General features: G+C 40.5%; 4 protein-coding genes and 2 non-coding genes across 8 annotated transcripts; 4 read left to right on the top strand and 2 right to left on the bottom strand.

Annotated features, from left to right (window-relative positions):
* Positions 1-55780: 55780 nt before the first annotated feature.
* Positions 55781-102225, bottom strand: ACP3 (acid phosphatase 3). Of its 3 annotated transcripts, none has more exons than XM_030329945.2 (11): positions 101992-102224; positions 94525-94620; positions 89924-90010; positions 89329-89481; positions 84560-84658; positions 80321-80413; positions 78575-78707; positions 74173-74255; positions 72231-72334; positions 67588-67757; positions 55781-57493 (listed from the first exon to the last, which is right to left on the bottom strand). In XM_030329945.2, the coding sequence occupies exons 1-11, from the start codon at positions 102109-102111 to the stop codon at positions 57375-57377; spliced, it is 1257 nt and encodes a 418-aa protein (XP_030185805.1). In that variant the 5' UTR covers positions 102112-102224; the 3' UTR covers positions 55781-57374. The 3 variants fall into 3 exon arrangements, with proteins under 3 accessions (XP_030185805.1, XP_030185808.1, XP_030185806.1); XM_030329948.1 differs by lacking the exon at positions 101992-102224 and adding an exon at positions 98525-98561 and having other exon boundaries at positions 56560-57493; XM_030329946.2 differs by lacking the exon at positions 55781-57493 and adding an exon at positions 66067-66922 and having other exon boundaries at positions 101992-102225.
* Positions 102226-178759: 76534 nt separating this feature from the next.
* Positions 178760-178831, top strand: TRNAC-GCA. Its single transcript has one exon. It is a non-coding gene; the product is annotated as a tRNA-Cys (tRNA).
* Positions 178832-181603: 2772 nt separating this feature from the next.
* Positions 181604-181675, top strand: TRNAC-GCA. Its single transcript has one exon. It is a non-coding gene; the product is annotated as a tRNA-Cys (tRNA).
* Positions 181676-354107: 172432 nt separating this feature from the next.
* Positions 354108-849459, top strand: CPNE4 (copine 4). The gene is given in 18 exon segments (XM_032594671.1): positions 354108-354541; positions 493306-493486; positions 684849-685028; positions 716473-716544; positions 721207-721281; positions 730760-730843; positions 733901-733990; positions 802115-802213; positions 808613-808699; positions 811966-812025; positions 822594-822654; positions 822657-822726; positions 831029-831083; positions 833998-834050; positions 835624-835691; positions 835694-835755; positions 842011-842247; positions 848051-849459. Coding segments are annotated over 17 exon segments (1668 nt in total). The 5' UTR covers positions 354108-354541; position 493306; the 3' UTR covers positions 848186-849459.
* A 20337-nt stretch (positions 849460-869796) lies between these two features.
* MRPL3 (mitochondrial ribosomal protein L3) lies at positions 869797-921839 on the top strand. The gene is made up of 10 exons (XM_030329696.1): positions 869797-870050; positions 871295-871479; positions 872506-872597; positions 880872-880970; positions 887907-888006; positions 890328-890388; positions 903770-903878; positions 906647-906724; positions 911121-911198; positions 921387-921839. Exons 1-10 carry the CDS (start codon positions 869959-869961, stop codon positions 921537-921539), a joined length of 1047 nt encoding a protein of 348 aa, XP_030185556.1. The 5' UTR covers positions 869797-869958; the 3' UTR covers positions 921540-921839.
* Positions 921840-1003717: 81878 nt separating this feature from the next.
* Positions 1003718-1006560, bottom strand: NUDT16 (nudix hydrolase 16). The gene is made up of 3 exons (XM_030330163.1): positions 1006422-1006560; positions 1006054-1006323; positions 1003718-1005077 (listed from the first exon to the last, which is right to left on the bottom strand). Exons 1-3 carry the CDS (start codon positions 1006557-1006559, stop codon positions 1004898-1004900), a joined length of 588 nt encoding a protein of 195 aa, XP_030186023.1. The 5' UTR covers position 1006560; the 3' UTR covers positions 1003718-1004897.
* Between the last annotated feature and the right edge of the window lie 14380 nt (positions 1006561-1020940).

Genomic DNA, 1020940 nt, shown 5'->3' with positions numbered 1-1020940 from the left:
TGGTATTTGAGCCCTAGCAGTCTGACTCCATGGTCAGTGCCCTCAATAGCCTCTCCCCTGAGCATACAAGGGAGCTGGAGGCGGGGCGTCAAGTTAGAGGAAAGAAGGGATATTATGTGTTCACCTGTGAGCAAAAGTTAAAGGAACTTCAGTCTCCCCTCCCAGACCTGAACCCTAAAGACCGCAGTTCAAAAACAAACTATGCTGCTGCAAACTTCAAAAGATGAATGGGGGTGACTTGCATGGATACATTATTTCATGTGGGTTAAAGGTGTGTGATGAAGGGTTTAATATTCTGCAGAGCAATGCTGAAATTGATTTATCAGAGTCTTTTTCAGCGGTTGACTTGTTTTTAGAGATGGTGATTGCAGGATGAAAAATGTAGACAGTGACTTTTACAGGTTTTGCTTCTTGACTCTGTTGACCCTTTGCCCTACCTTGGGGCAGAAAAGACTGCATTTAAGCTCAGAGTAGTCTTTCCTGTACTGCAGCAGTAAGATAAGGTGCATCTAAGGGGTGGGGTCAGGAATAGCTGGGTGTGGACAGCACCCTAAACAGAGTAGAAGGGTAGAAGAAAAAAGAAACTTGAGGGCTTAGTTAAGGAGCCTTCTTGTCTTATCCCATGGAAACAGAAACGGGTTTATGTGGCATTTTATAGGTTGCAAGACCTGCCAATAATTACAGAAGTCAGTATGGAGTGTATTATTTTCATTTTTTAGAGGAAGCAAAGAGAGTCCAAGTGACTTGCCCAAGGTGACCTAACTCCTAAAGGTTAAGCAGAGATATAGTCACAGAACTTGTAACATCAAAGCCAGTGACGTAGTAAACCTCCACACAGACTCTCTGTTCAATATTTGGGACAAATATCGGTTCTCAGAGTTGGGAGAAGACAGGCATACTGCAATGCCCCCATCCCCAATAGTGGAAAATCTCCTGCCTTCCAAGATATTTTTCTTAATGTTTAGAAACTATCTTATTTGTATTCAGCCAACTTGACCTCTCTTTCATGAGCATTTTGGTTTTTTGTTTTGCCTGTGTGTGGCATTCCTTTAAGTATTTGCCTATACAGCTAATCACCTATGTCACTCTCTCTCTTCTGTTTATCACTGACTACCCCAGCCACAGCTTCCCATCTTCAGAAACCGTATTCCTCATGGTTTCCGCTACTGCTTACAGGATGTGGTTTCAAGCCTTTTCACAATCGCCTTGGTTGCTCTTAATTTGATTTGTACAAGTTTGTCAGTGTCCTTCTTAAAACACTAGAGCTAAACACAAGAGTCAGGAAGGACAGGAGGACTTGTCCCTTATTTCCCTTTTCTTCTGTTAAATCCGTACCCCCCCCCCACACACACACACTCTTTTTAAAAAGGGCAACAAATACAAGTCAGGCCTCTCAGACTTCTCTTTCTGGATTTGTCTTTTTACTCAAAATTTAAATTTGCATTAGCTTTCCTAACACGTTCATAGTGTACACAAATCAGATTTAGTTAGGAAAGGGGAACACAGAAGATGCCATTCTAAACTGTGTGGTATATATACTGACAATATTTCACAGCTGTTTACTTTCATCAGTGGTGTATGTTAGTTTACAAAGCAGGAGAGGTTTTAGATTTTATGGAACCCACAAGATGGTCAAACACCTGATTAAACTCCCTGTTGCAGCTAAATTGTCCTTCCTGGGGCGCCTGGGTGGCTCATTGAACTCACAGTTTGTGAGTTCAAGCCCCAGGTCAGGCTCTGCCCTATCAGTGTAGAGACTGCCTGGGACTCTCTCTTTCTCTCTCTCTCTCTCTTAAAATAATAAACTTTAAAAAATTTTTAAAAATAAATAAATTGTCCTTCCTAGTTGTATCAATGTCCAGATCCAAAATAAATCCCTAGGAACTCTGTGTAATTCAGCAAGGTTTGACCTGTTTTCTGTACAGTAGCCACTAACCCCATGTACCTCCTGAATACTTGAAATAAAGCTAAAATACCAGATTTAATAGTAAAATATTGCATTAATAATTTTTATGTTGATTACATGTTGAAAGAATATTTTGGATCTATATTTGGTTAAATAAAATACATTATTTAATTTTACTTGTTTTCTTTTTTTTCAAATGTAGCTACTAGAAAATGTAAAATTTTATAGGTGGCTCCTATTATCTTTTCCTCTGACACTGCTGGCTTAGAAAGTCTTGTACAGACATACAGTCAGAAAATACTTTCCAGTTAACAAGCTTGAAGCTCCCACAGAATCACCTTCCACTGGACTTCATTTTAATTTTCTATGTGGTTGTTTTTTGTTTGTTTTTCTTAAGGTTTATCTTGCCACATATAGCTTGTTATGTTCCTCTATGATACTCAAATAATTGTATAGACTTGAAAATATTACCAACATGTGACAAATGGTGATAGCACATGGATTCCTTGATGTATGTGCATATGCATGTACACATAAATAGTATTCACAATTAAAAAATAAATAAATAAATCATAGGGGTGCCTGAATGGCTCAGTTGGTTAATCATTTGACTCTTGATTTCCGCTTAGAGGTCTTGACCTCAGGCATGAATTCTAGCCCCGAGTTGGGCTCTGAGCTGGGCATGGAGCATACTTGAAACCAGCCAACCAATCAATCAATCAATTCAACCAATCAATCATAGCCTGGCTTCACCTGTTCAATTAATCCTATCCCAGGAACTCTTATTCATATGAATGAAAATGTATTTTTAAAAAGTATAATTATGTTCACATAGGAAGGATTTTGAACTTCTATTACCCAAAACATGCTTTCATTTAATTACAGAAAATTATTGAGTTCTGACCTTATTTTCAGGGTTGGATCAAGAGGGAAAATGAAATACCTGGTGTGTGGTTTAACAATTTGAAACCATTATTGAAATACTATTTTATTAAGGAAAAGGCCTTCTGTGTTCTTTTATTAAACTTAACCCCAACTGCTTGTTTTTTTCCTTTTCTTTTTCTTTTTTTTGCAGTCTATGCATTGCTGAGGATTTTCCAGTTCAAACGTTCCTACTAGTTAATGCAAACACTTTCAGTATTACCAGCTTTGAGGAAAAATCAAGAGGCTTATGTATGCTTTTCCATAAAGGATTTTGCAGTAAAGATTTCCAATCTGCTATGAAATTATTACAGACATTTTTACTCATCAGCCCTTCAAGGAAATATAAGGTGGTAAAACATCACAAGCAAGTCTCTGATCCTCTTTGAGCTTCAGTTCCCTCATCTGTAAACTAGGGATATTGATAACTTGAGAGACAGTAGTGAGAATTAAAATAACTTATGTGGATGGAGCACCTGCCTACTAAGCACTCGATACCTGCTAATTTCCTCACTATAGTTAATCTCAGGGTCTCCAACTGGTTTATATATAATCCTTGTGCTTGAGTTCCCTCTGTCTGGCCAAGACAAGATAAACAGACATTTAAACTATTAATTCACAAAACAGGGAAGTTCAAGTGTTCATTCTTGACAACTGTAACTGAGTACTCTTATCATGAAAAATCATAAAATAGTTCATGCCAAAAAGGTGTCATTATTTTTTTATTTCTTGCAAGAGAACACAGTCGACTTGCTAAAGTCATACATGAATGTTAACGATGTGTAAAGACCTAGATGCGTGCGGTGTTCATCTGTACAATATTTGAGTAATGAGCCAAAATTTGATCATGAAGTTATTAGAATGCCAATGGCCCATTCACTAGGAATCAAGGTGAGAAAACATCCTCTAAAATTAGGTGCACAGAAGCTTCTACTTCCCATTGATTTCATCAAAATTCACCACAACTATGAGGAAAAGATGTCGATTTGTTGATATTGGATAATGACTTGTTCATATTATGTTCATCTAAGAACATAACATTTAATTACACAATTAAATTCTTGCTGACTTTGTACGTATAAAGATATGACTGCCATTTCTGTATAAAACTTAATTTTGCCAAAAAAAAACCATGACTATCTTTTTTTTTTCCTTCTGAGCAACAGTAATCAGGTGGCAGCCACTTAGCATAAAGCAAAATAAAACTAATATATAGGAAGTAGTATTTCAAGCTCAGCTACTGGTTCTCAAATCTATACTGTGGATATTTTGCAAAAAATAAATAGTAAATGAATGTAAAGCAAAATAAAAGGTACCTATTAATCAATGCAATTTCAAAAAAATCTTACTAATATGAAAGTCACACAGTCATTGCAGCCACGCAATTTCAAAAACTGGTACAGTTACAGTGGGTCTATTACACTTCTGCCTATCAAACAAACCTTTGACAGTGGAAAGCAGTGTACTCTACTCAAAAGAAACAATGGTTTAATTACAGCAAGTAGGGTCCCCTTTTTTTCCCATTTGTGATTATCTTCTGACAAATGTATTCACTTACTTGGGGAGATATGTATGTACGTATGTTTTTCTTACCTTTCCTTTATCTTGTAAATGTTCAAATCCCAGTTCTACCAGTTATTAGCTACTTAACCTTTGGACCTCAATTTCCTTATCAAAGAAAGGAAGGTAATATACATATCAACTACAGTTGTTTTGAGGATTAAGAGTCAAGACACACTATCTGATAATGATGGACCAATATTATTTAATATTATAAATGTACATAATAGAAGAATAAAAATCATAAACTTAAAAATGGGATAAGGGAGAGGGAGATAGTCTAAATGTGCCAAGTCCTTATCTTTCATAATAGGGAATAAATTAATACTGTCTAAATGTTAAAAACCAAGAAGGAAGGGCAAAAGAAGACTTTTATGGAGCATTTAGTAAGCACCACTCATGTTTCCTAAGTGTTAACTTCCTCTTTTCCTTATATACCTTTTGTTCTCTTTCTCTGTAATTCTAGAAGAAAATAATGCAATATTTGGGGCAGTGCTGGATTACACAGTAGGCAGTTTAAGCAAGTGCTTAGGGTACCAGCAAAGCAAAGACCCCAAAGATGAAAGAAACCTAAAAAGGATTTGCTATTTAATGTTTTATTAAAAGCATCAAAATAATAATCATGAGAAAAATCAGAATTTTGTTGAGTTCCCTTCACTTATTTCATGGGTGTAGAATTGAGGACCTCTAATGACCTAAATCCCGTTCTGAGTTGGGGAGATTTGTTTTTTAATCTGTGAATACATATTCATGGAATAGGAGACTTTATATTACTATGTTGAAAATGGAAGTTGAAAAAAAGAGGTTAAAGTGGGAGAGAGCCAAAGCATAAGAGACTCTTAAAAACTGAGAACTGAGGGTTGATGGGGGGTGGGAGGGAGGGGAGGGTGGGTGATGGGTATTGAGGAGGGCACCTTTTGGGATGAGCACTGGGTGTTGTATGGAAACCAATTTGACAATAAATTTCATATATTGAAAAAAAAAATGGAAGTTGAAGACAGGCATGACAGAGCAAAGAAGAGTTGTAAGGGAGGGGTATTACTGTGCACTAAAAGTTTACCCTACACCCTAACATGTTGTTACCTGTTTTGTATAGATGAGAAAGTCTCCAAGGTTCAGAGGGCTTATGGGACCTGCCCAAAGTCCCCCAGTTAAGTAAGTGCCAGAGTTAGAATTTAAATCCACATCCACCAAGGGTACCTGGGTGGCTCAGTCAGTTAAGCATCAGACTTCCAGCTCAGGTCTTGATCTCACAGCTGGTGAGTTCAAGGCCCATATCCAGCTGTGAACTGACAGTTTGGGGCCTGCTTTAGATTCTGTGTCTCCTCTTTCTGCCCCTCCCCTGCTTTCTCTCTCTCTCTCTCTCTGTCTCTCTCTCTCAAAAATAAACATTAATTTTTTTTTTTTAAATATCCACATCCACCTGGTTCCAAAGCCTAGGATTTTCCAAGAGTAATTTGATGACTGTTTTTAATTACAGGCGAAATGATACAGTTTGAACAGTTAGAATAGACAACTTAGATCTTCTTCTAGTCCTTCCTCTGTACTCTCTAGAAACTTAAAGATTTTCTGCTATGACCAGAACACAAATTCTGTGGTGATTATTATTACCATCAGTAGGTAGAGGAAAAGATGCCTAAGGGAGTCCCAGATGGTTTTAGGAGAATTACCAAATAATAAACACTGAGAATTTCCACCAGAGAGAAAATGTATGCAGTAATAGCTAGTTAGAAGTTCAGGGGTTAAATTTTTCATGAGGGTCATTAATATTCTAAACTAAGGAATTTCCAACATATAGTCTTATATATAGGCTGAGTTTATCATTTATGGTCTGATAACAGAATCTTTCGAAAATCATATGGATAGCTTAGACTAAGGAACACTTTAAAAGTTCACCAAATCGGGATGCCTGGGTGGCGCAGTTGGTTGAGTGGCTCAGGTCATGATCTCAGTTTGTGAGTTTGAGCCCCATGTCAGGCTCTGTGCTGACAGCTAAATAATGTCAGCATTATTTATGTCGGGGAGGTGCTAAATAATGATTTACCACATTTTGCTTGTTTCAGACCTAAAGCACCATGGGGCCACCATCTATTTAAATATCTCACTGTATTATTCATTGGGGACATTTTTGCAAAACTCGGACTTATTCATGTTTTAGAACTAATTTGGTTGTTGACAGAAATTTAAATTGAGAAATAAAAACTATTTTGTTTTAATATTTGCAAACAATCTTAAATTATTTAACATATATAGAGACATCTTATGGCAAACATAGTTTTCTAATAGTTACATAGTTTTTCAAGTAATCCATATTTACACACAGACACATAGGTTAATGAAATCCACATTAGAGAAAATATGTCTTCTAACATTATATAGAAAAACAGAATAATTAAACTTGGTGATCTGGTGAACTTATAAAAAATTTTTTTTAATGTTTATAATTTTTGAGAGAGAGAGCAAGCAGGGGAGGGGCAGAGTGAGAGAGGGAGACACAGAATCCAAAGCAGGCTCCAGGCTCTGAGCTGTCAGTACAGAGCCTGACACAGGGCTTGAACCCACAGACCGTGAGATCATGACCTGAGCTGCAGTTGGCCCCTTAACCGACTGAGCCACCCAGGTGCCCCAGTGATTTGGTGAGCTTTTTTTTTTTTAATTTTTTTATTTTTTCAATGTTTATTTTTGAGAGAGATTGAGACAGAGTGTGAGCAGGGGAGGGGCAGAGAGAGAGGGAGACACAGAATCTGAAGCAGGCTCCAGGCTCCCAGCTGTCAGGACAGAGCCTGATGTGGGGCTCCAATCCATGGGCCATGAGATCATGACCTGAGCTGAAGTTGGATGCTTAACTAACTGAGCCACCCGGGTGCCTCTATGCTATGAGCTTTAATACATCATCTGATTTAATTTTCATTGCAATCCTGCAATGAAAGGAAAATGCTATTATTATCCCCGTTTACTAGGTGAGGAACCCAAGACTTTAGAGAAGGTATTTAGCATTCCCAATGTCTTATCACTAAAAGTTACAGAGCCTTTCCAACCAGGTCCCTTGTATTTCAAAATCCATGCTCTAAACCGATTACTTTCATTTAAGACATTAGCTCTAATAGCCATGATTTCCTCTTTCCTTGATCATTACCAAGTCACTTCTTTTTGTAATTCCACTAAAAATTTATGTTGGAGGTTTGTAAATAAAGGAAAACTCTTCCACACTTTTTTTATGGTGTGTTTTCTCAAAATAACATGGCAGAACTACATTTGTACCTTATTCTTATCAACATCATTCATAATACTGTGTTATCTTGTATTAAAATTTGACCTATGGGTAAATGAACTCCCCAAAAATATTGTCTGTAATTTTAAATAACAGAAAATAGAACTTACTCTCATCTGCAGTCTTCCTCATTTCCAACCCATTGATAGCCTAAATTAGGAGTAACAAATAGAAAGTAAATAGTCCGTTTCTAGTGAAATCAAATAAATGACAAGGGGGAAGTGAAACTGAAAAATAATCAAAAACCAACTGAAATTAAACTGCATAGGATCAAAGCTGGTGGATTAAAGGGGATATTTTCATACTTTTTTAAAAAAAAGTAAAATGACTGTACATTAGCATTTTAGTTGTTTTATTACATTATCTGTTGCCTTGCACCCAAAGTCCACATCTATGTGGCATCAGGTGTATTAAGAAATTAGGTCCTGGGGGCGCCTGGGTGGCGCAGTCGGTTAAGCGTCCGACTTCAGCCAGGTCACGATCTCGCGGTCCGTGAGTTCGAGCCCCGCGTCGGGCTCTGGGCTGATGATGGCTCAGAGCCTGGAGCCTGTTTCTGATTCTGTGTCTCCCTCTCTCTCTGCCCCTCCCCCGTTCATGCTCTGTCTCTCTCTGTCCCAAAAATAAATAAACGTTGAAAAAAAAAAAAAAAAAAGAAATTAGGTCCTGGAAGCTGTTGGTTATTTTCTTTGTTTCCCTTAGTGGTACTCCTTAACTCATTCACCTGTTCTTCCATTTGGCAAAAGGTGTCTTGGGAAAAGGAGGACTATTTCAACACTGGGAACACTCTCCCAATATTTTAAGAAGTGAGCAGATGAATATATTACCACAGCCCTTAATGGTGGTAACAACCCACAAAGGATGAGCAAGGAAACCTGGTTTTATCTTCAAACATACATAGTTGACCTTTCTATTTTTCTCTCTCCACCTGCATTTTTTTTGTCTTCACTTTTTTTTTTTTTTTTTGAGGTAAAGAGTTGGCGGGGGGCACAGAGGGAGCCTGAGAGAGAGAATCTTAAGCAGGCTCCATGCCCCACTCAGAGCCTGACTGGCGGGGGGGGGGGGGGGGGGGGGGTGGGGGGCTTGATTCCACAACCCTGAGACCATGACCTGAGCTGAAATCAAGAGTTGGATGCTTAAGTGACTGAACCACCCGGGAACTCCTTTACTTCACTTTTTAATCACTCCCCCCAACTTCACTCAAGGGGACTTTTACATAAAAAATGACCAAAAGGTCTTCAACCATCAACAGAGTTGAAGAGTCCTCCTACATCGTCCATTTACTCAGGCAACAATTGATTACAAAAACACCCTGATTAACATTGTAAGAATCTGCTCTGACTTAGGTGGCATTTGATTACACAGTTGCAGATTATTAAGAGTGTTTTCAGTTGAAAAAGGCAACTAATCATTCCTTGCTGCTGCTGTCCCTTTGTGACTGTGGTATTGAATCTCTCTTCCACTGCAGGAGTCCTGGGTGATGGCAAATCCAGTGCCACAAACTGGACAGTAGGGAGTGGTGGCTCGAGTGTCTGAAAAGAAAGCCTGACTTCCTCTGGCTCAGAATGCCATAAACATTACTACATGTCACCACTGTGAACTCATAGCCCTGGGGGCTCACTCAAGCCTCTAACAATTTGGACTGTGAGAGATGATCTCCCGTTCTGCCAGGGGTAGGGCCGGAGTGAACCGTGTAGCACCCCCAGACCCTAACAAGCCTCTGGATTGGAGGTTGCTTATCTCGTTTTGCATTAACCTTTGATTCTGTCTGTCAGATAGTGTTAACACAGTTTTAGCAACGGATAATAAAAAAAAATCAATATATGAAAATTCTCAGAGAAGTCATGAAGATCACAACAGGATTTGTTGAAAATAGTTAAATGTGCTCAGTTGAATGAGGATAGAGATTTTATAAAACATTAATTTTTACCATGGCACACAAAATAACTACAAAACATATGTAGTAGGAAGCTAATAAATAATTCCAGTTCTGCCTCTCTGAGGAACTGTTTTGAGATCAGTCTAAATAGCCTTCAAAGCATGAATTTGGTCTCTGTCCCATTCTGCTTTCTGTTATCCCTCTTTCCTCTTTGTGACCCAGTACATGACAAGAACAGAAACCGTCTAGGATCATTAAAGCAAGCTGTTGCAGAAGCAGGGATGTTGATTCAGCATTTGGCTAAAGAATAGAAGGGCTGTTCAGTGAAAGCCTTGATTTCATTTTTGTTAGGCCAGCAAACAATAGCAGCACACTGGCTTTGCTGATAAAAAGAACAAAGAAAACAAACCAATACCTTTTGCTGACATTTCTCTTTCTAATGCAAAGAAGGGAGGTGTTTTCTCCCTTTTCCACCCTTTTCTGGCATCCAGAAGTCTACAGGAGCCAGACCGAGACTATGGTCCATTCTCTGATATTAAAGGCTCAAAAACAAAATCCATAAATATAAATAAATAAAATCAATGGTTGTTTTTCTCCCAGCTCTTCACTTCTGACCCTGTTCTGCTCTACTCTCTTCTCTTCCCACGGTGTTCCACGTTGTTATCTGCTGAACACAATTCTTTTTATAAGTGAGACTAGTTAGAGAGGAAAGATGTTTACTGCTTTGTAAACTTCCTGCTGCCACAAGCAGCATCCTGGCTTATAGTTCTGAGCTGGCGTTGCTGAGAAAAGGCCTTCCACGATCGAGTCAGGATGCCCTGTCAATATGTTTGGCTAAAGTGTTAATGCTGTGTATTTCACAAGCACAGGTTTCTATAGGGGAAGGAGTTTAAATCCAATGACAAAGGACAGAAGTCTCCGTCTGCTTTTGTATTAACTCGAATAAAACCTCCGATACCCGGGGCAAGGGGTTTGTTCTAGAGAATAAAGAGGTTGTCAAATTGCTGTCTTTGGGTAAAATGTTTTGATACTCTCTCATAAGATGCACAGTGTCAGCACTAGCATATATTATAATTTTCAGAATTATGCCAGTTCTGAGCCAGCTCTGTCCTTACTAGAAGTAGAAGGCTACGAAACAATTTGGCTTGAATAGGTTTTTTTTTCTTACTGCTTGCCGTTAGGAGCTATCATGGTTTTCCTTCGCCATCTCCTGTTTCTTCAGTTGCTCCGTATTGTCTGTTGTCCCCAGTGCCCTCGCCTGGGGATTTTTGCTGCAATTTCCCCTCACTAGGAAGTTTTCTTAGACTTGTTTAAAAGGAGCACTAGCTTTCCTAAAATACATTAGATACAAAGAAGAAAGGGGCTTTTCTGGTAGAAATTACTAGCTAGGTAAATGGTGATATTACCTGTATTGAGATTATAAAAACCTTGTCTACCTTAAGTATTTTAGAATTAATAGAATGTTTGTCATTTTTCTTCAACTTTTTTTTTTTTTAATTTATTTTTGGGACAGAGAGAGACAGAGCATGAACGGGGGAGGGGCAGAGAGAGAGGGAGACACAGAATCGGAAACAGGCTCCAGGCTCTGAGCCATCAGCCCAGAGCCCGACGCGGGGCTCGAACTCACGGAGCGCGAGATCGTGACCTGGCTGAAGTCGGACGCTTAACCGACTGCGCCACCCAGGCGCCCCTTTGTCATTTTTCTTACGCATGTTAAGACATTTCACATATGTTCATCTCTCAGTATTCACTAAAGTTGTCTGAGGTAGGGTGGGGCAGGCATTTCAAGTACTGTGTTCAGAGTGACCCAGGAATTCATTCTGGCAGCGGTCTGCTGAAATCAGAGATCTTTGATGATAAAAATGTTACTGGAAGGGCACCTGGGTGGCTCAGTCAGTTAAGTGTCCGACTTTGGCTCAGGTCATGATCTCATGGTTCGTGAGTTCAAGTCCTGTGTCGGGCTCTGTGCTGACAGCTCAGAGCCTGGAGCCTGCTTCAGATTCTGTGTCTCCCTCTCTCTGCCCCTCCCCTGCTCATGCTCTTTCTGTGTCTCTCAAAAATAAACGTTAAAAAAAATTTTTTTTTAATGTTACTGGCTGTCCCTCCTCTTTGATCAATGAAGAACACGGTCACAGTCCACACTTCACTTTTGAGAGGGAGTTAGACAAGTTACCTAGTCTCTCTGCCTCGGTTTCCTCATTTAAAAAAAAATTTTTTTTTAATGTTTATTCATTTTTGAGAGACAGAGCTCAAGCAGGGGTGGGGCAGAGAGAGAGGCAGACACAGAATCCAAAGTAGGCTCCAGGCTCTGAGCTGTGAGCACGGAGCCCGATGTGGGGCTTGAACTGAAGAGCCATGAGATCATTAACTGAGCCTAAGACAGAAACCTAACCGACTGAGCCACCCAGGTGCCTCTCCTTATCTTAAAATGAATAAAAAGAACACATATTTCACAGAGTTATAGTGAAGGTCCGTACATATGTGCACTATGTATAGTGCGCAAAAAGTGCCTGGAAAGTGCCGGGAACAGAGCAAGAGCACAGTAAATACTGCTCTACTACCTAGTACTACAATTGGAATTATAATTTGTTTCATTGAAGCACCAGAAAGGCTAAACTCAGCTCCCTAAAAAGATGACACTTAAAAAGCTGATAGCATTTCAATTTTTCAGGATGTCTTTTTAAAATCCAAGCTATTCCAGGATGTTACAAGAATGAGAACTAGAAAGCATCAGGACCATTCCATGATTCTGAGTATCTTACATGCATACATCGATGTATATATGTATAATGGATACATATGTGTGTATATGTATATATACATGTTATATAACACATATATAACAAATATAACTATATTACATGTATACAGTTAATTTTTACAAAAATGGTAGCAAACCACACCCAGTTCAGTAGCTTACATTTTTGATTAATAATATATCCCCAGAATTGGTTTCATTGTCTCATTCTTTGTGAAGGCTGAAAATTATTCCAATGGACAGATGAACCATAATTCAATTTTTCTCCTATTGATGGACTTTTAAGTTGTTTCCAGTCTTTTGCTTTTATAAACAAGGCTGGAATGAACATTATTGGACATAGGTCATTTCAAAAGATGTGGAAGAATATCTCTTGACTTTTTTATTATTAAGTTTAGTACAATTCTTCCTCACTCTGCAATAAATTGTAGCCTTCCTGTAGCTTAGAAGATTCCTATCTAGTTATTTTATTTTTGTAAGATGTACACACAATATTTTTAACACATGTAATATGTTATATATTACATATGCCAAGCTTGTAGCAAAAATAAAGTACATGAACACATGGGTAATGTCTGCAAAGATTTCCTGTAAACAACCACTCTCAGTTCTGGTATTGATTCTCTTTAGTTTCAATCCTGTGATCTAAGTGTCCTATCCCTTTAATGACTTCAGCCTCCAGTCATGTTTTGTCCTAGATCTTCTTTGAGTCAGACTCACTTGCTAGATCCCTTGATCATCTTTCATACCCTATATTTTATTGCTTTTATTTCCAGAAATGAAGATGGTGAAATGTGTTTTTTTTTTCTTTTAGCTATCTCCAAAGGCAAGGAAGTTCTTCTAAACATACCGAAGACCAAGGAATTTCCAATGGCAGTAAAGCAATTCTGAGGAATTCAATATGAATAATCAGGGTTGAAAACACAAATATGAAGTCCCATTTCAAAAAGGGTTATATTCAACTGCATTAAAAAAGAGTATGATATAGGTTGAGAACTACCAGTAAGTTCAGCCATGAGCATTAAGTTCATGATGGGCATAGCTGAGACTCAGTTTTATACCTAACCATTGAATAGTCCCAAATAATAATAACAGTAGCTGATGTTTATTGAGTACTTAATGTTTTCAGGCACTGTCCTAATAATACTATACATGCATTATGTTATTTAATCCTTCAGAAACTTATAAGAGAAATGGAATTATTAGTTCTTATTTGGTAGCTAAGAAAGTGTGTCCCAAATCATATATATAGGTAGAGTTAGTATTCAGTCCTAATACTTTGAACCATTTCACTTTATAAAGAAAATATATATTTTTTGAAGTTTCAATTTTTAACTCTAAATGACTACTGGCTTTTTACTTCCTCGTTTCTTTCCTTTTGAATGCAGCTATTTCTGAATTCAACAAACAGATAAAGAATAATAAGAAGTTGAAACACATGTGGTTTAAACTGATTTCTAATTACTGAGTTTCTACTGCGATTGTGGAAACTGTATATTCCTGAATAAAATTAGATTGCCATACTTCCATTTTGCTTAGTTTTGAAGTATTACCTATCAATTTCTTCCATTATAGGTTTATATGCTTAATTGGTTTACCAAAAACAATTTATCTGAACAAAATAGAATGTAGCAACAGGAAAAATCAACAACTGACATTGAAATTTGGCAGTAAAGCCATCTATAAACGCCAGCTGATCTATACACAGCAATAGCCAAGTTCATTGAAGAGATCAGGTGTGATTATTATGATTATTATCTGCTTCCACATTTAGGAAAGAAATCAGCTCTGTGGTTTTATTTCATACCAAGTCTATTATATCAACATGAAGAATTTGGCTGAGTATGAGGACAGGAAGAGGGACTAAACCAAGAGTTTCAGTTTGAAAGTGCAAATTAATTTTTGTTCATTGTAACTAGTCTAGTGATACAGAGATATATCAAAACAAAACCAATAGAGATATATCAAAATAAAATCAATACAGATATATCACCCACATTTCTCCAAATCCAGCAACTTGAGGTTATAAACATTCTGTTTATCCTTCCAAACTTTCCCATACTTTTACAAACACCTACATACATCTAGACATATATAGTTTTATTTTTTACAAAAGTTGGATGATACTATATGCATTCCTCTAAATCTTGCTTTTCCCCCAACACAGACATTCCTCCAGCTCAATGCATATAAATCTAACTCGGGAATTTTGAGAGTTCCACATTATTCTCAATAAGTTGTACCATAATTCTATTCCCTTATTGATGGATATTCAGGTCATTTCCAGGTTCTTGCCATTGCAAACAGTGCTGTCAGATACTTTCTTATTTCCAATATTTGAAGAAATATATATACACACATAAATTTTTGAAGAACTTGGTCTAAAGTTTGTGTACTCAAAATTGGTCCTAAATAGTGTACTAAAATAGTGTACTAAAAATTGGTCCTCTTGCTAGCTATGAACATAGTTCAGACACATGGTCAGGTGATGGGCAAATGCAGTTCTCCCACTGTTTATAGCACCATACGAGATATGCTTTTAGTAAGCTTACATTTTGCATTGTCCTGTTTGATTGAATTTTTCCAATCCATTCAGGTGTAGTAAGTGCTTTTACTTTGTTATAAGAAAATTCATTTCTGTTTAAGCATTTTTTAATTATCGGCTACTTTTCAGGATTCTTACCATTGTTTACAGGTATAAGCTGAAACAAAAGGTAACTTTGATTTGATATTATCACAATTTCTTGTATATGGGATTTATTTTCTCCTGCATCTAAATTTGTCATTGGAGTAAATTGGGTACTTTGTACTTTGGGGACCAGTAATGGACAGGAATTTGTTGAGTCTCAGCCTTCCCTGATCCAATTTAAACACTCCCAGCATTGTCAGTCTTTATTACAGTTTTTATTTTCCAGCCCACAAAGTGTCCCCTGCCCCCCCATTAACTTTTTAACAGCTTTATTAATGTACAATTTACATATAAAAAAATTCACCCATCTTAAGTGCACAGTTCAATGTATTTTAGTAAACTCATACGGTTGTGCAACCATCACCACAATCTGGTTTGGGAACCTTTCAATCCCTCCAAAAAGTTTTTTTATTTCCATTTACGGTAATTCCCTGCTCCCACTTTGAGCCTCAAGCTAACTCTGATTTGCTCTCTGTCTCTGTGGATTTTCGTTTTCTAGAATTTCATATAAATGGAATCATACAACATGCAATCTTCTGTGTCTGGCTTCTTTAACATGTCTTAAAAGTTTACCCACACTGTTGCATATGTCAGCAATTAATTCCTTTCTCTTTCCTGGAAGTATTTCATCATATAGATGTACCACAACTTATTGGTTCTTTTACTAGCTCATGGACACTTGTATTGTTTCCTGTTTTTGGTGACTACGAATAAAGCTACAGTGAACATTATTGTACAAATCTTTAGTTGGGCATGTTTTAATTTTTCTTGGGTAGATACCTAGGTGTGGAATTGCTCCATTGTATGGTAAAGTGACAAAAATTATGTCTTAAGTCAATGTTATTGTTTGCATATAATTTTTACATATTATCCACCTATAATAGATATACTTTATTTACACCACCCATAAATCATTATATATTATCTCCTTTTTCCTTCTTTGTTGTTCTGGGCCTTTTTAAGCTTTAAAGGTAATACTTCCAGGCTTAGAGATAATATTCTAAAAAGGAAGGGATCTATGACTGTGCTTGCCCTCATGTCCTTAACAAAGCATTTATTTCCTCATGTGCATTTAATTCACTTCTCAAAACAGCACTTTCATTTAATATCCTATTACATTTCTCCACTGAAGTAGCTATTGTATCCGTTTTCACACATTACTGAACTCATCACAAGACTACAAACTGTAACATTGCTTCTCAGAAATTGTCTGAAAACAGGACAGGAATTACATTATGCAGTCCTTGTTAATAATAGATATTAGTTGCTATTTATTGTGTTTTCCATGTGCCAGGTACTTTGCTAGTTGCCTTGCAGACATCGACTCATTTAATCTTCAACAAATTCTATGAAATAGATAATGTTATCATTCACATTTTACAGATAAAGAGACTGAGATTAGAGAGCTTATTCAGAAGTTGAGACAGCTAGAAAGTAATTTTTGTAGCTTCACTAAGAACAGTAAAAAAGTTTTGAAGAACATGGCTTTTAACTAGCTGGTCAGAAGAATTCCTGCTTTTTACTTGTTGCTATAGAAAGCAACAAGATTGCTACATGATTAAAGTAACAAAGTAACCCAAGTACTAGACATGCCTTAATAGGAACCTGCATGTCTCTGTTAAATATTCCTTGCTTCACTCTTTGATCAGAGTTTAGTGGCTTATAATATGAGCACTGAGAATGGGAGAAATTCTTTGTGGCTGAAAGCATAACTAGATAAAATGAACATAATTCTTGCCTTCGTAACAAGGAGCCAATTCATAAAGTCTTATTACGGCAACTTGGGCTTTTGTTGGTGGGAATTAGATCAATGTCTTCTAGGAACATGCCTCTTTGCTCAGATGTATCCTAAAGGATGCAATTTGTAAAGAGATCTTAGGCCAGCCTGGAGCAGCTCTTGGTCAGCTCACCCTGACTTCCAGTGAGTCTTTTCAAACACTATTTGCCAAGATCCTTTAATAAGAGTATATCAATTTTTTATTTTAAAAATAGATACGAATGGAAGAATGACAAGAAGCAAATACATTAAACTCGGTTAACATTCGGTAGTGGTACTATAAGAAATGTTTCTCAACTTCATTGTGCTTTTCTACATTTTCCAAATTTTTGATCCTGAGCAAAATGAAACAGCAAGAAATATATTTTTCAGAATATTATCCTTTCCTAGGTACTGCATAGCGCAGGTACAATTGGAAGGACCACAAGGGAGAAAATCAACAAAGTCCCAAAGGTCATCAACCAATGTCATCATTTCATTTGGGGCTAAGTGCTAGGATTAGGACTGACTTTGCTGTCACCACAAAGAAGACAATACTTTATAGGATCAACTAGTAGGGAGGGGAAATACTACATTATACTTTAGTGTACCCAAATTCACTAGGTTCTCACAATTTGCATCAGAAATTGGAGTAATGTCTGGTCAGGATCAGGAACCTCTTCAGTCAGAGTGGAAATGTCCACAAGTGCAATTTGTTTCCTTCTTAAATGAACTTAGCAAAATGTGCCTCCCCAGACCAAATGAATCAGCATCACCTGGGAACTAAACAAGAGGCAAATTCTAGGATCTTACCCTGTACCTACTGAATTAGAGTCTCTGGGTGGGGCCCAACAATCTGGTGTAACAAGCTTTCTAGGTGGTTCTGATTTTTACTCAACTTTGAGAATTCCTGGCCCACAACATGGTTGTAGTTTAAATCATGAAATTTGGAATCAGACTACACAGATGAGAATCCCGTATCTATCATTAAATAGTTCTTTAAGAAAGGTGAATTTAGGCAAGTTATTAAACCTCTGTATCTCAGGCTCCTCAACTGAAAAATGAGGCTAGTTATTTTTTCATGTTTGTTGAAACTATAAACCAGTTAATTTTTGTGATAAACTTAGAGAAGTATTTGGCACATGATAACTACAGTAAAACCTTGGTTTCCAAGCATAATTCATTCCAGAAACATGCTTGTAATCCAAACCAATTTTGTATCAAAGTGAATTTCCCCATAAGAAATAATGGAAACTCAGGGGCGCCTGGGTGGCGCAGTCGGTTAAGCGTCCGACTTCAGCCAGGTCACGATCTCGCGGTCCGTGAGTTCGAGCCCCGCGTCAGGCTCTGGGCTGATGGCTCAGAGCCTGGAGCCTGTTTCCGATTCTGTGTCTCCCTCTCTCTCTGCCCCTCCCCCGTTCATGCTCTGTCTCTCTGTGTCCCAAAAATAAATAAACGTTGAAAAAAAAATTAAAAAAAAAAAAAAAGAAATAATGGAAACTCAGATGATTCATTCCACAACACAAAAATATTCATATAAAAATGATTACAATACTGTAATATAATACAAAATAATAAAGAAATACAAAATATAAAGAAAAATGAACAATTAACCTGCACTTGCCTTTGAAAACCTTTGTGGCTGGTGTGAGGGAGACAAGAGAGGAGGGTTACTGTGTAGGACGACTTTCACTATCATTAACGGAATCACTGCTATCCATTGGCTCAATGGAATCTTTTTCTTTTCCTACAACTTTGACAAGGAACCTATTCAATGACTTAGAATGAAGCAAAGCATTCCTAAACTTGCTCCTGGAAAAGGAAAAGCAAAGGACTGTCCATAGGTGCTTTGAAATGATAAAAAAAATACACTAGTGCCAGTCGTGGGCACCTTCCAACATTCTGAAAAACCACTAATTTCTGCCAAACACCGCAGCCTGAGACCAAGCATCTGAGCATGGGAGACGATCACCCATAAGCGTGCGTGCGCACACACACACACACACACACACACATATACAGAGAGAGAGAGAGAGAGAAAGAGAGAGAGAGCGCCACTGACTCAGTTGTAATCATGTGACATTCAGTGTCATGTACTACTCGTATGGCAAGACATCGCTTGTTTATCAAGTTAAAATATTAGAAATATTAGAAATGTTTGCTTGTCTTGCGGAACACTCGCAGAACAAGTTACTCACAATCCAAGGTTTTACTGTACTTGGAAAGTGTTTCCTACTATTATTTTTCTGGAATTGTAGCAATATCCCATTTAATGTTGTTGGAATCAACAAACTCCAATAGAGGAGCAAAGAAATATCTCACATCGAACAAATATCATATTCATTTATGCATTCATTCATCAAATACTGAAAATTAATTATTAAGCTTAAGGCATGATTTTATGTTCTGCACACTTTCAAGTACTAACTCATAATCTTAGAAGACACATTTAAGGGGTGCCTGGGGGGCTCAGTCGCTTAAACATCTGACTTCGGCCTAGGTCATGATCTCGCCGTTCCCGAGTTCAAGCCCTGCGTCGGGTCAGCTCAGAGCCTGGAGCCTGTTTCAGATTCTGTGTCTCCCCCTCTCTTTCTGCCCCTCCCCACTCACGCTCTGTCTTTCTCTCTCAAAAATAAATAAACATTAAAAAAAAAGACACATTTAAGAGTGCAGTATTGGTTAGCAGACCACATGATGGTACCTGGAAAAGGATGGAATGCTAAAAATGATACCACTAAGCAAAAAAATCCCCAACAGCCCTACATTAAAGAAAAGAGTATCTGTTTAACAAAAAGCTGAATGGAAAATATACATACCATCCCTCATCAGTGAGGATTCCTAACTTTGTTCTGACTTTATTCCTAACTGTAATATTTTGTAGCTGACAATTGTGGACTCATTAGCGTATATTCTAATTTAATTTTGATGAAAAACAATTTTATTTTATTTATTTATTTAAAATTTTTTAATGTTTATTTATTTTTGAGAGAGAGAGAGAGAGAGAGAGAGGGAGTGTGTGTGTGAGTGGGGGAGGGACAAAGAGAGAGGGAGACCCAGAATCCAAAGCAGGCTCCAGGCTCTGAGTTGTCAGCACAGGGCCCAACACAGGGTTGGAACTCATGAACCGTGAGATCATGACCTGAGCCAAAGTTGGACACTTAACCGACTGAGCCACCCAGGTGCCCCTAAAAACACTTTTATTTTAAAGGATATAATTCTACCAACTGATCTTGCTGTCTCCATTTTATTTCTACTTAACCACTTGCCTAGAAATCTCCATGAAACTTTGCCTCTGTGGATCAAAAGCTATCTCAAGTATTGAGTTGTAGGTTTCTCTTTTGTTTGTTTGCCATTTTTACCTGTCCTGCACAGACCCAGTTACCATCATCTGGTCTCCTAACTAATGTAATTCACTCTAAACTATGGCTCTTACATGAAAAGATGCTCAACGTCGCTCCTCATCAGGGAAATACAAATCAAAACCACACTCAGATATCACCTCACGCCAGTCAGAGTGGCCAAAATGAACAAATCAGGAGACTATAGATGCTGGAGAGGATATAGAGAAATGGGAACCCTCTTGCACTGTTGGTGGGAATGCAAATTGGTGCAGCCGCTCTGGAAAGCAGTGTGGAGGTTCCTCAGAAAATTAAAAATAGACCTACCCTATGACCCAGCAATAGCACTGCTGGGAATTTACCCAAGGGATACAGGAGTACTGATGCATAGGGGCACTTGTACCCCAATGTTTATAGCAGCACTCTCAACAATAGCCAAATGATGGAAAGAGCCTAAATGTCCATCAACGGATGAATGGATAAAGAAATTGTGGTCTATATACACAATGGAGTACTACGTGGCAATGAGAAAGAATGACATATGGCCCTTTGTAGCAACATGGATGGAACTGGAGAGTGTGATGCTAAGTGAAATAAGCCATACAGAGAAAGACAGATACCATATGTTTTCATTCTTATGTGGATCCTGAGAAACTTAACCGAAACCCATGGGGGAGAGGAAGGAAAAAAAAAAGAGGTTAGAGTGGGAGAGAGCCAAAGCATAAGAGACTGTTAAAAACTGAGAACAAACTGAGGGTTGATGGGGGGTGGGAGGGAGGGGAGGGTGGGTGATGGGTATTGAGGAGGGCACCTTTTGGGATGAGCACTGGGTGTTGTATGGAAACCAATTTGACAATAAATTTCATATATTGAAAAAAAAATAAACTATGGCTCTTAAGATTATTCTGTAATACCTGTAACTATGCTGCATAATGTCTTAAGCCTAGGATATTTTCAATAAATATTTGCTGAATGAATGCACAAAAGAATGATGTGATACTTGCTTGAAATGGGATATGTATTTGCTCCCCTATTCGGATTATGTATATCTTTTCCATCATTTTACTTTTGATCCACGTGTATCATATTTAAATTGAGTTTCTTACAGATGGCAGAGTTGGGTCACATTGTTTAATCCATCTCCACATTTCCTGTTTTTAAATTAGTATGTTTAGATAATTTACATTTATGTTATTATTGATATCATTAACAGATACACTGAAACATATTAAAAATTTTAAGAGTTTATTTGAGCAAAAATGGATTCAAATCAGGGCATTGTCCAATCTAGCCAAAAGAAAGAAGCTCTAAAGAACTGTATAAAATTAAAGACTACTCAGGGCGCCTGGGTGGCTCAGTTGGTTGAGCGTCTGACTTCAGTTCAGGTCATGATCTCACGGTTTGTGAGTTTGAGCCCCATGTCAGGCTCTGTGCTGACAGCTTGGAGCCTGGAGCCTGCTTCAGATTCTGTGTCTCCCTCTGTCTCTGCTCCCCCCCCCACCCAGCTCATGCTCGCACTCTGTCTCTGTGAAAAATAAATGAACTTAAAAAAAATTTTTTTTGGTTAAAAATTAAAGACTACTATAGCCAGAAGAGAGTAGGAACAAGAAGGTTATAGTAGGCAACAAAGCAAGTTGATTATTACAAAGTTACTTTTCCTTATGGGATGGGTCTATCAGGCAGATTGCCTAACTAGTACCATCCAGGGAACTGCTGATTGACTGGTTTAAGATTCCACTTCTGGGAGAGCTGAAACTGTGATTAAGTCTAAGTTTAGTGATGGGGGCTTAGTGTAAGTGATGCCATTTGGGGCCTGTCATCTTGTTTTTGACAGTCTGGATTTAGATTGATAGTACTCCAAATTCTGGTGTTTCCCACTCCCCTCCCCCAACCTGCCTGTTGCTACTTACTTTCCAGAGTCTTCACAAAGGTGTTCTGTGCATTCTCCCCAGGCTCTCTGGCTATATTCAGTGGGAGGCAATAAATGAAGCATGCTGACTCCATCTACTTACAATCAGAACTTTGGGGATAATTATTTTCAGAGTTCCCGTTAAGTCTGAGGGTCAGATTTCAAGTTTCTGATGGTTACATTAATGTTCCTGTCAAGTCACAGAATCTCAAATTTGCCACAATCCAACCAACTTACAGAAATATCTTCCTTCAGCGATTAAAACAAACAAAAACAACTCTTCAGGACTTTCAGGATGAGCTGCTTATAAAACTTTCCCAGCTCTGCCTCAGACTCAAGTTTTCCAGAGTTAGGACATGCTTCAGGCGAGTATGCATAATAGACTTATCCAAGACCAAATCAGACAGAATCTCTAAGCTAGCAGATGGATAATGTCACAAAATGTTTGTTCCTGTTTTTTTTTTTCCAACAAATATTGTGGGTCAGATCCTGTTCTGAGTATTTGGGATATAGCAGTCAATAAGAAAATGGCCCTTACCTCTAGTGGGTGTTGGGGTAGGGAAGGAAGAAAGACAAGAGACACACTGACAAATAAATGAATCAAATAATTTCAGTTAGTGAAAGTGTTGAGAAGAAATAAAAACAGGGTAATGGGCTACAGAGTGAAGGGGGTGGAGGGTATAGTGGCTACTTTACCCAGGAAGTTGGGAAAAGCTCTCCAAGAAGCATTTGAATTGCCATCTGAATGTTGGCAAGGAGGAAAACAGGAAGATGTGGGAGAAGAAGTATTCAGGAAAAGAGAAATGAAATGGTCAAAGTGCAGTCTACTCTTTTTCTATCTCCTTTCTACATTCCTGACCACAGAGTTTAAATCTAGATGAAGAACAGTTGTTGTTATTGTTGTTGTTTTTCTCAAGCAGCTGGAGACCTTCATCGAACCTTAAACTATGCACAGGCAATAAACCACCCCAGAATGTGACTGATAGAACCCACTCCCTTAATAATGTTTTTTCTGCACATTAATGAAAGCCCAAGTTCTGGCCCAATATTAAGGGAAGAAGGATGGTGAATTTTAGCTGGATATGGTATTTAGAATGAAGGAGGCAGATCATTAGATTCTGGATAAAAAGAATCCAGATTGTCTCATTCATTCATTCATTCATTCATAAGAAATAGTGAAACATTTAATTTGCATTTTGAATCCTATTTTTTAAACTATGAAAGCAAGCATACAAATACCATTTTTGGGCAGTAGGTGGCTGACTACACCTACAAACTAATGGTTAAGTCCTCTGCAACCTTACAAATATTTGGGAAAGGAGCTGGCCCCAGCTTCTTGAATCACAAAGATTAGGCCATTCAAAGGGTATATATCAAGGATACATACAAATGTTGGAATAATAGGAAGTTTCTGTATTCTGATACCACTGAAAGTGCCCCCTCACGTAAATACACATTCAAGAGGTGCTGGGCCCTGGGAAAGAATGTTTCAGTGACTGAAACATCCTAGCCTCAGTCCTGTAGGATCTAAGTTACCATATGTAGAGCTTACAGACATGGACACTTGTCTTAAATTAGGAATTTTGAAAGAAGGTAGGTGGAGTGGGGGTGTCTTTGAAGCCCTTAACACACTCTAGATTTAAAGGCAATAGGTAGTGTACTTAAGCAGTATGGTAGGAAAAGGCAATAAAGCCTTCAAAAATGGCACTTTTATACATGGCATGATTTTGTGACATCAGCCATCTGCCAGCCTAGAGATTCTGTTTGGTTTGTTCTTAAAAAAGGCTACAACATCATGGATGCTCATCCCAAGCATCTCTGAGCTAAGGGGAACTTCTGAGTCCGGAGGGATTCATTTCTAGCAGCCCTTCTAGGAGTCCTGAGAATTTTGTTCTGTTTTTTAACTGCTGAAGGAAAATAATTATATAAGTATGTTGGATTAATGGCAAATTTGAGATTCTGTGATCTGACAGGAACTTCAACATGACAGCAGAAACTTGGAACCTAATCCCCAGATTAAGGCAACCTCTAAAAACAATTATTCCCAGAGTTGCAGTTACAAATAAGATGGAGTAATCACACTTCATAGCTTCTCTCTCACTGAGCGTAACTACAAAACCCAGACAGACTGCATGGCACAAGTACCTTAAGACCCTGGAAAGTAAATAGCAATACACAGATTGGGGAAGAACACCAGAATTTGGAACACCATGAGTCAAAATCCAAACATATCAACAATAACATTAATAAAAATGATTTGAACATTCCAATTTAAAAACAAAAATTCTCAGGCTGGATAAAGAAACATTGTCCAACTCTATGCCATCTACAAGAAACCTAGTTCGAACGTAATGATATAGATAGGTTAAAGTAGGGGCGCCTGGGTGGCGCAGTCGGTTAAGCGTCCGACTTCAGCCAGGTCACGATCTCGCGGTCTGGGAGTTCGAGCCCCGCGTCAGGCTCTGGGCTGACGGCTCGGAGCCTGGAGCCTGTTTCCGATTCTGTGTCTCCCTCTCTCTCTGCCCCTCCCCCGTTCATGCTCTGTCTCTCTCTGTCCCAAAAATAAATAAAAACGTTGAAAAAAAAAAAAATTAAAAAAAAAAAGATAGGTTAAAGTAAAAGAACAGAAGAAAATATACCATGCACACAGTAGTCAAGAGAGCTGTATTGATGTCAGACCTACCTGACTTCAGAGAAAAGAAAACTACTAGTGATAAAAGGGTTAGCTCACCAACAAGCCATAACAACCCTAAAGTGTATGCAACAACAGAGTGTCAAAATTAGTGAAGGAAAAACTGACAGAATTGGAAGGAAAAGGACAAATCTATAATTAGAGTTGGAGACATCAACACTCCTTTCTCAGTAATAGAGCTAATAGAATATCAAGGATATAGAGTAACTGAACGATACCATCAACCAACTGATATTTGAAAATAGTCCACCTAAAAACAGAAGAAAATACATTCTTTTCAGTGCACATGGAACATTTATAAAGAAAGACCATACTCCAAATCATAAAACAAACTTTAACAAATTTTTAAAAATTCAAAATATACAAAGTATACCCTCAAACCATAAATGAAATTAAACTATAAATCAATAAAAGAAATATAACAGAACAATCGCTAAGCACTTGAGTTAATCAACACACTTCCAAATAATCCATGGCTGAAAAAAGGAAGTTTCAGGATAAATTATAAAATATTTTGAATGAAATGAAAATGAGGGGTGCTGGGTGGCTCAGTTGATTAAGCATCTGATTTAAGCTCAGGTCATGTTGTCACAGTTCATGAGTTTGAGCCCCACATCAGGCTCTGTGCTGACAGCTCAGAGCCTGGAACCTGCTTTGGATTCTATGTCTCCCTTGCTCTCTGCCCCTTCCCCACTCACATGCTGTCTCTCTCTCAAAAATAAATAAACATTAAAAAAAGAAATGAAAATGAATATAACATCAAAATTTGTGAGATGCAGCTAAAGGAGTGCTTAGAGGAAAACTTATAGCATCAAAATGCTTATGTTAGAAAAGAAGAAAGTAATCAAATCAGTTACTTGCTTTACCTTAAGAGACCAGAAAAAACAAAACCAAACTAAACTGAAAACAAGGATGACAAAGGAGAATGAAATCAGACCACAAATTAATAAAATTTAAAACAGAAAATAGAGAAAATGAATTAAAGTAAAGGCTGGTTTTTGAGGGCAATAAGCTTGAGTAACTTCTTTATTTTTATTTTTATTTTTTTTTATTTTAGAGACAGAGAGAGCATGTGTGATCAGGGGAGAGGGGCAGAGGGAGAAACAGACAGAATCTTAAGCAGGGTCTGCACTCAGCATGGAGCCCAATGTGGGGCTTGATCCTAGGACACTGGGATCATGACCTGGAGACAAAATCAAAAGTCAGATGCTCAACTGACTGAGCTACCCAGGTGCCCCAAACCTGAGTAACTTCTAGTAAGACTGACAAAGAAAAACAGAAGGTACAAGTTACCAATATCAGACTCTGTAGATATTAAAATGCTAATAAGAGGATATTATGAATAACTCTATGCATGTAAATCCAATGCTTTAGATGAAATGGACCAATTTCAGCTCAACCAAGATAAAATATATAACTTGAGTTGTCCTATAACTATTATAGACATTAAATTTGTAGTTAAAAACCTTCCAAAAATGAATTGCCTAACCCTGAAGTTTCCACAGATGAATTCTAGGAACACTTAAAGGAGAAATGGCACCAATTCTATCCAATAACCTCCATGAAATAGAAAAAGGGGGAATATGTCCCAAGTTATTTTATGAGGCTAGTATTACTCTGATACCAAAAGTAGACAAAGAAAAGTAAGAAAAGAAAAATAACTATGGACCTATATTTCTCATGAGCATGGATGTAAAAATGTTTAACAAAATATTATCAAATTGAATTGAGGGATATATAAAAAGAATAATACATCATAGTAAGTAGAGTTTATCCCAGGACCTAAGGGTCAACATTCAGATATCAATCAATGTATCCACCATTTCAACAATATAAAGAAGAAAATCTTTATGAGCATTATCAGTTGATGCAGAAAAGCATTAGATAAAATTTAAAGATCATTCTGAACAAAAACTTGCAGCAAACTAGGATTAGAGGGGGAATTTCTTCAACCTGCTAAAGAGTATCTACAAAAAAAAAAAAAAACTATAGCAAATATCATGCTTAGTAATGGTGAAATGCTTTCCCCTAAACTCAGGAATAAGTTAAGGATGTTCACTCTCAACATTCTTATTCCCCATTGTACTGAAAATTTTAACCAGAGCAATAAGGCAAGAAAAAAAACCCCACACAGATTGAAAGGAAAAAAACAAAACTGTTCCTATTCTCAGATCTCAGATAACATGATTCTGTAAGTAGAAAATCTCAAGCAATCTATAAAAGAACTCCTGAAACTAATAAGTGTTTAGCAGAGTTGCAACATATAGTCAATACTCAAAAACCAATTATGCACTAGCAATGTACAACCAGAAAGCAAAATATTTAAAAATACAATTTACAATAGCTCAAAAATTAAATACTTTGGTTTAGGTCTAACAAAACATGCTGATAAAAGAAATCAAATGACACATATTTATGAAAAAAAAATACCACATTCTTGGATTGGAAGACTCAACAAAGCAAAGATATTTTCTCCCCAAATTGAACTATAGACTTAATACAATACCAAACCCAAGAGAAGCAGGACTTTTGGTTGATATAGACACACTGATTCTAACATTTATATGAAAAAGTAAAGAAACTAGGAGAGGTAAAACAATTTTTTTAAAGGAAGAATAAATTTGGAGCAGTCTGTAGAAAGAACATTTTGTACTTCAACAAAAAACTATGAATTGTCTAGAATATACTTCTCTACTTTATCAGATTCTGATTCTAAGGGAGCTATTTTATAATTCTATAAGACAGATGGGCATTCTGTTTCATTTGGTAGAGGTTCAAATGTAGTCCCTCACACTCTGGAAAGACCAATTTCTTCTCCATATGTAATTCATTTCAATATTCCTTTACTCCATGTAAATATGTACTCTTTTGACCTTTCCTTTGAATGATTTATAACATCTGCTTGGTTCACTTATTAGCAAGTAAAATAAAACTTAACCTGTGTTCGATTTTGGATCTGTATGAGCTTTTACCTTTTTCTGAAAAATTGTTTTTTAACAAATCACACTACCTCATTTCAAAACTCACTAGAAAGCTACAGTAATCAAGACAGTGTGGTATTGAAAGGATAGACACAGATCGGTGAAACAGAATGGAAAGTCCAGAAATAGACTCACATATATAATTTATAACTTTGACAAAGATGCAAAAGCCACTTAAAGTATTAAAAATAGTCTTGGGGGGTGCCTGGCTGGCTCAGTCAGTAGAGCATGTGACTCTTGATCTCAGAGTCATGAATTTGAGCCCCACTTTAGGCATAGAGAGTACTTTAAATCAATCAATCAATCAATCAACCAACCAATCAATCAAATAGTGTTTTCAACAAATGCTGTTGGAACAAGTGAACATCCATGGGTTAAAAAAAAGAGAGAGAAGGGGCACCTGAGTGGCTCAGTTGGTTGAACATTAGACTTCAGCTCAGGTCATCATCTTGCGGTTGGTGAGTTTGAGCTCTGCATCAGGCTCTGTGCTGACAGCTCGGAGCCTGGAGCCAGCTTCGAATTCTGTTTGTCTCTCTCTCTGCCTCTCACCTGTTCACTCTCTCTCTCTCTCTCTCTCTCTCAAAAATAAATATTTTTTTAAAAAAAGAGACAGAAGCACTTCAACCATAACCTTATACAATACACAGAAATTAATTGAAAGTAGACCGGAAACCCAAATATAAAATATCAAACTGTACAGTTTCTAGAAAAAAACATAGAAGACTTTGGATTTAGTGATGACTTCTTACTTATGGCACCAAAAGTATAATCTTTAAAAATATGTAAAGTTGATAAATTGATATTTGTCATAATAAAAAATCTTTTGCTCCGCTAAAGACCCAGGGCACCTGGGTGGCTTAGTCAGTTAAACATCTGACTCTTAATCTTGGCCTAGGTCATGATCTCATGAGTTGGAGCCCACACTGGGGTCTGTGCTGACAGCACGGAGCCTGCTTGGGATTCTCTCTTTCTCCCTTTCTCCCATTCTCTCTCTCTCTCTCTCTCTCTCTCTCTCTCTTTCTCTCTCTCTCTCTCGGCCCTTCCACCACTACACACTCTCTCTCTCTGTTCCTCTCTCTCAAAATAAATAAACTTAAAAAAAGACTCTGAAGACCCAACAATAAGTAAACAAACTCTCCATTAAAAATCTGCCAAAGACATGAGTGGACACTTCACCAAAGAGATAAAATGGATAGCAAATAGACACATGAAAAAAATGTTCAACATCATAAGCTATTAGGGAAACTCCAGTAATCAATGAGTTACCATTACATTTTGGAGTGGTGAAAATAAGAATTACTGACAACATCAGGTGCTACTGAAGTTGTGGAGCAACCAGAACTCTTATACACTGCTGCTGGTGGGAATGCAAAATGGTACAGCCACTCTGAAAAATGGATAGCTTCTTAGAAACTTATAAACATAAACTTACTGCATGACCCCCAAATTCCACTCCTGGTACCTGCTTTGAGAAATGAAAGCGTATCCACAAAAAAACCTGTACACAAATATTTATCATAGTTCTGTTTGTAATTGCCTGCATTTGGAAACAACACAAATTCCCTTCAACGGCTAAATAGAAACCAAGTGTGGTAAATCTGTACTAAGGAATACTACCCAGCAGTAAAAAGTAACAAATTCTTGATACACACAACATCTTGGATGAATGTTAAAAGCATGCTGAGTGCAAGAAGTCAGTCTCTAATGTCCCTTTCTTTTATCTTATTTTTTTTTTAAGTTTATTTATTTTGAAAGAGAGAGAGCACACATGCACGCAATGGGGAGGGGCAAAGAGAGAGGGAGCACAGGGATGGATATGGGGCTCAAACCCATGAATGGTGAGCTCATGACCTGAGCTGAGATCAAGAGTTGGACACTTAACCGACTGAGCCACCTGGGCACTCCTGTCCCTTTCTTTTAAAAGCCCTTAAAGAGAAGGAGGGTGTTGGATCTAAATTCCATACTCCTCAATCAGAATTATCAAGTTTTGCTCAGTTCTCTATCTTGTTCCACCAAAAAGACAGATATTGAGTGAGCCTAAGACAAAAGTCTTTTGTGGATACATAGTTGAATACTATAGTCTTATGCTTTTAAAAAAAGGATTATTGTTGAGCTGTGAAGTGGTATTTATCTGTATCATATACAATTGAGACCATGAACTAGGTCTATCACACAAAAATATAACTGCAATTTATCAAAAACTTAACTGATTAATTTAATAACAATTTCATTAATGATTTATATGAGTATATAGACCTCTATTCCACTAATCTATTTATCTATATAACTTTAAATTGTAACTACATTTCACTGAAAGACATGCTCTTTTTAAGTTTCCATTAGTGCATTTTATATCAAGTTGGTGAAGTGACCAATAAAACAATTTTGAGCTGTATTTTCCTGTCTGATATTAATAAACCATATTTCCCTAAAATTATTCAATATTCAATGACTCATTTCATTTTACTCATTGGATTTGTTATCTATCTGTGTGTGTGTGTGTGTGTGTGTGTGTGTGTGTGTGTTTACAGAATGAACTAATTCAGTGTTGGGGATAAGGAACCAGTTCCAGAATCTAGAATTTCTAGAACAGAATGGTGGCATGACCTAACAGGTCTCTTAGTCTTCCTTCCAGTATTCCACCTCCCAAATGAAAATGAAAATGTGAGATGTGATTAATTTCATGTATTTCTTCTCTGCTCCTAGGAGTCCGTAATAAGGCTGATTATGCTTATTATAATGTTGGCTACCACTGAACTAGGCTATTTACATATGTCATCTCATTGGATTGTCACAACAGCTTTATGAAACAGATATTGTATGTAGATCTGTTAATTATTAGAAAACTTGAGATTCTTCAATGCATTTCCAGCTCTGGCATCCTAGACACCATGACCTTGCAACCCCCAGGGTCCTCACTCCTGCTGGGCTCCCAGCAAGTATGCCTTCAGGTGTGCATGCTAATAGTTGCCTTCTCTATGTCTCCTGCTGGCCATTCTGACAATGTGAGCTGTTGGGTCTCAGTCTCATGCTTCTCAGTTCCTTCTATCATCCTATAGCCTTCCGGTAGTGTTGTAGATGGTCCATCTGAAACTATTTTTAATTTTTAAAAAATGTTTTCTTTATTCTTGAGAGAGAAAGCATGAGTGAGGGAAGGGCAGAGCAAGAGAGAGACACAGAATCCGAAGCAGGCTCCAGGCTCTGAGCTGTCAGCACAGAGCTTGACACGAGGCTCAAACTCACAAGCCATGAGATCATGACCTGAGCCGAAGTCGGACGCTCAACCGACTAAGCCACCCAGGCGCCCCCTCCGTCTGAAATATTAATCTTGCTCAAATTCAATTCCAATGACTACTTTCTCTCCAGTTCAGTTACCCACTGAATGGGTCACATTTTCTTTGTGGGAATTTGAGCCATCCTAGAAATCAAAGTCTGAAGTCCTTCTATACTTCTAGGTCTTTCCTGCCCGCATCATTCAGCCTCATAAAAACCTCAGATCCCCGCCATCTCTCATATTCCTTTTGGCACAGACTCCACATTCTTCCCTCTTCCCTTTGCCCAGCTTGAAATTCACAGTTCACCACTTGACTTTCTTAACACTAGCCCCTCTTTTTTATAGCTTGAAATGTTTCTTGGGCTGATTCCTTCTTCCCTTGATGTAGTGACCTCCAGTCTTGTTCTGTTCCCTCCCATTTTTTCTCTTTACATTCTTTACTTTTTCTTCCTTACACCCCATGAGTTCATCATCCCACTGATTGTTCTTTATCCTGCCAAGTCATTACAAGTGCTTTCAGGAGGGTTGTTAATGTTGGTTCAATAGCCAAATCTAACGTAAACAAAATTGCTTAACTCCCTAGACAGTTTGCTGCATTTCAAACTGCATATCATTCAGTAAGGTTTCCCTTTGAAAATGATTTGCATTTTCTTTTTTGGTGTATTGTCCTTTGTCAGTTTTTCAATTGGATTGTTGGCCTTCCGCTTATTAATTTCTAAGAGCTCCTTCCCTGCAAAGGAAAGGAAAAAAGCCCACTATCATTTATATTTCCCCTTTCTATCCAGGTTTGTCATTTGTCGTTTGTTAACTTGGTTTATGCTATTTTGTTCCATGCTCTAATTTTTAATATGTATGTAGTTTTATTTATTAAGCTCATAGATTATCACTTCTAAGTTTTAAAAAGTTTTTGAAAAGCTTTTCCTATTCCCAGATTTTATATATATATATATATATATATGTATATATATATATATATATAATCTGTATAATCTTACGTGCTTTCTTGGTATACTATATCTGATTTCCTTAAAAAATATAAATGTATAATTTGTCTGAAAATTATTTTTCATATGCTTTCTAAATAGCTAGCCAGTTTCTCAGCCCTGTCTTTTCACTGAAATACCACCTGTTTCATATATTGATTTATATCATTTGTGCATACTTCTGGAATTTATACTTTCCCCCTCATTGGGCTGTCTATTCACAAACCTGTACAAACTGATTTAATTCCTCTAGAGTTATAAAAATCACCATTGTCATATACATACCCACTTTTATGCCATTATCTGGTAGATATATTATGGTTTCTAGAAATTATATATATAAATCTCCTATTCTCTAGATCCATCACAAAGTATCTCTTGTACCTTTTTGACTTTCCATGAAGTAAGAAGCAACAGATGATAACAAGTTAGGTACTCCTTTGTGCTTCAGTTTCCTCATTGTGGAAAATTAGATGAATTAATTCATGTTTATCTCTTGGAATGAGCTCACAGTAAGTACTCAGTGTTTTAGCTATTGTTAATAACATGAGTAACTTAGGACTCCTATTCTTCCTTTTGCCTCTTTTCCACTTTTCTATCTGTAACCTGCTCCAAACTTGGGAACATTCATCATCTCATCTGTAATCATAATTCATCCTTGTATGCTTTGTTTGTTGGTCGGATCTAAAATTGGTAATATTGGGCGCCTGGGTGGTTCAGTCAGTTAAGCATCTGTTAATTTCAGCTCAGGTCATGGTCTGTTTGTGAGTTTGAGCCTCAAGTCAGTCTCTCTGCGCTGACAGTGCAAAGCCTGCTTGGGATTCTCTGTCTCCTGTTTCTCTGCCCCTCCTCCGCATGCGTGCTCTCTCTCTCTCTCTCTCTCTCAAAAACAAATCAGTAAACGTTTAAAAAATAAAAAATAATCAAATTGGTAATATCAATATACAGTATTTCCATTATTGTGATTAGTTAATATTGCTCATTATTCAATGATTTCAGTACCCTTATTTTTACATTTTTTTGGTCGTATGTCTTCATCAAGTCAGTCAGATCCTCTGTCTTCTTAAAACATATCCATGGTAAAAGATACAATGTAATTATTGAAGATATATTTTGCAGCACCTTCTGCCTTCTTTTTTCAATCTGGACCAGCTACTCTCTAGGCTGGATGCCAGCCTCATCCTGATTTCCTTTTACCCTGATCTTGGGTTGAAGCCAGTGTTCTTGGATCTCAAATCTTTACCTTTCTTGGATTTTATTCTTGTTTTAGCTGAGAATATCTTCCAGTAATTTTCTTGAAAGCGTGCATCAGAAATAAACCTTTCGAAATTTTACATGTCTGAAGTGATTTATTTTGCCTCTCGATTGACATGTTTACTAGGTATAGAATGTAAAGTTTCATAATTATTTTTCTCAGAGAGTTGAAGCTACTGCATGCAGGGATTCTAAGATGAAATCACATTCTTGTTCCCTTGTAGGACATATTTTTCCCTCTCTGGAAACTTAGGATATTCTCTATACACTAGGAGTTAAGAAATTTCTTGAAGATCTGCTGCTGTTTGGGTTGTTTTTTAATGTTTATTTATTTTTTTTTGGAGACAGAGACAGAGCATGGGTGGGGGAGGAGCACAGAGAGAGAGGGAGACACAGAATCCAAAGCAGGCTCCAGGCTCTGAGCTCTCAGCACAGAGCCCTGACAGCTCAATGTGGGGCTCGAATGCATGAACCATGAGATCATGACCTGAGTTGAAGCTGAATGCTGACAGCTCAATGTGGGGCTCGAATGCATGAACCTGAATCATGACCTGATTCAACTGACTGAGTCACTCAGGTGTCCCATGTTTTGTTTGAATTCCTCTTGTATCATGATTATATGGGTATATACAACTGTCAAAAATCATCAAAAAACATGGTGTCTTGAATCAGATTGAAGCATCAGGAGGAAGAAATCCTGTAATACTTAAAGCCTGTGCTACAACATTCAACATTAGATGATACCATTATGTAGGGTTTCTCTAATTAGTTTGCATTTATATATTTAATGTTTTGATCTTCATCTAAGGTAGGAAATCTTGAACTTTCTTTTGGGTCATGAAACTTCTGGCTTTCTGGTACAGTCTAGACTGCTTTCCAGAATAATGTTTTTAAATGTTTAAAATAAAATGTGTAAGATTATAAAAGAGACTTTTAAAATTGAACTGTAGTTACCAAAATGCTAAAAAACACAATTGTAATAGAGTAATATACTGCTTCTTTATGAACACCTTAAGTAAGATTTAGTGGAGGATTTTATATCTACTATAATTTCAAAACAGTGATGTGTATAAATGATATTTTGAGATATCTGTAACAACTGAATGTGCTATAAAAACATATATGATTTATTTTGATAACAAAATCGCATGTGTTTCTATAAACACTTGAGTTTGTGCTTATATTCAAAATGGAGAAAAAATGCTAAAGTTTAGTTAGAGACTAGGGAGAATAAAAATATAATTTTTCCTTCTAAGTTCAAAGACCTCCTGAGTTTTATGCAGGGACTCCTATTTATGAATCCCTGACTTAGAGTAAAAGCTCTTTCAGATGTGGTGGACTGTGTGTTCCCAAGATGGTGGCAGCAGTATTTCCCACCCCCACACGCTCTTCCAGTCTATGACCTTGACATTCCCTCTTCAAGAGGGAGATATTTCTGCACTCCCTTGAATCTGCCTGTGACAGTGTTGACCAACAGACTATGTTAGAAGTGGTGCTATACCAGTCTGAGCATGGGCCTTAACTGCTCCGTCAGCTTCTGCTTTGCTCCTCATAGAGGTAAGACACCATGTAAGACGTGCGATTAACCTAAACCACCATGCTATGAAAAACCTAAGCCCTATGAAGAGGCCCTGGAGGATGAAACACCAGGTGGAGAGAAAAAGTGACCAAGGAACACTGAAGCACCAGACACTTGAGTGAAGAAGCCATGTTGGAAGGGGATCCTTTACTCTAAGCCACCCTACTTGATGCCATGTGGATCAAAGGTGAATTGATCCTCTGAGCTATTCCAGAATTCCTGACCTATAAAATTGTGAGCAAAATAAAATGCCTGTTTCAAGCCACTAAAATCTGGGGTCGTTTGTTAGGGAGTAACAGATGGAATAGAGGACCATGACCATGTTCCATGTGTCCTTTGTATCCTTCACGTTCATTAGCAAATTGACAGGCATAAAAAGGGGACTCAGGAACTGTTGACATATTGAGGCTTGCATAGCATTTTGCTGTTGTTAAAGAACCACAGCAAGTAACATCATGGGATCAAAGTATATTGTCCAATAAATGACCTCAGGTTCTAAGGTACCCAACCTGCTTTCTGAGATCTCAGATTAGCCCCAGGATCCTCCCCAAATGCTGACTCCTGGCTTGGTTTCCAAAGATTCTCAGAGGTTACACTCGCTCCAGGGAGGAGTATAAGAGGATTAGAGAGAGGATAATGGAAATGACAATTCAAATGGTGTAGTTGTGCTGGAAGCAATCTCTGGTGCATACAAACACTTGGACTGGGCCCGGTGACAGGCTCAGAGGGGCGATATTGCATCATGGTTGTGAGCACTGACTCTGAAGTCAACATGTCATAAGTGAGATCTGGCTCCACCACAGGGCTTGCTATGTGACGAAGACATGTGACTTAATCTCTCTGTGCCTCAGTTTACACATCTGTGAACTAGGAATAAAATAGCATTCCCCTGCCTGCCTCATAGGAGTATAATGAGATTTTGATGAATTAATACATTTGAAACATTGTTTGGCACACAGATGTCCTACTGAGGACCAAATGGATCTCTCTTGAATTACTTTCAGTGACTCTTGAATTATTTAAGTGGTTCCTAAAATACCTATGTGCCACATGTGATTTCAGATAGTGCATACATCAACTTCTTATGACTATGGTAGTTTATATTTGGCTTAATGTATATTAGAATATTGATAGCCAGCATTTCTGGGCTCACACATAGGATAGTATGATATTTTACAAGGGGTTAGTTGAAAGATACATGAAGCCATAAATGGGAATAGCAATGGCCCAAATGGTGAGGATGGAACTAAAAGGCCTGAAATGGACATGCAAGCATTGCAAATCCAGCAGTGTACAAAGGAGACAGGAATACAGATATGGGGTCATTTATTCATATTCACTCAATCAGCATCCAATACCAGCAATTCTTTGAGTTAATTTATTTTATTTTGTGTTTGACCACTCTAAAATAGGCAACACCATTTAGAATCTACATGTGCCTTCCAAAAGGGCAATGCGTCTTCAATGGGGCAAGCAGTAAGATTTTTATTTCAGCATGTTTCCCTGAAAAGGATCATTAATTATGGTCTACAAAACACTGGTCTACAAAATTAATGTGTTACTTTGGTAAAAGTAAATTCTCATTAGATTGACTAACTTTATTGTCACGTGCTCTGGTTTCTGGAAACTTGTCCTTATTGGTTTTGTGTGTGTGTGTGTGTGGGGGGGTGTTGATGCCAAGGTTGATCACTTTTTGAGGAGCTTACAATGGACTTTCAATACTACGCAGCTATTCAGTTGTGATGACATGATTTGGCAGTGACTTTGCAGCATGGAAACTAGGGGGAGATCTGACAACTCGGAGTTTTCAGCACTAAGTTTTTGTTAGGTGGGGCTAAGGGAGATCTGAGTCATTAATAAACACCTGATTATTTTTATCAACATATTAAATTGTTGACGTGAATATCTGAGCCCCAATATGTCATTCATAAAATCGTGAGAGTATCAAATCTTACCTTCATATCTGACTGCACCTACGTGTCTATGTAATTGTGGCAGGTCAAATTTGGTCAAGAGAATTACATGTTTTGTGAGTATAGAGTTACTTCCCAAATCTTTCAGGGATTTTGAAATGGCCAGATAGGAACATTATTTTCCTATAAAAGTGTAAAAACAAAAACAAAAACAAAACAACCCCAAGTTAATTTATTCAAGAGATATCAAGTTTGAAATTATCAAAATAAAATGATATTCTACTAAAGTAGGACTCACATATCATCTTAGCAGTTATTTTCCTTTAGGCATTGATACCACACAAGTGAGATATCTTGGATAGAAGTAAAACAATAAAATAAGAATGAGATGTGATTTTCTGAGAATCTTACCTGAGTGCTTTTCCTCAAAGGAAGGCAAGTGTAGTGTAGCAGTTTATTTTTTATTTTTTTTTTTTTATGAAATTTATTGACAAATTGGTTTCCATACAACACCCAGTGCTCATCCCAAAAGGTGCCCTCCTCAATACCCATCACCCACCCTCCCCTCCCTCCCACCCCCCATCAACCCTCAGTTTGTTCTCAGTTTTTAACAGTCTCTTATGCTTTGGCTCTCTCCCACTCTAACCTCTTTTTTTTTTTTTCCTTCCCCTCCCCCATGGGTTCCTGTTAAGTTTCTCAGGATCCACATAAGAGTGAAACCATATGGTATCTGTCTTTCTCTGTATGGCTTATTTCACTTAGCATTACACTCTCCAGTTCCATCCACGTTGCTACAAAGGGCCATATTTCATTTTTTCTCATTGCCACATAGTACTCCATTGTGTATATATACCACAATTTCTTTATCCATTCATCAGTTGATGGACATTTAGGCTCTTTCCATAATTTGGCTATTGTTGAGAGTGCTGCTATGAACATTGGGGTACAAGTGCCCCTATGCATCAGTACTCCTGTATCCCTTGGATAAATTCCTAGCAGTGCTATTGCTGGGTCATAGGGTAGGTCTATTTTTAATTTTCTGAGGAACCTCCACACTGCTTTCCAGAGCGGCTGCACCAATTTGCATTCCCACCAACAGTGCAAGAGGGTTCCCGTTTCTCCACATCCTCTCCAGCATCTATAGTCTCCTGATTTGTTCATTTTGGCCACTCTGACTGGCGTGAGGTGATACCTGAGTGTGGTTTTGATTTGTATTTCCCTGATAAGGAGCGACGCTGAACATCTTTTCATGTGCCTGTTGGCCATCTGGATGTCTTCTTTAGAGAAGTGTCTATTCATGTTTTCTGCCCATTTCTTCACTGGGTTATTTGTTTTTCAGGTGTGGAGTTTGGTGAGCTCTTTATAGATTTTAGATACTAGCCCTTTGTCCGATATGTCATTTGCAAATATCTTTTCCCATTCCGTTGGTTGCCTTTTAGTTTTGTTGGTTGTTTCCTTTGCTGTGCAGAAGCTTTTTATCTTCATAAGGTCCCAGTAATTCACTTTTGCTTTTAATTCCCTTGCCTTTGGGGATGTGTCAAGTAAGAGATTGCTACGGCTGAGGTCAGAGAGGTCTTTTCCTGCTTTCTCCTCTAAGGTTTTGATGGTTTCCTGTCTCACATTTAGGTCCTTTATCCATTTTGAGTTTATTTTTGTAAATGGTGTGAGAAAGTGGTCTAGTTTCAACCTTCTGCATGTTGCTGTCCAGTTCTCCCAGCACCATTTGTTAAAGAGGCTGTCTTTTTTCCATTGGATGTTCTTTCCTGCTTTGTCAAAGATGAGTTGGCCATACGTTTGTGGGTCTAGTTCTGGGGTTTCTATTCTATTCCATTGGTCTGTGTGTCTGTTTTTGTGCCAATACCATGCTGTCTTGATGATGACAGCTTTGTAGTAGAGGCTAAAGTCTGGGATTGTGATGCCTCCTGCTTTGGTCTTCTTCTTCAAAATTCCTTTGGCTATTCGGGGCCTTTTGTGGTTCCATATGAATTTTAGGATTGCTTGTTCTAATTTCGAGAAGAATGCTGGTGCAATTTTGATTGGGATTGCATTGAATGTGTAGATAGCTTTGGGTAGTATTGACATTTTGACAATATTTATTTTTCCAATCCATGAGCAGGGAATGTCTTTCCATTTCTTTAAGTCTTCTTCAATTACCTTCATAAGCTTTCTATAGTTTTCAGCATACAGATCCTTTACATCTTTGGTTAGATTTATTCCTAGGTATTTTATGCTTCTTGGTGCAATTGTGAATGGGATCATTTTCTTTATTTGTCTTTCTGTTGCTTCATTGTTAGTGTATAAGAATGCAACTGATTTCTGGACATTGATTTTGTATCCTGCAACTTTGCTGAATTCATGTATCAGTTCTAGCAGACTTTTGGTGGAGTCTATCGGATTTTCCATGTATAATATCATGTCATCTGCAAAAAGCGAAAGCTTGACTTCATCTTTGCCAATTTTGATGCCTTTGATTTCCTTTTGTTGTCTGATTGCTGATGCTAGAACTTCCAGCACTATGTTAAACAACAGCGGTGAGAGTGGGCATCCCTGTCGTGTTCCTGATCTCAGGGAAAAAGCTCTCAGTTTTTCCCCGTTGAGGATGATGTTAGCTGTGGGGTTTTCATAAATGGCTTTTATGATCTTTAAGTATGTTCCTTCTATCCCGACTTTCTCAAGGGTTTTTATTAAGAAAGGGTGCTGGATTTTGTCAAAGGCCTTTTCTGCATCGATTGACAGGATCATATGGTTCTTCTCTTTTTTTTTGTTAATGTGATGTATCACGTTGATTGATTTGCGAATGTTGAACCAGCCCTGCATCCCAGGAATGAATCCCACTTGATCATGGTGAATAATTCTTTTTATATGCTGTTGAATTCGATTTGCTAGTATCTTATTGAGAATTTTTGCATCCATATTCATCAGGGATATTGGCCTGTAGTTCTCTTTTTTTACTGGGTCTCTGTCTGGTTTAGGAATCAAAGTAATACTGGCTTCATAGAATGAGTCTGGAAGTTTTCCTTCCCTTTCTATTTCTTGGAATAGCTTGAGAAGGATAGGTATTATCTCTGCTTTAAATGTCTGGTAGAACTCCCCTGGGAAGCCATCTGGTCCTGGACTCTTATTTGTTGGGAGATTTTTGATAACCGATTCAATTTCTTCGCTGGTTATGGGTCTGTTCAAGCTTTCTATTTCCTCCTGATTGAGTTTTGGAAGAGTGTGGGTGTTCAGGAATGTGTCCATTTCTTCCAGGTTGTCCAATTTGTTGGCATATAATTTTTCATAGTATTCCCTGATAATTGTTTGTATCTCTAAGGGATTGGTTGTAATAATTCCATTTTCATTCATGATTTTATCTATTTGGGTCATCTCCCTTTTCTTTTTGAGAAGCCTGGCTAGAGGTTTGTCAATTTTGTTTATTTTTTCAAAAAACCAACTCTTGGTTTCGTTGATCTGCTCTACAGTTTTTTTAGATTCTATATTGTTTATTTCTGCTCTGATCTTTATTATTTCTCTTCTTCTGCTGGGTTTAGGCTGCCTTTGCTGTTCTGCTTCTATTTCCTTTAGGTGTGCTGTTAGATTTTGTATTTGGGATTTTTCTTGTTTCTTGAGATAGGCCTGGATTGCAATGTATTTTCCTCTCAGGACTGCCTTCGCTGCGTCCCAAAGCGTTTGGATTGTTGTATTTTCATTTTCGTTTGTTTCCATATATTTTTTTATTTCTTCTCTAATTGCCTGGTTGACCCACTCATTTGTTAGTAGGGTGTTCTTTAACCTCCACGCTTTTGGAGGTTTTCCAGACTTTTTCCTGTGGTTGATTTCAAGCTTCATAGCATTGTGGTCTGAAAGTATGCATGGTATAATTTCAATTCTTGTAAACTTATGAAGGGCTGTTTTGTGACCCAGTATATGATCTATCTTGGAGAATGTTCCATGTGCACTCGAGAAGAAAGTATATTCTGTTGCTTTGGGATGCAGAGTTCTAAATATATCTGTCAAGTCCATCTGATCCAATGTCTCATTCAGGGCCCTTGTTTCTTTATTGACCGTGTGTCTAGATGATCTATCCATTTCTGTAAGTGGGGTGTTAAAGTCCCCTGCAATTACCACATTCTTATCAATAAGGTTGCTTCTGTTTATGAGTAATTGTTTTATATACTTGGGGGCTCCGGTATTCGGCGCATAGACATTTATAATTGTTAGCTCTTCCTGATGGATAGACCCTGTAACTATTATATAATGTCCTTCTTCATCTCTTGTTACAGCCTTTAATTTAAAGTCTAGTTTGTCTGATATAAGTATGGCTACTCCAGCTTTCTTTTGGCTTCCAGTAGCATGATAAATAGTTCTCCATCCCCTCACTCTGAATCTAAAGGTGTCCTCAGGTCTAAAATGAGTCTCTTGTAGACAGCAAATAGATGGGTCTTGTTTTTTTATCCATTCTGATACCCTATGTCTTTTGGTTGGCGCATTTAATCCGTTTACATTCAGTGTTATTATAGAAAGATACGGGTTTAGAGTCATTGTGATGTCTGTATGTTTTATGCTTGTAGTGATGTCTCTGGTACTTTGTCTCACAGGGTCCCCCTTAGGATCTCTTGTAGGGCTGGTTTAGTGGTGACAAATTCCTTCAGTTTTTGTTTGTTTGGGAAGACCTTTATCTCTCCTTCTATTCTAAATGACAGACTTGCTGGATAAAGGATTCTCGGCTGCATATTTTTGCTGTCTAGCACCCTGAAAATCTCGTGCCAATTCTTTCTGGCCTGCCAAGTTTCAAAAGAGAGATCAGTCACGAGTCTTATAGGTCTCCCTTTATATGTGAGGGCACGTTTACCCCTTGCTGCTTTCAGAATTTTCTCTTTATCCTTGTATTTTGCCAGTTTCACTATGATATGTCGTGCAGAAGATCGATTCAAGTTACGTCTGAAGGGAGTTCTCTGTGCCTCTTGGATTTCAATGCCTTTTTCCTTCCCCAGTTCAGGGAAGTTCTCAGCTATTATTTCTTCAAGTACCCCTTCAGCACCTTTCCCTCTCTCTTCCTCCTCTGGAATACCAATTATGCGTATATTATTTCTTTTTAGTGTATCACTTAGTTCTCTAATTTTCCCCTCATACTCCTGGATTTTTTTATCTCTCTTTTTCTCAGCTTCCTCTTTTTCCATAACTTTATCTTCTAGTTCACCTATTCTCTCCTCTGCCTCTTCCATCCGAGCTGTGGTGGTTTGCATTTTGTTTTGCATTTCCTTTAAAGCGTTTTTCAGCTCCTCGTGACTGTTCCTTAGTCCCTTGATCTCTGTAGCAAGAGATTCTCTGCTGTCCTGTATACTGTTTTCCAGCCCAGCGATTAATTTTATGACTATTATTCTAAATTCACTTTCTGTTATATTATTTAAGTCCTTTTTGATCAGCTCATTAGCTGTTGTTATTTCCTGGAGATTCTTCTGAGGGGAATTCTTCCGCTTGGTCATTTTGGATAGTCCCTGGTGTGGTGAAGACGTGCAGGGCACTTCCCCTGTGCTGTGGTGTATAACTGGAGTTGGTGGGCGGGGCCGCAGTCAGTCCTGATGTCTGCCCCCAGCCCACCGCTGGGGCCACAGTCAGACTGGTGTGTGCCTTCTCTTCCCCTCTCCTAGGGGCGGGATTCACTGTGGGGTGGCGTGGCCCGTCTGGGCTACTTGCACACTGCCAGGCTTGTGATGCTGGGGATCTGGCGTATTAGCTGGGGTGGGAAGGCAAGGTGCACGGCGGGAGGGGGGGCAGGCTTAGCTCGCTTCTCCTTAGGTGATCCACTTCAGGAGGGGCCCTGTGGCAGCCGGAGGGAGTCAGATCCGCTGCCGGGGGTTTGGCTCCGCAGAAGCACAGAGTTGGGTGTTTGCGCGGAGCGAGCAATTTCCCTGGCCGGAACCGGTTCCCTTTGGGATTTTGGCTGGGGGATGGGCGGGGGAGATGGCGCTGGCGAGCGCCTTTGTTCCCCGCCAAACTGAGCTCTGTCGTCCTGGGGCTCCGCAGCTCACCCTCCCTTTGTCCTCCAGCCTTCCCGCTTTCCGAGCAGAGCTGTTAACTTATGACCTCCCAGACGCTAAGTCGCGCTTGCTGTCGGAACACAGTCCGTCAGACCCCTCCGCTTTTGCAAGCCGGACTCGGGGGCTCTGCTTGGCTGGCGAGCCGCCCCTCCGCCCCGGCTCCCTCCCGCCAGTCCGTGGAGCGCGCACCGCCTCGCCGCCCTTCCTACCCTCTTCCGTGGGCCTCTCGTCTGCACTTGGGTCCGGTGACTCCGTTCTGCTAATCCTCTGGCGGTTTTCTGGGTTATTTAGGCAGGTGTAGGTGGAATCTAAGTGATCAGCAGGACGCGCGGTGAGCCCAGCGTCCTCCTACGCCGCCATCTTCCTGCGCCTCTAGTGTAGCAGTTTAAATGTGCAGTGTCTAGAATAAGACACTGTGGGCTCAGATCCCATCCTTGCCACGTTCCAGTTCTGTGACTGTAGGCCGATTACTTAGCCTCAGTCTCCCCATCTGTAAAATGGGCATGGTGTTATTATTAGTACCTACCTCACAGGACTAGCACATAGTAAGTGGTGCCATATAAGTGTTTGTTAAATGAATGTAAAAAATTTATTTGTTGACCACAGGGATGTTTCATCCATTGCTTTAATGAAACTAAGGTATTCTAAGGTCTCATATTACCATCCATATGGGTACTTTTCCACCTTTTAACAAAGAGTAACTTCTTTGGAATTATATATATAACTCATATATATGAAATTCATATATATATAATTCATACATATAATTCATATATATACATATATATATGAAATGTTTAAATTATGAAAATAACAGCTTCTTAATGTCTTATGTTTGGAAACGTCATTGCATTAAAAGCATTATAAATGCTTTTCTCATCTCCATTTGTTCCTGTCAGTCTTTCAGAAAACCAAGGGAGGTAATTTTGCACATGAATGTCACCCTCAAGAGGCCAGGAAGATGATCTGGGTAGAAAGGAAAAGAAGATGAACAAAGTGGCTGTTTTAGTAACTTGGATAATTTCCTAGTCCACTGTACCCAGGATTCACATGCTGTGGGAAAGGGCCATTCATGGTTTTCCATTCATGCCACCTGGAAAAGCTGGTTCATAGTCTGATCATGGGGATGACTGGACCCCGCTTGAAATCATCCTGTTACTGAAGGACCCCCATTCACCAGCAGCCTGCTCAGTGTTGGAGCAATGGTCATGTCTGCTCCATTGAGGTCAATAAAGCCCAGGCACAGAGGAGATAACTGACTTCTATAATTATAAGAAAGAACTTAAGTCATAGCCAGAGATTAAAGAAAGACATCTACCACCTACACTCAATATTAGTCTACTTGAAATTGTTCTATTTTATCATTAACAAGATAACACATTTTTAGGAAACCATTTGCTTGTGTTCTGTTTGTTTACAATGCTTATCTTCACAATGAATTGGTAATAACTTAAGCCGGCTTCCCTGTGGAATCTTTCTTCATGCTTTAATGGCTTTTCTTTTCTTGGCATTCTATTACAATTGACCTTGCGCTAATGTCTAGTTGCTTTGATTTTTCCGGAGAATATTAAGAGTATTACGTTCTCTCAGAAATAAATCCTCAACCAAAGTAACATTTTTAATAAGATCTCAAGTTTTCTTAGTTCTCCACCAGATGAAACTTCCATCATTCTAATAATAGCTGTCACTTCAAGATGTGGTATAATAAGACTGAAAAAAAAAACCATGCTTCTGAGAATATACAGAGAGCTAATGAAAAACGACATCTCATGGTTATTTCTTTTTACTTTATAAAATTCAAAATGATAATGTTTTTAGATGGAAATGATAAATTCCTGTCTTTTCATTCCATATTTTATTTAACAAACCCTCTTTATGTTGTTTACTATGTGCCAGGCACTGTTCCTGGCACTTTACAAATATTAACCTGTTTATTCCTATAACAATCCTCTGAGGTGGGTACTATAATTATTGCCATTTTACAGATGAGGCATCTGAGGCACAGGAACGTTAAATAACTTGCCCAGGGTCATATGGCTAGTAAGTAGCAGAGCATGGATATGAAACCCATGAAATCTGGCTCCACTATTTTATTCTTTTTGTCTCCCATGTTTGATAATGGTATTGAATAAAATTCCTCTTGAGTTACTCCACTAAGAATGGTAACTTCTAACAATAAGCACTTGGCAAAAATTTGGCTTAAAAGACTCGGCTCCCCTTCTATAAAAACTTAAAATAATTTATACGTAGATCAGACATAGATGTGAGAAGACAGGGACAGAAAAGGGGAAGAAAGGAAAAAAAATAAAAACACACTTCTAAAGATTGAAGGAGAGACATAGATGTTTTATTTTCCTCCATCCATCTTATTTATTTCAAGTATGATTTGCTTTGTACAACATATGTATGGGGGTGGAAGATAAACAGGAAGTAGTTCTAGAAGATGTAACAACAATGAGTTACATATTAAAGTTTGACTTTAAATTTTCTTTGGTATGTTACTTACCTTGGCAAGATTACGACTTGTCCCAGGCTTTTCAGGGAAGTTATTGTTTCAAATATTTTATTGCATTGTAAATTTATTTTTCCTGTTTGGGCCTGGAAAATATGATCACTGTAAGCATATTTCTATTTGTTTAGTAATAAAATGAGTTAATTTGTAAACCACAGATTGAGAATGGCTGACTTTTTTTTTGAGAGCATGAACAGGGAAGGGGCAAAGAGAAGGAGACAGAGGCTTGAGAATCAGAAGGGGGCTCTGTGCTGACAGCAGCAAGACTGAACTCAGGAACCCTGTGAGATCATGACCCGAAGACCTGAGCTGATCAGATGCTTAACCGACTGAGCCACCCAGGTGCCCTGAGAATGGCTGACCTTTTTGAGGAGGCATCGTTCTTTGTTCTCAAGACCACAATTTTAATTGTAAATTAATAGGCCTTAATTCTTTAATTTCTTCTATTCTTCAGGCAAGACTTATTAAAACTATGTTTCAGAATGTGAGCTTGTGTCCAATTTCTTCTTTGATTCTTATTTTGAAAGTACTACTTAATTTCAATAGTCTATTTTCAATGTCTATTTAATGAAGGCACTGTTTTAGACCTCTGAGTTACTTCACAGATGAAGTAGATAAACCTGAAGTAACAGGTGAGTATCCTGCTCACCCTGAGGGGGTCTTGCATAGTTTAGAGCAGGGTTTCTCCAAAGAAGGTCAGGAACTGCCTACAGCACAATCAGGTGTGATAACCTGCTAAAAAGGCAGATTTCTAGATTTACTAAATCAGCATTTCTAGGAGTGAGGACTGGGAATCTGAATCCTTGTAGATTCTTCAGCACACTGAAGTTTAAGAACTGCTAGTTTAGTTACACTTCGGGAATGTCCCTATAATCAATGAATTTGAGGCGGGGCTTCATGAAACCCCTCCGGCTTGAAATTGATCAAACGTGATACAGTCAGTACCAACAGTAATATTGGTTGGGTCAATCAACAAGTATTTATAGAGAACCTAGTTTGAATCAAACCAATGTATATTCTTGAATAAGGGGCAGAAAAGAATCTTAAGAATACAGGCATTCCTCATTTTATTGTGCTTTGTAGATACTGTTTTTTAACAGTATCAATTTTTTTTAAAAAATGGAAAGTTTGTGGCAACCCTGCATTGAACAAATCGCCGGTGCTGTCTTTCCAACATCATTTGCTTACTCCATGTCTCTGTGTCACATTTTGGTAATTCTCACAATATTTCAAACCTTTTCAGTATTATTATATTTGTTACGGTGATCTGTGAACAGTGGTTATGACTCACTGACATCTCAGATGATGGTTAGCATTTTTCAACAATCAAGTATTCCAACCAAGTACGTTGGTTTTTCTTTTTTTTAGACATAATGCTATTGCACACTTAATAGACAGCGGTATAGTGTAAATATAACTTTTATATGCCTTGGGAAACCAAAAAATTAAATCGACTCACTTTAATACCATATTTGCTTTGTTACAGGTACTGGAACGGAACCTCAATATCTCTGAGGTATGCCTGTATATGCATTTGTGTTGGTTAGGACTTGGAATCAGGCACATACCTTGTACTCCCAACAGCACACTCCCGTGAGACCTGGCCTCTCCAGACACTTGCCCTCTTCCAGGTCTGGCCCTGGCTACACTGACCTGGGGGGCACAGTACGCAGCTCATCAGCCTGCTTTGGGAATACTGAGCCCTCTGGGCCTGTGGATTCCAGCCAATCCAGAATCATCCACCTAGCTTCCAGGGCAGAGGGAGCACACCACCCCAAATTCTTTCTGAAGAGGCAGTTTAGATTGCCCACAGGCAGTCCCCATTTGGGCGCTGCCTGATAGGGTCCAGGGCATACCAATAATCAAGGCTCTCAGGTGTCTCTCACTAAAGGCTAGCTCCAGGCCTCATATTGGCAAGGCAGTCCAGATTCTTCCAGCTTTACCTTCAGGGAGAATATGTGCATTTGTGTGGGTTAAGACTGGAATTAGGATGATACCAGATACCCTAAACAGCCCTCTCTTTTGAGCCAGCCTACTGCTACACCTGCCCTGTTCCAGGTCCCTGGCTACCTTGACCTGCATGGTGTGTGCATGTGTAAACACACCTTGTCATTTGGCTTTAGACTGCAGGGGGCACTCCAGGCCTGGTGAGCCCTGGAATGAGCCCCACCACCTGCCTGGCCTACGGGGAGGAGGAAGGCCAACTCCCCCAAATCTTTCTGAGTCTACAACTTTAAGTTGGCAATAGCCCCAATTTGGACTAGCTGCTTGGTGGAGTATCAACGTCCCCAGCCATCAAGTGTCTCTTTTTAGAGGGTGCTCTGACCACCCTGCACACCCCCACTCTGGCTAGCCAGTCCAGATTTCTCCAGCTCTGCTTTCAGGGGGAATACGTGCATTTGTGGAGGTGATGGCTTGGGCAAGGCAGATGCATGTACTCCCAATTACCCCCTCCTGTGACCCTACCTTTCCCTATAGATGTCCTGTTCCAGGTCCCTGGCTACACTGACATGTGCAGCTCATACATGAGGAACAGCTCCCCAGGGGGAGCCAGGGCACTCCAGGCCTGTGGGGCTTGAGTCAGTCCTGAACCATCTGCATAACCTCTGGGGTGGAGGGAACCCACCTCCCAAAACGCTTTCTGAGGCAGCAGCTTTAAGCTGGAGACACCCATCAGTCCCTATTGGGTGTGGTTGCCTATGGAGTCCTTCATTTACCAGTTATCAAGTCTCCCAGGTTTCTCCTACTGATGATACCCTGGAAGCCTACCAGGCCCCTTCTTGGCAAGGCAGTCCAGATTCCTTAAGGGGGAATATGTATGTTTTATGCAAAATTAACTGGAAGGAGGAGGAGACCGTGTGGTTTAAAACCAGACATATGCTCGAGGGCAAAATTTGGTGACGGCACTATATAGGAAAGGCCAAGTCCTTGAGGCACTCTAAAGGAAAAACGATATAAGCTAGTAAAAACAGAAAAGCCCAGTTAGAGAAATTATTTAGCTGTGAGCTTTATAAAGGCAGGGTCTATAAATAATTCAGTACTGTATTCCCTATGTCAAATCATGGCACAATGGTACTTAACCTTTCCTTGAGTTAAGATTCCCTTTGAAAAATATGAGAGCGACTAGGGACCCTACTTCATTCTAAGAGCAGGCACTTAGCAAATGTCGGTGAGATTAAATTGTGTACATAGTGTTAAGTCTTTTTTTTTTTTCCTTCACTGAATGGCTTGGCTCACTTCCTTAACTTTGACAGACACAATTATAGACTCCTTTGCTAAAAAAACAAACTTAGAGTTTCCTGTTTAGGGAAAAAAAATCCATTGCATCTGACTTCCCTTCCTCCCAAAGTTGTACTGAAGTCATATAAAAGATGTTAAAAATAAGAATGAAATCATAACAGTGCTATAGAGAGTGCCAGTGGCAGGTCAGATATTTTAAGAAATTCTTCAAAGATAGGCAGATATGATTGAACTGATGAAGAAGTCACAACAGGGAAATTATAGTCAGACCCACAAGAGATGAACATGGTTCTTTCTGAGGGAGCCACAGAGAAGGTGGGAGCTTGGCTCATCTCAAAGATCACTAGGGAACTGTGAAGTACTTGTCCAAGTAGCTAAGGAACACATTCTCTATCAGCTGCACATCCCACTCCTTTCTCATATATAGGGTGACTGCCCCCCCACCCCAGATAAAATCTTGGAGGAGTGCTGTCTTTGGAAAGAGGGTGCTCATTTGGGAGGACACCTTGTGTGGCTGCTGTGCCCAGAAAGAGAAACAGAGTAGATGTTGAGATAACTCAGGACTTACATCACAGACGTGGAGTGAAATTTTAATTTATTTTCTTTTATTATTTTCTTTTATTTATTTTTAATTTATTATTATGTTTTAAATAGAATTTATTGTCAAATTGGCTTCCAAACAACACCCAGTGCTCATCCCAACAAGTGCCCTCCTCAATGCCATCACCCACTTTCCCCTCTCCCCGAACCCCTCATCAACCCTCAGTTTGTTCTCTGTATTTAAGAGTCTCTTATGGTTTGCCTCCCTCCCTCTCTGTTTATAACTTTTTTCCTCCCTTCACTTCCCCCACGGTTTTCTGTTAAGTTTTTCAAGATCCACATATGAGTGAAAACACATGGTATCTGCCTTTCTCTGACTTATTTCACTTAGCATACTACCCTCCAGTTCCATCCACATTGCTGCAAAGATTTCATTCTTTCTCATTGTCAAGTAGTATTCCATTGTATATATAAACCACATCTTCTTTCTCCATTCATCAGTTGATGGACATTTAGGCTCTTTCCATAATTTGGCTATTTGCTATAAACATTGGGGTACATGTGCCCCTATGTATCAGTACTCCTGTATCCCTTGGGTAAATTCCTAGCAGTGCGATTGCTGGGTCATAGGGTAGTTCTATTTTTAACTTTTGGAGGAACCTTCACACTGTGTTCTAGAGTGGCTGCGCCAGTTTGCATTCCTACCAACAGTGCAAGAGGGTTCCCGTTTCTCTACATCCTCGCCAGCATATATAGTCTCCTGATTTGTTCATTTTAGCCACTCTGACCAGTGTGAGGTGGTTATCTAACTGTGGCTTTGATTTGTATTTCCCTGATGATAACTGACATTGAGCATTGTTTCATGTGTCTGTTGGCCATCTGTATGTCTTCTTTGGAAAAACGTCTTCAGTCTTCATGTCTTCATGTCTTCTGCCCATTTCTTCACTGGATTATTTGTTTTTCAGGTGTGGAGTTTGGTGAGTTCTTTATAGATTTTGGATACTAGCCCTTTAAATGATATGTCATTTGCAAATATCTTTTCCCATTCCGTCAGTTGTCTTTTAGTTTTGTTGATTGTTTCCTTTGCAGTGCAGCTTTTTATCTTGATGAGGTCCCAATAGTTCATTTTTGCTTTTGATTCCCTGGCCTATGGAGATCTGTCGAGTAAGAATTTGCTGCGGCTGAGGTCAAAGAGGTTGTTGCCTGCTTTTTCCTCTAGGGTTTTGATGGTTTCCTGTCTCACATTCAGGTCTTTCATCCATTTTGAGTTTATTTTGGTGTATGGTATAAGAAAGTGGTCTAGTTTCATTCTTCTGCATGTTGCTGTCCAGTTCTCCCAGCACCATTTGTTAAAGAGACTGTCTTTTTTTCCATTGGATACTCTTTCCTGCTTTTGTTTTATTTTATTTTATTTTATTTTATTTTATTTTATTTTATTTTATTTTATTTTATTTTATTTTAGAGAGTTAAAGAGTGCAAGCATGCATGCACAAGCAGAGGAACGGCAAAGGGAGAGAGAATCCCAAGCAGGCTTCATGCTGAGTGTGGAGTCGGACACAGGGCTTGATCTCACAACTTTGGGACCATGACCTGAGCCAAAATCCAGAGTTGGCCACTTAACCAACTGAGGCACCCAGGTCCCCTTTATAAAATATTATTTTATTTTATGGGGCACCTGTGTGGCTCAGACAGTTAAGCATCCGACTTCGGCTCAGGTCATGATCTCACAGCTCTTGAGTTTGAGCCCCATGTCGGGCTCTGTGCTAACAGCTCAGAGCCTGGAGCCTGCTTCTGATTGTGTCTCCTTCTCTCTCTGCCCCTAACCCACTCACATTCTATCTCTGTCTCTCTGGAAAATAAATAAACATTTAAAACAAATTTAAAAAAAATTTATTTTATTTTTTAAAGAGAGAGTGGAGGGAAAATTTTTTAAAGTTAAGGCCATTCCACCCAGGAGATACATACACAGAAACAGTCACCCCAGCAAAGAGTAAAGTCTTAATTTTTTGATATGTCATTAGCTGACACGCCACTTTCCTGCCCACAGACACTACTGGGCACCTATGCTATAGCTCTTGACCTCCCACAGAAATTCAGATCAGGCCTTCCCATTCAAATGAGAGCATTCACTTCCATCTGTGGTTATGTACCTCTTATCAAGGTAATTTCCACAGATAACAACTATAAACTCTTAGGGAAAAATATAAAATACAACTAACTAAATGTACTTGGGAGCAATCAAAACCAGGCAGATTCTGGAGGGGAATCAGCATTTGGAAAAAGGGAATAGCTGCTAGGCTAGTTTTATTTTGTTATGGCCTTTAGTCCAAGTGCAGCCTCAAGTTCATGCCATGCAGGGGCAGAGTGTGGGGATGGAATGGTTAAAATACAAGGAAAACAAAACAAAACAAAACATAATCTTACCCACTTGAACCACCAGAGGACAGAGTTGGGGGGGTGGGCACCCATAGTCTCTTAAAAGTGAGAAGGAAATTCCCCCCAATTGAAAGCCAGAGAGGAGAAGCCCCAAGTTCTGTGTATAAACTCTGCCCCAACTCTATGGCTGACCCCATAGCTTAACTATCTATAGACAGGGAAGACTCCAAGCAGCCTTATTTAGGCTAAAAGAACTGAGCTGAGATTTGAGTTGCTGTCCATTGTAGGGGAGACTGTAGTTTGATTTTAGTCAATTTAACTGACAGCTCGAGGAACACGATGAAATCCAGAGTCTGTATAATATATCATTCACAATGTCTAAGACACTATCCAAAATTATATTCAAAGCAACAGGAAAACATAACCCATACATGGGAGAAAAGACAATCAATTAAGACGGGTCCAGAGATGACAAGGATGTTGCAACTAGCAAATGAAAATTTTAAAGCAGTTATTTAAGTAGACATTTGTTGGGGAAAGAGATATTCATGACTAAAAGGGAAACCAAGACCAGCCATCCCTATTAATCCACAGAGTTCTTTATTTGTGGATTGTGATTCATGAGTATGTGAGAAAACCCCAGAGCCTAAAAGAAGGTCCAGAATCAATACGTTTAAACAACAGAGCCCAGAGAAACAGAGATAATATAGGGAGCAGAGGAGAATTTGAAAAAAATTCCAAGTAGGATTCTTAAAGATATTCAAGAATAGATTGCATTCATAAAATAAGTGGCCATTATGAAAAAGGAACAACCAATGAATAGGAAAGTATTCTTAAAATAATAATTAAAAAAAGAAGAAGAACAGATTTCCTGAAGACTGAGTGTTCTGGAAATAAAATTTCCTAGAAATAAAAGAAAAATCTGGAAAATATGTGAGAAAAGTTGAAGCATGGAGGATAGATCCAGAAAATTCAAATTCCAGATACTTTTTTTTTTAAGTCAAAGACCTGTATAAGCCAGATAGAATTAGATAGAAAAACAAATACCCATGCCTAAATACATCCTAGTGAAATTTCAGAACTCCTTGGATAAAACAAATATCTTTAAAAATTTCAGAAAAAAATGGAAGAAAAGGAAAAAAGAAAGGAAAGGAAAGGAAATAATATCAGATTACTTACATTGGGTGAGAATGATACCAATCAGACTTCTCATCAGCAGGCCTGTGTGTTAAGAAGACAACAGAATACTACATTCACATTCTGGGGGAAAATGATTTTCAACCTGAAAATGTATACCTTGCTGACTGATAGGTAAGTGGGAGGGTAAAATACACACGTACTTGGACATATCAGAATCAGAAAGCTTAGTGCTCAAGTGCCCTTTAAAAAATTACTTAAAGAAAATGAAAAAAAATAATACAAGAAAGAAGACACCATGGGTTATAAAAGCAGGGAAAGATGTGAAAATTTAGAAAATCTAGGTATAAGTTCATAAAATTCATGCTAGTCACCAGAAGAACTAAAACCAGATATCGTTGACAGGATTGTCTCTGATGATTAGAAATGGGTAGAAAGACATTTTTTATTGTATTTTATACTCTTCTATATCATCTGAATTTATTTTTGTTTTAAAAACAATTACTTATGATAAAAAATTTAATAAAAATTTAAAAAGGTACCCTTTCCCCAATCTTGCAGTAGTTTTAAAGGGTGTTGTCAGATTCCTTCTTCAGACATTTTATAAGAAGAAATAGTTCATTTAGTATAGGATAGTGTTGGAAAATTTTGGGGTGTTGCTGTGAAGACAGGTCTACAAATAAAATATTTCAGAGAAAACCTTGATCAATTCAGCAAACACACACACATAGTAAGATGTAGGCACATAAAAAAGATGACTTTCATTTCTTCACCATAACCTGAAAGTGAATCTTGCAAATTAAAACACACACACACACACACACACACACACACACACACACACACACACAAAACATTCTTTCTGCTTCAAAAAGTTTGTCATTGGTAGAAAGTATAACTGTCCCATATGGTAGCCACCAGCCACATATAGCTTCTGAAACTTGACATGTACCTAGTCCAGATGGAGATGTGCTAGAAGGGTAAAATACACGTCAGATTTCAAATACTTACTATTAAAAAAACCTGAAAAATATCTCGATAAAAATTAATAATGTGTTGAAATGATTTTTTCAGTGCACTGGGTGACATAAATTTTATTAGAATTAATTTTGTGTCTATTTTTACCTTTTTATAAAGTGGCTCTTAGAAAATTTTAAATCCCATGTGTGGGACTTATTCATGGCTTGCATTATGTTTCTATTGGAGAGCCCTGGTCCAAAGCACCAAAACGTAGCACACATTCATTGCTGCTCCAGTGGGGTTTCTATAAAGAGAGTTTTCAACGTTTATTTATTTTTGGGACAGAGAGAGACAGAGCATGAACGGGGGAGGGGCAGAGAGAGAGGGAGACACAGAATCAGAAACAGGCTCCAGGCTCTGAGCCATCAGCCCAGAGCCTGACGCGGGGCTCGAACTCACGGACCGCGAGATCGTGACCTGGCTGAAGTCGGACGCTTAACCGACTGCGCCACCCAGGCGCCCCTATAAAGAGAGTTTTGAAGGAGAAAACTAACATTTTGGCTTTCACTTACCAAGAAACTCCTCTGGCTATGAAGACACAATCAATGCTAGCGATATTAGAAGACAGAAAGAAAGAGACAGAAAGAGAATAGGAAGTTGGGAAAATAGAGACCATGACTGAATTCAGGGAGAAGAAATGCCAGTTTTCATATAAAAAGATTTCTTGGTTGAATGACGTCCAGTAAAATGTTTGCCTCTGTCTTATACTCTTCTAATATCATAAATTCTTCTTTTTATAATCATATTTTCTTAATACTTTCCTTACACAATGCCATTCTAGCTAGGAATACTAGCTAGACTAGTCAAGGGAATACTCTACCTTGACTTTTATAGAACTTTTCTACATGTATATTGATCATATTTTTTATGGTAGGCTATTTCCCTACATCCATGTGGTAATTACTACTTTATTCTAATCCTGTTCGAAGGTGTCTATAGCAGCTCAGATGTGGGGAATACACTGCAGAGCAGAAGTTATCTCAATCCTAGCAATTATCTTGCAAGCAATGTTTCTCCTCATGTCAGCTGAGCTTCTCTGACTCATCTGAAAAAGTCACTTTTATCAGTAGAGAGAATTTGTATTTTTCTGTTGAAGTTGGATGATTAGCTTTTTTCCTGGGGAATGTGAGAGCGCATCTGTGCTCTCTGCTTTATCGCCATAGATCATTTGTCACTTGTGATTTTTCACTCTGCCTTGAACTATGAAAAGCAATTACAGTGTTTGTCAACAGAGTAGCTCCGTGGAAGGGAAAAGAAACAACTCAGTTGGGAATGACAGCTTTCTTTGCAATAATCAAGAGATAGGAGAAGGAAGAGAAATGAGAGAAATTAACCTCCCCCTGCTGAAACAATAGAAAGTATTAAACATTGACACTGTTAGAAGATGATATTAGGGAAAGCTTGTGAAGGTTTTTACTTTCACATTCTACCAGCCCTGTATAAGGCTGTTGTTGGGGTCAAACACCTTACTAATCACATTAGGGATGGACAATTTAGCATGTAGGCCAGCGATTAGCTAACAGTAGGTCCTCTAACAATGTTAAATACGTGAGAAGATCCTTGGCTTGTGGTTCTGTTTTCTACTTCTATTTTAAAGTCTCATAACTTATTAGCATAAGATATTATGTCCCATTACTAATATGACTGGCTACTTTATAGAGACAGTAATTTGTCATTTGTTTTTCCTGCTATAGATGTTTTACCTCTTCCCAAGTTGAGGATGAAGCCAGATCTTTCATTTATTTTCCTACATGCCTTTTTTGTTACTGGAGAAAGCAGCACTTGCCAGGCAAGAGAACACAACTCCTTCTCAAGATTTTTTTTTTTTTTGCATAGCCTTAGCTCAGTGAAAATTACATAGAAAGTGAGGGTGATAGAGGTAAGTGCTTGAAGTTTAACAGGAGAAAGCCATGGAATCCAAGGGGCGAAGAAGATTCCTGAGACTCAGAGATGGGGTGGGGTTCTAGGAGGGTTTCTGGTTCATAGGTGTCACCCCAGGTAGGGGACCGGATATGCCAGGATGGTGAAGTCCAAGTGTGTGGTCTTGGGAGCCATGCATAGATGTCCTCTGCCTACCTTCAGGAGACCATGTGGGAATAGACAGTGTGTTTATTGGAGACCAGTGTAGATAGCAGTCTAAAGGACCCTCATCCAACTCTTCCCACAACATTCCAGGACCTTTAGTAATACCTGAGAAGGTGAAGAACTCTACCAATGAATGAGATTGAATTTCCCACCAATTGGATGGTTAAAAGCTCAGGATGGGTTAAGACTGTTTAGAATACATATCAGGCTTACTGTAATGGTACCATTTATGAACATGCTTTCTTGGACAATGACCAATCCATGAATGAAATGAAAAGAAAAATAAATTGTTCACAGAATATGAGAACTAGATGTGACTTCCATGTTTATCTAGTCCACTCTTCTTTTTTAGATAATTAAACCAAGGTTTAAAAGACTTAAAAGAACTTGTTCCAAGTTGTTGGCCTAAAGCCAGTGCAGAGCTGTGGCATAGGGTCATCAACCTTCATCCCATTTTTCTTTCTACTTCACCACTTGGGAAATGTAGATCTATTTGTGGTAATTAAATATATTATTATCTCATAGTGGCCATGAAAAGTTCTCATGAAAGTAAGTCTCTTACTTTTAAAATGAAATGAAGAAATTGGAACTATAAAAATATAGTCTCAAATTGTGGTTTATATACACAATGGAGTACTACGTGACAATGAGAAAGAATGAAATATGGCCCTTTGTAGCAACATGGATGGAACTGGAGAGTGTGATGCTAAGTGAAATAAGCCATACAGAGAAAGACAGACACCATATGGTTTCACTCTTATGTGGATCCTGAGAAACTTAACATAAACCCATGGGGAGGGGAAGGAAAAAAAAAAGAGGTTAGAGTGGAAGAGAGCCAAAGCATAAGAGACTCTTAAAAACTGAGAACAAACTGAGGGTTGATGGGGGGGGGGAGGGAGGGGAGGGTGGGTGATGGGTATTGAGGAGGGCACCTTTTGGGATGAGCACTGGGTGTTGTATGGAAACCAATTTGACAATAAACTTCATATATTGAAAAAAAAATAAAATAAAAATATAGTCTCATGGTAGAGGTAGAAAAAAGAAACGACTGCATGGACTTCCTGGTTATTCCCCATTATAGAAATTGTGGGGAAAATGACCTGAGCAACAATTACAATAGTCGATATTACAGTTTCTGAGAATTAAATACCTCTCTCTAAGGCAGTTTCAATACAGCTATGTGTTTGTATGTGTTAGTATATATACACATACAGAAATCTGTTAGCTATCAAACACTGGGTAGGAGTTTCTTTTCAGGAGTGTATACATGTTTGTATTTAACCTACTTAACAGCTAAAAAAAAAGATTTATTTACACCTTCTGGTTGGGTCTTATTTCTTAAGAATCATCCTACATGATACTATTTCTAGTGTAGTTATTGTCATTATCCAGTCTTCTTTAATCTATGTTGTCACACGTTGTAACCATTTGCTCTTTGAAGGCAAAAGGCTGGTTGGAGTTTAACTTCTTTCTTTCTTTCTGGACATCCATGCCAGAGAATACAACTATCCTTTGCAGAAGAACTTCCTTCTAGCTGCATGAGAAGCTTGCACTATGATGAGGAGACCTAACCATCAGGAGACCTAACCAAGTAACTTGGGGTTCATTCATCAGTCCCTGGGTGAGTTCAGACCCTGCTCTAGCCAGGCTCAAAGGGAAGGGTGTGGGCAGGGTGATGTCCACATGGTGAAAGCCAGTCCTTTCCATGAGGCATCACTGAGAGGTGCTGCATCCCAGGAGGTTGGTGGTTGGTGTGGTGTGTCCGCCCTTATTCAGCCATCTGTTCAGATATTCCGATAGGGGTCTCTGTGCCAGCAGGGCCCATGGCGGATGAGGGTAAGCAGCAACACCACGAGGACACCAGACACCAGGCAAAAGGCAACAGCAAGGACGACCCTTAGAACTGTGGAAAAATTGGAAGACCCATAATGTAAAATTAATGGATTAGGAAAATATGAAGATTATAAAATGAGGAAAATAGGAAGATCACACATCAGTGTTGATTTCTGCCTTAATTGTAAAAATTCAGTGGTGTTTCTGAAGCAACCTTGAAACCAGTAGCGTGTGCTGAAAAGACACTAGACTAGGAGTCAGGAAATGACCTAGGTTAGTTCTGGCATGACCTTTGACCTCTGAGTCTCGGCTCCTCCACCATAAAGGGAGGGTGATTGACTTAAGTATTTCTTTTTCCTTTCCTTTTCTTTTCTTTTCTCCTCTTCTTCTTCTTCTTCTTCTTCTTCTTCTTCTTCTTCTTTTTTTTTTTGACTGAAGTATTTCTAAGGTCCTTTCCAGCATTAACTTCATGCATTTTTATACAGTTAAAATGATCAATTGTTCATGGTCTCAGTGTCAACAGAAATACTATCATTAATTGGGTCTAAAAGAAATGGAATATCATCTTTTAGTTTCTGAATTTGTTTTTCAGTAAATACATTTTAGAGAAGAAACCTTGAGCACATGTTAACAATCACAAGCATTTTTAAGATAACTGTGTACTATTGCTAATCTGCACCTTTATTTACACATAGCCCTTTGATAGCTGACCAGTCATGGGGAGATATACGGGGTCATTTTTTATGAGATGCTATTCATTATTGCATATAGGAAGTTACCCTCCACACACACACACACACACACACACGCACACATACACACACACGCACGCACACCCTGGTACACTGTAGTATATCCATCATAAATATCAATTTGTACCATTTCTAAATGGATGTCTGATCTTCATTGTAAAACTAAAGGATTGGTGGTTGGTTTAGGCAGTGGGAGAGCGAACATCTCTCTGACCTGGCAGCTCTGTCTACAGAAGCCCTCATGCTCCATGGAACACAGTTGAAAATCACTTATTTAACCTAACCTTATCATTGTAGACATGAAAAAAAAAAAAAAAAGAAGTAGAGAGATTAGATAATTTGGCTAAGGATAAGCAGATAATTGTATTTGGGTTGGAATATATAGGTTTATCAGTTTCATGATTCACTAATGACTCAGTTCACTAATGACTTCCAAATTTAAATCTTCTGCAAACTCAAGACTCATATATCCAACTGTGTACTTGACATATTCCCTTGGACATTGAATAGTCATTTCAATCTCAGCAAGTCCAAAACTGAATTCCCAATCCTTTCATGCCTTCCTCTGCCCCGAACTCTGTTCTTCCTGCAGTCTTCCTCATATCAGTTGATGGAAAATTCCTTCTTCTGTCTCAGCCCCATACTCTTGAAATCTCCTCTGATTTCCTCTATTTCTCTCACATCCTATAATCAATCTGTCAGTAAGTCCTGTTGTTCTTCCAAAAACTATATCTAGAAACCAATGATTTCTCTCCTTCTCTCCACTACCCAGGATTATTACAACATCCTCCTGACTTGTTCCCTAGCTTCTATACTATGATCTATTTTCAACACAGCAGCCAAATGACTTCAATTCAAATCATGACACTCTTCTACCTAAAACAAAGTCTGCAATGAATGCTTATCTCACTCAGAATGAAAACCAAAGTCTTAACGATAACAGTTTATAAGGCTCTATATCATCAGGCCTGATTAACATAGATTTTGTCTCCTACCACCTTCCCTTCGCTTACTCTCTTTTGGCCACACAGGCCTTGTTGTTCCTCAGACATGCCAGGCACACACCCATTTACAACTTTTGCTATAGTTACTACTATTGCCTAGATGCTCTTCTCATGAATCTCTGCGTCAGGTAACTCTATTGCTTTCTTTGCTCAAATCTCATCTTCTCAATGAGGACTTTCTACTTAAAGGTGCAACCAATATGCCCTTTCCCCATTCCCACCCCCAGCTTGGCACTTGGGATCCTCACCTTCCAAAGTACTTATTTATTATATTTGTTACTCATTATCCAACCCTCTCTCCCTCTAATAGAATGTAAGCTTCATGAAGGCAGAAAACTTTGTCTTTTTGTTCATGAATGTATCCCTGGCAGTTAGAACAATACCTGGCACATAGGAGATGTTCAATAAATATTTGTGGAAAGAATGAATGATTTAGAACTCACAGGTTCTCAATTCTTAGTTCAGTGCTTTTCTCACAATGTCAGGATGCCTCTTAGCGTCACGAGAATATTAATATTAATAAAGTTAGGTAGTGGTGGATGGGTGCCATTACCCCTGTGAATGGAATTTATATAAAGGTGGAGGAAACTGAAGAGAATTGAGGAAGGAAGGAAGGAAAGAGCTAAATAAAATGGGGGAAGAAGGCAGAGACTAATGATTCTTCAAAGTTAATGTTCATGGATGACTATCTGTATTTGGAAATGTATTTTCAATTATTTTTATTGGCTACATTGTCATAATAGTCCCATGGAACATACGTCCCCAATATTTTCCCTTCCTTCAGTCTTTCCTAGACATGCAGTGGGCACACACCATACGCTAGGTCAGCGGTGTGTTGGGTTCTGGGGTTCCATGATCCCTGATTTTGAGATTACCAATATCTAGTGGGAGAACCAGAAAGACAATTATGAGATCATGTGATAAATAGTAAAATAGAAGTATAAAAGACATGCCATTGGAGTAGAGAAAAAGTTGCAATTAATACAAAGCTTTCTATCTAGAAGAGAACGAGGTTGGAAAGTCTTCTGAGAAAATGATAAGATTTGAGCAGAACTTTGAGGTAAATAAGACTTTTCCATGAGACAGAATGAGCTGCACAAGAGTGTGTTTGGGAAATAATGAGCAGTTGCACGTGGCTGGAGTATAGCTTCTGGTGAGTTAAGACTAGATAGGTAGGTTGAGGCCTAGGTTTTAGGTCTGGTTTGTCGTGGGTACATGGAAATCATCAGCAATTATGACACATGGAAGTGACATGGCCCAATTTGTATTTAAAAAAAGAAGACAACTACAGAGAAAGATAGGGTGGTGGAGACACTCTAGGCCTGATGGCTATTAAAATGCCTTTGACAAGATACTTAGGGTTCAGCACTGGAAGTGTGGTCGACATTGCAGATGAAGGAATTCTAGGATACTCTTGCAGTAGAATTGACAGGTTCTGTGATGGATTACAATGTACTGGTAAAGGAGAAGTGGAGTCATGGCCACCCATGAAGATGATTAGGCTATGAACGGAGATTGGAAGTCCATTAAAAAGGATCAGTTTGGAGTGGAGGAGATAATACATTTTATTTCAAATGTAGGATTGAGATGGGTTAATATCCTCATAGAAATGATCAGTAGGCAGCTGAAAAAAACAGATCTAGAATTCTATATGCAGATGTGGAAATAAGAATTGTAGACGTAAGAAGATGGAGGCCTGGGTAATGCTGGCTCATGGCGAGGGTACAATGACGGAAACAAGGACAAGCCAGTAGGATGTTATCATTTAGGGGGTTGGAGGAAGATATGAGTCTAAGAACGTAGAAAAGACTCAGGAGAGACTCTTTCTCCCTCTCCTAAATTAAAAAAAAATTTTTTTTAATGTTTTTAGTTATTTTTGAGACAGAGAGAAAGCACAAGCTGGGGAGGGGCAGAGAGAGAGGGAGACAGGAACCCAAGACGGCTCCATGCCGACAGCACAGAGCCTGATGTGGGGCTCAAACTCATGAGCTGTGAGATCATGACCTGAGCCGAATTTGGATGCTTAGCGGACTGAGCCACCCAGGTGCCCCATATCTCGTCAATTTTTAAAAATTTATGCTCCCTTGTATTGAGAAGCATTTTGTGAGTTTGATGGAGTAATGTTCTAGGGTCTGAGAAAGAAAGCGATCAGTTGCATCTTACTGCGAAGAGGTAGGACCGGTAACGACGGACAAGCTCTCCTACCGCACAGGAACACATGAAAGCCACTGAAGGCAGTGTGAATCAGCACTGCTCTTCTGAGATCTATTTTGGCAACGTGTATCAAAAAGCCTCTTCCTCTCGCCATTACTCCTGAAGTCCTGTATACTCTTCCTCTTTCCTGTTTGAATAAGTCTGTCCGCATCCTCGTCCTTGGATTACTGCAACAGTCTCCCAGCTGTGCTCCCTGCTCTCAGTCCCACTGCTCTCCGATCCTCTCTCCCCACTGAGGACAGAGGTCTTTCTAAAACAAGAAGCCCATCCCATCATCTGTCCTCTGCCGAAAACCTCTTAATGACTAGAGCTATTCAACTTGACCTGAGACACTTAATGTCTGCCTTCCCAGTGTTTGCACTATGACCGGACATACTCCTTCCTGTTTCTAAAATGCCCCATGTTGTCTTTAGCCTCTGGGCTTCTACACATTTTCTTTTGTCTGTAATACTCTCCTCTCTCCTCACCTCCACTCACCCTGTTAATTCCTTCTTTCCTTCAGGCTTTGGTTTATTTTTTTTAATTTAAAAAAATGTTTATTTATTTTGAGAGAGAGAGAGAGAAAGAGTGAGTAGGGGAGGGACAGACAGAGAGGGAGAGAGAGAATCTCTAGCAGGCTCCGCACTGACAGTGCAGAGCCTGATGCAGGGCTCAAACCCCCAAACCGTAAAATCATGACCTGAGCCAAAATCAAGTGTTGGACGCTCAACTAAGCCACCCAGGTGCTCCCAGACTTTGGTTTAAACAGCACCCCCTTTGAGAAGCCTTCTCTGACCCCTTAGACTTAAGCTAGTTTCATTTCCCCTATATCCTTTATTATAGTATTACCATACTTAACTATTAGGGCTTATTTAATTTTTTATCCTCCTGTCCTCCCTGCCAAGGGGTCCAGGTCACATGGGGACAATTTTCTTGTATTGCTGCTACTTTCTCAACAAACTTAACACCTGCTACATAGACACATATTGGGTACATGAGAGGTACTCAAAAAATACCTGTTATTAAATATTCATTAAAAAGTTTTTTTAATGTTTTTACTTATTTTTGAGACAGAGAGAGACAGAGGTTGAGCAGGGGAGGGGCAGAGAGAGGGGGAGACACAGAATCCGAAGCAGGCTCCAGGCTCTGAGCTGTCAGCACAGAGCCCGACGCAGGGCTCGAACTCATGGAGTGTGAGATCATGACCTGAGCTGAAGTCGGATGCTTAACCAACTGAGCCACCCAGGCACTCCATTAAATATTCATATACTTTGACCCACTAATTCAAGTTTTGGGCATTTGTCCCAAGGGAATAGTCAACAAGACAGTGTGGGATGGAAAGGGAAGATGATATAGTAGAAACATGGTGTTAGAGACTGTGAGGCTTGAACCCTGACCCTAACACTTGTGGCATGTTGTTTTCTGAGGCTATTTTCTTCTCTGTAAAGTGGGGATATGTCCTATTGACAGGAAAACAAAAACAGGTCACTGAGCTAGGTGCTGTGACTTTCAAAAGGGAAGTTTCCAAAAAGAGATGGAAGGAAGAACATCATTTTACGGAATAGTTCAGGAGTGAGCGAGGAGGAAATACAGAATACAAACGATTAGTTCAAGAAAATTGGGATTGAAGAGAGTGAGATGGAGCAGGCACTTGAGATGTCCTTTGATGAGAGATGTAGGCATTTCCTAGAAGGAAGCCAACGCCGAGGAAGAAAAAGAAGCTAAGCTTCACTGAGGTCCCAGGAAATGAGGGGTGGGATCATACACATGAGGAATGGATACTCAGGGAGTAACATGTTTTCTTGAGGAGTAGCAGTAGAGTCAAGTTAAGGCTACTAAGATATTTGGCGGTAGTGACAGGAAAATCTAAAAGACTTGCTCTTCTAAGGACATCTCACTAGAATTAAACAAGCCAAGATGAACTTGAAAGTTTGGGGGAAAATAACAAGGCCTTCCTGTAGAACTCAGGAAAAGGGTCCAGGAAGGGTGAATACTTTGGCCAAACAACATTGAAAGAACCAGCTGGGGTTGAAGTAGAAATTTCAATATTCATAATTTGAAATGGTAACAATAGGCTTCTGTTCCAACTTAGCAGATCAGAATGCCGACACTGTGTGGTTGGTTTAACCAAGGGTTGGATATTATTGTGGTGGGCAGGGTATAGGATGGGCCACTATTATGTCAGAATTGCCGAGGCTGAGGACAGGAGGGGGAGTGAGGAGTGAGCTGGCATATATACCAGAGCAAGTTCCCAATGCCATTAATGAATGATGACACATGTCCTGGGAAACTGATGATAGTAGCAACAAGAATGAGAAACAGGTGCCATAACTGGCTTCATCTCTGAGGGAGGAGGGGTGCTGGAAGGGGTATCAATGAACAGTGGCTCCAAAAAGCAATAGGAGAACAAAAGCATGCCAAGCTGACAATGCTGAAAACAGGCCAAATAATACAGTCATATTGGTATATACATATATGTTATGTAGTTGGTGACTAGGTCTTTATAGTACACTCCCATTTGAGGCTCATTCATAGCTTCTCTCCCCTATTTATTGAACAAGTGAGTTCTAAGCTCCTGATACCTGGGTCCAGCCATGAAGAAGCCAGGCTAAGTGTGAAGGGCTGAACATTTATTCAATTAGCAAATGCTGACTGAAGGTACCAGGTTCTAGGCATTGTCTGAAGATTTAAGGAGGGAAAGGGTAATGATCTTGCCTTTAGGAAGCTCATGGTTGAATCTTGGGCATGTGTATATTTGCTGAAGATTTACAAAGCTTTTTATAAGGAGAAACTTGAACTTCCCACCATTAATTCTCCTTCCCACTAAGTATGTGGTGCTGGAGATTGAGGGAGAGGGGTGGGAGAGTGCTAGCAATGAAAGTCTGACTGTGTTAGTAAAATTTTGGAATTAAGAAAGCATTTTCTAAAAAGGGATTTTATTTTCAAGTAACATAGTATGGAACTGAGACTTATCATGAATTCCCCAGCAAAGAGTCTGCTTACTTTAATTGATATGACAGTGATATTAATTGGGTCTACTAACGCTAGTGAATAACACTGCTTACAGGTATGGGTAGGATTTCATGGGTGGCAGAGTAGCCAGGCATTCTGCACATACACGATGTGTCCTGTATTTAATGGTTTGTCCTGCTTCCTGTATTGGCTTTCTCAGGACACCCTAAATGTTCTGTAGCCATTTTTTTCTGAGTAAATTATAAAAATGCAGCAGTGAAAGCTATTATTCAAATTGATTTGGGCACCCTATTTGCTAAATTTTGTGCCCTACTAAGGAATCATTCAATGCCTATACGCTTCCATGCTCTGGCGTGCTTCATGGTGTCTCTGGCAAGGCAAATAGGATTTCCTGTCCCAGGAATTGCCCAACACTGAAAACAGTCTGTCTTCCTGAAATTTTTACCTGATACCCCAAGCAGCACTCTTTGAGACCATATAGAACAAATCAAATCCCTTTTCCTTAAAGAACTTCAGATATTGAATTTGCTTTGTTGGAGACCACCTCATGTTATAAATTCTTAAGTTTTCTATGAGCTCAATCCACTGGTGTGCTAGTAAACTGGATCAAAACCACAAAAGACAAAACCCTGGTTTGTGGCATATACTGATTTCTGTGATGAAGACGCTCCAGCCATGACACCACGACCAATTTCATGCTGCCAAAGTCAAGTGATTGAACTCAGAGTTGGGAAGGGCTGTGCACATTCCACTCTCGAGGTTGGTATGTGTTGGCTCCAGCACACCGATGCTTCAGTTTTTGTTTTATTAACATATTTTGCTAATTGGTTTCACTCCATTTGAATACCCAATTGATGCTGGTGTCTTGAGGAAAAGAATTTTATAAATACTCTACAGGAAGATTTGTGAAGAGGAGGTGACATATTGGCTATGGAGGATAAAGGAAAGGATGGGCTCAAAAATACCCCCCAGGTTAGCAGGTATCACTGCTGATCAAGATAGAGACGGTATGTTCAAGGAGGAAAGGTAAGTGATCTATACATCCATTGGGCAAATATTTAGTGAGCACTAATTCATGTCAGGCACAGGTATTTCTGAGACAGATATAAGAGAGAACACAGCAGATAAAAACCCTTGCTCTTGTGTCGTTGATATTTGATCTTATTAGAATTGGACCCTTGAAGGAAACCTGTGGGAATCTCATTGGACCCAGAACCTTCTGCTGAGTAAGTCCTCTACCCTTTCCAGCTTCAAGCCACTAAGAGATTTGATAAATGGCTTTCTAGTACCTTGTGCTGTACCATTAGAAACTTCCATCCAAACTGACTTCACATGGTGCAATTGTTACCTCTTACAGGTAGCCCTTCCTGACATTCCTTACTGCCTCCCTCCCTCTGAATCCAGTTAACTCTTGTTCCATAGCAACCCTTGTGGTGGTAAGATATAACCCTTGTTATTCTGTGTAATATGTATCTTTTTGCTTTCCCACTGGGTTGTAAATTTCCCAAGGGTGTTTTCTTGCAAGTTCCATCTTAATAGATAAAGCAGAGCCATCCATCAGCTTAACCTTTTTCTGAAGTAGTAAAGACCGAACTAAACTCATTTTCAATGTAAAATATTCACCTAAGCCAGTCAAGATCATTTTTACTTTACATTAATATTTTCCCTCCTGTTACATTAAAAATAAAATCCCCAAACAAAAATGTAGCCCCTAAAATCTGCCCTTCACGTATTTTATTCTAATTAAACACACACACACTTTTCAAAAATCATTTTAAAAGTAATGTTTTTGAACTCCCTACTAATGACTTTATTCACTAGTTTACATTTGTCTTATTGTGGAGGAAAGTTACATGCATGGGGGAGGAAGAGTAATCAGAGAGCAGCCCTGAGGACAAATATTGCCTTGGGAAAAAATAATGCAAATAAATATATGAATCAGTGTCTCAAGTCAGTCGTTCAATGAATCACTGGGAGAGGGAATGGTTTTTCCTCTGGACTCTGGCACCCAGCGGAAACCATCTCTAGAAAACATTTCATCTTTTTCTACAATGGTAACGTAGCACAGTGTTCTCTAGGCGTGTTACATCTGCCACATGGCAAATCTACAAGACTCTAAAGAGTGCCATTTGAATATGATTTCTTCTTGCATAGGGAGTAGTTTCAGCAGGGCCAGGAGTTTGCTTAGGTTTTCTGAAGATAATCAGGATCAAAACCTTACACGTTCCTTTCGTCCTCAGAACAGCTATCACAGCCATACTTTTCAACATTCCGGTAAGTTTTGATCTTGAAGGCATTCAGGAACGCTCTTACATTTCTAATTTTGTCCAGTTTGATATGTATCATACTTCCTCTCCCAAATCAACTCCACATTCAACATGTCTTACCATCTTCCAAGAGAAACCACTCATGCAGGGTACTCATCTCTGATGGTTGTGCCTAAATATTGTGCTCTCACCAAATTACTTATTTGCCAGGATGTCTGCTCTCCAAGAGCTGCCATATATATTATATACAGCAAAGTTTTCTGGCAAATTTGCTTTTGGTTTCTTCAAAAGTAACATGGATTTTCCAGGGCTAAAGGATACAAAGAGGTGTTTATTTTTCAGCTTTTCTACCCAATTATTTTTAACACAAATATATAAAGATAGTACCAGTGTCCCGGTGGAGGTGATTTCTCCGGATTGTTCCACTGTATCCATTTATCTGCCTCTCCTTGTGAGAAGGCTGGAACTAACAGTTCCAAAGCTGGTCCTCTGCCCATTTGCCTAGGATGAACTTCTTCCCTTCCTTGCTCTCACCCTAGATTGTGGATTTTGTTTGAAATCTGTTCCACTTCAGACACTTCAAGAGCAACCTCATTAATCCTGCTCAAATGAAATCTGGAAGTCCTTAAAAAAAACCAAAAGGCTCTATGTGGCCAGTTCATGGCAACCCCAAGAACTTTGATTTAAGTTTTGCCTCTGATTATATTTTGACATGATGCTTTTTTTCCGTAAACACTGAAAAAACCAAGTCAAGGTTTAGGCAAGTAGGGGCAGGGCCTCATGGAGAGGTTGGAGTTGCCTGAAGTTGGGGGGGGTCCCCGGAACACACAATTATCACCTCAAACCTATTTCCCTCAAAGCTGGGAGTGATGGCTGAGTGATATTCTCAAAGCACCACCTGTCTGGAGAAAGGGTATTCTGCCTTCTCTACAGAGCTCTGCATGTACACTAACCCATAACATCCTCAGTAAGTACCTTGGTTGTTGCTTGTGGTCATACACTCCGTGGACCAGTCTTGGGGGATCACAGGGGCAACCAGCTCAGCAAACTTGGTCAGAGGACAGCTGGGAGTGCAGCCTGGCAGTGTGAGGGGATATGGTTCGTGCTGCGTCTCATTCCGATAGTACATCTCTATGAAATACTCCCTGGTGGAAGAAGGTAGAAGAGAGAGCTGTTAGTTCTGTGTTGTTGAACTGCCATTGAATATTTTCCCATCTGGCCTGTAACATGTCAGCTGTAGGACTAGGGGAAGAATATACAGGAATGAGTAGATATGAGCTAACTTAGGTGTGGGAATAGGGAGATTGGGGCCAGTGGGTCAGATCCAGAGGGTAGAAATGGGAGGACTGGTTTGTTAGATAACCAGGGGCAAAGGAGGTAGGGACCAGGAAGCTTAATCAGAGAGGGAGCTACCAGGTGGTGGTTGGGGGAGTTGGGGATGATTTGATGAGCCTTTGAGTAAGAAGTGGGGATCAGGTAAGGTGTTGGGTTTTCTTTCTCCTATTCTCTCCCCTTTATGATCCCCATTTGCTTCATTTTCTTTTCCTCTCTCAGTATTTCTTGTAGCCTTTCCCCTGAATGAAGTTGTCTCTCTTCTCCTTAGCCAGGCAATAACTTGGAAACATATGCGCTTAAATATACATCAAGATTTTATCAAAATTACATCTCAGAAAGAGGGTGTGGGTGTATACCTAGGTAATTTATACTCCCTCATCCTCAATACTTTACTTGAAAAAACAAGGTGTTGTTTCAGGAAAAACCACTGGCCTTTGCCAACCTTGTAAAACTAGTACGAGGGGGCTTATGGAAGTCTTTTGCCAAACATGCAGGAGAGAAATTCAAGTAGGATTTAGTGATCATTCTTGCCGTAGTAACCTCACAACTGCCACTGTTGGTTGTTGTTATAAACAAGCCTTTAAAACATCACTTTGAAAGCCACATAAACAGTATTAACCGCAAATATTCACTTAGAGAAATGTTTTTAAAAACTTCCCAATATTATGTGAATGAGTGCTTATACCCCGGGATAATTTTCCAGTGACAGCATCTTTTATCTCAAGATGATATGGCAAACATAACTAACAGTCAATCAAAATTCGTGATTCTTTTTCTACTGAATAGAGTTATGGCTGAAAATGGACTACATTTCCCAGACTCCCTTGTACCTAGGTGGGACCAAGTGACTACAGATATTCCTTGGAGATGTTGTGGGTTTAGTTTCAGACTACTGCAAGAAAGCAAATATCACAATAAAGTGATTGAAAGGAATTATTTGATTTCCTAGTGCATGTAAAAGTCATGTATATTCTTTATAGTAGTCTACTAACTGTATAACAGCATATGTCTAAAAAATGTGTATAACCTAATGAAAAATACTTTATTGCTAAAAAATGCTAACCATCATCAGAGTTTTCAGTCAATTGTAATCTTTTTGCTGGTGGAGGGTCATGCCTCTGTATTGGTGACTGCTGACTCCAGGGTGGTGGTTGCTGAAGGTGAGGGTGACTGTGGCAATTTCTTAAAATAAGACGACAGTGAAATTTGCCACATCAGTTAGTTGACTCTTCCTTTCCTGAACAATTTCTCTGCAGCATGTGATGCTGTTTGACAGTATTTTACCCACAGAAGAACTTCCTTCAAAAGTGGAGTCAATCCTCTCTAACCCTGCCACTGCTTTATTAACTAAGTTCATGTGATATTCTAAATCCTTTGTTGTCACCTCAACAGTCTTCTCAGCATCTGCAGCAGAAGTAGGTTCATCTCAAGAAACCACTTTCTTTGCTCATCCATTCAAATTTTGTCATGAGATTGCAGCAATTCAGTCCCGTCTTCAGGCTCCACTTCTAATTCTAGTTCTCTTGCTGTTTCTACCATATCTGCACTGAAGTCTTAAACCCCAATCATCCATGAGGGTTTTGGAATCAACTTCTTCCAAACTTCTGTTAATGTTGATATTTTGACTTCTTCCCGTGAATCATGAATGTTCTTAATGGCATCTAGAACAGTGAATCCTTTCAATTTGCTTGGCCCCAGTCCATCAGAGAGAATCACTAGTGTATCTATGGCAGCTACAGCCTTCCAAAAGGTGTTTGTCAAATCATAAGATTTGAAAATCAAAACTGCTCCTTGATCCATGGGCTGCAGAATGAATGTTGTGTTCTCAGGCATGAAAACATTAATCTCATTGTACATCTCCATTAGAGCTCTTGGGTGACCAGGTGCATTGTCAATAAACAGTAATATTTTAAAAGGATATTTTTCTGAGCAGGTCTCAAAAGTAGGCTTTTGTAAAATACTATTTCAGTAAACCATGTTATAAACAGATGTGCAGTCATCCAGTTTTGTTGTTCCATTTACAGAGCGCAGGTACATTAGATTTAGCATACTTCTTAAGGGTCTTAGGATTTCCCAAGTGGTAAATGAGCACTGGCTTCAACTTAAAGTCACCAGCTGCATTAGACCCTAACGAGGGAGGCAGCCTGTACTTTGAAGCTTTGAAGTCAGGCATTGACTTCTCTCTAGCTGTGAAAGTCCTAGATGGCCTCTTCTTCCAGTAGAAGGTTGGTTCATCTACATTGAAAATGTGTTGTTTACTGCAGCCACCTTCATTAATGATCTCAGCTAGATCTTCTTCTGGGTCACTTGCTGCAGCCTCTCCATTGGCATTTGCTGCTTCATCTTGCACTTTTATGTTATGGAGACGGCTTCTTTTCCCAGACCTCATGAACCAATCAATCTCTGCTGGCTTCCAGCTTTTCCTCTGCAGCTTCCTCCCTCTCTCAGCCCTCACAGAATTGAAGAGAGTCTGGGCTTGCTCTGGATTCGACTTTGGCTTAAAGGAATGTTGTGGCTGGTTTGATCTTTTATGGAGACCATTAAGACTTTCTCCATATAAGCAATAGACTGTTTTGTTTCCTTATCATTTATGTACTCCCTGGAGCAGCACTTTTAATTTCCTTCAAGAATTTTTCCTTTGCATTCACAACTTGGCTACCTGTGTGGCACTAAAGGTCTAGCTTTCGGCCTATCTCAGCTTTCAACATTCCTCCCTCACTAAGCTTAATCATTTCTAGTTTTTGATTTGAAGTTTGACACATGCAACTCTTCTCTTTACTTGAACACTTAGAGGCTGTTGTAGGGTTATTAACTGGCCTGATTTCAATATTGTTGTGTCTCAGGGAGTAGAGAAGCCCGAGGAGAGGGAAAGACAGAGAGAGTGAGAGTAAGATTGAGAGAAAGAGAGAGAGAGAGCGAGAGAGAGCAAGAGAGAGAGAAAATGGCCGGTTGGTGGAACAGTCAGAACACACACATTTATCTACTAAGTTCACGGTCTTATATTAATGTGGCTCACGGTGCCCCAATACAATTACAATAGTATCACCAAAGATCACTGATCACAGATCACCAAACAAATATAATAATAGTGAAAACTTCAAAATATGGTGAGAATTACCAAAATGTGATACAGAGACACAAAATGAGCAATTGCTGCCAAAAAAAATAGCAGCTGTCAAAAAAATTGCTTGACACAAGTTTGCCACAAACGTTCCATTTGCAAACAATGCAATAACTATGAAGTGCAATAAAGTGAAGTACAATAAAATGAGGTATGCCTATCATTTTAGCCAGTAGAATGCAAGCAGAAGTGATATGTGCCCCTTCTGGGTTAACGTGGTTGATAAACAGGTTGTCTTCTCTACCCTCTCATTTCTTTCTATAAGTTGCCTGCAGGTGAGCACAGCACTCTTGAAAACTATTGGTCCAGAAGATGGAAGCCTGGGGGTGCCTGGGTGGCTCAGTCGGTTAAGCATCTGACTTCGGCTCAGGTCATGATTCGGTTCGTGAGTTCAAGCCCTGTGCCGAACTCTGTGCTGACAGCTCAGAGCCTGGAGCCTGCTTCGGATTCTGTGTCTCCCTCTCTCTCTCTGCCCCTCTCCCACTTGCGCTCTGTCTCTCAAAAATAAATAAACATTAAAAAAATTAAAAAATAAAAGATGGAAGCCTGGGTCCCCAAATCACACCATGGGTGAATCAACTCCTGTTAGCCAGGGACATCTCTACTAGAGTATTAGATATGTGAGAAAGAAAGTCCATTGGGGTAAACCTCTGAAAATCTGAGGTTCATTTGTACAGCAGCTAAAATTACCCTTATTTGTTAATATATCTGGAAAACAGTTTTTAGGGGACTCAAAATTGACTCTAGTGGTGAAGACACAAGTTAAGATGCATACAAAGAGTCTGGATAAAATTGTTTCATGAAATCTGAAAGTGGAATAAAGCAATATTTTTAACTTAGTGAATTATTTTACATTTTACTTTACTTTAATTTTATGAGAGAGAGTCCATGAGGAGGGGAGGGATAGAGGGAGAGGGAGAATCTTATGCAGGCTCTACGCCGATGCAGGGCTTGATCTCATGACCATGAATGAGGTCATGATCTGAGCCAAAATCAAGATTCGGATGCTCAGCCAACCGAGCCACCCAGGTGCTCCTTTAGTATTTGATTTTAAATTTATGTACCTAACTGAAAATTAAATATTAAAAAATATTTAATCTAATAATAATAAAACCTGAGATCAAGTGGTATTGATTGTGAAAAGCACCTTTTAGATACCTACCCATTCTCAAGGTACAATTCCATTATGTGGCAGGAAGCATAGGGAGGAAGGATTCCATTGTAAACATCTAGTGCCATCTGCAAGCCAGCCACGGTAGTATCATGCTGTGGGGATTTGAAACAAATCATTTTTGATCTTTACCTCTGGTTCAGATGTACGTTCCATAGGTAGTTTTAAGCACTTGTAGAAAACCATGATGGTTTCCGATCCAATTAAATTTGCCATAACCCCAATGACTCAAGGGGTAGAGAGGGGGAGAACTAATTTTGGTTGAGCATCTGTTTTGTGCTAGGCAGTGAGACTTAAATACATATTATTTCCATTACAAAGATGAGCAAACAGACCCAGAGATATTAAGTAACTTGCTTAATGTCATATAACCCTGAAATGGAGGAAAATAAATTTGAGTCAAGTTTTCTGCTTTTGTCCCTTGCCTTTTCTAGCAGAACATCTCTGTTTTAGCTGGTTTCACTGATTTGCATTACATTTTAAAATATGTTGGAACACATTAGTGCTAGATTGTATTTCTTCTACAGATTAGAATAATCTGTGATTTTAAAGTTGGGGAAGAATATGTAAGGTTATAAATATCAGGGAAGACAAAAATGTAAGGAAATGGAGAGCACAGCTTAAAAGTAATAGTTAAAGGTTTATCCCAGTGTGGCTGGAAGGCATAGGGGACTGGTTTTTCAGTCTTAGTTTTGCCACTAATTAACTACACAATCTTTGAAAGTCCTCAGCTTCTCTATCGACAAACGGGCATAACATTTGGTTGCCTAAATTATATGGCAGTGTACATATATTAAAAAGGGGTTAGAACTAATTTACTAGAGAAAGAAATAGAATTACAGAATTATGACTTGCCAGAAATCACACAAGTTAGAACTGGAAAGCAGATGGGAAGCTAAAAAAATTGGCAGAATGGACTGGTTTCAGGAAGCCCTTCTCCAGGAAGCACTACACTGTTTCATCCATAAGCTCTTTGTCTTACCCCATTTAGAACCCCTGATCATAAACAAACTTCCTTGTATCTCTAGTCACCTCATCCATCTTCCTGCAGAATGGAAACATGGCTTTCTTCAGCCAAACCGCATCTGAGAAATCCTCTATCACGGAGAAGTGGGTGGGAAGCCGAGTCACCATGTTGCGTGTCCTGGTTCACTGATCTTTGCAGACTCAGTCCATGGACGGCCATTTCAGTGCTCAATGCACCCCTCAAATCCCACTCTCCACCCTGCCAACAGTGCCCATTTGCCTGACTCCTGCTCCAAGATGGAGGTCTTCTCTGAGACCTCTCTTTTTCTTCCTGCACCCAGTGTAGCTCTAACTTCAGGCTGCGGTCATTTGCCCCCTTCTCTCCCCTATTCCCCTTGCCACCTGGAGATTTTTATTTGGATGCTCCCTGGTGCTTCAGACCCAATTGTCTAATCATTCCCCTGCCCCAGGAGCACCTCCGTTAATGGCTCCACCCTCCTTTTGGTCTTGGAGGCTTGAAACATGGCCTTCACCTGTGGGTTTACCTCCACGTCATTACTCTCTGCCTACATCTAATTCATGCTCTGCTTTTGGTTTGGAACAGAAATGATGCTTCCCCTCTCCGAGGCAAAGCTTTTACCTGTACTGCATTTCCATACTGCTTTGTATGGTATTTATGTCTTCCTGTCAGTTTTAGACTGTAAACTCAAGGGCCAGAATTAGGTGTTTAATTTTAAAATTAAAAATTTTAAATATAAAAGCAAAATAAAATTAAAAAATGCCAACCACATAGGTGGTCACATATACACATATTCAGGAGACCTGACAAATCAATATTGAAAAGCTTTGAAGAGCTGTCTACTATCTGCTGGGCATTAGGGAAATGATGATGAAGAAAGTGAGGCTCCCTCCTTAAAGAGGTCACTTACTGGACAAATGGATATTGATTGGAGATGAAAATACTTACTGCAGAATACATGACAAGTTTTCTGTGGTTTGATGGCCGAGTTGCACTCTTCAGGTGATTGAGGATTTCACCGACCAGGACACCTTAAAGATAGATCAACAAAGGAGCTGAACCAAACGTGGGCTTATGTTTTAGTTCCTAAACTTTGTGTTTACTCTTACTTAGTGATTCTCTCTGCCATGATTCTCAAGACTTGAGAGGAAAAGAACTAACTTTGGTTGAGCATCTATTGTGCTTTATACACATTAGTTTACTGAACCTGACTTCTATCCCCCGTTTACACCAAGGAAGCTGAGGCCTGGCGACATACAGCGAGTCATATACAGGCTGTGCAAAGAGAGCTGGATTGGCACACTGGGACCCTACCACCCCCAGGTTTTGTTAAAGCTCAAGACAGGAGGTTGAGGAACTTGAAAGGAATTGCAAATGGCATTTTCAGACAGTTGTTAGCGAGTGCTCTTCTCCAGGGCAGCCGTGATGCGATAGCCTGGCACGTATTCTGTCTCCCCCTCTTGCTTCTGTTCTCTTGGTCAAACCTGTGGGAGGCCGTGGGAGAAAGCAGCTCTCTGAATGTCTGTACAAGTCATGGGCTGTTTTCTGTGGCCCATTACTCCAGGTTACCCTGGGTATCACTATTAGGGGGCAGTCCGCATCTTTCATCTAAGGAATCTGTCTGTCTTCAGTAGAGGAGAGCTCTTGCCCTTCATGTTTGTTGCTCCTGAGGTGATGAAGGCGGGTACACAACTCACAGTCTCCATGTCCTTGAAGGCTGAGGGGTACCTTGGAGTGCCAGGCATGGTCTTGAGGGCATCCTGCCCCAGGAACTTCCACAACCATCACCTGAAGACTCCTTATATCTCTGGTGGTTTTTTTACTACACGTGTACTCTCCTGGCATCCCAGTGATCAGTTCGTTTTTGTCAAGAGCAGGGCATTGAGGTTAACAGATGGAAGGTCATTCTGGACTCTGTGGTCCACTCAGCAAACACACACTGAGCAGCTACCATGGGCCAGATACTATGCTAGGTGAATCAGACTCCTGCCTTCGAAAATCTCTTAAAATAGTACACAGAGACTGTTTATTCATCTATATACCAAGAGGCACAATAAAAGGCTAATTACAAAGGGAGGTGGTCTGTTCTTTCTGTAGATGCTGTGACTCCCTTGACTGGGAACGGAAGAAGCTAGATGCTGCTTCTCCAACGGGTCTACATCACTCTGCTTCAGAGAAGGTTGCTTTCTCAGAGTCCTTTAGGGATAACACCATCACCTACCAGCAACTTGCTCTGCAACAGGTACTTTGAAGCTGCCTTCAGCATTGATAATGGGAGACGATATCAGCTTTTGGTTCTGAGGTGATTGTCCACCTTGCCCCTAGAAGAAACTAGGGGTAACTACCATAGTTATCCCTGGGCTCTGACATGCCTATTATTTTGCTTTATAGGAGGGGAAACTAGGTTCAGAGACTCTCAGCAACTTGTCCAAGATTCCACAACTTGTGCACAGGGGGGCTGAACTTCTCTGAACCCAGCATGTCTTAATCACTAGACTCCACTGTAGTGTGCACTACCTTCTCCGTTCCCTGTTACATCATTTATTAACTGCATAAACCAGACAAAATATCACTGACTGGAAGACATAAACTTCCCTTCCCACACTCTTGAGCTACAGCAGGGGCTGGCAAACTTTCTGCAAAGGACCAGACAGTGGACCATATGGTCTGCCATAACTGTTCACTCTTGGGTGGAAGCCCAAAACAGCCATAGTCCTACCTAAATGAATGAGTGTAGCTGAGTGTCAATAACATTTTATTTATAAAAAATAGGCAGCGGGCTGGATTTGGCTTGCAGGCTATAGTTTACTAACCTGTGGTCTATAGCAAGAAGAGGTTTATATTAATACAGATGTGACCAGCCATATATTCCTAAATGAACCTTAGGGATTTTCTTGGTGTGTGTGTGTGTGTGTGTGTGTGTGGCAAAATGTGGGTGGAGTGTGCATATTACCAAATTGTATCATCCCTAACACCAGCTGGTAGAACAAAAGTTTTGGCAAAGATCAGAAGATACCAGTCAAAGTCCTGATGTTCCTGTGTGACTCTGTCACCTAGACAATATGTTTTTTTTTCTGTAGGATTGTGTTCAGCCGCTTCATCATTCAACAAGCACGTAGTTGACAAATCTCTCTTGCCTAGCCAGATCCAAACAATAGGCTGAACTTGGGTTTTGGTAGGAATCATTCAGGAAACTATTCCCTGGTTTATCAATACACTGGACTTCTCCAGAAAACAGGGCAGGTGCGTTCACAGAGAAACCAGTCTTCAAAGTCCAAGACGGAAAGAACCCCTGAGGGAAAGACTCTCACAGACAGAATCTAGATGGGGAAACTGACTAAGCGGGGAAGTTATTTCCCTGAAATGCAATCTCTAGTAGTCAAAGGAAAAAAAGAAGAGGAACAAGCTGTGAGGAAAACCCCCATTTTTTATTCCTGTACAGAGTTCTACATCTATTATTAAACTATTCTCAACTTCTGCCTGGCTTTCTCTGCCCATTTCTTCACTGTTTCTTGCATCTAGAGAAGTGCTTCTGAACTTTCATGTTTTATGAGGTACCTCAGGATTTCATTATAATGCAGATTCTGATTCATCTGGTCTGGGGTGGGGCCTGAAATTTCTGCATTTCTAACCAGAGGCTTGGTGAGGCTGAGATTACTGCCTCATGGACTGCATTTTGAGTAGTGAGAGGCTGAATTCCTCAGCCCATCATGACTAGGTTGAGGGACCTCAATCAAGAACCCTGTCTCTACCATCTGATGTGGCTTGGGATGGAGTCACACTTCTAAGGCCTGGTGGTTCAGGAATAAGACCCGGTGTATGTATAGTCAACAAGGCCCAACTTCCACCCTCTGCCTCCTTTCCTGTTTAGCACATCAGATTGGGCTGCTTCCTGGTCTCTGTCCCTACACCCAGCCCTGAATGAACATCTGCCCAGTCTGGTCCAACAACCAGGATGCTTTGCCTCTGTGTATTCTCCTGGGGCTCTGCTGAACTTGTCCTGACCCCGCCAGTGAATAGGGTCTGGCAATGGTTGGAGTCTTGATGTGATTGCCCTTTTTTTCTCAAACTGTCTAGAGTATATGACTTGGAAATTCTAATCCTGTGGCTTAGAATTTCTTCACTGTTATGTCAACCTGCCATAATGGACTATCTTACTCTCCATCCTTACTTTTATTTATTTTGAGAGAGAGAGAGAGAGAGAGAGAGAGAGAGAGAGAGAACAAGCAGGGGAGGGGCAGACAGAAGGAGATAGAATCCCAAGCAGACTATACAATCATTGCAAAGCCCGACATGGGGCTCGAACTCACAAACTGTGAGATCGTGACCTTAGCCAAGATCAAGAGTCAGATGCTTAACTGACTGCGCCACCCAGGCGCCCCTCTCCATCCTTACTTTTAATGCCTATATTAACAACACCTGAATCTGACGCTTCCTTTGGTATCTTGGCTTGGCCACCCAACTGCCCTCAGAAGCATCACATGTATCTCTATCCTGCCTGGTCCTAGCTTCTTTCGTCCACCCACCTATCCTGATTATAAGGATTTGGCATCCTCTTGCCTGGTCTAGCTTTGTTATGATAGGATGTCCTACACAATGAAGGGCCAAATCCAGCTGAAAGGAGGCATCACTGAGAAATAAACACCTTCCACCCCCAATGGGAACATTTAAGCTGGGTCATAAACTTGTCAGTTGCAGTATATGTTAATCTACAGGACACAATTAGCCTGAAAAATATGTTTTATTAACTTAAACAGTGGATACCACCAAGAATTTTGGGAAAATGGGCCCCTTTTGTCATACTTCCCCCTTGAAAAATTCATACTATAGGCCACCAGACACAATTGCTTTTCATGGAGCTCTGATACAAAATCATTGAGGCACCTGGGTAGCTCATTTGGTTAAGCCCTTACTTCAGCTCAGGTCATGATCTTATGGTTCGTGAGTTCGAGCCCTGTGTCAGGCTCCGTGCTGACAGCTGGAGCCTGGAGCTTGCTTTGGATTCTGTGTCTCCCTCTCTCTCTCTGCCCCTCCCCTGCTCATGCTCTTTCTTTCTCAAAAATAAACATTTAAAAAGTTAAAACAACAACAATAAAAGCCTTAATTGTTTGAAAGGATGAAAAGTATCATTTACCTTTATCCCAAAGCTTCCATTTTCCAGATAGGAAAACTAAGGCCCAGAGTGGGCAATGTTAATGAGTATAAAAACACATAATGTTTATTGACAGTGTATTATGTACCAGGTACTATTTGTCCTAAGCTTTTTGAATACATACGTTTATCGAATACATATGTATATATCACTCATCCACAAATCCAATACGCTCCTTTCACTTTCTTATATACTTACCCCCCTGCAGTCTAGATTTCTCTTTCTGCTTGTGAATTCCATAGACAGACAGGATGGACAATTCTGATAATTCTTTCAACTTAGTCATGGTGTCCTCTGTGGCCCAGGAGGGTAAAGTGAAATTGTGAATACTCTGTAGCAGAGAAAAAGGGAAGAAAATGTGTATTTTTATTTGTTAACTTTTTTGTCCTCTTTCCACCACAAGAACTCCTGGGTCTAGGCTTTCTTGTCCTGACATTTGTCTCTAGGAAACCTTTCCTTTGTGATAAGTAGTGGTATTAATTTTCAGAAGAAAAATTCACAGGGACTAATTTGCCCCTTCCTACCAAGCCCATAGCTTTTGGCTTAACTGAGGGTCCAAAGGATGATTCCTATTTTGCAAAGTAAGGGTGAGATAGGGTAAAAATGTACCTCATTCCTTTATGAAAGGTTTAGAAATCTATTAACCTGTGGGGAAGGTGACACTGACAGGGTTTGATGATGTTTTCCTCAAAGCTGAATGAACGTCCTGAGAGGATAGCTGGGAGAGGCAATATATTTCTGGAACCTTCAGTACCAGACCCCCACTCCCATTAGCTCCAGTTCACTGACTCCCGAGAAAGTGCACTGCATATACAGTAGACTCTTTGTGAAACTTTTTAAATGGATGAACAAGCTGTATAGCATGGTGGGTAAAGGCTTTGTGCCAATATTTATTACTTGCTATGAAAAATTGATTAAGACTCCCCCAGATTCGAAACAGGAGAGACAGAGAGACAGAGAATTCTTGAAAGAGGAGATCAAAGTGGAGTGGCCCAGAGAGGAAATAAGTGGGAGGGAGGAGAAAAGGAAACCACGCACCACACCCACATTATGGAACAGCTCAAATCAACCCAGGGTAAGGAAGAAAGAAAAGAAATCAAGACTTGAACCAAAATGTGGGCTCTTGTCCCCACTAAGGAGTCTTTTGTAAAGCTAACAAATCTTCCTTGAAACAGGGGCTAATGATAAAGTGAAAATATTGGGAGAGTCGTGTGTACTTTTAGGCAATGAACTCGATCATGAAAGGGGGCAAACTGTGTCATTTGTTACTAAGATGAACTATGAAAGTAATTGCTGTCTCCAGACATTCATGATGGCCTCAAGATCAGAGGTGGCTGTAAATCGTGTGGGTGGTCAGAATTTTGCCCCAGGATTCAGGGAGCCTGGTAGGGAAAACAGGAATATAGAGTACCCCTTTGGGCCAGTAGGTGGTGCATAGTGAATGAAAAATACCATGTAGGCTTGAAAACCTCAAAGGTCATTGATCCAGCTACAGAGTTTATTTCGTATGCATTGTACCGCAAGGAAGAGATTCCCGATAAACCAATTTCAATAACCTGGTTTCAAGTTAGCTTGCTTATTTCTATATCCAGAAATGAGGTGCCTTTTTTCCCCTGTCTATTGAATAACATTGCTGCTTTCATTAAAATCCATGACAGGAGCCCAGCATTCCTGAGTGACTGAAAAATAAGTACACGGCAAGGCACAGAAGAAAAGCAATTTTGCGTGCAATTTTCTAAAGGGTGAAAACATAAATAATGGAGAGAAAAAGTCAGAATTTTTAAGTTCATATAAAGAAGTCTTGAATTATGTTTCAATGTCAAAGGAAGCATAAGTAACATACATATCTGCCAAAAAGTGAAAGAAAATGTATTCATCTGTCTCAAAATAGGCAGGGGTCATAAAATCAGATTGCAGGTTAATCTTTGATAATTTTTCTTTTACCTCACAAAATAAAGGGTCATAGACTTTAGTCCACATTCCAAAAAGGTCCCGGGTATGGTATCCTGTAAATGTTGACAAGGTTTCTATAAAATCCTGAAACACACACAGAGGGAGAAAACATTTCTACATTAGAGACTCTTAATTTCAGCATTATGAATATTTGGGGCTAATTTTGTTGTGGGGAGTGCCCTATGTTTTGTAGGACATCTGGCTGTCTCCCTGACCTGTATCTACCAGATGAACAGCATGGCATCATCCCTCATCCCTCAGCTGTGACAACCCAAAGTGTCTCCAAACATTCCCAATGCTCCCTGTGGGGCAAATTTGCCCCCATTGAGAGCTGTGCCGTTCTTCACATGAAAGTGAACCTGGAATATTGGCTGTGGTAATACAAACCTGAAGAATTTTACGAACACTAATTGATTACTTAAAAAAATTTTTTTTTAACATTTATTTATTATTGAGAGACAGAAAGACACAGAGGGTGAGCAGGGGAGGGGCAGAGAGAGGGGGAGACACAGAATCCGAAGCAGCTCCAGGCTCTGAGCTGTCAGCACACAGCCCGACGCGGGGCTTGAACTCACTAACTGCGAGATCATGACCTGAGCTGAACTCGGCCGCCCAACCAACTGAGCCACCCAGGCACCCCACTAATTGATTAGTTTTAATGATTACATTCAAATGTGGGCACATGCTGGCTTACTGCCACGTGCTCCTGGTTTGTCTTGGAACCAGGCCAAGTGTACTACCTCAAATGTTTTTTTGGAAATAGGTGAAGTATAACTCACATATACAAATGACTGGTCAAGGTGGGAAGGGGAAGCAGGTCTTAGGCCAACACACCTCAGGAATGTACAGCAGAAACTGGACCTGATATCTGGCGATCAATCAAATTTGGGAGGGATGCACACATTTCTCTAGATTCTGGATTATTCTTGTATTGTCATGATAATGACACCTACTGTTCAGCTACCTGCCTGATGGATTTGGCAGCAATTTCTGGGAATCCTTTTGAAAGATATTATATGGTGGATAAATTTTCTAGGAAAATATAATTTGCCAATATTAACCTAAACAAATCTTCTTAAAATAAATTAATTATTAAAGATCCCCCCTCTAAATGAAACAAAACCAAACCAAGTAACAGCTCTGGGGCCAGATAACTTTACAGAGGAATTCTACCAAGATTTTCAAGAGTAAGTTATTCTAATGCTGTTTTAACTGTTATAGAGTGTAGAAAAAGAAAAAAAGAACAAACTTCCAAAACATTTTTCTGAGTAAGTGCAACACTGACACTGACAAAAGACTGGCCAGAAAACTATAGTCCAATGGTGCTTTGAATATGAATACAAAAGGTCTAAGTAACATATTAACAAATAATTCAATATCCAAAGAAAGGGCTTGATTCTAGACATGTAAAGATGACTCAATAGTAGCAAATCTATGAAAATAATTAATCTTAGTAATTGATCCAAGGAGTAAAATAACTTAATTATATTTAAATAATGTTAAAAAGACTTTTCAAAAAATTAAACACCACTATTGATTAAAAACAATCAACAAAATAGGAAAGATAGCTAGTTCCTTAACTTGATACAAATATCTTTATTTGGTCCTAAAGCCAACATGCTTAATAGATAAAAAATAAGACAAAGATGTCCTCTGCCAATACTATTATGTCATACCGTACTTTAAGTATTGGCCAGTGCAAATATGCACAAGAAATCAGAGGCATAAATATTGGAAAAATAGAGATAAGCCATATTTGTTTGCAGATGTTATAAGCCTGGAGCAAACTTAACAATAAATGTAAAGACTTAAATGAAGAAAACCTTAAAAAAATTCCTAAAGATAAGGGGCGCCTGGGTGACTCAGTTGGCTAAGCATCCAACTCTTGATTTTGGCTCACAGGTTCATGAGTTCGATCCCTGTATCAGGCTCCTGATGCTGATAGTGCAGAGACTGTTTGGGATTCTTTCTCTCTCTCATCTCTGCCCCTCCCACGCATGCTCTCTCTCTCAAAATAAATAAATAGACTTGAAAAAAAAAATCTTGAAGATGAGAACAAATAGGAACATGTACCATGTTCTTAGAAAGGAAGACTCAATATCATAGAATTGCAAATTCTCCGAGTTAATATATAAATTTAATCTGACTCCAATAAAAATACTAAAAAGTGAAAAAAAAGTGGTTTTGGAACTCAAACAAGTGGACTCTAAAGTTCACAAAGAAAATAAAAACATAGTCATGAAAAACCAGAAAAGTAGAGAGTGAAGGGTGACAAGTCTTTTGAATATTAAAGCCTGTGTAAATGTTACTAAGTGTAACAGCGTAGTTTTGACTAATGAAACGTAAAAATAACTGAATAAAAATTCCAGCTACAGACCACATACACTGGGGAATTTTAATATATATAATAAGAAAAAGGTGGGAAAAAGAGGAACTGTTCAATAAATAGTGACAGGGTGATTAGGGAAATATGGAAAAACTTAAGCAGGTTACAAATTTCGCAGCTCACACCAGCATAAACTATAAATGGGTCCACTATGTAAATGTATGATAGAGTGGAATTAGAAGAAAACATTGAAGACTTCCTTTATTACCTAGGAGTGGGAAAAACTTTTCTAAATATGACTACAGTATACAAACCATTTATGAACGCATCAGCACACTTAAGACTATGCCCTAGCAAAAACACTGTAAACAACGTCAATGGGCAAACAATAGAAATAATGCCCTTTATGGAACAGGAAAAAAATGTCAAAATACAGGGAGAAAGCTCCTAAAATTTATAGAAAAGAGAAAAGCAATAACTCAAAGGATAAATGGTAAAGGGATATGAAGACAACAAGAAATACAAAAGACATTTAACTAGATAAAGATATCCAAAGTTCACTCATCATAAGAGAAAAGTACTATAGCACAATGCTCTATAATGATGATGGTACTGGGCTTCCTTGTCTTGTTCCTGACTTTAGAGGGGATGCTTCTAATGATAACATTTTTTAAAATACAGATTGGCAAATCTCCTCAAAGTTGTCTACACATTGTTGGCAAGGCTATAGAGAAACAGGCAGTCTTGTGCATTGTTGATAGGGGTAGCCATTAGTATAATCACTTTGGAGGATATTTTGATAATATTTCCAATTGCTCCAGATTTTCTACTTCTGGGATACTATTCCACAGATATTCTTGCGAAATGATTTAGATGCACAAGATACTCATACAGACTGTAAATGACTGGAAATGACTCACTTGTCTATCAATATGAACTGGTTAGAGAAAGTATGGGAGGTCCATGAATTCAAATGCAGTTATAAAAAAATGAGGAAACTCTTTATGTACACGTATAGAAATATTTCTAAGATCTATTGTTAATTGAAAAAAACCCAAAGTGTCCAACCTTGTGAATATAGTATACCACTTTTGTGTAGCAAAGAGGAAACCACCAAAATATATTCATATTTATTTGCATATGCATAAAGAAACTGCAAGACTTTATAAGAAAATACTGCCAGCAATTACCTTTCGGGTCTTTAAGAGACTTTCCACTGTAGTTAATGTATTAGAGATTCAAAATATTATTTTTTCTTAAAAAATACTTTTTAACATATATTTAGTTTTGAGAGACAAAGAGAGACAGCGCACAAGTGGGGAAGGGGCAAGGAGAGAGTGAGACATGGAATGCAAAGCTCTGAGCTGTCAGAACAGAGAGACTGATGCGGGGCTTGAACCCACAAACCATGAGATCATGACCTGAACTGAAGTCGGATGTTTAACCAACTAAACCACCCTGGTGCCCCCAAAATATTTTTAAAAGTATGAAGCATTATATCTATCTTTTGCATAGTATTAAAAAGGGGTATTTCGCAAAGTGGAAACATAAAATAAAAAAGATTATCCTTTATGTATGAAGATAAATGGTCCCAACCCCTCAACGTCAATAAGGCAGATCATTTTAGACTTGCATTTATTCTGACCTAGCTATGCACTTTTATCTGGCTCCTTCAGACACATGGGTATAGGATTAGAAAGGGACTGGCTTTGTTATTAGCTTGTGGTCTCACACAGGGAAGGGGACTGGGTAGAGATGACTGACCCTCACTAAACATTTTAACCCATTGCTATAACCAGCCACTGGCAGACATATTCCTCCCACATGTTTAAGAAGCTGGAGTTTCATCCTTTGTCTTTGGCCCTTTCACTCCTGCACACCACTAAGTGACACAATTTTTTAACCTTATAAGGATGCAGCCTCTTCTGGAATTCCTCCGATTTGAGAGTCTCATCCTTAAGTTCTTTAAACCGAGGGCAGTCCCCGAAAGGCAGGTACAGCAACTGAGGACAAAAGAAAAATCATAAATTCTTTGTTGGAAGAACTTTTCACTAAAGAAGCAGTAGACATATTTTAAGCCTCATTAGGTACAAAGCGACCTGAATAAAAGATTAAAATGTGTTTTCAGCTAAAAGGAAATTCTAAAATTGAGGAAAAGGAGATAAATGGTCTGTAGGTCTTAAAGAGTAGGATATGTACCCAGAACTGAAAAGCTTTTTTTTTTCTTCTTTCATGAATTTGCCTAAGTAGGACTATATCATTGGTAAAAGAGTCACACTTCCTGGTTTTCCATGTTGATATGATTATCTTGCTTCCTACTGGACCTCTTTCATTTCTAGCACAAATTGCACATGTATGTGCACATGCACCCCCTCCCCCCCACCCCACATAAGTATGGAGAAATGAATAAGAGGTTCTGGAAAGAATCTTAAGAGATTGATTAACCATTCATTGACTTGGATTCTTGCAAGTTTGCAGGCTGTTAAAATAAGGGCATATACTAAATATGTAGAAAAATACATTAAAAAACCCATTATGAGGACAAAGGGATGAGTTTAAATTCAACAATCTTTTGTAGTCTTAATATAACCTACAGGTTGGTGACTCTTCAGCTTATTTTGCTGCTCTGACTTTTCATTTGTGGCTGGTCTCGTATTTCCAGCCTTTGGTGGACATCACTACTTGGATGTTTCTTTCTCCTCAAGTTTAACATGTACAAAACTGAACTCAACTTCATTTTTAACCATTTTACTTCTGTAATCTCCTTACTTTTGCAATGGTAACATTTATCATCCTATTTCATAGACTACTCAGTTGTTTACTTTCAAAATATATCCAAAATAGACCCCTCTTCAGTTTATTCATTGTTCCCTCCCAGTCCAAACCACCGTAACCTGTTTCAACTAATGCAAGGGCCTGCTATTTGGTCAGTAGGCATCCACTCTTCTACCTTCACAATTCATTCTCCACACTGCAGTTACCCTAATCCTTTTCACATCATCTATCTATCTATCTATCTATCTATCTCTGAGAGAGACAGAGACAGCATGGGCGGAGGAGGGGTAGAAAGCGAGCGAGAGAGAACCGCAAGCAGGATCTGCACTGACAGCACAGAGCCCGATGTAGGGCTCGAACTCATGAAACCATGATTTTACAACCTGAGCCGAAACCAAGAGTTAGACATTTAACTGACTGAGCCACCCCAGGTGTCCCTCGTGTTTCATTTTTATAAACACAAATCTTTCCAAAACATCAATCAGACCACACCATTCTGCAGTTTATAACCTTCACTGGCTTTCATCTTACTTGCTAGAATCCAAACTCAGCTAACTCTAGAGATCTCGTTGCCCTGCTTTCCTGCTACTGCCCCTTCACCCACTCCTCTCCAGCAACACTGTCGGCCTCCTTACTATCCCCTGAGCTCACAGGTTTGGGGGCGCTGCAGACAGTCCCCTGCCTGAGACTGTGCCCCCAGTGACTCTCACCAGCCTCTTCTAGCCATTCTTTCTTGCTTTATCTCCTTCAAAGACCTCATCGCCATTTGAAGTCGTTACTATTTTTTACTTCTTTATCATCTGTTTCCTATAAAATACAAACTTGAGGACAGTAGGATCTTGTCTCTCTTGTTCACTGCTGTGTTGACAATGCCTCGAACAGAGCCTGGCATATGAGTAGCTACTCAGGAAACTTGTTTTCTTAATAACTTGCTTCCTGACTTTGTCTCATTTGTCTTACTTTGCTTTCTTTCCTCTAATGTCTTTAGCATCTAATTTCAGACCTTCATCTCCTCATTGCTGAATTGCTTCCCCAGATATTCTCAGATGCTCCAGTATCCTTTGCTTCCCAACCACTGTCAGACAGGTGCCTCAGACCACCACTTATCATGTGTGCACGGTACTGAAGAATGAACGTGCACAGGTTTCTTTTATGTCTGCTGCTTTACATCTTCATTTCCCTGCATGACTTTCTAATTTTTCCACAGAACGAATGACACTGTGAAGGGAAAAGGGACAGGGCTGTTCATTTAAAGGCCTAGGTTTCAATGAATTACTCAACCTTCCTAGTCTTCAGTTTTCTCATCCCACACATTGAAATGAGAGAGGCTGAAAATAAGTGGGATAATCACCTAAACATCTGACCAGCATTTTGTAATTAACAAAATTTTTCATTTCTTAACCAACTGGGTTTTCATGAATTGTCATGAAATAGGTGGGTGCTGTTGTTCCCACGTTACAGAAAAGGACACTGATGCGCGGGGGGGGGGGGTGACTTGAGGTCAAGTGTCTGAAATGGTAGTTGGCTCTCAGACCTAGGTTTCTCCAGCTTTAAATGCAGCCTCCCTTCTTTTTTTCAGTTTATTTATTTGGGAGGAGGGGGCAGTGGGGAGGGGCAGAGAGAGAGGATCCCAAACAGGCTCCATGCTGTCAGCGCAGAGCCCGACATGGGGCTTGATCTCATGAACCATGAGATGATGACCTGAGCTGAAATCAAGAGTCAGACGCTTAACTGATGGAGCCACCCAGGCGCCCCTAATGCAGCCCTCCTATATCACACTGCCACTTAGTCCCAAGATTCCCCCTGGCTATTCAATTTAGATTCTTTAATCTGTGTCCAATATAGTTATTCAGCCATTTTCATTCTTTCTAAATACGAACTCTGGACACAGAAGGGCAAGCCCTCTGTATATTCACCCACTGCCATGTTTTGGGGCTGCTTTCTTCTCCTTTCCTTCCTTCCTCCAAGGTCTGGTGCGAGCTCTCACTCCCTCCACGAAGACTCTGTCATTACAGGCTGCCCTGTGGCAGCTCCATGTGTGTGTTTCTCTGGGCTCCTCCAGCATGGGCAGCTTATACTTGGATCATCAACCCACCACTTGTATTGTGGTCTGCACGTGTCACACATGCGAGTCTTTTGTAAGACTTTTGTAAGACTATCAAGTGGATGATAAATTAGGGAAGGAACCTGGCCTTATATTTCTCTTTGGCACTTAGCACAGCTCCGGGAATAACTGTGTGTTGATTGATTTTGTCAGATTTCTTAGCTGATGTTAGAACTGTTTTCATCTTAGCACGTAGCTGGAAGCCATGATAATCTTGCTTGTTTCTCTCTCCCTCGCTCTCCTTGTTTCTCTTTTCCTCTTCTAATAGCTCCTATATTCTCTTTACTACATAATTTAATTACCAGCTTTCAGGATTAAGGGTTAAACAACTACCTTGGTCTGCACCGGCTAAATTTGGTTCTGCTGTCCAGTGTCTATCTTTGCAGAAAAGGCTGTGGCAAATGTGATTTTTTTTTTCTTTTTGGAAGACAATATTCACCAACTCCTAAGAATTCTGATCATCATAATATTTTACTCCTAATTCTGTTGAAGAAAAAGAGGTACAAATAAATCATCCTATCTTTTCAGGAAACATCAGAACGACTGGTTAAAGTAGAGTTACCTGGAGTGATGTTGACAGGCTCAGGCTGTTTCTACAAAGTATTTGGGAAATATTCTTACGTCATTAGATGCAACAGTTTAGTCAAATGTCTAGGAGTACTGGCAGGGCAAAGAGGACAGTGGCCTGCCCCAGGGGGTCTCTGGGCAACAATCCAGGTGTAGAAGTTGTGCTAAGCCCCAGCTACAGAGAAATGACATGGTCATGCTTACAATGTGACTGCAGGGGAATCATGATGGATTCCTTGTCCCAAACTATTTCCTTCATCTAGTCTTAAATCACGCATCTGGGAGATTAGTTAGATGTATTTAATACTATTAAAATAAAGCAACTCCTCTGAAAATGTTAAAGAGTTCTTGGTCCCTCCTATGCAGTGCAAATAATTTTGAGAGCTTCTCTTATATAGCCTCATTCAGGCAGCTTGGTTTATGGTACTGGTTCTCACACTCAGTTGTCCACTGGAAACATCTAGGGAGATTATTTTAAAAGTACTCATATCTGCGTCCCAACCTCAGATATTCTGATTTGTTGGGGAGAGTGCCCTAGGTGCCAGGATTTAAAACATTCTCAGGTAATTCTAATATAATAACTTTGAGAACCACTATTTTACAGGGAAAGAAATTGCTCTGGAATGACCCAGGCCTGTTTCTAGTCCCAGTTGTGATGCTTACCAGCTTTGTGGCATTGAGCCCATTTTATTTATTTTTCTGAGTACTTATATCCCTGGATATAAAAGGAGAACACTAATGTTGTCCATTCAAGATTGTTACAAAAGGTAATATGATGACACGTATAAAGTGCTAGTCACTAACTATGTACTCAAATCTTTCTTTTTTCCCCTACCTTGGAATGAGAGTTTCATGTGGGGATGGGTGTTTTGTAGGGAGAGAGGTCTTAGAGTGTTCTGGAACACTATGTGGGGCGCCAAAAGCCTGGGAATTGAAGGTAGAACAAGGGGAACCCCGTGTGTGTGCATGTGTGTGTGTGTGAAGATGGAAAGGGATGAACTGCCATTCGGTGAAAGAGTAGCACAACAAAGTAGATGATAAAGATCCAAGCTGAGATTCTGTTCCTAGTCTCTATTGCCTGGGGCTTTCTGTGCCCTACTTTGTCCCTTGCACCTTTATTAGAAAAGGATTGAGATCGCACAGACCAAGCAGTGTCCAGACCTCCAACCCCACAAGTTTCCTCCTCCTCAGCCCCAGGGGATGTCCTGGTTATCCCAGAATACTGACCCGATCTTCAGAAAGAGAGATTGTGTGCACCGGGATGGGCTGCCATGGTAGGCTGGGATTCCAGATGCTGATACCCTCTGGGGGAAATAGGCCTGCAAGGTTTGTCATAGCACTCATCAAAGTCCGGTCAACGTCCGTGCTTTGAATGTAAACCTAGAGTGGGGAAAAATCAAAGGAGAATCCAACCAGTTGGAACTGTGGGTTTTCCACTGTGGAGTGAAGAGTATTTTTGAGAAAGGCCAGGACCCTCACACCAAAACATTAGCATCATGATCGTAGTATCTATGGAGATAGAGACAGTATGATGAGAATGCCAGATGGTATGTCAATAGCTGAATTGACAAAAGAGATCAATTAAGTGGTGGCTACTTGCCAAGCCAAAGTATTTGCCAATAGTTATCCATAAATATTTGAACTTATTCATATTCATAAATTTTTTAGGAATAAAATGTTTGTATAAAGAGGAGTATATTTGTAAATGAGATCTCTGACTTGTATAAGTTCCTTGGAAAACAGGTAAAACACTTTCACAAATGCACCGTTATGTTACATCCTATCAAGGAAAAACGTTTCCACTCTTGGATCCCCAACTTACCTGTTCACGTTTGTAGGACTCATTCAAAAATTTTCTATATCTTTGCCTTATATACCGTCCAAGTTCATAATGCTGTTCCATGCCCAGCTATGAGAATAAAAGCAAAAATCAGTGAAAGTAAATTCTGGAATCTTATGTCATGTCTCCTCACTGAATGAGCGGAGTAAATAACGGTGCACTTCAATAGTTCAACAACAACAACAACAACATATTTTTAAATGAAAACAAGAAAATCTTTAGCCATGACTTCTGGAGAAAACTCATTCACCTTTATTAGCACTTAACATAGAGCCTTGCACACTTAATAGCTGGTGATTGATCTGATTTAAATAAATGGTTCGTCTCTGGTGCGGTAGAACATCACTGGCTCATCTTTGTTGTAGAACATTCAAGAGAGCTGGTTGACCACTTGGTGGAGGTTTTGTGGAAGAAATTCAACCATCTGGTAAGAAGTTGGACTTGATGAATCTGAAGATCACTTTTTTCTCATTATTGCATTTATTTTTTGAGACAGTTCAAGTGGGGGACATGCAGAGAGAGAGACGGAGGGGTATGGGGTGGGAACAGAGGATCTGAAGTGGGCTCTGAGCTGACAGCAGTGAGCCTGATGTGGGGCTTTGAACTCGGGAACTGCGAGATCATGACCTGAGCCAAAGTCGGATGCTCAACCAACTGAGCCACCCAGGGGCCCCTGAAGATCACTTTTAACTTCTAGGTGTAATGATTTATTATCTGCACAGTTTATTTATGCCTGGTTCATGAAAAACTAGAGCCTCCTACCCAAAATGTGGTCTGGGGATCAGCAGTATTAGCATCACTTGGGAGTATGTTAGAAACCCAATTCTTAGGACTCACCTTGATCTACTGAGCCAGAATCTTCGGGGGGCGGGGCATGGAGCTCAGGAACCTGTTTTTAACAAGCTGACTAAGATTCTGATGGCCAATAACCATTGAGGAGTGTTGCTTTAGTTCAGTGATCCTCAAGCATTACTGTGCATCAGAAGCAAAATTATCTAGGGGTTCTTGTTGAAATGCAGATGACTCAGCACTTCCCCCAGAGATTCCTGCTCATTAGATCCTGGGGTGGCCCTGGAATCTGCATTTCAACAAGTGCCCTGAGTGATTCAGATCCATGTAGTAGAGTGCCATGCTTTGAGAAACACTGCATTCGAGTCCATCTTTAATCCCAAGTTTTACCAGAGCCTCAGGAGTCAGAGAGGATATGGTCACTATAGCTCGGCTTGGTCCCACTTGTTCATTTGCTTCTACTTCTAGATACCATGATCATTACCACCTCCCCAGGATGAGGAAGCAGGTGTGAAAAGAGTCAGGTGTGCTTTAATTTTTGCTAGTTTCCTGGGTGATGCGAGTAGCTAAAGAAGCAGGTACTTTGGACTTAATTTGTTGCATTAACTTACAGCTGAATTTTGAAGAAACAGTCATCTTCTACAGAGCAGGGGATTTCAAACTCAGCATTCCCAGAATCACCTGGAGGATTCATTAAGACAAAAGCTCCCAGAATTGAACCCCATAGTTTCTGGCTCAGTCGGGGAGGGCCAGAGAACTAACATTTATGACAAGTTTTAAGTGATGGTGATGTTGCTCATCCAGAGACCACACTTTGAGAGCCAGTGACCTAGACAGCCATCACTCGGTCATTGTGTAGATTGGAAGTGCCTGGCCAAGGGAGGAATTTGAGCTCTAGAACCTTGCTACTTCATGTACCAGCACCATTGGTATCACCTTGGAGTATGTTAGAAATGAAGACTCTTAAGGGCCCATGTCAGACTGGCTGAATTAGAATCTGCATTTTTTCCCCAAGTGTCATTGAGATACAACTGACACATATCACTGTATAAGCTTAAGGTATGCAGCATAATGGTTTGGTTTACATACAATGTGAAATGATCACTGGTATAAATTTAGTTAGCATTTCATACAGATACAATAAAAAGAGAAAGCAAAAAGAAAAAAAAAATTGTTTTCCCTTGTAATGGGAACTTTCGGGATCTCCTCTCTTAACAACTTTCCTATATATCATAGAATATCATAGAGCAGTTTTACCCATAGTCATTGTGCTGTAAATTATATCCCTAGTACTTATTTACCTTGTAACTAGAAGTTTGTACCTTTTGATCCCCCTTTTCCCAACCTCCCTCCCCCTACTTCCTGCCTCTGGTAACACAAATCTGATCCCTTTTTCTAGGAGTTTGGTTTTTTAAATTTTTTTTTAAATTCCACATATAAATAAGATCATACAGTATTTGTCTTCCTCTGTCTGGCTTATATCACTTTACACAATGCCCTCAGGGTTCATCCATGTTGTCCCAAACACCAGGATCTAATAATTTTAAGGCTAAAAAATATTCCATATATATAATATATACCATCATATATACATATGTGTATGTGTGTGTATATAGATATATATGTCTCTATATATATTTCTTTATCCATTCATTTGTTGAGGGACACTTAGGTTGTTTCCATGTCTTGGCTCTTGTAAATAATGCTGCAAAAGGGGCGCCTGGGTGGCGCAGTCGGTTAAGCGTCCGACTTCAGCCAGGTCACGATCTCGCGGTCCGGGAGTTTGAGCCCCGCGTCAGGCTCTGGGCTGATGGCTCGGAGCCTGGAGCCTGTTTCCAATTCTGTGTCTCCCTCTCTCTCTGCCCCTCCCCCGTTCATGCTCTGTCTCTCTCTGTCCCAAAAATAAATAAACGTTGAAAAAAAAATTTAAAAATAATGCTGCAATGAACATGGGGGTGCAGGTATCTTTGTGAATTAGTGTTTTCATTTCTTTTGAATATTAGAACCTGCATTTTAACAAGATGATACATTTACACTTGGCACTTGAGAAACACTGCTCTAGGAAAGTCTGATGGCTAGTCAAGAGACACCCAGAGGAGAATCCAGACCCCACAGTCTAAAAGTATTTTATCGTCTTACTGGAAAAGCAAGCAAGGGAACAGGACTCTTCACACCGCCACAGGTATTAAGGACTAGTGCTGGGTTTTTGCTACCGTTCTCTCTTTTAAGGAGCCGCAAGCTGGGTAGGCTATGGTGGGAGGAGCTCAGACCTGGGAGCCAAAAGATACTGACCTCAAATAGCCTCAGTGGGATTTCTCCTCTATGAAGCAACATGGTTGAGTTAGGGAAGTGATTCTCAGCCTTGGCTACACATTAGAGTCAAATGCTCAACTGAGGAGCTTCTCAAAATCCCAACGTCCAGGCCACATCTTAGATGAATCAAATAAGAACCACCCAGACAGACATCAATATATATTTTTTTTTTAATTTTTTTTTTCAACGTTTATTTATTTTTGGGACAGAGAGAGACAGAGCATGAACGGGGGAGGGGCAGAGAGAGAGGGAGACACAGAATCGGAAACAGGCTCCAGGCTCTGAGCCATCAGCCCAGAGCCTGACGCGGGGCTCGAACTCCTGGACCGCGAGATCGTGACCTGGCTGAAGTCAGACGCTTAACCGACTGCGCCACCCAGGCGCCCCAGAGACATCAATATTTTTTAAAGCTCTCCAAATAATCTCAATTTTTAGCCACGATTGAGGTACACTGGTTTAAAAAAATTTTTTTTTAACATTTATTTTTGAGAGACAGAGAGAGAGCACAAGCAGGAGAGGGGCAGAGAGAGAGGGAGACACAGAATCTGAAGCAGGCTCCAGGCTCTGAGCTGTCAGCACAGAGCCTGACATGGGGCTCGAATTCACGAACCATGAGATCATGACCTGAGCTGAAGTCAGACGCCTAACCAACTGAGCCACCCAGGCACCCTGAGATCCACTGGTTTAAATGTTCAGTTAAATGTTTAGAGATTTTTGACTCTAAACATTCTATGAGATTTTCTTAATGTATTTAAACTGCTTTGGTCGGGACAGAAGCAACACCTGTGGCCTCATGGCCCCAAACAGGCACCATCCACTCTTGCAAGGGAAGGGGGTGGGGCACTGGAGTGGTGACTACAGACGCCTTTGCCCTCCTCCCCTTCACCTTCTCCTTTGGTGCTCTTAGCAGGGCTCCCTATGTTTAACCGACCACTTATCAGGAAGGCTCAATCCCAGTGTACATAGCTGATAAAAAAAATCAAATTTGGTATGGGCATTTGCAGAGGAATTCTGTTTTCCTAACCCTGCTGATTCAGTTTATCGACTACAAGATTATTTTCTACTTTCTCAGGTGGAGGCTCAGAAACTCAGGGGGCTGGCCTCCAAGCATTTGTTGGCTCTCTTCAGCACCTTTAAGTTCATGTATTCATCTGTGGCCATGCACAGCTCTCATGCTTCAATAAAGCCAAACAGGGTAAAAAAAAAAAAATCAAAACTGGCTATTTTATACAATTTTCCCACAGTTACTAGTCACTAGGGTGATCTGGTCATAATGAGAAATTACTGAAATTAAACATTATTGCCTCTCCTTCCACAATCAAAACACATTTTAGACTTTTTAGATCCTAAGCAACTGTGCAAAATACTCCTCCAGATCTGAGTAACTAAAGTAGTTGTATGGCTTCAATATATTACAGACCCCACACAGTTTAATTTCCCTTAAGACTTATCGGCAATCTTTAGCTAAAAATTCAACCAACCTGAGTGAGTTGGCCAAATCCTTGTGGCCATGAGGATTCTTTGATGGGGTCATTAGGAAAGGTTTCGATGGGACTTCGGTCTCCATGCCTAAATACCTGAAAAGAGGTCAAGACAATAATGTTAAAAATTTCACTTCGGTGTTTTGCCTCTGCTCATCCTAATAGATTTTCTTTTAAACCACTGGTTCTCAACCTAGGCTGCTCATTGCAATCACCTGGGGCAATTAAAAAAATTCTGAGGACTGGATCCCCCTCCTAGTGATTTTGGTTTAATTAGTTTGGGATGTGGTCAGGACATCAGGATTTTAAAGATCTCCCCAGGTAAATCTCAGGTTATGAACCACTGTTTTTGTTTTTTCTTTCTTTCTTTTTTTTGGTGTTTATTTATTTTTGAGAGGGAAAGAGTGTGAGCAGGGGAGGGGCAGAGGGGGGGGGGCGGGACACAGAATCCAAAGCAGGATCCAGGCTCTGAGCTGTCAGCACAGAGCCCGATGTGGGGCTTGAACCCACAACCGTGAGATCATGCCCTGAGCTGAAGTCGGACACTTAACAGAATGAACCACCCAGGTGCCTCAAGGACCACTGTTTTAAGCTCACTAACACTCTTCTGTGTTTCAGGTAATGTAGGTAACAAGACGATCACTCATTAGAAAGTAGGCAAGCCACGTGTGGAGATTGGTTTGTATATCAGGGCAAGAAGGAACACAAAGCTTAGAAAAATCACTTTACCGCAGACAAACTCTGATAAGAATTATTCTTCCTTAATTATGGTTACAGTAAAAATGGTGTTAAAAATTTTACATAACATAAAAATAGTGGCTTTTAAATGCCACATACCATTTGTGACTGTCTTGAGCCAATGATTTATTAGTTTTTAGGAGATTAGGAATAAAGGACTTGTGGATAGGAAGATGAGAAAAGCTAAGCATCAATCCTTTAAGAACATACTTCTGGATTCATATGCATGCCATGCTATTTTGATTGCACATTTTATTCTTGGGGGAGAGTAGTCCGGACTTTCAAGACCCTGGTATTTTATGATTCCAATACGCTTCCTGAATAGAATACCAAACCAAACACAAAGCTATTTTATGATCAAAAGATAAGACAAGTAAAACACTCAAGAAACTCAAGATGAAGTCTACACTGAGGCCACCAAACATTTTTAATACAGAGGAGGGCTGCATAATGCCTTGTGGTGTCTGAGATTTCCTGTACTTATCATTTACACTGCCTGGCTAAGATGCTCCAGTAGACGTAGAATAAGGAACAGTCTTAAATTTTGGTCATCTTTCAGATGGGATTCTAAGAAAGTGAGGGAGGCCTCTAGGACCTGGGTTGTGTCTCTGGTGTCTAAAGAAAACTGATCTTTTGGTCCCCTAAACTGCTAAGAAATTAAAGTCTCAGTAGAACAGTTTGCAACAAACAGACAAGGGTATAGTGGGTCTTAAGCAATCATTTTGGTCAGGTAAGAAACTGCGGTCATGAATCGTCCCCTCATGGAAAGAAGAAAGGCTGCACATTCTCAGAAATTATCGAGGCTAATCATTGGTGCTCTATCTTCGAAACACATTTTAGACTTTTTTAGATCCCAGGTAATTGTGCAAAATACTTTCTTACATCAGAGTAACTAAAGTTGTTATATAGTTTCAATAGATTATAAAAGCTACACTGTTTAGTTTCCAGGGTTTCTCAACTTCAGCACTGTTAACATTTGGGGCTGGATGATTCCTTTTGAGGGACTGTCCTGTTCATTGTGGGATGTTTATCAGCATGCTTGGCCTTTGCACACTAGACATCGGTAGCAATCCCTAGTTGTGGCAACCCAAAAGTTCTCCAGACACTGCCAAATGTGCCCTAGGGGGGTACCTGTAGCTGAGAGGCCCTGAGTTAGCCAAAGAGAAGTCAGATGAGAGACACTGTAGTGAAATAAAATTTACAATGCTTCCTACCGTACTATAACCACAAGAATTCCTCAAGGTTTTTTTGAATGCTTGTTGTGTCCTAGAAAATGTGGCAAGTGCTTCTCATAATTTAATCCATTCATCAGTTCTACAAAGCATTTACTATTATTATCTTCATTGCACAAACAAGGAAATCGGCCCTATAGTTAAGTGACCTCACAAGGTCACACAGAGTGTAAGTGATATGATAAGGCAGAGATCCAAACACAGACTGTGGGTCTCCAATGCCTGCATTCTCAACCTGTGTAAGAGGCTCATTTCTCTGTGCTAAAACATAGTCCTTAACATCCCACCAGTGGGTGGTCTGGAATCTGGGGTTTCCTCTAAGATTGGAAGCTGTGTGTGTTGGGGGGGAGGCAGTGTTGCACTAGAGGAAAATAAAACCTTGATATAAGAAACAACCCTGAATACCATTTAAAAAACAAAACTGAGGGGCACCTCGGTGGCTCAGTCAGTTAAGTGGCCGACTTTGGCTCAGGTCATGATCTCATGGTCCATGAGTTTGAGCCCTGCCTGCATCAGACTCACTGCTGTCAGTGCAGAGCCTGCTTCCGATCCTCTGTTCCCCTCTCTCTGCCTGCTCCCCTCCCCACTCTTGCATGCTCTCCCTATTGCTCTCTCTCTCTCTCTCTCTCTCTCAAAAATAAATAAACATTAAAAAATTTTTTAAAATAAAAAAATAAAACTGAGATTATGCATCTAAATGACAGTATAGCCTGGGGAGAAAATAAGTGTGGTCCCCTTGGAGGAGGGATTGTTAAACAGCAGAGCCATGGAACATAATCATAAGGCTTAAACAAGCTTTCTCACTCTGTCCTTACAGGTCAGGAATAACTCCTCTATATTTCAATAGGTTTTAGGGCTCAAATATGCCATGAGCTCTTCAGAAGGGGTGTCCCGCAGAGACACTTGATAAGCCATCCCCCCGCTACCCAGCACTGGAAATCAATATGTGTGTGTGCGTGTGCACACGTGCATATCAGGGAGTGCCCTCAAGTGCACAGGTGGGATTCTTGAGCAACTGGAGTTTCAGCTGGAGCCTTTGGAAGTGTCTAGGTCCTCTTTTAAGTCTGTGGAAAGGCAATCTTCTTAACTACTGCTCTGCCAAATTTGTAACCTATGTTCTCAGTCCAGCAGTCATACTCTACGAAATCCTTTAGAAACCTAAAAATAGAGGGTCAGCAGTAGGACTGTTTGCAGTAGTGGTAATTGCAATAGAAGACATCCAGGATAACAACCTCTTGTGTTTGTGCAACCTCCATGGTTTTGTACAGTTCTTTCCCTGCTCTCTCTTTCAATTCTCACAACTCCTGTGAGGCCAGGCTGGCACTGTTACTGTCCTGAACAAAGAAGGAAACCGAGGCTCAAAGAGATTGAATGAGTCGTGTAGATCTCCTTCTTTTCATGATGGCTACCCACTGTTTTCCCCACCACGTCACATTCACTTCATCCTTTTAGATCACAGGTAACTTTTTTTTTTAATGTTTGTTTATCTTTGAGAGAGAGAGGGAGCAGAGTGGGAGAGGTACACAGGGAGAGAGAGGGACAGAGGATCCTAAGTGGGCTCCACGCTGACAACAGAGAGCCGGATGCAGGGCTTGAACCCACGAACCGTGAGATCATGACCTGAGGCAAGGTTGGACACTCACTGGCTGAGCCACCTGGGTGCCCACAGGTTACTTAAAACAAAAACAAACAAACAAAGAAAAAAAACCCATGGTTTGGACCCCCATGAATGATCTTTCTCCACTGAGTCTGCTAAGCAGATTTGGCATGTTACATGGGTCCCACAGCACCCTACCTGATCTGGCCTTGCCCACCTGGATGTTATAACTTTATATTCTTACTAAACATGCTTTGCCTCAGAGCCCCTGTGGCACATACACCTAATACATTGTTTATCCTAGCCTCATGGCAGTGATGTTCTGTCGGGCTGGAATGTCCTACTTCGGCTTCTAATCCTGGCAGTCACTAATTTCAGGTCCCACCTGAAAAAAGGCAATCGAGAGAGATCTTCCTTGACCTCCCATACTCACCATGCTTATTATTCTGTCTCTAAAAAGTTAAGAATAATGATTCTCTAAGGGTTTTCTATGGGACACTCTGGAAAAGAAGGAGGTAGATTCTATGGTCAAAGTTTAGGAAATGCAGTTTTATTAAATCCTTTCCTTTAAAGCCACAGCACATATCAGAAAAAGACTGAGGAGTCCTGCCCTTAAAACACCTGAAATGCAGTTTACCCCTTGTTCTGTTCCCAGTGCAGATTTAACTACTGAAACCCATTTTGTTTTTACCAAGCAACTCCTGTTAACAAGTCATCAAACTAGCATTCCATGAGACGAACTTTGATAAACCTGTTTTAAAAGATCATGTGATGACTCTCTTCATGACAGGGAACAAGAACCCGGGACAGTTTCCTGCTCTTTCTGCCAAGAACAGCTTTTTAGAATTGGGGAAGATTTATTTTTCTTGGATCAGAGAGAAACAGCGAGGAAGCCACCTGCTGATTTTGAGTAGGAGTTAAATCTGTACACCTAACCTCCGTGGAAAGATCTCAGCTCCATGTGCTGGCTTAAACACATACAGCAGGAATGGAATATGTTTAGTGATTAAGGGCATGGCCTCTTTGATCATACAGCCTGGATTCAAATCCTGACTGCACCGTGTAACCATGGGCAAACTGCTTAACCTCTTTGTGTCTCAATTTCTTTATCTATAAAATAGAGTTAGTAAGGTTTTTACAAAAACTTTGGGGAACAATTGCCAGATATAGCAAACAAAACTACAGGAGGCCCAGATATTGCATGAAACACCCTTTATACTAAAAATTTATTTGATGTTAATCTGAAATTCAAATTTAACTTGGTATCCTGTGTTTTCCTAGAAACCCTACTTTACAGCGTTTTTGGGAGGATAATGTGACATATTCCATATTGAACTCTCACAGCAGTGTCTGGCATGTAAAAAAAACATTTGAGTCACGATTGGTTATTGTCACTAATGTTACCACTTTAATCAGAGGCAGCTTTCCTTTATTCTGGTTCTAACAATTTTCTCTCTTTTTTTTTTGTAGGCTTCACTGAAATACGTCAGTTAGAGAAAGACAAAAGAAACAAGACAGATGAACACAGGGGAAGGGAGGGAAAAATAAGATAAAAACAGAGAGGGAGGCAAACCATAAGAGACTCTTAAATACAGAGAACAAACTGAGGGTTGCTGGAGGGGTGGTGGGTGGGTGATGGGCATTAAGGGCACTTGTTGGGATGAGCACTGGGTGTTACATGTAAGTGACGAATCACTAAATTTTACTCTTGAAACCATTATTACACTACATGTTAACTAACTTGGATTTAAATAAAATTTTGAACAATAAAAAAAGAAAGCTAAAAAAATAAAATAATGAACACTTATATAGTTTATGATACTAAGCAAGCAATCTAACTTTCTTTGTCTTAGTTTGCACATTTATAACATTGAGACTATATGCCTAGGGAAAAGGCTTTTTAGAACAATTAAATTATGTTGTTTATGTTAAAAAATAATAATAAAGTAGGCTTCAGGCCCAGCACGGAGCACAATGCTGGGCTTAAACTCACAATCCTGAGATCAAGACCTCAGCTGAGATCAAGAGTTGAATGCTTAACTGACTGAGCCACCCAGGTGCTCCTGGTTCTAATAATTTTGTAAGGATTTGCCTGGGTATATAATTTAACCATGTATAGTCAAATATTGTCTCTAATCAATAAAAACAAGAAAATAGTATCTTCTTGCTGAAGCCCTTAGATAGATAGAATTAACTTGTGGTCCTTGAATACATGTTAACTGAGAGTGATGGGGGGAAAGGAAAGCCACAACAGTTTGGTACCAATGGAAGTTAGCCTGGACTCTGGTAAAATAGGCAGAGAATTGGCCAAGTGAAGTTAACTGAAACTTCACTGTAATATCTCAGAGAAGATTCCACTCAACCAGCTTGCAACAGGTTTACAGTGTTGACAGTGTAATTTCTGCAGAGTCCCAACACTCACTTAACGAATGTGTTGGCAAGGAATACAAGTAAAAGTCTAACTACGGTGCCTGGGTGGCTCAGGCAGTTAAGCGTCCGACTTCTGCTTAGGTCAGGATTTTGTGGTAGGTGGGTTCCAGCCCTGAGGTCAGGCTCTGTGCTGACAGCTCAGAGCCTGGAGCCTGCTTTGGATTCTGTGTCTCCCTCCCTCTCTGCCCCTCCCCCATCCATGCTCTGTCTCTCTGGCTCTCAAAAATAAATAAACGTTAAAAAAACAAACAAAAAAGTCTAACTTGCATGGATGTCTCTACAGAAGGTACACAATATTACACACTTTTTTTTTAGCACAGAAGTCTGGCAGCTGGTAAATCATTTGTAAATAAATTGATGATATGTTTCTGATTCTCTGTCTCTCATTTGTTGACTCATGACCTAGTAATGATTTACTGTACTAATAATCATATGGTATGAAATTTTTATTTTCTGTAGGGAAAGAAAGGAGTGCTGAATACTCTGCGCTGAGAAAACAGGAACTTCATGTTTAATTTTTAAGTAAAAGATGACTTCCCTGCAAATTATAGAAATAAATTTTGAGTACTCTTACAGTATGAAAATTTAATTATTTACTAGCATATTTTCACTCTATCAAATAAAAAAAAGTGAGGAAGAGAAAGAGATTGAGAGAGCGGCTGTGAAAGACAAAGAGAGGGTCAGAGGCAGAGGGAGACTGAGTGAAGCAGAACAAGAGAAACAGACATACAAAGAAAATCAAACACAAAGAGAAACCAGGAGACACAGAGGGATTGATTCCAGGACACCCAGGTAAAATGATAAATCCCCTTTACTTTGCAAAGCCCCTTTCTATCTATTTTTAAAATAACACCAACAGTATATTTTCTTTCCTTAACTTCATGCCACCCCTTTTCCCCATAATTTGTCGCATGTTACATTGCGTGGAGAAAAACATTATTTTAATGGTCAACCAAATCTATGCATCAGGAAGTCCTCCTCGAAGTCTCGAGTTTAGTTTCATTTTTATGCTTCAAAGACCGTTTACAAATATATTTTCCAATTTCCTGATAAATAAAAGGGAAGGGGCTACTTAATTCAAAAAAGGACAGTTTTTTGGTTTGCAAACTAATCATCATTAAACTGAATGAAGCCCGATTAAGTTCCTAGTGCGAACCGTGGCCAGCTGAGGCCTCCCCCAACTTTGAGGAAGCTCCCCCTTCCTTTGAGGCTGTCAAAAGGAACATGCATTTAGGGCAGTTGTGAAGTAAGTGAATAAAGAACATCGACAAAGGCACATACAACCAAACCAAACACTTTTTGTCAGGACACGTTAAGTATTCGTTAGGAGGAACTTGCGAAACTTGATTATTCACTTTCTGAGTTTGGTCTCTGGGAGACCACAGGAGGCTAATATGAAACCTGACACTTGGTTATCAGCCGCTGCTGGTAACAGTTTTAAGGGAAAAGCAATGAGAAAAGTCTACTCACCAATGTCACAAACTTCAGCTCCTTAGCTACCACACCTCGGTCTACCCAGAAGGAAAGCAGAAACAAGAAGCTAAGAGGAAGACCTGCTGTCCTGGCCGAGGGGAGCGGGACAGCGCTCATGCTGGGGAGAACTGTCTCTGGCAGGAGTTAGGAGGTGCAGTTTCCAGAGCAAAAGCCATTAGAGGGGAAGCTATTTATCAAAGGAATTGAAAGGGAAGGAGTCGCTGGGAGGAGTCAGACTCAGAAATAGTAAGGTCGCCAGGTAGCTTGGGGCGGGGCTTGGCAAGTGACTGGTGAAATAATTTTGGGGCTGGGTGTGAGCGATCACAGTCTTCTGAATTTAAGGTAGAACTGAGGCCCAACGAGGGGAAAGCTGTTGCTTAAGGTCACAAAGAGCATGTTGAGAGACTTTTTTGTAGTTGACAATTCTCTTTTCTTGAAGTGGGGTGTGATACAGTGTTTGCTTTGTGACTGTCACTTGGGAAAGGGATCAATCTTGACTTTGGAAACCTTAGGCCAGGGATTCCTCATCTTTTGGGAATCCAGAGTTATAGGCAGAGATATATGGAAGGAACTGTGGGTTCTGGCATATTTGGGGGTCTATTCCCCATGCCAAATATGGCTCCCTTTGTAAAACTCTCATGTAGCCTAGAGGGGTGTTTTCAAATTGAAGGCAAGTAAGAGAAATATTATTTTCAAAATTTTTAGTGACACCTTAAGATATTTGGGGTTCATCTGTGGCATCTCAACACTAGGATTGGAAGGACCTTTCCAAACCTGACACAATTTAAAAAACAATGACAAGGACAAACTTACCTATAGCTCTCTACTGTCAGTCACCAGCTTTGGCCACTAGCCCTACATTCTTCATTCTGGGAGTCACACCCCTGCCTCTCCAGCTATGATCTCATCAGGGACGCTATAAAAGAGGATAATCCGGACTAAGGGAACTTAGCTGTCCATTTCCCCCAACCTGTCAGTTCCATCATAGTCTACAACAGGATTTGGGTGCAAAACTCCCTGTCACGATGCTTCTACTCCATCAGCAGAGGGAGAACAGTGGTTTTCCCCACAACCTATTCTCTGGTATATTGCACTTCCCTGTGACAATAAGGTTCTGTTGTAATGTGATCACAGGATGCCCTAGAATGTGGTGTGTGGGAGAGAGGTTGCTTCTTTTGGTATGGGAAGATGTGTGTGAGGAACAAATGAATGTGTGGTTAGGGTTACACATTTAAGGGGACTTGTGACCTTCTCTTTGCTGCCACATTCTTCACCTGCCACTCCCCACACTCCTCTTCAGTGGGTGGCATTTTGAGGAGATGGGTTCAGGGAAAGGGGGATGGAGATTGGGAGGTTGTCCAGGGCAGACTTGAAATTGCCACTCGGATCCCTGCTGTATGCACCAGGCCACCTGACAAAGAAGCTCCAGGACCTGTTTACCTTCCACAGACTTGGTTCTGACCCACACGCTTTAAATCATGCCAGATCCGTGATTCTGTTGAATGTCTTGTTTTTTTCAAGGATCAGCCTGGCCCCTTGTTCTCCTGTCTTCTTCTTTGTCTACCTTTGGATTGATGCCTGGCACTATATTGGCTATACCAGTGCTTCCTGATAATGACTCGTTCTCTAACCTACCTATGCCATGTCCTATTAGCTGGGATAAATCCCTTTTCTGGTCCAGACCCAACTTTCTCTGTGTCACCTCTTTTGGGCTCCTTTTAGCCCTCCAAGTAGGAACAATAGTAGCAATAGCAGCAACAACTTCTTCTAGAGAGAACCAGAAAAAGGCTGATTAGAGTGAATACGTCTCAAACTGATTCAAGTTGGAATAAGTGGATGGTTTATACTTCTATTCTCCACCCTAACTTCTACTTTGATCATCCAATTATAAGGAGAGGAGATCATAAATATAGATCTGAACACCATGAAGTTGAGTTTGAAAGCATCTCAACTCAAATAAAATTCATTTAAAAACCTTCTTTGGTCTCTGGAACCTTAAACTCATAAGGCTTTTGTAAAGACTTCAAAGAGTCATCTAAATAAACACACAGATATGGTAGCATTTAAGGTGAGACTTGAAAAAAATATTGGGATGTCATAATTGATATCCCAATGAAGCGTGCCAATAATCTTAGTGTCAGTGATTAGCAGAACTTACTGACTGAATCACTTTTGTTTCTTCATATGGCAAGTGTTCAGCCTCCAATTAACACGATGTTAGGAAGTCCCATAAATGGAGCAGGTTGGGTTCATCGGAAAGCAAACTTCCAGATGGAGATTTGCATGCAGGAAATTTTATTTAGGAATGCTCTCAGGATCAACAACAGACGGGGGAAGAGAAATAAGCAGGGTTGGGCAGAGGGAGAAGGCCTCAGCTGACCCTGCTAGGCATGCTGAAACTGGAAAAGACTTTGGGAGTGGTGCTGAACTGGGGTGAGGGACCCAGGCCTTTTTACCCCTGTGTCAGCCACTCACTGGAGGTAGGCTGCTCCCAGCAGAGTGTGACCGCAGGGAAGGTGGCTCTCTTCTGCCATGGCAATTCTGAAAGGAACTGACTGCTGAGTGATGTCAGACAACAAAGTCCCAAGAGCTGGGGGGAATTAATCCTTCAGCTCATGAAGGCACATGTGGGTGGTATAACACAGAACCCATGACAATGAACACATATTCATTGGAAAAGAATTCACGATCCTCAGTGGATCAAGGGTTATGAAAGTACTAAGTGTACTTCTGATAGCAAGAGTCTGGGTTGGAGTTAAGATCCACTAATAGCTATACTGGTTGTTCACCAAGTAGGCAGGCTGTGTTTAAACTCCAGGACTTGCTATACCTTTACAACTGTATTGTTTGACTCTCAGTGACCTATGGACTATTGGGTACTGAATAGTATCGATTGATCAATAGTCATTGTAAAGGCAAATTGTTGCATCATAACTTGTTTACAATGTTAGCTGTTTTGAGGTAAAATTGAATATAAGATGGGTTTATATAAAAGTTTTCTGGGGTGTCTGGGTGGGTCAGTCAGTTAAGCATCTGACTCTTGATTTTGGCTCAGGTCATGATCTCAAGTTTTTTGGGATTGAGCCCTGGGTTGGGCTCTAAGCTGACTGCGGTGGCTGTTTAGGATTCTCTCTCTTTTCTCTCTACACCCTCTCACTCTCTCAAAATTAATAAACATTAAAAAAAAAAAAAGAATAGAAAATTTCCTCCCCTCACCTCTACGGATCATTTTGTGTGTTTTCTGTCTGTCTGTAGATCTATTTGCCCTTGGTATGTCTAGTTTATTTTTAATATTTAGGCAAACACCCAATATCCATGTCATTGGTGGAATGGGGGACAGATGGAAGATAAGCAACAATGCCCTGCCAAACCTTATAGGAGCCTGAGGCAAAAGGAAGTAATATAGATCCTGCCTTTATTCTAAACTTTGACATCTTTTTATTTATTTTTTAAAGGTTATTTATTTATTTTAAGAGAGAGCACGTTGAAGAGTATGAGTGGGGGAGGGGCAGAGACAGAGGTGAGAGAGAATCCAAAGCAGGCTCCATGCTGCCAGCGCAGAGCCTGATGCGGGGCTCGAACTCATGAACCATGAGATCATGACCTGAGCCAAAACCAAGAGTTGGACACTTAACCGGCTGAACCACCCAGGTGCCCCAATTTGACATCTTTTTAAATGACAGATTGTTTTACATTAATTTTTGTTTTTAAAAATACTGTGTTAAAATATTATTGATCATCTTTAGGAAGTTTTTGGCACCCCTTTACATCATGAGTGCAAGGTGAGTGCCTTGCTCTCCTCACCTAGTTCCCAGATGTGACTCTGAGAGTTGGAACCTGGGAGAGAACAATTTCTCCGAGCTCCGAGCTCTCAGCACAGAGCCCGATGCAGGGCTCGAACTCAGACTGCGAGATCATGACCTGAGCTGAAGTTGGACATTCAACCAACTGAGCCACCCAGGTGCCCCTTCTTTTGATATTAAATGATCTGACTTCCTCTGGTTCTGTCTCTGAGGAAATGGAGGCTTCGGTAGGAGAAGGCTCGGTTTGGATGGCTCTACTGAGGCATCAAGAACTAGGGGTGCCTGGATAGTTCAGTCGGTTAAGCGTCCAACTTCGGCTCAGGTCATGATCTCATGGTTCATGGGTTCGAGCCCCGCATTGGGCTCTGTGCTCTCAGCTTGGCCTGCTTTGGATACTGTGATTCTGTCTCTCTCTTCCCCTCACCGTTCATGCTCTGTCTCTCTCTCTCAAAAATGAATAAAAACAAAAAAGACCTGAAAAGAACAGAGAATTTATCTGTTAGGCTGAACAAAGGTGACCTTCAGCTACCCCTTGGACTGTGATTACCTGCCTAGGGCTGGCCTCCCTCACACCCTTTTGCCCTTGTGATAACGCTGCTTTCCTCACATTCAGAACTAACCACCTGAGAGAAGAGAGGTGACAGTGACTCATAAATGAGTAGAAGCTCTGAAGAACAGAGATGTAGTCTGAAATTGTCACCCAGGAGCGAGTCTCAATTGCTCAGGCACTGGCAGGAGAGACAGGGCAGCTAGGTTTTGTCACGGTCTGTCTACTTTGCGTGTCATTCCAAGGTTCCAGTCACTGGGATAACCAGGCAAATACTGCCCTAGCACTGTTCCACCTCTAACACAGCTGTCCAGATTGAACATTGCATTGGTTCTACTGTATTTAACATGTAAAGGAAAGAACTGACCACTTACAAAAATATTATCTTATCTCATTTTGTGTAATGTGTATTGAAATATGTACATTTTGATGGTGCTTTATTCTGGGTGATGTGATTGTAAAGTGGTTTTACTTTCTTCTTTCTACTTTTCTCTACTTTCTAAATTTCTCACAATGAACAGATATTTTTATTAAAATCAGAAAAGAAATTTTTAAATGTCTAATATGAATTGTATGCTATTTCTTACTTCATTACTGGGTGCCCTCTGAGTTATAGAAAGTGGGTCTTAAAGGTCATTGACTTTATTTTTTTAATTAAAAACATTTTTTAATGTTTATTTATATTTGAGAGAGAGAGAGAATGTGAGCAGGGGAGGGGCAGAGAGAGGAAGACAGAATCTGAAGCCGGCTCCAGGCTCCAAGCTGTCAGCACAGAGCCAGACGCGGGGCTTGAATTCATGACCATGAGACCATGACCTGAGCCAAAGTTGGACGTTTAACCAATTGAGCCCCCAAGGTGCCCTGTGTTACATATTTATTTATTTGTTCGTTTATTGTCTGTCTCCTCCATTAGAATGTAAACTTCATGAGAGTAGAGGACTTTACTGCTGGATCCTCATTGGCTAGAACAATACTTGGCACATAGTAGGGGTCTACTGAATATTGGTTGAATGAATGAATGAATTCTTACTAATCAATTCCTTTATCTAAAAAAACCTCCCAACATGTTTCAAAGCTTTCTTATAATATCTCTAAACTGGTTCTGTTTATTCCATTACCAGAAGGACTTTCCTTTGAATAAATAAAGTCATGTCAATCTTTATCTCTTGATTCTGAGACTTTCAAAGCTTTGTGGTTTTCTAAGTCCTCTTCTCCAGTATTTGACTGCTGATTTTAGGCTATCTGCTAATTTCTGTCAATTGGGACGTATTTTGGGGTAAACAGATGAAGGAGACATATTTTTGAATTCCATATTTGATGTGAAAAATTAATATAACTTCTTCATTTTATGTGATAATGTCTGCGTTTTTATTTTAATAAAAATATTTTAAATTACTTATCACCTCAAGAAGTTAAAAGTAGAACTACCCTATTATCCAGTAATTGCACTACTGGGTATTTACTCCCAAAATACAAAAACACTAACTCAAAGGGATATATACACCCCTATGTTTATTGCATCATTATATACAATAACCAAACTATGGAGGCAACCCAAGTGTCCATCAATAGATGAATGGCTAAAGAAGATGTGGCATGTATATACAATGGAATATTATTCATCCAAAAAAAATAATGAAATATTGGGGCACCTGGGTAGCTATTGGTTAAGTGTCTGACTTCAGCTCAGGTCATGATCTCATGGTTCACAAGTTTGAACCCCACGTCAGGCTCTGTGCTGGAGACTTGGAGCCTGGAGACCACTTTGGATTCTGCGTCTCCCTGTCTCTGCCCCTCCCCAACTTGCACTCTGTCTCTTTCTCTCAAAAATAAATAAACATTACAAAAATTTAAAAAAAAAGAATGAAATCTTGCATTTTCAGTGACATGGATGGAGTTAGGGAGTATAATGCTAAGTGAAATAAATCAGTGAGAGAAAGACAAATACCATGTGATCTCACTCATATCTTGAATTTAAGAAACAAAACAAATGAGCAAAGGGGAAAAAGAGAGAGAAACAAACCAAGAAATAGACTCTTACCTATACAGAACAAACTGATGGTTACCAGAGGTGATGTGGGTGAAAGGATGGATTAAAAAAAAAGAAAGAATAAATACCTTATCAGGGTACACACATCCCATGATGATTTTACCCTTTCCAGTCCTGTCACTGTCTCACATACACACACACACACACACACACACACACACACACACACATCCAGGGGCAGTAAGATGGCCCCTGTTATATCATAGTGAGGTTAAGAGTAGGATTCCTAAAACTCTCTAAATATATCCACTTAACCCTATTTCATTCTTCTTCACTTCTCAATAAATTTATTACACTACATTTGTTCAAATAAAATTGAGTCACCTGGAGTTCATACTCTTTGCCTGACACTGGGCATTAGAAATAATGTTGAATACAGAAATATTATCCACAGCATGAGAAAAATTCAAGCTCTTTGGTAACATGATACAATTTTGGATGTCATACAGATATAAGAAACAAAAATATTTTTATAGTTCTAATTTTGGACAAGACAGTATATTCTTACAGGAAATTACTGCACTGATGTGTAGATATTAGTGGATTGGACCAGATTATAAGGCTACATGGCTATTGCATTCAGAAGAGTCTTAAAATTCAAAGGAAACCCACTGAGTCTCCATTGATGTCCCCCCCCCCCCCCCTGCCTTTTTGTTGTCAAAAAGCCTAACTGAACACTAGGGTCCTTGTTAGCTGAAGGATTTTAAAGTTAAGTGCTGCTACTGGTATTATGGAAAGGTAGTGCAAAAGTCATAAAACATATTCCCAAAGTATCAGTTGCTCAAAAATACAAATTGTCTATATGAAAAAAAAAATACCATAGAAACTTCAGAGACGTTCTATCAAAAAATATATTTTGTTGATGTCTTTAGTACCAATGTTATGGCTTTACAAAAATCCCATCTTTTAATTTACAAAACAGTGATTCACATGAAATGGCTGCCAGTTCCACCTCTTCTCAAAGATCCCACTGGGACATAGTTGCTATGCTCAATCCTAAATCATCATCCTTTCTTTCAAATCCATAGTACCTAACCCAGGACAGAGTATTTATTTTTTTCTGAATCAATTTGTTCTGGTGAAGATTTACTCTAAGGCAGTGGTTCTCAAAGTGTGGGTTGGAGACTCTGAGACCCTTCAGGGAGTCCCTGAGATCTTTTCAGAAGATTCCTGAGATCTTTTCTGAGGGCCCATGGAGTCAAAACTACTTTTATAACAATGTTAAGATATTGTTTTCTTTTTCACTCCCTGTCTTTCATGGGTATTCATTGGAGTTTTCCAAAGTCTACAGGACGTGTAATGACATCACTGCTCCAATGGCAAGTTGAATGTGTGCTTGTGTATTCTTGTGTTTTACAATGTCCTCAGTTTTAGGGGTGCCTGGATGACTCAGTCAGTTAAGCATCCGACTTCAGCTCGGGGCATGATCTCATGATTCGTGGGTTCAAGCCCCGGGTCAGGCTTTGTGCTGACAGCTCAGAGCCTGGAGCCTGCTTCAGATTCTGGGTCTCTCTCTCTCTCTCTCTGACACTCCCTCACTCACTGTCCTCTGTTTTGATTTTTTTTTTAATGTTTATTTTTGAGAGAGAGACAGAGTGTGAGCAGGGGGAGGGGCAGAAAGAGAGGGAGACACAGAATTTGAAGCAGGCTCCAAGCTCTTGAGCTGTCAGCACAGAGCCTGATGGGGGGCTTGAACTCACGGATGAAATCATGACCTGAGCCAAAGTCAGAGGCTTAACCTACTGATCCACCCAGGTGCCCCTGGTCCTCAGTTTTAATTCTGAACACAGTAAATATCAACAGATGGAAACCACATAAACAAAAGTTGTTAAGCAACCTCAATTATTTTTAAGAGTATAAAGGGGTCCTGAGACCAAATATTTGAGAATTGTTGCTACTGGCAAGCTAATGATTCAAAAAATTTGTTGAGTGTCTGTTATGATCAGGCCCTGGGAACACCAGGTTTGAGCAGACACAACCCCTTCCTCAAGGAGCATACTATCAATTAGATTGTGATGAAGCTGGTGAACCATGCAGAGAATATTATGGTTACTAAGAAGAGGAACATTGACTTAAGCAAATATTAACCTAGTATTTAGGTCACTAGAAAAGACCTGGAGGCATGAGAGAACGTAATGCATTCTGGGAAACTGAAAGTAGTTGGATTGGTATATCATGAGGGTAAAAAAAGTCTTTTTAAAACTTACCAATGTCTTTAGCTACTTCAGTATACTTGGTGATTATTGCTGGACTGTATACAAAACGATCCATTGACTAGCGTGTTGCAAATGTTTAACAATTGGATCTGAAAAAAAATTCTCATTTGTAGCATTTGCCAATTTCCATGGTGCAAATAGTCTCACCACAGCTGATTTCAAGCTACCAACATGATGTCACTGAGCATGCAACTGGGAAGAGATAAACATGCCATTATATAGTATCTCCATCGTACTTATTACACTTACCATGAGTATAAATCACCTCAAGAGAATGGATAATAATACTATGCAGTAAAATAATTTGGAAGTGATGAATTTTGAGTATTTATTATGCTTTTAATATAACCTATTTGATTTTAAGTTTACGTAGTTTAATTTTTAGTAATGGCTGTGTTTAGCAACGAGCTTGCAAAATTCCTGAAAATTTAACAGTTGGTTCTCACAAGCCAGTGTAAACTGGCTCCAGCCCACCACTGGATCCACCATCGCATTAATACTACATTGTTAAGGATGGCGTCACTACAATTTCCTCATCTTGGAGGGGGAGGAATATGGGCCTTCCTGACTGAGAGACAGGTGGGAGATTGTAAAACTCCAGTTATGGGTGTAGTTACGTGAAGGCGTGGGTGGCAGACAGGGTGGGCCAGGGAAGTTGTGCAAGAGCTCAAACATAAGGGTAAAGAATAATAATTATAAAGTCAAGGTCAGAGAGTGAACACTAGACGTTGGAAACAGAAGGGCCCCTGAGAGGGCAAAGAGAGGAAGAGAGGGCATTAACATTTACGGAGTGCCTACTGTATGCTGTGAACTCTGCTAGTCACATGGCTCATCTTATCTCATGTAATCCCCGCAACAGACTTGAAAGGCAGCTAGCTAAAGAGTCCAGTGTAAGAATGCCAACGTAGGTCTATCGAACTTCAAAATCCCTACTCTTTTCATTTCATCAAGCAAGGACAGAAAAGTTACAGGGTAGTGGACTAGGAATAACTTGAAGCTGAAAGCAAGCAGACAGATGCTGAGGCCAAGGAGGCATCAGTGTGAAAGCAAGACCACAAGGTGCTAGACATGGAAAGGTTAGGGCCACACTGGCGGTCTTCTGGCATTCTGGGGCAGCTTCCTAAGGGGAATGTCTGTGGTCTCCGAAAGACAGAACATACTCTTGTGACGAAAGAAAATTCTTCTCTCCATTTCCAGGAAATGCTGAGAGCTCTGTGCACATATAGCCAGCAACAGAGAGTCAGTGAGGCAGTTAAAGGAATTTGTTATAGGCAGAAGGCAGGAACCCACAGTTAAAAACGTCTGACTCATGGCCATCCATACAAAGCCCCTACAACAGAAGAGCAGGAAAAGATCCCAGGGAGATGGTGCTGAGCTCTGCTTTATTCCCACCACTGCTGCTGTTGCTGGTCGTCTATACCTTCTCTCTCTGTCCTTCCTTCAGCGGAGGATCTGGGCTGCCTACCAAATGCAAGCAGACTGTTGCCCTGAAACTATAAAGTGTGAACGCTCCAGGAGCCTCCCCTCCTCATCCTGCCTGTGTCTCATGCGTTCTTCTGTATATTGGTCTTCAGAGAGCATGAGGGCTGTTGGCCTTGCCCTGCACTTGGTTAATGTGTTGGTTAGGCCCTCTGGGAGGCACATGCCAAGACAGATTAGAAGCACAAGCTCTTTATTGACGATAATGTCTAGTAGAGGGGAAAGGGTAGGCAAGGAGAGCTTCAGACTGTGATTCAGGTCCAATACTTGGGAAAAGGAGCGATGGATGGGACGATTAGCTAGAAAGAGCCTCAAACTGTGGTGCAACCCTGTGAAAATATCAGGCTGCAACATGGGGACTCCAGTGCAACAGAAGAATCTTGAATTAGGCCAAAATTCAGTATCCCACTATGCTCAGTTGTTGCCTGGGAGCTGCCTGAGAAGAATCTGGCCTCAGCTCAAATGCTACAGTGGATCCCAAAGGTGGTGCAACTGGAGGCTGCTAGCTAATGGCGCTCCTTGGAATTTCTGACAAGTTTGTTCTTGAAGGCAGATCTGAGCCACTGCTACTTTTCCAGCTAGTGAAGGGCGGTTCTCATTGGCTTGGTGCTGAGGGAGAGTGGGGCCTCAGTCAAGGTGCCTGGCTTCTTACCGGGGTTCCCTCCACCCTTGAACATCTGATGTTGGAGCTTCCTTTGGGAGGGCACTGGGAGCTTCTCTGAAGCCTGCAACCCACCTTAGTACTCAAGATTCTTTTGGTGGCAGGTGACAGATTTGTTCATCTCAGGCAAGGAAGAGAATTTTTTGCCTCATGTAACTGAACAAAGGGAAGGGTAAAGATCAGTGGAACTTGGAACAAAAATGCAACTGGGGTTCATCTAATGCATTCTTCTTTTCTCCTCTCTTCATGCGGCTTCCATTTCTCAAACCACACATCCTCCCAACTGAAACTAGAACCAAGGCTGCTCATAGCTTCACCCAAGAAGAAAGGACTCTTCCCCAATTCCAGTGCGAAACTCCCAGGGAAAACTCTAGTTGGCCTGTTTTGGTTACATGCCCGTCATTACAAATTCAAACCAACAAATGTTTATTGGTCATCTGTCTGTGTCAGGCACTGTTCTAGGTCCTTAGAATGCTGGCGTGAACAACACAGGTGAGTTCCCTCTTTAATGAAACTTCTATTTTAGCAGGGGAGGCAGATAAGCAAATAAAGGAATGAACAGGATGATTTCATATAGTGATAATTACTGTTAAGTCCAGTAAAATGACAGTGAGCACATCTGTGGGCGGGGGTGACTTAAGATGAGTGGCCAGGGAGGGTTTCCCTGAGGTGATATTTAAGGTAAGACCTGAATGAAGTGAAGGTGAGCTACAAGGGTCTCTGGAGCAGAGCGGACTGGGCAAAGTGAGGGGCAGGTAAAGACAGAGACAGGAATGAGGTGGTTGTATCAGGTGGGAAGACAGGAAGGCCAATGTGGTGGGAGATTAGTGAACATGGGGAAGAGGCAGAGAGGACAAAGTCAGAGAGGTGAGGAGGTGCTAAATCACACAGGGTCTTGTTTGCTGTGGTGAGGAGTTTGGACTCATTCTCAATGCAATGGGAAGACAAATGAAGAATTGGATCAAGGGAGTGATACATGTTCAAAATCACTGTGGCTGGGGTGCCCGAGTGGCTCAGTCAGTTAAGTGTCTGACTCTTGATCTCAGGGTCGTGGGTTCAAGCTCTGTGTTGGGTTTGTGCTGGGCATGAAGCCTACTTAAAAAAAAAATCACCGTGGCCGATTGTCAAGAATGGATTATTGAGGAGCAAAATGGGAAGCAAAGAGAACAGCCTGGTGGCTATGACACTAGCCCAGGAGACAGGTGGGTTGGATCAGGGCAGACATAAGGGAGGTAGAAAGAAGTGGATGGATAGAAAAATACATATTTGGAAGGAAGGGATGACCAGCCTTGGATATGAGATGTGAGGGGTGGGAGTATCAAGAAGCACTCCTAGGTCTTGGGTTTGAGAAATTGGATGAATAGGTATGTTGTTATTGAGGTCACACATCAGGATGCTTTGGGTTACGAGGGGCTGAAGACCATCTCAATTTTCTTTCTTTTCCTTCCTTTCTTTCTTAATGTTTATTTATTTTTGAGAGAGAGAGAGAGAGAACTCAAGCTGGGTATGGGCAGAGAGAGAGGGGACAGAAGATCCGAAGCAGGCTCTCTGCACTGACAGCAGACAGCCCGATGTGAGGCTTGAACTCACAAACCGGGAGATCATGACCTGAGCCAAAGTCGGATGCTCAACCGACTGAGCCACCCAGGTGCCCCAAGATTTGCATTCTTTTAGCATGAAAGAAATGTGGGTGGATGTTGTGAGTAAGCAACAAAGGTGTCAGATACAGATTTATGAACATGGGGGAGAGCAGGAAGTTAAGCTTGAGAGAGAAACAGTTTCACTTATTTAATACAAACTTATCTAACTCTTAGACCCTGGTCCTCAACCTTAGCCTCACATGGAAATTACTTGGGAATTAAAAAAATACCTGTCTGGGTATCACCTCCAGAAATTCTAACTTAATTGATATGGGGTGTAGGCTGGGCATCCAGAACTTTAAAAGCTGTCCTCAGAGATTCTAATATGCTGGAAAATTTGAGAACCACTGATTTACTATACCGAGGATCCTGTTTAAAATGCTTTGTGGATGTAAATTTGTCTAATTCTCTTAACAGTCCTAGGAGATAGGTACTATTCTCAAACTCCATTTTATAGAGTTGGAAATTAAGGCACAGAAAGGTTAAGTTACTTGCCTAAGGTCACATGACTAATAAATGACAAGTCAAGAAGAGTCAAATCCTGGATTCTGGCTACAGACACACTCTTAGCCACTATATCATGTGGAATAAACAAGCAACAATCCTGCTTAGAAGTGTTTGAAATGTCTGTTAAAAATCCAAGTAGGGGGGCTCCTGGGTGGCTCAGTCAGTTGAACGTCTGACTCTTGATTTCGGCTCAAGTCATGATCCCAGGCTTGTGGGATTGAGCCCTGCATGAGGCTTTGTGCTGAGCATGGAGGCTGCTTAACACACACACACTCTCTGTCTCTGTCTCTGTCTCTGTCTCTGTCTCTGTCTCTCCCTCTGGCCCTGTCCCCCACTCATGCTTTCTCTTGCTCTAAAATTAAAAAAAAAAAGGTAAATAAACAAAAGTAAAAATCCAAGTAGAGATGTTGAATGTCTATTGAAAATGTGAGTCTGTGTTTGGCAGAGAAGGGACTGTTGACATAAATCTGGTTATCCTGGACATAGAGACAGCATATAATGCCACAGGCATATATGAAATCACCTACAGAAAATGTGTCAAAAGAGAAAAGGAAAAGTGAATCTATATATAGAGCAAGTTGATTTGTAGCCTCCTAGGCTGGGTGTGGGAACCAGAATTAGCTCTAAATGAGCAAGAGAGATCTTACTGGGGCCAGAGAAATGTTCTAAAACTGAATTGTGGTGATGGTTGCAAAACTCTGTAAATTTACTAGAAATCGTTGAATGGCACACTTAAAATGGATGAATTTTATGGTATGTAATTATACCTCCATAATGTTAAGAAGAGCAGAGCCCTACGGCACAGCAACATTTAGAGTACAAACAGAAGAGGGCCCTGGAAAGGTGTTTTGAAGACTTGGAAGGGAACAAGGAGTGTAGTCACAGTTGATGGGCAGAGAGAGAGAAATTCACAGAGGTAGTGGCTGACCGTTTCGAAAGCCCCGAGGGTTTGCAGAAGAGAAATTGGGACAGAAGCAGTGACCGCTGGATTTGGCAAGAAGAGGTCATCTTGATTTTGATAAGGAGCAGTGCCAGTGGAGTCGGGGGAGATGGATGTACAATCAGAACCCACCGAGAAGGGAACAAGAGGCTAGGATGTAGAAGCAGCAACCACCACCAACTCTTTGGAAAAATTTAGCTATGCAAACGAGGGGAAAATGGGAGATAGATGGAAAATCTGAGGAAGAAGAGGGGGGCTTTCCCCACTCTGTGTTTGTGAGTGTGTAAGTATTGAGTTTGTATGATGATGCCATCAGGAGTACAGAGGAAAGAGGGACTGGGATCCACAGCACAGCGGAAAGGGTGCACAGGAAGTGGACAATTCACGCATTTTAATAGGAGGAGAATTGGTTGTATTCTGAGGACTATTCTCCACAAAAAAGTAAGAAACATCACCTGGCGAAAAGGAAGCAAGGAGAGTGGAATGTGTCTCAGAGGTTTCAGGAGCAAGGAGTTGGGAACTACATGTCCTGGATAGTAGGGAAATGAACAAGCAATGGAAGGCAGGACAATTACCAGGCAGTGCCAGGGGCCCACGTGAAATCATGGCTATAGTATTTCAACATTCCTTTACTCCCATTGTTTTATCTGTTTATCTTTTATCCAGCACAACATCGTTAAGAATACCTTTCCGGGGTTTTTTTTTTTTTTTTTTACCCCCTATTTCTCTTTTCTAATTGTAATAGTACTTAAAATGTAATTTTAAATCATACTTGTGCTATGGGGGCATTTTTAGCCCATTTCTAACTTTAAAGAGATTACTAATGTTTCACCATTAGGTAGGAAGCTGGAGTTTTTATTTTATACACACACACACACAAACACATAAATATGAGCATACGTTCCCCAACTCCACCCCAAGTTTGTAGAATTAAAAATATTCCTCTATTCCATTCTTAAATGCAGAGAACAAACTGGGGGTTGCTGGAGGGGGGTGTGTGGGGTGGGTTAAATGGGTGACAGGTATTGTTGGAGAAGTGGATAAAGTACACCAAAGATGGCTGATTGGACTGAAACAAACTCTGGTCTCCAGCTTAGAGACCCCTCCTCCGGTTTCTTCTTCCTTTGTTTGCAGCCCATTTCTCCTCCCCTTCCAGGCCAGAAAACCCTCCCAACAAGTCCTGGTGGCCAGATTGTACCCTCAGCCAGGGGCAGGCACTCTCCAGATGCCAGTCCACATCCGCTGATATCAAGAGGCCCTCAGGGGGATCAGAGCAGGGGGCTGAGAAGGCCATAAATATGCCCAGCTGCAAGGGGAAAGGACATTAAAAAGAATAAATGTCCCAACCAGGGAGAGTCCCAAAAACCCAGCAGAGATCAGGAGGAAACTTGAGAAGGGGACCGTACTGTTCTAGCCGAGATAGAACCAGACTAAAAGGGGACCCTGACTCTCTCTCCCTGTTTCTCTGCTTAATAGATGTGAGGGATTCTCCCTCATTTCCCAGGTTAACAGCTATAGTTGGAGCCAACTGTGGTTAGTCTACCTTGGGCCCGGGACTTTAAGGAATATTCCCAAGCAGTTGCTGCTTCTGCCTTCCCCTCCCCCTCATGTTTCTGCAACAACTTGGGTGTGGTCCTATACCATCCTCAGTGTCTCAGGCAACATTGGTTCCTCCTCCCACCCTCCAAGTCAAGGAGCAAAATGCACCCCCCCCCCCTTGGACCACCCATTTCAGATATCTCCACTGGTGCCCCAAATGAAAATTGACAATGGGGAAAAATTAATTTACTTTTGGGTGGATGCAGGTGAAACATATTCAATGTTTAAACTAATTTAAGTTTATTGGATCTGTCTTTAAAGTTATCAACAAAGGTCAAATAAGCTCATGTTATCTCTGTTGCAATTTGTTAATGATAATTAATTTTGTCTGTCTCAAAGATTTCATGGGTAATTGTTGAGATAACTTTCAAGGTCCTTGGTAACCTGAAACTTTCCAAATAGGATGGAATGCTAAAGCTTTGATTATTGAACATAGGTTTGTGTTTTTATCTTCTTATTGCTGAGAAATTAAGGCTATTCGGACTTATTGGAAAACATGCTTTGTACTTAATTGGTTCATGAATTTACCATCTAAAAAAATTCTAATGTAAATCCCTCTCAATTGGTTACTAAGCCCTCAAATGGAGACTAAGGTTTCCTAAGAGTTAAAATTCTGCTAAATGTACTTAAGACTGGTGAAAATAAAGAAAGCAACTCTGTATGTAGGAAAATAGGAGGTATATAAGAAAGATATAAGGAATGGAAATACAGTTTCGTTGAGGTAAGGAGAAAGTAATTTTGTCCTAAATGAGACTGGTTATTTGGAAAGAAATGGCTTTGGGACAAAATTTAGAAGCAAAAGAAAGTTATAGAAGGTTGAGATGAATGGAATTTTAAAAGTACACTAGTATAAGGTTGAAATCCTGCTCTTCTCTCTGCTCAAATGACACAGTTTTCTTGAACTGTTGATCTGCTCTTGATAAGACAATGCAAACAAAGGTTTATCCTCCGGGAGAATCAAAGTTTTAGGTCTCATCTCTATCAGGTCTTTGATTATACTTAGTTAAAACTTCTGCATGTTAAAGGAGCTAGGTTTTGATAACAACTGTATAATGCGACACATTCACCTTTGGGATCTTTTATTGCCACTTTGGTTGAATATATAAAATTGTAAAATTTGTAATGATCTGTAATTCTATTTAGGATGCACTTATGACTTCTGAGGTTTTAACAAACTTCTCAGGATTTAAATGGTAAATGAAGTCTTCTTGACGAATTAGGTCCTTTTATTTGGGATGTTAAGTTATTTGGAAAAGCTCTGTCATACAATGGTAAACCTTAGATTGTATTGCACAGGTAAATGCTATAACTGCCCGAATATATGCAATTCCTAAAATTTTAATGTTTTGATATAAGGTCATCACTTAATATTCTGATTACTTGAGATGTTATGTGTCACAGAAATAACCGAATTTATTTGTCAATTGCATCATAATAAACTCTCATCAGATCTTTAATGATGTCTATTTCTGAGATTTTGCCATTTATAATTGTTCTTATTCTCTCACAAAACTTGTTTCTTCTTCAAGGAGATTTATTAAAAGGACTTTGGGGATAAACATAGGTATTCGACATCTTTAAGATTAATACTAAAATGGGTAAAAAAATTCCAGAACAAAGCTGCATTCCAATTGAACAAGAATTAAGAACATGGGATTAAATGAACTGAGGAAGATTATAGTTTTGTGATTCTTGTTGAAAATATTGCAGGTTTCTTAATGTTCCCTCTTCCAGATTAAGGAAACTTTCTCTTAAGATATCTATGATATACAAAAATGTCATAAAGTATGCATTTGTAAACTGAAGCATTTGTCTTTTCTGTCTACATAATTCCCCTGAAATTCAAAACTCTCAATGAGTATTCTTTCTTTCATAGCAATTACAATTGTTTGCATAAGTTCAATAAGAATCTGTTCATCTTATAACAGGTCACCATTTGCAAATACTGGTTATTTTACCAAGGCTTTGGCCGGAATGTCATATTTGAGAATGACATTCATAGACTCAGATATGACCAGACAACTTTAAGGAATTAGGGTTGGCTTTATAAAACATGGAGCCATAAAGCCCCTTGGAAATGTTGGCCTGGTGCCTTACTTACAGAGTTCCCAGCAGCCTCACCAGATAAGTAAAGAAGGTCACTTCCTGGCAGGTGCAGGAACCTCAGGATATCTCAGGGATCTCATGAAGAAGAATTCACCCAATTCTACAGGTATTGCAGGCCTGTCTGATGGCAAGTATTTGGCTTGGCTTCTGGCCTGGAGTTCAGAAAGTTCAACCCAGAGATTCCTTATAAAAGGTTCCAACAAAGCAAACTTTAAAAGATCCTCATGATCAATCGCTATTCTTGCTGAGCTTATGTAAATAATTAGGCCAGATTTGTTAAGACTGGATTTGTTCTACAAATGTATTTCTCTCAATTTGGCTATCTCTGGAAAGGGGGGGGGGTGTGGTTTAGAGAGAACAACTATGTTTCAACAATGCACCATTATGGATGTTAAATTCTAGTTATGATTGCCTTTAAATGTTTGTTGTTTTCCTAAACTAGACAACTTGAGATAAACTTTAGAAAATTGTCACAGTATTTCATATATAGGCAAAATTCTGTGCTGGTTATACTATGGGGATAATAATAAGACCCCATGGGCATATGATTATTTAAACAACTGGAAAACAGGATGGATCTCTAAATATGCAAACCATATGTTCCCTAAACCTGATCTGACAGTTACCAGAAACCCGCCCCTTTCGAAGACTTGGAGGTGGACTTACAGACATACAACCAAATAGAGGATTCAGTTTCAGGTATCACCCCATGGGTCCATCACTCCAGAGCTAAGAGGGCCAACTCAGAGGAACCCTCAACCTGGTGAAGTGATCCAGATCCAGTCAACCCGCTTAAACTGACCCTCAAAAAGACACTTGAGATCTCCAGCCCTGCTCCAGCCACACCCTGGAAGCTGGCTGGCCTGCGCATGGCAGAAGCTTGAGAAATCAACACGTGGACCGAGCCCAGGGGTTTGGATGCAACTCTGCCAGCCCTTGCCCCTCACTGGTGTCATAGCCCTGATCTTACTGTTGGGCTGATAGAGACTGCACCAACAAGCTGGACATGGGAAAAAAGATGCATGCTGGGTCTCACATACCTCCTCTGGATGGGAGGATTATTAAGTATTGCCTGCATATTATGATAACCTCTCTCACCCTCACAACTGCTGCTTACCCACTTCACCCTCAGGATTGTTATATGATAATAAGGGAGTCAAGGGCATTCAGTGCCTTCACCTCCCTCCACAAAGATTGCTACAAGGGAAAAACACGCACTCTCTGTCAGTCACCAGGTGCCCCAAGGACTAAGTATTGGACTGTAGAGATAACCCAAAATGTCAGGAACCCATGTCACAACAAGGGCCTCCAGAGAGGGAAGCGAGGTTGCTACACTTACCTTCCTCAATAGGGGAATCTTGAGCGGGGAAGGGATGCAGGACAGGACCCTTCAAAAAGTTATAAAGGATACCCAGGACAGGGTAATATAAGCCATAAAGGTGACCACTCCCCTGGCAGCCTACCAGGGTTTGAGCCTTTTAGCCCTCAATCAGATGCTTACCAATTCCCCACTCCAACGTTGGACTAACACTACTCTACCATAAAATAGTCCTCCATAAAATAGATAATCACACCCAAACCTGCTGGATGTGCTTCCCCTCAGCCGGAGGGCTTACTTAGCCATTCCTATCCCTTTGACCTGGGAAGCTCCTGAAAATCTCAAAACCAACACTTCTGTCTTAATTGGACCCCTGGCCACTGGGATCCATCTCACAAATGCCAACAATCTAATCTGTACAGTCCCTGAAGATATGAATGGTACCTCTCTATACGGAAGAAATATAACCTTAAAGAGGAATACAACCCTATGTTCAACCCGTGGGGCGTTCTGTCTATATTCTAATTCGGCCTACCGATGTTTAGAGGCCAACTGGACTCAGATATGTTATTCCATCTTCCTAACCCCAGAGATATCCATATACACTGAAGATCAGCCCCTAACAATCTTTAGCCCCACCTCCTGGGCTAAATGGGCAATCCTGCTACTCCTCTGATAGAAGCAGGAATTGTGACAGGAAGAGGAACTGGAATAGGGGGCATAGGTTCATCCGTCAGACTATACCATAGACTATCTCAAGAGATAAATGAAAACATGGAATAGGTGGCAGATTGTCCGGTAACCTCACAAAGCCAAATAAACTCTCTGGCGGCAGTGACCCTCAAAATAGGTGAGGCCTCGACCTCCTCGTTTCAGAAAAAGGAGGGACTGTCATCTTTCTAGGGGAGGAATGTTGCTATTTCGTAAACCAGTCAGGAATAGTTACAACTAAGGTTAAGCAACTCAAGGAAAGAATTCAATGTAGAAAACAGGAAAACATCAATCAATGGAAAGGATGGGATCTCACAGATTGGGCATCCTGGCTTCCTGCCTGGTGGGGCCCCTCTTCTCCATAATTTTACTTGTATCCATCAGCCCCTGTATACTGAATGCCATGGTACGTTTTATTGAAAACACTGTTGTTTGCCAAACTACTGCATATATCTTAGCCTTCTGAGAGTACCAACCTGTAAAACTGAAAGGTGATGCCTACTAAAAATTTTTTTTTAAAGTCATCAAAGGGGAGAATGTTGGAGAAGTGGATAAAGTACACCAAAGACGGCTGATCGGACTAAAACAAACTCTGGTCTCTAGCTTAGAGATCCCTCCTCTGGTTTCTTCTTCCTTTGCTGTGCGTGCGAAAATCCCTACAGATATGGAGGCTGTCGGCTATAAATTACCCTCCCCACTTGCATTCTGGGCTCAGACCTTTGGAGAAACAGTCTCGTCTGAGCCCGCCGGTATAAAATAAATCTCCAATCCACCAAGATCTCCCAGTGCCGCTTGGTTCTTCCGTCAGTGTTCCAGCCTGGTTCTGTAACAGTATTGGGGAGGGCACTTTTAGGGATGAACACCGGGTGTCATATGTAAGAGATGAATCACTTGAAACAAAGACTACACTGCATGTTAACAAACCTGAAGATAAATTAATAAAAAAAAATCCCTCTATTCCTGCTTTATTAAAAGTCTCCAAAAATTGAGACAAGTATATTGACTAGGTAGGGGATATTTTACAAGTTCCATTTTAACATCCATGGAAAGAATGATCTATTTTTGCTCCTTTGATCTTTAAATACGTTGAATTTTAATATTAAATTTCTGCAGTCAATCCCTTTTGATCATGTTGCATTTTTCTTTTAGTGCACAACTAAATTCCATTTCTATGATTTTATTTTGGGCTTTTAAGCATTATTCTTAAAATATTGGCCTGTAGCTGTCTGTGTTAGTGTTTTCAGGTTTTGGTGTCAAAGTTATACTGGCTTTGTAAACACTGCTTGGATGCCCTTCTTTTCTCTTATGCTTTGGAACTATCTTAATAGCATTGAAAACTTTGCTCCTTGTAAGTTTGAAAGAAAGTGAACGAAATTCCCTGTGAAATTGCCTGGATTTAGTGGTTTTTAAAGGGTAGTTATTTGATAATTTTCTGTTTGTGGTATGTGGTCTCCTTTTTCCCCCATCTCTTTTGATGTCTGTGTTAATCATTTATATTAATATACAATTGGTATCTATATAAATTTGATAATTTATATTAAAAGAACCCATTTCATCTGGTTTTCTCACCATATTTTAAAATTCCCTTTATATGTGTGTGTACGGGCACATTTTTTCTCACTTCTTAATTTGTACACTTCCTATTTAAAAATTGTTTTAGCCAGTGAGCTATGTCATTGTTATTGTTTCAAGATTTGATTTTTGGGTTATTTATTAGCTCTATGTCTCTGTTTTTTTTCTTTTCTGTTCTTTTAATTTCTTGCTTTCTGCTTTTGTCTTCTTTCATGTTGTTTCACTTGACCAAATTAAGAGTTTCAAAATTTTTTGATGACCAGAGTATTAGTTTTTTTATTTTTCTTAATTTTCAAAGGTAAGCTAAAGTCTCCTACTGTAATTGTATTTCTGCTCAGTTCTCATTGCATTTTTTGAAAGTGCTGCCTTATGGATTTACATGCTATGATATCTGCTGTATAACAACTTAGGATAATTAGATCTCTGTTGTGGAGTGTATCATTATTTTGATATAGTGCCATCTTTATGCATTTTTTTTTCTATGCCCAAGTGGCAACCTTTCCCCAATTATTACATGGCTGGGCCTTTTCTTCATCTTACAATGTATATTCTAAACTTCCTCCCATTTTGAGCCAGTCCATTATCAAAACAACCCACATGCCATAATAAATAGCCACATGAATTCATAATTTCTATACCCTGATTCATAGCTTCAATTATACTGTTAAGATTCCAGATATCTCTAGATCCTTTCTTAGCATAAAGAAAAACGTAGAATGTGGTGAATGTATTCCCTATAAAACTAACCAACCAATCAAACATATAGACCTTGTTACTTGGGCAACCCAAGGATCTAGGGTCCAGAAGGCTGCTAGGCCCTAGAACTGTTCTGACAGAATCCACCAGGGATGCTGGTAAAAAATGCAGAATCCTGGATTCTACTCCCAGAGATCTTGAATCTCCAGATTTGGAGGGTTGCATGGGGACAGAAATTGGGGTTTCAAATAAGAATTGCAAGCGACGTTGCAGAGCATGGTATTTCAATCTCCCTTTAAAAAACACTGACTTCGGGAAGGACTTGTGCCAAAAAATAAACACAGAAATACTGGAGAAGAATAAAAATCATTTGCTCTAGGCTGTTTGCCCACTTGGAACAGTAGGCCTCCCAAAGGAGCATGAGCTAGACTCTGGGATCCTTTTTCCTTTAGTTCCACAACCTCACAGGACATCATGGCCTAGAGCTGGGAAGGGAACAATGCTGTTGCTACTCAGGTTTGATCCCAGATCTCTTGCCCTCTGCAAATGCTAAGCATTCTTTTTCTTTTCTCAATTCATCTCTGAGATAACATTTATCTGTCCCTGAATCTTGCCATTGAAGTCTATTTGTAATGCAGAGGAAGGAAACACAATGTCTTCCCGACAGTCTGCACTGATCCATTATCTTCTCAGGAATGAAACACGTAGGTGACTGTATGAACTATTTTTAGGAAACTTGTGGTTATATTGACTATTTTAACATAACAAATTAGCTTTTTGTGGACATTTTCCTTTTTTCTCCCCAGAGACTCAGTTTACCAGGCTGACAAGAGCTGCTGTCTTTTCTTCTTTCCCTCTTCCCTTTCTTGCACCGTGACTAGGTTTTAGGGCTGCTATGACAAAGCACCACAGACTGTGTGGCTTAAACAACAGAAATTATTGTCTTCACTGTTCTGGAGGCTGGAGATCCAAGATTAATGCTATTTAATTAAGGTTGGTTCCTTCTGGGGCTGTAAGGGAGAATCTCTTCCATGCCTGTCCTCTAGCTTCTAGTGGTTTCCTGGTAATATTTGGTGTCTCTCAGCTTGCTTATGCACCACCCCACTCTCTGCATTCATCTTCCCATGGCATTTTCCCTGTGTCTATCTGTATGTCCAAATTTCCCCTTTTTAAAAAGTCATATTCATTAGAGGCACCCTAATGACTTCATTTTAACTTGATCATCTACAAAGATCCTATTTACAAATAAGGTCACATTCACAGGTACTGGGGGTTAGGACTCCAACATGTTTTGGGGAGATACAATGCAACCCATAATCCCCCTCCTCCTTCTCTTCCTGGCGGCACAACTATTGCTTATAACTGCTGTTACGACTAGCACTGCTTTCTACGTCTTTCCTCTTCCCTTCACTATTTGATTTTGGTTTTTCACTTATGTGTTAGCATTTCTTTCCCAGTGTGGTTGATCAGGCAGTCAATTATTTACTATTATTGACTTGCTAAATATTAGAGCAGTAAAATCTATTCATAATGGATTTATGAAAATAATAAACGATAAAGAAGAAAATAAAAGTAACCCATAGTATCATCAACAAGTGAATAAGAGAAAATAGTATCATAAATCCACAGCATTTTATAGAATCTAAAACAGTTGGTTTGAGGGGTGCCTGGGTAGCTTAGTCGGTTAAGCGTCCGACTTCAGCTCAGGTCTGATCTCATGGTTTATGTGTTCAAGCACTGCGTTAGGCTCTGAGCTAACAGCTCAGAGCCTGGAGCCCCCTTCCAATTCTGTGTCTCCCTCTCTCTCTGACCCTCCCCCACTTACACTGTGTGTGTGTCTCTCTCTCTCTCAAAAATAAATAAACGTTAAAAAAAAATTAAAACAGTTGGTTTGAAGTTGATTCTAATTTCAAAATGTGAGAATATACATCTTGTAATCATTAAAATATAGTATATATATGCACATACATATGTATATAACTGGAATCACAAAATTCTATGAAAATCTCTCAAATTCCAAAAACATAATGTTTTGTATTCCCACTATATTTTTCTTAGCATTGGCTTAAGTATTTTCCTAAGATACATATTTTAAAATTATGTTAATGACTGCATTTCTTAATAGTGTAATGGTTTAACAATTGTATTATTTTCATTTTTTTCCTATTTTGAATTATACGAAATGAACATTATTATACATAAATCTTATGGAATTTTTATTATTTCCTCAGGATAGATTCTAAAACTGTAACTACTGAATCAAATGGTGTGAATTTTTATTATTTTTTTAATTTTTAAAAATTTATTTATTTTGAGAGAAAGGGAGAGAGAGAGAGAGAGACTGAAAGAGAGAGAGAGTGCAAGCAGGTGTGGGGCAGAGAGAGAGAGAGAGAGAGAGAGAGAGAGAATCTCAAGCAGGCTCCATGCTGCCAGCACAGAGCCCGATTCGGGGCTTGAACTCATGAACCGTGAGATCATGACCTGAGCTGAAACCAAGAGTCTGATGCCACTCAGGCGCCCCTCAAAGGGTGTGAATTTTTAAAATGCTGTTCGTAACATTGCCAAATTGTTTTTAGGAAACTTCTTTCAATTTTTATCACCACCAGCCATATATAAAACTCCAGTCGAAAGCATAATATTAATATTTTCTTCCTTCCTTCTCTCCTTCTCTCTCCCTTTCTCTCTCAGTTATTTGATAAGCCACAAATAGCATTTCAATGTTTTGTTAGGTAGCCCTTCAAGTATTGGCCAGCATAAAAGCTTTATTTTAAATTTGTTTGTTTAGACATTTAAATTTCTTTTTGGTGAATGTTTTGTTAAAATTGTTTACCTTTATAGTGTTTAAACATTTTTTTGTATTGATCTGTTTAACTACTGAATCTGTATTTTATTTATTGCAAATACTTTTCCTAGTTTTTGCTATTTGTTTAAATTTTGTTGACGATATCTCGACATGCCAAAGTATTAAATTCTTACACAGTCTTTTTATCTATTTTTTTCTTTCAACTTTTTATTTATTTATTTTTATTTCTTTTTCTTTTTCTTTTTTCTTTTTTTTTTTTTTCTTTCACCTTTTTAAACCTTGGAGAATGATTAGCCAATTATCTACAAGAGCTCCAACAAGGCTCCTTGTAAGGAGGCTAAGCTCAGACAATTAAATGAAAGCACTTTCTAAGGGCCATGCATAGCATTTTCTGAAAGCTTTCTATGGTAGCCCATCCTCTCAACACCCCTGAAAGTGTTGGTTCACAACCTGGGGAACTTCCCGAGTGAAACCCGAAACTGGTTCCCACACACAGAGGTCAAGGAGAGACTAAAGAAAGAGGCAGGCCACTCCAGATCGGTAGGTGGCTGGTTTAATAAGCGAAGGAACTTACCCGTGAGGTTTGTCTCCGGCGCTCCAAAATTCAAGTTTCCACACCTGCGGCCAGAATCTTCAAAGTTTATATGGAGGCCTTAATGGATACCTCTAGATGGTGACAACAGCACATTGCTCTCTCAAGGCTTCGTCCTTGAACAAGGCCCCCACTGGGGGAAGGGTGGGCAGAAGTGTGTTTGTTCCAAGGACAAGGGGGGAGGGTGAGGAGCCTCCATGCCCCCGCCCCAGGGCCAGCTTACAGGTCAGCTGGGGGTCATGTCCCCTCCATGACCTCCTCCGACAGAAAGGTAGCTGTTATTGTCAATGTACAGATGAAGAGTTTGGAGTTAACAGATTTCTCAGGACGCAGAACGTTAAGGGCCGGAGTGAAATCCAGGATTTCCTGAATATAAAGCTGGTATTTTTCTTTAATTTTTTTAAATGTTTATTTAATTTTGAGAGAGAGAGAGAGAGAGAGAGAGAGAGAGACAGCAGGAGTGGGGGAGGGGCAGAGAGAGAGGGAGATACAGAATCCAAAGCAGGCTCCAGGCTCCTAGCTGTCAGCACAGAGACGGATGTGGGGCTGGAACCCACGAACTGCGACATCGTGACCTGAGCCGAAGTCACCGCTTAACCAACTGAGCCCCCCAGGCGCCTCTAAAGCTGGTATTTTTAACCCTTCTGCTGTATCTCTGCTAAAAGGTATGTATGAGCCAGAGGTTTAAAGTTTAAATGACAAAATTTGAAATTATTATCTTGGTATTTAAATTAGCACAAACCAATTTTGCTTTCTATCCTGCATTTATTTAACAAATATTTACTGGAATCTGAATTTTGAGCACTGTGGTCAGTAGATGCTGGTATTGCAGAGATAAACGAAGCATGTTTACTTTTGGGAAGTATTTGAGAGTGAGGCAAGTGGAATCAGATAAACTAATAATTGCCTAACGTGGTGGGCTCAGAGTGCTCAAAAAAGAGGAATTGGCTGTGTATGTGTGCGACATTCTTCCTTTTATTCTCTGAAAACCCAGGTGACGCTTAAGCAAACCTACCCCAGAACTTGGGGTTACCTTCTTCTTTGCATGGTCCCAGCCACCTGTTTCCTATCTTCACATTAACTATTGTTTGCCTCTCCACACCCTCTGGTCTCAATTCAAACTCACGTTTTTGAACAATAAATCTGCTGTGTGTCTTTCAGACAGAACAGAACAGGTTTGGAGTAGAGGATGTTTCTCGGGTTTCCAAATGGATCTTTGTAAGGTCAATCTATGTAGGCCTCAGTGGTGGGGTTGAAACAGTGCTGCCTCTTTTAGACATGTTTCCTCCTTTCCCTCTTGAGTTTCATAGCGATCTCCTGCTCGGGGAGGAGCTGGCAAACTTAACTTCCTAAGAGTTATAATGTTTTACTTTTTTGCAACATCGTACAGCCTTCTGAGTGTCCTCTTCTTATCACAGACTTGGCAGTAGTCTCACACGCCCATTAATCGAATCACTTGTCTAGTGCAACTCCACAGGCTGGGATGTGGTGGAGGGATTAAGGGCTCTGGTGGAGACTTGACTCCGGATCCCACTACATACAATCTGTGTGTCTCTGCTCAAGCTCCTTGAGTTTATGAAATCTTAGTTTCCTCACCTATAAAATGGGGATGATAATAATAGTGCTTAACTCATAGAATTCTATGGGGCCTGACTCAAATAATATAAATAATATGTATTATTATCCTAGACAACTTTTACAGAGATCTTTTTCAGTTAATAAAAATTTATTGAGCACCTGCTATGTACCCAGACCTGTTTTAAGTGCTAGTGACATAGCAGTGAATGATGGTAATAAAAACATAACAAAACAAAGACCCTGTCTTCCTTGAGATTACATGGGAGTAGAAGAACAGACTATACTCCAATGAACATAAATTTATGGTATTATTTCAGATAGTATTAAATTCTGTGAAAAAAAATGAAGCAGGATGAGGGAAAGAAATAGGGGATGGTATTAGATAAAGATGTTAGTGAGGTGTCTTTGAACAGGTGACACTCAAACAGAGTGCTGAATAAAGAGAATGAAACATGGTTTTCTGAGAAAGAGCATGGGTCATGAGCAGTTGTGGAGGGGAGATGATCCAGAGAAGAGAAGAAAATACCTGATTTTTCCATTTTGTGTTTCCTGTTGAACTTCATTTCTTTGAGTACAACCATAAATTTAGACTGGACCCCATGGGAGCTTGTTTTGCATGGGTTATTTCATGGGTGAGCTGACTGCGTCGAGTGACTCTAGAAGAAGAGAGGAAATTTGTTCTCTGCCCTCCTTTTTTAAAAAAAATTTAAACTATTTATTTATTTTGAGAGAGAGAAAGAGAAAGAGAGAGAGAGAGAGAGAGAGAGAGAGAGAGAGAGAGAGAGTACAAGTGAGCAGGGGAGGGGCAAAGGGAAAGAGAGACAGAATCCCAGGCAGGCTCTGTGCTGTCAGCACAGAGGCCAACGCAGGGCTCGAAACCCCAAATCGTGGGATCATGTCTGAGCCGAGATCAAGAGTTGGGTGCTTAACAGACTGAGCCACCCAGGCGCCCCTGATCTCTGCTCTCCTTGTATAAGGGAAGCCTACTGTCACTCACTCCAGCAGGCTCTGCAGAGGTTGGGAGCCCAGAATCAGAGTGTGAGTAAGTAATCAGCTGAGCTATGTGGTAATGACAAAGATCTCCAACTACTTGCCAAGATCGAGCCACAAGTTAGAGGCGATAAAAATGCACTGTGTAAAAGTGACCTCCCACAATAGGTAATGACATATTTCCGGCAGAAATTTTTCCTTTCTTTTTTACCATAGGTCTTTCTGATTTTAAAAGTTAAAGGAAATGTTGAGTAAGTGCCTTTTATGTTCAAGGCACTTTATATATGTGTCTCATTTAATCCTCCTAATAATATCAAGAGGTAGGATTTATATCCTCATTTTTCAAATTAAGAAGGCTCAGGGAGGTCAAGTAATTTGTCCAAGATCACACAGAGAGTAAGCAGCAGAACCAGCTTTCGAAACCCAGGTCATTGTGATTCCAAAGCCTATGGGTTTCCACTTACACAATATTGCTAACCTCAGGCAGGGAATTTCCATCATGTTAACCAGTGGGACGTTTTCCTCTGCACATTAAATAACTGCTCGCAAAGGAGTTTCCTCAGATCTTCATGTTGTATTGCGAATTGAAGAATGGATTGTGAGTTAGGAATGGTTGATAGGCAACTGGTTTATAAATTGATTTAGAGGGAAGTTCATGACAATGAAGAGAAGTGCCAGTCCAATAATAATTCTCACATGACAGAGAAGTCCTCTTCTGAAAGATAGAGACTTACCCTGTTTGACGAAATCTGTCATGCGCTGTTTTCCCATGAGGAACCACAGAGAAGGTCCTATTGAGAAGCTTATTCCTTAGGAGGAACTACCACAGTTTAGTTTCACTATTGGCAGAGTCTGGATTTGAGTAAGCTGATTAAATACAAATATGATTTCGTCCTTTCCCATAATTGCTCTTTCGATTCTTGAAATACCATCAATGAGTGGTGTCACTTCCTCAGTAGTGGCTTCAACAAGAAACCTTGTTGCTACCCTGGATTTCTTCATCTCCTGAATCCTTCCATATTAAATAGTCAACAAATTCTGCCAAGTATTATGTCTTAGATCCAGAATCTCACTCGAATGTAGTTAATGTGTATCTGGGGTTCGGACCCCAGCTAGTACCTTAGTGAACTTCTCTGTGCTTCCCTTTTGTCTTTAAAGGATGCTGTATTAGTTTCCCATGGCTTCTGTGGCAAATTACAGAAGTTTTCGTTTTGGTAACTGAAAACAACACAAATTTATTAACAGTTTGTTACAGTTCTAGAGGTCAGAGGTCAGAAATAGGTCTCACTGGGCTAAAATCAAGGTGCCGGTAGGGTTGTGTTCCTTCTGGAGGTTCCACGGGGAAACTGCACTTTTCTTGCTTTTCCATTCCTAGAGGCTACGTTTCGTGGTTCATGGCCCTTTCTCCAAAGAGAGAAGCCATTTATGGACCAATAACTCATATAGTAATCAGGACAGTTCCTCATGGCAGAGCTATGGCCAAATCTCTGTTATAATAATGCACCTTGGATCTGTGCTGAGGCAGGGACTGAAAGTGCAAGTTCCAATCCAGGACAACAGTGTTGGTTGTGCCGGGATGAATGGCATGAGACTCCGAAAAGTAGGTCAGCAGATTTCAAGCAATGAGAGAAGAAAAGAAATCTGGAGTAACAGAGTCCCAGTGGTTAAGGACTTTTACCATTTACTTTGTGATGAGAAGTTTGATGTCCATATCAAACCTTTCTCAGTAGATACATTGCTTTTGCTATTAGAGCCGTGTAGTAATCTTTATGTGCTTCTCATTCCATAGTTTGGGTTCGGTCATTCTTTTTTTTTTTTTTTTTTTTTTAATTTTTTTTTTTCAACGTTTATTTATTTTTGGGACAGAGAGAGACAGAGCATGAATGGGCGAGGGGCAGAGAGAGAGGGAGACACAGAACTGGAAACAGGCTCCAGGCTCCGAGCCATCAGCCCAGAGCCTGACGCGGGGCTCGAACTCACGGACCGCGAGATCGTGACCTGGCTGAAGTCGGACGCTTAACCGACTGCGCCACCCAGGCGCCCCTGGGTTCGGTCATTCTTAATAAATTGTTTGCTGTTATCATTAAGCCCTGAATTAAACAATACTACAAGTGTTATCAATAGCTATTTAGTTGGCTTGGGTGGACCCGGGTGGCAGGTGCTCAAAGCTGGGAGACCATATCAACACTCCCCCACCCCCTACTGGTTTAACGATGCTTGTTTTTCTCTCAGGGTGCACTTCCGGATACATCTGCACATCCTGTTTTCCACCTAGAATGCACTGTGTCCTGCCTTCAGCCCTATGTCCACTTTCTCACATCCTTTAAGAACTTGTGTAAACGACACTTTCTTAGTCTTTTCTGATTCCCCCAAGGAGTTATGTTGCCACTACCTCCTGTGTCCCATGGCCTTTGTACACATCTCTATTCCAGTATAGTCACTTAGTTACCTCCCCTCCCCCCCAGACCAACTGGGACCTACTTTAGGTACAGACTGCACCTGATCGATTCTCCTTTAATCTCCTCCAGACTCTCAAGAGTCGCCACCACGTGGCAAATGTCTGCAAACATTGATCTCATCTCTAGGGAGGCAGACGGGCCTGACAAGTTCTTGGAACACCTCAGTGAAGGGACAGTTGACTTGTTGTGGACAAACAACTGTTTAGCTGTATAAACAGACTGTGATTTTCTCTGGTTGGTGGCCTCTATCTTTGTCCAGAACAGAACACTCTGCTGATCAATCAGCTTGGTTAGAAGAAAGATAATGCTCTTATTTTTTAAGTCTATTTTTACTTATTTTGAGAAAGAGAGAGCAAGCAGCAGAGGGGCAGAAAGAGAGAGAGAGAGAGAGAGAGAGACAGAATCCCAAGCGGGGCTCGAACTCACAAACCATGAGATCATGACCTGGGCCAAAAGCAAGAGTTGGATGCTTAATCGACTGAACCACCCAGCAGCCCATAATGTACTTATTTCATTAATAGGTCATAGTTAATGCCCTCCCAGTAACCTAGCTGCCAACTGCTTTGTATAAACTAATGGTGCTGTAACACAGTGGGTCTTAAAATTTATTGCCATTATTATTAAGAAATCTTTTGAATTTTTATTGCCAGAAGGACTTCATCTGCAATAAAGACTCAACTAAAAGTAAATATAAAATTCTGCCTTAAGAAAGGGTTTCAGTTGAAGTGCCTGGGTGTCTCAGTCGGTTAAGCATCTGACTTGGGCTCAGGTCATGCTCTCACAGTTTGTGAGTTCGAGTCCCACATTGAGCTGTGTGCTGACAGCTCAGAGCCTGGAGTCTGCTTCAGATTCTGTGTCTCCCTCTCTCTCTACCCCTTGCCCACTCATACACACACACTCTCTCTCAAAAATAAATAAACATTACAAAAGTTTTTAAAAAAAGGATAGGGTTTCAGTTTGGTTATTCTATAAACACGCTATTTGCAAAGTATACATTGAACGAAGGGTATACATTTCCTCCCTCCCTCCCTTTCTCTTCCTCAAATATTTACTGAACACTTACATTTTGACAGGTCCTGTTTTAGGCATAAGAGATACAAAGTGAAGGAGTCATACTCCCTGCTCCTCAGTTGCTTTCTTTCTAGGGATTTTCATTTGCAAAAAGAGAAGAAATTTGTAAAACTTGGAATTTGTAAAAATGAATTGAGAGTAAGAGTTGGCAGCCGATGATTAGCTTTGTGCCAGTTGAAATAGAAAGCACTCAGAAGGGCAAAAGTTCTCATCAGACAGTAAAATTCAGTATTTCATTGTCACAAATTCAGATTGTATTAATTTGTCCTTAGTGCACTGATATTGTATGAAATGAATAGAGGATGTGGCCCCTGACCTCAGGAACTTCATCATTAGAGTGATATAGCTTTTATGAGAACTTCAAGTTCTTTGCCAGTATGGTGAAAAGCTAGCATTATTATGTGTATAAATAAGCTGGAGGAAACAAGGTTCTAAGAAGTTTGACTAGCTTAGACTAGACCAGTAATTCTCAAAGTGTGATCCCCAGACTAGCTGCATTATTGTCACTTGGGAGCTCGCTAAAAAGGCAAATTCTTAGGCCCTAACCGAGAGCTACTGAGTCTGAAACTCTGGGGGTGGTGTAGGACACAATCTATGATTTTGCAGACTCTCTGTGATTTTGATACATGCTCAGGTGTGACTGAGGGCCACCGCTCCAGTCCAGATCCTTAATATTCACAGTGTGGGCCATGGACCTGTAGCATCAGCATCCCCTGAGAGCTTGTTAGAAATGTACAGTGTTGGGTCCCACTTCAGATCTTCTGGGTCAGAATCTGGCCTTTCACAAGATTCTCGGGTGATTTGTATGCACATCACGTTTGTGAAGCACTGCTCTACACCAGGTTGGACATTGAAGGGCATTGAGCCAGGCCCAGACTGGGTCTCCTCCCATCTCAGTCCTCGTACTCGTGATGCACACCCACGGGCTGCTCCGCTCCACTTCCCTCTGCACTGGGATGGTGTTATTATGAACTGGCGTTATGCAAGCTCGGACAGCACCAAGGTTTCTTGCAGAGCAGGCTTAGCTCCTGTCCACAAAGACGGAGGACAGTGTGGCTTGAAGCATAATAAGTTTGCCAGTAGCCAATAGGTCACTATGAAAGTTGTTTGTCAGATTTCCTCTTTCTTAAGATACAATTAAGTTTTTTTGTCTGAGGCAAGGGTAATGCAATTTCCAATATAAGTGAGTCAAGCAGACTGACAAAATGATGAGTAATGAGAAAAATCTGGGACTTCCTGGCCTGTTATTACATTGGCATTAGGAAGGGCCGATAGAGCCAATCAGATTGATAATTCCATAATAGACTGGTAATTAGCTGTTGTCTCCATGCTGCTCCTGGTAACACAGCTCTTCCTTTGGGCTATCACTAGAGCTCCTCATGACCCAGCACCCAACAATACTCGAAATATCCTTTCCTGGCACATCATGGGCCCCCAGGGCCTTAAATAATGTGGTTTGCATCTTTTCTGATCTGCTGGTGCTCCTGCCCTACCAGTTGTTAGATATGGCTGATCCTTACTGTTTGCAGATTCCACAGTTGTGAATATGCTTCTTCGCTGAAATCTGCTTGTAATCCCAAATCAATACTCACAGTGCTTCTGCGGTCATTTGTGGACAAATGCAAAGTGGTGAAATAGTTGACATGCTCTACGGGCATGGTCCCGGCTGAATGAAGTCCAACAAAGAGATGTTCTGCCTTCTTGTTTCAGTTCTCCTATTGCAAACAACTGTCCTTTTCGAGGTCTATTTGGTGGCATGTTTTTTGTATTTTTGTGCTTTTCGTTGGTGACTCCACTGCTTAAAATGCCCCCCCCCCCACAAGTGTTGTGTGCAAGTGCTGTTTGGCGTAAGCACAGAAGTCCCTGAGGGGCGTTTCAGACAAAGTATATATTAGATAAGCTTCGTGTGGGCATGAGTTCTAGTGCTGTTGGCCATGGATTTAATGTCACTGAATCAACAATACGTATCAGCTAAGGTGTCTTTATTTTTATTTATTTTATTTTATTTTTTTTTCAACATTTATTTATTTTTTGGGACAGAGAGAGACAGAGCATGAACGGGGGAGGGGCAGAGAGAGAGGGAGACACAGAATCGGAAACAGGCTCCAGGCTCTGAGCCATCAGCCCAGAGCCTGACGCGGGGCTCGAACTCACGGACCGCGAGATCGTGACCTGGCTGAAGTCGGAGGCTTAACCGACTGCGCCACCCAGGCGCCCCAGCTAAGGTGTCTTTAAACACAGGCACGCATAAAAAACAAGGTTACATATCCACCCAGTGATGAAGCTCTTGTGATCAGAGGCTTTCAGGAACCTAACCCTGTATTCTCCCTAGAAGCAATGGCTAGGTTTATTTGCTAACTCAGTGTTTGTGGCGGGTGTATACAACATACCCACCATATGTGAAATATCACCCCAGGGGTATGGCTTATTAATGTTTTAATCTAATATTTTTACTCTCAATAGTCTAGCTGAAAATATAAAGAGTGCCATCACCCTACCTCCCACTGGGACTGCCAGTTTCAACATACTTGCTAGGTGGTCATGGAGGATGGAGTAGTTACATGTTGCAAAGATATGTTTTCTGAAAAGAAAGTGCATGAAGGAGTTCAGAAGAAGCCTCCTCAAAATGTGCCAGTTTGGCATGTAGACTATTTTGAGGTGAATGCAATGGAAATGTTTTGGGTTCAGGAGAAAAATTTGCCTCTCCTTTAACTACCTAGAAGAATCTAAATTGGTTGCCTTTCCCAGAATAAGAGTTAATACCAGAGATAGATTTTAACTGAGTGACCCATCTTTGTGGCAGGGCAAACATTTAATTGCCAAACATATGTTCTTTCTACTGTCCTATGAGTCACCCTCCTTGCCTTCAAAGCCACAGCCCCCATCCCATTCCTTAGCTCAGGATGGCATGAAAACCTCATTTTACCTTTCTGCCTTTGAATTGCTCGTGCATGTGCAGTTCCCAAGTGTACATTTGATTTTCTCCTGCTAATCTGTCTCATGTCAATTTTATTCTTGGACCAGCCAGAAGAGCCTTTGAAAGGTAGAGGAACATTTGTCCCCACACCCAACATGTGTATGTCTTCATTGTATTCCCAAGGTGGCATTTACTAAATGTTTCCTATATGTGGTTAGTTGAATGTGAGCGTTGAAGGGGAAATCCTGTGAGCTGGTGATGGAACTATGAGGAGGAATAGGGGGTCTAGTTAGACGCCTGGCTAATGGTCCTTGCAAAATGCATGATGCCTTTAGCTAGACAGTGGATGTGAGAGGTCAGCGGCAGACAATGAGCAAGAAAGCGCCGTCCTTGCCTTTAAGAGCACAAAGCCATGAGCAAGACAGACTTGAAAAACAAACAATTCCCACGTGGTAATCACAGCCATATTCAAACTGTTGTAGGAGAAGCTGTGGGAAATTGAAGGAGGAAATGCCTAATTTTTCCAGGTTCCCAGAGAAGGAGACCTTTGAGCAGAGTTTGAAGCAGGGAGAAGAGTTCTTTAGGCAAGCAAGGGGGTGAGACTAACTGGGTTGGGACTGGGGAGAATTCTAGCAAAAGGAGCAGAATTAGCAGAGGCACGAGTGTGTCAGGAATGTGTGTATGTATGTGTGTGTGTGTGTGCAGGGGGTGTGAGTGGAGGGGGTTAGTAGGTAAGGAGGAGACCGAATGTTGGGGATGGGAGAGAGGAGTGGTGAGTGGGCCCCAAGATCAGGGAGTTGGACTTTACAGTGCAGGCCATAGGACAGCAGTGCAGGATTTGAGTTTAGGAAAAGATCGCTTTGGCAGCAGTGGACAAGATGGACAGGAACAGGGTGATCAATACCCAGCTCAACCTACTTCTGCAGAAAAATCTCTGTACCCTGGCAGCCTCCACAGGTCTATTTCCCTAAATTTAACACTTTCAGACGTGGATGGGCACACAAATCAGTAGGTCTGAGTGCAGTCCAAGTTTCTGCCGTCTGAAGAGCTCCCCAGTAGTGCTGTCAACTTTAAAAATAGCCAGTTCTTTTACTCAGCAAAGGGAGTTTTCAGGAATAGCAGAGGAATTGCAACTTGTGATGAGCAAATTGTGGCAAACAATAGGCAAGGCCTAAGAGACAAAGGGAAGGTCAGCTTTTACCAGGTTATAAGAAGAAATTGGGGAGGATGGTTTCGAACAAGTTTGTTGAAGAATAAGAGTTTGAGGTTGTGGAAGTTGGCTGCAAGCAGTGTTTAGTGCGTTGTGGCTGGGCAGGGAGAGATCTTTCTCCCTCCCACCCTCCCTCTGTTCCTTCCTTTCTTCCTTCCAGAATGATCTTCCTTCTTCCTGCTGCTTATGCAGGCTGCAATGAGTGGTACTTGCACGAGAGCTCCCTCTTCAGGGCTTCCTGATTCCAATGAATTTTTTTTTTTTTTAATTTTGAGTATAGATGACACACAATGTTACATTATTTCAGGTGTATAGCATTCAACTTCTCTATACCCTAAGCTCACCACAAATGTGGCCTCCATCTGTCACCATACAACACTGTTACAATATCACTGACCATATTCCCTATACTGTGCCTTTTATTCCTGTGACTTATTCACCCCGTAACCGGAAGCCTGGATCTCCCACTCCCTTTCACCCATTTTGCCCATCCCTCTGCTCCTCTTGCCTCTGGCAACTCTCAATTTGTTCTCTGTATTAATAGCTAACTCCATTTTAAATGAGATTTCCTTACTCATTTCACAATGCCAAAGCTATTGGTCCATAGACATACTTGGAGGAGAAAGGCTTCAACTTGCTTGCACACTGGAATAGCCTAGGTTTTTTGTTTTGTTTTGTTTTGCTTTGTTTTAAAACTGGCTTCTAGTGGCATTCCCGAAACTCATTTAATAGGTATAGGGTGTGGTCTGGACAATGAGAACGTAAAAAGTGCCCCAGGTGAAAGACCAGGTTTTTCTGCTTGTTTTGTTTTAAAATTTTCACTAGAGGATGCTGGAATCTGGAACCACCAGCCATGCAGCTATGCAGGGTGGGAAGTGAGTGGGGATTCAGTGTCCTGGGAGGGAAGGAGTGATTGCTTCACCCTGGGCTAGTGTTGGATGGAGACTAGAGTGGGCTGAGATGGAATGGGACTCCCCTGCTCATTGTGCTTCAGAGCGTGTGGTCCCTGGAAGGGTGGGGACATCCTAGGGAATCTCTAATAATTGCCTGGTAGGGGTGGCTTCGCCCCTATCATGATTCAACCAAATCATTATGGAAGAGCAAGGAGGGAAACTGTTTTCCTATCTTCTTGGGTCTTCCCCTTAACTCTTCTCTCCTTGGCTTTGTAGGGAAGGAAAAATTCTTCCTCCCCTTCCAGGTCTTCCAGCTGGACTAAGAATTAGATTTATATGAGACAGGTTAACAGGCGGAAAACTCCAAAGCTTGACTATGTGCACACGGAGGCCCCAAAATGAAATTGGGACCTAAGGAAATGGCCGAGGCAAGTAGTTTTTATACTTTTTAGACAAAGGGACGATGAATTTGTGAGGAATTGACAGGATAAAGAAAACAGATGTTTGGGACCTTTAATTAGTAAGGAATTTGGGCTGAGGTGTAGTAGATTAGGAAAAAAGGAACAAGGTTTGTTTCTACGGCTTTCTCAGCATTGTAGTTCCTCTCCGGTGCTAAAGATGTCTTCTTAGTGCAGGGAGAGTACCTTTCATATGGGAGATGTAGTTCCTGCTTCCAGGGGTACAGAGGAGGGTCTGAGTGCCCTTGCACCAGCTGATTCTTGTGTAACTTTTATTTAAAATAAACAAGATGCAAACGTGGCACATTTTGGGGCACCCTGCCCTTGGCCCCTACACCTTCAAGGCTTGTGTTATGATACTGGCTTTAAATTTCCTCCATGAGAGCAGCACCAGCTACCTTCTCCCACACTCTATATTGTAACAAGGCTTGTTATTTCCTACATGCTGTTTCTTTCCCATGCCTTCAAATGCTAGCTAGAACCCACAGCACAATGTTGCATAGGAAGTGGTAAAAGAGTTTGACTGTCCTTGAGTTGTTTCTGATTTTGTAAAAAATGATCTTAACGTATTACCATGGTTGCTTTTATTTCTGGAGGGGAAGGGGCTGTTCTTTATTAGGTTAAAGAAATTTATTCTTGATGTTAGGAATTTTTTTTTCTTTTTAAAAATCGTGAATATTACCGATGTTCATCAAAGGTTCTTTTTTATCTATTGAGATGATGACACTTTTCTCATAAAGTTTCTTAAGGTGGGGAATCACATTAAAGGATTTTCTTAATTTCTGCTTTTCTGGGTAAAATCCATTTTCTTTATGTTATCTTTTTTTAATTGAAGTAGAGTTGACATACAATGTTTGTGTTAGTTTCAGGTGATTGGACAACTGTTTGGACAGTGTTTGGATAGAGCACAGTGATTGGACAAATCTATACGTTACTCAATGCTTACCATGGTAAGGGTGGTCATTTATATTTACACATTGTTGGATTGGCTTTGCTAGCAGTTTATCATTTTTGCTCATGTATTAATGAGTGAGATGGTTCTCCTATTTTTCTTATTCATACTTTATCAGTTGGGACATCAAGGTTATGCTAAACTCATTCAATGCTTCCCTGTTTACCTAGTCCCTGAAAGAGTTTGTACAAGACTGGAATTATTTGTTTCATAAATGTCTGACAGAGCTTGATGCTTAAATTTTTGGAGACTGAGGTTTTTAATTTTGGTAGATTTTTAACTAACAACTTAATTCTATACTGGTTGTAGTGTTCACTGGTTTCTATAAACTCCCATCATGGCTAATATCAAGGTGTCATTAACAGTTGGCTCACAAATTTCCTTAATACTTGATAAATGGCTCTAGAATTCCAGTGTTAGATGGCTCCAGGACACTATTTTATAGGGCTATTTATCTTTGGGGACTTTTATTGGAATTGCATTATATTTTTTCTAGAAATTTATCCTTTTCATCCATTTTCAAATTAATTATCATAAAATTATTCCTAATACTGCCCCCGCCCCTGCTCCATGAGACAAATGGTGTGGCAGAGGAGCTGCCCAAAAGAGCTATGACCTTGAGCAGAGCAACATAGACTCTGCCATCTCCATGGCTCAGTAAGGAGGGAGTAGAGAATAAATAATCCCATTTCTCTTCCTACCCTCTGTTGTTGGCCAGTATCACCCATTGAGTAAACCAAAGTAGAAGTGGGGCACCTGGGTGGCTCGGTCGGTTAAGCATTGGACTTCGGCTTAGGTCATGATCTCACGGTCTGTGAGTTGGAGCCCCGCGTCTGGCTCTGTGCTGACCGCTCAGAGCCTGGAGCCTGCTTCAGATTCTGTGTTTCCCTCTCTCTCTGCCCCTCCCCTGTTCATGCTCTGTCTCTCTCTGTCTCAAAAAAAAAATAAACGTTAAAAAAAAAAACAAAAAAAAAAGTAGAAGTCAGCTGAAAGGTAGCTGTAGTGATATGTGGTCCTTGGAGGTGGGACTTTTAGGGACACAAAATAAGGGCAACTGATAGGGGGGTGTCAGAAAGTAATCAGCAGAGAGACTTAGCTCATTTATTTAGTCCCTCTCTGCCCTTGCCAGATCTGTGTATTTAAGGCTATATATTTCCCTCTAAGTACTATTTTAGCTGCATCTCATAAATTGCAAAGTGAGGTATATTCATTATTATTCATTTCTAAATATTTTGTAGATTCTGTTAAGATTTTTTCTTTAATCTTTGAATTATTTAGGTGTATATTTATTTCCAAAAGCAGGGTTATTGTGGTTTTCATTTTTTATTGAATTTTAATGTAATCACATTGATCTGAGACTGTAGTCCTTTTGACACCAATTCTTGGAAATCTCCCGAGACTTGTTTTCTGGCCTAGTACACGATGTTCTCTGTGTGCTTGAAAAGCTTGTATATTTTGAAGCACTTGGTAGTAGTAGTAAGTAAGTAAGTACTTGGTAGTAGTAGTCTATTTATGTCTATTTGTCCCCATTAGATCAAGTGTCTTTATTCAGATCTTTTATGACCTGACGTTTGTCTTCTTGATCTATCAAGGACTGAGTGAAGTATAGTAAAATCTGTCATTATGATGGGGGATTTTTTTCATTTCTCTTTTGCTTTCAATTTCATAAATACAATTGAAAAATATCTTGTTAGAAAGACAGACTTGGGAGTCATTTCTTCCTGGAGAATTCAACTCTTTATAACATGTCCTGAACTTTTTCATGTGTTACTATTTTTTTATCTAAAAATCAATCTTGCACATGTTGCTCCCTCCCATGGGCACACTATTCTCACTTCTTCCTTCTACGTATGGATTCTGGCTAATCCTTTAAGTCACAGCTCGTCCTAAGGAAGCTTTCTGGGACTTTCTGGGACACCTCAGACTAGGTCAGGCTCCTGTCTCTGTGGGCGTCTCTGTAGCATCTTCATTGTCTCTTCTTAGTGATTTCCATAGTTTTTACTTTCACATTTTGAAATTATTATTTGATTTTGTATCTACGTCCCTCAATAGGCCGTCAGATTTATAATGGCAGGGAAAATATTTTTGGTTGTTCACCCTTGTGTCTCTAGAACAGTGTTGGAAATCAATAAGTTCTCAACAAGTATCTGATGAGGGAATAAATCAACAAAATGAAAGCTGATGGTAAAAGCAGTGTATTTGTTAGAGCCACCATAACAAAGTACCACAGGGGCGCCTGGGTGGCGCAGTCAGTTAAGCGTCCGACTTCAGCCAGGTCACGATCTCGCGGTCCGTGAGTTCGAGCCCCGCGTCAGGCTCTGGGCTGATGGCTCAGAACCTGGAGCCTGTTTCCGATTCTGTGTCTCCCTCTCTCTCTGCCCCTCCCCTGTTCATGCTCTGTCTCTCTCTGTCCCAAAAATAAATAAACGTTGAAGTACCACAAACTGGGTGCTAAACAACAGAATTCTATTGTCTGACATTTCTGGAGGTTAGAAGTCCAAAATCAAGGTATTGGCAATGTGGGTTCTTTCTGAGGACTGTGAGGGAGGGAGGGATCTGTTCCAGGCATCTTTTCTTGGCTCCTGGATGGTCCTCTCCTCCTTATTGTCTTTTCCCATTACTTTTCTATGCAGATCTCCATGTCCCAGTTTCCTCTTTTTATAAGGACACCAGTCATATTGGGTTAGGTCCACCCTAATAATCTCATTTTAACCTGAGTACCTCTAAAAGAGAAGCTAGAGGCTGTTTCTAAATAAGGTCACATTCTGAGGTACATGGGATTAGGATTTCAGCACATGAATTTGGGAAGGACAGAATTCAACCCATAACACATGCTTATAGGCTATTTCCTTTACTGGTCAGTGGAGTTTGAGGCTGAGAGGGATCGCAAATTCCTGATGATGTGTCTATATATGGGGGGGTATGTTTTAAGGGAACAGAAGCAGAGGAGGCCCCCAGCCAGCAAGTGGTGGATCCAGGACATAAACTCTTTAACTTAGAAGACGTTTGCTTCTTTTCTATATTTGGATGTGTACTTTTGCTTTTGTGCAATAATGTAATACTTTGAACACATGGGGTCTAAAAAATGATATATTACTCTAGGGAAGTTTCCCCCAGTTTCTTAATCTGTGAATAAGAGACATTATGGCAAAACATGTTTAGGAAATATCTCGGACACCCATCCCCCTCTTGGAGTATTATAAGGCACAGTGACATATTAAAGCCTCTGAGAACTCTTGCGGTAATGTGACCTGATTAATTTTATTGAATGCAATATTTCTTGAACTTATTTTTACCAAGAAAAACCCTCCTTTTTATATTATAATTTACCAATGTACCGTATCATTTGATTAGGTAGGTTTGGGAAATGCTGGCTTCGGTGGATGGGAGAGAGATGCCATCGGTGGTGACTTCCTTTTTGTCTTTCTTCTAATAACAGAGAAATTATCTCTCTCTCTCTCTCTTCCAGTTTATAGTTCATTAGTGCTTAGGTCTGTTACATTTAGGTTTTTTATAAATGGCAAAGGCTCTGGCTGAGGTTAGTAGTTCAGGTTCCTGTTACAAAAGGGAGCAGACAGTTGTATTTACTGGTTACATTTGTCTACAAGGAGCTTTACAGGAAATTTGTAAAGAAAACTTCCTTCATTCCACTGCTCTTAGAAACTCTACGAGCCAAACATAAGATCTCTAAGTGCCTTAGTGATGATGTAAGCGGTAGTCATGCATCTGTGGCAAGCTCTTCTTTGTGAAGATCCAATTTTAAGAGCATCTACAGTGTAAGTATCACTCCTTAGTGGGAGGTTGATTAAACGCCCAATGAGAGAATGAGATCAAGTTGATGTTCATTCCTTTAGAGCTTATTGCACAGGTTTATATGAGAACTGAGAGCAGGCTCATTCTAAAGCATCTGCTCCTTCCCACATCCCTCCCACTTAAGAGTGGCGAGGAAAACTGCTGAGGAAAACCCCCAGTCAGGCAGCTCCAGCCTTCCTGGAAATGGATAGGTCAAACATTTAGGTGAGTGTGGTTATGGAGCAAGTGAATCACTGCATTTTTGCATCCTCGCTCATCACCATTTGTGACAGATCAACAGTTGTCATTTTCTTTAAGCAGAACCTGGACATGACTGCCTGAGATTATGTGTGGGATAACAAGAAGGTTGAGGGAGGAACTTGAATTCCCCGACCTTCAGCCTGGGGGCTCAGTTTCCCTTTGTTTTAGGTCCAGAAGTACAATTCTGGCTAGAACATCCCTCCAAGGAAATGAGCCTGGTCTAAAGGATGCTGGGAAGGCCAGCATCCAAGGAGACAGCTGAGGATTAGGGAGGCTCTGGGGTGAATTTGATCCAGGAACCAGAGCTGTGAATTTGAGTGAGCAGCCCTAAAGTGTTCTCTTAGGAAATATTCTTTATAGTCGTTTTGGCTTCTGTGTAATTCTACCGTCCTTCAGCTTAGAAATGAAGTCATAAGTAGTAACAACTGCTATAGATTGATTGTTCACTGTGGGTCAAGCACTCTGCTAAGTGCTTTGCATGCATGCTTTAAAAAATTTTTTTTGATGTTTATTTATATTTGAGAGAGAGAGAAAGAGAGAGAGAGAGAGAGAGAGAGAGAGAGAGAGAGAGAGAGAGAGAGAGAGTATGAGCAGGGGAGGGGCAGAGAGAGAGAGGGAGACACAGAATCTGAAGCAGACTCCAGGCTCTGAGCTGTTAGCACAGAGCCCGACAGGAGGCTTGAACTCACAGACTGTGAGATCATGACCTTAGCCAAAGTCAGACGCTCAACCGACTGAACCACCCAGGTGCCCCACATGCATGCTTTTTAATGTGTAAAATCACCCTACGATGTGAGTTCTGTAATTATTTTGTAGATGTTGAAACAGAGGATTGGGAAGGTAAAGCCACCTGCCCAAGGTCAAACATACCACCTGGATTTGACACCTGAGCTCCTGCTCTGAACCACCTAACTTCATGTGGTTTAGGTGGCACTTTGTGAATGGAGATGCAATTTTCCCATGCATCTCCCTCCATTCCTGCTATGATTATGTTAGGGCGAGCAGGTGGGAGTATTCCCCTCTTGCAGAAGAGGAAACTGAGGCACAGAGAAGCTGACAGAAGACAAGTTCCATAGTAATAAGTGATGGGATCTACATAGTCTCCAAGTTTGGTTTCTTCCCACTGCCATGCTGTTTTCTGGCCCCCCTTCTTCTCTAAGCCTGAAGGCATAGTCAGGGCTTGAGTCAGAACCCATTTCATTACAGAATGAACACCATAACACCCTTAGGATGGAAAGTTATTGCTATTATTTGTTGTTTTTAAACAACGTAAATAAAATTTGTAGATTTAGTTTGAAATACAACTGTTCCACTGACTTGCTTCCTAATGCTTCTCATTAAATAACAAACCTGATGTAATAAGACTAACAAAAGTCTAATTGCCTAAGCAAAATCCATCCTTTTTTTATTAAAGGTTTTTTTAATGTTTTATTTATTTTTGAGAGACAGAGAGAGAGAAAACGAGAATGAGCAGGGGAGGGGCAGAGAGAGAGAGGGAGACACAGAATCTCAAGGAGGCTCCAGGCTCTGAACTGTCAGCACAGAGCCTGACGTGGGGCTTGAACTCACGAGCCATGAGATCATGACCTGAGCCGAAGTTGGACACTTAACCAACTGAGCCACCAAGGTGCCCCGAAATCCATCCTATTTTGCTTTATAGTCACTTGAGGGGACAGAGAGCAAATGTATGTGCAGAGGTGAGAGAAGCAAGCAGGGAGGGCAGCATGCAGGGAGGTAGTGAAAGTAAAGAGCTAAGACCCTGTGAAATGGAGCAGTAGTCTGAATTACTTTATTTGAAAATTTTTTTTGTGGATTCAACCTTAGAGGCTTAAAAGACAAAAACAAAAATCAAAATCCAGACAGATTGCAAACTGATGAAGCTGCTCATAGTACCTTTACCTTTTATTTATACATATGAAAATATTTACAGATGAAATGATATGATATCCGAGATTTCATTCAAAATAATCTACTGGATAGGGAAGTGGATGGCGTAAGTAAATAAGGCTGGCCACTTGTTCATAATTGTTGACATTGGGGGACAGGTACATGGGGGGTTTGTTATAATATTGTCTTTACTTTGTATATGTTTGAAAATTTTCATAGTAAAAAGTTTTTTATTTTTTAAAAGAAACAATTTCATTATAGCCAACTAGTGCCATCTATGGGTCATTCATGGAAACTGTCCTTTAGGGGAGGAAAACCTGGCGGGCAGAGAGCAAGCTGCAGAATCGCTTAGAAACATGTTCGATTCCCTGGACAACAAAACAATGTTGGCAGAAATGGAATGGGTCATATTGCAAAATTCATGGGGTCTGGGTTCCAAGGTGTTGATGATAACAGCCATTCAGGTAGCATAGTTCAAAAGTTATGATTTTTTCATTTGTAGCATCAAATAACATACATGTCCTTTTTCTTCTCCTTTTTTTTTTTTTTTCTGGAGAGACCTTAGCAAATCAACGAATCGTTTCGAGGAGCATGTAAATTCTAGTGTAAGTGACTTTTGAAACTGGAAATTATTTTTCTGAAATTGTCTCTATACTAATGTTTCTTAATATTTTTTAGGTTATTTGGAATCTATAACAACAGATTTCTGGGTTCGAGTGGCTTAGGGGTTGGACTTTTGTTGTATCCTGATTTGACACTTTTCTACCCAAATATAGCCAGTTTGCAGGTTAAGAACCATTTTAATCAGGAAAGGGATGGGAACACAACCATTAGGTGTCTGCTTCCCCCTGCCTCTCTACCTTTTCTTGTTGAATCATCACAAACACCCTTTCATATATATTGTTGTATTTATACTAGTTGCTAGGAGTGCCAGACTGCCAACAAATATCACAGACTGCGTGGCTTAAGCAAAAGAAATTGATTTCCTTAGAGCCCTGGAAGCTAGAAGTCCAAGATCAAGGTGTCTTTGGGGTTCATTTCTACAGAGGCCTCTCTCCTGGGCTTGCAGATGGCTGTCTTCTCACTGTGGCCTCACAGGGCGATTTTCTCTGTGCCTCCATATCTTCCTCTGCTTATAAGGACAACAGTTCTATTGCATTAGGGCCCATTCCAGTGATCTCATTTAACCTAAATTATCTCTTTAAAGACTGTATGTCTGGGGTGCCTGGGTGGCTCAGATAGCTAAGCATCTGACTCTTGGTTTCAGGTCAGTCATGGTCTTGCCTTTTGTGGGTTCGAGCCCACGTCAGACAGTGTGGAACCTGCTTGGGATTCTCTGTCTCTCCCTCTATCTCTGCCCCTCCCCCACTCACTCTCTCTGTCTCTCTCGAAATGAATAAACTTAATGAATAAACAATGTACACCTAAAACTAATATAACACTGTGTGTTAATTATACTTCAATTAAAAAAAAGAAAAAGAAAGAAAAAAACCTTGTCTCCAACAGTTACATTCTGAGGAACTGGAGTTAGGATTTTAACACATGAATGGGGTGTGGGAGCACAATTAAGCCCCATTTCAGTGTTCTCATTATTCTGTTTATTGCTAGTGTTGAGCTGAGACTTAGAGAATTTCAGTATCCACTCCCCCCCCCTCAAGATCTCATAACTTGGAAGTAGCACAGTCTGTATCTGAATCTGGATTATTTGCACACTCTCCTCTCTCCTACACTGCATGCTAGTGTCCTGTTTACTCCTCTTTTTGTGCTAACAAACACTTTTCCTGTCTCTGACCTCCTCTGGATGAACTGGACCACATCCTCTCAACTCACCTGGTCTTCGTTGTCTCTGAGAATGAAGATTTTGTTGTTGTTTCATTTTTGTATTAAATGAAGGTTTTTTGGTTTATAGTTTTTAAATTCAGTTGTGTTTATTTCAGCAATTGAAGGTTTTCACTGCTCATTTCCCCAGGTAGTTCAACATGGGATAACCCAAATAGTAAAGTTGGGGGAACAACAAGTTCTTGTCCTAATTTCTCTAGTCTGTTTTCCAATTGCCTTTCTTAGCTGGCTCTTGAGGAACTTTGAACCTCCTTATTTTCTCTTTTACCCTGAACATAAGCTGTTAGATAATCTTCCTCTCCCTTCATTTGCTTCCCCTATCACTCCATCTTCCTCTGATCTATTTCGTCAGGAAGATGTCTGGAGTCAGTCCCTTATTAAAGTTTGAAGGCTCACTTTGAGCAGACCAGTAGTGGTGAATCAGCAGATGATTCAAAAGTCTGCTGACTTCCAAGTGGTGATGTACATCTTAGGGGAGCCCAAAAAATGGGTAGTTTTTATCCATTTGCTGTCTTCTTTGTATAGGAGTTTTTCTCATACCTGTCAATAATACTATCAATAATGAAACTTTATGTTCAAGATGGCTGACTGAGAATGCCTGTTTACCTGTCCTCCCTTTCCAAATCTCATTAGAATGAACAGAGAAATATAAAAATTGAACATAAAAATATGTTTCTACTTACGTTTCTTATGTTTCTACTTTCACACATATTCATTTAATCTTTACAACAAATGTGGGAGGTAGGTAGCAGTACCAGCATTTTCCATAAGGAAGCTAAGTCTCAGAGAAGTCAACTAATTTGCCCAAGGCAAAACAACACAACATATCAGTCGGCAAAGCAACGTGGCGCCTCAAGTGGAGTCCAGAATTACCTCATTCAGAGCTCTGGTCTGCCCAGGTTATTTGGTTTAGCAAGTCTAACCATCCGATCAGGCAGGATTGACTTCTAATTGCATAAGAATTGCTAATATGGAGAAACCACTTTACATGCAATTTAAAATCCAAAGGTCTGTTTTTATTTGTATTAAGTCTCAGTTTACAATGTAGACTGCATCTGACTTCACCATCCATCCCTCTAGATCATGAGCATTTTTTGTGGTGCTTGGATGAAGCCTGAGGCTCATTAAGTTGGCTATTTTAGGCAGTTCTGTATTTCATTTAGTTTTACAATAGTATCTATATTTTCACTTGGGTCCTGAAATAATAATCCAACTTGATATGTAATTAAAAAAAAACCTTTTCATCTTATTGAAAACAATTTCAACTAGGGTTTAGTTGAAAGCAATGCCAACTGTCCAGTTTCCAAAAGCGATAAGCAGAAACAGGTGAAGCAGGTGTCTATAAGGACTCTGCCTTTGTCCCTGAATCCAAAAAGTTTTGAAGATCATGGTTTCAGATCATTCTAAATAAAAATGAAAGATTCAAGAGCAGTTGTATAAAGAAGAAATGCATCCAGTCATGGCCTTACTGATGTCATTAAACAAGTGTTTAATGACCAAAAGCTATTCAGGAGAAAAATCCCTAAACTGGCCCTGAAAACCACTTATTTTTTTTAAATTATTTTTTAACATTTATTTATTTTTGAGACAGAGAGAGACAGAGCATGAATGGGGAAAGGTCAGAGAGAGGGAGATACAGAATCCGAAACAGGCTCCAGGCTCTGAGCTGTCAGCACAGAGCCTGACGCGGGGCCCGAACCCACGGACCGTGAGATCATGACCTGAGCCGAAGTCGGCCGCTCAACTGACTGAGCCACCCAGGCACCCCAAAAACCACTTAAAACTGAACATAGCAGATATAAGAGTGGATTTTACAAATCAAACAAAACCAAGTCAAACAAACAAAAACCAGTCCCTAAATCTAAGCATTTAAGAGCTGCCAGAGAAGGTGGTAGCTAAGATGTACACAATGACTGAAGGATTTGAATATACTGACATTTAAAAATAATGATTTTTCTTATTTGCTATATGCTTTTTTTTAAAATATGAAATTTATTGTCAAATTGGTTTCCACACAACACCCAGGGCTCATCGCAGCAGGTGTCTCCCTCAATACCCATCACCCACCCTCCCCGCCCTCCCACCCCCCATCAATCCTCAGTTTGTTCTCAGTTTTTAAGAGTCTCTTATGTTTTGGCTCCCTCCCTCTCTAACCTTTCTTTCTTTTTTTTTTTTTTCCTTCCCCTCCCCCATGGTCTTCTGTTAAGTTTCTCAGGATCCACGTAAGAGTGAAAACATATGGTATCTGTCTTTCTCTGTATGACTTATTTCACTTAGCATAACACTCTCCAGTTCCATCCACATTGCTACAAAAGACCATATTTCATTCTTTCTCATTGCCACGTAGTACTCCATTGTGTATATAAACCACAATTTCTTTATCCATTCATCAGTTGATGGACATTTAGGCTCTTTCCATAATTTGGCTATTGTTAAAAGTGCACCTCACGCCAGTCAGAGTGGCCAAAATGAACAAATCAGGAGACTATAGATGCTGGTGAGGATGTGGAGAAACAGGAACCCTCTTGCACTGTTGGTGGGAATGCAAACTGGTGCAGCCACTCTGGAAAACAGTGTGGAGGTTCCTCAAAAAATTAAAAATAGACCTACCCTATGACCCAGCAATAGCACTGCCAGGAATTTACCCAAGGGATACAGGAGTGCTGATGCATAGGGGCACTTGTACCCCAATGCTATATGCTTTTTGTGGAAAGTTTCTTAATTGCTTAAATTCATTGTGTAATTGGAGACATAAAACTGTGATTTCACTGTATGAACATAATAACTGCCATTTAAAAATTTTTTTTAATATTTATTCTTTGAGAGAGAGAGAAAGAGAGAGAGAATGGGTAGGGGAGGGGCAGAGACAGAGGGAGACATAGAATCTGAAGGAGGCTCCAGGCTCTGAGCTGTCAGCACAGAGCCCAATGTGGGGCTCGAACTCATGAACTCCGAGATCATGACCCGAGCCGAAGTTGGATGCTTAACCGACTGAGCCACCCAGGTACCCAGTCACTGCTATTTTTTTAATTGCATTCTCTACTGCTCTGTTTATTTCCTGTTCTCTGAATGTGTATAGATGTACACACATTTACACACATGTACCATGTATACCACATGTATACATATACCCACATACACAATGCAGCTAGTGGCTCTATACACATACAGACACATACATACCTGTGTATATCAGGATTATATTACACATGTTGTTTTATAAGCTTCCCCCCGCCCTTAACATATAATGAGTTTATTTCTATGGCAATTAATGGAAATATACATAAAAAAGTGCTTTATTCCCAAGGCCAATTCATAAGTACCCTGGTCCTCAAGGTTTATCCATGTTGGCAGGACCTCCTTCTTTCTCATGGATGAATAATAATCCATTGTGTATGTATACCACATCTTTTCCCACTCATTTTGGCTACTGCGAATAATGCTGCAGTGAACACAGGAGTGCACATATCTCTACAAGATAGTGATTTCGTTGCCTTACGATAAATAACCAAAAGAGGGATTGCTGGATCGTAAGGTAGCTCTATTCTTAATTTTTTGAGCATTCTCCGTATGGCTTTACCAATGTACACCGACAGCATACAATGGTTTCATTTTCTCCACATCGATGCCAATGCTTGTTATTGCTTGCCTTTTTGATGATTGCTTTTCTAACCGGCATGAGGTGATACTTCATTGTGGTTTTGATTTGCATTTCCCTGATGGTAAGTGATGTTGAGCATCTCTTCATGTACTTATTGTCCATTTGCATACTTCTCTGGGAAAATGTCTATTCAGTGCCTCTGTTCATTTTTAAATCAGATTATTTTCTTATTATTGAGTTGTATGAGTTTTTAAAATACATTTTGGATATTAACCGCTTGTGTGATGCATAGTTTGCAGATATTTTCTCCCACTCCATAGGTTGACTTTTCATTTTGTTGAGGGTTTCTTTTGCTGTGCAGAAGCTTTGTAGTTTTTTTTTTTTAAGTTTTTATTTATTTATTTTGAGAGAGATAAAGAGAGTGAGTGGGGGAGGAGAAGAGAGAGAGAGGGAGAGAAAGAATCCCAAGCTGATAGCACAGAACCCAACACGGGGCTCGAGCTCACATACCATGAGATCATGACCTGATCCAAAGTCAGACACTTAACGGACTGAGCCACTGAGGCGCCCAGAAGCTTTTTAGTTTGATGTAGTCCTGCTTGTTGATTTTTGCATTTATTTCTTGTGCTTTCAATGTCATACCCAAAGAATCATTGCCAAGACCCAACGTGAAGGAGCTTTTTCCCTATGTACAGCTTGTATTTTAATACTCTATGCGATACCTTCCTTGCCACTTCTGACTCATTTTCAGCGCAGTCACTTGCAAACCTTTTGTTATCCATCATGTATCAAAATTTTCACTGGCGTGTGATGTGAGGGCAAGACGAAATGCAGTGACTGAAGATAGTACTGTAACAGGGGCAGGGGTGGGAGCAGTTGCCACCCCTGGGTGCTGCCAGGAAGTGGGGGCACTGTCTACAGGGGTTTAAAAATAGCAACGCAACTAAAAGTTGGCTTTCTATTATCGCCATGAACCAGTGAGTCCAAACAGTGGCAGTGATAAAATACTTCTCTGTGCTTCAGCTGACTACTCTTACCACCTCCCTGCCGCTCCTCCACTTGGAACACCACTACTCAGCAAACACCGATTGCCAGGCTTTTTCTACAGGGAAGGAAGTGGGTTGATGCATTTGTGCCTTCTGGATGAGAGCATTAAAATAGCATATAGCAGGGGCTTCCGTATGGCTCAGTTAACCAACTTTGGCTCAGGTCATGGTCTCATGGTTTGTGGGTTGAAGCCCCGTGTCTCCCCTTGTGCTCTGTCTCTGTCTCTCAAAAATAAATAAATGGACATTGAAAAAAAGTAGCATATAGCAGACCTGCACTGTCTGATAAGGTAGCCATGGCCACATGTGACTATTACATTTAAGTCAATGAAAAATAATATTAAAAGTATTTACTTCCTCAGTCTCACTAGCCGCATTTCAAGAGTTCATCAGCAGCCCTATGTACCTAGTGGCTACTATATTGAATGGCATAAACAGAATATTTCCATCATTAGACAGCATTGTTCTAGACTCTACCAACTAACCATATGAAAAATATCTATTAACTGTGTACTACTTATAAATATTATATATATAATACTATTTATTATATTTAATACTACTTGTTATATGTGTTACACATTATTTATGTATTATGCTACTATTAAATTAAATATATTATTAATAGATAGTACTACATGTATTATATATATCAATATTTCAGAAATGAACAGTGACATAGCAGCTCACCATTTTATGGAACAGCATTAAATAAGATATGTCTCTACCCATAAAAGTTTGAGAATAGTTCAGTTCAATATAAATATTACTGAATGCCTAGTGAGTGCTAGAACTGTGTTAAGTACTGGAGATAACAAAGTAATTAATCAGATTCCTGCCCAGGAGATCATTGTCTAGTACAGGAAACATACAGTAAATAGATATATTGCAGCATGATACGTATAGTAATTGAAGTGTGCTTAAAGTAGAGAGTCAGCACAAAGGAAGGTTTAATAACTATCTCAACCTTGAAGGTGGGAGGAAGCTGGTATTTGAAGTATGTGAAGGAAAAGGCAATGTATTAATTAAATTGGAGAAATGAAGATCTAGGATGATTTATTCACAAGGATCAGTTCAGCCCATGCCATTGTAAAAATGAATAAACAAAATGGTTTCTGGTCTTAAGGAAAAATGGTGAGCTGTTTGCCTATGTACTTCAAACATTGCTATTGCTAAATTGGAAGATGAGTTTGGTTGGTGGGATTAGGAATGTCAACTGAGTTAATGTGACAGAATCTGTGTATTTTGGAGGAAACCATTGTTTAGAGAAGATGTTAAGTTTGCTAAGAAGAAAAGGGTAATGTGTTCATTGAATCAGGACATGAAAGAGTGAAGATGTGTTGAATAAGTTGGGGATAATGGCATGCTAAGCTAGGGAAGTGGGGAAGAAGCATATTATAAAGGGCAAAGCATATTAGGAAAAACCAGAGGGACTTTCTTCAATGTAGTGTCGAATTCTATCTAGAATAAAGGTAGAGCTTTTGCCATAATAATGGCAGCATAATTACACAGCAGAGGAACTGGAGTCTCAGAGGGCATGTAGTTTTGTCAACCCCTAACTGCTTTCTAAGTACATTGGTGCCTATTAAACACTTGTGGGATAAATATAAACTACTTATTGTGGTGGATCTCAAAATTTAGTGAGCATAAAGCTCACTAAATGAGTATAAAGTGAGCATAAAGCTCATTTAGTCTTCTAAATGAGCTTGTTAGAAATAAAGACCCCCTGGGAAAGTCCCCACTTCACCCCAGTGGGTTTGGGAGGAGGTCAAGAATTTTTAACAAGCCTCCCAGGTATTTCTGATGAAGGTGGTCCTATTGACCACAGTTTAAGAAGTACAGTTTATCAGAACATTCAAATGGTCAGACTACTGGAAGATTCCCTGGTCATGTGCCTTTCAAGAGAAGAAGAGTTTGCAAAGTGAATATTAGTTTTGATTTCTAATATCCAGAGAAATTTGCATCTAAAGCAAATGGAAAATGGATTCCATAAATTAGCTATTTCATGTGGAAACGGGCTGACCTCACTAAGAATATTAAAAGGGTAATAATCGCTTGCACTTTAAGATTTACTTAATTTGCAATGCACATTTATTAGCAATAAATTTGTTTAGTTCTATAATTGGGCACAAGGGCACAGCTCGGCTAGCTACAACTCTGGGCAAAACGGTAAGCAGAGACTGAGTGGGAATCAAGGTCTTTCTTGCAACCAGTATGTTGCCTGTCTGTTGGTTCTCAAAGACTCTTTCGGGGCACCTGGGTGGCTCAGTCAGTTGAGCTTCTGACTTTGGCTCAGGTCATGATCTCACAATTTGTGAGTTCAAGCCCTGCGTCAGGCTCTGTGTTGACAGGTTGGAGCCTGGAGCTGCTTCAGATTCTGTGTCTCCCTCTCTCTCTGCCCCTTCCCTGCTCAAACTCTGTCTCTCTCTCAAAAGTAAATAAACATAAAAACAAAAGACCCTTTTCAAGTTCCCCCTGAAGAATGTTTCCCACTTGAGGTAAGGAGGCAGCTCAATGTCCTCCTAGTTCGCCATTATTGATTTTGCCTAAACTTCCTTTCTGGCCAAAATGAATGGCTCACTATCAGTGGATGGTCAAGGTAGAGTGGTTTTTCTCGACAAGAGAAGGGCAAGGGTGACTAGTGTGGCTTAATGTTATGTATTCTTGGGGATAAAAGAGAGCAGAGAGGGTATCTGGGCTTCTTGGCACAGAACAGGGACAAAGGTGAGGAGAAAGTAATGAGGTGTTTTGAATCTATCTGGTTTCTTTATATTTCATCTTGTACATCCCTTATAAGTCCATTTACTTTAGTTATTAAGTCCCTACAGGAATAGTATTTATTCCTTGTTGGGTGGATGACAAGTTCAACTGGGACCTGGGTAGACAGGAAGTCTTCTAGAGGGTTCTAAGGGGACAAAATTCTAGAAGAGGAATAGAGAGCAGGTTGGCCTCCCAGCAGCCTGCTGGAAGAATGTGTTTAGGCTGAGAAAGATAAAGGTATAACCTCAGGAGAGGTTAGAAAATGGGAATGGCTTTTGTAAGTACTGAAAATCTCACTAAGTCTCATCGTTACTGCCTTTAGGTAGAGTTCCATATTCCTCATTTGCCTGGGACTGATAAGTGTGAGGCTCTCTTCTTCTGGATAGGAAGTAACTACATAACCCAAGAAACTGAAGTCCTGCTGTTAAGTGGTCTCCTCACTACCATGCTCAGGAAAAGAGTATGAAAGGTTTTCTATATCCAGAAGTGAACTTTTTGGGTGATGATAGGCTGGAAGATTTGGGTGATGATGGATTAGGGAACGCAACTCTGCTGTGACCCAGACTAGGGTTGGCTGGAGGCCGAGGACAGTCTAGGACCGACTAGCGCTCCAGTGCTGATTAGAAGGAAGTGCAGTGGGTGATGGAGGGGGTAGGGGCAGAAATGACCTGGGAGTGGGAAGAGACTGGCTTGGGATACCTGTTCTCAAAGGATCACCTTTGAGAGGCTTTCTCCTCCAAACTCCAGAGCTCCAAATAAGCTGACTGACTCATGATGTGAAAACCCACATCACACAACTGCATGAGCCACAGCAACAACAGAGGCCACCGGCCCTGCAGGACCGCTGCCGATGCAGTTTATGTTCTCGGGGTTTCCAACTTGAGGAGGCTATAACTGTAGAATAGAGCAGAAGGTCTCAATGGGTACTATTTATGCCGCCATGGAAACTCTCTCATTATCTAAGGCATTGGTTCTCAAAGTATGGGCCCTGGACCAACAGTATTAGCATCTGGGAAATGGTTAGGAATGCAGATTCTCAAGACCTCACCTCTGACCTCTGACTCAGTCTGGATCTCATCCCTGAGCCTTAAAGTACTCAACACTTAGGCAATCTGAAAAACACCTCTCCCAAGAGTTCTGTAATCCCTATGCTCCTTAGCTTTAATTGGGTACTGGTTTAGAATTTGGGGGGAATTTTAGGAGTTTGGGCGACATATTTCACCCTCTTACTTGGAGCACACAAAGGAATAGCTAACACATTGAACAAACTTGATTTTCTTTCCTCATGAATTTCCAGAACTCTTAATACATGAAATAAAAATAAAAGACAATTTCATTAGCAAAGAAAATCCATGGCAAATTGGAAAGCTGCAGATATGACATTAAGACCAAGGTCTTGCAAAATGTATATTCTTATGAGATATACAGGTAACTTTATAAGATTAATGGAAAGGGAAGAAGAAAACAGGATGGAGAGGTGTAGGCTCCAGAGAGTCAGCACCCTTTCCTGCTCAGCCTGTGCACATTTCTGGCAGGTGCCCTCATTTCTCAGCCTTAATAATAGCGGTTCTCACCCTGAACACAGTGGCTCTCCCTGCAGGTCTGACTTCCTGCTGCACCATCTGCTTTCTGCTGCCTCACTCACTTGCCATATTTTTGACCTCTCCCTCCATTTCCTACTTCTTTCTTTTGGTAGGATTGCCAGTACATTTCTGTCTGTTCTAGATCAAGGTAGAATACATTTGAGCCCTTCCTGCCTTTACTGGCTGTCTGATGACATATCTCTCCCTCATTACTGTAATTGTGGTCCTCATGGGAGAAAGCCCTGCTCGCCTACCAGATAAGTACTTTCCTTTAGCTGAAGACTCACTTCTACTAATGCCTTTCAGGTAGGGTTGCTAGATTACCAAATAAAAAATACAGGCAGTTCTCTTAAAGTTGGATTCTAGATAAACAATGAATCATTTTTTTAGTATAAGTATATTCCATGCAATACTTGCAACACACTTATACTAAAAATTTACTCATTATTTATGTGAGATTTAAATTTAACTAGATGTCTTGAGTTTTTTCTGGTAAGCTTACCTGCAGGCAATAGGGATTCCCATTTCAGTTGCCTAATCGAAGAGAGGCACTTTTTAATTTAATTTAATTTAATTTAATTTAATTTAATTTTTTTATTTTTTATTAGAAATTTTTAAGGTTTATTCATCTTTGAGAGATAGAGATAGAGACAAAGTGTGAGTAGGAGCGGGGCAGAAAGAGAGGGAGACACAGAATCTGAAGCAGGCTCCAGGCTCAGAGCTGTCAGCACAGAGCCTGATGCAGGGCTTGAACCCATGAACTGTGAAATCATGACCTGAGCCAAAGTCAGAAGCTCAACTGACTGAGCCACCCAGGCACCCTGAGACACTTTCTTTTAGAAAAGAATATATTTAGTCATAAAAATAAGGACAGGCTATCTGTACATAGCTGTGCAGTCTAATAAATCAGCCGCTAGCCACATATTGTTGTTGAAGACCTGAAATGGGGCTAGTTTGAACTGTGTAAATAGCCTGATTTAGAAGGCTAAGTATGAAAAAAGAATATAAAATATCTCAATAATTTTTTACATATTGCTTACATATTGAAATGACAATTTAACATATTAGATTAAAAACATTTTGGAAGTTAATTTCACCTGTTTATTGTCGTATTTATTTATTTATTTTTACATTTTATTTAAATCCAAGTTAGTTAACATATAGTGTAATAACGATTGCAGAAGTAGAACCCAGTGATTCATCAGTTATATGTAACACCCAGTATTCATCCCAACAAGTGCTCTCTTTAATACCCATCACCCATTTAGCCCATCCCCTCACCCAACACCCCTCCAACAACCCTCAGTTTGTTTTCTGTATTTAAGAGTCTCATGGTTTGCCTCCCTCTGTTTTTATCTTATTTTTCCTTCCCTTCCCATATGTTCATCTGTTTTGTTTCTTAAATTCCACATATGAGTGAAATCATATGATATTTGTCTTTCTCTGACTGACTTATTTCACTTAGCATAATACACTCTAGTTCCATCCATGTTGTTGCAGATGGCAAGATTTCATTCTTTTTGATTGCTGAGTAATGTGGCCTACTGGAAAATTAAAAGTTGTATATGTACCAATTTTCATTTCCAGCAATGATGCACGAGGGTTTGCTTTTCTCCACATCCTCACCAACCTTTGGAGGGAATGTAAAATGGTGAAAACACTGTAGAAAATGGTATGGAGTTTCCTAAAAAAAAAAATTAGAGGTAGAAATACCATAACATCCAGTGTTTTCACTACTGGGTATTTACCCAAAGAAAATGAAACCTCTTATTTGAAAAGATATATGCATCTCTATATTTGTTGCAGCATTATTTACAATAGCCAAGATATGGAAGCAACCTAAGTGTCCATCATTAGAGTAATGGATAAAGACGTGGTGTATATATATACAATGGAATATTACTCAGCCATAAAAAGAATGAAATCTTGCCATTTGCAACAACATGGATGGATCTAGAGGATATAACGCAGAGTGAAATCAGAGAAAGACAAATATGATTTCATTTATATGTGAAATCTAAGAAATAAAACATAGGAACAAACAAAAAAAAAGCAGAAACAGACTCATAAATACAGACAACAAACTGGTGGGTCAGAGTGGTTGAGGGGTTGGGTGAAATAGGTGAAGGGGATTAAGAGGTACAAACTTCCAGTTATAAAATAAGTAAGTCATAGATGTGAAAAGTACAGTGACAGAATGTAGTCAATAACATCATAATACTGTTGTTTGGTAATAGATGGTGACCACACTTACTGTGATGAGCACTGAGTAACGTATAGAATTGTTGGATCACTATATTGTACACCTGAAACTAACATAACACTGTATGTCAACTACACTTCAATAAAAAAAAAAAAATTATGTGTGTAGCTCACATTTGAGGTTTGCATTTAATTTCCAGTGGATGGTGCTGTCCTGGAGTGGAAGCCAAGTCAGGCAGACTTCATGGCTATCAGGCCACAAGGCAGAGGCCGGCCCACCCAGAAGGAGTTAGTTCTCATTACAAGCATGTCATGGCCGACGTGGCTGGGGGTGTACGGAATCTTTGACTGTAATATGTGTTCACAGAGTTTCGTTGTTCTTGTTTTCTTTTTTTTTTTTTTAATTTTTTTAACGTTTTATTTATTTTTGAGACAGGGAGGGACAGAGCATGAACAGGGGAGGGTCAGAGAGAGGGAGACACAGAATCTGAAACAGGCTCCAGGCTCTGAGCCGTCAGCACAGAGCCCGACGTGGGGCTCGAACTCACGGACCGCGAGATCATGACCTGAGCCGAAGTCGGCTGCTTAACTGACTGAGCCACCCAGGCGCCCCTCGTTGTTCTTGTTTTCTATTCTGATGACAACTTGGTGATTTTTGAATAATTGCAGTCAAATAGAGTCAGGGCTGATGTTTGGTATGATGTGCATTTGTCAGTTGAGTTACGACATTAGATTGAGACATGGTGGGAGACAGGAGGGGGTACTAAAGGAGGGGGTGAGCTGGGAAAGATCCTGGCTCCTGGAAGCTGTGCCAAGTTGTTCTTTTTCACTTCTTTTTCTTTCTTTGGTTTTATGATTGCAAACTGGTGGTGGCAGGACAGCTCTGACTATACTTGTTAGAAGCAGATGTCCGTGTTAATTTAGGATTTCAGAGATTGGAAACTATAGCTAGTGACACTATGAAATATGGAAGAGGCGAATGAAAATTTTGTCAGCCAAGTGAAATCACTGCAAGTCTCCTGACTTCTGAAAAGTGTTTACAGAACTGGGTTCTGAAATTGGGACATCTTTTTATAACTGAAATATTTTAGGATTTCAAAGTTTAGATCCAGGACTTAAATTCTCCTTGATCTGCCACTCCCATTCTCCCCCCACTTACCTTCTTCTGAAGTTCCTGGAAAGCAAAGAAACATTAGTGAAAGCAAAGCAAATAAAAAATTTAGACCTTATGGAAGCCAAAGGTTTGCTTGATCTGTGGTAAAATAACCTGACCTTTACAAAGTCTATTTAAAATCCGTATGCCAGCCATGTCACATTGAAGAATCAGTTCTTGGCCGCAGGATCTGCCATCTGTCAATTTCCATTTTTTGTTCCTAATCTCACCACCCACACCCGGGGTTGCTGCATTGCCCTCCACAGACGCCTTGTCACCTCATTCTGGGATACGCCATCCAAGAGGTCACACCAGTGAAAAGGGGTTGCTGCCATATTCCTTATCAGCTGGCAATCTAGTAACTCTGGTGGTTATTTCACTGAATCCTGTGGCCCTCTCCCCTGCAGTGGGTCTTCTTGTTAGCATTGCTGTCATTAGTTGGGCATGTACTGTGGGGTGGCTTTTCAGTAAGCTGATGCTGGTGGCATTGGCTGGCAGAATGAGGCAGGGAACAGAGACACAGGGGCTGTGTGCCAGATGCCATTTGGGGAGGAGAACATCTCACTTCCTTGAAGCCTTGAGATTTCAGACCCAGAAGAGACTGGGACTGAGTGTGTAGGAGGAGGGGTGGGTGCTGACCAGGAGATTTGACTGTGGGAAAGTATCGCTGCGGCCGCACTCTCTCCCTCACAGGACATCCTGGCTTGCCTAGAGAGGGGTCTGAGGATTGGTACCTGGCGTGGGGCTCTGCCAAGCGAAGCTAGAGATTTTCCAAAAGCCCGTCATCCACTGGTCACTGGTCCTTGTCGTAGACCAAAGGGAAACTTGAGATGTAAGGCAATGCTCTAGATGGAGGTGCCAGGACAGATTAAGAACAAACAAAAAAATTCAGACATGTCAGGCTTTGCTCACCAGACCAAATTCAGCCATTAGACTTTGATTTCAACCACATTGCCAAATTCAACTATTAGACTTTGATTTCATTTTCCTTATTTACTGCCTAGTCATGACCATGTTACTCACCATCATGTTTGTACTATCTTGTGTTTCATCCACAAGGCAGTGATCCTGCAAATCAGAATGGGTGAGGGAGGGACAGGGTCTGGATCTTAGCCTCATACGTTGCAATGCTGGTGGGGGATACTCAGTGAGATAGAAAAGGAATAGGATCCAGGGGCACCTGAGTGGCTCAGTTTGTTAAGCCTCTGACTCTTGTTTTTGGCTTGGGTCATCATCTCACAATTTGAGGATTCAAGCCCCAAATCAGGCTCTGTGCTGACAGCACAGAGAGATTCTCTCTCTTCCTCTCTTTCTCTCTACCCCTCCCCTACTCTCTCTCTCTCTCTCTCTCTCTCAAAATAAATAAATAAACAAAAAAAAAAAAAAAGAAAGAAAATGAGCAGGACCCAAAGGCCTTGCAGTCTCCAGTCCTGGCTGAGGCATGGAGTGATAGAATGCCCCAACAGCTACAGCAATGACAGGGAATACAGGCAGGTAGTTCCAGTTATGTATTGTTGCCTGATAAACCATCCCAAAGTTAATGGTGCAAAACAACAGCTGTTTATTATACTTAAGAATTCTGTATGTCAGGAATTTGGAAAGGGCACCATGGAGATGGGTTTGTCTCTGCTTTGCATCATCTGAGCCCCTCAGCTGGAAGACTTGAAGGCTGGGGTTGACTTGCCAGCTAGGACTGGAATGATCTAGGCTTGTTCACTCACATGTCTTGTTGTTGGACTTTAGCTGGGGCTGTTGGCCTGAATACCTACACATGTTCTTTCCATGTGGCAGCTTGGGCTTCTTCCCAGCATGGATCCGAGAGTTAGAATCCCGAGAAAAGTAGGTGGAAGCTGCATGTCCATTTCTGACTTAGCCTCAGAAGCCATACAGCATTACTTCTGCCATACTTTACGGGTTGTAGAAGTCCCAAGCGCTTGGTTAGAATCAAATGGAGGGGACTACTTTCCAATGGGAGAATGAAGCATTTTGAAGTCATGTTTCAAATATGTTTTAAAACAAAATCTATTCTCTGACCACAATTGTTTACATTCTTTCCACATGCAAAATACATTCAGTCCTCCAAAGTCCCTACAAAAGTCTCATCCCATTATGAAATCAGGCTCAGCCTCAAGGTTCAAGTTCAAATATGGGCCCTTGGGTGTTGCTCCTCAAATCTTTCTCCTTGAGTATGATCCTTCTCAATCTGGAGACCTGTGAACTGAAGAGATTATGTGTCCCACTATGGTGGTACAGGCACAGGCTAGCTGGAATAGACACTTCCATTCAAAAAGAGGGAAAACAGGAGGCAAACAGCAGCCCTTGGTCTATAGAAATTCTAGAATCAAGCAAGACACATGTGTGCCTAATTCCGTTAGGGCTCAATGCTACTATCATGATTTTCCATGCCTCTTGACTCTGCCTTCTGGGCTCTTAGTTTTGCCCTCAGAATTACCTGTCCTTGTCTAGAAAAAAATGGACTCAGAGGAAATGCTGGGAGGTTTGGGAAAGGAGGCAGCCAAGTAGTTGGGCCATCTGTCCAGAGAGGGCAGAGCTCTGGCCCCTGCGTTTGGTTCTGCAGCAGACACCTGATCATCACTGGGCAGAGACTGGTGATAAAGTGAGATATACAGCTCACTGTATATCTTCAGGACTCTTCAGAAATTAATGTCTGATGTCCCACACATAAAGTGGGGACCTGGGTCTAGGTATGCATCAGCTCAGGTAGCATGGAGGACCCAGGTTGAAGAGGCAGGTTTCCTAAAAGACAAAGACTAAGGCTCTTTTGATCCATGTGAATTTGGTCAAGTCAGAAAAACTTTATGCTTATTTTTTTTTCCCAAGCTGAACTCACTTCCCAGAAGTCAATCAAGGTCCTTTGAGAACTGTATTCTTCCCAGCAACCTTAAATAATGTATTAACTTGTTGTTCCCAGGTGACATAATCAATGAGTTTTAACCTATAGTAGTTTTCCTTTAGAGCTGCTGAAATATTTTAATATTTCCTTGTAGTTTATATTTCACATACTTTCAAATAGGATTGAGCAGTATACGTTTAAGAAACAAGATTATCAAAATAAAAAAAAAAAGGATCAAAAACCATGTAAATAAGTATGCTAAAAATTAGACTTAATTTAAATTTGGTAACAGTGAGAAAAGGGGACAAGATGATGGAATAGCATGGAAGGTTTTTTTGCTTCTCTCGTCCCTGAAATGCAGCCAGATCAACACTAAACCATCTTGCACACCTAGAAAACTGATTTGAGGATTAAAACAACAATTTGCACACCTGAACCACAGAACTTGGCAGGTACGCAGTGTGGAGAGGTGAACGGGGGGAGAGAGAAGCCACGGAGAGCAGGGAGCTGTTTTTGCTTGCGGAGAGAGGATGGAGATGGGGGACAGTATGGGAAAACACCCGGCATCCCTGCAAAAGCAGCTGGAGAGAAAGTGGAAAAGTGGAAACTGCCACAGGGACTGAACAAAAAAGGGAGAAAGGAGAAAGGAGAGGGTTTAAATTCCATTAAGACTTTATAAACAGGGGGAGCATAGAGTCTGAAACTCTGCAGTTCAATACCTGACGGTGTTCTGGTGGAAAGGATGAATCCCCAGGAGCAGAGAGCAAGGTCCGAGGGGTCCATGGGCCACGCGAGGAGTGGTGGTTCCCCTGCTGGGAGGACATTTGATAGAGGCTGTGCGGTCTCCTCACAGGCAAAGATCCCAGCAGACCATGGAGAACAACCACATTCGCTGGTGTTGGAACAAGGACGTTAAGGGTGAAGCCTGGTGCCAGATGTGTGTTGTGATTTTCCATAATCCCTGAAACGCTGCTGCCACAAGATCGCACGAACTTTTTCTGGGTTGGACTGGCACCCAGCAGATGTCTCTGGGCATCGGCAGCAGTGCTGTCTTGAGAAGGTTCCTGGGGGTGAACCCGCACCTGGCCGTTGCTCAGCGAGACCCTCCCTCCGCCAGGGGATCTGAGCCGGTCAAAGCCGCTATCCCTCAGAAGTGAGGGGTTGGGAAACACAGTTGCATTTGAGATTAAACTCAGGAGGGAGGTGCTGCCTGGCCGTCTGATGACTTGGTCACAGACAGTGTAGAAGTGGGGAGTGGATAGAAGCTTGAGACAAAGGAGGGATGCTTGATTGCTGGTCGTGGAGAGCAGAGAATTCTGATATTAGAGACTGGGTAGCTGGGTGACACCGATTTCACCCCTCTTGAGCATGCGCATGCACATACACGCCTACATGCCCCACAGCAATCCACCCCAGTAAGCTAAGCAGTGCCATCTAGTGGAAAATGGAACCATGACACTAAGCCCTGCCCAACTGGGCCAATACCACTTTTGACAAACACAAGTCTCTCTGCCTGCTTAGTTTATGGACTATAAAGTGCTTTATAGCTTAACTTCTACAGGAAACCAGATGTAATTTCAATCGTACTTCATTTTGTTCTCTGGTCCTTTTATTAAATTTTTTATTTTATTTTCTCATTCTTGAATACAGACAGAAAAAAATTATTTTTATTTTTTATTTTTATTAACAAGATTTTTCTTTAATTTTTCTATGTATTTTTTAACTTTTTTATAATTTTTTTAAATTCTGTTTTACTCTCATCATTTTATTCTATTTTATTGTATTCATTTTTTCAAATTTTCAAACATTTTCCTTTTTTCCCTTTTCTTTCCTTTTTTCTTTTCTTATAGTTCCCTTTTTTCTCTAATCTATCAAGCTTCTTTCAACAACCAGACCAAAACACACCTAGGATCTAGCATTCTTTTTTTTATTTTTCTTTTTTTTAAATGTTTATTTATTTTTGAGAGAAAGAGAGACAGAATGTGAGCTGGGGAGGGGCAGAGAGAGAGGGAGACACAGAATCTGAAGCAGGTTCCAGGCTCCAGGCTCTGAGCTGTCAGCACAGAGCCCGATGCAGGGCTCAAACTCATGAACCACAAGATAATGACCTGAGCCGAAGTCGGAGGCTTAACCGACTGAGCCACCCAGGTGCCCCTAGGATCTATCATTCTTTATTTGATTTCTTTGTGTTATTTTAAATTTTTTAATTTTCAGCTTTTTTTTTTTTTTACTTTATTAATTCCTTTTCTTCCTTCAAAATGACTAAATGAAGGAATTCATCCCAAAAGAAAGAACAGTACGAAATGACAGCCAGGAACTTAATCAACACAGATACAAGCAAGATGTCTGAATGAGAATTTAGAATCATGATAATAAGAATATTAGCTGGTGTTGAAAATAGACTAGAATCCCTTTCTGTGGAGATAAAAGAGGTAAAAGCTAGTCAGGATGAAATAAAAATTGCTAAACTGAACTGCAATCTCGAATAGATTCCATGACAGCAAGGATGGATGAGGCAGAGCAGCAAATCAGTGATATAGAGGACAAATTTATGGAGAATAATGAAGAAGAAAAAAATAGGGAGACTAAGGCAAAAACCATGAAATAAAAATTAGAGAACTCAACTCATTAAAAAGGGATAACATCAGGGCGCCTAGGTGGGTCAGTCAGTTGGGCATCTGATTTTGGCTCAGGTCATGATCTTGTGACTTGTGAGTTCAGGCCTGTGTCAGGCTCTGTGCTGACAGCTCAGAGCCTGGAGCCTGCTTCAGATTCTGTGTCCCTCTCTCGCTCTGCCCCTCTCCCTCTCATGCTCTCTTTCTTTCTCTCTCTCTCTCAAGAATAAATAAACATAAAAAAAGAAAAAAAGGAATAACATCAGAATCAGAGGGTACCCAGAAGATGAAGAGAGAGAAAAAGGAGTAGAAAATTTATGTGAGCAAATCATAGTGGAAAACTTTCCTAACCTGGGGAAAGACACAGACATCAAAATCCAGGAAGCACAGAGGACTCCCATTAGATTCAACAAAAACCGACCAGTAGCAAGGTATATCATAGTCAAATTCACAAAATACTCAGACAAGGAAAGAATCATGAAAGCAGCAAGGGGAAAAAGTCCTTAATCTATAAGGGAAGACAGATCAGGTTTACAGCAGACCTATCCACAGAAACTTGGCAGACTAGAAAGGAGTGGCAGGATATATTCAATGTACTGAACTGGAAAAATATGCAGGCAGGAATTCTTTATCCAGCAGGCTGTCATTCAAAATAGAAGGAGAGATGAAAAGTTTCCCAGACAAACAAAAATCAAAGGAATTCTTGACCACTAAACCAGCCCTGCAAGAAATTTTAAGGGGGACTCTCTAAGGGAAGAAAAGACAAAAGAAACAAACAAAAAACCAAAAACCAAAAAACAAACAACTAGAAAGGACCAGAGAACACTACCAGAAACTCCAACTCTACAGGCGACATAATGGCAATAAATTCATATCTTTCAGTCCTTACTCTAAACATCAATGGTCTAAACGCTCCAATCAAAAGATATAGGGTAACAGAATGGATAAGAAAACAAGATCCATCTGTATGCTGTTTACAAGAACCCATTTTAGACCTAAAGTCCCCTTTGGATTGAAAATAAGGGGATGGAGAACCATCTATCATGCTAATGGTCAACAAAAGAAAGCCAGAGTAGCTATACTTATATCAGACAATGTAGACTTTAAAATAAAGACTGTAACAAGAGATGAAGAAGGGCATTATATCATAATTAAGGGGACTGTCCACCAAGAAGACCTAACAGTTGTAAACATTTATGCTACAAATGTGAGAGCATCCCAATATATAAATCAATCAGAAACATAAACTTGTTGATATCATAATAGTAGGGCACTTCAGCACCCCACTAACAGCAATGGACAGGTCACCTAAACAGAAAATCAACAAGGAGACAATGGCTTTGAATGACACGCTGGACCAGATGGACTCACAAATATATTCAGAACATTTCATCGTGAAGCAACAGAATACACATTCTTCTCGAGTGCACATGGAACCTTCTCCAGAATAGATCACATGCTGGGACACAAATCATCCCTCAACAAGTACAAAAAGATTGAGATCACACTGTGCATATTTTCAGACCACAATGCTATGAAACTTGAAATCAACCGCAAGAAAAAATGTGGAAAGATAACAAATACTTGGAGACTAAAGAACATCCTACTAAAGAATGAATGGGCTAACCAAGAAATTAAAGAGAAAATTAAAAAGTACATGGAAGCCAACGAAAATGATAACACCACAACCCAAAAACCTCTGGGACACAGCAAAGGCAGTCATAAGAGGGAAGTATATAGCAGTCCAGTCCTTCCTAAAGAAGGAAGAAATCTCAGATACACAACCTAACCTTACACCTCAAGGAGCTGGAAAAAGAACAGCAAATAAAACCCGAAACCAGCAGAAGACAGGAAATAATAAAGATTAGAGCAGAAATCAATGCTATTGAAACCAAAAAACAAAACAAAACACACAAACAAAAAAACCCAGTAGAACAGATCAATGAAACCAGGAGCTGGTTCTTTGAAAGAATTAACAAAATTGATAAACCCCTAGCTGGTTTGATCAAAAAGAAAAAGGAAAAGGCTGAAATAAATAATATCAAGAATAAAAGAGGAGAGATCACAACCAGAACAGAAGAAATACAAACAATAATAAGAGAAAATTATGAGCAATTATACTTCTATAAAATGGACAATGTGGAAGAAATGGACAAATTCCTAGAAACATATAAACTACCAAAACTGAAACAGAAAGAAATAGAAATTTGGAACAGACCCATAACCAGTAAAGAAATTGAATTAGTAATCAAAGTCCCCCCCCAACCCCCCCAAAAACAAAAAAAACCACAAGAGTTCAGGGCCAGATGGCTTTACAGAGGAATTCTACCAAATATTTAAAGAAGAGTTGACACCTAATCTCTTGGAGCTGTTCCAAAAAATGGAAATGGAAGGAAAACTTCCAAACTCTTTCTATGAAGCCAGCATTACTTTGATTCCAAAAGCAGACAAAGACCTCACTAAAAAGAACTATAGACAAATTTCTCTGATGAACATGGATGCAAAAATTCTCAACAAGATACTAGCCAAGTGGATCCAACAATACATTAAAAGAATTATTCACCACAACCAAGTGGGATTTATACCTGGGATGCAGGTTCAATATCCGCAAAAACAATTAATGTGATATATCACATCAATAAAAGAAAGGACAAGAACCACATGATCCTCTCAATAGATACAGAGAAAGAATTTGACAAAATACAACATTGTTTCTTGATAAAAACCCTCAAGAAAGTGGGGATAGAGGATCATACCTCAAGATCATAAAAGCCATATATGAAAGACCCACTGCTAATATCATCCTCAGTGGGGAAAAACTGAGAGCTTTCCCTCTACGGTCAGGGATGTCCACTCTGGCCATGGTTATTCAACATAGTATTGGAAGTCTTAGCCTCACCAATCAGACAACATAAAGGAATAAAAGGCATCCAAATCAGCCAGGAGGAGGTCAAACGTTCACTCTTTGCAGATGACATGATATTTTATATGGAAAACCCAAAAGATTCCACTAAAAAACTGCTAGAACTGATCCATGAACTCCACAAAGTTGCAGGATATAAAATTAATGCACAGAAATCGGTTGCGTTCCTTATACACCAATAATAAAGTAACAGAAAGAGAAATCAAGGAATCTATCCCATTTACAATTGCACCAAACCCATAAAATACCTAGGAATAAACCTAACTAAAGAGGTGAAAAATCTATATACTGAATACTACAGAAAGCTTATGAAAGAAATTGAAGAAGACACACCCCAAAAATGGAAAAATATTCCATGCTCTTAGATTGGAAGAACAAACATGGTTAAAATGTCAATACTACCCAAAGCAATCTACATATTCAATGCAATACATATCTAAATAACACCAGCATTCTTCACAGAGTTAGAACAAACAATCCTAAAATTTGTATAGAACCAGAAAAGACCCTGAATATCCAACGCAAACTTGAAAAATAAAACTGAAGCTGGAGGCAGCACACTCCTGGACTTCAAGACATTACAAAGCTGTAATCATCAAGACAGTACTGGCACAGAAACAGACACAGATCAATGGAACAGAATAGAGAACCCAGAAATGGACCCACAGACATATGGCCAACTAATCTTTGACAAAGCAGGAAAGAACATCCAATGGAAGGAATACAGTCTCTTCTGCAAGTGGTACTGCGAAAACTGGATAACAATGTGCAGAAAAATGAACCTGGACCACTTTCTTACACCATACTGAAAAATAAACTCAACAAGGATGAAAGACCTAAGCATGAGACAGGAAGCCATCAAAATCCTAGAGGAGAAAGCAAGCAAAAGCCTCTCTGACCTTTGCCGCAGCAACTTCTTACTCAGCACATCTCCAGAGGCAAAGGAAACAAAAGCAAAAGTGGAACTATTGGGATCTCATCAAAATAAAAACTTCTGCACAGTGAAGGAAACAGTCAGCAAAACTAAAAGACAACCAATGGAATGGAAGAAGATATTTGCAAATGACATGTCAGATAAAGGGTCAGTATACAAAATCTATAAAGAACTTATCAAGCCCAACACCCAAAACACGAAGAATCCAGTGAAGAAATGGGCAAAAGACATGAATAGACACTTCTCCAAAGAAGACATCCAGATGGCCAACCGACACATGAAAAAATGCTCCACATCACTCATCATCAGGGGAATACAAATCAAAACCACAATGAGATACCACCTTACCCCTGTTAGAATGGCTAAAATGAACAACTCAGGCAGCAACAGATGTTGGTAAGGATGTGGAGAAAAAAGATCTCTTTTGCACTGCTGGTGGGAATGCAAACTGGTGCAGCCACTCTGGAAAACAGTATGGAGGTTCCTCAAAAAATTAAAAATAGAACTACCCTATAACCCAGCAATTGCACTATTAGGTATTTATCCAAGGGATACAGGTATGCTGTTTTGAGGGGGCACATGCACCCAATGTTTATAGCAGTGCTATTGACAATAGCCAAAGTATGGAAAGAGCCCAAATGTCCATTGATGGATGAATGGATAAAGAAGATGTAGTGTGTGTGTGTGTGTGTGTGTGTGTGTGTGTGTGTATGTATGTATATAATGGAGTATTACTCGGCAATCAAGAAGAATGAAATCTTGCCGTTTGCAACTACATGGATGGAACTGAAGGGTATTATGCTAAGTGAAATTAGTTAGAGAAAGACAAATATCATATGACTTCACTCATATGAGGACTTTAAGATTCAAAACAGATGAACATAAGGGAAGGGAAACAAAAGTAATATAAAAACAGGGAGGGGGACAAAACATAAAAGACTGTTAAATATGGAGAACAAACAGATGGTTGCTGGAAGGGTTGTGGGAGGCGGATGGTCTAAATGGGTAAGGGGCATTAAGGAAGCTACTCCTGAAATCATTGTTGCACTGTATGCTAACTAACTTGGATGTAAATTAAACAGCAGATAAATTAAAAAAAATAAACTTGGTAACAGTGATTGAATATTAAATTTACTGTGTTTCACTCTGAAATATGCTTCTAGATAGCTGTGTCTGTGGTTTGACATATTTTTGAAAATGTACAAAAGTCTAAATATTTGCATCTGGAAATATTTACTTCCAGCTCCTTTAAAGATGAAACTTCTCTTAGTGTATATAGAGTGTTATTTAGAAGATGTATTTTGAATGGAATGTTTGAAGATGGAGGGGTATTGAGAGATCAATTCCAGTTCTTTCTCTCTGCAGGTGAAGGTTGGAGGATCCAAAGAGATTCAGGCGCTTGCCCAAAGGTCTGATTGAACAGAGCTGGTTTTGACTTGTAGCTAGTGTTCTTCTCCATCCCATAAAGGAGAGATTCTTGGGTCTGAAGTTTTCAGAATTATTGCTAGATAAAGCTTAATGAGAAATGAAGAAACTGTATATTTGTAGCAAGCAATTATAATTTGATATACACAGGTCTGATTTCAGATATAAAGTGACTCTAAACAGACAAGAACCAACAGGTAAGGGTAAGGGTACAACTATGAAGAGAGAGCTCAAGGAAGGCTGGAAGCTGTTCTGGGTGCTGCTCACAGTGAGGTTCACAAGAAAATGGCATATTTGAATCTGAATGCCACCACCTTTCTCTTCAGCCATCCAAGAGAATGCCATTATAGAGAACAATTTCCTCCATTAATTAGTTAGGTTGAATCAGTGAAGCAGAAGCATATATGTGATATAAAGAATTTATTATAGATATAAGACCTTATGCAATTGTGGGAGCTGGTTGAGTAGTATACATAAGTCTGGTTAGTCTGGGTCTGGTGCTGGGCCTGAGGTCAGTGAGGCCAACAGTCTGCAAGGGAAGATGGACATGAAATGGGGGAGAGAAATGGCAAACTGGAACCCATAAAGATAAAGTGGAACCCACATCAGTCTCTCAATGCCTCCAAACCTCCAACTTCAATGATGTGGCACATTTCACCCCAAAGCTGCTCATGAACGTGGCCCAGGATTCAGAGAATCTAAGGAGCAGATCCAGCCAGAAATGGACAGGACTGTGAGCCTGGGTGTGTCCAAAGCCAACAAATTGGGCCTAGAAATCAGTGAGTGTTAGTGGACAACAACGGCACGTGCCCCAGCTCCCTCTGTCTATCTCAGTGTAAACACTTCCCCCACCTTCCCATCTCCTGCACACTCTCTTGTGGGTGTAACCCTAACCCAGAACCATGCAGAGAAAGGACTTCTGGGAGATGTAGTTCCAGCTTAGCTCAGTTGATGTCATACGAGCCACCACATTTATAAATGAATGAATTATTCTCCTTATCCTCCCAATAACCTTATATTTGGTGTAGTAGCCAAATGATTGGCAGGTTGGCTATTTTTATTTTATTTAATTGAAAAATTTAATGAAGTTTAGTTGATGGACAATGTCACATTAATTTTAGGTGTATAACAGAGTGATTCAACAACTCTATATGTTATGCTACGCTCACCACAAGTGTAGCTACCATCTGTCACCATACAATGCTATTACAGTATCACTGACTATATTCTCTATGCTGTGGCTTTCATCCCTGTGACTTTTCTCATTTCATAACTGGGAGCCCGTTTTTACTTTCCCCTTCACCCATTTTGCCCATCCTCTTATCCCCCTCCCTTTGGCAACCATCAGACTGTTCTCTTATTAATGAGTTTGTTCCTGCTTTTTTGTTTTGTTTTTTTTTGTTTGCTTTATTTTTTTAGATTCTACATATAAGTGAAATCATATCATATTTGTCTTTTTCGTCTGACTTAGTTCACTTAACATAATACCCTCTAGGTTCATCCATGGTGTCACAAATAGCAAGATGTTATTCTTTTTATTGCTCAGTAATATTTCATTAGGTATATATACCACATCTTTCTCCATTCATCTATCGATGGACACTTGGGATGCTTCCATATCTTGGCTATTGTAAATAATGCTGCAATAAACATAAGGGCACATATATCTTTTCAAATTAGTGGTTTCATTTTCTTTGTGTAAATACCCAGTAGTGGAATTATTGGTAGTATGGTATTTCCATTTTTAATTTTTTTGAGGAAGTTACATATTGTTTTCCACAGCGGCCGCACCAGTTTGCATTCCCACCAAAAGTGCACGAGGGTTCCTTTTTCTCCACATTCTCACCAACACTTGTTATTTCTTAATCTTTTTGATTCTAGCCATTCTGACTGGTATGAGGATATATCCTGTGGTTTTGATTTGCACTTTCACATGATGATGAGTGATGTTGAGCATCTTTTCATGTGTCTTTTGGCCATCTGTATGTCTTCTTTGGAAAGTGTTTATTCAGGCTCTCCGCCCATTTTTAAGTCGGATTATTTGGGTTTTTTTTTTTTGGTGTTGACTTGTATAAGTTCTTTATATATTTTAGATATTGACTCCATATTTGATATATAATTTGCAGCCGTGCAGCGTTGGTGGTATAGTGGTGAGCATAGCTGACTTGCATATTGGATATGTAATTTACAAATATCTTCTCTCATTCAGTAGATTGATTTTTTTTTAATTGTTTCCTTTGCTGTGCAAAAAAGCTCTTTATTTTGGTGTAGTCCCAATGATTTACTTTTGCTTTTGTTTTCCTTGCCTGAGGAGACATATCTAGAAAAATATTGCTAAGGCTGATGTCAAAGATATTCCTGCTAGGTTGGCTGTTTTTGGAAGATTTTTAGGAAAGCTTAGAGAGAGGGAATATGTGCCAGGCAAGACAATATTTCATGAAACAAATTAGCACAGGCATTCACGGAAGGACACAGGACTATGGTTATCACATAGTAACTTGTAAGGAACCAATTTTCCCACAAACGAGGCACTTCTGTACCTGAAATTTTAACTTCTGAACTGAAACAATGCAATCTGAGTAGCTTGAATGCACCTTGTAAACAGGCTGTTGTTTCATTTAGGGAATAAATTGAACCTTGGGAGAATCTAGATTGCTTTGAGAGACAGAAAGAAGAATGGAAGAGAGAAGGGGAGGAGGAGATGGTGAATTTGAGAGTGAGTTTTAAAGTAAAATACAACACTTATTGTGACCTCAGGGTTATAACCTGCAGAGCACATGACTTTTCCTTGAAGGCTCTGGAGATGTAATGTAAACTGCAAAGCAATTACTGAAAATACCATTTGGCCAATCTTCCCCATGACAATTCATTTGGATGCCCTTTGACTGGGACACCCCCTGACATACACACACAATTGTAGTAAAACTAACAGGCACCAGCCTCCAACTTTCTTTCACCTGGCTGGAAGGTTAGCACAAACTTGAATGACTTCTCTAGACTATGTATGGTCAGAGTAGAAAACCTGAGCACAGGACAGGTGGATTTGCAGGTTGGACTGTGGGTCTAAATCCAGAGGTGGCTTCTCCAAGAACAGAAAAATAGGCTATGATATTAGCTTCATTTTGCTTTTTTGTTAAGTGGGGGGGCTAAAATAAGTGATACAGCGACCATCTGGGGAATAGAGAATGCCAGGTGGTGGTATGCCCTGCTGGGAGCAGAGAGAGGCATTTGGGGTTGCCTTTGAGTTAGAGGAAGAATTTTTCTTGGTCTGTGAATCAGGCAAAATCTGTTCATGAAGCTGGAGGTTGTGAAGTAGCTTTCCATCAAGTGAGGTAAGCACTTACATATGCCTGCCATTTCTACCACGGGCATGTGTTTGGTTTTTTGAAGTAGCTTGCTTCATTACTCAAGTTCTTTTTAATATTGGGCATAGTTTTTTTTCTTCTGGTAAAAAACATATAACATTAGGGGCACCTGGGTGGCTTAGTTGGTTGAGCGTCTGACTTTGGCTCAGGTCATGATCTCATGGTTTGTGAGTTCAAGTCCTGTGTTGGGCTCTGTGCTGACAGCTCGGAGCCTGGAGGCTGCTTCACATTCTGTGTCTCCCTCTGTCTCTGCCCCTCCCCAGCTCACACTGTCTCTCTCTCAAAAATGAATAAACATTAAAAAAAACATACAGCATTAAATTTACCATTCTAATAATTTTTAAATATTTATTTATTTTTGAGAGAGAGAGAGAGAGAGAGAGAGAGAGAGAGAGAGAGAGAGCGCACAAGCAAGGGAGGGGCAGAGAGAGCAGGAGACACAGAATCTGAAACAGGGCCTCAGAGCCTGACACAGGGCTCAAACTCACAAACTGTGAGATCATGACCTGAGCCGAAGTTGGATTCCTCACCAGCTGAGCCACCAAGTCGCCCCTCATTCTAATCATTTTTAAACATACAGTTCATTAGTGTTAAGTATGTCCACACTGTTGTGCAATAGACCTCTAAAACTTTATCTTGCAAAACTGAAACTCTATACCCATTAAACAATTCCTTTCTTCCCCCAGCCCTCAATGACTACTTTTTTTTCTTAAACTACTTTATTGAGGTATGACTGATGTAAAATAAAGGTATATATGTGTAATGTATACAACAACTTGTTGAGTTTGGAAATGAGTTCACACTTAATGAAACTATCACCACATTCAAGGCTGTAAACCTTCATCACCTCACCTCTAAAAGTTCACCCTCATCCCCTTTATTTCTAAACATTTTTTTATTTACTTGTTTTTAATAGATGTTTTCTTCTGTGGTAAGAGTACTTCACATAAGATCTACCCTCTTAGCAAATTTTTACGCACACAATACAATATTGTCAACTGTTGGCCCTATATTGTACTGTAGATCTCCAGAACTCACTCATCTGGCTTCAGTGAATTGTATCCTCTGACTGGCATTTCCTCATTTCCCCCTTCACCCAGATCCTGGTAACCACTATTCTGTCTACACTGTAGTTCTATGAGAGAAATAATTTGGCTATTGGAGATTCCTCATGAAAGTGGAATCAGGCATTATTTGTCATTCTGTATCTGGCTTATTTCACCTAGCATCAAGTCCTCCAGACCTATTCATCTTGTCACAAATTGCAGGATTTCTTTCTTTTTCAAGGCAGAATAATATTCAATTGTATATTTATACCACATTTCCTTTATCCATTCATCTGTTGATGGACATTTGGGTTGCTTCCACCTCTTGGCTATTGTCAATAATACTGCAGTGAGCACAGGTGTGCATATATCTCTTTGATACCCTTCTTTGAATTTTTTCGAAACACATACCAAAAAGTGGGATTGCTGAATCACAGGGTAGTTCTTTTTTTTTTTAAGTTTTTTTTAAACGTTTATTTATTTTTGAGAGAGACAGAGAGAGGGAGAGAGAGAGAGAGAGAGAGAGCAAGGGAGGGGCAGAGAGAGAGAGAGGGAGACACAATATGAAGCAGGTTCCAGGCTCTGAGCTGTCAGCACAGAGACCAACGTGGGGCTTGAACTCACAAACCATGAGATCATGACCTGAGCCAAAGTCGGACGCTTAACCGACTGAGCCACCAAGGTGTCCCAGGGTATTTCTGTTTTTAATTTTTTGAGGAACCACCATACTGCTTTCCGTAGTTGGCTGCACCATTTTACATTACATTCCCGCTAACCGTGTATGAGGGTTCTAATTTCTCTTCCATCTCATTAACACTTGTTATTTTCTGTTCTTTTGATAGCAGACATTCTAAGGGGTGTGAGGTGAGAGCTCATTGTGGTTGATATGCATTTCTCTTTTGATTAGTGATGTTGAACATGTTTTCAGAGAGCATAGATATTTATAAGAAAACATATCTTGTGTGGAATAAAATGAGGAAGAATTAGGGTAGTAAGGCTGATGGTAAGTCTTGTGGCCACAGTAATATATTCCTTCTTTTTAATCACTTTTTGCTACCATGTTTTGGCCATGCTTGTACTTTTTATCTAGTCCCCCACTGAAGCTAAATTGGGAATTTGTGAGTCACACATTGTTGGGATTGGAAAAATTTAAGGAGATCTTCTAATCGCAATATCCCCATTTTACACCTGAGGATTAAAAAGTGAAAAAGAATTTGATTAGAAGGAAGGTAAGGGGGAAATTATTAATATAAGGGGAAAAAGGCTTCTGATTACTGAAGCTTAAATTCTAACTCATTCCCATTATGAAATAGTCCTGTGGGATCTGGAAATATTAGGAAGACTCAGTCCAAAACTCCGTGGTTGAACGTATTTTCAATAATTGCCACAGTTTTCCAAAGGTTTCTGCAGATGTTTTGTGCTGTCATCCCCTCCTCCTCTGTGGCCCTGATGTAAATCTTTGAGTGATGGGCTTTGGAGCCCAGGTTAGATTATTTGGCTTGTATACCTTACAGTTAAAACACATACTAACTTTTACTTATATTTCCACAATGAGAGCCAGTTCACGTGTATGATATCATGATGGTGAAGGGAAGAGAAGTTAGGAATACAACAGCAGGTCAGTTCAACCATCATTCCTGATCCCCAGCTTGTAGGTAGGACAAGTGGTGCTGTTTTGTGCACCTGTGACAGTTTTGTTTGATAGCACTAATGAAGTAATCAATAAGAGAGTAATCAGAAGTAGCTCAACCCATCAGCTCCAAAAGTAGTTTTTCTCTTCTCTTCTCTTCTCTTCTCTTCTCTTCTCTTCTCTTCTCTTCTCTTCTCTTCTCTTCTCTTCCCTTCCCTTCCCTTCCCTCCCCTTTCCTTCCCTTCCCTTCCCTTCCCTTCCCTCCCCTCCCCTCCCCTCCCCTCCCCTCCCCTCCCCTCCTCTCCTCTCTAAATCATATACTTACCCCATCCTTCTTTCTCACGAGAATACCTTACTTTCCCCACATGAGCAGGGCACTTTTCTAAAAATCTTTTTTTTAATGTTTTTAAAATTTTATTTTTGAGAGAGAGAGAGAGAGAGAGAGAGAGACAGAACACGAGTGGGGGAGGGGCAGAGAGAGAGGGAGACACAGAATCCAAAGCAGGCCCCAGGCTCTGAGCTGTCAGCACAGAGCCCGACACGGGGCTCTATCTCACAGACCATGAGATCATGACCTGAGTCAAAGTCGGACACTCAAATGACTGAGTCACCCAGGCACCCTAGGATGCTCTTCTGACTACTCCACTCCAAATCTGCACTCCCTGAAACAATTATGAGTCTCCAACTAAACACCTTTGTACTTTTTCAGTTTCCAGTTGACAATAAGTCTGATATTTATTCCACAAACATTGACAATAAGTCTGACATTTATTCCACAAACGTTCATTGAGCACCTATATCATTCCTGGCAGTGAGGAGTCTCCAAGGAGCTGGTAGTAGGGAGGACCCTTGGTTCTGATCCTGCTTTGGGATGTCTGTGACTTTAAACAAGGGTCTTTGGCTTCCCTCCATCTGTGTTTCTTAGTCTGCAAAAGAAGTGGTTGGAATAAATGATCTCCAAATCCCTTCCAATGCTGGTTCTTAGATATGGAGCACACACTACTTCTGTTGCCGCTAAAATCTCAACTCCCACTGATGTTCCGGATGGGGAAAGAACAATGAGCAGAGCATGCATTGTGATTCTTTTCTTAGTTCTCAATTCCAGCTTGCCACAGAGGAGAAGAAGAATGAAATGGAGTCTCTCCCTCTCCTGGGCTCCCAACCAGCCACAACCCTGACACACAATGACCAACCCACCCAAACTTAGGATCTTTTGAAAAGAACTGAAAAATGTATGTAGTCTGGGAAATCAGTGGAAGAGAGACTTCTCAATAGGTTTAAGCATTCAAGATTTTCAAAAGAAGCACCTGAACCATTTATTAGGGTGAGAGGTACCTTTATATAAAGCCATGAAATATAGGTGGCTCTAATTGTGGTTGTGTTTGCAAGTTGAAAAGGAATTTTGGTGGTAGGTAGGACCAGGATACATAATTTACTTCATTGATTAAAAGGCTCTTGCTTGGAACCTTGTTTTTCTTCATCAGATGACCTTTTGGGGTTGACAGTTTTCCAAGTTTCAGGCAAGTTATGTTACATAAGAATGTAACTCAGGGGCCATCTGTTTTTGTGGGATTAAAACCATCTTACAGTTATGGCTTGGAAAAGCTATCTCACACAAATAATTATTTACACATATTTTTCCCAGAATCAATTTAATGAAACAAATATCTATTGAGTATCAGTTCTGAGCTCAGTTCTGTGAAGTCATTAAGAGGAATGAGAATCGCAGTTGCTAGGAGCTCTGGCTATAAAGGAAGTGTGACAGGAATCCAGTCATCGACACTATACTGATGTTGCCATTTGTGGAAAACCTGATGATTTTTACCTAGAACTGAGATTCTGTTTATGTGAGTCTCATAGAGTGGACAGAGAGGCTGTGCGTATTGGGAAGCCTAAGAAGAGGCTCAGGGAGCTTAGTTCTCAGGAATCCTGTCTCTTTTCATAATAAACTTCTAAGACTTATAATGCCCAGACTGCTTCCAGGCAGCATTCTCTCTAATTATAGCTCCCCTGAGTCACTGGAGGTTTCAGAACCAGTAAGTTGAGAGAGAGATAGACTATAAAAACAAGCTCATTTCACTGGGGGTATAGCTCAGGGGTAGAGCATTTGACTGCAGATCAAGAGGTCCCTGGTTCAAATCCAGGTGCCCCCTGTACAGTCTAGTTTTTGCTTCAGAAGAATCTGGATCGACTTTAGCTTTATTATTTTCCATAGCTCATGGTTGAATAAATAACTAATGTCCTTTGTGTATAGGCCAGGCATCAGTCTAAATTATTTACATTAATTATCTCCTTCATTTCTCTCCAAAATTTTACGAGATGCATGCCATCAGTATCCTCATTTGACATGAGGAGACAGACTTGGAGAAGCTCAGTAATTGGCTAACGGTCAAAAAAGTCTACAAAGAGAAGGCCTAAGGTTTGAACTCAGAGCACACAGCCTCAATGAGTCTATCATACTACTCATACAGTTCTAGTGTTAAAAGTTGTGTGACAGAATTCCACTTAGTAATGCTCCCAAGGTGCTAGGACTGTCCATCCAGGTTTAGAACTTTTGGCTGCAGGGTCAACCCAGCAGCTTAGCGACTGTGCCCACCCTGTGCAGTGACCTGGGGAAAGTCAGGGAATAGTCTTCCCCAAACACCACTAGGGCTGAGCATGAACTGGCCTGAAGGTGAGGGAGCTGCACTCTTTTCCTGCTCTAAAGCCTGAGGAGTTTCTATTTCCTTTCTGCCCCCAATTCATTTTCTGCAGCTCAGCTCTCCCACCTTGGGTGCCTTCATTCAGGATCCAGAGTGGACCAGACCCCTGCCCACAGCCCAGGCAATGCTGTGTCTTTAGAGGAGCCTGAACAACATATAGAGTGCCTTCTGTGGGCCAGAGCCGTGCAGAGTGTGAACCCAGAGGTGACTGAGACACAGCCCCTGGCCTCAGTGTGCTCTCATCCAGGGAGCAGTCCTGCAAAGTACAAAATCGGAGCAATTTGAGCTGCATGTCATTGTGCCAGCCTCAGTGCATAGGAGACAGTGACTCCTTCTGTGTGGAGGAGGGAAGGTTAAAGGAGGCTTTTGGAGTTGCTGATGGCAAATCATAGTTTCAAAGATAAATAATATCTCAGGACAGAGGGTGGAGTGGGGGTAGGGGTGTGCGGGGTGGTGGCCGAGGTCCAGGTAGACAAGGCTGCCTGGGCAGAGACTGGGGCCAGATGGATGCAGGTAGAGGCAGCAGGAGCACAAGAGGTGACATGGGCATGTCAGAAGATGAAGTTGAAGAGGCAGTTGGGGATCCAAACTTGGAGCCTTTCAGGAAGGCATTTAAAGGGGGTGTGACCTGGATAGACTCCATTGAATTTTTAAATTTTTAATTAAAAAACTTTAGAAATGTTTATTTTTGAGAGAGCAAGCACGAGTGGGGGGAGGGGCAGAGTGAGAGAGAGGGGGGACAGAGAATGTCAAGCAGGCTCCCCCACCGTCAGCACAGAACCCGATGTGGGGCTCGAACCCATGAACCATGAGATCATGACCTGAGCCGAAGCTCAACCGATTGAGCCACCCAGGTGCCCCTAGACTCCACTGTAAAACAGGCTGCTTGGGGAGCAGCAGGGGGATGGCTGTAAGGGGTGGAGGCCGGGAGGCCATTTAGGAGGTGGTGGCACTGCTGGTGTGGGGGTTGGGATGAACCTAAGTGAAGTCAGAGCCACGATCAGCAATACCCAGCGATTACCTGGAATTGGAGAAGAGCCGGTGAGAGAAGCGCCACCGTTGTAAGCGTTTCGACGAAATGACTGAGTGCACAGTGGTGTCACCAACCAAGATGGGGGGAGACTGATCAGATGGTTCAGGAGGCAGGCCAGGCGCTGCGCCCCAAAAGTACACTGGAATCCTGGCCGCAGCACTTCCTGGCTGTGTGACTACTCTGTGCTTCAGTTTCCCTACCTGCAAAATCAATATGCTAATGATAACGTCTTTTTTATGGCGTTTTCGTAATGATTCTCTGGGAAGTTATGGGTGCAAGCTTTAGTCCCGTGTGTGGCACGTAGCAAGTGTCCAGTAATTATGCACTGTCGTTATTACAACAAAGCAGAATAGGAGGAGATGCAGGCTTGGGCAGGAAGGTGAAAGGTTTGTTTGGGGCACCCTGGGTGTGAACTCTGAGGTTCCTGGAAAGCCTCAGAGTGGAGTGACTGGGAATGGGTATCTGGGACCCGTGAGAGCCTGTGAGCGGAACCTCTGGCTGCCTTCACTCGGCAGCTTCAAGGAGGCGACAGGCCTCCTCAGGGAGGATTGGTTGCAATGACAGAGTTTTCCTTGACCTTTCTGCTCAGTCTCAGAGGTACACAAGATTAAAAATCCTCAGACTGGAACCAAAGAGAAGAGGAATCAGAGGTGCTCAAAGGTGAATTTTGGACTTTGGAATACCTAGTTGTTGTTGTTTGACTGTAAAATAAGACAGTTCATCCTGGATGAGGTCCCCTTTGAAAATTTGATGAAAACGTACACAACATACAATGCACGTACATACACAACATTTGCCTACAATATCGGAGTTACATCTGAACCTTTGAAGTTTGTGGACACCCAGTTAAGACTCCCTCCCTGTCCAATACTTGTTGGTGACCCATAAAACTTAAAATGTTCGTTGATGTGGGGGTGGGGGGAGAAACATTCACGATGTGCCCAGAGATTTTTAGGCAGTTGGTAGTGTGTTTTAAAAACTGGAGAATTATATGGAGAATTATACTCAGCTTGAGGTGCTGGGAAGAGAATGAGTATATATGCTTTGAGAAAAGCAGGTGTTGGTGTGGCTGGAAGGGAATTGAAGATGAATTTAAGTCCAGGAAGAATCTGAGCCATAAAAGGTATTTATGAAGTATGATGTAACTCATAAAAGTGAAATAAGTATTTATGTGCAGCTTGTTACCATCAGGGGGTATAGCTCAGTGGTAGAGCATTTGACTGCAGATCAAGAGGTCCCTGGTTCAAATCCAGGTGCCCCCTCTGTGTTCTTTTGCTCTTCTTGGCAGCTTCATTAAAATACTGGGTGTAGAGTGAGGAAAGCAAGGTGCCTAGGGCTCAAAATTTAAGGATGTGCTCACTCTCACATAAGTACCTTGGCTTGTTAATTCCCTCGCAGTAAAGCTGTGTGCATATAAATTCACATAAACACAGCCATACGTCCAGAGGCATATACACACACCCCACACACCAGATGTCCCCCGACCACATGCACACATCCTGACCCACACACCATCACACAGACCCACCAACAGACAAACATACATACACATATGCATACCTGCATCTTCTCACGTGGACCTTTGTTTTTTCCTTTCTGTGTATTCAATCTTATTCACCAGACCCTTTCTAACCTCCTTTCTTCAAACTTTTAACCTTTTAATAGTTAGGATTTACAGAAGAGTTGTGAAGATACTATAGAAATGTCCCATATACCCTTCACTCAGCTTCCCCTAGTGTTAACATCTTGCATAACCATGCCACATTTATCAAAACTGTGAAATAAACATTGGTGCAACACTATTAGCCAAACCATAGACATCATTCAGATGTCACCAATTTTTCTGTTACTGTCTTTTTTCCTGTGGCAGGATTCAGTCCAGGATGCCATGCTGCCTGGAGTCATAACGCCTCCTTAGTTTCCTTCTCTGACAGTTACTCAGTTTTTCCTTGAGTTGTTTGTTTGTTTTGTAATCTTAACACTTTTGAGAAGTCCCGGTCAGATATTTTGTAGAATGCCCCTCACTTTGGGTTTGTGTAATGTTTTCTCATGATTAGGCCAAAGTTGTAGATTTGGGGGAAAAAATATCACAAAGGTCATGGTCATAGGCCCTTATCCTCCTGTCTTACTAGGGGTGGAAGAAAAGCACTGCAAACATTTAGGAGTCTGCTACATTGTAAAATGTTAAGAGTACAAGGTCTGAAGCTTGTGAGGATATACCTTCTGAAGTGAGATACCACACAGAAGGAAGCATATCACATGGTGGGTCTCTTTGGATTTTGGTGTTCATGTATTTGGATGTGCTTCTCTGGTACGTTTACTAGGTTTAAACAATAACCCATAAGATTGTCTGTTGTTTTGTGGATGCCAGAACAAGAAAAAAAGTCTGCACTCAGTCCAGGCCATGGGGAAACCTATTCCTTCATGGGGGTACTGTGACTTAGTACTGGAAGTATAAATGGCAACTCTAGCTTTGTTAATTTACCTTTTTTGCTTGTTTCAATAGCACATTGAATTTACCTCTTTTTAATATTATTACATGGCATATTGTAATTGTTTATAGGTCTGTGTATTAGTCAGACTAACTTTGGCAATAGTGTGGTGTCAACCCTGAAATCTCAAGAGCGTTAATACAACAAAGATTTGTATCTTATTGATGCAAGATCTGAAGTGGGTGTGGTGGTCCTTCACCCTCTGGCAACTATGTCCATCTAGCACAATGGGGCCTCCCGAGTCATTGCTGCAGGGGTAGAGAGAGTTGGAGGAGTCACCTAAGTTCCCAGCTGCCTTAGCCCTGGAGTGACACGCCTCACTTCAGCTCACAGTTCATTGGACAGACCTAGTCTTATGTCCCCAGTGTCATTGCAGTGGAGGCTGGGAAAGAGAAGAAAGCATTTGGATAGTTAGAGAGTACTAACTTTCACTGCCATAACTGATCTTACCTACTCAATTCTTTTTGATTCTCCTTGTTATCACCAGCGACTGTAAGTACCTTGCCCATGGTAAGGGCTCACAAGGTATTTGATGAATAACAACTTTTGGCTAATTGAGTGAATGAATAAATAAATGATACAAGATAAACAAGGTATATTCTTAAGTTATTTGGAAACTGATTCTATTATAAGGCAAGAATTATGCCTCTCACATTTAAGAAAAAAACAACTTGGGGCACCTGGGTGGCTCAGTAGGTTAAGCGTCTGACTTTGGCCCAGGATATGATCTCACAGTCCATGAGTTTGAGCCCTGCATCGGACTCTCTGCTGACAGCTCAGAGCCTGGAGCCTGCTTCCGATTCTGTATCTCCCTCTCTCTCTTCCCCTCCCCTGCTCATGCTCTGTCTCTGTCTCAAAAATAAATAAAAGTATTAAAAAAAAAAACCCAACTTATTGCTGCCTTCTAAACAATCCCTTAAAAGATTCAAACTTTTGTTGAAGAAGACCACTTTGTGTATGCCCATCAAGTAAAACATAGAATACTATCTTTTTTGTTTGTTTGTTTGTTTGCTGATTTATTTTACTTTGGAAAATAAATGTCTACTACTCTACCTCCCTTTCTAAAATTGTCCACATGACCTTTACCCATTATAAAATCAAAATACATTTACTATATAAAACTTTAAACATATATCAAAGTTTATAGGAGGGAATAAAATTGGGTTGCATCTCTACCACTATCTTTTGTTAACTGTTGTCTGTTAAATGTGATGGGACATGTGTGTGTATGTTTTATGTATGTACACATAAACATAACCAAAACGTATCAGGCATGTCTTAGGCAACATTTCAGATCCTCTTGTCCTTCACTGTTCCTGAGGCCCTCGGCCAGCTTCTCTACCCTGGCTGCCATTGCAGTGGCAAGTGTGCATTGACTTTATCAATGATGGATGCCTCTGGCTTCCTACTCTCGGCTTCCCTCTTGCTTTTGAGTTATGAGAGGCCATGAGACCCCCTTGGTGCCCCCACCTACAGAACCTGGAAATGTTGAGGAGTTAATGCAGCATGAGGAAAACCTTTCACCAACAAGATACAGAAGTTGAGGGCTAAGTCTTCTTCTCCCTTCTTTGGGACAGAGTGTCCTGGGATGCTGTAGCTCATATGCCCTCTGGAAGACAGCTTTATGGGATCAAGCAATCAATGCACTTGTTAACAAATGATGACCAGCTTGGAAACGCACCTTTGCACTGACCTAACCTTTCTCTGCCTCGCTCCCCCTTTTACCTCCCTCCTCCCTGGGGGTCGCGCTTTGTGAAAAACTAATAGCAGGTAAGCTTTTGCCTCTAGCTCTAGGTTCTGGGGTGTCGAGATAATGCAGGCAGTCAGGATGGTTTGCCAGTTTTCCCTTCACCCTTTACCACAAGGCGATAGAAATGAATTGCATCCAGGCTTTCATTAAACAAGATACCATCTCTGCCTGATTCCAGCTGCCAACATCTGCATCTCTTCCCCTGAGTTCCTTCGTTCTTTCTTTCTTTCTTGGCAGCCAGACCCCATTCTACATCTGTTTGAGGCAAGCTGGAAGTGCCAGAGAATTAATGGCCCCTGGGAGCACCTTCAAATAACAGCTGGCAGAGGTTGCTGTTTAAATAACCCAGATTCCTTACCCCTTCCGTGGGATAGCTCAGCCATGATGCCATCCACCTCGGCTCCAGAGTTCTCGATGGCACTAAGCTGGGCTGCCCACAGCGTTAACTTGTATGACAAAGCAACCTTTATTGGCTGCTTCCCTTTTCCTGTCTCACTTCCCCTCTCCTCTACCAGTGTATCCTGTAGTCACCTCCCAAATATGCTATTTGAATTAGAATTCCTGAATTTTGCTGCCATGAGAGCCCAAATCAGGACATCAGCCTAAGACATAATTAAAAAAAAACTCTTATAAACTGATCTTTTTCATTTAATAATATATCCTGTATGTGATGTTCAATATTCCAAAACTTATCTAAAATATAAGAGTGTAAATGCTGCTTGGTATTTATTGTATGGATTATATAAATGATATGTTGGGCATTTCAGTTTCCAACTTTCCTATCCAACTGTAATTAACCCAGTGCAAACAGAGTTGGACAGGCTTTGTCTCCTGGGGTGAGAGTCGTAAATAAATGAGCTACAGATCAGTCATTTGTGCACATGATAAGAAGGAAATAGTCAACACAGAGATTTCCCCTGACTTCTATTTGGTGGTTTTTGAAGGTTGCCCTATAGCAGGAGTTCTTAGGAAAATATCAAAAACATCTCGATTATGTTCTACTTTGAAAGGAAATGAATTGCATCCAAGCTTTCATTAAGCAAGGTACCATCTCTGTCTCATTTCTCTTTGAAAAATAATGACAGCAAAAGCTCATTCCGTGGTACTTTGCTGCCTGATGGGTTTTGTTTCACTTTGTGGAAATTTGGGCTTCCTGCTTCCAAAGGGGTATACCTCTCTCACTGTTAGACAGTTAGGATGACTTCTAAAGTTTTATTCCAGTCCTTTGAATGATTTGGGGCCAGTTAACCAACCTCTGTAAGTTCTGGGTTCTTTTCATTTTGTACATTGGAGTTAATAATAGTATTCCTCTCGCTAAGTTTGATGTCAGAGTGGTATAATGTTAATGAATCCATAGTGACTGCTCAATAAATGATAGCAATTACTTCACAGTGGGTTCATTTTCAGTGGTGAAAGGAGCAGCACAGAGCAGAGGGTGGGACTTAAGAAATATCAAGGAGGGGCACCTGGGTGGCTTGGTCTGTTGAACGTCAGACTTCACCTCCGGTTATGGTCTCCCGGTTCGTGGGTTCAAGCCCTGCATCAGGCTCTGTGCTGACAGCTTGGAGCTTAGAGTCTGCTTCAGATTCTGTGTCTCCCTGTCTCTCTACCCCTCCCCTGCTCACATCCTGTCTCTTTCTCTCAAAAATAAAATAAACATTAAAAAAAAAAAAAAGGAATATCAAGGGGACATAGGGTTGGGACATACAGATACCTAATTAGATTCAGGGAACATGAATGTCTCTCTGCTCGAAGATATCTCCTCCCCACATTCTTCCTGCTGCAGCTCAGACTTGGACCCGAAGCTGTGCATAATTCCAGCCCTTCTGCCTAGTGTAGCCATTCTCCAAGGAGAGCAGCAGCACCTTGGGAACTAGTTAGAAATGCGGATTATCAGGTTCCTCCTTTGACATTAGAATCAGAATCTCTGGGAGTGGGGCCTGGTAATTTATGTTTTAGAAAGCTACTCTTGCACATTAAGGTTTAAAACCACTAGTCTCATTTAAGGCTTTAACCTGGCTTGCCCAGCACCTCCTCCCATGGCCAGCTCAGGGGGTTCTGCTTGATCCAGCTTCCTCCTCTTCCAGCTTTCACCCTGAGATGTTACTGTGTGTGCTGTCTCAATTATACACTCCTTTTCAGCTCTGAGTTTAATCTCTCATCTTTTGCATTATACTAGGACCTTAGATCTGCCATTGGGTGTGATTTCTACCCCTCCCTTCATCCCTGTGTCTGGCAGCTCCAGACAACTTATCCTGGTGCAGTTTAGCCCCTGGGACCTCATTCTGCCTGGAGCTTGATCAGGAAGCTGATATTTCCACCAGGTTTTGCCCCTGCAGGAGGATCAGCCCTTACTAGCCCAATGTTCAGTTTCAGTGCTGCCCCAGGCTCCAAGAGAGAGTAAGGCATGCTTTTTAAGATCTAGTCCCTGAAATCATAAACCATCATTTCTGTCACATTTTATTTGTTAGAAACAAATCACTATGAGTAGTTCACATTCAAGGGGAGGGGAACCGGCTTTACTTTCTGATGGGAGGAGTCTCAAAAATTTGGGGGCATATTTTATAACCACAGAGTCCATCTTTGGGGAAAGCTCCCTTCCACATACCACTCAATTCTTTTTTTTTTTTTTTTAAATTTTTTTTTAACGTTTATTTATTTTTGAGAGAGAGAGAGAGAGTGCGAGCGGGAGAGGAACAGAGAGAGAGAGAGGGAGACACAGAAACTGAAGCAGGCTCCAGGCTCTGAGCTGTCAGCACAGAGCCCAAGGTGGGGCTCGAACTCACAAGCTGTGAGATCATGAGCTGAGCAGATGTTGGTTGCTTAACCAACTGAGCCACCCAGGCGCCTCTTCACATACCACTCAATTCTTAAGATGATCTGCTCTGTTGGCCCATTCTGGCAGAGTCTAGATACTCACCTTTGTCTTTGGCCAGGTGTCCTAACTAGCCACTAGACAGAGAGCCCTTTCTATGTATTTCTGATACTCAATCCAGGTTGATGTCACTATCCAAGGGGTCTTATCTCTTTATAATGACAAGTTTCAGTCATTTATTGAACACTTACCTTGTGATCGCTAACTGATGTATTGGATGTGCCCTAATTGCCTGTGTCTAACTTGGTGAGTTATTAACTTGAGCTAAGTTCCAACTTTTTGTATGTTAACCAGGCACAGAGCTGCCGCATAAATATATGCAGTTAGAAGAGAATGCAAAACTGCTCATCTGAGAGGGTGAGTTGCGGCTGAAATCTGGCTCACACTCCACTAGCTGAGTTAATTTGGACTCTGTGTGCCTAGAGGAAAGGGAGCTTGTTTCCAATGTGCACAGACAGACGTGCCATTGATTTGCTCAGCATGAAGCCCTCAGGGCTAATTTTCACATCCGTGCTTGTGAGCTAGCAGTGGTCCTGGTTGGATGTCTTTTTGTTGTACACAACAGAAACCAACTCAGACTGGTTTTAGCAAAACAAGAATTTAAATGGAAAATATCTAGCTTTCATATTTGGCTTCAGACATGGCTGGATCCACGTTCCTGGATCATGTTACCAGAAGTCTGTTTCTCTCTTTTTCTTGGGTCTGCCTTTTTCTGCGTTCACATTATTCTCAGAATGATTCTGCAAGTGGTGTCCAGTTGACCAGATGTACTTCCTTCTGGCTTAGCCACCCCAGGACGAAAGGAAGTTTTCTAGTGTTTCCAGTCCTGTGATTAAGTCTCATTGGCCTGTTTCTGCACCATTCATGTGGCAATGGCCACGGAGTTCTCTGATTTTGTTGCAGGATTCTTTACCTCAATACCCAGGATTTGTTGTCTCACTGCTTCAAAGAATAAAGAGGTGGACACAATAAAATGAGCAGCAGGCAAAAGTTTATTAGAGTATATAAGATCAGAAAGAAAGAACAGTATGAAAGCTCTCTTTACAGAGAGGGGGCTTTTGAAAGTGAATGCTGGGGACAATAGGTAAGGGACTTTGTTTTATAAGGTCTGGTCACGCCCCCACCCTTCCCTTCCCCCTTGATCCTTCTTAGGTCCTACCCTTATTGGCTGGACAACTCTAGGTCCTGGGTTGTTGACTTCTGATTGGCTCGATTCCCTTGTGTGAGGAGTCAGACCATGTCATACTGTCCCTCACATAGCACAAGTTTTATGGTTTACTTATTTTAGTTAGGTATTTTGATTGCCAAATTCCTGAGAGGAACCTGAGGGAGAGTAGATACTGTCTGTCACATTCTTAAGAGCAACTTTATGCTTGAGGGGGTTAGTTTCTGGTCAGATACTCCCAGCATTGTTTTAAAAATATGCGTTTTTCCCCACCCAGGGACCTCAGGTCCTCATTTTTCCCTCGCTGCCTATTTTATCTTACCTTTCCCTATCCCTTTTCCTATCATAATTTGACTGTTTCTAGAGTTGGGGAGTTGGTTCTTCCCCATCCAAACCACATGAAGGTTGAGAGTGGATGGTTATCTATTAAAAAAAAAATGGATGCTTTTACCAGAAAAAAAGGGGGAACTAGATCTTGGATGGACTAAAAACAATACATAGTTATTACATCTATTCGTTGGATTCACACTTGGGTATGGCCAGTCAGAATCAAATTATAGAAAGGGAACTGAGGAGATGATAAAGAAAGACTGTGGGTCTTACCCATAGTTCCATGGCAGCCACAGGTGACCCTCAGGTAACCTACAGGTTCTCTTCTCGGGGAATTGAAAAGCTCATCCCACAGCTCAGTTTGGCCTCTCAGTATCAGCAACATAACCAGGATCTCTTATGTAGCCTCTGGATTTTACCTCATGCCATTTTGTTTTCCATCTAGCTCTTGCTCAGAGCTCCTTGTAGTACACGGCAGCCTGGGTTTGAAGAATACGCATGGCATGCTTTGGATGTATCCATCCTTGATGTCACTGGCTTTTCCCTTCTCGTTCTCATGCTGCCTCGCTTCTGAGTCTTGTTCTGAGGGGCAGGAGCTGATATGCACGGGCACAGACTCTTCTGAAAGGATCCCTAACAGGATTCTTCTCATTCACAGGAGGTAGGTTGACCCCTGAGAAAGATCGGTTGAATCCAGGGATTTGATCACAAGGCAGGATGCAGTCACTTGAGGAATTTATCCTGTTTCTGGCTATGTGCTATTTGGTGGCCCATTCTCGGCCAGGGTCCTAAGCCAATCCTTTGGTTGCATTTCTTGCTCTACAGTGATTGGTTAGGAAATGGAGTCACAACCCAAGCACAGCGAGTGCTTCTCGAAGGGACTGTTTCTGATTCTTTTAGGAAAGGGCTCCTTTTTTTTCTCTTTACTTCTTGCAGGCCTTGAACCTGAAAGTATGCAAAAGATGGAGCTTTTTCGCCAACTAAAAACCATAAGGAGTAATAAACTCTGAGGACAGAGCTGCTAGTACAGAGGAAGTGGAAGCTGAGAAATGGAGAGAAAAAGACCAGGACCTGGTAAGGTAGTTTTAACTCCTGGAGCAAGGGATGCCTGACTTGCTAGACAACTCCTGGGGTTTTCAGTCATGAGATTCAGAAAATTCACTGCCAGTCTTGTTTTCTGTCACCTGCAAACAAAAGATTCCTCAGGAATGCATCCTGACACCAGGAGGCTCCAGTGATTGGAGGTCCAGTGAGGCCTGCGTGTTCTTCATACCCAAAGCTGGGTTTCTCACATACTTAACCTTAACTCCAGAATCCCAGTTAGTCCTCCCCACCCTGCTGAGATTGTTTCTCTCCTTGTAAATATATGGTAATAAGTCATGCCATCCACCACCTATGGGAGTTGAAGACTAATTTGAACTCTTGTGAAATCTTTTGTTTTTACAAAATGTCAGCAGAAGAGTTCTATGCATTATCTTTTACTCTTGAGTCTCCCGCCCTTTTGTGTTTTGTTCTGGTTTTTAAAACTTCTCTTCTGCAAAATAAAACTTGTCTTTTCTTTTTAAATATGACCAATTTTCTAGATTCACTTCTTAGGTGTAACAGACTAGACTAAAAATATCCCTTCTGTGGTAGAGGTGTGAGATTCAGGACCATACTGGCTCTCTCCTTTCTGTTCGCTTGCTTTTCTTCCTGGATCTTCTTAAATTCTTGAATTTTGGGTTTCCAGTACTGGAAAGAAATGCAATTAATTCAGAAAATGCCAAGACAAGGGAGCTGTTCCCTTGACTTTGTTTTGAATCTAGGTTTATCCCCAACTGGCATCATTTTGAGAAAATGTTCCATGGATTTCTGTGAGTGAAGTGGTGGTACTATGGAGGAAATTAACCATATGATAAAGACACCAGGAAGGAAAAAAGGGGGAAAAATGTATTGGAAAGGAACGGGAGAAATAGAGGATGAGCAGTAAAGAGAGGACAGTGACAGGGATTGAGATAGAAAATACACTTGGACCAACCTTTGATGGTCACATTTTGGTTAGATAATGCAGTACTGGTAGAGTTGCCAGACTTAGCAAATAAAAATCCAGGACGCTCAGTTGAATTTGAATTTTAGATAAATAATAAGTAAATTTTTAGTATGAATATGGGGATTTTTCTTTTCTTTTTTAATGTTTACTTATTTTTGGGAGACAGAGACAGCCTGAGCAGGAGAGGGCAGAGAGAGAGGGAGACCCAGAGTCTGAAGCAGGCTCCAGGCTCTGAGCTGTCAGCACAGAGCCCGACGCGGGGCTCCAACCCACAGACTATGAGATCATGACCTGAGCTGAAGTCAGACGCTCAACTGACTGAGCCACCCAGGCGCCGCTGGGGATTTTTCTTTTCTAGGGTCTATGGGTTTTCCTGCTAGCATTCTGGAACCTATGAGTGAAACTGACTCCGGCTCGTATCTTGAGATCAAAACCATGGAGTCGTTGCCTATAAGTTCCTGCAGCTTCTAGCCTCTTCCCTGTTTCAGCACATGCCTTTAGCGGGCTGAAATGTTCACATATTCTTTCTATCTGAGTCCTGGGAAATTCTCAAATACATGCAAAAGTGGAGAGAATTACAATGAACTTCCATTACTCTGAAGAGCCATTGACTTGTTGCCAGTCTTGTTTCATCTACACTGCTTCACCCCCTTTATTTTGCAGTAGTATTTAAAAAATTTTTTTAACATTTATTCATTTTTGAGAGACAGAGACAGAGCACAAGCAAGGGAGGGGCAGAGAGAGAGACACACACAGAATCTGAAGCAGGCTCCAGGCTCTGAACTGTCAGCACAGAAGCTGATGTGGAGCTTGAACCCACGAACTGTGAGATCATGCCCTGAGCCAAAGTCAGATGCTTAACCAACTGAGCCGCCCAGGTGCCCCTTATTTTGCAGTAGTATTTTAAAGAAAATCCTAAACTTCATGTCACCCTTAGATGTGATGTTTCTTTTTAAATTTTATATTCCCTTTCCTGTCCTTAACTGTGTATCTGATCTGTTTAATATTGCCAAGATTCCATTTTTCACCTTTGTTTCCCTTCATGTAAAATAGTAAATACAAAATACTGGCTCTCTTCCTGCATGAGATAATATTGCTTCATTTTCCTCCTCAGAGCATCCCTATAGTTCAAGAATTTCCTTCACTCTGGTGGCCTATTCAGGCCTCAGGGATCTGGTCTGCTTTGTGCTGTGGGGTCCATGGACCATGATGGGTGGGAGGTAGGGTGGGGGTGAGGGTTATCATTTTTTGGCTTTCTCTCAAACTTCCTTCCTGTGACAAATACTGATCTTTTCTCTCTTTATTGCTAACTTTATGCACCATGCAAGTCTCTACTTTTTTAGGGCAAGCATTAGATCCTCTGATTTAACATTTAAATATTCCCAGGAGTAGATTTGAAGATGCTGAGAGGAGCATGGCTGAGGACTGAGGATGTCACATTTCAGTGTGCACGGGGTCCCCTGGAGGGCTTGTTAAAAACACAGACGCAGAGCCCACCCCCTGAATCTCTGGTTCTGTAGGTCTAGGGTGGGGACTGAGAATTTGCCATTTCTGTGTGTTCCAGGGGATGAGTTACTGGTAGTCCTGGGAGCATACCCTCAGAACCACTGGGTTAGTAAAAACTTTCTGGTTACTCAACCCTGAAGAAAAAACCTTGGGCAGGTTACTTAACCTCCCAGATTTAGTCTCCTCATCTGTGATCAACAAACGGTCATTCCTTCTCCCTTTCCGGTGATGACTTGGCTGCTTTTAAGAGTGTCAATGGAGAAGAGGAGACAAAACTGAAAAAGAACAAAGGCCTTTATTCGGGGTCTCAGAATTACCCTTTGGGGAGCACAGATCCCAGAGTAACCAGAAACATGTGCTACTTCCGTGGGGAATTCAAGGGTTTTTTATGAAAAGAAGGAAAGGGTAATTCCATAATTTAGATAAAGAAGAGAAGGGAAAAAACCCTGCGAATCTGGTGCTGACCAGTTGAGCTGCTTTTGATTGCTATCTTATTGATTACTGATGAGGGAGCTTGGGGCAAGCTGAGGGCAAAACACAGGCTGGCAGCCCGCCCCCCCCCCCCCCCCCCCAGCCCAGGTGGAATATGTGTGATATTCCTCGGACACTCCTGGCTACCCAAGAACAAAGGAAAAAAGGTTTAAGTGCTTGGCTATGATCATGTGGGAAACTAAGGCAAATGAAAAATTAAATTCCCTTACTGCCTACAGCCCATTGACAAGTCCTTGAGACCAGCAGAGTGACCTCCCTCTAGAAGCTCATCTGCCTCAATGATGACACTTTGCTAGGGGCAAAAGAGAACCTCAGCTTAACATTATCCCAACCTTGAGGATCTTGTAAGTCTATTTCCTTTATCTCAACTGCCCCAAGATAAATGCTTCCCATCATACTTCAAGCTTATAGCCTCCCAATATATCTCTGAAGGGTCTTATGACTAAGGTTTTATTAAACGGTAATAACGAGTGGCATTTCCCTAGCAACAGCTAGCCCCTCAAGCAACAGCTGGAAACCTTGCTTCCAAAATACCTTAGAGACTTAACTCTATCCCTGACCCCTAACTCTATCCCTGCCCTATCCTCTATCCCAACCTGAGGGTATATAATGAGTTACCCGTCACAACCCCAGTGCAGATTTTCCTGCCCACGGGTCCTGTCCCCGTGCTTTAATAACATCACCCTTTTGCACCAACGATGTCTTCAAGAATTCTTTCTTGGTCGTAGGCTCTGGACCACCCCACCATCACCCCAAAACTTCATCAATTGAAGCACCAATTATATTGGTGCTATCAAACAAAACTGTCTCTAGTATGTGCTAGTTAACTTTACTGCCCTCATAGGATCCAAACTAGCCAGTTGCTCTGTTGAAATTTTATGAGCAACCGCTTGTAAACCAATTGCCACTTCTGGCCCAGTTCAGGAGTTCATTAGTTGGGAAGGAAAACAAAGCTTCCAATGGAGACTCTTATGTCCAGAAATGTTCGACAATTTCACCAAAGCAAAAGCACACCTTTCCTCTGTGCTGTTTTGTCTGTGGCTAATTGGAAGCAGTTTTGACTGTATTCATTTCTTAGAATCCAGTTGCATCGGTAGTATGGAGTTTTGGGTCAACTAAAGCAATGTTGAACTCAAGGGGCTGTACTCCAGGTCCTGGATAGAGGGACTGGTGAGGAGACAGCTATAGGCCATTCATTCACCCACTGTGTTTTGAGTACCTACTATGTGCCAGGCACTATTGTGGCTGGTAGAGATACAGTTAGACAGGATTGTTGTCCTTGGGGAATTTGCATTCTAGTAGGATGAGAAGGAAGGGAACATTCCTGGTTGGGGCCCTGATAAAATAGGAAAACTACAGTGAAGAGCCAGTTCAATAATAATTTGTATTATTAGGAGTCCAAAGTCAGCTTCACTGGGCTCAAAGCATGTGCTGGAAGGGCCATGCTCTCTCTGAAGGTTATAGGGGAGAATCTGTCTCTTATCCTTTCTGGCTTCTAGAGCTGCATTCCTGGACTCCTGGTTCCTTCTTCCATCTTCAGATGTCTTTTCCACCCCCTCACCTCACCTCCTGTTGCATAGTGTGGGGCAGTGAAGAATGTAGAGGCAGGGGGGAAGATGATCCAGGAAGGATGGGAACAATGTCTGAGAACTGTGATGACCATGGCCGCGGGTGCTCCATGAAGCCATGTTGTCAAGCAGCAGTGAAGACGAATGTGGATTGGAAGGTCTCCATGTACCATGTACCACACGCTTTACAGGCCTTCCTCCTCTAATTCTCACACTTCACTCTTTTTAAAAATTTATTTATTTTTATTTTTTTGAGAGAGCAAGTGAGCAGAGGAGGGACAGAGAGAGAGAGAGAGAGGGAGAGAGAGAATCTCAAGCAGGCTATGCATTGTCAGTGCAGAGCCCGATGTGGGGCTTGAACTCACAAACCATGAGATCATGGCCTGAGCCGAAATTAAGAGTCAGATGCTTAAACCAGCTGAGCCACCCAGGTGCCCCTCTCACAATTACCTTTGAGGGAGGTGCTTTTGACACGTGAAAAAAAAAACTAATGCTCAAAATTGACTTGCCCAGAGTCACTCCTAAAGTGGTAACACCTGGGGCACAAGGCAGGCAGCCTTCCTCCAGAGCAGAGCCCTGAGGAAAGCCTTCCTACTCAGTCTGTAGACCAACAGCATTGGAATCCCTAGGAGCTTGGTAAAACTGCGGACTCCTGGGTTCTGGGCTCTGTGCTAGACCTGCTGAAACAGAATCTGCATTTTCACAAGAGCCCCTGAGATTCCAATGCATGTATGTGTTAGAGAATCTCTACCACCAAGCATTCCACTGGAAATGCGGGGAAACTACATTTTCAGCAGCTGTGGGAGCTGGTGGAGATACCTTTCTCTATGGTGTTTGCTTTAACAATGTTAGGGAGCCCAGTTATTCTGATATGTCTTCATTTGGGTAAGCAAATAACCACAATTAAAAAACAAAACAAAACCTCTCTGAGTTCATGTTTCCAGTCCTAAGGAAGGACACCACAGTGCCCTCTAAATAGCAGTTACTTGTCTCCTTGGCACTAAAATATTTGCTGACTCGGGTATTCATCATCTCTGTGTGCTGCAGGGTCCAGGGTGATAAATTATGGAAGAGAGTTATTAAATTACAACACTGTCTCTTACATCAGATGCTGGTGTTAGGCATATTTTGGGCCCCGCAATCATCACACAGCAAGTAGAGAATCGTGATTATGGTCCTTATAAAAGATGCCTATTCATGGAAGTTTGTTTTTACCCTAGGTCTTTGTTAGGCTGGTATTCTATTTCTACGCTTTAGAGTGTGTGGTTTTGGCTGAATCAAGGAATAGAATAAATAAAAATAGAATCAGGCTAGTAGACCAGTGTTTTTCATGGGCCATTTGCTTTAGAATTGCTTGGTGCTAGTTAAACACATAGATCTTTCGGCCCCACCTGGAAAATTAGAGTGTTTAAGGTTGAGATCTAGAAATTTTAATTTTTAACTGGCTGACCTTGCAAGTCTTACAGAAATGAATCTTTGAGAATTACCATTGTATACATCAGACCTAACTCTGTGATCATGTGGATGACAAATCAGAAAAAGAGAGCAGTATAATGACTTGCCTAAAATTTCAGTGCCTCACATATAGTAACATTTCCAATTTTCTTTTATATACATATAAAAGAAAAAAAAGTCTTGTATAGATAGTTGGTTGTTTCAGAGAGCCTTTTGGATCTGTCAGCATCTAATAAAGGTAGGGCTAGCCGATTGTGTGGCTGAACGTGAGATAGGCAAGTAACTGCAAAAGAAACAGTAACGAAATGTAAAAATTATCTCATGTGATAGATACTAAGTGACCATTTGTTACCAAGCCCGCCAAATCCATAGGGTTTTACTCGAATTTAAAGAGTTAAGGCAACTGGCGGAGTTCCTTGAACGAGCTGACATAATGCCACAAGTTGCCAGGAGAGGGCAGCAGAGAGCCGCCGAATGGCCCATAGAGGCCCCCTGAAGCAAGGTTATCAATTAGGAGGATGTTAGAACAGCAGCCCAAAGCTGGCTTTTCCCAGGAGTGTCTGCTAAGGACACATTTAACCTGGACAGGTTGAAGCTTAGCCCTAAAAGAAGAGATCTGGGTCTGAAGCAGAGACAGTTACCTCTTATGAAAAAAGGCGATGCCCAGGCTGGTGGGTAGAAGAGAAAGATGAAGTCAGAAAGGCAAGCTGAGTGAGTCAGGAGCAGGGGTAAGTGGTGGGTATGTCACAGCGGGATGGTAGACTCATCAGGACGCCAGGGAGCACCAGCTTCTTCTGAGGCAGTGACCCTGGTCTATAGCATTTTAGGGGCCACTGCCCTGGTAAGTAAGATCAGGAAACAGTGGGGCTCCTGATGAAGAACATTTCATAACCAGATGATTAAAAACCCTGGAACTTAATCCTTTATTTGACAAGTGCTTTGGTAGTGAGATCTTCAAATTCTTTCTGGAAAATGCCATAGTATTAAAAAAACACCTTAAGGAATAGAAGACAGTGCGTGATTAAATACTGCAATTATGGTACAATCAATACTCGCTCAAGAAGTTTCACTGAAGGGGGAGATCAATGAAGGTTTGAGTGGCCAAGGAAGGTTTTTTTTTTTTTTTTTTTTTTTTTTTTTAAGGAAGTGAAAAATGATCTAAGCCTTAACTGGCGAGTATGAGTTAGAAAGGCAAGGAGGACACTCAGTGAGTCAAGGGAGAAAATTTCCATCTGTTTGCTTGGTGCTAGTTAACTACATAGATCTTTGGGCGCCACCTGGAAAATTAGAGTGTTTAAGGGTGGTTTAAGGGTTAAGCCTGTGGAGAGACTGTCTGCCTGGATCAAGGGAGCCTAGAATGTACAGTGGGCTAGGACATAAAGACACTTGCTTGATGTTTGTAAAACTTTGTTTTGTTTGATGGTTTCCAATACATTTTGAAGGAGGAGCGTCCAGCTTCTTAAGCAATAGAGTGTATCATTCACTTAGAGGAAATGATACAAAGTGATCATTTCCTTTGATACATGCCTGATGCCGCGTGCCCCTGACACAGGTAGCTCACAATGAGAGAATCGCTACGGGGGCGATGCTGCCTGATTCCTCCCTGTTGCGGCACCATAATCTCGACCCTGCAAAAAGGTAGGATCTACTCGGTGCATGTCTGGATACCGAACCCAGAATTTTATGAAGATGGTACAAAGTTTTATTGAGAATTCCTGAAATCATATTCTGTTCTGAGAACCAGGTACAGTTAACTTATATGCTTACACAAAAAAGGACCCAAGAGATCCATTTTCCACCCACTAACGAGCTGGTGATTATCCCTTACAGTCATGGCCTAGAGAGTAATTATGATGTATTTGGGTATACTTTGTTAGTATATCCCATCTGTTCTGGGACGTTAGCTTCATGCTTGTTATTACTGATCATTGATGGGTCTTTTGGTCTTTGCTTACACACTAGTTAAAAACACGATCTCCTTTTCAACTAATTTTTATAGAGTGCTTCATGTCCCTCCAATATACTCTAAAGCATGAACCCTTATTTGGGTTCTCGACACAGCAGCTCTTGTTTCTCTGATGTACTGTCTCTCATCTTTCTTTCTTTCTTTCTTTCTTTCTCTCTCTTTCTCTCTCTTTCTCTCTCTCTAGAGTTTCTTTTGTGTGTGTGTGTGTGTGTGTGTGTGTATGTGTGTGTGTGTGAGAGAGAGAGAGAGAGAGAGAGAGAGTGAGAAAGAGAGAGAGAGAGACAGAGAGAGAAGAGAAAGAGAGAGGGGGAATCCCAAGCAGGCTCTGCACTGTCAGCACAGAGCCTGTCATGGGGCTCGATCTCATGAACTGAACCGTGAGATCATGACCTGAGCTGAAATCAAGAGTTGGATACCTAACTGACTGAGCCACCCCAGGTGCCCCTGTTCGTTCGTTCGTTCATTCGTTCATTCATTCATTCATTCATTCATTCATTCATTTTTGAGCCTGAGCAACTTGAAACACTTCCCATTAGTAATGGTGGCTCCCTATGGCAGGGATTCTCATGAGAATGGAAATGGGGAGGGTGAAGAGGAAAGGACATATCCCCCATCACCAAGGGAAACATCACAGAGATCCCGAGAAATCCTCCTCTCTATCCCCTGTAGTGCTTTCAGCTAAGAGGCATTGCTATCACTTCAGGATTCAGGACACTGGGTGTGTGTGTGTGTGTGTGTGTGTGTGTGTGTGTGTGTGTGTATGTGCACGTGCGAGCACATCCACGTGTGCTCGCCCATACACAGGTATCTTGCAGTAATCAGTGTTCTCTATCTGCTCTTGGTTTGGGAAGGTGGGTAAATCCTTATGGCGAGTCCCTTTGGTAGGTCCAATCACTTCCAGCTTAGGAAAGCATATTCCTCATGGGCAGTACCAAGGATCATTTCTTGGAGAACACCTCTACATTTCCTTCTGGCAGCATAGATTTAGAGGGAGCTCAGGGATGGTGTTATTTAATCAATTAATGCCCACTATTGGGATATACATTCTTTTAAGAAGGAATTTTCCTTTAGGCCATTCCTCAGAGTGTCAGGGCATCCATAAACAATTATTTGAGGAAGAGAAAAGAGCTAAAGTTGGGGTCAGTTGTTTGAAGCTCCACATAAGAAGAAGGAAAACTTAGATGAGAGGAAATTGACCATTGGAGGTATTTCATACCTCTGAATGGCTAAGAGTTGTAGGAAATGACTAACAAATCTGATGTCATAGTTGCATGCTGCATTAGTGAGCCCAGGCCATATTAAAATAGATGAGGGTTGCTTATGTCTGTAGCTGGGACTACAATTTACATACAGAGAGTAGGTAGTTTACTTCCTAATTAATTGATCTGATCCACACTGCTGGATACTAACATTTAGTCCAATGCAATAATTTTAGTCCAACTCAGTAATTTAAACAGTCTATAAGTTTATGCTTATTTTTTGGCATGAACATTCTCTTCCTGTCTCCACCCACTGTGCCTCTTTAAAGTCATGGTGGGTACATTAGGTGTTGTGTATGTGACCTTGGCTGGTCGGTGGGGGAAGGAGGATATAATTCTTGGACTTCACTGTTTTCTGGAACTGCTCTGATCTCTCTAGCAGAGGGGCTGAGCTGGGCCACTCCCTGGCTTGGAGAACTCCCAGGTCAACTAGCCCCTTCAGAGGGATGTTCAGTTGATATCTGCTGCTGAACCCTAGTGGTTTGGCTTCTCTCATTACACCGTGTTTCACTGTTAACTTAGCCCTCACCCTGGTTCTTGCTGTGCTGTCGGTACCCCTGAAGCCTGGTGGGGATCCCCTGTTGTGATAGTTTCTGTCAAATTCCCCAGGCTGACTTTCAGAGGCTTTGAGGAGTTTTGGATACCAACTATGGGACCAGAAGAAGGCAGTGGAGAGTTAACTGAGGCCTTTCCTCAGGGATGCTCACATCAGTGTATTTTCATTCCAGTGCTGGAAACCACATGCTAGACAGAAGTCTTTTCCTTTTTGGAAATTCCCTTAAACCCCTTCCTAACATACCTCTGCTCTCTGGGACTCTAGTCCAAATAGGGGATATTGAGTTTATGTCTTACCTTCCTCTGCTTCCTTTCTTCCTTCCATCATCCCTCAGGTTGGAAGGGAAAAACTTTGAGCTTCCCACTTCCTGTATACCTTATCTTTTTCCTATCCTGATGCAGCAAGCCTCATGATGAGCCGTCAGATGTGTGAGGAGTAACCTCCCTGTGGTGCATTCCCACTTCACATGTGGCTCATTGACCTGCAGCGTCTGTATCACCTGGCAGCGTATTAAAATGCAGAGTCTCAGGCCCTACTTGGACCCAATGGATCAGAAGCTGCATTAAAAAATTTTTTAAGTTGATTTGTTTATTTTGAGAGAGACAGAGAGACCGAGCAGGGGAGGGGCAGAGGCAGAGGGGGAGAGAGAATACCAATGCGCGGCTTAAGCCCACGGACTGTGAGATCATGACTTGAGTCGAAACCAACAGTCAGGCACTGAATCGACTGAACCACGCAGGCGCCCCAGAAGCTGCATTTTTAACAAGATGCCCTGGGGACTTATATGCACATTCAGGTTTGAGAAGCACAGGTGTGGAAGAAACTGTATGATCTAGCTGACTTAGGCTTAGCCCTTAGCAAGTTAATGGGAATTAAAGAGATTTAGGAAATCCTTTTTCCCTTGAAAAACCTTGCTTTTATCAACCATTAAGTTGCTGCCAGACTCCAAAGCTGAATATTAACTGTGTTTCCTTTTGCACTCTTGCTATAATAATCATTAACCTTACAAAGGGAAACAGACGTTTCTAGTAGACTATGGGATGTTTGGTACGAGGAAATACAGAAGAGAAAGATACTTAACATATTAAAATACTATCACAGGTTTTGAAAAAAAGAAGAAATAATAAGAGATGAAATGAGTAAAATAGTTAAGTTGGTGACAATATAATTTATTATGCTTAAAATTTTTTGTAACTATTCTGGTACTGTACAGTTTGTAAGTAGAAAGCAAATTTAACTGATTAATGTCACTATATCCATGCTTCCCAAAGGTAGTATGTTTTGCCAAGTGCTCTAAAAAAGTGGGTTTCATAATCAGTTCACAAAATTCTGTGAACTATATATTCCTCTTGGAGACTTAACAATAAACATGGCCATTATAAAGGTACTGCAAGGTCCTGCCAGGAAATCCCTCTAATCTCATCCGACAGGGATTTCTACAACTCACTTATCTGTGGAATCTTATTTCATGTAATATCCATTAGCATGCCATAAAACCTGTGTTCTCTAGAACATGCTTTAGAATGTTCTAATCGAAACATATTAACCATGCAATGATTGCCACGTCTAAGTAAGTTGTGGTGTTCCCAAGTGCTACCTGGTGGCTCATGACTGATCCAAACTGACCCAGATTCTTTTCACTCGCCATCAAGGTCAAGGGCCCTAGGATCCGCACGGCTCCCTCCAGGTGGTGCCTCCTCCTTCCCTGTGTCCTGAACCTTGCTGCTCTGCCCGAGGTGTCTGTTTTTGTATCTAGGCCTTGTTTTCTGCCCATATAATCAGTCAGTTCAGTTGACATCACGGATTGTCAGCTTGCCTCTCTATTCAGTTTCACCTCAGATGCCGCCTCTTAGATCTTGGAATCGAGCTCCAAGCAGATGATAAAGAAGCTGACATTTCCCTCTCCCAACCCAGATCAGCTCCTAGGCCAGGTTCCTAAGACTTCTGCTGATGAGTAGGAGAGCTGCACAGTTATTGAAGTACATCCACTCTAATGAGTCCGCACTGTCTGCCTGACAACAGCTGCAAGAGCTGAAGACATGGCTTTGCAAACCCAAAAGGAGGACATACCATCTGTAAAGCGTTTCCGTGTCACTTTCTGGCATAGTATTAGAAAATTGTTCATATGCCGTGTGAGGCTAGTCTTGCAATTTCAGATTCTTTCTGGTAACATCGCACAGATAAAGTACATGCGTGTTTAGAAAGGATGAGTCTCAGAGATGCTCTCCTCTTTTTCTCTCATGGCAGAAAGAGTCTGGTGTGCTCTGTGTTTGAAAACCAAGCCTCATTCTTTAGTTATGGATAGGTTAGCATGGAATGCATTCCATGGAACTGATTTTTCTAGATATGAGTCAGAAGAGAGTCCTGTAGTCAAAGTAGTTTTGAGAACTGCTGGGGTGAGAGTTGGAATATTGGTGGGGTCAGAGTAGGGTGGAAGGAATGCCAGAAAGCTAATGGACTGTCAGAAGGTAGTAGAATTGTACACCTATGCTCAAGACATGGCCTCATAGTAGGTGGAATATACTTCCCTGTCCCTTGACTAGGGTTTGGCTATGTGTCTTGCGTTGGTCAATGGGATATTAGCAGATCTGATGTAAGCAGAGGCTTGAAATATGCTTGTGCAAGAGATTCCCCCAGGTTGCTGCTGTTCCTTCAGTCTGGGCCTCAGAATGAATACTCAGAGGCTGATCTGAGCCCAAAAGCTAAGCTCAGCCAATCCTCAGCCTGTAGCAGAGGTTCTCAATGGAACCCAGCCTAGATCAGCCAAATTATTATCAACCGACAGACTTGTGAGTGTCAGAGTAATTGCTTGTTGTAAGCCATGGGGTTTGGGGGTTGTATGTTATGCAGCACTGTTGTGGCAATAGCTGCCTGATATACTGGGTTAAACAAAGTTAAACAGTTTCTGCATTGCAGTTTCTTAGAGACTTAATCTTGGGTGTGTATGGAAAATCTTTAAGATGGCCATAGAACTAGTGGCAGCTCTCATGAGACCTTTATTTTTCAAAACAATTTATGATATCAAGGCAGGTGGAGATATAACCAGAGTTGGCTTTTGGGGGAGGGTAATTACCCCTCCCCTTTCTCCCATTCCCTAATTCAACACACACACAGAAATTCATCTTGATAAGAAGACTGCTAATGTTATGGGTTATAGCCACATGGTTATGGGGTCATGGTATTAGGAGGAATAGTTTGGTGTGTGGAGAAGGGAAAGGTGAAATTTTTGAGATTGCTGCATTTATTATCTTTATGCACATAGTTATTAATGTGGCTATGGAAAATACTCATTCCTTGGGAAATGGATACAGAAGACAGCATAAAATGGGGGAAATACATGCTGTCTGATATAGGGAAAGATACCCAGCTGTGAGGAATGAGAACAGAACTAGGAAGTGTGACAGTAAGGTCATCCAGCTATTACCACACCCACTAGTTCACTGGGGGTGTGTTTTCCTTCCTAAGTTTTCCTAGTGCATACTTTTCTCTTAGGAGGGCTGACTGGAGCTGCACCCTCACGGAAGGAGCCTCTTGCCTTGAGAAAACCTCAGGGCCCTGGTCTGCCTGAGGTATTAAGAAGTGTTCCATTTTCCTCTTGGGTATACATGTACTTTCCTTGCCTGCTCTTGGCCATTGGAGTGATGAAACCTAAAGCTAAGGCAAGGACACCAAGAAGGCCACTTACCTCTACCCTTTGGGATAGGGGTTGGAAAAACTCTGTTTTCCCAGAGCCAGAGAGTAAATAGTTTTGAGCCTTCAGACCATGCAATCTCTATTGCAACTACTCATCTGAAGGCAGCCATAGATAATACGTTAATGAAAGAATGTGGTTGGGTTCCAATAAAGCTTACTTATAAAAATAGGTGGTGGGATGAATTTGGCCTGTGGCCATAGTTTGCTAACCTTTGCTTTGAGAAATGATTTCATACAGTGAGCATATCACTGCACTTTAAGTCAACCAAAGCCCATTGTAAAGAACATGCATTTTCCTGAGGTTTCCTCTCTGTGCATCTTGCTCATGAACCTGTGGCATAAAGTGTTAGGTTTGAGGCTCCTGGGTTTGTGTCATCTTTCTCTCCTTCTTTTTCACAGACAGGACAAAAAAAATAAATTGTGATGCTCTTGTGAGGTAAGCTGTACCCATAATAATTTTGCCCCTATTTTGCAGATGCTTGACATTTAATTTTGAATTTTCTATAAAGGACACATTGGGGAAAAAATCTAATTGCAAGATAAATTGTAGGAAATTAAATGATGCAATTTTGTGACTTGTAAAAAGGTAGGTTAAATTTGCAATAACCATCATGAGACATGAGACACTGGTATATTGCTTGTGCATTAGAAGGGTTGTCAGCATATTTAGCGTAGGTGAGTAGGGATAACTATGAAATAAAACTTCACAGTAATGAGACCCACACCATCTGCACAATAGCCTTCCTGCGTTTCTGTGCATTGGAAACTTTAATGACATTACCTCAAAATATGGCCCAGATTTCTTCCCTTTTATGAATCTCCAAAGTATTGTGCCACTGCTATTTCTCATAGGATAACTACAGGTCGTGGGTTCGGGCAAGCTGAAACAGAGTTACACAGGAAGTCATTCCTGCTGTTCAGGATCCACTTAATTGCCAGCTTTGCTAGATCACCCATCAGGTAACCCCAAAACTTTTCTAAAGAAACAGAGCCGAAATCAAGGTGGGGGAGATTTGATGGTTGCCAGCATGTGGCTGCATTTTTCTACCTTTGGATACCAGTGGATTCATTTTTCAGGCTTGCCAAGGTCTTAGGCACCTCCGTCCCTTCGTTCCACAGCGAGCAGTTTCTCTAGACACAACGGGGGTACAAAGAATGCAAGCAGAGAGTTCTGGCAGCTAATTTATAAATCTCTAGCTTGAATTCTATCCTATTGGTTCTCCTGAACTCTATGAAATCTAATTAGACAATTCTGTCTGATTTTCTCCCCAAACCTTATGTGCCTTTGTATCTTCTCATTTGATACCTAATGAGTGGGACTGGTTCATGCTTATCAGCTGGTCTTCCTGAGGTCTGTGAAACCATTTCCAGAGTGAAAAAGTCACAGGTAACAGTTCCAATTAGCAGAATGCATGTAGCTTTCTTCTAAAAGAACCCAAAGCAGAAGCCTAGGTTACATTTGGTTTGGATTAGTTCTTGATTTCAGTACCTATGACTGAGAGGCTTTCTGATAAAATAATACAGCACAAACAAACAAACCCTGAAAAATCAAGATGTAGTTTGTCCAGTATGTTTAAGGCTTTGGAACTGACCAAATACCACACAAAGTAGATTATATAATTGCTTCTTCTATTGCATTTTTAATTTTATTGCATATTTAATACGTGTGACCTAATGGGCCTATTAGAAGGGAAATTTTTTAACATAAAGTATAAGATCTTGAGGAACTTAACAGAAGACCATGGGGTAAAGGAAGGGGAAAAAAACAAACAAACAGAGAGAGAGGGAGGCAAACCATAAGAGACTCTAAAATACAGAGAACAATCTGAGGGTTCATGAGGGGTGAGGGAGAGGGGAAAATGGGTGATGGGCATTGAGGAGGGCACTTGTTGGGATCAGCACTGGGTGTTGTATGCAAGCAATGACCCACAGGAATCTACCCCAAAAACCAAGAGCACACTTTACACACTGTATGTTAGCCAATTTGACAATAAGTTGTATTAAAAAAATAATATACAGTATATGAATATCACATATTGTATCTAACGAAGTCACAAGATCAGATCTGGTTGCCTTTGTTTAGGCAACCAGTGTCTGTCCATCTCACTTTTACTACCAATTACTTGGAGAATGCACTTTCCCCTTTTTTGTTGTTAAAATTCCACTTTCCAACTCCAGACTTACCCAACTCCATGCCACTAAGGGACTCAAATCATTGCATAAGTTCTGGTCACCAACATCAGTTTTAAGTGGGTCATAGGTTCACTATTAAGCCAATGGAATATCTTTAGACTTTCCCTGAGACATATAGGATAGAAGCAAAAGTTCTTTCCACCAGATTTGAATGAAAAAACCCAATGTAGCTCTTCACGCAGTTACAGCCATGTTGTTGTCATGTGAATGTTAAGCATGGGTTGAACCTCTACAGGGCAGAGCCAAGAACTAAAGAGGAAGAAAGGTTTTGGGGACAGTCATTGGAGCCCTAATCAGTTCACATCTGATTTCCCCATGGATTTTTCAATTATATAAGTTAATAAATTTTGGGGGCACCTGTGTGGCTCAGGCAACTAAGTGTCTGACTCTTGATTTTGGCTCAGGTCATGATCTTGTGGTTCGTGAGATCAAGCCCTATGTTGGGCTTTGTGCTGACAGCATGGAGCCTGCTTGGGATTCTCTCTCTCCCTCTCTCTCTGCCCTTCCCCCACTTTGCATGCTCTCTGGCTCTCTTAAAATAAATAAACGAATACCTTTCTTGCTTAAGAACCTTTGGGTTATATTTTCTGTTACTTGTAAGCAAACAAAGTATAAATATTCAGACACAGATGAGCACTGATCATGCTGAAAGGAACCTGAGGGATTATTCTCTCCAACACCTTTAGAATTAATAAACCAGGGACAGGTGCCATTTACATAGTCTGCTGGTGGTGGAAGTATGTGTAGCCTCTGAGACTTTCTTTTCCTGCCATTAAATTAAGGACTGTATCTCTCCTTGGGAGATGAGACACATTCCAGAAAGTTACCTACTCTTTTTTATTTATTCTCATTCAAATATGCCAGTTCTGATGTCAGTTCTTACTTTTATCTTCTAAAATAAAACCACAACTGGCTTGCCTACTAAACAAAAACAAAAGCAAAAAGAGTTATTGTAACAGGCTTTTGCCTTGTCAACGAGTTGAAACTATAACATCTCCTATGGCTGTGTGATGGGCCTGTGATACCCTGGTTTCTGTTACCTCAAAAGTGGGTACATCCTACCCACTGGCATCAGATAACTTGACTTGGCTCCCATGGTGGCTTCTAACCAACCCAGCCTCCCAGAATTGAGGACTGAGTCCCCATCCTTTCTCTCCTAGAGTTAGCCTCTGCTTAGGTGCCTCCTCTACTTTGGGCAAAGCCTCTGGCCCTCCCCAGAGTTGATGCTCAAGTCTTATCTCCAGTCACACTTCCCTGTCCCCTCTCACTAAACTCTCTTTCCAGGATTCTACACATAGTTTGAATTCTGGTTCTTATAAACCTGTACTGCTGGTCCCTTTGGCCTATTAAAAGGTTATCTGTGGTGTTTTCCTGCTCAGATGGCCCTTGAGACTCCTTTGACTATGCTCCTTGGGAATGCTGGAATATTTCCTTCTTGCAAAAAGAGCAGTTACCCTATTTGCTAGTCCCAGAAGACTTTAGCTAGTGCTGATGTCCTGAGAGCTTAAATGAATTTACAGACTTAAGAAAAAGTAAAATATGAGCCAGTATTTAAAAACCTGTAGATATTATGTCACAACTATCTAGTTTTAGACTATTCTTTAAAAAATTAGATGATCTGGGGCACCTGGCTGGCTCAGTCAGGCATCCAGCTCTTGATTTTGGCTCAAGTCATGATTTCACAGTTCATGGGTTTGAACCCTGCATTGGGCTCTGAGCTGACAGTGTGGAGCCTGCCTGGAATTCTCTCTCTGCCCCTTCCCCACACCTCTTGCTCTCTCTCTCTCAGGACAAATAAACTTTAAAAAAAAATCTTTAAAAAATTAGATGATTTGACAACTCTGTTTCCCCATTTTCACATTTTACAGCTTTTTGATATGAGTGCCCTTTGGAGAGAGTATGCCGCAGTCCCCAGCATTCCCTATTGTACCTCTTCCAGCTCTACCATGGCTTTACCTTATCTGCCTGCTCAGTGTTCCCATTTGAGTGTGTAACTTCTTTCCGAGTTCAGCCATTCCAACCCTGTTCTAATCTCAATGATATATTGTGAGTATCTCTTATTCTCAAGCACGTGCAATTCAGATTGTGTATATGTTGATTTAGTTATTCTTTGTTGGTTGGATATCCTGTACATATGTAATAATATTTTTTGGAGTATAACTCCCGTAGCATAGTAGGTGCTTAGAAATGTCTCTTGAATCAATATTTGTGAAGCAGCTACTAAGTACCAGTAAAGCATAGTGCAGAGTTTCTCAGTGAATGGTTCATAAACCACTGATTTTAGAATCACCTGTGGTGTTTGGTGATGCTTAGTAAGTATATAGATTTGGAAGCCCCACTACAGGTCTACTGTAGTGCATCATCTAGGCGTGAGGCCCTGGAATCTGCATTTTACAGAAGACATAGTTTGAGACTCACTGAGTGGCAGTGATGGTAACACCCATGTTAGTGATGGTAACACCCATGTTAGTGATGGTGGCCTGGGAAAAGTGATGAAAATGTGCTCCAGAAGGAAGAGCACCTGGCAGTTCTGTTGACCAGCTGTGTGCACCATAGCCCCACAGCATGGCAGGGGCCAGCCAGGAGTTAAGTAGGCCCATCAGTGTAGGCCCGGTTTAAATTTTTTTTTTTTTTCAACGTTTATTTATTTTTGGGACAGAGAGAGACAGAGCATGAACGGGGGAGGAGCAGAGAGAGAGGGAGACACAGAATCGGAAACAGGCTCCAGGCTCCGAGCCATCAGCCCAGAGCCCGACGCGGGGCTCGAACTCAGGGACCGCGAGATCGTGACCTGGCTGAAGTCGGACGCTTAACCGACTGCGCCACCCAGGCGCCCCATTGTGTAGGCCCGGTTTAAAGGAGAGTGGGGCAGGCAGGACAGGGACAGTGCTTGTTTCCAGTTGGGTTCTCCATGAGCCCATTCTGCACTGGGGATTTGTTTTTTGTTTTTGTTTTTTTAAAATATGAAATGTATTGTCAAATTGGTTTCCATACAACACCCAGTGCTCATCCCAACAGGTGCCCTCCTCAATGCCCATCACCCACTTTCCCCTCCCTCCCACCCCTGTCAACCCTCAGTTTATTCTCAGTTTTTAAGAGTCTCTTATGGTTTTCCTTCTTCCCTCTCTGTAACTTTTTTTTCCCCCTTCCCCTCCCCCATGGTCTTCTGTTAAGTTTCTCAGGATCCACATAAGAGTGAAAACATATGGTATCTGTCTTTCTCTGTATGACTTATTTCACTTAGCATAACTCTCTCCAGTGCCATCGATGTTGCTACAAAAGGCCATTTTTCATTCTTTCTCATTGCCAGTAGTATTCCATTCCAAACCACAACTTCTTTATCCATTCATCAGTTGATGGACATTTAGGTTCTTTCCATAATTTGGCTATTGTTGAAAGTGCTTCTATAAACATTGGGGTACAAGTGCCCCTATGCATCAGCACTCCTGTATCCCTTGGGTAAATTCCTAGCAGTGCTATTGCTGGGTCATAGGGTAGATCTATTTGCACTGGGGATTTGAATGCAGCAAGTTTATTGGGCTTTGTTCTCAGGATCAACACCTGGGGTGAGAGGGAGTGAAGAAAACAAGACTGGGAAGAGAGACAAGTTGAACAATAAAAGGCCTCAGTCATTCCTACAGGGGATTCTGCAGCTGAGACGGCTTTCAGAGTTGCCGTGGGTTGGGTCAAGTAGACCGGGCCTTTATATTTTCCATCCCAGTCACTGGATGTGGGCTTCTCCGGAAAAGACAGAGTACACCTCGAGTAAAGACCTGTCTTCAGCTGAAATCAGGCCCCACAGAGGGTCTCAGCAGAGAGCTTTCAGCTTCTATATACCAGAAAATGAGAGTACTCTAGTCCTGAAGGCATAATGCAGGCAGCACTCAACAGCATCTCCTATAGCAAGGTTTGACAAACTGTGGCCCAACATACAGCCCGTTACATGTTTTAGTAGATGAGATTTTCCTGGACCACAGCTGTGGTCATTCACTTATATATTGTCTGTGGCTGCTTCCTACCACAATGGCAGAGTTGGCTCGTCGTGCTAAAATATTTACTACCTGGCCCTTGAAGAAAAAGTTTGTTGCAGACACTTGAGGAAGGAGAAGACCAGTCCACAGTGGCTTCTCCAGCAGAATGTCTTTGTGACACTTTACAAATACTAGGGTATTAGGAGGCAGGTGGAAGGAGGGAAAGGTGAGAATAAGGGAAAACACTCTGACTTAGGCAGGAGCCCTCTTTAAAAATTTTGCCTCAAGCTATTTAGGTCCAAGAAGGTAACTTCCGGCTGTCCCACTGAGCTGTCCTACAGCCTGGATCAGGGTTTTCTCTTACTTTTACATGATGGGGTCAAAGAAGGAGGCCCATGATTATTTTTACAGAGGTGATGTAATTCATAAAAAGCTTATCTTATATTTTTACATTCATTTGCTACAGGAAGAGAGGGTGACCAGCTCAATCTTATGTTTAAACAGGGTCTGGGATTAAAAGGGTTTAAGGTATTCAGGAGTTCTAAGGCTCATGTTAGAGGGAAGAGGAGAGCTCCAGAGGAGCCATGGCTTAATGTCTTCATGGTCAGAGACAAACACATGTGAATGTCAGTTCCCCAAGATGTTTGTTTGGAACAAGTAAGACTGCCCAAGCTTTAGTAAGAGCTTGTTCATTTCAACGCAGTGCTTCTTTGCCATTCACTTAAAATAGGTAGTTTCTATAACAACGGTCCTAACTTAAATAGATACGTGCTCATCTCTTTGTTATGGAGGAAGACAATGTTTCCAAGACTCTGTTCTGCTTTGCTAATCACTTTCAAGACTGAAAAAGATGTTCTGACTCATAACTTCATAGGGGATTGAGCCCGTCTCACTAAGTTGTCTCTGTGAGCTCTGAATGACTATTTCGGGGCAGAATCCAGCAACCTGTGGGGGCCAGAAACCCATTTGTTTCTGTGCAGAAGTGAGGTTAGGTCCATTTGAAGTCTCGAGTCTTGGCTGAGACAGTTAAAAATGCAAGACACTCAGTGTGGATGACACCCACGAGCCAGTCAGCAGGGCAGGTGGGAGGGGAGGTTTAGGATGAAAGAAAGCTTTTGGAGGGTGAGGGCAGTGTTTTTTAAGTCGTGACAAAAGACCATCTACATCCGGATTACTTGGAGAGCTTGATTTTTAAAAAAAGACGCCTGAGCCCCAACTTGATCTTTCCAAATCAGATTCTAGCAGAGTGGAACTCTGAATCTGGACTTTTAATTTATTTTTTATTAATTTATTTTTTATTTTAGAGAGAAAGAGTGTGTGAGCATGTGAGCAGGGGAGAGGAGCAGAAGGATAGAGAAAGAGAGAATCTCAAGCAGGCTCCATGTGTAGTGAGGAGCCCAATGTGGTGCTTGATCCCACGACCCTCGGATCATGACCTGAGCTGAAGGCAAGAGTCGAATGCTCAACTGACTGAGTTACCCAGGTGCCCCTGGGCTTTTTAAAAATTGTGTCTTCAGGTGATTCTGATACACAGCAGTTTGAGGAACATCTTAGCTCATCTTTTGCTCCCTTGCTATCAATCTACCGCATCCAGGGGAAAATGTATTTACATGACCATCAAGAACATATTTGTTGGGGGGATAAAATCCCAGTGAGGGACTTATATTCTGATAGGGTTGGAATTTAAGGATATGGTAGTGAGGCCATTAAGGTTTATGATTTCATGTGTATAACTAGATCTTTCATTCATTCTTTCTAAATTCAGTCAACAAACATGTAAATATTGATTGATCATCTGCTGTGGAGCAGGCATTGTACTAGGCATGGTGGGTACCAGGATGTATAAAAGGAATCCCTACCCTCAAGGAGTTCACAGTCTGGCAATTGCTGCCATTTCACAAATGAACCACAGGCTCAGGCAGTTTGCAGAGATGGACTGCTACTAAGTGGCAGAACTGGGACTCAGGTTTGAACTCCTGAGTCTCCTAGTCTGGTGTCTTTTGAGCCCACCTTCTACTTTTTTAAATGTAATGATGGCCTTTCTTAAAAAAAATAGGCTTGGTTTGGAACATGCTAAGAACATGAAGAATCACACTCAGCATATTTTTACCATCTTTTTTTTTTTAACCCCTCAGCCATCTCTTTGGAGTTAGGAATACTGCCATCGTTTAGAAATGATTATGACTGTGTAAGTCTCTCACTATAATCATGTTTGAGCCTTGAGACTTTCTTGAGTGAAAGGATTCCTTAAAAGAAGAGTGTTTTGAAACTTTCCTAAGTAAGCTTTCCTACATGGAGGTCATGGAGAACAAGATCAAGTACTGCAGAGGTGTTGAATAAGAGGCAAAAGGAGATGAGGTCATTGAATGTGGGACCTAGGAGGCCATTAGTGACCCCCAGGGTGAGTAGCCTGTCCAGTGGTGTGGACAGAAGCCAGAAAGCAAGAGAGTGAAGGGGAGTTGAGGGAGGAGCAGGGGAATGGAGCTGAACTCAGATGATCAAGATAATTGGGATCAGATAAATGGTGGTAACTTAGGCAGGGAGCAAAACTTGGCCAAAGAAGCAGGGAAATTGAGCACAGGAAGTGGTAGGTCAGAAGTGGAGTTGGGGTTATTTCCAGAGATGCAGAGGAACACTCAGAGGCAGGTATTTATCCTCACCTAAGTGGGTGGGCTAAATCTTATTACAGGGGGTGGGGCTACATAGCTGGCTCTGATGTGGTCATTGGCCAAAACAAGTGAGGTCATCTCAGACTCAAAGGGTTAGGAAGTAAATGTTTGAATAGTTTTCCCACTGAAAAAATCATACTGCTAACAGGGCGAATAATTGCGGCCCCTTTTGCACACAGTCTACGCAATCATCCTTCTGCTTCTGTGAGCAGGCAGAGCCCACCATATTGGAATGTGAGTCACACTTCGTTGTTTGCACAGAAAATCAACTCCCTTTCACTAGGGGTGAAGTCTGCCCAGGTACCCACCAAGTGAATCAATGGCAACACAGTTATTATATCTTCACTGCCTTGTCTTAGGCGTGGACAGTAGGCTTCTTGACCCTGATTACCTCCAACATGTTCTGTAGGCCTTTGAACTTGAAATGCTTTTCGTAATGGCTTGCCACCCAAGGGACCCAGTTCTGGGAAGAATGTATAATGCTAGCAGAAATGAACAATACAAAAGGTAATTGAGCCCCATGACTTCTGGGAACATCCAACACAAAAATATCATTTTGATACACTCCTTGGTCTTCTCAGGAGATGACCAACAGTACCATGAACTTGATATAATTAAGCAGTAAACTCCCTGGATGATAATGTTGTTGCCTAACCTTAATATGTAAAGAATCTTGTCTTCCTCCTCCACTGTTACAGTGCTGATAGGAGCTGCCTTTAGGACTTCTTTGTAGTTGAACAAAGCTAGTGACAATCCCAATGTACTCAGTGAACCCCTTCCAAGGGATGGCCCTTGAATATCAAATATGCTGCTTCCTCTCCACAGGGCATGCAACCATCATTAACATTCCTCGTGTGCCTTTTGTGAGAATTACAAACTAATTACAGAATGCATAATTAAGTGCTTCATCTTTCAAATGTGAAAAAAAAAAAAAACAACCACCAAGCATTCCTCCCTTTGAGCTTGATTTTACTATTGGTGATTAGCAACATGATTCACTCTGAAATGGGAAGGGTGTGCTTTGAAGCGTACCTCTCATTTTTTAAGCATAATAAAAGGTTGGAAGCTCAGGACAGGTTTGATGTATTTTTTTCCCCATAGAAGTAGAGTTGATTGGAAACCTCTCACCCTTTGTAAATTAATGTTTAATTCTTATTGGGCTTGTGGAGTGTATCTGCTCTTCACTGGCTGAAGTAAAGGTAGTGGGTCTGTGAGGACAACAACTACTGACGTTCACGGAGCACTTTACAGTTAGGGAAGTTGGTTTATACCCATATGTCATTTAGTACTTAGAACAAGCCTGTTTGTATCTCTATTTCACAGTTGAGGGTCCTGAAAGTCAAGGAGTTTATGTAATCCAGAGTCATATGACTAACTAAAGGATGACTGGGGTCAGTATGATTCTAAAATTCCATGTCCTTCCTCTTACAACATTATGAAAAGCGTGAGAGTTCAGCTGGATAAGTGGGTAACCCCCTTCATCTTTCTTTTGTGTTTGATACAACCCAGTCCTGCTCCTTGTGATATTTGGTAGGAGTGGATTTGTGATAGCATCAGGTACACAGGCAACCTCACCCATTAAAGAAAGTGGATGTAATACTGTCTGCATGTTGAGATTTGATTATGGGGTTGGACTTTGTTAGATGACTCCCCCTTAAAATAGCTTAAAGAGTGTGGAGGAAGCCTCCTTAGACATGAACATGCTCCAAAGTAATTAGACATATGTATAAGAAAAAATTCTTTGTTATTTCTCTATTCACTTTCCTAACATTTTTGTAAAGATTTTATTTTTAAGTAATATTTACACCCAATGTGGAACTTGAACTTACAACTCTGAGATCACGAGTCGCATGCTCCACTGACTAAGCCAGCCAGGCGCCCCTATACTCACAACACCTCTGACACAAAATGTGTGGATTCTTCCCACACCAACCAATTCTCAGACACCAGCTAGTTGTCCTACAGTTTTGATCAGTTCTGATGCTGTCTTCTTGGAGTTAGTATCAAATCCCACAAGTTAAGGGCTCAGTCCCATAAGACTGTCCCCCAGTTCAGAGGCCAATTCCAAGTCCAGGTTGCCACTTGTAGGGACACTCAGGGAAATATGTATACTGGTTTAATAAATAATAAAAGGTACAGGACAGCCAGAGGAAGAGATACATAGGGTGAGGTCGGGAAGGGTCCTGAGCATAGGAACTTCTGCCTCTGTGGAGGTGGGGTGCACCACCCACCCTCGTGATGTGTGGATATGTTCTCCAGCCCAGAAGCTCTCCAAACTCTGTACTTTAGGAATTTTTTTATGCAGACTTCATCATGTAGAAATGAATGACTATTAACTTGATTTCCAGCCCCTTTCCCCTCTCTGGAAAAATGGGGGTGGGATAAGGCTGAAAGTTCCAAGATTCTATTCATGGCTGGTCTTTCTTATGACCAACCCCCATCCAGGTGTCCACCAAGAGATGCTTCATTAGAACAAAAGATGCTTCTATCACCCAGGAGATAACAAGGGATTCAGGAGCTCAATGTCAGACACTCCTATCACTTAAGAAATTGCAAGGGTTTTAGGGGCCCTGTGTGAAAAACTAGGTTCAAAGACCAATTAGTAGCAGGAACCAAAGTAGTGGGCAGAGACATATGTGTGTGTGTGTGTGTGTGTGTGTGTGTGTGTGTGTGTGTGTAGTGTGTGTGTATCTCTTATTATTTCATAACATATTAACCCAGTGAATAGCTACCCTCTGTCCCGCCCTGCCAAGTTTTCTCATTTTATTATATTTTCTCTTTTTTTCTCCACTAGATTGTACAGCTGTCCCACATTTAAATCCCAAATTGGAAAGTGCTTAATGTATGAATCAACTGGCATTCCTCCTGTCTTGGTCTGGAAAATGAAGTCCAGAAGAGCTTTGTTGGGATTTCCAGAAACTGCCAATGATCTCTTTTGTAGTAATATTCTAGAAACCCTACTTACCATCCAAGTCGTGGCACCTGATTTCTTTGCCGGAGGCTGTTCTCTGGCTACCAGAGTCCATTTTAGAACCCACTGGGCAAGCTAGAAGTGCTAAGGGCTTAACATCCTCTGAAAACAGTCCTCAACCAATGGGTTATAGGAGCTGATGGATAAATACTCCAGTTCCCTCACTTCTCCAGCAGGATAACTTTGAAACATGTGGCCTCCAGAGTTTTTTTGGTGAGACTGGGCTCTAGGCACCTGTTGACATATCTGACTTGATATGCCTGCTTTTCCCGGTCTTGCTCCCCCTCTCCCCCTTATTGCCCATATAACTACTTGCATTTGGTTACTCACAGCAGATTTAGGGTCTGCTTCTCGAAGGAGTCCAAACTTAGACACCTTTGTACTCAAGCATTAGAAGCACTTCCTTCTGCCAAGTCAACAAGTATTTGCCAAGTGCCCATTCTTTGCCAAGCATCATGTGTGGAGAGCAGGATTTCCCAAGTGAGTTCTCCAAACTCAGTTTGGTCAAAGCAGATTGGGAAATGCAGCCTGCTACAGTCTCCCATATAGCACATAGTCATATTAAAGGTTGTGAGAAGTCCAGCAATAAGGAAATAGGTTTACCTTTGTTTATTTTAGCATTTCTTAAACTTTTTAGGCAAGGAACTCGGGTTCCCTGCCATAGCAACTATTATATTCCTGTATAATGTGATGGCAAATGCTTATCTAGAGGGACTAATACACCAGGGGAAGAGCAACTCAGGACAGCATTCTGATATCAGGAGTTTCTTTTGTGCTGTGATGACTTCTTTCAGAAAGAATGTTAATCTTTTATGGTTATTCTTCTTTCAATATGGCACTAAAATATTCTCATTCTCTCCATCTCTGTCTCTCTTTACATGTCTGTACATTTATGAATTTATTCACTTATCCATTCTCTTATTCACTCATTCAATTAATATTTGAATAATTACCATATGCAAGGCCTAATGGTGAATACTGGAAGATATAATGCATAAGTGGATGTAACATTTCCACCTTTCCAAATATTACCCAGCCATCAAAAGAATGAGATCTTGTCATTTGTGACAACGTGGTTTGACCTAGAGGGTATTATGCTAAGTAAAATAAGCCAGAGACAGACAAATGTCATATGATTTCACTCATTTGTGGAATCTAAAAAACAAAACAAGTGAACAAACAAAGCAGAAACAGAACCATAGATACAGAGAACAAACTGTTGGTTGCCAGAGGGGCTAGGGGTGGGCAAAATGGGAGAGAGGGGCAGTGTGAGATACAGGTTTCCAGTTGTGGAATGAATAAGTCATGTGGATGGAAGGTACAGCATAGGGAATATATATAGTCAACGGTATTGTAATAGTGTTGTGTGGTGACAGATGGTAGCTACACTTGGTGGCGAGTATAGCATAATGTATAGAGTTGTTGAGCCACTATGTTGTACGCCTAAAACTGATATAACACTGCATGCCAACTATACTTCACTAAAAGAAATTTCTACCTTTCCAAAGTACAGAACCATTTTGATACATTTTGGGTCTTATTTTAAAACTAAAAAATCTATTTTGTGTTCTGTCAGTTTCAGTGAAAATAGTACTTTTTTAATACTTTATTTGTTTAGAGCAGTTTTAGATTTACAACAAAATTGAGAGGGAGGTACAGAGATTTCTTAAATACCTCCCACCCCGACACATGCCTGCCTTCCCCCAGTATCAACATCAGTCACCAGAATTGTACATTTTATACCAAGGAAGAGTCTACGCTGGCGCATCATAATCACCCGAAGTCCATAGTTTACTTTAGAGTTCACTCTTGCTGGCGTAAATTGTATAGGTTTGGACAAATGTATAATGACATGCATCTCTCATTATAATATCATAGAGAGTATGTTTATTGCCCTAAAAGTCCTCTGAGGTCCACTTGTTCATCTGGATTTTGGCCATTCTAATAGTGCAGTGGTATTTCATTGTTCCTTTAATTTGAATTTGATGGGGAGCATCTTTCGTATGTTTATTTGCCATCTGTATATCTTCTTTGGTGAGGTGTCTGTTAAAGTCTTTGGCCTATTCTTAAACCGGGTTGTTTGTTTTCTTATCACTGAGTTTGAAGCGTTTTTTGTGTATTTTATATAGCAGTACTTTATCAGATATGTTTTTTGAAAATATTTCTTTGCAAACATTGGTTTGTCTTCCAGTTCTCTTGGTATTGCCTTTCACAGAGCAGAAGTTTTTAATTTTAATGAAGTCCAGCTTATCAATTACTTCTTTCATGGACTGTGTCTTTGGTGTTATGTCTAAAAAGGCATCACCATACCCAAGTTCATCTAGGTTTTGCTTATGATAGCTTCTGGGAGCTTTCTAGTTTTGTGTTTTACATTTAGGTCTGAGATCCATTTTGAGTGAATTTTTGTGGAGGATATAAGGTCTGTGCCTAGGGTTCATTTTTGTGTGTGTGTGTATGTCCAGTTATTCTAGCACCATTTGTTGAAGAGACTGCTTTTGTTCTATTGTATTGCCTTTTCTCCTTTGAGAAAGAGCAGTTGACTGTATTTATGCGGGTCTATTTCTGGGCTCTCTCTTCTGTTTCATTGATCTATTTGTTTTTTCTTTTGCCAATGCTGTACTCTCTTTTTTACTGCAGCTTGATAGGAAGTCTTGAAGTTGGGTAGTGTCAGTTCTCCAACTTTGTTCTTCAGTAGTGTTTTAGCTATTTGAGGTCTTTTGTCTCTTCATATAGACTTTAGAATCCTTTTGTCTATGTCCCTAAAATAACTCTCTGGGATTTTGATCAGGATTGCATTGAATCTATAGATCAAGGTGGAAAGAACTGACATCTTGACCATGTTGAGTCTTTCTGTCCATGAACATGAAATGTTTCCATTTATTTAGTTTTTCTTTGATTTTGTTAATCAATTTCATAGTTTTTCTCAAATAAAGCTTGCACATATTTTATTAGATTTATATCTAAGTATTTCATTTTTTAGGGTGCCAGTGTAAATGATACTGTGTTTTTAATTTCAAATTCCAATTGTTCATGTTGACTTTTATGAGATATTCGTTTTAAAAATTAATTTTGTATAAAGTATGTTTTTAATAATGGAATTAAATTAGGAAGTAATAACAGAAAGAAGTTTGGGAAGCTCACTAACTTGTGGAAATTGAGAAATACTCCTGAGTAACCAAAGGGTCAAAGAAATCACAGGGGACATTAAAATGTACTTTGAGATGAATGAAAATGAAGTTATTACATACCAAAAATTATGGGGTGCAGCTAAAGTAGTGCTTAGAGGTAAAATTATAGCTATAAAATGCCTGTAAGGAAAATACAGACCTAAAGTCAGTAACTTAACCTTTCACTTTAAGACACTAGGAAAAAAAAGAATAAACTTAGATCAAGCAGAAGAAAGGGAATAATAAGGATGAGGGCAGAAATTGATGAAGTAGAAAAATGCAAAACAATAGAGAAAACAACAAAATTAATAGTTGTGTTTTTTTAAAAAAGATCAACAAAATTGACAAACTTTTCTCTAGATTTGACCAAGAAAAAAGAGGGGGGAAGACTCAAAGTATTAGTTTTAGAAATGAAGAGGGGACATTGTTACTATCTGTCTTAGCTCAGGCTGCTATAACAAATTGGGTAGCTTATCAGCAATAGAAATTCAGAGTCTGGGAGGTCCGAAATCAGGGTGCCAGCATGGGCGGGCTCTGGTGAGTGCTCTCTTCCAAGTTACAGACAGCTGACTAATTGTAGCCTCACATGGCAGAAAGACTGCATGCTAGCTAGCTTTCCTGCCTCTTCTTAGAAGTGCACTAATCCCATTCATTCAGGCCCCAACCCCAACATCTAATTACCAAACCCCCTACCTCTAAACAGGATCACATTGGGGATTAGATTTCAATGTATGAATTTGGAGGGGACACAAACATTCAGTCTTTAATAGCAACCTTACAGAAATTAAAAAAAAAAGATGTTGAAGCAATATTATGAACAGCTGTATGCCAATAATTTAAATAACTTAGTTAAAATGGACAAATTTCTAGAAAGACACAAATTACCAAAATGAAATCGAGAATTAGAACGTCTGAATAGACCTGTAATAAGTAAAGAGATTGAATTAGTAGTTTAAAAAAATACCCACAAAGAAAATCTGAGGCCCACATGGCTTTACTGGTGACTTCTACCAAATATTTACATAGGAATTAATGCAATTTTTAAAAATAAACTCTTTCAAAAAAAAGGAGAGGAGGGAACATGATTTATACAATCTGCTTCTCCAGTTTCCAACTCCACAACTTCATTCCATGGTTTACAACTCATTCCTTGCATGCTGGCTTTCTACTCACCACATCAGTTTGGCCTTGGAATCCCCATGTGAGAACTGGCCCTTTGCAGAATCCTCATGAGATGAAACCCAAGATCCTGGATCTATTCCAGTCTCTTGGCTCGGGCCTCGGAGGACTAGACACTATGCAGCTGAGATGCTGTCTCTCTCCATTCCTTCTCTGGGCTAAGAAATGGTTTAGCCACTTAAGAGACACGGGGGTCTCCTCCATCATGCCTCTGGCTGTACTTAACCAAACAACGGCCACGTGGACTGCCTCAGAGCATATACCAACTGGTTCTGGATCAGCTTCCAGCCAGGATCTGTCTGGTAGTGCCAGGTCAAGGGATGGGGTGTGCAAGTGCATGGCTAGGTTCAGTTTTTCCACAGGAAAATGAGCCATCTTTAAGAGGCTCCAATAAGCAGGACAGCTCAATGGCTGTGTCTGGCTTTATGGTCTATATCAGAAACTGCTTGGAATAAATTGATTCATAGGAAGGGCTTATAATGCTGTCTGGGATGTAAAAAACCCTCAGCAAATGTTAACCATTTGTTGTTCATCACTTTTATGGTTTCTGACCCTTAATGGAGACTCAGTAAATGATAATTTACCACTGCTACTGACTCATGCTATCCTGTGTGCCCCAAAGAGTTTATATGAAATCAAGAGAGAAAACAATCCTGTGGGCTCTTGGTAATCTGCAAGGCACAAAACAAATGCAAAAGGAAAACTTCCTGGTGATGGCTGCATTTACAGTTTTCAAAAATATATGAGAAGAAAATAGTAGACATGTATAAAAGTTTTTGACTAATTGATTCCTACAAAAAGTTATGAAATGCTTAGCAGGGTGAAACAATACAATCCCTTTAGCCAACCTAACATTAGACCTGCTGTGGAATTAGTAATTTTTAATGACATAAAAAATGTGTTTTTCTTATGCCTAAATCTAATCCTATGACTTAAATCTAAGCATAGATTTATTGTATTTGATAGAATTTAGAATGTACATTTTGAGACAATTCACACTAATTATTCCTTACATTTCCTTTCTTATTATCTTGTTAGAATGGAGGGAGAAGACTATTTTTGAACTTGAAAGCTTCTTTGTAAAAAGATTGAGGTTCCCATTGTTTTTAATGTACCCTAATTACTCCAGAGACAGTCAGCCAGGGGCTAAGAATATTTTATAAAAATAACCCCAAATCAGTTTGTTCTCTCTTGTCTCTGCTGCCTCCTACCTGGTGGGATCTTGGTTTTCTACACAGGGTTCTGGAAGTTCCTGGAGCAGGTCTCACACATGCTCTCCCCCAGTCTGCCTTTGTCTTTTCCCCTCATGCTCTGATCTACTGCAGTGACTTCCAGCTCTGCCCTGCTACTCCCTTTCCTTTTTCTTTTTGATCAAACTGGCTAGGGCTTTATCAATTTTGTTAATTCTTTCAAACAACCAACTCCTGGTTTCATTGATCTGTTCTACTGTTTTTTTGGTTTCGATAGCATTGATTTCTGCTCTAATCTTTATTATTTCCTGTCTTCTGCTGGTTTTGGGTTTTATTTGCTGTTCTTTTTCCAGCTCTTTAAAGTGTAAGGTTAGGTTGTATATGTGAGACCTTTATTTCTTCTTTAGGAAGGCCTGGATTGCTACTTCCCCCTTATGACTGCCTTTGCTGCGGTCCCAGAGGTTTTGGGCTGTGGTGTTATCATTTTCATTGGCCTCCATGTACTTTTTAATTTCCTTTTTAACTTCTTGGTTAACCCATTCATTTTTCAGTAGGATGTTCTTTAGTCTCCAAGTATTTGTTACCTTTCCAAATTTTTTCTTGTGGTTCATTTCAAGTTTCATAGCATTGTGGTCTGAAAATATGCACGGTATGATCTCAATCTTTTTGTACTTGTTGAGGGCTGATTTGTGTCCAGTATGTGGCCTATTTTGGAGAACGTTCCATGTGCACTTGAGAAGAAAGTGTATTCTGCTGCCTGAGGATGAAATGTTCTGAATATATCTGTTAAGTCCATCTGGTCCAGTGTGTCATTCAAAGCCATTGTTTCCTTGTTGATTTTCTGTTTAGATGATCTGTCCATTGTTGTAAGTGGGGTGCTGAAGTTCCTCACTATTATATTATTATCAATGAGTTTCTTTATTTTTGTGATTAATTGATTTATATATTTGTGTGCTATCACATTTGGAGCATAAATATTTACAATTGTTAGATCTTCTTGGTGGATAGACCCCTTAATTATGATATAATGCCCTTCATCTTGTTACAGTCTTTATTTTAAAGTCTAGATTGTCTGATATAAGTATGGCTACTCTGGCTTTCTTTTGTTGACCATTAGTATGATAGATGGTTCTCCGTCTCCTTACTTTTGATCTGAAGGTGTCTTTAGGTGTGAAATGGGTCTCTTGGGGTGCCTGGGTGGCTCAGTCGGTTAAGCGTCCGACTTCGGCTCAGGTCATGATCTCATGGTCTGTGAGTTCGAGCCCTGTGTTGGGCTCTGTGCTGACAGCTCAGAGGCTGGAGCCTGTTTTGGATTCTGTGTCTCCCTCTCTCTCTGACCCTCCCCCGTTCATGCTCTGTCTCTCTCTGTCTCAAAAATAAATAAAAAAACATTAAAAAAATAAAATAAAATGGGTCTCTTGTAAACAGCATACAGATGGATCTTGTTTTCTTATCCATTCTGTTACCCTATGTCTTTTGATTAGAGCATTTAGTCTACTGACATTTTGAGTGAGTACTGAAAGATATGAATTTATTGCCATTATGTTGCCTATAGAGTTGGAGTTTCTGGTGGCATTCTCTGGTCCTTTCTATTTTTTTGTTGCTTTTGGTCTTTATGGTCTTTGTGTGTGTGTGTGTGTGTGTGTGTGTGTGTGTGTGTGTGTGTGTGTCTTTTCTCCCCTCAGAGAGTCCCCCTTAAAATTTCTTGCAGGGCTGGTTTAGTGGTCAAGAACTTTGATTTTTGTTTGTCTGGGAAACTTTTAATCTCTCCTTCTATTTTGAATGACAGCCTTGCTGGATAAAGAATTCTTGGCTGCATATTTTTCCAATTCAGCACATTGGATATATCCTGCCATTCCTTTCTGGCCTGCCAAGTTTCTGTGGATAGGTCTGCTGCAAACCTGATCTATTTTCTCTTGTAGGTTAAGGATTTTTTTTTCCTTTGCTGCTTTCATGATTGTTTCCTTGCCTGAGTATTTTGTGAATTTGACTGTGATATGCCTTGTTGATGGTCGGTTTTTGTTGAATCTAATGGGAGTTCTTTGTGCTTCCTGGATTTTGATGTCTGTGTCTTTCCCCAGGCTAAGAAAGTTTTCTGCTATGATTTGCTCACATAAATTTTCTACTCCTTTTTCTCTCTCTTCATCTTCTGGGACCCCTGTGATTCTGATGTTATTCCTTTTTAATGAGTCACTGAGTTCTCTAATTTTTTTTTTTATTTTTTTTTATTTATTTTTTTTTTTAAATTTTTTTTCAACGTTTTTATTTATTTTTGGGACAGAGAGAGACAGAGCATGAACGGGGGAGGGGCAGAGAGAGAGGGAGACACAGAATCGGAAACAGGCTCCAGGGTCCGAGCCATCAGCCCAGAGCCTGACGCGGGGCTCGAACTCACGGACCGCGAGATCGTGACCTGGCTGAAGTCGGACGCTTAACCGACTGCGCCACCCAGGCGCCCCTCTCTAATTTTTATTTCATGCTCTTTTACCTTATTCTCCCTCTTTTTTTTCTGCTTCATTATTCTCCATAAGTCTATCTTCTATATTGTTGATTTGCTGCTCTACCTCATCAATCCTTGCCACCGTGGTATCTATTCGAGATTGCAGCTCAGTTATAACATTTTTTATCTCCTCCTGACTAGCTTTAACTACTTTTATCGCCACAGAAAGGGATTCTAAACTATTTTAGTCCCCAGCTACTATTCTTATTGTCATGATTCTAAATTCTGGTTCAGACATCTTGCTTGTATCTGTGTTGATTAAGTTCCTGGCTGTCATTTCTTTCTGTTCCTTCTTTTGGGGTGAATCCCTTCATTTCATCATTTTGTCATTTTGAAGGAAGAAAAGGAATTAATAAAGTTAAAAAAATAAAAACTTAAAATTAAAAAATTAAAAATAACACAAAGAAATCAAATAAAGGATGCTAGATCCTAGGTGTGTTTTGGTCTGGTTGTTGAAAGAAGCTTGATAGATTAGAGAAAAAAGGGAAAGAGAAAAAAAGGGGAAGAAAAAGAAAAAGTGGAAAGAAAAGGGAACAAAAGGAAAAAAAGGAAAATATTTGAAAATTTGAAAACATGAATACAATAAAACAGAATGAAATGAAATGATGAAAGTAAAATAGAATTTTAAAAATTTACAAAAAAAGTAAAAGAAAAATTTAAAATCTTTTTAATTAAAATGGAAAATAAAAATAAATTTTTTCTCCTTCTGTATTCAAAAATGAGAAAAGAAAAGAAAAAGAAATAAAATTGATTAGATGGGCCAGTGAACAGAATGAAGTATGGTTGAAATTACGTCTGGTTTTCTGTAGAAGTCAAGCTATGAAACACTTTATAGTCCATAAACTAAGCTGGGAGAGACTTGTGTTTGTCAAGCATGCTGTTGGCCCAGGTGGGCGGGGTTTAGCGTAACAGCTCTGTTCTCCACTAGAGGGCGCTGCTTAGCTTACTGGGGGTGGATTGCTGTGGGGCACGTAGGCTTGTATGTGCATGTGCGGGAGGGGTGAAATGGCTCCCCAGTCTCTAGTATTGGAACTCTGTTCTCCCGGACTGGCCATCGAGCACCCCTCCTTTGTCTCAGGCTTCTGTCCACTCCCCGCTTTTACAAGCGCGACCTAGCAGTCAGGCTGCCAGGCGACACCTCCCTCCTGAGTTTTATCCCAGATGTGGCCGTGTTTCCCAACCTCTCACTTATGAGGGACTGTGGCTTTGACCTGCTCTGACCATCTGAGGGAGGGTCTCACCGAGCAATGGCCAGGTGCCCACCTGCCCCCCGGGAAAGTTCATGAGATAGCGCTGCTGCTGATACCCAGAGACTGCGGCCGGGCGCCAGCCCACCCCAGAAGAAGTTCACGTGATTATGTAGCAGCAGCGTTTCAGGGATTATGATAAATTACAACACACATCTGGCACCAGACTTCCCCCTTAACGACCTTGTTCCAGCACCAGCAAATATGGTTGTTCTCCAGGGTCTGCCGGGACCTCTGCCTGTGGAGTGGCCACACGGCCTCTACCAAATGTCCTCCCAGCAGGGGAACTGCCTCTCCACGTGTGGCTCCTGGACCCCTCAGACCTCGCTCTCTGCTCCAGGGGATTTGCCCTTCCCACCAGAGTACCGCCAGGTATGGAGCTGTGGAGTTTCAGACTCTGCACTCCCCTTCTTTATAGAGTCTTAATGGAATTTAAACCCTCTCCTTTCTCCTTTCTCCCTTTTTTGTTCAGTCCCTTGCATACTCACTCTTTCTTCTCCAACTGCTTTCTGGGGGGTGGGGGGATGCTTTCCTGTACTCTTCCCCTGCCCGCCCTCCCCCCCCATCTCTGTTCTCTCTCTGCAAGCAAAAACAGTTCCCTACCCTCCAGGGCTTCTCTCTCCCCCCCCAGTTCACCTCTCAGTGCCACGTACCTGCCAAGTTCTGTGGTTCAGGTTGTGCAGATTGTGGTGTTAATCCTCAACTCAGTGTTTTAGGTGTGCAGGATGATTTAGTGTTGATCTGGCGGCACTTCAGGGAGGAGAGAAGCAAACAAAACTTCCATGCTGTGCTAACTAATTTGGATGTAAATTAAAAAAAATAAAATTAATTAAAAACAAAGTAAAAAGAAAAAAAAAACTCCCATGCAGTTCTGCCATCTTGGCCCCACCGTCTGCCCTGCCACTCCTGATGGAGCCATTGCTGTCTCCTTGGTGCCAGTCCTTCTCCAAAAGCCACTGACATTGACCCATTGTGTCCTATCACCACAGAACCTGCTGCTACTGATGTCCCCGTAATGGCCCAAGGAAATCATAAACAAAACCAGCTATATTTACTCACTTGATTGTTGCAGCCCAGTTTCCCCATGATCCAGACTTGAGTCTACAGAGGTTAGGGAACAATCTGAGGAGAAATGAGAAATGACATGCTCTTCTCACAGGTACCTCCACCCCTCAAAACCTGGGCTCCTGCCCTTGAAACTTACTCCCCCTTATCCTGGCCTCACTTTCCTAGATCCTGGTAGCATCAGACTTGTCCCAGCAGTCCAAATCCCAAGCTGACACAACTCGGGACCATTCTTAGCCTCCTGTTACTGCTAATGTTACTGCTAATCAACTGTCAATTGATTTTTTTAAAAAAATTTTTAATGTTTATTTGTTTTTGAGAGAAAGAGACAGAGAGTGAGGGGGAGAGGGACAGAGAGAGAGGGAGACACAGAATCCGAAGCAGGCTCCAGATGAACAAATGTGGGGCCCGAACCCACGAATGGTGAGATCATGACCTGAGCTGAAGTTGGACACTCAACCGACTGAGCCACCCAGGCTCTCCAGCAATTGATTTTTAAAATCAAGCATATCTGGGGCACCTGTGTAGCTCAGTTGGTTAAGCTACCGACTTCAGCTCAGGTCATGATCTTGCAGTTTGTGAGTTCAAGCCCCGTTTCGGGCTCTGTGCTGACAGCTCAGAGCCTGGAGCCTGCTTCGGATTCTATGTCTCTCCCTCTCTCTACACCTCCCTGCTCACACTCTGTGTCTCTCTGTCTCTCAATAATAAATAAACATTAAAATAATTTAAAAAAATAAAATAAAATCAAGTATATTTGTTTTCTTTGAAAAAGCAGTACCTTACAAAGAAGGTGATACATTTCTTTTTTTAAAATTTTTTTTAAATTTATTTTTGAAGGAGAGAGAGAGACAGAGCATGAGTGGGGGAGGAGCAGAGAGAGAGGGAGACACAGAATCTGAAGCAGGCTCCAGGCTCTGAGCTGTCAGCACAGAGCCCGACGCAGGGCTCGAACTCATGAACCGCAAAATCATGACCTGAGCTGGAGTTGGACGCTCAACCAACTGAGCCACCCAGGCATCCCGGTGATACCTTTCTATTTCCAGAAAATCCTTACAATTCCCTCATCAAAAGGCTCCCAAAGTGCTCCCTGGTTGATTTTATATCAGATCTATCCCAGCATGGGTTCTGGAGTCACACCTGGGTTTGAATCCTGTCTCTGTCATTTAATTATCTGTGTGACCTGGGCAAGGTATTTGGGTTCTGTGAAATTTGATTTGTTCATCTGTAAAATAGGGATAACAGGTAGCTTTCTTATGAGTTATGAGCGCTAATTGGTATATGCCAAGTGTTTAAGAGAGAATGTGGCCCATAACGAGCATTCTAGCATGAAGACCAGTCTTCAGTGTTAATGGCCGTTGGGGTCTTCAGATAACTTGAAAGAAGGCAAAGCCCTTCTGACCTAAAGTAATAAGGGAGAGTTTTATTATTTTTGTGAAGTCAAAGGAAAGACAGAAATTGACGTCCCTCAAGCCTGCCTCAAAATGCAAAATTTTGGCCTAAAATGAATATTAATAACAAGAAATCTCTTTTTCCTAGTGTAAGGGATGGGAGGGGGCTATCACTAGTTGAGATGGGTCACATTTCTAATGTAGCACCTTTTCTCTTGGAGGCACTCTCTTAGGATTGTCTGATGTAGCAAAATAAAATACAGGACACCGAGTGAAATCTATACTTCAGATAAACAACAAACAATTAGAAAAAACAGACACACACACAAACAACAAATAATTCATTGATGTAAGTATTCCCCACAGGTTGCATGGGCATCCTATATTTTGTCTGGCAATGCTAACCCTTCTACCTCTCCTTTTGAGATCCTGGAACTGTGTGGCTTTCTTTGGACATTTCACCAGACATTTTGGTGGTTGTCTCTCTGTGTTGGTTGGTGGTTGACATATCTGTGTCAGAAAATCAGCGGCAACAATCCTGAATCACAGAGTTCATCCATCATGACAAGAAAAAGCAGAATCTTCTAAAACTGAACTCTGGAGTGTGGGTTATGATGAGGCTGCTCTGTGTAGCCAGTGAGGAGAGGCTGGCTGGAGGGCTTCTACCTGGCTCAGGTCTTAAGCATCATCATAATCCTTAGCACTTAAATAGGCAGCTCAGAATAGACCAGCCTTTGTGGCTGAAGCCAGGCCAAGGGAACACTTGATAAATGGTGCTACTTATTAATATTTGTCCCTATTTCACCTGGGTCTGCTGATCACTGGAACCATCTGTTCCAATTCTACTCTGTGAGAAGCCTTGATGGAAATGCCCATTCATCTGGGACTTCTGGGGAGTAGGACTGATGGCAATTAGTTGACAATATTTATTTGGGAAACTGCATTACTTTGTGATAAGTATAGAACAATGAGTAAATCCCCCCCCCCCCCCCGACTTCTCATTAGTAATTGCAGCCATAGAGACATGTAGAAGTTGCTCTGGCATCTTCCTGAACTCTCTATGAAGTTATTTCTCCTTGACAGCTGGAGTATGTTTTGGAGACTAGGCCACCTCGGTGGTGGCTGTTACTCTTCATCTTTCCAGTAGGAACATGACAGTCTGGATCTTCCTTAGGGAACTTAAGTGGCCACCTGCCTTCCTTTCCTTAGTAACAGTCTCTCCTGACTTAGTGGGGAAGCTAGAATTATTAATAAAAACTCATTGACTAAAGCACGCAAAAATCAGTAATAAAACTTTACATTTGTAGAGGTCCTTGCAAGACTCCTTCACACATTTTATCCTTTTGTGGATTCATAGCAATCAGTGAAATCCCCTTTTCACAAGAAACCAAAGTGTTAGGATTTTCTTAAGGTAGTTAAACTTCTGGGATTAGAATCCAGGACACCTAACCATTAGGCCACATTCTGTCTGGTAGCTCTGATCTTCTTTTGTGGCCACCTTCTAGGAGAGGAAAGTTCATTTCATCTGCACTGGAAGAACAATTGCACGGTACCAGAGAAGGTGTCATTCTTATTCGGCCCAAAATTTCAATTAAGGCATCATGGAAATTAGCAAATATTATCTACCCTTCCCCAACCAGTTATTAAATAATTACAAGCAGGCCATTGCTAACCCTTCAAGGCAGGGCTGCTTTCCTTGGTCAGTGTATATATTTTCTAAACTGCTTTCTCTACTACACCTGTGCTGTCTGATTATAGGAACACTAGGCATGTGCATCTATAGAGCACTGGGTGGCTCAGTCGGTTAAGTGGCTGACTCTTGATTTTGGCTCAGGTCATGATCTCACGGTTCGTGAGATCAAGCCCCACATGCTGATAGCTCAGAGCCTGCTTGGGATTCCTTGTCTCCCTCAAAATAAATAAATAAACTTAAAAAAAAGGTGGCTTGTCCAAACTGAGGTGTGCTACATATGTAAAATACACACCAGATTTTCAAAGACTTAATATGAAAAAAAGAATGTAAAATATCTTATTAATAACTTCTAAAATATTGATTGCATGTTGAAATGGTAATATTTTGATGTGCTTGGTTGAATAATATATGTTATTAAGATTAAATTCACCCTTTAATTTTTGCTTTTGTTGTTTTGGTTACCAGAAAATGTAAAATTATATATGTGTGTGTGTGTGTGTGTGTGTGTGTGTGTGTGTGTGTATATATATATATATATATATATATATATATCACATTATATGCCTAATGGACAGCATTGTCAGACTATAACCTCCTTGAGGACAGGAACCATGTTTCCTCAGTAACTAGCAATGTTTGCTACATAGTAAGTACTTCAATAAATATGTGTAGACTGTGTGGAAGAAGGGAGGAGAGCTATATAGAGAATAATTAAGTGGTATCTTGTAATCCATAGAGGTGTATAACCATTAGAAAGTTGGAAGGGACTGTAGAAGTCTTATGTGTAGACCAAGTGCTCTGCCAGTGATGGAACACTGTCTTTAGGTGGCCTGGTGGATAGAATCCTGCCTCTGTAGGGAAACATTTAGTGATTGGGAATACAGTGCCTCAGAAGGGCATCTGCCCCTGGCTGGCTTCATTTGCTCGAATAATCCTTAATGCATACTTGGGTGCATGTGCATGTGAGTGCCAACACACACATGCACACACACACACACACACGTGTGTCCACACACACAGACACACACATACCAGCAGCTGCCTGCTTGCTGGTGAGGAGTCACTCCAGGTTCTACCTTTCTCCCTCTCTCCTGTTGGCTCTGCTTTTAGCCTCCTTCCAGGATCCTACCTCTTTGTCCAGCTTCCATTGGTTTGGTGATGTATTTGCGTGGCCTTTTGGGATTTTGTATTCATTCTTTCCCAGAGCACTACTGTCCACTTTATGGCTTCCTCAGCTTCACATATCCCAACTTCCAAATAAAAGAAGGGCATAGCCTCACCCTCAGAGCAAGCTTTGTGGGTAAAGACCACTGGCTTGAGACACTACCCAGAGTTTATCCTGCCCCTGGCAGGGGACTTGGGATGGGGGCAGCACACCCTCTTATTGTGGGATGGCATTTATCCATGGGAAATCTTCCCTCTTATGGAACTGAATCTGTCTCTCGGAAACTTTCACCCATTAGTCTGTCTTCCTCTACCTCCTCCTCCCTCTCTTTATCATTTAATAGAAATAGCTAATATTTATAGAAAAATTCCATGAGCCATTGACATCTAAGCCTTTCATACCCCTTATCTTATTGAACTCTCACAACGACCCTGTGAGGCAGGTAATACTAAGGTTTAGAGAAGTTAAATTACCTGCCAAAGGTCATGCAGAAAGAATGGCAGAATCGGGATGTGACCCAAATTCAGTCAGTTCCAAAGCCTAAGCTACTAGCCATGTTGCTATACTGTTTTGCAATCAGTTAATTCTACATTCTGAACGTTACAGTCTCTTCCTGCTTTCACATGTCAATCTTTCAAGAGTTTGAGGACCGCACACTGCTCTTTCCTGACCCAAATACTAGTTGTAATTCTTTTTTTTTTTTCCCAGAGTGGTCACTTTTATTTTCTTCCACCTTTCCTCCTCTAGTTCTGGCTACCTGTCCTGTTCCTCACACCTAGCTTGGTATTGGTCACATAACTATTTTAGAATTAGAAGAAGTGTTGGTGTAGGAGAAAATAACAACATACAGCTCTTTTTTAAAAAAAGAATTTTTACATCTACTGTATCTTAACTTGAGTTTCACAACAACCTTGAGAGGTAGTCTTAATATTTTCGTATATACTGTGATAATAGCAGACAAGAAATTAAATGATTTATTCAAGGTTATACCTTATTCAAGGTTTTGGGATGAGCAAAAGAATTAGAAATTTAAACCTAGACCTTCCTATGCAGAGTCTATCTTTTCCCCACTTTAAGTGCACTGTTGGAGTCTTTATGCATATTGACATATTGGCCCCATAGGGCCCTGGTTTCATAGGTTCCTGCATCAGAGCTCCTTGGAAAGTCTACGAGACAACTTTGAAAGCCAGATTCATTCTTTCAGAAATATTACAAAGACATTGCCATTTATTTATAAATATGCAAGTTTTTTTTTATTGAACTAATTAATATATAATATTAGTTTCAGGTACATCATATTGATTTGGCAATTCTATACATAACTCAATCCTCACCACAATAAATGTTGCTACCAACTGTCACCATACAACATTATTACAATATTATTGACTATATTCCCAATGTTGTACTTTTCATCTCTGTGACTTATTTTATAACTGGCATTTTGTACCTCTTAATCTCCTTTATATATTTTGCTTATGCTGCTACCTGCCTCCTCTCTAGCAACCACCAGTTTGTTCTCTGTTTTTAATTAAGGGTTATTATTGGGGTGCCTGGGTGGCTCAGTCGGTTGAGTGTCCGACTTTGGCTCAGGTCATGATCTCGGAGTTCGTGAGTTTGAGCCCCGTGTTGGGCTCTGTGTTGACAGCTCAGATCCTGGAGCCTACTTCAGATTCTGTGTCTCCCTCTCTCTACCCCTTCTCCACTCATGCTCTGTCTCTCTCTGTCTCTCAAAGATGAATAAATGTTAAAAAAAATTTAAAGAAAAAAGAGTTATTATTCACTACAGCCAAGATGTAGAACCCAAGTGTTCATCAATAGATGAATGGATAAAGATGTGTATGTATACAATGGAATATTACTCAGCCATAAGAAGAATGAGATCTTGCCATTTGCAACAACACGGATGGCCCTAGAGCATATTATGCTAAATGAAATCATCAGACAGAGAAAGACAAATCCCATATGATTTCATTTGTATGTGAAATCTCAAAAAATGAAACAAATGAACAAATGAGACAAAACACTCTTAAATAAAGATGTGTTTTTGAAAGAGTATTTGCATCTTTTCAGAAAGGCTTAATTTTGGTTGAGAAAAGAGACCAGAGCCTGAAGGAAACCATTACAAACACCTTGGTGGGCCAAAATTGACAGCCATGCAGACTCCTGGTAGAGCACTTTGTCCCCAGTGTGCAGTAGGCCTTCAGTGAGTGTTCAGTAGAATGAGTATGTTTGCATGGCTGTACAAAGGTGAAATAGAGCAGACTGACCTTCTTTCTCCATGTAAGGAGCAATCAGAGTCTAGTAAGCTGAGGTCACTTTTCAATATTTAGGAATATTGAATATTTGATGGCATAGCTGAGGCTAGAGCTCAAATATAGTTATCTGAGCCAGCCCTGGCTTTGGTCACCACCTTATACCCCTGGTAGAGTGCTTTAGAAAGGTCCTTTGGAAGGGTTTGTAAATAGGTGCCCTGGTGACCAGCTTCCAAGCTGACTAGACACAACGGGGATGGTGGTAGTCTGGAGAAGGTGTAGTCAGTATACTTGACCAAGGCTTCCACTAACACCGCTGCCCTAGTTTTCCCTGGGAAAGGACTGGGGCATGTCTGGTGGCTAACAGGTTTCAGATGGAAATGAAACATTTCCATTAAAGGTTCCTATAACATCGCCACTGATTTACATTGTAGGCCCATCTACTAAGTGTTCAGATCTGTCTTTAACAGCTCTTTGTCTTTAACCCCTCTCTGCCACTAGAGTCACAGTGCAGTTAAATTAAGTAGCATCGTCTTGGCTATCACATGAGTTTTCACAACTTACCTGCCTCTTTTGCCTCCACCAATTTGCTGGGAAATAGTAGCACCGTTTTTTTTTTTTTTTTCTGAATGGCAACATAAATGCAGGTTGCTCTGCTTTTACACCCAGCTTGATAATAACACGTGCATACTAATAAAAATAATAATGCTTTGTAGCTATAATCATTATCATATTTCATCCACACACAAACCCTGGGAAGTACCTATTATTACCGTTTTACAGATGAAGATGAGAACTGAATCTCAGACAATGTAAATGTCTTATTCAAAATCACGTAGCTCGTAGTGAAGAGGCTGGGACCCAAAACTAGGTGTTTCAACCTCAAAGCTGGTTGCTAGTACAGGACAGCCCCTTGCATGGCCTCCCAGCCTTTTCTCTGGCTGCTCTTCCAGAATCATCCTAATCTGCTCCTTCGCATTCCTGTGGAACTGTTTGCTGCAAACACTGTTCTGCTTCTCAAATTGCTACTTTGTGTTTCATTCAGAAACCTCATTTAGCTCTTTGCTTCCCTGGACAGTGTCTCCTCATCTTTAGAACCCAGGTAAACTATTACCTCTGTGGTGAGATATTCCTAGAACCTCTCATCTTTATTAGAAAAGACTTGTTTGGGGCGCCTGGGTGGCTCCGTCGGTTAAGCATCCAGCTTCGGCTCGGGTCATGATCTTGCGGTTTGTGAGTTCGAGCCCTGCGTCGGGCTCTGTGCTGACAGCTCAGAGCCTGGAGCCTGCTTCGGATTCTGTGTCTCCCTCTCTCTCTGCCCCCCTCCCCCACCTGTGCCCTCCCCCACCTGTGCTCTGTCTCTGTCTATGAAAAATAAATAAAATATAAAAAAAATATTTAAAAGACTTGTTCTAATGAATGGCATTTATCTATTTTCCCATCTGACTCTCCACCAGGGTGTGAGCAGATTGAGGGCAGGGCCTGATGCTGTTTGCTTCTGTTTTGCCAGGACCTATTTCAGTGTCCAGAACCAAATAGAAATTTAATAAATGCCTTTTGAGGGGCACCTGGGTGGCTCAGTCGGTTGAGTGCCCAACTTTGGCTCAGGTCATGATCTCACAGTGTGAGTTCGAGCCCTGTGTCAGGCTCTGTGCTGACAGCTCAGAGCCTGGAGCCTGCTTCATATTCTGGTCTCCTTCTCTCTCTGCCCCTCCCCTGCTTGAGCTCTGTCTCCCCCCCCCACCCCCCAAAAAAACCATTAAAATTTTTTTGAAAAAATAAATGCCTTTTGAAATGAAAGGCCCACATGTACTTCTAATGGTTAAATGTAATTCAATTTCATTTGATTTATGAATGTGTCATTCCTTTCCTTTCTGTGGACTGACACATTCTTGCAGAGGATGAGCTGCCCATGCAGTGAGGGGTGAGGCATTCTGTGTGAGTGATTGAGCAGCATTCCAGTAGATCATGAAGGCACATTTTAATTGTCAGAATGAGATTCCTCCTCTTCAATGACTAAGATTATTGGTCTTTATTGTTACTCCCTACCCTTCAGTCTTCAGTTGATAACTCCTAAGGAGCACATTTTTCTGTAAAATTTGTCTTAACAATTACTGTGTGCAGGGTCCAATTTAAACCCCTTATTACTTAAAGAAATTTGAAAAATGACTTGTTTTTGGCTCAAGAATGCTGGACACTTTGCAGTTTTCTCATCTCTTTGGAGTAAAGCTAAAAACAATTTATTTTCTCAGGAACAACAATTTCCCTGTCATTGTGAATCCCACACTTTGTCCTTCTCATTGAAGATAATGGTCTGAGACGACACTACTTTTCCTAAATGAGGATAAGAGAATTGTAGGCAGGCTGCCATTGTGTTACTGCAGCTTTGTTTTGGCTGGAGCCTCAGCTTTGTCTTCCTTCATATGTAGTTACAAACTTTTCCCCCGTTTTCAGTTAAGGGAGTATCTTTTAGACAGCTACCTGTTAAGAATGAGACTTCAATATCATGAAGCAAGTATCAGTGTTGGTATTTGTGGTAGACATCATGAGGTATTTCTCTTAGTCCTTGCTAACAGAACCCCCAATTAATTCCCAGCAGCAATATACCCAGCCCTAACAGAACACTTGCGATTAGCTTATCATGGCTTTCTGGAGCTCCTTGACTAGATAATTCCTTTCTCTGCCTCTCTGGAAGCCAAGGGTAGAACTTTGAGTGTCAGTGAACTGAAAGGAAGGTTCTCTAACTTGGCTACTCCTATCCCCCTCGCTTCTTGCCTTAGAACATTGAAACGACAAGGCTAAGGTAAATAAGCAAATCCTTACGGTGGTAGAGGGAAGGACAGCGATCACTGGATTCCTGGGGACACATTTGAGCTGTTGCACCAGCCCTGGACCCCTACCTCTGGGTTTGTTAAGTAAATCAGAAATGTCCTTAAAGCTTAGGGCACTGTCTTCTAGACTTTATATCACGTGTAGTCTTTGGTCAGTGATGGATATACTACAGTGAGTATCGTACTTTCACATCTATAGCAGTCAGGACCCTCCCCCGATGCACAGACCTGTCTGTGAGATTCTGAGCTACTCCTTGGAAATATATTGCTTTTTCCTTCTGGTTAAGCATCAGCTACCCATTTCTTCATAAATTCAGCTTGAGTTAATTTGCATTTAACTCATGTTCTTTTCTCTGCCATCTAGGTTCTTCTCAGCATTTGTCCTAATATTTCCAGGCAACAGCAGGCAGTAGGTGAACCAACTCCTATCCTAGCAATGATAATGAATACTTTGCTTTACTCTTTTGATTGTATGACTGTCTCTTGGGTCTAGACCCGTACTCTCCAGTAGGAATAAATGAGAGGCTCATATGTAATTTCAAATCTTCTAAAAGGAAAAAGTACATGCCTATTATAAAACAATAGTATCTTATGCAATGCAGTGGTTAGAATGAAATGTAATCCTACCAAAACACTGAAGTGTGTTTGATAGAAAAATTTTTTTTTGCATTGCTTTAGTTTTAAAATTTAAATGAGTTAAAATTTATTTATTACCCAGGCCTTATGTGACTACTCTATTGGATAGTTCAGGCCTATGCTCTAAACCCCTTGAGGCCAGAAACTGTGTCCTATGCAGGTCTCCTCTTAGTTATTGCTTCTTCCTGGAACCCTTCCTGGGTCCCCAAGGCTGGATTAGTTCCCGTTTCATGTGCTCCTGCAGTCCTCTGTGCTGACTTGGCAGTGTATTGCAATTACTTATTTACTTGTCTATAGGTTCCTTATAGGCTAGGACTGTTTCTAGTTCACTCTTACATGTCCTGTGCTTAGTAAAGGGCCAGGCATATTGTAGCATTTATTAAGTATGTGTTGTTTTTCTTATGAGTTGTAAGATTCATCAAAAATGTTGTTTTTGAAGTTTTTATCAGAATAAGAGTTCTTGAGGGTAGGGATCATGACTTATTCATCTCTGTACCCTCTTCACCTAGTGTAATGCTTAGCACATAGTAGGCACTTCATAAATGTTTGTTGAATGACTACTGAACTCTGCCACAACCTTAGGCTTTGCAGCCCTTCTGTCTTTATTCCTGATGCTGGCTTTTATATGCAGCCTCAGCTTTTCCCTCAGTCTTTGATACTTAGACTCACCTTCAGAAGACCTGTGTCTGATTCTCTGAGCTCGACTCTACCCTGCTTCCTCAGCCTGGCTGGTGCTAGGCCTGCCTTGGGCTTATCAGGCTCCCTCTGCCTTCCTCTGTAACTGGCTGTATGACCAGAGGCAATGGTCCCATTGGCTTTCTGAGCCCAGCACTCCCTTTGGAGTGCTTCGTCTTGGATTATGCTTTACTTTGCTTTGCATGGTTCCGGTCACCTGGTGTAGGCCGATTTCTGGTCTATAACCATGCTTGCATAGTCTTGGGATTTCCTCTTCTGCCCAGGAGACTAGATTTCCTCCAAGTCGACCTCAAATTAGCTGTTTGGGTTTGCAGTGATAGAGAACACTTCCAAGGGGTGACATTCCCTTGCAGTAACCCTAGATATGAATAGTTATTTAGACAACATTCCAGCAGATGGCAATAAAGTGTTTTGAGCAAGGGATGCCTTTTTCTGGTTCACACAAAGCCCCCAAATAGGCTGGTATCTGAGCTGCCAGTGGAGTGTGCCTGCAAATCTAGTGGGAGAGTCTAGTTGCAGTTTCTTGCCCCTCTCCTCTTACCCTTATCCTTAGAGTCAATCTTAACCTGGCTAGGTGTAGAGAAGCCATGCTAAGTAGGAAAACCTCATGCTTGGGGAATGGGACACACTTCCTTACAACTTTGTCCTGTTGCAGGCATCACAGGGTGCAGCTACGTGGACCACCCCTGAGCCTTGCCTCAATCCTTGCACTCTGGCCTCATTCCCTTGTTTTTTGTAATTGATCTGTAGATAAGATCTGTACTGTATTATGAGTCTGCTTAAGGATCCTTGGATGGCACTCCAGTTTCTTTTTGGGCACCAATGGAACATGGCCCTGGGGATTGGAGCCGTGGCCTTGGAACCTTGGAGGAATATTTTATGCAGGATTTTTGTTTTTAATTTAAAGAGAAAGCCATTTAAGACCATTAAAGGAAAAGACAAAGAAACACAAGGGAACTATTTAGTGGTTCTAAGAGAAGTAAAGTGCTAAAATGCTTATGATGTTAATTTTCCTTTTAGTCCCAGTTTTCTGGATTGGTGGAATCATATCTAACCATATCTAAGAGGTTTTTCTTTTCAATGTTTATTTATTTTTGAGAGAGAATGAGTGAGAGAGAGAGAGAGAGAGAGAGAGAGAGAGAGAGAGAGAATCCAAAGCAGGCTCCATGCTGACAGCAGAGAGCCTGATGAGGGATCCCAAACTGATGGACCATGAGATCATGAGCCAAAGTCAGATGCTTAACTGACTGAGCTACCCAGGAGCCCCTAACTGTGAGAGCTTTATAACCCTATGAGCATCTCTGTGTGTGAGTCCTCCAGTTATTGACTTTGTCATGTTGCATTTCAGCTTTTGGGAAGGAGAATCCATAACCATACCCCTGCAGGGCTAAATTCCATCCCCTCAAACCAGTAGATTCCAAGGAAGAACACATCACAACATGTAGCACTCACTCAGTTCTGTCATTTCAGAGCCAAATTTATCCCTGAGAATCCCATTGTCATTCAATTTTCCTGAAGATATATTCCTGCTTAGGAGAGCAGAACCAGTCATTCTCTTGTTTGGTTCTTCCAGGGTTGGGCTATTCCTTGGAATATTTCAGATTATTTCTTGGTGGTTTGTGAGCCAACCTGGTATCAGGAGTAAGGGGTTGCCACCCACTGCTTAAAAAAGTGTTCACTGACCTGGCACAGTGGAGATTTGCTCAACTTTCTTTCCTGAGGCTATGTAACAGATATCCCTAAGATTAAAGGGAAATTTTCACATTCTGAGATATTGCTGGGGATACTAAATAGAACTGGATTGGGGGAAAACGGAGTTCTAAGCTTGGTCCTGCATTTTCAAGTAGTTTTGTGCTTTGGGAAGCATCCTTTCTGGATATTATTACTCTACATCAAATGCAAGATTTGGAAGAGGGGAAGTTTCCAGAACTCTCTAACTTTGGGTGCTGTTTGTCTTGGCAGGCATTTCCAATGCAAATACTGAATTTATAAGAGCAAGAATTCCAAATGCTTGGCACTTTGCTGCCACATTACTCATAATCAATCCCACTATTCTTTCCTATTGAGCCTGAGTGTGGTCTCAGAATCCTTCTCAACACAGTGCCCCAGGAGGGGCCTTCAGGATGGAACCTTCTTGCCATCCCAGACTGAGTTCAGGGCTCCACATCTCTCATAATGTTGGAGTTTCTGTTAACTGCTTCTAAAGCTAGTTAATTGTTCATGATGACAGGTATCTTAACAGACTCACTTGGATCAACTCCCATTTACAGTTTTTGACATACATCAAAGAAAGAGTGCCTGAATGTGAAAACACATGAAATGAAATAAACAGCAGCAGTAAAGACAGAGGCTGTATCAATATCAATGAATGACATTTGATTTGTGCTATATTAAGTAGGAGAGATAGAGAATCAAACAAAAAAATGATTCTAAATCTAGTTTGGCAAAACATCCTCACATCTCAGAATAAGGAGGAGATCCCTTGGGTTAATAAAATGTGTTAACAATTCTGTGTTGCTGATGTGAACACTGAAGACTTTATCTTTGCCTTGGTGTAATTTCATGGACAGTGTAGCCCATAGTCTATGTTCCCCAAGGACAAGAACCGCATATTCAACGTCTTAACGTTCTATATACTTTTTTGTGAATCCCTTGAGTCTTATTTAGATGCAATATTGTGTAGTTGGGCCAGAACTTATTTCATGTTATTAGTTTTCACTAGTGGTTCTCAGACTTTATGGGTAATAGAATATACTAGGAAGCTTACCAAAAAATGCAATTTCTTGGGCCCTGTCTCCAGAGAGTCTGACTTAATCAATCTGAGGTAGTGCTCAGTAATATGATTTTTTACCAAGTCCAAGAAGGTCCTTAGATCACAATTTGTAAAATAGTTATCAATATATGGTGAAGTCGTTCTTTCCTGAGCTTAAAACCAGACATTGATGGCTTCCATTCTTCATGTAAGTGAACCTCATGGTGCCATAATTTAATTCTGTGGTCCTCAGTTTGCATCATATCTTAAGGAATAAATTCAAGAAACTACAGAGAGAACAGCAGTAGTTTTTGAGTATGAAAAACCCTAATGACAAAATATCATATATCCATGTGATAATATTGAACTTTTGGTACATACTGATGGAAAACATATGCAATCATGAGAAAATGCTATGAGTTAATTAACACCCTAAAGGCACTTATGTTTCATCAATAGCATCTACGCACAATCTAAAGTATTGATGTACATATGAGTGAAGGATACCGTTTATTTAATCTATGTACGATGGATTGGGAAACCCCATGAATGAATTCCATCAACTGAACCATGTGTCTCACTTCCTGCCCTAAGGGTTCTTGACATAGAAATTTGAATCATTTGGAGTAGGGAAAGGCCTAGGAAGACTTGATTTTGAATCCCACAAAGAGTACACACTGGCTGAGCTATGTAGCTACTTAATCCATATGTCTTAGTTTCTTCATCTGTAAAATGATGTTGGCTAATATATTCCTAATGGATTTCATGTAAAGATTAAATTACATAATATATGCATAGTTCTGGCCTGAACTAGACAACCAGTGTTAGTTTCCTTTCTTTCTTTACAAGAATTAGTGAAGGGACTCTTGATAGCCACAGGAGAATCTGAAGCTTCATGCTTTCCCCTTTGATTCAGCTGGAATGTCCTGAGGCCTTCCTTCTCTCCATGGGATAATGTGGGGGACTTTCCAGATGGGTCTATGCTGATACTTCTTTTGCAGCTCTCAGTTGACCAAGAGTCTATAAACCACAGTAATCCCAGGAAAATAAGGTGCAGAATTAGAGTGGGCTCCAGCAAAGTTACTAGTATCTGACATTATTTTTCTTCATTAAAAAGATTCTCAGCACTCAAGGAATGGTACAGAACAAACAACAACCCCATCCCCTTTCATTTGGAGAGGAACACAAGGAGCATCACCCATAATTAGTGTGTTTTTGTTCTTAATGTTCCCGAGTCAAGTCTACAGATGGAGCCAAGGTTATTACATCCACTTGGAACATTCTTTTTTGCCCCTCGTCAGGAGATAGCAGGAGGAAGATTGTGTTTCTCTCTTCTTCTGCAACTATTCTAAAATTTGACACTGATAACACTCAGGCTCGAGGTTTAATTTGAATATCTATGGTATAAAATTACCAGTGTTCACATCCCCTAGCATTTTCCTGACAAATTAATTGCCAATACAATTTTCAGCAGCGGGTGTATGTGGAGGGTGGTGGGGTTGCGGGTTCAGTTTACGGGAGGTAATTACGGGTGCCCTTGGCCAGGAAAGAGCGGAGATGATATTATGGGAGCCAATGTTTTGGGTAAGCAGCACCTGCTCCTTTGCCTGCTCCAAAGACTGTGGATCTGGGGAACACATATAATTTGGGGGATTTAGAGTGTCACACCTTTAGTACATGTAATTTAATTTCTTAAACATAGTGTGATCTGTGACTGCCATGGGCTCTCTGAAATCACCCTGGGTGTCACCGTTACCTGGTTCTTAGATATTTGGTCCATTTTTTCCCCCAGCATTTCAAGTTTTCAGAACAGCAGAGTAAAGAAGGCAAAGAGCAAAACGCTTAAGGCAGAGATTAAATAGGCTAAAAAAGAGATTCTTTGTTTCAGCTGGTCTTGAATTTTGGGGTACTTTTGTTGACATATCTCCACTGATGGAGGTGGGAAAACATTGTGTTGGGATGAAGCATCTGACCTTTTAAGATGAGCCTCTGCTCATTTCAAAGTCTTCATCGAAAAACCATTTCCCTGAAATGTACATCTTTAGATGAGATGTCTAAGTTCCTTTTTCAGCCTAAGCCTCTCTCAACATTTGTAATTCTTTGGTGTCAGAGGCATTTGCTGCTGGAGTCGTTTTCATTTTCATTGTGTTTAACCTTAACAACAACAACGACAACAAAAACAAGTGAACAAATAAAAGCCAACAAAAATCCCAAGTTGGGGTGAGGAAAGGGTGGAGGTGGTAAAGACCAGAAGAGATATAAACTCTTAAACATCCTCCTAAAATATTTTCAAGTGTTTAAAATATTAGCACATATATAGAAAGTAATAGAGATTTTTTTCATCTTGAAGATATTTTTGGAAATAAAGCATTGTAACATTGTGTGACAAAAAAACACCAGCAACAACCAAATAACAAAAACCAGAGAAGTGTGTACATTTGATTCCATTAAGTCTTGTTCTCAATTTTTCTCTGTGATGTCAGTTGCTTTTAAAAATATTAAAGATCCAATGAGGATGAGATAATATTCCTGGCATTCTAATTCGTAGAATAATGGAATTGGAGGGAAAGGAATGAGGCTGTTTGTTGGCCAAGGTTGGTGGACAAGGGTTTCACTTGCCTTGATGACTTTGGATCTCATCACCCAAATATCCTGGTTCCCAGACTTCTGCCATGGTTCCTGGGAGACAAGCCCACTCTTTCAGAACTGTTATCAGGGTAATCATAGTCCAAAGATCCTAGAGTTGGGCAGGGCCATCTATACTAATCTTTCATTTCATAGAGGCCCACTTATGGCCAAGGGGCTTATCAAAGATTGTCAAGCAAGTTAGTAATAGAGCTAGGGCTAGAACCTAGACATGAATGTGTTTAAAGCAGCAATAAGCACATGTTATGAGGCCGTAATCAGTTACTTTACATGGAGCTGGGCCTTGAATTCTTAATTAGAAAATCCGCTTTACTCAACATAATTTGCAGATTATGATGCTCTTGATACAAATGCCATAGTGCTGACAGTCAGGTGGAGCTGGGGAAGGAGAAGAGACAGTGGATGTTTATTGAGCACCTACTATTTCAAGGCACTTACATTCTACTATTGCATGTAATTTTCACATGTCCCTAATGAAGGAGATATTATTTCTATTTTATAAATAAGAAAATCAAGGCTCTAGAAGTTGAGGGTTTTGCTGAAGATCTTTCACCTGTTAGTGTAGTATTTTAACCTATAAAATATATGATTCAAAGTCCATCTATAGTCTTTCCGTTCACTAAGTTTGTTTCACCCCATTCCAACATTGTTTTTGTTATTTTTTCCTAGAACCAGGCAAATCCCAAAGAAGGCTCAAGATAATCAGCCTTATCATCTAACATAGGCATTTCAGTGCATCTACCAAGTACTCAGCTGTGTGTTGGGTAGGGGGAAAATACTAAAGTATGAAATCTTTGTGTAATGGAGAAAGGTTCTAGAGGTATGAGGGCATCAGATAAATGTGACTTTCCACTGCAATTGTAGGAAATTCAAACATTTTCCCATGGCTTGTAAGGCCCTATATTCTTAATAGTCATAGTGGGCTCTGAGAACCAGTAGTGTTAGCCTCGTCTGGTAGCTGATTAGAAATGTGGTCTCAGGCCCCAGCATAAAGCACTGAGTCAGACTCTGCATTTTAACAACATCCCCAGGCGATCTGTACTTACATTCAAGTTCTAGAAGCCTAGCCTACAACCTCTTTGATATTATGGCCCAGGCACAGTAGCCTTCTTTATGCCCATAACGTGATTATTTGGCTCCTACCTCAGGACCTTGACACTTGGGATTTCCTTTGTCTGACTGCTCTGCCCCTCCCATTTTTTTCATGGCTCTTTTTCGTCATTCAGATTTCAGCTCAAGCAATATTCTCTCAGAGAGCGGGAGAGTGCTGACTCCTATAGTACTGCATTATCTTGTTACATTGCCTCAGAGTATTTCTTATTCTCTGAAATTATATATCATTTATTTGTTTGCATGTTTATTACCAGTTTCCTCTCGCTAGAATGTTAAACTCTATGAATGCAGGAATGCTTTGCCTGTCTGGTTCACTGTTTTATTTGCAGCACCTGGAACACTGCCTAGCTCAAGTTTGAGGTTCAAAAGTGTTTTATGAATTAATAAATGAATGAATGCTATTGGAATTCCAACATATGGATATTAAAAGCTAAGGTTATTTGCAAATGTTTATCTAACCAAACTACCAATCTCTATGACAACAACATTTTTTGTGTGTTTGCTAGTTTGAGATAAAGTTCCCTGGAGCTGCATTTCATGAATCAAGGAAAGCTGTGGTAGGAAAAAAAAAGTTCTTCTTCAACTTTTGCCAATTTACTATAAATTAATTTTGTTAGGGTGGCATTTGGGGAATTTTGACTTCTTTGCATAGGTAAGTTTTCCACTTAATCCTGTATCAGCAATTCCCTTGAGAAATGTAGACATTTACTCTTGGCATATGCAGAAAGGTGATTGGAGACCTCTTGTTATTTATAGGCACCTACAAGGAAGTGGTTTATTTCTTGGTTAAAAAAACTCCAGTTTGGAGAGACTTCATGCATACTTTACGAGCTGAGTCTGCAATAATACACTGCGGATATTCCTGGAGTGAACGGCAAAGGTAATTGCTCTGCACTCTGATGAGACAGCCTGGGAAGAGCTCTCCCATCTATGATCTATTGAGGCCCCATAAACAAGAAAATGAGAAAGAAAAATTGTTTGATACTTCACATATGCCAGGTGACTTAGAAAACAAGATCTCATTTTAATTCTCGTAACAACCTTATGAGGCAGTATTACCCCATTTCACAGAGTGTGACGTGAAGGTGAAGACAGTAAGACGTAATCAGAGTCATCCTGCAGGTATGTGGCATAGCTGGAACTCAAATCCATGTTCTTGCCACCATGGCACTGCCCATTCTTAGCGCAACTTCATTCTCCACCATCCAGTGTCCTTGGCAGGGTGATTCTATTGCTCCCCTTTTATATGAAAACTTTTCTTGTGAGAGCCAGATTTTCTGCTTCCTTCAATGGAGCACCCCAGGGGCCAAGAGCATTCTAAAGGACTTCTAAGGAAAACAGAAGTGATGATGTAGAATCTTTAGTCCCACACAGACCAAGGATGCTGGAGCTATTAGGTGAGGAAATCCAGAGATGAAACTTTTGTTTGTTTCACAGGACTGTGGCATTTTTAGTCAGTGGATTTAACCAGAATATAATTTATTAAGAATTTGAGAGATCAGTCATTGTGATTTCACATAGACATGTCTCTTATTAGCCAGACAGTGATAGACATTGTCAAGGGAGAGGACCCAGTTCAGACTAAATATTCATGACTTGTTTTGTCCACAAAGGAGAAAAGAATTTTGAGTGCAATCTGACATTCAGATGACTGAATCTTTCTTTCTAGTTACCTGAAGGCAGTGAGAGGAGAGGTTGCTTGGCCAGTATCCCTTCCCCATTAGATTCTACCCCAAACCCTAACCCTCTTAAAGAGATGTTCTAGAGCCTTGATTTCCTGAGGGACTCATTTTACATATTTTCTCCTGGAAAGGAAACCCCTAACTCTAACACAGTACCTATGCAAAGGACAGGATTTTCAGGTGAACCCAAAAGGGTTTGCCTGGGTTCCCAGGAGTTTCCTTTTCTATGCCTGGAGGCCATTGTGCAAAATTGAGTCTGAAATTTCGTCGCTAAGTGCTTTGAAATTTCCCAAGACAGAGTTTGGGTAATTCCCAGTAGATGGCGGTCAGCAGCAACTTTCTGAAAAAGCCAGACTTCGAGCTTTTACTGAAGTACTGCGAAAAGATTTTGAGACACAGCCTTTTGGAAGACTAGAGCTTTTTTATAAGATACATTTTTGCTCATTTACTGATTCATTGCCCATTCTTTCAGAAATCAGAATGCGAAGGGCAGGAAGGAAGTTTGCTTTCCTTAGTTTATAAAGTTATTTTCTTCAGTTTTTAAAATTTTGTTAGCTTTGGTATTTTCGATGGCTCAGAGGAAAAAAGGAAACAATCAGAGAATGATTCTTCTCCATCTAGCCCCCATTTTGGTTTTTTCCCCACTGATGGGACCCAAATGTATCTCCCTCCCCTCTCTGAACACATTGTACCCTGAAGGTTTTTATTTGGATGTCCATGGCTTAGAACTCAAAGTCACCTTCTTCTTGAAACAGGTGTTTTTAGAAATAGTGTTTTTAGAAATGTTTTCTTAGCTCCTGCTGTGTCTGAAGTTCAGAGTCTCGGCACAATTTCAATAAAATCTGGGCATTGTGTATGCCATTGTTTCTATGGAAAATGAATTCTGAACTCCTCTTCTCTCAGTGGAGCTGCAGGGGCTGACACTTTTCCTGGCACCTGTAACTTGCTCATTTATTATCCTGGATTATAGAGGCGGAGCTTACCAGCCTTTATGCTCTGTTATCCTTAAACAGACAAAGGTGGACAGTTACACTCCTGGGGGCAGCCCTGAGCTTCCTCCCCATCCAGGGCTTTGGGAATCCACCGTTATCAAAGCACAGGATGTTTTCCCTGAAAGTCACATCTCCTATTGTGTTTATATCTTCTTTCAGTAGTCGAATAATCCTATTTTTGGCAGAGGCAGCCTCACAATAGTTATGGAGTTTTAATCACAATTTATACATTATAAAGGATATCTGGGAAACATTGTGGTAGAAAAAGGATTGAAAATGCAGTTCAGGGGGTAGCAGAGTCAGAGGAAATCTTCGATGGTGGGTAATTCACTAAAATCTTCTTTTAGAAACTGTGGGTCATTTTATCATCAGCTGATGGGACATACCATTCCTTCTATATTCAGGCCCTGTCTAGTCTAAGCAGAAATGAGGTCCTTAGGTTGGGTCTCAGGTGTCTCCTAACACCTTAGGGTCCAGCTGATAAGTCATATCTTAGCTCTTTGCTCTTTGCTAAGTATATTCTCAGCTCTTTGCTAAGTCTCAGAAGGACAGAAATATTAAATTTTAGTGATAAGTACATAAGAGACAATAAGACTTTTTAAAATAATAAGCTATTGCCAGCAATATCCAAGAGACATTTTGCTGACTATTTATTTTCTCTCCCATTATTTTTAGTGTTTCCTCCCAGAAAGTGTTGTTTAGATCTCTCATTTATTTATGCATTTGATAAATATTTACTTAACATCTTCTACATGTCAAGTCCTCATCTAGATAAGAGGCCAATAAGCTATTGTCCATGGGCAGAATCCAGCCCACCACCTATTTTTGTAAATAAAGTTTTATTGGACACAGCCATGCTCACATATTTACATATCATCTATGGCTGCTTTCATGCTACAGTGACAGGGCTGATATCTGAGTGGAGGGAGGGGCATACAAGGAGATCTGGGGAAGAGCCCCTGGGGTGGGGGAAGACCACCAGCAAAGGCTTAGTCTGGAATCAGGTTGGCATGTTAAAGGTGCAGAGAAAGGTCAGTTAGTTAGGGATGGACACAGCAAAAGGAAGAGTGACAGAGATGAAGTCAAACAGGTGGTTAGGGGCTGGATCAGTGGGGCTTTAGAGGCCATGGTTAGGCATTGGATTTGTCTAAAACACTGGGAAGCCTTTGGATGGTTTGAAACAGGGTAACAGGGCAGTGACATGAACTGATGCATACTTTCAGAGATCATTCTGGATGTTAGGAAATGGACTGGAGTGGGGCAAAGGTGAAAGCAGGAGGCTGATCAGGAGAAATCTAAGTGAGAGAGGATGGAAGCAGTGGTAGTGATGAGAAATGGATTGATCTAGGACACCTTCTGGAGTTATGGCCGATGGGACATGCTGATGGGTTGGATGTGGGGTGTGAGGGGAAAAAGAGGATTCAAGGTGAGTTGGGGTTTGGATGGAGTAACCAAGTGGGGTGGTGTATTTATCTATCTGGAGATGACTGAAGGTGGAACAGAATTGGGTAGAGATGTGGATGAAGAGTTTATTTGGGAAAATTAAGTTTGAGATGCCTATTAGATATCCAAACAGAGAAGTCCAATAAGCTATTAGACATATACTTTCGATGTGATATCAAAATTAGAGTGATATCAGAATTGGAAATAAGAATTTTAGAGTCCATGGTTTTCATAGCCATGGGGTGGAAGAGATCACCTAGGAAAATAATAATATTGATAGAAAAAAAAGAGAGGGCTACCAAATAGGTATAAATACTGCCAAGATCTACTCACGGAAGGGGAAAAGTATGAATCAGACCCAGATTCTAATTCTTTCTCAGCTTTACTAGCCATGTAACCTTGGCCCTTTTATATCCTTGGTCCTCTGTTTCCTGAATTTGAAAATCTTAAAAATCTATGACTTTTAGCCTCTGATTTAACCAGTGATTGGCTACCAATTCATATTCTTTAAAAAATTTTTGTTTAATGTTTATTTACTTTTTGAGAGAGACAGAGACAGAATGCGAGTGGGTTAGGGGCAGAGAGAGAGGGAGACACAGAATCCGAAGCAGGCTCCAGGCTCTGAGCTGTCAGCACAGAGCCTGACATGAGGCTCAAACTCACAAGCTGTGAGATCACAACCTGAGCTGAAGCCGGTGGCTCAACCGACTGAGCCACCCAGGCGCCCCATCCAATTCATATTTCTTATCAAATCATGAGTCACTTCTACATGGAAGAGCAAAGCTCCTTGATCTTCATGTGTTCCCATTTGAAATCATTTCCCAGATTTGTGTATCAAGGACAGAAATGTTTGGGATACAGTGTTTGCAAACCCTTGTTTTATCTACATGCAGGTAGGATTACTGAACATTTTTAGAGGCTCCTAGCTTCCTAGCTACCTTCCCACCTTTTGCTGTTAATACTGAACCAGTGGTGATGCTTGCTTAGGAAGGTTGATCTCAGGCCATCTGAGAATTTGTGACCAAAGATTCTGCATTTATAGAGTGATTTAAGCAAACTACTAACCTTCTTTCTTTGAGTTCAGGTGTCCCTGTCTATGAAATGTGAACAGTATCAGTTTTTTTGTTTTTGTTTTTGTTTTTGTTTTTTTTTTGAGAGAGAGAGAGAGAGAGAGAGAGAGAGAGAGAGAGAGACACGGAGAGAGAATCTTAAGTAGGTTCCATGCTCAGCATGGAACCTGACGTGGGGCTCAATCCCACAGCCCTGAGATCATGACCTGAGCTGAAATCAAGAGTTGGATGCTCAACTGACCAGGCCACCCACGCGCCCCTAGTATCAGCTTTATTGGGTAGTATATGGATTAATGGAGATGATCTTTGTGAGAATGTCTGGCAGAGTCAGTATCAGTTTCTCCTCCTGTGGGGTACACTCCTGGGCTGTCCTTAGTATGCCCTGCCCCAGTGACTTCATACAATGATGTTAAGACCTGAGAACTGGAGCCAGCCTTGGGAAGGAGGCCTGGAGGAGGAATTAGGCTGTTAGAGCTGGTGAGAAAAGGAAGATTCATCTGCAACACTGGGGTGCTGCTTCCTGCATTTCCCTCAATATCCTGTGTTTTATAAATTCTCTCCAGGTATAATGTGCTTGTTGTATCGCTTGTTATATTGTGATTTATGATAAATATATATTTGATCTTTGTCCATTCCTGACACAGAGCTCCTAAAGCCCTTGGGGCTTCCAGTGATGAAGGTGGTAAGGTGCCTTTTGTTATGCAAATGAGATGACTTTTGGAAAGCTGCCTAAGGTTGGGGGCTGGCTGCCAGGGGAGCCAACTGTGTGACTGGAGGGTTTAAACTTTTTGTTGTGTCCCCCTCCTCCAACCCTGACCTCCAGAAGGAGAGAGGAGCTATTGATTGAGTTCAGTCACCAATGGCCAGTGATTTAATCAAAATGCCTATGTAATGAAGCTCCATAAAATCCCCAAAGGATGAGTTTCAGAGAACTTACAGGTTGTTGAACCAGCATGCATCCATCTTCCTCTGTGCCAGGTCCCAAACTCCACGGAAAGAGAAGTTCTTTTGTTTGGGACCTCACCCTATGTATCTCTTCATCTGGCTACTGACTCGTATCCTTTAATGTCCTCTGTAATAAACTGGTAATCTAGTGAGTAAACTAATTTCTGAGTCCTGTGACCCACTCAAGCAAATTAACTGAACCTACAGAGGAGGTCGGGGGAATCTCTGATTTACAGCCGGTTGGTCAGAAGCACAGGATAATCTGGACTTGTGATTGGCATCTAAAGTGGGGGCAGTCTTGTGGGACTGGAACCTTAGCCTGTAGTATCTGATGCTACCTCTGGATAGACAGTGTCAGAATTGAGTTGAATTTTAGTCCAGACAGCTGGTGTCAGAGAACTGCTTGGTGTGAGATAAAAAGCCCCACAAATCAGAATTGGTGTCAATATCATACCATTAAAAACCACTTTACCTCTTCCAACCCTGCACAGACACTAAATGTACTGAATTTAAACAAATTTCATTTATTGTGCGTTTCTTTTATGTTACGAAGAGGGTATAGTGTAAAGAAGTATCAGATCAATGAGATCAGAGGGGAGGGACTATGCTTCTAGCTTGGCTTATTTATACCCAAGGTTGGGATATCTCTAGAACTTCTCTATACGACGGAAGAATTTACTCAAGGCCAGTGCATTTGAGTTACTCAAACTTTTTTATTTTTTGAATTTACTCAAACTTTAAAGTGGTTATGATTCATCTTAAAGTCTCATTAAAATGAAGATTCTGATTAGTATGTATGGTGTGAAGTCTGAGATTCTTTCCAAGCGATGTTGGTGTTGCTGCTTCAGGGACTGCATTTGAGTAGCAAAGGCCTAGATTTCTTCAAGGTTGAAAATGCTATGATTTTATGGTAGAGGATATAGAAGGTGTACCTTTGTCACCATTCATTTATTTATTTATTCAGTAAATATCTGGGCTCGACATGGGTCAAGACTTGGGATTGTAGAGCTGAACGTGTGGCCCAATCCTACTTAGAAAGTCAGCCTCTAGTCAAGGAGACAGACATGGAAACAAACATTTTCCAAAACCACTCTGACCCAGATTCCTGAAATAGCTATTTCTTTCATTTCCTTAAAATCCTTATCTATTCTCTAGTTAAATTCCTTTTATTCTCACATACTGAGGCCATCTAAAAAGATATATAGAGGGCAGGAAGCTGATTGGCATGTCTCCAGTGAAAAGAGAACTGGATTTACAGCATCACAGAGTTCATTTTGAGTCTTGGCTCTTTTATAGCCATGAGGCCTTGGTCAAGATTCTTGAGACCTTGATCTTCCCTTTTACAAAAGGGGAGAATTATAACTAGGTTACTTATCACATGGGATTTTTGTAAAGTTTAGTCAGAGATAATGGATGTGAAATGTGTTTGAAACTGTAAAAGGATGTATAAATGCAAAGAAATTGCCAGATTATCACATGTACAAGCAGTATGGTGTTATCTATAATAGTGAAAAATATTTGAAATGAATGTAAGTGTCTCAAAGATGGGACTGCGATAAGGTTGGGACCACATGACTAGTTCCAGCCAATGGACTGTGAGCAGCAGTGACATGTTGTCAGTTCTAAGCTGTGGCAGTTTAAAACCAGTGTGCCTCCTTCGTCCTTCCCCTCCCCTGATGCAGAGACCCCGAAGGCTACACATACCAGATTGTCTAACTACATAATGGAAGCAACCTAGATCTCTCAGTCACCATTTGGAGGAGAACCACGTAAGAGGGCCACCTGTCCCACATAACACTTTTTGTGAGGATAAAATAAATTTTTACTGTGTTGAGCTGTTACAGTCTTGGAGTTATTATCAAAGAATAGCCTATCCTATTCTAAGAATACAGTTAACTCCTTCAGACTTTCTATGCATTTAGATATATAGGCAGTTACAAATATATAGTATTGCCTTGTGTATTCTTCCATAAATGTTCTCTTATATATTGTACTGCAATTTATTATTTTTACACAAGAATATATTGGAGACATGTTTTATGTCAGTTCATATAGATCTATCTTATTCTTTCTGTAGATACAAAGAATTTATATTAGGTATGTAGCCATTCCTACACTGATGGATATTCCATTTCTCATTCTTTCATTTTCTCTCCCAAACAATATTAAAATAAGCATATTTATATATGTTCTTTGGTACACATGTGGGTGATTTTTTAGAACAGATACTGAGCATCGGAATTGCTGAGCTCTAGGGCAAATGCATATCGAATGTTAACAAATACTGCCAGATTGCCATCAAAATTAATGATGCAAAATTTGGTTTTGTGTTCAGTATATACTGAATTTATACTCTCAGCAACAGTATGTGAGAGTGCCCATTCCCTACACCTTCATATTACTTCTTAAGTAAGAATATCTAAAAATCATTGTTTAACTTATCTATTGCTATGTAACAAACCACCTTAAAACTTAGTGGCTTAAAACAACAACCATTTTATCACTTCTCATGATTCTGTAGCTTTACTGGTCTTAGTTAGACAATTCTTCTGCTTCTTATGATATAGACAGAGACTGTAATTATCTGGGGATTCAACTTCACTGGAATGTATGAGATGCTCATTCTTGTGGCTGCCCCTGGACCCTCTGTGTGTGCTGTGGAACTTCCTGTAGAAAAGCAGCTGGCTTCCTGGAGTGTTGTCTTTAAGTTTTCTTAAGGTCTGGGCTCTTAAATCCTAGAACATCATTTCCCCCTATATTGGTCACAACACTTACAGGCCAGCCCAGGTTCAGGGGCAAAGGACTTGAAAATTGTTGGTGGCAATTTTTGGAGACTATTTTCAGAGTTATTATGTATCATCAAAACAATATTTGTATCTTTGGGTTTGAAGAAAGCTGAAAAAAATGGTATCTGCAAAACTTCCCATAAACAAGTGGAGCTTAAAGTGTTTGATTCTTGATTATGAAGTGAATGTGCTCTGTGTTAATCAAGTTGGAGAAATATGAATTTCTGCTAGGAATTCTATCCTTTTGAAGGTCAGGGACTATGTAAGTCAAGGCGTGAACAAGCTGTAATTTCTTCCCATTCTAACGCTTTCTAAATATACCAGTAGAAAATAAAATGAAGAATCAAGTTCAGGCTCATTTCCAGCTGTCTATCATGTATTTGGGAGCTTCAAGGGTAGATATGATGGGAAACATTCAAAATAAATGGCTCAGGCATGTACAAGGTCTGCATCATTCAGAGTGGTAGTTCACCAATTAATCTCCTGCTCCAGAGATGGGGTAGGAAGTGAGGCAAGTGAAGGGGTTGTGGTGAGCAGAGAGGGCAGGGGCTTGGAGGCAAGTTCATTGATACCACAAGTATAACAGATGGATCAGGAAGGCTTTCCTGATTTGTGGTCTTGATTTAGCTACACATTACAGTGTGACCCCTAGATTGGTGGGCAGAGATAGGAACCAGAACCAGGGAACCAGAGTTTGGGATAAAGGGGGAAGAAGAAGATATTTGTCATTTCTACCTACTCATGGCTCCTAGAAAGGACTCTTTCTTTCTGTCTATTGTAGAGAAGATGTCTCTGAAAATATTCCTGGTCTTCATTGTCTTATTATAAATTTGCTGATGGAAGGCCATCAAGTATCAAATTTAGGGCTTCCTAAAATGTTGGACCCAGAAGTAGAAATACAAAAGATTTGTAGAGGAGTAACACCATTGAAATGAAAAAGGAGGGAGTGGAATTGGGCAGTAAGTAGACCATGATGTTGAACTGGCAAAGCCTCTGCCAGTCCATTGGGGAATTTGGAGGTGGGCAGGAAATTGTCCACTAGGGGAGTCAGTCCTGCATTGGGTGGAGATGGGTAGTTCTTGCACCACATGCTTTGCTTAACTTGTCAGCTGCAGGCTGCCCCCAGCAAGACCACAACTACATTGCTTTAGTCAGTCATTGGCTAGGAGCTGCCAGAATCATGTGCCATTGGACCAAAAGTAGAGACAGGTCAGCCAACCACATTCCTTCCAGAGGGGCATCAAATTCTTTCTTGAAGGAGGATCTGAGTAGTGCTTTTCTGTGTCTGCCACATGTAATGTATCTTTCTCTGTTTTTCTCCCCCCCAAATTTTCTTCAAAGCTGCATTGCAAAAGCAGGGTGTTCTTTCCTGTTGATTCCATCATCAGACTCTTGGTTGCAAGTATTTGAGAGTGAACCTGCCTAGGAGAAAAGGGGATTTTATGACTCAGGTCTCAAACTGTGGGAAGGCCAGAAATAACTGATACCAGAAACTCAGATGCTCCCAAGACGCTCACTGCCTCTTATCTACTCTTGGTATGTTGGGTCTTTGGGGAGCGCTGGAAAATATGTCTGCCTTGCATTCACCATTCCCCTTCTGCCAGCAGAGGGGAATGTTTTATCTTGGTTCTAATATTTTAATTCTCAAGCAAGGATTCTTAAATCTCAAGCAAGGACTTCCTCCTTCCCCACCTTTTCCCTGGTCCCAGCTTCATTTTCTAATTGTTTCCAACAATGGATGTTCAGTTTAAAGGTGAATGAACACGCAGTTTTAATCAGGATTTTTAAACCATATTCAGGCCTCTTGAGGCTTTATCACTAAAAGCAGTGTTATTCCATTTGTTTAAGTCAATGTTTGCTTTGAGAGAAAATAAAGACTATCAAAACCTCTTTCCAACCTGCTTTGAGAACCTCCATCAGCTAAGAAGATTTTGTTCAGTTTTATTTTTATATAGTTTTTGTGTCAGATGTATATTATAGCAAAATGGCCTACCCCAAATCAGTGGCTTCAAGCCCTGAGCATTTATGTTTGCTCCCAAGTCTATTGGGCGTGTCTTCAGTCTCAGTTGGACTCAGGCATGTATCTGTGCTCAGCTGTGGGCCAGGTGGCCGCTCATTTGATCACAGCTGGAGCTGGGTTCACTCACATATTGGGTGTCAGCTGGTTGAAGGCTGGTCAAGGCTGGCCTCATGTGGGACAACTGAGCTCTGCTCTGTGTGGGCACCTGTCCTCCAGCAGGCTAGCCTGAACTTGTTTATGTGGTGGTGATGGGGTTCTAAGAGAATGAGCAGAAGTGTGCAAGCCTCTTGAGACCTAGACATGGAACTGGAAAAACACCCAGACAAGCCAGATCCAGTGTGTGAGAAAAGAAAGTCTACCTCTTGATGGAAAGAGTTGCAAAGTCACATTGCAAAAGATGCAGATATAGGGAAACATGAAGAATTGAGGCCATTAAAAAAAAAAGAAAAAAAGCAAAAAGCTTACCATAGGTTTAAAACAAACAGAATTACCTTAAATTTTTTTTCATGATATGGTCTTTTATTATAAAATTACCATTTTTTATGGTACACCTGCCTCCTCCCTATATTTATAACTGCTCTGCCTCCCATCACCTCTCTCCCTTCACACACCATGCTCCTCTGCACCCAGCTGAGGAGGCCTTAGAACCTGGCAAGGATTCAGAGAAGACAGATTCTCCACTTGACAAAAAAAGAGACATGGGGCTGGATTAACTGTGTGTATAAGGAGGATTGTTGGATGAATTAATAAAAGGAAGGAAGGAGATTAAGTTACTTTTTGTTTTTTTAATTTTTTTATTAAAAAAATTTTTAAATGTATTTTTATTTATTTTGAGAGAGAGATAGAGAGCAAGCAGGAGGGAGGCAGAGAGAGAGGGAGACAGAATCCCAAGCAGACTCTGTGCTGTCAGCGCAAAGCCTGATGCAGGGCTTGAACTCACGAACCATGAGCCAAAGTCACGAATCGGATGCTTAACCAACTGAGTCACCCAGGTGCCCCTAAGTTACCTTTTTAAAATGAGGAGGTGGGAATGGGTAATCCTTAAGATATCATCAGGATGGTGCATACTGACTCTGAATTTATAGTCTTTGTAAGTCACTCTGCCATTTCCCCTTTCCACAGTAATTCCCCTCACATCAGAGAAGGGGACATCCAGAGGAACAGGGCCTGAAAGACATTCAAATTAGAAAACGGAGTAGGTTGGGAACAGCAGCATGGAGTCAGAGCAGGAGAGAAAAGTTGCAGTTTATTGAGTTCCCCTGATACACTAAGCTTTCTGTTGTATTTCACCTTTCCCAGAGCCTGTGTGCCAGATAGTATCGTTTCTATTGTGCAGATGAAGAAATGAAAGCTCAGTAATATTAAGAAATGTACCCAAGTCTCACAGTCAGTGGCAGTTGAAGGTCGGTGATTGGGCGGTGAGGAACAGAGTGGATCTGCAGCAGAGTCTTGTAAGGAGGTGCAAGTTGTGTGTGATGATTGTAAGCCTCTGGAAGACCTGCTGTGCCTCTTCTTCACCTCTGTATCCCCACTGCTCCACTGCTCTGCGTAGTGCCTGGCACATGACAAACATTCTTGTGGGATATAATCGGGTATTATTCTGCAAATAATAATACAGAGGTTCTGTTAACATGCGATTATCAGGGCATGACTGACATGAGGGAGAATAAACAGGTGGAAGTGAGGTCTGGCAGGGACCACAGGAAAATACAAATGGTTGCAAAGCCAGGAGCTCCGTGGCTACCAGGATAGGAGGGCAGGCAAGGGGTGAAGAGGGAGGCTGATGGAGCCCAGCTTTCTCCACTCAGTGGATCTGGACACTGGAGTTCTCCTGAGTTGCTAGAACCAATACTGAAGCTTTTCTCATGGACCCAGAGAGAGGGAAACACCTGGCATCTTTTAGCTCTGCCACAACTAGAGGGAGTAGTCAGTAATATTGGGAAAGAAAAGATTCCAAGAATGGAATGAAATACGGGCAATTGAGACCATCTTCAGGCTGCTTCTATGTGTCACAAAGGAATCCTGCCTTATCACAAAATGACAGACACTGGGCACTAATTACTTACTGTAATAGGTAATGAAACAAGTCCACAGATACAGGACTTTGGGTTTAATGCATAAGTCTTTTTGTTTCCTTTTTAAAAATCAAGCAACTAGTAGTAATATAATTGAAGATTGTCTGAAAACAATAGTTAGGTTAAAAATACCTGGAAAAATTTGTCTCTAAGATCCAAAAGTTTTACTAGTGGTTCATTTACCAATGTGGGTCCAGTTAATGTTATATTACAAACCAGCCTGAAACTCTGCAGCACAAAATAACTATGTTAAATATTCACAGATTCTGTGGATCGGTATTCCAGACAGGGCACAGCAAAGATGGCTCCTTGATATCTGGGGCCTCAGATTCAAACTCTGGGAGTTTCTCAGTGGCTTGGGGGACTGGAATCATCTGGAGGCTTCTTCACTCACACATGAGGTGATCCCAGCTGTTGGCTGGGACCGCAGCTGGGCTCTCAGCTTGAGCACCTACATATGGCCTCTCCATGTGGTCTAGTCTGGGTTTCCTCCTGGTACGGCGGCTAGGTTCTGAGAGCAGGTGTCCCAGAAGAACATGGGGGCATTTTAATGTTTTAGCCTCAGAAACTATGTAGCATCACTCCTGCTCTGTTGGTTGAGGAAGCCACAAAGATCTGTCAGGTTTCAAGTGGAAGGGACACAGAGCTTACCACTCACTAGAGGAACATCAAGGTGCAGTGTAAGAAGAGCATGTGGGATAAGGGATGATGTTGCTGTCATCTTAAAAATATAATCCTGGGTGGCTTAGTCGGTTAAACGTCCTACTCTTGGTTTCGGCTCAGGTAATTATCTCTTGGGTTTGTAAGTTTGAGCCCCATGTCAGGCTCTGTGCTGACAGCACAGAGCCTGCTTGGGATCCTCTCTCTCTGTCTCTCTCTGCCCCTTCCCTGCTCACTCATGTGCTCTCTCTCTCTCTCTCTCTCTCTCTCAAAATAAATAAATAAACTTAAAAAAATACAGTCTGTCACAAACACTGATTCCTGTTTTATGATTTAATGGTAGAGTCATCATCACCGACATCCTTCCTGGCACTAGACTTCTACAGCACCATCCTGGACATGAGAAGAGCCTCTGGCAGAGTTCATCCTAAAAGAGCACCCTGGACTGGAAATCAAGTGGCCAGAGTTCCAGATCTAGCTCTGCCACATCTAGCTTGCCCTCAGCTCCTTGTCTATAAAGTTTGAGAGGTCTAAGAAGTTAAGAACTCTGGCCTTAAGTTATTAGAAAAAGAAATTTTCTTTGTGGGCGTTAAGTTGGATTTCCAAACTTCAGCAGAGATGGCCTCTACGCCAATCATTTCATGCCCCTTTCTAAACAAACCTCCATTGCACTAGCCCCAGAGAGAGCAGTTCTTTGTATTGCGTGACCCACCACCCCACTCTGAACCAGGACGACAGTTTGTACCAAGGAACCACCTAGGTACAAGCTGGGTACACTGCTCTTCCTCTCTTGGGACACCGGAATTTCAAATGGGAGACTAATTAGGTGGCACTGGATGTTTGGGTGGCAGGTCACGTTGAGCTTTGGAGCCCTTTTCCACCATGTGCCACTTACGCACAGAATGCTGCTTTGCAGAAGACGTGAGTAAGGCCTTTGAGGGGACAGAGCCAGGGGTGGGGGGCACAAGAGCGAGGCAGTGGGGGATAACAGTGTTCATGATTTATGGTCCCTGGTTTCACCCTCTTGTAGGATCTAGCTGTGCTTCATCCATTTCAGTTCGAAGAAAGCCCTGAAGTTTCTGGAAAGTTTCCCATTTGCTTGAGCATTACAAATGGGATTCTATTCTTCTCAACAAACTATGCCTGACCAAGATGCATATTCCAACTTCAGTATAATGAACCTGACATGATAGCCCAGATGACACCCATCCATCTCAGAATACTCCTCCTCCTGACTCTCACCAGTCACAGACTGGTGCTCATACTGTAACATCCTTGATGAGTCTCACCCTGCAGTGTTTTTTTTTTTAATTCTTCAAGGACATAGAAAAGAGAAGAAAAGTTGTAAATATCAGTCCTGGAAGAGACCTTGGGAGGTAGTCTAGACACCAGCCCCTCATATTACAGAGAAGAGGGCTGAAAGCAGAGAAGGGAAGTGACTTACCCAAGGTTTTAGATTAGTTAACAGTGGAGCTGGAATGAAAAATCAAGTCTGATTGTCATTTCAGTCCTGCCTGACTTTAAATCAGCCGGAGCTATCTGGGAGAAAGAGAGCAGCTGATTGAGCAATCACATATATATTCTGCATTGCTTTTCTCTCCACCTCTGTTTGTTCTCATGGGCATCAGAGGCTGTAGGAAAATCTTTATTGCCAGCAGTGACAGACATTTGGTTATTGCCCTGATACGGGGGGTGGGGGGAGCAGTAAGTGCAGAGGGAAATAAATGAAGGTCAAATTTAGAGGTCAAGTTAAATTTGCATAAACCTAACATGTTCCTGAAAACTCTAACAACACCACTTAGATTACAACGTGCATGAGGGAGCATTTGTTAACCTTCCCAGGGAATGAGGGGAATAGATACGATGTCAAGGCCCCTTCTAGTTCCATGACTCTAATTATGTTGTACCAAGAAGACAAAGGTGTTTATTTTCAACTTTTACTCTGGACTATTTTAAATATATTGAAAAGGGGACAGAATAGTGAAATGGATCCCAAGACAACAAATACATATTTTTAAAGCTTTATCGATGTATAATTGACATAGGATAACTTGCATATATTTAAAGGGTACAATTTGAAAAGTTTTTTTTTTAATTTTTAAAAAATGTTTATTTATTTATTTTGAGAGAGAGAGAGAGAGAGAGAGAGGGAGAGAATCCCAAGCAGGCTCCACATTGTCAGTGGGGAGCCTGATGAGGAACTCGATCTAATGAAATGTGAGATCATGACCTGAGCTGAAATCAAAAGTTGGATGCTTAACCAACTAAACTACCCAGGTGCCCCTGAAAAGTTACACACACACACACACACACACACACACGATTGTGAATCTATCAACATAATCATGATAATGAACATATTTTGCACCTTCCCAGGTTCCTCATTCCTCTTTGTACTCTTTCCCTGTGGCAACTCCCCATGATCTCTTCTCCACCTCCCTTGTCCCACCTGCAGGCAACACCATCTGCAATCTGTCACTCTAAATTAGCTTACATTTTCCAGAGGTTTATATAAGTGGAATCATTATGTAGTCTTTTTATTTATTTTTTCCCTTGTTTATTTTATTTTATTTTATTTTATTTTATTTTATTTTATTTTATTTTATTTTATTTTTTACTTTATTTTATTTTATTTTATTTTATTTTATTTTATTTTATTTTATTTTGTTTGCTGTTATTTATTTTTAATTTACATGCAAGTTAGTTAGCATATAGTGCAACAATGATTTCGGGAGTAGATTCCTTAATGCCCCTTACCCATTTAGCCCATCCCCCCTCCCACAACCCCTCCTGCAACACTCTGTTTGTTCTCTATATTTAAAGAATCTCTTATGTTTTGTCCCCATCCCTGTTTTTATATTATTTTTGCTTCCCTTCATCTGTTTTGTCTCTTAAAGTCCTCATATGCGTGAAGTCATATGGTATTTGTCTTTCCTCTGATTGACTAATTTTATATATATATGTAAATATATATATATAAATATATATAAATATTTATAAATATATAAATATATATATATATCACATCTTCTTTATCCATTCATCTGTCAATGGACGGGTACTTTCCAAACTTTGGCCATTGTCAATAGTGCTGCTATGAACATTGGGGTGCATGTGTCCCTTCAAAGCAGCACACCTATGTCCCTTGGATAAATACCCAGTAGTGCAATTGCTGGGTCGTAGGGTAGTTCTATTTTTAATTTTTTGAGGAACCTCCATACTGTTTTCCAGAGTGGCTGCACCAGTTTGCATTCCCACCAGCAGTGCAAAAGAGATCCTCTTTCTCTGCATCCTCATCAATGTCTGTTGTTGCCTGAGTTGTTAATGTCAGCTATTCTGACAGGTGTAAGGTGGTATCTCATTGTGGTTTTTACTTGTATTTCCCTGATGATGAGTGATGTGGAGCATTTTTTCATGTGTCTGTTCATCATCTGGATGTCTTCTTTGGAGAAGTGTCTATTCATGTCTTTTGCCCATTTCTTCACTGGATTCTTTGTGTTTTGGGTGTCGAGTTTGGTAAGTTCTTTATAGCTCTTGGATACTAACCCTTTATCTGATATGTCATTTGCAAATATCTTCTCCCATTCTGTCAGTTGCCTTTTAGTTTTGCTGATTGTATCCTTTGCTATGCAGAAGGTTTTTATTTTGATGAGGTCCCAATAGTTCATTTTTGCTTTTGTTTCCCTTGCCTCTGGAGATGGGTTGAGTAAAAAGTTCCTGTGGCTGAGGTCAAAGAGGTTTTTGCCTGCTTTTTTCTCTAGGATTTTGATGGCTTCCTGTCTCACATTTAGGCCTTTCATCAATTTTGAGTTTATTTTTGTGTATGGTGTAAGGAAGTGGTCCAGGTTCATTCTTCTGCATGTTGCTGTCCAGTTTTCCCAGCCCCACTTGCTGAAGAGACTGTCTTTATTCCATTGGATATTCTTTCCTGCTTTGTCAAAGATTAGTTGGCCATACGTTTCTGGGTCCATTTCTCGGTTCTCTATTCTGTTCCATTGATCTGGGTGTCTGTTTTTGTTCCATGTGGTCTTTTTAATGTCTGATTTCTTTCACTCAGCATAATTATTTTGAGAGTCATTCATGTTGTTGTGTGTATCAATGGTTCATCCCTTTTTTATTGATGAGTAGTATTCCATTGTATGGATATAATAAAATTTATTTATCTGGTAACTTGCTGATGAACAGGTGTATTGTTTCCAGCTTTGGGCTGTTACAAATAAAGCTGCTCTGAACATTGTGTACATGTCTTTGTGGGGATGTATACTTTTCTTTCTCTTAGGTAAATCCTGGGGTAGAATGAATCATATGTTACTTGTATGTTTAACTTGTTAAGAAACTGCCAAACTGTCTTCCAGGATAGTTGCAGCATTGTGCATTCCCACCAGCAGTATGTGAAAGTTCTGTTTCCTCCATATCCTTGTCAACATTTGGTATGTTCAGTTTTTCAAGTTTTTGCCATTTGAATTGATAAGTAGTGATATCTAATTGAGATTTTATTTTCAGTTTTATAATGGAAAGTATAATTATGCTGAGCATCTTCTCACATACTTATTTGACATCCATATATCTTCCTTGGTGAATTGTGAATTTAAATCTTTTGCCATTTTTTAAAAGTTTGTTTTTTTCCTTGCTATTTATTTTTAAAGTTTTAAAAATATATTTGGATTCAGGTTCTTTATAGATGCGTATGTTGCAAATATTTCTTCCAGTCTGTGGCTTGTCTTTTCATTCTCTTAACGGTGGCTTTTGAAGAGTGAACATATTTAATTTTAGTGAAGTCTAATTTACCAATTGTTTCTTTTATGGACCATTCTCCAGTGAATTGCCTTTAGGCTTTTTAGAATGATTCTGGAAGAGTCAAGGAGGAGATGGCATCTGACCTGAACCTTGAAGGATAAGTAGTTTTGGGAAAGGCAGCCTCATGCCAGCAGTCTTGGGCTCCCACTCAGTTACATAAGATTGGGTCTTGGGCCTCACCAGGAGATAAAGAGCTTACATAGCCTGTGCTGGGCTTATCACCTTGGGTGGGAATATCTTTCCCTGCTTCAAGCACAATGAGTACACTTCTTTCTGATCAAAGTGGGTATATCACTTTTATGATCTGACCTGTCTTGTATTGTTCAGAGTCATCTCTTGCCAAATCCCCCAACCCTACTATTCCAATTCACGATCCAGGTAAACCAAATGTTATCTAATTTTCTGTGAGAGCTATGCTGTCTCTAGACTGTAAAACTTAGTACATCCTGTTCCCTTTGCCTGGAGCCTCCTTCTCCATTTCCCTCAACTCACTTTCCCAGCTATTTCTGACACCCTCCTAGGACTCAGCTTTTGAGCTTTCCTCAAACCCAACCCTGTGTATCCATAAAACATGTTGCTAATTGGAGGGGGTGGGTTACAGAATTTTCAGAGCCTAGTGGAAAAGTGGAAAATAAAACGTGGGGCCCTTTGTTCAAAAAGCAGGAGAAAAAGTGCCACTAAAGGTACTATAATAGAGGTGCCTGGGTGGTTCAGTTAGTTGAGCACCAGACTCTTGGTTTCGGCTCAGGTCGTGGTCTCACAGTTCATGAGTTCCAGCCCCACGTCGGGCTCCATGCTGCTGGTGGGGAGCCTGCTTGGGATTCCCTCTCTCTCTCTCTCTCTCTCTCTCTCTCTCTGCCCCCCCCCCATCTTTCAAGATAAACAAACAAAAAAGTTACTGTAATATAAATCATTTTCTTTTTTTCCATACTCTCTCTTATTTTTTGCTATTCGTTGTTTATGTGCTATTTAATATAATTCTAAGTAAAGAAAATTAATATTTAAAACGGTGAATTGACATGAATTTTGCCACTCATGTCTATATTGTTCAAAGCCAGTTATATATAAGAACATCTACCTCACATGTAGGATCACCAAAATCACAGAATTAATTAATCAGAGATTGTACATGGAGATGTATTTTGTTCTTACCAGACTATAGAAAATATTTACAAAACTCACTCAACACATTGAGTTTTGCTTCCTGATAAGCACACATTCTACCAACACTCCAACCTTCAGCTCACTGATGAATAAGGAAGGACTGAAAGGCAAAGGATCTATGGTCTGCTGGATATTTTCCTTCCTTCTGTATCATCATTTTCAATGTCAATGATTGGCTAATAACAGGGGAGTAACATAAGCAAAAGAAGAATATAATAGTGTTTCTTGGCCATACATGTTTGTTAGAATGCTATTGCCTTCTTTCTATGTTTGATTCAAATTTTGTTCAGAATTTTAAGTGTGGTGTCTTTGAGTTGTCAGCCACCCCCCTTCCTCTACTCACTCAGTTGTACAAGTAACAATCTTATCTTGTACCCTCTTTGAGTCCCACTGAGATCCCATGCATTGTGAGTCTACTGGAATTAGTAGGTCACAGAGCATCACAAACGCTATCTGGGAATGGGGTGGCAAGGAACAGTGAACATGCGTATTACATGTATCTCCTGCTCACACACATCCTCCATTGTCCCATAATACTTCACTCACAAAATACAAGGTTGAAGATAAAATTACCAAGACTTTAAGATGGTGACAGTAGAGCATATAACCCAGTCCTTCTGAGTTTGGGGCCCTGTGTGACTGCACAGATTGCATGAAGCCAGCCCTAGTGCTAACTCAGGTTATTAATCACTGTATCATAAATGCCTGATATTGTTGTTGAGTTCTGGGAAGTTGTATTAGAGTTCTGCAGAGAAACAGAACCAATGTCTGTCTGTCTATCTATCTATCTATCTATCTATCTATAATTTTTGGGGACCCAAGGAAAAGTTGATGTTGCAACCTGAGCCAGAAGGCAGTCTTGAGACAGAATTCCTTCCTCTGGAGACTTTGGTCTTAAAGCCTTCAACTGATTAGATGAGGCCCTTCCACAGTATAGACTCAATCTGTGTTACTCAAAGTCTGCTGATTTAAATGGTAAACACAACCAAAAAATACCCTCACAGCAATATCTAGGCTAGTGTTTGACCAAAAACTGGGTACCATAGCCTAGCGAAATTGACATATGTAATTAATCACCATGAAAGTAGACTCTGAAAAGGATATCATCACTGTGCAGGAGGTTTATTAAGGAGCTCTCTGGAATCAATACTTGTGGAAAGGAAGGGAAGGAAGTAGGATTGGTCAGAGGAAGAAGGTAAGCTGCAATGTCAATGTCAGCCAACACTATGGGTGTTCTAAAGAGGAATGACCCTTCAGAAGTGCCCCAGTTTGGAGCAAGGGGACTGTGCCTTTGTATACTAAGTTGATCAGTATGAGCTCCTCAGGAAGCAGGCATGACCTTGGGCAAGGTGATTCTCTTCATCTGGGCATTCCCTCAGAGGGATGAACGCTACCTCCCACAGCAGGGGGAGTAAGTCCTCTGACACGAAAGGGGGATGTCAGTGTCACAGCATAGCATCTACTCCACTTAACTTCCCTTTCCTATTGCCCTTCTTAACCCCATACTCCCCATCTCATTCCACAGACTAGTCTTTGAGGATCAGTATTTCATTATATTTCTTCTGTATTTCCAACACACAGTCCATTGTCTGACATGTCACAGGCATTCAACAAACCTTTATTAAATGAATCAACAAAGATGTGGAATAAAAAATAATATCCTCTAACAAAAAGTAGTTTCTGGTAAAGAATAGGGTGACTGTGAATGCTCATACTGCTTTTCACAATTCCCACAGCTTTTTCACTTTTGGCTCATTTAAGTTTCACAAAAACTTGGTGAGGTAGGAAATGACAGTTCTCATTTCTGGATGAAGAAGCCGAAGCTCAGATAAATGAAATGATTTGCCTAGAATTGAAGAGTTAATGAATGACTTATGCCAGGTGTCCTTTGCTGTAGCTTAGAGTGGTTGTGTTATGCAGACTACACAGGTCCCATCCTTCTTATCTCCAGGGACTGGGTCTTCATAGTCATGCTCTAAGGATAAGTGGACAATCAAATGGCCTGCCTCCCATTAGCTCCCTGAAGGATGCTACTGACATGTGTTTCTAGTAGCAGCATGAGTTAAGGAAGATCCACCCACACTTTCTGGACTCCATTGTGACTGCTGGTGTCAATGGTGGTTCAGCTGCTCCGGAGCATGTCAAAGCTACTTCAGTGACCTCCCCAGGGATAGAACTAGTCCTTTGTTCTCATTATGTAATTGTGCTCTAACTACTCAAAGTAACTGGTCATTGATAACGCAGGGTCAGGCTTGAGGCTGTTAAGAGGAGAGTGATTTGTGTGAGGGCTTCTTAAACAGTTTTGCTTTTCACTTCCATGGGGCTGACCTTTAAAAAATCCTGTAGATCATCAGATGAAAATAAAAATAGCCTTTTTTGGCATTAGATTATTTGACTTCCCTTGACAAGGGGGTCATAGATTCACCCATTTGGGTGATTTCTTCTTTTTGATTAACTAGCCAAATCTATTGAGGAAAGAGCATTCTACTCTTTGGAAAAAGAAAAATGGAAATGTTTAGGTAAAGGACATCTTTTTTTAAAGCTGCATTTTTAGGTGACTTACATTTGATCTTATAGAACACGTAAAGTATAGATCTGTGGGTTGGAATGATAGCAATAGAACTAAACTCTATTTTTTGAAAGCAAATAAGATGTACCAAATATGTCTTCTGGTACTTGGGTGGCCTAATAACAAGGAAATTAAAACCAAAAGTCAAGAGCCCATGACTCAGTGCTCTTCAAGCCATCTGTGATGTAATGGGGAAAGAGTAGACTTGGATGTGAGTGGACTTTAGTCCATCTTGTATTTGCTAGCTCTGTGACTCTAAACCTCAGATCCTCAGCTGTAAAAGGAGAATAAAAATATGTGCCTTGGTGGACTATTGCTCAGGTCAGATAAAATGAAAGTGATATTTCTCTGCAAAATTAAAGTGATTTTTACTGAAGTACTTACCAGTCATAGTATAAATAAGGATGAAAACAGACTTGTGTAGGCCTATGCTAATTGAGGGCATTAGGTATCCCATTCAGTAGTCACATTGTATTTAATCCAATCATGAGTAACATGACAGCCTCCTGGATTCTTATACCAATCATTTTGATTCCAGAAAGCCTTTGATATTATCTGAGTCTAAATAATTTGAGTGATAAAGTTGTGTTTTTCAAATAGCAAGTCATTACCTACAGTTTAGGTATAACCACCATAACCACCATTATAATCATGATATAGAATATTCCCATTACCAAATTTCCTTGTGCCTGTTTGTAGTCCATGTTCCCCACCATATGTGTGTGTGTGTGTGTGTGTATACATACACACACACACATATATATATATACACACATACATGTCATTAAGAACAAATTTCATGTCATATATATATATATATATATACATGTCATTAAGAACAAATGTCTCTTATATGCTATTTTATATGAATGGAATTATACAAAAAGTACTATTTATATCTAATTTCTTTCACTCAGTATAATCTGTGAGGTTCATTGATACTGTGCGTATCAACTATTCCTTTTTGTTGCTGAGTGATTTTCCTTTGTTGGGATATATCACATTTGTTTACTCCCCATTCATTTGTTGGGGACTGATGATGGTTGTTTCCACTTTTGAAGGATTGTGAAGAAAGCTGCTGTGAATATTCATGTGCAAGTCTTTGTAGGAAAATGTGTTTTTATTTCTCTTGGGTATATGCTATGAATTGCTCAGTCTTATAGTAAGTGTGTATTTAACTTAATAAAAACCTGCAAAACTGTTTTCCAAAGTATCTGTACCATTTCACATCTTCATTAGCAACGTGATGATGACTCACTCCCAATCGTTGCACCTTCTCGGCAACATTTAGCACTGTCAGTCTTTTAAATTTTAGCCATTTTAGTGTGTGTTAGTGGTATCTTATTGTGGATTTTATTCACATTTCCCTGGTGAGTATCCTTTTATGAGTGCCTTTTCATGTGCTTATTGGCCATTTGTATATCTTCGTTGTTAACTGTCTGTTCAGATATTTTGCCCATTTTGTAATTGGGTTGTTTGTCACTGATAGCTTTTAAAAATGAAACAACATAAAACAGAATAAGAAATATCAAAATATGTTATATGTAGTATGCTTTGTTGCCTTAAAATTTTATTTCAGTATTTATACAGATAACCACATGCATGTGTGTATATATAGGCATATACACATCATACATATATACTGTGTTGCAATGTTCAATACATCTATTATCACTATACCTGATTTCTTATTAAGTAATAAAAGTCTCCTTCTCTATATCTTTGACTCATTAAAAGTTGACTTTGCTATTACTTGTAGCTGAAGCACGTCTGTTCTGACTTATGTTCTTATAGTTCTGCCCTAGAGCAGCCTCTTTACTTTTCGCTCCTTATATGATACATAGATTTGGAGTCATACATTTAAAAAATATACAGAAGTGTGTTCGTTTTGCTTGGTTGATTGTGAAGTGTGTAATTGCTGAAAAGTGGAAGTCATCGCTAGCTATTGACATTTGGTTTCATAAGCTTAGATGGAAAAGTTTGGTAGGAGAAAAGGGGATATGCATGACATAAAAGACCTTTAGGGTAGAAATACAGGTGATTTGATGCACCTTTTCAAATTATATTTTATGCTCTTTAGTTGATTTGTAATTAATTAATTTTCAGGTCATTAGTGGTAGTAGTGGTAGTTTTCCAGAAGATTTTGGAGTTTATTAGCTATACCGTGTTTGGTTTCAAAACGTTTTATTATTCAGGGATTTTCTCCTTTGACTGGTTACAGTGTTAAAATGTTTGCAACAGAAGTTCTCCACATGCAATTTGGAAAAGAAGTGAGAACTTTCCTGCTCATTTTTAGTATATTTTTCATATCCAAAGTTTAAGGCTAAAACTATCCCTTTCATGGCTCTGAGTTGTCTGGGATCTTGCTGTTCCCCGAATGTTCCACAGCTGCTTAATAAGGCTGGAGGATGTTTTGCTTTTCTGCACCAAGTGGTTAGCCAAGGGAAATGTGTGTCCTATATCCAGAGAGAGCTATTTCCTGACATGTTGCTTATATTTGTTAGGGTAATGCAAATTTTATTTTATTCAAAAAAATTTTTTTAATGTTTATTTTTGAGAGACAGAGAGAGACAGAGTGTGAGTGGGGGAGAGGCAGAGAGAGAGGGAGACACAGAATCTGAAGCAGGTTCCAGGCTCTGAGCTGTCAGCACAGAGCCCGATGTGGGGCTCGAACCCACAAACCGTGAGATCATGACCGGGGCTGAAGTCGGACGTTTAACCGACTGAGCCACCCAGATGCCCCAGGATAATGCAAATTTTAGTAACAAACCTCCAAATTGCAGGGCTTTACCCAGTAGAAGTTTACTTCTGTCATGGATAACAATCCGATGTGGCTAATCAGGAATCTGGTGGATGAATGAGAGTCTGCTCCGTGCAGTTTATGCAATCAGTGAAGGACCTAGACTAACAGAGGAGCTGCCATCTTCAATATGTTCTTTTCATAGTTACCCTTGACATTGACATGTAGCCAGGGGAGAGTTAAGAACAAGGAAGATTGTGCATGGTACTGTCTCATAGGTTGGACTTGGAAGTTGTACACATCACTTCTGCTCACGTTCCATTGGCCAGAACTCAATTGTATGGGTGTATCTAATGCTAGGGAAGCTGGTGGCTAAGATCTGAATGTTTGTGGCCCCCCACCCCCAATTCATATATTGAAATCCTAATCCCCTAGGTGATGTATTAGGAGGCAGAGCCTTTCAGAGGTGATTAGTTAGAGCCCTCATGAGTGGAATTAGTGCCCTTATGAAAGAGGCCCCAGGGAGCTCCCTTGCCCCTTCTACCCTGTGAGGGCACAGCAAGAAGGCCCAGATTTTGAACCAGGAATAGGGTTCTCACCAGACACCAAATCTGGCACCTTAATCTTGGACTTTTCCAGCCTTTAGAACTGTGAGAAATAAATCTCTGTTGTTTATAAGCCACCTAGTTTATCTTATTTTGTGATGGCAGCCTGAATGGACACTGGAACACGTAGTTTGGCTGTTTGCTCAGGGAGGAGAGAATTTGGATTTGGATGGACAGTTTGCAGTCTTGGTCTCACCCCTTTTAGTTTCACCTTCCATGACTCCTCACTGTAGAGATGGTGAAACACAGACTCCAAATGAAGATGAGAAAGGATATTTGCATATGGTGACAGGGTGGAGCCACAGCAGGTACCCAGGTATGCTAATCATCCTCCTATTTTACAGATCATATGAATGGCCTTTCTTCTCCCATCTCATCTCCCATTGGAGCCTAGCCACACTGGACTTCTAACTCCTCCAGAGCTCCAAGCTTAAGCTGTCACAGGGGCTCTGACCCCTGCCCGAATAGTCCTCTTTCTGTATTGCCAAGCTATATTCTGCTCACCTGGGGGGTGTCAGCTTCAGGGTTCTCTCCTCACACAGACTCTCTATCTCTTTTTTTCTTTTTCTTAAAAATTTTTTAATGTTTATTTATTTTTGAGAGTGAGAGAGACAGAGTGCAATTGGGGGAGGGGAGAGAGAAAGAGGGAGACAGAGAATCCAAGGCAGGCTCCAGGCTCTGAGCTGTCAGCACAGAGCCCGACAAAGGGCTCGAACCCACAAACCGTGAGATCAGGACCTGAGCTGAAGTTGCTCGCTCAACCCACTGAGCCACCCAGGTGCCCCCAGATTCTCTCTTAAGTCGTAACCTAAATTTGGTCCCCTCACTCAGCTCTCTCAAGAAATCCTGTTCTTTTTTCCCTTTATATCAGTGGTTCTGAATGTGGAATGGGGAGGGGGAATTTTACCCCTCGTCCTAGAGCACATTTGGCAACATGTAGAGACAGTTTTGGTTGTCACAACTTGAAGGGAGGGGTTGCTACTGGCATGTAATGGGGTAGAGGCCAGGGATGCTGGCAAACATCGTACAACGTGCAGGGTGGCTCCCCGAACCAGGAATTACGTTTCTACATGAGAGCAGTGCCAAGGGTGGGGCACTGCTCTACCATCTATCACAACTTGTAAATGCAGTTCTTGGTGTGTTTGTTTAATGTTTATCTCCCTCACTAGATTGAAAGAGATGGTAACTGGTTTTTCACTGCACCCACAGATTATAACACATGGCATGTCTTGTAGAAAGTACTCAACATTTTTTGTTCAGTGAATAAAATAATTCCAAATCTAATTCATTCACATATACCAACTTAGAAACAATTCTTTTGATGTCTACCAAGTGTCAGGCACTGGAAAACCAAGATGAATAAACTTAAGACCGAACCTCTCGCCCTTTATAGCCATATTTATTGTGTTAACTATGTCCCGGGTATTGAACTATATTAATTATATAATTCTCTCATCTAGGCTTCTCAATGAGAGAAGCCCATGAGATGGCTGTAATATTATTATTGTCATTTTCCTATACAAAACATTCAGAGAGGTTAATTGATTAGCCCAACATCATGGAGTAAGCAAGTGGAACAGCCAGGATGTTTAGCTCTTTCCAGACTACCTCACATGTTCATCGCTTCTAAATTTGCTTTCAGCCAAGACTCAGCATTCTTGTTTTATCAGTAGCTGTTAGTGGCACCAAAATGCAAAAATTTTTGAGAGGTAAGAGGGATAGAATTTATTGTAACCATTTTAAGAATAAGGAAAAAGAAACTTGGTAAAGACAATTGACCTGCCCAAGAGCACATCCACTAAGAACAAAGAGAGGAAATAAGATGTTCATGTTTGGCGGCCAAAGACCACTAGCCACACACCTGTGGTTGAGCAAGTTGGGTTCATTGGTATCCGTTTCAATAAGGAAAGACACACACCATGGGGAACCACAGGGCATTTCTGTAGGAGAAGCTTATTATGAGATTGAGCTTGGAGATTTGGGTGCGTGGCTTTGCTCTGGATTGAGCGCTACTAGGAAATAGGACAATTCTACAATTGGGTGTCTTAGTTAACTTTTATGTAGGAGCTCTGAAGAGTGAGCTGAGATAAAGCTGTAATTGATAAAGAAGCAGCAGCCACCCATTTTAGCCTCTAAGAAAGATATTTTTGTGTTTTGCATGCTGTTCTTCCAAGATCTTTTTTGTCTTTGACAAGAGTGATCTTATCTGATGTTAATGTTCTGAAATGAAATTGTTAGCTAGAGAATACTAAGGTCTACCTACGAGTGCCAGGCAGCTAACATGTGACAACTGTCAGAGGCTGCTGTTTTCTTTTTGAAAGATCTTGGCACCCTAATCCTGTGTTCTCACTATACTACGCTGCCTGCCTACATGTGTGGAGTTTTCTCAGTACGCTGTCAGGGTTTACAGGTTTCAGAGAAGGAGCAATGAGTCCGGGTGGTGGTGGTGAATCAAGAGTTTGTCTCCAGTCTCACTCCCAGGCTACCGACACCACACATCCCCTGTTGCCCCTCAGTACTCAATACTCAGTGCTCTGAGTCTACCCTATCAGAGGAAGGAAACTAACGGATTGGAAACTGACACGCCTTGGACATTCCCAGTGACCCTCTGCAAGAACAAGATAACAAATCCCTTCTTTTCTAGAAGATTGTGGAATTTTCATCAGTTTATTTTTTGAAGTCTTTTATTTTCATTAGAAACATAACCTATGCTCATTAAATGAGAATCAAATAGAACAGTAGACTTAAAAAAGTCACTCAGTCCCACTGCCTGAAGAAAAATGCTATCAATATTTTTGAACATTTCTACCAGAATTTTCTCTACCATAATCTCATGTGGGGTGTGTGTATGTGTGTGTGTGCGTGTGCATTATTTTGATCAGACTTGTTATACCACTTTTGTCCTGTTCTTTTTAATAACATACAAGTATTGGTGTATGAGGTACAAACAGGAGTGTTTAATATTTAAAATGCCATGCCAAATTTATTTCATACTTTTATGTTGGGGAATTTACATTGGTTCTACTTTTTTTTTTTAATTTTTTTTTAACGTTTATTTATTTTCGGGACAGAGAGAGACACAGCATGAACAGGGTAGGGGCAGAGAGAGAGGGAAACACAGAATCGAAGCAGGCTCCAGGCTCTGAGCCATCAGCCCAGAGCCCGACGTGGGGCTCGAACTCGCAGACCGCGAGATCGTGACCTGAGCTGAAGTCGGACACTTAACCGACTGAGCCACCCAGGCGCCCCTGGTTCTACTTTTTAATATAGTAAATAATCCTGCGATAAACATCCTGGTACAGAAGAGTTGCATGTCTCTGTTTCTTCAGACTAAGCTCCTATCCTGGGGTTGATAAATTGAAGGATATAAACATATCCTATATGTTATTTATAACATATATATTTATATCCTACTTATTTTTGAGACAGAGAGAGAGAGAGAGAGAGAGAGAGAGAGAGAGAGAAAGAAAGGCACTTGTGGGGGAGGGGCAGAGAGAGAGGGAGAGAGAGAATCCGAAGCAAGCTCCGTGCTGTCAGCGTGAGATCATGACCTGAGCTGAAATCAAGACTCAGATGCTTAACCGACTGAGCCACCCAGGTGCCCCAGGATATAAACATTTTAAAGACTATTAACATATTATTAAATTTGGATGGTTATATTTTAAGAACAAAAGCCTTAGGCTAAAGAAATGAAGATCTTCTCGTGGAATTACAGGTTTTGGCCAGAGGGCTGGTCAAAAGGAAGAAGTGGTATGAAACATCAGTTTTTCTGAAAAGCGTGCCATTCTTTCTCTTTCACGTTCCAGGTTTTCCAAAAGTCTTTGGAAGGAATTTAGCAGACTCAGAGGGCAAGGGGGCTGCAGACCTAGAGGGTAAGAGAGGAGAAACCAGAGAACAAACTGAGGGTTGAGGGGGGGTAGGGGAGAGGGGAAAGTGGGTGATGGGCATTGAGGAGGGCACTTGTTGGAATGAACACTGGGTGTTGTATGTAAGCCAGTTTGACCCTAAATTATTAAAAAAAAAACAAGAGAGAGAGCAAGAGAGCGAGAGAAGGAACCAAAGATTTATCCTTAATGCAGTTGACTTGCTTTAATTCAATCCCTTCCGGAGGATTGCTTTGAGCCACTTGTGGGGCTGAAGGCTGCAGGATGATCTCATCTAGCGCCTGAGGCTGTTGAGATGAGGAGAGTGACAGGTACTGTTAGCGTTTGCCCCTGATGAGTCTTGGGACAAGAGAAAAGCACGTGGCATGGCAGGTCTAAACTGCAGTTGGTGTCAGGGTTAAGGCTTCCCCTTCTCAGCTGCTTCTCATTCAAGACATCTCAATTCCCCCTTGTCCTCTGGGAGAGGTGTTAACTACACAGCCCCAGGGAGCTAGGGAACGCAAAGTGCCACCAGGGGAGAAGCATGCTAGCTGATTCTTTTTTGGGGGGCAATTCTCTCTCTTTTCTGACCTCTACTATTAAGAATCCTGAAGTACTTTTGAAAGCCTGCTGTTGCTTAGAACAAGCTTTTGTATCTTAAATGAAAGGTGCAAACCAAAATAGTATCACTTTCAGAAGGCCACTGGCAAGAGGGGAAAGCTGGGAGGAACTGGTGTTTCTTGGGGAGCTGGGAGCCACTGGCTGGGCAGGTTATCAAGCAGAGAGGTGAAAAGATACATTCTGCCAAGACTGTGGGGAGTAAGTAACTGCTGTAGAAAACGAATAGCTTCTTTAAAAAAATTTTTTTTTAATGTTTGTTTATTTTTGAGAGAGAGAGCAAGAGAGCGAGAGCACCAGTGGGGGAGGGCTAGAGAGAGACACAGAATCCAAAGCAGGCTCCAGGCTCTGAGTTGTCAGCACAGAGTCTGACGTGGGGCTCGAACTCACCAACTGTGAGATCATGACCTGCGCCAAAGTCAGATGCTTAACTGATTGAGCCACCCAGGCGCCCCCAAAACTAATAGCTTCTTAAACAGAGACACAAATCCCTTGGTAGAAGGGGCGTGATGGCAATATGCAAATTGGTTGCCAAATGTTATACTTCAGGAAAGAGAAGGAAGGAAGGAAGAAAATGGACATTTACCAAGCTTCTATTAATTATTGGGACCCCATTTGGCACTTTCTCATTTATCCCCTGATCTGACCTACGAGTTAGATGTGTAAATAATATTCAAGCCCATCTTTTGCATCAGCAAACTGGGTTTCAGAGAGGTGGCTGATAGCTGAGTCATCGAGCTGGTTGGGTGGATGCAGAGGCAAGGCTGATGCCCTTGCAAAAGAAATAATTTCTATGCATGAAAAATGTATCGAAAGAAATATTTTTAAAGTTCAACATTTAACTGTCTTTCATTGAACTATAATTTACACACCTTAAAAATTCACCCTTTGTAACAGTTAATGCAGTGGTTTTAGTAAATTTATAAAGTTGTGCAACTACCATCACAGCACAGTTTTTAAGTATCTCTATCCAAATGTACTTCTTTTTATGCAATAAAAGCTCTGTCTGAAAATGTGGGTAAAGAAAATACTATAATTTCCATTGATTGCCTAGTCTATCTTTTCTAGATTCTGGAGGAGGGAAGAGGATGTTGATCGAGGGTGCAGAGACCAATTATGGCTTCTTAGAGCAAACCAAAGAGGGTGAAATTTCCAGAAATGTGATTCTAAAAATCAGTGATGGCCCATATGACATTACTTTATGGACTATGAAATAAACTACATAGAGTCCTCCTGGTATTATTAAGTATACATATAATACTGCAGTTATTATATATATATATGATATATATATATATATAATAACTGCAGCTATAAGTTATAAGTTCCACTTATGTTCCATGTTCTTTTTTTTTTTAATGTTTATTTTTGAGGGAGAGAGAGAGACAGAGCGTGAGCTGAGAAGGGGCAGAGAGAAAGAGGGAGGCACAACACAGAATGTGAAGCAGGCTTCAGGCTCTGAGCTGTCAGCACAGAGCCCGATGTGGGGTTCGAACCCACGAACCGTGAGATCACGCCTTGAGCTGAAGTCCCGTGCCTAACCGACTGAGCCACCTGGGCACCCCTGTTCCATGTTGATCTTAAACACCTTAGATTACTGAAACATTTGACTATAGAAAATTGAGATGATGACACTCAGTGTATATTGTTCTTCTGTGCCTACGTCTGGTTTAGGCTTAGCCACCATGTCCTCCAGGCATCTATCTCTGACCTTCCTTCCACCCTTCCCAAGTATGGTTTATATCCTCCCATAAAATCCTGTAATTATTGCTACCATATTTTTTATCTCTATGTGTGATATTGTCCTTCCACCTCGATGTTGTCCCCATTAGATTCTGAGCTACCTGAAGGTAGAGGAATTTTTTTCCCCTTCTTTTGAGTGGTAAAGAATTCACATGGATTCCATTTCTATTCTAGTTCACCTGCAGGATTGAAAAGATAAAATGGTAAATATTACTTGAAATATTTTTGTAGGGGGCTAGAGAAGATTGATTTCAAAGCATTAGGAACCATTACTGTCTAAAGGATAAAAGTCAATCAGAAAAGAATATAAAATACCTCTGTGTTTTTAATGTGATTAAATGGGACAAAGATGAGGTGGTGTGTGGGGTTTGGGGATGGGTTTTGTTTGGAAAGAAGGTTTCCAGTTATATTTTTTAAATAAAGTACTTTAAAAAGGCACATATATAGCATAGGATTCCCTAAACTTCTAGATTATTTAAAAATTACTCACTTCCCCAGCCTAAAAATCTTAAAATTTTTCTAGAAATGTTTAAAATTTAGTAATAGCTTTAAGCATTGGCCCTGGATTTTCATTTGATTCAATTTTGTGTCACTCTAGTTCTTACTTTTTAAAAATATTTAAAAATGTATTATATTTTGTCTGAAAAATGACTTTCTTATGTGATATTTGTGCTATCCATAGCAATTTGATTCCTTTGGACCACCATAGGACTGTATGTGTTAAACTAAATGAATACCTGGAGTTTTATTTTAAATATGAACTTGGATGCTAGTAATTATTTAACCTTTGATGTTTTTGTCGTAAGGCATTTCTTAATCTCTTGTACTCTTTATACTTTATGTGATGGACTCTTCAGTTGATTCATATCTAAACAACTGTTTGCACACCCCCACAAAATTTCTCGCATTGTTGTTTTGTCTTGGCTCTAGAAAATATAGGTCACTTTTTCCTCCCTGGCAGCAAATGTAACTGCTTCTGACTTCTTTATTTGCTTGCTTATTTGCCTGTTTATTGGAGCAAGAGGGAGCCTGCAGTCTGAATGTTGATTAAGGAAGTTAATTACTCCCAATTATCTTTCCAAGGAACTGTGTCTCTTTCTGACTTGGTATTTCCTGGAATTTTTTAACCTACTCTAGGGATAACTATGAGGTCACAACAGAGCCACTGCTAAACAGGTTTCAACTGTGATGGGTCAGCATTGGTGACCGACAAGAGAGGCTGTGTTTTCCTCCACAGGACATGCCAGTTTTTCTCTTTTTCCTTTCAGTCTATGGCAGAGCAATTTATTTTATACTAAATTGGGGTGCAAGTTCAGACATAATAATTATTTGTAATAATTATTTGTAATAATTATTTGTACTGGTGATATTTTCTCTTGGGAGCTAAGGATGGGACTAGGGTCTCCTTGGACACTTTGTGGGTCTTGGAGCTTTTTAGCAGAGTCATGGAGGAGAAACTGGGACTGAACAACACAATATCAATGCTTCCAATGATTCTCAGGTTTTCACCAATTGACAGTGGTGAAATCTTGACTGAAAGGGACTGACCATCACTATTAATCTGGCTGCTTTTCTAGTATTCATTTTATTATGCTTCTCTTCACTTCATGCAATTCATACTTTATTTGGACCTCAGGTGCATAGAGTTAAGATTGGCATCTTCAGTTTATGGCACACTATTGACATAGGTCCCTCTCTTGTTTTATTTTATTTTTTTCTCTTTAATGCCTTAGCCTCATTCCCATTCTTTTTTAAAAAACGTTTATTCATTTTTGAGAGAGAGACAGAGCGTGAACAGGGGAGGATCAGAGAGAGAGAGAGGGAGACCCAGAATCTGAAGCAGGCTCCAGGCTCTAAGCTGTCAGCACAGAAGCCAATGTGGGGCTCGAACGCATGAACCTGTGAGATCATGACCTGAGCCAAAGTCAGATACTTAACCGACTGAGCCACCTAGCTGCCCGCCCCTCGCCCCCATTCTTTATCCATGGGCATGTACCTCTCTAGGCACCCTCTCTAGTATATCAGATACATATCCTTGACTATGTGTGGATTTGTAGAAAATATAGTGTGTATGTGTGTATTTTTAAAGTTGACACATAGGGTTTTTCACTACAGCGTTTATTCTGATTTATTTGGTTTTTCATTCAACGCTAACTTTTTGAGGTTTAATCATGTTATTTTCCCATGTTGAACATCTGGTTCATTGCTTCTAATTCCAGCAGAGTATTCCCCAGTTTGAGTCTCCATCTTATGTCTCCATTTCCCTAATGAATAAACCAGGCTGCCTCCAAACTCCTTCTTCCACAAACAGAATTCTGGTGAACATCCTTGACTACTTTTGGACCTGGGCAAAGGTTTCTTTAGGGAATACATCTCCCCCAAAGGAGGGAAGTGATGAGATTTCAAGGACACAACGTTTATCTTCATTATCTATAACCAGATTTATTTATAAAATGGCTGAATGGACTCAGAATTCCAGTAGCCCTACATGAAGCTTCCTTTTTCTGCACTTGAAATTTTTTTTACAGGGGCTAGAGAAGATTGATTGCAAAGTGTTAGGCGCTATTACTGGGTAAAGAATAAAAGTCCTTTGGAAAATAATATAAAATACCTCTGATACCAATACTTAGTATCATCTGACTTTCTTACTAATGTGATGAGTAAAAAGTGGGATCTTATTTTGTCTTGCATTTCTCCAATTATTAGTCATGTTAGCTTTTTGGGTTTCTCTTTCTGTGATTTGTCTATTCATAAATTTTTTTTGCTCCATATTTGTTTTCATTGGTGTTTTTATCTTTTCCATCAAATCTTTTGTATTTCATTGGAAAATGTATAATTAGTAAGTAACGATTAATTAGTTATCCTATTTTAGCATGCCTATATCTCTACCTGTTTTTCCATCTGCTGACTGTGGCTTCCTACCGGCCCTTCTAACCAATGAGTTGATAGAATGCCAGCTAAACTGGCCTGGTCTGTTAGTCTATATGACCATATCCTAGCCAGCATAACATTCCCGTTAGCCTTTTTATTTATTTATTTTTTTAAAATTTTTTTTTTCAACGTTTATTTTTATTTTTGGGACAGAGAGAGACAGAGCATGAACGGGGGAGGGGCAGAGAGAGAGGGAGACACAGAATCGGAAACAGGCTCCAGGCTCTGAGCCATCAGCCCAGAGCCCGACGCGGGGCTCGAACTCCCGGACCGCGAGATCGTGACCTGGCTGAAGTCGGACGCTTAACCGACTGCGCCACCCAGGCGCCCCTCCCGTTAGCCTTTTTAAATGTTTGAGGACAGAACATTGATGACAGACGTCTGAGAACTCCTGGGAATCTCCTAAGGAATTCATCTGGTAATCATTGACCTAAATCCCTAAAAGGAATTAAAACAAAAATCTTCCTAAAACCTAGAGTATTTTTTCCTGGATTTATGTATCTTTCAGGCTATTTGACTAATCAATGAAGTGGTATTGCTCCATAAAGGAAGGACCTTATAAACTTACACTGGATGTCTATAAAGCCAGTGATGCTGGTAGAAACAGGTGTATATATCCTGCTTTGTTTTTCTTTTAAAAACATTTATGTAAGAATATTTATTCAGAAAAGCCAGACGTGAGGGGTGCCCGGGTGGCTCATTTGGTTAAGTGTCCAACTCTTGGTTTTGGCTCAGGTCACGATCTCACGGTTTCATGAGTTTGAGCCCCGCATCGGGCTCTGTGCCGACAGTGCAGAGCCTGCTTGGGATTCTTGGTTTCCCCCTTTCTCTGCCCTTCTCCCCCACTCACACTGTCTCTGTCTCTCTCAACATAAACAAACTTAAAAAAATGAAAAGTCAGATGTGAATTCTGTTCTCATGTAAAATCTAAGTATCATTCCAATTCCCACCTTTGGAGGTAGTTTCTTTCTTCCAATGATACTGCACTTGTTCAAAATACTTGCTCAAAATACTTCCTCTTTAAAAAAAGCTAGACCACCACAGTCTAGAGCTAGGAATTCTGAACTACTCTTTGAGAGAGCTGAGTTGAAAGGCAGCTTTACCATTCTTATCTGTATGCCATTGCACACGATATTTAATTTCTCTGAATCTCAGTTTTCTCAGGCAATATTGATTCTTCACTCATAGGATTGTCAAGGAAGGTGAATAAGACAACATAGTTGAAAGTCATCACCCAGAGATTAAGCAATAATTAATACTGAAATTTCAGATATTAGTTCCATTGGAATCTAAACTTGTTTAAAAATCATAAGGAGCTCCATAGCTCCAACCTTTGTCTAGGTTTCAAAATGTAGACAGGCAGAATGGACATGAGCATCACAAAGTTGTTCTTGGTATTTACACGCGCCTTGGTGAGATGCCCCAGTTTCCATCCTTCTGTCACGGAGACAAGTATATCCTGTTTCCCTTCAAAGTATTTTGACAATACCATCTGTCTGTGGGAGTAACAACAGTACTAGCTTTGGGTGATTACTGAGTGACCTGAGGGTCATCAGAAAGCTCTCTGTTTCTACCTGAAGAAAGTCCATCCAATACATTTCCTGACGATGGCACCTAGGGTTAATGGAAACTGAAAGGTCCAGCTTGGATTCTAGGGACAGATTTGTAACCTGCCTTTACCATCCTGATGATGCAGTTGTGGTCTTTTGAAAAGTGCCTGTCATTGGTAGTTCTCGTACATCTAAGTTCTTCTGTAGTCACATTCATCTTTTGGGTTCCACGAACACAATGAACCTCGTTTTTGTTAGCCACATGACCTTGAGCAAGTAATTTTATCTCTTTGAGCCTCCATTTCCTTATGTATAAAAGGAAAAAGATGACTTTGCAGGGCTGTTATAAGGATTAAATGAGATACTGCATGAAAATCTTATGTACTTTGCCAGGCACGTTACAGGTTTTTAGTAAATTTTATTTCCTTTCTGATTCACTTATCCACAGAAAAAATAGCCTGCTGTGAGTTGAAAGCCAAGTGTACCTGTGTATGATTCCAAATTGGGCATTCTTCTGAGATTCCCATCAGGTACTCTAAAGTGCATTCATATTTTGACAGATGCTAGACTCTGGATTTACAAAGCCCACTCTGTGACAGTGTTGAGTATGCAAATTAAACCTTCCCAAGAGCTGCTGAATATCAGGGAAACAGCATTTCTTTCAAAGACTATTGATGCATCCTTTTTTGCCACCATTGCTCAAGCTTTCAGGAGCATCTTTTAAAGTTTTAAAACGAAAGTATTTCAAGGGCTTGCCAAGGCAGGACTCACTTTTTCTCACAGCAGCCTGAGAAAAATGACTGGAGAAATGGACTGGTGAGAGACTGAGTGACTCACAGCCTCTGAGATGCTGACCTAAGCTGGGTTCTAATGCCATGGGATCAGAGCACATAGTTTTGAGGGAGGAGAGTAAATAGCAACTTGGGGAGAGGAAAGTGCTAACCCTCTCATTAGGCATCATGTGAAAAAGTGGCCTACTTTGCCAGTAGTGAGGGGCCTCTTCTGCTTAATTTGCCTGCAATCCATTTGCCAGGCCAGAGTATCCACAGTAAGAGCATGGCTCAACAGTGCAGAAGAGGAAGATGAGACCTGTTTTGAGGAATCTGGCATAAAGACTTTGCTGGACAGAAGAAGTCTTTACTTAGGACTGCAGAAGGCAGAAGTTTATAAACAGACCACTAAACCAGAAGCTAGGACACTCAGGGACTCTGTGGTCTACTTATAAATTTCCTTTGCATCTCTTACCTGACATCCAGGTCTCTTTTCTAGTGTTGAACTGGGTGTTGCCCTTAGCTACTCCAAAACTGTGAACTAGGTACGAATATCAGAAGCCTATAACAATAACAACAACAACAACAACAACAACAACAACAACAACAACAACAATAATAAATCTGGTACAGGCTATATTGTGTATGAGTAGGTCTTATGGGTTAAAGGAATCAGGCAGAATTATGTAACCTGTATAAAGCATGCATTGGCTAGTGTAGTGGTTAGCTGTTGCTGTGTAACAAGCAAACATAAAAATCTCAGTTGTTTACAATAAGCATTTACTTAGCTCATATGTCTGCTGGTCTTTTGGGGTGTCTCTGCTTCAAGCTGAGGGTCTAGTTGGCTCAGATATGCTCCATGTATTTCATTCTGAGATTCAGGATAAAGGAATAGAAATTGCCTGGAGAAAATTCTTCTCAAGGCAATGGCAGAGGCACAAAAGCATAAATAGAAATACATGAGGACTCTAAAGGCCTATACTTGGAACTGGCACTCCTGTCCATTTGTAATTGGCTAAAGAAAGTCACATGATCAAGCCCAAAGGGAAGGGTTAGGGAAAGGTACCTCATCAATAGAGGCAGGAGGAAATTTCTTTTTTCAAAGGCACCTAGTATGGTATTTGGATACAAGGAAGAATGAGGGACTGGAGCTGGTAATCCCAGGCAGGAATTAATAGGGAGACCCGAACTTATGAAAATTCTATTTTGTTAAATGTAATGCCTACTTATTTATTTTTCAAGTCACCTTGTGATTTGTGGTACTGAATTAATGGATAATATTTTCCTTAAATGCACACATGCCAAGGACAATGGGATATGAAATATCTTTGCATGTATTATTTCTCTATTCCAATTAACATTCATGAAGATAAACCAAGAACTGAAATTAAACCATGAAGTTCACAGAGTTTGTCTTTTTAAGATGTTTTGTTGAAGAATAATGTATATTCCAAAAAGTACACAAATCACGAGGATATAGCATAAGGAGTTTTTACAAACTGAGCCCAGTAGTGTAATCAGCACCAAGATCAACTGACTAAATACAACCAGGGTCCTTGGAGTCCACTTTATGCCATCTTTCAGCCATTATTTCTGAAGAGTAGACATTATCTTGACTTGTAACACTATTTTTTTTAATATGAAATTTATTGTCAAATTGGTGTCCATACAACACCCAGTGCTCATTCCAACAGGTGCCCTCCTTGATGCTCATCATTCACTTTCCCCTCCCTCCCGTCCCCCATCAACCCTCAGTTTCTTCTCAGTTTTTAAGAGTCTCTTATGGTTTGCCTCCCTCCCAACTTGTAACATTATAACACTATTGATGAAATTTAGAACTTTATGTAAATGGATTGAGTTATAAGCCAAATTCTGTCTTTTGAGTCTTCAGCCTCTCGTTTATGTGTTTCTTCATATGCCCTTCCAAGTTTCAAGAGCCTTTATTTATTTGTTTGTTTAGATATCATTGAATTATAATTGGCATATAATATTATGTTAGTTTCAGGTATATGACATGGTGATTCAATATTTTTAATACATTATGAAATGATTGCTTGAATAGGTCTAGTTACCTTCTGTCACAAGAGCCTCTACTTATCACATCTTCCTAGTTGAGGGATTTTATAGTTCATTGGCATTTTTACTGATAGACAGTAACACAAGTGTGCTGGCATTTAAAGTTATTTTATCTCTAAATACCAGTGGAAGATGTATCTCCTGCTATAGATTTTGTGGGCAGTGGTGTGAAGGTGGGTGCAGTGGTTCAGATTTTCTACATTTTGACTGACTTTTCTATCTAGTTATTCTATTGCTTTTGAGAGAGTTGTGTTAAAATATCCAGCTAGAATGGTGGATATGTCTATCTCCCTTTAGTTCTATCAATTGTTGTTTCATATACTTTGAATTTTTATTATTGGATGTATGTACATTTATAATTGTTATATCTTCCTGACATATTGATCCTTTTATTACTTAAAAATTTTTTTAAATGTTTATTCATTCTTGAGAGAGAGAGAGAGAGAGAGACAGAGTGTGAGTGAGGGACAGGCAGAAAGAGAGGGAGACACAGAATCTGAAGCAGGCTTCAGGCTCCAAGCTGTCAGCACAGAGCCTGACATAGGGCTCAAACCCATGAACCACGAGATCACGACCTGAGCCAAAGTCAAACACTTAACTGATTGATCCACCCAGGCGCCCCCCAATCCTTTTATTACTTTTATTAAAGGGTCTCTCTTTGTCTCCAGCCCATTAGACTATTTGAAAGAACTGAGATGCTACTAAGGAAATGGAGCTTATAGTCACAGTGGTGTGTCCTTTCTGTGAGGTCACCACCCCAAACTAGAGAGGGAGCCTTTGTCATATGAACCTTTGTATAGGTCAAGATCCTGGAAGAAAAGAGATGACATACTTGAAAGTTTTAGGTGAAGAGGGTTTAATGAAGGAACTACTTACAAAGTATGAACAGAGTTACAGCCAACAACAAAGGATAGGAAAACACCCAGAGATTGGCAACAGTGGGGAGCCGTCAACTTCACTAGGCTGAGAGAGGGAAGCAGGGATGGTGCCCAGAGTCCAAGGAGAATGGGAAGGATGGGAGAGTGACCACCTAACAGGAGCAGTAGCCACAGCTAGAGCTGTTGTGAGGTAAGGAGGGAGCGGGGAAGGATTGCAGTGGGGAATAAATATTGTCTTCCCACCCTCTTGTCTCCTGCCAGCCCTTTACATTGGCCAAGTCCAACTGAAAGCCACAGGGAAAGGGAGCCTGGGTGCTGCAGGTGGGGTTCAGCCTGCCATGACTCAGAGGGCAGAGCAGGGTGAGAAGTGGCAATGGGGGCTGAGATGGGGGGTACAGAGAATAAATGGCAGGGTTCCTACAATGCTCCAGGATGGAGACTGTAGAGCATAGAATTTAGGAACCCAGATTCCGGAGCCAAACTGTCTAGGTTCAAACCACGCCTCTGCCACTTAGCTGTGTTGCTAGTTACTTCTCAGTGCCGCCATCCCTCCCCTACAAAATGAAGATAACAGTATCTGCCTCATGGGGTTGTTTTGTGAAGATTAAATGACCATATGTAAAACACTCAGAAGAATGCTGGGCACATCATATTATGGAGGTGATGCTTCATTTCTATAGTCCAGCGCCCTGGGAATCTTGCTTTTGTAGGCTCTTTAGCATTTGGGACATATTGCTTTGGTGTTTCAGTAACTTAAAAAATTTTTTTTTAATTGTTTATTCATTTTGAGAGACAGAGCATGAGGAGTGGGGGAGGGGCAGAGAGAGAGGGAGACACAGTATCCGAAGCAGGCTCCAGGCTCTGAGCTGTCAGCACAGAGCCTGATGCAGGGCTCAAACTCACAAGCTGTGAGATCATGACCTGAGCTGAAGTAGGACGCTTAACCCACTGAGCCACCCAAGTGTCTCTTGGTGTTTCAGTAACTTTAAAATAAGAATAGAGGATGAGACTAGTTGATAGGATTCTGAGTATAGGCAGAGGAGAGACAACCTCATCCCCAAAGGTCAGTGAATGGCAGGGCCATGAGGGTCCAGCCATAAACAAGAGGTACTCTCCTGTGCTAGGAGAGGGTTCAGGTATGCGGTCTATATTTTCTTGAGTGCATATGTGGGTGTGCATATATGATGCTTAAAATAATAATTCCACAGGCTTTGCTGCTAATTCTAGAGATTAGAAAACCAATAAAATGAGGAGAATGCCTGAAAAAGTGGCTTGTTTGTACACAAGTAATTGCCAGCATTCATGTATATCAGTTACCACTTCAGTATAATTATCATGCAACATCACATGAATATGGTTAGCATTCCATAGGTTATTTTATGAGGGCTAGAAACTCAGCTCATTTTTGCATGGCTTTCACGGTTTGTTGTCCACATAGGATGTCAATCAGTAGAAGCTTCAGTAAAAAGTGAAATAAATGGGGGCGCCTGGGTGGCTCAGTCGGTTAAGCGTCCGACTTCAGCTCAGGTCACGATCTCGCGGTTCGCGAGTTCAAGCCCCGCATCGGGCTCTGGGCTGATGGCTCGGAGCCTGGAGCCTGCTTCCGATTCTGGGTCTCCCTCTCTCTCTGCCCCTCCCCCATTCATGCTCTGTCTCTCTCTGTCTCAAAAAAAAAAAAAAAGTGAAATAAATGTGTGTACCTATTACTACCTCCATTGCTAAGTGAGAGAATAACAGAGTTCTCAGTAAATCAGTGTATGGCATTTCTCTCTCCACATATTGCTGATGCACATCAGGATCCTTGGAGATGAGATCCTGCTTTTTACTGATGAAGAATCTTGGAGTTCCAACGAATGATTATTGACAAAAGAAGGAGGGAGAGGACACTGGGTGCAGAACCGGGCTCAGTAAATATTCATAGGGTAATAGATTGAGCAGCCCTGCAAGAGTCATGTCCACAATTTGCTGCCTTTAAAATGCCATTAGCTTTTTCTACTTATGTCAGAATGATGATGTATTGGTAAACATCAGGCCCTCTGGGTCATCTCTCCACAATTTCCTTATCATTTTTACTTGCCTTCACTGTCTTCCCGGTAAATGCCTCACATGAACTGATACGGCTCATAAGTCCCAATATCCCTTAGAAAGTTTCTTTTGTCAAGCAGGAATATGTTAGTTGAAAAGAAAAGGAAGGCCAACTGAGAGAAGTTTAAACAAGGGGTTCACTTTTCTCACTTGATAAAAAGCATTGAGGCAGGCCGCTGCAGCTTCCCAGTGATGCCCCTGGGGACTCGGGCTGTTTCCCATTCATCATCCTTTTTGGGTCAGATTCTATCCTCATGTTTGTCAGCTCATGGTCAGAGATGGCTCAGCAGCTAAATCCCTAGGCCTCATGATTGTAGGCAGAAAGGTAAATGGTGGAGGAATGTCTTTTTAGCAAGGCTTAACTTTTTTATTTAGGGACTTCCAAATCTGCCTTAGGGTCTTTTGCCTATGTTTCATTGGTCAGAGATGTGCTATAGGACCACCGTTGTGAATAAATAGCTGTATCACTACCCTGAACAAATCAGATTAGTAAGAAAGAAGTATGTGTGTGAGTAGGGTGGAGGGTGGGGGAGTGGGTGGTAGGAGGGGGGGAGGAATGACCACTGGGTAGACAATTAACAATGTCTATGTCAGGAATTCCTTTGTCATGTGGTTTTAGTAATTGATTCTCTAGTCTCATGCTTGGATGTATCCTGGAGACTGCCTTGCTTTACACTTGTACCGACATGAATAAGGCAGAGTTTATAACTCGGTGGGTAGTTTTAGCAAAGGGTCCTGGAGGTAAGCTAGATCCTCTGCTTCTCTTTTAACTGTCTTAAAGAATAATAGAGTCTCTAAGAACAAGGTATTCATCCATTTTGCAGTAAGTGTCTGACCCAGTAACTGGGGTGCGTGTTGCATCTTGCAAGTGAAAATCACCCCTCCTGTTGTTGCCGTGGGAAACAATAAAGGGGATCACAAGTCTAACGGTTGGTGGCTTTGGTGATGGGAGTATAAATCCCAGCCAGATAAGAAAACTTTGCTGTACTGTTTACTGGGACTTCCCCTCTTATCGTTCCCGAGTTCTGTCCCCTTGTGGGCCCGAGAGCCCACAAATGAACCACCTGTCTCTCTGATCCAAAATGCCACAGAGGAGCCATTGAAATGATGACATGGTAATATCATTCCCTTGCATTTGAAGAGCCCCTACGTCCCATAGCCTTTTCTGTGTACAGCACTTTAGTTGCATCTTCACAGTTACTTGGCCAGGTGCAGCCGCGGGAGGACAAATTTCAAGTATTGTCTTTGTAGATAAGCAGACTTGATGAAAGATGGGAACTTCGGTAAGTCTAGCTAACCAGTATTTGCCCAACTTCTGACCCTAACCCATTAAACGAGGAAACCCACTTACGGGACCAGCTCCTGCTTAATTAAAAAAAAAAAAAGCCACAAATGCCGACTGATGTTTTTGGTGATTTGATGCTCACCTCCTTTCTTATTATCCTTTTCCCTGAATACCTATTTTTGATTCTGCATGTCTTCTTAATTTGACCATATTTGGGACCCTTTTCAAGTCTCTCCTTAATCCCGTACCTGGGTTCCAACATAGTCGTTGGTTTGATGTGCCCCTACTTCTTGTCCTGGCGAGCCCTACCCACTCATGGTGCCTTACCTCACGCCACCTATTATGGGGAGCAAGTCATGCTATCTCCTTCCAACAAACTATGTTATGATGAGCTGGGAAACCTAGGAAGGAGACAGTTCCAGATGACAGCAGGCATTCATTGTATCTGCATTCTTGATTACATCTCTGCCTGCCAGCTGTCCCCACAATTTCCCTGTTGACTTCGGCATCCTTAACAAGGGCCCCTATGCCCTATTTCTGGGCGAGGTTACTGCTGGCATCTCTCAGTTATTCTCTAGCTGATAAAAGTGAATTAAGAACAGGTGGCTGACTTCCTTGGCCCAGAGCCAAGGAAGTAGAAAGGTTGAAAAAAAACATTGGAATCCTTTTTCAGAATTTCAAAGTTAAAAATCATCTCAGATTGCGTGTTGTGACTTGAAAGAGGAAAACACAGTGCTATAGCTAATGGTTAATGGGAAGTAGAGCGAAAGAATTGGAGGCATAATAGAATATGCACAAACTAGATTTGGGTAACTTGTATTCTGCTTCTGGCTCTGCTGCTAACCAACTAGTTGCGGGATTTGGGACAAATCAGTTCACCTTTCTGAGTCTTGCAACTGGGCTACTTGTCAGTCTCTTTCCAGCTTTAAAATCCTCCAAAAGGAGCAACTAAATGTTTCCATCTTTTTTTTAGGGCATCAGCTATGCCTGTGTATTATCTTTTAAGTCTCATTCTCAACATGTATTTATAAGTAGGAATCCTTTCCCCAGGCTGTTCCCAGGGTCCAAGCTAGAGTCTATCCAGTGTGTGCACTCTTTATGAAGACTCTGCCTGTTCAGCACCTTGTCTCTTTGAAACACTCGGTCTCCTCCGATTTCATGAATTGGTCTGGCACAGCACAGTAGTTCTTGAATTTGAGTGTGCAATAGAATCACCTGGGCGCCTATTAAAACAATAGATTGCTGGGCTCTATGCCTAGAGGATTGTTTGTTTGGTTTTTCAGAGGGTCTGGGATGAGGCCCGAGGATTTGCATTTGTAATGAGTCTGTAATGCTGTGGCTGAGGGTGCAGGAAACACACTTCCAAAACCTCAGTAGTGGACTAACAGAGGGTTGGCACACAGGCATGAGTTCAAAATCTGACTCTTGGAGCTCCCGGGTGGCTCAGTCGGTTAAGCATCTGATTCTGGATTTTGGCTCAGGTCATGATCTCACGGTCCTGACATTGAGTCCTGCTTCAGATTTTCTCTTTCTTTCTCTCCCTCTGCCCTCCCCCACTCACGCTGTCTCTCTCTCTGTCTCTCTCAAAACAAAACAAATTCTGACTCTTGTCATTTACTTTTTATGTGACTTTGGGCAAGTAATTTCATCAGTGTAAACCTTGGTTTCCTCACCCATAGGTAGGACAAAAATACTTGTATTTCCCATGGCTGCTGTGAGATTTAACTATTGCTGTGTATCAGTGTTTGGTATGTTGTCAAAATTAATTTCCTATTCTTTGTTCTTTTCCACCTCCCTCTGAAATCTTCTAGGAAAATAATCAAATCATGGAGTATCTTGTAGATGGCAACCATAATCTCACAAGCTGAATTGAGGGAAATAAATTCTTATTCTTACAGCCTCCTGAAAAGACTTAATTTTAGTGAGTTTAATAAAAACCTTTCTGGACATTCAAGAAAGTATTTCACAGGAACCTTCTCATCTAAAACTCTCAACTATTTTTCAGTGATTGCATATTTGGCTGATACATTAGCCTTTGTTATATACCCAGAACCCCAAGAAAATCAGGCCAAGACTAAAATGAGGCCTAAAGTCTTGGGGAAATAGGTAATTGTCATTCCTTTCCATTTTCTCTTAACTTACATGTGTGGAAATTATGTATCGGATTGGAAATTATGTATCCCTACCAATAACAAGTCATGGTAGGGACAGGATACCAAGGACTTCTTTTGGATTAGACAAATACAGAAATCACTAGGAACGTTAAGAACTATTACATATATAATTATTAGGGGGAAGTGTTCAAAGATTCCTTCAATCCAGAGTCATGAACTCAAATATCTGAATTTGTTCAGAGAGTAGTCTTTGTTATGATTTACTTCATTGGACCACCTTTAATGACATTTATTTCCCTCAGATTCACTTTCACTTACTTTATTTTTTATATTGAACCCATATGGAAAGAAACCATGCTGTGGGGTGCTGACAACACTGACTCCATCTTTGGCCCACTATCTTGTTCATGTCCACACAGTGGCCTCCCTCAGGGCTACGTGTTCCAGGCACCATGGAGGGTTAATGTATGCCCTGACCAGAATGTGAGAAGCCTTGTTCTGATCTTCCCTAAAGTGACTCATTGAAGGCTCCACTTTAGCTAACTAGTAGAGATGACTGGAGCACACGTGGTGCCACTTTAGATAACTACCCTTTGACTCACTACAATGCCTCTTGCTGTATAAAAGCTGTGGGTTAAAGACCAGACTTGACGGAGAAGAAGAGTATTTTGGGTGGTGAATAGTTGTATACTGCCTGGATTGTTGCCTGCCTGATTCCCCCTACATTAGACTGTAAATGGCATGGAGTGGCTTGGGTCATTTTTCATTCTCAAGACGACTTCTCATTTTGGAGGATACTTTACCGTCCTCTACCTTCTGACATGTTCCAGCAAGGAAATAAGCTTTCTCTTATTGTCTTAAAACACATGGCTGCTTTCTTTTTTTTTTTTTAATCTTTCACCTTATTTTAGAGATGTTGAGACATAAACAATCTCACTTTTAACTCTTTTTAAAATGTTTATTTACTTATTGTGTGTGTGTGCGTGTGAGAGAGAGAGAGAGAGAGAGAGAGAGAGGATGAGCAGGGGAGAGGCAGAGAGAGATGGAGAGGGAATCTCCAGCGGGCTCTACACTGTCAGCACAGAGCCTTATGCAGGGCTTGATTCCATAAATGGGCATCATGACCTGAGCCGAAAGCAAGAGTTGGATGCTTAACCAACTGAGCCACCCAGGCGCTCCTCACTTTTAACTCTTTAATAAAAATGGCAGCACAAGTGTGGTGGTAAAAGGAAACTGTTGCTCAGTGTCAGGATAAAGGAGACAAAAAGGAGGGAAAAGGACTCTGAACAAATAAAAAATCATGTCCTGTTTGCAGGGGCAGCTTCTACATGCCCGGAGCAGATTTCCTTCCAGTGATAATGTAGGCTCTTTGTTGCCATATTTTGATATTTTTAAAGAGAAGTGGGAAATGAAGGTTTTATGTGAAGATAATTTTTAATGTTAACAAATTAAAAACTTAAAATACTGTGCAAACTATCACTGCGTATGTGAGATAGAATCTGCTGGTTGGTTTTGCCACGGGCTGCCAGATTTCTCCCTCTGCTTTAATGCATCCTGAAAGTCCTCTGAAAAAGCAAGCTGGTTATAGTCACTGTAGTTCAGGAGGTTGAGGTTGAGAAGCAAATCCAGACTCAGAGGATGTGGATTTCAGACTTGGCTTAGTGGTTAGATTTTCTACAATTACTCTGCAGGCTGGGAAGTGATGTTAAAAAGTCTCCAAAAAGGAAAACCATGTGGGTGAAATAAATTGATGTTACCTTTTTAATATCTTGAGCTTGTGTGACTTTACAGCCTTTTGTGACAGGTGTTGACATGGCATTCTTCTCCTTTTTAAAAAAAAATTAAATAAAAATATTAACATATACAGAATATCTTTCCATTGATTTGTGTCTTCTTTAATTTCTTTCATTTCTGTATTATAATTTTCAGTGTGCAGGCCTTTTGCTTCTTTGGTTAAATCTATTCCTAGGTATTTATTCTTTTAGATGTAATTGTAAATGGAATTATATTTTTGATTTGTCTTTCTGATAGTTCATTGTTAGTGTATAGAAACACAACTGAGTTTTGTATAGTGATTTTTGTATCCTGCAACTTTACTGACTTTGTTTATTTCAACAGTTTTTTGGTGGTGTGTTTAGGGTTTTCTATATAAAGTTTTGTCATCTGCAAATAGAGATAATATTACTTCCTTTTTGATTTGGAAGATTTTATGTTTTTCTTGTCTAATTGCTCTGGCTAGGAATTCTGGTACTGAATAATTGTGGTGAGAGTAGGCATCCTTGTCTCATTCCTGATATGAGAGGAAAAGCTGATGTTAGCTGTGGGCTATTACCTTGATATACGTTTTCTGTACTCCTAGTTGAGAGTTTTTATCATGAAAGAACATCAGATTTTTTCAAGGGTGGTTTTTGCATTTATTGAGATAAACATATGATTTTTATCCTTTTTGTTGTTGATGTTTTGTGTCACATTGATTTACAGATGTTGAAGCATCCTTGCATTGCTGAAATAAATCCCACTTGATCATAGCGCATGATCCTTTTAATGTACTATTAAATTTGGTTTGCTATTATTTTGTTAAGGATTTTTGCATCTATGTTCACCAAGAATATTGGCCTATAATTTTCTTTCCCTGTAGTGTCCTTGTCTGATTTTAGTATCAGGGTAATACTGGCCTTGTAAAATGAGTTTGGAAGTTTCTGTCCTCTTCTATTTTTGGAAGAGTTTGTGAAGGACTGGTATTAATTCTTCCTTAAATGTTTGGTAGAATTCACCAATGAAGTCATCTGGTCCTGAACTTTTCTTTGTTGGGAGGTTTTTGATTACTGATTCAATCTACCTACTAGTTATTGTTTTGCTCAGTTTTTCTATTTGTTCATGTAGGTTGTATGTTTCCAGGAATTTATGTATTTCTTCTACGTTTCTAAATTGTTGGTGTATTATTAATAGTAGTCTCTTATGATCCTTTGCATTTGTAACAGTTATAATGTCTTTTCTTTCTAATTTTGAGTCTTAACTACTTTGTCTTAATGTAGCTAAATGTCTGTTTTGTTTACATTTTAAGAACGATTTTTATTGATCTCTTCTATTGGCTTTTTAGTCTCTGATCTTTGTTATTTCCTTTCTTTGACTAACTTTGCATTTAATTTGTTCTTGTTTTTCTAGTTCCTTGAGGTATAAAGTTAGGTTGTTTATTACTGTTGTCTCTTAGAACTCTTTTAGCTGTATCTAAAATTTTGGTATGTTGGGTTACCATTTTCCTTTGTCTCAAGATATTTTTTGATTTCTCTTTTGATTTCTTCTTTGACCCATTGGTTGTTCAGTAGCATGTTTTTTAATCATAACCTATTTGTGAATTTTCCAGTTTTCTTCTTATAATTGATTTCTAGTTTCATGCCATTGTGGTTGCAAAATATGCCTGATAAGATTTGGATCATCTTAAATTTATTAAGACTTCTTTTGCAGCCTGACATATGATCCACCCTGGAGAATGTTCTATGTGTGCTTGAGAAGAATGTATTCTGCTGTTGTTGGATGGAATGTTCTGTAAGTGTCTGTTAAATCCATCTGGTCTAACATGTAGTTTAAGTCTGATGTTTCCTTATGACTTTTCTGTTTGGATGATTGGCAACTTATCTATGACAAAGGTGCAGTATAAATTCAATGGAGAAAGGATGGCCTTTTGAACGAATGGTGCCTAATACATTTGGGATTCATCCATGTTGTTGTGTACTTCAGTAGTCATTTCTTTTTTATTACTGAGAATTATTTCACTGAGTGAATGTGCCGCATTTTATTTATCAGTTGAAGGAGATTTGAGTTGTTTTTGGTGATTATAAATGTTGTATGAATAATCACGTGTAGGTTTTTGTGTGAACATAAATTTTCATTTCTCTTAGGTTCATACCTAGGAGTGGGATTGTTGGGTCATATGGTAAGTGTATGCTTAACTTTGTGAGAGACTAATAAACAGTTTTCCAAAATGGTTCTAACATGTTGAGCTTCCATAAGCAATATATGAGTCTTCCAATTGCTCTGTGTTGTCACCCACACTTGATACTGTCATTATTTTTCGTTTACTCATTTTATTCTATGTGAAGCTGTGTATCATGGTGGTTTTAATTTCCTACTTTCTACTGGCTAGTAATCTTGACTAATGATGTCTAATGACTTATTTGATATATGTGTATTTTCTTTGGCAAAGTATGTTTATTTTGGGAGGGGTTGTTTGTTTCCTTATTATTGAGTGTTGAGAGCAGTTCTTATAGATTTGGAATACAAGTCCTATATCAGACATGTAAGTTGCAAATATTTTTTGCAAGTGTGGGGCTTATCTTTTCATTCCCTTAATGGTGTCTTTCAAAATATAGAGTAACATTATCTATAATAGCCAAATTATGGAAACAGCTCAATGCCCATTGATTGATGAGTGCATAAAGAAGATACAATGGAATATTACTCGGCCATAAAAAAGAATGAAATCTTGCCATTTGCAACAATGTGGATGGAGCTAAAGAGTATTATGCTCAGCAAAATAAGTCAGTCAGACAAAGACAAATACCATATGGTTTCACTCATATGTGGAATTTAAGAAGCAATACAAACGAGCAAAGGGAAAAAAAGAGAGAGGCAAACCAAGAAAAAGGTTTTTTTCTTATTTTTTATTTTTTAGTGTATTTTTATTTTTTGCCTCTTAACTATGGAGAACAAACTGATGGTTACCAGAGGGGAGGTGGGTGAAATAGGTGACGGGGATTAAGGAGTGCACTTGTTGTGACAATCTCCGCATATTGTATGTTAAGTATTGAATCAGTAAATTGTACACATGAAACTGATATTACACTGCATGTTAACTAACTGGAATTTATTTTTATTTTTCAATCTATGAAGTTTTTTGTCAAATTGGTTTCCGTACAACACCCAGTGCTCATCCCAAAAGGTGCCCTCCTCAATACCCATCACCCACACTCCCCTCCCTCCCACCCCCCATCAACCCTCAGTTTGTTCTCAGTTTTTAAGAGTCTCTTATGCTTTGGCTCTCTTCCACTCTAACCTCTTTTTTTTTTTTTTCCTTCCCCTCCCCATGGGTTCCTGTTAAGTTTCTCAGGATCCACATAAGAGTGAACACATATGGTATCTGTCTTTCTCTGTATGGCTTATTTCACTTAGCATCACACTCTCCAGTTCCATCCATGTCGCTACAAAGGGCCATATTTCATTCTTTCTCATTGCCACGTAACTAACTGGAATTTAAATAAAAACTTAAAAAAAGGTGGAGCAGAAGTTTTACATTTTGATGAAGAGCAATTTATCATTTTTTTTCTTTTATCAACTCTGCCTTTGGTGTTATATTTAAGAAATCTTTGCCTAATTCAACGTCACAAAAATGTTTCCTTAAAATTTTCTTCTAGAAGTTTTGTAAGGTTAGGTTTTACCTTTAGGTGTAATATCCATTTTGATTAATATTTGTATGATGTGTGAGCTATGGTCAAGATTCTTTTCGCTTACACGAATGTCCAATTGTGGCAATATCATTTATTGTTCACTTCACTAATACCTCTTCAGCTGTATTAAACCAGTTTATCCTTAACACTTCAACGGAATTTTCATTTTCAGTTATTTATGTTAATTCTAAAACTTTAGCTTATTGATTTTTATATTCGGACGAGACTTTCTGGTATAAAGGTCTTTTTTGTTTATTTTTAATTTTTATTTCTTTAAATATTTCATTTATGTTTTATACTTTGTATCTGATAATACAGTATATTTTCATGGTGATTGTTTCCATGTGTATTGGTAGTTTGTGCTGTGAGATCACATCTAATTGACCTTCTTCTGGGAGATTACTGAGAGCCTAAATTGGGAGTTGCTCTCACTGGATAGGATTCGTATGTGTTTCTACTGGGAGCCAGTGGGACTCAGGACCACTTTAATTTCTTTTTAAAATTTCTTTTGAGAATGTAAGCCTAATACAGAGGACTTAAATTAGGTTCCCACCTTGCCCTAAGTCTAGTCTCCCTTTTCTAATGCTAGTTTTGACATGCTCCCTCAAGGAAACACTGGTTTTTGATCTTCCTCATTGCTCATCTTTCTGGTTATAGCTTACTCACTCTTTCTCCCCCTCCCTCACGACCTGTTTGGTGCTGTGCCTTACTTTGTTGTGAGCTCAGCAATGCTTTGGAAATATTGATTTTGTCATTTATTCAGGATCTAGTTATATATATATTTTTATTAGCTTGTTATATTTTTTTAAATTTACATCCAAATTAGTTAGCATATAGTGCAACAATGATTTCAGGAGTAGATTCTTTAGTGCCCCTTACCCATTTAGCCCATCCCCCCTCCCACAACCCCTCCAGTAACCCTCAGTTTGTTCTCCATATTTATGAGTCTCTTCTGTTTTGTCCCCTCCCTGTTTTTATATTATTTTTGTTTCCCTTCCCTTATGTTCACCTGTTTTGTCTCTTCAAGTCCTCATATGAGAGAAGTCATATGATTTTTGTCTTTCTCTGACTGACTCATTTCACTAACCTCTAGTTCCATCCATGTAGTTGCAAATGGCAAGATTTCATTCTTTTTGATTGCCGAGTAATACTCCATTGTATATATACCACATCTTCTTTGTCCATTCATCCATCGATGGATGTTTGGGCTCTTTCCATACTTTGGTTACTGTGGATAGTGCTGCTATAAACATGGGGGTGCATGTGTCCCTTGGAAACAGCACACCTGTATCCCATGGATAAATGCCTAGTAGTGCAATTGCTGGGTCGTAGGATAGTTCTATTTGTAGTTTTTTGAGGAAACTCCATACTGGTTTCCAGGGTGGCTGCACCAGCTTGCATTCCCAACTTGTGTTTTTTAATTTAAAAATAAATTTAGCCTTGGGGTGCCTTAGTGGCTCAGTCAGTTTTAAGCATCTGACTCTTGATTTCAACTCAGGTCATGATATCATGTTTTGTGAGATCAAGCCCTGTATTGGGCTCTGCACTAACACCCTGGAGCCTGCTTGGGATTCTCTCTCTTCCTCTATCTGCCCCTCCCCTATTCATGCTCTCTTTCTCTCTCTCTCTCTCTCTCTCTTCAAAAATAAATAAATACATACATAAATAAATAAACATTTTTAAAAAAACAAATAAATTTAGCCTTATCCTAAGCAATAATATCCATGAAATTGACTTTGGTAAGGTAATTATGTATTTGTGTCTAGGAAACATTAAATCACAAACATAACTTAAAATTTTAAAATATTTCTTTGTGAGCTACTTAAAGTCACTCAGTATACACATGTACCTGTGTGGTATGTTTACAGTGCTTTGGGAAATACTGAGCAAAGGTTAGCAAACTTTGGCTAATTGCCTGTTGGTGAAATTAAAGCTTTATTAGAACACAGGTCCATTCAGTTTTCTATTGAGTATGGCAGTTTTCATGCTACAACGGCAGAATTGAGTAGTTGCTACAGAGATCTTATGTGTTGCAAAACTGAAAATATTTAGTATGTGCCCTTTATAGAAAAGTTTGCCAACCCCTGACTTAGAGGAACACTTCCTAGTTGGGCTTTGTCCATTTCCATGGACTGTCCTCTGGTTTCCATTCATGATCTAAGTCCTCTTCTCCTTAAAAGTATCTTTTGTGAGAAGAGACTGTTCCACCTTCTGGGAGGACCAGACTAGAGAAAATTCACTTCTGCGTAGGCTGAACCCACAGTGTCTAATGAAGGTCTATTGATAGATCTCCACCAAATGTCAATTTACTGCAGGAACTAGCTGTCTCATTATCTCCCAGCCAGCTGGACTGAACATTCCTACACTTTTCTTCTCTCCAATCTTCAAAATGGTAGTGACATAAGATGAGATTTCAAGCTTGAAAACTGACTTTGAATAAGAATTCAACATTGATGTGTTTGTCACCTTTAGCTCTGATGTCTATATTCCTGGCAAGTGTGGGCAGCTTTTGTTTGAGGTAAAGTTGAAAATTGTTAAGCAGGAAAGTAATTTTCATCAGGTAAAGTAGGGAGAACAACTGTGAAGTTGTGTCACCTTGTATTATACTGTTGGGCATTTTTTTTTCTTAGTTGTTTCTGGTGGAAGAGACTGAAAATCCTTACATAGAAAGCAAATGAGATATACTAAATTTGAGGACAAGGGAAATGGCCATGTGTATGGGATTTAGCTATTGTTTGTTCTGAAAATGTTTTTGTTATTCTTATTGTTATAGTTCATCATTGGATAATAACATTAAAATATATAATATGAATCCAATTAATGAGATAAGAAGGTGTCACAATTAAGCATTTTTGGCAGGCGAGAATTCTACCACTGAACCACCAATGCTCTAAATTAAGCATTTTTGGTATAGGCCTATTTCTTCAAGGTGTTTGTGGACTAACCAAATTATGAACAAAGGAGATATTATATAGAAGACAATGGTTTATTGTATTTTTATTCAAGTATAATTAACAGGCAGTGTTATATTAGTTTCGGGTATACAATGTAATGATTCAGCAATTCTATGTGTTTCTCAGTGTTCATCAAGATAAGTGTACTTTTTTTTTTTAACGTTTATTTATTTTTGAGACAGAGAGAGACAGAACATGAACGGGGGAGGGGCAGAGAGAGGGAGACACAGAATCAGAAGCAGGCTCCAGGCTTTGAGCCATCAGCCCAGAGCCCTACGCGGGGCTCGAACTCACGGACCGTGAGATCGTGAACTGAGCTGAAGTCGGACGCTTAACTGACTGAGCCACCCAGGCGCCCCAGTGTACTCTTTTATAAAAGATTTTTTTAATGTTTATTTCTTTTGAGAGAGAAAGAGTGAGTGAGGGAGAGGCAGAGAGAGAGGGAGACAGAGAATCCCAAGCAGGCTCCACGATGTCAGTACAGAGGCTGAGGTGGGGCTCAAATTCATGCATTTTGAGATTGTGACCTAAGCTGAAACCAAGAGTCAGATGCTTAACTGACTGAGCCACCCAGTCGCCCCAAGTGTACTCTTTTAAAAATCATTTTAGAGAGAGAGAGAGAGTGAGAGGGCAGGAGAGGGGCAGAGGGAGAGAGAGAATCTTAAGCAGGCTCCGTGCTCAGTGTGGAGCCCAACATGGGGCTCAATCCCACGAACCTGGGATCATAACCTGAGTTAAAATCAAGAGTCAGACACCCAACCGACTGAGCCACCCAATTGCCCCAAGGTAAGATAAAGTGCCCACTGTCTTAAGAGAAGACAGTGATTCATTGGGAGGTGGATGTGTGGGTGTATTTAGGCTCGGGAAGGATTGGGTAAGTTTTCACAGAGGACATTTTATTTGAGTCTGGAAGGATGAGTAGCAGTTTTCTAGGTGAAGAAGTAGGTGGAAGACATTTCAGGCAGGAGGACCAGTCTACATCTTATAGGAGTCAGTGGTCAGACTTCATAAAAAGATACATTAACTGTATCTTCATTGTTTATGGCAAGTTTGATCCTTGACAAGCCTTTAGGAACAGTGTCTTTTCTGGGTCTGCTTGGTGGGTCTTTTGTGAATGAACCACTTGTTCTCGGAGAAAACCTCTTTGGGTAGAGGATATATATCCCCTAATTCCTAATGCTTTGGCCTGGCTCACCAAACCATGTAATTTCTGTGATGTGGTCCATGTAGGAGCAGTGAGGTTTCAGGTTTGAGAAGGGAGATGAGACCCGGGCCCCAGCCTAACTCTTGCTGAAAGATTTTCTTTTCTGGGTGACTGTGGGGTGACACCAACAAGCTTCCCTGATGCATCTGTACCTCACGCCATGAGACAGTATCTTGCTGACTTCTCCATGGTCTGGATCCTCCTGCCAATTCTTGATTGGCTCCTGTAGTGGGGATGGAATCAGCCAACAGATGCTGACCTTGTCTTTCTACATCAGTGAGGGTCCCACTGGGCCAGGATCCCATGTTTCCTGCGGCTTAGCCTTTACCCTTCTCTTGGGAAATAGCATTTGTCCTGTTGGGGAGGGGGGAAGCAGGTGTGGCAGCTTGTATTTCAGGCACTCTTTGCCCAAGAGCAGAGAGATTCACAGGGCTGTTTGCTGCTAGAGGCATGGAGCAGTTTTGTGAGCAGCCTACCAAGAGCAGAGGCTTTATTCACAGTCGCTCCGACAGGATGTGGCAAACAGAAGGGTAATGGGGAAAAGAGTCAAAGGCAGAACTAACTATAGCTTTCACAGTCTAACTAGGGCACATCAAGTGGTAATTTCTAGTGACTTAAATTTGGCAGAGACATGTGTTGGGATCTCATGAAGACTGTGGTAGTGTAGCCTGTATATCAGGGGGTGGTGTGGGATAGATGCTCCAGCTTCTCCGGGACCAGTATTATCTGGAGGATGGCTGAAGTGACTCAGCCAGGAAAGCCTCGTGGCAGGCTGGGAATAGGAAGAAGGAGGCTCAGCCATAGTCTACCAGGGCTCCCACTTGTTCTGAGATTCTGCATCATAGTAAGGTCCAAATGCTCTTTGCCTCTTTTGTGAACCCCCTTGGATTCACATAGTTCATAGAATCATTGCATGTAGAAGTGGAAGGTATCTTAGAGTTCATCTGCTTCAACTCTTGCTTTATTTCAAGATGAAAGCTGAGGTCCAGAGAGGGCAGCTAAATGAAGTTGTCCAAGAATGGCTAAAATGCTGTGCCCTCTCCTTCCTTCCCTTCTCCCTTCCTTCCCTCCTCCCTTTCTTCCCCCTCTCCCCCTTCTCTCCTTCTCTCCTCCTTTCCTTTCCTCCCTTCCTCCTTCCCTCCCTCCCTCCCTCCCTCCCTCCCTCTGTCTCCACCTCCCGCCCCTCCCTCCCTTCCTTCTACAAATATGTTTTAAGTACCTACTATGTTCCAGGCAGTCTTCTAGGGAGGTGGGACATATCAACGGACAAAACAGTGAAAGATTCCTGCCTTCATGGATCCTACATACTACTGAGGAGATACACATTAAACAATTTGTGTAATAAATTAGTCATACAATTTGATAAGTACTATGGAAAAAACCCAGGGCAGGATTCCTAGGGATAGAAGAAGGGAAGAATACAATTTTAAATAGAGTGGCAAGGACAGAATTTGCTGAGAAGGTGACATGTGAGCAAAGGCTTGAAGGCAGTAATAATATGCTATGTGGATCTCTGGGGGGGGGGGGATAGTCAAGAGTATTATCTAGCATATTCTCTACTTAGAGTATTCCAGGTAAAGAGAGCAGCCAGTGCAAGGGCCCTCAGGTGGGAGTATCTCTGGTGTGCTTAAGGAACAGCAGAGTCCGGGGAGTGGAGTATATGAAGAGTATAAAGTAGATGGGATCAGAAAGTAGCAGGTTTATAATTACTTTGTAAATGATTATGATGGACTTTGGTTTTTATTCTGAATAGGACGGGAAATCATTGGAGGACTTTTTAAGCAGAGAAGTAATAGGGTTTGATTTATATTTGCAAAGGATAATTCTGTCTTCTGTTTGGGCATGGATTATGAGAGGGCAAGGGGAAAAGCCCCAGTCAGGGCTTTTTTACTCAGATAAAGCTGGTGAGATAGTCTGGCTATATTTTTCAGGTACAGCCATCAACATTTGCTGGTGGATTGAATTGTGGTGTGAGATAGAGTTATGGACAACTCCAGAGCCTTTGACCTGAATGATGGGTAAGGTAGACATGCCATTAATTGAGATAATTAGGTCTTTGGTGGAGCAGGTTTTGAGAGGGGAAATCAGGAGTTTAGTTTTGGACATGTTGAATTTGATATGCCTATTAGACATCCAGGTGGAGTTGTTAGATGGGTGGCTAGATGTTGAAGTCTGGGATTTAGGAGAAGGCTCTGGACTGAAGATGTAAATTTGGAAGTAGTAAATTTGCATATATGGTATTTAAAGCTATGAGACCTGATGGAGTTGTCAGGATAGTGTGTATAAATAGAGAGGAAGAGATGACCAAGGACTAAACCCTGGGGCACCTCAACATCAAGAGGTCAGTGGCGGAGACTAAGAAGGTGCAACCAGGGAGGTAAGAGGAAGGCCAGGAAAGTGTGGTGTCAGGGATCTGACTGCAAACAGTATACTCAAGAAGGAGGGAATGAGGAACTGTGTTAAATGCTGCCGATGGATCAAGGAAGATGAGGACTGAAAGCCAACCGTTGGATTTCAGCATAAAGGAGACTTGAATAAGAGCAGTGTTGGTGGCGCAGCAGTGGAAAAGCCAAGCTGGAGTGGATTTTTGTGAGAAGAAGGTAGTATGTGCAAACAACACTTTCAAAGGGTTTGGCTGCAAGGGAGGGAAAGAAATGAAGTGGTAGCTAAAGGGAAGGTAGGGACTTCTAGAGAGGATCTTCCTAAGATGGGAGAAATAATTTTTTGTAAACTGGTGGAGATGGTTTGATAGAGGGTGACAATTTGATGATGTGGGAGACAGAAGGGAGAATTGCTAAAACAATATCCTTCAGTGGTCCAGAGGGGATGCAAAGGTGCAAGTGAGAAGAGGAGGTATTGTTTTTAGACAGGAGTTTGGTTAATTCTTACGTTAGCAGGTGAAAAGATGGAAAATGAGGTGTTGGAGATGGTAGATGGGCAGAGGGGGTGGCTGAGTTTGTCTAAGTTCTAAGCTGTTCCAGATTTCTTCACTAAGAAGAAAGTGAGAATTGTCTGGAGTGAAAATGTGGGAGGGGTCTTGGAGTTTGAGGAGAGAAGGCATGAGAAGGAAAGTGAATGGACTAGAAAAGGATCATACATTTCCTCCCTCCCTCCTTCTCTTACTTCTTTCCTTTCTTCCTTCCTTTAATCCAACTTTCTCTTGCATGTCTATAACACACAGAGCACTGAGTATCTGTAAGCGGATGGACGAACATTTTTCTGTGGAGAGCCGTCCCTGTTCCATGTTGCTATTGGGAGTGAATTAGCCAGGCAATCAGGCCCAGAGCCTTCAGAGCTGTTCCTGGCAGGCAATGATGGATGGCTAGAAACAGGCGGTTAAGATGCTGGCTGAAATCTTCTGTAGGAGAGTGCAAATCCAAAATTCAGCAGTGAAACTGAGTTTGCCTCACTCCCACACATAGGTTCTCAAATTTCATTATTTCAGAAGGCTGTTCTCCTAAGTCAGTTGACTAGAAATTTGATTAGGGTTATTTCTTAGAATTAGATTAAAAATATTTTTTGTTGTAATGTAGTGTTTTCAGAACATATCCAAGCCAAGGCAATTCATCATTTGAATCAGTGAAGAAATACCGGTCAATATGTCTTTTTCAAGGAACAATAGGACTCTCAATATCTGATAGGTGCTTGGAGCCTGTAATATGGATTGGACATTGTCTTTATTCAGGGGGACCTAAGACAGAGCAATATAGAATTTACAGATGAGTTTAATTACAAGTGAAAAACAAGCCTTCATAGGAAGTGGAATGGTAGATATTCCATTCGAAATAGCCTTTCTCCTTTCTCAAAATTCTGAGGGTTATTAAAAAAAATATGAGCTTTGGTAGTTTTTAGTCTTTCCTATCACTTTGACTCTTATTTTCTTTATGTCGGCCTCTCCCTTGCCTCTTCCCTTAGTATGTTAACATATTTCCAATGACTGAGGGGTCTAAAGTTGATCAAGGTGCTTAAGGTTGACTCAAGCTAGGTACATAGTTCTAACTAGAAATGCATTTTAGAGATTCTACTAGAAAATGCTTATATTCCTAGGGGAGATCATTTTTTAAAAATGAGCTAAGATCTTATCTATAATAGAGATGGTGCCATGGCATCATCATTCCGTTTGCCAGCAAATCATGGAGTGCCTTGATGGTTGTATTCACTGTTGAGTCTGTACTGTGTTCAAAGTATGGATTCCTCCACATGACTCACTGCCTATCCAACACTCTATTTGATGTGGGTCCTCTATTTGCTTTGATGTTGGTCACTTGTGGAACTCCTTGGGACAGTCCCTTTGAAGGAACAAGTATTTTTCACTATAAGTCCGTCAGAAGGGTGGATGTGGAATAAATAATGCATTCCTCACTCCCCTTGCTGATGACACTATCCTCAACCTACACCACTCAAGGTTGTGTAGGGATGCTATACTTTACTGAAGAGTCGAGAGAGGAAATGTTCAACTATAGGCTAAATTTGACTTTTTGCAATTCCTAGTTCCCCACTGCCCTGTTGATTTTTCCTACAAATACTTTATTATAAATCCTCAACTCAGAACCTTCTTCTTGGAAGACCTTAGGAAAAGCCTACCTAAGACACACACCATCCCATCTTAAGATATATTTGCGGCTTGTCAAAAGAAGCCTTTAAGGAAATTTCACACTGTACCCTAGAAATAGTGGTCATATTTTCTCCAAATGCCAAGAGAACTTACACATACAGATGTTAACAAAAATACACTTGGCAAAATGATTGAGAGATTAGTTTTATTTTGGTCTCTGTATTTTTTTCCCCCGCTCTCATTTCCATTTCAAGAAAGTAACCAGGCTCTTTGTAACTCCTTGTAACTTGGAGTTTTGCAGTGCAGAAAGCTAAAGTTTCTGGAAACCTATATGAAGACCCATATTCCTATCTCTGTGAAAGTCCAAACTTTTTGAAGTTATAATGTTCAATGTCCCAGAAGAGAAGGAAGGAAGAAGAGAGAGAATTTCCTTGATGTCCCTGAAAGTAAGAGATTGTCTCAACTGGGAAGGAGATGGAGGTTGACAGGACCCAAAAACGTAGGACCCAAGGAGTATTCTTGGGTAAAGCCCTGAAGGGAGATGGTTTCATGGTGGACTTAAGGGCTGACTCCCTGCCTAGACCAAGGGGTCCTTCATATAAAAAGTGGGGTTTCCCACAAGTTGGATAGAAAGTCACAAACCTGACATTAAAAAGAAGGAAAAAAAGATTCAGCTATGACAGGGAGAGGCAAGCATTTGAAGGCAGACAGGTAGGACTTGGAACAAGAGGGTGCTCTGCCGGAGAACCTCTTTGAATGGTCTAATTCTCCTGTATTGGAGTTATAGTAGTTGTTCAATGAATGTTCATTGTATAAATGAATGGCGTTACTTAAATTCCATCTTACCCAATCCTTAGGAACAGTTGTTCCAAGTTCATTAAGATGGGAACTAACAAAACTAAAAAACACATAAACCCATAGGAAGCCTTATAAAGCTGCTGGTGACAGTGGTGAGATTGATCCTAATCCCAGTTGGCAGAAATGGCGTAGATAACACCAGTGTCCCTAGCAAGATCAGAGTCCTTGGAGAATTAGACAAAAGAAGCAGCAGCTGCTATGTAGAGTCACTGTGCAGTGGGTTGGATATGACACTGTTGGGAATAGTAGTAGTAACAATAATGGTTATTATTATTATTATAACAATGATAATAATTATAACATTAGCTAAACTTACTAGAGAACCAGCTATGTGTCATGGGGTTTAGAAAAATGATCTCTGTGATCTTGAGAACCATTATTATCATTATATTTTTAGATGTTGAAACTGTGATTAAGAAAGATTAAGTAATTTTACCAAGATCATGCACCTATTAAGAAAAGAACTGGGATTCTGACCAAAATAGATCTGATCTAGGAGCCTGTTGCACCCTGTGTCCTCCGTAGGAAACTGTCAATGTCCACGGAGGGATCTCAGATCCCACTTTGGGAAAATAAAGAATTGGGAGGTTTGGGTGCCAGGGATTCTCAGGGTTGAGGTCATGGAGATAGAGTTCTTCGTGATTCTCCCTCTGATTGGTGTGACCTAGAAAGCAACGGTTCTATTAAAATACAGAAAGTGAGTAAATATTTCACTGGGAAGAAGACCTTTATTCCTGACCATTTCAATTTCCTTGTACTTTGCTTTTCTAGATCTTAAAGGCATATCTCTTAAGGTCCTTGCTTGAATAGAATGAGATGACTAGACTGCCATTTCATTTCATTCCAGGAGCATCTCAAACCACCTCATTACCTATTTGCAAATGGTTATTCAGGAACAGCTATGTTATATCTGGGTCTGTGGACATACCAACCTATTTCCTATTCATTTTGCTTCAATCACTGCTTATGGATTCATCTCCATCATAAATAACTCTTTTTAAAATCTATTTTAAAAACATTTGTTTTCATTAAATGTTTGCATGCAAAGGAGTTAAAGAGTCAAACTGTGTTACAAGATTTGATATGAAAAACAATAGCCCTCATTCCACATTTTTTAAGGCATGTGGTTTTATTTATTTATTTATTTATTTATTTATTTATTTATTTATTATGAATTTACTTAAATCCAAGTTAGTTAACATGCAGTATAGTATTGGTTTTAGGAGGAGAACCCAGTGATTCATCACTTACATATAACACCTAGCGCTCATCACAACAAGTGCCTTCCTTAATGCCCATCACCCATTTAGCTTGTCTGCCCCCCACCCATATCCCCTCCAACAAACCTCAGTTTGTTCTCTTTATTTAAGAGTCTCTTGTGGTTTGCCTCCCTCCCTGTTTTTATCTTATTTTTCCTCCCCTTCTCCTATGTTCTGTTTCTTAAATTCCACATATGAGTGAAATCATATGATATCTGTCTTTCTCTGATTTATTTTGCTTAGCATAATACACTCTAGCTTATCCACATCATTGCACATGGCAACATTTCATTCTTTTTGTTCACTGAGTAATTTTTTCCCTCCCTCCATTTTCATTTCTTTTAGTGGATTCTTTTGATACTGACCACCATATTTTTAAATAATATTCTTCCATTAGGCATTAACTTTAGAGGATTTAATTTCCTTTTAAAGCCCATTCTCCATCCTCCCACCACACTTTCCATTTTCTTGCCATACTATAGTTATACCCTAATCTATGAGATTAATATTCAGGGTTTACACTGTGACAACAATGCACATAGTTTACAATGGCATTACAATTTAAGAATAACTTTGCACTGCTCTTTGTTTTCCATAGTGAAATTGTCCTTTGTTTGCTTGTATAGTTTTCTACGTACCTTTCCCTAAATTAAGCCCAAATTTTCACCAGCTGTCTAGTTTGCCTCTCAATATATTCAGATGCATCAGGCATTATATTGATTTCATTTTCTTGACAAATCTGTCCCGGAACTGCCTTATTTTCTCCAGTATAGACTGCTTTCTATCCTGAGTGCCAGCTGCTTTTCTGGGATTACCCCTCCCTTATCATTTTTGGGATTCTGGTGTTGCTTCCTGTCTCCTAAAACCAAATCTTTTTCTTTTTGGTTTACTCTTCTCTCCTCTCTCCTCTCCTCCCCTCTCCTCTCCTCTCCTCTCCTCTCCTCTCCTCTCCTCTCCTCTCGCTCCCCTCCCCTCCTCTTTCTTTCTTTCTTTCTTTCTTTCTTTCTTTCTTTCTTTCTTTCTTTCTTTCTTTCTTTCTTTCTTATAGCACACATCTACCAGTAAATGCCTACGAAAGTTTGCATGAAAGGTAGCTTTAGAAGTACATGTTTAGGTAGCAGACCTATACAGTAAAACAAGGAAGTTTAGGATAATGGTTACCTTGCAGGGCAAGCAGTGAGTAGGGATTAGGAGGGAGTCCAATGCAAGATTCTAAAGATGGCAATGTTCTTTTTTTTTTTCTTCCCTAACCTGGCTGGGTGATTACATGGATATTCCCTTTTTGATAAGTTATTAAGTTATGCATTTTTGTGCACTCTGTATGGATAATACATTTGACTATAAAAAGCATAAAATAAAAAAGGGTTTAAGTCAATACTAGATATGTAGTACACCCTCAGTAAATATTAGTTATTATTATTGTTAAAACAGTAATTTTCAACCAATGACAATTTCTCCATTTGGGACATTTGGCAATGTCTAGAGACATTTTGGTTTTTTCGCTTGGGGAAGGGGAACAATGCTATTGGCATCCATTGATTCAGGGTCAGGAATCTTGCTAACAACATCATACAGTACATGGGACAGTTCCCTACTACAAAGGATTATCTACCCCTAAATGTCAATAAATAGTCTGAGTTTAAGAACCTCTGTTGTAAAGCCTTTCATATGGTATGTAATACCCAGAAGACCTCAATGAATGGTCATTCCCCTCCCTCAATCCTGATCACAAACTATATTCTTTATTTATGTCTGTTATGGCTTTCCTCTCAATCAGTCACCACTTCAGTATGATAACAATGCATGCCTTCTGGTTCCTTCAAGATCAAATATTGGATAAACTGTAAATAGATAAAAATAATAATGGCCAGGATTATCTCTTAAATCATTTGGCTAAGGTAATGGTCTGTTTGCTAGCAATGAACTCTCCTCTCCAGAGTCACCAGATAATTAGGCATATGCTATATTTGTCTTATCTTCTGATTGACAAGGATCATCCCTTGTCTTCTTGAAGTCTTTTTCCTATAAATTCAGTCTGCATCACAGCAGGCCTGGCCCCTCAGGCAGCAGTGGTATCATCTTTGCTGAAGATCCAGAAACTCACGCCAATGGATAAAACTCAGAGGCCATGGGCACACTGAACATTTCTTCCTCTGGATGTAGCTAAAGAACCATTGGGACACAATAGTTTCCCACTGTTTGTTTTTTTCCAGCCACAGCGAACAGCTTATTTCTCACTTAGAAAAGATTACAGATGATCCAAAATTAATGTGTCAGTTTCCCCTGATTGAGGAAACAACCTCAAAAATAAAGAAATTGAATTGATACTTAATGATTTGATGGAACAAGTGGGAGGCAATGATAAATTTCATTGTTTATAAAGCCTCATATGACTTCATAATGTAGTGGGTTGAATAGTATATCTGAGCCCTGATAAATCATATAGTTTTCTTTTATTTCATTCCTTTTTTTATACCACTCTGCCTTGAAAAAAATGATAATGTTTGATACACTTTGGAAATCCAGAAGCTGAACCAGGTGTGATTTAACAACTCGCCGTGGATTTGGACCTCTGATATCACACCTTGTGATTTTATTTTTTTCTTCGTGTGCTTCAGGCAACAACTTTCTCCTGGTGGTGCTCTCTTGATCAGCAGTCAACCTGTCAGAAGCTATGCTTGGGCACAAATTTTAACATTTATTAACTAGGGATTCTGATTATTTTGGCTTGGCTCTTTTGTTCCAGGATAGATGACACTTCTCTCTCTGTAATTTTAGTATTTTACCACCATTCAAGACATTTTTTCATGGCACAATTAAAATAGAAAAGATTTTGGCTTAGTATCCTAGCTCTGCCACTGCTTGCATAGGAGAGTTCACTTAACTTCTCTGTGCCTAAATTTCCTCATCCATAAAAGGAACAGGTGCCTATCCTGTTCTGAACAGCTATGAAAGTGGATAAAGGGTTGTCATGGGATTGTAGGTGAGCAGTTTCACCCAGAAAGGGCTATGGGAGAGATAGGCAATTATTAACATCACTAAATAGTTAGGGACTAGGAATTATGTTCTGAAGAAAATTTAAAGACTTAAAATTTAATTTGGCCAACTATAGAAAGACAAAAAGGGAAATCAAAACAACATTTTGAATGTCTGTATGCCCAGGATATGCTAGGTACATTTATACATTTCACCTTATTTAAATCCTTAAACTGGTTCTATAAGATGCATATTAGTTTGCTACTTTTCCAGTGGATCTATCAGTTTGCCAGGCTTATGACATGGCCTTGGCCCCAAAGATGAGTGCGACCCGAATGATCCTTGCTTTTGGGACTCAGGAAACAGAGGGTGATGTTTGGTGGAGGCGGGGGCACAGAAAGAATATAGTTCATAAGAGAACTGGGGAGAGTGGACCTCGTCTCCGTGGCCACCTCAAGTGCTATTAATTCTGTAGATCCAAGTCAAGTGTATCCCACCTAATCCCTATCCCTGTGTACATTTATTCAAAGATGAAATCATGTGGGTGGTTCTTTTCTGAGGTCCCAATTAACCTCATAATATTACAAACACACACAATCCCCAGCAAGCCTCTCCTGAGTGCTGACTGAGAGCCAGACACTATATATAGATAAGGGAAGCCACCAGGGCCACATGGCTGTAAGGAATAAATTTGGAATTCCCTCAGGGCTTTCATTTGCATCTTTGCTCACTTCTCCATAGCTGGTTCCTAATGTCCAGGCTTTGCCTGGCCAGTGAGAATAATTGATGGTGGGCTTCCCAATTCTGTGGAACTATATAAAGGAACAAAGCAGTGAGTTATTACTACCTGATCAGCTCTTCCTCCCCATTGTTTATCTACTTTGCTTCTTGCCCTTTATACCAGGGCAGTTTAGCTAAATAATTAAACAAAACAAAACAATTGTGTGTGGGTGTGGCCACCACCCTGGAACTTCTCCCCACCTCTGCCTCTTAACTATTTGCCTGTTCCTGATTTTCTTTAGTTTCTGATCTTCATCCTTTGATCACTTGGTTCTGTAACCGTGAACTTGACCTCTCCTGGTATATTAATTTCATTTCATTTCATTTCATTTTTAAATATTTATTGATTTTTGAGGAGAGCACAAGCAGAGAAGGGGCAGAGAGAGGGGAACAGGAGATAGCACTGACAGCAGAGAGCCTGATGCGGGGTCAAACTCATGAACCGTGAGATCATGACCTGAGCCAAAGTTGGACGCTCAAATGACTGAGCCACCCAGGTTCCCTTCACCTGGTCTATTTAAACCTTGCTTTTCACCTTCTGAATTTTCTGTAATGCACTTGCTGTTTATCATGGTGCCTGAATGTCCCTTAGCAGCAGCTCGGACATTTGCAGTCCCTTGCAAGAGCAAGGAGGGCATTTAGGCATCTTCCCAAAGTACGTTTTTCAACACCTGCACCAGTGGGATTTAGCCACTAAATAGAGCAGTATGTAAGTATGTAAGTCCATGTCTGAAAAGGACTGCAGTAGAAGGCAGGGGACAGCATTGAAATGAAGTGAGGATCTTGAGGTTCTTGGTGGCTAGTGAATGAATTCCTGCTGTTCACTGGAGACCACAGGAGAGAAATCTGGAGGTGAAAGGTTTGTCCTGATGCCCTGAATAACTTAGGTGTATGGCAAGAATCCAATATCACTGACAAATTGATTGATCCCTTGGTTTAGTCATTCATTCTCTTGTTTATCACACATTACGTACTTGCTACATGCCCCGAACCAGGTCTAGGAACAAATATTTTCTGCTTCCACAAACTTCTTTAGCCATTGTATTGCCAAAAATAAGCATTATAAACTGCCCAGATGTGAAGCCAAGTGTGTGAACAGGAAAGTCCCATTTTCAAGCTGTGCTGGTGGCTGAGAAATTACCAGAACAATTAGATTTGCTCTTTTTTCTCCAACAGCCAGCTGCATGGTGCAGTCTGAGATCTTGTGGAGGAAGTCCAAGTCCTTTAGAGCCCATGTGGAAGGAGTCCCCTGCTGAAAGCACAAGATAGTTACAGAGCAGGGCTTGCTCCTTGCTCCTTGGCTTGGCCAGTATCTGAGCCACTCTCTGTATTCAGAACATACAGAAAAGTCCAATGAAGATTTTTTTTAAGTTTATTTGTTTATTTGGGGGGGAAGGGCAAAGAGAGAGGGAGAGAGAGAATCCCAAGCAGGCCCCGTGATGTCAGTGCAGAGGCTGATGTGGGGCTCAATCTCACTAACTGTGAGACCATGACCTGAGCCAAGATCGAGAGTCACATGCGTAACCAACTGAACCACCCAGGAGCCCCCTAATGAAGAATTTTATATTGTCTGTGATCTAACCTTCCATACATAATCTTGTGTACAAATAAGATTATTACATATATACCGTTTGTATGTGGCTGTTTCCTCTAACATTAGGTCTTGAAAATTTTCCCATATCATTGAATAGTTTTAGAATAGAATTGTAATTGCTACATACATTTCATTACTTGGGTGTGTCTTTATTTAACCATTTTAATTGATTTTTCTTTATTATAAGTAATACTTTTATGAATATTCTTTGCATCTCTGATAATACTTTTTAAAAATTTTTTAAAGTTTATTTTGAGAGAGAGAGCATGAGAGTGGCATAGGGGCAGAGAGAGAGAGGGAGAGAGAGAACTCTAAGCAGGCTTTGCACAGTCAGCAAGGAGCCCAGTGTGGGCCTTGAACTCACGAACTGTGAGATCATGCTCTCAGCCAATATCAAAAGTCAGACACTTAACGGACTGAGCCACCCAGGTGCCCCCTCTGATAGTTCTTTTAGATAGATTCTTAGGGGCGCCTGGGTGGCGCAGTCGGTTAAGCGTCCGACTTCAGCCAGGTCACGATCTCACGGTCCGTGAGTTCGAGCCCCGCGTCAGGCTCTGGGCTGATGGCTCGGAGCCTGGAGCCTGTTTCCGATTCTGTGTCTCCCTCTCTCTCTGCCCCTCCCCCGTTCATGCTCTGTCTCTCTCTGTCCCAAAAATAAATAAACATTGAAAAAAAAAATTAAAAAAAAGATAGATTCTTAGAAGTACTGATATAGGGATTTTAACTTCTAAAGGCTCTTAATCTGTACCACAGAAAGTTTTTTTTTAGACTGAAAGTTCCAAAATACACCCCATCAGCAATGTGTACAAGTGATTTCAAAAGTACCCTCTCTCCAATACAGTGTACTACTCTAAAAATTATTGAATTAGCTGTTGAATTGTCTATTGAAGTCTCAAAAGAATCTCTTGTTATATCTGAATGTTTATTACTCTTTTCGGACTATTTCCCCGAGGAGGATGAAGAGAACGAATCAGGTGTCCAGAAAGCCCTCGTTACTTTCTGCATCCTCTGATGTGCCTTCATCTTGCTGCCAAGAAACATCATAAATGATTCATGTTCTTCTTCACCCTCACCCCCTCAGAACACTTGTCTTGTGTTATGATGATTTTTCTCTTCTCCTTCTGGCTGATAAAGAAGTCAGAGTGTCTTGAAGCTGCTGATTAGGATCAGGAGAGAAGGGTTATTAGAACTTTCTTGCCCACTCAGCATTTTGACCTTGACTTAAAATTAACATCAGGGAGACAGTCTTACTCTGGTTTTGTCATACTACCAGATGTATTCATTTTTTTTTATTCTGGGTTGCCACAATTATTTTCCAATATAACTAAGTATAATTTAATTTGAAAAATTAATTTGAAAAACCTTTTTAGGAGAAGAGAGTACTGTAAAATCAAACCAGTAGAGTTTCTCAGCTCCCTGAAGATTGACAAATATTACCTTAATAGCAAAAGACCTTTTTTTTTTTTTTTTAAAGTACAGGTGAGAACAGTGAAGAAAGGTTGCCCAGGATGAGACCAGTGCTGAGATTACCTGCTTACTGGGAGGAACTAGCCGTTAGAGAACAGAACTAACTGTGGGAGCTGGAAAAAAAGTGCAACCTATGTATATAGCATGGTATCTAAATAATATGGCAACAAACACTAGATAATATGACAATAATGGGTGACACAAGAAGTGGGCTTCAACAAGAAATATGGAGATGTCTCAACAGATAAGTACAGTACAGTGTGAGAATGGATGGCTGTGTGATCCTGCCAATGTGGTCAATGCTTCAGTGAATGCTTTCAGAAGATTGTATGTGTCCAGATGTTATGAATGTAGGACCTAGGCTCTAGTTCCTACCTACCTAAAGACGGTAAGATGGTTGAGGCCCCTACAGAGAGATTGGGATCCTAGGCAGGCAAAAGGACAGAAAGTCAGTTAACCAGATGATGGCATGAGGTTGTCACTTGATTTAGAAAAGAGGAGTTCTATAACCTAAATAGAGTTAAGACCAGAGCTACCTTACAATCCAGGGTAACAAAGCTGGGTCATGGAGTGTTAAGCAAGAGCTTTAAATGACCTGCTGGCTCAGAACCGGTTTCGTCCCAGGATAGGCTGGCAGTTGAGGGGTCAACTGTAAGGAGCTTGCTGTAAGGTGAAACAGTTGTGTTTGGCAGGAGCCAGGTGGGCCTGGCTTTAGACCAGGAACACAGCATGGATAATGTAATTCATGCTTTTGTTTCTGTTTGGTATCAGCGCAGTACCCTTTCTTTTGAATCTACAGATTGATTATGAAGACGGTTTTTCATCCATTCCTCTTATTTTCCCTTTGCTCATGTATCTGCCAGAAGCCAATCATCAGTGCCCTGTTGAAGAGGATGGAGAGAGGGGCCAGAGAAGGGAAGTGCATCCAATTCCCTTACCAGTGTCCTACCTGTCAGGAGGGGGAGGAAGGCTGCAGGGATAGCCCACCTATCTGTTTCCATGAGTGTGTTCTTTAAAAAGCGATTCATGGTGTGAGTGCAGTCCTCCATCATAGCACTCTTAGCCCTTACCACAACCGTTGCAAAGTTAGAAAAATTTTGTGAAAGGAGAGTTTGGGGAAAATTGCTTCGAGGTTAAGGGGTAGAGAGAAAAATCATAGTCTTCATGCTCTTAACCTTGGGGCATGGAGACTATGATTTTTCTCTCCATCTTGGGCAAACCATCAGTCTACTCTTCAAAGTACCTGTCATATTGTGCAGTGGGCAGAGCATGAACACGGAGGCTAAACACACCTGGGATTTAATTCCAGTCCCCACACTTATTAATTGAAACTGATCCTTAGATTCTTTCTTTCTTTTTTTTTAAGCTTTAAAAAAATTTTTTTTGTTTATTCATTTTTGAGACAGAGAGACAGAGTGTGAGCAGGAGAGGGACAGAAAGAGAGGGAGACACAGAATCCGAAACAGACTCCAGGCTCTGAGCTGTCTGCGCAGAGCCTGATGCAGGACTTGAACTCAGGACCTGTGAAATCACAACCTGAGCTGAAGTCGGACGCTTGACCGACTGAGTCACCCAGGCACCCCAAAGTTTTATTTTTTAAGTTTATTTATTTATTTTGAGAAAGAGAGAGAGACAGAGAGAGAGAGAGAGAGAGAGAGAGAGCACAAATGCATAAGTGGGGGAGGGGCAGAGAAAGGAGGAGAGAGAAAATCGCAAGCAGGCACCACGCTCAGTGCAGAGCTCCATGCAGGGCTCGAGCTCACAAACCACGAGATCACGACCTGAGCTGAAACCAAGAGTCAGATGCTTAATCTACTGAGCTACCCACGTGCCTCTAGATTCCTTATTTCTTATTTTTTTTTAATGTTTTATTTATTTTTGAGACAGGAGGAGACAGAGCATGAACAGGGGAGGGTCAGAGAGAGAGAGGGAGACACAGAATCTGAAACAGGCTCCAGGCTCTGAGTTGTCAGCACAGAGTCCGACGCGGGGCTCAAACTCACGGACCTCGAGATCATGACCTGAGCCAAAGTCGGCTGCTTAACCAACTGAACCACCCAGGCGCCCCTAGATTCCTTATCTCTAAACCAATATCTTTCTTGCCTGCCTTCTAGGATTGTTTAGTGTATTGGATGGAATAATGCACATGCAAATGCTCTATGTAGTGAAAAGTATTACTCAAATAAAAATTGTTTTTACTGAGTAAAAAGAACAATCGAACTAATGAATCATCTGTCCTCTAAGCTGATCATCTACCTCCAACTGTAACAGTGGCCAGAATCTAGAGACAAACAGAGCAATGCTTTAACATACCAAATCATTAGAACCAAATCAAGGCCAACATTAAGCACCATTCACATTGTCTCATGTATAGTCATACATTAGGAGGGGAAGGGTTAATAGGAGAAGGCCTACAATTCAATCTCTCTCTTTATTGGAATTCTACCCCTGGAAAAAGGGAAGAGACATGGTCAAGTTTCCTAGTACACATGCTAAGGGAAGACTCCTTGGAAAATAAGCTTAGCCTTTGCCTATAGGATGCTGTTAGGATTCTAGGATTTTTATCCTAAACAAACCTGAATCTACTGATTTGTGGGTAGTGGCTCTTTGGAAAATGGCAGGTAAGCTATGTTACTGAGCATGGGCAACCTGTTCTGTGTAAGTGATATGAATTGCACACATTGCTTAGAGAGTCATAGGTTAACGTGGGCCTGGAGTGTGACCTGATGTAGCAAGAAAAGACTTGGAGGGGTCAGTATCAGAAATCTCCAATCCTCTCTGTGCTTTGTCTGTGTCTTGTGATTATCTGTATCTTTGAAATTATTAGAAAAGCTTGATAACTGTATAGGATCTCTGATTTCATGTTAGTCTGATTTGACAATCTGATCCTTTGTGTTTTCTCATACCTTTCTTAAAAAATAATTTAAAAAAGGAATCACTTGCTCATTATTTTCTCCAGAGAGTATATGTCCTCATAGGTACTAAAATAGCTATAGCCTGTTCAGGACTCAACAACACACTAGGAAAGCTTGTGTCTATATCATCCAGTCATATTGTTTCCTTCTCCCCTTAGCCCTTTCTCCACCTTTGACTCCTCCTCAACATCTCCCTCCAAGTACCATATCTGTCAGGTCCTGATACCTGGATGTTCTGCTTCAGTTTACTGTTACTTCATTAGGTCTCATTAGCATTGAGATTTGTAGGGTCTCCCAGAGTCTTTGAAGCCAGCCCTTCGCTTGAGGTCTTGTAGGATCCTGATATACCTGGTTTCCATCTGGGTCTATTGACCCTTGTATAGATTCTCCTTTCTCAGAACAGTTACTTCATTTCCTGGGTCCTTCTGGCTGACTCAGAGTTTCCTGTCTTCACCTCCTTTCATTACATGAATTGAGAAGAAATACATAGCTATAGTTCTCAGGCAGCTATAAACTTAATAAAACACTGCACATCCACACTCTGTCTCTTTATCGTCACTACTCACATGCAAGTGTCAGAGTAAAGTTTCTTGCATTGGCAGAAGAGTTGTCATAGAGTTTCTCATCCACAAATAGTTAACTTCCTGCTGTACACTGGTTGAAGAAAGATGACCTTCCCCAAATCTTTGACAAATGAGCCTGTTCTCATGTACTGTTCTGCCTCTATGGATTTGTTCTATTACAGGTGTCCTTGGTATTTAAAAATCAGTTTCAGAGGGTAAAAAATGTTGTTGCATGGGACGAACGCCATCTGATTCTAATTTTTTTAAGTGGGTATTGAAAGTTTTGGAGGATGAGGAATCCGATCTAGGATTACTGTGTGTCCATTTCATTATTATCATTGTGCCTCTTGGGAGGACTGGGAATAGACAGTGTGGTAAGATGCTAAAAGGACACGAAACTTGAAGTTGAAGATCATGAAATGGGGAGACCTTCTCTTTCCCACTTGGTGACTGTGGCCTTGGACCCATCCTTTCTCCTGAGCTTCATTTGCCTTATGTATAAAATTGAAATAAATATATACATTGAAGGGTGGTTGCAAGTGACAAAGCGCTACAAATAAATGTTCTAATTGATATATATGTTTGAATATTTATTTTTGAGAGAGAGAAAGAGAGACAGAGACAGAGTGTGGGCGGGGGAGGGGCAGAGAGAGAGGGAGACACAGAATCCAAAGCAGGCTCCAGGCTCTGAGCTGTCAGCACATAACCTGATGTGGGGCTTGAACTCATGGACTGCCAGATCATGACCTGAGCCAAAGTCAGACACTTAACCAACTGAGCCACCAAGGCGCCCCTCTAATTGATATTTTAAATAAAAATGGCTTGATTATTTGTTGGGGCTTTCTGAGTTTCCCCCCATTCCCCCTCTGTCCCTCTGATTAGCAGTTCCATAAACATTTAACGTGGGAGGTTAGGCTCTATCAGGCTCTTGGCAGACCATCTGCTAAGTGAATCCAAGATCTGCTAGAGCAGAAATTTAAGGAACCAGAGTACACATATACATGCATGCATACAGATAACACACTCACGAGTGCATACAGACATTCCTCCCCACGCCCCACCCTCCCAATCTCAGAGCTATGATTTTTTTAAATCATGTGTTGAAAAAAAAATGTAATGTTTTCTCCCACTGTTTTTATAATGTCATCTGGTGCCCGTACGCTGATTTGTAAGTTCATGGTGGTTATGAAGTCAGAAGGGAGGTAGGAGGAGAAACAGGACAGCTCTATGGGAAGGGTCATCTTGGGACCAGAAATCAGGGTTAGGAATCAAACTGTCAAGGCTCTGATGTCATTCTGGCTCAGAGACTGGTCCCTTAGCTTTGTTCCTGCCTCTGTGACTTTATGCTGTTATCTCATGGGGATGATAAAGAGTGAGGTCCCATCCACTGAGCCCTTGGAATGTTCCATTTAGTTCAATAGAGGCAGGAGCCAGAGCAGCAGAATGGACTCAGCATGTTCTCTGGTGATTGAGGAAATTGGAATCAGGTTACTCTGAGTTACAAGGTCATCACTGAGATATTTAATAGTTATTCTAGACATGTGTGTTTTATTTTTATTTATTTATTTTTTTAAATGTTTATTTATTTTTGAGACAGAGAGAGACACAGCATGAGTGGAGGAGGGTCAGAGAGAGAGGGAGACACAGAATCTGAAACAGGCTCCAGGCTCCGAGCTGTCAGCACAGAGCTGGACGTGGGGCTCGAACTCACAAACCGTGAGATCATGACCTGGGCCAAAGTTGGACGCTTAACTGACTGAGCCACCCAGGCACCCCTAGACATGTGTGTTTAAAACCAGGTATCTGTATCTTAGAATAGCTCCATAATTCTGTGACTTTTCATTAGGCAAATTTGGATCTTTGTCCACAATAGGACTTAGAAAAACTAGCTGCTGAATTATGGCTGCTTTTCAGCTGTGTTCCCAGACAATTAGTACAATTGGAATTAGACAGATGTAGGTTTAAATCCTACCATCGAGTTTTGAGGTCATGGACAAGATGGTTGATCTCTTTGCAGTAAGTTTTTTTATTTGTAAAATGTGGATAATAATAACTCTGTGTTCTTGTAGAATAGAGAAAACACATAACTTTTGCTCGAGATGGAGCAGGTACTGACAAGTGTTCGTTTTTCTTGCAGGCTCTCCCCATTGTGTTTTCTCTGGACAACTCCCTCCATCCACAGTTGCTGTTTGGATTTAGATTGTTTAAAGCTCATTGGGTTATTTGTCCAATTGTTCTCAGCCTAATGGAAATAATCATAAGACCTAATAGTACTTATGTCATGGGTTCATTGTAGAGGATAAATAATAGATTACAAACAAAACAGCACAGACCTTGTCAAATAGTAGGTGGATACAGGTTAGCTAAATTTATTATCCTTCTATTGAGTGAGGAAGAAAGGAAAAGACAGTCCTTGAGCCCCAAATGTCGCCCATCCTTACTTGTTCCTGTAGTGCCATCTCCAAACTCAGTTATCCCGAGTTTGAATCAATAAGTCATCAAACTATTGTCTCTGTTCCTAGTGACCTGACACTACAGAAAGATTTCAAGTCATCTAGGATATTGCCTTTGTTCTATTTTTTCTGCAGATCTTCATTGTTTGGCTTGTTGCAATAGGATTTGTTGAGACCATTCCCAAACTATAGACTGTGAAATGTTCCTGAAAATTCTATGTAAGGCTTTCTCTGTTTTCTGGGGTTGGCCAGTGAGGTAAGGTGGCAGGGTCTGGAAATCCTCCATTTTACAAAGGAGAAACACTTCCTACTTTTATCCTTTTCTGGTTCTAGCTTCAGATCACAATGCAAAGGCAAATATACCTCCCCCAACACGCTTAGGGCAATCTAAGGACAGCACCCAATTCCCAGCTGCACCTTCTTGGTGCCAATTCCTCATACTCTCCTGTCTTTAGATACTGGTAATTATTGGGACTCAGTTTTTTTCTAATCTCAAGAAAACAATAATCTCAAGAAATAACAATCTCAAGTAATAACACTGATAAAGAATAGTGAAAAAAATCCCTACCCAGAAATGTGTATCTGTGGCATCAGAAATATGCAACTATTTTCAGGTATATCTAGAACTGGTCCATTGGATTATAGAATTTTTTTTAATGCTTCTCTTTCAGGACATTTCCTAGATCTTAATGTGTAGAGAATGGAAGGATGTCATATTAATCACGAAACAAATTTCTCTATTTCTTTTTTGCATGGCAGGAAGAAAAAAATACTATTTTAAAGAGCAGAAAAATGAAATGTAGCCACTTTTGCAGGCTGGGGAGGGTTTTATTTTGCATCAAAGGAGATGAAGAATTAGGAATCTACCTTGATAGCGTCTTTGAGGGTGAAACTCGAGTGCCTGTTTTCCCAGGGCATCATCTTTTTTTTTTTAATTTTTTTTTCAACGTTTATTTATTTTTGGGACAGAGAGAGACAGAGCATGAACGGGGGAGGGGCAGAGAGAGAGGGAGACACAGAATCGGAAACAGGCTCCAGGCTCTGAGCCATCAGCCCAGAGCCTCACTCGGGGCTCGAACTCACGGACCGCGAGATCGTGACCTGGCTGAAGTCAGACGCTTAACCGGCTACGCCACCCAGGCGCCCCTCCCAGGGCATCATCTTAAAGGAGAAGAGGATAGACAGGGGGACAGGATTACTTGCATAATAAACCTAATAAAGTGAGGGGAATTTTGAATTTCTAGGGGCCACCCAGGAAGGGATAGGGTTTGTGAGAGGCAAGGGAACTAAGAGAACGAAGACAGATGAAGGAGAGCTACAGAGAACCAGAGGCACCAAGGTTGGCAGGAAGCCAGTGCCTAACGGAAGAAACACAGCCAGAGCAAAATGGCTTACTTTCCAATTTTGAGATGGCTTACGTTATTGTAGTCCCCATTCTATTGCTTCAAACTTTGAGTGATGTTTGGTTATACAGACCTGCCATAAGTCAGTGGTGCTTTGTGTGGAATGAAGGATCAGTGTGGATTCCCAAAGGGCTGATGATGTGCAGGAAAAACAGAGCAGTTGCAGGAGAAGGGATGGAAAGTGGAGATGGAGGACTTGGGAAAATCAGGAAAATGAATCATAAGAAGAGATGAGCAAAGGACAAGTTAGGATCTGTGGGAGTCGTCAGAAACATTGGAGGGGGCAGGGAGAAGAGGAAGAGTGTGGGTGGTGGATTTTCCAAGAAAGTAGGATGGGGGCTCCAGTAATTCTATTTGAAAATTAAAGGATAGACGCCTCCCAGAAAGCTTGAATATGTGGGTCTGCCAGAGGCAGCTGATTTGCATGTATGTGTTGACCGTGGGTGTGTACATGGCAGGAGGGGGGATATCCTGGGGTGAGGCAATTAACAACACTGATAACCTTTTACATCCACACGACTTCATAACTTAGAGAGCTATTTTGTGTAAGTCTAGGGCTGAAAAGAGAGTCTTGATGCATGGTCCTGATTCTTGACAGTCAACTATCCCATGTTGGCACGTTGGAGGCAACCTAGGTGAGTGGTACAGACCTGTCATGTCACAGGTGCATTTTGTAGACAAACTTAGTATCCTTTTATAACAGGGGGTCGATTATATTCTGCTTCTGATTCTACAGCTGTGCTGTAGATTCTTTTGCAGGGCTTCTGCGTAGACTTGTGTGTTATGTACTACAAGAAGACACCTGGTTAAGGTAGAGAGTTGCTCGTCATTTTAAAAATTTTACTTCTTTTGTGTTTTTTTGTAAGTTCCAGTTTAGTGTTCTTTGCACAATGTGCCTTCAGAATATTCTTACTGACTGGCCAAACCTTTAAACACAATCATTTTGTCCTCTCTGAGGTAATGTTTTTCAATCTCCTCAACTTCTAAAAAAAGAGACAATGAAATACTACATAACATTGGCAAGTTCTTGTGCTTTTCTTAAGGGAAATAAAGCCGTTATTTCACAGGAGGCTCGAAAGTGAAAATTTCCACTAAGAATGCTTATCATATCTATTGTTTGCACTACTTGTCATAGTTAGACCTACTTTAGAATTATATATTTTGCAACGTGATCTTCCCAGCTGGAATGTGAGTCTTGGTGAAAAGGAGCCGTGCTTTACTTTCCAAGACCCGGATGAGAGATTTCATCTTGGTACTATTGGTAGTAGTTGCCAGGAGAAGTGTGTTAAAAAACAAACAAACAAGCAAACCAAACCAAAACAAAAAAAAAATCCCCAAATGGTGGGGTTGTATTTGATTTGGCTCAGGAATAGACTGTCACAATCAATTAATGAAGCCTCTCTGGGTATGGGAGAGGGAGTATGCCATGTATTACCTGGTCCTGCTCTAGGTCATTTTTAGAGTGTTAAAAGAATAGGCACTTGCTAAGACTTTGTTTTATTTCATCAATTAAAACACAATGTATAACTATCAACAGAACTCAAATCATCACTCTATTCATTTTCTCTCTATGTAGGACAAGGAGGTGTATACCATGACCATATAGTGTATTGTTCAAATTGGGACACTCTTGATAGTGAAGGAGGGCCATATTAATAATTATGCTGGGACTGTGGATGTATACTAGAACTGTCACTGATGAGTGAGCTATCTGGGTCACCCTATATGTCTTCTAAAGTGGCCCTAATTTAGCGCCATCCCAATGAGTATTTCCTCTAAACCAAGGGTTAGCAAATTATGGCCCATGGGCCAAATACAACCAATCATCTATTCTTATGAAGTTTTATTAGAACATAGCCATGCCTATTTATTTATGCTTTGTGTCTCTGACTGCTGTTGTTATAACAGAGTTGAATAGTTGTGACAGACCATATGGTGTGCAAAGCCAAAAATATTTGCTAGTGGGTTCTTTAGAGCAAAAATGCTGACCCTTGCTAGTCAATAGAGCTCTTGTTGTTGAAAGGGTCTCTGGCTTCCTGGAGAAGAAAACTAACATGTTAGGACCTACTATGTGCTGAGTTTCATGCTAAACATGACCTTACTTAATCTCAAATGACCTTGCAACATAGGCATAATCTCCAATTAATCTGAAATTTTTCAGGCTACCAATAGCAGAAGAAAGGAGGCTTTCAAACCTACAATTTTTACCATGCTCTGTGGAATGCCCTGACAATAACCTGTGAGCCATTCATAACTTCTTTCTGTCTCTCATATCCCAAATTCAATCCAGCAGGATATCCTAGGGGCTCTATCTTCAAATTATATCTAGAATTTGACCACTTCTTACCATTGCCACCACTTCCCACCCCCATCTGAGTTATCATCCAGCACGTGGATTAAGTCAGTCTTCTCTGAGTCGGCTCTTGACCCTACAGTCTGTTTTCATTGGAGTACAGTGATCTTTTTGAATCTCAAGTCAAACCATGTTACTCCTCTGCTCTCCTGCAGTTTCTTCCTATCTTAGAGTAAAAAGCCAAAATCTTGATAATGGCCTACAAGGCTCTTCACTATCCAGCATGGTAGCCATATGTGGCAATTGAAATTTAAGTATATTAAAATTTGGGGTGCCTGGGTGGCTCAGTTGGCTAAGCGTCCAACTTGGGCTCAGTTCATGATCTCATGGTCCATGAGTTTGAACTCTGCATCGGGCTCTGGGCTGACAGCTCAGAGCCTGGGGCCTGCTTCGGATTCTGTGTCTCCCTCTCTCTCTGCCGCTTCCTGACTTGTGCTCTTTCTCTCTCACTCTCTCAAAAATGAATAAAACATTAAAATTTTTTTTTCATTAAATAAAATTAAGAATTCACACTGTCACATTGCAAGTGCTCAATAGCCCCATGTGGCTAGTGGCTACCAAATTGGACAGCATAGGTATAGAACATTTTTATCATCACAGAAATTTCTATTGAATGGCCCTGGGATCTCTCATTATCTCACTGGCTTTTTTTCTCACCACTTTCTCCTTTGCTTACTCCATTCCAGCCACATCAGTCTCCTGTTTCTTAAATATCTGTGCCTCAGGACTTTTGAATGTGTTTTATCCTCTGCCTGGAATGTTCTATCCCTAAATAACAACATGGTTTGTTTTTTTAACAAACATGCTGGGCCCTTGCTCAAATGACACCTTCTCTGACAACCTATTTAATCTGCAGCCCCCTAGCTAGCACTCTTCCTGTCCCTCTCCCCTACTTTATTTCCCTTTATCATTTATTGTCACCTGACATATATGTACAAATATGTGTATATACACTCCCCCATTTCCAATCATATGACCTCTATGAGTCAAGTTTTTAGTTTTTGTTTCTGTTTTTTCTACTTCATGATTTTCCCCAGCACTGTAGTGATGACTGACCCAATAATCTCTTCAATTTGATGAATGAATGAATGAATGAATGAATGAACGGGAATTTCAACAGGCATTTATTTGATCCATTAGAAGCCTACCTAACTTTATCTATACTGTGCCACATTGTGTTTTTTCTTTTTTTTAACCCACTAATCTATTGCTTTGTTTTGTAATTGATTGTGGTTTTATCACTGAGTTTTATCTCCTTTTCCTGGGGCTAACTCACAAGAAGTTCCAGAAACTGTCTTTAATTCTTCTCCCTCCTCTGCCAGTGCAAAGTGACCTCAGTTCAATGCATATTGACTCACCATGTCCACTAAACCAAGAACTCTGTTTCTTTCCTAACCCAAAGTAGTAGAAATATGTTTAAGAATTGCCAATATTCCTTCTTCATTGCTACTTCTAAATGTTATTTTCCCTATTGTCTTGAGAAATTGATGTGAACTAAGGAGGTTATGCAAATGATGAAGTGTTTTTATTATTTTAATTAATCCAATTTCCATATGTACAGAAAAAAAATCCAGTGAAAGACAATTTACATGGCAATGGGTAATTACAGTATGCTGGTAAAAGAACATTTGTTCAAAGTTATGTCTTCAGGTCATTGTCACTGAAAAAGCTTGAATTCGTGTCAAACAAAGCCATATCTCAGCTACTTGTTACTATGGCATATGGTGAGGAGCTTTTAATGCTGGTCTCATGGCACACATATTCTAGAGAATAATGTCTGACCGAGGGTAGGGTAGCTCAGAAGGGCTAAAAAATAAGCCATGTAAGTAAATTCAGAGTACTGACAAGGCATTGGCTTTGGTTCAAATCCTGAGTTGGACATTTTGGGGCTGTGTGAACTCCTCCATTTCTTTAACTCTTGGGAGAGACCTAGAACAGCACAGTGTAGCAAAATGAACTCAGATTTTTTTTAGGAGCCAGACCAATATTGAAATCTCTGAAATTTACTGGTTCTGTGAGCTGAGATAAGTTGATTCCTATAACTTGTGGAGATCAGAGATGAGGTATCTGGTATAGAGTGGACACTCAAAAATGGTGGCTTTATTTGTGGATTGTCCCACTTCTGCTACTAACGAAATGTGGGACTTTAGATAGGTCACTTCAAGTGTGGATTTAGTTTTTTCATCTATAAAATAAAGGGTTAGAGGGGTGCCTGGGTGGCTCAGTCGGTTAAGTGTCTGACTTCAGCTCAGGTCATGATCTCATGGTTTGTGGGTTCGGGCCCTGCGTCGGTTTTGTGCTGACAGCTCAGAGCCTGGAACCTGCTTCAGATTCTGTGTCTCCCTCACTCTCTGCCCTTCCACCGGTCGCGCTCTGTCTCTCTCTCTCAAACAAACATTAAAAAAAATTTTTTTTTAATTAAAGGGTTAAACTAGATGAATGCATTTTTTAGGTCCCTCCGATGTCTAACATTTGATGATTCAACTGTATTTGTACTCTGTAAAGCTGTGTCTGCAGTTTAAGTCATGTGGATTTCATTCACCTTCCTCTGAGTGTTCATGTTATCCATGAAAATAAGACACTGTAAAGGAGCTCTCTCTCTTTGTTCCCCCAGGATCTGCTTCTTGATGCCTCAGGCATGACCCTGAGCCATACTGAGCTCCTTTCCAGCCTGACAGTGAATGCCTCATTCTTGCTTCTCACTCCCCATATCATAATACCCTTGAGGTAAGCTCACATCCTTCAGAACCTACAACACCGTTGCCTGTCACCCTTGCCAGCTTTCTGCTCTACCTGAGCTGGAAGATCAAACACGAATCTGGACTCCAACACTCAAATTTTGGTTCTTTAAGACTTGGTTCAGGATTAACACCTCTGAGAAGTATTCTTTCAGTTTATCTCTTAGGTCAGGTTCAATAGCCGATCTCTGTGCTTTCAATAGTGACCCACGCATATTTTGATCATGGCACTTATTACACTGTATTGAAATTGTCTATTTCCCCACCTGTGCCCCTTTGTTAAATTTTCAGCTTTTTGAGTGAGGATCAAACTCTTCATTAAATATGAATCTACTTTACTTAGCTGTACATGTGATAGATGTATTGTAAGCATGCATACAATAGGTGCTTAATTAATGTTGAATCAATAAATTCCTATTACCTGAAGTCAAGTTGCATGGCCTTTCATCCCACTTATTTTCCCCCCAACTTCCTTCCTTTAATATAGAAGAGAGGAAAGACACAAGGGGAGAATAAATACAGTTATTCTCAATAACTGTTCTTCAGTCTCTTACCATATTATAACCTTTTCACGTCCAGAGGAATTTATCAATATTAAAGCACCTTTTACATTCATTGTCTTGCTCCAACTTTCCCACTGTCCTGTGAGAGGACAGCTTGAGTACTCTTGTTTGCTTTTAACAGAGGCAGAAGATGAAGCCCAAAGAGCTTTCGTTATACTAGGCTGCACCTGTATATCTCGTGTTATACAACTAGTTAGAGATGGAAAACAGTATTGGCATCCAGGTCTTCCAGTTCCAAACCCAGTGTGTATCTTGCCGCTGTGGCTTAGAACATCTTGATATAGCATATGAAAACATTCTTTCCATCTCCTTTGGTTTATCAAGTTTGGCAGACTTGGTAGAAAATGAACTTGGGAGGAAAAAAGTCTAGGAAAATGGTTAACATTCTCAAGATGTCAAAGGAGTTTTTGGGGGGCTAGAGGCTGCATTCACCCAGGCCTCCATTTGTCAACTGTCTGGGGACAGCAGATGAGACTTGACTAGGGTATTGATAAACAGATTAGTTAGGAAAAGACAGAATGAAGCTTCTAGAATCAAACAAAAATAGGATGGTGAGGCTGAGATGCTAGAGAGATGTGCCAAGAACAAAGTCAACTCTTCTTGCTCAGATTAGAATGGGGAACAGATCAAGATAATTTTGGAAGATTGGGTACCTTGTAAAGTCAGAAAGTCCAGTGTCTGGAGAAAAGTGAATATAAGAAACGCTATCAGCCTTCAGCAAAATGTACTATAATAGTTGCCTGCTCTCTCAGAGACAGTGGTCTCATCCTCTCGCTCCTTGCCGGCAACGAATGCTGGGGTGAGAGAAGTTTGAGATCTTTCAGGTGAGGATTGCTAGCATCTGGCTGGGTGATGAATGTGGCCCAGGAGAACAGCTGCAGCCCCTGGCAGAGAATGGCCTCCAATACCTTGGTTTTCAGGGAGAAGGAGACACTCAGAATCAAAAGCTGAAAAATCAGAGTTACAAGGATCCACAAAATAGTAAGAGTTAAAGAGTCATGGATATTGATGATGGGGTTACACTCAACCCACATTCACACATCAGGGGTCAAACTGGAAACAAAGATCAGATCAGAAACCCTACTTTTTTTTTTTTTTTTTTTTTTTTTTTAAGTTGCTCTGATGGAGCATTGGTTTTGCTGGTCCTTATTTAATAGCCACAGTGGCTCATCCATTCACTTACTCATTTCTCTCTGGACAGCTTCCCACCTCCCTCACCCCTACCCCCACCACACAAAGGAGTTCCAATTCAGTTCTCAGGTTCTATTGCAACCTTCTACCCACTGAGGTTGGGCCATGGTGATCCATTGCTATTGGTGCTTTTCTTTACTCTCATTTCAGTAGTGGTTATGTCATCTGTGTTTCCTTCACTGATGGGAAGTTGTTCTGAAGTTGAGATGTAATTTGGCAGCTCGTAATTGTTTTATATTTTATTTTTTCTCATTTTCACCTCTTGAGCCAAGTATAAAGGAGACTTAATTCTTGAACAGCGTGGGGGTTAGGGTGCTAATCCCTTCCACCCCACCCACACAGTTGAAAATTTATGTATAACTTCTGACTCCCCCAAAATGTAACTGCTAATAGCCTACTGTGACTGGAAGCCTTACTAATAAAATAATTGAATAACATGCATGTTGTATGTTATATGTATTACAGGCTTTATTCTTACAATAAAGTAAGCTAGAGAAAAAAATGTCATTGAGAAAATCATAAGAGAAAAATACATTTATAGCACTGTATTGTATTTATCAAAAAAATCTGCATATAAGTGGACCCTTGCAGTTCAAACCTGTGTTGTTCAAGGGTCAACTGTGCTCATTGACCTTATGGAAGAAGGCTTTTATTTTATTATTTTTTAATGTTTATTTATTTTTTAGAGAGAGAGAGAGAGAGAGAGAGAGAGAAAGAGAGAGAGAGGCAATGGGGGAGGGGCAGAGAGAGAGGGAGAGAGAAAATCCCAGGCAGGCTCTGCAAGGAGCCCAGCATGAGGCTTGAACTCACAAACTGTGAGATCATCATTTGAGCCAAAATCAAGAGTTGCTTAACCGACTAAGCCACCCAGGGGCCCTAGAGCTTTTCTTTATTTAACAATGATCCAAGAATATATGGTGGTAGTGTTGTAAAACATATACAGAGAAGAGTAGTTGAAGCGAGTCAGGAGGAATTGGGGATGTTGGGACAAGGAGAAAATCCACGAAACATCTTTGGTAAGGCTGAAGCAGAATGAAAATGGGGTTGTAAATTGTGAAAGGATATAGAAAGTCTTTTTTTAAAAATTTTAACACATTATCTTTTTTTTTACTTTTTACTTTTTCTTTATCTTTTTTTTTTTTTTTTTTAAATTTTTTTTTCAACGTTTATTTATTTTTGGGACAGAGAGAGACAGAGCATGAACGGGGGAGGGGCAGAGAGAGAGGGAGACACAGAATCGGAAACAGGCTCCAGGCTCTGAGCCGTCAGCCCAGAGCCTGACGCGGGGCTCGAACTCACGGACCGCGAGATCGTGACCTGGCTGAAGTCGGACGCTTAACCGACTGCGCCACCCAGGCGCCCCTTTCTTTATCTTTTTTATTGAAGTATAATTGACATACAATATCTTGTTAGTTTCAGGTATATGTCATAGAGATTTGATACTTTTGTACATTATGAAATGACTGCCATCATAAATCTAGTTACCATGTGTCACCATTCAAAGTTATTACAATATTATTGACCATATTCCCTGTGCTATACTTGGAAAGTAAATATGAACTTGTTCACCAAAGCCCCTAAAAAATTGGGAGAGCCAATTCTAGGATCACTAAAGAAAGACATGATTTCACGCAGCGGATAGTAAACATGAGGTTTGTAACAAAAGGTAGCAGAGCTGAAATGAGTGAATGTCACTGGAGACTACCATGACCCTCAAAGCACATGTCTTGGGGTCACTCTGAGAAACTGAAATCTAGATTATATAAGCTGTATTTCTGATCTTGTAGTTTATTGTTGTTAACGACTTTGCTGTTTTGTAAACATGTCTCATAAACTCATGCTAAGAGCTTCAAAGAATATAAAAAGTACAAATAAGATCTTCTCCAAATCTCATCATCTGGGAATAAACCATCATTAATATTAAGTGAACATTATTCTAAACATTTCTTACCCCTCTCCCCCACTGTACACAATAGAAAAGTGGGTGGGTTAGATGAAATGATGATTATATTAAGAGATCATACTATATATGTCACTTTAAATAAAAATTAAATTATCTTAAGTTTAAACCAAAACAATGATTTCTCTAAAAGAACTTATTCCTACAAGCTCCTTCTAAAGCAATGGTTCCTGGACCAGTAGCATCAACAATCATCTGAGAACTTGTTAGAAATGCAAGTTCTCAGGCATCAGCCCACACCTACCAAAACAGAAATTCTGCACGTGGGGCCTAGCAGTCTGTATGGTAACATCTCCTCTGGCGTATTCTGTACACATTGAAATTTGAGACCCACTTTCTCTCAATAAGAAAATACGTGGTAGAGGGGCGCCTGGGTGGCGCAGTCGGTTAAGCGTCCGACTTCAGCCAGGTCACGATCTCGCGGTCCGTGAGTTCGAGCCCCGCGTCAGGCTCTGGGCTGATGGCTCAGAGCCTGGAGCCTGTTTCTGATTCTGTGTCTCCCTCTCTCTCTGCCCCTCCCCCATTCATGCTCTGTCTCTCTCTGTCCCAAAAATAAATAAACGTTGAAAAAAAAAATTAAAAAAAAAAAAAAAAGAAAATACGTGGTAGAAACATTGACAGATAGGAGTCATATATGGTTTTAAACTGTGTTCCATATTGATACAATACTGATTGTTTTTCTCTATGAAAAAGGAAAAAGCACATTTACATTTTTTCCTATTTTTCTTTCCCTTATTTCCTGATTTCCTTTAGTGTTATTTTATTTTTATAGGTCATCAACATTTAAAACATTTACTTTTATTTTGTACCCTAATTCCCATAGTTGTTTAATCTTGATTTTATTTAAAATGAATTAGTTCTTTATGTATAGTTTCTTTATACTTGAATTGTGTATTTTGATTTAATGCTTTATTGGCTTGATTTAATCACATGAAAGATTTTTGTTTGTTTGTTTTAAATTTTTTAAGGCATCTCAGGTGTTATCCCTTAACTCTTTGAAGGTGAAAGCAATTTTTTTGGTTGCTCTGTACTTGAAAGACATCTTAATTTTGTAAGCTAGTCTTGGGTCACAGTTTCTCGAACTCAGAACTTTGGAGCCATTGGTCATTGACTTGTGTTGTTATACTTTGCTGTAGAGATTGTGAAGCCAGACTCATATTTTTTGTCCTCACAGCTTGCTTTTTTGTCTACTAAGTGCCTGAAGAATTTTCTTTTAGCCTCAGAGTCCAATAACTTAACCATGATTTCAATAATTCTCTCACAATTATTAAGTTTTCCTGGAACATTCTATGCCCTCAGTTTGTAGTCTTTCTTTATTTCAAGGAACAGCTCTTGTACAAGTGTTTTGTTTTTTTGTTTTTGTTTTTGTTTTTTTTTTTTTACTGAAATAGGATTAACATACAGTGTCACATTAGTTTTAGGTGTACAATATAGTGATTCAACAATTCTTTTTGTTTTTTAATGTTTATTTGAGAGAAAGCAAGAGAGAGAGAATATGAGCAGGGCAGGGGCAGAGAGAGAGAGGGAGAGAGAGAATCCCAAGCAGGCTCTGCATTGACAGGGAAGACCTGATGCCGGGGCCTCATGCCACGAACTGAGAGATCACAATCTGAGCTGAAACGAAGAGTTGGATGCTCAACTATCTGAACCACTCAGGCGCCCCAGTGATTCAGCAATTCTCTACATTACTCAGTGCTCATTACGAGAAGTGTACTCTTATCCCCTTTGCCTGTTTTACCCATCCTCCCACCTACCTCCCCTCTGGTATCCATCAGTTTGTACTCTATTTAAAAGTCTGGTTTTGGGGCACCTGCATGGCTCAGTTAAGTGTTTGACTCTTGATTTTGGCTCAGGTCATGATCTCATGGTTCATGGGTTTGAGCTTTGCATCCAGCTTTGCTCTGCACTGACAGCGTGGAGCCTGCTTGGGATTCTCCCTCTCTCTCTGCCCCTCCCTCCCCCAAAATGAATAAACAAACATTTTTTAAAAATGAAAAAGAAGCTCATCTTTTTAAAAAATAAGTCTGGGGTTTTGTCTTTTTTTCCCCTTTGTTTTGTGTCTTAAGTTCCACATATGAGTGAAATTATATGGTATTTATCTTTCTCTGACTTATTTCACTGTCATTATACCCTTTAGGTCCATATTGTTGCAAGTTGCAAGATTTCATTCTGTTTTTAATGGTTGAGTAATATTCCATTGTGAATATATATACCACCTCTTCTTTATCCATTCATCAATTGATGGACACTTGAGTTGCTTCCATATCTTGGCTAACATAAATAATGCTGCAATAAACACAGGGGTGCATATATTTTTTCAAATTAGTGTTTTTGTTCTTTGGGTAAATAGCCAATAGTGAAATTATTGGATCAGGTGGTATTTCTATTTTTAATTTTTTGAGGAAACTTCATACTGTTTCCACAGTGACTGCACCAGTTTGCATTCCTACCAACAGTTCATGAAGGTCTCTTTTTTGTCTACATCCTCATCAACACTTGTTATTTCTTGTCTTTTTTATTTTAGTATTCCGACAGTTGTCAGGTGATCTCTCACTGTGGTTTTGATTTGCATTTCCCTGATGATAAGTGATGTTGAGCATCTTTTCATGTGTCTGTTGGAAATCTGTATGTCTTTGGAAAAATGTCTGTTCACATCCTCTGCTCACTTTTAAATCAGGTTGTTCATTTTTTGGGGTGTTAAGTTGTGTAAGTTCTTGATATATTTTGGACTTATTATTGGTTATGTCATTTACAAATATCTTCTCCCATTGAATAAATTGCCTTTTGGTTTGTTGATGGTTTCCTTTGCTATGCAAAAGCTCTTTATATTGGTGTAATCCCAATAGTTTAATTTTCCTTTTGTTTCTGTTGCCTGAGAACTACATGTAGAAAAATATTGCTATTGCTGATGTCAAATTACCACTTATGTTTTCTTCTAGGAATTTTATGGTTTCAGACTCACATTTAGGTCCTTAATCCGTTTTCAGTTTATTTTTGTGCATGGTATAAGGCGGTGGTCTAGTTTCATTCTTTCACCTGTGACTGTCCAGTGTTCTTCTATAACTTTTAATACATTTTCTGTTCCACTTATTGAGGTTTCTATTTCTAGAACAATAATATGCCTTATGTTGGGCCATTTTTTGTTTCTCCTTTCTGCATCTATTATATTTTTTCTTATTGTTTTAGGCTCTTGGTTTTTCCCTTCTACCTGAACTGTGATAAAGTCTTCCTTATATATTAGTCATTGTTTTCAGCTGTGTCTATTATATTCCTTTTTCCATAATGGGCTGTTTTGGTCTTTGTCTAGTTTCCTCATCTTTGCAATCTCAGTTTAATGGCATTTTATTGTTTTATTATCTTTGGTTTGTAGTCTTATTTCATTTTCTATAGAATCCCATTGAAATATTATAGTGTGAGGTGCTGTCAGAGAATTTTCTTCCATGTTAGGTTTTCGAACAGTTTTGGGGAACAGATATTCTATCTGCTCCCCCACACCTCCTGCTCTCATTTGGCTGTGGTATATTCTCTTAATGCCACACTATTTCTTTTCATCTTCATTACTCGAAATGGACAACTCTACCCAGAGTTTTATTTGTTCTAATAATATAGGTAGATTCTCCTCCATTCTCCTCCACTCCTATGAGTAACTTCTTTGTCTTCCTCCTTTGAGCTTCTTTGTCATGGGCATATTGTGAGTTCTCATTTGAAAATGTTTTAATTCCAGTGTAGTTAACATACAGTGGTATTTCAGTTTCAGGTGTATGATATAGTGATTCAGCAGTTCCATACATCACCCAGTGTTCATCATGAAAGGCACACCTTAATCTCCATCACCTATTTCACCAATCCCTCACTCTGACATTCCCTCTAGTAATCATCAGTTTGTTCTCTATAGTTAAGAGTCTGTTTCTTGGTTTGTTTTTCTGTTTTTCCTTTTGCTCCTTTATTTTGTTTCTTAATTCCACATATGAGTGAAATTATATGGTATTTGTCTTTCTATGACTGATCTATTTTGCTTAGCATTATACTCTGTAGCTCCCTCCATGTCATTGCAAATGGAAAGATTTTATTCTTTTTTATGACTGAATGATATTCCATTGGATATACACCACACTTTCTTTTTTTTTATTTTTTTTAATGTTTATTTATTTTTGAGACAGAGAGAGACAGAGCATGAATGGGGGAGGGTCAGAGAGAGAGGGAGACACAGAATCTGAAGTAGGCTCCAGGCTCTGAGCTGTCAGCACAGAGCCTGACGCGGGGCTCGAACTCACAGACTGTGAGATCATGACCTGAGCTGAAGTCAGATGCTTAACCGACTGAGCCACCCAGGCGCCCCAATACCACACTTTCTTTATCCATTCATCTATTGATGGACACTTGGTCTGCTTCCATATCTTGGCTATTGTAAATAATGCAACAATAAATGTAGGGATGCATGCATCCTTTTGAATTAGTGTTTTTGTCTTCTTTGGGTAAAATCCCATAGTGCCATTGGTGGATCATAAGGTAGATTTAGTTTTAACTTTTTGAGGAACCTCCATACTCTTTTCCACAGTAGCTGCATCAATCTGCATTCCCATCAACAGTGCACGAGTGTTCCTTTTGTCCCACATCTTCACCAACACCTGTTGTTTCTTGTGTTGTTGATCTTAGCCAGGTACCTTCTGACAGGTACGAGGTGATAGCTCATTGTAGTTTTCATTTGCATTTTCCTAATGATGAGTGATGTTGATCATCTTTTCATGTGTCTATTGCCATCTGGATGTCTTCTTTGGAGACATGTTTGTTCATGTCTTCTGACCATTTTCTAAATGGATTATTTGTGTTTTGGGTGTTGAGTTCTTTATATATTTTGGATACTAACCCCTTTTTGGGTATGTCATTGTAAAATATCTTCTCCTATTCTGTAGGTTACCTTTTAGTTTTGATGGCTGTTTCTTTTGCTGTGCAGAAGCTTTTTATTTTGATGTCGTCCTAATAGTTTAGTTTTGCTTTTGTTTCCCTTGCCTCGGGAGACCTATCTAGAAAAAAAATTGCTATGGCCAATGTCAAAGAGGTTATTGCCTGTGTTCTCTTCCAGAATTTTTATGGTTTCAGGTCTCACACTTAGGTCTTTGAAACATTTTGAATTTATTTTTGTGTATGGTGTAATAAAGTGGTGCAGTTTCTTTCTTTTGCATATAGCTGTCCAGTTTTCCCATCATTTGTTGAAAAGACTGTCTTTTTTTCTTGGATATTCTTTACTGCTTTGTCTAAGATTAATTGACCATATAATTGTGTGTTCGCTTCTGGGTTTTCTATTCTGTTCTATTGATCTATGTATCTATTTTTGTGCCAGTACCACACTGTTGTTGATTACTACAGCTTTGTAGTATAACTTAAAGTCTGGAATTGTGATGCCCTCAGCTTTGCTTTGTTTATTCAAGATTGTTTTGGCTACTTGGGGTCTTTTGTAGTTACATATAAATTTCAGAATTGTTTTTTTCTAGTTCTGTGAAACATGCTATTGGTATTTTGATAGGGATTGCATTGAATCTGTAGATTGCTTTGGGTAGTATAGACATCTTAACAATATTCTTCCAACCCATGAGCATGGAATGTCTTTCCATTTTTTTGTGTCATCTTCAATTTCTTTTTTTTTTTATTTAAAAAAAAATTTTTAACGTTTATTTATTTTTGAGACAGAGAGAGACAAAGCATGAACGGGGGAGGGTCAGAGAGAGGGAGACACAGAATCTGAAACAGGCTCCAGGCTCTGAGCTGTCAGCACAGAGCCCGACGCGGGGCTCAAACTCACGGACCGCAAGATCATGACCTGAGCCGAAGTCGGCCGCTTAACCGACTGAGCCACCCAGGCGCCCCTCATCTTCAATTTCTTTCATCAGTGTTTTGTAATTTTCAGATTACAGGTGTTTCATCTCTTTGGTTAGGTTTATTTCTAGGTATCTTATTATTTTTGGTGCAATTGTAAATGGGATTGTTTCCTTAATTTCTTTCTGTTGCTTCATTATTGTTGTATAGAAATGCAACAGATTTCTGTACATTGATTTTGTATCCTGCAAGTTTATTGAATTTGTTTACCAGTTTTAGCAGTGTTTTGGTGGACTCTTTTGAGTTTTCTATATATAGTATCATGTCATCTGCAAATAGTGATAGTTTTACTTCTTCCTTACTGATCTGGATATCTTTTATTTCTTTTTGTTGTCTAATGGCTGTGGCTACGACTTGCAGTACTATGTTGAATAAAAATGGTGGGAGTGGACTTTCTTGTCTTTTTCCTGACCTTAGGGGAAAAGCTTTCAGTTTTTCTTCATTGAAGGTGATGTCAGCTGTGAGTTTTTCTTATGTGGCCTTTATTGTGTTGAGGTATGTTCCCTCTAAACCTACTTTTTTGAGGTTATTTTTTTTTTATTATGCATGGATGTTATACTTTGTCGAGTGCTTTTTCTGAATCTATTGAAATGATCATATTGGTTCTTTTCTCTTATTTATGTGTTGGATCATGTTGATTGATATACAAATACTGAACCACCCTTGCAGTCCAGGAATAAATTCCACTTGATCTTGGCGAATGATTTTTTTTTTCAGTGCACTATTGAATTGGGTTTGCTAATATTTTGTTGGGGATTTTTGCATCTATGTTCATCAAAGATATTGGCCTATAGTTCTCTTTTTTAGTGGTGTCTTTATCTGGTTTTGGTATTAGGGTAATGCTGGCCTAAATGAATAAATTTGTAAGTTTTCCTTCCTTTTTTACTTTTTTGAATAGTTTGAGAAGAACAGGTATTAACTCTTCTTTAAATGTTTGGTAGAATTTGCCTGTTAAACCATCTGGTCCTGGACTTTTGTTTGTTGAGAGTTTTTTGGTTATTGATTCAATTTCTTTGCCAGTAATCAGTCTGTTCAAATTTTCTATTTCTTCCTGCTTCAGTTTTGGTAGTTTATATGTTTTTATGAATTTATCCATTTCTTCTTGGTTGTCCAATTTGTTGGCATATAGTTTTTCATAATAATCTTACAGTTGTTTGTATTTTTGTGGTGTTGGTTATTTCTCCTCTCTCATTTGTGATTTTATTTATTTGGGTCCTATCTCCTTTTTTCTTGGTAAGTCTGGCTAGAACTTCATCAATTTTATTGAATTTTTTTTTCCAAAGAACCAGCTCCTGGTTCCATTGATCTGTTTTATTGTTTTTTTTAGTTTCCATATCATTTATTTCTGCTCTAATCTTTATTATTTCCTTCCTGCTGGCTTTAGGTTTGTTTGGTGTTCTTTTTCTAGCCCCTTCAGGTATATGGTTAGGTTGTTTATTTGAGATTTTTCTTGCTTCCCAAAGTAGGTCTGTATTGCTATAAACTTCTCTCTTAAGACTGCTTTTTTGGGACCGCATCCCAAAGGTTTTGGACTGTTGTGTTTTCATTTTCATTTGTTTCCACGTACTTTTAATTCCTTCTTTTATTTCCTGGTTGCCATATTCATTATTTAATAGCATGTTATTTAACCTCTAGGTATTTGTGGTCTTTCCAGGTTTTTTTCTTGTGGTTGATTTTGAGTTTCAGAGCATTGTGATGAAAAAGATACATGGTATGACTTCAATCTACTTGAATTTGTTGAGGTTTGTTTTGTGGGCTAACATGTGATCTATTCTGGAGAATGCTCTGTGTGCACTTGAAAAGAATGTGTATTCTGCTATTTTAAGGATGGAATGTTCTGAATATATCTGTTAAATCCAACTGTTCCAGTGTGTCATTTAAAGCCATTGTTCCATGTTGATTTTCTGTTTAGATGGTCTGTCCATTGATGTAAGTAGGATGTTAAAGTCTCCTACTATCATTGTGTTATTATTGATTAGTTCCTTTATTTTGTTATTAACTGTTCTATGTATTTAGGTGCTTCTGTGTTGGGTGCATAAATATTTACAACCATTATATCTTCTTGTTGGATTGTCCCCTTTATTATTATATAGTATACTTCTTTGTCTCTTGTTACAGTCTTTGTTTTAAAGCCTTTTTTGTCTGACATAAGTATTGCTACTCCAGCTTTCTTTGACATCCATTTGCATGATAGATGTTTCTCTATAATTCTCATTTTCAATCGGCAAGCAACTTTTGGTCTAAAATGAGTCTCTTGTGTACAGCATATAGATGGGTCTTGTTTTGTAATCCATTCTGTCACCCTATGTCTTTTGATTGGAGTGTTTTTAGTTCTACTCATTTAAGAAAATAAACAGCCCAGAACAGTGGGAGACAGGTTGGTTTGGGTTGTGTGTGGTCTTTGGAGGACCTGGGACTTCTCTTTATTCTGAAGCTTTGTCAAATGTTCCCTATCAGGACTCATTGCCCCTGGTTGGAGATGTTTTCTATTCTTGTGTAAGGGAGAGAGGAAAAGGATGGCATCTTTCTTTGCATCTGTCCTGTAAGTCATTGTGGACCATACTTACATCAGAGAGGTCATCCTGTTTATTTTGTATTCTGTTTCCATTTACCTGTCATTTCCCAATGGTTATTTCTATTCCTGCCAGTAGAAATTAAAAAATAGCACCTGGAGATTTGAGTCCTTATTCATAGCTCCTAGTGTAGACCTGAGTCTTCATCTGGGGTTCTCTGTGCACCAGCCCCCACCCCACCTCCCCACATCCTAAGAATACACTTTTTTGCTTCGTTCCACCAAGTCCCTATTATTGTTGGAGACAGATCTAGGTAGTTCTAACATTTTGTCTTCCTTATTTTTCTCAGCTGGAGGATGCTCAGATGGAGTGGCAGGAATTCCTCTCATCCCTTGGTGTTCCTATGGTGATAGGCACCTCCTGATTTGAGGGCTGTTTGTGATTATTCTCAGGTCAATCACACTGATCCTAAGTTGCCCCAGAATCCTCTTTTCCTTTACTCCCCTGACTCAGCTGCTGTCTTTATAAGTTTATATTATAACGTTGGTTGTGGTGGTTCTTTTCCCTTTTAAAATAATGTGTAGTTGTTGTTATTGTTACATATTCAGGGGAAGGAGAGTCTGTGACTTGTTGTCTTTACCTGCCAGAGCACTTATCTTGTTATGAATTACTAAGTTTTTACTGAATTGAGAGGTGTGCCTGGCTGGATGTTCATAGCACTAGTGATAATTTACTGATACGTTGATAAATTTGGTGCTGGAGAAAGTAAGGGGACTTAACACTAGTGTTCTTGATGTTGTCCCCTGTGGGATTGCCCAGATGCTAGGAAATGCTCTTACTGAAAGTTCCACCAGGAAAAGCTTTCTCTGCTTTTGTAAAATATCTACATGAAACAGTAAACGTGGCTTGAAATCAAATGGTGAAGTGGAAAAAGTATGAGCTTTGGAGTCAAACAGGTCTCAATGAAATTCAGTCTCTACTACCCATACATGTATGATGTTGGTCACATTCCTTAACCACCTTAAGCTTTAGATTCCTCACTTGTAAATGGGAATAATATCCCTTGGGTAGATTTATGGGGTGGAGTCAATGAGAGGGCATATTTAAAGGATTGGGTCTACCACCTGACCCTACTTAGGTGCTGGGAAATAGTAGTTCCTGCTTCTCCTCGTCCTCTCTCTTCCCTTCCTCCAGATTCTTTCTGATCTGCAGACATGGCTGTCTGATCAGAGTTAGTTGAGTAGAGACCCTTTGCTTAGTGAGGAAATGAGTGTGGGAAACTGCCATACACTTACTTTTCATAGATGCTTTTCTTACCTTATATCATGTTCTCCTATAAGGTCAGATCACGTGGTGGGCAGGTGGCAAAGAATTTGCTTTCTGATCTATCCCTAGATAATGGGTTATGCTTTCTTCTTTAAAATTCAATTTGTGTAAAAATCCAGGAAGTCATAAAAAATTATTGTATACTAAATCATTATTCCCTGGTGGGGGGAGGGTCTTGACAAGGCCCTAGTAAGAATTAATACATATTAATAAAATGTATGAACAAAAGACTAAGGTATTTGATTTTTAGATGATTTTCAGTAGACATAATCTCTTCTGCTTGCTTGCCCCCCACTTATCAGTGAGGAAGAGGGAATCTCAGTAGAGCACTGAACTGACAGAGGCCCTGGTAAGGGGGGCAAGGGTGTGACTTGATTAGAACATAATACTGCACTGGAGAAGTGCAGCTGGTGGGATCTGGATATTATTACTTTTGCTTAGTAAGAGAGGGAGATTGAAATGTTCAAACAGGGAACAATGAGCCTTGAAAAATTCTCTTTGAGTTAATAAGTCTAGCAACAATGTAATGCTTAATTTGACTTTCCCCCAAAGAGAACCCTGAGACAAGAATTTTGGTGCAAGAGGTTTATGAGAAGTTATTGCAGGAAGCAGAATTGAGGGGCAATAGATATGAAAGGTCAGAAAGCCAATAAAGGTTATTCATGACTGGGTTATCACTGTAGGCAACTGGGCCTCAATTTCAATGAAGAACTTCCTCAGAGACTTTATAGAACATGCCTTAGAGTTGCTCTGTGAAAGGATGAGGAAGTTGGGATATTTATCCACTGGTTTTCATACTTTTTTGGTTGGAGGTCACTCTTGGGGACACTGACTTGCTTGTTTTCTGGCCTGCCTCCTGCCAGTGGCCAGAGAATGCCCCCAGACTCAAGTGCTGGCAGCCATCTGTGTCTACAGGTGACCTCAGATTTGGGTGGAGGAGGCTTGGCAAGGGATGAGGAGGGAGGATACCAGTAGCATCTGCTACACTAAATAAAACCAGTGGTAAATGATGTCACACATTTGAACTGTTCATGTATTCTGGATCCATGCTAAATGAACCCAAGTTACATGAATTTTGATCTTATCTATGGAATCATCCAGCTCTTCCATCCTCGCTGTCACCACTTGGGTCTAGGCCACCATCATCTTCCCACCAGATCAGTGCCACCATCTTAAATAGTCTCTCTGCTTCCTCTCTTGCTCACCTTTAATCAATTCTCTATTCAGCTGCTAGAAGGAGCTTTCTAAAATGCAAGTAAAATCATGCCAATCATCTTTTAAAAAATTTTCAATGACTCCTTAAAGTCTACTCTTTAATGGCATTATAACATCTTCCATGACCTCCCTCCTACCAGCCTCTTCAGCCCCTTGCCCCCTCATAATTCTTATAGAACTCTATGTCACGGATTCAGCCAATCTCCCTTTTCCATCTCCAGCCCCACCTCAATTCTTCCCCTGCCTGTCTCTTCCACCTCTTTCTCCAAACACTTTTGCCTCTGGACTTTCATGGACACAATCCTTTCTCTGCCTCCTCCTCTTCCCTCATTCCCATTTTGTGGGCAAGTCATACTGACTCTTCATTCTGAGCTTAAGTGTTACTTCTCCAGGAAGCCTTTCCATTTCCCTACAGCTGGTTAACTCCCCCAGTTATGTGCTGCCATGGCACCTGCACGTTTTCTGTTATAACCTCACTGTGCTTTATAAGATTTAACTGTTGCATGACTATCACCCCATGAAAATATCAATCTGTTTTTTCCTTGTATCTTCAGTGACCAGTAGAGTACCTGGCACATAGCAGGTGCTCAGTAAATACTTACTTACTGAATGAATGAATAATGGTCAACACTTGCTTTTGACTCTGTGCTTCTCTATTCCTTGAAGGAAGCATTCAGGAAGAAGAAATGAATCACAAATAAACTGACTTGCTACTTGTGGCAACTCTAATAAGAGTCTGTGGAATATTGTATCTGTGTGATCCTGGTCCTTTTTTTTTATGGATCAGAAAATATCACATAAAGAGGAATCTTGAAGTCCTGTTGATTTGATATCTTAAAAAGCAAGTATATTTCCGGGGTGCCTGGGTGGCTCAGTTGATTAAATGTCCGACTCTTGTTTTCAGCTCAGGTCATGATCTCATGGTTTGTGGGATTGAGCCCATGTGCAGAGCCTGCTTGGGATTCTCTCTCTCCCTCACTCTCTCTGCCCCTCCCCCTACTCACGCATGCACACATGTATTCTCTCTCAAAAATAAATAAACTTAAAAATAAACAAAGATATATGTAGAATTATTTTCTACAAATTTGATGGCCTGAACCACCCCCTTAAATGACCTGACATCTTTCTTTATCCTACTTGTGCTGCTTTTCACTTGTAAAACTGGTTAATATTGGAAGGCAAGGGGTTGAGTTGTAAAATCTCTGACATGCTAAAGCCAGAAAGAATGTTTTGTGATCTGTATAGAAAGAATCCTGTTTTTGATCAAGGCAGGGACATATTTTTAGTATAGGCCTGATCTTAAAGCTGATGTTTCTGTCCCCGAAGAGCAGAATGTCAGATATTTTTCCACTGACACAGAATAGGTGAAATACAGAGGCTTCCAGTGAGACAAATACAAAAACGGAAAATAAGACCAAAGAGAGAGAAGCCATTCCCAAGAAAAGGAACAACCAGCAGCTGAGTTCGAACTGCTCTTAGAAATAGTTGATGAAGTCTCTGTATTTAAAATTATAACTTTGAGTGATTATTCATCAAGAGGCTGGAAAGTTTCTACCAGTCATGATAAAGCAGCCCTGCTATGAGGACTGGTTCATCACAGAATGATGTGGAGAAGAGGCTCATCAGAACCCGTGTAATCTGTGAAGATTGCATATCCAGAGCAGATCACACACTGAGCATATATCCTATAAATTATTATGAATTCATCCGTGGAAAACTGTGTAGTGACAAATGCAGGGTCATTATTAGCTACAGCCAGCACCATGACTCTCTTAATGGTACCCCAATTTTCATTTAATTGGCCACTACTTCCCCACACAACAGACTTATTTGGGGAGTGGGAAGCTTAAGCCATCAGCATATTAAATTATCCTGATCCCAACATTGGCTCTTTGCTGGCCATATGGCCTAAGTGATCAAAACAGAACAAACCTTCTGACTTTTGCATCGGAATTCTGGACAAAAGCGTTTTCTCTCATCCTCTGGACCTATGAATGTGTGATATGAGAAGCTGTAACTATCTCATGATCTCAGATTGAGAGGAGTAAGAGTCAGAGTTATGGGATAAAACCACCTGATTATTGTACTGCCTCTTGAGTCTTCCAAATACACAAGCCAATCAATTTCTGATTGATTAAACTAGTTTATGTCCATATTTCATTTGCTTACTACCAAAAATATTCCAACTTGGCTCTCTTGTACAGTGAGTATTAAAAATTATGAAAATTCTTTTGAGAGTAAAGCATACATAAGGAAGAAAACCAAAATATGGTTCATTCATTCAGTAAGTATTTATTGAGAGTCTATTATGTATAAAGCTCCATTCTAGCCTCTGGTATACAATGTGAAATGAAATAGATGAGGACAAGGATAATTAAACCAGAGTGGTAACGGCTATAGTAGGGTAAGCACAGGCTAGTTGTGGACACATAATAAGACCATATTATCTTGTTTAGGAGATTCAGGACAGGATTCTCAGCAGGAGGAAACTTACTTTTAAGACTTTAAAAATTAGGGGCGCCTGGGTGGCTCAGTCGGTTGAGCGACCGATTTCAGCTCAGGTCATGATCTCATGGTTCGTGGGTTCGAGCCCCGCGTCAGACTGTGTGCTGACAGCTCTGAGCCTGGAGCCTGCTTCGGATTCTGTGTCTCCCTCTCTCTATGCCCCTCTCCCGCTCATGCTCTGTCTCTCTCTGTCTCAGAAATAAATAAACATAAAAAAATTAAAATAAAAAAAAGACTTTAAAAATTAGCATGTGCATGTATGTGTGCATGCATGCACATGCACATGGAGGGAATTCCTAGTACAGGAAACAAACAGCATGCAGGAAGGCTCAGAAACAGGAGCTGAAGGACCTGAAAGAAATTTAATCTTGCTAAAACACAGATATGGAGAGCTGGAGAGGGTCATAGTGTGAGACCAAGCAAGAAAAGGAAAAAGGACTGGATCATGCAGAAGACCTACAGGCCATGTTAGGGAGTTCAGACTATCCTGGGAGCAATAAGAAGGTATTGAAGGGTATTAAGCAGAAGGACATGTGATCTAATTCACCATTAGATGAACTAGTGGAGTGACAAATTCAACACCATTGGAGGAAGTTATCAAAAATGCTGGAGTTAGGAAAATGGGGCTATTAGGATTGATTAAAGTACCATTGTACAGGTTTGATAGAGAAAGCTGGAGAGTGAGCACAGGAGTAAAGGGAAAAGGTTTGGGAAGAGATGAACAAAGGAGGAATGGGAGAGCAGGTCAGAGCCACACAGGGAGGGAGGAACTGAGTGCTGAGAGGTTGTCCCTGAAGAGACCTTGCTTTTAGGAGAGAAACAAGTTAGTCAAATGCAAGTGAGTTGTCATTATGATGCAATTACAGATTTACACCAAGACTGTTGCTAAATTAAAATATAGCTTTCCTTACCTAGCTCATTCTCTCCATTGAACAGAAATTCTTTTTTTTAATGTTTATTTTTGAGAGAGAGAGAGACAGAGACACAGCGTGAGGGGGGGAGGGGCAGAGAGAGAGAGGGATAGAGAATCTAAAGCAAGCTCCAGGCTCTGAGTTGTAAGCACAGAGCCCCACGCAGGGCTCAGACACATGAACCGTGAGATCATGATATGAGCCAAAGTCGGACGTGTAACCAACTGGCCGATTGGGCCACCCAGGCGCCCCTGAATAGACAATTCTTTACAAATGTATACGTGTGCACACACGTGTTGCACACTATCTAGAAGGCAGTTGAGAAAACGACTCTAATTTTATCACATTTAAGTAGCTGTGGCATTTGGTTGTGTTAGTTTTTCTTCTTGTTTTCATTCTATGGGCAGAGGTCATAGTAAAAGGAGTGGAGATCTTAGATTTATTTAGTCCTTGGACTGAATTCTGACTATCCCCACTCACTGGTGGTGTAGTGTTGGGGAAATTACTTAATCTCTGTATGCCTCAGTTTTCTTATATCATAAAAAGAAATGACTATTCTTGTATCAGTTTGCTATTGATGTATCATAAACCACCTCCAAAACTCAGTGGCTTAGAATAACAAGCATTTATTAGCTCCCAATTCTCCCCAGGCTCAGCTGTTTTGGGCTTGGTTCATTCATGCCTTTATGGCCAATTGAGGGTTGGCTGGGAGCTGCTTTGCTGCTCTTGCCTGGGCTGTCTCACCTGTCTGGACTTTAGCTGCAGTGTCTCATCACTGGGCCATCTCTCACTCATCCTCCAACAAGATAGCCTGTGCTTGTGCTCATGGTGGCTGAGTGGAATGTGCCAGACCTCTTAAAAGTCTAGGCTCAGATCTGGCTCAATATCACTTCTGCTGCTTCTCTTGGCCAAAGCAAATTATAAGGCCAGCCTTGTGATTCAAGAGGGTGGAGAAACAGACTCCCCTACTTGATGGGAAGAGCTGCAGAGGCACATTGCCAGGGCTGTGGCTATAAGGAGGGGAAGAATAGTGACCATTTTTGGAATCTCCCAGACTGTTACCCTGCATAGGTGGGAGAAGTCAATGAGAACATACTGAAGGGGCGAGTACGGTGTCTGATGCACATATGCTCAACACCTGTTAATGTCTCCCTTCCTACAACAGCAAGATCAGACACGAAGTAGATCACCCACAGCACGCTGCCATAAGAGGAGGTGATAGAAACAGAACAGATAAACTTTTTAATGTATGCCTCAGCCTTACTTGTGTCTTTCCCAACCACCAAGTGTTTTTAAAAAAGATTTTCAAAAGAGCAAAATTACAGGCCTTACTTTTAGAAAAAGTAGGCAATGTGGTCTCTCTCCTGCTCGTCTTTCTTTTTCCCCCAAGAATACCCTCAGAATGATAGGACTTCACCTTCTCTTCTCTAGAGGAACAATGTGTTATTTTGGTTTGCCTTTGATCACCGGTGATTCACTTTAAAGGCAGCGCTGCTGGAAAAACGTAGAAAGTGGAGTTGCAATCAGAAAAATGACTATGTAAAAATGGCATCCTCTGACTTTCTGTCTTTGTGTCCCAGAATTTTTTTGGTCACTTCGTCATTCCTTTGGCAGTTGAGAACCAGCCAGGCTGGGAAAGGGGGTCTGGCTCCTAATCCTGTGGCGTTTCTCATCCATATTCTGAGTTCTGCCAGGAGTTAGCTGGGGAATGTCTTCCTGGAGAATTTGCCAAGAAGGCATTTGACCTAAAGATGACAATCAGATAAAGTAAGGTTTTTACTTACAGAATAGGCCAAAATGATGGATTAAGTTATTATTCTGGTAACTTCATAAAATATATCAAAAATCTGAAAATTATACATAGCTTTCACCACAGCTAGTCTAACTTTATCCTAAGGAAACAAGTGAGAAAGTTGTGTGTGTGTGTGTGTGTGTGTGTGTGTGTGTGTGTGTGTATGTGTGTGTGTGTGTGTTTAAAATAAGTCTTTAATTTGGGATAATTTTAGATTTACAGAAAAGTTGTAAAGATAGTACAGAGCATTTCCATATACTCCTCACCCATTTTCTCCTCGTGTTAACACATTTTATTACCGTGGAACATTTGTCACAACTAGGAAACCAGCACTGGTATGTTACTATTAAGTAAACTCTAGACTTTATTTGGATTTCACCAGTTTTCCCATTAATGTCCTCTTTCTGTGCTAAGATCCAATGTAGGACACCACATTACATTTATTGTCATGTCTCAATATCCTCCTGTCTTTGATAGTTTCTCAGTCTTCTCTCTCTCTCTTTCTTTCTTTTTTTAATGTTGACAGTTTTGAGGAGGACTGATAAGCTCATTTATAGAATGTCTCTCAATTTGTGTTTGATATTTTTCTTATGATTAAACTGGGGTTATGGATTTTTGGAAAGAATACCACAGAGGTACACTGCGTGGTGTTCTTGTCACATTACATCAGGGGTACGTGATATAAAAGCATGCTCATGGAAGCATTATATACAGTATTGAGAAATTGGAAACAAATGCCCCCAAACAGAGAATTAGTTTAGCATGTTTTGTTACATTCACGTATGGGGATAGTTCATAGCCATTATAAATTATGATATAGGTTAATATTTTTAGATATTACCTACAAAAACATGTAGGCTGCAAAGCAGAATATATAGTAAGATTTAATTTAATAATTAAAAGTATCTTTATGTGTATGTGGTTTAGAAACTCTGTATAGTGCCTCACAAGAGCTATATGAGGAAGACACTTTCATTCTAGAATCTGGCCCTGAGGGCCTTGTGGCCTGGTCCACTCCTATTATAGGCATGTACCTTCCTCCCATAGGAGCCAGTGTCTTCTGCCATACAGAGGTCCACTCTGTGACTCAGGAAGCAGGTGGCCTTCCTGGGGCAACCTGCACACGTCAGAAGTTATCTTCGATCAGAAGGAGTACACATTTGTCAAAGGTGTGATCTACACAATGGCCCTAGTGATGTTTCCTAGAATTATTGCAAGGAGTAAACAAGATAACACAACCGACAGCATAGATGAAAATATTTGGCCCAAAATGTAACTATTCATGGTGGCCAAACCTGAAGAATCATCAAGAAAATAGAAGCAGTGGGAAAGAAGTTCTTATGAGGGAAGGGATTCTGCTGAAGCTAATCCTGTTCTTCCTTTAAGTCTCCTTTGTGAACATTTGGAATCACTCTTCCAGAAATGACCCTCTGCATGTTGGTTGCCTGAGCTCATTGACCAGAGGTCTTGGTTTCCATTGATATCAGTGGAAGCTGATCTTGTCTTTAGTCTATGGGATGAAAGTAAACTCCCATCCAGGGGCTCCTGTGGATTATGCCTGCCGGATTCACTTTCTGTTCTATGCTTTGCCCTGGATGATACAATCCTGAAGAACATCCTGAATATTTTGTCAATCCCAGGACCTAGGCAGGTGTTTGGCACAGACTAGATGCTTGGAAGGTGTTTAATTAATGTAACTAACAAGATAAGTCCTTTATCCTGTTGAAGCCTCCTCACATCCTTTTGATCCCTCCTTTCTCTTTCTCCTTTTAAGAAGTTTCATGTGCTGTAACTGCCTCTGTTGTCCAAACTCTTAAAGCTGACCATTAAGAATGTAAATAGACTTTTGACCTCTGAGCCTTCCCCCCCCCCCTTCCCCCTCCCCATCTCTGGAATGCTCTTCCCCCGGTCTGCATGTTCATTTCTTACTTGTTAGTGTTCAGCTTAAATGTTCTCTCTGTAGATAGAGGTGTTTTATTTATTTCTTTATTTCTTTATTTTATGATCCTGTCTAAAGAAGCATTTCCCAGTTACCCCTGTCTCATCACCCTTTTACTTTGTTTTTACAATCTGTAGTAATTCTTCTTTTCCTTTCTCTCTCATTCTCCTCTCAGTACGACTGTCAATATCATTCTATCTTTTTCATTTACTGTCTCCCCAACTTGACTGACAACTCCTTGAGGGCAGACACCTTTCCTGTCCAGTCTATCCCTGTATCCTTAACCCCACAATAGTGCTCAATACATATCTAGTGAATGAATTCAATGAAAAGACATCTTGTTCTGGGGTTTCCCCAACACTAGCATTTTCCCTCTCTAACCTGCCTCAATTTAACACTAATATTTGATCACCACTGCCTCCTCAACATTCTTCAATATCTTCTCATGACCTCCTGCTGATTTATAAATGTTTAGATTTTCACAGAACAGATCCCAAAGCACATTTCTTGGTTTGCCCTTGGCTCATAAGTACTTATATTTTACCAAGTAAGAACATTTTATTTTATTAATTTTTTAATGTTTATTTATTTTTAAGAGAGAGAGAGAGAGAGACAGAGAGACAGAACCTGAAGCAGGCTCCAGGCTCTGAGCTATCAGCACAGAGCCTGACATGGGGCTCGAACACATGAACAGTGAGGTCTTGACCTGAGCCAAAGTTGGAGGCTTAACCGACTGAGCCACCCAGGTGCTCTAAGTAAGGCCATTTAAAAAATGACAAGACCTCACAAAAAATGATAAGAATATAGTGACTAAGATTTAAATGAAGAAAAAATGAAGAGATCATCTTAAAAATATAGCTGTTAAAAAAAACTTCTTGTTTTTCTCATTTCACCATGGGTTAAGAAAAATTCTGTAATCTCTTTCAAGATTTGGGAATAAGTGACTCATGGAATAAAATTAAATCTTCTTAAGTAAGTCTTACAGGACCCTTTGTACAGGCCCAGCCTACTTGTTTGCTCCAGTCTTTGCTCCTTTCTCCCTCTTTTTGCCCCAGATATAATGGATTATTCAGTTACTTTAGGTTCCTTGATCAGGCCATGCCTGCTCTTGACGTGGAGACCTTGTGTAATTTCCTTGTTTGGAAAGCCTTTTGCTCTAACCTGTCAGGTCAATTTCTATAGCTTATAAAGATAAATATCATTAGTCTTTTCTGTGGTGGAAAAAAAATCAAAACCATGATGAAAGTGATACCGAGGATGGAATGAGACCCTTGAAATAAGTAAGAATCTGATGACATTTATTCACCAGGAGAATTTCATTATGCAGGTGTGGCAAGAGCCAAATGGACTTGGATTTGAAACTCCTCTCTAAAACTAACTATGTAGATTTTGACAAGGTCTCAGTTTGTTAATGCAAACAAAACAAAACAAAAAAGATACTTACCTTGTTAGGTTGTCATGAGACTTAAATATGATAATGTTGTTAAACTATTCAGCCAATTTTCTTTAAATTTATTTTCTCTATTTTCTTTAAATCATTCAGCCAGTTGTTTTCTTTTTCTCTAGACATCTACCAACATCTTCAGGAAAATGCATAACTGTTCTTGAGCCAAACTATAAAATACAGGACAATTCTTTTGGGTATCATTAATGTCCCATTTCCTCCCTTATGTCCCATTTGGCATGTTGAAATGAATGATTAATAATTATCTTATTGTGGGTACATACATTGTTTTGTTTCTTTTAGCCAAGATCTTGTCCTCTATTCTGTCCAAAGTAAAGGAAACTGGGAAGAAACTTGTTTATCCAAAGTCATTAATAGAAAACTAACCATTTAACTCTCTGAAGGTACCTCAGTTAGACACAAAACTTGGCTGTTATAATATGCTGAAAATGATGGCTGGAATCAATTGGTAGTTTGATTTTTCTCATAATAAAATTGATGATAAGGTGGTTGCCTTCATGTTATTATCAAAGACCCAAGTTCCTTTTTCCTTCTGCTTAGCCTGCATTGGCAAATACTGCTGCTTCATAGTCACATGATGGCTGACCTACCTTCACCTTCAGGCAAAAGGAAGGGAAGGGTAAGTGGGTAAGGAAATAAAGGTACATGTCTATTGAGTCAGTCTGTTCTTCCCTTGGAAGACTATCATAGAAACTGTTCTATAACTTCCACTGCCATCTCAACAGGTAGACCAGTGTTGCACAGCAAAACTTTCTGCAATGATGGAAATGTTCTGTATGTGACCTGAGATGACTAGCCCTTTATGACAATTAGCTTTTAAAATGTGGCTAGTGTGACAGGGAAGGAAACCATCAACAAAACAAAAAGGCAACCTATGGAATGGAAGAAGATATTTGCAAATGATATATCAAATAAGGGGTTAATATCCAAAATATATAAAAAATTTATGCAACTCAACACCAAAAAAATCAATCTGATTAATAAAGGGGAGAAAAAAGGGTGCCTGGGTGGCTCAGTTGGTTAAACGTTTGACTTTGGCTCAGGTCATGATCTCACAATCTATGAATTTGAGCCCCATGTCAGGCTCTGTGCTGACAGGTCAGAGCCTGGAGCCTGCCGCAGATTCTGTGTCTCCCTCTCTCTCTACACCTCCCCCATTCTCTCTCTCTCTCTCTCTCTCTGTCTCTCAAATAAATTTAAAAAAGTGGGCAGAGGACATGAGTAGACATTTTTCCAAAGACATACAAATGGCCGGCCAACAGACACATGGAAAGATGCTCAATATCACTAATCATTAGGGAAATGTAAATCAAAACCACAATAAGATATCACCTTGCATATGCCAGAATGGCTAAAATGAAAGATAAGAAAGAACAAGTATTGGCAAGAATGTGGAGAAAAGACACCTTCATGCACTGTTTGTAGGAATGTAAACTTCATATGAAGTTTCCTCAAAAAATAAAAAAATAGACATATTATATGATTTAATATTTTTCCTGGGTATTTACCTAAATAAAACAAAAACATTAATTTGAACAGATATGTGCACCCCTATGTTCATTGCAGCATTATTTACAGTAGCTAAGATATCGAAGTAACCTAAGTGTCCATCAATAGAACAATGGATAAAGAAGATGTCACACACACACATGAATATTACACAGACATAAAAAAGGATAAGATCTTGCACTTTGTGACAACATGGATGGACCTGGAGGGTATTATGCTATATGAAATAAGTCAGTCTGACAAAAACTAATACCATATGATTTCACTCCTGTGGAATCTGAAAAACAAAACAAACAAGCAAAAAGCAAAATCAGATTTATAAATACACAGAATAAACCAATGGTTGCTGGAAGAAAGGGGCATAAGCGGATGGGCAAAATTGGTGAAGGGAGAGGGAGATACAGGCCCCTAATTATTGAATGAATAAGTCATGGGAATAAAAGGCACTGCGAAAGGAATATAGTCAGTGATATTATAATAGCGTATGGTATCATAGATGATAGGTACACATGTGGTGAGCATAGCATAATGTATAGAGAAGATGCTGAATGGCAATGTTGTACACCTGAAACTTATGTAGTATTGTGTGTCAACTATACTCAAATGAAAACAGAAAGAAAGAAAGAAAGAAAGAAAGAAAGAAAGAAAGAAAGAAAGATTAATTCTGTTGGACCTTGATTTGAGACAACCATCCTGTAGAACTGTAGGAAAATACATTTCTTGTTCTTTAAGCCCAAAATAATTTTTTAAAATTTTGATAGAGAAAGAGGCAGAGAGAGAAGAGAGAATCTCAAGCAGGCTCCTCACTCACAGTGCGAAGCCTGATGCGGGGCTTGAACCCATGAACTGTGAGATCATGACCTGAGCCGAAGTCAAGAGTCGGATGCTTAACCAACTGAGCCACCCAAGCACCCCCAAAATAATTATTTTCTAATGTGGCTAGTATGACTGGGGAAATGAATTTTTAGTTTCACTTTATTGTAATTTAAATGGATTTTAATAAATTTAAATTTAAGTAGCTACATGTGTCTGGTGGCTACCTTGTTAGTGCAGGGCTGGACCTTTGTCACATGACTATCCTATCTGCAAGAAAGCCTGAGTAATGTGGGTTTGGGGCTGAGCACATTGGCCACCTCCCACGAAACTGTGCTTTTCTTAGTAAGGAAAAACAAACAAACAAAAATTATCATAGGCTAGGCAAATAGCAGCCTCTTCAGCAGGGTGATAGATACATACTAACATTCCTTAGACCCAAAGGAATGACCTCTTAATGGGTTTATCAGAAACATGGGTGGTGTGGTTGGGCAGACATTATGTGGCTAAAAAGCAGAATCCCAGAGCTCGAGTTCAGTTCAAATACTTACTTTTCATAATGAGGAAACTGAGGCTTACAGAGGTGACTGAGAGGTCTAATTAAGAGTTAAATGGGATATCCTGCTTTGAAATAATAGCTGATTTAGTGTCCTTTAAAACACCACTTGTGGCAAAATGCGAAATCTCAGAAAATGATCTCTGCCTGGTTTTTTTTTTTTTTTTTTTTTTTAATGCAATGAAGAAAGGCTAGAGGGATTTTGATGCCACCTATTGGCAGACAGAAGTATAAGGCACTCCTTCATTGCCTAGCTTGTGCCCTACTGATGGGTGTTGGAGGCACCAGGGTCACGCAGAATGCCGCCCATATAGAGGATGTACTGACAGTGGAAGATCTGGTCCCTGGTCAGCTTGGAACATGTGTTATCAGTTCTTTCTTGACCCTTAGCATCTTAGAAGGGTTTTCTTAGAGCTGTCCTTTCTGCTTTCCAGTAATACAACCTGTCTCAGGCACATACAGAAACACAGAGGAAGACCTATCAGTCACTTTTCAAAATCACATGAAAAAGAAAAAAAGAACACATTTTGAGCTATAAGTAACTCTGGGGTGGGGGTGGGGGGGAATGCAAGGTTTTTTATTTGATCCAAAGCCTCAAAAATAAATCCTGTTATTTCCAGCCATCCCTTTGACTAGTTGAGTATGTTACCATCCTACAGCTTGAAAGAAAAAAAGAAAACAGAAATTCAATTTCAAAACAAAATGCTCACCCTGACTCACTCAGGGATGGATCCAGGGTTTTTAATGCAGGGCATTGACTCCCTGCCTGTTTTTCCCCTTCATCATCTGCTACCCTTAAAAAATGGTATCAACTGCATTGGTAAGAATCCACATTTCTTCCCTTTTGTTCTCTGGCTCCATTCCAGCATTTCCCTTGTCACTGATGGGTGGAGTGCCTTTCATATTGGCATAGGACAGTGAGCGGATGTCTCCCCTTATGTTATCAAACAGAGACCCGGCGAGTGAATCCACTCAGAGCTGGAGCCTCCTTCGCGGCTTGGGAACACCAGTGGCGCCGTGACTCTGTAGCTTGGATTTAGATCATTTTGACTATGGCTGTAGAACCCAGCAGCTCCGAATCCATGAAAAGGAGAGTTGGAAGGAGGTGAGTGTTACAAATAAGGGGATGTTGATGTCACAATTGTTGAAGGGACTCCAGCTGGTGAGCAACTTGCTGTGGAGACAGTAACTGCAACCATAGTTCATTAGCTGGTTATCTATCTTCATTTGTAGAGACGAGCTGTTGATTTTATATGAGAGGTGGGAGTAAATTCTGCTTTATGTGCCCTGCGAAGAGTCTTTTTGAAATTACCTTCAGTGTCATGCCTTGAGAAAAAAAATATCCAAGTTTCTGGAAAAAAAGCTGCACGTGTGTTCTGCACACTGGTTTGCGGGCGACTGTTTGTTTCTAATTAGGGAGCTGCAGCCTGCTGGCAGAGGAAACCATATTTGTCATAAGTTGTGGCATTGCATTTAGTTTGTGTGTCTCTGCTTTTAACATGGGGGCCAGAGATGATTGTACTGGATTCTTCCCTGTGGGTTCTGACTCTATTCTGCTCCATGGTTCATGTGTTCAGCCATTCTTACTTGTCCCTTCAGAGCCTGCTTCCGTTAATATTCCCTGTTCTCTCATTAACTAGTTGTGTTCCCTAGTCTGGTCTTCCTGACCATCCAAATGCCAGGTTTGTTGTAGATATCATAAAACCTACCTGGCAGGTTGTTCAGAAAATTCGATGGGATGGTCAATAGAGTGCCTAACAGATTGTCTGGAAATAGTACATGCTCAGTACATCTTAATTTCTTTTCTCTCACCTGTAAGAGTTTTGTGTTAAATGATCTCTAAAGTATTTTTTTAATTTAATTTGACAAATGTGTACTGACCACCTGCTAAGTGATGGACATCGAACCAGGCATCGGGGTCACAATCACAAAGAAGACAACAAAACAGACTATCATCTGCCTTCATGGGACTTAAAGTTCAGGGAACAAAATCAACATGCAAAGAAATGCATGAGGACTTTCCTTTTTCTTCCCTTCACATTTGCAAGATCAATTCAGTTCAAACTTCGAGTTCATAACTGAGGCTTTTTTTTTTCTTTTAATGTGTATTTATTTTTGAGAGAGAGAGGAAGTGCAGGGGAGGGGCAGAGAGAGAGAGAGGGAGACAGAGGGTCCATACCAGGCTCTGCACTGAGAGTAGAGAGGCCGATGCAGGGCTCGAACTCAGGAACTATGAGATTATGACCTGAGCTGAAGTACGAAGCTTAACCAACTGAGCCACCCAGGTGCCATGAGGCTACTTAATTAAACCTGAAAGAAATATTTTCTGGGGCACCTGGGTGGCTCAGTCAGTTAAGCATCTGACTTGGGCTCAGGTCATGATCTCAGGGTTTGTGGGTTCAAGCTCCACGTCAGGCTCTGTGCTAACAACAGCTCAGAGCCTGGAACTTGCTTCTGTGCTAACAGCTCAGAGCCTAGAACTTGCTTTGGATTCTGTGTCTCCCTCTCTTTCTGACCCTCCCCCGCTCATTGTCTATCTCTCAAAAATAAACATTAAAAAAAAGAGAGAAATATTTTCTGACTTAATATTTTTACATTTAACGAACATAGGCTGATTTTTGCCTGCTCGGCATCCGTCCCCTCCATGCCTGGTAGGAAGATCCTGAAACTACATTGGAGAACCATCCCAATGTTTTACTCTCAGTTGGTGGGGATCAGTTGGTGCTCTGCTCTGGCTCTGGGAGTGCTACAGAGCACACTGAATGCTCCCAGATGCTGTGGAAGACCTGGTGCTTCAGTGCAATCCCATATCCCAGGGCATATTGATGGGCTGACGTGTAGCCACATGACCCAAGTTTTTCAAATCAAAGTCAATCAAAGGAGCTTCAGTGTACAGGCAAGCTCCCTAAGATCCTGGGGTCAAGGTTTAGTGTTATCCCAGTTCAGAAGGTCTTGAGAGGCAAGCTGAAGGAAGAAATTTATTATTGTATTATTATTATTATTATTATTATCATTATTATTGTCATCTTTCTGAAGGTTCTTCCCCTGACTCTCAAAGACCTTCCTAATTGCCTCTAGAGAACCATTAGTGGGGCACCTGCTCCTTATTGTATTATTTTGCCTTCACTGTCCTTTGAAATCGAGAACTCAGGGGTTGGTGAAAAGTTCCTGGCTGATAACCTCTTTACATGAAGAGGGGTCTTCCACTCCTATCTCCCCGTATTCCTGTCCATATTCTATTGTAACATCCTTTGTGTCATCCCAATGTCAGAGACAGCATCTTCTGACCCTGGATTGCATTCTGAAGTCCAATTTGTGATTCTGACAATACTTGAGAGATATGGCATGGCAATATGCTGACAGAATAGTTGTCTGGTTTATCTGCTGTTGCAGAAACAGATACAATGCACAGTGTGTGCTTCCATTGCTCATTCATCTGAATTTGACTTTGAATAAGTTTTGGAACAGGAAAGCCATACTGGCTTCCTCAAGTGCTTCGTAACATGTGGCAGTGGTTACCCCTTACATAAGACAGCATGTTTATATCTATTTTTAAATACAGTACTGTCTAAGTATTTCTGTATCTTATACTTATTTGTGAGATGGATGTATTCAGGAAGACATGTGATGAAGAAAAGTCTCCTCCAGTCAATTATTCATGCATTCATTTACTAAAAAATAAATATTACCCTCCTACCATATGCCGGGCACTGTTGTGAGCCCCTGAAGATACAGAGGTGAGCAATCTCTTCATCTCTGGTGGCGGTTGAGCATCCATCCAAGAAGTTTCCTTGAATGTGTGCAAAAAGAACTATCACTCCCACCCTCTCCCAGATATTAGCGCTTTACTCTGCAATGGAGATGAGGTCTGAGCCCTTGGGAGAACTCAGTTATGGTGCCCAGGAGTCGGGCGTGAGCGACAGAGCCCAGCGGGCAGCGGGACCTTGGGCGCGGCGGGCCGGTGCGGCGCGCCCCCCGCCCAGGGCCAGCGCTGGGCGGGGCCGCGGACTCGCGTTCCCCGGCCAAGGGCTCGCCTCCGCCGGAACCCCCCAGGGGGCGCTCGCGCCGAGGTTTCCCAACTAGTATCTCGCCGGTTGCCGGGAGCATGGGTTTCGTCAGAAGGTGGAAATCTCTCTGAGAAGCTGCCATCTATCTCCCCGCCACCCTCGCGTCCCCGTCTCTTCCTCCCTCCCTTCCTCCCGTCTCCTCTCGGTTCCCTCCCGCTTCCCCCCGTACCTTCCCCTCGACTCTCTGAGTTAACTGGGAGCTCAGCCTCCACCCCCAACATTCCCACCCATTCCCCAGCCCCCATCTCCAAGGATGGAGTCGGGGTTTCCGGAGAGACCAAACTCCCCTCTCTGCATCTTTTCCGTCCGCTGTTGCTAAACTGGCCTCAGAGGACGAGGAGGGAGAGCGTCCGACTCCCCTCACACCACCACCAACTACACCACCAACCACCTCCACTCCAAAGCCGGATTCTGTCTGCGTCCTAGGGGTGGGACACACCTTGTCCCGGACTCGATTCTCTTCCTACTCTTCGAGGTTGACACCTCCAGGTAAGTAGACACCAACTCTGTCATTCCTGTGTTCTTGGGGCGCTAGGAAGGCAAAGTCCTTCGGGGCTGCTGCGTAGCAAGACCAACTTTTGAGACGCCCCGGGTTTCGCTCAGAGTGGCTTGTTTATCATCGCTGTTGTTGTTTCAAGACGCAGCTACGAGCCGTCTTCCATCCAAGGGAACTTTCATCCCTTGCATCTCCCCTCCGCTCGCCGGGTGGGGTGGGGCGCGCGGGGTCGGGAGCAACCCTACGGAGGGGACCGCAGCGCACCCGCGGGGGAGCGGGTCCTGGAAGTCCTGGAGTGGGGAGGACATGGCTGTTTTAGAAATCGGGGAGAGGGCCGGGAGCAGAGTCCTGGCTGAAGTTGCAGCTTCCCCTTTGACTGTGAGACAGCTGTGGGAAACTGTATCGTGGCCAGTGGCTTGACCTAGCTGCTGTTGGATTTAGCCTCTCAACTACCCCCCCCCCCCAAGTAGGTCCCAATAATATGTAATTGTGGTCGAGGCTCTCCAGCTAAAAACTAATCAGTAGGCTTGCAAGTCCCTCGATTCAGCCAAGTCCCTCCACGCTCCTTCTAATGTTAGATAAAGTGGGGGGGGGGAGGTGGTAGTAGGGGGAGGAGGCCAGGGGTGGGACCGGAGGGACTACCGAAGCGCTAGCAACGGCCGACCAAAGAGATTGGGACCCCTTGTGTATCACAGAAGCTCGTGGATTGTTAGGGCGGAATCCAGGGAGACAATTCGGGGGCGGTCCACGCCAAGTCAAGTGAGTGTTGATGACCATGCAGTGGGGAGCTGGCTGAACACCGAGAAATACTCTTAGGAAGATGCACTCCTCCTTCCTCTTGAGGAAAGAGGCTCGGCTTTAAGGCTCCAGGTCCCATCCAGCTCTCCAGATCCGACCGCGCCCCCCCCCCCCCCCCGACGTCGTTGCAAGACTGGCTTCCAGTCCCAGAACTTGCCAGGCTCCAGGAGACATCGCAGACTGCAGCGATGATCCGTGGTGCACGAGTTTAGGAAATGCATGCCGTGGGGGTTCAGGAGGTGGAGGAAAGAAAGGTGAGCAGAGTAGTGAGGGTGAGGGAGTAGGGAGGAATGAGTGTCCAGGGAAACTTTGCGAGAGAAATATCTGGAGAGAACCCCCGCCCCCCACACACTGACCCACTTGATGCTACAGGATTTCGGTGCCTTTTGGGAAGAGATACATCTGTTCCATTGCACCTGTGCTCAGAACTATGCAAAACCAACCTCTCGTCCTCTTGTTTCTTTTTGTTGCTTTGCCAGGGATTTTTGAAGCACTGCTCTTGATTGTTCTTGACTCACGTGGTTTTCGTTTTCCTAAACAGCATTTTTGAGCTGTCCAAGGTGTTTAAAGTGTTCTTGAACTGAGACTGAAGTCTAGTCTTAATGGAAAAACTGTCTTAAGTTCAAATGAAATATCCTTTTCTCTCTATTCCTTCCTTCGACTGCCCTCTTAATCCCTATTCTCAAAGGTGTTTGTAGATTTTTTTTTTTTTTTTGGCTTTAGGTCAAAACAACCCCTCCCCCCCGAAAAATCAACTGTCCTGGAGCACAGGTGTTTCGAATCCATGGCAATGTTTTGTAGTTAGTATACACTGGTTAAACTGCATAGCACATCCCCCCAAGAGCCAAAGGCCAGCAAGAATTTTACTTCTTTTATTTGATGCCCTTCAAGTTTAGGAAGGTCCCGTTTCTTTTTTATTACTCAGCAGATAAGACCCAGCTCAGGACGGCTATTGCTGTGATTAGATAACTTCTGATGTTTTCATTTCCCTTACTAAGCTGCCATTCCCAGGTTAAATTAATTTTATTGGCCTGTCTATTTTAAAGAAAGACTGGCAGAGTTGCTCTAGCAGATCAGGGGGCTGAGCTCAGAGTAGGTCAAAGGTATTCACATGTAGGGAAGTGGGTAAAAATAGGAGGGTTGGCAAATACAGATAGGACACCTGTGTTAATGTGCATACTAATGAAGGCCAGAATCTCCTCGTTTATCTCTGATGGAAAGATTCTGACAGCTTCACAAGATCAAACTCAAATCACATCAAAACTAGGTGATTTCCCCCGAGCATTACATAAAAGGAAGTATCAGTCCATAGCAGGAGCGGATGTTGAATCCTAGACAGTTTTGAATGGTTGGGTGAGAAGAACTTGCCTATAATGTAATCAAAGGTCTACTCATGTAATACTATGTGAGAACTCTCATGGCCATCAAATCTATACCTTTCCTGTGAGTGGTCAGCCTCATTTAATTTTCCAGACACACTTCCAGTGGAATTTATTGGAAACAGGCCCAGATGGGGTCTAGTGAGTTTCCCAGCATGAGACAACCACTTTACTAGAGCTTCTAAGTATTTCTTTAAAAATAGTAGCTCTGAGGTTTGTGCATTGTATTTTAATTGTACTTAAAAGACTTCCAGTTTATCTCTAGGTCTTTGGTAGCAACATGACATTTTGCTTGAATTATTGATTTTTTTTAGGGGAATCCTGCTTTTAGAGGTTTTAATTAAAAGGTATCTCGTATTAAAGTGTTTCTTGATCTGCATGTGGATTTCTGATTAAAACATACCTCATTCCATTTAGTAGAAAGCAAAGGTGTTATCTGTTTCCAGAGAAGATTTATGTAGTATTCCAAAATATATATACATATGAGCTTGATTCTTCCTATCACCAGATGATTTGAGTCCACCATGACTGAAAACCTTAAGATTATGCTGACTATAAAAAATAACCACAGAAAAAAAAGTGGGTTAATAGTGGAATCTTTGTTCTCACCTGTGTTTGAATCTTTTGGTATCCAACTGAATGTTTTCATATGGTTTGCACCAAGCCTTTTTTTCTGAAGTATAACACTCTGGATCATTATGGCCACTTTTATTCACATAAAGGACTTTTCCATTTGGAAGTAAACATGTTGGACGTGAATAGTCAATGTGTGTGTCATTAATGCCCCACACTTTCATGGGGATCTGAATCCAGAACAAAGAGTGAGAAGAGTGCTTTGATGGCCTCAACCTGCTAGATTGGGAAAAAGGCTCTACACTAATTGGGAAAGTCACTTCATGAGTCTTTGTATTTTTAATCAGAGATATGGCCAGAAGATCTGTATTTCATGCATTTTGAAGAAGAAAAGGGCTAAATTTGTTCTCTGTATTTGATCTTTCCGTTTTTGTCTTGTTAATATTTTAAAACAAAACAAAAACCCCTTTGGATCCATACGGTCACCCAAAGTCATATTGCCTTGGCAACGGTAGTCAGTACACCGGAGTCACAAAATATCAAGACAGGAAATTTAAAATGCATTTAAAATAAAAATATCACGTGGTTCAGCACTATCCTATAGTGCATTAGCACTGACCTTCCAGCATATAATAATAGAGTTGCATTTGAATCTGCCTTTCTCCTGACTGCACGTAGATAGTAAATAACAGATTACAGGACTTTAAGTTTTTTTTAGGATGTCCTAAAAATTCTATAATGGTTTTTCTTTTGAGGGAAGCGTGTTATGAAAATAAGTGGGTTGGAGTTACAAATCCATTTTTTGGATGAGGTGTTTATGTGGAGGTTGGTGGTAAGTCTGAAATCAAGCTCAATCAATGGATCAGGCATGATGTGCTGTCTTCTGTATGATATCGGAAGTAGACAGTATGTAGTCAGGCCTCAGCACTCAGTTCAGTCAGGGGATATCTACTAACACTTGTGGCTGCAGTATAAAAACGTCATAGTGCCTACATATACTTTTAGTCTTTTCTGTACTAGAAATCGCATTTACGTGGGAGCTTTCTGTTTAGTCTATGAATTACTAAATATATATGATATATAGTATATGTTTTTTTCTAAGCTGGCAAATCCCAAAAAGTTCTTTCTTTGGCTGTTGTATTTTTTGGAAAGTCTCTTGAGAACCACTAGCTTTTAGATCAGTAAATATTGAAGGCCTGAAGGCAAGTGTTGGAAAGTTGAAGAAAGTGGTAAGGAAGGCTTATTTGGGAAGGTTCGTTCCAGTCCTATGACTTTGTACACTCCGAGGGGTGAGGGAACCAACTGAGGGTTGGCCTGTGGTGGGTTTATTTCTCAACTTGGACAACAACTGTTTCTCTTTGAATCTATGACTCTCGAACTGGAAGAGAGTTTGGGGATAATCTGTTGACTCTAGCTGTTTAATTTGACAGATGTGGAAACTAAACCTTGGAGAGCTTGTTCAAGGTCAGGGGACTCAACAACCCTCCTGATTATTCCTTTCTCTCTATATAGACTTGAGTTCCCTGGAGATAATGACTGTAGTGGCGCCAGTGTCTGGTGCCATGTGCACTGATAATCTTTACTGAGTTGGGGATGGTGGGGTGGGGGGCTCCCACCTCCATTGCAGTATTTGGAAGAGCAGGCTTGGGACTTACTACTTTGCTCTCTATTGGAGTCAGTGCAATATTTACCCAATAGATGTGATTAAATTTGTATAAAACCATTGTCTGCAGCCATCTCTGTTAATGTACATGTTTTGTGAAGAATTGTTCATGCACAGTCTTAGGTTTTCTACTTTAAATGTCATAACTGAATCAATAAAGTAAACAAAGAGATTTTATGAGTGTTTATAGTTCCAGGAACTCACAGGGGAATCTTTTTTTCCTGTTTTAAATTAAAGGTCCATTCAAAAAGAACACATTCTAAAATGTTTTTCTATCATTGGCTCAACATAATATTTCTAACTTTGTACTTCTTATTACTTAGAAAACTAGAAACATTTCTCCTTGGAAACATCAAGGGAAAAATACAGTATTTCTGGTTAAGCCTAGAAACCTTCTCAGGTTTAAGGTGTATTGACTAAAAGACCTTCCTTACCCAAAAGATTCCAAACCTCTGCAGGTCAGTTCATTGAGCTTTGAGGGAGAGGAGGAACAAAATTAGGCTAGCAGGGGTCCAAGGTGAAGGCAGCCCCCAGTAGCTGTTGAGGCAAGGGGGAAGGGCGGGAGAGAGTTGGCATTAGAGTGGACGGACGCTAGAGGGCGCCGGAGCACCGGCAGAGCCTACCTCCTGGGACCATGAACCCGACTTCTAGGCTCGGGGATGGGGTTTGACTGAACCTCAAAGATGTGCTCAGGTATGAAATACTGGTTTTCCCCGTGCCTCTGACTCTCCAGTCCACATTGCATCACTTCAGGGAGAAGACAAAGGATTTTGCCTTCAGAATCCAGTAGGGCACTTCCAGTGCCTGCTTGGGTTGCCCAGTGGCTGGACAGCACGCCAGCTCTTTGCATTCAGGCTGTCTGGAGTCTGACTGCTCTGTTTCCTGACACCAGGACCTTTTGCCAGTGGAAGAACTCTGGGTTCAGAAAAACTTCGTTTAAATTTGGGGCTTATAGTTTTCAAGCTGCAGACAGAGTGCACCTGCATGAGTGTTAGCGTCTGCAAATGGGACTAGTGGTGGTTGGTGAATGTTGGAATGTTTAAAACGGTCCAGTATTTTAGCCGGCAGGCAAATGACAGTTCCTGCGTCCCTTCTCTTAAGAGTTCTCCCAAAACTTCATCCTTTCCTTTCCATCTGAGCTTCCTTCTGTTTCCACCCCCCCACCCCCTCAGCAGAAGGGTCTCATTTATCCATCTGTTGAATAATAATTGATCACATCCTTTATGCCAAAACCTGTGTTAGGCACTGGGAATAAGTGTGATGTTCACATTTTTGGAAGTGCAGGCTTGAGGGGTAGACAGGTGCGTGAGAACAGGCATTAAAACCTGTGGAGGTAAGTGTAAGGAGAGAGATGATGAACAAATGATGTGGGTTAAGAGATAAGAGAGTCACTTGCTTTGTCTCAGAGAAACTGGGGAATGGTCCCTCAAGTCCTTTACACTCAGGTGTTTTTTCTTCTCCCTATATATCAAGACACGTGGTCTGGAGGGTGATTCTGAGTGAGAGGAAGGATCAGGGTTGGGGTGTGGGGGCGATCTCCTTCAGTGTGAGCTTAGGTTTGTGTGTATGTTTAACAGAGGTTCTTAAATCCAGTCAGCTCACACCACTGCCCTGTGGATTTTAACCGCATCTATATCATAAGATAAATGACTATATAGTAGACTTAATCCATTGAAACAGCAAAATGATTTTTAAAGGAAACGGTAGAAGAATCCGCATCTATATCATAAGATAAATGACTATATAGTAGACTTAATCCATTGAAACAGCAAAATGATTTTTAAAGGAAACGGTAGAAGAATGACAGCAACAACAAGAAACTGACCACTAAATGTGGGTCTGGAACAATCTAAATAAGGATTCTATTTTTAAAATATTAAAAGATGTATTCAATATAAATATCAATAAAAAAGAAAAATTATACGGGAAGGAGAATGGTTAAAAGAAATGTTTTGTCATTATCCTTAAAGCGACAGAAAAGCTTTTAAGTTATTTGGAGACCCTGGGGGCTCAGGGAACCTGATTGATGTCTTTGTTATATTTTGTACAGTTATTTTAACAAGTAACTGAGAGACAAAAATTTCAGTGACAAAATGGAAAAGTCAAGGAGGTTTATATGTGAGATCTTGTTGATATGAAACCAGGGATGGGGACTTTGGGCCATGTGTGTTAATCTTATCTGCTAGGTAGATCTCTAAGCTTCTAGAGTCCATGGTTGGAATTCTGTGACTTCACTGACTGTGAATCATATTGGGAGGAAAGTCCTGATAAGAGGAAAATGGTAGAAATAGTTGGTTTGGTGCAGGCAGAGCAGAGTGAGCAGCTAATAATATTAAATTACAGCGCATGGCCTGATTGAATTTTATAGAGACAGGAAAGGAAATGCTTCTTATGGAATCAAAGAATGTAAGAACTAGACAATCCTATAAAATTAGGCTCACCCCCTTCCATTGTTTTGGATGAGGAAACAGAGGCCCAGCAAGGTGAAATCACTCACACAAGCTGTATGGAGGTTGAGTTAGAGCAAGACAGAAGTTTCTGCATCCTTTGTCCTGGCCCATGCTATACTCATCCTTCGTCCCCACTTCGTGCTTCAGGAGAGAGCAGCACCCCTGCCCCTGTCTTGTTCATGGCTGAACCATGAACAGCACCAGCCATCTAGCCATTGCTCAAAAAATTTTGGTTGACTACGTGAGCGATGTTATTTCCTTCTTCCTTACTCTTATTTAGGAATGTGCCAAGAAATCACTAGGTTGCAATGCAATTTGGTAAAGACAAATATTTGCTGAGTTTTGTTATGATATGGGCTTAAGCTTTGAAGGTAAGCAGACTTGGTTCAAATTCTGGCTTTGCCACTCAATAGCTGTTTGGCTTTGGGAAAATTACTCAATGTCTTTGAGCCTTATTTCCTTGGGGATAAAGCTATATAAAGTAGCAGAGGACCTGCATCACAGGTATGTACTAAGTGTTAGTTTTTCTTAGTCTCCCATTCCTCCTCTCTGTTCTTCCCAGAGAAGATTTAAAGGAGAATACAGTATTTTTTCCAAAGTGATTTTAATTTATTTCAGATAGTACACATTTATCTTGTATAAAAAGTAAAATTATTTCACTGTGTAAGCATAAACACGTATATAATCACTACAAATGAGTATTCTGTGGGTTAGATATTATTAGTCACATTTTATAAATAATTGAGTCAATGCCAAAGCACTAGCAACAGAGGGGGACTGAAATCTAGGGGGCTCCCACTCCAATTCCAAAGCTGGGTGTTTTTTTTTTCAAATTCGTGTTTCGTATGATCTTTGTTTCTTACCTATCCTTCCACAGCTGCTTCTCTCAAGAAGGCTCACATCCTCTTCTTCACGTGTCCTCATGGCCTGGCTGCACCCACTCCCCTGGTGTATTACAAGCTTTTCAGGGTAGTAGCTGTGTAGTGCACATCTTATGATAACTCCAGAGTGCCTAGAACCTTCTGGTACACGGATAACTCTCTCCGTCACCCTGTGTGTGTGCCCACCCCCTTAGCATGTATCCTGAATCTAGGCCAAGTTTGTGGGTGGTTACACTGCACATTGAACTTGCTCAAAATCAACCCTACAGCGTCTCTCATTTATTAAAAATACTCTTGGGGCGCCTGGGTGCGCCGGTTAAGTCAGTTAAGTGTCCGACTTCAGCTCAGGTCATGATCTCACAGCTCGTGAGTTCGAACCCTGCATCAGCCTCTGTGCTGACTGCTCAGAGCCTGGAGCCTGCCTGCTTCGGATTCTGTGTCTCCCTCTCTCTCTCTGCCCCCTTCCTTGCATTCTGTCTCTCTCTCCTTCAAAAATAAACACTAAAAAAAATTAGAAAAAAATACTCTTACTATATTTTGATCGTTCTGTATTGTGTAATCTAAATTAACATTTGAGGTTTTACAGATCTACTATAGACATTGTCTATGTAATACAATATATGTTGCACTTGAACAACTTATGGGATTTATTTTGAAGATTATTTTGACTGTGTATGAGTTTTATTTCACTCACTGAATCATAGCCCCTACCTAAAATGTGCTCCATTATATTTACAAGGCTACACTCTGTGCTGTATATAGGTAGGTAGAGTTATTAGTGAAAAGCATGAATTTTTAGCCAGGGATTCCTGGGTTTGAATCCCAGCTCTGCTTAATCTCTTGAAGTTCAATTTCCACAGATGTAAAATGAGTAATAATAGTGCCTATGCCCGAGGATAGCTGTGAGCCTTGAAAGATATAGTGCATATCTGTGGCATCCCAACTGCCCATCAGATTTCAGGCACATGGAAATTGCTCAAACTGTAACTAGTATTGGCTGGTGGCACCCCTCAAACTTGGGAGCTTGTGAGTAATTACCCTAATGGTAGTGGTTTGCTGTATTGCAAAGGGGTTGTGAAAAATAGGAGTGTGTTTATGAAAGTATGATAGAAATCGGCAATAAAATGTGTGTTTTCCACAGCTACTGACGTAACCACTTACCTTTCTCCCTTCCCTCTTCTCTGTTTCTACCCACGAATTTTATGCCTAGACACAAAGATGACTCAAGGGGTATGCTGGGGTTTCTCTAAGATAAAACTTCTCTGTTCCTGCTGGTTCCAGCTTTATTTCTGATGCAAAGTATGTTTAGCACTGGCCCCCAGATACACAGCTAGAATACAAAATCAATCACTCTGCCCTGCAAGGTCCAGCAACAGACATTTATTGTATTTGACTTTATGTATCTTCCACCTTTGTTCAAATAAGATTCTAGACAGCAAGCAATAGACAACATATTGGGGGTTCTCTGCTATCAAAGTCCAAAATGCTGCTAGCATAAAATACTCTTTTCAAAGAGACCCAATGCAGGTCTTAAAGCCAAGTTTATCACACTTGAGGACAAATCAGAATCTCCTGGAAAACTTGTTACAACACAGATAGATGTCTTCTGGCCCCCACCAGGTTCCAATTCAGTGGGTCTAGTGTTAGAGCCAATTAATTTGTATCTCTGACAATTTCCCAGGTGATGTTGATGCTGCTGGTTTGGGGACCACACTTTGAGAACCAAGTCTTAAATATTCCCTTTATTTAGACAAACTGTGAACTTTCTATCTTGTGTGGTAAAACCAAGAACAGCGTTAGTGGTGAAGAAAGGGATCTGACATTTACTGAGCAACTATGACATTTGCCATGTGTCAGGTACCTCAGCGGGCACTTTATGCATATTGTCCTATTTAATCCTCATAACTGTCCAGCCAATCAAGTCATAATTATTTATTGAGACCCCATCATGTATCATGCTAGGCTCTGAGATATGGGGTGAACCTACAGACATAATCCTGACTTTCTGGATATTATGTTTCAGCAGGGAAACTTGTTTGAGCAGATAATTATAAGGGTGGCTAGTCTGATGTATAGAGTATAGAAGACCAGAGAAGCTGAGTAACTTGGCTAAGGTTACACAGCCAATGGGAGAGGGCACAAAACAAACTTGAAAATCATTTTACTTTAAAATATCTATTCTTTCCACTAAACCAGAGGTTCTTAGACTTTTTGGTCTCAGGGCTCCTTTATACCCTCAAAAATTATTAAAGATCCCCAAAGAGCTTTTGTTTAGGTTAAATCTATCCGCATGTACTGTATTGGAAATTAAAGGGGTTCACCTTCTGAGAACAGCTGCACTAGACCATGGTGCAAATAGTGCCATTTTTCTTAGATTCTCAACCCTAATTTGTTTTGATGACTTTTGTAGCCAGAAAAGATGAGACTCGTCACATCTCCTCCTATACTTGTATTTTTTTAAATATGGGAGCCTCTCTTAAGCCTTAGCCTGTATTTCTAGTGATGGCAACTTCCTAAAGAAAAGGCTGATCTGCTTTGGAATTGCGTTCTTACGTTTTTATGTGTGTAAGTATGTATGTGTATGCGCATTTATGATAAGGAAAAGCCAACAGTTAAACTATCTATCCCAGAACAAACTGAGATGTGGTGGCTTTATTATTCCTCGAAGGATCTCTATCCCAGCCAAGGGCATTTAGAAAGATACGGTCTGTGAGTGTTTGTGGCATGTATTGCCTTCAGGGTTCCTCAGGGCACATGCCACCAAAAGAGAAGTCCAAGGAAGCAAGCTGAGGGCTCACTCCTGCTAACTCCTCACAGTGGGAGGAAGAGATGATCGATTAGATTCCAGTGCTGTGGCTTTTCTGTGTAATGTTGGCAGCTGAGTTGTGTTTAATTGTGGGCTAATGACTGATTCCATCATTTTTATTCATTACCTAACGGGAAAGAGGAGTCCTAGTAGATACTTTCCTTTGGTGTTTAATGGTCCATGGTTGTTCAGACTTGGATGCCCTGGTTGACTCTTAATGCTTTATGGCATCGTTAAGTTTTACTGAGTAAAATCAACCAAATCAGAGCTGACGTAACTCAGTGTGGTTCTCAACTGATGATCAGTGAATTCAAATCTCCTTTTATTTTTCACAGAAACCAATGAACTCTAAGGGAGATTCTGCAGCAGAGTTAGGGCAGTGATTTAGATGTAGCAGATCTTTGGATGAGAAATTGGAAAGAGGATGTCTTCCGGTCCTTTGACTGTTATGTCTTTTTGACAGCAAACATCTGGATCACTGGTTCACAGAGAAACTTTAAAAATGTTTATCCAGATGTTTGGTGTCACAGAGGCACATCCCACAGCCACAATAAACAAATAAAAAAATGTGATGCTAGGTGATCATTTGTCATCTTCCTTAAAAGCTGAAATTTGACATGAGGCATTTCTGTGAGTTGACCAGACGCAGCATGGAGTCCTTTATGCCACATTTCTGTGTACAGAGCACATTCTGCTAGGTAATTATAACTTTGTGAAGGAATTCTCTTTCTGGAAAGCAGCATTTGGAGGAGGGTCTAGGGCATAAATGAGTGTACCCGCAGGTCACATCTTCTTTTCATTCACATCAAACGGGAGTCTGTGTGGTATGCCCCATGAGGGGCCATCTCCTGGGAACCCTTTCAGCCAAGTTTTGGGTGCTGTTTTTAAGTTGTGAGCTTCTTGCCCCAAATTCTCAAATTCTGACTCAGTGGGCTCGGGTGAGCAACCCTGTTGGTTTTGTAGATTGCTGGGGCTGCTTTTGAGATCTCCTTTCTCCAAAGCAGACACAAAGAGGGAAGGATCCTCGCCCCCTGTTCCTCACCCACCCACCCACCCTGTCCAGGGAATGGGCTCAGGGAAGACCATAGCTGCTTACTGAGCCTTTGAGTTTGCCCTGTGTCTGCCTTTCCAACCAAGATAAGCAGCCCTGCTTAGACTTGCATCCAGCAGGAATAGATGGGAGTTATTGTCTATAGGGACAGAATGATGGGAATCTGGGGATCTGCCTGATATCCTAGGAACATCATCTTTCCTAAGCTGGGAAAAAGAGACATCATCCGATTAGGGAGGCTCAGTGCTTGGTTACTTAGATGAAAACTTCTTTCCCTGTTTGTTTGGATGAGCAAGAGCAGTTCTATTTGTGATTCCCATTCTTCTCCGGTGTTTTATGGGTAATTATAATAGCTGGTTACAAAGTTCATTCTCTAAACAAATTGTTATGTGATTTTTCCTTTATAAATACTTTTAAACTTCTATGAATCTAAGGGAGGTTTGAGATTAAACAAGACCTGATTAAGGCAAACTTGAGATCTTCAGCCCATTGTCAAATGAGATCCACTAAGGGCAGGTATCAGCAAAATGTAGCCTGTGGGTCAAATCCAGTATGCGGACTTTTTTTTGTAAATAAAGTTTTATTGGAGCACGTCATACCTGTTATTGCCTGTAGTTACTTTCATACTACAATGCCAGAACTGGGTAGTTGTGACATAGAGTATAGCCCACACAGCTTTCTATCTCGCTCTTTGTAGAACAAGTTTGCCAGTTCCTGCACTTGGAGCATATTTCTGTTTGGCCATCTCTAGACAGGAAACATACATAGACTTAAAAAAAATTCCAAGGAAATATTTCTCTGAAATATGGACTATAGACAAGATAGCTAAATGATAGAATTTTCTTGCCATGCATTGTGAAGCTCTTATACCCAGTAGGTGTTCGTGCGTGAATGATCGTGAGTTTCTAGATGAATGGTTTATGATCTGGGTCGCAGGGTGCCTGGGTGGTTCCTTTGGTTGAGGGTCCGACTCTTGATTTTGGCTGAGATCATGATCCCAGGGTTGTGGGATTGAGTTCCATGTCAGGCTCTGTGCTGGGTATGGAGCCTGCTTGGGATTCATTCTCTCTCTCTCTCTCTCTCTCTCTCTCTCTCTCTCTCTCTCTCTCTCTCCCCCTCTCTCTCTCCCTCTCTCTCTCTCCCTCTCCCCCACACATGTGCTCTCTGTCTCTTTCTGTCTCTAAAAACAGAACAACTTTATGATCTGGGTTCCATTTCCCCATTTATGAAACCAAAGTATCTGATCTGATCTCTAAGGATCTAAGGATCTTTCTTGCAAGACTGTTTTACATATTAGAGAGAGCGAGGAGGCAAGACAGCCTTGGTGCCTTACACCCCAGTCTGCCAAAGTGACAGCCATAGCCTCTTGAGTCACCATCAGTCATATTCATTTAGCATCAGCTGGAGTTATTACACAGGGTCAAAAAAGCACAACAGTCCGCTGTCACAGTGTTATTGGGTGTCCTACATGGAGAGAGACACGGGGATTTAACAGTTGAAAGCATCAAAATCATGCTTAATGCTTATTCTGAGTCGTTTCAAAGAGATGGGCTTGAAGAACATATTTATTGTTCATGTTCAGCAGCTCTTAGTATAATCTTGGGCACGTGCCAGATGTGCCTGATGTCCCTTTGCTCGCGTACCACAATCATAGCTTGAGATCACACACTCCTCCTGGTTTCCAAAACTGCTGGACAGGGGGGTAGAGAGCTATTGATTGATTACTTGGTGGGGGATGGAGGAGGGAGAGATGATGGTAATCTTCTGGCTTTGACCATCCTCCACCCCTCAGGGGGAAATAAGAGATACATCATCCTGGGACAAGGGGTCATGCTCTGTGGTGTGATTTGGGTCGCCGACTTCTGCTTCAAAGCATATATTGTGCTCCTCTTTAGGAACGGGAGTTCACGGTGTCCCCTGCCTGAGGAACTAGCCAGGGTTTCCATGTGCTCAGTTCCACAGATTTGACCACGGGGTTATCATTTATTAATTCACTCATTTGGGAGGGTGACATGCTGCCTTTGCCGGGATGCGAGCAGAGCCTCAGCCTCCGTGTGCGCATCCTAGGCTGCACCCGGTTTTCCTCTCGGGCGCTCCAGCATCCGGACCACTGGGTACTGACGGAGCAGCCCTGCCTCCTGCCCCTCGTGGTAAGTGACTTACTCACTGGCAGGTCGGACAGCTGAGAGCAAGCAGGATTACCAGCAGCCCTGGGACGGAGGAGGGGAAAGCCTGCTCACAAGCTCTTGGCTTTTATGTGTAGGACCCAGACCACTTTCTCCCATTCGGAAAGGGGAGGGGAGGAGCACCGGACAAGGCTGACACTGGCACCTTGCAGTTTGTGCCACGTTCTGACTCTGGTACCCTGCAGCTCCTTGGGTGCTGCATGGGAAGACTGCCTGGTCCTTCTGGCTGAGGAGCAGAATTTGCTTCTTTCTAGGATGCTAGTTTCTGAGAGCATCTGATTCTTAGAACTTCTGAAAGCCATTAGTCTTAGGACTGGATGCAGAGTGATTGCTTTTTGCTCTGTTGAAGTATGGCTAATGTTGCAGTGCGGTAAAGTGGCAGATAGTGTCAAGCGAGGGCATTGAGGCAAATTTTCCTGAGCCACAAGTTTCATAGTGGTTGGCTCTATCATTCTGGTTTTTAAAGTAAGTGAACAAATCATATGCATATGGATTGTAAACGTTCCTTATTCCTTTATATGTGTCTCTTCCTCGGTCCCAGTTAATGTATATTTACCTTCATTTGTCAAATTTGTTTCTCAGATGTGTTGTATCACAGACTGATGTGTGATACCATGTCTTTTGTTTTGAATCCCATTTATTTAAATCCTTCATCTAAAACAACAGCTCTCTGAGCATTTCTGCTACTCACTACCTAGGGCGTAGATTTCATGTGCAGTCAAGGCAAAGTCTTAGAGTAGACGTTCCTTTTAGTAAGAGACAGCACTGTTTCTGCTTGGAAATGAAGATGCTGATATTCAGCTTCACAGAATTGGACATATTTAAAACTTTACCATACTTTCTTGCTTGCTTTATTTGTGAATGTTGATCCTTGCGCAGAGAACCTCAGAGCTTTTCCTATTTTCTTGTTTCACATCTCCTTAGGAACGTGCAAAAGGAAAGGTAATAAAGGACAATCTTTTCAAGATAAAACATGATTCATAAAGGTGACAGCCATGCCATATGTGAGCAGTGATTAACAGCTGCAGAGTCTGCTAACGGCTTTTTAAAAATAAAGTGATAAAGCAGATTTTCCCATTATTTCGTGTTTCGGGGCTTGCTCAAGTGCATCGCCCTGATTTTTCTCGGCTTCATTTTATTCTGTAGCAATCGAATCACTTGTGTCCTCGCGGTGCTGTATTAGGGCTTAGTTAAATACTTCACATATATCCTTGGTCATTCTTCCAGTGATATTTTAACTTTCAAGACAATGATGTGATATATTAAAACTACCTTCTCTAAAGCCACTCATTTTATTCCTATGGAGTGCATTTGGGCAGACAGAAGGGAGAGCGTTTCTAGGCTTGCTCATTTGGAATTGGTTTACTTTAATTCAGAGCCGTGATGGCAGTGGGCATGGGCTTAATGAAGTGTCACAAGTTTAAATGGCCTTCCCCTGCCATCACCAACAGATATAGGCTGGTGGGTACAGACAGGCACAGACTGTTCACCTCGGAGATGCGAGGTGGAAGGGGAAGAAAATTCAGTTGTCATCTTAGCAAAATAGGTTAATTCTAGGAAATGCATTTTCATGAAATTCAGTTGTCTTTGGCAAACTAACCGAGCATTGTTTTCCCGATTGATAAGCCCCCAACAACCTGCCTTACGTAGGGTGATAGTTTTAATCTTGTTTGGGTCACAGTTCTCTTGGAGAAGTCTACTGAGAGCTGTGGACTCTCTCACCTGAAAGGCAAACACACCTACTCGTATAATCAAGTCTGCTTCAAATTTCGGGGGTGTACAAACATCCCTGGGGCATAGACTATCTCCTTTTCCCCATCAAGAACTCCTTCACTGCCTCTTCAATGGATGTGTTTTCCATGGCAAATTTCTTTTTAAAAAATATGTACATGAACGTTTATAATGTTGTGGCATTTCTATTAGAGGGAGAAGGGAACAGTAGAGACGGAGATTGTCTTGGGAAGTCCAGAGCTGCCTGGGATCTTTTTTGGGGGTTACCACAAAGAGCTGGGCATTTGTTGAGAGTTAGACTCCAACCTTCCCGTGTTGTCTGGGACACAGTCTGAATTGAGCGTCTGGGTCCTTGGGGGTGCTTGGAGGAGGTGCAATGGCAGTGCCTCAGGGGGTTAGCAGTGAGGGAGGCATGGCTGTGTGCCAAAGAGTATCCTCAGAGGCACTGCCCTGCCCCCACCCCATGGAGCCTTGGAGCCCTGATTCCCTGATGGGCTGCCCAGGGAACCAGTGGACTGAGTGTGTCATGTGACACTGTGGCACAAATAAGAGGAGAAGACCTCCCTCTGCAACTCCTGGTGCAGGCCAGTGGTGCCTCAGCCTTCTGCCCAGACGTCCTCCAGAGCTGTCAGCCCTGAGCCATGAAATGCAGCTTTCCTGGGGCTGACTTCCCAGGATCGGTGGCACTATAACCTGCAGGAGATGGCAGGTGCTGACCAGTGAAGCAAATCAGCGTTGGACGTGGTTTACACACGGCTTTCTGCAGGTGCACCAACAAGCCTGGGACTAGGTGCTGGGTGCCCTGTAAGGCACCAAGAGATATTTTGGAACAAGAAAGGGTATAGTATAAAAATGGAAGATCCAGAAGTACAAGGGTAAGACTTGTCCCCTGTCCCTTCCTTTTCCTTTTTTCTACCCCCCTCCTCCCACCTTTTCTTCTATTTTTCCCTCCATTTTTCTTGCCATCCTTCCTTTCTTCCATTCTTCTCTCCTCCATCCTTCCATCTTTCTTTCTTCTCCTCACTTTCTTCCCTCTTAACACCCTTTTCTTCCATCCATTCTTCCTTTCCTCACATCCTTCCTTTAAATCAACAGACGTTTCTAGGTATCTCCCGGGTGCTATTGGTTTAGTTTGCATGGAATTTTGATTCCCTCTCGGGCCCAACAGGTCCACCTTCATGCTACCGTGGGACATTTTTGTTCTATGTTGTTACCTTTCCCCTGCTCGTTCCTTCCTTGTTTGTCTTCCTGAATTACTAGCATATATTGAACACCTACCATGTGCAAATTACTGCGTTAGAGAAAAAAGCTTAAACAATTATGGACTTTACTTTCAAGAAGGTTAAGATCAAACTTAGGAATCGAGACATGAGTGCATGAGAAGCCAGATAATAGTGTACCAGTTCTGTGATGTCACGAAACAAGAATGCAAGATGATGCAAGGCAGTGTGAGCATTATTGTTAGATGAGTGGAATGAGAGACATTTTGAGTTCCGAGAATGGAGCATTTTTTTTTGTGTGTGTGGCATGGATGGGTTTCGGAAAGTCTTATAGAGAAGTAATACAAACTGGGGTTCCAAATAGGATTTATTATTTGAAGAGGAGAGAAAATTTCAGTCCAGGAATGGGGACTGATGTAAGTAAAAGCTCAAGCAGCATCTTTTTTTTTTTTTTTCCACCTTCATTTTCCAACAGAAAGTTCCAGGGGAAGCTGTTTTCCTCTCTTAGTGCTCCTTTTGCTTCTCTTTTCCCGAGCGCAGTGCCTTATCCTCTCTAGTTTCCGCATTCCCCACCCCCCCTCAGGTGCCACTTCTCTCAGCTGGCAAGGGGTTCAGGGGAATCATTCAGTTTATCTCAGTCAGGCCCTGCCTTGATCCGTAGATTGGTTACCTTATGCTGCACAGGAAGAGCTACTTGGAATGGAAGTCTAAATTAAAGAGAGAGCACTGAAACCTATTTCCCCCTCGTAGTTGAAATCACAGTCTTTAATTATTGGCGGCTCGTGGATGAGCCAAAGCACCACCCTTAGGGCTACTGGTCTGACATGCTGGAGATCTCAGACAGCCAGGAAGTCAAAGATCGCAGTTGAATTCCTAGTGTGGCTGGTCCAATATGGTAGAGTCCAATACAGTATGTAATGCTTAGCATGTTGTTAGAGGTTTTGTTTTTTGTTTGTTTGGTCTTTTTAATTGCAGCAGCTCAGGGTTGAAAGGATCTTAGAGATTGTCTTAACTTTTACATTGTTCAATACCATAGGTCAGGAAACTCTCCTGTTTTTCTTGTTCCTTGATACGTACATTTAACCTGTGTTCTTGGGTGTTTCCATAGTAAATGCGTGTCTTATGAGCTGAAATGAATTCATGCTATTTACTTCCAATATCTAATCCAGGAAGGAGTATTTTATTTTCAGGTGCCTGACGAGCCCTGTTCCTAGCCTGATGTCTGGGTCTTTCCTGGCAATGACTTACTTGAATGAAACCTGACTGATACACTGTGGTGACGGTCTAGCCATGGAAGTTGAAGATTCTAAATTTGTTCCTGCTGAGGCTGGCATTTCTCTGTGATTGTTCCATCCAATCCTTTTAACAGCTTACCCTCATCGGCAGTATTCTTTAGGAGATATGGGGCGGCTGGAATCCCCTCGCCTTGCAGCCTTTTGATTTTTGCCCTTAAGTAAAGGAAATAATCGCTTCACCAAATATTTGCTGGCTGCTCCAAAAAGATATTTTCTCATTGGCACATTACAACTGATTATTGAAAAGCTCACGTTCAGGCGTCATATATTTAACGTGTGTGTGTGTGTGTGTGTGTGTGTGTGTCTGTCTGACGAGTTAGAACAAAGGACTTCCTTCCGAGGACAGTATGGTGATTTTTAGGGTCTATTTTATTTTTCCTTTCCTTCCTTCATCAGATGAAATCTGGTTAAAAGGGTTATCTTGTAGAAGAAAGAAAGGCGAGATGGCCCTGGTGGTAAATGGAAGCCTCGCTATCCTAGAAGAGCATTGTTAGAAGGCAATTTTGAAATGTTTTATTCAATTCCATGTAATAAATAAGGGAATCTTAGGTTCAGAGATATGTAGTGATTTTGGTGAAAGTGATTTGGACCAGCTCTTTAGCAGATTAAAGAAAAACTAAGATCTGAGTAGAGATTCTCAGACTCTAGGAAATAGTTTGATACACAGAATCTTTGTACCCTATTATCAAAATATGTTAGACAAAGAAAGCAATGATAAGTAAGTTAAAATATTTGATCAGCAGAATAATTGAAATAGTCTTGTTCCACATTTCATTAGGAGTGATTTAACAGAATTTTGAAGAAAAATTTTAAAAATGGAGGATAAAATATTTTTTCAAGAATATAGAAGTTTTCCACAAAGATATATAGGGTCTGTTTGAAAAATATTCTTGGTTAAAAAAAGCAATCAGACTTCTTGCACACTACATTCTCATACCATGTTATAGTGACTTTGGAGGTATAGAATACTAAGCTAATTAAAAGCTATCCAATTGCTTGAAACTATTAAATAACTGTTCTGTGAAATACAGAAACCAAGAAGACAATATATTAAAAAACAATAGAAGTGTGATCCTCCCTATAGACCATGGGATGTAATCAAAACTGTAATTAGTCTCTATTTCCTACTCCCAAATGCCAATGTTAGACCAGAAAAACAGATTAAAAGAGCTTCTGAATCAAAAACATTTTAAGAAAAAAAAGGAAAGAAAAATAAAAATACCCTGGATATTGAGGAAGGAAAAGCCAAGTGGTCTAATGAACAAAGCCATCATTTCTAGCCCCTGCTAGGTAGTGCCTCTGCCTGCTCTTTCCTCCTCAGCTGCCTCTAGCCCTCACCCCAATCACTGGGATATTCAGAATGCCTGACCCCTGTGTCCCGTAGAAGCAGGATCTCAGAGAGATGAGGAGAATGAAGTGGAAATTTGCCCTGGGGCCATTTTCTCTACCCTGTCCTCTAAGAGAAGGGTCTGAGAGTGTGCACGGAGAGCATCATTTCCAGCTCTTGGTGTCTTTCCAGGGCATTCCAGCCTGATGCTTTTGAAAAAAAGGGCTTTCTTTACAGAGCTGCAGCTCTGTCTCCTGATAGCTCTTTTTATGGCTTCCACCACGCTTAGAACTCTGCTCCCTTTTGAGAGGGCAAGGCGGTACAATGGTGCCCACTTCAGGAGAGGGAGGTGCAGAATGAGTCTCCCGGCAATCGTGCACAATTTGGCTGAGCTTCAACTCAGACTTTGTTTCCCACTTCTCAGAGTCATTACTGTCATTGGCCCTCAAAAGTTATTGATCACCTATATTGGTTGCATTATTGGAAGCAGTATTACATACAGGTTAAGAGCACTGGCTCTGGAGCTGGGATACTGGGGTACAAATGTGGGCTCCTTCACTTGCAGCTGCATGATATTGGGCAAATTACTCATTCTTTTTGTGTCCCAGCTCCATTAATCATCAGTATAGAGTAATAAAAATAGTGAGCCCTAACTCTTAGGTTGTTGTGAAGTTATTAAACAAGAGGGGCTTTAAAGCACTCTGAATAATGCCTGGCATAGAATAATTGCTCCTTGAATCGTAGCAATTATAATTTTAACCTGTGGGGACTCTGGCCAAGGGTGTAATATTACTGACAAGATCAAAAGTCCCTGCCCTGGAGGGATTATGGTATAATCAGGAAAACAATATTTTTTACTCATGAAGAAGGAATTTGGTCCTGTGTTCTGCTATCCGGTGAAGGATGAGTTGTTATGCCTGGTGGCGGGGGTGCGGTGTATACTCTCCCTCCTCACGGTCTGGCAAGGATGAAGCAGAGGTAAAGCCTCTAGTCATGTTAATGGCTTCCAGATCTTAGGCCTCTGAGAAATCCTGTTTAGGTTTGTGACACAGACATAAGCCAATATAACTGACCAAAGAAATACAGCCAATGTGAATTCCTAAATGTGCTCCTGCTATCGAGGTCTTCCTTTTGGTGGTTGTATCCCTTTGGTATCCTGGGAGAAGGTAGAGGGGAGGCCATTCTGGTTTTCAGAATCTTCTACTAATTTATTAATCTCATGATGCCATGGGAACTAGCATTTGGGACATATTTTAGGATGAAGCATCCAAGCTCTGGATAAGTCCCTTCTCTTACTGCATGATACCAGTTTTCTCTGTTTAATTTTCTTCCCAGGGGCACCTGGGTGGCTCAGTCAGTTTGGCATCTGACTTCGGCTCAAGTCATGATCTCATAGTTCGTGGATTCAGGCCCTGCATTGGGCTCTGTGCTGACAGCTTGGAGCCTGGAGCCTGCTTCTGATTCTGTGTCTCCCTCTCTCTCTGCTCCTTTCCCCCTCACACTCTATCTCTCTCTGCCTCTCAAAAATGAATAAATGTTAAAAATAAAAATAAAAATAAATCTTCTTCCCAGCTCCATGACAATCAAGGGTAGAGTCAGAGGAAGGATTTCCCACCCTTGCCATCTTGGATTCTCATTTCTGTTTGTCCAGGAGCATCCCATCTTGGTGGCTTTTGCAACCCGTGTCAATGAGCGGGGGCTAAATGAGTCCAATCTAGCTAGCCACCAGTTTTTATGAATAAGGCTTTTTTGGAACACAGCCACAATTATGAATTTACATACTGTCTCTGGCTGCTTTTGTGCGACAGTGGAAGAGTTGAGTAGTTGTGACAGAGACCATGTGTCCTACAAAACCTAAGATAAGTGCTATCTGGTCCTTTATAGAAAAAGTCTGCTGACCTTTGACCTACAGAGCAGACAAAAGGAAGAGGGGGAAGTTTTTGTCCCAAGACAGTATAGGGAAGTTGAGATCATCAACTGGTTCCCATTCAGGAAAACTGATGTTGCTTAAGCTGTAGTATATAGTAACGCATCTAATTCCAATCCAAGTTGCCCCTAATAATATGCCCCATGTTTTTCTCATCACAAAAAATGATACGAAATACTCCAGTGGTGGGAAATTTAATGGACTTCCCTGAAATGGTTTCCTGTTTTTGTAGCTATGCCGTGCTGGCCGTTACAATGTCAAAACAAAGCTGTCCTTTGGGATTTACCTTGCATATTTAAGTGTTGCCTCTGAACTCAGTGATTAGGCTCCCCTTCTCCAGCTACCAGAGCCCCCTTACTCCTTTGAATGTGTTGAGTTTTTTCTGGGCCACCAGCTATATATGAAGTATCCTTAAGGAACTCACACCATGGCAGGTGTCTACGTTTCCCCATACTGTCATTAAAGGGACCAAAAGGAAGATGGATTGTGAAATCCATTTTTTTTTTTTTTTTTTTTTTTTTTTTTTTTTTTTTTTTTTTTTTTTGGCCAACAAATCTTGCTTTGCAAGGAGATCAGAGATTCGGGAGCCTTTCATTTTCCATAGGTAACTGACGGTACTAAGAGGTTGCCAGTCTGATCTCAGCTCTGTGACCATTCATTTTTGTGATTTTGAGCAAACCCCTTCCCAGAGCTTTTGCACAGGACTGTTCGGTGCACAATGAGGCCTGTCTTGGCCTGAGATCTGGGCCTCTTCCACTTGTCAGGCTGTTTCTTCACCATGGCTCAGGACTGCCTCCATCCAGATGGGGGCCATTTCTAATTTGCACAAAGGCACCCTATGGGCTAGTGGCAGTACCTGGTCTTTTCCTCTTTCTGAGCTTCAGATTTACTGGCCAGGAGAAACTATGCTAGATGGTTTCCAAGGCGTCTTTGAACTCTTTGATTTGAAGGCCTTTTGAGGCAGTCTGTGTGGCTGGCTAAGCAGTTCTCTTCATGCTCTGTGGTGCTCCCCTACCTGGGGTGCCTTTGAAGTCCGCAGAAAACATCGTGCACCAGGAAATGGGGCTTGGAGAGAGGAGAGCTCCAGGGTTGCTGTGAGGACAGGGTTGTGTTGAGGCAACTATTGGTTATGAGAGGTCAAAGGGTGTCAGACCAAAGGCAGGTGTGGCTAAGTCTGGCCTGATTCTGCTCAATATTGGAACAGTAGACTGAGACCAGAGCCCCTCTGCCTCCATGCACAAGGGAAACAGTGACATGTGTGTAAGTAGCAGGTATTGACAATCTCTTCTCCACGACCAGATTATCTGGCCTTTGACCATAGACACTTTGACATAAGTGTGACCTGATACCTGATCTGAGCAAAGGGACAATGATAGTTAAGGAAAGACCAACAAGATGGTGGGACTCACTGGATTCAGAGAACCCTTTAAGGAAAGAGGCAGCAGGTCTGAGCATCCTGAGCATTTTGACCTCAAACCCCAATTCCCTCAAATTACCAAGGTGATTGGTAAATTTCTCTTAAAACCCTGTTTTGTTCTGTTTTGCCCTCACTTTGTTGAGCCTTAATAATCATCACTCAGGTATTTGTAGCTGTGTAGGCATGGTGCTAAATACTTTCTTATCGTCATCTCATGTAATTTAAACTTCATAAGTTAGAGGTGGCTGGTTCTGTCTGTGTTTGGCAGAAGAGGAAATTGAGGCTCATTGAAGTTAGATAACCTGTCCAAGGCTGTAGAGCTAGAAAGTTCTGCACCTAAAATTTAAATCTAGATCTTACACTCAGCTGATACTCCTTTTAAATGCTATGCCCTGATGCCTTCCTACATGACCCTGAATGTGCCTAATTTTATTGCTAGTGCAATGAGGAGCGCCTGGATGGCTCAGTCAGTTAAGCCTCCAACTTCAGCTCAGGTCACGGTCTCAGGCCTCATGGGTTTGAGCCCTGTGTTGGGCTCTGTGCTGACAGCTCAGAGCCTGGAGCCTGCTTCAGATTCTGGGTCTCTCTCTCTGCGCATCCTCCACTCATGCTTGCTCACTTTCTCTCTCTCTCAAAAATAAATAAACATTAAAAATTTTTAATTGTTAGTGCAACGAGGTTTCAGGGGGAAAGGGGGGGGTTCTTATCTGTTCAGAGTTACTATACCCCAGCGTTTCTCAATCTCAGCACTATTAACATTTATGGCCAGAGAATTCTGTTTTGGGGGGCTGTCATGTGTCACTGTAGGGTGTTTAGCATCATCCCTGGTCTCTACCCACTAGGTGCCAGTAGCACCCTCATTTCTGCCCAATTGTGACAACCCAAAATATCTCCAAACTTTGCTCAATATCCCCCTGGGAGACAAAATTGACCCTGGTCAAGTGAGAATCACTGACATAAAGTAATGTTAATTTGCCATTAAAGAAAAAAAAAAAACTACATATGCAATTTCTTTATTGTCTTCCTTAATTTTTCTCTTTTGCACCAAAATTCTGTTATTAATGACTTGGGCCCTTCTCTCTGCCTGGCTGACATTCTGAACTGTGTCACTGGGAATGCTTTACCTCGTTGGCATCTTCCCAAACTCCCAAGACACCCTCTCTTTGAGCCTGGAGTCTCCTGGGGAAGTATTAAGAGCCAACCAGCTATGAAAATAATGTTCTCTTCCTTGTGCTAAGTGCCTCTGTTCAGGCAGTAAAATGCTTCATTGGCATGAACATATGGCATCAACATGGCCTCTGAAAACCACGCTGGGTGTCTAACAAGCATGGAGGGAAGGGGACAGGCAGTGTTGAGCTCTGGAAGCTTTAGCACAGACTCCCCTCACCCCTAGGAGCAGATGAGCCGGGGTTCCTCAGAGATCTTCACTCCACACAGGCCAAGGCTTTATGGGGAAGAGGGCTGGTATCTTGAAGCCATTGCAGTTTGATCCTTTAATATAACACCCCTCAGACCTTGACATCTGCCATGGAGAAAGGCCTAGAGCAGCCATGTGGCCCAGTGCCAGCCTTTACCTCTGGCTCCAGGCAGGCATCCTGTTGAACCATGCCTTCTATTAGGTAAGAGGACATGGGGCTCAGTGGTGACCCACTGCTTTCTGAACACATAGCCTCTGGAGAGTTTTAGGTCAATAAACAGCCTGGGAGTATTGGTCACAGAGCAGGTACCCTGAGCTGCTCAGCAGCCCATTTAATAATTCTAGGATGCAAAAGGTTGGAGAGGTCATTGGCATAGTTTTCCAGAAAAGTAGACTGCTTGTGAATTTTCATAATCATGCCTACAGTGAGACATCTTCTTCCTGGGTAATGTCATCATGGGGATTCATAATGGTTTTTTTAAATAGGCATTTTTTTTTAAGAACATAAATTTTTTGGAGTGAAATAAAGTCACCAGGAAAAATCTGTAGAAGTTCAGTTCAGTGAACTCTTCTTCATGAAAGGATTTATGAACATATCCTGAACTGTAGCGACAGTGTGAAGTATACACATGCCTGCACCTTCATGCCCATATGCACACATGTGCACATACACTCTTTTCTCCATATGGAAAGATCAGACGAGCCTGTTTTAAATCTCAGTTAAGTCATTTCCTGCACATAAGGCATGGATGAGTTACTTAACATCTCCGAGCCTGTCTCCTTGTCCTTAAAAAAGGCATAATAGTACCTATATTATGGCATGGTTGCAAAGGTTGCATACATTTAAAGTTGCAAAGCATAGAAGGCACTTGATAAATAGTGTTAATATTATTATTATCACGATATCAGTTTATGAACCATTAAGAAAAACAGATACCAAGTCTGGGACAGAGATGATTTTCTTAGATAACTCTTCAGTAATTAGGCTATTATCTGTTATACCCGATACTCCATTTCACACTTGGAGCTAAATGTGGGTGTTTTCCATTTCAAAATAACTTTCTTTAAAAAAATTTTTTTTATGTTTATTTATTTTTGAGAGAGAGGGAGAGACAGAGCGTGAGCAGGGGAGGGGCAGAGGGAGAGGGAAACACAGAGTCCGAAGCAGGCTCCAGGCTCTGAGCTGTTAGCACAGAGCCCGACGCAGGACTCGAACTCACGAACCACGAGATCATGACCTGAGCCAAAGTCGGACACTCAGCTGACTGAGCCACCCAAGCACCCCAAAATAACTTTCTTTCAGTCCTTATTTGATAAGGAATGATAAGTCATCTTTCAAGACTCCTAATTATTTTTACTTAACATTTCCAAGGGCCCGAACTTTTCATGCATTCTGTAAACATTTATTAAGCACTTATTATGTGTCAGACACTGGTCTAGGGGCTGGGGAATTGAGAATGAAAACAGAGACCCTTGCTTCCTGGTAGTTTACATGACAAGTCTACTCCAGCCATGCTGTTAGGAAAGATGTATATCATTCACCATCAGAGATATACATTGTGAACAGATTTTGCGCCATGCTCTGTGCTGAGTGCTTAGGGAAGAAGGATGTAGCGATGAACAGAAATTCTAGAAGATGGCAGTATGGTGGGTGTGGTGAGTAACTGACACATGAGCAATTGACTGTGAGATGGAAAATCTAAAACCATGACAGGTGTCATGGCAATCCAAGAACTGATTTAAAATGAATTTATGGATGGATAATTCATTAAGGCTTACTAAAGGGAAGTTGAGAGAATAGTGCCTGAAACATGGTTTGTGAATTTTTGAACGAGTGAACTGTTGAATGAAGGAAAGGGCTGCCATGTGTGGTTGTATGTTTTACACCGCGTAACTTCGAGGCATGCCGTTCAAAGTGTGAAGATAGTGTTCAGCCTGTGTGGTCATGTGCACTGGGTCTGCCAAGCACTTCACATACACAGTCTTGTTTAATCTTTCCAACCCTCCACTGAATAAATTGTGTTTTCCCCGTTTTGCAAACACAGAATTTGGAACTCAGAGAGGTTGTTACCTGTTCTGGTTCACAAGTTGAGTCAGTGGCATGGTGGGGTGGAAGGGAAGGATTCACAGTTGGAATTGGGACTCCATTGACTCTAGAGTTCTTGCCTATAAAATAGGAGAAAACAGTTTCTTGAAATTAAACTTGATGATTTGGGTCTTATCTTGTCTTTGAACCAAATTCTTAGGTCTGGTCTATAGGGTCAAAAAGGAGAAGTGAAGGGGTGCCTGGGTGGCTCATTTGGTTGATTGTCCAACTTTAGCTCAGGTCATGATCTTGGGGTTTGTGGGTTTGACCTCTGTGTCAGGCTCTGTGCTAACAGCTCAGAGCCTGGACCCTGCTTTTGATTCTATGTCTTCCTCTCTCTCTGCCCCTTCCCGGCTTGCACCCTGTGTGTGTGTGTGTGTGTGTCTGTCTGTCTGTCTCTCTCTCTCAAAAATAAATAAACTTAAAAAGAAGTGAAGATACCCAAATGATTATATTTCCAGGTCTTGGGCTCCAAATCACAAACTGTCCTGTTTTCTCCTACCTGACCACATCATGCTCTTGGCTCTTTTTCCTCTCAAGAGAAGCTTGGATCAAAGATCCCAGAAATCTGCCCCCCCCCCCCCCCCCGGGTAGAGTTGGTAAGCACACCATTTGTATTATTAACAACAAATGCAAAATAACAGCCCTAGATCAGCTGACAAGGAGCTGTTGTAGTAGGAGCTGTTGAGGCACGGGATCAGCTTCTCTGGCAGGAAGATTAATCCAGTTCCGACCTGTTTATTCTACAACTCATTTTTAATCTCTCTCCATCCCTGAGTCAGCAGTAAACTGGGTAATACAATGTCACGTTGGTGTCTTCTCAAGACTTGTTGATTGTGGAATAACAAGTCCTTCCCCACCCTGTGCCCCATGAAGGCCTTGCATTTCATGCTTCTGTGTGATAACGGAAATTCATAGCAGGTGGGGTTGACGGACTGCTCCTGATTGCTTTTTGCTCCTAAAGGCGATTTATTTCTCAATCAACTTTTTAATATAACAGCTCAACCCAGAGAACTACAAACGGGAAAGAAAAATTTATGTCTGGCTAAACAAACAAAAAAAGCAGGTAACAATGGATACAATTTTAAAGTTTCAGGAAATGAAGGGTTGCGAGTTATGACTTTGGAAGGTGAATTGCAGTCTACCTGCTTTGCAAACTGCTTGCTCCTTGTGCTCTGCTCTTCTCTCCTAATTTCAGAGCCTGTAGGATATTTAGAGATTATCTGCTTACCGTTGCAAACAGACTTTACATCTGTTTTTCTGGTTATCTTTCTTAAAAAGGGGGAGAACTGAGGAAGAGATTTATGTTTCTGAGTTAGGCACTTGGTTTCCTTAATTCCTTCCAAGGGTCCTGAAAGGAAGTATTATTACCTCCATTTTATTGATGATGAAACTGAGGTCTTCAGAAGTCACATGGTCCAGGGTGTGGGTTCAAGTTTTGCACATCTGGACTACCTGCTGCATATTCCGTGCTCTTTCTATTTTAACACTTGGGAGGGAGAGAGGGGCTACTTTCCTGAAATAGGAGGAGAAACAATTCTGTGTTAATAGTAATATTCCATACAGGTATATAAAAAACAACAGTAGCAGGTATTTAATGAGTAATTACTCTGTGTTAGGCATTGTGCTAGATGTTCTACTCTCACAGCACTTCAGTGAGGAAAGTACTGTTTTAAATCCCCATTTGACAGACGATGAAGCTGAGGCTCAGCAAGATAAACTATCTCCCCAGGGTCACACAGCTGTAAAATGTGCCCAATCTTTGTACTCTTATGGTTTTCTTCTCTGTTAGACTTTAACTTCTAGAAGATGAGAACTGTCCCTGATTAATTTCTTTATACCTAGAAGCCTCTGCAAAGTGGTTTTTCTCATAGTAGACATCTGCATAGGTCAATGTCACCTGACCCTGGGGTCTGCTCTCCTTGCTTTTGGTCCCTTCTCATATTCTGATCAACCTTGTTTTATCAAGTGGACAGATGGGTCTTAATTGATGGTTGCCTCCTTTCTCTTCTGTAAAGCCTACAGCTATCATTCATATATATATATATATATATATATATATATATATATATATACACACACACACACACACACACACACACACGATAAGATGTATGATAGGAATGGGACATTCATTCTTTTTTTTTGTGTGGCTATATTGGTATAGGATAGATTATGCTAACTTAACAAATAACCCAATGGCTTAGTACTACTGAGCAAATCTTCTAAGGAAGTTGTTCCCCATTATCAGTGGTCTAAGATACTGCCCAGATCTTTGACTCTGCCATTTCAACACAAGACCCCTTTCATAGTCACCACAGCAGGACAGCTGGGTGCTGGCACTGTCTTGCAGTGGTCATTGAAGAGACACACAGCACTTCTGGTCACATCCTGTTTGCTGAAATTGGTCATATGCTCTCAGACTGCTAAGGAGGTGGAGAAGAGGCATTACCCCTTGTGCTCAGGAGGGAAGGGAACATAGACATCAGTGAGCTCCAGAAGACTCTACCTCGGTGGTATTGGTTATTGTTTTTTCTTCTACTACTGAGTCATGGGAAGGATTAAAGGTAACAGCTATAATACCAAGTTGTTTCTTCAGAATAGTTTCATGGACTCACACTTCCATTAGGCATCTGATGTTGATTTTAATTCCATATGTTTAACCACAGTGACTCATGCTGAGATTGGCTATCTGAAGTTTCTATGTGTTGGCTATACCAGTAGCTGCAATTTTTAAAAACTGTTTATTTTATTTTGAGAGAGAGAGGAGGGAGGAGGGACAAAGAAAGAGGGAGGAAGAATCCCAAGCAGGTTCCACACTCAGTGTGTGGAGCCTGACTCAGGGCTTGATCTAACGACTGTGAGATCATGACCTGAGCCAAAATCAAGAGTCAGATGCTTAACCGACTGAGCCACCCTGGCTCCCCATGCAATTTTTTTAAAAAGGATATTTCTTCTAAACCATCAAGAATGTTTTATTTCAAGAAATTGTGCTCTTTTTTTGATACTGTCTCGAAGGATGACTTACCTGGAGTTCTTTATTTTTTTTTTTATCAATGTAAAAATATGTTCCATCAGATTGTTAAACTCCTTCATAAAATGATGCCAGGTGAACTTAACAGCATATAAAACTATATACATTATGATCCCAAATTTCTGTTTCTGTCTCTCTGACAGATGCTATCCATGTCTCTCTTCCTCTGTCTCTGTCTCTCTCTACACACACACACCATACTGAAGATCAATATATCAAAATATTAACAGCTATAAGCTCTGAGCTTCATGGTTATTTTGCTTTCTATAGTTTTCTGAATTTTACAAAAATTTTTACACTGAAATTCAACTTTTAAAAATTAACATTATTTGTTTTGCTTAGATATGTAATAAGCAGAAAAAAAACATTTTAGATATAGAATGGATATTTAAAAGTACGTATGTACTTTTGCAATTCTGTCTCACAGAATGGAATTAAATGGTGCTCATTATAGATTACTCCCTTGCTCTGTTTCCTCTTTGAAGTCATTTAGAACTTGGAGATTGTGTTGAGAGAAGTGTGCAGAAAGCAGGAAGGGAGAGAGATGCCATTCAGAGATGAGGGGACCATCATTTCCATCACAAAATCCAATTTAATGAGGGTCAGCCAGTCCCCACGTCACCATCCCCTCTGCTCTTCCAGGTTAGTTAATTCGGTATATTCTGATGAATGTCATCTTGCAATTAAAATGCTGGTACTGGCAAGTTTCAGCATCTCGGCTTCGATGGCCCTTAGCTGTCAGCAGTCTTGTCTTTCCTTTTTTTTTTTTTTTAGTTTATTATTATTTTTTAAATTTACATCCAAGTTAGTTAGCATATAGTGCAACAAAGCAGTCTTGTCTTTTTAATCAGGACCTGTATGACTTGGTTCCATCAAGCAACTTCTTATTTTCCCAGATCCTAAGAAACTTGGATGGAGAAGAGAGATATTAGTTGAATTTTAATTTAGTCACTCGCCCCTCAGGATATGTGCTAAAAAGATGCCATTAGGATGGTTCATACAATGCAAGGATGATGTGTCTGCTGGGGTCTCATGCCCACTGACTCATCATCTCATTATGGAGCACCCAGGGTGAGCCTGCGGCCTGCCCCCCAGAAGTAGAAGGTGAGGATGACCTCCTTTGGAAGTAGGAGAGAGATGGGCCTGCGGCTTTTGAGGTATAGTAAGCCTTGTTGTCCTAATCATAAGAGGAGGGGGATCTGAGCTCCACTTGCCTGCTCCCCAGGAACAAATTAACAAGGCAAGGTGCTGGGGTCAACAGAGTGGGAGCTGACTCACGGGGACTTTGTGAAAAGGCTCATCAGACTAATAGCTCAAATCCTCCTGACGAGACAATCATCCAAAATAGATGGAGAAGTTGCCTCTTGACAGATAACCCCACTTCTCTCTCACCTACTCCTTAATTGCACAGAGTCCCTCATGTGGCAGCCATGATGTCATCTGTGTGAACCATGGGCTTACAGTGTGGTTTAGACATTCACCACACGCAGCTGCCAATGATGAGTAAACGAGCAGAGTATATCCGTTACCGTGAGTTCCATTCAGAACCCACAGCTTATTCATTGAATTCAGTGCTTCCCAAGCCCCAAAGTGCATAGAGATCACATGGGGATCTTGATAAAATGTAGATTCTGCCTCGGTAGATCTGGAGTGGGGCCTGAGATTCTGCATTTCAGCAAGTTTCTAAGAGGTGCTGAGACTGCTGATTGTAGGACCACACTTTGAGTAGTGAGGGTTTACTGAATGGACAGCTGTTGTCTTCATTGGGATCATTAGCCTATCAGAAGGATGTTGGCAAGGCTTGGTACTTTCCTGTATTTAAATTTTTACTTATTATAATGGGTGATTGTTTTAATGTGGATTTTGAGATACAAATAACTGTTTTTATTTAAAAATTTTTTAAACATTTATTTCTTTTTGAGAGACAAAGAGAGACAGAGTGTGAGCAGGGGAGGGGCAGAAAGAGAGGGAGACACAGAATGTGAAGTGGGCTCTAGGCCCTGAGCTGTCAGCACAGAGCCTGACGTGGGGCCTGAACTCATGGACTATGAGATCATGACCTGAACAAAGGTCAGATGCTTAACCGACTGAGCCACCCAGGTGCCCCGAGATGCAAATAACTCTTAAAGGGATTGATTCATGGTTGGTTTTTTCCTCTCTTTTTTAAGTTGCCATATGGGCATCATCATTTGATTTTCTACAGGCTGGACAGTGGCACACTTCATCACCTTAAACCTGCATCCTTAATTCCTTACACTGAAAGCTTCTGGAGAACAAGGGCCAATGGTTCATGCAGATAGGTGCTTATTAAAGACTTTCTTGTCACATTTCACATTTTTCTAATGTGATCTAACTTGGCAAAAATTAGAAATAATTAAAAAGGCCTAGATATGTGGGTTAAAAATGGCAAGGAAAATTAAATTCCTCTAGAACTTCTTTGCCTTGTATTCCTTTTTAAATCAGAATTCAAGTCCTTACAAACACTCCCAAAAATCAGCTACACATTAAGGAGAACTTTGGTCTCTGTCACTTGCCTTTTCTTCCTGGGTCCCTCTGAGGCTTTCTGCCAAGGCATGGGTTTAATTTAATATCCCCATCTCTGCAGCAATTGGTCTTTGGCCTTCTGAGACTCTATTTTGAACGCCATGGTGTGCTATTGAGATGACTGATGGGGCAAATAAGAGAAGTCAAGAAAGCAGCCATGGGAGGCCGTTTCCACGGTGGATGTGGGTGCCAGAGGTGACGACAAGATTGGCAGCCTAACAGATTTTTATTAGCTGGTGCTGCTGTGTCTGCAGTGATATCATCCTTCGGAAAGGAGCCCAGGACTCACTGGGAACAGCATAACCAGGTTAAGGAAAATAAAAGTGTTTGCAAAAGGATCACAAATGGGAAAAAAATTTTATTCAGCAGCAGCTGATCTAGGGAAGTTAGAAAAATGAGTTTCGTTGCATATGTGCTACCAGGGTTAATATCCAATGATTTCTTGCACTGGGCAAGCCTTAAATAACCTTCTGTCATTTGGAGAGTCTTGGTGTGACCTGTAGATGTGGGTTTTAGCCTGGATGCATCTCTTGGGTCTCTGGATGTTCTCTTCATTTGTGGAATGCATGGAAGGAGAAAGGCTTAAGGCCCATGTTCCATCTCTTCATGTAGGCATGGAGCTGTTTTTCAGAATTGTTGCTTGGAATCAAATACTCAGTATGGATGGATTTATTATTATTATTATTATTATTATTATTATTATTATTTTTAATGCTGAGAACTACATGGCTCCAGCTGTTTCCTATGGTCCAGGCCAGTAGGCTTTGAGTTTCTGTTTGTAACAGTTGCTATATCATATTTGTGATGTATTTATAGTTTTCATTTGCAGACAGATTGCCTCTATCATTTCATCTGTGGTATATTGATTAACCACATTGCTGACATTATTTACTCATCATACTTGGATAAGATTTTCCCTCTGCCCCTTTAGGAAAGCATTTTATTTTGGTTCTTCTGCATTAAGATTAATCATAGTCCTTATCTATTCAAATCCAGTCATCTTTTGGTCAACATAGTTGACCTTCTTGTTCTCTAGCCAGCTGAAGAAATCACTTGGTAATCAGGATTTAGTTGAATTTGCTTTGCTTTCTTGCTCAGGTTATAATATTCAGAACCTTCGAGTTTTCTCTCCTGGTAACACTTGTTGAGGAGGGACTATACTTGTACATTAAAGCAACTTTGTTCTGACATGGTCATGACTTATTTTACTGAGGTTTTGTTTTGAGTTGAGGCTATCTTAACATTTCTGTGCCTTAATTTTCTCATCTGTAAAATGTCGAGATAATAGGACACAGCTCATAGGGCTGACAGCTGTGGAATTAAGTGAGATAATAATGTCTTCTCCATTTTTTGATGTTTGTTTAACATGTTTAAAATGCTCCTGCTTCTGGGCATTGACATTTATGGTTTGTTCTATCTCCTGGAATGTTCTTCTTCTGAAATCCTAATCATCAACTCTCTAATCCCTTTATGTTTTTACTCAAGAATTCCCTTCTCAATGGGATTTCCCTTATCTAAAATGTTTACCATCACCCTAACACTTTATATCCTTCCCTGCTTCATTCTTTGTCTTAGCTCTTATCACTGTCTAATAAACTGGGTATTTTATTTATCTTGTTTATTGACCACCACTCTCTCTCCCCACAACCAATTAGAATGTAAGGTCCATTTAAAAAAAAAGTACCCTGTGTTATCCATAGCACTTGGGGATAAAGTAAAGATTTGTTAAATTAATGTAATGTTTCTATCACAGCTCACCACAAAATAGGTACTTAATAAACATTGCATTGTGACTGGGAGACCTCATACTGCCTTTTCTCCATTTATTATTTAAATTCTGCAGCTGAATCCAGGTTATATGTCTTTCTGGGCCCACTCACATGTTCCTCTTACCAGTTGCTTTCTTCTTTAAATCCCATTTTTACAGTAGCATTATTGTTTTATGTCTCACATCTTGTTCTCTGATTATTTCTTGTGAGTTAGCCCAAGCTCCCCAACTATTTTTGCAAGCTTCTTGTTAGCAGGAATAAATAACTCTTATTTTTTCCCTAGTTCCTTCAGCATAGTGCCAGGGGTATGGTGAGTGTTCATTGAACATTGTTGCCATATCAATCTGCATTGAGGGGATGCTATATGGCCATGGAATTTATCATTTATGAACTAGAAACCATGAAACCAATTGAAAGGAAGAAAATAACTCTTATTTCCAATGAAAAAACAAAATAGTGAAATACATTTATTTGTGTGAATGATTTGATCAATACTTATCTCCACTACATTAGGCTGCTCTAGTTGTATTGAACTTTTTTTCTTTTCCAAACTTTTATTATGAAAAAAATTGAAATACCAGGGAAGTTGAAAGAATTTTACAGTAAACACCTGTGTACTGACCAGTTAGGTTCTATGGCTACCATTTTAGTTTAATAGATACAATATATGTATACATTTGTTCACTCTTCTATTACCCATCTTATATTTCGGTGTGTTTCGCAGTAGATTGAAACACACCCATCAGTCAAAACATTTTCTTCTAATTATATCAACTAGAGTCCAGTGTTGTCACCACCATTCTAATTTTTCCCAGCATAGATTTCTTTTTCCTCTCTGGGGCTTCATAATGAAAACATGCAGTATATACTGTCTTTTACATGGGGCTCATTCACTAAACACAGTGCTCCTGAGATTCATCCATGTCTTTACAAGCTCGTTCCTTTTATTTGCTGAGTAGTATTCCACTCCTGGATGCCTATAGTTTGTCTTTCTACTGTTTGCTGGACATTACCAGTAAAGCTGCTATTCATGTACAAAGCAATCTCTTTCACCCTAGATAAATACCTAGGATTGAGATTTCTGGGTCATAGAGTACATTCATTAAATTTCTTATTTGTCCTCAAACGCACTAAAGTTCTTTCTGCCTTACAGCCTCTATACTAATTCTTTTGTTTATCTGGAAGACTCTTCTCTGTGTATAAAATACCTTTGTCCCTTATCATCATGTAACTGCCTCTTTGTATCATTCAGATCATAGGCTTCCCTGACTACCTATCCTAAATAATCACATAGTCCATCTTCAACAAATGACTCTATTTTAATAATCTGCACAGCATTTCTTACAATCTGATAATTCTCTTTTTGTCCATTATAACATAAGTTAGGGATAGCGCCTGTCAGCTCTAGTATTCTCTTTCTATAATCTAAATTGGTTGACATTAGTTTAGTTTTAAACAGTTTTAGACTATTCTGTGGCCCAAAATTGGCATGATTTGTAGTAGGCACTCAATAAACATTTGGTAATGAATAATTAAATTCCTAATTGCTAGAAGTCTAACGATCTTATTCACTGTTTAATCCTCAGTACCTAATAGACAGCAAGTGCACGTTATGTATTTGATAGATAAATGAGAACAGTTTCTTGATGAATCATAAACGCTTAAGAAAATGCCACTCTGGAAGATGCCTTCTTTCCTGCATTGTCAGATGAAGGCAGTTAATTCAATTTTTTTAAACATATTCAAAAGCTGGATAAAAATGGGTCACAGCTGGAGATATGAGGCATCTGCCCTATATGACTTGATATCCAGGGAGAAATTGCTGGTGCAAATTGGAAAACACACTTGTAAGCTATTGTGTGACCAGATTGGCTCATTATGTAATGTTTAGTAGTGCTAATATATATTTCTCCCCATATAGTTCTTGGTAGTTATCCTAATTAAGGGGGTAAGGGTGAAGGAAGAAGCACTTACCTTATAGGATAATTACTACACACAGTGGGGTTAGCGATTGGACATGGTTTTCTTGTCTTACTCATGGATTATTATCTAGGATGCCTGTAGCCACAGCAATAGGGGATCTTTGAAGTTCAAAGACAGGAAAAATCAGCAATTCTATGCTCTTGGAGTTCCTGGAGTGGCAGAGAAGGACAAGAATGAAAGAATGCCTGGTGATATCTACCTCCAGGTCTTTCCTTTCTCAGTCTAGCTGACCTTGTACTATGTAGGAGCAGAGAACTGGACCTGTTCATCATATGAATTGAGAAGGGAGTCCCTGAATTTTATACTCCATGCAAGCAATGGACAGCCAGTGGGGACATTGGAATAGAATCTTCCCAGTATCAGCTTCTCTTTACACCGGCCCCTGGTGTGCATGTGTCCTGAATATTATAAACAGAGATATGAAAAGAGGCAAGTTACGATTGAAGTTGTGTATAGTCCCAAAACCAAAGCTACCCCCATAAGCCCTAGTCTGATGCCACAGTGCTCAGAGGATAATCCATTTTTTTGGAGACCTAACTCAAGCAGCCATCTTCCATTGTGCCTACTATTAACACTTGCTCCTCCTCTCTCAATAGAAGCTGGCTCACATTTGTTAAGGCTTTGTTCAGTGCATAAATTGAATCAAAGCATGTCTACTAAATTTCTTGGTGTGATGAAAAGGTAAATTGACAGTATTAAGACAATCTAGAACAGCTTGATGAGGGATGAGGGGAAATTGACCTGGATTTCTCTTTCTGCGATAGGCATAACCATGAAAAACCAAGCACCTATTGATTTTTTTTTTTTAATCAGGATGTTGGAATTCAAAAGAGGTGCTATCAGGGCTCCTGGGTGGCTCAGTTGGTTGGGTATCCGACTTAGGCTCAGGTCATGATCTCACGGTTCATGGGTTCAAGCCCCACGTCGGGCTCTGTGCTGACACCTCAGAGCATGGAGCCTGCTTCAGTTTCTGTCTCTCTCTCTCTCTCTCTCTCTCTCTCTCTCTCTCTTTGCCCCTCCCCTGCTCATGCTCTGTCTCTCGAAAATAAAAATAAATAAACATTAAAAGAAAGTTGAAAGAAAAAAAGAGGTGCTAGCTACTCTGCACTGTGGTATTTTGTGAAGCAGAGTTTATCCTGTAATGTGAATAATCACCCCACGTTATATCTTTTAGAAACTTAGACTTTGATCTGTTCAATTGCATTAAAAAAAATTTGAGTTTAAGGGACATCTTAAGGTAAGAGATTATGGGAAGATGGTAGCCTGAATGTGTATTCTTCATATCATTTCCTCTCACCTCCCATTTATTTCTGCTGAGCCAAGTGGCATTTGGGATTGACAAGCTGGCAGATGCTGGAGGTATAATTGAGGCCACTTTGCCTGGGATTTCTGAATACGAGAGCAAGCTCAGGACTTCACCTTTGGGACAGATAAGTTCTAGGAAATCTGAATACTGAAAGACCAGGTGAAAAAAAAAAGGCCAAAATAACCCCAAAATGTTGACCCAGGAGAGATGATGAAAGGACCTCTTTAATAAGGAGTTCATGTGTGGTTTTTGATAAGCCTGGTGGATCTTCCTAGACCCTGAGTGACTTCCAGGAAGTGAAGGGGACAGGATGAGATCCTTTAAATCCCTGAGTCTAGGAGACCATTAGCTCTTGTAGTTTGGAAGGCCTGGGTGCAGAGAGGCTTCCTCTAGGAGAATGAATAAAAGATGGGCAGATACTGACCAGTGCTATATTGGCCCACAGTGACTGCTGCACATTCCACTATTTGCTGGGGATTAGGAGGAGTGTGGAAGATTTTCAGTTGTGATTAGTCAAAGGAAATAGTTGTGTAGCCTTAGGGAATATGGCCCAATGGAATATCTAGGACAGATGTTGCCTAGGGAAATTTAGCTACTAGGAATGTAAGATGACCAAGTAACAATAGAAGAGTATTTAGGAAGATTTGCTTACAGAATAAAAAGGAGTTATTGGAATTATAAAATTATTTTTATATAAAAAATGTGACAATTCAACTGAAAGAAAAAATAATTGCTATTAAGAACTGAAAGAGTAGCTTGAAAGATGAATGGGAAGAAGTATTTCAAAGACAAAGCAAGGGTATAAAAATATTAAAATAATGAGGAATACTGAAAGACCCAGAGAACAGTCTGAGGACTCTAACATAGTCATTGTAGAAACTCCACAAAAGAGCAGATGGAAGAAAAGCAGTTATTTTTAAAAATAATAAGAGAAAATTTCCTTACTTTGAAGAAAAACTTGAGTCTGTAAATTTCAGGTCCTTATTGAGTTCTGAATGACCTTAATTAAAAAAAAAAATTAAAAGGACACACATTTGGGCATAGGCTTTTAAAGCTCCTGGATTTCTCCCAAATATAAAGTATCAAAAGCTTCCATCTAGGAAGAAGTTACTGGCAAGAGAAAAAAGAAATCAGACTTGTCATATATAACTCTAGAAGCTGGGGCATGGTGGAAATAACATCTATGGAATTTGAATTCTTATGTCTATTGTTGAACTTTCTGAAAAGAGATTATTTGTAGTTTGACTACATGACTTAGAAATGCTAATTGCTTTATCGAGAGGGAACTCAGAAGATTAATGGACGTTCCCAGTGATAATCTCCTGAATTACAGAAAAAGCCCTTTAATTCCATTTTCTCCCAAACCTCACTCTTCTTTCCTGGGAAAACCCTTTCCTAGTATCACAGAAAATAGTTCTTGAAAACAGAAATATTCGAAAATCCCAGACTTATGATGGATCTTCTGTATTATTTGGTCCTACTTTTACTTTGTAAAGACCAGGAAACTAGGAATATCAAGTAAGTTAGCCAAAACTTCACAGGTAATGAGTGGAAAAGCCAGGATAAGAATCTAGATCTTATTTCCAGGCTCATAGTCCATAGTGAAGGGCGGAAATCCTTTAATTCTGTGATTTACTTCATGTACTTCCAATACCTGTTTTTGTTACGTGGCTTTGAGTAAGTTTCTGTTGCTTGCAACTGAAGGACCCTGGCTGATTAAAAGACTACAGTAGTCTCTTAGTTTCAATAAGACATATTCTTTTTTTTTTTTTAATTTTTTTCATGTTTATTTATTTTTGAGAGAGAGACAGCATGAGAAGGGGACGGCAGAGAGAGAGGGAGATGCAGAATCCGAAGCAGGCTCCAGGCTCTGAGCTGTCAGCACAGAGCCTGACAAGGGGCTCAAACTCACAAATCATGAGATCATGACCTGAGCTGAAGTTGGACACTCAACCGACTGAACCACCTAGGCACCCCAATAATGACTTATTCTCATGTGATGACTAAATTGATATATCTAGGCGTGATCTTTTCCTCAGTATCTCAAATTTCCTTGAAAATGTTTCTCTTTGTATGGCTTTCCCACTTTTCAAACTCAACAGGCAGCAAATCAAACTTACCTTATTATTTCCAAACTGGCTGTTTTCCTAATGTTCTTATTTCTGTCACTGATATCACCACTGCTCCAGAAATGCAGGATCCTGTTTGTTAACACTCTGGCCTCACATTCAAGTGCCTGTCAAATCTGACCACTTTATTGTTATTAGGCTAATTTTTAAAATATTCATACCTTGTTAGCATAGGGGACATTCTACCTAAGATGGCTTCCCTCTACCTGTGAAAATGTTCTCCATATTGTACATAATTAAGCTCTGTGCTTAAAATCAAAGATATCGAACTGCATGTTAGTTCCACTAATCCAGCTATGGGTCCCTGAAACTTCAGTTTTCTTATCTATAAGATATGTACCTTTTCTCTTCTAGGTAAGCCCTTTCATTTTATTCAGACAAATAAAATTAAAGCACAGAGAATTTTGGAGACTTTATCAAGGTCACGTTGCTTTCAGATAGCAGGGCCAGCACTGAGGAAAATTAAATGAATGTTAGATGCTTCATCCTCAAGTAGACCATTTCTCAGGAGCCCCGTTGCCTGTTGCTGCTTGTAGCATTGAGCTTTGAAGACCTGTCAGTGCAGCCGGGAGGAGGAGGACTGTTTGGGCAGAGTTTGATCTGTTAAATTTGTTGTCATGTTTAGGATAACAGTGGCTGTTGCAATGTCTGAAAGTTTAATTCCCGAGTGGTCTACCCTTTCCGCTGTTGGTTAAAAACAGACTTTTCATGTGCTGGGAAGTATTTTTTTCAGACAAGTGAATTAGACATTTGGAGGGATGTTAGAATCCAAAGACTTTCTATTAAAATAGGTTGTATCAAAACCATGGTGGAGTGAAGGACTGTTCAGCATACTTGAGTTAGTGGGAGGCATTTCTAGTAATAATACCAGTGTCTGCACTTATTATAGCCTCTTCACCCTAGACTTATCCCTGTATTCTTATTTCTGTGTAAAAGTTCTTGGTGTAACCCAGCCATTCTCATCATCACATGTAAAACCCCGTAATTTTGAGCAAATGCTTTATGCAGTTTGGAATATTTCAAAAATGCTGGTACAAACTTTCTGGGCCTCCTGAAATTTGGGCTGCTTCATTTCTGGGCAGGAAAACACTTTTCCAAAGAGATGGGGCCATTCCTTCATTATCCCCGCCTAACTGAAAAAACAGGTCATGGCTTGTAGGGCTGTGACAGTGCATTCTCAGGAGGCTCGGGATTCCACAGTAAGTCCAAACCCATGAACTGTGCTTTCATACAGAACCATCAGATCTGATCAGGTCACATCTGGGAGCTGCAGGCAGATGATGGGCAGAGTTGACAGGCAATAATTAAAGTACCAGACCATATTAAAAACCCTCACTGCAGGGGTGAGGATTTTCTTATGTGCCTGTCTCAGGGCACTGTCTGTTTCCTTCCTTTATTACGTTTTCCATCTCATTCTGACATTATTGAGTTTCTCCTTCTAGCGCTCATCTTTCTCTGCTTTCACCATGTGCGCGGATTCCTTTTCCTCCTACTTGTTGACTTTTTCATCTCCAGCCGTTTCTGCCTTCCTGCCTGAGTTCATTTTATTTTTAATGGAATTTCTCCTTTGGTTCTCTTCTCTCTCCTCCTACTCTCTGTGTTCTTCCACAATCCCCAGCTATAAATAACCCAAGACATCCAACCTTTTGCTCTCATGGAGAAATGAATAATTAAAACTCCAAAGGAAAACAGGTGGATTAAGTCAGGCACTTAATTTCTTCAAAACACAGAGAGCATTTCATGGTATCCTGTTCAAATGGATGAGTCACAGCCAATTACTTCAAGAGGGAAAAAAAAACTGAGTTTTAGCTTGATCAACAGCATATTTACACAATGGAGCAGGCTGATGAATGTCAGATACTGAACAGGAATGACACTTCTCCCAAATTCAGCTGCATGAGGTCAATGGAGCCCTTGCTGTAACACATGTGGTGCTGACAGAGTTAGTGCACTGACCAGCGGTTTCTATATAATGTTTCTCTGTAATGTTTCTTTGACACAATCAATTACTACAAATTCTGAGCTGCTGCTTGCTGAATATGCCACGATGGCAATTCATTTGCTAGAAGTAATCTTTTTGGTGAACCAGGGAATTGAGCTTTTCTTAGAGACCATGCTGAGGTGAGGGTTTACGCAACTGTTTAATAATATGTGCTCAGAAAGCAGTCAACATGCCTTCTGTAGAAGATATCTCAGAAATGGTAGGCCACAGAAGAGGTTGGGAAGATTCCCATGATGCTAGGCTCCTGGGCCAATTCTGAGCTAAATGGTTTTGACTGGCTTCCCTCATTTTACATGTTCTTAGCAGGCTTTCCACAAACTGGTTTCCTTCCAGAGAGGTCTCATTTTATGGTATCTTCTCTCTCCCTGAGACATCTTGCTTACGTGTCCAGGAAAATGCAGGTTATCAGGATCCGTGAGGCCAGAGCTAGTTCTCTGGCTTTGTGAATGGATGTTCTGCAGGAAGGTAAAGAAGCATGTTCAACTACAGGACCTTTATATGGAGGCAAAAGTTGGGGAGGGTAGCATTCAGAGGTCCATAAGGAGAAAAGGTCTGGGTCCTGGATTTAGAAATAAAACATGCACACAAACATAAAGAAAATATTGGTAATTTTACAGCAATATCTAAGACCTGGCTCAACCCCTGAAATATCCACATGTTAAAATTCCCTTAAAAGGGTGTGTGTGTGTGTGTGTGTGTGTGTGTGTGTGTGTGTGTGTGTTTGTATTCTACTTTGAGAACAGATAAAATAAAATTAAAGCTACCTTAGAGGAAATTACTTGGTGAGGTAGGAGTGAAGGAAGAATGGCATCTTAAAAGTTGAACTGTAAGGAGGACAGTGAACTTATATTTTTATTACAAAATTATTTGGCCTTGTGCTTCGGCTAAATTCCTTCTTCTCTTTTAACATTGATTAACTGCTTTTCTCTAAAAATGCCAGTTTTGTTACAGAAAAAAAATATATTTTCATTTGTGTATCTTCCCTCCAGTGTATATGCTACTCTCTAAAAGTTTAGGTCCTTAGGGAGGAGTAGGTGTTAATTAAGCTAAGTAGTTGCTTTAACTCATTCAGACCTCAGAGATAGCTTTAGGGGCCCAGAACATAGGGCTCCAGTACATAGGGCTCTCCCAATGAAATAAACAAACCTTTGGAAGAATTTAATTAATTTCCTTTACTTGCACTTTGCTGCCTAAATAAGGGAAAAGTCTTTGGATAACAGTGATTTGTTTGAGGGAAGGACTGGAGGTGAAAATCACACTAACTTCTCAGATGTGAATGTGCATACAGATTGAATTGCCTGGGAATCTTGTTAAAAATGCAGATTCTGTTCAACAGTTGTGGAATGGCGGCCGGATGGTGCAGCTGCTGGTGGTGCATGAACCACACTTTGAGAAGCAAGGAGCTGGCATTTAAAACTGTGATTCCATTGCACTTGAAGCTTGGAGTTCTCTTCAACTTTTTCTTATGTAAGATGATATTTTGCAGAACACAGCCACAAAACTCACCTTCTTGCTATTTTGGTTGGTGTCCAGTTGAATCTACACAACGATATCAAGTCTTCCAATTCACAAAATGGACATACACATTGCCATTTATTTAGGTCTTCTTTGATTTTGCTCTTTAACATTTTGTACTTTCGGCATACAAATCGTGGGCGTATCTTGGTAGATTTAGACCTTCATCTAGATTTAGATTTCACGTTTTAGGTACCACTGTGAATAATGCTTTTAAAAAATGTTAATTGTTCACTCCATGGCTAGCATACTGATAGGTTATTGCTTTTTGAATATAGTCTTTGTATTCTGCAACTTTGCTAAGCTTGCTGTCAGTTCTAATAGCTTTTTTTTTTTAAATAGACTTTTGCGATTTTCTATGCAGATAATCATTTTGTCTGAGGATAGAGACAGTGTTATTTTTCCCTTTCTAATGTGTGTGCTTTGTTTTTTTCTTGTATTTTTGTACTAGCAAAGATCTCTGGTGTGATTTTCAATAGGAGTGCATCAATGATTCTTTTAAAGCTGGGGGTATTATTTCAGGCAATAATTAAGGCAATTTTAAGTGTGGTATCTTAAACTGAGAATCCATTGCCTGTTAACATATTTTCAGGCAATTTTTTTTTTCATAGTTACTGTGCTGCAAAGAGAGAATCTTCTCTGTGGGCTAGAAACCTCTCTAGAGCTCATCCTCTACCCAAGGGTTTTATTTCTACTTCTGCTTCACTTTAGGATTTTGGAGTTGACCCAGACAGCCCTGCTTCACAGACAAAGTCATGCTAGTGATTCACAGAGCTTGAGCTCACCACTGTCTAAGCAGTGCTATCTCTTGCCGTTTCTGTGCACAAAGCAGGTATGTTTTCTGCTCGGGCAACCCATATTTGAATAGCCACCCCTAACAGTAGTTCTCTGTGACCATCTTTTGCTTTTTCAAAAGGATGCTGAGCACAACATAAAAATCATAAGTTATCTGTGCCCTTTGAGAAAGGTCCTGAACCTGGGTACCATTTATCAATCAACATAGCTTCACATAGCAAAGGAAACAGAAGATGTGTTCTTCCTTTAGAACTTTAGCACCATCCATAATTCTTTTTATCAGTGAGGTGAAAGAGAACATCTCTTTTTTGTAAATATGAAATTTATCGTCAAATTGGTTTCCATGCAACACCCAGTGCTCATCCCAACAGGTACCCTCCTCAATGCCCATCACCCACTTTCCCCTCCCTCCCACCCCCCCATCAACCCTCAGTTTATTCTCAGTTTTCAAGAGTCTCTTATGGTTTGCCTCCCTCCCTCTCTTTTTTTTTTCTTTTCCCTTCCCCTCCCCCATGGTCTTGTGTTAAGTTTCTCAGGATCCACATAAGAGTGAAAACATATGGTATCTGTCTTTCTCTGTATGACTTATTTCACTTAGCAGAACACTTTTCAGTTCCATCCACGTTGCTACAAAAGGCCATATTTCATTCTTTCTCATTGCCAAGTAGTATTCCATTGTGTATATAAGCCACAATTTCTTTATCCATTCATCAGTTGATGGACATTTAGGCTCTTTCCACAATTTGGCTATTGTTGAAAGTGCTGCTATAAACATTGGGGTGCAAGTGCCCCTATGCGTCAGCACTCCTGTATCCCTTGGGTAAATTCCTAGCAGTGCTATTGCTGGGTCATAGGGTAGATCTATTTTTAATTTTCTGAGGAACCTCCACACTTTTTCCAGAGGGGCTGCCCCAGTTTGCATTCCCACCAACAGTGCAAGAGGGTTCCCAAGAACAGAACATTTCTGTGTGGACCCACTTCCTTATTACAGTTCCTTGTATCTTTCTAGGTCCATTGCAAAGGGACCTCTTTCAGCTCTGCCTGTGCCTTATCCTCCATTACCTTCTAGGCCTCCATTATCCTCCTTTTCTGTCATCATCAGTGGATATCCTGGACAAGCAAACTATACTGGAACAGAAAGAGAAAGGGATACCAATGAGTATTTTAATTCATTTTCAGGTATAAATTCCCAAATTAGATATCTGTTTTACAGTAAAAGATCAAGGAAATTAAGGAAGCCCAAATTTTCACATATTTCATTCTGCACTCACCCTGTTCTGAAGTCAAGTAACATTTCTAGTATATAGCTTATGAATATGTCCTTGGAAAGCTTTGTTCTGTGTTTGCTGGGGGATCTTAAAGAGAAAAAGAATTTAAACATTTATTCCACATACAAGACAATTATTTTACTTTTATTCAACCATGGCCATTTGGACTTAATCACTAAAAAAACCTCAATTCGGCCTTCAAACCAAGACATTTTTAGGAAAAAAAAAAAACCCTATATTATGCACAATCAGAATTTAGATATTGAGATTATTATTTCACAAACCAGCTCCTGCTCCTTACTGCCTATGTCTTTTCTTGAAGAAACTTGAGCATAGGGATGGATGCCTGGATGGTTCAGTTGGTTAAGCTCCCGACTTAGGCTCAGGTCGTGATCTCATGGTTCGTGGTATTGAGCCCTGCCTTGGGCTCTGTGCTGAAAGCATGGAGCCTGCTTGGGATTCTCCCTCTCTCTCTGACCCTCCCATGCTCACTCTGTCTCTCTCTTAAAATAAATAAACATTAAAAAAAAAGAAACTTGAATACAGATAAGTTTTTGTCTCTCGGAGATGTCATATTAGTCTACAGAGACTTAAATGATAAACAGAAAACAATAAAAGAAGATAAGAAATTTTATTTAATTATTTTAAAGTTTATTTATTTATTTTGAGAGAAAGAGTGATAGCAGGGGAGGTGCAGAGAGAGAGGGGGAGAGAGAATCCCAAGCAGGCTCTGTGCTGTCAGCGCAGAGCCCAAAACAGGGCTCCATCTCATGAACCTGTGAGATCATGACCTGAGCTGAAATTAAGAGTTGGATGCTTAACTGACTGAGCCACCCAGGCACCCCAAAGGTAAGCAATTTTAAATGTCTCCTTGATGTACAAAGTTGTCAGTGAAAACTTGAGCATCACAAACCAACTGGAGAGAATAGGAGCTTTGACTAAAAATTTATAATACTTTGATATATGCTTTGTTCTTATCATCCTACAGCCCTTCTGCTCCATAACCTTCAATGGCTTCCCATCTCAACCTCTTTAGCACAGGACTCTGTACTTTCTCTGCTTGTTTCTGACCCTACCTATTCCAGAGCAACTGACCTTCATTTACACCACACTGCTGTTTGCTAAAATCCAAACACAATTTTGCTTCTTTATGCTTTTGACACAATATAGTCCCCCCCCCCACCCCCGCCAAATTTCTTTGTTTGAAGGCTGAGTTGTCTTGGGATAGGCAGGCTTTTTCTGCCTGTTGAAATTTTATTTATTTCCCAGCCATCACCACCTCAAATTTCATTGTCTTTATAATGTCTTTCTTGTTTCCCCAGTAAGAGAAAATATATTGTTCCTCTACCTTTCACAAAAATTGCTTCTCTCTCTTCTTAGCACCAATTTCATTCTGTTTTGAGTTTTCTTTCATTCTGTCTCCCCAGTAGATTATAGTTCCATGAGGGTAAGACTCTTGGTTTTATGGATCCCCAAACTTGTGTTCTGTTTTCACCGTCATTAGTGCTTAAGATGTAGTTTTTAAAAATAAGTGCATTTGTAGTCAAAGCTTCTGGTGACCCACTCACAGTGATGGTTGAAAACTCACCATGTTATATTCTAAAGCAGCATTTTGTGCCTGAAACAAGCGTGAGTGCTTTTAGGGGCCTTTAGTTAACCTAATCAGAGTGTAGTCAACTCCAAACTCCTATGTGTTGGTGCTGAATCTGATCTCAATAGCCACCAAAAAGTTTTATTTCCTCTGGATGCACAATAATGGATCCCAGTGTGCAGCCTGTCACCTTGAGGTCATGTTTATCATCTACCATGCTTTGTGAGGCACCCGCAGTCATTCAGGCACCTGTGGGCTCTGACTGTGCTTTTAAAATGTATGTTGTATGCTTCAGTAAATACAGTTTTTATTTGTCAAGTATACCTCAATGAGGCTGGAGAAAAGCCCCACTGTTTTACATGCAAAAAAGTACATCACTCTGGGAAGTAAATTCAACACACTGTAAGCCAGCAGAGCACACAATTATAAGCAATTTCCTAAGCATGTGTCTCTATCTTATGAGCACTAAAGGGAAGAAGGAAGGGAAGCATGAAGAGAAAGATAATTTGGATTCATTTTTTGAATTTTGGGACTCTATATTCACAATGAAACCTCAGTGGGCCTGGCATTAGGGTGATCCATGGTTGTATGAGTGTACCTCACTTAGGAAAAGGGCTATGGTGATCTTTGGAAAAGAGCATTCTTGTCAAACTTTTTTTTTTTTAACCTGTGGATTTATTTCTAGGAAAAGCCTTAGATTTGGTAAAGTACATTAACTGGAAAGGAATAAACTTGCATGAAATTGGGAGATTTTTGATAAGCCTGGAAAATATGGAAGCAATAAGGACAGTGTTTCCCTAGCTTTGTGGATGACACTTCCATTTTTATAGTTGTGCTAATGAGAAGAGTCAGAGTCACCTCTGACACCCTCATAGTCAATCTATCATCAAGACCTGTGTATGTTACCCCATACATTTCTGAGAATCATGTCCTTCTCTGTCTGTGTAGCTGTCACCCTTGTCTAAGCTAATAGCTTCTCTCCTTTGGTCTGCTGGACTAGCCTTCTTTCTGCGCCCCCCCCCCCATGGGTTCTACATACTGTAGTTAGAGTGATCTTTTTAAAAATGCAAATCTGATCATGCCACCCCCCTGCTTAAAACCTTTCAAAGGCTTCCCATTGCTCTTAAGATAAAGACCGGGATCCTTAACGTGGCTCTCAAGGCCCTGTTTGCTCTGGCCCCTGCCTGGATCAGCACGCTGTGCTTACCACTTACCATGCCTCCTCACCCTCCAGCCACATTGGCCTTCTTTCAGCAACTCCATTTCACCCTGCTCTTATGGCATTTATCTCATTTGGGATGAGTAAGTATTTGTGCACTTTCTGGTCTGACATCTATAAACTCTGGGGGATGGGGAACAGGCACCTTCCCTGATGTGTTCAGGTCTATATCACTTGCTTCTAGCTCATGGCAGGGACTCACTGAGGCATTTCTTTTCTTTTCTTTTTTCTTTATTATTAAAGTTTATTTATTTATTTTGAGAGAGAGAGAGGGAGAGAGAGAGAGAGAGAGAGAGAGAGAGAGAGAATGAGAATATCCCAAGCAGGCTCTGAGCGGTCCGCCCAGAGCCAGACGGGGGTTGAACTCACAAATCATGAGATCATGACCTGAGCCAAAAATCAAGAGTCGGACACTTAACTGACTGAGCCACCCAGGCACCCCTGAGGCATTTTAAATCAGTGAATGAATTTGTTACATTAATTGTTTGACCTCAGTAGACTGACTTCCTCAGGGGCAGCACTGTGCTTGAGGCTTAGTCATGGGCTTCCTGTTTTACACCAACTGGGCGCAGCCGTCTGCCTGGCACATTATAGGTAACACTTATAGCAAGTTGACATCTAAGTCCTGATTCCAGTCTAGACCCTTGAGACTCAAAACATGGTCAGACCAATAGCATCAGCGTTGCTTAGGAGCTTGTTAGAGATCCAGAATCTCAGGACCCCTCCAGATCTACTAAACTGGATTCTGCATTCCCCGCCCCCCGCCCCCCGCCCCCCACCTAGTACCACTCTTATTGTTGAGATATACCATGTATACAGTACAGTGTACAAAGTATACTAAACTTAAGTGTACAACTTAGTGTGTTACCTGTGTTACCACTTTCTGGATCAAATGTAAAACACTGCCAGCACCCAAGAGGGTTTCCTTCCTTTTTCTACTCAATACTCTCTCAGAGGTGACCACTAGTCTTACTTCTCTTGCTATTAATTAGCTTATTAGCTTCTTCTGCTCCTGAACTTAGAAAGTACCACTGTTTTTTACTTAATATTTTGGGAGTCTGCAGTTTCACAAAATACCCAGGTGGGTTGCACGCACATTCAAGTTTGAGAAGTGTGGTTACAGAGTGTTCATTTTCACCGGCCTGTCGTCGTTAACAGCTGATGCCTGGGTACCACTCCCAGAGGTTCTGACTTCATTGGCCATGGGTGAGTCCTGGGAAGCAGGATTTTTAAACAGGCCTCAGGGGATTCTACTATGCAGCTGATGTCAACAACCGCTGCTCTGTACCTCCCACGTGGCACAGCTCCTCTTGCCTCTCTGATCTATGCTGGGAAAGAACAGTCTTTACCTCGTAGAATGAGGCAGAACTTGCCTAGAGCAGATCTTGCCTGCTTTCTCAGTTTATTGCTTTTCTCTGCTCCCACCTTCCCTAGAACCCAAAGAAGACATAGTTAAGCCTTTGGTTTCTGTTATCATCATCCCACGGGAGCAGGGGCGTGCCAGAGCTGGCTCATACTGGCTTGGGAAGGCAGATTTTGTGCTTCTCTTTCCAATTATGAATTCAATGACAACACATTGGTAGCTTGAAATTGGCCATGGTGGGAGTATTTACACCACAAAAATCGGCAAACACTACCAATCAGGTTCCGCTTCTTCCCCCATCTCCTCCTGGAGAGCTGTTTTGCCACCACACACTCCCTGTTGGTAAATACTGCTAAGGAGCAATGCTTAATCTAGTCAATGTAGTTGTAAAGTGGTTGTTCCTGTTGTCTGCTCAAGCTTTCACTTTTGCCAACCCCAACTTACCATTTGGCAATTAATAATTTTGGCAATTAATAATTTTGGCAATTAATAATTGCCAAATAATTAATAATTAATAATATGTTTATGTTAAGTAATGTTGGCAACGTGTCCACTCCTTTGAGGGTACAAAAAGATGATTATTATGTTTCTTCCATCCAGCTTGGTTGGAAATCCTTGGAATCATGCTTCTAGTAGTCACTATGGTCTGGTCTTACTTAGGCCAGTAGACACAGTGTTCTACTCACTACAGGGACAGCATAGCAGAAATCAGTGACAGCATTCATTACTCCATCTCACCTAAGAGTTTTTCATTGAATCTAGTATGCTCTTGGAATTAATGGGTGTATGACTTATTAGATCTCTACTGATCATTGAATGCCACTGATTACAAAGTGATTCAAGATCTTTTGCAGATTTTTGGTATGTAAACCTGTGGAGCTACACTGATAAAGGACTGTGATTCTTGGTTAAAAACAAGACTTTGGAATCATATAGATCTGCCTTTGAATCATGACTCTTCTCCTAGCTGAGAAACTGGTAGTCAAGTTATTATATCTGTAAATTTCATGCTTCTCATCTATAAGATGAATATAAAAAATAATCTGTTGGATTGTTGTGAGGATTAATTAAGATGAAACAGGCAATACACTAAGCTTCAAACCTGGCGCAATGAAACTCACTTTTTCTTGTTCTCAAATCATGAATGATCATGTCAGATTTGGAAGATCCACTCAGGAAATACTGGTAAGGCATGAAGAAGTGAGACAGGAAGAGATGGAAGCCAATAAACGGTGCGTTATTGAGCCAATTTGTGCTGTAGGCAATTGGAATTTAATCCTACTGGGGAACTCTGAAGATAGAGGAAGCTGATGCATGAATCCACTAACTCCTGCCAGTCATTGGTTCTGAATTCCCTGGCACCACAACTTGCCATGTATATGAGCATAGCAGGATCCAGTGACCGGAGACAGCCCTCAAGCAGAGAGATGTAGGTAGTGGCAGTTGGAAGTTGGACTGACATGCAAAGAAATAGTTCAGGGCCAAAAGGATAGGACTCATAAGGGCTGACATCTATGGTAGCTCCACGAACACTCACTAGTAGTTGCTGTATATGGAAGAGTTCTTCACACCAGAAGTTGGTTTGCTGATCAATTACTGTGAGACAAGAATGTTAGTATGGTCAAAGGAGCATTAGTTCATCCCCTAAGACTAGTTGTAGCTCCAGTTTTCACAAATGTCTCATGGCATATTTCTTTTTGCATGAGCAAACATTGCTGCTGTTGGATTAAAATCACACACACACACACACACACACACACACACACACACACACCCTTATGCGGTTTTACTTTTCATGTGGTCGATGGGGAACAGTACTGTTTTAACCATCCAATGCTACTATGATAAAGCACAGATTTGTCTAGAGGCAGAGTGGCTCAGTGGAAGGACCACAAAATGGGGAGTTAGGAGATTTCTGTGGAAGCTTGGCTCATCTGTATGGCCTTTGGAAGGAGCAAAGTCTCCCCAAATCTCCACTGAAAAGGAAAAATTACCTGTCTGGCCAATTTATTGTGCTGAGGAGCCCATGGAATAGTTCTTTGAAAAGGGGTTGTCCCAGATGCTGAGGTCTGGGTAGGAGTATCCAAGTCTTACGTCAGCCACCAAAGCAAGGTGCTTCTGGTTGCTTTTGGCAAGATTCCTGAATTCCCTGTAGGGCTTGGTGATTATCTCATGCTTCTCCTGTATTCACAACACTGCAGTAATTTTTGGCCTGAAGACACAGGGACCCTCATGAGGCACATGGGACACACTGATGTATGTCAGCTGGCTCCAAGGATTCCATGCAGAGTGTCTTCAGTGCAGGGTGTGGCTGCAACTGCTTTGCTCAGTTTCCCCAGGAAGACAGTGTGGATATCAGTATCTCTGACATCCCAGGAACATTTCCTGGGCTCTTCAGACACGAAGGGAAAGAATCCATACCAAATGTCTATATAAGTTCATTCCCCCTTGTCCTCAAATCCAGGGAATGATCACGTCAGATGTGGTGGTGTGGAAGGCGTCTTTGTCCTCACCATGCCCACCGCTTTCTAAATTGAGTTCTACTTGTATACACGGTATTGGTTTTATAACTGGGTAAATATTTAGGTGGAAGACTTTAGAAGTCTAAGAATTTACTGCATGTTTTTAAAGAGCTCTTTTTCTATAAATTAGGTTTTTCTTGTAGCTCCACATGGAAGCAAGGAATTTATAATAGGTATATATTTTAAAGATGCAATGTGGCATTCTAGCAATTAAACAATCTCAGTATGATGTAAATGTAAATTAGTCCTGTCAGGTTCTGTGTTTTAAATGGCAGTACAAAATTATACACATTTTGAGAAAAATAACTCTTAAGTATCCCTTTCTCTGTCTCTCTTTTTAAAATAAATTTAGCCAAATATCAAATTAACTGGAGTTAACTAGAGTTAATTCCCAAAGCCCTAAACTCAAGTATCTAAAAATTTAGATATTTATAGGTTAGTGGTTTTTAATAAGAAAATCTAAAACTTACCAAAAGTATAATTCAATATTAGTGTGGTTATAGTATTTTCTTTCTTTCTTTTTATTTGGTTACAGTATTTTCTAATTTCAATTTTTAGAAAATAATTTTGGTGAAATGACTTGGAAAATAAAAATAATGAGACAAAGTTACTGGGAAATACTTGTCTCATCTTTTTCTCCATTAAGAAACTTTTGTTCAAATCAGCACTATTATTTCAACATTGTCACAGATTTTGAGTCTGGAGTTCTCTCTTGTCCAGCAAGAGAGCGGATGCACAATTGAATAGGAGAGAGGCTAATGTCTGGGAGGAGACAAGAGCCCCAAGTAAGGGTCCTTGTTCTGTATTCATTAGGATCAGAAGGCTTACAAATGTGCTGGACGTGCAGAAAGAGACAATGAAACAGTGATCATTAACTCAAGTGTGTGAGAAAAATGGGGTTTTGAAGATATGTGGTGTTAGGGGTTTGGGTCAATACAAAACAAAATCCCAGCACTGAGCAGATGGCTGTTTATGGCAGGCACCAGGCGCCATGTCTGTTGATCTTAACTTGCCTAGGGGATTACACAGAGCATGCTACCTCAGGGTCAATAAGGCACCTTTCTTTTGCTAGTTCCCTCCAGGCAATTTCACCCTGCTACAGCGGTCTTTTGCCCTATTTACCTGTTTACCTATTCTAGAGGCTTTTGTCCTGTGGAAGCAGCTTCCGGCTCTATGCTTTTGTTCTATGTTGGGGGTGCTTTTGCCCTGTTTACCTACTCTGGATGCTTTTGTCCTCAGCCTTGTTAACCCATTGGTGCAAGCTCAGGGAATTCCTAAACGTATTCCCACACAACATAAGAATAAATTTCAGAGCATCCATGAAGATAAGGTGGACAGAGTACTTTTAGATAGTTTCATGGTAAGCCACGTCAAAGTTTTCATATATATGAAAATAAATCTTGGCCTTTTCTCTTTTTTCTATCAATATGAATTTTTTAGTACATAGACAAATGTAAAACTCACATAAGCAAATACTAACAATATTCCACCAATGATCCTGGCAATAAAATACACAAATAGGGTGGAAGTTATGATCTTCCTTGAACCATAAACTCTCATCCTGGTAAAAAGGATGAGAAGTTATAATAAATCAACGTAGAATAATTATATTTGAGAAACCAATTACTCCTTTTATGTGACTTCAGTTTCTAAATCTAGCACTTTGTTTTTTCAAGTTGATGGACCTGCATATATGTGCATCCTGTGCATAGGTGTGCAATGAATAATTGCAGATTGATTGGACTCTTGTGAAGCCTGGTATTTTCTTATCTATCTATCTATCTATCTATCTAAGAGAGAGTGCACATGAATTTACTGGATTGTTTGCACAGATGCCACTTCAGATGCAGGTCTTGTTTGAGGGGTGAGTTTTTCTTGTGCTGCTTTTCACAATCATGAAAGGAGGTGTTGTGATGGCTAATTATTACTGTATCTTGTTTATTATTATAATGACAAAATGGTGTCTTGCTTGAACTGATTATCACCCATGTGGTGAAGATTTTTTTCCCCAGCGATTTGGTTTACTTACTAAACAATTGAAATGCAACCCGGGAGGAAACCGGCAATTTTTACCTATTCTCTGCTGCTGTCAGTTTCTTGTCTATAACAGGAGCCTGGTCTTTGTTCCTCTCTGGCTATGTCTCCCCTTTACCACTTTAACTCCAGGCTACTTAAACGTTGTTGCTGACCAGAATTAGTTCATACTTGATTTGCATCTTTACAAAGATTGTTGGGGGAAAGAATGAATTAGGTTCACGTAAAGTGGGTTTATCAAGAATGGAAATATTTTTCCTTTATCACTTATTCATTTTTTAGTGTTGGATATTTCTTTCTTTCAGATATTTAGAATCCAATTGTCAAATCCTTCACCAGCCATTACACAACCAGGTCATTTCCTTTGGCTCTTACTCAGAAGTAATTTCCTTGATCATTTGTATGATTCCTACCCTGCCTCCCATCCCTGCCCCCAGCTTCCTTTAATTACTTTTCCTCTTGGGTATAGTGCAGCCTGATGCTAGACATAATTTTCTGACATTCCTCTTAGGAGATTACTTCAGGAGAAGACTTAATTCTCTTGTTTTCTTCTCCTCCTCTCCTACTTTTCCTCCTGCTCTTCCTTCAGGAAAAAAAAAAAATTAAAAACCCAACCAATAGACTTCTTTCCCTTGTAGCATTTCATACCCAAATTGCTACACACAGGCTGATCTCTTAAAGGAAAAATAGCTTAGGCAAACTTTATTAAAGTTTTCTGTTCTTATTGTGGAGTTTTCATTTATTTGTTCATTTTTATATGAACCAAACTTTTGTTTTTGATTAGGAAAGTAAACCATGGTCATGGTATAAAAGGATTTTAAACCTTGTAAGAGTAAATCTCCTTCTCACCCCAGACTCCTGGCCCAGATGTTCCTGCTAAAGTGATAAGTAATGCTGATTTGAGCAAAGAAAACCTTCTTAAAGGAGAAAAAGATGAGACAATTACTTCCTAGTATCTTTAACTGCTTCATCATTTTTATTTTGCAAATAAGTAATTTTCTAAATACAGTAATTTTTGGCCTGAAGACATAGGGACTCTCATGAGGCACATAGGACACACTGATGTATGTCAGCTGGCTCCAAGGATTCCGTACAGAGCTTGTCTTCAGTGGAGGGTGTGGCTGCAACTGCTTTGCTCAGTTTCCCCAGGAAGACAGTGTGGCTATCAGTATCTCTGACTTTCTGGAACATTTACTTCTATATTCCAAGGATTGAATGTTCTGTAGGAGAGAGGACAGGGGCAAGAGAAAGGAAGGAGAGGGCACTTTCTTTTTGAAGAAGAATACTAGAGAGAGCTTATTAAGGTTTCTTGTTACCAACAAGTATATCTTTAGAGGTCTTTTTATGTCAGTATCCTCAGGTTTGTTTCATTTTTTGTCACAGCTGCATAGTATGGAAAAGTTGTCATCTATTCTATGTGCCTTTTATCAGTGGACATTTCAATTATCCCATTCATTCATTCATTCACTCACTCGTTTGTTCAGTCATTCATTCATTTTGGCTGTTACAAGCCATGCCGTAAGGATTCTATTTATTTGTCCACCATTTCCTCATAACTTGGTATATATTTGTTGGATAAATTCTGTGCATCCTAGACACAAATGTGTATGTATTCAGGTATGAGTTTGTAGCTACTTGTATACACAAACAGCAACTCTTAGAACATGCAGTTTGCATCCTGATTTCCTTACTTTGCAATGTACCTTAGGATTTCAACAGGTACAGAGCCACCTCATTCTTTTTAGGCTGATCATGCATTTCCCCTTGTAGATACAGATGTCAGGCTGTTTATTTCTGCAGCATTGGCACTTGGGGCCTGTAGAAGCAGCATGAGTAGATTTCCCTGGATGGGAGGTGAAAAGGGCTGAAGAAGTGGGAGCCTGTAGTACCCAGGCTTGTCATAGCTTAGGAGCCTAGGCTGGGAGTTGGTAGAAGAGGCGACAAGGACATTGAATCCAGCTCCTCATTCTCAGAGTGGAGGGACTAAGCATCTGGGGAATGTCAGTCTCATGCCTGAGTCACCTACTGTGGTGAGGAGCAGAACCTCCTATCTTGTCACTCATGGCTTTTCTACTATGCCATGGAAACGTGCACTTTTGTCTGTATTTCCAGCAGGCCACTTCTTTTACTGTTTACTATTTTTCCTTATGACCTTGACTAGGATCTCCTGACTAATCAATTCAGACTTCAAAGGGGCATTTAGACACCATCTCACTGAACCTCCAGAATCTAGTTAAAATTTGGCAGGCAGTCTCTCTTGCAAGAGAAATTTTGCCAACTTCTCTGAGCCCCAATCTCAAGTTGATGATGGTTTCAAAGCCACTGCTAGAAATTAATGGTATAACTTGGGGGAAAATGGCTGGTTCTCTCTCTCGCATCACTTTTGAACAGGCTGAGGTGACAGGGGAGACAATGGGCAGACAGACCTGGTGCTGTTGGCATAGCATGGAGGAAGGACAGAGCAAGCATGCAAGCAGAGACGTTTTTATGCCAGTGGCAACCTTGCTGAGTCAGATCACATCCATGTTGGTCCTTTTTTCATTAGAGGCAGGGGAGAGAAGATGCTGGTTGGTGTCTCTCTCAGCTGAATCTGCTTCCAGATGGATAGGTTATCTGTCAGAATCGTGAGCTGAGAGTGCCATGGTGAGAAGTTGGGAAGTCAGTATGTGTGTGTATGTAAGTGTTAGATGTGTATGAATGTGCACATTATGTGTGTATATAATGTGCATTTAGTGTTTATGTGTATATACATACATGCACATGTATGTATTTATGTATAAATGTGGGCATCTGCGTATATATACATGCACAATAGATTTTACAATGTATAGCTGTGAAGGCAAGCAGAAGATAAGGTTTCTCTTAAATCTCTTCCAGGGAGAATAAGAACAAACAACTATATTAAGAAGATCTGAGAACAGAAAGTTCTGACAAAAGCAAGGGTGTTTTTCTTCCTAAAGTGAAAGATCTCCCGCAGGACAGATTTTCTCCAAATACCCCCTTTCTACCACAAACAGGATTTTAATGACAGCCCTTCTCCTGTCTTTCCATGGGGGCATCTCCACTGACTCTGGTTGCCATGGTGATTTAAAGCAACTGGTCTGGCCATGTAGTTTGGGATAACATATTTTGAATAGTCAGGGTAAAGAGCCCAGAGAATGCATATTTTGTGGCTAGGCACCTTGCTAATCTGTGCTGAATTCTTAGGGGAAAAACATCAATGCTATGCTTGGTGAACCAATTTCTTTTGACAAGATAAGTGCTTTTGACATCTCTACTCCTCCCAGATAATTGTTAAATAGATATACAGATTAAACTGACCTTAGAGATAAACATTCACACTCATTTCTCCACTGTTGTAACTATTCAAAGCATTCCTTCAGATTTCTTCTGAAAAGATTCCCATGGCGGGGCGAGGGGGAGAAGTTGTTCAATATAATGGGTTGAAAAGCATTGACTCTGGAATCAAATTGCCTGGGTTTCAATCCCAGGTCTGCCACTTATTGGCTGGGAGACCTTGAGAAAATTACTTAATTTTTTTATCCTCAGTTTCCTTGTGTTCCAGTGGGATGATATGTTCTCTGCCATTCAGGGTTGTAAAAAGAAATAAATTAATATATATGAAGCACTTAGAATCCATGCCTTTTCCATACAAGGGCCTATATAAACGTGAGATCCCTCCTCCTCCATCTCCTCTTTCTCATTACTTATTTATTTTTAAAATTTATTTATTATTATTATATATATTTATATACATATATATATAAATATATATATGTTTAATTTTTTAAAATTTACATCCAAATTAGTTAGCATATAGTGCAACAATGGTTTCAGGAGTAGATGCCTTAGTGCCCCTTACCCATTTAGCCCATCCTCCCTCCCACAACCCCTCCAGCAACCCTCAGCTTGTTCTCCATATTTATGAGTCTCTTCTGTTTTGTCCTCCTCCCTGTTTTTATATTATTTTTGTTTCCCCTCCCTTATGTTCATCTGTTTTGTCTTTTCAAGTCCTCATATGAGTGAAGTCATATGATATTTGTCTTTCTCTGACTAATTTCACTTAGCATAATACCCTCCAGTTCCATCCACGTAGTTGCAAATGGCAAGATTTCATTCATTTTGATTTCCAAGTAATACTCCACATTTTCTTTATCCATTCACCCATGGATGGACATTTGGGCTCTTTCCATACTTTGGCTATTGTTGATAGTGTTGCTATAAATATCTCATTGCTTATTTCTGTTATTATTACCTTGAATTCTTGGTGAAGAAAATTGACATTTTTTTCAGTCTACACTTTGATGAACTCCGGGGAGATGAAGGAAACAATAAAGTCCATAGAACAGAGGCTGGGTAGGACTTGAAATCATAAGAATTTTTTGAAGATCACCTGAAAATCTTGAATACATTTGAAAATCTCCAACCTTGCTCATAAACTCAGATTTTGGTAGCTTTTAAGGTGGCTCTCGTACCACTAATGAGTTGTATAAAATGATTTTTCTCTAAATAACCAGATTCACTGGGAGTTTGCGCTAAATCACACTCTGCTATTACAACCAGGTGGAGTTTTGGAGCCAAGAGAGAAGTTAGGGAGTATGTACACGTGATGGGAAAAAGATGGCAGTAACCTAAGCTGCAGATTTTTGTTATGCTTTAATTCTCTCTTTTTTTTATTTTTAAATTTTTTTTTTCAACGTTTATTTATTTTTGGGACAGAGAGAGAGACAGAGCATGAACGGGCGAGGGGCAGAGAGAGAGGGAGACACAGAATCGGAAACAGGCTCCAGGCTCTGAGCCATCAGCCCAGAGCCTGACGCGGGGCTCGAACTCACGGAACGCAAGATCGTGACCTGGCTGAAGTCGGACGCTTAACCGACTGCGCCACCCAGGCGCCCCTAATTCTCTCTTTTTAAGAAATGTTTATTTTGAGAGAGAGAGTGAGCACGCTCATGTGAGCAGGGGAGGGGCAGAGAGAGAGAGAGAGGGAGAGAGAGAATCCCAAGCAGACTTCATGCTCAGTGCAGAGCCTGACGCGGGGCTTGATTGCACAAATCATGAGATCATGACCTGAGCCGAAATCGAGATTTGGATGCCCAACGGGCTGAGCCACCCAGGTTCCCCTATGCTTTCATTCTCTTTTTATACTTTAGTGCTTTGTTGGTAGGTTTTCCTTGAAACCTGCAATCCTCGAATGGTTGATCTGGGGTAAGTCCATTACGAATATCCTACTTTAACCCTTCCAGTTGTGGAGGAAGAAACAGAAGCCTAGAAACATGAATGGCTTGTCCAAGGTAACCTGGGTGAGGGGGAAGACAGGGGTAGGATGAGAACTGAGGTCTAGTCCAGAGCTAACTTTCAGAAATAGAACTATTCATGGTTTGAGTCCTCTGTACCATTTGGCCTCCTCTCCATTGTCATACTCTTCCAGTTTCTAGTCTGGGGTGTAGGAATGATGTTTTTGGCCCTTTAAAACTATTAGAGGATTCCTCCCAGAGGTGAGAGACATCCTTTGTTCCATAAGAACAGCAGCTGCCTGTGGGGTACACTGTTTTCTCCTGTGGAATTCCAACAGAAAAGACCAGAATTCTATCTTCCCAGTAATGTTATCTGTTTATTTAAGAAGGAACCAAAAGTCACTAGGGATTATCATTGTTCTAGTTCTGTGTACTTACTTACCCCAGACAAGGAAACTCTGATTCTAAATGCTATGATGAGACTTGGAGTTGGCTAACTTAACTTGGGGAATTCACCAGGTGGAGAGCTATGAACTTTTTTTTTTTTTTTTTCCCCATACTGGAGGGTATAGTTAATGGTGGCAGGGAGACCTTTGTGTGCCAAGAGAGTATTAATGTATAACCCTGAGTCTTTTAATTGACTTCAAAGACTCTGAGAGAACAGTATTTACTTTCCTCTGATGAGAAGTTTCATTAATCACAATTCTGACTTTTGGTTGTCATGTACATTTTTTTCTCTTAAGTTTACGTGCTTTGCCATTCTCTCATTCATTCCTTGATCTATTTGTTCTACAAACATTCATTAAACATCTACCAAATGCTAGGCAAAGAGCTAAATGAAGGGGCACAAAGGCAACCAAGAGCCTATCCTGACCCATCAAAAGTCAACAGGCTAGTGAGAGTGAGGTAAGTAAGTGGTTCCATTGTGTGCTCAACAGATAATGCTTTATAAACGTTTGGAAAATTTGACTGAATTGAATAGTCAGAACTGAAATTTGAAGATAATTTGGTAAGGTATTTCAGGTCTGTGGTCTGAGAGAATATTTCACATCTTCTAGTCCAAGTGAGGAAATATTTCAGACCTTCTGGTCTGTTGATGATCAACTTTTTGTAGGTAGTTTTGTTGTTATTGCTTTTTGACATAGAGTCATTTCAAGAAATGAATTCAACAGTAATCTCCTCATTGATTTCTCATTAAGAAATATTTTGATGTTAACACACAAGAAATAATCTAAGAATATATTTTTACTCAACACTGCCCTCAGAGAGGACTGAAATAGATTTAATTTTAAATTGTTTTAATAAAACCTGAATGCATTTTATTTTTACTTCTCTTAAAACTGCTATCACTGCTAGGCCTGAGGGGACAAGAGTAGGAGGTGTTATTGAGATTAGAGAAAATAGCTGTCTCAAGTGGGTGATGTCTGACAGGAGTTGTGACCTCAGCCTATCTAGAGGAACATGACCAACCACAATGCTCCACATGGGAGGGAGCTGGCTAGCAATGCCCTTGCTCACTCTCCTTTTGCCCTATACTCCTCTTCCAGCACCTCCGATTGACTGCATCCAATGAGAAACCAGAGGATAAGGGAGTCCCCGATGTAGCCAATGCAGGTCAGATTTCCAGGGAATATAGTGATGGAGTAATGGTGAAGAGTGCATCTGGAGGAGCAAGGAAATATCTATAACAGTAGAGATTTTGTACATGAATCCAGGTAAACCTTCTGGGTAACCAAGGAAGACATTTAAACTCTAAGGGAATTACTTTTTGCTCATCAAAGCTTATAGTCATTGGGGTTTTTGGATCCAGAGATTTCATAGGAAACCAGAGAAGCAGTTAAGAGGTTCGGTTTCATGGTATAATAAAGATGATTACAAATGCTGTGGTAGCACTCCCACTGAGACATAGACTCTAAATCCCCCTCCCTGTGAGCTGAATATAGGATAATTGGTTTTTTTGGCCAATAAATTTCAGCAGAAGTGATTTCTGGGATTTCTAAGGCTAGGTCCTAAGAAATCTTGCAGATTCTGCCTTGGAATACTCTCTCTGTGTACCTCAATTCACCATGTAAGAAATCCAGTTACCTTGAGACTACCATGTTGGAGCAGGCACTCCAGTTGACAGAGCCAGATGAGCCTACACCTTCCAGCTATTACCACCAAGGTGTCAGGTATGTGAGTGAAGCCATCTTGGACTCCCTAGACCAGCTTCGCCACCAGATAAACACTACTGAGTGGCCTCATACGTGGAACATTCCAATATATGGAACCGAAGAATCACCCAGAAGAACCCTTCCCAAATTCCTGACTTAGAAAACCTATGAGATACAATAAAATAGGTTTTGTTTAACCCCCTAAGTTTTGGGGCAATGGATAATCAGGAAACCTCTCAAACTGTTTATTTTAATTCATTCTATATTCACGTTAGTAATGGGAGGTAACAGTAACCCTCCATCAACCCCTATACATACATATGCTAACTCATACAACTTTACAGTTTTGTGATAAGTGGTCTAGCCAGATAATTGACTCTAATGTGAAGCTGTTAGGTTCTGGATAGATTTAGTTTCCAGAAGTGGAGAAAGCAATAAAGAGCAGTACCACCAGATATTCTAGAAAGTGCAACACAGGGAAAGATGATCACCCTTCTCACCTTGAGTTGTTTTTAAATAAAAGTTCAATTTTAAGAAACCATAATAGATTATATACTTCTTGCCCAGATGCTCTGTCAAGTAAACAGTATTAAACATTTTATTCATGTCAGAGTGAATTTTTTGATTAGATTATTTTCTAAGGACAAAATGCAACAAGGAAATGTGCAACTAATGAAACTTAATCAGGAAGAGGAACTAATATTTATTAAGCACAGTCTTGGTCAGAATTTTGCCATTGGCTCATGCCATTGTAATAAGCCCCAGCTCTCAGCGACTTAATACAAGAGAAGTGTATTTCTGGGGCGCCTGGGTGGCGCAGTCGGTTAAGCGTCCAACTTCAGCCAGGTCACGATCTCGCGGTCCGTGAGTTCGAGCCCCGCGTCGGGCTCTGGGCTGATGGCTCAGAGCCTGGAGCGTGTTTCGGATTCTGTGTCTCCCTCTCTCTCTGCTCCTCCCCCGTTCATGCTCTGTCTCTCTCTGTCCCAAAAATAAATAAACGTTGAAAAAAAAAATTAAAAAAAAAAAAAAAAAGAGAAGTGTATTTCTTGCTCATACTATAGGTCCAGCTGAGGTTGGTGTGTGTTTATATTCACTGAAGTTACTCCAGGGACACATGATATCTGAGGAATCACCTCAACACGTGCTTCTACCATCTCCAGGACATTGGAAAGGAAACTGGAGGCTCACACACTGATTCTTGAAACTTCATCAGAGTGAAATAAGTAACTTCCATTCCCTTCTCACGGGCTAATGGAAGTCATGTGATTGCATTCAACTTGAAGAGGGCAGGGAAGTTTGCCTGGAAAAAGGAAGAACCAGAAACACTTGGTGAGCAACATCAATTATGTCCACAAGCATCTATTATATATATATAGAGCAGATACTCTACTAGGCATGTCTCACTGAATTCTAACAAAATCTTATTTTATAAGTAGAAGAAGCCTGTGGAGGTCAAGCAGCTTGCCTATGGTCACAGCTGGTAATGGGAGAGGAGAGCCTAGAATCCAGGTCCTTAGGTCTAACTCCAAAGTCATGCTTTTTTTCTTTTTCTTTTCTTTTCTTTCTTTCTTTTCTTTTTTTTTTTTTTTTTTGGCATGGTGTTGTCAAGCATATTTGTATTATTTAGGAACTAGAAAGGGAAAAAGGAATAGGGGAAAATTTAATAATTGTATTTGTATTTTGGGGTCACTTTCATCTTAATAAGTCACTGTGTTTCCCCCTTACACCTGTGCCCTCAGGTTATGGAGTCCTGTGTTCAGGGTACTGTTGCTGGCCTGCAAGGAAAAAGAAACAATCAAGAGACAGCCTTGAATACCCTTGTAGAGCTTATTATACTACATGAAAAACGGACATCCTTAAAAAATAGGTTTAAATACACTTAAAGGGTCCATTTGTAAATTAATGTATGCTACATCTCTTAAAGCTTGAACAAGGTGTTTTATAAGAGAATAAGGATTCCTTTCATATACAAATGGCAAAGTCTTAGAACTTGTTCAGGTATACATGTATGTTTTAAGCAGAGTTTAGAAAATGCTTCTTAAGGTTTTTGAATCAGGGCCTCTTTTGAGAATCTGCTGAAATCTAGGAAAATGTATTTGCACGCTTGAAATTTTTTTTAGTTTCAGGGGCTCCATAGATGCATTCCCCACCAGAAACTCATACATTTGCTTAAGATGCCATGACTTAGATAAATATTCAATTATAAATGTTTAAGTTCCTAGACGGCCCCTCCACATATTAGGTGCTCAGTAAATGCTGTTGAGTGAATGAATAGAAAGAAAGAAGGAATATTTGACATATAGCTCTAATATATATTCTTTTTTGTGTGGCTGTCACTCAGAAGGATAGTCTGGATTTTGCTCTGGAGCATCTGAGCACATTTGTTATTGTTGTTGTTGTTCATAGCATGAGAGTTGGGCCCAGAGGAAGTGAGAGAAGATGAAACACTGAATGAAAATAAAGCAATGCACTGATTATAACTGTCAGAGTTGGCCCTCAGAGTGGTTGTTGAAACATGTTGGAAAGAGAAAGATGTCTCATCATTTACCTTTGACTGAACGTGTGCTAAGCACTGAGTACTTGTTGGGTGGGTATTAAGGAAAAAGAAAGTAAAGGGAAAATTCTGATCTTGGGAGGTCCTTAGTTTAATGGATCAAACAGAAGGAGACAACCACCCATAATGCATTTTGAGAATAGCCATAATGAAAGCACAAGCAACTTGCTGTGGGAGCTAAGAACAAGGCAGGACCTTGAACAGTAAAGGGTATAAAGGGTGTTCTGGACTCAATACTAACATGTGTTTGTGTGGGGGTAGACGGTAGGTAGTAGCAAGGTAGTAGCAAGTAGCAATTCTCAGGTAGTAGCAAGATGTCTGAGAATTCAACTCAACTCTGATAATATCTACTAGGAGATAGCTTCAGATTTCACAGGTTGGGGACTCAGTCTCACAAGGCTGCCCCCTCTCCCACCTCAGAAACTGGTTGAAAGCCCAGGTTATTATCTATATTTCTGACCAACTGACTATAAATCAGAGGTCCTCTGTGACTTTCTCCTTCCTTGGGCTTGATTAATTTGCTAAAATGGCTCACAGAACTCAAACATTTTAGTTACTAGATCACCAGCTTATTATAAGAGGATATAACTCAGAAACAGCCAAATGGGAGAGATGTACAGGGCAAAGTATGGGGAAAGGGCACAGAGATTTCATGCTCTATCTTGGTGTGCCACTCTTCCCCAGATCTCCATGTGTTCACCAATCTGGAAGCTCTCCAAACCCTATTCCTTTGGGTTTTATAGAGACTCCATTACATAGGCATAAATTGATTAAATCACTGACCGTTGGTGATTCAACTCAATCTCCAGCCCCTGTCCCTTCCCTGGAGGTCAGGGGATGGGGATGAAAGTTTTAACCTTCTAATCACATGGTTATCTCCACTGGCAACCAACCCCCATCCTTAGGTGGCTTCCAAAAGTCACTTCATCAATGTTAAAAAAAAAAAAAAAGACAAGTTTATCACTTTCAATGCTTAGGAAATTCCAAGGGTTTTGGAAGCTGTGAGCCAGCAAGTGAAGGAAAAAAATATATTTTTTATAAGTTAGAAGGAATTTGCTAGGTTAAAAGGGGAGTCTAAACAAAGGGTGATAGCAAATTCGTGGACATTTGTATATGTATGGAATTCTAAGAACTTCAGGGAGTCCAGTGCTTTTTTTTTTTTTTTTTCTCTTGAGTAGGAAGATGATAATGGCCTTTCACATGAGATGGATTACAGTGGTAAGAAAGGAAGCCAGGAGACCTGTTAGGTGGTAATTAAAGTGAGGATATCCACAGGAGCCAAAGATATTCTTCAGTGAACTCTATCCCCGCAGATGAGCACCCCTTACAAAGCCTAGAATGTAGGAAGTGAATTTGCTGGGGAATGAATGAGGCAATCTAGATTTGGTCGGTTGGAATGGAGATAAGTTAATGAAGGAGAAATGTTTTGGAAGTGGAATGGGCAGGACTTGGTGAGGTGTATGTAGTGGCAGACCTGGGTCTTGATAGGGAGAAGGGAGAGAGCAAGAGAGAGAGAGAGAGATGGAAGTTACTCTGTGATACCTAGTTTGTATGATTCTTGGTGGTGCCATCCCCATGGTCTCTACTCTTTTCACCTGCTGGTCTTTCTTTAAGGGCATGGTTTAAGGATTTTAATGAGGGACCATAAGCCCCCTTCCATCCTACATAGTCTGCCTTCAGTCTTCTAGGTTTGGATCTTGAGAGTAAGGTGTAGGGAACAGGGAAAGAGGAGAATACTTTTGGAGAATATGATATGCTTGCTTGTAATGGGGTAATACATTAAATGCATATTTTAATGACAGTTTCCTTTCAGCTAGGTCATTGGAAAGGCTATACTAGAGCACACTCACTGGGGAAGTAGCCCAACTCCATTTCCTTCGGCCTTGTGATAGTGCATATTTGCTGAATGCTACTTTGAATGGGTTCTTGTGTTGGGCAATATCACACAGGTTTGTTCCTCATAGCAATACTGAGAGTTAACCAGAATTCCCGTTGTTCAACCAGTGATAAAACTGAGGGTCAGAGTGATTAAGTTACTCACCTAGGGTCACAGGGAGTATACTGAAACTCAATCCTTTAGGATGTAAGGGAGTTTAAATTCTAATACAACACTCTGACATGATTGCTAAAAAAAAAAAAAAAAAAAAAAGAAATAATTTTATGAGTCATAGTTACTCCTAAGAGGATTTTTGTTGTTGTTTTTCTCTCTCTACAAAAGCATGGAAGAAAGGACCCTGGACAAAGATTCAGGTGGCCAGGATTTTAGTCCTAGTTCTGCCACTTCTGCCGCTAACTCGCTACCTCTGTGGCCTTAGAGTAGTCACTGAACAGTTCTGGAACTGTTGTTCCCTGTGGCATCTCGCTGAAGTTGTCATATCTGTACCCTAAAGTTTTGACTAGATATGAGCTACATGTTCTGATATAAATTATGGCAGTGAGACTAAACTGTTTGAAATTGACTCTAGATTGGAAGGCAAATCAAATATCACATGGAAATAAACACGGTCAGGAGATATTATCAGCATTTTCAAAGCAATAAGGGTTTCTGAAGTAATATGATTATATATGACACTATTCAGCATGAACGGCTCTCACTCTTTCTCTGTGTCTCTCTCATATTCTTCATACAGTGAATTGTCAGCCCCACAATTGTTTCCTTTTCAAGGCTGCTGTTTTGAGTCATCTTAATGACCCAAATCGTTAGAAGCACCACATACTGTGACATATTGCTTGAATTTGCTATTAGGTTTTAGTATTCAGAAGATATATTTCTTAAAATAATGGGGTTAGCCATTTAAAAGAAAGAAGCTTCTGTTAGGCATTCAAATTCATAGCTCACTGTCATTGTAATTCAGGGCACTGTATGACGTTGTAATTTAGGGGGCTTTGTATGTGAGTGGGTGGGGTGTGTGATAAAGGGGAGCGAATGAGATCATCTTAAATTGCATCTGGGAGTAGAAAACATTCTTTGCAAGCTTCCATGATTTTTCAGAGAGGCACCATCATGCTTTAGTGTTTTAGGCAGTCTAGTAAACTAGACTGAGTGGAAGAGAGATTTTTTTTTTAATTGGGTGTTTCAAGTTCAACTTTCCATAGTCTGATGGTGTTGGGCAGTTACACAGTGATCTTTAGATGAGTGTGTAGGAAGCTAGTATCTATGCCCTGATGCTACCCCTAACGCTCTGTGTAGCTCAGGCATATTGGCCTCAGTGATTGATAACCCGTTCTGAAAGAACAGTGTTTGGGTTTCTGATTTTTGTCTCATGGGTTTTGATTAGAAATAGCCTGTCTTTCCTCTCCACCCTCATAGTCCCCTGACTGCTTAGGTCTTGCAATATTTCATTTAATCTTTCTCCTATTATTCGATGCTTTTTATGTTTTCAGTGCCCACTAATGACCTACTCCCAATCTCTCCAATCTTCTTTTCTAACTCACTGGTCTTTTGTTTTTGGTTAGAGGACTCTTGCCTGATTCACAGACTGTGGCAGATTGCAGCCAGGAAATGGGGCTGCACGTGTCATTTATGGAGACTTCGCTGCTCTAAACACTTGGCTTACATTTATCTCATTTTATTCATTGTAAAAGTCTCCAGGATTGGGGTATGCAGGAGGACTTATTACTAACACCAATTTAAATATGGGAGAACTAAAGCTTAGAAAAGTACACACAGCTAGTATGTAGGAGAGCTGGAATTGCACTCCAAGTCTCTGATTTCAAAGAGTCTGGGATAGAGCAGTGGTTCTCAAGCATGGAGTGCATCAGAATCCCCTGGAAGGCTTGCTAAAACAGCTTCCTGGACCCTAGCCCTAGTTTTTGAATTAGCAGGTTAGGGGAGGGGACCTGGAAATTCGCATTTCTAGCATTTCTAGCAAGTTCCCATGTGATGCAGCTGGTCTAAGGACTGCGCTGAGAACCACTAGGTGTGGTGTACAGAAATGGATTTCTGGAGTCAGTCTGCGTGGATTCAAACACTGGCTCCATTACTAAGGGCTGGGAAAGTCCTTTGGTCTCTGAGTTACTTATAGCTCATCTTTATCTGCCTCATAGACTCGAGGTGAGGATTACACGAAGTAAAGCATTTCAAATGCTTTAAAAGAGTGCCTGGAATCCAAAAGTCACTCTATAAAGTTACCTGTTGTTCTCATTCTTACTAAATCACACTGCCAGGGCTCTGCTAGTGAGCCTCATGCTCTGAGACATCATATGTTTTGTTTTTGAAGTCCTATTATTTGCTTGTCACATCTGTGTTGCTTTCTATCCAACTCTGAGGTATTCCTTCTCTCCTTCTTTAACAAGTACTGCCCCTAGCTCACATCTTTCTCCCACCAACTAAACATGTGGTATTTAGAAGCTTCATGTCCACATGGATAGGGTAAAGTTTGAAACCCTCTGGCTTTGCAATTTTTCCACTCAGCTTCATCTCCAGCACTTCTCTGCTTCATCTCCCTTCCAGCACAGAAGCAGTAGAATCGCTTGATTTCAGAACTCTCCTTCTAGAATAAGCTCCTTGAAGACAGGGGCTATGTGCAACAAACCTTTGGTCCTCTGCCGTGCCTCCCACAGTTAGCAGGACCCTAACAAACATCTGGTGAGTGACTAAGTGAAGGAGTTGGAAGGCCTGAGGTTAGAAAGAATTCTGTCACCTGTGGCAGATTCTTTCCCTGGTTTGGGTTTTGCTTTCCTCAATGAAAGGCTTGAATTTGAATTAAAAAAAAAAAAAAGTAAATACAGGCCTTTTCTGCTACATCTGCACACTCTTTTTTTTTTTTAATTTTTTTTATATATATGAAATTTATTGACAAATTGGTTTCCATACAACACCCAGTGCTCATCCCAAAAGGTGCCCTCCTCAATACCCATCACCCACCCTCCCCTCCCTCCCACCCCCCATCAACCCTCAGTTTGTTCTCAGTTTTTTTTTTTTTAATTTTTTTTTTTTCAACGTTTATTTATTTTTGGGACAGAGAGAGACAGAGCATGAACGGGGGAGGGGCAGAGAGAGAGGGAGACACAGAATCGGAAACAGGCTCCAGGCTCTGAGCCATCAGCCCACAGCCTGACGCGGGGCTCGAACTCACGGACTGTGAGATCGTGACCTGGCTGAAGTCGGACGCTTAACCGACTGCGCCACCCAGGCGCCCCTGTTCTCAGTTTTTAACAGTCTCTTATGCTTTGGCTCTCTCCCACTCTAACCTCTTTTTTTTTTTTTTCCTTCCCCTCCCCCATGGGTTCCTGTTAAGTTTCTCAGGATCCACATAAGAGTGAAAACATATGGTATCTGTCTTTCTCTGTATGGCTTATTTCACTTAGCATCACACTCTCCAGTTCCATCCACGTTGCTACAAAAGGCCATATTTCATTTTTTCTCATTGCCACGTAGTATTCCATTGTGTATATAAACCACAATTTCTTTATCCATTCATCAGTTGATGGACATTTAGGCTCTTTCCATAATTTGGCTATTGTTGAGAGTGCTGCTATGAACATTGGGGTACAAGTGCCCCTATGCATCAGTACTCCTGTATCCCTTGGATAAATTCCTAGCAGTGCTATTGCTGGGTCATAGGGTAGGTCTGTTTTTAATTTTCTGAGGAACCTCCACACTGCTTTCCAGAGTGGCTGCACCAATTTGCATTCCCACCAACAGTACGTCTGCACACTCTTTAGGTCAACTGATCTCCTATTCAGCAGTTTGATAACAACGCTGGTAACCAAAGGTTCTGTGCATGCTCTTCTTCAGCTTATTTTACAGTTAGGGTCTCCTTTCCATGTGTCTTGTGCTGAATTGTACACAGCCCGTGCTAGTGTACTCTATGGAGTCTTTTCTTTTTCAAAATCCCCATGATTCACTTCCAGAAGCTGTTATATTTGTGCTGGAACCAGGCTGACAAGCATGGATACATTATTTTTCTTTGTAAGGATTGTATCTTTCTTTTTTTTTTTTTAGTTTGGAGGATGCCCTAGATGTATTCTGATAAGGATAAGGTTCTAGTGTGTACGTGCTCTGATAGCAGTTACAGATGTCAGCAGTTTTCTCGCCGAGTTCCATTGTGGGATGATGCTGCATCCCAACTCAGTCTAAGTAGGACATGGCATTGAACTGGGAGAGAATGCCTCTCACACAGGGTGATCTAACACCCCAACCTAGATCAGTGTGGCTGTAGAAAACAAGAGTGACCCGAAAATATTTTATAACCTGTTTTATTCCTGATGACAAAGTGTCATCGTGTTCATGATAAAATAAATAAAACTTTAATGAAGACTATAACAAGGTTAAAACTTTGAGATATATCCTACTAATCTTTTATTCTTTCTCTTTTTCTACCTTTCTCTGCTCCACCCTGTCTTTTACTATTTGCAAACAAAATTAATAGAATATATAGCTTTTTCTCACCTGCCAACCCAAAGTCTTTTCTCATAATCTCTAAATATTCTTTAAGAACCTAACTTTTACTGACTACATGGTATTCAATTGGGTGGATTTAACTTATTGTTTAAGAGTCTCATTTTTTGGATATTTGTACTGTTTCTAAAATTATCCGTATAACAAATACTATCTTGAACTTCTATCAATAGAAGTTACCTACATATAAATTTTGTGTACATTTATGATAATTTCAGTACAAGAACTCCATAAAAGTGAAACTTTACTGGATCAGAGGGCATAAGTGTGCTCTACTATTCCATTACTTTCAAACCACATTTTTTATGCAAACCATTTTAATACTTAAGATTTTATTGACTGATAGAGACATAGAAAACCTCAGTGAGCCAATATTCCCTAAAGAAGTACTCTTAGTAGTTAAAATATGCTCCATCAATCCTACATCTCTCAAATATAAGAAATACATCAGGCCAATAAAATTTGAGCACAAGTTTCATCAACTCCACAAACTGGTAATCCCCATGTTATGCATATTTTGTAGAACATAAAAAGAAAAAAAAGCTACCAGGTCATCTGAGTGGCTCAGTCAGTTAAGCATCTGACTCTTGATTTTGACTCAGGTCATGGTCTCAGAGTTGTTAGGATTGAGCCCTGTGTCGGCCTCTGTGCTGGCAGCGCAGATCCTGCTTGGATTCTCCCTCTCCCTCTCTCTCTCTCCCCACCTCAAAATAAATAAACATTAAAAAAAAAAAGAAAAAAGCTATCAAACTCATTTTATAGAAAAATATTTCTTTGATATTAAAATTAGATGTAGACAGCAGTAAAAGAATACTATAGGAGCATGTGGATGGCTCAGTTGGTTGAGCGTCCAACTTCAGCTCAGGTCATGATCTTGTTCTCGGCTCAGGTTCGTGAGTTCATGAGGAAAATAGTTTTAAAAAAGTCATGTTAGGCAAGGAAAGATGCAAAGCAATTGTGTTGCTATACTGGTCCAATTTCCAAACACCTTACAAAGACATCCAGACATACGCCTTCATCTCATGGAAACTTCTCGAAAAGTTTTGCAGCAGGAATGTACACCATGGAGCAGTCAGAGAGAGACTAAAGGAAAGGAAATGTATCAGTCTGGTTCTCTCCTGACTCTTGTTTCCCGTTGGTCAAGTTTCCTCCTACCAAGACCTAATATTCCCATATACATGGCAACAAAGCAATTGCTAAAGAAGCGAGATCCTAAGCCCTGTTGTGTGGCATTTCATCCAAATCCAGAGGCAGAGGGGAGATTCAGTAGGTTTGAGTACCAACCAAGATAGAAAAGGAGGAGACAGCTGAGGGAAACCTAGGAGGCACACAAAAACTAATATGTAATACAGTTCAAGAAAAGCATTGGATGTGATATAACATTTATGATAAAAAGTAAAACAAAAAAACTTTAACTATGAAATAAAAGGAAACTATATAACATGGTCAAATATACCTACCCAAAAGCAATAGAAATTTCATAGAAGTTTAAAGGTAGTTCCATTAAGTCAGGAGCAAGATAAGAATGCCCATATTCACTACTATGATTCTATCTTGTGCTGGAAATCCTAGTCCTTACCACTTAAAAAAACAACCCCCCCCCCCCAAAAAAAAAACCTTCACAAAATCCCAGAATTTAACCACGTGATTGTAACAGGGAATAGGATATGCAATTTCTAACTGGTGGCCATGTGCTCAACTAAAACTGGTGTGTGTGTTGGGGAGTACGTCCTTTTCCAAAATGAAAAAATGAATTGATGCTGGAATATAATTTTTAATTTCTTCCATATCTGTATGCAAACAACCCAACAGAATCTATAGATGATAATTAAAACTAACAAGAGATAAAGTGTTTCCAGGTAAACATAAACATTTCAGTAGTGTGGAAATGTCAATTGGTGCAGCCACTATGGAAAACAGTATGGAGGTTCCTCAAAATATAAAGAATAGAATTGCCGTATCATGCAGCAATTTCACTTCTGTGTATATATCCAAAGAAAATGAAATCACTATCTTGAAGAGTACCTCTTGAAGAGGTATCTGCATTTATATGTTCATTACAGCATTATTTACAATGACCAAGACATTTGGAAACAACCAAAGTGTCCACCAACAGATGAATGGATGAAGAAAATGTTATCTCTCTATATATTTTTTCACTATATAGCTATATTTTTCACTATATATTTATATTTTTTACTAAGTATAATGCCCTCGAGGTCCATCCATATTGTCACAAATACAGATTTCCTTCATTTTTATGGCTGAATAATATTCCATTATTACATATATGTGGAATCTTAAAAAACTAAACTCCTTAAAACAGAGAACAGATTGGTGGCTGCCAGAGACAGGGTGTGGAGGCAAGGGAAATGAGTGAAGGTGGTCACAAGGTACAAACTTCCAGTTATGAGGCAAATAAGTTCTGGTCACATAATGTATAGTGTGATGACTATAGTTATCAACATAGTATGGTATATTTGGAAGTTGCTAAGAGAAGTGATCTTAAACGTTCTCAGCACAAGAAAAGGAATTTGTAGCAGTATGTAGTGATGTTAACTAAACTTATTGTGGTTATCAGTTCACAATATATACATCTATATCTCAAATTATTATGTTGTATACCTTAAATCAATACAATGTTTATATCAATTCTATCTCAATAAAACTGTGGTCAATTTAAGTAGTAAGTCTTATAACTACAGTAATCAATTAGAAAATGTTATGGATAAACATATAAATCATAACAACAAAAACTGCACAATGCCTGGAAATAAATTTAATCTCCGAAGGCTCAATGTTCATATAGAGAAAATCACAAACCATCTCTGAATTAAAGAAGATAGTAATAGATCTTTTTTTTTTTTTTCAACGTTTATTTATTTTTGGGACAGAGAGAGACAGAGCATAAACGGGGGAGGGGCAGAGAGAGAGGGAAACACAGAATCGGAAACAGGCTCCAGGCTCTGAGCCATCAGCCCAGAGCCCGACGCGGGGCTTGAACTCACGGACCGCGAGATCGTGACCTGGCTGAAGTCGGATGCTTAACCGACTGCGCCACCCAGGCGCCCCAGTAATAGATCTTTTAATAACATTAATTCTCTTAAAATTAACCTATAAAATTGATGCAATTCTAATTCCAACATAAATATCTGTAAAACTGAGGAAATTTATTCTAAAAATTGTATGTTGGATACATACATATGAAACTTATATGTCCAAGGATAGCCAAGACAAATAATCAACAAATAGGAGAACAGGCAAAGAGCATTTAACAGGCAATTCATATGGGACCAAATATATAAAAGGGATTCTCAATCTCACTAGTAATCTGATAAATCCAATTACCTTTTATTGTTTTATTTTAATTCCAGCATAGTTAACGTACAGCGTTATATTAGTTTCATGTATACAATAAAGTGATTCATGAATTCCGTACATCACCCAGTGCCCACAAAGACAATTGTACTCTTTAATCCTCATCACCTATTTCACCAATCGCCCCACCCACCTCCCCTCTGGTAACCATCTGTTTGTTCTCTATAGATAAGAGTCTATTTTTTGGTTTCTCTATTTTTGTTTTGTTCTCTTTCTTAAATCTCACATATGGGTGAAATCATATTGTCTTTGTTTTCTCTGATTCACCATTTCATTTAGCATTATACTCTAGGTCCATCTATGTTGTTGCAAATGGCAAGACTTCATTCTTTTTTATGGATGAATAATATTCCATATATGTACCACATCTTTATCCATTCATTGGTTGATGGATACTTGGGCTGCTTCCATAATTTGGCTATTATAAATAATGCTACAATAAACGTAGGAGTACATATATCTTTTCAAATTAGTGCTTTTGTATTCTTTGAGTAATTATCCAGTTGTGCAATTACTGGATCATATGGTCATTCTATTTTTAATTTTTTAAATTTCATTTTGTTGAATTTACATTCAAATTAATTAGCATAAAGTGCAACAATTATTTCAGGAGTAGATTCCTTAATGCCCCTTACCCATTTAGCCCATCCCCCCTTCCACAGCCCCTCCAGTAACCCTCTGTTTGTTCTCCATATTTAAGAGTCTCTTCTGTTTTGTCCCCCTCCCTGTTTTTATATTATTTTTGCTTCCCTTCCCTTGTGTTCATCTGTTCTGTGTCTCAAAGCCCTCATATGAGTGAAGTCATATGATATTTGTCTTTCTCTGACTGAATAATTTTGCTTAACATAATACCCTCGAGTTCTATTCATGTAGTGGCAAATGGCAAGACTTCATTCTTTTTGATTGCCAAGTAATACTCCACTGTATGTATGTGTGTGTGTGTGTGTGTGTGTGTGTGTGTGTATATATATATATATATATATATATATATATATATCTCACATCTTCTTTATCCATTCATTCATGGATGGACATTGGGCTCTTTCCATACTTTGGCTATTGTTGATAGTGCTGCTATAAACATGGGGGTGCATGTGTCCTTTCGAAACAGCATACCTATATCCCTTGGATATTTGTCATATTAGTGAAATTGCTGGGTTAGAGGGTAGTTCTATTTTTAATTTTTGGGGGAACCTCCACGTTTTCCAGAGTGGCTGCAGTAGCTTGCATTCCCACCAGCAATGCAAAAGAGATCCTCTTTCTCCGTATCCTTGCCAACATCTGTTGTTGCCTGAGTTGTTAATGTTAGCCATTCTGGCAGGTGTGAGGTGGTATCTTATTGTGGTTTTGATTTGTATTTCCCTGATGATGAGTGATGTGGAGCATTTTTTCATGTGTCGGTTGCCCATCTGGATGTCTTCTTTGGAGAAGTGTCTATTCATGTCTTTTGCCCATTTCTTTGCTGGATTATTTGTTTTTGGGAGTTTGGTTTGGTAAGTTCTTTGTAGATTTTGGATACTAACCCTTTATCTGATATGTCGTTTGCAAATATCTTCTCCCATTCTGTCGGTTGCCTTTTAGTTTTGCTGACTGTTTCCTTCACTGTGCAGAAGACTTTATTTTGATGAGGTCCCAATAGTTTATTTTTGGTTTTGTTTCCCTTGCCTCTGGAGACGTGTTGAGTAAGAAGTTGCTACCGGCAAGATCAAAGAGGTTTTTGCCTGCTTTCTCCTCAAGGATTGTGATGGCTTCCTGTCTTACATTTAGGCTTTTCATCCATTTTGAGTTTATTTTTGTGTATGGTGTAAGAAAGTGGTACAGGTTCATTCTTCTGCATGTCGCTGTCCAGTTTTCGCAGTACCACTTGCTGAAGAGACTGTATTCCTTCCATCGGATGTTCTTTCCTGTTTTGTCAAAGATTAGTTGGCCATATATCTGTGGGTCCATTTCTGGGTTCTCTATTCTGTTCCATTGATCTGACTGTCTGTTTTTGTACCAATTTCTATTTTTAATTTTTTGAGGAACTTCCATATGGTTTTCCACAGTAACTGCACCAGTTTGCATTCCTGACAACAATGCATGAGGGTTCCTATTTCTCCACATCCTCTCCAACATATGTTGTTTCTTATGTTTTTGATTTTAACCAATCTGACAGGTGTGAGGCGATATCTCATTGTGGTTTTGTGATAAATCCAAATTTAAATAATCAACTGTAAGTTGCCATTTTCTGTGCCTTGGATTGACAGAAGTTAAAAATAGTAACAATATCAAAGGTTAGAAAGAGGACACTTGGATGGAATGAAACAAGATGGAAGTGAAATGGGTATACAAATATTTTGGGCAATAATAGCCAACACCTAATAAATGTGAAGATGGGTATACTTTAATATCTAGGAATACCAATTCTAAGTGTAGTCAATCCTCATTACTCACAGATTCCATATTTGCAAATTTGCCTATTTGCTAAAATTTATTGATAACCCTCAAATTAATATTCATGGTGTTTTCACAGCCATTTGTAGGTATATGCAGAGTAGCAAAAAAATTTGAGTCACAATGTGTACAGTACCAACTGAGGTCAAGCAAGGTGATGCTCTGCCTTCTTGAAAAATATTTTTTTCATATTCTGGTTAGTGCCATTTTTGTGTTTCTTGTTGGTGTTTTCACTGTTTAAAACGTCCCCCAAGTATAATGCTGAAGTGTTGTCTGGTGTTCCTTTATGCCTTACAAAGAAAAGCATGTGTTAGATGAACTTCATTTAGGCATGAGTTATAATAAATGCTGTTGGCCATGAGTTCAATGTTAATTAATCAACAATGTATATTAAATAAGGTGTCTTTAAACCAAAACACACATAAAACAAGGTTATTTATTGATTGGATAATAAAAATGTTGTGACCAGAGGCTTGCAGGGACCTAACTCTGTGTCTTCTCTAGGAGCAATGGTTCAGTATCTGCTAATTTAGTGCTCACAGTGAATTTATAGAGCATAGCTGCTGCAAGGTATAAGAATCAACTGTGTATATCGTAGAGAAACTCTCACATGTGCACAAGACATATATGAGTGTTCATTGCTTGTAATGGTGAAAATGTAGAGACAGTTCTAATGTTTCACATGTGGAATGGATGAATATATTGTGTTTTATTCATACAATGGAACAATCATGGTGCTAGTATTCTAGTGGAGAGATCTAAAATAAATATAAATCTATGTAAATTATATACTATGTTAAGGGTAGAAAATGCTATGGAAGAAAATTAAGATACAGGATATAACAACTAAATCTTGGGGTGTGGGGTTCTATGAAATTTTAAATAGGGTGGCTAGGAAATGCTTCCCTGCAAAGGTGCAAATGATAATAATTTGATCTTCTCTTTCTATTCATAAGGTAGAACTTCTAGAATGTACTAAATAGAAATTGTAATAGCAGATGTTCTTATTTTATTCCTTACCTCAGAATCTAGCAAACAGTAGATGATGGATAAATGTTTATAAAATTAATGCCTCTGATGTTTTGCATTTAAATATGATTTTGGCTCTTGCATTTTTTTTGTGTGCTTTATTGAGTATTTCAATTGGAATATCGGGAAAAGTGTTTTAGATATTCCTGGCTTTCCTCCATTCTTTTTTTTAAAAATATTTTAAATAGTTATTGTTTTTATTATTTTTTAAAATATTTATTTAGTTTTGAGAGAGAGAGAGAGAAAGAGAGAGAGAGTGTTAGTTCAAGTGGCAGAGGGGCTGAGAGAGAGAGGGAGACACAGAATCTGAAGGAGGATCCAGGCTCTGAGCTGTCAGCACAGAGTTCAATGCAGGGCTAAAACTCACGAACCATGAGATCATGACCTGAGCCCAAGTTGGACGCTTAACCTACTGAACCACGCAGGTGCCCCAAGCTTTCCTCCATTCTTATCCAGAGTTTCATGATTAACATTTTAATCTAAGTGAAGCATTGTACCTGGCATGAATTAATGCTCAATAATTTTTAACTGAATTAATGTGGAAACTCAGGGAGTGAAGGGAGTACCATTTTTACTTTGATTTGTAATGTTCAAATAACCAGATATTTGGCAGCTATACATTTTTTTTGTTCCCTTGCCCTGGGCTTTGCAAATGGTAGGAATAGGCTTAGCTAGCATCAACTACTATGTTCTAGGTACAGAACATGGTCATTTACACGAAATCATAACAGAACCCTGCAAGGCTGATATCATCTTTACAGAGAAGAAAACCATTTCAGAGAGATTATGCAAATCTTTCAATGTCACACATCTTGAATCATAGCAGAGCTGGCATTCTAACCCAGTTGGCCTGACACCAAAACCTGTACTCTTTTCTTCACATAATGGTACTGGTTCTCAGAGTCACAATCAGTGTGTTCAGAACTGCCTACTTAGTTTTATTTACTTTAGCTTGTATTGCTTTTTATATACTCAGCAGCTTCATGCCAAGGCATACTAGCAGATAGGGGAAACCACTTACTGTGGTTTAATAAATACTGAGCTCCTACATCAGTTTTTTTCCCTTTTTAATGACTCAAAATTTATAGAGTTTATTTCTTATACATATAAACTGCAAAGTAGATGATCCTGATTGTCAAATGTTTTTCCTCCAGTCATTGATTCAAAGATTCAGTATCCTTCCTTCACTCTTGTGGCACTACTATCTGCAATCTATGGTTTTCTAGGAAATACCTCCATTCCAATTATCCAGAAGAGCAAAGGAACATGTTAGATCTCAAGAGGGAGGTTTTCATGAGTAGGCACGGAAATGGTACACATTGCTTCTGCTCACATTCCAATGGTTAGAATCCAATTGCATGGTCACATCCAAGTACAATGTAGGCTGGAAATGCTGTCAACGTGATTTCAAAGAAAGTAGTGAAAAAAGAATCATTCTTGCTGATTTTTGATTCTCATCAGCTTCAACAGAGATTTCTTGATGGCTGGAGAGGATGAGTTTCCTCCAGCAGCTGCAGCCTGGATTATTTCTCATAGAATGGGTGTAGTTCCTTTACAACTTGAGAAATTACATTAATTCATTGCCAAGTTTCTGATGTACCTTGTTTGCGAGTTTGCTTGTAAAGGTTTGGCCTTTTTCTAGCTTGCTTGGAGCATAGATTGTCTCCAACCCTTGTGATAATGCACAGTCCTCTTCAGTGTGACCTCTTCTCATCCTTTAGTTGTGTAGTTTGTTCTGCTAGTCTTCAGGTCAATTTCTGACAAGTTTAGGATGATTTGATAGTTATCTAGTTGTATTCATGGGATGAGGCAAGCCTAGGGTCCTCCAACTCTGCCACCGTCTTCCCAACTGTATCAGTTGTTTTCAGTGCTTTATAAGAAGACATGACCTTCTTAGTATGATATAATATAGCTAACATTATATTTAGTGATGAAAGATTGAAAGTTAGTATGATATAATATAGCTAACATTATATTCAGTGATGAAAGATTGAAAGTTTTCCCCTTATGATCAGGAACAAGACAAGGATGCTTACTTTTATCACTGATATTCAGTATTGTACAGGAAGTTCTAGCCAGAACAAGTAGATGAGAAAAAGAAGAGTAAAAGGCACTGAAATTGGAAAGGAAGAAGTAAAATGATCTCTATTCACAAATGATATGATCCTACATATAGACAACGTCAAGGAATCCACAAAAAAAATTATAGAGCTAATAAACTAATTCAGCAAAGTTGTAGCATACAAGATCAACACACAAAAATTAGTTGTGTTTTTATACGCTAACAATGAGCAATCTGAAAAAGAAATTAAGAAAACAATTCCATTTACAAAGTACCCCAAAGGGTAAAATGCCTAGGAATAAACTTAACCACAAATATGAAAGACTTTGCACTGAAAAACTACTAAACGTTGCTGAAGGAAATTAAAGAAAACAAATAAATGGAAAGACATCCTGTGTTTATGGATTGGGAGACTTAATATTGTTGAGATGTCAATACTATCTACAATGATCTACAGATTGAATTGTGATCCCTATCAAATTGTAAGTGGTCATTTTTTTTTTTTGGCAGAAATGGAAAAGCTGATTTTCAGATTATATGAAATTGCAAACTCCTCTGAATAGCCAAAACAATCTTTAAAAAGACAAACAACTTCTTGATTTCAAAATTTATTACACAGCAGAGGTAATCAAAACAGTGTGGTACTGGCACAAGGATGAATGTATAGAATTGTAGAATAAAGTTCAGATATAAACCCATATATCTATGGCCAATTGATTTTTGACAAAGGTTGCAAGATCTTTCAATAGAGGAAGCAAATAGTACTAAGGCAAGTGGATATTTATATGCAAAAAAATGAAGTTGGACCCTTATCTCACACCATACACAAAAATTTACTCAAAATGGATCAAAGACCTACTTGTAAGAGCTAACACCATACAACGTTTAGAAGAAAATATAAGGATAAATCTTCATGACTTTGGCGATGAATTCTTAGATATGACACCAAAAACATGACCAACTTAAAAAAATCAGACTGTATTGAAATTAAAAACTTTTGTTTATCATAAGACATAAACAAGAAAGTGAAAAATAACCTAAAGAATGGGACAAAATATTTGCCAATTATATATCTGATAAAGGTCAGAATATATATTTAAGAAAACTCTTAGGATTCAACAATAGAGATAAACCACCAAATTTTAAAATGTACAATGGATTTGAATGGACATTTCTCCAAATGTTATATGCAAATGGCCAACAAGTGCATGAAAATATGTTAAACACTATTAGTCATTAAGGAAATGTAAATCAAAGCCACAATGAAGTACCACTTTATACACACTAGGATGGCTATAATTTAAAAAATGGAAAATAACAAGTTTCAGTGAGGATATGGGTAAATTATTTTTTTTTATAGTTTTACGTTTTTATTTAAATTCCAGTTAGTTAACATATAATGTGATATGGTTTCAGGAGTAGAATTTAGTGATTCATCACTTACATATAATACCCAGTACTCATCACAAGTGCTCTCTTGTGCAAATGATGATATCCATCATTTGCTTAACCCATCCCCCTGCCCACCTCCCCTCCGGCAACCCTCAGTTTGTTCTCTATAATTAAGAGTCTGTTTTATGGGTTGCCTCTCTTTTTCTCCCCATATGAGTGACATCATCTGATGTGTATCTTTCTTTGACCAACTTATTTTGCTTAGCATAATACACTCTAGCTCCATCCATGTCATTGCAAATGGCAAAATTGCATTTTTTATTGTGGTTGAGTAATATTCCATTGTATACATATACCACAACTTTTTTATACATTCATCAGTTGATGGACATTTGGGCTCTTTCCATAATTTGGCTATTGTTGTTAATGCTGCTATAGACATCAGGTTACATGTATTCCTTTGAATCAGTGTTTCTGTATCCTTTGAGTAAACACCTAGTAGTACAATTGTTGGATCTCAGGGTAGTTCTATTTTTAACATTTTGAAGAAGCCCCATACTGTTTTACAGAGTGGCTACATCAAAGATATGGAGAAATTAGAGCCATTGTGCATTGTTGGTAGGAATGTAAAATGGTCCAGCCACTATGGAAAAACATTTTGGCAATTTCTCAAAAAGTTAAACATTGATTTAATATAAAGACCCTGCATTTCCATTCTTAAGTAATACCCAAAAGAACTGAAAGCAGTCACTCAAAGAAGTACATGTACATACATGTCCACAACTGCACTATTTACAGTAGCCATATGGCAGAAAAAACCCAAATGTCTGTAAATAGATGAGTAGATAATGAATTTTGGAATGGAATGGAGTATTATTCAGTCGCAAAAAGGAAGGAAGTATTGATACATGCTACAAAGTAGATAAACCTCCAAAACACTATGTGTGTACCTCCAAAACACTTCTTGTGTACAAGAAGCCAGACACAAAATGACAAATACTGTGTGATTCCATTAATATGAAATATTTAGAATTGAGAACTTCATAGAGGCAAAGTGCAGGTTGGTGGTTGCCAGGGATTGGAGGAGTGAAGGATAGGGAGAAAATGCAGCCCTTAAAGGGTTTTACCCATAAGTGATAGAAATGCTTGGAAACTAGACAGAGGTAAATAGTGTGAAGATACTAAATGACACTGACTTATTCTCTTTAAAATGGTTAATTTTATTTCTGCTGTGTTGGTTGTGATCTCTCCTCTTTCATGCTTGATTTTATTTATTTGGGTCCTGTCCTTTTCCTTTTTGATCAAACTGGTTTATCAATTTTGATCAAACTAGTGGTTTATCAATTTTGTTAATTCTTTCAAAGAACCAGCTTCTGGTTTCATTGATCTGTTCTACTGTTTTGTTGGTTTCGATAACATTAATTTCTGCTCTAATCTTTATTATTGCCTGTCTTCTGCTGGTTTTGGATTTTATTTGCTGTTCTTTTTACAGCTCCTTAAGGTGTAAGGTTAAGTTGTGTATCTGAGATCTTTCTTCCTTCTTTAGGAAGGCCTGGATTGCTATGTACTTTCATCTTATGGCCGCCTTTGCTGCATCCCAGAGGTTTTGGGTTGTGGTGTTATCATTTTCATTGACTCCCATATACTTTTTAATTTCCTCTTTAACTTCTTGATTAGCCCACTCATTCTTTAGTAGGATGTTCTTCAGTCTCCAAGTATTTGTTACCTTTCCAAATTTTTTCTTGTGGTTGATTTCGAGTTTCATAGCGTTGTGGTCTGAAAATATGCACAGTATGATCTCGATCTCTTTGTACTTACTTAGGGCTGATTTGTGTCCCAGTATATGGTATATTCTGGAGAACATTCTATGTGCACTGGAGAAGAATGTATATTCTGCTTTAGGATGAAATGTTCTGAATATATCTGTTAAGTCCATCTGGTCCAGTGTGTCATTCCAAGCCATCGTTTCCTTGTGGATTTATTGATTAGATGATCTGTCAGTTGCTGTGAGTGGGGTGTTGAAGTCTCCTACTATTATGGTATTACTATCGATGTGTTTCTGTATGTTTGTGATTAATTGATTTATGTATTTGGGTGCTATCACATTTGGTGCATAAATGTTTACAATTGTTAGGTCTTCTTGGTGGATAGACCCCTTGATTATGATAAAATGCCCTTCTGCATCTCTTGATACAGTCTTTATTTTAAAGTCTAGATTGTCTGACATAAATATGACTACTCCGGCTTTCTTTTGTTGACCATTAGCTTGATAGGTGGTTCTCCATCCCCTTATTTTCAACCTGAAGGTGTCTTTATGTGTAAAGTGCGTCTCTTGTAAACAGCATCTAGATGGATCTTATTTTCTTATCCATTCTGTTACCCTTCGTGTTTTGATTGGAGCATTGAGTCCATTGATGTTTAGAATGAGTACTAAAAGATATGAATTTATTGCCATTATGATGCTTGTAGAGTTGGAGTTTCTGGTGGTGTTCTCTGGTCCTTTCTAATCTTTGTTGCTTTTGGTATTTGTGTGTGTGTGTGTGTGTGTGTGTGTGTGTGTATACATAATAAGAGAATATTATGAGCAATTATATGCCAATAAAATGGGCAATCTGGAAGAAATGGACAAATTCCTAGAAACATATACACTACCAAAACTGAAACAGGAAGAAATAGAAAATTTGAACAGACCCATAGCCAGGTAGGAAATCGAATTAGTAATAAAAAATCTGCCAAAAACCAAGAGTCCAGGGCCAGATGGCTTTCCAGGGGAATTCCACCAAACATTCAGGGAAGAGTTAACACCTATTCGCTTGAAGGTGTTCCAAAAAATAAAATGGAAGGAAAACTTCCAAACTCTTTCTACGAAGCCAACATTACCTTGATTCCAAAACCAGACAGAGACCCCACTAAAAAGACCAATTTCCCTGATGAACACGGATGCAAAAATCCTCAACAAGATATTAGCCAACTCGATCCAACAATACATTAAAAAAATCCTTCACCACGACCAAGTGGGATTTATACCTGGGATGCAGGGCTGGTTCAATATCTGCAAAATAATTAATGTGATTCATCACACCAATAATAGAAAGGACAAAAACCATATGATCCTCTTAATAGATGCAGAGAAAGCATTTGACAAAATATAGCATCCTTTTTTGATAAAAAACCCTCAAGAAAGTAGGGATAGAAGGAGCATACCTTGCGATCATAAAAGCCATATATGAATGACCCAACGCTAATATCATCCTCAATGGGGAGAAAGTGAGAGCTTTCCCCCTAAGGTCAGGAATGAGACAGGGATGTCCACTCTCGCTACTGTTATTCAATGTAGTATTGGAAGTCTTCGCCTCTGGAATCAGACAACACAAAGAAATAAAAGACATCCAAATAGGCCAGGAGGAGGTCATACTTTCACTCTTCGCAGATGGCATGATACTCTATAGGGAAAACCCAAAAGTTTCCACCAAAAAACTGCTAGAATTGATTCATGAATTCAGCAAAGTTGCAGGATATAAAATCAACGCACAGAAATCGGTTGCATTCCTATACACCAACAATGAAGCGACAGAAAGAGAAATCAAGGAATCGATCCCATTTATAGTTGCACCAAAAACCATAAAATACCTAGGAATAAATCTAACCAAAGAGGTGAAAAATCTATACACTGAAAACTATAGAAAGCTTATGAAAGAAATTGAAGAAGACACAAAAAAAAATGGAAAAAGATTCCATACTCCTGGACAGGAAGAACATATATTGTTAAAATGTTGATACTACCGAAAGCAATCTACATATGCAATGCAATCCCTATCAAAATAACACTAGCATTCTTCACAGAGCTGGAACAAACAGTCCTAAAATTTGTATGGAAGCAGAAAAGATCCCGAATAGCCAAAGCAATCTTGAAAAAGAAAACCAAATCAAGATGCATCACAATCCCGGACTTCCAGTTGTATTACAAAGCTGTAATCATCAAGACAGTTTGGTACTGGCACAAAAACAGACACTCAGATCAATGGAACAGAATAGAGAACCCAGAAATGGACCCACAAATGTGTGGCCAACTAATCTTTGACAAAGCAGGAAAGAATATCCAATGGAATAAAGACAGTCATTTCAGCAAGTGGTGCTGGGAAAACTGGACAGCGACGTGCAGAAGAATGAACCTGGACCCCTTTCTTACACCATATACAAAAATAAACTCAAAATGGATTAAAGACCTAAATGTAAGACAGGAAGCCATCACAATCCTTGAGGAGAAAGCAGGCAAAAACCTCTTGGATCTTACCCGCAGCAACTTCTTTCTCAACACGTCTCCAGAGGCAAGGGAAACAAAAGCAAAAATGAACTACTGGAACCTCATCAAAATATAAAGCTTCTGCACAGTGAAGGAGACAAACAGCAAAACTAAAAGACAGCTGACAGAATGGGAGAAGATATTTGCAAACGACATATCAGATAAAGGGTTAGTATCCAAAATCTACAAAGAACTTACCAAACCAAACTCCCAAAACACAATCCAGTGAAGACGGGCAAAAGACATGAATAGACACTTCTCCAAAGAAGACATCCAGATGGCCAACCGACACATGAAAAAATGCTCCACATCATGCTTTATCAGGGAAATACAAATCAAAACCACAATGAGATACCACCTTACACATGCCAGAATGGCTAACATTAACAACTCAGGCAGCAACAGATGTTGGCGAGAATGCGGAGAAAGAGGATCCCTTTTGCATTGCTGGTGGGAATGTAAGCTGGTGCAGCCACTCTGGAAAACAGTATGGAGGTTCCTCAAAAAACTAAAAATAGAACTATCCTATGACCCAGCAATTGCACTACTAGGCATTTATACACAGGATACAGGTGTGCTGTTTCGAAGGGATACATGCACCCCAATGTTTATAGCAGCACAATCAACAATAGCCAAAGTATGGAAGGAGCCCAAATATCCATCCATGGATGAATGGGTAAAGAAGATGTGGTGTGTTCACACACACACACACACACACACACACACACACACACACACACACACTGGAGTATTACTCGGCAATCAAAAAAGAACGAAATCTTGCCATTTGCAACTACGTGGATGGAACTGGAGGGTATTATGCTAACTGAAATGAGTCAATCAGAGGAAGACAAAAATCATATGACTTCATTCATATGAGGGCTTTAAGAGAGAAAACAGATGAACATAAGGGAGGGGAAACAAAAATAATATAAAAACAGGGAGGAGGACAAAACAGAAGAGACTCATAAATATGGAGAACAAACTGAGGGTTACAGGAGGGGCTGTGGGAAGGGGAATGGGCTAAATGGGTAAGGAGCACTAAGGACTCTACTCCTGAAATCATTGTTGCACTATATGCTAACTAATTTGGATGTAAATTTTAAAAAATAAAAAATAAGATTAAAAAAATAAAAGGAGCTTTAAAAAAGGAGGAATTTGATCCAAAAATAATAAATAATAACAATAAATAAATAAAATGGTTAATTGTATGTAATGTGAAATAAATAAATAAATAACATGGTTAATTTTATGTAATGTGAATTTCACTCCAATAAATTACTTAAATAATTTTATGACCAACCACCAGAACTTCTAGTTGGTCTGAGATGGGTTTTGACTATGTCCATTTTGAGAAGTAAGCACAAGTGGTTCAGATATTTACCAAAGGTTGTGAACTGTTGGTCATGCCAGCAGTCTCTTGGGAACTCTCACAAGCTTTATTTCATTATCCCATTTCTGTCCTCATTAAGCTTTCTTAGGACCTCAGTGGTCCATATTCACTATGTGTGTGTCACTTTGGGTCCTGCAAAAGGCAAATGTGAAAATGGAATTAGATGTGCAAGAGATTTATTTTGGATAAATAACTGAAAAGAATAAAGGAAGAAGAGAAGAAGTCTGAACCATCTTCCATCATTGGCTGGGAGGAACACTAGAAGAGCATGATCTCGGTGATGAATGCTGCCGTGGATTCAAAGGCATGGCAGCTGGAAGATGTCTGCCAACTACTCTTTTGCAGAAGTTTCTCTTGAGGGACAGTCTGGTCAGTACACCTCCATGATCATCACAGTCTGATGGACAGGTCCCGTAATCTCTCTGAACCCTCATCTGCAAAATGGAGCTAATGTCATTTTCATCACCAGGTTTTAGGAGGACTAAATAAGGTAATAGAAGTATACCTAGCATGAATAAACAATTGACCATTATTCTTTTGCCCATTATGCATATGAACAAATTTTGGCTCAGAGAGAGAAATTTACCTTCCTGAAGGCTACATAGTAAGTAACAGGAGATTATAACCCAACCTGACCTCACATCCTATATGTATTCCTTTCAAGCACACTTTTATCTAAGATTTTATTCCCAATCTGGAACTGAGGACTGCATCAATTCTCTCTGTATTGTATAAAGCTGTCTGTGTAGAAGTATCTGCCAGGCCTGGGGTTGCACATATGTAGCTTTTACTTAATTTCCTCATGTCTTACTTTCCATTGGCACATCACAGAGAAGTGCCAAACAGCTTCTTCTCTTGTCGCTAGATGCATGTTGGCATTTGGAGTTTTTGGAAGGATGATAACATTTCCTGCACTTAAATATTCATCTTTGGTAAACACTATCTTAGGAGGAAAGAACATAAGATGTAAATTGGTTTCATTTAAATCTTACCACTTCCATCACACAACCCCACCAAGTTGTCACTGCCACCCTGGAAATGGCTTCCTTTCTCCCATGTCCTCTTTAGAGAGGCAGATGGATAGCAGCTGCTCCTCGTCTGGGGCTTTGAGTCATGGGAGGTAGACAGTTGAGGGTGAGTTGAGCTCTGCTTATTTCCCCTGCTGCTATCACGTTGTTTAAAGTGAAATATTGACAATGCTGATAGCCAGGAGCAACCTGTGGTCAGAGAAGACACACAGAACCCCCTGTGGTTTCACAGCCATTTGTCTTACTTTGTATGCTTTTCTGGATGTTCCTCAAGAACCCGGGAGCCCATCCCTTCCTCCCTCATATTGCCTGTATCGTGAAGTCATTTGTCAGCTTCCACTGCAGAAGAGATGACACCAAAAGGACTCCTTTGGGCTTTCCCCGCACAGATTGTTTTCTGGCCAAAAGAGAGAAATAGGTTCAGCTTTGTTATGTTTAGGAGATAAACATTTGGTGCCTGGTTAACCTTATAGCACAGCGTTAGTCCAGGGATTCAGTTTTGTAAACTTTTTTAATGCTGACCATGGCCAGGTGCTAGAAATTTGGAGTTGAGAGACAGTCCCTGTCTTCAAAGAGGGACACATAGGAGCAAACAAGCTCCAATCGCATGTAATAATCACATATGGTGGTAGAATTGAGTTAGAAATGTAGTAGAGTAACAACAGAGAGGATAATGATTTGGGGCGTGTGTCATGGGGTATCTGGATGCATCAGGAAAGGCTGCCAGGAGGAGGTGCTGCCCAAAAGGGACATCAGAAGTAACTATGGATTCATTGAGGGGCTAATAGAGATTAGCATCATAGGCAGAAAGAAAAGTTTCTGCAAAGGCTTGGTGTGTTTGAAGGGATTTAAAGAGGTATTGCTAGAGTGTGAAATATAAGAAAGGGATGTCGCAAAAGATGAAGCAGGAACCAGAGCAAGAACTGATATGGTAGATCACACTAAATGACTTAGGCTTATTGGAGTCAGTGACCAGAAGCCAATGAAGCTAGTGAGGAGAGGAGATGTGTGGTCACATTAGAAAATTCTGTGCTTCCAGGGGAAGATGAGTACACTAGAAAAGACTGGAGGGGGGAGGATAGAGTCAGTAGCTGAAAGAGGATTCCAGGTGGGAAAAGATGATGATCAGATTAATGCCAACAAGTGTGGCAATGAAGAGAAGGGGGCAGACAGGACAGAGATTTTGAATAAGAGATAATAACAGTAATAGCAATGGTAAGTTGTTGTTGCATAGTAACGTTTTTGAGTCTTTGCATCTGTACCAGGCCCTGTGATAGGTAAGGTCTCTTTATATTTATGATAACCCTATGAGATATTAAAGGGCTACAAATCCTTATCCATGATTCTAAAATTTTGAAAGTGTCCCCCAGAAAAGTTTTTCCCAACTCATTTGCGGTAAAACTTGACTAGACTTTTGAACTCACTTGGAAAAGTCTGACCTGAAACACAAGGGGCTACTTATAGGTTTTCTGTTACCTCATGTAAATGGCCACAAGGTCTGCTGCAGGAATATGGATGTGTTTGATTACAGAGTGCTACCCAAGATCCTTCTGGGAATATTACCAAATATACAATAGATGTTGTAATGCCCTCTACGGGTGTTACAAATTATGCTTTATATCCACTTTATCACCTTTGTAAATTCCAAAGCTTCTTGATTTCCATAACACATGTGACCCCAAGGGTTTCAGATAAGGGATTGTGGACCTAGAATTACCACTTACAGCTGTGGACATGAAAGCCCAGAGAGATGAAGTAATTTGTTCAAAGGTACACAACTGGGTGATGGCAGAATTCAAATGGTGACTCAGCCTTTTTGGACTCCAGAACCTGCACTCTGAACTCTGTTTTTGCATTGTCTACTTAGGTTGGCAGAAAGAAATCTTAGAGATCATTTTACCAGGTGAGACAACCAATGTGTTTCTTTTAAGCTAGCTTCTGTGAATGGTAATACCTAGGCATCAGAAGAGTGGAAGCATTCCCTTACCACATTTACTCAAATTGAGTCCTTTAGCCAGAAAAACAATGGAAGAAGTTTCTGGCATTAGAGATTGGTTTCCAGTTTGGGAAGATTCAACAGGTTGAGGTGAAAGTTGATAGTCGTCTAAGGTTATGGAGCTCCAGATTGAAGGAATTGGGATAAGATTCTAGTCCTTACTTTTTAACTCACCAAAATAAAATGATGGTGTGCACATGCACATACACATACAAATTGTACACACACACACAAATTGGCAAGAACCCTGCCAAAATATTAACAGTGATGAACCTTGGGTGGCAAAATTATATTTGATTTTTTTTTGATTATTAAAGCTTTCCAGATTTTTCACAGTTGTCACATTTTACTTTTATAATTAGAAAATATGCTTTTAATATATATATATTTTATAGATGATGTATCTTGGGAAAGAGAAAGCAGGAAGTGTCTTATAAATAAGTATTACTTTCAGTACATACTTCATATGTTCAATGGATTGACTACTTTCTTATCCACTTGCTAATGGCCCATGAACACTGGAAAATTTTAAAGTAGAATTTTTGTTAACTATTTGGAATTACCTCATGTTTTCTAAGTGTTTTTCAGTTTTTTAAAGCTATACTGGTCCACTTTATTGCAATAACAAATTTTAAAAGGTATCAAAAGATTTCCAGGTCATAGTGAATTGTTTGGTAAAAATAAAGCAATGCTTAATGTAATAAACATTTTAGTAACATTAGGGAGCTTAGGCAGTCTTTTAAAGCTTATTAAAACCCAATTTTATTTATATTAGGTTTTAGTAAGAAAGTAAACGTGTTTTTGTGTCAAACAAGATATTATTGTGACACTTATACATGTTAAGAATAAACAACACTTTTGTAAACCAACGGAGGCAATTTTTTTATTGAGCATCTCATTTGTGACCAAGATGATCAAGGAACTCAAAGAAAGTGGTAGGCCTGATCTTGGTATTTAAAATATGTATCTTCTAAACCGGAAGTTTTAAATTTCTTTAACCTTTTGTCAAATCATCTCTGTGGTATTTTTCCGTAAAAGAACAGTAAATAGCATCAGATATACTGTATGATTTTTTTTCAAAAATAACCTCTTTTTGGGCCTTGGTTTTCTCATACGTAGTTGAGGATAATAAAGTCTATTTTATAGAGGTGTGACTAGTGGTGTGCTGGTAAATGATTAACAAATAGCCTTCAAAAAGAAGAAAGAAAAGGGGAAGAAGAACTCTGATTTGCCGTGTTTCCTCATTTCTGTGGCGTAAATATTTCCACCTTGGCTGATTTCAAGCTACCATGGTAACATCAAAACAACATTATGTAGTATCTCCTCCCTTTCTACATATGTAGTAGATGTAAATAACCTTAAGAGTATAGACTCTAGTAAAATAATTAGGAAGTGATGAGTTTTGCATATTCATTACCTTTGTTTTAAATATAAAGTTTATACAATTTAATTTTTAATAATGGCTATGTTCAACAATCAGCTTGCAAAATCTTGAAAATTTAACAGTTGGTTCTTGGAGCCAGTGCAAGCCAGCTCCAGCATACCACTCACTAGGTGTTACAAAGATTAAAAGGAAATCATTAATTTTAAAACTACCTAATCGTGCCTTGAAACATCTTAGGTCTTCCATAAATCTTAATTTTCTCCTCTCTTACTTTATGTTTTATTAAGTCTCTTCCCCCTGCTTGGTGTCTCTGACAGCATCTCTAGTTTTAACGCCATCTCCAAAGACAAATTAGATTGATGTGTTATTCAGAATATTCGGGAAAATTTGGCATGATTCTCTCAGTCTTCTGAGAAGCTTAGATATGAGGGAGAAAGGCATTGATGTCCTCGTGTCTCCTTGTAAACATTTGTTCCTGTTTACAAAACCTGGCATGTCTAGAATTTGCCAACCCCTTTTCTCGGATCAATAGTTACTCGTTTTTCCTCACCCCAGAGCTGACCAAATAGAGTGATCTCATTAGAGAATGAAACCTTGGCTTTATTCAACTCTCGATGGGAGTTCTGAGAGATGTTTCCCACTGTATATTGGGAAAATGTGCACTTCATCAATTTTGATATAATCATTTTTGTTTTCTTTATCTTCAACTATAAGCCACATAATTAGAAGTCTCTATTAGAGCCTATATATTTTCCTTTATAAGTAGATTATTTATGCTTTTCAAAATATAGACGATAAAAATGCTCAATATAAAGACCATAATACTGAAAAATATAAAGATGAAAACAAAATTTCTCATAATTTTGCAACTCAGAGAGCCACTGTTATTTTTTGGTGAATTTCTTGTTTTTTATTTTTTTTTCCTGTTTGTGTGAGTTATGTAATTAGGATCATACTATATATGAAGTTTAGTGTTCAGTGTGGATACCTGTTGAGAGCCATTATGTATCAAGAATATTCATACATTATAGAGGAGCATTGTTGAAAACAAAGTTTCATCAAGAGCATAAACTTAACCTGTTACCCTTTTATCTGTAAACCATCATTATACCTTAATTTCATGATAAAATTATGAGGAATTAAGCTTTTCAACTCCAAAAAATATTATTACTTATTTATATTGAGCTTCGGGGATGAAGTTTGAACACATACACACAAGTGTACACACACACACACACACACACACACACACACACACACACACACACACACACACAGTTTTGGAGACAGACCAAACTCCGTGCAAGCTCTAACTAGCTATGTTATTACCTGACTGTGTAACTTTGGGCAAGTTACGTCAACTCTTTGTGGGCTCAAGTTTCATCACATGTGTAATGAGAATAGTGTTATTACCTGCCTGGAAGGGCCATTAACCAGATTAGATGATGAGAGAATGCATATAAAGTACTCAGGGTACTTTAAGTGCTCTATGAAAGACTGTTACTGTTATTTTCATTACTGACTGGCCCAATCCTGCCAGCATGAAACCAAGATAAGAATGAGACACTGGCTACAGTAGCAGTGGCACAAAATGAGCTGTGACGATTAAATATACATGAAGTATTTAAAACTGTGCCTGAAACAGCATAGGAGCTATGTAAGTGTTTGCAATCATTGGCTGCCTGTGCAAGTTAATGGTAACCTATAATTAATCATCTAAATTGAAACAATTTTGAGTGTAAGGAGGCATTGCTAATAATTAGAGTGGAACAACAGGTGTAAACCAGGATGGTCTGGGCCATACAGGATAATCCTAGACTAACCAAGACATGTAGTCCACTCTACCTATCCACCCTACTCTCCCAAACCCTCCCCAAATGTACACACTGTTAATTGTCTCTAAAACATTTTCCAGTTTAAATGGAAAATAAATACACAAGCAAATAGACACATGTATGTTTTCTTATTTTCCTCCCTTGTTATAAAAAGGACAATATTTTCTATATACTGTTTGTAGCTTTATTTTTTTATTTTCTAATAGTATATTCTGGAGATCATTCCATATCAACACAAATAGCCAGTCTTATTCTTTTTTTTTTTTTTTTTTTCTTTTAGCAGCTGCATGGTGTTCCATTGTTTGGTTAGACAGTTAACTTATTTAACCAATTCTCTATTGTTGAACTTTAAATTGTATACAATCTAGCCATTTGTATACAATTTAGCTATTTCGACTAATGCTATAATGAATAACTCTGTGTATGTGTGGAGAAGTGGAATGGTTGGGCCAAAGGGTATGTGCTTTCATAATTTTCGACAGCATTACTAAATTTCCCACTGTGTACCAACTTGTGTTAATGGTGTATGAGAGTGCACATTTCCTCAGGGCTTTGACAACAGTATTTGGGCAACCTTTTACTTTTGGTTTTGGCAATTTAATAATATTTTAGTAGTAGTATGAAATTCATAATATGCTGAACAGTACTCATTATGGTAACTATCCATGAATATTCCTGACTTTAATGAGATGACCCTTGAGTTTGCCCATTAAATCTCTCTTTTGAGCTCAGATGTTTTTGTTGTCCTTGTTAAGTATCCATATACTCCTATTGTATGATGCTTTACGAAGTTTTAAAAAACTTTTACAGTGTAACATTTTCCTTTTTTTTCTTAGAGTTTGATATTTAGAAAACATTTTTATTCTAATATTTTCTTGATATTATAGATTTATGTAGCATGCTTACCTTTCATTATTTGTTTCCTCTTTCTTTTTTACTGAAGTTTATTTATTTTGAGAGAGAGCATGCATGTGAATGGGGGAGGGACAGAGAGACAGGGAGAGAATCCCAAGCAGGCTCTACCCTGTCCTCCCTTCCTCCCTTTCTCTCTCTCTCTCTCTCTCTGATTTCACATATAAGTGATATCGTGCAATATTTATTTTTCTGTATCTGTCTTGCTTCACTTAGCATAATACCCTCCAGGTTCATCCATATTGTTGCAAGTGGCAGGATTTCCTTCTTTTTAAAGGCTGAATAATATTCCACATATATATATGTGCATATATATTTACATATATATGTATATAATGTGTATGTGTATATATATTATATATATATTCCACATATATGTAATATATATATATATATATATATAATATATATAATGAAATAACAATATCTAGTGTATGTGCTGCCAAAGCAAGCACGTGAAATACCGATATCTACCTATATGTTACCTTTTCTTTATCCATTCATCCATCAACACTCTTAGGTTGTTTCCACACCTTTCCTATTGTGAGTGATTCTACAGTAACATGGGAGTACAGCTATCTCTTTAAGATAGCGATTTCATTTTCTTTGGATATATACCCAGAAGTAGGATCATATGTTCGTTCTATTTTAATTTTGAGGAAGCTCCACATTTCGCATGATGGCTTTATAGGTTATATTCTCACCAACAATGTACAAGGGTTCCCTTTTCTCCACATCCTCACCAGCATTTGTTACTGCTTCTCTGTTTGATAGTAGACATCCTAGCCTTGAGTTCTGATTGGCATTTCCCTGATTATTAGGGATACTGAGCACCTTTTCACATACCTGTTGGGCATTTGTATGTCTTCTTTGGAAAACTGGGCAGGTCCTTTGTGCATTTTTAAGTTGATTATTTGTGTTGTTTTTGCTATTGAATGAGTTCTTTATATATTTTGGATATTAGCCCTTTATTGTAGATGTGGCTTGCAAATATTTTCTTCCATTCCATATGTTGCCTTTTCATTTTGTTGACGGTTTTTCTTGTGTGGAAGCTTTTTACTTTGATGTAGTCCCACTTGTTTCTTTTTTCTCTTGTTGCCTTTGCTGTTAGTGTCAATTCCAAAAAAAAATCATTGCTAAGGCCAACGTCAAGGAGTTTACCCAAATGTTTTCTTCTAGAAATGTATGGTGTTAGGTCTTAAGTTCAAGTGTATAATCCATTTTGAGTCAATTTTTGTGTATGGTTTAAGATAATCATCCAGTTTTATTCTTTTCCATGTGAATATCCTGTTTTTCCAGCACCATTTATTGAAGAGACTCTCCTTTCCTAATTATGTGTTCTTGGCACCTTTGTTGAAAATTAGTTGACCATAAATGCATGAGTTTATATCTGGGCTCTGTATTTTGTTCCATTGGTTTATGTGTCTGTCTTTTTGCCAATACCATGCTTTTTGATTACTATATAGCTTTGTTATATAGTTTGAAATCAGGAAGTGTGATGCTTTCAGCTTTGTTCTTCATTCTCAAGATTGATTTGGCTGTATGCAATCTTTTCTGGTCATGCTAATTTTAATATTGTTTTTTCTATTTTTGTGAAAAATGTCATTGGAATTTTGATACGGCTTGCATTGAATCTGTAGAGTACATTGAGTCATATGGGCATTTTAACAATATTAATTTTTCCATCCTGTGAACACTTAATATTTTTCTTTTTATTTGTGTCTTCTTCAGTTTCATTAGTGTCTTATAGTTTTCAGTATACAGGTCTTTTGCTTCCTTGGTTAACTTTATTCCCAAGTGTTTTACTCTTTTTGATGCTATTGTAGATAGATTTTCTTCATTTCTCTTGTTTGACAGCTCATTCTTAGTATATAGTAACACAACTGATTTTTGTATATTGATTTTGTATCCTGCAATTTTACTGAATTTGCTTTTATTTATTTATTTTTGTTTTTGTAATTTTTAGATTTTATTTTTTAAATTATTTTTAATATAATTTATTGTCAAGTTGGTTTCCATACAACACCCAGTGCTCATCCTAACAAGTGTCCTCCTCCATGCCCATCACCCACTTTCCGCTCTCCCCCACCCCTCCCCCATCAACCCTTAGTTTGTTCTCGGTCCATAAGAGTCTCTTATGGTTTGCCTCCCTCCCTGTCTGTAACTTTTTTTTCCCCTTCCCCTCCCCCATGGTCTTCTGTTAAGTTTCTCAAGATCCACATATGAGTGCAAAATATGGTATCTTTCTCTGCCTGACTTATTTCACTTAGCATAATACCCTCCAGTTCCATCCACGTTCCTGCAAATGGCCAGATTTCATTCTTTCTCACTGCCAACTAATATTCCATTATATACATAAACCACAATTTCTTTATCCATTCGTCAGTCGATGGACATTTAGGCTCTTTCCATAATTTGGCTATTGTTAAAGTGCTGCTATAAACTTTGGGGTACATGTGCCCCTATGCATCAGCACTCCTGTATCCCTTGGGTAAATTCCTAGAAGTGCTATTGCTGGGTCATCTATTTTTAATTTTTTGAGGAACCTCCACATTGTTTTCCAGAGCAGCTGCACCAGTTTGCATTCCCACGAACAATGCAAGAGGGTTCCCATTTCTCTACATCCTCGCCAGCATCTATAGTCTCCTGATTTGTTCATTTTAGCCACTCTGACCAGCCTGAGGTGGTATCTCAGTGTGGTTTTGATTTGTATTTCCCTGATGATGAGTGACATTGAGCATCTTTTCATGTGTCTTTTGGTCATCTGGATGTCTTCCTTGGAAAAGCATCTGTTCATGTCTTCTGAATTTGTTTTTTAGTTCTAAAGTTTTTTTGCTGGAGTCTTTAGGATTTTCTATATATAAGATCATGTCATCTGCACATAAAGACAATTTTACATGTTCCTTTCTGATGTGGATGTTTTTTATTTTTCTTTTTGACTGATTGTTCTAGCTAAGCATTCCAGTACTATTTGGAATAGAAGTGGTGAGAGTGGGCATCCTTATCTTGTTTCTGATCTTAGGGGAAAAGCTTTCAGCTTTTCATTGTTTATAATGCTAGTTGTGGGCTTTTCATATATGGCTTTTATTATGGTGAAGTATGTTCCTTCTATATCAAATGTGTTGAGAGTTTTTATCATACAGGATGTTGAATTTTGTCAAATGCTCTTTCTGCATCTATTGACACGATCGTATGATTTCTATCCTTAATTTTGTTCATGTAGTATATCACATTTTTGATTTGCAGATGTTAAACTATCCTTGCATCCCAGGAATAAATCTTACTTGATCATGGTGTATGGTCCTTTTAATGTACTTTTTATCACAGTTTGTTGATATTTTGTTGAGGATTTTTGCATCAATGTGTATCAGGGATATTGACCCATAATTTTTTTTTTCTTGTAGTGTTCTTGTTTGGCTTTGGTGTTAGTGTAATGTTGGCCATGTAAAATGAATTTGGAAGTGTTCCCTCTTCAGTTTTTTGGAAGAGTTGGAGAAGAGTTTGTTTTAATTCTTCCTTAAATGTTTGGTAAAATTTAACAGTGAAGCCATCTGGTCCTAGATTTTTCTTTGTTGGGACTTTGTGATTACTGATGCAGTTTCCTTACTAGTAAGTTATCTGTTTCGATTCTCTATTTTTCATGATTCAGTCTCAGTAAGTTGTATGTTTGCAGGAACTTACCATTTCTTTTAGGTTATATAATTGATTGGCATATAATTGTTCATAATAGTTTCTTATGATCCTTAGTATATCTGTGTTATCAGTTGTAATGTCTTCTTTTTCATTTTTAATTATATTTGAGTCTTATCTCTATTTGATTTATTTTCACTGTGATCTTTGTAATATTCATCTTCCTAGTAACTTTAGGCTTGTTTGCTCTTCTTTCTCTAGTTCCCTGAGGTATAAGGTTAGGTTGTTTATTTGTGATCTCTTTTTTCCCCCCTCAGTGTAGGCATTTATCACTGTAAACTTCCATTTTAGAACTGCTTTTGTTGCATCCCATAAGTTTTGGTATATTGTGTTTTTATTTTCATTGTCTCAAGATGTTTTTTGATTTCCCTTTTGATTTCTTTTTTTGATCCATTGCTTGTTCGGGAGCATGTTGCTTAATTTTCACGTATTGGTGATTTTTCAAGTTTTCCTCTTGTAATTGATTTCCAGTTTCATACCATTGTGATCCAGAAACATGCTTGATATGATTTCAATCTTCTTACTTTTGTTAAAGCCTGCCTTATGACCTAACATATGATCCATTCTTGACAGTGTTTCATGTATGCATAAGAATATATTATTCTGCTGTTAGATGGAATGTTCTATAAATGTCTGTTAGATCCATCTGATGTATCATGTAGTTTAAGTCCATTTTTTAATTGGTTTTCTGTCTGGATGATTTATGCATTGTGAAAGTAGGATATTGAAGTTCACCACTACTAGAGTGTTGCTGTCTCTTTCTGTTTTCAGATCTGTTAATATTTTCTTTATATATATAATTGCTGTGGTGTTGGGTATATACATGTTTAGAATTATTAAATCTTCTTAGTGAATTGACCTCTTTGTAATTATATAATGACCTTCTTTGTCTCTTATTACAGTTTTGGCTTAAAATCTACTTTGTCTGATGTAAGTATAGCTGCCCTAGCTTTCTTTTGGTTTGTATTTGTGTGGAGTATGTTTTTCCATCCCTTCACTTATAGTCTTTATGTGTTGTTAAAGCTGAAGTGAGTCTTTTGAAGGCAGCATATAGTTTGGTCTTTTTTTTTTTTTTTTTAATTTAAATTCAACTTAGTTAACATACAGTGTAGTCTTGGCTTTAGGAGTAGAACCCAGTGATTCATCTCTATATATGATACCCAGTGCTCATCCTGAAAAGTGCTCTCGTTAATGCCTATCACCCGTTTAGCCCATCCCCCCACCCAACAGCAACCCTCCGTTTGTTCTCTGTATTCAAGAGTCCCTTATGGTTTGCCTCCCTCTCTGTTTTTATCTTATTTTACCTTTCCTTCCCCTATGTTCATCTATTGAAGTCTTGTCTGGTCTTGTTTTTTTGTTTTTTTTTTTAACCATTCAACCACTTTGTGTCTTTTGATTGGGCATTTTAGTCCATTTACATTTAGAATAATTATTGGGGTGACTGGGTGGCTCAGCCAGTTGAGCATCCAACTTCAGCTCAGGTCATGATCTCATGGTTCGTGAGTTCAAGCCCCACATCAGGCTCTGTGCTGACAGCGCGGAGCCTGGAGCCTGCTTCAGATTCTGTGTCTCCCTCTGTCTCTGCCCCTCCCCTGTTTGTTCTTTGTCTCTCTCTTAAAAATAAATAAACATTAAAAAATGAAAAAATTAATTATTGATAGGTATGGACTTACTATTGCCATTTTGTTATTTTCTGGGTGCTTTTTAGTTTCCTTTCTTCTTCTTCTTCTTCTTCTTCTTCTTCTTCTTCTTCTTCTTCTTTCTTCCTTTGATGATTGATGATTTTCTATGGTGGTATGATTTGATTTCTTTCTCTTTACATTTTGTGTATCTACTATAGGTTTTTGTGTTTTAGTTACCTTGAAGCTTACAAAAGCTTACAGTCTATTTAAGCTGATGAGAGCTTAACTTCAAATACATATAAAAGCTTTATGTTTTTACAGTCGCTCCCTTTTATGTTTTTGATGTCACAGTTTATACATTTTTCTGTTATGTAGCCAGTGACAAATTATTGTAGTTATAATTATTTAACACTTTTGCCTTTTTTTAAATGTTTTTATTTATTTTTGAGACAGAGACAGACAGAGCGTGAGCAGGAGAGGGGCAGAGAGAGAGGGAGACACAGAATTCGAAGCAGGCTCCAGGCTCTGAGCTGTCAGCACAGAGCTCAACGTGGGGCTCGAACGCACAGACTGTGAGATATGACCTGAGCTGAAGTTGGACGTTTCACCGACTGAGCCACCCAGGCGCCCCAACACTTTGCCTTTTAACATTGATACTAATTATCAGTGATTTACCCACCATCATTACCATATTAGAGTATTAAATAAACTATATATTTACCTTTACCTCTGAGTTTTATGCTTTCATGTGTTTTCCAGTTACTAATTAGTATCCATTAATTTCAGCTTGAAGAACTCCCTTTAATATTTCTTCTAAGGCCATGGGGCACCTGGATGATTCAGTCAGTTAAGCGTCTGACTTCGGCCCAGGTCATGATCTCACGGTTTGTGAGTTCAAGCCCCATGTCAGGCTCTGTGCTAAAAGCTCAGAGCCCTTCATCAGGCTCTGTACTAACAGCTCAGAGCCTGGAGCCTGCTTCAAATTCTGTGCCTCCCTCTCTCTCTGTCCCTCCCCCACTTGTGCTCTGTCTCTCTCTCAAAAATAAATAAAATTAAAAAAAAATTTCTTCGAAGGTCAGACTACTGGTGATTAACTTTTTTAGATTTTGTCTTGGAAACTCTTTAACTCTCTTTCAATTCTGAAAGACAGTGTTGCTGGTTAATGTATTATAGGTTGGTAGTTGGTTTTGTTTTGCTTTTTCCTTCTCAGCACTTTGAATATATCATCCCACTCCTTCTTGTCCTACAATATTTCTGCTGAAAAATCTCCCAATAATATTATAATGGTTGCTTTGTACATAACAAGTTGGTTGCTTTTCTCTTGCTGCTTTTAAGACTCTTTGTCTTTAACTTTTGACAACCTGATTATGATCTGTTTTCATGTGGTCTTTTGATTCAAATTATTTGGTATTTTCTTTACACTTCCTGGATTCTGATGTCTGTTTCTTTGCCCAAATTAGGGAAGTTTTCAGCCATTATTTATTTGAATAGGCTTTCTGCCCATTTCTCTCTCTCTCCTCCTTCTAGGATCCCTATAATGCGTATATCGGTCCTTTTGATTATGTCCCACAAGTCCTTTAAACTATCTTCACTCTTTTTTTTGTCTTTTTTCTTCTCTGACTGAATGATTTCCACTTCTCTGTCTTTGAGTTCACTGATTCTTTCTTCTGCTTGATCGTGTCTAATGTTGAACCCCTGTATTGAATTTTTCAGTTCAATTATTGTACTTTTCTGCCTTATGATTTTTGTTTGGTACTTGTAAATATTTTCTATCTCTTTGTTGAAATTCTCACTTTGTTCATACATTGCTTTCCAGAATTTGGTGAGCATCGTTAGGACTCCATTTTGAACTCTTTATCAAGTAAATCATTTACCTCCATTTCATTCAGGATGACTTCTAGAGATTTATCTTGTTCTTTTGTTTGGAATATATTCCCTTGTGTCTTCATTTTCCTTGGCTTTCTGGGTTGGTTTTTGTTCATTAGATAAAACAGCCACTTCTCACAATCTTGAAAAACTGGCCTGTATAGGAGATGGACCACATCAATCACCCCAGCCTGAGCTCCCGGCTGCTTCATAAACTATTGTGATTGTCTAAGCTGCTGTCTTTGTTCTTAGTGGTTCCCAGTAGATGATGGTATGCCAAGACCTGTCAGTGTCCCAGAGGTGTGGGAAATGACAATATGCCTCTTCAGGCTCCTAGAGGACTACTAATTGCCTGATCCTTCAGCTCCATGGTGCACACTCATTGGAAGCCTGACCTTAAGGCAGCAGGTGGGAAAGCCAGGACATTGGGTATGCATTCTAGCCCCTATCAGGGAGAAACTGAGAGCTGAATATTTTTGACTACTCATTCTGTGCTGAGCCAGAGGAAATAGTCACTGGTAGTGCTTGTGTGCAGAACCACTTCTTTGATGTGGTGGGGAACTCACGAATTCTGAGCCCCATCATCTCCCAGAGCTAGGCAATTTGGAAGTCACTTCCTCAGTTCCACAGTGGGATGATACATGTGTGGACAAGCTATTTCCAGGAAAAATCTGGGCACTTGGTTTTATGCTTGGAGTGAATGAAGTGAGACAACAGGAGATATGCCCACCAGCTCTTTCAGGCTCCAAGGAAGATCACAGTCTGCACCCACATTTAAGCTGATTAGAAGCCAGAACCTCAGGCAGCAAATAAGAAAGCATGCAGTCAACCCAGTCCAGGGCGAGACTGGGAGATGGGCATTTTTGCCTATTCCTTCTGCACTGAGCCTAGAGGAGATAGCCACAGAGAGGGCTTGTGTGCCTGTTGAATAGCTGCTTCTTTCTTTGCTATTATCCTGTGGGACTTGTGATTTCAAACTCCATTGGCTCTTCAAGCCAGGTGATGTTGGGGTCTGTCCCTGAAGTGGCAGTCTTATAAATTGGGGTGCTACATGTGTTACAAACCCTTTGTGCCTCATGGAGAAGCTGGGCATTAGGAGGTCCCTATTAAATGTAAGGCGCTGTGCTAGATATAGGATTTATGGTGAGAATGTGTTTCAGCCTTTCCTACCCATTTCAGTGTGGGTATGTTCTAGTCATTCAACTAGTTTCTGCGTTTCTCTCAGAGGGAATTGATCTAATTACCAATTGATCTAATCAGCTGTCTAATTACTGCATTTGTGGGAGGAGGGAGAGTCAGGAGTCTCCTGTGTTATCATCTTGGTCAGTCCTTTATTTCCTTCGCCAAAATCAATTAGTGACATGTAAACATATTGGCCCTTTCCCCTCATTTTCATTTCTCTTTTTTACCACCGATTTTAGTCAATAATATCTTTCCTATTGATCAACTCTGTATTACTAAATGTGAGTATAGTTTTTGTTATTTGATTTATCAGCTTTAAATGATACAGTTTTTCTGTCAGATGCTACATATATGAAATAGCAGTCTTACTTTATCTATATAAACTTTCCTTCTTTCTCCCCTATATTTCTGTTATTTGCATATGTTTATATGGCCAAGATGTTAATATATACATTCTGTTCTGGCATCTTAATACTCACATTTGTTTTAGTTTGAGAGTTAAATATATTCAATGCACGGTTTGCCATCATTTCCTCAGTCATCTTGTAATTTGCTTAAGTTTATCTTCTAATATTTTACCAAAAGATTTTAAAGTACAACATATTGGCTGTATTTAAAATCCTTAGCTCATAACTTCATTCTTTGAAAACTTGTAGGTGTTGCTGCATTGTCTTCTGGTACAGAGTTTCTCTGTAGAGAAATCTTACATCAGATCTCTTAAATCTGTCTGATTTTTCCTCCATAGTTTTGCATTGTTGCCCAAATAATTATTTAAAATGTAGCAGAGAATATATAATGGGGAAAGGACAGTCTCTTCAATAAGTGGTAGGAAAAATGAACAGCCACATGCAAAAGAATGAAACTGGACCACTATCTTACATCATATATAAAAATTAGCTCAACGTGAATTAAAGATTTGAACATAAGACCTAAAATCATAAAGCTTCTAGAAGAAAACATAGGCAGTTATATCCTTGACATAGGTCTTGGTGACAATTTTTTGAATCTGACACTGAAAGCAAAAACAACAAAAGCAAAAATAAACAAGTGAGACTACATCAAACTAAAAACCCCTGCACAATGTTCCTCAAAAAATTAAAAATAGACCTACCCTATGACCCAGCAATAGCACTGCTAGGAATTTACCCAAGGGATACAGGAGTACTGATGCATAGGGGCACTTGTACTGCAATGTTTATAGCAGCACTCTCAACAATAGCCAAATTGTGGGAAGAGCCTAAATGTCCATCGACTGATGAATGAATAAAAAAATTGTGGTTTATATACACCATGGAGTACTACATGGCAATGAGAAAGAATGAAATATGGCCCTTTGTAGCAACGTGGATGGAACTGGAGAGTGTGATGCTAAGTGAAGTAAGTCATACAGAGAAAGGCAGATACCATATGTTTTCACTCTGATGTGGATCCTGAGAAACTTAACAGAAACCCATGGGGGAGGGGAAGGATAAAAAAAAAAAAAAGGTTAGAGTGGGAGAGAGCCAAAGCATAAGAGACTCTTAAAAACTGAAAACAAACTGAGGGTTGATGGGGGGTGGGAGGGAGGGAAGGGTAGGTGATGGACATTGAAGAGGGCACCTTTTGGGATGAGCACTGGGTGTTGTATGGAAACCAATTTGACAATAAATTTCATATATTTAAATAAATAAATAAATGAAAATAGAAAAAAAAATAAAAACCCCTGCACGGCAAAGGAAATCATCAAGAAACTGAAAAGGCAACCTAAAGAATGGGAGAAAATACTTGTAAATTATATAATCTGACAAGGGACTAATATCTCAACTATATAAAGAACTCAATAGAATTCAATAGCAAACAATACAGTCAATTAAAAAATAGGTAGAAGATCTGAAAAGACATTTTTACACAGAAGACATACAAGATGCTCTATATCATTAATCATTAGGGAAATGCAAATCAAATTACAATGATATATCACTTCACATGTGTTAGAATGACTATAATCAAAAACACAAGAAATAACAAGCGTTGGCAAGGATGTGAAAAGGGAACCCTCATGCACTGTTGGTGAGAATGTAAATTGGTGCAGCCACTGTGGAAAACAGTATGGAGGTTCCTCAATAAATTAAAAAGAGAACCACTATATCATCCAGCAATTTTGCTTTTGGGTATTTATCTGAAGAAAATGAAGATAATAACTTGAAAGATACATGCAGCCCATGTTCCTTGCTGCATTAGGTACAATAGTTGAGATATGGAAACAATGTAAGTGTCCAATGATGGATAAATTGAAAAAGAAATTGTGAAACATATGTGCAATGGAATGTTATTCAGCCATAAAGTATTATGAAGTCTTACCATTTGCAACAACATGGATGGACCTCAAGGGCATGAAAGAAATAAGTCAGAGTAAGTTAAACACCATGTAATCTCTCATATATGTAATCTACAAGTAAATAAATAAAAATCAAGCTCATAGGTTTGGAGAACAGATTGGTGGTTGCCAGAGGCAGGGGTTAAGGATGGAAGCAATGGATGGACTTTTTTTTAGTTTAAATAAATTAAATTAAAAAAATAAATAAAAATAAAATGTGATTATTTGGGATATGTCTCTGTATTGACTATTTTCATATAAACTTTCTGGTGCATGTAGTACCGTTTCAATAAGTATATTCAAAACTTTTATTACAGGCAAGTTTTCTTGATTATATTTTAATTATTCTGTTTTGTTGTATAGTTTTGTTTAGTTTTATTTTTGGAGAGCTCCAATTATTCATAGTTGGCCTTTCTCATACTTTCCATTGTCTAAACCTTAACTCATTTATGTGCCTGTTTTTTGGTTTATTGTTTTCTCATTCCTAGTCTATATGTCCTCTAATGTACTATCTTTGATGTTTATTCTTCTCTTGTTTTTTGAAGTTTCATCTTTATGTCTGATTTTTTCTTTTTGCTTGTTTCCTAGGTTTTGCTAATTCATTTCTTTTTCTCTAGTTTTTCTGTCTTTTTTTTTTTTAGTTCTTATGTTACTACTCTATGATTTTCCATAATAGAAGGAATTGTTTCATTAAATTTTAAAAGTTTGTGGTAAAATGTATTTTACCACACTCTTCATATGTACATGAAAATTTCTAATTTTTTTTTTTTTTGCTTATATGTAAGTTTTTTCTCCTCTTTTGCACATTTTCCTTATATTTGTATCAGGTCTTTGCCAATTCACTTTTTATTACTCTTTAGTGAGCAAGTTGGATTTTCCTGAACTAGTTATATGTAGTAAGTTTCTCTTTGAGGTGGTAAGGGTCTAGGGTAAACTTAAAAACATCCCAGCCCAAAGATTCTCTCTCTCTCTCTCTCTCTCTCTTTTTTTTTTTAATGCTATATAGACAAGACTCATCTTAGTGTTTCTTGTGTAATCCTGTCTCATTTTCTCTGAACCAGACTTAGGACAGCAGGCTTCTGCTACCAGTCCTGCTCACCCAGTCTACACACTGCCAAACAGAGATACACCTTTTGCACTTCAGGTAAAACCCTTACCTGATTAAGTACATGTTGCTGATCCTTTCCAGAATCTGTCCATGTTGATTTGTCTTTTCTATTTATTCATATTCCTCTCCAAGGCAGTTTCTGCTTCTGATGATTTTGGCAACCCTCTTACGTGTTTCAGGGCTCTGTGGAGTAAATCTGTTCCTTGTTCTCACTAAAAATGGCATTTGAAAGTTTTCTTTATATTCTCTTTATTTTATTTGGTTTTTATGTGGAAAAGGGTAAAAGTTCTGGCTTATGCAGCCATTATCATATCAGTTTTGAATACTATTTGTGCAAAAACAAAAAAGAAAAACCCACGCACACAAAAACAAAACAAACAAGCAAAATAAGACAAAGCAAAATAAAGTAGGAGAATCACATTGTTCGACTGTACACTCACTGTCCCAGCCTTAAATTACTCTTGGGTTTTCTTAATGCATAAAGGGAAAGTCATAGCTCTCCACTAATCCATACATATTCCTCACAGATCTCAAACACTATTTTCTCCCTCCAAAAACCGACTCTCAGTTGGTGTTTCCTGGAATTCTCCAAACAATACACTTACCTAAATCTTTTACTTCCGACGCAAACATTTCATCCTCCGTTTTGCCTAGGTTGACATATGGTTGAACCCCTACAATACGACTTTTCCTGTAGCCTTATCAAGCAAAGTGTATTTTTTCAAAGCCACATTATCAAGCCATGTTGTCTTCTTTCCTTACTCCTGGTCACACTCTTTCAATCACTGAAGACCTGACTCAGTCTTCCTCAGCTCCTTACCTTCTGCTGTTATCCTAAAAATCTTGAACTCCTTGATATGACATATAGTACTTGAATATTCCCCAAAGGATGAGACCTTCCTATCTCCAATGATCTTTTGCTTTCTTTTACACCATTTATCCTATCTGTGTTTCATTTTTTACTTTGGTCATCAATACAATGTGCCCCACCTCCAATATTGCTAATTCAATCATCTCACCTTTCAGTTCACTCAATTATCTCTACTCCGTGATTCTGAGACCTCATTGATATGTCTACTCTACTGATTTCTTTATTTTTTCTGTCAGCCTCTTCCTATTTCTCCTATCCAGATTATATTCCATTAGCCTTCATTTTAATCTCTCTCTTGCAATATACCTTCAACTTCCTTGCCCTACACTCCATCACTGTAACTGAACTCAGCCCAACTGCACCAAACTGTGTGCCACATCCAAAGAGCTAGTTGGAGACCTCTGGAGAAAATCATATATTGGGAAAAGATGATCTATCTATCTATCTATCTATATGGAGAGAGAGAGAGAGAGAGAGAGAGAGAGAGAGAGAAAGAGAGAGAGAGAGAGAGAGAGAGAGAGAGAGAGAGAGGTGGAGATGTCTCAATAAGAAAAAATCATACAGTTCTATCAAAACATAATGCTTGATTTCCATCTCTGGTTACTGTATTTCTTCCTTTCCCTGTGTCTCTCCCTTCTCAGAAATTAGCATGTACCTCCAAATATGTAGATGGTCATTCCATGAATATAGGCAGGTGTCATTTTGTCATCTCCTTCATCTTCTATTCATATATCCCTCTTTGCACAAGACCTGTCAATTTTTTTCCCAAGATACTTCTAAAATCTGCCCATCTCTGTCCTCTGCCACTGCATCAGTACAAGCTTATGACATTTTCTGACTTCGCAGATGTAATGACCACCTAGATATTCTCTTCAATTCCATTCTTGCTGTTTCCCCATCCATCCTTCACACTGCTCCAGAGTGGTCCTTAATGAAATTATATAGGTCATGTCACTTATCACTATATGTAAAATTCCAAATCTTCAGTGTGGCCTACAAGGTATGTTCTAACCCTTAATAGCCTCTCAGTATCCTTTTCCTCCTGTTCTCAGTGCCTCAGCCACATTGACTAAGTATAGACAAGTATAGACAAACTTGGAGACTTCAGATATACTGGAATATTCTTCTGTTAACTTTTTCCTTGACTGATTCTTACTCATCCATCAGGTTCAACTTAAATGTTCTTTCTTCAGAAAATCTTCTCACACCATAAAGTACCTCCCTTATACTATCTCATCACACTCTTTACCCTTTCATCATGGCCCGTATCCAAGTGTATAGGTCTATGTTTATATACTTACTTGTTTAATGTCTGTCTTTTCCATGATGGTGGATTCTGAGTCAGTCTTAGTCACTTAATCACCAGCACCTAGGACAAAATAGGACACAAAGCAGGAACTCAATTGATAATATTCACTAGATGATTGAGAGGGGATCTAGGTTAGGTCTTACTTTGAGACAGAGGTATTTAGTGGCTTAATCTGTCATCTTTCAGATATCTAGGTTTCTTTTTAGGCTTCTATACTGTGACCTTGAAACCGAACCAGCTGATTTTATGGTAATGAGGCCTTTCAGATTATCAGCATGTGTATACTTCTGTTTACACTGTTGACCTTTGGTTCTGAGATCTTGTATCCTCCTGTCCAAACCCATTAACTGACATGTGAGGTCTCTTGAACCTTCCTGTCCTCTGACTATTGTGTCCATTTGGAATGTTGCCTTTTAATTATGGCAGCTGAAACTATATTAGATTGGTGCTCACTTGTATCATAGTACCAAACTAGAGGTAGAAAAAAGAGGTAGTATTTTGAAAGGCAATGAACTTGAAGATGTAAGAACCAAGGGGGTTGTTTCCTCTCAGATTAGGAGAAAGTATGTTATAGCTCTAATCTAAATCTCTGTTGCACAGATAAGAAATTTGAAGGCCAGAGAAGTAATTTCTCTAATTACAGTTTCCTGATCCCTTTGTCCAGTATATTTATGTTAATAACCAAAATATGTGCATGCTGCTTTAGATTGATTTTCTTGGAATTTTTTCTGAGCTGTAAAAAGATTAGAGCAAAATGAAGGTAGGGATGAAATGAGGATGGGGACATCAGCAGTCTCTGTGATTAGAGGGAAATACTTGGGTTCTTCATCCCTCAGAATTCAAGGGAACCTCCGAAGTCAGATAGACTGAAAACAGTGGGGCAGGTCCTACAAACACAGTTGACATACACATGAGTATGATATGCAACACTGAGGTAATTAGGGATAGAGTTTACTCTCTGAATATAGTTCCCTTTGCAAAAGAGTGCTGCTGGTCAAGATAAGGATACTCTTCTGCTTGAGGAGAATTCAGTTCCTCCCTGACCTTTTAATTAAATCGGTCCACCAATTTCTTCTTTACTGAAATCATTTTCATTTCCTTTCCTGAGACATTTTTCACTACTCACATGCTGAGGATTTTGTTCAGTGGTGCATGGGTTTCAGGAGCATATCACGAAAGATCCTATCAGTCTGTTTGGTAGAGCAAGTTTCATTGGCTGTATTTTCTGCCATGATTGAAACTGCCCTGAAAAAAAAAGAAAGAAAGGAAGAAAGAAACTGTCCTGAAATTTATGACGAATGACTAAGTGTAAGTTGTCTTTGCTAAAATATCAGGTAGTGATATTTCCTGTATGAAGTATTGGCCTATGCGTTGATTAGAAATATTTCTAATCAACACACTTTGTTTCCTGTGTGTGAGCTCATTCTTTCTCACCTTGCATCTGTTCATCTGCCTCACCTCACCTTGTGAGAAAGGCAAAGGCACAAGATGGGAAGCAGGAAGTTTGAAAGCCTGTTTCCGAAAATTCTGTGATTACAGGAGTCAGGTTTGAAAGCTCCATACCATTCAGTGAGTTCTATGATAACTAAAGGAAAGAGGTAAACTGAAGGGGGCAACTCTGTTCCTTAGGTTCCCGTATGTAAGGACCCCGAGAGATCTACGTATAATCGGCAACTTTAAATTTAGTTACTTGCCTGGCACTGTACTGTGCAGGGCTGCTGTATTACCTGATACCAGGGGGCACCATTCACACTGCAGGCTTTGTAACATGTACCACTAAATGTCGTGCAATGAGGTATTTCTAACGTCTGTTATCACAATTGCTACAACTGCTTCACAGATAACCGTACTAATAAATAAATCCTTTGGCTTCCAGTTGTTTTGTTGTTGTTGTTGTAGTTGTTGTTGATGTTGTTTCTATTGGGAGCCCCAGCAGGCGATCAGACAAAAGATGACTTCAGGGTATACATTCCTTGGTTCCTTTCCACAACGTCTCTCTGGGCTGCTGCATCCCTAATTTGAATGTGCATTTGTTTCCTATAGGGATCCTGACTAATATAGTCTACATTTCAAGATAAAGTCTATCTGACTAGAAAGTTAAGGTCCTTTCCAATACCTCTTGTTAATAGCCATTGAAATACCTTAACGTTGAGGAGGGCACTTGTTGAGATGAACACTGGGTGTTGTATGTAAGCAATGAATCACAGGAATCTAACCCCAAAATTATACTGTATACACTGTATGTTAGCCAACTTGATAATAAATTATATTAAAAAAAAAGAAATACCTTAACATGACTATTGATTGAGTCAAGTGTTGTCACTTGGCAAGAGCCTCCAAGGTGGTGCATTTTAGGTGCCTACTTGCAAAATCTCCACAGCACATTTACGATAGCACTTGTAACCAAGAGGACCTGCTCTACATGTGCATCTTATAGATGGTACTCAAGTGATTGTTGATTAAGAGACACTAGAATAGTACCTCCCCTGAAAAGGGGTCTTTCCGCTCCCAGAAGCTTGTCAGGCAGCCAGTGCCATTAATGCAGATTCATTCAGTAGCACTAAGGTTTTGCCTCTAGGAGCGTTCGGTTAAAGATTAAAACAAAACAAAACAAAAACAAAACAAAAATCCTATCGGTAGTATCTATTTTTGACAGACTGGCTAATTAGTTGAAGAACTTTCCAGCAAGATAGCTAGGCAGGAGAGAATGGGACACAAAAAGGGTCAACTTTGATAAAGGAAGGAGAATTTGCAGAGTAGCATTTGAAGCTTTGCCAAGGAAGCGAGTCTGTGCAGGTGGTATGGTATGGTGAGGAAGTTCTCAGAGGCCAAAGGCACCTAACAGAAGAGATGTAAAAACACAAAGAAGGGATAGAAAAGAGACATGGGGCAAAACTAAAATCTCTGTGTACCTTACAGGTTTTCCTCTTCCAGGTCCTGGATGATGTCATTGTAGATCTCTGGCAAAACATCTTTCTGGCTTAGAGTTTAGTCCTTCCACCTCATCATAAAGAGTCACTCTGATTTCCTATTTCTGATATCTGATATTTCTGATTTCTCCACAAACTCAAGGGGATTTCCATGAAAGAGATTACAAGAACAGGAGAGATTGGTAAGCATTTGGAGCAGCTTCACCAATTCTTTAGTTGTTCAAACCTTAAATTAGGCCCAGGGTTGTGGTAGGAGCTACCAAGAAACTACTGGAAACTGTATCAGTGCCATCTTTGTCCCACCTCCCACAACCTTGGTTTTAATAGGAATACTTTAGTTGGAATGGAAGGAGAGAGGTAGTGCGCAGTAGAGTGGAAAAACCCATGAAAGGAATGCTAGTGGTTAAGAACAAGCTCTGATATCAGACTCTGATATTTAGTAATCATGTAACTTTGGCTAAATTGCATTACATGATTGAGCTTCAGTTGCTTCATCTATAATTATGATGATGATGATGATGATGATGATGATACATCATGTTGCACTGTGAGCATTAACTTAATTCAAGTAAAGTGCTTAGCACAATTCCTGGCACACACTAAGTGCTCACTCTTTGTTAGCCATTATGGTTATTGTTACTATTATGCAGAAAGGGATGGAAGGAACATTATTGACAGTTGGTGAGAGGTTACCAGAAAAACCTTACCCACTTGAGTTTGGCTGGAGCTGATCCAGATTGTGTAACTCAGAAGCATCTTTTTGGGTCCTCTTTGTCATTCATTCTCCCATTCATGAGTATTTCTTGAGTGTCTACAACATGATAACCACTGAATGAGGTGCTGGGTCTATAGTACAGAACAATGATAGTCTCTCGCTCAGTTCACCTGAGAGTGGAGGAGACAGGTCAGTGAACAGGTAATTACAGTACAGGAGGGCATGTGCTATATCAGGGATAGAACCAATATGTTCATTGTATATAGAGAAAGAAGAGAGGAGGAAGGAGATGGGAAATTTAATTTGGTTTGGAATACTGCCAAGGTAGACTTCCTGCTGATGCTGACCAACCCCTTAATTGAGGAAGCTAGATAATGCATTGAACAACAGACTCAAGGTCAGTTACTTTACTAATTGGGGTTGGTGCTCTAAAACTCAATGAGGGTAGAGACTTTATCTCTTTTACTTTATTCTCAGTTAACACCTGTGGACTGATACAATGGTAATATAAAGGAACATAGAGACCTAGGTGGTACCCAAAGTCATTCAAATCTTGGTCTGTACTGGGGATTGCTGGTCTCTTGTGGGCTTGGTGTTTGTGTTAAGGTGATATCTGTGCTTCTTCTCAGGCATAAATGAGTGAATAGTGAGTAAATGCAGCCATCATTGGTGTCTTCCAGAATATACCAAGTCTTTTTTGTGTTTGTGAGGACAGGTTGGGGACTGGTGACTGGTAAATGAATGAGAAGATGGCAAGATGTGTGACATATAAATCTGGCTGAACTTAAAAATCTTAAGCATTCTAGAGGTGGAAGGAGTCTTCTGTCTCCTCAAGGCTCATTTGATGGACACTAGAAATCAGAATGACTTTCTTTGCAGCCATCATTTGGGAGACTCTCGAGCTCTGCTTTCTCTCAGCTAATGCCAGGATTGGCTGTCTCCACTGGACTGCATCCAGAGCCTCGTTACTCACTGTCAATACCAGAAGCCAGACTTAGATGCTGGAACAGCCAGCTGCTGCTGCTTCCCTTCATTTTCTACATCCTGACATGGGTGTCAGGGAAACAAAAGCTTCTCAAATGACAGCCTCCTCTGGCTCTTCCATCTGTTTCAGAATGACATGGAGTGAGTGTGGACAGCCAAACAATCACTCCAGGATGTTTGCCTTAACAATTACGGCCAAATGCAGGCATGGTCAGGACGCAGTGTTTGTCTCCTCATGGTAATCACACCTCAGGCACATCCGCTTGGACACAGCTTCAGGTCTTGAGGTGCGCTTTGGCGTGCTTGCTCTGGACAGTCACTGCTAGGATGCTGTTGCTCTTTAAGACCTCTGTCTGTAACAGATGGGCAACTCTGATTGCTGAATGGCAAAGGAAAAAGGGCTGTGGGGGGTCATTGGCTTGAAAGGCTTGTTCCTTTGAATAGGTTTGGACTGCTTTCATGATGAAATTCCCTTAGGTTTCACAGCCAAGTAGATTTAAAGCATGCATCACTAAGCTTTTGTGTTAAGTACAGTCCCAAATTTATCTGCAAACAATTGTTTTAGGAAAGCAGACTACATTTTAAATTACGTATGTTTTAATTCATTGATATGGTATAGATAATTAGTACATTCTTATTGTTGATTTTGAATATCAATATTATACAACTAGAGCTCATGTCTACAGGATTTGCTTAATGCTTTAAAACATAATCCTTATTGTGTTTTTGTTACAAAATTAGTATATGCATATTTGTTACCTACAATTTAGAAAATTCCAAAATGCACAATACTGAAAATTAAAATCACCTATAATCCCATTACTCTGAAATAAATTAATATTAACATCGTAGTGTATTTTCTTCCAGGCCTTTATTCTATGCATGGATCCAATATGAGTGATTTTTACATATTTTTACCTAAATCTAAATGGCATCAAGAATGCAAACAACAAAAAAAAGGAAATAACTTTTCTTGTCTGTTTGCAAGATTGTTCTTAAATGTTCTTTCAAACATAACCTCACTACCTACCTCTACCTCCTGCTACAAAAACAAAGCCAGGAAACCATGATGGGGAGGTAGGCAGTGGAGGTAGGCAGAGAAAAATTAAACTCTGGTTAATGTCCAGATTAGAGGGCAAACTATACTGTTGAATGTATTTGGAGGATTGCTTTGCATAGGGGAACACAAAAATGATTTGATTGATTGATTGATTGATTGATTAGTTTGTCCATTCAACAAACATAGATCGTGCCCTCATTTTCAATCAGGTGTTATACTTGGCAATGGGATACAAATATAAATAGGACACACCTTTGACCTCGGAGAGCACCCAGTCTGGGGTGGGATCCAGATGAATAATTCACCAATGACAATGAGGTGTCTTAAATTGTGATGGAGCCCCATGAATGTGTAGCACATAACAAGCCATTTGCAGTGGATGTAGGGAAAGGCACGTGTGGAGATACGGTGGGAGAAGGGCTTTGTGCGTCAAACCATGGAGCCTGTTCTTAATCCTCAAAGTGCTGGAGTGCAAAGTGAAGGATTATTGAGAGGGAAGTTAAATGATCATTTTTGTATTTTGGCCAGCACAATTGGAAACAGACAAGATTTGAGATCAGGCAGCTCCATGATCCTTTCAAAAGCAAGTAAAACAACTAAAAAAAGTTGTTCAAACAAGTAAATAAACAAACAAGATTCTCTAAATTTCATTTTCCCCCATCTGTAAAATGGGATTAATTGCCTGTCAGGTTTACATGAAAAGAAAAAAATTCAACGAGAAAGAAAGTAAATTGTGAGGCCAAATCGCCGAAACCTGATAAATGTTCAGTACATGACCCCAGCTCTTGTTAGCTGTAAGGCACGCAATGTCCCTCAGTTCAGCCTCCTGTCGGTCGGTGCTGCTCTCTCCTTTCCACCACATCCTATGTTCTAATCACATGGATCACTTGGTGCTGTACCCCTGCCTCCCACTACCTCAACCTCAGACCTCCACTTCTTTGCTCAACCTGTTCTGTTTTCCTGGTGTGCTGTTTCCTCTTTCTCTTGTCTGCTTGCTTTAAGACCCATCCTTCAAGTCCTGACTTAAATAATCCCCCTTCTCTAGAGGAGTAAAGGAATTTAAGACAACAGGAATGGAAATTTTCTCATTTCAAATTTGGAGACTGAGTTTAAAAGAATGAGATTTACAGTTTCAGGCATTTTGTTTAGTGAGATTTACAGATATAAACTTTAAAATAGTTTATTCTTACTTAAAATAGCTAAACCTACAATCGGGGTGCTTCTCCGGGGGAAGGTCCATGGGTACCTGACCCAAGGAGATCAGCTTCCTTCCCTGGTCTCTCATCTCCCTGCTCCTCCTGAAAATCGCTCTTGTTTTATTCATGTTTTTGTTTTCTTTTGTCTTCCAATAACCCCACTTGTTTCTTCTCATTATAATTCTTTCCTTATGATTGTTCATATCTTTGTTTTTATTTTATTTTTTTATTTTAGAGAGAGCACACATGCGTGCAAGCAGGGGAGGGGCAGAGGGAGAGAGAGAGAATCTTAAGCAGGCTCCAACTCAGCACAGAACCTGACGGGGGTGGGGGGGCAGGGAGATGAGCTTGATCCCACAACCCTGGGATCATGACCTGAGCTAATAAATTCAAGAGTCAGACACTCAACCAGCTGAGCTACCCAGGCATCCCTTATATCTTTGTTTTTAAATGTATTTGTTATAAGTATCATTATAATTACTCATTTAAAATTCTTGGTACATCTATTCTGGTAGTTCTGTTTCAAATCAACAAGTGTTTATTAGCTATTGTCTTTTTTTTTTTTTTTTTTTGCAGTGCTTGTTACATGCTAACTTGGGGGAGAAGCAGACAAAATACCTACTAGTTTTTCTTCATCCTGTCCCTGCCCTTGGAGTTTCTCACAAGATTTTAAATTAATGCCTCTAATCCACACCTCCCTCTTGTTTCTGTGGATTCTCCATGGTTGATTATAGTGGGGACAACACACCGTTCAGGCTAGTTAGCCATCTTATTATTTACCTTTAAAAAATTGCACTTAAAATTTTTAATTTGGATACAGTAAGTTTTAAATATTGTGCATGTGTATTTTTAAAAATCCTATTAGATCATAGAATTTTTTTCTATGATTCCTTAACTGCTACGATATCTAATTATTTTCCCTCTTTCCTTAAATAGCTTACTTGCTGTTGAAACCCACCAGACTGAGCAAATCTCCTTAGCACTGGGATGTCACTTAGCAGTGAAATTTCCCACAATCTGAAGACTATTACTTCTAATAGTCTCTTCTTTATTCCATCTGTAGATGTGAAAGAATCAATCCTATTTCTGACTTCCTCACTTTCCTGACCAGGCAGGTGGAAAACACATCAAATGTCCCTAGATTCCCTGAAATTATCAATAAATGCAGGATAACATGGTGATTAATCACTGAAAGTCAGAATGCCTATGCTTATTTTTTAGCTCAAGTGCTCATTTGCTGTGTGACCCTGGGGAAATTACCCAAATAGTCCAAGACTTTACATTCTATATATTGAGACGTGTCTTAGTAACACCCTTTGGATGGTTGATGCATGAACTTCACTTACATGTATATGTACTTTAGCGTAGCGTTGGGCACAGAATAAGAATATATTCTTTCTTCTTTTTCTTCCCATTTTTTTCTCCCCCAATCCCAAAGATATATTTTACCAGTCAAGTAGAAGGATAAAAAAATCTTTTTTCCCCTCAAGCAGAAACTTTTTTGTGTACAAGTTTATATTTTATGTCATGTGCCAATTGATGGGCATTTACAGGTGGAAAGATGGAGGGCCTGTGCCCTCATGGAGCTTAGAGGTTTGTGGAGAAAGCAGACAGATGAATCAATGACTGTAATCAAATGAGCTCTCTGCTGGTGCAGTGATGAACCCAAGGTGTTATGGGAGCCATGAGGATGGGCAACTAATTTAGCCTATGGGTGTCTCTGGTCGGCTTCCTGGAGTAGGTGGTTTTCTAGTTGAAATTGTCCTGTATGTGTCGGGGGAATGGGAAGGCATTCCAAGTAAAAGGAATTTGCAAAATTACAAGAGAGAATGAGAGAGAGTGAGAGTTGGAAGTTGGGGTGGAGGATGGAGATGGATGGCCCTGTAGGGAGGAGAACAAATGAGGACTTAACAGATGAAAGGGAAATAGGACACGTCATGTGGCTTTGTTATTGCCTGTGTCTCTGATGAGGTGTTCAGGACCTTTGCTTTTTCGGTGTCCTTGGCCAGTCCCGAGGGAACGTGTAATGTGTGGAGGACATTGCAAATAAATCCTGTCACCAGGTGAACCATTGACCCAAATCCCTATCTAGTCTCCTACTCTGTGGGATTGAATTGGACCATGTGAGAGTCAGGAGGGTCCTTTTGGTTATTTAGAACGAGAGAAGAAGAGAAGAAGCCATCTGGCCCCTTGGTGCTTTTGTCCTTTCCCTCTGGGACTCACTCTTGGTGTCGAGAGGAGAATTAGAAAGCTAAACTTGGAAAAAAAATGAGTCATTTTTGTTAGGGCCTGAGGCTTAGCGCCCATGAGCCACTCATCTACTTACCTCTTTTTACTAGACCCCTCTCTGTTGGGCTTTCTGCACTTCCCTTGGCTTCTCACAAGCCAGATGGCTCCCACTTCACTTCAGTGATCAAAAAGCAAAAGTATCACATTGCTTTAAGGAATGGTACTGTATAATTTTATGAAGCTGATAGCTGGAGTGAAGCTGGGCTTCGTGATACTGATATATATATGTAAGTCTGTTAGAGTATCTTTGAAGAACAACAGTCTGGGATTAAAATCCCACATGTGCAATGAACCAGTCTAAATTATCATGAACCTATTTATTCTGAAGTTTTTGGAAAAACTTAACATGTCAGTATAATGGAATATTGGTTATTAAAGCCAATGTCCATAAAAACTTATGACAGTGGGATATACTCTTTAATGTATCATTAGGTTAAAAAGCAGTACAAAAATTACCAGAGGGTAGGGGGAGGAGGATGGGTTAAATAGGTGATGGGGATTAAGGAGTGTACTTCTTGTGATGAGCACCAGATTATGTATGGAATTGTTGAATCACTATATTTAAAAAAGCTGTACAAAAAAAACTAATACAGATTCTGATTCTGTTTAAAATTCATAAACATGAAATAGACCATAATAAAATATGTCAAAATAATAATAGTTTTTAATATCTGGGTCGTGAAATTACAAATGGTTTTTGTTTCCTTGTGCTTTCTTCATATTCCCTGTTTTTAAACCATGAACTCGAATTTCTCTAATTTCTGAAAAATATTATATAAAAGAAAACTGTAAATTTTAAGAAATGTTTGACAATTTGTGTAAGGCACATGAGATAAAACCCATGGACAGAAAGTTAATTCTTCCTGGAGAAGTCATAAATAATGGACAGTGTCTCTACAAAGCCAGAATGACAGGCACTTAGTGGCTAGTTAGAGAGAAAACCATGAGTGATCAAAGAGGAATTTGAGGGATGGATTAATGAAAAGTAAGAATTGAACTTCAAGAGGCTCTTCTACCTCAGCCATTCTAGGAATAGCCACTGGTGGAACATTCAGTTGTCATTATAGGTTGTTATTATAGTTTTCATTATAGATGACTTACTCCAGAAGACCCTTAACCAAGTCTAGGAGATAGGTCTAGCAATCAGAGTCAGTAAATCATGTCCACATTCTTACAGAGTGATTTTCTCTGATAGCGTACACATTGGCACATCCTTTTTCTTTGAATCTCTTGTATTTATACCCCACCACACACACACATTTTATTTGAGTCAGGAAAAGAAATTGATATGTCTATTACATTGATCAGGATAGATTAGGCTATGTTGCAGTAACAAACAAACCAAATGTCAATGCCTGGCACACCAAAGGTTTATTTCTCACTTACATAAAATCCTTTTTGAAGAAATATTTTTCATGTTTATTTATTCCTGAGAGACAGAGACAGAGCATGAGCATGGGAGGTGCAGAGAGAGGGGGAGACACAGAATCCGAAGCAGGCTCCAGGCTCTGAGCTATCAGCACAGTGCCTGATGCAGGGCTCAAACTCACAAACTGTGAGATCATGACCTGAGCCGAAGTTGGATGGTTAACTGCCTGAGCCACCCAGGCACCCCCATAAAGTCCTTTTTAAGTCCAGATATTTGTCCATAGCTACTGTCTTTTGGTGGTGACTCAGTGACTCTAAATGCTTTGATACTGTCACTCCAGTGTCTCAATAGAAGGCTTCTTTGGTCAACATGGCAGGAGGAAGAACAGACAAAGGACACGCATTAACTCTTCTGCGCTTCTTCCTAAAGAGCAATGCTACTCAAAACTCAAAAACAGTCACACGGCTCTGCCTAACTGTAAGAGTGCTAAAGGAACAGATGGAATGCTTGGTGAGATTTTTATACTGCATCCCCCAGCCCCACCCCACACACATTTTCACCTCTGCTTCTTTAGCCCTAGTTAGCATGAAAGAGGACTGTGATATAGCAGAGTTACTTATAGCAGGCTTCTCAATTAAACTAAACTTTGACTTTCAAGTAAGAATGGACTTAACTAATTTTTTTTTGCATTTTTTTTAATATATGAAATTTATTGTCAAATTGGTTTCCATACAACACCCAGTGCTCATCCCAACAGGTGCCCTCCTCAATACCCATCACCCACCCTGCCCTCCCTCCCACCCCCCATCAGCCCTCAGTTTGTTTTCAGTTTTTAAGAGTCTCTTATGCTTTGGCTCTCTCCCACTCTAACCTCTTTTTTTTTTTTCCCTTCCCCTCCCCCATGGATTCCTGTTAAGTTTCTCAGGATCCACATAAGAGTGAACACATATGGTATCTTTCTCTGTATGGCTTATTTCACTTAGCATAACACTCTCCAGTTCCATCCATGTTGCTACAAAGGGCCATATTGCATTCTTTCTCATTGCCACATAGTTGGAGTTAACTAATTTTTAACATCCCCAAAACTAATGATTTTACAGAACTTCCCCAAAGTTTCACATGTCTGATGAACAAATCTAAATTATAATCGGACTGGGGTGTCTAGGTGGCTCAGTTGGTTAAGCGTCTGACTTTGGCTCAGGTCGTGATCTCACAATTTGTGAGTTTGAGTCCCGCGTTGGGCTCTGCGCTGACAGCTCAGAGCCTGGAGCCTGCTTTGGATTCTGTGTCTCCCTGTCTCTCTATGCCCCTCCCCTGCTTGTGCTCTCTCTCTCTCTCTCAAAAGTAAATGAACATTAAAAATATTATAATTAAACCTATTTGTTCTAGAAGCTTTGACCCAGACCAAAATAGATGAATAACTTAACATGAGCTTTTGATTTGGAGTCTTGATTTATAATAATGATTCATCTTTGAATCACAACTCTCTCAAATGATCTGACACTTGAGTATGGAGAGTACTTGGGAATTTGATATATTCGGGGCCATAGGACAGGAGAAATGGAACCAGAAACAATCCTTTTAGGAAATCTACTGTATTGGTTATTATGCTTGGTTCTTTTATGTCTATGATTTCCTCTAATCTTCACTTGATAGCCCTGGGACATAGCTATATTTATCTTCTTTTTCAGAATGAGAATGCTAAGGCTCAGAGACCTTCTGTCACAACTAGGAAATGTCAGAACCAGGACACAGATTCAAGTCCTTGGTTTCCTAACACTTCCAACTCTATCATGCACCACACAGGTGATGTTCTTAGCCATTTGAGCATCTCATGACCTCTAGGTACAGCATGCCGCTTCTGTGTCTTTGCCATTTTTTGGTGACTGGATATTCAAATTGGCATTTTCCTTCTTCTTTTCTTAACTTCTCCAAATTCAGACCAGGCTCTTGGGCTTAGCTTTGGACCCATCCCTTCCATTTTACAGATGATGTAGTGATGGTTCAGTGCACCTGATAAAGAAGGCTATTTGATAAATATTGCTTTTCATTTTCCTTTGATACATTTTGGGCTGAAAGCTCTCTATCTTCTCTGAGTTTTATCGTCACTTGTCTTGTCCTTGCTAATTACTTTAGCAATTTATCATTTGGTACTTGCAAAACTATTTTTTTGCATTAACACTGGTACCATAACAATTACTTAGCACTTAATCTATGCTCTGTATGTACATTGTTACTCCCTGAATCATCACAACAGTGCTAAGTAGAGCCTCCTATTAGTTCCATTTTGCAGATGAGGAAAGCAAAGTACCTCTTGCCTACAGTTATAGAGTTAGTAAATTATAGATCTAGGATTCAAGCCAGGCTGTCTGGCTAAAAATTGTACATATTTAAATATCATGCGATAGTGCCTTCCATGAATAAAATATTTCATCTACTTGGTCACACTGACAATTCTTCAAAGGTAGTGACCACATCTTAATATTTCAGTGCTCCTCATAGTATGTAATAGAGTATTAGGCACAATAAGTATTTTGGGGGTTGGATTTTATGGATCTTAGGGGTGAAAGGAGAGTATTCCTGATTATGAGCATCTCTTCCCAGTGGTCTAGGATTATAAGAATTTGCTTTGCTTGCTTCCTAGGCTTTTTGCTCCAGTAAAATAGACAGACACAAAGACTAGAGCCTGAGGGATCTGAGGGTTAAGGAATGTACTCAATTGTTCTGTTCCAATTGGTGGTGGAAGTAGGAATGAATTGGGTGGGAATAAATTGAATTCTACCCAGAGGTAGCATCATCTCTCCTTAGAGAATTGGATTTATAAGATGCAGAGGCAAAAGAGTCATTAGTGAACTTACTGCATTTTGGTACAGCCCAATGAGTGTCAACTGTGTGGGCACAGTGGTGTCACTACATCAGGCATAACCAAGAAGGCTTTGTTGTGATTGTTTGGTTACTTGTGGTTAACCAATCCGACTGAACCTATGAATTTCAGACCCTCCATGGTTTTCTTTTGCTTCAGCCATGTACCGTGTAAATCTGTGTTTGGGGTAGTATTAGTGAGAAGCTTAGTGCAGGGAGAGAGGGAGGGAGGGAGAAAGGAAGCAAAGTGCTCTCTTGGATAGGATGCTTTGGAGTCTCACACTGAGGTAATATGTGGTTCTAAGATGATGGAATAGGCCATACTTGCTGCATTTCTAGGCCACCTGGCATTTTTGAGGGCCTGACTGGCTACCTGAGTCTGTATTTCTGATTCTAGAGATCTCTTTATCAGCAGCTGGAGCCACAGATATTAAAGTATCAAACACTCAAGACCTTCTGCCCGTATCAGCCAGGGTAGGAGGCTTCACTCCCAGTGTATCCGGCTATCAGCTTTTGTTGAACAGTCCTTGGTCCCTACCCACCAGGACCATGACAGCTTATAGTTGTACCTGCCTGTGATAACTGATGTGAGGCATTTGGCCTAAGTGAGCATGCCATTCATGGCATGCTTTTTTTTTTTAAATAATAAAATTATTTTTATTTTAAAAATAATAGAATCCCATGGGCATATCAGTAGAGGGACAAAGAAGACTTGAAAGTGTGGTAAAGGGTTACCAGAACAGAGCTGTTTAAAGTGCCTGGAGAGGAGACAGGATGCCCGATGGACAAGGGTAGGAAAAGTCAGTTGGTAATTCTAGGATGGGGAAATGTGGACTTGGGCCTGCAGAATTTATGTACCACAGAAGGATGTTGGGCAGGGGAGTGACCAAACTTGAGTTTAACAATTTGGCAAATACCCCTGAAAACCTAGTAGCTGCTGATTGCAATGAGGGATAAATTATAATGAATCCAGGTTGTCTCACTTAAGGTTTGTTTCCTTAGATTCGATTTCATCTCATGTTACTATTACCCCCTCCCACTTTCTTTTCATTGGAGTTTGTCTATTTTTCTTTATCCATGTATTCACTCATTCACTTGCTTATCCATTCATTTATTTAGTATAATCTGTTTTATAAGTATCACCTAGTTATTTTAAAGATAATCTAAGGTTCTCAGTCCTTTGGTAAGGGAAATGTAACTTTTTTATGATTACTAACATATGAAATACGTTGGCCTTATGTATACCATCTGTTAGTTATTTTTAAGTAAAATTTTATGCAAGTGCAACAAACATACAGAAGAGTTCCCATCATAAGTATATAGCTCCGTGAATTGTTACAGAGCAAAGACTCCCAAATCAAGATAGAGAGTATTTCTGCACTCCAGAAGCCTCTTTTGTATCCCTCTCGTCATTGCCTCTACTAAAGGTAGCTGTTATTCTGATTTCTATCATTATAATGAATTTGGGCCTGTTTTTGAACTCGATATAATTGGGACCAAACAGCATGTACTCTTTTGTGTCTGGCAAATTTTTTTCAACATTGTGTCTAGGAGATTCATCCATGCTGGTGTATATCAAAAGAGGTCCTTCATTTTCATTACTATGTGGTGTCGGGGAACAAGAATTTCCTGTTCCCTTCAAAGGTCCTTCCAGCTGGACTGAGAATCAAATAGACATGAGACAGATTAACAGGAGAAAATCAAATTTAATTTTATATATGCAAGGAATCCACACAGACATGGATATTCCAAAGACAGGCAAAGTGAGGCATACATATATGTCATCCTGAACTAAAGAGGACAGGGTAGGGGGTGTGGGACTGCACACCTGCGATTTGCAAGGCAGTAAGAGGAGCAGATGTTTGCCTTGCCATACAGATAGGTCATTCAGGTAAAATTCATCTCTGCTAACAATCCTTATTCTGGAAGAGGCCCCCAATTTAGATCCATCCTTCTATGTAATTAAGGAACAAAAGTTTCTCTTCAGCCTGCAGAGTGTCAGTTGCCTTCAGCTCAAAGTAGGGGCAGCCTATTTTGCCCTCTTGGGGCAGCCTGCTCTTGATCCCTGCAGTGGCATTGTGTCATATGAAAGGACCACAATTTAGTTACTCCATCCTTTTCTTGGGTCACATGTTATTGCTGTTGTTATTTTCTTTCCCTTTTTATTTTATTTTTAATTTTTTTTTTAATTTTTTTTAACGTTTATTTATTTTTGAGACAGAGAGAGACAGAGCATGAACGGGGGGAGGGGCAGAGAGAGAGGGAGACACAGAATCAGAAACAGGCTCCAGGCTCTGAGCCATCAGCCCAGAGCCTGACGCGGGGCTCGAACTCACGGACCGCGAGATCGTGACCTGGCTGAAGTCGGATGCTTAACCAACTGCGCCACCCAGGCGCCCCTTCTTTCCCTTTTTAAAAAAAATGCTTATTTATTTATTATGAAAGAGAGAGTGAGTGAGAGAGGAGAAAGAGAGAGAGAGAGGAAGCAGGGGAGGGGCAGAGAGAGAGGAGAGAGAGAATCCCAAGCAGGCTCGGTGTGGAGCCTGACTCAGGGCTCCATTTCATGACTGTGAGATCATGACCTGAGCTGAAGTCAGGTGTCAGACACTTAACCAACTGAACCACCCAGGTGCCCTGAATGTTATCGTTTTCTATTTAGTCATTCAGCATTGGGAAAAAATTCTGTCTAGCCTGGCATTTACCAGCCAACAGGCTAAGTGGAGTGTCATTAATCCTCCTTAATATCCACTCAATGCTAGCTTCTACCTTTCATTCGAATGTCTGAAGGTGACCTTGATATCTAGTACCTATCTAGAGTTGGTGAACTCAGTTGTATTGGAATAGGTTGGCCAGACTGTGGCTGGAGCTCTCTGACTCAGTCAGAAGCTCAGAGTCCATTCTTCCACGAAGTGTGGTATATGAAAGACAATGCCTCCCACATTGCACTGCTTCTTGGGATATTCTTGTATCATCCCTCAATTACAGTACTTTCCATGGGAAACAAAATATCCCTAAATGCAATATGCCTCTGCTTATTGTCCTTGCCCTTTAACCTCATTTTCCCCGTTTTGTTTTGTTTTTTTATGTTTATTTATTTTTGAGAGAGAGAGACAGCAGGAGCAGGGGAGGGGCAGAGAGAGAGGAAGAGACAAAATCCAAAGCAGGCTGCAGGCTCTGAGCTGTCAGCACAGAGCCCGACGTGGGGCTCGAACTCACGAACTGTGAGATCATGACCCGAGCTGTAGTCAGACACTTAACCCACTGAGCCACCCAGATGCCCCTCCCAAAGTTTGTTTTTGTTTTTCTCTTTTGCTAATCATTCATCTTTGAAAGTGTTCCATGAAAAATTTTCTGGGACTAAGTTTGGAACGCATTTTACATCATACCTACCTCCTTTGTGGAGATTCACAGAGCACATTCACATACTAAAGACTAAAACTTCCTGCTGTAAAGAAACCTACTTTATGTTATAAAATCTTACATTTGCTTCTTTTGTAAATATCTATTAGTACCTCATACAATAAAATAATAGTTCCATAGCATAGTGCTATGTAGAAAACAGCCAGAAGAAATTCCACCTGGATGTTTTTTCCTTTCTAGTGCTATTGCAAGTTTCTGAGTTTCTCCTTGACTATTTTAATGGAAATACAGCAAAAAGCAAAACAGGCAAATTAATCCATTATAAATATTTACTTATCTATATCCCCATTTGCCTGTGAGCTCCTTGAATGTAGTTACCCCGTCTTTTCATCTTTGTATCTCCCAGTTCCCAGCATGGTTTCCAGCACCTACTTGAAGCGTTCAATAAATATTTTATGAATGAATGAATGAGACATAACATTCTGGGACTGCCAGCATTGAGGAACTCAAGTAGAACTGGAAAGCAACCCTAGATTTTAAGGTGTACAGGAGGCAGAACACCATTACGGAAGAAATCCTGAACTTTGGAGTTGGGGTTTAAAAAACTCTGGTTGAATCCTGCCTCTTCCACTTTTTAGTAATGTGATCTAGCAATTTACTTAGATTTTCTGAATCTCACGTTTTTCATCTGTAAAATTAAAATAATATCAAGTTCCCTTTTATAACCATTGAAAGGATTAGAGGTGCTAGTGTGACTGGACGCATTGAGCATTGCGCTGCACACATAAGTATTCAAGAACAGTTGCTATAATCGGTATCGCTGTGGCTGTTATTACTTTATGTGTGGCACTTGTTTCTCTGGTCTGTCTCTGCCCACATCGGAGCCTACAGATTTTCCTGTGCTCAGATTCTTCTCACATTTGGGGAGGATTGGAAATCCACAGAACTCTTCAGCTGCCACACACGTGGCATCTATCATATTTCTTCCTCATCTAATAATGTCTCCTCTAAAGCCTTGCCCAGGTTCTTAGACTTGATCAATGTGGCCTCCCCGTCCTGCTGCCAGAGGACCCCTAAAGTTTCTCCATGCTAGCAGAGAGAGTCTTCTCCTTTTCAAATAATTCCAGTGAATATGCATTTCTCACATTGTTACGCAGAAGCTATCCCACCTTGCAGTCTGGTCCTCTGGAAGTTTGGGAAAGAGAGAGAGAGAGAGAGAACAAGAACGAACCTGTGTGTGGTGTGTGTGTGTGTCCATGTGTGGATGCTGGATGCCATTCCTTCCACATGTGCTGTGGCTTTCCTCTTCCCCAAAGCATCACCCACGTGTCCGTGAGGGCTGGTCATATAACCTCTCTCTGAGACAGACATGATGCTATTTTCCACAGTGTCCATCCTTTTAAGCAGTTCTTCTCCACTCCCAAAAACCATGTCCGGTTCACATGCTACTTCTACCTAAATTCTTGTCTCTCCTTTGTTTTTATCCGTAGCTGCTCTAGCAAGGCCATTTGCCACAAAGCTTATGTTCTGCCATTTGGAAACTTTTAGTAGAAACATTATTACACATCAGACTTAAAGGTAATGCCGTGTTATTCCTCAAATAAATAAATAAATACAGAGCTACCCTATGACCCAACAATTATACTACTAGATATTTATTGAAAGGATACAGGTGTGCTATTTCGAAGGGACACATGAACCCCAGTGTTTATAGCAGTGCTATTGACAATAGCCAAAGCTTGGAAAGAGCCCCAATGTCCGTCAATAGATGAATGGATAAAGAAGATGTGGTGTTTATATGCGTGCGCACGCACACACACACACACACACACACACACAATGGAGTATTACTCAGCAATCAAAAGGAATGAAGTCTTACCATTTTGCAACATTGTGGATAGCACTAGAGTGTATTATGCTAAGTGAAATTAATCAGAGAAAGACAAATATCATATGACTTCACTCAGATGTGGAATTTAAAATACAAAACAGATGAAAATAAGGGAAAGGAAACAAATAATATGAAAACAGGGAGAGGGACAAAACATAAGAGACTCTTTTTTTTATTTTATTTTTAATTTTTTAAAATTTACATCCAAATTAGTATATAGTGCAACAATGATTTCAGGAGTAGATTCCTTAGTGCCCCTTACCCATTTAGCCCATCTGCCCTCCCACAACCCCCCAGTAACCCTCAGTTCTCCATATTTATGAGTCTCTTCTGTTTTGTTCCCTTCCCTGTTTTTATATTATTTTTGCTTCCCTTCCCTTGTGTTATCTGTTTTGTGTCTCAAAGTCCTCATATGAGTGAAGTCATATGATTTTTGTCTTTCTCTCACTGACTAATTTCACTTAGCATAATACCCTACAGTTCCATTCATGTAGTTGCAAATGGCAAGATTTCATTCTTTTTGATTGCCGAGTAATACTCCACTGTGTGTGTATATATATATATATATATATATATATATATATATATATACACACCACATTTTCTTTATCCATTCATCCATGGATGGACATTTGGGCTCTTTCCATACTTTGACTATTGTTGATAGTGCTGCTATAAACATGGGGGTGCATGTGTCCCTTCGAAACAGCACACCTGTATCCCGTGCATCAATGCCTAGTAGTGCAATTGCTGGGTCGTAGGGTAGTTCTATTTTTAGTTTTTTGAGTAACCTCCATACTGTTTTCCAGAGTGGCTGTACCAGCTTGCATTCCTATAGAGACTCTTAAATATAGAGAACAAGCTGAGGGTTACTGGAGTGGTCATACATGGGGGGATGGGCTAAATGGGCAAGGGGCATTAAGGAGGACACTTGTTGGGATGAGCACTGGATGATGTTATATGTAGGGGATAAATCACTGGATTCTACTCCTGAAATCCTTATTGCACCATATGCTCATTAACTTGGGTGTAAATTAAAAAGTAAATTAAAAAAAAATAAAGGTAATGCCACATTAGAAGGAAGTTCTAAGGAGATACTCACCCCAGTATTTTCCTTAAGGTCTGTCCCAGTACCAGCAGAGAAGCCACAAGCTGCCACTTTCCCCTGCGGCTTATGTGGGCAGCAGCCATCATTAATGGTGCACTCTTTCCCCCGCAGTCTGTCTTCATGCAGTACCACAGGCAGTCACCACCAGTCGGCTGGAGTGGCAGATGAGGAAAGCCTAGGAGCCAAACTTGGACCTATTAAGTCCTTTTAGTGCCTCTGCATCCAATCTCCACCACAGAGTGCGCAGCTAGATTCCTCTTATAAAAGAGACCTGTTTTAATGAATTGCTTTAAGGTGAGGTCCTAGACCTTGCCTTTATATTGGGAAGTGTTTTTGAGCAACACCACTTAGCTTTAGTCTTCAGGAGAAACAAAATCTTAAAAAAAAAGAAAGAAAAGAAAGCTATGAACAGGAGTCTAATACGGTGTGTCCAGTACATGTCAATTATGTTAGCCACTAGCCACAGGTGGCTATTTAAGTTTAAATTTAGTTGAAATACAATTAAAAACTCACTCAACTGCATTAGCCAGCGTTGAAGGGCTCATCGGGTATGCTGTATGGGTCAGCATAGATATGAAACATTTTTAAAACCACACATATTGCTGTTAAGCAGAGCTGAATTATAGTTCATGTTCTGTATCCTGAGAGGCATTTCTTTTTTACACTTTGTCATCTACTCAACCCCTTCTTCTTTCCCAAAACACATCATGTTGTCCTTTACCACCTAAGCAATAGCATGTAAATGCTAGGGTGTCATTAAAAGCAGAAGCAAGTCTTAAATGAGAAGGTGTAGGAGCAGATAAGAGATCGTAAGTAGATCACTTATCATGCTTTCTCAAGGAAATTGGCTTCTGACTTTATATGGCGTCTTAGATTCTGCTGTTGAATGTAAAAATAATCTTGCTCCTTTCTTCCTTTAAATTTAGCTACATGTATGAGACCAGAAGCCCGAAATCCATTTTGTGAGCCCCTAGCTTCCTGTTAACGTGATATTAATGGAAGAATCCAACCTATGATTATATTAAAAAAGGCAAATAACTGAACAAAATAAGGCTGGGGTTTGATCTTTCCACTGGGTAAATTTAGTTGCCTGAGAAACAGGAGGAAATTATTTCAGTGCCAAAATAATAAAGAACATCACTGAATTTGCTCTTTCTCTCTCCTTCAGGAGCTATAGTTGGTATGATAGGAAAAAGAGGGCTCTGACATGGAAGAGATAGTCATTCATACGATTTCCTTTGATATTTTGTTCAAGTTTTACTTCTAAAAGTTTCTATCAGCCTTTATAATTATCCAGTTAAATTTATACATCCAGTTCTTCTCCCAAAAATGGGTGACATTTGAATGCTATAAAATTAATATAAATGTGATGCGATGGACATAATTGCTTTCTAGAAAACTCTCATCTTTATGACTCACTGTTAGAGACAAAAATGTGAGCCTGGAAGTTCCTAGAACATCGATATATCTGATTCCTTATGCACATTTCCTCAAGAAAGCTGTTTTTCAGGAAATAACATCTCTGCTGAATTTTTTCTTTTAGTCTGTCTGTTTTCTCAAATTAGAAAGCTCAGGAAATGACTGAAATAATAATTTATTGCCCTTGAGTGATTTGGCGTAGTATATTCTCAAAAAACATTCATGTACACATAGTGTGATTTTGAATCTTATTCCTTCGAACCATGGCCTTTTGTGGTTCACATGGTTTTATCTCTGGGTTTGCTGGGCGTGTTAGCTCCACCATCTGTAACCCAGCAAATGCTCAGGGTTTGAAATCCTCAGAGTGGGGACACTGGATTCCCAGACCTCTCAACTTGCTGACAAGGCTACTGAAACACAGTTGCAAAAATGACTTGAGCTGCCTGAAAGTAAGGGGAAAAAGAAAAGTGAATTTTTAAACACTGCTAGAGCACAAGCTCATTAATGCACACACTGTGCCGTAGAGATTTGTTAAGATTGAAACAGGGTTGAAGTTTGCCTTTGCATCATCTAGAAAGAAAGTAATTGTTAAGCAAATTAAGAATGTAAATCATTTTATAAGAAATGGTCAAATACACAGGTTTGGAAGTCCATTAGACCCAGGCTTAATTCCTGGCTCTGTCACTTACCAGCTATGACATTGGGGCAGGTTACTTAACTACCACCGTGAATCTCATTTTTTACATCTATGGCACAGGGCTTACAAGTCTTTTTTTTTTTTTAAATATGTGAAATTTATTGTCAAATTGGTTTCCATACAACACCCAGTGCTCATCCCAAAAGATGCCCTCTTCAATACCCATCACCCACCCTCCCCTCCCCCCCACCCCCCATCAGCCCTCAGTTTGTTCTCATTTTTTAAGAGTCTCTCATGCTTTGGCTCTCTCCCACTCTAACCTTTTTTTTTTTTTTTTTTATCCTTCCCCTCCCCCATGGGTTCCTGTTAAGTTTCTCAGGATCCACATAAGAGTGAAAACATATATTATCTGTCTTTCTCTGTATGGCTTATTTCACTTAGCATAACACTCTCCATTTCTGTCCACGTTGCTACAAAGGGCCATATTTCATTCTTTCTCATTGCCACGTAGTACTCCATTGTGTATATAAACCACAATTTCTTTATCCATTCGTCAGTTGATGGACATTTAGGCTCTTTCCATAACCTGGCTATTGTTGAGAGTGCTGCTATAAACATTGGGGTACAAGTAGGGCTTACAATTCTTATCTCAAGAGATTGTTTCAAGGATTAAATGCAACAGTATATATATAGTTGGTTATTAGCATAGTTAGCATTAGTGGCTAGAGAGGCAAGTTCTTTTTAAAAGAGATTTATAGAGAATCATATGCTTGATGAGGACAGAAAGTATAAATATTCACTGCTTTTCTCCCTTTCCCACCCTCTTGGGAAGATTCAGTGTTTGCGCTGCCAAAGGGGGAGCTGACAGGGTAAGTGATGATTAAAGTTGTGAGAGGAGAGAAACCTAGAGGGCAGATTAATTTACAAAATAAAGACTCTCTATGAAAGAAATTTTTAAAAAAGGATCTAAAAGCCTGGGAGACTGAGAGAGAAGGGTGCTGCAGGTTTTATGGGGTGGACAAAAACAGGGCGGGGGGTGGCTGCAGTCAGACATTCAGGGGAACCAGGTGTGTCAAGAAAACGTTGGGAAGCGTTGTATGCTTTTTTTGGAAAGTCTACTTAAGTAGCTGTCCCATAGGGGAGGCAAGCATGGCAGAGTGGGTAAGGGCCCAAATTCTGGCCCTGGAGTTCTGGGTTCAAATCCTTGTCCTTACTCTGTGCCTGGTTAGCCAAGTGCAATTCTTGCACTTCTGTGAGCTGTGGTCCTGTCCTGGGAAATGGGTGTCCTACCAACACCTACCATGGGATTCTCTTGAGGATCAGGTGAGGGATTTTCCTGGGGATCTGATGACTTAATGTCCAGTGCCTGTCAGATATAGAAGAGCTTGATAAATGTTACCTGAACTTCCTGGTATAATTTCTAGAAAGTACAATTTGCATTTATTGAATGCTCAGTGTAGACTAGGCACTCTTCTGAGGAATTTATGTGGATTCATTCATTTAAAGCTCAAGACAACTCTACAAGATAGGGACTATGATTATCCCATTTTCCACATTATAAAACTGAGGTAGAGAGGATTCCAGTAATTTGCCCAGAGTCATACAAGTGAGTAATACTTGTATTAGCCTCAAATGCTCTCTCTAATGCTTCATCCACACTCTTATCCTCTATGCCTTTCTGCAGCTCCTTTGTGGGTGTCTGATCTTAAGATAAACAACCCCTGGAACAGTTTGTCTCATTTTATAAATGCTGAATTTATATTCAAAAACCTTGCTACTCAAAGTGTGGTCCAAAAGCCAGTAAGATCAGTGACAGAATCAGAAGCAGAATCGGAGGCCCCACCACAGACTCTTGAAACAGGAACTATGTTTTAACAAGCTCCCCATGATTTATGATCATGTTAAAGTCTGAAAAGTGCTGCTCCAGAATATGAACCCTTGGGCAGATGGACTGGCTTAGTGCTTGCCACCTAAGAGCAGATTTATTCTTTTTTTTTTTTTTTTTAAGATTTTATTTTTAAGTAATCTTTACACCCAGTGTGGGGCTTGAACTTACAACCCTGAGATCAGGAATAGCATGCTCCACTGACTGAGGCAGCCAGGTGCCCCGAGTAGATTTATTCTTGATCTAAAAGTATACCAAGGAATATTGAATACGAAATAAATTGATGAGTCCTAGTGGAGTAGCATCTGGTTTATCTTCAGCTGAGTGAATGAATGCCTGCTGCCTCCAGCATCCAGCACAGTGCCAGGCACGTAGCAGAAACCTCATGCATATTTCTTGAATCAAGATGGAAATGTTGTGCGATAGAGATATCCAGCACACCAGCCTTCCCTGGATGTGCTGTGACATTTAAAAAGGCCAAGTAATGCCAAAGCAAGCAGAACAGTGATTATGCACTTATTCCTAACACAGTTTTAAGACAAGCTCTGCTCAGTTGGTTCCCCTGTGAACTCAAGCTGATTCTCTTCCCTCTTGAGCTCTCTATTGTCTTGGCGTTATTTGCAACTCATTCAGAACCTAATTAAGTTTCAGGATCAGTTTGTCCTGTTAGAGAGTGTGGATATGCTGAAGTGGTGGGTTTTTTTTCTTTTTAATATAACTTAAATTATCTGAGTGAAAGGACAATTATAATTTGCTTCTAAAATTGGCCAAAAGTCAGCTTTCATCAAAATAATTCTCAGCAGACATTAGTCTCTGTAAAACCAAGGTATTGTACGAAAGGCAACAAAGAGGATTTAAACAGGCCTCGGAAAATGTATTGATAATCTGGTCATATTAATCCTGTTCTCTAACAGAGTGTGAAATTAGTTGTTTACTTCACTTATCTGTGTCTGGAGGTAGCTGATCAGTCGTTGACAGAGCCATATTTTGTGATCACCTTTCAGCAGTGAGCTTCTGCTGGGCCAAAGCCAAGCAATTCGACTTCACTGTCTATGTAGCACCTCCAAAGTCAAGGTCAGGACTATTGTTCTCTGGGCAGCCAGAGGAACTCATGAACTCCAGTATATCTGCTCAGGGCTTTCATTTGTGCATGGACATGAAGGTAAGCCAGGATGCTAGGTATAATTGTGAAAGGTTAGGAGTTTTATCTTCAGTATCTCTACATCTTACCTAAATGCTATCTTCCACTCCCCATCTGAATTGAAGGTTTGTATTGGTTTCGTCATCAGTCTACAAATATTATCAAGATGAACATTATTGGGGATACAGTAAACTGTAAGAATAGTCTCTGACCTAAAGGAGTTTTTACACACACACACACACACACACACACACACACACACACACACACCAGAGATTAACCAGTGAGGTGAAATAGACCCTGTTGATATTCTGCCCAGATCCCTTTATCAATTTAGTGGATCCATCCCCCAGTGGTGGTGAGTGTTGGCTGTTAATGGCTCACAGCTGCCTCTTTTCTGAAGCATTGACTACTCTTAGCCAGTGGGGATAGGGACCAAAACTAAGAGGTTATGCTTTCTCTACCCTGGCATGACTGACTTATATGGGATTATATAAGAGGCCAGACCTCTTTCCATGAGGTGGACAAACCCATGTTATAATCCATGCTAGAGAGCCCCCCATTGGAACCATGCTTCAGCGGTTGGACCTCTACTGAGGCTACTTCCTTGCTTCCTTCACTTCCTTTCTATCCTCTGCTCAGTTAATCAAGTACATCTGAATCCCTGTTTCAGTCTCTGCCTCTACGATGCCCAACTTAAGACTTGTAGGAAATTAATACTACCCATAAAACTGGTAGAACAAAAGGAGGAAACAGTATTACCAAAGTGCAGTGAGAGCTATAACCTTGGAGATAGAATTGCCTGACAGGACCAGGGTCATTCTGGGAATTTCCACTGCTAAGGAACAGGGTAGGAGTTAGGAAGAAATATTCTCTCCCTCCCTTCCCTGGGTCTACATCCCTTTAGTCAAACTCAACAGGTGTCTTAAGTCTATATGAACTGCTGTCACAAAGCACCATAGACTTGGTGGCTTATGAACAACAGAAATTTATTTCTCACAGTTTTGGAGTCTGCAAGTTCAAGATCAGGGTGGGCTTCAAGAACAGCATGCAGGTGAGGGTTCTCTCCTACATCACATACTTCTCATTGTATCCTCATGTAGTGGAAGGGCCTAGGACACTCTATGGGATCTCTTTTTTAAGAGCAATAATCTCATTCATAAGGGCTCCACTCTCATGACCTAATCACCCCAAAGTCCCCACCTACTAATACTATCACCTTTGGGGGTTAGGATTTCAATGTCTGAATTTGGGGAAGGGGGTGGGTGGACACAAACATTCAGACCATATCAACAGGAAAGTAGCCAGCAATGAGCTGGCAGTCAATACAAGTCAGTGTCTGAGATCCCTAAGTAAGAGAAAAAGGGAGACGAATCAAAGAGGAAGGAAGAAATAGGTAATGACCAGCATAGCAGCCTTGGACAATCACAAACTTTTTTCTGTCCTTCATTCCAACCATCACATTGGCACCAGATTGATCTTTATCAAATGCTTATTACATCATGTTCATTTTCTGAGCTTTAAATCCTCCAAGTGTTTCCCATTGCCTAAAGGAATGATCCATAAAATTTCTGGATCATGTACCCCATTGATTAAAAAAAATTTCTAACCATGTGCCCTGGTTCATTTGTGTATTCATTTGTAAACTATTTAATTTCCTATCAACTAATAAATAGCTTTGAGTACTATGTAGGATATATCATTAATGATTATATGCATAAATTATGTATATATTTCAAGAAGATTTCTTAATAACTAAAAAAACCATGGACAGTTTTTGGCACCTGCAACTGGATTGTTTTTTGATTTTTTAGAAAGAGAGAGCACGCACGCAAGTACGGGAGAGGGGCAGAGGGAGTGAGAGAATCTTAAAAGGGATCCATGCTCAGCACGGAGCCCTGCTGAAGCTGACGCAGGGGGTCAATCCCATGACCCTGGGATCATGACCTGAGCCAAAATTAAGAGTTGGATACTCAACCCACTGAGCCACGCGGGTGCCCCACATATTATTACCATTGTTTTACTACCTGCCTTGTGAATGTATGAGAGTTACTGGTTAATGTATTTGAATCTTCAGACAAACTACTGATTTGGAAGGTAGCTGTGTGAATAGGTGGAGAGTGCTATGCCCAGAAGGTGTGGGCTACAAAGACAGAATGCATTTAAGGTGGCTAGTAGAACTTTGATCTTAAAGTAACGGTGGGAATCCTAAAAGAGTTTCAGTTGGCAGTGGGAAAATGAATAATTTAATACTAGAGCAGTCAGATTACAATAATAATAGCTCTACTTTTGGAGCACCTACTGTATACCTGGCATTATGCTAATCACTTTACATACATTATTTCATCTGCTTATCATAGCAACTCTTCAGAGTAGGTATTAAGTACCCTGCTCATGGTCACACACTTAGTTAGCAGAGAAGCCAGAATTTGAACCTGGAAGGAACTACATGTCTTCTTGATAGAATCTTTTTTTCCATTATACCTCATGATTAAGACTAGACATTAGAGAAGATGTCTCATTCTGTACAAGAAGCTTGTGTTCTATATAAAGGAGTCAGTGGGTCAAGAAAGTGGATGGATGAAAGGGGTCAAGCTGAAAAGGCTATACACTCTATGATTCTAACTATATGGCATTCTGGGAAAAGGCAAAACTATGGAGACAGTAAAAAGATCAGTGGTTGCCAAGGGTTAGCAGGGAGGCAGGAATGGAGAGAGAGAGCACAGAGGATTTTTAGGGCAGTGAAACTATACTATAATGGTAGGTCCATGCCATTATATATTTGTCTAAATCCATAGAATATGCAACATGAAGAGTGAACTCTAATGTCAACTATGGACTCTGGATGATAATGATGAGGCAAGGTTCCTCAGTTGTAACAGATACACTCTGGTGGGGCACTTTGATGAGGAGAATGATACGCAGGTGGGGGAAGAGGGGATATAGGAAATCTTTGTACCTTCTTCTCAGTTTTGCTGTGAATCAAAAAATAAATTGTTCTGAAAAATGAATTATTTAAGAAAAATAAAATAAAACAAGAAAAAGAGAAAGAAAAGAGATGGACACAGGCATGAGTCTACAAGGATAGGGGCTGTTAGAAGAGATAATATCTCCTAGAGATAGGAAAGACCACTTAGAACAGCACAAGGGAAATGTGAATTCCAAGGAACCAGTTAATGCATTGGGAAAAGCAGAATTCAGGAAGACATTGATTGAAGAATGAGCTATCTTTATCAAAAAGTTGATAAAGTGCTCACAACATACTTCCAACACTACCTGAACACAAAGCCATGTTCCAGTAGTCTATTCCTTCTTTTTTTTCCACTGTTTTTTTAAACTTGCATCTCATATATATATGCTCTGTCTTCTACGTTGCTTTAATAATTGGTGTACTCACAACGTGTAAAATTAGAGGGACAATTTATTAAGCTGTGCATTTATGATTTGTAAATTTCCTATACATGAGTAAAATTTACTTAAAAATAGAAGGAAAATATGATTCTGTATGGAGGTTGAAATAAATCAGGGATAGTGTATTCACTGATCCTTAATAGATTCAAGCATTCTCCAGCTAAAGGTATTACGAGTAGTAAAAACAGCTCTGGGCTAGGGGATAGAAAACTGGCATTTTGGCCCCAGTTCTGTGATTAGAGTAACTGTGTGACATGGGTAAGGTGCCAGTTCTTTCTGAGCTTGAATTTTCTTTTTTTTTTTTTATATATATATATGAAATTTATTGACAAATTGGTTTCCATACAACACCCAGTGCTCATCCCAAAAGGTGCCCTCCTCAATACCCATCACCCACCCTCCCCTCCCTCCCACCCCCCATCAACCCTCAGTTTGTTCTCAGTTTTTAACAGTCTCTTATGCTTTGGCTCTCTCCCACTCTAACCTCTTTTTTTTTTTTCCTTCCCCTCCCCCATGGGTTCCTGTTAAGTTTCTCAGGATCCACGTAAGAGTGAAACCATATGGTATCTGTCTTTCTCTGTATGGCTTATTTCACTTAGCATCACACTCTCCAGTTCCATCCACGTTGCTACAAAGGGCCATATTTCATTTTTTCTCATTGCCACGTAGTATTCCATTGTGTATATAAACCACAGTTTCTTTATCCATTCATCGGTTGATGGACATTTAGGCTCTTTCCATAATTTGGTTATTGTTGAGAGTGCTGCTATGAACATTGGGGTACAAGTGCCCCTATGCATCAGTACTCCTGTATCCCTTGGATAAATTCCTAACAGTGCTATTGCTGGGTCATAGGGTAGGTCTATTTTTAATTTTCTGAGGAACCTCCACACTGCTTTCCAGAGCGGCTGCACCAATTTGCATTCCCACCAACAGTGCAAGAGGGTTCCCATTTCTCCACATCCTCTCCAGCATCTATAGTCTCCTGATTTGTTCATTTTGGCCACTCTGACTGGCGTGAGGTGATACCTGAGTGTGGTTTTGATTTGTATTTCCCTGATAAGGAGCGACGCTGAACATCTTTTCATGTGCCTGTTGGCCATCTGGATGTCTTCTTTAGAGAAGTGTCTATTCATGTTTTCTGCCCATTTCTTCACTGGGTTATTTGTTTTTCGGGTGTGGAGTTTGGTGAGCTCTTTATAGATTTTAGATACTAGCCCTTTGTCCGATATGTCATTTGCAAATATCTTTTCCCATTCCGTTGGTTGCCTTTTAGTTTTGTTGGTTGTTTCCTTTGCTGTGCAGAAGCTTTTTATCTTCATAAGGTCCCAGTAATTCACTTTTGCTTTTAATTCCCTTGCCTTTGGGGATGTGTCGAGTAAGAGATTGCTACGGCTGAGGTCAGAGAGGTCTTTTCCTGCTTTCTCCTCTAAGGTTTTGATGGTTTCCTGTCTCACATTTAGGTCCTTTATCCATTTTGAGTTTATTTTTGTGAATGGTGTGAGAAAGTGGTCTAGTTTCAACCTTCTGCATGTTGCTGTCCAGTTCTCCCAGCACCATTTGTTAAAGAGGCTGTCTTTTTTCCATTGGATGTTCTTTCCTGCTTTGTCAAAGATGAGTTGGCCATACGTTTGTGGGTCTAGTTCTGGGGTTTCTATTCTATTCCATTGGTCTATGTGTCTGTTTTTGTGCCATGAGCTTGAATTTTCTTATATGTAAAAAAGAATGTCCACAAATCCTTGTTAATGTTCAGTATGGTTGAACATAGAGCAACTCTTGTCCTCAAGCTGATCCCATAACAGATACTAAAACAGAACTGTAATTCTTCCCCAACTGTAAATTCTCCTTACCTTATATTTAAGAGTGGAGCTTGGAAAACATTTTCTAAAGAGGGCCAGATGGTAAATATTTTAGGGTTTGCAGGCCATGTAGTCTCTGTTGCAACTACTCAACTCTGCAGTTGCACTGAAAGCAACCACACACTATATGTAAATGAATGAGCTTGCCTGTGTTCCAATAAATCTTTATTTACTCAAACAAATGGTCAAGCCACATTTGACGCAGAAGACATAGTTTGTCCTTTCCTGTTCAAGGACATGACTTTGTGGCAGTGAATACACTTTCCCTTCAGTATATATAGGGGAAAACCAATGTTCGTAATAATTAGATAAATAGGGCACGGGAGAGTTGGAAGTGAAAGGAAGGAAGGAAGGAAAAAAAAAAAAGAAAGAAAGAGAAAGAAAGAAAGAAAGAAAGAAAGAAAGAAAGAAAGAAAGAAAGAAAGAAAGAGAAAAGAAAGAAAAAGAGAAAAGAACAGAACAATGGAGGGAGGCAGGAGAAGAGAGAGAAAATGAAAAAGAAGGAAGGAAGGAAAATGGAAGAAGGATGGAGGGCAAGAGTGGAGAACTTTGTAAAAGAGCATTGGGAGAGAAGATTGGGTGTATCTGCCATGAGGGTGGGGCATTGTCAGATTGGAAAAGGCTTGGCTTTGGCATGGAGCTAGCAGCTAAGTTTGGAGAGACTAGCTGGGGCGTGCACGTGTGTGTGTGTGTGTGTGTGTGTGTGTGTGTGTGTGTGTTTGTGTGTGGTGTGTAATACTAAGGCACACTCATCACCTTGTGAAAGAGATGGCATGGTGTACTTGAACCTAGTATGGTGCCGGGTACCAAGGGGAAACTCACTGAATATTTGTGGAAAAGGGAAGGAGAGGAGGGATTGCCTTCATTTTATAGATGAAGAAATTCCAAGCCAGGGCCCTGACTCTGTGTGAGGTTGAGGAATTCATTGCTGTTTTCCTAAGGAATCTGCAAGGAAACAGAATTCAAAGAGAAGGACATTGAATTTCACTCCTGAGAGAAGCTTCCAATATCTTCACAGGTCCAATCCTCCTCAGAGAAGGTGGAAAGTGTTGGTGGCTTCTGGGGGATTCCCGGTAGCCCAGGCCTCCATGAGGCCAAGTGTTACCATAAGGTTATCCTGTGGAGATGGGAGAGGGGCCTGCAGTGCTTATATTGGCTCCTTTTGCCGTGAGTTCAGAATCAGAGGCTGTGCTATTCCTATCTCACAGTCTCCCTCTTACTTTCTTCCTTTTGATTCTGAATTCCGATGTGGCGGGTAAGAGGGATGAAAGCTGAGGAGAGACTTCTGCACTTGGAGCACAGAATCAGATTCTGGGCCTCTCTCCTGGAGCTGGCTGGCTATCTTGAGAAGATGGGCCAGGGTTTAGGAAAGGGAAATTTGGACTGTGTCTCAGGGAGGACGATATCCTCTCTGTGCCATCACGTAGAAGAAGAAGGAGACCTGGATTTTTAGGGAGTCTTAGAAACTTGGAATGTGATTAAATTGATTAGCCAGCAAATCTGTAAAATTTCACACAAGCCACACACTTAATATAGAGCTGGATTACGGTTTGCACTAATTCATAAATTTTGTTTCACAAGCTAAAAATTTTGCTATGCAAATGTATGCAAATCATAGAGAAAAATAACGTTGTTAGCCAAGTGTACCAGCACCTGTTGGGGTTTTTCTCTGTTTCTTTGGTTTTGTTTGTTTGTTTGTTTCATTGGAACTGTGCCACTGGGGTGAAAAGCAAGGTAATAAATACATTCAATATTAGAACTTGTGTATTGAACAAGATTCTGAAAGATGATTGGAAGGCTTTCTCCTTTAACAAATACTGTGGTGATTGGCATGTCTTTTTTCCTCTTTTTCTTCCTAAAACAGAATGAAGAAGATGAGCAACATTTATGAGTCGGCTGCCAATACGCTGGGAATCTTTAACAGCCCCTGCCTGACCAAAGTTGAGCTGCGTGTGGCGTGCAAAGGCATTTCCGACAGAGATGCTCTTTCCAAACCAGACCCCTGTGTCATCCTCAAGATGCAATCCCACGGGCAGTGGTTTGAGGTAGGCATGTCCAAGGCAGTGGACTGGAGGGTTGATTCAGAAATGCTTTTGCATTTCCTTTCTTCAGGTGGTTTATTTTGATGAGATAGAAAATTCTTGAAATGAATACAATCATATTTCTGCTTGCATTGTGATGCTTTGACGCGACTGCTTTAATGCTGTGGATATTTTGACATTTACCCTTAATCTTTGTGTTCATTGTAGACTTAGTGACCCTTGGGGAAGAGCAGGGAGGAGTGCCTGACAGAAGCCACATGACATAACATTTATTTTTTGGAGCGAAAACTTAATATTAGCTACATTTTATTGGATACTCACCAAGGGTCAGGCACTGTTCCAAGTGCTTTATGTAAAAATAACTAATTTGGTCGTCACAACAATCCTGTGAGGAAACAGATGAGGAAACACAGAAAGGTTAAGGATGTGCCCAAGATCATTCAGCTTGTAAGTGGAAAATCTGATACTTACAACCAGGCTGCTGGGCTCCAGAGCCTGAGCTCTTTCTTGCTATTTTATACTGATGGTGGGTACCAGTGTGGTCTTTGGTGGTTTGTGTGGCAACACTGCAGGTTGAATTCTGCAGTTGGGTTTGTTAATTGATTTAAAAGTTGAAACAGATTGGATGAGGACTCTTTTTTTAATGTTTATTAATTTTTGAGGGGGGGAGGGAGGGAGAGAATGAGCAGGGGAGGGGCAGAGAGAGGGAGACAGAGGATCCTCAGAAGGGCTCCAACTCAGGAACCGTGAGATCATGACCTGAGCCAAAGTCAGGTGCTTAACTGACTGAGCCACCCAGATGCCCCTAATGAGAGCTATTTTTTAAGTTCTATTTTGGTTTGGTTTTCCTTTTTTCTAAGTACCTGGTCTGAGGAAGCAATGTCTTTTTTTTTTTAATTTTTTTAATGCTCTCTTATTTTTGAGAGAGAGAGACACACACACACAGTATGTGAGTGGGGGAGGGGCAGAGAGAGAGGGAGACACAGAATCTGAAGCAGGCTCCAGGCTCTGAGCTGTCAGTACAGAACCTGACACGGGGCTTGAACGCACAAACCATGTTTTAAGTTGCACACTTAACTGACTGAGCCACCCAGGCACCCCTGAGTAAGCAATGTTTTAAAGATCTGGTGTGAGGTGAATAGTGGGATGGAGAGGAGGGGTGGGAGTTGGGGAGATACAGCAGAGGGAGCAGTAATTATCATCTCTAAGGGAACCAGGTACTCCGTGGAATTTGGAGAAGGGGTTTGAAGCCATGCTGAGCAGAGCAGTGGTAGAGGTTACTATCAACTTTGGGTCCATTACAACAAACTCCTCCAGTCTTCAGTACTTCTTCCAACTATTTGCAAATAGCTGGAAGATGCTGTTCCAGGAGGTAAAAGCTTCCATTCCACAGAAGAAAGAGGGCTCAAAAGCAGCCTGTTTGCTTATTCTTACATATGTGATAAAAGCCACTTCTCTGAAGGGGAGGTTTGGTCCGGGTGAGTGAGCACATGGAATTCAGGTGGAGGCATCTTGCCTGGAGGAATGCAGGACAGATGAGCAGTCTGGGGGTCTTGGACTTAAGACTTCTCCAGTGCTTATATTGTAAACGTAAAACAGCGTTCATAGGTCTCTTAATGTGTAATGTGTTTTTTTCCCTTCTAAATAGTCTCATTGACTCTGTTGATGGGTTTTATGGTTTTTAACTTTTTATTTAACAAAATGAAATGGCAGCCTGCATTAGGGAAAACATTACTCTTTGAAAATGAGAGGAAAGAAATTAGAAAGAAATTCATCTCCTAATGCCCCCATTACATAAGACAACTATTATTTGTATATATGTCTTTTCCTTCTGGCATTCATATTTTTACATGATTCTTATGCATGTAAAATTTTCTTTCCTCATTTTATTACCTAGTAGTATATATTTTTCTATATTGCTGTAATATTAATCATTACAATTTTTAAAGTTGCATAATATCCCATCACATGAATTTATTTACTAATTTTCCTGTTTTTTTACACTTTGAAGTTGCTTCCAAAAATACCCTATTTTAGGGGCACCTGGGTGGCTCAGTCGGTTGGGCGTCCGACTTCGGCTCAGGTCATGATCTCACGGCCCGTGTGTTTGAGCCCCACTTCAGGCTCTGTGCTGTCAGTTCGGAGCCTGGAGCCTGCTTCGGATTCTGTGTCTCCCTCTCTCTCTCTGCCCCTCCCCCACTCACACTCTGTCTCTATCAAAAAATGAATAAACGTTAAAAAAAATTAAAAAAATACCCTATTTTAAACTGCAATGAGTATCTTTGTGCATAATGCTGTTCCCTACTTTTCCATGAGTTCCTAGGAGAGATTGTCCAAGTGGAACTACTGGTACAAAGATAGGAAACTTTGGGGGCTATGATACGTATTGCCACATTGCTTTTCCAGAGTGCTGTATTACAGTGTTACTCTAAGTATGGTCTGCACACAGCTACCAGCTCACAAACTCTGTTACCAGTGCGCAGATAAGAAACTTGTGCCACAGTGTAAATTGATTCCCTGCTTCCTTCATCTAAACAGTCTTACTCTTTAAAAACAATAATGTCAGCTGATCTTCCAGCATACAGAGCGATAGGCTGATTTATAATCTGGCACTTTGAGAAATACTTCTGTAATCTAGTTTATACTCTTAACAGTATGCATTCAGGATACAGTCAGAACAACAGAGCCCATGCTAGGTAGCTAATAAAGGATTTAATTCAGGTACCTAGTAATAAAGGAGTTGGAAATGCTGAGAAACTAAATAGGGACAGTGAGGGAATGCAGGCATCAATGACAGGAACCTGTTACTTTGCTTAGGGTGGGGCAGTAGTGTGCAGAGGCCATCTTGTATAGGTTTGTGAAAGCTGACTCTTACGTATTCGGGAACTTTGCACGCAGTTGTGGTGTTGGTATTTAGACCACAGACTTGGCAGATATTTCAGATCAGGGCTCGACTCCCACTCAGAGCCATTTGGTAAACATTTATCAGCACACCACTGGGCCAGAGGGGCCAGAGGGGGAGGTGGGAGTACTGGAAACAAATAGCTATCTAGCAGAAGCTGGATCCATGGAAGGAAGGCCTGTCTGGTGGGAGCCAGGAAGATAGAGGAGATGTGGATAGTGCTGGAAATGCTGCCTGAAAGGGAGGTGAGGGTACCCTGGTATCTGCCTGCCTTTTGCTCTCATGTATCTCACTGTGCCTTCCACTGACCAAACCTTGATAGAAGCCCATTGACAAGGTTTGCAGGGAAAGAGTACAGAGTGCACTTGAGAGCAAAGATGTACATGGCCAGCACATAAACCTTCGACAATTCACAGTAACTTGGATCATCATTCCCTGTCTCATCAAGTAATGCATGTTTGTTTAACGCGAACACCTACCTTTCAGTACAAATTCAGCAAATTCTAGGAGTTAGAAGCACACCTTTGCTACAAGTTAAAAGCATCTGACAATCTATTTACACCATGTAGCGACTACTATCCTTGCTTAGTGAAGGCTAGCAAACATGGACACTGGGATAAGATTTATTGATGCATTTACCTGTGTCTACCCCCTACAATACATCTGGATTTGCAGAGAGATTTCCATGTACACTGTTAGAGAACTGAGAGAAATCCTTGCAGAATAGAATTCATGCTGGCTGTGTGCATGTCCTTTTTTTGTGAGGAAATCTGGTAATTGATTAAGTGGAGAAAAAAACAAAGAGGCTAAGCTGATTTGCATAATGAAGAGATTGTTGGGGGGATGTGACAAGGTGAAAGAGAGAGAAAAGCAAGGGGAGCATATCTTTCTGAGGGAATTTTAAAGTTTGGCTAAGGGGCGCCAGGTGGTTCAGTTGGTTGAGCAGTTGACTTCAGCTCAGGTCATGATCTCGTGGTTCATGGGTTTGAGCCCCAGGTCAGGCTCTGTGCTGACAGCTCAGAGCCTAGAGCCTGCTTCTGTTCTGTATCTCCCCCTTTCTACCCCTGCCCTGCTTGTGCTCTGTCTCTCTCTAAAATAAATAAACATTAAAAAATTAAAAAAAAATAAATAAAGTTTGACTAAAGAGGCTCTCCAGTCAGCACTGTCCACTGGAACTTGCTGCAGTGATAGAAATGTTCCCCATCTGTTGTGTCAGACAAGGTAGTCATTACCACATGTGGCTATGAGCACCTGAAAGGTGGATAGTGTAACTGAAGAACTAAAATTTTCAAATATTTAATTTTAATTAATTTAAGAGTAATTGTAAGTAGCATGGTTCCAGAGTCTTTGGTGTGCTAGAGAATTTGGCTGGGTGGGTGGGGAAGAGGAGAGTTTGTAAAAATGTTAGAGTAGGCTCTTAATTTTACAACTTCACTGGGTTTGGGGAGATGTAACTAGAGTTTTGACATTTCTTTCTTATTGTGATTGCTGGCCTCTGCTTTTCATAATGGAACTGCAGCAGGGAAAGGGCCCCGTTTTGCCCTGGTTCACAGCTCAGGTTACTACTGCAGTAGTTAGAACTGCTTTCAGATGGCCTTCCCATATGGAAGCCAACTGTTTGCTCTTTTAATATGCTGTAGCTTGTTAGCCCTGGAAAAAGAACATTGGCCTCTAAAGTGATCATGACACTGTAAACCTGATTTTTAGACTCAAAAAGACCTACAGTCTGACCTCCTGTGCTGTTAATAGTGTTAAGGGTCAATGAGGATAAATCTATGTCTTTGAAATATTGGAAATCAATTATACTGAAAGGCACAAGAGACGGTTGCTCTTTGCAGATGCACGGAGTTTGGAATGAACATCTGAGGACTGAGAAAAGAGAGAGGATGCTTTTGTTTCCTCCCAGAATATGGAGATGGGATGGTATTCTTGTTGGGTGAAACTTTCGGCAAATCTTCAATGGCCATGATTATAAGTGTTAGAAAAGAAGGAAAAAAAAAATACTTGTTAGTTGGATGTACATTCCAAACTGAGAATTTCCGAGTTACCATTTAATTTCCCTAACTTAGAATCATACTCATTAAAAAAAAATCCTCCCTGCACTCACACCTAGCCATATGGGGCAACAGTATATGGTACAGTTCAGTGTAATGATATTTAGACCATATTCCATTATCCAATGAAGAGTGGAAATAATTTCCTCCTGCCTTCTGGTGAGTACTGATGTGTTCACTAACTTTTGGAACCAGGCAACATATCCAAGTGGGAAAAATTAATACTTCTCAGGGATTCAAAAGACAAGGGCCCTTGTGAACTAAAGACTTGTATTCAGTTTCCTAGAGCATATGCTGTATCCCTTGGGTACACTGGATATTCTCCATGAAGCAGAGCTAAGCCCGCAGTGCCATGGCCCTTGGCAGAAATCCTATAAGTGGCATGTACTTGTCCTTATTGGAAAAAGCCAAATTATTCCCACATTGCCAGGATGTTGCTCCAGTCACCTTTAATTCCATTTTTACATTTAATTTTAATACACAGTGTTTGAGTTTCTCTATAGGAAGCTCTAAGTAATTCTGAGAACTAATTACCCTTGGATCAATTCCATTATGAAAACATGTTATGATGAGTCATGTGCTTTGGTGGATTGTTGATAATAATAATAATTGTTAGTAGCAATTAGTGTGGTTATCTAATAATTATCAGTGCACCCTGATGCAAGATTATTATTGTTTATAATAATATATCCATATAGCACTTTATATTCACGAATGCCATCTACTTACATTATTTCATTTGCTTCTTATAATAGCCTCATGAGAAGGTGTTACAGACATTGAAATTCTAGTACGTATTGGGTATCATGATAGAACCTGGTTTGTATCCTCAAAGACCTCAGAGTCTAGTAGAAGAACTCTGTCTTAGAGAGGGAGGGCTGGAGGCTAGGAAGATTATGTGACTTTGAGGAAGAGGGCTCAAAACAAGGTCCGGACTTAAATTAACTCTTCCTTCCCCTGAATGTGCAGTGGGTAGATGTTTTACGGCGTCTCAGCCTATCTATAACCAGTGTGGTGGGTGGACCTACACTTGTGGTTCTTAAGATTGCAAGATGTCTTTCAGCAATAACCATCAGGGAGCTTTGAAAAAATAAAGGTTTGTTGCTTACAGGACCTAGAAATTAGATAGAACACCTGGGGCTACTCAGCAAGGTCTTGGGTAGGATGAGAGAGAGGGAGTGTGCACATGAGCCTGGGGTTCTGTTTTTATTGGGGTTGAGCATGGGGTCCTAGGGTTTTGCAGGCCCACTCTTTGTTGATGAATTTAAAACGTAAGAGGAAATCCAAAGTGCAGGAAGAGAAAAAAACAAGGGGACCAAATGGTCACTATTCAAAATCAATCAAGGTTTCTAAAACAAAAGAGCATCAGTGTGGGGAGGTGGCCTGGCTCTTTAGGAAGTCGGTGGCTGCCTGTGTGTTTATTTGAGATAGTCCTCTTTGAAGTGGATACTTCTTTGAAAGCCTGAACAGTGGAAGCTTAAATCAGGTACCAGCTTTGCAAAACAGAAAAAACATGTCAGGGCTTACGCTACAGTAGACCATCTCAAGGGTGCATAGGTTACCTTTATGTGGGATGGGGATAAAAATAAATCACTCTTCCACCTCTCCTTACTTTCTGTCCTTTCTCCCCACTTCCTATCCATCCAGATGTCGGGTGTGTTTGCAGTATGATCTTGCATCCCTGCTAGCAGGCAGCACCGAAGGGGAAATATGAGTCTGTGGTGGGGGGAGGGGGCTTGCCCCCTCCCAAATAAATGGGATGCGACTTTTTTCAGCAATTCCCTTTTGGTTAGAGGGCTCATGGAAGAATTCCATAGAACAAGACCCATTTGTGCTCAGGACAGTAGTGAGCCATCACCCGTTTGTGTCTGAGCCAGGAAGGTGAAGCCCTAAGTAGCAGCTTTGCATGTAACCTGTAACAGAGATCATCAATTTTCCTTTACTCCAGAGTGCTAAAATTTTGTGAAAATAGGTCAGGCAACATGAACACTTGGGTGATGACAAAATATATGTGTTGACACCAGCTTGGAATTAGTCCTTTTACATATATTCTTTCTAATCCTCACAACTACCCTGCAAGGGAGACTTTACTAACCAGGTAAGGGAACTGAGGCTGGGCAGTCTTAACAAATCACCTGAGGCCGCACAGCTAATAAACAGGAAACCTGGAATCTGGTTGATTCCAAAATCTATATTCTTTTCACCTTAACCTGGGATTACGACTTGAAGCTCAAGGCCTCTGTCCCACACATAATTTTGTTCGGCCTTCATGGTGTTCAAGCAGGTCTGCACTGGTTGACAAAACTTAAAGATCAGGAGTTTTATTTTCTCATAAAACTCCAGATTTCTGGTTTCTTTAGAATAACCAGAAAAACTAGCAACATGGAATCTTTAATTTTTTTTAATGTTTATTTATTTTTGAGAGAGAGACAGAGTGTGAGTAAGGTAGGGGCAGAGAGAGAGGGAGACACAGAATCCGAAGCAGGCTTCAGGCTCTGAGCTGTCAGCACAGACCCCGATGTGGGGCTTGAACCTACAAACCATGAGATCATGACCTGAGCTGAATCTGAACGCTTAACTGACTGAGCCACCCAGGCACCCTTGGAAACTTTAATCTGTGTGCAACAATGAGCTGAACGTGGGTAGCAGCTGCCTGTATCCAGAGTCTGAGTCTGTCCTCCTGCATCCTGCTAGCCAGCCTGTCCCATCATTTGCCCTCCTAGCCTAGCCCCTGGGGGTATTTGAGTTTAAACTACACTCCTGTACCTGCCTGGGCTGGGTCTCTCAAACATAGTTAACCTCTCAGTTGTGGACACAGACAAGAGCTGAAAAAATGAAAATTAAGTCAATTAAAGCACTCCCTCTGGATATCACAAACAACCTCCTTTCTTGAAAGATTTTCTGTTCACACTTTGCTGACTTGTAGCGTTTTGGTGGCTGACACCTAGCATGACAGATGATAAAAAACAACTGTTTTCTTCAGTTGTTCACAAAGTTTTCACTCCAGTTTCGCCTCAGACTCCCACTCGGGAAAACTTTGATGTTGTTTTCTACCCCCCCTTAACAAGTCCTTAATAAGAATAATTTCTTTCCTCTAAAAAGGTGATGTTAGAAATCTTACCCCAAGCACTGAATAGAAAACAAAATGAAATATTAGAACCAAAAAATGTTTCCTCCTTGCTGCCTGAGGTCACTTCCTTTTGACCAGAGCCTGCAGTTGCCTGCTGTTCAGTCTGTAAGTGATGCACTTGGATGAAAAGAGAGAAGAAAAATGCATTGCATACGATGCGACTGAGTGGCTTTCTTATCACTGAAATCTCAAAATTGTCAATGTCATGGTGTCTGAGAGCGGAATTGCACAAGATGGAAATTTGGGGCTGCAAATGAGGGAAAAACAATTTGAACTGAAATCCTGTGTTGACTATTAATTCATTAACTCTTGTGTGTCTCAGGATTTATCAGTTGCAAGAATAATGTCTGTCCTCCTGCAGCGAGGAAAGCACCGTGCCATGGGCTTCATTGCCTCCTTAGCTTGTAGAACTGGCAAGCCACAGTTGAACATCTAGACTGAGCCATTGGTTACCATGGCTTTTTATAATGTACCTTGAGTCTCATGATGAGTATTTGAAAGATGGAATTATAGTTCAGGGAAAGAGCTTCTGGAAGCGTTTATGATTTAGAGCCCTCTGCCTCTAGCTTAAACAACCTTCACCCTCTCCAGGAAGATGTTTTCAACATACTTCCTGGGTTCCTGTTTTAATGTTTAAACTAGACTCACTACTGATAATCGTGTCCTTAAGAAAATCATCTTTCTTTTATAATTTCAATCCATTTAATATTTTTAAAATTAATTGTAATGGTGGTTTATTAATGATGATACCTTGGGGTGCCTGGGTGGCTCAGTCAGTTAAGCATCTGACTTCGGCTCAGGTCATGATCTCAAGGCTCGTGAGGTCAAGCCCATTGTCAGGAGCTTTGCTGATAGCTCAAAGCCTGGAGTCTGTTTTGGATTCTGTGTTTCTCTCTCTACCCCTCCCCCACTTGCACTCTGCCTCTCTCTCTCTCAAAAATAAACAAACATTAAAAATTATTAATGATGATACCTTGAAATATGTTGAGAGTGGTTATACAGTATATCAGGTAATCTCCTAAGCACTGTATATGTGTCATCATATTTAATTAGTAAAACAACCTTATAATTTGGACTCCATATATACTTTATATAGAGGCACAGAAGAGTTAAGTAATTTGCTCAAGGGGAGCCCAAGTAGTAAGTAGAGGAGTCATGACAGATTGAACCCAGACTGTCTGTCTCTAGAAACTACGCTGTCACTATCTTTCACTGCCCTCCTCTGAGAAAAATGAGTACCATTCAGTGTCTGAGTGTCTGCCATGTGCCATGGGCTAAATCTTCACATGCATTTTCTACAACCCTCATGACAGTATTAGAAGATAGAGACTGTGCTTACCCATTTCACAGGTGAGAAAACTAACACAGAGAAAAGTGCATGTCCAAGGTCACAAGACTAGGAAGAAGTGGTGATGGGATTTGAACCCAGAGCTTTGTGTCTTCAGTGCCCATGTTGTCTCCATGACTCTGTGTCTCTCCCATCCTGGCCTCTGTGGAGGTAGAATAACCCCATATAATGCTACTAATCCTTAAGATGAACATGTTTTCCTCTCCTCAGAGAATCCATTAACTCATTTAAAACTGTTTGCATTTATTTTTTTTAACAGAAATTAGATTTGCTTTGGTAAATACCTGAAACATCCTTGTAATCCCCTAATTTGTACAATTTTAGCCTGACTTCCTAAAGGTTCCCCAAGGTGCATGGCATAGGGGCTCTGCGCTCAGGCTATGGGGCCAGACTACCTAGAATGAAGTCCTACCCCAGCCATTGTTAGCTGTACCAATGGGCAAATTAGCGAAACCTTTCTGTGCCTCAGTCTCCTCACCTATAAAATAGATATCATAATGGTACCTGCTACCATTATGAGGATTCAATGACTCGATACCTGTTGAATGCTTATAAGTGTCGTTGATACAACAGAGTCAGTGATCAATAACTGCTGTGATTAAGGAACATTTGTCATTTTTTAAGAATTGTTTTCTAAAGAAAGATGTGCTGGTTGGTCCTCAAGTGTTCTGACAATTGATGCCCTGTGGCTAGAGGCTGAGCAGTAGAGACATATCAAGAGGTCGTTGGAGAAGTAAATTCTGGGACACTAAAGCTGTGACTGTTTTATTGACTTTGCATCCCTAGCGCCTACCACAATGCCTGACACGAGATGCTTGTAATTCCGTAGTTAGATGGATTTCATTTCCATGGTCCATTTTCCCATGTTCACCTCCAAAGACCCTTGGATTTTTGAGGACTGTCCTGTTCTCATTCAGGAAAATGAGAACTCAGCTAATTAGAACTCACTTACACCACTAGGCTTATCCCTTTTACATGGAGGTAGGATTATTGGTGCCTGAGGCAAAAAGTTTGATTTGAAGGGATTTTCTTTATGTGTTTGTGTGTAAACTATTCAGGCAGTATTGTAACTATGTTGAATGGAGTCATGAGATGATATTGGAAGGACATTTCCTACCACTCAGGGATGAGGAGTATGGAACCCTTTGTTACCAGGCTCTGTTAGCCTCTGTTTCCTTCCTTACATCCTTTTGGCTTTAAACTTCTTTGTGCTCCCCTTCTTTTCCTCTCTCCCTTTTTCTTCTTCCTCTGGGGAGAGTGAAACAGAGACAGGCAAGGAGAGCTATAGCTACAGTTAGTGTTGGAGACCGGGGTCTCCCTGTGTCTTCTCTCCTCCACCCTAGGCGCCATCTGGACTTATCCTCCTGGATGACTTATCCTCCTCCTGGATCTCTCGCTGAGACAATATGGGAAACAGTAAATTATTTGCTGAAAACACAACTTCCTTCCACCTAGTTTTCTCCTCTGTCTGCTTCAGAAGCAACTGAGTATAGAGGAAGTAGCAAGTTTTTCTTGTTGGCTCTCAGGGATTAAATGTTTTTTTTTAAGGCATTTTATTTTTTTAAGTTTATGTATTCATTTTAAGAGAGAGAGAGAGTGAGCGCACACGCAAGAGCATGCAAGCAGGGCAGTGGCAGAGAGAGAGGGAGAGAGAGAGCATGCAAGCAGGGCAGGGGTAGAGAGAGAAGGAGAGAGAGAGAATCCTGAGCAAGCTCTGCACTATCAGCATGGAGCCCTACATGAGCTCGAATCCATGAACCGTGGGATCATGACCTGAGCCAAAACCAAGAGTTGGATGCTTAATTGACTGAGCCACCCAGGCACTCCTTAAATGGGCTTTTTTTTTAAGCCATGGAAATCCCTGGAATGAGAGTGAAGTTCTTCAGTGTCTTTATTTGAACCTTAGGACACGAAATATTCTCAACTTCCCCATTCTGAGTCACCGCAGCGTTTGTTTTGAAGACTTGTAAATAGTGTTCTGGGGGTGGGGGTGGGGAACCTAGCTACTTTGGAAGTACTGCAAACATTTGTTTGAAATATAAATTTAATTTTTTGCTTCTCAATTTTGAGTGAGGCAATTTGCATATGAAATCCAGCCAAAAACATCCATTTTAGATGTTTTGTTGGATGAGTTTTGACAAATATATATACACACTTGGGTAGCCACCATCCCAATCAAGATATAGAACATTTCCTAGAATATGTGCTAATATTTAAAATACATAACAGGAAACAACAAAGATAAATTTCAACACATCAGAAACCACTAACTCTCAGATTATGTTCCCATTGATTGACATGTACTAAGTGACAGAAATTTCAGCTTATAGAACAATCTTATACTAATGAAATATCATCTTTAACTGTTAAATATATTGGGGCTCTGTGTAAGATTTTTGTTGAAAAGAGGAAAAGATGGTTCCATAGCTAAGGAGCATTTGAAAAGTCAGAGGAAGAGACCATAAGAAGAAAAATAGACCCAGAGCTGGTTTAGCTCAGAATCAAACTAAATTATTTATAGTGTGACTCACCAGGCTTCAGATCATCCTGAAATCCCCATTGCTGACAACTTAGGAAGCTGCCAGGCAGGCAGGCTTGATCTAAAGTCAGTTTGGAAACATGACTGAGGTCTAGCACAAGTTAACTGGGTGACCCCAGAAAGTCACCTAACATCTCTGAGCCTCTCCTGCTGCTTTGTGTCTAAATGGTTGTTATCAGTATTAAAGGAGTGGCTGGCAGGACGTGAAGTGGCTGACGTTGTAGACCCTGGACTCAGACCGCTTGAGTTATCTGTGTAACCTTATGCAAACGCCTCAACTTCCCTGGGCCTGTGATTTCAACATCTATAAAATGGAGATAATAAAACAAACAAAACAAAGCAAAACAACCCTATTCCATGAGTTTATCATAAAGATGAAATGAGATGATGCTTAAGAATTGCTTAATATAGTACCTGGGTCATAGTAAGTGCTTAATAAACATGAAAGGAGATAATGTGTGCAAAACTAACGAGGTTAGCACACAACTTAGCGCTCAGGATATGGAGGATATTATCAGGTAATATTCACTTCAAGGTGTGTTTAATGCCAGTGACAAGTTTTTGGTCTGCCACTCAGCCCTACAAGAAGTCTTGGTCCCATTTGTCTGTGTAAAATCAGAGAACTTTCAGTGAGAAAGTTGAACAAGTCTTTAAGTTTCTGCCAAGTCTCTGACTAACCACTTTGATCGATTGGTTTTGGCTCTCCTGGTCGGGAATTATCTGAGCCTCCTCATCCCCTGCATTCTCTGCATTTTGAGGAAGATGAATAGACTTGGAGCAACTTCATTCCGCTTGTCCATGTTCTCTAATCTGTGGATGGGAATCAGAGAGGCCATGCTGATAACCTTACCTTTCCATCTTTGCTTCTGTGCCAACACCAGCCCCCACAATTTGGCAGTCTCAGAGAAAAAGTGACAAGAAAAATGTTCCCTTCTGGAAACTCCAGATGTTCTCGGGGTCAGTTTATAGGCTAATTAAATATTTTATCTTGATTCAAGCTCAGAAATGTTCAACTCTCTATCTTGGCTAGTCAAACACTTGGTTTCCTTTCAATGTGAGAATTTAGTCTTCGATATTTTCTTCTTGAATGTGAAGACTAGTTCTTCTTGTTGAAAGATTACAGTTTTGGAACTGTGTGTTGAAGTAAGCAATTCAGATACCTTTTTAACCTCCCTTTCGTGAATTCTAGCCTTTTCAAAACAGCTTCTGAGAAATGGATTTATGGTAGGGGAACCAATTTAAACCTGCCACTGTTGAAGATTTGCTTCAGCCAGTTTGTTCTAATTACTACTCTTGCATAACAATCAGCCCAAAATTTAGTATCTTTTTTTTTAATGTTTATTTATTTTTGAAAGAGAGAGACAGAGCATGAGTGGGGGAGGGGCAGAGGGAGAGGAGACTCAGAATCCAAAGCAGGCGCCAGGCTCTGAGCTGTTAGCACAGAGCCTTATGCAGAGCTTGAACCCACAAACCTCAAGATCATGACCTGAGCCAAAGTCAGATGCTTAACTGACTGAGCCACCCGGGTGCCCCCTGCCCCCAAATTTAGTATCTTAAAGCATCCATTTTATTAATTTCCTGGATTCTTTGCATTGAGACCCCAGACAGGGCATAGTGAGGATTGCTTATCCCTGTTCCACAATGTGCAGGGCCTCAGCGGGGAAGCCTGGAAGGCTGGCAGTGACTAAGTCTGGGGTTTCAAGTCATCTGAAAGTGTCTTCACTCTCATGGAAGACTAGAACTCCTGATTAGAGTATCTGCATGTGGCCTTCCATGCATGGGCAGCCTCTGGCCAAGGACACAGACCCATCCTTTTAATTGGAAGAGTGTTGAATGTTTGCCACATAGTTTAAAAATCTATATCTGGAAATTTTAATGAACTAAGGAGCCCCATCTTATTATCACATGATCCTATGATTACCCTACAGGGTGTAGTTGGGGGAATGTGGGCATATTTGTAATCTTAATTCCCATTTAGGATACTGTCTTAGAGGTTTAAAAGATGCAAATATAGAACTTGTAAAAGGAGAGACTTTGCTCTGAGTGTTGAAAATAGGAAATGCAGAGCCTCAAGAAGTGCAACAGAAAGTGTAAGTTGAAATCTTTCCCTTGGTTTTAAACCCCAGTTTAAAGAATAATGTGTCTATATGTTACCACTGGTAGATAGAAGAAAGAAGAAAGAAGAAGAAGAAAAAGCAGAAGGAGGAGGAGGAAATAAGAGTAACTGGTATCTACATAGCCCTTTCGCATTTTCTTTCAATGACTCCTCACAACAGTCTATTTAAATTCAGCACTGCTAGGGGCGCCTGGATGGCTTAGTCCGTTAAGCGGCCGACTTCGGCTCAGGTCATGATCTCACGGTCCGTGAGTTCGAGCCCCACGTCAGGCTCTGTGCTGACGGCTCAGAGCCTGGAGCCTGTTTCGGATTCTGTGTCTCCCTCTCTCTGACCCTCCCCCGTTCATGCTCTGTCTCTCTCTGTCTCAAAAATAAATAAACATTAAAAAAAATTAAAAAAAGAAATTCAGCACTGCTATATTCATTGCCAATTCACAGATGAGAGAACTGAAAGTCAGGGATCTTGTACCGATATTTCCAAGATTATGTGGTCAGTACGTGTGGAATGTGCTCTCTAAAATCGTCTGACTTCAAATTTTGGATCCTTTGGTTATACCATGAGCCTTCTCCCACTGGCACCCATTATTCCTGCCCCCTCCAGAGAAGCCACTGCACCCATGGGTGAGGGCACCACCCTCACAGTTATCTCCATGTTTTTGCTTACTTGATCCTTCTCTTGTCCACTCCCTACCTGCCACCTTGAAATTTGCCCAACTGCATTTTCCAATCCTAATAAGTATTTTCCACAAAGATTCATTGGCAAGAGAGAAGTTTGTCCTATGAGTACATAATCTATTGTAGGTAGTAGAAAGTGCTATGAAGAAAAGGAAGCAGGGATGGGAGTAGGGAGTGATGGGGTGGAGACCAGTTTAAAAATTGTGGTTAGAGAGGGCTTATCTGAGGAAGCAACATTTGCACAGGAACTTGAATGGGGAAGGGAGTGAGCCATCTGGATACAGGGAAAGAGTGTTCTAACAGAAAGATGAGCAGAGGCCATGACACAGACATTTACTCGGCCTATTTAAGCCAAAGGAGGGAGGCAAGAAGGCTAGAGAGCAGTGGGATACAAAAACAAGGGAGAGGATATGATGCAGGAGAGGCAGCTAGGGGCCAGAATGTATAGGACCTGATAAACCATGGTAGGGATCCTGGATTTGTACTCTAAATGTGATGGGGGAGGGGGGTGCACAGAACTGGAAGTGCAGGGAAGTGATTTACATTTTAAGAGATAACACTGTTTGCTCTGCCAGACAATGTACAGAGAGAGACAAGAGCAGATGCTGAAGAAGACTCAGGAGCTACTGTATTTGTCCAAGTGAGAGATGTAACAGTTTGGATCAGGTGGTAACCATGGAGAAGATGAGAAGTGATTGGAAATGAGATGTGTTTTAAAAGTAGACTCTATAAAATTTGCTGATGGATTGCAAATAGGGTATGAGAAAAAGAGATCAAGAATGATTCCAAAGGTTTGAGCCACTGGGTCAGTTATGATGGATAATACTGGGGGAAGAGCAGATTGTGTCAATAATCCTGCAATGAACATGCTTCTAATTGTGAGAGGCAGTGTAATGTACTGGTACGGTGTGATCCTGTTAAAAACAGTCTATATTTTAATCCTAGCCCCTTTATTTACCAATTATAAGATCTTGCACAGGTCAGTTTCCTCCATTTTCTCATCTATATAATGGGGACAATAAAAGTACCTACATTGTAGGGTTGTTTGGGGATTTAACACATAACGGTGCCTAGCACTTAGAATTACCTAATTGATGGGGCACCTGGGTAGCTCAGTCGATTAAGCGTCTGGCTTTGGCTCAGGTCATGATCTTGCAGTTCATAGGTTCAAGCCCTGCATCGGTCTCTGTGCTGAGAGCCTGGAGCCTGCTTCAGATTCTGTGTCGCCTTCTCTCTCTGCCCCTCTGCTACTTGTGCTCTGTCTCTGTCTCTCTGAAAAATAAATAAACATTTAAAAAATTTAGAATTACCTAACTGATAGCCATCAATGTTATTATTAATTTAATTCTGTGAACACTTATGATTGTTTTCTTAGGGGAAGTGTTGGGTCAAAGGATATAGACATATTTTAAGCTTACCCATTTACCTATCTGGAATAATCATACCAAATATGTCCCTACCAGCACACTGTGAGATGCAAAGGAGGCAATTCTTTAAAAAAATATTTTAAATAGTTAGATTGTAATGTATAGACTCCTGGGACCTTTTTCATCCTCTCTTGCCCCAGTCATAGAATGAGTATTTCCTTGGTTTGGCATCATTTGAGCTCATTAAGTGAGTCTAATCATACTTCTGTCCTCCTTCCAAAATTATCTTCATATTAATATGCATAGTAGTTATTACTGTAATATAACACGACTGATATAATAATAAAATACTAACATAATTAAAACAACTAATTATTAACATTTTTTTTTACTGTACAGAGTGTGTGTGTCTGTGTGTGTGTGTGTGTGTGTGTGTGTGTGTGAGAGAGAGAGAGAAAGTTTGCAAGAGAGTGAGAATGTGCATGAGAGAGATGTGGGTTGCATATGTGTGTGTATCAGAACTGAAGAATGAATCCAAACATCTCCAGGTTGTCACCTTTAATTCTGAATGATCACTGCAGTTGATTCTGTGCTTTATTTAAAGAGAGGAAGAGAAATTGATTTAATAGCCTGTCACATTATACAACACAAGAAGAACTTGGGAAGAGAAAACGCTCTGGTATTCTAAGTGGGAAGAAAAATATTGTGACAGTTCCATGGAGAAATCTCAGAGACAACTGGTAGAAATTATGGTGATGAGCTGAGGATCTTAGGAAAATGCACAGCTTCCATGGAAAAAATTTGACCACTATATTACAGAGCTCTATGTTATAGAAGGCTTTTTCTCTCCTTAAAAATAATTTATTCTATCCTCATTTCTCCTGGGGGTTTCTAAAATATTCTATTCAACTGAGGTGGGATGGAATAACAGTAAATTATGATAATAATATGAAAGAATTGTAAAATTTAACCAAGAGTGTTTAATACCTTAGTGTTAAACTCAGGCATCGTGGAGAAGTTGGCTTGTACTTTAATGAACAAATAATGTTAGGAAATGATAACCTCCAGCCACTAGTAAGACAACTATAGTTGAGCAAGTTGGGTTTATTATTACTTATTGCCACAATGGAGAACACTTTCCTTGGGAAACTGTGAGGCATCTCAGTAAGGAGGTTTAAGAAAGGACTTATAGAATTTGGGTTATTGTTAGGTGTTTTCTTTTTTCTTTTTTTTTTTAAATGTTTCAGCAGTTTTCTTTTATTTTTTTTAATATGAAATTTATTGTCAAATTGGTTTCCATACAACACCCAGTGCTCATCCCAACAGGTGCCCTCCTTAATGCCCATCACCCACTTTCCCCTCCCTCCCACCCCCCACCAACCCTCAGTTTATTCTCAGTTTTTTTTTTTTTTTTAATTTTTTTTTCAACGTTTATTTATTTTTGGGACAGAGAGAGACAGAGCATGAACGGGGGAGGGGCAGAGAGAGAGGGAGACACAGAATCGGAAACAGGCTCCAGGCTCCGAGCCATCAGCCCAGAGCCCGACGCGGGGCTTGAACTCACGGACCGCGAGATCGTGACCTGGCTGAAGTCGGACGCTTAACCGACTGCGCCACCCAGGTGCCCCTATTCTCAGTTTTTAAGAGTCTCTTATGGTTTGACTCCCTCCCTCTCTAACCTCTTTTTTTTTTTCTACCCCTCCCCTATGGTCTTCTATTGTTAGGTGTTTTCAGGAGAATTTAAGGAAGGAAGGCTTTACTTTGGATTGGATGGTTTGAGGGAGCCAGAACAATTTTATAATTGAGTCCTTTAAAAGATCTTGTCTAAAGAGAAGAAGAGACCAAGGCTAAAGCTGTAGTTGGTGGAGAGGCAGCAGTCACTCATTTTAACTGGGATGGAGGGATGTTTGGTCATTCTTGTGGCTTGGACAGTGCTTATCTTTTTGTCTGCTTCACGTGTAATTATGGAGCAGTTTAGTTTTTGTCATGCTTTATCATGGGTACACAGTGGCCTTGTGTTATGATGGTGTTCTGTGAGATCTTCTTTGTTGAACAGAACACTAAAACCTAGCTCTATGTGCCAGGCCAGTGCCTGGCAACACCAAGGCCTAGCTGATAGCATCAAGCCAGCCCAGCAAGACAGCTCCCAGACGTTCAGAGGCGACTCTCCTCTTGCTCATAGTGAAACCTCGAAGTTAAGCTGTTCTGTTTCAAAAACATTTTGTTAACAGGGGACCAACTTGTTGGCTAAGCAAAATACCAATCGTAAGAAGTCTTGAAACCATACAAATAAATGACTTTTTTATTTCTCAGCTCTCCTTATTGTCCAAAGCATGATATTTATTATGTTCAATACACACGGATTCTTGAAGTTATTTTTTCCCCTTCAGTTTAACCCCAAATCTTCCTATTATTCTTTCTCTATCTCCCTTATCAGTCAGAAGAAAAATTCCCAAGAGTCCTTTTAAAGACATTCTAGTTTCTGCTCATCTCTGCTATTGTAAGCTCTTTAAGAAATACTCTTGTGTCAGGGCACCTGGGTGGCTCAGTCGGTTGAGCATCTGACTTCAGCTCAGGTCATGATCTCACGGTTCATGGGTTTGAGCCCCACATCAGGCTCTGTGCTGACAGCTCAGAGCCTGGAGCCTGTTTCGGATTCTGTGTCTCCCTCTCTCTCTGCCCCTCCCCCGCTCATGCTCTGCCTGTCTCTCTCTCTCTCTTTCTCTCTGAAAAACAAGTAAACCTTAAATTTTTTTTTAAATTTAAAAAAATTAAAAAAAATAGTCTGTGTCTATCAGAGCCTAAGTTTTCATTAGAGAGCTCAACAGGAGAATTTTTTTTAAAGATGAGGTAGATGGCTTAAGTTCTGTTCCATTTATTAAGTCAGCTCCTAAGCTGTGTTTGGGGGGAAATAATTTTGCAAAAGTTCTATTTTGTAAGTATTACCTGGCCACTGACATGGCTTCAATAAATGGCTATTGAATGCCTCCTGCGTGCCATGCATCCTCCTTGCCACTGGACATGAGAATGGACAATTATGGTCTCTGTCTTCAAAAACCCATATTCCTTAAGGGACAGAAAAATGTGTGAGCCAAAATATTCTTTAAATGCTTGGAGGGGTCAGAGGAAAGTACATTCAGGTGTAGACTGGGAAGAAGAGACAGTGAAGGTTTCATAGAGAAGATGCTACTTACACTAGATATTAGATGCTGACTCTGCCAGGTAGACAAGATAGGGAATAACATTGTTTAAAAAAGAAAATTATGCTATATGCAAAGGGCTGACTTCAACAGGAGGCAACAGCCCCTCCTAATCATTGAACTCAATAATTCTGATAATAAATGGTTCTTGATAGGACTTTATGAAAGGACCATTGTCTTTTTGGCTAGAGCTCTGCCTAAGCCGTACCCCCAGAAGAGAATATCTCTTCTATTTTTAAAGACCTTCCGAGAACGGGAGTCCACAGTCATCCTAGGAGGTCGATGGGTTTTGAGTCACAGAGCCTATTAGCACAGATGGTGTTCAGCAGCTCTCAGTGGGGAGAGGAAGGGACGTTCCAGGAAGGATCAGGGGCCAGTTTTGAGGGTTTAATCCTTTGAATAGAGAATAAGTCTGATGAAGCCTTGAGCTTGAATTAGACTGCTTATGTGCCAGCCTTTTCCCATGAATGTACCACAGGAGACTGGATATGGTAATGTCAGATGAAGCAGCTGACTTCTTTTACATCATGAGATCTTGGGGAACAATGAGGAAGCTTAAGAAAAAATTTATTAATGGAAATGGATTTATGTTAGTCACAAGATTTCTGCCTTGGTTACACACACCCTTACTCATACACACTCCTATAAATGTTCCATACTCACTTCCATCACTTCATGTAATCATATTTTTGTGTCTTAGATCATCTCACACACTGTGAAGTTTGTACTCGCTGACAAATTCTAGCAAATACTCTAAGTCTGGCTGTCTGGGTGTTTGTTTGTTTGTTTGTTTGTTTTTACAAACAACACATACCCTTCTACACTTTTAGATTCAATTCATAGTTAAATCTAGTTAGTGGGCTTACCATGTGAAACTGATTCAAGAAGTCAAAAAGTAGGAGATAGTCTCAGTCATACTTGTGATAGAACTTTCCAGAATAAACAAATGAATTTCCTAGGTGTTCTTCATTCAGGAACTTAGGGTTGGACATGATCTCATCCTTTTTTATGGCTGTATGTGTATAAACACACAGAGCGAGATGCACATACACATACACACAACATCTTCCTTATCTATTCATCTGTTATTGGACACAAGTTGCTCCATGTTTTTGCTGTTGTAAATAATGTTGCACTAAACTTACTGGTGCATGTATCTTTTTGAATTAGTGTTTTTGTTTTCTTTGGGTAAATCCCCAGTAGTGGAATTATTGGATTGTATGATATTTCTGTTTTTAATTTTTTGAGGAACCTCCATCCTATCTTCACAGTGGTTGCACCAGTTTACATTCCTGCCAAGGGGGGCATGAGGGTTCCCTTTACTCCACATCCTCGCCAATACTTGTTATTTCTTGTCTTTTTGATTTTAGCCATTCTGAAAAGTGTAAAGTGATATCTCATTGTGGTTTTAACTTGCATTTGATTTGCATTTCCCTGATGATTAGTGATGTTAAGCATCTTTTCGTATATCTGTTGGAAATTTGTATGTCTTTTTGTAAAAATGTCTCTTGAGGTCCTCTGCTCATTTTTTATTCAGACATTTATTTTTTGGTGTTGAGTTGTATAAAGTTCTTTATATATTTTGGATATTAATCCTTTATTAGATAAATCATTTGCAAATATCTGCTCCCATTCAGTGAGTTGCCTTTTTGCTTTGTTGATCATTTCCTTTGCTCTGCAAAAGCTTTTTATTTTGGTGTAGTCCCAATAGTTTAGTTTTGCTTTTGTTTCCCTTGCCTGAGGAGACATATCTATAAATATGTTGCTAAGGCAGGAGGTCAAGACTTTTATCTATCTTATTCATTATTGAATCTCCAGCTTCTAGGACAGTGTCCAGTACTTGATAGACACTAAACAAATACTTGAAGGTAGAGATGAGTGAGGTTTTCTCTTGCTTATAGGGATTGTTGGTGTTTTATCAGTGCTGAACTTGATCACTTGGAAGTTCTTCTGTAGAGATTAATGTACCCTAGGTAGTTGTAGCACATTTGTTCTGAATAGAATATCTTATTTCTTCATAGCAAATGGAGTCAAGGATATGTCTTCTCCTCATTTGAACCATCTAATTGGTGTAAATTTTGTTTAAGTCTGTCTTTGGAGGAATGTCCTCTGGTAATCATTTTAGGTAAACTTTTTATTTTACAAATCATAAGTGTACAGCCCAAGAAATTTTCAGAAAATGAACCCAGTTGTAACACAGCATCCAGATTGGGAAGCAGAACATCAACTTTACCATGCCACACATATTGTGTCTCCTTGTGTTTACTACCTTTCAATATGTGCCAAAGGTAACTGCTATGCTGACTTCTAACAGTATAGGTTGGTTTTGCCTTTTTAACTTTCATACAAATAGAGCATGCTCTTGTACTCTTTAGTGGTGGGCTTCTTTCATTGAGCATTATATTTGTGAAATTCCTGGTATTGCATATAGTCAAGTTCATTCATTTTCATTGACGTATACTGTTCCATTGTATGGATATACCACGATTGATTTATCCATTCATCTGCTGATAAACAATTGGTTTATTTCCATTCTAGGGCTACAGTCAGTAATGATGCCAAGAATATTCTTATAGATTATTTTTTGTGAGCATATGTATATGTTTCTTTGTAAAAGTCCCCAGGAGTACAATTGCTGGGTCATAGGCTGAGTATATGTTTAGCTTTGGTAGATATTTCCAAAAAGTTTTCCAAACAGTTGTACAGAAGTACATTCTCGTCAGTAGTAGCATATGGTAGTTAACATTGTTTCACATCTTCTTCAGGATTTGATATTGTCTATCTTTTTCATCTTAGCCATTATGGTAGGTATATAGTAATATCCCCATTGGGGTTTTAATCTGCTTATCCCTGATGTATAAAAATAGGAGGGCTTGCATATATTTGTTGGGCATTTGGATATTGTACTTTGGGAAATGCCTCTGTTGATAAACATTTCGTTTAGTTGTCATCTCTATTTTGCATATATGTCCCTAACCCCAAAGGTTGCTTTCTTCTCAACCTGTTCCTAATTCACTCCTACAGTAGTTATTACCATAATCACCAGGTAATTCTTAACTATTACAGTCATTTTTGCTACTGCTCTTTTTTTTTGTTGGACTTCACATTCTTTTCATTACCTTTATTATTGATGAATATTACTGATATCTTTTTATTCAAAATGCTATATTCTTGACTCATAATTGTTGTGATCATCATCCATATTATAGCATAGGCTTTATAGTAAGCCATAGTACATCTCTGTGCCAGCTAAGAATGCTTTTATCTGTGAGAGAATCAGTCTAGAGAGTCTTAAACAAATAGGGGTTAATTTTCCTCATGTAACGCGAAGTTGCTGGTGGTGAGTCAGCTGCTCCACATCACCATTAGGAGCTCAGATTCTTTTCGCATTTTCTTTGTGCCTTTCTTAGTAAGTTTATTGACTTTCCCCTCTGTAATTGTTGCCTCGTGGACACAAGATGGTTGTTGAATTGCCAAATATAATACCTACATTCTAGACAGTAAAAAAATGGGGTTGGGCAGGAAGCTGTGCTTTCGATGTCTGAAACTCTTCTTTCATCAGCCATTTTTTTTTTTTGAGGAGTTGGCTATTTTTTTTTTTAATATGAAATTTATTGTTGGGGCGCTTGGGTGGCTCAGTTGGTTAAGCGTCTGACTTCGGCTCCGGTCATGATCTCACGGTTTGTGTGTTTGAGCCCTGCATCGGGCTCAGTGCTGTCAGCTCAGAGCCTGGAGCCTATTTCGGAATCTGTGTCTCCCTCTCTCTCTGCTCCTCCCCTACTTGTGCTCTGTCTCTCTCTGTCTCTCAAAAATAAATAAAATTGTAAAAAAAAGTTTAATATGAAATTTATTGTCAAATTGGTTTCCATACAACATCCAGTGCTCATCCCAACAGGTGCCCTCCTCAATGCCCATCACCCACCCTGCCCTCCCTCCCACCCCTCATCAACTCTCAGTTTATTCTCAGTTTTTAAGAGTCTTTTATGGTTTGTCTCCCTCCCTCTCTAACTTTTTTTTCCCCTTCCCCTCCCCCATGGTCTTCTGTTAAGTTTCTCAGGATCCACATAAGAATGAAAACATATGGTATCTGTCTTTCTCTGTATGACTTATTTCACTTAACATAACACTCTCCAGTTCCATCCACATTGCTACAAAAGGCCATATTTCATTCTTTCTCATTGCCACGTAGTATTCCATTGTGTATATAAACCACAATTTCTTTATCCATTCATCGGTTGATGGACATTTAGGCTCTTTCCATAATTTGGTTATTGTTGAGAGTGCTGCTATGAACATTGGGGTACAAGTGCCCCTATGCATCAGTACTCCTGTATCCCTTGGGTAAATTCCTAGCAGTGCTATTGCTGGGTCATAGGGTAGGTCTATTTTTAATTTTGTGAGGAACTGCCACACTGTTTTCCAGAGTGGCTGCACCAATTTGCATTCCCACCAACAGTGCAAGAGGGTTCCTGTTTCTCCACATCCTCTCCAGCATCTACAGTCTCCTGATTTGTTCATTTTGGCCACTCTGACTGGTGTGAAGTGATATCTGAGTGTGGTTTTGATTTGTATTTCTCTGCTGAGGAGCTACATTGTGCATCTTTTCATGTGCCTGTTGGCCATCTGGATGTCTTCTTTAGAGAAGTGTCTATTCATGTCTTCTGCCATGGGCCATTTTTGTAATTGGAACCCTGATGTGCTTACATTTCAATGGTCATTTAATAATCACTATGTCAGTGGTTACTACTAGCTGAAAGGGATGCTGGGAAATTAGTGTTTGGCTTTGTAGTTCCTAAAGCAGAAGAAGACAAGCAGGAGAGTGTTGTATTCGTCCTAGGTAGTTTCACAGTAAGCATCTTTGCCACAAACATTTTTGTGGCAAACATTTTAGCCACATAACTAATGGGCTATAAGGCAATTTTGCCATAAAAGATTTAAAAAATGACTGGTTGACAACTTGGTTTGACAGTTTGTTGGTTTCATCAACTGGTTGACAGTTTGGTTTAATTTCTACATTGACACAGTACTCCCATTTTATAGTATAATATAATGTAATGTAATTAATATAATATAATATAAATCTTAGCCCTCACAGTGGTTTAGACAATAGCACAGAGTTTTGGACCTACATTTCCCATAGAACTTTGAAATATTCATCAACAGACATATGAAAATACACCAAGAACAAACAACAGTGTAGAAGGCTTTTACCATGCAATTCAAAGCTCAGTTACAAATGTGCATTCTGGTATTTGGAAACTGATACCTCTCATATGGAAGAAGATAAGCACAGTGTCAAATGAGAAGACAAGTCAATAAGCCAAAAAAAAAAAGTATAATACCATGACCAAAAGACTTTAAAGACAAGTGCTTAGGTACAACCCACAAAATCAAATAATTTATTTGTGCAGTATTGCTATGGCTCTACACACATTTTAAATATATTCAAATATTTTGTATCTTGCAATAAAGGCTTTCTAATTTTATTTTTTTTTTGCGTTTTATTATGTCCTTTTTAGTGAATAGCTCTCTTTTATTTTTTGTATTTTTATCTCTTATGGCAATGTTGACTTAAGGCCAATTGATTATGCCATAAAAATGCTTACAGCAAAGATGCTTAAGGCAAAAATACCAGACCTGGAAGGTTTGGAGTCAAGGAAACAAACATACAGTGTCTGCTAAAGACTGTTAAAGAAGCCACAGACAACATGATACAATCAACTCCTCTTTAGCCTTGAAAAAAGTAGCACTAAAATGGCTTTTTGAAACATAGGAAATGTCCTTTGTTGATGCTGGTGCACTTTCAACCTGGTGCTCACGGCATGATTTAGGGAGCACTTGCCATGTTGTCCCTAGCTGTTTCTTCTGATTAGTGATATTGCACACATGCTTCATTAGGCTCTGCCACCTTTTGTCAGTTACCACGCAGATTAACCTTTACCGAAATTGATGATAAGACACACACATGTACACACACACTCAATGAAAAGGGGAAAAAGAATGTTTCACAGCAATAAACAGCTCTCACAATCAGTGAATGATAGGCCTTCCATTTGGTTGTAGTTAAAACTATATATACATAGATAAATATTATTTGTTTTTGCTTTTTTAATTTTAATTTTTTTTACATTTATTTATTTTTGATAGAGATAGACCAAGCACAAGCTGGGGAGGGGAAGAGAGAGAAGGAGACAGAATCTGAAGCAGGGTCCAGGCTCCAAGCTGTCAACAGAGCCCAACACAGGGCTTGAACTATCAACTGCAAGATCATGACCTGAGCTAAAGTCAGATGATTAACTGACTGAGCCACCCAGGCGCCCCTGTTTTGCTTTTTATTGATAAATATGGGAACTTGTTTGCCTCTGGAAGAGTAGCTCATTTCTTTTTTTAACTGCACTAATGAGTAAATAAAACAAAAATACCAACCAACAAAATCCTAGCAGCCTATTTAGGTTTTTAAAAGCCCAGTAAAATTTCTGATGGCAAAAGGCAAAATGGAGTCTTTTTAAACATTTTTTCCAGCTTTACTAAAGAATGATTGACAAATAAAAATTGTATATATTTATATTGTTCAACATGATTTTTGAAGGTATGCAATGTGATGATTTCATACATACACACATTGTGATAGTTACCACAACTAATGAACACATATGTCACATAGTTGCCTTATTTTATTTTTCTGGTAAGAACACAGATTTATTCTCTTAGCAAATTTCAAGTATAAAATACAGTATTATTAAGTATAGTCACTAAGTTTTATATTAGATTCCCAGAAATTATACACCTTATGACTGAAAGTTTCCACCCTTTGACCAACATCTCCCTATTTCCCCAACCCTCCGCTGTTCTACTCTGTTTTCCTGTGAATTCAATTCTTTTAGTTTCTGCATATGAGTGAGATCATACAGTATTTACTTTTCTGTGTCTGGCTTATGCCACTTAAATAATGTCCTCTGGGCTCATACATGTTATCGCAGATGGCATGATTTCCTTCTCTTCTTATGGCTGTTTTGGGTGCTATTCTAGCCTATTGATAACCAGTGTTGTGGCTGGACCAGAGCATCTGGTTCTTATTTATGACTGCAAGATGCCCTTCAGCAATAACCACCAGGAAACTTTGAAAAAAAAAAAAAAGAAGAAGGTGTATCACTCACGGATCTTGGGAAGCAAATGGCATACCTGAGGCCACACAGGAAGGTCACGGGTAGAGAAAGAGAGAGAGAGAGCGTGCACACATGGGCTTGGGGTTCTGCTTTTACTGGGGGTCAAGGACTTCACGGGCTCACTCTATACTGGTAAATTTAAAACATAAGAGTAGGATTTTAAAGTGCAGGAAGAGATAGAAAACAGGTGGCTCAAATAGTCAGTTACTGAAGTCAACCAAGATCTCTAAAACAAGGCTCCCCAATGTTGGTAAGATGGCTTGGTTCTATATCTAGTCATGTAGCTGGCAATGTATTCATTCAAGAGGCCGTCTTTGAAATGGTTGCCTCTGCAATCAAAGCTGAAGTCAGGCATTTGTATTACAAATTGTATATGTATGTGTGTGTGTGTATATATTCTTCTATATGTATGTGTATGTGTGCATATGAATATACATATAATCATATTTTATTTATCCATTCATCCATTGACAGACACTTAGGTTGTTTTCATATCTTGGCTTTTGTGAATAATGCTACAATGAACACAGGAGTGTAGAAATTTCTTCAAGATAATGATGTCATTTCCTTTAGATGTATACCTAAAAGTGGGATTGCGGGATTACATATGGTAGCTCTATTTTTATTTTTCTGAGGAACTTCCATACTATTTTCTATCGTGGCTATGTTCACACTCCCACCAATAGTGTACATGACTCCCTTTGCCTCACATCCTTGCCAATGCTTATTATCTCTTGTCTTTTTGATGATAGCCATTGTAACAGGTGCCAGGTGATAGCTCATTATAGTTCTGATTTGCATTACCCTGATGATTAGTGACATTGAACATTTTTCATATACTTAATGGCCATTTGCATGTCTTCTTTGGAAAAATGTTTATTCAGATTCTTGGCTCATTTAAAAATTGGTTTATCTGGGTTTTTTTTTTTTACTATTGAGTTGTATTAGTTTTTTAAATATTTTTTGGATATTAACTCATTATCTGATATATGGTTTATAACTATTTTCTCTCATCCCATAGGTTTCCTTTTCATCTCATTGATTGTTTCCTTTGCTGTACAGAAGCTTTTTAGTTTAATGTAGTCTCACTTCTTTATTTTGGCATTTATCGCCTGTATTTTAGGTGTTATATCCAAAAACTGATTGCCAAGACCCTGACAAGGAGGTTTTCCACTATGTTTATTTTTAGGAGCTTTATGGTTTCAGGTCTTACATTTAAGTCTTTAATCTATTTCAAATTAATTTTTGTGTATTATGTAAGATAAGGGTCCGATGTTCTTTCTTTCTTTCTTTAAAAAAATTTTGAGAGAGAGAGAGAGAGAGAGAGAGAGCGCGCGCGCGCAGGCGTGCAAGCAAGTGGGGGAGGGACAGAGTGAGAGGAAAACACAGAATCTGAAGCAGGCTTCAGGCTCTCTTAGATGTCAGCACAGAGCCTGATGCAGGGCTTGAACTCAAGAACCAAGAGATCATGACCTGAGCCAAAGTTAGATGCTTAACAGACTTAGTCACCCAGGTGCCCCTCTCCCTCCCTCCCTCCCTCCCTCCCTCCCTCCCTCCCTCCCTCCCTCCCTCCCTTCCTTCCTTCCTTCCTTCCTTCCTTCCTTCCTTCCTTCCTTCCTTTTTTTACATGTGAAAATGTATTTTTCCTAACTTTGTTTTTTTTTTTTTTTTTGATTTTTTTTTTCAACGTTTATTTATTTTTGGGACAGAGAGAGACAGAGCATGAACGGGCGAGGGGCAGAGAGAGAGGGAGACACAGAATCGGAAACAGGCTCCAGGCTCTGAGCCATCAGCCCAGAGCCTGACGCGGGGCTCGAACTCACGGACCGCGAGATCGTGACCTGGCTGAAGTCGGACGCGCCCCTCCTAACATTGTTTATTGAAGAGACTATCCTTTCCCTTTGCATATTCTTGGAAACCTTATCAAAGATTAGTTGACTGCATATGGTTGTGTTTGTTTCGGGTTCTCTATTCTGTTCCACTCATCTATGTGTCTGTTTTTAATGCTGATACCATGTTGTTTTGATTATAGTTTTGTGATATAATTTGATATCAGGAAATGTAATGCCTCCACTTTTGTTCTTCTTTCTCAAGATTGCTTTGGCTATTCAGAGTCTTTTGTGATTCTATACAAATTGTAGGATTGTCTTTTCTATCTCTGTGAAAAATGTCTTTGGAGTTCTGATAGGGATTACATTGCATCTGTAGATTTCTTTGGGTAGGATGGCTTTTTAAACAACAATCCATGAACACAGAATATCATTTCACTTACTTGTGTCTTGTTCAGTGTTTTTCATAAATGTCTTATAGTCTTCTGTGTATAGATCTTTCACCTCCTTGGTTAAATTTATTCCCAAGTATTTATTGTTTTAATGCTATTGTAAAGCAGATTTTTTTCTTAATTTCCTTTTTTGGAAAATTTGTTATTAGTGTATAGAAACACAAGGCTGTGTCTTTTCTGATCACAGTGGTATGAAACTAGAAATCAATAACAGGAGGAAAACTGGAAAAGTTACAAATACATGAGATTTAAACAACATGCCCCTGAACAACCAGGGGGTCAAAGAAGAAATTTAAAGAAGGAGATCAACAAGTCTCTGGAGACAAATGAAATAGGATACACCATATACACAAACCTCAGGGATGCAGCAAAAGAAATTCTATGAAGGAAGTTTTAGTAATAAACGCTTACGTTTTTTTTTTTATAAGAAAAAATCTCAAATAAACATCCTAACTTTAAACCTCAAGGAGCTATAAAAAGAACAAACTGAGCCCAAAGTTAGCAGAGGGAAGGAAGTAAAGATTAGAGCAGAAATGAATGAAATAGAGACCGGAATGACAATAGAAAAGATCAACAAAACTAAGAATTGGTTTTTTGAAAAGATAAACAAAATTGACAAACTTTTAGCAAGACTAGCCAAGGAAAAAAAAGAGAGAAGTCTCAAATGGTTTCTTAAATAGATTGTTTTTCAGCACCCATGGAGACACTTTCTTTCATCTGTGTGTATGTGTGTGTGTGTGTGTGTGTGTGTGTGCGTGTGTGAGCAAGTATTTATTTACCGCTTTCTATAAAGTCATGTGTTATGAAATCAATCCATGGCTTTTAGAGGTTAATTGTTTAAAGGTGGAATCCCAGATCTTCTACCTGCTTGTTGAATAAGGCTGGGCAAGTTACTTAGCATCTTAGCCTTTAGTTCCCTTATTTGTGTAATAGTAATAATGCCCATCTTATAGGTTTGCTAGAAAAATTAAATGATAATCATGTTGACAAATCTCCTTAGTCAAGATCAGGTGGCAAAGGCCTTAAATGTCAGTCTAAAGATCTTTTATTCTGTAGAAAGTTTGGGTCTCAGCAATAGCACTGCTAGGAATTTACCCAAGGGATACAGGAGTACTGATGCATAGGGGCACTTGTACCCCCAATGTTTATAGCAGCACTCTCAACAATAGCCAAATTATGGAAAGAGCCTAAATGTCCATCAACTGATGAATGGATAAAGAAATTGTGGTTTATATACACAATGGAGTACTACGTGGCAATGAGAAAGGATGAAATATGGCCTTTTGTAGCAACGTGGATGGAACTGGAGAGTGTGATGCTAAGTGAAATAAGCCATACAGAGAAAGACAGATACTATATGTTTTCACTCTTATGTGGATCCTGAGAAACTTAACAGAAACCCATGGGGGAGGGGAAGGAAAAAAAAAAGAGGTTAGAGTGGGAGAGAGCCAAAGCATAAGAGACTTTTAAAAACTGAGAACAAACTGAGGGTTGATGGGGGGTGGGAGGGAGGGGAGGGTGGGTGATGGGTATTGAGGAGGGCACCTTTTGGGATGAGTACTGGGTGTTGTATGGAAACCAATTTGACAATACATTTCATATATTGAAAAAATAAAAAATATTAAAAAAAAGAAAGTTTGAGTCTGACAATGTAGGTAGGTATATGAGAAATATCCATAAATAACACACATGTTTTGTTTTGTTTTGTTTTGTTTTTGTCTAATTTAGCTTTAAGACAAAATCTGTCCAACTTCTCCCATTATTATAAGGAATTTCAGATGTGAATTTTCAAATTCATTGTTTGGGGCGTCTGGGTGGCTCAGTCGGTTGGGTGTCCAACTTCAGCTCAAGTCATGATCTCACGGATTGTGGGTTTGAGCCCGTGTCGGACTCTGTGCTGACAGCTTGCAGCCTGGAGCCTGCCTCAGAATCTGTGTCTCCCTCTCTCTCTACCCCTCCCCTACTTGCTCTCTCTCTCTCTCTAAAAATAAATAAATGTTAAAAAAATTAAATTCATTTTTAATTATACAATTGAAATGAATCATTTTTAATGAAACAACTGTGTAAATGAAATGAACATTGTAAATATAACAAGAAAAATGAGGTAACATCATTTTGTTTTAGATTCAATCCAATATGTATGTAATACCTTTTTAAACATAAATTCACTTAATATTCACTACGACTGCCAAATCAGTGGTGTTACCTTCATTTATAACTGAGGAAATCAAGGTCACAAAATCAGCAAAAGGCGTCTTCCTATCTTCACCTCTGCTGCAACCTGGGAACATTCAGGAGTTTAAGAAGGGAAAACAAGTGGGAATTTCTCAAGATAATCCATTTATAAATGCACCATACCATCTTGAGGACTGGGACTGTATCTCATCCATTCCCTGTTTCATCCTCAGTTTTTGGCCCAGTGCCTGGAGTGCTGTAGCTGCTCTTGTCAAATAAGCAACTGGATGAATGAATAGCTTTAAAACTAAAGTAGTTTTCAACTGAGATTAAGTGGTCAAATAGTGCAGTCTACACCGGACCGTCATCTTATCATGGATGTCAAACCTAGGTAGACAGAAATGATTGAGAGGAGGCATCTAGTAATCCCTCAGTCTTCCCACAGTCTACGGAATGACCTGAATGGGGAAAAAGAGGCAGGTAGTACAAAAGGAAGCCAAGGAATCAGAGAAGATACAGAGGTCACTTCTACTTTCCAACTGCCCCCAGTGCCCAATGCATACCTTGCCCATAGCTCTCACTATGCTGAACTGAGATGATTCATTTATGGCTAAGATTGTGGGCTCCTCAGGGATAGAGATTGGGCATTTGCCATTACTGAATCCCCAGCATTTAGCATGAAAGTTAGTGTTGTTTCCTACCCCATTCTTCCCCAAGCTTAACTGAGGTATGATTAACAAATAAAATTGATGTATTTTTTATATATAGGTTTTACAACATGATGTGTTATAAATCAGTGTTTCATAGCTATTTGTGAACATGAATGGGACACGCTGATGTACTAAAAGAAGTGTTTTCCATGCAAAAGAATTGTATCTTCTGTAAGTGAAATTCCATGCATACCAGATGCCTCAAAGTGGTCTCAGGGTCTACTTACAGAGCCAGGAGGTAGACCTTGATTTAAAAGATCAGGATATCAAGAGGTGAGAGCAGGTGTCCTAAAGGCAGGTTTCTCTGACGGAATCTCAGAAGCTGGCTTTGCTAGAGTAATAATTTTCATCCCCCACCGTGTCAATCAGAGTCTAGTCAAAAGAAAGAATATACAAGTTATTTTAAGAGACAGAATTTGATATAAGAAATTGCTAGGAATTAAAGATATGGAAAGGCAAATAGGAGATATGAAGGTATCAAAATAACAGCAACTGCAGAAAGTGGCTTTTGCCCTTGGGGCTGGAAGAACAAGGTGGGGGAAAGGTGGACTAAAATTCAGACCTTTGAGGAGAAGACTGTGCCTGGTGTCTAGAGGGGGTGACAGGCTGGCTCTGTGAGTGTTGAAAAAACTGCAAAGTGGATTCAGCAGCTTCCAGGGGAAGGAAGTGACATTGCCAAAGTGAGAAGTCTTGCTTGGGGAAGGTTGCTGATGCTCATGGGGGGCAAGAAGCAAAACTGGAACAGGGAGGGGCAGGTCTTTTCCTCTTTCTCCTCTAGTCTTGTGGTTACCTCTGGTGACCCCTTTTGGTAGGCCCTAGCAGGAATCCAGCTGCCAAAGCAGAAAGTAGTTTTCAGAGTTCCTGTCTCAGAAGCATGGGTTGGAAACTGAGAGACAAGAGTTTAATAATTGGCATACCCACCTGTCTTCCCAAAGCTGTCAGTCTGCAGTTATTCCACAAGACACCTAAGTCCTACATTTGCTATTGCTGATACTTAAATAGTTAGATTTCATGCTCATACTACCAGCAGTCCTAGATAGGTGAGACTAGATTTTCCATTCTTGTCTGAGCTCTTGTCTGTGGTCTTTTATATTGAGAAGTGGTTAAGCTCCAAGCTGTTCTAGGCTGTAGAAGTTTGATTTTTGCCTGAAGTTTGAATCTTGACTCTTCCAGTGCTTTCTGTGCAAGAGAGTCTTTGCCTCTTTGTGCCTCAGTTCTTTCAGATTCATAAGTAAAAGAGCCTCCCTCATAGGGCTAGGGCTGGTGTGGATATTAAATAAATTTATGCTAGGGGCGCCTGGGTGGCTCAGTTGGTTGAGCCATGACTTCGGCTCAGGTCATGATCTCACGGCTGGTGGGTTTGAGCCTTGCGTCGGGCTCTATGCTGAAAGCTAAGAGCCTGGAGCCTGCTTCAGATTCTCTGTCTCCCTCTATCTCTGCCCCTCCCCTGCTCACGCTCTGTCTCTGTCTCTGTCTTTCTTTCTCTCAAACATAAATAAACATTAAATAAATTTATGCCCATAAAGCCCTTAGAATATTTGCTTGCATTGGTAGGGGTTTAGTGAAGATCTGTTCTTATGACTTATGTTGACCTTGGGTTATACAAGGTAGAAGATGTCAGAGAAGAAAAAAAGAGCAAATTGAGATGGGTCCTCTGAAAATTCATCTGCCCAGCAAATATTTATATATTACCCTGTGCTAGGTCTTGGAGACGTACAAGTGAAAAGACATGGTTTCAGCCATATGAGAGTTCCTAATTTTGTCAGAGATAAAGTAAATGATTTACTTCATGTGATAAGAGCTATTATTTCATTAAAATCCTTAAAATGGGTACTGTAGGACCATGTAAACTTGTATCTCTATTCATTTCCTACTGCTGTGCAAAACTACTTAAACCTTAGTGGGTTAAACAAAAATCATTTATTATCTCTCACGTTTTCTGTGAGTCAGTGATTAAGACAGGGCACATCTAGGTTAATTTGTCCCTCCACAATGTCTGAGGGTCTGAGAATTTGAAGGGTAAGGGCTAAAATCATCTGAGGACTCATTCACATGTGTCATGTTTTGGCTGGGTGTCAGAACATCTGCATATGGCCTCTTCATGTGGTCTGAGCTTCCTTATAACATGATGGCTGGGTTCCCAAGGCAATTATCCCATGCGAGAGCCATACAGAAGCCATATCACTTTTAATGACCCAGTGTCAGAAATCATGCACTTCTATCACAATATGTTGTTTGAGGCAATTATACAGGTCAGCCTCGGGAACAATGATCCCACCTCTTGATGGAGAAATGTCAGTGCCGTGATATAAGAAGAGGACATGGGACAGGATATATTGGTGCAGCCATCTTTGGAAAATGTGATTTGCCACAGGATCTAACTCGGCCTGTGGTTAGGATAGGAGGTGGTCAAAAAAACATTCTTAGAGGTGGTGGTGTTTTCTGCTGAATTCTAAAAAACATTCTCAGTGCTGACACCTAAGAATACAATCCTATTTTTAAGTCTTCCTGGAGGAAGACTCCTCAACCTTCATTGGTATATCTTATTTCAATCCTCTGAATTCTTAATAGGAAAAATCACAATCACAATTGATTCTTATTTTCTAATCACAATTGCCCCCTAGGGTAGAGGGAACACATCCTCCTATTATGCTTTTACTCTGTGAAGTTGTACAGCACTTGTCCTCCATCAGCTTGGGAATGCAAGTTATTTAAAAAAAAAAAAAAATATATATATATATATATATATATATATATATATAATTTTATTTTAAGAGACAGAGCATGAGAATGAGGGAAGGACAGAGAGGGAGAGAGAGAATCCCAAACTGTCAACACAGAGACCGAAGTGGGGCTCATTCTCACAAACTCTGAGATCATGACCTGGGTCGAAATCAAGAGTCAGATACTTAACTGACTGAGGCACCCAGGCTCCCCTGGGAAGTGCCAGTTATAGATATCTTGATGTTGCTGATTTTTTTCTCCTGTACTCTCCCTACTTCATCCAGGGAACAGTTTCTATCTTTGCAATATTTCTTCTTTCTTTCATTCCTTTATGTTCCCTTTGCCCCCTCTTTAGACTCTTAGAATGTTCTCCCTGAGGTGGTTTAATGATTGGTCTCCTAAACTGTCTTTTCCCATCCCCCACTTAAGACATCACTAGTCCTCTTCACAGAGGGCATTCCTAGAAGGAGGTTACTGAATTACCTTTCCATCTTCTCTTCTCCACGCTGAATGATCTTACTTCCCCAGAGGGTGGCTCTCTGTGTTTCCTCAGTGTGATGTCCTGGACCCTGAGTCGAATGATTTCTAAATAGAAACCTTCTGCTAGCACCATCGTTAATTAGCATCCTTTCTCAGAACATCTAAAAGAAGCTGGTTGGGAGAACAATGCATGCCCAACAAAGCTAATGAAGTGTAGAAGTTGGTTGCTTTAACAATAAATAAGTGAAGTCAGCCCTTCTGGTTAACTTTCATGCAGTTTATTGAACTCTTTCTTTGCCTTTCCTTTGGTGTCCCTTGATCTCTCACCCACTGCCTTTTTGTTCTCTCCCCTCAGAATGATAGTTGTTGTCTTTTAGTGACCACTCTGTGTCCCGTTCATGCCTGGTTATTAGCAGCTGAAGTCCTGATACCAGCAATTTATTCAAGGATCACCTCTTTTGGCAAAACTGGTTGCTCCTTGAGGGTAGGGACCATGTCTTATTTTATCCCTTTAGGCTCTGTAATTATAAATGTTAAAAGGCAATTTGAGTGACTAAATTTGAATATTTAATTGGCTTTATTAAACAATTCTTGAATTGGGCAGCATCCTATCCAGCAGGTAGAGGGGAGCTCCAAGGAGTAGTACAAAATAGAAGATTTTTGTAGGAAGGAGGATTGGATGAGAAGTTATTAGCAAAGGAAAAAGAATTGTTTCAGGCAAGATCATCTTCCCATAGGGGAAGGGCAGGGGGTGGTATCATGTGGATTCCCTCATCTTCCTTTAGGAGGTGGAGAGGGCCCATACGTCAGATTACCTCATTGGTGCTGACTAGAAAATTCCAGATTGCAAAAGAGGTTAGAGTGGGAGAGAGCCAAAGCATAAGAGACTCTTAAAAACTGAGAACAAACTGAGGGTTGATGGGGGGTGGGAGGGAGGGGAGGGTGGGTGATGGGTATTGAAGAGGGCACCTTTTGGGATGAGCACTGGGTGTTGTATGGAAACCAATTTGACAATAAATTTCATATATTGAAAAAAAAAAAGAAAGAAAATTCCAGATTGCTTGTCTTAAAATTCCATCCCTGGAGAGGTTGAAGCTGCAGTTAAATCAGGGGCGCCTGGGTGGCTCAGTTGGCTAAGTGTCCGACTTGGGCTCAGATCATGATCTCATGGTTCGTGGGTTCGAGCCCCACGTTGGGCTCTGTGCTGACAGCTCAGAGCCTGGAGCCTGCTTTGGATTCTGTGTCTCCCTCTCTCTTGGTCCCTCCCCCCACTCATGCTCTGTGTCTCTTTCTTTCAAAAATAAATAAGCATAAAAAATTAAAAAAAAAGAAACTACAATTAAGTCATGTTTGGCTGTCCTGGTGGCAAGTGTCTCCACCTTGAGCCTGTGGAGTTTTCTTTTTAACAATAGCAAAGTATGTAGCACTTAGTAGATGCTCAGTGAATATTCAATAGCTGACGGAATGAACAAGTGTGTTATTTTGACTATTTTGGGTAAGGTAGCCAAGTGGGACCCAGTATGGTATCTTGTCATGATCCCACTGAGATGTTCCAGGACAATTACCCATGCCGTTCATTCTGCTGAAGACCTTCCTGCAGACCATCTTCTACTCATCATGGATAGGTCTTAGCTTAGCTGTCATTTCCTTGAGAAGCTTTTCCTAACTCCCTCCCACCAAACTTTTCTCTCTCTTCCTTCTTTACCAGGCTAGGAACTCATATATAGGCTTCTTTATACTTCTCATGTCACAGGAAATGCCATATTTTACTGTTTGCTTATTATCTATATTCACCTTCAAGTTGTAGACCTCACAAGAGAAAGGTCCATATGTATCCTCCTTTGTATTCCCAAATGTCAAACAGAATACTGAGTATACTGCAGGCTCCCAACAAATATGAATAAAGTTATATATGAATAATTAATAAGGATTTTCCCTATTGGTCTTAGAATAGTTTTCTTTCTCCTTTTCTTCCCCCAACATAGAACAATAACCATCTATATAGTTATGATTGAGCTGTGAAAAATTAAAACCAGAGTAAAATATAACATATACAATGCATTGTATAAAAACCCAGCAACATCTTTTATTTATGCTTTTATCTAAAAATACTCTGTTACTATAAAATATGCAGAAGCAGAAGGTGCATGGCCCACAAATTTTCCTTAAACTGAAAAGCTGAGATGACTAATGGGCTCTGGCTTCCTCTGCTGTTCTTTGGGAAGGGGCTATCCCGGCTGTTTGGAGAATCATAAGTGCCATCCATCTACTTCTTAGAGGAGGATGTGGTTATTGTGAGACGCACTGAGGAGTTTCATCTAAAAAACAACAAAAGAAATTAATGATCCTAATATACCCGGTTTTGGGGAGAATATTTCCTACATACTCTTTATACTTCAGCTGCTATGGGCAGCGAGAACACAACATCACTGCGAGAGAGACAATGTAGAATTTGGGTCTCACTGAGCACAGGGAGGAGCAAGACTGACCTCCCCAACACTCTGCTTTCTGGAAGTGATAAGACTTTCCCAAGTGTTCTAGGTGTAGGGCTAGAGTGTGGAGAGGTTAGGTGGAAAGGAGAAGTAAGGACTTCTTTGTTTCCTGAAAAATTCCTCTTGAAGTCTTGGCTTAGTTCTCAAAAGCCTTCGAAATGCACCTCATAGCAACTTAGCAAGGTTTTCTTTTTAATTTACCTGCTATTTTCTGATACTGTGTTCTCATGTCCTCCTAGTCCTTGCTTAGATAATTTAAAGTGAATGAGAGTCCTTTGAAAAGGTTGTGTCCATCCCCTACTTAATTATAGACAGGTGATTGTCCCTTTTAACATGTCATAGGAATGCTTTTCCATGTAGAAGGCAACGTGAGTTGCTTCTGAAATGTTCTAGACTTGGATCAATTCTCTTTTAGGGAGTTTGTCTTATATCTGCTATTGATTGCTTTAGAGAGAAGGAAGGGGTGCATCGGGATAGGTGTCAAAATTGTCCTGTATTCAAATATTAGCCCCATGAAAGTTTTCACCAAATTATTAAATCTGTAAAATAAAACTAAGAATTCCTGGATTTGTATCAGCCAGGACTTATTTGGGCAGCAAGTGAAACAAATAAAAATACTACTTATGTAAACAAAATAGAAGTTTATTTTTCTCATACTTTAAAGATGTCCAGAGCCTGCTAAGGCAGATTCGTGGAGTTGTGAGGAATCACCCCGATCCTGTTGCTTTGCTGTCCTCCACAAGGAGCTGCTACCCATCCACGAAGTTGCCTGAGCTCCACCCATTAGTTTGCACTTGAGCTCATGGCAAAGAGGAAGCTTGGAAGAAGTGCATGGTCACCTCTTTTTCAGGGCATACTGTGGAAATGTTAACAGTTTCTGTCAGAACTTAGAGAGGTGTTGTGCTTATCTGCAAGGGTGGGAGGCGTGGGGGTGTGTGGGGACAGGCTGGGAAAAGCAGTCTTTATTTTAGGTGATCATGGGCCACAATAAAAATTAGGGGCCTATTCCTCTGCAGACAAGAAGAATAGATATTGGGGGACCATTACAAGTCTTTGCCACCACCATCCCTCACCTGGGAGGATTAAGCGATACAAATGTATATAATAAACTCTTAAACCTGTATCCTTGACAGATTTTGTTCTTAAAAGATCGTTAGTACTGTTCTTATGGGTAGGAATTCAGAAGAGTAAAGACACAGGAATCAGGGTTGTCCTTTTCCGAAAGGGCAATTGTTAGGTGAAGTTTCATTTTGGAGAGAGTTATTGTCGAGGTGTTTTATGAAGGATTATTATAAGGAAAACACCATTCATTATCCATCTACATAGAGAATGAGGGAAACTGGGAGAAAAATGGTCCACCTCCTTCATTTTGCAGATGAGGCCCAAAGAGAGGATGCTGTTTTTCCAAGGTCATAAAGCTGGTTAGTGGCAGGGCCAGAATTAAAACCCAGGATCCCTGGCAGAATATAATATACCCTGTCCGTTGCACAACCCTCCCCTCCCCCAAATGAAAATCAACTGTAAGATGAGGAGTGATTAAACTATGGAAGGAAGTTGTAGAGAAGTTGCTAGAATTTTCTGAGAACGTAGGGAACTGGGCATTTGCTCAGAGGGCCGGACAAGTTGACCTCTGACGATGACCTCAGCCTCAGGCTTTCCTCACGACTAGAGTTAGAATTCACAGTGGCTTATTCAAGTTGTCTGTGTCCTTTTGTTTCTCAGTCACTAGCTGATAGTGGCCACCCTGTGGCTACGCTGTGGTTCTTGAAATCTGGTTAGCATTGTGTTCGTCTTTGGTTGCTGGATTCTGAATTCAAGGATTCTTAGTTTATCAGCTCCTAGTACTTTTTTACCCATTCCTGCAACAGCTGTGGCCCAAGGGAGGTGGGGAGTCTGTTCCTACTGAGTGTCACAACCCCCATTCCAGCTCTTCCCTCGCATCAGGAAAACCTATTTCTGTCTTCAAAATGTGACCTTTAGCTTCTTTTATGAACATTGGCAACAAACTCTTAACACGCTCCCAGCAGCACCAGCTGCCTTTCTGACTTCTCACTTGAATTGCTAAGGAGTGTTGCTGACTAGTTGCTGAGATCCTTGTGCTTTGTGTCTTATGCTTGCAGTTTTCTTTTAATGCTTGGTGGTGTCTTGTTCCTGTTTTGCCCTTTTCTTTGTTATTCTCTTTTTTGCCCTCTTTAACTTAACATGACTTTGACTTTGTCCCAGCAATCTGTTTTCTGCTGTGTCAGGCACTATATGCCTCTCACTCTCTCCTTAATCTCCTCTGGCAAGCTTAATTAATGCACCTAATTTTGCTATGCTAAGTGGGAAACCGTCACTTGACAAAACCATGGTTACCATATGAATCTACCCTGTCTCTGTGTTATCCAGTCTTCTTCCATGTCACTTGTTTCTCCTTTGAATGTAGGTTTTTGAACCTGGATTTATATGGCAGCAATCTCTACTTGCCAAATATCCATTCTTCCCTTTTCACCAACAAAACTCTGCTTTGAGGGAGAGTGAAAGACGGAAAATTGCTCCCAGATACGAAAACTAGAATTTCCATGTTATGCATTTTTTACCACAATAAAAGATAAAACTTAGATTGCTTCATACTTCTGTTGCTCTGAAGTTGTTATTTTTATGTGTCTGTATTTTGTCTCCTCACCAACACTAAACTCTGGATGGAAGTATGCCCTTTATTTATAAATAGCTAATCTTAGTATAATGTCTTATGCACAATGACCACTGTGCTGTGACCAATATAGTAGTAAAAGTTCATAAAGGTTAGTAAGTGTAAGTAAGTATGATGAAAAAATTATGATTTCCAGTCTCCCTTTTGTCCAGGGGTGGCCATGTGATAGTGTTCCCACCAATGTGATATAAATAGAGGTCTGAGCTGAGAATTTCTGAAAAAGTTTGGTTCCTCATACAAGTCAGCTCTTTCTTCTTTGTTCTGTGTCATTTCTGCTCCCTGGAAAATGAACACGGTACATAAAGCTGCCACAGCCATTCCTTTGGCCACAAGACAAAGGCCCAGAGGAATGAGGAGACCTCAGCCCTAGAACTCTGGGCCACTGAACTAATGTCAGCAATGTCCTACCTGCAGAATTCTTGTTCAGAGAAAAATAAAGCCTTGAGTGGGTATATATCACTGCTCTGGGCAACTCTGCTACTCTTAGCTAAATGCAGTTCCTAAGTGATCCGATTATAACTAAATGAATTGAGTTTCTGTGGTGCACACTGAGATGTGCCACCCAGATCCAAACAAGGAAGAAATCACCCATTGCCTTGGTCACCGGCCATGCTGTCAGCGGGTGATCCTCAGCTGCTGGCCCTTTGGGGATTATCTCATTTTCAGAGAGCCTCATCTCCCAAGGTCATTCCCTTTCCTGGAGCGGTCCACATTCAATAAATCATCAGTTGGGTGTGAAAAGGCCTGGTCATGTTGCTGAACTTGGTAACATTCCAGAGGACCATTTAGAGCTTCCATGGGAGTGGCTGTGGCTGTCAGTGAACTAGACAGCAACTTGACTTCTCCCTCTGTCCACCCCTGATTTTCTCTCCCTTCCACAGGAACTTGTCCCAAGAGCACTCCTAAATACATACCTCTGCACTAGACTCTGTCTCTGGGTCTGCTGCTCAGAGAACACAACCTGTGATACCTGGTATATTGCTTTGCAGTCACAAATGTGTACTGATATCCTAGCCAGTACCAGGCTCAGTGCTATGCCTTGATTGGTGGTGGTAGGTGGAAGAGGGAGGGTTGACAGCACAAAGATGAATAAAACAAGGTCCTTATTCAGAAGTAGCCCTAGTCTTAGTGAAGAAGTCAGAGAAGTTAACAAATACTTTTCATTTGGTGTGGTGAGTCGAACTATAGGGGTGATTATGTGGGAATATATGGGACAGATTGAAAAATGTCCTGAGAGAGCCAGAGAAGGTCTCACAGAGAATGTGAGATTTGAGAGGAGTCTTGAATGTGGAGGTGTTTACCATATAAAGGAGGGAGTGAAGGGGATTAAAAAAGGAAGAGCATATTTTAAAAAAATGTGGCTTGTTGGAAAAAGACAAATGATTTTCTGGTAGGACGGGAGGCAGGTGGAATTGAAGCCAGGTAGTGGAAGACAGATAAATCTTTGGGAAACCATTTGTATTTGTTTGTATCAGAATGAAAGTTATAAGAAAATCTGAGGTTTGATGAAAGACCAATTAATGGCCATGTAAGAGGAGGTTAGGTAGGGAGAAATCAGAGAAAAGCAAACCAGGAGAGAGCCTGGTCTGGTATCTAGGCAACCCATGATGGGAAACTGAACTAGAACAGGCACTGGAGGTACAGAAAAGATGCAATGGATTTAGGAAATTTTGGTGGGAGAGTTCTGCAGGGCTCAGAGTCTAGATTGATGTGAGTAGTAAGGAAGGGGAAGGAATCAAAAAGATGATTGAGAATTTTGGCTGATGAGATGTAGTTATGGTACTCTCAAGAGCCAGGGTAAGAATTATGAGACATTTACAAGACAACTTGAAATAGATTTCTAACACATAGAACCTTGCCTGGGCTGCAAATGTAGGTTTCTAATACACTGAAGTGTTTGTGTTACTTGAAGCTATACATTTGAGTGATATTGTTTAGAGAGGATGTAGAATGTAAGAAAAAAATGGCAAAGAACTGACCCCCAAGGAAACAGCTGTCATGTCTAGTAGGACTTGAGTAAGTAAATACTGTTGAATCCTGAACAGAGTGATATGACTAAATATTTGTGTTTCCACTCCCTTCATTAACATGCAGTGTAAGTCTCCCTTTGATGATTCTAGAAAACTCTAAGCTGGGTTTAGACTTTATCACTTTGTATATTCACTGGACGAAGCTTGCCCATTTTCTGTGCTCTTGAACACTGTCATGTGAAAGGGAAAGTAGTGTTCTCCTCAGTTCCAACATTGTATCCCCTTTTAACAAGGTAAGGGGCCCAAAATCAGAGTCATAATAAGGTGACTGGCATTCACAGAAAGCAACTGTAAATGCTGAACCCTTGAATCAGGAGAGTTTTCTGCAATAGAAGCACTTATTCTACAAATTCTTTGAAAGCAAGAGCTCTTATATTTGTCATTGAAAGACTTGGTGAGGAGTAAACACTTAATAACTTTGTGTTGAACTGAATCAAATGGAGCTGAACCAAGCGTGTAAGAGTCTCTTCAATAAATGATGCTTTACAATCATTACTTGACTCCAAATGTGGGGTTTTCTGCAAAGACGGACAATATATATCTAGTTTCAGAAATACTAAAATTGACGTAAATGCGAATGTATTTCTGATTGTATTCAACAGTGAAACTCAAACTCATTTTTATATGAGGTGGTATCTTTGTATCTTAGTGCATTCAGGCTGCTTTTACAGAATGCCATAGACTGGGTGGCTTATAAGTAACAGTTACTTCTCACCATTATGAGGCTGGGAAGTCCAAGTTTAAGGCACCAACAGATTTGGTGTCTGCTGAGCACCTGCCTCATGGTTCACAGACAGCTGTCCTATTACTGTGTCCTCACATGACAGAAGGAGCAAGGGGTCTTTGGGGTCTCCTTAAAAAGGCATAATACCATTCATGAGGCCTCCACCCTCATGAAGTAATCACCCCCCAAAAGGTGCCAACACATCTTCTAACCCCATCACACTGGGGATTATACTTCCACATAAGAATTTGAGGGGGGCACGAATATTCATTCCATAGCAGGCAGATAGAAATGTTCTAAGTCCATAGTGACAGAGGCAGCAGAACATAACCAAATATGGGGTTCCCATATTTAAACTAATAGCTTAGTAAAGTTGCATACATTGATGTGCAGAAACTTTACAGAATTCTCTCCCCTCAAGAATTAAAGGCAAGCTCATGAAGCAGGTGTTATTCATTCAAAAACACTCAACTATCATTTGTGAGTCTCTGGTGTGCTAATAAACATTCTCATTTATTTGTTCTTGGTGTTGCTTTGCATTGTTTGGCACACAGATGATACGAGCTATTGTATTTTATCCATCCAGCATCTCCCGTGATATAAACAACATAACTCCTTGAATAGGAGTAAAACAAGGACTGTTTGAGTTTGATTGGCCTAGTTACACAGCCTAGATCTCAAACTTAGGTCTGACTGACTCAAAGTTCCATACTCTTTAAAACATGTCCACACTGTTTCCATTAAATCCTTCATTAAAAATGTGTACAGGCCCTCAAGCCCTCACTAAGAGGAAGTAAATACAATTTTCAGATGTCTTAATTCTCTTAGTGTATCATGCATCCCAGCAACAGGAAATGCTGGGGAATATGCAGACTTTATCACAACTGTTTCCCATTCCAGACCCTTCCATTTCTGTATTTTGTAGCTGTAATTAAAATGAGCTCAATTAGTTTTTGATTCTTCATATCTTGGCCTTTTTCTCTTTGTGTTCTGTAATCCTCAGTTAATATCTAAACTGTTTCTAAAAAGTTATCACAGTAACTTAGTAACGGTTTTACTTTTGTAAGTCCGTCATCTTAGAAACTAAAAAGTCTGGTGGATTGGGTCTTTATTATGACCACCTTTATTTCCCAAACGTAACTTCTGAGGCATTTGGTATCTCATGCTTTGTTTTGTGATATGCTAACATAACTGTATAGACACAGAAGGGCTGACTTTAAAGTTGAAGACCCAAGTGCCTTGACTTGTCTAAATGATGACTTAGGGGTTGTTGTAATTCTGTGTACATAGGAGAAAGATGGAACCCAGGAGAAGGTGATCTCTTTGAGATAAAGGAAAGGAATGAGGAAATAAGTGACGAGTAAGAAAGTATAGCATGATGGTCATTCTGTGGATGGATTTGTATCAGCGTTTTCTGTTTTAATTAGTTTATAGACTAGGTTCTACTGGATTGAAATCACTATAGTTTCTTTAGGCAGTATCAGTACTCCTCTGTGCATCTTTTCCCATTAGCATCTGACACAAGTTTCCCCTTTTGATGTAAAGTTCTTGAGAACAAAAGAGGTTTGGACACCAACAAATTCAGACAGTAATCTAAATTGGACAGGGTTCAGTGGTTGGCAACACTAGCTGCTTTTTGGGATCACCTGAACAGTATTGGTCCTCAAACTTGACTATACACCCAAATCACCCTTAAAAAATACCAATGCCTGTTCATGCTCTGTCTCTCTCTGTCCCAAAAATAAAATAAACGTTGAAAAAAAAAAAAAAAAAAGGGGCGCCTGGGTGGCGCAGTCGGTTAAGCGTCCGACTTCAGCCAGGTCACGATCTCGCGGTCCGTGAGTTCGAGCCCCGCGTCGGGCTCTGGGCCGATGGCTCGGAGCCTGGAGCCTGTTTCCGATTCTGTGTCTCCCTCTCTCTCTGCCCCTCCCCTGTTCATGCTCTGTCTCTCTCTGTCCCAAAAATAAAATAAACGTTGAAAAAAAAAATACCAATGCCTGAGTTTTACCCCCAGAGATTCCACATCTATTGGCCTGGGAATTGGCCTGGATGTTTGAATATTTAGCCCCCCCCCCCCCCCCCACACACACACCACCACCACCAGAGTTTCTAAAGTGCAACTTAAGAACCACTCTGATAGAGGTTGAAAATCATTGAGATAGAGGCTAAATTTGGGGGAAAGATAGTAGGGAAGAGGGTCAAAAGCCAAGACTGGCCTGAGTTGCAAAAGTAGCCAAAAGGAGGTTAACTGCAGGTGGTTTCCAATTTTGGATATTGGGTAGAGAAGAACATCTTGAGGACCACTGAGATCCCAGCAGATGAGGGGTAAGCAAATCAGGAGCCAAGCTGGGGTTTGTGACCAGCTTTCTTGGCGGTGTTTCATGGATAGCTTAATATATAAATTATCATCTAAATCACACATTTTTGAAAATGAAAAGGAGTGCTATTAACAAGTACAATGAAACAATGGGGATTAACTAAAATTATCTTGGATAAATTGGGGGGTATGTTCACCCTTAGCATGGGTCTCATTCATCACTTCTGATGCTAAGGTCATTTGGCTAGTGTAAACATATCCTTTATTTTATTTTTTTCTTTTCTTTTTTTTTTCTTTTTAAAAATTTACATCCAAATTAGTTAGCATATAGCACAACAATGATTTCAGGAGTAGATTCCTTAGTGCCCCTTACACATTTAGCCAACCCCCCCCTCCCAAAACCCCTCCCATAACCCTCAGTTTGTTCTCCATATTTATGAGTCTCTTCTATTTTGTCCCCCTCCCTGTTTTTATATTACTTTTGTTTCCCTTCCCTTATGTTCATCTGTTTTGTCTCTTGAAGCCCCCATGAGTGAAGTCATATGATTTTTGTCTTTCTCTGACTAATTTCACTTAGCATAATACCTTCCAGTTCCATGCACATAGTTGCAAATGGCAAGATTTCATTCTTTTTGATTGCCAAGTAATACTCCATTGTATATACATACCACATCTTCTTTATCCATTCATCCCTCAATGGACATTTGGGCTCTTTCCATACTTTGGCTATTGTTGATAGTGCTGCTATAAACATGGGGGTGCATGTGTCCCTTCGAAACAGCACCCCTGTATCCCTTGAATAAATGCCTAGTAGTGCAATTGCTGGGTCATAGGGTAGTTCTATTTTTAATTTTTTGAGGAACCTCCATACTGTTTTCCAGAGTGGCTGCACCAGCTTGCACTGCCACCAACAATGCAAAAGAGATACTCTTTTTCTGCATCCTTGCCAACATCTGTTGTTGCCTGAGTTGTTAATGTTAGCCATTCTGACAGGTGTAAGGTGGTATCTCATTGTGGTTTTGATTTGTACTTCCCTGATGATGAGTAATGTTGAGCATTTTTTCATGTGTCGGTTGGCCATCTGGATGTCTTCTTTGGAGAAGTGCCTATTCATTCTTTTGCCCATTTCTTCACTGGATTATTTATTTTTTGGGTGTTGAGTTTGACAAGTTCTTTACAGATTTTGGATACTAACCGTTTATCTGATATGTCATTTGCAAATATCTTCTCCCATTCCATCGGTTGGCTTTTAGTTTTGCTGATTGTTTCCTTCACTGTGCAGAAGCTTTTTATTTTGATGAGGTCCCAGTAGTTCATTTTTGCTTTTGTTTCCCTTGCCTCTGGAGATGTGTTGAGTAAGAAGTTGCTGCGGGCAAGATCAAAGAGGTTTTTGCCTGCTTTCTCCACTAGGATTTTGATGGCTTCCTGTCTTACATAATTTAGGTCTTTCATCCATTTTGAGTTTATTTTTGTATATGGTGTAAGAAAGTGGTCCAGGTTCATTCTTCTGCATGTCGCTGTCCAGTTTTCCCAGCACCTCTTGCTGAAGAGACTGTCTTTATTTCATTGGATGTTCAAACATATCCTTTATAAGTAGAAAGTTGTTAATATTTTTGATCTCTGATAATATCATAGTCACAGCTCCACCAGCTTCTTTATACAATAATTCTCAACCTAACCTGCATATTAGCATTACCTAGAACTTCTAAAAAACAAATATTGATCCCCATCCTCAAAAAATTCAGATTTTGAGAGTAGAAATCCAGACATTACAATTCTTCTTTTAAAGTTTTTTAAGTGTTTCCAATCTTCTGCTATGGTTGCCATTGGGTTTGCTCAACCTGAAAGTGTTTTCATCCCTTTGTGGAGGGCTGACTGATGACAAGTGACAATATATCAAGATGGATTGTGCGGTTTATGTAATGAGTCTTGTTGGTTTATAGCCATAATTCCTGTATGTGCTTTGTCCCATTTGGTGTTAAAATTATGTGATGGTTTGGGGACTCATCATCTTTAAGTTGCTGTGGGTTTGTGAAGACTTTGGCAGTGAGTATTTTCAACTGCTTCGCCAATGTGATGGTATTCAAAGAAGAAAATGTCTGAAACCCCTTTTATAAAACTTTTAGAATACCATGATATTACCCTAGGATGTAAAAGGCTCTCCATTGATGAGAAGAAAAGCATCTCCTTTTATGTTTTCAGTGAATATTAAGCATGTCCTCTGTGAAATAGCTGACTTTTAAATTCCAGATAATCAGCACTTCTCTGTTCTTTTATCCCTTACCCTGGGGCTGTTTTTTTGTTTGTTTGTTTGTTTGTTTGAGCAGTAGCTCATTAGAGTTCATCAAAGGAGGAAACATCATAAAGAAGGAGAGACCAGACTAAACTGCTATTTTCATTAATGGGTGTGGTGATAGGGTTGAATGGGAGGAAAATATGAAGCTGGGGTGGGAGTGGTGCTTTTACATTATCTAAATGATGCCATTCATTTGCCTTTTTTTCACTCTTTATGTTTTGAGAGAACAAATCATGGTCAAATCTTTAATTCTCTTGGCTTCCAGAATATAAGAGAAGTTTGAAGATATAATTGCATTGAATTAGCTCACCCACATGACAAATTGATATTTTAAAACTAATAAAAATCCCTAAAGAAATGTGTATAGCTGTTCCAGAAAGTTGAGTTGTCAAGAAAAGAGACTTATTTGCATAATTTGGAGAACTTATTCCCCTCCAAACACCTGTGTGGTAGTATTTATATGGGCTACATCTGGTGTGAGTCTCTGTGCTCTTTCTTTTTTTTACCCACCTAGCACCTGCTTGAAATTGCTGTGTTGTCAGGAGAAATTAGGGTTGTATTGGATTCCTCAGTAGATTCTACAACATAATTAGACCAGGAGTTTAACTGAGTAGCAGAGAGGTTGAGAGATGGAAAGGCAATGAGTGAGGGCTATAACAGGGCTTCCTCTACCATTTCATAGAAGATTTCTCTCATTGACCCTCCCCCGGAAAGTAGGAACACAGAAGAACCTTCCATCCTGGAGGCAACCAGCACTGATTGTATACAACTGAGAAATGTCATATATAAGGCATTAGAGAATTTCTAGTCACCCAACTCTTCTCTGTAAAATGAAGAAAGTAAGGCCCAGGGAGACAGAAATGTTCCATATCCAGCTAATTCAGTTTTCTAGTTTCTCATTCATTGTTCTTTTCACTGTATCCCATTGTCCAGCTGGAAATTTACCAACTCTAGGGCTCCACTGACTTGTTTGGGAACTGTACAAATGAGGAAGTATTCATGTCAGACAGCGAGTGAGTGAGCCGCTTTTACCAAATTTATTTTGGAGTTCTACATAAGATGTTCAGAGTAGTGAAAAACCACAGTTTTGCTACCCAAAATATAAAATACCCATTGGCCCAAAGGGTAAGTTGCTTGAACACACTTTTGAAACCCTAGAATCTGGCACTGGCATTGGAACAAAGTATCTCTCAGTAAGATCTTACTTAAAGAGTATGGGAAGGAACACATGAATGAAAGAATATGACTTGCCATCTTTGTTTCTCTCCTTGTGTAATCCTTTCAGGCAAAGGTTTGACATACACTTCCAAGTGGAATATACACATGATCTAAGTCAGACAAAGCTACCATGTCTTGTAAACAGAAGTAATGTCAAAAACCATACCTTCTTAGCCCTCTGAGTGAATGAAATCATGTACCATCATGGGAAAGAGCATGGACTCTGGAAACTGACTGAATTCAAATCCCATCTTTGCCATTTATTGGCTGTACGAAATTGAGTACGTTTTTTTGTGATTTAGTTTGCTCATCTGTAGAATGGGCAAAATAGCATCTACCTCATGGGAAGATGAAATGTTTTGAGACATACAAAGCTTTAGAATAATATATGGCAGGGGCTCCTGGGTGGTTCAGTCAGTAATCGTCCGACTTCAGCCCAGGTCATGATCTCACGGTTTGTGGGTTCGAGCCCTGTGTCAGTGCTGACAGCTCAGAGCCTGGAGGCTGCTTCAGATTCTGTGTCTCCCTCTCTTTCTGCCTCTCCCCTGCTCATGCTCTGTCTCTCTCTGTCTCAAAAATAAAAAAAAAAGAAGAATATATGGCAGATGTAAGCATTTAATAAATATTGATAGTTGTTATCAGCCAAGAAAGATAATGCCTGGAAAGTCCTTTTGTGGTCATCTTCTCCAAAGTTCCATCATTTCTCAGTAGATTTTTCTTTCTACCTCCTATGTTTCTCATACACATGTGTAGGGTTTTTTTTCCTTCTTCCAATGCCTTAGTGCAGAAACTGCATGTGAATGTCCCATCTTGCTCTTGCTGGATTCATCATATCTTGTACCATCATAGAATGTTAGAGCTGGAAGAAATCTATAGATTGTTCAGAATGTACAATGCCTTTGATTTCCTGGCTCATTCATAATGGCATTTGGAATACTTTGCCTTCTATAAAACATCTTAACTTGGATAGAATGATTACATTATCATTGTGAAAAACAATTATATAGAAATGATTTAAATGGAAATGTTTAGGTCTTTTTGAGATGCTGCATATACTGGTTGCCCCCAGAGATGTTTGCTGACCTGAATAGACTTTATATATAGAACCACATGGTTGGTTATTTTTCTTTTTTTGTATCAGATTATGTTATCAAAAGTTCCTGGCCTGTGTTGGAGGAAAGCACAATATCTTGGCAAATAGAGGGACTAGTCTAAACATATCACCTATTGGCTTGAATCTCAAATATATTTCTAGTTTCAGTCAGAGGAGGACTCAGAGAAAAGTGGATATATGAGACCAAGTACAGGAATAAAATTACAATAAATATTATTTATATGAACTCAATATCTGTTTATTAGAAAAGATCAGGCTTGGCTGCAGGGATAATGATGACAAATATTGCTAGATGTATGATGATTGATTTAACCAAGCAGAGTCTGGAAGTGGAGCCCTTATCAAAAGAGGCCCAAATAAAATGCTTCAAAATTAAATGGTTGCAACACACACACACACACACACACACACACACACACACTCACACACTCACAAGGGGAACAAATGCCTATTCAGATCAAAACAGAAATTCGGGAACTCATGATTTACCTAATTGTGCAACTAATGAGTGTGAGCTGGACAATGAAAATGATGATTTTGAAATCAATCCAAGTCTTGAAAAGAAGGAAGAGCTGTAGGAGAGAAGGCATCCTTTTCAAACACCTATAGCACCTTCCTGACACAAAGACAGAGTCAACTCTGCAATCAGAGTGCTGTGAAAGATGGTACAATTATTGCAAGTCAAGAGCCAAAAATATGTGCTTGTGCCTAGAAACTGCAGATGGACAGTTGTAGGTATTTGTCCTTTTTCTGTCACCTCATTGGATCCAACCTCAGTGGGTACAAGCCTAGTACTACTGAACCAAGTGTCCTAGCTGTCACATAGGCTAACCTTTGTCCAACTTTGTCCAACTAGGAAATCATGAGACCTTGTTCATCAATAGTGCTATGTATCTTGGGGACCAGAGAAGAAAAATCCAACTACTGTGGAATGGATCCATTGAGATGAGGTCTATGGAGACCTCCTTGAATACTGGAAACTAAAACCTAGAAAGAGGCTAATAAGAAATGCACTGACATGAAACAAAAGCTAGTTTCTCTTAAACCTGCCTTTTCATTGGATTGCTGATCAAAAGGAGCTACAGAAACATGTATGGGTTTGTCTAGGCCAGTGGAGAAAAGTTTCATAGACAAGCACTTGGATGTGTTTGTTGTGTTTTGGTCACACAGAATTTAAAATCTTGGGTTGAGTGGAATTGTATTCTTCAAATAAAGCTCTTCTGGTTTTCTAGGACCTTCAAAATAAATAGAAGAAAAAGGAGAAAGAGGGAGAGGAATATAGAAAGGGAGAAAAGGAAAGAAAGAGAATAAAAGAAACAGTCTCTGCTTAATGATGTTGACTACTATTTATTTTGGTATTCGAATGGAAAGTATTGATGTTTTTACCTTGGGTTGGAGTGCAAAGATTAGTTCTTCATTTTGAAATAGAATGTAAAAATACCTTTCTTCACTGGGATTTTGGGAACCATTGTTTACCTTTTAATAGAATTGAGGTAAATTTGCATATTAAATACACAGATATTCAGTTTGATGTTAATGCATATTATTTTGACAATTATATATACTTATGTAACAACCACCCAAAACAGTATGTAGAATAGTTTCATCACCCCAGAAATTCCTCATACCCTTCTCCTTCCAGTCTCTTGCTTTGCAAGAAAACAACCACTATTCAGATGTGTATTTCCATACATTTATTTTATACATTCTTGAATTTCATATAAATACAGTCTTTTGTTTCTGGCTTCTTCCTTTCAACATAATGTTCTGGAGAGTCACTTCTGTTGTTTATGTACCCGTAGTTTATACCTTCTTTGGATATACCAAAATATTTTTATTCATTCTTCTGTTTATGGACATTTGGACTTTTTCAGTTTTCAGCGATTATGAAGAAAGCTGCTGTGAAGATTCTTATACAATGTTTTAGTGGACATATGTTTTTGTTCCTCTTGGGTAAATACATAGGAACACAACTGTTGGGCCGTAGAGGAAATGTATGTCTAACTTTATAAGCAACTGCAAACAGTCCTCAAAGTGGTGTCACACCATTTTATACTCTTAGGAACGAATGAGAGAGTTCTAGTTTCTCTGTATTCATGCCAACATTTGGCAGTGTCACTGTTTGTTATTTTAGCTATTCCAGTGGATTTGAAATGTTATCTCATTGTTGTTTAAATTGTATTCCCTGCTGATTAAACTATATAGGCATCTTTTCATATGCATGTTGGCCACCATAGATCTTCTTTTGTGAAGTATCTTTCACATCTTTGCCCATGTCTTTATAAATTGAATTGTTTGTATTCTTTTTTTTTAAGTTTATGTATTTATTTTGAGAGAGAGAGAGAATGAGCAAGGGGGAGAGGGCAGAGAGAGGGAGAGACAGAATCCCAAGCAGGCTCCATGCTGTCAGCGTACAGAGCCCAACGCGGGGCTTGAACTCACCAACTGGGAGATCACGACCTGAGCTGAGATCAAGAGTCTGTCACTTAACTGACTGAGCCACCCAGGCGGCCCTGTTTGTATTCTTATTGTTGATTTGTAGGAGTTCTTTATAGACTCTGAATATTCATATTGTAAATATTATCTTCATTTCTTTCATTACATTACTTTTCATTTTCTAGTAATATATTTAGAAGATTAAAAAAAGGTTGTTTTAAACTCTGATTAAATTCAATATATATTCAATATATATATATATATGTTTTTTTCTTTTACGTCTATTGCATTCAGTATCTTATCTAAGAAATATTTGCCTTTTCCAAAGTCACAGAGATACTCCCCTCTTTTCTTACAGAAGATTTATAAAGGTCACATCTTTTAGTTCAGCCTATGATCCATGTCAAATTGATTTTGTTTAAAGAATCAGGTAGGATTTGAAATTTTTTAAAATTATTTTTTATACAGATATCTATTTATTTCAGTGCCACTTGTTAAAAAATTTGTTTTAACTTGTTTTGTTCCATATTAGATTGCTTTGGTGCCTTTGTCAAAAAACATTTGAAAATGTATAGGTTCATTTCTAGACTCTTTTCTGTTATATTTTTATACTTGCTTATCCTTATAAAAGTATTACATTTTCTTGTTTCTATATCTTCATAGTATATCTTGAACTCAGATGTGAGTCCTCAGACACTCTTATTTTTCAAGATCATTTTGACTATTCTAGATCATGCGCATTTTGACAAAAATTCATGATCAATTTGGCAATTTCTTTAAAAACCTCTACTGGTATTTTGTTTGGGATTGCTTTGAATCTATATCAATTTGGGGAAATTAATAGCTTATATGTATACTTTAACATGAAATAGCTCCTAAATTTTTTTTTAAATTTTGACAACTTTGTATGGTTTTTACTATTTAAGTCTGTACATGTTTTGCTAAATTTATCTCTAAGTATTTTACTTTTATGTTGTTTTAAATTAATTTTGTTTTCTAATTATTTATGATTAATATACAGAAATACAGTTGATTGTTTTATATATTGATATTATGTCCTGTGACTTTGCTAATTAATTTATTAATTTTGTTATGGTTTTAGATTCCATATGACTTTATCACCCTAGACTATAATATTTTCTGTGAGTAATGGTAATTCTCCTTTCCACTCTTCCCCCCCCCCACCCCTGCTTGCACTGTCCAGAGCTTTCAGTATACTCTTAAATAGATGTAATGATAATGTAAATATTTGCCTTGTTCCTAATATTGGGTAAAAATGTTCAGTGTTTCACCATTAAATATGTTAGCTCTAGGTCTGTCATAGTTGTCCTTTATCGCACTCAGGAAGCTCCCTTCTGTTTCCAGTATCTGAAGAGGTATTAACATGAGTAGGTTTTTGAGTTTTGTCAAATACTTTTTCTGCACTTCTTGTGATTATGATGATGTTTTTCTTCCTTTATTATGTTAAATTATGTGGCAGGTTATATTGATTCATTTTAAGTGTTAAACCAGCCCTGTATTCCTGAAATGAACTTCATTTGGTCGTGATATGTTATCTCTTTTACATATTGTTGCATTTTACATGTTGCTTATATGTTGCTAATATTGCAGTGGACACACAGCCATCATACTCTCTCATTGGATTTAATTCTTGAGAGGGCAATTTATTTCTATCTTTGAAAGTACCTATCACTGTATCATACTCATGTTATCCAATAAATACATAGAAAATATTTTAAGAATAGAAAACTTCATGAATAAACAAATGTGTGTGCTTTGGTTCTCCCATGTCTCTTTCCAGAGTAGGCTTTGCTTAATAAAAAGCATGGGCTTAAAACCTTTTCCTCTGCATAGTTAGGGTGCCATATATAGCTGTGTGCCATTACAGCTGTCCATGGTGTAGACAGGTGTCTGTATGTTTCCATTCTCACTCATGAAAGGAGGCTCCTCCGTGAGATTGTAGTGACCATGAAAGGGCTCTGGATGGGATCCTAGTCTGGGCTCTGCTGCCACCAGGAGATGTTGAGCAACCCACTTCTTCTGCCTATGTCTCTGTTTCCTCATCTATAAAATAAGAAGGCCCTGTGGTCTCTAAGCCCTCTTCTAGGTATAAAATTCTATGAGTCTGGGGTACAACCCAATGAAGGGAGGCCAGGAATAGAAACTAGGTCTCCTCAGGCCAAGCAGGCTGTTTTCTCCATGGAGAACTCTGCTTTCCTCGTTCTGATAATGACTATTCCATGCTGTTTGTTTAAAGGCATGTATTAAAAGTGTTCAGCAAAAGGAAGGCCTATTCTCCTTCTCTTCCATTACCAACTCCCATGAAACGATGCTACAAGTTTTTTTTTTTATACCCAGTTTCTGTTAACATGAAGATGGAAGTTAAACCCTTCTTTTTTTCCAGGTTTACTGAGATATAATTGACAAATAAATTGGTAAGATATTTTATATATACACAGATCCTTATTTACTGATAATTAATCCCTCAGTACCTTGGAGCCTCTCTGTATGATTCATTTGAAGACTGAATAGTCCAATTTATGTTTTATGATGTTCTAGCCCTAATTTTTTCAGCTTCAGTTATATTTCCTCTGCCCAACTGTTATACAGCTGGTGCTAAGCTCATAGATTATGCTTCAAGTCAGCCTTTGGAGTTTCTCATTGAGTTTTTTGTTAAGGAGGGATTAAAAATATAAATTTTTAATTGAATGAGTAATATACAAATACAGTCTCATTTTGAAAACTTCAAACATTATAGTCAATGCTTAAATCCTTCTGAACCAACCACCTTCTTTCCTGGTCACTTCCCAATGGATTACCCATTTGGTGACTATTCTCATGTATTTACATACATACATACACCTAAAGAAATCTAAAATGTCAATATAAAAGGCTTCATTCAATGCATAATTTTCAAAATATTCCCTCATTATGTTGTCAGTTTATCAATATTATGAATGGTTCCACAGTGAAATTTCTTATACATGTTGTCTTGGACACAGGTATAAGGAAAAGTGGCAGGAAGTAGAATTGCTATATCATGAAGCATGTGTATGGTTTTATTTATTTTCTTATTCATTCATTCATTTAGAGCTGGGGGGGAGGGAGGGAGGGAGGGAGGGAGAGAGAGAGAGAGAGAGAGAGAGAGACAGAGACAGAGACAGAGAAAGAGAAAGAGAAAGAGAAAGAGAAAGAGAAAGAGAAAGAGAAAGAGAATCCCAAGCAGGCTCCCTACTGTCAGTACAGAGCCCGACATGGGGCTTGATCTCATGAACCTTGAGATCATGGCTTGAGCCAAGATCGAGTCAGACACTCAACCAACTAAGCCAGCCAGGTGCTCCAACATGTACATATTTTATTTTAATAGATAATATTATAGCAGAGTGGTTAAGAGCATCGGCTCTGGAACCAGACTACCTAGGTTTGAATCCCTTCTCTGCTACTTCTGTGTGATTTGGGCTCTGCAAAGTAAGGATACGTTCTCATAGGATTATTATGGGGTTTAAATACAATAATACATTGAAGCACTTAAAATAGCGCCCACCCCCAGTATGTCCTCTGCTACACTTCAGTTCACTGAAGCTAGGGACCAAGTCTTACTCACATTGTATCCCCACCAAAGTGCCATACTTGGCACATATTAGGAATTCAGGAAATCCTTTTTGAACAGTCTTAGTTTAACACCAAAATGGCTATTCTTCCATATAGCCATAGTAGCTCCTTGAAGAAGAGAAGCGGAGTCAAAGTGGGGGCAAAATGAATATTTATTGAGTATCTGTTACTGATATATGCCAGGTATCATGCTGGGTACTCTACATTGCTTACCTAATTTAACTGCCCTATTAGGTCTCAATTTATAGATCAAGTAATTATGGCTCAGAGTGGTTAAGTAACTTGTCCAAGGCCACACAGCTAGCAAGTTGTAATTCAAATTCAGTATTGTCTTCTTTTTGATCCAATGAATACTCTCCCAGGACAGACAGCAGAGTGTCTTTAGTATAGACAGGGTACTCATGGGGGAAGGTATACTTTGTCTAAGGTGTCCTAATCCTGTATCAAGAACCCCCCCCCCAAAAAAAATGTTTCTTAAAAGTAGTCACTATCTTAAGATCTAGTTAACATTAGTTAAGCATCTGATGCTTAACAGTCAGTTAAGCATCTGATTTCGGCTCAGGTCATGATCTCACAGTTTGTGGGTTCAAGCTCCACATCAGGCTCTGTGCTAATAGCTTGGAGCCTGGAGCTTGCTTTGGATTCTGTGTCTCCCTCTCTCTCTGCCCCTCTCCTGCCCACTCTCTGTCTCTCTCTAAAATAAATAAACATTAAAAAAAAATCTAGTTAACATTAAGCAGATGAGAGGAGTCTTGGATCTTAGCCAAAAATTTAAAAAGTATTTTAAAATGCAGGAAAAGCAGCAGTGATGAATTTTGCAGAGTGTATCAACCAAATTGATACTCCCAATATTAAGGAGATACCAATCAGAATACTCCAAATTTTATACACAATGAAGGATAGCATCTGTATACTAAAAGATATGTTTACAGCAGCAGACCCAAGGACAGGGTACTCCCAGCTCTCAATGCCTGGGTTAGTACAATATCAGTTTGCTATTACTACAGTGATGCTGTGGCACAAATAACCACAAAAACTCAGTGACACCAGAACTGTGACTTTATTTAGCTCAGGTGTCTGTGGGTTGGCTGAGGGCCAGATGGTTTAGTCTGGGCTCCTTCATGTTCTTTCTGGTTGGGGCAACTCTGTTCCTTAAAAATCTTATTCTCTTCTTCAAACTGAGGGCTATCCAGGACACGTTCTATCGTGGTAAATGGTGAATGTCCCAAAAAGCAAAAAGCATCACACAAGGCCTCTTATGGCCTGAGCTCAGAGCTAACACAGTGTCCCGTCCGCTTCATTCTATCATCAAAGAAAGTACACCATGGAGAAACCCAGAGTCAAAGTGTGGAGAAATACACTCTGTGCTTTTGGGGTGAAGAAACCACTGGCAAAGGGCATGGAATCAGGGAAGGTGGAAAACTGCCAGCGATGCAATCTACCTCTAGAATTTTTTTAAACTTTTTAATTTTTATTTTTTTAATTTTTTTAATTTTATTTTTTTTAATTTACATCCAAATTAGTTAGCATATAGTGCAACAATGATTTCAAGAGGCGATTCCTTAGTGCCCCTTATCCATTTAGCTCATCCCCCCTCCCACACCCTCTCCAGTAACCCTCTGTTCTCCATATTTATGAGTCTCTTATGTTTTGTCCCTTTCCCTGTTTTTATATTATTTTTGTTTCCCTTCCCTTATGTTCATCTGTTTTGTCTCTTAAAGTCTTCATATGAGTGAAGTCATATGATATTTGTCTTTCTCTGACTAATTTCACTTAGCATAATACCCTCCAGTTCCATCCACATAGTTGCAAATGGCAAGATTTCATTCTTTTTGATGGCTGAGTAACACTCCATTGTGTATATATACCACATCTTTATCCATTCATCCATGGATGGACATTTGGGCTCTTTCCATACTTTGGCTATTGTTGATACTGCTGCTATAAACATGGGGTTGCATGTGTCCCTTTGAAACAGCACCCCTGTATCCCTTGAATAAATGCCTAGTAGTGCAATTGCTGGGTCATAGGGTAGTTCTATTTTTAGTTTTTTGAGGAACCTCCATACTGTTTTCCAGAGTGGCCCCACCAGCTTGCATTCCCATCTACCATTAGGATTTTAGTGAGAGTTCCTCTGAGGGTATGTGTCCGCTCTTCTAACATCGACTGGGTGGCTAAGACAGAAAGAGGAGATGGATGGTTTCTTTGTTTTTGTTTTTCTTTTTTAGAATTACCACTCTTATTTCACTAGTGAGGCTGTGATGGAAAATGCCTCCTTCAATCCTCCCTCCCCTATGGGCACATGGAGTGAAGAGTAATTTAAAATGAGCAGGCTGCTTTAGAATTTTCAGAACACCTGCATCTTATTTTAGAAGCAATTGATGCTCTTGGCCTGGTTTGTGCTTGGGCAATTTGGAGTGATTAAAGAATTTTACATCTCTCAAGTGCTTCTGTGTTCAGATGAGCCAAAATAAGGGTTGGGTGCAAGTCTTCTTCAGTACTTTCTTTTTTTCTTTCAGGCATTTTTAATTACTAATCACCTAATAAAGTAGTTAAGATATGAAGTTCCCAGTGTCCCAGTTTGAATTCACAGCAGAACAAATTTAGAAGCCTCCCTGGCAAACTCCAGCTCATTGGGTTGGTATTTTTTTTACCCTTTCCTTTCTTATTTTTAACAACAAGAAGAGTTTGCCTCTGTATTTGTCATTTTTGCTCACATGGTGCAGGCTTGAAGGAAGTCAGCTTAAAACAGATGCTCTCTTAAATGAGAAGTATTCTGGGATGGGGATGAGATGAAGTAGGGAGAAAAGAAGAGTGAGGGACCAGATGGACTAGGAGCTGGAAAACAAGACTGGTCACTGGTACTACCTACTTTCTGTTAGGGATACATAGATAACCGAGGGCTGATGACCTAGATGCAAGGGAAACAAGAACACTTGACTTTTTTCTTTATAACTCTTTATTTATTTTTGAGAGTAACAGAGTGCGAGCAGGGGAGGGGCCAAGAGAGGGAGACTCAGAAACTGAAGCAGGCTCCAGGCTCTGAGCTGTCAACCCAGAGCCCGACGCAGGGCTCAAACTCATGGACTGAGATCATGACCTGAGCTGAAGTCGGATGCTTAACTGACCGAGCCACCCAGGTGCCTCAATCCTTGACGTTTTAAGTGAAGCTGTCTCCCAAGGAGGTAGATTATACTAAATACACGTTCCGTTTGTTAATGAGAAAAATGGATTTGGAAAAGCAAAAGGGTGGGTTTGGAAATGTAGCTTGGCAATAGAAGCCTGTAAGAGCAGAACTGATCTGCATCAAGGAAAAATATGGAATTCCCAAGAACCTTCTACTCAAAGTATTGTTCTTGGACCAGCAGCATGGGCAACACCTGGGAGCTTGAGACCACCCTAGATCTATTAGATTAGAATCCACACTGTAGGAAGATCCCCAGGTGATTCACATGTACATTGGAGCTGGAGAAGGACTGCCTCTGAACAGGAGGGAAAGGAGGAGTAAAGATGGGGAGAAGAGGGAGATAGGAATGAGATGGTTTGGGCTAAGGAGTGGGAAGCTGCCTGTGAAAAATCACCAGTGGTGGGCAGACCAATGGACTTTTAAGAATAAAACTGCCTAATGCTCAATTTTAGTAGTTTGCTTTCCTGAAGTATAAATCCCTCATATGTATCCTCTCTACCCTTAAAGTTTCTTCTGTATATCATAATGGCTTGTGGTAGTGTCTGCTTTCTGTTTCTGCATGTGTATGTAAATGCCAGGACTACCTGAGTTTCACATCTGAGTCTAGGTGAGAGAGGATAGAGATAGCAGATATAGCAGGGCAACATGATTCTGGACCTAATTGATCTGTTGGATTTGGAAATCTTGGATAAGAGACAACCAAGGAGATACTGGTAATGATGAGAATGTTTTAGAATATGTTAATATATTTTTCCCTTTAGCATTTGCTTGCGACCTCCACATTCAACTAGAGGAAGACTTTGTCTCAAGGAGTGCTGGGATTGTTAAAACAATCAGAGAGTGTCAGTGTGCAACTTCTTATTGTCTTGAATACTAAAAGCATTTCTTAAATTGTAGAAGCTCTCCTTTATATAGCAGGACTCAAGCCTACCTGGCTCTGATCATAGAAAGTTATTCTGAACACTGGTATAAAGAAGATCCAAACCTTGAACATAAGGAAGGTACCATCTGGCAAGAAGTGGACACAGAAGTCTTTAGCAGAATAAGGAAGGAGATAGTTGAGATGAGTCCAAGGTGAGGACTCTGCCCCACGAGGAATCCGGTTTCTCCATTCCATGGGCTTTAGCTTAAAGGAGCTGAGAAGAAACCCCAGATGGGTTGAGGAAGAAGCCAAAAGCAGAGAAGACTTCCTGTTTGTAACTCTAGGAGGGGACATGACATCTGTCTCATGGTGACATGTGGTGACCCCAGTAGGATTGAAATGGCATTGTAGAATGTAGAATGAAGACTTGATACCATTTTCCCACTAACACCTACCCCACTGTTCCGATAGCCTGTGGATAATGAGGGAAGGACCACATTTTACCTTTGTGCTCAGCGAAAATGTGGTATATATCTGAAGGACATTCTCTGGCAAGGTCTGGCCAGAATGTCCCTGTTTGTGGCCGAGGGTTTCTTGGAGGACTGGCCAAGCTGCTATTAAATTGGAGTCATAGAGCTCAGAAGATCAGCTGAGCCTGCAAAAGCTGATGGCAGAGTCAGCAAGGAGAAGCCAGTCCTCAACCACAAGTGACCCCAGTTGTGGAGGAGTGGTTGCCCTGAGGGCAGAGGCCCACTGCCTAAATCCCGGGTGGGGTGAGCTGTCCTCGGCCTTGAGGTCATCAGGGACCACAAGGAAGGATGGCATAGGACCAGACATCCCTTCCCCCTGCTCCCAGACTGCTTGTAGAAAGATGGAGGTGGAGAGATCCTTTAAGAAAAGAGAAGAATACCCTTGATGGGGAATTTGATGAATTGGTATTTACCCAAAGGAGTGGAAATAACTTGTAAGTATATTTTAAGGTGAAGAATGTCACTTTTAATTGGCACATGCATGTTTTCTTCAGAAACTGAGAAAAAGATGAGGTGATTTAATAGAAAATAAAAGAAACTACAGTTTTGTAATTTGATTTATTGAGTTAAATTTCCTCTGTGCCCATTCACCCCAACGCACACACACACAGACGTGCGCACACGCACGCGCACACACACAGACGCGCGTGCGCACACACACAAACTTTCCTTAGAATTTAGAAATTTATGGAGGGGTCTTTAGAGTTCCATAGTGTATGAAGTTGGACCCCTTAAACTCTATGGACGTTGAGACTTCAGCTGATATCCAAGTGGCAGCTTGGATAGGTATCAAGTATTTGAGTATCCTTTATGTGCATTGTATTGGTATTTAATGTATTATTCACAATAACTTTTACAGAAAAGCTTGTGATTTAGGTAGTGGTATTTCAGCTACAGGTGGAAGCCAGGGGCTCAGAAAGGCTTACTTATAAGTAACTTACCCAATGTGACATGGCTAGTAAGTGATAGCATTGGGATTCTCATACAGACTTAACTCACCTTCGATATTTGATAGTGTCTCAAAATCTAACTTGCATTTTAGCTCTTGGTTATAGAACGCATTTCCCTTCTCCGTTCCCTCCTCCTTCTAGGCCCCGTGTTTCTGTTTTGCTTGGCTTTGCTTGACCCTTTTATAATGGCTTAGTGAATATTTCTCTTCAGTCATCCACATATCTGTTCTTTGCTGCCATGTACGCTCCATAGGCTGACTCCTGGGTTTGACCGGGCCTTTCTCAGTGGTCCTCAGCCATTGTAGGGAAGAGACACATGGGCTCCAGTGTTCATGGACATCATCCCCAGAGACACAAAGTGTGGCCTACCAACTTTTGATCATTACAGGAGCTTTAGCCTCCTGTTTACATTCTGAAAAATGGCAGTGGTGACAGTGCCATGGAGTCACCCTCATGTTAGCTGATGTTGACTTAGGTAATACATGACATTTGGTACAGGTGTGTTCTATGTGCTGGAAGTTCCAAATCCCCTCTGGACTCTTGTTGCTGTTCTTTATCATGGCGTAGCCTGATTGGTTCTGCTATTATAAGAAAGTTGTAGAACATTGCCTCTTATTGTGTTGCTTATTCCCAGAACATATTTTCCCCTGTCCCACTTCTCTTTTGGGAAACTCATGTGGGATTAAAATCTGAGAATTCAATGGTTGAGTAAAATATTATGTATAGTTATTATGAAGCCTCCCTAGAGTCATGAGACCTGGAAGAATTTGAAAATGCTGCTTACTCAGCCTATAAAATCAAAAGTGTTAAGGAAGAATAGAAAAATCTAGAGAAAGGTTTGGTGTGTGTGTGGGGGGGTGTGTTTCTCTCATAACCTATTTATTTTAGGAAGCAGGTCTACCAAGCAGTTCTGTACTACTGCTTTGCAGGGTCATATTGCTGCAAACTGTATTCTAATTCTTCATGAGTTACCTATATTTACTGGTTACTTTTCTCTCAAATTAGCAATGGATATCCCAACAAATGTCAAAGGTGTATATGAGTGATTTGCTTTGCATGAGCACAGTGAGAGGAGATGGCATCGGCACTGCCTACAAACCCAGAGAATATATAGGATATATAGACTGGATTGGCCACTAGACAGTGAGGAGATGTGCAAATGATAATACAGTGCTACTTATTCCTACTATAAATCAGTCAAGAGAGCCAAGACGTACAAGCACTTTCCTACTCTTTGAACTAGTCATTTCACTTTGGGGGATATTTCCAAAAGAAACCGAATGAATGAAAATTGCAAGCAGAAATTGTACTGATTATATAGTATGAGGTTTATTAATTCCTTCAGTTCTTTAAATAACTTACCTATAAGACGCTCACAATTTAGCATGCTTTAGGGGTCAGTACTTTGAGAACATTTCCAATTTCTTTAATGGTTATTAGACCGTTCCAATTGTCTGCTTTTTCATGTGTCACTTTGTTACTTCCTATTTTTTCCACCAATAGTCCATTTCATCAAACTTGTCACATGTCTTTATAGTTTCTTAAATCTCCTTCATATTTGTGGTGATAGGATTTTCCCCAACATTTTATCATGAAGTTTTTCAAACATTCAGAAATGTTTAGAAGGTTTTTCAGTGAACAACCATGTACCCACCACCAAAATTCTGCCATTAACATTTTAAAATATATTTTTATCACATTTCTATCCATCAACTCATACTTTTTAAAAAAAATGTACTCCAAAGTGAATTGCAGACATAATGGTGAGATTTTTTAAATGAAAAAAATATTATTTCCTTGATCAACATAATACTCTTGTATCATCAGTTGATGTGTCTGAGGGTCATGGCAGGAAAGAGATAGCATATCGAGGTGGGTAACTTGAGAACATTCCCAAAGAGGGAAACAGTGCTGTGCCCAGGGACAGTGAGGTGCCAGCACCACCTCAGGGCCTTGTGGGGCAAGAGAGACAGTGCTCACTAGCACCAGGGACACAGCTGTGTGGAGTGGGCTGCCTGACAGGAGAAATGCGCAAGGGATCTGGGGGAATAAACACTAGTCTCCCATTTCTTTTCCTTCAGTCTTCTGCTGTGCTCCATGCAGCCCAGTCCAGCCAGAAGCCATGGGGCAAGGTCAGCCTTTGGAGCAGAGGACAGGATGGTGAAAAGTAGAGTGGATCAGGAGGGGAGAATGGAAGCCATCAGTTTTGAGTTCTCTGGTTGGAAGCATTTGGACCATCTAAGTAGCATACATTTTAGGTAGAATACAACATGTTCAGCAATAACCTAGATTTTGAAACCCTTGGAATAGCTTGAGTGGACCTATGCATGGTAGGTGACCAGGAAATGTCAATTAAATTCATATCAGATTTGTGAAAAGCTTAATTTAAGGTGATTGAAGCCTGAAAAAACCCTTGGCACAATAGCAGAAAGGCTTCTGCATGGGAGAAGTAACTGAGGGAAGGAGAGGGCAAGAAAACTCTGTGGTCGATTGACTATGCAGTAGGTTTTTGTTTCCAGTGGATCTCCTATCTCATTAGATAAAATAAATGGTGAGACCAAATGACTCTGTCAAGTGCATGAAAGTGTACTCTCAGCTGTGCAAATCTGGGTTATTGCTGACTCACTTAGGCTGGCCCACTGGCTGCATTGCCTTGGGTCAGGACAAGGACAAAGAAATAAAGAGGTCCACACTACAAAGCATAGTAGGTGCTTCACAGTCATTTCAGCTGCCACGTCTATTTCTATATTTGGGAAATCTCCATCTTATATGTTTGGGTACCTAAATCTCCTTCCCCCATGATGTCTCAGACTCTTTGCAATGCTGTTGCTGGATCTTGACTCAAAAGCTAGTGAAAGGAGACACAAGGGACAGGAGTCTTTCTTTCTGGTGGGCTGTTGCCATAGGGGCAGTAGTTTTCTCACCAGAATTAGTTGAAAAGGGAGGCATTAGTGATGTTTCCTGGCTGCTTAGCTTGAGGTTGGTTTTCAAGCCTTACTACAGACCCTGTGAGGGACCTCAAAACCTATAAATATAGTTCTCTTCCCCCCTCAATCTCTTTTTCTTTCCTCTCTTCCTTCTTTCTTTCCTTCCCTTCCTCCCTCCTGACTCCTTTCCTTACTTCCCTCCCTCTCCCTCTTACTGTCTCTCCCCTTCACTCTCTTTCTTTCTTTCCTTGTAATTAAGAGCTCTGATAAATATTAGCACACCCCAATAGATACATGGGCACAGACTATGGACAGATAGTTCCTAAAGCAGACTCTTAAATGGCTAACAATCACGTTAAAATACTCTAGTCCATTGATAATCAAATAAGTGTGAATTAAAAATAAGATACGATTTTTCAATCATCATAATTACTTAGGTTTTTAAAAATGATAATATCCAGGATTGTTGAGGGTACAGGGGAGGGATGTTCTAAACCCATTATGATTAACAGTGGAAATAGAATCTAATGAATATATAAACCTTATGTATAGAGAAAGATGCTTCTCACAATGTTATTATAATAGTGAAAATATGAAAACAGCCTACATATACAATAGGAAAATAATTACATAAATTATGTTCATACAATTCAGTAGTGTTCAGTCATTAAAAATGAGAATTCAAACAGTGTTTAATGACATAGGTCATGAAATAATGCTGTTTAAAAAGGATACTTAACTAGAGAGGTAATATCCCATTTCTGTTAAAATTATGAAAAAATATGTATGTTGTTATATGCACCAAATTACCAGAAGAAAACCTCACTAAAATGTACATACTGTTTATTTCTGTGTTATGAGCAAATGGGGTGTTTTAATTGTCTTCTTTATTGTGGTTGGTATATTCCAAGTATTCTTTAATAGTCATTTAAATTATTTTTTTTAATCCATGGTCATCATTTTCTCTCTTACATCCTGTCTGACAATAGCCCATCTGCTGCAATAAATATCTGTTTTGTCTCTCTATTTGAATTTTTTAGTATGCTCTTGAGATAGTGGGATTTTTTAAAAACAATTGGTTTTCTAAAGTAGATGGTAATCTCCATGCTCTTGAGCTGGCTTTTAACGTTCATTGTGCCCACCTGGACAAACCCCAGTGTGTGGCGTTTGAGTGAAGCCCTACTGTTTTGACATTTTTAACACCTGATTAGCAGTAGCCTTCAATTCAGCCTCTACCAATTCATGATTCTCTTTCCAGTTTTGCCTCAAGTCAGAAAATAACCAGATTTATTCTCTGAATAGACAGGGTCAGCAATGCATGCAGTTATACTTAATCATATATGCCTAGGGTTGCAGCAAAATAAATCATTAAGAACATTAGTTTCTGGCAATAGTAATGCTAGTTATGACTAATGATGAAATGAATGGAATCTGCTTCTTTACTAGACGAGAGGCAGAGAGGTGAAGGGCATCTATAAAAAACTTTTATTAGACAAAAGTGACAGTGGAAATAGTGGTAATGAGCAAAACCAAGCATAGGTGGGCAACTGGACCCAGGGCATAGCCATGGAGGAATATGAGGTGAAAGCCTTAAGGTAACAACATCTGGAAAAGGAATGGCAGGAACACAGCCTGGCAGGAGCCAGTGATGAGATATTGTGCCTAAGAGAGAACACTAGACCAAGTTAGTTAAAGTCTCAGGGGGAGTTTAACAGACTGTATTTTCCAAAGATGGCCACAGGAATTGACCAACCCTCACGCTCTTCCTATAATAGGACTTTGACATCCCTCCCTTCCAAGATGTGGGATCTGGGTAGACCGTGACCATGTGAATGTAATGCTCTGTGACTTCTGAGGCTAGATCATAAACAGGAACATAGCTTCTGCCCGGTCTGGGTTGGGGGGACATTTGCTCTTGCAACTCAGCTATCGTGCTTTGAGGAGCTCACAGAATCCAGATGAGCATGTTAAAATGGTGGCTTTATACCACTAAGTGTGGATAAGAAAACAACATCCATCTATATGCTGTTTACAAGAGACCCACTTTAGACCTAAAGACACCTTCATACTGAAAATAAGGGGATGGAAATATACCACTGTGTGGGATGTTTGATATACAGCATGGAAATTGGAATAGGGAAGATGTGAACAGAAATGGTCAAAATGTGAGAATCTGGTGCAGAGACAAGGCTGGATCCCAAAGGCTAGAATCAAGTTGTTTGCTAAAGATGGGTAAAAACAAAGCAAGTCAACTGACATAAAAGTGACACTTAGCTAGTAGTAACTCTATGCGTGCTGCGATATCACCCAAAGCACAGGGAAAGAAAATCCACAACACCACCAGACATTGAGAAAGACTCACTCTATAAGAGTTTTCACACACTTTAAATCTCATGGAGCTGAATTGAGAATCTCAGGAGGCAGCCTGCCATCTGAAACCACTCACCAGTGTGAAAGAAGGAAGGAAATACTTTCTCACTTCCTTGCTAGGGTCTGAACCAGGCAGAAAACTGAACATCTTTTCACTGTGTGGATATGAGTTCATGAAGCAGCTAGTTTATTCTATCCTTGCCATGCCTTCTATAAATGTTCCTAGTAAATTCGCAGCTGATTTGCTACTTTTATCCACCTCCTGCGTAAGGCCAAGCCCTTAGTACCTCTCTTTCTACATCTATTCTGAGACAGTGTTTCCCTATCAACAGACAAAGAATGGGGTGAGAGGAAGCAGGCTGTGCTGGGGTAACTGGAGTGATGCAAAGAGTTTTTAAAGATAAAGTTCTGACTATAAAGCACAGTAACTGAAGGGTCAAAGAAGAATGCAGGTAGCTGGACATGGTGGGGAGATGGTGATTTCTGTTAATTTATTTCATCAAGAAGACATCAGCTCATTTCAGAGCATCTGTGCTCAATGAATATCTCTTGGATCCTGAGAATTACACTAGATATTCTTGAAGAATATATACAAACTGCCAAACACTTCTAAGTGATTTACATGCATTAACTCATAATAACTCCATGAGTTAACTACACCCTTTTCCCCCATTTTACATGTAGGAAATAGGCACAGAGAGGTGAAGTGCCTTGCCCAGAATTGCAAAGCTTATAAAAATTGGAATTTAAGCAGTTTGGCTCTAATCCCTGTGCTGTTGACCTGTATGCTATCAATCTCAAGTGTTTATTTTAATTCCAGTTAACTTTCTAGAACTGAGAATAGAATCGAGGATGCAGACTGAAAAGGTTTATCCTATTTCAGTAAAAAAATTCATGGAGAAAGACTCAGTCCTCAATTAAGTGTGGCTAAATTTTTGACACAAAGCAAAAATACAAAGCCTGTAAACACCCAACTATTTTTAAAATATCCTCGAGGGTACCAAAACCAAATTAGTGTCCAATTTCTGCCACATTAAATACCAGAGGAAACTGAATAATCTACATAGTCTTTGAGCAAGATGTGTAGGGACCAACAATTTCATGCCTAGTCAAGTTGCTGTTTCATCAACTGATTGTTTATTCATTCAGTAAGCATAATTATTAAGTGCCCATTATGTTAAAGGAAGTATATGAAAGTAGCAGAAAAATATTCTTAGATATATTTTAAGTGCCTTGGAGCCATGTTCCGTCTGTGAGTCTCTTGACTGTCATGGGTTCTTAAACTTAAGGCATATTTCTCAGGATGACGTTAAGTAGATTAATGGAATTGTGTTACAGTTAACTTTAGTCTTCAGAAGATTTGACTACAGTTAAATGGGTGCACGGTGTAACATTTGGAAAGCAGAACTACATGGTAAAGTGCAAAAACTGATGTCAGAGAACACTGGGTTTGAATCATGAGTCAACTGCCTGGAAGTAACCTTAAGTAAGATATTTATCATTTATCCCTATTAAGCCTCAGTTTCCTCATTGTGAAATGGATTTAACCATGTATACAGTGTTGTTTGAAGATTAAATGGGGCAATATATTTAAATGGTTGAGCGTGGTACCTAGCATATAGTTAATATTCAGCATAAGGTAATGATGGTGGTGGTGGTTGTGATGATGTTATAATCATATACAGTAGGAGTCAGTCTTTTAAATCAATGCACTAAAACTTTTCAGCAAGTGTTAAATGCAGTGAAAATGCACAAGTGGAATCAAAACGTTGAAAGCCTATTTTTCTTTTTCTATTAGATATTTCCCTGAATCATCTTTTTATCTCACGTAATGTTGAAATTTATATAAAAGAATTAGCAAGGAAAGAGAATATTATTAAATAGTGAATGTGTAAACTAGAAGTAGCAGATGGGATAGAACTTGTAGCTCATAGTAATTGCACTTTTCTAAGAGTACTGACTTGTATAGTGTACAGAATATCCTTTGGTGTCATGTGGGAGCCATTCTGAAGAATTCTGAAAGAGAAAGAGGAAGGTAGAGGCTGGGAAAGATTTAACATTGCTTTATACACATCCACACACACATATACCATATATATATGGTATAGAGAGATAGACTTTATAGATACAGTTTATATATAGGAAAAATATGAATTATGTATATATAAGTTTTACACACACACACATATAGGCACTGTAATTGAAAAATCAAAAATAGGAGAGAAAGTGATTATATTTTCTATGATCTTTTTTTTTAAATTTTTTAAACATGTATTCATTTTTTGAGAGACAGAGAGACATAGCATGAGTGGGCGAGGAACAGAGAGAGAGAGGGAGACACAATCCAAAACAGGCTCCAGGTTCTGAGCTGTCAGCACAGAGACCGACGTGGGGCTCGAACCCACGAACCACAAGATCACGACCCGAGCCTAAGTCAGATGCTTAACTGACTGAACCACCCAGGTGCCCCTTCCATGATCTTCTTGTTCCATACTCTCAAGGTTGAAATCAGACAACTAGCACGAATTGGATATCTACAGTATGCCATCCTCATGAGGGACTCTGATGTGGAAAAAGACATGAGGTATGGACATCACAGTGTAGTTCCTAAGAGCTTAGGCTACTGAGTTGACAGCCTGGACCCAAATACCTCTTCTGTTCTTTCATAGATCTATGACCTTCTATCCATTATCCTCCCTGAGGCTCCATCAACTTATCTGTAGAAAGGGCATGATAATAGTACCTAAAACAATGACAGTTGTGAATATTTTATAAGATATCTATTAAAACTATTTGCTTGACATGTAGTTGACAGTAATAACATGTTAACAGTTATTTTTATTACAATATCAGTTTTGAGGAGCTACAGTTTGGTGGATAGAATGGCTTTGAAAAAAGTAATGAGAACATGCCATATATGGAACATACAGAGATTCTTAGGATCATTTATAGGAAAAAGTTGCTTTTGTCTTTCTGGAGGACTCAAAGAAAATGTCACAGAGACCTTAGAGAATGAGCAGACATTTGTATATGCTGTAATTAGAGCACAGACTGGGGCCAACAGAGGGGATAGGCCTGGGGTGTGTGTGTGCAGAGGTGCTAACCAAAGATAAGGAAATGGAAGGGAAAAACTGTCTTTTAATTAATTTCCCCCCTCCATCTTTATTTTGCTCCCATACCAGTGCCCTTCCCCGTGTCTTTCCACTGCTCTGTTCAAGAAACATTCATCTGTGTGTGTGTGTTGGTGCCATCCTCAGACCAGGTCAGGGAAATAGTACCCATGCTATTTGAGAGGCTTCATGGCAAAAATTCCCCCTTGGTCTCCTTTAACAATACAAGGCTAGGGAAACCAGAGCAGAGGGTCACACTGGTGACCCAGGGGTAAAGAGGAAAAGGTCGTTGCAATGCTAGACTCCACACCGACTGCTCTATGCCCAGTGTATCATATCATCTTTCACTGCGATCTGCAAGGAAGGTCTTGTTATCTGCGGTTTGCATGGGAGAAGAAGGAGGCTCAGAATGATCACAAAGCTGGAACTAGTGCAAAACTTGAAACTACAATTCAGAAATAATATGCTGCTTGTCCAAACAGCCTGCTGAATAGTATGAGAAGAAATAACTTCTTTCCATCATGGACATTGTCAACACACATCACGTCATCTTTAAAAAAATGTATCTAAAATGTGTTGAATTGATTAATAAATACTCATACTTGCCATGTAAACACTGTTTTCTGTGTGCACCATATTGCTTTGCCCTCTTTATTTGAGCAGTGTACCCTGGACTGTGTAAATAAGACATGACAACTGTAATGTGTGTGGGGAGGGATGGATTTGATAAAACAGAAGCATGCATAATTCAAAGAGCAAGCCCTGTCCCACTCAGTTTCTGCACAAATAATTTGCAGATTTTCTGGATTTGTGTCGGCAACTGCCATCCCCCTTTCTCTCAGAATTGTAGTGGGCCTCATATATGGAGATGGGGGTGGTAGAGATAAGACTTGATTTTCTCTGAATCTAATTATTGTCATTTCATTTTTCAAAGTGTTTATGATTAATGTTATTGGGTTTTATTTATTTTTACTAGCAGGCAAATTGAGATGCAGAGATGGTTAAAGGTAGTCCAAGGTACTGTTACATATTGGTGGAAGGGGTAAGATTAGGACTAACAGCAACCATGTTGGATTCAGCCCATTGAGCTTGTGTGTTATTCTTACATGCCTTATTTGCTCAATGGGTAAATACTGTGCATTGTCACTGGTTCTTTCCATCGTGGAGCACTTTTCAGATGTGTCTAGTGAAATCACGTTACTTTTAAAGATATGTTGATGGCTTAAATTTTTCAGTGACAACACAAAATGTGAAAAGATATGACTTTTTCTACAACAGAATAGGGCTTACTCTTGAGCCCTCATTTCTGCTTGGTGGTGATGGAGATGACCCTAAATTTTCAGTCTATAAGAGTCTCATCCAGGTTAATATGATCATTTTGGAGCAAATAGTCAATTTAGGACTTAAACTGAGTCAATTCAAAATGAATACTTTCCACCTTGGCACTTCTTTCTCAAGGAGTCTTCTCTTTCCAATATGATGCTGAGGTTTAGAGGGACACTGCGTAGATAGCTACATGGCATCAGAAGAAGGGTGTCTGGCTTTTGTGCAGTCATATGGATCCTTCCTAGCCACCTCTGAAGTAGATATTTGTATTCATTGTACTGAGTGCCTTTGGAAATGGATCCACTCAGATATTAGTGGAGCTCTAGCACCATTGACTTTCTCTCTATGCCTTCATCATCTCAGTAACAGGTTTGTTTGTTTGTTTGTTTGCTTTCAGCTGATTGGCCCTTTTGAGCTACTTCTATTCCCTGCAGAAAGTTCTGCAAACCACATATAGATACTGGGAAACTGATTCTTGTATTTTTACCCCTCCTCTCTCATTCAAAATACTATTCCAGGGGCACCTGGGTAGCTCAGTCAGTTAAGTGTCCAATGTTGGCTCAGGTCACGATCTCACAGTTCATGAATTCAAGCCCCACGTCGGGCTCTGTGCTGACAGCTCAGAGCCTGGAGCCTGCTTCAGATTCTGTGACTCCCTCTCTCTCTGCCTCTCCCCCACTCATGCTCTGTCTCTCTCTCAAAAAATAAATAAGCATTAAAAAATATTTATACAAAGTGCTATTCCATTTTTATTCTATTTGGTAGCCTTAAGTTGGTCAGGGTACTCTAAGAAGGCCCCAAGCCCATCTAGGTTTTCATTCTATTTATGCCTAAAGGGAGAGGCATGGAGCAGACTTCAACTTGTGTTTTAACACCCCTCTCCCCTCTCTCTCTCTCTCTCTCTCTCTCTCTCTCTCTCTCTCTCATTATTTATCTCAGTCTCTCTCCAGTTTTCTTTAACATAGGCAGAATTTTTATTTCTTCCCAGTGTGGCAGGAAACTACCTTCACTTTTATATCATAATGTCTCCTACTCCATGGTTTATAGCTGGCTCTGAGGCTCAGGTGATGGCCCAAGAAGCTGCTACTGAGGACTATCTATTGATAGTGCTCCCAGTTCCTGGGGCAACAACTCCTTCCTTAAAGGAAGATCTGGCTGGTGATCTCCATGTCCATTACAATGATGGGTGACTTCAAAGCTTTCTAAGTGATACAATTTTGACTTTCCTCCTTTGAATATCTAAATACTCTATGTTCCTATGTTCCTAATTTCCTATGTAGAAATTTCTTTGCTTCATGGCAGTGAAAGGAAGGGCAGTTTATGCTCATTTGGGAAGATACACTCATTTCATTATGGGAATCTGAACCAGCAATACTCTTTGTCAATCCTGACACTTCCCTGAGTGACACCATTTAACTCCCCTTCATGTTGCAGTAGCTCAGTGGTTCCCTTCTAGCCATCCCAAACTCGGGTGCGATGAAGGCACTATGCTATGCTTGTCTCAGGAACTGGAAGGACAGCCTTTCTCCTCCTTACTTGTTGGTGATGGGTTGGGGAAGAACTCTGTTCAGAAGCAGAGTGCAGGTGCAGCTTGAAAGGAAACTACCCCACTTCTTGAAAAGTGTCCCAAGGGAATGACACTGTAGATGGCTTCAATATCCAGATAAATGGTCCCACTGGAAGGCCCTCCTGAGATAGTGCAGATACCTATTTGTATCATTACTACTGGGGAAAACAACTCCAAGTACATTTCCTACCAAGCTGGTGTCATAAACAAGCCAGAATTTGTGTTCTAGAAGCCCACTCTGAGGATGCGAGGGCATTCAAGCGGCATGAGACAAAAAACTAGAAAATAAACACACTACAGGACCTCTAAAAGGGCTGCCAAGGACTCAGGGTGGTGTCTGAAGGTGTTCAAGAACCACACCGTCTAAGGTTGGCAACTGAAATACTAACACAAATATTTGTCTTGCTGCTTCAAAGGTTCTTTGATTAGAATTCTGGAGTTAACCAGCTAGATATACCCTGTACTCAGCTGAGCAGAAATTTAAATCAAACTGTAGAATTAAAATCCTGTTGATAAATATTTTGGCTGGCTGTTTTCTACTGAGGTCGGCATTTAGCCAACATATTTGTTAACTGAGTTGCGATTTGTTCTTTTGGATTCCAATTCACTGGTTTTATGTCACTCTTTGGCTGCTGACAGGGCTCACTGCAGAGGAAATTGAAATAAAAACTAATAATGATCCAAACTACTAATGGAATAAAATTGGAAGCCAATTGAGAAAATTATAGGGGAGAAAATCAGCTGAACTGGGAGTGGAAGAGATAAGGCTGATTATGCTAACTCCTTCTTGAAAATGTTTCTGCTCACCCTACCCTGCCAGATGTGGCTTCTCCTCCATTCCTCACCCCTCATGGCACTCACCAAATTCTCTCTCCAGCAAGTGGATTTATATGTGTACACCTTTGTTTCCTCCTGAGTAGACAGTAAGGTCCTTGATATTGAGCCCACTGTTTCTTACATTGTGTCGTACAGTGCCTCATACATGCTTGCTAACAACTGTAAGGTAACAGAGCTGGGAACCCTGAAATGACATCATCTAACTCTTCCTTTAACAGATAAGGAAACTGAGAATGAGGAGATTTTGACAATCTGCCTGGGGTTACCTGGTTAGTGGTAACATAGCAACTTACCACCACGTCTTTTTACTCTCAAGGCATAGTATTGTTCTGTTTATAATATTATTACACATTTGCATATGTTATACATAAAAATGCTCCCATATGTGATAAAAATATACAGCATAAAAGCAACCTGTAATCCTACTACTCAGGATAATCACTATCAACATGGTATTAATATTTGTATACATAAATATACAAATGAATAAAAGAGGCATTTACTATATTGACATATAAAATACAATATGTAAGATAACATATAACCTATATGTAAATGTAAATAAATGTTTGTCAACATTTTAGTAATTAATTATATATTAAACAGGATAAATAAAACAAAATATGAATATATTCATATATAATATATGTATAATTTTGTGCCCTGATTTTTATTTTTTTTAATGTTTATTTATTTATTTGGTGGGGGAGGGGCAGAGAGAGAGGAAGAGAGAGAGAGAGAATTCCAAGCAGGCATCATGCTATCAGTGCAGAGCCTTACGTGGGGCTCGAACCCATGTACCATGAGATCATGATCTGAGCTGAAATTAAGAGTCGGATGCTTAACAGACAGAGCCTCCCAGGTGCCCTCCCTCCCTGATTTTAAATTCATTTTATATTATAAGCACTTCCCATGGTATTATATTGTCTTCATAAATATGATCTTTAAGGACTCCTTAAAAATTCCATTGTGATTTACAAATATTTTCTCCCAGTTTGTAGCTTGTCTCTTCCTTCTTTTAACAGTGCCTTTGGGGCACCTGGTTGGCTCATTTGGCTGAGCATCTGACTCTTGATTTGGGCCCAGGTCATGATTCCAGGGTCATGGGATCAAGCCCCGAATTGGGCTCCACACTGAGTGTGGAGCCTGCTTAGGAATCTCCTCTCTCTCTCTCTCTCTCTCTCTCTCTCTCTCTCTCTCTCTCTCTCACCCCCCTCCCATCTCTCTACCCCTCTTCCCCACTCAAACACACACATACACTCTCTCTAAAGAAAAATAGTGCAAAAGTTGATAAAGTCTAATTTATCAACTCTGTCTATTATGGATCATGCGTTTGGTTTTATATCTAAGAACTATGCCTAACTCTCATTCACAAAGGGAAAATTTTTATTTTTTTTCCAAACTGTATTTATTTTATTTTTCCTGTCACACAAATTAGAACATCCTTGTGTTGAATAGGATGGTGAAAGTAGACATACCTGCGTTATTCTTGATCTTAGGGGGAAAGCATTCAGTCTGTCACATTGAATACACTGTGAGCTGTGCATTGTTTTGTAGATGCTTTTTATCATGTTGAGGAAGTTTCTGTCTATATCTACTTTGTTGGAAGTTTTTAGCGTGAATGGACGTTAAATTTTATCAGATTTATTCTGCCTCAATCAATATGATCATATGGATTTTCTTCTTTAAACTGTAAATATGACAGATTGCATTAATTCATTTTTGCATATTGAGCCAACATTGTATTCTGGAATAAACCCCATTTGATCTTGATATATTCTTCTTTTACGTATTTACTAATGCTTTGTTAAGTTTTTGTATCTATGATTGTGAGGGCTCTGGTTCGAATGCCAATGTCACTTTAAAACCTTCATTTTTTTAAGTTCTTATTTAAATTCCAGTTAGTTAACATACACTGTAATACTAGTTTCAGGTGTACAATCCAGTGATTCAGCACTTCCATACAGCACCCAGTGCTCATCACAAGGGCCCTCCTTAATCCCCATCACCTATTTCCCCCATCCCCCTACTTACCTCCATTCTGGTAGTATTATTCTGGTCTGCCACATTTGTGCACACTTACCTGGAGGGCAACCTGAAACCTGGGCGATATTTTATACCATAATTCAGTTCTCAGAGCATTTGCTATGTTCATTCCAGTTGGCTTCATGCACGGGCCACTTCAGCGTGAGCCTGGGACTTCATACACAGACATAAATGATTCCTTTCTAGCTTCCTCTTCTCAGCATCCTCTTCTCGCTCTCTAGTTGGGGCAAGGAGAGTAGAAAAAAGATGCTGCCTCTGCTTACATTTGCTTAGTGACGGGCATGGAGAGTCCTGTACAGCTCCACTCCATTGTATATGCAGCTGTCATGCCGGGAGGTGGGGTGGGTCACCACCTCTTATTGGCACTTGCTCAGCATGAGAAGTGAGTTGATAGGGCCCCCACTCCAAGACTCTTTGGTGGATGCACTCACGGGGGAAGGGCAAAGAAAGGGACACTGCCTGTTATGCCACAGCTGTGTGGTGGAGAGAGTGAAAGGGGTATGGCTTCTTTTGTAGGGTTAGTAGGGCAGGTAGGGTAACAGGGATCCACCCTACAGGATCTTCTTAGTCCTCTAGATAGAGGAAGTGGACTTTTCCTGGGATGCTATTTATTAATTATACCCTTCGGTGGTTCTGCATTGGAGGTACCTCAGCACCAGACCAAGAAATATATGAGACAAAAATAATGCCCTAGGAACCCACTGTCAAGTGATCCCTCTTCATTAGCCCAACCATCTTTCTGATTCTACCTTTTAGCATCTTCTGATAGTTGCTTTATGTGGGTCCAGGGTTTTATTTGTAATTAGCAGCAGAAATAGGGTGGAATCTGCTGATTTCATTTTCACCCAAACCAGAGCTATCATTTTATTTTCATTACTAGTGAGATAGAATTTGATTTCTGTATGTATTATTCTTTTTTTTTTTTTTTCAACGTTTATTTATTTTTGGGACAGAGAGAGACAGAGCATGAACGGGGGAGGGGCAGAGAGAGAGGGAGACACAGAATCAGAAACAGGCTCCAGGCTCTGAGCCATCAGCCCAGAGCCTGAGGCGGGGCTCGAACTCACGGACCGCGAGATCGTGACCTGGCTGAAGTCGGACGCTTAACCGACTGCGCCACCCAGGCGCCCCTGTATGTATTATTCTTATTTCCTCATTGAATTACTTGTTTATGTCCTGTGGCCAATTTCAAAGGAGATTTAAATGTTTTTCTTATTATTTAATATGACCACTTTATATGTATTACTTATTCATAATACTTTTTTTGCTATAAAATAATTTCTCCTTTTTATTGTTTTTTAAAAATATTTTTACAAATCTATAATTATTTTTTTCTATTGTGATTTCTGGAGTAGATTCCTTAATGCCCCTTACCCATTTAGCCCATTCCCCCTACTTCTTTTTATATCCTATGGTGAGGTAAACAATGTTATATTTTCTTTGGTTTCATTTATTTGTTTTTTTTTTTCACATTTAAATCATAGTCCATCTTGAATTTATTTTTCTTCTATGGTAAGAGGTGATTCAACTTGATTGTTTTCTTCCAAATGGTTAGTTGTCTCAGCATTTTTGTTTATTTAGTGGTCCTTTCCTTTTCTACTAACAGATATAATTATTGAATGAATAAGCCCTTTTTCGTTCAAAGAAAAATTCCTTTGCCACCCACATCTTCAAGCCCAATGTAGCCTCTCTTGGAATTTAAATAAGAAAATAAAATCTAACTTCTCTTGTAAAAGGTAACTCAGAAAGACTCCCCTTGTCCTCACCTTTCTCCCCCTCCCTCATCAATCCACATCTAAAGGAATAAACAGGTAAATGAGTCAAACAAAGAAATAGGAAACATAATTTAAAAGGAAATAATGAAATCTGGCTGTCCCATGATACTAATAAAGGGAGAAAATGCAGCAAGATAAAGGTTATTACAAAATCTAAACAGGGAATTTAAACCACAAGCTTTCACTGTAGTTTGCATTTTTCTAACTTTTGTCTTTTAAAAAATGCAAAATGTATGAGTATTTATTGTCATCTTATCTTTCCAAAATGTGGGATTAAAATTGGTGTTTCATGGAGGAAAAAAAAATTTGTATCTTTCTTGATTTGCAGATATTTCTTGTTTCCTTGCTTAGGTCTTTGAATTGTTCAAATATTTTTAATTGGCTATTTTATTTTATTTTATTTTATTTTTTATTGTTATTTTTTTTCAATATATGAAATTTATTGTCAAATTGGTTTCCATACAACATCCAGTGCTCATCCCAAAAGGTGCCCTCCTCAATACCCATCACCCACCCTCCCCTCCCTCCCACCGAATTGGCTATTTTAATAGCTATATGAATTTAAAGATACATATCAACCCCCCGTTGCCCCTGCTTTTGTATGGATGGGGAAAATATACTCCAAATGCCAATTTCCTCTTGCTGGAATGTATGCGACTGTCACAATGGAAGAAGGAATCAGGGTGAAAAGTGGGGTAAAGGAGAGAATTGGAAATGTTGGATGTTCTTGATGAGTCAGTGGTGACCTTTGCAAATTTTCCCAATTTTGACGAATTATTCTTGAGTTAGTCAGCCCAACTAAGTTTCGTATCTCTAGACTGTGGGCCAGCCCTCCTCTGTTACAGATGGCATTTTTAGCTGAAAGATCATCCTTGTTCCCAACGTGACCTCACTTGACCTACCATTTACTGTCACTCTCCATTCAAAACTGTCTGGACTTGCTGTATAAGAATATCCATAACAAGAGCTCCCTCCCCCAAACTATAATGACATATTGATATAAATGTCAACTACAAAATATAAACCATAAATCCATTGAGAACTTTGAACCCTTGGCAATGTGGACTCATGGATGCCCTGAACAGGGAGGATTTTAGTCATTGAAATTAAAGGCCAAGAATCTTGTGTGACCCAGAAGGGAACTAACATTTTGAAACATCTGCTTGGTGGTTTCACATATTCTCTCATGTAACTGCCACACCAGTTTGCAAAATAGGTGCTATTTGCTTCAGTTCATAGACGAAGGAAAATGAAACTTGGAGAGATTATTTCTCTAGCTCAAGTTTGCCGAGTCAGTAGGTGATGGGGGTCAGCATTTAAATCTGGACACTGCACTCCAGAGTCCATGCTAACCACCATATGGCACAAGGGACAAAAGAATATTATAGGAGAAATCTGAGCACAGTCTTAAGTAATACTAAATCACACATTGAAATGGATCTCAGAATTCTCTTTCTACTGATAGTGTCAAAAAGAAACTTTTCTTGGTATTATATATTTTTCATATCATTTTAACATTTTATGTTTTCCGTTTTCAACAAAGAGAAAGAAGCCCTCAAACTCAAAGCGTTGGGCCAGAAATAGTATCAAGCAAGAATTTGAGAATTTTACATTTTTGTTGTATGTATTTTTATTTGTCTCTTCTATTTATTGCAAGTGATACTAATTTTCCATTTGTGGTAATAATATAAAGCGTCAGGTTTTTAGATATACTTAATTTTGCGATATGTCAATTTAAAGAAAAAATATCTAGATGCAAGTAATTGTAGTATATGAAAGACTAATGTGTGGGAAGTACACATTTTGTTTTAGATATGGTGCTGTAAATTCTTCGAACAGTGTCAGTGCTTCAACAACATGATGTATAATCCTTTCCTCTAGAACTCACCACGTTAAGCCCATGTGGCACGGACCACTGAATTTGAGAAATATCAGTGCCAGAATGTGACAGCATTTTTCTTGCAGGGTAAAGAAAAACTTATTGTTCTCACTTTTGAGGAATTTCTAAAAATGTTATATACAAGATGAACTGCTAGAAAAACTAGATTTATCTTCCTTTAAAAGCCTTCTTCTACTTCCAAGTAAGATCATTTTTACCTAGAGTTCTACATAGAATTTTAAATTTGACATACAACAATGCTTCTAACAGTATCTTTCAATATATTTTCTAAATTTTCCATGCTGAAGTTCACCTCAAGGGAGACCTTTATTTTCAGAAGCATCTAATGCAAGGGTATCCATTTGTTCCACAAATGCTTATTGAGTACCTAATGCATGCTAAACATTGCACACTTGGCATACGTATATCAGTGAATAAAATAGATGAGAAGTGGGACTTGCCTTTGTGGATCTGGTTAGGGAAGAGAGACAACAGATGCCATATATCATAAGTACATAGAAAGACAGTGATCAGCTCTATGTTATAAGAAGGATTGGGAGGGCAGGCTGGTGCTGGGATATGAGTAAGGTGATCTCGCAGGCTTTATTGGAAAGATGACATTTGAGCAAAGACTTGAAAGTGGTACGTAAGAGTAAGGAGAGGGAAATACTATCACAGTTCTATGATACAGGAATATTTCTGAAATGTTCAAGGAATATCAAAGAGGCCTGAATAGCAAGAGTGGAGGGTGCAAAGAAATGAAATGGTAGGAGGTGAAGTGTTTGGAGGAAATAGAGTAACAGTGATCTGTATTATCTTTTAGAAGAATCATGCTGTCAGCTGGATTGAGAACAAACTGTAGAGAAACAAGGATGAAAGCAGGTACACCAGATGGAAAGGGTGTTATACTAATACAGTTGAGAGGTGATGGTAACTTGGATCAGCACAGAGGTGGATAAAGTCATAATATTCTGGATGTATTTTGAAGGTAGATGGATTTCTTAATGAATTGGATGTAGAATGAGGAAGAACTAGCAAACAAAAGGGGAGAATAGAATGGAATACCTGGGAAGGAATCACTGTAACAAAGACATGAATCTGGAGAAAGATATGGTCCTTAGGAAACCATATTTCTAAGGTAAACACTTAATTCAAGAGACAAGATCTATAAGATACTTGTGGGTTTTTTTTTTTTTTTTGCCTATATAGTGAAGTAATCTAAATGATGACCACCACTTCTTGCCAGAATCTTCCATAGTTGAATTTCAGAAGTGTCTGTGTGTGTGTTTGCATGTGTTTGCCTGCACATAAGATCTCATTAATTTCTACCTCTACAAGCTATCACCTGGGGCTTCATTGAAATGCAACATGATGTTCTGCTGGTTAACTGTCCCAATGGCAGTGATGTGTATGAAGTTATTTCAGCAGATGTCACATAAATCCAACCAATTTCTCTCCATCCTCTTGTGAAGGGGTGTCACTTGTGATTTATTCTAGCTTAGTATTTTCAACAGTTGTCAGGCAATGTCCCATTGGGCTCTTTACTACTTAATTTGTTGTTTTTTATAGTATAGTTACAGCATCATTTTATAGGATTGTGTAGTTAATGTTCTGTGCGGGTTTTTTTTTTTTTTTTTTTTTTTTTTTTTTTTTTGTATTTGTTGCCCTATCAGCTACATCTGGGATTTGAATGTTAATTCCTGGCTCTTGTAACTTTTCACCTTGTGCTGGTGAGGTTGGATTGTGGGTTGGGCTGTGGATAAGAGGGAGTAACTAAACTATACCAGTGAAATGTAAGTTTGGGTGACTCAGCAAAAACATACGCTTCATTTTACAAGTATTTACTAACCTCTGGCCATGTGCCAGACACTGGGATAATACTGATGAAGAGACACTGTCAAGATACTTCAAGGTGCAATATTCTAGAGGAATGATGATAAGGCCTAGTCTAGAGCAACGACACTGATAGTAGATGAGAGAGGAAATGGAATCCAAAAGTGTATTATCCATGTACATAAAACACAAAGCTATTTTTATATAAGTTCTCAAGAAATAAACCATTTCTCAGAAACACATAACCTACCAAACTTTTCAGCAAAAATCATTCAAATATGTGATCCAGATCACTAAGAGGTTAATCAGAATAAAAGTACAAGAATAGAATGTGTGAACTCTACACTTTCCCTCCTTCATATTTATCCTTGGAAAAAATATATATCTTCACAATGACTTCTACAAGAATGTTCATATCATATTTATAATAGCCCAATTGCAAACAATCCAAATGTCCTACAATATAAGAATAAATAAGCAAATTATGGTGTATTTATATAATGGAACACCACCCAGCAATAAGAACAAACTATGAATGTATACAATAATGTGGATAAATATCATAAACTTTATTTTACTGAAGAAAGCTAAATATAAACGAGTACATTCTGTATGTACATACCGTTCCATTTATATGAACCAAAAATAAGCAAATCTAATCTAGGGTGATAGAAATCAGTACAGGGAAAAGCTTGCTTAGATTACGAAAATGTTCTATATCTTGATTATGGTACTGGTTATATTAATATGTACATTTGCCAAAACTCATTAAACTGTACTCTTAAAATCTGTGCATTTTATTGCTGGTATCAATCAAAAAGAGCAGGGGAAAGTAACGTTTGAGGATCAAGCAATCAGAAATTTGCACCAAGCAGGTTTAGAATTTGAGCAATACAGTGTTATGTTGGCTTGCCCTAGCCTTATTAGGATGCTTCCACCATATAAATGATTTACTATATTTTTAATTGTTGCTTCTGCTTCATTCTCCCTCTCTGAGATATGAGCTTATTAGGTCCATAATTCACCTTTGTTGAAAGCATAATGCATATCATAAAGTATTTTCTTAGAATCTATTGTGTCCCAGACTAGGAAAACCATCCAAGGTACAAATAATGACAGTCCAGCTCATGTGAAGTTTGTTGTAGAACTGCCATATACTTATGCCATGCTCCATCTGGGCCAGCATCACGTTTAATCTTGTTTTATCCTGTTAACCTCTCAGTTGTTTCTGTTACAAATCCAACTTGAAGAGCCACCAGTTTCTTACATTTCCTACATTTCAGTTTCAACTCAAAATTCTTCCTGATGATACTATGAAATAAATCTGAAGACAAACATTGGAAACTCTAAAACATTATAATCATTGCGACAAATATGGGAATTCATTGGTAGATTTGATTCACTCCTCTATTTTGCCTTTTTGGCATTATGGCTGTTGTGTTTAAATCATAAAATGTTTTATGTTTTGCTGTGCTACCAGTTATATCCTATTTGTTCATTGCTGCTGTTTTCTAAAAATACAAATGAAATAAGTCTAGAGGCTGCTTCTGTAGATGAGCCCATGAGACTGTCATAGCAGCTATGGGTTGCTTTTTCTACTTCGTTTAATATGTCTTGTTTTATCTGGATAGATAGATAGATAGATAGATAGATAGATAGATAGAACACATATTTGTTTTATATATATGTATACAACACATGAAATCATATATGTAATGTGCAAATTAAAGTCATGTATGTAATGAGGCAAGTTTCCATTTCTGAAAAAGCTAAGAAACTTTACACTAAATAGATGATTTTTACAATGCAGTCTGATTTCTTCCTAGAATACATTTTAGATAATTCAATGTCTGTGGTTGGGCACAAAAACAATTGGGAACCAGGCTGATCAGGCTTGATGCTGTTTTTTCCTAAAGTGATCATCCTGAGACATTTTCTTCTCTCAAATATGTATCTCTGGCACTAAAGTTTTAACTGCATCTTTTTTGAATCCCACAAGAGAAGTCATCAACATAATTCAAATTCTTCTCTTTCTTAAAAAATTAAGTACAGTTGACACACCATACTAAATTAGGTTCGATATACAACTTAGTGGTTGCACAACTCTATACATTCTGCTATGCTCACCACAAGCATAGCCACCACCTGTTACCGTACATTGCTGTTTACAATATCATTGACTATATTCCCTATGCTGAACCTTTTATTCTTGAGACTTATTCATTCCATGACTTGAAGTATCTCTCACTGCTCTTCACCCATTTTTCCCACCCCACCACCCCCGCCCCTCTGGCAACCATCAGTTTGTTCTCTGTATTGATGGGTCTCTTTCTGCTTTTTGTTTGTTTTGTTTTTTAGATTTCACATATAAGTGAAATTATATGGCATTGGCCTTTCTCTGGCTTCTTTCACTTAGCATAATGCACAACAGTGCATTATAGTTCCATCTATATTGGTCGCAAATGGCAAGACCTCCTTTTGTATGACCGAGTGATATTCCACTGTGTATATATACCACATCTTCTTTATCCATTCATCTATTGATAGATACTTGGTTTACTTTCATATTTCATATCTTGGATATTGTAAAAAATCATATTCTTCCCTTTTCAAGTGAGATGTAACATATGTTATGATTTCAAATTACACAGAAGAGTCTTCAAAGAATATAGTAAAGTTCAAGAATGGTAACAAAGAAGAACTCAGGCTGTTTGTGGAAACACAAAGCTCATTGGATTTTTGTGACTAAGACAAAGACACCCGGAAGTCCTAATGTGATAGGGTCTATGGTACCCCTGTGTGTGTTAACATTTATGAGGTAGATGTGGCTATTAAGATCTATTGGATGGCCCTGTTCAATAAAAACAATGTTTAGGATGAGGTTTAGGGAAGGGTGTTAACTTAAGAAGTGACATAAATTTCTTCCATTTATTTCGTATTCCTCAATTCTGAGTAAGTTAGTGCTATATGGGAGCTCATCCCACAGGGGAGCCAGAGAGACCAAAGAATATATTGAACCTGAAAGCTGTTTGTCCTGAGAAAGTTTTTTTTTTCTCCCAGGTTCATCTTGCAGTTTTCCTTTTACTCTGACCTTTATGGCATAAGAGACTGGATGGAAAGTAGCCTACTTAATGCTCTAGAATGGGGGGCCAACTCAGGGTGGTTGAAGTGACTGAATCCAGTCAGAAGAACTAGAGTTAGTCCTGCACGATCTAGGCAAATATATCTTTGTCCCCTGAGCCCTGAACTATAAAAGCACGAATAGTCTTCTCTAAGTTTCTTTTCAGCCTAGTCTGACTTTCTGTGACTTTGGCTTGAAACTTTCTTAATTATAAAATGATCTGTAAACTTCCTTTTTTCTAGTCCACCCAACTGTCCTCATGTGGTGTCACTTGTACCCTTTAATCATTTGTGTTACTCTAACCAAAAAATCCCAGATTCTCTAGGGCTCCCTTAGGCCAAGAAGAGCCAAACAAACATACTTGTCGACTATCTAAAATAAGCTAAGCATTCTACTAGGCACATATATGTACACACACACACACACACACACACACACACACACACAATTTTATTTCATCATCATCCACAACCCTGTGAAACAGATATTATTTCCTCTATTTTCAGGGGGATGAAATGCAGCAACTTACCCAGGATACAGTTTGTATGAATCAGAATTGGACTCCAGGGCCCATGATCACCTCTCTGTCTTGATTCAACTCCCTAAAATACTCACTGATTTTACTTATTTATTCATGTAAATTCAGGACTTGTATTAAGCACCTACTGTGTGCTTATCTGTATACTGGGGATTTGGGATGTTCTTAGCATCTACAGAAGTATTAGTTCAGGCATTTTTTTTTCCTTCAACGGTGAACATACTTTAATAGATTCCACTAGAGCTTTTGTGGCATTCTCTGCTTCTATCATAAACTTCTCTGAGCCCCTTGCATTTTTTAATTATTTCTGCCTTCACACAATGCCCATCAAAGACCTAGGGCATAGGGTCTGGGCTCTGGGTCATGCTTCGGTCATCGACTGCCATGCTAAGAACAGATGGCCTGTGCCTTTGGGTCTGCCGTTGCCGACTGAGCAATATTGAATGAAATGACTGAGAGATCACCGTGTGTTATACTCTTTTGAAGCCCAAGGACCTTGGTTGGGCCTCTCTCCAATAACCTGAATCACAGTCATCAGCCTGGGAAAGAATTTTATGACTGCTTTCAATGTAAACCTACACAGAGTGGTTGTATTCTTGCCTGCCTTGAATTTTGTGCTAATACTCCATTTACTATATTCAAGGCAAATCAGGACATGACCAAGAAGCGGCTGACAATGGTAGGAAAAGAATGACTTCTTGCATTACATTTGTTCTCACATTCTTGTTGGGACAAAGCTCTACCTTAGAAATGACTACCCACAAAAATTACCACTCTCTTTATTTGTTGATTGGGCCTCAAGACAGTGAAAATGGTTTTGTCAAATTTTAGCTGCCATATCTAAGGATCATTTTTAAGAATATGCTGCAAGAACCACTCCCACAGTCCCTATTTCTCACTCTGGATTACATTTGGAACAGTTCATTACTATGACACTAAAAGCTGCCAAGGACTCTCATGATAGACCTCTTGTGGTTCTCTGAAGCTCTTAGGTCCCTCACAGGGTCCCGCTTCAGCAAAGCCAATTACCTAATTCATATTCCATTGATGGTGGAAGTACAAGTGTCATGTTCCATGAGAATAGGACCAGAGGACCCATGCGGGTGGTCCCATTCAAGATTTCAAGATTCCGTGCTGTTATGAAGAATTTTCAGGAATATCTGTCCTATCTTATTTCCTGCCCCCTAATTTTCTGTCTACTCCAGGCCCCTAACTGAAGATGCTCTTCCAAAGTACCCTAGAAATGAGAGGAAGGACACTTCTCTAGTTTATCTCTCTTCTCTAATTCTGTTCCATACAAGAAGGAAGCCAACATACCAAATAACTGGGAAAAGTTTCTTTTGAAGAGGTTCCTCTGCTTAATCTGCTTTCACTTACACAATGTGCTGTTTTCTTTACTATGAGAGAAGATTGCGCAGTAATCAGAAGATTACACAGTTTACCTACTTAAATATGGATGAAACTGAGACGCAGAGACAGTAAAAGACTTGATCAGACCCCTGACTTCAATCAACCTCAGCAATTCTACTCTGTTTCCCTCCATACCCAACTGAAGGATAAGCCTAATCACCAGGTCACATCACATGTGCAAAGGTTACTGGCATCCACTGAAGATTTGAATCCCATCCTTTGTCTACATACTCAAGAGTGCTCAAGCTGCCTTTTGAGATAGGTAGTCCTTTTTCTTTTTTTTTTTTTTTAACTTTGAGTTCTGTATTTCTTTCTAAGCCACATTTATGTGAAACTCCTATGCTATTGGGTAACAAGAAAGATATAAGAGGGTAAGTATAGTCTGAATAACTGATTCTGTTTCATAGAATCATAGAGTCACAGTGTTAGATGGGGACTTTCAAACCTCTCATGTGATAAATAAAGTATGAAAGACCAGAGAATTTAAATCACTTACCCAGCTAGTTAGTTGTAGAGGTCAGTTTTTCTGTCTTCTAGACTCATTTTTAGTCTGAAAGCTTAGCCTATTAAAAATTCTTAGTCAGTGCTGGATTCTGTCCTCTGGCCTCTAAGGAAGCAGGATCTCATTCATTCACTCAAGCAAGAATTTGTTGTATTATATCTTTCCTGTGCTGATAGAAGGGCTCCAAGGAATCATGAAATAGTTCCTGTATCCAAACCTTACAATGTAGTTGTAAGCTCCACTACGCACACCAGTACCTCCATTTCTTTTTTAATTTAAATAAAGTAAAGAAATATCTGTCTTGCTACATATGATACCAGACTGGAAACAGAATATAGTTTTGATGTTGGTCTTATTGAAACCCTGCAACATGTGCTTATCCTTAAATATTTTGCAATGTGGCTGATGAAAGCAACTTGGCCTTCATGCCTAACTTTTAGGGAGGGTGTGATTGCAACATGATTTTACATCTCTAGTCATTTTTGTATTCATTAGAAAGTACCTCAGTAATGCTCCAAAGCTCATTCTCCATCATGTGCTTTCAGGGAAGGTATTTAATTGCCATGCACTCAGTGAAAATGAACGCCTGACCCTGTCTATATTGAGAACACATGTCCCATTTTAATCCCAACAACTCATTGTGGTGGAGTCTGTATTTATGTGACAGTCTCCAAGAGGCTGATTTCTGAACTGTGGTGCTGTCAAACTTGTGGCTAGCTGACTGTGCTATAGTGGAAGGCTCAAGAGTGATGGAGTTAGGGTCAAATACAGCTCTGCCAATTACAGACTGTGGCATCTGAGGCAAATTACTAACATTTCCAAAGGTCCATTCAGTGAAAAGTACACGGCATCCCACAAGGTTGCACTGGGGATTGAATGATATGTGGAACATCTAGCATGACACTTGGCACATAGTAGGCTTTCAATAAATGTCAGTTTCCTTCTTTTTTCTCCTGCATAAAGAATGATGTGTAAGTGGCCACTTATTACTGCCTCCTTGTTAAGAAATGGGGAAATTATGTTGGAGATCCAATACTGGACGAAAATAACCAGTTGAAGCATATGAAACAGCAATATTTCCCAAACGATCTTTTAGGTAGCTGGATTTTTCTGGGATGGCAGAAGTGAGGCAGTGACCTTGATGTGTGTTACATCTATGTGAACAAGGTACCTGCTGACTCTAACATTGTGTCTGGGCAGGCATTTGGTTTTCTGTGTAGTTAGAAAAGCCAGTCAACTCCCCAAGGCAGACAAAGATAATCAACCTTGATAGCTGAACAGCAAACCCAAAGTCAAATTCTCTCCACCCTGTTAAATTAGTGAATTCTGAATCATGTGGGGATGTGGATATTTAATGGGAAGAAGAATAAATTAATTATCTTCTAACCCTTGCTAATATATCACTTTGGAAAATGATCCATTCAAACTACGTCTAGACTTACAGTTATTGGTCAGTGCTGATATAAGGATCAGGGCAACCAGGGTAAGGAACACATAAAAATCCCTCTTCAACTCTTAAAAACTGAGAATAAACTGAGGATTGATGAGGGGTGGGAGGGAGGGGAGGGTGGGTGATGGGCATTGAGGAGGGCACCTGTTGGGATGAGCACTGGGTGTTGTATGGAAACTAATTTGACAGTAAATTTCATATTTAAAAAAAAATCCCTCTTTGAGATTTCCTGACAAATAACCAAATTGCAGACCCTATCAAGGGACTCTGGTGGGATTCCTACAGAGGTATGACCAAAATACCTTTTGTTTTAGCCTGACTGGAAGTTAAAAATCTAAGTAGTTTACCTTAGAACCTGAAAAAAAAAAGGATTATATTTGGCATAAGTGACTGATGCATCAGCTCCATTAACCTCTACTTTGTTTTGTAAATCCAGTTCCTCTGAATTTAAAGGATTTGAGAATTAATTGGCTTCCTCTGCCCTGGTTATTAGGAATATGTATACAGTAGCAATTTCCCCAGATTATGGGAATATTTACCAAGTCCTTCTTACTGTTTAACATTACACCTCTTTTGGTAATCTCTTGAAGAAGCACTCAGGGTTGGTTGTCAAGTTTTCCTATTTTCCAGAGGAGTCTATCAGGTATAAATGGGAGGCATAAGAACCTCTGGAGCAACCTAGGGATCTGAAAAGCAGGATCCTGAAAGGATTTGAACAGTGTAAGAATACCAGATATTCTAATCAACCAGATATAAGTTGATTTGGTTTGGAAATATAAGACTGAGTGAGCAAGCTATAGTAATGAGTGTGGGAATTTGCATAGGAGTACACAGCTACATCTCCCCTTCCAAATATACCCATTCCTCTTGTGAAATAAAATCTCCCCCAGTTGGTGTAGCCTTGGTAAGAGAAAAATTCCATGTGCCCTCATTGACAATATAAAACAAAGGGATCATGCCCTCTCTGTCCTTTCCCTAATATAACCATGGGGCATCCAATAGATGATTTCTCTTCAGACTTTCCATCTTGAGTGAGTGACAAAGGGTGGAAGGAGTATTTGGGAGCCATTTATCACATGTTTACCCTAGAAGAATGGGCAGCATCTGTCTAGTCTTCTTGCAATGAGACAGATTGCTTCCTGGCTGCTAGCCCCACAGGGCTATGTAGTCCTGACAGGTTCTGAGTCTAGTCCTCCAGCCTTCCACTGACACCCTAAAATCCTAGTATTCTCCAACAAATGTTATTTTTTATACATTAGTCAAAGCTAGTGTCTGTTGCTTGCAACCAAGAAACCAAAACTGATCTAGTCCTTTATCCTAAGCTTGTCTTAAAGTATATTAGAAGCCATCAACTAATAGGCAGTATTATCAGTGGAGAGTTCTCAAGCTGAAAGGGGCTTTACAGGTCCTATAATCTAACCACTTATTTTTCTGCAGTTCTTAGGAGGAATGTGGGGCGAGACATGGGATGATTATGTTTGAAACGTGGGAACGTTGTGGCATAAAGGTTAAGTGAGTTGGCAACATAATATGTGAGTCACCGATATAAACAAATGGGAAGAAAGGGAGCACAGCTCCCTTGACATTTCTGTTGTTCAATGGTTGATGGACTGAGTTAATGTGGAGCAGGCATAGCAATGGTGTGGCAAGCACCATTAGAATCCTGTTCAATAGAGTGTGCTTTCACTCCCAACTGCTTGTCAGAGCTAACTATTTCTACTTAACTCTCTGTACTTATTTCTTCAACTATAAAATGGAGATGAACATTACCTCACAGAATTATCGAGAAGTTTAAATGAGATGAGTATGGGTTTCAGAGCCCCAGAGCTCAGGATATAACAAAGCACTAAAAGTTATTTTTAAGAGCAGATATTGTTGGAATGTTAATCATAATGGGTTTCTTTTTCTGGACACCAGAATCTCTGTTAGTAAGAGATGTTTGTAAGGATCACATATGCAAAGGAAGTAAAGCAAGCACTACTTGTGTAGTGTGTATTTGGATATAGAGATGTGACATTCAGATTCCCCTTTCAGAGGATTTGTTGTCCAGCTGCTGCTAATGCTAAAGGGACTAACTCCGCTGCAGAGAGTCCCCTTACCCAAGGTCATGTCATTCCCTGAGCAGCCCATCTGTTGACTGACTGATGGAGGTTGGATAAATGTTCTGGCCATTTCAGCCCACTGTCAGACAGCTATCAGGCCATGTTAGCTCCAGAGCTTTCCATGAGGTCAGCCATGTCTGTTGTTGGGCCTTCATCTATCCTATCTTACTTTCTTCTCTTCCCTTCCACAGATGTGGATGTCAGGGCATTGTCTAATAAATACCCAGAGCACTGCACTCATAATCTACCTCCAGGGAAACCTTATCTATAACACCCTGTGTTGGGCATTTGAGATTGAATTCTTTTAGGGACCTTATGAAACATCTATCATTTTCCCCATTGTAACAGATAAAGGAATTAAAGCTAACTGAATTAAGCAACTTGTCTAAAGAAACACATTACACAACAAGCTAAGATTCAGATCTAGTTCAGTTTGATTACAAAGACTGTGTTTCAAGAAATTATTAGTGTATCTCTTCTTGACCTGAAAGAACAATATTCTTTCCCAGAGTGAGCAACTGGGTTCATGCTTTGGGCAGGGTGAGAATCATTCTGTCCATATAACCGTTTTGGTTGGTTTAGATGAGATTCCTTTCCTTTTGCCTTTGTTCATTGACATCCTTCTTTACTCCCTGAGTTCATGGCTATTGTTTTAGCCTAAAAATAGCAAGTGTCAGCTTTTACACATTTTCAAAAATTTCAATGTAATCTTAAAAATAGGCTTCGAAATTTTGTTTTCCCTCTATTGGCAACCACGGTTGCTATGGAGTTCAAGTAATAGATTGTGATGTTTAACACTGAATTAATTACTACTTCTCACTCCCAGGGAACATCTAATTATACATATTCATGCTGAGCAGGATTTGGTTTTCTTAAGGAAAGTGTGTGTGTGTGTGTGTGTGTGTGTGTGTGTGTGTGTGTGTATCCCTTTACTCTTCAAGATACATGGGATGGAGGAAGAGTTTTAGTTTGTGATCTTCCAGAAGACTTCTCTTTCCTTTTTAATTATAGTTTTTCCTACTAGATCTGGCCTATATTGATATTATATTTCTGTTATATGCCCAAATGGCTTTTTCTACATGGTAATGGTGGTCTTTTTCTTTTATTTTAAACATCATGTTGAGGTAAAGCATGAAGATTTCACCTAATTTCCTCCCTCAGTCTTGTTCTCATGGTCACACGTATCATGAGGCAGTGAAGTATTACTGGAAACAGCATGTATCTTTTGGAACCAGATATATGCCTGGGTCTGAATCCTGGTTTCACCACTTAATTGACTTGGAGCAAGTCACATCAGGACTGAACCTCAACTCCTTCATTGGTAAAATGGGGATGATTTTATCTACCACATGGATTTAATTAAGTTTAAAACAAACAGCACCGTACTCCTCAAACTTTAACGTGCAAGATAGAGATCTTGTTAAAGTGCAGATTCTGATTCAGCAGATTAGGCAGCATTTCTAACAAGCTCCCAGCTGATGCAGATGCTGCTGGTCCATGGGTCTCACTTCAGCGGTAGGAACTTAGATAATGCTGTGTACATAATATGAGGTCCATGCATTTGTAGCTATTAGTATGAACCCTTCATTAGTTATCCTATGCTTTTTGGACAGAAGAGCACAAAATTCATACCTATTAGCCAGATGGAGAAACTGAGCCATGGGCAAGCAGATCGTGCAGTATCAGCTAGGTGACCACTGGGTGTCTCCGCTGCTTATTGTTGTCTTACACCTGCGAAGCTTCTATTTTTCCCTTATGGGAACTTTGCAACTAGTACTACTAATGGGAGTTACCCAAGCATGTGTTGACACAAGAACATAAATCTTGTGGCATTTTTATGTATTCAACTAATAAAGCAATTCTGTGTTTTACTGAAAAGAAACCAATTTTTTGACACTGACAGTAAGGCATTGAGGAATTGACTCCTTTTGATGGACTCCTCAGACGACTACGTTTTTAAATTGTATTTGGGATGTTCATTTGAAAATGGAGCTGTGGCTCAAAAGCTTAAGGGATCTAAATGGTTGAAATTGTGCAAAACAACACGGTGCCTTTTGAGATTAGAATGCAGCCCCTTGTTGAAAAGATCCTGGGATTCTTACAAAACAGGAGTTGGCAACCTTTCAGATGTGGGTAGGCGGTGTTTCTTTTATTTATACTCTTCATTTAGGGGAGGTGGTAAAATGTTTCTTCTTTGAGAAGGTTGGGAAGGGATTTTTCTGCATTCCTTTATCAGTGGATCAAGGAAGTACTCTCTTTAACTTCTGCCATGAGCATCAGCAACACAATCTCGTGTCTGCTGGACCTCCTCCGCTTCTTCCCTGGAACTTCTGTGTTCTTCCAGCCTGCCCTCTTGGATCATTCATCCCTTCAGCAAGCCTTTGCTGCTCCATATTTTTGGATCTTGGACCACAACTAATACGTTACCTGTCACTTTTTCCTTGGCTAATGAGCTTGCTGGCCCCAGGTTCTCGTTCCAAGCCCCCTTATGACATGGTAGAATAACAATAGTCAAAGTCCTCCGGTGGCTATGTAGGTTGATTTCTCCAAAACCTCTCTGACTTCCTGTCCTAGTATTTACCTCTCATTTATCACACTTCAGCCACATTGGTCTTCTTGGTGCTCCTTGAATATACCAGGTATATTCCTGCATTAGGACCTATGCTATGGCTGTCCTCTTTGCCTGGAATTCTTTGCCTCCTTAGAGCATCCTGGCTAACTTCCTTCCCTCCTTCAAGTTGTACCTTCTCAAGGGAGGCTTGCCTGACTACTCCTTTAATGTCGCAAACCCTAAATCATGGCTACTCCCACTCCCACCCTCTTGACTCCTCCTCCAACTTTACTTTTTCTTCTTTCCAATGGGCTAATAACCTTCTGTTCCTATACAGTGAACTAAAGTGCCAGTTGAAATCACTCCTTACCTCTTTGTTCCCTCTCAGCATTACTGATTTGGGCTGAAATCCCTTTCTTCTACATTAGGCAAATCTAAGTCTTCAGAAACAGCAGAAATAGTTTTTTCCTAAAGAAAAGTTGAGGTTGTCATGTATCCTAATTTTGCTGCTGGCTACACAGGTGTGCACACTTGTCAAAACTCACCAAACGGTATACTTTAAATGGGTACAATTTACGATAAATAGATTATACCTCAATAAAGTTGATTTTTAAAAAGAGGATATAAGTGTCCACCTTGGGACATGGGGTGGGTAAGGGGTAGGCTGATATTACAGGGTAAGGGTAGTAATTGGCATTTAGGAAGGTAAATTTCTTCCTTAGAAATAGTGTGGATGAGTAATCATTACAAATTGATACCATCCAAATCATTCCTGGCTTTGAATGACTGGAGCATATCCTCGGTGTTAACAGATCTGCATTGTCCTTGCTGGTTCTTCTCTTATTTGCAGAGTTACTCTTAGAAATCCAAAGATTAGAAATTTTCAGGTCAGTTTAGTTTTGTTTTATTCTGAAGTGAGCTGATCCCTGTTTCACTCCTCTAAAGAGATAAGGATTAGAATCCCTTAACTCTGAAAACATGCAGTTTTCATCTGGAAAACAAATACAGAAACAAATAACCCCCCCTCATCCTATCTGTCTGAAAACAGACTAGGAAAAAGTAAATGATTGAACACTTCTCATATTAATACCAGAAATCACAAGTAAGAAGCCAGCTTGGAAACTCCTCAGATATAAATACTCAGGTATCTGAAGGTGTCCACTTCTGTCTCCCCCAATTTCACGTTTAAGTTTTCAAATAAGTGGGGTCAATCTCTGATGTGAGGATGCAAAGAAGTAAAGGGAAGACATAAATCTAAATTTTGCCTCCTCTGAAACGCCCACTGTGACAGCATGGGAGGTTTTTGAGAAGACCTATTAATACCTCAGTATCAGTGTTAGTCCTGGACATATTAAAACCTATGGTTCTAGACTTGGAAAATATTAAAATATTTATAGAAGTACCTTAAGTAACTATATTTTAGTGGATATTAGGAATTCTCCCCAAACATAATCCAAGTATTATTTATAGTCGATTCTGGAGTGTTCCCATACCGGAATAGAGGGAGGGCTTGTTGTGAAGTATTCCGTGGTTTAGTTGAACTTCACTTCTCAGAAGTGTTATCAGGAGGATGTATCTGCTTCTATCCTGTTCCCTCAAGTTGCAACCTGGCGAGCAATCATAAATCTCTAGCGTGAATACGGGGCATCCGGTTTGCCCCACGTGCTTTTCATCTCTATCCCTGGACATCTCCATTTCTCATCCAGTCTTTATCCATTGGATTTTCTTTCTCCTATCTCCTCAGATAGAAAGTATTCCGTAATGCCTCTGTCTCTTTCACTTTATACTGTTAGCAGTTTGTCCAAGTTTGTGATACCAGAGTCCATTTCCGCATATTTATCTCTACCGTATCTTGTGATACTTTCTGGTTTTCATGCTAAATAAGTCTCCCTTCTGAATCCTTTACATTTTATGAATATTTTTAGATTGCTGCCATGTCCACCTCTACCACCCACTGTTGCTCCCTACTGGGTCTGCTCAGCCAAACTATACATATTGAATTCTCCTAATCTTCCTTTATCCACCAGACTTACCAGTCTCTTAAAATTGTGTTGCTCTTCTTTAGACCTCCTCCTGATTGTTGGTGCCCTGTGATCCTGCAGACTATCTCTCTGAGATGGTATTTGAGGGCTGCTAGCATCACATCTCAGTGTCTCATGCATCTGTTAAAAATAAACAGTGCAGAAAGAAGGATTCTTGCAGTTGTCTGGTGATGTCTGTCAAACGTCTCTAGTTCTCTGCCTTCTGAACACACAGTAGGATTGCACTTCCTGGGCTCTTATCATTGGGAGAGAACTGTGACTAATTCTGGCAAGTGATGTATGATTGAGTCACTTCTAGACCAGTGAGAGACCTTCCGGAGTGCTGTTTTCTCTCTTGAACAGTGACTGCCAGTGTATAAAAACAGTGTACAAAATATTGGCTGCTCTGTTAGCCTGATTCCTTGAGTTACTACAAGGAACTGAAACCCCTCCACCAAGCTATTATGTCCATGTAAAAATAACAGAGAATGTACCTTTGTTATTTTAAGCCTCTGAGAATAGAGAGCTATTTGTTACCATGGAATAATCTAGCCTGTCCTGACTGATACAACTCTAACAGATACGCTTCAGTGCTCCTATGTATGTAGGTGTCTATGTTACAGCCAGCAGCCTGTTTTAGCGGTTTTGAGTATGTGAACACAGCAAACCTCTGTTGGATACAATACCACATCAGTGATGCCTAATCCAGACCCTTGTCATTTATCAGTCAGACAGAAATCAGGCCCAGAAGAGATGACATGATTAGAACCTCTTGCCAAAGACCCAAGATACAGAAAACTCAAGTATCCCCCACACCTTCAAAGCTGTGTCAGATGTAATTAAACACATCATATCTTGGATTCGGGTACTGTGACATTGACAGGAACAAATATGTGTTCTGGGAGTTTTCCTCCTAGATCCCCTCCCCCCCCCACCCCCCATCTCTGTTTCATAGCATGCAAATTACTCCCTCTTCAGTTGGTTGCTCTTTGACATTTCTATTTAAGAATGAAATCAGTGAAGTTTTTTCCCCTTGACAAATAGGCTAACTTGTTTCTTTTTTTTTTAATTTTTTTTAACGTTTATTTATTTTTGAGACAGAGAGAGACAGAGCATGAACAGGGGAGGGGCAGAGAGAGAGGGAGACATAGAATCGGAAGCAGGCTCCAGGCTCTGAGCCATCAGCCCAGAGCCCCACACGGGGCTTGAACTCACGGACCGCGAGATCGTGACCTGAGCTGAAGTCGGACGCTTAACCGACTGAGCCGCCCAGGAGCCCCTAGGCTAACTTGTTTCTTTCACACTTAGATAAAATGGAATATTTTGGATAATCTACTAAACTGTTTTTACAAGATTCTGATTAGTTCGGTATCACCTTGGTTGGCCACACTTTAAATGTAGATATACACGTGAGTATGTATACATACATACATTATATGCACACATATTAAAACAATATGAGTGGGTTTTTAATATTCCCGTCGCTTCTGCTACTCTGTTACAACAACACTACTTTCATTTCTCTGCTTTCTTTTTAATCTTTGTCAGTATGGAAACCTATTTCACAGGCGTGAACTTGTATTACACTTGGAGTTTTTGTTCTTTGTATTTCAGCTGCCATTATTTCATGAATTCTTTTTTCTATTTCTACATAGTCTTCACAGATTTTCTCCCATTTTCATTGGAACAACTTACATTAGATCGAAATTCCACTGGGTTAAAGGATGTGAAACTGCCATATATAGCAAAATATTTTTTTTGCACAACAAACATTTTTACCTATTCTTCAGTGGTTGAACATGCTGATTGTTAACAGGTTTGAACCTCAAAATAAACCCGCTTTACATGTCTTTATGCATTTATGTAGAAATCTGTTTTCTTAGCGCATATTCCCAGCTGTGAGATTATGACTAAAATGTTTATTCTTCCCTTTATATCTATCGGGTGAACTTCTGTCTATACTCCGAGAGCCAACTGAAATGGTCGTCTATTTGGGAAAACATCCAGTATGCCCCAGGCTCCCTCTGCAACACTGCATATTTTGAAGCACTGAATGTTCTATACCTCTTGAAATTTTTAGCCTACCAGTCTGCTTTCAGACTGGCCTCTGAGCTGCTGTAGGGAAGGCGCTGTATCTTATTCTCCTCTCCATCACCAGTATTGTCAACAGTGCTTGGGACACAATAAGTGCTCAATATGTGTTTGTGTAATGAGATGAATAAGAAGTTGGGAATACTCTCAGGCACACAACATTAACACGTGTTTGACATTTATTGCCAGGGCTGTTGGTCACAAGACAAGGCTCAGAGAAGTTCAGATTCTTTTGTTTTTGTTCGAATAAGTGGGAATTGTGCTTTGGGCTAATTGACAGAACAGCAGGCTCCGATATCTTTGTTTTGGTCCCTGAGCCTGGTTGCTACCTTGACTGGACCTTCACCTTGCTCTGCATCATACTGTGCTAAATATTTGTCTTTGCCTTTTCCCCTTCCTGGGCATTCCTTTCACACCTTTCCTCCCCTCACCAAGCTAAGTCTCTTTGTTTTAGTTTCATCTTAATGTCTCTAGCTTTATTGATTCTTTGAATAAAATTGTGCTTTCCAGACTTTGTGGGGCTTTTTTCTCCCCAAATTGGCCAGCTTAATTTCCCCTTTCTTTATTTCCTCTTGGGTAACCACAAACACTGGATCTGAATTATAGTCCTGGATGAGTTAGACCATCAGCTGGGAGATAGGAATAAAATCACCTGACATGTTTTTCATAGACCCAAAGATCCAGGCAGGGAGCCTGGAAATGCTAGCAAGGATTGCTGACTTCTGAGCCCTCCCTCACCACCCCCTGATTTTCCCATATCTGAATACCAAGCAGTACCCTTCAGCACCATCTTTCTGAAAAGCCACGTTCCTAATTTTGCTGATTGTTAGCTGTATGACTGTGAGCAACATGTTTTACCACTTTGAGACTTAGTTTCCTGATAAGGATAATTACAGCTACCACATAAAGATGAGGGGGTTAAATGAGATGATGCATTTAATATTTAAACCCCTTCACATCGTGCCTGACATGACATCAGTTCTTTATAAGTATTGATTTCCCCTTTATTTTGGATTGTGCTCATCTTTGTTCACTATACTGATTATTAACTTGAGAAGATCTATGTAATGCCCTCCCTCTGAGACATTCAGCAGACTAAGAATTTTATATAAGGGCTCATTTGAATAACATTCTCAGAGAAAGAATTAGAGGCAAGGTTAAGACAGAAGGAAAACATGGAAGGGTGGACTCTCATGAAAGGTAGCTTTGAACACACAGTAGAAACTTCAGTTTGTACCAGATGACTGTGTTGTTGGCTGTGAAGCCATTCGCTGACTTGTCTTTCTCTCATTTCCCAATCCATGTCCTGGTGTTCCAATTCAGCATATTTAGGTTATTTCTAGGTATTAACATCTTTATATATCGATGTCTTTTATACCTCTACCTTTTCTTCATCCTCCTCCTCTTCCTCTTCTTTCTATCTCTTTCTTCTTCCCCTGTCCTCCTTTTCTTCTCCTCCCTCTCCTTCTCCTTTCCCTTCCACTCTCCCTCCTCCTCATTTGACTTTTTAAAATTTTTGTTTCTTGTATGTCTCACAAGATTTTTGGCCAATTCAGGGATGTAACCTATTATCCTGGTTACTTAGACTAACCTAAAATAATTGTTTTTAATCCTTAAGAAACACCGTCTGCCTTTTTATAGTCAACTTGCAGTTATTTATTCCCTTTTGTGTTAAATTTGCAAATTTCTACAATAATCTATAAGACAATTGTGACCTGTTCACACTCTTATAAGTGAACATTGTAGCTTCTGATCTGTTTGTCTACGTTATATTTCCTGTTTAGCACATGTTCCGTTGATTTCTCATTAACCCTGGTGTATTTTATTGTCAGTTTTGTCTGATTTTTATTACCACGCAGTTTGCGTTGACCCCTCGTATTCTGTTTTCTCACTCTCTCCTTGGTATCCATTGAAGCTCTGTGGATGAAGGGAGAGTGCATATCCATTTTCCATTGCTTTTGTAACAAATTACCACAGACATAATGGCTTGAAACAACACATTTATTATCTTACATCTGTATAAGTCCAACATGAGTCTCAGTAACTAAAATCAAGATGTTGGCAGAGCTGGAAGCTTTAAAAGAGAATCCACTTCTTTTCTTTTTTAGGTTCTAGAGGCCACCTACATTCGTGCCTTATGGCCTCCTTCCTCCATCTTCAAACCAATAATGACAGGTTGAATCCTTCTCATATCACATCATTCTGACCTACCTTTTGGCCTCCCACTTCTACTTGTAAGGAATTTCGTGATGACATTGGGCCCACCAGAAAAAAATGTAGGATAATGTGCTTATTTTAAGGTCAGCTGGTTAACAACCTAAATTCCATCTGCAACCTGAATTCCCTTTATTGTGTTACCTAACATAGTCACATGTTCACACCACACACACACACACACACACACACACACACAAAATGAATGCACATACACGTGTGTGTATGCTCCCTATATCAAAGATTATCAAAGATATAAGTTCGGTTCATTCAGAAGCTATAGAAATCTATACTTTGGGGGGAAGTCTACCTTCTAGAAAAAATGACTTTCATTACAGTGCTTAGTTCCTCTTTTACAAAATCCTTTACAACAAATTCTTCTGAAAATACTGGGAAAAGAAGAAATTTAGTCTCTTCAATATCAGAATAGAAACTGACAAGTTGTCACATTTCCTTCTTACTCTCTCAATACTAAATTTATTAAATAGGTTTTCTCACAGAAGTTATCTTTACTATTTTAATTTTTCTAATTTCACAAATAATATATGGAGTAACTCTGTTTAAAATATTTTAAGGATTATATGGGTTTATTTTTTTAAAAATTCACATTATTTATAGTAAATTAAGTTTATTCCCATATTTTACTGGTCATTCTTCAATTAAGATTTTTCTTTGTCTTTGTGTTTCAGTTTCAGTAGTTTATGTTGACCTGTCTGTCTTCAAGTTAACTGTGGCAAGTCTACTGATGACCTAAGCAAAGTCATCCCTCATCTCTGTGACTGTGGTTTTTATTTATAACATTTCTATTTGACTCCTTCTTATAGTCTCCATCTCTCTCCTGAAATTCCCCACCTTAACATGCATATTATCCACCTTTTCCCCTTTAGCCTTTGTATATCATTTAATCCTTGTTATCTTACATCTTCTGTCTGATACCTCTAACACTGGGTCATCTCTCAGTCTGGTTCTGTTGATGCGTTTATCTCTTGATAGTAGATTATTTTTCTTTTTCTTTCTTCTGTCTCTTGTTTTTTCTTTTTGTGTGTTTCATAATTTCTGATTGAATGGCAGATATCATGTACCTCAATACACTGAGGTAAAGTGTATTTATGCCTGAAAAATCTATCTCCTTATATATTGCTTTGCTATTGATATGGAGAGTTGAGTCAAATTAGCCAAAAGCTGAGCTCATTTTGAGTGTCGTTATTGCTATGGTTACTTTCAGTTCACCACTGAATTAAAATTCCTCTAGCATTACCTCCTACTTAGTTTAGGGGTTGTTTTTCCAGAGGGTTTTCTCAGTGTCTGTTCCACTCCCACCTTTAGGCTTTCCCTTTCTGTCTGTACCTCTTAGAAGGTCTCTTCATGCTCTTGCCTCTCCCTAATGGAAGATTGCTTTTGCATATTACTCAGTGCTTGTTAGTTTGTGGGAGAGGGTGTTCTCAGTTGTCCTGGTCCAATATCCATCTTAGGCAGACCCTAAACTCCTGATTATTAGGTTTGGGGCTTTCTCAGTGATCATATCTCTTCCTCAGTGCTTAAGAGATTGCCAGTGGTCCCATCCCAGAATACTTTCCAGTTGCTTTTCCAAAGACAGAGTTTTTTTTTTCCTTTTTCCTTCTTTTCTAATTTCAACGGGTTTTTACCTGTGCCCTGGAGGTGACAAGGTTTGCCACCCTTCCCCTAGCATTTAACACTTTAATTCCTTAAGGTGCGAAGTGTCTGATGGGCACCCTTGCTTTTCTCACAGTGGTGAGTCTTTCCCTGTAGGCTTGTACCACTGAAGGAAGCTTCCTCCAATATCCTGCCTGCCTCTGGTTGTTCTCATGAACAAAAGGTGAGGTCATGGAGAAAAACCTGTAAATGGACATGAACTCTCGTTCTGTGTGTGGCTTGTAGGGTTCTGTATACTTATTTTATTTACTTTTTAAAAAATCTTTGTTTATTTATTTATTTTGAGAGAGATAGAAAGAGTGCAAATAGGGGAGGGGCAGAGAGAGGGGGAGAGAATCCCAAGCAGACTCCACACTCAGCCCAGAGCCCAACATGGGACTTGATCCCACGACTGCAAGATCATGACCTGAGCCAAAATCAAAAGTCAGATGTTCAACCAACTGAGCCACCCAGGCACCCCTGTATACTCACTTTAGACCAAGTCCACACTTAGCTTTAGCAATTCATTAAAAATTGTAGCTAAATTCTTTTTTTTTTATTGAGGTATAGTTGATGTATAGCATTATATTAGTTTCAGGTGTGCAACAATGATTCGATGTCGTATGTACATTGCAAAATAATCACCACAATAAGTTTAGTTAACGTTTGTCCCCATGCATAGTTACAAATTTTTTTCCTTGTGATGAGGACTTTTAAGATTTACTTTCTTGGCAACTTTCAAAATGTAATACAGTATTATTATAGTCAATAATATGCCAAGACTATAGTCACCATGCTGTACATTACATTATTTATTTATTTTATAACTGCAAGTTTCCATCTTTTGACCCCATTCACCCATTTTGCCCACATCCTACCCCCCCACCTCTGGCAACCACCTGTCTGTTTTCTGTATCTTAAAACTTGAGTTGTTTTTTGAATCTGTTTCTTTCTGTTTTGTTTTTAGATTCCACATATAGGTGAGATTCACACAGTATTTGTCTTTCTCTGTGTGACTCATATCACATAGTGTAATGCCTTCAAGATCTATTCATGTAGTCACACATGGTAAGATTTCATTCTTTTTATGGCTAAGTAGTATTCTATCATATATATATATATATATATATATATATATATATATATATATGACTATATGACTTCACAATAGTCAAGATATGGAAATAACCTGTGTCTACAACTTTTTTTACCCTTTCATCCATTGATAGACACAGGTTATTTCCATATCTTGACTATTGTGAATAATGCTGCATTGAATATGGGGGGAGGCATATACCTTTTTGAATTGGTGCTTTTATTTTCTTTGGATAAATGTCCAGAAGTTGAATTGTTAGATCATATAGTAGTTCTGTAGGAGGATTTTTGCACAAAGAGTTGTAACACCGAGTCTTTTCTTTCCAGAAAGCAACTTTATTTGTGCTGACATGGCTCAGGTGGGTGTATACCCAAAAAACTGAGCCCTGAACATCATGTGGCATAGTCTTTTATACATTTTCTATTCATTTGTCTCCCATGTATGGTAACACACAAACATGCAGTCTAATTAATTGGTCTAATTAAGTGGTCTCATGTTACAAAGTCGTGAGGGATGTTCTCATGTACACATATAGCCAGATTGCCTTGAGGGTTGTTTTTTCTCTCCTTAGGGAGGGGACCCTACCACAGTTCTGTTTTCAGTTTTTTTTGAGGAACCTTCATACTACTTTCCATAGTGGTTGCACCAATTTATATTCCCATCAGCAGTGCACAAGTATTCCCTCTTATCTATATCTTCACCAACATTTGTTGTTTCTTATTTTTTTGATAATAGCCATTCTAAGAGGTGTGATGTGAGATCTCATGGTGGTTTTGATTTGCATTTTCCTGATGATTAGTGATGTTGAACACCTTTTCATGTACCCGTTAGCCATCTGTATGTCTTCTTTGGAAAAATGTCTGTTCAGAACCTCTGAGCATTTTTTAAAATCAGGTTCTTTGTTTTGTTTTGTTTTGGTTTTTTGTTTTGTTTTGTTTTGTTTTTTTTTTTTTGCTACAGAAATGTATGAGTTCTTTATATATTTTGGATATTAACCTTTTGTCAGATATATGATTCGCAAATATATTCTGCTATTCAGTAGGTTACCTTTTCATTTTGTTGATGATTTCCTTTACTGTTCAGAAGCCTTTTAGTTTGATGTAGCCTCTCTTATTTATTTTTGCTCTTGTTGCCTTTGCTTTTAGAATCAGATCCAAAAAATCATTGCCAAGACCAGCGTCAAGCAGCTTACTGCCTGTTTTTTTCCAGGACTTTTATGGTTTCAGGCCTCACATTTAAGTCTTTAATTCATTTTGAGTTAATTTTTGTGTATAGTGTAAGATAATAGACTAATTTTCACCTTTTGCTTGTGGCTGCCCAATTTTCCCAGCACCGTTTATCAAGGAGACCATCCTTTCCCCATTGTATATTCTTGGCTCCTTTGTTATACATTATTTGGATATATATGTGCAGATTTATTTCTGGGATCTTGATTCTGTTCCATAGATCTGTGTGTCTGTTTTTACACCAAGACCATACTAGCTGAAACCTCCTTACCTGACACCAGAAACAAACAGGTATGTCCAGGTTTATTTCTGGGAGCTCGATTCTGTTCCATTGACCTAGCACCATTGTGGTGTTGTCTTCCTCTCATGCTCTGCCACAGGCGTGCTAATGTCAGCACCTCACCTCTCCTCACAGGCACTTGTCTGTCCTTAGCTCTGCAGCTGGTTTGTTACCCCATGACCTCGGTTCTCTGTTGGGCTTAAGAAAAGTTATGAACGTTTAGATCATCTGGCTTTTTCTGATCATTATAGTGGAAGTAATGTTCTTTTCAGCTTTCAACATCCTAGACAGAAATCTTATTTCAAGTAGATTTAAGAAAGGTACATTTCTCCTTCCACTCTTCTCTGTGTTTCAAACATTCATTCAATTAATACTGATTAAATGTCTTCTATCATGGACAAGGGACTGTTTTAATTTCCACATGTGTAAAAATAAAGAAGACAGGCGGTGTTTTCTACTCATTCTTTTGCTGCTAAAATGTATTGTAAATTTTAAGAAATATTTTTAAAATAATATGTAATGAGAATGGGGAAACAAGTTATTTCATATTTTGCAGATTAGGATATTAACTACCATTTATTTTATTATTTTTTTTTTTTAAATTTTTTTTTCAACGTTTATTTATTTTTGGGACAGAGAGAGACAGAGCATGAACGGGCGAGGGGCAGAGAGAGAGGGAGACACAGAATCGGAAACAGGCTCCAGGCTCTGAGCCATCAGCCCAGAGCCTGACGCGGGGCTCGAACCCACGGACCGTGAGATCGTGACCTGGCTGAAGTCGGACACTTAACCGACTGCGCCACCCAGGCGCCCCGATATTAACTACCATTTAGAAGATAACTAGGCAAGACTGAAAATATGTATTTTTAAAAATGTATCTTCTTTTGGGGCACCTGGGTGGCTCTGTCAGTTAAGCCTCTGACTCTTGACTTCAGCACAGGTCATGATCTCGCAGTTTGTGAGTTTGAGCTCTATATTGGGCTCTACGCTGACAGTAGGAGCTTGCTTGGGATTCTCCCTCTCTCTCTGCCCTTCCCTGCTCACCTGGATGCTCTCTCTCTCTCTCTCTTTCTCTCTTCCTCTGTCTCTCTCTCAAAATAAACTTTTAAAAAACGCATCCTCTGTGACCCAGGGATTTCTCTTTATTTACCCTGGAGAGATACATGAAAATGTTCACAGGGAGGCTGTCACAAGGTCATTCACTGCTATGTTGTTTCAGAAAAAAAAATTGGAAGAAAATAAATATCTATAAGTGGGAAAATATATTCTACTTTGTATCTATATTGTGAAATATGCAACAGATATAATAGGGTAGATCTATATGTGGTGACCTGAGCATAAGACAAAATTGTTTTTTTTTAAGGTGTGAAATAGTATGTGTCATCTGATACCTTTTAAGAAATAACTTGTAAAAAACCCCACACAGTAATTTTTATTTCTATAGGTACATATGTGTGTGTTTCTATTCATAGAAAAAGGTCTGGAAAGGATACAAAGTGGAGAAATGTGATTACCTCTGGGAGAGAACTGGCATTGGGTGGTAGTCAAGAGATTTTCACTTTGTATGTGATATTCCCTAGACCTATCCATCTATTTAAAAACTGAAAATGTAGGGGCGCCTGGCTGGCTCAGTTGGTAGAGCATGCAACTCTTGATCTTAGGGTTGTGGGTTTGAGCCCCAAGTTGGGCGTAGAGATTACTTAAAAATAAAAAAAAATCTCTAAAAAATATAAAAAAATAAATAAAAACTGAAAATATAGATGGAGTGAAGTAGATCAAAGAGTGGAAACTTTCAGTTATAAGAAGAATAGGTTCTAAGGCTCTAATGTACGACATGGTGACTAGAGTTAATAGAGCATTGTCACCACACACACAAAAAGGAGTTAACTATGTAAGGTGATGGATGTATTAATTATCTTGATCTTGGTAATTATTTCACAATATATATCTATATCAACTCATCATATTGTACACTTTAAGTATATTCAATTATATTTGTCAATTATTCCTCAACAAAATCTAAAAAATGAAAACCTCTTACTATATTTCTTTTGGAGTAGAAAAAATAAATATAATATTTAATGGAATGCTAAATTGGTTCAACCGCTGATGCCATCCTGGAGAAAACTTGTAGGAACCTGTCTGTATTTGGCCCTAATATATATTTTCCATATCTATATATACTTTTTATGCAATTGATTTAATAACAATATTAAAGACAGTTTCATTGGAATTTCAAAAGATCTAAGGATTTGAGGAATGGTAGGGATTACTAATATAATCCAAAATCAGAATGGTCACTTCAGATCACAACAGTGAGATGGAATCAATAAGATGAGTTTGATTAGCAGAAGAAGAAGGTTTGCCCTTATGTTCTAGAAGTCAAATATGCAAGGAAATAGGAATTTGGAGACCTGACTCAACTGAAATTTTACCTAGGGGCTTGTCAGCTGTGAGATCAGCAAAATCCATATATATCTGTATATCTATATCTATATCTATATCTATATCTATATCTACATAGATATAGATATGTAGATATACATCTATACGTATAGATATACATAGACATGTGTATATAGATATGGATTCTATATAGATATCATTATATATATAGATAGTGAGAGAGAGAGAGAATGTGTTCTGTCTTAATCACCTGATATCAAATGTCCACAAAATTTTGTTAGCAGGATAGACATCAAAAAATAAGTTGATATACAGAAAAAATACTAATGAGATAAATCTGGATGGTTTGTGATCTGAAAACAGTGTTCAGTGATGAATAGCTGAAATTACTTCTTAGAGACATGACAGATAAATTTAAATAACGCTAGCGGAGAACTATTTATTCATAAACCTACTGTTCAGATATTCACTAAGAAGCTGGATATCCACACAAGTTCCTGAATTGAGCAGATAGATAATTACACCAGCTAACTTGAAGGTCTCTTGCAACTCTGAAGTTATATGAGACTATTAAAAGTCAAGGGCAAAAGCAAATTTGAACTTATGTTTCTAATCTTAACGTTCAACTAAGCAAATGTGCTGCTTAGCCCCAGTGCGTGAGGACAACTTAAGTTCCAGCAGGAAATATTATAGCTAAAGGGAATGGACTGACTGAGAAATATGTAAGATGGGCTCTCTGAGGTGGTCACATGGTTTCATGGAGCTCTATATTAATTATCTATTACAGTGTAACTCCTGACCCTGAACCTTAGTGGCATAAAACAATAAATGTTTTTTTGTTTCAAGCTCTTTTGGGAATTTGAGAGAGATGCTGCTGGGTGGTTCTGGCTCAAAGTCTCCCACGAGATTACGGTCAAGATATTGGCCAGGGTTGCGGTCATCTGAAAGCTTGACTGAAGTTGGAGGATTTGCTTCTAAGGTGGCCCATTTATGTGGAGAGTGAGTTGGTGTGGGTGGTTGGCAGGAGGCCTTAGTTCCTCACCATGTGGACCTTCCCATAGGAATATGTGAGTGCCTTCATTATGTGGCAGCTTCCTCTAGAACAAGTGATCCAAGAGAGAGCAGGTGGAATCTGCAATATCCTATATGACCTAGCCTCTGATGGCACACCTCATCATTTCCACAGTACTCTACCTATTGCCCAGGTTGGCCCTATTCAGGGTGGGAGGGAACTACACAGGGAAGTGGCTACCAGGGACTGGGAATCATTGGAAACTATTTTGGAGTCTAACCATCACAGAGTAATTTTCCAATCCATTGTTTTTAGCCACATCACTAAACAAAAGATGGCCAGACTAGATTAGATGATAAGAATGATTACTATCACTATTTATAATATGTTCATTAAATTAAGAATTAGGTTTTTCCATTGTTTTCCTTTCAAATTAATTGTATTTAAACTATTGCATGATTGGGGCGCCTAGGTGGCTTGGTCGGTTAAGCGTCTGACTTCGGCTCAGGTCACGATCTCACAGTCTGTGAGTTCGAGCCCTGCGTCGGGCTCTGTGCTGACAGCTCAGAGCCTGGAGCCTGTTTCGGATTCTGTGTCTCCCTCTCTCTCTGCCCCTCCCCTGTTCATAAACATTTGCATGATTGCCTACAATATGCAAAGAAAATAGGAGATGAAGACTCACATATCTGGCATTATAAGGCTGCTCTTTTACAGCAGGCTTTAAACATTTTGTCATGTTTAAGCTGTTCAAGAATCCTGTACATCGTATAATTTGTTTCATATCACAGATGACAACACTGAGAACAAATGAAATGTTTATAATTTTGTACCCAGTCCGTGGTGTTATCAGGATTTGAACCCAGACTGTCTTGATATGTTCTTTGCACTAAACTGGGATGAAAAGCATTTCCTCCTTATGTCCTTAATTTTCTGTCCATTAATATGAAATTAATTTTATTAAACTTAGGACAGTAGGGACTACCAAAATATTATTTGTCTGAAAGTAATGCAATGGTGATGAATCTCCATCCACACACTTACGAGTAAGAAATGTAACTTACTCTATTTTCTTTAATACAATTTAATATTAACTACCTTTAACATCTGTCTTTTTTGTCTCTCCCCAAACCCTCCTCATTTCCTATCTGGTTGGTACCAGAGTAAGGCAAGGACCACAGAGGTGGTTGCTGAGACATCCTTTGTCTCATGACCTTGAGGGCTTGTGACTTCATTAGGATTCAGTGTCTGGTTTGGGGCAAGAGTGCTTCTGTTCAAGGTGTTATCTGCCCCCTTCCTGTGCCCACCATGGGCATGTCTCCTCTACAGATTTGCTGTGCACCCTTCTCTCCAGTGCCCCAACATACTGGCTGCTCAGAGTTTTGGCTGTAGGTCTCTAAACTCCCCCACACTCTTAATCTGTTGGCCATCCGTGGCCTGTCCAGGAGTGCTTCCCCTTGCTCCGATGTTATATGTGCCTTTCTTTCTCTTCTCTCTTCCTCCTAACCCGGGGAAGCTCTAGTTGTGAATAAGGAGAACCCCTTTACCTCCTGCTTCAGTTTAGGAATTTTTGTGAAAGCTTCAAACTTCTTCCCTCCCTATCCGTGTCCCTGAATGGATGTTAGGTTTTCGGAAACAAACCTTGTTTCTTGCAAGGCATTCACTCTCCCTTCTCCTTACTACATCCTTCTTTGGAGGCAAGGACATGGAGTAGACCAGCGATATGAAACCAGGGCAGGAACATGAATGCATAGCTTTGTTATAGTTTGTGGCTTCTAAAAGTGTCTAAGAGATGGTTTTGAATTTTTACCTTTTTCCTGCACCTGGGGCTTAACATCCATCCGCTGACCAGGTTGGCTGTGGGGTTTTTGTTCAAGGCAGAGGCTGACAACTGCAGAATTACTAGGTACTGATTAATATTTTAAGGTGAAGTTTATATTTTAAATTGAATATCATTTAGTTGAATGTGGAAGGATGGCATCCAGCCAACAGAAATGTTCTCATTAACTTCCAAGATGCTTTTTAGGAAGACTCAGGGAAAATTTCAAGTTCTAATTATATTCAAGACCTGGCTGAATATGGCCACACAGTATTTAATGTCTTAGCGTGACTGTAGCTGCATGTTACTGAAAGTAAAGTGACTTTGGAATTTCCTCATTTCCCACTTTTTATACATACACATTTGGGAAGTTTTATTTTCCGATGTAGGCTATACTAGTATCTTCCACCCTACATATTCTTCTTTAAATGTGACCTTTCCACACCCATAGGTATGAGAGGTAGAATCCATGTCCTCTCTTCCTATACCCAGGCACACTTTTGACTGAAGAGAGTGGAAGAGACAGTAGAATCTGTTTTACAATGGAAGTGACACAGTGTGACCCCGAGGCATTAAAAGAGGTACAACTTCTGCCTAGCTCTTTCTTGGACCATTTGATCTTGGTGCCTACTCATCACGCTTTGAAGAGTTCCAGGCCATGTGAATAGACCAGTTGTAGGTGAATGGCAGCATCAACCCCAGACATGTGAGTAAGGAGGGGCTTCGAGGAGGCTCCAGCTGCACCTACAGTCTGGCTGCAACTTTGTGTGAGATCTGGAGTGAGAATCATGTAGTCGAGCCTACTCCATGCCCACAACTGTGAAGGTTGGGGTGTTTTTTATACATTTAAATTTAGGGTGTTTTTTAAAGACAGACAGAAAACTGGAACAGAGCAGGGACAAAAACAGCCCTGAACTGGAGGTGTCAAAGTTGTTGGAATCACCTGCTTGTGGTTTCACTGTAGCTCCAGATGCTAATTTTTTTTCCATCCACCTCTTTATCTTGCCATAAATACTTGGAAAGCATGAGAGCTTCCTGTCACATACAGCTCTGCAAAATTATTCTTCAGACTAGCTAGCCAGAATAATGTATCTCCCCGGGGCACCAAGGAAAGTAAGAGATGTCCTTCCCAGGGGATTGCGCATCTCTCAGTTTTTCAGGTATTGTTTGATTCAGTCATGGGCTGTTTAGATGGTAATGAGGATAGAAAACTCGCATAATGGGCAACTAGAATTTTTCTGACCAAACCCAAAGCAAATGAATCTGAGAAGTGCTCAGATTTCTGTTCACTTTAGTATCTAGTCTGTTTCTATTTCCCTCCAATTACAAACCATCCAAATTATAGTGGCTTAAAAAACAACCAGGTATTTAACTCCCTATTATGTGGATAGCAATTTATATGTGCTTAGTTGAGCAGTTCTTCTGGTCTCAGATGGACTTCCTCATGTGTCTGTGCTCAACTGCCCTTAGGCCTGGCTAATGACAAGGGCAATGGGGATCACCTGGCAGCGTGTCCCTTGTTCTTCAGCAGGTTAGCCTGTGATTAGTCACACGGCAGTGGCCTAGTTCCAAGAGAAAGAGCAGGAGCATGCAAGCATGCGATAGCCTTGGCGTAGAACTGGCACACGGCCACTTGCACCACGTTTCATTGACTAAAGCAGGGCCCACCCAGATATAAGGAATGGGGAAATACACTATACCTTGTGACAAGATGAGTTGAAAAGTCACATTATAAAAGATGTTGGCACAGGGAAAGGTAAAAACAAACAAACAGCAAACAAACAAACACACAACACACACACACACACACACACACACACACACACACACACACACACACACACACAGTTTAACAATCACTTAATCCTGGTCTTGGTTGACCAGCAGTACAAATGTTCGTGCTAATTCAGTGTATCAGGCTCTGGAGGGCAGTCTAGCTGGCTGCAGGCATTTATTCACAAGGCCAAAGTCATACTTGGAACATATACCTCCATTTGTAAGCACATAATCTATAGATATTTACAGTTTGTATTTCTGTAGTACTTGCCCATTCCCTGATATTAACGTTTCCTCTCCAGTACCCTGCTCTCATTTGGCTAAATCACGTCATGTGGATTCTTTTTTTAAAAATTTTTTTTTTCAACGCTTATTTATTTTGGGGACAGAGAGAGACAGAGCATGAACGGGGGAGGGGCAGAGAGAGAGGGAGACACAGAATCGGAAACAGGCTCCAGGCTCTGAGCCATCAGCCCAGAGCCCGACGCGGGGCTCGAACTCCCGGACCGCGAGATCGTGACCTGGCTGAAGTCGGACGCTTAACCGACTGCGCCACCCAGGCGCCCCATGTGGATTCTTTTTAAGACAGACAACTGAGTTCCACAGAGATATAAATGCTGGTGATAATAAAACCCGATGTGAATGGACAGGAAAGGCAGAAGTGATAGCAACTCAGAATTTCTACCTGATGGTGGAATCAAAGAATCTCAACTGTTCAGTGCTAGAGGGGAATCTCAACCAACCGCTTCAACTCTGATAGGATAGATTAATTAATAATGGTGTGTCTGTGAGAGACAGAGACAGAGACATTTACTTCTGGATACTGTGAGACATAAGAGATAAAACAAAGTGATAAAAAAGAACTAATATTCGTTGTGCCAGGAACTGTATCTTACAAACTCAGATGTTCAGAGATGCAGTCAACCTTATTAAAGACTATTTTTTTTGTTTGGTAAGAGGCTAGTTTTTATTTATGGTTGTCCGTTCTTTTTATAACTATCATTTTGACTATTGCATGATGTTCCAGCAATTAGAAGCACATAATTTATTTAACTGTTTCCCTTTTGTTAAATATTTATATTGTGTCTTGTTCCTCATTGTTACAAATGATGCTGCAGTAAACATTTGAGCCGAGTATGTTCTCCCCGCCTTGTGAATAAGCTTCAGGAGGGCAGAAGTTGTCCATCTAATGTGTCTCTGGTGCCTAGAACAGCGCCTGGCATGGAGCAGGTGGCTAACAGTGTTTTTCAGTATCTTCCCTCACATTTTAAAGTCTTTGCTCAGGAGAGATTCCCAGATGTCTGTGCCACACAAGTGTTCTTATCCAAATATTTCCTTTAAGGAGAAGAACAAGTCACATAGGCGCAGTTTTCTTCCTTGTGAAAAACTTGATAGAAGCAATTCTCAGCCAAACTTTTACTTTTGTTCTCTGGCAAGAAATAAGGAACTGAACTGGAATGAGACTGACTGGACAGAGAAGGGGAAGAGAGTTGACTCTTCTTACCACCTACTGCGTGCCAGACGCTGTGCCAGGCATGATGTTCGCACCATCTTATGTCACCTTCACAACACCCAAGATGCGGGTGAAATCATGGCCATATCCAGGCCTCTGGGAGATTATGCAACTTGCCTGGTCCCAAGGGCACTGGCTGGCTAATGGTAGAGCTAGGATTTGAATTCAGATTTGTCTAATTTAAAAGCACTTTTTTTTTTTTTTAACTTCTCACTGCCTCCCTGGAAACCAAATTGGACATATAACTTAGAAGATAGCCCAGGGTGCCTGGGCGGCTCGCTCAGTTAAGCGTCCGACTCTTGGTTTTGGCCCAGATCATGATCTCACCGTTTGTGGGTTCGAGCCTGGCATTGGGCTCTGCACTGACAGTGAGGAGCCTGCATGGGATTTTCTCTCTCCCCTCCCTTTCTGCCTCTACCCAACTCATGTTCTCACTCTCTCAAAATAAACTTTAAAAAAAATACTCCAATAAACCAACCTCAAAACTTCTAATTCCAGTCCTGTGTTCATCACAGTTTTCAGTCTGAGGCGAGGATGTTGAAACCCCAGGCTCTAAGTACCGATTTAGGGATAATTATCTCTGCGTTGCTGTTCTTTATGATTTGTGCTCTGTGTTGTCTTAACCTGGTCCCTCTTTGCAGACAGGGGGAAAGCAGCATCTTTTTCTGTGTTTATAAAACTGAGTATTCTGTCTTCACTGTTGGATTCAATTCTGAGCTTCCAGATACATTAATGATTTGGGGGAGATTCCAATGTTCCCCTCTGTGAACACTTTGTGGTTTGGGGATGCTGCTAAGGGGCTCTGTTTAAACATCTGTTCTTTGACATCATTCACAGCCTTGCTGTGAGATCAGCGCAGTGTGACTCAGGTCTTTCCATGTAATAGTGCCTGTCAGCACTGTCCTGGCCCCATCCCACCTACATTCAAGGCATAGCAGCATCTGCTGACTTCCTCACTCCACCTGGACTTTCTCACTCTTCCTGGGTTTTGGAACCCAGAGGGAGCAGCTGGGCAATTTGTCAACATTTTTTGCTGTGCAAACCAGAAGAGTTTGTAATAGTCTACTGTTCTGCACCTGAGACCAGAGGTCTGAGGCATGTGAATGATATTCCTTAATATTCTTCTTGTCTTCTGCTTTGGGGACATGATGTTTCTATGGCCCCGAATCTCTGTTACCCATTGCACTCTACTTTGACCAGGTGGGTGGGTCCTGATTCTTCCCAAAGTCCTTCTGGGACATTTTCTATATTATTCTTTTCCTCTCTCACTTTGTATGAATAGCCTGATTTGGCATGAAAATGATCTCGTTTTATCTTTTCCCAACTTCCCCCACCCTATTTCCTTGGCCTGGAGGATTGGCTCATCTGATTATTGCCATCTCATCTGAGGATCCTAACAATGCTGTGTGCTCTCTCTCTCTGTCTCCCTCCCCCCCCCCCACCTTTGTCTCCATTTCTCTTGGATTCTGGCTTAATTTCTTTTGAATCCTAGCATGGCTTAGACTTAGGCTTAAGCCACTAGTCAATGTATCCAGACTAAGTCCTGACACTGAGAATTTACTAAATAACTATCAACACTCACAAGCCCGAGAAGATAGTAATAAAGTATACTGCATTCTATATCCCAGAATTTTTTGCACTGTGATGCCTTTTTTGGGTTGAGTCCTGTTTTTGATAAGAAGTAATGGCCCATAGCTCTTAAGACTCCCCAGTTTCTCTTCTGCTGGCATACAACTTTGGCTGAGACCTGACCAGATGGAATATCTGGGTTTAATTCCACTTCTTGTTCTGTTTAGGGTCACAAGGCACCTTTTTGCTTTCATCTGATAGATTCAACTCTTCTGCAATGGTATACATGGTCTGGAGTGATTAGACAGGACGTTCTTGTGAAATGCAGTCAAGTGCAAAAATAAACCTGACCCCATTTCAATCATGAAAGCCGCATGAGCTTTTTACAAAATTTCAGGCACTGCCTGAATAGTGACTGATTGGCCTGCTGTGGACATTGCTAATAGAAGCAGGTCATTTCTCCCAGGCCCCTTGAATAAATGATGGAGGCTGCCTGCAAGTGCCATCTGAGGAAATTTATGTTCATGTACCACGTTACAGGGTTCTGGATACTTACTGTACTTGATGTAACCCCCTGCTGGCACTTTGAACTCTGTCCTTTTTCTCAGCTCCACTTTCTTCTTTACAACCAACACGGAATCCCTTGGAAATCTTCCTAGATGACCCCTTTCTGTGATGATGCGATGAGTTCACCCTTAAAATAGCTCTCAATCTCAAGTTCTTTTTTCTCCTCACCCTCATTGAGGTCATCTTCATTTCCCTCCTAGAGCATTCAGTGGCTGCCTGTCAGGCACATCTGCCTTGGTCCTGAGCCTTCTCCCATTGCTACCAGTGTGGTTTCCCCCAAAATGGATCGAATTGTGTCGTTTATGCCAAGCTTAGAGCCAATCACGTCTCTCATGTGTTCAAAAAACTTCATCATAAAATTAAGGCCACACCCTTAGGCTGACATCCAGAGCCTCCCTAGTCGTGACCCCAGCGTTTCTTCCGATTATCTTCAGCCAGGCCTTCCCAGCCTAATGTTCCCACATGGGCAACATTAGTGGGAGATGCTCAGTAGAAGGGCCTCACGTGGGGTTAATTCTGCATTAAACAGAATTGGAAAAGTCCCTACTTTTCTCACCCATCAAATATTTTGACAAGTACTGTCTCAGACCCGTTCTATCCCGGACATTTTAAGTGTCTATAAAATGAAAATATTGATACACTTAGGATCAGAATCCTGAATATTGTATCCTTTTTTGCCTGGAGTGGATTGATGAAAGGTGACAGAATTAGCAAGGTAGTCAAACTTGCGCAAAACCATTTCTATTGTCATTTTTATCCTGAGGCTACAACCCCAAAGCAACACCCATTCTACCATTTATCCATCCATCTAGTCATCTGTAAGTATGTATGGAGCAACATCTATACACTGGGCACTTGCAAGGAGCTGAGTATATATAAGTTTTAAAGACAAATGGGCCCTGTCTTCAAGCAGCTTACCAGGTGGTGGACACCTGTAAACAGAGCTGTATCGTTGTGTGTTATGAGAGCTGCACTAACAATCGTAATGGTTTCATGGATAACACGAACTTTCTTGGGGTGGTTAGGAAAGGTTTCTGGGAGGAAACCAGAACATGAAATACTCACATACCAGCAATAAACAGTCCTTGTGAAGACTGAGATCTGATATTTAGGGCTCTTGGGAACTAAAGCCCGCTCCATTCCTAGACCTTGTTTTGCTCTTCATCAATAGAAAGAAGACAGTAACTCTGGCTGCTCGCACTGGCCACCTCTTCACTAACCCTAAAGTAATCTACAGTGAATTTTCATTCTGGGTACGTTTTACCAGTGATTACACTAGATAAAGGGAGTCTAGGCTGCCATTTAAAACAATGATTGTGTGTAGCCCTAATGTTGGTGATAGAGCATCATTCAAAGGAGCTGAGGGATGGGAGAACGGGTGAGGATTATAGATTATGCCTCTTTATTTCACAATTAAATGTGGGTACTGGGGAGTAACAGCAAAATATTAGAAAACAAAACAAGCAGGTAAAAAATAATGATCTGTTTTCAGCATAAATAATAATTCTGTGAATCCCTCTTGCCTATAGAGTAGATTCAGTGAGCTGGGACTGAATACACATGGGAGAGTTCTGAGCCTAACCTGACTCCATGGGTGCCGCATCGTGGATATTAGTATGATGGTCCCTTTTAGTACTGCAGCTCCTCCTTGCCTTGGTCTTAAAGACACTGCACAGGGTTTAACCTTTAATGAGTTTATTTTTACCTCTGGAGCAAGTCCTGGCCCAGCTATCTGTATCTTTTCTAACTCAATTATATCTAGTCTCTCATGGGATAACTTAAAACGTTAAAAACATATCCACAGCAGTATTCATGACATTTTTTTTTCTTTCAGGGCCAGTTTTCAAAATTCCACAAAGTGAATAAATACATCTTAAGCTCTTTGGAAATGTCTTCTCAGGAGAGTTTGGAGAAAAGTGACTTTAATTGACTATGGGGCACACAAGTTCAATTTAAATTCCAAAGTGTAATGGAGTTAAACCTTCCACAGTTTTATCTTATTGATTTCCTTCTTGGTTTTTGGTTAAAAGAATGAAGAAGAGAAAATAAAAACTTCTAAGCAATCACTTTTCTTTGTGAAGTTCAAGCTATGAGCCCAGGAACATTAATGTCATATAACACCACCTAATTAATGTCATGTTAACACCACCTAATGCCCATAAGTGTCCAATTCAGCTAATTATTTCATCAGAAGAGAATAAGAGGTAATTGCTTTCTTTCTTCCACACTCTTGCCTAGTTGAAAGAAAATCGGAAGGTTGGCAAACTTTTTTCTTGGACTCTCATAAAGCTGTCCCATCACACTCAACTTAAGAATCACCTGTTCTAGGAAGTATCTTCTTATTACCCCTTAATAGGCTAGGTTAGATGATGTTCCTAGGTGTCAATTTTCATATCACTCTGTCTTTAATGTCAGACTACATTATTTTGTTGTAAGTATCTGTGTGTGCATCTCTTTTATATAGTAGACTGCCCCTTATCCGTAATTTCACTTTTTATGGTTTTAGTTACCTGCGGTCAACTGTAATCTGGAAGCAGATGCTCCTCCTTGTGACATTGTCAGGGTCAGCAGTAGCCCACCCTCCATCCCCATGCCTGCCTTGTTCACCTCATGTCATCTCATCAGGTAGCCATCATCTCACATCATCAAAAGAAGGAGGGCGAATATGGTACAAGAAGATATTTTGAGAGAAAGAGAGACTATAGTCACATAACTTTTATTAAAGTAACTTACTGCAATTGTTCTGTTTTGTTATTACTTATTGTTGTTAATCTCTTACAGTACCTAGCTTATAAATTAAGCTTTATCCTAGGTATGGAGGCATAGGAAAAAACTTGGTATATACAGTGTTCAGAACTATCTGCAGTTTAGGCATCCCCTGGGGGTCTTGGAACACATCCCCATGGATAAGGGGGTGCTACTGTGCTATAATATTCCTGAGGGTGGAAACCATGCCCTACTTATCTTACCATTGTCTTGCGTGGGTCATGGCACAGAGTAGGTGCTTGGTGGTAATTGAATGAATTATTGTCTATATTTCCAGAGATCATCTTAGTTGGTAGAAGTCTGTGACTGGTGCCTTTTGAGGAGTGCTATTCTTCCAATTATGGCAGAGGGTCAGTGGTAGAGCATCTGAGGTAACATGTTCATTTACTGGGCAATTTCATTCACACAATGTTTTTAATAGGCTGGCCTCAACACAGCTCATTCAGTGAATTTTGATGTAAAAAGTACTGATGTGTTATGTCTTAACAGGACAGTCAGTCTGTCTTAGAACATCTACTTTAGTGTTTTAGTGAACCAACCAAAGTTTAGTTTAGTGACCAACCAGCTTGCCATTCCTAACTGGAGTAGAAGACTTAACCCATTTTCTGTAGCTGTGACTCTAAAGTATTAACAAGGTTTGCAACTAGAGCCCCCTCATTTCCACGTCCCTGGTTCCTGCAGAATGGGACAAAAGCATATAACAGGTATCCTGAATATTGGACCATTCTAGGATGTTCACTTGGTAAGCTTCTGACACAGTCTATCTGAAACATTTCTAATGGAATGTCTGGTCATCTTTGTCTGCATTCTGAGAGGGATCTCTGTGAGGGGATAAACCAGTCCATCCTGATCAGTCAGTGTGGCATGAAGCCAGTCACCACCATGATTGATTCATACGTAGATGCCTAGCAGATTGGATATATTCTCTCCTGTCTTATCCGGAACCATCACCCTTGCCAGTTTGGGGATACTTGCTCAGGAAATACTAAATCCAAGAAAACAGACTGAAGCCCAAGGTCAGTGCAAATTATGAGGCTACGAGGGTGACGTGCTCTGCTTTCAGCCCATCTCTCCTTGAAAAATGGGGAATGCCAAGAAAGATGGTCCTGCTGTGGCCAGCATTTCAATCCAGAATTCAGACTCCCTTAGTTTAAGAATACCAAAGCCACTGTGACCTACAGTATGGAGTAAAGCTTAAGTGAATACATGTTTAGAGGCTGGAGGTGACTAATTCCATCTGGAGTGAATAGGAACCCGTTCTGCCCTTTTCCAAAGAAAGACTTCAGTCTTCTGGTTGGAGGCAGAGTGGTTACCTTTGCAAAGAAAGTTAAACTTGCCCAACATCATTAGATGAAAAGAATATATGTGTATTATTCTAACAACAAAGCAATGTCAGTGAGAGGAAGGCTCCTGCCAGCTGCTTCTGTGAGCTACAGTGGCATTGATGCTCTTTGAGTGGGAGGTTTCTGTTCATTTGCAAATGCGATGACATTTTCAGCTTTTTGTACCAGGAAGGAAGCGCCTTGGGAAGCTTGTGGTTGAATGCATTCTCCCTTGAGAGCAGCAAATGAGGTTAAATCCATTTACTGATGGAGGGTCTGGGGTGGGGGTGGGAGGTGGAAGGGGGAATCTGGGAGAGGAAGGGGCAGATGGGTGTATGGCCGTGAATTATTCTAGTTTGAAGTGACTTAGAGATGATGTATTTGTTTGCCTCCTTCCTCCAACCTTCATCATTTCCTCCAAAGACTGCAGGACAAGGCTGGAAAAACATGTCCATAGCAGAAAGCTATGGGGTGGTTGTATGCTCTTGACCTGAAGGGGCAGGGTCCAGAATAAATGAATGTGTCTGTAATTAAACTCCCGGGGGTCAAGACACCTGACTTCAAGACACCAAGTTAGGGATTCAGTTCCACAGCAAGTTTGATAAAAAAAAAAAAAAAGGAAGGTTGGTAGTGACCATACTAACCTCCTTGAGTAATTAATGAGGCCGAAGATAATTCCAAAGTGGCTTAATATGGCAGAAGGTGTCTCACAGGATGGTTCTGATTCAAGTAACCTTGGACCAGCTGTGATGAAAGAGTAAAGGAAGTTCTCCATTTATAAAAAACAACAAACAAACAAACAAACAAACAAACAAGAAAACCCCAACCCTGCTGCTATCTTGAGCCAAAGATATTAGATCCCAGAGGAAACTTATTTGGTGCTGCATCCACCCTGTCAATTTCCAAGGAAAGAAAATGAACCCTGAGAAGTTAAATGACTCCTGTGTGATTGGAGGGCATCATTAATGTACTTCTCTGTGCTTTAATGATTATGCCTTTCACTCTGGAATCTTATATCCAACTGTTGCCCTGTGATCCTTGGTTACAAACCAGGGATCGTCCCAAAGTAACAGTAAGAATACCAGTCATGGAAAGAGTTCTAGATTTTTTGTCAATTCACTGGCAAATTTTTGACTCACTGAAATAGTTTCTACTGGGATAGAGTACTTCACCTCTGAATAACAGAGTTGTCGTCTGCAAATATAACAATAAATAAACAACAAACAGAAATAATAATATTGCCTGGGCTACCTCTACCTCATGTGGCACCTTTGCAGAAAAGAGAAAAAAGCCCCCTCTGGTGGTTGAATTTGAGAAAAACACCCTTTCCTCTGGACAGACTTTCTCCTGCCAGGGGACTGATCTGGTGAGGGGCTGGCTTTTATCCCTCACACACCCACGTAGCCAAGCACACTTCTTAGGGTGACAGTACACCATAGGCAAGAAAATGGAAGGGCAGCCAAGAACAACAAGCTTATAGAAACAGGACACACGATATGTGAGTGACTGGAGAATGCATGGTGGCAACTCTTGACAGGAGGACTCTGATCTCATGTACAAGAAGACAAGACAAGACTCATCTCATGTACGAGACAAGAAGGTTTGTAAGTCTGCTGCCTGATTCTGTGTGACTCCCTCCTCATTAAAGAAATGATATTTGAACTGAGGTCTGAATGGTGAGAGGGAGCCAACCAATTTGACAATCTGGGTATAAAGCATTCCAGAAAGAAGAAATGATTAGTGCAAAGGTCCTGGGGCAGGCACCAATTTTGTGTGTTTGAAAAAAGAAATGAGCAGGTATTTTTGGATTTTAATGACTGAAAGAAATAGTGATTTGAGAAATGGCCAGAACAGGGTAGAGAGGTCATATCATGTTGGACAGTGGTTGTGAACTCTCACCATGTATCAAAAATGCAGGTGCTCTACATGCAGAGATTCCAACTCAGTTAATCTGGGGGAGGGTGCTGGCATTTGATTTCTGTTGTTGTTGCCACTCTTGTTGTTGTTTTAAGTTCTCCAGGGGATTCTAATCACAGGTGAAATTTTACTGATAATATAGTCATATAGAAGTTTGGGTTTTATTTTAAGAATAATAGAAAACCAAAAAGGATTTTTTAAAAGATTTTTAACACTTATTTATTTTTGACAGACACAGAGAGACAGAGCACGGGTGGGGAGGGGAGAGAGGCACACACACGCACAGAATTAGAAGCAGGCTCCGAGTTCCGAGCTGTCAGCATAGAGCTGGGGCTCGAACCCATTAACCATGAGATCATGACCTGAGATGAAGTCAGACACTTAACCGACTAAGCCACCCAGGTGCCCCATAAAAACCAAAAAGAATTTTAAGCTGCAAAGTGACATGATATGATTTCAGTGTTTAAAATGTCATTCTTGGTGGCACCTGGGTGGCTCAGTCGGTTGAGCATCCAGCTTCGGCTCAGGTCATGATCTCACAGCTCTTGAGTTCAAGCCCCACACCGGGCACTGTGCTGACAGCTCGGAGCCTGCTTCGGATTCTGTGTCTCCCTCTCTCTCTGCCCCTCCCCCACTCATGCGCACGCGCGGGCGCGCGTGGGCGCTCTCTCTCTCTCTCTCTCTCTCTCTCTGTCTCTCTATCAAAAATAATAAAATAAAAAAACATTAAAACATCATTCTTGCTCCTGTGTAGAGAATCGATTGAAAGCGTAAAAGAGGACAAGGATGAAGGAAACTATCAGAAGTCCATGGTGGGGTGTCTAGGTGGCTAAGTTGGTTGAGTGTAAGACTCTTGATTTCAGCTCAGGTCACGATCCACGGTTGTGGAATCAAGCCTTGTGTTGAGCCCGCTTAGGATTCATTCTCTCTCCCTCTGCCCCTCACCCCGACTCACATGCTCTCTCTTTCTAAAAAAGAAATGAAGGAAGGAAGGAAAGAAAGAAGGCAGGCAGGCAGGAAGAAGGTCCACAGTAAATATTTGTGGAGTCTTGCTGTAGTCTGAGAGAAATGGATAAATAGGGGAAATGTGAAGGTGTAGTCCTTCACATTTTCTAAAATATTTATTTAGGATTAGGATTTGAGGGAATGGGAAATGATGAATGACCAACAGATTTTTTTTATTTGAGCAACTTAATGTATTGTCGTGTCATTTACAGCAACAGAAGACCCTGAGGAAAGCAAGTTTTTTTGGAGGGTAGGGAAGTGGGAAAAAAAAACGTCTTGGCATGTTAAGTTGGGGTACATGTTGGGTTTCGAAGCTTAGATGCCTGGTTGGTAGTTGGATATTCACAATAGGAATTTAGAAGAGAGATAAAGGCCATGCATAGAAAATTGTGAATTTATATAGTATGTCAATGGTATTTCATGCCATAGATTGAGATTTTTCTTCAGAATGAATGTGGAAAAGCTATTGGAGTATCTAAGGAAAGTGGGTGCTTTGGGGGTAAATGAAAATTGGGAATAATGTCTCTATGCAGAGCACCCTTACACTGGTAATGAAATATTTTCCCTGAAGAAGAAAAAGAATCTGAAGTGGAAGAAAATGGAAGTAAAGAGTTTGTTATATATACAATAACAATGTATACAGTTATATGTAGTTAATATATAACAAATGGTCTGTTGATTGATTTTTCTCTTGAGAAAGAAATTGGATAGTAACAGGCAAGAGCTGGTATGAGGGTGGGGGGTGTAAGTGAACTTTTCAAGGATAGAAGTGTGGATCCTTTCACACTATGGCAGCCAAGGGCAAATCTATGAGGGTAACTCATTGTATCCTATTCCGACTCTGCTCCTCATCCTAGTCTGGTTCTCTCTGCCAGGAAAAAGGTAGGTACTTTTAGGTCCTGGTTTCCTTTCATTCTGATACAAGCAGAAAACTGCCTGTTTTGTGACTGAGTAATTCTAATCCAATATCTTAAGTAACTGAATGATGTCTTAATACCAGACTTAATGGTGAAAATGAGTCATGTTGTTAGAGAATGGCTGAAGTAATGGTGAAACAGGCGTGGCTGCAGATAGCTCCCCAAGAGTGAAATCTGCCACCAACATGGCCCCAGGGCACCAAAATGGCCCTGGGAGGTACCTTCCCAGAGAAGTTTGATGAATCTCTCTACCCCAGAACCATGTCAGTAATTTGCCTCTTTCCCTGGTCTTCTATGATCTGCTGATTGGTTGACTTAGGGCAACACTCTTCAAGCCTGGAAAAGCACACCCCTAGGAAAACAAAGATTTTCTGAAGAGTATGCAGGGCTTAATTTACAGTTCAAGTTTCATCTGTACTCTTTCCTAAAATTGAACTGTCTAGGAACTCACCCTTCTCCTACTTAATCTAATGAAAGAAACTCTGTGCCCTCTGCAGTTTATGGCGCATTGCCCCGTGGTTTTTTTTTTTTTTTTTTTTTTTTTTTAATTTTTTTTTTCCAACGTTTATTTATTTTTAAGACAGAGAGAGACAGAGCATGAACGGGGGAGGGGCAGAGAGAGAGGGAGACACAGAATCGGAAACAGGCTCCAGGCTCTGAGCCATCAGCCCAGAGCCCGACGCGGGGCTCGAACTCCCGGACCGCGAGATCGTGACCTGGCTGAAGTTGGACGCTTAACCGACTGCGCCACCCAGGCGCCCCGCCCCGTGGTTTTCAAAACCTCCTAAGTGCTAGACAAGGGACCCCTTGAAATATTAGTGTAGATATTGAGAAAATGGATGACCGTCCTGACTCGGTAATCCATAAATCTTTCTGAAAGGTCTTCCAATTCTTTGCTTTCTACAAAATTGCGGGTGGACCTAATCAACTTGTCAGTTGCCGGATCATTAAAAATAATTTCCGGTGATACATGACTATGTGATTTTGATATACAACTAACTTGGAAGGGGTACAAAAAATTGAGTGGCACTGCTATTATAAAACTTCCATTCATGTCTATTTATTTATGAGAAAAAGTTTCTCAGTTTTAAGCATTTATAAAAATGAAAAATAGGAATGCAGTAGAGGCTGAGTCTCATTTATTCTGGTGACTGGTTATATTCATCCACTAGTACGTGAAGTAATTAGAGGAGAAGTAGCCATTCATCTCATTAAGCGATGTATTTTGGATTGTAATTTTAACTTTAGTAATTTTTTATCAGACTTTGGAAGATATTTTATTGTTTTGATCAATTTTTTACTCATAATTATAATGATAACTCAATCCAAATGAAAAGCTTCAACACTTAGAGTTGTGGAAAACTTTTTTTTTTAAGATTTACACTTATAGACATGTTTTTGTCACAAAGAGGCATGAGAGACTAATAAAACATTTTTTAATGTTTATTTATTTCTTTTGAGAGAGAGACAGTATGCATGCACAGATGGGAGAGGGTCAGAGAGAGGGAGAGAGAGAATCCCAAGCAGGTTCCGCACTGTCAGCACAGAGCCCAACTCAGGGCTCAGTCTCATGAACCATGAGATCATGACTGAAGCCAAAATCAAGAGTCGGATGCTCAACCGACTGAGCAACCCAGGTGCACCAATAAAACATTTTAAAGCATAAAATTATATTTCATTAGGATAAAATTTTATGAGGAAAATACAGTGGAAATACAATTTGAAGGGAGAAAGGAATAGATTTCAAACAGTTACAAGATGGCAGAATTAAAATATACTTCTTTGCCTATTTTATATTTGAATATTTCAATAATTATATTTGAATATATTCTTTGCAGCTATTGAAACCTGTGATGAAATTATTTTAGATACCAGCTTAGAAGTGTTTAGGTGGATTCATAGCTTTTCAAAAAAAAAATTTAGTGGGCATAAAAGCAACAAAACTCGAGGATGACTCTTTTAGAGCCCATGGTAGATCTTCTGATGGGCCATTTAGGTTTCTCGTAGGCTAAGGACACAAAACTTCATTCTAAATGGCCACTCTTGGGCCACTGAGCACTGGTGTTGCAGTCTTAATCCAGGACAATTTCAAAAGTGACTACTGGGGCACAAGAGGGGTTGGAATTTATGTATGTAAAATATAAATAACATAAAATTTATCATTTTAACCACTGTCAGGTGTATAATTCTGTGGCATAAGTACTTTCCCATGTTGTTCATTCATCACCACCATGGAAATATATATTTTAATATATATTGTAAAAAACTACTTAGCACCTAAAATATTTGTCATCAGTGAGTTGCAACTGATTGATCTTTGCTAAGAGGAAACCAGATGTATGAAACTTTGTACTTTATTTTCCATATAACTTTGATTAAGAGTTTTGTTTACTCTGTGCTACCATATAAGTCCCATGTGAGAAATACCTCTTGGCATTCAGGTATTGGAAAGAATTTGATTTAGAAAATGTTAGCAATGATTGGGCTCTTTGTTTTATTTGCACTGAAAACCTGTGATAATCCTGTATTCCTTATGTGATAAAGATAAAGATAAAACAAGAGAAGTTTGGATGCCTTTTACTGAGGGACATGAGCTATATGCTCATCTTTGGATGGCTAAGGGTGGCCCTCTATGATGCCCTAGGAAACATAGTCCAGGAGGAGGTCTATGAGGACATTTTTCTGCCTAGAATTTTCTCTGTTATCTTTGCATTAAGTTATATACCTGACCTGTCTGGGAAGTTCATTTGCTCGTTCACTCATTCATCACTCATTCGTCAAACATTGAGGACACCTACTGTGTGCCAGGTCACCACCATGCTGGCACTGGGCCACAAGTAAAAGGTGAACAACCACTTTCAAAAACAAGCAGACAAAATAAACAAAAGCAACTCATGGTTGAGTTGGGAAAGAGAATTATTCTAAATGTTACTAGTGGGATAAGTGTTGTTGCTGATGTCTAAGAAGTACCTAACTCAGGGGTGCCTGGGTGCCTCAGTCAGTTGAGCGACCGACTTCGGCTCAGGTCATGATCTCACAGCTCATGGGTTCGAGCCCTGCATAGGGCTCTGTGCTGACAGCTTGGAGCCTGGAGCCTACTTCGGATTCTGTGTCTCCCTCTCTGCCCCTAACCCACTCGCATTCTGTCTCTGTCGCTCTCAAAACTAAGTAAACATCAAAAAAAAAAAAAAAACCTAACTCAGGGTTCCCTGTTGTATTCCATTGGTCTATGTGTCTGTTTTTGTGCCAAAACCATACTGTCTTGATGATTACAGCTTTGTAGTAGAGGCTAAAGTCGGGGATTGTGATGCTTCCCGCTTTGGTTTTCTCTTTCAATATTACTTTGGCTATTTGGGGTCTTTTATGGTTCCACACAAATTTTAGGATTGTTTATTCTAGCTTTGAGAAGAATGCTAATGCAATTTTTTTTTTAATTTTTTTTCAACGTTTTTTATTTATTTTTGGGACAGAGAGAGACAGAGCATGAACGGGGGAGGGGCAGAGAGAGAGGGAGACACAGAATCGGAAACAGGCTCCAGGCTCTGAGCCATCAGCCCAGAGCCTGACGCGGGGCTCGAACTCCCAGACCGCGAGATCTTGACCTGGCTGAAGTCGGACGCTTAACCGACTGCGCCACCCAGGCGCCCCAAGAATGCTAATGCAATTTTGATTGGGATTGCATTGAACGTGTAGATTGCTTTGGGTAGTATTGACATTTTAACAATATTTATTCTTCCAATCCATGAGCCTGGAATGTTTTTCCATTTCTTTGTGTCTTCTTCAATTTCCTTCATAAACTTCTATAGTTTTCAGCATACGGATCTTTTACATCTTTGGTTAGGTTTATTCCTAGGTATTTTATGGTTCTTGGTGCAATTGTGAATGGGATCAGTTTCTTTATTTCTCTTTCTGTTGCTCCATTATTGGTGTATAAAAATGCAACCGATTTTTGTACATGAATTTTGTACCCTGCGACTTTGCTGAATTCATGTATCAGTTCTAGCAGACTTTTGGTGGAGTGTGTCGGGTTTCCCATGTAGAGGATCATGTTGTCTGTAAAAAGAGCATGGAGGAGGGCACTTGTTGGGATGAGCCCTGGGTGTTGTATGGAAACCAATTTGACAATAAATTATATTAAAAAAAAAGTACCTAACTGAGCCAAGAGACAGAGACAGAGTGTCAGATGGGATGATGCCCCAGCTGAGTCTCAGAAGACAAGCAGGAGTCAGCAAGGTGAAGAAAAGGGCAGACTTTCTAGCCAGAGGGTACAGCTGGCCTTCCCAAATAGCCCTCGGGAGGCTTGGCCAGATCTTAACTTGTATTGGAGAGATTTGAACTTCTAAATTAGACTTCTAAGAAAAGTGCCATTTAGAACCAGGCATGGAGTGACTGGCAAACAAATCAGCTATGTTGGGGTGGGGGGTATCCAGAGAGGTCCCATTTAGCCTGCAGAAGAAAGAAGCCCCCTGGGGAGGGTGGGTTTTGGCTAAGCGGCTTAGTTAATTTTCAAATGTCCCCATGTTCTTATACTCTGTGACAGCAAGACATGAGTATTTACTCCTTTGTGAGCACAGGGGTTAGTACAGCCTTTCACTAAAGGTCAAACCAACCCATAGAGGAGAAGTATATAATTCCCATATCTGGCTGGCAGGAATAGAAGAAAGGACCTTGAAATGTCAAAAGTATGTCATATATGAGTGCAAATTGGTATTATACTTCCCGGCTGCCTGAAATGGGGGTGGGTAAGTAGAACTGGGAGAACGGGCACGATTCTCCCTCCTTCCCTCTCCTATTTCTTGTCACCCCCTCTCCCCTTAAGGACTTGACAACAGGAGGTCATTAGAAGGAGAATGGAATAGAGGAAGGAAATGGACATGGATTCAGTGCCTACTGTGTACTTGAAGCTCCAGCTCAGTATCATCTCCTTCATTGAACTCGTGGACTTCATAATGAAGAGCTCCTTCTGTGTGCTCCTCGAGTGCCTTGTACAGAGCTTCAATTTGATATATTCTATTCTATTAAGGACTTTTTTTTCCTTCCAGTATCTCCTCAAAGTTATGACTTTCTCAAAATCAGAGGTGATATATTTTAATATTCTGGATCCCTAGCAAGAATTGGCACATCACAGGCACTAAATTCTTAACTGAATTGCATATCTTCAGTGGTGTTTTATGTTAGATGCCTCCTTGAATAATCTTAGCAAGCACTGGCATAGTGTGTATCCAGGACTGTTCTTAAGTGCTTATTTAACCCATCTGCTTCTCCTGAAGCTCTGCAGCATGGGCACTATTATTATCTCCCATTAAATAGGGTGCCACCATATCCCATAAAAGTTAAATAACTTGGCCCTAGTCTCACAGTGAGTAGATAGCAGAGCTGGGATTTTAACCAAGGCAACGTGACACCGGCATCTGTGCTTTGAACTGTTGTACCATAGTGTTCTTGTTACAATACTATTGAGTGGGTCACTTATAACCTTATAACCCTGTTTTGCAAAGAAAGTAAAGGGGAAGTAAGTCTCTGAGAGTAAAAGGGAGCTGCCCAAGACACACAATGATTGGCTAGCCTAGGACTCAAATTCAAGCATGTGCAACTCAAAATCCACGTCTGTTACATACTTCCCAGCAATTTGTACACTCTCAGAACTGGAACAATCAGCTCAAATACTTTGACTAAGGAAGCTGAGAGGGTTCAAGTGTCCTTCCTTCATGAATGTAGGGAGAGTAGCAGAAGAGGGGTACCTGGTGAAAGAGCAGGAGCAAGCTGAACCTTTCTCTGCTATTTGCCCCTTATTTAAAAGTCTGTCAGGGCAACTGGCTGGCTCAGTCCATAGAGTGCATGACTTTTGCCCCAGGGTCATGTGTTCCAGCCCCATGTTGGGCATAGAGATTACTTAAGGAAATAACTAATTGATTAATTAATTTTAAAAAGTGTGTATGTGTGTTTGGTTGAGTTCCCTGAATATAAAATTCATATGTGCACAGTGTAAAAATATTGAAAACAGAAAAAAGAATGAAGAAATGCCATAGTTATCATTATACCCTCCCGACATCGTCATTGCTAATTTCTATTCATCTAGAGTGTGTGTGTGTGTGTGTGTGTGTGTGTGTGTGTATACATATATATATATATATACCATATATACATATGTACATGTATATGTATAAATGTATTTATAAGTGAATTGAGACTCACATTGTTGCATGTGACGTTTTTCAACTTAACACTATAACCTAATCATTTTCTAATTTCATTAAATATTATTCAGTGATGTGATTTTTTTTTTAATTTTTTTTTCCAACGTTTATTTATTTTGGGGACAGAGAGAGACAGAGCATGAACGGGGGAGGGGCAGAGAGAGAGGGAGACACAGAATCGGAAACAGGCTCCAGGCTCTGAGCCATCAGCCCAGAGCCCGACGCGGGGCTCGAACTCCCGGACCGTGAGATCGTGACCTGGCTGAAGTCGGACGCTTAACCGACTGCGCCACCCAGGCGCCCCCAGTGATGTGATTTTTAATAGCTTTCACAGTTTATAGTTTATCCTATAATATATTTAATCCTAATTTTTCTGTTGTTGGATATTTATCAGTATTTATATCTCAGGTCATTTCTTTACAGAAAATTCTTAAAAGTAGAATGCTTGAATCATAGTAATTTTATGTAAATGGTGAAAATGTCCTCCAGAAAAATGGGATAGATTTGTTCTGCCACCAAATCTATATGCAAATCTCATCTCCCCAATTTTTGTTTACACTATTATCTTTTCAAAATTTGTCAGTTAGGCAGATGAAAAATGTTTTTGTCTGTTTTAAAAGCGTAGTCCTCTGATTATTAAAGTGGCTAGACCTTTTCAATATATTTCTTGGTCATTTGTATTTCTTCTTTTTGGAACTGTACTTTCATATCATTTGCTTTTTTTTCCCTGTTAAGGTATTTTTATTATCTTAATCAACTTCTGTGACCTCTTCATTTATTAAAAAGATAACTTAATTGGTTACAAATGTTTTCTTTCCTATTTGTCTTTATTTTTTTCCTTCTTTTCACATATGGAAATCTAAAAATTATATAAGAAAACTATGAATTTATTTTGTGGTTTCTTACCTTGCTTCCAAAATTTGAATACCTCAAAATCAGAGTCATGTTAACCCATGTTTTCTTAGACTTATGATTTCAATTTCTATAGTTAAGACTTTAATATACTTGCCATTCATTTTGGTACATGGGATGATGTAGGTGCCAATTAGTCTTTTGTTTTTCTCATTTAAACAATTGTTCAAAGTGATAGATTGAGTGATCCTTTCCCCTGTGGTCCTTGGTACAATTCTCCCCTAGCTTTTATTTAACAAACATCTGTTCCACCCTCATATAGTGGACATGTGGTATATGCTGTGGGGGTCTTTAGATCCATAATTCCCAGCTTCTGCGCTCCAGGAACTTTTTTTAAGTTTTTATTTAAATTCCAGTTGGTTAGCATACAGTGTAATATTAGTTTCAAGTGTCCAGTATAATGATTCGACATTTACATACAACACCCGGTGCTCACCACCACAAGTGCACTCCTTAATCCCTATCACCTGTTTCACCCATCCCGTACCCGCCTCCCCTCTGGTAACCATCGGTTTGTTTTCCGTAGTTAAGAGTATGTTTCTCGGGAACCCTCTTGCACTGTTGGTGGGAATGCAAATTGGTGCAGCCGCTCTGGAAAGCAGTGTGGAGGTTCCTCAGAAAATTAAAAATAGACCTACCCTATGACCCAGCAATAGCACTGCTAGGAATTTATCCAAGGGATACAGGAGTACTGATGCATAGGGGCACTTGTACCCCAATGTTCATAGCAGCACTCTCAACAATAGCCAAATTATGGAAAGAGCCTAAATGTCCATCAACTGATGAATGGATAAAGAAATTGTGGTTTATATACACAATGGAATACTACGTGGCAATGAGAAAAAATGAAATATGGCCTTTTGTAGCAACGTGGATGGAACTGGAGAGTGTGATGCTAAGTGAAATAAGCCATACAGAGAAAGACAGATACCATATGGTTTCACTCTTATGTGGATCCTGAGAAACTTAACAGGAACCCATGGGGGAGGGGAAGGAACAAAAAAAAAAGAGGTTAGAGTGGGAGAGAGCCAAAGCATAAGAGACTGTTAAAAACTGAGAACAAACTGAGGGTTGATGGGGGGTGGGAGGGAGGGGAGGGTGGGTGATGGGTATTGAAGAGGGCACCTTTTGGGATGAGCACTGGGTGTTGTATGGAAACCAATTTGACAATAAATTTCATATATAAAATAAAAAAAAAGAGTATGTTTCTTGGTTTGCCTCTCTCTTTTTTTCCCCTCTGTTCATTTGTTTTGTTTCTTAAATGCCACATACGAGTGAAATCACATGGTATTTGTCTTTCTCTGACTGACTTATTTTACTTAGCATCATACTGTCTAGATCCATCCTTGTTGTTGTAGATGGCAAATTTCATTCTTTTTTTCTGGCAGAGAAATGTTCCATTGTATATGTGTGCCACATCTTTATCCATTCGTCAGTCGATGGACACTTGGGCTGTTTCCATAATTTGGCAATTGTAGATAATGCTGCTATGAACATTGCCTTCCAGGAACTTGTAACCAAGTGTAGGAAAGTCAAACTACTAAAAGATCTCTCACACAAAAAGGGAGGAAGGAAGGAGTCATTTTGGTTATGGCCTTAAGGTCCATTAGAATATTGATAAAATCCCATGTCTAGTTTTAATCTTCCCTATGGAAGATGCAGAGATGTACCATCCAGATCCCTCTTCAAGGAAGGCTGATGCCCAGCAGTGAGGAGGAAAGTCATCAAAGAGCCACTGGCTGTTAAACCCTTTGGGGTCTGCCTTGCAGAAGAACACTTCAACTTTCAGGGGGCTTCTAGTGGCTAAGCGAGGCCAGAACATAAAAGTCTAGTTATTTGGACCTAATGCAGGGTAATTCTGACAGACAGTATTTGCTCCAGATCTGCTAAGACTTTATCAGCCCTGCCTTGTAGTTCATCATCTCCCTCTGCCACATCCTGCTTCCTCCCCTTCCTCTCATGGGTGCTAAGCCCTCATAAACAGCTTGTACCTGCAAAACCCACTTCAACATATGCCTCTGGAGAAGCTAACCTGAGACACCCTCCTTCTCTTTCCCCCATGTATTGGCCTGAACTGAGGGATCAGATCAGTCCTTCAAAGTGTCTACAGAAACTTAATTCTGATGACTTAGGAGAAATCGTACAAATGACTTTAGTGCACTAGGAAGTGAGTTGGAGCATGGTGAGCGCATCAATTAGCAAGTAATATGGGTTTTAAATGTGTGAAGATACAAATAGAGAGGTAGAAGTTCAAGTTGGTAATAACTGATGTGTTCACAGAAGGTGTACAGGGAACCGCCTGGCAGTCAGAATATGTGCTGGTGTTATCTTCTTAGGATATGAAGAAAGAAGCAGGGCATCACATCTTCATGTCCAAAGAGAGGATTTTTGTTTTCCTGAACAACACAAATAGGATTTCTAAATGGGTGCTATATAATAACTCAACATTTGCAAAGTATACTCTGTGCCAGGCATTGCACTAGGCACTTTCTTTTCTTTTTAAGTTTATTTATTTATATTGAGAAAGAGGGTGTGCAAGCAGGGGAGGGGAAGAGAGAAGGAGAGAGAGAAAATCCCAAGCAGCCTCCATGCCCCCAGCACGAAGCCCAAGGCAGGGCTCTAACTCACGAACCATGAGTTCATTCATGACCTGAGCTGAAACCACGAGTCAGACACTTGACCAACTGAGCTACCCGGGCACCCCTGCACTAGGCACTTGCTAAGAATATTCTCACTTAATCTTTACATTCAACATTATTAATTCCATTCCTATTTTCCTTAGAAAGTTTAGTTGTACACATGATAAGTGGTGAACTCAGGATATGTGCCTCAGCAGTCAAAACACTACTTTATTCTGGGTTTGTGTCAGCCAATAACCAACTGTGTGACCTTGGAAAATTCCTTTAACCTCAGCTGCTTCTTCTCTACAATAGGCACACTGCTGTCTGTCTCACAGAGTTATTTGGATGACTGAATTAGATGGTGCAATATAAAGCCTCTAGAAGTTCATTTGCCACAGAAGGAACTCTTTACGCATCAGTTGTTATTATCGGTGTTGTTATCTTCTAGGTTTCTAACATGAACTTCCACATTGTCTGAACTATGTTTCATTGCATATGAGATTCTTCTAGCATTCTCTGGCAAACCGATTGACATAGCAAGAACCCTGTGTTTCTCCAAACACAATGAAATGCTAGGCGAAACCTACAATAGTATTAAATAAACACAGAGCTCAACTTGAAAGTAAGACAAGGCAATCCCAGCTGTCAGAAATGAAGAAGGGAGACAAAGCCGGAGTATTTGGCAGAAGCTGTTGATGGCCAGCTCACAAAGCTGCAAGATCTGACTGTCAGATCCAGATCCTAGAGACTTGGTGTTGAAACTCCCATAAAGGACAAGAGATTAGGCACTTGGGCCTTGCACTTCCCACTTAGCCTTGGGAGTTACCACTTAGCCTTGGGAGTTACCCTGATTGGAGAATTACACTTGATCTTAGCCAAAAGGCCGAGAAGTGATACCCTTATTGGAGAATTAAAAAAGAAATCTGAAGAAGCATCAAGAAAACTGGTCATTTATCTAAAGGCACGAATAGAAATAGTCCTGGGTGGCTTAGTCGGTTAAGCATCTGACTTCAGCTAAAGTCATGATCTCACAGCTTGTGAGTTCGAGCCCCGTGTTGGGCTCTGTGCTGACAGCTCAGAGCCTGGAACCTGCTTTGGATTCTGTGTCTTTCTCTCTCTGCCCCTTCCCCTCTCTCACTCCATCTGTCTCTCTCAAAAATAAATAAACACTAAAAAATATATATACCTTTAAAAAATATTTAAAAAGTAAGTAAATAAAAATATTTACTCACAGCTATACTTTTAATAACAAGAAAAAGGGAAGGAGCACATTAAGAGGTCAGAAATTATAGCAACAGCTGGGTGGCTCAGTCCATTGAGTGTACAACTTAGGTTCAGGTCATGATCTCACAGTTCATGGGTTCAAGCCCTCATCGAGCTCTGTGGTGACAGCTCAGAACCTGGAGGCTACTTCAGATTCTGTGTCTTCCTCTCTCTGTCTCTCCCCCATTCATGCTTTGTCTCTCTCTCTCTCTCAAAAATAAATAAACATTTGATTTTTAAAAAAGAAATAGTCACCTGAGAATAGTTAACACAGTCCTGTTTTTTACACTGTCTAAATATGTAAAAACCCAAATCAAGAAATTAGTGCACAAAACAAGTAGCCTAGAACTTTTGGTTCCTTTACGATCTTGGCAAAATCAAACATAAAACCCATCCCTACAGGATGGCTAAACCCAGAGCACCCAGACTCTCAAGGAACGTGACTACTGCTGAAGATTAGCTCACAATAAAAATTACAAAACACATAGAGAAATTAGCCATCATGAGAGAGGGTTGGCAGGTATAACTGTCAGTTTTGTACCCAAAGAATTGGAGATAATAGCACAGGCTGAATGAAACTTTTCAAGAACTATTTTAAAAATATGCAGGGAGCTACAAGGAAGGAAGCAATAAGGTAAAGGCAAGAATATAAATAAAACTTTTGGAGACCTGGGGAGCCATGGGAAAGAAGACTGTAATAAATAAGGTAATCAGGGAGGCCTCCTGGAAAAGGTAAAACCAAGCTTAGACAGGAAGGAGGTGAGGGAATTAGTCAAGTCGGCATCAGAAGGAAGGGAGTTCCAAGTGGTAAGAATAAAGAAGGTCCCTTGAGAAAGGATTGTGGCAAGGATGTTTGAGGACAGTGAAGAGGCCAGTATAGCTGGAAGGGAATGAATTAAGGGAGAGAGTTAGGTCAGCTAATCTCCCTGAGCCTCTGTTTACTCATCTGTAAAATGGGAAATGGCTCCTTCTCAGAGTTGGGAAGATTAAGTAACTTTGGCAAAGAAGCCATATTTATGGAACAGCACTGCTTTCGATTTATTATGTCTGCTGTGCAAGCCTCACAAGAAGCCTCTGAGGTAGGTCTTATTATTTCCATTTTACACATGAGAACACTAAGGCCTCAAGCAGTTAATAGTGAGAGATACAGCTGGGATTTAAACATAGGTGCTTTCGTCTCTAGCCCAAGTTTTTCCCATAGTCTGTGGAATGGCCAAATGCCCTGATGGGCTTAGAGTAGGCAATTAACAGCAGTAGTTTCATTTTTCTCTCACCCTGAACCAGATACAGCAGCAATTGAGTCTTAAGTTTCAGTTCCCCCCATGGCAGAGCCTCAGGCAAAGATTTGAATGTAGGCATTTTATTTGGGAGGTGATGCCAGGGAGCAGATAAGAAGGAGCGGGGAGAGTGGGAGAGGGAAGAAGAAGAAGACAGCAAAGGCTCTCAACTGCGGTTGGCAACCGGGGCCCAGTCCTGCTGAGGACTAATGAGGAATTGTGTGCAGTGCACCTCAGCTTGTCCCTCCAAAGGCAGGGCGATGCTGGGACATTCACCCGTCAGTTCCTGACTCTCTTGGTGAGGGGTTGCCTCCAGGGCGATAACTCACCACACCTCCAGGCCACCTTTCCTGTGAGCTCCCGCAGCTTCAGAAAAAGTCTGGAGGCTTTACCATTTCCTTCTAGAGAAAATTTCAGCAATGCATGAAGTACCAAGAGATCTATATTTCCATTTATCATTCCTTCGCAAGGGGACCAAGAATCTCTGGCTCTCCAGCCGCCACCTCTTTCACAGGGTATTATATTGAATGTTTTCAAATCTAGTTGCTTAATTCCCCCAAACCGTGGATGGCCTTTTTGGAATAAAATTAATCCTTCAAAATAACTGGGAACAATGAAATTGTGCGTGTGTGTGATTTTAAATGAAATGAGATAAACTGGACTGAGCTTATTCAGATGTGTTCAAAGGGCTTTGAATATCAGGAAGATATGGATTAAATTATTAAATGTTTCTATAGAATTATAAAGTATTTGTAAGGTATGATGTGTTAGTGCACACTTAATCTGTTTGAATAGACATGAGATGGTCATAGTATATGATAATCTTTTGTGTTGGATGTCCCTTTTCACTAAGATATTATGTTTTTTATTTTTTTATTTTTAATTTTTTTATTACTTCATTATTTTTGAGAGAATGCAAGTGGAGGAAGGATAAAGGGAAGGGGGGGCAGAGGATCCGAAGTGGGCTCTGCACTGACAGGCTGATAGCAGTGAGCCCCATGTAGGGCTCGAACTAACCAACCATGAGACCTGAGCTGAAGTCGGACACTCAACCAACTGAGCCACCAGGTGCCCCAGACATTATGTTTTTTCTTATGAACTTTAGAAACTGTCATTTTCAGAATTGACCAAATTGGTACTTTCCCTTACATACTACAAAGTATGGCTTCCTTAGTTTGAAGCACCCATCTACTGAAGACTTTAAAGATGCTTTACTGAAGGAAAGAAATGAAGAGTGGCAGTGAGAGTGGCATTTTAAAGTCATTCAACCATTTCAAAGTATTTCCACGTCAATTATCTCCTTTCCTCGCTCACTCATTTACCAGACAATAACTACTGGTGCCCTCTCTGTGCCAGGATCACTGCAGGCTCTTGGAGGTGGAGATTTGAAAAACTTGTCTCTGCTTCAAGAAACTCTGGAGGCAGGGTCATGGGATTGGTGGTAAGGTCCTTCTGTGTGCTCTGAGCAAAGGAAAACAAGACTGACGATTAAGCCATTTACATAAGGGAACAAGTCTGTGTTTGAAAAAGCTGAAATTTTGACCATGTCTCCTGGCATATGCGAAAAGCCCAGGCATTTTCAAAACGGTGCATTTAGAAAGGGTTTCATTTGGCACGTAGACCCAGAATGTTGACTTTTGAGCCAGTCATGACCCAGAAGGGAAATTTTTAAAAGAGAACATGCAAGATTTTCGCTTGTGTTTTTCAGTGAGTGTTTTTCATTTACTTCAACCTGAGTTTGGACTCCTCTGTGTGTCTTAGTTGCAAACACCTTAATTTTAATTTTTTAGTTTTTTTATTTAGAAGGACCTGTACTTTGCTCTGCCATTAAGATTCTGAATAGCCTTTGCATGTTTATTATTCATTGGTTTCTTCATTTTAGATATTCAAATGACAGGGGTAAATTTTGAAGCTTTAACTCTGGTAAACACAAGATGGAGTACAGATTTATGATATCGTTCATCCTCCTTATGGAAGGCAGGACAGAAATGTCTCTACCAACAGGCTTTCTGCTCTTTTAACATATTTGTTCCTGAAAATTGCCTTCTTCCAGCCATATCCAGGAAACCTATGTAAAAACTGGGCAAAATGTTCTTTGTCTTTGTTATGCACTCTAGAACTTTGACTTTTTGGTAGGGGTTGGGCCAAAGTTAGACCCAGTTTCATTTTATCCATACCTGGGTGTACCAGCAAGCAAGGATAGACTGATTCAGAGGGAATTCTGTTTCTGTTGTTTTCTCTACCTCAGACAAACGTCCAGCCAGGCTGACTCACACAACTTTCAGGAGACCCTGAGCAAACTGTTTGTCACCATGGCCAGTGTTCATGTCCTTCTCTCCTTTCCAGCCCTCCCCTACCCTCCCATCTATACATTTGATCTCAGGCTATACATTGGCGCACTTCTCCCCTTGGACATAAAAACAGTTTTAGCATCTCTCATTTTCCCATCCGTGTTCCTCCCTGAGCACGAGTTTTATCTGACCTTTAGCTCAATGAGCTGCTGTCCCATTCCCCTTCGCTCCTGAGAGGAAAGATATGACAGGTAGGGGAGAAGGTATCTGTAGCTTGCCATCCAGCGTCTAGACATCCTAGGAATTTTCCCAGCTTGCTGTGTTACAGGTGTTCTACAAATGAAACATTTTCTAATCTATCATACGATAGGATTGGAACAGAAAGGTAGTCTATAGAGGGAAGAGAAAATATCTACCATTATATATCCTATTCTATGCCAGAAACTGTACTTTACCTGTACTTCCTGTCTAGTAGTGATTATAATCCCCATTTTCTAAATGAGGAAACTTAGGTTTAAAGAAGTTACATGACTTAGCAATGCCATATCATTTGTAAGTGCCAGGATTTGAACCTTCCTCTGGAGTCATACTCTGTCTAGAATAGGCTATGTGTCACAAGACCTGAACTAGAAATACACTCCTGGAGGGGCTCACACTGAGGCAGTATGCATGAAGTATATCATGCAAGAATCTGGCCATAGGGAGGTCTGGCGAAGGCAGTGCGGTGTACCTAAAGGCAGAAGGTAGGAGTGGGCAATATGAGGTGCTGCAGTGGACCAGGGAGCCTTATGAGTGACCCATCATTTGTTTGCAGGGAACAGGCCTGATATTGGAGGTCAGCCAGACTCTAATCCAGAGGACAAGGGCAAGACGAAGGCAGGCTCCCTACACAAGGTGGAGAACATGTCACTGGAGAGCAAAACTGAGACCTATTGTGGGACTCCATTTTGACAAGTGGATCAAAATCATAAAGAATCAGTGTGAATCCCCTTTCTGAAGACAAACCTATCACAACTCAACACACCATCATTAAGTAATAGCCTCAATAAAGTGGTGTATTTCAACTCCAGGCCTGCTCAGGAGTTCTCTACATTGTTTCTTGCCCAAGGACAGGTGCCAGGTGCTTTTTATTCCATATCCTCATCATCCCTTTACATGCCTAAGGATCACTCTTGGTCTTGAGGGGCTTAGGATTCTCCTAGAAATGTGGAAAGGGTGTTGCCAATAAAGAATGAAACCAATGGAATTGCACAAAATCTTGGGGTTCATATTGAGTCTCAATGGCTGCTGTTGGTAAGACATCCTTTCCAGGGAGGGTAACCACCATACCTCCTGATGAATAATGATCCCTAGGATGGCACTAAGTCTGATCCTAGGTCCCTTTCAACCCTTTTCTCCGATGTGATCCGTCCTCCAGTGGGACAACCCTTAACCTACCCTCAGGGGAGGTCTTCCTGCTCTTCAGCTAATTCTTTCCAATTCTACTGATTATATTAAGATTTGCTTTTATTATTTGAAATTGCTAGGCTCTTGAAACTGAAAAAAAAAATTTCCTGAAATGCTGTTGTTGCTAGTCTAAAGTCTACTTAAAAACTCAAAACTGGGGGCGTCTGGGTGGCTCAGTCAGTTAAGCGTCTGACCTCAGCTCAGGTCACTATCTCGCGGTTCATGAGTTTGAGCCCCGCATCAGGCTCTGTGCTGACAGCTCAGAGCCTGGAGCCTGTTTCAGATTCTGTGTCTCCTTCTCTCTCTCTGCCCCTCCCCCTCTTGCGCTCTGTCTCTCAAAAATAAATAAAAAAACTTCAAAAAAAATTTAAAAAAAAACAAAAAAACTCAAAACTGAACACATTTCATATTTTTCCTTTGTCTCTACAGTTATGGAGCTACCAGAGGGCAGGGTATATTGAAAGCTCTTCTTGCTTTGTGAGGTCTAGGAGAAGTGAGTAAGTCATTGTAGGGGAAAGACACATGCCTTATTCTCATGTTACCTCACCACACAACATTTCAGGAGAAATAAAGGGCTTCCACATTAAAAATGCACCTTTATAGGATGCCTGGGTGGCTCAGTTGGTTACGCATCTGACTCTTGGTTTTGGCTCAGATCATGCTCTCACAGTTTGTGAGTTCAAACCCCACATTGGGCATGCTGACTGTGTGGGGCCTGCTTGGGATTATCTCCCTCTCCCGCTCTCCCTGCCCCTCCCCCATGTTCCCTGGCTCTCTCTCAAAATAAATGAATAAATTTTAAAAAATAAAAATGCACCTTTATGTAAGATGAGCCCCCACTTCAGGATGATTAATGTATGTGCTTTAGAATATATCTTGGATGAGACAGAGCCTGTAGGTGGGGTATAGTCCAATGGCTGTGCTCTGAGGATGGGAGGGACATGAACCTCCAGTTAGAAAATGTGAAAGTACAGCCAACTCTAGTTCCTTCCTGTGCTACTAGGGGATAGGAGTAGCAGTAACCAGTATAAAAGTCAAAGAATTACACTGTCACTCTTTAATTCAGTCTATACACTTGCTTCGATATACTTCTTAATGTTTAATAGGTCTCTGTAAATATCTGTGTGGCAGGTAGAGGATGAGGAGGGGAGTTGCTTTTTCCCTGAAGAAAGGTCCTTAATCAACTGTCAGCTCCTGATGAACAAAGGGCCATTGTCCAACAAGATGCAATAGAGGCAGCGTATTAGGTGAAGTGGCCCCATTTTCAATGGTTTGTGTAAAATATGTTGGCTTTTGGAGATGCTGATTGCTTCCAGTCTAAGTGCTTTTGTGCAGCGCTTTTCCAAAATTGGCATCTGCTTTATCTCTAGGGGTAACTCTCTCACTTGGCTTCAGTGCATCAATTTGAAGCTGACTGGAATGGTTTTGTCTGAAAGAAAGTTCCCATCATCACATGCTCTCCTTATCCCTTGTGGGCAGCAATAGGATGCCAAGGTGACAAATGTTCAGCCAAGATGCTTTCAGCCTCCTCCCTCTCTGGTTGCAGTCTCTGGTTTCTTGAAGCCTCTGACTGAAGCCCTGGAAGGTCCTGAGGCAGTGGAAAGAACACAGACACCCCCAGTTGGAACCCCTGGTCTGCCATTTGCTATCAGTGAAACTCTAAAAACTCCTTAAAATGTTTGAGCCTTGGCTTCCTGACCTGTGAGAAGGGAGACAATTTTATTGAAGGAGGTAGGATCCCCTCCACTGATATCAGGCCCTTGACAAATACATGAAGAGACTGATGTGTGATCACCCAGCTAAGATGCATGGTTGTTTGGGGAAGCTTCTTGGAAAGCCAGTGAGCAGTTGAGATGGAGTGGGGCAGTGTCCACAGCAGGAAGATACTCCAGGGTAAGTCAGAGGGTAGAGAAGAGGCAAACATGAAAAAGGGTTTACTCAACCCTGGAGGAGAAAACCAGGGCCCGAGCCTGGAAGTGTGGATAACCATGTGTCTGCTGCCTCACAGTTTCTACCTCTGGGTCATATTTGTGCATGAGGGTCTAGGCAGCTCTGCAGCCTGGTGAGGCTGGTGCATGTACTGGGCATTTGTTTTCATGATGTGCTTTGCTCGAAAAAAGTTCTCCTATCAACCTGTTCTGATCTTCTCCCAAACACAGGGAAGCCATGACATTTGCACTGTTTCCTTCACCTTTTAGTTCTGAAATCTGGGATTATGGATTGAGACAAAGAAGAAAAAGGAAATGGGGAACTCTGAACTCTCTTTCGTATCCATCTGGAATATTTCCAGATTTTTTTTTTCTTAACTTGCTCTCTGGCTCTGTGCAAGTTACCGGGGGGGGGGGGGGGAACCCTGGTCCACAGAAAATAGAACCCGAAGATTCAGGGCTCTCCGACCATTCCCATTTCTCATTTTTACCTATATCCCATACCACAAACTTAGAGAATTCAGATTAGATCCTTCCAAAGAAGTATGTATTCAGTGGCATTCAAACTTATGGAAGAAGAGGTTAGAACACTTCCTTTCTGTTCCTGTTTCGTCCTCTCCATACCCTTTAGTTGCATCTTTTAGACATTTATTATGTATGAACTAAAATTCTACCCCACCTAAGATGGTTAAATTTTCTGGAATAAAAGAAATGATCACTGAATCCTGTCTTGAGAAGAATCAAAGGTTTTGAAGAACTTCTGCTCTGAGCTGTTTGCCACAGTACAAATTTTACTGCCCCTCATCACCCCCACACCCCCCCAGCATCTTCCCTGTCGTCTCTCTCTCCTCTGCAGGACCCTTGGCCATTTTACTCCTCATCAGAATCCTCCCTGGAAGTGAAAAATGAAAAATGGAAAAGACAAAAGACACACACACAAAAGAAAAATCCAAGTAGAAAACAAGCTGACTTCACTTTTTAATCACCCAAGGGAAAAGAGATCTAGATAAGAAAGGGGAAATTAGACTAGTTCGGTTAAAGGATGGTTCTTGAATTGCCTTTGGATTTCATCTTTCCTTCCTTTCTCCTTCATTCCTTATCAGCCAAAATAATTGAAGCAAGCTTTAGACCAAGATTTTAAGAAGGGTCCTCATAAGCAAAAGACAACTGCTAGTTTAGAATCGGCTTGAAGAAAAAAAATCCATCTTCTTTTTTTTTTTTTTTTTTAGAAAAAATTCATCTTTAAAGAGGCTGCATAGTGTGGTGCTAGGGTTTTCTCTTATAATCAGGAGAAACTTATTAAGAGGCGTATCTAACCCTGAGCCTCTGTAGGTTAGGGAGTGAGGTGGGAGGTAGAGCATTGGAGGGCAGTGTAAGGTAGTTCCAGTTTAGCTCCCCCTTCTCGACAGCAGCCCCTGAAGCACTCAAGAGGAGGATTCCCAGGGGCCCCCAGATCACATCACCTTGGTAATTTTGTGGGCTTTGTGGTCAGTCAGCCTGGGCTTAAATCTCATCTCTGTCACTCTACGAGCTAGAATGCTTTTGACCGCAAGTAATAGAACACTCAACTATTTATTAATTATTATTATTAATGTTTCTCCAAACCCGGGCTCTTTCACCCTTTTGTGCCTCCATCTGAAGCATGTTGGCTTTCATGTTCAGGCTGGTTCTGCATTATAGTAAGATGGTAGCCACAGCTCAAGACATATGTCCCCCCTCTTTCTTTCCACAGAAAGAAAAAGGGTTCTTCTTGCTCTTTGATGCTTTTTTTCTCAAGGTGGGAAACGTATTACAGAAGCCCCCTCAACAGACTTCCCCTTCTGTATTTTTAGCTGGAACTAGATAGAGGGTCACCTCTATAGCAATGATTGACCAAAGAGAATGAGATGACATTTGAGGTTTTGTCCAGTCATGCTTCACCTCTGAGTAGGAGGCCATCTTGCATGAGGACTCTGCCTACTGGCTAAAACTGGGGTTCTATTAGCCAGGAAGAAGGGAGGAATGACTACTGGGCAGGCAATCGTGGGTCTGATGATCCTGAGCCTCAGTTTCCTTATCTGGCAAATTCAGAAAACAAAACCTATTTGACAAGATTGTTGTGAAGATCGACAAAAGTGAAACCAGCAAGGAGCTCAGAAAAGAGATTTAGGTGTTATCTTCCTTGTAAAGTTCTGAATTAGTTGGAAGATTAAATAATGACTTGTGTCTTTGCGCATGAAATTCAGTTGTCTCCTTCTTGTAAGATACAGGATCTTCTGCCATGGAGACTCTAATGAAACCACTTACCCATCTCTTCAAATTAATAGATTCAAGTGTGACTTACTCAGAAACCAATGTATTAAGTCCAATACAGTTACAACCATAGTGAATTGCTCATTCAACAAAAACAAAACTGAAAGATGGCCCACTATTCTGAGGGACACAAATCAATCAGTGAACAGGTAATTTTTATCTGATATGTGATAATGTTGCTATCAGACCACATATTCTGATTTTAATTTAACACAGTATGTTCAACTTCCATATGCTACACATTAACAGACTTATCTTGAGAGACATTATGTTTTTCAATTTCCTGAATTTATAGGACCACTCTTTAAAATGCTTTTTAGTCATCTTTAGTTATAAATTTGATAAATTTCTTTCATTGAGAGAATTTAAAGTCCTATGAAATCGGAATTGTCCTTAAAAATATAAAGTCACACTAACATTATATGTTCTATCAGTGTTTCTTCTGATCTCACTGAAAAAAAAAAGTTCAAGTAATATTCAGCATAAACCATTATATGTAGAGTACTTTCACTGATGGATGCAAGCAGATATTTTATTTCCTTCTCCACCCCACCTCCCCATGATATCCCACTGATAGTGGTTAAAACTATCGAAACTTCTGAACACATATTTGGGTATAAAATATCCACAGTAGCTTAACTAGTTAATACTTAGAAGAAGGTTTTCCCTTTTTGTGCAACTGTAGAAAGCTGAAACACTTTACAAACACATTTTGCACATTGATGTATAAAAGTGTTCGCCCCTGCAACTATTTGGAAAGTAGTATGGCCACATGTTTATAAGCCAGTAATTACACTTCAGAAGATCATTTCCAATGAAATAACCCCCAAATATAAAGAAATGTTGGACACATAGGTATTCAACACCCTGTTATTTAAAGAGCAGACATTTAGAAGCCGTTGAAAATGTCCAGCAATAAAAATGGTTAGGTATGTTTTGGTCTACCACCTAATAGAATATTATGTAGCTATTTAAAATATTTGTGAGCATCGCTTCTCGGCCTTTTGGCTAAGACCAAGTGTTAAAATATTTGTGAGGAGTTTTTATAACAAGTTGAAATGTTCATACTAGGACATGAATTAGAAAAACAGGATGTAAGATTTTATAATTAATAAAAGTTACCAAACAAGACTCTTTGGATAGGGAATTTTACAAGATACATGACATGAAGTATGTCAGAATGTTACGGTGTCAGCATGTGCAGGATTGGATTATTTTTTCCTTTACATTTCATTCTTTTCCAAACCTTCATTGTTCATGTACATTAAATCATGTATTGCTGGGGCCCCTGGGTAGCTCAGTCTGTTAAGGGTCTGACTCGATCTCGGCTCAGGTCATGATCTCATGGTTCATGAGGCTCTCCTGCTTAGGATTCTCTCTCCTTTTCTCTTTCTGCCTCTTCCCCCGCTCCCGCTCCAGCATGCGCTCTTTCTCTCTCTCTCCAAATAAATAAACTTAAAAAGATCATGTATTGTTTTTATAATTTTAAAAACTAACATTAATTTATACCCTTATTAAAGTAAAAGAATATGTGTCCTTGCTGAAACTAGCTAGAGAATCTTCCCTGAGATTCTTTACATTTCTCTTTCAGATTAAAATGCTGGCTTAAAAACCATAGAGCCAGTTGTCCTCCATCACACTGCCTTGTTTAGCAGATTATGGGATCCCAAATTGAGGCTCAAGGGATTTTGCCTCCACTGGATTCTATGAGATTCTGCAGTGCCTAATAAGTACTAGACATGTAGTAAGGTGTTTAATTCTGTCCTTTTGTAATTTACCCATGAGTTCGTTCAGTCCAAAAAATTCAGTATATTCTAAAAAGGTTTCAATAAATATTTATGTAATTGATCATGTATCAGTTCTTAAGGAATTGTATGATAGAATTTGGAGGCATATTCTTAAGTTGTTGAGATATATTTCTCAAATATCAACCAATCCATCTCATCACCAGACATACCATTAACTTTTATTAATGGTGTACATAGGCAGCACATCAGGCCAAGGACAGCCCAGCCTTCAGTGGGCAATGCTCACTGGGCAGCTCCAATTTCAGTCTTTCCCCATGCACATTCACGAAGTAGCCTACAAGTCATTAGTTCTCAAAAGAAACAAGTATAAACAGGAACAAAATGGAAGGAATGTGCTAATATTAAATCATACACAGTAAGATCTGGGATAGATAAACATCCCTCCCTACTGCATTCATCCCTTTTAATTGACAGGGCATTACCAAGCCATCTGTGTTTCACAAATCTGAGTAGAAAGATCAGGTCACTGCACATCAATAATTTTAGTTTCAGAGAAAAATTATAGCTTCTTGCATCTGTGACTCTCTGATGAGTCTACTAGGGAAGGAGATGCATCTAGTGATTCTGGTGCTGTCGAGAACCCCGAAGTGGAATTTCCTTGCACGTGACTAACGTGGTGGCACTACCTGATAGCTTACAGACTCTGTCTGACAGAGCTGCTACAACCATATTTAGTGTGGCAAAACACTAGAGACCTCACTCTTATTATTAGTGTTTATGATCTACCAATTAGTGTTTATGATCAAAGTTAGCCCATCCAATCATTCACTTAACATACATTCGTTGAGCACCCACTATACACAAGGCACAGTTCTCAGTGTGGTATGGGTATGGGCCACAGAGCCTTGTTTTCTTTGTTATTCCTTCCTCTCAATGGCAATGAAAATAGTCCAGCTCAGCCTTGCGACGTTGCCACCTGTGGTGGTCAGCTCCTGTGATAGAATAAGGAACCTACTTTGAGGGATAAGAAACCTGCTAAACCTCCTAGGACATCTCGTTTTTAGGACCTCCACTGGTACCTTGCTCCATCTGTTGCCTGGTCATTTGCTCATTAATGATGAGGAGCGCCGGTGACAGCTCAGCAAAGGGCCATCACTCCCTTAAAATCAATTAAACTAAATGTAGACCTACGGGCAGGCATGATTGTGTCTAGAGTTGTGTGCACTGGGCAATAATTTAAAACCTGATGCTAACCTCCAACTGTGCAGTGAGAGTCTGAGGTGAAATTGGAAGCACATGAAACCATTTTCAGATAGTATCAACCTAATCAGAATGTGCATTTGAAAAATCAATATGGATTCCAGAACTAAATTTCCTCATCACTGGATGGATAAATAAATAAATAAATAAATAAATAAATAAATAAATAAATGTATGCCTTCATACTTATATGTGTCCATATGTGGCATTTTAAAGATTTGTTGTTGCTTAAACAACTATTGAGCACCTATCATATGGTAGACTCTGTGCTAAACCCTGAGGATGTTGCATTAAAGAAGTCACATGTGGGGGCGCCTGGGTGGCTCGGTCAGTTAAGCATCTGACTCTTGATTTCAGCTCAGGTCATGATTTCAAGGTTTGTGAGTTTGAACCCCACATCAGGCTCTGCACTGACAGAATGGAGCCTGCTTGAGATTCCCTCCCCCCCCTCCCCTGCCCTGCTTACACTTTCTCTGTCTCTCTCTAAATAAATAAATAAGCTCTAAAGAAGAAGAAGAAGAAGAAGAAGAAGAAGAAGAAGAAGAAGAAGAAGAAGAAGAAGAAGAAGAAAGAAGTCCCATATGTTTCTCATTTTCATGGAGCTTAAAACTTGGTGGAGGCAAAACTTTAATAAATAAGTATACAGAAATAAGGAATTATAATCAAGACAAAGACTGTGGTGGTCACCAGCAATTGCTTTTAGCTATTCCATAAATAAATTTTTATGTGTTCTGGTTTTGTCAGTCTGACTTCTGAAAAGATATGTGATCTCTCCATATTTTGCAGGCAGACAACTTTAGTGAATGTCTTATGAGTAGTTTAGAGTCTTCAGCAGCTTAGAGTCAGGGATCCAGCTCATGACATTTAACTTAGGAAGGTAGGTCAGGGAGGTTTTCCAAGATAAGAACTTTTAGTGGCAAAGACACAACTTAAGCTGATCCTAAGGTGGCAGCAATCTCAAGATATCAGCTTTAGAAATTGCTCTTCTAGGCTTATATACCAGCAGGTGGTCAAAAGCACCAGGCAGAGAACCCCAGCGCTCTTTAAGCTATACCTTCACTCCTGTCTCTAGATAATCACTCCGTAGTTTACTGGGCCTCCTCCAGGTGGCAGCACTCAAGAATGGGATACATGAAAGACAGCTCAAAGCTGTCTGCCTTCCGGGATAGTCACTTGACCAACAGAAAAGTCACCGATCTTGGCCACAACAAATGATGGACGTCCTTAATTCTCCTGCTCTCCCCTTCAGCTCTCTTATTTTACCGTTCGGATAGGCACCAAGGAAATATTAGCAAGCCCACCGCACATGCAAGTGCCTAACCAGCAATAACATTTGTCTGTCCTTGCAAGCCCCACCAGTCTCTCTACAAGAGCTCTCTGCAGTGAGTCTGCTCCACTGACTTTGAAGAGTGAAGCTTTACCTCCCCCTTTTGGAGGAGAGAAGGGAGTTGTAACACTCCCTATCAGCCAATCAAAGTAGTTCCATTACTTTGCAACCTTCTCTTTCTTCACCAATTTAAGTTTCTATCAGAGGCAGCGATGGATAGGGATTTGGTTGTCTTCTCAGAGGGAGTGCCTGACCCCCAGTTTACTCTTCTCTTTAAAATACGGGGTAGGGGCGCCTGGGTGGCGCAGTCGGTTAAGCGTCCGACTTCAGCCAGGTCACGATCTCGCGGTCCGGGAGTTCGAGCCCCGCGTCGGGCTCTGGGCTGATGGCTCAGAGCCTGGAGCCTGTTTCCGATTCTGTGTCTCCCTCTCTCTCTGCCCCTCCCCCGTTCATGCTCTGTCTCTCTCTGTCCCCAAAATAAATAAACGTTGAAAAAAAAAATTAAAAAAAAAAAAATAAAATAAAATACGGGGTACTTAACATCTGTGTTTTCAGTTTGAGGTAATTCCAATGCAATAGGAAAAGCCCCACGTAAAATCCTTTCACATTTGGAATACGTTGACACAGTCACAGAATTCGACAATTGCTTGTGAATCTACAGGGTGGCTGGTCAGTGCACAAAACATGTTTTATGCTGTGAAAATAAGCAAAAAATTACATCCATATAGAAATTGAATAATTTGAAGTCATTCAAAGCTTAAGGTTCTTGCTTTGTTGTTGGAGTGAATGCATCATGAACTATGCAAATTCATCTTATGTGTTTTGTGGTTCAGACCAGGAGTAGTTTAGCTCTGAGAATAAATTGAAGGTTTATCTCTGGCCCTATTTGGCAAAAAAGTAGCTAAGAGGAAATAAGCAAAGCTCATCTCGTAATGCAATTCTAATTATTTGATTTCAACAGAGTGCCGTTTAAAAGGACACACAGGAGTGCCTGGGTGGCTCAGTTGGTTAAGCAGCCAACTTCAGCTCAGGTCCTGATCTCACAGTTTGTGAGTTCAAGCCCCACATTGGGCTCTGTGCTGACAACACAGAACCTGCTTCAGATCCTCTGTCTCCCTCTCTGCCCCTCACCCACTCGTGCACATATGCACGCTCACTCACTCTCTCAAAAATAAATAAACATTAAAAAAAATAGGACACACAAATAATTACTCACTGTCCAGCTCAAAATTGAGAAGGGAGAAATCTCCCACCCCCCCTGGTTAGGAGTAGCCAAGTGGATTGCCCCTGCTGCCATGTAAATTCTAAGACCAGCAAGACTGGTCATTCAGGAAAAAGGGGCAGGAGGAAGTAAGTAGATAAAAATATGGAAAGAGGCTTCTTAGACAGTGTTGTGTACCCTGTATTTACTTTCTGCTATCCCCTGACCACTTGCAGACAGCAGAATTTTATCCCCTGCTCCCCAGAAGGTTATCATCACTGTGGCTTGGAGGTTTCTTCCTCTCTGGGCATAATTTTCATCTAGGCTCCTCACTAACTTAGCATAATAAAAAGCTTGAATTTTTAGTTTTCGGTGTAGACCAATCAGCTGTCAGCTGTCTTGTCTGCAAAAGGAACTGTTAGATTTAATGCATACATGTTCTTCATAAGAGCATATAACCTCATTTAAAGATGGCCATGTCTCATGGTTTGTCAGACAGAGGGAACCTGGTGCTTGAGTTTTCTTCATATCTTTCCACAACCCTGAGAGAGACACCCACAAGCAGTTTTCTCTGTTTTCACTTGTATAGCAAATTGATTTTAGAGGTCCCGAAACCCAATCCCTGAGCTTGCCTTCTGATGGTAAATATTCAAGAAGAGGATCATTGAAGTAAATATTATCTCACCTAACACTAGGGAATCCATAAGCATTGGAAAATTCCATAGGCAACAGAATATGGGTCTCTCTCACAGCACTAATGGATGAACACAAACTTGAACAAGGTCAGGGTTTGTAGATGTTTGACCAAAATTGACACATTCCTGCCAACGTATACCTAAAAAATATGATTATGATAACAACTTACTCTGCCCAGTCATCAGGGCTATGAAATATTCAGAATGTCCTTTTCTAGCATATGTAAGATACAAAGAACTTAGAGTTTCCCTTGTATAAGCAAATTGCCTTGAGAAGGATAGAGATAGCCTTTCTAACCAGACTAGTTCGGGGCTTGAGTTTCTTTCCAAGGGACTCATTCGGTATTCATGCACAATCTGGTTGCACTATGGGAAAGTATGGCATTGCATTCATGGTGCACCAGATGAAAAACAAGGCAAAATCATTCTCAACAACAGAAGGAGATCAATTCTGTTTTTCTGAGGCCTTTCGACAGTTGATCAGAGGAAGCCATTTCCCATCCTGCTTATGATGAAGCTGTTCAGCAAACATCCCTCTGGACCATTCTGATTAAAGCAGCTTTTGCAGACGGTGTTGGCCGAGTCTCAGCCAGTTCAAGGTCCTTTAAGTGCTGCAATTTCTTAAAATTGAGAGATTCTATTTGATACCGAAACAGCACTGGGTGGAAAGAAAAGATCAACATGAAGGGCATTTACACAAAGGAGGATTTCTGATTCAATTTCTATCCCCATAGATGGACTCATTCTGGACTCAGGATATTACATTTATGATAGGATTTTTTTTCAAGTCTCTCCTGTATCCAGTTTAGCTTGTCTAGTGGTCTGTTTTTATTTCCACTTCTTCTTGCAAAGTGAGAAATTGGAATTCTTGGGTTGACAAAATATCTTTTCTGGCATCCTTAGTGACCTGGACAAGCCAGCAGAAGTCAGAACTGGGTTCTAGAATAAGTGGGTGCAAAGGCTTCCCAAAACCAGCTCCTGCTTTTCTGTAGAAATTATGGGAGCAGGAGAGGATCAAAACCTCCAATACCTGAAAAATGGCCTCAGCCTGATTGCAACCATATGTCTTAGCCTCGTTTTCCACCAAGCTTTGGGATTCCAGATATCCTGGGACATACCTACATTAAGCTACTTTTCTTTCCCTATCTTCCCCTTAACCAGACCTGGGAGGAGAAACAAAGCAAGGGGACGGGAAATCCTAAAACCCAAGTCATCCACGAAGTGGAGACTTGGTTTCTGAATAAAATAGTAGCATGTAAGCTCTATTTGAAAAGGGTACTTGACTTTCTGGATACAGACACTCAAAATGTGTTTTTCTTAAAAACTGTGACATCTGAGTATGGGCATTTGCGGGGAGGGAGTTTGGGGAATTGAAAAGAAATTCTTCTAGCTTAAAGTTATCCTTTTGGTAGGCAGATTGGATCTGAAGCTCTTGGTTTGAAAAAATGTTCACTGGGGAAGCAGGGAAAAAATGTGACTGTGATTTTTTTTCCCTTTCAAGTCTGACAAATTATGAACAATGTTCTCTCCTCGCCTAAATGAGAAAGGGGTCATGACTGTCCCCATACCAAGCCCTCTTTCAGTGCCCAATCCATGTTGAAGGGAGCCAGCTGGGCTATTGGTATATAAAATGTCATTCACTGGGCCAAATCAGGTCTAGCCCTTCATTATTGAGTCCTGCTATTATTTTAACCAGTCTAAGCTGGTTTTCTCCAACTTTCCTTAAAGAGCCAGCTCTATTTGCAGATGACATATTGGTTAAAGGGTTAGTATCCAAAATTTATAAAGAACTTACAAAACTCAACAACCAAAAAACAAACAATTCACTGAAGAAATGGGCAGAAGACATGAATAGACACTTTTCCAAAGAAGACATCCAGATGGCCAACAGACACAAGTAAAGATGCTCAACATCGCTCATCATCAGGGAAATACAAATCAAAACCACAATGAGATAGCACCTCACACCGGTCAGAGTGGCTAAAATGAACAACTCAGGAAACAACAGATGTTGGCAAGGATGTGGAGAAATGGGAACCCTCTTGCACTGTTGGTGGGAATGCAAATTTGTGCAGCTGCTCTAGAAAACAGAGCAGTGTGGAGGTTCCTCAAAAAATTAAAAATAGAATTACCCTATGACCCAGCAATAGCACTACTAGGAACTTATCCAAAGGATACAGGAGTGCTGATTCATAGGAGCCCATGTATCCCAATGTTTATAGCAATGCTATCAACAATAGACAAATTATGGAAGGAGCCCAAATGTCCATCAACTGATGAATGGATAAAGAAAATGTGGTTTATATATACAACGGAATACTACTTGGCAACGAGAAATCCTGCCATTTGCAGCAACGCAGATGGAAATGGAGGGTATTATGTTAAGTGAAATAAGTCAGTCAGAGAAAGACAGATACATGTTTTCACTCATATGTGGAATTTGAGAAACTTCACAGAAGACCATGGGGGAAGGGAAGGGGAAAAATAGTTTCAAACAGAGAAGAGGTAAAACATAAGAGACTCTTAAATACGGAGAACAGACTGAGGGTTGCTGGAGGGGCTGAGAGGAGGGGAAACTGGGTGATGGGCATTGAGGAAGGCACTTGTTGGGATGACCACTGGGGGCTGAATGTAAGTGATGAATCATGGGAATCTACTCCCGAAGCCACAAGCACACTGTATACACTGTATGTTAGCTAACTTGATGATAAATTATATTTTAAAAAATAATTAAAAATAAAAAAGAGCCAGCTCTAATTATATGTCTCAGTATGGTTTATCATTGCTGGATAGAGGGTAAACCCAGCTGAGAAATGATGGAGGTCTTTTACGAAATATCTAAATATATGTGAACACCACACACACACACACACACACACACACACACACACACACTTTCCACATAGTGCTTTTACTACCACATAATTGGTTGTCATAGGTAAGCTAATTTGTTGAAGACAAAAGCAGAGAAAGAAAAAGAAAGAAAAAAAAAGAAAGGAAGGAAGGAAGGAAGGAAGGAAGGAAGGAAGGAAGGAAGGAAGGAAGGAAGGAGAAAGGAAAGAAAGAAAGAAAGAAAGAAAGAAAGAAAGAAAGAAAGAAAGAAAGAAAGAAAGAAAGAAAGAAAGAGGGAGGGAGGGAGAGAGGGAAGGAGAGAGGCAGTCAGGCAGGCGGGAGGGAAGGGAAGGGTAAGGAAGGAAAGCCTTTTTCTCTTCCTTGTACACATATGTTTGTGCCCAGGTTTAGACTCTGCCTTGAAGTTTTGTTATGATATATTGTGAATACAACATTAACAGGCATCTAAATGAAAGAAAAAATTCACTTGCAGCCTTGCTTCAACAATAAATCAAACTCTTTTCACTCTGCTGTATTCTTTTCCTGTCTCCATCCTGATGTTGGTATCAATTTATCTGCATTTAATGTTGATTTTAGAGTAGCATTGTTTATGAGGGGGATCATTGATTTATTAACCACTTTTCAGACCAAAAAAAAAAAATTAAAGAACGTGAAATGCAGATTGTAAAATGCCTCCTGAGCACAGAAAATCAGCAAGACTGAAACTGCATTTTAGAATCAAGGAAACCTGTAAGTTACCATCTCATTACAGATGTGATTTTGAATATTGATTTATTTTTTTATTATCATATGCATTTTATATGGTGTATGTAGTCTTCATAATTCTAATTTTCATAGCATCCTATTAGGTTATCAAGGGACATTCTACTGATCACTGTACTTTGGCAAATATTAAGCCTCTTCCCAGTGTTGTGCTTAGCTAGCTGGTACCAGCCCTTTGTGCACATCCCTTCCCTACTCTGGGTTCAAATTGGCAGGTTAAAATTGGCCATGGGGGGAATCTTTACACCATGAAAACTAGAAAATATCACGAATTTACCAACACCTTATTTCTTATTTCTAAAATTTTTACTAGTGTGCATAACACCATAATGATTGGGGCACCTGGGTGGCTCAGTCAGCTAAGCATCTACTCTTGATTTCAGCTCATGTCATGATTTCACAGTTCATGGGTTTGAGCCCCATATTGGGCTCCGATGCTGACAGCACAGAGCCTGCTTGGGATTCTCTCTCTCTCTCTCTCTCTCTCTCTCTCTCTCTCTCTCTCTCTCTGCCTCTCTCTCACTCGTGTGTTTTCTCTCCCTCTCTCTCAAAAATAAATAACCTTAAAAATTTTTTTTAAATACCATAATGAGTATCTTTAAGCCCTCCCCTCCAACCCACAATTTCCCCCCTCCTGGCATGCAAAAGAATTCCACTAATGGGATAATGATAATGAAGTAATCATAAATGAAGGGTAACACTTCCTTATAAAGATGTTTTTAATTTTTTTTCAATGTTCATTTCTTTTTCTGAGAGAGGGACAGATGGAGCATGAGCAGGGGGAGGGGCAGAGAGAGGGAGACACAGAACCGGAAGCAGGCTCCAGGCTCTGAGCTGTCAGCACAGAGCCTGACTCAGGGCCCAAACTCAAGAACAATGAGATCAAGACCTGAGCTGAAGTTGGACGCTTAACCAACCGAGCCACCCAGGTGCTTCTGAAGGCTAACACTTCTTGAGTAGCTTTATCCTAAGTCACACAGCTAATGAGTGGCAGGACCAGGGTCTGAATGCAGGCCATCTGACCCCAGAGGCCACCCCCTGAACTACAGTGCCAGTCATTAGCATTCCTACAACTCCAGCTTTGAGCCCCAACAAGTGGACTGTCTGCAACAGCCCTATCACAAGCCCAGTGGGATTCACACATTCTCCCTGGCCACCCTGAAGCCTGGCAATCCTGAAGCTGCTGGTGCCAGGTCTACTCCGGGGGCCTGTTCCCCTCCGGGCACCATTTGGTTCCAGTCTTCAAAGAGTTGATAGAGCTTCTCCATCCTTAGAGTCTTCAGCACTTATTCCTTCATGGTTCACCTTCTTTCCCTGCCTTCCTAGTGCCAGGGCTATCCTTCATAGGGTTCTACTGTTTGCCTCTGCCTCAGCGATGTCACACCCGTCACCTCATCAATCCCTCTCACTTCCAGTATCTTCTCCTGTTCCTGAACCTGAAAGCAAACAACTGTTGCCCCTGCAAAAGACCACCAGAAAGCCTAGTGATCAAGAAGGCAAAGTTTTCACTTTGTTTGCCTTACTGCAGCGAGAGAGAATGCCACCCAGACAGAGTCTTAGTGGCGTCTCAGAGGATATTTAAAAAGGTTTAGTGTCTGGGCTGGGTGATGTAAGGCAGGTCTTTCAAGGCAGGGAACTGGTTAGGGTTGGGGCAACTGTGTGAGCTTATGATTGGTGGACACAGTAAGGTGAGTGACCTAAAGCAGTTCTTAATAAGCAAGCCATTAGTCTTCATAAATAAGTGATTATGTGGATTCAAGGTCTCATCTTCCTGTTGCAAGTATTCCCTAGAGCAATTAACTAAATCACTTTTGTTTCTTCACCATAATGTTTAGCACGGAAAGAGGAAAAGTGCTTGCTCCCTCTATTGTTTATATGAGACAGAAAAGTGATATTTTCAGTCCTCGGGAGGAAGAGGCCCTTTCTGCACTAATGCTTATGAATTGTCAGACGAGGCCTTAAGCCACTTCTCACGGGGCTTCATGGTAGAAGCCTGAAACAAGTCCCTGAAGACAATACCAGTGACCACACAAGTGTTATACTCCAGAGGCCTTCCCTCCCACAACCACTGGCATTTCTGGATTTAGGTCTATTTGGTACTTTTTTTTTTTTTTGGTGCATTTCCTGGTTTTAGTGGCACCCAGGGCATTGAGAGGAGGCCTTGGTTAAACAACCTCAGAGTTCTTCAGTATTTCTAGTCATTACCTTACCTTGTAAGCCTAATGAGAAACTACAAATAGGAGCCTCGGTAGCTGGCCAGCTTCTCAGGGTTCTACCAGTGGGTGCACAAATTAAATATTTCAGTTATATATTTCTTACTAAATGCATGAAGCAGTTTTCTTCTTTTGAATTGTGAACATAAGGAAATTTCGAAAAATAGAACCATAGAGTAACAGGAAATAAACATTTTCATGGCTTTTCACCTGATGAAGATTGCCGGCTACCTTCTGTGGAGGGTTGTACCAATTTATACCACCAGCAGCAACACACGAGTGTTTTTTCACCAGAATATGGATAACATTAGGTTTTATGATTCAAAATATATATACTATAATTTAATGATAATGTTATTTATATATTAGATATTAGATATTAGAATGTTGTATATAATATATGTTATATATTATAATGTTGTTTTTCATATTTAAATTTCCATTTCTTTGATTTCTAAGGAGGCTTAACATTTGAATGTGCAGCCTTTGTAACAATGATTGGAGGAACTAAGAGACAAACAAAAAACAGCATTTCAGAAACACCTAAAGATGCCACCGAAAGATAACCATTGTTAATACAGTTGGCTGTATCTTGAGTAATCTTTAGGTTTCTTCCTGTCTATAAATACATTCTTCCTTTTTTTGCTGTAAAAATGGGGTCACACTGTTCGACCTATTTTGTAACCTGCTTTTTTTCACACACCCAATATGTTGAAATTTTTTCCCTGAAATGATACGTATCTGTAGTATTATTGTACTGACAGAACATTAGTACATCGTTGTGAGGCAGCATAGATAGTTTGAGTTATGAGGATGAAAGGTACAGCATAGGGGATATGGTGAATGACATCATAATGGCATTGATGGTAACAGTTGGTAACTACACTTGTGGTGAGCACAGCATAACATATAGAGATGTGGAATCACTATATTGTACACCTGAAACTTATATAACATTGTGTGTCAACTGTGCTTCAATTAAAAAAAAATGTAGACTATGTGATGCCCAGCGGCAGGGTTCAAATGTCTAGTAGGCCATTTAATAGCCATGTGATTTGGGGCAAGTTATTTATATCCCTGTGATTTAGATTACTTATCTGTAAAATAGGACTCATACTGCCTCATAGAGTTCTTTTGGAGATTAAATAAATTAAAATTCATAATACTCCAAGAGTCTGGAATACTATGTGAGTTTTTGTTGGAAATAATATTAGATGTGCCACAATAAATCAGTCAAACCCATATTATTGGACATGTCGGTTTGTTTCCTTTTTTCTTCTGTTACAAAAACTGTTGTGATGAACATTTCTTAAGAGAAATTCCTAAATATTAAATTGTTTGATTGAAGACCACATACATATTTAAGGCTTTTGTTACATATTGCTAAGTTTTCCTCCAAAAAGTATATGCCATAAACCACATAGAAGAGTGCCATTTCTTCCTTGGTGTTAGCAAGCAACTTCCTGTAGATTCTTCCTGAGACAGGTAAAGTCGGGGAGGTAAACACGATCTGATCGGACAGCTAGAGGCACAATTTCCTGTGGCCTCTTTGCTCTGCCCATCATAATCTCCTCATTAGCTGGCCCAGGACTTTATCTATAACAGAGAACATTAGCCACTTAGGCACTGTTTTAAAGTGAGAAATAATAACTGGTAATATTGTGTTTGGGGTTATCATTAACTTGAGCTAAATTACAATGAGACATCTCCAGAAATAAATGGAAGGTTTGGAAGAGTAACAACCTAATTTATTATAACTCCACATGAACACAATGAGCATTGGACAGGCTTATCATGACCAGCACTTCAGAAGAGTATACTTCGGATCAGCTGCATCAAATGAAGGCCGCTTGAATGTGGCAGCTGTGGTTCACGTTATCTCGGTTATTAAGTCAGTTGCTAAATCGCATTTATCATGATACTTTATTACTTGTCCAATTTAAAGAGGAAAAACACATTGTGCGAGAGAGTCCAACATCGGCAGCTTTATCATAATTAAGATCACATGCAACAACCTGGAATTTCCTGGGGAAGCATAGCTTACTGTATTTGGGGGAGATTCTGTGGTCCTGTCATGGTAAAAAAGAGTTTTATTTTCTAAAAGAAACCACTTTGTGGTATATGTTCTTGCCTGCCTTACGTCCTTCCCCATAGGAATCTCAGTGGGGTCGATCTAGTCACTTAGGTGTGTGTGCATGTCTTTTTTCCTGCTTTGACAGGTACAAGTTTAATTGTAATATTGATTGAAAAGACTGTAAGCTTGGGCCCATTGTAACTTAGCCAAAGAGAAAAATAATGTATGTTGAAAGTAAGGGGGGGGGTTGATATTTTTATTACCTGAGCTTTCCCACTGAAAGGAATGGAATTGTACTTATCAAAGCTTTTATTTCAAGGAGTGGTTATCCAGTTCTTATTAAATACTGTTCAGGTGACAGCTTTCTCCTTTTTTCCCGTTACACGCTTCAGGTCATGTCCCTGACTACCAACTCATTAATTCCTGAGAAAAAGAGTTAGAATATGTGTGTCATCCTACTACCACTCTTAAGTTGCTCTAGAAAGTTTGAAGACAGAGGTTGAAGCTCTTGGCACAAATGAGATGATAGGCTCACCTCTATCCCTGATACACTTCCTCCCCTAAACGACACAGATGCAAAGGTGGTTGTTTATAAGGTGGCAGCTCTTATAAGAGACTCTTAAAAACTGAGAACAAACAGATGGTTGATGCGGGGTGGGAGGGAGGGGAGGGTGGGTGATGGGTATTGAGGAGGGCACCTGTTGGGATGAGCACTGGGTGTTGTATGGAAACCAATCTGACAATAAATTTCATATTTAAAAAAAAATAAGGTGTCAGCTCTACAGTAAATTCATCTGTCATTTACAGTGCTCAGAGCATGTATTATCCACTTTGATTTATTATTCAAGAAACAAAGACCTGGAAAAAGAGATGAGACAAGATGCTGAAACTGACCATACATTAAGCCATACATTAGATGTGCTAATATATGATGAATCACTTAACCTCAGCTCACAACCGTGAGACAAGAGAATAAATGTCCTGGCTTGGCAGACATAAAATGCATCATTGAGGTCAAGAAAGACCATAGGTGTTTCAGTTATCAGGAGTCAGTCACTAAGTGCATTACAGAACTTATCAGGGTCTTTAATTTGCTAATTAGCATTGTGGTTCCTCAAGAAGGGCACATAATAGACAGAATTTCCCAGCTTATTTGCCACAAGTCCCCACTCCCTTCCACACACACATATGATACACATCCAAACAGGCACACTTTTTTTTTTTAACAGAGTATCTCATCAATTAATGCTTTATAAAATACATTTAGAAAATACCCTTCATTGTACTGGTGAGATATTAGAGACCCAAAGAAGCTAATGACTCTTTCAAGCTCATACAGGAGATTTCAAGATAGAATTGGTGCTCAGCCCTAGGCCATCTCTTTTTGGGTCACCCCACCCAAAAGAGATCTTCACCTTGAGCAGTCATAGAATTGCTTTAACATGAAGCCTTACAGGTGGTGGTAAAAAAAAAAAAAAAAAAAAAAAAAGTTGAACTCTAGCTGATAAAATATTTTCTCCTCTAGTTTCTTCTTTTTTTCCTATATGCTATTCAATACTAATTCTCAAGTTGAGTAACAAAAGCAAGTTGTTCCTTGTTTATCCTAAGCAAATTAAAAAAAAATCATAAGATATTGAAACTTAGCTGAGAAATGAGATGTCATAGAAAAGTTTATCAGTCTGTGATTTGAGCAGGCATGGTGCACTGATTAAGGGCACCGCCTTTGGTTGAGAGAGACAGCCCTGACCCATATCTGGCTGTCACTTAACCGCTGGGTTCTTTAAATTTAATGAAGGCAGTGTCTCTGTTGGTTTTGTTTAATGGTATACACACACACACACACACACACACACACACACACACACACACATTACTGGCTTACAGATCCTTAAAGAATAACAGTTAAGCATTATCATTCCAGTGGCCCACAAAGTCACTCATAAGCAGCCTCCCCCTTGTCTCTCCAGCCTCATCTATTTCTACTCTCCCCTTCACTCAACCTGCTCCGGCCACACCAGCCTCCTTGCTATTTGTTGAGCCCTCCAAGCCCTTTGAAAGTTCTGTTCCCTCTACCTAGAATGCTTTTCCTAAAATAGCTCACTCCCTAGCCCTCTTTGTATCTTTACTCACAAGTCACCTTCCTTTTGCTGTCTATCACTGTGTAATAAACTGCCTCAAAAATTAATGTCTTAAATAATAAGAGTTTGCTATTGTTATATTTGGTGACTCTGTGGGTCAGGAACTCAGCCAGGATGTAGAGAGGAAAGCCTATTTCTGTACCCAGTGTCTGGGGCTTCTGCTGGATGACTTGAACAGATGGAGAGGGAAACAGTGGGGGGATGGCTGGGACTCTTCTCCTCTCTTCACATGCTTCTCCCAGTGCATAGCTTGGGCTGCCTCACAGCACGGCACTCTCAGAATAGTAAAAGTTCTTGCATGACAGTTCTGAACTCCAAGAGGCAAAAGTGGAAGCTGACAGTTCTCTTGAAGCAAGGCTAGCAACTAGGCATAGCATAGCCTCCGCCAAACGCTGTTGGTTAAAGAAGACACCAGATTCTAGGGGAAGGGTATAAATTGACCCCCTTTTTCAACAGGAGAAGTGGCAAAGAACTTGAGCCCTCATTAACCCATTGCGTGTCTCAATAAGGCCTTCCCAATCAATCCTATTTAAAATTCCAATCCCACTAATGCTTCCTATCCTTAATCTTACTTTATTTTTCATTATAACAGCATAATAATAATATGTCTTATATCTTATATATTTAGTTTATTGTCTATATCTCCCACTTGGAAATAAATTCCATGAGTCCAGGGACTTTCTCTGTTATGCTCACTGTTAATGTCTTCAGCAACTAGAATAGTGGGTGACACACTGTAGGTGCTCTATAAATAATTATAGAAAGGAAGGGAGGAAAGAAGGGAGGGAGGGAGAGAGAGAGGGAGGGAGGTAAGAAGGAAAAGAGGTACTGGAGTAAGTGAACTACTGTGACCCTCAGTTTTCTCATCTGCAACATGAGAATTATACTACCTTGATTCTAGGGCCCTTGTGAGAATCAAATGAGATCAGGTATATAAAATATTTAATAGAGAACCTGAAAATACTTAGTAACTGTTCATTTGAGTGACCACTGAGTTCACTTAAATGGATTTCAGAAAGATCACAAAATAAATTTAGACACTGTCTTCCTGGGCACCCCTTAACATTCTGACATATGGATGAGCTGGACAACTTCAAACCAACTAAGCCTTCACTCTCCAGGATAATTGAGTTCAACCACAAAAGGAGAGTGAAGATTTGATGGAAGGGGCAGGAGCCATTTATTTTAAAAATGAGTTTCCTTTTGAAGTGAACATCAAAGTTGCTAGAAAGATCCTTAATAAAAATGAGCATCATGTGGGGTCACTATTTATATTTCACCAAGCAGGGAAACCTCATTTGAGTGCTATCATTTGCTCCTTAATTGATTGACTATAAATAGTAATCCAGTCATTTATTTCTACTCAAAAGGCCTCCTAATTTGTTCATCTGAGCATTAAAGCAATGCTAATGTAGATTTTCATCTCCTCTCAGCTGGAGAATCATGTTTTTTTTTTTTTTTTTTAAGAAACATCCAGACATCCTACCTGCTTCCATTTTTACATCTGTCTTTGCTTCTTCTTCTTCACAGAGTTGTTGAGAGTTAACCCAAGACATCATTGTGGGGTGGTAAAAGTCCTAGGGTCCTAAGAGAGGCAAATGGAATGAAAAATATCAAGAGCACAGAATTGCAAAGATATTATGTACAGGTGTCAGCTACCTCAGGTATTGGATTGAACCTGACCCAAACTGTTTCACAGCGTGTGGGAGTCTAGAGTCACCCCCTGCCCACCCTCAATTGTTAAAAGTGCTCAGAAGCTTACTTTCTTATGGATCTCTGCCTCTATGACCCCAGTATTTTTCCTATGGTACCACTCCATTATTCCAGACAATATTCCCAGGCTTTTCATGAACTTTTATTTAAAAATTCCATTTTTTCTCCCGGTGCCTGAGTGGCTCAGTCGGTTAAGCGTTTGACTTCAACTCAGGTCATGATCTCATGGTTCGTGGGTTTGAGCCCCGCACCAGGCTCTGTGCTGACAGCTCAGAGCATGGAGCCTGCTTTGGATTCTGTGTTTCCCCCTCTCTTTAACCCTCCCCCGCTCACAGTCTCTCTCTGTCTCTCAAAAAATAAATAAAAATGTTAAATTTTTTTAATCCCATTTTTCTCAAGTATTTTATGGCTTCAGTAACCTGATTAGAAATGAAGGTGGTCATTGAAAAGGAATCACTCCATATGTCAAGAGGCCTTTCCTCATCTCATCTGCTGTGCATTCTTTCCCCTATTTTCTTTTTCCTAACTGTTTCATCACTCTTTGCAGATAAAAACAAATCTTACCCTAAGTCTCAGGCTTGAGGGTTCTGTCCTCATTCAGGCCCTGAAGGCTCAGATTGTACTCCCAAATGGACTTACCTAGGCATCTTCTCAACAAGGAAAATGTGTCTCTTCCTTCGAGAACTTCTTGAGCTCACTGCTAAGAAAAGTAAATCATCTCCCTGAATCTCCTTGTCTTGCTCTGACCAAGGTCATATCCCCCATCTGATTCACCATCCCTTTGCTCCAATCACCACCTGAAATCACCACTTCATGAGGACAGACAGAACTGGCAATCTCATTTTAGGAAAAAGTGCTGCTATTATCTGCATTTCCAAATTGCCATTTTGAAAATAAAAATTGTCACATATTTAAGCTTTCCTCGGAATGAAGTCTCTGGTTGCTCATGGGGTGTGAATGAGGACTTCCAAATCTTGGCTTGGCGAATCATCCTCATAGCAAAATGATTTATCTCATCCCATGAAATATACAAATGGGCACACACCCTTCACCTTGAAAACTACTGAAATGATCTGAGGGGTAAAAATGATCCAGGCTTTCTGCTACATGTGGGCCTAAGATTATTAGGTCACCTAAAGTGAATATTTAGACACATATCACACGGGAACCTGGGTTTGATTAGTGAATGGGAAACTGTCAAAAGTTTTGTTTTTACAAATAATTTACTTTAAGGAAAGCATCAGATTCAAATAGCAAATCTGCAACTTAATAGTTAGACATCTTCAGGCCAGTTATATAAACCTTCCTTGAGCTTCCTTTCCATCATCTGCAAAATAAGGTGAAGGATGCCTACTTCACAGGAATGTTGTGAGAATTAAGTTATATAGACATATAAGAAGGTCTCAAAACGGTCAGTCTAATTTCCTCCTACAAATCAGATAAAATCATATAGCCATAACTTGGGCTTTATTGTCATGCATTTCATTTCAATGAGATTGTTCTTGAATTAAAAGCTATTGTGGCAGTTCCAATATTGATGGAATTGTTTCAATCCATACTATTTTCACTCTGAACAAGATGCATCAAAGTTGCTAGTAAGATTCTTATATATGTGGGTTTCATAACAGGTCACAATGACCAAGCCGTTCTCTTTGTAATGGAGGAAGTACTATTCCAGAAGTGGCAAAGTATCTAAGTTTGATTCTGTAAAATGGACACCCGATAAAGCCATAATACTGATGACCTTCTGCCCTCCACAGCACTTAAGATACATTAGAGTGCAGTCTTTAGAATAGCTAGTGGGGTGCCATATAGATCTATTAGCATCTGTAGAAGGAATGGTGCTGAAGTTTTCTCATTTCTCATTAATGTTAATCACTTCCTTAAAGAATTTCCCTGAAAATATGCTTTAAAGAATCTATAAATTTTCCTTAACCCCTTATGCAATTTTCTGTTTATTATCATAGCAAAATGAAGCAGTTGACATAGCCTGGTAAATGAAACAGTGTCAGGACTCGATTGTAATTCCATATTTTTCTCCCATTCCTCACTTTTATTTGGGATCTGATCCAACATCTTTCTTGCTTGGGCTAGTATCTCCATTTCCATTTGCTCATTTGAATGGCAGGGGGAAGGGCTTAGATGAGTTTTAGGATCCCCATTTTGTAAACTAGAAGTTGAGCTTTAGGGAAGAAGAAATCAGTAACTGTGGCTTGGCCCCAGTAAATAAGAGAATGGAAGAAGGTTTCAAGAAATCAAATTTCTTGGCTTTTAGTGACAACTCTCCAAGGTCAGGTGACTTTCTAGTGAGGATTCTGATGAGAGCCTACTATGGCAGAGGATCATGGGATATTAAAGCTACCCTGTGTATAAATGGAAACTTTAGGCTGTGACTCCAAAATCAATTTGTTGCCTGCCAACCTCAGTGGCTTTTTAGCATCCATCTGACCTGTTCCTTATTGCCCAATGACCTGTGCTAACTAATTCCTGACTTGTTCCTTCCTTCTTGCTTGGTTCCTTCCATTTTCTGCCATTTCCATTATCTAAGTAGGACTGGGTAGATTCCACTGGTATCCAATCTACTTGATTCTCTCTTTGAGTTAGGCATGCTTCAGCTCCCAATTCTGAGCCTCCAATTTAGCCTCTTGCTATTGAACTGCTAAATCCCCAAGAATTGTCACTGATGGCCCTATCCCAAATGGGGCTTCTTAAGGGTCCGCCATCTCCACGTGGATGGCCCTCTTCTGCCATCTCCTGGCCAAAACTGAAGGTGACCAGCTGCCTTCCTCCATTTATCCCTCCTATTTCCAGGCAGAGCATGGATGAATAATAATGGAATTTACCTTTGTAGGTGAAGGCACTTTGGGATTAGCAGCAAAGTAGGAGATGGTCTACCCTGTAATGGTACTCCTAGATTCTGGTTCTGGATAGTGAGAACTACATCTGGGTAGGGTGCTGTGTGGGTATGGTGGATGTTGAAGCTTAAGAATTAATGTAGTGAAAATGGAAGCCTGAGCTAAGAACACATGTTAAGAGAAAAACTTACCCTTTTCTCAGCATCTGATAAGGGAGGACTGAGAAAGTGAAATACACAATTGTTAGTTTTATGAGGTCATTTTTGCTTTAGCACTAATGAATAAGTGGAGGCCTAATTACCAAGACAGTATCCACCTTTCTGGTGTTTGACAAAAAAGATGCTAAAGTGTTTTAAACACCAAAGCTTTCTGGCATCTTTTAAATTGATTTATTCTGAGAGAGAGAGAGGGAGGGAACACATGCACACATACATATGTGAGGGAGGGGCAGAGAGAGAGGGAGAGAGAGAAAATCCCATGCAGGTTCTGCGCTGTCAGCACAAAGTCCAATGCAGGACTCTCTCTCATGATCACAAGATCATGACCTGAGTCAAAATCGAGAGTCAGATATTTAAACAACTGAACCACCCAGGTGCCCCCATTACCCACTATCTATAATAGTCACCCATAAAATTGTAGTGTAAGCTTGCATTGTCCATGGTGGTATAACAATGATTGGATCAGGTAGACTTAGATTAAGTTTATTGGAATTTTCTTGAGAGGGAATGGACACTTTATGCAAACACACCATCAAGAATTTCTTTTGGACATGCCAGGGAAGCTTTGCATTTTGAAATTGGATTGGAGAGTCTCTCTGGAAAATGTTTTACTATGCTAGCAGCCCTGACAGTCTCCAGAATAAGAATGCCTAATGTGATGGGACAAATGATCCTAATATGATTTATTTAATAATGATATAATAAAGTAGACATGTGGCCTTTGTATTTAACAAAATCCCATTATAAAACACACAAAGGAAATAATCAACACTAGAATGTGCAAATTCTGAATAGATCTGATGCTTGGCTTCTGAATATTAAGGAACTTGTCAAACTTAGTGTGTCTCCTAGCAAGGCAGCTCTCAGATTTATGGCTCCTGAAAACCCAGTGTAACAGTAATCGATTTGTAATTGTTTTGTATGCTTTCACCCCTGCAGGTTGTAATGGAGGCAGAGGATGGAATATCAGTTAACTCCTTGGGGTAAATATGAGTAAAGTCAGTGGTAGCGCTTTTAGGATTAATTTTTTTTTTTTTTTTTTTACAAATTTACAAAAGGAGGAAAGAGCTCCTTGTATTTAAGTAATGGTCATCTGTCATAGGCCCATCTGGCTATTTTCATAGTAATTGCAACCATTGCCTCCTCCCTTTGGAAGTTTGGCCTTAGCTTAATTTGCGTGGTCCTGTAGCAAATGACACACTCACAGAGACTTAAGTGGCTCAGTAATTCTCTTACGGTGGATCTAGGCTAAAAGAAATAACTTGAGAAGTTGTGTAATGCCCAACAGGCACACACATTCCATTATCAAATAACTATAATAATTAAAGAGTGAAATTTAAAACATTTGTTCTTTCAATTTATTTTATTACTTTTTCAAAGGACTTTTTCAGTTGTTTGGACCTAACTATTTAATATGGACACTGTCATTGATTTACATGATGGAGACACATTTACATCATTTCTTGTATCTTGCTTTAAAAAAAAACAAAACAGTACTTTGTGAAAACCTCTCCAAGTCAATTGAGATAGTACTAATTCATTCTTTCAAATGTCTGTGTAATATCCTATGGTGTGAATGAACCACAATTTATTCAGCTATGCTCTGACTGATGGGCATTCATCATGTTTCCAGTTTACCTGGCACTAAAACAGTACTACAGTCCACAACTTTGTTCATATTTTCTCATATGCCAGTATTTTTATTTCCAAAGGATGTATTCCTGGAGAATTCCTGGATTGAAAGGCATTTTCACATTTTAAAAAATTTTTAACTTTTTTTAATATACTTTTTAATGTTTATTTTTTTTGAGAGAGAGAGACAACATGAATGGGGAAGGGGCAGAGAGAGAAGGAGACACAGAATCTGAGGCAGGCTTCAGGCTCTAAGCTGTCAGCACAGAGCCCTACGTGGGGCTGGAGCTCATAAACTGCGATATCATGACCTGAGCCAAAGTCAGATATGTAACCAAATGAGCCACCCAGGTGCCCCTAAAAAACTTTTTTTTTTTTTTTTAATTTTTTTTTTCAACGTTTATTTATTTTTGGGACAGAGAGAGACAGAGCATGAACGGGGGAGGGGCAGAGAGAGAAGGAGACACAGAATCGGAAACAGGCTCCAGGCTCTGAGCCATCAGCCCAGAGCCCGACGCGGGGCTCGAACTCACGGACCGCGAGATCGTGACCTGGCTGAAGTCGGACGCTCAACCGACTGCGCCACCCAGGCGCCCCTAAAAAACTTTTTAAATAGATGTAGCTAGATAGCTTTCCCCAAATGGCATAATATTTACATTTCTCACCAACAGTGAATGAGAGATCTTTTGATGCCATATCTCAAGAAGAATAGGTATTATTGCTCTTGAATTTTAGCCACTCTGATGGAAATTAAATGGTATCTTATTTTTATTCCAATTTGCAGCTTCTTCAATAGTAGCAAATTTGAGCATTCCAAAATATGTTGGCCATTTGGATTATCATTCTGTAAATTATCTATTTCTAGACAATTTTGGTGGGAAATATTACTTACAATTGTTTTCAAAACTCTGAAATATTTAAATGTAAATCTAACAAAATATGTACAGGAATTGTATGATAAAAACCACACAATGTGAATAAAAGAAATCAAAGATCTAAGTAAATGGAGGCACATGCCATGTTTGTTATTTTCCAGTTGTTTGGACCTAACTATTTAATAAGGTGTCAATTTTCCCCAAATAGATAAAGAGCCTTAACATAATTTCTATCAAAATACCAGCAAGATTTTTTTGTAGATATAGACAAGATTTTTCTAATGACAAAAGAACTATAATAACAAAAACAGTTTTGAAAAAAGAAGACTAAAGTGGGAGGAATAAGTCTACTCAATTTCAAAACTTATCATGGAGCTACAGAAGTTAAGACTGTGTGGCATTGGCATAGGGGTAGACGCCTAGACCAATGGAACAGAACAGAGAACCCAAAAATATACCTACCGAAATAGGCCCAGTTGATTTTTTTTTTTTTGAGGGAGATGGGGAGAGGGAGAATCTCAAGCAGGTTCCACACTCAGCACAGAGCCTGACGTGGGGCTCGATCCCACAACCCTGGGATCATGACCTGAGACGAAATCAAGAGTCTGACACTCAACCAACTGAGCCACCCAGGTGCCCCAGTGCCCACTTGATTTTTAATAGAAGTACAAAAGCAACTCAACAAATGGTGCTGGGAGAACTGGCTGTTCATAGACAAAAAAAATGAACTTTGGCCTAAATCTCACACCATGTTAAAGAAAAAATTAATTCAAAATGAATCACAGACTTAAATGTAAAACATAAAACTATAAAACTTTTAGAAATAAATCAGGAGGAAATTTCGGGGACTTAGGACTAGGTGAAGAATTCCTAGGCTTGACACCAAAAGCATGATCCATAAAAGGAGAAACTCATAAATTGGACTTTATCAAAATTAAAATTTTAAGTGTTCAAAAGACTCTTTCAAGAGAATGAAAGGATAAGTGACAGACTGTCAGAAAGTGTTTGCAAACCACATGCCCAGCAAAGGACTAGAGTCTTAAATACATTTAAAAATCTTGAAGCCCTATAGTAAAAAACAAACAATCCAATTAGAAAATGGGTAAAAAACCTAAAGAGACATTTCACAGAAGATGACAAATGGATGACAAATAAGCATATGAAAAGATGTTTAGCATCATTAGCTCTTAGGAAAATGCACATTAAAACCACAATGAGATATCACTACATACCCATCAGAATGGCTAAAATAAAAAGTAAGGACAGCGAATGCTGTGGGGATTTGGAAAAACTAGATCACTCATACATTGGTAAGTGGAATGTAAAATGGTACACTCTGGAAAACAGTTTTTAGCTTCTTTAGAAATCAACATGCAACTACCAGTCCGACCCAGCAATTGCATTCCTGGGCATTTGCTCAGAGAAATTAAGATTTGTGTTCACGAAAAAAGCCTGTTCACAGATGTTTATAACAGCTTTATCTATAATAGCTGAAAACTAGAAACAACGCAGGTGTTCCTTCATGAGTGAATGGTGAAACAAACTGTATGCATCTGTATCATGGAATTCTATTTAACACTCTGGGGAAACAAACTACTGATACACACCACAATCTGGATGAATCTCCAGGAAATTGTGTCAAGTGAAAAAAGTCAATCCCAAAAGCCTATATACATACTGTATGAGTTCATTCAAATAACATTTGTGAACTGACAAAATAATAGAAATGGAAAACAGATTAGCAGCTGCCAGCAGTTACGGAGGGGAGAAGGCGGGGAGGGAAGTGGGTGTGGCTATAAAAGGCAACATGAGGGATCCCTGTGGTGATGGAAATGTCCCGGGTATTGACTGTATCAATGTCAATATCCTGGCTATGATATTGTACTATAGTTTTGTAAGATATTACCACTGGGGGGAACTGAGTAAAGGGTACAGAGGATCTTTTTGTATTATTTCTTATAATTGCATAGGAAGCTATAATTGGTTCCAAATAAAAAAAGGCTCGGGGCGCCTGGGTGGCGCAGTCGGTTAAGCGTCCGACTTCAGCCAGGTCACGATCTCGCGGTCCGTGAGTTCGAGCCCCGCGTCGGGCTCTGGGCTGATAGCTCAGAGCCTGGAGCCTGTTTCCGATTCTGTGTCTCCCTCTCTCTCTGCCCCTCCCCCGTTCATGCTCTGTCTCTCTGTGTCTCAAAAATAAATAAAAACGTTAAAAAAAATAAAAATAAAAAAATAAAAAAAAAAGGCTCAATTTAAAAATAAAGATAAATATCATATGATTTCACTCATGTGTGGAATTTAAGAAACAAAACATAGAAACACAGGGGAAGGGAAGGAAAAATAAGATAAAAAAAAAAAAGGAGGCAAACCATAAGAGGCTCTTAAATACAGAGAACAAACTGAGAGTTGCTGGAGGGGGGGGGTGGGTAGGAGAAGGGCTAAATGTGTGATGGGCATTAAGGACACTTGTTGAGATGAGCACTGGGTGTTATATGTAAGTGATGAATCATTGAGTTCTACTTCTGAAACCATTATTACGCTATTTGTTAAGTACTTGTATTTAAAAAAATAAAATGAAATAAAAATAAATTTAGTTGAAGGTTAAAAAAAATCTTTTATCACTATTATGAGTGGACTATTTTACCTATTTCCATTTCTGGATACTTACTGTTAAAATAGAGGAAAACTAGTAGCTTTTTAAATTTATCTTTAGGCATGTTACCAAATTCTCTTATTAATACTTGTAGACTTTATTAGCATGTCTTCTTTGTACAATCATGTAATTAGCAAAAAAAAAAGGTCATTTACTATAATTTTCAACGTATCTATCAGCTATTTCATTTTTTATTATTTTCAAATAAACTTTTAAATAATAATAATAGGAATTCTGGTCTAATTACTGATATTAATTGAAATGTTTTTATTATTTTATTTATTCTATTTAGATCTGAATTGCTTCTAGTTATTTAAGCAGTTTCCAGCCATTCCTATTTTACTTTGTATTACTTTTGACATCTATAGATATGATCACATGGTTTCTTTCCTCTGATGTATTGGTATAATTAATTATATTGATTTTTTTTGAGGGAGAGAGAGAGGGCAAACAGGGTAGAGGGGCAGAGGGAGAGGAAGAGAGAGAATCTTAAGCAGGCTCCATGCCCAGTGTGGAGTCCAACACAGGGCTCCATTTCAGGACCGTGAGATCGTGACCTGAGCTGAAATCAAGAGTTGGATGCTTAACCAACTGAGCCATCCAGGTGCCCCTAATTCATTATATTGATAAATGTCCTGATACTTAATTCCATTTGCATTACTGAAATAAACTCTACTTGGTCTTAGTGCATTTTTGCATACACTGCTGGATTCTTTTGCCAGTGTTCTATTTAGAATTTTCAAATGTATATTCCTAAATGAGGTTGGCATAGGCTTTTCTATTTCTCTACTGTTCTTTATCAGATTTGGGTATGAAATTTATCCTTGCTCCATAAACTTAATTGGGGAGCTGTCTAGCTTTTTCTACAGGCTGAACAGTTGAAGTATCATAATTATCTATGCCATAAAGGTTAGATAAATCTCAGCTGTGAACCCATCTGGTCCTAGTGCCCTTTTCAGTGATGGTTCTACAATCACCTTCACCAGCTTCTAGCTTGTCTACAGTTGTTGGTCTGTTCAAATTTTCCACTTCTTTTTAAATAGGCTGGAGTAATTTATATTCTGCCAAAAAATAATTTACCCTCAGGAAATGATTTGCATGTAATATTCTTTTAATCTTTCCTGCGTCTGTGATTGTTCTTTCTCTTTTATCTATATTACCACTGCTAGCTAGGTGTTAGTCTGCTCTATTTTACCTTATTTTTCAAAGAACCACCTCCCAAATTTACTTATCCTTCCTAATATTTGTATTTCTTTGTCTTCTATTTTGTTGAGACAAGCTTTTATCTTTATTTATCTCTCCTCCCAGTTTCTTGTGATTTATTTTACTGTTCTTCTAGTTTCTTAAGATGAATAGCAAGTTTCTGTATTTTTATTTTTTATTCTTTACTAATAGAAACATGCAAGGCTACACTTTTTCTAAAGAGTAGAATGTTCACTGAGTCTCATCGATTTTGATGAGAAGTGTTCATTTAGCTGATTTCTAGATTGTTTGAAATTTATTTTTATTCCCCCTTTAACACAAATATAATCTGTGAATTTTGTTTTTAAATTGTAAAGTAAATAAGATTTTTGGTACTTTTTAATTTTTAATTTTTATTTTTATTAAATTCTTTGTCATATAAAATCTCTGCTGTTTAAACTTTATTAAGTTTCACTTGGTGGCTAATTATAAAGTCAATTTGCATAAGTGCCCCATAGACATAAAGGAAAACAGTCTCCTATTTAATGAGGATAAAGATATATATGTGTATGTATGTGAATATACATGTGTATGTATGTATCTGTGTGTTAATTCACATATTACATGCGTGTATATAATGTGTATATGTATACACACTTATTTTTTTGTACTTGCCAATTCCTCTGTGGCCTTATTTATTGTTTATTTTTTTGGGTTTTTTTAAATTTTTTTAATGTTTAGTTATTTTTCAGAGAGAGAGCATGAGCAGGAGAGGGACAGAGAGAAAGGGAGACATAGAATCTGAAGCAGGCTCCAGACTCTGAGCGGTCAGCACAGAGCCTGATGCAGGGCTTGAATGCATGAACCATGAGATCATGACCTGAGCCTAAGTCAGGCACAACCAAATGAGCCACCCAGGCACCCCATTTATTGTTTATTTATGTACTGTATTGTTTATTTATTAAATCTGCCCATTCTGAGATAGATGTATTGAAATCTCCCATAGTGATTGTATTTTTGTAGCATTCTCTTGCATAGGTTTTGTTTCACATATGTATAGATGATTTTCATGTGTGTGTGTGAATTCAGGTTTATGACACATATCTTTTTCACAAATTGTGAAACTTACAAATACATGGCACCTCTGTTTACCTTGTTAAGTACTTTAACCTTAAATTCCATCTTGTTTGTTATTAATATCATCAATCCTACCATCTTCAAATTTGTATTTTACTGAATTCATCCCTTTGTGTTTAATCTTTATTTTCCCTAACTATGCTTCTTACAGACTGCATTAACCAGGTTTTTTTTAAGCCAATAAGACAGTCTTTGTATTTTAATGGGAGCATTCAGTCTATTTACATTTAGGCAATGATTGTTCTATTTGTTTCTTCCATCATATTTTATGTTTATTATTTATTTTACATTGTTATTTCTCGTTCATTTTCCTTATTTTTGTTCATATGATAAAGTTGCTGTTCATGTCCCCTCATTAATTTGGACTATTTTTCTTCTAATTTTCTTTAGAAAAATCAGGAGTGATTATTAGGAGCTCTGTTTTGACATGTAAAGTCTTAGATACCTGTGAAATGTTAAGTGGAGAGGCAGAGTAGGCAGCTGAGTCCATGCTTAAACCCCTTTGTCCAGTTAGATTTTCACACTTTACTATTGGATGTGGGGTATGGAACCAGGGAGAGTTGGTGGGGGGCTTGGAGACTGTTTTTATTTTTTTTTTTTTTTTTTTTTAAATTTTTTTTTTTCAACGTTTATTTTATTTTTGGGACAGAGAGAGACAGAGCATGAACGGGGGAGGGGCAGAGAGAGAGGGAGACACAGAATCGGAAACAGGCTCCAGGCTCCGAGCCATCAGCCCAGAGCCCGACGCGGGGCTCGAACTCACGGACTGCGAGATCGTGACCTGGCTGAAGTCGGACGCTTAACCGACTGCGCCACCCAGGCGCCCCTGGAGACTGTTTTTAGAGTTCAAGGAGTTTCAACTTTTCCTTTTATTTAGCAGTAGTTCTGAGATTCTTTCTCCAGTCTGCCCTGAAAGGATGAACTTTGAATGTGTGCACAGTCTCCCAGACCATCAGGGATGAGTCTGAATTTATTTTTAAAGGCTGGCTTCCTAGGAATCATCCCTGAGTCAGAGTAGCTTAATATTTAGCTGGTGTTGGTTCGAATTTGTGCTTAATCCCCTTGAGCTCATAAGGCCCCTATGTTTTGCTGATGGATCTGTGTGTGGCTTAGGAGATGCTTTCATGTCTGCCCCCAAGTTCTGGTCTGATTGTTTCTGAATGGGTGCAGCCAAGAGCATGCCCACAGCCTTCCTAACCAGCACCACCACTGCCACCAAGGCTTTTCGAGCCTGTCCCTTTCCCTGGTTCTGTTAAGTATCTGGCAGGTTGGGCAGGTGGTTTGTTGCTACTAGTATCATGGGACTTCTAGCCCTCTCTTAACTGCTCATCACCAAGATCTCCATGGTTTTTGACATCAAGGCATTTAGGAGAACTTCTCCAATTTCATTAGAAGTAAAATCAGCCCCCTTTGGCAGAGCTCTCCTCTTTAAGGCTTGCTTCTTCCCTTGGACAGAACCTCTGTGTCACTGCACCAAGGTGGAGGTGTGGATAGTGCAGATAGATCTGTGTGTCTCATGTTCAGGGTGGACCTCTGGGCTTGAGATTTCACTTTGGAATCCTTAGTTTATCAGTTTTATTTAAAGCATAGGACGGGAGCCAGTGTAGAGGTAAAATAAAAGCAGTTCAAGAATTGAGCCTTGTATCATCATAACCTGTAGAGCTGAATTAAGGCATTTTGCTGTGAATAGAAGTGTTCTGCCTGAGGCTAGGGCTGGGAGACACTTGGCTCCATCAGCCAGAGGCAAGTGCCATCTGAAGCCACACTAGACAGATTGAGTTTCAGTACCTTATATGCCTTATCCTGTACCCATATTACTTGCTTATAAACATGCTTTTTTCATTCATCAAGTCTAGCATATGCTGTTGTCTCAAGAATCCAACTGGCTCTGTGAGTAGGAGATGAGCAGAATCCTTTCCCATTCTGTGTTTTCTACCTTGAAGCAGAATGAAGGAAGGCTGCTCTGACATTCATATTTGGTGTGGAAAGTGACAACTGGGGTATGATTTAAATAAATAAATAAATAAATAAATAAATAAATAAATAAATAAATAAAACCTGGAACAGAAAGCCTGGCTTCTTGTTCAGCACTGCCAGGTGCTGAATGTGTGACCTTGGGCATTATTTAACTTCCTCAGGTGTCAGTTTCTTGGCCTTTAAAATAAAGGCATTGATTGTATCTACCTTGCTACCTTGTAATGTTGTTGTGTGCTGAGACTTAGGTAATATTATATGAGCATAGCTCTATGAAGTAAATGCTCCATAAATGTCAGCATCTTTCCTTTACTAATCTTAGAGACCAGGGGAAAGCTATTAAATCCACAGAATAATCCCTAAATTTCCATTTTAGTTGTTTCTTTTCTATCAAATTGTCTGCCTACCTACAGTTACATTGTTTCAAGGGTACCTGGATTTATTTTAATCAGGTATGATAAGACATATAGACACAGAATGATTATCATAAAGGAAGAGATTTGTACTTCTATTTCCCCGCAGACAGAAGACATGCTACATGCCCACACTGGGCCACATTGGGAAGGACTGCAGTCAGTCAGGAGGCAGAGAGGGTAAGGAGAAGCACGTGATAGAGTCTTTACTGTGCTTTTCATGGAAAAGAGTGGGCAAGGCAGACTGTTAGTCAACATAGTATTGGAAGCCTTTGCCTCTACAGTCAGACAACACAAAGAAATAAAAGGCATCCAAATCGGCCAGGAGGAGGTCAAACTTTCACTCTTCGCAGATGACATCATACTCTATATGGAAAACTCAAAAGATTCCACCAAAAAACTGCTAGAACTGGTTCATGAATTCAGCAAAGTTGCAGGATATAAAATCAATGCACAGAAATCGGTTGCATTCCTATACACCATCAATGAAGCGACAGAAAGAGAAATCAAGGAATCGATCCCATTTACAATTGCACCAAAAACCATAAAAACCTAGGAATAAATCTAACCAAAGAGGTGAAAAATCTACACACTGAAAACTACAGAGAGCTTATGAAAGAAATTGAAAAAGACACACAAAAATGGAAAAATATTCCATGCTCCTGGATAGGAAGAACAAATATTGTTAAAATGTCAATACTACCCAAAGCAATCTACATATTCAATGCAATCCCTATCAAAATAACACCTGCATTCTTCACAGAGCTAGAATAGATAATCCTAAAATTTGTATGGAACCAGAAAAGACCCCGAATAGCCAAAGCGATCTTGAAAAAGAAAACCAAAGCAGGAGGCATCATAATCCCAGACTTCAAGCTATACTACAAAGCTGTAATCATCAAGACAGTATGGTACTGGCACAAGAACAGACACTCAGATCAATGGAACAGAATAGAGAACCCAGAAATGGACCCACAAACATATGGCCAACTAATCTTTGACAAAGCAGGAAAGAATATCCAATGGAATGAAGACAGTCATTTCAGCAAGTGGTGCTGGGAAAACTGGACAGTGACATGCAGAAAAATGAACCTGGACCCCTTTCTTACACCATACACAAAAATAAACTCAAAATGGATGAAAGACCTAAATGTAAGACAGGAAGCCATCACAAGCCTCGAGGAGAAAGCAGACAAAACCCTCTTTGATCTTGGCCGCAGCAACTTCTTACTCAACACGTTTCCGGAGGCAAGGGAAAAAAAGCAAAAATGAACTACTGAGACCTCATCAAAATAAAAAGCTTCTGCACAGCAAAGGAAAGTCAGCAAAACTAAAAGGCAACTAACAGGATGGAATAAGATATTTGCAAATGACATATCAGATAAAGGGTTAGTATCCAAAATCTACAAAGAACTTATCAAACTCAACACCCCAAAACACAAAGAATCCAGTGAAGAAATGGGCAAAAGACTTGAATAGACACTTCTCCAAAGAAGACATCCAGATGGCCAACCGACACTTGAAAAAATGCTCCACATCACTCATCATCAGGGAAATATAAATCAAAACCACAATGAGATACCACCTCACACCTGTCAGAATGGCTGACATTAACAACTCAGGCAACAAGAGATGTTGTGAGGATGCAGAGAAAGAGGATCCCTTTTGCATTGCTGGTGGGAATGCAAACTGGTGCAGCCACTCTGGAAAACAGTATGGAGGTTCCTCAAAAAACTAAAAATAGAACTACCCTACGACCCAGCAATTGCACTACTAGGTATTTATCCAAGGGATACAGCTATGCTGTTTTGAATGGGCACATGCACCCCAATGTTTATAGCACCACTATCAACAATAGCAACATACCAACAAAAAGAATGGAAAGAACCCAAACATCCATCAATGGATGAATGGATAAAGAAGATGTGGTGTATATATACAATGGAGTATTACTCAGCAATCAAAAACAATGAAATCTCGCCATTTGCAACTATGTGGATGGAACTGGAGGGTATTACGCCAAGTGAAATTATTCAGTCAGAGAAAGACAAAAATCATATGACTTCACTCATATGAAGACTTTAAGAGACAAAACAGATGAGCATAAGGGAAGGGAAGCAAAAATAATATAAAATCAGGGAGGGGGACAAAACATAAGAGACTCATAAATATGGAGAACAAACTGAGGGTTACTGGAGGGGTTGTGGGAGGGGGGATGGGCTAAATAGGTAAGGGGAATTAAGGAATCTACTCCTGAAATCATTGTTGTACTATATGCTAACTAATTTGGATGTAAATTTAAAAAAAAAATTTTAAAGGCTAAAAAAAAAAAGAAAAAGAATGAGCAAGGCAGGGTACAGATTAAGGATTAGCTAGTTTGAATAATTTCAGTGAGCTCCATAGAATAGGGGCTAACCCTAGCAGTCTGTTAACTGTCCCTGGGCTGATTGGGATAGAAATCATGGCCCAGAGCATAAGAGCTGGGCAAAGGAGGTCACTGGGGGTATGGGCTGTGAATTCGTTGGTTTGCATACGAAGGTCATGATCCAGGTTTCTTTACTGTCTCTAAGAATTAGGGACAGACCAGACCCTCCATGGTCAGCAGGGCCTCAAGATATGAAAGCATGAAAAATATAGAAAGTAAAAAGTCATAATTAATACATTCATTCTGTTTTGCCTATGTTTGTGCATATGTACTAGGCCAAGAAAAATAGACCTCACATTGGATCAAGAAAAGCCAGCAAGCTGGAAATGAACCATGAACAATCTATAACCACTAAGCTTATTCTCTAAGTAATTAAAAACTGTCCATTCTCTGGCCATCAAAGCCAGTTAAAAAAAATCTTATTTGGATTCAGGCATAGAATTAGAATCCCAGAGTTAGAATAAACCTTAAGAATTAGTCCATTCCGTGGGTCGCTTGGTGCCTCAGTCAGTTAAGCATCGGACTTTGGCTCAGGTAATGATCTCATGGCTTGTGGGTTGGAGCCCCACGTCAGGCTCTGTGCTGACAGCTCAGAGCTGGGAGACAGCTTTGGATTCTCTGTCTCTGTCTCTCTCTCTGTCCCTCACCTGCTCGCACTCTGTCTCTCTCTCTCTCTCTCTCTCTCTCTCAAAAATAAATAAACATTAAAAAAAAAGAATTAGTCTATTCCTCATCCCTCCCTGCATCTCTTATTTAAATCTCCTCTTCTTCATTCCTGCTAAGTGGTATCTTATTCCTTCTTCAGGTTTTTCTGATTGTAAGAAAGGTCTTCTCTGTATGGGACCAAAATCTGCTTCATTTTGGCCTCAGCCTGTTAATTCCTGAAAGCCTGATGTCTTGCCATACAAATACAAAAAGCATTTAGCCTTGCTCCCAAAACAGCTGCCAAATCAGATAAAATGTGCATAATGGGCTTGCAGAACTGATGAAGAGCCACTCGAATTCGTTACACACATTGTACATCTAAAGATGTCACTTATGAGAATTTGTTTTCTGTCTTGCTTTCTGTGAGCAGCAATGTCTCCCCTGCAGGGCACCACAGTGTTGCCAATAGCCACCACTACACAGAATGTCCTACCTGTGTACTCAAGGCTTACCACGGAATAAATGGGACCTTGAGTAGGACATCTATGTTATGAACTGGACTCCATGCTCTGGGTTGAATGATAATGTATTTAGTTTAAGGCTGAACCCCTAGGACCTAGCTCAGTACTGGAAAAATCACATGCATTCATTAAATCTTCACTGAGTGAATACACTTTGCTATTTGAAGTGAAAACACTATCTTTCAGGGGGCCAAGGTTAGGCACTGAAATCACTGATGTGGCTACAAGAAAGCAATATTTTGGATTACATTTCCTGAAGCTTCTCACCTGTTGAGCAAACAGCCAACATAGAAGGGCTATTGTATAGCTTCAAGGAGAGAGTGAGCATTAGGAACTTAGCACAGAGCCCATGGTAAGCTGTCAAATCACTCCAGATATTACTGATTTGCTACTTTTTTATAATCATGAGAGTGCCCAACCCCATGCTTATAAAATTGGGCCTGTAATAAATATTGGTTATGGATGATCATTTTAATGATGCTGATGGTGATGATAGTGTGATGGGCAAGTTCATCACTTAGAGATTTGGCTCCACTCACTAGTAGTGCTTATATCTAGTGAAGCACCCCAAGGTGAAGCTCTTCAGTATGACAGGATGACTGACAAATGAGTAAGAGTGATGTCACCGCATCAGTGGAAGACACTTCTAAAAGAGACATATGCTCCATAAAAGAAGCATTGTGTGCTGTATGTACATGTGTATGTAAATACAGGGGAAGTTTAAGAATGGAAAGGGAAAAAAAGAAAGACAGAGAAGGATTTTTACCTCTTCTAATAAAGACATTATCTTGTGACAGCCTTAGAGTACTTGCCACAAAGAATCGGTCTACCTGAGTGGTTGGCAGTGAATTGAAAATCCGTTGAGATTAATTTTCTGATTACCAATCCTTTTCATTTATCAAAAACTCTCTCTCTCTCTCTGATGTTTACAAGGAAAGAAACAGGAATAGGAGGGGGAAAATATGCATTTGGAGAGCTTTGTAGTATATGGAGTAGTTGAATCTTCTGGGTGGAGAGGGAGCTGTCATTGTATTAGTCTAGCACATTCTAGTATTCAGCCTACTGATGGGGGACTCAAGTCCCAGATGATCAGGATTAAACAAAGAGGATGTGCTTCTAAAATGTTGGGTATCCATCCTACCATGCTTTCTCTCAACCCTGTGTGAGCAGCTTCAACTTTTAAATTAACAAATAGGGGGCACCTGGGTGGCTCAGTCGGTTGAGCGGCCGACTTCGGCTCAGGTCATGATCTCGCGGTCCGTGGGTTCAAGCCCCGCGTCAGGCTCTGTGCTGACAGTTCAGAGCCTGGAGCCTGTTTCAGATTCTGTGTCTCCCTCTCTCTGACCCTCCCCTGTTCATGCTCTGTCTCTCCCTGTCTCAAAAATAAAATAAAACATTTAAAAAAAATTAAAAAATAAATTAACAACTAGAGTAAAATATTGGAAATTCCTTGCCTTCAAGAAGAAATCTTTTAGAAAGTAGTAAAGCAAAAAATATATATATGTGTATATATATATGTATATGTGTGTGTGTGTGTGTGTGTATATATATATATATATATATATATATATATATGGGGCAGAAGGAGTGGGTGCTGGCTGTTGGGTTTCAGTGAAAAGAAAATCCAGGTATATAGCCACTGACTAGCAAATGGGCAACACCCCAGATGTGTCACTCAGCAGGGCCTGCGACATAGGGCTAAACAAAGCTGCATGGTCTAAATTGACTGTGGAGAGAGGGTCAGGGGCCTGTGGCACATATTAGAATCCACCTGAGGCTGAGAAGAAACTCATTTCTCTCTACTACTCTACCTATTTTCATAACACTTTAAGGAAAGCTCTTTAAAATATATGTTGTTGGGTGTTAACATATGTATCTCTGGAAAGAAAAGGAGGGTTTAAAAAGTTTGGAAAATACTAGAAAAGTTAACACATTTCTTTGCTGCAGAACTCAAAAACCTTTAATATAAATCCCTCTTGATGGCTTTCTAAGAAAAAGGGATAGTAGGGTGGGCTTTCAAAACTCGTTTGACTACAGAGTGCTTTACTTCCAGGAGCTGCTTTCAGAGCTAGTGTGCTACAGTGCATGTTCCAGAATGCTGCTCGAAAGCATTAATCACCCCATTCAAAGGACATTCAGTGATGTCTGATCATGCACCATTCTCTTAGCTGACCAGTCACATCTGGCTTGGTTCCAGGACCTCTTTGACTGATGCTTGTGTAGGGAGCCACCTGCTAGCCCATTTCTTGGTGTGGCCTAGTTCCATAGTGTTGCCCCCTTCAGAGGATTTGTTTTCCAGAATTTTGTCTTAGATGTTGTGGGGGATTTTTTCTTATTGATAAAACCAACAAAAAAGGCTAGATGTGTATGTGTGGTTTTTTGTGTGTTAAACTGTGATTTCTAAAACACCAGGCCCTGGATCCTATAAGTTGTATATTCAGGAAGTCATGGAATAAGAGGTTTGATGTGGTGAGATGGAGCAGTGCACCAGGAGTCAGGGAATCTAGCTGGATCCACATCTCAATTGCTTCCTGAATTAGGGAATGTCATTTTAAGACCCATGGGCCTCTGTTTCCTCTGCTAAACATTGAATCACTGGAGTAGAGGAGGAATGACATACGTGTAACACATTAGCCACTCCTACCTCCTCCTACACCCAGGGAAGACATTGCTAAGTGATCAATAGTCCCACTAAATACAGAGATAGCCTCAGGTACCTTTGTAACACCACATTCCCGCCAATCACTCTGAACTAAGAGCAGGATAAAAGGTGCTGCCATTTTTATACTTGATGAACTAAGAATAAAAGATCTGAGATAACTGCTATCAGCGGCATATGCCTCATGAGAAAAGCAAAGTGTCAAGAAGAGGTAAGCACCCCTCCGTTAATGAAAGAATGCTGTGGGCATAAGGTTGATGTGCTCTCACTACCCAGTGACATTTGGAGAAGGGCCACTTGGATCACGTGACTGATTCACAACTTGGACAATTGGCAATTGACTTACAAGCAGAATGGATATTGGTAATTCTAAAGGAGTTGGGGAAGAAGGAATTGGGACCCAGGGGGCTGACCCCAAGCTATGGACAACCTCTTACTGCTTCATCTGTGCACGTGGACAGCTATTATGAGGAAGGCGGAGGCACGCCTTGGCGAGTCCACCTTCACAGTGTGCTGGCTGGTGAGCATGTTGGACTTGGGATGCGTACACAGCACCCTGTAGATGAGTTTCTTTTCACTATTTCAAACATCAATTAATAAGAAAACTAAGGCTCTCCAGCCTTGGACGACCTTTCCAGAGGACTCCACAGCTGTGACAGAGAGATGAGAAGGTGGGAACATCCTGTTAATAAGCAACATCTGAGTGAAGTGCAAATTGCTTTGCACTTGTGTGGGATTAGCCTCCAAGCTCCTGGATGAGGAGGATCTGACATTAGCCACAACTTGGAGTGACCTGCAATCCAACACCTTCCCACTCCCAATCCTGCAGGCCCTGCCTGCTTTTAGAAGGCAGGAGTGAATTTTGTGAGGCAGTTTCTGATTGCTTGATATTTATGTGCCAGCTTACAGCTGGAGTGGGAGGTAGAAGGCAACTGATTTAAGATTGAAAAACACCATTTATGGGGTGCCTGGGTGGCTCAGTCGGTTAAGCGTCCGACTTCAGCTCAGGTCACGATCTCACGGTCCATGAGTTAGAGCCCCGCGTCGGGCTCTGGGCTGATGGCTCGGAGCCTGGAGCCTGCTTCCGATTCTGTGTCTCCCTGTCTCTCTGCCCCACCTCCATTCATGCTCTGTCTCTGTCTCAAAAAAATAAATAAACGTCAAAAAAAAAAAAAAAAGAAAAACACCATTTATAGAATCTTCTTTTTTTAATTAATTAATTTTGATGGGGAAGGGGCAGAGACCCAGAGAGAGAATCTTGAGCTGGCTCTGCACTGTCAGCATGGAGCCCAATGCAGGGCTCGAACCACCGAACTGATAATGACCTGAGCCAAAATCAAGAGTTGGATGCTTAACCGACTGAGCCACCCCAGCACCCCTGTTATAGAATCTTCTTATGTCCTCTTGGCTTAGAGCATTCAGTTTTCTCCTGAGTTATTCTAAAGAGGCTCTAGCTAAGTGAAGGAAACTTGAAGAATAAAATATAGAAGAAGGGAGAAGAGAAAGTTTGAAGACTGCGAAAGGTGCACTGGATACTCAACAGTCACACTAAAAAGACTTTAGGGTCTGTCACCCAGCTGAAGGTGTTAAAGATTGTTTTCTTCTCAAAGAGCATTTGGAGTATTGAGTGTTGGGAAGGGTACTTCTTAAAATCACTGTAGTCAGAGGGTACCTAAATAGATGTGTTCTCTTTAAGAGAGATGCCATGTGCCAGGAAAGAAGTTTAGGGGAAATCCCAAGTGGCTCTATCATTTAATAGCTGGTGACTTTGGGCAAGTTAACTTCTTTGACCCTAAGTTTCCTCATATATAAAATAGTGGTAGTGGTAATATGTGGTTGTTGGGGTGACTAAGTGGAATAATATATGTGAAGGGGTTAGGACAATGCCTGGTGCATACTAAGTTCTCAATAAATGTCCTTTATGATCCATTGTTGAACATGATTGGGGAATACAATATTGTGGCTAAAGAAGAAGTTACCACATGAATCCCACATGGATTACCACTTTTCGAGGTCCTAAAAGATCATAGAATTCACTCATCATGAGCCACCAGACTGGACAAAATTCCATCTCCCCTTGGGGGATGAAAGGCTCTTCCAGGTTTTGCGGTATCTCGGGCCATTTTTAAGGGCATACCTGAATCAGTCAGAGTTTCAGCCAAAAAATATGTTTATAAAGGAAACATTTATAGCTGTGTCAGCAAAGTTAGAGGGATTAGCAAGAGATGCTGAGATGCTCAAAGACTGGCAATAGTGAAAAACTACCACTAGGCTTACTGGGAAGGCAGAAGTAGTAGTGTTACCAGAACCCAGTGAGAGCTAGAGCCTTTCAGGAAGCATTTCTAGGAGATTTGTAGGGGGAGGGACATAGTCATTGCCAAAATTGCAACATGAGGCAGGGAAGGGGCAAGCAAAACATACCAACCTCTCTTTCCTCCCACTTTATGATCTCCTACTTGCACATCCCATTGGCTGAAGGAGACAGAGTGCAGAAAAAAAACCAAATGAATCAACCCATGCAGGCCAGTTTCTTGGGGCACAGAGCAGAGCAGAAAGATCTGGAGATGCAAAGGAGAATAACCACCACATTCACTAACTCTTGCTTTACAAATTGGGAGCACACCATTAATGGAGTGCTCAGTTGGACAAGACATCTGAATAAACCAACCCATAATGTGGTTATTTCATTCAGTCTTCGTGTCCTATAGCAAAATGAGCAGTAGTCAAAATAGCAGCTTCCACAAAAGCAGAAATGTACCAGTATACAAAGTCTGATCCAGGAGCTGGGGTGTGACACTCAGAATAGATCCCACAATACTTTGTTTCCTGGTCTCTGTGTACCTTGGGGCTGAGTCATAACAGTTGGTAATATAATATTACTGGTTTTCAAACTTAACTGTGGACGTTGGTTAAGATTTTTAAACTACTAGGTAGTTTAGCCATACCATAGAATGGGTAGCTCATAAACAATATGAGTTTATTTCTCACAGTTCTGGAGGCTAGGAAGTTTAGCTCAAGGGAGTCTGAGATCAAGGTACTGGTAAGTTCATTGCCTAGTGAGAGTCCTCTTTCTGGTTCAGAGACTGCCAGCTTCTCGCTATCTCCTCACATGGTGGAAGAGGAAAGGGAGCTCTCCAGGATCTCTTTTATAAAGCCACTAATCCTATTCATGAGAGCTGCACTCTCATTGAATTTAAAATTCAATTCCTCAGGCCCACTAGCCACATTTCAAGTGCTCAGTAGCCATATCTGGCTGGTGGCTACCATATTGGGCAGTGCAAATTTAAAACATTTCCATCATAATGGAAATTTCTATTGTATAGCACTGGTGCAATGACAAAACCCCTAAGCTAAGTGGGCTGGGGCTCAAGACAATGAGACATGGAGTAGAAAGCAGGAAACTAAGCCACACAAACTGGGCACTCATGTTGAGGAAAAGGAATAGCTGTAGAGGACACAGAGGCATTCAGTACAGGAAGACATATTTGAGCCCCCTGCCAGTATGCTGATTTAGTCAGCATTGACTCTGGCTCTGTATGGATGAAGCCAACAGCCTAGAGGGGCTGGAGAGGGCCAAAAAGGAATAGGAAGAACCAGAACCCATCATTGTGACACTAAAGACCTCTACGAAGGTGCTTATAGGTTGATGCTCATTTTATTTACTTCTGAGCCACACTCCTGGGCAAGGTGATGTCCACTCTGAACAATACAAGCCTGGAGCTATGTCAGGTGGCAAAGGACTGTCTAGTTCTAGTTCTCTAGCAGGCTCAGCTCCAGGGCCCCCAAAATAGAACCTAGCTGGCACAAGAGCACAAGAGGTCCTGTTACATGAGAGCCAGGCTAAGCGTATAGCCAGGCTAAGATGCCAGGAGGGTTCAATGGATCAATAGAGAGACATTTGTAATCCTGAACTACTTACTCAGTTTAATCTAGAGCATTTGAAGGTTTTACCATGTGGTGGGTGAAGAGTGCCTTTTTTGGAGATAAATCCGTGAAAAAAAGCCAGAATGGATATTTCTTGAGAAAGGTAGAACGGTGTATTTGTTTCCTAGGTAACAAAGTACCACAGATTGGGGTAAACAACAGAAGTTTATTCTCTAACAGTTTGGGAGGTTGGAAGTCCAAGATCAAAATGTTGCCAGAGTTTGTTCCTCCTGAGGGCAATAGGGAGAATCTTTTCCATGCCAGGAGATTTGCTGGCAACCTTTGATGTTGCTTAGATTCTCCAGTCTCTTCCTTCATGTTCACAGGATATCTCCATGTATGTTTGTCTGTGTCCAAATTTATTCTTTTATAAAAGACCAGTTGTATTAGATCAGGGTTTACCCTAATCTAGTATGACCTCCTCCTCATTTAACAAATTTCTTCTATGACAATCCTATTCCAAATAAGGTCACATTCTGAGGTACTGATGATTAAGACTTCAACATATGAATTTTGAGGGGTATTATTCAACCCATAACAAATGGTACAGAAGAAAGAACATATATTTTGGAGTCAGACAGACTGGGTTTGATCCTTGCTTTTGCCACTGCTTTTCCAATGCAGTTTGATTTTATTATCTGCACAATAAGGATGATATATTTAACAGATTCATTTGTAAAGTGATAAATCTGTGGTAAAATGAAGCACTTTTATGTATCAACAGTTAAGAAAAGATGCTTCCAATTAAACAATGGCATATCATCAATTATAACATGCCTCTCGAGTTTAAATATGCTAAAGTGTGAAATAAAATTATGTTTTAAAATCAATGAAGACTAAAGATGACATATAGAGTGCCTTCTGTGGAAAGATAAGAAGGTATACAATAAAGGTGCATCACTTTTGTACCTCACCCCTTCCTTTGCCTGAGTGGAAAAGTTATTATCACCATTGGTCATCACCCAACTTGCCATCCACTTCAGGACCGAATAAAATAATTTACTGGGCAGGGGTCAAAAGGATTCTCTAAGGAGGTGGCTTTTGGGAAGGGTGTTACCCCCACAAAATTTTTATGATTGCTTCAAATAGGAGGTGTCTTCCAGCATTTCTATCTGGAGGACCCCACTATTTATTCCTTTGTTGGCTAATAATTACATTCATGCAGATGGTTCTGAGAACCAGAGAGCCTCGGAGAAGTTTCTGTTTTTTTAGTTGAGGGTGAAGGTTGGATTACTAGGGGATACCACTAGCTTTAGGGCACGTGTAAGTCTGCATTGATCAGGACTCATGTCTCCAATGTCAGGTAGGTAGCATCCAGCGACGTCACCCCCTCAGTGACAACTCCAAACACCTCTCCACATTTCCAAGTGCCTCCAGGAAAGTGAGTGTTATCCCCAGTGAGAAACCCTAAGCTAAACGAACGTGTCCAGGTGGGAGGTCAGCTTCTGCCTGGTATTTTACGATAGAGGGAAGCAAAAGCTGCCAAATATCAAGCATATCTTCAGTTTTAGAAACTGATGAGCAGGCACCCCCCATCCATGCGGTAGGCCAGCCAGGCAACCAGGAATGATGCGACCCCAGAATGTAGACATATCTTAAAAAATGGCACCAGTAAACTCAAGTTTCTACATGTGACTCTTTATATAACCAGTAAAATGTTGAAGAGTTCTAGTCCTATCAAAGTAGAGAATATACTTAAACTGAAAATAAAAGCCACATCTCACAGCATCATCCTATCATCTCTGTTGAGTGCTTTGTGTTTGTTGCAGCTATAGGGCAAGCCACCAGTGCTGCATCCAGTCACTTGAAATCAGCAGCCGCTAGCAGCTGAAATCCTGAAATTGAATAACACTATTTCTGATGGCTCAGTGATTTATTTTTATTACCTAAATTTTATGTGGTTTAATACATCCCCTTGGTAGTTATGTGGTTTGAAAAAAGATAATAAATCCTTTCTTTTCTTCCAACCGTCACTAAGTAAATATTGAGGAAATATTTAAGGAATATCAGTTTGAAGGAAAAATTTATTATAAGCTTGCCAGAGTTGGGGTGGAGGGAATCCTTGCGTCTCTCTCTGGCTCATGATGTCTTTCTTCACCAGTACCTGTTATCTTTGGGATAAGGGCCTGTACTTCTCCAGAAACCTTAGACCACTCAATGACTGGCATTAGTTTTGTCTCCTGGCTTTACCTTCCCCCCACTAATATCATCACATTGCTTAGCCCTCACATCCCTCACATCTTTTCCAGCCCTTGGAAGCCCAAGGGAGTAGACAGCCATTCTGTGCGTAGTCTTGAACCATTTCATGATGACATTTGTTCCCTACACAATCCAGTCCCTATGGATGATGTTCAGGGCCCCCATTATACCTTTAATATGCCCAGTGGATAAACCAATCTGCAGAGGCACAACCACAACGTCACTCACTGAATTTCCCTACCACCTCCACATTTTACATTTGTCATCTAGTGTGTGCATTACTCTGAGCAACATGGTTTAGGTGGAAAAACTTCAAGTTTGCATGACTGTATAACATAAAGGTAAAACACACAGACTCAGGAGCTTGACTACCTAGGTTCAAATCCTACCTTTTGCAAGCTGTGTGAAATTGGGAAAGTTACAGAGTCTCTCTACCTCCTGGTAAGAGGGGATTATAACAGTACTTACTTCATAATGTTCTCATAAGGATGAAAAGAGAGTGCCTGTCAAATGATTTCAACAGATATTTCATCAGAGAAGATATATAGATGGCAGAGGCTCCTGGGTTGGTCAGTCGGTTAAGTGTCCAACTTTGGCTCAGGTCATGATCTCACTGTCCATGGGTTTGAGCCCTGTATCGGACTCTGTGCTGACACCTTGGAGTCTGGAGCCTGCTACAGATTCTGTATCTCTCTTGTCTCTGCCCCTCCCTCACTCACACTCTGTCTCTCTCTCTCAAAGATATATAAACATTAAAAAATTTTAAGAAGGATAAATAGATGGCAAATAAGCATATAAAAAGATGTTGATCATTAGTTATTATGAACATGCAAATTTACATCACAATGAGATACCACTGCACGCCTATTAAAATTTTTTAAATTAAACATACACCTATGTCAATACTATGTATTTACCCAAAAGAAGAAATATATGTCCATACAAATGCTTGTACATGAATAAGTAAGGCAGTATAATAGCCAAACTGGAAACAATCCAATTGGACATCAGTGGAATATTACTCAGCAATAAAAAAGATGAACTATTGATGTACATAATAATGAATAAATCTCAGAATAATTATACTGAATGAAAGAATAAGACAAAAAAGACTATATACTATAATATAAGCTTATCGAGGATACAAACTGATCTATCATAACAGAAAGCAGATGGGTAGTTTCTTGGGAATGGGTAGGGGGAGAGATGGGAGGAAAGAGTTATGGAGGGGCATGAGGACACTTGAAGGGGTAATGGCTATGTTCACTATCTTGATTGTGATCATGGTTTCACAAGTATGTACATATATCAGAACTTATTGAATTGCATGATTTAAATAGATGTGATTTATTATATGTCAACTGAACCTGAGTAATGCATTTTTAAAGTACCTTTGGGGTGCCTGGGTGGCTTAGTCAGTTAAGTGTCCAACTTCACTCAAGTCACAGTCTCATGGTTTGTGAGTTCGAGCCCCCATCAGGCTCTCTGCTCTCAGCAGAACCTGCTTCAGATCCTCTGTCCCCCTTTCTCTCTGCCCCTCCCCTGTTTGTGCTCTATATCTCTCAAAAATAAAAGAAAATTTTTAAAAAATTTTTAAAAAGTAGATACCTTGACACAACATGCCTTTTATAACTATTAACTATTATACACTTCAACGTTATACTGAAAAATGTTTTAGATGAAAATTTTTTTAATGTTTATTTATTCTGTGTGTGTGTGTGAGAGAGAGAGAGGCAGAGAGAGAGAGAGAGGGAGAGAGAGAACCCCAAGCAGGCTCCATGCTCAGCATAGAGCCTGATGCAAAGCTCAATCCCACAAACTGTGAGATCATGACCTGAGCCAAGATCAAGTGTTGGACACTCAATCAACTGAGCCATCCAGGCACCCCTAGATGAAATTTTTAAAAGCATCTCAGCAAAAGCAGTACTTGATCATTGATTCTATTGCCATCATACCATAACCTAGCCACATTTTTCATTTCTTTCAAGGAATTCTCATGAGGAAACTTGAATTAAGGAAAATAGTCCAGGCTTTGAGGTCCAAAGGCATGAGTTCAGGTGCTCATTCTATCATCCAGTACCGTGTGCTGGTATTTGTCCTTGACTTTTCTCATTTTTGAGATAGTACAAAGTTACATCACATGATTGCTATAAGAATCAAATAAAAAACTGGATGTAAGCATGTTCTGCAAATTATAAAGCAGCATGAATATATCAGTAGTTATAACTAGGGAGGAAAGGAGATAAGCAGAATTTTTGAAGACTGGGTAACAGGACCAGCAAGATTAAAATAAACCTTGACAAAAAAAAAAAATCTCACACAAGAGCAAGGGATAGACCCTACATCTCCGTAATTTCCTTACTCTGATATTACCGCATCAGAATTGACTGTGACACTTTTAAAACTGCAGATTTCTAGGTCCCACCCTATACTTGCTTAGTCAAAATCACCAATGGTAGAGAATAGGAACCAGAGTTTAAAAAAAAAAAAAAGGCTGCCTGGTTGATTCTAACCCAGCTGGTAGCACCAATCAGTGGATGGTCTTTTGGAAAACAGTCACCTTGATCTAGATGCCTTTCAATGAGGAACATGAGCTATCCTAGGCTCTATTGCTCAGATTAAGCCTCACTTCAGTCTCCAGAAAAGATAATGCATCTCCCTTAATGACTATGAATGGAGAAAGTTTTGAAACATCTTCTAAATATGCATTTAGTATTGCAAGCTCTTCCTCTACCTCATCCTCCTTCTTCTCCTGAGCTCCTCTATGCTTTTAGGATTCTTACTGGCTCTGAGATTGTCTTTGGAAATTATCTGTATTGGTAATACAATTGTGTATTTCTTAGTTTATTTCCAACCAATCATTTCCCTCAAAAAAACAAGTCATTCCATGTTGCATGTTGGCAGCTTGCCTTGGATAGACTGTCTGAAGTGTGTGTCTTGATGCCAACATGAACTTTATATCTACGTGGAATCACCACATGAAGATCAAGAAGTGAGAAGAAAAGCAGCAGGATCAGTGCACATTAGCCCTTTGTGCCATCTGGGGTGGTTAAAGCAGAGGAACAAAGATTAGAACTGGGTGGAATTTCCAGTCTCCTATCTCTTATCATCTCAACCTGCCTAGGACTCTATTCTTCCATCCACAAGGAGAGAAGATTCCTTTTCTGTGTCTTGAGGATGTCAAATCCACCTATAAGCTAGTTCTTGGGGATTATTTCAAAATTCTCTATCAAAAGGCACCACATGAATGTAATGAAAATTCTTATATGGCTCATTATTCTGTGAATTTGGACCAGACATTGCAAAAACACCTCTAGGGCTCAGACAAGGAAACTCACTTAGGGAGAATAGCTTGGAAACTGGAGAGTGAGTGCCCCATCTGAATGAGGCAGTCCCCAATTGTTGCCATGTAAATGTGGCCCCAGGGTGGCAGACATTCTGATTTTTTTCCAAAGGTGGTGGTGGGGGGGAAGAAAAATAGTCCCTTCTATGGGACTATTCTATTTTATCTGTAATTGCCTTTTATGTTGCCAAATTAAGGGAATAGTACTTTTATAAAAAATATTTTTAACGCTTTTTATTTATTTATTTTGAGAGAGAAAGAAGTGCGAGTTGGAGAGGGGCAGAAAGAGAGGGAGAGAGAATCCCAAGCAGGTTCTGCACTGTCAGCACAGGGCTCGATGTGGGGCTTGATGTAAGGCTCAAACCCACGAACCGTGAGATCATGATGTGAGCTGAAGTCAGATGCTTAACCAACTAAGCCACCCAGGCACCCCAAGGGAAAAATAATTTTAAATGGGACTAATAAAACAGTTCCCAAATCAGCTTGAACTGGCAGACTGCTTGTTTGTGACCTCTGACTTACACTATTATTCAAAACAATGATTTCTTAACAACTGAAAAAAAATATGCCAGTACAGTAAATCCTTGTACCTATACAATCAACCAATGACATATTAAGTCCTGTTCTGCAGAATGAACATTATATAAAAATCTAAAATCCAGCTCAAATAGAAACTGAGCTTTAAGCAGAAGACAGAGTAGTCAAATAACCATTGGTCTGCCTAGTCAACAATAGGTTGGGATTTGGTTTCCTATCTGTTGGACAGGGACATGACCAGAATCACATTCTCCTTCTCACAACCTGGATTGTCCATCCCATCAAGAAGAGCAGGTGAGGGGCGCCTGAGTGGCTCAGTCGGTTAAGTGGCCGACTTCGGCTCAGGTCATGATCTCATGGTCTGTGAGTTCGAGCCCCACGTTGGGCTCTGTGCTGACAGCTCAGAGCCTGGAGCCTATTTCAGATTCTGTGGCTCCCTCTCTCTCTGCCCCTCCCCTGTTCATGCTCTGTCTCTCTCTGTCTCAAAAATAAATAAATGTTAAAAAATAAAAAATAAAAAGAAGAGCAGGTGATGTTCTTTATAGGACAACTCTCTCACACACAGGGCCCATAGGGAGGGCTGGAGCCAGGGTCAAAATACTGAATGCAAGAATGTCAAGGGAGGCTGCAGCAAGTATTGAATTTTTTCTTTGCTTGATAACATGTATGTGCGTGATACAGTCAAACACCACCTTCCCTTCATTTTTTTTCTTTGAGAGACTATTTCCCTGTACTGTAATAAAAATGCAGGAAATGGTTTCCCCAATTTGTGCTAATGAATGACACTTGGGAAGTATCCAATAGACCATGTTTCTATTTGAAAGCTGAAAGTACATGTAGGCTCCTGTTGATCTGTAAAATATGAGTAATGGATATTTCCAGTTGAGAAATACTGTAAGATCTTGGGTTAACTGTAATTTGGTCCTTTAAGACTTCCCAGGATATAAATGGTGTTGTAAATGGTATTTTTTACATGTGCTGGACATAGAAGAAAAGAACCTTAGTGGTAAGGGTGCCAGCAAGAACAGCATACCCGGAGAGTTTCATCTAAAGTGTTAAATTCTTTTTAGAGGGACTCTTTCTAGGGACATGGGCAAGTACAAGGGAGCCAACTAAGGACGGTGAGGCTCACTGGGGATAGCAACAGCAGAAAGTCATTAGCACCCCTTAGTCTGAAGGGTCAAGACAGGGAGGGGTGATTGTGTTACCAGAACCCAGCAAAAGCTCCCTCCTTCTACTAGCAGAATCTCTGTGTGCAGAGGCATGGTGTGCTGCCAGCACCTCTCTATCCTCCCACCCTCTGATCTCCTGCCAAGTCTTGCCTTTGGATGACTCAAAGCAGAACCTACAGGGTAATAGAGCCCAATCAATTCCACCCATAGAGGTCAACGTCCAGAGGCAAGAGTAGGGTGGACAGTGGCAAATACAGATCTGGGAGAGAGGGGCAAATAAAGAGTTATTATCACAGAAGACAAGGGGAATCATAACTCACGGAATGTTAGAGCAAGAAGAGGCTTTTCATCTTCAAATCCTCACTTTGTTGATGAGGAAACTAAGGCCCAGGGAATTAAAATGACTGAGTAACCATTATAAACCCAATAAAGGTATACTTGAGACCAAAGGCAGTCATCTTCATATCCATTCTCATGGCCTTCCCACTTCATTATTCTAGGACTCAGGAGTTATAAAACTAATGTTAGGGTAGGATTAGTTAAAATGAGGTACCTGCATGGTCATTTGCCATTATTGTGCCCATCAGACTTCACTGATCTCTTACAGATTTCTTTCCTCCTGAGCCCAAATGTGCCTTCAGACTCTTTCTCATCCTAAGGCTCCAGGAAGCCACCAATAATTGATCCATCTTGTTGCCTTATTACACCCAACAGTATAGCATGCTCTAATCTTTAAATACAAAGCTTCAGATTATGCTAATAAGATTTCCCTCCTTGACACATGGCTCATTCTCTGATGGTGCTTCCTTGTGTGCTTTCAAACTGCTTCACTCTGGTGACTTGATGGAGGGCATTTATGTTTTGGAAGAAGGAGAATCACCATAAGATTATTTCACCTAAAGGGTAATAATAAAAAGCCCTAATCCCTGGTGTTTTTTCTCTTCTCTCCTTGCAGGTTGACAGAACAGAGGTGATTCGCACCTGCATAAACCCGGTGTATTCAAAACTGTTCACTGTGGACTTTTACTTTGAAGAGGTGCAGCGCCTGCGGTTTGAAGTTCATGACATCAGCAGCAACCATAACGGGCTGAAGGAGGCCGACTTCCTGGGTGGCATGGAGTGCACGCTCGGCCAGGTGGGTCCACAGAGGGCCCTTCCCACTCCTTGCCTCCTTGGGGCCTCTCTTCCTCCCCTTTTTCCTGTCTCCTCTGCTTTATTTCTCCCTTTGATTTTATTTTCCTTTTACACGTAGCATTTTAGGAGTTCCCATTCACTGCAATACCCATTATAGTTAACTTTATATTTACATAGGGATGATGCAGCGAATATGTGAAGACTTACTTATTTTGCAAAATTAACTGTTTTCTCTTTTGAATTCCTTCATTCTGTCAGTTATTTCACAACTATTTACTGGGAACTTTCTACACTCTGATTGTGTGTGCTATATATAGTCTTATGCTGTTACATTATAAATTTCCATCTTCCAACTCAACTATGAGAACCCCGATGCAGGGAGTACTGCTCATGTACATGTATTCCAAGCTTTTGGTGCCAAAATGGCCCAAGAAAGGGGATAAATAGCTTTTGGTGCATGAATAAATGCTTTTACTTAATCCTCACAATTATGTGAAATAAACATTATTATATCCATTTATAAATGAGAAAACTAAGACTCAGAGCAGTTAGGCCTAAAGCCTCACACTGATAAGTGGCAGAACTAAAACTCCAACCAGGTTGGTCTCACCATAAACTCCGTAACTTTACATCAGGACACTTTTACTTTTCCCTTCCCTACTGCCATGCCCAGAACTTTAGTAGGTTCTGAGGGGAGGTCTAAATGAAGAAATAGCCCTTGTGTGGAGGAAGTGGACATTCTAATTGGAGAAGGCACACTACATACACCTAAAAGTAATTCATGATGCAGCTTAAGCCATAATGAGACAAAATATCCTGGGCTATATTCATAGGGTTGTAGGCCTTCAGGAAGGGAGAGCTTTCTGCTTGGTAGAATCACAGAGGCATTGTGGATTCAAACATTGAAAAAATTTGGTCCATAGATGTAAGAAGGAGGAGGAAGGCCTTTCAAGTAAGAAATCAATACAAACAAGGCCTAGAGGTCAGAACAACCAGGGCAGGGGTAAGGGCAGAGGAGACCCAGTTTCACTGAATCAAGCTCAGATGCTGATTTACTACAAAACTAGTGAAGCTTGAACTTCAGAGCCCCTCACTTGGGTAAACTGCTTCCAAGGCTCTATGTGACATTTTTATTTGTAGTCATGTACTTTTTTCTGAAAGGATTCCAAACTATATAAACCTCAACCCTCACAAAACCTGCATCAATCCCATGCAGAGGCAAGGGTGTGGTTTACGGTTTAGTAAGGAAGATTCTGCCTGGCAAAGAGGTGACGAGCCTGTATGTTTATTTGTTTTTACCATGCCTCATGCCACTTATCACTAATTTCTCCATTGTGAGCACTGAGTGACAAAATAAATAATGTCCTCATGTACCTTTTTCTGCAAATATAGTGATTACTTTCATAAGATTGTTCCTTGTTCCTTTAATGAAAGCCAAAAGCCCAATGTAGATGAAGGCAGAGAAGGACTCTGGGATATTCTCCATAAATATAATCTCTCTCATGACTTTTGAAAAGAATTGATGGTAGATAGTTCCAGAGTCTTGCCAGGTACAATGCCTAATAAGTAGTAGGCATTGAATGAATGAATGAATGAATGAATGAATGAATGATTTCAGGTAGAATTCTGTAATGTATAAATAAAATACAATGATTTAAATGGCATATCTTATAGATATAAATGAGCCACTCCAAGATTCTCTCTGAGATTATGTACATCCCCTCATGTATAAAAGTTAGATTCTTCCCTAAGAAACAAATGTAGATCAATGTAGGAGTCATGTGAATCAAAGATCTTTTTCATCCAAAGATTTAATCATTTTGTCCATGTGAATAACCCTCAAACTTACATCTTTAGTCTGTCACAACCCTCATCTTTCCAGCAGCCAGTAAGTCCTTGACCCTCCACTCTGTGTCAGCGGTGTAGTGTTGAGCTAAAAACATTGTCCCTACACTCAAGCAGCTCACAGTCTAGCTGGGAATAAAGATGGGAAGCAAGTAATTAATTAAATTATGCAAATAATGAATTAAGTTACAGCCATTATAATTATTGCTAAGGAGAACTATTAGAAGAGGAGGAGAGCAAAACTGAGAGAATGGTGTCAGGTGGAGAGGAGATCAAAGAAGGATTCCAAGGGGAAGTGACATTTACACCGAGACTTAAAGGGAGAGTAAGCGGATCAGGTGAGAAGAAAGAGGAAACATGTTCCAAGCAGATGAGAAAACTATATACAAAGCCTCTGGATTCAGGAAGAAGTTTGGCATATGGTACATAGTAGCTTCATTTGGGTTTCCCACAAAGCTAACTCTGAGATATGAAGTCAAAGGAGGTGAAGGAGATGCCATAGCAGAGTGAAAAAGTGAGACAGGAAAAGGAAGGCAGCCTGTAATAGTGTTGTCAAGCCATCCACCACTGTGGCCAACCGGAGCTTAATTCTCCTGGGGAAATTCTGGAAACCAGTGTAGAACAGATACCACTGAGTTATCTCACCCCATAGGTGAGGAACAGGGGCATTTATATTCTTGGGGATACATATATATATATATATATATATATATATATATATTTATTTATATTTATATTTATATTTATATTTATAGTTCATCAGTTATTGAGGGCTTTTTCCAGGGTGGGAACATCCATCCTCCAGTATTTCTGGCTTATTTCACAGGCTGCAAAACAGGTTCCAAAGATCCTAAGAAGCTTACAAGCAAAGAAAGGCAGGTGCTGGTGGTCAGAAGTCAATGGTGTGCACTGAAGTCATAGAGCCTGAGTATATGAGCAGGGCATCGTATCAGCTGTCTACCCAAAAGCCAGTCACTCCACCCTTTAAGCCATCAGGTTCTGATCATTTTCTACCATGTGGCTGTGCGGACAATAGCCCTATCCCTAGCTCGAGGGCGAATGCTGAGTATTATCAGCCAATCATATGAATCCCGTTCCCTTTTGCCAGAGATTGGTTTAGAGGTGGGCTGGTGGCCAGTTCTAATCAATAAAACATGACAGTTTTTTCTTGGAAAGGTTTTTTAGCCTAACGAGAGAGAGAGAGAGAGAGAGAGAGAGAGAGAGAGAGAGAGAGAAGGAGAGACACCCAACACCCACATATGAAGAGTCTCTGCCTGTCATTCTTGGAACTACTGCAGCCACTTTGTAGCAGGGATGAGGATGAGAGCACCCCTAAGGGGAAGTCAGAGCCAAAACAGGTGGAGGCACTGGCTGACATTCTGCACATGGAGCCCACCTTGTCTGTGGACTCCTTATTATAAGATAATAAAGTTTCCTGGGATGGGATTTTCCATTCCTTGAGCTGAAAGCATCATGATTGATATAGAGTATATCAATGAAAGCATATCAGTGGAAGATGGATGGACTTTCTAGAGTGGGGTGAATAAAGGGAAATGGGGGGGAGTGCATTGCTTTAAGTTTTTAATCTCTCAAGATGAGGAATATCCAGAAGCGAGCACTGAGGATAAGATTACAAATAGTAGTTTCTAGTTATATCTTGAGACTTGAAAGAGCTTCCATACTGACCATTTGACCCTCTTAACAAGTTTGGGAGGACAAGTGTTACCACCTGCATTTTATAGCTGAGAAAACTGAGGATCAGAAAGGTTCAGTGTCCTGGCGGAGCCAAAACCAGAAGTCAGGAGCTTTTGGTCCCTAATCTGAAAGCTCTTTCTTCTGCCATTTAGGGAAGGATAGTGTGGAGAGGCCACCTGCTGAGATCTCTTTTAACATCATGGCTTAGATGAAACAAATGAGCAGCAAGTCAAACTTGTTCAGTGTAGCCTTAAGCCATGCTCCCCAAGCCATACTGCTTTCCTGCACCGCAACCCCACATATACCCCCCTCCCCGGGGACAGGCTAGCCTCCCTGGGTATCTTGTATGTTCATGGACAACCACCCTTTTATATTATCAGCCATGTGATAGGTACAATTGACCTTTCCATACTTTTGGGGTGGGCACTAATTGACTGAAATCAAGCAGGATATCCCATTTTTGTGGCCACAGTGATTAGTTCAATGAAGGTATGTAACGAATCAGAGATAGTGAAACATAAAAACATATTTGCTAGAGCCTTGTGAGAAAGAAAAGGTGAGGCTGTGAGGTCTGGAAGTGATACCCTTCAAGGGGAGAACATCGAGCTGCTGTGGGAAGAAAAGGAAGGGTGATAACATGACAAAATGTGGATGAAAAGGAAAGAGCCTGGCATCTCAAAGGGAAGAAAAGAGAGAAATTGGGTCATATTATTTGCATGCTAGATAGTGTCCTGTCTGCAGCCAGTCCTTCCTAGGAATTTTGGTCAATAGCTTCACTTGTTATTTAAATCATTGTGGGATAATTCTTTTTGCCACTTGCAACATGGAGTTCTAACTAATTAAGTCATATTCTATAGAGCCCCTTCTCCAAGCCACAGTGACCTTTCCAGACTCCAAGATCCTGTAACCCGTCTCCATCTCATTCATTTAGTAACTCGTTCTTCACTGCCTCCAGAAGTTCCTTTTTCTCAGTTCATTAAAATAATTTCTCTCTCAATTAACATTTTTATACATACTATCTAGCCCTCCAGCTAGTTTGCAAGTTTCTTAGGGCAGAGGCCATAATCAATACTTCCTTTTTGTGTCTAATGCAACACCGTGCTTTATATATCACATATGCTTAAGCCATATTTACTGATTAATTTTGAAAATTAATCAGTTTACTGATTAAATTGAAAATTTTAAATCAGTATGAACTTTTATTTTAACATGGTAAATTTCGTTCAGTCACGTATTTGTTATTTCAACGAGCATTTAGCAAGTGCCCCAGATACACCAACTTGTCTCTAGTAGGTGCTAGAGACACAAAGATGAAAAAAGAGAGAGGCTCAGCCCCAGAAGTGCTTAAAATTAGCTGGGAAATTATTAAAATTATTAAATAAGTAACTAAAATGCATGTTATTTAGTGCTGCAACAGGATATTTTCCAGGAGCAACAGGGGAAAGACTTACCTTTGCCTACAGGGAACCAGGGAGGTCTCATAAGAAAAATGATTTGGGGGGCACCTGAGTGGCTCAGTTGGTTGAACGTCTGGCTTCGGCTCAGGTCATGATCTCCCAGTTGGTGGGTTTGAGCCCCACGTCAGGCTCTGTGCTGATGGCTCAGAGCCTGGAGCCTGCTTTGGATTCTGTGTCTCCCTCTCTCTGCCCCTCCCCCACTCATACTCTGTCTCTCAGAAATGAATAAATGTTTAAAAAATTTTTTTAAAAAAAGAAGAAAAATGATTTTGGACCTGAATCTCACAGGATGAGTAGGAATTCATGAGCAGATAGAAGAAATAAGGACCCTCTGGGCAAAATGACCAGGGCACACAAAGGCACAGCAGCACAAGAATAACAGAGAACTTGAAGGGATTCAACATGGCTGGATAGTCAAAGGTTGGGAAAAGGATAACGGAGGCTGGAGAGGAGAAGAGGAGCCAGACCAGAGGCTTTTAAGTGCCTTTCTCTAAAGTTTGGAGAGCTTGGATGTGTTACACTGGAAGTCCTGAAGGGTTTTGACCAGGGAGAGGACAAGATTGGATGTGCATATTAGAAAGATCACTTTAGCATTCCTTGAAGGGTGAATGGGTGAGAGTGGATATGGAGGCAAGGAAGCCAGTTAGGAAGCTCGTGCCGTAGCAGGAACATCTCATTAGAGATGAGGGCAGTGGTGATGGAAGTTGAGGCCCAGGAAAAAGTTTGGCCAAACGCAGGATCATCAGGCCTTAGAGAATGGGTGAAGGAGGGAGGAGTTTGCAGGTAGCTGGCTCAGGTCCTACAGGAGTGATTTGTCTGTCTTTCTGAGGAATCATATTGAGGAGTGGGGTGAGGAATAGAGTGTGATGCTGGCGTGTTGAGCTCAGGATGTCTATGGAGAATCCAGAGGAGGTTGCCACTTGGCCTCTGACCATGAGGATCTGGAAATGATCCAGATTTGGCAGTGGACTCCCTATGGCCCATGCAGCCTGAAAGTGGATGAGATCCCTCAAAGAAAATGTTTTGTTTTTATTTTTGGAAGGTAACTCATTGATATATGAACAAATCAAATGATTTTTTTTAAAAATTGAGTATCTGACAACATCTCTTTATACATTCTTTCAGATTAAAGTGTGAAAATGTTAACTTTTGATGTAAATTGGAGTTTTCTCTTTTTTTCCAAGTTGTTTTTCTAAGATCTCTAATATGATCCAGCAAACACACACACACACACACACACACAAATCAACATTTTTCTTCTTTATAATTTCAGTGGTTCAAGAAGATTCCTTTCCTTGTACTGGTTAGTTAGGCAGGGGATGGCTGGATCCAGGAGCTGCTATAGGAATGGTGCATTCAGGGTCTGAAACACAGGTTCATAATGCTGAAAAGCACTTACTGTGGAGCCTGATGGTCTGGTGTCACATCCCAGCTCAGCTGCTCTCAAGTTGTATGTCCACAGGCAAATTCTTGCAACCATTTAAGACTTAGCCTCTTCATATACAAAATAGAGATAATAATAGAGCTGGCCTTGAGAAATATTGTGACAATCAAGTGAGAAAATACATACAAGGTGCTTAGCAGAGAGAGCATTCAGGGTATGGAAGCTGTTATTAAGGACATGAAAATCTAGGAAATGATGAGAAGGATCAACATACATTGGGGCAAACTTTGTTTCAAGAGTGAAAGTGGAAGCAAAAAGGGTGAAAACAGTATGACAAAACACCATATCCTGGGCAATGAGTAAACTGAACTTATGACTTTGCCTCAAGTTTGTTGAAAATATTATTTAGTCAAAGGTTTCAGTGTGTGTGTGTGTGTGTGTGTGTGTGTGTGTGTGTGTGTATTTACTTTTTTCAGACTATTTTTAAATGAAAGTGGTTTCAACTCAGGTCTCTGAAATAATTGGGGGACAAGTATTCCAATTCCTATCTGAGCTCAACTAAGGCCCCAAAGGAGAGAGAAAGTGACATCCCAAAACCCATGCTGGAATTCACACATTCAGAGCTGTCCCTTCAAGACTGTCTACTTGCCCTGTCCATGTGAGTTTACCACATTCTCACTCTGATATGTGAAACAGGGGGATTTGTGGCTTTTAGGAAAGGAAAATGGCAGCCCTCAGCATGCTGGAACCTGACATTGGCCATGAAGTTGAATATAAGCACAGCCAGTGACTTAGCACTGAGCAATAATGCCAGATGAAGGTTCATGTCTCCAAGAGCACTCCAGGCAGAACAGTGTGTTCTCAGCAGATGGATGAGGGGGGCGAATCACAGAGATGCAGGGTGGCCAGAAAGCTGTGTACTCTTTCTGGGTGAGCTTGAAGACCGTCCTCGGATTTCTGTTGGCAGAAAGGAGACCAGAAGCTAAGCCCCTCTCCTGCTGCACCCAACAGAGGGCATGCCAAGGACAGCCATGGTCCCTCACTATCTCGAACAGCAAACAGACCTTCTTCAAGGTGCCACCTTCACTTCTTTCACTGCTTACTAACTAGTCCAGTCATCCCCAAATTTTTCCACTTCTTCATGCACCAAATACAGTGGGAACACCGAATCAGAAATAATGAGAATAATAAATGTAGTAGTTAACTTTCCCTGGGTACTTTTTATTTACCAGTCACTGGGCTAAGCATTTGTTACATCTCACTTAAGTTAATCAGCTTGACATCCCTGGGAAATAGGCACTACCATTATCCTCATGTACATCTGAGGAAATGCACTGAATAAAGCTGGGTGACTTATTTAAGGCCACACAGCTAGTAAATGGTTGAGCTAGAACTCAAATGCAGATCTGTTTGCCTCCAAAGCCCCTTGAAGCTCATCACTAGCTAGTGTAAATTGGAATGTAGTATCTATTAATGCAAAGGCAAGTTGGAGTTGACCTTGCTAGGGTTTTGTTTTATTAGTTTCAGTTTATTTGTTTGTCTTATAGGAATCCTCTTGGAAAAAAAAAATATATATATGTATATGTGTATGTATATATATGTGTGTATATATATATAGGCCATATATATATGTATATATATACACATATATATACACATATGTGTGTATGTGTATACATATGTGTGTATATGTACATATATACACGCATGTATATATACACACATATGTATGTATGTATATGTATATATAAGCATATGTGTATGTATATATATACATGTATAGATACATAAATATTTTTTATGTATACATTATGTATACATTTATATATACATGTACATATATATGGCCTTGGTCATCTTTCCTCCATGTTTGCGTGTTTGCATACTGAACTAACTCTAAATACAGCATGGTTTCTTAAATACTATCAGTCTCAACCTCCCAAAACCAGAACCTTATAAATTCAGCACCCAGAAGGTACCCCCTCCTGATCTTTTCACCCTTAATCATGTTGAACAAACCCATCAACCAAATTTAGAAGTTGTCCCTAGGTTTTATCATTGCTTTTCCTGTGGGTGTTTTCTCTTCTTCATGGCTCAGAGGACTGTGTATAGTCTTCCTCTCTTCATTGCCATATAGCTTTACTTTAGTGTATTCATTCCCCCAAAGCTCAGATTTCTGTTAAAACTGAGAATGTCTCTATAAAAAAAAAAAAAACAAAAACAAAAACCTGAAGCAGGCTTCAGGTTTTGAGGTGTGAACTATCTGCACAGAGCCCGATGCAGGGCTTGAACTCACGAGCTGTGAAATCATGACTTGAGACAAAGTTGGATGCTTAACCCACTGAGCCACCCAGGAGCCCCCAATTTCATTCTTTTGCATGTTGCTATCTGGTTTTCCCAGCACCATTTGTTGAAGAAACTGTCCTTTTCCCTTTGAATATTCTTTCTTACTTTGTCGAAGATCAATTGACCATATAATTGTGGGTTTATTGTGGGTTTTCTATTCTGTCCCATTGATTTATGTATCTGTTTTTGTCCCAGTATCACACTGTTTCGATTACTACAGCTTTGTACTATAACTTAAAGACCAGAATTGTGATGCCTCCAGCTTTGCTTTTCTTTTTCAAGATTGCTTTGGCTCTTTGGGGTCTTTTGTGGTTCCATACCAATTTTAGGATCCTTTGTTCTACAGATAGTTGCATTTATCTTCACCTATCTTTGCTATCACACCTAAATCAACACTGAGTTCATCAATAAGTCTGGTGAAATTATTGAATTTAAAATTCTAATTATTCTATAAATCCTAATAATTTAAAAAAGTCATTGTCATCTGAACATATGATGACTAATCATTTAAAATTTCCTCCAAGAGGGGTGCCTGGGTGGCTCAGTTGGTTAAGCATCCGACTTTGGCTCAGGTCATGATCTCACAGTCTGTGAGTTCGAGCCCCGTGTCAGGCTCTGTGCTGATAGCTCAGAGCCTGGAGCCTGCTTCGGATTCTGTGTCTCCCTCTCTCTCTGCCCTTCCCCTGCTCATGCTCTGTCTCTCTCTGTCTCAAAAATAAATAAAAACATTACAAAAAAATTTAAAAATAAGTAAATAAAATAAAATTTCCTCCAAGAAATTTCCTTTAAGAAAACTCAATATACTTTTCGGAAAAGGTGCAAAATGGAAAAGAGTTAAAAGAGGATGCACTTTTTTATTTACCAAATGATACTCTGCTTTAAAATGTTTTTGCATTTACATAGCATGTTACTTCAACATAGCATTTTTGTTTATTTTTTAGAAACTTAATTTATTGATAAAATAAATTAGGATTTTATCCATAAAGTGTAAAAAAAAAACCCAACTGAGAATGTCCTGCTTTCTTGCAGCATGAGTAGGGCAGGGCAATCTCTGATTCCTTAAAGGAGTTCTAGGCTGTCTGGGGGCTCTGACCTTCATTCATGAGAAAGGAATCATGTACCACCTTCCCACAGAGCAACAGTTCTCAAACCTCAAGTCTAATCAGAATCCCTGGAGACTTATTCAAACACAGAGTGCTGGGCCCCACTCCCAGCACTTCTGATTCAGCAGATTTAGCAAAAGACCCAATAATTTGCATTTCTAAGATCCCAGGTGACAAGGATGCTGCTGGCCCTGGGCCACAGTTTGAGAACCACTGCCACAGAGTCTTAGGGGAGGAATGCTAATAAGTCTTGGGCACTGAATCACTTGTTTTAATTATGAAAAAAACTAATGTTTTAGGTAATTATCTAAGAAATTAAGGAGGACAAAGAAAAGATCTAGAGAGCAGGAAAAATGTTGCTTCATAAAGTTACATTCCCACAAAGGATCATGTACAGGGCTTAGAATTTACATTTTTGGTGAAGATCTCAGCTCCCCTCTACTAAGTGTAGTTGAATGGGTCTATTAGCCAGACTGCTGGTTCCTTTCTTGATTCAGGCAAATGTTAGGATTACTTCAGCCACATTGGCCCCTGAAAGGATTGGCAGACCACAAGCTGTCAGTGGTCAATGGGAATTTGCTGTCAGGGTGGGTTGAACCCAGTTGGTTGACACTGTGGGTATGACAATGCAAGAGGGAGCTATCCACACTCAATGTAATGCTCACATTGAGACTCCACAGGTTGGTTTTTGTTGCATAACATCTAATAATCCTCAAGGCATAAAATTGATGGCTCAGGGAAGTCAAATTTACACATTACAGCAGGCAATTCATTTCCCTTCTGCTTCTCACATGAAAAGCTTTCTTTAACTTTGCAGAATTACTGCAAACAGAAGCGGCATGAGTGATAAATGATGTCATAAATAAAAACTATCATCTCAGCTCCCTTGGACTGGCTGAGAAGTCCCAGGAAGTGGTCTCAATGCTGACTGTCTATTCTGCTCATAGGCAACTGGGATTCATGTAGAGTGACTGTAGGTGAGCAAGCCCTCAGTTCTCCAAGGAGAATAAAATTAATTTTTGCCTTTTTCTTTGCTGTCATTGTCAGGCAAGTAATCTTAAATTCGCATCCTAGGAAAATCCTTCTGCTTTCTCTGGAGTTTTCCTTTTGTATCTTTAAATAACCTTGATGGTGTCCTCCACTGGAGTCTGAGCCCTAGGTCCTGGATCTGTCACCAACTCCCTGTGTCATAATGGGCAGTTTGCTTAACCTCTTGGTGACATAGTGACCTCATCTATAAAGGGAAGGTTTCATATTGATTCATCTCCAAGTTCCTTCCAGTTCTAATAGCCAATGACTCTTAGTCATCTCTTTCCTTCCCCTTGTCTCTAAAAGTAAGCATCCTTTCCTACATTCTCATCCCTTTTCAGGATACTCTCTGTCCCCTTCCACCCTACCCCCAGTCCCTTTTCACATCATCTGTTAGCATGAGATGCTTCCTTCATGCTAAGTCATAGATGTCATTCAGCCACAGACTTGTGTTCCTACCTAAATGCTCCCCAGGAAAGCAACTCCTTATGTCTACTTAATTTCAAACATAGTTTTCAAAAGATACATTTAGTGGCAATGAAAATGGTCTGTACTTATAAGCCACACTTGGATATTATACCTCTACTGGCTCCAAATGAGAAGGGGAGGAGAATAAGAGATTTAGAACTGGATGAGAATTTGCAAGAACTGACATGTCACACTGAAAAGAACCTAGGTGTTTGTCCTGGTCCCAACCCTTTAAACCAGGCTGGTGTGAGGCACTCAGCCCCTAGCCCACCGCCCCAGTGTCCCTGGACCTGCCTCCCCAAACAGGGAGCCACATATGACACCTGGGTTTGAAGGCAGCCACCTAGGACCTTTACCACAGCTCCCACAGTTGCTTGTTTCCAGCCAGCTTTTATCCCAGTTCTTCTTGCTCCCAACTCAGAACTACTTACTTACCTACAAAAATCCAAGCTGAACCCTATCTCCATGGTGTTTACACATGCTCTCCCCAGCATCTGGCCCTTCCTTTTTCCCTAATAAATGTTGTCTTACCGTACCTTCTTACTTATCAGCATCCTAAGTGCCTTAAATAAAAATGTCCTGTACTTGGGGTGCCCGGGTGGCTCATTCAGTTAAGTGTCCAACTCTTGGTTTCAGCTCAGGTCATAATCTCACGGTTCATGAGATCAAGCCCCACATCAGCCTCTGCACTGGCAATGCAGAACATGTTTGGGATTCTCTCTCCCTCTCTCTCTGCACCCCCCCCCCCCCCCCCCCCGGCTCGCTCTCTCTGTCTCTCTCTCTCTCTCTCAAAATTAATTAATTAAAAAAATGTCCTATACTTGTCTCAGGCCTGAAGCTTGAGACCATATGGCACATGAACTAAATTATCAATATGCCAAACAGCCAATTCGCTGAAGTCAAATAACCAAAAAGCCACTCCACCAAATAATACAGTAGGCCAAATATGAATTCTCTGCTAAATATTTTTGTTTACCAAAATACTTGATTGAGGTATTTGAACTGTTTGTAAAGTATGCTACAATTATCTTAAAACCTGTGAAGATTTCTGCTTTTTTTAAGTTTAGTCTGCTTATGAATTTAGTTACTGATTATCATAAACTTTTATGAATATCAAATGTAGTCATAGGAAGACTAAATTATCTTTTGCCTTCTCTCTCAAAGGTGGGAAAAAATATGGTGCAAGCTCTTAAAGTACCCATTTCTTCCCAGACCAGAGGACTAGGAGGATATATTTTTAGATAACAACAATGATAGCATGTAGATGGGATTATGGGTGACTTTCAGTGTCACCTCCATATTTTTCTATATTTTCTTCAAGGAGTATATATCACCTCTATAATCAGAAAAAATTACAATAAATGTTAGTAAAAATTAATAAAGCCTATATACTGACTTCAAAGAATTCATATTCATGTAGAGGAATATGACACATATGTATTATATAGATACACTTTTGAGGAACTTTAGAATATATGAAGAGTCCTACTTTGGGAAACGTGAGGGAAAGGCTTTGGGATGAGCTGTTTGCTGAGGCTGTGCCCTCTGGCAGGTTTTTGAGAGAACATTTTGCAGATGTTGCAAGTAAAGCCTTAGTCCTCATCCCCCAACCCCTTGGCCCACCGGGAGGAAGGTTTGCTTGGGTAATCTGATTCTGATCTTTTGTGATACCATTTTTGATTACGGAAGAGACCCTGGAGGGCTTGGAGCACCACTGAGGGTTAAGTTAAGGAAACTTCCTTGGAACTGCAAAGAGGTTCTGACATTCCTTCAAAGCCTAGAACCTCCAGCTCAAGCCTAATTTGGGAAAAAGAATATTTTTATTTTGAATTAACCCAATGAAGTTTAGGGGAAGAAATACACAGTTACTGCTTGGGTTACAAAACCATTCCCAGGAGTCTTGGTTTCAGATTCAAGGACAAAATGAGGCTGGATACGAATTCATTAACTTTGTTTTGGATGGAATGTGAGTCTTTGGGGCTTCTCCGGACACGAAGGCAGGTCAGGTGAGGCCATGAGTGTGCTGATTAATGTGTTTCACCCACACTTCCTTGGCATGTGCCCACAGGAGGCTGAGGTCAGCATACATTCCCAAGCCAGTTAGCAGAAGCAAGGGAGCAGAAATCTTCCAGTGCTCTCTCTCCCCAGGGAGAATCAAACCAGGAAGATTAGTGTTACAATTAACTTGCAGACAGAACTCCAGTAGAACCAGAAAAGCTTGAAATGGGAAGGAAAACCAAAGCAAGGTTGAGTTTAGCCAGATCAGTATGAGAGTCTTCACTCTGGTGCTTCTGGTCTCTCCTTAAATACTTCCAAGGAGGGGTGAATTCATCTTTACATATCAGGTATCCTGATAATGTTAGTGTAAACTATGACTGCGTTTGCCCTGGTCCATCTTAGTTTATACCTATTGTCATGACTTAAATATGAACACTGCCTCCTTTCATTTTCAAAAGTGTCCCAATTTAGACAAAATAGTTGATGGTCCCTTTGTGATAATAAATCACGTTCACAGCTAACATTTACTAAGAGCTGATCATGTGCCAGGTATTCATGAGCGTGGTGCTATTGACATTATCATTATCATTATCATCATCATCACTATTATCACCAAGCCAAATTTACATGCATCCTAAGAGGCAAAATCAAGATGCAAAAACAGGCATTTGTATTCAGATTCAGGGTACTAAGTAATTCCTCCTGCACCCCTAAAGTGTGCTACCTCTGGGCTTCCATTTCATGCACTCAGGAAAAAAAAGATCCCTATCTCTTTACAGATCTCCCACACCTTCCCACTGATTTTCTCATAAGTAATCAGTTGAAATGAGGAGACTGATATTCTGAGGGTCTTATTATATCCCAGGTATCATGTCACAAGAGGGCCACTATCTTTTCTACTTGACAGATCAAGATCTAGGCTTGGGGCACCTGGGTGGCTCCATCAGTTAAGTGTCTGACTCTTGATTTCAGCTCAGGTCATGATCTCATGGTCATGGGATCGAGCCCCACATTGGTCTCTATGCTGACTGTGGAGTTTGCTTGAGTTTCTTCCCTCTCCATCAACCCCCCCCCCCAGTCCTCCCCACACTTGCATGCACTCTCTCTTAAAAAATAAATAAATAAATAAATAAATAAATAAATAAATAAATAAATAAATAAAAGAACTAGGCTTTAAGAGCTCAACTAATTCATCCACGATCATGCTGACAGCAGGTCATGGAGCTAAGATTCACACCTGAGTTGATCTGATTTCAATACCTGCCTTCCCATTAGACCATATTGCCTACCAAAATGCATTCAATTTCTGTAACCCTTTGCAAATCAGAAAAAGTGGAGTAGCAATTCTCCCTAAATGCTATCACTGTAAGACTGTTAACTGAGGTCAAGAAGGAAGCAACCTTTTCCACAAGTTGGTTAAATTGACTCCTATACCTAAACAGCCATTCTCCCAGTTCAGGAAGACCTGTGACATCCATCTGCAAACACATGCCCCATTCGTGAGTGTTTATCTGAAATACTCCTGGACCACAGTATCTGAGCAACTTATAGTGTTTAGGCCTCATCCTTCCCTTGGCATGGACCTATTGCTCATTTACCAATTAAGGATAACAGTCAGATGTAAATAACGGGTATTCATTCATTCATTCATTCATTCATTCAGTGAATAGTGCATTAATGCTAACAGTAATAATTTAAAAGCATTTAATTTAAATACAGTTATCCACTCATCCAAATGATTACGCATGAAATTATTCATTCATTTACTGGACACTTACTGCATGTCAGACACTCTTCTAGAAACCGGGGCAACAGCTGTGAACAAAGAGGACAAAGCCCTGTTTTCATGGAGCTTATGTTTTCCTCCATGATATAATAACAGACAATGATAGTGATATGAAAGAAACCCTAAGGAATGTAGAGTGGTGGCAAGGGAGTGGGTGCAAATTTACATAGGAAAGCCAGAGAGGCCCTTTCTGAGCAGAGACCAGAATGAAGTATGGGCATGAGCCATGTAAAGAAATGCAGAAAATTGTTTCAGGCAAAGAGCAGAGCAACTGTTCTTACATAGTACTGCCAGATCCCTATGCTGAAAACTTTGCATGCATTATCTCATTTAATCCTCACAAAAGCCCTGAAGGGAATGTACCATTATTTTTTCATTTTCTGCCAGCCGTCTGAACATTGAAGTGACTTGCTTACCTGCACACCACTTTTTCCTCTTTTTTTAAACATTTATTTATTTATTTTGAGAGAGAGAGAGAGAGAGAGAGAGAGAGAGAGCGCGCGCAGGGGAGGGGCAGAGAGAGGGGGAGAGAGAGAGAATCCCAAGCAGGCTCTGCACGGTCAGTCCAGAGCCTGATGTGGGGTCATGAGATCATGACCTGAGCTGAAATCAAGAGTCAGACACTTAACCAACCGAGCCCCTCAGGCACCCTAAGTGCACGCCATTTTTAAGTGCAGGAGCCATGAGTTAAATCCAGGCCTCCTAGCTCCCAGACAACATCCCCACTGGAACTACTGAGCAGCTGAGTGCCTCACCCAGCCTGCAACTCTCCCCTGCACTTTTAACACAAGACTGAGAGAATGACTGATCCCTAAGAAACATCTGCAAAGCCTGTATCCTCCGTCTGATTCTGCATCAGATTTCGGTCTTTGTAATGTTTTGACTACAGAAGAGACCCAAGAGGGTTTGCAGCACTAGCAATAAGCAAGTTAAGAATGTTCATGGGTCCATGAGGATGGGGGCTTTAAATCTTTGTCTCCTTCTAGAGGCTTTTGCTCCAGAGACCCTCCCTCAGTTCTGTTGCAGGGCCTGCATCTCAGGCTCCTCCTCCAGACATGCAAGAACCTCTTCTACATGACATCCTTGTAAACCAAGCAAGTTTCCATCCCTCCACCCCATTATTTGTAGGGAATGGCTCTATTGTTTTTCTGTACATAAAGGCAACACACGCCCCTTTTAAAAACTGTTCAGAAATATACAAAACTAATAAAACCATCCTTCATCACAACATTGAGAGATAGTTAGTAAACATTCTGGTGTATCTTCTTCCAGAGTTTTTCTTATGTATGCACATACATACAGTTGTTTTTTTCAGCAACCATTTGGTCATTTATACATGCCTTTCGTTGCTTGTTTTTTTCTCATAAAAAAATATCTTGAACATCTTTCCATGTTAATGTACATACTTCTGCATCATCTATTTTAAGGGCTATAAAGTATTCCATGGTAGCAAAAATCATGTAAGGCCTCCCGTATGTCAGACATGAAGGCTGTTTCTAGTTTTCCACAATTTTAAATGACACTTGAATGAGCATTGTATTATGTATATCTTCATGCCCTCTGATACTGAATTTTTTTAGAATAAATTAATAACAGTGGAATATTTGGGCACACATTTTAAGGTCCTTGATACAAATTGCCACATATCTGTGTAGAAACATGGTAGCAACTAACAGTGCACTATACTGTGCACAATGGTATTTTTTGTATCCTCAGTAATGCCTCCCACTTTTAATCTTGTTCCTTTTGAAGTCTCTTTCAGCACAGGGAAAAGAAGACCACTGCCCCGAACTGGATGTCACCCACCTGCCCCCATTAGAGGTTCCTCTAGTCCCAGCCTAAGCGGGGAGGACACAGAGGAGCATGACCCCTCAGGTCCCTTGTGGTCCTGGAGGCGGGGCCCCCACAGGTTTTGTCCAGAGGCTACAGGTAGAATGAGGAAAGGAGACATTGCCTTAAGTCTCAGCCTGGGAAGGTTGCCTCGCTCTCAGACTTTGTCCTTTCTCTCCTTCATGTATGCCCCCAGCAGCTCCTGCCCTCCCATTTATCAACCACATGTTGGAGACTCCCAGTTCAGGCCTCTCCTCTGAGCCCCAGACTCATGTCTTTAACTGTCTCTAGATACTGACTGCACTCAGATGACTCACAGACTTCTCAGACTCCACAGCTCCAACCAAGCCACCATCTCCCCTTGCTCTCCCAGCCCACCCCCTCCACCAGCTCCTCCTCTACTGTGCCCCACCCAGGGAATAGCACCTCCACCCTCCCAGATGGGGAGGCCCCCAAACTGGGAGCCTTCTTTTGTACCACTCTCCTATTTTCTGTGCCCCACAGCCTTCCCATCAGTCAATCAGTCACAAAGCCCCATCAATTTAGTGTGTTAAATATCTTTATTATCCACCCCCTTTTCTCTTCCACTGCCAGTGTCCCAGTCTAAGATAAGTCTGTAATTATCTCTATGTGGGGATTGATAGGATGGGAGAAAAAAGAGGAGGAAAGAACATTTCCTAAGGATCTATATGTGACTGATTCTGAGATTTTGTTAATAATACTCATTATGCACACGATAAGCCAATGGAGTAGATAATATCACCATTTTACAGAAAAGGAAACTGAGGCTTGGAGAGATTAACCTGCCTGCTCTCACACCAGAGTCAACATTCAGAGCCCTGTGTGTGATTCTTGTTCTACATTATGTAGTAAGAGTGAAGCTAGAGAACTAGTTGGGAGGCTCTTGCAATGGTCTGAGTTAGAGGGAACGTGCTCTACGGTAAGCTCCTACGGTAAGGCAAGGAGTGAGTATGAATCACTTTGTGTGTCTGGTAGGGTTTAGCGCAGGACCTGCCTCTGTCATTTGTGGAAGGCAGAAGAGTATAGCAGCTAAGGGAATGGAACTGGATGGACTAGGGAGGCTAAGGGGATGAGTGTAGCAGCTAAGGGAATGGAAGATGTCCTGGCTCTGGGACCTTGAGCAAGTTATCTAGCCTCTCTGTAGTGGGCTAAGTGGTGGCCCCAAAAAAGATACATCCACATCCTAACCCCATAATCCATGAATGTGGATTCTTTGAACAAAGAGTCTTTGCAGATCTAATTAAGTAGAGGATCTCAAGATGAGGAGGTCATCCTGGATTACCCAGGTAAACCCTTAATCCAGTAACAAGTGTACTCATAAAAGAGCTCCAGAGGAGAGACACAGACAGGAAGGAGCGTGCCACACGAAGGAAATGGAGTCATATAGGGACACATCAAGGAACAATGGCAGGCACCAGCAGCTGGAAGAGACAAGCTATGGAAATCTTCCATAGAGCCTCCAGAGAGAATATGGTCCTGTAGACAGCTTGATTTCAGGCCTCTGCCCTCCAGAACCAGGAGAGAATACATTTCTTTTCTTTTCTGCCACCGAGTTGGTGGTAATTTGTTATGGCAGCCGTAGCAAACGAATACACTCTCTATACTCATTGCTCTCATCTGTCAATGGGCATATGATCATACTTCATAGGGCTGTCATGAGAATTAAATAAATCAATACACATAAGGCAATTTAGAGCAGTAGCTGGCACATATTAAGTTCTCCTGAAGTAGTATTTATTATGACTAATAAATGATAATAATAATAAATTTATTATGACTAATGTTCATTAGCTGAGTGACCTTAGTTATCTTTGACCCTCTGGTTCCTTCAGCTGTTGAATGGTAATAAAAAATACTTATTCTGACCACCCAAAGCTGGAGTTTGCTTCTTTCACTTAAAAATGGTCAAAGAATTTCTCCAATCCTCCTCTGTCCTATGGACTACTAATTTAGTTGTGAGCCTCACTGAAGACAAGTCACAGACTGCCAAAGATGACGGTTGAAAAGTGCCTCGTGCCCTTGGCCTGATGAAAATGTGCTACCCTGGGCACTGGGCTGCTTGGAGAAGACAGCTCTTTCTCTTTCTCCTGATTGCCACATAGTATGACTGGGGGCTGGTAAAGGGTGGACTCAGAGCCAGGTCATTTGTGATGAGGAGGACTTACACCCATCATCAGAGACAAAGGTGGATAATTAATGCACAAGCAATTCTTAAATCCCTCTCAGAAACTCTCTCTCCACTCCATCCCTTGCTAATGAAGTCAGAGAAAGGGTAAAAGCCTGTAATTACACTTGAAGTAATTAGAACTCTGCTTAATAGAAAGCTTAAGACAGTAAGTCCAAACCAGTAGATCACCCATTGTTCCTGTCATTCTGAATCATTCTCCCCAGGGTGTTCCTTTTGTAAGCCTCCACTGGGGAAGCAAGGACTATACTGAATTCCCATAAAATGTATGCACACATGCGTGTCACATGTCCTCTCCCCTGGATGGCTGACAAAGCTTCAGCATGTACCTTTCTTAGTTCCTACAACTTTACCCATTAATGAAAGTCTAAATCAGAATGGATTAATTTAAAAGGCCTTTCCTATAAATCTTTAAAATCTGATCATATCATACTAAAATTGTCTACATTCAATACTCACTTTCTTGCTCAGTGCTTCTCAACTTTAATGTGCATGCAAATCACCTGGGGATCTCAGTGAAATTCAGATTCTGATTCAGTAGGTCTGGGGTAGGTCCTGAGAGTTTGCATTTCTGACAAGTTCCCAGGTCATGCTGGTGCTGCTGGAGGGAGCCAGATAGGATAAAGAGGGGAGGACACACATTAGGAGCAAAGCAAAAGTTCTTCCCTGTCCCACAGGTGACCACTTTCCTCCTACACAGCAACTGTTGAAAGCTTCTAATCTTTAAAAATGAATAAAATTTGCCCATTGAGGGGAGAGGGTATGAGTCATCCTAGCCTAAGAAGAAGCACAGTTCTTGAAGTTTTTTAAAAAGTGTTCTTTAAAATATTTTTAAAGCTTCTCTTTATTGTTTTGTACATAGGAGAGGTCAAAGATCTCAGAAGTTACTCTGTGCTCAGACAACAATGTGGGTCCTTTAGGTTGGCAGTGGCAGCAAGACAACCAGGAAGTGGAGGGACAGCACCAGGAGAAGGCTCTCCTAGCACAATGCAAACCTTGAGCAGGTCTGATTTCTACCAGGTGAAGTAATACTGCCCAGCAGTCTTGCTGAGGGAAGTGGTAAGGTAGGGATTTCCCCAGAATTAGCCATCACTGAGGCATCCTTTCCCGGACTTTGAACCTGATCATGGACTAACTTCATGTATTAGTTCCCTGTGTTTATAGTTACAAATTATCACAAACATGGTGGCTTAAAACAACACAAATTTATTTTCTCACAGCTCCAGGGGGCAGAAGTCTGCAGCCAAGGTGTCAGAAGGGCCGTGCTCTTTCTGAAGGTTATAGGGGAGAATCCATTCCTTGCCTCTTCCAACCTCTGGTCCCCGCCAGTTCCTTAGCTTGTGGCCACATCACTCCAAATGTCCAGTGCCTTCAAATCTCTCTCTGTTCCATCTGCATGGTTTCTTCTCTTTTGAGTGTGTGTTCTCATGCACCCCCCTTTCCCCCTGCCCACTGATTCTCTCTTGTAAGGACCCTGGGATTGCATTTAGGGTCCACTCAAATAATCCAGGATAATCTCCCCATTTTAAGATCTTAACTTAATTAAAGCTGCAAAGACTTTTTGCCATATAAGGTAATATACAGAGGTTTTAGGGATTAAGGTATGAATATCTTTTGGGGGGGTCATTTTTCTTTTTTTTTCTAATTATAATAAGGGTTTTTATTTCTGAAATTAAATCAAAGACATCTACACTTAATAGAAATACAAAAGTATGAATTGTCCTTATTACTCATTCAGACACTGCCGGAATACCCAGGCATGTGCAGTAATCATTGAATTTAATTTTTAGAATATTTTACCAAGTTTAAACATGTTAAAATGTGGGTGTTTTAAATATTGTTTTGATACTTGTAGATATTCAGGAAGGAAGATAAAACATGGTTTACTTAAAATCTGTGGCTTCATTTATAACTGTTAAGATTTAGGTTTTTTTTTTTTAATATGAAATTTATTGTCAAATTGGTTTCCATACAACACCCAGTGCTCATCCCAACAGGTTCCCTCCTCAATGCCCATCACCCACCTTCCCCTCCCTCCCACCCCCCATCAACACTCAGTTTGTTCTCAGTTTTTAAGAGTCTCTTATGCTTTGGCTCCCTCCCTCTCTCACCTTTTTTTTTCCCTTCCCCTCCCTCATGGTCTTCTGTTAAGTTTCTCAGGGTCCACATAAGAGTGAAAACATATGGTATCTGTCTTTCTGTGTATGACTTATTTCACTTAACATAACACTCTCCAGTTCCATCCACGTTGCTACAAAGGGCCGTATTTCATTCTTTCTCATTGCCACATAGTACTCCATTGTGTATATAAACCACAATTTCTTTATCCATTCATCAGTTGATGGACATTTAAGCTCTTTTCACAATTTGGCTATTGTTGAGAGTGCTGCTATGAACATTGGGGTACAAGTGCCCCTATGCATCAGTACTCCTGTATCCCTTGGGTAAATTCCTAGCAGTGCTACTGCTGGGTCATAGGGTAGGTCTATTTTTAATTTTTTGAGGAACCCCCACACTGTTTTCCAGAGTGGCTGACCAGTTTGCATTCCCACCAACAGTGCGAGAGGGTTCCCGTTTCTCCACATCCTGGCCAGCATCTATAGTCTCCTGATTTGTTCATTTTAGCCACTCTGACTGGTGTGAGGTAATATCTGAGTGTGGTTTGGATTCGTATTTCCCTGATGAGGAGTGACGTTGAGCATCTTTTCATGTGCCTGTTAGCCATCTGGATGTCTTCTTTTTTTTATATATGTATTTTTTAACGTTTTTTAATTTATTTTGGAGACAGAGACAGAGCATGAACGGGGGAGGGTCAGAGAGAGAGAGGGAGACACAGAATCGGAAGCAGGCTCCAGGCTCTGAGCTGTCAGCACAGAGCCAGACGCGGGGCTCGGACTCATGGACTGCGAGATCCTGACCTGAGCTGAAGTTGGATGCTTAACCGACTGAGCCACCCAGGCGCCCCAGTGGATGTCTTCTTTAGAGAAGTGTCTATTCATGTTTTCTGCCCATTTCTTCAGTGCATTATTTGTTTTTCGGGTGTGGAGTTTGGTGAGCTCTTTATAGATTTTGGATACTAGCCCTTTGTCCAATAGGTCATTTGCAAATATCTTTTCCCATTCTGTTGGTTGCCTTTTAGTTTTGTTGATTGTGTTCTTTTCAGTGCAGAAGCTTTTTATCTTCATGAGGTCCCAATAGCTCATTTTTGCTTTTAATTCCCTTGCCCTTGGGGATGTGTCAAGTAAGAAATTGCTGTGGCTGAGGTCAGAGAGGTTTTTTTCCCTGCTTTGTCCTCTAGGGTTTTGATGGTTTCCTGTCTCACGTTCAGGTCCTTTATCCATTTTCAGTTTGTTTTTGGGAATGGTGTAAGAAAGTGGTCCAGTTTCATCCTTCTGCATGTTGCTGTCCAGTTCTCCCAGCACCATTTGTTAAAGAGACTGTCTTTTTTTCCATTGGATATTCTTTCCTGCTTTGTCAAACATTAGTTGGCCATACTTTTGTGTGTCTAGTTCTGAGGTTTCTATTCTATTCCATTGGTCTATGTGTCTGTTTTTGTGCCAATACCATGCTGTCTTGATGATTACAGCTTTGTAGTAGAAGCTAAAGTCTGGGATTGTGATGCCTCCTGCTTTGGTCTTCTTCTTCAAAATTACTTTGGCTATTTGGGGCCTTTTGTGGTCCATACAAATTTTAGGATTGCTTGTTCTAGCTTCGAGAAGAATGCTGGTGCTCTTTTGATTGGGATTGCATTGAATGTGTAGATAGCTTTGGGTAGTATTGACATTTTAACAATATTTATTCTTCCAATCCATGAGCACGGAATGTTTTTCCATTTCTTTGTATCTTCTTCAATTTCCTTCATAAGCTTTCTATACTTTTCAGCATACACATCTTTTACATCTTTGGTTAGGTTTATTCCTAGGTATTTTATGGTTCTTGGCGCAATTGTGTATGGGATCAGTTTCTTTGTCTTTCTGTTGCTTCATTATTAGTGTATAAAAATGCAACTGATTTCTGTACATTGATTTTGTATCCTGCAACTTTGCTGAATTCATGTATCAGTTCTAGCATGGGGGGTCATTTTTCAACCCACCACAGCCAACAATGCTAAAGCACCTAGTGTCTGAGTGCAATGCCACCAAAAGCCTAGTCTCTGGGGATCAATTAAAGATCTTCTTTCTGCCTTCATACTCACCCTGCTCCTCATACTCACTTATACCCTTTTTACCTACAGTTCCTCAACTCAGAGCATCATCTCTCCCCTCTTTGACTATTCAGTTCTCTTCCAGAAGCCTCAGGTCAGGAGTAGTCTCTTCAGAAATGCCCTACCTGACCTCCTTGACCAGGCCAGTCTTCCTTCGTGGCATGGCATTGCTTCTCCTTGCGGAGCTGGCATTTGACCTGTGTGTTGTGTGGGAGGACAGTGCCCCTTCCTGCTCGTGTCTGCACTGTATTTTCAATACCCAGCACATAATATCCAATACATATTTATTCGATGAAGGAATGAATCCTGGCTTCAACTCTTATAGGCTGTATGTATCAGCTTGTTAGGGCTGCCATAACTGAATACCACAGTCTGATGGCTCAAACAACATGAGTCTATTGTATCATAGCTCTGGAGGCTGAAATTCCAAGATCAACATGACAGCAGTGTTGGTTTGTGGCGAGGCCCCTCTTGCTGACTTGTAGGCAGCTGTACTCACTATGTGCACATAGCCTTTCTTCTGTTACATATGCAGAGGGAGAAAAGTCTCTGATGTATCTTCCTCTTCTTATAAGGAGGCCAGTGCTGTTGGATTAGGGTTCCACCCTCATTTCACCCTAATTATCTCTTTTAAAGTCCCTACCTCCAAATACAGGCACTTTGTAGCTTAGAGCTTGAACATATGAATTTTTGGAGGACACAATTTAGTCCATAATGTTATGTGACCTCAGATAAACTCCTTAATTTCTCCAAGCCCTGCTTCTCTAGTTCCAGTTGCTTAGGGAAAAGAGACAGTATTGATAATTAAACAACAACAAATGAGATAAGATGTGTGAAGCACTCAACATACTATCTGGCACAGAGTAAAAGTTTTGTTTGTTTTCCCAGAAGCAGATAAGGACTGGAGAGTATGTAGATTATTGGAGGAGGTGAAGGAAAAACCAAAAGGGGAGTGGATAAGTGAGACAGGAAAGGGAAAATAACCAATAAAAAAGGGTGTGTTGTCTGACAAATCACCACTGGAAAAACTAGAGCTTCTTCCCACCAGGGAAACTTGGATGCCTGTGTAGAAAAAACACTGCAGAGTCACCCCCATCCCTGGGGCAAAAGAACTGGGGGATTTCTGTACCAAAGCCCATCAGTCATTGGTTGACGTCCACCGCCAAGGATGGTAATCCTCCCTGCTTTCAGCCTGCTGCACCTGTAGACAACAGGCATGGATACCAGAGAAAGCCCTGAGGCAATGAGATGCCCATGCCAGCTGTTGGTAGCCCCATTAGCCCTGCCATAGTAAAGCCTGAGGGGCTCTGGGCATGTCTTCCTCTCTCCATCTCAGTGTGCCATCAGGAAACCTTGCTTATTCTCTGGAGTGGTGGTAGTAGTCATTGCTAGTTTGCAGAACTAGAGATGCTCCTTGACAAAAAATTCTGGAGCCAAACAAATGTAAGGAAGGCTTCTTACATGGTTGTACTTAGGGAGATGCACATCCAAAGCTCAGTTGATGTCCTACAGTTGAACTATCAAGCTTTATTTGATCCTGTGATTTCCAGACTTATTTCCACAGTTTTTCATGCAGTTTGTACTTACCTTTTAAGAAATAAAAGTTCTCTAATACATGATTTGTGGGTAATTGATTCTGATTCATACTAGAGAGGTCAATATTTGCCAAAGAAGTTTCTCATCAGTTCACCACTACAGCCTTAGAACAGTGTCTGGCACAGAGAAGTTGTTCAATAAGTGTGTTTTGTTACAACAGAGTCTTAAAGCAATTTCAAAAAAGAATCTGAAGATATTTTCAATAAAAGCAATCTCATAAAAAATGACTGTCTAGTCCCCAGAATGACTGTTTTGAAGGACTTTGAAAGAAATTTCAGCTGAATGTACACTTGCTAAAATATTGGACAAAGCATTTTTTATTTTCCTGGTTTGTTCCCATTCATCCAAATGAAACAGGGGACTCTCCTGAAAAATGAGAACCCATGGTGTTAGAATATTGTCCATTTCACAGGGAAATAAGCGTTTCCTCCCCTGATCCATCTGTAAATGCATATCATGCATGGCACTAATGTCCCCCTGGTCCAACATTTGCTAAAAAGAGTGTCTCAACTTCTGTTTCCTCCCCATACACTTCGCCATTTTGTTGAATGGTAAAGATTTCAGTTATGACCCCATTGTAGAGTAAAAAATAATCAAATTAGAGGGCTTCTGCCTTTAGGTCTAAAATTAACTGCTTTTTATAGGCAGCATATAGATGAGTCTTGGGGTTTTTTTTGTCCATTCTGTAACGCTGTGTCTTTTGATTGGTTATTCCATTTACATTCAAAGTAATCATTGATAAATATGTACTTATTGCCCATTTTATTACTTGTTTTGTGATCATTTCTGAAGATTTACTCCAATCCTTTCTTGTCTTTCTCTTTTTCATGTTTTGCTGGTTTTCTTTAGTGATATATTTGGATTTCTTTCTCTTTATTCTTTGTGTATTTATTGGTGGTTTTTGATACATGCTTGCCATTATGCTTGTATATAAGCTCTTCTGCAAATAGCAGTCAATATTAAGTTGATGGTCATTTAAGTTTCAACCCATTCTTTCTCCTCTCCTTTCCACATTTTAGATACATATTATATTTTATATACTTTTTTGTGAGTTGCTTGACTGATTTTTTTACGGAAATATTCCTGTTTACAGCTCTTGTGTTTCCTACCTTTATACGGTCACTTATGTTCTCTACTTTCCACTCAAAGAATCCCCTCTAGGGGTGCCTGAATGGCTCAGTCAGTTAAGTGACTGACTCTTGGTTTCAGCTGACAGTGCAGAGACTGGTTGAGATTCTCTCTCTCCTCCTCCTCCTCTCTGCCCCTCCCCAATTTGCACTATCTCTCTCTCTCTCTCAAAATAAATAAATAAACTTAAAAAAAAAAAGAGTCCTCTTTAATGTTTCTTGCAGGGCTGGTTTAGTGGTCACAAACTCCGTTAGTTTTTGTTTTTCTGGGAAACTCTTTATCTCTCCTTCTATTCTGAATGATGGCCTTGCTGGATAGAGTATCCTTGGCTGCAGATCTTTCCCCTTCAGCACTTTGAGTATGTCATGCCACTTTCTTCTGGCCTGCCAAGTTTCTACTGGAAAATCCTGCTAGCCTTATGGGCTTTCCTTTATAAGTTACTGATTTCTTTTGTCTTGTTGCTTTTACATTTTTTTCTTTATCACTGTACTTTTCATATTTAATTACAATATGTATTGGTGTGGGTCTGCTTTTGTTTATTTTTATGGGAGTTCTTTGTGTCTCCTGGATCTGGATATCTTTTTCCTTCTACAGATTAAGGAAGTTTTCAGCTATTGTTTCTTTAAATAAATTTTCTGCCCCCTTTTCACTCTCTTCTTCTTTTGAGACTTGTAGAATATGAATGTTATTATGTTTGATGGAGTCACTGAGTTCTCTCTAAGTCTATTCTTGTTGTTTTTTTTTTAATAATTCTTTTCTCTCTTTTGTTCAGCCTGATTACTTTCCATTACTCTCTCTTCTAGATCACTAATTCATTCCTCTGCTTGTTTAATCCTACTATTCATTACATCAAGCATGTTTCTTATTTCATTTATTGAGGCTTTTATCTCTGCTGCGTTATTCTTTTTTTTTTTAATTTTTTTTAACATTTATTTATTTTTGAGACAGAGAGAGACAGAGCATGAACGGGGGAGGGGCAGAGAGAGAGGGAGACACAGAACCAGAAGCAGGCTCCAGGCTCTGAGCCATCAGCCCAGAGCCGGACGCGGGGCTCGAACTCACGGAACGTGAGATCGTGACCTGAGCTGAAATCAGACGCTTAACTGACTGAGCCACCCAGGCGCCCCTCTGCTGTGTTATTCTTTATCTCTGCATTAAGGGTCTCACTCATGTCTTCCAGTCTTTTCTCAAGTCCAGTGAATATTCCTTGTGGTCATTGCTTTAAATTCTCTATCAAGCATTTTACTTAAATTAGAGGACTTCTAACAAGTGCATCCTCTTGCCAGGCAGAGCTGGCTGTTTGTTGGCCTTAGATGTCCTCTGACAAGACTTAAGGCCTTTCTAAGCCTGATGCAGTTGCTTCAGGAAACCTACATGAGAAGTGAGATTTGCAATGAATAGGGTTTTTTTCTATAGAACACTGACCCAGCTGGACATCCCTACCACTTTTGCCCAACAGTCCTATTGTTTGTTGATCATTATTACAATGAAAGGTTTGAATCCCTAATTATTACTCATTCTTTGGAGCTGAGATAGAGGCCTGGGGGCTGTAAAATTAAGTTTGTTTGATTGCTTGTTTGATTAGCCATTTGTATACCCAAATGCCCACTTATTAAGAAGGAATATTTCTGAGGATACTGCTTATCTTCCTAGTACTTGAAAAAGATAAGAGCTGTAACATGGTAGCATTTTCTTTACACCCAACAAATGAGAATGTTGGCATTTCTAGAAAAGAGTGAGGGAAGAGAATGTGACCATCCAAGTTCTTGTGAGTTAAGTCTCCCTTGGTCTAACTTGAGGAATGAAAATGTGGATCTTGGAAGACAGAGTTTGTAAAGACAGTGTGCCCATACCCATACCCGGTAACCCAATGAGTGGGTTATTACAGTGTTGAAGGGGTGGTGGGGTCACTTTGAGCCATAAGAGGTAGGACACCAATGTGGATGAAACAATGAGAATGGAGTATTTCTTTTTATTTATTTATTTATTTATTTTATTTATTTTTGAGAGAGAGAGAGACAGAGACAGAGTGTGAGCAGGGGAGGGGCAGAGAGAGGGAGACACAGAATCCGAAGCAGGCTCCAGGCTCTGAGCAGTCAGCACAGAGCCCGACGCGGGGCTCGAACCCATGAACTGTGAGATCATGACCTGAGCTGAAGTCTGACGCTCAACTGACCAAGCCACCCAGGCGCACCTGGACAGAAGCATTTCTGAGGCCAAATTTATTTAGTAAAAGATATGTTGCCTTTCTTTAGTCAGATGTTGGCCTGGCTGCTACTTACCAGTGACCCTTGTCAATTATTCGTGTGTTTCCACTATTCCTCCTTGCTGAAAACCCCCTGGAGAGAAACTATAAAGTCTTCCTAATGTCCCTTTGCTGTTTGTTTTCCTGTGTTTCCTCTGTGTTTTGGTTCATCTCAAGTTCAAGAATGATGTCTACATTTTTCTAGGAAATTGTAGCTTTTCTAAAACAAGTGATAAGCTGTGAATGGCAGAGGGAGAGGAGATAATTTTGGCTATGAACCACTGGAACCTTCTTAATGAGTAGAGTGAAAAAGATGAGGAATTTAGATTTAGAAGTAACTATAAGAAGGAATGCCAATTCTTTATCATCTGAAATTTTTTTCACGTCATTTTATTGATAGCCAGCTGTGAATTAAAAAAAAACAACAACCTATGTTCTTAATTATTATGCTACACCCCCCTTAACCAAGGGCAATATCTTCAGATTACTTCATTCTTAAGGTTTAACTTGATTATTTCTTTTTTTTTAATGTGTTTTTATTTTTGAGACACACACAGAGAGAGAGAGAGAGAGAGAGAGAGAGAGAGAGAGAGAGAAAGCACAAGGGGGGGAGGGGCAGAGAGAGAGAGAGGGAGACACAGAATCTGAAGCAGGCTCCAGGCTCTGAGCTGTCAGCACAGAGCCTGATGCGGGGCTTGAACTCACAAACCGTGAGATCATGACCTGAGTGGAAGTCAGACGCTTAACCAACTGAGCCACCCAAGTGCCCCTAACTTGATTATTTCTTTACAATCTTCTTCATGTTTACATATTGAGGGTTAAGTTCAAAAATATGAGATCAAGGGCTTAAAAGCAAACACATAAAGTGAAAATCCAGGAGTGAAAATTTTCTGAATCTGTTTCATGAATTTACTTACCAGCTATGGCTCGACATCAGTTTCTGAAGTCAGAGCCATGTTCAAATCCCTGCCACACTAACTCTAAGGACTGTGTCCTTGGAAAAGTTACTTAAACTTTCTGTGTCCTATTTTCCTCATGTAGAAAATGAAACTAACAATCCCAAATTTGTAAGCATATAAAATTAACAATAAAGTGACCACTAAAACAGAAACCTTAATCAATTTCTCATTTCCTGAAGATTCTATTCTATCTCTCTGCCTCACTTTATCACCAAATTTACTGAAAGATTTGTCTTCATATGTTTGCCCCATTTCCTTCCCTCTTCATCTCTTCTTCAACCTACTTCAATCTATTTTCTGCTCCAAACCTGAACACAATGAAGCGTAAGCAAATATTTGGGGAACGTGTACTCCTTAAAATGGGAGCTCCCATTGCGGTCATCATCATCACCATCATCATCATCATCACCATCAAGCACCAGATGGTTTCTTAAAGAAATACTCTTTCCTCTTCAAATCATAGTCAGTTGAGAATCAGGATACTTTTATTTATTTATTTATTTTGAGAGAGAGAAAGAGAGAGCGCAAGGGAGGGTAGAGAGAGAGGGAGAGAAAGAATCCCAAGCAGGCTCCACACTGTCAGCACAGAGCCCAATGTGGGGCTCAAATCCACAAACCATGAGATCATGACCTGAGCCAAAGTCAAGAGTTGGACACTTAACTGACTGAGCCACCCAGGAGCCCCAAGAATCAGGATCTTTAAATCTGCTTGGCTTAGGAAAATTCTATGAATTTTTTTTTTTTATTTAACACACGCACACTCAGTATTTTCATTGCTCTAAGACAGAGACAAAAATATCTAAGGATGTCAGAGAATGGGTTTGTCTCCTTGCTTTTTATAGTGATCTCCTTTCTTATTCTGTAAATAATGTGTATATGTATGTTATTCCCTGTTGCTACATAAAAAATTATCCTAAAACTTGACAGCTGAAACAAGCATTAATCTCACAGAATCAGGGAAGAGTGTGGCTGTGTCCTCTGGATCAGGGTCTCTCACAAGGCTGCTGTCAAGGTGCAGTTATCTCAAGGCTCAACTTAGGGGAGGACCTGCTTCAAGCTCATCATGGGCCTGTTGGCAGACTTCTGGTTCTTACTAGCTGTTGACTGGAAACATCAATTCCTTGCCACATGGGCTGTTCTGTAGGGCTACTCACAACATAGTAACTTGCTCCCCCCAGGGCCAGGGCTCTGAGAAGAATAAGAGATGATGATCAAGAAGGAAGTGACATTCATTTTGTAACCTAATCTCAGAAGGGATACTCCATCACTTTTGTGGTATTCTATTCATTAGAAGCAAGTTATTAGATCTATCCCACGCTCAAAGAGAGAGAATTGCACAATGGCATGAATAGGACTGTTGGGAGCCGTCTTAGGTAGAGCTGCTTACCACAAAGTATGACTTTGTTCTCCCTTAGCAAAAGCACAGCTTTCATTTGATTCTTTTAAACCTCTTCTCTTTTGGGAATCATGGGTTCCATATCCATCAGGTCTTCAATGCCTTGCCATACTTTTTTTTTTTTTTTTCAAAAAAAGGAAGTAAGAGGGGGATGTGACACGTTCTGCTAAAAATAGCTCCCAATATAATGGCAACTTTGGTTGTCATCACATGTTGTGCATTGATACTGAATTACGAAGAGGACTCCAATGACTCCTAGTGGTTTTCTGAGCATCAGTTTCCTAATGACTGACTTTATATCTTCCTAAAGAATATATTAAAAACAGAACTCTAGAGATTATAGATACAGAAGCTGTATATTTAGACCTTGAGTTTCTTTTCCTTCCTGTAGCCCATCACCCACTTTGCACAGAGGTTTTAGTGCTAATTTGAGATCATTCTGAAACTTTATCTGCTTTATCATAAAATGCATATCCAACATTTTCTATCTAATTTGGTGGTAAACTTTCAGGAACAATTAAGTCACCTCTGAATTAACTGAATCATCTGTAATTTCTTATGCCCTCACTCTCTTACATCACATGCCATAAGAAGAAAGAAAGAAGAACTTGTATTTAGGAGAGGCTTATGGAAAAATCTTAGAAAATAAACAGATACAGTGTTATAATTTCAAGTAGAGTTGTGAATGCAGAATTTTGTAAAGGAAAAACTAAAAAGTAGACAAACATTCATATAAATAATATCTTCACCTTTTGTTTTCTTTTGTGCAGATTGTTTCCCAGAGAAAACTGTCTAAATCCTTGTTGAAGCATGGGAACACAGCAGGGAAATCCTCCATCACGGTAAGCCCTCCCTTAGCAGCTCTCTGTCTTGGTGCTTAGATGGTGCTCGCTGGTCCAAACCTGCAGTGAGAAGCAGACTCTCTGCCCATTGGGGTTGATGCCACAACTGCCCAGCTGTCCAAGTCACCCCCATCCTTCTTGTTCCTTTTTTCTTAGTTACCCTTCTTGCCCATATAATTTTGACCCTTCCACCCCTAGGAAAAAGGAATAGAATAAGGATTTGAAAGTGAGGCCATTCACTTTTATTAAGCACTTCTGCAGTTAATATATAGGTTTTAGTGGAGGACAAAAATGGAGTTGTCAATGACATTAAGAATATAGAATTGTCTGGGGTTTTCAAATGATCAAACTACCTATCCCTGCTTCTCATTTTTTTTGAGAATTAAAAATCTGCTCTGATAATGGTGAGTCCAAGGTTAGATTTGTTGCCTAAGGACCAGAGAACCCAGCATTTAGCCCTCCTCTTTAATATAATAGTTTGGATTTATGTTATCGTTTTTAGTGGCCATTAACCACATGTGATTATTTAAACTTAAATAAAACTATTCAAAATTAAACAAAAGAAAATATCCATACCTTACACTAACCATGTATCAAGTGTTCATATATATCATAGCCAATATTTACATGTGGCTATGAATCTGGGGAGGGAAACAGAGATTCAGGAGGCACGGAGATTCCCCAACAAACTCAAGCCAAGGAGGTCCACACCAAGACACATAGTAATTAAAATGGAAAAAAAATAGGGATAAAGAAATAATTTTAAAGGTTGCAAGAAAAGACAGTTACATATGAAGAAACACCATAAGGCTATCAGCTGATTTTTCAGCAGAAACGTTGTAGACCAGAAGGGAGTAGCATAATATATTCAAAGTGCTGAAAGGGAAAAATTTGCAGTCAGGAATACTCTATCTAGCAAGGCTACCATTCAGAATAGGAGAGATAAAGCGTTTCCCAGACAAATAAAAATTAAAAGAATTCATGACCACTAAACCAGCCCTACAAGAAATGTTAAGGGGGATTCTCTGAGTGCAAAATAAAACCCATAAGTAAGAGTAAGAAAAATAGCACAAAAGCCGAAAAATTAAGTGTGTCTGTAGAAATCAGTCAAGAGAAGCACAAGATAAAAGGATATAAAATATGGTACCAAATATCTGAAATGTGGAGGGGAAAAGAATGAAGAATGAGTTCAAAATTAAGGGACCATTAGCGTGATATAGACTGCTATATGCAGAAGATGTTATATATAAACTGAATGGTAACCACAAATCAAAAAACAGTAATAGATATGCAAAAAAATAAAAAATAAGGAATCCAAGTATTTTACTAGAGAAAACTAATCATGAGATAAAGAACAAGAGAATAAAGGAATAGAGAGGAACTATAAAAACAACCATAAAAAAGTAACAAAATGGCAACAATTACTTTGAATGTAGATGTACCAAATACTCCAATCAAAAGACATAGAGTGACAGAATAGATTTAAAAAGAGAGAGAGAGAGAGACCCATCTATATTCTGCCTACAAGAGATTTATTTCATACCTAAAGACACATACAGACTCAAAGTGAAAGGATGGAGAAACATTTATCATGTAAGTGGAAGTAAAATGAAAGCCAGGGTAGCAATACTTATATTGGAAAAAATAGATTTTAAAATAAAGGCTGTAACAAGGGACAAAAAAGGACACTTTAGAGTCATAAACAGTACAATCCAACAATCATGTCCACTCTCACCACAGTTATTTAACATAGCACTGGAAGTCCTAGCCACAGCAGTCAGACAAGAGGAATGAATAAAAGGCATCCAAATTGGTAAGGAAGAAGTAAAACTTCCACTATTTGCAGATGACGTGATACTCTATAAAGAAAACCCTAAACACTCCACCAAAAAGCTACTAGAACTAATCAATGAATTTAGTAAGATTGCAGGTTACAAACTTAATGTACAGAAATCCATGGCATTTTTATATACAGAAATAAAACAACAGAAAGAGAAATTAAGAAAGCAATCCTATTTAGTATTGCACCAAAGATAATCAAATACCTAGGAATAAACTTAGCTAAGGAGGTGAAAGACCTGTACTCTGAAAACTATGAAATATTGATGAAAGAAATTGAACATGACACAAACGAGTGGAAAGATACTCCAATGTCATGAATCAGAAGAATAAATATTGTTAAAATATCTATACTACCTAAAGCAATCAGCACATTCAATGCAATCCCATCAAAATACCAACATTTTTCACAGAACTAGAATAAACAATCCTAAAATTCATATGGAACCATGGAAGACCCCAAATAGCCAAAAAAATCTTGAAAAAGAAAAACAAAGGTGGAGGTGTCACAATTCCAGATTTCAAGTTATACTACAAAGCTTTAGTAATCAAAACAGTATGGTATTGGCATGAAAATAGTCACATAGAGCAATGCAATAGAATAGAAAGACCAGAAATATACCCACGTTTATATGGTCAATTAACCTTTGACAAAGGAAGAAAGAATATGCAATGAGAAAAAAGATGGCCTCTTAGACAAATGGTGTTGGGGAAATTGGATGGCTACATACAAAAGAATGAAACTGGACCACTGGCTTACACCATACAGAAAAATAAATTCAAAACAGATTAAGGACCTAAATGTAAGACCTAAAACTAATAATCCTAAAAGAACATAGGCAGTAATTTCTCCAACATTGGACATAGCAACTTTTTTCTAGATATTTCTCCTGAGTCAAGGGAAACAAAAGCAAAAATAAACTATGGAGACTACATCAAAATAAAATGCTTCTACACAGCAAAGGAAATAATCAACAAAACTAAAAGACATTCTAATGAATGGGAGAAGATATTTGCAAATGACATCTCTGATAAAGGGTTAGTATCCAAAATATATAAAGAACTTATACAACTCAACACCCTAAAAACAAATAATCCAATTAAAAATAGGCAGAGTACATGAACAAACAGTTCTCCAGAGAGGACATACAAATGACCAACAGACACATGAAAAGATGCCCAATGTCACTCATCATCAGGGAAATGCAAATCAAAACTACAATGAGATATCACCTCATACATGTCAGAATGGCTAAAATCAAAACACAAGAAACAAGTGTTGGTGAGGATGTGGAGAGAAGCCACATACATTGTTGGTGGGAGTGCAAGCTTGTGTAGCCACTGTAGAAGAGTATAGGGGTTCCTCAAACAGTTAAAAATGGAACTACCCTATGATCCATTAATTGCACTACTGGGTATTTACCCAAAGAATACAAAAACACTAATTTGAAGGGATACAAGCATCCCTATATTTATTGCTGCATTATTTACAATAGCCAAGATATGGAAACAGCTAAAGTATTCATCCATAGATGAATGGATAAAGAAGATGTGGTATCTATATATACAATGGAATATTATTCAGCCATAAAAAGAATGAAATCTTGCCATTGGCAAGAACATGGATGGAGCTAGAGAGTATAATGTTAAATGAAATAAGCCAATCAGAGAAAGGTAAATACCATATGATCTTACTTATATATGGAATTTAAGAAACAAAACAAGCAAAGGAAAAGATTTTTTTTAAAGGAGAGAGAGACAAAATAAGAAATAGATTCTTAACTATAGAGAACTGATGGTTACCAGAGGGGAGGTGGTGTGGGGATGGGTGAAATAGGTGAGGGGGATTAAAGAGCAGTTATCATGATGAACACCAAGTAATATATAGAACTGTTGTATCATTGTACTATACACCTGCAACTAATATAACATGTTATGTGAAACAGCTGGAATTTTTTAAAAATTAATAAAAAAATAATTACACATGGCTATCAGTTACTGTATTGGACAGTGCAGATTACAGAACATTTCTGTCATCACATAGTGTTCAATTGGGCAATACTGGAAGTATTTCTAAATAAAACCTTAAATTTTCAAAGTACTCTAGTATTTGAAACTTTGGCATCTTGTTTTAGAGCCCTTGAGAAAGGTAGAGAAAGTGTTCTAATCATTTAGTTGTGGGGACAAAAGAAAAAGAAAAGGTAGAATGACTTACCAGGAGAATCTGAATTGCTAGGGAGGTAAATTGCCAGGAGGCAAACCTCCTGAGTTCCTTTGAACATTCCTTTTTAACTTGAAAGTGACTGATTCCCTTTTCAAAAATTTTAAGCCATTTTTTAAGGGAAAAATTCAAAAGGATTCCCTGTGATTTAAGTTATGACCATTCTCACAAGCACTTACCTGAGGTTGTTGCTTGAATATTTTAAATGATACATTCATGTCAAAGTTTTTTTTTTTTTAACTTCTTGGTTCAATTCCATACAAATGATTCAAAGGGTCTTTGAAGACCCCATTGTTGCTCTAAAAAGCCATGAATCCAAAGGCTCACTTGCAAAGCCCACAGTCCCAGAGAAGCTTTGGGATATTAAATCCAGGTATGAGATTTACCTTTGTTCTTTCCCAGGAGAACAACCCCTCATCTTGCCATCTTTACTTTAAGACATCTTAGAGATCTTTTTCCTTCACTCATCTCAAAAATATTTAATCTCCTTCTTAATTTTAAATATTTAAATACTTCTCTTAATCTGGGATCCTTGGAGTAGAACAATGGCTTCAACAGCCTCTGCAAAACACTTGAAAATATGTGAAAATTTTTTCCTTTAGGTGATTGCTGAAGAATTATCTGGCAATGATGACTACGTTGAACTTGCATTCAATGCACGAAAATTGGATGACAAGGTAAAGTGCTGGGTGTTAACCTAACTGAAGAAAGTAATAAGGCTGACATACAAAGTTTAATCAGATTTTCTCCTGAAGCTGTTTTCTCCCTTTCCCACATTATTAAACAGATCAAAGATTTCACAGAGGTCTGCAAAGTAAGACTTTCCCCAAATTTTAGAAGCAGTTCATGAGAAGTGGGAGGGACTATAATTAAAAGAAGACAATTTTGTTACACCTAGGCTTCATTTGTTCCCAAATGTCACAGGTCAATGTGCACAGATAAATATGGTTTAAGCCCATTGTTAGGGACATTTCATAAGAAAAAAGAAGACATGAAAGGGAGGAAAAGTGACTTTCGTTAAGCACCTATGTTTTCCAAGAACAGGGTTAAAAGCTTTTTTTTTTTTAAGTTTATTTATTTTGAGACAGAGAGAGAGTGCATGTGAGGGGTGGGGAGGGGCAGAGAGAGGGGGACTGAAAAAATCCCAAGCAGTCTCCATGCTGTCAGCACAGAGACTGACTTGGGGCTCCATCTCACAAACCGAGAGATCATGATCTGAGCTGAAATCAAGAGTCAGATGCTTAACCAACTGAGCCACCTAGGCACCCCTAGAGCTTTTCATGCATTATCACATTTGATCATTCTTACAGCTCCCATGTAACAGGCATTATTAACTTTTGCTTTGCAGATGAGGAAACAGATTCAAAGATGAAATAACTTAAGGTCATTCCATGTGTTAGTCCAGATAATCCAAGAAACAGACACCAAGACAGGCTTAAATACCCAAGGATTTTATTAGGAAAATGCTTGTGTAGGGAACATAGGGAGGAAGTTTGCAGACCGCAATGCAAGTCTTACCATAACTAAAGGAGAGAGGGAGAGAGGGAGAGAAGAGCAGGTGGCAGTGTCCTAGAATGCCATTCAGTCTAAGGAAGGGTCAGCGAAGCCATCAGGGAGTCCTGGGGCCAATATTGACCAGCAGAAAAGTTTCATGTCTCCCATGCCTGCCTGAATATCCCCTACACATGCAGGCACTGGCTGGGAGCAGCCCATGGGAAGCCTGGCCTTGGTGCAAGTGCAGAGATGTATTTCAGGGCACAGCGGCTGGGGCCCTTGGTCAGTTACATTCCCTGTAGTGGGAGGTCTGTAAAGCAGTTTTCTTGGCCAACATATCCTGCTAGTAAATTGTAAAACTGAGGATTCATTTCCATGTCGGTTACATGGGAGTCTGACTCCCGTCTGTGTTCTTTCTATTGTATCTCACAATTTTTACCCAATCATAAGCCATGTTAGTCTTGTATATACAGAAAAAGTTCCTTAGTTTCTACCCATCAAAAAGGGTGGGGCGGTGTCCTTTCCAACCTCACCATATTTTTATGATCTCCCTCCAACCATATCTTTAAGTCAAAAAAACACATCACATTAATAAATGTATGCACAAAGGATTCCACTTTCCTAGAGCACAACTAGAGAACAGGGGATTTTTAGAAGTGGCACCACTTTTTCAAACACTTGCTTATAGGCGTTAGGCTGAAGAAGGTAAACCAATGTCTCAAGCAATTCCTTAAAGTCTTAGGTAGCTTATATCCTGGCGTATCTCATTCACTTTCACCTATGAACAGTACTCAGCCCTTTTATACACTCATTAGCTCATTCTTGTATTTGTTCATTCTCCATTCATCATTCATTCACAAATCTTTGCTGCATGCTTGTTATGCATTAGATGGTGGGAAAAGACATTCTTTAAACCATTCTCATACCCACAACCTGGAATTCACTGTCTAACTAAGTGAAACATAAATTTAAACAACAAATGGTATAAATAATACTATAGCCATGACAGGATGTGATAGGTGATGTATAATCAGAGTGTCTGGAGAAGGTTAATTCATTCTGCCTAGGGACATCAGAGAAGACTCTATACTTATGAATGGATGATATTTGGATGTCTTTAGTGTCCTGAGTAGATTGTGTGAAACTTTCGAGAACTGCTACTTTCTGCCATTAACATGAACTGGGTGCTGGAAACTGCAGTGTGCATTGATGTCACTTGGACGTAAGCTTTTAATCTTCAGTTCCTAATGGCTATTATGCTCTTTCCTTTCCCATCATCTCCCCAGGTTTTGGAATAATTCACCAAATTTCTTTGTAGTATCTTTCCTGATGCCATTATAAGCCACTGGGTCAGTGTGTAGCAGTTTTAAGCTGCTCAGTTAATGGCTTATAATGGCTTCTTTCTACTTAATAGTCTCTTAAGCACCTCTAGTCCACTTTCTAACTGACTTATGTTATAGTGCAAGAGGACTTGGGGGTTTGTTAGTGGGCCCATTAGCTCTGAGGTGTTTGAACAGCTTCCCTTCATTTGAATGAGCACTGGCTCACAAAACTGAAAAAATCTCATGTAGCACTTAATTTGGTTCTAGGTGGCCATTCCCACCTTTGTCTGGGTTGATTATCTAAGGCCCTGGTCACCGCTGAGCCTCAGTGCCCCAGTGATGTAGACTCCAGATCCTTCAAATTATGGTGGTATCTAGCCCAGACTCCTTAGTAATCCAGAGAGGAGAAGGCTGAGGCCATTGGTCCTCTTTGGACTGGAAGATGAATGGTCTTAGGTGGAAAAAGGGGAAAGATGTAGATTTAAGGAGCTCTAAGATGATACCATGAAGATCACCTCATGCAACCTCTTCAGGAAACCAAGGCTCAGCAAGGTCTGGTGACTTATCCAGATACTACTACTCCACTGGTTATGTATTGCTGCAAAGCAAACCACCTCAACACCTAGTGACTTAACTCTTCTATTACATGTTATGATTTTGAGGGTCAGAAACTCAGGCATGGTTCAATGGGGCAATTCTTCTGCTTCTTATGATGTTAACAGAAGCCATACAGCGATACTCAGCTAGGGGAGGAGCTTGTCTGGAGAGCTCAGTCTAGCTTTACTCACATGCCTGGCACATGGAATGGCTGAAAGGCTGGGTTCAGCTGGGTTGGTCAGCCAGCATGCCTACATAGTAGTCTTGGGTTAGGCACATTTCCCACATGGTGGCTGGCTCTTCCCAGAGAAAGCATCCCAGGAGAACAGAAAAGCTGAGTGGCATTTTTATGACTTAGCCTTGGAAGTCATGCAGCATCACGTCTGCTGCATTGTGTTAGTTCTATGTAGGTCATAAGGCCTGCCCAGAGTCAAAGAGAGGGGAGTTAGACTGCACACTCTGATGGGGGAGTGGCAAAGTTGTACTGTAGAAAAGCATGTGGACAGTGGACATGGTGGTAGCCATCTTTGGAAAATGTAATTTGCCACAGTATTTTTGTGATAGAATCAGATAATACAATTATTTCATGTCACAGCAAGAAAAATAGTTCCCAGAGTTTATCAGGGAGAACCTCCTTCTTGCTTTTAGCATTACCTACATAACCTACATGTTAGCAGTTAAACTTATCTATTAATTGAGAAAATGTATCATGACTAAAAGCCACTAAGATAAATAAAGGTCTTAATTTTTTAATTGTGTTAATTAGTATCATGAGAGCAACTAATTTCTACATATACTTGAAAGTTTTCAGTATGAATATGTGGGGAAAATATGCTGTATCCAACTCAGACAATGTTTATAGGTCATCTGGATCCCCAGGTCCCCGTAATACTCTGGTAACCTTCTGATACCCAAATGCATCAGGTAGAAAGCCTCTGATCTAATGTCATTGTTCTCATCTGTAAAAGAGGAGATGTGAAATGACTTACCCAAGGCTATACACACATACACACACACACACACACACACACACACACACACACAGTCACTGACAGAGAGGGATTCAATCAGGTTGCCTATCTAAAATCCAAATTTTTCTTCAGGACTTAGGGCAAATGAATATAAGTTGAATTGGTCTCTAGATGTGGAGAACTTGGTATTTCAGGGAAATAGAACCAGGGAGGAGGGAGGTGAAGGTATGCTGTAGGCAGCTGTCCTCAAAGTGTGGTTCAAGGTCCCAAGACCGTTTCAGGGGAATGCATGAGGTCAAAACTGTTTTCATAATAATACTAAGGTATTTTCATTCTTCACTCTCATTCATTCACATGTGTACAATGGTTTTTTGGAAGTGGCATGATGTCTAATATCACAACAGATTGAATGCAAAAACAGATATGAGAATCCTGTTGCCTTCTATTAAGCCATTAAGTCATTAAACTGATTTGCAAAAATGTAAAATAATGCCACTTTTCTGACTATTTTTTAAATTTGGAAAATGCAGTTGTTTTCCACTAAAATGCTATTTTTGTTATGATGTACTGGGTTTATTTTTATTATTTTTAAAATGATGCAACAAATGAATATTTTTTAAATTTCAGTTTTAGTTTATAATAGGATAAATGCCAATAGATATAATCCACATAAACAAAAGCTCCTTGAGGTCCTCAATAATTTTTAAGAATGTAAAGGGGTTTTAAGACCAAAGAGTTTGAGAACTGCTATTGTAGGTATACCAGTGAGCACTAAGTACTTTGCAAATCACAATGACAGAGAAATTCCCCCTTTTCTTTTGATAGAAATAGTCACTTAACTTGCATTTCCAGCGAATCAGCAGCCATCTACCTAAGATCGAAATCCAGAGTCCTTGAAATCTGAGAGGTAGTCTTCAATGACAGCCACACATAAAATAGATTAGGTTTGCAAGAAATAACTTATTTATCTAACGTTAATGCAATTCACTTAATGGAGAGGTAGGTGTTCTAATTTCTAAAGTACATTTAGTACATTAGCAGCTAGTTGGCAATTAATCTAATAAGTAAGTAGAGATAGGAATGTAATCACTTTAGAACATTCAAGCCAACAAAGAGTATTCTTTCTCTTTTTCCTCAGAAAGTATTCATGTTGGTATGCTGAAACTAATTCTCTCACTACTGATCCCCATATCTGTAGCAGTACTCATTACAAACTCCATTTTTAGTGTTCCCGAGATGCTAGATTGATGGGTTGCTGAATAAATAAACACATATGTCTCTAAAGCAGAGGTTGGCAAACTTTTTCTATAAAGGACCAGATGATAAATATTTTAGACTTTGCAGGCCACATAGTCTCTGTCCCAACTACTCAGCTCTGCTTCTGAAGCATGGACACAGCCATAGACAATACGTAAATGAATATGTCAGCCTTCCAGTAAAACTTTATTTACAAAAACAAGCTGTGGGCCAGATTTAGGCCACACACCATAGTTTGCCAACCCTGTTCTAAAGCAACATTAAATCTCTACCTCCTGGGCTGCGATTTTACTATGTTCAAGTATGCTGCCTGAAAACTAACCTAGCCTGAGTTGATGACAGCAAGTTATAATTAATGAGTATCTATTATATACCAAGTGTCAGGTATCTAACATACATTATCTCCAAAACTCAAAAACATATTCCTAAAGATGGATGTTATTATTTACATTTTACAGATGAAGCATAATAAGGTTAAATAGTTTGTCCAAAGTCACAGTGATAGAAAGCTATAGAGTTTGGGTATGGCCCCAAATCTTTCAGATACTCTTTTCTTATTCCAATATTCCATTTTCAAGATCACTGTCATAGAAATGCACTGCTTCTTTTTCTATTCTAGACCTCAGCGGATTGCTTATTGCCTTCTTGCCTGACAAAATGTCTTTCATATTGGACCAAAAGTGCAGGGCAATATAGCCTCCAAGTTATTAAAAATTTTACCAGAGCAAAACCTCAGTAAAATGCCTATATCATTAACCTTGCTTGCACTGAGCTGTCCCAAGGGCCACCTTAATGCTGATGGTCAAGCAAAAAAAAAAAAAAAAAAAAAAAAAAGCCAAAAACTCCACATTGTGTCATGTAACCATACAATTAATCCCAGAGTTGTTGTTTTTAAGTTACAAATTTCTGAGTGTACATTTACGATATTTTTGAGCTGCTTATGAATTGTTTTATTTCTAGGAATCAGAGGACTCCTTAGTGGTAATCATCCCTGATAGTCATGTAGTCCTTTACAAAGTGTCCTCATACACTGTGTCTGTTATTGATAATAATTGTGGCAGCAACACTTTTTGAGTACTTATTGCCAGGTGCTGGACTCAATATATCACATGGATCAGTGATTCCCACAGTGGTAGGAGGCAAAATGTGAAATCCTTTCCATTTACCAACCAGAAAACTGAGCCTTAAGGAAGTTAAATATCTTGCCCCAGATCATGGAGATTGTATAGAGTGGAGTCAGGATTTGAAAGCAGTACTCAAGATAGTGTGCCCATAGTAGATTCTCAATTACATGAAAGCATAGATGGCATCTGATCCTTCCTTCCTTGATTTATACTTTGTCCTGACAACATCTCTGTGCTAACCCTATAAATAGTATTTTATTTTATTTTTAAATGTTTATTTTTGTGAGAGAGAGAGAGAGAGAGAGCATGAGCCGGGGAGAGTCAGAGAGAGGGGGACAGAGGATCTAAAACGGACTCCATGCCGACAACAATAAGCCCAATGTGGGGCTGCCCTCCTGAGTTTTGAGATCCTGAGTCACACTGAAGTCCAACACTCAACTGACTGAGCTGGCCAAGTGCCCCACCCTAAATAGTGTTTTAAAGGAATGTAAAATAAAATAGAAAAACTGTTGTGATATACTACCAAGAGACAAAAAGATGTTAAAGTGTATGTAAAGTATGATTACAAATATATTTTTAAAAGAAAGAAAAGAAAATTATGTCTAGATTCTAGAAAAATATTTACCAGAATGTTGATAGTTGTGGAATTATGGATATGAGTATTGGCTGCGTTTTTCCTTCTTTTTTTTCTTACTTTCTATTTTTAAATAAAAATAACAAAAGTTTAAAATATCAATGAAAGAAAAAAGAAAAATGACTGATAAAATTCCTTCAGTGTGGTCAGCAATTTTTAAGTGCAATTCACCGGCATGTTCCCTGAGGGAGCAACAATCTATTTAAGGAAACAAAGCCAAAACTCCAAGAGAGGAATCCAAGGGCATCTAGGAACAAGCTAATGTGGCTCACATCCATTAAGAAAGGGAGGTAAGAGGGAGGTTCCAATTTTTTAAGATGAGTGTTAAAAATAAGTGGGGAGGGGAGAAATGTGAATGTCTTGAGTAAAAGGGGTAGAGATAGGAATTGACTACCAGTTTGGGAGGGAAAGGGGCCATTTTGGTGGACAGACACAGTTTGCAGGACAGATTTATTGGCAAAAACAGCCATTGTGGGTTCTTAACAAGATGAAGGTTGTGGTAATTTGGTACCTTCAAAAATAGAATAGGAAGGTATACACCAGACTCCAACTGTTGTGGCTCATGGTGTTTAGTTTCAGGCTGGGGCAGGAAGACCACAGGGGGAAGATAAATAGTCCTATCTCCCATCTTTTCTCTTTCTAAGGGGTCCTACAAGGTTTCTAGTTTCTAGGCTGATATTGTTTATTATAGAGCCTGTCATATTGTTTTCCTGCTCAAGATCTGACATTGGCTCCCAACTGCTTCCCAAGGCAGATGCAGAGTCTTTGGATGAGCATTTAAGACCCTTCACCTCATGGAGCTGACTTTGTCAGCGTTGTCTCAAACTCCTCTCCACATCCTTAGGCTGCAGTGGAATTAAGCTGCTTAGTGTGCCTCTCTGTTCACTCTTTCATACCTTCAATCATTCTGTTCCATCCCCAGAAATAACTTCCTCACAACCACATTTCCCAATGAAAATCCATCAGCTCCCTCTTACCGCCAAACCAGATGGTACTTTGAAGGGTTGAAACCAAGTTTTATCCTTCCTTGTATATTAACATCAAGCACAAAGACTCTATGATCAGTATATTTCCTGAGAATATTTTGTCGAGCTGAAGACTAGGATGGCTTTAGGCTTCATTCTGTTTTGCTGCAGTCTAGAATTCGGTGGGGGTTGGGGGGTGGGGGGATCACTTGAGGAAATACATAATAAGAGTGTAGTGACTAAGGCTGTTGCTCAGATAGCCTCCTATTCTATACCAGTTGTTCATATCATTCATTCATTTATTTGTGTATTCATTCATACGTTCCATAAACACTATGTACCACTAAAGTCTAGACATTGTAAAATATGAGGAAATTGTAGAGATATAAAAGAAAATCAGATATAATTCCTCCTTTCTGAACATTCATAATCTATTGGGGTAGAAACTAAGTGTACAGGAAGGATATGGCTATGTCTGCTTCTAGTAATGAAGTACCTGCTTGTTTTACATTATTCTCCCAATGAAAATGGCTAGAAACACTGGATAAGAACCAAGAGACATCTGTTTGAAGGCCGTAAGGCTGTCAGGTTTTGAGGGGCCAAAAATGGAAAGAAGAGAAATCCGCTGAGGTGATTCAGACATTCTATCCAGGTTTTCCACTCAAGGCAGTTCCTCAAGCCGGATTAATAAAACACCATGGGTAGAGATGCTAAGAAACCTAGCAGAAAATAGATAGTGAGAAATAAGAAAGTAAGCAGAGGTCTTTGTAATCTCGTGGGCCTGGAGAAGCAAAACTGAAGTTCAGGGGTACTAAGAGAGCTAGGGCCCAAGATTCAGAGATGCTTCAGAGAAACAGTCTGAATGTCTTATTCTCCCAAGACAACCACTAATTAGCAAAGCAGCATAAAGAGAAACTGAACAAAAAGCTAGAGCCAAGAGACTATGGAGATAAACAGAGCCTTGGAGAGTCTCACAAAAATTAGCACTGAAGGCTTGTCAAGGAACACCAGCCCTTATAAACACAAAACCTTTCAGTTGGAGCCCTTTAAGGACTATTTTCAAAGAATAAGTGAATCAAAAATATATTGCACCTATAAAGATTTTTGAAGAAACTTACCTCTAAATAGCTCAACCTTAATTGGAGTCAGGTGACTGCCCCCATTCTAACTGCTTGCCAGACTCTTGCTAAAGACTCATCTAGGGGCACCTGGGTGGCTCAGTCGGTTAAGCTTCCGACCTCAGCTCAGGTCACCATCTTGCCGTTCATGAGTTCGTGCCCCATGTCGGGCTCTGTGCTGACAGCTCAGAGCCTGGAGCCTGCTTCAGATTCTGTGTTTCTCTCTCTCTCTCTCTCTCTCTCTCTGGCTCAAAAATAAATAAAACATTAAAAAAAAGACTCATCTGAGTCTTTATAATCTTTATTTACACAGTATCTGCTACACAAGAGGCAGAACCAAGAAACAGATAATAAAAATAGATCCAAAGGTGATCTAAATATCATAATCATCAGACATAGGCTTTAACAATGACTCTAATTAATATGTTTAAGAAAACAGAACGTTGCTTTTCAAAAAACTGGCATTTGAATTGATCTTTGAAGAATACTTCGGATTTCAATTAACCAAGATTGTACTTCTCCAAGGACTTGGAGTCAGATGCAAGTCATTCTAGCCAAGGGTGGATCACAGAGATGAAGAACAAAGCAGGGAAGGGTCAAATCCAGCAGTATTTGATCCAGGGAAGGACCAAATGTGTGTAGGTGGGGAATAACTAATTTTTGTCTATTTCAGGATTTCTTCAGTAAATCTGACCCATTTCTGGAAATTTTTCGTATGAATGATGATGCAACCCAGCAGCTTGTACACCGAACTGAGGTGAGAAGACTTATCTTCAGCTGTGCCATCTCAGCTCCTAAGATAATAAATTGACCTGTTTTGAGAAACCCCTTATGTTTCTTAATGTCTATAGTTGTGCACTCAGACCTGGAGCCTTCACTGTCCTTAAGAGGACTCTCTGTCTTTTGTAGCTTTTTAAATTCTCAATTTAGTTGTTAGAAGACCCTCTCTCACCCAAATTTTCCATTGTTGACCTTCAATACAGACTGTCAGCAACATATTAATAAGAATATGAATATTAGGTAACATTTAATGTGTATGATTAGGTGCCAAGCATTGTACTAAGTGATTTGTATGCATTACTTTATTTACTTCTCATAACAATCCCTTGACATGATTATTATTACCCCCATTTTATAGTTCATTAACTGAACCTTTGGGAAGGCCAGTGACTTTCCAAATTCTCATAGTTAGTGAGGGGTAGAGCAGAGGTTTGAATTGAGTTTGTTTGGCCTGAGCTTCATGATAATTTGAGAAGTGCATCTGCCTCCCCAGCAAAAGTTCATCCACTGGGCTGATGTCAGGCCTATTATGTGAACGGCTGTTCTGTCCCAGCTGCCGCTTGGTCTAGCCGCAGCTCCTTCTCAAGCTCCCTTGTCTTTCTCTCCGGGGCTCCAAACCTTATCTCTTATTAACCCACCACCCAGTGCCACACACCCACTCAACAACCAACCCCAGTCTCCACTTTTCATTTTGTTTACAAGCTGGTCCAAGAGAGAGTCTGTGGGGATGAGAAGTACATTGATAAGGAAGAAGTGGGATGATTGTGATAAATGAAAGAGCTGAGAGAAGACTATTGTGTGTGTATATATATATATATATATAGGACTATTGTGCATGCATATATATGTGTGTGGTGGGATAAAAGAAGAAGGAGCCCTCATGACTTTCATAGGATGATAGTAGGGTTCCATGTTCCCACCACCCCATATTGGAAGTCCATTTCCATTTTCCTGAAGTAATAGAGTCTCAAGTAGTGTTTGGGGAACTTTTTGTGTCATATTAAAAGTATACAAGAATTAAATAGTTTGGATGGGCAAAGTCTATGGATACCATCTAGTTCATAGTTGGCATTTAATAACTTGTGCTTAATAAAAAAATGAATAAATGAATGAAGCTGAGTATAGATAGTATGTCTGCTACATGTTATAATAGTACAATGTAGTTCTCTGGAATTTAACCCCTGGGGAACAGTTTGGGGTACAGTAGTCTCCCTGAATGGCACCTGATTGCCACCACCAAATAGAGTCCTTTTCACAAACACAGATTCCTTTGGTAGGACAAACTTCTTTCGGGAGAAGTAAATAAACTTTGGGGAGAATTAGAAGTGGTGTCCATTTGCCCTTTTGTTCCTGTCATTGAATGGGGGCTTAAATGTGCAGACAGAAAGGAGATGGGGGTGTATCATTAGACTTCTCTCACAAGATCTCCCTTTCCTTTGCTCCTGATACCAGTCCTTTTCTCATTATTAGTATTAGTAAATTCTCCTACTCCCAAGAATCTCTAGAACTCCTCCCATACCTAATTGCTGAGGAGCTTGTGGAGTCTCACAAGCAATGCAACTGTTACGTTTTCCAGTGAGTCAAGCAACACAACATTGATTTTTTCCTCTTTCTTATTCAAGAGATATGAAATAAATATTAGGCAATACTTTCTCTTGGAGGAAGCACACACATGTACACACAGATTCTAATTTCGTAGGAAATTTCTAGTTGAAACTTTGATCTGCTATGTTTAAAAACTGTTGCAATAAAATATCACTTCTTAGTGTTTTTATATAAAGGTGAGAACTTTAAATTAACCCAGATGCTTTTATCTAACTTTTCTTCTCATGACAACTTTGATCATCCCCAGGGTATCAGGGCACAAGACAAAGCCCCACAGGAACATAATTTTTGTACTTTAATGCATTAAAAGAAATTTAATAATGAGTCCATGATACAATCAATAATTCATGGTTATATTAAGGAACCCAGTAGAAGAGGGAATTACTTATAAAATAATTATGTTATTTGGATAGAGAATTCATTTTTTTATAATGCTAAGACTTCTGCTAACTAAAACTTTCACAGGAAGACAAATCGATATGACAAAATTCCATTTGACTTCATTTGTATATACCCTAGAGCAGTGGTTCTCAAATTTCATGCATCAGAATCATCTAGGGGGCTCACCTCCAGAGTTTCTGTCAGTAGGTGTGGGCACAACCTAGAAATCTGAACCTTTAACAAGTTCCCAGGTGATGCTGGTTCTCCTGCTGTTCCAAGGACCACACTTTGGGAACCTCTATCCTAAAGTACACAATATAGCCCTAGGTACAGAGCAGATTCTCATGCATTCTATGTCCATGCGAATTATTTGAACCATAGTGATGGCAGGCTGACTTGACTTGTATGGACTATGGGGCAGGATTAGTAAGCTGCTTTCAGAAGGATTTCACTGTATTATAGACTTTGTGACACTAAAGATCTGAAGATCTTCCATATTATACCTTAATATGAAAGCTGGTATAAGTATGCTCTTGGGATTTTTCTTTTAGAAACTTCTCCTCTGACTTGAATCTGCTCTAACCTGAGGTCATAGACCAAAGACTATTCAATTCTTTAGCAGTAGAAATGTCCCGCTATACTCCCTACACTAACCAATAGTCTTTCCCTATACTCAATAGAAGAGAATTTATGCCATAGGAATGACACTCCTGTAGAACTTTATCTATGCCTGTAGATCCTTTATCAGAGGCCAAAAGCAGACATGCCTCCTAAATCCTAGCTCCTTTCAGTGTAGAAGGGTTCATCTCCAGCATCCATATGATGATCATTATTCATGAGACAACAGCCAGGCCAGTGATCACAGGAGTTCTGCTCATAACAAGCCACTTAGTGGGCACCCTTACTCCAAGTTTTCATTAAGACACTTATTCCAGATAGTTGTCCTTTTCATAAGCACCACAATACTTCTCAGATGGTTTTTGTATTGAAATGTGAAAATGTCAAGCATTCCCTCCCCAGCCCACCACTCCTCTCTTTGTTTTCTCAGGTTGTGATGAATAACTTAAGCCCAGCCTGGAAATCATTCAAAGTATCAGTCAATTCTCTATGCAGTGGAGATCCAGACCGCCGGCTGAAGGTCAGATATATATGTCTGAGAAATTCAATTGTTTATGTATTTAACTCTCCTCTTTCTCCTCGTTTGAATGTTGGAAAACCCAAAATTTTCTGTACTGCTTACCCAAATCTCTTAGCATCTTGATGGAAGATGAAGGGGATGTTTCTTCTGCAGGAGCCACTGAAGCTCATGAGATAGTCAAAGATAAATCCCAATTGTGTTATGTCAAGAGGGAAAGTCCATGGCTTCTCAGAGATAAACTGTGGCAATAAGTTCATGGCGTGATTGGGAGTTATTAAGAACACAAAAATTACTGTATCAATTATCTATTGTTGCATAACAGATTAATCCAAAATGTAGTCACTGAAAACAATAACCATTTATTTAGCTTATGATTCCATGCACTGGCAAGTTGAGTTCCTGTAGGAGGTTCTTCTCTTGATCTTGCTTGGATGCCCTCATGTATTTGCAGGGTGGCTCTGCTTCTGGGCCTTGACTGGCTATCATCTGGAATGACTGGGTGTTTGAGCCATTTATCTCTCAACATTCAGAAGGCTAATTTGGCCTAGTACACACAGCAACCTTAGAGTTCCAAAAGAGCAAGAACAGAAGCTGCAAAATCTCTTAAGGTCTAGTCACAGAATGCATAGGAGGTCACTTCCTCCACATTCTGTTGGTCCAAGCAAGTCACATGGCCATCCCAGATTCAGGGATGAGGGTGAGGAAATTGACTCTGCCACTTGGTGAGAGGAACTGCAAAGTATGGTGGCCATTTTTTTCAGTCTACCACAAATGTTTTTTGGGTATCGTGGGAATATACAAGTTGGAAGAAAAGACACATTGTGAGGGTGACCAAAGGAAGACAAGAGGCTGAATGCCAGAAGCAGATTCCAGGAGGCATTTTTTATGGTCCAAAAACTGACCCTCCTTCTACCTTGGAAGTCCAGAAGCTCCATGTTATCAATGCCCCCAAGTTGATTCTACCAATTCAGGATAACTAAGTAAAATCAGTAGAAACCAGAGCCTATAAACCTAAGGGCCAATCAATTCATATTGAGTGAGCAACATGTCCCTCAAGCAGAGTCAGCATTCACCTCAGTTTAATCAGGGCATTTTCTCTATGTGGGCCAGCCATAGGGAAGACAACTATTAGATGGCTACTATATTAGCCTGAAAGCCTGGGACGTCTGCCTCCACTATGGGAAGATGGGTTCATTCAGCAGACTAAATGTTCATGTTGATCTTTCAGGGCACCTAATTTCCTGGAAACTGTTAGATGGGCATTGCCAATGTTTGTCTTTGTAACTTTACATTTTCCTCATCCATTTTGCCTCACAAAACTTCTTGTGATAGAATTATTTTGATTTGTCAGCGTTGTCAGATTAGAACCCGTTTTCTCTAATGTGACCTTATATATCTTTGCTTAAGACCATTCTGTGTGGACTTGGTGCTTGAACTCTCAGTAGACCACTTACTTCCACATTCTTGAGGAGAAAGTCAGAGTTTCCCTAATATCTTGTGTCCTGTAAGAGCTAAGATACTTTAAGCTTCAATTGGCATCGGAACTGCCTTTTACGTCAAAATCAGGACTCCTGGCTGTTTGGGACTCCATGTGTCAGCTCATATGTGGAATGCCAAGGGCTTTAGCTTCAGGCATAGGGTGATGATTAACGTCTGTATTCTGAGCAGCTCCATCCCATTCCTAGCAAGATAATTGACCCTGTTTAGGATAGAAATCAAATAATATGTCCATTAGCAATAGATCAACTTTGTCATATGGAGTTATTAATTGAATAAAAGGAGAGGGTTGTATGTAATTGAATAAATAAATGCAGAAAAGCAGCACATTATGGCCTTGTGAATGTTTTGCCATCTGTAGAAGAACAAGTAGGAGTAAAGGAGATAGATGATGAGTGACAGATGAGAAAGAAAGAGAAAGAAAGAAATAGGGTGTTGGAGAGGGAGCAGTAGGAAGGGAAGAAGGAAAGGATCGGAGCTTCTCAACAGCTGCACAACTGACATTTGGATTTTGTTGTAGGGGCCTGACCTATGCATTCTAGGATGTTTAACAAACAGCATCCCTGGCTACTTGATGTTAGTAATACTCCACTTACAGCCAGTCTTACATCAGTCTTACAGCCAGAAGTCTACTCAGACATTGCTAAATGTTTCCTGGAGAGTAAAATTACTCCTGATTGAGAACCAATGGTTTCAAACTTAACATGCATCAGAATCACCTAGATAACTTGCTAATATATGTGTGTGTGTGTGTGTGTATATATATATACAGAAACTCTGAGTATTTAGTATTTACAAAGTATATATTTATATATATACTCAGAGTTTCTGATTCAGGAGGTCTAGGGTGGGCCTGAGAATTTTGCATTCTAACAAGCTCATGGGTAATGCTGCCACTGCTGGATTCAGCCCACACTTTAAGGACCCAGGGGTAGACATTTGTTTCTTCATTATGACTCTCCCATGGCCTAGTGTCTCCACAGCAATTTCTAGCACCCAGTCTCCCCTTTACCACCTTTGTTCTGCCCAGCACTTGTACCTTTCTGCACTGTCCCAGCCTTCTCAGCTTTGCACACACCTTTCTCTCTTCCTGAAAAGCCTTCCTCAGTCTGCTTTTCTTTAAACAGGCTACTTTTCTTCAGGCCTCTTTTTTTTTTTTTTAATTTTTTTTTTTTTCAACATTTATTTATTTTTTGGGACAGAGAGAGACAGAGCATGAATGGGGGAGGGGCAGAGAGAGAGAGAGACACAGAATCGGAAACAGGCTCCAGGCTCTGAGCCATCAGCCCAGAGCCTGACGCGGGGCTCGAACTCACGGACCGCAAGATCGTGACCTGGCTGAAGTCGGACGCTTAACCGACTGCGCCACCCAGGCGCCCCTCTTCAGGCCTCTTAAATCGCCCTCCACTTTCAAAAAACCTTCCTCTTTAGCTTCTGTGGGATACTTTCTAACCCTTTCTACCTACCCCATTAAACTACTTCTCAACTTGTTTTGAAAATTTCTGTGTACATCTCTGTCTCCTCAGTAGACGACTTGTCCTTTTCAGTTTGCTCCTTCGGGGTAGAACCATGTTTTGTTCACTGTGTATACAGCTGTCTAGCATAGTGCTTGGCACAGAGTAGATACCCAGTAACTTTTTAAAAAATGTTCATTTATTTATTTTGAGAGGTGGGGGGAGAGAGGGAGAGAATCCCAACCACCCAACATGGGGCTTGATCCCATGAACTGTGAGATCATGACCTGAGCCTAAATCAATAGTCGGATGCTTAACCGATTGAGCCACCAAGGTGTGCCTACCCAGTAACTTATTGGCGAGTGAATGAATAGAGGTGTGAGGGAAGTACTGAGAGGTTACCAGGGGGTATCCTGGGGCAGGGACTGGAGTGGAGAATTGTCCACAGCAGTATTTGGTATGCTGGAGTTTCCTAGGCCACAAAGCCAATGTTGCGCTCACCTGCTCACAATATCCAAATGCAGTTTTCTGAAAGGCAGGATAGACTTCCTGTATTGCCCTTTACTTGTATTCATTATTTTGTCACAAAGGCCACTGTGAAATTTTCAAAATGCTGTCCCTAGCTAGCTTTCTCCAAAATAAAATGGCAACATATTGGCAGGCAGCATCTCTGTCCATATGGGTGTCATTCTTCCTACCACCAAAGAACATTAGAAAGTGATTTAAATTTTTTTTAATTTTAAAAACACTCAGGTTAGATTTTAGCAATCTTAGCAAAATTTTGACACTTAGGTCTTTGTCCCAAATGAGGCTTGGTATCTTTAATTCTCATTTATTCAGGACCCACATGAACACCCAAGTTCAAATAACCAGCTTTTTCTGCTTTACTTTTATTTATTTATTCTGTACTGTTCCTTTGTGTAAAAAATAAAAGCATTCAAAGAAGCCTTTTTCAGAAACTGGTGTTTTAACTTACTATGGAAACATTCAAACATACATAAAAGTAGAGAAAATGATGTGATAACTCCCCATGCCCAGTACACAGCTTCAACAATTATTATCTCATAGCCAATTTTACTTCACACACACCCCTAAAACCCATTTCCCTCTTCCTCTCCCCACTGGATCATTTTGAAGCAAATCCCAGACCAGCGCCAGCTCATCCATTAAGCCCAGCAAGCACAGTGCCAGGACCCACCAGACTTTCAGGAGTCCATGAAAATGTTTTCATTCTTTTAAAATTATAAAGGAAAAAAATGAACTTATAAATAAGATTGAATAAAATGTTTTATTTTTTTTCTCACCTCAGAAAGCAATGACATTTTTAGAATCCTAAAAATCTACTATGGTGGAAGGGGACCCATGAAGGCAAAAATGCCTAGGGCCAATGAAGGTCAAGGTATGGCCATGTCCCAAATACCTTATCACATCATCCCAAAATGCTTCAGTATAAGAATAAGAATAAGGAATCATTCTATAAACATAACTACAAAGCCATTATATAATCTAATTATATTATATATCTAAGAATATTAACTAAGCCTCCTTAATACCATCAAATATTTTGCCACTATTCATATATGACTGATGGTCTAATTTATTTAAAAAAATGTTTTTGCACTTTTTTTTTAATTTTTTTTTAACGTTTATTCATTTTTGAGACAGAGACAGAGCATGAACGGGGGAGGGGCAGAGAGGGGGAGACACAGAATCTGAAACAGGGTCCAGGCTCCGAGCTGTCAGCACAGAACCCGACGTGGGGCTCGAACTCACGGACCGCGAGATCATGACCTGAGCTGAAGTCGGCCGCTCAACCGACTGAGCCACCCAGGCGCCCTGCACTTTTTTTTTTTTAAAAAAGGGGGATCTAAATAAGGTCCAAGCATTGAATTAGACAAAAATACCTCCAAAGTTCTCTTTTAATCTGTTAGTTCCTTCTCCTTTTTTTTCCCTTGCAGTTTACTTATTGAAGAAATCAGGTTGGTTTACCCTGTAGCATTTCTCATGTTTTGTGCTCCCTATAAATGAGGAGTTAGGACTTGATCAGATTTGGGGTCTGTTTTCTAGCAAGAATGCTTTATAAGTGATGCGGCTTTCTTAGGGTGTGAATAGTCATTGAGGAACTTTGCCCACATCCATTTAGTTAGGGCTTCCAAAATGGTAATTTTCCACTTCTGTCATTACTTCTTTATCTGTTGTTTAGTGTCTTCTATAAGGAAAAGCTTTTCCTTCAATAACTATTTGGCTCCCTGAGGTGTGATTCATACAGGAAAGACAGGAAAAATGGTTTATTTTTCCTTTCTTTTTTAACCAATTTTCAGAATAACAAATTAGTTCTCTGGCATCCTCCATAGGTAACTAGTGAAGTCCCCCAATATTATTAAGAATTTATAAATTTTTTAATATATCTGAGTCTTTCAATTCATTTCAGTTATTACTATTCCTTTGAAATCTTGAATTGCTGCATGTTTAACCAATGAAAACTGCTTTAAGTTAGCTCTTGAGTTCTTTTGACATAAACTTAATACTATGTAGTCATTTCCTAGCTTTCTTGTATAAACTTTAAAATTCATAAATTTTGAAATTGTGTAATTCCCTTTCTCCATCAGATCTATCTCTCTGTGGATGCTGAGTCATATATTAAAGTCTCTTGAAACAATTTCTCTCCATAGCTAAACATCTACCCCATAGAATTCTCATTTTGTTTCATTTGCTTTCCATTGCTAGGATATTTTTACAAATTTAATTTTCCTTTGTATGAAATGTTTACATGATTCTAAAGTCAAAACTACAAAACAAGTATATTCAGAAAAATTTACCTTCCATTCCTGTCTCTTCCACTTTGTACCCTCTTCCCTTACAGGTAATCATTTTGTAGTATACTTTAATACTTGGCAGTGCTAACTCCTTCCACTTCTCTATTCCTTTCCTTTTTAAGGGTTTTCCTGGATATTTTGCTTGTTTTTTTCTGTCCCTTTAGCTTTAGAAACAACTAGTACTGGGGTGGGGCGGGGAACAACTTGATGGTATTTTTATTGGTATTGCAAAGGAAATCTCTTTACTATTGAGTCTTCCTGTCCTAGAATATGGTATGTCTTCCCATTTGATCAAATCTCCTTTTATGTTTACAGGAGTGCTTAATGTTTTTCTCTTAGAGGTCTAGAACATTTATATTTAAATTTATGCCTAGTTTTTGTGTGTTTGTTTGTTTCTTTACCTCTTCTAAATGGAATCTTCCATTATGCCTTCTAACTATCATTTGTCAATGTAAAGGTTATTGAATTTTGCTTGTTTTCTAAAACTGCTATTTTATTGTTATATTCTTTTTTATAGTAATTTTCTGTTCATTTTTTTAGCATTTTCCAAATATATAATTCTATCATCTGAAAATAGAGTTTGTTTTACCCATTCTTACTATCCTGATGGCTCTAGTTATTGCTCTTCTTTATTTACATGGACCAATACTCCCAATATAGTGTTAAATAGTAGAGGAGAAATAGAGCATCTTTGTCTTATCCATCACCACAGTGGAAAATTCTGTAGTGTTTTTCCATTCATTCTGACTGAGATTAATTTTTTAAACTGATTATGAAGGTGTCAGAGGCTTAGCGCTTTTCTTAGCCATGTCTACCGAGCCTTAAAGACCTGTACTAGCATTCAGGGAGGATTCTTGTTGGTTTTGGTAACCCTAGAGACAAAAGTTGCTCTACTTCCTGAATAGATTTAGGTTTATGTTTAAGATTAGCTATTTGATGAAATATATATTTAACACTTAATATGAGCTATTTAATGAATTTGTCCATGATTTCTATGGCATGGTAGAGTCCTTATCAAAATCCTAGTTTCATTTACATCTAACCATGCAGTAAGGTAGCTTCCATTGTCTTCATTTTACAGATGAAGAAACAGAGGCTCAAAAACCCCCATGCATTCAAATGCCAACTTTAATGCTCTTTTTTATTGAATTGTACTGTCTCTATTTTGTTGTATTTCTTAGAAAATAAATCATCTTGATAAAGCATATCGCTTAACTCTGAACTAGCCAGAATGTTTTATTTGCCATTATTCTAACATTTAACAGAAACAAGTCTTGTATATATGTAACATATTTCATGAAGTCTGAGACACTATTAATTATGTAAAGCAGCACGAAGGGAAAAAAACGTTCTTAATGAATCCATAATGCCATGCTTTCTTACCAACATGTGTTTATGAGGAAATCTGTGCTGTTAAACTCCATGAAATGTGGTATCAATCATTTCTTTTGATTTGATCAATACATTATTAATATCCAGTACATATTCTTTAGAAGGCATTGTTAGTATTCAGAATAGATTCTACCAGATGGGGGTCTAAGAGAAGAGGGTGAGAAGGCACTATCAGCAGGCATTATTAACACATTGTTAACACCCTAAATGTACCTAGTACTATAGGAAAATGCCATGACAGAAAAGTCTAGGAAAATACCATATAAGAACCTCAAGGCCATTTCCTGTCTCCTTTTCTAATTCTCAAACCATACAGGTAACTTGGACACTCTCCATGAAGAGTTCATCAGGCATTTTCTGAGTATGGTTGCCTCAAAGAGGGAATTAAGGTGATCCTTGTCTCACCCTGTCCCCATGCCTATGCAAGAGAGAGACCCAGGTTATTAGCTGAGGTCATGGTGCAGTGAGCACACCCAAGACAACCAGGCAGAAGGAAGTAGCAGAAGAAAAAGAGAAGCAGATCCCCAAAGTCAAAGCAGAGGTTATAGGACTCAGGAGCCCACGACAGCATGAGAGGAGGCCCAAAGTCCAAAGCAACCAACAAATGACATCTTCACCCACGATTGATCTCACTCACCTGTCACGCCCTACTTCTTCTGTAGCCACGTGTGATTGATTTAGAACAGCCATGTTCATGAACTCCCTTCTGACACCCCCAAATTTGGATTCCTGGCCAGTCAGAAAAGTGCTTTCCTGAATCAGCATTGTAGACCCCATTGGTCCTGGAATCTTCATTTTAACAACTTTCCCAAACAGTGCTGGTGCAAGCCGTTTGCCAAGCACACACTGAGAAATACTGTCTTCCTACTGAATCTTCAAACCTAGATGACTTGCTGGAACTTCTCTTGGGAGGTCAGTATTTTCACTGAAGAGCTAAGTGTATATGTATGTATACATTCTGCTCTTCCCTCTATATGAAATCTGTAGCACTTATCCTTTGGTTACATCTAGCTATTGGTGTCTTCCCTTTCTCAAGTGTGACCAGGCCATCTCGAATTGAAATTGCATTTTCAATACAAATTCATCGTCTTTGCTTTGGACTCTCTGAGCCAGATTGATTCAGAGAACACTCAGGAGAGTGTTCTTGGAGTTTGCCTTGGACCTTCCCCCTTTATTCCCAATGCTACATGACTCCGAACTCCTGGATTCCTGAGTGCCTTTTATTTTGCCTCAGATCCTTTGAGCTTAGTTGCCAAACTTGTTTTATTTCTGCTTCATCCTGTTTTTCTGTAACAACCCTTCTGACTCTTAATGCTTGAAAAGGAAACACACACACACACACACACACACACACACACACACACACACATCTCAGTTCTAACCCCAGATCTCAATCCTTGATGGTGGCCCCAATTCAGCCCCATAATTCCCCCAAACCCATAGATTCAATCATGAGATCTCCCATGGGTTACACTAACATTTTCTGATTCTTGGTGCCAAATACAGGAAGGTGGAATTAAGGGGTCCCTTGGTAACTATATTTGGTGTTGTTGGAAACGCCTGTAATAAAGACATTCTCAGACAGTTGAAAGCAAGTTTACTTTCCTTCTCTATCTACCTTACAACTGAAAGAGGAAAAAAAGAGCTTGAATGGTCCATGGGCCTGTTATGTTCTCTTGAGATCTGTTAAAATTCAAGTACTTCTTTTTATGGCCTTCTGGGCTCAAGGGTTTCTGGGTTTGTGCCTGTCAATACTTCACTCAGCCTAAATGTCCCATGATTACCAGAGGACTGAAGACTCCTCTAGATGTCTCTATATTGGATCAGCCATGGCACAGGAATTCTCAACTCCACTTAAGTAAATGGCACCCCTGACCCAGCAGGCTGCCTCTACTGAGATCTGTAATCAATACTGCAGCATGGGAAAGCAACAGCCATCTTAAACAGTGTGGAATCATATAGGAATAAAGGAAGCTTCTGAATGAGAGAAAAACTACACACTCAGTTTTAATAATTTTTTCACTTTTCATTAATATTTTCCCCTTTTTTACAGATGATGAATTCAAGGTAGCATGTAAGCAAATTGCTTAAGATTACACAGCTAAGTAGTGCAGCTTAGTTTAAACCCAGGTCTGTCATGCTCTGTGGTCCTTGCTCTTCACTACTGAAAGTTAGCTAACATTTACTGAACAGGGCATTCACCAGCTACCTGGTACTATGCTGGACACTTTGCTTAAATTATCTCATTCAACCCTATGCTTATCCTAGGTTGAACCATGCTGCAGTAGCAAAGAGCTCCCATACAGTAAAGTTTATTTCTAGCTCACATAACAATCAAAGGTAAATCTTCCTAATCAATGATGTCTCTCTCCTTGATTTGAGAACCTGCATTGCTTCTATCTTGTGGTTCATCCATACCTTACAGCCTCATTGCTATTTGCATTTAGCACGTGGAAGACAGATGTGGAAGGAGCTCTCTAGAAGCTTTAGCTGAAAATAGCACTTGGCATTGCTGCCTATATCCCAACGACTAGAACTTAGTCATATGACCACACTGAACTGCCAGGGAGGCTGCAAAATGTGATCCAGTTGGGGCCTAGAAAGAAAAGAAAACAAATTTTGGGGGACCACCTAGCTGACTCTTCCACTGGAAGATGTTGTTATTGTCTCCATTTTGCTGATGAAAAAACTGAGGCTTGGAAAGATGAAATAACTTTTTCAATTCACAGAGCTTCCAAGCAACATAGGCAGGATCAAGTCTCTCTAACTCTGGAACCTACACTCTATAGCTGCATTGTCCAGTAAAACTTTCTGATAGTGGAAACATTTCATATCTGTGTTTTCCAAAAGAGTAGCTAGTACGCACATACAGCCAGAACAATTCTCTCCCAACCTCTCTTCTCTCTTTCCCTTTAGGCTTTCTTCCTATTTTCAGCCCCCCCCCCCCCCCCCCCCCCGCCCCGTTAGTATCCCATCCTCTCTTTTCTGGTGAACACCATCCAAAGAGAAAATTCCACTCCTTTATGTGTCAGGCCTTTGCTGCTAATGGGAGCCCTCTCCTGCCCAGTCTTTAATGATTCCATAGGGGAAGGAATGGGTTTCCTACACATGGGGTCAACAGTAGGTACTTCAATACCAAGATAATTTTTCATCAGTGAGAATCAGGTCTGATTTCCAAAGCAAGTGTTATGGGTTTTGGATTTTTTTAATCCAGGAAACCATATAATTTGGTCTTAGATTTTTAAAAAAAATAATCTTGACAGATAGTGTTTAATGGATATAGAGTCTCCATAGGAAGATGGAAAGGTTCTGGAGACAGATGGTGGTGATGTTTGCACAACGATGCGAACATTTAAAATTGCTAAAATGGCAGATTTTATGTGACATATCTTTTGCCACAATAAAAAGAAATTTATTACAAAAATAACCCTCTTCCTGTTACCATGACTTTGAACTTCCTCTTGTGAAACAACCACTCGATGTTATTGTACTAGGAGCATTTGACATCTGCCTATACCTGGCATACCTTACCTGTGATGATGCTTGCCTCAGCAATCTGGGATGAGAGTGTGACAGCTCCTGAGAGCTTCCTCATACCCACATTCCTCCCTCTCAGAAACCCTTCTGAGGCTGAGGGGAGAGCCTTCTTTTTGCCAGCATTATAAACAAAGAACATAAAAGAGGCAGCGTAACCCAGCCAAACTATTTTGTTGGGACAGTTGTCCCTGGCCATGCTCTGTCTTTGACTAACTCAGAATATGTTTTTGAAGAAATCACCTTTGGAAAACACTTTGAAATTCTGAAGTAAGAACACCAATTGAACACATATTGGTGCCCTGGTAAGATAGTTTAAGGTGCAAAGGGAGCCCTCTTGCCATGCAAGGTGGACATTTCTCCACTAGTGAGAACTCCCATCTCAATAAATCACAATTACTGTGATGGGAAGAGGTTTCTTCCCATTATTTAACCCATGCATGTCTGCTTCTGCACTAAAACCTAAGACAGCTAAACAGCTACTGAGAGGATGCTTGAATAAAACTAGGAAGCTGGACAAAGCAGCTGAATGATGCAGAGGAAGGAATGTTCTAAGCAGAGAGTCTGAGAACCTGCTGATGGAGCTTTATGCTGGTGGGGTTGCCACTCTGTCCCAATGACGCTGTGTGCTGACATCCCTTTCTGCTGGTTATTCTTGTCTACTGCGTGTATTCATTTGTTCACTTACTTGTTTATTAACGTGAGCCACTTCACCTTTCATTGCACTGCTTTGTTAATATTGAAGCTGAAAAACTTGCCTCAAGAGCTCAATTTTTATTTTTGCACTTTTGGAAATGTTGTTTTTAAACCTAGCCTTGTCAATAGGGAGTCTTCCACAAACTGAGCTAACATCCCAAGAGGCCTTTGCCTTGAGTCAGCTTCTGTAGGATATTCAGCTACTCTGCCACATTTTAAACACTAAACAGAAAATTTTTTTCGAGTATTGCAATCTGAAGCCATCCTGGGCATTTCTCTCTGGGAAGTCTTTTCAATAGAATTACCAAACAAAACAGTGAGAGACCTATCTCTTAAGAAGGATGGCTTTTATAAGGAGAGAGTCCTTAAGGCCAAGAGAAGTGACCCATTTTTAGGTGCTTAGCAGAAGCATTCTGCTCCTTCTCACATTCCCTCCTTCTCAGGGAGGGGGGTATCAACATCTCCTCATGGAGATGTTGCCTGTGGGATCCTAGCTGTCTGCAAAGTGCTTGGATTTCCAGAAAAGTGTTGGGGAAAGCCAGGATTTTGTCTGTGGGGAGCACATGAAATTGATGTCAGGGAACAACAGGTTGACTGACCTCATAAAAAATGAATTATTCATTTCCTGGGAGCATATAAATCACCTTTTTTCCTGTGACCTTTGATTCATTGGAGAAAGGACACAGATGCTTTTGTGCCATCCCAATAAGGAGAAGAAAGCTACAATGATCATCTTCCCTGCCTCCACCCTAGAGTTAGAAAGAAACAAGCTGGAGACACTTCCTCACGATGCCTGCAGAGGCTGCACAGGCTGGGCTGTTCCAGCTAGCGTTCCCTGTCACCCAGTGTGGTCTGCAGCTCCTTTGAACTTATACATGAACTCAGCTTTGTCCACGTGCCCCAACTTGATAAGACCTGGAAAAATGGACTCATAAAACAGGTAGATGGAGGCCAATATATTAAATTATAAAACTTTTAATAAAATTTTAATATATTAATTTAACAAAACCTATAATCCTTGTGTTGCACACAAGGCTCTCCTTCCTTGAAATCTGAACACTTATGAAGCAGAATTAGCAATTAGAAAGTTACTTGGCGAGCATGGAAAAAAAATCAAGGCAAGGGCGTATATGGAGTCTCGAGAGATTCTACTTTGGTTAGCAGTTTGACACAAAGGCCCTGTAGAGAGTCTGATTAACTTAATAGGATATTTGCTTTTAAAATGCATACAATTCTAGGGCTTTGTGAATTCATTAAAGCTGATCTCTGGACTCCAGACCTCTGAGCCGAGCCATGGTGAGTCTGGTCCAAGTATAATTTTCAAAAAGTTAACAGTGGAGTGCCTGGGTGGCTCAGTCGGTTGAGCGTCCGACTTCAGTTCAGGTCATGATCTCACGCTCCGTGAGTTCGAGCCCCGTGTCGGGCTCTGTGCTAACAGCTCAGAGCCTGGAGCCCAGTTCAGATTCTGTGTCTCCCCCTCTCTCTGCCCTTCCCCTGCTCATGCTCGGTCTCTCTCTGTCTCAAAAATAAATAAAAACATTTTTAAAAAAATTTTAAAAAAAGTTAAAAGCATGACTCTCATCCAACTATCAAATGAACATGTGTCAAAGATTTCATTCACTTCATTCATTAATGAGGAAACCAATAATATGATTAAACTGTTCTCCAAGAGCATTTTTGAGGAATCGAGTTTACATAGCGTTTTTGTTTAAACAGGAGTAAGATTTCTAGGGATACAATTGGTTAATGTCCTTCACAACAGTGAGTCATAAACTTCAGGGTTATCTTTGCTATCAGACAGAAATCATTGCACCATATACAAGTTTACCAATGTAACTCCACAGAGTCTGAGCTCTTAGTTCATTGATAGTAAATAGGAAAATCAAGCAATGGTATATTCATGTAGGAAAACAAATCATCCTTGGGCAGGCCTGTTAAAGCTTCAGCATGCCATTGAAAGAACTTGCAATCATGCTTTTGGATTTATTTCTAGGTTATGGGTAAATTTTCTTAAGAGGCTCAGATAGCTCCTGAGTTCACATTTCTAGAGCCTGATATATGCTTGAAATCCCTAACTGGCCCCCTTATCCCCCTCTCCACCTTTGAATGGCTGGCCTATTCTTAACCTTCAGGTGTCGGCTCAAAACTCAACCACTCAGAGACACCATCCAGGCTTCATTGTTCATACATGCACTCCTCCAGTTAGTCTCCATCTTACCACTTTATCAGTCCCCCTCATGGCACCTACCATCATCTGTAATCATGTTTATTTGTTTACATGGTTACTGTTGGTCTCCTCTGATGAAATGCAAATACCAAGTTTCGAGGGAAAGGAACTGGCCAAATTTACCTCTGTATCCCCAGCCCCTAAAAGAGTGCTTGCATATAGTTGGTGCTTAATAAATATCTACTTAATGGATGGAAGCATGGGTGGAGGAATATATATATATGCGTGCCCATATATACATTAACCAGATTCTATGGAAAGCATTCTGCCAGGTTTTTGCTATTTTGTTTGCCCTTTTAAAGGCTCTAAGAAAAGCACTCCTATCATCCACTTATTCTTACCCTCACGTATGTTGACACTACTGATTAATTTATTAGCGCCATCACATCACTTTTGACCTGTGATGCTTCCTTTTCAAGGCAAGTCTAAATTCATTACGGCTGTTTTCTTATTGTCAGTGTCTTAGAGAACACCCAAATGTAGCCCATTTATCATTATACCACCCCCCACACACAGTTTTTCCATTGAATTTAAACACATCTTTCCCTCTACGAGCCACAGAGTTGCAAGAAGGGGGTGGGGGGAAAGCAAGGAAGAGTCTGGATGAGGAAGAACCCAGCAGGGAATGACTCTCCTTTAGGAGTGAGGGGCTGGAATGAAAGTCATAGAAAGAAGAAACAGTGTCTTGGCCTCACCTGGCTCTCACAGAAGAGCTTTTGGAGGATAAAGTGGCCTAAATTCCTCTCAGAAAAGGAATGGGAAGGAAAGCAGCCTGGTAGGCTTACCAAATATCAGGTCTCTTTCATTTCACTGGTATAATTCACGGTCAGGTACAGTACTTCCTTCAAACCATCTCTGAAATAGCAGGGACTGAGTCTCTTATTAGGAAGGATGAATGCTGGCTTACCTTTAAGCCATGAGATATTCAATGGAAAAAATCAGGAGGGGGCGGTGGGGTGGATAAGACAAGCAGGATTCAATTAAGCCCTGGAGTGGCTGAGAAAAGAAAGGGCCATCGTCTATATTCTGATCCTCGGAACCTTTTCTATGATTTGCTTCTCTTTTTTTTCCTTCTTTCCTTTTCCCTGGCAATTAAACATCTACCCAAATATTGTTGTTGACCACCTGCATGCCTGGTTGCACTGTCATTTAAAACATTTTATGACAGCCAACCCCTGAAAGAGTAAAATCACTAAATGGACTTGTCAGGAAGCATTACCTCCAGCTCATCTCCCCTGCAGACCAGCTGGCCCTCTTCAGAAGCTCTCTTACAATTCACTCACCCCTGCCACTCCCAGTAATGAAACCGACCCTTAGAGGCATACAATGTACCAAACTGCAGCAGACCTTATGACAGGTCAACATATGATGGAGAACAATGTTGTCAAACTTGAGCATGCATCAGAATCTCCCAGAGGACTTGTTAAAACACAGAATTCTGGGCCCCATCCCCAGAGTTTTTGATTCAGTAGGTCTGGGGTGGGGCCCAAGAATATACATTTCTCACAACTTCCTAAGGGATGCTGATGCTGCTGGTCCAGAATTCATGTGGAGAATCACTGATATTGAAGTAGTAGTCAAGAGACCCCCTCACCATCATGTTTCCCTCAATTCATGCATCTCCACCTTAAAACTACTCTATATCTGCATCCACTGTTTTCTTTTTCCAAAACTAACTTATTCATAGGCTCACTTCACTCTAGATCCTCACAGAACTCAAAGGCTCTTCTACAGCTAGTCATTGATACAAGTATTTTAAAGCTAGAAGGAAGCTTTGAGATCATCTGGTCCCTCGATTGGAGCTCCTCAGCTTCAACACTACTGACATTGGAGCCAGATAATTCTTTGCTATAGTGGGCTGTCCCATGCATTGTAGAACATTTAGCAGCCTCCCTGGCCTGCAGCAATTAGATGTCAGTTACATACCCCCAACCCCAAGTTGTGACAACCAAAAATGTTTGCCAAATTTCCCCTTGGGGACAAAATTGCCTGTGGTTGAGAACTACTCTAGTCAAATGTGTCTTTAATTGCTCCCCCTCTGTTGGGGTTTGAGAGTGAAAATTCATTGCATCCCTTCCTGAGTTTGGTCCAATTGAGAAATAAAGATGGAACTCAAAGCTTGGAGATTGAACTATCACTTCACTGCTGCTAAAGAAAGGAATGCTTCCTCTGGGAGAGGTTTGGGTTGTGACTAACAATAGCTGCGGAAGCCCACAGTTAAGCTTAGGATGGACAGAAAATAACTGTGTAAATACCAGGTGGCACTGCAGTGGCCTAACTATGGCAGTGGTTCTCAACCTTGGACACATACTGGAATCACCTGGGGAGCTTTAAGAATTATTGATTCCTAGACCCCATTTCAGACCAATTAAATAATTTCTGGGTGTGAGGCCAAAACATCAGCAAAGTTGATAGGCTGCCAAAATGATTCTAATGCTCACTCATGCCAAGAACCGCTGCTCAACTCAATAGACTGAGAAGATTGAGCCCCTTGTTGGATTTTCTTATGTGTACCGAGGAGGCAGCCAACTGATACAAGATCTCCCTGTAAGTTTAAGACTTTTTCAGCCAATGAATCTTCAAAATTCTGCTGACGTGTAAGTTATGTAAACTTATTGTAAAGAATAGAAAATATTTACAGGCTTTGGAGAAGGCTCCCTGGGAGAACATAGCATTTCAGAAGCTTGAAAGTGTGTTAAAAAGGCCCAGAATTATGTGATAATAGATCCTGTGCTGCCACATTTTAATATGTTACGGACGAGGCCCCAGGGCAGGGCAAAGCTACTGAAGTAAACAGAACCTTGTGGGCCATGCTAAGGAGTTTAGATTTTTATCCTGAGAGCAGTGGGAGACACTTAGAGGTTCTATGCAGTAAGGTAACTTGGTCGTGTTTTGAATTCTTGGAATCAGTACTCTGCCTTTTTTGTGGAGTTTGGATTGAATGAGGGCCAAGTGGAAGCAGGAGATCTGGTTAGAAGTCATAGGAGAAATCCAAGTAAGAGTTACCTACCAGACAGGGATGACCAGAACTTGGTACCAGAGTGGCTACTGGATAGAGAGAGAAGAAGAGGAATGCCTCAAGAATTCATCCCCAATTCCTGGCTTGGTGACATGGATGGAAATGGCACCATTCCTTAAGATCATACCATCAAAGGAACAGGAATTTTGGGGTGGGAATGATGACTTTGGTTTTGTACTTGCTAAGTGAGAGGTATGTCTGGACCATCCAGTGGTCTGTTGGCCCAGAATTAGCTCAATTTTAGCACTGAAAGTTCCACATCTCTGGAAACCATCAGTCTTGGGCAAACCAGGACAGTTGGACAATCTAGCAGTTGCCTCTTTGAGTTAGACTCTCAGAAGAGAAAGCTGGGCTGTGGCATAAATGTCAGAGTTGTCAATAAATAGATGGTGTGTGTGTCGGGGGGTGTGCGTGTGCATGTGCGTGTACATATTTGAACGTGCATACAAGTGCACATGTATATGTGACTAGAAGGAAACATACCACATGATAACTGTTAAAAGTGCACCTTTCTTTTTTTTTTAATTTTTAAATGTTTATTTTTGAGAGAGACAGAGAGAGAAAGACAGAGAGGCAGAGAGAGCACAAACAGGGGAGGGGCAGAGAGAGACAGAGAGACAGAGGGAGACAGAATCTGAAGCAGGCTCCAGGCTCAGAGCTGTCAGCACAGAACCCGATGTGGGACTCGAACTCACGAGCCACAAGATCATGACCTGAGCCGAAATTGGACACTTAACCAACTGAGGCACCCAGGTGTCCCAAAAGTGTACATTTCTTAGTGGCTAAATAATGAAGCAATTTTTTTTTAACTTTTAATTCTACTTTTTAAATTGTTCCACCATAAGAATGTGTTACTTTTTGCAACAAGGAAAAAGAAAACACTAGTGTAAAATATACAATTTTTAATATCAACACCAGTTTTCTTTTTAGTATTATTTTTAGTGTTTCTATTGCTTTTTAGTTATTTTAAAATTCAGAATTGAAATAATTATTTTTCAAAATCCCAGAGTGTTTTCTTGGTGATAGGCAAGCATATCTTATTTTTGTATAGTAACATTATACAAAGTTAGGAAATAGACTGTGGGTCAATTTGGCTTATATCCCCTTAAATTCCAGTGTCTTCTTAGGCATAAAGTAACCTGGCAATAGAGCAATTGCTTGGTAATACAAAGTAAAACAGAGAAGTTTGTTTTATTGGTTTTCTAAAACAAGTTTATCATATACTACATTTCTTCATTGTCCATTCTACAATTACAGCCTTAAGTACACATTAAGCATGTAAAGCAGTAAGTCATTATTATGTACCAACCGTGAGCCAGGCACTATGCTGGGTACTTTCCCACATTCCATCTACTGTAATCCACACAACAAAATTATGACATTAACAAAGATGGAACCTGAAGCTCAAACTGTTGAATAAGCTCCTAAAAATTCACTGACCTTCTAAGGACAGAACCTGAAGCCCAGGTCTGAAGGTTTTCTAAAGCCCCATGGTCCTTCTATGAGGCCACACTATCTTCCTTAGATATACTATGGTGATTGTTGTGCAAAATCATGATGATCCCTTGGGGGATCAGTTTCAATCATTGTCCCCAAGGCAGAAGAAAAACCAAATGGAATATTTATTTATCCATCATCCTCTGTTATTGAAAGATGAGGGAAGAGGAGAAATGCCAAGGACATTCCTTAATATCACCCATCAGCCAGGAAACAAGAACCTCAAGGATTTTTGTAAGCTTGTTATAAAATCCAGAGAGTTCCATAGTATTTTAAATCTCTTGGGAGTACCCTGTACAGGCAGAAAGGAGATGATACCTTAATAGTTTTTTCTTGCTTTTCTTAATTCAAAATCGGAGATGATAAAATCTCTCTTTTACTTTTCTGCCTACCTCATAGGTACTGTATCTATTTCCAAATACTCCCCAACATTTCCCCATTAGAACTCCATCTAGGAGGTAGACAGGGCAAGAATTGTTATTTCCATTTTATGGATGAAGAAACTAAGACATAGATTAAGTAATTTGCACAGGATATCAAAGAAGAGGAGCTGAGAAATTATTTTCTCCTCTGTATCAATCAGGATTCTGGCAGAGCATTTAATGAAGGACTATCACAGATGTAAAACAAGAGATGGTAAAGTGCCCAGCAACTAACAGTAGCAGGAAGCTTTTACCACCCCAGGTCTAAAGGGAAAAGGAGAGGGAGTTATGTTACTGGAGAGCTAAAGTAGGTCCCCCCCGCCCCCCAAGCCCACCCCCCACCCCCCACCCCCGCTTCCCCTAGGAGCTGTGGCTGTAAAGGAACATAGGTAACTGTGGAAACCTCAGTGTGGCAGGGAAGCAGCAGAGGTAAATACCCTGAGGCTCCCCTCTCCTGCTGGTGTTTCTCCTAAAAGGAAGTCAGCCCTTAACTAAGCTTTCTGTTGGGTTTCTATTAATGCTGTTCACACTCTCCTGAATGCTTTACTTCAGCACTGATACTTTGTATGGCCTGTCTCTCTTTAGTGACAACAGTGGGTTCTGGGTGTAGTTGTTTCTTACACATGAGAAGGAGTCTGTATGAGAACCATCTGCCAGGGCCATAAAGATATTGGACTGGAGAGCTCAAACTGTTGAATGATTCAGTATCAATGGAGCTTGGAATTCTGGGAGGCAGTCTGATATGGCCTCTCTTTTCATTTTACTGTGATGTGCTAAATTGGAACAGCATGCCAAAAACTGCTGCTTTTTGCAAAGCAATTTTCCACCTGGGCATAGCCATCCTATCAGCTGTTGTCCCTGTGTTTCCAGGTTTCAGGCCTTGCAAACCTATCACCAGTCAAACCCAGGAGCATAGAGTAAAGTGGGAAAATTTTTGGTTTCCATACTTGCCTAGCTGGTTGTCATTTCATTCTAGTGAGAAAGGACTTTTACAAAAAATAGAAAAGCATCAGACAACCTGAAATTGGCTTCTGGCTCTTCCACCCACTTACAGGTGATCAGACCTCCTTGGATATGTCCCAGAGCTTATTACCAATCTGTCTGAGCTTTGCTTTCATCAGTAGTTAAGTGGAAATAATAGTGCTTGCCCTTATTCCATAGGATTGCTTCATTCATTCATTCACCAAATCTTAGATTATTAAGAACAAATCTTAATAATCCACGTTAACCAATGTCATCAAGGGGAGAACCTAGATGGTTCTGAAAGAACCATCTCAATTTCAATTATTTAAACCGTTTATTCCTTAAAAGTGATAACTATTTGCTGAATATCTTTTAAGTAGCAACTTCCTTAACTACATTAAATATATAATCATTCACTCAGCCATGTATAAATCTCTATTTAAGACCTACTCTCTGTGAAGCACCATGTTAGTTTCTGGAGGTACAAAGATGAACATGTCCACTGTCAGGACATTCAAAGTGTAATGGGGAAGCCTGATGTCAATGCATAAGCAGAGGGATGTTTCTTAAAGCACAGAAATACCAAGGAAAGAAAAATCCATAGGGCACCCAATCTAGGATATGAGAGAAGAAAAGATTAGGTTAGATTTGTATCTCTAGTAGTTAATCTGGCTCCATGGACTTGAATGAGGGGGGAAGAAAGCAGTTTAGGTGCTACTGTGGTGTCCAAATCAGAAATAATAAGGCCCTGAAGTGCAGTGTCATTGAGGGTAAGAGAACAAAGGAGTTATTTGGAGACCTATTTTGGCAACACATTTGCATACCTAGATACCAAATGGGAAAGGGGAGAAGAGAAATGGAGGAATCAAGATTCCTCTCCAATGTCTAGCTAGTGTAATCTTATTAATTCCTTTCATCAGCCAGCCCTGCAGGGTTGGTATTGTTTTTGTCATTTCGCTCAGAGAGCCTCAAGATCAAGCCTCTCCTAAGCTCAGGGCCAAGATTCAAACCCAAACCAGCCTGACTCCAAAGCCCATGCTTTTCTACTCCAAAGCAAGCCTCTTCCAGGGTCTTCATATTAGTCTGACCACATGCCCCTCTTCTTTGATCCAAAAACCCACTCCCTGAACCATCAGATGGGACAAGGGAAGGAAGGAACATGGCAGGACTGGAGATGGCGGAGGGCAGGCAAAGGGTGGGGCTGACAACCAGATTTCCCCTCCCTCGAGCATCAGCATCCCTTTCGCCCACCTGTCCGCCCCCCACTCTCCTCTACCAGCAGGCGCATGATTCTCAGGGTTCACCAGGTAACCTGATCCTCTCTGTAGGAATTAGCATGGGCAGTTTCTGCAGTGATTGCTGGCAGGCAGGTCTGCTGGGATTGTTCATGGCATTTCCAGGTTTGGGAGGTATCTGATGTGCTCCAAAGGGAACAACTTAAGGGATGAGAATCCAGGAACTCCAGTTTGCTGTTTGCTTACCAGGATTCCCAGGCTCCATCCTTCACTCTAACCATCATTTGCAGCACAGAACTTTCTGTCTGGCCAAAGGAGTATCTACACAGTGGAAGGGAGCTATTTACCCCTCTGAATTTCCTCTGGATTTGCAAAACAGTTGTAAGACAGCTGCAGGTAGAGTAGAAAACTCCTCTTCCCCCATCTTTTCTGAAGCTGTGCCCTGACTTCAGCTAGTGGTTCAGATGACAGAATGGTGCCACCTGAAGCTCTGCATCATCAGTGATTTCCAAGGATATTCTCTAGCTGCCATGGAGCCCAGAGATTGTATCTAGCTGTCTTCACTGGCTTTCCAGGCCTTTCCTCATCCTGACAGGTTAGCATATCTCCTCCTTTTCAACTTATCTATTTATTGCTGCACCAAATTGCCAAGGAAAATTTCAAAGAATCTAATGGCCTAGATTTGAGATGGTTTCCTAACACTGGATACATTGTGACTGTCCTCAGCAGGACTCACTCTCTGAATTTAGCCCTGCGACATTAGTTGGACCTTGGAGACATAGGAGAGGTTTTATGAGGAAGTTTACTGAGGACAGAATTTGACCTCAGGAGTTTTTCTGTTGTCATAATACGTAGGGGAAAGAGTTTTCTTACAATAGGTGGTTTCAGTTAAACCAATAAAATTACCTAAAGCAAATTCTATTTTCCAGTTGATTCCATTTTGTAATAAGAAATATATAGGGAGGGAGCACCTGGGTGGCTTAGTTGGTTAAGCATCTGACTCTTAATTAGGACTCAGGTCATGATCTCATGGTTCGTGAGTTCAAGCCCTGCGTTAGGCTCTGTGTTGACAGTGCAGAGCTTGCTTGGGATTCCCTCTCTCCCTCTCTCTCTCTGCCCTTCCTCTGCTCGCACTCTCTCCCTTTCAAAATAAATAAATTAATTTTTTAAAAAGAAAAGAAAAAGAAATTTATAGAGAGGGCCACCTTGGTGGCTCAGTTGGATGAGCAGCTGACTCTTGATTTTGGCTCAGGTCATGGTCCCAGAGTCATGAGATTGAGCCCTGTATCAGGCTTCACGCTGAGCATGAAGCCTGCTTAGGATTCTCTCAGTCTCTCTGTCTTTATCTCTCTCTCTCTCCCCCTCCTTCCCTCCCTCTCCCTCGATTATACTCTCTCTCTAAATAAAACAAACAAACAAACAAACAAACAAACAAACAAACAAACATAGGGTGGGGAATTGTATGTTTTGAGAGAAATGTAACCCAAACCTTTCAGTATCTTAGTCTGGTATGCAGTGAAAGGTTTTCTATTATTTTCCTCCTGTTTGTATATAGTTTGTTACCTTTTTTCAGCAAAGTTTGTGTCCTTAGTGAATCACAAAGAGTGAGATTCTGGCAGCTTTCTGTACAAAGTAACCTCTGCATTAGAAATTGGATACTCTGCTGCTGTTGTAAATAAAGGTTTTTCATGGACAGTTTCTTCAGCTTCCTGAGTTTCTCCAAGGTCAAGGTCTGAGTTCTACTCACAATTCTGAAACTCTTCTGTGTGACTTTGGATAAATAACCTTCCTGTACTTAAATTGCTTTATCTACAAAACAAAGATGGTAATGCATGCCTCCACTCACTTCTCAATGACATTTTTTGAGTCAATGAGAAAGTATGGAAAGCACTTTGGGTTGCTCTAAGGGACCTGCTATTTTAGAAATGCGTTCTTAGCAGTCAGGGCCACACAGGGCAGCCAGACATATGCCACCAAGTCTTTGAATGTTGAGACTTCAAAGAAAGAAAAATCAACTATTGCTTACTTTATCAAGACTCTACATTTGAAATTTTGGATCTTGTTAAATTTATATGACAAGGTAAGATACTTCTCTGGACTTCTGACATTAAATAGTCCCTGCCTCATAGCTCTGCAGTAGGAATTAAAGGAGGAAGTGCACACAACACACTCAGCATATAATGAGTCGTCAAGAAGCATGGGCTAAGTTACCTGTATTAGATGTTATGAAATATCATTTATTCAGAAGGTTTATTGGCCAGGAACCCAATGAAATTAAATGTACATGAGGTACCAGCCAGTCCTATAGAGTGCCAGGATTTACAAGAAAAAAATGGCTAAAGCAAAAAAAAAAATGTGGACATACTATCATAATTAGTAACCAAGAGGCCTCTAGCATAGGTAACTCTAGCCCTTAATGTTGAAGGCCTGGTCTCATTTCAGGATAGTTGCAAAGTTAGTTTGGACATTGAAGATTGATTGTAGATGGATAGTGGATGGATGGCAAAAACAGAAAAGTAATTTAAGCTATCTTGTGTCCTTTAAGTTTGGAGAACTTCTCCCCAGCACGATTTCAGTCTTTTGGCTTTTTCCTGTTTCCTTTCTGGGCAGTGATGGTTTGGTATTTCCAGGATATCTCTCGGCAATTGATTCCTAGTCCCAGTTCATCAGAGGCTTTTTGTTAGGACAACATCACTCAAGGCCTCTTCCTCCTTATCTGAAAACTTTTTTATTGAGATGCAGCTAAATTATCTAAAGCTAGAATAGTTGCTTGCTGTTTCTTTGCTTCTGTCCATTACTGGACAATCATTGAAACTTTATACTGTGCCCACCTTTTCTTCACCTTCCTCGATTATGCACCTCCTATATTCCTGCTAATTTTATCTAAAGTCCATAGCATCCTTGGACCTTTTCATTCTCCTGAGGCCCAGAGGATGGTATGACTTGCTTCAGGCCTCATATATTCAATCAGTGGGTTGAAACAAGAAACAACGTCTTCTAACTTCTCATTCTGGAATCTTTTCATTTCCTCTGTAGATGGCCTCTTCTACCAAAAACAGAAATGTGATTCACATTTCCACATGGACATGGAAAATGGCCCACCCTGTAAAGAACCATTAACAAGCACTTAAACTAGTGTTTCTCAAAGTGTGGTCCTCTAACCAGTAGCAATAGCATCACTGAGGAACTTGTTAGAGATGCAAAACCTCAGACTCTACCCAAGACCTACTGAAGCAGAAATTTAGACCCCACACGTGATTCTGATGTATGTTCAAGTTTAAGACCCTCTGGTACAGGCTATGCCAAAATCATATACCTTGATCATATATGGCCATTAAATGGCCACTGATGCATGAAAGTGTGTTTGGATTCCACATATAGGTTTGAATTTCAAGTCTGTTCTTTTACCCAGAAGACAAGGTAAACTAATACTTTGGAAGATCCAAGGTTTTGCTAAAATTAACAGAAGTGTTATCAGGGCCCTGTGGGATCACAGACCTACCTGAAAAAAGCAGGATTCAGTTATTTCTCTGGATGGAGCTTATACTTGGTATAGTTCAATTCAACACACATACTAAATCTCTCTCTAGTCTTACACTAGGTTGCTTTACCCATATATTGTACCTTCCTGGTCTCTGAAGACATTTGAGTTTGCTACCCAGCCTAAACCTTATTTACTTTTTATGCAGGGTGTTAGATAGATGTGTCAACTAGCGCTGTCACATAGAACTTTCTGTGATGTTCTATTCTGTGTTCAATAGTATATTCAATGTGAGTGCTGTCCAATAGTGTACCCACTAGCCACGTGTAGCTACTGAGCACTTAAAATGTGGTTTGGCGCAATAGAGGAACTGAGTTTTTAATTTTATTTAATTTTAATGAATTTACATCTAAATAGCCACATGTGGGTAGTAGCTAACCTACTGGACAGTGTAAGTCTGGATATGTCAATCTAATATCTCACACAATAATTGATTAAATAGAAAGTGATTATAGGGGCACCTGGGTGGCTCAGTCAGTTAAGCATCTGACTTTGGCTCAGGTCATGATCTCAGGGCTCGTGGGTTTGAGCCCCACATCGGGCTCTGTGCTGACAGCTCAGAGCCTGGAGCCTGCTTCCGATTCGTGTCTCCCTCTGTCTCTGCCCCTTCCCTGCTCATGCTCTGTCTCTGTCTCTCTGTCTCTCTCTCTGTCTCTCTCTCTGTGTCTCTCTCTCTCTCTCTCTCTTTCTCTGTCTCTCTCTCTCAAAAATAAATAAATATTAAAAAATTTTTTAAAAAAGAAAGGTGATTATACACATTACAAAACTACTTAGAAAACTTACAAAGTGATCATCTACAATATCCTTTTTAAAAATTGGTGGGCCACTTCTAGGGCCGGTCCAAAAGTGATTATGTCTAAACCATGTATTAGGACAGTTTGACAAAGTTAGGAACCTTCTATTCATGATGGGGACTAAATAATCCTAGGACCAGCAGGCTTTCTGGACTTTGCAACTTCAGTTCTTTGATAATCTATTTTAAATGGGGAAATGTTGCAAGATCCAAGTTTGAAATAAATCATAGAATGTGCAACTGATAGTTCTTCATCAGAAATTATACAAAAGTGTTTTAAAAATATAAATTTGTTTTTGATCCTGAGTGATGTCACCCAGTAAAAAGCTATCATTTTGGGGGCATCTGGGTGTCCCAGTCAGTTAAGCATCCAATTTCAACCCAGGTCATGATCTCGCAGTTCATGAGTTTGAGCCCCACATCAGGCTCTGTGCTGATAGCTCAGAGCCTGGAGCCTGCTTCAGATTCTGTGTCTCCCTTTCTTTCTGCTCCTCCCCTGCTTGCATTCCCCCCCCCCAATCTCTCTCTCTCTCTCTCTCTTTCTCTCTCTCTTAAAAATAAACATTAAAAATTTTTAAATAAATTAAAATAAATAAAAAGCTACCATTATCAAGTTTTACAAAAGGTTAGATATCAATAAAAGAATTTGAAGTTTAAAAGTTCATATGTGACTGCATCTGAGTACCATTTGATGTCTTGTCAAGTTGATGTTTCCAGATATATTTTTTTAAATTTTTAGTGTTTATTTATTTTTGAGACAGAGAGAGAGAGAGAGAGAGAAAACATGATCAGGGGAGGGGCAGAGAGATCATGACCTGGGCTGAAGTTGGGTGCTTAACCAACTGAGCCACCCAGGCACCCCTGTTTCCAGATATTTTTTAGTGTTTGGAAATTTCCTGTCCCAAGAGAAATACCACCCACTTCCTTCATTTTCCACTCAGGATGATTTCGGTTTATGAAGTAATGATATAAAACCAAGAAATAGCCTTTCTTAAAACAGCTGGAAATTCTTTATTTTTTTTATATGAAATTTATTGTCAAATTGGTTTCCATACAACACCCAATGCTCATCCCAACAGGTGCCCTCCTCAGTACCCATCACACACCCTCCCCTCCCTTTCACCCTCCATTAACCTTCAGATTGTCCTCAGTGTTTAAGAGTCTTTTATGGTTTGGCTCCCTCCCTCTCTAACTTTTTTTTTTCCTTCCCCTCCCCCATGGTCTTCTGTTAAGTTTCTTGGGATCCACATAAGAGTGAAAACATATGGTATCTGTCTTTCTGTGTATGACTTATTTCACTTAGCATCACACTCTCCAGTTCCATCCACGTTGCTACAAAGGGCCATATTTCATTCTTTCTCATTGCCACGTAGTACTCCATTGTGTATATAAACCACAACTTCTTTATCCATTCATCAGTTGATGGACATTTAGGTTCTTTCCATAATTTGGCTATTGTTAAAAGTGCTGCTATAAACATTGGGGTACAAGTGCCCCTATGCATCAGTACTCCTATATCCCTTGGGTAAATTCCTAACAGTGCTATTGCTGGGTTATAGGGTAGATTTATTTTTAATTTTTTGAGGAACGTCCACACTGTTTTCCAGAGCACCTGCACTAGTTTGCATTCCCACCAACAGTGCAAGATGGTTCCCGTTTCTCCACATCCTTGCCAGCATCTATAGTCTCCTGACTTGTTCATTTTAGCCACTCTGACTGGCGTGAGGTGGTATCTCAATGTGGTTTTGATTTGAAATTCTTTAAACTTTAGTTTCTCACTTGAATTCAGAAAGAGCATTGATTCAACTTTACCTTCTTATTCTCTAACCTCTCTAATCTATATTCTCTAATAAGGGATCATCAGGCTCAAGAACAATATTGAAGGTCAGAGTAGGTTTATGATAGAAGTAATCATATTTACCCAATCTGAAATATTCACCTCAAGAATGGAGATGAGCAAGTAAGAACTGTGACATTATTGAATATTACTAGCCCCCTAACTAGAGACCCAGGTTTAATTGTCCCTAGAATTGCTTTGCTAGCTGAAGTTCAGCCAGATTAGGTTGGGATAATAAGTGAGTTTGATTACTTACTTTCTTCATTGGTTCTGACAGCTTTACCTAGGGAAATGATCCAAAGTGAAGCACTCTTTCTAATCTGGATTTCCTATGTATAAGGTCTTGGTAAAACATTTGCCAATCTTGGCATTTGTATCTTTTAAACTTATTAAGTCAGTTAATGGATGCTCAGAGTATGCAAAGTTCAGGAGATTATTAAGTGCATTTCCAATACCTGAGGGATAAATAAGCTTGTTGGTAGGGAGGATACATTGTTATACTTCTCAAAAAGCAAGATCAAGAATAGGAGGAATATATTGTTACTAAATTTATCAAGGGTTGTGGTATAACCTTCAACATTAATTGAGGTCCATGTGGCTAACCATAACAATCCCCAAAGATATCTGAGACCTTAAACATGTGCAAATTTTTACCCTCACAGTTATTCTATATATATCATCAGGGATTTTATATTTACAGATGAAATGTTTAACATAGATTGTTCATGGTAACATGAACAATATAACAGTCTACATAATGGAATCCTCTTTACCCTTTAAAAATAATATAATTTCAGGGCGCCTAACTGTCTCAGTTGGTTAAGCGTCCGACTTTGGCTCAGGTCATGATCTCACAGTCTGTGAGTTCGAGCCCTGCGTCGGGCTCTGTACTGACAGCTCAGAGCCTGGATCCTGCTTCAGATTCTGTGTTTTCCTCTCTCTCTCTCTGCCCCTCCCCTGCTCATGCTCTGTCACTTTCTGCCTCAAAAATAAATAAAACATTAAAAAAATTAAAATAAGTAAAATAAAATAAAAATAATATAATTTCTAGATAGGGTATTTGGGGTGGTGGGTGGAGGGGGAAGGGTAGAGGTTAAACCAAAATCATTTGCAATTTTTTTTCCTTCCTCCTACTTTCTTTTGGTTTCTTCTCTTCTTTTTTTTTTAATTTATTATTTTTTTGTACATTTAAGTTGAACATTTGGCTTGTCAGGCTTTTAAAATTTTTATTTACTTTTAAGGGGTGCCTGGGTGACTCAGTTGAGCAGCGACTTCGGCTCAGGTCATGATCTCACAGCTCGTGAGTTCAAGCCCCACGTCGGGCTCTGTGCTGACAGCTCAGAGCCTGGAACCTGCTTTGGATTCTGTGTCTCCCTCTCTCTCTGCCCCTAACCCACTCGCATTCTGTCTCTGTCTTTCTCAAAAGTAAGTAAACATGAAAAAATTTACTTTTTAATTCAAGTATAATTAACATTCAGTGCTCTATTAGTTTCAAGTATATGATATAATGACTCAACAATTCTATACAGTTTTTAGTCTTTCTTCATTAATAATATAAACATCCAGGGCTTTAACTTTTTATTGAAGGGTCATTTTAACCACATTGTACGAATTCTGATATTTAGTGTCTTCATTGTCATCTAGTTCCAACTTACATTCAATTTCCGTTATTATTTCTTTTGTTATGAGTTACTTAGATTAGTGAAGTTTTTTAAATTAGAAATATGTTTAGATGTAGCTGTTTTTTTATAATCAATTTTTAACTTAGTAGCAGTTACAGAACATGATCTGTCTTATATTGACTCTTTGACTTTTTTGAGGTTCACCTTAGGGCCTAGGCTTAGCCGGAAGTCAGTTTTCATAAATATTTCATATGCACTGAGAAGAATATGTTCCCCCCACATTAGAATGGATTCCTATGGGAGGGTGGGTTGGTAGTGGGGAGGTGAATGAAATTGCTACAGAGGAGTAAGGGTGGAAGCAAAGAGACCAGTTAAGAGGCTATTGCAGTAATTTAGGCAGGAAATGATGACACGGATCAGGGAGATAGTAGTGGAAGTAATGAAATAGAATTGGATTATGGATATATTTTTAAAGTAAAACCAACATAATTTCCTAACGGATCGAATGTGGAGTGTGGGAGAGAGAAGTCTTGCCCGAGCAACTGGAAGAGAGGGATGTCATTAACTGAGCTGGGGAGGACCACAGGTAGAGCAAGTTGGGGTAGGAGACTCGAATGGGGATATGTGTTAGAAACCCAAATGGAGAGGTGGAGTAGGCAAGGGAAAGGTTTGAACTGAAGGTATAAGCTTGGGATATAAATTTGGGAATTTGGGGGTTTACTGGTGGTTTTTAAAGCCATAAAAATCCATGAGTCACCTAAGGCATTGGTTCTTAACTAGGGGTAACTGGGATGAGTGCTACTGGCATCTAGTGGGTAGAGGCCAAGGATGCTGCTCAGCATCCTATAATGCACAGACTTGTTCCATCACAGCCAAGAAGTATCTGGTTTAAAATATCAATAGTGCTAAGATTGATAAAAACCTGACCTAGGTCACCAGGATAGCTAGAGAAGAGTACATGCTCAAGGACTTAGCTCTGGGGCACTCTTTATTTACTAGGAGTTCAAGGAGACATGGAGAAACAGTCAAAGGAATCTGAGGGTGTATGTCTAGTGACATTGGAAGGAAACCAAGAGAGGATCATGTACTAAAAAGCCAAGTATAGAAAGTCTATGGAGGAAGAGAGAGTGATGGGCTATGTCACATACTGCAGGTAGGTCAAGAAAGATAGGACTGAAGACTGATCATTGGAATTTGCCTTGTGGGGTCATTGTCAAGGCCCCCATGTTGACAAGAGCAGTTTTAGCAAAATACTGTTGGCAAAAGGTCACTGAGTGGCCTGAGGCAAAGTACTTGGCCTCTCTAAGTTTTAGTTTCCTCACTCATAAGATGAAGATAATAATCTGCTTTAGAGAGTTGCATGAGATAACGTGGACCATGTGTGTAAAGCCCCTATCACAGAACTGGCACGGAGTAGGCACTCATATAATGTAAGGTCTCATTTCACAACTCTTTAATTCATTTCCAACTTCTCTCCTCCTGTACTCCTCCCCACAAACACAAACCTACTGCTGCAATTCTTTATCACATTCTAGGTACTATTTAGTATTATAGGAGGCAACTCCTTCATTACAATGCACTTGATGTTGGACAGCATATCTGAATTATCCCTTAGTATGAACTGAAGAAAAAGAAATGTGTTAACAATTTGAGTTTTTTCTATATTAGGTGATAGATTGGACTGGGAGAGAGAGAATAGCAATTTAAAAACATACAGAATTATAAAGTAATTTCTCATGAAGTTAAACATTGTATTATTAAGTTGCATTATGTATTAAGTCTTTCTACAGTCTTGGAACTGTGAAAACCTAAAACAGTAGCCCCATTTGCTAGGTTTATTATAACTCTGCATATATTCCCTACATAAAACTCTTGTATTCCAAACTCTCAGTTAAAGCCGGAATCCTCAGAGAGCCATGTGAAAGGTTAGAGATCGTTGAAAATCTAGAGAGGTGGAAATTCACTCTTTAAAACCTTTTACTACAGAAACTCCCACTGATACTGTATTCTTTAGGGACTCAGTTCAATGATTATATATTACTCTACTGATTGCATAGTAACTTTATAAAAATGAATTTAATTTCAAAAGGTCAAAGGTAATCAAATTGTGGGAAAAAGCTGTCTAAAAACATGTCATTCTGCACTCAATTCTAATTTCCACAGAACTGGGGGTCCTGGAAGTTCATCCAAGTAATGAGATTTTGTACTAATTCCTCAGTCACACTCAGTGAGCTCTCAGTCCAAGTGGCTCCTGACTGCCGTAAAAGCTTAGAAATCCAAAGAGGAAATCTCCATGATTTAGAACTTCTGGATGCCCTGACTCAGTCCCAAATGACTTTCAGGTAGTCTGATGCTCACATCTACCAAGTCCTCAAAGAGAGATTTCATTTATCTCCATACCTCTGCATCTCCTATATTTCACCAAGTCTAAGACACACATTTTGTGCAAATTCTTATGTGTCAGAAATCAGGTCACATCATATAATCAATGGCATGTTACTATAGCCATTGGTCAATGCTGTCTAAAAGAATACTTCATGATAATGGAAATGTTCTATATCTGTTCTGCCCAATACAGGCACCACAAGCCACATGGCTCTTGTGCTCTTGAAATGTGGCTGGTACAACTAAAGAAGTGATTTTTGCCATTTGATTTAATTTTCATTGTCCTGAATGTAAATAGTCATATGTGGCTTGTGGCTACCACACTGGACAGCAGGTATAAGTTGAATTCTTCCAGAAAGGATTTGCATTTGTTTCTTCCACTCACTCGAGGAATGACCAGCTTGAGACTCCTTTAAATTAAATTCTCTTCTTCAGGCTTCTTTGGACTACTCTGGTAGTATGATTTCAGACTATATAGACCTGAGTGAATATCAGCTTTGGCTCAGGTTCTCAGAAGAGTTTTTTCTTCCTCAACCAGTGGCAAGGTTGAGATATGTAACTGTTCCTGATGTCCCTTCCTGCATGATGGGTTTTTTTTTTTTTTCTCTCTCATTTGCTCTTACTCTCAGGGGTAACCCTATGGAGTCACAGCATTATGCAGAAGTCTCCTATTAAACTCTTCATCTTGGATAAAGAGAAAAACCAAAAATAACTATGCTCCCTTCAATCAGTAATAACTTAGATCCAGTGATATATGGTAATGTAAGTGCTGATGGATAATAAAGTTTAATAAATGTTTGTTGAAAAAAAAATGGAGGGAAGGCCAAATAGGGCCATACAGCTTCCATGTTTGTTTTCAACTAATGGTCCTATGACCCTTTAGATGTTTTGGGGGAGGCTGTTGGAGGATTGTTAAATGCATGCTAACTTTTGTTTGAATGGAAAAGGAGAGGAACTGGAAAGGAAATCTACATATGAGACCCTGGTAGGGTGCAGGGGGAAAGAAAGGTTTAATAATTAGTGTAGTAGTCAGAGTCCTGGCAGGAAAGAGGTGCCAAGCCATAGATGGATGGAACAGCATCTTCTTTGGCCTGGCTTTTTGAACTGGGCTAGAGCCTTGTTGCCTAGGTGAGACCAGAAGCTAGACACTGTTTCATGAGCATCTTTATGAGCTTCTGTGCACAAGTGCAGCTTTGGGGTTCAGGTAACAATGCAGGACACGAGCAGAGGATCCTTGTCTTTACTTCTACAAAACTCAGTCCTACTCAGGACCCCCACATCTTGCAACTTTGAGGCGACTTTCTTACGTGCAGGTGTCATCCTGGACACCAATGGCAGCTACAATCATGAGGCATCCTTAAGTAGCTAAGGAGAGACTAAGAAAAGTAACTGTTGCCCATAGTAATGAAACTGGACATGTTCATTTCTGAGTACAACTGGCGACTCTCTAAGATACTTGAGATATAAAGGTGACTCTGGAAATCTGCAAATGACCATTCATTTCTGCTTGAATACATGGAGCTCAGCTCTAGCAGGATTTTAGTAATAGTATTTGAGGGACATCACTTTAGTTGAAGAGTAGGTGAAAACTGGGATATTCAGATCATCAGAGAAGGGGAAAAATGAAGAAATTGAGTTAGTTCTTCCCAAAACTGAAACTTAAATCACAGAAGAAAATAACTATGAATAACCCTTTTATATACTCCATATAGATTTTATCTAGACGATGTAAAATCTTTTAATTTCTGGAAAGCCATAAGCCTATTGGATCCAAGACATAAAGCTGGGATTTGTTCAGAGTACATTTTTGGCCTCAGGATTATGGGACACCAAGATGTGTCATCCCCTGTCCTGATTAGAGGAGTATTGGGCCCTGGCCTTGGGTGACAAAGCTTAGGTTTCAGTCAATTCCGGAAAAGCTTCACCATCTTGGTGAATTCACTTAACTTTCCAAGCACAATATCCTTGCCTGAAAATGAGATATGATAGACTCTCTGACCTCAAAGAGTTTTTGTATCATCAAATGAGAGAATAGGAACCTAGTAAAGTGCTATATGATTGTAGGGGGGAAAGAACCGATAGGGCCAATCTGAGGTGAAACATTATCCCATTGAAGAAAGAAGAAAGCACAAATGATGTTCACCTTCTAAAAAAATTATCCCAAATTAAGATCTGTAGGTTCCAGTCCATATCTTTCAACTTAATTGAATCTACTTGGATTTGGGGTTGAATTGAACATACAGTAAGTTCTGTCAGTAATAAGAGATAATGGAAAGAATATGAAAAGTTAGAAGGCTTTCTAAAAAATACATCCATTTGTTATTCCAATTTTGTTTCCTTACTCTGCTATTATATTTAAATTCAGAAAGAGGCCAAAACAAACACTAGAGGAAGGGTGGGGGAGTCTACTGTGTATGGTAAGAAAAGAACTTTTCTTTTCCTATGTAAGCACAAGTTACTTCTCTCCAAGGTGTAACCCTGGAAATCTCTAGGGGCAGCAACAGTTCCTAGAAATTTGGGCCCAGGTCTCAATAGCAGCTAGGATAGTAGGTATCCCATGGTTAAAATGAGAAAACTATGTTCCAAGGGCAGATGTAGCAATGGGACATGTACATGGGGCAGAGAGGCTCAGAAACTTGGTAAATAAGATGGGAAATCATGGCCAAAATGATGTCTCAAGTCAAAATTAGAAAATATCTAATGATATTTTATCTAATAAATATTAGATGTGTTATCTAATGATAACACAAAAGACAACAAACTGACATGAAAAACTCAGAAAGAGTTTAGAACAAGAGCAGGCACCAAAATTAAAGAAGATGGTGAGAAAGAAGCAGGCCTGCCAGAGCTAAAAGGAAGGACAAGGTGGTGAACAAATGTTATGGCAAATACAAAGAAAAGGAGCTATACCCTCTTTATCTTTTATCCGCAGAACCTAAGGCTGTGCCTAATACAAAGTAGGAGCCCATTAACTTTTGAATGAATGCATAAACCCTTCAGACAGATTTAGGATATTGGTAACTGGCCTTTCTAATTCGGCCAACTGATAGCCTAAATCAGTACTTCTCAAACTTTAATATGCACATAAATCACCAGAGGATCTTGTTTAAATGTAGGTTTTGGTTCAGTAGGTCTGGGGTGGAGGCTGTGCATTTCTGACACACCTGTGGTCACAATGATTGCTGATCAACAGATACACTGATCTACCCCACAGTTTGAGCAACTAGGACCCCAGACTCAGTAACCTGTAACAGCTTTTTGTTAAGGCAGAAATCAATTCCAAGAGGGAAGACTTCAAGTGGAAATAAGGAAAGCATCTATCAGCAGTAAGGAAGTGAAGTTTGGGCAAGAATGCCAGTTCTTAAGAGGAGTGATTTGGGGAACTTTCCTTGGGCAGTGGCTGCTGACAGTCCCATGGCCAGCAGGAGGGGAACATGATGACCTACAATTTTACATGCAGATTGGGGAGTGATAGATAGCCAAATATTTAAAATGGTTTTCCCATGGGATCCATCATAGCTTTTCATAATCTGAACAAAAATCATTACCCATTGATGGACTTCATTTTAGCACACTCCATCTGTCTTGTTGCATAAAAATAAAAGTTCAAGTTTAATGTTTTTATTTTGACACTACAGTAGAATTTAGTGATATAGAAAGCTTATATAAAAATAGAATTGATGGTGTCGCAAAAAGATAGAAATGGGAACTCTGTAGACAGAATTATCATATTAACTCCATAGTCTCCCATTAACTACTCAGTTCTTCCTCTGTCCTTGTACCTATTGTCCTCTGTGACCTGTAGCATGTGGACTGGATTCAAAGCATACTTGGGGATTTGAGAATTCTTCTATATCTTCTAGATATCCCTAGGTATAGTCACCAAGTAACAGGTGAAGATAGTATGCAGAATCAACCCCAAGTTGACTGTGATGAGATTGTGGCCTAGGACCAGCATCTTCAGCACCACAGACAGAGGCAAATCCCTGTGGAGGTGTTTCTCTGACTTTAGTATGGTCTTTGCAGATAATTTCCCCCTCTCCACTGTGTACAAGACAGTCATTTCTGACCTGCCCTATCAAATATCCACCTTTCCTGCTAGTTATGCTCCCCTTTACTTATGTTATAGGATTGTTTCCTAATGCATGTATGCAGGACACCATACTCCTTTTCCCATAGGCAGGTGCTGCCATATATTTCCTGCAATTAGGCACACATATATCAAACAAGTTTTTCAAGATGCATCTATCATATCATGTCTATAGGAGTAGGAGGTGGCCTTGAATATTTTTAAATGAAACACACTTTAGAACAAGAATCCATGCAAACTTAAGGTCATGTATGGTGATGAGATACTCTATTGACAAGATGAGCAAAATCAAGTTGCCACTTTTCCCTATAATAGTATAGCAAGTGAAACCCCCTTCGTAGCAGAGGTGTCCCTGACACCAAAAATTAGAGTAAGGAAGTAAAAATACAAGAGATTCCTGACAGTGGTGAAAGCAGATAGTAGATAGCAACCAGACCTAGAGCTGATGCCTACAAATAAGAAACTTTCTCTAAGGTACAAAGAGTCATAAGACATGGGTCTTAGATTAGGAAGCCAGGAAAGAACACATTGGAATGTGATACCCAGACACATGCCATTTAATGGCCAGATTTCTAGCAAACATTTACCCTAATTTCCTCAGAACGAGATTGACAGACTGTAAGGGTCAATGGGAACATTCTCTGAAGCTGGCTGTGAGAGCTGCAGTTTCTAAGGGATAATGGCCTAGAGAATACATGAGGTGATAACATCAGAAGTGAGAACAAATGACCATTGCAAAGGCAGTGAGATGGGACACTGTCACTGTCAATTCCAAGAACAAGAAACCCCATGGATCTCATAGTCACATGTGGGAATTAAGGCTTATCTGCCAATTGATAGTTCTAAGCCAGGATCAACACCATAGACTTTGAACTTGGGTCTTAACTTGACCCCTATGATGGCTTTTCATAAGGAACCCACTTGACCACAAGATCTTTCCTGCTCAACAAGGAGATAACACAAACCTAATGACTTAACACATCACAGATTTATTATATTACAGTTCTAGAGGTCAGAAATCCAAAAAAAGAATCTCTCTAGTCTAAAATAAAATATAAGCATGGCTACATTCCTTCTGGAGTTTCTAGGAGGGAATCAATTTCCTTGCCTTTTCCAGCTTCTAGAGGCTGCCTACATTCCTTAGCTCATGACCCCCTTTCCAGCAATCACATCATTCTGACCTCTGTTTCCCTCATCATATTCCCTTCTTTGACCTCTTCCTCCCTCTTCTAAAGACTCTTGTGATTACAACAGGCACACCTGTATAATCCAGGCTAATCTTCCTACCTCAAGATCTAATCATATCTGCAAAGTCCCTATCACCATGTAAAGTAACATATTCACAAGTTATAGGAATTAGGATGTGGACATCTTTGTAGAGCAATTATTCTGTCTACCACAGGTGGTATCTTCACTAAAGGCAAAAAAAAAAAAAAATAGCCTTTATGTGGTCTGGAGGTAGCAGGCAACTTGGGACCCAAGGGATCAGGGGAAAATGGCTCATTGTGCTAAAAAGAAAGGGATTTACACTAGCACAGTGTTGTCAATTTAAAACTTTTACAAACTTTGACATAATTTCTTGCTCTAAGAAACTCTTTAAATCATTTCATTGTAATATAACATCATCATTATTGTTTAAATCAACCAATTACAGTGATTTTTGTGTTCTGAAAACAGGGACATGATAGTTGGCTGCTCTCCCAGAAACCCTTTAACATTTCTTTTTCAATGATGAGTATTATGAAATCACAACCAACACATTATGCAACCAGAGCAGTACACCTGCATGCAACTACACTCTGGCTGGATCTCTTTTGAGGTGCTCACACCCAAGGGAACATAGTAGAATGGCCATTTGCTGCTTTTACGCTACTTAGAGAAGAATTTTGTTGTGAGGCAGAAGTTTACAACCCACAGAACATTGGAAAGAAATGCTGATGAGGGATTGAAGACTTTCCTGTAATGAGTCAAGTCCTGTCAATTCTATCTCCTAATCTCTTTACATCCCCCCTTCCTCTTCAACCTCATGCTACTTGCCAAAGCAGCACAATACATTGCAGGGTTTCCCCAAAATGACCTGATCCTAACAACCACCTAAGATGCATATCAAGCATGCAGATTCCCTGGCACCTCACTTGGAAATTCTGATTTTAAGTCTTGGCAGGGCCCTTGGAATCTACATGTATAATAACCACTACCCCCCCCCAACCCTGCCATGTGAATCTTGTTCTCAGGCAAAGATGGACAAGACTGACATGATGAAACAAGCTGGGCTTAGAAGTCAGGCATACCTTTGTTTGAGTATTTTTCAAGCTGGTGAACTTGGATAAGTTACTTAGCTTCTCTGAACCTCTGCAATGAAGAGTGCATAGGTTGTTTGGGGAATTAAATGAGATTGTGTGTGCATTTCACTGTATACAGAGCCCCAGAGTTCAATAATTGTGAGTTATCTCCTTGCCCTTCATGCCTCTCCCCACAGTACCTGTTGTATTGTGGTTTTCACAGCTGGGAGATGTTGACTGACTGCAGATGTTATAGAATGACAATCAGCAACACTTGGTTAATCTCTCTGCCAGCACCTCCCCTACCCACCCAGTCACTAACTTCATTGTGTAATTACATGGGCTTTCAGAGCTCTCCCAGCCACATGGCTTCCTCTCATTCATGAGGAAATGTCCACAAAGGTTCCCCTTTCTTCACTCACCTGCGCAAAGAATGCTAATCTTCCCCACAGCTGTGTCAACCACAGTCCTAGGAAGTGCCTCCAGGAAGAGCTTGACTTTTATTCTACAAGAAAAAGAAGCATGACAGATTTACTTCCCAGCAGGCTGAGGTTATGACTGGATCCTAGTCAGGGGCCCCTGCTGGCCAGAGTTTCATCACCACTTGCAAGGAAGGAAGGAGGAGTCTTGAAAACATGGTAGGCAGAAATCAGTGGCTCCATAAATGTTCAGTAGATTTCCCTTGTCCATCTCTCTTATCACATGAAAGTGAATGTGCCTTTCTTCCCTTTTCTTTCCTTCTTTCTCTCCTCTTCCTTCCCTTCCTTTCTCCCTCACATCCTTCCTTCCTTCCAAAATACCTTCCCTGACTCCACATTCTGACTTAGAACCTTTTTTGTGTTTCTACAACATTCTGTCTTCATCTTTATCATAGCAAGTGTTCAACTCTACCATAACTGTTGGTGTGTTTGCCTGTCTTTCCTCTTTACCACTCCTCTGTCCAGCACCTCAACTCCCTACACACACTAAATTATAAGCTTCTGGGAAAACAGATACCATGCCTTGTTATCTTTGTATCTTTAACCTTTAACAGTGTCTGATACATAGTAGTTGCACAGAGAATGAATGAATGAATGAATGAATGAATGAATGGCTTCGGTGGTGGTAGGTTAATGTTGTCTCATAGAAGCCTTTGAAGAAGATGGTCACAGTGATTAAGCAAAGACTCAGAATGGTTTGTTGGGAATCAGATAAAGTTATCACCATTCAAAAGGATCCTGTTTATAATCCAGTGGAGATTCTGACTTAATTTGAGGAAAATTCCTATAATTTCAAAGTGCTGCATAGAGAACCAAAGATATAAAGAAGACACTGTCCTTAAGGGTGGGCCTTTGCTATAGTCCAGGGGATGTGGCATCGGGATGAAGGTGAGAGTTATAATAAAGACTAGCATTTATATTTCAAATTTTAGTTTACAAATTGATTTCAAATATATTATCTATACAGAAGGCATATGTATTAGAAGTCAGAGGATCTGGGTTTCCAAAAAGTGGTCTACCGTCACTGAGTTTTATCTTCTTTATCTATAAAATGGAAATGAAACCTCTGCCCATTTCAAAGGATTGTTGAGAGGCTCAAATAAGACTAGATATATGACAGCAGTGGGGCTATCATAAATGGTCCCACGACATAAGTGATTTAACAGGTCAGTAAGATGAAGTTTTTACTGCCTCTAAGTTAAGAGCAAGTAGAGCAAAGCTTTAAAAGCAACACTATCATGAATAAATGTTGTGCTGTTCATCTTCCTACAACCTGTTTTCTTATCCTTAAAATTAGAGAGTCATAGTAGAATGATCCCCAAATTGCCATTGAATCTGAGATACTAAGATTTCTACAACCAACTTGAAGCAAGGCATGGTAAATTCCCATTTAATGAATCTAAAGATACCAGCACTCATCAGAATAGTGCTCAGACTCTATAAATCTACATCACACAGGGTACAGGGTGAGTATCTGAAGCACATCGTCCTCTGGCTCATTTTATAGCTGAGCTTGTTGGTAGTATGTCCCTAGCCCTCATTATCTCTAGTGGACCTGGACCAATTGGCCAAAGCCTTACAGAGACTGGCAGAGCTAATTATTTACAGATGCAAGCTCATCAAAGGCTTTGCACCTTCCTTTGTGGTGAGGGCTCATTTCCCTGACTCTCATTCTTCCTTTTTTTCCTGTATTGTCTGTTTCTTAATTCCTTGCATTTTTATGTGCCTTCAATTCTGATTAATTCAAAACTGTGAAGATTTTAGCTTACTAATCCTTCAGTTGGGAGTGATCAGGAGGGACAAGGTAGAAATACTATCCCAGTTCTGCACATATACAACCTGAGCCCGGGGATATAAAATGAAGATTGGAGAGTGAGCATCAGCTATGTGCCAAATCTATCTCTAGAGGATTTCCATAGTTTATGTTGGTTAGAATATTTTTACTAAAAGGAATTTTGGTGACCTTGAGTTTGGGTGAGTTGTGTAAGAACTCACCTTTAAAAAGGAAGATTTAAAAAAAAAAAGGATTTTGCTATTGTCCCAGGATTCCAGGAACTGTCAGTTCTCACAGAGCTTATTAAGTAGCTCAATACTCAATAAATTATGCAGAATTCAGAGCAGCACTAGTGACTGGGTCATCTGGTCAACCTCTTAAGCAACAAGGATTCACAAATATTTCTTATGCTCTACCAACTCAGCTATCCTGTGTCTTCGACTACTAGTCCCCAAACTAACTGCTTCTTTCTTTTTCTCTATCTGAAGTTCTAATTTATCCAGTTATTTCAGTAAATCCCAAACCAGGTCATCTCATATAGTTCTGGCCAACCTATGGATTGGCTGTGCTTAGACAAGCACACTTCAGGGGAGGATGGGCATGAGGTGTCATTATGGAAAGTTGTATGAAGAGAAATCCTCAGAAGAGGAATGTGGAAGTAGGAAGTAGATGTTCTGAAGCCTAGCCTGTTCAGTAAAGGGTTAAAAGTCAGTGCCATGGGGCGCCTGGGTGGCTCAGTTGGTTAAGCGGCCAACTTCGGCTCAGGTCATGATCTTGTGGTCCATGAGTTTGAGCCCCGCGTTGTGCTCTGTGCTGACAGCTCAGAGCCTGGAGCCTGTTTCAGATTCTGTGTCTCCCTCTCTCTGACCCTCCCCCGTTCATGCTCTGTCTCTCTCTGTCTCAAAAATAAATAAACGTTAAAAAAAATTTTTTTAAAGAAGCCACTGCCATAACAGAGGCTAAGATACCTGTATAAGCCAAATTTTCTTTCCTATAAGTAACTATGATTTATAAAAATCAACTCCAACTTAAAAAGCACAGATGCTTTAAGAATTCCTTTTTGCACCATTTCATTATTTTAAAATTTATCCTACACTACTCTCTTCTTTGAATAAAGATCATTCAATTAGTGAGCTTCCTAATGTGCTAAAATACAATTTAATTTAGCATAATTTAGTGGTCATGTAACTTCTAAGGATCATTTGTTGAACAAAGTGAAGCATACATGTCCAAGGTTGTGTTGGTTTAACTATAAGTATTGCCATGGTGTTTCTTTCCTGTGATTATCTATTGTAGAACTGAGTGCATTAGTTATATTCCAGGTGACCTAGGTTTTTGTGGTGAGCTGGAGACCTCAACTATTCACAAGTTTGTTGCAGGAAAATAATGTTCTGAGTTCTAAAGATCCAATTAATTATAGGAACTTCCAGAATATAATCATTTTGAAATTGGAAATTAATGCAGTTTTAATCCAGAAATCTTATATCAAGTATCTTTGAAACAGCTACCTTCAGCAAAGATTTTTAAAATCTCTGCTCAATACAGCCATATTATGACATTTTGATTCTCTCCATGTCTTGTGAAGTGGTATAAATATGAGGGAAAGGGAACTGTATATTTATCTAAGGCAGTGTTTCTCAAACTATGGCCACAAAACTAGCAAATTGGCATCACCAGAGAACTTGTTAGAAGTACAAATCCTGGGGTGCCTGAGTGGCTCAGTCGGTTGAGCATCTGACTCCCGCTCAGGTCATGATCTCACAGTTGGTGGCTTTGAGCCCTGCGTTGGGCTCTGTGCTGATAGCTCAGAACCTGGAGCCTGCTTTGGGTCAAAAAGACTCTGTGTCTCCCTCCTTCTGCCCCTCCCCCACTCACACTGTGTCTCTCAAAAATGAATAAATGTTTAAAAAAATTAAAAAAAAAGTACAAGTTCTGAGGTCTTACCCCAAATCCACTGAATCAGAAACTTGGCAGATGGGGCCCAGAAATCTGTGTTTTAACAAGCCTTCTGGGAGATTCTTGTGCATACTAAAGTTTGAGAATACTGACCTAAGACTTTTGTGAGTTTCAGAAACCCCAGGAAGTCTCCATTTCCCATGAGAAGAATGCAGTATCCCAGCAACTTGATTGGGAACAAGAGGCTGTACTATATTCCTAGATGTTTCTGAGTGGGGATTAAATCTGGGAGGAAGCCCAGTGTAAGGATGAAGCACATACCTGGATCGGTTTCACTATTCTCTGTTCTTCCCTTCTGCTTCTGTAGGACTGCTGCCCACTGTTTCTAAGCTCCTTCAACTTCTTATGTAGAATTTCCTCCTACTTCCTCTCTGTCAACCCAAACTCTATTATTTCCTTCCAGTTTTGCTTCAAAAATGGCTTCCTTCAGGACCCTTTCCATATTCCCTTTCAATTGCATTCATCAAGCATTTATTTACCACTTTTTTTCCTGCCACAAGTTACAAAGACAAGTAAGATTCCATCCCTGTTTTCATGTCCAGTGAAAGCACACAACAGATCACTTCCTCCTTTGCTTTTACTCTAACCTTCCTCTATAGTTTCTGATAAATTTTCACCCAACTTCACTTTGGTTTTAGGTTACTTTCAGTATATGTTTATCTTCCCTACTAGATGGCAAGCTCCTTGAGGGATGTTTTAAACTCACATTATATATGGCATGTTTCCTGGAAGCCTACTAAGCACATATTGGGGGCATGCTGTTGGGTTGGAAAAATAAGATTATGACTGAAATAATAGTATAGTCACGTACAAAATGGAATCTGTACCTTCACAGTAAGTTTCTCCATATTTTCTTCCTCTGCCCTTTGATCCATCCTTACCCACTGTCCTAGGAAATAAAACCAATAGAATCCTAATAACAACTCATTTGAATAAAAGTAGGTTCCTGTTTCTCCATGCTGGGCTGGAAAGAAATCCAAATAAGTGTTGGGCCAACTACCAGGTCAAATGCCAATCCACAGAACTCTTCATTAAGTTTAAAAATAAATCTTAAATGTTGTGCTTTATCTTCCCCTTACTTTTGGTTGGGATGATGTTTGGGCTTTGAAGAAAAATTTCGTAGAATCCTGATTCAGGGCCAAAAGACCAATCGGATGCCTTTAATTAGTGAAATTACAAAGAACCTGCCAAATGAATCATTTGTACATAACCCAAGAGACACAGGGGAGGGCAGTGGTCTGTTTAGCAGTGATTATATATCCAAATCTTTCAACTGAACTAGATTACATGCCAAGCTGAATTCTCCAAGAGCAGCTGTCTATTGCTTGCAAATTCTCTTTGACTCACATGTCAAAGCAATACTTAGGTCTATAAAGCACATACCTACTTGCCAACATGATTGTTTGCAAATATGAATAATAATATATTACAAGGTCCATGTTTGCCAATTTGTTCACCCCTTCATAGATCAAAGCTCCAGAGAGCATCTTAAAATCTAAGCTTCTAAGTAAGGACAGAATGAGAAGAAGGCAAGGTTCCTATGGTTCTCTTAGAAACTCATGCTGGGGAAATCATCATCAACATCATCATTATATCCATGGGATATTGGGCTCTTCAGTCATCTGGAGACTTTGATATTTTCTATCTGATCATGTGCCTTTAGTGACATATAAAACTAGAAGGACATGCCATGGAAAACACATGACTTTGTGAAAAGAATAGGTCAGAGGAAGAGGATGGAATGATAATTTCTGTGAATGAAGTAAGTTCTTGCTACCTCATTGTGAGTTCTTGATAGTCTTGTCAAGGTGACAAAAAATGAAAGTTATCTTTTTTAATAAAACAGCACTCAGGATCACTAAGGCTGTCAGTAGGAGGAAGAATCTCAGAGTAAGGAAAAGTAGCTGAATTAAAAGACCTACACTTTCTACAAATATTCACTAATTAGCAGTTTCAGATGTACTCTGACCTCAAGGTAACCTAGCTTTCCATTTAACTCTGTTTCTATCATGGACACACAGTTCTCCTCTAGCTACTCTACGGCCCAGCTATGGTAAGGCCAGACCATTCAAATGAAATGTCACTGAAAGAGAAGTGAGAACATAGAGAAAATAAACCCAAGGAGTAGTATTACAGGAAAATTACCTGGTTTAAAGACATGACTCATTCTCAGGGCTCACAGTACTGCTCCATCGGATAAGGCGATGATCTTTAGGTAGTTCTTTACTTCCTAGAACTCATCCCACCATCAGTGTGTACAAGATATATGTGCATCCTGATGCATTAGGCTTGAAAACAACACTAGGAAATAGGATTCAGTCTTATATTCCAACTCTGACCAATAGACAATGGCCAACTGGGATGCTGGATTGATGAGGAGTCTAGGGTTTTATTCTGTCTCAATGAGGAAAGTATAATGACTTATTGGTGACATCTGCAATGGATGAGGATAAAAGGATGGGCAGGGAATAGTGGGAAGGATAAATGATAATGCCTATGCTGGGTGTTTTCCACCCTTTTCCAGATCTAAGAGGGTGATTGCAAGAGACAGGTACAGAATCCTCTCTTTCACTGTTCAAAGGACCTGACATTTCTTCCATGGCTGATACTTCCTATTTCAGAGAAGACTTCACCCAACCACGAGGTCCAATTAGCCTCAATATTAGCCTCAAAGTTCATACAGAAGAAACTCATACTAATGGGGGAGTTATATCTTTCCATTAGCCATTTTTCCTTCTGGAAAGAATCTCAACAATTGTCTCAGACTTCCTTCCGGCCACACAGAAACTGGGGTTTCTGAAGTTACAGATAGCTAGCTTTCACAGGCAGAGAGTCTGGCCCTTCTGGGTGACTAAACTTTACAAAATGGTCCATAAATGAGAGGAAAACTCTGACTTGGTCTTCTCTACCTGCCCTGCTTATGGTGAATTTAATATTCATTTTTCATTCCTGGTCAGATCAAAGAGGTGAACATGCTACAAAATGTCCTTATGAGGGAAAGCTATTGCAGAAGAGTATAAATTTAAAGGCAACTGGTAGAAGGAAAACTAAGTGAAAGGAGGGACTAGTGGGCAAAGGAATAACTCATGAGTGGGAGAGACCTAAAAAGAGAAAGTCATTCCAGATAAAGAGAAATTGAGAGATTCTCAATATTGGTTACCCTCCCAAAAGGCATCATTTAAAAATCAGGCTAAGCAGCAGGATTGGACTGAATATAAAGAAGCAGCAAACAGCTTTAAATCTTGATAGGAACTAAAAGTCCCTATCAGCATGAAGCCTCACACCCAGAACAACGATTCAGACAGGGAAGCACCAAAACATCACAAGTGAACGTTCACATCCCATATGTGGCCCAGTGACAAGTGTTTATGCAATATGATTGATTACCCTGCAATTTACTTTGTCAATCAGTCACAGAGTTAATTACATGTTACTCTTGGGCACTATTATAAATAATGGTACAGCAAACAGTGCTAGATTTAATGGTCCTTAGCGTTCAGCTATTAAATTGATGACACAGCCACATCAGTATTGATGAACAAGGACCTTCTCCATCAAGGATAATTTATATCACTAAATGTAATGGGCTCTCCCGCTCCCAGTTTTGCCAAGGCATTATTCACACTGATACAGGCAATGAATCCATCAATAAAGGAGGAACAAATATGTTTTGTTTTGTGGGTTTTTTTTTCTTAATCCCCTGATAAATGCTGATCATGAGGAAACAGGGACTTTATATCACTGACATAGACTGTAAGGGAAATGTGAGCTCACCTTAAAACTTACCAAAATGGGGGGGGGGGGACACTTGGGTGGCTTGGTTAAGCGTCTGATTTTGGCTCGGGTCATGATCTCCTATTTGTGATTTCGAGTCCCACATTGGGCTCCACACTGACAACACAGAGCCTGATTAGGATTCTCTCTCTCTCCCTGTCTTTCTGCCTCTCCCTCACTCATTCTCTCTCTCTCTTTCTCTCAAAAATGAATGAATAAACTTAAGGGGGAAAAAAGTCTGTTTCTTGGTTTGTCTCTCTTTAAAAAAAAAAAAAACTTAACAAAATGGTAAACTCAGATGGATTCAAGAGGAATAATTTGCATCCAACCACTACCTCTTCAGGAGGAGTGTCTACCCTGTTCACCATGGACTAGAACATCCTTTTATTCCACCCACATACCTGGTTGACTCCACTCATCCATCAGACATAATCTTAAGTGGCACATCTTCCAAGAAGTCTTCTCTGGTTTTCTGGCCTGGATTAGATGCCCATTGTAGTCTGGGTCATCCAGAAGCTGACCCTGAGATGAGGATTCATGTGAATGTGTTCCCAGGATTAACTGGTAGGGGAGTGGAAAAATGGGACCAGAGAAGGAAAGGAGGTAAAAACAAAGATAGGATATCAATCAAAGTCTCAAATAGGGGAATCTTGGCTCAATCTTGCCAGGAATATATTTTTAAAAAGTGTAGTTATAATTCAGAGTTATCTCAATCAGGGATCTCTGCATGTGTCCATCACTGGTTAAGGGCTACCTCAAGAACTTCGAGTACTACACAAATAGGAAAAACAGCTTGAGGACAATCCCCTAACAAAGACATAAGTGCTGGAGTTGGGAGAGAAAGAATAGTAAGAACTGGTGTGCCCCAGATGGTAAAGGGATCCAATGGGACACGGGTGGAACGTGCTGACAGTCTCTGCTATCCTGGCCTTGTGAAGTGTTTCTTTTTTTTTTTTTTTTCAACGTTTATTTATTTTTGGGACAGAGAGAGACAGAGCATGAACGGGCGAGGGGCAGAGAAAGAGGGAGACACAGAATCGGAAACAGGCTCCAGGCTCTGAGCCATCAGCCCAGAGCCCGACGCGGGGCTCGAACTCACGGAGCGCGAGATCGTGACCTGGCTGAAGTCGGACGCTTAACCGACTGCGCCACCCAGGCATCCCTTGTGAAGTGTTTCCATAGCACACTGTGCATTCTGTAAGGTAGCATTTATCATGCTGCTTTGCCATTGTTTAGTTGTCTGTCTTTCCTGCTACATTGTAGGCTCTATAATGGCAGAAGCCACGCTGTCTTATTCGTAATTTTATCGCCGTGACTATCACAGTAGCTGGCCCACAGTTAGTCCTCAAACAGTCTTTGTGAAAGGAGAGAAACAAGGGAGGGCAAGAGTAAAGTTGGTTTAATGGAAGGATTACACTAGTATAATGTATCACAAACTCAAACAAAGATGAATCGGGTAAAACATCATTCTTAAAGGGGTTATGCTGATGTAGTTACACTCTCTGACTTTAAGAATCTTGGCTCTAAAAGTCAGATATTGTCCATCCATCCAGGAGTTCATTTGTAACAGTCCAGGAGGGACTCTTAAATCAAACAGATGAGGGGGATATAATCAAATCCTTAGTCTAAAATGAAGGCTGTGATCATTTTACCACACAGTCAATTTGAACAAACATAAATATGACAATAATAAGATTTCTACTAATTCCTAGCTCCTTTTCATTAAATGTTGTTGCAAATCCTTAGCTAGTACGGGCCAGAGAACGAGCTCTATTCTGATCATATCTGGAATTGCTTTTTAACCTTTCATTTATTCTTTACATGTATTATTTACATGTGCTCTTTTAAAACTGCTTCTAAGTGGCTTAGTAAAATGGAAGTTTATTTCTCAGTTAAGGAAGATCCAATCAATGTTGCATGGGCAGTCTTCATGCAGTGATTGAGAGATCCAGGATCCATCCATCGTGTGGATCCACAATCCTCTGAAACTTTAAAGTCCTTACCTTCCAGCCAGTGGAAAAGAAAAGAGAGTGAGAAAGCATACCCCCTTCTTAACCTTCAGTCCAGAAGTGAAACACTTCACATTCCCTTGCTGGTGACCAGTCACATGGCTGGGAAATGTAGCCCATCCAGCTGTGCTGGGTCGCTAACCTACTCCACCACCCAGTCATTCAACAAATATTTATTAAGCACCTCAAGTATGCAAAGTTCTTTGTTCACTGTTAGGAATAAAATGGTGAATGAAACAGGAGTGGTTGCTACCCCTGGATCTAATTGACAGCTGATGGGGAGGATAGAAATTAATCAGGTAATTATGAAAACACATAATCCCATATGTGCAGTGAAGAAAAAGTACAGGGACAGAAGAAAGTTTAAAATAAGTTAGATCTAGTTTGAATATCTGAGGAAGGGATATTTAAGCTGACACCTGAAATTTAAATAGTCATCTAGAAAAAGTTGGAGAGAAAAACATTTTGGCTAGAGGAAACACCATGTGCCAATGCCCTGATGGAAGGAGGACATTTAACTTCTGTTATCCAGACTTATTCAGTGACCCAAACTTATTTGAGGACCAGTCCTTTTTTATTTTTCACAAATACCTATTAACCTCCTATGCAACTGGCGCTCTGTAAAACAAAATGTTAAAATGCTTCACTACTATATCGATTAATAAATTTTTATTTCTGTTCTTTCAAATGATAACCTTAATGTGCATATTGGAATTTAGTTGGAAAGTTGGGTCTATTTATCAAAAACCATCATTGAATATATAATGACTGTTAGGTTAGCACAAAGAACTTCTAATTAGTTTCCACTATTTTTTCTGGCCTCCCAAAGCAGTTATTGATGAAGCTGTTATTGGGAGGCCATTCCCATCAGTGAATGGATGGGTTTACACTTCCAGGTAAAAAAAAGTTCTATTTCATCTCCCCAGAGACAAATACAGCTATAGGTCTGTCCAGTGATATAAATGGAATGAGAAGAAAGGTTCAATTACTTGGGTAATAAGCGTGATAAGATAGGTCAATGGCCCTGCTTACCACTGTCAAAATCTCAGATCTCTGCTTGTCCATCTTACAAATGTGTGTCTGACTCCATCCAGATGAAAAGAATAGGATGTCTTCCTGTCTGACTCATAGAACCAAGTCCTATCTCTCAGGAAAATGTTCTACTCAAAAGTCTGTCTATAATAATTATTGTTTAGAAGAGGAGAAATTATTCTCTTTGACAGATAGAGCTTCACCAGTACCAATTTTAGGCTAACAACATTGTCCAAACTTTTGGTTTTCTCCTTTTATCTAAGGAATTCCAAATTCTTTGTCTCACACTGTATAAGTAAGCATCATAACTTAGTGAGGCACAGATTGACCATGAATGGCCAAGTCTAGATAGAAAATCTAAGTGACAGACATTTTCACACACATACACACAAAGATGAAAATTAAAAAAAAAAAAAAAAGAATGGAGTAAATCTACACAAGACTCCAATCAGAAGCTAATTCCTGGGTGCATAAGATCCAGGCCTGAGTCAGATGTGATGGTTGCCCAAAAGAGTCATGAGTGAGAGGATCCCAAGGATTAGCTAGGCCCTAAAGAGTTCTGAGCATCAAAGTTTGTATTCAAAGGATAAGCTAGACACCCAAGCAAGTCAAAGAAACATTATAAACACTAGAACAGAGCAAGGACAATCCATGGTAATGATGATGCAAGAGGATCCGGAACAATTTTTTGTGAATCTGACTGGAATGCCTGAGTTTGTTTCATATTATCTTACAGATAGATGGTAAATCCAATTTAAATACCCAGAATTGGTTTGCACGTGTCAGTGGCAAAACTATTTTCTGTTGATCATTTCATGTGACTGATTAGGAGTGGCTCACTTCTCCATGCTTTTAGGATCTGTTTTCTTCCCTTGTTTTAAAACTTCCAAGTCCTGAACACCTATGATGGTTGCATAGACAATAATTAAACAAAAGAAGCAAGTAAATGAGATTATGTTGGGAATACACAGTAATCAGTTTCCCTGGCTGTGCCAAGACTTCCTCCTGGCTGTCAGTGAGTCCTACATTGCCAACTTGTGGGTTCCAGAACCATTAAGCCATACAAATGGAGTCATCTGTTCTTTTCCGGTCCTCAAGCGCCTTTTCCTCCTCAGGGACACAGCAGGAGCTTGTCTCTAGGCATCAAATTATAGCAATCAATAAACCATGAGCAGCATGGCTCATTTAGAAACAGAGACATGGGCATTTTGCTGGAAGAAACAGTGATTACTCACCACAGGTCCAGAGAATCATGATGTCAAAATCAGAGGTCAAAAATGTGGGATTCAGCATGATCAAATAATAAACTATCCCTTGGCCCTCAAACCTGTTCTTTCTGTGATTCCCATATAGGTGAGTGGTACACCAAAATCGCCAAGCCAGAAGCTTGGGAGCAATTCTCATTTTTTAATTCCTCCCTTTCTTCCCCCTCAACCCCATCTACTTAGAGATTGAGACCTATAGTTGCCATTTCCCTGCTTTCTACATAATCTGTCCAATGTCACACATTTATTTTAGGCCTTCATTGGACTTCTATTTCTCCCCTCTTATTCTTTCTCTACGAGGCAGCCACAGCGATCTCCCTACATTGCCTGTGGAGGACTAATCTAAGCAAGGAATTCTGTAGCTTGGTAAATTCTGGGGTGGATTAACTTCATAAAAACAGTGAAATAGCACCCTGTCTCATGTAATCAGTGCCCAGAGTATCTGCACATAAAACATAGTAGATACTCAGTCGATATTCATTCACTGATGAATAAATAGGCAGTATGGTATGCAGTATATGGAAAAGTACAGACTCTTCCCCAAGAAACCAAGGTTCAAATCCCAACTTTACCACTTTCTAACTGAGTAACCTCTGAAAAGTTATCTAATGTTGCTGGGCTTCAGTTTCTTTCAAAATGTTTTTATCAGTACCTACCTCATAGATTTGTTGTGAGGATTAAATGATATGTGCTCAGAGAACTTAGCCAATGAGTACTTGGCAAACAAAAATAACTCAAATGTTGAGAGAACAAACTGAGGGTTGAGGAGAGTAGGGGTGTGTGGGCGGGGTGGGTTAAATGGGTGACAGGCATTAAGGAAGACACTCTTTGGGATGAGCACTGGGTGTCATATGTAAGAGATGAATCACTGGGTTCTACTCCTGAAGTGAAGACTATCCTGTATGTTAAGTAACTTGAGAATAAAAAATAACTGGCACAAAAACAGACACTCAGATCAATGGAACAGAATGGAGAACCCAGAAATGGACCCACAAACATATGGCCAACTAATGTTTGGCAAAGCAGGAAAGAATATCCAATAGAATAAAGACAGTCTCTTCAGCAAATGGTGCTGGGAAAACTGGACAGCGACATGCAGAAGAATGAACCTGGACCACTTTCTTACACCATATACAAAAATAAACTCAAAATGGATGAAAGACCTAAATGTAAGACAGGAAGCCATCAAAATGATCAAGGAGAAGGCTGGCAAAAACCTCTTTGATCTTGGCCACAACAACTTCTTACTCAACATGTCTCCAGAGTCAAGGGAAACAAAAGCAAAAATGAACTACTGGGACCTTATCAAAATAAAAAGCTTCTGCATAGTGAAGGAAACAATCAGGAAACTAAAAGGCAACCGACAGAATGGGAGAAAATATTTGCAAATAACATATCCGACAAAGGGTTAGTATCCAAAAATCTATAGAGAACTTATCAAACTCAACACCCAAAACACAAAGAATCCAATGAAGAAATGGGCAAAAGACATGAATAGACACTTCTCCAAAGAAGACATCCAGATGGCCAACCGACACATGAGAAAATGCTCAACATCACTCATCATCAGGGAAATACAAATCAAAGCCGCCATGAGATACCACCTTACACCTGTCAGAATGGGTAACACTAACAACTCAGGCAACAACAGATGTTGGTGAGGATGCAGAGAAAGAGGATCTCTTTTGCACTGTTGGTCGTAATGCAAGCTGGTGCAGCCACTCTGGAAAACAGAATGGAGGTTTCTCAAAACACTAAAAATAGAACTACCCTATCCAGCAATTGCACTACTAGGTATTTATCCAAGGGATACAGGTGTGCTGTTTCGAAGGGACACATGCACCCCCATGTTTATAGCAGCACTATCCACAATAGCCAAAGTATGGAAAGAGCCCAAATGTCCATCGAGGGATGAATGGATAAAGAAGATGTGGTGTGTATATACACTGGAGTATTACTTGGCAATCAAAAAGAATGAAATCTTGCCATTTGCAACTACGTGAATGGAACTGGAGGGTATTATGCTAAGTGAAATGAGTCAGAGAAAGACAAATATCATATGACTTCACTCCTATGAGGGCTTTAAGATACAAAACAGATGAACATAAGGGAAGGGAAGCAAAAATAACATAAAAACAGGGAGAGAGATAAAATATGAGACTCTTAAATATGGAGGATAAACAGAGGGTTGCTGGAGGGGCTGTGGGAGGGGGGATGGGCTAAATGGGTAAGGGGCATTAAGGAATCTACTCCTGAAGTCATTGCTGCACCATGTGCTGACTAACTTGGGTGTAAATTATAAAAAATAAATAAATTATGGAAAGTAATAAATAAATAAATAAATAAATAAATAAATAAATAAAAATTGAGTGGACTAAAAACATGCATTTATTAGGCATCACCTATTCAGGGTAGTTTACAAGGAAAATTGAGGCTTTGTGACCTCTGGCATCCAGAACTTAAAGCCTACATTGAACATCTTGCCCCTATTCAGTCAAAGGACATTTACCCAGGGCTCATCACTCAACCAGAATTCACCTTTTTCAAAAAAGTTAGGGAATCTAATGTGGAGATACCCCAAAGTCAAATAAGGATTTTGTAGTTTTAAAAGTTTAGTTTGAGGGGCGCCTGGGTGGCTCAGTCGGTTAAGCATCCAACTTCGACTCAGGTCATGATCTCATGGATTGTGATTTCGAGCCTCGTATTGGGCTTTGTGATGACAGCTCAGAGCCTGGAGTACTTCACATTCTGTGTCTCCCTCTCTCTCTACCCCTCCCCCGCTCACACTCGGTCTGTTTCTGTCTCAAAAATAAATAAACATTTTTTAAAAATTTAAGTTTAGTTTGATATTTCTAGGAGAGATATCAATGCCTCTTGGAGTTAGATGTAACTAATAAAAATAAAATGGAAGATTTTTAGAATTTGCCTTCTAACTTTCAGTGAGTTGTTACTGTCTAGAATAGATGCAACGACACAGGAAGCATGATACAATCATTCTTCCCAGGGTTGATCAAGTATGATCCCACTGACGGGTGGGAATGACACTAGGTAAAGGAGAAGGAAATCACTTAATTTTTCAATCATTTTAAGAGTAGGACAGGAACTTAAGGACCATTGAGTCTAATCCTTTCTTTCTCCAGATGATAGCCTTGAGCCCCTGAGAAATAAACTATCCTGCTTAAAAAGGTAATGACTGTTCCGAGACCAAGATCCCTCATCTCCTGCCTCTGTCCAGTGCTCCTCCCACTGAGAGATGTGCAGAACATTTGTTTCTGTGACTCAGTGAAAGACAATCTGTACTGAGAATGTTGAGATTTCCCCCCCAAAGGGCCTCTTTCCTCAGTATCTCTCCAACATGAGATGTAGATAGACTTCAATTTCTTTTCACAGCACATATTGTGGATATGGTGTCTCAGACTCTTGAGCCCTGGAACGGACTTTATGTCTTACAGCTTTGAGGTTATAAAGCTATGAAGCTGTAAGTTATATACCTAATCTAAATTCTAAATGAAGTAAGTTATATTCCTAATCTAAATTCTAAATCAGTTCCTACATATCCTCTAAAACATTAGGAGGGAATTATTACTTACCCTTTGTGAAAAGTGCCCCAAGACCCTTGTGTGAACAATGCCATTCACATGTTTATTTCATTCTCTCATTCATTTGCCCAACCAACACTTACTGAGTCTTTAATTATGTACCCAGAAATTTTACAATTTTTTTCTATATGTGATAAATGTTTTTATGACTGGACTGTAAGCTTAATGTGAGTAAAAATTAACTCATCTATCTTTACCATTTGTTGCTCTATGTATTGCACCTAGCCCCTGACGGTGTAGATACTCAGTAAAGGTGTGATAATGAATGAAAAAAAATTATAAAATAGGCAAAATAAAGTCCATAGTCACTTTTTCAATCTCCTACTATCAAATACATCAGCTTCACCTGCAATTATTTCAGGAAATATGCAGAGAGGTAAAGAGATAGAAAAAAGACCGAGAGACCAGGGACCAGAAAGAGTGGGGAAGAGGCCCTTATAATTTCAGAACTCCTCAAGGAGAACCATACTTAATTATATGTTAAGGATAGTATGCGTCATACCTCAACAGCCTACTGGACTGACTTATATTATTGAATATCTGTGCATTAAGTAGAGATGGTGTTCATATTTGCAATTTACATAAAGAAGCTTCCTGACTCCAACACCCATCAGCCCCTGATTGAATATCAGCTTCTCAGATAGATCTTGCACCTGTAAATTTGGTACAAAAGAGTGGTACAGGTTGACCAATTCAGAGTGACTCTGATCATGAAGATAGAGCTCTTGTTGAAAGCTTGAGGCGTAAGTCACTCTAAAATCCTGCCTCTTCACTCTGCCCACACCACCATGGGAGCTTCAATCTTCCTAAAGAGTAGCGAGGTGTGAAGTTAAAGAGGTTTGGACAAGCATTTGGGAGCCCCTGAAGCTTATCTGAACTAACCAAGCCTCCCAAAGCCATAAGTCTCCAAAGAAAGCTTCCAAGAGTGACATACTTCGTTGTGAAATCTCTCAGGGATTGGCTGCATTCCAGGAAAGAAGAGATGTGTGGACTGCAAGATAAAGCCAACATGCACATTACCCCTCCCTCCTGGGTATCTCTTAGTCCAACTCTCATAAGCGTAACATTTGAGGATGTTGCCTGCCTGCTTAGAGTAGTGCTGCATTGCATGATCATTAAGAAGCCAGGATTGCCCTTGAATGCTGTTTTCTGTCTGTGGTCAGGTTCTTACTGGATTGAAGAAGATAGTGTGAACCATAATATAAATGTAATTATTGCCACCATTGTCACAGACTACTGGATTTGCTATTGTTTCTCAATGTGTCCAGAGACCGCATGCATACAAAATGGCAAGTTGCTTGCTTTGAAGACAGACTCTTGGGACCCTCCCCAGAAAACTGAATCAGAATCTCTGAAGAGAGGACCTGGGAATCTGAAATTTAACAAGCTCTCCCTTGGCATATTAAATTCACAGGCATAAAATTTTCTTATCACCATTCCTTTAATGCAAGCCAGTCATTTTGCAGAATAGGACTCAGGCCCAGGGAGGTGGAATGACCTGCTTAATGTCTCATAGCTGGTTAACACCAAAGACCACTCCAAGGGCCCATGTCTGTACCTTCCCAGATCTGTCCTTTTATTACCACAACATCTTCACCATCATATCCTGGAGCATTCATCATGGCATAGCACAAGTTCCTGCAGGAAAGTGCTCTGAGATGCTTGCACTGTCTCTGGAGCATGTAACCTGCGAGGAGACAAGAGACTCAATTGGACAGATTACATTCCAGTTCTGTACAGGCTCAACGGTAAACAAGAGGAAGGAGAGAGTAGCTCTGCATCCTCCAGTTGTCCCGCAGGCACCCAGGGTGCTCTCCTGCTCTATCTGTCCTTTATGCTCAGAAAAGGATCTTCTTTTTGCCATTTATCCTTCTGTATAAATAATATAAAGAGCTCTTATACTTGCATATGCCATTCAGCAAGTGTATATTTTCTTATTTGCTCTTAGAAGCCTTCCCTGACTCTCCACAGTGAACACTCCTAGACAACCCTTGGTGCAACCCTCTAGTTTTGCGATTTCCACTCTGTGTGACTATTATCTACCTACAAGTGCATCTCCTGCACTAAACTGTCAGCATCTTGAGGGCAGGAGATAATGTCTTTCGTCTCTTTATACCCGTTGCCAGCACAATTTCTATTCCATGGGAGGTGATAAATAAATAATATATGTGTGTCTAATAAATTCTTGCAACAACCTAGTGGTAGAGAGGAATTATCATCCCTACCTTAGAGATAAATAAACTGGGTATAAAAAGACAAAGGAACTTGGTAATGATTACACAGTTGTCCAGTGAAAGGGAAGACATTTGAATCAAATTATGAATGACTCCCAAGAGCACTGCCATTTCTATTCGTATCAAACCACTAGCATGTTACCCTCAGCATCAAGGTATTTCCTCCTCTGGAGGTAACTACTTCCATAACCAAATCTCTAATTTGGAAAAGGAAATTTGGCCTGACAACTTGAAATGTAGTGAATGCAAAGTGTAAATTGGGAGCAGATTTGGAAGAAAAAGCAGTTAACAGCAAAAAAGTCTAGAACCAAAAAAACAGATTGAGTCAAATGGCACTGACCTGAGTCTACAAGGGGAACTTATGCTTTGGATGCTTCTCCCACTAAGCACCTGGTCTGAGTTTCAGGATTAGAGGAAGCCCCATCATTCTGGACATACAGTACTGACAAGCAACACAGAGCACTCCTCCACTGCATCTAGACTTCGTGTCCCAGATGCTCTGTGTTTCCTCTTGAGGTGGGGATCAGTGATGAGGGCAGACCAGTCAGGAAAAACAGATGGTGGATGACTGTGTACAGACACATTTACAGGGCCCACACTGGAATTAAAACATGATGGCACCCCCAATTTTTAGCATAGATTTTAAAACAAAGACTGGTGAGAGAACTACATTTTACTAGGTCTTGTTTATCAGCTAAAGTAAGTCCTCTGACCTCTCTCCCTCCCCTTTAAAGTTCACCCTTCAATTATTTATTTGAAAACTTCAGGCAAGTTCTTGCACATGCTCATCCACAAGTCATTTCAGCTACCTCACGACCTGGACCATGCCATCCACCCTCCTTTTGTGCATTGTCTCCTGCTTCTGCTACACCTGAAACCAGCTGAGGGCGCTTCTCCACTTTAATTGTGTCAGAAACATTAACCCCAAGACAAGAGGGGTCATATTCCATGGATCCTAAAGATTCCAGCACCATTTTCTCTCTGCTATAAGACCCTGCTATTTCGTGAAAACTGTTCTTTCGGGCTGCCTTTTTACTGAAAGCCCCCTCCCTGGAACTCAGACACAGGGGCAAGGCCTGTGGAAAAACCTGAGTGATTATTACCAGACTCTACTCAGCCTTGCCCCACTCCTGTAAAATCCGATTCTTTGTTTCTGGACCCATCTTGTCAGCCTACTGTCTCCTTACCTTAGATGGAGTCCCACAGAAGATACTCAGGCTGTCATACAGACAAACTTCCATTAGTCCTGCCCACAATTCCAGTGAAGATAGCTCCCAGAGATGGACATGCTCGAGGCTTCAGCCTTGACTGCCACTTCTAGAGCTGTAACTACACAATGTTTATTTGAGAAATTCTTCCCTCCATCTACATCCTGTATGTTACCATATTACTGGATCCAGCTTCAGTCTCTGCTCTACTATGAAGCTCTGTCTTTGCTTCTTATGGAACCCTGCCTGCCCTGCCAAACTCAGAAGTCCAAGTCAGAGTATTCATGTCACAATGGAGGAACTACTTTTAATTACCATGCTAACAGCTGGGTTAATGTCAGATGGCGATTGCCAGTGAGCAATCACAATGAAGTGATTAGAAGATAACCAAAGGGGTTTAGATCCTCTTCCCATGGACACACCCAGCCAAGGTCTGCCTGTGCCCAAGTCACAACCATCAAATAAAAAATTATATATATTTGATATTCTTCTTAAAGATATTTATGGTGCTGTAAACTACTAAACAAATATTGTGTTAAGGGTTGTCACGGCATTTTTACAAGAAATAAGTGATCCCAAATACTAAAGAATGGATGAATTTCTTACAAATCCCTAATCATGGCTGTCCTGAAATATGATTGTATATATTTGCCTAAATCCTCCTTAAAATGCTGGAATATTGCCTGATTTCCCAAAAGCTACAGTTAAAAAACTGGTCTAGACTGAGTGATATGAGAACACAGTTTGATTCCTACATTGTTAGCACTTAATTTTGATGGTCTCAATTTAAAATTACATCTTTAAATGAACCTAGTAAGATCCCACCTGGGTTAGTCATTCCAAGCAATTTTAAAGAGTTCTTATTATCAAAAAGAACATTAAAAATACATATAACTGTATTCTTCCCTGAGATAGATCAGATATCATGAGTTAGCTGATTATTAAAAAAAAGAAAGAAAAGAAAAGAAAAAAAGAAAAGAAAAGTAAAGAAAAGAAAAGGATAAGGGGAAAAAAGCTTACCATTGGAAAGGCACCTGCAGAAGTATATTGTCAAGCTATAATAGTGTAATGGTATAATGGTATAATGACAAGAGCCCTGAATGTAGAGAAATGAAACCAGGTTCACAGCCTTATTCACCTCTTGCTACCTCTGCACTTGGAAATAGGCCACCTTCAGTTGCCTTATTGCATTTTATGATCATCATCTGTAAAAATGGACCCTTTTCTCAGGGTGGGGGTTTTGTGAGGATCATCATGAGACCATAAACGATTGACTTTTAGCTTTCCAAGGTGTATAAATATACCTAATAAAAGAGAACAAAGAGAGTATTATCACATTAATCAGGCATTGATAGTTAATTAAGAACTGTATTACTTTAGGAGCGCCTGGGTGGCTCAGTGGTTAAGTGTCCAACTGCAGCTCAGGTCATGATCTCGCAATTCATGGGTTTGAGTCCTGCATCAGTCTCTGTGCTGACAGCTCAGAGCCTGGAGCCTGCTTCAGATTCTGTGTTCCCCTCTCTCTCTACTCCTCCCCCACTCACACTCTGTCTCTCTCTCAAAAATAATAAAATAAACATTAAAAAAAATTTTAAAGAGAATTGTATTACTTTAATATGATAGTCTCAGACTTTGAAGCAGAAGGTTGAAAAAGGAATAAAGATGTAATGCCATATAACTAGGGAATTCTGGATCTGGAAGGGACCTCACAGAACATTTCTTCCAATTTTGAATCCCCAGACACCCATTTTATAGCGAAGGAAACACAGAGAGATTGAGAAGCTTTCCTGGGATCTCACAGCACTACCTACAGAGCTCAGACTAGAACTTCGCTCTCCTGCTTCCCAGTGCCTAGCACCTATGACTACAATTGTTAAACTGTGTCCATAATCCCTTTTCCTACATTCCTACACCCATGTCCACAACCACCAAAGCTTATTATCCAGTTCAATTATGTCCTTTAATAAAAATTAACAAGATGATTTCAATACCTTCCCTTCCCTTTGCAATGTAGACAGGACTGAACACTTGGAGAACTGCCATCAACTTCACTCAGGGAGAGAGACCTTTTTCATTCAGTATCAAATATTTATCTGCATTCTTACTTGTGCCCAAGAACTGTGCTATATCCTGATAAAAATATGAGTGCTCCAAGGTTTCCTTCAAGTTGTGGATATAGACCAGTGGTGACCACATAGGTGGAGATATTAAAGCAGATATAAACAGACTGCAATAGAAGCTTAAGGGGATGGTGTGACTAAGGAACCAAGAGAAATTTGACAGTGAATTCTGCTTCATCCAGACAAATGACAAGTATACAATATTAACAAAAATTAAAATGTGAAAAGTCAAGAGATCAGATTTCCTTCATCTACAAGAATTCTGCAGTGATCAGTGGCAGCTATATAGTTTTATGTTCCTGGTTTAGACAGCCCACCCTTCCTACCAGGAACTGGATCAGATTCTGTCCCTGAGAACTCTGATGTCAATGTCAGCCATACTCTGAACACCAAATATTCTGTACTAGCAGTAGATAACTAACCTCTGTGTTTCTCAATTTCCTCATCTATAAAGTAGAGACAATTATAAAAGCTCTCCATTGGTAAGGTTACCTTGAGGATTAAATGAGTTTGACCATGTCAAATGCTTAGAACAATGCCAGGGACCAGGTGCCTGCATGGCTCAGTCGGTTAAGCATCCAACTGGGACTCAGGTCGTGATCTCACAGTTCATGAGTTCGAGCCCCACGTCAGGCTCTGTGATGACAGCTCAGAGCCTGGAGCCTGCTTCAGATTCTGTGTCTCCCTCTGCCCCTCCCCCACTTGTGTTCTGTCTCTCTCAAAAATAAATAAACATTTAAAAAACGTAAAAAAAAAAATCCAAATTCCAGGGACCAAGTACGTGTTCAATAAATGTTAGCATCTCAGTATGGGAATACCAAGTGTCACTGAAAACTCACTCCTAAGTGTGAATATATGAATGCAAGGGAGGAGATGAAGAAAGGTGTGTCGATCAGGCTTAACCAGAAGAACGGAACTGGTGGGGGATATAGTTTAAGAGATGTATTGGAAGAAATTGGCTCACATGATTGTTAAGGTGACTAAACAAATCTGAAATCCCTAGAGCAAGGCCTTGGGAAGCGCAGACTGGCACTCCTAGGCATAAGCTGAAGTGACAGTCCAAGGCAGAATTTCTTCTTCCTCAACAAAGCCTCGGTTCTGCTCTTAAGACCTTTCAACTGATTGTATCAGGCCCACCCGGATTATCAAGTAAAGTCTCCTTTACTTTGTTTTTAACAGCTTTATTGAGATATAACTGATATACAGAGAACTGCACATATTTCATGCATGCAATTTGATGAATCTGGACATATGCAAACACCTATGATACAATCACCACAATCAAAATAATAGACATATCCAACACCTCCCAAATTGTCCTGTATCCTCACTTAACATGAGAGCTAGCCTTTCAACAAGTCTTTGAAGTGCATAATACAATATTGTTAACTATAGGGACTATGTTTTACAGCAGATCTCTAGAACGTATTCATCTAGCATAAGAAACCTTATAAACATGGAACAACACCTTCTCTATCCCTCCCAACCCCCTCAGCCCTTGGCAATTACTATTGTAGTCTCTGTTTCATAAGTTCCATTCTTATATATACCTCATAAAAGTGGAATCAAGCCGCATTTATCCTTCTGTGACTAGCTTATATTACTTAGTACATTATCCATCCATGTTGTCAGAAACGTCAAGATTTCCTTCTTTTTTAAGGCTGAATAATATTCCATTGTGTGTATATACCCCATTCTCTTTCTCATTCATCTGTCTGTGGATAGTTGGGTTGTTTCCATATCTTAGCTATTGTGAATAGTGCTGCAGTGAACTTAGAAGTGCAGATATCTTCAAAACACTGACTTCAATTCTTTTGGATATATACCCAGAAGTGGAATTGCTAGATCATATGGTACTTACATTTTTAATTGTTTGAGAAACCTTTATATTGTTTTCCATAGCTATTACACCATTTAACATTCCCACCAACAGTGCATAAGGGTACCAATTTCTCCACATCCTTGCCAACAATTGTTATCTTTTGTTGTGTTTTTTTTTCCCTAAGTAATGGCCATCCTAACAGATGTGAGGTGATATCTCATTACAGTTTGGATTTGCATTTCCCTGATAATTAATGTTGCTGAGCATCATTTCATATACCTATTGGCCAGTTGTATATCTTCTTTGGAGGAATGTCTATTCAAGTCCTTTGTCCATTTTTTAATTGGGCTATTTAGAGTTTTTTTGCTGTTGAGTTGTAGGAGATACTTATATTCTTTGGAAATTAACCCCTTATCAGATATATAGTTTGAAAATATTTCTCCCATTTTAGAAGATGCCTTTCATTTTGTTGATTCCTTTCCTGGGTAGAAGCTTTTTAGTTTGACATTGGTTTTGTTGCCTATGCTTTTGATGTCATATCCAAGAAATCATTACCAAGACCAATGCCACGAAGCTTTCCACCATGTTTTCTTCTTTAATTTTAATGGTTTTGGGTCTTATGTTTAAATCTTTAATCCATTTTGAGTTGATTTTTATGCATAGAAAGGTTTTAATCAAATTCCTTTCCTTTCCTTTCTTTCTTTCTTTCTTTCTTCTTTCTTTCTTTCTTTCTTTCTCTTTCTTTCTTTCTTTCTTCTTTCTTTCTTTCTTTCTTTCTTTCTTTCTTTCTTTCTTTCTTTCTTTCTTTCTTCCTGCATTTGGATATCTAGTTTTCCCAACATCACTTGTTAAAGAGACTATCCTTTACTGTGTATTCATGACATCTTATTAAAAATTAGTTGACCATACATGTGTGCATTTATTTCTGGGCTTTCTGTTCTGTTTCATTAGCCTACAGGTTTGTCTTTATGCCAGTGCCATGCTATTTTAATCACTGTAGCTTTGTGATATATTTTGGAGTTAGAGTTAGAGTGCATCCAGCTTTGTTCTTTTTTCTTAAGATTGCTTTGGCTCTTCTGCGTTGATAAATTCAACACCATTTCATGATAAAATGCTCAACAAACTAGGTATAAAGGAATGTACCTCCAAAGTAATAAAGGCCATGGTTAACAACATACTCAATGGTGAAAACTGAAAGCTTTTCCTGTAAGATCAGGAACAAGATAAGGATTCCCCCTTTCTACTCAACACAATACTCGAAATCCTTTCCAGAACAATTAGGAAAGAAAAAAAAAAAAGAAATATAAATAGGAAAAGAAGTTGTAAAATTATCTGTTTGCAGATGACATGATTCCCATATGTAGAAAACCCTATAGACTCCACCAAAAAGAACTACTAGAATTAATACACAAATTCAGTAAACTTGCAGGATACAAAATTAATATACAAAAGTCAGTTGTGTTTCTACATACTAACAATGAACAATCCAAAAAGGAAATTAAGAAAACAGTCTTATTGGGGCACCTGGATGGCTCAGTTGGTTGGGCGTCCGACTTCAGCTCAGGTCATGATCTCACAGCTTGTGAGTTTGGGCCCTACATCAGGCTCTGTGCTGACAGCTCAAAGCCTGGAGCCTGCTTCCAATTCTGTGTCTCCTTCTCTCTTTGCCCCTACCCCACTCATGCTCTGTCTCCGTCTCTCAAAAATAAACATTAAAAAAAAATAAAAAAAAAACAGTCTTATTTACAATAACATCAAAAATAATAAAACACTTAGAAATAAACTTAATCAAAGAGGCTAAAAGTTGCACATTGGAAATGACAAAACATCGATGAAATTAAAGGAGACACAAATAAATGGAAAGACATTCTGTGTTCATGTACTAGAAGACTTAATACCATTCAAAATATCCATACTACTCTAAGTGGTCTATAGATTCAATGTTGTCTCCATCAAAATCCCACTGGTGTGTTTTTGTTTTTGTTTTCGTGTTAGAAATAGAAGAACGATCCTGAAATTCATATGGAATCCACAAAGTCTCCTTTATTTTAAAGTCAACTGATTATGAACTGATTAACTGTGTCTATACAATATTTCACTACAACACCTAGATTAATGTTTGATTAAGTCACCGGGGACTGTAGCCTCACCAAGTTGACACATAAAACTGACCATCACAAAAGGCTAATGAAAAATAAGATGACATATCTTTCTTCTAATGCTCTCAATGCAAATGTCCAATAAGAACCAGATGGAGTAGTACAGACCCTCAAGACGCACCTATCCATGCATTTCACAGACCAAGCTAAGGACCCCAGAGACAATGTGCACGCTGCTATCGATGCAGCCCCTTGCGTGGGAACAGTGAACAAGTTCTCTCTGTTGCTTGGTGTGTTTATTGAGCTTTGGAGAATCCAAATTATTTATAGTTTCAATCACAGAATGGAGGTGTTTACACAGAGCAAATTAACAAGACCTAAATTCTGAATTTCCGCTTCCATTAAGAGGCAGTATGATATAACAGAAAATATATCACCTGTGCATCAGGCGCCTGGATTCAAATCCATCTTTGTCACTTTCTAGGTGTCCAGTCAAGTCACTTAACCTCTGTAAGCCTGTGAATGGCCATTACCTGTGAATGGTAAAAATAATATTGTCATTTCAACGTTATCGTAAAGGATTAAAGACCATAAACCAAGTGGCATGAGTTCATAAAACATGATCAGTTAAGACATGCTATGAACTTCTTTTAGTTCGGAGATTATCTAGTGTTAGCTGAGTAGTCTTGGGAAATTTACTTTCCTTCTCTGTGTCTCAGTTTCCTCATCTGTAATATGAGCATAACAATAAATTGTTCTGGGGATTAAATGAGTTGATATGTATCTTTTCATATATAAAATTAATTTATATAAACTTTGTGCTCAGAATAGTGCCTGGTACACAGTAAGCACTATATATGTTGCAATTATTATAATTTTCCATTTATGTGGTAGCTGTGAAATAAGGGACATGGAACACCTGGATTTTAGTCCCAGCCCTGCACTGGGTGAATGCACAGAAGCCACTTCACTTCTCTGCCATCATTTCCTCCTCTGTAAAATGAAGGAGTTGATTGGACTGTCTGCGGCACTCAGACATTGTAAGATTGCATGCTAAATTCCACTGAGAGATGCAGAGACTTGAGAAGACTTCTGGCTCATAGAGTCTCCAGCTGCTGATCTCTCACAGATCTGTCAAGGCTTCCTTATTGATTCACACCAAGAATCCTGCCTCGGTCTTGGTTTTTCTGCAGGGCAGTTGATCTGTTTACTTTGCACCAAGATGTGTTCCTCTGTCAGCCTCCTCGGAGCTGTCACAGGCCAGCTGCATGGCAGGGAGAGACAGAAAAAGTGTTTTTGTTTTTCTGCTTCACTGTGTCTTCCTTCCTTTAGGGTCCCTTCTGAAAAAGGCCAAAACAGAATTCTGTGTCTGCCATAATGAGACATGCTAGCCAATCGAAGAAGCAGGGCCCATGTCAGTGACAGGGCCTGCCCCAGGTAGGCCAGGATTAGAGTCCCATCAAGCCTGACTCAGCCTCCAGTCCATGGGGCTTCAGTGGTCACTCCCTTTCTGCCCCTGACATATAGCACATTACAAACATCCTGAATGCTGTGGTTGGCAGGTGGAAGGAGGGGACAGTAACTAACTAAAGTATGACAGGAAATCTAAGGGAGGGCAAAAAAAGAGTGACATGTGGTTTTTGCCTAAGATTATGTGGCAGACTGAAATTCTATGTACATCCTGTCTTGCTTTTTCTGTATTATACTGTGACTAGTGAGGCAGGAAGGAGGGACTCCTACCTCTTTCGTCAAGGCAGAAGAGTTATAAAGGCTGCTTCCATTTCTTCTCTCTCATGTGCTTCTGCCCCCTTTGTCTTTTTATCTGCTCCTCCCCAGAGGTAGAAGAATATCTGAGTGTCAGACTCAGGTGTCCCATGGTTGTATTTATGACCAGGCAATGTTATGAGCTTTAAAGACAGGGTCCCAAGAACTGCCCTTCTTTCTTTCTGTGTCCCGGCCCGTGTCATAAACGTCTAAGGAGGGAGGGACAGTACGGAGGGACTGGCAAACAGGGAGAAGAACACCTGGTTGTAAGTAACTGCACATCAACTGACTGTGTTCAACAACGTGATATTTATAATACACATCTGAATGGATTTTTCCAAATGACTGACTCATTGATTGGTTCCCCTGGCCATTAGAATAAATGAGGTAGAACTTCATCCTACTTTGAGTTAAAAAGGGAGTTCTCATCACTCCTAACAAACACTGCATTGCTTATCATTTCCATCAGAAAGAGCTAAGCCTTTCATTGACATAGGTTATTTTGCAACCTGTACAGCTCCAAATAATCTTAGCATCTCCAAGGGAGAAGAAAACTCAAAAGAACATCCCACCCAGTCCTCTATAACATTCTCCACTTGGCTTTCTCTACCACGTTTTTGGGGAATAGTTTCTTCTTGAACATTTCCAGTAATAAAACACTCACTCTTACACAGATGACTATTTCTGGACAGGTATAATTCTTTGTTACTTCCTTGTAACTTCCTCACCACTTCCTCCCCGCTTTTGGAGTCAGACAAAGTAAATTGAAATACCTTTTCCTATGACAGCGCTTTAAATGGTTCTCAGACTAGGTTATGCTGTAATGATCTCAGTGGCTGAAAACAGCAGCGAATCCTTTCATGTAGACACAAATGTCCATCCTGGATCATCTGGGGACTCTGCTGCACATTTCCCTCACTTAGAGACTAAGGTTAAGATAACAGATACTATTAGTAGTTTACTTTTAGCATCTACCAATTGAGTAAACATGCAATGACCGAAAAGTTAGTGTAACTTGAGTAAAGGTTTCAACTGAATTTTAATTGTTATTCTCCAACTTCCTGGGATTGAAGTTTCTTTCAAAACCTAAATAGGATATCTTGAGTTCTAACTCCATGTACTCTAGAAGTTGATACCCTCCCCAGTGTTTCTGTGGGGTTCCATTCCTTGGAGTTATCTGTCTGACTCTCCCTCCACAGCCCTTCTCCCCCAAGTTCTCAATCCCTGTGGGCCATATCACACTGCAGTCTGGTCTGCTTGTCCCAAAACATGGACACAGCCCCTCTCCTTTATTCTCCAAGTCACCACCAGAAAATGCTATAATGGGTGGCAGATTTACTAGAGTCTTAAGGATAACAGGGAAGAGGAAGTAGAGAGGGCACCTGACTAGTAGAAGAGGAAGTAGACAGGGTCAAATGACTTGACCTTTGAAAATTAGACCTCACAGTTTCCAAAGTTCCTTACCTGTCTCCTACTTTCCCCAATCCCAATGTCAGGCCCATCTTCAGCTCTCTGATGAATCCTTGCCTAATTTCTTCTCAACCCACACCGCTGGGCCCCATGTCTATGTCTCTAGTTACAAAGGGAAAATTCAACTTGACATTACTTTATTCAGCAGAGCAGTTGAGCTCCCTTTGTCTTAACCTCTACCATTTTGATTTATTCTAATACAATCTCCTTCATAACAAGGACTTCTTAATATGTTTTACAAGTGAAAGAATTATCTACCATAGCCTTCACATTAAAAGAGAAAGCAAAAGTTGAGAAATTAGTTTTTCTTTAAGATGCCTCAAAAAATTTTGTAGCAAATGCTTTTTATTCCAACCAACTTCATATTAAAGAAAATTTGAAATGTTGTATGCATGGATTGTAAAGGGTGAATTTGGGGATATCCAGGAAGTCAGATCATGAAAGTCCTTAGAAGACCTGTTAGCTTATATGCATTTTTTTATTTTAAGCAGGAAATTAGCCTGATTGGTGGATTAGCATTGGGGGGGGGGGGGGGGGGAGCATAAGAGAGAGGGCAAAGAGACCAGCCAGTGCTGGAGTCCAGCCATAGGGGACAGAATGCCCAGGAGTTGGTGTGGGAGCCAGGACTAGGCGAGGTATCAGGAATGACACTCGGTTTTCTCTTTGTAGCAACTGGTTGAGTGTTGGCACAATTCACCATGACAGAAAATAAATGAACAGGAATCAATGGGCGGGGGGATTATGTTTCTTTTTGGACACAATTCATTTTAGGTCTGAGGCATCCCACAGATCAGAGAAAGGAGTTAGGTCAGGTTCTTCAGGCAGGACTGGCCAGAGAGGTCTGCATCCTGAGGAAGGACCAGGTTGCCTCTTAGAACCCCAATATTCCAGGGGAAACTTTGGAGTAAAAGATCCCTTTTGCTGCCTTCATCTTATTCGAGGTCTGGGACTTCCTTGGTGCAAATCACTAGCTTAATATATGGAAGTGACATCTACAGCCTTTGAGACTGAGACCTTATTCCACAACCTGCACCCTGGAAAAAAATGGATAATTCCTTCTTCACCATGTATGTGTAACCAAACAGAGGGAGGGCTATTGATTTAATCTGAGTCACTCTACAGAGTGTTGCTTGGGGGGCCCCAAATTTAACCTCAATATTGCTTGAAAGAGCCTTCTTGTAGAAGTGAGTGTCTCATTGTGATGGATGCCTGACATTTACCAGTGTGACTTACCTGTCACTGTTTTCCACCCATTTTTTATATGGGTACAGTTAAAGATTTCACTTGTTTGCCTTCTTATGCAGCATTATTAGCATCATGCTTTTGCCTTCAGAAAAAAAATAGAAAAAGAAAATGTGATTAGTATTGTCCCATTCAAATCATTAAACTTAAACTGCCGTCGTAGAAGCTACAGACATGGAGTCAGGCATCAGTTTCCAGCTCTAGACCAGGGAGGCTCTCTGCTGTGGGGGAGAACACTGGAAATGGAGTTAGGACATCTGCCTTCCCATCCCAGATTTCCATTCACTACATAGTCCTTCAGTGAGTCACTCATACCGCTTTGGTCCTGTTAGTCTTATCTGAAAAATGGGCAAATTATCAGTCACTGATGAATCACAGGGCTGCTTTGAGATTGTGGTGGCAAGACTAAGTAAAGACTCTAGAAACCACTGGGAGTGAAATCTTGCCATTTGCAACAGCATAGATGGATCTACAGAGCATAATGCTAAGTGAAAGAAGGCAGGAAAGAAAAATGCATATGATTTCACCCATATGTGGAATTTAAGAAACAAAACAAATGAACAGAGGGGGAAACGAGAGAGACAAAGCAAGAAAGAGACTCTTAACGATAGAGAACAAACTGATGGTTGCTGGGGAGGTGGGTGGGGGGATGGGTGAAATAGGTGAAGGGGATTAAGAGCACACTTATCGCGATGAGCACTGAATGATGTATAACATTGTTGAAATCACTGTATTGTACACCTGAAACTAATATAACACTGTATGTTAACTACACACTGGAATTAAAAATTAAAAACTTAATTAAAATAAAAGACTATAGAAACCAAAGGGATACTACATCCCAAATGCCACAATCTAAGAGTGCTGGGCTTTTGGCATCTCTCATCAGTTCTTCCTCATAAAGTTCACACTGCCTTCCGCTACTGTGGATGCATTCTTAATTTTTTTTTAAAAGATACTTCCTTTCTCTTGCAGTGCATAGTATGGGACTGGGACTCCAATGGCAAACATGACTTCATTGGAGAATTCACCTCGACATTCAAAGAGATGAGAGGAGCAATGGAAGGGAAACAGGTAGGTGGTAAACCACGCATGCTATTTCCCCACACACTTCTCTCATGATGCATCCTTAGCACCCTCTATACATGGAACAGCAGGAGGGGAGACCTCAATACTTGATTAAATGTGACAAGTAGGGAGCATGGGGGGATTTGAGTACCTAGAGTCTAGTACTAGCCCCACCCAAAGCAACCAGTGTGACCTTGGACAAGACACTGCCTCTGTGTGGTACAGTTTCTCCATCAATAAAACCGAGGGGTCAGATGAGAATGTTTCTCGTTTCCCTTAGCTGTATAGCCTGCGACAAGTGACTCAGTTTTCTCTGTGCCTCAGTTGTCTCACTTAAAAAATGAGGGTGGTAATTGTACCTACCTAATAGAATTTTGTGAAGATTAAATGAGATAATCCACGGTATTCACGTAGCAGAGTGCCTGGCATGCAGCTAGTACTTCCAAAATATCTGCTTCTAGTAGTACTATTCTTTCCATGACTTGGTGGCATTCAGTGCGCATTTAGTGCTTTGGAAAAGTTATTGGATTCCTCCAAATTTTCATGATGGACACTAGATTTTCATTTGGCTTCTCCATTTCACTCTCACACACTGGATACCAAGACACGTACCCAAACACTGCCATATACCATAGAGGCACATAGGGATTTCATTGCACCAGACACAAAGCTAAACTTCCTCTGCATTTCTCTCAGACACACATGCATTCACATATCAATAAATTGATCAGTCAGTTGCTGTCATCTGGACCCTAATCATGGAACTGCTGTTCTCCCCTGTTCAGTGTTCACCTGCCCAATTTCCAGCTACAAAACCTGTATCTCTTTGCCTGAGGGCTTTGTCTGGTGACTGGGGCCCATTCATCCCAGAGCCCACGGGAGGCTGAGGTATGAGGGGAGGTGTAGCTCCTTCTAGGGAGTGGCCCTCAACAAATAATTCATGGGGGAAAGGGAGTATAAATACCCAACTCTCTTGCCCCACAGGTGGCAGAACTCGGAGTGCGTGTTCTATGCAGCTTCCCAGGGTTCCCCAGCGGGAATAGGCCCTGGTGGCCACAGTGGTAACTGACCCGCACACCTTTTTGGCAGCCTGCGCATCTCAATTCCCTACTCCTCGATTGGTACTTTTGGTATTACCTCCCAAGTGAACCATTTACACTTAAATCCTTGCCTCTGGGGCACTCAAACCAAAATACCTGACATTCTTACTCTGGGACCCACTGTCCCCATGGAACAGAAAAGAGTGACAGTTGACCGTTCAGTAGCTTTGAGAAAGGTCTTTTCCCTAGAGATAAGATCCTATACCCGGCCTGGTCAGAGGTACTGATTACAGAAATGTCACAACTCATTTTTCAAGTCTCTTCTTTCAGATATAAGGTCAAGATATACCTAGACTGGATGGGAATAAACTAACATGCTTGAGAATGGAAGCTTAATCTAAATCGGACCGTTTGTTGAGTACTTACATTTGGTCTAGAAAATCAAGGGCAGCTTTTTTCATAACTCCCACAAAACCTGGTGTATATGCTCTATTAAATATCCAGTATTGCAAGCAACTTGTGAAACACGCAGAGATCTTCCCCACAAGCAGACACGCAGAGCTTCAGGGCCATAGTCAAAATCACACTAAATTATAAGTGCGTCACACCCAGGATAACAAGGAAGATAGCCAGAGAAGTTGTTGCTCTGTTGAACCAGGCCCCACTGTGCTAATAAATCAATGAGTTATCAATACCACCTACTAGAGTTGTAAAAATTTTAATAAAGTTGTACCTTATTCTCCTCTACAAGTAGAAATAGCCAAATCAATAAATGTGGGAAACATGTCGTCTTTAGGCTCCTAAGAGGGTGTTAAAAGTAAAATTATAGCATATATTATCATTGAAAAACACCAAAGTCTGATGCTTTCAAACAAACAGAAATGAATCCTCAAGTCCCACTGAGGAAATGGATCATATGATATGGCACTTTTCTGTATCACCAGAAAGATTTTATTTGGTCCCATCACTCAGCCCCATTTGGGTGCATTTACACTGTGGGAAATGTTCTCTTATTTACTGATTCTACTAATATTTATAAGGAACACCTACTAAGCGCCAAGCTCTAGGTGTGTCATGACTGTGCATCAGAGTACAATATAGACATGAATCAAACAAAAAATAAAAATGTTATTACAGCTGTGACAAATGCTATAAAAAACTGAACCAGTTCAGTATAAAGGTATGGTATTGGAAAGATAATCTGAAATGGCAGCATTTAAGCTGAGGTCCCTTAAAGATGAAAAAAGCCAACCATGTAACAAGCAAGAGAAAAGCATAAAGGCCAAGGGAATCTTACATTACAAAGTCCTGAATGAGGAAAGAGCTTGGTGTGATTAAAGATGTGGAAAGAGGGGCGCCTGGGTGGCGCAGTCGGTTAAACGTCCGACTTCAGCCAGGTCACGATCTCACGGTCTGGCAGTTCGAGCCCCGCGTCAGGCTCTGGGCTGATGGCTCAGAGCCTGGAGCCTGTTTCCGATTCTGTGTCTCCCTCTCTCTCTGCCCCTCCCCGTTCATGCTCTGTCTCTCTCTGTCCCAAAAATAAATAAACGTTGAAAAAAAAAAAAAAGATGTGGAAAGAGACTAGTGTATCTGGAGCAGAGAGCATGCATGGGATGTGGTCAAAGACAGAAGCAAGGGCCAGGAAAAGCACATTCTAATATCTCGAAGAAAGGAGTTTCAATTTTCCTCTAACTGAAAAAGAGACAGTTTTGTGCTCTCCAGGACGGGAGCCACAAGCTACATGTGAGTATTTTAGCCTCACTTTTAATTAATTAAAAATTTGAGTTTCAATTTCAATTCCTGAGTTACATTAGCCACACTCCAAGTACCCCATCACCTCCTATGGCTAGTGGCTTCAATGTTGGTTGGTGCAAATATAGAATATTTCCATCATTGCAGAAAGTTCTACTGGACAGTGGTGCAAAGGAGTCCAAACTAGAGAATGACATGACGGGTTTTAACTTTTTTAAAAGATTACTCTGGCTACTGTGTACATAATCCATTGTAGAGAGAAGACAGTGAAGCAGATCTGTCAGAAGGCAAGACAAGAGGTAATAATGACTTAGGCTAACAAAGTGGTAATGGAGATGGAGAGAAGTAGAGTGATTTAAGATGGATTTTGGAGACAGGGGCTAAGACATGTTGAGGGTTTGGATATGAGGGGGATAGATGGGTAAATGTGGGTGCCATTTCCTGAGTAAGGAAGTCTTGTTTCAGGGAGGTCCAGTTGTGTGGAAAGTTCAAGAATGGGGTTCGGGAAACTGGCACTCAGGGGAGAGGCCTACCTGGAGATGTATTTTGGAGCCGTCAGTAAACAGAAGTGGTTGATGTTAAGAGAATGGAGGATAGGGAGACAGATAGAGGAGGGTTGAACCCTGAGGAACCTCAGTAAGTAGAAACAGAGACAAAGAGAGGAGACAGCATCCTCTTTTAAGCTCCTTCCTATGAGAGTCATGGTTCTGCAGGTACAGGGTAAATTCTTGATTAACTTGGATGAATTCTTGGGTGGCCTTCATGAACAGCCTTAGTCTGAGGTGGCCAAAAGGGAGACTTGCAAGAAGAACAAATAGGAGAGTCCCTCCAAGATCCTCCCCGTGGAAGCCTGCATTAATAGGCCAGGCTTTGGAGCGGGACTGACAGGTACCAATCCCAGCTCTACCAGTTGCCACCCGTATGACCTGAGCCTCATCTTTAGTCTACAAAAGTGGGTTGTAGGGAGAGTTAAGTGGGATTGTAGATGTAAGGCACATACCCCATAGTTACTTGAAAACTTTATCCCAAGACAGATGCAAACTACTTACACCTGGTTCATCAGCATCCCCTTCCCACCCAACAGGCATGAAAGCCCCAAGCACCTGTGGGCTCTGACTCAGCTTTTTTGGAGCCCTTGTCTGGCTCCACCAACCCATCCTCCACTACTGGTCTGCCCTAGCCTGAGAAATGAGTGCACTTTTCATGGATTATCATTATAATTCTTTTTTTTTTTAATTTTTTAATGTTTATTTGAGACTAAAAGAGAGAGAGAACAGGGGAGAGGCAGATAGAGAGGGAGATACAGAATCTGAAACAGGTTCCAGGCTCTGAGCTGTCAGCAGGGAGTCCGATGTGGGGCTCAAACCCACATACCGCAAGATCATGACCTGAGCCAAAGTCAGACCCTTAACCAACTGAGCCACCCAGGCGCCCCTATCATTATAATTCTTAATAGAATTTGAAATCTAACTCATTCAAAGTTTCATTTGTTGTGTCCTGCTTTGTTGAAGAAATTGAGGTTAATGGGAATGATTGAAAATGACAAAGGAACCACCACAGCCTCACTTTCTAACTGTTACGGTAAATCCCCACACTACTTGTTCACACTGTGACATTAGAGGAAGATTTGGGGGAAAGGCAATTTCAGTTTTGATGGGTTTGGGAGGGGCTTGGGGTACTTTGTCTGAAAACACTAAATCTGCTTTGAGACAAGCTAGAATTCTTGCTTATCAAGAGCTTGCCACATGGAGAGCAGATTAGAAGAGAACCTAAGAGAGGGAAGAAAGACAACCATCATGATGGTGGAAAGATTAGGCCTTTGAAACAAAACAGGGTTGGAGATGTCCTGATTTCAGATTCAGTTTGACTCTTCTCTCTTCCTCTCACCCTCCCTTCCTTCCTTCCTTTCTCTTTTTATTTCCTTCCTTTTATGGAAGGAGTTTAGAGAGCCCTTAGCCAATACAGGATTCCTTTCTTCCTAACTCTTACATTGTTGCCCAGTCCCTACTGGAACTTCCCCAGTGTTGAGAAACTACTGTTCTCAGTTATCTGTTGCTGAGGAACAAATTAGCCCAAAACTTCCCGGCAGAAAACAATGATCATTATGTACTCACAATTGTTGGCAATTTAGGCTGAGTTCACCTGGGGCAGCATCTCACCACTCTACATGATGTCAGCTGAACTCACTCATGCATCTGTGCCTCCGCAGCTGGGATGGCCGAGATGTTTCTCATGTACTCTTTTATTCTCCAGGAGAGCAGCCTAAACTTTTTTACATGGTGGTAAAAACCTCCCAGCAGCAAGAGGATGGCAGGCCCCAATGCCCAGACACTTTTTAATCCTCTGCTCATACCACTTTTGCTAATGTCCCATTGGCCAAAACAAGTCCCATGACTAACCTCACCGTCATTGTGGGAGGGAACTGCACAAATACACAGACACTGAGAAGAATGGGTCACTGGGAGCCAATGCTGCTTCGGTCTACCCCACTCACATCTGCCTGAGAAACTGCTTTATTTTCAGGGGGTGCCTGGGTGGCTCAATCACTTTAACGTCGGACTCTTAATTTTGGCTCAGGTCCTGGTATCACGGTTCATGAGATCGAGCACTGTGTCACAATGCGGAGCTTGCTTGGGATTCTCTCTCTCCCTCTGTCCCTGCCCCGCTCTCTTTCTTTCTCTCTCAAAATAAATAAATAAACTTTAAAATTTTTTAAAAAGAAAGAAATTGCTTTACTTTCAGATACCGCTAATGTCAGAGAGTGAAAATTGGTCTCCTGAGTGGAAATCCAAGGATCCAGCTCCCACAGAATGGTGGGCAAGAGTTTTCAGTGGCTCTTGGATGTTTGGCTTGAAGTTGATTTTGTCACATGAAGTCTCCTATGGGCTTGAAAGGTTGATATCTGTTCTCCTAAGGCCCCCCTTAGCTCCCAGCTACCTCCTCAGTTTCCAGCCACTCCTGCAGCTCTGATACTATCCCTCAGAGAAGCCCCTTTGGAGATCTGTTGTGTCCCTGGTGTGATATGTATCACTCTATTATTCTATTTCTCAGGGAAGTTCTGTGCAAACTCATCATTATCCCCACGAATTTCCTATAGTCAGCACTCACTGTCTCTCAGTTTTCTGACCTTTTAAGCTAATTCCCACGCACTAAGACTCAACAGTGTGTTACTCAACGGTGTGTCTACAGATGTTTCCTTCCCTCTTGTGCTTGATTTGATCCTATTAATAGAAAGCATTTATAAGTACCAGGCACTTTTTTAAATGTGTTATGTGGATTAATTATTAAATCGTCACAATAATCCTATGAGATAGATACAATTACCAGCTCCATTTTACAGAGGAGATATCCAAGGCATAGAGGAATCAAGTAATTTGCCAAGGGTCGCACAGCTGGAAGTGGAGGGACCGGGCCTGGAACCAGGCAGCCTTATATCAGAGTCTCACTCAGCCACGCCCCCTTAACCACCCTCCCTCAGAATGCAAGGGTTATCCCGCAGAAACCATTTGTCAGCCCTCAGATCCATGTGCCGTAGCACCTGGGGGCTTGGCTTCATGGAATGACTCCACTTCTTCCTAAGCAGGCTCTCTTGCTGTGGCCCCTCTTGTTGCAGGTGCAGTGGGAGTGCATCAACCCCAAGTACAAAGCCAAGAAGAAGAACTATAAGAACTCAGGCATTGTGATTTTGAATCAGTGCAAGGTACGTACATCGCCCTTCTCTTTCAGAAGTATGAAGCTAGGGCTGTCTGGGAGGAAGAGCTCAGACTGTGTGGCCGGAGGAAGAAACTGTCAAGGAGGTGTAGTGTTTTTTGTAATAAAAACATAAGTCCATGTATAATGGATGTGGAGTGAAAAACATAAGTGTGGGTGGTCTTGGAGCTGTGGTGGCCCACTGCCACCATCCCTTCTGCAAAGACAGTCATACCCTCAAAGATGGGGAGTCCTGGTCACATGTCAGGCTCTTCTCTGTCCTGACAGCATCAGAGGAGATCCCCCAAAAGGGGAAGACAACATTTCCAGAGCTCCTGCTATGCACCTGTCACAGTGTTCAGTGCTTATATGTGGTGCCTTACCCATGCCGAAAGGGTACTGTGAAAACAAAGCAATGGAGAAAGATTAGAAGGCCTAGAAAATTCCTCCAGAAGGGCTCTAACTTCACAGAAAATCCCACATGCTAGTAATCAATCTCTTAAATCACATCTGAAAATAATTCTGGCATTGGTTGAGTACTTACTATGTGAGAGTAACTATGATGAATTCTGTTTAACTTGTATCATAATGCTGAGATTTCTGCTGTCAACTGAGATCATGTAACTAGTCACACACATGGTAAGTTTAAGAGCTGAGATTTTAATCTATGCATGTCTAACTCCACCATATACAATTTGAATGCCATCTAGTTTCTCTCTGTGTATGTCAGCTTCCTTTTCCCAGATTGGCTTCTCCCTGGCTGCCAGGAGCTGTGGGAGCACATCCTCTCATAGCAAGAGCAATAGTAGAGGAAGACTGATATGCCCACCCCTTGAACCAATCAGTGTATTAAGATTGGCCATCTAGGATCATGTATTAATCATGTCTTTTATTTTCTATACTTTTTTGATGCATTAACATCTCTGGGCCTTGTGGGCTGGGTAGGAACTTCTCCCAGGGTTAGCTAATTCCTATAGATAGCCAACAACTTGCTTGTGAGCCTGCCTTTGATATGCAGACCAACCAATCCAGAGCCCATACCCCCAACCACCTCCTTTATCAAACTTACACACACACACACACACACACACACACACACACACACACACTATTCCTCTGTCCCTATATCTCCCTGGGTCCAGGCTTTACAAAATTAGAGACCACCCCTATAGCCCAGAGTCACCAAAAGTATCCAAACTCTCCAATCCTAAACCAGTTTAACTGCTTACCATACCCCACTCATTCCTTCCCATGATAAAACACAATAAAGACTTCCACCCACACTTTCCTCTCAATCTTTCTGCCTTCTGACTGACCCTAGTGCTTTCCCATGTGGCTCCTGAGTGGCATGACATGCCTCCTACCCTTTGGGGAACTCTGGGTAATAAACTCTTCTTTGAAAGGCAGTTGTCTCTGGTCATCTCCCCTATCTATACAAATCAAATCCCAGGCACATTCAAAACATCCCTGTGCCCAGGGAAGCAGGAGAAAAGATGTGGATGAACCACTTCAGTGGTTGTCTGTCTCCTTAAGGTGCCTGTGATAAGTCTGTTTTGATTCTCCATGAATTGATCTTACAGTTTAGTGCTTAGGGGCCAATATTATTCAACTCGTTCCCAAGTTCTTATTTCCTGGGTACATAGACAATAGTAGGGTGTCCCAACCATCAAGCAAACCATTGCCAAAGGGAGCCAGGAGCAGGCACTATTCAGGGGGCCAAATGAACACCAGCCCTGAAAAAAGTCTGCCAAGAGATGTGTGCCACCTAGAGGTGGTACCTAGAGACATCAACACGAGATCTTGTGGGTCATTCTCTGAGAAGCTGCCCTGAGCATCAGATGAAATCTGAAAATTGAGGGTCAAAAATCACAGTTACTCACTGTCCGGGTTAAAGTGGCCAGATGACAAACTTCATGACTGTGGGTATCGTGTCTGTTTTTCTCATCACTATATCCCTAGCATCTAGTGCATAGTGGCGGCTTTGTTAAATAAAATTTAAAACTTTATTGTTAAATAAATGAATGGATGAATATCACCAAGGGTCAAGAAGCAGAATCATAAGGAAGCAGAAATGAAGGCCAAAAATTGGTATGGCACATGAGAACACTGATAATCATGGTTGGGCAAAAAACAGAGACTATGTTGACTTCCAGCACAGAGGTCCAAAGGATGGACTGTGCAGTCCATTTGCCACCATTTGAGTCCCACCTCCACCTTCTACTAGGTAGGTGATCTTAGCCTCAACTTCCTCCTCCACAAAAATGGCACAGTAGAAATAATAGCTCCACCTTTACAGGGCTGTCCTAAGAACAAAATAAAATTATGGATGTTAAGTCCCTGACTTAGAGTTAGTCATTGCTGATCATGGCATGGCAGGAATCTAATGAATGGGAAACGGCCAGTAAAGGCCTTCTCAGGCAATTGCAATCCTGAAGCAGCCAACCTAGATTACTTGTGGTATTAAGAATGTTACCAGGACTGGAACTTAGACTGGGGAGCAAGAGTGAAGCCTAGTGTGAGACTTTATTAATTCCGAAACAGTGGCGTGCCTTGAAAATATAGTGTTAGCTCTCCCTGGAGGCATGCATGCCCCAAAAGAGGGGAGCAGGGCATGAATAGCTGCAGCCCTCACAGGGCCATCTGAATTAGGCATTGCTTTCTTTCTCTCCTATAAAATCAGAATTGGAGCAATTAAGTATCTGACTCTTGGTTTCAGCTCAGGTCATGATCTCATGGTTTCGTGGGTTTGAGCCCCACGGTAGGCTGATGCAGAGCCTGCTTTGGATTCTCTCTCTCCCTCTCTATCTGTCTCACCCCCAGTTATGCTGTCTCTGTCTCCCTCGAAAATAAATAAACTTAAAAAAAATAAAATCGGGGTGCCTGGGTGGCTCAGTCGGTTAAGCGTCCGACTTCAGCTCAGGTCATGATCTCACAGTTTGTGGGTTTGAGCCCCACATCGGGCTCTGTGCTGACAACTTGGAGCCTGGAGCCTGCTTCGGATTCTGTGTCTCCCTCTTTCTCTGTTCCTCCCCTGCTCTCACTGTGTCTCTCTCTCTCGCTCTCTCTCAAATAAATGCAGATTTTTAAAAAATTAAAAAATATATATTTATAAAAAAATGAAATCAAATCAAAATCAACTGACCCATCTCTTCCCCACAGATGTCTTTCTGCTCTTTCTTCTAGGTTAGCAGTCTAATGCCAAAGACTAAGCTTCCACTCCATAAGGAAATAGATCATGCTGTTACTAAAACGATTTCCTCTCCTCCTCCAATGCAGATCCACAAGATGCATTCTTTCTTGGACTACATCATGGGCGGCTGCCAAATCCAGTTTACAGTAAGTTGTTTCCACATTTGTTCATATTCATGGAGCAAGGTGTGGGGCATGGTGGAGGGTTGTGGGAATGTGGAGACAAAAATTTATTAAAACCCTTGGTCAGCTTTTTTCAGGTCTCATTGCTGAAATATTGTATGATTAATTTTTTTTCTTTTCTTTCTTTCGATATAATTTTTTTAAAAGTGAGTTCATACTTCTGTTTTCTCCAGTGACTATGGCTGTCAGGAAGTCATATCAGAAAAGTCATGCCACTCAACCTCAGGTGGTTTGGGAACCCTCCTCATGCTTCCCATTCTTTCAGTAACTGCATGAGGCATGGGGCAGTGGGCATATTGCCAGATCCCATTACCTGGTGAGTAGGAATTGGAAGGAAGTAAGCCACTCTGGTAAGTCCCACTGACCCAAGGCAGATGCAGCCCAAAGACCAGCACCAACACCATGCCCAAGGGTCAGTGCCACGAGTAAGCCATCCAAATGGTTCATCAGGCAACGAAAAGGTGAATTCCAAAAGATTGGAGAATTAGGCTTTCAAAGTTGAGAAACAGAGTGTCTAGACTCAGTGGGTAGATCAGGGATCGTTTCCTAAATATAATCTGTGAACCCGTAGGATTTATACACTCCAATGATTTGAGTGGGTAGGCTGGGTCTCTTTAAGGTGCCTGGTAGGCCAAGCTTATGAATCCATCTGCCCTTGAATAACTTACTTTCAGTGGCCTAATATTCAAAACCCTCCCAGGTTTGGACAGATGTGACCTCCAGAAAGAGGATCCCAGATGGCAAGGATAGATCTGCTAAAACCTATGGGAAAGCAACACGGCAAACAAGAGAACAACAATCTGAACAGCTTCTGCTCCCCATCTTGCAGATGTGTACTCGTGAAGGTCAGCCCTGTTTAGCTCCCTTGACTGGATCAGTCATGTGAGAAAAGCAAGGCAGATGGGTTTAAATTTTTTGTCCAGGTTTGAGCCCAAGAGAGTAGACAGGACCAGTGTATTTCTGGGACGGGGACAGCAGTACTCAAAGGACTAAAAGGAGCTGCAAGGGGTTGAGAAAAGCGGTAGTTTTATAGACTGACCTCTCCTTAGCTAGAAGCCTATCCTCTAATCTCAGAAGAGTCTGCCTATATCTTCTCTAAACTTGGGGCATGGTTCACTTACTCCTGAATAGGTATGGGTTAATTATAGAATTTGGTCATTTCTTTAGAGTCTAAGGCACACCCACCCAGCCCTCCTGCATGCATACTGGCACGTACAGAAAGTAGCAAACATGTTCATCGTGAGCACACACATCTAACTCCAGCTGTCCTATGGGTTCACTGTCGCACTGATGTATACACATAGAGGTAGAGACGCCAGCAATGTCATATAGGAGAGCTCCTGGAAATAGTGTCCCACAGTCTTAGGCAAAGGAGCAATTCAGGAAACTATTTATAGGTTTTCAAGGGAGAGCACTATTGATTTGGTTTGGAGTCTATAGATTCCATGCACTCGAACAACTCTATTCAACCTTCAGGGGCTTGCTTTGCCCTTGGAGTTGTGCTGCAAAGAACCAGCTCCCATGAACACCAGAAGTTTATCCCCACAGGGTCCCTAGCTCCACAACCTGCGTCCACGTGGCTTGCCTGACCCAGGCTGGCCCTCCCCTCCTTTCTCACCCCTGCTGATCCTCCCTAGCTGAGGAGGTACCACCTTAATGTATGTACCACTACTCAGCTTCAGCTCCTTCTCCCTCCCTTAGCAGTTCAGTCTTCCTGAAACTCTTTGAATTGTCCTTTTATTAAGCTCTCCTGGATCATCCCTTCTGAGTGGGCCATTTGTTTCCCGTTAAGACCCTGGCCAGTACACTTTACAAACAGGGGCTGAGAGAAAGCTTTTGCACTTTCCACAGATGCCTGGTGCTTTTGACTCTACCTTAAGAATGTCAAAAGTGGAGCATCTTCCCCTTCAGGTGCCAGGCTGATGTGTATTAGGTACTTTTATTGAATTACAATGGATCAAACCCTAACCTTAAAGGAGAGGGAAGGATGAGGAAAAACAAGAAACCTGATGAATAAGTGTGATACTAGTTTTGGCTTCAAAAAGCATCCTATGAACTTAAATGTTTACGCATCCATATAGCCTAATGATAAATACCAAAACCTTATTTGGGTTAATATGCATAAACGGGGTATATTTAGGGGAGTATTGGAGAAGTGGTTTGGATTAAGAATTTGAAGGGCAAGGGCGCCCGGGTGGCTCAGTTGGTTGAGTGGCTGACTCTTGATTTTAACTCAGGTCATGATCTCACGGTTTGTGGGATCGAGTCCTGTGTCAGGCTCTACATTGACAATGCGGAACCTGCTTGGATCCTCTCTCTCCCTCTCTCACTGCCCCTCTACCTCACTTGCACTCTCTCTCTCTCAAAATAAATGAATAAAGTTTTTTAAAAAAGAATTTGAAGGGCTTTTAATTTTGAAGTAATATGGTGGATAAGGGAATGTTCAGAAGAATCTTGAGCAGGACATTGAAGCAGCTGGGCACATGCTTTAGGGAACCAAATCTGGGAGTGTTTGGTGGAAGGCATTGAAGGTGGTGAGGAAATTATGAAAGAAACGCAAGCAGAGGGGTGCCTAGGTGGCTCAGTCGGTTAAGCGGCTGACTTCCGCTTTGGCTGAGGTCATGATCTCGCAGTTTGTGTGTTTGGCCCCAGTCCAGCTCTGTACTTACAGCTCGGAGCCTGGAACCTGCTTCGGACTCTGTCTCCCTCTCTCTGTCTCTCTGCTCCTCCCCCACTTGTGCATGCTCTCTCTCTCTCTGTGTGTCTCTCTCTCTCTCTTTCTCTCTCTGTCAAAAATAAACAAATAAACAAAGAGATGAAGCAAGAAGAGATTAACCATCCTGAGGACAAGTAAGAAGAGGCTAAATTAGCAGGACAACAGTAGGAGAGGCACTGTGGAAAGAGAGTCCCATAAGCCTTGGCCTATGATCGATCCAATGAAGAGACAGAAGGCAAGGGAGGATGATGAGTCCAGAGGACTCAGATCTTTTGTGCCTGACTGACAAAGCATGGTGATCCTACTCACGGCAATATGGAAATCGAGAGGAGCCGCCGATGAGATGATGGATTTTATTTTGGACATGATGGAGGTACTTTCAGGCCTCTCAGTGTCGAGATGGCACTTATAAATATGGTCCTAGGTTTCAGGAAAGAAGTAGAAGCTGCACACATATGGGTTTGGATGAGATGGCCAGAGAGAAGAAAACAGAGAAAAGGCGTCTCAGGGAATTATAGAAGATCTCCGTCAGGCAGCAAGGAGAAGAAGGGAAACCCATAGGAGGAGAAATGCCAGAGGAAAAGGTCCAGGATGGGGCAGTAACCCAAATGACCAGAAAGAAAATATTAAAAGATCAAGGGCAATAATCCCATATGCAAGAAGGTGAAGAACAAAAAACCGGGTCATGTGATAAAGAGGCACATATCACCTTTTGAAAGAGCAATTTCAGCAGTATGAGACAGGGAGACCCAGAAGTTAGGGTCTAAACAGAAGGTAAAAGAACTGTTCATTCAAGACGGTTGGCAACAAAAGGCCATATTTCATTCTTTCTCATTGCCAAGTAGTATTCCATTGTGTATATAAACCACAATTTCTTTATCCATTCATCAGATGATGGACATTTAGGCTCTTTCCATAATTTGGCTATTGTTGAAAGCGCTGCTATAACTATATATTTTCACTCTTATGTGGATCCTGAGAAATTTAAGACCATGGGGGAGGGGAAAAAAAGTCAGAGAGGGAGGGAGCCAAACCATAAGAGACTCTTTAAAAACTGAGGATATGCTTCAGATTCTGTGTCTCCCTCTCTCTCTGCCCCTCCCCTGTTCATGCTCTGTCTCTCTCTGTCTCAAAAATAAATAAACGTTAAAAAAAATTTTAAAAAAAATGAGGATAAACTGAGGGTTGATGGGGGGTGGGAGGGAGGGGAAAGTGGGCAATGGGCATTGAGGAGGGCACCTGTTGGGATGAGCACTGGGTGTTGTATGGAAACCACTTTGACAATAAATTTCATATAAAAAAAAAAAGAAGTTTGGCAAGATGGGGCAAGAGAGGAAAAGGAGGATAGCAACTTGAGTATCAAAATAGGGGAGGTTTCAGGCTAGAATCTGACCATAAGCAGAGAAGCCTCAGTGGAGTGAATAAGATTAACAATGCCAAAAAGAGCCCTAGTCAATGATTCTTTTTTGGTCAGCGGCACCACTTGAGAATCTGATACACAATCCATATCCTCTCCCTGGAAAATGCACACACCCGATTTTGCATGCAATTTCAGGAGGTCAAGGGCGCTCTTGAGAACATTCCATCTCCTCATGCAAATCCTCAGGTCATAAGACCTGGAGGGCAACCGTCAGAGGGCAGACTTGGAGGAGGTGGATGGAGGTGGAACAGACTAGAGGGCAGGGGTGGGGGCTGCAGGAGGAGTTCACTGTGTTTGGCACATGGCAAAGCAGCCAAAAATAAAATTAGATAACTAGAATTTCACACACAAAACACAAAATTATAGACAGCACAGAAGAGACAGGCACCATAAGGTGTTTGGAAAGAAAATGGTAGAAGAGTTCACCATTTCCTTTGAAAGTTATTGCTTTCCCAGATGCATAAAGACGCACTTTGTAAAACAGATTTTCAGGGATAAGCTGTATGTAAATTACAGCACTCATTTAGGTGGATTATGATAAAGTCATTTTATTTATTTTTTCTTAAATATGAAATTATTGTCAAATTGGTTTCCATACAACACCCAGTGCTCATCCCAACAGGTGCCCTCCTCAAGGTCAATCACCCACTTTCCCCTCCCTCCCTCCCCATCAACTCTCAGTTTATTCTCAGTTTTTAAGAGTCTCTTATGGTTTGGCTCCCTCCCTCTCTAACTTTTTTTTTCCTTCCCCTCCGCCTTGGTCTTCTGTTAAGTTTCTCAGGATCCTCACAGGAGTGAAAACATATGGTATCTGTCTTTCTCTGTATGACTTATTTCACTTAGCATAACACTCTCCAGTTCCATCCACGTTGCTACAAAAGGCCATATTTCATTGTTTCTCATTGCCACGTAGTATTCCATTGTGTATATAAACCACAATTTCTTTATCCATTCATCAGTTGATAGACATTTAGGCTCTTTCCATAATTTGGCTATTGTTGAAAGTGCTGCTATAAACATTGGGGTACAAGTGCCCTATGATAAAGTCATTTTAAATGATTATAATGATTGATGATAACATAGGGACATGTTTATGACATAACATTAAGTGAAAAAAAGGAATGTAAAGCAGAGCCACCCTATGGTTACAACCAGGTAAAATGTTTATATATTTATATATATGTAGAGAGAGAGATAAAATCTAGAAAGGAAAAGAAAAACAAAACATAACTTGCTTGCCAGTTCCTCCTTGAGGAACGAGGATTGTCCTTGGCGGTATCCTTGACCTCCCTAAATTGTGTGCAGAATTAGGTATGTGCATTTTGGGGAGACTGGATATAAATCTTGTATCAGATTCTCAAGTGGTCCAGGTGACCCTCAAAAATGTATTTTTTCAGGGGCACCTGGGTGGCGCAGTCGGTTAAGCGTCCGACTTCAGCCAGGTCACGATCTCGCGGTCCGTGAGTTCGAGCCCCGCGTCGGGCTCTGTGCTGACTGCTCAGAGCCTGGAGCCTGTTTCTGATTCTGTGTCTCCCTCTCTCTCTACCCCTCCCCCATTCATGCTCTGTCTCTCTCTGTCCCAAAAATAAATAAACGTTGAAAAAATTTTTTAAAAAAAATGTATTTTTTCATATTTTCAGATGGCCATTTTTATTATTTCTAATTTTTTAACATTAAGGATGATGTTGCTTTCCTTTATCTCTGATTTTGTAGTCTACATTTGGCAATATAATATTGCTATAATAAGCTGAAAGTGGCTCCTCCCATATTAACCTTCAGCCTAAAGAAAAAGAACATGTATTACAAGGTGGCCAGCTATTCCTATTTCTCAGGAAATCTTTCCAACACTAACACATGTCCACACTGTGTCCCAGTTTAAGTTTTACATCTTTATCCCAGACTAAACACTGGTAGACTCTGGTATAGACCTCTGAGAAAAGAGGATGAGCCCTGGGTTGAAGAGGGGAATGCTTTGCGGTCTGCAGGAAATGAACGGAGTGACCTCAGGAGTCCTTTCCATCAGGTCTAGGTTCCTATTTCTTTGCCCACAGTGGCGCTTTGAGGAGGTAGAAAAGCACAAGAGTTTAATCTGTCAATTAAGAAATGGTTCAGACTGAACGGTATCTCCACCTACAAGGCTTATTGTTACAGATCCAAATTGTATACAAATATAAAACAAACAAGCAAAAAACAAATCTCTTGCCCCAGCAGACGATATGGCAAAGGTTGACTGCACGTTGATTGCAGAGAGATTAGGCAACTAACCAGAGGTTGGTTCCCAGCAGCTTCGCTTAGAAAACACCCAAGAGGGGGCGCCTGGGTGGCTCAGTTGGTTAAGCGTCCGACTTTGGCTCAGGTCACGATCTCACGATCCGTGAGTTCGAGCCTCGCGTCGGGCTCTGGGCTGATGGCTCAGAGCCTGGAGCCTGCTTCCGATTCTGTGTCTCCCTCTCTCTAACCCTCCCCCATTCATGCTCTGTCTCTCTCTGTCTCAAAAAATAAATAAACGTTAAAAAAAAAAAAAAAAGAAAACACCCAAGAGGTTTCAAATGGCTTGTTTGTCACAGGCAGAGAAGGGAATCTGAGGAGTGGGCTTGTTTTGTGTAGAAGCTAAAAATGTCCAATGATAGATGCTCATCACTGGCTTCCAGCCTTTTCCAGGAAGCAGCTCTGCACTGGGGACTTGGTGGCAATGGAGGGAAAATTTCACATTCCTACTTTACAAGGTCTTGCAAAGCTGCTCCACAGCTCTGCTTAATGATGAGCGAGGCCTCCTGGGCAGAAAGAGCAACGGGCGGGTGCCTATTCTTGGACCGCCTGCTGGGAAGATTGGAGCACATACCAGAACCACAGGCTTTCGTAAATGCTTCATATCAGAAAATGAAAACGTAGCCGCTCTGCAAGCTCACCAGCATTCAGGAAGCAGGCGTCAGCAGCCACCTCCACAAACTGGCATTTTTCAGTCATTTCCTTGCTTTTATTTCTCAACTTAATCCCGTCTTTCACTGCCTCCCTGTTGCTTTTTAAAATAAATCTAACCTTTCACTCTGTTCTCCTTCCACTAATGCTAACTTAAAGAGCACAGAGAATTCTTGGTAGAAGGCCACCTCCTGAAGATATTTTATCTCCAGCTTCATCAGGGCGACTTTAGAAACCATCACTTGCCAGGGAAACAAATCTTTCAGCTGCTGTGTACTTAAGACTGTCCATTGCTTTCTAGTCAATGATAAAATATTTCTGTTATGAGGAATGGGAACTATAGAAAGGGTGGGTGGTAAGGATCATTGATTTATTTCCTTTTTCACCATTTAATTTTTAAGTTCATACCTTTTCCAAAGCTCTATCAGAGTCTCCAGAGCTAGAATGGCCTCTGTGGTTGTCACAGATACTGGGGCCATCCCCATGGGAAAAGTGGAGCCCTGCCCCCACCTCCTGCAAAGGTCTGCCTACAGAAAAAAAAATAAAATTTCCATCAGGCTTGTTTGTATGTCTAAACAGCACCACCAAGAGCAGGCAGCCCACAACCAACCTTCTAACAGTGATCTTTAGGTGGTTCCATTTTCCTCTAGATGTCGTTTCCATTTCCAAAGAAATGTGGCTACTCCCTTTCTCTAACTGGCATCAGTCGGTCACCAAATCATGTTCATTTTCTATCCTTAATATCTCTGGTCACAATCCCCTTCTCACCATCACCTCTGCCCCACACTAGCTTGTTAGGCATAACAGAATTATTCCAAGCCCGGGGATGAAGAGTTGATAGAAATGAAATGACAAAATAGGGCCAGAATGAAGAAGCAGGAGAGTAGAGAGGCGCCTACAATGCAAAATTTAAAAAGAGGCAATCACTCTCAAGATTGTGCAAATGTAGGGTCAGCTGGGAATGAAGTCCTTCTTGAATTGACACTCTCGTCACCAGTCTTACCTTCCCTTGGTCCCAACCCTATGATGTGTGGCTTTATTTTAAAGTGTACTGTTGCCAAAATCTGTGTATGTTCACCCAGACATTATACACACTTCTTCCCATAACACAACATACCCATTCGGGTGTTATATCTGGGCTTGCATGCTGCCACTTGGTGCCTGCATACTTGGAGGATCTTGCCCATGCCTGGGGAGGATAAGAGGGACATTTAAGTTTCTTGAGCTGTCATTTTTCTTTATGGATGTTTTCTCCCTCTGGTGTTTATATGACCTGATTTTACTCTCTGGTTTTAGATCAAGACACCAGCATGTTTTTCTCATTATGGAATACCCTTGACACTCAGGTAATCAACACACAGGACAATTTTCAACTGCAGCCTCAAGAAGCATAGGTAAAGGATTGTGGTGATCCTTGATGAAGAACATCATAAACACACGCGCGCGCACACACACACACACACACACACACACACATTAATTGCCCTATTTCTACATTTTACAACTGTTTTGATTATAAACAGCTGTTCATTCAAGGCCATTCTCTCCTAAATTACTCTAGCTGCCTTGTAGCTAGTGTCCCTACTTCCAGGCTAAATCCTCTCCATTCTTTATAGTCATAAACATACCCATGTGACAACTCGGCATGTTAGCCACAGCCTTATGTTTTCTTTGGGGTATATAGTGGCATAATGGAGGAAAAGCCTTTGGAACCGTATAGACTGGGGTTTGAACCCAGCTCCATCACCAGGAAATTTCATCACCTGTGGGCCTCAGGGTCTTCATCAATGAAAAGGAATAACAATCTCTGCCTTCCAGAGTTCTTTGATGAAAATAAAATAACATAATACCTGGAAAGCAGATAGCGCGGTGTCTGACACAGAGTAGGGTTTTAACGAGAGCTAGTCCTCTCCCCTTTGTTATCTAAAGTAAGAGCATCTCAGGGGTAGGAAAGCACCTTGCAGTTTTTCTCCATGTGACCTTTCCTTTTGAAACATTATTAGTATTAGCATCTTATCAGCTGGTACTCCCTTGTTGAAAACATCTGGTTGTTCCAAAAATAGAATTTGCATCCTGCTTAAATTTCTTTTCAACATAATCCTGGGAGAGGTGAAGAAGAAAAGGGGAAACAAAATCGGTGATGATAAGAAATAACTTCATGAAAAAAAAAGGGGGGGGAGTGTAAGTGAACTCCTGGTAGCCTATTGCTATTCTTCTTCTAGTCATGTGGATTGGATTGCAGCATTACAGTATAAGGTGTGGCTGACATTTTCCCCTGTCAACCTTACTCTTATAGGCTGATCTCTCAGAAGCAGAAACAGAACACAAAGCACCTTTTCTCTGTCCTTCCAGAAATAACATCCACCCTAAATAAACCCAATGGGATATTCCAATTATTTGTCATAATGGAATGTTGTCAAATAATATGCATGTAGCATTTCCCATCTGCAAGATTATAAGAGAAAATAAAGCCTCTCTGTCATTAGTAAGTGGATTCAGCTGAGCCCTGAAGAGAACGGGAAGACACAACAGGAACATCTCTGTCTTTTACTACAACTCCTTTTGTTTAATTCCCCATCCTTTCTCTCTACCCCCCACCAAGCTAAAGTTTTTTTTTGTTTGTTGGTTGGTTGGTTGGTTGGTTGGTTGGTTGGTTGGTTGGTTTGGTTTTTTTGAGAGGTGTTTGCTGGGCTAACTTTTATTTAAATGGTAATGATGCTAGAAACCAGAAGAAATGTTTCTTCTCAGTTTAGCACTCTCCAGGCTTGAGCCTTTTGTTGTTTGTTGATGTTAAGAGTGTTAAGTGGGTCAACTTTTATTTAGATAATGATGCCAGGGGTCAGAAAAAATCTCAGAAGTTCAAAGATAATATCTCCTTGGTGACAAGGCAGAGGATTCCCTTTTCTGCTTCCCACCGACTATGCCATAGCATTCAGCTTCTTCTCTGGTATAGGCAGAACTTCTCACTGAATGCCTCACTCAAAGCTGCCTCTTGCAAAAATTCATTATAACCACTTCAACACGTCTCTCTGCAACTGGCTGCACACGAAAGTATGACAATGGCGTTCTTCTATAGACCACATCTTTAACCCAGAATGTAGTTTTAAGGGATTTTACCTCTGCCTCACAAACAGAATTGTCCTGCCTGAAGAGCACAGGACTCTCTTCTTAGTGAATTATGAACTGAGGGGCAGACATTCCATCCTTCCTCTTGCTGCCTGGCAATGTGGATCAGCAGTGGCTGGGCTTTCTGACCTCCGTGTCAATCTCAAGTTCTGTTTTGGGATTGGGGGAGAGGAAAATGGAAGACTACAGAAATGGCCTCAACCAGATTAATAACTTCTCTCACTTTCCTTCTTGGCAGGGTACGCGATGTGCTGCTTTTCCCATCCCTGGCCATGTCTTTTCTGTGGCTGATCACAATTCCTACCAGAGCATTCACTTTAAACCTACCCATTCTCCTATTTTCTCTTCCAGGTAGCTATAGATTTCACTGCCTCAAATGGGGACCCCAGGAACAGCTGTTCCCTGCACTACATCCACCTTACCAACCCAACGAGTACCTGAAAGCCTTGGTGGCTGTGGGCGAGATTTGCCAAGACTATGACAGGTACAAGACCTCCGGTCGTCCCAGGTCTTATCATCTCTCTGTGGGTTCTGATGGTCCCTGGATGATCCTTGGCAGGAAAACAGACGTGCAGTCAGCAGTTACCCGTACTGGGCTCATGAAGCCACAGAATAGAACCTTGACCCCAAATTTTATCCTCTCCACACCTAGAGAAGCTGAGTTCGTGCCATGCTCACCTGGGTCACCAAAACCAAAATATCCTTTCTCAGCTTTCTTATGTGGCTTGCAAAACTACTTTCTATCTTGTGAAGTTTCGGAATGGGTCTTGCTACTCAAAGTTTGGGCCGTGGACTAAGCAGCATAGCACCACCTGGGAACTTAGAATCCCGAGCCCCACTCCAGACCTATTGAATCAGAGTCTGCATGTTAACAAGATTCCCAGATGATTTGTGTGCACTTTGGAGTTTGAGAAGCACTGGTTTATTGGACATTTTTGAATCTAACCCTCACATTATACCTTATGTTGTAGGTATTGTTTAACAGAAGAGGAAAGAAAGCTGGGCAGGGAGGTTAAGCTGTGCACTGTCACTCAGCCTGAGGCAGGATTTGAACTGAGATCTATTTCCTCCTACCATTTAAGCTCCTAATCACTGTGTTTCACTGACTTCAGAGCTATTGGTAACATTAGTAGAGGGTGTGTGTCTGCCCACGTGCACATGTGTGTGCCCATCCACAGAAGTGTGTGTTATGTGTGTGTTTGTATGTGTGTATATAGATAACATGATTTTGAGATCAGATTGGTACTACAGTTATTTTTCCTTGATGGTAAATATTGACCTTTCCCACCAAGAGAATTGTGATTTACATAAATTACATTAAACTGAATTTACTTTGCCTTTCCAGTATTTCCAGGTTGAGATGAAGTTGTTCACATGTTCAAGAAGGTTCTTTGAGGTAGAACGAATATAAATATAAATATGGATACATCTCAGTTGAGTCATTAGTGTGTTTGTAAAACAAGGCTAGTTAGTAGTAAGAAGCAATAAAGTGAGCCTTTAAATCAGGAAAATAAAGAAAGTGACTCTGTCCTCTAGTTTCAGAGAAATTTTATGGGACAGCATGATTTCTTTCTTCTAGTGTCATAACCAGTAGTAGGTATATTAAAAACCCCTTGCCCCAGGCACCAGAGGGGATGAGACAATCTAGTGACCAGAATGTGCAGAGAAACCACAGGAGAGGGATAGGAAAAATCTCATCTGTGTCCTCCTGCTGGTGAATCTCTGCATTCGGCTTGGTTATTTTCAATAACTCAACTGGGTGTGAGGGCAGTTGGGGAATGAATAACAGATCCAGTACAATCACACAGCCTTAAACACTCAGGCCTTTGCTGACACTTGCCCTCTTATACAGTTAGAACAGAGGGCAATAGCATTTAAATTACTTTGTTAAAGTGATACTTCTTATACTTAACCGAGGTATCGACTGTGAAGACAACTTGAATTTCAGCTCTGATTTCTTTTGGCCCAAATACAGGGAGTATTCCTAGAGAGGGTATATATCATATGGAGAGTTCTACCAAGGAGAGAGAAAATTGACAAATTGCCTCCCCACTGCCAGAAACTTCTCCAGCCATACCCAAGATACCAAAACAGTCATTTTTCCTAACATGCACATGAATGATTTAGTGCATGATTTAGTATACATAAGAGGCAAGAAAGAAGGGAGAGGATGTATCTTCAGGATTCTTACTAATTTTAAATCATGAAATGCTCATAAAAGAGATAAAGTAGGTAAAGCACTCGATACAATACTATAAATACATGCTGCTTAATAATAAAATTGACTCAGACTCTAGGGGAGAAGGCAGTATAATAACGAATTCCAAAGAGAAAATTGGTGGTTTGACCAGAAACTAAGATGCCAATGCCCAGAGCCTTGGCTACGGTCCTGCAGCAGATTTACAGGATGATCTGGAACAAACCGCTGAACTTCCTGTTTCCTGGTTACTTCACATGCAGGATGCAGATACAATCCAAGTGACCCATACATCTTTTAGAGCTATATATCCTCTATAATATAAAAGCCAGGCAAAGCCTGGAGAGCATTTAGTATTCATTCAAAATACAGATTCAACATAAAAGTAAGGTATTATACCTTAGGGGTTACATAAAGAATTACTGTAAATGATTCTTTTTAAAATTTTAAAAGGAAAATAATGAAGTTATCAGCCCATCTGACCAGGAAAATCAGGTTTCCGCAGTTCAGTGGAACTATACATGTATACATATATGTATATGTATATATGTACATGTATACACATATACGTATACATGTACATATTACATATACGTATACATATAAAGAAGGCAGCTCAGCATTAAAAGGGGCAAATGCCTAAGGAAGAAAAGAACTGAAAAGCCCAGGCGCTCTTTTGAGAGACTCCCTGGAAGAATGTAATGCAAGCCGCTCACTTGAAAACTGACAAGGTTCTGCAGTTTCTCCTTTGCGTGGTGGATAGACAATAGACAGGCAGAGTCAGGAAATTTCAAGTTGGGGCTTTGGAATTAATTTTTCTCACATCAAAGTCACTGAGGTTGATGTTCAAAAGAAACACTTGAATAAAAACTGACAGAAGGCGTCGTTCCCCCTCCTGCAGAGACAGAGAGGTTTTTAATCCCCATGAGCCTTAGAAATTGCTCCCAGCCTCTGACAGCCAAGGGTTTTCTTTCTGCCTTGTACAGTCATTGCTAAGGGGTCATTACGAGGTGATCAATGAAGTGAACAGCTTGGGAGACACATAAAGCCCTTCTTAGGGTGCCTTGAAGGGGAAGCTTCTCCACAAATTTCTGGTCCTAAGGCCAGAAGACAGTCCTGCCAGCTCACTCTGTCTCTATGCCTCTGAAAGAGAGAACACTGCCCATTCCTCCCCTTTGAGTCGCCAAGCATGCACACATGTATGTGTGTACACCCACACCCACACCCACACCCACACCCACACACACACACACACACACACACACATAAGCTCATATATTCCCTGTTGGTTGTAGCACTTGTCCAGCTCCTATGAACATCCTGGTCAGGCTGCTCAAGACCAAGTGACATCCATTCTGTGAGCCCAGAGGTATGGATCTCTGACCACCTGGAATGCCCTCCAATAAAAGGCTGGTCTGTCTGCTATCGATAGAGTATAGATACTGAATACGGTGCTTGGAAGCACAGACTGCCATTTTATGGATGCGACCACCCCAGCATAAGGTGGAGGTTTCAGCACCTGAGGCAGGAGTCTTCCTCCATGGTGTGCTAGGAGGCAAAGTTAGAACTGATACCCAATCTGACAGGTACTGGGTTTAGAATCCAAAGATAGGTTCATGTCACTGTTCTACCTTTTCTACTCTACCAAACCAGTCAGTGGTTCTCAGCCTTGGCTGCACATTGGAATCATTCGGGCAGTCTTAAAATATGCTGATACCTGGGCCCCCTCCAGAGGTTTATCAGTCTGCTGTACATCCTGTGGAATCGGGATTTTAATTCTAGTGGGCGTCCCAGTTGAGACCCAGCGTTAAATCGGGAGAGAATGGGTCAGATGGAATGGCTAGGACCAAGCAGCACCCTACTGGCTGCCAGGTACCTCACATGGTGTTGTAAGGACAGAGATAATTAACAAAGCATAATTTCCCCCCAGCTGGTTCACAGTCTCAGGGAAGAAAAGGGCTTGTAAATAAATTGCAGCCCACTGGGTCAGGGCAGCTGACTGTAGACGAGGACTGCATAAAAAGAGAACGATTGACTTCTTCTCCTTTTTGGGAGAAGAGGTAGTCAAGGAAGGCCTTCTGAGGATGGTAAGTTCTGGGAATTCAGTTGTTATTAGAACATGAATGGACTTATCTTGATTATTCTGAATCGTTAGACCCAACACCTCCTACAAAGGGCAGAGTCAACAGGAGTGGTAGAAAGAGCATGGGTCCCAGCGACAAATAGACCCTGGGTTCAGACCCCAGCTCAGCTACCTCTGTTCTGAGGTTTACATTCCATGTGCCTTGGTGTCATTGATTTCAAGTGGAAGTTTTCATCTAACTTTCCTTGAGGAGCAGTTGTAAGCGTTAGATGTACAGTGGCTAGCTACACATGTTCGGCCTGTTATACTCAGTAAATGATAGAGGCTAGTATCTTTGACACTCTTAATTAGGTTAAAAATAAACTGAACACAAAAGGAAAAAGGATTATGGTGGACATTTTGGACCAATGACCTTTAATTTTTGGTTTTGAGCATGTACCCCTAAAAATGATTTTATAAAAATGTGTAACCTCACACATTTAAACATTTACATTGACATCTAATGTTTTCCATTATGAGTTTAAATAATGGCAAAGAATGGAAATTCTAGTGTATTGTAAATATGAACATTTAAAATAAAACTCTTACATAACTCTTGTGAATGCATCCAGTAGAATGTAAATGCCATAGCTATATGATCCATCATCCATTTTAAAAATGCATGAACAAGCTCTTTAGTTGGAGTTGAGAATTTAATTATTTCTTTTTTCATGAACTTGTATTTCACTCCCCTCCCCCATAGAATTTCATCCTAATGTATCATTAAAATTTGGGTTCAAAATTCTTTATTGGTCACTGTATCATACGTTTCTATAATAAAAATACAAATATAAATTTAAAATATCTAGTTTCTAAAATGTTCTGTGTTGAAAAGGTTTAAAGTATTTTTAAAAATCTTCTGTTGAGTTTTTATTACAATCATTATTAGTGCATAATTGACCAAAAGAACAAATGTATTGGAAATTTCAGTATTTAATTATTGCCCATAAAAAATGAAAACTTTTTTTTTTAAATGAAAACTTTCAATGAAACAAATAGTGAGGGGTTTTCCCTAATTAGTTTACAATTTGTAGATGAATGCTATCCATTACTAAAACGGAAGAGTCTACTTTCAATCCTATTCCAATTTTTTACCAATATAAATAGGAAGAAACCTGCTCTTATAAATAAGTACATGGTAATGGAAAGAGTTTGACTAGCATTTTTACTCATTTCTTTCAACTCTAAGTTATACATGAAAAAAATCACATAATGGTTTATCACCACAATGTATTTTTAATGATCTACCAGCTGAGATAAGCACTTTCTACAACTTTTAAAGCAAAAATTGGCAACTGCCCGACTTGCAAAAGGATTTGTTTCCTCATTCCCTTATTTTCGCTACAGAGTTTTTACACTAAGGAACAATGCACCATTGTGGTTAAGATTCATATGGGTAAGGAGAAGGATAATTGTGAAAGGGAAGGTGTGAATGGAGAGCAGGTCTTTCTATTACACCTGTTCCCAGAAGATCAATTTCAGCAGAGACTACATAGGAGCAGAGGAACTGAATACTGATTCCTTAAAAAATAAATAAATAAAATCATGCCCTACTATCCCCAGAAGGGCATTGCATTTCCATGTACCCCAGTGTTAAGACCACTGCCTTAGAGAACAGTCTTAATTAAGTGTCTAGGTGTTCTGAAATGCCAGTTTGCCTTGAGTCAGTCTCTGTTTCCTTATGGATAGGTAATTTGTCTTTATTTTTTATTACTCTCTTGCTTTGTCTCAAAGTCTTCCCTAACTGGAGGGTTAAAATGGTGTTTGAAAATAATCTTCCATCTGGAGATCCTTTAACCATCAGTCATTCCCTAAGAAGTTCAGGACTCCATGCTCATTACCACTGAAGACCATGGGCTCTTTTATTGTATTTTATGCTGTTCTATTCCGGTAGTAAGAAATATTGCCATTAGCAATGTGGTAACATGCTCATGAGTTTTCCAAGTTCACAGATTCCACCAATCATGTTCCTAGTAGTTGCAGAGTGGCCCCTTTACTCAGTGCTGAGTGCCCTTTACTCCAATCTCAAGTTCTTTGAAGTGCTGGCATATGGATGCTTGCTTGTGTGCTCAACCTGCCTTCTCTTGCCTCTTGCATAAGACTCCTCTCTGACTAGTTTTATTTTTTAATCAGGAAGAATGGAAGTGTAAATCTATTGTGCTTATGCTTGAAAATTTTTCTTTGGTATGTTTGTTAGTTAGAGACTTCATGGTGGCTAACTTCAGAGAATTGATGCCCTCCTGGGTTATTAATTATTCCTCTTGTAAGTGAGGCATTTTCCCTGCCTCCCTGCTCTTAAAACTCAATTACATAACAGTGCATCATGCTCAGCAAACCTCAAATCCCCAGGGTGGCTTGGAAGGTATAAAAAGAATATCCTTAAGGCTGGAACATTGGTTTGGTGATTAGAAATGGATGGAATATTAGATCTCGCCTTCCTGAACTCCTCAAAGAAAAAAATAAAGGTATGGAACCTTCTAGGTTTCTGTTTGACTTTTCGGAGCTATCTCTGGGTTGGAAGAACCAGGACCCCTTCTCCAACCCAGAAAGTTTTCTTCCATACCTACTTACCCTGAAAGGGCCTCTGAAATATCCCTCATAGATTCCCTCTCACAGCTGCCTGCCCTTGTCTTGGTTAAGGGGGGGGGGGGGTGGGAATTACTGTGGCAAAGTATTCAGTATTTCCAAGGACCAGAAGTATTTTTTTCTCATAGCTGTGGCTGATCCTTTATAAGCTGTTGTGTTTTTCTATTTATCAGTATTAATACCTTTTCTGCTACCTGCTAGATGCAGGTGCACCACAAAGCCCATATCTACACAACAGTGAGGAAAAGGGAGAGCTGGTGATTTTCTGGAGAATTTGACTAATTTCAAAGAATGCTGGCTTCCTCATATCTCCTACCCAACCTTGCTCAAATTGGCTCATTTTGGTGAAGTTTTATCAAAGCCATCATTGGCTACTAATGACCTCTAAATCTGTCAGTTGGTGGTAGGTGAAGATCTGGCTTTGGTACTTTGACTTCTCTGTCAGCCTTGTGGGGAGGGGGGGGGTCCCCTCTTATTGACGGAGCCATTCAGGGACAGTGAGCCCTAATGAGTTTCCTTTTCTCCTTGACTAACTCTGCAAAGAACTGAGAAATGTAGGAATTGTTCCAAGAACAAATCTCGGTGGTATATTTAACGGAAAAGTAAAAGGTAGATGGCATGAGAAGAACATTCCTCTGCTGACAGCAATACTCCAGAACCCCACAAAATTTGCCTAAAGAGAGTCTTACCTGTTGTCTGGTCAGGGGATCAGTTAGTGCCAGAAGGAAGTGCCAGAAGGAAATCACATTTAATGCTATATATAATCATTAAAGTATAATGGGACAACAGAAAAGGCACGGGCTTTAGAATCACACGATCCTCCCTGGTAAACACCTTAGGCCACTTTCTTAGCTTTTCTGAGACTCGGTTTATTCATCTGTAAATAGGAATAATAAGTAGGTGGAAATTCAAGGGGAGTGTGAGAATTAAAACAAACATGTACATTGCCTAGCATCATACCCGGCAGATTGGATGTGCCAGTTAAGGTTAATTCTTCTCCCCATCGTTTCACCTCTAGTACAGTAAAGTACGAGGTAAGGTATAACATATGTGAATGAATAAATTAAAGAGAGAAATTTCAATATGCCTAAGAGAAACCAAGCCATGATTCAATTCATGGGCTATCTTTTCATTAAATATTTATGGAGCACACACTCTGTGGCAAGTATTATGCTGAAGAGAGGGGCAAGGGGCAGTTTGTGACAGAGAGGCAGTGGCAGATGTAAAGATATTAATACCAAAAAACAGCATCCCTTTGCATTCAGAAGACATGAAAAGACATGTAAATAATTTATCCTTGTTTGTATGAAATAAAATAATGGGAAAACTGAGTCCTGTAGATGGAACCAAGCTCTGTCAATTAGCCAGCCTTCTAAGCTTCCTGTTGCTTTTAAATATCCCCTTTTGGCTTAGACTTGTACCCTGGCTCTAACCAGCAGCCTGATCTTGAACAAGTCACTTTACCTCCCAAGACATTTCCCCACCTGTAAAATGAGAATAATGATCTCTCCCTAGAAAGATTTTATAAGATTATATATATGAAAAACCCTAACACAGTCACCATTGGAGTTACCTAATTCATGATCACTTTTCAAAGACAGAAAAGTAGGCTTGGGGAGGTGAGGAAATCCTGGACCATTATTCCTCAGTATCAAATCTAGCAAAAAGTTATGGGAAGAAATTGCAGACTAATGACTGTAATGAACTTTGGGATTCCTTCTTGATTTTAATTATCCACGCTGCCACTATCCCCTGTTACCACAGATAATCAAGAGCATGAGTCAGCATTTGGCAGAGTAAAATGTCCCAGCAAGGTAACACAGGTTCATGTTTTTCTTCCTCACTGGGTGAACAAATGAAGCAACTTATTTTTTTTTCCAGTGACAAAATGTTCCCGGCCTTTGGGTTCGGTGCCAGGATACCCCCAGAGTACACGGTGAGTGAGTATAGATCCTCTGGTGTAAAAAGAATAACTTGGGTTTCCCTCATAGGAATTCACTCTTTTGGCCCTTGATAAAAATATGTAAGTAGAGCCCCAAAACTCAGAAATGGTCTTCAGAACTAGTGAAATTAGCCCCTTGGAGCCTATCTTTCGATGAAACAATCTCCTGGTATTCTGGATGAGTCTTCCCAGAGGGGCACAGGAAGAGTCCCATTGTTGAGCTTCCTGTAGGTATGGTCAGAAACTGAGAAGACGCTCAGGAAGTTGATCTCCACTGTCTCGGAACCTATCTACGCAGGTGTCCTCTATAGAAAGATCCTATTGATCACAGTGCCAACTGTGAAAGTCCATGAAGAGGACTTCTGCAGAATCCCTTAGGCCAAGTCTCTGAGCACCAGGCTTGTGTGGCAGAGAGATACAGAGAAGTCCTGAAGGAGAAGCACTCTGGCTTAGAGTATTGGGGAGCTGAAAGCTTCCCGTGTAAACACTGGTGTCCTATTTGATACCAATCTCTCATGAACAAAGAAGACAAAGGTTGTGCAGAGAGATTTGCACTGCAGTGGAGCTGAGGCATTGTGCTGTGGTATACCAGATGCCCCCATGGGACGCTCTCCAGAGAGAACTCTGCTCCCACAGGAGGAAGGGCCTTGGAGAGACAGCAAGGTTCCTGCTCCCGAACTCATCAATTCCTCTGAGCTGCAAGCCAAGTGGAAGCAATCTGCTCAGTCATCAGTTTCTCTTTTACCGATTGAGTCTCAAGGCAGGAGGAAAATGCTGACGTTTTGCTCCCACACCAGAGCTGTCAGACCAAGGGCCTTCCCCTTCTGTGTCCTTTTTTGTAAAAAGGGAATCCATCTCCCCGGTACTGCTGAAGTGAGCACTGGATGGAGTGGCCATGTCTCCCTGACCTGTCTTCTTTCTTGTTTGCCTTATACCTCATACTGTCTTCCCTGCTGGCATGGCTACAGATTTCTAGAAGCTTTTGTTGGAAATGGAGCACATGGAGAGGAAGAACATAGACTGGGAGTTGCTGACTGGTGGCCTGTAGACATTATTCAGGCCACAAATGTATTATATTTGACACAATTTTTTTTTAAGAATTAAGCAATTTTCAGGGGTGTCCTAGGTGACTCAGTCGGTTAAGTGTCCGACTTCGGCTCAGGTCACGATGTCACAGTTCAATGAGTTCGAGCCCTACGTCAGGCTCTGGGCTGATGGCTCGGAGCCTGGAGCCCTGTTTCAGATTCTGTGTCTCCCTCTCTCTCTACTTCTTTCCCGCTCATGCTCTCTCCTCTGTCTCTCAAAATAAATAAACGTTTAAAAAAAATTTTTTTTAAGAATTAAGCAATTTCATGTAAATATCAGATTTCTGGCTTCTCTGGAAAAACTAAAAGAACTAACAACACTGAGATTAAGAGATTTCACGAGCAAGAATTAGCAGAGCTGAAGAGATGCAATCCCCTTCAGATGGGGATGCTGTCTTAACAGGCATCCCTCACATATCCTCATCTGTGCTCTCACAAAGCCATGCAAATGCCCCTTTGCCGTGCCTAATTTCCCCTCTGTTCTAATAGGCACTGGTGGTCTCAATCAGCGGGGTGCCCCCGGAGAGTTTTACAAGGTCATCACAATTTACTTCTGTAGGATAAAATCTCAAGAGTTTGTCTTGAAACTGAGCCACAAGCGCCTGTGTCTTAGTTTGCACTTTCCTGGGAATAGATCTTGAGACAAGGATTTGGATGCAAGTTGTTTATTTGAGAGATGGAGGAAAGCTCAACAGAGCGTGGGAAAATGGGGAGAAGTCAACATAGGGTATGCTAACAAGCCAGTTACCACTGGGGTAGCCAGAGCTGAATTCTTCTGGGGCCTCCAGGAAGACAACGTAGAGTGCACACAGACCCCAAGAGATAAAGGGAGCTGGGGTATTGATATACCATATCCTGTCATCCAGTGAGTGATTAAGGGCTACTCGCCAGGGACATTCATTTCCCAAAACTTTCAGCTAGGCAGGCAAAGCAGGCTCTGGAGGCCTGAGAAAGACTTAAGGTAAGTAAAGCAGGTAAGATGGTTAGAAGTCAGCTGACTTCCTGGAAGTTCTCAGGGCAAGGAAATGTGGGCTAGCATGAACACTAAAAAAAGAGGGGTCTTTTCACACAGTGACGTATTTTCTAGCACCTAATAGAGTCAATGCTTGGAAATAGCCTTTGAAATGCAAGTCTCTATATAATTCCAAATGATCCAATAAAAATGTCCAGATGCCAAAACATCCCTCTTGTTTTATCAGGTTTTAGAAACAAAAAAAGTAAACAATATTTTATTCGACCTTATTGGTCCTACCTGGTCTTGCCAGGTAGAGGAAATTTGTGCTGGAAGCTTAAAAAGTATATTACTTTTCCAGGAATAGAGTCCATTTTACCTGTATATATCTGAAAATCCTCTGGCCCTATATTTCTGCATATAATGTTAGAATGATTCGTAAATGTCAACAGCTTAGCTGGAGCCTTTATAACCATCACCATATTGATCAGACAGCTTGGGTTATTGAGGGTCCAAATAGAGTTCAGCCAAATCTAAGCCTCCAGCCTATGGCCAGTTCTATCTGGAAGCTATTTGGAGTTACATTTTTCTGAAATCTTTTCTTCAATTCCTTTTATATGCCTTATTCTCCCCTCCTGCCAGCATTTATCTGATTCTAGAAAATCTTCCTGTCACCTCAACTCCACGGGGAGCTTAGAATTCACCCTCCATCTCAGATTGATTGTGTAAAGGCTTAAAATGGTTCCTGCTGCTTAACACATAATGAATGTAATGGGCATTTGTTTGCAAACTCTAAGCCCCAGTGCCTCCTTACTGGATTAAAGTTGTAATTCTCCTTTCTTCCTTTTTTAAAATTTTAATTGGTGTCTAGGTCTCTCACGACTTCGCGATCAACTTTAATGAAGACAACCCAGAATGTGCAGGTAAATCACACATAAAAGAAAGCCAAGGTCTCACATCCCTTCCGTGTGTACCTTTCCTATTTTTGTCTCTCTGCTCTGATACAGTGTGTCAGTTATCCATAGTCATCTGTCCACAGCAGACAGCTAGGCTTTCTCTATCCAAATAAACTTACTACTCCAAAGGCAACAGAGAGCCATAATAACAGAGCAGAAAAATAGCCATAAAAGACAGAATGCAGGGGTGCTTGGGTGGCTCAGTTGGTTAAGCATATGACTTTGGCTCAGGTCATGATCTCATGGTCCATGAGTTTAAGCCCCGCATCAGGTTCTGCACTAACAGTGCAGAGCCTACATCGGATTCTGTGTCTCCCTCTCTTTCTGCCCCCTCCCCCACTCATTCTCATTCTCTCTCTCTCTCTCTCTCTCAAATAAACATTTAAAAAAAATTTTTAAAAGACAGAATGCAGGGGCGCCTGGGTGGCGCAGTCGGTTAAGCGTCCGACTTCAGCCAGGTCACGATCTCGCGGTCCGGGAGTTCGAGCCCCGCGTCGGGCTCTGGGCTGATGGCTCAGAGCCTGGAGCCTGTTTCCGATTCTGTGTCTCCCTCTCTCTCTGCCCCTCCCCCGTTCATGCTCTGTCTCTCTCTGTCCCCAAAATAAATAAGCGTTGAAAAAAAAAATTTTAAAAGACAGAATGCAGAAGAGGTCTTAAGCTTACAGCAAGAATATTGATAGTAATTTCTGGATTTCTCTGCCAAAGAAACATGGGGGAGAAATTTATCCAATGGGCAGTGATACGCTACCCCTCTTTCTGCTTTCCAAGTTTTCATTAGGGATTTATTTTTCACAACTTCCTCCTGTATAAAGGAATAAAGAGAGGGGGAAACACGGAAATCATTTGACACTTTCAGCATGTTGGCAAAGGATATGGCCTCAGTGACTTCAAACAAGAAGCTTTATGGTTTTGTGCCAGAAAGAGCCTTCTCAAAGGATTGGTCAGTGTTCCATTATTTCCAGCTAGAGATCCCTCAACATATTCATTAAATAATGATGATGACACGATGTACACATGACTCCTACGGGTGGCCGAGGCTGATATAGATTAGAGTCAGCAGGTGGTGTGAAATCTAGAGAAACATTAAAGCTGACTTGCCTAGTGGCTGAGAGCACAGCCTGTAGAGAGAGCCAGGCAAGACCCAGGCTTGAATCCTGAGACTATGACTCACTTGCTTTGTGACCTGAGGCAGATCATTTAGCCTCCCCGAGCCTCAGTTTCATCACCTATAAAAGGGGTATAACATCTATTTCATTGTGCTGTGAAGATCTAATGAAATCTTTTGTGTAAAGTGGGATATTAGGGAAATGTTTGTGGGAAAGGTTGCTTTTGACTTGAGCCTTTAAAGAGAATGATTTCGTCAGGAGTGTGGGCAACACCACCAGTGATGTGGTGTTTTCCTTTTTACCTTAAGGACATAAATGTGACATTGAAAAGGACTATTGGGGCAATTTAATGTTTTATTTCTGCGTGTGTTTGATTGCACATAGATTTAAGGAGGTACTGAAGTGCTACTGATCTTTACCAATTTCACCTTAGGAAATTCAAGGAGTTGTGGAAGCCTATCAGAGCTGCCTTCCCAAGCTCCAACTCTACGGTCCCACCAACATCGCCCCATCATTCAGAAGGTCGCCAAGTCAGCGTCAGAAGAGACTAACACCAAGGAGGCATCGGTAAGGAGAGGGCTGGTCCTCCTGCTAAACGATGTTCGCTCACCCAGATATTGGCCAGAGCACCCATCCCACTCTGACAATAAATCCAGACATTTCTACTTGTATGAGTTTGGACAAGTGCCTTCACCCTCCCCCACCTTCAGTCTCCTCATCTGAAAAATGAACATAATCATACCCAACTCTGCTGGGTTATTGTGAGGCTCAGAGATGACACATCTCAAATGTCTGCAACATTATCTGAACCCAGGAGACACTCCACAACGGAAGCTATTATAGTCCACGGCAGGTCATACTCATCTCATATTCCTGGAGCAAAAAAAATCGTCCAAAAATAAGCTTGCTTTCCAATGGACCCATACTACAGATGAAAGCAAAGCAAAACAGAAGTAAAACAATGGATGGTTCTGTGCCCTGGTGGTCAGATGCAGCAACACAAAACATCATGGCAAAGATTTATTTTACATTCTGTTCATGGTTTTCTTTCTTTTTTTTTTTTTTTTATTTACATCCAAATTAGTTAGCATATAGTGAAACAATGATTTCAGGAGTAGATTCCTTAGTGCCCCTTACCCATTTAGCCCATCCCCCCTCCCACAACCCCTCCAGTAACCCTCAGTTTGTTCTCCGTATTTATGAATCTCTTATGTTTTGTCCCTCTCCCTGTTTTTATATTATTTTTGTTTCCCTTCCCTTATGTTCATCTGTTTGTCTCTAAAAGTCCTCATATGTCTTTCTCTGACTGACTAATTTCACGTAGCATAATACCCTCTAGTTCCATCCATGTAGTTGCAAATGGCAAGATTTCATTCTTTTTGATTGCCGAGTAATACTGCATTGTGTGTGTGTGTGTGTGTGTGTGTGTGTGTGTGTGTGTGTATACCACATTTCTTTATCCATTCATCCATCGATGGACATTTGGGCTCTTTCCATATTGTTGCTATTGTTGATAGTGCTGCTATAAACATGGGGGTGCATGTGTCCCTTCGAAACATCACACCTGTATCCCTTGGATCAATGCCTAGTAGTGCAATTGCTGGGTCGTAGGATAGTTCTATTTTTAGTTTTTTGAGGAAACTCCATACTGTTTTCCAGAGTGGCTGCACCAGCTTGCATTCCCATGTTCATGGTTCTCTTAAGAGAAATGTAAACCAAGCCTATAAGGCTGAAAAGAGTTGGTTTTTTCTCCCCTAAAATCTTAGAGTTGAATATAACCATAACAACTTTTCTATATATCATTTTTAATGATACCGATATCTTTCCTTTCTAGCTTTCTTAATTTAGTAGAATATTGCCAATGTCTGAAATTTTCTCTAGTTTTATCCTGGGTCCAAGATACTGCATTTCTGTGAAGAAGATTATATGCTACTCCCTCATCTCCTGACATGAACTCACCCAACCTACGTGCCCAGGTTCTCAGCCTTCCTCATATTAGAATAGATGGAGGGCCATGCTGGTACCTAATGTCAACCTCTTGTATTGTGTCCTGGAGCACATCCCCTCTCAGTTATCCAAGGACATTGGTCCAGCAGTTATGTTCCCCTTCTCTCCTTATCATCTATTTCCCCTTCCTACTGAAGACTTATTTCCATTAGCAAATAAAACAGGCTATAATCTCTATTTGAATCACAATCTCTCCCTTGACTCCACTTTACCCTTTAGCTACTGTCCCTTACTTTACTCTCCTTTAAAGCAAAAGCAGAATCTACCTCACTATCTCGATCCACCTATACCAGTCAGACTTTCCTCTGCAACATTCTTCTGAAAATTGTACTTCTCAGAGTCAATGGCACCTCCATCTTGCCAAAGCCACAGAGGCCATGGAGAAAATCTGAATCCTCACAGATAACAAGATTTACAAATAAGGGTTCGACAGGATCAGTATTTCATTTTCTTTTTTTAACTTTTTTTTCAATCACGGAACTTCAAACTCAAATTCTTCAAATGATACCTTGCTCAGAAGTCCAACATATAAAATGGATTTTTAAGAAAATAGACCATTCTTGCTAAATCTGGGCTAAGGAATGAGGTTCAAACTTGTCTGTTCGTCTTTACTTCCTTTATCCCCAAGAGCAGACAAGATATCCCCAGAGCTCCCTACAGCCCAGTTTAAAAACTGAATGAGGGGCGCCTGGGTGGCGCAGTCGGTTAAGCGCCGACTTCAGCCAGGTCACGATCTCACGGTCCGTGGGTTCGAGCCCCGCGTCGGGCTCTGGGCTGATGGCTCAGAGCCTGGAGCCTGTTTCCGATTCTGTGTCTCCCTCTCTCTCTGCCCCTCCCCCGTTCATGCTCTGTCTCTCTCTGTCCCAAAAATAAATAAAAACGTTGAAAAAAAATTTTTAAAAACTGAATGATCCCAGCCCCTCTAGCAAACCAGGACCCTAGAATAAAAAGAGAATAGGGCTGACATGGGTCTGGATTCGGGCCTGATTAAAGCCAGTGTGAGTTTTTGGCCATGACTCACTCCCCCAAGGACAGGCATGTCTGCTTTGAAAGGACATGTCAGGAATCGGTGAAGGAAGTATCTAATCCACACAACCTCAGATAATTTACCCTGTAGGCCAGAAACACTATGTTTTTCCCCAGAGATTTTCCCTGTTCTTTGAACAGTGTATGGTCCAGGACCCCTTGTTATCACTGATAGCTGAAGGTCCTAACCTTGAGCCTCTTGGCAAGTTGTACAGGGCATCTATGGCTGTCAGATTTTCTTCTCAGTTTTGTGGAACCCTTGTAGGAATAAAAAAAAATCCCCCCCTATCTAAAGACCCCAGTTCATTCAAAGACTGTAATGTTTCATCTGTGAGCATTTTCCTAGCCTGACTTGGGAAGTAACTGCTACTGCTTTCTTTATTGGAAATTTCCATCAGGATTTCGATCCGGCAATGTGCAGCCTATTACTTTTAGCTAGATTGAACCTGGAAGGATCAGATTCTAAAATCCTGACAATCTTCTCAGAGTGGGGGTTCTAGACCTGTTTTGTTCCAGGAGCACCATTAACAGCTGGTGAAGCCCGTGGACTGCTTCTCAGAAATGCTTTTAAATGCACAAATTAAAATATATATTATAAATAAACCAAATGTATTGAAATGCATTCAGCAAAACATTTTTAAATGTAGCTAAGAAGCATGATATAGTAATAAAATGCTTCTTTTATTAACATTAAATTATAAGAACTAGTAACTAGTCTAACAATTCTGTAATTTCTAAGTAGTATTGATATAAATGATATAGTAAGATATTTGCAGTCACTGTAATTTAACAGGAAAATATTCTGTGATTTCTATTGGTGATGAAGCTGCAAGTACAGTTTAAAACTAATTTTATTTGTTAATTATATTAATAATTTAAATAATGACAAATTTCAGTTAGAGGTTAGTGAAACTAAAAATGTAATTTTCCCCAAGTTCGCAGACTATCTGAAATCTGTCAACAGTCCACAGGCCCAGGTTAAGAATCCCTACTCTAGGGGCTCCTGGTTGGCTCAGTTGGTAGAGCATGCACCTTTTGGCCTTGGGTTTTGAGTTCAAGTCCCAGTTTGGTGTAGAGCTTACTTAAAGATTAAAATCTTTAAAAAATAAAATAAAATCCCTGCTCTAGATGAAAAGTCAACAAACTACATTCTGCAGTGTGTTTTTTCAGTGGCTTACAAGCTAAGAAGGGCTTTTACATTTTTAAATGGTTGAAAAAAATCAAAAGAAGAATGATAATTTCACGGCACATGGAAATTATATGACATTTAAAACTTCAGACTCCATCAGTAAAATGTTATCGGGGCGGCTGGGTGGCTCCGTCAGTTAAGCGTCCAACTTCAGCTCAGGTCATGATCTCATGGTTCGTGAGTTCGAGCCCTGCGTCGGGCTCTGTGCTGATAGCTCGGCAGCTGGAGCCTGCTTCGGATTCTGTGTCTCCCTCTCTATCTTCCCTCCTCCGCTCTGCTCTCTCTCTCTCTCCCTCTCTCTCTCTGTCTCTGTCTCTCAAAAATAAATAAACATTAAAACAATTTTAAAAAAAGAACACAACCATGCCCATTCATATTAAGTATTGAATTGCTGTTCTCATATTACGCTAGCAAGGTTAGGTTGTTGGATAGAGATTACTAAATAATTGGTTATTGTCCCTTTACAGAAAATATTTTCCCAACCCTGTCTGTAGACCATTTCAACTCTAAAGTTTCTTGATGTGGTAGTGTGACTCTCAGGTGTTTTTGTTTCTGGAGGCATCGAGCAGGTAGGGATGATCCATCCCTTGGGGCTACAAAGATCAAATCGGTGGCAGTTGGGGAAAGTGGAGAAAGGAAGACTAGGGCTCATCTGTTTGAGTCACAAGCAATATCCATCCAGGTGTGGCATCTGCCTGGCCTTCCAAGGCATACCCTGGAAAGGGTGATTTATGATTCTGGTGTATTCTATACCTCTTCCCCATATCTCCCACCACCAAGTTGCCTCCTTCTGCCCATTCTCTGCACCTTTCTAGCTGTACTATGCGGTCATCCTACTGAAATCTTCCTCCAAACTCCCAGGCTACCTTTTTTTGTAACTGTATAAGACTCAAAGAGCATGGCTATGGATGAAAATCTACAACTGAAATGAACTTGCATATTGGTCGGTTAGCTAGAACTAGGGATGGGTAGTTAATTAATGGACATGGAACAGAAATAGTCTTTACGTTAAACTATATGAAAAGCGTGTAGAACATGTGGCTGTCTTCATCATAGTGTGAATTTCTATTCTCTCCAGTTGCACTTTTGACAAGTTATGTCATCTAAAATGTTTTTTTCAGACTTACAAAGAGAAGTGGGAACCTTTAACGCTACCAGCTTGTGTGCAACCTTTTAAGTAGGATTCTCAAAACCAAATGTTTTCAGAATGTGGCTACTCTATCCAGCCTTTCTTCTTTGAAATATGGCAACTTGAAATGGATTCATAATCCCACATTTATTCCCTGTAGATGTTGGGCCCATTGCAAAAATTATAGTAGATTGGCATGAGTGGCAGGCCAGGGCCCTACTTCTCTCTCATCTCACAGTAGAGGCTATCATGATGCCACTCACAGCAGTGATGACCTCTGATAGTCTTCCTTCTCCAGACCCCATAGCACGTCCTGAGCCCTCCCTGTGCTGATGCGTACAGAGCCTCTTCGGCAGTCTCCATCTCAGATGAGCCACCTGCCAGCCTATGCAGGTGGAAAGGGGCCAGCCAGTCTGCAGGCAGGAAGCCACAGGAGCTGAGCACCCACAAGCACACTCGAAGTAGACCATGGTGCATGGCCTCTGGGGAAAGAGACTGCAGCCCTCACCCTCCGCCAGCAAGGCTCTAGACGAGTGCTGTCCACTGGAAATGTAATGGGAGTCGTATACGCAATTTTAATTTCTCTAGTGGCCACATTTTTAAAAGTTAAAGGAATCTAGGGAATTCATTTTATCGAAACCCAATATAACCAAAATATTCTCATCTTAATATATGTTCCGTATAAAAAATTAATGAAATATTTTACATTCTTTCTTTGTACTCAGTCTTCAAAATCCATGTGTATTTACTTACATCATCTTAATTTGGATGCTAAATCATCACCACAAATACTTGATCTTTGTTTAGATTTTATATGTTAATCGTTGAGAAGCTAGATTCACATACCTGAGTGGTTCCAGATGTCCTTCAGAGGTTTCCAATAACTGAATCGAGTCTTCATTGTGAAAGTTAAATTTAAATTCATTTAATGAAATAAAATTAAAATTCCAGTTCCCCTGTTACTCTAGTCACACTTCAAGGGCTCGGTAGTCACATGGAGCTAGTCGCTATCGTATGGGGCAATGCATTCATAGACTCTGAAAAATCCCACAGCTGAAGAGGATGGGATAAATGGTCTCGTCCCATTCCTCACTTCGCAGATGAAGAGACTTAGACCCAGAAGAGGGAAGGAGTTTTCCCAGGAACTCAGAGAGTGAGTCTTTGAAGCGAGGCCCTCTTGACTCCCCTCTGCTGCTCTGTCCACTACCCTGTGCTTTGTAACTGCCACTAAGGTGATTATTAGAATTAACCCACTATTCGTATGCCTGCGTTTAAGTTCCATTCATCATAACCTTAAGTCGTTAGGGCTGTAACACTCAATAAAAGACTCCATAAAAAGACTTCATAAAAGTCTGTCAGTACTGTCGCAGTGGTCAGTATGCACAGAAGCCTCCTGGGTACATAACTGGTATTGTCCTTGTCTCCCCCACCTCTCCATCCCCGTGGTCACCTGGCCTCCAATCAATTGCAGCAATACTTCATCCTGCTGATCCTCACCGACGGCGTCATCACAGACATGGCCGACACCCGGGAGGCCATCGTCCACGCCTCCCACCTCCCCATGTCGGTCATCATCGTCGGGGTGGGCAATGCTGACTTCAGCGACATGCAGATGCTGGATGGTGACGACGGCATTCTGAGGTCACCCAAGGGAGAGCCTGTCCTTCGAGACATCGTCCAGTTCGTGCCCTTCAGGAACTTCAAACACGTACGCATATCTCTGGGGCTTCCCGTGGGAGAGCAGAACCAAAGCAAGCCCACTCCCACATTTTACCATCAGTGTCTGGGGTGAAGCAATGCTAGCTGTCCCTGCGGGGCCGGGCCGTCTCACATGCAGGATACATAGAGCTTGGCTCTTTGGAGAAAGACGTGTGACTTAAGTAAGAGATGAGGAGTCGTGCTAACTGTGGTGGCCAGCGTTCACTGGCACTTGCCCCCGTCCGTATAATTTCGGCTCTCTAGTGCACACAGGGCTGCATGCACCTTTGGGCAGGCTGTTCCCTTCCCGAGGGTGCCAGGCTGAAGTAGCAAAGAGAAGCTGAAATTTAGCCTGGGTTCTCCTTGTCAAGCCACGGACCCTCGGAGACGCATGTGTTTGCCTTGGAAAAGTATAGTTTTGAAATGATAGAGACCTAAATCCTCTATAAATATACAGTAAACAGCATGAAAGATTTATTTAACTCTTTAATGAGGGAACCAGAAAGATAACAAAGCTATTCAAAGGAGGGTATAAAATAGTTGATTATGGTCACAGGGGGGTGGGCAATACTGGCATAGGTTTGCTAGGCGGATTCAAAACTGCTTAATAACCAAAAGGGTTAAAAAATAATAATTATCATCTTTAGATTACTTTCTTGACTGGGCAGAAATCTTGTCAGTTTTCTGCAAGTTAACATCTAGCTTTACAGCCTTGGGCTCCCGTCAGTAACAAACAGTAAGTCAAGCAGGGTCACAGTCCCCAGACGACCCCAAAGCAGGCCCACTAGACAATGCTCTGACACGGCCTTAAGAAATTGCTCTGTAACAGGTTTTCGGCATTTCCTAATTTGGGATGATTTTTAACTCAAGAAAAGACACCTTTAAAATGTACACAAAACCCTGCACGTGTAGGGCTGCTGTTGCCCAGAGTGACACCTTCTCTGAGTCACACAAAGGTCCCCTCTGTGCTGGTAGTGGCCCTGAGGGGTTCTTCAGAGCCTCCTCCAGCTGCATCTGGGCGTCACGTGTGTTGTCACAGACAGTCCTCTGTGTTCTTTTGTTCCATGCTGCTTGTGGAGGCCGCTCAAGATCGGAGCACCCGCAGCCTCTGCTAGCCACGGAGGCCTTGCCTTCTGCTCTGCGTGTGGTGCCAGCAATACCGCTCCCAGGCCTGGCAACTGAACTTGAGCTGCCCCAGCAGGAGGGAATCTCCAGAATCTTAGTGCCCGGAAACCCAGCAGTCTCCTTGGAAATGACAAGAACCCCCTCCTCTCCGTGCTACGGAGAGCCCTCTGTCACCTGGACTATTAAGGCAGACCACCAATGCCTACGCTTCCCATCCCCCTGCTGGAAATGTCTTTGGCTTCCCCCTCCAGCCCCTCTGTTCTGAGGCCTGAAGTCAGTTATTTAGGGTCAGGCACTCTGCCATCCAACTTGAGCTTTCCCTTCTGACATTTTCTGGAAAAGCCTTTCTCCTCAAGCCCAAAACCCTCATTCAAATGAAACCCTTCACCCTCCTAGCCAATTTATCAGATACATCCAGAAACATCGGAATCCCAATCTGGGCTCACCCTGGGACCCCAGCTACACTGGGTAAGGCAAGTATGAAAGTAGGATGGATGGGTTTATTGTCAACAAGTCCCAGTGCCAGCGTCAGAGCCTTTGGCATACGCTTTTCACAAACTGCTGCTTACCACCTTTTTGGGACAGACTTTAAAGCAAACGTTCAGATAAATCACGAGCCCAGCAGCCTCCACTGAACCCTACATCTCTTGGCCTACCGAGACCTCTTAGAGAGATCCCTGCACACTCCAGGGCTCCTTGAACGATAAGGTATTGCTCATAGCCTTACGGCCACGCAATTGCTATTCACCCTTTAAGGAGAACTGTGTGTAATTAGAATCATTAAAGGAGACAAAAATCAATCCCTGGTTACAGCCTTGAGTACAAAGGGAGCTCCAAGTAACACCAAGCCCCCAGAAAGCACAGAGGCACTAGTGGGGGGTGTGGGCTAGCTGTGGAGGAGGCTGTTTGCCTGGGGAGGGTGTTTCCAAATGAAACCACTTACTAAATAAAAGAGGCTCAGCAAGCCCTCAGGTCGTCTGCATGGGGACAGCGAGGAGTGTTATCTGCTAGGTGGAGGGATGTTTTAGAGCAGGCTAAATTTGCTGCAATTGTGTTCACCAATGAAGCTATCACTTCCCCAAACCATCCTCTCTCTGTCCCTGCATGCACACACTTGTGCAAACACACACACGCACACACACATCTGTGTGCTACAGCAATGCCACAGAGCCATGCGAGTTCTCGCCTCTCCTCCAGCTTCCTCGTATTCCTCAAACACTCATGGAGCACCTTCTATGGGCACAGCATGTGCTAGACTAGGACCACAGTGAGATGATAAAGCCACAGAGCCAGGCCTCGAGGAATTTTCTGGAGAACTACATGATTGGGACATACGTGTCAGCAGAAAACTCCCATGCTAAGCAACCTGTGGGTGATTGAAAAGGGTTCAAATGTTGCTCTAGGATTTCAGAGCAGAGAGGAGCAGCAGAGAGGAAAGCCTCACAGCTTGAGGTCGTAAAAGGAAGAAGGACAGAGCCTTGGTGGGCAGGGAGGTGAGGGGGCGTCAGCAACAAGGGAAGCGCCCTGATCAGGGTGAGGGAGTGGGTGCTGCTTGCGCGTGTCTGGGGCACAGAGTCTCCAGCAGCTCTGTGGGTGACGAAAACAACACCAGGGGCATATCACCCACCTTATCTTCGTGGATTTCAGATTACAGTTTGAAAACTATGTCATCATCCAAACGAATCTACTCTGAATTCAATACACAGTAAATAAAATGGAAGGTGAGCTGGTATCATTTCATATAAGCCAGTCACCCATGAACTGCCTCTCTTTGCATAACAACTCAAAGCTTTGAAGTGGACAAGGCACAGACTCTGAGCTGTGTGGCTCTGGGCAAGTTATTTAACCTTTCTGTGCCATAGACTTTCATCTGTAAAATGAGGCAAATGACAAATACATTGGGAGAATGAAGGTGGTACCTATATAAAGCTTGGCACAGCAGCTGGGCGTCATGGGTAGTTAATAAATACAGCTGCAAATACCAGCTGTGTTCACCTTTTTGGCCTTTTCCCAACCAGATCATGCCCTCAAGCCCTAACCGCTCACCAGAGCCACCAGAGCCAGCCCAGATATGCAAAAGAATGGGAGAGTCATTTAGAAACTGTGCTGTCTAGGGGCGCCTGGGTGGCTCAGTAGGTTACGCGTCTGACTTTGGCTCAGGTCATGATCTCAAGGTTCATGGGTTCAAACCCCATGTCTGCACTTTCAGCGCAGAGCCTGCTTGGGATTCTCTCTCTCTCCCTCTCTCTGCCCCTCCCCCACTCATGCTTGCTCTCTCTCTCTCTCTCTCTCAAAGTGAATGAATAAACTTTAAAAAAAAAAAAGAAAAAAAACTGTGCTAATACAGTGACAAATAGCCACATGCGGCTGTTTAAATTAATTTAAATAAATTTTAAATAAAATTTAAAATTCAGTTTTCATTCACATCAGCCACATTTCAAGGGCTCGATAATCACAGGAGTCTAGTGACTGCCATAGTGGACAGTGCAGATATAGAATATTTCCATCATTGTACAAAGTTCTACTTGCCAGCATTAGTTTAGGGATATCTTTGTCTTCAAATAACAGCAAATTCATCTTAACAGGGGATTACACAAGTGGTTCTTAACCAGGGACAACTTTGGCAACATCTGGAGACACTTATGATAGTGACAGTTTTGGGTGCTACTTGCAGGTAGTGGGTAGAGGCCAGGGGTGCTGTTAAACATCCCACAATGCACAGGACAGTTCCCCACACCAAGAATTAGCTGGCCCAAAATAGCAATAGTGCCAAAATTGAGAGACTCTGGATTGTGTAAATACAAATACATTGTTCTTCCGTAACGAGAAGTTAGGGACTGGCAGCTGCTGACATCTTTTTTTCAGTGATTTGATAGTATCAGGCAAGCACTTGGTGATTCCCCTTGCTGTTGTCTCATGATGATAAAACAGTTGCCGTAGCTCCAGGAATTACATTCTAGTTCAAAGAAAAAAAGAAGAGGAAAGGGAAACAAAGTCTATTATGTCTGTGCCCTCTAATCAGGAAAAAAAAAAAAAAAAAGCTTTCCAAGAAACATCCTTATGTCTCAAAGGACAAAACTGGGGCCTATGGCCATCCTTAGGTTCAAGGGCGGCTGGGAAATTAAGTATTGGCTTTCTAGCCTTTATATGACATGTGGCCAGAGAGTAAACTACAGTAGGAATGACTTTCATAGTTACCCCAGTGTACATGTGGACCATGCTGTAACACACAACCCTGAGCAGACATTTATAAACTAACAGAGCATTCACAGATGTCAGGTGCCCAACATGCTAAGACATCTTTGAAATGTGAGAGGGTCACTTTAGAAAAACTCCCCATCATGTTTTCAAGATATGTGTGTCTATTTTGAGCCTCCTCAAAACTGTGTGAGATAAAACCAATCCCTATTCTTTGCTGTTTTGTCTCCAAGAACACAGGGGCTCGGCCAAGTTGAATGGCTGAGTGGCAAGCCACAGAGGAAGGAAAGAGCAAGAAACGAGGTCATTCGGCATTTAGTCGAACCCTCTTTCTTTCCTTTGCTGAGGAATCTCAAGCACTCGTTAACTGGTCCCTCGGCTTCAAGTTTTCAAGTTCAATAATAGCTAATAATGAGACTAGGGCAATTTTATTTGCCCGGAGGCTGGATAGTTAGTACTGAATGCCAGAGCCGGAGGTCAGATCCAGCTCTGTATGACTCCAGAGTCCAGACAGAATACCAACCTCCACCTTCCTCTGCCCCAATCATACAGGGGGACCATACTGCTGACAGAATAAGACTATATTAATTAGTGGTATTCAAGACCCTCCGTCACTTGGCCTCAAGCTTATCTTCCAACAGAATACTCCAACAATCCTGCATCCCCCAACACACACACACACACACACACACACACACACACACACACTTCTTTCAGCCCCATCAGATGACTCCCTGTCCCTAGAATGATCAAACGTCATTCCCCTTCTTCTCTACATTTTAAAACATGCCTAACTTAAATCCCACCTCCTCTTGGAAGTCTGCTGTGATTTCCTCTAATATGACTTGGTCTTTTCGTTTTCTGTGCTCTCGTCCCAAAGCATTAATGACTCTAGAACAGTGCTTCCCAAATTTCAGTTCACATAGGAATCACCCTACGGGCACCAAGTTAAAATGCAGATGATGATTCAGTAGCTCTGGGATGGGTCTAACGTTGTACGTTTCTATTAAGCTCACATGTAACATGCTGCTGTTGTTCTGTGGCATGTACCATGTTCAAGCTCACAGTAGAGTTCATTTTGGCCACACCAGGCTCCCCTGTCATGATTATACCTCCTTTAATGGCAAGAACCACAAACTCTTATAAACCCTGGCATCGTGCCTGGACTTGAACACAACTTGGGAACCAAACTTAAAGACAATTCATTCTGCTGTCCAACTTTCACCCGTCTTCAGCTGTGGATAGCTTTATATTTTGAGACAGGCATGAAAAATATAATTATTAAATGAAAGGTTCATTTTCCAACAATCTAACAACTCTCTTGCTTGGAGTAGATGACCAACAAATATCGATTGAATGAATGAATGAATGAATGAGAGAGAGAGAGAGAGGGTAGCAGCTCAGAGCAAGACTGCAGTCTTGTAGGCTGGTTCTGGATCAGATTCCTTGGGCCAGGTGCCAAAGTCACGGTGATTTCTTCTTCCCTGCAGGCATCTCCAGCTGCCCTGGCAAAGAGTGTGTTGGCTGAAGTCCCAAATCAAGTCGTGGACTATTACAATGGCAAAGGGATTAAGCCAAAATGTTCATCAGAAATGTATGAGTCTTCCAGAACACTAGCGCCGTGAACTCCGCAAGCTTTTCCAGAGTTCTGAAACACTATTCCTGATAACATTTACTACTTCTACTACTCCTGTACTTAAAAAGACACACACACATACACATTTAAAAAATAGCACGTTTGGGTGATTTTTAACTAACTGACAATTTTTTTTGCATGTGTAGCCCTGAGGCCTGGATCTGTTAAGCTCTTGTATTGTCAAAGACTTTTTACAAGGAAACACAAATAATTGTAACTTACTCTTTACATTATAGCATGTCGCCTTGAAATAAATGTTGTCTGTATCCGTTTTTTTATACAGGTTTGTCGAAAATTTTGCTAAATTTCTTATTATCTTTACACTGTGAAGCATTTTGAAACATTTACCGAACGTCGATAGCCAAAACATATTTGGTTTTATCTGCTACAGGATGAGAGACTTTTCAAAATGGCAGATGCATGGACTGTATTTTGCATGTTTAAAATAAAAACAAACCAACAAACAAACCACACTGTTTTTTGCAGTTGTTATCTATAATCCCTCCCTGCTATAACGGTCTCTTTGCTGAAGAAAAGGTTCATCCACCTAGACATAGACTTCTAGAAGTGGGTCTGGGGCACCTCTCAGCCAGCACCTCTCAGACTTGACTGTGCACACAGACTACCTGAGGATCTTGTTAAAATCAGACTGGTGCAACAGGTCCGCAGGACCCAAGATTCTGCATCTCTAACAAGGGTCCCAGGTGACGCCATTGCAGTCTACACTGAAGAGTACTGAGGTTCTAGGCTTTGGGGTATCATCCTAGAGACCGTCTGAAACAGGGAAGCACCTCGTCTGCTTGCGAAGGGCACTGTCCCCTGCCGGTAGCACAAAAGTCCCACCTGTCTCCGAGGTGGGAATAGAAAGTAGTGAAACTGATTCCAGAAGCTGCATACCCCAAATCAGTCTCCTGCTTTATAGTCACTCCTCTTCCTTAAAAAGACTGGGGAGGGTTCCTCCTTGCCAGCACCTGCCCTCTTAAAGGAGGCATCACACGACCTCAACAGGAATGGTTCCATTTTTATGTCAATCCCTAGGAGAGACCTCAGAGTCTTCAGTGGGACCACAACAATGGAAACTTGTTCATGGCCAATGGCCATGGCGGTATGGTTCTCCAGAAACTTGGCCCACCGAGCTGATCTTTAAGCTTAGTGTGGGGCTTCTGACTGCCTCTTTTTATCACTCCTGAGAGCAAATTCTACCAGCAGAAATGCCTAGAATCATTGTTCTGTGTGGAGGTGTTTTGTTTGATAGAAACCGGCAAGTCTATCAAAACTTGTCTGGTTCAAGTCTTGAACCAGAACGAATGTTTCCCTTGTCTAATGTTCTCACAGAGAAATGGGCAAGCGTTTTACAGGTATAAAAGGCACAAGGAGGAACTTATTTTGGTCAGAGCATTGGGGAAGTAAATCACAAGGCAAAATAGATCTGTTTGTTGTTTGTTGCAGGAGGAAGTATTAATAAGCAAATCAAATGCCTTGTATGATCTCCAGTGTTATAATTATAGATCCTAACTTTGCAAATACATGTCAGCCAAATGCACAACATTTTGGGAATGATGGTAAAAAAAAAATGTATGACTGAAAAAAAATCATAAATATTTAAACTGTATTGTTTTATGAATAAATTGAGTACTTACAGAATTTTTTCAAGAGTTATAGTCGTGTTTCTCTTTTCCAGGCAATTTGCTAGCAGTGATTTATTTCATGTAGATGACACACCCTCAGATAAGGACTCGCTCTTTCACAGTCCCGTAGAAACACATGGATCATTGTTTTTGACAAACAAGGATTCACTATTAAGGCCCTATTGTACAGAATTATCTGATGGTGGTTTCTGTCATCAGATGCGCTTCCATGTCAACGTGCCTAGAACATAGTAATAAGCAGTCCATAGATATTTAATGAATAAAGAGATAACTAATCAAATGAACGAATGAATGAATGGACTTGTTAATGTGCCTCGTGATTGATCTCAAATCTATTGTAGATTTAACAGGTGAATTAAGTGGATATGGCTGTTAGCCATGTCATTCTCAAATATCTGTTGGGATCTGTTACATTCATGTCAGGATCCCTGGGATCTGTGAGGTAGGGTGACAAGGACAGAGTCTAGTTTGCCTGGCAGAACCTGATGGCGGCTTACTTGAATTTTCATAGCCAGACTGAAGCCCGGCTCAAAAGAATAGAAATATTAGCTAACAGTCATTGAAGGCTTACTGGTGCCAGGTCCTGTCCCAAGTGCTTGCCACATACTATCTCATTTAATTCTCCCAAAAGCCATATGAGGTAGATAATCTTACTAGTCTCATTTTGCAGATAAGAAAACTGAGCCACAGAGATCTCACGAACCGTGAGATCATGACCTGAGCCAAAATCGAGTCAGAAGCTTAACCGACTGAGCCACCCACGTGCCCCATGGCTCCCGAGCCCATTTCCTAATCCCAATTTCAGCTATCTCCTGGCACTATACCTACCCACTTGCCATATTGAGCAGTAGATACTTAGGACATTTGAGAGAATGAGTCCTAAAACTTGATCTTTGCCTCCATTTCAGAAATTTCTCTGGGTCATCTAGTATCTCAGCCTCTTGATGTGGGCTCTTGGCATCTTGTGATGTAACATCCCCCTGGGAGCCGTGGAAGAGACTCAGGATACTCAGGTCTTCCCAATTTCCTGCCACCAAGGAGACCATGTAGATCAGATATTACAAACACGAATGCTCCCAGGAGCTGAGCAAGCCATGTGAGTGACTGAGGAGGAACAGGTTAAAACAAGGACATAAAGAGAAGAGTGTGGTGAGGATGGAGAGAAACTAGAAAACACGTGTCCCACAAAAGGGCATAGCTCCAGGGCCCGGGCACAAGTGTGAAAGCAATGCAGCCAGTCCCTCAGGTTCTCAAAAGAATTGGAAAATGTGATCTTTCACATAAGACTCAGCAGTTTGTAAATGTGGCAAATTCATTCAAACTCCAACAATTGTTTTAAATACAACAAGGACCAAACTGTAAGAGGCAAAGGAAAAATATCTCTGAGCTTAAATTGGCTGGGAGGGTGAGTTTGGAACCACTGAGTTCTATCCATGTGTGGTCTGGCCTCCACTGGGCCTCAGTAGACAATGTACGCTCCAAAATTCCTGGACAACCCACAGATATTTTATTTCTGTGGTTTATATCTATCGACATTTGCTGCAATTTGAAATTGAAACTTAAAATATATTTACTAACTCATTTACATAACACTAATATACCCATTACACAGTAACATAAAGAAAATATTTTTATTTTAAAAACTGTATTTCAGGGCACCTGGGTGGCTCGGTCGGTTAAGTGACCGACTTGGGCTCAGGTCACGATCTCATGGTTCGTGAATTCGAGCCGCGCGTCAGGCTCTGTGCTGACAACTCAGTGTCTGGAGCCTGCTTCGGATTCTGTCTCCCTTTCTCTCTGCCCCTCCCCCGCTTATTCTCTGTTTCTCTCCCTCAAAAATAAAATAACGATAAAAAAATTTTTTTAACTATATTTCAAAATAAAATAACATAAAAAACTATATTTTCAGGGCACCTGCTGATTCATTCGGAAAAGCATGCAACTCTTGATCTCAGGATCGTGAGTTTGAGCCCTCCGTTGGGTGTAGAGATTATGAATGAATGAACGAATTAATTCGTTAATTAATTTTCAAAGACAAAAAATAGTGAGGGCAAGCAGCATTGTACATCTTCCTTAATAAATGCCAGCTGGATTCTCATACTGATTCTGCATTCACCCTGCTGTGTAATGATGTTTTGGGTTGAAGTACAACGAGGAAAATCTAGCCTTGCATGGCTATGTAGTTGGTACGGGGAGGGGGACTTTCAGCCTTCTCAGATAATTGTGCAAATTCTTTTCACCACAGCACATCTCAAAAAGTGGTAGTTTCTTAAAGGTTAGTTGCAATGTCGAACGTGAAACCCTATCAAAAACCCTTCCTGGCATTTCAACGTTCTTGTACCCATGCGTGACTTTGTAACATCACACACTGATCACTTGGAAAATATTGACCCGCTCACTGATTTAGATGTCCAATGCTTACATAGTTTATTCTGAAATACCAAAAAAAAAAAAAAAAAGTCACTTCTTTTGTTGTATAATAACACTGCCTATCTCCTCAGACAGACTAAGTATTGAGAATCTGTCAAATTATAGCGGCAGACTTAGGTTTTCCAAAATTCTAATCTTTGCTAGAAGCTCAAATGTTTTCACTGGCAACAAACACTGTCAGTTGTTTTGTTGAAATGACAGATGCATTTCCTTCATTTTCAAGAAAGTATCTCCCAAATACCCACATCTGAGTAACTCTAGTTTATGTCAGTCTTTTGTTTTCCAAGTAAAAAATGGTGTTCTGTGGAGAAAAAAACAAAACAAAACAAAAAAAGCAGCCCATCGAGGATACAACACGAAGGCGCACGCGTCTTTGAGGCAAGCATCTTCGGTTGGACGACAGCAAGCGTGCTGTGTGAGGGCTTTGTGCTCTGTCACCCAGCATATGAAAAAGACATAGACTTAAGGGTCAAGACGTAATAAAACTGCTAATTTTTCTGCTCCACCAAGAACATCCTTAGGTGAACCGCATGTTCTTTCCTGAAAGGGTGTGATGGAGAAAAATAAAATGGCCTCTGCTAAAGTGTGGCACCACCTTCTTGACGGGAACTGAGACTCCAGCAGTTTGCCCACCATCACTTTTGCACCATGGGTGCAAATGTTCAAGACAGGGAAAGAGGTACATAACATCTTAGCATTATTATGAAAATAGTTTTTACCTCACAGACTCCCTGTGAGGAGGGTCTCGGGACCTTCAGGAACCACACTTTGAGAACTGCTCGCTCTAGACCATTTGACAAAGCGTGTATTTGTCTCCTATTCCTGCATTACAGATTACCACAAGCTTAGCGGCTTAAAACAACACATATTTATGACCGCAGTTTCTGTAGATCACAAGTCTAGGAAGACAGCTGTGTCCTCGGCTAAGGCTTCAGAAAGCCAAAATCAAGATGTCAGCAGGATTGCGTTCCAGGTGAAAGAATCTGCTTCCAGGTGTATTCAGGTTGTCGGATGTGGCTGTAGAACGGAAGTTCCATTTTCTTACTGGCTGTCATTTGGGAGTGGGAGAGTGGTCTTTACTCCCAGAGGCTTTCTACATCCCTTCCATGCTTTCCATACGGCCCCTCCAGCACTGGTGGGTCAAGTAAGTACCTCTCAAACATTGAATCTCTCAGGCTTGTGTGGCATCCATCTGCCTCCTGCCAGAGAAAAGTTATCTGCTTTTAAGGGTTCATGTGATGAGACTGCACCACCCAGGTAACCCAGGATCCACTATCCTGAGATCTGTAACTTTAGTTACATCTGCAAAGTCCCTGGTGTCATGAAATATAACATGTTCGTAGGTTCTAGGGATTCGGGGTTGGATGTTTCACAGGCCATTCTGCCTGCCACAAAGGGAATGCAGGATATTGCCAGACGATTCTAAAAGGAAATGTGGTGTGTTCAAGAACTATAAAAGGGCTGCCCACAGAGACGGAAGGAGGATATAGATGAGGTCAAGGAGTGGTGGTAAAAATACCTGCTGACTCCAAATCTCTGACCAGGAGAGCTCATTCCAAATCTGTTTGAATACCTCCCTTTTTCAGTCTTTCCAGCACTTGCTAAATACCAATCCTGCACTAGGCTTGAAGGTGAGGATGAGGAGTGGGATGGGGGTGGGCGGGGGTGAGGCTTGAAAGAAGCAGGAGGTAAAACACGTGGTGTCTGTTCTGCTCACAACCTAGAGCTGCCCTCGGATTCTGGGACTTTGGAATCTTATTGTACATATTTTACATGCCTTAGCATTTAAGACATATAATATTTAAGGACTTCCTTATGAAGATGTTCTTAAGTACTGAGAGTAGAAGAGTAGAGGGAGACAGGTAGGGACACAGGCAAGAAGAAACAGAAAGCCTGCCAGCCATTTGCATCGTCATCCTCTGCTTTGCCCCACATGTGAAATAGACCTTCAAACGGGACCTAAAAAATTCTACTTTCTAAATATGTCTAGACTCTGTGCCCTCCTCCTGAGCATGGTTGAGTGGAGATACCTCTCCAAGCCAGGAGAGGTTTTCAAGCCAGGGTAAGTGGATCCAAATCCAATCTTTGCCACTCGAGAGTTGGATAATGTCTCCGAGTCTCCATTTTCCCATCTATGAACACAACGTGCATCTGAGTTCCATTGTCCCACTGGCTTACTGGCTGTCAGTTGGGGGTGGCCTAGCAGTCTTTACTTTTGTCCACCTCTAGCCATCCCACTGTTAGCTAATGACCTCTTCACATTGTGTTTATGGAAGCTTCCCATGCCACCTTCACTCAGTTGACTTCTACTCATCTTTGAAGTCTCAGCTCAGGTGCCATCTGGCTTCAGAAGCCCCTGGACTTGGCCAAGTGTTCTTCCTGACAGTCCTCTCCTTTCACCTGTACGTGCCTCCAACAGAACATCTCTCTCCAACTAGAACTAAGTCTCTCCCACAGAGCAGAGCCCTGTCTTACCCACCTTTTTCACTCTTGTGTCCTCTTATTGGCAATTGATTCACGATTAGAACATGCAGGAATAAATCAGGAAAGGAGGAGTGCCTTCTGATGGGAGGGAATAAGGTCCTCTGAGAAATGCACCTGCTGAGCACATGTCAGATTCTGGTGCATCAACTTCCATTACACAGAAATTCTCAGTTTAACTCAAAGATTTTCAGGCAAATACCATTAAGGACAACAAACTTACAACACAAGAGAATGTAGTCAGTGCCTTAAGGTTTATGTAAAGCAATTACATAATCCAGAGATCTCCCAAACTTCTCCAGCCTTTCATTAAAAAACCCAATAGAATAGAGTGATTGGTAGAGATGATGGTGCACAACATTGTGAGTGCAGACTGTCACTGAATTGTCCACTTAACATAACGTATATAACATATATAACAGAAATTAGCCATTTAATTTTGCCTCAATTTAAAATAAAACAAGGGGCGCCTGAGTGCTCAGTCAGTTAAGCGTCTAACTTCGGCTCAGTCATGATCTCACAGCTCGTGGGTTCGAGCCCCGCATGGGGCTCTGTGCTGACAGCTCAGAGCCTGGAGCCTGCTTTGGATTCTGTGTGTATCTCTCTCTCTCTGCCCCTCCCCACCTTGCACTCTGTCTCTGTCTCTCAAAAATAAATAAACATTTAAAAAACAAAACAAAACATGTTCTAATAGCCCAGCTGATTTGATTAGCAGGCAATCCAGTGGCTCATCAGGTGCCCCTCCCAAACCCAGCCTCCTTTCTCACCTTGGACCTGGCTTCAGGTTCTTTTGCTAATCACCCTCCTGCCACTAATATCTCATTAACACATTTCTGGGCTGCTGAGTTTTTTCTTTAAATCATACTTCACCACCCACTCCCCACACCCACCACCACAGCCACAGTTCTTTTGCTGAACCCCGTGAACTCCAGCCGAGAACACACAGCAGTACTTAACGGAAATTTTCCTGCATACTGGAACCAAACAAAAGAAATTTTAATGCGAAGAAGACACACTTAAAACCGGATGCCTTGTTTGTGCTGAGAACTCACGGATTATAAAATGCATCATTAATTTAACAACCCATAGGAGGAAAAGAAACACTTCATTAAATATTTACAGAAGTCTTCATATTCCCCCAAAATATCACACGTTTAACCCCACAATCCCATTCTCCTTTCTTCTTTGGTGACAAAATACATCTAAGCCTTCTTCATATTGTGGCTTTAAAGGTTCTTCCACTGTGTGCAGTTATTCAGAGCACCACAAAGAAATGTTGGGATTCGTAACTATGCTTGGGACCCTGACCTTTTCGGATCTTCAGGGTGAGTAAAATAATTCTGAAGTTTACCCAAGAACACTGGGGTTTTGTATGCATTTCCTATTTGATTAAACTTACAGTGGTTTCTATTTTAAAAGCCCGGCGTGGAATCACAAAGGAGCACCAGGCTGCCTTTCCACCCCATGTGTGTTTCAGATTCCTGGGAGCATGAGAGGATCCTAAAAACTGCGGCCTTGTTGACAGAACACAAAAATACTTTTCCCCAGAAAGTAAATACAGCTTCAGGTTCTGACAGTATGAATAATTTCTCTAGTCTTGCTCAAGAATTTCTGAAAGAAAAAAAAAATAGATCCAAACATGCACTGGTGTCTTACAGTATATGGAGTGCCCTTTCCCTTTATGCACACGTGTGCGTACACATATGTATGCACATGTGCAAATATTCATTAACTTTCACTTTTGTAAAACTGAAAGCAAAACCCAAGGTTGGCAGGCTCACTCCAAAATGAACAGACACGATTTCCCCCATTTTTCTCCCATCCTGATGGCCGGGGTGAGATTTCTAAGAAAGGAATTTCTTTCACAAATGATTAAAAGGTACATTATGTTTCAAAAGGGAGATCTTTTCTTCTCTCTCACATATTAAATGATTTTTCCAAGACACATAAAAATGCTAGAAAGGACCTCCTGCATTCATTAGCAGCCCAAAGGTAAATCCTTAGCAACAAGCTGGGATCCACTGGGATTGAAATCCTTGCATCACAGAAAGCAATCAGAGCACCAAATGTCAAACCCAGGTGGACTGGAGTGTGGGATATTAAAAATACGTACACCTGGAGAGACTGGATTAGGCTGAGAAAATAATTTCATAATCTAAACTAATTCATTTAGAGTTTAATAGGAATCAAATGAATTGAAAGTGGCTAAAAATATCATTAAATATAGCCACGACCGAGAAATTACCACCACATTCTGTCTCGGTCTCTTTATTTAATATCCTCAGGATCAGAACAAGCTTAGCTGAGCTGCCATTCTGCAGATCGCACTTCACCCTACGATGTGCATTTATCCATTCTAGCAAGGATAGTTAACAAGCTGGCCTGACCCTCCTGAAGAAGGCAGAATCGTGATGGTTATGAGCAAGAGTTTTGGTGTCAGGCAGAAATATGTTTCCCAGAGAATATAAATTGAGTTACCCTCTCTGAGGCTCAGATTCCTCACCTGTAAAATGGAAACAATATCATCTGTCTCTTAGAGTTCTTGTGAGACTTAAGGAGATATCTTTAAACAGTCAGGCTCAGGCTCCTAGTGGCTCAGTCAAGCGTCGAGTCTTGCTTTTGGCTCAGGTCATGACCTCTCGGTTTCATGAGTTCGAGCCCCTTGTAGGGCTCTGCGTTGACAGAGTGGAGCCTGCTTGGGATTCTCTCTCCCTCTCTGTCTCTCTTCCCTTCCCCCCCTTGCATTCTCTCTGTCTCTCTCAAAATAAATAAATAAACTTAAAAATTTTTTGAAAACAAAAATTACAAAATGTCAGGCTCAATGGATGTCACACAGGAAGTGGACTCTAAGTCATTATTTATAGTATACCAGGTAAGCTGTGTAGCCCAGAAGACAAAAGCATGGTGAAAAAAAATAAGGTAGGTTAAAAAAAAATACAAAACACTGCAGCATTTAATGGCCCTCATCATAGTGACTGCTCATGGATAAACATGTTAATCCAAACCCCAGACTTGCTGGAGCTCTCAGGAGAGGGTAAGTTTCTTTGCTGTGGCCACACCGGGAGGACATGAATCTTCATGGGCAAGAGGCCATCCTGCCACCTCATGGGAATGAGGCCAAAACAGAAGAAAGCAGAACTAAGTGGTAAAATAAGAACAAGAGGAAGATGGCTGCCTGATGACCTGCTCCATCAGCCTCCGGATCCAGCTTCATCACTGGAATTCTTAGCCACCAAAGCCCATAAATTCCCTTATCACTTAATCCAGTTGAAGTTGGATTTCTGTTGCTTGCAACCAAAGATTTCTGGTTGATGTAGCTTGACCTTGGGCGGAAAGGAAAGATGGCTGGGGCTGGAAGAGGGCAGCAGCGGGTGGGGAAACAGTGCTGCACAGCCATTCTTCTCCATTCCTACCACCACAAACAGAACCCAATTCCCGGACTTCTTTCTGGTCGCTGAACTCTTGTAGGGATGAGAAGTCTCTAAATTAATATATGGCCTACCTATTACTATTTACTCTACATATTCTGCCTTAGGACCTTGGAGAACAGGTTCATCTACGATTTCCCTGTAGGATCTAGCACACAGACAACAGATGGCACATAAGATTTGGGACATAGAAGGTACTTGGATATTCGTTGAGTGAAACAAACACGTTGCCCATCCAACCAGCCTCTACTTCCCTACTTATGTGAGATGGAAAAGAAACAGAGGAGATACAGGTAATTTGTTCCTAGACTGGATAAAATCATTTGAGTTGCCACTGCAGGGAAAGGGCAAAAGGACAGGTGATTATAGTGTCCCCTCTCCTCTGGGAAACCCACTGTGTTCCTTCCTGGTAGTCTATATTCTACCACTTCTTACTATTTCCCTTTGACGTTCATTATATGATGACCCACTGCATTTTTCACTTCAGGACTTGGATTAAGATCACTCAGATTTATAAGCATGGAACAATGGAGAGATTAAGATCAAATCTCTCTCACGTTCTTGGAAGCAGGAGGGAATGGCAATTACGGTGTCTCCAAATTTGCTGGAAGTTTGAGGTAGGAGGAAAACTGAGGGAAGTTAGAAGGAGAATGACTCCTTGTCTATGAACTGGCTTCTTTGTTTCTCAGGAAAGGCCACTGACTTTTGAGTGCAGAAAGCATTCATTATGACCAGCAACCTGTCTACTGTTGAGGCCTCCCACATGCCCAGTGCTAGGACCTTCCCCTGAGGCCCATGAGAAAAAGCGTCAAGTTTTAGGTGACAAATTCAACTTGCCCCAGGAATCAATTTCTAATGTATTCTATTTGGTTGCCTGACCAAGTCCCAAACTCCCTTTTGCAGAAGGACTTGCACACTCAGAATGCATTTTACATTAGACACTTCCAATCTGTTGATATTTCACTTTAAAGATCATTTTTTCCCTTCTCCTGCTGGCCACAACTTAAGCAAGGAGACATTTTACAAATAACTTCTTTCACTCATCCAAAAACAGCAAATCAAAGGCCCAGCATCACGTAGAGTGGAAAAAAAAAAAAAAAAAAAAAAAGGCAGGCCCCTGGGTAGCTCCATCAGTTAAGCGTCTGATTTTGGCTCAGGTCATGATCTCACCATTTGTGAGTTTGAGCCCCATGATGGGCTCTGTGCTGATAGCTCAGAGTCTGGAACTTGCTTCAGATTCTGTGTCTCCCTCTCTCTCTACCCCTATCCTGCTTGCACTCTCTCTCTTTCAAAAAAAAAAGAAAAAAAGAAAGAAAAGCGGAAGAAAGAAAGAAAAGAAAAAAAAAGAAATACAGAATGAGAATTAGGAGACCTGGGTTCAAAACCAGACTGAGCTAAGTATGCATAGCTTTACTAGGGATGTTTATTTACTAGATGTGTGGGTCTTGGACAATTTACCTAAAACTCTCTGGCCACAGTGCTTCCTCATAGATTATTCTGAGGATTGAATGAAATAATATTTGCAAAACATTAGCATCACACCAGATACTATATGAATGTCCTTAAAAAGAAATGTTTTGGGGCGCCTGGGTGGCGCAGTCGGTTAAGCGTCCGACTTCAGCCAGGTCACGATCTTCGCGGTCCGTGAGTTCGAGCCCCGCGTCGGCTCTGGGCTGATGGCTCAGAGCCTGGAGCCTGCTTCCGATTCTGTATCTCCCTCTCTCTCTGCGCCTCCCCCGTTCATGCTCTGTCTCTCTCTGTCCCAAAATAAAATAAACGTTGAAAAAAAAAAAAAGATATTAAAAAAAAAGAAATGTTTTATGAGCATGTTCATTAGTGTATTACTACTTTTATGGTGTAACAGCAGTTTCATTTCTGAAGGACACGTTCTCTCAAACAAATGACTGTTCCCGTCATGACTGACTCCCTTGAAGGAGACTGTTTTCCTTTAAGGCAAAGTTTGCAGACCCACGCCTGCATTCTCTGCCTTGCTCCTGGGCTGGGATTGCAAATTCCAAGGAGAACAGAAAGGGATAGGAAGGATATGGAAGGCAGAGAGAGAAGTGGGTTTGACGCGCACAGCTGGTCCAGAAGGAGCCCTGATTCCCGACTGTAGTGCGTATCCGATGATGACATGGTGTTTTTTTAATAATGGTAACACTGTTCCTGTCCGTGTTGTATCTCTGTAGCGATGAGAGGAGATCAGCACGCACAGAGATAAAGGAAACTTGAGGCAAAGAACGATGAAAGAGATCCCCTAACCTCTTTGTTAGGGACTGGCATGATTGTGTCATGATGAATTGTCCATGTAGAAAATACCAATGGGAAAGTCAAAAAAGGATGAATCAAGGTTTTTTGTAATTATTGTAATATCTAACAGAAGGTGAATATATTATATTTTTAATAATAGGAGTAGTCAGCACTTGTTTAGTTCTTACTATTGCCAAGGACTGCATTAAGTACATCGTGTGCATCATTTCATTTAAGGCTTACTATTGCCTGGGGAAGGACATTTTTTTTTATCATATTTTACAGATGAGGAAGCTCAGAGATACTAAGTGATTCACCCGGTGCATGGAAACACGAGCACTGATCTGAATCCACTTCTAAAAAAAAGACTATTGCTAGCCATTACATGGGTGTATCAAGTCCTCTGCTTCTCTTCCTGTGGGTGAAAGAGGAGGCAGAAGGAGCATGTTCGTGGGCAAGGCAGAGCCCTTTCCCTTCTGTTAGACATTTGGTGGCTCAAGTTCAGGCCCTTTCATCCTGGCTATGGCTCCGGGGTTGCCTGTACCCTGGTTGCTGTGGTAATTCAGCCCGATGTCAGTATTCACATCCGATTTCCATATATGTTCAATTTTCTTGTTAATGAGGTATAATTCACAGAACATAGAATTCTCCCTTTCAAGCGTGCACTTCAAGGGCACCTGGGTGGCTCAGTTGATTTAAGTGTCTGATTCCTGATTTCATTTCAGGTCATGGTCTCGCATTTGTGGGTTCAGGCCCTCATTGGACGCCGCGTTGATTCTGCACGGAGCCTGCTTGGGATTCTGTGTCTCTCCCTCTCTCTGTCTCTCTCGCTTGCTGGCTATCTCTCTCTCAAAATAAAAAACATAAACTTAAAAAACAACAACAAAGTGTACACTTCAGTTGTCTTTGGTATATTCACAAAGTTTTGCAACTATCACCACTAAAATTTCCAACTATCTCTGGAGCTCTTAGTTTAAATGCAGCATTTCTGGGAGAGCTGAGGGAATATATACCCTGCCTTTAAAGAGTTTGCAGTCATGTTGAGAATACCTGGTTTATAAACTTGAGGCTTCTCCCTACTTATAACAAAGACAATAACACGGTGTGAGAACATGTGTGCATAGGGTAGGTGCTAAGACAGGACAGGAATTCACAGCCAGGGCTACCATTATGAGGTGATTGTCATGGAGGAGGCAGGCCCTGGGCGGACCTTGCAGATGAGGGAAAATTGGAGAGGCGGTATGAGCTGAGAGGGGGTCAGAGGCAAGGACTGTCAGGCTAAATGACCTGAGCGTTAAAGTCTGGCCAAGCATAACTGTTTACCCTACTGAGAGACTGGGTGAGGCTGCAGGAGGAAACAGAAAAGAGATTAGATGAAGCCCAGTGACTTCAGCCAGAGATCGCTGGGTCTATTTGAAGGTAATTTATTTATTTATTTATTTTTTTTAACAGGGTTTTCAACGTTTTTACTTTTGGGACAGAGAGAGACAGAGCATGAACGGGGGAGGGGCAGAGAGAGAGGGAGACACAGAATCGGAAACAGGCTCCAGGCTCTGAGCCATCAGCCCAGAGCCCGACGCGGGGCTCGAACTCACGGACCGCGAGATCGTGACCTGGCTGAAGTCGGACGCTTAACCGACTGCGCCACCCAGGCGCCCCGAAGGTAATTTATATAATAAGACCAGCATTTCCTCTCAGAAAGTTGGCGGTGACGCTCATTGGTTGCAGCGGGATGTGTGCTTCACAGAGTGAAGACAGCATTTGGCCCTTGGTTGGAAATTCCTGCTTTAAAAAGCCATTTTGTTCCATTTTGAAATAAAGTGGGAGTGAAAGCCATGCCCCATGATGCTTCGTGGCTAATAAAACTGCAAAGGCATTTCTGCCTGGGCATAAAAGATTATTTTAAGCATCATCTCCCTGGCTCCTCGGTTACTAAGGGAATCCTGTCTCAGCTCAGCCGCGCAAACAGGCGAGTTGCCATGACGACCCTGCTAGGCCTGGCTGGAGTCTAAATACAGGAGAGAGAGGAGCCACAGTCCCTTCCTGACTCCTGAGCAGTCCAGCAGTGCCCTCCCTGCCCCTTGCGGTTTGCGGCTACTCCTCCTGCTGGACGCACGTCACTACCCAGTCCTCGCCACTAGGGGGCACAGGCACAGTTGGAAGGGCCTCAGGGTCACGGGCTCACCCTGTTTGCCGGTCAGTCCCCTTCTGTTCCAGAGAGTGTCGTTGGTGCCAGTGATACTCAAGTCCTCTTTGGCACATCCTTCAGGCTGGCCTTTGCCTCTCTGAGTAGAGGATATACTAGACGCTACCCAGAAGCTGTACTAGGAAGCAGCAGAAAATCTGGAACAAAATTTAGTTCCTTTCCTGTAAACCAGCCGGGCATAACCTGGAACTTTTTTACAGGGTCAATCTATCATGGTAATCTGTCAGCAACTTCTCAATTCCTGCAACTACCTAGGTGCAATTCTTTTCTTTCACACGGAAATACACGTGGTGTTTGTGCCAGATATATTTTCTGAAGATGGCTGTAACAATGTTTCCCATCTCACCTGCTCTTCTAACAAGGTGTTTTTCCATGTTCACACCCAGGGGGGGGTTTATGTTCTTTCCCCTTGAATCTGGGCCAACTCGTATCTGAAGGAAGTACTAGCATGTAATTTATGAAGATAGGTCATAAAAGGTGACACAGCTTACATCAGGTTCTCTTGAGATGCTTGTTCTTGGAACGCAGCCACCACGAGGAAGCCCACGCAGTCCCACGAGAGACCAATATATACATGTTCCAGAGAACAGCCTAGCTGAGGTCCTGACTGATGGCAGCATCTAGCACCAGACATGAACGAATGAGCCTTCAAATTATTTCAAGCCCCACAGCTAACATCACCTCCAGTCTTTGAGTCATCCCAGATGAGCTCCCAGACATCAGGAAGCAGAAACAAGCCACTCTCCCTGTGCTCTTTCTGAATTCCTACCAACAGAAAGCCACACAAATAATAATGTGTGGGTTGTTCCACGCCAAAAAGTTTTAATGGTTTGCTTACCCAGATAGCAGCTGGAGCCATGTTCCTTTCCTTGAGAATGTCCTTTCACTACTCTGCCCCCTGAGCACTCTTACTCTCCTCTCAAGGAGTATTCAGATGTTACCTTCTCTATGATAACCCACGGGACACTTTGAACATACACCTTTACTCTGTCACTTACCACCTTGACTCTTTACCTCCTCTGTCTTGCCTGCTTTACTGTAAGTTCCTCAAGGACTCAGGGTATTTCATCTTGCATGTTTGAAGCAGAAGCCATAGAGTTGAGCGTCTGGGGATTTTGGAGTCAAACATACCTACATTTTGAATTCCAGCTGGGCTACTTATTCTCTAATTGGCCAAGTTACTTACTCTCTGAGGAATCTTATATATAATCACCTCTGTAAAATGGTGACCATACCTATCACTGTGAGGAGCAATCTTGATGGTATGTATTCTGAGCCCAGCGCTTGGCATAGAAAATGCTCCATAAAGAGCAAGTATCATCATTATCATCTTATTACCCCCTGCATTTAGTGCAGTGTGATTCAAATTCATTTGATTATTCAACCAGTATTTGCTGAGTACTTACTATGTGCCAAGCACTATGTATTTCATAGTCGATGGTCAATAAATATTTCTGACATACGTATGTACAAAATAACACAGTTGGCAATGGATACAAACCTTCTTACCAAGAATTATCCTTCTCAGACTCAAAAGCAAACTTGAAAATACAACAGTGATTTTTGCCTTTTTGTCACATCTCAAAATGGTCCAAAATCAAGGTCTGTATATTCCATGAGTTATCAGCATTTAGGACTTTGGGCGTAAAGGTTTATATTAGTTTTCTATTGCTGCCATAGCAAATTACCACTTAGTAACTTAGTGGCATAAAATGACACCAATTTATCATCTTACAGTGTTAGAGGTCAGAAGTCCAACACAAGTCTTAGCGAGCTAATCTGAAGATGTCGGCAAAGGCTGCATTCTTTTGCGGATGAGAGAACACACTCTTTGCCTTTTCAGTCTTCTATAGGCCACTCACATTCCTTGACTTGTGGATTCCTTGCTCTATCCTCCAAGCCAGCAGAGGCGGGCTGTATCCTTTCCACCTTGCATCTGTCTTACTTTTTTTTTTTTTCCTATTCTTGCAGCCAGGAAGATTCCCCAAATTGAGAGACTCCTGTGATTACGTTTAAGGCCCACCCAGATAACCCAGGATCCTTTCTACATCTTGAGACCCTCAACCCTAATCACATCTGCAAAGTCCTTTTTGCCATGTAACAGAACACATTCACAGCTTCCAGGGATTCGGATGTGGATAACTTTGGGAACCATTATTCTGTCTTCTACAAAGAAGTTGACTTAAAAAGCCTGGAAGGAACCTCAGCTGAAAAAACCCTGCTCCTCTGCCATCTCACAGATGGACAAACAGAGAGGTAAAGTGACTTACTCAGTGTCATTTTAGGTTGGATCCCAAGTTCAGAATTCTTTCTACAATGCTGCTACTCGAAGTTGGTCTGCTCACCAGCACCTACATGACCTCACGGGCTTGGTAGAAAGGCAGAGTCTCAGGCCCCACCTCAGACCTACAAAATCAGCCTCCGTATTTTATCAAGATCCCCCAGGTAATGTCTAAGTACCTTTAGTTTTGAAAGGCACTGATGCAGGACATCACAGAGCCTCCTGTTTCTTTCCCGACAAGAAGGTTATACGAGGGATAAGTGAGTGAGCATCTCAAGCTATTGACTTCATTGCTCTCTCTTGAGCCCGACTGGTTCTGATCCAGGCTGATCACGTCTCTAAAGATGCAGACTGAACACGACAATCCCCAGTCTTTGTTTGTCCAGGGCAACCTCTGAAAGCCAAGTTCAGTGTTCCAGTAGCGTGTCATGTGGCTTTTTCTTCTCGGGAGAGAGGCAGTACCACAGAGCAGTCAGGCACTTGGACTCTGGAGTCACCTTGCATGGGCTCAACTCCCGAATCTACCACTTACTTAACAAACTTAAGGTTTCTGACCTTGAATGAGCTGCTTGTTTTCTCTGTGGCTCGATTTCCACATCTGCAAATGAGGATGAAAATAATAGTTACAATGATAAGCGAGGAGCTACTTAACATACGTAAAGCCCTTAGAGCGGTGCCTGCCACTCAGCAAGAGTGACGTGTTGGTTGTTTCTCATTCTTCTGGGACCCCTTCCAAGAATGATCAAAAATCCCAAATGAACTCAGCCCCTATGAATTTCTCAAGACTCTGTATCTTCTGGGCTCAGAGGGGACACCCTGACCGTGGTTCCAGGTGGCAAGAATATTCACTGGTCTAGAGTCACACTCTAGCCATCAGAACTTCACTGGCATCAGAAGAAAGACTGGAGAGAAGGGCCTGCCTTTGGTTTAAAGCATTTGGTCCCCTGGCATGTGATGCCCCATTGGAGATAGCTAACACTTCTGTTCAGTCATCGAAGAATTTTTGAGAAATGTAGATGGGCTTAATTACATTGAGGTTCAGAACCATTCTGAATGCAACATAGTGGGGACAGGACGCTGAGAAACTTTAAACCCACATCACTACATGGCCACACTCTTCCTCTTTCTCCGTCTCCTCCTCCTCCTCCTCTGTCTTCTTCTCTTTTTTTAGGCTTTCCAATCTGGTCATCTCTTGGACCCCTAAAGTCTGTAGCTGACTTAAGTATTTATAAATAAAATCATGTTTTCAAAAGCTTTATATTGAAAGTGAAAACTGTGATTTGGTCTTACTGGAGGACACTGAAGCAGAATTCATCATCTTACTGAATGAGCATCTGTGGATTTTGCAGCATGGTCTTTTAAGCTTTCTATGCAGCCAGCAATGGAGTCTCAAAGTTCAAGGTTTCTTAAAGTTCATTTCATCTACTGCCCTGTCCTATACTCAAATCACCTTCATAAGATCTCTATTGATTTCAGAACATGCTAAATTCTCGCCTTTAGAAAAAAGGGAAGAAACCCACGATTAATTGAATGAAAAGTCTAAGCTCACTTCAAAAAGATTTTTAATTTCAAATATAAGGCATGTTATGAACTAAGAGAGAGCATAAATGAATATAAAATGCAAATTAGCCAACAATGAAAAATTAATTATTCTGCAATAATCCAAGCATATAGGACATATCACAAACATTGTAAGAACTAACTGAAGAGCCTAACGGCAGAAACACATAGCAAAGATATTTCCAATAAACTATTGGTTTGAAACCTACTCCTGTGGTGAATCTCTTTTGTTGGACATGGCTTTAGAAGTTCAGAAGTGAAACTATTCTTAATGTCCTACTCAATAAGGGGAACATTGGTTATATCAGCTTTTTTAATTAGAGGAGTAAGAAGTATAGAACCGTAGTACTAAAAACAGATTGTGGGGGTTTTCTTTGTTCCAACAAGGAACTGAAGTCCCAGACAGGAAAAGTGCTATTAGGGGTAGAGGTGGATCTGAAGGATGACATCAGAAAGGATAGGCATCTTGAGCTCCGTGCCCGAGTGCCGTAAAGGAGTCCTGGCTGGTTCCCTCAAGAACTAGACCTGGTCCTTGCCACTTAGGAGCATACTGCCATGGCAAAATCAAATATGATGACACCTCAGGCCGGCTGGCACACAGGAGATGCGTGCTATGTACCAGCAGACAAAGCACACTTTGCTAAGTTCTAGTTAAGCAGTGGTGCCTGCTAAGGGTTTCATTGACTCAAGGCCTCTATTATGGACCAGGAGAGAGTTGGTACCAGGGGCAAAGGCTAGAGTGAATAGCCACCTCCTCAATCCTCACAGACCACTCTGTGTGATAGGTTTTCTTACCAATTTTCCGCTTTAGCCAGAGAGAGATTCTATGCAAGGGAAGTAACATATTGGTCACAGAGAGCCAAGGAAACAAAATTGCTAAGAGCATAAGCCCTGTGCTCATACTGCTGAAATTTAAATCTTGGCTCTACCTTTAACTGGCTGAGTGACCGTATTTAAGTTATGTAATCTCTCTGTGTTTTTTTTCCCCTTGACTGTAAATGGAGATATTTATACTATTATCACACAGGGTTGTTATAAAGATTAAGTGGGGAAAATAAACCGAAAGAGTGAAAATGAATTGTTAGTAATCAGACTGCAGTGTTTATAATGGAACATCAACACAAGGTTTCTAACATATCATACCCAAGGCCACACGACTGCCACGAAATGACTAACAGTTCCTTCTTCTGAGTAATTCTGCCTTCATCCCAACATCATCCTGAGTCTCACTTTGTTCTTCTTGTCTCCAGAGCAAAATTTTTGAGATGCCCAATGTCCTTGATTCTTTTTTTCTAATTTTTTATGTTTATTTATTTCTGAGACAGACAGAGCATGAGTGGGGGAGAGCAGAGAGAGAGGGAGACACGGAATCAGAAGCAGGCTCCAGGCTCTGAGCTGTCAGCACAGAGCCCGACGCGGGGCTCAAACTGACAAACTGTGAGATCGTGACCTGAGCTGAAGTCAGTCGCTCAACCGACTGAGCTACCCAGGCACCCCCCAATGTCCTTGATTCTTGATAGCATTCCAAAACAAGTCCCAAACTTCCCTGATGCCCCACTTAAAATCTCCCAGCATAAGTCAAAATCTTATAACAAGCCCTACCCAACTCATTTGTATGGAGACACCCTCTGGTGTATGCTCTCTCTTGCTGTAGCAAGCTAATTAAACTTAACTTTGTATGAGTTCAGGTGTGGCCCTGGTGGTCTTTGAGGGATTTCCACAACACTGAGCACATACTGTATGCACAAGAAATGCTAGCTATTGGCATTGATAGTAAAATATTTTTTCCTCTGGCTTTTATATGTAGCATACTTCAAGGCACATTTGTTCAAAGAAGAGCCTTTCTTATGTAACTGGGAAGCCAGAGAGTATGGCTAGAATTAAGAGATGTAATTTTTCCTCTAAGACCCAAAGTGTTGTTTGAAAGTGTCCAGGGTAACAGCAATAGCAATTGGTGGAAAGGAAGAGCAAGCAAAGCTTTCGAGCCTACTGAATCCCAAGTAGTAACCAGGAATTGACCACTGCCTGGACATTTTAAGCCAGGCTAGCCAGATCACTAATAAAAAGAGCTTTTGAAATTGCTACACTTTTTAAGTTCTGATTCCCAAATTTCTACAAACACCCATTTGGCAAATAAGGAAATGGACTTTTGGAGAAGTAGAATGAGCTCCCAAGGCACACACATTATGATTGGGTTGGGTCTGGAAACCAGGACAAGGGTTTATTTGTACAGAAGGTATGTTGGCTACTTATTGCTGCATCACAAATCACCCTAAAACTTAAAAATAAGAGTTATTATTTATTCCCTTTGACAATTTTCTGGTCAGGAACCTGTGAATTTCTTGGCTGGGTGGTTCAGGCTCGAGGTCTTTCATCACATGCAGGCATCTGAAGGGTTGCCTGGGACCAGAGGATCCACTTCTAAGAGGCTCACTCCTGGCTGAAAAGTTGGTTCCTCTTCATATAGGCCTTTCTACAAGGCTGTTTGAGTGTCTGCAGGACACGACCACTGGCTTTCTCCACAGGGAGCAATCGGAGACAACGCAGAAGTAGCAATACTCTGTATAATCCAGCCCTGGAAGTCACACATGATCACCTTGGCCATATTCTGTTGTGAACACATGCCAGCCCTGTTTCAGTGCCAGCTCTGTCCATCTGCCAGATGTACTATTTTGGACCGGCACCAAAATTCTGAGTCTCTGTTGCCTCATTTAGAATATAAAAATAGGGGCGCCTGGGTGGCGCAGTCGGTTACACGTCCGACTTCAGCCAGGTCACGATCTCGCGGTCGTGAGTTCGAGCCCCGCATCAGGCTCTGGGCTGATGGCTCAGAGCCTGGAGCCTGTTTCCGATTCTGTGTCTCCCTCTCTCTCTGCCCCTCCCCCGTTCATGCTCTGTCTCTCTCTGTCCCAAAAATAAATTTAAAAAACGTTGAAAAAAAATTAAAAAAAAAAAGAATATAAAATAACAATTTCCTTTGGAGTTGTTTTGAACGTAAACCAGTGTAACAGTATCAAGGGCTGTTTAGTACAATGCTCTGCCCAGCAGTGAGCATTATTTAGAAGTGACCTGGCTCTTAAGGAACCTGTCCCTAGTTCGCTTCATTCTGGCAAGTTTAAATTCCGAACATTTCCCTATTTCCCTCCCCCCGCCCCCCGCTTTTTTTTTTTTTTTCAACCCCTGGAGAGACAAATCAGTTAGTCCCCGCCATCCCTACCCTAACTGGGATCCAAAGTAGGACTATCCGCAGGCGGAACTCTAGTTCCGGGGGTTGACCTCGGTGCCCGGAGCGCATTAGGAAACGGACCGGAAGTGGCTCCAGCGGCTCCTTTCCGACCTGGGAGGGCAGCGGTACAAAGTCAGCGGGAGGATCCCGGAGGGCTCCGGTGGATTCGAGGCTGCAGCGTGGGGACGTCTTGAAAGCAGAGCGGCGGGGCGACAGGAAGAGCCGCGGGCCGAGCCCTCCCCGGCTACTCCATGCCTGGTTGGAGGCTGCTGGCTCAGGCCGGCGCCCGGGTGCTGGGCTGCGGCGCGAGCGGCCTGGGTGCTGCCCGGGGCTCGGGAAACAGGTGGGTGTTCGAGACTGGGTGTGGAGGTGTGGTCCCTGCGAAACACTGCGACCCGGAGCAGTGCCATGGCCCAGTGCGGAGGGGTCTGCCCTGGGTGGAGGAGAAAGGGGCTGTCTCCAGACCGCAGGCACACAGGAGTTAGGAGCGGTACTCCAAGGAAACGCCGTTTAAAGGACTGAAGGGGTGGTTTTTTGTTTTAATGTTTATGAGCCAGCGACTGGCAGAGAGCATTACCAACAGCAGTTATATTATCTACCAGTTAGTGGGCGTTTTCTCTGTACTGAATGCTTTGTTGAGTATGTTAGGCGTCTTAGTTCTCGTAGCCTTATGAGATAGAACTGCTGTCGTTATTCCTTCTACAGATACTATCATTATTCCGTAGTCATGATTACGTTTTGCAGATAAAACGGCAGCCTGGGGAGTAAGATAAGTCAACTAATTAGTGCAAAATTTGGGACTCTAACGTGGATGCACCTGACTACAAAAGGGGCATAGACTACAGAAAGCTTTACTCCTTTTCTGACCCTCTCTGCAAGAATTGCACACCTCCTTCCCGACTTTCATCCCCTGAAGTCTTCCTTGGTATGTTCAAGTGGTCAGAGACCATGTCTTTTATGTATCTTCTGAGCTTTGGCAATGTCATTGCAGGGAAGAGGTGAGCTTATCAGAGAAAGGTCAGCATCCCACATTCTGCCACCTCCACTGGATGTAAACTATTAAGGGACATATACAAATTGGTCAGTGGCTTCTCCTTTGTAGGACAGCTCTGTTAGAAATTGGTTTATCTCAGAAGAGAAGATGAAGACCTTTTACCGTAGGGTAATCATTGACAGTAAATATGTGAATCCCGGGGCGCCTGGGTGGCTTGGTCGGTTAAGCGTCCGACTTCGGCTCAGGTCATGATCTCACGGTCCGTGAGTTGGAGCCCCGGGTCGGGCTCTGTGATGACAGCTCAGAGCCTGGAGCCTGTTTCAGATTCTGTGTCTCCCTCTCTCTCTGCCCCTCCCCTGTTCACGCTCTGTCTCTCTCTGTCTCAAAAATAAATAAACGTTAAAAAAAAAAATGTGTGAATCCCATTTTTGTCATAAGAAATGTGAGGGGGAAAAAAAAAAAAAACTTGCACAGATTCCAGACCCTTTCCTAAGGGCCAGACTACACTTTCCAACGCATGTGACCTCCCTTCCCCATGTTAAATGGGGGAACCTTTTATATTGTGGTTTGTTTTCCAATTTTTGTTTTTACAGAGCAGACATCTGGCTTTTGGTTAGAAGTCTCCATGGCAGGAGTGGTACTTGGTGGGATGAGCATCTTTCTGAAGAAAATGTCTCATTTGTTAAGCAGTTGGTCTCTGAGGAAAATAAAGCCCAATTAGCAAGTAAACTGTGTCCTTTAAAAGATGAACCATGGCCTCTACATCCTTGGGAGCCAGGTAGTTATTTTATATTTGAGAAGTTCTCATTCCCTAATGTGACTGGCATACTCAAAATCATAGTGACTGCTGCGAAATGATAAATTTCTTGAATTTATTTTTCATGTCTCAAGTGTGTCTGTTTCAATGTAGTTAGGTTTGCAAGTTTATTTCTAGAATGCTGGTCTACTATGAGTGAATGTCTGATGGTAATCAAGATTTCCTCAAGAAGCTATTTTGCAGGTGAAAGGAAAATCATTCTGCGTATGTCTTCTTGTTTCCTTCAGATAAAAAAATAAAATTAAGTCAGGGAAGGAAAGCTGGAGGAGTGTAATTTAAACTGCAGTGTGTCACAGTGATGTTTTCAGTTGGGGTTCTAGCACTCCAGGTTTGCAAAGCATAACTCCAGAATCAGCAACTTGTAGCTCGCAGAGTATTAAACCCATGTGTAGCCAGACCAAGAAGAATAAGTCCTGTCTTGTTGAGAGTGTGGTCTCTGGTTGGGGTTTATTGTGTCAGTTGACTTGTATAGTGATCAGAAGTTCTTAGTGGAGTAACTTTCCGAACTTATGCAAAAAATCTAAGGGGCAAGGTGGAGGCTGACATATTTTAGCAACGTGACCTCTTGTGTCATCCCTGTAACCCCACCTAAGTTCTTAGAATTTGAGTGGTAGATGTTTCCCAATTAATGAGGTTAGATATAAATTGATACTAGGAAAGCAAAGTGTAATGATAGATTTATGCCCTCTCTTAATAGCGTTATTTTTAAAGCAGAATATTATCAGTTTACCTCTTTTCTTCATTTTGTATAGTTCTCGTATATTTGTTCATTATACAGAGATTTATTAAGTACCAATATCTTACCCAGCCATGGTTGAAGTCTCTTACGTCTCTAAGGAGCAGTTGTATTTTACTCTATGAATGTATTAACATGTGTCTTAGCTGCCTATTGCTCATATTGAAACCACAGTGTAGGAAATACTGTTGTATCATGTTGACGAGTGTTGAAAAAGTTTGTAATAACACTGATTTGTGTTTAATTACCAGGTTCCTCTAGAGTAGGCCTTATCGCCCTAAAGCTGGGTATGATGCCTTTATGGACCAAAGATGGTCAAAAACATGTGGTCACATTACTTCAGGTAAGACAGAAACAGAAGATGTAACAGATCTGTACGTGTACCAAGATCTATTTGTGCAAATCTGAACGGGCAGTATTTGTATCCTAAAATACATAAGTGTATGGTGAAGAATGGGCTAATGTCAAGCATAAATACTATTAAAGAACTTTACTTCTGATTATTTCAGTAAATGTTTCACTTTTGCCTGAGTGGTGGTCTTCGTGATACTGGCTTTGGATTTAACTAGGGCAATGAACAAAAAACAGTGTAACCTAGCTTCTCACAGAGGTACCAGTTTAATTCAGAATCGGAAAAAATCTGTCCGAACTTATTTTCATTCTTTCCTCTCAAAATTAACATTTGGTCTTGTATATATACAATGGAATATTACTTGGTGATCAAAATGAATGAAATCTTGCAATTTGTAACTGTGGATGGAACTAGAGAATTATGTTAAGTGAAATAAGTCAGTCAGAGAAAGATAAATATATGATTTCACTCGTGGAATTTAAGAAAACAAGTTAATTTAGGGGAAGGGAAGGAAAAATAAGATAAGAGAGATGGAGGCAAATCATAAGAAACTTGATTTTTTTTTTATTCTTTTATTTTTTTTTATTTTTTTTTTTTTTTTGAAATATACATCCAAATTAGTTAGCATATAGTGCAACAATGATTTCAGGAGTAGATTCCTTAGTGCCCCTTACCCATTTAGCCCATCCCCCCGCCCACAATCCCTCCCCTAACCCTCAGTTTGTTCTCCATATTTAAGAGTCTCCTCTGTTTTGTCCTCCTTCCTGTTTTTATATTATTTTTGTATCCCTTCCCTTACGTTCCTCTGTTTTGTCTCTTAAACTCTTCACATGAGTGAAGTCATATGATCTTTGTCTTTCTCTGACTAATTTCACTTAGCATAATACCCTCCAGTTCCATCCACGTAGTTGCAAATGGCAAGATTTCACTCTTTTTGATTGCCGAGTAATCCTCCATTGTATACATATACTACATCTTCTTTATCCATTTATTCATCGATGGACATTTGGGCTCTTTCCATACTTTGGCTATTGTTGATTGTGCTGCTATAAATATGGGGGTGCATGTGTCGCTTCAAAACAGCACACCTGTATCCCGTGGATAAATGCCTAGTAGTGCAATTGCTGAGCCGTAGGGTAGTTCTATTTTTAGTTTTTTGAGGAACCTCCATACTGTTTTCCAGAGTGGCTGCACCAGCTTGCATTCCCACCAACAATGCAAAAGAGATCCTCTTTCTCTGCATCCTTGCCAATATCTGTTGTTGTCTGGGTTGTTAATGTTAGCCATTCTGACAGGTGTAAGGTGGTATCTCATTGTGGTTTTGATTTGTATTTCCCTGATGATGAGTGATGTGGAGCATTTTCTCATGTGCCAGTTGGCCATCTGTATGTCTTCTGTGGAGAAGTGTCTATCCATGTTTTTGCCCATTTCTTCACTGGATTCTTTGTTCTTTATAGATTTTGGATACTAACCCTTTATCTGATATGTCATTTGCAAATACCTTCTCCCATTCTGTTGGTTGTCTTTTAGTTTTGCTGATTGTTTCCTTAACTGTGCAGAAGCTTTTTATTTTGATGAGCTCCCAGTAGTTCATTTTTGCTTTTGTTTCCCTTGCCTCCGGAGACGTGTTGGGTAAGAAGTTGCTGCAGCCAAGATCAAAGAGGTTTTTGCCTGCTTTCTCCTCAAGGATTGTGATGGCTTCCTGTCTTACATTTAGGTCTTTCATCCATTTTGAGTTTATTTTTGTGTCTGGTGTAAGAAAGTGGTCCAAGTTCATTTTTCTGCATGTCGCTGTCCAGTTTTCCCAGCACCATTTGCTGAAGTGACTGTCTTTATTCCACTGGATATTCTTTCCTGCTTTGTCAAAGATTAGTTGCTCATACACTTGGGGGTCCATTTCTGGATCTCTGTTCTGTTCATCTGAGTGTCTTTTTTTGTGCCAGTACCATACTGTCTGGATGATTACAGCTTTGTAATGCATCTTGAAGTTTGGGATTTTTCTTTTTCAGGATTGCTTTGGCTTTTCAGGGTCTTTTCTGGTTCCATACAAATTTAAGCATTGTTTGTTCTATCTCTGTGAAGAATGCTGGTGTAATTTTGATAGGGATTGCGTTAAATTTGTAGATTCCTTTGGATAGTATCAACATTTTAACAATATTTGTTCTTCCAATCCATGAGCATGGAATATTTTTTTCATTTTTTTGTGTCTTCTTCAATTTCTTTCATAAGCTTTCTACAGTTTTCAGTGTATGGTTTTTTTACCTCTTTGGTTCGATTTATTCATAGTTATGGCTTTTAGTGCAACTGTAAATGGGATCAATTCCTTGATTTCTCTGTCAGTTGCTTCATTGGTGGTGTATAGGAATGCAACCGATTTCTCTGCGTTGATTTTATATCCTGCAACTTTGCTGAATTCATGAATCAGTTCTAGCAGTTTTTTGGTGGAATCTTTTGGGTTGTCCATATAGACTATCATGTCATTTGCAAAGAGTGAAAGTTTGACCTCCTCCTGGCCGATTTGGAATGCCTTTTATTTCTTTGTGTTGTCTGATTGCAGAGGCTAAGACTACCAATACTATGTTGAATAACAGTGGTGAGAGTGGACAACCCTGTCTTGTTCCTGACCTTGGGGGTAAAGCTCTCAGTTTCTCCCCATTGAGGATGATGTTAGCGTTGGGTCGTTCACATATGGCTTTTATGATCTTGAGGTATGCTCCTTCTGTCCCTACTTTCTTGAGGGTTTTTATCAAGGAAGGATGCTGTATTTCGTCAAATGCTTTCTCTGCATCTATTGAGAGGATCCTATGGTTCTCGTCCTTTCTTTTATTGATGTGATGAATCATGTTAATTGTTTTGCGGATATTGAACCAGCCCTGCATCCCAGGTATAAATCCCACTTGGTCGTGGTGAATAATTTTTGTAATGTATTGTTGGATCCGCTTGGCTAATATCTTGTTGAGGATTTTTGCATCCATATGCATCAGGGAGATTGGTCTATAGTTCTCCTTTTTAGTGGGGTCTCTGTCTGGTTTTGGAATCAAGGTAATGCTGGCTTCATAGAAAGAGTTTGGAAGTTTTCCTTCCATTTCTATTTTTTGGAACAGCTTCAAGAGAATAGGTGTTAACTCTTCCTTAAATGTTTGGTAGAATTCCCCTGGAAAGCCATCTGGCCCTGGACTCTTGTTTTTTTGGCAGATTTTTGATTACTAATTTGCTTTCCTTACTGGTTATGGGTCTGTTCAAATTTTCTATTTCTTCCTGTTTCAGTTTTGGTAGTGTATATGTTTCTAGGAATTTGTCCATTTCTTCCAGATGGCCCTTTTTATTGGCATATAATTGTTCATAATATTCTCTTATTATTGTTCTTATCTCTGCTGTGTTGGTTGTGATCACTCCTCTTTCATTCTTGATTTTATTTATTTGGGTCCTTTTTCTTCATGATCAAACTGGCTAGTAGTTTATCAATTTTGTTAATTCTTTCAAAGCACCAGCTTCTTGTTTCATTGATCTGTTCTGTTTTTTTGGCTTCGATAGCATTAATTTCTGCTCTAATCTTTATTATTTCCTGCCTTCTGCTGGTTTTGGGTTTTATTTGCTATTCTTTTTCCAGCTCCTTAAGGCATAAAGTTAGGTTGTATATATGAGATCTTTCGTCCTTCTTTAGGAAGGCCTGGATTGCTATATACTTTCCTCTTATGACTGCCTTTGCTGAGTCCCAGAGGTTTTGGGTTGTGGTGTTACCATTTTCGTTGACTCCCATATACTTTTTGAATTCCTCTTTAACTTCTTGGTTAGCTCATTCATTCTTTAGTAGGATATTCTTCAGTCTCCAAGTATTTGTTACCTTTCCAAATTTGTTCTTGTGGTTGATCTTGAGTTTCATAGCATTGTGGTCTGAAAATATGCATGGTATGATCTCAACCTCTTTGTACTTACTTAGGACTGATTTGTGTCCCAGTGTATGGTCTTTTCTGGAGAACGTTCCATGTGCACTGGAGAAGAATGTATATTCTGTTGCTTTAAGATGAAATGTTCTGAATAGATCTGTTAAGTCCATCTGGACCAGTGTGTCATTCCAAGCCATTGTTTCCTTGGATTTTTGATTAGATGATCTGTCCATTGCTGTGAGTGGGGTGTTGAAGTCTCCTACTATTATGGTATTACTATCAATGAGCTTCTTTATGTTTGTGATTAATTGATTTATATATTTGGGTGCTCGCACATTTGGCACCTAAATGTTTACAATTGTTAGGTCTTCTTGGTGGATAGACCCCTTGATTATGATATAATGCCCTTCTGCATCTCTTGATACAGTCTTTATTTTAAAGTCTAGATTGTCTGATTTAAGTATGGCTACTCCAGATTTCTTTTATTGACCATTAGCATGATAGATGGTTCTCCATCCCCTTATTTTCAATCTGAAGGTGTCTTAATGTCTGAAGTGGGTCTCTTGTAAACAGCATCTAGATGGGTCTTGTTTTCTTATCCATTCTTTTACCCTATGTCCTTTGATTGGAGCATTGAGTCCATTGACATTTAGAGTGAGTACTGACAGATAGAAATTTATTGCTGTAATGATGCTTGTAGAGTTGGAGTTTCTGGTGGTGTTCTCTGGTCCTTTCTAATCTTTGTTGCATAAATTTTTTTTTTCACCTTTTCTCCCCGCAGAGAGTCCCCTCTAACCAGCAGGGCTGGTTTAGTGGTCACAAACTCCTTTAATTTTTGTTTGTCTAGGAAACTTTTAATCTCTCTTTTGAATGACAGCCTTTCTGGATAAAGAATTCTTGGCTGCATATTTTTCTGATTCAGCACACTGAATATATCCTGCCACTCCTTTCTGGTCTGCCAAGTTTTTGTGGATAGGTCTGCTGCAAACCTGATCTGTCTTGCCTTATAGGTTAGGGACTTTTTTTCCCTTGCTGCTTTCACGATTCTCTCCTTGTCCGAGTATTTTGTGAATTTGACTATGATATACCTTGTTGATGGTCAGTTTTTGTTGAATTTAATGGGGGTCCTTTGTGCATCCTGGATTTTGATGTCAATGTCTTTCCCCAGGTTAGGAAAGTTTTCCGCTATGATTTGCTCACATAACCCTTCTACCCCTATTTCTCTGTCTTTCTCTTCTGGGACCCCTATGATTCTGATGTTGTTCCTTTTTTATGATCATTGATTTCTCTAATTCTTAAATCGTGCTCTTTTGCCTTAATCTCCCTCTTTTTTTCTGCTTCATTATTCTCTATAAGTTTGTCCTCTATATCATTGATTCTCTGTTCTGCCTCGTCCATCCTTCCTGCCGCTGCATCCATCTGTGATTGCAGTTCAGTTACAACATTTTTTATTTCATTCTATTTTTTACTTCTTTTATCTCTGCAGAAAGAGATTCTAATCTGTTTTCTACTCCAGCTGGTATTCTTATTATCGTGATTCTAAATTCTGGTTCAGACATCTTGCTTATATCTGTGTTGGTTAAATCCCTCTCTGTCGTTTCTTCGTGCTCTTTCTTTTGGGGTGAATTCCTTCGTGTTGTCATTTTGAAGGGAGAAAAGGAATTAATGAGGCAGAAAAATTAAAATTATAAAAATATTAAAATTAAAATAGTAAAATTAATAAATAAACACACACACAAAATCTAATAAATGATGCTAGATCCTAGGTGTGTTTTGGTCTGGGTGTTGATAGTGGTGTGACATAGGAAAAAGCGGGGGAGGGGAGGAAATCATTTGAGAATTTGAAAAAATGAATACACTGATGTAGACTAAAATGAGATAATGGGAGTAAAATAGAATTTGAAAAAATTTACACAAAAGTAAAGAATATAGTAGGAAGAAAATTAAAGAAAAATATTTCTAATAAAAATTAAAAATGAATTTTTTCTCTTTCTATATTCAAGAGAAAGAAAAAAAAGGAAATCTTTTGAAAATTTGAAAAAGTGAATACAATGTGGTAGACTAAAATAAAGTGATGGAAGTAAAATAGAATATGAAAAGTTTACCTAAAAGCAAAAAAAATAGTAAGAAAAAATTAAAAATGTTTTTAATAGAAATTGAAAGTAAAAATGAAGTTTTTCACTGTCCGCATTCAAGAAAAAGAAATGAAAAAAGAAAACACGGAAATTGTTTGAAAATTTGAAAAGCTGAATACACTGAAGTAGACTAAAATAGAATGATGGAAGTAAGGTAGATTTTGAGAAAAATTACACAAAAGTAAAGAATATAGTAAAAAAAATTAAAGGAAAATATTTTTAATAAAAATTGAAAATAAAAATGAATTTTTTGTCTTTCTGCTGAATTCTATGGTTCAGGTTGTACAGATTGTTGTGTTAATCCTCCAGTCAGTTTTCTAGGTGTGTAGGATGGTTTAGTGTTGGTCAGGCTGTATTTCATGGACGCGAGGCTCACAAAGAACTTCGATGCTGTTCTGCCATCTTGCCTTCTCTCCATAAGAGACTTTTAAATACAGATAACAAACTGAGAGCTGTTGGAGAGATGTTGGGTTGGGGGATGGGCCAAATGGGTGATGGGCATTAAGGAAGGCATTTGTTGGGATGTGCAATGGGTGTTATATGTAAGTGATGAATCACTAAATTTGACTCCTGAAATCATTGCACTATGTGTTAACTAACTTGAATTTAAATACAAATTTTTTTTAAAAATTTGATCTCTTTGCTAACTTAGAATGTAACGCTCTTGTCTAGGGAAGCATTTTGTTCTCTGAGATGATACAAACTCTAATTGTTAAAAATGTGGGTGCTGGGACCAGAATACTTGATTTCACATCTTGATTCTTCCACTGCTTAGCTGTGTTCCTTGGAGCACTGTGCCTCCTCTGTAAAAGATAGAATTGTATTTGGTAAAGGAAATAACTATTACCTACCTCAGAAGGTTTTTGTGAGAGTTGCACAAGGTGTAAATGTCAAGCATTTAAAATAGTGTTAAATGTCCAATTTATATTGGCCACTGTTGTCTTTACAATTATTATTAGAGAAAGATCACTGATGGAGTTAGGAGACCATCATTCCCCAAATTGGGTTGGACATCTGAGTTCATCTTTGGGGCCTAATCCTAGACAGGTGATTGAACAGATGGTGGTGATTAAAATGAGTGCTCATGCACAGAAGTACGCTGAGTGCTCATAGGCCCCAGGGGGCCTTACAGGCCTTAGGACATTGTTATTGACCCTGAATGATCAAAGAGAGGATTATAGTTTCTAAAACTCTAGGGAACTTTGAGAGCTTTTAGGAATGCCTAGTTGGATTGTAAATTGGTACAACCACTTCGGAAAACAGTTTAGCATAATTATGTGGTAAAGTTGAGATTGGTGAACCTTGTAGTCTGGCCATTTCACTCCTGAGTGTTTAACAGAAAACTTGAGCAGGATACCTCTACAACAGTTATTATAGCAGTATTGCTCTTAATACTTCCCCAACTAGAAATAACCCACAAGTCTAACAGAATGGATAAATAAGTCATGATATTCACACAATGGAAAGCTGGATAGCAGTGAAAATGAACAGAAGAGAGCTACACACAACAATATGGATTAAACTTAGAAATATAAACAAGTGAAAGAAGCAAAGCATGGAAAAACACCTACAGTTTGATTCTATTTGTACAAAGTCTAAAGCAGGCAACACTAAACTACATTATTAAATACTTTCAAAGGTAGCAATTATAAAGAAAAGTAAGTAAATGATTACCGTAAGTGTCAAGAATAATAGTTATTTCTAGGGCAGTGCTTCTCAAATTTTAGTGAGCCTCAGAATCAACCTGGAAAGCTTATAAAATGAGATTCTGATTCAGTAGGTCTGGGCTGAGGCCTAAGGGTCAGCATTTTCACCAAGTTCCCAGGTGATGTCGATGCTGCTTCTTTGGAGACCACACATTGAGAACCGCTGCTTTGGGGTTAAAAAAAAAAAAAAAAAAAAAGGCAGGGAGGTTATTGGGAAGAGCCACGCAGAGGTTTTGTGGATTCTACTTCTTGACATGGGTGGTGGTTAATGCCTGTTTTCTTCACAACTACGAGTTCTGTTGTATATATTTGTTTTAGGCACTTTTCTCTATGTGTTGTCTGTATGCTCTGCCTGTACTTGACTTTTTTTTTTTTAAGGGTATTTCTATAATTTAAGATTGTGGTTGGTGTTAGAGGAATGGTGAGATAATTAACTTTAGGGAATTCCTCATTGTCCTAAGGCTTTGGTGTGGTTGGTATGATATGTTAAAATGTATCTTGGCACATAACTTAATTTTTTTATATTTGTTTTCTTAGGTACAAGACTGTCATGTTCTAAAATACACTCCAAAGGAAAACCATGATGGAAAAATGGCAGCCCTAACTGTAGGAGGAAAAACTGTGTCACGTTTCTATGTAAGGATGTATTTTCATTCTTCAGAATAGTACATTTCATTAGCTTCAGATCTGAATTCTTTAAGTTTTAAGGCTATTCCGTAGTCACAAACTTGTGTTTGTCCATGTGGTAAATTGTGAATTTGGGGTGGAGGTAGTTTGTTGAAGCCCTTGAGCCCAGGATTCTCTATTGTTCCAGTTCCTCTCTTTAGTATTTGGAACAAGTAACTTTACCCTCCATGCTGAAGTATTTACCCATCTGTACAATGGGGATAAAAATACTACCTACCTAAGAGATTTGTTACCAAGATTAATGAGATTTTTCATATGTATCTTCTACAAAGACACATGGAAGAGGGTATGTGTGCTTGGGAAGAGAGGTGTGGTGTAGGAGATCTTAGTGTGTGAGCATGGGGGAAGGTAGTTAAGGTGCAAAGGTACACCTGTCTGGGTAGAGTGCTGAAGGGTTTAGACTTCATCCTGTAGACTCCGAAGCACTTTCTAAATTCTTTAAAAAAAAAATTTTTTTTTAATGTTTATTTTTGAGACAGAGCATGAGTGAGGGAGGGGCAGAGAGACAGGGAGACACAGAATCCGAAGCAGGCTCCAGGCTCTGAACTGTCACCACAGAGCCCCATGCGGGGCTCGAACTCGTCAACTGCGAGATCATGACCTGAGCTGAAGTTGGATGCTCAACCAACTGAGCCACCCAGGCACCCCAAGAGCTTTCTGAATTCTTTAACTGTGGCAGTAATGTGGTCAAGTCGTTATCCTGGTTAACTAGACAAGAAGAATCTGGATGCAAGGAGGACATTTAGGAAGTTGTTTTAAGCTCTGGGAAGAGTGGATAAAAGGCTTTGAGCCAAGGCAGTTGCATTGGGCTTGGAGGAGACAGGGATTTAAAGAAGACTGGGTGAGTATATGGTGAGGGGACGCAGGCAGAGAGTGGTTCCTAAGCGAGCACCTGGTTCATTGCTAATGCTGTAACCTGAAATAGCAACAAGGAAAGAGGAAGTTTTGGAGGAAAGAAGTATGTGCGGCGTTTATAGAAAATTCAGGTGGGGTTGTCCCGTAAATAGTGGGATATACTGATCAGTGAATTCAGTTATATGGTTAAAACCATATAGAATCATCAGAGTCCTATAGTTTGGTAGGACTAGAGTCCATTTAGGCCTGTCTCATAAGTGTTAGAGAAGTAAGTTACTTTTGCATATTATACTAGTATAGCCTATTTATATATATTTTTAGTTCTGCTAAAAATTCTGCTATTCACTCTTGACAATTTATCGGCCAATAATTTTAGGATTTAAAATGATTTCACAGTAATGAAAAGCACAGTGAGGTATTTATGGAAACTTTTTTTAGATGTCAGAGTTTTTTCAAATGTTTGAATATTTTAAATGTATATATGCTAGTCTTCATGTGAATAATTGTTTGATACATGTTTTCTCGTTGATTTGACTTCTGTGTTTTTGTTATGTCTAGCACCATCATCTTTATTTTCATTACCAATTTTGTAAATTCATGACTTTCTTGCCTTGATACTTGTAAATCAAACATAAAATTGGGATAATCCACTCTGCTCCAACAGATCTGTGAACATTACTTCCCAGAACTGTGAGCCAGTGGAAAAACAAGTGGATGTGGGGTCAGAAGAGCTGAGTTCTAATTCTCACTTCTACCATTAGCTCCCTTCACTACTTTCTTGAACATCTGTTTTCTTATACATAAAAACAGGGAATTGGACTTGATGGCTGCTAATCCTCTTTTGGTTCTAAAAGTCTCACATTAACTCTCAAATATTCTCAAGGAAAAACAAAAGTTCCCCCCAAAAATGTATTTGGCAACTCATTTTATTCTATTTTACTTAATGAAGAAGGTGTCTTATAGATAAGATTTTATTAGCATAATACTAATAATTAAAATATTTCAGAAATGGTAGTACTACATTTTCGTACTTGAGACTGTGGTCTACACATTTTAAGCTTTATTCTCTTTCGTGAGTATACCGCACAGCAAGGTGATTTGGATGCTCTATTGTGTTGTGGAGGATTTCCACCCACTTACCTTGCACAGATTTTTTTATTTACTCTCTGGTATAGGAAGTGCTACAGAGACCTTTCATGCTCTTCAAGATATAAATTTTCTAGGTCCAGAGAACATGTATTAAATACTAAGAAAAATCTTTGTCTTTGACCTTTTTTTAGAGTGAGGTGTGAAAATGAAGTTTTAGAATTCTTTATAAGTAAAGAACTTTGGTTCAGAAAGGAAAAAGATTTTCAAACCTAAAAGTAAGCAGACTTCCTTTTGCGTATTGTATCCCTCAGAGAAACTGCAAGTACGTTGGTTATAGAAGGTTTTAAAAACAAATACACCGATGAATATAAAATCTCAACTAGTTAAGCATTCTAAAATGATTGAATCAGTTTTATTTATAATAGGGCTAGAACTGTTTTGGGTTTTTTTGGGTTTTTTTTAACTCTGTAAAGACTTTTTTAGGCCTCCCAGAAATTAGACTGTTTTGCTTTTGCTGTTTTTGTAGTTTATTGTAAATAAAAACATAGTGTTTTTGAATAAGGAAGTTAAGTGGCCTTAAAAGTTGATCGAATCAATTCGTCTTAGGAGCAGAGAAGCATTTTCATTGTGAGAGGGATAATTGCAAAGAACTTTGAAGAGGGAGACAAAAAATGCAGCTTCATAGATGGGGTTATCCGAGTGTGACATTGCTGTCAGTCTTTTAAATTGCCTTTTGAAATCATTTATTTGGAAGAAAAAAAAAAAAAAAAAAAAAAAGCCTTGTGTTACACCACTGCTGCTTTCAGCTCAACTTGGGCATTTGGTGTTTTTCACAAACAATACCTAATTAGTTTTATGATATTTTGATTTTTAAAAGAAAAAATTAAAGTATTCAATTTTACTGAAATTAAAAGATAATCAAGAAGTATGTTATGTATTATCTTTTATGTCTCAGTCTGTAGTTACTTAGGTCAAGAGGTTTATCTTTATTTTGTGTTGCTGAAAAGTAAAAGATTTTTCTTAGAAGCTCCCTCGCATACTTAGAAGCTCCCTCGCATACTTAGAAGCTATTAATAAAATGCTTTCTAAATCATCAGGTAGAATATGTGAATGTCAAATAAATTTGAAATCTATTCTAAAATTAATAAATCTAAATCTGAACATCAGTAAAATAATTGCAAGGAGCCACATTTTTATTCTTTTTTTTTTTTTAACGTTTACTTTTGAGACAGAGAGAGACAGAGCACCAACGGGGGGAGGGTCAGAGAAAGAGGGAGACACAGAATCAGAAGCAGGCTCCAGGTTCTGAGCTGTCAGCACAGAGCCCGACCCGGGGCTCGAACTCACGGACCGCGAGATCACGACCTGAGCCGAAGTCGGATGCTTAACTGACTGAGCCACCCAGGCGCCCCAAGGAGCCACATTTTTAAATGAGAACTTATGTGTTTGCTTTTGTTGCGAATGAAGTGTGTATGGTTGATGAAAAGTAGGGGACTTGATAAGTGTGTTGTTGAATATGAGTGTTGGATTTGAGCATGTGGGAGGTGAAACTATAGAGAATGACTGGGATGAACTTATGTCATCATTGTTTTGGAGGAAAGGAGGAAAGGATAGCCTCTTGAGGGAACACTGAAGTACAGAACAATCTTGTAGGCATCCAAAGCAGGGCTTCTCAGCATCTGTTGCATGGTTCCACTAGAGGGCTCCAGGGTTTGTGGGCTGACCCAAAAATTAACATTCTATTCTTATGGGCCAGTGCCACCCAATTTCATGTCTATCAAGGGCAACCTTCTCAGTGTTACAGGGTGGCCCTAACAGTCCACATTTTAAACTGAAATCAAGGAACTGCAGTTTGCTGCATATTCACGTATTCTACAATTAAGTCTGGTTGTGCAGATACTCCATTGGATTGGGTGTGCAGTGATGCTTGATTATCCATACATCATCAGCATCCTCTTGAGTTGGCTAGGGTTTTTCAGTTGCTGCTGTGCTTGCTTTTTTAATTACAAAATTACTCTTGGTTTGGTTTCATAATATAGTTTCCTGAAGATTTGCTCATCCTCAGAATAAGCTGTAATGTTTATTTTAGGCCTGCAATTTTTTAAATAACTAGACTCGAAGATAGCATTGTAAACACAGTAATATTGTGTGCCAAGAACTGATGCAGCAGCAAGTGTGGAAAGGTGGGGTGACCTGGAGAGACAAACCAGGACTTCACGTCTAGACGGATGTCTGTCCTCCATCTCTTGTGTCTTCACCATTCATTTAGCTCACTTCTGCAGTGTCTGACTTGCCACTGTGCTTAGCTCTAAAGTTACAGATACAGATGAATAAAACGGCTCGCCACCCATGTGCTCCAGCAGACAGGCAAACATTCACTGGTAAATGTAAGGTAACATGAATAATAATTGAGATGTATGCAAGGTCTAGAGATAACAGACAAGGAAGTAGTCTGCTCTGGCAAGGCGGCCCAGGCAGGAATCTAGACAGGAAATATCACTGGAGCTGGGACTAGACATATATTTAACAGATTTTTAACATGCTTTGGAGGTACAGAGGTGGAGAATTACAGGCCAAGGGACTGGCGTAAGCAGACATAGGTAAGCATACATAGAGTACTATGGCTTGTTGGGCTGCAGGTGTTTCTTTTGTGATGAGAGAGGAAGTTGAAGGGGAGAGAGCATCAGAAAGATAGATACGCCTATGTTGGTTATAGTCGCATGAAAGAGGTACTCTTCACACCAGAAAATGTAAAGTGGTACAACTCTTCTGGTAAGTCTTCCAGCAATCTATATCGAGAGTCTTAAGAATTAAAAAAAAAGACCCAGGACCTCATTTTAAGGAAATGAGGTATCCATGAAGTTTTCCATTCAAAGATATTTTTTATTCAAGGATATTTACAGTAACAGAAAAAAGGGCAAGGGTGAAGGGAAAAACAGGCAGCAGGACCTACCAGGAGCTGGGGATGTAGCAGCAACTAAAGTTTCTGTTCTCAAAGCTTACATTTTGGTGGGCTTGGGGGTGAAACAGGGAGGCTGTAGCATAGAAGGTAAACAATAAAAAATGGCTATAGAAGTGCTTCTAAGACTAATAAAGTAGGTTGAGAGGATTGTGAGTGACAAAGTGGTGCTATTTTAGACAGAATAATCAGGAAAGGTAAGTTAATATTTGGGTAGAGGCCTGAATAAATTGAGGGAGCAAGGCCTGGAAAAAATCTGGCAGGAAAGCATTTCAGGCAGGGGGGACAGTATGTGCAAAGTACCTGAGGCCATTGTTTAATGTGTTCTTGGACTGGTTAGGAGGAATGCATTGTACCTGAAGCAGGGTGGCCAGGAGGAGAGTAGTAGATGAGGACAGAATGTACAGAACCTTGTAAACCATGTTAAGGATTTAGGATTGATTCTGCATGAGATGGAAACCATTGTGGAGACATGAGTTAGCTTGAGTTTTAAAAGGGTCATGCCAGCCTGTGACTAGAGAACAGAGCGTGGAGCCAGGAGCGTGGATGTTTGGAGACTGACTAGGAGGCTATGGAAATAATCCAGGAAAAAGATGGTGGATTGGGGTGCGGGTGAGGAGTAGTTGATGTGGGCTGTATTTTTTTCTCTTTTGTTTGAGAGAGAGAGAGCGTGAGCAGGGGAGGGGCAGAGGGAGAGAGAGAGAATCCCAAGCAGTTTCCACACTGTGACGGTGAGGACACTGTCATAGGGCTTAATCCCAGGACCTGTGAGATCATGACCTGAGCTGAAGTCAGGAGTCAGACCCTTAACCGACTCAGCCACCCAGGCACACGTGGACTGTATTTTTAGAGTCTACAGGAACTGCTGATCAGTGGGGCGTGGGACGTGAGAAAGAAAAGAGTCAAAGGTAATCACAAGATTTTGGGTCCAAACAACAGAAGTATGGAGTTGCCCTTTGTTGAGATTTGGAAGATCAGAGGAAAGCAGGCTTCTGGGGGGAAGTTGAGTTCAATTTTAGACATGTCAGATTTGAGTTGCTGTATGACATCGAAGTGAGATAGTGAGTTGGCATTTGGATGAATGAATTTGCAGTTCAGAATAGAATTTGCAATTGAAGTTAGAAATGTGGGGTTTTTAGTGTGTGAAAGAACAGAGAGTGACAGCCTCAAGGAGAAAGTGGTCACCTGTGCCAAGCATTGCTGATAGAGCCAATAAGATGAGTATTGACTGGTGTGTTTGACCACATGGAGATGGTTGGTGACCTTGACAAGCGCTTTGCATTGAGTATTAGGGGCTGCAAGTATCTAATTAAAGTGGGTTTGAGAGAATGGGAAGATAGAATGTAGATTCAGCAAAAGTCTTTCAAGGAGATTGTAAGGGGGAATGGAAAGATTAGCTAAAGGAGGCTGTGTGGTCAAGAGAAAGTTTTGGGTTTTTTGTTTTTTGTGTTTTAAAGTTTGTTTTTTTTTTTTTTAATTAATTAATTCTGAGAGAGTACGCATGCACACACAAGGAGGGGCAGAGAGAGGGGGAGAGAGAGAATCCCAGGCAGGCTTCATGCTGTCAGCACAGCGCCTGACGTAGGGCTCGATCCCATGGACTGTGAGATCATGACCGGAGCCAAAATCAAGAGTCGGACGCTTAACCCACTGAGCCACCCAGGTGCCTTAGGATTAGGTTTCTTGATACTTACAGTCTCCAGTCAGAATTCACATATGATCACAACTCTTTCTTCTCCTACAGAAGAAAAGTCTTTCACCATTTAGTGTATATGAGCTCCACCATGCACATGGTGGATCCTTGGTGTAATGGATTATAGATAAAAATCCCACCTCCCCAAATAAGAGGAATGTGGTGCTCTTTGTTCATTAGGGGAACAGTGTGCTCTTAATGATTTGTTGATAACTTGGTTTAGATCTCTGTGTATTAAACTCCACCTTTAGTATTAATGAGTTACTTATGTGTACTGCTTTTCCTCTAGAAATCTCCATCTCTATTGGAATTTTACCAAGAACTTGGATTGCCGCCAAAACAGAAAGTTAAAATCTTTCGTGTAACAGATAATGCTGTGATTAAACCAGGTAATCTGAGGTTGGGGAGAGGAGGGAGGCAAAAATACCCAGATACGTGGTTTGTTTAATGTTAGCCCTTTCAGTAAAGTTGAATCCACAATACAAAGCCCCAAACATTTATTTTTAAATACAAAATGGCATCTAATTTAATCACTGGGGACAAACAAGCCATTTTCTTTTTTGACTAGAAAGAACTGTAGAGAACTCTTTGTTTTCCATTAAAGAGGGAGGAGCGCTTTTGTTTTTAACTTGTACAGAGAGTTTTACATTTGGAAGAGTCACTCCAAATAAATACACTAACTTTTATTTATTTTTATTTTTTATTTTTTTAAATACACAAACTTTTAAAATGTGAAGTTCACTCGGTGTAGGGTGGCATTTTAGTAAGTGAGGAACAGCTAGACCCCCGTTGAGATAGAAGAATTTGAGAAAATATGAAACAGTAGAGTGACTGACCATAGCACCTCGATCCTTACTTAAAAATTCCAAAATATTTTACTTTACCAAATGCCAAAAAGTACAGTTTGGCAATGTGTTTATGTCGGTTTATGTAGTTAACAACATTTTGACATCTTTGAACTTCAGAAAATCTCCCTCATGTCTTGAACTTGAGTTCTTTTTTTTTTTTTTTTTAATTTTTTTTTTTTTCAACGTTTATTTATTTTTGGGACAGAGAGAAACAGAGCATGAACAGGGGAGGGGCAGAGAGAGAGGGAGACACAGAATCGGAAACAGGCTCCGGGCTCTGAGCCATCAGCCCAGAGCCTGACGCGGGGCTCGAACTCACGGACCGCGAGATCGTGACCTGGCTGAAGTCGGACGCTTAACCGACTGCGCCACCCAGGCGCCCCTGAACTTGAGTTCTAACAATTAGACAGAGGGTGTCTTGAGATTTAATACTTTAATATCTGAACTGAATTTCATGAAGTAAAATACAGTTTCAATAGGCCTTATTAATTGGAATGACAGAGGATCAGCCTTGATATAAGCTAGAATTAAAAGTGTTTTTTGAAGTGCAAGTTTTATAGTTTAAAGCGAAAGTGAATGGAATTAAGGGAACAAATGTAAAAATTAAGTTCACATTAACTTCTGTTGTAGCTCAAACCATTTAAAATTGTTTTTGTGGTGAAAAGTGGTCATGTACCAACAGTTCAAGTCATTCAACCTCCTAGAAATTTAGTCAGTTTTAATCTCTCCTATTTTTTCTTAGTTCATGTTTTTCTCTGCCCATACAAATCTAGGTTACGTCCTTCATTAAAGGATACTACCCCTCTGAAATCCCATAGAATCTTACTCCCTGTTTTAAATGAGCCAAAAATAGCATTCAATTATATTCCCTATTACATTGATTATGGCTTTTTTTTGTTTTGCTTTTAAGAAAAATGTCTCTTATTTGATGATGTTAACGTTGATTCTTCACCTATATAATAAATTCTTGAGGTCAGGAACCATGTCTTATACTTCTGTATTTCTAACTGTACATATGGTAAATGTGCAGTATTTGCAGATTGTCAAATTAAATAGTTCTCATAGTGTTAACTTTAAATTGATGCAAACAAAATGTTGTGAAGGACTTTCACTTACAAAATTCCTTTAACACATTTTTTGGTGTATTTTAAGTAAGACTCCATTTACATACAACCAGATTTGGAAATGTTAGTATATAAAACTAGGGGTATCAATAATAGCAATTTTTCAGTATTCTAAATGATCCAGGCATGCTAGAATAACTAGATTTTATTGATACAGTGACCATTCTACCAAAAATAGATATGTATGGGCTATATATGGATATCACACATCCAGTGTACAATGAAGCTGGGTTCAAACACTTAAGTTCTACTTTCGGATAACTTATCTCAAATCTCTAAAAAAAGATTTGATCCAGCCAGAACATTTTTTTGAGTCATTCTTTTATTTTTATTTTCGTTATATGAAATAGGAAAAATATCTTAAGTCAGTATATTGTTATTTACCAAAGCAACAAAAAATCATCAAACCCATGTATTTACCAGCAAGAACACAGTGTCTGTCATGTGAATTACCCGTTTCAACCAGTACCACGTTGGCCTCTGTGAAGGCACAAGCCCATCCGCCAGCCGTGATCTGTTGGCCCGACATCCTGGGACACATTGTTCTTCAGCCCATGGACAGTCAATTAAAACATGTTTCATGAACAATTTTAATTATTGATGTTTCTAATAATTATAATTGCAGAAGAGAATCTTCTACTTTTTTGGAAACCTGATAGGCTTTCTAGGTGTAGTTTATGCTCAGTGACGTTGTTCTGGGCCGACATTTCATATATTGTTTGTTTTCTTTTCATAAAGGCACTCCTCTTTATGCTGCTCACTTTCGCCCTGGACAGTATGTGGATGTCACAGCCAAAACGTAGGTCTGCTTAATAGGTTCTTTTCCTTTTGTTCTTCTTATATTAAAAAATAACAAAGCAAGTGAAAGTATAGTCTTTCAAGTCAATGAGTAAAGATTAAGTAACCATTATTCTCATTCGTAATTCTATAGTGTTACTGATTGTACTGGATTTTAAATTGCACTGAATTAGTTGTATGTGAAGAGTTCACATCAACTTACAGGTTTTAAACTGAGAGACTGAAAGAAAGGTCACATTACTCAGGTTCTTTGTGGGTTGGGCCCGCTTCTATTTTTAAGACCAAAGGCTACCTGCTGTTTGATGGTGAAATATAAATGAACAGTGCTATGCAGTTCTTTTGAGATTGTGTCATCTAGTAATTGGTGGTTCTTTCCAACTCTAGGAGATGGTTAAATTAGAAACATTACAAACATTTTATATGGTTTGTGAAGGTTGTTTTGCTTAAGGTTCCCCTAGGGTAACTATAAAACATTTTGTTAACTGTGTTAAAATAAAAGCCTATCAAAAGCTGGAAGAAGTAGTATTACACCTTAGACCTCTAGCAGTGTGGGGTTATCTCTCAGTGCTGGACAAGTGAGACTTCTTCCATAAAAACAGAATATTTTTTTATCCTTAAACAAGGGTTTAATTTGGCAGAAATCAACACTTATTTGTCACACTAACAGAAAAATGCTGACTTTGAGTCATTTTCAGACTGGGCAATGGTATTTCTGGTACTGTAGTTTTTTCATATCTTACTGTCAGATGACATAAGTTCGGTACTGGCAGGATGATCTCCAGGAAACATTTAGCTCTTAGAGAAACAGCAGTTCAAAATTTGGTTAAGGTTACTTCACTATGGAATGAAGTGACTGATCCCCCGTCTATGTTTGTGTAGAAATTGTTCAGTATATGTTAGTAGAATCCACCTGACCTAGGCTAAACTAAACTCCAAATATCAGCTCTTGGCTCTTCTTGTTTCTTGTTCTGTCACCACAGATGATAATTTTACTTCTTTTGTGTGCCTTTTTTGTCATTTGAAAAATGGGTCTGGGAACCGTTTGAAAATTAACGGTGGTCCACAGGTGCTCTGGAACAGTCTGACAATCACAGTGACTGAGCCAAAGAGCTTTTAAGCAAGGAAACCAGATGAGTGCCAGCATCAGTTTCCTTAATGCAGTCAGATGCACTTTATTTCCACTCAGGTAAGAGCCATAGCAAACAGCTCTTACCTTTGATTAGCTATTTAGAAATGGAGTCCGGATAGATGGACAATACAGTGGGTCCTCTTTTTAGAGAGATTATGGACTTCTCCCCCTTTTTTTCCTGCATCCTGATTGTTGCAGACTCATTCCTACCTACTGAGGTCTCTAAAATTACTTGGTAACTTTCTTTGTTCTGTCTTTCCTTGTCAAGAACTCAGAATATTGGAGCTGTAAAACTTTCGTTACCTAGGGAGATGTGTGTGTCGTTAATCAGATGATTTTCCTTTTTAATTTCTGAGTTATTACATATAATAAAGTACCTCAGTAATTTTGTTAATATATACACAGCTGATAGTGCATAAATTCTGTTACCTAGTTTACCGAACATATGAGCTATTCTGAGAAGTCCTACAAAGTCAGAGGCCTTTGTTAGCAGGTGCCTTGTGCTGGGATTTGTGACTAGCTTGGACTAAAGCCAGCTTTTCAGATGGCTGTGTTCAGCAAATGCTTTCATTTCATATGCTGCTGTCAGGTTTCATTGGCTTCTTAAAAGTTAGTTTTAAAACTTCATCCTTTTTATTACGAGTATAAAATGAAAAGGAAACTGTTTTCATATCATGTGCCTAGAAAACTAAATCCTTGTGCCAGTCTCAAGACTAGATGGCTGATAAGAGCTGGGGGAACAACTAGCCCTGGGATTTAAAGTAGTTGCCGTTCAACTCTGGAGAAGGGAGGACCTTCATTTGAGAAGATCTCACTGTTGTGTGTGCTGCAGTCCAGGATTCTGTTTGACTTTTCACCAGGTAACTGGCAAGAGTTACCCCACACAAGTGTGCACTTTAGTCTCGTGGGCGTGTCTTTACGTCGTATTACTTCAGATGTGATGAAATAAGACTTTCGCTTTTTGCTGAATATTTCCAGTGACTCTTGTAGCTAGCATGTTTTTATGGCCTCAAGATGCTTCTGAGTGTTTGTAAATTAGTGGGACTCTGTCCTTCTCACGAGGAGCCGTTTTGAATTCCTTCCAGGGGCAGCATTGGATCCTCAGCTGCATGCAGTCCTGGTGGCTGCTGCCTCTCCCTTTTGCCCTTGACAGATAATGGAGGACACACACATGCATCTGCTCGCTTTTCTTTTTCCTTTTTAAATCCTGTCTCCTTTTCCTGATGCTTCTCAGTTTACGGAGTTGAAGTTCTTTACAGCCAATGAGAATGTTCTTCTCCTTGTTGACTATAAATGGAACCATCATCTTTTGGGAATAGATTACGAGTACTCTCGGTCCCTTACTATGTCTTGCTTACGGCCAGAGATTTGCTTCTTTGTCCTCCATTTCCAGCCCCTGTTTTAAATGTTTTGATATGTCTGGACCCCCTTTTCTTGATTATTAATCCTGTTAGAAAAAAATCGTACAGTGACACAGGTCACACGATGAAGGATATGGATTTACAGGCAGGGGCAGTGGTTGTCACACTTGAGTAGGTTTCAGAATCTGCAGGAGGGCTCGTTAAACACAGATTGCAGGACATCCCACCCTCCAGGCCACCCCCCCCCCCCACAGTTCTTTTTTGGTAGGTCTGGGGTAGTACCTGAGAATTTGCATTTCTAACAAGCACCTACTGAAGTAGATGCTACTAGTCCAGGGATCACACTTTAAGAAACACTGGACTATGGGGCGCCTGGGTGGCGCAGTCGGTTAAGCGTCCGACTTCAGCCAGGTCACGATCTCGCGGTCCGTGGGTTCGAGCCCCGCGTCGGGCTCTGGGCTGAGGGCTCAGAGCCTGGAGCCTGCTTCCGATTCTGTGTCTCCCTCTCTCTCTGCCCCTCCCCCGTTCATGCTCTGTCTCTCTCTGTCCCAAAAATAAATAAACGTTGAAAAAAAAAAATTAAAAAAAAAAAAAAAAAAAAAGAAACACTGGACTAGAGAACAGTCAAGGGCTCACCAGTGGAACCACATTGCCTTCCTACTCCTTCACCCAGCTTGGAATCCTAATCCTTTCCTTTTCCTAAGTCTGTATTCAAATTATAACACATAAACATCTGTTTTACAGCAAGCAAATTTAATCCATCCAGTTTTGAGTAACAGGGTCAATAAAAGTAGGCCTATTTATAACTCACATTTTAGTTAACATAAAACTGAAAATTGGTCTCTTTAGTATTTAATGGTCTTCATCATCTTCTTTCCATTAGGAAAGAAAAATCTGAAATTAATCTCATTGAAAATCTTCATTTTTCTCACATTGTAATATTTATATTTAAGTGTTAAATCTGTACTTATATTTTGAGTATTTCAATTTTTTTTACTTTATACCTTCAATTTTAATTGCTTGACTAAACACAGTTTAGGAATAACTAAGAAAATTTGGGGCGCCTAGGTGGCTTGGGCATCCAATTCTTGATATCAGCTCAGGCATTTATCTCACGGTTGTGAGTTCAGGCCCCTCATTGGGCTCCCTGCGGGGCATGAAGCCTACTTTACAAAAAAATTAAAATTAAATTAAATTTGAAAAGAGGGCTCAGTTGGTTGAGCACCTGATTTATGCTCAGGTCATGATCCCAGGGTAATGGGATTGAGCCCCACATTGGGCTCTCTGCTGAGCATGGAGTCTGCTTTAAGATTCTCTCTGTCTCTTTTCTCTCCCTTTCTCTCTCTCTCCCTCCCTCTCCCTCCACCCCCTGCTCCCTCCCACCCCTCTACCTGCTCACACTGTTGATAGATAGATAGATAGATAGATAGATAGATAAGAAAATTTAAAACAAAATACTACCTAAAATAAGAAAATACAATGTTAATAGAAACTACTTCAAGGATGAAATCGTCTGCATTTTTTTTAAGTGACCATGACCAACAGTAGTAACTTCTTCTTGAAGACTTTCTTAAATTTTTAAATGTTTCTCAGTTAATAATTGCATTGGAAAATCTGCTTGCATTGAAAGATACATTGTATTTATCTGTGCCAAATTTGGGTATGATTCTCTGTATAAATAAGTATTTACTAGCGTCACTTTGGAATATGAGGTAAATACATACTTTCCAGAGTTCATTTTAATTTTTACTTTTATACCAGAAATCATTTTTCATCCAGAGGGCTTGAGAATCTAAATTTAATTTAAATTAATAGGAAAGGTTTTTACATCTAATATATAAAACCATTCTAGCAGGGGCGCCTGGGTGGCTCAGTCAGTTAAGTGTGTGACTTTGGCTCAGATCATGATTTCACGGTTCGTGAGTTCAAGCCCAGCGTTGGGTTCTGTGCTGACTGCTCAGAGCCTGGAGCCTGCTTCAGATTCTGTGTCTCCCTCTCTCTCTGCCCCTCCCCCGCTCACACTCTGCCTGTCTGGCTGTCTCTCTTTCACAAATAGATAAACATTAAAAAAAATTTTTTTAAACCATTCTAGCAGAATAATTTTTCAGTTTCATTATCCTGTTTACAGCTATGCTGTTAAAAGCCCTGTCTTTGAAATATGACAGTTTTATGCAATTCATTCTAAGTAAAAATTTAAGACTAGCATGTACAGTGATGTGTTCCTCACGCCCTGCCCTAGCATCTTTTAAAGTTTATATCCCTGTTCTATAATGGCGATTACATTCCAGTATAACTTCTAATAGATGTTCTCCCTTTCTTTCACTCTCAGCTTTAAGAAGGAAATGGCTCTGAATAAACAGTAGGTGAGATGAGAGTGACTGTTGATTCTGTCCTCAACATAGGATGCTTAGCCCATTGTTTTCTGGTGAATCCTAATGGTGCTTGTCATATTTTATAGGGTTTTTTTTTTAAAGGAAAGAAATTAGACAAGAATGAAAGAATAAACAAAAATAAAACTGTAAAAATGCACTCTACATTGTAGGGAAAAGCGGTTAGGTCTTGTCTGAAAGGACTGGAAGGACAGTGACGGTGCTGATACCTCTATGACGTGGGCGTGGTGCCCTTTCCTGCCAAGTGTTTTATTAAGCTTTATTATTTTTAATGTTTATTTTTGAGTGAGAGAGAGTCACAGCGTGAGCAGGGGAGGGGCAGACAGAGGGGAGACACAGAATCCAAAGCAGGCTCCAGGCTCCGAGCTGTCAGCACAGAGCCCGACACGGGGCTTGAACCCACAAACCGTGAGATCATGACCTGAGCCGAAGTTGGACGCTTAACCGACTGAGCCACCCAGGCGCACCTTATTAAGCTTTAAATCGTGACAGTGACAAACCTGCGGTAAGTTTTTTTTCTGCTTGTCTGGAACTTATTTGTTCACTTATTTATTTAAATTCTGAAACCCAGAATGAAGTTAGAAAACAGTTCATTCAGCTATTTAAAAGATTTTTTTCTTTCTGTACAAAGGATAATCTAACAATCCTGTTTACAAGTCTGGGCCAATTACAATAACCCGTATATTTTCGGGCATAATCTTAATCCATTAAACTCATCACTGCTCTTTCAATTCTTACTGCCCTTTGGCCTTGAAATAGAAAAATAGGCATTTACCTTGATAATGTTATCCTTGGTATTAGAAATGAAAGGAGTGGGGGAGATTAGGTGACTGGTCCAGCACCTTTGCACATTACTGAGATTTGGTTAATTTGGGTTCTTTCATTAAAATACCACATTATATACAGAAATATGGTTGCCCTTCAAAGTCTTAAGGTGATTAAAATGCCAGGTGGATTCTTAAAAGAGCAAAGACTCTTTGGGCTCTATGCCCAGTCCTGCATACTGTCAGAAGGGTGCCTGCCTGTATCCTGGCAGAAACCTTCCCCACTAGTCCGTTATTCTTCTTTCTAGTGGATGCTTGCTCTGAACTCTAGGAGGAGAAAACAAGGCATGTGCTGCCTTCAGGATACAATTGCTGTTTAGCCCTGTACATTTTCAATTTTAATTCATTTTTAGTAAGTTACTTTACTATTATTCAAAGCAGTACATTTTTAAGCATAGTAATGAAACAGTTTCAAAATGAGTGATTAAACTATAGAAGAAAATAACCTCTATAAAAACTAATCCCTCTTAAATCGGAGTGAATGTGTGTTTCAAGATAAAGGAGAGTTTGGTGGGTAGTGTTTTGGGGTTATATTTTGTTGTTTTGTTGCTTTAAAAATTTGTATAGTAGTCATCTATTATCGCCTCACTTTTAACTATACGAAATAGCATTTTTTACTCAAAATCAGCAAAAGTAAGGCCTAATGAGAGGCAGAATAGGGAATGGCCAAAAGCACGGGCTTTGCTTCCCTTTAGCCGTGTGACCTGGGCAGCTTTCTCAACCTCTCCGTTGCCTCATCTTCAACATGAGAATAATTCTAGCACTGCCTCATAGCCGTGTTGTAAAGATTGAATGAGAATGCACAGAAAGCTATTACCTCAAGGCCTGCCACGTATTAAATGCTCAGGAGTATTGGCTGCCATCACTATTGTTGATATTACTGCTTTTTTTATTTGTCTTCAGATTTTAGGGGAAAATTTTTTTCAGTAGGAAATATCTTTTAAAATGAATAAAAAACATTGAGTCATTAGGAATTCTGGTGTGGTGGTATTTTCTGATACATCTAGTTATTGCCATCTTAAGATTGACTTGCATAGCAAAGTTGGAGCTTTACAAAGCACTCTATGTCGTTTTAAGATTACATACTACCTGCTACATCTAGAATTTACAGAGTAATGAGGATGCCTTTAAAGCTTTGTGACACTCCAGCATACCGGATGTTTTTGTGTTTTTGCTCTAATCTGGTTCCCAAGAGGCAGTATGACCTCGGTTGAAAGCATGGCCAGATGCTTCCATTTACCAGGGATTTGTCCTTGGGCAGGTGGCTTAACTTGTCTGAGTGTAGATTTCATGCTGTTTACCGTAAGGGCATGAGACTATATGGTTTGGCATAACTCTTACCTATAGTAATGAAGAGGAAGACTTAACAGTAGATTCAACAAGACAGCAATATGGTCTTCTGATCTATTGAAGAAATTGATATGGCTAAAGACCTGCAGAAAACTATTATGTCCTTTCAGGATATTATGAAATGATTCAGTTATTTGAGGGTTTTTTGTTTTTTGGGTTTTGTTGTTGTTATTGTTGTTGTCGCTGGTGTGTGTGTGTGTGTGTGTGTGTGTGTGTGTGTGTGTGTGTTTCAGAAGCACACAGTGAACTTAGGACAGCAAATATGGTTTTCTGAGTTTATTTAGGACAACCAGGAAGTGCTCCCTTTTATAAGAGGACTCAAAGGAGTCACTGCATATTTGGTTCTTTGTACTGTTGAATAAGCTGGATTTGAAGTCAGGAAACTATACGCCGTGCACTCCTAGCAGTCAGTTGTTGATAAAAATGTTCCCAGGTATTGATGGGAGGTGTATGGTTTTTAGACAGAAACAGTACATTCTACATTTCGGGTCATGCTGTCACAAACTCATCCTAGACGGTAACCGCTATACAGCTGTTCGGTGCCAGCTTTTAACTAAATGTGATAGAACATAAAGCAACTGAAAAATTCCACTGTGCCTTGTGGGCTCAGGAGCTGTATAGCACTGATTGAATAGGTTTAGACAACACTGAATCAGGTACAAATTGATTCCTAAAGTTTATGGGGGTCCTCGGAGAGATGCCTTATCCTTGGAATGTGCAGAGATGAAAGTAGCATGAGTTTGTTGAAATGAGAAGCTATAATGAAAGATTGAAACATTTGTGCCTTATTAGTTTGTCATAAATTAAAGGCTAATCCTGATAGAGATCATGAATTAGCTAATAGGGCCTTTTACGTGCATATAATTTATTTTCTTAAAAATTTTCCTTTTTTGTTTACTAGTAAAAAAAAGTTTTAATTAAAAGCTTTTGTCGGGAGGAGGGAGGGCTCCTGGGTGGCTCAATCGGTTAAGCATCCGACTCTTGATTTAGGCTCAGGTTACGATCTCCCAGTTGTGAGATGGAGCCCCGAGTCTGGTACCACACTGGGTGAAGATTCTCTATCTTTCTCTCTCCCTCTGTCCCTGTCACACAAACTCGGGCTCTCTCTTTCTCAGTCTCTTTGTCTCTCTCTCTCTCTCTCATTAAAAAAAAAGGAAAGAAAAAAGAAAAGCTTTTTGGGTGGTTTGAATCGAAAACATAGGAAAGTAATATCAAATTATATCCTACAAGAGATTCTTTTGATTGTTAATTTGGACATTATGGCTTTATATTTCACATTACTTTTTCACAAGTAAAGATACCATCTTACTCTAATCTATTCTCAGTTGCTCGATTTCATAAAGAAGCAGCCCAGTCATGATTTTGGTGAGGACCTGATGTGAGTCTCCATTTCCCTGTATTCATAGGAATGTTTAACCATAGAGAGGCTGGTTTTCAATCAGTTGATTTCTTTACTTTCCCACCCTCACCTCCATAAAAATATAGTCTGATCTTGGGGTATCTTGAGACAAGTCAAGAGTCCTCTCTTCCATTTAGTACTCAGTTATTTTTTTTCTGAGAGATTATGTACAAGTTACTTAAACTTTTTACAGCGTAAATCAGGTAAAGAGAAAAAGTAAAACTCAATTTAGAAATGGTTCTGATACAAAAACCTCTACTTACAGTATGGATTTTGATTATTTTTAATAAAAAAAAACAAGTACTTTGTAGCTGATGTAACACATGACGACGAACACTTTCAGTTCTTTTTCCTGGTAAAAGTAGAAAGACAATGCAGTGAGAAGGGTATTTGAGGCTGAGGGAGCAGAATGAGCAAAAACAGGAAAGAGAGTGGCATACTTAGGGATTCACAGAATAATCTCCTATGACTAGGATGGGCAGTGTTTGAAAGGTAGAGTGGACCTAGTTATAAAAGGTCTCGTATACCCTAAGCTAAAGAAGTTACTGACTGACAGCCACCTAAGGTTATGGTTTAGTTTGCTTGTTTTTGTTGTTGTTGCTGTTTTGCTTTTTAAAGCAGGGGAAAGCTTGTGTGAGAAGACTGTTGTCTTAGGAATGTCACTCTAGTGTCTCTATAGGAGCATAGCTTGAAGAAAGATGTTCAGTTTCTGTTTCTGAAACATTATGATTGAATGGCTGTGATACTTCCAATTAGTTATGGACAGTACATGTGTGGAATGAGATAGTAGCAGAATTCTTGCCAGAGGGTAAGGTTTGTGAAACCCTGGCTTATTAGTAATAGGTTCAAGAGTCAGCAGACTTTTTCTCAAAGGGCCAGATTTAAAATTTTTGAGGTTTACAAGCATTATGTTCTCTGTTGCAAATTATAGCTCCATAGCAGCCGTAGGCAATAAGTAAATAAATGTACATGGCTATGTTCCAGTAAAACTTTATTTACAAAAGTGGCCACTATAGGCTGTAGTTTGCCAACCCTGATTTAAACCATATTGAAATGAGGGTCAGCCGCAGGACTCTTAAGACCATCGTTTCATGTAGCAGCAAGAGGTAAGAAACTTCTCAGAGTGTTAGAGAAGCAGAAAAATAGGGAGGAAATGATGACTGAGAGTAGTGAGAGGAAGGGTGGTAAGCAGGAAGGATAGAGGACAACTCTAATTTTAAAAAGGCCATAGAAATTTGAATACTGACTAGTTATTTGATATTAAGAATCACTAATTTTTTTAGATTGTGATAATGGTATTGTGGTTTTGTTCTTGAAAAGGATCTTTAAAAGAGATCCATATTAAAATGTTTATGGATGAAATGATATGATACCTGGAATTTGTTTCAAAATAATTCATTAACAGAGGAGGGGAATAGATAAAACAGAATAAGCCTTGAGTTGGTAATATTTGGCCCTGGGTGATGGGATACATAGGTTATTCATTGTACTTGTCTCTCTGCTTTTGACTAAGTTTTGAAATTTCCATAATAAAAATTGATTTTTATAAAAGTCTTTGGATTTGGGAATGAAGGGGGAACCATTTGCTTCCCAAGGAGGAGAAAAAGCAATACCAAGGAAAGAAGGATAGACGAAGCCCATGTCGAGGGAAAAACTTGGTGATGAGAATTTGGGAGGAAGTTCTCCAAGGACTCAGAATGAATGGAGTTGAGAGCATTCCTCACCTGTGGGCATTTTGTTTTATCACCTATACAAATATATCTAGAATCATGCAGTCAACGGCAGTTTCCTGCAATGTGGGGAAATACATGATGGATTTGTAGTAAAATCTGTGTGTCTACTGATAGACATTTATGCTTTTGACATAATACACCAAGGGAATGAAATTCACATAATAGTTATCTCTAGAGATTTATAAAATGCAGTGGGGAAACATTAAATTATGCATTTTCTTCTGTGAGATACTATGATTGTCATACCTTTAAGCACCTCCTCCCCCTTTTTTAACACCATCATCTTAAGGCATGCCCGTTATATACAACGTTTGGAAACTATAGGACAAAATATAGGAAAAGAATTAGCCTTCTTCCTAAGACACAGCTATAGTCAGTAACAAAATAACTGACTTTGCTAGGTTGGGTACAGGGGTTGAATAAAACACGATCCCCTGCCCTTCATGAATTTAAAGTATACTAAGGGGAAATGGACTGAGAAACAAGGGCAGTATTCTCCTAAATTTAATAGGATCTCTGAGCTTTCTGATGAATTTTTGGTTTATCAAGTATAAATGCTTTAAATAAATTTTTATGTTTTTCCTAATTTTCTGATAAATTTCATGAAATTCGGAACATCTCACATTGTGTTCTTTCTGACTTGAATTTTCCTTTATTTGATTTTTTTTCTGCTAACTAAAACCTACAGCAGAAAAGGGGTAGGGAGGTAAAGCATATGTGTTATGTGCTGTGTATCCTTTTTAGTAAAATAAAGGTTTTCTTTTATGTGACCTGTGAAAACCTTATATTTGAAATGTGACTGGGTATGCTAAGTATATAGTTCAGTTCTCTTCTTGGCTTTTGTTTTGTTTTCGTTCTCCAGTTGGGTGACAACTGAGAGAAGCAGTAGAATAGATACCTGTACCGCCCATGGATCAACAGGTGCAGTCTCTTCTCCATCATCTGAATCGGGCCAATAATTTGTCATGTCATTTGCATTTATCCTGTTGTTTAAAGGTTATTTACTGAAGAGGTTCCCATTGTTCACAGCATAACAACATGATGCATTCTAGAACTAGATTGAAAAAGTCTGTAATTAGTCAACAGATAATTAGCACTTTCAGGATGCTGCTTTCGTCTTATAAGCATGTACTCTTAAAACGACCTAAATTATCTTCTGTAATCTACCTGGCATTTGTTTTATTGGTGCACACACTAGCACTCTTTAAGTAAGCGATGAATCAGTTTGAGAACTCAGAAGGTACTAGTAAACTTTCTACCAAGAATGGCCAGTGTTAGAATGTGGTATTTTTAAAACATGTTCAGTTTAGATTAGTGTTGCTAGTACCCTCTCTTTTTCTCTTTAAAGTGTTATTTGCCAGATACTATCCGGAGGGTCAAATGACTTTGTAGGTGTTTCTTCTTTATTTTTAAATTGCCAAGCATTTTATTTTTCAAATGTTCTAAAATGCAGCATTAACTAGAAATATTTAAGTTTCAGAAGCAAAATTTCAGTAAAACATTTGATTATCACAGTTTCTTTTCTTAGATGATAATCTCCTTGCAAAAGTTATAGTGGATTTCTCATTTAATATATGTTAAGTTACTATTTTAGCTCTTTGACTAGGAATAAACATTATCTTGAGTTTTTGAGGCAAGGCAGAATTATGTGCACATCATCAGTGATGCATTCAGTTGATTAATGTGAAGAAAATGGTGTAAGCTACATTTAAATTATTCCTATACAAGTAACTTTTGACCTGTGATTTGATAATATTCAGCTGTTAGGTTCTACACATACATAGTTCATACTGTTTTTATGTTGAATTACTGACTTAAGACAAACTTTTACTTGTATGGGTTTACTTCAATCCATTACTCTCTGATAATTGACAAATAACAAAGTCCTTGTGGAAAGAACATGGTTTTTATGATCTTGTGCATTTGGTCCATTTGTAAGTGGCCTGCACTATGCACTAATAATATTTAGCTTTGTTAACATTAGGGAATACAGCATTAAAAATATGTTGACATATTATCTAGCGAAACAGTTATTATCTTAAGAGTATACAGATATATTTGGTACAGCCTTGCAATGCATTCTAGCCCTTTCATTGTATCTTTGTGCTGATATATTTGACAAAGACAACTTTAATAATGCTGAACCTTAGTGTTATCCACTTTCTACTTGCATCACAGAATGTTTCTCTACTGAGCAGAATTTGAAAACAGAATGGTTTTATTTAAAAATTGAAATACTAGATTTTTAAGAAATTGCTAGTCTCTGATTCTGTTTCTCTGTGAGCTTCCTATTCAAACCTTGAGAGCAAGATCCGTCAGATAACTTATAAAAGTAAACTTTGTCCAGCATTAGGGCATTGTTATAGTTTTATTTAGTGTTCTATTACCTATTGCCACCTAACACATTACCCCAAAACATAACAGCTTAAAACAACAAACATGTATTACCTCACAGTTTCTGGCATCAGGAATCCCAGTACAACTTAGCTGAGTGCCTGTGGCTCAGGGTCTCTAACAGGGCTGCAACCAGGCAGTCAAGGCTGTAGTCATCTCGGTTCAACCTGAACACTGCCTTCCAAGCTCACTGACCTGGCCTTGGCAAGGCTTAGGACCATAGCTGTTGGCTAGAGACATCTTTACCACATGACATTCTACAGGAAATGGCAGTTGACTTCCTCCAGAGCCCAGCAGGAAGAGTGTGCCAAGTAGGAAGCCACAGTCTCTTTGTAACCTAATGTCAGAAGTGACCTTTTATTGTTTTGCCACAGTTTATTCCTTAGACCTGAGTTCCTAGGCGCACCCAGACTCCAGGGGAGGTGATTACACAAGGGCATGAGTACCAGGTGGTGGGGATCTTAATGGTTGCCTGCTACATAGCTTATGAGTACTTTGGAATTTCTAGAAATTTACCCTTGTTTTACAGGATAATAAAACTCCCTGTTCAGATAGAACTTCCTCTGCTTAGCTTGTCTCATAATTTTGAATTAATCATTTTATATGGAATGAGGCTCCAGGAAGGGGTGCAAACCAGGACATAGGTAAAGAACTGTTCATTTGCAGTTTTCCTTGCATAGCTTTTCCCAGTTATTTAGATAAGCAGCGTTGTTAAAATTCTAAGGTACTATTAAGAAAATGCACAGTTGGGAATATTTTATGCTCTGCTTATTATATAAATTCTAATGTCTACCTTGTTCAGTATTGGTAAAGGTTTTCAAGGCGTCATGAAAAGATGGGGATTTAAAGGCCAGCCTGCTACTCATGGTCAAACAAAAACCCACAGGAGACCTGGGGCTGTTTCAACTGGTGTAAGTATAACTTGAGTGACCTCTTTTTAATGCTAAATATTCAGCTTCTGCACATACAGTGCTCTAGTCTGTTCTTGGGATCAAGTCACATAATTTTAATCTGACTCCAGGTGGGTCATAGTACTTGTCACATTTTTATGAGTCCTGGTCTCACTTTCCAGAGCCAGACGTGAATCATTTCATAGTAACCCACATACTTACAGCCAGTCTTCTCACTACTTTTCCTTCCTGCTTTCTCATTTCCATCTCTGTCTCCCATCCTGCCCTCTGAAGTCTGCGGCAAGAAATCAGATATTAGAATGCCCTTCCAATCTGCCCCACTTGTTCCTTCCCAGAGTCATCTTTGCCTTAACAGAGACTGTTGGGGAAGATTGTCAAGAATGGTACCATGCAAGGGAGAAGTAGTAGAGGAAAAATGGAGAAACAAACAATAAGAACATAGAAAATGGAGAAGGAATTTTGTGTTCTGAAATAATTTCCTGTAAATTATAGGATTGAATATGATAAGTGAATATATTGATAATGGGAGCAAATTTCTCACTATTAGAAAAAGATACTCAGGTATGAAAAGGAGGGAAATTAGAACAAACCCTATAGGGTTGAATTCAGATTGTAGATATCAGTATACATTTACTGTATATGTATATAAGAGAAATAGATGTGTTCATATGTGTGTATTTATTTGTTCCTTAGCTCTCTGTCTGCTGAATATTCATAGCAGTATTCATAATAGCCAAAAAAGAGAAATAACCCAAATGTTCATCAGTTGATGAATAGGTAATTAAATGTAGTATATTCATACAATGTTACTTAGCAATAAAGTGGAATGAAGTACTGATACATGCCGCAACATGGACGAACGTTGAAAACATGCTAAGGGAAAGAAACCAGTCACAGACTACGTATTGTATGATTCCATTTGCGTGAAATGTCCATTGTAGGCAAATCTGTGGAGATGAGAGTAGATCAGTGGTTGCACAGGGCTGGGGGGAGTTGGAGGAAATGACCACTAATGGGTTTGGAATATCTGTTTGAGACTGAATGAAAATGTTCTAAGATCGTTTGTGGTAACACACGACTCTCTGTGTATACTCAAATGTTTGAATTGTATACTTCAGGGGAGCCTGGATGGCTCAGTTGGTTAAGCCTCTGACTCTTGATTTCGGCTCAGATCATGATCTTATGGTTCAGTTCGTACGATCGAGCCCCGTGTTGGGACGCCACGGAGCCTGCCTAGGATTCTCTCTCTCTGCCCCTCCGCCTCTCACATACACGTGCTCTCTCAAGTAAATGGGTAAATTTTAAAAAAATGTTTTTTAATTTAAATTGTATACTTTAGAAAGAGTAAAATGTGTGGTATGTGCATTGTACTTCAACAAAGCTCTTTTATTTTTTAAAATATTTACTTATTTATTTACTTAGAGCTTGAGCAGGGGAGGAGCAGAGAGAGAGGGAGAGACAGAATCCCAAGCAGGGTCCATGCTCAGCTCAGAGCCCTACATGGCGCTCAGTCTCACACTGGGAGATCATGACTTGAGTTGATGTCAACAGTCAGATGCTTAACCCACTAAGCCACTAAGGCACCCCTAGCTCTTTTAAAAATTAGGCTTGTTTTCTCTCTCTCTCTCTCTCTCTCTCTCTCACACACACACACACACACACACACACACACACACAATTAAAATGGCATGTGGAAGAACATGACTCGTTAGTTAATTGTCATGAAATAAATGACATGTAGAAGAACCTATTTTTATCACTCAGCTCAGTTATTTGTCATGAAGTGCACTGTTCTGTGTTTGTAAATACTGCCATTCAGGATTAGCTGGTAAATACCTTTATAATCCAGAGAGGGTGTACTTTTAATGAGAATGTAAACTTAATCGGGGGGGAGGAGGGGGCAGAGTCCTTTTTTAGTAATGTAATGTTAAACAAGGTGTGCCTATCACTGAGTGTGTTTCTAGAATGAATAAGAGTGATAGTCTGTAACATGCAGAATTGTCTTTAATCTGTGTTGGTTACATAGTAACCAACTCTAATGCTATGGTGAGCAACTTCCATGGGAATTTTGCGGGTTGTCAGATTAGTGATACAGAAGTGTTTATATTCCAAGAGTTCATGTGTCATGAGAAGCTTTCCCATTTGAGATGTAATTCAAATTTGCTTCTTTAGATGTAGTATTATCCGTTACCAAAGCCAGAATCAGAGAGACTGTGTGAAGCTGTTTGAATTATATGAATCAGAGACAACCAGGACTGGACAAACTTGATATTCTAATAACTAATTCTGTCCTTTAATCATTCTGGGGAAGGAGAGTAACATCAAAAGCAAGAGTGGGGGAGTGGAACCATTCCAGCAGCAGTGGTGTGGATGGAGTCCATTAAGTCAGTTAATACAGAACATTAGTGAAAACAGACCAGGCAGTCAAGTCTTCCTTGAATGGTGGTGTGACGTGTATTTATGTCCTGTAATTTTTATTTTCTCCTTCTCAACTGGTGTTAGCTCAGTTGCTACTCTCTTGTTACTGAGTTTTTCTCCTACATATGTTTCTTAGTCTGTATTTATTTTGTTGCTCTAACTTAATTTAGAAAGGAAATCCTCTGGGGTAAATATGTCTAAATCCATATTTAGTTCCTTACTGGGGCCTAGCAGAATGAGGAAAAAGTCCAACATTTTAATAACTCCTGTCTCAGTTTGCATTTCAGTTTGATCTGTTCTATTTGAAATTGAGAGTACTTAACAGTGCTAATTTTGGTTTTCTTGTGTAGGATGTTGCCAGAGTCTGGCCTGGAACTAAAATGCCTGGACAAATGGGAAACAAAGATAGGACAGAATATGGACTAAAAGTAAGTTTCTGAAGTGACTCTTTTTTAGGAATAAATTAATGCCTGAATGCAAAGGCACCAGAGGATGTTCTGCATGTGTGTCTGTGTAGAATCGTTCTGATACTTGAACTCTGTGTGTGTGTAGCCATAGTCTGTGTTGGTAATGTGTTCATCTAACACCCAAGCTGTGGAATGTGCCGTCATAAAAAGAAAAAGTCATCTATTTGACCTGGTAGGTTTCTACAAGAAGACAGCGTGTGAACAAAAGTCAGATTCAGAGCATTGTGTAGAATACTGCCCTTTTATCAACTAACGAACAAAAGCTCCCTACATGTATATGTGGCTGTGCCGTTACATAAGCACAGAGAAAAGTGGGATTACGTGCCAGATTATTTTGGATTATATGTCAAAGGTGTGGATGTTTAGATAAAAGTGGATGTAGAGGAGGAGAGAGAGAGACCATCAACACAGGAGGGAAAGATAGTACTAAAAAAAGGATTGTGGTATATATCCATCTTTATAAAATAATTATATATATTTAAAGGGGAGAAGTTAAATTCAATCCCCGCTAATCTGAGGAATTTGACAAATAACCAATGTTTCTATATGTATGTGTATACATTTCAAAGTATAGAAAGTACAAAGAAAATAGCTATTCTTGAAAATACCCCAAGATAAACACTATTAACATTTTGGTTCATGTTCTTCCAGCCTGTATTCTAGATATATATTTTTTTACTTATTTATAAATTCTGACCAGCAGAGTTTTTTAAACTTTATGTAATTAAATCTGAAGGTTTGTTCCCTTTTTTTTTTTAATTTGAGAGCTTCCATGAGTGGGGGAGGGGCAGAGAGAGGGAGAGAGAATCCCAAGCAGCAGAGCCCAATGCAGGGCTCAGTCCCACAAACCAAACATGTGATCATGACCTGAGCTGAAATCAAGAGTCAGACATTTAACCCACTGAGTCCCGCAGGCACTCCAAAGATTTTTATTCCCTTCTATTATTTTTACATCTGTGAGAGATCACCTGTTTGTATCTGTGGATATTTTCTTTGTATGTCCAGGGTGGGGTGGTGGTATTTGCATGTGTGTATATCTGAGATATTTCAGTTTCCATAGTATTTTAACACTTAGCCTTTATTAGCTATGAACTGTGGGTCAGACTTTATTTTCACCTCACATGCTTTGTTCTTTCACTACCATTTCTTGACCACTCTCTCCCTTTGTGTAAATTTTTTTTTCACATGAAAGGCCATGGACATGAGAGCCATCTCCTCAGCACACTTATTTTGAAAATGAGACCCAGAGAAGTTGTAACTTCCCTAGTTTCTAATTGCAGGAAGCTAGTATTAAATAAAATTGAAATAAAATTACTACTTTATTTTCAAATTTTTATTTAAATTCTAGTTAGTTAACATACAGTTCAGTATTGGTTTCAGGAGAATTCAGTGATCCATCATTTACATCCAATACCCAGTGCTCATCACAAGTTCCCTCTTTAGTACCCATCAGCCTACTACTTCCCTCCATCAACCCTCAGTTTGTTCTCTATCTTTAAGAGTCTTTTGTGGTTTGTTTCCCTCCCTCTTTTTTCGTTCCCCCCCCTCCCATATGTCCATCTGTTTTGTTTCTTAAATTCCATATATGAGTGAAATCATATGGTATTTGTCTTTCTGAGTTATTTCACTTAGTATAATATACTCTAGCTCCATCCACGTCGTTGCAAATGGCAACACTCAATCTTTTTGATGGCTGAGTAATATTCCATTGTATCTGTATACACACCACATCTTCTTTATTCATCAGTTAATGGACATTTGAGCTCTTTACTTTGGCCATTGTTGATAATGTTGCTATAAACATAGGGGTGCATGTACCCCTTCAAATCTGTATGTTTGTGTCCTTTGGGTAAATACCAAGCAGTGCAATTGTTGGATCATAGGATAGTTCTCTTTTTAACTATCTGAGGAACCTCCGTACTGTTCTCCAGAGTGGCTGCATCAGTTTGCATACCCACCAACAGTGCAAGAGGTTTCCCCTTTCTCCACATCCTTGCCAACATCTGTTGTTTCTTGTGTTGTTAATTTTAGCCATTCTGATAGGTGTGAGGTGGTATCTCATTTTGGTTTTGATTTGTATTTCTCTGATGATGAGTGATGTTGAGCATCTTTTCATGTGTTTATTAGCCATCTGGATGTCTTCTTTGGAAAATGTCTTTCATGTCTTTTGCCCATTTCTTCACTGGATTATTTGTTTCTTCGGTGTTGAATTTGATAAATTCTTTATAGAGTTGGGATACTCACCCCTGTATTAGATATAATCATATTTATATTTAAAATGAGACTTGGGGCACCTGGGTGGCTCAGTCGATTAAACATCCCACTCTTGATTTCAGCTCAGGTCATGATCTCACACATTCACGAGTTTGAGCACCATACAGGCCCACACTGACTCTCTGCCCCTCTTGCACATGCTCTCTCCCCCAAAATAAACTTAAAATGAATGAATAAATAAAATGAAAACTTGCTACCACTTTTTTTTTTTTTTATCATTTACTTATTTTTTAATTTCCATCCAAGTTAGCATGCAACAATGATTTCAGGAGTAGATTCCTTAATGCCCCTTGCCCATTTAGCCCATCCCCTCTCCCACAAACCTTCCAGTAACCCTCTGTTTGTTCTTCATATTTAGTAGACTCTTCTGTTTTGTCCCCCTCCCTGTTTTTATATTACTTTTGCTTCCCTTCCTTTATGTTCATCTGTTTTGTCTATTCACGTCCTCATATGAGTGAAGTCATATATTTGTCTTTCTCTAATTTCACTTAGCATAATACACTCTAGTTCCATCCACGTAGTTGCAAATGGCAAGATTTCATTCTTTTTGATTGCTGAGTAATGCTCTATTGTATATATATATACACCACATCTTCTTTATCCATTCATCCATCAATGGACATTTGGGCACTTTCCATACTTTGGCTATTGTTGATAGCACTGCTGTAAACATTGGGTTGCATGTGCCCCTTCGAAACAGCACACCTGTATCCCTTGGATAAATACCTAGTAGTGCAGTTGCTGGGTCATAGGGTAGTTCTATTTTTAATTTTTTGAGAAACCTCCATACTGTTTTCCAGAGTGGTGCACCAGCTTGCATTCCCACCAACAGTGCAAAAGAGATCCTCTTTCTCTGCATCCTCACCAACATCTATCGTTGCCTGAGTTGTTAATGTTAACCATTCTGACAGGTGTGAGGTGGTATCTCATTGTGGTTTTGATTTGTATTTCTCTGATGATGAGTGATGTTGAGCATTTTCTCATGTGTCAGTTGGCCATCTGGATGTCTTCTTTGGAGAAGTGTCTATTCATGTCTTTTGCCCATTTCTTTACTGGATTCATTGTTTTTTGCGTATTGAGTTTGATAAGTTCTTTTTAGATTTTGGATACTAATCCTTTATTTGATATGTCATTTGCAAATATCTTCTCCCATTCTCCCTTGCCTCTGGAGATGTTGAGGAAGACATTGCATAACCAAGGTCAAAGAGGTTTTTGCCTGCTTTCTCCTCAAGGATTGTGATGGTTCCTGTGTTACATTTAGGTCTTTTATCCATTTTGAGTTCATTTTTGTGTATGGTTTAAGAAAGTGGTCCAAGTTCGTTTTTCTGCATGTCACTATCCAGTTTTCCGAGCACCACTTGCTGAAGAGACTGTCTTTATTCCATTGGATATTCTTTCCTTCTCTGTCAAAGATTAGTTGGCCATACGTTTGTGGGTCCATTTCTGGGTTCTCTATTCTTGTGCCAGTACCATACTGTCTTGATGATTACAGCTTTGTAATACAACTAGAAGTCTGAGGCCTCCTGGTTTGGTTTTCTTTTTCAAGATAGCTTTGGCTATTCAAGGTCTTTTCTGGTTCCGTACAAATTTTAGGACTGTTTGTTCTAGCTCTGTGAAGAATGCTGGTGTTATTTTGATAGGGATTGCTGCTACCACTTTCATAACACATCTGTTATACTCTTATATTACAAGTCATCCATAGCATTTGAATTTTTCCTATTCTCATTCAACATTTTGAAGTGCTAGGGGGTGCCTGGCTGGCTCAGTCGGTTGGGCGTCCCTTCGGATCAGGTCTTGATCTCGCAGTCTGTGAGTTCAAGCCCCACGTCAGGCTCTGCACTGACAGCTCAGAACCTAGAGCCTACTTCAGATCCTGTCTCCCTCTCTCTCTACTCCTCCCCCACTCACACTCTGTCTCTCTCAAAAATAAAAACATTAAAAAAATTAAAAAAAAATTTTTTGAAGTGCTAATATGATTACTTTTTAGGCTACGTATAGACTCAGCTTGTAGTAACATATTGCTTGTTTTAATACAAGTATATTCTCAAATTTTTAACTATTGAAATTGCATTTCTTACTTTAGGTGTGGAGAATAAACACAAAGCACAATATAATCTATGTAAATGGCTCTGTACCTGGACATAAAAATTGCTTAGTAAAGGTATGTATATAAAATGTATGTAAACTCTTTATTTTCCATTGTTTGGATACGTGAATATGTGCCATAAATTCTCCTTTGGCCCATAAATGTGGGTTGAAAATAAGTGGCTGTTTTTCCATAATCTTTGCCAAATTAAATTTTTTGCCACTTTTCAGTAGTACCTGACTGAAAAAGTTGTACAAAATATCCTGTACCTATGTTCATAAAAACATGAACCTGTGAGAATGGTAGGACCAATAAATAGAGGCTCTTTAGAAATGCAAAAAGGTGGGGTGCCTGGGTGGCTCAGTAGGTTGAGTGTGTGACTTCAGCTCAGGTCATGATCTCACAGTTGTTGAGTTCAGTCTCGGCTTCAGGCTCAGAGCTGAAGCTAACAGCTGTTAGCTCTGAGCCTGAAGCCTGCTTCAGATTTTCTGTCTCCCTCTCTCTCAAAAATAATATTAAAAAAAAAAAAATAGAAAGGCTCAGAGGGGAATATGGTGGCATAGGAGGACGCTGGGTTCACCTCATCCTGCTGATCACTTAGATTCCACCCACATCTGCCCAAATAACCCAGAAAACCACCAGAAGACTAGCAGAACGGACGCTCCGGAGCCAAGCATAGACAAAAGGACCATGGGAGAGGGTAGGAAGGGCGGAGAGGTGGTGGGTGCTACACGGACTGGTGGGAGGGAGCCGGGGTGGTAGAGGGGCAGCCTGCCCAGCAAGACAGAGTCCCCGAAGTCTGGCTTCAAAAGTGGAGGGGCCAGACTCTGTGAGTTCTGACAGCCAGTGGGCTGTCATCTGGAATGTTAAAATTCAACAGCTTTGCTCCTAGACAACGGGGAGGGCAAGAGGACATCGGGAGGGAGAGTTGCTGAGCCCAAGAATACAGAGCTCAGCTTGGTGGGAGAACAAAGGCGCTGGTAAGCACCATCTCCCTCTCCCATCCCCCACTGAAATTCGAAAAGGAACCAGTTCCCGTCACTGAACTTGCTTGCACCGTGCAAACACCCAACGCTGTGATCCTGTGGATCCATCCCTCTGGCGGGTCGGCCTCCCTCCTGGTGCTCCAGGGCCCCTCCCGCAGGGGACCACTGAAGGCAAATGGAGCTAAGTCTGCCCCTCACGGCCCTGTGCACCTTGCAGATCCACCCCGGCTAATACGCCAGATCCCATCAAAGCAGCACCACAAGCCTGGCAGTCTGCAAGTAGCCCAGACAGGGGCCACGCCACTCCACAGTGAGTCCTGCCCCTGGGAGAGGAGAAGATAAGGTACACACCAGTCTGACTGTGGCCCCGACCACCAACACAAGTTACTCCAGACAGCACAAGGGAAGTGCCCTGCAGTTTGGAGCCACTGCGGGGACTACCCAAAATGATGAAACAGAAGAATTCTCCTGAAAAGAAACTCCAGAAAATAGCAACAGCTAACAAATTGATCAAAAGCGATTTAAGCAATATAATGGAACAAGAATTTAGAGTAATAGTCATAAAATTAATCGCTGGGCTTGAAAACATAGAGGACAGCAGAGAATCTATGCTACAGAGATCAAGGGACTAAGAGATAGTCATGAGAAGCTAAAAATGCTATAAATGAGATGCACAATAAAATGGAGGCGGCCATAGCACAGATTGAAGAGGCCGAGGAGAGAATAGGTGATTTAGAAGATAAAATTATGGAAAAAGAGGAAGCTGAGAAAAAGATTTAAAAAATCCAGGACTATGAGGGGAGAATTAGAGACCTAAAGTGATGCAATCAAATGGAACAATATCCGTATCATAGGAATTCCAGAAGAAGAAAGAGAGAAAGGGGCTGAAGGTATACTTGAACAAATCATAGCTGAGAACTTCTCTGATCTGGGGAAGGAAAAACGCATTGAAATCCAAGAGTCACAGAGAACTCCCTTCAGACATGAATTGATCATCTGCATGACATTATCATAGTGAAACTGGCAAAATACAAGGATAAAGAGAAAATTCTGAAAGCAGCTAGGGATACACAGGCTCTAACTTACAAAGATAGACACATAAGAGTAGTGGCAGACCTATCTACTGAAACTTGGCAGGCCAGAAAGGAAATGGCAGGAAATCTTCAATGTGATGAGCAGAAAAAAACATGCAGCCGAGAATCCTTTATCCAGAAAGTCTGTCATTCAGAATAAAAGGAGAGATAAAGGTTTTCCCAAACAAAAACTGAAGGCATCCATCACCACTAAACCAGCCCTACAAGAGATCCTAAGGGGGATTGTGTGAGTGAAATGTTGCAAGGACCACAAAGTACCAGAGACATCACTACAAGCATGAAACCTACAGATGTGACAATGACTCTAAACCCGTATCCTTCAATACACTGAATGTAAATGGACTAAACGCTCCAACCAAAAGACACAGGATATCAGAATGGATAAAAACACAAGACCCATCTATTTGCTGTCTACAAAAGATTCATTTTAGACCTGAGGACACCTTCAGATTGAAAGTAAGGGGATAGAGAACTATCTATCAAGCTACTGAAAGTCAAAAGAAAGCTGGAGTAGCCATACTTGTCTCAGACAAACCAGACTTTAAATTAAAGGCTGTAGTGAGATGAAGAAGGGCATTATATAATAATTACAGGGTCTATCCATCAGGAAGAGCTGTTATAAATGTCTATGCCCCGGATATGGGAGCCCCCAAATATATAAAACTATCACAAACATAATTAACCTTATTGATAAGAATGTGGTAATTGCAGGGGACTTTAATACCCCACTTACAACAATGGATAGATCAACTAGACACAGGATCAATAAAGAAACAAGGGCCCTGAATGATACATTGGATTGGATGGACTTGACAGATATATTTAAAACTCTGCATCCCAGAGCAACATAATATACTTTCTTCTCAAGTGCACATGGAACATTCTCTAACATAGATCACATACTGGGTCACAAGAGAGCCCTTAATAAGTATAAAAGAATTGAGATCATACCATGCATACTTTCAGACCACAATGCTATGAAGCTTGAAATCAACCACAGGAAAAAAGTCTGGAAAACCTCCAAAAGCATGGAGGTTAAAGAACACCCTAGTAAAGAATGAATGGGTCAACCAGGCAATTAGAGAAGAAATTTAAAAATATATGGAAACAAATGAAAATGAAAATACAACAATCCAAACGCTCTGGGATGCAGCAAAGGCAGTCCTGAGAGGAAAATACATTGCAATCCAGGCCTATCTCAAGAAACAAGAAAAATCCCAAATACAAAATCTAACAGCACACCTAAAGGAAATAGAAGCAGAACAGCAAGGATACCCCAAACCCAGCAGAAGAAGAAAAAGAATAAAGACCAGAGCAGAAATAAGCAATATAGAACCTAAAAAAAAAAACTGTAGAGCAGATCAATGAAACCAAGGCTTGGTTTTTTGAAAAAATAAACAAAATTGATAAACCTCTAGCCAGGCTTCTCAAAAAGGGAGATGACCCAAATAGATCATGAATGAAATTGGAATTATTACAACCAATCCCTCAGAAATACAAGCAGTTATCAGGGAATTAGTATGAAAAAGTATATGCCAAAAAACTGGACAACCTGGAAAAAATGGACAAATTCCTAAGCACCCACACACTTCCAAAATTCAAACAGGAAGAAATAGAAAACTTGAACAGACCCATAACCAGCAAAGAAATGGAATCAGTTATCAAAAATCTCCCAAAATATAAGAGTCCAGGACCAGATGGCTTCCCTGGGGAATTCTACCAGACATTTAAAGCAGAGATAATACCTATCTTTCTCAAGCTGTTCCAAAAAATAGAAAGGGAAGGAAAACTTCCAGGCTCATTCTGTGAAACCAGCATTATTTTGATTCCTAAACCAGACAGAGACCCAGCAAAAAAAGAGAACTACCGGCCAATATCCCTGATGAATATGGATGCAAAAATTCTCAACAAGATACTAGCAAGTCGAATTCAACAGCATATAAAAAGAATTATTCACCATGATCAAGTGGGATTCATTCCTGGGATGCAGGGCTGGTTCAGTATTTGCAAATCAATCACTGTGATACACCACAATAAAAGAAAAGAAAAGAACCATATGACCCCGTCAATCGATGCAGAAAAAGCATTTGACAAAATTCAGCATCCTTTCTTAGTAAAAACCCTCGAGAAAGTCGGGACAGAAGGAACATACTTAAACATCATAAAAGCCATTTATGAAAAGCCCACAGCTAATATCATCCCCAGTGAGGAAAAACTGAGAGCTTTCCCCCTGAGATCAGGAACACAACAGGGATGTCCACTCTCACCGCTGTTGTTTAACATAGTGTTGGAAGCATGGCATCAGCAATCAGACAACAAAAGGAAATCAAAGGCATCAAAATTGGCAAAGATGAAGTCAAGCTCTCACTTTTTGCAGATGACATATTATACATGGAAAACCCAATAGACTCCACCAAAAGTCTGCTAGAACTGATACATGAATTCAGCAAAATCGCAGGATACAAAATCAATGTACAGAAATCAGTTGCATTCTTATACACTAATAATGAAGCAACAGAAAGATACATAAACTGATCCCATTCACAATTGCACCAAGAACCATAAAATACCTAGGAATAAACCTAACCAAAGATGTAAAAGATATGTATGCTGAAAAGTATAGAAAACTTATGAAGGAAATTGAAGAAGATACAAAGAAATGGAAAAACATTCTGTGTTCATGGATTGGAAGAATATTGTTAAAATGTCAATACTACCCAAAGCTATCTACATATTCAATGCAATCCCAATCAAAATTGCACCAGCATTCTTCTCAAAACTAGAAGAAGCAATCCTAAAATTTGTATGGACCACAAAAGGCCCCAAATAGCCAAAGTAATTTTGAAGAAGACCAAAGCAGGAGGCATCACAATCCCAGAATTTAGCCTCTACTACAAAGCTGTAATCATCAAGACAGCATGGTGTTGGCACAAAAACAGACACATAGACCAATGGAATAGAATAGAGACTCCAGAATTGGACCCACAAAAGTATGGGCAAGTAATGTTTGACAAAACAGGGAAGAATATCCATTGGAAAAAAGACAGTCTCTTTAACAAATGGTGCTGGGAGAACTGGATGGCAACATGCAGAAGAATGAAACTAGACCACTTTCTTACACCAGTCACAAAAATAAACTCAAAATGGATAAAGGACATGAATGTGAGACAGGAAACCATCAAAACCCTAGAGGACAAAGCAGGAAAAAACCTCTTTGACCTCAGCCGCAGCAACTTCTTACTCAACACATCTCCAAAGGCAAGGGAATTAAAAGCAAGAATGAACTATTGGGACCTCATGAAGATAAAAAGCTTCTGCACTTCAAAGGAAACAATCAAGAAAACTAAAAGGTGACCGACAGAATGGGAAAAGATATTTGCAAATAACCTATCAGACAAAGGGCTAGTATCCAAAATCTATAAAGAAGTCACCACACTTCACACCCGAAAAACAAATAATCCAGTGAAGAAATGGGCAGAAAACATGAATAGACACTTCTCTAAAGAAGACATCCAGATGGCCAACAGGCATGTGAAAAGATGCTCAATGTCACTCCTCATCAGGGAAATACAAATCAAAACCACACTCAGATATTACCTCATGCCAGTCAGAGTGGCTAAAATGAACAAATCAGGAGACTATAGATGCTGGAGAGGATATGGAGAAACGGGAACCCTCTTGCACTGTTGGTGGGAATGCAAACTGGTGCAGCCGCTCTGGAAAACAGTGTGGAAGTTCCTCAAAAAACTAAAAATAGATCTACCCTATGACCCAGCAATAGCACTGCCAGGAATTTACCCAAGGGATACAGGAGTGCTAATGTATAGGGGCACTTGTACCCCAATGTTTATAGCAGCACTTTCAACAATAGCCAAATGATGGAAAGAGCCTAAATGTCCATCAACTGATGAATGGATAAAGAAATTGTGGTTTATATATACAGTGGAATACTACGTGGCAATGAGAAAGAATGAAATATGGCCCTTTGTAGCAACATGGATGGAACTGGAGAGTGTTATGCTAAGTGAAATAAGTCATACACAGAAAGACAGATACCATATGTTTTCACTCTTATGTGGATCCTAAGAAACTTAACAGAAGACCATTGGGGAGGGGAAGGGAAAAAAAAAGGGAGGGAGCCAAACCATAAGACACTCTACACAACTGAGAACAAACTGAGGGTTGATGGGGAGTGGGAGGGAGAAGAGGGTGGGTGACGGGCATTGAGGAGGGCACCTGTTGGGATGAGCACTGGGTGTTGTATGGAAACCAATTTGACAATAAATTTCATATTAAAAAAAGAAAGAACTACAAAAAGGATATTAGGATAACTGTTGCCAAAATATCAATACCCTTCCAAAAAAGAACTTCTAATTTTTGTTTTAAATACTTTGACACAGGAACTGAAAATACACAAAATGGCAATCAGTGAGAGAGTCAACAAGACCATTTGGTAAAGGGGCACTTGACTGGCTCAATTCGAAGAGTATGTGACTCTTGGTCTTGGGATTGTGAGTTCAGGCCCCACGTTGGGTGTAGAGATTACTAAAAAAAAATAAATAAAACTTTATTTATTTATTTATTTATTTATTTATTTATTTATTTATTTTAAAGAAAGGTGGTAGGGGCATCTGGGTGGCTCAGTTGGTTAAGCATCCAACTTTGGCTTGGGTCATGATCTCACAGTTCGTGGGCTCAAGCCCTACAACTGTGCTGACAGTTCAGAGCCTGGAGCCTGCTTCGGATTCTGTGTCTCCCTCTCTCTCTGCCCCTCCTCTGCTCACAGTCCATCTCTCTCAAAAATAAACATTAAAAAAAAAAAAAAGGTGGTAAAAGGTAAACATTTTAAGGAAGGATTCATTGTTACTAGCATTGTTATGATTATACTTTTAGTATTTTAAAAATATGCACATTCATATTTATGTTCAAAAACAAAGTAAAAGAAAAATAATAGCATAAATTGGGGGGAAAAAACTCTTGTACTCCCACAGACTTGTTTCTATCAAATAAAATAGAAAGTAAATATTCTGCCTGGGATTTAGGCCAACATAATACAACATATAAGAAATCACTTTGGGATTTTGAATCATCCATTCTGAAAATAAATTTGTAGTAGAAATAATACCAGCTTATTCCCAGAAATTTTCCAACAATAACAACGAAAATAGATTGAAACTTCAACCTCTGATTTTTCACATTGGGTCTTTCTCTATGTATTCTTTTCATTTCTTAAAGTAGGTTCCATTACTAGCATAAAGTATAACACTTGTTTTAATCCTACAGTAATTAAAATTCCCTTTCTGTAGTTCACTTTTTGACTGAATTGTTCTGATTTTTCTTAAAGAAAAAATACATCTTATGAATTGTTGCAAGTATTTTTTTTTTACTTTGCATGTTTTCAGGTTTAAGTAGATTTCCAGTCTCCAGATGACCTGGTTGTTTACACAATGACAGGTTGTTGAGACTGACAAGTTGGCATTGTACTTCCTATAACATTTTGTCTTCATAATTAAATGTACCCCCTCCACATTACAGGTTTATTATATGTTACAAATATCACAACCTAATAAAAGAGAGGAGGGAAATTAAATTATTTTCCATAATAAAATTATACTGTACAACAGATGAATTTTTATATGTTGTCAGATCTTCCTTTTCTCCCCATTTTGCTGCACACATGGTTCTAGGCTTGCTTTCCAGCTGAAAGTGGAACACCTCAGCGTTTTCTTTGACACCAGTATAGATGAATAGGTCAGCTGTCTTGAAAAACCATAATATGTGCAGTGATATTCTGACTGGTTGTTATAAACAGTTTATAGTCGACATTTATTACTCTTCCACCTACTTCAACAAAAAATTGCCTCCAAAAACTCAACTCTGTTAATGGATGATGGCTCGCCATTACTGAAGACATTCAGAAGGTAGACCACAGGCAATTCCCAAAGGGTAGTCCAAGTATATTTCAAGAAACTAGCATCAAAGAATGTCCAGTCCACTTCGAAATGTTAACACACCAATGAATGTATTTTCAAGAAACATATTTTGATTAAAAAAAGAACGCATCTTGAGAAAACAATCTTCGAACTACAGTGTCTAAACAAGTCTTTTGTAACCTTACAGAAATGTCCGTCCCAAACATTAAGATGTGGGTTTGGGGGTGTTTTGTGGGCTTGTGTTTTAAGAGAAGTGGCGGTACACAAGTGTGGTCCACTTTTTGAAAACTTTTTCTGTCATCCCACTTTTTCTATCCTTCCCAGTGATTCCATAGCAAGTGAAAAGAGCCCCTTTGCCCATGGAGATTGAGGCGCTTCCTAGTGGACAGGCAGCCTCTTCAGCATTCTCTCATCCCACAGGAACTTTGCACCCCACCCCCAGAGTATAGGGCTGCCAGTAACTTTTTTTTTAATGCTAAAGTTAGTAAAGATGGTCTTAGGGATGACCAACCCGTTTAATTAATGTAAGCATTTTTTGTTGTCTAGATTAACTAAACGTATTTAAAAAAGCCTAAAGAATATGTTTACAGCATTATGTGGTGTATATTATTAACTAATATTTGTGTGTGCTCATTCCTGTAGCCTAATTTTTCATTTAAGTGTTTTCTAGATTTCCTGTTTGTGTGTGTGTCCTACCCCTCATCTTTCCTCAGAGGATTTGAACTGCCTTGCCAATATACAGAAATATAAAAAGAATGAGCCAGAGAGTTGAGAGAGTTTTGGTGAAGGTGGGGAAATAATGAAGCCAGAGGTTAGATTAAATGCACAAAAATACATACTGTTGAGTCTTACACATTTGTTAAAGATGGGATGCAAACTCTGCCCCTCAGCTTTAGAACCACCGAGACAAAAGAGATTTAAATAAAATGTCACTCATGTTTCCAATCAATGAATTATAGTACTGTAACATTTATAGTTAGAATATATAAGTAGTGCTTTTCTCTGAAATGTTCAAGTATGATAGATCTATCAAAACGTAAAAGCCACTGAGAATTTGCTGTTTAGATCATTTATGACTAAATTTTCAGTTATCAAATTAGCACAGAAAGTTTTGCTGTTGTTGGTTTGGTTGTTTATTTGCTTGGGTTTTATTCTCAATTCTAAATTCTGAAACAGTTTAAATCAGTAAGAATATGACTCCCCCCGCCCCCACCCAAGTTCAAGTTCAACCCAAGATTAGTGACTTGGAAAGAAAAAATTAAATGAGTTTATTTTCTTCTGAGCAACTAACTGAAAATTCCTTGGAACAATTTTAATGAGAGAGATTAAAATAGATGTGTTTCTGTACATAGCTGTTCCTAGCAGCTGTGTACTTATTTCAACCAAATTATTCGTTTCTTATTGCCAAAATGATTATGCCGTGTTTTACTCTGTGTGTATAATTACATGTAATTTTTTTTTAATTTCTCACTGAATGAAAGCTGTAGAATGACTCAGAAGCTTTAAAGAACCAGTAATGTTTTCCAAAAATAAAACCCAACATTTTAGATCATACCAACATCTGAACTATTTCTTGGTTTATGAATTTACAGATATAATTAGAATATTTTTAGATTAGAAAGAGCTAATAAAACTAGTGTAAAGACTTATAGAATGATTGTTTTTTGCTAAATATTATTTTGTCCTTCTCTTCTCAGTGATAATGGTACTTGTTAAATGTAAACTTATTTCCTTAATAAAACTTGGTATTTTTGGTTATGTGCCCTTTGATATAAGACTAACAAAAATACTAGGTAAATTCTTTTTTAAAACCAACTCAAAAGAATCTATGGTAGAAAATAAAATAATAAAAATATATAATAATAAAATGAGATCAATAATTAAGAAGTAGATGGTAATAACTTTTAGGCACATAGTTTGGATATAGTTGATACCTAAGTAGTAATTTTAAAATATAACTTATCCTCCTGGGCAGTTCTAGAGATTTGTAAGTTATGAGTAAGATATGTAATTATCAGGGTAATTTAGAAGGCAGATGACTGAGTTGAGGAAGGTTGTATTTCTGTCATTGGATTAAGTTTATTGGAATAAAAAGAATACATTGAGTTCCTTTCACTTCATGTAACAGTTGTGTTATTCACATTAGAAAATGTAGGAATAGATATTGTTTATTAATAATTAAAACATACTGTCTTTAAGTAACTTAAGTGGTACTACTTATTAATAAGGTCTTTGTCCCCCTCCTTCCAGATCAGAGATTCTACACTGCCTGCATATAAGGACTTCTGTAAAAATCTACCATTCCCTACATATTTTCCTGATGGAGATGAAGAAGAACTACCAGAAGATTTGTATGATGAAAATGTGTGTCAGCCTAGTGCACCTTCTATTATATTCTCCTAACCTCCGTGGACATGGCAGAACCTCCTGTATTTTATGAGCTTTGATGAGCCAGAGCAATATATAACCAGGAAATATATTTTCCTTTCGTAATCACAGTACCACACTTGTCATCTTTGTCAAGGGCATAAATACATCATTCCATCCCCCAAACTAAATTTTGTTTTAAATAAATTACCACATTAAATAAATCAGTTAAATAGACTGGATATGCCAGATGTCGATGGACCGGCCGTTTGCATACGAGCAAAGTCTTTTGTAATTTGTGAGCTTCATCCTTTTTTACTACATATTCTAAAGTTATCTTAAGATGCTTATGAATTCAGCCTCTTTTGTTAAAGATATTTCTGTCTTCCTGAAGGGGTAGATGTGGAACAGTGGCAAACTTACACTTTCAGGGTAAACTTGAAACTTACACTTTCTAAACAGAGAAAGGAAGTAAGATTTTTATTTAAATTATATTTTAATCATTTTTCCTTGCTTTCCCAGAAGGATTTGAAGTGGCCTGGGGTTGTACATTCAACAAACTTATGAATCACCTATTTTTAAAAATATTAATGTCCCCTGGGTTTTTTCATTGTATGAAATTAAAACGTGTTTGCTAATGGCTACATTATGTCAAATAATCAAGCTTAACAATGCAAGTATAAGCAGTCCTTATTGAACTACTGGATTTCCTCTGAACCCAGATTCCTGAGGACCCACAGGATCTAACTTTTAACTCAGGATGTTTTCTGAGACTTGATTCATACAGCAACCCAAGAGACATTAATCATACTGCTAGATCACCATATAATTTCCTAATAACTAATGGATTTGTATTTGAAAGGTCCAACAGTATTTTTTTTTTGCTGATATTTCATTTCTCTCATTTTTTATTTCAAGTCCAAATATAGTCACATCTTTTTTTAAAATTTCCATTATTCTTCACCTAATTCCAGTAAGATTTGTTGCAATTGACAGAAAATCCATACAATAAAATAGTTGGGGCACCTGGGTGGCTGAGTTGGTTAAGCATCCAACTCTTGGTTTCAGCTCAGGTCATGATCTGGTTCATGGTTCAAGCCCTGCATCAAGCCACTTGGGCTTTCTCTCTCTCTCTCTGTCTGTCTCTCTCCCTCTCCCTCCCCCTCTCCCTCCCCCCACCTCCGGCTCATGTGTGTGCGTGCGTGCTGTCTCAAAATGAATAAAAATAAATAGAAAATAAAAGAGTAAGTGAGGGAAAAACACCTAGGATAACATAAATCAGTATTCAGTGGGGAGTTGGGAAAGGATGGTAACCATATGATACAGATGAGCAGACTATGACATGCAAAATCATTGGACTCAGTTTGACTCTGAGCTGCCTGGATACCAAAGTAAAACAGCATTGGTCTTTTTACATACTACTCTTTAATCATGAGTTCCTCAAGAGGAATTGTTTTAAACTGGAGTAAGTCTTGGTCACCATACCATTTTTTATTCAAAAAAATAACTTACCAAACTGGAAATTTCTGGACTTGTTAAAAGATTATCTCAAACATATTCAAGGGTAAAAGACACATTCTTGTCAGATCAAACAAGGATAGATAATCTTTACTACTGCTGTTCAACAGTGTTCTTGGAAGTCTTTGTCAGTACAGTTACTAAAACAAGAAAAAGTAATGATATAAATATTAGGAAGTGAGAAGATTGTAAGAAATCTCTACCTGTAAGACAATCAACTGACAAGTCATTAGAAACAACGAAGGAGGGCGCCTGGGTGGCTTAGTTGGTCCGACTTCAGTTCGGGTCATGATCTCACAGTCCGTGAGTTCGAGCCCCACGTTGGGCTCTGTGCTGATAGCTCAGAGCCTGAAGCCTGCTTCGGATTCTGTGTCTCCCTCACTCTCTGCCCCTCCCCTGCTCAGTCTCAAAAATAAATAAAAATATTAAAAAAAAAAAAACAACGAAGGCAGTTCAAAGTGACTGTAAAGATTAATATATAAACATAGCAATATTGAGAAATTTTATGGGGTGGGGGGAAATGGCTACTAATAGCAATTTTTTTTTAAAGCTTACCTAGGAAAAAGCCTTACAAATGTGCTGGAGTCTTATTGGAGAAGTTAAAACTTTATTGAAGGACATAAAAGAAGACAAATAATGGAGGGGATTATCATGGTTTTGAATGGGGAGACTTAATATTGTAAAGAATTCAATCCTATTTTTAAAATCTCAACAGGTTTTACCATAGAACTGTTCAAACAGACTCTAAAATGGATGTGAATGTGTGCATTCAAAAATAGCAAGCACATGAGATCATAACTATTAGGTATGTCCGCATACTATGCTTACTTATGCTTTACTTTGAAATTCGGCATACTGTATGTCTTAACTACTTAAGTTGCATTTGATCAAAAGATTTTAATGAACTTATTAGAGATGCATGAAATTTGCTGATAAACCAATGGGAAGCAGCTGTTACCTTGCAAGACAAATGAACAATTATTGCTGGGAAAACATAAAAACCTTGTTTCCATATAAAGCATCTGCAGAGGTGGAGAGAAAGGAATCCTAGCGTCTGAAGATAACCAGGTGGACAGGAGAGCAAGGAGCCATTCAGCAGTCATTTGCCCAGGACATACAGTGTTTTGAAGAAGGCAGGGAGCCCTTTGCACTAGAAAGCTGGCCCTAGACCCACCACCATTTGTCTGTAGTCTTTAGTCTTTGGATCTGCATTTGAGTTTAAAGGAGAAAATTTCTGATCACCTTTTAGGGTCATGAGTGTGAACCCTACCTTCTAGAGTCCGGGAGCAAAGCATCCACTTACACCCCCCACTTTCGTACACCTCCTACTCCCCACTTCCAGGGCCTTGCAGCAATCAAAGAGGATCTGGGGCCCATTCCTGCGAACTTTTTCAGTAGCCCAGAAGTAACCCAAGATGTGTTCTACTGACCCAGGTGGTAAGGAGGAAGCCTTCTCTACAGCTATGGAATACATAAGCCAGGGTCTGCCTGGTCCAACACTAAGGAAGACAGGGAATTTGCTAAGAACCGTGGGTCACTCTTTATGGCTACAGTGCCTATCATCAAATGTTCACCTCGAGGAAAATGGAACTTAGCCTATTATGGATAAGCACATGGTCTGGACACTGCTCACCTCACTGTGTGGAGTCCAGGCAATAAGGGGCCGCCTCCTCCACAGTAACGGCCACTGCTCAGGTGCGGAGGCAGTTCGGTTCTCAGCAGCAGAGCGCACTCGGCTCCTAATTTGGGGTTGAACTTGATTTCCTATTTTAGATTTGTTTGGGGAACTTTTTATAACTAACTTTCATTCAAATTAGACATTGCTTCCAGCCTTTGTTGGTACTAGCTATTAGTTATAAGATCAGTAAGCGCTGAATCTTATAAAATTGGGAGGCCTGGGGAAGTCCAGCCGGTCAAGCATATCCACTTTAAGAGTTACACTGGGCACTGGTTGTCCTTCCCTCCAGGACCCTCACCTTACTGGAGTAGCTGAAGCTGAAACGTTAATGCTGATTAATCTCGTCTCCACAGTGGGCCCTGGCATGGGGTGAAAAGTGGACGGTGACAAGCTGTCACAAGCACTAAAATGTCAATGAAAGCGCTTCTTACCCACAGCAGATGTAAGGATATAATTTGCAAGGAGATTAAGTTTTTCAAAGTCAATAAATTGTGCTTTCAGTAACCTTTAAAGCTGAGATACAGACCTGCTTTTCAGCTTTTCACAAGGGACTATGGAATAGAAGGATGACTTTTACAGCTTATTTCCAAAGGTGAATTTGTGAATGGAATCTGAGTGCATCTGAGAATATAGGATGAAATACATACACAACTATGGGGTTTGGGTTGGCGGGGGGGAAGGGGGGGTGGTTTAGTGTGAAGCATTATGACACACGCTAGTTAAAGCAGCCATTCAGGGTTCCTGATACTACAGGAGAAGTTCCACCAGCCTGTGTAAGAGCACTGTTTTATGCTCAGCAACATCTGTTTGAGTAATCCAAAGAATGTCTATTTGAGAAAAAAATACATATGTCAAAATGAGAGCCTCTCCTTTTTGCAGCGAGACCGGACCTTGGTCCTAAATCACTGCCCACAGAGAACGGTGTCAGCCGCACCACGGTAAGACCCACTGCGGGAGAAAGAGCAGCGTTTGGATTGCAGACGCAGTCTGGCGTGGTGTTCAGGCCTCTGGGCCGGATGTTCACGTGAATGCCTTTCTTTAAGTGTCTGTATCACTCCTCCTCCTTGTCAGAGTGGAAATACACCACCACAGCTGCTGGTGCCGTCCCGCCTTGCAACCCGGTCTAGCCTCCCGTGTGAGGTCTTCCAGCAGCACTCTGTTGTTTGCTTTTCCGTGGCTGGTTTCTTTCTCTTGTTATTACTCTAAAAATGCCCACTACTGCCTGTGTCTCCTGAGGTCGGTACTTCGAAGCTCTCCCCTCCTCTTGCAGGAAGGATGGCAGGGAGAATGGACTTCAACTGCTTATCTCGTTTTTATAAATAGTTTTGCAGTGGAGCCCTTTAGTGAGGAGGAAGGGCATGTTGCTGATTTCAGTCTTGCTGAGCCAAAAGAGGGCATTTAAATACAGACAGACAGAGGTAGGTCACTGTGCTGTGAGGCCCCCTTGGGCAAATGTCTCCAGGAGCTTTATAATCAGATGTGTCACTTTGGGGCTACCTGTTTTCTAGATGGGAAGCAATTCTTCACTTGACTAATGATGGATAAAGTTTCTTCCGCCTTCAGGAATTTTCTACCAAGTTGACTCTTGTAACGATCCACACTTCTCCTTCAGTTTCCAGCTTTACTGCTGTATGAGCTGTAACACCTCATCTGCCAGCTTCCAGTAATAATTGCTGGCAGAGCAGGTGGGAGCTTGGCCCCAGAAATGGCAGTGGTCTCTCCAAGCGTGCCTCACAAAACAAATGCTGCCTGCCGTCCAGATTCTGCCTCTAGCAACTGCCTAGGACTCTCTGAAATAAGAGGACCCAATTAAAGTGTCATCATCTCCTCCAGAAAATAGCCAGAGTCCTGAGTGCAGGTTGCCAGCCTCCATTTCATCATTTTGTTTTCTGCTTTTAAATGTTGTTTCCACAGAACTTACAGAAGCCCACCTCACGCATTGCTTTTCACTTTTTAGACTAATGAGGTGACCTGTTCAGGTTAGACAAGCCAAATTAATTTCGACGAATGCAACCCATAACACCATAAAAGCAAATAAATGACTTTACCTCAGCTGGCTAAAACATCTTCTTGGCATGGGAGGCACAGAGTTGTTCTCTCCTGCCATTTGACTGGAAGAGTGAAAGTGACAGTTGTGCCCTTGATCCTCCAAAAGTGGACTTCATATAAGCACCAGAGTATGTGTTAGGGCATCTAGAAAGTTCATTGTTTTGGTTTTAAAAAAAAATTTTTTTAATCATAAAGCATCTTTTTAAAAAAAATTTTTTTTTAATGTTCATTTTTGAGAGAGAGAGAGGGAGTGTGAGTGGGGAGGGGCAGAGAGAGAGGGAGACACACACTCCGAAGCAGGCTCCAGGCTCTGAGCTGTCAGCACAGAGCCCGAGGCGGGGCTCAAATTCGAGAACCATGACATCATGACCTGACCCAAAGTTGGACACTCAACCGACTGAGCCACCCAGACGCCCCTAGAAAGTTCATTGTTTTTAAAGAAAAAGGATAAGATGCCAAGTTGTGGCAGTGCCTCAAATCTGCCTTGAGGAGGAACTAACCAAATACTCCATCACAGAGGTCCTGACAAAGATGCAAGGATGACTGTGTAAAAGGGACTGTGTCAGAAGGAACAATAATAAATGCCTCTCTTGGGCAGCCAACATCCATTCCTCATCTAAAATGGCGTGATAGGGGCGCCTGGGTGGCGCAGTCGGTTAAGCGTCCGACTTCAGCCAGGTCACGATCTCGCGGTCCGTGAGTTCGAGCCCCGCGTCAGGCTCTGGGCTGATGGCTCGGAGCCTGGAGCCTGTTTCCGATTCTGTGTCTCCCTCTCTCTCTGCCCCTCCCCCGTTCATGCTCTGTCTCTCTCTGTCCCAAAAATAAATAAACGTTAAAATGGCGTGATAAAGCAAAGATGCATCAGAGCCTTGGCTGGCAGTCCATCTTGTTCTGCGAAGTGCAGAAACACTCAAGTGTGGAGTGCCTCGTGGAGGAGTGCCGGGCCTGGAAGAAGGGCGCCCTTCCCCTCCGCCAGCAGAGCGTTTCACAAGCTGCTAGTAACAGCCAGCCTGCCGCCAAAATATCTATGAATGAGAACCAAGGCGACAGGATCCACAGAGGAAAATGCATGTTGAGGAAAACATGAATCAAAACTGAGGAAGTAAGCAAAGGAGAAAGAAAAGTGATAAAAAGGAAGGAAACAGGAAAAGAAGTTCCATAACAACTCGAACCTTTTTCTACCTGTACAATTACAACAGGGAGTATCTCTTCCCTGCTTGCATGGTTCACTCCTCTAGCCAGTAACTGATAAGCACAGCTCCACCATGGGGGAAAAGGTTGTGATTTAATGATCCAAAGCCCTTTGTTCAACTCCGCCTCCCATAAAAAGAGAGGCTAAAAGTGCTGTGGCCCAGGAGCCCTTGAGCTGCCCACCCAAACAACTGGACCCTGGAAGAGAGCTCCTCAGGCACAGGTAATTCTCACAGTGGTTTACAAAGGCCAGTCTTACCTTCACCTAACACAGTGCTCCTTATCCCTGACTACACGTTAGAACCACACAGGGGGCTTTGAGAACCCCAGTCCAATATTCTTAGACTCTGTGGGGCTCAGCCCCAGGCACCAGTATTTTTTAAAGCTCTCCAGTACCAGTGTACAAAGTTCAGAACCACTGGCCTAAAATAACATGATGTATAGGGGGGCAAGTCATTTGTGGTACCCAGGCCAGTTATTTGGGAGCCATTCACATCGGAGAAATATTTATGAAAATGTAATAATAGGGATGTTTTATATGTGTGTGGTGCTTTATATTTCAAGGTGTTTTTATGTTCTTATGAGAGTACCGCCCTGGGAAAATGCTTTAACATCTTGCAAGAATATATATACATGTTAGATATCATCCATCTTGTATGACTGAGAAAATAAGCAGACTGAGAAGTCTAGGACTTGGTTAGGGCCTCACTAAACAAGTGGCTGGCAGAGCTTGTGCTAAAATCAGGTGTCCGATTTCCCTGTACCCTTCCACACCGCAAACTGAGATTCATGACTTTCTTTAAAGAGAATCTAATATATTGATACAGTTGGTTTCCTCTGTTGTGAACTGTGATTTAGCCTCATACACATATGTATTGAATTGTTTCAGAAATGTGTGACTTTAGTACCTCACCTCTGATTAAAAAAAAAAAAAAATCACAAGTGAAACAAGCTGTCAATCTTAGCTTGTCTGAATTTCTCAGTTTATTATTGTTGTTGCCAATATTTTCTACTTTGTTTATTTCACTTGTCCTGCACCTGTGGCAAGTATCAAAAGCTTTGAAAAAGTTACTGAGAGGAAATATTGAAAATGGAGAGAATTTTATGCATAAACATACTTTCTTTTTCTGCAAATTGGGATAGATCAAGACTCTCTTCCGTTTTCATGGCTGAGAGCTTTAGAACAACTCCAGAGAAGCTGATGTGGAGATGGAGGGTGTTGGATGTAGGGTGAAGTTACACCAGCAGATTCCTAGGGGTTATTAATCAGTTAATCCTCCCTCTTGGGCCACATCTGGACCCCTTCCCTTTATGCCTTGAAGGTTAGCAGTCAGAACTATAAGACATTTATTGAACACTCACTGAGCGTCAGATGTTTTACATGGTCTCTTGTTTAATCCTCAACCACCCTGCCAGGTAACTGTTATCACCTCTACCATATACATGAGGAAATTGAGATTCAAAGATTATGTAGCATTTCCAAGTCAAATACCTAGTGAATGGCTGAGCTGGGACAAGAACTGAAGGTCACCTCTGGACTCCAAGTCATGCATTCTGGACAGAGCCCCAGCTTCCAGGCCCCCGAGTTTCCTAAACATCTGATGGAAATCACTGAGTTAGCCCTCTTTTCCACTGTGGGGAGAGAGGAGCCCTGTGCCTGTTTGCTGTACCTGTAGATAGAATTTAGACAACTTCTCTGCGGGGTAGTTTCTACCATGGAAGTCAGTGTGAGAGGATGAGCTGGGCATGAGTGTGGGGGTCTCTTGCTACCAGACCGTGGAACTTTGGTGGAGGCCCCTCCTATTTAGAATGGAGTGAAACTGCTCCACTGGCAGTTTCTTCACCATCCTCAAAGGGGAAAAAGATTGAGGGTTTGGGGAGGATGAGACCTTCTGCCCTTTCACTCCAGGTACAGGTCAAGACAATCATATTACCCTCTCAGCTAGCTCCAAAATGATTGTTTGGAACTGAGCAAAGGTCTTAAGCTTGACTAATAGATATTGATTGGACCTGCAAGTAGCTCCAGGCAGTAAAACAGTACGAGACCTAAAAAAAAAAAAAAAAAAATCCTGAGTTTCCAGAATATCAAAGAGGTCAGACCAACTAAAACTGCTGAATCAACTTTAAAAAAAAAAGGCATTGATTCAAAATTTAATTGAACAGAGAACTCTCACAGCTTTTATACACAATATCCCAATTTTCTCTCCATCTCATGGGTAGTAAGGTGCACAGGACCCGTCTTAATGGGTGGACAGGCCTAGGAAAAATATCTATGGATATTGATAGGATTTATCCTATTTATTTCATAAGTTGGGTTGACCTAATTAATCAAACACAGAAGGTCAAGGATCTGGCAGGTTTTAAAATGTTCCCATGGGGTGCCTGGCTGGCTCAGTCAATCGAGTATCTGACTCTTGTTCTGAGGGTTGGGAGTTTAAGCCTCACACTGGGCATGGAGCCTACTTTAAAAAAAAGAAAAGAAAAAAATGTTCTAGTGATCCTTTTCTTTCACCATCAGGTGGGAAAGTATCTGAACTTTTAAGATGGTGATGCTCCCCTGCCATGGAAATCCCACTGTTTGCTCTTTGCTGGTCTCTGTGTGGAATTATTTGTCTGGCCAAGGTAGGGGTCCTCCTTGTCACTTCCTGGGCTCTTGGTTTGTTGAGTCTGTGTTGAACCAGAGTTAGTTTCCTGTTCTCACTGAAATGATAAAGAGACATTCAGAGAATCCACCAAAGGAGTAAATAAAGATTGGGAGAAGGTCACTATGTATGGATCAATCACCCAGTTTGATCTTTATGAAGACTAAAAAAGGAATAAGATTTTTTAAACTTAAAAATAAACTATTTCACATCAGAAAAGCAATATTTGTTTACTGCACAGATTTGGAAAATGAGAAAAACACTTCATGATCCCATCTTGCAGTTACTAAGACTGTTGACCTCTTCTAGAACTTCCATGCCTATATATGTGCATGTTTGTATAATAAATAGGATGACTGTGCCTGCTCTTTGATAGTCTTTTTTTTTTTCAGTTGATAATATATCTTTTTGTGTCATTAAAATTTGGGGTTTTTGTGGTTTTGAACTTCTTTTTTCCCCCCCCCTTGCAATTGGAAACCAGGCTGTGATGGACATCTGTATAGCTAAATCTTTGTGGCCATCAATAATTATTTTCTTAAGTAAATTACTAGAAGCCAAATCACTGGTTCAGTTGATGTATAATACTAAATTGCCTCTGAGAAAGATTGTTCCAGGTTAAATGTGTTCAAAATATCCTCTGTTTACTTACAACAAAAATAGCTGGTCTGTCACTTCCTGACGTGAGGTGTTTAGGCATCTTCCTCAAGCAGTTGCCCTAGTATTTCTCCCCTGGTTCCAGCTGGGGGGTTGCTTTTATCCTTTCCTTTCCCAAGTTCCGATGGTTCAGTTCCCAAGTATCCTTTATTTCACTTTTCTCCCTCCACCCCTAAAGATTTATCTCCTTAGTGAGACATGCAAGGTCTCTCAATACCAACTTGGGATTTCCAGAATCTCTAGGAAGACGTCATGCCCAGATGATGTTAGTAGGCCATTGCATGGAAAGCAGAAAGGAAAGCAAAAGCATATATCACTTCCACCTCTGATACTGGATGGGTCCAAATATCTCCATCAGAGCCCCAGGAAGAAAGTTCCATTGCACAGCAAGGGAGGAAGGAGGCTGGCTTCACTGGGTCTGCTGGTGGAAGATGGTGTTTGGACTGGCCGTATTGGAATGGTACTAACACTGGACAACCATCACTGGCGTCTCTCCAGTAAACCACGTCTGTGAGGCCCAAAGAGGGCAGGTGTCGTCATGAGCCCTACTGCTAGGACACTGTCCACATTGCGTACACAGGGGGCTGCATGATACATTTTCTCAGGGATTAATGTTAGAAAGATCTGTATTCTCCAGTCAAAAAGAGTATGATTCCTTGAATCGGGGAAAGGAAGGTTGTATCTTTAATGTGCCCCTACCTTGACCTCACGCAAAGAAGAGTAAAGGTGAACTATTCTTAGCCTAGTTTCTAGGATGATTATCTCTCTTCACCCCATCTTTCCTATCGAAGTTGCATGGCAATTAATATTTAGTTGTATACTTTTAGGTATACGCAGTCCTACTCCATCTGTGTCTCTTAGGGGAAGTCGTAACACCTTTTCAAAAGAAGGAAAGAAGAGGATTTCATGAGAGAAGAGGAGCCAAGATGGCGGAACAGAATCGAAGTTTTTTGTGTGCCTCGCATCCATGAAATACAGCCAGACCAACACTAAACCATGCTACACACCTAGAAAACTGATTGGAGGATTAACACAACAATTTGCACAACCTGAACCACAGAATTCAGCAGGTACGCAGGGCAGAGTGAACTTGGGGAGTGAAAAGCCGCAGAGGGCAGGGTGGTGCTTTTGTGGGAGGAGAGAGGACGGAGACTGTGGGGGGGGGGGGGATACAGGAAAAGCACCCCCCCACACACACACAAAACAGCTGGGGAGAAAGTAGAAAATTGGAAACAGCTGCAGAGACTAAACTAAAAAGGGAGAAAGGAGAACGCAAAGCATTTAAATTCCATTAAGACTGTAAACAAGGGGAGTGCAAAGGCTACAACTCTGCAGCTCCATAATGGGCGATACTCTGGTGGGAAGGGCGAATACCCAGGAGCAGAGTGGGGTCTGGGAGGTTCTCGGGCTACATGGGGGAAAAGCGGTTCCACTGCTGGAAGGACATTTGGTAGAGACTGTGAGGCAACCTGGTCCCAGCAGACCCCAGAGAACGGCCACATTCACTGCTGCTGGAACAAGGTCGTTAAGGGTGAAGACTGGTGCCAGATGTGTGTTGTGGTTTTCCATAATGCCTGAAATGCTGCTGCTACACTATCTCGCAGACTTTTCTGGGGCGGCCTGGCACTTGGCCGTAGTCTTGGGGCACCAGCAGCAGCAGGGTCCAGCAAGCGATCCTGGATGTAGCCAACATTCGGCCCTTGCTCATTCGGCCACTGCTTGGTGAGACCCTCCTGCAGAGGGGCGGAAGGGTCAAAGCTGCAGTCCTTCAGAAGTAAAGGGCCGGGGAAACAGCTGCATCTGAGACAAAACTCAGGAGAGAGGTACTGCCTGGGGCCCGGTCACAGACAGGGAAAAAGCAGGGAGTGGAGGAGAGCTGAAGACAGAGGACCAGTGCACAATTGCTGATCTGGGAGAACAGAGTTCCGATGCTAGAGACTGGCTAGCTGGGTGACACCATTTTCAATGCTCCCACACATGTGCATACGCACCTACAAGCACCACAACAATCCACCCCAGTAGGTTAGCAGCGCCATCTAGTGGAAAACGGAGCCATGACACTGACCCTGCCCAACTGGGCCAACCTCGCTCTTCAAAATCACAAGTCTCACAGCCTACATAGTTTATGGACTATAAAGTGCTACATACTCTGACTTCTAGGGGAAAATGAGGTAATTTCAGTGCCATTTCAATCTGTTAGCAGGTCCATCTTTTCAATTTTCCCACTTTTTTTCACCTTTACACTACTTTTCTTTTTCTTGAATACAGAAAGAAAAAATTCATTTTTATTTTTCAATTTTTATTAAAAATATTTTTAATTTTTTTACTATATTTTCTACTTCTGTGTAAATTTTATCAAATTCTATATGACTTCCATCATTTTATTTTAGTCTACTACAGTGTATTCACCTTTTCAAATTTTCAAATGATTTTTCTTTTTTCTCTTTTTCGTTTCCTTTCTTTTTCTTGAGTGCAGAAAGAGAAAAACTTCATTTTTACTTTCAATTTCTATTAAAATATTTTTCTCTAATTTTTTCTTACTAATTTTTTGCTTTTATGTGAATTTTCTCAAATTCTATTTTACTTCCATCATTTTATTTTAGTCTACTACACTGCATTCACTTTTTCAAATTTTCAAAAGATTTCCTTTTTTTTACATTTCTCTTTTTTCTCTTTTTCATTTCCTTTCTTGAATACAGAGAGAAAAATTCATTTTTACTTTTATTAAAAATATTTCTCTGAATTTTTTTTCTACTACATTCTTTACTTTTGTGTAATTTTTTCAAACTCTATTTTACTCCCATCATCTTTAGTCTATTTCAGTGTATTCATTTTTTTTTAAATTCTGATTTCCTTACCCCACCCCTTCCATTTTTTTCTCTAATCTGTAAACCCACTTTCAACACCCAGACCAAAACACACCTAGGACCTAGCATGATTTCTTCAATTTGTGTGTGTGCATGTGTTTTTAAGTATTTAATTTTCATTTTTTTAATTTTAATTTCGTAATTTTAATTTTTGTACCTCATTAATTCCTTTTCTCCCTTCAAAATGACAACATGAAGGAATTCACCCCAAAAGAGAGAGCACGAGAAACAACAGCCAGGGATTCAACCAACACAGATACAAGCAAGATGTCTGAACCAGAATCTAGAATCACAGTAATAACAACACTAGCTAGAGTTGAAAACAGATTAGAATCTCTTTCTGTGGAGATAAAAGAAGTAAAATATAGAATGAAATTAAAAAAATGCTATACCTGAGCTGCAATCACAGATGGATGCCGTGGTGGCAAGGATGGATGAGGCAGAACAGAGAATCAATGATATAGAATAGGACAAACTTATAGAGAATAATGAAGCAGAAAAAAAGAGGGAGATTAAGGCAAAAGACCATGATTTAAGAATTAGAGAAATCAGTGACTCATTAAAAAGGAACATCAGAATCATAGGGGTCCCAGAGGAGGAGGAGAGAGAAATTGGGGTAGAAGGTTTATGTGAGCAAATCATAGCGGAAAACTTTCCTAACCTGGAGAAAGACACAGACATCAAAATCCAGGAAGCACAGTGGACCCCCATAAGATTCAACAAAAACTGACCATCAACAAGGCATATCAGAGTCAAATTCACAAAATACTCGGGCAAGGGGAGAATCATGAAAGCAGCAAGGGAAAAAAAGTCCCTAACCTACAAGGCAAGACAGATCAGGTTTGCAGCTAACCTATCCACAGAAACTTGGCAGGCCAGAAAGGAGTGGCAGGATATATTCAGTGTGCTGAATCAGAAAAATATGCAGCCAAGAATTCTTTATCCAGAAAGGCTGTCATTCAAAACAGGAAAGATAAAAAGTTTCCCAGACAAACAATAGGTAAAGGAGTTTGTGACCACTAAACCAGCCCTGCAAGAAATTTTAAGGGGGACTCCCTGAGGGGAGAAAAGATAGAAAAAAAATATATATATATATATATATATATATATATATACACACACACACACACACACACACACACACACACACATACACACACACACATCTCAAAAGCAACAAAGATTAGAAAGACCCAGAGAACACCACCAGAAACTCCAACTCTACAAGCATCATTACAGCAATAAATTCCTATCTTTCAATACTCACTCTAAATGTCAATGGACTCAATGCTCCAATCAAAGGACATAGGGTAAAAGAATGGATAAGAAAACAAGATCCATTTAGATGCTGTTACAAGAGACCCACTTCAGACATAAAGACACCTTCAGATTGAAAATAAGGGGATGGAGAACCATCTATCATGCTAATGGTCAACAAAAGAAAGCTGGAGTAGCCATACTTATATCAGACAATCTAGACTTTAAAATAAAGCCTGTATCAAGAGATGCAGAAGGACTTTTTTCATAATCAAGGGGTCTATCCACCAAGAAGACCTAACAATTGAAACATTTAGGTGCCAAATGTGCAAGCACTCAAATATATAAATCAATTAATCACAAACATAAAGAAACTCATCGATAGTAATACCATAATAAGTAAGAGACTTCAACACCCCACTCACAACAATGGATAGATCATCTAATCAAAAAATCCACAGGGAAACAATGGCTTGGAATGACACACTGGTCCAGATGACTTAACAGATATATTCAGAAACATTTCACCCTGAAACCACAGGTATACATTCTTCTCCAGTGCACATGGAACATTCCCAGGAATAGACCATATACTGGGGCACAAATCAGTCCTAAGTAAGTACAAAGAGGTCGAGATCATAAGTGCATATTTCAGACCCAACGCTATGAAACTCAAAATCAACCAAAGAAAAAATTTGGAAAGGTAACAAATATTGGAGACTGAAGAATATCCTACTAAAGATGAATGGGCCACCTAAGCAGTTAAAGAGAAAATTAAAAAGTATATATGGAAGTCAATGAAAATGATAACACCACAACCCAAAACCTCTGGGATGCAGCAAAGGCAGTCATAAGAGGAAAGTATATAGCAATCCAGGCCTTCCTAAAGAAGGAAGAAAGATCTCAGACACACCACCTAACCTTATGCCTAAGGAGCTGGAAAAGAACAGCAAATAAAATCTAAAACCAGCAGAAGACAGGCAATAATAAAGATTAGAGCAGAATTAATGCTATCGAAACCAAAAGACAAAAAACAAACAAACAAACAAAAAACAGTGGAACAGATCAATGAAACAAGAAGCTGGTTCTTTGAAAGAATTAACAAAATTTATAAACCACTAGCCAGTTTGATCAAAAAGGAAAGGGCCCAAATAAATAAAATCAAGAATGAAAGAGGAGAGACCACAACCAACACAGCAGAAATAAGAATAATAAGAGAATATTATGAGCAATTATATGCCAATAAAAAGGGCAATCTGGATGAAATGGACAAATACCTAGAACACATACACTACCAAAAGTGAAACAGGAAGAAAGAGGAAAAACTAGACCAGACCCATAACCAGTATGGAAATTGAATTCGTATCAAAAATCTGCCAAAAACAACAGTCCAGGGCCAGATGGTTTCCAGGGAATTCTACCCAAATATTTAAGGAAAGAGTTAACAACTATTCTCTTGAAACTGTTCCAAAAAATAGAAATGGAAGGAAAACTTCCAAACTCTTTCTATGAAGCCAGGATTACCTTGATCCAAACCAGACAGAGACCCCACTAAAAAGGAGAACTATAGGGCGCCTGGGTGGCTCAGTCAGTTAAGCGTCCGACTTCGGCTCAGGTCACGATCTCAGTGGTCAGTGAGTTAGAGCCCCGTGTCGGGCTCTGTGCTGACTGCTCAGAGTCTGGAGCCTGTTTCAGATTCTGTGTCCTCCTCTCTCTCTGACCCTCCCCCATTCATACTCTGTCTCTTTCTGTCTCAAAAATAAATAAACGTTAAAAAAAAATTTAAAAACTAAATAAATAAATAAAAAGGAGAACTATAGACCAATCTCCCTGATGAACATAGATGCAAAAATCCTCAACAAGATATTAGCCACCCGGATCCAACAACACATTACAAAAAATTATTCACCACGACCAAGTGGGATTTATACCTGGGATGCAGGGCTAGTTCAATATCGGCAAAAAATTAACGTGATTCATCACATCAATAAAAGAAAGGATGAGAACCATGGGATCCTCTTAATAGATGCAGAGAAAGCATTTGACAAAATACAGCATCCTTTCTTGATAAAAAACCCTCAAGAAAGCAGGGATAGAAAGGTGTACCTCGAGATCACAAAAGCCATATATGAACGACCCCAATGCTATATCATTCTCAATGGGGAAAACTGAGAGCTTTACCCCAAGGTCAGGAACAAGACAGGGTTGTCCACTCTCATCACTGTTATTCACCATAGTATTGGAAGTCTTAGCTCTGCAATCAGACAACACAAAGAAATAAAGGCATTCCAATCGGCCAGGAGGAGGTCAAACTTTCACTCTTTGCAAATGACATGATAGTCTATATGGAAAACCCAAAAGATTCCACCAAAAAACTGCTAGAACTGATTCATGAATTCAGCAAAGTTGCAGGATATAAAATCACGCATGAAATCGGTTGCATTCCTATACACCACCAATGAAGCGACAGAAAGAGAAATCAAGGAATCGATCCCATTTACAGTTGCACCAAAAACCATAAAATACCTAGGATAAATCTAACCAAAGAGGTGGAAAATCTATACAATGAAAAGTATAGAAAGCTTACGAAAGATATTGAAGAAGACACAAAGAAATGGAAAAAAGATTCCATGCTCATGGATAGGTAGAACAATATTGTTAAAATGTCGATACTACCCAAAGCAATCTACATATTCAATGAAATCCCTGTCAAAATAACACCAGCATTCTTCACAGAGCTAGAACAAATAATCCTAAAATTTGTATGGAACCAGGAAAGACCGTGAATAGCCAAAGCAATCTTGAAAAGAAAACCAAGCAGGAGGCATCACAATCGCAGACTTCAAGCTGTGTTACAAAGCTGTAATCAAGACAGTATGGTACTGGCACAAGAACAGACACTCAGATCAATGGAAAAGAATAGAGAACCCAGAAATGGATGCACAAACGTATGGCCAACTAATCTTTGACAAAGCAGGAAAGGATATTCAATGCAATAAAGACAGTCTCTTCAGCAAGTGGTGCTGGGAAAACTGGAGAGCGACATGCAGAAGAATGAACCTGGACCACTTTCTTACACCATACACAAAAATAACTCAAATGCATGAAAAACCTAAATGTAAGACAGGAAGCCATCACAATCCTTGAGGAAAAGGCAGGCAAAACCCTCTTTGATCTTGGCTGCAACTTCTTACTGAACACATCTCCGGAGGCAAGGGAAACAAAAGCAAAAATGAACTACTGGGACCTCATCAAAATAAAAAGCTCTGCACAGCGAAGGAAACAATCAGCAAAACTAAAAGGCAACTGACATAATGAGAGATGATATTTGCAAATGACATATCAGATAAAAGGTTAGTATCCAAGATCTATAAAGAACTTACCAAACTCAACACGCAAACACAAAGAATCCAGTGAAGAAATGGGCAAAAGACATGAATAGACACTTTTCCAAAGAAGACATCCAGATGGCCAACCGACACATGAGAAAATGCTCTACATCACTCATCATCAGGGAAATACAAATCAAAACCACAATGAGATACCACCTCACACCTGTCAGAATGGCTAACATTAACAACCCAGGCAACAACAGATGTTGGCGAGGATGCGGAGAAAGAGGATCTCTTTTGCATTGTTGGTGGGAATGCAAGCTGGTGCAGCCACTCTGGCAAACAGTATGGAGGTTCCTCAAAAAACTAAAAATAGAACTACCCTAGGGCCCAGCAATTGCAGTACTAGGCATTTATCCACGCGATACAGGTGTGCTGTTTTAAAGGGACACATGCACCCCATGTTTATAGCAGCTCTATCGACAATAGCCAAAGTATGGAAAAAGCCCAAATGTCCATCGATGGATGAATGGATAAAGAGATGTGGTGTATATGTACAATGGAGTATTACTCGGCAATCAAAAAGAATGAAATCGTGCCATTTGCAACTGCGTGATGGAACTGGAGGGTATTATGTTAAGTGAAATTAGTCAGAAAAAGACAAAATCATATGACTTCACTCATATGAGGACTTTAAGAGACAAACAGATGAACATAAGGGAAGGGAAACAAAAGAATATAAAAACAGGGAGGGGGAGAAAACAGAAGACACTCATAAATATAGAGAACAATCTGAGGGTTACTGGAGGGGTTGTGGGAGGGAAATGGGTAAGGGGCACCAAGGAATCTACTCCTGAAATCATTGTTGCACTATATGCTAACTAATTTGGATGTAAATTTAAAAAACTAAAAATAAAACAAGTTAAAAACAAAAGAAAAAAAGAGGATTTCATGAGAGGTTAATTTGAAACTGAATTGTGAGTCTCAAATTCCATTCTGATTTACCTAAATACTGGAAAGAATTTTCTGCCTTCCATTATCCAGGACTAGATGGAGAAAATAAATGTTCATTAAATTCTTGTGCGCTGAAGACTTAAGTGTGGGAGTTAGGAAAACACTTGATGTATTTTTTTCCCAAAAATCTGTGGGAAGGAGAGAAGGAGAGGTGGAAGGAAAGAGGAGGGAAGAAGTCAAGAAGGCAGTAGAAATAAGTTATGGCCTAGGGACATCAGTTTAAACCACAGAGGGAGCTAAAGCCTACAATCACTGCAGCACAGGTGAACATAATGCTTGCATCTGGGGGCTCAGGTTTAGTCTGACAGAGCGACAGGAGTCCGGGCCACACCCAGGAGTTTTTCAGCCTCCTGAAAGGTGCTGAGAAGCTAATAAACCCTAAAGAAATTTGCCGAGAACTTTTCAGCCGCCTACACTGTAACTGCCAGAGGTGTCCAAAGATCTTAATTGCTTATTGCAGAGCCCAGAAAGCAGAGGCCATTGAAGTCCCTGCCCTTCCCAGACAGTTTTTGTCCCTTGGAACAGGATGTAAAGAGTGGAGATCTCAGGAAAAGTTTACAGATTTAAGTTATTTTTTTAATGGTCAAAAAAATTGTCAAAATATACCCCCCTGGACTTTTTCTGCCCCCTGTGCTTTTATTTGGCAAATGTGCCATTTCCCCAGGCTGCAAGTTAAACACGTTATGAATTAGTCAGATAGCATTTTATTGACGCTCATCAACAAGAACACATTAATAATTTTCCAGCCAGCGACTTTACCACCTGCTGTATTAAGCAGCGTTTTCCTATTACTTACCTAAATCCACTGTCTTCAAGCTACAGGAAGCTGCACTGAGTCAAGATTTTTGAAATTAGACAGACAAGTTCATGATCATTCCGTTCCCACTTCATAGGCATTAACCCCTATAGCCCCTTAGTCTTCTGTGGACTCCCAGGGGGAGGAGCTGTGGTTTCTTTTTTTTTTTTTTTTTTTTTTTTAATATGAAATGTATTGCTAATTGGTTTCCATACAAACCCAGGGCTCATCCCAACAGGTGCCCTCCTCAATACCCATCACCCACCCTCCCCTCCCTCCCACCCCCATCAACCCTCAGTTTGTTCTCAGTTTTTAAGAGTCTCTTATGCTTTGGCTCTCTCCCTCTCTAACCTCTCTAACCCTCCCCCATGGTGTTGTGTTAAGTTTCTCAGGATCCACATAAGAGGAAACCAGATGGTATCTGTCTTTCTCTGTATGACTTATTTCACTTAGCATAACACTCTCCAGTTCCATCCATATTGTTACAAAAGGCCATATTTCATTCTTTCTCATTGCCACGTAGTATCCGTTGTGTATATAAACCACAATTTCTTTATCCATTCATCAGTTTATGGACATTTTGGCTCTTTTCATAATTTGGCTATTGTTGAAAGTGCTGCTATAAACATTGGGGTACAAGTGCCCCTACGCATCAGCACTCTGTATCCCTTGGGTAAATTCCTAGCAGTGCTATTGCTGGGCCATAGGGTAGGTCTATTTTCATTTTTTGAGGAACCTCCACACTGTTTCCCAGAGCAGCTGCAGCAGTTTGCATTCCTACCAACAGTGCAAGAGGGTTCCCGTGTCTCCCAATCCTCGCCAGCATCTATAGTCTCCTGATTTGTTCATTTTAGCCACTCTGACTGGTGTGAGGTAATATCTGAGTGTGGTTTTGATTTGTATTTCCCTGATGAGGAGCGACGTTGAGCATCTTTTTCATGTGCCTGTTAGCCATCTGGATGTCTTCTTTAGAGGAGTGCCTATTCATGTTTTCTGCCCATTTCTTCACTGATTATTGTTTTCCGGGTGTGGAGTTTGGTGAGCTTCTTTATAGATTTTGGATACTAGCCTTTGTCTGATAGGTCATTTGCAAATATCTTTTCCCATTCCATTGGTTGCCTTTCCGTTTTGTTTATTGTTTCCTTGCCGTGCAGAAGCTTTTTATCTTTATGAGATCCCAATAGTTCACTTTTGCTTTTAATTCCCTTGCCTTTGGGATGTGTCAAGTAAGAAATTGCTACGGCTGAGGTCAGAAGAGGTCTTTCCTGTTTTCTCCTCTAGGGTTTGATGGTTTCCCTGTCTCACATTCATGTCCTTTATCCATTTTGAGTTTATTTTGTGAATGGTGTGAGAAAGTGGTCTAGTTTCAATCTTCTGCATGTTGCTGTCCAGTTCTCCCAGCACCATTTGTTAAAGGGACTGTCTTTTTTCCATTGGATGTTCTTTCCTGCTTTGTCAAAGATTAGTTGGCCATACGTTTGAGGGTCTAGTTCTGGGGTTTCTATCTATTCCATTTGGTCTATGTGTCTGTTTTTGTGCCAACACCATGCTGTCTGATGATTACAGCTTTGTAGTAGAGGCTAAAGTCTGGGATTGTGATGCCTCCTGCTTTGGTCTTCTTCTTCAAAATTACTTTGGCTATTCAGGGCCTTTTGTGGTTCCATAGGAGCTATGGTTTCTTCATTCTGTGTCCCAGGGCTGGCAGTGTCTCACAGGTGACAGTGGGAGGGCCTCTGAAAGACCCTATATAGAAGGGGAATGAAAGGACCATATTGAAGCCTTTGTTTTTCCTTCTACTCATTTAACTTTATTTGCTCTTCTCTGGTCTGGCTTCCCCTCTGTGTCCCCATGTCTAGCACAGTGCCGGCAGTGACAAGTAGAACCTTCAAAAGTCTTATTTGGTCAGTGAATGAAATTAGCATATTGAGAGTCTTCTCTCTCTAAAGAGTCTTTACATGTTCTCGGTTATGTTATTGCTTTTCTCTTGGTTGAGTCCAGCACCATAGTGACATACTTACAAATGTTTAAAATCCTTTGAGAATCACACAGACCAATAGCACATCTGTGTACCTGATGCTTGTAAAAATGTGTTCATTATAAATGTTACTGGTCAGATTAAAAACTTCAATAAATAGAGAGCAGACTTGCTCATGATGAAAGACCACATATCATAAAATTGTCTGTTATTTCTAATTGGTTTGTAGGTCAATACAGTGTGGTTTTGTTTTTTGTTTTTTTGAGACAGGGAGAGAGCATGAGGTGAGGGGAGAGAGAGGCAGAATCTTGAGCAGGCTTATTCTTAGTGCAGAGCCTGATGCTGGGCTCTATCTCGTGACCCTGGGATCATGACCTGAGCCGATATCAGAGTTAGAAGCTCGGGGCGCCAGGGGTGGCGCAGTCGGTTAAGCGTCCGACTTCAGCCAGGTCACGATCTCGCGGTCCGTGAGTTCGAGCCCCGCGTCAGGCTCTGGGCTGATGGCTCAGAGCCTGGAGCCTGTTTCCGATTCTGTGTCTCCCTCTCTCTCTGCCCCTCCCCCGTTCATGCTCTGTCTCTCTCTGTCCCAAAATAAATAAACGTTGAAAAAAAAAATTTAAAAAATTAATGTTTTAAAAAAAAAAAAGAGTAGAAGCTCAACTGACTGAGCCACCCAGGTGCCCCAGTCCAATACAGTCCTATCAGAATTGCACCAGAATTGAGGGAAGGAAGTGAGGAGAAAAGGCATAGGGAGTAAAATTTCATAAGAATGGTCCTAAAATTCATCCAGAGTAATTAACTGGAAGAAATATCAAAAAAATTATAGACAATGAGTAAGGGGAAAAGATTTATCTTCTAGATTATACAACCATAGATGCTGCTTTAAGAATGAACAAAGCCCGGGGTGCCTGGGTGGCTCAGTCAGTTAAGCACCTGACTTCAGCTCAGGTCATGATCTCACAGTTCGTGAATTCAAGCCCCATGTTAGGCTCTGTGCTGACAGCTCAGAGTCTGGAGCCTGCTTCAGATTCTGTGTCTCCCTCTTTCTCTGCCCTCCCCTGCTCATGCTCTGTCAAAAAATATATATTTTAATTAAAAAATATATATATAAAAAAAAAGAATGAACAAAGTCCTTGTGGTACAGGCACAAGATATAAATAGGTTTTAAAAATTAAAACAAGTATAGAAAGGTATTTTGAAAGTCAATTATTTAAACCGCTTGGAAAATAGAGGAATCCATGAGTCCATACCAGTAATACGTATAAATAAGTGAGAGAAGGGAGGACTGTTACTTGCAATAGAATGTTGAATGCCAACATTCAGTAAGTGTAGAAGGGGGTGCCAGAGTGGAAATCCATCATTTTATAGCCATCATGGTAAAGACTGGCTCAGACAAGAATCATCAATGGATACTAAATCAAGGGGGAGAGGGGGATAGAGTGATGGGGAGCAGGGTATTTGCATGGCCTTAAAGTGGCTTCCAGGGAATTCCTTGTTCATTGAAAGGGGAAAATACCAACTATAGAGTGATTGCCAGGTGATTAAAATTAACATCACCAATGAGGGGACAGATGAACATCCCTGTGTCACAGCTATAATACAATGAGAAGGACTAATGTCATTTGTTAATAGCCCGCTGGAATGCATAACCTGAATCTAATCATTAGGGCATGTCAGGCAATTGCCTCCAAAAGAAAAAAACTGACTGAATTCTTAAAACAAAAACAACAACAAAAAATCCAATGTTATAGGGCACCCAGGTGGCTCAGGTTGGTTAAGCATCCGACTTTGGCTCAGGTCTGATCTCAAAGTTTGTGAGTTCGAGCCCTGTGCTAAAGAGTCTGGAGTCTGCTTCACATTCTGTGTCTCCTCTTCTCTCTGCCCCACCCCTGCTCACTCTCTCCTCTCTCTCTCGTCTTCAAAATAAGTAAACATTTAAAAAATCGTTTTTTAATGTCTAATGTTATAAAAGACAAAAGAAAAAAAAGTGACTATATACCACAGTAAGAGACATGATAACCAAATGTAATACCTGATACTAGATTGAATCCTTAATTGGAGAGAGGAAATGCTATAACAGACATCACTAGGCCAATTGGTAAAATGGGAATATGAACTTTAAGGTATTGTGTCAATGTCAAATTTACTTCAACTGATAACCCTATTGTAGTTATGTAAGAGAAATTCCTTTTTTTTTTCCTTTTTTGGGCTATTTTTCTTTTTCTTCTTTTTTTATTTTTAAATTTCTAGGACATGTACACTGAAGTATCTAGAGGTAAAGAGCCATGGAGGAGGCAACCTACTCTCAAATGTTCAGGAAAAAGTGCAGGAGGAAATACTTATATAGAAGATTATAGATAGATGATAGATAGATATAGATACATAGATGAGGTAGATAACAAAGTAAATGGGGAGAAAGTGTTAGCAATTGGTGAATCTGGGTAAAAGCCACATGGAGTTCTTTGTACTGTTATTGTAACTTCTCCATAAATTTGAAATTATTTCCAAATAAAAAGGTTTTTCTTTCTAGTTCCATTTTGTGGGGTTCAAGAATAGGCAAAACTAATAAATGGTGTTAGGGGTCAGAATAAAAATCTGGAGGTTATCTCTGCAGAGAGGGGAGAGGAGACTGGGAAGGAACTCACAGGAACCATCTGTGGTGTTGGCAACATCTTGCACCATGATCTCAGTAATGGCCACATGAATGCATATGTATCTATGTAGTGAGTTGTTGACTTGAAATTTGTGTGCTTATACTATATTATATCTCAATTACAAATTAATTTTTTAAAATTTCATTGTGAGTTGAGAGCAAGTCACATGTATGATAAGGTAGGAATGGTAAGTGAAGGATCCAGTGAAGGGGATGGGATGATACCAAGAAATACATTCTTCAAAATGTGCCTCAGAAATTTCACACATGAAACAACTAAACGGTTCTAGAGTACCATAGAACCATGTGCAACAGGATGATATAATTTACCCATCACTGCTGAAGGATTGGCAGGGAGGTTGGTTAGAAAAATTTCCAGGAAACTTGAACTGAGGCTTGGCAGAAAATACAGGAGTTGGAGAGGGAGAGGAATGTAGAACACACTTCTTCCTAATTTCCCTTCTTTGACCATTTATGTGAGATTTTACATTTGTGAGGCTTTGATTTGAAACTGCTTTGGTCTTTTTTAATGACAAATACAAAACAAAGAAAACCATACCTATGGAGCAAAGAAATAAACAAGCATGTGTTAATCTCTCTGAGAAGAGCTTTTAAAACAGACTACGATCACGGATTCTCAAGACCTGATGCTGCAAAAGGAGGCTGGCACGAACCAGGTCAGCATACTTAATAAAAATCCACGTTTATGGAGGAGCCTTTCTCATGTCCTCAACACTGGGCTAACTCTGGGGACACCAAGTGTGCTGTTCCCGGCCCCTGCCCTCGAAGAGCTTACACACTCATGGGCCTATATAACAGAGACACATTACAAACGGCAAGTTGGGACATCTCACCAACAAAGTTGAAATGAGATCACTTTTTTCGCACCCCCTCTGCTCTAAAAACACAGTAGTGATAGTTGAAATATATAATTGATATAGCCAGGCTCTACAACAGATAACCAGATAAAGGGGGTGAAGAAAACTACAACATAAAACAGACAACAAACTGAAGCATAAGCCTCTTAAGACCTGGAAGAAGAAATGAGAGGGGAGCCTGGTGTGATTCAGTCGTTTAAGCGTCTGACTTCAGCTCAGGTCATGATCCCGCGGTTCGTGAGTTCGAGCCCCGTGTCGGGGCCTCTGTGCTGACAGCTCTGAGCCTGGAGCCTGCTTCGGATTCTGAGTCTCTTTCTGTGTCTCATCTCTTTCTCCTGCCTCATCCCCCTACTTGCACTCTCCTTTCAAATACAGAAATTAGAAAGGAAGGAAGGAAAGATGGAAGGGAAGAAAATGAGAGCATGGGTTAAAGGGACCAAAATGCTTGACCCAAGAAGGGAGACTAACGTAGAACTGTTCCATGAAGCTTGGTGAAGGGCTTTGCCATTCCAATACCCTCGCCATATGAAGACAAGGAAAAGAAACAAAAACAAAACTAGTGTTGTCTATGGCACTTGCTATGTCAGAGGTTACAGCCTAAAGTTTTATAACCAAGAGACATACCACATTCCCACTAACCCAGTAATCGGATTTGCTCCATTCTCCGTTATCACCAGAGATCAGGATCTTTTGAAAATCGTTTTGGACTAAGGGCCCGGAAGGGAAGTAGAAGCAACTGCGAACCATCAGATGAGGACAGAAGGGCAATGAGGTAAAAAATAGAAAGAGAAAATGCATTTTTAAGAGTAAATAAATGTCTCCCTTTTGAAGCCAAATTCTAAAACACAAGAAATCAAATGGTAAGAAAAAGCCAATACAATCAGCAATCAGAATAAAATCCCCCCACGTGAAGTTAGTCATAAATAGTACAACAAAGATCTTAAAATTAATGTGTTTATGATGTTCAGAGAGATGACTAAACTTTAGATTCTATTCAACAGGATAAAAAAAAATAGCAAAATAAAAACAGACAGGAAACAAGAATAGATTGCAATATCATGAAATGGTATACTCCTAACAATTTAATTCAAACTATGTAAAGCACATACAAATAAAATTACAAGAGAAAAATCACAAAATTTGAACATATTTCTATCAGGTATGTTAAACTGATAGAAGAAACAAAAAAAAAATCAGTAAGGACATAGGAGATTTGAACAACACAATGAACAAGTTTAATCTAATGGACATTTATAGAGCCATTACTTTCTGGCAGCACAAAGTTCCCTCTGGACTCTTCATGGCGTTAATTAATTTTACTCCTCTTCTGGAAAATTCATCTCAGCTTTAGTCTAGATGAGACTCCTGTCATTTCTGCCTTTATTGCATCAGTGACAATAATAGTGAATACTTATTGAGCCAGGCCAAGACTCCTAACTACCTTGTTAGCTAATTTAATCTTCAAAATAAACTCTCGAAGGTTGTGCTTTCCAAAATGGGAGCTACTAGCCACAGGTGACTCATGAATAGTTGAAAATGTGGCTGATCTGAATTGAGTTGTGGTATAAATGAAAATGCACACCGGAGTCCTAAAACTTAGTACCAAATAAAAAGGTAAGCCATTAGTAATTTTTATGTGTCTTACATTTTGGACACAGACAACTTCATCTCCCCAGCAGCAAACAAGGCGCCTCTGGGACTCTCGTGGAGCAGGCAAAAAACAAGATCACTCTGAAATTGAACACAAATGAAACCTTTAATAAACGTAACTAAGTATCCACCTCTCCTGGCTCAACTAAATGACTACTTCGTTACCATTACTGCTTTTATCCTTTTGTTCCTCTCACCTCCGAGGTGATGAAAGTTAGTAAGGTTTAATAGAATCACTCCTGCTCTCAGCACCCAATAAAGGAAAACCACGCTATTTTTTTTTTCTAAGAAATGGTTTATCACTTCTCTTTTTTTGTATAAAACACATGGGAGAAACCCAGCCAGTCACCACACAGCTGCTCCCACATGGGAAGTTACTTTCATCAGACTTCCAGTGAAAGAGCATGCAAATGAATGTGCTTTCTGTGTCTACAGTGATTGTCTCTGCTTTTCCAATTACTGGGTTTTTTTTTTTTCAGTTTATTTATTTTGAGAGAGAGAGAGAGAAGGAGAGAGAGAGAGCGCGCAAGGGGAGGGACAGAAAGAGAGGAAATGAGAGAGAATCCAAGTAGGCTCCACACTGTCAGCACAGAGCCGACGTGGGGCTCAATCCCATGAATCATTAGATCATGACCTGAGCTGAAATCAAGAGTCAGACACTTAATCAACTGAGTTACCCAGGCGCCCCCTCCATTTAGCTGTTTTTAAAAATCCACACACCCATGATTTCCTCCATCCCAGTTATAGTACAATGACAGGAGGGAGAGGATTGGTTAAACAACTCTCTGAGCAGTTTTCTGCTGTCCTTTCTTTTGCAATCAGAGATTTGTGGAGGTAAGGGTCACACCACCCCTGGCTACAACAGCCTTGGTAACAGAATCCACGTCGTCATCAGCAAGGGTGAATCCGCTTTACTCTGACATGGTGCAAGCATTAGCTGCCAACAGGCACATGGGCAGTGAGGCACTCTGCTGTGCTGTGCTGTCCCTGGCAGGCAGCAGCCACCCTTCTGGGGCCTGTGGTGTGGCCAGCTCTCTGAGTGAGACCCTGGCTCAGCCTTGGGCTCCCCCCAGTCCTTTCAAGCTTTGCCTCCAGCTATGGTCTCCAGTTTCTCCCTCCTGCCCAGCCACAACCACCAGGGAAAACCACACCTCTTTGAATTCTCTCCCAAATCACCCAATACAAGTTCAAATCTTAAAACAATCCCTTCCTACACCCTCTTTCTGAAATGCCTTGTGGCTCTCGGGGGAGTGTTACTTCCCTCATTGCTGCAAGCCACTAAATCAACTTCGTTCACAGACAATGATGGTCTTTAGCTGGAGGGCATTAGGCAAGCCCATTTAACAGAGAAGAAAATTGAGGCACAGAGAGGCTAAGTAACTCATTTAAAGTCACACAGATACAGGCCTACAATCCCTGATCTTCAACCCTGCCTGTATATCAGAATCTCTGGATATGGGACTCAAGTATTCATATATATTAAAAAGCTCCCGGGGTGCCTGGGGCGCTCAGTTGGTTGAGCATTCCACTCTTGATCTCACCTCAGGTCACGATCTCACAGTTTTATGAGTTCGAGCCCCATGTCTGGCTCTGTGCTGACAGTGCAGAGCCTGCTTGGGATTCTCTCTCTCCCTCTCTCTCTGTCCCTCCCCCATTCACACTGTGCCTATCTCTCTCAAAATAAATAAATAAATGTAAAAAAAATAAAAATAAAAAAAAAGCTCCCCACCGTGATAGCCAGCCGAAGATATGTCTACTGCAGCACATCTCAAACTTTAACATGTCAATTGATCCCCCGGGGAAATCTTATTAAAATGCAGATTTGATTCAGTAATTTGGGGTGGAACTTGAGATACTGCATTTCTAACAAGATCCCGGTAGACTCTGATGCTGCTGTTCCAGACCATATTTTGAATAACAGGGTTTAAAGTCCCTTACAGATGACTTGCCAGAAATGTGCTTTGTCTCTCTACTTTTTTAAGTAATTTATTCATTCTTCTATTGAGCACCTATAATTCATTAAGCACCATGTGAGACATTGGCGACCCAGCAATAAACCAGACAGAACATGTCTCTGCCCACCCAGAGCTGACTTTCTAGGAACTGAGAGGGAAGTATCATATCTGGTTGAAGCCCAGAGTGTAGTTTAGAGACCTAGGACCACCATTTTACACTCTAGGCTGGTGATCGTGGTGATTAGGGCCCTAATATCTTCCTTTGGGCATCAACATTGTATTATTTCATTTTACCTGAATAGCATGAATTTGGGAATAATATAGTATTCCAGATGTATTACTTTGCTAAAATAACTATAATGTTGGGAGGTCACAGTATGTTCAAGGTTATGAGAATGGAAGTGTATTGTAATAAAAACCAACAACTGTAATAGAACTTAAAAGTAAATTATTAGCATCCATGAGATAATCCCCCCCCCCAAAAAAAAATTATCACAATTTTAAAGTAGGTCAACTTCTGGAACCTATGTGTCTCTAGACTGTACCTATGATAAGTGAACTCAATGTTTTCATTGCTTTTGTATTTAAAGGGTTTTGACATGAGATTTTAATTAGTCTTCAAAAGCCATCATATGTCTACTGCTGGGACCTTGGGAAATTTGTTAACCCTGCCTTTTTTTGTTTCTCTGGAATGTCAGAATGGCAGCACCAGTTTGTCTGTCGAAAGCTGGGATTTCCTTCCTCTAATGTTTGGTCAATTGTGTGGGCGAAAAGAAAAAGGAGTCCTTGACACCTAAAGGCTGGCTTGGTGCTGTCGGTGGGGCGTTGCTGCCCTCTCATCAAACAGAACAGGTGCACAGAACGTCTGCACCAACGAGGAGCAAGGGAGAATCAGGAATGGGGGTGTCATCTTCAGAAGCACTGGCTTCCAGGGAATAAAGTGGCATTTTGAATGTCTTTGGACAAGAAGGAACAAATCCCTGTTTGGAGTGTGACCTTTTACTACCCATCCCTCAAGATCTGAGTCATCCCATATATAAGCTCTTTTACAATAATTTATTTTTTTAAGGTGGTTTTCTCTTTCTTCTCTTCTTTCTTTCTTTCTTCTTTCTTTCTTTCTTTCTGTTTATTTTTGAAGAGAGAGACAGAGTGGCGAAGTGGCAGAGTGGGCAGAAAGAGAGGGAGACAGAGGATCCCAAGTAGGCTCCACGCAGAAAGCAAAGAGCCATGTGGGGCTCGAACCAAGAACCGTAAGATAATGACTTGAAACAAAGTTGACACTTAGCCGACTGAGCCACCCAGTGCCCTCCTTTGCCAGCATTTCTACTCTTGACCCGTCTTTGGGTGATGTGGTCACTACCGAATGGGAGGCAGAAAGTTCATAGCTTTATTGTAGATTTTTTTACCCCAAAAACCCGGGTTCGTTGTCTCGTCCGCTTCAAAGAACGAAGAGGTGGACACGGAACGAGCAGCAGACAGAAGTTTATTAGAGTATAAGCTCAGAAAGGAAGAATAGCAAGAAAGCTCTCTTTACAGAGAGGGGGCATTCGAAGATGAATGCCTTCTATACGGCAAGGGGTCCTTGTTTTATCAGGTTCTGGGTGCCCCCTTCCCTGCCCCCTCGTTCCTTCTCAGGTTCTACCCTTATTGGCTTGATAACTCTAGATGATGGGTTGTCCACTCCTGATGCTGGATTCCATTGTATGAAGGGTGGTCTATGGCCATGATGTTCCTTGTGGGTCATTTGTTTTATGGTCTACCACATATTTTTAGTCAGGTCTTTTGTCAAATTCCTGAGGGGACCCTGAGGGGGAGTAGTGTGGTGTCTTACAATCTTAAGAGGAGCCTTATGCCTGAGGGGTTTGCTATGGTCAGGACACTCCCAGCAATTGTTCCCAAATAGGTGTTTTTTCCCCACCCAGGGACCTGAGGTCCTAACCTGTCCCTCTCTGACTACTCAATCCAACCTTTTCCTATTATAGCTTCACATAAACCAGAAGCTCTCAGCTAGAAACTAGCATCTCTCAGCAGGGTGGGAGGGGACCATTTCTGGAGTAGAAGTTGTTTTCAGGGAATGCCTTCAGGGAAGTGACCTTTCTTGAAATGTCATAGCCTACACAAACTTCCAGAGTTTGGTTGAGCAACGTAGGCGCCTGGGGCTGACAGGAGAGGAAGGCCCTGGGCAGACCTGTTGACATTACTGAGACTGTCTGTTTAGAAGGGGCTGGGAGCACAGGGGCTTGAAACCTTTTGCAAAAAAAAAAGCTCTTTCCTTTTTTCAAAGGATCCCTGAGTTTACCTAACTTCAATGTTGTCAGGTGCTGAGGAACCAAAACTTTCTCCCTCAGGCTAGTGTGAATGGCCAAAAAAACATCCCTCCCAGGGTGTGAGACCCGTGCTATGCCAGGAGGAGTCTGGGATCCCTTAAACCAACTGTTCTTCCTCTTTTAATAGTTATTTTTCATAGTTAAAATCCATAAATCATTTTACAGAAACTACAGTAAAAATAGAGACTAGAAAAGGAAAAAAAAATCATACACCCATCTCTCTAATGGACCCACCCACTGTTAGAATTTCAGAGTATTTCTTTTTTCACATGGTTTTCTGGGTTTTAGAAAGCTGCAATCAGAGAACAATACAGGTCCATAAGGCCACCTCTCCCGAGGGGGCTTGTGCCTGACCACCAACCTGAAAAGGCCACACCATCACTCTGCCCTGCTGTCATGTTCCTCATCACCCTCATCATAATCTAGAAGCCCATGTGTTGTTATCACCTCCCTATCTATTGAATGTCTCTTCCCTTTCACCCCATGTAGGACAACGGCCCTGCTCCACCCCAGATTGTACCCAGGACCTACAAGAGCACCCGTCACAAATAAGTGTGTGATGCATTCATTGGACGGATGGATAAATTCTGTATATTCTCTTTTCTCTTTTTTTTTTCCCACCTGTACAATTGTTGGACCTACCAGAAATAGGATTAATGTGCAGTTTCCTCTGAAAAATAAAAATCAAAGCCTGGTTTCCAAGCATTCTCTACCCAGTGTTCCTCCTCCATCTGTCTTTTTACCCTAATTACCCTGTGTTAAAAATAAAACCCAAGGCATCTTCCAGGACGTTGAAGGGAGACATCACAAAGGTGGAGTGTGGGCAAGGGAGCCAAGACAACGCCAGGATGAAGTCAGAAATCATGTGGGCCTTTACCATCAGATTGGCCTGGTTTCCAATCCCAATTCTGCTGCTTGCCTGCGGTGAGATCCTAAGTAACTACACTTCTCTGTGACTCTGTGTCATCATCATTTCTCCTTCCACTTGTTGTAAAGGTAAAAAAAAAAAAAAAAATTTAACATTTATTTTTGAGAGACAGAGAGTGAGCAGGGGAGGGGCAGAGAGAGAGGGAGACACAGGATCCAAAGCAGGCTCCAGGCTCTGAGCTGTCAGCACAGAGCCTGACTCAGGACTCGAAATCATGTGTCATAAGATCATGACCTGAGCAAAAGTCAGAAGCTTAACCAAATGAGCCACCCAGGTGCCCCCACTTGTTGTAAAGGTTAAATAAGACCATGTATGTAGAGTACCTGTGTTTTTTTTTAGGCAGTTAAAGGTATCTTTATTGATATTACCATGAAACAGACACAAGAATAATTGTTAAGTAAATTACTAAGTTCTCAATAAATTACACACTTCAATATCATAATGACAAGGCAATGCTTTCATAGAGGAATAACTTATGGGGTAGGCAATTATAAAGCTCATGGTTGGTAATAAAAAATTAGTTGTATAGAAGCAATTTGTCCCCCATCTGTATGTAGAACCACTAGCAATGGGCATGGAACAAGAGAATAAATAACAGCTTTATGCTTTCTTTTCTTTTCTTTCTTTTTTTAAAAATAATTTTCATGTACAGAATTCAAATTCATATGTCATTTTGCTTCAAACAGTGCTGTTTGCAAAATGCAGAATCAAAGAAGGAAAATGTTACTTGGTTTGTGTCACAACAAATACACACATTTGACTTGTTAATACTGATAGAGATGCTATTGCATATCACTGGAGAGATACATTTGAACACTAAATCCTGGCTGCCTCATAGAGAAAATGAAATGTTAAGGGCTCTTTCCCTAATTAGCCCCCCTCTCTAGCATGCATTATATGCCAGGTCGTGTTTACATGGATTACCGGATCTATCCTGACCACAACCTGGGAAGATCCTATTGTTCTCCTGTGGGAAGGAAGGGAGTGATTCATTTTCAGAAACAACAAATAAAAGCTGTGCTGTCCAGTTAACAATAGGTTTACAACCTAATGGAAATATGTACCAACCTCCCCCCCCCCCCCCACAATTCACCTCCTAGTTCTTCTTCCCCTCTCCATTCTGCCGGCTTATTTTCACTGGCTTTGCAATGAGCATACACCAAATAACAGAGGGAGGAGGGACTGAAAGTCTCTGCATCACCTCAGGAAATGTACATTTGTTCCAATCAGACTACTCTTTGGTCTTACGTGGGCATAGGTGACGACCAGGTAAGGCTATAACCTCTGTAGAACTCAGCCAATGAGGAATCAGGGGAGGGACTTCCTGCTAGGAGATAAATTGTCTGCTGTTAGTGCCCTGAGTGCGCCTGTCCATTAGACACCTGCTCTTCCAAGAATGTTGGTTAAAACCTTGTTTCACTGTCTCCTGAGTCTCCATGTCCCTTCTTTGTTTGGGTTCAGTGGGCTTATTTCTTACATCCTCACACTGTACAGATGCTGATGGAGTTGGATTCAAACCCAGGGAGTCAGGTTCCAGAATTCATTCTCTTTAGAGTCAGAACTGTGTTACCTTTTTAAAACTTAGGCAAGGAAAAGAAAAGGTTTTCAGTGACATAAAAGTGACATTAGACAACCCTCTAATAGTGCACACTATCTGTGGTATAATAAAACATATATGTGGGGTGCCTGGGTGGCTCAGTCAGTTAAGCATCTGACTCTTGATTTTGGATCAGGTCAAGGTGTCAAGGTTTGTGAGATGGAGCCCTGAATCAGGCTCTGTGCTAACAGATGTTGGGATGTTCTCTTCTCTCTCTCTCTCTCTCTCTCTCTCTCTCTCTCTCTGCCCCTCCCCCATTCCTTCTCACCCTCTCTCTCAAAAATAAATGAACTTTAACAAAAAATGCATATATGTGGTCTTTCCTGGAACAGAGCTCCTAAAATCCCTGGAACTTCCCAAGTGATGAGAGTGTCTTTTGTTATTCATAATGAGCCTCTTTTGATCGCACTTGAGTTTGTGTCAATAAGGTGACTTAGGGTGGGGTCCCTCATGGTCAAAGATGGGGCTAGTGACCAAAGAGACCAAGTGAGTAAAGGGTTGGAACTCTTAGCTCCAGCCCCACCTCCAAGGAGGGGAAGGGGATGGAGACTGAGCTCCATAAAAACTCTTGAAGAATGAGATTCCAAGAGCTGCTGGACTAGTGAACATCTCAAGGTGCTGGGAGGCTCAGACAGGGCATGGGACTTCCATGCCCTCACCCCATGTATTCTTTATGCATCTCTTTCATTTGGCTGTTCCTGGGTTATATTCTTTACAATAAACCAGTGAACAGTAAACATAAGTAAAATGTTCTGAGTTCTGTGAGTCGTTCCAGCAAATTATTGAATCTGAAGAGGAGGTCATGGAAACCCACAGTTTGTAGCCAGTCATAAGTACAGGTAGCCTTCCAGGATTTTCACCTGTCATCTCAGGTGGGGCTAGTCTTGTGGGATGGAACTCTTAACCTGTGGGGTCTGTGCTAACTCTACCTTTTAGTTACCGTGAATACGCTGTTAGAGCATATAGCATACAGCATATGCTTATAGCAGTGTATGGATATCTGTTCGAGACCCTGCTTTCAGTTCTTTTGGGTCTATACCTAGAAGTAGAATTCCTTGATCATATGGCAATTTTATGTTTTTTTGAGGAACTGCCTGATAGTGTTTCTGAGAAATCCCTTTAAGAGGGACTGGTTCCGTGGGGTCCACACCTTTTCTTTTAACCTCTCCCTTCTTCCTTTGCTTCCTTTCTAACATAGATGCAACAGCTGGCGCTTCAGCAGCCATCTTAGAACCTGAAGGGACTTTGAGGCTGGAGATCAGGAGCTAGGAGAGAGGAAAGTATCCTGATTAGATTGTGTAGTATAGAAACAGGATACTGCTGGTCTTCAGGTTTCTTTCATGCGAGAAAAAAACTCCAGACTCTAATTTGTTTTGGCAGGGGGTGGGGAAGAGTGGTCTCTGATACTTAGAGAATACAATTCCTAACTGATACATCTCTCTTAATACTGACATCCATCCTGGGGTAACAGTGGTTCAGTTTTGCTCTGCTGAAAGTGATCTGTTGCCAAGAAACAACGCTGATGCGTCCTGTATGCTCCAGAGCTCCCAGGGACCGGGTTGGCTGTGTACCACGGTCATCATGTATCAGTCATGTACTACCGTTCTCCTTCCCCCACCCCATCCTGATTCTTCCCTCTGCTTCAGGAAGACTTGAGCTGATAAACACCATGCAAGTTAAGCAAAAACAGTCTGACCCCTCATGCTTCCCAGCTGTGTGCCATTCAGTAAACTACTTGAATTTTTACATCTATGAGAGGCAGATAACCATCTCTCCTTTGGACATTTATTGTGTGGATTCAGTAAGTTAATGCATGGAAAGTGTCTAGGACTTGTAATGGCATATGCTGTTAATATTATTATAACTTCTTTTGGCAAAAATCTCATTGTCCATTCAGCTTCACACAGGGATTCACAGAAAAGAGCTACATATTGAGTGTTCATTAAGCAGCAGACAATAGGATTCATGTGTATTTTCCCATTTAATCTTCATGAGAACCCTATAAGGTGGTTATCATTAATATCTCCATATTATAGTTGAGGAAGTTGAGGCTCAGAGACATTAAGTAACTTGCCCAAGGTCACACAGCAAGAAAGTAGTGGAGCCAAGATTCAAAGCTGAGTCTCTCTGTATCCAGAGGTGTGAAATATTAAGAAATATATATATTGGTCTCTGCCCTTGATTCCTGACACAGAGCTCCTAAATAAAACCCTTATACATAAGGGTGCTAGGAAAATCTTTTGTTCTAATATTTAGTCTTTGACTCCAGTTCCTGACACCAAGATCAGAATTTCCCAGGTAATAGGAGCATCTTTTGTTCTAATGAAGTGACTTGTGGTAGGCTCCTGACTGGGAGCTGGTCGCAGGAAAGACGTGTTATCACCAGCAGTGATTAGAAGCTTGGAACTTTAATGCCACCCCCCCCCCCCCCCCCCAATTCTCAGGAGAGAAGGGAGGGGCTGGAAACGGAGTTCATAATTGCTCATGCCCACATAATGAAGCTCTATAAAAACCCCCATTGTCCGGGCTCGGGAAGCTTCGAGGGTTGGTGAACACATCCACGTATGGGGAGGGTGGCGCATCCCAACTCCACTAGGAAAGAAGTTCCTGCACTCAGGACCCTTTCAGACCTTGATCTATGTAACTGGCTGTTCATTTGTACCTTTTATCTTATCTTTTATTATATAATAAACTGGCAAACGTGTTTCCCTGAGTTTTATGAGCTAGTTTAGCAAATGATGGAATCCAAGAACAGAGTCATGGGAACTTCCAATTTGTAGAAAAGTTGGACAGAAGTTGTGGGTAACCTGAGGACCCACTTTTGTGTGCAGCTGGCATCTGAAAAGGGGGGCAGCCTCATGGGGCTGAGCCCTTAACCTGTGGGGTCTGCACTAACTCCACTTAGTGTCAGAATGGAATTGAATTCTAGGACACCCAGCTGGTGTCACAGAAAATTGCTTGGTGTGGGGGATACTCCCACACATGTGGTGACCAGAAGTGTCAGAAGTGAAGCGTTCTCTGTGAATTATAAATGAAGGACCCAGGAGTGTGCTTTTCCTGAACAGGAAGCCAAAGGTTTAACCACCTTGGGGCATAGCCTTCTGTCCTGTGGCTTTTTTCTCTACCATCAAACCCTTACTGAAGCAGCAAGGGCTAAAATAAGGACTGTTAGCTTAATATTAGCATTGGGAGGTCTTGGGGAGAATACAGATTTAGATATTTACTTATATATGTATATGTATATTTATATTTTGAATTGTATTTTCACTGTGGGAAGATAACCCTCAGTACATACTCTAGACCAAACTAGGGCAGAGCTGAAGAATGAAATTGCTCTGCATGTAAAGTTGGAAGCACTTTGAGCTTCTGTGGGAGCCCCAGGGAGGAAGAGAAGGGGCTAGAACCAAAGAAACTGGGCAAGCTGATTGGAAACCAAGCAAGATGTCAGTGGGACCCAGAAGAGACAGTGAGAGGCAAGGTACACATGACACGTGTGGCTGAGGGACTTCTAAGAACAGGCACACCCAGTATCTGACATTAACTGACCTGCTATGCTGGCCCAAGTGCCCTCCAACCCAACCTATGGTGGTCTGCAAATCTTAATAGCAAAGATTTCACACAGTGTGAGTGGTGCTGGGGGAAGCAGAGAAGGGTGGCCAGATCTAATGTTTGGTCAGATGCAAGGCAGAGAGAAGGAAACAGCTACAAGAAACAAAATGGGATCAAGAAATCAGCAGAAGCAGGAAATCAGAGCAAGCAATAACCAGGAGAAACATGTGCGCTTAAGACTGTCACTAAATATGTAGGAAGTAAGGATTTTGGAGGACTTAGTCATCCAGGGGGTGCTGGCTCAGACTGACTGGAAATTGGCTGGTGGCCTCCTACTCGGTGTTCATGTCCCTGCAGTGGGAGAGCCAGGACCCGGGACAAGCACGGCCTTGGCCTCCTCCAACCAAGTCCCCTAAAGAATCCTACAGGAGAGAGACACCGCCTCACCCCAGGTCACCTGGGAGCATGCGTGTGTGTGTGTGTGCATGTGTGTGCAGGCAGGAAAAATTCTCCAGGACTGGTGCTGCCACTACCTTCCTCTCCCCTGAGGATCAGCCTTTGAGAACTGAGGTGGGAAAACCACAGGCTGGGTTGGTGAGGGCTGGAGGGAATCAAGCATATGAATGGACTCTGCAAGGACCTAACCTTTTCCCTCCTCCCAACCCTCTTCCAGCCCTGGTAAAAATAAATGCTGCTGACATCAATACTTAATGGGACCAGGCCTTGCATACTAATGAAAATCTCTGCAGGGCAGTCACTGGAGAAAGAAAAAACAGGGGACTTATTAACCATCAAGCAGCAAGACCATGTTCCCTTGCCTTCTGCCCAGGCAAGGAGGCCCTTACGTCCTCCATCTAGAAGTGAACCTGTCTAATTATTCTGTGCTGTCGAGGGCAGGGGAGCAGGGACGAGGGTCTGACCATCTTGGGGTTTGACCCCTCCCCTACCTGCCTCTTTCCTACCCAGAGTGACAAAGGGGAGAGAGAGGGAATGCAGCTGTCACAGGGCCCTTCTAGTGCTTTACTTCCCACATCTCACAGCGAATGCCAACCTAGTCCCCCCTCCTTTGAATGTTGTCTTCTGAGGTGTGGGAAGGGAAGAGGACTCGGCTGCCTCCATTTTGACCTCGAACTTTCTAGCTGGCTCTTCTTTCCAGCTTGTCTCTTGGCTCAGGCAGACTCTAAGACTCTAAGGCTAAAGCATCCCCTAACAGGAGCCCAAACTACCCTCCCAAGCAACACAGACTGCCCTGAGTCAGCAAGACCCGGCCTGATCCAAAACAACAACTGACTGACCCTCGCTGCCCACCTGCATGCACCCATCCACCTTGGCCCCACATATTCCTTATATAAACTCGGAAGTATTTTTGGCACCTTGCAGACAGTCTTTGAGACATCAACCCACTGTCCTCCTGGTGTTGGCCTCCCTGAAATAAATTCCTCTCTTGTTCCACACCACTCATTTCTCTGCCTTTGGATTTTGTCAGCGGTGCCTGGCCAATCCTGGTCTGTTTGGGGCCCTCAGAGCCAGGTGCTCTTGCCCCCCTGCACCCTGGCTACAGAGGCAGCAACGTACAGTGGAAGAACAAGACAGCCTTGGGTTCAAAGCCCACCCCTGCTGCCCCCCTGGAACTTGCAAGGTGGGAGGTCTTGTATAAGGAGCGACCCATTTCCTCCCCAGTAAGATGGCGATGGCAATCCTGGGCTCACAGGAGAGTCCTAAAGAGGGCAGCGGATTGTGAACACAACATGCTTGGAATAGAGAACGTGACAGCTTAACATTTGCTCTGAAAGAACCCAGAGCACTTCCCCACAATTTGCTCTTCTGCCCAAGTCAACTAGAAAGGCAACAGGAGGCCCATAATGTGATGTGAAGGAAGAAAAATATTTGCAAGTACCTCCCATGAATCCGACAGGGGCTGAGGGCTTTCCTTAAATGAAATAGCAAATGTGTGGGAGAGCCTAACAAGGAGCCCAGGTGCTCATCACCAACCTGGGCTGCTGCCTCACCTGCTGGTAGGGGGGCTGCAAGCTTGCTGTCTCCAGGGCACGAAGACCAGCTGCATCTGGGGGAAGTTAGGGCGAAGATGAGGCTGAAACGGTCTTGGAGGAAGGTAGCTGCCATGCTGTGGGAACACTCAAGCAACGTTGTGTAGAGGCTTGTGTGAAAGAAAACCTCAAGGCCCTTGGCCCACAGCCAGCTCACATTGTCAGCTGCACAAATCAGCCATCTTAGAAGAGGAGAGAACAATCTGAGGGTTGATGGGGGGGGGGCGGAGAGGAAAATGGGTGATGGGCAATAAGGAGGGCACTTGTTGGGATAAGCACTGGGTGTTGTATGTAAGCAATGAATCATGGGAATCTACTCTCGAAGGCAAGGGCATACTGTATGCACTGTATGTTAGCTAACTTCACATTAAGTTAGGTTTTTAAAAAAAAAAGAAGAGGAATTCTTGTATTTTGCTGCCCTAGTCAAGCCTTCAGCGGGCATCTGACTTCAACTTCAAGAGAAACACCAAGACAGAAACACTCAGCCAAGTTGCCTCCGAATTCTCAACCCATCATGGAAACTGAGAGATAATAAAATATTGCTGTTGCTTTAAGCCACTAAGTTTCAGGGTGATTAGTTATGCAGCAATAGAAAACCAATACGCTGTTTTAATTCCAAATAATATTCCAAATAAAATTGCATTTGAAAAACTCTGCTGCTTAAAACAAAACAACGGCAAACTGAAGAGTTTATAAAGTGATCATCTAACCCAACATTCTTAATCCATTGATAACGAACAGCCATGATCAATCGGTTAAGCGTCTGACTTCGGCTCAGGTCATGATCTCATGATTCGAGCCCCACATCGGGCTCTGTGCTGACAGCACAAAGCCTGGAGCCTGCTTTGGATTCTGTCTGTCTCTCTCTCTCTCCCTCTCTCTCTCTCTCTGCAGCTCCCCCATTTGCTCTCTGTCTCACTCTCTCAAAAATAAATAAACATTAAAAAATTTAAAAAAAAAAGTAACAGAGCCATATAAGGTCAGGATGTGGCGATATAACCAAGTCATAGCAGAACCAAAATCAGCACTCAACTATGATTCTATTTCATTACAGCTCATTCAACAAGATCAGGTATTCAGGCAAGGAGGTATTCAGATTTTGATTTAGGGAGAAGAATGGTTTATCCAACCTGGTAATTAAGGCAAGTACCAAGATGTTCATGAGTGACCATTAGGTAAATAACAGTCTTCAGTTTTGATTAGACAGGAAGAGTTGAAACGATTAAAAAGAGGAGCCAAGATGACGGAATGGCATGGAAGTTTTGGGTGTGTCTTGCGTCCATGAAATACAGCCAGAGCAACACTAAAGCATCCTGCACACCTAGAAAACTGACTGGAGGATTAACACAACAATCTGCACCACGTGAACCACAGAATTCAGCAGGTATATGGCTCGGAGAAGTAAACTTGGGGAGCAAGAAGGAGCGGAAGGGAAGTGCTTCTGCAAGGAGAGAGGACGGAGACGGGGGGGGTAGGGGGGGTGGGCGGGAGGAATATGGGAAAAGCACCCCTCTCCAAAAGCAGCTGGAGAGAAAGTAGAAAATTGGAAACAGCCACAGGGACTAAACTAAAAAGGGAGAAAGGAGAAAGCAGAGAGTTTAGATTCCATTTAGACTGTAAACAAGGGAATGCAAAGCCTGCAACTCACGCCCTACATACTGGCGGGTGCTTTCGGTGGGAAGGGTGAATCCCCAGGAACAGAGTGGGGTCGGGAGGTTTCTTGGGCCACACGGGGAAAAGCGCGTTCCACTGCTGGAAGGACATTGGTAGAGGACACTGTTGAAGCCACCTGGTCCCAGCAGCACTCCAGAAGGCAGCCACATTCTCTGGTGCTGGAACAAGGTCATTAAGGGTGAAGACTGGCGCCAGATGTGTTTGTGGTTTTCCATAATCCCTGAAACGCTGCTGCTACGCTATCTTGCAAGCTTTTCTGGGGTGGCCTGGCACCTGGCCGTAGTCTCGGGGCACTGGCAGCAGCAGGGTCCAGCAAGCATTCTTGGGTGTAGCCGACATTCGGCCCTTGATCATTCGGCCACTGCTCGGTGAGACCCTCCCACAGAGGGGCGGAACGGGTCAAAGCCACAGTCCTTCAGAAATAAGGGTCCGGGGAAAACAGCCGCATCTGAGACAAAACTCAGGAGAGAGGTACTGCCTGGGGCCTGGTCACGGACAGTGAAAAAGCGGGAGTGGATGAGAGCTGAAGACAGAGGACCGGTGCGCGACAGCTGATCAGGAACAGAGTTGTGATACGCGAGAGTCGGTAGCTGGGCGACATGCTCACCGCTCCCGCGCATGCGCATACGCACCTACGAATGCCAAACACTCCCCCCAGTAGGCTAGCAGCGCCATCTAATGGAGAATGGAGCCGTTACACCGAGCCCCGCCCAAGTGGGCCAACCTCGCTCTTCAAAGCACAAGTCTCACCGCGTACTTAGTTTATGGACTATTAAAGCACAACATAGTCTGACTTCTAGGGGAAAATGAAGTAATTTCAGTTCTACTTCAATCTGTTAGCAGGTTCATCTATTCAATTTTCTTTCCCTTTTTTTTCTCTTTTACACTACGTTTCTTTCTCTTGAATACAGAAAGAAAAAATTCATTTTTATTTTTCAATTTTTATTAAAAATATTGTTCTTTAATTTTTTTACTATCTTTGATACTTTTGTGTAAATTTTTCCAAATTCTATTGACTTCCATCCTTTTATTTTAGTCTACTTCAGTGTATTCACCTTTTTCAAATTTTCAAACGATTTCCTTTTTTTCTCTTATCTCTTTTTTGTTTCCTTTCTTTTTCTTGAATGCAGAAAAAGAAAGCTTCATTTTTATTTTCAATTCTATGTGAAATATTTTTCCTTAAGTTTTTTACTGTATTTTTGTTTTTATGTAAATTTTTTCAAATTCTATTTTACTTCCTTCATTTTATTTTAGTCTACTACAGTGTATCCACTTTTTCAAATTTTCAAAAGATTTCTTTTTTTTCTTTTCTCTTTTTTCTCTTTTTCATTTCTTTTCTTGAATACAGAAAGAGAAAAAATTCATTTTTAGTTTTAATTTTAATTACAAATATTTTTCTTAATTTTTTTCTACTACATTCTTTACTTATGTGTAAATTTTTTCAAATTTTCAAATTGACTCCCATCATCTCATTTTAGCCTATTTCAGTATATTCATTTTTTTTAAATTCTCAAACGATTTCATTTCCCCACCCCCTTCCATTTTTTTCTCTAATGTCAAACCACTTTCAACACCCAGACGAAAACACACCTAAGATCTAACATCATTTATTTGATTTGTGTGTGTGTGTATAATTTTTTAATTTGAATATTTTTTATTTTAATATTTTTTTAATTTTAATTTTTCTACCTCATTAATTCCTTTTCTCCCTTCAAAATGACAAAATGAAGGAATTCACCCCAAAAGAAAGAGCATGAAGAAATGACAGCCAGGGATTTAACCAACACAGATACAAGCAAGATGTCTGAACCAGAATTAGACTCACGATAATAAGAATACCAGCTGGAGTCCAAAATAGACTCGAATCCATTTCTGCAGAGATAAAGGAAGTAAAAACAAGTCAGAATGAAATAAAAAATGCTATAACTGAGCTGCAATCACGGATGGATGCCCCGGTGGCAAGTATGGATGAGGCAGAACAGAGAATCAATGATATAGAGGACAAACTTATAGAGAATAATGAAGCAGAAAAAAAGAGGGAGATTAAGGCAAAAGAGCATGATTTAAGAATTAGGGAAATCAGTGACTCATTAAAAAGGAAGAACATCAGAATCATAGGGGTCCCAGAAGAGGAAGACAGAGAAATAGGGGTAGAAGGGTTATGTGAGCAAATCATAGTGGAAACTTTCCTAACCTGGAGAAAGACACAGACATCAAAATCCAGGAAACACAGAGGACCCCATTAAATTAAACAAAAACTGACCATCAACAAGGCATATCATAGTCAAATCCACAAAATACTCGGGCAAGGAGAGAATCATGAAAGCAGCAAGGGAAAAAAAGTCCCTAACCTACAAGGCAAGACAGATCAGGTTCGCAGCAGATCTATCCACAGAAACTTGGCAGGCCAGAAAGGAGTGGCAGGATATATTCAGTGTGCTGAATCAGAAAAATATGCAGCCAAGAATTGTTTATCCAGCAAGGCTGTCATTCAAAACAGAAGGAGAGATTAAAAGTTTCCCAGACAAACAAAAATTAAAGGCGTTTGTGACTCCCTGAGGGGAGAAAATATGGGGAAAAAAAATTATATATATACATATATGTGTGTGTGTGTGTGTGTGTGTGTGTGTGTATATATATATAATATATATATATATATCAAAAGCAACAAAGATTAGAAAGGGCCAGAGAACACCACCAGACTCCAACTCTACAAGCATCATTACAGCAATAAATTTCTATCTTTCAGTACTCACTCTGTCAATGGACTCAATGCTCCAATCAAAGGACATAGGGTAAAAGAATGGATAAGAAAACAAGATCCATTTATATGCTGTTTACAAGAGACCCACTTCAGACATAAAGACACCTTCAGATTGAAAATAAGGGGATGGAGAACCATCTATCATGCTAATGGTCAACAAAAGAAAGCTGGAGTAGCCATACTTATATCAGACAATCTAGACTTTAAATAAAGACTGTATCAAGAGATGAAGAAGGGCATTATATCATAATCAAGGGATCTATCCACCAAGAAGACCTAACAATTGTAAAAATTTAGGCGCCAAATGTACAAGCACCCAATATATAAATCAATTAATCACAAACATAAAGAAGCTCATCGATAGTAATACCATAACAGTAGGAGACTTCAACACCCCACTTATGGCAATGGACAGATCATCTAATCAAAAAATCCACAAACAATGGCTTGGAATGACACACTGGACGAGAAACATATACACTACCAAAACTGAAACAGGAAGAAGTAGAAAACTTGAACAGACCCATAACCAGTATGGAAATCAAATTAGTAATCAAAAATCCACCAAAAAACAAAGAGTCCAGGGCTGGATGGTTTCCAGGGGAATTCTACCAAACATTTAAGGAAGAGTTAACACCTATTCTCTTGAAGCTGTTCCAAAAAATAGAAATGGAAGGAAACTTCCAAACTCTTTCTATGAAGCCAGCATTACCTTGATTCCAAAACCAGACAGAGACCCCAGTGAAAAGGAGAACTATAGACCAATTTCCCTGGTGAATATGGATGCAAAAATCCTCAACAAGATATTAGCCAACCGGATCCAACAATACATTACAAAAATTATTCACCACGACCAAGTGGGATTTATACCTGGGATGCAGGGCTGGTTCAATATCCACAAAACAATTAACGTGATTCATCACATCAATAAAAGAAAGGACGAGAACCATAGGATCCTCTCAATAGATGCAGAGAAAGCATTTGACGAAATACAGCATCCTTCCTTGATAAAAACCCTCAAGAAAGTAGGGACAGAAGGAGCATACCTCAAGATCATAAAAGCCATATGTGAACGACCCAACGTTAACATCATCCTCAATGGGGAGAAACTGAGAGATTTACCCCCAAGGTCAGGAAAAAGACAGGGATGTCCACTCTCGCCACTGTTATTCAACTTAGTATTGGAAGTCTTAGCCTCTGCAATCAGACAACACAAAGAAATAAAAGGCATTCCAAATCGGCCAGGAGGAGGTCAAACTTTCACTCTTCGCAGATGACATGATAGTCTATATGGACAACCCAAAAGATTCCACCAAAAAACTGCTAGGACTGATTCATGAATTCAGCAAAGTTGCAGGATATAATATCAACGCACAGAAATCGGTTGCATTCCTATATACCACCAATGAAGCAACAGAAAGAGAAATCAAGAAATGATCTCATTTACAGTTGCACCAAAACCCATAAAATACCTAGGAATAAATCTAACCAAAGAGGTGAAAAATCTATACAATGAAAAGTATAGAAAGCTTATGAAAGAAATTGAAGAAGACACAAAGAAATGGAAAAAGATTCCATGCTCCTGGATAGGAAGAACAAATATTGTTAAAATGTTGATACTACCCAAAGCAATCTACATATTCAATGCAATCCCTATCAAAGTAACATGAGCATTCTTCACATAGCTAGAACAAATAACCCTAAAATTTTTATGGAACCAGAAAAGACCTCGAATAGCCAAAGCGATCTTGAAAACCAAAGCAGGAGGCATCACAATCCCAGACTTCAAGCTAACTACAAAGCTGTAATCATCAAGACAGTATGGTACTGGCACAAGAACAGACACTTAGATCAATGGAACAGAATAGAGAACCCAGAAATGGACCTACAAACGTATGGTCAACTAATCTTTGACAAAGCAAGAAAGAATATCCAGTGAAATAAAGACAGTCTCTTCAGCAAATGGTGGTGGGAAAACTGGACAGTGACATGCAGAAGAATGAATGTGGACCCTTTTCTTACACCATACACAAAAATAAACTCAAAATGAATGAAAGACCTAAATGTAAGACAGGAAGCCACCAAAATCCTCGAAGAGAAAGCAGGAAAAATCTCTTTGATCTTGGCCACAGCAACTTCTTACTCAACACGTCTCTGGCAGCACGGGAAACAAAAGCAAAATGAACTGCTGGAACCTCATCAAAACAAAAAGTTCTGCACAGTGAAGAAAACAATCAGCAAAACTAAAAGGCAACCGACAGAATGGGAGAAGATATTTGCAAATGACATATCAGATAAAGGGTTAGTATCCGAAATCTACAAAGAACTCATCAAACTCAACACCCAAAACACAAAGAATCCAGTGAGGAAATGGGTAAAAAACATGAATAGACACTTCCAAAGAAGACATCCAGATGGCCAACCGACACATGAGAAAATGCTCAATATCATTCATCATCAGGGAAATACAAATCAAAACCACAATGAGATACCACCTCACACCTGTCAGAATGGCTAACATTAACAACCCAGGCAGCAACAGATGTTGGCGAGGATGTGGAGAAAGAGGATCTCTTTTGCATTGTTGGTGGGAATGCAAGCTGGTGCAGCCACTCTGGCAAACAGTATGGAGGTTCCTCAAAAAACTAAAAATAGAACTACCCTATGGCCCAGCAATTGCACTACTAGGCATTTATTCAAGGGATACAGGTGTGCTGTTTCAAAGGGACACATGCACCCCCATGTTTATAGCAGCACTATCAACAATAGCCAAAGTATGGAAAGAGCCCAAATGTCCATCGATGGATGAATGGATAAGAAGATGTGGTGTATATATACAATGGAGTATTACTCGGCCATTAAAAAAAATGAATCTTGCCATATGCAACTATGTGGATGGAATTGGAGGGTATTATGCTAAGTGACATTAGTCAGTCAGAGAAAGACAAAAATCATATTACTTCACTCATATGAGGAGTTTAAGGGACAAAACAGATGAACATAAGGGAAGGGAAACAAAAAGAATAGAAAAACAGGGAGGGGGAGAAAATAGAAAACACTCATAAATGTGGAGAACAATCTGAGGGTTACTGGAGGGGTTGTGGGAGGGAAATGGGGTAAGGGGCACCAAGGAATCTACTCCTGAAATCATTGTTGCACTATATGCTAACTAATTTGGATGTAATTTAAAAAAATTAAAAACCTAAAAATTTTTAAAAAAGAAATAAATGATAAAAGAGGTCACTGTTTATCACTATCCTGAACATAAGGAATGATGAGTTGGAACTTTAAGGATCTTTTTTCTTTAATGTATTTTATAAATAAGCTCGAAACTCATCAATCCATTAAGCGTTGCTGCCCAAACATGGCAATTTCCCAAACACCAAATCAGTGATTTGCAACATAAATAAAGCAATCAGAGTGATGAAATAGAAGGCTTCCAGCAAAATCCACTTCTGAGAGTTGCCATCACAGCGAGAAGGAAACGCATTTTCAGGCTAAAATTCTTGACTGAAAATGAACTGAGAAATACACTGAAATTGTCACCTCTCTCTGAATCCCCAGTGGTTAATTATGCTGTTCTCCAGCAAAGTGGTACAGACATAGCTGGGATAAAGAAATAAATGTGTGGAAGGAATTCAAACCACAGTTCCTCTGATGGTACAGTAGTCATTTTTTTTCCTACTATAGGGCCAGGTCACAAATGCCATGCTGACTTCTCTCCACGGTGGACCCCAATTGCTAGTAAATGGCCAAAGACCTTTGCCCTGTCTCTTCAAATGACCAGCACTCAGATCTCTCATTTGAATACTCTCCTTTTCATTGCTATTCATGTTGCCATCTGGAAGCCTACGGCAGCATGTGGGATCAACCCCAGAATTTGCTGGGGTTCCTGGTGCTTCCTCTGGCTGTCTGAAGAGTGATGGCGTGTAATTGTTTCACGTGCAACAGCTGAGTCCTACCACTCCTCAACGGATATTTTTTTCCCCAGGACTCAACACATGATTTACATTACGATGTAATTTATGTAAATACCACCTACTTAAATACAAAGACAGATAAAACGGGACCATTGAAACAGTCTGAGCATCACGTAGCCCAGGCAGCGTACTGAGGTTATCAGTTTGTGATTTCCACAAGTCCTCTCCTGCAGTTCTAAACTGACGTCAATATTCCTGCCTCAGGGATTATTGTAGATAGAGAAGAAAAACAGGGACTGCTTCAAGTTGAAGGAGCCTCTTGAGTTTTGAAAACACCGGAACTCAAGAAAGAAATCAGCCTGAGAGGAGCAGAGAAGAGCAAGTCCCCAAGAAAGTATCAGGAGAGAGATTTCCAGAGGTAGGAAAGATGAGAGATCTGTGAGCCCCAAACCCCCACTCTGGCCTGGGACACAGTCCTTTGGAAGAGACAAAGGCTTCAGATGGGCTGGACCCAATTTGGGGGGCCCTAAAGCTTCTAGAGGACTCTCTTTAGAAATATATAGAAATTAAGACATTAATAGTTGTTAGAAATGAAAAAATCTATCACAACACGTGAAAAAAATACAATCGTTATGACAAATACCACACCTGTCATAATATTGAGAAAAACATATAATATTTTTATTAATTTACTGCTCTCTACACCTAAATAATCACCTCTACAACCTTTTTCCCCTACATTTTTGGGAACTTTTTTATCTCTTTTTTCAGATGGCCATTTGGCAACATCATTTCCTATGGAGAAAATGTAAAGACAGTGTTTGGGAGGAAAAAGTCTTCCTGGACCCTCTTGAGGCCTCTGGTTGGGTCTGAAAATTAAACTGACAAAAACAGATTAACAGGAAAAAAGCAGGCACATTTTATAAAATTTCTGCATGTACTTGGGGGCTTTCACAAGAGAATGAGGTCCTGAAATGCCCAGAGCAGGAAGCTTTAAAAAAAAAAATCTTTTTTAATGTTATTTATTTCTGAGAGATGGAAAGAGGCAGAGCATGAGCAGGGGAGGGGCAGAGACAGAGGGAGACACAGAATCTGAAGCAGGCTCCGGGCTCCAAGCTGTCAGCACAGAGCCCAACGCGGGACTTGAACTCACGAGCTGTGAGATCATGACCTGAGCTGAAGTCAGCAGCTTAACTGACCGAGCCACCCAGGTGACCCAAGAGCAGGAAACTTTTGGACAAAGAAACAATATCATTTGTGGGGAATTGACAAGACAGAGGGCTTTGGGCAGGGGGTTGGAAATGATGAAATACCTAGGAAAATAAGGGTTAGACTAACAGGGTTTGCTTTTATACCCATTATTAGGCTCCAACTTCCCTGTCTCTGGTGATAAGAATATCTCCCTTCCTCCTGGTGCAGGGAAGGTAACTTTCACCAGGGGATTTTAGGACCTGTTTCCAGGAAGAAGGGCGAGGTGGGGCAAGTCAGAGTACCCCTCCTGCTTCTGCTGTTTTCTCAAACTCCTTCAGTTTAAGATATATGATATTCCAAGGTGGTATATTTGGGATAGTATATCTGAGCCTCATCATTAATTTATTCTCTTCTCTATCACAGTTGATTAAAGTTAATTATTATTATTGATAGCTTTGAAAAGTTTTATCTTTACTATTCATTATTAGTAAAGGTATGTGAGTTTCTTAGATTTATTAACAAATTAGGAAGCTATCCATTTTCTTTCACATGCCCTGGAAGATTTCAAGGCATGTCAGGTTTTCCTGCACAAAGAATTACACCTCATGGGGCTCCTGGGTGGCTTAGTCGGTTGAGCGTCAGACTCTTGATTTTGGATCAGGTCATGATCTCATGGTTCATGAATTCGAGCCCCACATCAGGCTCCACACTGAGAGTACAGAGCCTGCTTGGATTCTCTCTCTCTCTCTCTCTCTCTCTGCCCCTCCCCAGCTCACACATGTGCACGCTCTGTCTGTCTCTCAAATAAATACATAAACTTAAAAACGTTGTAAAAAAAAAAGAATTATCACATCAGTATATACCTAGAAGTCATTCCTATACCCAGTCACATACAACAGACCCTCTGCTAAGGGTCTGACTTTATATGTGAGGCCAATGCCTTCAAAGTTCTCCTGGGAAGATTTGGCCTGCTGCCTGGTTGATGAGGCCCCAGACTCACAGGTGGTAAAAAAGCTCACACGGGGCAGGCCAGGGTGCCTAAAACCCTGAGAAGACCTCAAAACCAGAGGGATTTACTAAATGTTACAGGTTCTCCAGGTTAAATGTGGCAGGCAGAGTTTCTTGGGCTTGGTTTCCAAGCCTCAAAATAGGAAAGAAAATAATACATTCCAAAGTCTAATTGTGACTCCTGCTCCATATGGTTGCCCAATACCGCATGGCTCTAGAGTTGCAAAGCAAGCCCAAAGCAACCTGTATGATTATTTAACACTCTTACTGCACCTCATAAATTATCAGGCCAAATCGAATGAGAGCAGCCTTTTCTGTGATCAAAAATAATCCTTGCACATTATTTATAATCACAAAGGCGGAGACTGCCTAGAAACATTATCCTAAGATTGAAAATAAGCAAAAGAGATTATTGGGCATTCCTTCAGAATATATTGACCAGACCATTTTACAACCTTTCAGGGCTAAAGGCTAATGGTAGGAAACTGGTAGCAATGCAGGTGATGCCTGACAAATGCAAATTTCATCTGATAGTGAGACAATTGATTTCCATTGGTAAAAATGATAATCCCCAACACCCTTTGTTTGTAGGGTATTAACCAATTTCACATCTACGAACAAACTCATTTTGGCTTTTTTTGTTTATTTGCTCTGACTATTGTAAAGCTCTGTTCCTCAGCTTCTCGTTTGACTTAGTTTTAACAAGGTATGGTTGCCTAATGAGTAGAATAAAATCTTTGACACATTTATTTTATATTGTATTAAAGGTCATATATTTAGCTTTTTGAAAAGTATTCTTTAGCACATACACTGAAAATATTCCAGAAATTTGTAATGAGGCTCTGTTGCCCAATTTACCCTCCAATTCATACTGCAGAGCCAGATTAAGCTTTCCCATTGTCCAACACTGATTATATCACCTCCTTGCTCCTCTTGATACAAAAGGTTCAAATGCATTAGGTTTGTATTCCAGGCCTTTTCCAATCATGCCCCAACCTCTGTAGACTTACCCTTAGCTCCAGGTAGACAGTAAGCACCTGATAATGCTTGGTAAAAAAATGGATAAATGAACTCATTAATATTATTTCCTGAAGGTAGTGGTTTGCTTCTTATTGTTAAGAAAGAATGAAAGCTATTCCTTTCCCTTATTGGGCACCCACCTAAAATATTTGGTTATCCTTGTCTCAGTTTGGTTATTCTGAGAGACAGACTCAAGGTTCTAAGACAAAGATTCAAGGACAAATAGTTTGAGAGGTGATCTGAGAAAACACCAGCAAAGGAATAAGAAAGTAGCTGGGGAGGGACGTTTGGGTGGCTCAGTTGGTTGAGCATCTGACTCTTGATATCAGCTCAGGTCACAATCCCAGGGTCATGGGATGGAGCCCTGCATTGGGCTTGTGCTGAGCATGGAGCCTGTTTAAGATTTTATTTCTCTCCCTTTGCCCCTCTGCCCCCTTGCACTTTCTCTCTCTCTCAAATAAACATTTTTTATTTTTTTTAACGTTTATTTATTTTTGAGACAGAGAGAGACAAAGCATGAACGGGGGAGGGTCAGAGAGAGGGAGACACAGAATCTGAAACAGGCTCCAGGCTCTGAGCTGTCAGCACAGAGACCAACGCGGGGCTTGAACTCACGGACCACGAGATCATGACCTGAGCCGAAGTCGGCCACTTAACCAACTGGGCCACCCAGGCGCCCCAAATAAACATTTTTTAAAAAGAAAGTAGCCAGGGAAGAGAAATAAAGCAATAAAAGGTATATTATTAAGCCAGTTTCCATAGTAGGTAACTGGAGTGCAGTTTCATTTGGGGTGCTCTGGGGATAGAGGCAGGACTCTCCTCAGAGATGTACCAGCCAAGAGCAAGGACACAGGCTTTATCTACTAATTCCCCACCTGCCATTGGTTGAGTGTTGCTTCTAAGGATATGATCTCCCGACAGTTCCAAGCATGCTCCCTCTACCAGATGACACCCCTCAGGCAGAGAGTCAAAGATCTTCAGTTCACAGCACCTACAGTCTGGGCTACCACAATGGAAAAGCCAAGTAACTCAAGGTGTTTCTTCGAAGACAAAATCTATTCTCTTAACACCTCTCTGTCAGAAGCTGAATTTTTTCCTGATTATATTCCAGCACTATTGAATTCCAAACGGTCCTAAATTTAGGCATTATAGCTTTGCAATATACTGGAGGGTCTCAGGAGTCTGGAGTAACTAATAGGAAAAAAATGGATTAAAAAATGGACAGAGGACCTGAATAGACATTTCTTCAAAGAAGACATACAGATGGCCAACAGACACATGAAAACATGCTCAACATCATTAATCATCAGTGAAATGCAAATCAAAACCACAGTGAGATATCACCTCATGCCAGTTAGTATTGCTAGTATCAAAAAGACAAGAAATAATAAATGCTGGTGAGGATGTGTAGGAAAAATAAACTCTTGTGCACTTTTGGCTGGAATGTAAACTGGTGCAGCCACTATGGAAAACAGTATGGAGGTTCCTCAAAAAATCAAAAATACAATTACCCTATGATCCAGTAATTCCACTTTTAGTATTTATCCAAAGAAAACAAAAGCACCAATTCAAAGAGATACATGCTACCCTATGTTCACTGCAGCATTATTTATAATAGCCAAGTTATGGAAGCAATCTAAATGCCCATCAACAGATAAATAAAGATATGGAATATTGCACATCCAATACAATTTAATTTAAAAAAGAATAGAATCTTGCCAGTTGTGACAACATGGATGGACCTGGAGAGTATTATGTTAAGTGAAATAAGCCAGACAGAGAAAGACAAATACTATATGATTCTACTTACATGTGGAATCTAAAAAACAAAACAAATGAACAAACAAAACAGAAACAGACTCACAGATTAGAGAAACAAACTGTTGGCAATCAAAGGTGGGGAGCTTGGGGGGGAAGCAAGAAAATAGGTGAATGAGATTAAGAGATACAAATTTCCAGTTATAAAATAAATAAATCGCGGGAATGTAAAGTACAGCATAGGGAATATAGTCAAAATATTGTAATAACTTTGTATGGTGACAGATCATAATTAGGCTTATCATGGGGATCATTTCATAAGGTATAAAAATATTGAACCACTGTGATGTACACCTGAAACTAATAGGATATTGTATGTCAATCATACTTCAATTTTAAAAAACGATTGTATAATGAGATTGGTTCGGAATCCTGCTGGCCTTCATGGCATTACTTCTCCATGCATTTAATGTGCTCCCTCTGGGCTCTGTTTAGCATGCAGGTCATAGTGTGGGGAAGCAGAGGGGAAGCGGAGAGACCAAGTGCTGGAAATCAGAATCATCTTTGTTAAAAGATATTCTACATGCAAATGAGGAAGGCCAACAGGAGGCTCATATCTCTCTGCAGGAGATGCTTGAAAAGCAATCACAGGAAGCTATCTGTTCACCTCTGGAACGGAGGCTAGAATGGAACATAGCTTTGGAAACTCATTGGGTCATGAGAAATTTTAATTGGTGGCAAAATATAACCACCATTGTGGTACGATACAATTAGAACAAGGCTGACTTCCAATTTCGGCTGAATAATTATACTTGGAGAAAAGCTGTAACCCGTGAGCTTTCTTGCCAAACTGCCAGGCCGCTACCACATCCCTCTGCCTCTCCTCCCCATTTTCAGGAAGTTCCTTACCTCCCTGGGTTCTCATGTTCTTAGACAGACATTCAGGTTTGCAGTAATACTTGTGAACATTGGTTCTTTTAGCTGCATCAAAATCACTGGAGGTTTGCTAAAATACAGATTGCTAGGTCCTACCTCCAGACTTTCTGATTCGGTAGGCCTGGGATGAATTTACAGCTCTAAGAAGTTCCCAGGCAATGCTCGTCCAATGATCATACTTGGATAACTACTGCAGCCCAGACTTACTGGTTCAGGGTTTCCATTTTGGCAAGATCTTTAGGTGGTCCATGTGCTCACTGAAGTCTGAGAAGCACTATTTCTTCATTTTTTCCAAGGATTGTACCATTCTAGGTGCATAGAAGAGAAGTTAATTTATTATATACAATGGGTGCTTTGGGCATTATGATTTAATTTTCCCCTAAAATGATTGGTAAAAGCTGAAATGTCTAGAAAAGGAGTTCCCAAGTTTGTCAAGAATAGAATCCCTTTATAAGGTCAAAGTATTTTATATGCACTCCTCCCCATGTGAGTATCCATTTAATAGGAAAATAATAGGAAAATAATAGGAAAAAAAATTGGCCTTAAAACACCCAAGTATCTAGTATGCACAGTGTGAAACTCCTACCCAGGTGTTAGAGACCCCAGTGGACCATGGTCAGACAAGCCGCAGGGACAAATAAGTGAAAGCCACCAAGCTGAGACAGGAAAGGCAAAGCAAGCAGGAAGGGGCCAGGAAGCTCTAGGAGTTCTGAGAACTGGAATAAACTGAAAAGTTAAGAAAGTCACAGCATAAGCAAGAAGTTTTGCAACTGAGGGACACATGGCTACCTTGCTTCAGCCAGAAAGTCTTCTCTATGCCTGCGGCCATAGCAGTGTCTTCTGAAACTAGGACTTGGTGTCTAGGGCCCAGGACCCAAAGCAGAGCTTGATGCAACAACACCTCCATACATCACAGGGTCTGACTTTGTGGGCCTGGGAGAGAGAGGGCTGGGCAGCAGCAGAGCAACGAGGAAGATTTCTGGAGCCAGACTGCCTGGGTGCAGACTCTGCTGGTACCACTTGCTAGCTGGCCATCAGACCTGCCCTGAGCAATGGGCCGCAGCCGGGCTGACTGGCTGCTGAGAGCCCTAGTGCACAGACTTTCCCAGCTCCCCACTGGGTGGCAGCCTGTCATCCATCCCACAGGATTCCCTGCGGTTGGGTATTCACATGTGGAAGAAACCAGCTACAAATCAGGGCTTCTTCCGCACCACCCACCCCCACCCCCAGCCAGAGTTGATTGTGAAACATTTACCAGCACAGCACTGCTCACTGCTAACTATGGGGATCCAAGGAAGAGTATATACATGTAGACTCAGGTATGTCTAAATACTGAAAAATTATAAATCACATTAACACACTGTTTTATAGAATAGCTCTATCCTCCAACCTGGGCAAACAGACCTTCATGATGACTGGAAAGCCATGTTCATATTTAGAATTTTATGTGGCACTACCATGCTGTCTTGATGATTACAGCTTTGTAGTAGAGGCTACAATCTGGGATTGTGATGCCTCCTGCTTTGGTCTTCTTCTTCAATATTACTTTGGCTACTCAGCGTCTTTTGTGGTTCCATACAAGTTTTAGGATTGCCTGTTCTAGCTTTGAGAAAAATGCTGGTGCAATTTTGACTGGGATTGCAATGAATGTGTAGATTGCTTTAGGTAGTATTGACATTTTAATAATATTTATTCTTCCAATCCATGAGCACGGAATGTTTTTTCATTTCTTTATATCTTCTTCAATTTTCTTCAGAAGCTTTGTATAGTTTTCAGCATACAGATCTTTTACATCTTTGGTTAGGTTTATTCCTAGATATTTTATGCTTCTTGGCACAATTGTGAATGGGATCAGTTTCTTTGTCTTTCTGTTGTTTCATTATTAGTGTATAAGAATGCAACTGATTTCTGTACATTGATTTTGTATCCTGCGACTTTGCTGAATTCATGTATCAGTTCTAGCAGACTTTTGGTGGAGTCTTTCGGGTTTTCCATGTATAATATCATGTCATCTGCAAAAAGTGAAAGCTTGACTTCATCTTTGCCAATTTTGATGCCTTTGATTTCCTTTTGTTGTCTGATTGCTGATGCTAGCACTTCCAACACTATGTTAAACAACAGTGGTGACAGTGGACATCCCTGTCGTGTTCCTGATCTCAGGAGGAAAGCTCTCAGTTTTTCCCCATTGAGGATGATGTTAGCTGTGGGCTTTTCATAAATGGCTTTTATGATGTTTAAGTATGTTCCTTCTATCCCGACTTTCTCGAGGGTTTTTACTAAGAAAGGATGCTGAATTTTGTCAAATGCTTTTTCTGCATCGATTGACAGGGTCATATGGTTCTTATCTTTTCTTTTATTAATGTGATGTATCACATTGATTGATTTGCAAATGTTGAACCAGCCCTGCATCCCAGGAATGAATCCCACTTGATCATGGTGAATAATTCTTTTTATATGCTGTTGAATTCGATTTGCTAGTATCTTGTTGAGAATTTTTGCATCCATATTCATCAGGGATATTGGCCTGTAGTTCTCTTTTTTTGCTGGGTCTCTGTCTGGTTTGAGAATCAAAGTAATGCTGGCTTCATAGAATGAGCCTGGAAGTTTTCCTTCCCTTTCTATTTTTTGGAACAGCTTGAGAAAGATAGGTATTATCTCTGCTTTAAATGTCTGGTGGACTCTTATATTTTGGGAGATTTTTGATAACTGATTCCATTTCTTTGCTGGTTATGGGTCTGTTCAAGTTTTCTGTTTCTTCCTGTTTGAGTTTTGGAAGTGTGTGGGTGCTTAGGAATTTGTCCATTTCTTCCAAATTGTCCAGTTTGTTGGCATATAATTTTTCCTAGTAATTCCCTGATATTGCTTGTATTTCTGAGGGATAGGTTGTAATAATTCCATTTTCATTCATGACTTTATTTGGGTCATCTCCCTTTCTTTTTGAGAAGCCTGGCTAGAGGTTTATCAATTTTGTTTATTTTTTCAAAAAACCAAGTCTTGGTTTCATTGATCTGCTCTACAGTTTTTTTTTTAGGTTCTATATTGTTTATTTCTGCTCTGATCTTTATTCTTTCTCTTCTTCTGCTGGGTTTGGGGTATCCTTGCTGTTCTGCTTCTATTTCCTTTAGGTGTGCTGTTAGATTTTGTATTTGGGATTTTTCTTGTTTCTTGAGATAGGCCTGGATTGCAATGTATTTTCCTCTCAGGACTGCCTTTGCTGCATCCCAGAGCGTTTGGATTGTTGTATTTTCATTTTCATTTGTTTCCATATATTTTTAAATTTCTTCTCTAATTGCCTGGTTGACCCATTCATTCTTTACTAGGGTGTTCTTTAACCTCCATGCTTTTGGAGGTTTTCCAGACTTTTTCCTGTGCTTGATTTCAAGTTTCATAGCATTGTGGTCTGAAAGTGTGCATGGCATGATCTCAATTCTTTTATACTTATTAAGGGTTGTCTTGTGACCCAGCATGTGATCTGTCTTGGAGAATGTTCCATGTGCCCTTGAGAAGAAAGTATATTCCTTTGCTTTGGGATGCAGAATTCTAAATACATCTGTCAAGTCCATCTGATCCAATGTATCATTCAGGGCCCTTGTTTCTTTATTGATCCTGTGTCTAGATGATATATCCATTGTTGTAAGTGGGGTATTAAAGTCTCCTGCAATTACCACATTCTTGTCAATAAGGTTGCTTATGTTTGTGATAGTTTTATATATTTGGGGGCTTCCGTATTTGGTGCATAGACATTTATAATTGTTAGCTCTTCCTGATGGATATACCCTGTGATTATTATATAATGTCCTTCTTCATCTCTTGTTACAGCCTTTAATTTAAAGTCTAGTTTGTTTGATATTAAGTTTGGTTACTCCAGCTTTCTTTTGACTTCCAGTAGCAGGATAGATAGTTCTCCATCCCCTCATTTTCAATCTGAAGGTGTCCTCAGGTCTAAAATGAGTCTCTTGTAGACAGCAAATAGATGGAATTCTATGGCTGTTTGGAGATGAGCTGAGAGATGGAGGGACAGCCTCATGGGAGATAAGCAGGCAATGTCCAGTCTAGGTAGGACCTCACAGACCACAGAAACATAGAGTTTGTTTTTGTCCTGGAAGCAATGGGAAGTCATTGGAGCAATTTAAGTGTGGGGAGTACAGGATCAGATTGCCACCTGGATGGCTCAGTAGGTTGAGCATTGGACTCTTGATTTCAGCTCAGATCATGATCTCACAGAGGTGGGATCATGCCAGCATTGGGTTCCTCACGGGGTGTGGAGCCTGCTTAAGATTCTCTGTCTCCTCTTTCTGCCCTTCTCCTGCTCACATGCTCTCTCTCTTTCTCTCTCTCTCTCTCAAGTAATAAAATAAAATATGTGCCTAGAATCCACCCTAAACATTCTGATTTAGGAGGCTTGAGTTGAGACCTAGGAAATCTGTATTTGTGGCAAGCACTCCGGAGGATGTTGTCACATCAAGTAGTCATTGAACCTTCACATAAAGCAGCACTGGGATATTCTGATTCTTCAAAGTGTTGCTAAGCATCCAATGACTCTAAACAAGACTTGGGCATTGCAGAAATTTGCCTCAGAAAAGGACACCAGTAGGGTTTTATCAAGGCCAGATGGCTTGACTAAAATAGAACCAAATGCACAGAGCAGTGTGCTATTTTGCAGGGACAGAAGGTAGGGGACTTTGTCAGCTTGGTAACCATATAGTGTGCCCCGAGACAGTCAGGCCTTGCACTGTTCTTTCCTGTTCTTGAGGGTTAACCCCAGAATGACTTTTTAGTAGCCAGATTTCAAAATGGCAAGTTCACAATTCCTTGCTCATCCAGGGAGTCCAACAGAGGCAAGACAGGGGTTTGTAGACCATTAGCTCCAAACTTTGGGCAATCTCCATCCAGGTTTTTCCCCAACTTTCCTTAAAGCTGAGAAGCCAATGCCTGTGATATTTTGTCTTCAGCTTGCTAATTTGTGTACAATTATCACTGTATCTCAGCCTAATCTCTGTGGGGTGAACAGATCAGGTGGAAGCCAGCATTGCAGGCAGTGAGAATTCATCCAAAGCAGAACAAAGGAGATAGATGTTTATTGAATACACAAGGGAGCATTAGGCAGGACAGCAAAGGAGAGACTGTCTGCCATAAGGCAGTGGAGGCGGGGGGGTAGGGGGCAGTGAGGAGGTATGGTAATGAGTGGAATTTTCCTTTTTTGTTAACTGTTCCTGGATTTAAGTAACCAATTGGTCAGCAAGGGCATATGGCTATTTTGAAGTGGGTCGCCATAATGAACCTGTTTTCATTCAGCCTAGTGGTCACTGTGGGCCCTTTTACCATACTCAGGGTTCCATTGCTCAAGCCTGTTGCCTAAAAGTGTCCTCTACAACTCCTAGTTTTCCACACAATGATTTGTCTGCATGACACTTGAATTTTAAAACTATAAAATAAGCCAGCAGAGACAACCAGCAACACTCGTGGCTCTGTCTGCTCTCTGCCATGAGAAGATCCAAGAAGTCAGCAGTCTGCAAGCCAGCTAGAGGGCCCTCAACCAGCGCCCAAGCATGCTGGCACCTTATATCAGACTTCCAGATACTTCCAGAACTGCATAACTCCTGATGAGGCCTAGCGTTGGAATTTGCTTTGTCAGCAAATCTCAACACCACTCTTTAAAAAGATATGAGCCAGTACAATATGGTAAGCAAAGGAAATCAAAGGAATCTATTAAAAAGAAAGCCATTTTACCTGCATGCAACATGATCATCTTTGTAAAATATCCTATGGAACCCTCAATAAAGCTATAATAACTAGCAATGCATTTGGCCCTTCTCCGTGCAAGGAAAAAGAAGATGAATAGAAGTTGCTCTCCTCCCCTCCCCACCGGAATATTTTGACTCAGCAGCTCAAAGGGACAGCTTAAGTTGTAGAAAACTGATGTAGATACAATTGGATATCATTTTTTCCTTCAGAAGTTTAGAGTGTATAAACTAAGAAACCGAAGTTTGCAACACCTAAAAATCCAAACAAGAAGAGAGGTAAGCAGAAAACTATTGACATAGAGTGAAAAATTGAAAGAGAAAGAATGAGCACATCATAACACCACTGACGGTCCTTGATCTCTCCGGATCATTTTCTCCTTTTCAGACGTAAAGAAAATATGGGTTAAAAGTAAGCAAAACAATAGCCACAAGTAAAAAACCATCACTGCCAAAAAAAAACCAAACAAACAAAAAAAAAAAAACAAAAACAAAAACCAAGTTTGAACATTTATGAAGAAAAATACTTGAAAGAAGGGCAGAATTGAAGTCAGTCAATAAATTGTGAAATCCCTTAGCAAAATGTTTTATATTTATTAAATTAATCAAGTATTTTTAGGGGGAATATGTTCTTAGAAGAAAAAGAATAGACTTCTTTAGCAGTGGGTTTGGGAGATGGTTTATCAATCAAGTTTGGAAAATAATAAGAGCTCTTTTTTGAAAAAATGCTCTCATAGATACAAATGAAAATGTTAAAAAGCCAAAAAATGTGAATTCATTACCTCTAAAGTTTGAAGAATTAATTTAAAAATAAACACTATCCACTGGAAATAAAGACCTGAAACTGATATATGTTATGGCAGTTATACCTCAGTTAAAAAAAAAAAAAAAAAAAAAAAAAAAAAGGTGATTGGAATAAATTACTAGATGTAAAAAATTAAAAAAAGAAAGGACTTAGGAAAATAAGACCAAGTTATGCTAAGGCTTTTTCCTGGTCTCATGAGAATCTGGGCAATGATGGTGGCTTGAACTAGGGTTGCAACGATAGGAGATGGAGAGAAATAAAACCGTGAAATAGTTTGGAGGTAAAAGCTTGCCCAGATTACAAAAAAGTCCTCACCTCATTACTGGGGTTGTTCAGGGTCAGAGTGACAGGATTAGGACAGGCTTGCCCCTAAATCCCATCGGAACGCAAATCTCCCAGGGAAAGATAGCCTTCATCTCCGTCCTTATCGAGGCTTGCCACCTCTGTGTGGCTAACGCGACCAGACCTGACCCCGAGGAGAAGCCAGTGCACAGTGGAATGACGCTAAATGCCAGGGCACGAGTCCCCAGCTCAAAGGCCTACCTGGGCCGGCAGGTAAAGTGGGTGAGTGGAGCCGCCACGGTCAGAAAATACGCGGCAGCCAAAGCTGTTGCCAGGCAACAGGGGAGCCTGGAGAACAAGGGACACCGGCTGCCTGGGATGTACAGCCCTATGCCAAGCCCAGCCCCTGACGAGCCCGGGACAAGGTGGCCACAGTATTGCTAAAGATTCCGGTTTTCAAAGAGGTGCCAGAAATGTAGATTTTTTTTTTTTAAGTGTGAGAACACTCGATGTTTAAAAATTGGAACTAATTCAAATTTTAGAAAAAAATCAGGAGGTGGGAAAGGGGAAATAGGATCCATAGGTCAAACCTTGCAATAATTTTGGAACTTCTAGTCTACTTTGTTAGACATTAACTCATTTAATCCCTACATTAATCCTGTGAGTTTAAGTACAATTGTCCCTACTTGGCAGATGAGAAAATTTAGGCTCAGAGGGCATGGGATTTGTTACAAAATCAAAGATATTCAAAGATTGTGGTTGGGTTTCTTCTGGCAATGTAAGAGCCGCACCTTTTGTCATTTTTCCTGGCATTCCTCTTCAAAATTTGACTTAATTTCCTTTAAAAAAATGTTTTTTTTAATGTTTATTTTTGAGAGAGAGAGAGAGAGACAGCATGAGCAGGGGAAGGGCAGAGAGAGAGAGAGAAAGATTCCGAAGCAAGCCTCAGGCTCTAAGCTGTCAGCACAGAATCTGATGTGGGGCTCAAACTCACAGACTATGAGATCATGACTTGAGCCGAAGCTGGATGCTTAACCGACTGAGCCACCCAGCTGTCCCAAAATTTGGCTAAATTTTTTATGGGATTGTCTTTTTCTTTACTTCTTTGGTATTTGTCATATTGTTCACGGTTTTCTCCACAAGGAACAGTTTTAAAGGTGGGTACTTCAAGAATGCATTGTTCAAGACTGATTCTGTTTGAAAAGATGTTTGTGTCTTTTTAATCTCAAAAAAGAAAAATTGTGTCCACCTATCCTGGCTTATTCTGAATCCCCCGTGTAAGCACAGGAATGTGTAGTCCCACAGGGGTTGGAGACACAAGCCGCATCTGAAGTGAGCTAGAATTACTGAGAACCATTATAATTTACTTTTGAAGCAAACCTGTGGCTGAATCCATGTGTGTTTGAGTCCAGTCACATAACTAGGATGTGAAACTTATATGTTATTAAAACTCAGTCACAGCACTATCTTAGAATTTAGGCCAGTGAGAGACTTTTGAGGGGAGCAGTGTTGTTAGCATGACCTGTGTGTGATGACAATAAAAAGCAAGTTGACTTTTAGTCAGTTTACTGTTTTTATATCCTCTATATACAATGCAACCTTGTATTGTTTTACCTTGGGCAACTGCTCTCACCATCTACTCTTGGTATGCTGCTCTACGGATGCCGATTTTCAAGCATAATTCTGGAAAAATCCAGAGGTGTGATAGCATCTAATGCTGGCCAGGATTTGGGGTGTCTGGGGGGTAGGAGAGAGACAGAGGGGGAGAGGAGAAGGTAGAATGTACTCATGTGTTGCTGGAGGAAATGGGGATCATTGGGCGATAGCTATGAATATTAAACATAAACATACCTTTTAATTCAATAATCCTACTCCCAAGAATCAGTTCTATAGAAATAAATGTCCTAATTCTTAAGGAGCTATGGGCAACAACATTTATTGGGGATTGTTTGTGGAAGGGAAAAATGAAAAACAGCTGAATGCACATCAAAACATTGTCATATATCTGAACCATGGAGTTCCACATGGCCACTAATAAGCTACATCTGTTTTCATGATGTTTTAGTAACTGAAAAACTCAAGAGGGCTAAAATTCTTCACCACCATCAAGACCCTCTGCACATGGGTATGATTCTAGGAGCCAAGAGAAAGGCATAGGATTCACACACATCTCGCTTATTAGGAGAAAAGAGGTGAAGGGTCAAAGCAAGAAAAAGTATGCCCTAGGTAAGAGAGAATAACAAAAGAGTCCCACAATAAAAAACAGCAAACAAAATATTCCATTATATAACATTGCATGTATTTGTTTGTTGTCCCAGGGATCTATGAAAAAAGGCCACCAAACTATTCAGCGCTGTCCATTAGAACTTTCCACATGATAGAAATGTTTTCTATCTGTGCTATCCAAAACAGTACCCAGTAGACACATGTGGCTATTGAGCACTTGAAGTGTGGTTAGTGACTCAATGGGTTCAGTATTTGACTCTTCATTTAGACTCGGAGCATGATCTCATAGTCGAAAGATTGAACCCCGCATCAGGCTCCACACAAATGGCACAGAATCTGCTTAGGATTTTCTCTCCCTTTCTCTCTGCCCCTCCCCTGCTCATGCTCTCTCTCAAAATAAATAAACTTTAATAATAATAATAATAATAATAACAGAAATGTGGTTAGTATGACTGAGAAACTAAATCTTTATTTTTTAATTTCTTTAAATGTTTATTTTTGAAAGAGACAGAGTGCAAGCAAGGGAGGGGCAGAGAGAGAGGGAGACAGAGAATCCAAAGCAGACTCCAGGCTCTGAGCTGTCAGCACAGAGCCTGACGTAGGGCTCGAACCCACAAACCATGATATCATGACCTGAGCCGAAGTCAGACCCCTAACCAACTGAGCCACCCAGGTGCCCCTAAATCTTTAATTTCATTTAATTTTAATTGAATTTAAATAATATAGCTATAGACAATGATTTTCTATAAGCAGTAGAGTTGCAGTTCATTTGTATTTTTTTCCTTCTACTATTCCATAGTGTTTGAATGTTTCCATGAAGAACAGTTATTTATGTAATCAGTAAAATAAAATTGTCAAGAAGCAGTATGTGTAGTGATTAAGAGTTCAGATTTAGATCCAGACAACCCAGTTCAAATCCTGGCCTTGTTACTCATTGCTAATAATTTTGGGCACATTACTTAACCTCAAACTACTTTCTCCATTGTGTCTCAGCTACCTCACCAGTAAAATGGGATTGATCATGATACCTACCTCATGGGGTTATTGTAAGGTATAAGTAAGTTCATCCATGTAAAGTACTTAGAACAATTCCTAGCACATGGTAATTGATATTATTAGCTGAACTTGTCAGATGTCTTCACCGCAAGCAGTAGAAGACACTGGCTAAGGAATTTACTAGACACTGGTGGCTTCACAAAAATGTTGAGATATCTGGGGGAACAGGTTCAAGACTAAGAGAGGAGACCCCAAATGATGTCTCACTACTGGTTCTGATAGAGAAGCCACCGATTCCAATATCTGTTGTCTGGGAACAATTGCTTCCTTTCTATTCCTGAGTGGAAGTCCCGCCTAGGTATATCAGATTGGCAGAGCCTAGGTCACGTGCCTGGGCCCTAGCTGCAAGGAAGTCTGAGAGAGAAAGGCCTCTGCCTAGCACTCTTGGCTTCTGTCAGGGAGGTGGCCATAAAACGGGGGGACTCCCCCCAAATAAGAAAGATTCCATGTGCTGGGCAGCCAAAAACAAAGATAGAAAAGACATTACGAATGCTATTTAAACCAGGTTAAGGGTGGGGAGAGACAGGAACGAATGCAAATGTTCCAAGTAGACCTGTGTTCTGGACTCATTAGCTCAAAGTAGCTTTGCAACTTGCCGAGGTAGCTGTAGCTGTCTGGACCCTGGTTTTCATACCTGTAAAATAAAAGTGTTGGCTCAGTGTCTGGATGTTGGCAGCTGTGAAATGTCACATTCTCTGTGACTGGTGTCATTTGAAAAGAAAGAACATCCAGAAGATCTCATAATTATGCTGGGAAAAGAAAGGTTTTCTCCAAAGTTGCCTCAAAATCCATTTTGGGAAACAGGCAATGTCTACATTTTTATAGGAGTTTTTATTCCTTCCTTTAAAAATACCTTGCCAAAGTTACACTGTTGGCTACTGGAAGAATTGAGAGCAGACCTTCAATCTCTAGATCCCAAAGTTGGAAATGGCCCCAGTTGTTTATAAACAGGAGAGACAAAGTTGTCATGAGGTGAGAAAGGGGACCCAAAAAGGTGGACTCTGCTCTTGTAAATGTCCTTTGGAACTTGCTGGCTGTTTCTGTTTTAGCCGCATTTGGAAGTAAGGAGAGGAAAGCTCTTGTTGCCTCTGCCATTTGCCCCACGAAAGTTGCTAGGCCTCTCTCAGGCTTTCCTTCTGAATCACTATAATATAGTTTTAGGCCAGTTTCCATGTCATTCGGAAGTTTTTCTTCCAACGTACAGTGCATGTGCACGTGTCTAAGTTTCACTCACACCTCAAGTGAAATTCCATGGCATCTCAATGTCTTTTTTGGTGGGGGGACGTATCTCTTATTTTGTAAGCCTAATTCAGGGGTTTCCAGAGGTTTTCACATCATGGCACTCAGGAAAATGGCATTAGTATAGTAGATGAGGTAACTTCAGATCCTGAGGTGGCTGTCCAGTGGCTCCAGCCTCTAGCTTCCCTTGTCCTAGCCCAGCGGCCCTGAACACTGACAGCATCGACAAGGCCGCCATCTGTATCCCATTTGTGGCTCACCTATGTGTGAGCACTTCTCCAGAAACTCTGGTCTAAGCCAGATAAACCAATGGGTTTGATAGACCAAAGCACTCTACACATAATTTTCCCAGAATGGATCTGTTGATGTGTGCAACAGATCAGAAAGGGTAGATCTCATGAGTGGACAGAAGAGTGGAACGGCCTGGTGTCATCAACAGAAGAAGAGTTAAACAGACTGCAGTATATTCATACAGTAGACTTTACTTGTGAATAAAAAGGAAAGAATATGGACTCCATGCACCCACATGGATGAATGTCAAACACATGCTGAGTGAATGCCACACACGAAAGAGAATATACTTGTGTTATTCCATTTATATGAAGTTTGAAAACATCTGAAATGAGTCCATGGGGATAGGGTGGTAGGGATGGGGGGGTTGGCTGGAAGGTACATGAGGCAACTTTCTGGGGTGACGGTCCTGTTCTTTATCCTGATAGAGCCTTGGGTTACACAGGCATATGCACTTGCCACCTAAGATTAGTGCGTCTCACAGTACATTAGCTTATTATTTATTTATTATTTATGTTTATTTTTGAGAGAGAGAGTGCAAACGGGGAGAGAGGGGAGAGACACAGGGACAGGGAAAATCCCAAGCAGGCTCCACAGAGCCCACCCAACACAGGGCTCCGTCTCACGACCGTGAGATCATGACCTGAGCTGAAATCAAGAGTCAGATGCTCAAACAACTGAGCCATCCACCCAGGCACCCCAACACAGTACATTAGCTTTATCTTAAAAATAAATAAATAAGTAAATAAGTAAATAAATAAATAAATAAACAGATATTGAAACTCTAGTTAATACCGTGCTTGCTGAAAAGTTTAAGGGTGAGCTATACTGGCATCTGCAACCCACTTCAAGTTACATCAAAAACATGTGATGGGACGCAGGACAGACAAAGGAACTGGTAGGTGAATCAAACTGCGGTACAGCAGGGGAAGGAATATGTTAATGGTAGCATGTAGGTGGTGGGTACATAGAATCTAAGTGGCTGTTGCCTGTGCCATTCTTTCAACTTCTCTGGATGTTTGAAAATTTTTATAATAAAGTGTTAGAGAAGACATAAAAAAAATATATTAATGTGGGCAATTCATAAAAATTATTTGCTGTATTTAGGGTAAGGATACTCTTGTGCATTTGTAGATGGTAAAGAATCCCAGAGAAGGAAAGAGTCTTAGAGATATATTCCAGTGATCTCATATGACAGGTAAGTAAACTGAGACCCAGAGAGTAAGCGACTTGCCATACGTCACAGCTAGCTGATGGCAGGCCAGGCCTGGAACTGAGGACCTTCTTGGGTCTATCATTTAGAAAGGGTTTTTGCCTCAAACTGAAGCATTGCTATCAAATGCAGTTTAGAATCCTGGAGTTTTATATCTGTCTAAAAATATACTTTTGCAAAAAATAATCTTTGGTATTACCCGAGCAATTAGTTCAAACACTGTATTTTTAAAGTTTGTAGACACTGGGGATTAAAAAAAAAAAAAGAATGAAATGGTACTTTATTTTAAGCAGCTTAATTAAAGTCTTTAGCTACTTATCTATTTATTGCTTTATTCTAAAGTGTTTTTGCAATGCCCAACTGCTTTGGCAGAGCAGAGAGAGAAATACAATTATTAATTACTATTATCATAACCACTTCACAAAGTGGCAAGTACTTAGACCTTCACCATACTTCCCAGGAGCAAAAGTTTTGCATCAACATTCCTCAAAGACAAGCAACTTCAGAGTAAAACATTCCTATGAATCATCAAGAGCTATTATTAAACCCTTTGCAGAATTTCTGAGTCATTACCTAAAAGAAGATTCAACTTGGGTTTCATTTGAGGAGAAAATAGAGGGCTAAAATGTAATATTTTTCTTCTCCCTTAAAAAGTTCTGGTCCTCGACCATGTTTCCTTGTACTGCCCATCACCCCTTCTAAGAGAGAAGTGCCATTCAGCGGCATGCTGACCCCTCTGTAGAGCTGAAGTATGTCTGTGAACACGTTGAGGCCTCTTCCTGACTAATAATTCACTGACTGATGCCTCTAGTCTCTCCTTTGTTTTATCCACTCTTTGCTGGGCAGTTGCCATGGTCTTGCTAAAATATTACATACATATATAAATTATGATTCCATTTATATAAAGCTCTAGAAAGTAAAAACTAATCCCTACTGACAAGAAGCAGATCAGTGGTTGCCTGGAGATAGGAGTTGAGGAGAAAGGAAGGACTGAAAAGGGGCAGGAGAAAACATTTGGAGATGATGGATCTCTCTCTCCACAGTGTTTACGGTCTCAGTAGCATATTACATAGGTGGATACTTATCAAAATGTATACTTTAAATACGTGCAGCTTCTTGCATGCCAACTATATCTCAATAAAGTTGTTAGGAAGAAAATGAACTAAAAACTTATTGACAAAATAAAAGGCAAATCCAGTGACGTTGCCGTATTTTACACTTCAGTGGTTTCCCCACTTCTCTTTGGGCAAAGCCCAGTCTCTACAATGTTGGCTTGGAAGGCTTGATGATGTAGGGCTTTGCTCAGTCTTAGTGCGACCCTTATCATATCCAACCTCTCCAACAGGGGCCCTAGACATCCTGAATTTCTTCCAACTCTTGGGCCCATTCTGGGCATTTGCATCCTTTTGCTTCTTGGAATGTTCTCCCATGATCCACTCCTACACATACATACATTACCTGGATAATTGCTTTAGGTTTCTGCTTAGATGCCCCTTCCATGGAGCTTCCACTGACCATCTTCCCCCACCCCCATGACTGAGCTCGGCACTTCTCCCATGTGCACCTGTAGTACACAGGGATTTCCATATCTCAGCACTTATTCTTCTGTCTTATATCTGCCTTTTTGTTTCTCTGAAGCCCCTCACCATCCTGTAAAATTATGAAAGCAATAAATGTGTCTGTCTTATATCTCATAGCTCCAGTGCCTTGAACACTGTCTAGAACATGGTATGTTTGCTGAATGATTTGATAATTAAATCAATGGTATACAGATGATCCAAGGGTATATCTTTTTTGTTTTGTTTTTGTTTTTATTTTTTTTTTTTGAGACAGAGAGTATGCACGTAGGGGAGAGGGAGAGAGAGAGAGAGAGAGAGAGAGAGAGAGAGAGAGAGAGAGATTGAGAGAATCTTAAGCAGGCTCCATGCTTAGTGCAGAGCCCAACACAGGGCTCAGTCCCATAACCCTGGGATCATGGCCCCTGAGCCCAAATCAAGAGTCAGACGTTTAACCAACCGAGCCACCCAGGCACCCCCCCTTCCCCCACCAAGAGGATAACTTAATCACTAAACTTAAAGAAGACCCAGGCCAATCCTGTAAATGGGGCAGACACATGGTAAGGGCTCAGTCTCCGATGCCACGTAGACTTGCGTTCAGATACCAGCTCTGTCACTTAGTGGTGTAAGTTCCCTAATATCATTGTGCCTCAATATTGTCCTCTGTTAAACGGAGACAGAGTGCTACCTGTCTCATTGGGTTGTTTTATGGATTAAACGAGATAATCTATGTAACTTGAAGTCTGGTGCCCAGTTTGGCCCAATAAATGTTAACCACAACTAAGCAAAACAATATCATAGTCCTCAGGAACAAAAGGAACTAAATCATAATAGAAGCCAGTCACATAAATGTTTCTTGTATAACCAAAGTGGGGCAAAGTAGCTTGCTTACTTAAGTTTGGTGGCTCAAACTTACACGTCTGCCTTTGAGGCTTTCTGTGCAATTTTCCTGAAGTGTTTCTTTGGTGACTCTGAGGCTGGTGAGGCCTTTGCGTTTCTGCAAAACCCTGCTGAAGTAATACCTGGAGGCGAGGAGTCCATAGGAATGCTCCATCAGGCAGCTGTCACTCTCAGCGTTCCTCGAGTAGGCTCCTTGCTGTGGAGGCTGTGGGGTGCTTCCCAGCTTCTAGATGTGTTGGCAGGAAACACTGGGGTGAAACCCTCTCTGGGAACTGCCATGGCCGAAGGGGGCCGCCTCACCCAAGCCACACTTCTTCCCAGGGGCAGCTGCACCCAGTGACCGGCTGATGTGGGGGGGTACAGAGGCCTGGCTACTTTGCCCCACTTAGAGATGGCTTTGAAGGTCATTCCAGCTCCAGAAGTCCCTGTAGGACTGGCTTCTGTTGTGGCAGCACAGCGGTTCAACATTTCCCCCTGCCCAGTTTGCGTCTGAGAGCACTTCTCAACAGACTTCTTGTGTGCACACCTCTGGTTTGGAATCTTTTCCCTTGGAAACTGAACGTGTGATGCCCTTTAAGTCCAACCAGCCCTCTCTTGAGTCTCTGGACTTCCTGATGCCCATATGCTCAGGTGACTCTGGGCAAACAGCCGATTGAGGGCCCCGGCGCTTCCCTGAAGCCAACACAATGGAGGAACAAAGAGTGTTTTGGATCAGAAGAATAAAAGCAAATTCCTACTGCCCTGATGAATTTGAGATGTTAGTTACATTTCAGAGCAAGTGGCACTTGGGATTGGAAAGGTTAGTGAGGGTGGAAATCTGGGAGATCAGGACACAGGCAACCGAACTGGTCTTACTAAAATGTAAGCACCTGAGGGTAGACATTTTTGTCTATTTTGTTCACCACTCTGTTTCTAGCATTTAAAATCCATGTCTGGCATATAGGAGACGCTCAATAAATATTTACTGAGTCAGTGAGTATAGGGTTTGGCAGGGAGGAGGTGGACAGGGAGGGAGGCAAAGCTGAAAGCAAAATGAAAAATATAACTTAATTCAAGTCCCATAGAGACAGCGAGGGAGGGAAGCTTGGTGGGTCAGCTAATAAGCTGTGACCACATACAGACCTGAGTTCAATTCAGGCTTTGCTACTTTTAGCTCTATGGCTGCTGGAAAATTGTTTAATCTCTCCAAGCCTGTTTCCTTAGCTGTACAATGGAACTCAGATTTAATAAAATGACCGCAGATTAAATAAAATGATTTAGTAAAAGGCGAAAGATTTATACGATCCGAAGAGAAACCAGAGTATATAGATTAAATAAAATGATTTAGATTAAGTAGCTAGTACATAGTAGACACTCAATTCTGTTCACAAATGAGGACATAATGATACACATGTGCACACGCGTGCACACACACACACACACACACACACACTCACACACAATCTCATGGGAGTCTAGGGTGACAGTGTTTGAAGCATACCTCCAGATGCTCCGGAGGAAGGAGTATGGTCCACTGGCAATTGTAAAAGGCTTGATAGCCTGTTGGCTTTTAGGATGACAAAAATGGATGCAAAATGTTCTGGCCAAGTAGAGCCTGTGAAATAAACTCACAGGGCTACACCAGCCCATTAATTTGAGTCCTAACCACATTACAAATTTTATAGTCACTTAAGCAAATAAATGTTTCGAAACACCCTTTGGAGAACGGCCTAATTTGTAAGTGATTTTTTTTTTTTTTTAATTGGCCATTTGAGATACTGCTGCTGAGGCTTGAATATTCGGCTCTGACTTAGAGCAGAAGGGCTCCGATCTCTGCCCAAGCATTCCGAACAAGAAAAGCAACGAACACAGGATTAGCTATGGTATCTAGTTAGCACAGTATATAAGCTACAAAATCCGTTTCTGACTTCAGTCTCTTGCTGAATTCGGGGTGGGAGTGGGGAGGCTGCCAAGGAGAGGCAACATTTCACACAAATCCTTCAATTACAAGGGATTGTTGGATATCAGGCAGAACGATACTTTTCATTTGTGCCCCTCCCCCACCCCAAACTGTGATTGACAAAAATAATCATGTTTTTAATTCAGAGGTAAAGTTCTGCCTTCTGTGGCACCGTTATTGCAAATTTGGGCATTGTGGTTTTCTTCCCTCTCTCTACTGAATGGCAGCCATGAAATCTGAATAGAATTGACCCTCACTTAATCCCATGCCCCGAGGCAGAGTCTCTGACTCAGGTCTGTCCCCAGCCTAAGCCAATTAGCTCATGGCCTTCCTTTGGCCACAGTGATTGGCCAGGCCTGGCCCATTCATGGCAAAGCGAAAGACTCCTCCCTTGGGTACAAATAAGGGGAAATAGCTGGAGATGGAGACTTCACTCTACAATACAAGTGTAGTGAGGGAATAGAACCAAGTCATTGAGCGTGTGGGTCAAATATTCCTGAAATCGACATACTTCTCAGATTTCCAGGTATATAAGCTAAAAGGTCTTAAATTGGACAATCTGTTACTCACAACCAAACATTTCATAAATAACATAGGCCCATCAGAATGTGGAAATGTATTTACATTTCCAAAATTATATTGACTTCCTGCATTTCATGAGAGGGGGCTTTGCCCACAGTTCCTGGTAGTAGCATGCATAATCAAGGTAGAGGATCTTACTTAAGCAAAATGATTGTCCTTCAAATCTGAAGTAGAATCTGAGTCCTGAATTTGCAACTTGTTTGTACGTGAGCACCGCACATTCTGATTGCCTCTGAATGGTGATGATGTTCACAGGAGATGGGAAAACCAAGGCTCAGAGAGGTTAGGGAAGTTGCCCAAAGTCACACGAACACTGGGTTCGTAAATTCCAGTCCAGGGCTATTTGCCACAACATGAAAAAAACATGTTGAAAAGAATTATTATAAATTGATATTCAAAATGAGCCTCACAGGCTTGCTTAACTTCCCTAAGAGAACATACTTTTTAAGAAGCATGCATTCAATAAGCATTTTAGACTGCTTACTGAGTCTATTTTATTAGCAACATGCCAGATGCTGGGGAAATAAAGTCGTGTTCTAGTAAGGCCAAAAACAATTTAAAGGAAGAATCCTGGTCAGTGGGATGGCGCCATTGTGGAGGCATGCTCATGTTGCCATAGCAACCCAGCAGTGAAGGGTGAAAGCTGCTCTATTGGGGTGATGAGCTTTGAAGGACAGGCGGGCATTACAGAGGCTTGGGGCAGGTGGGAACTTCCAGAAATAAACAGCATTTAATGTAATTAACATGTTACTAAAAAGAGGATTGGCATTTTCTCAGCAGTGCCTGAGAGCCGGTGCCTGATGCCTATGGAGACCATGTGTCCAGTTTCAAACATTTGGCTCTTTTGTCCCCAAAAGTTGGAGCAGCTTCAACTGGCGACAGATCCTAGTTTGGGAGATGGGGTAACAAAGCCAATATTTGAACAGATCTTGAAGTACAAGGTGCTCAAATCACTACAAGTGTTTCAAGTGGCTAAGTTATTCTACCCAAATCATCTGTCCCAACCACAAACTGAAATGCAGTTTTAACTGTTTCCATAAGCTACAGATCCGTAAAGGTTATCCTTCCACCCGTGCTTGCCCGCAGCCAGGCAGCTCTTGAAACAGTTCCATGTCTACTTGGGATCCCCTGCCCTGCTTGTCCAGGTCCTGTAAGTCCCCCTGATGGGATACAGGGGGCTGGGCTGGTCCCTAAGGGCACAGACAGGGAGAAGGCCCTCCCAGCCTGGTACCTCAGAGCCTCCTTCCTGTTCCGTCACCCAGCACTATCCCTCGCTAGCCCAAAAGCCACTTCAAGCCACACTGTTTGGTCTCCATCATGCCACCTCTTCACTTCCATGTTCATTGCTGCCCTCACCTGGCCTCTGCCTGGTGCCTCGGGTAGAGGATGAGCCAGAATGGCCACATTGTTGGCATTTCTGACTCCTTGTCTCTCAGACCTCACTGCACACCATGGGCTATTTCTTACAAGTTGCATATGACTTTGGATGCCTCCAAGGGGAAAAATGAGGCTTCTACCCCTCCTGGATTTCACCCACGTTAAGGCCTCACTGATTGCAACACGCCTTATTATTTATGTACCTCTAAGAAAGAAAATTACTACCATTAAGCCATAACACAATGCTTTCCTATCACTTAGACTTTTTTTCTTTTTTAAGTTTTCTATATATTGAAAGAGATTTTGGGGGCATTTTTAGATATCACTTTTCATCACAGATTACTCTTGTGTATACACAGAAAGGAACTACGAGCAAAATCAATTGACTCAGATAGTCCTAAAACTTCTGCACGGTGTCCAGCTCTTTTAAATCATTTTTCAACTTGGGGTCATAGGTGTCTGTGTTTTTCTACACAACGTTGACTTCTGTGCCATCAAGGGCCATACTGGTGGCACATGTCTTGAGAGTTCTCCACAGTAGTCTCTGGGATTTCCTCCTGACTCTGGACAGTTCTTCCAAATGTTTTCAGGTGGTGTGCAGCAAGGACAGCTATGTTGAGACCACTACTTGGCATCAATGGTAGGGCCATCCTGATTTCAGAGATTTCAAAATGTGCATATTAGAATAATGGAAACAATGGCAAGTCTAACCTCATGTTTCTGAGCGCATTCCCCCTGCTTTAAAACTTATCATAGAAGGGACACCCGGGTGGCTCGGTCAGTTAAGCGTCTGACTTTTGATTTCAGCCCAGGTCATGATCTCATGGTTCGTGAGATTGAGCCCCGCGTCGGGCTCTGCGATGACAGCATGGAGTCTGCTTGGGATTCTCTCTCTCTCCCTCTCTGTCTGTCCCTCCCCTGCCTGCTCTTTCTCCCTCTCATAAATAAACAAATGAATGAATGAATGAATGAATGAATGAATGAATAAATAAATAAATAAATAAATAAATAAATAAATAAATAAAAACTTATCAGAGAAAAAAAATCCAGGACCCCCAGCCACCCTGTGTCCATCTCCAGTGATTTCTAATTTGTGATTTGGCTCTTCTCGGCAGCCTCTTCCCTGTCAGGCCCATTTCAGGTAGGAGAAGTATGAGAACTTCAAAGCCTGCACCATAGCAGGACGGACCCACTGTCAAGGACTCTCTGATTTTAATCCAGCCCAATTCGTGCCTGGATCCATCTGAAGAGTACCTGGGGCTGAGTACTGAGGTAGGGTAGGCTTGCAACAAGCATTCTCAGATCCAATATTCTCTTTTTATAATAAACATTTCTAGACACCCAGTGGCAAATTATATTTTCCAAAGATGGCCACAAAAATATCTGTCCCACGTGATCTTCTAGAACTTTGTCCCTCCTATATCAAGAGATGGAACCTAGTGCCCCACCCCTTGAATCTGTGTGAGTTTACATCTTCTTTGTAATCATTAGAGGTGGACAGAAGTGAAGTTGTGTCTTCTGAGACTAAGTCAGACAAGGCCATGTGACTTCCATCTTGCTTGCTGGAACACTCATGCTGGACCCTGACCTCACAGCCATGCTGTGAGGAAGTCCCCAGAGACTATGTGGAGAGAGAGAGAGAGAGAGAGAGAGAGGGAGAGAGAGGGAGAGAGAGAGAGAGATGCCTGCTAGTCCCCCACTGCTCAAGCTCCAGCCGCTATCTGACTCCAACCACGAAAGATAAAGTGATTGTTGTAATTCTAAGCCACTGAATTTTGGGACGATTTGTTATACGACAATAGTAACTAGAAAACACCCTTTTGGGAGGGGGTGCCACTCACACGGAGGACAAGTGGCCCAGAGTTATTAAAGCCTCCACGTGACCAATACCAGGGAAAGGCTTGAAGCTCAGAGACCACTGTTTCCCAGACACGTTATGCTCAGAGATTCAATTATTCTCTCTCCCTCACCTCTTCTCTTCATCATTCCTAAGTTCTAGAATAGAAAATTTAGACAGCTTACCATCTATTGCATAAATAAGGAATAATTCGAGTTAGCTCTACAAGCTGAAAAAAAGTTAAACAGATGACTATGAATTCCCTATTTAGTTGCACCTCGCCTTCTCCTTTGGGCACCTGGGTGGCTCAGTCAGTTAAGTGTCTGACAGTTCGTGAGTTCAAGCCCCATGTCAGGCTCCTCTGCTGTCAGCCTGGAGCCTGCTTTGGAGCCTCTGTCCCCCTTTCTCTCTGCCCCTCCCCTGCTCATTCTCTCTCTCTCTCTCTCAAATAAATTAAAAAAAAATTTAGAATATCAAAACACAATAAACCATAACTTTAAAAAGCTGAAAAAGACCACACAGTTGACAAAATCCAGGGAAAATTACAGAAAATTACAACGAATTGCCTGGTACACCTTTCTAATATTCTTTCCTACTTTTGGGGGGTTGCTTATTCTTTTATTCTATTTTATACTATCATTTTCAATATAGTATGAGGGAAATTAATCTAGTCTGAAAGGTCAGGGCCAGAGAATGTTTCCCTCAGGAAGTGACACTAAGGTCAGAGTCAGAGTTACGGAGGCAAACCATGCCTGAGGCAGGCAGGTGAGAGCTGAGGGAGGGTGAGGGCAGTGGCTCCTGGAAAGGCAGTGGGAATTGATCCTCAGTAAGCCTGAGCTCAGAATGGTTTTCCTAGCTCCAGAGGGTTGGAGGATAAGCAACTAAAGAGGAGGTGATGATTTGGGGTGTCTGGGTGTCTCAGTTGGTTAAACGTCTGACTTTGGCTCAGGTCATGATCTTACAGTTCCTGAGTTCAAGCCCTGGATTGGGATCTGTGCTGATGGCTTAGAACCTGGAGCCTGCTTTAGATTCTGTGCCCCTTCCCCACTCACACTCTGTCTCTCTCTCTCTCTCTCTCAAAAAATAAATAAGCTTTAAAAAAAAAAATAAAGAGGAGGTGATGAAAATGTAGAGAGACATCTCTGGGAAGCACTAGCACTGCCCCTGTCTGAAAAAGGAGGAAGTGTGAGTGCTTGGCCTTTTATTATTATTATTATTGTTATTGTTATTATTATTATTAATTATTATTATTATTATTATTATTTAAGGTTTATTTATTTTGAGAGAGACAGAGAGAACATGAGCAGGGGAGGGGCAGAGGGAGAGAGAATCCCAAGCAGGCTCCATGCTTCAGCAGGGAGCCTGAGGAGGAGCTGGATCCCATGAGTGGAAACCCAGAGGCAGACGCCCCAACAACTGAGCTACCTAGATGCCCCAAGTGCCGGGCCTTTTAAAAAACCAGCTGTGTGACATAGGGTCACTGCCACCTGCCTTGAAGAGCTGTTCCTTGCCCACATCTGCTCCCCACTCCCCAGCCACCCAGAGGGGCAGCACCCAGGCCAGCAGGGACCCGGGGACAAGGGACCCACACCTGCTCCCTCAGGACTCCGCTTGCATTTTCTCTTTTGGGGTTGGAGAACGTAGGTCCCCACAACTCAACAAATTCCCCCACTATTCTGGGATGGGTCCCTTCCCACCCCCAAGTCCCTTCCTTGTTTTTTCAGATTTTGGGGGGCTGGTTTTCTGTAAAGTCACACATAAAAAATTATTTAACTAGTCATTTATAATGAATGAATACATAGTGTAGAAGATTCAGACGATATGAAAAAGCCTAAAAGAAATCAGAATTTCTGTCATTTATTTTGCATTTCATCACTTTGTGGTCACACAATGTGATATGTACTCTGTTCAGTTTGGAGAAGGGGGTACAAGACTGGAGAGGATTTACTGAGGTTTTACAAGGCCCAATAACTAACTTGCTAAGTGTTTCCTGGGTCCTTAAAGGTATATTCTCTGCTTCAAGTTAGAGTTCAATCTTTATCTATTAGGCAAAGTATATTATTTTGTTGAACTTGTGCCTAAGTTTCTTTATTTGGAGTAGGGAGATGACAGTATTTCCATTTCATATGGTTGCTTTAAGGACTAACATGTTCATTTATGAAAAGAACTTGGCCTAGAGCCTTCCAGGCAGCAAACACAGCCAAGGACTGAGGAAACGTGTCTGTGGTCTGCAAAGAATATTGCCAGTTCTTCCTTGCATTTCCCATAGATCTTGCTGTGCATAATCCGAAATTCATGACAGTTATGTGACCATTGTGGATAATCTCTTCATTGGTTGAAGAATTCGTAGGGGCACCTGAGTGGCTGAGTAGGTTAAGCGTCCCACTTCGGCTCAGGTCATGATCTCACGGTTGGTGGGTTCGAGCCCCGCCTTGGCCTCTGTGCTCACAGCTCCAAGCCTGGAGCCTGCTTTGTATTCTCCGTCTCCCTCTCTCTCTCTCTGCCCCTCCCTTGTTTGTACTCTCTCTCTCAAAAATAAACAAAAGTTCATAGTTTCACCTAATGCTTTTGACCCTGCATTTTGATATTAATATTATGACAATTATTTGCTTTTTGACTGTAATTGCCTGGTATTCTTTACCCATCTGTTCACACGCAGCCAGAATCCTATTGCTCTGCATGCCCCTTGAAATATTAAAATTTCATGTTTTCATCCAATCTAAGGTCATTATCAACTTCAGAAACCAAACAGTACCCATTCATTTCTCCAGTAAAATCAGCATATTTTTATGTTTCTTCTCATCTCCTCCCTCTTAACTTTTTACTTAGAACAGTCTACAATCTGGGGACAAGCATATTAATCAAATTATTATTTTACTTTTACATCAGACCTATTTTCTTTCAGTCAGTAGCATTTGCATTACTTTAGACCCATCGTGAGCACAATTACTTAGTACTAAGTATGTATCCTCTTCTAAGAGGAGGTACCGCTCACAAGTTTCTTACACAATTTCCCTACTCATTAGTGTTTCCCTTTGATTCATTCATCTTGGAGACTGCCAAGAACGCTTCTGTTGTTTCCCAGATAGATTACGTTTTGCATTTAAGTAACAGTTTGGGTAGATGGGAAGTTTTTGCTACTGTAAGTGACCTAATTTTCCTGCCTTCCAATTGTCTTGAAATGAAGAACGCCATCCTAATGTTTTTCAGTTTTTATCTCATTTCCCTCTTCTGAACACATCGAGTCCTGCCAATCCACAGGCTTGGGTTTCTTTCAGTTTAGGGAAGGGTTTTTTTTTTTTCCTTGTTTCCTAAAATACTGTTTATTTTACATGCTAATATTTAAGGCTTTATTATTAGAGCAGTACTGGGTTCACAGCAAAATTAAGAGGGAGGCACAGAAATTCCCCATGTGCCCCCCACCCAAAGCATGCACAGCCGCACCGGTGATCAACACCCCCCACCAGCAGTACGCTTGTTAATTGATGAACTTATATGACAGATCATTCCACCCAAGGGTCCAGAGTTTGCCTCAGGTTCACTCTTGGTGTGGTACACTCTATGGGCTGCTTATTAATATTTTCATTCTGTCAATTAGCAATACTCTGGATTTCCATTGTGTAATCTCTCCATCTCCTGGGTTCTCTCCGGTCACTTTCCTTGTTTGGCACTTTTTGTATTCGAGGTGGTTTTTGTAAGCCTGCTCTTGACATTAGTGGTAGTTTCCTCCGGTGTGGGTGGCACTCTTCACTGTTCTAGTGTAATTCTGAGCTAATGGAGAGACCTGTCTCCTTAAATCCGTTCCTTTGAGCTGCCAGCTGCTTCTAATCTTTCATCTCATTCCAGAGTCCATGTTTTTCTTTATTCCCTGAGCAAATCCTGCTTCTTTTTGTTGGAATAAATCTTCCAGAGCACGCTCTTTATCATTTACACCCAGGGTTCTTCCCTTTTTTTCAACAGACCTCATAATTTCCTATTTACTTAAGTAGAGGCAATCTTCTATTCTTTGGCCCTGAAACAAACATGGGATGACGCACCTGCCCCCGCTTCCCTGTCTACCTGGACTTTGCCTATTCCCCGCCCTGAAATTAGTCCTAGACAACAGGAGGCTGTGCATTTATCAGTCTGTCCTCAGTGGCCTGAAGGTGGTGGGCGACTGGGGCTGTTGGGTAATAGCTTCCGCACTGTGGTTTTTCCAAGAGTTCTTTATAATTATTGAAAACCCACTCAGGAGTCATCTCCCTTAGTGGAAAGAGGGGTATCCTTGCCACTTCATCAGCTGGGAATGCCTATGGAGAGTAACAGAACCAGTGGCAGGAGAGGGGGCAACAGAGGTTTGCGTCTCTGCATGGGGGTGAGCTGAGCACTTGGGGGAAAAACCTGCACGCTGACCCCCTCTGTCTGGTGAGGGGCTTCCTTTGCAGGGCCAGACCTTCTGTGTATCCCTCTGCCAGTGTTTCTTTGTCTAAAGGTGATTTCAGCTCTCTGCCAGGCTGCCTTTACCGCTGGAGGGATCCTGAACTTCCTTATTCAAGCTGAGTCAGACAGGAAGTAGGAAGACCAGGGGAGGTGAAGCCACATGGTTTGGGGAGTTTCCCTTAAATCCATTGGATGTTTCTCTTTTTCCTCTGCCCTAGTGCATGCCCCCCGTTCTTCTTCTTCAGAACTGTTTTAAATATAATACCCCCACCTCCTGCTCTCCTGCCCGGAGATGGGCCAATGGCCAATGTCTGTTACTTTGATTCAAATTCTGGTGCCGATTGCTAATTTCATCACAGGTAAAATGTTTATTCCTCTCATTTTTTTTCCTATTCATTTTGTCTGTTTGGGGTAGAAAGTATGGCAAATGAAATGTTCTCTGTGCAATAAACTGAAACTCACAGAAAACACCCTCTCCCACTTATCCATCTCTGCCTTAATCTGTTTCACTTAGCAGCCTCCGGGGACCCAAGTCACTGGGAAGGACCAGCTACTCTTCCCTCAAATGTTTCTGCCTAAAAATAGGTTTACCAGAAACTTGATAACTGAGCAAGACTCTGGCTCGGGACAGCATGGGGCCCAGAAGTGTTAACTTAGCACCAGCAGCCACACACTCCAGGAAAATGCACAGAACTGAGAAGTGTGAACATGTAGCTGATTCCACTGAGAAAAGCAGAAACATGCTTGGAGGAGAGGCAGCCTGGGCCACTCTGCTTCCAAGAGAGCAACGTGCTAACAAGAGGGAGCGAAACGTGAATGGCATCAGGTACCGATAAATAGTGCTGGGCACGCCTCTTCAGAGCCACGTCCCAAGTGCAGCCGCATTTAACCCTCACCACAGGAGCCAGTGTTTCAGATAAGGAACAGGTCTAGCTCCTGGCTGAAGGTCACTGCAGCAGTTTAAGGGGAGGAGGGGTGAGGACTGCTAGGAAGCCTCCTGTTTTCCTCCCACCCGATGACTGGTTTCACAAGGCCAAGGACATCCCACGTGGGCAACCATACCCAGGTCTCCTCATCCCCGGCAGCAGGATGGCAATGGGTGAGAGAGGGGGAAACCAGAGGGAGAAACTTATGTGGACCCCTGGCCCGCCTGTAGACTGGAGGGACAAGGCAAATGACATGCACTCAAGCCACAGAATGATGGACACCCTTTAGGATGGCTCACCGAGACAAGAGCTCCTGACTGGGAGGGTATGTGTGTGGGATGATACAGAAGGCCACGGATTCTCCCTCTCAACAACACCAGACTTAGAAAAATAAGGAGATCGAGTGTGAATGAAAAAGCAAGCCAACGACTGAAGTGCCAGGAGGCACCCAGCCTGGTCGCTGCAACACTCCAGCAGAGTACCACGCGGCACTGTGAAGAGGCTACATGTAGGCCGTGTGACCCTGGGCCAGATTACACCCAAGAATGAGCTCCAAGAATGAGACCTGCCCAGGCCGGATCTCTGCCGCTGCTCCCCACCCCACCGCCTTCCAAGGCCAAGAACTGCCACGGGACCCACAATGCTTCCCGCCGCCCCTCCAGACCACTACTCACCCCTCCCTTGTGCAAAAGACCCTCTTCTTGGAGGCTCCTCTCACCCCGTCACGCCTCCTGTCTCCTCCTGGCAGCTGTCACTGGCCTTTAGGTCGCCCCTGTTGTTCACTGAGGACGGTGGCTTCTAGTTCACACTATCTTCTCCAACATCTGTCAATTTCTTGCTTCATCACATGGATCTTGACTTTACCTGTGACGGCTCTACCTCTCAATTTCAAAAACATCCCTCTCTGGCTCAAATACCCCTCCCACCGCACCCCATGGTGGAGTCCTACCTCATCGAGACTTCTAATATGTTAACCCCCCTGAAGTCACCTGCCTTCACTTCCCTTTATACCCAGATTAAACCTCTTACCCCACAGCCCATCAGTTCGGTTTCTCTCGCACATGTCATCTTAACCACCTTGCCTCTCTCCCTTCTTTGGGCTCCTCTGTAAAACCCCGGGTCAGCACCAGGGGCTTCACCCTAGCTGATCAGAGAGGATGGGAACACGTGTATGCATGCAAACCCCCCATGTCCCGACACGTCTGAGGGCCTAGATTCCTACTGTAAATGGACTCATGACTCAACCTGGCCCCGCCATTCTGTTTCTTTCATCAATTTTTCTTTTTTTTTTTTCAATGTTTATTTATTTGTGTGTGAGTGAGAGAGAGAGAGAGAGAGAGAGAGAGAGCAAGCAGGGGAGGGGCAGAGAAAGAGGGAGACACAGAATCCAAACCAGGATCCAGGCTCCAGGTTGTGAGCATAGCACCTGACGCGGGGCCTGAAATCACGAACTGCTAGACCATGACCTGAGCCAAAGTTGGACACTTAACCAACTGAGCCACCCAGGTGCCCCCATCAACTTGCTTTTCCATGCCAGGATGAAGGACCACTTCGTACCTTCTGAGAACATCACCATATCCAGCTGGGTGGATCTCACTTCATTTTACCAAGAAGAAAGTCAAACTCGATCATCCCACCACTAATTTAGCCTCCTCATCCTCTACTCTTGCCCCTTCTTCTCCTTGAGCCCTGTGACTCCTCAGGACTGTCCCCCCTCCTATGGACGGTCCACCCCTCCTCTTTGTTCAAGGACTGTGGCCCGTTAGCACCGCCTCTCTCTACCTCGATTGTTCCCATCGACAAACTCATGCTCCGTCTCCTGCTGTAAATGCTCCCCTTGACCCTGCAGCCCTCTCCAGGTGTCAGGCCATTTCTCCACAGCCCTTCAGGACCAAATTCTCCCTCTGTCTAGTCCCCCACTACCCACCCACCCACCCAACTCTGGGCTGCCTTCCACTCCCCTCCCACCAAAGTCATCAAAAACCTCCTGCTACCAAATCCAGTGGGCAGTTCTGTCCCTCATTTTACTAAAACTCTCGTAAGCACTTGGCAGAGTTCACTTTCTTAAAGCAGGTTCCTCTCAACTTCTGGTTCTCTTCAGTATGTCCTGCCCCTCATCCTGAACCCCGAGGCCTAGGCTTCCTCAGGGCCCCATCCTGAGCCCTCTTCTTTTTTTCTCTCCCTGCCTGACCTCATCTGACAAACTGCCGTACCATCTTTATGCAGAGGACTCACAAATTTATGTCTCAACATGCCCAGAATAATCTTGATTCCGTCCCCTGCAAAACCATCTCTACCCCCCCACCCCCACCCAGGCTTTCCTCCCATCCACAACTTGCACAACTTAAGACACACACTGAAGTCATCCTTGAATCCTCTTTTCCCTCACCTCACCCTACACGCGGTCCATCAGAGGGCCTGTCAAGGTCACCAACACTTCTCTCAAATGCATCCACTTCTGCCCACCTCCTCTACCACCGTGGCTCCGACCACCACCATCTCCCACGTGAGCTACTGTGGCAGACTCCCCTGTCACCGACTCCCTTTTCCTACCCCTTCCGGGCCACGCTGCACACACCACCAGGCCCTGACCCTGCCTTGGGAGGCCCTGTATCCTCTGGCTCCAGTCTGCCTCTCCGGCGTCCTCTCCCCTTGCTTACTCTAGCCTAATTACACTGGCCTTTCAGCATTTCTAAGCCATGCTCTAGTAAATTAAAGATGACTGCAAATTCTTTGCATATCCCTCTGCCACACCAATTGAGAAATGGAGTTTAATCCCCTTACCCTTGATGTGGGATAATCTGCCAAGATTCTTCCTCAGAACCCTAACACCTGCCTTCCTCCCCTAGTACCCTACATGCTACTCCCTGGAATACCTAGACTACTCTTCCCACGCTCCTACCTAGTACTTCCTTCTTATCCTTCAGCTTAAATGCTCTTCAGAGAGGGCCCTTCCAGACCACCTCAGTGAAAAGTAAAAAAATATCAAGGCGAGACCTATATCAATCTTTTATTTCCTTCTTAACACTGACATACATGAAACAAGTAAATAGGCAATATAATTAAACTGACTACTTATCTTACTCTCTAGAGCAAGCAATGGCACACTACTGCCCTCAGGCTGGACACCTCCTTTTACAAAGAAAGTTTTACTGCAACACAGCTCCGCCCACTATGTTCATCGATACTTATGAAATGATAAGAGTTGAGCAGATGCTACAAAGACAATGTAGCCCATGAAGCCTGAAATATTTGCCATTTTAGCCCTTTAACTCTGTAGAGGGTAAGAGCTATGGCTCTCTCATCCCTAGATCTCCAATACCTCAGAGTGTTTGTTGAAAAAACTGAAGGGCTTTGAGGCTTAACTATAAGTGCTTCAGCTGTAAGCCAGGGCTAGACCAGGTCCCTTCGGATGTCCCGGATCTAAAGGGTCCTAGATGACAGCTTTGGAAGAGATACAGCAGGACTCATAAGTCTCAAGTCCAAGGTCAACCAAGGAGACCAAACCATTTCTCTCACCCTTTCCACTCAGGCCAGGTTTCATGAGAGGCCAGGAGGTTGGTTAGGACCCTCTACCACCTTTCGGGGGTATATCGCTTTTGCTAACACCCGGGCAAGGATGCAACCATTTTCAAGGGGAAAAAGGGTCCTCTGCTTCTCTGTCCTCCCCAGCAAGCATGGGCTGGACTAGACCCTGGAGAATAGCCATGTAGGAGTGTGGGAAGAAATGTTGCCCTGGTTCAGAAGCTCCTCTCCAACATGGAGATGGTTCTGGTGACAAGCCAGGCCCCACATGTGCCACGTCCTGTTAAACTGCACATGGGGGTTATGGGGAGGAGTGAGCTTGTGCGCAGGCACAGACTGTACATTCATATGTCTGGGGGCTGCCATGCCATGTGTGTACAAACGTACGGAGAGGAGGCAGGCTCTGAGAATGTGCCAGGTCCCTGAGATGAGCTCCAGATTTTTGTGCCAGATGTTGAGTTACTGCGGGGGGGGGGGGGGGGGGGGGGGGGGGGGGGGGCTCTGCTCAAACATACTGCACATACTTCTCTTTTTAATCTGTTATCATCTGTCAGGCCCAGGGCCAGAAGAGAAAGCCTTCCCTGTTCCTGCCTCCCTTCCCCAATACCAAGGTCCTCATCTCAGGTTCCGTGGGTCCACGAAGGGCTGCCTCTAGCGAGGTAAGGAGATCTTACGGGCTGTAAGAGAGCCGGATTCCACCAGTTCTAAATCCTGGATGGCTTCCAGCAGCTGCTCCCGTGCAGTTCCAATAAAGGAATTCTCCAGGAAGGCAGGCAGGCCTCCCACACCATCCCGCAGGGTATACAGGGGCACACGTACTAGGCCTAGCACCTGTGAAAGGAAGGAGACAGGTGACAATGAGACAGGTAGCTCATCCTAGACAGATCTTTCCAGCTCAGAGGTCTCACCTCTTATCAGTGCAGCAGAACCAAGCCTGAGGACTTACGCCTTATACCTAGTGCGCCCACCTCTCTACCGACAAAAGACCCAAGTCATGCTACTCAGCTTCAAAAATGTTAATCCTTCCTACATCACTAAACTTTTGGTGGCTCTTTGCCTCCAGGATGCATGCTTGCCCCTACACCAAGTAGTTCTCAAAAATACACCAGACCATGGGGCGCCTGGGTGGCGCAGTCGGTTAAGCGTCCGACTTCAGCCAGGTCACGATCTCACGGTCCGTAAGTTCGAGCCCCGTGTGGGGCTCTGGGCTGATGGCTCAGAGCCTGGAGCCTGTTTCCGATTCTGTGTCTCCCTCTCTCTCTGCCCCTCCCCCGTTCATGCTCTGTCTCTCTCTGTCCCAAAAATAAATAAACGTTGAAAAAAAAAAATACACCAGACCAGTCATTTCAGCACCATTTAGCAACTTCTGAAAAATGCAAATTCTCAGGTCCTTTTCTCTCTCCCCCACTGAACCAGAAATTCTGGAAGTGGGGTCAGTAATAAGCCTCCCAGATGATTCTGATACCCGCCCAAGTTTGAGAACCATCTCCATACACAATCTGTCCCCCTACTCCCCTAGCCTAACGACAAAGGTTTCCCCACAAAGTATCAGGCCACATTTCCCACCCAAGAAAATCACGGGCCAAGGGTGCAAGGCTTAGCCAAATCTATGGGGAGAAGAGAGAGTCTTGGATAGATATGTTCCAAAATAACAACTGCAGAGGTCAGTAGAAGGGGCAGACTACGCCTGCTGTGCCTAGTCAACCAGATGAAAGAAGCCCAAGGCCCCAGCTACTCCAGGAAAGTGGGGGAGCGGCTTTCGGGGGGCAGGGAGGCCATAGGGCTGGGGTTCCCGGGCCGGCCCCACCTCCAGCCCGTGGTCCTTGGCACGCGTGGCGCCCATCTCCACCGCAACCAGCTGCTCCAGCGTCAGGCGCTTGGCGTAGAAGTGGGCCACGACGTGCGGCCCGGACCCGGCGTGCGAGCTGCGGTAGTCGGCGCGCTCCACACGGAAGTCGGCCACGGCCTCGCCCAGCTCCTCGATCAGCTCGCGGTTCAGCCCGGCCTCCAGACTGGTGTCCTGCAAGTTGACGAGGCCGCCGGGGAAGCCGAGGCGCCCATCAAAGCGCATCTGCATCTGCGGGAGAGGGAAGCGGGGTTGCCCGGGCGCCCGGTCGGCGTCCCCGGGGGAGGGGGAGAGGGAGGGGACGGGGCGGGGCGCGTCCCCCCTCTCACCAGGACGGCGTAACGGAGCGGGATGCGGCCGAACAGCAGCGCCGGGTCCGGCGCGTAGAGCAGCGCGTGGCACGCGTGCCGCCAGCCAGGCCCCAGCGCCAGGGCCTGCTCCAACGGCAGCTTGCGGGCCCCGGCCATGGCCTGACGCTATCCCCGCCGCAGTCCCGAGGGCCCACGTGGGTGGGCGGGCCGGGCGGCCGCCAATGGGGGCGGGGCTTGCAGGCCCCGGGGGCAGGTGACGGCCGCATCCGGATTGGGCCCCGGGAGGGGCGGGGCGGAGGCGTGGCCGGCGCCCTGGGCGCAGAGCTGGCGCGGAAGTAACGCTTCAGTCACAGTGCCGGGCCTGAGGGGTATTCTGGCTGGCTGTCATGAGGGCCGAGGCCTGTGGCTGGAGGCGGCACGCGAGTCTGAGGGAACTGCATCTGGTTTGGTTTGGGTGGCACTCGGAGACCGGAGCTGGGGCCGGGGCTACCGAGGCCGAGTTGGCTTTAGACACTTGGCCTGCCCTTGGACAGTGGGGATTGGAGAGGAGCGATGGGTGTTAACAGCTGCCCTGCGTGGCGGAATTGGAGGGGACTCAGTGGAAGTTTGAACGTTGGGGGAGAGTTGTGCTAGGATGAGTTCAAAGTTTATGGCCTGGGTGGTTGGTGGCGTATGGATGGGTATCCTAGGACAGGGGTGGTCAAGAAGTGTGGTTCTAAACAAATTGCGAGTGGTGATAAGCAGCGGATAGGACAGGTAGGATAGGAAAGGATTGATGTGATTTTCAGGGGAAGAGTTAAGTGAGGAAAGAGCTGTGGGTGAAACCTTGTGGGCGCAGGAAGTGTCAGATTTAGAAGTGGATGATAAGGCTTTCGGGCTTTTACCCAGACACACTCAGACCCTTGAGCTGTGAAGGAAGGAACAGCCCATCCCCAGGGCAGGGCACTACTCTGGGCTTGATGCCGAGGAACTGGGATTCAGAATCCCTCACCCCAGACCACTCCTTCCCCACCTTTCTCAGGTCCTGTGCAGATAGATATAGCCTCTACAAAAGTCCGTGTTTATTACACAAAGGAAGGGAGGAGGCAGCTCCTTGAGAGGGCTTCAGCTTAAAGTCACAGCCTGTAAGTGACAGCACATGATAAGAAAGAGCCCACAAACCTGCACAGATGCAGGCTTGGGACCTTAGCAAGTCATTTAACTCAGATCCCTAGTTGCTCATCTGCTGGAGTCGAGGGTAGGTGCAAAGTGATGTGTCTAATATTAAAGACCTGTGGGTTGGAATTCAGCCAACATCAGGCCTCAGCATTTGGAGGGGAGAGGGAGTGTCCCTGGGATCATCTTTCCTAGCTTAGTCTTCTGAATAACATGGCAGAGACGGCATCCACTAGTATCAGGCAATTGAACCAAGGTGATGAGACTGTAGGTGTGCCACAATTCATTGGCCTGTTGGAGTACTAGGGGGTTTGGAAATCGCCCCTGTTGCACATTAGAATCACCTTGCAAAAAGCTCGTGAAAACTGCCAATTCCAGGCAGACGCCCAAGACCAACTGAATCAGCATCTCTGGTGGTGGTTTAAAAATTTGATTCAGGTAACTACTAAGCAACCAGTGCCCTAACCCTTAACCCCTAACATTCCAAAGTTGACTTGCTTTTTCTCCTACATGGGCTTCCTTGATGGATTTAGGGTCGGGCATGCCCTTTCCAAGCTTCAGGCTATTTTTCTTTCCTGGTTCCTTGAGGAGGCTTTTAAAGATGGATTCAGCTATATCTAAGGCAATGTGGAAAACACTGTGAAACCAAGGCAACAGCTATTAGAGAACTAATGAATGACTTTGGAGACCAGAGCTTTCTCAGGATGAATGAATATGGAAGCCCTCAAGAACCCCCCACACACACCTCGCCCCCTCCACACACACACATACAACCTTGTCATCCCTTTCCAAACTGCTCCCTGCCTCTGCTGGTGAGTGCAGTCTCCATCCCCTTCCCCCATTCCACCCTCCTGAGGCAGATTGTCCAGGAGTCAAGGCTGGAGGTAGATAGCTGAGAGCAATTCCATGTCCCTCAAGAGCTACTCCCAAGTTCATAATGACACTCAAAACTAAAAATAAATCAGTGGTCAGCCTCAGAAGATGCTAAAGAATGAATTCATTTGAAAAATAATCAGGAGGAAGGGGTGGGAGGGCTAGGCAAAATAGGTGAAGGGGATTTAGAGGTACAAAACTTGTGATTATAAAATATAGTAAGTCACGGAGATGCAAAGTACAGCATAGGGAATATAGGCAATGGTATTGTAATAACACTGTATGATGACAGATGGTGACTGCACTTATCACGGTGAGTGCTGAGTAATGTATAGACTTGTCAAATCACTATGTTGTACACCTGAAACTAATATAACATTGTACATCAATTATACTTCAACACCAAAAGTTAAAAAAAAATCTGAAATTTAAAATTTAATAAGTACATTATTTACTTATTTTAAATGAAGCCTGAGGTTCCCAAGCAGTGCACCATACCTACTTTCAGGGGCATTGAGAGATATTTTAAATTTCCTGAGAAACGTAGCAGTCTCTTTCAGACATCAAGAGCAGTACTAGCTTCCGTTCAATGATTAGATTCGACAGTAGATGGCTACGTCCTTTTTGATGATGTCCTATCTTTGTGAAGCTGGGTTTTTAGCAGTTGTGATGAGAAGCAAATATGAGATAAGAAAATCAGTGTGGAACAGGGAATGAGGGTTTGAGATGTTAGATGGTGACAAACGGGTGCCATGATGTTAGGATATAACACTTATTAAGATGTTTGGGCCTAACCATTTAGCAAATGACATTGTTAACTATTTCTTTTGGCTTAAGGGGACCGTGAAAAATTTATGGACACCCTGAATTACAGAGAACTGAGAAATTTTGGGAGTCTCTGAGATAATCAATGCATTAATTCAATAAATAGTATTTGAATCCTGAAATAATAATAATAAGGAGGAGGAAAAGGAGGACAAGAAGCATTTATCCTGTCTTTTTTTTTAATATGGGCTGTCCCTCGGGACTCCCAAATAGTTGATAAGGGCAAGTTTATGTAGGGTATTCTAGTCAAAGAAAAAAAGATAGAGCCAATCATAATTTTACTATTTTTAAAACTTAGGTAATAGATAGTAGGAAATGATCATCAATGACTGCTAACATCACTAAAAGAAAATCGGATCTTACGTGCCTCACAATGGAAGAACGCACCACCTACTATGAAATATTCTTACCAAAAAACTGAATTTGAATCTGGATCTGATGACAATTTTATAAGAAATACAAAAGAATGTCTTTTTTAAATATCAGGAAGAAGCTAGGAAGATCCATGTGGTAGTGTATCAGAGCTGGAGACAGCAGTATGAATTTGTGTTTAGCTTAACTTGGATACAGATGATTACGCATAGAAATAGTTATGGCTATGTGAATATACAAGGGTTAGTGTACACAAATGTCCTCACTCTGTCAGCTGACAGGGAGTAGAAGCAGTGGTACCCCAGTAGCAAAAAGCATGCCCATGCCCGGTGCCCAGAGCTTGATTACCAGTACCATTTTCCTTTTTTTATTAAAAAAATTTTGAGTTTGTTTATGTATTTTGAGAGAGAGACAGAGAACACAAATGGGTGAAGAACAGAGATAGGAGAGAGAGAATCCCAAGCAGGCTTCACACTGTCAGCGCAGAGCCCAATGCAGGACTCAGACTCATGAACCATGAGATCATGACCTGAGCCGAAACCAAAAGTCAGATGCTTAACCGATTGAGCCACCCAGGGGCCCCTCTTTTTTTTTTTTTTTTTTTTTAATGTGTAATTTTGAGAGAAAGCAAGAGCATGGGCACACATGGGGAAGGGGCAGAGAGAGGGAGACAGAGGATCCGAAGTGAGCTCCGTGCTAACAGCAGAGAGCCTGATGCAGGGCTCAAACTCATGAACTGCAAGATCATGACATGAGCTGAAGTCAGTCACTTAACTGACTAAGCCACCTAGGTGTCCCTCCAGTATCATTTTCTAATGAAAGGAACTGACTCCTTGGAAAAAAGGCTGATTCTAGCACTGGGACAAGAAATATACCTGATAGATACATGATAGACCTGGAGTATATTGTGATGCCAGAATTTTTTAATGAAAAGAAAAAAAATAAAACATATTGATGGGAGTATGTCAAGGTGACAGGGATACAGGAACCAATTAGAGTTCACAATGGCCAAAGCTGAAACAATTTGAGCAACAAAATAAAGTAGTATTGGATTGTAACCCAAATTATAAACTAGTATCTAGCTATCTGATGTAAATAACACATAAGTAGGGGCACCAGTCTGGCTCAGCCGGTACGGCATGCAACTCTTGATCTCAGGGTCCTGAGTTCAAGCCTCATGTTGGGTGTATAGTTTACTTAAAAAAAATAATGCATAAGTAAATGAGTGGAAAGAGACAAATTTCTCATGCAGAAGAATTTGAAATAATTTATATAGATACTCTGCCCTCCAGAAGGTGAGGCACAATTGCCCATTCCTCAAGTTTGGGTTGTGAATAATGACTTCCTTCCAAAGAGGACAGTAGGAAAAGGGGGCTGAGGAGCAATTTGGTAACTTTGAGGAGAAACCTGACAAACATTACTTTAGCCAGGTGATCAAGGTCAACATCAACAGTGATAAGTCATGTTGATGGTATGCACCCTTGGTATGATGTGATGAACATGGTACTTAGTGTTAGTTGTCTTCCTCCAAAAATGACATAACCCTGGTCTAATTGTGAGAAAAGCATTAAACCCCAATGGAGGGACATGCTACAAAACACCTGCCCAGCACACCTCAAAACTGTTGTCACTGAATATGAGGAAAGTCTGAGAAACTGCCACAACAAAGGGGACCTTCAGGATTCATGATGTTTGAATGTAATAAAGTGGTATGCTGGATAGGATCCTGGATTAGAAAAAGGACATTAGATCAAAGCTAAGGAAATCTGAATAAAGTATGGACATTGATTAGTACTACTGTATTGAGGGGCACCTGGGTGACTCAGTCGGTTGAGCATCCGACTCTTGATTTTGGCTCAGGTCATGAGCTCATGATTTATGAGATGGAGCTCCACATCAGGCTCTGTGCTGACAGCATAGAACCTGCTTGGGATTCTCTCTCTCCCTCTCTCTCTCAAAATAAATGAATAAACATAAAAAATAATATATTGATATTGGTGCATTATTGTAACAAATATACCATGCTAATGTGAGATATTAATAATAGGGGAAACTGGGTGGACCGTTTGGGAACTCTCTATACTACCTTCACAACTTTTTCTGTAAGTCTAAAACTTCTACAAAAAATATTTTTTTTTAAAAATGAGGAGGGTATAATCAGTAAAATCTAGACTAAAGGAAACTCAACAAAGACAAATGACCTGCTTCCTTCAATAAATGAATTACAAGGGGGAAAAAGAGATGGAGGAGGCATATCACTTGAGGCAACTGGGCTTTATTTAGATCCTAATTCGAAGAAACAACCTTATAGGAAAATGTAAGACCGGGGGAATGTGAATACTGAGTGGATATTTGATAGATAGCAATTATTGATAATTTTTAAGTGTAATAACAGTATTGAAGCTTAAAAGAAGTATTCTTTTTTTTAATATGAAATTTATTGTCAAATTGGTTTCCATACAACACCCAGTGCTCATCTCAACAGGTGCCCTCTTCAATGCCCATCACCCACTTTCCCCTCCCTCCCACCCCCCATCAGCCCTCAGTTTATTCTCAGTTTTTAAGAGTCTCTTATGGTTTGGTTCCCTCCCTCTCTTTTTTTTTCCCCCTTCCCCTCCCCCATGGTCTGCTGTTAAGTTTCCCAGGATCCACATAAGAGTGAAAACATATGGTATGTGTCTTTCTCTGTGTGACTTATTTCACTTAGCATAACACTCTCCAGTTCCATCCACGCTGCTACAAAAGGCCAGATTTCATTCTTTCTCATTGCCAAGTAGTATTCCATTGTGTATATAAACCACAATTTCTTTATCCATTTGTCAGTTGATGGACATTTAGGCTCTTTCCATAATTTGGCTATTGTTGAAAGTGCTGCTATAAACATTGGGGTACAAGTGCCCCTATGCATCAGCACTCCTGTGTCCCTTGGGTAAATTACTGGCAGTGCTAATGCTGGGTCATAGGGTAGATCTATTCTTAATTAAAAAAAATGATTATCTTACAGAGATACATGATGAAATATTTATAAATTATATGATAAAAATAATCAGTGAGGTGGTAGTGGGTGAGAATATAAACAAAATAGAATTGGTCATGAATTGATTATTTCTAAAGCTGAGTGATGGTTCTGTAACAAGGGGATATTATATTATTCTCTTTACTTTTATACAGTTTGATGTTTTCCATAGTAAAAAGTTAAAAATAAAAAAAAATCTTTGACTTCTCCTGAAGCTAAAGGTTATAATTTACATTTGAATAAAGCTTTGCATTTCACAGAACTCTTTCACAGACTGGATCCCTTTTGGTCCAGGAGAGGGAGAAAAAGTTAACAGTCTAAGTCTCACTTTTTAGGCCTAAAGAAGACTGTGACCAACATCTATCATCTACTGGGAAATTTTTAATTATTCCACTTAATGCTCATGAAATTTTCCAGATGTTGCAAATGCAAAACCACGGGTGAGAATCACTGCTTTTGAAGAATATACAATGGGGGAGTGGGGAGGAGATGCCCCCAGCAGAGAGCTGCCAGGTAAGATGGGGTTTATCCCAAAGGACTTACTAAAAGGGCTACATGCTGTGATTATTATTGGGGGGGGGCACTCACATATCTGAAGTCAAATCTAGCAGACTTAAAAGAGGTGGCATTCTATAGAAGGCAACTCTACTCTTAGTTGTCTGCAGGTCCAACATTGAAAATATCCACTGTGTTGTCTGGAGCTCATTAGGTGGACCCATTGATTATAAGAACTTTCCAGACACCTCCAACTTCATGCCCAGACCTCTTCACCTGAATATCCCACAAGCACCCCAAACCCAACACACCCAGGAATGGACTCAGTGTTTCTCCCCCCGCCACCAAACTCCCCCACATCTCCTGTATCCCCAGGTCTGTGAATGGCCCAGTCACCCATGCTGGAAACCTAGGAGTCCTCACAAACCACCCCCCACAAATCAGTTCTCGGTTCTTATTCCCTTGAATTGACTCCATTGTCACTGATGGGGTTTTGGGGTGATGGTGGGGTTTGGAGCTGATGGCCAAGAAAGAATTCTTGAAGACGTCTTTGGTGCAAGGTGATTTTTATTAAAGCATGGGGACAGGACCCATGGGCAGAAAGCACTGCCTAGGGGTTGTGAAGAATGACTGATTATATACCTTCAGGTTGGAACGGGGTTAGGGACAGTGTGAATCTCTAAGCAATTTTGGAAGCAAGGTTTCCAGGACCTTGAGAGGCTAGCGGTTAGTAGGAAAACATTGTTATTACTGTTTAGAAAACCTCAGTCATGAGATCCTTCAGATGTGTATCATGGGTCCTAGGTTTGGAGTATAATTGCTAACATATACTTGGGGGTTAAAGATAAAGGGGGCTTGCAAAGGAATTTTTATGTGTTTAAGGAGACTCACAGGATCCTGGGGCATCAGGATAACGTTAAGCCAAGCCCTAGCAAGTGTCATCATCAAGGCAACTGAGCTCCTAGAGGAAGGTCACTCTACCTGTTTCAAGGACTTGTCAGTGGGGTGTAGGCAGTAAGGAAATTTAATTTTTCATTTCCTTTATTTCCCACATTACCATATCAAGCAATTAAACCTCCTTATATCTTGATGAGGGTGATATTAGGGCTCCAGGAAATGGAGTCCGTAGGTTTCTAGAGATTAGGCTATGGATAAGATTGCCTTTTCTTGCAGTTTACAAAGTTATCCATAAACTGAAGGAGACTCCTGTCCTGCATGGCCATGATCTCTATCAGTCAACCATTTGCTTCCTTTCCTTTCTTCTGTTTTTGGGCAGCCAGGAGTGCCTGAGGACTATCACACATATCCCACCTGGTGGGGAGAGGGGATACTGTTGGCCTGTACTTTGCTTCAGCTTGACTTATGCTCCCTCATCATCAGTGCCCTGACTTGAACTTTTCTCACCTGGACACAACTAACTGCCTCTCCGTCCTGCCCCCAGTCTCATGCTGTTCAAACCTGCCCTCCACACAGTTTCATGAGGCAGCTAAAAGCCATGCCCTGGTGATATCTCTTTAGGGGCTGCCCCTGGCTATAGAACACAGCAGCTCAGATCTGAGCATTGCCTTCTATATTGGTGATCTATTACTGAATCATATTGGGAAATGTAGTGGCTTAAGACAACAGTGAACATTTATTATTTCACATTGTCTGTGGGTCAGGAATTAAGGAATGGCTTAGCTGGATGGCTCTGGCTCCAGAGAGTTTCTTGTGATGTTTTAGTCCAGATGTAAGCAAGGGCTACAGTCAAATGAAGGCATGATTAGGGCTGGAGAATTTGCTTTCCTGGTGGCTCAACATGGCGCTGGCTGTTGGCAGAAGCCTCAATTCTGTATCACATAGATCTCTCCATAAAGTTGCTTGAGTGTCCTCACAAGATGGTAGCCAGCTTCCTTCAGAGTGAGTGATCCAAGAGAAAGCAAGATGGAATCCATGTCTTGTGACCTAGTCACAGAAGTCAAACGCCACCATTTAGACAGTATTTTATGGGTCACATGGGCCACCCCTCAGGCCATGTGAGAAGTAACTGCATAAGACAGGACTATCAGAGTGAGGATCAGAGTGAGCCATCTTGGAGGCTGCCCACTACACCTTCCTCTCAAACATGATGTAATCATTCTCACACTTTGTATACCACCAGCACAAAAAAGATTTCAAACTCCTAGAACCCACATGCTGTGTCTTGTGTCTTCCATGTTTGTGTTTTTAGGCCTGCAAGATCTTGTCATCCCTCTTATTTGCCTGATGGAATTTTTCCCAGCCTTATTGAGGTATAATTGACAAAAACTATATATATTTAAGGTGTTTTGATATACTTAAACAATGTGAAATGATTACTATAATCAACCTAATTAACATATCTATTACTTCACACTGTTACCATTTTTCGTGTGTGGTAAAAACACTTAAGATCTATTTTCTTGGCAGATTTCAGGTATATAGTAAGACGGTATTCTAACTAGAGTCACCATGCTGTACATTAGATCTCCAGAGCTTACTTGTTCTGTAGAACTAAAACATTATAAATTTTATTTTTAATGTTTATTTACTTTTGAGAGAGAGAGAGAGAGAGAGAGAGAAAGAGAATCTGAAACAGGCTCCAGGCTCTGACCTGTCAGCACAGAGCCCGACACAGGACTCAAATTCACAAACTGCAAGATCATCACCTGAGTTGAAGTCGGACACTCAACTGACTGAGCCACTCAAGTGCCCCAAACATAACTTTTGATGAACATCTGACAACCTAACCCCAGCCTGGCAACCACCATTCTGTTCTCTGCTTTTATGAGCTTGACATTTTTAGATTCCACATATAAGTGAGATCAGGTAGTATCTGTCTTTCTGGCTTATTTCAGTTAGTATAATGTCCCCCAGGTTCATCCATGTTGTAAAAAATGGCAGGTTTTCCTTCTTTTTTAAGGCTAAATAATATTCCATTGTGTATATTCATAAATATGCCACATTTCCTTTACCCATGCATCTGTCAACAGACATCTGGGTTGTTTCTATTGCCTGTTGAATGCTTATCATTCAAAATTGTGTGTCTAAATGCCTGGTATGGAATGAGAACTCAACACACGTTGATGTAAAATCCAAAGAAGAATGAGACCATATCTGCAGATGAAGTGGTCTTCGTAGGTTCCACACTCCTGCGCGGCATTGTCCAAAAGCATGCTGAAAGCCAGGAAAGACATTTCGTGGTTCACCATTTTGAAAAAGAGTATACACATTTTTTTCTGAGAAACCACTAAATCATTATCAGTAAACTTTACCCAAATTTCTAAAAATCAGTGCCAAGAAAAAGGAAGCCCAAAGACTTGATAAAAAGTGTTAAGGGATAGAGAGCGATATCGGGTATATTGGTTAGCTTAATGCCATAATAATGCAGTGTAATAAACATAAAACCTGAGTAGAGCATATAGCAATGAACATTTGCTTCTGGCGCAAGAATTTGCAGATTGTCTGGAGTGCTTCTGCCTTCTTTGTTGGCTGGGGTGACTCTACCGGTTGGCTGGGGTGGTTCTGCTCCCGGTCCCTCATCCTTCCCCTGTGATTGGTGGGCTGTCTGGTGAGGGCAGAGGCACAAGAGAACATAATGGAGTGCCCCTGCATGCTTCCTGCTCCTAGTGATCACTTGGCCAAAACAAGTTCCATGGCCAAACTTAGAGTCAAGGGGTAGGGAAATCTACTCCCCCTGTGGGGGTGGGAAGACCTATGAAGTTATAAGGGAACAGTCAGGGGTCCAGGAAGGGGCGAATTGGAACCAAAAGTTCAAAAGTTCAATCTTTCAGAGCAAGAAAAGGTCACAATATTTTAGAGAGAAAAAAATTTCTAGCTGTTGGAAGATTGTCTCTGAATCTAAACTTACAAATCTACTTTGAAAATATTCCTATGGGAGTGAAGATTTCAATTCTGTATAAATGCTAATGACTCTGACATTCCTAATGGATATATTATTTTATAATGCACATTTGTTGGACCAGATTTCTGATTTTCCTTCTGAAGTTAGGGAAGAACTGAGCTTCCTAAGGGTACTGGTAACGTTGCTTGCTTTGGGGTCACACGGGGCAGGGTAATGAAATGTGAAATGTGTTGCAGCATTGTGTGGACTCAGAGCTGGCCTCAGAGCCCACTTGCTTGCCTCTCCAGAGCTTCTGCCTTCATGGCCCTATTAGCTCTTAGCTGACTGTCAGCTAAATTCTAGTCGAGCTGGCTAAAAATGGCTAAAAATGTATACTTTTTGGGGTATGTTTGTATGGTAGTAGCAGAATCTTGGAAGCCTAAGGGATGAATCTCCAATGATGGGATATCAAGGAGCCTGACAAGAAAGCTAGTGATTCCTTCTCCAAAGTTATGGGAATCTTCCAGATTGAAAGCATCTCCACATATCACACTAAACCTCCTTGCCAATTTCATGTGATTCCGCTTATTACATTATCTTACTTGTTCTGTACAGCAGTCTTCAGACAAAAGCAGGAAAAGGCTCGGAGAAAATGACTTGGCCTAGACCACACACAAGGGGGAAGAGGGCATCTAGAATCCAAGTCGTATGGTATTAAGTTCTGTTTGTTTCCTTACGCAGATTGTGGCAGAAGCATCTTAAAACCCTCTTCATGGTGTGTCCGACCCTGCCCCCTCCACTGTCTCCCTCCTCTCCCCCACACCCCTTCTCTTTGCCTCATTTTTCATTTTTTGCCTCTTTATCCTCTGGGTGTCCTGGCCCCATCTTCTGACACATTAGCTAGTGATCCCATCATCTTGAAAGAGGAGTGGGGTGTTTCCCCCCTGGAGCTACTGTTTAATTTGTCAGCCTCCTTTATCCTGAGCCCACTGTGATGGCTGGACTTTATAATAGACCTAGAGCTTTCGCTCTGGCCTCAGCCCCAAATACATTAAATAATTAACTTCCATCACTCTCCTGTGTGTGCCTTATCTCCGCATCATCCAAAATAGCCGATGGCATTTCCTCTGCATCAATAGAAAGCAGAAAGGTCAATTGGTGTTCGTGAAATAAAGATATATATTTTACAAAGCAGCAAGGTAGCAGGGTTCCTTTATTCTCTCATACCTGTGACTACTTCTTAACAAACACCTTCTGACTTCTTTAATCTCCAGCCAGTTTCCACCCACCATCTTGCAGTTTGGTTAGTGGTTAATACCAACCTGGGAGTCACCCCACATCCAGACTGAGTCTGACTGAAGGAGAAAGTACTTTCCCAATAGTAATAATACAAAGGTACTTTCTTCTAGTCACCTTAAATCCTGCACCACTGCCCTCACTCCCAGTAAACCAAATGAAAAGTGAGCCTGAATGAGTTTCTTTTATAAGGCATGGAGTCATGATCCAAGATGGATTTCCCACTCCCCCCCCCCCCCCCCCCCAGCTTTCTCTTTTTGAAAGCTGATATAATGTATAGCATAAATCTCAGGAGGATAAGATGTTTTCAGTCTGGACCTATCTTTCTAAACATTGTGGGGGGCCAGGATATACCACCCCCAGAATAAGCCGTTTTGGCATAAGGATTATTTTGAGCTGAAAGCAAGTGAGAAACAGCAGATGCAGGAAAAGCTTTGTGCCTTCCCCTTCCTGCCTAAAACCATACATTTCCTAGGAGAAAAGTGCCCTCCCTGAGCCAGAAAAGCCCGTTCTTATCATTGGAGATGGCGTGTCAACCCTGAGAAGGATCTGTACAAACAAACCTACTAAAATGACCTTTATCTTCCATTAGTTTCCCCCATATATTTCCTCGTTACTGTCCCACAATTTGCCTCCCTTAGGAGCTTAAATCCCCTTCCTTTGTCTTGTTACTTCTCTACAAATTTATTCCTCTTGTCAAAATGGTATATAAGCTCTCAGAGCTTTGAGGTTTTCACTTCTTCCTGGAAAGCCCCCTTCTGCCATGTAAAAATATTAACATCAAATAAAATGTGTATGCTTTTTCTGCTGTCAATCTGGTTTTTTTTGTCAGTTCAACTTGTAGGCTCCAGCCACAGAGCCTATAGGCTAGAGCTATGACCCTAACAACATGTTCTTAAACCCAGGCTACTGTTCCCTGGGCACATTCATCGGTGAGAGATGGTAGAGGCTACTTGAAATCCGGCTATTTCTTATTCTGACCCAGCAACTCACACAAGTATTCTGTTCTGATGTTATGAAAACCATTAGTAAAAAGATTCTGAAACTTTTATTAACTTGTATAAGTTGCTACTACTGTCTCCTTCTTCTAGATCCATTTGAAATCAGGTTGGTCATAAAAGGATACGGGAGCTTCAAGGAGCTCTTCTCGGGGGTGAGTTCTCCTCCCTGTTATCATGATGGCAATGTCCCGGGTTTCCCAGGGCAAACCTGATCTTCAGTGTTCTATGCTAGCAATGGTCACAGGTTCTGGATTTTGGCTTGAACAACATATCAAGTTCAGAATTCTGCAAAGTCTGAGATTCCGCCTCCAGGAAGGAGCCCATGCTTGAGGCCTATTTTTCCTGTCCCAGACACAGGGGCTGTGAGATAAGCAACATGACTGTCACCTGCCAACCAGGAACAACTGCACAGCATGCAGGGGTGGGGATGGGCACCATCAGCTCTGGGAAAAGGCAGAGTGAAGATCTGTGCCGGCCCCAACACCCCTCCACAGTGTGAAGTTGGGAGTTGAGGGAACACAGAGGAGTGATGTTCACAAGCCCTTGAGCATGGCAGAGGTCCACTTAGGTACCCCGTGGTTCGTTCGGCTGCTGGGCAGAGGTGGGAATGGGACCTAGAGCACAGTGGCCATGCTCCCTTGTCCTTGAACTGACCCCATCAGATTCCCCAAAGACTAGTCACACTTTGACCTTTTCTCTCCCAAACGCTGCCTCTTCAGAGTATTCACTGTGGGGCATCTGAAGTGTTTGGGCCCTTCTTCCCAGTCCTCACACGACCTTCAGAAATGTTCGGGAGATGAATTAGCCCCAAGGAGAGCAGGCCAGAGTGCTGCTCCAAATAAAGACAGGGGACACAACAGGAAGAAGGGTCTGAGTGTGGTTCTCACACCAGGAGCATCAACATCACCTGGCAACTTGTGAGAAATGCAAACTCTCAGCGTCCACCCAGACCTACTGAGTCAGAAATGCTGGGGGTGGGCCCTGTCGTCTGTGTTTTAACAAGCCCTCCTGGTGCTCCTGATGCTCAAATTTGAGAAACACCGACTAGTCTAAAAGGCATTGCATCGTGCTGGGGGCGCGGCATGTGGACAACAGGTGGGTAAGGCCACAGGCCTCTCTGCCTCAGTTTCTTCAACTGTTAGCAGAGGCCGGACACTGAACACTATATAATCTGTGCATCAGATTCACCAGGTAGTTATGTAACAGAGATGTGCTTGGGCCACGTACCTACCCAGAGAAAGGAGGGGGTGGGGCTGGAGATGGCCAAAGGTTCTCTGTTTGACTGGAATTCAGACAGGCGCCTCTGAGCACTGTTTTGGCTAGGCCTCCGCCTGGGCCCTATCTTCAGGCTGCTGAGTCCAGCTGAGCAGGAATCCTGTCAAGTCAGTTTATTGAGAATCACCACCCTTGATATCTGATCACCCCGGCCTGTCTTCAGCAAGAGTCCTGTTAAGTCAATGTGACAAAAGTCTCCCCTACTCTAGATGTCTTCTCCTAGTAACTTTATATCCCCAGAGTCCCGTTGTGCCCCATCCCATCCCTGGGTATAAATCTCCAGCTTTCTGTGCTATGTTTGGAGTTGAGCCCTGTCTCTCTCCCCTATTGCAATAGTTCTGAATAAAGTTTTCTCTACTGTTTTGACAAGTGTCAGAATAATTCTCTA

Source organism: Lynx canadensis, chromosome C2 (genome assembly GCF_007474595.2).
Source record: "Lynx canadensis isolate LIC74 chromosome C2, mLynCan4.pri.v2, whole genome shotgun sequence".
Classification (NCBI taxonomy): domain Eukaryota; kingdom Metazoa; phylum Chordata; class Mammalia; order Carnivora; family Felidae; genus Lynx; species Lynx canadensis.
Note: the sequence above shows the minus strand (reverse complement) of the source record. Positions and strands in the feature narration are given on the sequence as shown.

Coding starts and splice junctions, on each gene's coding strand:
- ACP3 (XM_030329945.2), bottom strand. CDS start 102,111: ATGAGCGCTGTCCCGCTCCCCTCGGCCAGGACAGCAGGTCTTCCTCTT. Junction 80,414..84,559: donor AGAGGCTGCATCCTTATAAG/GTTAAAAAATTG, acceptor TGTGTGTTTCAG/GATTTTATAGAAACCTTGTC. Junction 72,335..74,172: donor AACTTGTCATGTATTCTGCA/GTAAGTATTTTC, acceptor AAATCCCCACAG/CATGATACTACCGTGGCTGG.
- MRPL3 (XM_030329696.1), top strand. CDS start 869,959: ATGCCTGGTTGGAGGCTGCTGGCTCAGGCCGGCGCCCGGGTGCTGGGC. Junction 871,480..872,505: donor TCTACATCCTTGGGAGCCAG/GTAGTTATTTTA, acceptor TTTAATTACCAG/GTTCCTCTAGAGTAGGCCTT. Junction 872,598..880,871: donor ATGTGGTCACATTACTTCAG/GTAAGACAGAAA, acceptor TTGTTTTCTTAG/GTACAAGACTGTCATGTTCT.
- NUDT16 (XM_030330163.1), bottom strand. CDS start 1,006,559: ATGGCCGGGGCCCGCAAGCTGCCGTTGGAGCAGGCCCTGGCGCTGGGG. Junction 1,006,324..1,006,421: donor CGCTCCGTTACGCCGTCCTG/GTGAGAGGGGGG, acceptor CCTCTCCCGCAG/ATGCAGATGCGCTTTGATGG. Junction 1,005,078..1,006,053: donor CCAAGGACCACGGGCTGGAG/GTGGGGCCGGCC, acceptor TTCCTTTCACAG/GTGCTAGGCCTAGTACGTGT.